Raw genomic sequence first — 1,150,000 nt, forward strand, 5'->3', positions numbered from 1 at the left:
CCTTAGGGTCTCTTAAGATTCGTTCATTGTAAGATCAACTCTTATTGCAGCTCTGTTTTCCAGAGCTGGTTGCTTTCTTACTCAGACTTATAAACAAAGAAGATCCCTTTGGGGGTAAAGTTTGAAATCAGACACTTTTTATAATCCTATACATGGCAGCCAATACCATGAATAGATATTTCCAGGCAATATATGAAAGGGGTAAGATTGCAATCTAGCATTTTAATGTTCAAAGTATATAGATGGTGCTTTGAAACTATAGCTTTTCAGAAATCCATAACAAATAGTTTGTGACTTAATAACTCTAGTTTTCAAACAGAACATGAGTAATCTCTGTGATTACACAAAACTGCCTTGCTATTAACTTTGATTTATTGGTAGCAAAAGCAATTAAACCTCTTGGTATTACAAATGTTACTAGACACATTGTTGATATTTATGAAGCAAAATCTTTACTATAGACCAAAAGGAAAAGTTCATTTTGACAAGAAGTCAACTTAAGTGACATTGAGTCACAACATTGAGGTGTTGACCCTTGGCTCTGGTGTGAATACTTGAGCTAATCTAAGGTTTATGGGATCTGGGATGGCAATTGTTGCTGAGTCCATACTCCTTTGTATCTGGATAGATTAAATTTGTAACTTACTTTGGACTATTACTTCTTGCCATTTGGGTTTCAAGATACGGTTATTTAAGGATTTTGTTTCCTGGATTAAGGTGACAAATTCAATCTAGCAGTGTGACAGCCATGTGAACATCATGAATCAAATAGCCCCAGTGTCTACAGTTCTCTGTGATGTCCAAATGGCCAGGGCAGCTTTTGTCTCAGGCTATGTAGGTTTCTAATCCTTTCCCCATCCTTTTAAACCTTTTATTTTCAAGTGAGAGTCTATTGTGCTGCACTGAAATGAGTAGTCACAGAAATGATCAGACTTTGCTACAGTGAATGAAGGTGATCTGGTCCCTTTCCTCCTCTGAATTCTATATTTAACAGAAATACGTTGTATATCTTTTCTGCAGAGATTTTCTATATCTCCATGGCCTCCTTGATTTGCTTTAATTCAGCAAAGAATCAAAAATCCCCACCCAAATGTTCTCTACCGAAACCTACTCCTCATCTCTTGGTTTGTGCTTATCACCCATTTTCTGACTTGAGGGCACGATCTGGTGTCAACCATCAATCTAATGAAACATCACTATCCTAGATAGCGTGCATGAAGATCCAGCTTTATTTCTTTATATTTTAGGGGGCCCCTCTTGGGAAGCCTTATCTTGCAGTCTTAGCTTCAAGATCTGTGCTCAGGAACTTAAGCTGCAGTTAGTTAGGTTAGGGGTAAGGATCTTGCTTCTAGGTAAATATGACTTTACCTCTCTACTTTGTTGTCTATACAACAGAATTTTTCTGCTTTAAAACTGGTTGAGGTAAAAATAAAATGAAACAAAAAATAGTTGAGGAGTAAAAAGTGAGGTCAGCTCAATTCATGGCTGGGATTTCAAGTGAATCATACATGGAACATAAGGAACTCTCACTTATGTATAATATTAGAGGGCTGGTATTTTAACACTATAAGAGTGAGGCTTCTCACAAAGCCCAAGGATGAGTTTTATATATGTGTGTGTTATATATATTGTGGAAAGGAAACTAGACTAACAGTTTGTGTGGGGGAGGGCCAACTGGGAGTGGCAGTTGGGTCTTGGACTAGCACTTGCTTCCTGCCCTGTGGGTCTTGCTTCCGGGTATTGGAGGGGAGAGGATCAGAAGATTGTAGGTTCGACTCCTACTTGGCTCTCCAAAAACTGCAATATTTATTGGGAAAGGAAATAGGAAGATTGGAAAACTGGGGATAATGGGGAATAATGGGAGGTTTGTATGGTAAGGAGGAGTTAAAGGAAGAGAGAGAATATTGCTTGGTGAGGCAAGGGAGGGAGATGCCCCCTGCTGAGAGGAAACAGCAGGGGTCCAATAAGGACGGTTTTTCTTTGAATGACTGAAACTGAAGTTCAGCTCCCTCTATGACCAGAAAAGATAGTCCACTTATCTGACTGTGAATTCAAATAATATAAAGTTTAATAATCCAGTTGGAATTGGAGTTTTTCCTTAGCTTCAGAGTATAGGGCCAGGCCCTAGAGGCTGGCAGAGAGTTTGTCCCACTCCCATCTACTCTCATTGTTCTAATTCAGAATCTTAGCAATAGACAGAAAGCAAACAAGAACAATTCTAACCTTCAGAAGCCTGTGTCTTCGGGCTGAACCAAGAAGAGCATGCCACTCCAGACTGGGCTGAATAAGCTCCTCTCATCTCTGACACCCGGAAGCCACTCCCCCACGGCAGGAAGCAAGTGCTAGTCACAAGACCCCACTGCCACTCCCAGCAGGAAGGAAGTGCTAGTCACCAGACCCAACTGCCACTCCCAGTTGGCCCTTCCCCCACACAAACTGTTAGTCTAGTTTCCTTTCCACAATATATGTGTATATATGTATGTATATATATATATACATATATATATATATATATATTTATTTATTTATTTATAAAATTTTTTAAAAACCCTTACCTTCTGTCTTGGAATCAATACCATACATTGGTTCCAAGGCAGCAGAGTGGTAAGGGCTGGGCAACAGGGGTCAAGTGACTTGCCCAGGGTCACACAGCTGGGAAGTGTCTGAGGCCAGGTTTGAACCCAGGACCTTCCATCTCTGGGCCTGACTTTTAATCCACTGAGCTACCCAGCTCTCCCCTATATGTTTAGTCTTATTAATTTAGGTATAGTATAGATTCAAATGGTAGGCATTTTAGGATGATAAAAATGTTGCACACTGTGAGAAACTTCAGTATAATCTAAATTAATAATTGTAAGTTAATAAAAGTCTCAAATAATCAGGACTCATGATATTTTGCAGGAATTATACTAAATAGTAAAGCTAAATGTAACTGATAATTGAAGGTCAATTCTGTTACTTTGTGCTCAGATGCATCATCATCTTCCCAACATGAATAATAATGAAATATAGTAAAAGAAACCCAACCCCTACCTTCCTTATCTTGTGTGTATGTATATAGCCAACACATACAAATACAGTATATACATACATATATATATATATATACATATATATATATATAGTGCTCTTTCTATATATGTAATTAAATGTTTTTAGAAGGTACAAGTAAACATGTTGGACTGTCCACATTCTAATATTAATAGCAGATTGTGATACTATTCCTGCTGAAAGACTGCATGACTCCTTGAAGATGACATATAAACGCCTTATTTCCTGCATTTAAACATCTCTTCTGATACCAAACTATTGTCTGGCTTTAATCTCCTGTGATTGCTCCTTATTCTGCGTTTTAGCCAAATGAAGTTTTATCCATTTCATTTGACTTAAAGCTTTTAACAAGTAAGGACATCTTGGAAAAATAGCAATACAAGAATTCACTCATCAGAAAATTTACATACTCTATATACTTTTTAATATTATTTTTAAACATATACTCTATAGACTTTTTCAAACATAGTCATTGGGAATTTATGGGGTATGCTTTTTGTAGTCCTATAAGCTTATAAAATATACATATATATATAATATATATATATATATATATATATAAATGCAACTACTTAGATTCTTTTTTCCCCACCAGAGTAATGATTTCATCAGTATATGGAACCCCAGTGAGGGATTTCCTGTACCATTGTAGATTGGTGCCTTTCCTCAAATTTAGAATTTTCAGGGCTTGCCTGGAGCCACTGAAGGTTAGGTTGATAAACAGTCAATCAATAAGCATTTATTAAGCAACTTCTATATGGTAGGACCCGTGCTAAGTGCTGAGAATACAAAGAGAGTTCAAAGTCAGTCCTTGCTCTACAAGGTCTGGCCTAATCACAGTCTCACAGGGGGAAAAAGGAAGAAATAACTACCTACAAAAAGATATAGACAACATAATTAGTAGATAATTAATGGAAGGCTGGCACTAGCCATAAGGGGATCAGAAAATACTTGTGATTTGCCCAGGGTCTTTAGGCTGGTATGTGTCAGAGGCAGGATTTGAATTGGGTTTTTGGGACTCTGAGTCTAACTCTCTAGCAAGGCTTTGCTGTTTTGTATGCATGTATGCACAAACACTAACCCATATATCATCGTCGTTTAGTCATTTTCCAATTGTGGCCCCATTTGGGATTTTCTTGGCAAACATCGAGTGGTTTGCCATTTCTTCTCCAGCTCATATTCTAGATAAGGGAACTGTGACAGATATGGTTAAATGACTTGCATAGGGTCTCACACCTAGTGGATATATGAGGTCTGATTTGAGTTCTGGTCTTCCTGACTCCAGATCTGGAACTCTAACCACTGCACCACCTCACTGCATATATAGTATATACATGAGTATCTATACCAGTATATACATGTATAAAATAAATACATATATTCTCACACATATAAACATTTGTGTGTTATACACATACATGAATATATGCACACACATATTATATATGTACATATATATATAAATACATATATATATATATAAAATCTTAACTCGCTACTTACTTGAAAGTCCCTGATGTGCAATTGTTTTCTTTGATGGTCATATACATTCCTAATTATTCTCACTTTTCTACTTGATTCCTCTTTTATGGAATTACAGAAGCTCAGATCTAATGTACATCTGTGCAAATCCCTGATCTCAGAATCCCCTGGAGGATACCCTGACAAGCGGTCAATTCACCTTCACTCTAAGACTTCTGGGAAGGGGGGAATTCACTATCGCCTAAGATCTAAAATACCTCTTGTAGATGGGCTTTAATTGTCAGGCTGTTTTTTTTTTTAATATTCTGCCTCTGCAATTTTTATCAGATGCTTCTAGTTGTGCCCTCTGACACTGAACAGAACAAGTCTAATTTCTCTTCTCTAGCACACCTTCCAGACACATATGCAGGAGAGTTATCGTGTCTTTCTGATTGCTCCATGAAGCCATCTCTGTACAGTCTGCTTTCACAACTCGCATCATCCTGGTCAGCCTTTTCTGTGTGCTTTCCAGCATGACAATCTTTGTCCTAAAATGTGGTGTCTTAGAGCAGATTATAATCGTCATATGTAGTCTGGCTAGGACAGACCTCAATAGATTATAACCTCCTTGAGCCCAGAGACTGTTGTCACAGGATGATAGATTACACTTTTCAAGGGAATTTAGTGGTCATTTAGTCCAAATCCTCCATTTTACAGACAGGGAAACTGAGGCTTATGGAGGGCAAGTATAAAATACTAAGCTGGAATGGGAATTTTTGTTGTTCAGTCATTTCAATCATCTCCGGCTATAACTCCATTTGGGTTTTCTTTGTAAAGTTACTGGAGTGGCTTGCCATTTCCTTCTCCAGCTCATTTTACAGACGAGGAAACTGAGACAAATAGGGTCAAATGACTTGCCCAGGGTCATACAGCCAGTAAGTGTGTGAGGCCAGATTTGAACTCAAGTTTTCCTGACTTCAGGCCCAATATTATATCTATTTCAACATCTAATTGCCTAGATGAGAACTTAGAGGTGGCCAAGTCCAACCCTTTCATTTCAGAGAGCCTGGGACTAGATCTGTGATTTCAGCGGTATAGGGAAGCCTCAATCAGTAAATCCCTCTGCCAGTGCAGTGGTTACTTTGTTTTATAACATTTAATCATAGAAAGTTGTCCAGAGCATTGAGGTTAAACAATTGCCCAAGGTCACACAGTCAGTAGGTGAGTGAATAAATTAAATGCGGACTGCCATATTCCTTAGTCATCATACAGCAACTGAATATTATCACACATCAGGGACTATTAACTATTTTTATCAGCTCAAATTTTTCTTTAAATTTCACTTTATTCCTGTTTCCTTCTGTGACATAAGGAACCAAGCCAGATGTAGAGAAGCAAAGCCTTATAACTAATAAATCAAAGTTTCCCATAAAACTGATTTTATATAATTACTTGCCAAAGGCATTTTTTTAAAAAGAAAAAATATTAAATCATTATTCATTTAATATGAATTTCTAAGATGTTTTTAATATTTTACTGTGTATACTATTTCTAGTGTCATCATCTGATATAATTTAGGTTGTATTGAAAGTCTTGTCAGTCTTAATAACTTTTAATATTTCATAGGTAGGCAAATTCTTCTAGTCATGATATAAAAATGACCTGTTAATTTTATAGGATTCTATTACATTTTAACCATAACATGCAAAGTCCTATAGAATCATTTAGGCGAATATGGCTTAGTAATCTTCAGCTAGCCTACAGTATGCTCTTGGACAAATTACAACTTCATCAATTTTCTCATCTGTAAAATGGAGATGATAATGCTGGCCTTTCCAACATCATAGGACTTTTTCCCCAACCCTTACCTTCCATCTTAGAAGCAATACTGTGCATTGGTACTAAGACAGAAGAGCAGTAATGGCTAGGCAATGGGGGTTAAATGACTTGCCCAGGGTCATCCTGGAAATATCAGAGTTCAGATTTGAATCCAGGACCTTCCATCTTTATTTATTTATTTTTTTTACAAATGACATGTAATAACTAATTTTCACATAAATCTTCTGAAGTTATATGGTCCAAATTGCTTTCCTTCCTTCCTCCCCTCCCCTCTTCTGGAGGTAGCAAGCAATTCGATCTGGTTTATATGTGTTGTCATGTAAAACATATTTCCATATTGTCTATTTTTGTAAGTGAAAAATCATATAAAACCAAAACTCCAAAACAAAAAAAACAAATAAAAAAGTGAAAAATTGTATGCTTTCATTTCTACGTCTGCATTTTCATTTCATTTCTGCATTTCTACTCCAACAATTCTTTCTCTGGAGGTGGATAGCATTCTTTGTCATAAGTCCCTGAGCACCGTCCTGGGACACTGTATTGCTGAGAATAGCTAAATCTTTCATTGTTGACTTCCACAATATTGCTTCAGATTAGAAAAGGGGGAGAGAAATTGCTACAGGTAGATACAAACATCAGTGAGAAGAGATAATTGACAATGAGGGAGAAGGAAGGAAAAAAACGAAATAAAGAAGTAACAAGCACAGCACATTGAAATATACCTCAGGAGATCTCATGGAAATTGTTATTATATCATCATATAATAATTGAAGTCCTTCAAGTATTGAGAAAGCATTATGTTTCTTTATTTCAAATACTCTGTTTAATAAGGCAGGAAAGTATTGGGGTATATGTGATGCCTTTTAGAAAAATTTCCATATGTAACAGTTAAAAAAAAAAGCAACAACAATAGCACAAAGGTTTGTGGTGAACCCGCAATCATCTGGAAAACTTGGCTAGCCAGAGTAAGATGTATAATAGCAACCCTTCCTCTGGGATACTTTTTATTTTGCTTCTCTCTACTATACTTACTATGTACTATGTAATTTTACTTGTCTGTGATTGTGACTTATCTTCCTTTTAGAGTGTGTGACTTATCTAAACTTTGTTTCTTCCCTAAAACTGAGTACAGTGGATTCTTTATTTTTTGCACAATTGGTCGTTAAAAATTTTTGTTAAATAAATACAAGAATCAATTAATGCTCACCTCTTTCATAAACAGGAGTAAAATGTTACTGAAAGGCTTCACAGCAATGCCTAATTTATTTTAATTTGAGTAGAGAGGCAACATGCCCACTGCTAAAATTGCAAATTCTCCATGTATTAAAATAGAAATGTCCACCATTGTTTCATTTATAAGTACACATTCACATATGTGGTGTTGGCTTTTTGTTTAGGTGTAATAGGCCATTGCCTAATAGGATTCGCAAATGTGTAAAAAAATCCCCCCATTGAAAACTGTTCTTTATGTGGGTAACTGAAATAGTCTAGTGGGTGCCATTTTGGGGGGCTTTCCTCTCTAAAATTGCAAAATTTCCAAGTCAGGGGCACTATATTAAGTTGTTGCCATCTTAGGGGAATAAGTTGGTCAGAATCCAAACAACAGGAGAATCCTGGTGCCATGGTGGGGAGTGTTGCTGGAAAAGAGGAAAGAATTCAATCCCAGAAATGGGACATTGAGGTATTAGAGACCAGTTTTGTCCTTGTGAGTAAACAAGGTTCTCTTGCTTGGATTGGATGGTCTCTAGGGGCTTTTCCAGCCCTGTAATTCTCTGATTCTCTGACTCCAGTTATGATTATCAATGCTATCTTGTGTGCATGGAGGAATTACGCTAGGTATAACTGAGTCTTCCCCATAGATGGAGCTCTTGTTCAACAAAGCCCTCCATTAGACTGGAAAAGTGGAGCCACACCATAGCAAAGCCCACAGCTCACCATCCGTTTAATCGGCTGACAATGGTCCCCTCAGATTTGCCTCCTTCTTTATCCACAGGACATGGACACCGCAAGAGATTTGGGGGGGTTTCTGGGAGAGGGGTTGGATAGGGGATTTTCAGGCCGACCGCCTGGAGCCATTCTTGTCCAATGAGAAGGACCAGTTTGGGGAGAGGGGCACTTCTGGCTCATGGGCCAAGCTTTACACAGTGCTGGAGAAAGCAGCAGTCACTCATATGCTTTTGATATTGTGAAATCGTTCTTTGCGTTCCCTGTACATTTTGTCTTTAAATTGTTTTCATTGTTTTATGTGGTTTGTGGTGCATACCTCATTTCTTCCTGCTAGCAGCCAGGCCTTTTAGAGGGCTGAGCTCATTTTGTGGAGTTTTATTGTATTTTCAGGTCGGTGCCCCAGAATTCAAAGCGAGGAGACTTGGACCACATCAGCCCGAGGTGATGCTCACGATCCATCTATCCGCAAGCTGGGCTACCTTCTCTCCTGTGTTACTATCTGCGACTAGCCTGGCAGAAAGGGCTGAAATGAATGTTTTATGAATCCCCGCGTGTTTCTGAACAGGTCTCCCAGCGCTGAGAGGGGGACAGAAGGCAGACTTAAGAGATCTCTTGGGATTAGCCAAGGTTTATGCAAATCCGTTTTCCCTGAGCAGCTCAAGTGCATGGAGGAGGTTTAAAATCTGAAGGTGGCATGTGCAATGCACTTTTGACATTGGCCCTTACATATTCATCATTTGCCTCCTCCTTTATTCACACATACACATACACTCACTACACACTGTCTGCCTTCATTGACAGGTGTACAACGGAGTGGCCCGCAGGGACCCTGATCTCCTCATTTATTGTTAGCAGTGATTGCTCTGTGTCAGGATGGAGATTCATGGTACCTGAGAGCTGCCAAGGGAGATCTTTTATGAGCAGTAAATTCGGCTTAAAGTAAGCCTACTAGCATTCCCAATTGCTCAGGTAGAACACTACTGAGGTGCTAGATTTGGGACGTTGGGGACCTATATGGATGGTAATTTGCTTAGGCTTATAATACTGGAAGGAGTGAGTGCTGGGCGGGTTCTCACTTGGGACCGCATTATCCTACCCTGAAAAGGACATTGGACTAGCCATATCGGCTTCATAATTTCCTTGATCACCTTTCTTGGGATCCCCAGGTATCTGTTCCATTTATTCGAAGCTGCCACAATAATGTACTGCCCTGCTGGGAAATACCTTGCATCTATGTGTACCGAAGACTCATTTCAGAGAGCCTGTACGGGCTAGTGATTTTACATTTATGATATCTTGGTTTCTTCTACTGCAAAGTCAGTATAGTCACATTTTTTAAAGAAGAGAATAGCCCCTTACATGGACAAACTCTGTCATGAATATATCATTTAATGCTGACTCAAGTAGTGCCCAAGTGGGATGGTACGAGTGGGGGACAAAGACAAGATCCATCAAATACACACATTGCAAACTATTTCTTTATTGTATTAATAAGAATATACTGATTCAGAATGAAATTTTAAATGGGATGGGTAAGCAGGTGGTAATAAAACAGAGGCCATGAAAGTGAATTTCTCTTTTAAAATTTTCAGTGAAAGAGAAGGAAAAAGAAAAGGATAGAATTCAAGGAAAAGAGAGGCTATCAAGGAAGTGTGTGCATTAAAAATAGGGAACACCTTGGATGGTCTCTGTGCTCAGATGCTGCAGAATAGAATGAGGCCACTGGGCTGAGAAAAAGTTCACCTAGAGAGAAAGGACTTCAAGTAACAGCTTATTTTAAATAAACCAGGTACCAAGCTCAGTTGTTGTGTGCTGTAGAAATACACATATTTTTAATGACTTTTAAATTTTAGTTCCCTGGAAAAAAGCCCAGATTGTAATGTCCTTGTTAAAGCTCTGATGGGTCGATACTCAGGACAATTTTGCCTTCATGGTTTCATGTAAGGCTGATTCTTACCACATAGTTACAGTTTTATGCCCCATCAGCCAAGCATGCCCTCCCAGCCTCCGTTTCTCATGAACTCCAAAGAAGACTATACTAGAAAATGATGAAAAAGATGACTCCTAGGTTGTAAGCCTTGGCAAGAGATTGGATATCAGGGATGAGAAATAGGAGTCCAGAATAACTCCTAGGTTGTGATTCTGAGGGACTGAAGCAATAGTAGGGAAAATGGGGAAATGGGGAACAGTTTAGGGGAAAAATAATGCATTTTGTTTTGGTAGGAAATTGGATCATAGCATCATAGATATAGGTAATATTGTTAGATTATTGCAATAGCCTGCTAGTATGTATGTTGCCTCACATCTTTCCTCACATGTATTGAATCCTGAAAGTGATTTTCCTGAGGAACATTTCTTCCTGGGTCACCCTCCCTGCCCAAGAAACCTCAGTGACTTCCTGTAACCTCCTAGATCAAATAAAAAACCTGTTTGGCATCCAAAAACTTCCATGGCTTACTTCCCTCCTACTGTTTCAGTCTTCTTACTCCTTATTTTCCAATACATACTCTTCAATCTAGTGGCACTGGATTCCTGGCTGTTCCATGAAAAAGACACTACATTTCTTGGGTCTGGGAATTATCTCGTTTTCTCCATTGCTTGTGAAGCTTTTTGACTATTTATCTTCCTAGTTTTCTTTAAATCCCCAATTAATCCTTTCATAAGAAATCTTCTTTAACAACTCTTAATTTCAGTGCTTTCCCATTGTAATTCCCATTTACCTTGCATATAGCTTGCTTTGTATACATTTCTGTGCATATTATCTCCTCCATTAGATTGTAAGCTCCTTGATAGTAAGGACTGTCTTTTGACTCTTGTATCCTCAGCACTTAACAAAGTGTTTGGCACTTAGTAAGTGTTGAACAAATGTTCTTTGATTGATTAATTAATTGCTTCCATGGGACCTGAAAGCTCTTTTTTGGGAGATATGTAAGTCAAATTCTGTTATTATCAGGGAAAACTCTGTGTAGAAACAAAATAATCCATTGACAATAATGAGAAGTTCCCCACTGGTGAAGCTATCCCTCTGTGCTAGGACTCCAGACTTGATTGACATTCTCTTTATCTAAATAGCTGTGTTACCAATGGAGTACATTATATAATGGGAAATGTACTAGACTTGGAGTCAGTGTTCTGCCATTAATTTGCTTGTGATATCTTGGGGAAAGCATTTAATCTTTCTGCTCTTTAATTTTACCATATGTAAAATGAGATGATGGGAAGAGAACCTTCCTTCCCTCATTAAAAGTTGTACATATGTGTGTGTGTATGTATATATAGTTTTTTCATAAAACCAAATCCTAATCTTATTTATTAGTTCAATAGTTCTCTTACTTTCAATTTTATTAGTTTCTTCTTTGATTTTTAGGATTTCCATTTTAGTCTTTAATTGGGGATTTAAAAATTTGTTCTTTTTCTGTGTTTTTTTAGTAGCATGTCAAATCAATAATCTGCTTTTTCTTTATATTCAGGGATATCAGTTTTCCCTTAAGACCTGCTTTGGCTGTATCCCAAATATACAAATAGCTTCTTCCTTTACTATGTGAAGCTATGCAGGTGGCATGGTCTTTAGGTCAAGCAATTGTAGTCTATATGAGAGTGAGCATTTCTGCCTCCTCATCTACTTTTTCCCAGTGAGATTCAATGATTCAAATGCTTCTCCTCTCCTCCCATTATGCCAGGCCACTAAAGGTGTTGTTTAACTGAAATGATAGATCAGTTTGGTAGTCAATCAAGTTCAATGATTTACTTTACCATACTGGCCTGCGTTTGCCTGAATGGGTGCTCAACTGGCAAGCATTTTGAGTCATATTTAGAAACATTAATCCTGAGCTGGGTTTGGGTTCTACATTTTTTTGCCCATTAAAGGATAATAGGGCTGGGCCTATCTCATCAACATTGTTTAAGTTGAAAGAAAAGCTGCTATAATTCTATACTGCCTGGTGAAACATTAAATGAAAGGGACATTTCCATATGTACAATAGAACAGAAAAAGAAGTTTGTATATGAAGATTCCTAGTTTGTACCACATACAGGTTACATTGTCTGTCTTGTTAAGTATATCTTAAGTTCAACACAGAGCCTTCAAAGTTGCCCTACTTAAAATCCTTCTTTCTGGTCTCTCTTTTGTTCTCTGCATTTTCTTTTAAAAAGAAAAGACTTAAGGACTCTTTTCTTTCTTTTTTTGGGTACCCAATTTTTATCACTCCTCACTTCTTTCCTTTCCCAATTGGGAAAAATAAAGCAAAACAAATTAAGAACATCAAAAGGAACTTGTGATTTCCACTAACACTTCTACTGCCATGAATGATATGACTGTTGCCTAAGTAAAATCTAAGCCTCAGGTTCTTACATTTTCCAAGTGTAACATTTTTGTTGCTCTTGTTTCTGCTAAAAATGCAAGTGCATAAGCATTTTAGGGACGGCACAGCCCTATGGCCACCTGCTCAGTGCATACAAAACTAATTCTAATTTTCAAAATGAAGGAGCAAAAATAGCAAAATATTTTTTGTAGCTAGTCAAAGGGATCCACAGAAAGAAGAGTCCTGATTTTAAAAGAAAGGCCCCAGAAATTCTCTTTGAAGGGATCTGTGGAGGATAATTCTCTACTCTTTCCATGATGAAGGAATCTGTTTAGCCTATAGAGAGTTTTAATGGAATGAACCTGTATAAACATTTAGGGAAAAGTCTTCTATGGCTTTACAAACAGGAAAAAGGTGATCTGTTGGCATAGAGACAAAGCAACACTTTCCAGTTTCTATTCCAATGGAAGATTTGGTAATTTAGAGGGATTTGATGTCTTGTATGAGAGGCAGCATGCCTTGGCATAGGGGAGAGAGGCCAACTTTGGAACTGTGAAGACTCTGTCCCTGATTGTCTCTGTGACCTTAGGTGAGGCATTTAACCTCTCAGTGGCCCCAGGAACTCCTCTAAGAATATGTTTTGAGCTCAGTAGCAAATCTGTATGGAGGGAGTTTCCTTGCTGAGAATCCCATGTGCTGATGTAATCACAAGTCCAAACAAATCCAAAATGACTTGGGTAATGAATGAGCCACTACTTTCTGTTTCTGAATACTCCCTGGGCCCTGTATTTTGCTGACTGGGTGGCTGAAGGGATTCCAGAAGTAGCATTCAGTTGTTTAGTAGAACAGAATACAGAATTCTTGATAGTCAAAAGCCTCCAGACAGAGAAATCACACAAAAGCAACCAAGCCCATAGGATAGGCTTTCTGAAGATTTGATTTGCCCCCCCCCCCCCAAAGACCATTAACCACAAAGATCCTCCTCTCCTAGCAGGCTGGGAAGCTGCCTGAGATGCCAACTATGGTAGTGTTTGGGATGCTAATACACCTTTTCAGAAGCCATGCTCAACTAGCTTTGGGAGGAGTAACTCATTAACTTAGGTTCAATGTAGGAAGATAGAAAGAGCTGGATCCTGGAGAGGATATTTATGGATTTGGGGCGAGATGCTAAAATTATGTTTTCTGGAATTAAACAAAAAAGACAGAAAACAAACCAAAACAACAACCCCTGTATTTCTGGTGTCTGTGAAACAGTGATTTTGAGCCTTTATTGTAATACACAAGATCGAAGTCAGAGGACCTAGATTCAAACCTGTATTCTCTTGCTTAATTCCTTGTGTGACCTCATTCAAGCAAATTTTAAAAGTTCTCAGAGCTTTGGGTTACTCCTCTCTAAAATGATTAAGCTTTATTAAACGATTTCTAAAGTTCCTACTAGTTTTAACTACAACTCTTTTTTAGATCCACCATATTCATTGCTGTTATTGAGTTATTTCATTCATGTCCAATATGGGGTTTTCTTGGCAAAGATATCAGAATCGTTTGCCATTTCCTTCTCCAGCTCATTTTACGGATGATAAAATGGAGGCAAGCAGGATGAAATGACTTGCCTAGGTTCACACAGCTAGGAAATTTCTGAGGTCAGATTAAAACTAAGATCTTTTTGACTCCAGTACTCTGTATCACCTACTTGCTTGCACTATATAGAATGTACTGCAAAAATAAATAAGTTGCTCTGTGCCATGGCATTTTCTAGGACTAAAAAATGTGAACATTAATAAAAAAGTAGTTTTAGAAAATTTGACTGTAGTTATACTGATAACGCTTCATGATGTAGTCGAGGATCTGTGTTGAATGATTAACAGGACTTAATAGATTTTAAATTCTAACTTATCGACACCATATTGAGTGGCAAGAAAACAAGATATTGGCTTGGTTTGTTTTGTTTTATTTTTTCCTTGATAATCTGCTTTGCTCACTCAAGAAAGGATCATTATCAGAAAGCTGGTCACCATTTAATATATTGTTTTTATTGCAACAGTTCAGGAACTCCATCCACAAAGGTGACCTGGGTTGATAGGGAGGGCATCCACACCAGTAAAGCCACAAATCTTTTAAAGTGGATTTGGATATTGGAAGCATTTTTATTCAGGTATCTCTTAGTGAGTCCTCATATACATTGCACCCTAGGTCATTTGTTATTCTACTTAACTCTATTCCTGATTTCTCTGTCAGGAGATCTGGGTTCTAGTGTTTCTTCTGTCACTAACTCTATGAATTTGGATGCATCACTGAGCCTCTCTCCCTTGTTCCATATTATTGTCTGTTAAACAAGACAGATAGACTCAATGATGTACAAGGTCCCTTGCAGCTCTGAAACGTGCCTTTTAGTTATGAAGCCTGGAGCTATGGAGAAGTTTATTGCATCATTAGCTATGCCCTGAGAAAGCAGAGAATGTTTGCCAGAGGGAGTCTTTTGAGCAGAGCTTGAATAGTAAATCAGAAATCTGAAATCTCTACCTTCCAAACCAGTAGGCAGCAAAAATTTTTCTGTTTACTTCCATCACTCTCATCCAAAAAAAAAAATAATCCCAACCCAACAACAACCCCAAACCCCCAGCACACAGACTAAAATAACCCCCTGAATTGGACCCCTGGCATTCTTCCTTGATTTAAGCTTTCTCTGTAACTTATCAGTCAATATGGTCTCTCCAAAAGCACTTGTAATAGAGAAAAACCTGAACTGCAGAAGTTGTCTTGAATTGCCAAGGGCTTTACATTGTTCATTAAAAGTTCATTTTAATGCCTTTCCCTTTGATAGAAACCGGATCAGGCTGCAGATTGCTACTGAATAAGAAAGCAGAATGTCTTACTAAAAGAAGATATTCTCCCTCTTGCCTGAAGGTGAGAACAAATGATGATTTTTTTAGGATGACTAGTGCCTGTTTGGATAGTACTAATAAAGATAAAGGCCCTAGTTCATTCCCTTCTGGGAGTGTTACTTCTTCTATCCTTTATCTTTAAAAGAAATTCTATTGAAATTATGGCAGAACATCTCTGGAAATTCCTTGAATTCAATTGAACAAATATTTTAGTGTCCATTATGTGTAAGCAACGGTACTACTATAGTTATTGCAGGAAAAACAAAGATGACTAGTTCCTGGGGGAATGGGGTTAACTTAAATACTGGATCAAAAACATTTTTCTCCATCTTCATCCTCCATATACACCAAAGATCTCTGATGAGGAGTAGGCTCAAACTTTTAAAAAATGTATTTAGAATATATTTCCATGGTTACATGATTCATGATCTTTCCTACCCCTCTCCCCCCCCCCCAGCTGACAAGCAATTCCACTGGGTTATAAATATATCATTTTTCATATCCTACATTCATGTTATTACTATTTGCAAAAGAATGTTCTTTTAAAGCCAAAACCCTAATCATATCCCCATCAAACCACATGATCAATTGTATGTTTTTCTTCTGTGTTTCTACTCCCACAGTTCTTTTTCTAAATGTCGATAGTGTTCTTTCTCATAAATTCCTCAGAATTGTCCTGGATCATTGCATTGTTGCTAGTAGAAAAGTCTGTTATATTCAATTGTACCACAATGTGTCAGTCTCTGGGTACAATGTTCTCCTGCTTCTGCTCCTTTCACTCTACATCAATTTCTAGAGGTTGTTCCAGTTTCACATGGAATTCCTTCAATTCATTAATCTTTTCAGCACAATAGTATTCCATCACCAACAGACACCACAGTTTGCTCAGCCATTCCCCAATTGAAGGGCATCCCCCCATTTTCCAATTTTTTGCCACCACAAAGAGCGCAGCTATGAATATTTTTGTACAATTATTTTGCCTTATTATCTCTTTGGAGTACAAACCCAGTTGGATCAAAGGGCAGGCAGTCTTTTAGTGTCCTTTAGGCATAATTCCAAATTGCCCTCCTGAAGAGTTGGATTAATTCACAACCCTGCCAGCAGTGTATTGGTGTCCCAATTTTGTCACTTCCCCTCCAACATTTGTCACTTTCCTTTGCTGGCAAATTGGTCAATCTGCTAGGTGTGAGGTGATACCTCAGTGTTGTTTTGATTTGCATTTCTCTAATCAGGAGGGATTTAGAACACTTTTCATGTGATTATCAATAATTTTTATTTCTTCATCTGAAAACTGTCTATTCATATCCCTTGACCATTTGTTGATTTGGGAAATGGCGTGATTTTTTTGTAAATCTGACTTAGTTCCTTATATATTTGGGAAACTAAAACTTAGTCATAGAGTTCTGTTATAAAATTTCACCCCACCCCAAGTTTGTTGCTTTCCTTCTAATTTTGGTTGCATTGGTTTTGTTTGTACAAAACCTTTTTAATTTGATATAATCAAAGCCATTCATTTTATATTTTGTAATATTCTTTATCTCTTGCTTGGTCTTAAATTCCTTGCTTTACCATAGATCTGACAGGTATACTATTCTATGTTCACCTAATTCATTTATGATTTCACTCTTTATATATAAGTCCTTTACCCATTTTGAATTTATCATGGTATAGGGTATAAGATGTTGATCTAAACTTAATCTCTCTCATACTATTTTCCAATTTCCCAGCAGTTTTTTTGTCAAATAGTGAATTCTTGTCTCAAAAACTAGAATCTTTGGGTTTATTGAACTCTAGCTTGCTGAGGTCATTTACCTGTAGTCTATTCCATTGATCCACCCTTCTGACTCTTAGCCAGTACCATATTATTTTGATGGCCATTGCTTTATAGTACATTTTAAGATCTGGTACTGCTAGGCCTCCATCCTTCACCTCTTTTTCATTATTTCCCTTGATACTCTTGATTTTTTCTTATTCCAGATGAACTTTGCTATAATTTTTTCTAATTCTATAAAACAGTTTTTTGGTAGTTTGATAGTTATGTCACTGAATAAATAGATTAATTTGGGTAGGATTATAATTTTTATTATATTAGCTCATCCTATCCATGAGCAATAAATGTTTTTCCAATTATTTAGATCCAGTTTTAATGGTGTGAAGTGTTTTATAGTTGTGGTGATATAATTCCTGTGTTTGTCTTGGCATGTAGATTCCTAAATATTTTATATTGTCTATAGTGATTTTAAATGGAGTTTCTCTAACTCCTGCTACTGAGTTTTGTTGGAAATATACAGAAATGCTGATGATTTATGTAGATTCATTTTATATCCTGCAACTTTGCTAAAGTTTTTAAATTATTTCTACTAGTCTTTTAGTTGATGTTCTAGAATTCTTTAAGTACACCATCATATCAATCTGACAGCCTAGTTTCCTCATTGCCTACTTTAATCCCTTCAATTTCTTTTTCTTCTCTCATTGCTACAGCTAGTGTTTCTAGTAAAATATTAAATAATAGAGGGGATAATGGGCATCCTTGCTTCCTTCCTTATCTCTTTTAATCAGATCATTTTCTACTTTAGCTTTCTCTGGTATCATGATTGCTACTCCTGCTTTATTTATTTATTTTTTACTTTAAATGATGTGTAATAAATTCTGCTCCATGTTTTTACCTTTAATCTATGTGTGTCACCTTACCTCAAATGCATTTCTTGTAAACAACATATGGTAGGATTCTGGTATTTAATGAACTGTTATCCTCTTCTATTTAATGAGTGAGTTCATCCCATTCATATTCAGTGTAATTATTACTAACTGTGTACTAACCCTCCATCATATTATGCACTTTAGATACTGCTCTCTTCCCTTTCACTCTGTTCTTCCTCACCAGTGTTTTACTTTTTGTCATCCCCCCATTTCCTCCTCCATTTAATTACCTTCCCATCACCACCCTTATCCTCTCCTCTATATAATGATTTTCATGCCTCTCATGTTATATAATTTACCCGATTTGATCTCTCCCTTCCCTTTTTTTCTCAATGCAATTATCTCTTTCACCCCTTGATTTTTATATATCATTCATATGCATACACATCATACATATAATTTTTATCATTTCATATCATCACATTTACATACACATCATATCATCTTGTATTATCATATACATCATATCATCATAATCAGCTTACTTCCCCACCCTCTTTCTGGGTAAATTCCTTCTATCTTCTCTACTACTAAGAGTAATTTTTGAGAATTACAGGTATCCTCTTTCATGTAGACATATAAACATTTTGATCTTAATGTTTTTATTTACTTTCTTATTTACCTTTTTGGGCTTCTCTTATATCTCATGTTTGGACTTCACATTTTTTTAAGGTCTGGCTTATTCTTCAGGAATGCTTGGAATCTTCTAGCTGTGAACTTTAGATTACTCCACCCTGCTTAATCTAACAAAATCAGGAATGTCTACACCCATACTTAAGGATTAAGTATTTTAGAGGATGGCCTATGACAGACATGTGCTAGAAAATGACAAATCAGAAACAACTGACAGACTCTGGGCTATCCCAAGTCAAACCTAAGATATCATTGGTACATGTGAGACACAGGAAAGTGATGTAAAACCATCTATATATTTCGTGTCACTTCCTCTCTCCGGACTCTGGGACTGCAGAAAGGTGGCTGGCAGCATTTGGCTGAGCATGTCAGCATCTTGGCATGGCGGCTGCTATTGTCCAGTTTTTAGCCTAGTAACCTAGTTTGGTGAGGCATCTTCTCTGAGATCTCTTAGAGTTTTAGGCTGATACTTTCTCTTTTACCTTCCAAACACTATCCACTTAGAAGCCTCTAATCTTCTTCAGAAACTTTGTGGCGGAGGATTTTGAATTCTCCCTGGCACAGGCCAGGCGGGAGAAGTCCTATACTTTCTCCCTCTCTCTTCTCCTTGATTTTTTCCCTATATATTGGTTAAACCACCATATATTTCCAAACTGACTTGGGTATTTTTATTTGGGATATCCCCATGTGACCAAAAATTAAATTTAGATAAGGTCACGACCGTAAATTATCCTTACATAGCTTATGGAATATCCATTTTTTCCTCTGAAAGAATATACTCAGTTTTGCTGAATAGGTGAATCTGGGTTGTAAACCCAATTCTTTTGCCTTACTGAATATCATATTCCATGTCTTTTGATCCTTAATGTAGAAGATGCTAGGTCCTGTGTGATCCTGAGTATAGCTCCATGGTATTTGAATGGTTTCTTTCTGGCTGTTTCAAGAATTTTATCCTTAGCTTGTCAGCTCTTGAATTTAGTTATTACATTCCTGGAAGTTGTCATTTGAGGATTTTTTCTGGGGGTGATTTGTAAATTCTTTTAATTTCAATTTTATTTTCCTGTTTGAGGATCTCTGGGCAGTTTTTTCTGATAGTTTCTTGTAGTGTTTTGCCCAAGGTTTTTTCTTGATTGTGGCTTTCAAGTAGTCCAATAATTCTCAAATTGTCTCTCCTAGATCTATTTTCTAAGTCAGTTGTTTTTTTTAAATAAAATATTTCAGGTTTTCCTGTTTTTTCCTTCCTTGATTCTCCTTTATTGTTTCTTTATTCTTCACGAAACATTAGTTTCTAGATGGCCAATCCTGATTTTTAAGGCCTGATTTTGGTCTGTCAGTTTTTGGTTCTCCTTTTTCAATTGGCCCATTTCTTCTTACATCACTTTCATTTCTCTTTTCCACTTTTCCTCTGCCTCTCTTAATTGTTTTTTGAAATCTTTTTTGAGTTTTTCCAGAATCTGTGTACAATCCATATTTTTCTTTTGGACTTTGCATGTGTTTCCTTTGGTTTCACTGTCCCATTATGTGTCTTTACCTTGCTCTTTGTCTCCATAAAAATTCTTTTGACTTAGGCGCTTTTTTGGTTGTTTGCTCATTTTTCCTATCTATTTATAGGTAGTCTTGGGGGGTGGGGTGATGTGATGGTCTGAGGGCTGAGAGCTCTGAGAGTCCCTTCCCATGCTGATTCAATTGACCCTTGAGATGCTGATAGCTTAAAAACTTGCCTCAGGATTAGGTGTAAGTTTTTTATCTCCCTCTGAACTTGATCAGTTCAGATACTGATCAAGTTCTAACCCCAGGCTTAGGCTCAAGTTTTTGGTCTCACTGTGTACTTGATCTAATCAAGCACACCCTTGATTACCCTATCTTGGAACTCCACCTTGATCTTTAGGCAAAAAGATCAATATTTAGTGCTTAGTACTATCAGCTACTCCAAACTGTGTACTATGTTCTTATCCCAAGCTCAGACTGGGATCCCTGGCTTCACTTAGGGCCCTCATAGATCAGCCCACTTCAGCCCAGATTGCCCTGGGATGGGAATCCAGACTTCTCCACAGGTTTGAAATTTCAAGTGACTTTTACTACTATTTTCCCAGGGAGGATCTCAGGCTCTGGATGTTGGCTTAGACTTAAGTTCTGAACCTGGGACAGTAGATGTGGAGTGGGGTGTGTGGCTTGCTCTTTCCTCCTTGCTACAGTCTCTTGCTGTCTCTACTCTTCTCTCAACCCAGTTTCCCTGATTTTCTCTATCTACCCTTTGGGTTTTTCTTTTCTTAAAAGTTGTTTCATTCTGTCTCCTCATTGGTTCTTTCACTCCTGTATTCACTTTGTGGCAATATTTTAATCTTGGTCTGAGAGAATTTTTGTGGTGGCACAGAACTGCTTTGGATTACTCTGCCATCTTGGCTCCACCTTTGGAAGTCCTGAGTGAGCTCAGATTTGAAGTACAAAAGTATTGGAACAAACATATATGAAATTTGTATGACAGGGATGTACCTCCTAGACCTATAAGTTCTTTTCTCCCTTCAAGGAACTCTCATTGAGTTAACTTTTAGTTGTGATATAACCAATGAGCAAATCACTTCCTTCCTTATTAGAAACAGTGTGTCTCAGCTATTGGGTTGATTCATTATTGAGCTAAGGCATGAAGGTTAATCCTCAAGTCTACTTCAAGGTCTCATTCTTAGACTTGGCTTTGACTCCCAGGAATCTGGTTGCTGGTGAGGCTTTGAATGGCTTTGATTGATTTCTCATTCTTACTAATTGCTTTAATGGATCTTGTCTTAAGTAGCTTGGGCACTCCCATCCCAAGATGCTCATTTGCCTAAGATCAGGAAAGAAGAAACCCACCAAAATCAGGGGTGCCATGTTTGTGCTGGCTGGAGAGAGATAAGACAGCCAAAGCTGTTGCCCCTCCCCACTCCAAGTGTTGTAGCTATCCTTCCTCTTCAAAAGCCAGAGAGAAGAAAGTAAGAAATTGTCTTTTTGAGCTTTTTTAAAATGTACTAAATGAGGGCTCAACAGTCAATTAAAAGGCTTTTTCCTACCACTCAGTGAGATGACCAGAAAAAGTCAGGTAGACCTTAGCTTTCTTTGAAGCAGAGACAAGGGTCCTCCATTATTCATGCCCACAAGTAGGTTTACCAAGCAAGCCTTCAGGTGGATTGCAACCAGGCAGGCTACCTTGCCCATACTCTTAATGATTGGGCTCTGAACTTACCCAGTGCAGTGGTAACATACCTCTATCACAGATGAAGAACCTGAGGCCCAAATAGGTTAAGTGATATGTTTATGTTTCTATTAAAACTAAGATCTTCTGAGAGTTATTGAAAAGAAGTACCCTGGAAGGGGCTGAGGTGTAGGAGAAAAAAAATGAGACAGATTTTTGGAAATAATTAATGTGAGATTATAATTTGTTACATATTTATGATAAATGTGTATTATATTATTGTGTTATATATGTTTATATATATATATATATATGAAAATATATGATAACACCCCTAAAAATCAAAGAAAGAAAAAAAGAAAAGTAGCAACCTGTACTGTGGAGTATTACAAGAGGGAAATGTTTGAAGGACCTGGAGATATTTAACCTGGAAGAAAGAAAAAAAAAGACTGGGTTGAACACATCTTCCTACAAATATCTGAAATGTTTTTATGTGGGAGAGGGATCTGATACCTTCACTAATTCATAAAGTGTAACTAAAACTAATGGCCAAAAGGCATAAGATAGAAGATTTTAGTTCAGTGTTAGGGAGAACTTCCTAATAATTAGAACTTTCCAAAAATAGAATGAGCTCCCTTTTGATTTAGTGAGCTCCTCGTGCGGGAACATGTTCAAGTGGAGCTATAAGGAGATTCATACTTTTCATAAGAATGGTATTTGAATAAACTTCATGAGAACAGGGACCAAGTCTCATGTAATCTGTATATTTTCCCTGGCATTCAGTCCTGGGCTTTGCCCTTACTTTATTGCTATTGTTATAGTTATTCCAGTTATGTCTGACTCTTTTTGACTCCATTTGTGGTTTTCTTGGCTAAGATATCAGAGGGATTTGCCATCTCATTTTAAAGATGAAGAAATTGAGGTAAATGGAGTTAAATGACTTGTCCAGAGTCACATCACTAGTAAGTGTGTGAGGTCAGATTTGAAATCAGGGAGATTAGTATCCCTGACTCCCAGGTCATTACTCTGTTCACTGTGCCACCCAGCTGCCCACTGCACTTACTTAGTAGGCATTTAATTCTTATTACATATATATATATATATATATATATATATATATATAACATATAATGGTAATAAATTCTCAGTGAATGTTGAATTAATAAACAATGGTTTATGAACTTCCTTCCCACTCTAGAGTCCTCTCATTCCAAGAGAAATTGACCTAATTGAAATGGTTATTATTATTTTGTTGTTCCACTTCTCACTTAGTTAATATTACACTATTTACAATGCTCTGCTAATTAAATGCTCTTTCAATGACTGTTTGCCAAATAACCAAAGAAAATAGAGAGTTTGGTCATAAGAAAGGAATAAAATATTGGCTGTAGAACCAAAGTGAAATAAAAACGTAATTCACAAATGGATATGGATATCTATCATCTTTATTTCATTGATAACATTTTATTACTGGTTTTTTGTAATCATTGAATTTATCATGGTTCTTACAAGCTTTCAAAATCATTGCTTTTAATTTGCTGTCATTGTATAAATAATTCTTATAATTTTATCTTTCATTATTTTATAAAAGTCCTTAAACTTGTTCATTTTTATAATATTACTGATGCAAATTGCTCACTTGGTTGTATCAGTTCATACCTCTGTCCATGTCTTTTCTGACAACATCCATTTCTTTATTTCTTAATATACAATATTACTTGATCATATTCATATCTATGATTTGTGCAACATTTCCTCAATTGTTGGACACCCCCATATTTTCTAATTTTTGTCACTACAAAAATATTTTTTATACATAAAGAAAAAAACTCTACCAGAAATTGACCTAAGCTAGCTACCCTCCCTTTACTTTTTCCTCCATGAGCAGGCCTGACAACACAATGCTTTAATAGAGATATTCTCAGCTCTAGACCTAGAAAAATATTTATATAACATAGAAAGTTATGTTTATTTAGGACACATGTAATTTCTTTACTCTATGCTGAGCCATTACCTTGGATAGGAAAGCTATTATGGAGCCTCTAAAATTCTCTGGAGCACATCCCTTCCCCAGGTAGTATAAATGATTAATGGTGGTTATCCACCTTAAGCTGGTGCCTAATGTCTCTCCAGATTTTACATGGTTATTACATTTCCACTGAGATCTTCCATGCTCTCCCTGATGCCCTAAAACTCCTTTGTCCCATATCTAACTTCCCTAAACCTTCATGAGAAGGTATTGTCTTCATGCAGAATTCCAGGGAAATAGTCAAAAAGAGAGGTGGGCAAAGACCAGCTCTTCCTTGACCTTTTCTCCCTCACATCACCCAGCAAAATGGCAGATGTGAACCGTTGAGTTAAGATGAATTAATTTCAATCCCTGTCACTGTCTCAAATCTAAGCCACTTCTGATGGCCAGGGTCAAGGGAAAGGTTAAGTGACAACACACTTAACTTTACAGTATTTTATCCTATTCTGAAGGGTTTTGTTCTTAGCCATCATTCTGGTTCAGAGATTCTGAGTAGATGAGCAGAAACACATTCAATGATTGAGTGGGTTCGATTATAGCCTTAATACTGCCATGGATGTGGTTAAGCAATGGGGAATGGAAGTTTATCATCTACTTCTGTTACTGTGTCCCGATGACAAATGACTATTAGATTTAAGAGTTGCCTATTCAGAAGAGAACTGCAACAACATTGTCCTCATTGGATAGACTAACAGTTGTATAAATTGAAATTCATTGAGGATTCTGAACGATCTTACATGGGCCTCACGCCTCATCTTTACTCTCTAAAGGACGTTGTAGTTTGCCCACTGGAATTACTTGAGTTGCATGTGTAGTTTCCATTCCTATCTAAGTACAAATTGGTAGAAGTCCCATATGATCTAGGGAACGAAATATTATATTTTCAAGTCTTCCATTTTCGTGTCTGCCTTTCCCTATTAAACGCCTAGAGGGAAGGAACAATTTCCTTTTAGTCTTGTTATCACCAGTTCTTAGCACAGTGTTTGGCAAATAGTAGGAACTCAATAAATGATTGTTGAAGAAGCTTTACTTAAATTGAACTGTCTCTTCATTTTTCTATGTCACTTAGCCCAGAACACAGTGCTTTACCCATAGAAGATGTACAATAAATGTTTGCTGAAAGGCAACATTAGTAAATGGCAGAACAGGATGGAGCTTTGGAGGACGGCTACCCTAGCTTCATGTTGTAATCCTGGAAATAGAAGTGCAGAGAAGTGATTCACTCAAGGTCACATGGCTTGTAAGTGAATTGAATTAGATTTGAATCATCTTAAAAATTTTAAATAGCTTTTTTGAAACAATGTGAACTGATAGGCAATGATTTCATTCCTGATGTTTCTAGCCAAGAAAAACAGACCTTTCCCCCCATTCTTATGGAATGGTTAAACAATGTGAAAAGGCCCAACTCAATAAAAGAACTACTACTAGGTTCATGGGATTTAGTGCTGGAAGGGATCTTACAGATGGATCACTAAACTCAAATCTCTCACATCATAAATGAAAAAAAAAACTGAGGTCCAGGAAGGTTATTAAGTGACTTGTTTTTAAGCCATTTTTGTAATATTCAACTTTTTGTGACCCCATTTTGGGTTTTCTTGGCAAAGATGCTAGAGTGGTTTGCCATTTCCTTCTCCAGCTCATCTTACAGATGTGGGAACTGAGGCAACAGGGTTATGTTACTTGGCTAGGGTCACACAGCTAGTAAGTGTCTAAGGTTGGATTTGAATTCATGAAGAGAAGTCTTCCTGACTCTAAGCCTAGCATTCTATCCACTGAGTCACCTGAGTCAATGTCTCTAGAGTTTCTAAACCAGTGGTTCTCAACCTTTCTAATGCCGTGACCCTGCAATACAGTTCCTCATGTTGCAGTGACCCCAAACCAAAAAATTATTTTGGTGGCTACTTCAAAACTGTAATTTTGCTACAGTTATGATTCAGAATGTAAATACCTGATATGCATTATGTATTCTCATTGCTACAAATCAAACATAATTTAAACATAGTGATTAATCACATAAACAATATTTAATTATATCTTGAGAAATATTAATCCAACAGGAGGCAGACTGAGCACTGGGGCGGGAGGTAAGTCCTGCCTGGGGAGGGGTCTGCAGACGCTGTCTTCTTCCTGTCGTCTCCCTCCAACTCGAGCTGAGGCTTCACTTTGCTGGGGTTACTCGGCTCCATTATCAACTCCAGGACTCGTTCTTAACCCCTTCGGAGCCAGCGCCCAGGTGCTCTCTCTGGGTCTCTGTTTGAGTCTGCTCTCCAGGCAACAGGGTAAATCAATCCATCACCCCTCATAGGGGGAGGGCTGCTGATAGTTAACTAATATTAGTACAATGTGAGGGCAGCAGGGTCCCCGTTCTTTCCGAGATCTTGCTATAAAGTAGCACAATTTCTCAGCGGCTAAAGCCATCGGAAATATATATTTCCGATGGCTTTAGGCAACCCCTGTTAATTGGTTGTTTGACCCCTGCAGGGGTCATGACCCACAGGTTGAGAACTGCTGTTCTAGACTAATAAATTCCAGAATTTTAGAGTGAGACGAGCACCCATTTACCATCTCATCTATCAAGCCAAAAAAGATTCTCATGATAACATTTTTGACATATCATCACCTAACCTCTACTTGAAGACTACCAAGAAGGGGGAACCCACTTGAACCTTGGCCACCTCCAATTCAAAAGCTCTGAGATTCTGGGATGATCACCAATTCCAACTCTCTGGCTAGAATGGTATCAAAAGCTTCACCTCTGAGTGGAGAGGCATACTGATATAGAGGGCAAAGAAGACCTAGACTTAAACTCTTGTCTCTGCCACTTACTACAGATTTGACATTGGAGTAATCACTTAATCTCTAAGAGTATCATTGTTTTCTGTCCTATGAAAGAGGGTAAATACGTCTACAGCCTGGTGAAGAAAATGCTTTGTAAACTTTGTTTCCCTATCTATGAGAGGTGTCATTTATTCCTTTGAATTGTATGCTACCTGTGTACATCTTGAGTGATTTATCAAAGATTGATTTATACAAAATTGTTATGATTTGTTACATGAAGTGAAACACATTCATATATTTTAAATAATGAAAAACACAGAAATTTATCTTCTAACCTGAAGTTAGCCATCTTGGTCAAGAGTAAGAGACAGTGTTCATAAGACCCTTTCTCCTTTGGGCAAAATTTAAATACTTCATTTATAATACTGGATAGCACTGACAGCTGTTTATATTGAGCATCCATTTATTTATTTGCAAGTAAACTTGTTCCATAGACTCACGCCATGCAGCCATCACAACTTTCCCCCTCTCCCTGTCTTTTCCTTTAAGGACCACACATATTGCTCTTTGGAGAAATAAGGAGGTCCAGAGTTACACACTGATTTCACTTGGTTTCACCTCTCTGCATTCACTTTATCTATCTGTAAAATGGGAATGAAACTACATGATCTCATAATGTTAAGGATATTCCAAATACTTTCTTAAACAAGTTTATACATTTGTATGGCAAATAGATAGTGTTTATATTTATGTAGCTGAACTATTTGCAAACCAAAACAAAGTTTTCCCCCTGGGCTTGGTGTAACTATTTTGTATCAGTTATAGTAATTGCATATTAAAGGTAATTGTCTAAGAGGGTTTCCCAGATATTCCCTTTGTTCTCCTTTTGTCCTACAGGCATATTTGCAAAGAAGGAAGCACATTATGATAAAAAGAATATTGGTTCCAGAGTCAGAAGACTTGGGTTTTAATCCCATCTCCAATGTTTATTACCATTGTGACCTTGGGCAAGGCTCTTAATCCTCAAGGACCTCAGTTTCCTCAAGTGTAAAATGGGGAAGTTGGACTAGTTGACCTGTAAAATTCCTTCTAAGTCTAAAAAGTAGTCACAAAAAATGACAGTCACCAAAGAACACAGGAGGACTTACATGAAGTAGAGCAAATGAAGTGCGCAGAACCAGGAGAATGTTGTACACAGTTAAAAGCAATAATGTACAATGATCAGCTGTGAATGACCTAACCATTAATATCAAAGCAAGGATCCAAGACAACTAACTCTGAGGGACTCATTGCAAAAGAGAATATCCACCACCACAGAATGAACTGATGGAGTCTGAATGAAGATTGAAGCATCCTGTTATTCACTTTATTTCCTCCCGATAGTATAAGCAACATGCATGTCTTTCATAACATTATGAACATGGAAATATGTAGTATGCATGAGAACACATGTACAATCTACAGCATATTGTCAGCCATCTCAGGAAGGAAGGAGGGATGGGGTAGAGGGAGAGAACACAGATTGTATCATATGTAAGTTGACAAAATAAAATGTATTATAACTCCAAATTCAGACCGCTGTTTTGCAACTACACACAAAAGTCCATGCCCTAGAATTTGCATTTTTCCTTTACTTCCACATCAGTGTGAGCCTGGAACCACATAATAAGCAATGGTGGTGTCATGAAAGGAGAACGGTTTCTATATAGTCATGTATTGGGCTAATATCGCACCTTATTCCAGCTTCTGAACTCACTTCCCCATCTCCTCTTCTGCTTGAACTCCTTTTTTGTTGAATTGTTTTGGAGCAGAATTTGAAGTCAACTTAACATAGTAAATTAGCAACAAGATGAAGGAGAAATCAAATGACATCATGCCTCCCCTAGTGAAGGCATTTATGATGACAACTGAATTCTGAAAATGGTTAGGCCCTCCATTAAGGTTAATTTTTATATTCATTATGAGGTAGAAAATTCATTGAATGTCATTAACTCAATTAATTCACACAACTTCAGTACTTGTAATATTTCCTTTGAAGGAAATTACAGGAAGGGGGCACAATATGGAAGAATTCACAAGTGTGTTTTGCAAAGTAGAGAAGTTTTGTCCTATGGAGAAACATCACATTTTTAAAAGATTGCTTGTGATCCCTTAGTTGGATTACTAACTAATAAGTCCCAAGGCATATTTATAATCTAGAAGTGGAGAATTAAATTAAATTCCAGAATTGTAAGGCAAAATTGCATTTTATTATCTACTTAATCTCTTTTTAAAAACTTTATTTCATTCTTTTTCAATATTGTTTCCCACTATTTGCCAACATTTATTTGTTTTCTTCCATCTACCTCCCTTCTTACCTCCCCTATGGGGTGAAACTCTTAGCAAATAATTTTAGAGTCAAATCAAACAAATCCCTATATTTTTTCATGTTCATAAACGTGTATTTCACTCTTCCATGGCTGAGTCCATCATGTCTCTGTCAGGAGGTGAGCAGGGAGCATCATTGGTCCTCTGGAATAGTGGTTGATTACTGGGTTCATAAGTCATTAAGTCTTTCAAAAAGTTCCTTATAGATTTGTATGAACTGATGAAGAGTGAACAGAACCAGAAAAACCATTTAAAATGTTCCCCCCTCTTCTAGAGTACCTTGTAAAAATCCACACTAACACCTTCCTGAAAATGAGCTTCCACGATACACCCTGGAGGGCCTGGAAGCTTCCTTAGCCAATGTATTTCTTTTTTCCAAAGGAGAATTTTTGGTCAAGGACTAGGGTTATGAGATTTTGTCAAACAATGGACACACTGTGAGGCAACTACCAAGAAAGGACCTGATCTCACTGTGGTCTCTAATCTCATGTTGATGTCACTAAGTCAAGAATGGAGAAATGGAAGCAGAGATATGGGTTTCCTTTCAGGTCATTCTTGAAGAGAGCAGATAGTGGACTATAAGGCTTTTGTTTCTTATGTCCCTAGATAGCAAGCACTTGGACTGGCCACATCAAATCTGGAACAATCAACCCAGAGTAGGTCTTTCTTCCACACCAGTTTTATCTTTTTACTTCTCAACTCTTTGCCTCACATCTTGAGTGCATTTGGAAGAAAGATCTAGGATAAGAAGGGAATGACAACTTGGAAAAATGGGACTGACGCTGCTTTTAAACCATGAATTCCACATCTGTTGCACCAACCTATGTTTTAATTATCTCGGAGATATTACTGCCTTGTCTTAAACTGGAAAGAAATGAATGATGATTATTCTCGCTGTATTTATCTCAGTGGTTTAGAAGCAGATGCAGTTTCGCATCTGGTCTTTTATGGCCAACTTGCATGCTGGGATTTCTAAAACTCACTGTGTTCATTGTCATCTTGTTATAGCCTCATTTCTTTTGTGATGCTCAAATCCAAGGGGCAGTGTGGGCCAGCAATGAGAAGAAACATTTACGAGGCACCTACTGCCCATCAGGCACTGGGCTAGATCAGAAATAAAGTTCTTCAGTAGTTTCTCTTACTGATCAAGATTGATTTTTGCCTTATTAAAATGGCAACATTAAAATTAAGAGTGGCACATCCTCATTGACCATAAAAATGACTGTACTAAAGCTACATTTCTAGGATTATCTCTGTTTCTAAAAGGGTCTCCGAGGAACTAGTCCTATGAAAGAGAAATCCATTTTGTATAAGTGATGATAAAAGAATTTTCTTCACAGGGAACCTTTGTGATTTTAGACACTGTTTATGTCCTAGGATAATGAGATTTAGAGAAGCAAGGGACCTTATATAGCATCTTATTTTGCAGATAAGGAAAGTGAAGCCCAGAAAGTTTGGTGACTTTCTCCAGACAATATAACTAGATAAAAGGGATAAAATGATGTTTTAAGGAAATGGCTATTTTAAATTAATAATAATGATCTACATACATATACATGGTACTTTTAATTTGGAAAGTACTTTACCTAGCTTATCTCATTTAAGCCTCACTATATCCTGGTAAGGTTCTTTATTATATGTATTCTATCCTTGTTTTACAGATGAGGAAACTGTCAGGGAAAAAGTCAGAGTGATGACTTGTCCACGGCCATCATTTAATCAAATAATAAGCATTAGTGAGTATTCATTACAGACTGAGCCCTGGGGACACAAAAAGACAAAAACAGAGCTAAGTCTCAGAGCCTACATTCTAGTGGAGAAGATATAGGTGCATATGGGTGCATATAAGATACTTACAGAATAGATCAAAGACAGTATTATAGGGGAAGGCTCTAACAGTTGTTGGGGGAATCCAGAAGGGCTGCCTACAGAATATGGTGTTTGGGTTGGGTCTTGAAAGAAACTGATTATACAACCCATAAGTCATAGACAGCATTAAAACCCAAATCATCCCTACTCCAAGACCAGTGCTCCATCCAGACATTCAGCATTACTTCTGTGAGGCAATGATAGCTTTTTCTCTTTGAGCAGCTTATCTTTTACGATTCAGTCTCTCTTAATCACCATGTTGTTGACAACTTAGGTTGCCTGTTCTATGTCTTCTATACCTAGGGCTCATGTGTCTCAGGTTTTCTAAGATAGTCTCGATTTCAAGTGTGTCCCTACAACGAAAATGTCCTGGAAGTTGTAATAATTTGGAGATAGGCAACAATCATTTTAGTTAATAACCATTACAGTAAGAGTGTGTGTAATTTATTAAATAATTACAGCATTTATATGACACCTTAAGATTTGCAAAATGCTTTAAAAATTATCTCATTTCATGGAGATTGTTAGGTTGAAGGAGCATCTCATTGAAATGTGCACAATTACTGTATTGTGCATTCTCTAGTCTCATATTCCATGGTAGTGGTACCAGTTACATTGAGGGAGAGTACTTAGGGTCAGGGTAATAATGTTGATGATCAGTAATTGAATATGAGCTGTCTAGTCAAGGTCCTCAAACACCATTTTCTATCTTCTAAAAGAAGGTGAACAATATAATTCATAACATAGAAAAAATATTAAGAGCTCCCAAAGACCAGAGGGATCCGTTCCATCCTGTCATTTTATAGATGAGGTTCCATGACTTGCCCAAGGTCACACAGGAAGAAATCAGGATTCCACTTCAGATCTGACTCCATCTCCAGGCTCTTTCCTCTTCCCAAGTTGTGATTCAGGTATCTTTTGTTTCAGAATTCATGGTCTTTTCTATTTTCTTTATCAAAATCATAAAGGCATTAGAGAGTAGCAACATGGATAGAGAACTGGTCTCAGATTTTGAAAACCTAGGTTTGAATGCTACTGCTCCTGAAACCTATGTGGCTCTGTGCGTCTGGCCAAATCACTTCACTTCTGTGCCCTCAGGAAGGTTGCTAAGGTAAAGAGTGGGGCCATTTTGCACTGGTAAAGGAAATTTATCATCAGGAGCTATCTAAATTAATAAAATTACAAATCTGATTTTTTAAAAATGTACCCCAATAGGTTGGAGGGAAATTAGGTGGTACAATGTATAGAACACCAGACTTGGAGTCAGAAGATGTGACTGGCCTTAAATCTGGCCTCAGAAACTTACTAACTGGGTGATTCTGGGCAAGTCATTTAATATTGTTTATCTCAGTTTCCTCATCTGCAAAAATAAACTGGTGAAGAAAATGGCAAATCAGTCCAATAATTTCCAAATGGAGTTATGAAGAGTTGGATGAGACTGAAATGCCCCAATAATGACATCATATTAAGTTAATTATTATTTAATAGTAATAACAGCCCACATGTATACAATATAAGTACGTATTAAAGATTACATTGCATCCCCAACAATAGTTATCTGAAAGAAGTAGTTATTAAGACATTGGAAATTCATATTCTTGTTGTTTTACAATCACAAGCTTGCTCATTGTATAAGCTTAGGAATGCAACTTAGTACTGTTGTAAAAAGTGATAAAGAAGACAATTTTTTAATAACACTGAGAAGACTTGTATGAACTGATGCAGAGTGAAGTTACCAAAGTCAGGAGAACATTTTATATGATGATAACCCCATGATAAAGACAAACAACTTTGTAAGACTTGGGAATTCTGATCTAGTTAATGACCCACCAGACTTCCAGAAGGCTAATAATGAAATATGTTACTTACCTCCTGATAGAGGGGAAAAATTCAGAGTATAGAATGAGACATATACTTAAACATCTACATATATATTACATTTGTTTATATTGAACATGGCTAATGTAGACTTTTTTGCTTGACTATTCAAATTTTAACAGGGATTTTATTTCCCTTTCTCAGTGGAGGAGGAGATAGGAAGGAGAGAAGGCAGATTTGTGTTGATTAAAAAAAAATTAAAGATAAATTCCTATGAACTGATAAAACCATTCTGGAGAGTAATCTGGAATCATGCCTAAAGGACCTTAAAAGGATGCATACCCTTTGACCCAGCATAGGATCTACTTGTACAAAAGTATTTATAGCAGTTTTTTTTTCTGGTAGCAAAGAACTGGAAAGGGATATCCATCCATTGGGAAATGGCTGAACAAGTTGTGTGGTATATGATCGTGACAGAATATTATTGTATCATAAGACAAACAAGACAATTAAAAAAAAACCCTGGATAGACTTATATGAATCAATTCAAAGTGAAGTGAGCAAGAGAATGTTATATACAGAAACAGCAATAAAGTATGATGATCAACTGCAAATGACTTTACTATGATCAACAATACAAGAATCCTGGACAAGTCCAAGGGACTCATGACAAAAAAGGCTACTGCTATAGAAGGAACTGATGGAGTCTGATTGCAGATTGAAGCATGTCATTCTTTATTCCATTAATTTTTGTCTAGTGTAAATAATGTGTGGCTTTTTTCACAACATAATGGACATGAAATTATATATTGTAATAATAACATCTACAACCTGTATCATTTTACCTGTAGTCTTGGGGAAAGGGAAGGAGGTTGGATGGAGGGAGAGAACATGGATAGCAAAATGTTAGAAAACAATTATTGGAAATTGTACTGACATGTAATCTGGAAGAAAAAAATAAAGAAACTTAAAAATCCACTCCAAATTAAACCAACCAACCAAACAACAACATGTACTCTAAAGATTATTATTTTTTTAAAAGCAAACTAGAAAATGCAGGGCATGCTGTTGAGTTTGGTTTAGACTGAGAGGTTTACTGTGGAATCTGAGTCATAAGAGACCTCAAAGGTCATCTAAGTCAACCCAGGTAGACTTAAATACTTGATAATTCTTCATCTGTCCTCTACTTGAGGTCCTTTCAAGGCATTCCATTCCATTTTTTGGATAGCTTTTGAAGGAGAGTTTTTCCTACATCTAGCTTAATGACAATCACCTAATTTTGCAGGTCAGAGAATGCTTGAGTAAATCCCATTAGAATAACTTTGTCATAGTTTACTGAAAGAAAAGAGTCAATCTGAAGGTGCTCCCAAAGTTACTAGTTAATATGGGATAGTAGTAGGTGGCAAGCAGCATGACACAACAGAAAATATACCGAACTTGAAATCAAGAACCTGACTTCAAATCCCAGCTCTCTCACTTATTATGTGTGACCATGGGAATTTCTCAGGACCTCAATTTTCTAATCTGAAAAATAAGGGATGTTATACTGGAGGAATTCTAAAGTTTCTAAAGATTCTAGATCTATGATCTTATGATTCTAGTCAGGGTGATATCTGGTACCATTCATTTAAGGCTCTCAGTGTTTGCAAAAGCCAAGTAGATATTTGAGGCAAGGATAAAGATAATGAGGTTAAAAGATGTTTTCTCTAAGACATTTAATTAAGTGCATTTAATTAATGCATTTTTCTGAACCTATTTGAATATTTGCCTTGTTGCTCTAATTCACTTATTGCATGTAGATAAAGAACCATACATGATGCTTGACCCTGTGACATTTTTCAACCCTAAAAAATGGCATCTGAAAGTGGAAAGACAGACAAAGAGGAACCTAATTGGCAAACCTACCTATTAAATAAATGTGCTTCTTTTATCTTGCTTTCCTTTGGAAATAGTAAGGTGTGTAAAATCACTCTCAATATGCATCTTTTCATGTGTCCTACCTCCATTTTATTTGCTCATGATTTCAAAAACAGCTGGTATTGCTTGGCAGTATCACAGGACAAACTTGCTACTTTCATGACATCTGTATCCAATATAGGCTATCTCTGGTATGTCTATGTCCCTTCCTTGGGTGCAATATGATGGAAACCAGGCTGAAAATTTTGGGTGCTTGCCTCATGTAATGTAGCTCTTTGTATCCTGAAGCTAACGTCCATTTCCTCTCCAAGTCCAATGCTACAGTTGAGATTTCGCCCCCCCCCTCCATTTACAATATAAATGTTTTCTTCCTTCCTTACTGTGTTAACTCAAGCTTTTGCAGCTGGCACAGAGCAGAAAGTTAAATAAAGAAGCAATTAGGATCATGATCATATCACCTGTACCACAGCGTCTTCTTTCCAAAAGCATCTAGACACTGCTTTCTTTTAATGGGGTGTAAGGGTGTGGGGAGGGAGTTGTCATTAGTAGTTAATATAATACACACACACACACTCACACACACTCAGTCACATACGACAGGCTGTAGTTACTTAGCAAAGAGTGATAACCCAAGGCTAGACATGAATGGAACACTATCATCTGCCAAGTTGAGCTCACATTGAATGCTACTAGCCCCAGGTTTCAAATGAAACCTTTTGAAGATTCAGTCTCTTGTTTTCTCTTTGGCACAGTGTTCCTACTTTCTCAAAGGCTATGCCAGCCAAATGCCTGTTCTTCCAGGTTCTACCAATCTAAAGAGTCTTTGAATATAAGTCTAGCGAGAGTCTGGGAATTTATTGTCTGAGGAAGGAATAGCCTTACTCCATGAAGGTAGGCTCATTGACAGCATTGGCAACAGGAAATGATTGTTTTTGGCCAGAGTGTCCCATGACATGAACAAAATTGCAAAATAGTCATCAGATCTCAGTGATCCTTGTCCATTTTCAAGGTAATGATGAAGGAAAAGAAGGCAAAGAGTGATAAAATTTAAGATAAAATGTAGACCTTTTGCCCACGTTATTAAAACCTTGGTACTCTCCAAAAGCAATCTTTGCACAACTAGTAATTTGATACGGTACTACAAGAGCTCATAATTTGCCTCTTAATATTATTACTATGAATGAAGCCAGGAGACATAAAGAAATTAGATGCAAATTGAAGGCCAGCTCAAAAATTCTCTTTGGAGGGAAGAATAAAGGAGTTCATGAAGTTGGTTTCACTATATACCCCAAGGGGAATATATATGTATCGCCTTTATATGTGTGTGTTTCAAAACAGCAAAAAGGATGGTGGAAGATTAAGAAGCAAGTCACTTTATAGAACAATGCTTTAACATACATTAAAGGCAGGCATTCAGTTAGACTTGAAGAATAAAATTGCCTTGTCTTTTCATTTTGTTCAGGGGCTTTTTCCTGTCTTCCTATTAATTTGCATGAGAGGCTGAATAGTTTTGGGATTGAGAAAACCGAAGAACTAGAAACAAGAGAGCCATTTTGGCTTGTTGAAAAGATGGCCTCTAAACAGATGCTGCTGAGGGGGTTCAGTTTAATAACTGGATGCTATTCGTTGAGTCATGAAGATTTCCTAAACCTGTCAGAGCAATGCTTTTGACAGAGATCTAGCCTTCAATGAACAGGAAGATAGGGCTAAACAAACAGATCTAAATCCACAGAATAAGCAAATAGAAAGAAACCTATGGGCAACAGTTAGCTGGTCCTTTTCTGTTTTCTTAAAGAGCTTGGCTTCTGGGATGAGAATTCCCCATTTTTGTAGAAGAATCACCTGATAAACCCAAGGCTTTGATGACAGGTCCCCCTTCTACAAAGACAAACAATTAATGTTTTTTTCTCCTATTCAGTTAAATTCAGCAAATATTTGAGTATGTGCCATATGCTAGGTACTGGGATACAGGAAATAGGAGTTCCTGTCCTCAAGGAGCTTACATTCCATTGGGGGAAACACCACCTCTACTTGCAAATTGCAAAATACATAAAGAGCAAATACAAAGTTGTTTCAGAGATTTCAGGGCAGAAAAACACTAGGAATGGTGAGAAGTAGGAAAATGCTCCCTCCTAGAAGAGGTAGCACCTGAACTGTGTTTGACAGAAACTAAAGTTTCTAGGAGATTGGGGAGAGAAAGATTTCTGGTGTGGAGGACAACCTGGGCAAAGGCAGAAAAAAGGGAAGGAGAGAATGTGTGATCAATTTGCCAATTATGTGTTTAATATATTCAGGGAGCTTTTATTAAAGAGTATTTTGGCTCTCCAGAGGACTTAATTATTGATTGACCAGGTGGGAGATTAGATGGAAGTTTAAGAATTTCTTTTTATTTATTACATTTCAATAGAAATGTATTGAGCATTATTATGTACCTAGCACTGTCCTACATGCTAGGGATACAAAGACAAAATAAAGCAATCGGTCTTCAAGGGCACAAATTTTAATGGGAGAATGAAATAAAGATTTATTAAGCAGCTACTTTATGCCAAGCGCTGTGCTAAGTTCTTTACAAATATGATCTCATTCAATCTTCCAAATAGTCCTGAGATGTAAGTTGCTATAATTATCATCCTCATTTTGTAGTTGAGGAAACTGAGGCAAACAGAGCTTACGTGACTTGCCCAGGATATCTATTAAGTATTTAAGACTGTATTTCAACTCAGATTTTCCTGATTTCAGACCTGGCACTCTATCTAGTGTACCACTTAGCTGCCTCTAATCAAAACCCGAAAACAAAACAAAACAAAACAATCCTCCAACATTTATACAGACAAGTAATATAGAGCACATACAAATTAAATACATTAATATGGAGTGGAAGGAAGTGCTATTCTGATTCTGGTATGCTTTAGATGGACAATTTACAGAGTTCACTCATCAGAACATATTATCTTAGATTGTGGTATATGGATGTCAAGGGAAGACTAGCAGCTATGGTGTGAGGGCTTCTCAAGCACATTTTAGGGCTTGCTCATTGCTCATTCACCTTTGGGGTCCATTTTTTTACCCAATTCTCACCAAGAAGCTCCAAGAAACAGTAACATATGCAGCAACCATATCTCAGTAGACTGTCTCAGTGGGCTAAACCAGATTGACGGTAATCTATAGATCTCAAATCTGTTAGTGAGTTGGGTGGAGGAAGATTTCCCTTGAGAGCATGGGCAGATAAGCAGATTTGTTCCAACAGCTATGAAGGCAGCAGAAGCAGGTGCTATGGAGTGCCTAGAGCTTGTTTAGACATCAGATAAACCAAAATAATCTCCTTGAGTTTGGACTCTGCCATTGGACTCTGGAAGAGAGAGTGAGGTGGACTTTTATACAATCCTGCCTCACTTAAATCCAATTTATTTGTGAGTCAAAAGAAAACATCAGGGGGCAGCAAGATAGATCACTGCATAGAGAGCCAGGCTTAGAGATAGGAGGTCCTGAGTTCAAATTTGACTTCAGATACTTCCTTGATGTGTGACCTTGGCAAATCACTTAATCCCCATTACTTAACCTGTACCACTCTTCTGCCTTGGAACCAATATACAGTATTGATTCAAAGATGGAAGGTAAGGGTTAAAAAAAAAAAAGATCACACCAGTGTTGGCATTTTGGTCCTCCTCCGGTATGATGGATAACAGTCATTTATTTAGATTTACCCTGAAAATGGACAATAAAAGGAGTAGAGGAAGTTGGCTTGTCTTTGGTAAATTGTAAAGGCATCTTTTAATGCCCCTAAATTTTTCTCTGAGATAAATGGCCCATTTAAATACCATTTTTTTGGGAGAATAGTATATTATTGCAAGCCATGGAAAAATACAGTCTCTGAAGAGCTATATCTAAGGGTCACCCAAAAGGCAATCGAGAGGTGCATGGTGGATATGAGCTGGACAACCTCCTTTTCCCCAGCATCCATGGTATTTCCTTATGCTCTGATTAGAAGATCACATGTGCTTTGGAAACTAGAAGTCTAACTCCTAAAATATTTAGTGATGAGGACACAGGAATTTTAGAATTCATTCACATGCTTTCAAAAATTGTTTTATCCTTCTCCCTCTGAGAAATTCTGAATCTGTCCCCATTGCAGACCATTCTCCACTCAGCTATCCAAATGATCTTTCTAAAATACAGATCTGATCACATCACTCTTCTTCAATCTTCAAAACTTCCTTATCTTTAGGAGCAAAAATATAAACTCTTCTGTTTTTATTTTTAATGCCTGTTAGAATCTGGCCCCTTCTTATGTTTCCAGTCTTTTTAGAACTTGCTGTTTCTACCTACTCTATGATCCAGTGACATTGGATTTTTTGCTCTTAAAAACACAAAACATTCTGATTATACATTTTCATTGGCTCTTCCTCATGTCCGGAACTGTTGCACTCTTCGCTACCTCTTGTCTTCCTTGTTATCCTTTAAACTTCAGCTAAAACTCTCTTTTTTTGTTTTTTAAACCCTTACCTTCCATCTTAGAATCAATACCATGTATTAGGTCTAAGGCAGAAGAGCAGTAAGAGTTGGGCAATGGGGGTTAAGTGACTTGTCCAGGGTCACACAGCTTGGAAGTGTTTGAGGTCACATTTGAATCCAGGACCTCCCCATTTCCAGGCCTGAGTCTATCCACTGAGCCACTTAGTTGACTCCAACCTTTCCTTTTTGAGAAGCTTTTAAAATTAGTATTTTCCCTCTGAGATCATTTCTGAATTTTTTGTTTGTTTGTATATTGTCCTTTTCCCTCACCTCCATTAGATTGTGAGGTCCTTTAAAGAAGAGACTATTTTTGTTTTTCTTCATATCTCCAGAGCATAGCATAGTACTTGACTAGAGAGGAAGAACTGAAATGCTTTTTGATTAATTGATTAAATAGCAAAGGGAAGTTATTATTCTAATTTATCTTAAAATATCTGTCCAGTTGAGATGGGAACATTATCTCTTAATCTCTTCTTTTTCTACCCCTGCAAATTAGTCTGTTGTTTCCTTCAAAAGAACAAAACTGTCCTGGAGATTTAATTGGTTTAGAGGTCAAAGTCTTGTGCTATTGTGGCAGTTTATTGCTTACCTGAATACCTACGAAACAGCTAGGACAGTAGAGCCTGGACCTCCTCTCTCAAATCTCCGAGCCCAGAGAGGTAATGTGACTAACACCAGAATGTTAGATGGACAAGTATTTAATTTCATTCCAGTTTTGGACCCAAACTATCATAGACCCAAGCCTTGAAATCAGAAAACAATATTCATGAATCATTAAACATTTACTAAGTACCTACTTTGGGGCATTAAATTCATTTTTAAGATTTGAGCATTCGACTCTCATCAACGTCTAAGCTATCATCACGCTATATGGATATTAAAGTCCACTTTTTAGAAGGGCTTTTCATTTATAATCTGAAGTACTTTTTGCTGTTGTTCAGTGGTTTTGGTCATGTCTGACTTCTTGGGGTTTTCTTGGCAAAAAGACAGGAGTGGTTTTCCTTTTCCAGCTCAGTTTTACAGATGAAGAAACTGAGGCAAATTGTATTAAGTGACTTGCTCTGGGCAACATAGCTAGTGAGTGTCTGAGGTCACATCTGAAGTCAGATTTTCCTGACACCAGGCCCTGTGGTCTATTCTCTGTGCCACCAAACTACCTGAAATCTGAAGCACATACAAAGGGAAATGGCCAGGAAAGAGACAGCAATGGAGTCCATAGGATGCTGGAAGAAGTGCAAGTGATAAAGCTAAAGTCTAAACTAGTCTGAAGAAGAGAAGAATTTGGGAGTGGAAGAATTGTCCCTTTCTTTAAAAGGCTTTCATGGGGGCAGCTAGGTGGCTCAATAGATAGAGAGCCAAACATGGAGATGGGAGGACTTGGGCTCAAATTTGGTGTCAGATACTTCCTAGCTGTGTGACCCTGGGGAAGTCACTTAATCCCAATTGCCTACCTCTTACCACTCTTCTGTCTTGGAATCGATACTTATAAGGGATTAAAAAAAAAAAAGACTTTCATGTAGGAGAGAGATTGAACATATCATATGGTCCCAGAGCATGGAGTTCTATGGACATAGTGGGCAAAAGTTATAGGAATGTTGATTTTCACCTTGTATATAAATGAGAACTTCTTCATAGACAGCTTTGCACACTCGGAAAAAGAATAGTTTTCCGTGGTGTCAGTTTCACATCAACAGAGGCAGATGGCCACTTGTGGAGGTGATATTAGAGGAATTTATGTTTTAAGAATAGTCATTCTCGATCACTGAGAGACTACCACTACTATGTTTTAAGGAGGATTTGGATTTAATGACTATTGAGGCTTCTGTTGACTTTGAGTAACAATCAATCCCTTTTTTTTATTGCCTAAAGATAAAATACAGCACAAGACATCGCCTCAGTGCAGACTGACCTTACTTTTGAATTGTCTTTGACTTAATAAAGCTCTCTGAACAAATAGAGCTGCCCTCTAGTGGGATCCAGTTTCCTTAGGGAGTGAGCTCTCTTTCTGGAGGCTTATAAACGAAGTCCAGAACAACACTTTTTGGGTGTCATAGGATCACAGACTTAAAACTGAAAAGCCTTGAATATTATCTAATCCAGTCTCATGGGGAAACTGAGACTCAGAGTGGTAAAATGACTTGCCCAAAGTCACACAGGTAGCAGAGGTAGGATTTGAAAACCTGATACTTTATAAAACAAGAGTCATTTCTACTATGCTAGGTTTGCCCCTTGCTGCTTCTCCAGCATTACAGAATGGATTCCTATTTATTTATTGGTTGGGCTGTATGGCCTCTGAGGTTTCTTCCAACTCTGATTTTCCTTGATGACAAAGTATACTTATTTTAATTACTTATAAATGGAATATTGAAAAGTGGTACAATTAAACTTGTACGGTAACCATATTTAAGTAAGTTAATTTTAATGTAGAAGTATCATAACTTTTAAATTATTCTTTTTATGGATATACTTTTATTTTCATATTGATTCTGTTCCTGAAACATTATATGTAAATATCGTCATTTGAAATGCTCACTAGGGAAGTTTCCTATTTGAGAGTGAAACTTTTTTTGTATAGAGAATATTCATGTCTAATATAATTTCCTAGTAAATCTGGCTTTTCATACTGGAGGTATAAAACAGAGATGTCATGGGAAAGTTTATAAGATGCGTTAAAGATAGCTAACAGGGTGACCCTGTCTTTGATTTTCCGAGGAAAGTTCAACAGAGATAAGACTAAAGGGACATGATTTCATTAAGAGATCAATTTAATATATGAGTGGGATTTGCACGTTCTAGCTATGATTAAAGCTTCTACTGTCTCCACTATAAGGATAGGGTGCATGCATGGTAAATTTCTGCCTTGGGGGAAACTTTACCAAATGCATGACAGTGTAATTCAACCCAACTATCTGTTTCTACTTAGCAGTGAATTAGAACAGAATGAATCCAGACACTGTATTATCTATTATTCCTGGAGAATGCTGGTCATTGGCAGAACACTATGGAAATATTTGGATTGAGGCTGTCTGCACCATATTCTGAGCCTGATAATAGAGGCTGAGTGTTACCAGCAACATCATCTTTGGATGCATAAATATTTATGTCCCCTTTATGATATGGAAACACTACTGTACTAAAAATAAGAAAAGTTTTTTTTTTTCCCATAGACAGCTGGGTGGTATGGTGTATAGAGACCTGAATTCAAGTGCTGCTTCAGAAATTTATTCACTATGTGTCCCTGGGAAATATTCTTTACCTCTTCCTGCCTCAGTTTATAAAATTGGGACAATATCACTTCACAAGATTGTTGTGAATATCAAGTGAGTTAATATTTACAAAGCACAATGCAAACTTTCAAGGGTTTTAGAAATCTATCTATTGAAAACAATACTAATAACAATAACAAAATATATGAATGCTTATGAGTTTGTCTTGGGGGGAGGGGATCAAACCATTTCCAGGTTCTAAAGACTCAAATTTCCTCCGGCGTCTGAAGTGAGACCAAAGAAATTTGCAGGAGAAAGTATTCTGCTGCGCTATAAGCTGGTAGATACTTGTGTTGTCCCAGTCATCTTTGCCCTTAAGCACTCATCTGTTTCTCCTCGAGACCTATTTCCAGAGGATGAAGTGATGGTGCAGTTTTCAGGCCTCCAGAGATGTCTGTAATTCACAAATCCCTCACTGAAAGGCCAGATACCACCCAGCCAGGCTACCATCTTAGCAGAGCAATTCAGCACCTGCATCAATTTCCTTCTACAGCAAATCCAAAACCAAACTCGCGCTGCCTGTCGGCTGGCTGGCTGGCTGGCTGGCAGATAAAAGATGTAAAGGACATTACTGGCAGGAGCTGTTCAGAATCCAAGAGCATCGAAGGAAGAGGGGCCCACCGACCGACCATCTGAACAGGAAAGCATCTGTTGTTTCAATCCCAGGTTCTCTAAATTGACTTTACCGCAGCAGAGCCTCCACGCTAAGCTATGGATGAGCCTGACTGTGGCTTCAGGAATATGAGAAGTGAACTTTTTCTTTGTGATGTTCGCTTGTCCCGGGGGCAGTATCCCTGTGAAGGGCGTGGCCATATCTAGTTCCTCAATGTCTTCAGATCAAATCACAACCACAGCTGCCCTGATGAGCCTTGTACGCTTTAGGAGCTCAAGTCTCAGCGTCTGCTTCTCTCTCTATTTTCCTTCTGCTTATCGCTATTGTGGATACTTTCCTCTAGCTGACTCTAGAAAACTGGAGGGGAAAATCTGAGTCATCTAGCCCTGGCTCAACTTATTTGCAAGAAAAAATGCAGATAAAAATGAGTTTTTCTGAAGATACTGAGCCAACTAGGGATACTTCATTTTTAGCTATGGAGGTAGGGGAAGCAAGGCTTACAAGACTGATTTGAACTGCAGTCTCTCTCCTAGGATATAAGAGTACAGATATATAAAGACCCTTGGAGCAAGGAACAAAGGCTGTTTAATTTTTTTTTTAAACCCTTACCTTCCATCTAAGAATCAATACTGTGTATCGATTCCAAGGCAGAAGAGTAGTAAGGGCTAGGCTAGGCAGTGGGGTTAAGTGACTTACTTAGAGTCACAGAGCCAAGAAATGTCTGAGGTCACATTTGAACCCAGGACCTCCCATTTTTGGACCTGGCTCTCTATCCACTGAACTACCTAGCTGCCTCTAAAGCTAGTTAATCTTGAAAGAATTTGTTATAACTTAGAATCATAGAATTTGCTTCTATCTGTGGACTTCCAGAAAGATTTGAGACATCTCACAAAATTAACTTTTCTTTTACACACACACACACACACACACACACACACACACACACACACATAATGATATATGACCAGAAAAATGAGGTAGACTAGTTCATGATTTTCCCAGCTGTGTAATTTTGTTCATGTTGTCTCTTTCTATAGATTTATCTTCAATAAACGAGAGGCTTTTCTATCATTCTTTTAGTATCTTAGTGGTATCATTTGATTTGTACAATAATTGTCTTTCATTTTTGCTACTTGGCCAGTCTGCCTTCTTTTCTGGGTACATATATCTCAGTAATATCTATTTTGTAAATATAAGACAATTTTGCTTATATGCTATAGCCCATTCTACCTCCCACACATATTTCCAGAATTCTTCAGATTATCTATATTTAGAATCTTTAGAAGATTGCAATATGCCATGTTTCACAGTCATATACTATCACTTACAAAGTCCTATTCTTAAAGAAACGAACCTCTGCTATAGTGAACATTTTGTGAGTCAATGAAAATAATACTCAATTTTCTAAATATAAACATAGTAAAATAGAGAAATTAAAGATGTCCCCAGAAAAGAGATCATTCAAAAGAATTAGTATATGTTATCAAGCAATTGAAATGATCTCATTATTATACTTCTCCATTCATTTTGATTTTGAATTTCCTGCCATACATGGCTAAAATTTTGAGTTAGACATTCTACATATAGATTGGATTTAATTTATTTGTTCTTAAGTTATGCTGTTATTCATTCTGTTAATCACTATCAAAGAGCAATTGCTAAGTTCCTATTTTTAGCCAGGCACCACACTCAATACTGAGGATACAAAGACAAGATTAAAATCGTCACTGTCCTTAAGGGTTTATATTCCGCTGAGGGAAGTATATATAGGTATAGATCTATGGCTATGTATGTATAGGTATATATAAGCATAGTTACATGCATACACATATATGTATATACAAGACAGACACAAAAGATATGCAAGGTAATTAGGTGAGAATGGTACCAGGTACTGGGGAGAAGAAATGGGGAATTGTCTCTTAAAGAAAATAAATGAAGATAACAAAAGCTCCTTATAAAACTGTTGTGAGGATCAGATGAAATAATATTTATAATGCACAATTCAATCTTTAAAAGATTTTTATGCCATTAACATTATATGACAATAAAACATTAATGATAATAATAATAATAATATCTGTGATATTATTATACCCATATAATAATACCCATGAACTTATCTGTAGGGGAAAGCCCAAGGGAATTCTAAGAAGTGGAGATGATGGGAGATTGTGCACCAGTCATAAGAACCAGCAAGTATAAAGGCATGGAGATTTCCCAACTGGAATATTGTGTGTGAGGAACAGTAAGAAGGAAAGATCCACTTCTCCATACAGTGGTGAAGCAATGTGTGATAAGGGTAGAATGGTAAACTGGGTAAAAGCCATTAAATAGCAGACTGATGATTTTTCTACCCTTTATGTAATATTCCAAACTATGTCTCTCTATATAACAGATGGCCTGACTATCTCTTATGACATCTCTTAGTCAGAGATATTAAAAGTATGTCATCAGTGTAGAGCACAATAATCTTCCCCTATAGTCTAAAGAATTACATCCAATTTACCTAAGAGATATATATGAAGGGAATCTATGATGCATAAGATAAATAAGAAGGAAGTGTTGAAACAACCCATGTAGAATTGGGATTACATTTGATATCCCTCATTCTGGTTTTATGAATAATATTAAGATATGTTGTCTTCCCTCTTTGGACCTAAACTTTCATCTGTAAAAAGAAGGATTTGGAATAATTGACTTCTGATGCCCTTTCTAATTTTAAATCTGTGTTCTAATAATTTTGGCCTTTTTAGTAGCTTTCATTGACAGCTCTTGCTTAAATAATTTGGTCTGTCCTGGATTTTTCCTGAGGAGCTTGGAATAAGATTTTAGTCACCTGTAACTCTGATTCTATACTGCCTATGAGTTTCAAACTTGGCTTTGAGATAAGAATAATTTTCATTCATGGAAAGATGCAAAAATCTACTTAACCTCCATGTATATTGGTGGTATAGAAAATAGAACATATTTGTTAAATATATTTCAGATTAACAAGCTATAAATTAAAACCTAACAAAATCAATATTTTCAGGTTTATATTTCCATTTGTTGATAGTCCCTGTCTAAAGAAGCAAAAGTTGAAGAAAGATCAATAATTATGATAAATATCCTTAAATTATTAAAAATGTCTCTTGGTGAGTTAAGATCCCAAAGTCCATATTTTAAAATGAATTGTCATATAACAGTGATCAGTCATCTAAACAGCTTTCAGAAAATTGCTTATTCTCATGTTAGATATCAATTAGAAAACCTGGCCCTGAAATTTGGTTAGAAGAAATCTAGAATTGAGCACACAAGCCATTTTTCTCAGCAGACATCATAAAGGATTCCCTCCTTGGCATGAGAAGGAAGACATCTGCATAGGGGTGAGGGGAGTGATAGATGACTTAGGACACCAGTGTGAAGTCACTGCTGGGACATGGGCAAGTTAAAAGGGACGTGAGAAAGGAGATCTGTACATTCTTGGGACCCAGTTGGTGAAAATCATGAATCCCATGAAGTGGTTGCTTCTATTACAATTTATAATATTCAAAGTTATAATTATGTAAAATATGACAATTGGTTTCAACCCATTGGAAATATGCACTAGGAATTCTAATAATGTAACAGCTTCATTGAATTCATTATTGGCACTAATTGGGACCTAGCTATAGTCCCCATTGAATCCCAAGTTAACCGCCTCTAGTGTTGCCAGCAGCTGATGAGATTGTGTTTACAGAGATGTCAATGATGTAGTAGGTCCCCTCACTCTCCCTCTCTTATGCTGGATTGTTGCATAGACTAAAATTGCCTGGTGGATGTGATAGTCTGTTTACAACCTTCAGAGTACTTTATTCTGGATCCCCAAAACATTTTTCTGGTGTCAGAAGGTAAGGGTTAAAAAAAAAGAAATTGGTCCAAATAGCTCAAAGATTTCTGTATAAATTAGTAGATGTCAGAAGTTGAGGTTGTTCAGTTGTTTCTGACTTTTCAAGACTTCATTAGGAGTTTTCTTGGCAAGGACAGTGGAGTGGTTTGCTATTTCCTTCTTTAGCTCATTTTACAGATGAGGAAACTGAGGCAAATGGAGTTGAGTGTCTTGTCTAAATCATGCAACTAGTGAGTGTCAGAGGCCAGATTTCAACTGTAGAAGTTGAACCTTCCTGACCTGGCATTCTATCTACTACATCACCTAGCTATTGTGATGGAGTTATACTCAAGTATAGGAGAATGATTATCAGAAAGCTGATTCTTAATGAAGGTAAATTTTGCTTACCCTCTGACACTGAAATCAGGATTGTTAGCTTAGCCTTGCCTCTATTTTTTTGGTTGGCTGAGCAAAAAAAAAAAAGGTCTTGAAATCTTAGACATGAATAAAATCATTTGCAAAACAAAACAGTTTTTGTGGATGTTTGTATTTAAAATTGACAAGAAAGCCAGAGCTTCAGGCTCTTTATATTTTTTCCCAATTCTGTGACATTCAGGATATGGATATTTCACTCCAACTAAGAATCTCAGACTCAGAGAAAATGCACCTATTTGCCTTTGGGGATCCAGTATGACTTTATTTGACTATTATAATGTCACTAACACAGTAGGATTGATAGAGCTTAATCCAACTGGGATATGATTAAGGATAAAAGTCTAATTCTTTGTTGTGAGAGACTTTATGGATTTCCTAATCTCCTCCATCTGAGGAGGAGTGCTAAGAAAGGAATTAATAATAATCCTTGGTTAGAGAGAAGGAGTTTAAGTAAGGGACAAACTAAGGAGGGGCACCATTGTTTGGGAAGAAATAAAGAGGGAAATTATACTTGGGATGAAGAGTGTTACTGGATTACAGAATTATCACTGGGAAAGATTCCCCGAATAGAGTAAGACTCCCAGTGGGGCATAAAGGTCTAATTAGGAAAAAAGCATCAATAAAATGAAGCAAGGGCATGTGCAGGAATCTTGTACTAATGAGGATACACAGATATAGAAACATCTCCTTTATGGGAAACAGAATATTCCATATTTTTAGTGCCTAGCACAATGCTTTTCAAATAGGGAGTACCTAATAAATGTTTGCTGAATTAAATTGAATTTCCATCCATACTATATTAGTTAGCTGAGTTGTTAATCAGCCTTGGCTCAGTCAATAATGTTTTTAATTGGTTGCTATACCAGTGCTGGTTGGCCTTCTGCCTGCCCATCCTGGGTAATACTTGTTCATGATTTCTTATAAGTTATTAGAGGAGTTTACTGAATGAACTGGGGGCATCTCTTGATCTCTCCTGGCATTCCCAGCAATGCTACTCAGACACACAAGAAATCCATTAATTTGTATTTACTCAATGTACAACCAGGCATCTTGTTTCTTGATTGTATGATTTTTTAATGACATACTTTGCATCATTTCTCTTTGATAATTCTATGTTTGTAAAACGTCGAAGCCTACTTGTATCCACCAAAAGACCCTTTGTGGATCCTCTTTAACACTCAGTTTGTTTTCAAGTATCTCAAGTCTCTCTTTAATAACCTTTTGATTATTTTTAGCAATCGAAACAATGAAGTTAACCTACTGGCTGACTCTTGGGATTTGAGAAAGTTCTTTATAGGTACTTGAAAATTAGCTTGGCCAAGGTGGAATAGAGAATTCTGATCCCTCTAGGGATCAAAAAGCGGTTTTGGAATTCTAATTGAGCTTTAGTCTCCACAGTAGATTTTTGGTCCTGTCAATGAGATAATGGGATAAGTTGATAAGTTATTAAAATCTGTGTTTCAAAGCTCTTGTTGGTAATAGTCCTTATTTTAGCCTATTTTACCTTTGTTTTCATGGTAAGAGAAGTCATAAGGAGTAATAAACAGAATAAGAAAATCCAGCCTTGAAAGAAGATGGATTAGTTTGTTCAGAGCAAGGACACACAAATAATATTCTAGTAACTTAAATAAAGATCATCTGTTAATTGCCTCACTACAAGGAATTTTATAGAGATTCAGAACTGCCAATTATTATTGTTATACTTTTTTTTCAACCTAAAATAAGACCTATAGAAAAGGACTGATTTTATTTTGGGGTTGATCTGTTTTCTTTTCAGACCTTTGATTGGCTTGGGATTTCCTGAATAGGCCATATCTGAAATATGATGCTTAGTTTTGAGCATCACATTTACAAAGGCCATGGACAGACTGGAGGGTGTCTAGAGGATATTGATGAAGATAATAAGGGGCCTTTAAGCCATGTCATACAAAGAATAGCTTAAGGAACTGAGAACCTAGAAAAGAGAAGACATAGTTACCAAGGACTGGCATATCCAAATTTATTAAATATCCTAGGTATTTCGATATAGTCCTTTCCTTCCCCTCTTGACTTCCTGCAGGGGTCAAAAAAGAGTTCTGGAATTCTAATTCTAATTGGGCCTTAGTTGCCACAGTAGATTTTTGGTTCTGTCAGTAAGATGATAGGGATATTGCAGTCTTGTCCCAAAGATTCTGTTGGCAATAGGCTTATTTCAGCCCATTTTGCCTTTCTTTTCATGATAAGAGAAGCCACGAGGAAGTAGTCAACAGAATATGAAAACCCAGCTTTAGTAGAAGATAGATTTATTTGTTTAGAGCAAGGACCCATAAAATGAATTCTAGTAACTTAAATAAAGCAAAATGAGAAAGGCAAATGAATAACAAGCTTGTACCTCATCCTCCTTGAGAATAAGAGATAAGAATCAAGAAGGTTCGTCTCCTCTATCTACTAGGAAAGAGACTGAGAAAGACCAGACAGCTTTTAAAATTATCCTAAAATTCTACCCACTATTTTTGTTTCATTTGTATGACATACTAGCTCCTGATTATTTCCTTTCCCCAAGGGTTGCTGGTGATGCCACATCTGCATTCTAAGCCTCAATCTCTATCTGGACACCAATAGTTATGTCCTCTGCCAGGCTCCAGTGGAATCAGCTTTTTAAAAATGAAGTACTTTCCTGTTAACAACAAAAAGCCATCTTTTAAATCCAGGTAGATGACTAACTGGGGTCTGTCTGCCCTGACAAGAGTGATCAATGAAGGTGATATTATCATTTTCTGAGAGACAGATCAGTTTTGAATCAAAAAGTTCCAACTGTTAGTAACAGAAAACTATCCTTTCAATCTAGTCACATGAATGTCAAATGTATTTTTCTAGATCTCTTATTCTGACCATAAGTGAGGGAAGGGTTATTATAGAGTCATTATTAGTTATTTCACTTTCATAAAGGTAACATGGTGCCAATGATACCATCTTGCCAAGTACGGTCAAGTAGGTATATTTCTAAAATTTGAGAACTGTGATTCCTGCCTTTAAATGTTTTAAGGGTTGTCTTGGAAGAATAAATGAATTAAAAGGCATTTATTAAGTACTCATTGTGTACCAACTACTGCTCTAAGCACTGGGGAAAAATAGAAAAAGTGAGAAAAGTGAGAAAAAGTCCTGTTTTCAAGGAGCTTAATCCTCTAATTAGGGGAGACAACACATTAAAGTTCCACTTCAAGAGCCAGAAGTCCTAGAGACATAGCAAAAGAACAGATAGCAAGATCCTTAGTTGAGCCAGTAGGTATTGGATCCAGGATGCTTACCTAGAAGCAACTAGAGAAAACCGATTTTGAGTTAGTATTTAAAAAGAATTTCCTAAAATTAGAATTGGTCAGAAGTGTTATACTTGGGGAAGTATTGAATTACCCACAAGAGGAGGTGTTTGCTGGAAGATATTTGGCCTCTTATTTGGAATATTATAGAGGATATTTTGATATTTGTGCTTTAGCTTGGTATTAAATTAAACTTCCAATTATATGATTGGGTGGACATTCATGGTTTCAAATTTTTACCACTCTCCCTTCAGTCCACTGCAATCTGGTTTCCCTTTCTTACTTCTGGAAAAAAACCCCAACAACTTCCATCTTCATTATTGAATTCAATATCTAATTGAAATCAATATCTTACTACTCAGTCTCAACCTAATTGACCTCTTGATGACACTGTGGAATATCTTTTACTTCATACTATCTTCTTCCATAGCTTAAATTCCATTGTATTTTTACTGTTTCCCCTTTACTTCTTTGACAGATTCTTTTTTTTTTTGCCTTTTAATATTGCCTTTTCATCCTCCTCCTGCTTCTTAAACATATAATGACCTTGGTCAGATTTTTTTTCAGTAGTAGAAATCTTGATTATTTTGTTTCTAGAGTATGAGTACAGTTTGAGCTACATAAATATACACAAAGTAAAGTCACAAAAATATACTCAAGGCCTTTTAGCCCCAGAATAGACGTTCTCAAATGTATATTCTATTCCTTGAAAGATTAGTTGGAGACTAGAGTAGCTGAGAAGTATCAGGTAAGAGAAGAGAAGGAAGAGCAATAAAAGATGAAACAAAGAACTGAGCTAGATGAGAACCTAAATGTACAGAGAATGTAGTGATTGAGAAAATATCCTAAATGAGGGATGGACTAAAAATCAAGTGTGTCATTAAAAAAAAAAATCCTTACCTTCTGACTTAGATCCAATCCTGTGTATTGGTTCTAAGTCAGAAGAGTGGCAAGGCCTAAGCAATGGGGGTTAAGTGTTATCCAGGGTCACACAGGTAGGAAGTTGTCCGAATCCAGATTTGAACCCAGGACCTCCCCTCTCTGGGCCTGGCTCTTAATCCACTGAGCTACCCAGCTGCTCCATAAGTATGTCATTAAAAATATTTATTTATTTAGAAGATTTTTCCATGGTTACATAATTCATTATTTTTCCCACCCTCTTCCTCCCCCTGCCCACCCCTTGAACTGAAAACAATTGTTCAAAACCTATTTCCATATTATTCATATTTGCAATAGAGTGATCTTTTAGATACAAAACTTAAATCATATACCCATAAAACAACATGATCAATCATATGTGTTTTTCTTCTGCATTTCTACTCCCACAGTTCTTTCTCTAGCTGTGAATAACATTCTTTCTCATAAGTCCCTCAGAATTGTCCTGGATCACTGCATTGCTGCTAGTAGAGAAGTCTATTACATTCTATTGTGCCACAGTGTATCAGCCTCTGTGTACAATGTTCTCCTGATTCTACTCCTTTCGCTCTGCATCAATTCCTGGAGGTCTTTCTAGTTCACCTAGAAAGCTTCCAGTTCATCATTCCTTTCAGCATAATATTATTCCATCACCAACATATACCACAATTTGTTCAGCCATTCCCCAATTGAAGGGCATCCTCTCATTTTCCAATTTTTTGCCACCACAAAGAGCGCAGCTATGAATATTTTTGTACAATTATTTTTCCTTATTATCTCTTTGGAGTACAAACCCAGCAGTGCTATGGCTGGACCAAACGGCAAGAAATCTTTTAAAGCCCTTTGTGTATAATTCCAAATTGCCCTCCTGAATAGTTGGATTAATTCACAACTTCATTAGTGTATTAGTATCCCAATTTTACCACACCCCCTCCAACATTTATTACTTTCCTTTGCTGCCATATTAACCAACCTGCTAGATATGAGGTGGTATCTGAGAGTTGTTTTGATTTGCATTTCTCTAATCAGGAGAGATTTGAATACTCTTTCATGTGCTTATTGATACTTTTGATTTCTTAATCTGAAAACTGCCTATTCATGTCCCCTTTCCATTTGTCAACTAGGGAATGGCTTGATCTTTTGTAAATTTGAGTTAATTCCTTATATATTTGGGAAATTAAACCATTGTCAGAGTTTTGTTATAAAAATTTTCCCCCAGTTTGGTGCTTTCCTTCTAATTTTGGTTGCATTGGTTTTGTTTGTACAAAACATTTTTAATTTGATATGATCAAAATCATTCATTTTGTATTTTGTAATGTTCTCTTTTTCTTGCTTGGTCTTAAGTTCTTTCCTTTCCTACAGATCTGACAGTTATACTATTCTATGTTCACCTACTTTATTTGTGATTTCACTCTTTTTATCTAAGTCATTTACCTATGTTGAATTTATCTTGGTATAGGGTATAAGATGTTGACCTAAATCTGATTTTTCCCCATACTGTTTTTCTATTTTCCCAGCAGTTTTTTTTTCTTCAAACAGTGGGTTCTTGTCCCCAAGGCTGGGATTTTTGGGTTTATCATATGCTGTCTTGCTGAGGTAATTTACCCCACGTCTATTCCATTGATTCACCCTTCTGTCTCTTAGCCAGTACCATATTGTTTTGATGACCACTGCTTTATAGTACAGTTTAAGATCTGGTACTACTAAGCCCATATCATTCAGATTTCTTTTATTATTTCCCTTGATATCCTTGATCTTTTGTTCTTCCAGATGAACTTTGTTATAAATTTTTCAAATTCTATTAAAAAAGGTTTTTTTTTTTTTGGTATTTTGATAGGTATGGCACTGAATAAGTAAATTAATTTGGATAGGATTGTCATTTTTTTATTATATTAGCATGTCCTGCCCATGAGCAATTAATGCTTTTCTAATTATTTATATCCAGTTTTAATGGTGTGAATTGTTTTATAGTTGTGATCATATAATTCCTGTGTTTGTCTTGGCACATAAATGCCTAAATATTGTATATAAAATCATCTAGGGTGATTTTAAATAGAATTTCTCTTTCTAAGACCTGCTGCTGAATTTTGTTGGAAATACATAGAAATGCGGATGATTTATGTAGGTTTATTTTATACCCTTCGACTTTGCTAAAGTCATTATTTCCACTAGTCTTTTAGTTGATTTTCTAGGATTCTTTAAATATACCATCATATCATCTACAAAGAGTGATAGTTCAGTCTCTTCACTGGCTACTTTTAGTACCTTCAATTTCTTTTTCTTGTCTAATTGCTACTACTAGTGTTTCTAGTACAATATTAAATAATGAGGCAACAATGGTCATCCTTGCTTCACTCCCGATCTTATTGAGAAGACTTCTAACTTGTCCCCATTGCAGATAATAATTGCTGATGGTTTAAAATATATGAATGTTGTATTTTGTCAAAGGATTTTTCTGCATCTATTGAGATAATCATGTGGTTTCTGTTGGCTTGAATATTGATATGATCAATTATGTGGGTGGTTTTCCTAATATTAAATCATCCTTTCATTCCTGGTATAAATCCCACCTGATCATAGTGAAAAATCCTCATGATCACTTGCTAGAGTCTTTTGCCAGTATTTTATTTATGATTTTTGCATCTATGTTCATTAAGGAGATTGGTCTGTAGTTTTCTCTCTGTTTTTGGTAATCAGTACCATAGTGGTGTCATAAAAAGAATTTGGTAAGACTCCTTCTTTGCCTATTTTGTCAAATAATTTATATAGTATTGGGATTAGTTGTTCTTTAAATGTTTGATAGAATTTACTTGTGAATCCATCTGACCCTGGGGATTTTTTTTTTTAGGAAGTTCCTTGATGACTTGTTCAATTGTTCAATTTTCTGAGAGAGGATTATTTAAGTATTCTATTTTCTCTTTTGTTAATCTAGGAAATTGATATTTTGTAAGCAATTTCACCTAGATTGTCATATTGCTTGCCATATAATTGAGTAAAATAGTTCTTAATTATTACCTTAATTTATTTTCTCAATTACATAGAATAATACTTTTCAACATCATTTCTCAAAGTTATGAGATCAAACTGTCTTCCTATCCTTCTCCCCTGCCCCCCACTCAGAGATGGCAAGTAATTTATCTGGGCCATTATAACAGTTAAATTTGTAAAAATAGACTCGAATTCAGGACTCCAATCCCCAGAATCCTTTGCTCCAATTCCCCGGAGTGCTTTGTAATCACACTGAATTCTCGCCTGGGCGAGAACACAAATGATTATTTAAAGGAGTTCTCCGCTTACTGAGGCTTTTTTTAGACTTCTGTTTTGGAGCAGAGGTGGCTCTATTCATAATGTAGTTGAGGTTGTGTCTAGGCCTCTCTGTGGCCTAGACACGTGTTTTCTTATCCTGTATTTTCTTTAATCCTTAATCTTTAATAAACCTCATAAAAATATAATACTCCTTGCAGAGAAAAACTAATTTCTACCTGCCTCAGTCTCCCTAAATTTTAACTTTTACAGTTGGCGACCTAATAGGAGAAAACGACTCTCAATCTTCTGATTCTTTTCTGATCTTTAGTTCAGCTTTAATAGCTAGTGCCTAGAAATTTTTTTGATCCACTTTTCTCTGGCCGAGGTGTTTTTACCCCTGCAAAGCTGCTGTTCGTTCCAGCCATTAGCTCCCGGCACTCCCTCCCTCCCTGCCTGCCTGCCTGCCTGCCTGCCTGCCGCCGCCGCCATCTGCTTTGGACAGCCGCTTCTCTCTGCCTGCAAATCTGTTTGCAGATTGCAGCTCACCTGCCCACCCCAGCTGCTCACTCTGGCTCCCGGCCCTGCCCACCCCGGCAGTCTTTCTCTCACTCACCTGGCCTACCTGATTCAACCAAGATTGCAATCACCTGGTGACCTGCCTGCCCAACAAACCCAGATCCTCGGAGCAGATCGCCCAGCTGGTAACAAACAAACTGGGGGTAGTTTCTCTACTAAAAGTATTATATTTTTAGAGGTTTATTAAAGATTATTAGAAATCAAGGACAAAGAAAATACAAAATAAGAAAGCACGTGCCTAGGGCACATAGCCCATTCATAGCCACTTACATCTTGCCTGAATGTGCTTAGAAGTGGAAGAAGAGAGACCAAGTAGACAGTACAGTCAGTTTAAATACAAATTTTGTTCTCAGCCCAAGTGGGGATCTCATGTGAGATTATAGAGCATTCTGGGAAGTACCAAGGTCTTCTGGGGATTGAAGTCTGGGGTTCAAATCTCCATTTCTACACCATATGTGTATTATCATGCAAGCCACACTTCCATATTGGTTGTTGTAAAAGCACACTCCTACAAGACCAAACCCCTCAGTGTTGTCATTCTAATACATTCCAAGGAGACCAAAAGGCCAGGCTAGTTTTTCAGGTAGAATAGGATGATCTGGGCTCCATTTGCTACTTTATACTTTGTCCTTGATTATTTCCTCCAGTCCTACAACTTCAATTATGATCTCTTTGTAGAAGACTCCCAAATGCAGTTCTCTATCTCCAACTTCTCACAGAACTCCAAGTCCATTTTTCCAACTGCTTGATGGGCTTCTCCACTTGGATCAATCCACAAGGACTTACTGAGTTCCTGCTATATTCAGGCATTGTGTTAGTCACTGAAGAATGAAATGTGATGAATAAAACAATCCCTACTCATAAGCACCTTAGATTCTAACCTAAATAGGAGACAAGAAGAACATATAGAAGGATATTGAATAAATATAAATAAATGTAAATAAATACAAAGTAGTTTGACAGAGAGTTCTATGTCTTAAAGGTAGAAAGAGATAGTATGAGGGAGAGGTAAAGAGAGAGTCTTTTTCAGGCATGGAATGGTTGGGAATAGGAATTGAGTGTCATGTGTGAAGAACAGAGAGAGAAGGCCAGTTGAGTTGGATTATAAAGCCTGGGAAGATTATAATGTACAATGAAGATAGGTTGGGTCAAGGTAGTAAAGAGATTAAAATGCTAAATAGGAGTGTTTATATTTTTTTCTAGAGGCAAAAAGAAATTCCTGAAATTTGTTGGGTAGGACAATGACATGGTTCTCTCTGTGCTGAAGGGAATTTATTTTGGCTGCTATGTAGATGATAGACCAGAGAGAAGACAGACCATTTAGGAAGCTTTTATAGCCTAGACAAAAAGGTCTAGGAACTGAATTAAAGTAGTAACTGTGTGATTAGAAAGAAAGGATCAGAGTTAGAAAAGACCATAGCTACTATCCTCTATTCAGTTACTAAAGTGATTTTCCTAAAAGTCAGGTCTGATCATGACAGCTTCAATAAACTCAGGTGACTTCCTTGTTTCCTCTAGGAGCAAATATAAAATGCAGTCTTTGTGATTCAAAGTCCTTTATAACCTAGCCATCTTCTACCTTTCCAATTTCCTTGAACCTTGTTCCCTGACACATACTCAGATCCAGGAGGCCCTGGGTGCTCTCTGGATAAGATGCTCTATCACTTTTATCTATTACTACTTTTAAGTTTGATTTTTCTGCTTTCTTTTCAATCAAATTGAATAAAAGTCTAACAATTTTATTAGTCCTTTAAAAGAGAAAAAGCTTTTTGAGATGTCATTACTCTCATTTTTTACTCAGTTTATTTCTCTGCTAGTCTTTTCCATTTGACTTAATTTATTTAGTCAATTTAGAACATTATTCCCTGGTTACAATAATCACATTATTTCCATCCTTCCCCTCCACCCACCCTTCCAATAGCCAAGGTACAATTTCATTGGGTATTACTTGTGTCCTTGATCAGAACCTATTTCCATGTTGTTGGTGTTTGCATTAGGATGTTCATTTAGAGTCTAGATCCCCAGCCATATCCCCTCAATCCATGTATTTAAGCAATTGTTTTTCTTCTGTGTTTCTATTCCCACAGTGTTTCCTCTGAATGTGGATAGTGTTCCTTCTCATATATTCCTCCAAGTTGTTCAGGATCACTGCATTGCCACCAATGGAGAAGACCATTACATTAAATTGTGCCACAGTGTATCAGTCTCTGTGTATAATGTTCTCCTAGTTCTACTCCTCTCACTCTCTCTTCTATTTTTAATTTTTTTTATGTTTTTAATATTTATTAGTTTTCTCATTGAAAAATATATACTCAATTTATTAATTCTCTTTTTTCCATTTTGTTAATGTATATTTATAGGGGTATGATTTTTCCCTGTTTTCTTTATGAATTTAGATTCTAAGGCATTTGGAGCATGTAAATTTAATATTGATATTGGTTTGTAGTTTATATTTCCTTTCAGTATCATTTGGTTTTTGTGTTTATGTTTTTTCATGTTTGATTGTTTGCTTTGTTGGAGGGCATGGTCTCAACTTTTTATTGTATTCACTTGATGAATGGTGAATTATTTTTAGCTCTCTTGTTTTTCTTTCTGTGTATATTTGGTTTTTAAGTGTATTCTTTGTAAGCAACAGATTATGGAATATAATTTTCTTATCAAACCTATAACATTTTTGTTTCATTGGACTATTTAATACATTCAAATTTAAGGTTATGAGAATTAGGTTAATTTTTTTCCCATTTGACTTTAATGCTTTCCCCCCCTAAATTAGGATTTTCATTCCTTTTACTTATAAACAGTCTTCTCTTTATATCTCTTCATACGGCCTTAGCTTAGTCTATTTTAAAGTGGTTTTATTCTCATCTCTTCTCTTCCCTTACTCTTGAATCTATTCTAACCCCATTCCTGTTTGCTACTCTTTTTTTCTTTGTTATATAGTATAGATAATTTTTCTTACTTGCTTATATCTAGTAATTTAATCATTCTCCTGTTATCTTCTCATTTAAGATATTAAGTAGAGTCTCCTTTTCTCTCTTCCTTTTCAACTTGTTCTGTTCATTATTCTTTAAAATGTAACTTTCTGTACTTTTGCTTTAAAAAAAAAGATTTATTACTCCTTTTATCAATGCAGTTTACTTCCCCTTTTTGTTTATTCTAGGCTTTTATAGACTTTTTAATAGCCCTTCTATGCATTTAGTCCTATTTTATTATTTGTACTCATTATGAAATTTAAACTTTTGAGGTAACTTATTTTAAATTCCAACTTCTAAGTATTTTCTTTTATTGTCTTGTTGATCTTATTCCCTGGTCCCCTTTCTTTTCTCATGTCTTTCATTCTTAGAAATACCAATTTTAACAGGTGATAGACGGCATGTTGCCTCATTTTAGGAGGCTTCCTGTGTCCTCTACTGTGAAAATTATTATTGACATTATTACTTTTGCTCTTCACTTGACTATCTTTTCCCCATTTGCCTCAAAAATCTTGCCTGAGCCCATATCCTATCCCCCTTCTGGGTTTCAAGTACATCCAGGAGCTCTGATTCCCCAGTGTGAGTGGTCTCTTTAAGAACCAAATTCCATTTTATTGATTATGTGATCCCAAAGAGGTATTTGCTGCTCAGTGGTTAAGAGCACTAGGTCTGGAATCAGGAAGACCAGAGATGAAATCTAGTCTCAGAGACATCCTAGCTGTGTGACCCTGGGCAAGTCACTTAACTCCTGATTGCCCGACAAAAGAAGCTGCTTCATCCTCTGGAGAAAGAAATGGTAAGTCACTTTTGTAGCCTTGGCAAGAAAATTCCATGGGGGTCATTAAGAGTCAGAAACCTATGAATGATTGAACAACAATGACCCCCAAATCACTTTTGAGTTCAATTAAATAAGTATTTATTAGATGCCTGTTATGTGGCAGATACTCGGTTTAGCACAGGGCACTTAAAGGGAAAAAAAAGAAACAGCCCCTGACTCAGGGAGCGTATATTCTATATTAATAAGTTTTTTTTTTTAAACCCTTACCTTCCGTCTTGGAGTCAATACTGTGTATTGATTGGCTCCAAGGCAGAAGAGTGGTAAGGGCTAGGCAATGGGGGTCAAGTGACTTGCCCAGGGTCACACAGCTAGGAAGTGACTGAGGCCGGATTTGAACCTAGGACCTCCCGTCTCTAGGCCTGGTTCTCAATCCACTGAGCTACCCAGCTGCCCCCAATAAGTTTTAAAATACAGTATTTAGCATAGACTTTTTCTAAGCTTTTTCTTCCCTAGCTCTTAAATTCCTCATTGAAGTCAGTTGGAATACAATGTTTGGATTTGGGTCTTGTATTATTAGGGAGCATTTAAGGGCCCCTGGCATGAATCTACCTGTCACCTTATTAATGCTTTTCATAATCCCCACAAACATGTATTAAGTTTAAATGAAACATTTAGGTATTTAATTTAAAAACTAAAATTTAAAATAAAATTAAAAAGTAATGGAACCATAGGCCATAGGATCTAGAGCCTGCAGAGATCAGAGGCCATCTAGTCCAACCTCTCATTTTATATGTGGCAGAACCGAGAGTCAGAGAGGTTAAATGGCTTTACCATAAGAGAATTCCAGTAGGAGAAAAGGCTAAACAAGGTCTAATGTCTACAATAGAAGGTTAAAAACTACAAGAGTTGATACAGGTGACTAATACCAAAATAACTTGAGAAATGACATTGGATTGCTTAGAAGATACAGAAAATTTTTCATGAAATGGAACTACACAAAGGACTACATCACAGATTAAGGAAAAAAGTCCATAGATGGAAAGTTGGGCACTTATCCTTCTGATAGAGATTCCACTTAAAAAAAATCTGAACAAAGTAGCTTCAAACTTTAGATTCCTAGAGAAAATAAATCCAAGGGTTACATAGAGTGAAAGTGGATTAAAAATTATAGCTCTCCTAATTAGTACCTGTGTGAACTTAAGCAAATCACTAACTTAATGGATCCTAAGCTTTTCCTGTCTACAATATTCGACAGTTGAACTAGATCATGTGTTCTTAATATGTTTTTGTGTCTTGGACTTCAACAATCTAGTGTAACCATAAAACCCCTTCTCAGAAGAATATATTGGAAAATGCATGAAATAAAATGTTTGGTTTATGAAGGAAACCAAGTATATTGAAACATAGTTTCTCTATCTATCCATCTCCATCTATCTATCTATCTATCTATCTATCTATCTATCTATCTATCTATCTATCTATCTAATCTGTCTATCAATCAACCAATTTCACCAGATCTGAAACACAAGACAAAGAAATCTTTGACTAGATGAATGTTGATATTCCGTCCACTTCTAAACCCTATACTCCTTTGATGTAACCTTGACTTTAGTTTCAATAGCTTTGTCATCTCACTTTTTTTGGGATGAACCTGTTCCATTCTGTATACATTTTGTCCAATTCTTCTGCAAATCTTCCACAGTTGGGTCATTCACTCTTCTGTGAGCCCTTCTCTAGCTCTCCTGACATTACCAAAGCATCATCTATCTGCTGTCCCTCACTCTCTACAAGAGTGACTACCTGCATTACTGGTTGTGCACTTTGTTGATGGTATCTTGCACACATACAACTCATCATTAACATTATGCTGTAGGCTAGTGTTGATGAAGCTTTTGGAGATTCTGTGCCTGAAGTGCGCCTTTGAGCTGACTGTGAGCTCCCCAAATGACCCCAGACAGTGGATGGAGGAAGTGCTGGCTTTGGGTTGCTAGACAGAGGGGTGTGGTGTGCAAAATTGTTTTCAGGCACTGGGAAGAGGGGGAATTGTAATAAGGGATTTTAGCAGAAAGCTGACAGCAAGAGATCCTGCAAACCAACATTATACACAGAACTCTGAGGAGCTGGGGAACTGAACACAGAGGCAGATTCTGGGAGCAGTTGGTGGACTCCTCTGCAAGAGAGAGAGGCTGCTGCTTTTCTCTAGCAGTCAGGAGAGCCAAAAGGGTTTCTGTCTGGAGTGGACCCAGAGAGTCAGTGATTCCCTCTTCTTTGGCTTTCTTGATATTCTGCTTGTCCTTGCTGCTGTTGGTGTTGCTGTTGCTGTTGCTGCTGTCAAGTGGATTTCAACAGAGCTGTTACTGGGACTACTGCTTGACTCAAAGAGGACTCCTGGCTGTGAGATTCTTTGGCCCTTGTCCTTGTTCCTACCAACTCCCCACCCCCAACCATAAGTACTACTTTAAGAATTTAGTTTAGAATAATTATAGAAGGCATGAGGGTTTTAATCTCTGTTTGGGGTTAGAAGTTAGGTAATCCCTAATTCCCTTTTCCCCTCCTCCCTTTAGCTAAATAAACCTGTTATTTTATATACAGTTAGTTTTCAACCCTTCTTTTAACCCACCTATTACAGAATGGAGCAACCCCCTCCAGTACACTGGGGCACTTGTACCACATCTTTGCCAACACAGCTGTAGGCTATTCATTCCCTCTAAATTTATGCAATTTGACAACCCTGGCAAAATAAAGTAAAATTTTTAAAAATCAAATGGCCTTTATCCTTTTGAACTTGTTGAGTTTGTCATCATTGTTTTATTGACTACACTATAGGGAAAAGGAAACCGAATCTGAAGTCCAAGGACTTCTGTTTGATTCCTGGCTCTGAACCTAACTGTGTGACAATGGAAAATTAGAACCTCTCCTGCCAATTTCAAATCTATAAAATAAGGATTGGTAGAATACAGAAAAACAAAATTAGCAAGAAAACAAAACAAAAAAATGAACTGTGAATTTTTAGGTCTAATGCTTCTGTATTCCACAAGTTATCTGTGACCTAGCTATGGCTTCTCCTTCTGGCTACAACTCCTTCCCTCTTGTTCAATTCATTTTCTGTAGTTTCCCATATCTCACATTTTCCATGCTGGAAACCACTGGAATGACAAGCCAACCAGACTTGCCTGAGCAGGAGTCTTTTCTTCCCTGTAAAATGCTTGAGGACTTTTGACCCTGAAACTGCTCTGATGACTCCAGGAGGCCCAATGAGAGCTCTGTGTAATGATGCATCAAGGAGAAACATACCACCACAAGGTCACCATGCCTGAGGCTCCCTGGTGACATCCCTGTTTGTACTGACTCTTTACCCTTTCTTAGACACACTAGATGCATCAGTCCTAGCCTCAGTGTGTGGAGCCAAATGCTAATAGAGATAGCAGGGACATTGGGTGCTGTTTTAGTATCCTTTCCTTGTTGACCCTGGCTCTTCTTCTTTGGTTCATTGATTGTTTCCAGTTAAGCCACAGAGCCTTCCTTTAGATATACCAAGCAAAAGAGCTTCTTGCTTTCAGCCTTAACTGTTACCTCAATTCTTCTATGAAAACTTCTCAGTCCCAGATGGGATAAAAATACTTTATTGTCTATCTCAAAGTTTCATGAGGAAATGTACTTAGTAAACGTGGAAGTGCTATGTAAATGTAAATTATTCCTATTGACACCTTTGATATTGACAAGAATTTGCTATTAATCTCCCCCTTGGCCCCAAATTAGAGAGCACATAAAATGCACTGCCTCAAGAGTAACTTGTAGAGGAATGGGGGGCTTCCATCTGGGCCTAGATGTCCCCAAATGCACACACCAGTGGGACTGCAGCCTTTTATCTCATGCCCTGCTGCTCAGCTAGAAAGGAATCATTGAAGGGCAACGGGTATTTTCCTTCTATTCTCTCAGGTGTCGCTTTCCTAGAATACTGGCTGATCCTGGTTATCTGGGACTCAGGATTTATGGTGTTCTGTTTTCCAGAACAAAGCTGCCTTGGGATTTTTTAAACTGGTACAAAACACAGATTTCACTGTGACTGCAATAGAAACAATATTTTGTTTGGCACGTGGATGGCTTTTTGGATGTCATCAATAAATGCCTTCATCTTCGGTCATAACAATTAGAGATGGAATGAAGCCCTATCCTCTTTTGAATAGTTTATTTATCCCCTTTGGCATGATCTTAAGGCATCTCCATCATATTGGTCCAGTCAAATGGATTTTTCTTTCTTATCTCTATTCCAATATCACTAAAATATTTCTATTCTTTTGCTTTCTTTAGTTGGACAGGCAGGCATGGAGGATTTAGGGAGGATTTCAACAAGAGCAGAAACATATTTGATATTTTCTTCAGCAGTATGGCAATATGCTTTTCTTTTCACATTTTGGCCTGTGTATGAAGGCAGTACTGAAATGGTGTAGGAGATTCAGAAGATCTGATATTTCCTTTCAATGAGTTACTGCTCTTTGCTTTGCAAAAGCCTCAGTTTCTTTCTCTATAAATGGGTACAAGAATATTTTCATTACTTACACCACAGGGTTGTGAGGAGAAAAAAGTGATCTATAAATAATAAGGTTTCTGGGGGCAGCCAGGGGACTTAATGGATTGAGGGCCAGACCTAGAGGCAGAAGATCTCAGGTTCAAATCTTCCAGATACTTCCCAGCTCTGTGACCTTAGGCAAGTCACTTAACCCCCATTTCCTAGCCCTTATTTCTCTTTTGCTTGGAGCCAATTATTCTAAGACAGAAAGTAAAAGTTTTTAAAAAAAAAAATAAGGCTTCCATACAAAGACATTTGTAAGTTGCCATTGTCTTCTGGAGACAAATAAAATATCAAATTGAGTCATTTCATCCATGCCTCTAGAAGGTCTGGTAGAATGGTGTTAATGACTTAATAAATAATCATATATAATCTATATACACAAAGTCAGCAATGTCAGCTATGATGCCAGGATCGGCCACCTCACCTTGCTCTTCTTCCTCCCAGTAAATCACAGAGCTTGGTTTACTGTTTTTATTTTCTGGGTTTGCAGGAGGTGGGGACAGGCAGGAGATATGGGGAAGCAGATAAGAGAGAGCTAGAATGACTGGGGGATTAGCAAGTGCAGCCCTTGGCACGAAAGGCATGATCAGTCCTAGTGGTTATCCTTATCTGATTTGCTCAAGGTTGGTTATTCAAAATGGCCCATTTGTAAAAGGCTTCATCTTCCCTTTGTCTTCCTCAGTGTAAACCTAGAGTGGCCATGCTTGAATAGTGCCAATAGTCTGGGTCTCAGGTACTTGCATAATTTCATTTGTTTTATGTTCATGTGGAGAAGACCAAGAGAGAGACCAACTCTGAGACCGGCTAGCACATCTCTCTTTGCATTCTTGGGGGGAGACTCTGGGAAACCTACCACTAGTGATTTACACTCTGGCAATGGAACATCCTCTGCAGTTAGCTTAGACCTGCCCTGGGTCCCTTGCTGTCCAGCTTTCAGTTGAAGAAGACTTGGATTTCAGCCTACCTTGCTCTCTGAAATCAAATCATATTCTTTGGCAAAAAATAAATAAATAAATAAAAATTCAAATTCTTACCTTCTGTCTTAGGAGAATTCTTGGAGTGATTCCAGCTTTTGCTGCTACTAAACTGCCATCTTCTTGCCTTGTGTCTTAGAATCGATATTAAATATTGATTAAGATGAGAGGTAAGGGCCAGGCAACTGCTTGTCCAGGCTTGGCCCTATCCACTGGACTATCTAGCTGCCTCTCTGAGTATTTTTAAAGAGCTGTACTATTAACTCATACTGAAGTGTAAATGCATAACCGAGGAAATTATAATGTCATAGAGTTACTAAAGTTTTAATTCTTGACTCTTGCCTTCTCTGTTATACTAGGAAGAATTTGAGCTATGATTTTCTTAGCTTTCCTCCATTCTTCTCATCCCCATTCCTAAAGTGAACTCCTTCCAGATCTTGTCTCTCCAAGTGGGAAGCTCCAACCTGATTTGACTGCATATCTAAATTCCTAAGTAGACTAATATTCAGTTTGGCATTTCTTGCAGGTTTCTTAGTCCTTCTAGAATTCTCAACCTGAGGTCCTGGTATGAGTGCCTGAATGCAGAGGTTGATCCTCATGCTTTCACCAAAGATTATTCCTCAGGGTTTCAGGTCATCTTTCAATGATCCTGTTTACCTCTTCTGAAGTTCTTGATGTCTCTGAGCCTTCCTGAAACCCAACCATTGTCTCTAGTTCCCGAGCAAAAATCATCCCTATGTGGTCTCCATCTCCCAGACTTCAGGCCAATCTCTATTAACCTTTCAGAAGCCACTAGAGTTCTTTGGAAGGTTTTGATGCTCTACCCCAGGAACTCCTCCTCACTTTCCCTTAGACTAGTTCCTCTCTATCCTTATTGACTTTCTTTCCTAAAGCAAATTCACCGGCTGGTTCTCATTTGGTTAAATCTAGATTCTTCCCCTCTTCTGTTCTAGGCAAATTTTATTAAATATTTAAAAATTAAATAATAAAATATTTATTTAAAAATTAAAAATTAAATATTTAGGTCTAGAGCCCAGAGAGGGAGGGCTGTGGGTGGCCCTATTAGCTTTTCAAACAGCTGTTCCCTATCACTGATTACCCGTTGGGCTACCAAGGAAGTGGGCTGTGGTGAGTTATAGAGCGTGAGGGAAGGAAGTAGTGAGTACTGTTGCCTGAGAATGGAGAGTGTGAATGACTGACGTCTGAGTGAGAAGGACTTCAGGATATGTCTCTAAGCTTCTTTAAGGGTGGGGGTTTGAAGAGAGATTTGGAAAATGGGGAGTGTAGATTCTAGGGCTGGTTGAGTTCAAGAAATTCCACTGAGACCTGAAGGCCGAGGAGTGTTTGGCTGTTGGGTCCCACTGCTGAAGGATCTCAGCTGTGATGATAAGCCCAGATTGGATAAATGAGATAGCTCCGAGTCCAGAAGGAAATGAGAACACTTAGAAGGAAACAGGATTGAAATCTGCTTAAGATTCGAGTGTGATGGATCACGGTTAATACCTTGTTTCTCCCAGAGGCTGTTTGTTCATCTTGGCATATGCCTCTCTGGAAATCACTACTAGGCAGTTCTTCTAAGCAATAAGACCTGGTTTGCTTTCTATGGAGCTTCCCTTGGGTAGAATTTCCCTTCCTCTTCCAAAGGTCACGTTCCCATGTTAGGTTTTCTCCCAAGTTTCTATTTCTAGGATTCCTCTAGTTTCCAGCTCATTGGTAGACCTGATTTGGTAGATAGGTCTGTGACTAATGAATGATCACTGTACATTATTTAGCAGCCTCCAATTCCTTTTCTCTATTTCTACCAAACTCCATTGAGCAACTTCTCATTTGCTCATCTGACAATTGGGAAAGAGTTTTCTAGAACTTTGTTCACTAGAAATATGTTTAGAAAAATCCTTTATATGTAAAGCAATAATTAAGAAAAGTGAGAAGACGGTCATTTCCTCATACTGCCAAACCTCTTTCCCCTTAAAGAATATTGACAACATCCTTTAATTCCTGAAAGCCCATAATGAGCTCACTTTTCTGTGGCATTCTAAGATTCACAAAGCACTTTTCTTACAGCAACACAATTTCCTTCCAACTAAAAGAGATGTACAGACCTATGCACAATAGTTGCACAGGGTTATTGTAGGAAGGTCTTTAAGTAAAATTATTTTAGTGACAAGCTGAAGAATCGCTGTTAAAAAAAAAAGCATTAATGCCCCTATATTCTGTCAGAAGCAAAAATCCAACCCCTAAAAATCAAAACCCTAAAAGATAAATTAAGTGATCTTTAAATGATTGGAAGGGACAGAAAATTGGGGTGAAAAAAACCTGTTTGATGATGAAATATTCACAACTCAAGACTGAGAATAGAGCCACAGGGGTGTTTCAAGTTGAAGTGTATTTGTGGTTCATGAGAAATCTAAGATGAGAGACAATACTTGGGATCTCACCTGTCAAGAAAGGAGGGCAGCATTAAAACAGAGAGTGTCACAAAGTAGTTTCAGTCATTTTACCACCATCATCTCAGAAGATAGTCTTGAAGACTATACAAATTAACTGTCATTTTGAAGCCTGAGTCTATTTTCTGAGATCTTTGACAAACGGGACTTTGCTCAACCCAGATAAGAAGTTTATGCAATGGCTCAGTGTCCAGATAGATCTCAGTAAACAAATTCTGCACCTATAGGATTATGCTCATTTTCCCAAATTCTCAAGGTCTAAGTGGGAATAAAAACAGAGACACCAATATATACATTTTTCTAACCCTAACCCTAACCCTAACCCTAGTCAAGTGTTCCTGGTTAGTTAATTCCTAATAATTAACCTCCCACCCCAACAATTTAAATGAGAATTTTACCAGTCTTGGTGGAAAAGTAATTAAGAAAGGGGACTTATTTTGACTCTTTAAACTTGGTTCCATCTCCCATCTCTGTGTCTTTGTACCAGCTGTCTGTCACCCATTCTTGGAATAAACTTCTTTTTCATCTTTGCCTCTTAAAATCCTTAGCTCCCTTGAGAGCTCAGCTTAAGCACTGTCTCCTTCATGAGGCCTTTCCTCATCTTTCTACTTACTAGGGATGCCCACTCCTTTCAATTTTCTTATATTTGCTTTTTATTCAGATATGCATAGACTGCTTGTTTATCCTTTGTTTTCAAAGAAGACACATGATATCTTGCTTTGTGTGTGAATTGGATTTAAATGAGGCAGAGTTACCCGAAGTTGTCAGCCTCTCTTTTTCTACCACAGTCATTGAAGTTGAGTAGCAAGACAAGAGTGAAGGGTCAAGGCTGGGGCCCAGATGCAGTAGATGACCTTGGACTTTTTGATATTTGACTAAACTCTAAGCACTCTTCAGTGCCTGCTTCAACCACCTTCATGCCTGTAGGAATAAATTGTTCTCACTAGCTCAGCTCATTGTGCAGGGGTGGGGGGAGTAAGTATCACATGCCTGGGTTTGACATCCCTGTGTTGGTTCTCCTCAACCTGGTTTAGCAGCTCTGTAGAGACAGTTTTACTGGAGTGTGGCCGAGTTGGTTAAGAGGTGGACCAGCAGCCTTGACAGGAGCTCACACCAGAGGAGCTCATCTTCCCTGAACATCTCATCCACTTCCTATCGATTTCAATATGGGTAAAAATCATTTCTCCCAATAGAATGTATGCTTCTTGAGAGCAGATACTTTTATTTTTGATTTTGTATCTACAATGTCCGGGCAAGTCACCATTTACAAATGTTTACTAATTGGTTCATTTTAAAAATAGTCATGAACATATGAAGATTACTTTTGTTTTGACAATATCTAAGTTGTTTGTACATTCTATCAATACACTTTCTTTTCTTTTTTAAAACTCTTCTGTCTTAGAATGGATAGTAAGTGCACGTCCCAAGGCAGAAGAGCAGTAGGGCTAGGCAATTGGTGTTACGTGACTTGCCCAGGGTCACATAGCTAAGATGTGTCTGAAGATAGAGTTGAACCTATTTCTGAGTCTAGTTCTTTAGTCAATGAATCACCCAGCTGCCTCCTCTAATACATTTTTACTCCATGTCTCTGAATGCCCCTTCTCTGATTCTAGCTGCCCCAAAGCTTAAGCATTTAGTAGTAAAGTCCTGGAGAGGAATGCTAATATTGAGCTGCTACTGCTCAGATGAGATGTCCATTTTAGAAAATCAGATGAGAAAGGTTGCTTTACAATTTGGCCAGGATAAGCTATTGGCTGTGAAGCGAGAGGTCTCCAACCCCGGGACATCTGTGCCAATGAAAAGCAGGGCTGGAGCACTGTTGGAGGACAAGGAATATGAGAGAACACAGAGAAACAGACCAGCTCAGTGGTCAAGAATGCAGGGCTTGTCTCAGGATAGCTGAAAGTTGAAAGGAAAAAAAAAGAGAGCAAGAGAGCACCGGCTTTCCCAGAGCACCTTTCAGATTCTTTGGCTACTGCCCATGTTTGGTCACGTGGCCTTGAAATTCAGCATAAATTTAAAAAAAGGAAGCCTATGCCCCCCTTCTGTGCCAGTGTTTACTTTGCCCATCCCCTGCAAGTGGGTGCTGTTTTTAAAAGAAATACACAGTGAGCCCTGAAGCAACTGTGTCAAGGAAGGAACAATGCCAGCTTGGAAATCCTCGACCTGAATTTCTGTTTTCCATTAGGAGAGTGAGAGGACATTATTGAAGAGGGATTTTTTTTTTTTAAACAGGACCCCTCTAGGTCAGCAACCCTCAGCTGCTTTGGTGTTTGAGATGGCTGAATTTGGAGAAAATGGAGCCAACTGGAACTTTACCCACAGACTAGCTAATGGAAAATCTTTATTGAATGAGCTCCACTAATAGAGATAAAATAGATTATAAATCAAAGATATGGCTGTTTGATTATGTGGAGAACAGGAGAAACAGCCTGAAATGTCTTGAGCTGCATAAGGAAGACAGGGGGCCTGTTTAGCTTAAACAGCTCTCTGGAGACTGCATAGTAGGGTGGCCGGGGAGCCAAAAAGCCAGCAGTTCTTGGGCTTGGGGGTGGGGGTGGTGTGGGCAAAAAGTCAAAATGAGGCTTGCTCCAATTGAAGAGCCAATGCCTTTTTTGAGTCCTTCTGAAACTATGAAAAATGCAAAATTGTATAAAGGTAATTATTTCTACTGTGGTTCCCATCTCCAAAGGAAAAGCCTTTGTGATAAAGTTGGGAGGGCCATTTATCAGCTTTGGCAACTTTGTCCCTTTATCTGCTTCCTCCAAAACTAAAAAGGCCATGATGTTTGTTTAAAATTGAAAATTAATACCCTCAAAGGAGAACTTAGAATTTAAAACTTAGAATTTGCTTAAATTGTTTAGTAGATAACAACATTTGGAAGGAAGGCGGAGTGGGGGTAGAGTAAGGTAGTGGAAGGCACTATACCAATTTAGAACTAATCTAAGCTATTAGAAATTGTTTGGGTTTTAAGTGGGATTAATATTAGTGGCCTAACTTGAGAAATTTAGCCAAGTGGGAATTAGCCTTGTAGACTTTCTTAGCCAGGTTATCAAATACCACTAATGGGTTTTCTCGTTTGTTTCCAAAATTTATCAGGAATGCCAAATAATTTCATATTTGTATATCTAATAGGCTTCCCACTGAATCTACTTTCTCTTCCTCCCTCCCTCCTTTCCTTCCTTCCTTCCTTCCTTCCTTCCTTCCTTCCTTCCTTCCTTCCTTCCTTCCTTCCTTCCTTCCTTCCTTCCTTCCTTCCTTCCTTCCTTCCTTCCTTCTCTCTCTCTCTCTCTCTTTTTCTTTCTTTCTTTTTTTCTCTCTTTTCTCTCTTTCTTCATTCCTTCCTTTCCTTTTTTTTTCCCTTCCTCAAGGAGTATGACATAAATCAATTTATGTAGGACTTTAGAGTTCATCCATTCTAACCCTGTCATTTTAGCAACAAAGACACTGGGGAAGTAAAATAACTTACACCAGGGTTACACAGGCTAAACATAGATTCACACCCAGGTCACTGATTTCAAGCCTGGCAGTCTTCATTGTTTTATCACGATATTTCAAAACAAATTCTTCACATCCATCAGCCCTTTCAGTCCATCCTATTCAGCAATTCAGTCAGTGTCTTTCATTAAAAATGTATATAAGCTGGTGAAATTAATGTTAAGAGTCTATATATTCAAAACCCATAATTCCATGTAACACAAACAGTCAGCTCTTACTAGGTCCATGGATAACTTATTCTAGAAATCAACTAAGGTGTGTTTATTAAGCATCAAAATACTGAGCTTCAGTCTTAATTTATGATTTTGATTTTGCTTGTTATGGGCTTAGCACACCAAGCCCGAAGTAAGCAGTCACTTTGACTTAGTGTTGTAGTCCACCTTGGGAATTTGTTTAAGGTCATTATTTTATTTTAATTTTTTTCAAATTTTCAATGTTCTAATCCTTCCCTTCAGTTTTAATATCAGTTCTAGGACAGAAGAGCAAAAGGGCTGGGCAATTGGGGTTAAGTGACTTGTTTAGGATAACACAGCTAGAAAGTATGAGGCCAAATTTGAACCCAGGTCCTTCAAACTCTTGCCTGGCACTCTTTCCACTGGGTTATATAGCTGGCTTGTTGAGGGTCATTATTACAAACACCGTGTGGAAATAAATTGCTGCTTAGAGGTCATTTGGCTGGGGGAGGATTTGGGGTGCACTTCTGTAATCACAGCTAATGGAGGCTAAGGCAGGGGATCTCTTGAGCTCCTCCAGAGTTCTGAATTGTAATAGGCTATGTTGACAGCATTCAGCATTAATGGGAGGGAGCCCCTAGGCCCCTAGGAGTGAGTAGCCACTAGGTTGTTTTAGACTCAAGCCAATTGTGCTGGTGAATTGCCAGTGCATTCCCTTTATTCATTTTTTAATGAGTAATTTAGAAAGTTTTAGGGTAGCTAAAGTGGGATCTGGAGTCAGGAAGCCTGATCTTTATGAGATAAAACCTGGCTTTGGGCATTTACTAATTGTATAACCTTGGGCCAATCTCTTAACTGTTTGCCTCAGTTTCCTCATCTGTAAAATTAGCCAGAGAAGGAAACGACAAACTACTGCAGTGTCTGCCAAAAAAAAAAAAATAGTCATGAAGAGTGGATACAATGAAAGGAATGAATAACAACAGTTTGGAAAGTTTTCCAAAGAAACCCTGTTTTTCAGAATTCCAATGTCTTTATCATCTGAGAATATTTCCTTGTTCTGGATATTCAATCCCATTTGAAGGAAAAACTATTTTAAAACACATGGAGTGTTAGAATTAAATGGAATCAAAGGAGTGGAGGTTCTAGATTTCTGCTCTATTATGTTTCTATGGAAAAAAAAAAGAAGGATAACTTTTCTGAACAAGTTCACAAGATATCCGGTGTAGTTCTACCACATTTATTTAATTTGTTGCCCATTTGACCAGTTTTATTTAATATTGAGCTAGTTGAATAAGTGCAGGCTGATCTGGTATATTGGTAAGGAATTTATCTAGTCCAGGGATATTTACATTTTCCCCCCAGAGCCAATCAAATGATCAGAAAACCAAATGAATGAGGTCACTATGCAATTTGTGCAATTACTGACTGTGAACACAACATAGTAGGTCCAAGTGGCCTACTAATTAGTTAGCCCTTGTGTGCTAGCTAAATCGGGAGAAGAAGTCTTTATTAAAACAAAACAAACAAAACCAAACCCCAAAACTCTTACTTGGGCCAAAGGTTGGATATTGAGATCTCCCAGATATTTATCTCGCTAGCACTTGGAGAAATGTAGATGGGGAAGGAGTGATGGTCAAGATGACAACCAACATTAGGCTGCTAGGACTTTTTAGCCTCATTTATTTTCTGTATGACCATTTTAACTGCAATTTTCTCCTGATACTAGAAACTCTTCTTTTAGTCTCCTTTCTTCCCATTTTGTCTGTTCAGCATTTTTCCAAATCAGTAGTTTCATTTTTTCCCCCTTGCTAATCATGATTGCCAGTTATTGAGTGAATGCCTCAGTATGGCTTTAACATGGGGATTTGGATGCTAATCAAAGGAAGGTGAGTGGTTTTGCTCTACTGCTTTTTTTCCCCTGTCAAAATGTACAATCGTTTCAAGTAATACACAAGAAAGGAAGGCTGTAGCTTTGTACTTCATACCATGCAGGGTGCTTTTGGGATAAAAAACTCTTTGAAGGTTCCTTTAAAGTTTTGAACATAGGTCTGAGTATGAATGTGTGGACCTTTGATATGATCATCTTCCCATTTACCTCTTTATATTTCTCTGGAACCCAGGCAGAAACAGAGGGAAATAAGTGTTGCATTGAATTAACAATCTGAGACGAGTAATATTTCTGGTCTTTCTGAGATTTTTCAGAATAGTTTATTGACTGGAAAGGAGGCAAGGGACATCTAAAATATCTAAAAACAATCACTCTTGTATCCTTTGTGCATGTTTCGGATCAAGTTTGCTACTCCTATAGCACTTCTTCCTCCTCCATAATGGATTTCTTGGGTCTCATGGAGCTTTAGGACTTAAAAAATTGCCACCTTAGGTTTTTCCCATCTTCTCCTAACTCTTAGTAACTGTTCTATTTGATTGTGTGTCTGTAGTCTCGTACAGGTCCTCATGGGCGGACGCCTTCTGTCTTTATTTATAGCAACAGACATTAAGCAAAACAATTTTGAAGTTCCTTTCAAAGGTTGGAACAAATATGAAGGCATGAATTCACTACCTGCGAAGCGAATGCTTTTCCATTGACCTGCTAATGTGAAGCCAATATCACTGAGCCAAGGGAAATGACAAAACCGTACACTGCAGGCATCAGAGGGAGCATCCGTGTTCCTGCCTCCAGTCATGGCACCTTTGATGGATTACATTTTCCCTCTTCCCACTGCAGTACCCTTCTATAGTTAGGATGGCAAAAAGTGAGGCCGAGATAATTACTGACATATTGCTTTATTTCTTGATGGTAGTAAATTAATGGCTTTCTAGAGAATCATACAGCATGTAATGATTTCAACATTAGACTTTTTTTTTTAAAAGAAGAGCATTCAATTTAGCATAGCCAGGAAGGAAGCAACATTTTATAACAGTCAAATTTGCTAATGAGGCCTTTGGTTTGGTCTCTTAAAAACTTGCTGAACCCAATTTCCAGTTACCTCCTCCAAACATTCAAACTCCTTGAATTCCCTCTGGAATATCATGAAGAGAAGTCTGGGGGGGGGGGGGAATTAGAAGCGAGATGAAGCAGAGATATGCTGTACACTCATTGTGAAGAGTTGGCTTTGTCAGATAGGCAGAAAGCAGTAAATTTGACACTATTACATGGCAAGAATATAGGTTTTTTTTTTTTTAATAATTTGAGCCACAGAGTAGCCAATGGTCTCTGGCACATGAGGGTCTGCTCTCTTCATTCATTCTTTCACTCATTCAAGTAAGGGATCTTAACAAGCTCACCTGGGAGACCATATTGCCTAGGATGAGGGAACATTCTCCATGACTCACAAATAAACCTTAGTCAAGGGGCGCAAATTGCACGTGGAATGTTGCCTCAGGTCTTGCACGCATTTAAAAACTGTGTGAGAATTTCTAAGTGGTATTTCCAATAGGATCATACATTTTTTCCCCTCTTACTACATGGCTTTGAATGCTTCATCAGTGATGCTAATGATGTTGTCTGGAAAGCAAGCTACTGTTTCGTTATGAGAACCAGACTGGGCAGATGATTCCCTATTTCAGCTCCTTCTTCCCAACACATGAATATGAGTGGAGCCTCTGCCTCGAAGCAGTTGTCAATCATTGTGTAGGCCTGCTCTGAAAACAGCTTCAACATGCTTGGCTTGGAGGTCTAGGGGCCCCTGGTTTGGATGCCAAACCTTTTGGGTGGAAGGAGAAGAACAGTTTTTCAGAAGTGAATGATTAAGGGTGGGGAGCTACGAGGGAGCATTTGGAAGCTCATATGCTAGCTGGAGTCAGGGAATGGACTTCAAATGGAAAGCAATGGAAACTTTCCCCCCCCTTGGCTTATTGATTTTATGCAAATTGAATTGGCAAACACCCACTCCACTCCAAAGTTGTAACTTCCCATTCAGCAATCCTGTGTGCATAGCAGAGGTATGAATTTACTTCCCCAGAATGGTCGACATGGTTGGTGGCCAGAGTCTAAATCTTATTGATGTGTTGTTCCCTTATTTATTTGCACGCCACCGTCACCGAGCGCACAAACCGGGAAGTCAGTGACCCATCCTTTGAAGTGGAACAGGCACAGAGTGATGGAAACATGCACACAAGGTGACATTGTGCACAGTTAAACTCTTAGGAGCCCAACGCCAAAAGACTTCATACAGGCAATGAAGTCTGGGTGCATAAAGGAACGCAGAAATGAAGAAAGAAAACAGAAGTCTGAATGACAAAAGGGTAGTCTGGTTAGTCTTCTCCCAGCTGGAGTACAGATGTGCCTGCCACATGTGGACTGAGGAAAGGGGGAAAATACTTTGTAGAGGGAAAGGGTGTGCCCATGTGGGCATCACTTCTACATTTAAAATCGCAGGATTATTCCCCTCTCCCCTCCAGCTAGTAAAAGTTTAGGAAGGATGACATTCTTTTATACCAAGGGGAGACCAGAGGATCTCAGCTGAGCGTCTCTCCACAACAATTTCTCTAATCTCATCTTCAGATAGATGGACCCTCTCTGTTGGTGCTGCCTGTAATCCCACTTACGGAGCATGGAATGGATTCCAGCAGCATATGCTGGGATCACTCAGATGAGGGAAAGAGACAGTTAGGAAACTTTGACACTGAATGATATCCTTCCTGGGACAGCCTGGCAGTATGGCTCAGGGCATAAGAAGGAACTGAGATGCTCAGAGGAGGGAGATTTCCTGGGCGACTGGGGAAAAATCGCTTTAGTTTAAAAAATCAAATCCAAACCCAAAACAACAGCATACTTTTCTTGTTTCCATTATTCCAAAATGGGCATGAGCACAGAGACCCGGAATCCTAGGGTGTTTGTGAGGAGTAACTAATCTGCAAAGACAAGTTTGGGAAGTGCTTTGTAAAGTGCTACTGATCCATTTCCCAAGGTTTTTTGGTGTTCGCATTTCCTTCAATGAGTGTGGCGCTTGGGTCTTTGGGCCAAATGAGGCACTCTTGGGAACCTTAGGTCAGTGCTTTCTTGGGGATGCCCCGTGGCATTCTGATTGGCCTGCTGAGGCCCTCTGAGGGAAGCTACCTACAACGACCCAACCAGAAACAAGAAGGAAACAACTGCACTAGAAACGGGCTTATTTTTGTTTTCTTTGACCCCATGTAGATCATGACAAATAATCAAAAGCTGATTCCCAAGAGCTTCAAAGCATACCCCCCCCCAAAGAACAAACAGCCGTTGCAAATGAGAATGACATGTGCTTACATATACTGTCTTTACCATTTTTTTTTGTTAAAAAAACAGAGTTTTTTGTCGTTTTGTTTTTTGATTTTTAGAAAAAGAGCTCCTAGGTAGAGGGCGTCCCTTCAAAAGAAGGCGGGGTTGGTGTGCTCTATGATACAGCGCTTGCAATGGCGTTTCACAAACCGTAGAGCCTCCACAGACACCTCGCAGTCCTGCACGTTGAGCATCTGCAGGTCGAAGCAGTTGGCGGCTACGATCTGGAGGCCCTGCCCCGTGATGCTCTCGCAGGACTTGAGGCTCAGGCGCTTCAGATTGAAGCAGTTAAGGGCCAGGCATTCCAGGCCCGTGTCCGACACCAAAGGGCACTTCCCAATGTCCAGAGACTTGAGTTTTGTGCAGTTTTTGGCTAGGTATTCCACCCCGTGGTCCGTGATGCCCTCGCAGCCCCGCGCGTTCAGGTAGCGCAGTTTGCTGCAGTACTTGGCCACATAACGGATGCCCACGTCCGTGACCCGGCCACAGTGGGCGATGCTGAGATAGCGCAGACGGGATTCCAGCTTGGCGATCTCCCGCAGGCCAAAGTCACTGACAAAACGGCAGTCACTCACACTCAGCTCCTTGATGGAACTGCAGTAGATCATGAGGAAGCGGAGGCCCTCGTCGGTGATGCGAACGCAGCGGCGCAGGTACAGGTGAGTCAGCTGGGTGCAGTGGGCGGCGATTGTGTGCAGACCCTCATCCTCCAGGACAAAGCAGTCTGTCATATCCAAGTAGCGGATGGAAATCTGTTTGCCGTGGAGAGGGGACAGCTTGATGGAGGCTTCTCGGGTCAGACTGATGCAGGTGACTTTAGAGCATCCTATGTAGAGAGAAAAAAGATTCTGTGACATCAAACTGACAGGATACTTCTCCCCATGGCACCAGCTCTGTTATTTCTAGTCTGGTGGCGGCAGTGGGAGGGATACATCCCCCTCTTCCCTTCAGCCACCAATGACAACTAATTTTTCTTTAGGGTCCCAATTTTTAATTCAGGAGATGGAGGCAGAAGCATTTACTCTACCCATAGTAAGCCCATTTTTGTTATTTTAAGAACCCTTACTCTCTGTCTTAGAAGGGATGATAGTTACCCATTCCAAAGCAGAACACAGTAAGAGCTAGGGTTGGGCAATGGGGGTTAAGTGTCACACAGGGTCACACAGCTAGGAAGTGTCTGAGGCTATATTTGAACCAGGATGGAGACCTTTCATCCCTATGCCTGGTTCTCTATCCCGAAGCCACATAGCTATCCAAACAGGATGCTTCAATCACTGCATCAGTTCTTTCTCTGGAAGTCAAAGATATTTTTCAAAGAAATAAATGTCCTTCCTCCCTCCCTGCCTCTCTCCATTTCCCTTCTCTTCCGTTCCCTTCTCTCCTTCCCTTCCTTTCTCTTTCCCCCTTTCTTCCCTTTTGACTAAGTATCAGTTCTAAGACAAAAGAGAAGAGAGCTAGATAGTCAGGGGTTAAGTGTCTTGTCCAGAGTCACCCTGCTAGAAAGTGTCTGAGATCAGATTTGAACCCAGATTCTCCTGACTCCAGACCTCTATTTACTGTGCAAGCTTATTTAATAAACAGTAATCTTGACTCACCTAGGTTTAAGGGCTCCATGTCCTATGTAGCTATGGTTAGTGCATTTCATATACCAATCAGTGCCCTAGAGCTGACCTCTCTCTGTGTCTCTGTCTCTGTCTCCCTGCAGATTCATGGGTTTAAAACAAGAATGGATTTAAAAGGGCATCAAGTCCAAAATCTTTCTTTAATAGATGAGGGAACTGAGTCACAGAGAGATTAGGTGATATACTCAGGGTTATACTTAGACATCTAGTACATGTCTGAGGCAGGATTTGAACCCAGGTTTTTGAACCCCAAATCCAATTTCCTTCAAAGAATGAAATCAATATACTAATCTAGTGCCTAGATTATGAGAACTAGATTAGTTCTCAACCCAATTCCCTCTGTTCAAAGGAAAACCAGAGGTCTGAGCAGTGCAGGGGGAGTGTGATATTGTATCAAACAATCAGATCCTGGGGTAAAGGGTGCCAGGCTAGACTCTGAGTGAAGAAGACCTGGGCTCAAATAAGGCTTCCAGCACTGAAGTATTTTGTGTGACCTTGGACAAGTCCCTTAGCATTTCTGAACTTCAGCTCCTTCATATGAAAACAATGGAGCTAATAGCCCTTCCTTACAGTGTAGTTGTGAGAATTAAATGAGAGAATCCATATTAGGAGTTTTGTAAACATCAAGGCACTATAAATGGAAAGTGTTGTCACTGGAAGTGGTTGGGGTCTGCACTGATGGGGAGAATTCCCATCATAGGAGTTTTCCATGCTGATGAAATCACAGTTCCTTCCCATTAGTATGGCAGAGGGGATAAAGAAAGATAGGATCTTGTTTACAGCAAGGAAAAAGAAATCTTGCTTTTATCTTCATCTCTACTTTCTGCCGTCATATTTTGAGTACTTAAAGGGTGAACAGCTTGTAATTGAAATGTATGCACAACATGAATCATAATTTCTTAGCAACCAGTGTATTTCCTGTTCAGCTTTTTTCTCCTCCCCATAAAAATCTCAGAATTGTTCATTTCCGTCCCACCTCTTCAGTTTAAATTCTTTCTAGTTACAACCCTTTATTGTTACGGTTACTCCTCTCTGTTGCCATGTAGTTCTCTGGGATGCACTTATCTTTTCTGTCTGTGCAGATGCCCAAGGTCAGGGCAGCACAATACAGATAGCTCCCAGAGTTTCTGAGTGCTGGGAACAGTCGGAATAGCTTTGCTCCTGCCTTCTGGGGGACTGACTACTCAGAAAGTTATGACAGGACTCTCCCATCTAGGATTAAAAAGAAGTCACCCAAGTCAGGTGGTGGCAGGGAAGGAATAACTGCGCCCCCCTCCCCCCAGTCACCCAGACTGGGAGAATAGAGATATTTCACACACTAAAGACTCTCAGCTCTGCTCTATTGATCCAATATCATTTCTATATTTAGAATGGGAGGAGCACACACAAAACCTCATGTTTCTTTTCCTCTTTAGGTTTTGTATACTTTGTATACAGGCACCAGAATTCTGAGGATGGGGTTGGTGGGGCACCGAAAGGTAGGAATGGGGATGGAGACCACACAGTGCCTCCAGTCTGGGTTAGAAATAAGGCAGGGACAGCCAGTCTCTCTCTATTCCCCAAAGGCTTTGGCCCTTCAGCTCTCAATATGAGCTTTGATTTTCTTTCTTTGGAATTCTACTAGCCCTATCTGCAGCAAAACATCAATCTCTTACATTTCAGGAAGGCCACAGTGTTTGGTGGGGAGAAATGTATGCCTTCATCCTAAAAAGAGGTGCTCAAAATGAATGAGCTGTTATTCATTGAGAGTCGTGAATGCAATGATATTCTGGATTTATTCCTGTTTAATAGTTTGAGAAAAAAAGATAGGCTCAGTTCTGAGGCAAACTGACTCACTAGATATCTGTTTAGAAAGAAAACAAAAAAATAGCTTTGCTTAGATTCATGGCTTGGAGGGGAAAAGCAATATTTATATTTAGGTTGAACAAATTAGTGAGGTTTGTGCCCATTATTGATTTATGGTTTATTTCTGTTAAAGTTACTGCTAAAATACTATTAAATTCAGCTTCCTCTCATTAGTGGGAACCCATTTCCTCCTTCTTGCAAATGCAAAAAGGATCTCTCTACAAAGCCTGACTAATGGCTTTAAGGGCATAATAATAATAACATTTATATGGTACTTACCATACGCCAGGCACTGTGCTAAGTGCTTTACAATTATTATTTCATTTGATCCTCACAACAACCTTTCAAGGTTGGTACTATTATTTATTCCTATTTTACAGATGAAGAAATGGAGGCAAACAGGCTTAAGTGACTTGGGTCACACAGCCTGTAAGTGTCAAAATTGGATTTGAATTTGTTATCATCTGTATTTCTAGGTCTGGCACACTATCCACTCACTGTACCATTCTACCACAAAAGCTGTTTGTTATAAGCAATGTCAACTTGAATCTTTCACTACTGGGGCTGTACTCTAGCTTCTGTTTTAGAAATTCAGTTTCCTGAATAGGATTATAATATGTGAATATCAAGTCTAAGTAAAATGACTGCTTATTTTCAATTTGCTTGTATCAACAAAAAAAAAAACCCTAATAATAAGAAATCATGATCTCAGACAAAGCTAGTACAAAAATAGACTTAATTAAAAGAGAGAAGGTGGGAAATTACATCTTGATAAAAAGTAGCATAGACAATGAAGTAATAGTAATACTAAACATATATGAACCAAATTGTATAGCCTCCAGATTTTTAAAGGAGAAAATAAGTAAGTTTCAAGAGGAAATTGTAAAATTATACTAGTGGGGGCCTCAACTTTATTTTCTCAGAACTAGACAAATCTAACAAAAAATAAACTGGAAAAAAGTGAAGGAAGTGAATAGAATTTTAGAAAACATAGATTTGAAAATTTTCTCTGGAGAAAATTAAACGGGAATAGCAAGTAATAGATCTTTTTTTTAGCAGTACATGGCACCTACATAAAAAAATGACCATGTGCCAGGGCATAAAAACTTCACAACCAAATACAAAAAAATAAAATAAATGCATCATTTTCAGGTCAAAATGCAATAAAAATTATACTCAAGGGTTTATGGAAAGAAAGAAAATTAATTAGAAACTAAGTCATCTAATTCTAAAAAACCCTACAATTTCATTAAAGAGAATAGCATGACAACAAAATAATAATAATAGAAGAGACAGCTCCTGAAATAGAGGGAAGTTTATATAATATCAGCAGCTAGGTGGTAGAGTCAATTTAAGAGTTCTGGACCTGAAGGTAGGAAACTTAGCTCAAATTCAGCCTCAGGTACATACTAGCTATAGATTCTGGGAAAAGTAACTAAATCTTGGTTGCCCTCAATTTCTTCATCTATAAAATAACCAGAACTCAACCTTAAAGTGTTATATAAACGTGAGATTATTACTAGAGTAAGGATGTTCATTTCTAGAGTCAGAGTTCAAGTCCTGCCTGCCTGACAAGTTTTAACTTCTCAGTATCCAAAGATACTCTTTCTGAGTCACAGATAGTTTCCCATTTAGATCAGTGCAGAGTTTTTCCAAACTAGAGAGTTCCCCACTCAGATCACAGGTCAAGACAAAGTAATAACATTAGCTATAATTTTTATATGGCCTTAAGATTTACAAAGCATTTTGCATACATTATTTCACTTAATTGTTACAACAATCAAGTGGGGTTAGTTAGTGCCACCATCATTTTACCGAGATGGAAGTTGAAGCTTGGAGGAATTGAGTGATTTACCCATCATTTTCCCAGACACTATAGGAGGCAGGATTCAAACCTGATCCTATACTGATTCTAAGATAGCACTTGACATTTTTTTTTTGCATACAGAGATCATCTTATTGGAGGAATTACTTATTTCATGAACATTGAATAATAATTATTACTAAATTACTAAAACTATTTTTTAACCACACATGATTTCATTGGAATAGGCAACTCCCAGTTAAGGAATTCCTTTTACCAATGCATGGTAGTTATATTAGGATCCAAGAGCCCCTATGTATCAGATGTGGGTCTTGAATGCAGGTCCTCCTGATTTTGAGACGAGACAGCCTCTCAGAACTATGATATGTATATTAAACAGTAAAATCCTCCATTAATATTCTTCTTTGGGGTTGTTATCTCATTTAGATATGTCTAGTGGTGCAGTAGATAGTAGAGCACTATGCCTGGATTAATAATAGCATTTATTTAGCAGTTACTATGTGCTAGGACTATGTTTCCAGCTGTACAAGTATTCTCTCATTTGATCCCTACCAATCAATAACCTGGCAGGTAGGCACTATGCCCTTTTATAATTTAGGAAACTGAGCCAAACAGAAGTTAAATGACTTGCCCAGGGTTATAAAGCTAAGAAGTAGCAGAGGCCAGATTTAAATTCAGGTATTCTCAAATCCCCTCCCCTCCTTCCCTGCCAGTATTCTTTCCACCATGACACCTGGATGCCCCAATCTTTAGCTAAAGCAGTTTTACCTGGTATTTCCATGACTTATCTTTAAAATAGGTCAAAGTATAATCTAGCCAGTATCTAGTGACTTTTTTCCTGTTAAATATTTCCCTTGAATTTTTATATAGCTTGCATTGTATTTTTTGGTTTGTTCATTGACTGTAAGATCCATGAGGGCAGAGATGATATTTTTGTATATACAGCACTTGGCATAGTGCCTGCCATGTAATATGTGTTTATTGATCAATCAATTGATCTTATTAATAAATATTTTTGCACCTCAATAAGAATGATGCTTATGATGGGGAGAAAGTTTGAGTGATCCCAAAACAGATGACCCATGAGCTGAGTTTGGAAGGGCCACCTCTGCAGAGCACTAGTTCCAAACCCCAAGGGTACTGGAAGGCTAGAGAAGCCTCTCTGATATTTCTCTTTCTCTCTGTTATACTTTTAGGGAATTTTCAGATTCCTCTATAACTGACAATATATGAGGTAGAGCCACCAGCAGCATCCTTTGGAGGCCTTGAAGATGTTTCCAGGTAATGGCTTAAGTGTCTGGTGGCAGAGTTGCCAAGAAATACTCAGCCAGCCAACCAAGAAGGGCCAGGAATGTGCTTTTCTCAACACAACCAGAGTTGCTACTCCAAGCCAGAATTTTAAAGTCGCCTCCTCCTGCATGTACCTAGTTTGCTGCATTTATGAAGGCCAGATGAAGAGCATCTCTAAGCAGAACTAGGACTTCCAGGATGAATTATCTATTATGCAAAATAAACAAAACAGAACAAAACTTTAGAGAGCACAGCTTGGAGAACTGGGGAATTATCCAACTGAAAAAGATAAAGAGGCTGTCAGTTTGGCCCTCCAACAAATGAAGAAAAAGGCCTAGAGAAGCTAACTGATTTGTCCAGGATTAGTTTGTAGCAGTAGAAATTGGACTTCAGCCCAGGTCCTCTGTAGTATAATCATCTCACTGTATCATCGTGCCTCAATTTCCAGAGCATTTCTTTTTCCAGAGCTTCTTAGAGAAACCTTCACAGGCATTTATTTTGCTACTCTGTCAATGCCAATGGCTTCTCCCCAATCAGGACTAACTGAACATTCAAAAACTCAGACAAAAATGCAGTTGCTGTTGCCCTGCTGTGAAGTCCGATGATCCAGGAGAGTGACTAGATGCTCTGTAGCCAGGAAAAGAATCTGAGTAAAGGAATGGTCTGTCATTATTCTAGGTAAATATAAAAAAATGTAGATGCATTACCTCTAAGGAAAGAGCAAACTGAGGAAGTTAGATATTGTCTTAGATAGGGTATTAGTAATGGAAGACACTAGCCAACTCCAAGCTATTTTTATTTCTCTCTCAAAATGGTTTTTGTCTTTTCTCTCTCTCTCTCTCTCTCTCTCTCTCTCTCTCTCTCTCTCTCTCTCTCTCTCTCTCTGTCTGTCTGTCTCTCTCTCTCTCTCTGTCTCTGTCTCTCTCTCTGTCTCTGTCTCTGTCTCTCTCTCTCTGTCTCTCTCTCTCTCTCTCTCTCTCTCTCTCTCTCTCTCTCTCTCTCTCTCTCTCTCTCTCTCGGCCATACTTTTCAATTACAGAAAATCCTTAACACATTTTACTGATATCAGCCTCTCAACCATTCATCCTATGATTAGGTTGTGAATGAGATGAAAAAAAGGCTGAGTTAGTCCCTGAGAGATAAGTCTCTGGTGCCCAAGCAGGTAGTCTGGGCTTTAATCTTCATCTCTAGAGAGATTTTGAAATGAATCAGTAGTGATGAGCTTTCCTCTCTGTAATAAACTCTTCTGATTCAATAGATATGTCCTTCATGCCATGATTGAAGACCTTAATTATCAAAAAGATGTAAAATTAACATGGCTGGTGATGTTTAAAGAAATAGTTCTTCCTCATGGATTTGTTAGTATTTCCAAGATGAGTAAACTGTAGTTGAACTTTTAGATGTATCCATTCATAATCCCATTAGATGGGAAGGAATCTTAGAGAAAGGGTTAGGATTAACCACTAATAGTGGAACAAGGATGAAGTGGAGTGGAGAAGTAAATATATAAGAATGCAAAGAATATGGGTGACATCCTATGGCTCAGATTATCATTGACCCTTCCCCTTTCCCTCACTTGGAAAGTTTATCACCTCTTTTCTCTCCAAGGAAGAGCCAAGGGCAAAGGAGGCTCAGGCTTGTCAGTACCCTCAGCACATGCCCTGTGCAAGTCTATGTGTGCATGTGAGCAGTGTGGAATTGTATAGTAGTAGCAGCAGCAACAGGTGTAATTTTGTAGTGGTAGTAGTATAGTAATAACTAACATTTAGAGTACTCATTATATGGTAGCACTGTGCTAAAAGCTTTATAATGATTTTCTCACTGGATCCTCACAGCAATCTCGAGACTATTGCTACTGCTACCCCCAGGACCATCACTACCACTACCACTACTACTTTTTCTTTTTACTAAATTACTATTTATAATAACATTACCTACCTTCTTCTTCTTCCTCCTCCTCCTCCCACCTACTAATATTTATAACAACATTATTGCCTACCTTTACTTACTGTTATAACGACTAGCAACACTGCTACTACAGATACTAAATTAGAATTTATAATACCATTACCTACCTTACCACCACCACCACCACCACCACCACTACTACTAGATTACTATTTATAATACCATTACCTACTTTATTCCTCCTCCTCCCACCTACTACTATTTATAACAATATTATTACCATCACCACTATTACTACCACTACCACTGATACTAAATTAGTATTTCCTATTAATAATATTATCATACCTACCATACTACTACTATGACTATGATTACTACTACTACTACTTGCAGCAGCATAGTAATAGTAGTACTAATAATAACAGTAATAACAGCTAGTATTCATATAGCACTTTAAGGTTTGCCCAGATCTTTTAAAATGTTATGTTATTTGATCCTCACAGCAAACCTGGGAGGTAAGCGCAATTATTAACCCCATTTTACAGATGAGGAAAGGTGAAGAGAGAACAAGGAACTTATTTGCCCAGAACTGCACAGCTAGTGAGAATCTAAGGTTGAATCTGAACTCAGAGCAGATATTAAAATTTAAGGGGTCTTAGTCTATCCTGTGAGTTTCAAAATGTTGTGGCCCAGGAGAACTGCATCCCCTAGTGGGTCTCTTCTACTTCATTGGGTAGGATTGATCTTGAATGGACCAATCCCATGCTGGGTAAGGGACCATGTAGGATTGGTTTGGTCTTGAACTGGACCAATCCCATGCTAGGGGAGGGGCCACACCATTTCCAGGGCCAATCCCATGCCTAGGGGAGGGTTCTCACTCTTTTATGAATGAGGGTGGTGAATGGGATTAGTGGAAGTGAAAGTAGTGAGTTATTTTCAGCCAGGGAAACTTCCCTTGCTTTTGTTTCAATAAAGCTTTAGAAAGATCAGAGTGAGAGAGGAGTTTTCTTTTTAGCTTTTCCTTAATCCCTACTCTAATAAATATGGCATACTGGATAGAGTGGGCCTTGTTGGTATAAAGACCTGGGTTCTTGTCCTGCCTCTGATATATACTGTCTGTATGACGGGTGGAAAGTCATCTGACTCCTCCACACAATTCCTCATTTTCAAATTGGTGGCTTTTGACTATAGTCCTTTCTAACTCCCAATCTATGATCCTGTGATCTCTAAACTACATCCCTAAGAAATGATCTTCTAGTTTGTACTTCAAAATCTCTGTGAGGGAGCTCCCTATCTCCTTTTCAGAAGGCAGCCCATTTTAGGGGAGCTCTAATTGTTGGACACAAAGGGATTCTCCCTTCCATAACTTACACCTGTTTCATGCTCTGCCCCTACTATTAGCAACAACAAGGTTGTTCTCAGGGACACATTCTTCATGATTTAACTAAATGTTCATCTCGTGCTGGATGTCTCTGTTAAAAGCCATGTCCATTTGATCTGTCTTTCGTCTGAGTGTTCATCTCCTTCTTGCCAAACCTACTTCCTTCCAATTCTCCCACATATCTTAATACACAGCATCTGCACAGTCTGGCAAGCCCTATTAGAGCTCCAAAGACTTATAGAAATTGTTGTCTGTTTGATAGTGTCTTTGATTTTAATATAATTTAATTCTCTAGAATCTAGCCATGGGTTCACTGATTTAAAAATGCCCCTTTGAATATATTTGACTTAAATAAAGAAATATTCAGACCTGTTTTTAAATCATCCAAATTTTCAATCATCCTTAATGCTCTTCTCTCAAAGAGGTTGAAAATGAACATTTTAACCACATTGCTTTTCACACTTTAGAGGAAAATAATGTATTATAGGAAACATGTCCTCTGAGGATCTGTGGTCAGGCAGTATGATTTAGTAATCAAGGAATAGAAGGTATAGTTTTCATATTGAAAATAATGGTTAAAGAAAACAACAACAAATGATGGTCCTTGGTAGTTATCAGTAGTTTTTTGTCTGCCCTACCTAGTAACTATTTTGCAAGAATTAGGGAAGAGAGAATCTATTGAGGGGAGGTATGTAATAAAAGTGAATTATAATTCTTCCTTAAGAAATTGACAGCTGATTGGTGAAGGGGGGAGTGCTTGTGTAGATGGCATTATCAATCAACAAAAGGCATTTTTAAAGTACCTACTATAGTGCCAGGTAGGTACTGGAAGGGGTGAGAAGTTGGGATACAAAGACCAAAAAGAGTAAGACTGTCCTCAGAATTGTTCCATTTTATATTGCATTGCTGTCTCCCAGAAAACTGGCTCCTTTCTCCATCTACCTTTCCCTTCTCAGTAGCCCTAAATTCCCTAGAGGATTGTTAAGCCAGGGAGTTTGTGGGGCCTAGAGTATATACTTACCCAAAAAACTCCTTACCTTCTGTCTTAGAATCAATATTGTGTGTTAGTTCCAAGACAGAAGAGTGGAATGGGCTAGGCACTGGGAGTTAAGTGACTTGCCCAGGGTCACATAGCTGGGAAGTGTCTGAGGTCAAATTTGAACCCAGGACTGGCTCTCCATTCACTGAGCCCACCTGGAGTATGTACTTTTTAGGGTATATTTAGGAAGGTCTTTCTGAGAACCTCTCACAGCCTCAATGAAGTGTTAGTGTTGGTTTCAGTTACCTGACACATCCAGGTGCTCCAGGTTGGGACAGAGGGACACCACGTCGAAAACAGCTTCATTGGAGATGTTGTAACAGCCTGAAACCTCTAGTCGCCTCAGCTCTGGGCAGCACTGGGCAATGGTATAAAGTCCTCTGTCTGTTAGCCGCCTGCAGCCACTGACAGTCACCGTCTCCAACATGAGACATACATTGGGGGTGTCCTGACAAAGCCTGCGGGTTAGTACTTTGAGGGCCCGGTCCACATTGATGGTCTCTCCCGTCAATCGAATAGTCCTCCAGAGGCGGGGGTCCCACGCCAGGTTGTACCAGCGACGGCACACGCGAGCGCAGCGGCACAGCTGGTTGGTGGGTAGGAAGGAAAATATCTGCACCATGGAGTGGTCTGGGAGGCGGTCGATGTGCGCCTGTTCTTTTTGCTGTTTCGAGGCGAGCCGGATGAGAGGATGCGTGAGGCGGGTTGGAGGGGGAGAGTGGACCATGGCCACAGTCTCCCCTGTGATGGAGGAAGACGAGGTGGAAGACCCTCTTCCATTCTGAAAGCCTTGCAAGTTCTGCGGGCAGATCAGGGCTGGGCTAGGGGTGCTGAGTGTGCGCATACTCAGGTCGGAATCTGAAAAAGAAGGGGGAACAGCCATCAGAGGGGAGGGAGAGCTAGGAGCTGGGAAGCAGGGACACGGGCCACCAAGTATTCACCCATAGGCCATTCATTAACCCATTAATCCTCTAGTCCAGCTAAAGAGTAAATATGGGGAGACAAACAATGAATCAGCATGTCCATTTTTCAAACAAAGTATAAGGTTGATGCATGCTTAGTGTATCATGAAGAGAACAAAAATATAAACACATTCATTTCTGCCTTTCTTTGTACCACCTCCTGCTTATCATGGTACCCAGCCTGTGTTTAATGTATGGTCCTTGACTCATCATTTCACAAAAAAACTATATATTTTTTAATGATAGCAATGGATAATGGAGGGAGGGCTATAGATGAATGAATGTTTTGTTGATTTTTGGAAGAGAAAGTAAGGCCAACAATTTTGTGCAAATCTGCCTTCCTTAAATCCAATTTAGGCACAAGTCAAGACATCACCCCCTGATGCCACCGGTCCTCTTTGAAACGAAGAACCAACAACAATTGCAATGGACTTAAAAATACAGTTGTGATGTAGGAGACAGATTTGAAGTCAGAATCTCTGGATCTGAAAATCTGCTCTTTCACCTAAGGCTGCTGGGTAAGATGCTGGCCTTCTCTGAGCTTGACTATGAAATAGAAATTAAAGCATCTGCCTTGCTTCTCTCCCAGATTCTTGTGAAGATTACATGTACTAATTTACCAAAACAGTTTGTAGTGTACAAAGTGCCATGTAAGGATCAGTTATTCTTACTGTTTTTGTAAAAACATCATGCTTTTATTCCCACAGTAGGTTTATTTATATTTTAGGTAGACTGATATTAAAATTTCATGTACAATGGAACAAGCACACAGATCAAAAGTTACCTGCAACAAGGTGGAGTTGGGCTAAAATTTCACCTTTGCCATAACTTATATACAGATTAGGTAGCTTTCATGTTGAAAGAAAGGAATTCGCTGTGTTGAAGACAGATGTATTCCTAGTAGAATGAGTATGTGTAAAACAGGAAAATTATTTGATATTTGCTATAAAGTCAAGGTCTTGAGGGTAGCAGAGGATAAAACTTTAATCTAAAATGAATCATTTCTAATAAGGGAACTGGTGTGCAGGGAAGGTTTTTGTGACCTCATACAAATTTAATCTTCCATGGAGTTAGAAGGGAAGGACATGACTGAGACACCGCCATAAGGTGAAATTTGCCTTTTTTCAGTATGCATTCAGATTGGCTGAGGACTACACAGTTGCTATGAAGTATGGCTATTCCTAAAAAAGTTAATATAATTAGGGAAAAGTGCTAGTGGGTAATGGAGAGTGATAATAGATAAGGCTTTCATTTATTTGTCTGTAAAACAATCTACTATTTGATCTTTAGGACTCCATCTCCAACTTGAATTTGTTAACTTTAAGGATTACCATCTAATCAAAACAAATAGACTTTGTTTTTATAGCTAGAAAGGAATGTATTGATAGTAGTCTACTCCAGTGATATCAAACTCAAATAAAAACAGATCCCTACAGTCTCATATTGACTTAGAAAACCACAGATTAACATTATCTATGTTGCATTGTATTTTTATTTATTTTGTTAAACATTTCTCAATTACATTTTAATCTGGTTTAGGTCTTACTTGCTCTTGTGGCCTGCTAGAGTTTGACATCTGCATCTTGTCCAACCTTCTCATTTCATAGACAAAGAAACTGAAACCCCAAAAGTTTAAGCAACTTAGTAAACACATCACTAAGCATTGTGCTTGGAACATGGGTGCTTAATACATGTTGATTGTTTGCTTGCCCAGGATCACACAGGTAGTAAGAAATAGAGCTGGTATACAAACTCAAGGTGTGACTCCAGATTCAGTACTTGGCATGCTTTGAAGTGGCAAAGAGGCTAAATACAGGGGGAAAAAAAATCAATGTTGAAAGCATTGTTGGGGAAACTGGCACATTATTAACCTGTTGAGATAGTTGTGAATGGATTCAATAATATGGGAAGACAATTTGGAATTATGTGAGAAAAAACACTAAACTGTTCATTCCTTTTGACTTAACTACTTGACATCTACTCAGAGGAAGGTAAAGACATGGGGGGGGGGAGCCCCATGTATTCATAAGTATGCATAATTGCAGAAACTAGGGTATCACCAAAAATGGAAAGAGTGACTACAAATGCACTGAGTAGTACATTGGAAGTGTACAGGTTCACAGATTCAGATGACCTGTGTTCAAGTCCTGCCCTTTGCCACTTGCTATCTGTGTAAACTTGAGCAAATACTTCAACCCTATGAACTTCAGATTCTCATTTGGGAAGAGAAATGGTCAGACTAAACAGCCATTTAGACCCCTTTCAGTTTGGAATCTATGATGTTATGATTTTCAAACTGCAGAATAACTGAACTAACTTTGACATAAGCATAGAATAAAACAATGCTTTAAGGAATGATGAACAAAGAAGAATTCAGAGAAATACTAGAAAGGTAAAACAAACTGATGTATTCCCTCAATGATTCATTTATTGAATGAATACTTAATTAGCACTAGTATATGTCAGGCTCTTTGTTAGACAATAGGAGAAAGGAAGGGGTGGGAATACACATTCATATCACACCTACTGTGTGCCAGCTACTGCTTTTACAACAATCCTATGAGGTGGGTGCTGTTATGATCTCCCTTTTTTCAGTTGAGGAAACTGCAACAAACAGAGATTTGAGCCCCCCAGGGTTTGAGCTGAGGTCTTTCTAACTATAGCCACAGAGGTGCCACCAGTCGCCTTAGTAAGAGTACAAATCCAAAGGCCAAATGGTTCCTCCTGCCCATGAGGGGATTATATTCTATTGGGGAGAAAAATAAAAATACAATATATGCAGAGTAACTATAAAGTCATTTCTGGGGGGAGGCCACTAGCAAATGGGAAGATCTGGGTGGACATTTTTCACGCAGGAGGTGAAGATAGCCCCAAAGAAGGACAAAGATTCCAGAGGCTGTAGATGATGAACAGGCACATTCCAGGGATGGGGTCCAGCTTGTTTAAAGTCAGAGAGGAGATGGAACATTGCACAGGGGGAATAACAATAAGAGCAGCTGGAATGGAACACAGAATGCACAATAGAGAATAATGTACATTAGGCCAGGAAATACAGACTAGAGTCATATCTTGAAAGGCTTGAACATATACAACAGAGGAATTTATATTGATTCCAATAAAAGAAAGTCTTACTGTAGCTTTCTGATCAGGGAAGTGACAGAGTCAGACCTATGTTTTTGGAATATCAATTTGAAAGTATATGGATTGGAGAGGGACCAGAGCCTGGAGGTAGGCAAAGAAATTAGTGGTCTATTGCAATAATCCGGATGAAAAGTGACAGGGACTGGAATGAGGATGGTGGCTGTGCAAGTGGAGAAGGGATGTTTTGGTGCTAGAACTGATAAAACTTTAGAAATAAGGGTTGGGACAAAGGGAAGCATCAAGAATGACATCAACAGAATCATCAACAGAATAGTCAATAGTTTATAGACAAGCAGCATTTATTAAGTGCCTACTACGTACCAGGATCTGTCCTGTGCATTGGGACACAAAGAAAGGTGCAAAGAAACCCAGGGCTCTCAAGTTCCCAGTCTAATGGGGAAGATGGCATTCAAAGTTATAAACAGATAAGATACCTATAGACACATAGACATGTATGTGCTATATGTATGACTATATATAGTTATTGAAATAAAATGTTGGTCTATTGAGGTTTATTTGAACCCTCAGTACCCCTCAGTGAAGTAAGGCTTGATGCCCTCACTCACTGGGACTCGTGCCCCTCAAGGCCTCCAAGACGGTGTTGATGAACAGGAAGCAGGGATTTATTTTATAATAAACAGAGGAGTAGGAAGGGAGGATTAAGGAACAGGACTTCCCTAGCTCTAAGAAAATCTCACTAGCCTCTGTGGTAGAGACATGAAGAGACAGAGGTTTTGCAGGACAATCCAAGATGCAAGAACCAAGGTTGGGGACCTGTCTGTCAATCAAGAAGAAGGTTCCAAATGGAATGTTCCCAGGAGTTGGCAGTTGAGGATGGCTGAAGGACCCTTGGGGGGGCTGGCTTGGCTTTGGACTATCTGACCAAAGGAGGATCTGTTTTCTGTCTCTCTCTGGGGGTTAAGCCAGGCTTGCCTCCTTTCTTAGGAGTCAGTCAAATCCCCAGAGAGAGCAGAGGTCTCTCCCTTGGTCAGAGAGCCCAAAGCCAAGCCAGCCCCCCAAGGGTCCTTCAGCCAGCCTCAACTGCCAACTCCTGGGAACACTCCATTTGGAACCTTCTTCTTGACTGACAGGCAGGTCAGGTCCCCAGCCTTGGTTCTTGCATCTTGGCTTGTCCTCTAAAACCTCTCTCTCTTCATGTCTCTACCACACCTCACCCTTCTAAATTTCCCTCACGGGAAATGCTTCCTATTCTTGATGCTCCCTAAGCCCTGGCCTGTCTCTGGCTAAGATTCCCCAAACCTCACTATCTACACCTGAATCTAATTAATCTCCCCAGGTTGGTTTATAAGATGAAACAATCTGTAAATGGCCAAAGATGGAACTCCTGATAACTGAATCCAACCCAGCTGGACCAGGCACTGAGATTTGCCTCAGGCCTTCAGGCCAACACTGTCTCTTGCTCAGGCTAGTTGTTACATGAATTTTCTTCCATTTAATCTTCTCCGTCAGGAAGGTACTTCTCAGCAGGTAGGAACACCTCATTTCCACTTCACTGTAGCTTTTATCCAGGCAGGAATGCCAGAGGTCAGATATCTTTTTCTCCACTCCGCTCCAGGACCAGGAAGCCAAGAGCCTTCTTGGTTGCAGTTGGTTTCCTCTCAAATCCTCCCTCTGAGTTCCAGAATCCATTGTCATTTGGTTCCTGGCATGTGACAAGCTCTTCTGCAAAACCCTTTCCTTACTTATATTTCAACTCATTTCTCTCTCCTCCTATATTATACAGGATAAATGGGGGGGGGTAGTGCCAATGGGGAGTCACTAAGATTAAAGACTTCTTGCAAAAGATAAGACATAGGTAAGACCTGAAGGGAGCTTGGGAAGCCAGGAGGTAGATATGAGTAGGGGGAATCACCCCAAACCTGGGGAATAATTAGTGAAAATGCACATACTAAGGAAATGGAATATCATGTTTGAAGAATAGCAAAGTCAGAGCTGCTGAGCCACAGAGTACATGGAAGGCAATAAGATTTTAAGATTAGAAAGGGAGGAAGAAACCAGGTTTTAAACAGCAATAAGATTTTCTATTTGATTCTATAGGTAATAGGGAGTCACTGGAGTTTATTAATACAGAATGATGTGCTCATATCTTTGGTTTAGAAGATCAATTTGACAACCAGAATGCAGGCAGTCTTGAGCCAAGGACATCAATCAGCAAAATGTGAGGTGGTGAGGGCTTGCACTATGGTAGTGTCAGTCAGGGGAGAGAAGAAGGTATATGTAAGAAAATATTACCAATATTGACAGGGCAGGACTTGAAAATGACTGGATGTTGGGTTTGAGAGAGTCAGTGAGGAGTCAAGAATGACACCTATCTAGGTTGCAAACCTGGATGACTGGAAAGATGGTGGTGTCCATGACATTAAAGGAAAAGATAAGAAAAGAGCAAAGTTTTGGTGGCTGGGAAATATGAAGTTTGGTTTTGGCCATGTTGAATTTACATTGATGTTTATGAAACATCCAGTTCAAGATGTCCAATAGGCATTTGCAGATGGAAAACTGGAGATCAGGAGAGAAATTAGGGATGAATAAGTAGATCTGAGTTTTTGGTTTGTTTGTTTTTGCATAGAGCTTATATTTTAAACTATGTGAGCTAATAAGATCACCAAGTGAAACAGAGAACATAAGAGAGCTAAAGTTCAGAACAGTGGGAAATCTCCACTATTAACAGGAATCACATAGATCAGTGATGGCAAACCTTTAAGAAACCAAGTTCTATACCCTACTGAGTGCTGGGCAAGACCTGCTGCACACTTAACCCCACACAAGGTAGGAAGCACTGCCATTGGGCTGCTGGGCAGAAGGGTGGGTGATATGAAAAAATGTTGTCAGGCATGGTAGAGAGGAGGAAGGGAGCAGCTCTGCCTGAGTCCTTCTGCCTTTCAGAGAATACTCTATGTGGCATCTTCAGTACCTATACCATCGGTTGCCTATCACTGATGTAGATGAAGATCCAGCAAGGGACACAAAGTGTAGTTAGACAAGTAGGAGGAGATCAAGGAGAGAGCAAACATGAAAAACCAGAGAAAAGATTGTTAAGAAAGTAATGATTGAGAGTGTCAAAGGCTATAGAGAAGTCAAGAAGGATGAAAAATGATAAGTAATCATTTTATTTAGCAATTAAGAGACTATTAGTAACTTTGGAGAGAGCACTTTCAGTTGAATAATGAAATTGGATCACAGATTGCAAAATGTTAAGAAAGAAAATGAGAAGAAAGGAAATGAAGGTACTAATTGGAGATGACCTTCTGAAAGGGATTTAGGTACAAAATGGAGGAGAGGATCTTGGACAGGAGACATGGCCATAATTATAGGTAGTAGGAAAATAGTCAAAAGACAGGGATGATGATCTGGCAAAGGACTAAGCAAAAGTGGCCAAACAGTTGGGGGGAGAATCAGAAGGGATCAATGTCAAGAAAGCTCAGGGAGGAGAGAGGACCCAAAAGTGATAGTAGTCAGGAGTATCAAATGCTACGGGGAAGTTAACAAGGATGAAAATCAAGAAAAAGGAGAAGTAGGACGATAATGTGTGAAATTAATGTAATGCTAAAAATTAGTTGAATTCTAATCATTGTAATGATCAATCTTGGTCAAAGAAAACTGCTCATAGAACACCTCTCTTTCCTCTATAAAGAAGTGAAGTATTGTGGATATGGAATATAGTACATCCTTTCAGATGTTATTAACTATTTTGCTTAAATGTTTTTTCTTTGTTATAAGGGGTGAAGAGTAAATGCTTCTGGAAGAAAAAAAGGCAGCAAAAAAACTTAAAAGGAAACAAAAAAAGACAGCCAATGATGGCGAATCATGTGTCCATTCCTTCCCCCAGTATATTAACCATGTAGTAAGCAAAGGAAGACTTCAAAATGATTCTGCAAAGTGAATTGCATTTGATCGACAGGGACATGTGACAGAGACTCACATGGGAGCCTGGGTCAAGATTCTAAGGTCCCAACTGAAAAAAACAGACTTCTGGGAGAAATTTTGGAGAGTTAGCTGAGATTTCCATCTTTATACAAGATTTCTGGCCCTTTGTGAGATACCAGCTTGAGAGGAGAAAACCTGTTTGAACTGGCTGCTGACAGCTAGAAGGAAGACCAAAGAAGAACTTCCCTGCTGAACCAACTTTGGACATTACCTCTGGGATCTTGGCTCATTTACTGGACTCTGTTTTGTGAGGTTCTGTTTGGGGGAACGTAACTTATTTAGCCTAGATAAGTTAGCCATTGGAATTTTATTAAGGGAATTTAGGTTTGGGGATAAGATTAAGAACTTTTCCTTCTCCCTTGTTACCCTCCTTCCTCCCCCATTCCCATCAATAAACTTAAAATATTTCAATGTTTCCCTCTTGTCTCTTTCCCTTAAACAGTCCCATAATAACAACCTTTACCACTGAGTTCACCTTTAAAAGAAGGAGGTAGCTGAGATAACATGGTGAACTAAGCCATTCTCTCCCCACCACCATGCCAGCATCTCAGGTGAATATTTGCTTGTTATTTTATGACAGATGTACGTTTTCAGTTGTAATTTTTCTTTCTAGTCAATGCATTTTGCACTTAAAGTACTGCTCTCTCATCCTGAGGCTGAAGTAGAGAAAGATAACTCAACAATTTCAGTCATCTAAAGAACCAGCAGCCTGCCAGCCAAGGCATGATATTTCAGGACCTCTGAAAAAAGCCCAACATTAATGCCTCATTGTATTGTGGAAGAGAGGAGGGTTTCTCAAAAGCTAGGCTATAGCTAGTGCTACTAAATTGGAAAGACTTTGAGCATGGGCTGCGTTGAATTGTGACTCCTAAATTTAGAGCTGGAATAAACCTCAGAGGACACCCAATCCCACTCCCTCATTTTACAGATGACGAATCTGAGGCTGGGAGAGGTTCAGTGACTTGTTCAAAGTGACAGAAGCAAAAACTGAACCCAGGATATCTGACTCTTTCAAATAGCCAGAGCTCTTTTCATTGTGCCAAGCTCTAGCCTTGTAATGGACTATGGCGTCATCCAAGTCAGAAAGGTCCATCACTAGAAGGATGGCTAGTAGGTCATTTTTTAAAATGACATGAACACATAACTAATATCAGTAATGCAAGGGTCCAAGACAACTCCAAAGGATTCATGATGAAAAAAGCTATCAACTGCCAAAGGGAGAACTGATGGAGCCTGAATGCCCACTGAAGCACCCCATTCTTCACTTTATTTTCATATGAATTTTTTTCTACTATAAGCAATGTGTGTCTTCTTTCACAACATGATGAACATTGAAATATGTATTTCATGATACCCCACGTATGACCTATATCATATTACCTGCTGCCTCGGGGAGGAGGGAGAGAATATGGATCATAACATTTCAGCATAAAAATTTTAAAAGTATATCTACATGTGATCTCGAAAAATATTTTAAAAAAGACACTGACATTTATGAAGATAGTTACTAAGTCAGGAAGGGACTGAAATATGCATTAGTGAAGAGATAACTCAAAATAATGAAATTCTATATTCAAAACTATTGAATTAATTGTATTTTGAAAGCATATATTCATTTCCAAGTACATTCCACCTAATATTATCATTAAAGGATAGGGATTTAACCTGTGATTTCATTGATGTAGGGAATTTCTGGATAAGGAAACTTAGTTCTTTAAAAACATAATGTGAGGTAAAACAATGTTATGAAGGGGGCATTAGTCACAGAATATTATGATGGTAAATTGGCTGAATGACATAGAGCAGGATTTTGTGATATTATAATGGGTTTAGCTATAAGGTACTAATGACAATATTGTGAAATGATATTAGTCAGGATAATGTCAGAGAGTATTTTCATATATACACATATATTTTTTACAGTTATGAATTAGCAGGAACCGAATGTGAGCAATGTGCCGTAATAGAGGGATACATATAATAGGATTGTAGTTTAAATAATAGGCAATGGGAGATAAGGATTAGAGAAGAAGAAATTTCTTATCCACTTCTTACCTCAGTCCTTTCAAGAAAATGGGAAAAATAACTCAGAGGGAAATTTATCCAGGGATTGTTTGCTAGACAAATGAATTCTGTGAGGCATATGAAGGAAGGTAAACGAGGATATTGTTAACAGATTTACTAAAGTATTTCTTACTTTAAAAAATATAAAGATCCAGACAGTGAATGTATGAATTGAGTGCTTTACATTTTTATTAACAACCAAATAGCCCTGGGTTCTTTTAAATAGGAATCTTCCCTAGTTTCATTAAAATAAAATCTCATGCATCATTTGAGAATATTTCTATCAAATTAAGATATTGTTTCAAATTACAAGATAGATGGAGAGGTAATTATTGAGCATTATTACAATCTGCTTTTCTAAATACCCGAAGAAAGAAAAAATATATTTTTGATTCTGTCAAGAAGGTCAACCTGAGTTTTAAAAAAATAATACATTTGAGGAAATACTAAGAATGCAGAAATGATGGATTTTCATAAGGTTGATTAGACTTCTGGGCAGGAATATGGATTGTCTGAAATCTTGGAAGTGTGCTCTGTAATTATTAATTCTCCTGTTTCTAAAAGAGGATCTTAGGAAGCCAACAACTGTGTCAACAAAGCCAGCCTGTAGCTTTGCAATTTCCTCATGAGTGAAGGCAAATAACAGGACTGTTACCTTAAAGAAAATAAAAATCCTAAGAAGCCTCTTCAAAGTTGAAATTGTATTAAACTCCACTGTGATTTTGTTCCACCTAATCTTTGGTTTAAAAATAAACAAACACTTCAGTTATGAAGATACAAATGCAGCTACAAAACCAGTGTCAGATCAGGCATTTATATCTTTCTTTATTTCATTCATTAATATCTGAACCCAGATTCAAGCATATTACAGCCAAATTTTTGGTAGATTGGTCAATGATTTCTATACTGGTAGGGTAAGGAGAACTTAGAACTCTCTTCACTTTAAATCCCTACCAAGGATTCACGGTAGCTATTCAGTAATAGTTAACATTTTTCATAGAATCATGTAGTTTTCAAGGAACTTTCACATGCATACCTATTTGAGATATGTAAAAGAATAATCTTAAAATGATTTTTTAAAAACGACATCTCTGATTCATATAATACTGGTTAATTAGGTGACTGCGTGTTCTTCATTTTAAGCCAGTATAATAAGAGTAGGTGTGGATCCAGAGCTACTCTATTTTGAGAATCACTTCATTTTGTTCACACATATATGTCTATGCTCTCCCATTAGTGCTTGCAATGCAAGTAATCCAAATGAGGACACGCCATGGTATTCTGGTATTCTGTTGTGCAGCCTGTTCTAACAGTCTAGTCCCAGCATACTATTATGAAGAAAATTTTAACCCTTTGACTGGGTAAAAGAGATTGTACTAGATCAGGGTCAAGTCCCAGGAACAGGAACCTTGACCAATCAGCTTTTGTTCTATTCTCTACCCTGTTCCTCCTTCCCTAAAACTTGTATACTGTTCTTTCAAGAAGTCTTTGCCTCTTCTAAAGAGACTGTGCTGCTGGCCAACTCAATAAACCCTAGTTGGTCCAAGTTATGTTGTCTGGACAATCTGTTCTTGTTCTTGTTCTTAGCATTGACATAGGCTGGGACCCAAAGCTTGATATCTCAGCATATATGGCTAATTTCCCAAAAGAAAAAGGAACACTGTAGTTTCTCCAACCAATTAGGAAAAAATCAGTAAGTTTTAGAATAGTTATTTCCTATTTGGCCTGTCAATCTAATAATCTCAAAAGAAGGAAATATTCCCCAAATCTAAAGTGATTAAAACTGGATCTATAATGTTAGAAGATAAAAGTACTGCATCAATTCTAAGATGAAAGGTAAAGGCTTCATTAAATTAATTAATGAAGTTAATAACTCTTACTTCCATTTTAGAATCAATACTGTGGATTAGTTCCAAGGCAGAAGAGCTATAAGGGGTAGGCAATGGGGATTAAGTGACTTTCCTAGAGTTACATAGGTAGAAAGTATCTGAAGCCAGATTTGAACCAAGGACCTCCTGTTTCTAGTCTTGACTCTAAATCCACTGAACCTCCTAGCTGCCTCCAAGGTAATAAAAATCCCATTGTAAAAGGTAAAATCATCATGAAATAACATATAATTTGCTACTTGTTCTGGTGATGAATTTTTGAACTTAATCTATAGTTTTGGACTCCAGATACTCAGTTCACAGCCAAATAGCATTAATATTGCCATCCCTATTTCTGAAACCTTTCTGGCTTGATAAGACTTGCTAAAAAGCAAACTCTTTTGGGAAGGGTTGCCTTCACTTCATGATGAAGCATTCAAGCAGAAATTTAATGGATATAGGGGAAATGAATAGTGGAAAGAGCATTGGGTTTGTATCAGGTTCAAATCTTATTTGTTCTACCTCTTGTTTAGTCATTTTTGGGCCTGTCCAGCTTTTCGTGATTCCAATTGGGGTTTTTCTTCGAAGAGCTACTGGAATGGTTTATTATTTTCTTTTCCTGTTTTTGGATCTTAACTTCCTCATCAAATGTGGAGAATGGACTAAAGTAACCACTGAGTCTTCTTGTTTTTGGTCTTCTTCCCCTATCTCCCAGCTTAGAATAAATACTATGTATTGGTTCTAAGGCAGAAGAGCATAAGGGCTAGGCAACTGGGATTTAGTGATATGACCAGAGTCACCGAATTAGGTGAACCCAGGATCTCCCATTTCCAGGCCTTATTCTCAATTCCTTTCTTCTTAACATTGATATGGCTATGATAGGAAAAATGTTTTTTTCCCAATTCTGATCTTGCAAAAATGCCTAACATTTCTCTAGTCATGCAGACAATATAAATCTTTTAAAAACATCCTTCCAGAATAATCATGAATTGGTATTTATTGGGGCTTAGCCATTAACTCAATCTAAATCACCAGTATGAGTGGACAGACCACAAATCTACCCTTTACCCTGACCTTCTTGAGCTTCAATTTCATCATCAACAAAATGAGATCTCAGAGTCCTTTCCAGATCTAGATTTATCCTTCTATGAACCTATGATTTCCAACTTACCCTTCCCTCCCTCCCTTCACCTCTCATACTAGTTGTAAGAAACCTTACAGGCATATGTCTCAGGGTTGAAATGAAGTGGCTCTTGCCTGGTTCTCCCACAGTTAAGCTTTAGATTGAACCCATATCCAGTGAGGAAAAAGGGAAGTGGGGAAGATAACAATGACTCTTCCTAGTCACATGAAGGAATGGGATTGCAACTGTGTAGTTTGCAGTGGTCAAAAATATAGTAATATATAACTTTCTAGAGAGGCAGTAGTTTCTGTGCCCAGGGGGAAGGGGATCAGGAATCTACTAGTGTCAGTACTCCCTCTATGGGGTTTATCCTTAAATATTAATGAGCCAGCATCCCTTTTGTGAAGGACCCTGAGGGCACTCAGTTTCAAGTCTCTGTTTAGAAGGCAAGGTGGATGCCACAACAGAGAAAAAGAGAGGAGAGAAGGATTTTGGAGGAGAGCCAGACATAAGCTTATATGAATCTAAGAAAAAAGGGGAAAGGGCAAAAATAAATCCAAGAGAGAATAACTGGGTATAAGCCTAGTGCCCAAGCAGATAAAATAACAGTGAAATTTACAAAGTAGAAAGAAAAATGAGTTTAAAAAGAGCATACATAATACCTTGAATGCTAATTATGTGGTGAGGAAAAATAGACTTCAACCTGCAATGAAAAAGAGAACTCTATATTCCTTAGAAAAATAAAAGATGGCTAGAAGCATCAGAGTGATTCAAGAGAAATAACACTTTAAAAAGAAGATATTAGGTTAGAAATTAAGACAAAGATCAGAATTCACAAAGTAGAAATAATGGAGACCAGTAATAGTGTAGATAACTCAGAATGCAAAATGGAACATTTTTTTTCCAAAGCTACAGAGGCACTAAAGAAGAGACTGACAGTTTGTATTCCAAACAATAGAAGTGAAAGGAAGTTAGAAGAACAAAAACAAAAGTTTTCAAATAATCTGTGTTCTAGATCAGCCCAAATGATTGTTCTTAAAGGCAAAACACAGAAAAAACTTAAATATCAGGAAAAAACAGCAGACTAAACAACAACATTAGGCTAACTAACATACAGCAGAGAATGGCACAAGGAAACTGCCCAGAACTTTTACAGAGATTACAAAGTACTGATCCATCATCAGAAAAAAAAGACCCATTCTTAAAACTTTTAGTTACATTGGGGTTAAATTTCAGAATTTCAATGACAAACAACAAATTTTACAAGTAAAAAAGGGCTTTACTCAGGAAGGAATAGCATGTTGACTAGTCCATGATTATTTTCTAGCCACAAGAAATTGAGAGAAATAATGGAATATATTTTTAAAAGTGTAAAATAGCTCCTGTTGCAATTCAAAACAACTTTAAAAAAAGAACTGAGCCTAATAATCAATGAGATAGAAACACTTTAGGCAGTCTTGCAAAAAAAAAAGAAAAAGAAAAAAGAGACATGGAATTGCTTAGGAAATATCTTAGTATGTTTAAGGAACTGTGATCCTATTATAGTCCCACAATTTGAAACAATTTTTTAAGCACTGCTTACTATTTCCAAGGCATTGGGGACAAAGAAGAACAAGTAAAATAAGAGTAGTCTAGTTTATACTTATATATCTTTTCCTTCCTTCCTTCCTTCCTTCCTTCCTTCCTTCCTTCCTTCCTTCCTTCCTTCCTTCCTTCCTTCCTTCCTTCCTTCCTTCCTTCCTTCCTCTCCCCACCCCCCCCCTCTCTTTCCTAAAGCAGAAGAATGGTAAAGGCTAGGCAACTGAGGTTAGGTGACTTGCTCAGAGTCACATAGCTAGGAAATGTGTGAGGCCAAATTTGGACCCAGAACCCTGTGTCTCCAGACCTGGCTCGCTATCTACTGAGCAATCTAGTCGCCATCATGTATCTTTCTTGGAATATAAATTGAGTCTTAATGACCTTTCTTTCTGATATATTTTCTCTTAATGGTCCATGAAGTCAATGACTTCTTCATGTTTCAACAAGGTTGCCAAAATATGTTGAAGCCTTACTATATAGTATTCTTGACCAACTCCTAAAAATGTGACTCTTCCCTTATATTATACTATTTACCATAAAATTTTCCTATATTTCCAACATAATCCTCAGACTGAATAAACAGATTAAACAAATTCTTTTGGGCAGAATATTTAGCCATTCACAATCCATGGTGTGGCATATACTTACTTCTTTTATCTCTTTGGGAATACACAATACACTTGTAATTACTCATATGAGCAGAAAGTTGTTTACACTTTCATTGTACTTGGGCAAAATGAAAACTAAATCTTTATCCAACTCCAGATTCAGAAACTACTGTTGTAAGACCTTGAGTACCCTAATTCCAGCTTCTGTTTGTTGAAGAGAATTGCACTTGATGTTATGTTTTTCTTAGGCAGGTGAGACAACTCATGGCAATCTCAGGAGAACCCAGCAAGCCTAGACTCTTAGGTTTGACATTTTAACAGCTGTTAAGTTTCTGAAACCTCTCACTTGCCTGCCTGTACTCAATTCATCTTGAAAAAAGAACACTTAACAGTGCCCTTTAGGGACCTGCACATGTTGAACGGGGCCATTGAGGAAAGAAATATATTTACTGTGTGTGGGATTTAGATTTCTAAACCTTGTGTCAAGGGAATGATTCTCCTTCCTACGGTCTTTCCACACACTTAGAGTACTGATGGGGATAACATAAGCACATCCAGAGAACACAGTGCAGCTCCATCTTCAGATGAGTTTCTTTTTCCCCCAGTATTTATAACATACGTAGCAAAAGGCTTCATATTTTGAATGAGATCATGCTATTGTATGATTGTAGGGAACATTATGTTACACATTCAGTAGCTCAGTAATAGCTCTCTTGGCTCTCATGCCAGGAGATTGGAATTCTTCTGTCAGAGACTCTGGCAGAATTCACAGCAGTCTTTTGATATCACTACTCAATACACACAGGAGAGAACGCAGGTGAGGCTGGGAGACTCTAGCCAGTAAATCTGATGTGCTCTGCTGGCCACAGCAAAAATCACAGGTCTCTGGTTTCTCATTCTGAAGAGCCTGCTATTTGTTTGAAAGGACTAAATGTTATCGTATAATTAATAATGACAGCAGTGATGAATAGAAATGACTATAATAGCTTACCAACCACTAAATAGCTATTGTAATTCCACATCATGATGTGAACAGAGCCCAGACAGTACAACTTTGAATAGAGCTTATGAAATGGAAAGGATTTGAATATAGATCGGATGGCTCAACTGTTGAAGAATCCACCTAGGTATTCAGAGAGGCTCATTGCTTAATGATTAGCCACAAGGCAATCAATTTCTGTTAGTCACAGGACCTCATGGAGAACATGAGTTGATGGAGAGCATCCTTCCATTAAGGAAATCATAGATAATTTGAAATGATGCAGAAGTAACAGTTGAACTCATGATGATAGCAAAGTACTGGAAATGAAGAGTATTCCCTTATTATAATGCAAACTCCAGCCCTCCAATGGGAAGGAAGAGCTGAGGAGGTGGTGAGTATCAAAAGCCCAGTCCATCTGCATGGGGAGGATATTTCAGGTGATCAGATTATTCTGGAAAAGGCACAATATTCAGTTGAACTCTCCTTTATACCATGTTGTCCCACTTTCACATGATCACACTGTTTCTGCCTCTAGTGTGTACTGCCTTCAAGTGTGTAGATTAGCAAAGAAAAGTTCCTACTTCATCACTCCTGATCAAGAAGTACCGGAGTATATACCTGAACTGAAAATCTGAAAGAGTTCAATGTAAAGTAGACACTAGCAGGCACTATCCATTTCTTCTTCTTCTTTTTTAAACCCTTACCTTCTGTCTTAGAATCAATACTGTGTATTGGTTTCAAGGCAGAAGAGTGGTAAGGGCTAGGCAATGGGGGTCAAGTGACTTGATCAGAGTCACACAGCTAGGAAGTGTCTGAGGTCATGTTTGAACCCAAGACTTCCCATCTCCAGGCCTGGCTCTCAATCTACTAAGATACCTAGCTGCTTTATATCCATTTCTTCTTAATCTGGAGCCCACTGATCCATGGAAAAAAAATTTGGGGGGGGAGTTGTGACTTTGGATGTGGGAAAATTAACATTTTTATTTTCTTTAATTTCTAGTTGACTTTAACAATTTCTATTAATTTAAGAAGAGGTTGCTAGGTTTCATTAGACTGCTAAAAGGGTTTATGACCCAAGTAAGGTAGAAAAACTGCTCTAGAGCTTAAAAACCAGCAGCTATTCAGTGGGCTACTTCGGGAAAGGGCTCAGAGTAAAGAAGACCAAAAGGAAGTGTAAAAGCTTTTTAAATTAGAAAGATGATCTTGAGATCCACAAAAGAGTTGAATGTAGAATATTTCATTATTAAAGGGTAAAATTTTCTGCATTTAGAATACTTTTAAAAAGTCATAATTTACTCTTCTGAGATCATGATTTTGAATGCAAAATGTATTTGGTGATATTTACTTATTTCTATAATATACAAATCATAATTTAATTCTTTCTAACTTGATGTTTTGTGGCAAAATCTGCTACCTAACCTTAATCTATAAGGAGATGAAAAAATTGTTGACAATCGACTTTGAAGGAACATTATTACTAAATTTATACAAACTATAGCTGCATTTTTTAAACTAAATTATTTTTTTTCTTAGAGACACACTAAGAACAATTTTTCATATAAAAAAGAATTTTCACCCTGAAAGTTGTTTTTGAAAAAAAATAAGATTGCATCTAACTTCAAATGGAGTATGTATCAACACATACTTTTAGGATGAACAAAAAATATTCTGGCATCATAAAGTACTATGAGGAAATGAAAAAGTCCTTTATGATTAAAAGTGAGGTGGCCCATGATGAGGAAGGTGCAAAGCCATTTTTTTCAACATTTTATGTCCAGAATGCGTTATCTTTCTATTGCTTCTTTTGCCTTATTGGCTTTCATCCTAGCCAGGAAGGGAAGGAGGAAGGGGAGAAGCATTTATTAAGTTCCTACTATGTGCTAGACAAAGTGGTATCTTATTTCATCCTCACATCAACTCTGTTAGGTCAGTACTATTATTATTTCTATCTTACAGTTGAGGAAACTGAGGCAAACAACTGTTAATTTACTTGCCCTAGATCCCGGGCCAGTAAATATCTGAGGCTAAATTTGAACTCAGTTCTTTCTGATTTGAGGCTCAGTTCTTTACCCACTCTGCTACCTAGCTGCCTCTAATGGCTCACATCAATGCCATATTACACTTATCTATATGCCAATGAAGAATTACACAGGAGAGAGATTGGAAATAATGTCCAGAAGGAATCTTTGACCAGAAAAAAATTATAGACCTGCCATATAGAAAAAAAATGACTTCAAACAATGGACTACATGTGCTCTTCTGGCACCTACATAATGCCAAGAGATCTAGAGCAGAAGCTGCAATACATTGGATGAACTCCCAGGAGAGGGTGACATTTCTGAAAGTAGCCTGGAATGGACAGACATATAGGAATTTCAGCTACCATTGCTGGGAGTGAGTGTATCAATGATACCAAAAAAAAAAAAAAGCAGACATCAAATTATCACTTTCTATATATATCTCCACAGTAGACTTTCCAGTAAGATGGTAATTTTTGTTTTTGTCCCCCTAGCACTAAGCACAGTGCCTTGCATTTATACATTTTTGTTGAATTGAATCCATCACCCTCAAGTAACCAAATTGTGGGGAAAAAAAAACACATACAAAAGAATTCCCAAGGGTTTAGCTAAATAAATGAATGAAATGAAATGAATGAATGAAATCTGTAGAACAGGGAAAATAATTTAAATGAGAAGGCTTTTGTGACAATAAATATTCTCTTGAAAAAGCCAATATAAAACTGGCAGGAAGTGTGTAATGACCCCAACCAATGTCCTCTTCGTATCTTGTACTCTGGTGTCTTGCTGTGTGGAGATGACTCTGGCTTCTCAATGATTATGTCAACAGAGTGCAAGTGATGAGTCTCCCTTAGACTCTGTGTGGGTTTACAGTCCAAAAGCTAGTCTTTTTACACTTTGCTTTGCTCTCTAATTTAGCAATGTTGTCCTTATTGCTGTTCCTTGGAAGACGCTTTATCTTTCTGACTTGGCGTTTTCACTGGCTCTACTTCATGCCTGGAATGCTCTACCTTCTCCCTTTTATCCCTTGGCTCATCTGAATTCTGGCAAGATATAGCTTAAGGGCCCCCTTCTGCAAGAGCACTTTGAAAATCACATTCCACCTTTTCAGTGCTTTACCTCTGAGATTAGCTCCCACTTACACTTCCTATATCTAGTTTATGAGTCACTGTTTCCATATTGTCTTTTCCACTAGGCTGTGAGCTCTTTGAGAACATGGAATGTATTTTTTTTTGCCTTTCATTTCCTACCTGGAGTTTAGTACAGTGACTGGCACATAACATGGGGTGCTTATTAAATGTTTGTCGTCGATGATTGCGATGGTGGTGGTGGCGATGATGGTGATATTATCATTGAAATTATTTTGACCACAATAACTGATGAAGTGTATCTACTGAAGTAATGCTAGATGGTGATCTGTGTTGGTGGAGGCAGTGTGCACCATGAGGATTTCACAAATCTTCTGATAGAATACCATTTTTGTCATTTTTTCATTTGAATAAACCTCATCTAATGTCAGGCAATCTATGCAAGGAAGAATAAGGGAAACACTGTGCCTTATAATACTTTTGGATGGATGAACAAATGTATGGCAGGAAGAAGAAGTATGGCCCCATGAAAAGAGAGTTAGATTTGGACATGGACACAAGGTCCGCCAGTTACTGTGTGTGGGGTCATGGGCAAGTCTTTGAACCTGTGTGGTTCTCAGTTTCTTTATTGATTAAATTATTGAGTTGAATTAGGTCAGGAATTTCTAACTTGAGGTACATTAATTTATCTTTTTTTTAAACTTAAATAACTTTTTTTGGTATAATTGGTGACCTTTGAAATTCTATATAATTTGTTTTATCCATTTTAAAACACTATTCAAGGGGACAACTTAGGTGACTCAGTAGATTGAGAGACAGCCCTAGGGATAGAGGGTCCTGGGTTTAAATTTGACCTCAGATATTTCCTAGCTGTATGACTCTGGGCAAGTCACTTAACCCCATTGCCCAGCCCTTAATACTCTTCTGCCTGGGAACAGTTCTAAAAAGGAAGTAAAGGTTTAAAAACAACCCAACAATATCCTGAGAAGTCCATAGGCTACACTAGAATGCCAAAGAAGTCCGTAACGCACAAAACAAGGTTAAAAACTCCCAGACCAAATGATATCTAAGGTCCTTCCCAGTTCTAAATGTATTTTTTTTTATTTTATAAATTTAATGATAACAACATTTAAGCCAGTCTTCACAGAATTTAAACAGGAGAGAACCACCACATTGCAGGGTATTCCAGCTGCAAAATATGTGAAAGAGAGGGAATGATAAATTATTTGCTTTGCTGGCTGACAGTGCTAGTAATATGAAAGCAGCATGGGACTTCGGAATGGATAAATATCCATATGTCACTGTTGGAGGCCTAAAGTTGCTTCTTAGTGATATCATGATGTTGGACCCTCTCCAAAACATGTAGAGGAGAGTGAAAGTTATAAAACATGTAAAAGTTTCTCATATTACAGTTGCTGTCTTTATGAAGCAGCAAGAAGAAAAGAATGAAAATAAAATAGTAACACAAAATGTAGTAAAATTCAAGGGACATATAGGAGGAATGGTCTTTGTGTGAGTACCAAAAATCAAAACGAAGCCCTTCAAGACATAATGAAAGCCAAGAATTTTACAGTAAACAGAAGTTTAAAAATCTTTTATTTGATGGCTATTATTCTGGGTTTAGCTGAAGAATTCTCTGAAAAATTCTGTAGTCACTTCTTCAGCAATTTTACCTAATTATTAAAATCAAAATGTACAGATAAAAATGCATAGCTTTTAAAGATCTAGATACACGTTTGCTTACAAATAAGGAGGGAAGAAAAGGGAAAGTTCATTAAATTAATTGGAAGAATTTCTTGCTAGTCAGTTCATGCTATAGAAATTCTTTTGAATCTAAGATTCGAAGGCTGAAATTGAAGTGGTGATTGGATTATAAAGCAAGCAGTATGCTTAGAACTTAACACTGGAATGGTTCTTTGATATGTTGTTGAAGATTGAACATTTTCATATATTTGGCCCAGAAACATAGTTTGGAATTCTGCTAATTTGCATTTGCAAATACGAACAGAGACTGTTTTAGTGACTGCTCAGAAAGTTATAATTTATGAACTTTAGAAGCTTTTCTCTCAACTCCTTAAAGAAATGATCATTGTGTTTGCTTGACACTCCGGAGGGGGCTAATTCTAGAAAACACAATAACTTTCCTTTTTTTAAACTATAATTGGGTCTTTGAACAACTTCTGTTCCCAAGTTTTTGGCCACTTTTCCTAATTAGTTGAACCCCAGGGATACTAATCTTAAGTCTTAGTTCAAGAATTTTGAACTCAATTTTAAACAAAAATTAGAAGAGATTTTTAAGTAAATTATTTATCATGTATATAATTATACTTTTAAATGATATATACTATGACACAAAATCAGAATTAGTCCCTTTCAAGTTTGAGACTGAGATTCAGGTTTGGAATCCTATGACCTAGGAGTCGGATCTAGCCTAGATTTACTCACAAAAGTGCCAGCACTTATGTGCCAATCATGTGATCTTTGATAAATCATAACTGTACCTTTAAGCAGAAATAATAACTCCTGCCACACCATCCTTACTGCTAGAATTCTTGGAGTGAAACATAATAGCATATGTGAAAGCACTCAGGAAGATATAAACTATCTTTAAATATGAAGTTGATGCAGAGATCTTATTAACACAATGTAAGATACACGAAATATTTTTAATGTCCCTAAAACAAACAAAATGATTTTACCTATATGAATGAGGGGTCAAAAGATTATTACTTATACTTTAATTTTTCAAAAAAATTTCCCTGCTTCCTTTGGGTGATGGGTTGAGTTGAAGCAAGGAACATATCTTTTCTCAGGCTTTAGTTTTTCTGGAAATTCTAAATCTCTAGTAATTACAGTATGGACTCAATATTTTCTATTCCAAACTGGAAGTTTCATGCACACATGCTCATTTAAACACATTTTTTCCTCAACAAGATAACTGGCTATTTTATACAAGCTCTTGTTTTCAAACCACTGCTGTTTACAGTCTGGGAAGGCATATTTACATTAGAGTGACCTTCCCAAGTCAGAATTTACAAAGCAACTCTACATTTTTGCTCTCTGATTACTCAAGCTTTTGTACAAGATGCTTTCCATTATAGCTCCTCTAGGCAGAGAACTGTTGCCATAAAAAGTAAAGTTTCTTTTCTTAGCTAAAAATCTGAGCTTTTATTATTATTTTTAAAGCAGAACTATAAAGACTTACTTGTAGAGGAAAATATTTTCAGGAATCATTTTGGTTCCTGTTTTATTTCAAGTTCTTTTTTAAAAAATCAGTTTCAGATAATGTAAGTACACTAAAACCTTCTTCTAACATTGTCTGCTTTGAAGATAAAATTGATATAAGGCAGATCCAGCTTGGATTCTATCAGGAAGAGTTTAGAGATTGAAGGCCTGAAAGAAACATAATATGATAAGGCAGTCTTACCTATTAGGCAGTACTATGTCGTGCCCTCTAAAATAATATCACAGTAGGTCCTAATGCACTTTGTTGACAGTACTCAGAGGGTTTGCCTTGTCTTTGACCTAGATTCCGGTCCTGAATTCCTTTATCAAGATGAAGCATTGAAATTGTCTGCTCAGCAAGACTCTGACTTAACTCTGATTATAATTCTAGCTATAGTGAGCTCCTACCTGGCTCATACTACCAGGATCTGGCCATTAAACTTGAGAAGGATGCAAAGAACCCAGAAATGTCAACATTAGTCCCACTTGATTTAGGTTTATAACCTAATTCCTAAATAGGTCATTGGTATCTGAATAGGCTTGTCCTTTTACCTCTCCAGGAAGTCATTCTGAACCCTGTCAGGGTAGCTGCCCAAACCAAGGGACAGAACTGTAAAAGTCTGCATCTCATAAAATATGCTGCCCCTTCTCTGATCATTAAATGTTCAAGAATCTTGAGTGTTCTAGAATCTGTGCTTCAGAAGAAATATCCAAAAATTAATTGCCAAAGCATGATATGAGGAAAAGTAAAATCTTCCCTTATTAATTTGTCTTATGGTAAAGGGTCCTGGGCAGCATCGAGTACCGGGACTGTGGTCAGGAGACTGATCTTCCTGAGTTCAAATCTGGCCTCAGACACTAGCTGTGAGACCCTGGGAAAGTAATGTACCCCTATTCTTCCATTCCTCATCTGTAAAATGAGCTGGAGAAGTATTTTTGTTAAGAAAATCCCCAATGGGGTCTTGAGGAGTCTGACACAACTGAAACAGGTGAATGACCACAGCAAAAAAGAAACATGGAGATATTTTTGGTTTCTCTGCTTCGAAATGTTCAGGGAAAGATGGGTGGGCAAATGATCATTTTGGCTTTATTAAGACAGTACCTGAGGTCAGGCAAAATACACAGTACTCAATGAAAGCCTAGTCCATCCTGTGGACCCTGTTCCAGCTGAAGTATTAGAATGAGGTCCTTTATCTGCTGCCAATGGTAAACTCCTTTATAAGGGGAAGTTTGATTCTTTAAAACATTATCATATGATATTGATCATCCTTGAATCTGCAGAAAAAAACTTTTATTGGTATTCCTTACATTTCTTCTTCTACCATTGTTCCAAGGTGGACATGCTCTAGGAAATCCTTGGAGGAAACATTAATCGGGTGGGTGAAAGAAGAACTTTTATAGTCAACTTTATCACTGGACTGTGACGTAGATTTAATGTTAAGCCTTAAAACAATATATAAAGGAATATCTTCTGTAAGGTAGCTTACATGATGCATTTCAAATTATATCTATCTATATCTATTCCTGTATATATCAGATCTATGTATATACATCCTTATGTGGATATATGTAAACATGTAGGCATGTTGGTGTTTGTGTGTATATAATATGCTCTTTGCAGTTATCCATCCTACTGCTTATCTGCCCTAGCACAGATAAGTGAAGAGTGGCTATAAATATATTTAAACATACTTTACAGAGCCATTAAGATGAGTTCACTTCAAGTCCAGTTACCTAAAAAGAAGTCGACACTTTTATTTGTTCTGTACTGATTCATCCATCAGTTGTGATCACCAGAACTTGCCTTTTCTTGACAGTTGTGCAAAGAAGACAGATAACTCTTTATACACCGTGTTCTTGAGAATTAGCTGCTAGCCTTTCAAAACTAAGGAAATGAAGCAGCAGTAAAGGATTTCTACAAAAGAAGCAGCAAATAGATTTTCACATACAGGACTACAATCCATAATTTTCAGTCTCTTTTCAGCATACTTAAATGGGTCCCTAATGTTTTCCATCTGAAATTGTCACGTAATGCTTATGTGCTCATTTCCTCCATAATAGTTTTAAAAAACCCAGTGTTTGAATCTTTTAAAATGAAGAACATAGTAGAATATTGAATTTACACTGCAACAATGAGATGCTTTATCTGTTTTCAGCCTACAATAAAAACGCTTAATCTCATTAATTTAATATTCAAGTAACAAAAATAAAACTTTATTAACTTCGAGTGTTTAAAAGATCAACAATTAATTAGAAAGACTTTCTTCAGAGTAAATAAATAACATAGGCCACTGTCATTCTTTTAGTTATTTGTCCATTGACTTTTAAACTCTTTCCTATTAATTTCTCCTTTTGTACTCTTCTATTTTCAAATAAAATTACTTGGGAAAACAAATGAACACATTGTATAGAGAAGACCGGTTTCATCAAAGAGAACCAAGAAAAGCTAAGGGAAATGAGGCCATTATAAATATTTTCTATTTGTTTCCTTAGATTACTTCAGTTTCCTGAGATTGGCTCAGGTCCCGATTGGGTGCTTCATGGTGGCTCTGCTTTATAGGGTGTACACTGAGTACACTCTAGTCCAGCTACTCTTGAGACAGCACAGGGCAATCTCAGGATTCTAACTGAGAATAGTCATTGACTGCCAACATTAATGAACATGAACATGTATTCTAATGGTCTCCTTGGGTGGTGGGAGGAATTTGGGGGTGATTAATAAAATGGTAGAGGACTCAAAGCAGTATCTCCAATTATAGATTGTATTTCTTGTAAAGTATTCTTGCTTTATGATTTCAAAACTTTGTTCATGCTTCTTCCAGAGAACAAACAAATTCAAGACCAAATCATGAAGATTTTGTGGAACATACCTTTTCAGGGGGCCTTAAAACAAATTATTACTGTTAATAGACATTTGTGTAGTTATTTAAATTTTATGAAGCTATTTATATATACCATTTTGTTTGAACCACACAACAAACTTGTGGGTAGTGAGAGTATAGGTATTATCCTCATTTTTCAGATGGGGAAATTGAGGCTTAGGTAAGTGATGAGACTTTCTATGGTTATAGAATTGATATCAGAGCTGGGATTTGAACCTGTTTCTCAGGCTTCAGGTTCAATATATGAACATTTAAAACTAAATAATTTATGTAGCATGTTGCCAAATGATACCTGCCCCTTTCTACCAGCACCAAACAGAAATCATAGTCTTCACAGGTTGCAAATTCCAGCATTATTTCACTCAGAGAAGATTTATTTGTGAATCTCTCTGTCTCTCTGTCTCTCCCTCTCTCTCTGTCTCTGTCTCTCTGTCTCTGTCTCTCTCTCCCCCCCACCCCCCATGTGTGTATGTGTGTGTGTGTGTGTGTCTGTCTGTCTGTCTGTCTTCATCTTAATTGCTTTTGGAACAAACTTAAATAAATAAATAAATATGAAAATTGATTGCTATTTTTATGGTCAATAGCCTAAAAGATAAAAATAATTGAGGCAATCACTCATATGGAAAACTATTCAGTGATCTATTCAGCGTTCTAGAAAACCAGAGGCCCTATTTTATGATAGCTGGCTGTGATGCCAGCAAGAATGAATACCTAGGTTCATCTCTTAAATGATCATATCTTGACTTCCTGCAAAGTTATTTTACCTTCCAGTCTAGTTTAGACTTTGATTCTCCTATGAGATCTTCTTTCTTTCTTTCTCTCTCTCTCTCTCTCTGTCTCTCTCTCTCTCTCTCTCTCTCTCTCTTTCTTTCTTTCTTTCTTTCTTTCTTTCTTTCTTTCTTTCTTTCTTTCTTTCTTTTTTCTTCCTTTCTTCCTTTCTCTCTCTCTCTCTCTCTCTCTCTCTCTCTCTCTCTCTCTCTCTCTCTCTCTCTCTCTCTCTCTCTCTCTCTCTTCCTTCCTTCCTTCCTTCCTTCCTTCTTTCCTTCTATATTTTTGGTTTTCAACTCATTTCAATTAGTATGGTTAAAGGAGGTCATCAAAAAAGCAGAAAGTATTTCAAAATTCAGGATGGAAGGATGATGACAAAATAGATCTCTTTTGATTAAATGCCATCTAGGTACTTTCAATATTAGATATTTTAAAAACATCCATAATTTTCATTATAAAAATCAGTTGATTTTTGACTTCCAAGCAGATTTATGAATGAGCTGGCTGACTGCCAATTACTAGCCATCAACCTGGGCCAAATCTATTGACCTTTGTTGGACTCCATCTAGATTGATATGTCAGGCACCAGAACAGCTCTGAGTCCACAAACACAGGCTTGGGATATTATCATGAAATCCTAGATTTGAAGCCAGAAGGGAACATAGAGGCCCTTCAGTCCAGCCCTCTTCTTTTGGAGATGAGGAAACGAAGGTTTATAGAGGAGGTGTTAATGAGGTCCAACAACAGCTAGTAAGTGACAGAGTTGGGATTTGATACTTGTTTCTCTGGCATCATTATAATCATACCATTCACTATATAATGTTATATTGTAGGAATAAACATGTAGGAGAGAAAATGGTCAGTTTTACCTTCAGGATTATGTATTTATGATGATCTGCAATGATCTAATTGTTTACCCATTAACTGACTACTAAATAGCCAGGGGGAGAAATTATTATCTGCTTAATCACAGAGAAAGGGACAAATGTTGCTTCTTGAATATTTTACTCTGGTCATTCCAAGTTATCAAAAGGGAACATATTATTTTCATTACAAAAACCCCAAATGACCTTAAAATGGTTACAAAATACAAAGTCTGACATTTTTAAAAACCAAAAATGTAGGAACATCTTGAAATAGAATGATTTGTGAAGAAAATCCGACATGAAGTCTTTTATATGACTATTTATTTTACACTTCAAAATGCCTACTTAGGAACCTGCAACCAATTTTATTTCTTGACCAACTTTATCCTGTTTCACTTAGAAAACTGTTTTTTTCTTCTTATGAACTGACATGTAAAAACTAAAACAAAACTAAGAACTCATCATTATTTTTGTTTAATAGCAACAAGAGTCCATCTAACAATGAATCATGCTGGAGCAGCTAGCTGGCATAGTATATAGAGTGCTAGACCTGGAAAAGTTGAGTTCAAATCTGACCTCAGATACTTCCTAGCCGTGTGACCCTAGGCGACTCACTTAATCCCTTGTCTTTCTGTCTTGGAGTTGTTACTAGGGCAGAAAGTAAGGGTTTAACACACACACACACACACACACACACACACACACACACACACACACACACAAAACCAATGAATTATGCTAGTTGTGGGTTTTGCTCTCAAACCAAGACACCCTTCAGAAAGATGGCTGAGCAGAATTTGCTTTTGCTATATTATCAATAGAGCGACAGAGAGTAAAAAAATATTACATCATCTTGGAAAGTTTTTAGGTGAAAGGTAAAAGGATGAAAATAAAAATGAAAAGTTGAAAAAAAAGGAAGTGTCATACAACTGCTATTGTTTCACAAATAAATTAATCTGATTTCATGGTGAAACTGAATGTGTATCATTTGGCTCTCCTGGAGGAGAGTACTTCATTCACCAGTGCAGGTGGCAGTCCCTCCATATCTTCTCATCCTGCTTAGTTATTGTCGAAGTCTTTCATTAAACCTTCAGAAGGGATCCACTTCATTGGAATCCTTTCCCTACCATATTCCATGTTTCATGCATATTAAAGCAACACTTGGGCAGGCTGTCTGTGTCCCCATTCTTTCTAAAGGATGCTCAATCTCTGCTTAAAATCCAGGAAACAAATGAAATTTCCTAGGGTAAGGCCTTCAACTTCTTCAAAAGAAATACAAGCAGTAAAATGTTTCCTCTGCTAATTCTGTTTCCCAATGGATATAAATTATAAATAGAAAGCTGTGTTTAATATGTTGATATAGTGAATTGCATATCCCAGAGATCAGTTCTCATACCCTGAAAAATAATACCCAAAAGTAAAATAATAATAATAACTACATATAATAATACCATAAAATCTGTATATAACATTACTAGCCTACAACATAGACATTATTCCTCTTCTCCAACACTAGGATTATCCTGTGTATCTCCCTGAAAAAAATTAATTGAAGAGTAATTATTTTTTTAAGCATCTACTTCCAGCTCTACAGGATGCTAACAGTGCTTTATCAACAAATCACAAACAGAAAGAAAAAGACCTCAGGAAATAAGAGAAATCAACTTCCTTTCTACATTGAAGAGAGAAAATTATGGGTGTGAAATATGGCATATAATTTCAGACATGACTGATGTATTGGTTAGTTCTGCTGAACTGTTTTTTCTTCTTTTTAAATTTCTTTGTTAGGAGATATCTTGATGTGACAGGAGAGAAAATATATACGCATATATATGTATATACAAGCATCCATCCATCCATATACATGCATGCATATACTCATTGTTGTTCAGTTTTTTCAGTCATATCTGACTCTTTGGGACCCCATTTAGGGTCATTTTCTTGGCAAAGATACTGGACTGGTTTGCCATTTCTTTCTCTAGCTCATTTGACAGATGAAGAAACTGAGGCAAACAGGATTAAGTGACTTACTTGCCCAGGGTCAGACAGTTAGTAACTGAGGCTGTATTTGAACTCATGAAGACAAATCTTCCTGATTCCAAGCCCAGCGCTTTATCCACTGTGCCATCTAGCTGCCCATATACCTATAGATATGTGCCTATATATGTGTATATAAATATATTCACATGAATATATTCATAAATAAATGTAGTATGAAAATGAAAGATGTATATCTAGCCTCATTCATATACATGAGAAATTCTTATATCTTCTACTGCTGAGGAATAATATAGAAAGTATTTTTCCTCAATATATTTTCCTCAAATATAAACCTGTGTGGGCTTTCTCCTTATAGGTTTATTCTGTTTTAAATATAGCTTGTTAGATGCTTAAGAAATCTGTTTATTTGATAGTTTGGTTTGGTAGTAACTTGAAGAATGAATTTTTAGATGGGAGAGTTGGGAAGAGTTGTTAGAATACTAGAAAAGTAAACTGTCTAGGCTATAATAAAGACCAAAATTAGGGGTAGTGGCAGTATTGGTGCTAAACAGAGGACGCAAGTCTATCCCTCTGATTGAGAAATTTTCAAAATCATCTTGTCCCTGGTTCTCAAAGTCTTTATGATCTAAACAGGTGTATACACTTTAGTAAACTAACCAGCTCCAGTTTTTCTAGTAGACTCTATGTTTAGGTGTGCCTGTTACTTGCATTGTACTAAATTGATTTATTTTAATAAATATCTATTTATGAAATCTACCCAAGTATTTACTGATTTTCCAAATTCCCATGTAATGGACAAGATTCTAACTTTATTATGTTATGTGTTTATGAGATACCATCTTAGTCATATCTATGGAAGTTTTAGGGAAGGAAGGTTCTTGAAGGGTATCTACAAATCCAGATGTGGTAAAAAAAACAATTAGGAAATACCATTTTTCTGCATTTCTATAGTATTTCCAAGGCTAACTGTTTATAATCAGTAATGGTTATTAATGAATGTAACTGTCTTTGTATTCCACAAACATATTTTAATTTTGCAAGTTTTGAAAAAAATGTAATTTCCGGTAATTTCATGCTGAGCATTCCTGTTCAAGTATCTTGGATAAAAAATAATGCCATCCTTAAATAATTACCTTTGAGCATAAAAGTAATTGTAAAAAATGTCATAGGAATACAGCTGATATCATATGCCTTTTGGGGGTGAGGGGGAAGGGAGAGAAAGACAATGATTTGCAAAATGTCAGAAAACAAATATTACACATTTTGTTGACATGTAATATGGATTTTTTTTTTAATTTATGAAAAATGTCTATAAAGTAGAAAAATTTTCTTCTCTAAAAAATCACTGCCTGGCTGCAAGATTGCTCTTGGGATTCCTGGACAACAGCTTGAGACTTAGAATATGTAAATTCTTCTTGTTTCTGCTGCTTTTAGTCAATAGTTCTGGCAACAAGCAGTAATATGATGTGACCATATAACACTAGGTCTTTTCATTCTATGGAAGATACTTGTAATTGCTGTAGACATATATCTTGTGCTGGGCATTCTGTATTGTGAGGAAATTAAAAGCTCTGTGACTACATCTGCTGATGCATCTGTGCCTTCTCAGGAAAACAAATATACAACGCCATAACTTTAAACATCCTGTTTCATCCCAAATATTAAGCATATGGAAAAAGGAAAGAAAACCACGGCCATGTTTAAGAGGGACAATAAGCACAAAGCTGTCACTGTCAATAGTTTAAAGGCACAGAGAAGCCTGGCAGTGGTGACAAGATGAGCTGGAGCCATATGGGACTCATCCTGCTTGGAAAGTCTTGTGAGAATTCTAGAGAGTCAGAACCAGAACCAGAGCGTTTACAGGTAGCAAAGAAAGACAATTTCCCTGTCACCTAATACTATCGACGTCCTTAAATGAGATTTGTTCTTAAGCCTTCACCTTTGATAGCTCTATTCAGAAGGTCATTTGTTTCTTGTCCATTTTCTTGAGAAATTTATATTCGAAAATAGGAGATACTGACTTAAAGAAATCAACTTATACAACATATAATGGACACAAGGCAATTATATCTAGAGAGAAGAAACTGATTAAGAATGAAAAGCTAAATAATTAGAGTATGTGTGTGTATGTTTGTGTGTGCTAAGTGCAGGGTGTTAAAGCTGTTAAATTCAAAAGACTAGCCCCAAAAGAGTTTGTTAGCTGAGTCTTGGATCCACTTGATTTCTCAAGTGCTTATTTTGGAATTTGGGGCAGTTTTTGGAAGGGAGAATTTAATCTGTGAATGGACATAATTTTGGCTTCATTAAATTTCTTGGTTCTTCTTATGAATCATTTTGGAGAGATTCTATTAGGGAAATTAAAAAAAAAATCAAAGATGCCTGAACCAAAGAGAAGATGACAGAGGTCAAAGGGAGAGAATATTGTCTTTTTGGCCTCTAGCAACAGTGTAAAAGGTGGAGGAGCAGGCCAACAAGTTGTGGTGGTAGAGCTTTTAGAAATGGGATCCTATGGTCACTGAGCACTCTATTTTTGATTGTGCAACATTTCTACCTTGTGTTTCAGTGGTTAAGTAGGTTGCTACTTGATATTCTTCTGAAGAATTCAGGGTTTAGTTAGGGTCCAGAGAACTCTACCCTCAAACATTCATGCCAATTAAACTCTTTTCAGTAGTTATTTGTCTGATTTATCTCCAGACCATGAACTAAGGTTGTTCCAAACACAACAATAAGAATCCAAGTTGGGCCAAAGGGTACACATTCTGTTAAAGATCACCAAAAGTTTAAAGAAATAACATGTTTTTCCCTTATCTGAATCAAATTTCCAAGTTTCGGCCATCATTTTTTCAAATCCTGCCATTATACTCTGTTGTTGTTTCTTTGACAGTTTTACTATTTGATTAAGATATGTGCAGGATCCAATATCTGTGGGCCCTAGAATTTGCCTTTATAATTATGGTGTTCATTAGAGTTCTATTTGTTTTCCACATGTTGCTTTGACTCCCATTAGGAATTTAAAGTAATAAATCTAAAACTGAAGGTTAAAAAGCTTTAATTAAAAATTTAAAATGTTATCTCATTCTAAATAAACTATTTTTATCCAACCCATATCATTTTTAGTCTTCTTGTCCTACACCCTCATTTTGACCTCTTAGACTTTAAAAGGCTGATGGTAATGCCATCTCAACAACCTACATGTTGTGAACTTTCTAAAGAGTTCTTCAGTGCATATCTGGTCATCTTATATTGTTTTTAATACCATTTTGATGCTACAAATAATCAGTTGAGAAATCAGCAGATCATTTTTCCTATTGAGTAACAGTTTTTAATAAACTTCAAATAATGGGACCATTTGGTCATAAGATATGATCATTTTTGTGATTTGGATTGTATATTATTGGTTGTTACTGTTCAGATGTTTCAGTTGTGTCTGATTCTTCATAATCCCATTAAGAGTTTGGTTTTTGTTTTTGTTTTGTTTTTTTTTTTTTTTTTTTTTTTTGCAAAGAAGCTGGAGTGGTTTGCCATTTCTTTCTTTAGCTCATTTTACAAATGAGGAACTGAGACAAATAGGGTCAAGTGACTTGCCCCGAGTCTCACAGCTAATAAGTGCCTGAGGCTGGATTTGAACACAGGAAGATGAGTCTTCTGACTTCAAGTCCAGCAGTCTATCCACTATGCCACCTAGCTACCCCTGTATCTTGTCAGATGATTCTCCAAAAACTTTCACTTCTCTATAGTTCCACCAAAAACATAAGAGAGTATCAATTGCCTGGCCAAAACTGGATATTACCCTCTGTAATATTTGCACTTTAAATATCTTGGTAAGATCACTGGCTTTACTATCCAGGGTTCATCTCTTCATCTCTGAAGCTTGCTACCTGGGTGACTTTGGGTAAGTCATTTACTTTTGCCGAGTCTCAATTTTCACATTTATAAAACAATGTCATTGGATTAGATGGACTCTGGAATGCCTTATACCTTTCTTGCCTTCATTCTATGCTACCCATATAATAAAATTTAAAGAGCACTTCAGAAGATGGAATTATTACTGATGGAACCACAAAGCAGATTGAAGCATGTTATTTTCCACCTAATCAAGAGTTGTTGTTTTAATGATGTATATCTTCTTCCACAACATAAGAAAGGAGAGAATTTGGTACTCAAAATGTGAGAAAATAAATGTTAAAAATAATTTCTACATGACATATTACTGGAAAGAAAGAATATTAAATAAGAAAAAAGAAGATAAAGTCATCAAGGGAGATAAAGCAAAGGAGATAAGACCAAGTTCTTGTAAGAGAAATTCATGCTGTAGCTAGAAAAATTTAAAGGCACTGAGATATGTTTTCAAACCATCTCAAAGAGGGAGAAAGATTCCCAAAGACCTGGAAAATGTCATGGATACTAGTTTCCCACACAAAAAGAGGCCATCAAATAGATAAGAGAAATAGTAATCCAAATGTCCACTCTCCTTTCTCTAAACATTTGATGAGAATGATCAGTATATATATGAGGATATTCTTTATGAAAATGATGAGACAACAAGTAGGATTTCACACATAAATTTCCATGCAGACCATAAGTATTGTATTTCTTGCTTTCTCAACGAGCAGGGTGTGGAGAGAATGTGGAACTAAAACCAAAAATATATATTTTTTGAAAGAGACGCTGGGATAGTTTAATCAGAAAAGAAATGTTCTACAAATTTCCAAAGAATTATTATAAGATTACACACTGATCAACCTAGTAAAAAAGGAAATAAGAGGAAATAGACTGAAATCACAATAGTTCACTTAACCCTTACCACAGACTAACTATTGTCCCCAGCCCTCCATGCTATATTTAAGAAAGATATTGATGGACTGGAAAATTTCTAAAAAAGGGCTTCTAGGATGGCAAATAGCTCCCAGACAATGGCACATGAAGATTGGTAAAGATTGGGGATAGTTAGCCTAAAACTTAGGAGAAATGTGACTTTAACTATTTGAGGGAGTGTCATGTGGATGAAGAGATTTTTTCTCTTCATTCCAGGAGAAATTACATATGGGAAAATTTGAATCTGAAGTGATAAGACAAAACAAAACATCTCAATAATTAATGCAATCCAAAAGTGGAATAGAGATATTAAGGTTCCGTTCCTTGTTGGTCTTTGAGCTCAGTCTGGGTGACAACTTATTTGTTACGTTCCTATTCAGTAGCAGGTTGGCCCATGTGCCCCCCCCCCCCATAGTTTTTCCCAGTTTGGATATTCTATGATACAATAATTCTGTGAATATTATATTTGATACTTTAGGAAATTGGGGACTGTAATTCAGTTATATGAAGTCTTTGAGATATTGTCATTTTACCTCTTGGCTTATTTCCTTCTCTCATTATTCTTATTTTTATTTATCCTTTTTAATATCTAAAAATGTTCAAGACATTGTCATACTTTGAGAATATGAGTTTCTTCAGGGAAGAAGACTATATCTTTATTTAATTCCCTATTGCCTAGTGTCATTTCTGAAATAGGGAGATTTAATAGATACTTGAAAACATTTCCCAAGATGAATCACTTTTTTTTTTCTTTATGAAGCTTATGCTTTAGAGCTCCTGTGTTCACTTTCACTCACAATGGCTTATCTAAAAAGATGGCAGATCTAAGCTGATCGAGACTCCCAGAGTTGAAAGCCTTCAATTGATTGATTGATTCAATAGAAATTTCTTTACCTGGTTAAGGACTCAGGATATAGCATCTTGGGAATTACTTTAAATAGAGTGGGGTGAGTGGATGAGTGATTGAATCAATTGATCCTGGGCCATATTCATATACAAAGAACATTGTTTTCCCTATTAGTCTAGATCATAATAATTTCTTGCAACATGGTGTTGTAGAGGAAAGAGCACTATGCTGGGAACCATGATGCTATTAGTCCACAATTAAGGGCCGATGACAATTATACTAGTTCCCAAAATAGCTATTTTATAATCTGAGAATAATTGTGCACTGAGTATGCATAGTGAAATAAATGAAGAGCTAGAATATATTCTATTTCTGCAACTTCATAGCCATGTGACTGTGTACCAATCACATTTCCTCCCTGAACTTTGACTTTATGATCTGTACAATGAGAATGTTGAAGGATGTCATAGTTGAAGTCCATTTCAGTTCTGCCAAGTGATTATTCTGTGAAATCACGTCCACTAAAAACCATAACTCTTTTTAAATTTGATTTCTGATTTTTATCTCTACACATTTTTTCTTTTTCTTTTTCTTCCACTTTTGTGATTTGTCCAGGTTTTCAACTTTAGGGATTTTATCATTTTTGTTCCCTTTTAAGCTTCTGGTTAGTTCTAGCTTAGCAAAATGTCCTCTGATTGCCCTTTCATCCTTTTCTAATACATTGGTATAGTTAATTCCTTGTGCCTTCTATAGTGTTTCCCTGAGGTGCACTGCAGCATTCTTATACTCATCTGTTTCTGGAGCTTTCTTCCTTTTGAATACTAATACTTCATAATAGTGTCTGAGGCATGTTAAAGTTTATTTTCCTAATGTCCATTTTCTTTATCTTGTTAAGTAATACCTTCTTTTTCCTTAGAATCTAGAACTCGACCTCCTAAATCAACAAAACCTCCTGAAGGAACAGGTTTCTTTGAAGACTCCTGAGGCAGAAAAACAATTTGAATTTATGAAAAGAAGGTTTAAAGACTGTGCTTGTGTATATTGATTTTGTTTACGTAGGAAACAGCCAGTGTGCAAATTCCCTCCATTGAGAGCAATCAGGGACTCCTTGACCACTTATTTTAGTGTTTGCACAACTGAAAGATTGCCCACAGTTACATACCTAGTGACAGAGCTCAGGTCAATCTGCTTTAAGAAGGATTACCTTCCAACCACTATGCCAACTGCTTCTCAAGGATTAAAATAGGTACAGTAAATATAGATAGTACATAGGACCTCTAAGATACTGCCTCTGACAATAAATGAAAAAAATCTTCTTAGAAGTCTGAGTTTAGAAAAGTTCTTCAATTACTCAGCAGTCCTACAAATGAAAATCCCCACGAGATTCAATCCTTGCCAGCTAAATGAAAAATTCTTGGCAGGAAACGAGCAGGTGGAACAGAGACCTTTCTAAACTGAAAGAGAAAACAAGTTCAGAAAGATTCTCTGGAAATACTTGTGGTATTAAGCAAGTTCTCTATCCAGGTTTGAACTGTGGATCTTTTTTGGGGAACGACAGGTGTTGTCTGCTAAGAAAAATGATAGGTTTGGGACTGTAATTTCTTAATATGGCAAATTCCCAGGGGAGCAAACTCCCTTACCAATAGAAAGTGTCCCTTTCTGCGCCACTCCATTTTACCGAATTTCCTCAAGTCCTGAAATGTTAGGTGATTTGCTTAGGGGCACACTCACCATAGTGTCAGGGGTGGGGTGTGAACCCAGTTTTTTTCTACATTGATGGCCAGCTCTGTACCCACTATACTACAGCTTCCTGAAAATATGCAATGTCCCTCCAGAATGCAGGTAGAAAGGATGCCACAGGGTAGCACTGTCCATTGGCCAATTGGGCTAGATTACAACCCCAAACTGAACTTTACTTTAGAAATCATTTTTATATTTCCAAGGTCCTGGTTCTCCAGAATTAGTATGTTTTTGAAAATAATTCTATTGTCTAAGAGAATGATGTAATTAAAAAGTCTAATTTATAACTAGAAATTTTCATCTCTCTTTTGCTCTGTATATGCTTATTATATATACATATAATATATACATATACACATATTTTATATAGACCCATATATACATATGTGTATGTATATATGTACATGTTTTTGAATTGTTCAGTCATGTCTGAGTCTTCATGACCCAAGGAACCATACCATGTTAATACCGTCCATGGGGTTTTCTTGGGAAAGATACTGGAATGGTTTGCCTTTCCTTCTCCAGTTGATGAAAGCAAACAGAGGTTAAGTGTTTTATCCAGAGTTACACAGCCAATAAGTGTCTAAGGCTTTATTTGAAATCAGGTCTTCTTAATTCCAGCCTCAGTGTTCTATTCAGAGAGCCAGATAACTGCCTTGTGTATGTATATACATATATATGCCCATTCTGCTATATATGGTTCCACTATATGTGAATTATTGCTGTTTGTTCCTTCCTCTTGATTCAAGAAATCTGGCAAAATCTCTGCTGTGAAAGAAAGAAGAAAAATAAGTCTGAGTAATAGATGCTGTCTGCCAGCTAATGGCAACACACCATTTGAACAGATTTCAACAATTAGTAGAATCCCCCCACTGGAGCTGGCCTTGTCTCTGTGTGCTCATGTCTCCAACATTGCCTCAACAACATATGCAATCTGGGGGCCTCTCCTGTTGAGGGAGTCGCCATGTAGGACACAACAAATGAGGAATCTGATGCCTCCAGTTAGAGAAATGAGTGTGTCTGGGTCACGCCTTCCTCTTGGCACACTCACACATCACCTTTGAAAATAAAGAGTTTTCTTTTATTTTTCTGAACATAAAGTTAGGCAATGGTCACAAGAAACCGCATTGTAAATTGGGTCATCAAAGTCATCCGTGAATGTCATTTCACAGAAGAAGATGAAGAAAGAAACCAGAAATCAAACTAATGGTCCAGGAGTATGTCCAGGGCAGCTGATTCCTTGGCTGTTTCACTATCTTCTCTACTCTCTGGGCTTGCCAACTTTTCTGTAGGACACAAGCTCTGGTGATCAGAGAGTCCTATTTTTTTTCTTTCTTTCTGGAAATTTATAATCCTTAGATTCTCTCTCTACATACTTTCTTAAAAGTTCAGCTTTCTTTTGTTTTAAGTTTTGATCTTTTTCTTATGTGTTTTTCAATCTTGAATTAAAAACTATTTTTTAATAATTTTCCTTCTGTTTCTGCATCTTTGAGTTTCAATTCTATCACTTTCTTTTTCAGAGAATCTATTGATATGGAAATTGACTGTCTTTTTTTAGTCTGCTTAGATTTGCTGATTAGTTTCTTAAAAGTTGTTTTATCTTTTATTTTTTACACTTAATTCTTTGATTTTTCTTCTGAACCACTTTGAAGGTTCTTGGAATTGTTCTTTGGCTTTTCCAGATGTCTAGCTCAATTGATTGTACTCTCTTCTCCTTTCTTAGGAGATGTTAAATTAGTTTCCTTTCTTATCTTTTGAGATGGGTGAAGTATATTTTCCTCAGGGTGTGAGGGTAACCTTTTGGGCTATTATCACAGAGTGACCACTGTAGTCCGATCAAATCTCCACCTTTGTCAGTCTTTTCTTTTGGTTTGAAGAAGTAAGAAGTAAGCATTGGAGTCAGGACATATCTTTATGGCTTTAAATTAATTATTTGTTTCACTACATCATCTCCAATGTAAAACGATTAGAATATAAGATAGGTACTTTGGAAACTAGTAAAATAATCCCCTTAGTTGTGAGTTTATGTTTTTTACTTAAAGGGCAAATATCACAAGATAGGACATAGTTCTCATAGGTCAGAGATGCTAAGACTTCATGACCTAGATGTTTAACTCTAATACAACAAAGGAGAAATTCATTTAAATTTTGTTGTTGTTTTGATTTTACTCTGAGCTACATACATACGCTTAACCTCAAATTAAATTCTGTTGGAGAGGGGGACTTAGAATGCTTTTAATACATAGTTTGCCTTCATGGCTGGAAAAATTGGTCTGTCGCGTATTAAAGGAATGGTGTATTGGGTGAGGGTTGTGTTCTGCTATTATTTTCTTCTTTCTTTGCTCAGAGTTTAATCTGATAAAAAAGATTGAGGACCTAATCAAGCAGGGGTCTGTAAGGAAATCAGTGACACTAAGAAAAAGTGAAATTATCTTCTCTGATCTTTCCTTTTGTTTTATAAATGAGACAGTGAAAGAACCTCAATATAAAAAGAGAGAGAGAGGGAGAGAGAGATTGAGAGAGACAGAGAGCATCGAAAGACAGACCTCCTTCTTAAAAAGTGCCATAATTTATTTTACCTTAAATTAGAACAAGAATAGACTTGACCTCAGCAATTATAACAACCTGGTGATCATAAAAATTAAACGTTTAAAAAAAATTGGGATACATGAACTCTTTATGTTCTCACTTTTTAGACATATGGTAAAACCAGCTAAAAGAGTTCAGGATGATTCTGTTACCAGTTATGATTTATGATGTTTTACATGACACTCTGTTGGGTTTTGCCCAGTTTATTTATATGACATTCGATTCAGTACATTCTGTACTTGGAGTTTACTAATGGCATGCCTCTCCTTATATTATTCCCTATAGCAGACACCAAACTTGGAACTGTTTTCCTATTAGGGATGACAGCCTTGTGAAGCTCCAGTTCCATTCCATAGAGCTGGTCTCTCTTGTGAAAGATGACTGCTTGTGGTTTGGGACTGTGGCCTTCTGACCATGGAACCCAGTGAAGACTGTTGGCCCCTACTTAGCCTTCTGTAGATGCAGCTTGTGTTCCTTGTTCATGGTGTTCAATCTATTTATTCTATTTTGAATATGGATGATAAGGATGCTTCCTCCTAATTTTCCATTCGCCATAATATATAAAGCTCTTGAACAGTTTGACAACCTATTTTGAATGGCATCCCCTATTATATTTGAGTCATTTTTTTCCTGTTTCTTAGTTACAAGCATAGTTTATATTTTTCTAAAAGAGTTAAAATTTACAAATGTTCTTTCCATTCAAGATTTGATAAATAGACAGTTATAATAGAAAAATAGAATAGAGAGTTCAGTGCTCTCAATTTATAGACAAAGAAACTAAGGTCCAGAAAAGACAAGCAAATTGCCGGAGAAACATAAATAGCTCATTAGAGCTAGAATTAGGCTTGAAGCACAGGTCTTCTGACCCTCAGTCTAGTGTTCCCTCAAACTACAATATATAAGTTCCTGTTGTCTTTCTAATTAAGCAGATATAGACCCATATAAAATCACGTAGGAAGTGAATGCTGTTTGCTTTCAGAATTCCTTCAAACTACTTTCAGGATTGTTGTTGAGCAAAATGTTTAGCTTCTGATGCTATCATGCTTTCTAGGGGACCTCACTTTTGGTGGCCCACCAGGAAACATATTATGGTCCAGATTTTGTGTCACCCATAGTAAATTTACCTGTCCATGTGCCATTTCCTCAGATATGATGAAATAAGTTAATTATGGACCCAGAAATAAACCTAAAAGGACAACTATTGCATTACTGAATTTTTGAAATATTGATTTTAGAATCAATTGAATCAAAGTACTGTTCTTTCAATAATTACACAAATCATATGGGTTGTTCAGAGCCTATACAACTCGGGGTAGACAAAAAGCAGGATATGTGTCTGATATCAAGAACAGCATCATGGTAGAGTGGACAGTCAGCCTCCAAGCCAGGGAGATTTAGGTTGAGTTATGCCTCTGCTACAAAACTCTGGGCAGGTAGCTGAACTTCCCACTATTTTAGGCCTCTCTCTCTAGTTGTAAGTGGCAGAGAAAAGGCCAATCTGCATAGGTGGAGGGAGTTCCTCCTCTGGGTTTTCCTAATGCCAGTGAAATCATAGGTCCAGTCCCTATCTCCCATCTACTATATTAAGGTCTCTTTGGTATAAAACAAGATAAAAATTCTTAGAAATTCAAATAACTATTGATGATAACTTAATGTATTTTGCTTCTAAGAGAGCATTCTTTCCCTCTTTCTCTTTTTAGTCAATACTTATTTTTCCTGCATGTGCATGTGCTTTACCTGAAAGGAACATATGTCCATTTCAACTACAGCTTTCAACTCCTTAACTCAAAAGAATGTATAAAGTAAGATTTCATGCTAAGTGTGCAGGATTGATGATTTTGTAAGATGGAAACTCTTGGCTTGTCGTGAATTGCACCAAGCTCAAAGCATTGACTTTGCCATCACCTAGACACGCTTCAGACTTCTTTTTAGGGATTAGTATATTTAGTTTGATTTGTACCAACCTCTAATTCCAGCCATCCCCCAAACACATGCATACAGAGGAGAAAATTAAGTTGATTACTTAATCGAACACTTTAGTATAGAGGTTTATTGCAAGTTCTTTCACCAGTGGGTTCAGAGATAGATATAAATGGAGCAAATCTGCAGCTTAGTGCAAGGGAGGAAATCAAAATAAGAATAACAGATCCAGAAATAGCTTTGCTGTTTTGGATAGAGGGAAGATCCTGGAGTCAGGAAGACCTAAGCTCAAATCTAGCCTCATAGAGCTGTGTGATCCTGAGCAAGTCACTTAAACCCATTTGCCTCAGTTTCCTCATCTATAAAATGAGCTGGAGATGGAAATGGCAAACCATTCTAGTGTCTTGGCCAAGAAAAACACAAAGGGGGTCATGAAGAGTCAGGCAGGACTGAAAACAATATAAAATTCTAAGGATGCCTCTTTTGACCCTTTGAATTGTTGTTGTAAGTCAAATTGGGAATATTTATATGATCCAGTGGTAGCTTAACTGATGTTATGGAATGCCTTCACAGGATTATTTTGAGAATTAAATGAGATAACATATAAATACCATAATTCACAAAGGACTACATAAATGCTAACTAATATAATAATGATAGTCATGATCATAATAACGATTTTTTCAAATAGCCCATTTTACTAACAATTCTTTTCTACAGTGTAGAGAAATAAATAAAAGTAATAGTGAACACCAAATTAAGGGAAGCTGTCTGGTTAATGTATAGAGAACTGCTTTTCCATTTAGGTCAACCTGACTTCAAATCCTGTCTATAATGCAAAGAAGCTGTGTGACTAGCAAATCACTTAAGCTCTCAGGGAGAAGTTTAAGTTGCAGAACAGTTGCCAATCAGCATTGATAGAGGGAGTTTTCGAGTTTTCTTACCCAGAGTTCCCTATACAAGTGAAATACCACATCTAGTCCAAACAACAGAGAGATGCCAAATGGTGCTGACCTTGGGATCTAGAGCTAGGTGGCTATTTTTTCAGCATGACAGGTAATGCTGGGCTGCATTCAGCTAGAAATCTGCTGAACATGTTTCATTTAAGGAATTTGGCACAAATAAATGAGAAGTCTTTTAAGCCAGACCAGAGAAGTGAAGCTAGTAATGGAGAACAGCAGGAAGTATAATGATCTTACATTTTCCTTCCACCAGGCCTAATCCTTGAGGATCAAGTCCAGAGTGGTCATTTCCATGTCAAGTTTTCCTTTTTTCACGTTATGTGGGTTTCCCTTTTTGGCATTCCCCATCCGTACTAGGGCATAATTGACCACGGAATTAGAGTAGTGTGGAGTGAAGAAATCAGACAAAAAATGCTTTAAGGGTTGGAATGAAGCCCAGACAGGGGATGAGAGTCTCAGATGCACTTTGCTGGGTGAAGCAAGAAGAAAAGATGCCATTGCATGTGCCCGCCACAGCATACACGTGAACTCACAGCAATACTTCCTTTTTCGGAGGCATCTGGGAAGGTTGATCAAGTTCCTTTGACTTAGCATCCATCCCTACGTCCAGAAAAAAATCATTATCTCTTCTTCTGTACCAGCAGACCATAATGATTCAGAGCTCTTCCTGTTATTCTGTACTTATCCTAGATTAAGCCCTAGGACCATAGAGAGGGCATGTACTATATGTCTACACTCCGTTGGTGCTACGGGTGGCAAAAGAATGAAAAGATATAGTCTGTATTCACAGGTAGCTGAAAGCGATGGTGTCACATTCAAATAGACATCTGTACGTTAGAATCCTTGTGAACTGCGTGTTGACTTGGGAAACCATATATTAACATTATCTATATTCTATTTTATTTATTTTGTTAAAAGATTTTCCTACTACATTTTAATCTGGTGTGTAACTCAGGACTATTGTCACTCACATTTCTGATAATGCTGACTTATAGTTCCATTATTTAGACCAGATACATATCCAGAAAATATTTTACAAGTAGAAAGACTTTATAAATGACAATTCACATATGCATATAGGTGGCTCTGGCACAGGGAGCTCAATGTGGGGCAGGTTCCAGGACAATTTAATATTTATACATACCAGGGCTATCCTGAGATTATGGTCAGATAACACCAATTAACATATATGTTACGGCTTCCTTCCAAGACTTGAATGGGAAGGGGAGATGACAAATTTTAGATGACTGGTTTTCAGAGACCAAATTCCTAGTTATGGCCAACATATCTGTCTGTCTGTCTGTCTGTCTATCTATCTATCTATCTATCTATCTATCTATCTATCTATCTATCTATCTCTATCCATCCACCTATGTATCTATGTATCCATCCATCCATCTATCTATCTATCTATCTATCTATCCATCCATTTATATGATATATTTTTTATTTTATTTTAATTTTTTGGAAAGTTTTATTTAATTAATTTCTATATATATTTTTTGCAAGGTATCCTTTTAAGAAGTGTTTATGGATGATATTACATTTCTTCAAGGGACCAAATGACATCAAAGTATCATGATTGTTTGTGGAACTCAATACTATAGTTCTGATGCACTGCTGTGATATATTTTATTAATAATTTGGTTAGCCTATGTCCAAAGTTCTGGGAATGAGCCCCACTGTCATTCCCATCCTTCTGTCCTTCCAAAGGAAAAAAGTATATTTTCTACAATTTGTCATTTCTGACCTAATTTCTCTTTGGGAAGACATTCTACAGAACTTGACAGGTATTTTTGCCAAACATAATTAAATTGATTCCTTGAAAACACAATCTTGGATGAAACAATTTTATCAGGGGTAATTTAGTTTCATAGAAAGATCATTAGAGTTAGAGAAGAAAAGGGTGGAAGGAAAGTGGAGGGAGGATTCTTTGGGGTCAAAACGTTTTCCAACTGTTCTCTTTCCTTTTTCCTTCTGTATATAAGGAAATGTGAAACTATGAGAAAATGATAATTAGATTAGGAGCCAGCTGAAGGTGTTAGTTGTGCAGGATGGACATTATTATAGTTTCTAAAATTACCACTCTTCTTTCTCCTACAATCTGACCCAGTGTTCCACACTCCTTTGCCCTCATTCCCAAGCATTATAAAGGTTAGACAATCTGTCTTTTTAGAGATATTTAAATAAAATCATAGACCAAAGGGCAATAGTTCCTGACACCAAGGGTGTTCTCATTCCATGACAGCAATTGAATCAAAGTACTGTTCTTAGAGTAAGGTTGTGTTTGGTGCCTCTGTTGACAGAATAAACTATTCCTGCTATAGTTAATGGTTAGAGTTCTGCAGTTTTCACAATTTCGGTAAATAAGGGTTGTTTAGAAGAATAATATGGTGCTTATAGTGAAGTATGATGGCTTGGAACTGACTCCAATATTTGAAATGCTTGATAGTGTAGGGTGATATAAAGAACACTAACTAGCTTTAGTGTTTAGACCTGGAAACCAACTGTAACATTTGCTAACTATGTGACCTAAGCCAAACTGCTAGTCTTCTCTTTGCCTCACTTTTCTCAATTATAAGAAATGAAAAAGAATAGTTGTACTGACTACCTCACAGGGATGAGAAAGGTGTTTTATAAACCTTAAAGAATCACATAAATAAGTTACTGCTATTATATTAATAGTTAATGGACACTAATACATCTAGCACATGCTAGGCACTGTTAGGGGTCTAGCAGTAGTTTTAATGTGATTTATTAGAATAGAAATTGTAACATGTTGGTGAAATCAAAATCTCTAAAATGAATGAATGGATGAAAAAAAAAAAACATTTTTGGATGTATTGACTCTGTGCCAAACACTGTGCTAAGTGCTAGGCATACAAATGCAAAAACAAAAACTAAGATAGTAGCTAGCCTCAAAGAGTTAACACTCTAATTGGAGAAAACAAGACTCAGGAGTAGATCCACACATTTCTTTCAGGAATAGTGGCAGAGTTGACTGGATTATGGCTCACAGTACCAGAATCTGAGATAGGGGCTGGCTAGGGTGAGGGTTTAGAGAGTAAGGGCACAAAAATGTCAGTTGCCTAGGAGTCTTTGGAGGAGATGGCTGGAAAGAAGGGAGGAAAGGGAAGCATGCCTGAAATTTACTGAATTATTATTCTGGGAGAGGAAGTCACCAATAAAGAGATCTGACCCCAGGGCAGAAGTTCTTCCCAGGAAAGATAATGAATTGTGGGGAGGAGGGAAGAAGTACCAGCAATTGAGGGGTTCAGGAAATGTTGCTGTGAAAGTGACACTTGAAGGAAAATTAAGTTGAGAAGCCTTGATTCATCCTCCTTAGCAAAGCAGTTTGTGATTGCTTAAAAAATAAAAGCACACATCTCTACCACCACCACCACCAAATTATGCACCAATAAACAAAAGAAGCCCTCAACTATCCACCACTTTCCACAGATGGTGGTTTTTTACACAAGAACTAATTAATGTGTAGCAAACAATAGCATGGCAGAATCAGACACGTTATTCACCATTTCCCACTTTAAGGATCAGGATCTCTGGTTGAAGCCAGATGGCTGTAGGCATCTCTCTGGGAAGTCCATTGAACGAAGCATGGTGTATTATATTCATGATGGATTACATTGATTGGGTCTCTTATGACACAGTTCATTTTTTTATTCCCCATTCATTAATCAAATCTTTGGTAAGTGCCTGGAGTGTATGTAAGCCCCCCTGCAGACACACCATAACACAAAAAGAATATGGCCCCATTGAAGTGCTCATGGCACACATGCCTAGCTTGAACTTTCTCCATCTCCATGCTCTTCTGCTGCATTATGCTTGAAATGAGCCCATTTTGGCAGTCATCTGTCCTTTAAAACCCAGCTCAAACACTGTCTGTCTCCTTGGGGAGGACTGACTTGTTCTCCCTCAAGGTCAGTTATGGCCTCCCTCCCCAGGCTTCACAAGGAGTAGATTTTAGCATTTCAATCTGATGATCTAATTCAATTAGTTTTATAAATGATGAAGTGATCTAGATGATTTGCCTAAGATCACACAGCCAGAAGCAGCACCAGAATTTGAACCCAGATCTTTTGACTTGTGTTTAAGTGATTTTCCAACTATATTACAATATCTCACACATTCCCTAGTGCTTTTCTTACACAACTCAGATGTGCCTATAATAATAAAGATGATGACAATAACATTTAATATATTTGTTATTATGTTATGATGTTATTATTATACTAATATTTATTTAATGCTATGTGCCATACATAGTACTACTATTATCTCATTTGATCCTCAGAACAACCCTTTGAGATAGGTGCTATTATTATCCTAATTTTGTAAAAGAAGAAACAGAAACAGGCAGCGGTTAAGTAACTTGCCAAGTAAATACTGGAGGTCAAATTTGAACTCAAGTTTTTCTGACTATCGGTCCACTGCTCTATCCACTATACTACCAGTTGTTTAACTTGTATTATTTTATACTGTAGATTTTCTGTTTATGTGTCATCCCTTTTAAATTATTAGTCTCAGGAGGGCAGATGTTTATTATTGTTTGTCTTTCCTTTCAAAGAAGACCAATGAAATCATGGGTAGGATGTCTTGACTTGCACATGAATTGGATTTAAGTAAGTCAGAGTGGCACAAAGTTGTTAGCCTCACTCTCTTCTCCAGAGTCACTGAAGTCCAGGGGCAAGACAAAAATCAGGATGACCGATGATGGCCTGAGATGCAGGAGATAACCTGGGCATCTTCCATATATGACCAAGCTCTAAGAACTCCACAGTATCTTCTTTGGCTGCTTTCATGGCCATTGGGACTGTGCACTTTAAATGGCTCTGAACCCTGGGAGACATATATATTGTTGTGAAGAAGGGGACTGCCTCCTCATTTTCTTTGTAAAAAAGTGCCAAGTATTTGGTTTTCTTTTTTTTTTGAAACATTGTAGCCATTTCCCCCTTGTATTGATGTATATACCTTTTATTTTGATTGTGATTGTAAATTTATTTGTTTGTTTTGATCCATTGGGGAGACTGGTCTCCCAAAGGATCATGGGCATCCCACTTCCTTAGTGGGGGCTGTCTGAGAAATACTAAGAAGTAAAAATATATAGAATAGTATAAAATATAAAATAAAGTATAAAAGAAGAGAGAAGCACAGGTTTTGGTGCTCTTTCCAGAGAATGAGAGGAGAGCCTTTTCCCCTTTCATAGCTGCTGAAGATTGAATTTTCTCTAGCCTTTCCAAACCTTTATTTTCCTAGCCCAATGAACCTATCTAACTATCCCTAGAGTCTGGCTTGATTTAATTCAATTCCCTAGCCATAATTATACTAAAAAAAAGAAAGCTTGGACAATTTCCCTACTGGGGCTACCGAGGCTGGGGGAGACCTTACTTTCCCTCCTTTTTTCCCATCCACAGGACAAACTGTTCTCAACTGCCCATTCTGGCAGGGTATGTCTTCACATGCTTGGGGCAGGCACCCCCTTACTTTCTGATGGGTTTAAGCTCTGTGTGTTACCTTCAACCAGGGCATGGCTGGTGCACATGCTACAGTTTCTTGGAGCCACAGGTGAAAGCTAGTTGAAAGGTTGATGTGAAAAATGATGAACAGTCTTGAGCAAGCTTTCCCCTGCCTCGGTACTAGTTCCCCTTGTACCCCACATACACCCATGGAATATATTCTGTTGAAACTCTGTATCTCCCAGCCTCCAGGGTATTATTACATTGTATTTCCACACCAGAAGTACTTCTTGAATATTTGTGGAAAAAAGATAGAATTTGAATTGGGCCTTGAATAAAGGATATCTTATATATCATAAAAATTATATAGTTGACTCAAATTTCTAATGGAAATATTTTAGAATCTTATTCTTGGAAGGGATATTGAAATTTATTCCTTTCCTTGTTTCCAGGCCACATCCCATGTAAACTATCCCAAACAGATGAAACTATTTAGATCATATAATCATAGATTTAACATTGGAAGGGACTTCAGAACTCACCTACTTCAATCTCTTTATTTTTTACAGATGGAGAAACTAAGGTCCCAAGAGTTGAAGTCAATCACCTAGAGTCACCCAAATCATAAGTAGCAGAATCAGGATTTGAACCCATGTCTTGTTACTCTTTTTCTAATGTTCTTTTCACAGCATCCAGAAATGTGTCTGAGATGATGATAGGTATCATTTCATTATAACCTTTTCAAGATCTACTATATTATCTGACTATCCTCAAAACTTGCTAATTTTAATTCTGCAAACAGCTAGTTAGAAAAGTTTCTGGTTTCAAGATTATCTAGTCTACTCTTTAATTTAAAAATTGAGAAATTAGACTTACAGAGCAATGCAGTGACTTCTTCCAGTAATGGTAGCAACAGAACTGGGACTAGAAATCAAGTGCTAGTTCAGGATGAGCTTCGTCACAGTATCATTTGGTTGTTTATTTTGTGCAAAGAGGATTTTGAACCCAAGCTTCACAACATCCCAATGTGGTCCCTTTTCATCTCTGCTTCCTGACTCCCTTGGCTTTCTTCAGATCACAGCTAACTGAGACAACTAAGATTAAGTGACTTGTCCAGGGGTCACACAGTTAGGAAGTGTCTGAGGACAGATTTGAATTCAGGATGGCCAGAAAATATCTGAGGCCAAATTCAAGCCTATGGCTTCCTGACTTTCAGTCCAACAATCTATCCATTGCCCCACTTAGCTGGCAATATCTAAGGATGAGAACCCTCCTGGAGGAAATTTTCAAACCTTACCTAGAGTTCACCAATGCTTGGTCCCAGTTCTGCCCAAAGGGATCCTTCAGACCCTGATAGGAATTTCTTGGCTGAAATGAACCTGAGGATCAAATGCTGTCAATTCAATACAACAAAGCAAGTGGCTTTTATGTCCCCCAAACTATGCTAAACCATGTAGGAGTTGCAAAAGAATAAGGGAGAAAAGAAAAGGAAAAGGAACAAGCATTTATCTTATGTCTACTTTGTGCCATGACCCTGTGCTACTATGCTCTTTATCTTAAAGATACTTTGAGCTCTATAGGTACAGCATATTACAACCAAGGAAATTCTTCAATTTAGGGCATGTTTAGGAGCCAAGGGAGGTGATATCTTCAGTATTGTTTTTGCAACTGATGCGGACTGCTGTATAGCAATCCATATTGGTTATTTAGGCGAGGAGACATTTATTTTATATATATATATATATAAACCCAATCTTGGTATCAGTTATCTGTCTACTCATTTTGATTCAATTCAGTTCAATAAACATTTATTAAGTACATACCCATTTTCTGGGAACTGGGAGTATAAAGACCAAAAGATTCTTGACCTCAAGGGACTTACATTCTCCAGTGGGTTTGGGTAAGGAGGAGCTATGGGTACCTAAACAAATAAATATTATGCATATGTGAAATAATTTTAGATGGACAAAGCCTTTTCAGGTGAAGGGATCAATAAAAGGTCAATTGGTCTATCTAACCAAAGTGAATTTAAATTAATCTTGTTCTGAGATTTTCCATATAGCCCCTTGAGTTAACTTAGTTATGTAAAGAAATCTGGGGTTTTGCAAATCAGATAGATAGATAGGTTGCCAGCCTCAAAGGTGATTGAGAATTACAGGAATAGATAATTAGAAGTTCATTCACTAGGAAATAAAAATCATTCCAAATTCAAAAACAGATCCCTGGATTTTAGAGTTGGAAGTGTTTTCAGTCACCTCATCTAGTCCCTCTGTATTACAAACTGAGCTCCATAGAGGTAAAAAGAATTGACTTATCCAAGGTTATAAAGGTAAAAAAAGTAAAAGCATGTGATTACAGTGGAAAAAGCACCAGGCTTGAAGCCAGGAGACCTGGGTATGAAATCTGGCTCTGATACTTAGCTATATAATCAAGGCAAAGTCACTAAGCCTCAGTTTCCTTACCTGTCAAAGTTGCATTATGGTACTTGTACTACTTATTGGATAGTTGTGAGGAATGTATTTTGGAAAGAAAATCACTATGAGTTATTATCCATAAAGGCAAGGTAAGGAAATTAGTTCATGGGAAACTTTTGGGAGGAGGGAGGAATAAGGTAAGGTAGGTCTGACAAAATTTCTAAAAGAATAAATATTGTTTTTACAACTTCGGTGAATTAAAGTGACTTTGGCTTGTGAAGGGCAGACTGCAAGGTAAAAATAGAAAATAGTATACAGCCTTAAAAATCAGACTTTCTATAGGATTTATTGTTTAAACATTCTTCACTGCAGATAATATAACTCAAATATCAAAACTTTGTAAGGATACCATAATCATATTATGCTTATTTTCTTTTCTTCTTTTTCATTTCATATATTTTCCTTATTTTCTTCAGATTTCCAATATTTCTCATTTCAATAACATAAGCCAATTCATTACATTCAAATATGATCTATTCAGCCATTTCCCTTTCACTGCATTTGTGGTATTTAAGGTATTTTAAAATAATAAACAAAGCTTCCATAAATATTTTCATACAAACATAGCTTTTTACCCTTTTGATAATTCTCTTAGAGTCTAAACTTAGTAATGAGATCTCTGGGTCAATGAACATGAAGAGCTTTACAACTCTTAATGTGCATTTATTTCCATCTTGTTTTTTACCCCCCTCCCAACACTGTTGCTATATTAATGCAATATTAATCTCATTTCTCCATTTTCCCACCAGCATTCAATTTGATCATTTTACCTGGTCTAGTTCTCAGTTAACATACCTTACCAGGCCCACCACCAATTTTGCTAGATTGGTCCATAGGCAGCAGAGACAATCTGCTGCCAGGAACATACTCTTTCCAAAACTATTCTTTCCAGTTTGGTCATTCCCAGTGGAACGTTTGTTCCAGTGCTACCACCCCTCAGGGATTCAGGATTATCTCCATAGTATGATGAGTGTTAAAGTAAGACATTTGTAGAATATTTATATCCTCTAAGCCATTGTTGTCCCACCAGATTCTAGGTTTGCATTATGTATATATACAGGTGTAGATTTACTACTAATCTCTTACAGGTGTTGGGGAGCTCTGCAGATATCCATCACATTTATCTTATCATCTATTCACCTCCTTAACTTCTTTCTTATTTTTTTTGTTAGATTTATCTAGCTTTGAGAGGGGAAAATTACCCCCCCCCCCGTTGTTATTTTGTTATCTTTATCCATCTATATCTCATTTAGTTTTTCCTTTAAAAATCTGGGTGCTATAACACTTGGTGCATATAGGTCTAATACCAATAATGGTTAATTAACCATTGTAACCCCACACCCCCAATATAACATAGTTACCCTGTTCATCTCTTTCAGTTCTATCCATTTTAGTTCCAACTATGTCAGAGATTATGACTGCTACCCTGCCCTTTCTGGATCAACCGAGACAGAGTATATTCTGCTCCAGCCCTCACCTTCACTCTATGTTTGTCTCTCATTTTCAGTGTGCTTCTTGCAAACAATATATTTCCAGGTCCTGGTTTTTGATCCTTTCTGCTATCCATTTTTGTCCCATGTATGAATTTATCCCATTACATTCAATGCCATAGTTACTAGTTGTGCATTTCCACCTACTTTGTTCCTCCTCACTGTCACCCTCTTCCTTTCTGCTGTATCCCTCCTCAGATGTCCAATTTCCTTTGATAAATACCTCTCCTATTCACATCCCTCTCTCAAAATCCTCTCTGATCTTCTCTCCTTTTCTTTTCAGTTCTAAATTGGCTTACATTTCCCAATGTCCTTCTCCTATCCTTTTCCCCTTACCTTTTATTTCTTATGCTATTTGCCTCTCCCCAAATCTCATCCTTACTGTGCCCTTCTACTTCCTCATTCCCTTATCTCCTCATCTTACCTCCCCTATCTCTTGATATATGTATATATATATATATACATATATATATATATATATATATTCCCACACTCCCCTTTAGGTATCCCTCCATACCTCCCATTTTCCTCTCCCCTTGTCTTCCTTTCTCTTAATCCACCCTTCAATTCTCCTTTGGGCTTCCAGTCTCTCTCTCTCTCTCTCTCTCTCTCTCTCTCTCTCTCTCTCTCTCTCTCTCTCTCTCTCTCTCTCTCTCTCTCTCTCTCTCTCTCTCTCTCTCTCATCCTATTACCCTTTACCTCCTATTTCTTTATACATTAAGAAACTTTTACCCTTCTATTATGTGTGTTGTTTTCTCTTTATTCCAAGTCTGATGAGAGTTAGGCTATAGTACTCCCATCCCTCTACCCCCTTGTCCCCTTCTCCATGGCAACACCTTCACCTATTTCTTCCCTATATGAGACAGTCATTCATATCCTGTATCCTCCTGGTCTATTCTATTACCATTTTGTCTCATTCCATTACATTCCCTTGACCTTAAGTCTTACATCCATATCTACTCCTTTAAAATACCCAGGAAATGATGCCATTTGCAAGGGCCATAGATGACATTTTCCCAAACCAGAATCAAACAATTTTGACCTTTTGGAGGAGCTTATATTGCTATGTTCCATTTAATGTTGTGGTTGCTAAATCTTCTATTATTTTGACTGTGGCTCCACAGTATTAATTTTTTTCTTGTTGCTTGTATTGCTTGTTTCTTCTTAAGGTGGGGGCTACAGAAATTAGCAATGATGTTCTAGGGCATTTTCATCTTTTGGTCTCTTTGAGGTTATGATCAGTGGATTATTGCAATTTCTATTTCACCCTCAATTTCTAGGATTTCTGGGCAGTTTTCCTTGATGATTTCTTGGAATATGGTGTCTAAATTCTTTTTTATTCAGGAGTCCAACTATTCTTTTATTTTTTCTCCTTATCTATTTTCTGGGTCAGTTGTTTCATATGCTCTTCTTTTGTTTCATTCTATTGTTTTTGCTTTATTATTCCTTGTTTTAGGAAATAGTCACCTTCCTCTTGTCCAATTCTAGTTCTTAATAAATTATTGTCTTTCATATTATTGTCCTCGATTTCTTTTTCCATTTGAGTGATCTTTCTTTCATAATTTTAAAAAAATTGTCTTGCATTTCTCTTATATTTGTTTCCAACTTTTCCTCCACTTTCCCATTTGTTTTTGAAGTTTTTTTTTTTTTTTTAGATCTTCCAAAAGCTATTTTTGAGTTTGTGGTCACTTTTTGTATTTCTTTTCTATTTTTGAAGTAGATGTTTTTACTGTACTGTCTTCTGAGTTTTAACCAAAATTCTTTCTGTATCCATAACACCTGTCAATAATTGTGTTCTTTCTCTTTTGCTTGATCATTTCTATTTATTTTTTGTATTAAAAAGTTTTATTCCCTGTGAGAGCACAGGCAAATCAAAGTCTGAATTTCCTCATTGGCAAATTGAGGGATTTGGACTTTAAAGGTTTCTCGCAACTCTGGATGGAGGATTCTAAGATCTTCCTGAAGAACAAACAGTCAGCAGCAGCATCAGCAGCTTCTTTTAGATCTCAGCAATCCAAGAGAACACAAATTGCCCCCAAATGAGAACATATGCTTAAAGAAAAAATAGTGATATGTCATCCCTTTGTAGAGAAGGAATTGTATTTAGCAAACACTATAGACACCAGAAACAACAGCTTATAGCAGAGAGCGAGACACTTCGAGGTGGCCAATAAATTCATTTAGGGAGTCCCCCACAGGCGAGGGCATCTGTAGGTGTTCACTTCAGCTACAGCTGTTTCTGTCACTGGGAAAAGACCCCTGGTTGCCTGGGAGGCGTCTTGAGTTCGCTAACAATGGAAGTTCTTGTCACCACTCTGTTACTTTCCTAACATACATTTTTATCCCCAAGTGACATTTTTTGGTGAAGCCATCATCTGCACACCATGTGAGTGCACAAAGGGAGGTGTTTTATCTATAAACCAGGTGGCACTTTTGGAGAGAACACCAAGGAAGGCCCGTAGACAATGACTGGAAGAAGAATAAGCTGACTGTATGTCAATCCTACTACAAAAAAACAAAAACAAAAACAAAAAAAAATTAGTTGGGTGTTTTCTTTGGTCAGTGACCAGCTGTTGGCACATATCAGCAATTCACTTGTTTCCTTTCACCGATGTTTACAGTAGTTGTTGCCTCAGGAGGGTCTTCCATGATATCTCATTTGGCTGCTTGTTTACACAGCTGGATGGGCCATGATTGGCCGAGTGAGGTAGGTGTAGAATAACCTTTGCTCTGGTACTTCGAGAGAAGGGGATTTAGGTGCAATTAAGAGACTGGCCCAGTGTTGAAGAGAATGATCTATTTTGTGCATCTAAAAGACCAGGGTCAACATCAAACAATGCATAGAGAACTGGTCTTGATTTTGTTAAGGGGAATAAGATAATAAGCATTTATAAAGTAACTGTTAGGTGTCAGGCACTGCACTAAGAATATATACATATATATGATATAAATTTAATATAACACCAGAAATATTAGCTTATTTGATAAAAATGAAGAATGATTTAATAGGGATATAACTTTATGGAGTAGGTTGAAGTAGTGAGGGACATGGAAAGAAGATAGTCTTTGTTTGAACCTGATCTCAAAAGATTGCTTCTACTTCAGGCATCTTGCCCTGGAGAGTACATATTTATTCATTCATTCAGCCATCAAACATTTTACGAAGTACCTAGTATGTGATACGAAGGATGCCAGAAACCAGTAGAGCAAGGAAGATAAGCGAGACCCTGTTTTTTTGGTTTTTAACTACTTTAACCTGTTAGCATTATGAAGATTCAGATGGGGAGTGGAACTGTAATCTTGATTCTGGAGGTTATTTATATTTCCATGAATATAAATCTATCAGTGAATAGGTTATGAGTTATTCACCCACTGCCTGGGCTGGGTCTTCAGGTTTTCAAGTGCAGAGATGAATGGTTATTGATAAATTTATGAAGTATAATGCTTTGTAGTCTAGCTGCCTGACACCAGGTTCACAAAATGAGTTAATGCCAGTTTCTTTGTCACTTTTCAAAGGCTCACAGTGCAGCATGGGCTGTTGTCGGTTAAATCAATAAAGTATTTATTTAGTGCCAACACTGAAGGCTAGTCTGAATTGTGAACTATTTAAAAAGAAATACTGTTTTATTATTTTTGAGCACATACAATAACTTAGTCTGACAGCTAACAAAATGTATCTCGTTGGAGACTTTGTAAATTGTTACCCAGTGCCAAAAGTTGATTGAAAATGTTGTTCTCTTAAGTATTTAAACATTCCTGCTGTCGTATTTTTTAACCCCTTACATTTTTCCCTACAGGAAAGGTTTACTTCCCAAAGGTGAACTTCAGACTCTGTCCTAATTACTCTGCAATCAATGGGTCAAATGGCAAATGTATACACATTTTATAGTACACAGAAGCTTAAATCATTTTCAATCTAAGACTCCCTCTGAGTGTAGATGGAGTAAGCAGCAGCTGACATGGTTTGATTTGAGGGGCAAGAGATGGCTCTTCCTCCCAGAAATTTCTCTGCCACTGGCTTGTCACGGTGTTGGTAGGTGTTCAAATTACTCATTCTTTCTGGTCAAGGCAGTGAAGACTGAGGCAAAAAGCCATGACAAATTATTAACAAATTGGCACATAGTTTCTCAAATTAGATGCTCAGTCACACACAAGACTCTGAATAAGTTAGAAACAGGGAATGCCAATTTTGAGTTTGAGGAAGGTTCCAGAGCAAGTAGAACTGACCGGTGGAAAAGGCCTGAAAGGGCCTATTCATCGTAGAGCTTTGGCCAACCAGGAAACAAAGAAATTGGAAGGGGAGGTTGAGAGGAAGGAAAGGGTTGCTGTGGGATGGATTAAAGTCAACAAAGTAAAAAACTACCTTAAAATTTTGCCTTTTCTTCCCCTCCCTATCTCCACTGAAAACCATATTTGGAAAACAAAGTTTTCCAGATACCAGTCTCATTTGTGGCATGCATATGGGTGTCCACCTCACTAAAATAAGTAGGTCAAATATCTTCTAGTTTTCTAACAACTACAAAAGAGTCATTATTTGGTGTCTATCTTCCAATTAGGTTTTACAAAAAGTGTTTTCTACTCAAGGCACTGTTATTAGGAATACTTAGTTCCCATTAGTTATTATTATTAATTAGTTAGAGTAGGATAGTCTCTAGGATACTGTGGGTCTTGACTGAATGCTCAATTATAGAAATGTACCCAACGCAGAAATCATAGACCCCCCCTCCCCAATTTGAACAATTGGAGAGCAATAGGATAGTTGGGTCAATGGGAGATGAAATGGAGCCCCTTCCACCTACAGCCCTGATTGGTAACCTCTATATATCACTATGTGCTTTGAAAATATTTCCCCTTTTGAGATCTACAGGAATCCAGTTTCAGTCTAATGCCAAGACAATAAGAATCAGATGTTAAGCTTCATAGCAACGCTCATGTTTTCTTTTCCATATGTTATTTTTTTCTTTTCTCTCTTCTCCATGTTCATTGTCAGTGACAATGCTTGCTACTAGGACTTCCTTTTGAGAAATTCCCAGAGCTTGCTCCTTTGTGCTGCCATAAACATGAGGAGAGAAACATTGGCTAGAAATGTAAACTTGGCCAAAGCTTCCAAAATACACAACAGAACAATTGCCGGCCTTGTCTGTTGAGTCAGGCCCCTTTATTGGACCCAACCATAGCCTTGACCAGCCTGCCCTGTTTATAAGATTTACCCAGAATATAAACCATCGCTCTTAAATTATGAGCACCCTACATTTATGAGCACAATTAGTCTTTGTTTGTTTAGAAAAAGCTATTTGTCTGCCTCTTGAATGTTAAAGTTTTTTCTTCTCCCTCTTTCTTGCCCAAAGCAAAACAAAACAATATTTGGACTTTTAATTGAGGGTGAGCCGCAGTCAACGTTTACTTAATGTAAAGAAATCTCTATCACACTTAAAGTCATTTTTGGAGTAGTAAATATTCGTCAGACCTGGAATATTCCTTTATGAGGGTGACCCTTAGAGAATTCATGTTTTTGAGGCTTACACACACATATGCAGATATACACATATGGCATTCAAGGTCTTTGTCAGACCTCATTAGAAGAGAGGATTTTCTCTTTGGCTTTGTGTACTTCAGTTGTGCCATGCTAATTAAGGGGAGTGGAAGACTTTTGGTTTATGGGGTGAAAAGCTCTATTGGCATGATTGTTATCCATAAACCAGGATAATTATGGGGCAGAAAGGGGGAAACTGAAATTAGTCTCCTCCAGGAGATAAAATGCAATTTTGGAGACATAAGCAAGACCCACTGAAATCACTGTTTGGGGAATAAAAAGAAAATGCCATATTTCTGAGAAAGGAAATGCCTTTTGGAGACAGGGATAATTTAGCTCTTTCCAATTTTAAACCTCTTACTGCCCAGTTATACTGGCTAATGGTCAAAAAAGGAGCAAACTTCATCTAGATGGCCACCCACTGGGATATGGATTCCTGTCCTCATACACATACTTGACTGGTATGTGAAGTACATGTGTTTACACATACAGAAGCACACATGGAGTTTCTGGCTTTGTGATACTTCCAATCAATTTCCCAAAATACAAACATTGACTATAAGATATATTAGGCTTTACCTAACAATGAGGATATTCATCCCAAATATTTTATTCTCCCTTTCCTCTAGTTCCTTCCTAGGCAATCTCCCTTCTTATCTATATGGAGTGTAATTAAAGACAAAGAACGTGGCTATAAATCACAGGAGTTATCCTTTGATTTCAAGTGGATGGTTTGGATGGGACCAAGTATTGGAAAGTCATATGTGGAAACGCCACATCCTTAATTCTTTTCTTCAAAATGCGTATATTTTGATTTATCACTTGTTTATTTGGGTATATGATTTGGGGTTTTGGTTTTATAAGATCATTCTCTTACAAAGATGAATAATACAGAAATATTTTTTGAGTGAAAACACATGTATAACCCAGTGAAGCTGCCTGTCAACTCTGGGAGGAGGGAGGGAAACAACATGAATCATGTAACTTTGGAAAACCTATGTGTAAATTTGTTATTGTTATAAAATAAAGATTTTTAAAATGTGTATATTTAACATCCAGAAAGAAAACAGTTTAGGGATCTGGAGAAGTTAATTGATTCTTGTTTGTCATTTTATACACATATGTATTATACATTTATATATATATATATATATATTTATTATATGTATCTCTATATATTTACCTATGCAGGCGTATAAACACACACATATTTCAATGTGATAAGCAGAATCTCATAAGTAGCAGAACACTGAGACTTGATTTGCAAAGAGAAAAAGTGGGCTAATTAATGTGATTTAATACTTTAAATAATTAATGGGCACTTCACTCATTCCTGGCTTTCCCTTTTAAATTTCTCTTATCCATGTTTTATTATGAATCCTCCCTAGAGAATTTGTACATCTCTCCAAAACAGCAATAACAAATTGCTATCTTTCCTTGGGCACTCTTGTAGCTTTTCTCAAATATTTATTTACTGTTTTTTAGGAAAGTTTTCAATTGGATCCTACTCCATTTATAAGTTTCCAAGAGGAGGCTTCATTTCAAATTTCAAGAATTTGCTTAAATGGTAAGTGATTTCACCTGAGGAAATTTTGCTTAGAGGCAAGAATTTGCCGGGTGGATTGCAATTTAGTTTCCACATTAGTTTCTTTCCTTTGATTTTTTGGGGGAAAGACAGTGGCATTTCCAAGTGAGTCCTATTTTTCTATCCAAAAATCTGTTTTGTGTGCTTTGCATCAACATAGCAACAAGCAATGGATCTCCTACTAGAATCATGCCTGGTTGGAAGAGTGTTCCTTATTTTTATTCATTCATCATTACTGATGTACCTACATCCTGGCTGACACTCTATGACACACTATATAGAACAAACCCATAGATGGGGAAGTGTATTTTTTACTCGAGTTAACCTATGCATCTCTGTCAGCTAACAGTAGCTCAGAGTTTTATTAGTAGTAGCGGTTCAGCTTCTACTCATTGGTCCCCGCCACTCACTGCAACATCAGATGTTCTCAACCTGTGAACTGAGTAGAAGGACGTGAATAAAAGGCTTGAGTGACTAGGGGTGGAGGTACAAACAGAAGGTCACATCACTTTAAATGAAACCAAAGACCACCCCTGGTTCCTTGGAAGCAGTAATAGTTTCCCACTACCTTTAAAAACCTTTAAGAAGTTGATGGTGCCTAATTTATGAGTGCAAAATCTTTTTCTCATGATACTGAAACCTTATTCTACATGAAGCTTATTACAGAGAGCCTAGTATGTGGAAAACCTTATTTGGTTTACAATAGCCTTAAGCCTGAAAGTTTATGAAACATTGATTCTCTGCTTTCAGTGACATGATCTAATGTAGCAAGATTTTCCGCAAAAAGAGGAAACAATTAGGTAGCCTTTATTCTTATGGAGAAAGTAAATGAAATGTCAAACCAGAACTGCCTGGCTTGTTTTGTACCTTGAAAGACTCCTCTCTACCAACTGAGAAACTCATCTGAAAAGATGGTTTTAATTATAATTAATCATTTTTCAAGCTGTCAGAAGCTGGCAGCCATCTTGAAAGATAGAATAATCTATGATGATGTTTCAGAATCTAGCCGGGTGGGCTGGTTCCCAGTTTATTTGAAAAGATGATTATATTTACATATCAGGAGATGAACTGAATTTGTAATATGTTGAAAAGATATGTATAATGTCTAATACTGATAAATTAATTCTGAGTTTGAAAACTTTGACTTTCTTCCACCCATCTGTTGCCAAATCCTTTTGAACGTATTTCTCTAATAATTAAATTAATTTCTTGCTTCCGTCTCCTTCTTTCTTTTCCCACCGTTATTACACTAAGGGAAACTTTCATTACCGCCAGTGTTGGCTTTTGGAACAGTTTCCTGGTCAGATTTCCTATTTACATCTGGAATCCCTGCAATCCATCTTTCACACTGTTATCTCCCTGATGTCTAGAAATGATCGTGCTGTTCCTTTGCTCAAGACCCTTCAAGGGCCCCATATCCCCAAGTGATTACAGTTGAGACTCTTTCTACTGTACTTTTTTTTAATTGAAAAATTTTATTTATTTAATTTAGAATATTTTTTCATTGTTACAGGATTCATGTTCCTTCCTTCCCCTCCTCCCAGCCCCTCCCATAGCCGACATGCAATTCCACTGGATTTCCAGTGGATTCCACTGTCATTGATTAAGACCTATTTCCATATTATTAATATTTGCACTAGGGTGATCATTTAGAGTTTACATCCCCAATCATATTCCCATCAACCCATGTGATCAAGCAGTTGTTTTTCTTCTGTGTTTCTACTCCCACAATTCTTCCTCTGGATGTGGATAGTGTTCTTTCTCATAGATCCCTCAGAATTGTCCTGGATCATTGCATGGCTGCTAGTAGAGAAATCCATTACATTTGATTGTACCACAGTGTATCCATCTCTGTGTATATCTACTGTACTTAATATTTCTTTTACCCCTTCTTTCCATATTGATTTCAAACTACCCTCTTCCATGAATTCTCGTCTTCAACCAAAATGGACAACTCACTTTCTGATATGCCATTTCCCAAATTTTTTCATGTTCTTGCCTTTGCTCATGCCATTTCTTGTATTTGATGATATCTTGATCACTCCATCTCCATACTGGAAAATATTTTCATTTAAAAGATTTTGCTTAGCTCTTTGAACTGTGGAAAGGAAATTAGACTGACAGTTTGTGGGGGAAGGGGCCAACTGGGAGTGGCAGTGGGGTCTTGTGACTAGCAACTAGCATGAACCTAGTTCATGTAGGAACCTAAAATAGTTGGTTGTTATTTCTCTTAATCATAGTATACGTTCTATGAGGGAAGGAGTCAGTCTTACTTATTTTTGTGTTTCTTCCTCCTCCCCAGCCCTTTGAAAAGCAGCCTATGTTTAGTAGGAGTTTACCCACAGGTGTGCTGTATTGAACTGAAATGAATTGGAGCTGCATTAAATTTCTGTGGAAATGTTTTGCCCAGTTGTCTTATTCTGGGGCAGTCAAATCTGACACCTCTGAAAGTCATCATTTTTTTTTACCCCCTCTGCTCAGTATTAAAATTAATCCAGGAAGAGCAGATTAGCTCTAGGCACTATTCTACCAAAATGCTGATTTGAACAAAATAGGTCACCATTTTCTTCTAAAGGAAAATAATCTACTCCGACATAAACCAAGAGGAAGTTCTGTTATGGTGCTCTATTAAAGATCATTTCACTTCACAGAGCAGACTGTTATTTCTTGCTCCTCAAGGCATGATGCATTACTGTTCTTGTAGAGTGACTTCATGCCAGGTCCTAAATGTAGGCTTTATAGAAACCTTGAGCTTGTTTAAAGAAAATAGGTCGTCTGGTTTGATTAATAGTCATCTTGAACTGGAAATTCATGCATAATGTGAATACATCTTGGACAGATCTGACTTACAGTAGGTTCTTTGTACTAGAAACTGGTCTGGAATTGTTCCCACTGATAGCATGTTAATGAGTCCTGCCCATCTGAGGAGAGACAGTGTTAGGGCACTACTCCCCAGGACCTGGGCTGAGATGTTTATGGCGTGGAATTGGAACAGACAGGTGGCAGTGGCCAAGCTGGGCGTGAACCCGCTCCCAACAAATGCTGTCAGCACATAAAGCCCAGCAGGCATTGAATATTTACACTTCCACAGCCTCCTTGGAGTCAGGACACAGAAGACATCTCCTGGAAAGTTGAATGTGGTTCAACAGTGCTTTATGATTTGATAAACAGATTTCACAGAGCCTCTGCAGGCAGAAGATGAAAATAAATTCTCCAAAACATTTTTAAAGGGGAAAAAATACTCCTAAATTTGGGAACCAGCAATACAGATATAGATATATATGAACATATGTGCACATACATAGGAAAGAATGTCATCTATCTATCTATTTATATATATATATATATATATATATATATATCTTTACTCTTATCAATGGTTAGTACACCTTGAATAAGATGTAGTAAGTCTAGGAGAGGGAACTATTCTCACTTTAAAAGCAAGTCATTCACCTGAAAAACATATTAAATTTTATTTATAGATCCATATCTTGGTTTTGCAATAAAAATATGAAAGTCTCTGAGCTATGTGAACTAGAACCCATTGTGATAAATAAAAACATTAACTTTTCTCAACCTTTTTCACATTAATGTGACAAAATATGTACTTCTCAATATTTTGCTTGTCATCAAAAAGTCTTTTGTTTAAAAAGTGTTTACTTTTAAGAATGCAGATATATTTGAATTAATTTTAAAAATTACTGTGTTTACTATGTGCCAAGCACTGTGCTCTAGAGCTGCAAGAACAAAAGGGATGACAGTCTTTGCTGTCATGGAGCTGACATTCTAAAGAAAGGAGACCTCACAATTAGAGGAACCAGAGAAGGGTAATAGTGATTTTAAAAAATTACAGAGAAGGACAGTGAGTGAAACTATAAAGTAGATTGGCATCCTTTTTCCCTTTCCAATAGCAATGGAAACACTGATATGATTATAGTTTTATACCTGGAAGAGAATGAATAAATGGTATGATGTTCCCATAAAACAGCCTGGGAATAAAATGAAGTATGACTTGAATCTGATTTGAACTTGAATTAAAGGTAGTGGATCCTGTGAGGCATTAACCAATCAGGACAGGTATTTAGACCTCTCATTTATGAATACCATTAAAAAAAAACAACCTCCTATTTGCCCTATTCCCACAATGGTACTACCTCTGGAAAATTCAGTTTCAGTATCTAGTAGACAATTACACATTTGTGATCAGACATATTTAAATCATATAAAGCATTAGGAAGGATGCAGTATGTTTTCATGAGTTAGACTGATCTTTCCCCGTCCCTGCCTGGAAGACATTCCTGGATAGTTAGCAATGTGAGCTATATCTGGGAAATGTACATTCATTTTTTCATAACATTAGGGTATTATTTAGGCACAAAAATGATTTTCTCTGTAGGAGAGAACTAGATTTAAAAATTGAGCAATAGCCAGTGGATGGAACAACAACAGAATCTCCTGTTACCATAGCCCTCTAAGATTTAAAGAGAGCTGTTCTCCTAACAACCTTCTGACGTAGGTGGCACAAGCATTATTAGCCCTGTTTTACCAATGAGAAATGAGGCCCCACTCAAGGTCACACAGCTAGTAGGTGTCAGAATTAGATATTAAATGACAGTTTCCAGACTTTTCACCACCGTTCTTCCCACCATACCACATTATTTTCTTTTTATAAATGGGATTCATTCTTTTGAGTTTAATGCTTTGCAGGTTTTTAATAGTTTCACTATCAAAATGTAAATATTCCTAGAATAGACTGGGAGAAACCTTACAGTTCATCTAATACAACTTTTTAATATTACAGATGAGAAAATGGAATGCTGAAAAAAATGAAATGATCTACCCAAGGTCATACAGTTAAGTTAATGTCAAAATCTGGCCTTCTGACCCCTGATAGTACTACTTTTGTTACATGATGTTTAATTTAAACCCACTATTAATTATGAGTGATGGCTTTATTTGACTGCTTCTCAACTTAATAGCTAATTGAGAGCATGGCCTCTTGAAAATGGATTTGCTAGATGTTTTTAGGCTGGCAAAGTGAGAAGAATGAGATTTGAGCCCAGACTCTGTTCAGCCTGTCCCTTGGGAGGCACATGGGAGTCAAGGACCCTGGCATCCAGAGTCTACTATGAAAGGATTTGAGTGTCTTGCAAGGTAGGAAATGGACACTTAAAAGGAAGAAAGAAGGTTGGTATAGTTGGGTGAACTTTTGGCAAACTGAATAAATTTTATTATGTTTCCTAGGGCAGGTTTTTACCTTCCCACCCATTCTCTAATTTGGTTTGTTGGTCTGTCTCTGGGCTACATATCTCCTGTAGTAACAACAATTTAGAAGGTTCTTCATATTCTCCACAAGAATTATGGGCTGTGTAGTCTGAACCTGGGTTTAAACTCTGAAGCAAACAACATATTGACAAATGTAAACCTTTCAACATTTAATTTATTTCAGTTTGAGACTGACTAGATTCAGATGCTGATGGACTTTTTTCAGAGGGCTCATTGATTAGTCATAGGACTTTTAAAAGTTGGAAGACCTGATGTCCTCTAGTGTACCCTTCCCTTCCTCCTTTGTCTTCCCTCTTCGATGCCTCTCACTCAGCAAGTCAGCCAGAATCTACAAGAATGCTTGACTGATTATCAATTAGAAATAAGATAGGAATCACCAACTCTATTCCTTCCTATGAGATGGGAACCATGAGGTGGTATTATCTCCCCTTCCACTGAGTCTTCCTAAGATTCTTTGGGCCTTACCATCTTCCCTAACTCCATTCCCTACAAACTCTGGGCATTGTCATGTAACCATCTAACACTGACTAAAAACCTTTGTGTCTTGCCATCTACCCCAGAATTTATCCTTAGTATTTCTAGATCTTTCCATCTTGTTGTTGAACTTAAAAACAAATATTGTCTTCTGTGAGAGTAGGTACTACTTCAATTTATTTGTATTCCTCACATTTAGCACAATATTTAGCACATAAGAAGCACTTAAATGCTTTTTCATTCATTTATTCTTACCCACACTGATAAACCCACACATTTAGATTTAAGAATCTAAATATTATATATTTATGTTGAAAATCATGTTTATATAGGTCACTTACATTTATACAGATTCAAAGCTTTTGCAGTTATAATTGATTTGCCTGAACTTCTTATGCCATTCAACATAAATTAGTCATACCTATATTGCATTATATGCTCATTTTATTTGTGCATATACTCCTTTACCCCTGAAGAAAAAACTTACTCTAGTTCTTACATCTATTCTGTTCTTCAGTTACAAAGAGACCACTACTGACTACAATTATGAGATCAAATGCCGATTTGCCAGTCTTGATCACTGGTTTGTGCTGCTGCATATTCTCTTTTGTCAAATTCTCCTTAAAATATTGTGGATTTTTGAGATCAAAAGTCTGGATAAGGGATTCAGAATAAAACTAAACTCACAATGGTATTAGCACCTCAAACATTGATCTTACTGGCATAACTGTCTAACACTAAACATTAATCCAGTATCTTGAGTGAAAACTTCTTAAAAGCTTACACACATTGTCGGGTTCTGTATTTTCTTTTCTTTTTTGGGGGCAAAATATAAGTGTTATGTGAAAAAAATGAACAGGAGGAAGGATGACCTTTGTAGAGATGAATAATCAATGTAATAAGATTAACTGTTTTCTCCCTAGAATTCTGAGATAAAGAAGTCTTAAAGTATTTTTGTAAGAGGGTAATTTTTTTCCCCGATACAACATGAATGTGTTATCCATTTAAATGAGTAACTTATTGACTTCAATGGCAATAGGATAAAAGAATAGCAGTTTATACAAAATTATTTTAAAAGGATAAAAATGGAAAAAAGGTATAATTAGAATTGCAATTAAATTCCTAATCATATTGAGCACTAAATTATGTACATGGCACTGGGTATCCAAAATAAACAAGATGCAGACTATCCTCAGGGTACTTATACTTTATCCAGGGAAACAAGCATTTGTATAAATGTTTATAATATTAGGCAGAATGCTATAACAGAAATGTAAACCCAATAAATACTATTGGCATATGGAGAAGGAACAGTATTTCTCACTGGGTATTCTGAGAAAGTATAATGAGAGGAGTGATGTGAACAGAAATTAGATTACAAATTGTTGAGGAAGTCAAGGCAGTGAATATAATCTCTTCTTTCTAGAATGCTGGCAGAGGGAAGAAGGAAATAGTAGGTAGATGTAGATAATTAGATTAGGATAATATATTGAAGGGAAGACTTATTTTAGAAAAAAAAGTCAAGTAGATAATGAGGAGGAGACCAATATGGAAGGAAAGAAAAAGAAGGAAAAGAAGGAAAGGAAGGAGGAGAAAGGAAGAATAAAACAAACAATAAAAAATGAAAAAAAAAGTTGAGTTAGTTTTTGGAAGGGATGAAAGGGGATAGAATTAAGGTTATTGGCAGAGGGTTTAGCCTTGAAAGGATAAGGAGAACATTTTATGTTTTGTCTCAAGAAAAGGAGGACAAGATGAATAAACATAATTTTGAGGGTGGCTGAAGGATAGATGGAAATATCAATCAATGGTCTTGATCTTAATAAAGTATGCATTTAGGTCATCTATTGAAAATGAGGGATGAAAAAAGGTCGAGGTCTTGGAGATGGTGGAAATGATTTGGAAAAGCTACTTTGGAGAATTTGGTAGGGAGTCTACTGGAGAACAATAAAAGGATTTCATAAAAATGGCCAGGGTACAACTGAAGAAATCTATAGTGGACCCAACCAAAATATAGTTTTAAGACATTCAGAGAAGTGATTATTAAAGTATAAGATCATAGAGAAAGAGTTTTTCCAAGTGATGATCAGGTCCAAAGTGTGGCTGTACTTATCAACAGCTAAAGGGAAATCTAGGTAAAGGCCACTGAGGTATATAGGACATCAAGAAATTGTAAAACTAGAGCGTTGGAATTGTTATAAATATGGATATTGCAATCACATGATGTTGACTGGGAATTAAATAGCAAGTACTACAGTATAAGCCAGAATCTGAAGTCATGAATAAAAGTGAGATAGGTCTGTCATCAAAGTTGGTAGGTGATGGCAATAAAAATGAGGAAAGTTTAGTATAAACAGAGAGCATGTATGCAAATGCTTTAACAGTAAATCAGAACTTAATTTTAATTCTAATTTCCTCTTTGTTGCTTCTTAATTTCCTCTCTGCTTCAAAATTTGAATTTTTCACCCTCTGAGAACTATTTATGCATCATATCTAAATAATATTTTGAAATAATTTAATTATTCAGTGTTACTTACCTTACATAGTACATAACCAAAATAACAAGAAACCAAAGATGACAAAGACAGTATTTGTTCACATTTCACTAACAACTTTCTTTTAATGTCAGGAATTGTAATCTAATGGAGTGAACCTTCAAATAAATTAACAAGTTACACAGAGGAAATTAATGTCTTTGTGCTTATTTGTATGACTATTCAGTCTTTGAAAATTACATTATATGCAAAATGTATATTCTATAAAGCAGTTTGAGAAATTTAGGGTGTAAATTATATATATGTATAATTTTATTTTCATCAGTAGCATTATGACTAGATTATATATAATGTAAATTTTCCATTTAATAAAATGAAGAAGAAGAATTAGGATGAGATACCCTTTATGTTTATATAATATCTGATCTTGTCAGGACCCAGGTTTCCATCACTTTTCTCCCTCAATATTTTTCACAAGAATCAGCTGATTCAAATCATGGCCTTGGGAACTTAGACTTTTATCCACTCTGCATATGTGTCTCTATCCCCAACTGAGAAAAGCTTGAGGAAAGGATATAAAAGAATAGCTCTAATGAATCCCAGGGCCCTGGAGAAAGTGGCTTCCTATAGTAAGGAAGCTAGAAAGAGTTGAATAGCCAAATAATTGGACACACTACTTAATGGTGTGGCCAGATACCACCCTTCCAAGAAAGCTTCCATTGTGACAAACTGTTGCTCCTCTCTGAGCTGCGTGCTGGTGTCAATAATTTCAGAACCCCAAAGCAATGATACACTCACTTATCTGATAGTCACATAGCCTGTCAAGTGCCCTTCTTTCAGATCCCACACATTTATATCCCTCTTCTTAGTGGAATTCATCTCATCTAGTTCAGGACTGAATTTGTCCCCACTTCCCTAAAAAGACCACCTCACCTTTACCACACTTACTCAACCCCTTAAAGGAATAGCTGTCATCACACTGCAACTCTGACCTTAATCCCTCTGAGATCCTCTTGAGATAGAATCAATAACAACTGGCCAATTTTAGTCTGCTCTAAAAAGACAGGAATTTCTTAGTGATCCTTATTCAGTTGAGATTCACCAAGTTTATTCTAAACAGGTACCATCACATATAAAATAGAAAGCCTTTGAAAATGTTTTCAAAAATTATTACCTGAGAATAATCTCTCAATCATCTGCTTGTCTTATTGGGTTTCCAAAAAGAACTATTTTATCCACCTGAATACAGACTAAATCCCAGAAGTGAGGGAATAATATATAGGTACATACTGAAAAATAACCCCTTAAAATCTGCACATTCTGGTTTTATTTAAGTTCAAGTTGGGGAAAAAATGTGGCTGATATTCAGATCTGTACCGTAAGTTTAGAAACTCCAAATCACAGAAAAATAAGTTGTGCAGCATACAAATCAACACTTCAGTAACAGTAACACAATGCTATTGATTCCACAAGCTAAGTATGAAAAATTGGTCTCATTATTTGACAATAAATTTTTCTGCACTGAAACTAGGCCATTCTTAAAGAACCTGAAAGGAACTGACTAGGTCAAAAGAAAATGTTTGTACAAATCTTAACATTAAAAGGTTAAAAAATAATAATGAGAATAAAAAGCTATTTTGAGTTTAAAAATCAGTAAGCAGAAAAATAATTGGATGAAAATTGTAGCTGAATTAAAATTAGATTGTGAAAATCTTTTCTTAAATTAATCTATAAACATTTATTAAGTGTCTACATACAAGGTACTGTGCTAAGTGATGGAGATACAAAAAGATACAAAAGACAGTCCTTGCCCACAAGTAGCTAAAGGGGTAGATAACATGCAAAATATACACATATATGTGTATATATATATATAAATATATATATACACACTATGATAAATAGAAAAAATAGAGGAAAATCACTGATATTAAGTAGGTTAGGAAAGGCTTCCTGCAGAAGGAATTCTAATTGGGATACAAAGGAAGCCAAAGAGAACAGTAGTCAGAGTGGAGGAGAGGAAGCATGCTCCAGCCGCAGGGGGACAGACAGAGAATTCCTAGAGCCAAGAGATGGCTTGACTTGTTCAGGAAACAGTCAGGAGACTTGTCCCTGGATCTAATTGTATGCATTGGGGACTAAGGTGAAAGAAGATTGAAAAGATAGGAAGGGACCATGATACAAAGGGCTTTGAATGGCAGATTATCCCATATTTGGTTCTGAAGGCAAAAGGAAGCCCCTTGAGTTTATTGAGTGAGTGTGTGTGTGTGTGTGTGTGTGTGTGTGAGAGAGAGAGAGACAGAGAGAGAGAGAGACAGAGAGACAGACAGAGAGACAGAGACAGAGAGACAGAGAGACAGAGAGAGAGAGACAGAGAGAGGGAGAGAGGGAGGGTGGGAGAGAGAGAGACAGAGAGAGACAGAGAGAAAGAGAGGGGGAGAGAGAGGGAGAGAGAGAGAGAGAGAGAGAGAGAGAAAGAGAGAGAGAGAGAGAGAGAGAGAGAGAGAGAGAGAGAGAGAGAGAGAGAGAGAGAGAGAGAGAGAGAGAGAGAGAGAGAGAGAGAGAGAGAGAGAGAGAGAGATGGAGATACAGAGACAGAAAGAATATAATAAACTACATTATAAATAATAGGGACCCAATTTTCTTCCGGACAAAAGGGTATATAAATTCGGTATCTTGGGATGCAAGGAGTAGAAATGTTGTAAATTTTGCCATCTATCCATTTATGACTACTCTCCCAATAAGATCCTACAAATTGGAATTTACATGCCCTTCAAAGAAGAGAATGAAACATCATGGTTTAAATGTAAAGTGAAAAATCCATTCTTATTTTATTTGACTACACTGTGAATTGATTCTCTTAAGATAACATAGGTTCCTAAATTGTTTAACTTACTGCCAGGGGTGTAGCTTAGGCATGGGGAGATTTTGGCCCCTTCTGTGTTATTTAATATAAGTGGTGGAAGTTAGCCATAAATAACATTAAAATAAGAAAAATGGGAATGATTTCTTATTTAAATTAATTTCTTAGGAACATAAAGCTCTTGGAGACATGCATATGTGCATAGAAAAAGATTTATAATCTGGAAAATGTTTTGGTGGCTCTAAGAGACACATACTATGTTATAAATGTTAGTCAGTAGTTTGAGGCTTGCTAGTAATAGATGAGGAGGCTTCTGGCCTCAACACACTTACTTTATTAACTTGCCTCACCTAATAAGTATTTGATTTAATACACTCTATGTCTATATGTGCAAAATGTCTACATGGAAATCATCCAATTATCTGAATTATTTGAGGTAAAAACAAATAAATACAGTAGTCACAAGGATTTGAGGCAGAAGGTGAATTTTTTTACCACTTTCTATGTACAATCACAATCATAACAGAAGCATGACTATTAAACTGGGAGAGCTATTTTACCAGAAAATGCTGGTTTGGATCCCATCCCTATCACTACTGGAGTCTTTGGAGACAATCAGAATGGGTAAGAGTTTTTGTACTTTAGGGAATACTAGGAAATTATATGTTTTAATGTCAGGAAGGGAGCAGTCATTTTAAATGGGCATTTTCCCTGCAGCTGGCATTTGGTGGATTGTTTTCTCTGACCTTCAAGGTAGTTTTAATTTTCTCAGCACAAAAAGGTCAGCATTTAATCTCAACAACAATTGTTTTGAAAACAGTTCTAGGAATATAAAGTAAAAGTGGACTGAAAATAATTGGCAAAACACTGTGCCACTCTATGTTTTTTTTTTATCCAAGAACTATTTATAGAAAAGTAGACAATGGAATGGGTAGGTAGAAAGTCAAGTGATGATAGAACAAGGATTTAGAGGAGTAGATATCAGAGATGAGTAGCCCTACCGTCCATTTTCATCTTCATGAATATATGAAGTATTGGAAAGAAGTCAAGCTATGTATAATTTATGAATTAAGTGAGAGTTTGCTTAGTTTGGGAGCCCATTTGCTAGTCACAAAAAATGGCAGATAACGGGAAGATTGAAGATATAGCCCATATGGATTGGACAAAGGCTCTTATCATAATTTTGTGGATAATATGAACAAACATGATATATAGTTAGGTGAGCTTGGAACAGACAACATGACCTGGTTATTGAGAAGCAGATTATTATTGTGGAGAGAATCCTTTTTGTGCTACACAGCTAGATCCTTGACCCTATCCCATTGATTACTGACTTTTATGAAGAATGATGAGACAAATCTAATATGGCAGCAAATAGGAACAAATGTAAAGTTCTACACGTGGGCTCAAAAAATCAACTCTACAAATCACAGAATACCAGGGTTTGGCCTTTAATGGTGATCTACTTCAATTCTTTGCCCGATACCTGAATCCCATCTATAATACACCTAACAAATGAGTATTCTGCCTCTATTTGAATACCACTAGAACTTATCAATGAGGGTAACCCAATCCATTTTTGGATAGCTCTGGTTGTTAGGAAGGTCTTTAAAATAAGCTGAAAAGTACATCCATATAATTTCCAATTCATTAATTTTAGTTATCCCTTCTGGGTTGACAGAATAAGTCTAACTAGTCTTCCATATGACAGTCTTACAAATTCTTGAGAAAGAAGTCATATCACCTCTAAATCTTCTCTTCTCTAGACTAGTATCAGTTCCTTCAAATGATCCTTATATTAATTGCTTCATGTTCAGAAACTATTCTGTTTCTTTTCTTCATGAAGTGTTCTGACTTCTCAGTGTCTTTCCTAAAATATGACTTCCAAAGCTGAAAACTGCACTTTACATGCAAAAAACTGAGGGGACTCTACTCTGGCCAAACAGCATCAGTAATATTGAGTCCAGTCTACAGAGTTGCATTTTAGGAAGATTTTTGAAAGAGGACATTCTAGATGATTGGAAGATTTGAAACAGTGCTGATTAATGAGGGAGTAAAGTGAGGGAGAGAATTTGGAACTCAAAATTAGAAAATATTTAAAAATTGTTTTATATGTAATTGAGTAAAATATAATTTAAAAATAGTTTTATTAGAGACATTTACTAAGTCCCTACTAATTGCTAAACATACTAATTGCTAGAAAATATTGACAAGATCAATAAAAGCAACTCTTACTGGAGCTCTTCCTAGTATGTTTCTCATTCTAGGAAATACTATTTTTATCTTTTCATTCTTTTGTTTGGCTTTCTATTTAAAAATATATTCTTGTTTAAATCTCCTCTGCCATGGACCAACAGTCATAGAATCCTTATGTTACTTTAGCCAAAGTGCTCCAAGGCCTCTGTTTCTTCATTTGTAAAATCAGGATTAGATTGGTGGTGCCAAACTCAAATAGCAATGGAGGCCATTAAAATATTGTTGTGGTCTGCACATTGACTTAGAAAACCACATACTCATATGTATGCATATATGTATATGTAAATATAATATTCAACTCATCTATTTCTTTTGATAAATATTTCCAAATTACTTCTTAATCTGGTTCAAGCCCCACGTAGGAGTTGAAATTTCTCCCTTTATATCTATGATCCTATAGAGAGGTGAAACTGAGGAAGAGGTAGTCACATAGTATACATGGAAGAAATTGTAAGAATGTATATTTTGACATGGTACTTTTTACAAATTTGCATATTTGAATTGGGGCAACTAGATGGCAAAAGGAATAGAGTGACAGGGCTGGAGTTAAGACGACTCATTTTCATGAGTTCAAATCTGGTCCCAGATACTTACTAGCTATGTGGCTCCAGGTAAGGCACTTATTTGCCTCAGTTTCCTCATCTGTAAAATGAGCTAGAGAAGAAAATGGCCAACCATTCCTGTATCTCTGCCAAGAAAAATCTCAAAATAGGGTGACAAAATAATTGAATACAACTACAAAATGACTGAACAAAAATATTTTAATGTTGGAAAATGCTATAGCTTTTTGAATATATTTGTTGCTAAGACAAAGTATATGCTTTTCCAATAAAGGTTCAAAGGCTTTGGAGCTTTGTATAGAGGATGTAATTTTCAAATGCAGAGGGCACATTTTTCAAACCTATCCTAATGTCCCAGATATCTGGTTTTATGAAATGTAATTCACAACAACCAACAACCAATCTGCTATTTGTCAGTACTTTTGTCAGATTCTTGTAAGGTACTTGATACAATCAAGTTTGAGAATGACAGAGAACTCCTGGCTATCTGATTAAAGATTTTCTATGACCCTTAGGAGCTGTCTCAATTGCCACATGGACTGGCTGACTGACAATCATGATGATTCTTCTTTAAGAAGAAGACAGTGAAGACCAAAATTTTGAATCACTTCCATGCTGTGTGGTGCCTGGGAAATTTTGGCACAAAGAATATTTCCATATCCTGGAAGAGATCTTTCCCCTCTAGGAGCCATGCCATGGAAAACTCAATCATGTCCTGATTCTAGATTGTTCAGTGGTCTAGGTTCACTTTATACAGGCTTCAGCTCCTGATTGCTTCACTGATACCCCAAATCACAGTTTCAGAACTGTGACCTATGTCTATGTGCCAAGGTAGATTATGCATGAATCCTTACTATATGTCAAAACATTTTTCTGTAAATATAACTATATAGTTACAAGAGATAACTATATCATTATCTCTGATTTTAATTTTTCACATATCCAAAGCAACCATCATTCCAAACCATCAGTGATTTGATTCTAAAAGGTAATTAAATTCCATGTTCCCTACATTTTGTTGTTGTTGTTTGAGAACTGGAATGAAGTAGACACAGATGGGGGTGAGTACATCCTTCTTTCTGACAATTCCCTAGGAATTATTTTTACTTATCCATCTCAAGAACTGGATTAGAACCAGTAAATTAAAAAAAAAAGGTTTTGAAAAGGTACCTACTATATTATAAATCTCTCAGAGAAGGATACCCTCTCTTTGAAGGACTCTAAAAAGCAATAGAATGCATGTAAACCAATTTTCCACTTATGAATGCCAGTAGACCTGACAATTGCAATGCATTCATCATGCCTGCTTCCCCATCTAGACCCCCTTCCATTCTGTAGACTATGCTAACTGCTGTTTAGCTCCAGACCAATTTTGGAACCACTGGACCAACCTGTTACACTTCAGAAACTCCAATTGTTTTGAGTCACCAAACAGGTCTCTTTTTTTCTGGTGAGTCAGGATGAATGTATTTAGTTGGGTGATGCAATAATTATGATTGCTTGGGAAAACACAAAGTACTTAGGGGTCTAGAGTTATGCACATATAGTCCTCTCTTGTGTTAAAATTGATAGCCAGTGAGAAATAAAATATTTCATTTTGTTATATACCTTCAAAACTGTGAATTTTTAATCTTAAATTTGAGAAAAGTTCTTTCTCTTTCTGATAAGAATATACATTTATAAATGTATATGTATATTATATATAAATATATATCTGCTAAGTATACAAAGGAGAAATTTGGCCATTCTGGTAAAGAGATATTAAATAATTATGTATGGAAATCAGCCTTCTTGTACTGTGTTATGCATCAGATTGAATTATATCGTATCTCCACTCCTTCTGGCAGTAGTGCCTAAGGAGTGCTTTGGTCTGAATGCTAGTGATGTCATCTCTTAACCTCTAAAGACAAGAAAGGCACCATTGCTAGAATGAAGACCTCATGCAGACCAGGAGATGTAGAAATAAGCTATGGTGTGCCTTGAGAAGTTTCCCTGGAAATACATGATACTGTACTTGCTGTGAGTGCAATTATATACAAAAGAGATTTACCTGGGATCTTAAGGTGGTGGATTTGTTGCAAAAACAACAAAAACTACTGCTCCCCCCACCACAACCACCTGACATCTCAAAGATTCTCTCAGGAGGCTAGTAAAGCACATTTCAATACATTGTTGTTGTTTAGCCATTTTTTCACTCTTGTCCGACTCTTTGTGACTCAGTATTCTTGGTAAGGATACTGTAGTGGTTTGTCATTTTCTTCTCTGGCTCATTTTACAGATGAGGAAACAGACAAACAGGGTTAAGTGACTTGCCCTGGATCAAATAGCTAGTAACTGATTGGGGTCAGATTGGAACTTGAGAAGATGAATCTTCCCAGTTTTGGTCCTGGTGCTCTGTCCACTGTGCCACCAAGCTCATTAGAAATAAAGAAAGAACCTTTCTAAAGTTTCTACAGAGAGAGTGCTGAAGGGGAGTCACATTATTCAGGAGAAAGGATATTTGCTCTGGATTCAGAGGATCTGGGTTCAGATTCTATCTCTGATGCTTACTATGTGGGCAAGACTTATTTTTAAATGCCCTAAACCTCATTTTCCTCACTTGTCAAATGAGATCATTGTATTAGAGGACTTCTGAGATCTCTTCCAACTATTGTTTGAAGTTGTTGCATCAGTGATGACTACTGTCCTCTTTGTCTCACTAGCTTGACAAATGACATGATCTTGTATAAATTTCTTAACCACCAGGTTTCTAAGTCCCTTCCATTTCTAGAATTCTTGGATTCAATTCAGCAAATATTATTAAGTACTTAATTTGTACAAAACATTATGTTGGTGTGGTAGGTAAAAAGATGAACATACATAGTCCTTTCCCCCAGGGAAATGTTAATCACTTGGCACAATAATAGTTTATATTTCTGTAATGATTTATATGCACTATTTCATGTGGACTTTATAACGTGTTAGACATTACAAATGTTATTATCCCTATTTTATAAATGCCAAACCTGAGGTTCACAATTAGATCTAGGAAGTTGTCTATGGTCACCATTTTTAAGTGTCAGAAATGGCATTAAAACCTAGATCTTCCTGAATGAAATGACAATAGTCTATTCTCTATATCACATGGCCCATCACTAAGACTCTAGATAAGTAACTATGAATTAGAATAAGATAAATGCTCAAGAGATCAGAGAAACATCCAATTTAATTGAATTCAATTCAACAAACATTTCAGTGAATACTAAGAATACAAGGATCATATATGAAAAAAGGATCTTATAAACAGTTGGTCAACAGACAAATAAACATGATAGAAAGTAGAATTTTTGATAAGAACAAAGATAAGACACTGAAAAAGTACTTTAGGAAGATTGAAGGAGAGAATTCTCTTATGAGAGAATTTTTTTCATGACTAAAGATAGTTTTAATTTCTTCATCTTAGAATTGATTATTCATGTCCTTTGACCATTTGTCCCTTGGGAAATGCTTTGTATTCTTATAAATTTGACTCAGTTCTCTATTTATTTGAGAAATAAAGCCTTAGTCATATGAAAAAAAATCCTCCAAATCCTTACTGATAAGAGAAATCCAAATCAAATCAACTCTGAGGTAACTCCTCATACCCACCAGATTCACTAACATGACAAAAATGGAAAATGATAAGTGCTGATTTATTATATTATTATATAATATATTATTTCATCATATGTTATTATATTAAGGGAATGTGGAAAAATTGGAACATTAAATCACTGCTGGTGGAACTATGATCTGATACAACCATTCTAGAGAACAATTTGGAACTATGCCCAAAGGGCCATCAAACTATACATAATCTTTGACACAGCAACTCCACTACACGGTCTGTATCCCAGAGAGATTTAAAGATAGGGGAAAAGAACCTGCCTGTACAAAAGTATTTATAGCCGTTCTTCTTATGGTGGCAAAGAACTAGAAAGTGAAGAGATGTCCCTCAACTGTCCCTCAATGGCCAAACAAATTTTGGCATATGTTTTTAAAGGTATACTATTGTGGGATAAGAAATGTCAGACAAGATGACCAGGAATCCCCCTCCCAACACCCCAAACCTGGAAATATGTATATGAAGTGACACAAAGTAAAGTGAGCAGAACCAAGAGAATGTTGTGCACAGTATCAATGATAATATGTGGTGATCATCTGTGAATGACTTAACTATTATTAACAAGGCAAGAATCTAGGACAAGAGATGCATGATATAAAAAATATTTCTACTGCCATAGAAGGAACAGAGAGAATCTGAATGCAAATTGAAATATACTATTCTTTATTTCCTCCATGAATTTTTCTCTAATGTAGGTAATGCATATCTTCTCTGACAATATTATGCATGAGGAAATATGTATTATATGATAATATATGTACAACCTATATCATATTACTGGCATTCTTGGGGAGGGAGGAGAGATGGGAGAGAGGGAGAGAACATAAAATGTTAAAATATCAGAAAAGAAATATTGAAAAATTGTATTGACATTTAACCTGGCAAAGTTATTATAATTTTTAAAAGAGTTAATAACAAATTGGATATGTGGATTGAGTAATAAGAGTTAAGAATAACCCTAGGGCTTCAAGCCTTGGTGACAGGGAGAATGTTGGTGCCCTAGACAACAATATAAGTGTGGAATAGGGGAGAAAGTTTGAGTAAAGACAATGAAATTGTTTTGGACATTTTAAGGTTGAGATGCCACCATGTCTTACTAGCTGATGATGCAGGTCTGTAGCTCAGGAGGGAGATTAGGGCTAGAAATTGAGATCTGGCAGTTATGTGCATGCAGATCATAACCGAACTTTGGGGAATTGATGAGATCACCAACTGAGTTTGCAAAGAGGAAGAAAGAAAGAGGATCCAGGACAAAGCCTTAATGCCCTGAAGCTTGGGGGAACTGACCTTTAGTAGATGTGACATTCATAAAGATATAGCAAAAGATTGAAAAGGAATGGCCAGTCAGATAGTAAGAGATTTAGGAGATAAGAGTTTTATTAAAACCTAGAAAAGAGAGTATTCTTCTCAAGTTGATAGTGATTGATGATGTCAGAGCCTGCAGAGAGGCAAAGAAGGATAAGGACTGAAAAAAGGCCATTAGACTTGGCAATCAAGAGATCATTGGCAAGTTCAGAGAGAAGAGTTTTAGTTGAATAAGATCAGAAGCCAATTGCCAAAGTTTAGAACAAGATAAAGGAAAAGAAGTGGAGGCATTTAGTGTTGATAGTTTTCACAAGGTGCTGAGCTAAGAAGGGACAGAGGAAAAACTGAAAAGTTTCTAAGGTAGCATTTTACAATTGTCTTGGATTAGTTCTCAAAATTACTCCTGTCATCCCTCATTTTCATGTCCTTTACAGGATCATAGGATACTGTGATAAAGGTGGAAACAAGACATCATCTTTATGAGAAAAATTAATATGTTGAATGTAGGTATGGGCTGACCTTGCCCTGACTCCAGAGCTACAAACTGAGGACAAAAAGCTGATTCAAAAGAAAACAAACCAAAAAATAATAATAATAATTAGGGTTCCCCAGAGCCAGATATTCTGACGAGATGTTACCATTTTCCAGTCTCCAAGACCTCCAGATATTTTGTAAAACCAATTAATGCTCCAGAACACTCCTCCCTATTGCTGCTTATCTGAACCTCTTTAGACTTTTCTTTGGACTTTAGGTTGTTTTACAAAACAACTGACCTAATAGCTTCATGAAACTGTGCCTTCTGAGACCCCCCTCCCTGTTGAAATGTATTAAAATCCTGTCCCTCCCCTCCCTAGTGGGCAGTCATGCACCTCAGTGCTGTGTGGTAACCCTGGATGGCAACCCCCTCCCCTCTATTAAAGACTCTTTTTTGCTGCTACTGTGGTAGTCCTCTTTAGTTCAAGTTGACAGTGGCTTGAGCTGATTGGTGCTGAGAAAAAGATGAGAGAGATTTGAAGAGAAGGCAGGTTCAAAATTCCAGATAGGAAATAATGAGACCTTGTTATAGTGCTAAGGAATAGTGTTGAACAGGAAAAATCACCAATTCTTTCATGGGAAAAATGTCAAGAGCCAACAGCTGCTCTACCTATGTAAGAGAACTGATGAGTACTGATGAGGTTTTCCTTTGGAGATGGTCAATAACTTGGACCTGCTCAGATGCAAACCTTATGTGTGTGTATGTGAATAATTTAAATTATTTTCCAGCTCCCAAGTTTCCCAGGGGAAGCTGAGAAAGAAAAAGGGGCAAAGTGACTAGGTGATTTAGTTTTGGTTTATATGCTTTGCAGTGTAGATACTATAAACAAACAGTATCAGGGAGGAATTGATTACAAAGGAGTTCAGAATACCAATGAACACAAAGCTTATGTTTGAGGCAATCCCATACATGTGATAGAAGACTTTGAAATGAGAGTCCTTAGTCCCTTCTGATTACTGCAATAATAGCAATGTCTATTTGCCAGCAAGAAATGATTCAAGAGGTAAACCTTGAACATAAGAATTAGCTCCTTCTTTCCTCTGTCTGGATATCTAAGTATCCAACTTGTCTGTCTTTGTCTCTGTCTCTGCCTTTCTCTCTTATCTCTGACTTTGGCTCCTTGGGTACTATAAATGACATTGGTTAGAAAATTTATAGTTCTTAAAGAAAGAAAACGGGCATGAGGAGAAACATTTATTGTTGTTTGGAAAGAATTTAGTTCCCAAACCATGAACTTTGTTGAGCCACTAATACTAAGACAAGAACATTTTGAAAATGTATATTTTGAGGAGGAAACATTAAGGCTTGTAAATAATTTTAAAACAATTCTCTCAGCAAAATTAATATAAATAACCAAAAAGCAGTCAAAAGTTTTTTTTCTAAAATTCTTAACCTTTCATTGATCTGGGTTTCATATTTTAGAGATGGGAGAGTAAAAATTAAATTAGAAATGAAAAAAAGATTTTTGTCATATAGGTCTCTCTCTCCTTGGGATAAATCTTGATTTATTTCCTACAGCATATTCCTGCTAGGCTTTCTTAAAATGTATCAAATCAAGATGTTTTAATTACATTCAGACAGTTACATGCAGCCTTTTCTGATAACTATATTTTATTTCACCTGGTATATTTTATTGGTAATATCAATGAATCATTTTCTTTTACTCTGCTAGATCAAGGATTTTGGCAAAGAGCTCTGGGGTCAAAGCTCACTTTATACTAAAACTAGAAGTTTTTTGACCTTAACACATTTTGAAAAGTAGTTTCAAGATGATAAATAATAATTATTATAATTTTCAAAAGAAATTGCTTGTCTTGACTAACTCTTTTGAACATGGAGATATGACATTTGTCTCTAGGATTTTATGATAAGCTTTCAGAAATCCTAAAGAAAGATTTGACACTGAAAATACTATATTTACACCTTATACAAATACTCAAATGGATTAGGTGAATTCATTATTAATGAGGTAAGCATCATGAAAATAAAATGCAAGTTGCATTTTATGCTAATAAAAGGGGGGGATTTTGATAGAGACATGAAGAGAGAGAGGTATTGCAGGACTTGTGGACCAAGATGCAGGGCTGGAGATCTAGCTCTAGATGTCTGTCAAGAGAAGATTCCAATGGAATGTCCCCAGGGGAGGCTGTTGGGGGGCTTTGGCTGGCCACACTGAGAAGAGAAACTTAGCTTTTGGTCTCTGTGTCTCTGACTGGAAGCCACTCTTTTCCTTGGAGGTTTGAAGCTGGCTAAAAGGACCCTGCGGGGGGGGGGGGGGAGGGGGGGATTTTGGACTTGGACTGTTTCTCTGGCTCTGAGCAGTGGAAGCTGACCAGGGGAGAAGCTTTTGAGTTGGTGGTCTATAAGAGAGTTGAGCTGGCCAGGAGAAAAGGAGAGATCTTGAACTTTTTTTCTTTCTGGGGTTAAGCTAAGAGACCTTACTGATTTGTGATGAAGAAGAAAGAAGATTTTGAACTTTGTTGTCCTCCATCTCCCTATCTAAGAGTCACACTTGTGACTCCCCAAACCCTCAATTTTACCTCATTTAGATTAGAGATTTCCTCATCCCTTTTACCTCAGTTTCCCATTTTGTTATCCCAATAAACCCCCTGATGGAGAAAGCAACTGGAATATCTTTATAAAAGTTCATTCAGGAGGGAGGGAAGAAGCAAAGGCTTCAAGAAGATTTGGGAGGTGAGGGAGGCAAAAGGGAGAGGTTGGTTAAGGGAGGGAGTGAGGGAGGAAGGGTGTTAGGAAATAGATTGATCCATCAGCAATCAGTAGGGATCAGTAGGCAGACCCCAGAGTAAACCCCAGAGCAGTCCTCTGTGTACCAGTATACCTTGTGTGGCATCCCTCAGCATTTCTGTTCTACCTCCATTATCAATAAGCAGGTTCAGGTTCCTATAGGCAGCCCTCTCTAGTCACAGCTAGCCAGAGAACAACAGTCATTGATGAAGAAACAGGTTCCCCTCAGTTTACCTTCTCCATTTGTAGAAGTAACAGTTTCCCATCAGTTTACCGTCACCATTTCAAGAAGTAATAGTTTTCAGTCAGTTTACATCTTTTATTACACCTCCAATGATATGGATCAAAACCCTTCTAATGCTATTCAGTTTGGCATATAAAGGTGTTGCTTTCCTTCATATCTTCTTCAAAATGTTCAATAATAATAATGCTGCTGCTGCTGAAAACAACTAATATTTACATAGCATTTACAACAGGCAAGACATTGCTAAGCTCATTAAAATTATTAGTTCATTTGATCCTCACAACAGTGCTGGCAGATAGCTGCTATTATTATCTACATTTAACAGATAAGGAAACTGAGGCAGACAGTGGTGAAGTGACTTGCCCAGGGTCACACAGATAGGAAGTGTTGGAGGTTGTATTTACACTTGAATCTTCCTGGCTTTAGGATCAGAAGGCTATCTACTATGCCACCTACCTGCCTTGTATCATAATGGGCTGAAATGCTAGATTGAATTTAATAGAGGACATTGATAAGAAGGAAGTGGGGAAGTCCATGGCATGTGAGGTGGAGGGGCCAGGGGATGTTTAGCCTGGTGAAGAGAAGACTTAATGAGTATCTTGTATTTGAAGAGCTATCCAGTGGAGAAGAGATTGGACTTGATCTGTTCAACCTAGAGGGAAAATTCAGGAGCAATGGTTTTAACTTACAAAGAGGTCAATTTAGGCTTATTGCAGGAACATTTTCCTAATAATTAAAGCTATCCCAGAGCAGAATGGCACCTCTTGAGAGGCAGTGGGTTTTCCCTTCTTGGAAGTCTACTAGTAGAGGTGGTACAGCTACTTGTACAATGGAGATTCTTTTCATCTAGAGCTGCACAGAAATGTTTGGGGCTGCCTTTGGGGTGATGGGACTTCCTCCTTGGAAGTCTTCAAGCAGGATCTATTTAATATTGATTGGCTAGGTCACAGCAGGACTTTCTCTCAGTTATAAACTAGACAAAGTTGCCTCTGATGTCCTCGTTCAACTCTAAAATGATATATTTCTTTTTCTTTTTTTTTAACCCTTACCTTCCATCTTGGAGTCAATACTGTGTATTGGCTCCAAGGCAGAAGAGTGGTAAGGGCTAGGCAATGGGGGTCAAGTGACTTGCCCAGGGTCACACAGCTGGGAAGTGTCTGAGGCCAGATTTGAACCTAGGACCTCCCGTCTCTAGGGCTAGCTCTCAATCCACTGAGCTACCCAGCTGCTCCTAAAATGATATATTTCTGTTCATCATTATTCTTCATTCCCATACATTCAGGAAACATTCTTTTCCATTTTTGTGTATGTATTTTACCTAGCATAGTATATAAAGTGTGTTGAATTTAGTCAGGAAGTTCTGAGTTCAAATTTTGCCTTTGATGTATAATAATGAGAGATTATTTAACCTTACCAAACCCAAGATTCCGCATCTATAAAATGGCAGATTGTGAGCTCTCTTTGAACTCCATCTATGATCCTATATAATTCTTATCTATAATAAGTTGCAGTTTTCTCATGCCAGCAAGCACCTCTCTTTTACTCTTGGGATGATTCTTAAATTGAATTCTTCAAAGGTTGCAGTATTCATGACACAAAACAACACTTGAGTATATATATATATATATATATATATATGCAAATATATATATGTATATATATGCATACATATACACATATGTATGTGTATTTAAATGGGCCTTTGTTACAGTCATTTATAATTATATATAGGGTCATTATATATGTTATATATATAGGGTCATTTATAATTAATTTAATTAAAACAATTAATTCTTCTTTAGTATGTTTTATGTAATATGAACCATTATTATAAATTGAATATGAGATGTCTAAAAGCCATCTAGTGCAGTGGGGCACTTCATAAAATGAGTCTGGACTCCCAGAAGTTCAAATTAATGGAACCAATATTTACTTATTACTGGCCAGGGAAACCTTCCTAGTGAAAGCTGCACTGGACTGAAGTTTGTAACTGTGAGAAATGTGGGTTTCAAGACTGTGAATTGCCAAAACTGTAAAGATAATTTTTAGTGTCTTGATTTAAATAAAAAATAAGTGGTCGCCATGGGAAAATTCCCAAATATGAAAATATCCAAGTCAGCTGGGTTTTATGGAGATTTTAATTAATACAAACAAAAGAATTAAGGGAAGGGAGAGAGAGAGAGAGAGAGAGAGAGAGAAAGAGAAAATGGTAGGAAGGGCCTAGGTCAAATGACTTTGGCCTGAGCCTTAAGAGAGACTAGTCAGTCTTTAATCACTCATCCTAAAGCAAAATCCAGTCCTTCATTGAAATCCTCAACTCCTGAACTCAGTTCAGAGACTCTCCTCTGAACTCCTGACCTCCTCCAATTCAGCTTCCAAACTGAACTCCAACTACCCTGAACTCCAACTAACTCAAATTCAATAAGTCCCTTCCTTTTAAAGAAATTTTCTCTTATGTCACCTCCCCTAAAATTTCACATCTACCAATCATAGTAGACGCTTTTTCCCAGGACTGCCCATTCTTAGTTCTCATCACTTTTTAGTTCTCACATTCTCTGGGTAGATTATATCTTCTGAGTACTTAACACCTCTTTTGTTAAGCTTGCCTTTTGTAAGTTTCTTGACCTTTTAGTGATTAATTTAACCTTTATAGGTACTTAGCACCCTTTTGTATTAGATCTAAAAATAGACCACCTAGCTTAGGGTTTTAGCTTCACTATAAGTATGAGTTGGGGACTTTTCATTGTCCCATCAAGAGTTTACAACTTTATCTTCCCCTAAGGCACTGTCTGAGCAAGGTGGAGTAATTTTAAAGTTCTCAATACATTCCTGACCAAGTACCTATATTGTTACAATAGGGGAATAGCTTAACCAAATCTTCTAAAGTATAGTCTGAGCAATTTTAAGATTCACAAGTTTTTATAGGGTGCAAGATACAAAGCAAACAATGTTCATTATGAGATATAACCTTGATGGAGCAAACAGCCTTATTGTCTAGAAGCTATATTGGTCAGTGGTGTGGGGGTAGAGGACCTTCCATTGAATATCTTATCCTAGACTGGCTGCTTCTTAGTTAGGAAGTTACTTTCTCATGGATCCTGACTGTATGTTGTTTTGGTTCTGAGCTGACTTCACAGGAAAGCTCAGTTCTGATTTATGCTTTCCCCAGGGAAAAACAGATTTTCTGGTCAATGACTTGGTTTACCTCACTTGACTAGAATCAATTTTCTAAATTATATATATATATATATACACACACATACACACACACACACACACACATATATATATATATACATATATATATATATATATATTTCTCTATAGAACTGCCAGTCTTTGAGTGGGCAAGTACTAAAAAGCAACTTAACAAGGTTTATCTGGATGAACTTCCCTAAGGAGCTCTGGAAGATTTCATCAAGCTGGAAAGATACTTTGGTCTAGCCAGAGTGTGTGTGTTTGTCACCTAAGGACCCGTCTAATTATATTAATTTAATACAATGCAATTACATTTATTGCATTTAAGTTACATGCTTTCAGCTTCATGTACTGGGTAAGACAGTTGGTGAAGAGCAAAGAGGGGGAAGGAGAAAGAAGGGGAGGGGAAGGGAGAGAGGGAGAAAGAGGGGGGAGGGAGAAGGAGAAAGAGAGAGAGGGAAAGGGAGAGGGAGAAGGAGAGGGAGAGGGAGAGAGAGAGGACACAGGCAGAAGAAGGAAAAGAGAGAATGGTTTAAATAGTGCCAATGACTTTTTGCCCAACATTTGATGTAGTGAGCATCTATCTCTCTCTATTCTTCTATGATGGAAAGGATAAGCCTTTGATTTCCTAGAATTTCTTCTAAAAATGGCCTTCCTTGCATCATCCTTTTAATTGTTTGTACTCTCTCTTGTATCATGTCGAAATGGGAAGAAGAAACAACTATTTTGTGGTTTGATCACTCTATAACATAATCATATATATGTGGGAAACCCATTTAAGAATATTTCTTCTTTTAATCATGTTTTCCCACAGCCTTCCCTTTAAATATTTTTCATTTTTTCTGTTTATATAGGAGTCTTGGTGTCTGCCTCTCTCTGATCAATAATTTATCTGGGTGTTGTGAAAAATATAATTTACATTCAATTGTTTCATAGCAACTACTCAGTTCTATATTCTTTTAGATAGAGACTGATTTTTTTAAGGAGCCTCTACTTCTTTTCTAGATGTAACTGCTTAAAAATATTGTGCTTTATAGATTGTTGAAGGAATGTTCCAGTATAATTTTAATTATATGGTATCTTTAACTTATAAATTGACATTAGAACCTAACCCTGTTGTCTCCATAAGAGGCAATTTCTGTATACTCAAGAAGATGGTCAAGAGACGATGAATTTTCTGTTATAACAATTCATGAGTTTAGCATATGCACTGTTGGAAGTGATATCTACAAAGCAGAAATTTCAATTCTTTCAAAGCATCAAAGTAAATAAAATAGTTGGGTGACATATTGCCAAGTGAAACCAGTTAAAGCTACCCTTTAAAAGAAAGGTGAATCTCTCTCTCTCTCTCTCTCTCTCTCTCTCTCTCTCTCTCTCTCTCTCTCTCTCTCAAGTACTACAAAACTTCACATCAGTAGGTCCTAAACATAAAAGTTGATTTTGTAGAAAACCTACCAAAGCTGTAACCAATAGGAAAAGACAATTCTGTGGAAATAATGGGCACTAGAACATATGGCTGGGTTTACACATCACAAAGTAAATAGAAGTCTGATCAGTGTACATAAGTAACTTGATGGCTTATTGTTGTTATTTGTCCTTAACAACAACAACAAAATATATTTATGATTTAATTTGGCAAATGTAGGAATAATCAATCAGCCAGTAAACTTACAAACATTTATTAAGAGTGTCTATGATGTACTGGTACTATGAAAGGTGTCAGGTGTCCCCAGTGCCAGGGACAGAATAGGGACTTAATAAATGTGTATTGATCTGTATTTCTATGTATGTACCTTTTTATTTTTAACCATTGTTGAGATCTAAATTAAAATAACTTAAAGAAAAAACCTTCCCAGTTCTTTTCTTGGAATGGTGACACATGCCATATTTGAGAGGGAGTGTAACAAGGCTTTGTTTAAGGTAAGACAAGCACTCAGTTGGGATTGGAATATCATGTGACTTGGTTTGGAAAGGAATCCAAATGTCATATTGATGAATACTATATTTTATTAAGCTAGTGTGCCAGCTAGGAACAATTGTTTAACTTGTCTGTTTCTATTTCCTCAAAATATGGCTATTGGTCCTTGAAATGTTACTAACATGTGCTTTAAATAAAAAAAAAAATAAAAACCATACAAGCACACTGAAATTGGCCTATTTCAAACTATCTTAGATAAGTGGAATATCTCTGTTACTGGCCAACTACTCATAATTTAATTGGAAGAGATAGAAAACCATCTCTATTTAATCTGAAATAGTTAGGTTCAAGTGTAGTTTCTGATCTCTAACCCAGAAGTGTTAATACCTCAGTTTGCTATAACCATAGATTTCCAAATCACCATATCATCAACATCATCATTAGCCATTGCTAATCACCCAATATTAAATTAAGCTACTGGTATCTTCATATAACTTCCCTGTTCAAAACCCTTTAATGACATTCTGTAAAAGAGAGAGAACAACATATTTGTCATAGTATTTAATGACATCATCTGGAAAATATCCTCATGAAAATGTCAGAAATGGTATTATGGTGGTATCAATACATCAAAAGTGTTGTAGGTCAGAGTCTAGGGGTGGAACCAATCTGGTGGAATATTAGCAGAGAAAATTAAACCACTATGAGAATCTTCTCCAATCAACCTTAAAAGAATGCCTCAGAATGAATACTGGATTGAAAGAACCAACAAGGAGATGAAGTGAAGCAACTTTCATGCAAAGAGCATCTTGAAAGTTAGGCAGACAGGGTCTAGTTCATTGGAGGTGAGAGGAGAGGATAGGTCACAAGAGGCAACTCCAAGGAGTACTGGTGCAAACCAATGGCATGCTCTGTCACCCTACATCTAGTGTTCCAGGCTCTAAACCTGGGTCCAAGCCAATATCCAGAACCTGAGACACTGCCTAAGCCAACAGCAGTGCAACACCATGCATAGGCTATAAAGTTCCAAGCCCCAGACCAGACTTCAGTAAGGTTTGGAATCTCAGTGTAAGGCAGTCCTTTCTCAACTCTGGGCTTACACAGATCAGTGAGTGGCACACCTGATCTGTGGGAGCCCAGAGTTAGGCTAGCAGCCCAGCCCAAAGTTGTAGGGAGGATTTGAACCCCAGCATGCGGCAGTTTACACAGTAGGTCTGGTCGTGTAAGCCCTTGGCAAGGCCCAGAGCCCCAGTGCAAGACAGTCCATAGCCTACTGGCCTGTGTATGTCTAGGCTGAGCCACTACCAAAGTTCAAGGTGAAGTTACAAGCTCCATGACAAGGCAGTCCACAGTGTGCTTGACTTGATCAGGCCCAGAATGAGACCAAAAGTCCCTACACAAGCCTGAGGCTAGACTTTGAACCCTAGCACAGGGTAGCTCACAGTGCTCTGAACTCTGCAAGCCATCAGCAGTCTCAGGGACTGAATGAATCAGCAGTAGATGTCTTTCAGAGATCTCAGCCCAAAAGCTATTATACCACCTTTAAAGAGCTGAAAGAGAGCTAAGATAGCATCAAGGAAAAACTCAAGCTTAAGATAGTGCCCTCTTATCCTGAGAATAGAGCCTACCTTTAAGATAAAAGTGAAAAGTCAAGAAAAAGACTGGGAAAATAAAAAAAACACCTTACCACAGACAAATTTTATGTAGTGAAAAAAAGGGAAGGAAAGGGGGAGACCTTTTCTTCCTTTTAAATGGAGAGGGCCAAATGGTTTTGTCTCACTGGAAAGATGTAGGCTACAGTGAAACAATTGAGGGAAAATGGGGAGGCTGAGATGTGATCTGCCAGTGGAGAAAAGATGGTGAGATCTCTCGCTAGGATTAACTGTAACCAGAGCTTGAGGGACTTCTAGAGAAATAGAAAGAAGACCTTCTGTCTCTTCCCATAAGGGATGTTTTAAAAACTGTATCCCTTTTATCAACAATGTGGGGACTATCTGAAGAAAAAATGTCTGTCTGTATTCCAGTCAGCTGCTATAGAGCAAAGGTTTGTTGTCAGACCCTTCTCTATGGAGGATTGTGGCAGACCAGGTCTATTTTTGCCACAGATGAGACAATATTCACCCTTGAATACTGCTCTCAATCACCCAACTTCTCTATAGTTATGGAACAGGCCAACCCAAAATCTGACTTGAACTAAAGAATTTATTTATTTATTTTTGGTTATTCACTTTATTCAATATTTCTTTTCTTTTTTCTTTTTTATTTCTTTTTTAAATTTTTATTTGGTCATTTCCAAACATTATTCGTTGGAAACAAAGATCATTTTCTTTTCTTCCTTTCCCCCGCCTCCCACCACCTCTCCCATAGCCCACGTGCGATTCCACTGGGTATCACATGTGTTCTTGATTCAAACCCATTTCCATGTTGTTGGTATTTGCATTAGAGTGTTCATTCAGAGTCTCTCCTCAGTCATATCCCCTCCACCCCTGTAGTCAAGCAGTTGCTTTTCATGGGTGTTTTTACTCCCATAGTTTATCTTCTGCTTGTGGATAGTGTTTTTTAGATCCCTGCAGATTGTTCAGGGACACTGCATTGACACTAATGGAGAAGTCCATCACCTTCGATTGTACCACAATGTATCAGTCTCTATGTACAATGTTTTCCTGTTTCTGCTCCTCTCGCTCTGCATCACTTCCTGGAGGTTGTTCCAGTCTCCATGGAATTCCTCCACTTTATTGTTCCTTTTAGCACAATAGTATTCCATCACCAACATAGACCACAATTTGTTCAGCCATTCTCCAATTGAAGGGCATCCCCTCATTTTCCAATTTTTGGCCACCACAAAGAGTGCAGCCATGAATATTCTTGTACAAGTCGTTTTCCTTATTATCTCTTTGGGGTACAAGCCCAGCAGTGCTATGGCTGGATCAAAGGGCAGACAGTCTTTTATCGCCCTTTGGGCATAGTTCCAAATTGCCCTCCAGAATGGTTGGATTAATTCACAACTCCACCAGCAATGAATTAGTGTCCCCACTTTGCCACATCCCCTCCAGCATTCATTACTTTCCTTTGCTGTCCTGTTAGCCAATCTGCTAGGTGTGAGGTGATACCTCAGAGTTGTTTTGATTTGCATCTCTCTGATTATAAGAGATGTGGAGCACTTCTTCATGTGCTTATTAATAGTTTTTTATTTCTTTGGCTGAGAACTGCCTGTTCATGCCCCTTGCCCATTTATCAATTGGAGAATGGCTTGATTTTTTGTACAATTGATTTAGCTCTTTGTAAATTTGAGTAATTAAACCTTTGTCAGAGGTTTTTATGAAGATTTTTTCCCAATTTGTTGCTACCCTTCTGATTTTAGTTACATTGGTTTTGTTTGTACAGAACCTTTTTAATTTGATGTAGTCAAAATTATTTATTTTACATTTTGTGACTCTTTCTAAGTCTTGCTTGGTTTTAAAATCTTTCCCTTCCCACAGGTCTGACATATATACTATTCTGTGTTCACCTAATTTACTTATAGTTTCCTTCTTTATGTTCAAGTCATTCACCCATTCTGAATTTATCTTGGTGTAGGGTGTGAGGTGTTGATCCAAATCTAATCTCTCCCTCACTGTCTTCCAATTTTCCCAGCAGTTTTATCAAATAATGGATTTTTGTCCCAAAAGCTGGGGTCTTTGGGTTTGTCATAAACTGTCTTGCTGAGATCATTTACACCAAGTCTGTTCCACTGATCCTCCTTTCTGTCTCTTAGCCAGTACCAAATTGTTTTGATAACCACTGCTTTATAGTATAGTTTGAGATCTGGAACTGCAAGTCCTCCTTCCTTTGCAATTTTTTTTTCATGATTTCCCTGGATATCCTTGATCTTTTGTTCTTCCAAATGAACTTAGTTATGGTTTTTTCTAATTCAGTAAAGAAGTTTTTTGGTAGTTCAATGGGTATGGCACTAAACAAGTAAATTAATTTGGGTACTATTGTCATTTTTATTATGTTAGCTCGTCCCACCCATGAGCAATCAATGTTTTTCCAATTGTTTAGATCTAGTTTTAGCTGTATGGAAAGTGTTTTGTATTTGTGTTCATATAGTTCTTGTGTTTGTCTCGGCAGATAGATTCCTAAGTATTTTATATTGTCTAGGGTGATTTTAAATGGTATTTCGCTTTCTAATTCTTGCTGCTGAAATGGGTTAGAGATATATAGAAATGCTGATGACTTATGTGGGTTTATTTTGTATCCTGCAACTTTGCTAAAGTTGTTGATTATTTTGAGTAACTTTTTGGTTGATTCTCTAGGATTCCTTAAGTAAACCATCATATCGTCTGCAAAGAGTGATAGCTTGGTTTCCTCATTGCCAATTTTAATACCTTCAATTTCTTTTTCTTCTCTAATTGCTATTGCTAGTGTTTCTAGTATAATGTTAAATAATAGAGGTGATAATGGGCATCCTTGTTTCACTCCTGATCTTATTGGGAAGGCTTCTAGTTTATCCCCATTGCAGATGATGTTTGCTGATGGGTTTAAATATATACTGTTTATTATTTTTAGGAAAGACCCTTCTATTCCTATACTTTCTGGTGTTTTCAATAAGAATGGGTGTTGTATTTTATCAAAGGCTTTTTCTGCATCTATTGAGATAATCATGTGATTTTTGTCAGTTTGCTTGTTAATATGGTCAATTATGTGGATGGTTTTCCTAATATTGAACCATCCTTGCATTCCTGGTATATAAAGAATTTATTTGAAAAGGGAAAGGAAGGTAGGGAAGGAGAAAAGGAGCAGGATGCCCAGACAAGCTAAAACCCTCAAATTGCCAGATCAAGGGGTGTGAGCCCCCCAAAGACTCAGTCCCTTTTCCAGATGTCAGTGTTCTTTGTTCTATGCTACTATTTATCTAATCTCTAAATCTAAATCAGTTCAAGAAAAGGCAAGGAGAGACCCAGAAATGAAGTCAGAAAGCTGGATCAGTTGTGAGAATCCAAGCTAAACTTCTTCTGAGTCAGTGGTTCTTTTTGCAAGATGAAGGAAGGTAGTAGAAAGCTCTCTAAATGACAACAGAATAGGCAGGAAAATCTATGTCTTCTCTCTCTCATGGCTTCTGATGTTCCTCAGCCACTCAGAAAAGAACCTGTCCTCTTCCACTACAGGCTGGAAGTCCTGGGCCTGGCCAGAATTCTCCACAGATCACAGCTCATGGGGCTTTGCTGTCTTTAAACTGCTACTTCTGTGCCTGTCCATCAAAACACAGGTTCTGCCAAGATCCCCCTTGCCATTCTTACAAATCTCACTTCTTACTTTTGTGCATTCTTAAACAAAGATGCACTATAGGCAAAGAATATCAAAGGCACAGACACAGAAGGAGACAGTGAAAGCAAAGCAAACACATCCAAAGCTTCAAAGAAAAATACAAATTGGTCTCAGGCTCTGGAAGAGCTCAAAAAGGATTTTTTAAAAATCATTTAATAGAGGCAGGGGAAAATGGGGAAGAGAAATGAAAACAATGTAAGAAGAAAATAATAGCAAAATTGGTTACAATGAGTTTCAAAAGCTCACAGAAGAAAATCATTCTTTAAAAATTAGAATTGGACAATAGAAGCTAATGGCTTCATGAGACATCAAGAAACAACAAAACAAAATAGAAAGAATGAAAAAAAAAACAGAAGAAAATGTGAAATATCTCACTAAAAAAACAACTGACCTGGAAAATAGATCCATGAGGGGCAATTTAAGAATTATTGAACTACCTAAAAGCCATGAATAAAAAAAAAAGCCTGGACATCATAATACAACACATTATCAAAGAAAACTGCCCAGAAGTTCTTGACCAAGAGAATGAACTAGAAATTGAAAGAATCCATACATCACCTCTGGAAATATATCCCCAAATGACAAGTCCCAGGAATATTATAGCTAAATTCAATAGTCCCCTAACCAAGGAGAAAATACTGCAAGCAGTCAGAAATAAACAGTTCAAATACCAAGGACCTACAGTCAGGATTACACACGATTTAGAAGCTCTCACATTAAAGAATCAAAAGACTTGGAATATGGTATTCCAAAAGGCAAATGATCTAGATTTAAAATTCAGAATCACCTATTCAGCAAAACTAAATTCCTTCTTTTAGGGGGAAAATGGTCATTTAATAAAAAAGATTTCCAAGCTTCTTGATTAAAAGACACCAAATCTGATATCCAAACACAAGGCCTAAGAGAAGTCTAAAAAAGTAAATAAGAGAAAATTTAAGAGATCTCACACCCTCTACCAACATAAGGTCAAAATAAGAATATGATTTAGATATAAAGAGAGATGCCATTACTAAATTAGGGGAAGATAGGATGGTTTACCTGGCAGATCTTTGGAGAAGGGAAGAATTTATGACCAAGCAAGAGATAGAGAACATTATAAGATGTAAAATGAATAATTTTGATGATATTAAATCGAAGAGCTTTTGTACAAACAAAACTAGTGTAGCTAAGATTAGAAGGGAAACAACAAACTGGGGAAACTTTTTCATAACACATTTCTCTAATAAAGGTCTAATTTCTCAAATCTGCAGTGAACTAAGTCAAATTTATAAGAATATAAGATATCCCCAAATTGACAAATGGTCAAAGATATTAATAAGCAATTTTCATATGAAGAAATCAGTCATCAATAATAATATAAAAATGTTCTAAATCCTTCCTGATTAGCAAAATGCAAATTAAAACAATGCTGAGGTACCACCTCACACCTATCAAATGGTCAATAGGACAGTAAATAAAAGTGATGTGTTGTAGGGGATGTGGCAAAGTTGGGAAAATAACCCATTATTGGTGGAGTTGTGATCTGACCCAACAACCAATCTGGAGGGAAATTTGGAACTATACACAAAAGGTTATAAATTTATGCATATTCTTTGATCCTATAATACTACTACTAGGTCAATATCCCAAAGTGATCATAAGAAAAGGGAAAGGACCTCCTTGTACAAAAAATATTTATAGCTGCTCTTTTTGTGGTATCAAAGAATTGGAAATTGAGGGGATGTCCATCAATTGAGTAATGGCTGAACAAACTGTGGTACATGTTGGTGACAGAATCCTATTTTGCTATAAGTAATGATAAGCAAGATGATGTCAAAAAAACTGGAAAGAATGGCATGAATTGATGCAGAGCAAAAAAACCAAAAAACAAAAAACAAAAAAAACCCCAGAATCAGAGATCATTGCATGCAATGACAACAATATTGTATGATGATCAACTGTGAAAGATTTAGCTACTCTCAGCAATACAATGATCTTGGACAATTTTCTTTAAAGACTTATGATGGACAATGCTATTGGAGTTTCCTGGTTGAGAAATGATATAGGCAGAATTGATGGTGGTTAGAGAAAAGAAGTGGGCATCTGTGAGTGAGGTCCAGAAGGTAAAATAGACAGTCAGATTGATAACAGATTGGATATGGGCAATGAGGACTGGAGGATGACACCTAGGTTTTGAGCCTGGGAAACTGGGAAAGTGATGGCATTCTCAGTAATAGTTGGGAAGTTAAGAAAAGTTTTGTAAGGCTTGGGGAATAGAGATAATGAGTTCAGTTTTGGACCTGCTGAGCTTAAGATGCCTATGAGATACCCAGTTTCAGTTATCCATTAGGCATTTGGAGATGTGAGACTGGTGGTCTCATGATTGTCATTTATTTTCTTTTATTTAATATGTATTCATATAATATGTATTTATAATAATTAATGATATAATATAAACATAATATTTATAACATTTATTAATATAAATACTTATTTTATATAACATTTATTTTCCTTTATGTAAATAAATGCAACACCTGCCATTTATTTCCTTTTACTTCTGAAACAGTGAATGGGGGGTTCAGCAATGATATGCATAGCTATCAAGTCAAGTTAATTAAAAATTAGAATTTTATTGTCATCATTCAGTGTCCTTTGGGGAAAAAAATAACAGTCATAACAAAGTGAAAAAATACAGTATAATCAAAGATCAATATTGGAAAATATTGTGATGGATAGAAATACTTATTTTTATTATTATCTAGATCTAGATAAGTAGATTTGAAAAACATTAACATAAAAGACATGATAAATGAATCCAGAGTGCTTATGAGATCAAGTATTTGTTGATATGAAATAAGAAAATTCCTTAGACCTATCGCAGAGATATGCCATCAGTTTAATGCATAGGATTTTTCTTTATGGGAAGAATTATTTTGTCATGGAAGATGTATCCACTCTACAATGTAGAGTCTTTGAGAGCTGCCTGAAGGTACTGAGAAGTTAAAGTGATGTGTCCAGTCACAAAGCCAATAGAGTCAGAGGCGGGGTATGAAAACTGGTCTTTCTGACTCTTAGGCTAGCTTTCTATCTACTACATCATGCTTTCCCGTTTGATAGAATATTGGGATTACTGAATAAGGGAACTTTATCCTTCCACAGTCCCTTCATGTCCCCCCAAAAGTTCTGATCATTTCTGGGAATTTTGAGGGAATTTAAAGCACAGTACTTGGCACATAGTGGGTACTTAATAAATACTGACTGATTGATCAAAAGCTTTTAGTCATTTTCAAGAGTTCCTAAGAAACATAGACAAAACCAGAACTTACATAGATTCCCTACTCAGATTTCAGAACTATCTCAGTTGTTTAGGGCTTCCTGGAATTGAGAAATTAAAGATCTGTTGCTTAGCCCTAACTAAATTCTAATCAATATTCCCAGGAACCTAAAGACTTTATAGCAGGGGAGATGGAACCAGGAAGGTGCCAATAGTGTAATGCATTTTTCTTATGACTAATTGTACATTCATATTTACAATTTTTTTTTACAGTATTTAGACTTCTTTTTTCAGCAGTTTGTTTTAGAATTACAATGCACCATGTATTAGATGCCTCCTTCAGGTCAAGGTTATGTTAGTCACATCAATCAGTGTAAACTCTAAAAGTGTGACTGAGCTGTCAAATAAAAACATGATAAGAATTATTTAAGATCCCTTTAGGAGAGATAGCTTATCTTAAACATCCTTCACACTCTTAAACTTAGAGTAAATATTTTGAGAAATGTTGTATAGTATGTCTGCTTGGCGTTATTCTACCTCTTTAAAAAGCTTTGGGTCGGGAGGAGATTTCAGGCAGATTTCTTAAAAATTCTAACTATGAAAAATAAAGCTATTTTTATGAAGGCCTTTTCTCCCTTTTTCATGCCTTGCTCTTCTTTCATATTCTTGCCTCAACCATAAATCTATCATCTATTTCCTTTCTTTTTAAGATAGTTTTTTATTGATAACTTTTGATGTCTTTTGGTTTTATTTTCCCCTGTATCTTTCCCTTTTTCTCCATTTTAGGAGCTGTCCCATAAAATATTATTTTTACACAAAAACAAGGAAAGAGAAAAAAAATAAAACCAAACAATACACTGAAAAATGTTGATGGTACTGTATCCCCACCTCTGATAAGGAGCACAGAAAAGCCTATTCTCCTAATTCTTTTTTGGGACCATGTTGGTTATTACCTTTTATTTCTCAAACAGTGAACTGGAGGTTCAGCAATGATACACATAGATATCAAGTCAAATTAATTAAAAATTAGAATTGTGTTATCAATAGGCATCTTTAACCCCAAAATAAAGTTATGATAATCTGGAAAAACACAATATAATTAATGGTCAATACTGGAAGAGCTGTAAAAAATTTGATAGGAATACTTATATACTGTTGTCCAAAAATCTTAGAAAGCAATTTGGAATCATAAAAAGACTATGACTAAGATGTCCATAGCCTTTGGTTAATAGATTCTAGTCCAATGAGGTTAGTTACTAAAAAAAAAAGTCTTTATATTTACCAAAATATTTATTGCAGTAATTTTGGTAGGAGTAAAGAACTAGAAACTAAGTAGTGACTGGGGGATAGCTGAACAAGTTATGGTAGATGAAGAGAATGGAATACATAACTGTGCTGTGAGGAATTCTAAAAATGATGAATACAGAGGAAAATGGAAAGACATAATCTGATATAAATCGAAGTAATCAGAATCAGGAAAACATTACACTTGTTGACATCAATAATGTAAGTCAAAATCATATTAACAATAAATCAAAACTCTCTGCTCTGAAATTATACTGAGCAAGATATCAAAAAATAAATAAGAGAAGTAATCTTTGCTTGTATTTTTGCAGAGGCAGTGACTATCATGAGACAAAACACTAATAGATGTGGACCAGTTTGAATTAATCCTTCTATCCCTCCATCACCAACTAGGTTTGTAGTGAGCCAGAATGCTTTGGAACAAACAGAAGCTATTTGAATTAACTTTACTTCCAGGTGTATAATAATAAATAAAAAATAACAATAGCAATCATAATAATGAACATTTACATGGTGTCTACTATGTTCCAGTTATTGCCTGTGCTAAGCAATTTATAAATATTATTTAATTTGATTTAGGTGCATTGATTTGGAATCCAGCTGTATGCTCTTTAAGCAAAAACATATAAAGACCAGTCTATAGTTCCAGGGGAAAGCTTCAAGGACACTCATAAAATTTCTTTTTAGGCTTTTTAGCTTTTTGTGAATTGCTTTTATGTAAGATTGAGAATATTTTATGAAAATAATTGCTTTGCATGTAGAAAATGGCCCTTTCCCCTGGAAATGGGCAGCACTTCTAGGATAGGGACTGTGGTTATGGAACACTAAATATCTCTGAAATTTTTTGTTTTGGTTGGTTTTCCTTCTTTCCTTCCTTCCTTCCTTCCTTCCTTCCTTCCTTCCTTCCTTCCTTCCTTCCTTCCTTCCTTCCTTCCTTCCTTCCTTCCTTCCTTCCTTCCTTCCTTCCTTCCTTCCTTCCTTCCTTCCTTCCTTCCTTCCTTCCTTCCTTCCTTCCTTCCCACAATGTTTCATTTACTGTGTATAATGTTCCCCTGGTTCTGCTCATTTCACTCTGAATCAGTTCATGTAGGTCTTTCCAGTTCTTATAGAAATCAAGCAGTTCATCATTACTTATAGCACAATAGTATTCTATCACCATCAAATATCATAATTTCTCCTCCTTCTCCTCCTCCTCCTCCTCCTTCTTCTTTCTTTCTTTCTTTCTTTCGTCTTTCTTCTTCTTCCTCTTCTTTCTTTTTCTTCTTCTTCTTGTTCTCTCTCTCTCTCTCTCTCTCTCTCTCTCTCTCTCTCTCTCTCTCTCTCTCTCTCTCTCTCTCTCTCTCCCTCTCTCTCTCTCCATTGAAAATTGAATATAACATTCCAAGTGAGCTCTGATTAGGGTAGAATGAAGCTTTATTATCACCCCTCTAGTCCTGAAAACCACAGGTCTCTTAATGTAGTCTAGGATTTGGCATGCTATATCATACTCTTGACTAAGGTCAAACCTACCATTAATTAAAATTCCCAGATCTTTTTTAGACAAATTGCTGTCTAGCCATGTTACCTCCATTTTCTACTTACAACAGTGACTGAACCCTAAATGAAACAAATGGGCCAATATATTTTGGTTTCTTAACTTTGACCTCCAAAGTATTTACTCTTTTTCCAGCTTTGTGTCATTTGCAAATCTGAAGAGCCTATAGTCTATTTCATTACTCAATATTTCTTGGTACTAATGAGCAAATAAATTGGTATTTTCATGAGAAAAGCACCTAACTTTAGAGACAGATCTTTTAGTATTTCTATGATGTGAGAAGAGAATGGAATCTTTATTAATTTCTGTTTGTAGAATTTTGGTTATTTGTGTCATTGACTCACTTCTAAATTTAAATATTTATTGAAGTGAATATAAGGTAATATAAGAAATATTTATTAGTAACAAAAAATGTCTACCACAAACCTACCAGGTGTTGGAGGAAATTCATATGATAAACATGCAGAAAAATGATTAGTCCTTAAGGCCTATTAAAAAAATGAGCATGAATCAGTAGGTAAGGAGCACTAGAGTAGTCCTAGCTCTTTTTCCAACTAGCTGCATGACCTCAGGCCAATCATTTAGCCCCTCTGAGTCTTAAGTCTCCACTGCAATAAAACAAGGGGTTTAGTATTCATGATCTCTAAGACTACTGAAATCCCCCCAGTTCTGGGATTCTACTCTTCATTTAACTGGCTAAAAGGAAAAATTGAGAAAGTATAAAAGTTAATAACTAAAATGAATTAAGTAGTGCCAATATATAATTTTTGTTTGCTAGATGTAAATTTAGCTATATATGAGGACTAGGTGACACTGAGAGGCTCATGTTATCGTACATAGCTGCTTTCTTTCAGTTAAAAAAATCTCTAATGGGCATATTTTAAAAATTACTCTATTAATCATGAATCCGAAGAGCTGACAAGATGAATTCTGATCTCTGTGAGGACAAGAAATAGAAGAGTATGCTAGAATATACTTCTAAGGAAAGAATGGCAGCAATCTGAAACAAAACATTTTGTGGGTTGACTGACTTACACTGTGCCTGCTTCCAACTTGGGTTTTGTTTTTACATACAGCCAACTGCAAGCAAAGAGTCCATTTATGAACCATTTGCAGATGGAAAGTAGTTCATTGACTAACAATTCCATGAACTGTCGCAGTACCCTTTATAAAAGGAATACACTAAATAAGACAAAATGACTGTGAAATGACCTGGCAACTTTTTCTTCAGGAAATAGCTAGGGTCTGTGTATCCCTGCTGATTACACATATAATAGCTCCAAAAGCAATGTTCTATATCAAGAAAGGCTGCATTACAGAACAGTATTTGTGAAAGGAAAAAGAAAAACAGGCTCTAATTGAGCACTTTTGGAATGATGTAAAACAGCTTTGTGATGGTGGGAAGTCAGCATTTGATATGTGTTAGCATTAGGGAAAATTACATGCATTCCATTGGGAAAAAATGATCAGTAAAACAGTATATATGGGTGAACACTCAAGCATACACATATTCATACATATACACAAATAAATAAATGTGTATATGTGTGTGTGGTGTGTATTCTCGCTTGGATGCAACAATCCAATGGCTCCTACTCATTGTGTATTGTGTGTCAGGAGTCACTGGGTTTTGTATTCTTGCCTTATAAAGTAAAGGAATTGGAATAAATTTCCTCTATGGATACTTCCAGATTGAAATTCTATGAACTTTTGATATCTAATTTAATAAACATTAAATATTTCCTATATGGCAAGCACTATTCTAGACACTACAGCATTCAAAGATAAAATAAGAAACATTCTCTTGCCTTAAGGAGCTAATAATCTAGTAAGGCAGATAATATATATGCACAGATCATTATAACAACAATTAGAATATGGTAAACATAATGAAGAGACCAAAGCAAAAGTGCTATGAAAAACCATTTCTTGAAAGGAATTTATTTTTAAAAGGATCAAAGAAGTATTTAGCAATTAGACATTTTAGATTTTAAATTAGCACTGACTGATGTATGTTTGAAATGAAATCAATACAAAATTCTAATAGCAAGGAATAAAGGAATGCATAGAATTTCACAGTGCATTAATTGTAAGATTATTATAACCATAATGTAAAGTGGCTCTCAAGGTAATTTTAAATTTGCAAACATCTGAAATATGAGCTAAAGTATTGAATTTAGAAGTACTTGGAAACTTTTATGGATTTAAAAAAAAATAGAAAAATGGAGCTAAATCATCTAAAATCCACACCTCAATGAAGTTCATTAAAACTAACAGCCCTACAACAATGATTTTACTTTAAAATTTGAAGAGACATTAGAAACTGATTACCTACTCAATTTCTGTACCTGCCATCTTGAATTTGCTCTTCCAGAAGAAAGATTGATTCCAAGCAATGGCATTTGAAACATTAAGAGTTCTGGCTTTGTTTCATTTCAAACATCTTTCTAAGAATTCACTGTTTCCAAAAATGACTTAAAGAACAATTAAGTGCTTAAAATTCTTAAAGAAGCTGTAGAGAATCCCTTCTTTCATGAAATAGTTTTGGGCTGTCAGCCATCATCAAGTCCCATAGCTAATTTATCTGCTTTGGAAAGTTCTCTGTTTTTAAAAAACATTTCCTTTGATTAAATAACCACAAAATTAACACAGAAAACAATACCAAAGAATCAACATGTTTCATGACTGTGATTTTGCTTTTCTAGGGAAAAATCAAGAATTTTAAGTGATACCTCTGAGCATCTATATTTTGAATATTATTATATCAGTAACGTATAATTTAAAGTATAATAATTTAAATTAGTTTTTAAGATACTCAAATGGATTGATGACTTAGTTTCTTTAAACAATTCTTTTGTTACCATTGATGTAACAACTGATTTTGTAGGTGAAATATTGACCTAAATTCTTAATTTTGCTTTAAGCAAAAGGAATAAAGAAAAATAATTATTGGTACAAACTATAAAACTGGGCTGAAGAGAGAGATTTTGGGGCCTAGAAATGAATAAGAAACTTTCTACTTGGTCCTCCCTGCCAGTTGGGTTTTATTTAACTTATTGTTGTTTAGAATAGTGTTTCAATTATTTTCCCCAATGGTCTGCCATTATATGAGTATTTAGTAGGACTGTGTATTTAATGATGTATTATCATTTTTTGTCCTATAGAACATCTACTTTAGTGTGAAGAAAGAAAAGTAAGGGGTCTTTTTTCTACAGAACTCAATTAATAAGAAGGGGACATCTCAAAACCACCTTTTCCATTCTATTTCCAACAGTTTTGTGCCATACCATGTCTTATCCTGCTCTGCCCAGTCCTTTGATTTTTTTCTTCTATTTTTTTTTTCCTTACACTATAGCTGCCTGGAAATGTGGATCATATTCTTGGGTCTAACACTAATTAGCCATGTGTCCAAATCACTTTATTTTTCTCACCTTGAGTTTCTGCATCTGTAAAACAGGATTAGATGATCTCTAGTCCTTTCTAGGTCTAACACTTTAGGATCCAATTTCCCAAAGAAAACTTAAACCACATATTTATCTAGAATGTTAGAAGAGTATTACAATAACACTTTTTCCTTTTGAAATTCCTATTTGTCCCATTTTCACCTGTCTTCTGAGTACCCTTATCATATTACAATTTTATATCCTATTACATCATTTTACAATCATATTACAATCAATCATATTACAATTTATTAATTGGGAAAAAACTATATTGAGCATCATAACATCCTCTCTTTTTCAAAGGGGTGATGGGTAATAAACCTAGGGATTTACACAAGTTAGTGCCAAATGCTACTTATTCAGGCTTTTCGAAAAGGTCAGAGAGAAAAAAAAAGTTACTGCTGCTTGTTTGGAGCCATTTTAAATATAGTTCTCCTTAAAGTAGATTTCTAGTGGGAAGCAGCTCTAGAAGAGAGGTAAGCCTCTCTTAAGTAGCTAAGTGGAAGCAGACCTGCTGCTTAAACAGCAGAGGTAATACTTCCCTTCTTTGGCACTTCAACTGAATTATAAGATTGAATCAAAATAAAAGGCCAGTCTGTATGTAATTAAAATCTTCTCCTGGCTATTGTTTTTTTTTCTTTTTTTTTTTTGGCTGCTTAAACAACAGAGACTCAATTGATTTTTCTCCCTTCTCTGTCTGTCCCCCTCAAGCACTGAATTGTCACAGTTCAGAAGAGTGTCTCCTGGCTGCTGTTGACAATGTTAGGTCCATGAAAGGAATGAAACAGGTATTTTTGAACAAATGTCATTTTCCCCAACCAATGGTTACTAAATTTTGCAGATCTCCTTTTTTTAAAGAATAAATTACTGTTTGCCCCTGGTATGCAGAGAGTTCTTTATTAAGCACTACTCATCTGGCACCTTTAAAATAACTTTGGCATTTTCAAATCCAAATTAAGTAATGGAGTGGAATAAAATGGCATCTTGCTCTCAGGGCATTTGTAAATAGCTGAGAATCTTCAGAAACATTTCTAGTTATTTTATACTTTTCTTTACCTCTTAGCAAGCATATATGAATATAAATATAGATTTTTCTAAATATAAATTTATTTTACCTACAAAAGTATTGAATTTTCTTAAATATGTGAATGTGTTAATTAAAAAAATAAATTTATTTAATTAATTAATTAATTTAGAATATTTTTCCAGGTTACATGATTCATGTTCTTTTCCTCCCCTTCTCCCTCCTCCCTCTCAGAGCCCATGTGCAATTCCACTGTGCTTTACATGTATCATTGTTCAAAATTTATTTCTATATTATTCATATTTGCAATAGAGTGATCATTTAAAGTCATTGATGTGTTAATTTCTGAATATGAAAATAGTCTACTTCCAATTATGTGTCTTGTATGATACTTATCAGTACACATGTTTCTTTCCCTCCCCCATTCTCTCAGAGGTCAAAAGTTGTCTAATTTTTATCTTTAATTCACTAGCACACTTCATGTAGTAGGTAATTTGAACTCCATCTAATCATAAAGACCAAATTCATATTTAGGAATGGATTGTAACTCAAATTGGGGAAGAATTGTGGACAAAATTAGAAGCCTTTAAGACCTGGAAGGCATTTGAAATATTTGTATTTCATGATCCTCCAGATAGTCACAGAGCTTAATAAAGGGTAATGGGGAGTAATTTACTGAAAAGATTATATGGTGCCACCTTTTATTCATGTATAATTAATATGATTATTCCATTATTTAAGGTTGATAAAATGAACAACCTAAAGAGAAGAATAATATTTTTTTCTTCTTCTAAAGGACATCATTCTTATTTGTTTATTCTCACATATATCTTTTCAATGATCATGACCAAATGGTTAAGCACAATGAAGTCTATCTTCAACATGGGAAGGGGGTCAGCTTAATGCCAGTACATTCTATAATATGTCCTATATTGGTCTGTCACTGTCACTAGGACCTTTTTCCTATAGGGTTGACCTTAGTATTTTGGTTTCACTAAAATCTGTAGTCAGTATTGTGCTATCCTCTTGTGATTCTTATGTGTAAACTGCTGACTTAGACTCTAACTGGTTGACTTTGCTTGTTTGGATATTGGAATATCATTTAAAAGATAAAAAAAAAACAGAAAAATTGGTTGGTCTGCCTTTTAATGATAGATAAAGATCACTGATGATCCATATACTCTACTGGGATTTGCTCCATGCTAAGAAATCCCCATAAAAGGCTCCACCATATTGAGTGGGCACTTTGTAGGGAATTTATGGGAGAATATGGAAAGGAGTCAAGCAGGATGTGAAAGCATTAATGGGTTAGTGGAGGAAGTACCCCCCCCCCCCCCAATGATATCACTCATTGAGTGAAGTGCCAATGTCTTGATTTCCAGGTGTTCTTAAGTTATGTCATATATGTATATATTATTTGGTTTGTTCTTAATTGTTTTTATATCTTCCACAGCACATATCAGACACCTAATAAATGTCCAATTTGCCAATTTTAGGACTTCTAAAGCTACACAGATTTCATCACAATGAAAGATAAGGAGAAAAATTCAAAAACACCTAAAATAACTGAACCAAAACAAAAATACTGGAAAGAACTTAGAGTAGACTCTTGGCATCTATGGGGGATTCATTCTAGAAGTCTCTTGAATAAAATCCTTGAATATTAGAGTGACACCTTTGCATCCTTCTTGTTTTTTTTTTCCTTTTTCTTCCCAAAGAGACTGCATGGTACAATGGAAGGAGTACAAAATTTGGAGACCAAGTACCTGGATTTAAATTCTGGGTCTGTTAGTTACTTACCTAGGTGACCTTGGGCAAAGTCACTTAAAATTTTTGAGATGTATTTTCTTCAGTTCAGAAATGAGGACTATGGACTAGATGAACTCTGAGTCTCTGACAGCTCTAAATCTTTGATCTGATAATCCTACTTTCAGAAGGAGAGGAGCTGAGATTGGTTGGGGAGGAACTGGCTGAACTAGAGATGCTTATCCTTGTTCAAATCAATTTTGTTCAATTAAAATATATTTATGAAATATGTGCAAAACACTGTGATCAGTATTGGATTGGAGGAGGCTGAAATGTGCATTCTTCCATACTAGTTGTGATGCCTTACACATGAGCAACATAAAGACAGCATCCAGAGACAAAATAAGATGTTTTTCAGAAGCATGCTCACTGAGGCTAAAGCTCTGGGTAAAATTATAAGCTAGGTGACATTTTCCTCTACCCAGCTCCTATCTTCCTTCTGTGACCCCTCTTTTTGCCCCCCTTTTTCATCATTTGCCCTTCAATACAATGCCCTGATTCTGCCTTCTTGAGTCCAGACTTGCTTTGCCATTTCAAAAGATGTTTCTTTCTCTTGCCTCCTTCCTCTCCACTCTAATAAAACCCCCAAATGCTAAGAACAGCTTTACCAGTTATGTTTAGTTCTGATAATCTCATCAAATACATTTTAATTTCTGAAAACTTAACTTTCATTTTGCAGGTTTTGGGAATTCATTTTTGGTTTCTTTTTTTTTGTGTGTGTGGTGGGAAGTTCTCCTTTTCTTCCCTTACTTTGAGATGCTTTCCTGTACTCTCAAGTAACTGTTTGCTAGGGAGTAAAGTAATTGTACTCAATTTTGTAGTTTACCACCAGTTTTCTGCACTCAATTCTTAAATATTGGAGTTATTGTTTGGGAATAGAGCACGAATGCATACACACACTTGCAAATATTTTGTCATTCAGTCATTACAGTTGGATCTTATTCCTCATGACCCCATTTGGGGTTTTCTTGGCAAATATATTGGAATGATTTGCCATTTCCTTCTCCTGCTTGTTTTCCAAACGAGGAATCTGAGGAAAATAGGGTTACGTGACTTGTCCAGGATCACTAGTAATTGTCTGAGGCTGGATTTGAACTTGGGTCTTCCTGACTCCAGGTCTGCCATTTTGCAAACTGTACTACCTAGCTGCCTCATTGCAAATGTACAAAATCTTTAAATAACAATGAGGAGAGTTTTCTGTAGCATTTCACTGAATTCCCTATGTGTTTACACTTTAAGGATGCTTTATCTGGAGGAGAAGGAGGGACAGTGGAAAGACTATCAAATCTGGGTTTAAATCTAACCTGGGAGAGTAGGGGAGTGGTACAGGCAAGCTAGCAGGGGCGAAGTGTACATACTGGCAATATACCTGGGAAGCACAGGGTCACACTTGGTCATAAAATTGGTGATCTTAGCCTTATCCTTAAGGTATATTTCCTATCAGGGTCAGAACAGCCACAGGTGCCTGAAATATCATATTAAAATATACTGGGAAGATCTAAACATTGTAAAGGGAAAGAAGGAATAAAATTTTTATTTTGGTCTGGTTTTTGGCCTTCAGCAAATTGCACTATTTATTCTCTTCTGATTTCACTATTAAGTTTTGGAAACCAACTCTGAGGGCATCCAGTAATAGTTTTGGCCGGTATCTATAATTCCAAAATTCCAATTCTGAGGCTCAATGCTATCAGAAAGGCATCTGATACCCTTTTTCCAAATTTACTTTTGAGATTGTTTTAGTTCTCCTGGTATCTTCATAGAAAAAGAAATTCATAGAAAGTGATTCAGTACTAAATTTTGGCAGTGGAAGGCTCCCCAAAGCTCTCTTTACAATTTGGGACTTTAATATTTGCTTGAATCTATTGTTTCTGTGTTTCCTTTTCAATATACTTGCCAAAAATGCCAATCTCAACTAAAAATAAATGGTCTTGTTAAAACAATTTTAATCTTCCCTAAACTGAACTATATCCTGTGGCTACCTGTTTTTGATTGTGATTTGGAACTCAAATGAGACAGATTTATGGAGACTGTATTTGTTTTAGTTTTATCTTCACATTATATCTTCACTGAGCACAAAAATAGGTTGTCAGTTCTTTGTTTTTTTTTAAACCCTTACTCTCCATCTCAGAATCAATACTGCATATTGGTTCCAAGGCAGAATAGTGGTAAGGGCTAGGCAATGGGGGTTAAGTGACTTGCCCAGGGTCACATAGCTAGTTAGTGTCTGAGGCCACATTTGAACCTAGGAACTCTCATCTCTAGGCCTGGCTTTCAATCCCCTAAGCTACCTAGCTGTTCCCTTCCTATTCCTCAAGACAGCAGGTAATAAGATATATGTACATGTGTATTAGAAAATATATATTTTCATGTTGATCATGTGAAAGAAGACACATATCTCTTACACAAGAGAAAAATTCAGAGGAAATAAAGTAAAGAATGGCATACTTGAATCTACTTTCAGAATTGTTAGTTCCTTCTTTAGCAGTGGGTAGCCTTTTTCATCATATATCCCTTGGAGTTGCTCTGGATCCTTGCATTTCTAATAGTACTTAAGTCATTCACAGTTGATCATCATACTTCATTGCTATTATCATGCACCACAATGTTCTGCTCATTTCATTTTGCATCAGTTCATGTTAGTCTTTCCCCAAGTTTTTCTGAGATTATCTTGCTAATCATTCTTATATCACAATAATGCTCCATTACCATCAAATACCACAACTTGTTCATCCTTTTCCCAGTTGATGGACATCCCTTCAGTTTCCAGTTCTTTGTCACGGCAAAAAAGGCTACTATAAATATTTTTGCACAAACAGATCCTTTTCCAGTATCTTTGATCTCTGGTAGTATTACTTGGTCAAAGGGTATGCACAGTTTTATGGGCCTTTGGGCAAGATTCCAAACTGCTCTCCAGAATGGTTGTAGTAGTTCATAGCTCCATCAACAAACAATGCAATAATGTCCCAGATTTTCAATATCCTCTCCAACATTTATCATTTCTCTTTTTTTTATCATAATAGCCAGTCTGATGGGTATGAAGTGGTAGTTTAGGGTTGTTTTAATTAATAGTTTTATGAAGGATTTTTTTGATATGTTTAAAAATTTGAGAATTTCTTGTTCATGTTCGACAATTTGTTAATTTGGGAATGCTTTGTATTCTTATAAATTTGAGTCCATTCTCTATATAGTTAAGACATGATGCCTTTGTCAGAGACACTTGCTATAAAATTTTTTCCCAGCTTGTTGTTTCCCTCCTAATCTTCTTTGCATTGGTTTTGTTTGTGCGAAACCCTTTTAATTTATTGTTGCCAAAATTATCTGTTTTATATCTCACAATGTTCTCCATGTATTTTTTGGACATACATTCTTCCCTTAACCATATATCTGCCAGGTAAACTGCCTCATTCTCCTCTCATTGTTTATAGTTTCACTCTTTATTTCTTAAATCATGAACACATTTTGACTTTACCATAATATATGGTATAAGGTGTTGGGATATTTCCAAAGAGTTTGGTGATTTGTGCCAATTGGGAAAGAATTCATGTAAGTTCTTCATTTTCTTTTCATGGACAACTGGTTCTTTTATGCACTGGATAGGTGAACTAGTTGGTTCTTTGCAAAGAGATAAGGATAATGCATAAATGGTATTGTTTTGGATCTGAGATTTCCTTGTTTCCTAATTTCTAGGGATATGGCTTGGAATTACTTCTCAGGATTGTTGGTTGGTGTCCTTCATACTCAAAGAGGACTAAAATGGTATCACCATGTTGGAGTCAATGTATAGCATACCCAGCTGTGGCTGATGAGAGCAATATGAGCTCTAAAGGTTCTACCTCAGTTTGGGCAAAAATAACCCAAAGGAACATTTGGGACGTAGATGTCTCTAAATGTGTGGATGTCTGTTTCTTTTGTACTACTGCAATTCTGCTTAACTCATACAACACAAAGTGTTCTTTGATCCAGCCGTATCACGCTGGTAGAACTTGTGCCAATGTTTCCCGTGTCTTGTAATCAATACCAGAGTTCTTCAGAGATATCTTTAGAGTGCCTTTATATGTATCATTTCTTCTGGCCTCCATGTGAGAGTTGGCCTAGTGTGAGTTGTCAGTAGAATCATCTTTTAAGCAAAGAAACACTTGGCATTTCAACAATGGAATGTATGGAGTGTTCAGAGAAGATGAGTACCTCTGGGGTGATGGCTTGCCCAGCCCCCTTTTTAGGGTGCTTTCCTCCTTTGGTGCCCACGTGCCATCCAGTTTTCATCTAAGGTTCCTAGCAGCTCTAGCATACCCAGTGGTCATACTCTATTAAACCACTGGTAGGTTTAAATCAGATTGAGGGTGACTGACAGACCTCAAATTCATCAACTGAATTGGGGTAGATATGTGTACCTCCATGATGTGAAGACTCCCCCAACCACCACCTCACCACCAAAGGGACAGATAGAATAGTTTATTTCAGTGGTCATGAAGGCAATAGAAGCAAGTGCTGTTGGGCATTTAGAGTCTGGTTAGACATGAGAACTTGCAACTATTAAGTGAATGATCATGTAGGAATGTGGGGGACTCCCTTATTGGCTGACAGTATTCTAAAATGGGGAATGAATACATTCTGCTCATAAGACTCTACTAAATCAATTTTAAAAGAGGATTGAGTGTAAGTAATAACAAGGAGATATTCTAAAGGACAGAAAATTCTCTTTTGTTATTGTTTTGGTAGCACGGGTAAAAAGGAAATTATAAAAATCCAGGGGAACATGGTTCATAACCCTAATCCAGGAATTTTAGTTAGATAAAGTTAATAAACTTGGGAACTCTTCAGAATGAGCTGGGTGGAATCCATTTAGAAGCACTTCTGAATGCCTTCACCCTCATATTTTACTATTTAGAGTACATAAATACTTTAATGCAAATAAATCTGAGAATGATAAATTGGAAGACTATAATATATAGACAGAGGGGTAAAAGGATGTGGGTACTAATGCCAGAGCACCTAAGTAAAGAGGAGAGGGGGCACTGAAGGGGACATAGGCAATCAGCAATTTAGAGTGATAGGACTCTGAAGTCGGAGAGTCTAGTAACTCAGTGACTAGGAAGATTAGAAGTTAATAACTCAATGGGATGGGTCAGTGACATTTACATTACAGGGAAGAATTTGTGGATCAGCTCCTTAAAGAAGGCAATCTCTGAGAAATGAAGTCCTTAATAGGATCCCAACATTGGGCAATCTTTAAAGTTTTCATCTGGTAGCTTTCCATTACATAGGATCGTATTTTGAGAGCTGAAAGAAACCTCAAAAATCATCTCATTTCACAGATGAAGAAACTGAGGTCCAGAATTAAGTGACATAGCAAAGGTCAGAGAACTATTAAAGCCAGTACTGCAAGAAATGGGATTTAAACTTGTTTCCTTTCTTCCATTTTGGTATTCTAACCACTTAAAGTGGGGTGACAAATGAATACACATTTGTTATTTTTTCACCACTGCCCTCCTTGGAACATCAATAGCATGACCCTAGAAAATGTTATCACAGTGAAACATATCATCTTGCTAGATTGCATCAGCTTTGGTAGTCACAACTCATTAGTCCCCTCAGTAGCCTCTGCCCCTCTGTCCCATTGGAAGGTGGACCAAAAAGTGCCACCCAAAGCTACCTTTCAAGAGGGCTCCAACGCCGGCTAATTCTTTATTTCCCAGTATATAATTCTTTATATTTCCAGTCATAGCCTTGAACTGAACTCCTTCATGCCCTCAGAAAACCTCAGCTTTCCTCAAGACTCTCTCCATTCCTTTCTGCTTTCTTAGTTTTTTTTTTTTCTTTCTCCATTAAATAGTTAGCTCCTCCAGGGCAGGGGCTGTCAGCCAATCAATCAATGTTTATTAAACTTGGGCCAGGCATTGTGCTAATCACTGAGGATAAAAAAGAGAAGCTTACCGTTGATTAACTATTGACTGATGGAGAAAATAATAACTTATTATCAAAATACAAAGAAACATTATTATCTCATTTGAAAAAATGATAACATGGGGAATTACTTTATTTTTTGGCATGGAGCATCATCATGTATAGATAACATTTATTGATAAAATATATGTATGCCTACATATATTTTAAACATTACCTTCCATCTTAGAATCAGTAGTATTGTAATGATGGGGAGTAGAACAACAACAAAAAACCATTGTGGGAAATTGGAATGTAGGAACCACAGTTGGAAACTGAACAAAGACTTCTGGAAAATTCTCCTGAGGAGCAAGGTCTTGGGTGCTGAGACTCAGAAGGAAGTAGAAGGAGGAGCTTTTTCTCTGGGCCATTTCAAGACACCTGTGGAGATTTCTGACATTGACAGAAATCCTAACATCAAGGGTTCCTGTTTAAAACATCGCTGTTTCCTGTCAAAAAACTTAATTTCTCTGAAAACTATCATTCCATGAACTATTGAGATTCTGGACTCAAATTGGTGAGCAGTGTTCTCTCCCCTATTCCACTTCTCCCCTGGCTACGGAAAACCCTTGTACTTCAGTAATTAGATTTATTTTAGAAAGGAGATTTAGGGTGACCTACAACCCCTCTAACTTCTACCCTTTGCCCCATCAACAATTAAATCAAATAAGCAGTCAGATAGTGAATTCAATCTTGTTTATTTACATCTAGAGAGTAAACCCATTGGCTTATTCCACCTTGTTGCCAGTTTTCAAGAAGACAGGAGGGGAGGCTTGTGAGAGCCCAAAGCAGTACATATCCGAATTGAGGTCCCTCATACCTGTCCTTGTAGAGAAGACTTCTCCGCTGCCCTTGAGGGCTGGTATGGCCACCAAGGGGTAAGCCTTCATGGAGGGGAGATCTTCATTTTGTCTCCCTCAAGTAATTCAGGGACTCCAGGAGGGAGTAGTGAGGGAAGCCATTTTCATCAACTCTTTCCTCACTGACTTTGACCTTTATTTCTCCAATTTCTCTATCTAAGGAGTGTGAGTCCCTCAAAAATTACACTATGTATTGATTGTAAGGGCTAGACAATGGGGGGTTAAGTGACTTGCCCAGGATCAACAGCTAGAAAATGTTTGAGGCCACATTTGAACCTAGGATTTTCCATCTCTAGTCCTGGCTCTCTACCTATTAAGGCACCTAGATGATCCAGGTAAAATATCTTAATAATAATAATTAGCATTTATGTAGCCCCTACTATATGTCAAGCCCTTGGCTAAGCCCTTTACCAATAACATCTCATTTGATCTTCACAACAACCCAGAGAGGTAGAAGCTATTATTATCCTTATTACAGGTGAGGAAACCGAGGCAAACAGAGGTTAAAGGACATGTCCAGAGACATATAGTAAGTGTCTAAGGTCAAAATTGAAATCATATTTTCCTAAATTCTAGGGCACTCTATCCATCAAACTACCTAAATCCTTTCTTGTCTTATCACCTCACCTATTACAAAGATTCACAGGTAAAGGAAAAAGGAAAGAAAAAGCTGACTAAAGATCTATGAATATTAATTTTTAATTAATTAATTTTTGGGGAATGAGATGATAAATACCTTGAAAGAAGTGGGGAGGTATAATCACTGATATAGGAGAAGGGGTGCAATAGGAAGCACTTGTGGCCCCAAAACTGCAGCCCATGGTAGGTTTCCATTAAAATCCCCACATCATCTAGGACACATCTAGCAATATAACCTCCATACAGAGAACACTCACTGAATTTTATGTAATATTTGAAGGTTTGTCATAACTTTACATACAACATTTCATTTCAAGTTATGGTAAATATCATAGGTTTTATTATCCTCACTTTATAGCTTGGAAAACCAAAGCTGGGAAAGGTTTATCTCCAAGTTATAGAGTTAATCATATTTTAAGCAGGATTAGAATCTTGGTGTTTCTGGATCTAAGCGCAGCATGCTAACCATTATCCACGCTTCCTCTATAATTGTGGCTTTCAGAACTATGAATTGTGTGAATCCATTTACTCATTTTATGAAGATATAAAGATAAGAAGAGGTTAAGCCTTGCTAAGAAGATTTTCAAACCATCCTTGGGATGATTAGGAAAGAAAATGGTAAGAGAGCCTAGGATAGAAGGAAGGCTCTTTTCTGAAAAGAGGTAGAATATCAAGGTGAGAATAGCTCAGGATGTAAGTAGTAAAATGGGGAATATAGAATATGGTGATTTTATCATAGGATAAGAAAGCTATAAAAAAAAAGACTCAGCTAGGTGGGGCAGTGCAGGACCTGGAGACTCATCTTCTTGTGCTACACTTACTATTTGTACGACCCTGGGTGAGTCACTTAAATCTGCTTTCCTCAGTTTCTTCTTCTATAAAATGAGCTAAGGAAGAAAATAGGAAACTACTCCAGTATCTTTTGCCAAGAAAATCCCAAAAGGGGTCATAAAGAGTTGGGCACGAATGAACAACACCATTTCATTTTTTTCCATACCTTAGAGATAGATATATTACCACACTAAAAGTTTAGAGCCTAATTTATTGTTGCATTATGTAGAAATATTTGTGTATCTATATGTTATATGTTGCCATATACATACATATAATACATGCATATATTTATAAATTCATATCATATTATATTACAGCTCACATGCTGATGAAAAATGTTCCTTTATAAAATAGAGTCTTAAAGCAAATCTTTTCTCAAATTCATCATTTTCATTCAGTAAGGGGAAACTACAAGCTAAAAAAAAACTTAGAGCCACCCTGAAGATATAACTATGCAGGAGAGTACTTGAGTCTTTAAAAATCCTTCACTTCCATGAAAATTCATGTGCAATTTAAAATAAAATGAATAGGGAATCTCAACTTATAGATGTCAAACCATTAGCTTTTAAATATATAAAATCCTAACCAAATGATCCTAGAGCTGCATGAAATCTAGGGACGGTTTTATGGAATAGGCACCACTCTCATGCTCCTAATCCTGTCTTTCCTATCCTAGGTATTTCCCATACTGTCTGAAATTGTTTATAGTCTCATAGTCTAAAATTCCATCAATCATGGATTCATTTCAAGAGTAAACACTTCAATTTTTTAATGCTAAATACCTTTCTTTGGACCTCACTTACCTCATCTTTAAAGTGGGGCTACTACTTATTTAATTACTGCCTCAAGATGTGTGTGTTGGGGGGCAGTAGAGTGGTTTGACTTCACCAAATAATTTTTTTATACTCTTGGCTGGGCTTTGCTTACATCATGAAAATATTTTTTGATGAAACTTGATACATGGCAACATGAATGTTAGTTTCTAAAAACATACAGATCTTCCCTACTTAGAATGACCTCAATATGTTTACTTCCAGTGAATTCTTGAGCCTTTTCCGAGTCCAAAATAGTTAATTAGCATCAGGATCCCTCGTTTGTGTTGCCTGAGGACATAGGACAAATATGAATCATTACAGGATGAAAACAAAATCTCTGACCAGGGTGCTAAAGCTAAATTAATCTCCACACCAGGATTAAATTCTTGTCTGTTCAACAGTCATAGTAAATTTTAAACTGTCTTTGCTAAAGTATTATTGAAATGAATGACAAAGAAATAAAATATTTTGGTGTCAAATAAGAGTATGATTCAAAACACATTATGTGTGTGTAGACTGTCTATAATTACACCAATTCACATCTATATAGAAGTCTAAGGTTACAAAGCATTTCCCCTGCCTGCAATCCTGTAACTTTTTTTAGGTGAGGAAAATTAGGGATTTTGGGAAAGATATAATTTGTCTATGGTCATTCACACTCACATGAACTTATGCTCTTATCAGTTTGGAAGTTCCCTGCAAAGATGCAGATAACAATCCATTTAAGTCTGTCTACTCTGTCGACTCTTGCCTGTGCCCTTCTGTTACTTTACCATCAACAGTCAGCTATAGTTGCTCAACCTATAAAAATCAGACTTGGGATTTGTACCTAGAGCTCCTGACACAAAGTATAATTAAAAGAATAGTTTTGCTCTTCACAAAATGTCAGTTCATGGAGAAAGAGGTTTAAGGAAGGATCCACTGGTTGATCAAAGTGAATAATCTAACCAAGCTTCTACTCCTAGAGCTTTTCTTCCCTCATTGCATTTCTACAGAGTACATGCACTTTGGTGTCTATTTCTATCTCAGTTCTTTATTCTATTTTCCTATTTCAAAATTGGCCATAGAGATTTTCTCTAAAGAGAGCAGTTAGCCATCAGCCAATTGTTAGTATCTCCTTCCTTAATCCTCTTATATTCCATTAAAACAATTTCCTTAATTGTCCTTCCTTAAGCATTCATTTCCACAATTACTAGCAAATAACCTTGTTTGTCTTGGCTGTCCTGATCTGATATAACAGAGTATGTTAGAGATTTCTTTGGGGTAAACAGCAGATTTGTTTCTGGCTACTTCTGCCTACTGCTGCTGCTTTGGCTTTTTCTGACAAAGTTGTCCTCAAATTCCATACATGCATGTGCTTAACTCAACCCAAGAGACAAATCAAAAAGTGCAGGATTCCATTCTCTGCTGACCTTGTTTCCTTTTGGGGGAAGAAAAAGCCTTTTTGAAAACACAGATTATTTAGTCGATAGATCATGATCCATTAGCTAGTGCTTTCTGTTTCCATGGTCAGGAACCACTGTCAAAAATCAATCAAATGTTTTAAGACATAAATTTAAAATCCAATTCTTCTTGGATTCCCATCTTGTCTCCTTTTTAATAGACTTTCTTGGCAATCTGAATGGAAATTTTGTTAAAGCAAAAGACATTATAGATGCACAAATTGATTCTGGAAATGGGAATAATGACCGCTTTTAGTTTTCACCAAATCTTAGCAAAGGAAACTTCAGAAGTCATCTTGTTTTTGACTCTGAGGCCAGATCTCTATCTCTGTCTCTACCACACTGTCTCCCTGTTAATTGTAAGTGCTTCAAATGTTTTTTGAATTGCATGAACCTTTTTGAATCAGAGTTTCTCCATCTGCATGATGGGAATGATAATATAAACCTCTGTATTATTACCATGCATAGCCAATATTATAGATGGTGCTTTATTTGGAATAAGATTTAGAATCAAAATGAATAACTGACTAGTACCATGCTTTGTATCCTGTTAGTATTCAATACATATAAGATGTCTAACTTGGAACCAGAGAACTCAGTACCTCTTTTGATTGTTAGCTTTCCATGTATAACTCTTTCAATTTTACTTACTGTCAAACAAATGTGATAATTGTCCTTTTCCCCTATGGCACAATAATAAAAGAAAGGATAGAAACACTTTGAGATCCTTACAAGAAAGGCATTCAAGCACAACAGTACTATTAGCTGAGAAAGTGGCAACATTCTCAAAAATACATCTCATTGTTCAAGTTGCCAAATAACAGTCCCTCTGCAGAATAGTTATTGGTAATTTTTGCTCAGGGGCATTTCCAGGAGAATGGATGCTTAGTGAGTGGAAAATAACATACTTATAGGCTGACTGGTGAATTTTAGGGCAAAGAGAATCAATATTATTTAAGATGAAAAATAATTGTAGATGGTTTTGATTTTTAAATTTCTACCATATGTTACTTGGGTGACTCTCAGCATTAGGAAAAATGGAAATGAAAAGAATAAATACTATCAATATTTCATTTTACAGATTTGGTCCTGGAAACAGTGTTGGGAAATAAAAGACTTCAAATACTCCATCTTTCCTAAATATAGTTTTTTTTAGGTGTAAGAAATTTGTTTAAACACATCTATAACATAGAGTAGTTTTGCCATTATAGTACATGTTACTTGACATTGATATTGTGATCACTCAATAATTTTTAGGAAAAAAGAAGTAGATGGAAAAGATGCTATGGAACAAGAAAGAAAATATGTAACAGGTACAGGAGCAAAGAAAACTGCATATGACTAGGTTAAAAAAAAAGAAAGTCTCAGGGTAGTTCTGGAGATGAACTGATTAATCTATCAACTTAGAGCTTTGACAATTCACCATTAAATAAGGGGTTTGGTAGAATAATAGAATTCTATTTAATATATTTTTTATTAAATGGTTATTTTATAAATGGTGCCATAGAGATATTGGGCTTTTGTTAGGGTATTTTAGTCTTTCATCATTGAAAAGAAAGTTTGTAAGCAGCATACTCTAATTTTATTTATATTCACCCTAATATTTTGGTATCTAATGAAAAATCATAATAAACTAAAAATCACATTATTGAAAGTGAATTATGCTGTGTTGGGTAGGGAAAAAAAATCAACTTTTTATCACAAGGAAATTGTCAATATGGGGACATCTGAATTGGAAAGTAATCCCATAAGACCATTTAAGGAAAAGGTGCTTATATTTTTATAGGTTAGCAAAAGTGTCCAAAATTTTTCGTGACATGAATTCTACCCTATGTGCTCTGTAATATTTCTGGTTTACTAGGGAAAACTGTTAACAAAAATGAGCCCTAAAATTTTTGGCCACTGGCTGAACCATTTTTTGATCATTAAAACAAATTTACCTAGTCAGAGCTTTTGGCTTTTCTACTGGCCTTATTTCCTTTCTGCAAATGCCTCCTTAATGCTACACTGGCCTAATAACCTAAAGACCTCAACCCTCCCACCCCCATTTTTAAGCATCCATTAATAGCTTATATTGGAACTACTATATACTTCACCAGTTCATAACCAAGTCAATGAACTATAAGTTTGAGAAGGAAGGACTTGCATCTTTTGTCTGATTGACAATGTCTCTATTCCCAGATAAGTGATAGAGAAATAGTACATTTATGTGCTCATTTTATGCCAAGAATTATGAAAATAGCCAAGGGTACAAATACAAGGAAACAAGTCTTCTGCTTTCAAAGAGTTTCTATCCTAATGGAGAAAGACAACAAATAGAGCGGATTGGAGGGAAGATTGGGATTGAAGTGGTGACATGATGTAAACATGGCCAGGATGTGATGTGGAGACCAGGGAGACATGAAGATGATGGCCAGAGTGAAGGCACATGGTGAGGAGATGAGTTGTTGATGAACTCTGTATCCACCTAAAGCAAGCATAACCCTTCTCCTTCCCATCTCAGTGACATATGAAAGGCCACGTCCCTGAACTATCAACCATACAACAATTCAATAATCAAACATTTTTAAATGTTAACAAATATTTATTAAGTGCATACTATGTGCCAAATAGTTTGCTAAAGTGAGGATGCAAGTGTGAAAAAGAACAACAGTCCTTACCCTCAGTCAAACAGGAAAGACATACAAAAGGGACGTGAAAACCAGGGGGACAGAGAGGTGCCTAGCAATGAGTCATGGTGGAGAAACTATAGAAGTCCAAAATAGGTGCAGTCAGGTAGGGAATGAGGCGATGTCTGAGGAGATAAGGTTCAGCCTCATTACTCTGTTCTCTACTCTTTCTACATTTCCTTCCTATTGGACTCCTTGTTGTTTCAGCGGCAACCCATTGCACCTAATTTCTCTGTGCTAAGTGTACCCTGATTGTAGCCTATGCCTGGAAGGCATCCCCTCTGTACCTTCAGCTCTTAGCATCCTTGGCTCCCTTCTAAGCGTTTCTCAAGTACTCTCTTGTAAATTAGCCCTTTCTCGATCACTTGAGCTTTTAATGACTCTTTTACGTTTTATTTCTGATAAGTACTTTGCATATGATTTGCATTTATTTATATGTGTATAAATGATCATCTTTATGACAATAATCCTTTCTTCCTCAGACTATAAGCTCTGAGAAGTCGGGGGGGGGGGGCCATTTCACTTTTGTCTTGTATCCTCAGTGCTGAGCAGTGTCTGGCACAAAATAGGAAAGAGCTAAGGGATTAGATCTCTGATTTGATGGCTATAGAGAGCTCCCATATGAGGAAACTATTACTACTCTTAGGATTAATGAAGCCATAGGGCTACTGGGGACCATTTGGAGTATTTAGGATCTTAGCAGCTAAGGATAGAGTAAAGAAGAGTGGATAAGGTTTCTTTAAGACCAGACAGAATCTTGGGAAGGGTGCCTGTTGGAATTCTGGGTAACCAGAGTCAGTTGGGGTCTTCCAATGGCCAAGGGACTCCTGGAGGTTTTTTCCCTAGGAGGAGGTTGGTGTTTCTGTTCCCTGGAACACTGAAAAAATCCAGTGGCAGGTGAAGGAGGAGAACAGGTTAGAGTTTCTAGAATAAGTCTGTGGGGGAAATCAACAGAAAAGAGAAAGAGAGAGAGTGTGTTTTTCCTTTGTGTGGCTGCTGAGAGGGCCAAGCCATTTTGTGGCCTGCTTAGGCCAAAAAGCCTAGCTAGGCCCGGAAGGGCTGGCAGTGGGAAGAGAGAGTGAATAATCAACCTGATTTAAAGCTGAAAGAGATCTAAGGGGACAGTAAACTTATTTATATAACTGAGAGGAGTAGTAATTAGTAGCTTATTTAGTATAGACCCCGCATTTTTAGTGATAGTTTTAAGGAGGGTTTTAAGGAGGCTCGAGTTCCTCTGGCAGGAAGCAAGCCTTTGCAGGCCAGTGGTGAGGGAAAAAGCTTAGACCCCTTTAAGATTAGGAAATCAGTCCTAATCCTCAACCTTTATTACCTTTCCTTACCTTTCCTCAAAACTTTTCCAACGTTTATTAAATAAAGGTGTTTTTTTTTTAATATCTGTCTCCAGCAGTTATCCTTGTGTAGGCCCAAAACAGTTACAGGGAGCTTCAGTAGCCATAAGCTATTAGACACCTGCTCTGTCTACTACAAGCAGTACAAAGATACTGTATCCAAATCCTCCCCCCCTTAACTTTACATTCCTTACTGTTCCTTTTTGCAACACTATAAACATGTCACCACTTTCTCTGTAGTTTATAGCTTTAAGCAGGTGCCTGGAGCACTGAGGGCTTCAGTGACTTAGCCAGAACCACATAGTCAACATGTATCAGAGGCAGGACTTGAACTCAGGTTTATCTGGCTCTGAGGTTAGCTCTGTTGGATATAAAATGAATGTATAACAGTTGTGACCATATGTAGTGATTCTCCTTGTTTGATTCAGTCACTGCCATTTGCATAAGGTGGCTTCACAGAGAAACAATGTCACATCCTGAATAGTACAAATATTTCTAACTTACTTTATATGATTAGGGATGTAGACTCTAAATGACCACCCTGGTGCAATAGGTCCTGATCAGTGATACATGTAAAACTCAGTGGAATTGCCCATTGACTACGGGGATGAGGGGGAGGAGGAAAGGAAGGAAAGAACATGAATCATGTAACCATGGGAAAATATTCTAAATTAATTAATTAAATAAAATTTTTCAATTAAAAATTAATATTAAAAAATGAGGACTAACAACAACTTAAGTACTGCTGAATAAAGCTGGAGAAAATAAAAACAAAATCAAACAAAAACAAACAAAAAAACCCCAAATATTTCTAACTTATTTTAAAGATCATGCTACCATGGTCTTTATTTTCTCTCAGAGAAGAATGCTTGTCTACTGAACAATGCATCCCCACCCTGAGATGCAATTGTTCCTTCTTCTCCCTTCTCCTGACTGTGTCAAAGATCAGACAGAAGTGACGAATGAAGGCAGCATTCACTTGTTCTTCAGTAGCTGGTGTCTGCCAGTAATGGCAATGGACAGAATTCTACAATGAGAACTGATGCACCAGGTCAGAACAGGAGGCATACACAAATTCACCACCATTAGCATGGCAACCTACTACTGGACCATAGGATGTTCCCTCTAGACCTGGTGCTGGATGTCACCTAATCTAGTCCAATACTCTGATTTTACAGATGAAGAAAATGAGTTTTGTAGGGATAAAGTGACTTAACCCTGAGTGACACTGAATGTGACACTGAGAGTAAACTTGAGACAGGATTTGAATCCATGCCCTTTAACTTAAGAACCAGCTGTCTTTCCATTGTTCCATAACGTTCCAAGAAAGGTATAATAGCACTGACAGATTTTTAAAATTTAAAATTTCAATTTTTTTCCAAATTACATGTTGATATAATTTTAATATTCATTTTAAGATATTTTGTAATCCATATTCTCTCCCTCTGTCCCAACCATTCCTCCTCTTCTCCAAGAATTTTAATTCAGATCCTAGCAGAGGGATGCTTGTTATTAGGGACCTTAAGATGCTGAAGATGCCCATTTGATTGTGGCATACTACATGCTAATGCCATAAGGGTGGCTGGCTCATTTGTGTTTGTGCATGTTTGCTACATGTCACCTATTTAAGTTTATATTCCACACAAGTTAGGATAAATCTCTTATATTGATAGCTAGTGTGCCATAGGGGTTAGAGAGCTGGCTGGCCTCCAAATTGGTAACATCTGGATTCAAGTCCCACCTTGTACTTATACTGGCTATGTGACCCTGGGCTAATCACCTAATCTCTCAGTTCCTCAGGAAATACTTTCAGATTTCCTTACCAAAAGTTCCCTATTGGAATAAAAATAGAGGTCCAGTACAAACACACACACTCACACAAACACACACATACACACGCCCCTTGTTCCCTTGTTTCAGGGTTGACTCCTAATAGTTGCCTTGTCTTAGACCTTGGTTTGTGTGCAGTACACTAGACATTTCAAAGATTGGAACCTGAAATGTGACTTTAATTGCTACAAGTAATTTGGTTCTATTCTTTTTCTCTTTCTCTCTGCCATTATTTTACTCAATGCTGAAATGCCCCAGGCATGGACATTGATTATTTTAGATTGTCAGTCCATGCTAATTGGAATGAAGAAAAGTCTACAGGAAAAGCTGTTACTACCATGCCCTTACCACAAATTCCCAAGAATCTGTAACTCATACCCTTTGTTCATGCCAACATTTTTCAAGGTATTGAAGTCTGAAAAGCAAGCATGGTTTGTCAAAGGCTATTATTCAATTCTGCACATTCAGTGTTATGGAAGAAGCCTTGACAAATATTTTTAAACTTGGATTCTAAGTATTCCTTAAAAGGCAAAATCTACACAAGAAAAAGCAAACACTTTGTGAAGAAATACTGCAATATTTCCCTTACTTTTCACATGAATAAACCCATACACTGAGATTAAGTGCCTCTGCCCATGATCAGGAAGGAAGTAAAAGTCAGTCTTCCTGAGTCCAAGCCCAGCACATTCTCCACTGTGTCACCTAGCTGTCCATTTCTGTTTGTGTTTGCATCTCTAGTACTTAGCACAGTGCCTGGCCTGTAGTAAAGACTTAATAAACATTTGTGGATTGATTCACCCTGAGGACTAACAGTTGGACTGCTGTAGATTAAACTAAATTTTTCAAGTGGTACCACAAAAAGTCCCTGAAGCTATTTTGAGTATATAATACCTGAAATTTTAGGAAATCCAAAATTGAAGTGTCCTGTGGATTTCAGTTATAAACTAACACTTTAATCTTAGATCATTTTGCCAAGTACTATTAGCAATGCATTCAAATTCTTTTTCAAAGAAATATTCTTCTCCTTATAATTAATAATTAAGTGGTATACTTTGAATCATTCAGTCAAAACAAGGACTGGCAGCAATAGCCTCATGCAGATAGCCCAGACACTCTCTACTGATTCAAGTAGAATTTTTTATTTTATAGTTGATTCAAGTGACAAATCACAGTAAACTTTTTTAGTTAAGTATTTCAAATGAATTTCTCAGAAATTGTATCTGTTCGAAAACTGCAACTTTGAAAATCTCTCAACAACAGCAGAGGGCGCCTCTATACAGCCATTAAAATAAAAACTAAGGAAATTCATGACACTAAAGACAATGCCCTAAGAAAGTACAATCTATTTCATAAAACAGCACTCTTCAAGTTGGAAGGAAATAAAGATTGACTGCATTTGGGAAACTTCAAATGAAAATGATTCATATTTATTCACAGCATCCATTTACTTCTATCTCCCTTTTCATGAATTTTTGAGATATGTATAATCTGTATATTTTTTTCCGAAAAAAAACAACAAAAAAACAAAACTACAGAAGAAATAATAGCAACTTGCATTTCTCTGTGGCTCTAATGTTTACCATGTACTTTGCTCACAACAATTCTTTGATCTCTTTCCTTCCTTAATGAGCTCCTGTTGAGCTCACAGTATTTCTCACCTCCACAACTACCATAGTCCAAGGGAACTTTAACATGAACATTCATTCTCAATTCCTCATTCTACTTGCTCTCCATTTTTTATTGTTCTTCAGCTACACATATATCTTTCCATTATCCACAGATGTTCTGTTTCCATATTCATGACTTTGGAAATTCCTTTATCTAACCATAATCATATATCATTTCATTCCCCCCCTTTAATATATACCTTGCAACTCTTAACTCTGTTAATTGCCCTCACCATGACCTCTAATATCTCTACCACTTAGTTTTTCCCCAGGCTATCACTGGCTATATTCTCAGTAGGATCTACCTTGATATCTTGGTGAATCAGTTCAAATTTACATTCAACTTCTTTACAGGCTTGTCCCATTGCCTGTCAAGTCTTTTCAAAACCCATCTTCCAGTAATTTACTGAACTTCCAGTAACTCCCTTTATTTGTCACCTTTGCCCCTATTTACATGCTGTTGAACAGAAATGGGGAAAATTATTAAACTGTACTGTCTATACCCTCATTGAAGAAAGGAAATCTGTTAGCATGTTCCTGATCAATTTTGCCATTCTACTCCACACTTTGTGATCCCTCCTCAAGTCTCTTAGCAACCACATCCTCTAGTTTAGGACCCTGATTTTTATTTTCTCAAAAAATGTTAAGGGCATTCTCTGAGCTCCTTTTCCTTCTTCCATTTCTCCAATCACTCAGACATTTTCTATCATTATCTCTTTCACTCCTGGCTCACATGAAGATGTGATTCTTTTTGCTAAGGCAAACCTATCTATATGCGACCTCTGTACATCTCCTCTGGGTTCCTCCAGCAGATTGTCCTCGCTATCATTACATCTTGTTTTGTTCTGTCTCTGTCTCTCTCGCACACACACAACTCCAATCCTCCAATCTTCTCTCATTATTGGTTTCTTCAAGTGAGACATGGTAGCTTGTGTGTCACCCCCCCCCCCACATTCAAAAAAATTTCTACTTGATCCAATTATCCCCACCAGATATCATTCTATATCTCTACTTCCCTTTTCAGCTACACTCCATGAGAAAGATGTCTTCACTAGCTGAGTCCACTTTTTTCCTAATTTATTTCTAAACCCTTTATAATCTGGTGTTAGTCCTTAGCATTCAGTTGAAACTGCTCTCTCCTGATCACTCACTCCAATAATCACTTAACTGCCAAAACTAATGCGTTTATTTCAAACATTCTTTTCTTCATGACTTCTTTATAGCCTTTTACACTGTTGATCATCCTTTCTTCTTGGATACTCACTCATGATACTGCTCTCTCTTGAATTTCTTTCTAACTATAAAATCAGTGCTGTTTAGTCTCCCTTGCTTCTTCTAGGTCATGGCCACTATGTCCTTCACATTCCTGTCATGGATCTTCTTCAGTTTTCCCTATACATTATTTTGCATTGTGACTTCATTAGCTCTCCTCAATCATGCCCTTTATAGGCGATTTCCAGATTTCTAGATACATTTCTATCTTATCTCCTGAGTTAAAGTCTCACATCACCAAAAGCACCATATAGATCTTAAATTAAGTGACATGAAGTAGGCATCTCAAACTCAACATATTCAAAGCTAAACTCATCATCTTTTCTCTCAAAACCCTCCCATCTTCTTAAGATTTCCATTACTGGTGAGATCACTACCATCTTGATTCCCCAGGCACTCAGATTCATAATCATCCTTGCCTCCTCACTCTCACTCAGCCTACATAGCCAATTTGGCACAAAAAGGCACCATTTGTACTTTCACCTCATTCATATGATATTCTTCTGTCCACTCACCAATCCACCAAGATCTTATTACAATACCTTACTGCAAGACCTCATCATCTTTCATCTCAACTAGATTTCTTTTTTTCTATGTGGAAATGTATTAAATGCCTCCTTCTTATTGAAGGTTTATAATTTTCATTGATGATTAGGTTCAGGTTCACAGGGTGTTTCATTCTGGTTTGCCACTTCTTTTGGAATAAATTGTTCCATTCTTTTCAGCAGTTTCTGTATTATTCCAATTTCCTTTGGTAATATTTTAGAAGTATTTCTCTAGTGTACTGAAGAATTTTTTTTATCCATTGGAATTGTTAAATTTATCTATTATGTCTTAGAGTTTGTGTCAAAGTGGTTTTTTTCTTTTCTTTTTTTTCCCCAGGTGACAATATGAGTATTTTTTTTTGATTGCTGGCACATAGTAAGCACTTAATGATTGTTTATTGATTGATTACTTTGTGCTTTGTTCTCTGTATTTAGAAGTTCTGCACAATTTTCTTATAATATTTCTTACAATATTATATTTAAGATTTTTGTCTTGTCATGTTCTTCTGCAAAGTAGTTCAAGTTTTCTGACATGTCAAGATCTGATTCTGAAATTCTTTCTATACACCCTAGTATTTTGCTTGGACAGAGATTGTTTTCTTTTAACATTGTTGTTTTTTGTTCCTTTTTCTAGACTGTCCCTCACTTCAGTATATTTGTACCCCTAAGCTATTGTTCTTACTTCTTTGTAGAGACTGTGATGAGGGTTTGCACAAGGGAAAAGTGCTAGGCTGAAGAGTTCTTGTGGATCTGCTCACCTACACAGAGGAGAGGTCCCAGGAGGTCTGGAATGTTGGGAAGACAGAAGATTCTAGCTGGGATTTCAGTTGGATAGCTCTCTCAACCTTGAGAAGTTTATGAAGAAAGGTCTAGTCAAGCCTTTCCCTGGGATATATCCATCTCTTTCCTCTCCTGGTGACTGGACATTTTACCCCCCAAATCCCAAACTAAAGGAACATCTGAAGAAGACATTTTGAGCCTTTGTCAAAACTTTACCTCACAGCTCATGGTGCCCTGGGTCAGAACTGTGACCAGGGGGCTAAACCCAGGGTCAGTCACCCTGACTACATCTTAGGGAGCTCAGGCTGCAAAGCCTGAGTTCCCTCAAACTTGAGGAGGGAGGGAAAGGGGTAGTTAGAGAAAGGGACACTCTTCCCCATTTTCCTTTCCCTTTCTTTCTTGCCAGTCATTTTTCTTTGTGTTACCCTAGTTGACTTAATTTATATTAAAGTGGTTAACCTTTCCCTAATTTGAATCAACTGTGAATGGGACAGCTTGAAGGGGGTGGGCATCTTCCTGAGAAGAAACCTTATAGGCTCTAGTAGTGGAGGGGGACAAGAGCCAACCTGTGAAAGCAGCCATACTGAGGAAGACTGAAGGGGGGAAATTCTTCAAAACCCCTTCTTCTCTCTCTGAGCCAACCTTAAAACATCAGCTGTCTCTCCTGGATCCTGCTTTCTCTTTATCACCCACAAACCTCTCCATTACATCACTCATCATTATGAATTGAAGTTTTTCTATTTTACTAATTATTTTTGTTATACAGGCCATAAATGCTGCCATTTATTACCTTTTAACTTCTTTCATGATTCTAACTTCTTTCTGAAATTATGTGGGAATATACTCACAAGGTTCCATGAATGTTCCCACAAAAATCTAGAGCATCTTTCTGTTTCATCAGAAAGGAAAGTATTGAGGTCAAATTTAAGTATATGATCATGCATAAAAATACACAAATACATAAGAATAAATGTGCCTTTATCTATCTGCAAGAGGACTTTTTCAGTCCTCATCCTCTTCAGATTGCTTTCTTTCTCCCCTATTATGTTTTTGTGTATGTATGTGTATGTGTATATATATATTATATATCACATATATGTATATAGTCATCCCTTGTTATATTGTGGTTCACTTATTTTGGTTTCACTGTGTCACAAGATTTTAAAAATATTTATCTAATTCTGTATCTCTGAGTTACACTTATTGCGGCTGATGGAATGAAAGGCACCACAGCACAGTGTTCTGTATTCCTGGGCACTGCTTGCTCCAGTGACTGTAGGTTAATAAGAGTTAATAAGGTTTATAGGAGTGGGAAGGGTTTATAAAGCCTTCATATATATATATATGTATATATACACATATATAAATGATAAAATAAATATAATGCTACTACTTCATGGCTTTTCACTTATCTCAGGGGCCTTGTGATAGGTGAGGGATCGCTGTATACATATATATGTGTACATACACATAATACAATACATACATGCACACACATATATGATTTTACATCTTGTCACTCCCCCATTAGAAAGTGAACTTCTTGAAACAGAATTGTTGGTTTTGCCTTATTTATGTCTCCTGTGCTCTGGACAGTGCTTGGCATATAGTAGGTGATTAATAAATGTTTGTTGACTGACTAGTATAAAGACAATTTGCCCCATTTCATAAATAAGGAAACTGAGTCTCAGGAATCAATCAAAAGATCATAAATTTCGAACCAGAAGAGATCGTAGAGGTCTGAGAATTTATTTTTCACATACTGTATTAATTCCTATTTATTAGGAAGAATTATTGTAAATTTCTGCTTTTGGGATATGGGTCAGAGATACCATGAGTTTTCCCTTTTTTGCATTTTCTTTGCCTTTGGGAATCCCAAAGAATCTCTTCCTTTTGAACAGAATTTGGTTAACAAATGAAAGACACAAGTGTTCTTTTCCTGTGGACTTGATCTATCTGCCTATGGGGATGAGGAGGAGTGGACAGGTTGATGGACATCATCAATTAAAGATGTCTTGGGATGGTTAAGGAAGGGGCTCAATAATGAGCTCCTTAAAAATCTATTTATTAGACTGCCTGAGCTAGTCTGGTCTGGGAGAGAGCGATGGAGATATATGTATCCCTTTATCAATTATGAAACTGGCTTAACCAATAAACCTGATATAATCAATAAGATTATATTCTTACCCCCAAATCAGTCTCTTGAGGTCATTTAAATCATGGCAGTGGCCCTTAATTAAGGTAAAAAGGAAGTAGTCTCTGTTCCCCAGGGGTTGATAATCCATAGACAAAGAAGTGTATGTTGATTACTTACAAATTAAACAAGAAGTAAATTAGGGGTAGATTATGGGTTGTAGTGTAAGATGAAGTGATCTCTCAGGGTTGAACAACTAGTTTAGAAGCAAAGTTGGAACTTCAATTGAAGTCTCAGTTCTTTGCTTAATTTTAACAGCTGAAAACTGCATACTCATATAAGTTTTTCTAGATCTTCTCCATCTCATAACATCACACAATCCTATAAAACTTAATAGGATTCTATGGCATTCATTATTGAGTCATTTTAAACTCTCCTGAGCCTTTTTGGAATTTTCTTGGCAAAGATACTGTACTGGAGTGATTTGTCATTTCCTTTTCTAGCTCATGTTTGCAGAGGAGGAAACGGAGATAGACAGGGTTAAGTGACTTGTCTGGGGTCACATAGCCAGAAGTGTCTAAAGCCAGATTTGAACTCAGAAATCTGAATCTTCCCAACTCTAGGCCCACCACTCTATCCACTGTACTATCTAGGTGCCCTATGGTGTAAAATACTTTAAATTTTGTGTATGTTTACAGACACATATATGCAACATTCATGTTCTGTTAGTTTTACCACTAAAGACTGAATGGGGATTTAAGCCAAGGATTTCAAGATTTAATAATCAAAAACAATGTACAAATTCATTTATCAATGGTTTCTTTGTACGTCTTATTGTGAAGGACAATCAGTTGTTAACTTAAATAATGTGTAATTGGGTTTGCTAAGAACAAGTCATGACAAATTAACCTCATATCCTTTTTTGATAGTATTGTAGACCTCTAAACTGTAGAAATAGTTTATCTTGATTTCATCAAGGAATTTCATCAGCTTATGAATTTGGTGTTGGAAGGAATTGTGGAGGCCCTAGAGTTTAACCTTATTTTACAGTGGAAGAACCTGAAGCCCAGAATGATTTTAATGACTTGGCCAAAGTTACACCAGTAATGAATGATAAATATAATTTGAACCCAGATCTTCTGATTCTAAATCCTGTGCTTTTTCTGAAAGGTACCTCAATGCCTTTCAAAAAACTCTTTCCTGAGATTCTTACAGAAAACATGCACGTACACATATACCCACAGACATGCACATTTCACCACATGTATGGATCATCCATCATGCAGTCAAGAGAATTCATAGCTCTTTGAAGAACTCTACCCAAAACATGTTGATTAATGTCAGCCTGTAGGTATCTCTCATGAGTTCTTTATATCAATTATTTGAATGAAGATATAAAAGACATATTTATCAAGATCAAAGTTAACACAAAACTGGGAGGAAAATCTAATATCGTGCATAGCAACATCAATATTTAAAAAAATCTCCTTAGGCTGAAATCCTGAGCCAATAATAAACCAGGTACAATTTTAAAGTTTTACATTTTTGTTTGGACACACATTTGTAAAAAATGAGGGTTGTCAAAGGGCACTCTGTATTCAAATTAATAAAGATTCAGCAAATATCAAATGTCTACTCTGAACTGAACACTGTGCTAGGCACTGGGAGATACAACGTTTCCATGAAGCACATTTCTTGTGTCATAGAGTTATAGTCTAATAGTGAAGGCATGCCACTTATACAAATAAGAATATAATTTAAATAATTTTAAAATACTTGATAAGTACATAAAAGAGGTGAAAAGTAGCATATGAAATCTGAGGTAAGATACATAGTTAATGACTAGGAAAAAATGGCAAATTTATAACTAGAACTTCTGACTCCTGGTCTCGTGTTGAGCAGGTAAGGGGATCAGAGAAAGAGTGCCTAGTCCACAATGTCCTGTGGAGGTAGTTACCTTGGAACCCCATTATATTGGGGATGCAGAGGAGACAGAGACCTAGGTATATTCTCCTTATGGGCAAGACACAAAGATTGCTGTTCAGGAAAGAGAAGGGGCATGTTGAGCTTAAGAGAAGCTCATTTCCAGTCTTATTTAATAGCTTCTTAAGTATTCTTGCTTAGCATAAGCTAATAGCTGTTGCTTTTCCTTTTTCTCTGTTTGGTTTTTCAAACCCAAAGCTTTTATTTTCTTTCAATTAAATGTAAAAACAAGTTTTAACATTCATTTCAAATAATCTGATATAGGTTACACATGAGCAAAACATATTTACATATTAGTCATATTGTGAAAGAAAAAAAAACTAAGAAAAATAAAGTTAAAAAACATAGTATATACTTCAATCTCTTAGAATTCCATTGGTTCTTTTTCTGTAGATAGGTAGCATTTTCATGATAAGTCTTTCAGAATTGCTTTAGATCACCATATTACTGAGAATTGCTATATTATTCGCAATTGCTCCTCTTACACTATTGCTGTTATTATGTAAATATTCTCCTGGTTCTGCTTACTTCATTTAGCATCAGTTCCTGTAAGTCTTTCCAAGTTTTTCCAAAATTATTTTGCTAATCATTTCTTATATCACAATAGAATTCCATTACAATTATATATCACAATTTGTTCAGCCATTCCCCAACTGATTGGCATCCTCTCAATTTCCAATTCTTTGCCACCACAAAAAGAGCTGCTATAAATATTTTTGTCCATATAGGTCCTTTTCCTTTTAACTCTTTGTGACGCAGTCCTACAAGTGGTTTTGTTGGGTCAGAGTTTGCACAGTTTTACAGCCTTTTGGACATATTTCCAAAATGCTTTCTGGGATGGTTGGATCACAAATCTCCTAATAGTGCATTAGTGTCATAATTTGCCTCACTTCCTCCAAAATGTATTATTTGTCTTTCTTTTTTTTATGTCACACTATTTGACAGGTGTGAGGTGGTACCTTGGTTATTTTAAATTGCATTTCTTTGATGAATAGTGATTTAGAGCATTTTATATGATTATAAATATCTTTGATTTCTTCACTTGAAAATTGCCTGTTCCTATCCTTTGACCATTTATCAACTGGAGAATGATACATATTCTTAAAATTAAACTTAACTCTCTCTCTCTCTCTCTCTCTCTCTCTCTCTCTCTCTCTCTCTCTCTCTCTCTCTCTCTCTCTCTCTCTCTCCATGTGAAATGAATCATTTAATTGAGGAGAAGGACTCAGTGTAAAAAAGGCTGGTTTCCCCCCAGTTTTCTTATTTCCTTATAATCTTGGCTGCATTGGTTTTCTTTGTACAAACTTTTAAATTTAATGCCATTTGGATGCTATACCATTAGGTGCATGTATGTCTAGTTCTGATACTACTTTATAGACTATGGTAACTTTTTAGCAAAATATAGTTTTGCTGCTTATCTCTTTTAATAAGATTTATATTTGATTTTGCTTTGTCTGCAATCACAATTACTATCCTGCTTTAAAAAAAAAAAACTTCAGCTGACACATAATATATATTGCTCCAGTCCCTTACCTTAATTCTGTGTGTCTCTTTGTTTCAGGTATGTTTCTTGAAAATATAGGATGCTGGTTTTTAATTCACTTGCAGTTTGTGGGTAAATTTATCCCATTCATATTCACAGTTATGATTATTAAGTGTATTTCTCTCCATCCTATCCCCCCCATTTATTCTTCTCTCTCTTCTTTCAAACAATCTCTCCTTAAAAGTATTGCTTCTGACAACTGCCTCCCCCAATCTGCTCTCCTTTCTATCAGCTCCAACTTCTATCCTTCTTTCACATAGGATACAAAGAGCTTAACTTGCATTTATTTTCGTTTCTTTTTATATCATTTAGCCATCTTATATAATCCTTTAAGTATTATATGTAACTAGAAAGTTAGAAAGGCTAATCCCAGTTGTTAATTAACTGTGATAGAGGAGAGTTAGCTTAAGAGCTTCTTATGTTAAGTACACACCTTTACTATCTCCTGAAGCAATCATAGAGTCAGTTATAAAAATAGGAATAGTATTTGCTTTTGTAGGAATATATGTCAATAGTAGGATCCTCAGATTTTATAAATCAAAAGCAACTTTGTATAAATTTAAGTTTTTTTCTTGAGTTATTGTCTGTTATAATGTCAATAAAGTATTTTCCTAAAATATTGTCTGAAGACAGTGATAGCACCAATAAAGTGCTTGAACCTTGTACCATTGAGTATGTAGGTTTTGTTAATCAATTATTTCTATCATTTATCAAAAGCCTACAAAAACAACTGTGAACATCCACAAGAGGTTAATAATCAGAGACTGGAGTAATGTGGCCACTGACTTTATTTCACTGCAAATAAAGTAAATTTTCAGCTCAGAATTATGACCCAGAGATTTCTTTATTTCTTACAGATAAGAAGATTTCTATATCCAACTGAAGGTATATTTTGTTCCTTCTTTGAGTCAGTTCTTATGAGAGTAAGATTGTGTTGCCTGCCCATGACATCTTCCTCTCTACTGAAAAAAAAAACAACAAAACTCTTTCATACCTCTTTTATGTGATATCATTTATCCCAACATAGTATTATGTGCCATATATGACTTGACCTCTGAGTGTAGAGGAAGAAAGGGAGGTATATTCTGTTGTGATTCACACAGTACACGATGCTTGCTGCAACATATATATTTTACATGGCAGTTCATCAGGAACACAACAAATGAAAAATTCTAATTGAACAAATATTTATTAAACTTTTCTTCTTTGTAAGAGACTACACTTTACCCTAGTTTCTGTGATGTAGATTCAGGGGGAAATGGTATAGCTTCTTCCCCCAAGGAGCTTAAAGTCGACTCTAGGAGATAATGTACATTGATTCAAACAAGTACATTAAAAAGTAGGATGTGATAGATCAAAGGAGAGATCCAGGCAAAATTTTAGCATGGCTTTCCGTGTTTCCAAACTTTATTTATTTAATTATTTTGCTTATAAACCAGCACTTATTATTCTTAGCTATGCAAATGGCTATGAGTGATTGCTCATGTGATTAAGTATAAATTCCACCTAATTCATGAGAGACTCATACAGGAACATATGATTATAAGTATAAGTTCTATATAACTCATGACATATCTTGGGAATTCTTGTACACTAATATTCTACAACGCACTCTTTGAGAACTGTTGCTTTAAGTAAAGACTATTACAGTGAAATAGATTTGTTGTAATTGCCTCTTTTCACTGGGAAAATTTTATGTCTTTCAAAGGAATAATTTTCTAGGGTTGTTTACTTTGTTGTAGTGAAATACAGTAAAGATTCAGAAAAGACCATAGTGATTGCATAGCAGAATTTTGCTTAGATATTTTCAGAGCTTTTCATATTTAACATGGCTATATCACTGACTACATAATGGATATAGGTATGAAATATTTAAAAGTAAAGAGAAAAGTTATCTTCTATCAGTCACAATAAAATCATGCTGTTCTCTTTAAATTCCCTGTCATAGCTGAATGGCATACTACATTAAAAAATAAAAAATATCTTGAAATTATTTATTTGGAACAAAAGATACATTTTAGAGTTTTTTGATTCATGATTCATAACAAAGTTGAGTCAAAGGGGATTTACTAAAGAGCTTAGAAATGTATTCCCCTAAGATTTATTACTTAAGAAAGAATAAAATGATGTTGTTCCTTCTCTTTTAATGACAACTTATGGAAAATAAGGCTATGGGGATCTTACTTTTCCATTAATTTGAAAAATAAGCAGAGAGCACACCTTCACAGGTAAGCTCTGCTAAATGTATTCACTGACACAGTTGCTCATTGTCATCAAACAGTCCATCACTGAGCTGAAAAAGTCCCAGAAATCTTTCCTCAGAGTTAGAATGTGATGGTGAATGTTCCTTGTCCTATGTAAAAGGGAATGTAGCTCTTCACAGCTGCCATACTTACCAGCCCCCACAAATATGTCATGTTTGATCTTGTTGAGAAAAAGGTGTAATAACAGTTAAACCTCCTAGAGTTACTATAAAAGTTTATTGGGAACATACTACTAACAAATTTGAACTTTATTGAAAAATAAGATGCAAAATTATGTGAAAAGAATGAGGGCTGACTTTGAATTCTTTGATCCTCCAATTTCCTTAGCAGAGATACTACTTCCCCCTATGTACAGGCCCTTCTATACCTAATAGATAATTTTCAAGTTACAGTAGAACAAACAGTACATTCTTTTTGACTACACTTCTGGAGATGAACATTTCTGTAGTCATCTATGCCCTTCTTCAGAAAGCAAGCTACAAAGTTCATTGCCAGGATCTTAAAAGGATTGTCTGAAAATGTACTAAGCAAAGGGAATGTGTTCACTTACCTAGATTTGAAGAACTCTGAGTCATTTCCATATTATAAGGAAACATTAAAAATATGCCTTTAGGTAGGTTAAGGGATTAATCTGAAAAATTATGCTCTGTTTGATTAAAATAATGATTATAACATTAAACTAGGAGGAAAAAATTTACTTTACATTAAAAAGAAATCTATAAAATAAAATAATTGTAATGGCTTTGAAGTAAGAAAAATAACATAAAGGAGGTGATGAAAATAATGATGATTACTTAAAAGAAATGACAAAGTCTTGTTGAATCTGGAACTAAATATATTTGTAGAGCCAAATTCTCTCCAATGGAGACATCGCAGTGTAAGAAAAAACATTCTGTATTTAGATTGAGAGGATTTAAGCTTACATCCTTATGAAGACTTGAGCAAATAATAGGCCTGTGTTTCTTGAAGGCACTGGATGAGATAATCTCTAGGTTCTTTATAAATCTATTTTCCCAAAACATTCTCCTATAGTTATGCATGGAATACTAACTTTGATTATCACTTGTTGAGAGTAAATTTCCCAGATAGTGAAAAGCTCTTGTCATGAGAGACCCTACATATAAAATGACACTCTCATATTCACTGTAAAGAAATGAAATTCATTTTCTCTGCTCACTATCTACTTCAACATTGAAGAGCAAGAGGTTATGATGAGGACAGCAACCTTTAGTGTCCTACATGGCACTCTGTAGTCAAATTGCAACTCTGGTGAGTTCTGGAATGAGTACTCAATCTTTTACTCTGTCTCTGTTGGACATAGCCTTTTCTAATGCTTATTGTGATTTATTTAATTGAAAAATAGCAGTAGAATTTGCCACAAGTTGGCTTCCAGAATATTCTATTTTAATAACATAACACTATTTTTCACAATTCCCAGAGGAGAACGACTACACCTAGCATTGCCAGGGTGTTCTAAGTGGCCCATTCATGGGGGAAGAGAAAAGCACTGGAATTAGAAGACCTGGATTTAAGTTCCTAAGAGAATTCTATGATTTATGGGCAAAATCACCTCTCACCTAGCACTAGACTTCTTCTCTGTTAAAAAAAAAAAAAGATGGGATGGAGAGGGATGGCATTTCAGTTATCTTCCTTCTAGAGTGATTGTGATTTACTTGTAAGGTACTACAAAACTATGAAGGACAGCTAGGTGGTACAGGGGATAGAGTTCTGAACCTAATGTCAGGAATATGTATTTTCCTAAATTAAAATCTGGCCTCATACACTTACTAGGTGTGTAACTCTGGAAGAATCACTTAACCCTGTTTCCCTTTGTTTCCCCATCTGGAAAACGAGCCTGGAGAAGGCAATGGCAAACCACTCCAGTATCTTAGACAAAAAAACTCCAAATGGGGTCATGAAGAGTGGGACATGACTAAAAGGACTAAACAACAACAACACTCAATGCACAAATATGGATTATTCTATACTTAAATCAATATACCTATTTGCAAATAATGGATCCCTTGATGAAGAAAATAAGTTGAGGAGATGTGAGGGAAAGACTAACATATCGAATTAATGTGGCAGGGCCAAGACTAGAACCAAGGCTGGCTTCACTTGCAGTCCAGGATTCATTTTGCTATGCCATGTTTTAATGATTTATTACCAGGATTCAGCTCAGGTAACAAGCTGATGACTTTGTAGATACACAGAGCCAGAGCTCAACAGTTTGAAACAAAGATCTTTCTCTCTTTGTATTTTCTTGTTTTACTTGAATCTCTTCTGGCAAGTTCAGAGAATTAAAAAAAAAAGAGAGAGAAATAATGAGGGAGGGGGCAGCTAGGTAGCTAAATGAATTGAGAATCATTCCTAGAGATGAGAGGTCCTGGGTTCAAATTTGACCTCAAACACTTTCTAGTTGTAAACTCTGGGCAAATCACTTAACTCCCATTGCCTTGATCTTATCAATCTAGAAGAAAGGGAATGATTAAAAAAATAAAGATAATGAAGGAGAGATTTAAAATGAATATTTCCACAACTTTTATGCTTGTTTTAAGAAGTAAGTAATTAAAATAGTGAATATGTTACAAAGAAAAAAATTAGTTACATTAATCTGGTTGAAAATTCCTTCCTTATAAAATGGATAATTTCAAGTAAATACTACCAATACAAAGGCATGGAAACATATCTTGGTATTTAACAAGTATCTTTTCATTATAAATCACATTGAATTTGTGAAGTAGGCATAGACCTTATGTCTTCCTGGTAAATGTCCAAATGCTTGGTTTTAAAGAATACAAATAAACATATTTTTATAGCTGTACCTAGGCTGTTTGAAATGAAACAGTTATTACAAATTCACCTAAAATAAACAAGAATCTCTCACATATAATTATTGGCAGTTACCTTAGTAAAAATTCCCTTCGGCCAAAACTAATTTGTTAGCCATTTGATTTAATGCAGATGACTGAGGTTTAATGAAAGTAAAAAGAATGTAAAAAGAAAAATGTATAAAGCAAATAAAGCAAGTTTCACAGGTGATGAAAATGAGTCCATACGGATTCTGTATCTTGCATCAATCTCACACAACCATCATCTGTCTTAAGGACTCAAGATCCCTTGAATGAGTAGCCTTCATTGTTTTAAAAATAACTCAAGATGAAAGTGACTCCTTTCAGGGGAAGGTTTTTTTTTTTTATCACTTTCATGGATTTCCAATTAAAGAAGGATTAATTCAGAGGATCCCCCTTTACTAAGAATCTACTGTTAATGTGAAACAGTTAAATGGAAGTTGTTAACAACTTTAATAAAAGCACTAATGTTTTAAAGGGCTTAACAAGTTTGAATGTATAATGCATTACTGAGCAATTCTGTTTCCAAGGAGAGCATACAACTATTTTGCATTGGAGGCCCTGCCCTGTTCAAAGTTGTTAATTCATGATTTCTCCCCTCCAAGGGATATCTCCTCTCATTCCTTCCTTTCAACTGGTGAGATAAGTAGCAGTAAAAATGTTGTCAATTACCCAATAGGAACAAAGTAATTGCAACAATAGGACCAAGGTAGGAGTTGGATGTTGGTTGGGAGAACAGTCTTATAATGAAAAAAGAATTAGAGGTCTAATTTAGTAGAACATTATTAAATCGTCAAAGAGAAATTGTATCTAAAAGAAGGAACTTATTTATCAAAGAAAGACTAGGTGATAATTCCCATCTAGGAATGATTGATAGCTACTGTTTTATGAAGTCATTCTTCAGTTTGTGGTTTGGATCTATGGCTGACTGGCAGTGGCAATCAGTGACTGGCAGAAAAACAAAACAAAACAAAACAAAACTGCTTCATATTCAGATACTATATGTTCTATGTTATGAAACTAAGCTATGGACAAATCATTCATTTATTAAAACCCAGAAATTTACAGGATCCTTTTCCATACTATGATTTTTGAACTGTCATTCCTACTACACTTCCCAGTTCTGTTTAAATAATTCCACATTCCTTTTGTTTTTCAACAGCAGTTTCCCCTCTCTATAAAAAGTTTAAATGTGAATTATTACTTTAAAGTGCCTTGAGTTCTTTGTAAAAGGAATAAGATTTATGTAAATTAAAAACAATGTCATACACTAGTCTCCATACTTCATAGCCTGTCCTCTTCTGACCAAAGATTATGGATATTGTTTCTGTGGGAATTTACTCCAATTATCAGGAGTCATCTTGAGAAGACTAATTCTACAGCTCTAAATGAACGGTTCTTAGTATTTATTTATTTATTTTTTTGCATCATGGACACAACTCAGTTACAGGGTGCACAAATTATATATATGAAAGTATCGTAGAGATTATTTCTCAGGGAAAGACATAATTAGAAATTCTGCCTGGGATATATAGCAAGAATTAACCTCAGTTCAAAAGGCTGGTAGGGTGTTCTGGAATAGGAAAGGCTGTAGTTTACAATTTGAGGTGCGGGATCATACTTGACTAAGGTTTCACTTAAGCAGATCCTCAGTGGTCCACAGACACCAATTTCTTACAAATATAACAGGAGGTAATCAAGTAAATATATGAAATCACAATGGTATAAAAGGCATAAAGATCCCCATTAATGCAAGAGCTAATTACAGAGAGTGGCCAAAGAACATCAGAATGGGAATGAGGGAGAGCAAGATTTGAATCTTGATGTTGTCTCTAACTTGCTCTGTGACCTTTGAAAAGTAATTTACATCCCTAGGACTTAGTTTTCTCATGTGTAAAATAAAATAAAATAAAATAAAAACTAGATGGCACATTGGATAGAATGCTGCGTCTGGAGTCAGGAAGACTTGATTTGAAAGCCAGCCTTAGTGAAGTACTAGTTATGTGACCTTGGATGAGTCATTTAACCACTGTCTGCCTCAGTTTCCTCATTTATGGAATTACTATCATCACAGCACCTTCCTCCTAGGGTTATTAAGAGGAGAAAATAAGTAATACTTTTAGGATGCTCAGACAATGCTCTGCACACTGCACACACCGCACACTGCACATAAAGCTCAATAAAACTCTTATTTCTTTCCTTCCCCTTGTAAGATCCCACTTTCAGAATATATTTATTGATACATCTAAAAGAAATGGAAGGAGGGAAACCAAGCCCAGTCAGTGCTTTTAAGTTGCTAAGGCAAAGGGATAAGAATGGGTTAAAACACTTTTCATACACATATTTTAACTTGTTTTTGAAAGGAAGAAAAAATAATGAATTACCTAGGCATCAGGTACGTCACCAGTCAGTCATGTCTAAGGCAGCTATGCCCCCTGCAGCTAACAGCCCTTGTACTGCTGTCTTTTCTGAATTGTCAGCTACCAAGCTATTTAAGGACTGTAGTCACACAGGGTGATCTAGTTGGCAGCCACATGCCTAGTATGCCAAAGACTCAATTTTTCCTTGCTTCAAATTTATGGTTGTCATTAACTTTTTTAACCCTGGAGAAACTCTGGATGGATGGATGGGGCTAAAGCAGACAGCTCAAAAATGACTCTGTAATCTCTTTGAAGGCACACAAAAATAAAATAAAATAAAATAAAATAAAATAAAATGACTATTTGTTCCAGAAAATAATCTTGTAGGGTTTATCTATTTCCCCTGAGCACTCAACACATTCAAATCCCAAAGGTATTTGCTCAGAAACTCCATTTTGAAAAACACAGAGGGAGATATTTATATCTTTAAGATTCCCTTCTATCCAAAGGGTTCAAAGGAGTGATAAATAACTTTTCAAAAGTAGCCTCAATTTTTATTTTATTTGTCTCTGATGAAACTGAGTACTTTAAAGTCAACTAACTTTCTTTAAAATCTTAAAGGCAGCTGAGCATGGCTGTGGTTCTTACTGTTGGGGATACTGTGACTGAGAGACCTGTTGATCTCTGGAGTTTTGAGTTATAGGGATTCAGATTGGTGCCCAATATAACGAACTCCTGGGGCTGCCAGACTGTCTAGGGAAAGGTGAGCCTGCCCAGGTCAGAAACAGAGCAGTTCAAGGCTTCATGCAGATAATAGTGGGGTTTGGCCTGTGAGTTCTGCCTGTATTTCCAATTTAGATAAAATAGAAAGATTTGGACCCCAAAAATAAATATTTTAAATTATTTAATCAGTAAATACTTTCCTTGAATGATTTATCCAGAAAATGTATTATATCTGTGATTTTAAGAGATGTTTCTTATCACAATATGTTTTAACAAGTAATAGATTAACAGAGAAAGTCAATCACTTCTTTTTAAACCAATTTTGATCCATTTATTCAATTTTAATGGCAAGAATATACTAATAAAATGTGTCAAATATGTGAAGCTGAAATAGCAATTTTTTGATGAGCTCTTTGAAATTTAATATATTCCAACAACTCTCCTTTACACAGTCCTACTCTGATGTTTCATTGGTTCTTAGAAGAATCACTTAGTTTTTTGAAAGACTGAAGGTAGAATATGAACTCTGAAAAGTCCCTCATTAATCTGTAAAGACTTAAGATCCAGGTCTAAGAAAAGTACAAATCAATGATAATATCAGCTGGCATTTACATAGCACTGAAAATTTTTGCAAAGAACTTGACAAGATATTACAATTAAACTTCACAACAGAAACATCAATAACAACCAAAAAAAAACCTTTGTGAATGTGCTTATAAAGTAGCTTTTGGTGATGTCTGAAAGCACAGAGAGAAATGGAGGGGAAGTATTATTGCACTGAAAAAAAAGGCTAAATATCTGGATTTTACAAAGATGACAGACCTTTGATTTTACAAATTATAGCTTGGTATGCTTGACTGCAATTCCTGGAAAAATTCTAGCATAAATTATTAAAGAGAAGGTAGTATGCTTCTAAGAAAGAAAGCAATAAAAAGGAAAAAGCAAAGCAAAAGAAAATCTTGGGGTCAGTATTTTGTATCCATGCATTCTTGTTTTATTTATTATAAACAATATTAAATGCCAACAAAACAATTAGATATGAGATGTACCTATTTATATTTTTAAAAAATGAGTTACAAAAAATATAATAAAAAGCAGTCATCAAAATGAGTTAGAGGGATTCATGAAGTCATTCTAACCTCATTTCCTTTTTGGCAGGAAAAGTGGGTGGGCAGATTGAGACAATATTGTAAAACAAGATATACCATGATTTCTGTAAGGCATCTGACCAGAATTGCTTATGAGATCTTTGTGATATAGAGATGAACTTTTTGAAAGTGTTGTTTAGTGAATTTGCAACCACTTAATAACTGGACCTAGAAGTAGGCTATTATTAATTCACTTGAAGGAAGATGTCTGGTGAAGTACATGGAAGCTTCTCCTTGGTCCAATATTATTAATATTTTTATCAATTACTTGAATGAAGGTGTAGTTGTCAGCATGGCAGATAACACAAGGCTTAGAAGAATAAGTCATGTACTGAATAGTAAGAGTTAGGATCTAAGAAAATCTTGTCAATGTTAACCAGAAGACTGGTTAATGGAAATAGAGTTGTTGTCATGAGAAGACTTAGTTAAACTTAAGACTGCAGGACTATCATGTGCAAGGGGAATTAAGCTGTTCTTCTTGTCTTTAAAGTATACAACTAAAAACAGTAGGTATCAATTTGTGGAGAAGGAGATTTTGGCTTGACATATATAAGAAATAACTTCCTAACATTTGGTGATCCAAAATGAAAGACAGAGTGGAAATGCCTTTCAAATATAGGATGAAATTGCCACTGTAGCACTAGGAATTTTAACTAATAAAGAACATGAGGCCATTTCCCAGAAGCATGTGGTCTGCTAACAAAGAACGGATATTTCACCTGACCTCTTCTTTAAGTAAAAGACTCTCTGTGAGCCCTGACTCTTGCTTTGAGAGGAAGCTGTGTCCTCTTTCTGATAATCCTAACAGTTCATCCCTGAGACTTCCCCTGGCAATCCCCATTGGTGGATATTTTAAAAGAGGAATCAGATTTGGAGATCTCAACTCTTCTCTCATTACTTCATCACATGGGAGGTAGGTCTTTACCCCAATAAAGAAACTGCCAAGGCACTCCACTTTCAAATGGATCAAAGTTCATCAACTAGAAAATTGTGGACAAAATGCCCTTCTCTTGTATGTTAAGAAATTTAACATCAGGGAACTTATGAAGTCCAGCTTTCTCTAACAATCATTGGCTAGAAAAATGTAAGTTGGTTCAATGTTTTCAGTGGCTCTTTCCCTTATTCTGGATCTCTTTACCTCCAAATCTAGATGGTATTTTTAGCAAGGACAAAGAGGGCTTATGCTTTTAAATGCCTCAGAGTGAGTTATTGTTTATGGATAAAGAAGGAGCAAGTCTTGTTCCTATTTATAATGGGAGATTTTCCAAGGTGGGGCATTCTCTAAATTTCATAGGAACAAAAGAATGAGAGATGAGTCTGAACCTCAATTCAGGACTCAAAAATAGAAATAATTCAATATGATAAAAATAAATCCTCTCACCACTTAGTTCCTTTTTAATTTTCAAATTCTGTGATTTTTTGAAAGTGGAAAGGATTGCTTTGGTATGGAAAAGTTTTCTATTCATTGGAGATCTTGAAGCCAAGAATGTATGTAGTTTGGAATTTATTTAAGAGAAATACATAATTTGTTTATTCATGAAACTTGGATTTGCTCAAATCAACTAATTATTATTAATTACAGTCAACAAATCTTTTTTATTAATTTAGTATTTAATTGCCACAGTAGTAAGAACTTCAAGAATCCTAGGATTATAGATATAAAACTATCAGGAAAACTGTAAAATCATCTCATCTAATCCCCTCATTTTATTTTATTTTATTGATCTATTAAAAAACCCAGACCTTCTCTCTTGGAATCAATATTATGTATTGGTTCCAAGGCAGAAAAGGAGTAAAGACTAGGCAATGGGGATTAAGTGACTTGCCTAGGTCACACAGCTAGGAAGTGTCTGAGGTCATATTTGAACTCAGGACTTTTCATCTCTAGGCCTGGCTCTTTATAAGTAAGACTAAATGAGGCAATGTGACTTTGTAATACAGTCACAATGTTCCATATAGATTACATATTGCACAGTCAGGATTCAAAAATCCAGTTTTAATGATTCTATGACCTCTTGGGGGGGAGGTATTGTAAAAATTAGGGCCCAGAACACTTTTTCCTGTGATATCCAAGAGACCTCAGAATTAATTTCTGAAACATTATAGGAAAAAAAGGTTCATAATTAGCACATGTCTATAACATTGGATAAAACAGTCAGGACATCCTAAAATTAGAACAATGCAAAGGTTCCATTAGATTCATGAATTGAAAGGATTAAACTTCATGAAAGATAAAGGGAAAGAAGATTGAAGGAGAAAGGGATGGTGGGGTTAGGGGTGGCCTAAATAGACTTTAGACTGTTTTTGCTTCTTAATTGTCCCTAAGCAGAAGAGAGAACATGGAGAACAATAACGGTCTTATAATGGCATTGCTCTCACTATCATTGTCTGCCAAAAATTGTTATATGAAATGGTAGGAAGGATTCTAATGTAGTTCCCATCTCCACTGTCTCATTTGTTATTTACTTACTTATTTTAGTTCTCCAAAATTGTGTCTGCATGTGAAGAAACAAGTAAAAAACTGAAACAATTAGCTAAAATTACTCAAACATTTTTCTCTGAAGCATTGAGATAATTGAGATGGATTTGTCTAGTTTTTTAAAAGAAAACAATATATATAAATGGATGCTGTCAAATATTTAGAACTGAAAATCAACATTTTTTCCTGAATATGTAATATGTCAGCTTCCTGGCTATCTTACATATTATTATAGCTATATTTGGATTCACTGAATTTTAAAAGCTAATGTTTACCCAATTATCAATTGCTAACACTTACAAAACTTTAGTCAATATCATTGCCAGGACAAAATTGGGTTTATCCCAGGGTATAGATCATAGTTGAATAGGAAAGGACATTACACAATATCTAGTCCAAGATCCTCATTTTTAGAGATGTGGAAACAAACTCAGAGAACTTAAGTGAATTTCTCAGGGTCATACAGTTAAGTGTAGGAAGCAGGATTTGAACCCACCTGTTCAGGAATCCTGATTCCAACTCTATGCTAAATACTTAAAAATGCTTTCAGTCTTTCTTACTGCCCAGCTTCTCGTGCCACTGCCATCATATCTATGCTTCTATCAGCAGCAGAAATTGGAGGTGCCAAAGATGATAATAACACCTCTGTATCTCTGTAGCCCCAGTCTGTGTGGCAGGAAAACCTTCATCATTTCTAGGACTCTACCCAAGGTGGTGACTAAGGTTGATTTGCTATCTTTATATACCTATTTGAATATATATGTCTGTGCATGTATTTGTTCAGTCATTTTCAGTCATATCTGATTTTCTGTAATCCCGTTTGGGGTTTTCTTGGCAGAGATACTGGAGTAGTTTGTTGTTTCTTTCTCCAGCTCATTTTACAGATGAGAAACTGAGGCAAACAGGGTTAATTAAGTGACTTGCCCAGAATCATACAACTAGTAAATGTCTGAGGCACAATTCTGAACTCCTGAAAATGAATCTTCTTTTTTCCCAGCCCAGTGCTCTTAGCTGCCTGTATATGTAATATACAATCATATATTACATATCTGTATTGCATACTTAAATATTGTATTTATTCTTTTTTCTAACTCTACTTGTTTTGAAAAAAAAGCATTTAAAAGCAGTTGGAATTGCTGGAGATTAATTTAGGTTATACGGTTTCTCTGTTTCTAAAAATTTTGATAGGATTTGAGAAACATGCTGATTTTATTTTTGTATTCAACTACTATGTGTACACATTAAAATAAAAAGTCAATTAAAGTAAAAACAACAATTCTTCAGTGTCTTAAGTCCTCCATCAGGGAGCTCTGGATCTCATTATTACACACCATCTCCACCATATCATTCCATGCCAATTCAGTTCTGCCTATTTTTGGCATTCCTTTGGCCAAGCTGATAAACACTTCATGCAGCTGAGGAAGTTCTATAATCCTGACCAGGCTGCAAAATGGATCGCATTGAATCTTGGATTGTGCCTTTGGGAGGAAAAATATTTACTGTAGAGGTGCTTTAAAGCCTGGATGCTTTCCTCATTTGTAAACCATAAAAGTAGTATATGTCAAGGCAGGATATAAAACCTGATTGCTTTTGATGTTTTCCTTTAGCACAATTACTTTTGGCTATACCTTGAACTCTTTCTTTTTGTTTGACAGTTTTAGTCAGGAACTGGGGCTGATTCTTTCTAATTAGACATGACAGTGGAGCACTAACCTGCCTTCCAGTCTTTCCTGTTGAACATTTATGGGAAATGTGGCATTATCATCATTAGAGTGCACATCCAAACCCTGTATCTATCTTTCTTCTGCCAACTAAAATTTATAGGTTCCTAAAGCAGACAAATACTAAAAAAGCTTTGAAAGATTGTTCCAGAATCTGCGTTTACCTCAAGATAGAGCCATTGGTTTAGCAATTTGTTCCAACAGGTACATTTGGAGTGGGAAAGAAGCTGAGGGAGGGAGGACATGGAGCTGTGCACAGCTCACTTCAAGATGAAGACTATAACTTGATTTTAATAGCATACTAATTTCATTTTAAAATGTGCCTCTTTGTTACTACACTGTTGATGGACCTGTGATTGGATCTAATCATTTTAGAGAGCAATCTGGAATTATATCCAAAGAGTTCTAAAAATGTACATGTCCTTTGACCCAGCAATAACACTATTAGATCTATTTCTCAAGTTGATCAGGGAAAAAGGAAACGAACTTCTATGTTCTAAAATATTTATAGCAGCTCTCTTCATGGTGGCAAAGAACTGGAAACAGGAAGAGATGCCCATCAGTTGGAGAATGTCTAAACAAGTGTGGTCTATGGTTATGATGAGTACTACTATGCTGTAAGAAGTGACAAGCAGATTGATTTAGGGGAAAAAAACATGGAAAGACTTGCAGGAAATAATGGTATAGTTTTATACATATACACATACATATGAATCTATCTATCTATCTATCTATCTATCTATCTATCTATCTATCTATCTATCTATCTATCTATTTATCTATCTATCTGTCTGTCTTTTTGTCAAATTGTAATTTCTAATGCAGGGTGGGGAGGAAGAAGGGGAAGAAAACAGCTTGGAACTTAAAATATAACCAAAAAATTTAAATTATCAAAAGAAAATGTGCCCCTATAACAAAATTATCCATGTAGAACATTCCCTATAAGATAAACTATGGGGTGGGAGATAGAGCAGAAGCATGAGTGATGTAAAAGAAGAGAAGAGTGGAAAGTTGATAATTAAAGTAGGGTGACTTGAACTGATTGGAAGTATTTGGGGTTATCTAGTATTTAGCATTTAGCAGCATATGCTGCATAGACTTCTCAAAGTTTGATTTGTTATTTTTATTTTTTTAATTTTTAAACCCCTACCTTCCATCTTGGAGTCAATACTGTGATTTGGCTCCAAGGCAGAGGAGTGGTAAGGACTAGGCAATGGGGGTCAAGTGACTTGCCCAGGGTCACACATCTGGGAAGTGTCTGAGGCCAGATTTGAACCTAGGACCTCCCATCTCTAGGCCTGGCTCTCAATCCACTGAGCTACCCAGTTGCCCCCTGATTTGTTATTTTTGATGTGATTTTGGATAATTCCTTTCCTTTTGATTCTTCCCATGACTGGGAATAATCTGATTAATTTTATTTTGACATCATTAGAATGTTTGTATATACTGTACTTGGAAATATAAACAAAGGATTAAAAATTCCTATCACTAGCCTGCTACAGGAAAAAAGGAATTATTCTATTTTCCTCCACTAATTTACTCCTCCCATAAACCATTAGAGCAAAAAGAAGCAAAAAGATGGTGGTCTTTTCCATTGCCACCCAGAGGGCACATTTGGAACATGAAATTTAGTTAAATTTTAATAAATTTTTAATGTCTGCATTTGCTGTTTTTCTACTATGAAAATGTGTTTGCCCAAATGATAACATCTGGCTATTGAACATATTCACTGTCCCTAATGTCCACTGATATCTGAAAAATGTATTGGGTTTCAGTAATTATGGCCAGCTTCCAAGATCCACACACCGAGAAAAGATGAGGTGAGAAAGGTACTAAAGTGTATTTTAATTGGATCTCTCCCCCCTCTAAGCAATTAGACATTTAGAAAAACGCTCAACATTTTGCTCTTCGCAGATAATGATTTAAACAATTCCTTCTGTTCCTCCTGACAGCCCTGTTTGGCTTGCTAGCTCTTAGTACCTCTTATGTAGGCATATCTTTTCTTCACGACTTGATGTCTCAACTCTTTTTGCCAACTTTCAGCAAGACTTTGGATTATATAAAGTTGTCAGGTAGACTAAGATGGACTTTAGGTAAAAACAGTGAGGGAAAAGAACCCCAGAAAGTCATACAAATGGTTTTAAATGCCAAGGCTGACATAACTTTGGCTCTCAGGCTCTCACTCACCTTGCCTAATTTTTCAAAGGTCCTTTAAAGCATCTTCACAAGCAATTCCTGGTAATGTGTTAAGAAATGAAGGGGCTAGGAGGGCTGGGAGGAGGGGGACGCTAAGGAGCATTTCCTGAAGGAAATGTACTGTTAGCTCTCTCTGGCCTGAATGGAAGCCAAATTTCTATCTGAAGAGGAAAGACCTGTAGTCCCCTCCACCCCCAACCTCTTTTATTATTATTATATTGAAAACAATAGCCTTTTTGTTTCAGGGTAGGAACACAGGAGCCGAAAGTCAGCACACAATTGTGTGATCATCAGACAGCCTTGTGTCTCAACCTTTTGAAAATACTCTGACCATAAAAGCCAATCATCCAGCTCCTCTTAAAAGATATCTGGGAAGTCCAGGGGGAACAATGAACAAAAATCGTCACCACAAGATCTATAAAAGCCACTTCAAAATTTCCCACAGAGACTTGCCAGCTGAAAACAAAACAAAACAAAATTATATATATACACACACACACATACATACATACATACATCTTTTCGGGGCAATATTTGCCCCCTTTTTATTCAATAGGTGATAATAGTTTTGACCCCTCTGTATTTCAATCATTTATTATTCTGAACATAAATACACTGGGGAGGAATGAAAATATGAACTTATAAAGCTCTGGCAGCCCTAAAGTGAAACATGTGTGAACTTTTCCCCCTCCTTTTTTGAAAGCAATACAAAAGAAAGGGGGAAAAAAGGAGAGAATACAAGAGAAAAAAAGGAAAGGAAAGGAAAAAACCTCTGTGGAAACTTTGTGCCATTCTGGGTTTGGAAGAATTAGGTTTTATATTGAACAGTAGATGTCACTATAGTTGGATGAAAATTAAAACAAAAACAAACCACAAAACCTAGACAGTATCACAATGTCTGGAAACACCATTAAGTGACAACTGTTCTAAAAAGTAGTAATGGTTATAGTAATAGGAATTGTGGATTACATATCCACTATGTGTAATATAATGTTGCTTTTAGCTACTCCCCTCATTTTAATTTCCACCTGCATTTAAAATTGAGTAGTTCCTCAAGAGGGAATTTTTGTTTGTTTAATATAAATTATTTTTTAAGTATATAAAAATGTTTTTTTCTTTTCACTGTAAAACTCAAAACAAAAACCTTGTTACAAAACTGCATAGTCAAACAAAAACTAATTCCCACATTGTTTACATAGTAAATAAACATTTATTAAGCACCTAATATGTGGCACTTTGCCTGTGGGGATATAAAAAAGAAGCACAAGACTGTACCTGCCCTCAAGGAGCTTACAATCTGGGGGGAAAAAAACCTAGCCATTATGTACAAAGAAGCTATATACAGGATAAATAGGAAATTATTAAAAATGGGAAGGGATAGTATAATATAAGGAGGGTTTGGGGAAGGCTTCCTGTAGAAGGTCAGAACTTAGTTGGAATTTACAAGTAACTAGGGAAGTCAGCAGCAGAGATGAGGAGGGAGACTCTTCAAGGCATAGGAGAAGACAGAAAAAATGTCCTGAGATGACATATGTTTCTTGTTCATGGGACAGCCAGGAAGCCAGTGTCACTGGATCAGAGAATATGTTGAACTGAGTAAAGTGTAAGAAGGTTGGAAATGTAGGAGAGGGGCAGGTTATAAAACACTTTGAATGCCAAACAGAAGTTTTTATATTTGATCCTGGAGGTGATAGGATATATTAGCTGTGTCCAAAAAATATAAAGTCCAATTCTGGGCTCTATGCCTTTCTCTTCTCTATCATGAGGTGAGTAGAATGCTTCATCATCAGTCCTCTGGAATTTTATTTGGTCTTTGTGTTAGAGTTCTTAAATTTTTCAAAGACTTTTGCCTCTATGATGTAATTGTATTAACTGTTCTTCTGGTCCTGCTCACTCTACTCTCCATCTGTTCATGAAATCTTCCCATTTTTCTCTAAAATTGTCTTTCATCATTTCTTACAGCACAATATTTTAATATATTATTCATTTAGAATAATTTGTAATGCTACTTTCAAACTGAAGAAATTCCTCATTGTTTCCAGATATTTGATACCACAAAAAGAATAAATGTATACATTTCACATACATATGGGTCTTTTTCTTCTTTGATCTCTCTGGGGTTTGGATCCACTAGTGATAGTACTTAATTAAAGGGAACATACAGGAGTAGCTAGGTAGACACTTTATAGCTGTATGACCCTGGACAAGTCACTTATGCCCAATTGCCTAGCCCTTACTGCTCTTCTGCCTTTGAACTGATACTTAGTGTTGATTCTAAGGCAGAAGATAAGAGTTTAAAAACTAAAAATAATGGGTATATACAGTTTAATAACTTTGGGGGCATAGTACCAAATGCTTTCCAGTATATATAGATAAAATCTCGGATTTACCAACAGTGTATTTATTAATTTATCTGTTTTCCTGCAACCCTTTCATCTTTGTGATTTTCCTTCTTTATCAATGAGATCTGTATGATCAGTACAAAAGAGTGCTTCTTTATGAGGTGAGTGCATTCATAATCTCATGATGATATTATCTGTGTAACCCTGGACAAGTCAATTCATCTCCCTCAACCTCATTTTCCTTATAAGTATGATGAGGGCGGACAGCCTTTGAGTTATCTGTCAGCTCTAGATCTATGATCCTATGACCCTAGAAGTTACCTAATCCAATTGTCTCATTCTACAGATTAGGAAAATGGAAACCCAGAGTAGACTTATTCAGCGTCAAAGAACCAGGTAGTACAGAGCTAGCCCAGGTCCTAGGACTCTTTCCACTACATCATAAATACAGCATTCCAACACAGGGTGAAGTATGCAGCTGATCCTTTCCTGAAAAGAGTGAAGGTACTGAGTGTATATGGGGCATTAAAAAAAAAAAGGCACCTTAATTATCTTGAGCTGCACCTGCTCTGAATTGAAAAATTAGCTAATTAAATAATAATTTGATGATTTAAGTATTTTTGCTCCCCCACCTAACTGGTGAGGTATATCAGGTGTTCAGAGAAGACTAGTACCTTTAACTCATGTCCATTTGAATTACCTTAGGAAGATTTTGAAGATCAGCTGGCAAGGTAATGTACCAGACATTAATGTCCATTCTTAATTCTTAAGGGGAATTGCCAATAATTCAGACTCTACTACAGAGGGTGCAACTCCAGTGGGCTGGCCATGTTGTTCAAATAACAAACATATATTTGCTTGCCTAAAAGACAATCTTAAGGAGAATTCACAAAAGGCAAGCACCCCGTGGAGGTCAGAAGAATCGAGAAAAGGACACTCTAAAGGTCTTTCTCAAGAACTTTGGTATTGATTGTGAGACATGGGAGATACTGGCACAGAACTGGGCTGCCTGGTGTGCTTGCTTCAAAGAAGGTGCTGTGCTTTTATAAGCAAAGAAGAATGGAAGTAGTTTAAAAGAAATGTGAGATGCACAAATTTAGACATCTCTGTTCCCAGTGTTCCTACAAGCTATTTGTGTTTGACCTGGAATAGAGCCTTCAGAGCTTGTGGTCCTCTGATCAGCCACAGTCTGATGATACATTAACTTCAACATAGTGATATTATTTTGGTCCTTGTTAAGTACAAAGGACAATAACCAACCAACCAACCAACCACATAATCCATGGCTTAAAGTCCATTTACATAAGACTCTCTTCCTTGGCAGAGACTGTGTACTAAGTATTCCACTTGTGGGAGGAACAGAGTTGGTGAGAGCTTGGGAAAAGAGTGTTCTAACTTGTAGATTTGGAGGAGAATGTTTTGAGACTCTATGCAGGTCCCTAAATGAAGAGGAAGGCTCTCATAAGAAGCTAACTTAGAGAGAAGATCAATCACATACCTGTCTCCAGCTTATTACACCAGAAACTTTTGACAATTTCCCCTTGGGTAAGATTTGGAATCCTTTCTCTTGGATAGATCTTTTAGAAATTTCATTTCTAATGGGAGACCACATTTTACTCTGTGTATTGTCTAGTATATATTCTCATCTCCGTACTTGCTCTGATTTCTGCTTACTATTGGCTAGGATATATGGATTTATTTGTTTTTTACCATGGGCACATTTATTTCACAATGGGCATTTGGTGAGGTGGCAAGTCTCAGATATATAGTTTGGGGCTCTGCTTTCTTATTAAGGAATAGTGATCAGGAACTCAACTTGAACTTAAAAATGATTTCCCTCATACAGAAATAATTCTTTCTCTGAGAATAGAGACCGACCTCAGGCCTCAACTTTTTGATTCACTTCCTGAAAAAATTAAAATTCTCCCTTGGAGAAGACTGAGGGGATGTCTATTCATGCCTTCCTTTGAGCCAGATCTAGATAGATACACTTAATTTACATGAGTACAACACACTGGAAACTGGTTTCACAAATGATGCTCCCTGGACAAGTTCTTTGCTTTTTCTACAGAGGGAGGATAATGCCTGACTAGAGATAATCAAATCAACATCACTAATTGGATATTCAATAAATTCTTGTTAAATTGAATTGCATTGAAAGAAAAGCTGGGCCAAGGTCTCCTAAAGTTGCATTTATATTCCTTCCATTAGAAAACACTCAATAGTGTTGTTATAGCAAACTACTCTTGGTTTTGTGTCTAAATAACACAAACTTAACACCTAAGTAACCATTTTATTAAGTAATATTGATCTTCATAATTAAAAAAAAGTAAGTGTGATGTAATGGTCCTTCATTATTAGTGAAGCTCCATTTAGCAAATTGATTTTCTCATAAATGTAAGTCACAATTTATCCAGTTTTCTTTGCAAAGAGAATCTCATTGGAAAGCTTGTTTTTCTCTTCCATCCACCTTTACTTTTGTTCTTAAAGCAAACATTTTAATTGTAGGTGCTAAATGATTTCGTTCAACTATAGCATCACATACACCAATGTTTGTGGGCTCTAGATGGCACTTGAAGCCTTGAAACAAACATTAGCTTTTAAACCCACTTGTATTTACCCTTCAGGCACATTACTGAACCTACTACTCTTCTGGTTCTTGTTAATGGGAAAGATTAAAAGACACAAACACTCAAGGACACTGCACTCCAAAATTTTTAAGCTGCCTGGTGGTAATAGTTTTATTGTAGCACAAAATTTCTATCAATCATTTAAAAGAAAGTAAGACTAACATTACATATACTCTACTTTTCTTTGCTACTCTAACTTTTATTCACTTTTTATATTTATTGAGATCTGTTTTGACACAAAAGTTATTTCCTCCCCAAACAGATGAACTCTAAAAACCACACCTCCCACTCAATAGACTATCTTTTGTTAACAGAAAGAAGACTTGTGTCTTTTAATTTTGACTGATGAACTTCTGTCAACAGCTGTATTTGACTGAATTCTCTTGGCCTCTCATTATTAATTTTATTTCCACAATTATAGCCATAACATATATGCTTCTTGTTGGCTCTAATGATTTCATTCTGCCAACTTAACAAAATTCCTCCAATGTTTTTCTAAACTTCATTTTAGAATGTTCTTACACTGTAGTAATATCCTATTCATTTCAATATCATATTCTGTTCAGACATTTGGCAGTTGTGAGTAGATGTGTTATTTGGAGTTTTATATTTTTATAAATGATGTTGCTATGAACATTTTGGGTCTTTTCCTGTTGGCACTAATTTCTCTGGGAATAGTGAGATCTTTGAAACAAAGAGGAAAAACAGTTTAGTTTTAGTAACTGTTTTGAAAGACCAATAATTTTTTCCTAGGATAGTTGAACCAGTTTATAATTCAAACACTATATTCTATTTAATACCTCATGTACTAAAAATTATCCACCATAATAATAATAACAATAATGACAATTTCTACCAGACCAAAAATATATCTTACCAGAGCTTTTATTGGAAAGGTACAAAGAGGAAAGATTAATTCTACAGGAACAAAATGGAAAAATAAGACATTTTATGAATATTTGAAGGAGAAAGGTACTTCATTTTGTTTTATATAGTTATTTCAGGGTATAAGTTTTCCCTCCAAATGAATAAAAAATTGATTAATTTTTTCAATTCACATAGATGCATTAAAATGCGCAAAAAAGAGAGAAAAAAGACTACAAGACTGATATAAAATTCCATAGTCATACTTTTTAGCATCAGAGTAGTTTTAGTTTAAGTATACATACAAGAATGTTTTTTCTTTATATATATATATATGTATATATATATATATATATATATATATATATATATTTACCTTCCTCTCTCTTATTGCCAGAATGTTCTTGTCTTCATCTTTTGTCCCTGAAAGTCTAACCGAAATGATGGAGCCTTACCTTGAAAAATTGAATTTTTAGATACTATTTTGGAAAAGCTACCCTTAAAAATAATAAATATTGGCTATAAAGATCAAGATTCTATTTAAATATATATTTTAAAACAGTTTCCTTAATGAATGTATATCATATTTCCAAAATCCATTTTATATTTGGTTGGGGACAGATGCAGGGAAAAAAGTCAGGAACTTAGATCTTACCAGAAAATGTATTTTTTTTTCACTTTTAACAATTTGTCCAGGAACTAAAGTTGATTTTTCATATTATGGGGTGGGGGAGGACTACAAAAAGAAACATTATAAATGAGAACTCAGAGGAAATGTTTATATTCTTAAGAGGAAAAACTAAACATAACATGCTGATAAAATGTACTAACTTGAATTTATCTTCAAAACAACTTACAGTCAATACATTTTAAACACATTGGGAAGCTGGTGGGAGGATAATTTTAGTCACTTGTTTCCTGATCTCTCCTTGTCATATCAGGCTACTAATAAACAAGGCCATGTGTAAATTACCAAAGAAACCTATGGGCCTTTTGTCTCAGGAATGGATCAATGGCTTTTACTCTGGTAGGGTCAATGATTCTGTGTGAGATTTTCAGGTTCTTTGTTTCCTCTGCTATTATGTGTTCATTATTCATCTCTGCACTGGCCTAGGAAAAGTTACTTGCTTGTCACAGTTTATTAATATTTTCATGATATCTCCTTGTCTTTAAGATGCAGGACACTTGCATTTACAAATTGTCTTGGTGGTTCACTACCACTGGCATTTAGGAATGGCTAAAATGCTCTCAGGCAATTAGGCTTGAGAAGCAAAGGAAAATATAACGAGAATGACAATCAAGAATGGTCTAATTTGCTTATTTGTGGCATACCTTGATTCTTTGAAGAGAAACCTTTTTTAAAAAGAATTTTGAGGAGGTGAAAAGGATTGAATACCAGTTAGACAAATCAAGACTTTTTGGACCTGTTTCTCTTTAATTCATTAATTAATTTAATATTAAGATAGTTGGAGCAAGACAGATAGAGCACTAATGAAAGAATTAATTTTGAAAATAGTTGTGACTATGGTTTTTATTATAGAGATATATTTAAGGGATGGTTAGAAACCCAAAAGTTGTCAGAAACAATACTTCCAGATATTCAGTTAAGGAGGGATATAGGAAATTTTTGGTTCAGTAAAAAGAAGAATTTGAAGAAATGAATACCTCTCCTGTAACTGATATATATTTTGTACATTGCACACTTTTTCTAGGAGGGGATCTTTTTTTTTTTTTAGGAAAAACCTTAGCCATTAGCAGTAACTAAGCTATCAGAGACTTCTCCCAGAAGTCTGAGTTAGGTGCAATGATACAAAGACTGGTAAAAAAGCTTGACCCACTCTCTTTGGGGTCAGACCCCCAAACTGTAACCAGTCAGCATGAGTCCAAATCAGAAGACCCTTGTGGAAATTTGACCTCCTTCCCTCAACTTGGGCTTTCAATAATATGTTAGCATTCTGCTAAAAATAACTTCATCATGGCAGCCTAGACCAGTTTGTCAAATTAATGAGTTAGCTAAATTCTTACTAACCTGCTCTTTAAAACAAAGGCAAGGGATAATGACCATGAAATATTTTCCACACAGGAGGAAAAGTGTCCCTGCTCAACAAATACCATCCAGTAACACATGCAGATTTAGCCATATCCAGTATTTTACACCACTTCAAAGCTATAGCAGAAACAGACCACAATGTATACTATATGTAACTCAACTGAGATGTAGCTTAATAGGATTTTTCTCTTGCCTATCCTGATTCTACATATTCCAAGAAATATTGCCAGGGCATTCCAATTCTTTGATATAGCAATCTAGTCAGCTCCTATTGGAGTTTTTTCCCAACAAGGTAACCAACATCCTTTCTTTTCCCCTTTCCCCTGAAGATTTGAATTATTATATCAAATATGTTCAACATTCCATGAATCAAGCTCAGTTCTCTTCGTCTAGTCCTGTAAGTAATTATTTAATGTTATACTAGGTAGACGTGGAGGAAATTTTCCCTCCACATCACTCTCCTTCCTTCCTGTACACTTAACTAGAACAAAGAATGATCTTCCTGAAACCAGGATTATTTTCTGAAGCTACCAACTGAGATATCGTGAAAGTAGATCTTTTCCCTTTATGCATCCCTTAATCAATCCATCAACATGAATTTATTAAGTACCTACTATGTGTTAGGCATTATGCTTAAACTCTGGAGAGACAAAGGCAAAAGTCTGGCAGCCCTCAAGGAGAGTAAATTTTATTTTATATTTTTTTTAATTTTTAAACTCTTACCTTCCATCTCGGAATTAATACAGTGTATTGGTTCCAAGGCAGAAGAGTGGTAAGGGCTAGGCAATGGGGGTTAAATGACTTGCCCAAGGTCACACAGCTGGGAAGTGTCTGAGGCCAGATTTGAACCTAGGACCTCCCATCTCTAGGCCTGGCTCTCAATCCATTGAGCTACCCAGCATATATCTCCCCTACCATTTGCCATCTCTTACACTTACAACACAGGATACTCTTGAAGGAAGAGGCAATTGTAACTGTAGGGATGAAGGAAGAATTTAATTGTAGAAAGTGGTACCTAATTTGAGTTTTAAAAGAAATCAGGGGTTCTAGGAGGTGAAGATGAGGAGGGGGACTTGTATAAAGGGAGATTTTGAACCCTAGACTTAATTCCCCAGAAGTCCTTGGTATTTCCCAGAATTCCCTATAATCTCTCCTGAGTCTCCACGTTGGCGAGATGAGAATTGGCAGTAACGCCTCCTAAGCTCTTTTCTCTTCCTTTGCAATGATTTAGCAATAGTGCGGGGATTTTAAATGGGCTAATCAGCCATGGGCACATGGTTTTTATTTTGTATCTTCTTTATGTCTTTATTTTCTAATGATCCTTAATAAACCTCATAAAATAGAATATTATATTGTTATAGATATAATTTAATTTTTACAGACTGCAATCTGTGGTTGAGGGGGGTAGTCAATGCAAAGACACAGAGATAGGAGGTAGAACATCATAATGAGCTACAAGAATTCCAGTTTGGTTGGCGTGTAGAGGGTAAGGAGAAGAGCAGGTAATAATGCTGGGGAAAGCAGGTGAGAAACAGAGCATGAAAAACTTGTTGCCAAATGGAGGAGTTTGTATTTCATCTTAGAGGTAGAAATCCATCATAGGGATGAGTTAGAGTAGGATGTGCATTTTCAGAGAATCACCTGAGCAGTGCTTTAGAGGATGGAGTAGAATGGTTAAAGATGGGAGGTAGAAAGATCAGTTAGGAGAATGTTATACTAGTCCAGATCAGAAATGACGGCGGATTGGATTCTGGTGTTAGCTTTGTCAGTGAGGAGATGGTGAGGAGGTAGAGATGACAAGATTTGAAAAATAATTGAATAGGCAGATACAAAGTAGTGCTGCAATATCTTATCAGGAAAGATACTTCTCCCTAACTGCTATATCTGAGCTGGTCATGCCATATATAGGTTCAAAATTCTAATTTCTATTGCCCTTCCCCCCAAAACCTTATTTCTTCCTCAGCTAATCCTGTGAATTTGAATCTTCATTCTTCTTTGATGTTAACTATTACCAAGATTTTAAAGGTAGGGCTCCTAATGAGAACTTGCTAAAATCCATCCTTTCCCTCAGGTACTAACATTCCAGGCCTCTTTTTTTAGTATGAAAGAAAGAATTATAAACCCTCTCTTCAACATTTGTGCAACCCTAGTGAAAGGTAAAAAAACAGGGAGAAAATTTGATTGTAAATGGATTTCAGGGATTCTTTAGCCAAATCCCCCAATTTCTAATCTCCACCCACTCCCAAATCTATGAGATGAAAGAGTAAGTCAATAGTAAATTATCTGGTACGGACATGACTTTAAAATTAAAACTCGTGTCTCAAATATCTGTTCTACAGTTTACAATTCACACAAAATAATGAATAGCAGTCCTGTTTATAAACCAAGAAGCATCATTTAACTGTTCCTCTTAGTTGTTTCTGACTATAAAGCAAAACAAAATAATGAAAACAAAATGTGAGGCATTTGAGATCTTTAACCTAACTTCTTTAAATTTTCTTTTATCATCCTAGGGATAGGAGAAGGAAGGGAAAGGTTGAAGAGAAGAGGAGTCAAGACTGAGCTAGAAGACTAGCTAGTAGAGCTAGTGACTGAGAAAAGGAGGGGTTTGGAATCTCCCCAAACACAAGTAAAGGAGATAAACACAAGTAAAGTAATACCAGGCTTCAATTCCTCCAACATGCTAAAGTAAAATGGCCTAGGATGGAACCAGTTCCCCAAATGAAATCAAGAGAAGATGGGAGAAGAGAGGAGTGGCATCAAAAGAGTTGAAGATTTGTTTGATTCAATGCTTCTTAAGACTATCAGTTTATGCCAACTGCTTGGGGAGTTTTCCTCATTTCCTGTCATATCTGCCATGTTCCACTCCTGACTTCAGGGCATGCTAGTAAGACTGAGTGTTTAGAGTGATTTCCTAGATGTGAAAAAAATGATTCGGGTGGGTGGGAATTTGTTATATCCCAAATCATCTAAAAGTTCTCATCTGTGGAAAGCATCATGCTAAAATAGAAAGGTCATTGGATTTGGAATCAGAAGACCCAGAAGACTACTGCTGCTGCTGCTGCTACTACTGCTGCTACTACTACCACCACCACTGCTACTACTACTACAATGACTTAAAGACTAAGCAATTTGCAATTATTATTCCATTTCATCCTTATTGGAACGTAGCTACTATTATTCTCATTTTATAGATGAAGACACTGAAGCAAAAAGAAGTTAAGTGACTTGCCAAGGGTCATTCAGCTAAGGTCAAATTTGAACTCAAGTCTTCCTTACTCTAGACCTACTATATAGTTTTTTCTTCTGTTGGAAAAAAAGAGAGCTGAATTAGATGATTCCTATGATCCTTCACAGCTCCAAAATTCTATAGTTCTATCTTTATCGAGGGCTTAACTTAGGGTGTAGGGAATTTCTGGGAAATAAAGAGTTAACTTCACTTTTCATCCTCATTCCAGGATATAGCTGAATTATTTGCTTCTTGTCCCTTAGCCAACTGCTCCTCCTCCCTTGGCCAGCTGAAATCTTCAGGGATTCTTCTGATGACTTAGTATGTCAGATTTCTACATGTGAAATCTCAAAGCAGCTCTGTCCCCCCAACCATGCCCTATTTTAGTCTCAGGCCTCTATGGAAAATGATTTTAAGCTTTTACAATTCATATTTGGGCTGTCCAGGAACCTATTTTCCACTTAAACATTGTTATTGTAGACTCCCTTCAATGATGTTTCACCTAAAGTTGTGATATTGCAGAATCAATTATTGACATTAGGTTGATTGTTCTTGTAATATGCTTTAAAAGGAAAAAAGAAAGAAAGCAAACAACTGGTATTGTAAGATGATTCCAGGGAATGGGGATATATGGAATTCTATACACTATATATATGTGTGTGTGTGTTTACATGCATATTTATGTATATGTACATGTGTCTGTATACATCCACTGGCAAACTAGAAACAATAATGGCTGTGATTGAGCACACTAATTACTGGTAAGCACATTCTCTAAAATACTTCATCTTGGCATTTGGAACTTAAAAATCTCATCTCTTATGAGGATTTAGGTATGTTTTGCTATTTAGACATTTCTTAAATGATTTTTTTAAAAAGCCAGCATAGTTTTTATAAGACCCTTTATTAAGACCATGAAGATTATGATTATTTTGACTTTTGAGGGTTTTTTCTAGTACATTTTAAAAAATATTAAAAAAATACACTAACAGCTAAAGTGTATGCAAAGAGACACAAATTTTATGATGTACAGAACACAGGATGGTCTCTTTTCATTTATCCTATCTCCCCTTTTTCTTCCTTTTTTTTAAACCTTTAAATTCTGCCTTACAATACTGTGTATTGGTTCCAAGGCAGAAGAGTGGTAACAACTAAGCTATGGGGGTCAAGTGACTTACCCAGAGTCACACAGCTAGGAAGTGACTGAGGCCAGATTTGAATCTAGGACCTTCCATCTCTAGGCCTGGCTCTCAATCCACTGAGCCACACAATTGCCCTCTCCCTTTTTTCTGTTCTTTTTTATTCAAATTTTATTAGTTCCAGGAAATAGCTTTCATTCTCATAATATTAGATTGGAAATCCTGGTTATTTAAAAATTTTCATTTACCATATAAATGAAATTTCAGATTCAGTTTGTCATATTAATTGCAAAAATTTAATAGATTATTTTATACTATAATAATCCAAAAGAACTCTGTAGTCATGAGTTATTAAATACCATCATTTTTTTGATAGTCAATCTGAGGTACTAAGTATTTAGCTGGGTTGTATAGTGTATAAAGTGCTGGGCCTGGGGTTAGGAAGACCTGAGTTTTCAAATCTGACCTCAGCTACTGTTATATGTCCCTGGGCAGGTCATTTAATATATCTGGCTGAATATACTCACCTACAAAACGAGGATAGTAATAATACCAACCTCCTAGCATTGTGAAGAGAGCAAAATAAAATAGAATTCATAAAGAACTTTATAAAGCTTAATAAAAAACAATCTTTATTATTATTACTATTAATAATATTAATTTACTATATCCAGGACATTAGAGTCAATGGCAGACATTGATTGTCAAACAAGTTTCAAATTCCAAAGATTTATGTCTTTGATTCATCATTGAAGCAAGTCAGAGAAAATCTGTTGAATTCCAGTATTGCTCCTATTTCCCTTTTCAACTGATTATTGCCCCTCTCTTTTTCCTTCTTCACTCTCAGGTTCTCATGAAGTTCCAGAGAGACCTCTAAAAAGTGTCCTATAGTTTGACCAATCCTCTACCCAAACCTCAATACTTTACTTCTTCCACATCCCTTCTTTCCTCAAATTAAATTTTACTTTTTGACATTTTCTATTTTTCTGAGATTTTGCTCTCTGCTGTCCAAATTGTTGCTATGTTATAATAACTTAGAGGTCATTATAATTTATTAGCTTAATATCTTTATTTGTTACCAATCTAGGTAATACCTATATCTTGAGACACAACTGCTGAGCAAATAATAAGTAAACAAAAACAAAGATGGGATAATGGCAGGAGCTTCAAGGACATTGAAAAGTAATTGAGGGAGCTTATGGACCATTCAAGCATCCTTGAGTCATAGATATAAATGACCTTCTATTCCTCCGACATATAAGGATTTCCAAAGATATTACTAAGATGATTTGACATGTCTTTTCTGATGGTTACCTAAAGGAGAGAGGACAACTTTAAAAGCCAATTGACATCATGGAGAATTCAAATGAAGCAAGAGCAGCAAGAAAAATAGAACTTGATTTTCTTTGTGTCTTAGAATGTGCTTCTTGACAAAGCAAACTATTCTTTGACACTTGCCTCAGATAGTTCATTTTGCCAGGATAGGCAAGTCTCTGAGTATTTGCCAGGTACTAGCAAGCATAGTTCTATGGGGCAGCTAAAAATCTCAATCAGTTTTTATCTTCTGATTCATTCATTTAATTTCTTTTTTAAAAGTGTTATTGATGCCTATAGTTTTTACCCTACTCTTGTTCCTGAGCATATTTTTCTGCCAGTACCCCTCTTTCTCCCCATATAGTTCACTAATCTCTTGACAAAACTCCTTTTTGTATCCTAGCTAAGACCTGGTATTCCCAAAAAATGAAAATAAGAATATAGGTTATGCTCAAACAAATAGAAAATTAAACACTAAAAATGTAAAAATCCATTTAACTTCATTATGTCAGACAGAATAAGTGGTGGCCAGGTTGAGAGTAAAGCTACCAAATTAGGGACTATTTCTATAAGAGGATCTTTTAACCTCGAGCGTTTGTGGATAGGGTTAAAACTTAGTTTTTAAAAAGTAGTTGAGTAACTATATTCATGTAATAGATTTCCTCTGTGATGTCATATTTGCTTTTATTTTATGTATTTAAAAGCTTTTCTTTTCTTTTCTTTTTCTTTTCCTTTTTTTTTCTTTTTGAGAAAGCATTCTTGTGGTTCATCAGACTGCCAAATGGGCTCCATGGCATATACACTCACACATACACATGAAAACTAATGGCTAACATCTTTTCAAGAAGAGCTCCTGTTGAATCTGCTTTGCTAAGCAGATAAGACTGAGAAGCCTTAGCACAGTACTGAGCTGCCAACTATTTGCAAAAACACAATGAACCCATTAGAGGCCTTAGAATGAATACATTTCCTTAAAAAGGTTAAACTTTGGAATTTTCTTTTGGTAAGCTATTAAATGTGTGTAGCTGAATCTTTCATTACAGGTAGCAGGAAAGTAAACTTCAGTCCAGTCCTGTTGAATTACCCACAGTTCTGAGTGTGGAAAAATGTAAGTTGTTATTTTATTTATACATGAAAATTATCTGTTTTTTGTTTTACTTTAGATCATAGATGAGTTTCCCTTTCAACAGAACAAATATAGTTTCTACAATTTAACAAACTCTGATAGGTAAGTTATTGTATTTGGAAGCAATTTGGACTTGCCTTGGGAAATAGGAAGATAGGAGTGTAAGTTCTGTCTCAGACATATATTGATTATGGGGCCAATGCTTTAAGCACTTAGTGCCTCCCAAGTTCCATCTACTGTTTCAGGGCTATATTTATTTAGGATTTTAAAATTTGTAAAGTTTCATCTTCCTCCCTCCCTCCCTCCCTCCCTCCCTTCCTTCCTTCCTTCCTTCCTTCCTTCCTTCCTTCCTTCCTTCCTCCCTCCCTTCCTTCCTCCCTCCCTTCCTCCCTTCCTTCCTTCCTTCCTTCCTTCCTTCCTTCCTTCCTTCCTTCCTTCCTTCCTTCCTTCCTTCCTTCCTTCCTTCTTTCCTTCCTTCCTTCCTGTCTGTCTATCTCTCTATCTATCTGTCTGTCTATCTAGCCATCTATCTGTCTATCCATATGTGTGTATATGTACAGGTGTATATATGCAATTATATATTTATATACATATGTATACATATGCATATGTAGTGAGATTATATATATATACACACTACATATACTTACATATTCATATGTTCAATTTATTCTTACAAGGTAAATGATATTATTATCACTATTTACAGATAAGGAACTTGGGCTCTCAGAGGTAATGACTTGCCTAGGATCTCAAAAATTGCTAGGTATCCAAGAACCTTAGCTCTGTTCTTTATCACTTACTCAAATGGGACATGTTGCTTGTCTTCTCTCCAAGCTTAAATTTCTTTACCTTTAACAATGAAGGAGATCACTCTAGTTGGTCATTAGACTTTTTTCCAACTCTAAATCTTTTGATAAGTCCAGGAGTGTAACAGAACTGCTGAATATAATGAATAATTTGAAATCATTTCCTTCCAACATAATGGTAGATGCAAAAGGATTATGGAATGAGAAACTATGTAACAATATTTCTTGTACAAAGATTTTTTGCACAAAAATGGAAATAATATATTAATTAGTCAGTTATAATACAGCCAAAGGTAAGTACAAGACAGTAGTGATTCAAGAGTTGATTTTGGAATTAGGCAAACCTAGGTTTAAATTCTGCCTTTGATATAACTTGCTGTATGATCAAGGGCAATTCACTTTTTATCTGTTGGGAATTCTCTAAGACAATGAGTTCTAAATTCAGGTTATTCCCCACATAGGTAGATTCACAAGCCTAGGATGAATTGCCTTTCCAACTTCTTGTACCTCTAATCTATATTTTTATTTTTCTTCTTCTGTTTATATTACACATAACTAACTGATATAGAAAGAAGTGATCATACACTGAAAGAAAATTCTTGTCCATCTTCTAGGTTTCTAGAACTGATAGAAAATTTAAATAGAATTTAATCTAAGCACTTGGTTTTATTGTTAAGGAAACTGTGGTCTAGCTTTGAGGGCTAAGATATTCTATTTTTCTTCTTTCCATTCCTGGATTCTTTCAGGTTCTGATTATAGTCAATCCAGTTTAAATAGCTGACCCATTTTCATACAGGTAGCAAATGAGAGGGCCATGATTCAAGCTGAGGCTGGGGTTTGAATTAAAGTTCTCTGACACCTAAACTAGAATTCTTTCCAAATTTCCATAGTACATCCTCAAGGCCTGCATCTTGTTCAATCTGCACCTGAGCAACTTGGAAAGGAATACTTTGTTATTAATCCAAAAGAAAAGCCATTAGGATGTGCTTTAAGTATAGCAATAATAATATGTTCTTGGGGTAGATGAGGTGTTCCAGGGGACTTACAGCTTTTGAATAGTGTGAGGGCTTTGTAGTTCCCTTTGCAGGGCTGCTCATCCACCTTTGGTGTCTTCTCACTTTTGGCTTCAAGAAGCTGTAGCATGCACAGTGGCCATACCCTCATAAAAACCATCATGGCAGATGGGCTAAACCAGGTATCACCCATTTCAGATGTCTACCCCAAGCATGTGAAGACTTCCCCTGGAAGAACGGGCAGATGTTCCAGTGGCCATGAAAGTCACTGTGGAGTGCTTAATGCTTGGTCAGACATCAAAGATGCCTGCATCCTGGGCCATTATCAGTGTCCTGACTTTTGTCTTGCCCTGAACTTCTATGACTCTGGAAGAACGAGTGAGGCAATTGTGTGTCACTCTACCTCCCTTATTCATGTGCAAGTCAAGATATCACCTGTGATGTCACTGATTTTCTTTAAAAATAAATGACAAACAAAAACAACAATATGTTCTTAAGAAGATATATTTTGATCCAACTGGGAATTTATTGAATCATACCTCAATATTAATTATCACTGTACAATATAATAATTTTTTACATCTACATTTTTATGTTAGGTATTCTTGAAATATACCAAGACAGCTCAGTGGATAGGGTGCTGGCCTGAAGTAAAAAAAAGATTTGAGTTCCAATCCTGCCTCAGACACTCACTATCTGTGTGACTCTTACTAACTACATGACTAAGTCACTTAAGTTCTTAGTGTCTTTTGCATTTGCAAAATGGGGAAAATACTAACGTTTCCGAGTTGAGAGGACCAGTTAAAATCATTTATATAAAGTACTCTGCAAACCTTAAAGCATTACATAAATGCTAGCTACTATCAGTTTTAAAATAAGGGAATAAAAACAAAGGGGAAATGGGCATATATGTAATTCACTAATAAAAATCCATGGAATTACCTATCAAAACTCAAAATCAGCACCACTGAAGAGTCCACTTCATACTATATCATCTTCTCCTGCATAATGAGGATTATAAGCATAAATGACTCTATAGATTGCCCTAAAGACATAAAAAGCAACTGGTTCTTTGTAAGTAACATAAAACCGATAAGCCAAAAAGATGTTAAAATGGTAGGAAGGCACATGATATGAGAAGGGGCACATCTATTTAAATGCTTTCAATTTACCCTTTCCTATAATTCATGACTGGTCATTTTTCCATCCAGAAGAACAGAAATTCTTCCTCATTATCATGACATTCCATGAAGTTCAACATACATGTAAATGATCCATGTAGTATCTATGTTTATAAACATGAAACCCTGAAATATGTGTAATCTATATATTGATGCATACATACACATATTTAAACACACTTTTGAACCTAGGGAAAGAACAACCCCCTACTTATACATTATTTGCTCTTTTGTTGATGCTGGTGCCATAAAATTATCAGAAACATGTGAGGGAAATTATACTTAAAATGTGAGAATTTTTCTTCCCTTACCATCACATATGTTGTGCACCAGACACAATTATCCCTTTCGAATGTATTACAGATGCAGCTCTTAGCCAATGGGTCCAAGATGTTTGCTCAGATATAAACTTGCAGGCCAATACTAGGGAAAACTGGCAAAAGCCTTCAGCAGGCAATGTTTCTTGAATGTTGCCAACCCAGATCATTTTTTTTTCCCTGAGAGTTTTGGCAGCTGTCTTCCATCTCTTCAGATTGTGCTTATAATTGGCTGTTTCCATGGAAACTCGGGCCTTAAAACACAGTTCTCTTCATTAAATGGCTATAGAAGGGAGGTATGCCCTGAGCAAAACAAGATTTTTTTAAAGGGGGGGGGGTCAACAATTAGGATAAAACCCAGTGACTGTGAGTAGCTTCCAGTGTGACACCAATTCTGCTTGTGATAGTGCACTGAAAATTTGGTCACCCAAATGTTGGCAGCCTTTAACCCCAATTTCTTCCTGTAATGTTTTACTTATATAAAAGCTTTGAGTACAGGTTAGCATTTGTTGCCTAATACTTGTTGTTTGAGATCTGAGAAGGAAAATCTAGGATGTAATTGAATGAATAGATTCATAAGGATGAGGCACAACAACCTTTTTGTTTTTAAATCCCCTAGGTAATGAAAAATGAAAATAGAAATATGGACCAAAATGTCATATGTCAGAATTAGAATCAGAGGGAGAGGTAAAAAAGGAAGGCATTGGTATATAGCACCACCATCTTTTGCTTCTGATTAAAAAGAAAATTAACTCGTGGGGCACAGATAATAGCTGACATTTATATAGCACTTTATGGCATATGGAATGTTTTATGCATAATATCTCCTTTGATCTTTTCACAAACTTTGTGAAGTAGGTATTACTGATATTCCTAGTTTACAGATGAAAAAAAATAAGGCATAAGAAGGTTAAACACCCACAAAGATAATAAGTGGCAGAGATGCGATTTGAATTTAGCTTAGTGTTCCAACCCCTCCACTATGCCATAGCTTCCTTGTATCTGTCTCACTCTTTACCACTTTCATTAACATTTGAGATTTTCACCTTCACCTATTTTTTAAAATATTTTACTATTTATATTTATTTCATTTATTATGTATATATGTATATATACATATATTTTTTTTTCTATTTATATTTACTAGAGGTCCCCAGCTTTTATCCTTTCCTCAATTATTTCTTAGGTTTTGGAATAGGAGGTTATAAGTCTCAAAAGGTGAAATAGGTGAGTAATGTGGGCTTGCCAAAAATTGAAAGTACTGTTTATAAGCTAGCATTCAATTTACTTCTCCCCAATACTGTCCCAGAAGGCCCAGTCTCAACTGGAGTCAGTAGATGGGATCCGCTGGTGGCATCATCATGAGTCCAAAGCAGAAAAGTAGGTAAAAGTTGGGAGGAGAATTGTGAAGAAATTCCAGCCTGAGAAAGGCGAGGGAGTGTGCACAATCACAGCAATAATGCATGATGATCAATGGAGAATGAACTATTGTCAGCAATTCAAGGATTCAGGACAACCATAAGGGACTCGACGAAAAAGGCTTTTCTCCCACCACAGAAGGGACTACAGAGTCTGAATGTCATTCTTCCCTTTTTTCCCCTCCGTTAATTTTGCTCTAGTGTAAGCGATATATGCCTTCTCTTACCACACAACAAACATGAAAATATAGATGTGATAAAACATGTACAACTCATGTGATATTACCTGCTGTCTTGGGGAAGGGGGATAGGAAGAAAGGGAGGGAGAGAACATGGGTTGCAAAATGTCAGAAAATGATGATTAAAAATTGTATCAACATGGGATCCAGAAAAAAGTTAAAATTCTTAAAAAAGGAAAAGATTGGGGTAGTGACTATGATGGAGTGAGGGCAAAGGCTTCAACAATGAAGCAACACAGAAAGCAAAAAGAGTGGATACAAGTAGCCTTGTCAGTGAGCCATATTAATATGAAAGAAGGAAGATGAATGTCTCTTCCAGGATAATAGCTACAGCAGAGAATTCTCCCATAATCATAGAACTTACTCATATAACATGTCAAAGTTTGAAAAGTACAAAGCTTAGAACGGTAACTGACTAATAGTGGGTGCTTAATAAATACTTTTGGCTTGACATTCTTCACAAGGGTCTGGGGAGACATCCTCCAAGACGTATTCTTTTCAATTTTTTGGATGTCAAAGTGGAACTTCAGAAGTAGAAAACACTACATTTGTAATCAGAAGATCTGGGTTCAAGTGCTGGCTTTACCACTTACTATTTCAGTGATCATTTCTGCTCTTTAGTCTGTTGTCCTACCTATAAAATAAGGAATGGATGAAATTTAAGGCCTCTTGTGAATATGAAACCGTGACTACTCTTATTCTTTAAGAAATGGAATCCTTAGAATGTCAGAATTGGAGCATATAATTGAGAAAATACTGATTTTAATTACTTTACCATCTGGGTGACCTTGGGCAATTTATTTAACCTTTGTGGGCCTCGATCTTAGCATATAAAATGAAAAAAGGTTGGACCAGATCTCTAAGACCTCTTATTTAAGATTGGGAATTCTTAGCTTTCTTTTGCGCTCATAGACTGTTTTGACTGTCTACAGAAACCTATGGACTTTTTCTCAGAATAATGTTTTTCAATGCATAAAATAACATATATAGGATTACAAAGGAAACCAATTATATTGAAATAAAGATATAATATTTTTTCCCCTTCCAAGTTCATGGACTCCCTGAAATCTATCTAACTCCAAGGGGAATTAAGAAGCACAGATCTAGGCCAACAAATCTCCTCCTACAAATAAAGAAACAGAGCTAAGAGAGATAAAATGACTTGCCTTAGGTGAACTAGTAAGTGGTAGAACCATGGATTGATTTAGGTTTTGATCCAAACCGAGGACTTGTGACTGGAAAGGCAGAGCTGTTTTTCACAAAACCCAGGAGGCTGCTTGTGTACAATACTCAGCTGTTCTGAATAATACCTCTTATAAAATAACACTTTTCAGTGAATGCCCAGAGTCTCATGAGGAGCCCTAAGTTTTGTGGGGGAGTTGGACCAGTCCTAATAAGGTCAAATTACCAAAAGAATTTGAGCTTCTGCTACATTATTGTTGGGGATTTCTCACTCCAGGAATCCTCTGTACTAGAAGTCCTTTGGATGTATAAAGGATGCTAAAGGATCAAGGGATGTGATGATCTCCTCCTTCAATGTCCTCGGGACCCCCACTGTTTGATTCATGATCTATTGGCAAGGCCAGAAGCATTTTAGTACAACATTGGGCTGTGGCTTGAAAAAAACAAAACAAAACATTCAAGTTATTGTCTTTGAGCTTGAGCATTTGTATTCCTGGTAAAGAAGAAATAGGAAGCTGCTCTAGGCCCAATTTAGTGCTACCATTGCTCTAGGGCTAGTGCTATATTAGGAGATAATATAAGTATCCTATCCTATTCCTCATAGATTAATTTAAAGATAATAAAGTTCGGGGAAGGGAGTTTGAATGTGTATTAAAGAGCTTTCCCAAACCCTGGTCTCAGGCAGTGGCAAACATATCACTTTATTTTTATCATTGTTTCAGTTATATCTGATTCTTCATGACCCCATTTCAAGTTTTTTGGGACAAAGATTCTGAAGTGGAAACATATCACACAGAATCCATTAATTGGGACATTTTTCTAGCCTGGATTGACAAAGGGAATCCATTTAATGAAGCCACAATTTATAGTATAGTCATTATTTCCAAAGACATTAAAATTATGTAATGATAAGTAGAGGTTGGATGATGTAGAAAAAGTAATTCAGGCAAAAATATTAATTTTTCTATTCAAAATATGTGACCACCCCCACTTCTCCACTAGCAAGAGGGAAATGACACTATTTGTACTATATCATTAATACAAAAGACCTCTCTAAATTTGGCCTCACCCAGCTTACAGGGTAATTTTAAGGATCAAATATATACAAGGGCCTTCTTAAGTTAAAAAAGTACTATTCATTTGTAAGGTGGTACAGTTATTAAGGCATCACAAAGTTCCTATAAACTCTTTTCATAAAAGAAATCAATACAGATAGAATTCTCCTACAATATTTAGATTGACCAAATGACCCCAGAAATTTTATTTATTTGTTTGTTCGTTCATTTTTTTGTTTATTTATTTATTTATTTATTTATTTACTTACTTAGTCAACACATATTAAGGACCAACTCCATGCATGGTACTATAATCATCTTTAGGGGTATCTAGATAGATCTGACATATTTTTTACCTGCCAGCAGATCAAGGTAAAAGACCTCTATAGAAAAGATACAAAGAAGAGTGAATTACACACAAAGACTAAATTTAGGTAAAGCACTATGAGAAATGCGAGAAGGGAACTCTTGCTTTTCTAAAGGTGCCTTAGAAATTCCTATATTTTTTTACTTTCACTGGAGTAATTAATGGACAGGGTCCCCTAGTTGGGAAAATCCTCTCATGTGAGTCTAGAAGGAAGACACTTTCATAAGTAAAGATTGTTGAGGGGATTTGGAGTCAATTCCAGACATGGAAGGTATAAATAGATTTGCATAGTAGAGGACAGCAAGAACAAAGGAGATCAGGAGATGTCAGACTGCCCTACTTTTATGTTTCATCACTGTCACTCAGAACAAATAGGAAGGAGGTCTCTTGTTGAATACCTCTATATCTTTTTTGGAGATTTAGATGACAATATAGATGGCATTCTTGTCAAATTTTCAGATGCCTCAGAATTTGGAAGGACAGTTAATACTTTCAATGGCAGTCAAACACTCTTGACAAGTCAGAACATGGTAACAAACCTAAAGAGATGAAATTTACTTTATTTTTGGTCCAGGTCTGTTGATTTTATTGGTCTAGGGACTTCTTGGTGGGGAAACTTTCTCCAGGAATGTAGAGTAGCAAATGCTCTGCAATTTCAGAGCCTGAGAAAATTGCCAGAGAAAATGAAGAGTTAAGTGATTTGCTTTAGGTCACAGTCAGCATGTTTTCAGAAAAGGGGGGTCTCAGACCCAGGCCTTTCCTAACTCTGAGGCCAGATCTCTCTGTATCCATGTCACCCCAATGAATCTGGAAGTGACATTTAACAGTATAAACTCTTACACTTGTATTCTAAGAATTGACCTTAGCTGTATAAGATGCAAAGGCATCAGCTAATGAATCAAGGCACCTTGTTTTATGAGAATCCTTTGTAGCTACATCTTTGTGCTGATTTCAGCCCATAGAGATATTCTTTAGTCAATGATAAGTAGTTGTAACTAGATAATGGTTCATTCAAGGAAAAATAAAGAGATATAAAGTTTTAGTGAGTTCCAAAGCTTAGCATGAAGGAACCGTGAAATGACTGCCAAGAAAAATGTACGTGCTTTTAGACAGCATTTAAGAGAGTTATAGTGGCCAGGGAAGGAGGTGATAGTGTGCCACTTTCCTTTGTTCTGGTCAAACAAAGGCTAGAATATTTAATTCTGGTCAGTGAAAAACAAACATTTTGAGAAGGATATTAATAAGTTAAAGACCAACCTCATGAGGGAAACCAAGGTGATAAAAGATCATGGTATCTGAGGATTAGTGGAAGGAAATGAGTTTGTTTTAATCTAGAGAAGGGGGAGAAGGAGGGCAACACTCTAACAGTCCTGAGATATTTGAAGTGCTATTATGTGGGAAAGGGAAGAGACTTTGCTTTGCTTGGCTCCACAGGACAGAAACAGGAGCAGTATGTAGAAGTTTCAGAGATACAGATTTTGGTTGAGTATATAGAAAAATAACAAACTGAATTATCTAAAATAGGAATGCATTGTATCCATTGGAGAAAAAAATGGAAAACCACTCAAGTATCCTTACCAAGAAAACTCTATGGATAGCTATGGTCCGTGGGGTCACAAAGAGACATACATGATTAAATGACCAAAAAAAAGTGGAATAGGTTCTCCAGGCAATGGAGACTTCTTCTTTACTAACTTCTTCAAGTGGAGGCTACATTATTACTTGCCAGAGATGCTAGAACTGGTCGTCTTTCTCAGGTATAGGTTGAACTAGAAGACCCAGGTTTGTGTCTGACTCCTATATCCTATCTTTCTGTGACTTGGAAATCTCCAAGATTTTTTCTAACCAAATCTATCAGGCTACCAGAATCAACTGTTAAATTTTCAGTGTGAGGATTTACAACTCTGAAATCTGCCAGCAGTATAAATCAGAGCTTGATTGACTACCTTTATAGATTGCTTAGACTTAAGAAAGTTTTGGAGAAAATGTTAATTAAGCATGTGTCATGGTATTTTCACTCCCACAGATCCAGTTGTTAAACATTTACTAGCAGAGCCCTGCTTCTTCTATCTCTAGATACAATGAAAACCTCTGTTATTTAGTGTATAACTATTAGCAGGGCTCCTAAGCTCTGAGTTTCAGATTGATTAACTCTAAATATAGAGAATGATCCTTGTTCAATCTCATATGGGTATTGGGAGGATAAAAGATCATGCATATCTGAATCATTTGAAAATATGAAGCAGCATTAAATGAAAATTAGAACTGATTATTTAATTGAAGAGATTTAATTGAAGGGAAGGTATATTTGACAACTGATACTATGTAATAGAATGTTTGGAAACAAATGATACAAGAAACTTTCAACTCTATAATGCACTGTTAGCACTCTTTTCCTAATAAAATCTTACACATGATTTAACAAGTAGATTCATCCATTTAAAAAACAAACATGGAGCAGCTGGGTGACTCAGTGGATTGAGAGTTAGGCCTAGAGACAGGAGGTCCTAGGTTCAAAGCTGGCCTCAGATACTTTCCAGCTGTGTGACCCTGGGCAAGTCACTTAACCACCATTGCCTAACCATTATCACTCTTCTGCCTTGGAACCAATACAAAATTGATTCCAAGATGGAAGGTAAGGGTTTAAAAAAAACCCCATACTCAACATATTCTAAAAATAGGTAGGTAAGAATCATTTATTATTATGTATTCATTATTGGCACTTGAACCATTTGTTTACTTTCTCTTGAGCAATCATTTCTAATGTGAGTACTGACAATTTTGCTTTCATCCCTCCTTTGCACCTCCTCCAAGGAACAAACTTCAGTCTTGCATGTCTAAATAATCAGACTCCAATTTTTTCGTATCTGAATTAATGAGCTTTTACTGTCCTTTGTACTCAGTAGTATTTTTGCTTTTTTATAATTCATTACAACAATGATGGAAATATTTTAAAACTTCCAGATGGAAACATTCAAGATATAAAGAAATAGGATCAGAATTATCTAAATGGATTCAGTATCACTTATACAAAGATTGCAAAATGTTGCATTATCAGTGTTTATGTCCAAATTCACAGACACACACACACACACACACACACACACACACACACACACACACACACAGTAGGTAGTGGATAGAAGTGTGAACTTTTGGCCAGAGGTCATTAAGCATGTTAGTGATAAAGTTGATATTAGGGCTCATCTCTTTTTTCTTCTGGTTCACCTATGCTGCCTTTCCACAGAATTAAAATGATTTATATTTTTGGCAAACATATTTCAGTGCAATGCCAATATTAATCTCTTGGGTCAGTAACTATGAATGGTCTCCTAAACAGCACAACTTATTAAAAGATTCATTTATTATTATGCATTTTGGACTTTGTTTACTTTGAAAGGGTGTAATGCATAAACTATGTGAATACTTATTTGTAGCTACATTTTGCAGTAGTATCTGTTCACATTTTAATCAAGGATAAGTAGTTTTTATACTAATTTTAATGCATGTGAATTTATAGCTCTGTAACCCCCTTACCTGGGCAGCTAGATGGAACATTGGATAGAGTGCCAGGCCTAGAGTCAGGAAGATGAGTCTTCCTGAGTTCAAATCCATCTTCAGATACTTATAAGGTGTGTGACTCTGGACAAGTCACTTAACCTTGTTTACACCTCAGTTTCCTCAACTCTAAAATGAGCTGGAGAAGGAAATGGCAAACTAGTAGCTTTGTCAAGAAAACCCCAAATGGAGTCACAGAGTCTGTGACTGAAACTACTAAAACAATAGACCCTTTACTCAATACTTAAACAGTTCTTAAATTTAGTAAGACACAGTATCAAGGAACTGACTTATTCATTTAACTATCATTGATCCCAAACGTGCCATGTATGAAACACTCTACTAATGTGAAGATTCAATTTAACTCTCCCCTAATTGTGAAGATTAAATTGTAATCCCTGCCCATTTTTAGATTTAATCACCAAAAATGTAAACATGCCACTTAATCATTAAGTGGGGAAGTCTGTGAGCCATGTGTGCAATAGTGGGTGATGAATCAGAATCAAACTGACAGACCCATGGGCCACCCTAAGCAAAGCTTCAACTGTGATTATTCATAGATATAAAATTAGGGGAAGGTACAGGAAATGACACAAAAGAAATTGTCTTTAAAAGGGAGTTACAACTTCCTGAATTGAGTTGAACTTGGACTTCAGCTTCTTCTGGAGTTCTGAGTTGGAATTGGAGGATAGTGAAGAATCTGCTAACTAGACCAGATACCTTTCCTGGTGAGACTGTCCTTGAATCTCTCCCCTTTGGACTGACACATGGTAAGTGAAAAAAGCTGACTCCTTTCCTAGATTTTCTGAAGAAACGAGCCTCAGAAGAGGCCTATTCTCTTGAGAGAGGCTCCTTGTATCCCCAGGTCTTCAGTTCAAGACCAAAGCTTCTTAAGTCCTGCCTGGGTTGAGCCAAGGGTTGGAGCAAAATCCTTAGTGAGTAGACTAGATATCTTACCCTATCCTTTCTCTGATTTTCTTACTTCAATCTTTCTATATTTTGTAAATAAATTGGAAACAAATCTCTTTGTAATAAATTAAATTCCTGGTGACCCTATTCTTAAATAATCCAGTCCAACCTTTTAGAAGAACCCCCTTTTTCACCCATACACTAGGCTGCTGGAGGAATCTAACAATAATGAAAACTTGGCCTCTGCCCACATGGGACTTATATCCACACATACACACATTAAAAGACTGGAACAGAAATAAACTCTCTAAGAAATATATAACTATGACTATATTTGAGAGCCTAAGGCAAATTGACATACAGGGTTAGTAGATGGGAAAATAATTTCTAGAGATCAGGAAAATCTTCATGGAGGATAAAGCATTTCTTCTGGGGTCTTGAAGGAAAGGGCAGTTTTAAAAGGCAGAGAAGGAAGGAGAAGACAAGAATTTCTGGCATGGGCAACAGTGTGCAGAAAGGCACAGAACTGGGAGAGCATTTTGGAAATTTATTGGGGATGGCAAAAGTCCAGTTCAGTTGGAAAGAGTACATTTGGTGTGAATTAGTATGAGTGAAACTAGAAAGATGAGGTGCTAAGTCAGGGAGGGCCTTGAATGCCAAAATTAGGAATTTAGACTTAATTCATTATTAAATTTAATCCACTAGTCAGTGAAATGCATGGAATTCAACAAAGATAATAGATGAGAAAAACTAATTGAAATTATTCTCTACTTATTACAAAATCAGTGGGAAGGGGGAATAAAATTTCCTATAAGAGATATTCTTTTTCACATATTGGTTTGACTACATGGCCACTGAGGTTCATCCCAACCTTCAAATTCTGGTATTCTGGCTTTGAATTTTTAAATGACCTTTGGTGTCCTGGATCCAATGTACTCCTTTTTTTCCCCCTCTTACTGATAGCCAATGAGATGATATGTAAAATGCTTAGCACAGTGTCTGGAACAGAGTAGGCACTGAAATGCTTATTCCTTAAAACTACAGTAAACAGTGGGTCACACGATCTATTAGGCAATTACCAAACACACATTTAAGTCTGGGGAATCCAGATCCTAAAACAGAATTAGAAAATAAAGAAACAAAATAGAAATGTATCAGTTATTATTTATTACGCTAGTGAAGTGAAATGAGGTTAACCAAAAATATAGCAAAGACTCACGTATTATTGAATATTTGGCAAAATAGTAGAAAGGTTGACATTAAAAGGGACAAGGCTTTTTCAGTTTAATAACATGAATCACGTCTAAAGTGAACACTTGAACTATGGGTCTTAGGAACTAAAAGGGAGGATAGTTTTGCTTTAGTTGAAAGCAAGAAGAGGATAAGTGAAGATGAAGGTGGGGGAAAGTTTAGTAGTTTTATAGTCTTTTTCAGACACATAGTTCAGGGTAATTCTAAGGGAAAAAATACATAGTATTTCTTAACATCTGCTTTGCTCATCATACTTTTGATTATCAACACAAAGCCTTTAGTCCATGTTGATATAACCTCACAACTCTATGTAAAGGGTGACCAGGGGGAGGCTGGGCAAGTTTAATTGCTTGTTAACCAGATTAACAAGGTTTTGTTGAAGCATTGAAAATGTCTCTTGAAGAAGGAGTGAGTATCCCCACTGACACAACTTTATGACTTTGTTCTGGCATTGATGATGGCTCCTTGGTCTGGCTATTTGATCTGGCGGCACCACATTAAGGATGACTGAATCACAGTTTCAGGGAACCTACATTACGCTTTAGTGCTAGGCTTTAAAAAGGGGGGCTAAAGATCTCTGGAAGAGAGCCAAGGCTGAATCACAGTAAGTAAAAGAGGAGGCAGAGATCTAGACTTATTTCCCCGGAGAAGTCTGGAGATTAGTGATATCCCCTCCAAAGGATGATGTGATGTGATCACAGCAGAGGGAGGAATGGACAACCTTGAGTTCTTAATCAAGTAAAGACTGGAACTAATATGGAGATATAAAGCTAGAATTTGATTTCAACTCTGCCACTGAATTTTGAAGACTGCAAACACAGGGGGTTGGAGGAAAGACCCTGTAACAATCTTAGCTTTTTTGTTCTTTGGGGGTGGCCCAATTGGTCTGAATAAAACTGAAAGGGTCCTTGGGAAGGTAAGAGGGAGAGGCATGATGTCTGTTTGCAGACTTAGTTGTGACCTCTTCTTCTTCTTCTTTTTTTTTTGAGGGGAAATGGAACATAATCAATATATTGGTAGGTTTATGGTTTATATTGGCATCAGAAGATGTTTTTACACATTTTGTAAAATTTTGATGTATCTGCTCCTGTTGCATGCTAATTCTGTGATCTTGGGCAAATTACATAATGTCTCTGGGTCACTATTTTCTCTTCTGAGAAATGAGATTATGTACAGGACCTTTGAGATACCTTCTGGCCATGGACCTGATTCTATGTGCTCAGGGCTGACTGCATTGAAGTTGGGCTATGCAAGTTCCTATTTATGGTTCTGGGCCATGGTTAGACATATCTCTCATGGAACCAGAAGTTTTCCCTTTGAAATAGATCAGGTGAGTAAAAAAGGATAAAAAGGCAACATCCTGAGGGAAACAAACAGGGCTCTTAGATGAGTGAACTGCTTCCAAACCCTTCACTGATCCTGGTACTTTTGTTTGCTTCTGACATTGCTTTTGATCTTCTAGTGTTCATATTAACTACCGAACTTCTGTTCTTCTGGGTGTCCCAAAGGTTGGAGTGCCAGGCCTGGAGTCAGGAAGTTGTTATTTATTCTTCTGAGTTCAAATCTGGTCTCAGACATTTACTAGCTGTGTGACCCTGGGTAAATTGTTTACCTCTGGTTGCCCCAGTTTCCTTATCTATAAAATGAGAGAAGGAAATTGCAAACTATTTTAGTATCTAAATTGGATTATGAAAAGTCAGACAACAACTTCTGATCAGAAAACAAGGTAGCAGAAAAATGCATTGTGCTGCTTTGCACAAGAAAAAATATCCTCATCTGAAGCATTTTCTCATTATGAAAATTGAACTCATTACTAGCATAAACTCTAAATTAAAAAAAATCTGTTCTTGTTATGCTTGTACTATATTATGTGGAATGTGTGGTGTTCATGATGTGCAGTAGAGCAAAAATGAACATCATCATAACAATAAGTAAAATAATAATAACTAATATTTATATAACATTTACTATGTGCCAAGCATTGTGCTAAATACTTTACAATTATTATCTCATTTGATCCTCATAATAACCTCTTCTAGGAAGATAGGCGTTATTATCCCTATTTTATAGTTGAGAAAACTGAGGCAAACTAAGGCTGTTTTTTTTTTTTTAAGTGACTTGCCCAGGGAAACATAGATAATAAATGTTTGAGATTGCTTTGAAATGCAAGTCTTCCAAACTCCAAATCTGGCACTCTATACCTGGCTTTTACTCAAATAATATTCAAGTGCTTCCTAGGAATCTCAGTAAGCTTTTTGATCATAACTGAAGGTTTTTAAAGTTTTTGTTACTAATGCAGCAAAAAAGACAATGTGTTTTAGTGGTTCAATAAATAGAAGATCTACATTACATTCTAATTTTTCTTGACTTAGATCCAGAAATAAAGGAGTAAAATATGAGCAATTGAATCAATAACAAATTCATCATCATTCTGCTGTATGATGAAGAAGAAAATATCCCCCTCTCTGGCCTTCAGTTTCTTCATTTGCAAAGTGAGTGATTGAACTAGAACTTTTGGGACTGTGGGAAAACAAAACAAAACATTGACTTTGGCACCTTTGTGACTTTAAGCAAGTCAATAAACCTCCTTGGGCTACAGTTTTCTCATCTATAAAATGAAGAGGTTGAGGTCTCTTCTAGCTCTAAATCTATGATTCTATTTAGTTTAATAGGATAAAATATGCATTTGGGGGCAGGAAGACATGACTTGATATCCTGCCTCAGGTATTTTCTAGCTGTGTGACCCATGGCAAGTCACTTAACATATCAATGTTTCAATTTTCTTATTGTAAAACAGAGATAAACTAAAAAGGTTCAGCTTTGAGCTCCAGACCTATGATATTGTCCAGGCGAATGCTCTTAGTTTCTTGATGAGGAGTCTGATCAGCGAGGGTACACACCCTACTAGCCAGTGGTAGATTTGAGACCAGACTCCATTTCATTAATATCTAGGAAGGAAGTAACCTATTGGGAGCAAAATAAGAAAAGGCAATTCAAATAAAATAAGCACAACAAGATACATATCGTATTGTGATCATTTAGAAAACTTTTCTCTATAGAGTAAGTGTGTATGTAGCCACAAGACAAAAATACTTGTGTCCAAAGGTAAAACAGTGGATAGTATATGGGGCTTGGAATCAGAATATGTGGTTTTTAATTCTGCCCCAGACACTTAAGATCTGTGACCCAGAACAAGTCACTTAGCCTCTTTTTATCTCAGTTTCCTTATCTAAATTCTGGATAATAATATAGTACCTGCATCCATCACAGGGTTCATCACAGGGTTGATAAGAAAATCAAATGAGTTACCAGGAGTTAAGCACTTTCCAAACCTTGAATCTTCATATAAATGCCTATTATTATTATAATTAAAAATAATATTAACAGATTTATTTAATATTCTTATATAATTATCTAGAATCATGATTCTTCCCTTTCTTCAATGGATTCATAAATATATTAAATTGAATACCACTGAAGAGTTGAGAACCACAAGTCTTCAAAAAGAAGTTTGAGGCTTTAGATCTTACCTCCTATTGCTCAGAACATGTAACCCCTACAGAAAGCAGCCCACCTTGGGACATCCTTAGTTGTTAGGAAGTTTTTCCTTATAGCTACCCTCCAGCAACTTTCATGTAGATGTTTTCCCAGTTTTTCCACCTAGGGTTCAGTTAACAAGTCTAAACTTTTTTTCCACATGAAAACAATTCAGATATTTAAAGATGGTTATCATGTCACCACTAAGTAAACCTTTTTTGCAAAGCATGACAATTTTCCTTTCATTTATATTATTGTTAGAAATGTTGAAAAAAGAAGTCCAAGGAGATATCTCTATGGCCTTACATTCTTTCTTCATTGAAAATGATCACTAGGCTTTCAGGCCAATTATATAACTAATTGTGAATTCACTTAGCTGTCCTGTCATCAAAACCACAGCTCTTTATCATTTCTATAAGGATATTGTAAGAATTTATGTTGAACACGTTACTGAAATGCAGGCATAATATGTTTGTGGCATTCTCTTGATCTATCAGTCTAGTAACCCTGTCAAAAAAGTAATGGAGGTTAGACTGGCAGGAAATACGTGTCAACAGTTCCAATTTTTTCCTTAATGCATGTTCCACATTCCTAGTGACCTGGACATTTTAACTTGGCATGCATCACCTCAAAAATATGTCTATAACTGAAACAATCTCTTCATACTTTCCTCTTTACCCATCCCCCACTGTCAAATCTACTCTTTCATAGAAATTACCTAGCAGTAGGGACAAAAGTTTGCAGAAACTATCATGTTACCTTATACATTTTTAATGAGATGAGGCAAAAACTTTGTATAGGAAAAAAAAATATTTCCCTACATCTCAAGGGTAGATAACCAAAGAAACGGATGAAAGGTTGTTTTTCTCTGTTATTATTCTCTCCACTAAAGTTTAATCTTCTAATTCCATTTAATTTAGCAACCTTTTTTTGGGCAACTATTTTGTACAATGCACTGTGGAAATGCAAATAAAAATGAAAGCATCTTTTCTTTAGTATTCTAAAATAACTAAATAAACTGATCTGAAGGAGTAAAATAAATTTAAAGTCATATAGATTATGTGAACTACCTTAAATATTTAAAATATAAAATTCTCTCTACACACACACACACACACACACAAGACTGGCATGGTTAGCATCTTCCTAGATTTCTTAGTGGCTTGTCTCCCCTTCTACCTCATCACTTTGGTCCTTTTGTTGCAAGAATAAATGTGGACATCAGAATTCAGCTCCCCAAATAGCTCAGAACTTTTGAATTCAAGTGATTCAAAAGCCTCAGCTTCCCCCAGGAATAGGGATTAGAGGGATGCTCTACCACACCCAGTCCTATAATATATTTCTTAAAATATTACTAGAGCTTCAATGTGATGGTCCAGAAAGAAGAAAAAGTTTAGAGAAGTTATTTTAAATTTTGACTGCTTTGTTTGACTTTTCAGTGCAATGTGTCTCAAATCATTTGTCTGACCTGAGGCAAATCATTTTACCTTGCTAGACCTCAGTGTCCTTATATGTAAAATGAAGAAGTTGAATTATATCTTCTCCCAAGTCTTTTCTGGTTCCAAATCCTATTATATTAAAGGCAAAGATTCCTTTCTGTCTTAGAAATCAATTTGAAAATAAAAAAGGAAAATGAATATAAAAATATATATTTTTTCATTCACAGAAAAAAAATAAAAAAGCCATCTGGAAAGTCAAACACTTTACTCATAGAAAAGTACCGCAGGCCCATTTAATCTAATTTCATACACAATTTTAGCAAACTCAGTTATTTGATTTCCAAATACATGGCATGAAAATTCAAATTAACATGAGGGTTTACCAAAAGGCAGAGACCTTGGTCTTAGTGAAAACTGACAGTTGAACAACTGATAGCAAAGGCAGGCAGAAAGTACTCAAAAAACACCACAATCTGGGATCATTTAGTATAGGAGCAAAAAACCCTATGAATTTTAATGTCTTCTGATGGCATCAATAGTCAGACAGTAGGGATTTGTCATGAAGACTCATTCAGGGTCCTAATGAGGTTGAGGTTAGTGAGTTAGCTAAGTATTAGAATGCTGTTGTTGCTGTTCAGATCTATGACTTTATCCCTAAAGGGAATTCATTAAGTAATGGGCTCCTTGAGGTCAAGGACCATCTTTGGCTTCTTTTTGCATCACCAATGGTTAGCACAATGCCTGGCATGTAATACTTTGCTTATTAAATGTGCACTGATTGATTCACAGAATAGGAATCCCGTAATCCCTCTCCCCATTATAACCTTCCCAAAGCAGATGGTTAAATTAGTCTTACCAAGGTACAAGAGACCAATGTACAAGAAGTGAAATGACCTGTTTATGGTCCTCCAGCTGGCATATGTGAAAGGCAGGACTGGAAAACAAATCTTTCTGACTGACTCCAATCTGGCTCTCTGTATCTACCATGTCCTATCCATGCTACCTCTCACTATTTGGATAGGAGCTATAATTTTATATTCTTGTATCGGACACAAAATGATCATCAGGTATAGCATGAATCAGAATCCTCAAAAAAATGCTAAATTATTTCAAGCACATTTTTTTTTTCAGACAAGGGCATGTACAAAACCGAAAGCATCTGGGAGTTCATAATTTGCCTTTACTTTCTTATTTTCTGTGGTTCTTACCTATGGTTTTCCATTAAAGGATGTTGGTAGTCCTCTTCCTCTTAGCATTTATTCAGAGTGGGGAGGGGAGGTGGGGACTGACCTAAGATTTCACTGGTACAGGGAGCTTCTCTTGAGAAAATTCCCTTTATGAAAGTAGACTGGTATGCAATTTGTGGTTTCAGAGGGTACTTGATACCCTGAAGGGTTAAGGAGCTTGCCCAGAGCCACATAGCCAGTACCCATCAGAGACCAGACTAGTTATTTTTCTGTTTTGAGGGCACTGGAGTACTTGGGCTGCATTTGTTATTCCCTATTCTTATCTTGTGACCTGCCCACCTCTTTCTCTAACCACTGTTAAGTCTTTTCTCTTGAATCTAATCCCTTTTCACCCTGTTTGGGGTTTTCATGGCAAAGAAACTAGAATAGTTTCCTTCTCAAGTTCATTTTATAGAGGAGGAAACTGAGACAAATAGGATTAAGTGACTTGCCCAGGGTCACACAACTAGTAAGGGTCTAAGGGCAGATTTGCATTCAGGACATGGCTGGTCCTCTATCCACTGTACCACCTCTCACAGTCATAGGATTATACAGTTAGTATTAGAATGCTCATCTAGCCTACTATCCTTGGTTTTAAAGGTGAGAAAAGTGAGCCCTAGAGAGGTTGTGTCTTATCCAAATTTACCCATGTACTGAAGGACAGAGTGAAGATTTGAACTCAGGTCCTCTTCTGACACTAAACATAGCATTCATTGTACTTATCGAGCATTTCTTGAGTATAAATCTTCAATTGAAATAATGCTTCCACTCACCAATACTCTTTTGAAAATCTTAATTCTACTTAGAGATTGTGGTGTTTCAAGATTTGCAATCTTAGTGCATCACTAGGAGAACAACTGATTTGAAAAGAAGTCTAATAGGTACCGTTTTAGGATTAAAGGCAATATATAACTTTCCAAATAGGTCCTATCTAGCTTTTGTTAATTCTAGGTCCCACTCATTTTTCATTGGTACTGATTTAATAACTCAACAGGCTAGTCATTCAACTGCACATGCAAAGGCATTTAGAAAGATTTCCATCTAAGATATTTGAAATAAAAACAACTTTTGGTGCTCAAAGGGATAAAGCCCTCAGCTATCTGGAAAACCTGACTTTCCACAATGACTCATTCCCTGAGGGTTCTGGATAGCCAAGATTTTATGGTATTTAGGAAATCATAACAAAATTATACAAGTTCATGAGAAATGTTAGCCCTGTGCACTATCACAGATCTCAGTTTCTACCTCTAGGCATGACTTTGGTCAAATGAAATTCTCGTGGCCCTATTTGACCCATCTCTGAAATGACATGTTCATATTAGAAATCTACATTTGTCATAGCAAGTTAAGAAATTGTTCTTTAATTCCTATTAAACTTTCCATCAAAATATGCTGGGATTCACTTTATAATAATTTCAGAAATTGAGGGAGACAAATGGAAAAGGAGGAGAGTCTTGCAGCCTGAATTTAATAAATCTCAAAATTTTAAATATCATACCGTTTAAGGCTGCAGACCAAAGCTGTTCTTACAATAACCTACGAAGGAGGGAACATAGCTATTACTGCCTGTCTGCTTCCATCAAAACCAACCTACAATGCCAGGAAAATGTGGTGTCCCTGCTCATTTTATTTCCCAACCTGAATATGAAGTACTGATATTTCTGGCACTAGAACTGCTACAAACAATTATTTTTAAAAGGAGTGAAACGGAAATTACCTACTCAAAAAATTAATGCTGTGGATTACTCAGAAGCAATATTGAAGCTGATGAAAGGAAATTGAAGAAAAGTTCTTTCCAATATCAACGTAATGTTACCTTTCATAACATTCATTCTGTCTGTGTTCATTCATGATGCACCTAAGCAAGACAATGGACAAAGCAGACTAGCTTTGGGTGGTAATTGTCTAGAGGAAATATATGTGATTACCACGTCTCCCTTCTCCATTTTTTCCTTCCTTATAATAGGTTTTCAGTCATGTACTTTTTAGGTTCAAGGAAAGAAAGGCAATTCATTTTGTATCTCTTTTTCTCTGGCTTTTCCAGATAGAAGCATAGAAATGTATGTAAAAGTTTGTTTCCCCAAAGGGTTGAGATTTATAAATAAGTCAAGAAATCTTCACTTTCTTTTTTGGTGTGTTAAAAAGTAAGCTATATGACAGTTACATTAAATATGCTAACATGGCTTTATAGAACTGAATATAACCTGGATTTTAAGTTTTTCTTTTCTTTCCCATAGAGACTAATTTTTAGAAATGACAAGAATGTGAATCAAAGTGAATTCTAAAATTTCAGATGAGACCCCACCTCATCATCATTGGATTACAGAAATAAAGCTATAAAGGACCTCTAAGACAATCTAAAGCAACCTCTTACTTTTATAGAAAAAGAAATCTAGGCTGGTTAAGTGATTAGCCCAAGGTTACAGAGGTAATAAATGTTAAAGGTAAGATTTGAATCCAGTTCTTCTCATCCCCGACCTATTACTCTTCTCTCTATATTACATTCTATCCTACTTGGACTGCTATCTGTTGAAGTTCTTGAAACTCCTTTCTTGTGGAATGTGCCCTAGTTATTCTAATTCAGCACTGACTACAAGAAACAAATTGCTTCATGTGTACACCTTCATGTGTACATTGTATACAAAGTGTACATAACACATGGTGGTTTACAAATAATTTTCCATATATTATGTCATTTGATCATCATGACTGTCCTGTGAGGTAGACACTGCTAACATTAAAATCCCTAATTTATAGATGTGGAAATCAAGATTTAATTTTGTATTTATGGTGGATCAGGGACCTGAATCCAGGTATTCTGACCTGAAGCTAAGTACTTTCCCCACAGCTCCAAGTTGCCTCTACCATAAGTAGAAAGTAGAAAGACAATGTTGTCTAGACAAAGAGAGTATCCATAAAAGAATTTTTCTAATCTGTAGTTCTATGAAAAAGTCTCTCTCTCTCTCTCTCTCTCTCTCTCTCTCTCTCTCTCTCTCTCTCTCTCTCTCTCAGAAAAGAGAAAACAATGAGTTATAACTTTCTTAAGTCATGACAATGAACAAAACATTCAATCCCTGATTTTTTAACATTTGCTCATTTCTGAGGTATAAATGCTCATACTAAAAATTTAACAATTGGCTCTCATGAGTCAATACAAGCTGACATCTGTAGAGTTCTGAATTCATGGGTCCACAATAAATGTTCTTGTCTAATTTTGATACCCAAGAGAATAAAAGGAGAAGCTCAGACTGGAGTACAGCTTTGTAACAATGTACCTGGATAAGAAAAACTCTACTGGTTACTTTACCCTATTCAAGTTCTGCGTCACACTAGATGAAATTACATTTAACCATACAAATTCAAGTAAATAGAGTTTGTAGTATCTTCGAATGAGCATGTCTGTATCTTGTTTCTTCCAGCAAATGGTATTATGGTCCACTTGTATAATTATATTTTGTTAATATGCACAAGCAGATATCCAATTTCAGAAATAAATCAATATCACCTACAAAAGCATATCCAGAGCAGGAACAGACAAGATGACTGCTTTTTTCTTTATTAAAAAAAGAAAAAAATCCCCAGGGAAAAATAAAAAGTAATTTTATTAGACGAGTCCCTTTTTGTATCCATAATATGCCTGGATGAAAAACAAAAGTTTAAAGATTTTTCTTTGGATTTGATTTGTGAAATTCGATTCAATTTTCTAATTTAACTTTCTATGTTACACATGTTACACCTTTTATATCTATAACATGATGATCTTTAGAAATGAATTGGCTGTAATAGAGAGGCTATTCTAGAAGCAATATTCATGATATTAACCTAACAGCATCAGTGTTCTCTTTGGGTGTAATTTTAGCTCCACCAGAACAAAAGATGTTAGAACTAAATTATTTTTATCCATCATTGACTTTGGTACCTCATAGAGATGACATCAGGCAGAAAAATACAGAAAAAAACAGAAAAGGAGAAGAAAGGTGGCAATGAAAGAAAGGAAGAACAAAAACATGGCCTTTGAACAGCTCACAAATTAAGGCATTAGCCCCCATTGAAACGAAGTTAAAACTCTTAATGGAAAAAGATCACAGAATATGTGCAGATAAATGTCAAGCTGTGGCATGACACAGTTTGGTGTTGACCTGATTGTGCCTGCTTATTACTCTTGCTGGACATTAATAGAAATTATAGATCATTTTACATATTAAATCCATTTCAATCAAGCAAGAATTTAAAGAATCTGTTTATAAAGCATTATTTGAGAAGCTGGAGGCCTTGAGTATGGATTTAATATTCAGTCTTTTGCTTTTCTCTGGGGAAATCGGGGTCTTATGGTCTCCATAACTGTTTTCCAGATTAGTTTCCAGAGTTTGGTGGTTTCCTAGGAGCATGACAAGAATGTTGGGCATTCTTAGAAAAAACAATTGAAAGAGCAAAAAGCCTAGGTGACTATACCAGAGTGATTAAGTTATGGTTGGTTCTAATTAGGTAGTCATAATGAGACAAAGCATTTATCTGATTTCATACTATTATGCAATTATGATATCCTTCTTGTCAAAAACCATTTGATAATTTTTCTTTCCCACCAAAAAGCACATAGCTCCAAGTAGACAGGAAGGGATTCCAAAGCTGGAGAAAGACTGAGTTGCTAGAATAACTACAGTTCATTTTGCTTCTTATTCCAGGGTTAAGATTCTAATTTATGTGTTCTCAAGCTCATAGAGACACCATCTAATGTAATCTCACAACAGCACTATCAAGTAGCTGTGGTTTCACAAATATTCTTGTAAGCAGAGGAAGTGAGTATAGTTTAAGTGAGGAAACTAAGGGGGAAAAAAGCATTTAGGAATGTTTCATATTCAAAATAAATCTTGGACAAAACTGAGTTAGGCTGGCACTACTGTTCTTTGAGTTCAGCAAATCTTTATTTGCCATCAAGGCTATTTTTAGTACTAGACAATCCTCCAGGAATAAACTGGGCTTTTAAAACACTTGGGGTTGAAGAGAAAGCAGACTGGAAACTAATCTCCTAACAACTGCCTATTACACATTTTATGGGTGGCTGTTGGCCAAGATTAAAAATGACCCCCTACTAATGGAAGACAACATTGCAAGGCTGGAAGCATTCACTGTTAGGAGCATTTCGTTTTACTTTATAGTGTAGTGTAGCTACTAAAACTAAAGTTATTAGTTTTGTTTTAAAATCTCTGCATCCAATTTTGTTATCCCAAAAGATGGTCCATACGTCTAGCAGATGATTTCACATGAACTTTCCTTTTTAAATGTTGGTTTTGCTCTGTCTACAAGGTACAAATGATAAGCAATTAGGATTGGCTGCACTATGGCAAAAGCAAAGGAAAACAATACAAAATCCTTTTTGGCAGGAAGTTAAATTGGTACAAATGGGTGTGGGGGACAGTATCCTTTTCCCATTTTCACCTCTTTTATTTTATAAAGTGCATGTCACCATGCTTTAGAAATTTGTGTAAACTCATATCTTTCCACTAGTATTCAAATTCACAACCTGTCTTATTTGAGTTGCATCATTGCAGTTCATTGAAGACAAACAGAAAGGCATCTGAGTCAAATATTTTGAAGTATTTGTTTCACATAGATGCAACTGAACAATGCCTCTGTCCTTGAGGAAAGACCAACTTCATTTAAGCTTATGGTAACAATAAAAATAGGTGACAAATTTGATTTGTCTTATAGTTGATTCAAAAATATTAAGTGAACTGTGGTCTCTAAAAACTGACTAGTAGGACTGGTTTACTGATTATTATAACAACTTGGATTCTCCTCATCAAGCTTAAATAGCAGGAAGAAAGACCAGGTAACATAGGGTTTGAGTGGCCTGGGAGTGGTTGTTTCCTTCAGTTCTATTCCTCTAGAGGCTATTACTGAGGCCTTTTGCTTAGATTTAGGATGGAGGAACCTTGCTTGAGCTGAGATGGGAAGAATAGGTTAATTTTTATTTGTAGAGATAACATGGCATAATGGACAGAGAGCTGGCATCAAAGACAGTAGAACTGTTTGAATAGTGCCTTTGACAAATTTATAAAACCAGGGATAAATCACTTAAACTCTCACAAATTTTCTAAGACTAGGGGTTCTTTAAATTTTTTTCTGTGTTCTTTAAAAATTTTTGGAAAACCTATGGACCCCATCTCCGAAGAATTTTTTAAATGTATAAAATAAAATACATAGTATTACTAAGGAAGTCAATTATGTCAAAATACAGTTATCCAACCCAGCAAATCATAGACCCTGGGTTAAGAACCTTTGCTTTAGGAGTATAAATTCAGAGAACGTATCAATTTGCACTGATTGAAGGAGTTTTCTCATCGAGGAGTTCCATACACTAATGGAATAACAGGGCTGGTTGGTGGTAATTGTCTATATAGGAGTATTATTGAGTATTCAATGAGAAGTGTCATCTCTATCTTCTCTTTCAGAGCCTCCATCATCTGGTACCTCATTTTCCATTTCCCAGCACTTCATTCTCCTTTACCAAATGTTCTTCTGCTATTTCCAAACAACCAGAGTGTCCTACAAGATTCTTAGATAACTTCTGGGGCTACAAACCTTTTCTCCACTGTATTCAATCTCCATTCTCTTAAGGCTTTCCTTTCTAGGGTTAAATTAATCCATGCAAAGTAGAGAGACTCAAGTAAAACATTTTCTTCTGAATAAGTGGCTTGATGGTAAATTCAAAAACCATAAATGGGCAAGGTAATTTTAGGCACTGTACTGTCTAAAGACAATTAGATTTCCAGACACTTTTGTAAAAGATTGGGGAGATATTCTTGACCAGAGACAACTTTTGAAGCCCCTAAAATCTCCACACATAGGAAACTAAGCATTTTGAGTACATACAGGAACATTATTGACAGTAGACAAATATTAATAAATCAGAGTACTTCAGTGATCATGATGAGCTTCCTAAAAGGAGTGGCTACTTTCTTAAGAGATGCAGAATATGTGTCAGTAAGTTCACATGAAACACTTGGTACATTTTTTAAAAAATGAGAGAATACATACAATTCAGAAAATATTAAAATTGTTGAAAATTCGGGCAAGATGTCAATAATTCAGGGATCAGAAGCAAGAGGGACAAATAGGATTTTCTGAATATAAAGAAATAGCCTATGGCATTTCCCCTTTAACTGCCAGTCCCTGAACAACCAAGGGGAGTGGGGAGATCACACCTATAAATTCCATTAATCAGTCTAATTTTCTTTTCCAAATCTACATCCTATTCCTAGAAGTCCTGTAATTTGATCCTTCAAGTGAGTAAGACTTGCCTTAATAGCAGGAACTAAAGTATATTTGAAAACAACATGATAATGTAGTGGGCAAAGTTGAAAAAAGGTAGAGTTCAGGTTTTTCTAAACCCAAGAATGGTATAATTTTTTTAAGAGAGACAATCTTGAGGGAACCCATTTAAAAATAACAAAGACACTCTTAAAAATAAACTTTTTTACACAGTCTAATATTTGGGAGAAACCAGAGACATTATATTAAGAATTAAAGACATTTGGGAGAAAGATTGAAAATTTGCTTAAGAAACACTAGACATGAGTACTAGATATAAGATTTACTTTTAAGGAAAAATACTCTTCCTTACAAGAAGCATCCTTTATAAGCATAATAATAATACTAGTTATCAGGTCTCTAAGTCCTCAAACCAACTGGTCAATCAGTGATCTATGGGTGACTATTGTGTGATAATCAGTCAACCAATCACCAAAAATTCATTAAGTTCCTATTATGTACCATGTACTGTGCATTTTGCACTATAATTCAGCATTTAACTTGGACAGGCTTCATTTACTCAATTTGAGTCAGCTGCCTCCATCAGCCTGGTGACTCCCATCCATTTTCCTCGATTATTATTATCCTATAGTTTTTGACCCAGTACTGGACCCAGTGCTGATTCCATCCCCTCATTCTAGGCTTGTCATTGCTATCTAGGGTTGACTCTGGCTTTCCCATTCCCAAGAGGAAACATGGCATAATAAGATCTTTATTTGGCCTTATGATCTTTATAATTTTTGCCAATGATTTGGATAAGGGCATGGATAGTACACTTCTCTGATTTGCAAATGACACAAATATTGGAAGGATAGCCAACACTTGATAATGGAGTTAGAACTCAAAAAGATCTTGGATGGCTAGAGCATTGAGTCAAATCTGAAAAAAGAAATAAATACATGCTTGCATATATTCCATCCTCTTATCTAGGTACATCTTGTGGAAATCGAAGTCTGATGCAGTGTGAATTTCCTTTTTATACTGAATAATACATATTTTTCAAAGATGGGAATCTAAAGTAGATAAATCAATGGACTCACCTTACTGATTACAAAGCAACTTATATTTCCAAACATCGTGGTCTGATGATGGAAACTAGCTTAGTTTATTTTGTATGAGAGATGTTCAGTAACAATATGGTCGTAATTTCATTACATTTACCACTTGGCCTTTCTGTCTCACCTGATGGAGGGAGACAGTGGTGTTGCTGAAGAAAAGGAATGAAGCTACTCAAATCAACAAAGTTCCTTACTTGTTTTATGATATAAAAGTAGGAAGTGTTAATGCCAGTTCATATGGTGATGTCATGGGAAGACAACAATTAGTATTTATACCTCTGAAACATCAATTCTCTATAGGTCTATGATCAAATTATCATGTATACCTACTAGCAACAGTTTTATTTAGCAGAAAGACTTTCAGAGAAATAGGATTCAAGTTTCTGTTCTTTTATAAATTTAAACCTTATTGATATTTAACTTTTTGTATCACCATCATCTTTCATTATAGTTGTCTCACTTTTTTCCACTCAGAGAACCATCTCTTATGAATAATAAACAAAAAACAGGGAAAATAAAAATAATTTTGCAATGCCAATCAAAATATCAACAAACTCTGACATTACAGTGTTCCATATATAGACCTGTCACTCTGCAAAGAGGGGAAGTAGGTACATTCTGATATCTTATTTTTGGGGATCAATTTTGGACCTTATGACTTCATAGCAAATTATCTTTTTATTATTTTGTCTAGACCTATAAGGTATTCTCTTGGTAGTTTGACTCATATAGCACTAAATAAGCATATCGATATAGACATTATTACTATTTTCCTTATATTGAGGCTATGTAGTCATAAGCTCCAAATTTCTCTCCAATTATTTACTAAGGCATACTAGATTGACTACCATTTTGTTTTAAACATTTTATAATTACTTTGAATGATTTCCTTTTATGTTATTTCCTCTTAAATTTTGTTATTGCTTTACTGAAATGCTGTTAATTTGGGAGTTTACTTTGTATCTTGATAAGCATCTATTAATAATCTTAATAAATTTCTTTACTGATTATTTAGAATTTAATAAAATAAATACTCATGTAAATAGGTAGGGATCTCCCATTTTTATCTATGGTTATGTATTTAATTATTTTACCCTCATTTTGTTGAATGTTAACATTTGAAATTGCTCTTGTATTGAAAGGGAAATTTTCCTGAGTTTCTTTATGACTTATAATACTAGCTTTTATTTTTAGATTTCTTTCATTCATATTGAGAAAAATCCTATGTTTATGCTTCATGAATGCTTTATTTATAGCAAAATGGATATTGTATTTTGTCATATCAAGTCCCTGTTTGAATGTTTAGTAGCTATGTGATCAATATCAATTCACTTACTTTCCCATCTATAAAATGGAACACAATCTACCCCATATGTAGACCAAATTGGAAAAGGGAAGACTTAAAGGTGACAGGAAAGCTGTCTTCAGGTATTTAAAGAGCCATCAGGTGAACAAAGAATGCACAATGCACTTTCTCTTGGCCCCAGAGGAAGAAACTAAGTACAGTGGCTTGCCATTACAGAAAGACAATTTATTTATTATTAATTGGAATTTACAGTTAATTGGAAGAGATATCTTGGTGTGATTATAATTAGTTTGAACTCATTTTCTGGGCATTTACCTGGTTGAAATGAAGGAATAAGAGTCATCAGAGATTTGCTCAGTAAAGATGAAGTAAAGTTTGCCTTTTCCTTTGTTGGGCATATGATCTATAGAGGTCAAGCTATATAACAGAGAGAAAGAGAGAGCCAGCTTTGGAGTTCGGGAAAATGAGAGGTTTAAATATTGCCTCTGACATACTTGCTGCCCAATAGGTGAGCATTTCACAAGCCACTTTTAGTACCTCAGTGATTCAGATATTCTATAGGTGTAATCTGAAGAACAGTCATTTATTAGGACTGGTAGAGGAGTTTACTCACTAGGAATTCCCTACTCTTTTTGTGCCATTTTATTGTTGATCATCTGCTTTGTAAATGGATGAATATCTCAATCATGAAGCTAAACCCTGTTGCTATTTCACCTTCGTCCTAATAATTACTGATGATATCATTTGTTCTTTTTTTCATTTTTGAGTTAATATCAGGAAAATGAGGTGAAAATGCTGACATTTTACAAGCATGTTGAGATAAACGCCTAGCAGCTGTGATGAGAAATCTCTTGGAAAACAGAAGGTACTAAACAGAAAATAAAGAGGCCCAAGAGAGAACTAGTTTCTCTCCTGAGCTAGTTATATAATTCATATTTATTGAGTGTCGGTAATGCATGAGTCAATATAGAGAATATAAAAGTAATTTAAATTTCACTTTAATTCTCATTAATCTATCATTTCTAATGAATTCAATTGTTAATTATTGCTCACCTCCAATCTCTCAGGTTCCTTTGAGAGTGGCAATTTCTATAATTTTATTAATGGAATGGTGAAATAAATGCAAAAGAATGTTGTAGTTTGGATCCATTTCTTTAAGAATGCTGGCATTCATTTCCAGTAAGTTATCTGAGAACAGCAGTCTATTTCACAATGATGTGTCACAAAGCAGAATACCAATTTTTAATATGGCAACCCATCAGCTAATATCATCAATTAAAAAGTCTCTTTGAACACTTCCTAAAGTAAAAAATCTATTCCCCTGGGGATTGCTTCAGTATACACATTCAGAGCTTTCATCTTTAAAACATTTGTACCTATGCAAAAAAACCCAACATAAACATACCAATACCACACACAAAAGGAATTCATCAAGTGCTCTATAATAGAGGAACTCTAGTTAATGGGTAACATTTGGTTAGCTACAAATACCTGGACACAAAGTTTCCAAAGAGAAGGTGAAAAATGCCAAGTGGTCATCAGTTATCACTATAGACATATACAAAACTATATATATATATATATATATATATGTATATATATATATGTAGTTGTCTTACTACTTCCTTTAACCACTAGAAACCAGATAAAGTGACCAAAGGCAAAAGGAAAAATGGTACTAATGCCCCTTGGTTATTCATAGCTACTTATAAAACCCCTTATTATAAACTGTTCCAAATACCTTTCTTCTCTTAACATTCCTGTTCCCTAATTTCTCTTCCTTAACAAATAAAAATTTGAAAAATGCTCAAAAGAGCAAGTCTAAAAGTACCAATAATAGAACAATAATAATTAACTCTGAGAGGGGCTCAAAAGAGTCTTCATGAAAAAGAGAAGAAAAAGCAGTGTCTAAAAAAAGATATTCCAAAGATGCACAAATCATAAAATGACAATTGGACATTATTAAACATAAAAACCTATTCAGATGGCAGGATGGTGAGATTTTAAGGTTAATTGTGTAATATAGAATTTATAATTGTGTTTAAAGTCATAAAGGAAATATTGGGAGGAAAATCCTTCGATACATATACTATATTAAGTAGAAAAAAGGCCTTAGTGACATCCTGTTTCTATATGTGTACCACTAATGTAAGTTACAAAACAGTACAGATAAAATGAACCTTACAGATAAAATTTTTATTTGTAACAAGTTACTCCGTAAACTCATTGCATTGATTTGTTTGGAGCTTCTAATGAATAATCTATAGTGAAAAATTTTGACAAAGAACAAGGGAAAGGAACAAATCCAGCATCACTACCTCAAATCGAATATCGGAATATCAACAATACAAATATGGATCATGACAACATACAGACCAAATATTTTCCTTGGCCACATTTAAGCCATTTTAAACTACTGCTGGCCACTCACTAAAACAAGTTCTCAACCATATCAATAGTTCATTGAATGAACCAAGTCAAACACATTTGAGGGCTTATTCAATTACTCAATTTTAACATTAGAGATAGAAAAGGAAGTTTCCTACAAGCCATATTTTAAATGGCTTCTATATTGATTGTTTCCATGATTTCTGGGTTATCTAAGTAGACAGATCCATGGCTTCCAGAGATCTGCCACTGATTAAGTATTTGCTATCTTTGTAGAAAAGAACTACTTGAATTGATCAATGCTGTAAAAAGGCTTATCATAACAAGAAAGGGGGAAAAGCTTTTTCTTAAAGGACTTCATTCACTTACTCTGAGTTGACAGATTGACCCAAACTAAAGAAAAAAGAAAGTCTTTGAAATTATTCTAAAGAGAAAAGAAGAAGTATATGTATATTCAAACTTTATATAGTCCAGACTTTATTAGGAAAGAAAGGTCCCACCTGTTTCCATGAAACATTCTGGGAAATACATTCTTGATGCTAATAAAAGATACTAATTTTTGATTGCCTACACATAACATTGATGGAATAGTTTTAATTCTGAAGCAGCTTCTTGTGTTATCTTGGATTTGGTGTCCTATTTCTAGTCAGTAAATAGTGGTCTAAGGAAACAAAATTTATAAGGTAAACCTGACAAAGTGATTGAAGAAGACAGTCTATGAGCTAAATGTAAAAGACTATTCAATTACCCACTTCATTGGAAGATCCTGCCACTACTGCATCCTATAAACTGAAACAAAGAAGTATTTACTCTATACCTAAAGCATTAGCTCTGTTGATTTTTTAGGTACCATTTTCTAAATTGATAGAAAAAATTAAATGGCTCTTTAATTTAGACAGGGGCATATTTTTTTTTTTGAGGGCAATTTCCCCACCAAGGGCCAGATTTTTAAGAAAGATTCCCAAGTTATATCCTTAACTTTCTAGATATGAATGATTTTGGAAGTGAAGACTTAAGTCATCCTAAAGCCCATATTTTGGAAGCCCTGGTTCTAGAAGGTTCTACCCTGGCCTCTGGGAGTTCATCAGTTGGGGAAAAGGACATCTTGGCCCTAGGCCCCTGTTGCAGAAACTAGTCATTTTTCACCTTTGTCAGTGCTAGTCTAGAACCTCATCATGTTCTAAACCTCAAAGCAAATCCAGGAATTTCTAAAGTTACCTTAATAATTAATGCACAGAAGCTGGATTCTATGGTTTGCCAAAGGTCAGCTGGGTACCAGAAAAAAACAAACAAACAACAAAGCAAAACAAACAAAAAACCAGCAAATGTTCAATGAACCTCCATATGCCAAGGTAACAATGTTCTGCTTTTGTTCTTAATAAGATGAAGTCTACATAGTACTCTTTTTAGCTCCTCAAAGAGTTTAGTTTTCTGGTGCCCTCCTCCCATGCGTAAACTCTGAGAAAATCCCATGGAAATTCCAAACATAAACAAAATCCTCAATGAAATAAAAAAAAAGAAAATAAAAAATCATATTAAAATCAGTCCCATTTTAGAAAAAAATGTTACATTTTAAAATGAACTAAACATACACACACATATGTATTTAAGTAGGGATAGGTGCTAGACTTGCATTTAGAATAAACTTAGCTTAAATGACCGTTAACTGAATTTATTCTGGTCTGGAATACAGTGTAAATACTCACAGGAATGCTACAATTATCAGTCTATAAATCCCCTGAGGTAAAATGAAGAAAGCCATTAAATTTTGATTAACAATAACTGAGTTTCTCAAACATGCATTTTTCATTTTCCTTTTCTAAATCAGCAAGAAAAGAAGCATTTTTCTTGCCACACAATGGACAAATTCTGAAACAAGAATGAATGGGCTTAAGGATTTGCAACATTTATGGAACTGAGATGTATCTTTTCAGCTAAATTCAGAAGGAAGGAAAGTCACATAATTTAAAATTTCTAGTTTCTGCAAATGAGCTATACTAGACCCAAGAGCTGCTCACTGACACCAGCTTTCCAGCCCATGAGTCTTTATCTTTGGTTTTCTGTGACTTGAATACATACATCACTGGGTTACATCAGGCTTCATGACTACAACTAAACTTTGATCAGAGTAAAAAAGGCAGCTGTGTATGCAATGAGCCAATGGCAATTGAAGAAACTCCAAAGCGGGGGGGGGGGGGGGGGGGGGGGGGTTGGGGGAAGGAGGGGGAACAAAAAAAATTAAATCTATAGCCAAATATAGCACAAGACATAGACTGTAGGTGCCCATGGGCACAAAGCAGGAAATGTCTCATAAATTAAAACTGGCTCTTTTGGTTTAACATTTCAATAAGAGACTTGCTAGGAAAATGCAGGTGTAGTTACAGGAAGCATAGAGTCAAGCAGTGAGAAAATCTCTTCTTTCTTAGTTTTAATATGCTAGCCTAGCCTTGAGGTTAAGAGTAGTTGGGCTACAAGAAGTACAGACAAATATTTGATAGAAATTAATATTCAAGCTAGTTGGAATAGTCTGTAAGTGCCTGAGAGCCTGGTGTCTAGAAGTAGTGATTTTTAAAATTTGCCAATTAAATTTGGCCCAGGGGGAAAAATCCTTAGGAATTCCAGGTCAAAATATTATTCTTCTATATTGCTCCCAAATCACAGACTTCACTGTATTGAATTTAATGATAAAGCAAGAAACCCTATTTCCTATATATTGGCCAACATATATTATAAGTCATCTAAATAAAACCAAACTGGATTGTTGTCCATGTTCATCAATATGGCATTTGATTCGCATCACCTATTTTCCATTATCCAAAAGGGACACTAATCTAAATTATAAATAATAGCAAAAATAAAATGAATAATTTTCAAAAATATTTTAAAATTTAGCATGATTTTCTACTGTTCCCTTTTCCAAGTAATTTTAATTAATAAACTTTGACTATAAGGACAATATTAGTTACATGCTACTTAAAGATGTTTAGTCAATGTACAAACATTAACAGATTAACTACCAGTATTATATTCCCACTTTCTGATTGTTTTTCACTTGTCTTTACAATGCTCTTAATATTGTATGATCAAATTAAGCCCATGAGCTATATTCTGATGATCCTTTGTTCATTAGTATGTGATAAAGTACAGTTAATCCCTGATTCCAATTAGAATAATGAAAAGCATTACCACCAGCAATACAAAATATTACCTAATCTGCCATGTGTCAGTACAGAAGAAACTGGCCTAATTGACTGTGTAGTTAGTTAGAAATGTCTGAGTCATAGATGGTCAGTGTGAGAGCTGGAGGGCATCCAAAGGACCACCAGGATGGTGAATCGCCTCAAGATCAGGCCAAAAAGGGATTTTTAGACTGGACAAGATAATTTTAATGAGGATATAATAACAGTTGATAGGTATAAGATTTTAAAGTTTAAAGTTTATAAAGTACATTATACATCTATTTAATTCTCAAATTTAGTTGTCTAAATATAGTTTTATTATAATAATAATTTCTTATCGGTGAAGAAATTAAGGTTTATACATTCTCAAGGTTATTATTCAGTAATCAACTGTCAGGATTTGAATTCTGGTCCTCTGCATGGGCAGCATGACCATCTTCTAAGAGAACCATATTACTATCAAGTCTGTTTATTTTGCATATATTTTTTTAATTGTACCAAAAATTCATGGAAATAACTAAAGAGCAAAGAAGTATATGTATATTCAAACTTTATATAGTCTATACTTTATTAGGAAAGAAAGGTCCCACCTGTTTCCATGAAACATTCTGGGAAACATACATTCTTGATGCTAATAAAAGATACTAATTTTTGATTCCCTACACATAACTTATTGATGGAATAGTTTTAATTCTGAAGCATTTTCTTGTGTTATCTTGGATTTGATGTCCTAATTCTAGTCAGTAAATAGATGGTCTAAGGAAACAATTCATAAGGTAAACCTGACAAAGTGATTGAAGAAGACAGTCTATGAGCTAAATGTAAAAAGACTATTCCACTAACCACTTCATTGGAAGATTCTGCCACTACTGCATCCTATAAACTGAAACAAAGAAATATTCGTTTTATACCTAAAGCAAAAATGGGGAAAACAACAAAAGGACCATTTATTCAGCACTTTTATGTGCAAAGTATCAGCTAGGCACAAGGGATAAAAAATAAATAAACCAAAATCAAATCTCCTGCCCTCAATGACCTTACCTTTTATAATGGGATGTAGAGATCTAAAACTCAGTCAAGATCCAGAGTCCTTCTTTAATAAGAGGCAAAGCCTCACACTTAAAGTCCTTGTCACATTTTGATTCAATAGGAAGCATTTCTAGAAATTATATCAGGGGCTCTTATGCCTCTCATGCCACTCACACACAGACAAAGGTGACAAACTAGAAATGCAGGGTCCCTCGGATACAAATAAATAGTACCAACTTTCCAGGGATCCTAATGCAACAGATGAAATCCCTGAAATCCCAATGAATATAATTAATATAAAAGAAGTGCTGGAATGAAAATCCTACGGCATAATAGGAAAGGTCAGTCTTAAGTCCGCTGCTTCATGAAAGAAATGTTTCGATCCCAGATAATAGAATTGATTGGCACAAGCTTCTGATAGTCTTGGTTTGTGTTGAGCTGTGGTGTGCCAACTCAAAATATCCTGAAAATGAGATGTCCATTTTAGCTGGCATTATGCCCCTTAGAACTATTTTTTGACAATATATATAAATATATATATATAAATATTTGACAAATATTTATAGAGCTCTCATTGCACCAAACGTTCTAGGTGTAGCTTCCAATTAAATTGGTATTTATGCAATGCCAGTTACTTATAATGAGCAAGAATCTCAAATCTGGAGCCAATAGACCATTGGCTACAAAGAGGGAGATAGCTTGAATCAGATAGAGAGAGCTGATTATTAAATTTTCAGTGTCAGCATCTACACTTTGGAATCAGTAAACACTATAAATTAGGGCTTGACACTACTTTGTTGATAGTCTAGACTTAAAGTAGTGGAGAAAATGTTAATAACTCAGATTAAATTCAAGAGCATGTTTTGTAATATATTCATTCTCCCTGCCCAGAGAGTCGATAGTTAAACTTTATTGTCAGATCATGGGCTATAACATATCCTTTTTCTTTTTTTTAGACAAATAATATTAACCAGTTTTTGAGAAGTAAAATAATAATAATAATAAAACAGATTCTGATAATTTAAATAGAATAAGGGTGTACCCATGAAACAGCTTGGTAATTTGAGTCCAGAGTCACTGATCTAGGAGACATAATCAACAAGAAAAAGATTATGCATGTGCCAGTTACCCTTGAACAAACACAGACTATCCGTAACTCCAACCAGGTGTCTTCCAAAAAAGTGCCATAGTTTACAAGAGACAAAAGGTTATCACTAATAGATACAAATAGTCAAACACTTACATGCCATGCTATTGATAAATCACGAACATCACCTTTAAGTAGAAACAAGTATCACTCTTGGAAGGGATCAAAAATAGGATTTTATCATTTGTTTCTATGATAGTTTATGTAAATCTAGTCTAACTTAAAAGCTATTTACTGTTTTTTCCCACACTTTTTCCTAAATCTGATAAAGTTCAAGGTTATGCTATAACAGCTGAGAGATGAATTTGTCTAGCGTCTAGTTTTTGGTTCTGCATGATAACACCTGATGACTTTCCAAGCCCTTTTCTAGCAATACATCTTATGACTTCTGGCTTCAAGCTATTTGAAAATCCCAAAGTAGTACATATACTCCAGAAAGACTTTTAGTGTCAAAATAATTTCGGGTTAGTTTTTTTTAAATTTTGACCTGAGAAAAATAAAAAATTTCTATTAAAAATCTGCTGAATATTGATTAAAGTTTACTATGAAATTGTAAGAGTGATAGGTTTTTTTTTGTTTTGTTTTGTTTTCTGATCTCAAACTTTATGATAGCAATTTAATCAAATAGCACATGTTCAAGAATTTGGCTTATGGGATGAGGATAGCTTATCTCTTAAAACTGAAGCTGAGAGATATTGAATAATTTATACAAAGTCACCCAGGTAGTAGTGGGAAAAGAACCATGACATTTTGAACATAGATTTAATAGGCAGTTTTTATTTAGTTAGATGGCTTAGTGGATTGAGTGGTGGGTCTGGAGTCAGAAAGATCTGAGTTCAAATGTGGCCTCAGACATTCACTAGTTAGGGGACCCTGAGCAAGTCATCTAACCTCTATTTGACTAATTTATTAGAGAAGAAAATGGCAAACCACTACTGCTAAGTAAACTTTGCCAAGAAATCTCCACACAAAGTCACGAAGAGTTGGACATGACTGAACAAGTTTTCAATCAGTCCATTGCTACTTGTTTATGAATCATCAGAGATAAGACATTCATCTGAATTCTTAGCACTCTAAGTTAGCTCTTATATTGCTTCCATATGGAAAAACAATTGGCTTTTTGATACTCTTGATTAAAAAATCATCTTCATTTTTTAGTTTTTATTTTCAGAGCAAATTCTAAGGAAATCAAGGAAAGGGAGATGATGTCTATGATGTGTTCAGATTCATTAATATGGCTGCCTTTTTTCCAATTAAAACAAGCTTCTCTTGTCAGATGGTATTACTTATATCTCTCAAAAGGCAGATTAACTAATTGTACTGATGATTAAGTGTACTTGCTATTCTTTCTTTAATAATCTCTATAGTCTTGTAGTGGTTATAGAATATTATTAAAGGACCAAAACTTCATTTGAAAACTTGAATTTTGCAAGCCAGCTGAACTGAACAAAGCAGCTTCTAAGTGAAGATATAGCATTGATTTTTAATATTAAACATAGGGGAAAAAGCAATTAGCAAATCATCACCAGTGTCTTCTTATACTTTCATTAACAAGAATAATTGTTTGCTAGTTAAAATTGGAGGTTATTATTTGATTATGAGCAAAACTACATTTTACATATGGAAGCTAGTCTTATTAAATATTTTCTCATGACAACCAATCTGCCTTCATGCAAAAAGCTTCAATTTGAACAAATGTGGGTTTCAAATCTGGTCTCCAACAAGTCCTAGTTGTGTGACTTTGAGCAAGTTAGTTAATCCCTAATTTAGTATATTTCTATCTTGGAAATGATATGAAATTGATTCTATAACAGAAGGTTAAGGGTTAAATATAAAAAAACAAATATGTACAGCAAAGAATATTAAATTCAGCAATTACTCTTTCTTATTGTCTATAAATTTCACTTCTATTTCTAAATCAGAAAATAGCTTTTGTTTTTTCTCATTCTAATCATAATGTAACATGTTTCATCTTGCATTCATACAGGAACAAAAAAAGGAAGGAAATAAACATGTATTAAACCCCTACTATGTGCCAATTACTGTATTAAACACTTTACAAATATAGATATACCATCCCATTGTGACTTTACCCTTCATGGTTTCAATATATAAGAGATAAGCATAAGAAATTGAATGGGAACTTTTGGGAAATTTTTTGGAATCTTCAGATGACCTGTGTGGGCTAGTAGAAAAAAGTTTAGAGATTCAGAAATACACACATATTTTTATATAGATAGATGTATAGATAGATAGATAGATAGATAGATAGATAGATAGATAGATAGATAAATAGATACATAGATAGAGAGCACACATTATGTAATGTCAACTTTTTAATCTTTTAATACCATCCATATACAGAATTACTCTTTTAAAGTTAAAATAAGCAAACTTAAAGTTTGCTAAAATAATATGAAAGCCAGCAGATGACACACAAAAGTGAGAAATCATATAAAAGTGAGAAAAGTTTTTTAAGTTTATTAATTCATAAATACATAAAAATTTTTATATTATTTTATATAATATTACCTATATGGTATGTATTTTACTGTTTTACTACTACTACTACTACCACCACCACCACCACCACCACCACCACCACCACTACTACTACGACTACTACTACTAGTAAATAGGTACACTTTTTTTCTTATGATTAAATTTGTTGTCTAAGAACTGTGGTTCTATATACAGGTTTTGGGATGTTAAGTCTGTTTAGGCTAATCTTATGTGGATTTTCCAGATCATGGGGGGCCATGCCCCTAACCTATGCAATGTGGCAGGGATATGTGCATATAGTTTTGAAGCTTAAAAAGTGCCTTTTCCACAAAAACCCTGTAAAGTAGGCAGTGAAAGCAGTATTACCTTCATTTTGCAGATGAAAGACCTGAGGCCTTGAGATATTAAACTCAGGCACTTGCAGAAAAGTCATCACTGGTTCTCTGAGTTCAATGACGGCATCCTTTCCACAATTCAATTGTACCATAAATGCAGTTATTATGAGATTGTAAGCTCCTTGAGGTCAGGAACCAGACTTTATTTTAGTACTTTGGCCCTCTGTTGCTCTTCATAAATTGTCATGGACATCATAGATATTTTAACTAAGTTTCAATGTAAGAAGTAATGTCCTATTAGATTTTTGGGTCAAGGGGGTATCAGTCTTCTTCAGAATAAGTCCTTACTATTTATCAAAATAACATAAAAATACTAAATGCTATTGTCTTTTCTTTATTTCTGTCTCTTACTCTTTTCCTGCCAGCAGGCTGACTCTGGGGATGGCCTGATTAATATTCATTGTGCACAACCAGATGTGTTTTTAAAGAAATGTGGCGCTTAATTTCTCCTTTATACCCATGAGAAACATTATATAAGAAAGAAAGAAAAACATATAGCAAGAAAGAAGATGTGGTATTTCACTAAATCACATGACAAAATACTGATATTAGGTTGTCGCTATATAAACAGGGTGACCCTGACTGTAAGTCAATGCTCCACTATTGGGGAAGGGGGCTACTATCCCCTGGTGAAATTTTCAAATAAATGTCTAGGATTATAAGCTCTAGAGCTTGAAAAAATTTTAGTGGACATATTGTCCAAAGTTCCTAGTTTTATTGGTCAGGAAAGCAAAGGCTAGAGAAGGCGAAGAGACTTGCTCAAGGTCACAAAGGACCTTGTGGAGGTCCAAGTGTCAAACAGATTCTCTTATTTCAAGTCCAATGCTCTGTCCAATGTACCATGCTAGACAGCTCACCTGAGAGCACTGATCAAATTAAAAGAAAAAAAAAAACCAACATGGGGGATAGCTAAGAGTCTAGAGAGTCAGGTCTGGAGACAGGAAGTCCTAGGTTCAAATCTGACTTCAGATATTTCCTATCTGTATGACTCTGGGTAAGTCACTTAACCCCTTGCCTAGCCCTTGCCACTCTTCTGCCTTAGAAACAAAAAGATATTATTGGTTCTAAGACAGAAGGTAGGGGGTTTAAACAAAGAGAAAAAAACAGATATATCCATACAATTGTTAGATCATCATAATAAGAGATAAGTTTATTAGTCAAGGTAGGTACCAGTGATATGTAATATAAGAGATGGAAAAATTCTTTAAAACATGAAACCAAAAAATCGACTGGGATCAACCAAAAGTAAAGGAAAAAAATTTTAACAGCTTGTTCTTGAATTCATTTAGCATTGAACAAACATTTATTGTATATTTTATGAGTAAGACCTTGAGCTAGGTGCTGGGAATAATAAAAATAAAAATGAACCCCTCTACTGTATTTCTATTCTATTGTGGGAAACAAAATGTAGGCATTTAAGTATGAACAAAATATGTACAGAGTTCAGAGTTTGGGGGAGCATAAAATTGGGAAATTCCTCTGTAGGAGGTAACATCTGAACTGAGCTTTGAAGAACTCCAGATTCCCAGAAGTTTGGATTAGAATTTCTAGGCACAGGGAATAAGGTGAACTTCAGCTTGGAATCAGTGGCTGAAGTGTCATAGACAGGGGAATAGCAAGTATGCCAATTTGGCTGGAAAATAAGAGGGAAGAAAGGGGAATAATGTGAGGCAGTCTGAAAAGGGTTCGGGAGGAGACTGAGGAGCTTTAAGGACCCTAAAGAGAATTTGTGCTTTATCTTAGAGGTGATATGAAGCTTTTGGAGCAGCAAATGGATAAGATCAGACCCAATGCCAATTTTTTATTATGATTACTTCTGCTTTGATGATGAGTATCACACCGCTATCATTACACCTTTTCCTACTACGCAATATCTACATCAGGGTAATTGACTTAAGTTCTGTGGTCTCATTTATAATTTATTCTCAAAACTATTTGTATTTGGAGGAGGGTTAACAGTGTTCCTTTTTCTTTGTATTTGTATTCCCCAGTGCTTAGCACTGTGTCTGGCACATAATAAGCATTTAATAAATGCATGTTGCCTTTCTGCTTGCCTTTTCTTTCATTAGAATGTCTAACAAATGAAAGTCTAGTAAGTTTAGCTCCCTGATGCAGAATAAAATACATTTAGAATTCAAGAAGACTTGTAAAATGAAAGCACAATTTCAAGGCTAGTGGTAACTAAAGCCCATAATTATGAACAACAGAGATCATGTTCAATGTTAGCTTTGGGAATGGAGGTGTAAATGATAACACTATTCAAGAATTTGTTCACTGTTCTTTTCTGCTCTAAGGAATAATTGAACTTTAGCTGTGAAAGATAAATGGCAATAAAATATACAGATATGTATGCCTGTGTTTATAGATATACATAAATATGCATTCACACACATATACATATTTCTGTGTGTGTACACATGTGTATATGCATGTGTGTGTATGTACATAAAGTCTCCATTTCCCTTAAGTGCAGGGGCTGCTCCTGGGTCTAATCCCTCCAGTGCCTTGCTTGGTTTTTCATCTTGGCTGGTTTTTCTTTCTCCAAACAACCTGGCAGACCACATTCCCTGGGTCTCACTCCTTTAATTCTCAATTTAATGTAGATACTCAGATTGTTCTATCCCATCACAGCTCCAAACTCTCAAGTTCAAGAAATGTGACAACCTCAACTTCCCCAACTGGTCACACTGAGTTTAAAATGAATTTTCATTTTAGAGGTAGAGGCAAAAGAATCATGATCAGTTGGAATCTTGGGAATAGTCATGGGAATTAAAATTCAGAGCAGGATTCGGAGAATGGATTAGGATTAAGGATTAGCATTTTAAAATCATTTTCCATTTACTCAAGCATATAGTCTCTAATACAAGTAAAATAAATAGCTATTAAAGCTATATCATTAACATGGGAACTCTTCTCCTCAAAGGGAAATGGCATTCATTTCCACTAAACCATATCCTGAGAGTTACAATCTATTAGGCAACCCTCAGTGAATGTAGTGTTGCTTTTCCATGACTACAGGAAGCCATCAGCTTTGCATCAGCACCCCAATACAGAATCACAAATGATTTTTCCTGGCAAAACCCACAGACATGAACATAACATTATTTGGTATTTGGGGTTTTATGATTTCCTGAAATAATAAGAATAAGAATGAAAAAATGTTGGATTCAAGCTTTTGCCAAAAGAAATTAGGATGTGGCAAATAATAGCACTTGTCTCAGTGGGGATGCATCCAAAGGATACATTGTGGGGCCACATAATCATGGGCTGTTAGAGCTGGGAGGGACCCTGGGGATCATCTAGTCCAACTCCTTATTTTATTTCTTCTTTTTTTACCAACCCAATGCAGCAGTTAGCAGCTGATTGACCAGGGGCACTCTGACAGAAGAGATCACGTCATGTTTACTTGAAAATTGCTTCCCTCTCTTATTGCTGAAATAGAGATGTGCATGTCTTCGTGGAAACTTAAATGGACCCCTCAGTAGAGTCTTTAAGAATCTGTCTAAAGAATTGATTAAAGAATTGGTAAAAGCATGAACAGTATTTTTGAAATGAATTTCTTTTTTACAATCAACTCAAACACCTCTTCAGCAGTCCTACTGAGTCTTTGAAAAGCTCCTATACCTACTGCCAAGGCAGAAGGAAGAGTGCAGGCATACCCCCTTTTTTGTGCTTCACAGATACCACATTTTTTACAAACTGAGGGTTTGTGGTAACCCTGCCTCAAACAAATCTTTGGGCACCATTTTTCCAATAGCATTTTATACACCATGTCTCTGGTCACATTTGGGTAATTCTTGTAATATTAAAAAAAATGAGTCCTTTGGAGCTGTCCTGGTTCCTTGCATTGCTGATAATAATTGAGTCATTCACAGTTGATCATCATGCTTTATTGCTGTTACCGTGTACAACATTCTTCTGGTTCTGTTCACTTCACTTTGTATTTATTCATAAAATCTTTCCAGGCTTTTTTTTTTGTGACCATCTTGTTTGGGATTTCTTATATTCTCTGATTGATGGACATTCTTTCAGTTACCATTTCTGGCCACCACAAAAGGAGAAGCTATTAATATTTTTGTATAAATATGTCCTTTCCTTCTATTTTTTATCTCTTTTGGCTAGAGATCTGGTAGTGGTATTTCTGGGTCAAAGAGTATGCACAATTTTATGTTCCCCTGGTCATGGCTGCAGATTGCTCCCCAAAATGGTTTTATCAGTTCACAGATCTACCAGAATATTAGTGTTCCAAATTTTCCACATTCTCCCCCACCAGTACTCATCTCTCTCTTTCTTTCTTTCTTTCTTTCTTTCTTTCTTTCTTTCTTTCTTTCTTTCTTTCTTTCTTTCTTTCTTTCTTTCTTTCTTTCTTTCTTTCTTTCTTTCTTTCTTTCTTTCTTTCTTTCTTTCTTTCTTTCTTTCTTTCTTTCTTTCTTTCTTTCTTTCTCTCTTTCTTTCTTTCTTTCTTTCTTTCTTTCTTTCTTTCTTTCTTTCTTCCCTCTCTCTCTCCCTCCCCTCCTTCCTCCCCTCCTTCCTTCCTTCCTTCCTTCCTTCCTTCTGCCAGTCTGATAGTTATGAGGTGGTATCTCTCTTGTTTTAATTTGCATTTCTCAAATGTGATTTGGAACAATTTGTCATATGATTAAGGATAACTTTAATTTCATCTGAGAATTTCCTGTTCAGATCCTTTGACTCTGTCAACTGGGGAATCCTTGTATTCTTACAAATCTGATGCAGTCCTGGGTATATTTGAAAAAGGAGGCCTTTGTCAGAGACACATGCTATAAAATCTCACCCTCCCTATTCATCACTTCCCTTCTAATTTGGTTGCATTTGTTGCATTGTGCAAAAAAAGTTTTGATTTAATGTAGTCAAAATTATCTTTTTATATCTTATAAAGTTCTCTAAGTCTTATTTGGACATAAATTCTTCCTTTATCCACATATATGATAGGTAGGCTATTTTATGGTACCCTAATTTGTTTATCGTGTTACCCTGTATATATAAATCATGTATCTCTTTTAACTTTAACTTGGTATATGATATGGTGTTAATCTATTCTGAGTTTCTCCCATAGTTTTCCCAGCAATTTTTGTGGAAGAGTGAGTTCTTCTTCCAAAACTTTGGAGTTTGGATTTATCAAACACTAGGTTATTATAGTCATAAACTACTTCCACTGATCAACAATTCTATTTCTTAGCCAGTACCAGAGTATTTTGATGGTTGCCACTTTATAATATAGTTTTAAATCTAGAAGCTAAGTTACCTTCCTTCATATTTTTTTCTTTAATTCCCTTGATATTCTTGGTCTTTTGTTCTTCTAGATGAATTTTTATTATTTTTTCTAGCTCTCAGAAATAATTTTTGGGTACTTTGATTGGTATGACACTAAATAGGTAAATGAAATTGGGTTGAATTGTCATTTTTATTATATTGTCTTGATGTATCCATGAGCAATTAATGATTTTCAGATTGTTTAGATATGACTTTATTTGAGTGAAAAGTGTTTTGTGATTATGATTATATAGCTCTTATGTTTGTCTTGGCAGGTAGACTCCCAGGTATTTTATATTGTTTACAGTTATTTTAAGTGGGATTTATCTTTTTATCTTTTGTTGTTGGACTTTATTGGCAGTAAAGAAATGCTGATGCTTTGTGTCCATTTATTTTATAGCCTGCAATTTCAATAAACTTAATTGTTTCAGGTAGTTATTTTTGGTTGATTCTCTAAGTATGCCATCCTATAATCTACAAAGAGTGCTATCTTTGTTTCCTTATTATGTATTCTAGTTCTTTCAATTTCTTCTTCTTCTCTTATTGCCATAGTTAGCCTTTCTGGTACACTACTGACAAGTGGTGGTGATAATAGGCATCCTTTACTTCACTCCTGATGTCATCAGAAAGGCTTCTAGCTTATTCTCATTTCAGATAATCTTTGCTGAGAGCTTTAGATAGATGCTATTTATAATTTTTGAGGACTATTTCATTTATTACAAAGTTCTGAGGTATTTTAAATGGCTTTTTGTATTTTATCAAAAGTCTTTTCTGCATTATTTGAGAAAATCATCTGGTTTCTATTGGTTTTGTTATTGATATGATTAAAATAAAGTATTTTTAATTAAGGTATGTGCATTTTTAGATATCATACTATTGTACACTTAATAGACTCTAGTATACTATAAACATAACTTTTATATGCACTAAGAAACCAAAAGAGTCATGTGAACAGTTTTATTGAGATATTAGCTTTATTGCAGTCATCTGGAACCCAACCTTCAATATCTCTGAGGTATGCCTATATGTAGGAAAAAATCAAATATTTCTCTTCCATTTCTCCCTTTTGAATTATAATAATTTGGTGCATTCAAAGAACATGTGCTACTTAACATTCATTCATATTTGTACTGTTGTTATTTTAATTCAGTAATTTCAAACAAAGCTATCTTAGTAGGGATTGTTAAGCAATCCTTTTTTGTTAGGCTGGCTCCCCTTCCTAGATTCTCTCCTTCACATATCCATTCTTTCAGATGATCATATATCTAGAAAAGGAATTTGGAAGTCATCTAGCCTTATTCTTATACAAATAAGAAAACTAAAGCCCAGGAAAGTTAGGTGGTTTGCACAAGATCACCTGAGTAGTATCAGAGATGGGTTTTGGATTGTAATTCTTTGGCTTCTGAGCTGATTCACTTAATGTTCTATTACTCTGTCTTTTATACGTTATTTATCTCCTTATCTCTCACTAAGTCTTGTTAAAAATAGCTTTCAAGAAATTCAGATCCAGGCATTTTAACAGTTCTAAAGACATTTACTGAGTGGTACTTGCCAACCTAGCTACTGAGGATACAAAGATAAAAATGGGAAAAAAAATTGTGTATTCAATGAGATTACAATATTTTAAGGAGAGATGTGGCTACACAAATAAATGGAACGTAAATGAGAAAATTATTCAATATAGATGAGGATTAAGCACAGTGTCTGAGAATAGTTTCCTAGGAATAAGGGCTCTTAATCTTTTTTTTTTGGGGGGGGGATCCTGGTCTCCACTTGCATTCTGAACCTTCATATTCTTAGATTAATGTCTTTACATAGATAAAATAAAATATATTGCATCTATATTTTGGAAAAAAAAAACAAGTTCATGGGTCTTAGGTTATAAAGCCCTGCTTCAGAAGGAAGAAAAATAAACACATATTGTATTCTGATGATAAAGAAAAGTGTGTGTTTTGGGGGGAGGGGAGAGGAGGGATGATTTTTTTTTATCCACTGAGATTTCTTTGAGCTGCACATTTCTAGGCAGATATTCTATTTCAGATAAACAGACCATGGTGGATAAATGGAGTTAAGGCATTATTTTACTCTATTGTATTTTTGACTACCATGTGTCTTATTACTTGCATCCTAAGGAATTTTAGCTAAGATACTACAGCTGGTAGGAAACCATCTATGAAAGTGGATAATGATGATATTATATATTAAAGTTTATGACTCTATACTTTTTTTCAGATCTTATTTATTTCCTGAATAAATCTTTTTAGACCTGGTTTAGAGCCTCTCATTACTAACCCAGGAGAAGCACTTTCCATCTCTGCCCTTATCTATAAAATGAGATGCTATATGTAAAATATATTCCATGGGATTTTTAATGTGTTCAATTTTAATATACAGTGTACCCTTTATTCTCATTTGAAAACCCATCTTTGATCAATATCAGCTCTACCCTTTGACTATCTGTTGTGCTGGCATCCTGGTGCACAGCTGTGGGCATGGCAAAAAGTCAGTACTTGTACCCAGACTGAGGTTAATCCTATCCCACCAGAAAACCCCAAGGGGAATAGTTAAAACTGACTTTATAAGAGCGACACAGAGCTCTCTCGCTCTCTCTCTCTCTCTCTCTCTCTCTCTCTCTCTCTCACTTTCTCTCTCTCTCTCTTTCTAACCCCCCCCTTGGAGCCTTTAACACTTTTGACACACCACCCAGGCTTATCTCCTAGCCCTTTAGGAGGGAGGAGCAGATGCAGCACAGCCACAAGTAAAAACCTAAGAATTAGGATGGCCAGGTGATCATGTGATCTCTCTATCTGTCTGTCTCCTTCTCCCCCCCCCTCTTCCTCTCTGTCTCTGTCTTTGCCTCTCCATCTTCTCTTTTCCTCTCTTTCTTCCTCCCCCCTCACCTTTACTAATAAATAATTATAAATTAATATTCCACCTCCAGAGTATCTTAATCATAACATAAGGAGTGTATGTATTAAGTCAAGTAGTGTAAGTTAACAGGCAACAAACATTTATTAAGCATCTACAACACATCAGGCACTCTGATAAATGTGGCAAAAGACAGTTCCTGCCCTCAAGGACTTCACAATCTAATGGGGAAAACACCAAGAAAACAAATATGTACGAGCAAGCTATATATGAGATAACTAAATAAATAATTAAAAGAGAGAAGGCATTAGAATTAAGAGGCCTTGGCAAAGGTTGCCTGGAGAAGATTGAATTTTAGGTGGGACTTAAAGGAAGCCAGGGAAATCAATAAGTATAGATGAGGAGGAAGAGCATTCCAAGCATGGGTGACAGGAAGAAAAAAATGCCTAGATCAGAGAAACTGAGTGTCTTGATCATGGCACAGCCAAAAGGCGAGTGCCAGTTTAAGAAGACTGGAAAGGTGGACTTAGGCTATAATGAATTTTGAAGGCTAAACAGAGCATTAATCATTATCATTATCATAACCATAAACAAAAAATCATTAGTAATTTCGGAGAGAGTTATTTCAGTGGAATGATAAGGTCAGAAGCTGTATTATAAGGGGTTAAAAAGAGAGTGAGAGGAGAAGTAGGGACACCTATTGGAGATGATCTCTTCATAAGCTAACACATAACAAATTCCTCAAATATTTAACAATGAAAAGCGAATGGAATCAGAGCATCAACTCAGGGAGAAAAAACCCCATCACCTGTAGTCATCCAAACATAATAATGTCAACTCACCAAAACCTGAGAATGTTTTTACTAGATGATACCATTCTGAACACTCATAAAATGTTCTCAAAATATAGAGGTCTACTGGAAGAAATCAAAACCATGTGTGAACAAGAACCATAGACCAGTCTCATCATTCTGTCTACTGCTGGAGGGGGTCTCAAAGACACTTTCATTTATGCTTTGGTGTAAAGCCTACAGCTCAATACTGTCACTCAAAAAAGAAAAAATCAAGTATTGTATTTACTGACACAATGAGTTCAGAGAACAATGAATGCAAAAGAACAATAATGAAAGATAGATTGCTTTTCATCTAAGTTTACTCGAAAATAATGTTGACAACAATGATAATAATAACAACTCATATTTATGTAGGTCTTTTTATACCTCACAAGAATCCTGTTGGATACTTATTACTATCACTTTAAAAAATTCAAATGAGGAAATTGAGTTTCAGTGATTTGCTCAGGGTCACAGCTGGTAAGTGCCTGCTCAAGGATTTGAAACCAGATTTGTAATTCCTAATTCCAGGGCAACTATTATTTTATGCTATGGTGCCTGAATTGGTCAGATGGGTTAATCAGTAGTTCCAATAAGAAAGAGCAGAAAGAAGAGATTCAAGTTTCAAGCTACAAGGGTCTGGTACCAGATATGAGAATAAGCGACCAAGCTAGATGAAGAGAGTGGATTTAGTTTTCTCATTACTAAGCAAGTGTATCTTTTAAACCTAGCCACTGATAACTGGGGAAGGTCAAAGGTTGAATGGTCATAGTTCTGTATGGGTAAGAAAAAAGCCTTTAGTTTTATATTTTGTAATCTGCCTGATGAATTGTGCTAGAAATGCTACAAGTTGCTCCATTCTGTTCCAGAAGACCTGTATAGGGTTCATGTCTAGAAGCCAGTAGCTATAAATGTGGTATGATTTGAAGAGTGAAGAACATCTCCAATGGCTTTTTCCTCTTCCTACACCATATTTAAAGGATTCTTTTAATTCATATATAAATATTTTCTATCAAGAAAAACATATCATGTCTTTATCTGACACAACCCTTTTTTTAAAAACCCTTACCTTCCATCTTAGAATCAATACTGTGTATTGGTACTAAGGCAGAAGAGTGGTAAGGACTAGCAATAGGAGTCAAGTGACTTGTCCAGGGTCACCCAGCTGGGAAGTATCTGAGTCCAGATTTGAACCCAGGGCCTCCCATCTTTAGGCATGGCTCTCAATTCACTGAACCACCCAGATGCCCCCTGTCACTTAACCTTTGCAAAAATTAGTTTATCCATTTTTAGGGTGCTGAATCAATCAGTCACTTTACCAAGAAGCATTTATTTATTAAAGATTTATAATGTATCAAGTGTTATGCTAGATGCTGAGTTTAAAAAGAAAAAAAGTATAAATTCCTTCTCTCAAATAGATTACATTATATTTTATCTTCTAAAGTGAAATATTAAAAAAAAAACAAGTATCAGTTCTTTGCCCAATATGTTTTTTGGAAAACACCAAAAAGTTTCATTCTCTCTCTCTCTCTCTCTCTCTCTCTCTCTCTCTCTCTCTCTCTCTCTCTCTCTCTCTCTCTCTCTCTCTCTCTTTCTCTCTCTTTCCTTGCCCCATATAATCATATAACTATGCCTTCAGCTAAAAGTAAAATAAATATAGATTCAAATAAGATGTGTTCTAAAACCAGGAGTGGTGATACCTAGAAAACCTAGGCTTCCTTGCTTATCAGAATATTAAAGGAAAAGAGTAATCTTATTTGTCCCTCCATTTCCCTCCCCAATAGGTATTTTAAGAGTGAAAAATACTTTGTGGAAATGGGAATTTTTCTGCCTTTCTTTCTCTGTGTCAATCTCTGTCTTTGTCTCTGTTTCTAACATATTTATTCTCTACATAATTACATATATACTTGTTACCTCTTTTCTCATTTAGATGTCAGAATTTAAGGGTTATATTTTGTATTTCCAGTACCCAACAAATTTTACTTAATAAACACTAAGTATTTGCATATATGTATATATAATGTATTCAATTATTTATAACTATACACAAATAAACATATATCTACTTAATATTATTTTAATATTTTAGTATATACATATATCAAAGGGTTTAGTGATTTTATCTTTAAGATATACAAATGATTCTCTGTAATTCTGTAGAATCATAGACTTTGGATTATAGTACATATCTCAATAAATGGACCTTACAAACGCCCTGTATTTAAAAAATAAAAAAAAAATAATGAATGCTGGATATTGCATACTAAAGACTATTATTATTATTTCCCCTAAAAAACCTATATAAGATGAAAGCATAAATAAAATATAGGTGACCAAAATACATACTGAATGCCTCATTTGAGACTAAGAAATATGCTAGATTATTTATATAAAACACAATATAGCACATTATTTAATAAAATCATTATTCAAATGCAAAATTGTCCATTTACTCATTTGATTAATCATATACCTCGCCTCACACTCTAAATTGCAGATCTTTGAACCAGAGAACAGTGGCTAGTTATTGACATGTCCTGGATATATGCAATACTGATTTTTTATATGAGTGTTTTAGATATGAATAAACAAACATATCTGCAGGATTAATGTAAGAAATATTTGGTTAACTTTTCCAGAACCAACTTTTAAATATTGAATTATATATCTGGATGGAAAAAAATAAAGAAAACAAACATACTGTGGGCAAAATATTTCATAAGATTCACCAAAAGGGCTTAAAGAAAGTAAATTCATCCATTTGTTCATACGATTTTTTTCATTAAGAATAGAAACGTGCTGGACAGAGATAACTTTTTTCAACCATGAAGTGCAATTTGACATGATTGTTATTTCTGGCACCCGGCATCTTTGTACAGAGCACCATAAAGTACACAGAGCCAAGCCAAGAAATGACTTCTGCCAGTTATTTCCAGGGAATCAGAAACTGAAACATGACCCTCCCTTCTTCTCTCCTCTTCTCTAAACATACTCAGGGATTCAATATATCAAGGAAAGTCTTCATCTCCATTTACCAGCACTGCAATGCTTAAAATGATAGAATAAATCTATTAATTCCATGAAAAAAACTATGTATCATGTAGTTGTTAGAGAGGCAGTGTCATGTAGCCGGCCTAAATTGATTTTTTCCCTAATCCACTGTGTCCTATATGCATTGAATTTGAGTATCAAAGCTATGATTTGATGATTCTTTCTCTAGCCTTGATTTCCTATAACACCTTAATCAAAATTTCAAGGTCTTTTATTCTCCTTGGCTATTAGGTACTAGAATTTAAAAAAAGAAAAGAAAAACTAGACTTGGAATCAAGAAGAATCTGAATTCAAATCTAGCCAAATAAATTTACTACCTGGAGGATTCTGGGCAAGTACTTTCACCTATCTTGGATTTAGTTTCCTAAACCATAAAATGGTAGAATTAAATGACCCCTAATGTCCCTCTCAACTCCAAAACTATGATTTTACAATCATTCTATGTCTTTGGATGATATCTTACTTTTTAAACAGTGAAACAGTGCATGGGATTCTGAACTAAAAATAATAAAAAAAAAAGATCTGAGTTAGGATTCTCACTAGCACTCTGGTCAAGTTATAAACTTTTTAAACACAAGGTTCCTAATTGGTAAAATGAGGGAATTAGACTCTTTTTATTATAATATCCTTTCTAATACCTGATCTTGACTTCTTTCTTAAATCAAAACTCCTGTTCATCCCATCCCCTTTGCATTTGCTATTTTAACAAAGTATTGATAATATCTAACTTTATCATGACCTGATAATTTCCCTATTCTTGTGAAGCGCCGAAGTTTTCACTCCAACAAGGCAAATGAAATAATCTTATTGATTAAATTAAGTTAAGCTCCCAATAACTGTAGGCACCAGGCTTGTCTCTTCTCACTGCTGACATCAAAAAGGTATCTGGAATTGTTGTAATGTGATGTTCTGATATCACATAAAAATCTGTCACTCACTCTTGGGAATTCTCATTCATTCCTTCCTCATCAAACTTAACTGCATTTTATATGCCACATAGTGTGTCTGGAGAAATACACTTCTTTTACTTTACCATAAATCAAAAGAAAAGTAGAAAACCATTTACATCTCTCTCACAATCCAAACACGAATGGAAAAGTTCACTGTAGAAAGAGCTTCTCAGATGCAAAATGAAAACTCATTTATAGATTTGGCTGTTGTAGACGGAACAAGCTTTCCATAGAATTTTAGATGAGACTTTAAGTTCTGCTCCTAACTCTAAACTAAGATTTTCTTGCCTCTAACTTTAAACAGACTTCCCCGTACATCTATATTTAAGAGAACAATGCACGCATAGTGAACAACAGGCTGGGCTAGGAGTCAGGAAGACCTGGGACTGACACATGCTATCTGTGGGACCATAGACAAGGCCCTGAAATTCTTTTTGTTTTGGGCAAAGTTACAGAGAAGTTGCTGATTTACATTATCTTGAAATTAGTAGAATTATAGGTCCATGTAACCCTATATATTTTCCCATGTCTGTTTCATACATATATCATATAGTTTGTATTTCTGTATTTAATACAATTCATCCATCATGTGCTTATTCTTCATCAGGATGTGCACTACTACTTTAGCACAAATATTTGTTCTAATTGTTTACCATTGTTAAATTAGTAAAAAATAAAAGGTAGTTTCTGTCTTCCATATTCTGCCCAGCATATCACTGGTATTCATTTAAACAGATTACAGACACACATTATAAACATAAATACGTGCATGTGTATCATATACAGGTGACATAAAAAAGTATATAGTCATTAACTTCCTTTTAAATCAGTAAATCAGCCAATTGGAGTGCCTTCTCTGATCATGTTTCTGGGAAAGTCTCTATGGAAACAAATATAAGAAATGAAATGATTTCTTCTCTCAAGGAGCTTATACTCTACTGAGTGGCCCAACTTGTATGTATGAAATAAGGACATACAGAAAAATTAAAAATAAATTCAAGGGAATTTAACGTAAACTAGTCAGGCACTAGCAATTGAACAATAATATTAGGACAAGCTTTGTGGAGAAGGTGATTCTTGAGCTGCCCTGAGCTTCCATCAGGCTGGATGAGGAGAGAGCGTATTTTCAGACATGAAGTAAAATCATTGAAAAGGCTGAGAGGTAGAAGATATTTTGGAAAACAGAAAAAAGCCAGTTTGGCTGCACCCTATGGTTTGGACTGGGGAAAATAGCTAATGAATTGAACTAGAAAGTTGGGCTGCAGCCAAGTTGTGAAGACTTTTAAAACCAGAGGGGGGTTTAGATTTTATCTCTGAGGGAATGGGGAGTCATTACAGTTTATTGAGTAAGGATGGATATGTGCTTAACCATTTGGTCACTCATGTGGAAGATGGACTGGAGTGAGGAGGTACTTGAAGCCATTTCAATAGTCTAATTGAAAAGTGATGAGGGTATGAATTAAAGAAGAAAAAAGAAATGAGTATCAGCAGGCATTATTGAGAGCTATGAGAAGTGCAGAGTAATATCGGTATACTCTGTGAGCCAGCACTTATAACACTAATAAGAAAGTAAATAATACCTTTCAATGAAAAATAACAAAAAATAATAACCTTCATGTTTCCTGTTTTGAAATTTTTTTGAAGCTTCCAATTTTCATTTTCTTCCCAAAATTAGCAGGATAGTTTTGACTGAGGAATTAAATCTTACTCAAATAGACAAAATAAGTTTTGAAATTTCATTTTATGTTGTTTTTCATATTTTGTTAATAATACTGTTTTCTAATAGCCATCTTCCAAAACTCACCTATCTCTTCTTATCTTCTATTGTCTACAAAGGGCCAGTGAGGGCCTCCTGTTAATATTATATAAGTATCAATGCAACATGATATACATCTGTTATCCCTTATTCTCTCAGTCTCCCTCCATGACTTTCCTACTGCCTTTTCTAGGAACAGATCTCGATGATGTCTTTTATGCCACTTTGTGTAATCTTCTACTAGTAATATTCTATAGCATATTTTTATTCACTATGTTTCTTTTCATTGCTTTTTGAGTGACTCATAATTCTGACCCCTTAGAGAATGTGGTATTTCATGACTCATAGCCTTATAACATCATCAGAAGAATATTAATGTTAAAAAGATGTTTTTTTTTCCTGGGAGTATCTTAGGGTTATTAAACGAATTTTATAATTTTGGAGATTTGAACTAATCCACTATCTTTTTTTCCTATTCAATTTGGGCCATGTACACTGTCAATTCACTGAGTCTGTCTAAGATATATGCACTGGTTTATCAAGTTTATGGGCTATCATCCACCCAATGAACTGAATATTAGTTTGGTTTAATAGATAATCTTTCACTACATGCCTTTTGATTTAGGTTTTATCTGTGTCCATCATGAGGAAAAGGAGAATTTTTCAGGAATTACAGTTTTAATTTAAGAGTTTATACAAAATTCTGGAGCATAAATAAACATTATAATATAATCTGAAGATTGTAGTATCTATAGGACCTCATCATCTATAGGAAATCGCTCTTTGTTTTGTACTCTTTACTGGATTCTTCCATTATGGTATGTTTTAGGCTTCATTTGACAGAAATAATTTTAGGACTATCAGAGGAGAATCCTTAAGTCTTCATTTTGCCCTAAAGAAACATTTTTTTTTCATTGAACAACAAACATGGTGAAATCTTGTATTCTCTATACCTTTCTATAAATTGTGTGACTGTGAAGAGGGTGTCTACTATAGAGTATAGAGAGATTTTTTGGAAGCCCTTATCTTCTGTCTTTAATATCAATTCTTAGGCAACTGAGGTTAAACGAGTTGCTTAGGGACACAGCCAGAAAGTGTCTGAAGCCAGATTTAAACCCAGGTTCACTTAACTCCAAGTCTGATGCTCATCTACTGTATTGCCTAAATAACCCTAGCGTATCAATTTTTCAGAAGCCCATCTCCTCCCTTATAATTTCATCAGGGGTTCCACTGATTTATATTTAAATTATTCTCATAAAGATTTTGCACAAATGAAAAAGTTAGTTCTTCATATTTTCTACAAGTAGCCTTTTTTTCTTCATGAGAAACAAGAAATTAAAGCTTTGCAAAGTTGGTATTTCTAAGGATTTTTTTCTAGAGTTATGGTATTCTGGATGAATTACCCTTTTACTCTGGCCATATTGGCCTACTCACTCTTCCATGCAACTGACATTCTAGCTTTGCAGTGGCCTTTTCTCATGATTAGAACTCTCTCTTTACCTTCATTTCCCATCCAGCTGTTGTCCTCTGAACTTCTCTAGAATCTCTTCAAGATCAATTGAGGCCTGAAACACATACCTCTTCACTCCCACCCTGGCCAGGTACTCCCCTTACCCCCACCTCTTTTTAAGTTTCTTTCTGTGTGTTACTTTCTCCCATTGGATTGGGCATGGATTGACTTGTGCCTTTCTTGATATCTCTAGCATTTAGCACAGTGCCAGGAATATAGTAGGTACTTGATAAATGTTTATTGATTGACTACTAGTGACCATTTAGGATCACAGTACCCTCTCCTCTAAACAGTACTGAAGAAACAGTGACAAACTGTTATTCTCAAATTCACTCTTTTCAACATTTCACCATTGGGATATTTCATACTTGGAAAATTTCTTACTGATAGTTTATTGGAATGGGAACCCCATTGGCATGGGAGGTTCCTTCTCTTCCCTTCTTAAGATTACTTTAGGACAGAAACCTTTTGCTGAACAATGGAAAGGACTCTGACCTATGCTTAAGCATAAAACAGGAATTTCTTTGAGTCATGATTGATTTTAGAATTGATACAATGGAGATACTTGGAATCAATCTCCACCCTATTCAGTCCTAACAGGATTGAGTAAGGGCTGCAGCCTAGATCAAAATTTAATTATTCCAATCTCTACCCTACTCAGGTTAACAGGATTTAGAAAGGGCTGTAGCAAAGGAGCAAAGATTTAATCATTTGAAAATATGACCTTCAACAGACATGTGCACAGCCTCTGGGCGGTCCTGGGTTAAGCTAGAGCCTCCATTGGCACAGGGAAATTGATGGACACGTGATTGGTAGATGTGAGGACTGAGGGGAGGCAACTTGGATGGTTTCCTTAAAGATCAGGGGGGTCTGAAGACTCGTGGTGGTTGAGGAGTTGATCAGAGTGGTGGCAGTGTACTCTGAGAAGCTTGCTCTGAAGGAAGCTGAAGGTGGGGGCCTCTGAGACTGTTTCTCCATTTTGGCCACGTGAGTAATAGGGACTGATCTCCTTTCTTTGCCCCAGCTATCTAAGGGCTTGGGCCTTTTGGCCCAGCCTAAACAGAAGGGGTATTTAAGCCCTATTTCCTTCTCTCCCTTTTCTCTCTCTCTATCTCTAATTACTTCCTCCTATTGTAATTAAACTCCATAAAAGATTGACGGCTGACTTAAGTTTTCATTTAGGAATTACATAGCTGATTCCTTGGCGACCTTAAATTAATATATATCAGTCTTTTAAAGTGATTCCCTTGTAACAGGATGGGTTATAATTATTGGGATTACATCTTATTTTAAATTCTTATTTTGATAGGATATACTTTCTGATATCTCTTAGTTTTTATATAAGATTTAAGTGCCTTCTTTGTTGTCAAATCACAATGTAGAATGTATTAAAAATGAGCATCATTCATAAAATGATGATTCTTGTAGAGAGTAGATTGAAAAGCAAACTTGAAAGTCTAGTATCTAGACCTGAAACCTTTATTTCTCTCTGCCTCCAAAATCAGGATCTCACTCTGGAGTGCTCTCTCTAATAGGGTACACGGCAATGTTATCTAAGCCTTCTCATCCTGTGCAACTCTTCTCATAAATCTTCATGGAAGACCTTTCAAATGTATTCCAGATCTTCCTTGTTTTATACATGTATGTATTTTGTGGGTTCCAGTGGAGCACTCAGCCTATCCATCTGTTACCCTACACTCTTGAAATCTGATAGGCACACAACCTTTTCCAATTATGGATATCTTCAATAGTACTTTTCCCACTACTTCATATATATGTCAACTCATGTGTCTCTCTATGGTCCTTTGAAAAGTCACTCACAATTTTGATTATTCAGAGATTGCTGAGCAAACGTATAACATCTCTGGGATAATGTGAATGTGAAAAAAACATAGATTTTTCTGGTCAAGGAGCAGCTTGGGATCATCAAAAACATTTAACTATTTCCCAAATCTAAACCAGTCTTTTTTCCCTTCCAGTTTGTTCTTATGCACTAAATGAACTGTGTGCCTTCACTGAGTCTATACCAAAAAAATGAAATAAAATAAAATGATATTATCAATGTAGATATGAATGAATACCAAGTATCTTCTTCCAAGTTGTAGTTTAAAAAATCAATTTTCTATCATAAACTCAACTCACTTATTTTAAATTTGAGCCAGTACCTCTTCAGAGAACAAAGCACACCAGGAGCAAAAGCAAACATCCTTATTCTGTAGGAAAAAATGTCTTTCAATAAATATGACTTAATAGAGGGAGAGGAGAAAAACCTATAAAATTTAAGTATAAAAATAATCCCTTTCAAACATATTTCTTACTTGACTCATTTTTTACCTTTATTTAGGAAACAGTTTGCAGCTGAATAACAGCCAACTGTTTCCAGAAGTTTGTTCTTCGAGTCTACTATGTAATGTCCGAGTTCTTAGGCATTTTTTCTTTTCCATTTTTCTGGCCAAGCTGTTTCCTAGATTCATTACACTTGAGGATGTGGGGTAACTCTCAATTTGGGTTAAAAATTCAAACCTACTCATTATAGTAATAGTGTAATTACTGTAACATTTACTGTCTTTCCAAAATAAACCAGCAGAAAAGGAAATAGCTGAAAACAGGTAGTTGATTGTATTATTACTGCCAAATAAAGTGATCACTTACTATACCAAAAAAATGGACTCTGCTTATAGAAATGATAGAAAGTGTCTAAGCTGGGAATCAAAATCTTCAGTTTCAAATTCTGAAAATGCACTTAGTAGTTACATGACCTTGATTAAATCACTCCATGCTTTTGTGTTCTATCCTGTAAAATGAGAGAGCTTGACCTCAAAGGACTCTTTGCTCTCTAAATCTGTGACCTTGGACTTCTAAGGTCTCTAAGGGTTCTAAATCCATGATTCTAGAATCAATTATTTCCAGAAAAGATATAAGGATAATTTTGAAATTTATGAGAAAAAGAGAAAATAAAGAGACCAGAAACCTCATAAAAAAGACAAACTATTATTTTAAATTACTAAATTATATCCAATACTCAATTTGACAAACATTTGTCAGGCATATGCTAGGTATGAACCATTGGGCTAGGTTCTGGGGATACAGAATAATTTTGTTTGCCTCAGGGCAATTATAATCTAATCAAATTTGAGAGGAGATAAGACAGGCAAGAAAATAATTAGGACACAAGATCCAATGTCATAAGGGCAAAGGAGATATTCAAAATAATATAAGAAAAAGTAACAAGTAAGAGAGGTCATTGGGAGGTGAGGAAGCTAAACTAAAAAAAAAAATGCTTCATTTAAAAGGAACCACCTTGGATGAACTCTGAAAACAGAGAAGAAAAAGCACACTGCAAGTCTGATGAGCATGGAAGAGGGAGAGATAAGTATTAGAAAGTATTAGATCATGGTTCCTGTTCCTAGAAAACAGAATTTAGGAAGGAAGGGAATAATTGTGAACCAAAACTAGAAAGGGAAGCTGGCACAAAACTGTGGAGGGCTGTAACATAAAGGTCAGATATGAAGTTTGTATTTTATCACATTGTCAATAAGAATTTATGAAAGATGTTTGAACATTGAAAAGATCTGATGACATGGGTATATTTTTTTACGATACATCTTCATGCTTCTAAAAAACGTCAGGATAGAAAGTATTGTCTATATAGTGGGTTTTTTTCAGTTTGGGTGACTTAGAAAATTCATGTAATTTAATCATATAAATAAAAATTAAATAAGATCAACATTTTAAATTCATAATAGAAATTCTATGATGTTATATGGTCTACTAAAAATGAATAATACTCCTTTGTCATTTTGAAAATGAAACTAGATTTTAAAATAACATCCTCAGGATTTCTCCCATTTTCTAAAATATTAGATAGTAAGGATGAAACTATAGATAATTCAACATTTTCAATATGAAATTTAATCAAAAAACATTTTTAATAAACAAAACTGGGCAGAGAACCAAGATACTCATTATAGAGATAGCATGGTTCTTTCTCTCATGGAGTTTCTATTCTAATGGTTAGAGAACACTTCTACCTGCAAATTCCATAGACATCACATATTCCAAAATATTCCAAAATGAAAAATTATTTTCATTTTTCTCCATCTGCCTCCAAACTAGTCCCTTTTCCATGGTGTGCTGGATTTGACTGATAAATTTTCATTGTGACATTCAATGTCAGCAAACACTAAAAATCAGGGCTTGATTTATTCTTTCCTTGATTGTCTAGGTGATAAAGTGATAGAGATAACTTTGACAGTGTAGAGTCAAAATAAAAGTCCATCACACATACATTTTGTTTTCTAGAGAACTAGTTGTTTAACCTTTACCAGCATATCCTCCAAGAGTAGAACACTGTGCTTACACAAATTTGAATCAGAGATAGTCCCTATGCTAAATTTTACAATGCACATGTAAAATAATGGCAGAATATGCTAAGTACCACAAGAGAGTTTTAATAAAGAACTATGGAAGTTTAATAAAAGGAGATGTAACATCTGGCTGGTGAGCGGATGGTGGATTACATCAAATCTCACTATTTTTTAAAATGATATAACTGCTAACCAACAGGGCCTCCCAAGGCTTTGTCCTAAACCATCTTCTCTACTCCCTCTCTATTTTAGTTGGTGATCTCATCAGCTCCCATGGTTTCAATTAATATCTCTAGGCAAATGACTTTAAGATTTCCTTGTCTTGCCCTAATGTCTCTTCCAGCATCTAGTCTGACATCTCCAACTGCCTATTAGACACATGAACTGGATATTTCATAGGTATCTTAAACTTACCATGTGCCAAACAGGTCTCATTAATTTTCCCTCCAAAGTCTTCCTTTTTCATAACTTTCCTATTATTATGGAAACTGTCACCATCCTCCCAGTCGCCCAGCCTCACAATTTTCCATTAATCCTTACCATATCTTATTCCCCTATATCTAATTATGTGTCTAATCCTATTATTTCTACCTGTATCACATATCTCCCATACCCCCCACCCCCACCCCCCAGCCTTCTTCTCTGGCTCTAAAACTATCCTAATTCAGGCGCTCATCACTTCATACCTAGACTAATACAATGGTGGACTGGATGGTCTCTCTGCCTCAAGTTTCTCCCTACTCCACTCTACTCTCCATTAACTGCCAAACTGATTTTTTACAAAGTGAATATCTGACCCCATCACTTCTCCAACTCCATTGATAAACTCCAAGGACTCCTTATTACCTCCAGGATCAAATAAACACCCTTTGGCTTTTAAATAGCCTGACCCCTTCCTACCTTTCCAGTCTTCTTATCCCTTTCTCCTCCTCCTTCAATTTCATCTGAAATCCACACTTTATTTATAAGGAAAATTGGAGATAGTGTCAAAGGGAAAGCTCTAAAATTAGCAAGGATGGAAAAAGACTTCTTGCAGCATGGTGAGGCTTTAATTGAGACTTAAAGGAAGGGAAGTAAGGAATGTCTTTTTCCTTTATAAAAAGTTAAACTAATCATAAAATACAATAATAGGGTTGTTTTGTTTTTTTTGGTCATTTGTTTCTTTCAGAAGTAATAAAAGGATATTGAATGGAGGATGAGCTGTACTTGTGGAGTAATAACAGAATGGTTCTTGCCATAAAGCAGGAAGACACACCAAGTAAGACTGAGGGTGGTCCTAGGGAACAAAGCCTAATACTGTTACTATTTTTTTTTTGAAAGACAGGATGCTGGTGTGAAATCCCATCAAAAAACCTCTTTAGCTTTGTTTTCAAAGCAACTGTCATTCACCAGAAAAAAATATGTGCTTTCCCTTCAGAACAGTCTCTTGAGATCTGAATCAACAGTGACTGACCTGCTTTCCTTGGTATGAAAACACTGGCCTATGTCAACCTCAGGGCAATGAGGAAGGATGGATTGTCTCTGAACTAAGAGGGGGAAAAGAACTTTATTTTGAATTGAGTTTAAGATGTAAATCTTGAATCTCCAATGGGAAGGGGAACCCAGATGCTTAATTCCAAATATGCCTTAATTCCCTGAGCGAGAGCCACCTTTAAAAAGCTTGAGTGATCCTCCAACGTACCCACGAAATCTATTTTCTACCACTTCTTCTCCTTTACCATAGTCCAGTGAAATCTCCCATCCCCTAGTGCAAGTAACCAACGTTTATGAAACCTTTGGGTGATCTTAAAACAACAACAAAAAAGGTCATTCATGTTTTCTCAGTGTTGCAAAATGGAGCTGCTGATATTTGTTTTAAACACTACATATTTTTCCTCTAAGGAAAAGCCCATTATTATCACAGCTGAAAGCAGTAACTCCCAAACTGGGAAACATTTCTAAGCTGAAACCTTGTGGTTATCACTGGGCCTGGCTGACTTGTTTTCTTTGTTTGTTTGGATAATAGGCACAGGCGGCCTGTTAAAGGGTCAAACGTGTGCAGGGCTTAAAATGGACCCTGTGCCCTTGCGTCTGGGACCGTGAAAATTATAAATATAAGAGCAGATGAAGAAGGAGAAGAATATCCGTAACGGGGGGCTTTCCAGACTATGGCTGGAGTCCTAACGAGTACTTGAAGGATAAATGATTTCATCCATGTGGATGCCCTCTCTGCCTGCGCAGCTTGTGGGTCCTTTACAATGCAGCAGACAATCTCTCTGAGGCAGAAAAATTAATTACTCTGGCAGCCAAGCTGATGGTGGAAGCTGTTCAAACCTTGTTAGGCTGGCCCACGGACAATTACAGTATGTAGGGACGTAATGAACATTCTGGGAAACTTCTGGAAAAATCTGCACTCTATGTCTGGGCAAAGAATATTCTACTTTACTGTGTCATTTAGTCTGAAATAGCCCTCATCCTGTCCTCATTCCCATTCTATTCCTGTACTTCCAACTTCATTGCTCTCCTAGATCTGTAGCAAAATATAAAGCAGGACAAGACAGGCCTGGTGTTGTGGGGCTAGAAGTGGATTTAGAGTAGGAGTTCAAATATTAGTTCTGCTGGAGCAAATCCTATCTCTGTCATTGCTTAACTTCTCAAGTCTCAGCTTTCTCATTTGTGAGAGGAAAGATGGGCTTATATGGCAGATGGAGAGAAAGATTAGATAAATAACATATAGAGAGAATTTATCAAGTACTTTTCTCAGGAAAAAGATTGAAAAAAGAAAAGAAAAAAAGACTGGAAAAATAAGAGAATAGAATACATTGTTGTTTAGTCATTTCTGACTCTGATTCCTTTTGAGTTTTTCTTCAGATACTAGAATAATTTGCCATTTTCTTCTACAGCTCATTTTACAGATGTGGAAACTGAGGCAAATAGGGTTAAGTGACTTGCCAAAGGTCATATATAGTAAGGGTCTGGGGCCATATTTGAACTCAAATCTTCCTGGCTCTAGACACTCTATCCTTGATGCCAACTAGCTACCACTTTAAAAATATTATTATGCCGATTGAATGGAGAATGTAGTGGAGCATGGAGACCAACTAAACAAAAAGGAAAGCCAAGGATTATGGGCGCAAGATGATTTCCCAAACTTTGGCATGTGCAGATTATTGTGAAGTTCAAATGAGATAACCTTTATAAAACACTTTGCAAAACTTAAAGTGCCATTTGGCGATTAATGTTATCACATTCTGTTAGACTTTCTAGTCCTAGGCCATAATTAATTTATCCAGCAGTATGTAAGACTAAAATGAATATCCGATAACTCCAAGCACTATTTTTTTTATAAGATTTACTAATAATCACTTGAAGTAGGAAAATACAAGAACAAAAGTAAAAGCCTGACTAAAAACATGTGAGAAAAATTTTTGTGCCTGGGACTCACCCTGCCTCCACCAATCGCAATCATGGGAAAAGAGCGAGAGAGCAGAGCTACCCAAAACTTTTATCTTCCCTACATTAGCATTAACGTGGATACGTAACTGGAACGCTGGGAAAGCGAGTCCCTGGGGAGAGAATTCTCATTATACGAGTAACTCTTCTATTTTGCTCCCTAACCATAATGATGTGTAATCTTAAAGTAGCAATCAATATTTACATGAATGGTGAGTGATTATATATGCATCTATGTGTAGACATGTTCATAATATTTTATGGTTGAAATGGTATGTTACATCCTTGCACAGTACCTTATGAGATACTACCATCGGGCAGTCCTGTGAAGCAGGTATCTTGGACATCATTATTCCCACTTTAAAGAGGAGGAAATCAGAGTTCAGAGAAGTTAGTTGGCTTGTCCATGGCCACACAGCTAATTTATCAGAGGTAGCATTTCAATCTCTCTCCTCTGATCCCAGGTTTGACATTCTTTCCGCAATCCAGCACTGATTCACTGGGGACATAACAGGACCTCCTGAATAAAGCTATTACTGTGGTCAGTCTAAAGCAGTTAGTCAGATTTATGTTGGCAAATTAGAGGCAGGGGAAAAACTTGAGTGTTAAATACTCTGCTGATCCACCAGTTTGGTATTTTTGGTAAGTGCACATACATCTTGGTGATCAAAGGAATGATTGTGGGATTCTAGTAACTACTAGATAGGTTTTGTGTGAACCACATTCCCATCATGTCTCTGCGCACCAGAAATGAACTGCATATTTGCACTGAAATTGGACAAAAGGAAAAGATGTACATTCTTGAACACACAAAAAGATCTAAATTAGATTCAAAGAAGAACTAAATGGAAGTTGGGGAAATGGAATGGGTCACTGTGGAACCTCTTTCTCTGAATATCTTTGAAAATGGAAAAGACAGTGTCTGCTGAATATTGCCAAAAAGACAGGACAATAGGACCGATGACCACTTAAAGAGATTTTCTTTCCCAGACTTAATAAAAATTATAATATGCTAGAAGCTTAAAATGGAGTTCAGGAAGAAAAGACATAAATTCATGGAAAAATAGTAACTTATCCTAGTACTCAATTCAACAAGCCTCTGTTAAATGCCTACTATATGCAAGATACCATGCCAAATATTGGAAAGACACTGTCTAATAAACATAGACTCCTTTTTCAAGGAGAGGAAAAAAAATCATGGTCAGACTAATCATGAGGGGTTAGAGGAGCCTGGAATTCCTTGGAGATAACATTGTACTTGGTGATGACTTACTACTAGTGATGAGCTTGTTGAAGATGGCATTAAAGGCCATATTTCCAACCTTCATCCCTGAAATGACAAATCAGTTCTGTAATATGTCAGCTTGGAGTCCAGCTATACTCATTCCATCTCTCAGTTCAGTCTACATGAGGAGGAAGCAACATTGGTATTTTATTTCTTAATTTTTATGGCCACTTGGTAGAGACTCACCTTATTGTCGAAATCATCATTCGTTACCATCTATTCTGCTCCCCTGACAGTGGCTGCTGCTATCCTTGGGATGTATTAAATATCTCTAATAAGAGTAATAATTCAAAATAGAGTGACATCATTATGGCTTATAATGGTCAGGGGAGGATTCATAGAGCAGGTGGGATTTAAATTGAGCCTTGAAGGTTCAAGAGGATTAGGAGAGATAAAGAGGAACAGAGAGAGAATTCCAGGAAGGGGGGAACATTAGGGGAAATTATATAACATCATTCTGAAATCAAGCAATTCAGAAATAGAATTAGGTTTGGCAAATCAGGTATAAAATGTGCTGCTTTAATTTGCTTCATTTATACAGATGTTTGGGGTCAGACTCATGAAGAAAACTGAATTAGAGTAGTGTAGCTAATCAAATCTTTGCATGCAGCAATTTCTTTGGCTAAAACCATTGTATTTGTTCAGGACCTCTTCTGCTAAGAGAACATTTGTCTCAAGGGGGATGAAGCAGGGAACAATTAGAAATGAAATACCATTAGACATTTCTGAGGGATGAACACAAACATGGCTTTAATATTAGAAGCCTAGAATCTTTATTGGATATGTCTTAATAATAGAATTCCTTAAATACAAAATTCTGGTTAACTCTTTGGTAATAGAGAAGAAGCTTGAGGTTACATTATTCTTTGTGCCCCCATGACACATATTTAGGAAAGAATGCAGGCCCTTGCCTACTAATTACAGAGACACTGAGGTGATGAACATAGAAAACTAAAAAGTTATAATGAACCTTCCATCAAGGAGCCCAATATCATGGGAGGTGAGGTACTTGGGGGTGTTGGAGCCAGCTTTCAATATGAGCATTTATACCTTGGAAATTGTCAAATGTTCCAAATCAGCGTCAGACTTATTGGTTTTCTGATTGTTTAGACTGAAGAAAGTGATGGAGAAAATAATAATAATGTATATTAAATGAAAACAAAATGTTGTGCATGCATAATTTTATCAAAGAGCCAATTCCTAAACATTTACCAGCATATCACTAGTTAGACCATGCTGCTCAATATTCATCATTTAACCTATTGTGGAACAATGACATAAAGAGCCTATTAACAAAGGAAATGAATCTCTAAATGCTAACAAAAAACTAATTCAAATGGTGAATATTTATGTCAAATTAGGTTAAATTATAAAATTCTCAGTCTTCATTTCTTCTGTAAATTTGAGATAATTCTCAGAGATGTTCTACATTTATCGAACTTCATACTTCTCTTACTGAAATTTGTATTCTTCCTTTAAATTAGTTTTTTATGACTCTTTTAGATCTCCTTGTACACTATGAGCTCTATAGTGAAAAAGTAGGACCCTAAGGACAGGGCTCAAATCTTCTCTCTTCTTATATTCCCAATACCTGCATTATTCTGTTCCTCTCAAAGATAATTACCTCCCACTTTACTGAGAAAATCAAAGCTATCCATTGTGTCCTTTTTCATCTGCCTTATTCTACACCACAAGATCTTTTTATATATTCAATTGTCCTTTTCTTCTTTATTCATATTTCACAGAATAAGATGGTTTCTCCACATCCCCAAATCATCTCTTCTGTTTGTGTCTTTGATAACATTCCTTCAAATGGGTTTGGGAACTCTGCCTCTTTTTCATTATCTCCCTATTGACTTCATCTCCAAATCCAAACATGCCCAATTTTCCCCTACCTACCATTCTTTTAAATAAAATTTTCCCTTCACCCTCCCATATGTCAAGTTATTCATTCATAATTCAACTTCCTTGAAAAAAACCAGCATGTTGTATTATAGAATATTGCATTTGAAGTCAGGGGCCTTGGGTTCAAATCCCATCTCTAGCAATTAGTAGCTACATGATGTTGGGTAAGCTGGTTAACACATCTGAGTCCCAGTTTCCCCATCTTTAAAATGAAGGTGGTTGGACTCAACAGCCTTCAAACTTCCTTTCTAGCTCTAAATATATGATTCTATCACACTACAGATTACCTAATTCTTCTAGTTACTCCTAAAAGTCTTGCAATGGGAGTTCTAATTTTATTCCTAAAGAAACTACTCTTTCAAAGATTGCCAATGATCACTTAATGACCCAAATAAATTCTCTTTCATCACTTCTCATCGTGTTTGACTTCTTCAGCTTACTGTTTTCATCTACCTTCACCTTTACATTCCCTCTTACTTCTCTGAAACAGCTTTGTCTTGTTTCCCTTTCTATTTCCTTTGCTAGTCTATCATCCAATTCCCATATGCTAAGCATGGGTGTCCTGAGCCCTACTGTCTTTTCTCTCTAGTCTCATATTTGGTGATCTTATCTATTCTATTTTGTCAACTCTATGTGCATAACTTTAAATCTATTTTTTGCACCTGAAGTATCACTTCTGAACCCTGGTGCAACATCAGCAAATTCCTCTGGGACCTCATTACTTGGATATCTTACTGTCATCTCAATTTCAATACACTGAGAATAGTCAACTTCTCCATACCTCACCTCCAATCCTCCTGTCTTATAAACCTAATTCCTATTGATGGTACCATAAATCAATCAGGTTCAAAATCTTGACATCATCTTTGATTCTTTCTTCTCTCTCCCCTTCCATATGCCTTCTTCACTTTTTTTTTTGGTATCTATTCTGCACTCTTTACTTTATTGTAAGCATTTCATTTCCAAATATCAACACTGCTCAACTGAATTATTTTTATAGCCTCCTAAACAGTCTACTTTTAGACTTTAATCATATTTCCAAGGCACACTACTACTGTATTCAAAAGTATACAGTGGTTTCTCATTGCCTCAAAGATAAAATACTCAATAATTAGCTTGCCATTTAAATGTATTGATAACTTATTTTTGTCATCATATTAATTTCCAAATATATCCATCTATCCAAGGAACTCATACCTTGAAACAACAAATAAAAGTGAGACCATAAAAAAGAACCTTCTTGGAAAAATTGATGAATATATTAGTCTGACAGAATATGTCATATTCTGAAAATAAGAAAACTAGAGGAGATAAATTTAATTATCAGAAAAGCTCAACTTGGACTTGACTCTAAAAAAGAGACAAATTTTACTTTGCTTTTAATTTACCTCTGATTCATTCAAAATGTTTCAAAATCTGGCTTCAGCCTATATTTGTAGACTCATCTCACTGTACTCCTTTGCCAAAGAGGATAGCTCACCTTTCCTAAATGCATCACACCTGTTCTGCCTCCATGATATCCCTATAATGTCCTCCCTCACATTCTCCAACTGTTAATATTCTACCCATCCATTCAGGCTGAGCTCAGATACCACTTCATCAACTACAAAGACCTTCCCTGTTCTCCCAATCTAGAAGTAATCTCTTCCTTTTTGTATCTTTCCTGGAAATTAGGATATCTCTCTTATACTAAGTGTATTCTGATTTGTAAGTTTAGTAAACTGAAGAAACTACTAACTAGGGACTTTATTGTATTTATCTTTCTATCTGCTCCATCAGCAAGGATTGTCTTACATTAAGAAAGATGGTCTACTTGGTCCGTTCCTGTAATTTCATTCATATAGGAAACTTCCAAAGTAGAAATTCTCTTCACCAATGCAGAATAGCAACTCATCTTTAACCCATAGTCTTAAAATGTTTCCTGTGGAGGTGAGAGTTTCAGTAACTTGCCCAATACTATATCCCAGCATTCAGTTGAGGCAGGATTGAAATTTAGATCTCACAACTCCAAGACCAGCTCTCTAACCACTATTCATTAGTGACTATGAAAAAGTAGGTAGCTAATGAAGTATGCTAGATAAATGAATGGATTAGAACATTAGAATGAATATTTGAGGAAATTTGTAATTAAACTGATGAGATTTTAGATTATTTAATTCTATTTTACTGAATAAAATGGAACAAAAGTATATATTGATAGAATTTCTTGGTGCAAGGAACTTTGGTAAACTTCTTTTAGCATTTTGAATACTTGTAGAGAAGGTCTTACAATTAAGAATCAGCTTTTAAGAACAGGGCATCATTTCATCTGAGGGAGGGTTTCAGTAAATTAAAAAGTCACTATGAGCCAATAGTGAGATAATGTGCCCCTAAAGTTAATGTAGCATTAGATTGCATAAAACAGGGCAGAGGATCCAGAACTCCAAAAGTAATAGTCCCACATGTACTTTCCCCTTGCCAGACTGCATCTGGAATTCCGTGTGCAGAGAGGAAGAATATTTTTTAACTTGTGCAAAGTGACTAGTCAAAGACTTTGAGAAAATGTCATATTAAATAGTCTTCTGAAAGCACTGTGAATATCTAACCTAAAGGAAAGAAGATTTTCAGAGGCAGGGGAGGAAGTTTAGGGAAAACTCTCTTCATTTGTTAGAAAACTTATTATGTAGAAGAAAGAATGAGATTTGTTTTATTTAGCCTTAGAGGCAGAACTTAGCAGAATCTATAAAAGCTGAATAGGTTTGATTAGAAATTTAATGTAAGAAAAAGTCTAATAATCAGAGATATCCAAAGACTGCACAAATGAATGTTGTTGGTCATGTTGTGGACCAGTGATATCAAACTCAAATAGAAACAGGGGACACTAAACTATATATAACGATCCTTAAAAGTTACATATTTACGTTAAGAACACATATTAGCATTATTTATGTTCTATTGTATTTTCATCCAGGTAAAATTTTCAATTATGTTTTGATCTGGTTACTGTGAGCATTTCAGCGATGGATTGGACTAGATGACCTCTAAAGTGGGTTCCAAATCTAACATATTTTGATACTATATTAATTGCTTCCTTAAGGAATTTACCTGATTTAAAAAAATAGAGATTCTTGCCTATAAAAATTCTTTATTCTAAAATGGGACACAACTATACAGATATATACATCAGAATCCTTTGCTAAGAATGGACTGAGCCCCTCCATTTGATGTGCTTTGGTCCAATTCCTAGGATTTATATCAAAGACAAAGGTCTTTAGAGTAGCTTAGTTTAGGGTATCCAAATTTAAATTCTGGCTATTACTAACTCTTTTTGTAAACTTGAGGAAGTTACCCAGCTCTTGGCCTCAGTTTACTCTCTATCAAACAGAGATAACAATACTCACCCTCCCTTTATTGTTAATATAATATATATATTATATTATTAATATAATATATATAATTAATATACAATATATATTATATATAATATATATATATAATAAGCATTGCTTATTATTATGGAAACATGTATAAAATATTTATAGTGAATAGGTAAGAGAATTTCCCTTTCGGGTTTGTATAATTTAAAAAATTGATGCATCCCCAGAGGTTTTTTTCTAAAATAAGGTAAATATAGAACTCAGATCCTCTAGTCTCTATTCTGGGCCACAGCACTGAATTCTATCATCATGTGAATTTACTGTACTCTACCAATTTGTTTCTAATGTTGGCATCTGATATTTTCAGCTTTTCCAATAAAGCTAAAGTTCATGAGCAAGTGTACTATTTGGTTGCATGTAGTCAGCTGCTCCCGTGGCAGTTAAATTAATCTTTGTAAGTTGGTTGAATTGTGTTTTTTCTTTGCCTTGAAAGATTTCCCAAACCTCAAAGAGAACAAAGAATAATGAAAAGCAGAGCAAGGTGACAGGTGGAGGAGTATATTTTAAAAATGAGCAGGAAATTAAATGACTTGCTATGTGTACAAGACAGTATGCAGAGTCACTACTTGAATGATTTGAGACCAGTGTTTCCAGGGGTCAATTAATGCAGTAGGTAATTCAGAGTTTAAGAGAAGAAGAAAAAATAATGAGTGTCTGAAGAGTTTGAACTCAACTTTTGTAGCATTACTCACAGTTCATTCTCCTTAGCACTCACATACACAAGAGTCATTCTAGGTGGCATTCCAGGGTGAGGAACGGATGGAAATCCAAAGTATGCAACGGGTTTGCAACTTTGGCATGGTTAATAATAACACAACCCTATCTTCTTACTTACAAACTGAAAACCCTTTTAATGGGAACCAAAAGCATGAGTCATCTCCTGTTACTTATCAGTGCACCTGCTGGTATAACCCTGGTAACCATCAGGATCACCACACCTTATCACATAAGGCTTGTCTATTCTTCTTTGTGAATGTCTCCAATAAATGCCATTTTCATTCCTGCTATGACTTCATAAGTGGGTCTAGTGTAGGAGAGGGAGATTGGGTAGGCAGTCTTAACACTATACTAGAGAGCATCTTAAATATCAAAGGGAAGCATTTTAATTTGGTAGGAAATGCAAAGACATTGATGGTTTTTGAGCAAGGGAGTGGTATGGCAAGAGTTGCTGTTTAAAGAAATTTATCTCATAGTGGTACATGCTATAGATTGGAAGTCAGAGAGGTCAAAAATAGGGAAAGCAGAAAGCTACAGAAAAAGTTCAGTTAATGATAGTCTCAATTAAGTTAATGATAGTCTAGATGCAGTTAGTCCTGTTGGACTAAAGATATAAATTTGCTATTTTCTATATTATATTATAGCAATATTTTATTGAAACTGTGAGAGGAGATGATAGTTAAAGCAAGAGAAAAAAATTGAAGAGAGAGAAAAGACTATGGGAAGAATTTTAAGGACTGTTTACATTTTGGATGGGCAATTAAGTGGCCTAGTAGATGGAGCACTGGTTTTAGAATCAGGAAGACTCATCTTCATGAGTTTAAATCTGGCATCAGACACATACTAGCTGTGTGACCCTGGAAAAGTCACTTAACCTAGTTTGTCTCAGTTCCTCATCTGTAAAATGAGCTGGTGAAGGGAATGGCAAACTAGTATCTGTACCAAGAAATTCCCCAAAGTTAGGTCATGTTGGACATAACTGAAATCACTCAAACAGAAACAACTACATTTAGGGTAAGGGGGAAATTAAATCAGAAAGAGACAGAGAAGTCAGAGTGCTAAGAGAACAACCAAGAGAAAGCAATGTCATGAAAACCATGGCGGAGATGACTATAAATTCAAATGATATTATCAGACTGATGACTTTTGAGAAGATAAATTTAAAGGAGGGTTTTGGGGCAGTAAGTGCAGGATAAGGTAGGGTGTGCAGTGAAAACAATGTTTCAAAAGGCCAAAAGGAATGAAGAAAAAGTGATAGTAGGCGGTAGGTAAAGAACTGCAAGGAATTGTTAATTATTTTAAGACTTCAATATATTGTTTACCCCCACAAGAAGATTATCTTTCAAATTGTGGTTGCTTAAGAGATAGGTTTAGAAAAATTGATTGGTTAAAATTAAATCCTTTGAGAAGTAGAATATGGGTGGACTGTATACTTCTTAGAGACATGCCAATTATTATGCAAAGACCAGTCCTTTAGTAGTGTGACTAAATAAGCAACAAAAGATTTCTCTATTGGACAACTCCCAATATTCATCCCTTGCCAACAGTCCTGCAGAATATAATTGCACTGGCGTTCATTTAACTTTATTTGAGGATTTCACTAATGTGTTATTAAATGCTGGGTACTTTCCCACATCCAAAGACTTTCTTTTAAAATGCTTTCCTGGTTTGAGAAATCATATAACTTTAAAAAATATGCAAATAAAATGAGGGGGAAAACCTACATGTGTTTTTGGATTTGGTTTGCTTAAAGTAGGAAAAAAAAATGATCCTTTCCTGTTGAGATATTTTGTGTGACTACTCTTCATACTGGAGGCTAAAATAAATATGCAAAAAGAACATCATTGCCTGAGAAGTTAGACAATATGGAAACTGACAGCAGTAACTAACTGCTTAGCATCTGAAATCTAGGTAACTTGTGTAACACAAGTCTTACTTGAATGTTAGCAATATGCTAACAAATTTTGGGTAGACCAGGCATTTTTCAGGTAGAGAAATGCTTGTGTAAACCAAGTGTAATTCATTCACACCTGCTGAGACTTTGGGAGACAAACTGGACAGTGCTGGCCTTGGACTTCGGACATCTGGTTTTTATTCCAAATGCAACTTGTCTTGTTTTATAGGCTTGTGCCTCTCTGCCTCATTATCTAGAAAATGGGAACCAGGTGATAGGCCAGACTCTACCCAGTCTGTATCAAGGTTAATTCTTGAACAGCTGCATCAGTGAAGAGGAGATGAAAGGATGGGTTGGGTAGCTCCTCTGTCTGTCTACAAAAACTAGGATCATGCTGAATGAAAAAGGTGAGAATCACAAGCAATAGCCACTAAGACACTTTATGTTTGGGAAAGAAGAGATAAATGTGCAAGTAGTGCCAGTATTCAAACCTAGCATCAGGGAAGGGAATACAGAGATAAAAAATGAGACAGAAAATAAACAGAAGAGGAAGAAAGGGCTGCGAGGCAGGACAAATATAGAGAGGAGACAATCTTAAAGATTAAAGGAAATGAGGATGTCCCCAGAGTATAAAATTGCAAAATGACTTTGGAGCCATCTTATACAGATAGAAAATGTGGAAGAGAAGGAATAGAGGAAACGTCTTTCTCTTTGGTGACCAAAGAAGAAAAAGGAAAATAAAAACTTTCACAAAAACTTGCCCCTGACACTATAGAAATTTGTTCATCAGTCAGAAGTAACCGGATTTGTTAAAATCAACCAAAGACAACTTTTCAATGAAATAATATTGGTAACTGGCCTACATTATCTTCAAATGCTTCTAGTATGGAGAGAAATATGGATGCAGAGAATTAGGCTTATTAAGTGCATTATCTTGCATGGGGTGCTCAGGGAGGGGTAATATCTCTGGTATGGAGGGCTTGTTGTGCCCTCCTAGGGCAGCTCTCCAACCTCTGACCCTCACCTGACACCCAGCTCTCACTTGTGGCTCTCAGTAGCTGCTAGCATGCGGCAGCAGCTACACCCCGGGCAACGGCTTCGACAGGCCGGCTAAACCTTGTGAGGGTAGCCATCGGGTTGACGTCGATCCCTGGTGAACCAGGGCTTTGCTCACCCAGCATGTGAAGACTGCTTCGGTGGAACAGGCGGAAGAAACCAATAAGAAGGTTCAAGGGCTGAGATGGCGATGCAGCAAGGCACTGTGGAGTGCTTAGGGCGTGATGGAGCACAAAAGACAACATGGCCATCCAATGCAGCTGAGGAAGTCTCCAGGTGTAACAACTTTTCGTGCCAATGGACCCAGGCTTCCAACGCCGAGAGAGTGGGACTGTCTCTGTGCATCGACTTTTCCACTTAAATCTTCATGCACAGGTGTCTTTGTGCACAAAAACGCACAAAGACAATCGTCATCCTCGGTTCGAGAGACAACCAACAATCTTGCATGGATTCTCATCATACATTGAAGAGTTGAATTGAGAGGGAAAACATAAGATTTTTAGTAAAACAGTATATTATAGTAAGAGCAAAATGAATCTAGTTTTTAAAATGTTCTATTATTATTATTGTAATTATTAGCATTGATACTTCTCTATGAAGAGAGTTCAGGTACTGATAAATGTTTGAGCCCCATAAGAGAACAGCCTCTAAAAAGAGATTTCAGGTTGATGGTAGGGAAGGAAGAAGCTGATAAAACCCAGAAAGCAGAAAAGGATTTTTAGACTTCAAGCTATCCTGACGTATTTGTTTTGTCAGTCTAAGCTTTTTCTCTGTTTTTGGTGCCCCGGTTTGATGACAGTCCATTTAGGAATAGCTATTGATTCTTATGGTCCTATAACAGAGAAATCAGCTGGGGAAAATAGACACTAACTGAAATGACATTCCCTTCCCCACCTCCCCCCATCAATCAAAGCATTAATTAAGTGTCTACTATTTTCCAGGTAGGGCAGGTAAATGGTGCAATGAATAGAGTGCTTTGCGTGGATTCTGGAAGACTCATTTTTCCTGAGTTCAAATTTTGCCTTAGACACTTACTAGTTATGTGACTCCAGATCACAATGAGTCATACACCATTGGAAACAACTAAAGGACAACAATTTTGAAGGTAAATCTTCTAGGTATTAGAATTACAAAGTCAAAAAATAAATAATTTTGGCCCTCAAGAGACTTACATTCTATTGAGGGAGGCATTTTTATATAAATAAGTGTATATAAAAAAGAATAGAATAATACACAGTATTTTGGAGAGGGAGGGATCAGGAAGGCAATCTAGAAAATGGCACTAGAGCTCAGTTTTGAAGAAAACAAGATATTTCAATGGGATAGGAGGTTGGAAATAGACCTAGTATTCAATTTAACGTGCAAATTTTGTTACATTCAATTGCCACTTAAAGTTTTACTCTGTTTACCCAAACCAATTCAACTGCTTACTAAGAATATGATTCTTTAGCAGACCTTTTTTTCTTAATTGAGAGCAGTTATGAAAAGGAGGAAGGGCTGAGCACCACAATATGATGGGTATGTAGGTGCAAGCACCACACACACACACACACACACACACACACACACACACCTCTCCAGATGATTTGAGCCTCGAAAACATAATATTGGTGATAGCCCCTGACAGCCAGTATAAACCTAGATCCTATTGATATTTTCAAAAGACTAGGCATATCCCATAGTATCACCTAATGGCTAAATTATAGTATCATACTTCACTCTTAAGTGTCAACATCTCATCTATCATATATTGCAGCCTAAAAATCTCTTCATTTTGGAGCTTTTAGGTTCAGTAAAATGAATTCCTTTTCCACTTCATTTGCTCTATAGAATTATGGGATGTTGTACATGAAACAGATTTCAGACTTCATTCAGTCTATCTCATTTACTGTACAGAAGGGAAAATACACCCAAAGAGATCAAATAACTTGGCTAAGTCAAAGAGTCAATTGATAGATGAGAAGTTACAAGGTGGAACAGTACCTCTGACCAATGGTCTTTGCATTATGCCCTTCAGCCCTTGTTAAGTCAGAAGTTGCTCCTGAGCCACGGAGGAGTAAAAGAAGCATCTTTGGGAGCACAGCTATACAATATAGAAGAATAAACAGGATAGGAAGTTTCTTTTTGTCTTCCACCCCTTTTTGCCTTAATTTGTTTCCCCAAACTGTCTCCTACGTTATATTGTTTGCCTAGTAAAGTGGATCTGAACTGTCCTAGATAGCGGTGCAAACAAATGTGACGATGTATATTTCACTTTCGGTCGATCCATGCTTTTTGTACAACATTAAACAAAGCGACCTAAAAATAAAAACCTGACAAGAAAGTCAGGAATACTTATTTGTTATTTGTTATGTACATTAGAAGCTTAGTTAAGTTTTCCTTTATAATGGATGCTATCATTTTTGTTGCTCACAGAGTGAGGTTTAGGAGACTGAAAAATTTAAGCAATTATTAAACAATAATAAATATCAATGAATATAATAATGTAGCAATTAATGTGTTTTGTCAGATTAATTGATTCAATGTTTTAAATAAAATTAATTACTAAATAAGTAAATTATTATTAAATAATTATTACATTATTAAACTTTTTAACTCTTTAGTATGTCTTGAACAGGTTGTTTTTTCTCTGATACTGCCCCATCTTAGGGAAGACCCTTGTTACCTTATGCCTATTGATTGGTCAGCCTACTTAATACAAGTCTCTTCCCTTTCCAGTCCTTTCTTCACTCAGCAATCAAAGTGATTTTCCTTAAGTATAGGCTAGATCACATTATCTCCCTACTCAAAAAACTCCAGTGGCATTCTTTAACTTAAAAGGTCGAATATAAAATGCTTTGAATAGCATTCAAAGTCTTCATAACTTGCCCCATTTTTGCCTTTTCAATCTTCTTACACCTTATACTCTCCAGCATGTACTCTTTGGCCCAGTGACATCTGCACTCCTTGGTGTTCTTCTAACAAGATGGAATATTCCACTTGACTTCTTGGTTTCTCTCTGACTTCCTTCAAGTCCCAGCTAAAATCCAATCAACTATAGGAAACATTTCCTGATCCCTCTTAATTTTGTGTCTGTCCTCTATTGATTATTTCCTATTTATTCTGAATATAGCTTGTTTGTAATAGTTATTTGCATGTTGTCTTCCCCATTAGAATGCAAACTCTTTGAGAACAGGGACTGTCTTTTGCCTTTTCTCCCTCCTGTATGGCACACACACTGGAGCTTATAAAATAAATGTTTACTGACTGACTACTAAAAGTACCCAAATGCATACTTTTATACAATCAAATCAATTTAGAAAAGAGTATTACATTGTAAATTATTGAACTCAAATTTGATTGACACAAAGATGAAATATGGTCCTGTGGCCATGATCAAGAATCTTATATTCTACTAAGAGGGGAAAAACATAGATATACAAATACGATATAAGGGAAAGTATGGTTAATGAAAAATGGACATCTAGCTGAAATGCTATGAAAATTTCTTGAATATAGATTTCTTCCACTTCAGAGGATTAGGTAAGGCTTAATGGAAAAGGTGACACAAGAGTTGGGTCATGAAATAAGGGAAGGCTGTCAAAAGGCAGAGATATACGGCAGTAGATCATTCAAGGAATGAAAGACAACTTGTGTAAATGCATAGAAAAATGGATTGGTTTGCAAATCAGAGAGAGAGGTGAATGATGACCTAATATACTTTCTTGTTGTGGTCAAACACAGGTTGGAATTAGCAGTTAGGTCTGTTTTAGAGAATAGGGAATTTAAGAGAATCATTAATTCATGAATACCTGAAAGACTGAGTAAATTGACATAGCAGGTTTTAACAAATCAACAGGAAAGGAGACTTTTGTTTGATATATATTATTTATAGAACATAATAGATAATAATAAGAGGAAAAGGGACAGTAGGGGAGAAAGGAAGTTATTAACTTTTCCTTTCAGCAGTTAAAGTCTAGTAAAAGTAAGGAGATATTAATCCAATGAATCATTTGCAAAGCTTGGTTACAAGGAAAGAGAGACCCAAATGAGGGCGACTGAGGAATCCAGGTCAGGGACAGATTGGAGAGAGGGGAGAGAAGGAAAGAAGACTGAAAATGGAATAGGAAAAAGGAGAAAGGGTGAAATAGGTTGAATATGGAAAATTATGGTCTTTTAGTTTTAGTGGAGATGAAATGAATGGAGGAGCATATAAAATTTTCCATTCCTTCCAACCATTCCATGGAGGCCTTTTAGAAACAGAAAAGCTTCACTATTAATTTCCCTGCCTACTTTTCCACTATTGTGCTAAGTGGGTGATCCCACAGCTTGTCTTTTAGGATATGTTCTTGGCAAAAAGTCATCATTTTTAAAGTGGTTTCTCCATCCTCTGAAATCCAGTGGTAATTGCCATTTATGTAGCATATTTGGTAATTAATCATGCCGTGCCTTATGACAACTAGAATCCTAGAATTTCAGAGCTGCAAGAGATCATCTTGTCCAACTCTCTCATTTTATAGATGAGAAAATTGAGACAGGGAGGTGGAATGACTTATCCAAAGTCATTTAGGTGGTAAGGAAGAGAGTCATAATTCAAATCCAGATCCTGAAATTGCAACGGTCTAAGGCTGTCATTCTTTCTCTTGATTTGAAATTTTATTGAAATCTTTTAATTTTTCTTTCATTCAACAAAAACTAAACTCCAACTATATTCTATGTTGTATGCTCAGAGCTGATTTTGTAAAATATTCAAACACATTGACTAGGAAAGATATATACAAATAAATTTGATTCAAGGGAAATTGTGGTCAATGAAAAGATATATATATGAATATGCTTTCATATGTGTATTTATTGTGACTATTAGTTCATACAATTCTTGAGAGTTGGGATCAATGCTGATTCCTTATAGATCTTTGCTCATAGTAGCTTCTTCATATATATATTCATATATATATGTTGATTATGTTTGATTAAATAAAACTTGAATTTGGAAAGAAAGCTTTTTTAAATGAAGTTATGAAAACTCTCCTTTAGAGAAAACTAGACAGAAGTAGTCACCTTTTATTTTTAATGATAATAGCTCACAATTCTATAGTGCAAATTCAAAGCCTGTGTCATTCCTATCCCTCATTCCACAAGCTTCCAGTAGAATATAAATGCCTTGGCTATTTCATTTTTGTCTTTGCAACCCCAGCAGTTAGCACAGTGCTTAGACTGCAGCAGGCACTTATTAAATATTTGCTGATAGTCCTATGCTACCATTATCTCGTGGTCCTTGTCCAGTATGCTATGCTACAACCAATTTGGACTATTTCTTCTCTCATGTATTTTGTTGATTCAAATCCTTCTAATCAGAATTTGCTCTGTTCACCATTTCTATCTATTGAAATCCTGTCCTTTCTTCATGGCTAAATTCAGACATTGTCTTTTCCATTTACTACCTCTGTCTGTGACAAATTTTTGTTTTTTTTTTTCAGCCTCAACACTCGTGTCTCTATGATGCCCTACATTCATTTCATAATACACAATAATCATTGTATATTCACTGCATCACATATTTTTGAATGTGGGAATCATCTCGGCCACTAGTATCTTGCCAAGAAAATCCATATGGCCTTACAAAGAGTCAGATATGACTGAAAAATGATTAAGCAAAACCAAAAATCTCTGGTTAAAAGTTCATCATTCACAGTGGATGGAATCCTTGGTCTGGAGTCTGGAAGGCTCATCTTCTTGAGTTCAAATCTGGTTTCAGACAATTATTGGCTGTGTGAGGAAGGGCAAGTTACTTAATTGTTTGCCTCAGTTTCCTTACCTGTAAAATGAGCTGAAGAAAAAAAAGGCAACCCACTCTAGTATCTTTGTTAAGAGAATGGTCACAGAATCAAGTCAGACATGACTGAAAATGACTGAACAATAACAACAGTGAAGACAATGTCCATATTGAGAATTATCTCCAGGGATAATATCAGAGGTCATAGATAAGATCATACACCAAATAGTGAATTCCATAGTCTAAAATTCCATTTTAGACTATGGGTGCTGAGAAGGCAGGGACCCTGTTTTTAATTAATTGTATGTTTCTACCTGGTCATAGAAAATGGCTATTTGAGTCAATAAACTATGTAGTACAAAGCCAAGGAATAAGATAACTCTGGGATATTTAGTGTCGACACTATTTAGTGACTTAAAACAACTTGGGAATTTTCTGCCTAATACATCCCAGAAAAATCACCAGACACGAATGGCAGCAGCTAGATATATTACTGGTTATGATGATTAGTGAGTTTTCTGAGGAGAATAAGTGGCTGTGGGTAAGAAAGTAGGTGAGACAAAGGAGGATGACTTAGCACTAGCCTTGCCCTTTAAGTGCTGTAGTAACTTAGACCATATTTCAGACATGTGATATCACTTCAGAAATATTTTAAGTAGTTTAATATGTTACACTGTCAAAGGACAAGAAGCATTCTGGATATTAAAAAAAAAGTTCTTAGGTTTTTGTTTTTTTTTTTCACTGTAGGATTTAACCTCCACGAAAAAGCAGTATCAATAGAATTAAGGCTAAAAGACTTAATTTCATGCTTGTTTTAGGGGGTGGAAAAATTGTAAGAGATTTAACTCTGAACTTAACTTTGATTGGAAATTGCCAAGTAACATTTTAACTTGGAGATTTTTGTATTGTTATGTAATCAAGTGTCCTAAATTCATCTGAAAGATATTCACAAAATAAGGAGGGTGGTTGTTTTACTACTTATTCTCAGGATCTGAATTGGACAAGTCTGTGGTTAGGTTCAATAAGATAGAACATCACCATCATTCCTAATTGAAGACATCATCTTGCCCTACAAAGCCAGATCTTCCACCTAAATAAACTATTAGTGTTAGTGACACCATCATTCTCCTAAGATCAAACTATGAAGAAAATGTTGGCAAAAGTAGCACAGTTGCTTGCCTGAAGGTGGGAGTGGCTAGCCTAGATTGATCCATGTTGCTCCTGTACAATGTCCAGGTCTTATTAACCCCTTAATGTAGCCTCATTTAGATGGTTTCATGTTACAAATCCAAAGTTCCAAAGATGAGTCACCCAATAAGATGAGGTAAAGTATGGTTAGACCCTAGTCTATCTGAAAAAAGATTTGAGGAGAGTTAATGTCTGATATATGCAACTAAAAAAGACTATTATGATCACAGGTTGCATAAAAAGAGGCACAGTGCTCCAGAAAAAGAAAGTGAGTCCCATTGTATTGTGCACTGGTTCTGCCATGTCTGGAGTTTCCTTATCTGAGAGTTCCTCATAGAGATGAAACCACAGTTCCAGGCCAGTTCTCATCTGCATTGTTCTTAAACATTTACCTTCACAGTGTTTCTAGGATCTCTTTAATCCCATTCCTACTGCCATTGTTCTGATTGAGATCCTCAAAAAATTTCCTACATATTCACTAATCTCCTAACTGGGTTTGCCTGGCTCTATTCTCTCAAGACTCCATCTGTTAACAGACTGCTCTTTCTAAATCACAGTTCTGATAATGGCACTTGCCTACTCAAATATAGATTCTTCCTTACCCACCAAATTAGTTTAAAATTACAAAGAATATCATTGATGATTAGACTACAAACTGGAGACTATTTAAAAGTCTCCTTTTACATATACTGTGTATTATAGGGGGAAAAATTGTATTACTGCAGAACTTCATTATGATTTCATTTCCTTGATTTTGTTTAAGTGGTCTTTCCAACCAGAAATGTCATGCACTCCCATATCCTCTGCACCTCTAAATATTACCCATTTCCTATGACCCATATCAAGTGCCACCAAATTAGTGAAGATTTTCATAATTCTTGCCTGCCTCCAAATATGTGACCTTCCACCTCAAGCCTTATTAATCCCCTTAATATTGATCACTTTCTAATTTTAGTTATTTGTGAACATGTAATATTCTCTTTCATGCATTATAAGCTATTTAACAGTGAAGACCAGGCTTCATTTCCCTCTGTATTCTAAGCACAGTTTCAGTATAATAGATGACTCATATATATAAATTGACTTGAATTTGTTGAATCACTATTACTTTCTTCTTTCTTTTTCTCCTTCTCCTTTGTCAATCTACTCCCTGATAATCCTCTCCACTGCCTTTTTTTTTTCCATGAAGAAAAATAACAGGATCAGGTACTTAGTTCCTTTGTGGGAAGGATAGAGGAGCAAGAATATTTTTATGCTAGCTTCCTTGCTTTGAAATGCAGAGAGGGCCTTGGGAATCTTACTACTCTTTGCTCCTTGATACCAGAGATAAAGTAAGGCTGAGTGAGAATGTGGGTCTCCAAAGACTCAAGGCTTTCTTGGGATTGGTCCTAGCTCCTCATCCATGTAGTTGAGTCCCTATTCCATCCTAACCCTAAGAGTATGTTGATTAGATATAAGCTAGGGAAGAAGGGCACCATGTACAGAGCTTACTAGTGCCTTGCTGTAGCCTCATTTAGATGATTTGATATTATAAATCAAAAACTCCCCAAATCAACCTAAGAAACAACATAGCAACATAAGAAAATGGGGCAAAGTGCAGTTATAGTTTAGTCTCTGTGAAAAAAAGATCCATGTGCTCTGAAGAGGATTAACATATAATACTGGCAACTAAAAAGGCCAATGTGATCACAGGTTGCATAAAGAAAGGCACAATGATTTAGATGAGGAAATCATGGTCCTGCTGTATTGTGCACTGATCCTGTCACATCTGGAGCATTTAGTTCAGTTATGGGCTTGGACGTATAGGAAAGGCATGTACAAAATGGCATATCCAAAGGCGGGCACCCAGAAGAGTGAGAGCACCTAATACTGGAAGGACCAGTTTAAAAAATTGAACATATTTAGCTAGGAGAAAAGAAAGTGTGTGTGTGTGTGTGTGTGTGTGTGTGTGTGTGTGTGTGTGAGAGAGAGAGAGAGAGAGAGAGAGAGAGAGGGAGAGAGAGACAGAGAGAGGGAGAGAGAGACAGACAGAGAGAGAGAGAGAGAGAGAAAGAGAAAAGGGTATGGAAATGATCTTTGACTATTTCAAGGCTGGAACAAGGAGCAATGAGTGGACATTTTTGGAGAGATAGATATCATTCTATTAGCAGGAAACCATTTTCTAAAAATTAGAGCTATCAAAGAGTGAAATAATTTGCTTGAGGAGGCCATTATTTTCCTGGAAGTCTGTAAGGAGATACTGGTGATGTCTTTTCAGGGATGATTTTGAGGGGATTCCTGCTCAGGTAGAAATTAGAGAATAAATTCTGAAGTGCTTTTCATCTCTTGTGATTCTTTTTTTTTGTGAAATGAAATATAACATTATAAAGTATCTTTTACATTATAATTTATATCATTTTCCATAGGATCTATAGCAGTAGTGGTACATTAAACTAGAAATGGAGTGCTAATCAGTCTATAACTTTGCATATTGACTTAATTTTAAAATATAATGTAGTTTTTGTTTTATTCAATTGTTTATTTTGCTAAATATTTATCAATTACTGGAAAATTAAGGGGTGTCCTTCCATTGGGGAATGGCTGAACAAGTTGTGGTATATGATCGTGATGGAATACTATTGTGCTATTTCCATATGAGCTGGAAAGACCTTCATGAACTGATGCAAAGTGAAATGAGTAGAACCAGGAGAATATTGTACTCAGAGACGGAAACATTGTGGGACGATCAGCTTTGCAACCGATGCAATGTAATGATCCAGGACAATCCTGAGGGACTTATGAAAAGGAATGCTATCCAATTGAGAGAAAGAACTGTGCAGAAGGAAAATATTTTATTTTTCACTTGTTTATATGGGTATTGGATGAGGGGTTTTGGTTTTTAAAAGATTATTACAAAAAATCATTAATATGAAGTAGGTAATAATACATGTATAACCTACTTGAATTTCTTGTCAGCTCTGGCACAGGAAAATCAAATAATTAAATAAATAAATGAAAATAAAGACTGACACTCCTCCAGGTAGGAAAAAGTTAAAAAAAGAAAATAAACATATACCAATTACATTTTTACCTAGAACTAGGGAGTATTGTAGACTATGGCCAACCAATGTTTAACTCCTCTGATCTATAAGGACAGGCTAATTTGTTATTGAATAACACTCAATAGAGTAAATTCAGTACAAAAATAGTATTTTATCTTCCTTATTTTCATTTTCAGTTCCAAATTCTCTCCTTCCACCTCTTTCCCCACTTGATAAGGCAAGAAATATTACCCTTCATACACATACAGTTATGCAAAACATATTTCTACATTAGTCATGTTCCAAAAAAGAAGTAAGAAAAATAAAGGGGAAAATGATTCATTCAGTACCCTAAATCCATTTGGTTTTCTGTCTGGAGATGCAGAGCATTTTATATTGTCTTTTGGAGTTTTGATAGACCATAGTACTGATCAGAGTTACCGAGTCATTCACAATTGATTTCCTTTTTTTAATAATATAGATTATTTTTTTGTTTCTGCTCACCACCTTTTGCATCAGTTCACATAAGTCCCCCCAGATTTTTCTGAAACCATCCCCTTTATCATTTTTTATAGAACAAGAGTATTGCATTATATTTATAAATTATAACTTGTTCAAACTACAATTTCCAATTCTTTGTCACTACAAAAAAAGAGTTGTTATCAATATTTTTGCAAACATGGAAATTTTTCCACTCATCCTCTTATGGAAAAGATCTAGAAACAGTTTTGCTGGATCAAAGAATCTATGGTATATACATACATATATATGTATGCCATTCCAAATTCTTATACAGATTGACCATTTATACATTGGAGAATGGCTATTATTTTTATAAATTTTGCTCAGTTCTCTACATATTTTATAAAGTAGATCTTTATCTAAGATACTTGTTGCAATTCCTTCTACTCCTCTCCCTCCTCCCTAGAATTCCTGTTTGACGTACTCATAATCTGCCTTGGTCTTGCCTGGGGTGCTACTCTCCTATTCTATCATTCCCTTTTGAAACTTCCCTTTATATACTGTCTTCCTTCCATAGACTATAAGCTCCTTGAGAGTTAGGACTATTTTATTTACTTGTATTTACATGCTTAGCTTCACAATAATAATTCTCATTTAAATAGCACCTAATTCATTCTCCATGTCTCTCCCTCTAAATAACTGTATTATATTAATGATATTATATCACCTCTCTATGCCTCTGTTTCTCATTTTCAGTACTAGAGTTGGTTTAGATACCATCAATAATGTTTTCTAGCCCTAAGGTTTTGTGACTGCTTGTTTTTTTGTTTTTTTTTGGGGGGGGGAGGGGACAAATGATTCTCCCAGACTTAATTTTACTTTCCTGTACTTACTCCAAATATCGGTTGATAAGTTTAAACAATTATTTCCTTACACTGAGGTCATGTATTACTGTTGAATCATGGAGAAGTCCATGGTATGTTGTGAGTATAGATTTCCTTCCATTTTTTCAATAGTATGACCACATCTATGAAAGTGGTAACCTTCTTTATGCAAAGAATAAGGGAAATTACAATAAGCATCTGTTTGAAAGACTTACAGGTTAAGAGTTTAAAAAGTCTAATTTCAGCTAAAAATTGTAAGCTAATCAGCAAATGATTTAAAGGGAAATTTGGAAAAGAAACTAATTTCTTGCTTTCTCTAGCTATTTTTTCCATTTCTCAGGAGAACCCATAGGTTTGAGAAGAATTGAAAACTTTTTGGGAAACACTACTTTTAGCTATATTGCATCCATATTTGGATACATACACACAAAAAATGGAAGTAGAGAATTGATGTAGTTGTTTGGGTAATTCTAGCCTTAGATTTCAAAGTTATTGAAGTAAAATAATTTACTTGCTTGAAATATCTGAATAATTATCACAGTTCTAGAATTAATTTTATATATGAGGCTACAGTATGAAACTGATAAAGGCAAATTTTTTTCAAGAGGATTTTATAAATTGAATGCAAAGTTTATTAGTTAAAATGGAAGGAAAAATAATGCCTTTGGTAACTAAATGGAACTAAAAATATCCCAAAGCAAGTCATTCATGAAATACAAATTTCCCTCATGTCAAACCCGTTTAATTTCTCAATTTTTCCTTTGAAGTGACAAACTAACTAATAAAAATTATAAATTTTAATCTACATAGAAATTTATGAGTCTATGAAATATTCACAAGTTCTTGCAATTGCCACTTTTTGTGTCCCTAGAGGAAAATACAAAACTTTAGATCACAGGGGAACATTAAAACCAAATTCTTTATGTCAACATAACTGACTACAATTGGACTTCTATAAAGCAACCAAGGGCAGGCTTTGGCTTATTATTGTATTTAAGGACATACAATTTGAATTATCTTAGTCTCAGAATCAGAAAATTGTTTCCATGCAGAAGCCTACAATTACTTTGAAATGTCCAGGGATTAAGAATGTATTATTGAGTAAGTCTGCAACAAACAGTACTTTTGGCTTCCTTTGGCATATATTTTATCTCTATTATATCTTTAAAAGAGGATTTTGAAACATGCCATTTTGAACAAATGGAATGGCCAACATAGTCTCTTGAAGTCATTATAGTCTTGTGTTGAACCCATGTTTAAATTCAGGCCCCACTTCAGTAAGAATCTATATTACTTTTAAAGAGAGTATTAAGTTATAATGTAGGTAAATTACTATACTTTCCCTTCTTTGATAATAAAAATAAGAAAAATACAAAAATATGTTTAATTAAAAGGGATCATTCGGAACTATCTTATACTAAATTTTATACTTCTTCATGAAAGCAACTGAAAATTATCTACACAGGCATTTGTTTTCTGTGAACATTCTCTCAAATCTGGCCAGTATAACACATTCATTAACTAAACAAGTATTTATCAAGTTTTTGCTATATGAAAGGTACTGTGTTTGATGCTAGGTGCTAGAAGAAGAGGAAGTACAATTTTAAAAAATGACTATGTTGTGGCTATGCTCTCAAAGAAATTTTATCCTCAATGGAAAAATAAGAAGCAGGTGACACGATGAAAAGAAATTTGAATTTATACTTCATTGGACTTGTGTTCATATTCCAGCTCTCACTCTTACTAGTTGTATAATCAAGAACAATTTTATTATTGATCTAATGTCTCAATCACCCATCATAAAATGAAAGCAATGTATAAAAATGATTGGCTAACTATTAAATTGTATATAACTTATTAACGATTACACTACTATAAACTATGAACTACCACTAAATGGTATATAAATGTCCATCCTTCCATGCCATTCAAGTTCCTCCCATTTTATTATTCTCTCTCCCCCTCCTTAATATCCATTCTCTATTGACATATTCTATCAATTCTATCTTCATAACATCTCTTATGTGTGTCCTCTTCTTTCCTCAGTTAGTGCTACCAGTCTGGTTCAGGCTTCAAAACCTTGTGTTAGACTATTACAATAACCTTCTGATTGGCCTCCTGTTTTAATTCTTTTACCACTCCAATCAACTTGCATTTAGTTCTTGAAGTGATCTTTCACAAAAGCATAGATCTAACCATGCCACTCCTCTATTCAATAAACTCAAGGGGCTTCTTATTGCATCCAAGATCAAATATAAAATTTGATTCTCTTTTACCTTTCTGGGCTTCTTACACTTTATTCCTCTTCACACACTCTGTGATCTAGTGACAACTATGGTTGGAATTCTTTCACTCATTTTAGTCTCCTAGTTACCCTGGATTTCTTCAAGTCTCACTAAAATCTTGCCTTCTGAAAGAAGCCTTTCCTGGTTTCTCCTTATATAAATGCCTTCCTTTTAAGATAATATCCAATTTATCCTGAGTGGATCTCATACATCTATATCTCCTTATTTATAGTTGTTTGCATGTCATCTCCCCTGAATAGAATGTAAACTACATGAAGACAGTGATTGCTTTTCTTTTCTTTGTATGCCTTAGTACGTACCATAGTTCTTGACACATCACAAATAATTAATAAATGCTTGTTAAGTTAACTAAATGTTAGTCGTTAGCATTATGACACTTGCAAATCATTAACGGGATAGAATGTGAAGATTTGAGAGAGGGACAAAGTGTTATCGAGATTTAGGGAGAAATACTTTCTGACTCATAGATGAGAGTGGGTGAGCATGGACCAGAGGCTTCCTGGAGAAAGCATCTGAATTGACCATTAAATAATAAAAAATTATACAGTCAAAACAGTGGGAAAGTAGACTCTCTAAATAGAGGAAAAGATGATACTGATTTTTCAAGTCTGAATGACAGCTAAGATTATAATGCCATTAACAAAGTAGAAAAGTCAAGAAGAGAACCCTACCTGTTTCATAAGGTTTTATTCTTCTTCTGAGGATTAAGAGAAATACTATGTGAAAGCCTTTTGTGAGATATAAAGCACTGCAGAAATGCATGATACTATAATTAATTGAAGTACAGTTAAATAAAGATTTTCTGGCAAAAGGAATTTTCTCTCCATTTCTCTTTTTTAGATTTGCCTTGTGTCTTATGGAATTATTAAAGCCATAGTAAGAAGTCTATGAATGTCACTCTTTAGAATGAACTTCCATATCAAAGTCATGTAGTAAAGGGTTAACATGTAGAGTCTTTCCTTCCTTTCTCCCTCCATATTCTCTTTCTCTTCCTTCCTTCTTTAGTACTTAGTTTCTTCCTTCCTTCCTTTCTTCCTTCTTTCTTTCCCTCCCTCTTCCTTTCTTTGGCAGGCTCTTTATCAGAAGATAAAATAATGGTTGATATTTTACATTACAGATCAGGTAACTGAAACTGGAAAAGTGACCTGTTATTAATGAAAACACTGCAAATGAGGTATCTTGATATTTGACAAAGAATCATCAACTTCAGCCTCCTCTTCTTTGCCCAAATCCTCCCTAATCCTTACTGTAACTTTCCAGGTTGGGTATTAATTACTAAAAGGAACTTTAGTCAGACTCCCTGGCTAGAGAAACAATGTACCATCATGGAGTTCAAAACCCAAACTGTCACACACACACACACACACACACACACACACACACCACCCAAACCAATCAACCAACCAACCCATAAAGGAATGGCCCCAGGAAGTAATTCTGTCCACAGGTTAAGGAGACATAAGACTTTAAATACCCTCCCAAACCTCCCCCCCAACTTCCACCTTGGCTTTCTCCTCCTCCTAAACTTGTATTCTCAGCCATGTTTTCCTAGGAGGGTATTAGTTACAAGGAATTGAATAAAGCAGTTCTGTAGGGCTCTGGAAGCCTCAAATTTAAGTCCAGTAGATTAAAAAGGTAAAATAAAATCAATCACAAAGTTCAAGGCTAGTTCCCCTTTCTTCCCCCCCCCCCTTAAATCAAAAAGATTGCTAATTGTGAAATGAATGCTCCTAGCCCTGCTCTTAACAGAGCTGGGTTCCCAGAATTAGAAAAGCAGGCAGCACCCCCCCACACACACCCCTTTTGAACCAAGGCTGTTGCCTATGCTTAAATTCTCTTGTTAAATCTCTCTGTTTTATAGCTAATCACATTTTTATAGCAGGCATGAAGCTCTCTACAAGGCCCTTGCTGAGCTGTTCCTGTAAATCAAAACCTTACTTTGCTGTTCTGTTAGTTGGCAGTGGAACAGGGTTAGTTTTACCATTTATGGTTGTAAAGTCCATCTAGTCCTTTTTTTTTTTAACTACAGTTTTTTCCTCTCCATTCATACCCTATTCCCTTCCCCCACCACTATTCTGACTTAGAAATGTATATTCCAGGCTCAGGGAAAACATGCAAGAAAAAAGTATTTTATTCCCCAGCAAAGGAGGCTAATAAAATTGCCCAATTGGCAGAGAATTTGTGGTTTATGTTCCTGTGCCCCAAATCTCTTGTCAGGGCAAACTTTAGCTACATGACAATTGAGGAACTGAAATGTAACTAGAAATTTACCTCCAAGAGAAGCCTGGTGCAAATCTCATTTAGGGGGATATGGAAGACCACACCAGAGTGTGACAGCTTTGGACTCCATATAGAAAGGGTATATAAAAGGAATCTGTCCTCTTTATAACATATCCTTGAAATACAAATGTGCAAACCAAGATATCCCTAGTGCTTTTTCAGTGCCTTTTTATTGATGTGTCAGGAAAAAAAAGGAAAGAAACTAGTTTTAGTTATATGATTCTTGTTTAGTCACCTAATCTCTCTGGGTCTTGGTTTATCTGTAAAGTGGCATATTTATAATTATCTAATCTTTAAAATACACTTATCTTAAGGATAAAATAAAGGAAAGGTTTATATACAGGCACATATATATATATATATTATATATCTATATACACATATATACCCAAAGTATTTTTAAGTGAAGTATAAAACTAATGAACTTTATATAGTCATGTTCCACAATTAACATTTTCCTTATTATCAAGCACCATAAGTCATTCTTCATTGAAAACCTAAATTTTTCCTGTTGTTTTAATTATCTTATTTTGACCTTAGTTTAGATGGAGATCCATGAATAAACAAACACCTTTGTCTAAATCCTGTACATAATTGAATATTCTATCAACTTCTAAGTTTTCTTTTTTCTAACTGTATAATAAAACAAAATGGCAGATTTTTTGTTAAATCCACTGGGAGATTAGTATAAAAGAATAAAGGCAGGAGAGAAATAGTTTCTGTCAATACATGTTAAATATTCATGGTAAAAGATAATGTAGCTGAAATTAATATCTGTCTCATTTTTTAAGGGCTGTTTTTGGAAACTGAATACCATATGTATATGGATGAAAATACACAAACACTCATAGGAATAAAGATGAATGAAAATAACTATCACAGGAATCCTTGACAATACATCACACAGCAAAAGTTTGACAATTAGCACCTGGTCCTTCTTCATTGTAGTAGTTCTATCCAAAGCAAAAGGAAAATCCTGACCAAAGTCTACTTATTATGTCTGTTTGCAACAGGAAAGACATGACGGAAGTCAGGGAAGGCCAAAGCAATAGTTGATGTTTTGCAGGAAACTCTTTAGAGAAGCACCTGGGATTTGTGGGGGTGGAGAGGCTTGTGGGGAATAACTTCTGATCTTGTCTCAGGACATGGCTCAGTAGCTTATGGGCTTACTGTCCTTCTGCCTGACTTAAAACTAAAGTTTGACTTGAAGGTTTTTACCAATAGACCAAATAATCTCACCTATTTAATAGCCTCAGCAAGTGTGTCATTCCCTTCTGATGATCTAACCAATAGAGATCCTGAAATATTATGTCACAAAAAAAGGCAGGTGAGGAAGGATGCCAAGGAAGTAGAGTGACTGACAGGTTTCCACAATTCTGTACTGGTAACACTGGAGTCCTTACTTGTCATCCTAAACCAACACACTGAGGCTACACTGCCATGAAAAAGGCTTAAATCGAAAGCCATATAAATGTCAGAATAAGTACATTTTACTTATGAGATAGATCTCGTTTTCCAGCAAATTAATCCTTCAGATGAAAAGGGACTAGGTGCCCTGTTGCTTGATTTAATTAGCTGCTAAAGAGCACCAAAGTCTTCAAAAGGTCCTTGTGAATACACCCTCTCCCTCAGTTGTCGTTATACCACTCCATCTGTTTTTATAGTTCTGGCTCTATGACTGAAGCCTTTTAAAGATAGGGGGCAGAGAGAACACATTGCCTCAAATGTGTGCCCTGAAGTACTTCAGGGAATTTTTCTTTTCTCAGTCACTACATCTGAAGAAATTGAAGAAGATAGGGGACCCCTCTCTTGAAGTAATTCACACAGGAGGATCTTGAGACTGTGTGTAAATCAATCAATTAATCAATTAAGACTTATTAAGTATCATGTAGCAGGCAATGTGCCAAGGACTGGAAAAATGAAAAGTAAATGAAACATTTGCAAAGTAAACATTGTATTAATTATACCAGGAAAATTTGTGATATAATCAAATCATGATTAGTAATTTCTTTGAATAAGAAATTATTTTGTAAAGTGAATCATCTTTTAATTGATGAAGATAATCTTTTAATGGTATTTCTATATAAAGTAAGACAGCTGAGACCCACAGGAATTCATCCTTAAGGAAAGAATTAACAATGGGCCAAAATATTTACTAAAATGTTGATGGAGACACATGGTAGGGCAAAGAGGGGAGAGGTGGGAAGTGAGATTGAAGATGAAGGCTAAGAAGAAAAAAAAAATGTTTAGTTATTTCAGATGGGTTTAACTCTTCATGACCTCAGTTAGGTTTTCTTGGCAGAGATACTGGAGTGGCTTGTCATTTCCCTTTCCAGTTCATTTTATAAATGAGGAAACTGAGGTAAACAGGGTTAAATGAGTTGCCCAGATTCACACAGCTATTAAATGTCTGAGGCTAGACTGAATTCAGGAAGATGAGTCACCCTGACTTCAGGTCCAATTTTCTATCTATTTCATACCATAGCTGCCCAAGGGGAAAAAAAACAAAAACAAAAACAAAAATATAAACATTAAAAAAACCCTAGGTTGGATATCTTTTCCACCTTTGCAGGCTGTGTCTCTTCCCAAGCTCTGAACCCATTTCTTCTTTTAAAACAGTATTTCATCTAAATTATAATGCAGAGTAGTACTAAAACATTCACATTATAATTTATCTTGCCTTAATCATGTTGATTTTAAAGAAATATGAATGGTGGGTAGGAAAAGTAAAAATTTGGCAGTGACCAGTGCTTATTTTTGACTTGGGATTGGGAAACCCTATTCTAAGGGGTAAGAGATTCTCAGGCTAAGAGAAGGAAGTAGTGGGAATGAAGATGAGTTCTATAAAGATACCATAGGAAGAAATAGATCAAAAATCATCTTAATGATGGTAAATAATGGGAACTTATCTCAGATTTGTTTAGGGGTGCATTCATATTTAGAAATGTTTTTCATCCATAAGGGAGGTTTTAACAATCCAACTTCAGGGCCAATAGTATGATAATCTTTTACTGTGACAAAAACTCAATCAGAGGAATTTTCATTTTTCTTGAGAAGTCCTGCTTAATAGGGTCCTTCAAAAGCAACTCCCAAACCAGAATACACACACACACACACACACACACACCACAGAGGTTTCATTAGCTAACTAAATGGCTTTCTTTTTGTTGTCTACCCAAGTTCCAGGTACTAATTGTTTCTGCACATGAAATTCAATTCTATTTTGATTTAGTAAGAAAAGATTGAAAGGAATGGGACCATCATGAAGAAAGAAAGACAGAATATAGACCATTCAAAACACTTGGGCTTATGATTATGTTTGAAACTCCTAAAGATACTTATAAATGGTAGCTCACTTTATATTTTGGCTTCAGTAGCCTACGGTTTTGTAGGAAACCATGACTTGGCTTTTTACTTATTATTTAACTATCTTTAAAAAAATCCCTTACCTTCCATCTTAGAATCAATACTGTGTATTGGTTCCAAGGCAGAAGAGCAGTAAAGGCTAGGCAATTGGGGTTAAGTGACTTGGCCAGGGTCATACAGTGAAGAAATGTCTGAGGCCAGATTTGAATGCTGGACCTTCCATCTCTAGGTCTGACTCTCAATCCACTAAGCTACCAAGCTGACCCTTACCTACCATTTTAATTCTCTTCCTTCCTACCCCAAGAAAAGTTGAGAAACCTCACTAGTGCCTCCAGTTTATCCACCTATGAATGTTATTGATACATTTGAGGGATCAGTGAAGCACCTGTAATGAATGAAAGGCTTATTTGTGTTTTGTAAAGGACTGGTAAGTGGCACAGTGGATAAGGAGCTAGGCTTAGAATCAGCAACACTCATATTTCAAATCTGTTCTCAGATATTTACTAGCCATGTGTGTCTGGACAGGTCATTTCACCCTGTTTGCTTCAGGTTTTTTATCTATAAAATGAGCTGGAAAAAAGAAATGGCAAACCACTGTGGTATCTGTGCCAAGAAAACCCCAAATAGGGTCCCAAAGAGTCAGACATGACTGAAAATGCCTGAATAACAACAACAACAGATTTGCATAACACTTTGGGGACCAATTTTTTTAAATTTAGAAGATTGAGCAGTGCATGTCATAATTATGATGAAAACCTATTGAATACAAATATGCAATTTAAAGGTCTAGACTGAGACAGGCATCATCCATTTGACTCCAATAAGAATCAACTTTATATCCCATAGCAGACATATTATTGAACATTTTAATCACTATACAAGCCATGAAGGTCACTTAAAACACCTCTTTATTAATATATCAAAACCTAGCAAATTTTAGGGGCTCAGAAGTCCTCATAAAAGGATTATATTATATATACTACTTAATAGAACTTTAAAATAGATAGCCAACCTTTTCTTCTCCATAGTAGTATCAAATATAAATATAATAATTTATTTTGTTGTCTCTGCAGACAATTCCCAGATAACTTTATATAATTAGCTCTAACATCCCTCCTTTGCTCCAAACCCACTTCACTGGCTAACCTTTCCCTCATCACCTCTTTCTCTGAGTTCATTCAAAACTCAGTTCAAGTACCACTTCCTACATTAAGCCTTTCCCAACCAACATCTTGACTGCAACCCTAGCTGGGTATTATCTTCCCAAACTAATTTGTACATATTTAGCATATACTATGTACATAAAATTTTATAGGAACTTGTCTTCTTCATTAGAATGTAAGCTTCTTATAGTCACATGTCATTTTACTTTTTATTTTTATATCTTCAAAGCTCAGTACAAAGACTGGCACATAGTAGTTACTCTTTTAATAAATGGTTACTAATTAGTTATATATTGCACTATGAATAATAAATTCTCTGGAAAAGGATGTACATTTGGGCATAAAATGTAGTTCAGATCACTAGCAAATGTTTAAAAATCAGTCTATTCACTGGTTTTCAAAAAAGTGTCTCATATTTCATGATTTATTCCAATATATCTCCTTCTGTTGTTTTATCTTCTTTAATAGTAGAATTATAGACACAAATTTCAAGTGTACATTTTAAAATTCCTTGAGTAGAATGTTGGAAATTATCAAAGTGTAAGAGGAATAGCATATCTCTTTTATGATTTCCTGACAGAGCTTCATTTATCTTTCTTCCTCTTCACGGACAAGCAGGACTCAGAGAAGGCTAACAGACAGAGGGCATATGGAGTGAGTGGACATTAGACTTAGGCATAAAATGTAGAATTTGAAGGTGAAAGATAGAAGCTTAAGAGGAGTTAGTGACCTAAGGCAGTAACCCAGCTACCTGAGCTCATTAACTGTTTGACTCAAATTGGTACTATCCTTAGGAATTTCTAAGCAGTCCTTTCCATCAAAGGAAGTCTTCAAGGATATGAAGGTACTTAAAGCAAATGGATTCTCACCCATGAAGCTGTGACCCTGAGAAACAAAGAGTGGTTTTGTTGTTGTTCAGTCTTTTCAGTCATGTCCAACTCTACATGATCCTATTTTGAGGTTTTCCTGGCAAAAATATCTTAGAGGTTTGCCATTTCCTTCTCTAACTTTTGTTTTGTCTTGTTTTTTTGTTTTTGTACAGATGAGGAAATTGAAGGAAACAGGGTTAAGTGATTTGCCCTGGGCCACCCAGCTAATAAGCTTTCTGAGGCTAGATTTTAATTCAGGTTTTCCTGATACTAAGCCCAGTATGCTACCCACTTCATCCCCTAATAACAGCCCCAATGGGCTGAATGGGGAGAACCTATTGTGAGTTCACTGTCTGTGTCCTGCTTATGCTTTATTGGGATAAAGATAGCATGTAAGAGAACACTGACTTGGGTTGGCTTTCAAATCAGGAATGAATATTTGGGTGGCAAATTGAACGGATGTATTTTATTTGTTGAATTGGAATTGGAAGAAGCAAGGTGATACTTTGTGATAGGGATGGGTATAAAGGATAGGAACTTGAACCTAGATCTTGAGTTAAGGGGCTGAGCCAAGATGGTGGAGTGAGCCAGAGCTGCTTCATGTCACTATGAGAATCCTCTCTGATCAAGATTAAAATATCATCACAAAATGAATATAGGAATGAAAGGATCAATAAGGAAACAGAGTTAAACAAATTTGAAGAAAAGAAAAACCCCAAAGGTAGGCAGAGAACATCTGGGACACTGGGGTGAGAGGCGAACAGAGACAGCAAGAGGCTATAGCAAAGAGGGAAGAACAAGCCAAGAGCAAGTCACCCCACCTCACATCTGCTGTCACAGGTTCAGAACCTATTCCCAAGCCAACATTCAGATCCTGAGATCCTCCCTAGTCAAATAGTGGTACAAGCCAACCTACACCTATTGAAATTTCAAACCTGTAGAGAAGTCTGGAGTCTTAGCCCTCTGGGCTAAAATGGGCTGATCCTTTTGGGACCAGGGCAAAGTCAAGAATCCCAGGAACTTGGGATGGGGACATAGTTCACACTTTGGGGTAAGGACACAGTTCACAGGGTGGTGGTGGGGCCCAGGGCCCAGGTCTTATTGCCCAAAACTAAGAGTAACAGGGCAATCAAAGGTATCCTGATTGGATCAAGTACACAGTGAGACCAAAAAAATCGAGTCTAAGCCTAGTGCTAGAATTTGATCAGCCCCTGATATGATCAAGTTCAGAATGAGATCAAAAGCTTATGCTCAAGCCTGAGGCAAGTTCTTAAGCCACTGGCATCTCAGGAGTCAATCAAATCAGTAAGGGGAGTACACTCTCAGAGCTCTTGCCCCTCAGACCAGGGGTCCCCAAACTATGCCCTGTGGGCTACATGTGGCCCCCTGAGGCATTTATCCAGCCCCCACCACACTTCTGGAAGGGGTACCTCTTTCATTGTTGGTCAGTGAGAGGAGCACAGTATGTGGCGGCGCCATAAAGCGTGGTGTTGCTCACATGCAGTACTACTTCTGGTGACATAATGCTTTGCATGGGGTCTTGTTCTGAGAGTAACTGAAAGAGAACGAGGCGCCTCACAAGGATTATGTGGCTGCACAATGGAAGATGTCAGCATGGTGAGTGGAGATCTGGGGGAGGGGATTCCGCACTGTGTATACTGCTGCCCGGTATAGTGGTGGCAGTGATGGGCCTGTGCAAGGTGTGACAGGCCCATCACAGCCAGAGCTGCAGCCTCTGCTGTCCCAGACAGCTGTATACAGTGTCACAGGCCCAGCACCACCTCCAGTACTGTATATAGGCATTGGATAATGGTGATCTGGCCTGTGACATCAGCAGTGGGCCTCTACTATGAGAAGCCCACCACTGCCACTGGATGTTTTATAAGACACCCCCTGTTTTTTGGGTCAAATTAATATAAGACAGTGTCTTATTTTTGGGGAAACATGGTAGTATGATGGCCCTCATACTTCCCTAGATGCACAACATAATGACTCCTATAATAGAGGCCATTATATTGTCAGTTTGTTGATTTAAATTTATTTGTTCTTTATTTTAAATATTGTATTTGTTCCCGTTTTTTTTTTTACTTTAAAATAAGATATGTGCAGTGTGCATAGGGATTTGTTAATAGTCTTTTTTTTTTAATAGTTCGGCCCTCCAATTGTCTGAGGGACAGTGAACTGGCCCCCTGTGTAAAAAGTTTGGGGATCCCTGCCTCAGACTATAACATTAGCCTCCAAAAACTGAAAGTGGTAAAAATCCATAAAATAAGCTGAGAATAACATCAAGGAAAGTCTGAAGTTTAAGAGGGTATCCCCAACCTCCCAGAAAACAGAGCCTACCTGTAATTAGATAGGAAAATTCAACCTAGATCTTTTTACTCTGAAGCCAATCTCTAGCCACTATAACATACTGACTTTCACTAGTTCTTATTTTTTCTGTGCTGTTATCTAACACAAGGAAAACCTTCCCAACTTGATCTAGAACAGAGGCAAAGTAACAGAAGTAACAAACTGGGACTGGGATGTAAGATACAAGTCCAAAAGGAAGAGGTTGAACAATAAGACTGATACATCGTGACGGATGAGTACTCCTAGATGAAGAGACCAAATATTATGGCAAGGTATAGAATGCAGGATGATTTGCAGTTAGGTGTTTGACAGTTTAATTGCCTTAAATGTGTTCAGAAGGAGCTGAAAACACTAGCTAACACTCATAATAAAGATTTTTAAATGGTAGGATTTTGATTTTCATGAAAGGAAAAGCTAGAGTAAAAAAATGAAAAGAAAAATAGAAAATTGCCTAATTATTAGTATTTGGCATAAAGAATTCAATTTGGTACAAACTGTCCTACCGTCCAGCAAATTCTACTAATAGGACTCTAAAAAAAAAGCAAAAGCCTGATTTCCCTTATGTGAGAGGGATGAAGATATCAAGTAATCCGATTGCCTGGCCAAAGACACACAATGAACACGAGGCAGTCCTTTGCTTTTGGTAGACAGTGTACATAAGAACTCTCATTAAGTAGCTAACTAAAGAATGGGGATTCATTCTAAGAGAATGTTTATCTTCCAGCTGTTCTGTGTGGCATCAGTCTTTCTGATCCCTACCTCACCTCTGTTATTACTATGCCAAACAAAACTCCCAGGTGGCCTTTTCACATATAAACACAACCCATCTACAGGATCACTCTTACATTCCTACTGACATTGGATGTTATGAGAAGCAGAATGAATCTATCATTTCTGCTTTTTTGGTAGGAATATGCCAGCTTGCTCCTTTCACCTTTAAGACATATAGCTGTTCTTTAGGCTCCTCAGTGTGGTGTTTCAACAACATCTTTTTAAAGGGAATTAGCAGAATGAGTAGGGAAGACCTGCTGTGATATTTGTACAAATAATAAACCTCATTTAGTTTAACTGCATTTTACTCACAGGATAATAGAAAGAGCTCATCAAGTTCCTGGAAGTGATAATTACCCATTAATCTCATTATTCAGGGAAACATGGGTTTTCAGAGACCTTAAGTAAACCAAACTCCTCTCTACTTCACAGCCACCAAGGCTTTGCTTGTAGACTTCCAGTAGGAAGTGACCTATTAAGTCTCAAAAGAGCTTCTGACTTCTGGGCAACTCCAATGAAGTTTTCTTGACAATGAATGATCTCCTTGTAACTTCTACCTCTTTGCTTCTTGTTCTATCTTTTGTGATTAACCAAAACAAGTCTAAGATATCATCTTCTACATGGAAGACAGCTATTTTTCCCTCTCCCCACAGTTTTCTCTTTTCCATTCTGAATGCCAACAGTTCCTCCAACTGGTTCTCTTTTAGCATGATTTGCAGCTCCTTCACCATCCTGGGCATTCTTCTCTGGATACTCTATATTTTCAATGTCCTTTCTAAAATATTCTGGATATAATATACCAAATGAAGCATGACCAAAGCAGATGATAGTGGGACCTTTAACTTTCCCATTCACAAACTGTTCTTTGAAGTTAATTAATTGTGGGAAATGAGAATGGTGAAGAATATTAGAGATAATGAAGAATAAAAGTCAGGTGCCTCCAAGCAAAGGAAAAATAAATAAAAACATAACTTGGTTGTATACAATTTTGCTCTACTTAGTGGGCCTTTGTTTCTTTTTTTTTGCCACATATTCATTAATGTTTGTAAGAGATTATATATACAACCTATTATATAGTCTATTACAGATAAAATATAAATACAAAAATGAATATATTCACATATATATGTCTATATATATAAAACCTCTAACTGCCAATCTCAAAAAATTGAGAAGGGAAAAAAACAACTTGGAACTTAAGAATTATTAGAATTAGGAAGGAGCAAAACATGACACATTGTGTTTGGGATAGGGTATGCAGCATAAAGACTTGAACTTAGATCTTCACTCTGAAGCTATAACTGTAGCCATTATAACACATCAACACTTTCCAGTTTTTCATTTTTCTGTGCTTTTATCTATAATAAGGAAAGCCCTCTCAATGTGACCTGGAATGGGAGAAGTGACTGAAATAACATACTGGCTCTGAGAAGCAAGATGTATGTTCAATGTGAGGGGAATGAATACTATGAATGATAACCATTCTAGATTTTTCAAATATTTCACGTATTAAAGTTTTCCCATAAAGGGAGATTTTGATTTATTTATATAATACTTATTCTAAATCTTTGGCTGTTTAAATCACCATTACATACTCCTTTCCTGACTTCTCTCCCATAATCTTTCAAAATGGAATGATAGAAAACGCCAAGTTATCCAATTTTAATGTCTAATATAAAATTTCATTTCATAGAAGAAAAGCATGGCATTCTATTAAAACCCCCCACAACTATTGCTCTCTTTTGTGGAGCCAGGCATGTCAGTCGTTTTTGTAGATGATAAAATTGGTCAATTAATTAATTTCTTCTCAGATTCACAGTACTCTCTAACAATTTTGCACAAAATTACATAAAATTTCCCGACCTAAGAGAAAATTCTCCAGACTTTTCTGTCTACTCACTAGCAGCTTTCTCACACTAAAGATACCTCTTATCCCAGTATTTCTCTTCTCTGATTGGTGGGTCCATGGATAGGACCACCATTTAAGGAAGTGCCCATCAGTCCTGCTCATTTATCCAGAATTTTCCACCTCTCCACCAGTAGCTGGCTCCTAGGAACCTCCTTTTCCTAGCTTTCCTGCATTTCCAAATGAAATCTTCTATTTACAATGAAAACTCCTTGAAAGTAGGGACTACTTCTCTGTCTCTGTCTCTGTCTTTCTTTTCTTGTATTTGCAAGTCTAACACTTAACCCAATGCCTGGCATTAAGTTTTTAATAAATTTCATCTTTGTCCATAATTTCAGAATAGAAATTTCCTCCATGGACATAAATCGGTAAATCATCTGTAACTAATGTACTTTAAGAACTGTCTCAGGGCTCTGAGCTCTAAAATGATTTTTACCCATGATCACTCAGCTAATATATGTCAGAGGTAGAATGCAAATCTAGGTATTCCTGACTCCAAGGTCAGTTCTTTATATGCTATTCAATGCTGCTTTTCTGTTAAAATGACTAGGAATTCCTATTCAAATAAATGGTTCATTCATTCATCATCATGACTCAATTTGTCTTTTGTTACTATTCTCCTACTAAGCATTATTATTGGCCCCACTCAAGTCCTATAAATTTAGATTTGGAGATGACAAGAATAATCTCTACCCAAAGCAACAATTTGTGTAAATGTGGAGTTCTGTTTCACAAGTCTTCTAAGATCCTTTTCTGGTCCCTCTTCACTTTTTATTATCCAGCCTCTTACTTAGGGACCATACAATTGTTTGTTTGTTTGTTTTTCAGTGTGGCATTTTAGTTCACTTTAGAAAATCTTACATATGAATGGGAATAAAAAAATGGGAGATTTGATGGGGTTGGGGACAGGAGGGTTGTATCCATCTTCTTCTCTCACATTCTCCTTACATATTGCCTGTTGTCACTTCTCACAGCACTATTTCAATAGCCTTCTAATTAGTTTCTCTGCCTTAAGTCTCTTCTCTTTCCAATCTAGACTCTGCATAGCTTCTTTTGCTCAATTGTAGGTCTCATCATATCACAATCCCTCTTCTAAAACTCCTTACTCATTAAACTTTATTGGCTCCCAATTACCTCCTTGGTCAAATATAAACCACCCCCTTTTAATATGGTCCACAACTTGGTCCCAGCGAACCTTTATAATTTTGTCACCTATTACTTCTCTCCACATGCACTACCATCTAGACAATCTAGTCTTAATTCTGTCCCCTCTATGCAGTGCCCTCTCCAATTTTCAGAATTTTGCATAGGCAGTCAGTTGGGTGAGGAATACACATCCTTTCCACACCCACATCTCAAATCTCCAGATTCCCTCTCAAGGCCCTTCTGTATGAGGCTTTTCTGATTTCCCCCACTCCTACTACCTTCCTTCCTCACGATTATCTTGCACTGGTTTGGCATGTGTTTTCTATATAACTTAGATATATGTATGTTGCCTCTCTTTTTAGCAAAGAAGTTCCAAAAGGGCAAGACCTGCTTCATTTTTGCCTTTGTGTCTCCACATTTAGGGTCTGGCATATAGTAGATAGTTCATAAATGCTTGCTTCTTTGGCAGAATTGTAGCACAGTAACATCCACGATAATTCAGTAAGCTGGTAAGCTGGAGGATCTCACCAAAACAAGAAACACAGAAATAAAGCAATTACTCCACCCTACAATACCCAATCACTAACTGTGTACTAACCCCTAGTACACAGCTCAGGCCACAATGACAAATTCATGTCTAATTTAATTTATCCTGGCATCAAGGATGTACATACAGCAAGGTGAGCTTCAGATCCAAAATAAGTCAGATTCATCCAGTTGCCTGAATTTAACTCCAGGAATGGGAACAAAGCACTAATTTTAGTATTTGGAGCCAGAAAGCCTTCACAACACAAGGACATTTTCTGAAAACCACAATGTCTGGTCATTCTACCCTGGCAGGAAGACAACACTGCAATTTTTAGAAATTTGATTTCTTTTGGTGTGGTTTTTGTACTGTTTTCATTTGCTATGCATTTGGCCAAATAAATAATGCTTCTTTCAGGTTGAAAAAAGCGGCGTGGGTGATTTAAGAGCTAAGTCTTGACTCTGAAGTAAAGTATCAGCGACAATGCTTATATTAAGAGGGAAGAATGATTGATGAACAATTATGCCACTGAAATTCACAGAAGTTCAAGGCATCTATAGACAGTCTAATTAGTCAATGGGAATTTATTAAGCATCTGCTATGAACCAGTCATTGTGCTAAGCACTGGGGATACAAAGAAAGACAAAAGGGAGTCCCTGTCCTTCAGGAACTCACATAGAGGAGATAACAAATAAATATGTAGAAATATGTTACATATAGGATATACATGTTATGTTACTATGTTATATATTATATGATTATATCATATTATGTTTTTTGTTTTTGTAGAACATTTCTTTCATGAGAGACACTCAAAAATATTTTTTTTTGTCACTGAGAAATCATCTCAATACATATTATATTTTCCTTCTCCAGGGATCCTGCTTCACAGTAGGGAAATGAAGCCATGATCCATTTCATTACAAGTAAAATGTTACAAAATATTTACAAGGAAAGTTAAAAAGCAAACAAAACAAGAAGTAAAAACACAAAAAACACCAGATGAAATGCACTAGTTTCTAACAAATATATAACATGAATATACCTACCTCAATCTTATATCATGTATAATAATATGTTTATTATTGTATATTATGTTTGCATTGCATTTATTTATATGGTTATTATATATGATATATGATTATATTATAATGTAATAATATTATTATATATCTTTATATAACAATTAAGGGAAGGAAGGTACTAAAATTAAAAGGGGTTGGGAAAGGTTCATAGTAAGGGACAGGATTTTAGCTGGGTCTTAAAGGATGTAAACCTTAAAATTTCTTAGACTTATGAATGTTGGAAATTTCCCCATTGGGAAATTTCATACTTGAAAAAATTTCCTACTGATAGTAAGAACTCTATTGGAATGTGAAAATCTTTGGCATGGGAGGATCCTTCTCCTCCCTACTTAAGACTACTTTAGGACAGAAACCTTTTGCTAAACAATGGAAAGGGCTTTGACCTATGCTTAAGCATAGAACAGGAAGTTCTTTGAGTCATGATTGATTTTAGAATTGATACAATAGAGATACTTGGAATGACAGAACCAGGTCTTGGAAGTTACAATCTACACCCTACTCAGTCTAACAGGATTTAGGAAGGGCTGCAGCAAAGATCAAGATTTAATTATTTGAGAATATGACCTTCAACAGACATGTGCAAAGGAAACAGACCTCTGGGCGGTCCTGGGTTAAGCTAGAGCCACCATTGGCACAGGGGAGACATCGACAGTGATTGGTAGATGTGAGAACTGAGGGGAGGGGACTTAGATGGTGACCTTAAAGATAGCGGGGGCTGAGAGTTTTTTGCTCTGAGAGGTTTTGCTCTGAAGGAGTCTGGAGGTGGAGGCCCCTGAGACTGTTTCTCCATTTTGGTCATGTGAGTGATAGGGACTGATCTCTTTTCTTTGCCTCAGCTATCTAAGGGCTTGGGCCTTTGGCCCAGCCTAAGGAGAGGGGGTATTTAAGTCCTATTCCCTTTTCTCCCCTTTCTCTCTCTCTCTCTCTCTCTCTCTCTCTCTCTCTCTCTCTCTCTCTCTCTCTCTCTCTAATACCTTTCTTCCTCCTGTTTGTAATTAAAAACTCCAAAAGGTTGACTGCTGACTTGAGTTTTCATTTAGGAATTACATAGCTGAATTCCTTGGCGACCTTAAATTAATATATATCAGTCTTTTAAAGTGATTTCGATATCACAAGGAAGTCAGGAAATTCAGGAAGAAGAAATGAGAAGGGATAATATTCCAGTTATTGGATACAGGAAGTAAAAATGCCTGGCATCAGGAGATAAGAGTTTCTTGTGCATAGAACATAAAGAAGGCCTAAGCACATTGGATGGACCCTGTGTTCAAGATTCCAGGAGGACAGGGACAAAAAGCTTACAGAGGTAAAGGCAATTCTAGGTTGTAGTATGTACCCTCAGATGAAGCAACCATCTTGATGAGAGACTACAGCTTGAGGTTTGGAAGCATTAAATGCATTAAATATTTGCCACATGATTTTGAAGTTTTGTCTACCATAAGTCAGGGACAAGACCTCTCGGTGTCCCTGTATATATTTCATCCTCTCCTCATCTCTGAAATATCATGTATGCCATCTTTCTTCCATGGAATATCCTCCCTATTCCTCTCCATTAAATCACTTCTTTCCTTAGTGTCAAGCCAGTAATAATAAAAACATTAACAACCTCGACTCATATTTATTTATTGCCTTAAGGTTTACAAAGTACAAATTATCTAATTGATTCTCATAATAACTTTGGGGTTAGGTAGTTATTATCCCCATTTTATTAATAAGTAAACTGAGACTAAGAATATATAAATGACTTCCCCAAGTCCTCTTAGCTAATAAAAATGTCTGGCAGAATACTAACTCATGTCTTCCTGACTCCAAAGCCAGCAGCCTTCATATCAGTGTGCCTTTCTGTGATTTCACACCTTTGCAAATGTTTTTTGAGATTAGCCACAACTTGGCTTCAGTAATTAAAATGCATGAAGAGTCACTCTCTTCCTCTTCGAATATCTTGTTCTTCTATCAATGAATGCATTTACTCATACAAATTTATAAAATTTGGCACTTTATTAACAGTATATCAAAAGGTTAAATCCTAGTTAGTGCTTAAATTCAAACAATCTGCAAATTAGCAAAATGTGTAATTAACAGATGCTTGAACTAATTCTGTTTACATAAATAATTATTTGTTTTCAAAAAAGCTTCTGTCTAGATCATTCCACAAGTGCAAATGAATGAATATGCTTTGGATATCTGGACCTTTGGCTTATCAAATTCAAACTGCTTTCATTGACTTAAGGACCTAACCAATGAAAAGCTTCTTTCCTTAGATCAGTAATAAGCCCTAAGATTAAAGACCATTTCTTGAATTTTCTGGCTTTATTCAAGCTGCAAAATTGGTCATTGTAGTCTCTGGATGTGATACACACAATAATATCAATTCAATCGATTTCTCTCATTCCTTTGCAATTTCTTTGGTGATAGATATTTGTCTTCTATTTCCTCTTTTATGTCACAGAAAAGTATTTTTTTCAGTAGTGAGTATGAAATCAACTTATTAACTATCATAAATAGCATCACCACCATCATCCCAGTAGCTAAAGAGTTAATATTTCAAATCAAATTCATGTACTATTGAAGATCAAATTCATTACTGTCCTTATGTTAATTAAATGACAAAAGAGTATTTTAAAGGCAAGATTCAGCACATACTATGGATTAATAAGGAATTTTCTCAAAAATTGTAGAGAACATTACAATTTGTGCATTATTTTTAGTACTTCAAATTTGAAATATTTTTAAATTTCTAGTATTTTTACAACTTTGTACAATATTATAATTTTCATTTCACATAAAAGGAAACTTAATATACGAGGAGGAAAAATGATACACACAGAAAAAATAATAGAAGAACTCATATTCTCTGATTTCCAGTGGTTCAAATAAACCAGAAATTATAAAAAAGTTATTTTCAGAAAAGTAATATCTAAAACAATTATTTTCATAACTTTGAATTATACAAGACAAGGATCAGTTTCCTACCATTGAAATTCAGCTTATCTGAAAAACCATGCCTCCCATTCCATTTGGTTAATGGGGGTTATGCTGCATGTCCTTTCAGATAGCTGCCATTTTTACAGCTATTCTTTGAAGAAGACCTCTGCTGTGTTCTTCCACCATGTGTGACCAACAAAATTTTCCTTTTGAGATGCTGGTTAAAATTCCCACCCTCCCCATGGTGTCCTAGAACACACAGTTTACATCAATTCAAAGGGGAACTCCTGGAACCTGGTGGGCATATGCTATGTGTCATGAGGACACACTGCTGAAGGCGGAAATGCCTGGACAGCCAAGACCCCAGGGGTGTCAGAGGCCGCAGCACTCGAGGAGTTAAGTGGTTCCATTGAAGTTTGCTTTGGCTGGTGTTCAGCTCTCTGGTCTAGCCTAGCTTTGCTTTCACACACAAATCTTGGAACCAAGCCACTGAAGTCAAATCTGCCTAAGTATAGTGAGAAATTGTTACTACATTTAAATAAATGAATTATTTAAAAACAACATAAACAAGTAAAAAGAACAGTGTAAAAAAAAGTTCTTGTTTTATGAGTTCCAGGTTTAAAAGGAGAATTTGGGGGAAAAAGTTAGAAATTGCCAATCTAAAAATTTTAATTTCCAGCAATGTTGCTTCTGAAGAAGAAAGATAGGAAAAAAGAAAAAGAGGAAGAAAGATGAACAGACAGAAAAGAAAGAATAACAGACAGAAAGAAAGGAAGAAAGAAAAAGAAATTTTCTCATGTTTCAAATGCATAAACAATGCACAGTCATGCTTCTCTAGTCTGATCTTTTCTGTCTACATTCTGACTTCCAGTGTTTTCAATGGACATGGCCTAAAAGTCTAAGGGTCCAGGAAGATCACAAGGCAGAAATGAGGTTTCCTTAGTACTGTCCAAAGGTCTTGTATTTGCCATTATAATTTGGAATGACCAGAAGATCAGACAGTAACCTTGTTTTGCCAGAGTGTCTGATAAAAACTGAAGACTTTCCAATCAGACATAAACATTTTTTAAGCCAGTGAGTCACAGCCTGTATCCAAGAGCTAGTTCAAAACATGTGCAGATATGTGTACAAACAAGTGCACATGGAACAAGATTTCTTGTTATAAGAAGTCAAGTGGGAATTCTGCAGAACAGTCAAACTGTGAAGCTGTTATTTGGATATCAATTACTCGAATATAATACTTAGTTGATAGTCTTATTTGTATGACAGAGAAATAGAAAAAAGAATAACGATGCTAAAGTGTGGCTTTAATGTAAATTATGCACACAGTAAGAATTAGAAAAAATGAAAACATTTGTTTATGTAAAGTGTTTATACATTAAGTAATGAAGCAATTCTTTTGCATGTGATTCAAGCCAAAAAAATCTTTTCCTTAAATATATTTGATGAATGTAAGAGTTTGGATTTGCATCATCCATCACTCTGTGTTCATTAATATCTTCATGATGTCGGGAGGACTAGAGGAGGGTCTCCAGGATTCAGGGTGGCCCCTCTCCCATGAAAATGGACACTGACAAAGTTATATAGGTCAGGTAGGAATGGATAGCAAGGAATCTGAACTGTGGTAAAGGTTCTTACATCAGGGTGGTCAAAGACAAGATAATTGGAGAATATTTATTACAGGGCTTTGGTGAAGACTAAAAGAAATAATTCACTAATATGCTTTGTAAACCCTCACTCTGTAGTCATGTCAACTCAAGATTAATATAAATGGTATTTCTACTTGTTGACCTCCAATCTTTGCCTATCTCTTCCAGAAAACCTCTGATTCTCTAGTCAGAATTAAGTTTCTCTCCTCCCAAAGAATTCACAACTTCTTGGCATCTCTGTGTTTCTCCATCGGTCTTTGTCCTTCTCTCTATATTAGGCACTATTATGGCATTTGCTATTTATTTGCATATTTGTGTAAAAACTACATTCACTCCCATGCTATTATAAGTTCCTTGAAGCTAAGGATCCAGTCTTTTGGAAACTGATTCACTAAAGTTTTCTCTACTGTTCAGCACACAAGAAATGCTAAGCTTAATGAGTCTAGGTGCCAAAATATCAGTTGTATCATCATATCAATATGACAGATAACATCTCCATTTTATCCCAATTTGGCAATCCTACCTCCTATTTTCCTTCTTGCTCAAGGTCAGAGCTACCTAGCAATCCACCCTGGTATGGAATCCTACTTTGATTAGGCAATGGGTTCCTACTTGCTCATCTTAGGCTTTGGTTGAATAAAATTGTTAAAACACCCCACGAAATAGATGAATAATATATGTTGTTTATAAGAAATCAGGTAAAGTGAGAAGCTAAGTTGGTAGGGAATGAATCCTAAAGACAAGAAACCTCCAAGAAATAAAGGAATGGAGTAGAAAAAAAGATGATTCCCAATTATGGAGATAGAATTTCATGTCTCTAAGGTACTTTAGACATCACCTAATCATGCCTTTATTTTATTTTATTAAAAACACTTACCTTCTCTCTCAGTATCAATTCTAAGACAGAAGCCAGTAAGGGCTAGGCAATTGGGATTAAGTGACTAGCCCAAAGTCACATAGCTAGGAATTATCTGAGGTCACATTTGAACCCAAGTCCTCCTGACTCCAGAACTAGAACTCTATTGATTCTGTTACCTAGCTTTCCCCTGTGCCTTTATTTTAAAGATGAGTAGACTCAGATCCAAACAGGTGAGGCATCTTCCTTCTAAGGTCACATGGCAGGTTAGTGCCACAGCAAAGACTCGGACCCAGGTTTCTTGATTCCTAGTCCAGTGTTTTTTCTACCAGGCAGAATTCCTTCTGAATCCTAGCAGTCATACACTTGTGTGTCCATTAAATAGCATGTTGAGAGAGATTATAGATAGAGTTAAAAGGAGATTTAAAGGGTGTCTAGGACAACCTCTTCATTTAATTGATGAGGGGAAAATGGTCTAGAGAGGTTAAATGTCTTGTTAAAAATCTCAGAGGTAGTAATTGACAGAAGTTGGGTTTAAAGTCCTGTCCTCTAACTTTATATCTATTATTCTCTAGATTGTAACATGTTGCTTATCATATAAGAAAATTCAAAAGGGATTCTATGGTTTCAAAAGCCAGTAATTGAATTATAATGCAAAAATACACTTATAAACAGCTTTTCCAAAATAGGGCAAATAGACTTTGGTCTTTAAGAGATATTGGCAAAGTCCAGTTTCGTATAATGTAACTAGCACTGAAGGTTAATAATGAAACCCAAGTTCTAATTCTGGCTCTACCATTCATCAGTCAGGTAACCTTGGACAAATCACAACACAGAAAGATAATAGTATATGGACATGATGATAGTATAAATAGGTTCCAAATTCATTCAGTGAATATAACAAAAAATGATAATAATGGTATGATAGAAATCTGGAAAGAAGAATCCAATCAATACCAATAAGATCTGTCCTTAGTCCAATTACATTGTATATTTTGATCAATTGACTTTTCTCAAGACATAGTGTGCTCATAAAATCCATAACTGATACAAAGGTGAGAGCCAAAGTCATCAAAAATGATGTGAAAACAGAGTTCCAAAAAATTGGGACAGATAAGAACATTAGGTCAATTGTAAGATTAAATTTTTTTTTTAAATATATTTTATTTGATCATTTCCAAGCATTATTCGTTAAAGACATAGATCATTTTCTTTTCCTCCCCCCCACCCCCCATAGCCGACGCGTAAGTCCACTGGGCATTAGATGTTTTCTTGATTTGAACCCATTGCTTTGTTGATAGTATTTGCATTAGAGTGTTCATTTAAAGTCTATCCTCTGTCATGTCCCCTCAACCTCTGTATTCAGGCAGTTGCTTTTTCTCGGTGTTTCCACTCCCATAGTTTATCCTTTGCTTATGAATGGTGTTTTTTTTCTCCTGGATCCCTGAAAGTTGTTCAGGGACATTACACCGCCCCTAATGGAGAAGTCCATTACGTTCGATTATACCACAGTGTATTAGTCTCTGTGTACAATGTTCTCCTGGTTCTGCTCCTCTCGCTCTGCATCACTTCCTGGAGGTTGTTCCAGTCTCCATGGAACTTCTCCACTTTATTATTCCTTTGAGCACAATAGTATTCCATCACCAACATATACCACAGTTTGTTCAGCCATTCCCCAATTGATGGGCATCCCCTCGTTTTCCAGTTTTGGGCCACCACAAAGAGCGCAGCTATGAATATTTTTGTACAAGTCTTTGTGTCCATTATCTCTTTGGGGTACAGACCCAGCAGTGCTATGGCTGGGTCAAAGGGTAGATATTCTTTTGTCGCCCTTTGGGCATAGTTCCAAATTGCCCTCCAGAATGGTTGGATCAGTTCACAACTCCACCAGCAATGAATTAATGTCCCTACTTTGCCACATCCCCTCCAGCATTCATTACTTTCCTTTGCTGTTATGTTAGCCAATCTGCTAGGTGTGAGGTGATACCTCAGAGTTGTTTTGATTTGCATCTCTCTGATTATAAGAGATGTAGAACACTTCTTCATGTGCTTGTTAATAGTTTTGATTTCTTTATCTGAGAACTGCCTATCCATTTCCCTTGCCCATTTATCAATTGGAGAATGGCTTGATTTTTTGTACAATTGATTTAGCTCATTATAAATATGAGTAATTAAACCTTTGTCAGAGGTTTCTAGGAAGATTTTTTCCCAATTTGTTGTTTCCCTTCTGATTTTAGTTATATTGGTTTTGTTTGTACAAAAGCTTTTTAGTTTGATGTAGTCAAAATTATTTATTTTACATTTTGTGATTCTTTCTATATCTTGCTTGGTTTTAAAGCCTTTCCCCTCCCAAAGGTCTGACATGTATACTATTCTGTGTTTACCCAATTTACTTATGGTTTCCTTCTTTATGTTTAAGTCACTCACCCATTTTGAATTTATCTTGGTGTAGGGTGTGAGGTGTTGATCTATTCCTAGTCTCTCCCACACTGTCTTCCAATTTTCCCAGCAGTTTTTATCGAATAGTGGATTTTTGTCCCAAAAGCTGGGATCTTTGGGTTTATCGTATACTGTCTTGCTGAGGTCGTTTTCCCCCAGTCTATTCCACTGATCTTCCTTTCTGTTTCTTAGCCAGTACCAAATTGTTTTGATGACTGCTGCTTTGTAATATAGTTTGAGGTCTGGGACTGCAAGGCCCCCATCATATGTGTTTTTTTTCATGATTTCCCTGGATATCCTTGATCTTTTGTTCTTCCAAATGAACTTTGTTATGGTTTTTTCTAAATCAGTGAAGAAGTATTTTGGTAGTTCAATGGGTATGGCACTAAATAGATAAATAAGTTTGGGTAGGATGGTCATTTTTATTATATTGGCTCGTCCTATCCATGAGCAGTTAATGTTTTTCCAATTGTTCAAGTCTAGTTTTAGTTGTGTGGCGAGTGTTTTGTAGTTGTGTTCATATAGTTCCTGTGTTTGTCTTGGGAGATAGATTCCTAGGTATTTTATTTTGTCTAAGGTGATTTTGAATGGGATTTCTCTTTCTAGTTCTTGCTGCTGAGCTGTGTTGGAGATATATAGAAAAGCTGATGATTTATGTGGGTTTATTTTGTATCCTGCAACTTTGCTAAAGTTGTTGATTATTTCAATTAGCTTTTTGGTTGAATCTCTAGGATTCTTTAAGTAGACCATCATGTCATCCGCAAAGAGTGATAACTTGGTCTCCTCCTTGCCTATTCTGATGCCTTCAATTTCTTTATCTTCTCTAATTGCTACTGCTAGTGTTTCTAGTACAATGTCAAATAGTAGAGGTGATAATGGGCATCCTTGTTTCACTCCTGATCTTATTGGGAATGCATCTAGTTTATCCCCATTGCAGATGATATTAGCTGTTGGTTTTAGATATATACTGTTTATTATTTTTAGGAATGACCCTTCTATTCCTATGCTTTCTAGTGTTTTTAATAGGAATGGGTGTTGTATTTTATCAAAGGCTTTTTCTGCATCTATTGAGATAATCATGTGGTTCTTGCTAGTTTGCTTGTTGATGTGGTCAATTATGTGGATGGTTTTCCTAATGTTGAACCAGCCCTGCATCCCTGGTATGAATCCTACTTGATCATGGTGAATGATCCTTCTGATCACTTGCTGGAGTCTTTTTGCTAGTATCCTATTTAAGATTTTTGCATCTATATTCATTAGGGAGATTGGCCTATAGTTTTCTTTCTCTGTTTTTGACCTGCCTGGTTTTGGAATCAGTACCATGTTTGTGTCGTAAAAGGAGTTTGGTAGAACTCCCTCTTTGCTTATTATGTCAAATAGTTTGTATAGTATTGGGGTTAACTGTTCTCTGAATGTTTGATAGAATTCACAGGTGAATCCATCAGGCCCTGGGGATTTTTTCTTAGGAAGTTCTTTGATGGCTTGATGGATTTCAATTTCTGATATGGGATTATTTAAGAATTCTATTTCCTCTTCTGTTAGTCTAGGCAGTTTGTATTTTTGTATATATTCATCCATTTCTCCTAAATTGGTGTATTTATTGCCATATAATTGGGCAAAGTAATTTCTAATGATTGCCTTAATTTCCTCCTCATTGGAGGTGCTGTCCCCCTTTTCATCTTTAATGCTGTGAATTTGCTTTTTTTCCTTCCTTTTTTTAATTAGATTGACCAGTACTTTGTCTATTTTGTTTGTTTTTTCAAAGTACCAGCTTCTTGTCTTATTTATTAAATCAATAGTTCTATCACTTTCGATTTTATTAATTTCTCCCTTAATTTTTAGGATTTCTAATTTGGTTTTCTGCTGGGGGTTTTTAATTTGATCGCTTTCGAGTTTTTTCAATTGCATTTCCAATTGATTGATCTCTGCTCTCCCTTGTTTGTTAATATGAGCTTTCAGGGATATGAATTTGCCTCTGATTACCGCTTTGGCTGCATCCCAAAAGGTTTGAAAGGATGTTTCGCCATTGTAAGATTAAATTTAAGAAGGATGGATGTAAACTACTATACCTGAGTTCAAAAGTCAATTTCACAATTATAAGATAGATATGAATATCTTGACAACATTTCATTTGTAAAAGGCCTTTCAATTGTAATGGAGTAAATGTTCAGTATGAGTCAACAGTATTGTGGCAACCCAAAAAGTAAATGGGATTATCATCTTTATCAACAGAACCAAAATGTTCACTGTTAAGTAAAGTGATGATAATTCCTGTTGTCTTTAGTACTATTAAGACCAGTTCTAGGGAACTCTGTTCAATTCTAAATATCATGTCTTAGGAAAGATGTTGACAAATCAGGGTGTTGTGTACAGGAAGGCAAATGAGGATAGGGGAGGTCCACAAAGTTATGTCATACAAATATCAGCTAAAGGACTTGAAAGTGTTTAGCCAAGAAAAAGGAGGCTAGAGGGAGTAGCAAAAAATTATCTTAAAGTATATGAAGGATTGTCATATGGAAGAGAGATTAACTTTGTTTTGCTTGGTCCTACAAGAGGGAACTAGGAGCAATGACTAGAAATTGTTGAAAGATGGATTTTTTCTCAATATAAGGAATGGTTTTCCATTAGAACTGTTCAGAACTTGTCTGAGCTGCCATGGGGGGTAGGGAATTTCATTTCTCTGGAAGTCTTCAAGTGGAAGTTGGATGATATCTTAATGGAGAAGAAGAGAATTTTCTGTTTAGGTATATATATTGGCCTTGATTACCTCTGAAGTTTCTTCCAAAAATGAGATTTCTAAAAATCTATGACAAACATCTCTGAGACTCACCTTCTTAATCTATAAAAAAATAGATTGGACTATATTGTTGGTTGCCAAGGTTTTTGTTCGGTGAACCTCTCAACAACAAAAGGAGTACATTTACAAAATAATTCATTACACTTCTCTTAATATTCTTTTAGATATGTAGGTTAAATATAAAGTTGTCAGAGTTTGGTGTAATTGCCATATAAATACCGAAATCATGATAATTGTAAATTTGAAAAAAAACTTTATCCATAGAGCCTACTGAGTTCTAAAATTCTGTGACTGTGCCCATATGCAAAATGCTTTCCAAATCAAAATATTTTTCTATTATTCTATATGGATTATATATTTTACAAATGAATGTGATAAAAGATCTATCAATAAATTTTTAGAATTAGCATTTAAATCAAAATACTTTAAGAACCAAGTAGGAAATTAGACATTGAAATTAAATAAATAAATAAAGCTGAATCCCAATTGGCTGTTGAATAATAATGGAGCACAAATAAAACCTCATTTTATACAACAGAGATTTTCCTGGAAAGTTATTTTTAAAAGATTTAAATAAAAAGAATGTAAGTATATTAGGAGAGGTTTTTAAATTGCAGTATATATTTTTATAGAGTAAAGACTTATCTGTCTAAATAAATGCTCGCAACATCATTTCTACATTAAAAAATCTATATTTTCATATTATGGAAAGAAACTGTATAATATAGAACCATACTCAGACTTTCTAGAAAAAAAGCATCAGTTAATAAAGTATAACTGGATTACAAATCCTATTCTCAGTTTGCAGTTAGCTTTCAGTTAGGTATATTGGGCAAATGTTTTTATCCATAGTTCCTTATGAAGCAGGGCACTTTATTCTGTGTATAGAATGCATATGGAAGATACTGTGTTGGGTACTCCAGAGAATTCAAAAGATATATCTATTTGTCTCTAAAAAGCATATAATTTTCTCAGTTTCATTTTACATGTCCCACTCAAAGCACTCCCAATGTGATGTGTGATTTAACAATTGAACTTGAGTCTTAATTACGAACTTATAATCAAATCCAGAAAAAAAGAAGTTTAAAGCAACTCGGTAAGACTGCTAAGGCTCAAGGAATAATAAATGGTCCATTCAAAGTTAATGCAGGTCTCAGAACAGAGGATATTTCGTCAACACTCAGAAAAATGAAATGAAGTTTTTCTTTCGTCTTGACTTTCAGGGAGGTTTGGTGGAAAAATCATCAAAATTTCCATTTCAACTGATCAAAAATAGCTTTTAGCTTCTTAAAGCAGATTAGCAGGGAGTTGTCTTTTGGATAGAGCTGCCTGTCAGACGTTGATCCTAAGAACTGGAATCACTAAGGTGGTCCAAATCCTTTGCAGGTGAGCAAAGACTTCCAAAGAATTAAAAGACCTTCCAGATAATTGGGTTGAATGAATTTATATACATACACACACACACACACACACACACACACACACATATATATATATATATAGTAAAAAAGTGAAAAACTAATGAAAGGTGAATCCTTTCTTTGCTCTAGCAAAATGAAAAAGAAAATTCCAGAGACTTCCATTCTTACTTGAGATGACTGTAATCTTAATTGTATTATTTCCTATTCCTTTCCCTTTGTACTCTTACACAATTATATATTGAAATGATAAATTAGGTCCTCCTTTCTTCAAGACACCTGTTTACAAAGTCTGGATATAACTTGGCTTACGCCAGTGCCTGATTCAAATGATCTATTTTTGTTGTGAGCTACAGATCATGATAATCCCTTAAATCCAAAGTAAAGCATTCCTGTTAGGGGTTTTCCCCCCTTACTTAAGCATTTATACTGTGTAGTTCTACAGGGTCTCCAGAATGGTACACTAGAGTCAGAGCCCAGAATAAGGGAAGGCAAAGCAGACCTAAGACACAATATGCTCAGGGTGGGGTGGGTGAAAAGAAAGCAACAAGATATATATTTAAAATATTTATTATGAATATACATTTGATTCCAGAACCTGGAGTTCCTGTGATACATAAGTATTTATTTTCTTTTGTGATATTGCTACATGTATTATAAGAAAAGCTTGAAATCTCTGATGGATAGCAAATTACACACAGAGGGAATCACAATTTTAAGAAATGGTAGAGGGCACACAAATGCTTTGTCCTGGTTCTGACTTCTACCCCAGTTAGGTGGGAACACCAATGGCTTCTGAGTACAAGTAAATGTCCTCCTGATCCCCAACTTATAAACTCAAGAGCACTTCAGCCATATTTTATGTATCCTTGGAGAGGATTAATTTAATTTTGATTTCCTCTCTCTGTGTTTGCTTTGGAGGTTTTCACATATATTGCTGAAGTTGACTAGAACTTGGCAGTGAGAAGGCTGTAATACGATGTATATCACTTTAGCCTTACTCAGCCAAGTTGGCCAGCACTTCAATAAAAACAAAGAAGAGGCCATGAGGACAGTTCCATCTCACATTTAGGGAGAAGACTGTGGCCTGAGAGGTGGCAAGATACACTATTTTTGATCAATGCATTTCCAAGCAGCCAGTTTTGGCTTCAGGAACCTGTCCTGGAATTTCTTATCGTGCAGAAGTGAGAATAGAAGGATGGATGTTTCTTAAATCAATCAGAATTCCAAAGGAATTGATATCAAGTTGGATCTACTCTTTTTTCCAATCTTCATTATGGTAGAAAATTCTATTCAAATCAGTTTAACAGAAAAATAAAACAAAGTTCCTACTGCCTAAGAGCCCTGAGGTAGATGCAGAGGAAGAGTAAGAGTTTTAATAAGATACAGTCCCTGCCCTCAGGAAGTTTACAGTCTAGCATAAGGGAAAGAAAGATTCACTGATAGCTGTACTACATAGTAATTGTAGAAGGGCAGAGAAAAGTGCTATGTGAAGTCCAGGAGGAAAGGGTGTTCCTGATGGGTGTGTGCTCAAGGAAAGCTTTATGAAAAAGGGTTAATTAAATTGAGCTTTATAAGATGGGTATTAAATTGAAAGGCACAAAAGGGAGAGGAGGACAACCTGGGTCTATGAACTGCACTTCAGTATGATTAGAACCCTGTCTATATAGGGCCATAATAACAGAAACAACATCTAATATATAATCTTTTAAATTTTTCAAACCTTTACACACATTCCACTGGATCTTCATAATAGTTCTATGAAATAGATATTACTGGCATTGTTATCATCGCCATTTTACAGGTAAGAAAAATGAGTTTGGAGATAGTGAGTGACTTGCCCATATTTGCATAGTTAGTATTAGAGACAGGCTTTAAACCCTGGTCTTCCTAACTTGAATTGACTAAAAAGAGTAAGACTGGAAAAGTAAGTGACACCAAATCATAGAGGACTTAAATGCTGGGTGAAAGAAAGACTACAGCTTTTATACATTAACATAAAAAGAGAACCTGAAAACTTTGGAGAAGAAAACTATCCAACAGAATGACATTTAGGAAAGCAAAAGCAAATGAATATCTTCAGAGATCTAACCTAATCAAAGAATGAATCTAGGCCACTGGAGAATCTTCATTTCTGACTCTTCCACATTTTTAGATGGTCAGAGATAAAAGAGGTTCAGCATATTATGTCCAAACCCTTTATTTTATAGATGAGTAAATTGAGGATCAGAAGATTTAAAAGTCACAAAGAGAATTAGAAGAAGTCCCATGTTTATTTTTTTTTCTACTGTACTGCATTTCCTTCCTTGGGTTTTCACAAAATTCCTTCAAAGTAAATAGATTGTCCTAAGGGAATAGTCAGTCAGAACATTAACAACTCTCAAGACTCTTTTCTATCTTTTAAATTTGTAGCCTGTTTCATAAGTTACTTGAAGGCAACAATAGCATGATGCAAGTTCTTGCTCTGTTCCATTATTGATAACATAGCAGTCATAAACAATGATTGCTCAGTTTTTCTTGATAATGTGACGGTTTTTATAGTAGATGAAACATTGATTTTTTAACCCCTGTTTTCACTTTTAGCCATGCAAGAGAACTTATGTTTGTATGAGAGAACATTGCTTTTTCAAGTTGAGAGCCTTTATTGCATTTGTGGTCTTGCACCAAAAGAAAAGGAAATTAGTTATCTCAGAGATGAGATACTGAGGCAGAGACTGTGTTATGTACTGGTATACAGAGGTTGTAGATTTAGCACTTGGATCTTCTTCTTTGTGGCTAATGCCTGTTGTTTTTCATAGCTGAGATGCATTTATTTCATCTCCTGATTCCAATGTTCAAGTAAGTCTGCTTTCTTTGGCAGGATCTGTAGACACAGTCCTGCACTTAGTATGACTGCCTGGAGCACCACACATGTAACTTAAACCTGGAGCAAGAAACTCACTCAATGGACAGATGAGGCTCTTGTAGGGCAAGATGCACAGATCACTCATCTCGGTGAGTCTTCTCCCTCTGAGAAGGTAACCAGGAAAGGCACTCTAAAAATCAAAGGAATTGAGGTATTTCAGTGACCATAGTCTGGGAACAGATTATTTAGAGCCAGAAAGGTTATTGCTTCAGAGTCTGAGTAACAGGTTTTTTTTTTTTAAACTATGCAGTTGTTTGTTAAAAACATAACTATATTTTCTGCTTCTCAACTTTCCATGGACAAACTAATCCTTTGGCACTATTACTATGTTGCTTTTAAAGATCCTTATAGGGAGTCCAAGAAAGGATGAAGACTAATCAGAAGACAACATAAGAAAGAATGACAGGATATTCTCTTTTTTGCCTTTTCCTTCTTTATTTTGCTCTCAAATCAATATTTCATTCAGTAGACACTGGCAAAGAAATTACCACCAATTTTGGGAGCTAGAAGGAACTTTACAGGTCAAACTACATAATTCTTTCATTTTTAAAATTAGAAAAACTGAGATCTGGAGAGCGACAGAGCTAGTGGAATGTCATACTTAGTAAAGTGAGGTCAAGAAGATTATCTAGGTATTTTTAGCTTAACGATATAAATTCTCAAATAGTATAAGGCTTCGCTAGTTGTTAATGAAGCTTGGCAGAGTCAAGACTAGACTCTAGGTCTCCTGACCTAAACTTCAGTGCTATTTTCTTAGTATTTATTTATATTATGTTATTATATTATTTCCCACCACACTGTCTCATATTAATAGCAGGTTTTAAAACAGCAATACTTTCAAATATCTAGAAAAAAAGAAAGTATAACATTCAAATGTATAACATTCAAATGTATAATCAAAAGTATAGCAAGTCAAAGGAAAAAATATCAATATTTTTATAAATAATCCAAATGCCTTTTTGTAGGTAACAGACACCCTTTGTGCAAAGAAGTTGCCTACAAAATGTCCCCTAAATGTTAGTGTTCCTTCATTGGATCATTGATCTAGTATTGAAAAGCCATTTAATTCCATCCTTCTGTTTTATAGGCAAGAAAACTGAGGACCATGAAGTTTAGATGACTCACTGAAAATCACACGGTAAGTATCAGAGTAAATATGCAAAACCAGATGCAAATATGGCTTCCTATTCACTGTGCCATGCTGATTATAGTCTTAGTCTGTCTCTACTACATTCTGTTATTGATGTCATGTAGTATCATACAAACAGCATGACATTAAAACAACAGAAATGAAAAATCATCTTCTACTCACTCTTTTTGATGCTAGGAAAGTACTTCATAAAACCAAGGGGTTAATTATATTAAACACCCATTCAAAATAGGGAGTAAACATCACTGGAGGAAAAATGAACCCAGAAAATACATAATTGATGGAAGTTATGTTCCTGAATTGAGCAACCAAAGGTATATTCCTAATACCTCAAATCATGCCAGAGTAAGATGAAATATCTTGAGGAACTACAGAAAAGGAATTTAGGAGATGATTCATTTCAGAAGATTTTAGAATGAGAGAAACTGAACATTTCTCCACATTTGTGTACGTGAAGTTCAGGGCATACAGAGTTTTATTTCATTGTTTCATCTGTGAAATATTTGCAAGGCATCAAAACTTTCTCTATGCCACAGATGGATAAAGATGAAGCATTTTGAACATAGAAGAATCTTTCTAATACACTTCAAAGGCACAAAATACAAGTGTTTCACTAATGCAATCTTAAATTAAAAGCTTAAATTAAAATCTTATAAAGAATGTCTTTTTCCCTTGAGTCCTGCAATTTTAAATATTTGGTTTTTATCAGTGGCATATTATGTATAGCAGAGAGTAAATAAAGCTTATTAAGCATAAACTTTCTTTGTAAGTGAATACAACATAATTCTGGTTATCCAGAATAATGAGGAACATGAAAATAATAAAGTGTTTTATATAAAGTCACTAAGAGGAAAATGTGATTAAATTCATTTTGCAAATAGATACACCAAGACAGAAAGAAAAATAATGCAAGTAAATTGGGAACATAGAAGCATTACTAGAATTATAGAGTTAAAAGGGATCATCTGACACTACCCTATCACTTTACAAATGCAAAACTAAAGCCCAAGAGACACTGACTCTCCCATATTCTTAGGGGACAGAGTTCTCCTGACTCCCAGACTCAGATATCTTGTACTATACACTCTTCTGCCTCTGAGATTTCTGAAGAACTGTTATCCATTACAGTAGGTATTTTAATCTGCTCAACCATAGGCTATATTGTCTTACATTCTAAAACCACAGGAACATAAAATGGAGGGCTGATTCTGTTACATTTAATTTTAATAATGTGAAGTCAGGGAAACTTGTTCCTGGCTGGGTGGTACCATCATACTGACAAATAAACCACAAAGGACCAGTGGCACTACAGTACTACTGTTGGGTCTCTGTATAGGATAACTCTATCTGAAGGGATCAAGGATACTGTCTGTGGGCACAGCACTTAAGTCCAAGATGAGGCAAATTCAAGGAATTTTACAAAGTACTCAGGACTCCTCAACTCATTATTTCAGTAATAAGGATCCATATTGCAGATCACCTAAAGAGCAATGAAAAGATGTGTATAGGATAAGTAAGCTGCTACAAGTTGCCTGTGATGACATTGACTGGAAAAGTGGCATAAAAGACATCATCAAGACTATTTAGTGCTGGATAAGGTGGAGGGAAATATATATGCATATTTAGAGTGAGAGACAGCAGATGGATGGCAATGGTGTTTCTATAGAGGATTAATGGAAATCATGGAAATTTCATAGAATTAGAAGCTATTGATGAATGGTGACCTCTGTTGGTGGAAAGAATTCTCATATCAATAAAAAAACAAATCCATCAAAGTAGTTCTCCAAGTACAGGCTTTAAAATTAGATCTCTGCACAGAAATGACAAATTGGTATATCCTAAATTACTCCCTACCATTAAAATGTTTTGAAGATAACAGTAATTATACCTTATAATTTCAGTAGGCATTTGTGCTAAGCATAAGGTTAACAAAGATGAGTTATTTTCATTTGTAATCATTTTTTTCAAACATGAGCAATCCAGCTCCACACCACACACACATACACACAATTCCTTACTAATATAAAATTGAGTGATGCTCTCACATATCACTTTAACTAATCAAGGTTAGGTAACTGTGCACAAATTACTCTGATGATGAATAAAAATGATTTTTATAAAAATTAAAATAGAATTAGTATTTAAATAAAAAAATGAGAGAATTAAGCAAATTCAATCTCAAGATACTTAAGGATGAAAGTGGAAGGACAACAAACAGAAGAAAAATAGGAAAATTCTTCAATAGTTTTTTAACCCTTATTTTCTCACTTAGTAACAACTCTAAAACAAGAAGGAAGGGCTAGGTAAACAAGGTTAAGTGACTTGGCCAGGGTCACACAGGAAGTATCTGAAGTCAAATTTGAACCAAATTTGAATCCTGACACCAGTACTTGAATTCTATCCACTGTCCCATCCCATCTAGTTTCCCCTTGCAACAGCTTTTTAAATAATAAATTTTCTTTCTTTTATTTTCAAATAGAGAAGGACCACTTTATTTAGACTCTAATGTGAAAAATCCAAATATGCTTTCGCTGGAGGAAGAAATGAAACCAAAGAAAACAAAAATGGGAAAATAAGTTAGATTCAAATAAGGATATTTAGCGTATGTCTCAATTTTAGCTGATGAAGTTATGAGGACTTTGAAAGATTCATTCATAAGGTGTTGGAAAAAATGGGGAAGAAAACAGGTGGGGAAAATCTCAGACCTCATTACTAAAAAAAATGGGGGGGGGACTCAGGGGACAGTAAATGATGCTTTGGAATCAAAGGACTTGGTTTTAAATCCTCTCTGTATTATATATTAACTGTGTGATAACTTGGACGACCTCAAGGGGTTATGTCAAATGCAGTCCTTCAATATCTAACCAGTGGTTTGCTGCAACCAACACAAAGGAGCCGGGAGCCAAAAGTTAAATTTTCAAGGAAGAGCATTAAAACCTCAGAAATTGACAAACACAACAAATTGATATTGTTTTGCTGATTGTCTACATTTAGGAAGATGATAGAAAGAAGTTAATAATATAGCTTAAGTTTAAAATTTAAATTGTGTTTATGTTCACAAATGTACATATTTTCATGCATGCAGTACACAATGTGCATAACACATACCTGTACATATATAAATATATGTTTGGATATACACATATGCATGTATATTTGTACAGGCATGAAAGATATAAATATAACTATATTGACAGATAGGGGATAGACAGAGAGGAGAGATTTGATTTATTGAATATTTACCATTTAAAATCTTTGATCTTATCTAAAATAGACAAAAATCAGAGAAAACATTTCATCAGTTATTTTATTTTTCCAGTATAGATATTTTAACTTCCTTTAATGTGTTCAGAAGCAACTTAAAATCTAGTAATAAAGGACTGTGCATAAATAATACATTCCATAAATATTAAAGAATTCTAGGAAACAATTCAATAATGATTTAGGTGATAGCAATGAATTACAGATGAGGAGACTGAGGTTGAAAAAAAAGTAATTCTGCTTATTTGGATTAATATGAGTAACAGTAATTGTTAGTATGAACTGAATGACCTATTACTTTAAGGTTTGTAAAGTACTTTAAACAAATAATCTTATTTGAGCCCTGAAATAATCCTATGAATTATGCATTTCATTGTTAATATCACCACTTTACAGATAATGAAATTGAGCTTAATTGATTTCTCCATAGTCAAATAATTTTTAAGTTTCTAAGGTAGGATTTGAACCCAGGGCTTTCTGATTCTAAATTTAGCACATGACCCTCTATACCAAATAGCTACACAAATAGTTACTGAAAAGCAAACAAACTGTTTTTAAATAGCTACAAAAACCTACAACTTATTGATTTTGTTATGAGGACAGAAATAATACCATATGGTCATCATTCTATGTTATAACATTAATATTATATGGGGTAATACATGCTCTTGGTTGACCAAAATAAATACATTTTTACCTGTTCTATTTTACCCTGTAATGTTCGAGAATGCATAGCTAATCTACTTGAAACATTTTGATACTCCTTCCAATGAGGTCCTGGAAAAAAGTGACATTGAATTTATTCTAAGAAAACAGACTATCCACTGACACTTTCATAATGCTATGAGTCTTCCTAGTGGTACTCAAGTTGTCAGTACTGGAATTTTAATGATCCATCTGAAGGGAAACACTTTGGGTGTCTGTGGAAAGAGAAAAAAATCTTTGAGCTAACTAGAAAAACTTAACTATTTCAGATGACATGGGGCAATTGTAAGACTCCCAATAAACTGCAGAACTTCAGGATTAGCCAAAATGAATATCACTTGCAGACTTGTGGCTAGGAGGGATTAGGGTAGACTTTAGCCTAGTGAGGAAAAAAGGAATGCCTTTTTGGGGTTGAAATGTGAAACGTTTTTCCTCTTTTTGAATTACAACCAAACAATCTCAAGGTAAACAGTGAAATTCCATATACTGTGTGAGCTGGGATAATGAGCTCAGTGTAGCTGTGCTGCTTCCTGGAGTAATGTGATATTTGACCATGACTGCTTTCCCTCCCAACAGAAACACTAGGCTTACTCACGGTGGATTTATTATTTATAATTCATCCATCTCCAAAGACTCAAACTCTTACTCTTGGGTGGCACCTATTGTATTTTTCTCAATCTGTTAGTGATACACAATTTTTTGTATAAGAGCCTAAGGAAATCAGAAGTTGAATACTTATTTATCTTACAGGTCAGATATTGATTTCTTACACTTACAAAAATCCCAAATACAATTTTATAGTCAGAGACTACATATGTCTCTTTTCCACCTATAGGATAGGAATTATATCTACGATTTCACTGGGATAGGGAACACTATGGAGTGAAAAATTCAACAGAAGTCATTTGGCACTTTCTCTTTAACTTATAATTTTAGAGAGATGTCTAGATAACTGAGAGTTTTATGTGACATCCCCAGGTTCACAAAGCCAGGTGATAGCTGGAAGGAAAGTGGAACCCAGGTCTTTCATATTTCAGGGTTAGCCATTCACTTTGCCACACTTTCTCTACTCCAAAAGCAATCTCTCAAAAATTTATTTTCACCATCTCTCTCAAATATACTCTTTATTCTCTTCATCCCTGCTAAATATCTGGAGGACAACGTGGCATTCTCTCAAAAATTATGTCTTTACAATGTTGACTCCATCACCTCCAATATCTCAATAAGGTAAGTATTAAAAGTAATCTTCTTACTCTCCGGTAGAATGTTAGGAATGTTAGAGGTGTTCAAGTCCAGCCTCTTAAGGACTTGGATGAGTGATTGTTGACCCTTTCTTGCAATCGTTCCACTTATTGGCATGTTTTACTCTATAGGAAAACCAATTTGTCTTTTTTTGTGGTTCACTCTAAATATTAGAAAACTATCCTTATGCTGATCTGAACTTGCTATCTTATCTCTTCTGCCCATTGCTCTAAGTTGATAAATCTCTCTGTTTTACTGAACTTTTGTATCTACCTTAACACTTAGCCAGTGACTAACACATTCTGGGAACTAAATGTTTGTTGAATGAATGGTTATGTTCAGTAGTAACAAATATTTGACCTTGGAGGGTAAATTAGATTTTTTTTAACAGTCAGAAGTAATTCAAAGCCAAGTCTATTTTATAAGGTGGGCAATCAAACTGAATAACAGTATTTTTTTAATGACACAGGGGAGGCTGAGGCTCTGAAGAATAGTAGGACTAAAGCCAACCAGGTGTCCACACTATCTGGAACCAATATAGTGAACCACTATGCTGCCTACTAAGGGAAAGAGAGCGTTAGGTCAGAAAAATCAAGCAAGTCAAATCTTCTATTCTAATCAGCATTAGGATCAGACCCATGGGAGGTCACTGTCCTTCCAGCCTAGGCAAGATTGGGAGACCTAATCTCAAAAAAAAAAAAAGCAAAACAAACAAAAATTATAAGATAGTCAGATTGATTAATAATTTTCAGGTGTTCTTCTGAATCTCTTCATGATCATAGACTAGACCAAATAATAATTTAATAATACCCTTAATTTTAAACAAGAATAAAACCAGGTAATGAACTTGTTAAAAGTAAAGACTTCTGGTAATAAAAACAAAACTTTGGGTGTAATAAAAGTTTCAAGACAGTTTTAAATGATTTGAAGGGACTTTCAAATGCTCTAAAACTATGCAATTCAATGTTCCTGAGAAGTGTCACTTAGTGATTCTAAAATGTCTTCAATTTTCTATTATGCATATATTCTTATATGATCAATCACTTGGCTATAGTCACAGAGAGCTATATTTTCCCTGCTTTTAAATCAAGGGAAGAGGCAAGGGCTCATGTTGGTTGATGAATACATTTACAAAAAGAACAAATAGGTGAAAAAAGTTACAAACTACTCCTTTAAAAGAGTCTAAAAGCAATTAGATACAGTTTAAGCTAGTGTGTTGCAATTGTCTGGTGATACTTCAAATCTTTTTTAAATGCATGTTCCCTAATAAGATCATTTTGTGCATAAAAAAGACCATCAAGGTAACTAAAATGCCTAACCTATTTAAATCTTTCCATATCTCTATACCTAAGCCAGAGAATTATTTATTTTTTCCAGATGAGTTACAGTGTATTTAGTCTTGGCCTACACATCAATAACACTATTACCAATAAATAAGTCAATTAAAAAAAATACATTGATTTCAATCAAAAGAAACCTAGAAATATAAGTTACTAACACTTGTAGATCTATCTTAACTTTCCACTGCAGAAACGGACCACACATATTTTGGTCACTAAATCTTTGCCACTGGCCATGTAACATAAGCAAAATGATACATCTAGATGAAAAGAGAGATCATAAGCAAAAAGTAGAAATGTATGCTCATTCTCAATTCCACAATAATTATCAATTATTGGAAAATATCACCCCTTTCTTTCTCCTCCCCTTCAGCTTCATATAAAGCTGGAGCATTTGCATTAGCCTATATCACATGGGGTACCTTTTCAGAGTTTGAGTGCCCAGAGGGTGAATTCAAGCTGTCTGTGAGCCCCCATATTATGGGAGAGAGCTGAGGGAGGACATGTTTGCTTTGGGTGGCTGGACATAGGGATGGGGCATGGAAAATTTTCCTCAGGTGCTGGGAAGAGGGTGAAAGGGGAAACTAAGTTTCTGTTCGGCACATGGGCCATGTCTTCACCAACACTGGCTTATGATAATGTATTTGTTCATGAGAATGACTACAACAAATGCATATTTGTGTCTGAATTCCAGCTTTGGAGAGGAGAGATATTTTTTCTTTGAAGGTGGACAACACACAGAATTTTAGGGGTGTGTGTATGTGTGTATGTATGTGTGTAGAGAGAGAAGATGTGTGTGTATGTTTGTGTGCTTCTGATTTCCAATTAACCTCCCTACAGATTTTGCAGAATTTCTCCTTAGTTGATATCTGGGTCTTCCTTTACTTCTCTGAACTGATATAACTCATTCCCAGGGAAAGAGATCACTTTTGGTACTTTTGGTATATTATAATATACATATATACATATATATATATATATGTATATATATATATATAAAATTTATCTTATTTCTGTTGTGGATCTTTTTAAAGATGAATTCATTGTTTCTAGATGGTCTTTTGCATAATTTGAATATGATGGAAAGGCTCAAGGCTTCAGAAATATGAGTATGTAGTAACCTTTTCTTTTTAAGGTATGGCAAAGGAAGGCAGTTTGAACTTAAGAAAAAATATTCCCATAGACTAGCAATATTTAGGGACATAGTTAAAAATTCTAGTCCGGTACCCCAAACTCTGATCAGAACAAAGACTCATGGTCCCTAATCCTCCTCCTTTCAAGGAAGGATTGAAATATGATGGAGAAGTGGACAAGATTACTGAGATATTTATTCATGTTTCTCAAGAGCTACATTTAGGCGGCTTGTGTAGATATAACCCATTAGCTATGTGGGCCATAAAACACCTACCTCCCAAACCTCACAAATTTTATAAAAGTCTCATTTGTATTTAGAACTTATGTGTTATGTTGTTAAAAAAAATAAGATAGTTTACTTTCAACCATAAATAGATGACACAAACTGAACTATTCAAACAGGGGCCCAATTTATATTATCTAGTGGTTAAGATAAAATTATATCAGTTTCTCAAGCTTTTGAACAACTTTAAATTTATAACATACTGGACTTGACACACATGAAAAGATGCAATTTGGAGTTCTAACTTTAGACTTTGGTTATTCTAGTAAATTCATGCATTAAAACAAATTTATGTTCTTAGAGATTTCCTTAATTAAATTAATATTAATTGTGATTATTGCTAGAAGAACTTACCCTAAGATAAATAAAACATTGTAGCAAAAATAATTAGAAAATGAGTCTAGTTCCTGCTTTCCATTGGGTTCTAGTTCCTGCTTTCCATTAACTGGCTTGCCCAAATTAGAGAGCCATGTAACCTTTCTGGGCCTCAGTTTCTTTATCTATAAAATACGAGAGTTGGAGAAAAATGATCTCTAAAGTTTCTTCTAGCAAAACACTTTTGTCAATATATAAAACAAAGCCTATAAAGTTGAAGTATGATGGCAATTGACAGTTATGTTGTTAACTCTGGAATGAATAGTAAGGGACATGAGAGATATCCCTCCAGCAATTGAATAAGGAGACAGATGGGTCTCCTTTATTGTTTGATCTTCAAGGCTGTTCTCTGGGAATATCTCCTTAGTTTAGTTTTTTTTTTTTTAAACACTTAACTTCTCTCTTAGTATCAGTTTTAAGACAGGAGAGCAGCAAAGGCTAGGCAATTGGGATTAAGTGACTTGTCCAGGACCACACAGCTAGGAAATGCCTAAGACCAGATTTGAACCTAGGTCCTCCTGACTCCAGACCTGGTGTTCTATCATTTGTGCTACTTGTCTGCTCTTATCCACTTAGTCTTATCTCCCCATGCCTAATGTAATGGGAACTCAACCATAGACTACTTTCTTTCATGGATGGAGATTATCCTGAGAAGACATTGAAATCAGTCTGACCAAACCTCTGGTCTCAGATAACCCAAATGTAATGATGATCTCTCCTCAGCTGAGTTTTTGCAGAGGTGCTTTTATGAGACTCACATCCCAGTTATCTAGGGTCAGGGCCCAGGAAGGGCTGGATACTACAAAAATATTGTGCTCAGCAAGTTGAATCAGCTACAGATTTCCTGTATCTAGTTCAAATAAAATAGAAGAGTGCTTACTCTAATTTAAAATGACATTCATATCGCATTTCAGTGATAATGTATGAGATTACTGCAAAAAGATCTCATTTTCTTTGTTTTATTTTAGATAAAGTCAGCATACAAAAACATTTTGGCCTGAAATCTTGCTAATACTCTCCTCAGAGCTACAATAAAAACAGCAACAAATACACCAAAACTAGTTATTTTTTCGCTACTGCAAAAAAAAAAGTATAACAAAGGTAAAGGATGAAATGAATCAACTAGAATTTACTAAGTTACTACTCTTTGCCAGGTGAAATGCCAGGTACACAAATATAATAAATGAAATCATTCCCACTCACAAAGATTTTACTAAATTCAAATACTGGGAGATAATAAGAGCATGTGTCTTTGTATTCCTATGTGTCTATGTGTGTATTTTTAATCCAAATAAATAGAAAGTAGTTAAATAAAAGAGTGTGAATGGGAGGTCATTAGTAGTTGATAGGATCAGAAAGGGTATCACATTGAATGTGATTATTGAGTTGTGTCTTGAAGGAAGAGAGAGAATCCATGAGGTCTAGATGAAGAGGAGAGCATTCTAGGTACTGCATACAATCCCTGGAAAGGCAAAGATAAAATAGGTGGAGTGTTTTGGGTGAAGAACCAAGAGAAAAAAAGTCAGTTGGAATAATTACCAAATGCGGCATGGAGAATGAGGTCCAATGAAAATGGAAAGATAGCTTGTATGGGGATTGAAAAGGTAAACAAAAGTAAGCGGTTTAACCTGCCCCTTTTCATAATAGTTCCTAAGATGATTTTCATGATAACTAAGAACAGAAGAGCATTTAAAGGAATCCTTTCACAATTTCATCTGAAATGGTTGTAATTTTACTAAAGATCCCAGATAATTTTATTGGGACCCAAGCTAGAGACCTGAGCAAAAGATATAAGTAAAAGGAATTTCAGGCCATAATTTAGCCATGGATTAGGTTATAGTAGCCTTATAACAGCAGGAGATAAAGAGATCAAAATACAGATTCCAAATTATTAGATAGGTATTTCCTAAGTACAGATGGCTTAGGGAAAGAGGAATCACAAAAGATCTAAAGGGGGAAGTTAGGTGGTTCAATGAATTGAGAGCCAGGCCTGGAAGTGGGAGGTCCTGGGTTCAAATTTAATCTCAGATTTCCTAGCTGTATGACCTTGTACAAGTCACAAACCCAATTGCCTACCCCTTATAGCTCTTCTGTTTTGGAACTGATACTCAGTATTAATTCTAAGACAGAAGGTAAGGGTATAGCAGGAATAATGACTAGTAGAAAACAGCACCAGCAGTCACAGCAGTTGACAACAGTGGAAAAATTCAACAGTAACAGAGACATCCAAAAGCAAAGGTTTTGGATCATAGATTTATAGTAGAAAAGGACATTATAGATAATGAAACTGAGGTTCATAAGTGTAAAACAATTTGTTCAAGGTCACACCTATAATAAATCTTAGGGCCAGGTCCTCTGAATGCCTCAAGACAACTAGATGCTGGACCTGGAATCAATTTTGTCCTCAAACACTGACTATCTGTGTAACCCCAAATAAGTCATTTAACTGTTATCTATCTCAGCTCCTCCCTCCCTCCCTTCCTTCCTTCCTTCCTTCCTTCCTTCCTTCCTTCCTTCCTTCCTTCCTTCCTTCCTTCCTTCCTCCTTCCCTCCCTTCCTTCCTCCTTCCCTCCCTCCCCCTCCCTCCCTCCCTCCCTCCCTTCCTTCCTTCCTTCCTTCCTTCCTTCCTTCCTTCCTTCCTTCCTTCCTTCCTTCCTTCCTTCCTTCCTTCCTTCCTTCCTTCCTTCCTTCCTTCCTTCTTTTAGCTAAATACTCTATATTCACTCACAGAGAAAGACTGGAATGGGAGGTAGAAGGGCTAACTACTCATCTATATACAAATCACCTCCTTCCTTATCCAATAAAACATATGCTATTTTAGGCAAGACATGTATCATACTTGATTCAGTATTCTGAGGATATAGGACACAGGATCTTTCACATAGTAGGTTCCCCTTTTCCCTTTTCTACACTTTGCTCTTTAGTGTGTGTGTGTGTGTGTGTGTGTGTGTGTGTGTGTGTGTGTGTGTGTGTATCCTTATAAGATCTAATCATTCCTCCCAAACATACTCGTCATTTCACTATTTCTGTCATTGGTACCATCATTTATTCATTCTCTCAGATTTCCATTCTTTCACTTTCTATTCTCTCCTGTCTTTAAATAGTGGCTACATCCTCTTGGATTGAATGTCTTTTGACTTTTGAAATGTCTCTTGCATCTATGGACATTACTATGGCAACAGTGTTGTGGACAGGTGAGGTGCTTAATAAATGCTTATTGAATTGACATATTCTATAAAAGTAGATGATTTGGATGGTTTATGCATTTTAAAAATTGTCTAAGGAAGCTTGAATTAATACCTTTATTATCTCATACCCAGTGTTGCAGAGCTTGATCCTATGGTAATGATTCTAGAAATGCTTCAAGGGCTATGCAGGCACTTAACCTATGTTCATTGTCTTATTAGGATGATCATATTTCTCCCACTGAAAAGCATCACTGCTAGTTAAGAGTAAATGAATAGAAGACATACTCCCTTCTTTATCCTCAGATAATTCCATACTCTACTCAGCCTCAAATCAAATTAAAGATAACGGGAAACAAAAGTAGTGATAAAAATAAACAAGCAAAAATAAAATTCACTGATTAATCTGCTATTAAATTAATTGTCACTTCATTAGGTACTTTTAAAATGATTCTGAATAATCTTTCACATAATTGCTAAAATAAGACAATATACACTACACACTTATGTTTTGTATGTGGATATTTATAGAAATCATAGAAAGAATTTGATAAATTTAAATCTAATTAAAGCATAAATGTTAATAAAGTAGTTATAAAAATAAATTTTCTATTCTTTTTTCTAGACCTGAAACCCCCAACCATCATAAAAAAGAAAATTGTAATAAACAAAAAACACTTTACTATTCTTTACTATATTTAAATGTTCAAAGTAATTGAAAAGCATCAAAGACATACTAGTATGTTTCAATCTTAAAATATTAATTATTTTCAATAAAAATATGAAGACAATAAGCTTTTTAAATATAAATATATTTCCAAAATTTTCAAGTTGATAGAAAAGTTTATGATTTTTTTTATTTTAAATAATACAAATCACAAAGAAAAAATCACAAATCTTTGGGTCTAGGGGACATTAAATCTGCCACTGTGTGCATGAGTAAAGAGAAAGGATGCTGGACATTGAGTTTGGTGAACAGATGTCCAGTCTGGGCTTGACAAGCACTTGGACCAAGGATGGATTGAAAGCAGATCAGAAGCTGTTATGAGTTGATGGCATAAAGAAGGCAAAAACTCCCTGGAGGACTCAGCAGGCTAGACAATGTAAAAGACATTCATAGAGCACAATATTGCAATGATGCTGAAACAGATAAGTGTAAGTTCAATGAATCAGGTAAGTATGGGTGGAATCAAGAGGATCACAAGGAAAGTGCTACTGAGATCACAGCCAAGAGACTCTAACAAGACTGAGATATACTGACAGCAGGTTGCCATGAAATTTCACCAAATAATTGGATGGAGTCTGTTTCTATGTCCATGTATGGGCCTAGACCATCTGGGAAACCAGATCCACTATGGCAATAGCTTCCCCATCCATGATGGTAGTGGATTATATGGATGAGCAGGGGACCATCAGGAGTCAGATGAGTTGAACTTCACTTGAATGTGTAGGGTTTGTTAAGATGTGGGGATGGAGTAGAAAGAACTATAATAGAGCATTTGTCTGAGGACCAAATATTTTATTTTATTTGAGTAGATCTATAATGCTACAATATATGAAAATGTATGTATCCATTTCCCTTTCAGACAATCCTTGAAATTCAGAGCAGTCTAACAATTTTATCATAATGTATAACATTTTTTCTATTGACTGGATGCCCTAATGAATAAATCTCAGAGCACATTCTTTTCTTCATTGGATTTATTTTTTCTGTCCAACATCTACAGAATCTATGTACGAGATTCTGACTCATCTTAGCCATGTTTCTAGAAAACATGCTTATATGTCTATTATCATCCAAGTTCACTGAGCCTTGAGCTCAACAATATGCATATAAAAAGGTTAATTGGGGAAGGGGGGGGGGCTAGGTAGTTTATTGAGAGCCAGGCCTAGAGGTGGGAGTTTCTGGGTTCAGATCTGATTTCAGACACCTCTTAGCTGTGTGATCCTGGGTAAGTCACTTATCCCTTACTCTTTAACCCTTATCACTCTTCTGCCTTGAATGCAATACACTGAATTGGTTCTGAGATGGAAGTTAGGGTTTTTGTTTGTTTGTTTGTTTTGTTTTGTTTTAAAAAGGTCAAAAGGAGTTTTTGTAATATACTTAGAAAATGTCAGGATGTCAAAAAAATCAGAAAATACTTAGATCCCATTAGTAAAAAGGTTAATGATAACATCCAAAATAAATTTTATTTCTACTTCATGTTAATTGAAATTAGAAAACTGAAGATATTTTTTCCAGAGGGAGAAATGATAGAAAGTAATAAAGAATAGTTTTCATGAGATACTGAAATTATATTCTATACACATGACATCAGAAACAAGTTCAGAGCCATTTAAAGCATAATATTCAGGGAAACTAACCATTTACACTCAGTTTACTATGCTAGTCTAGAATCATATTGTCATACAATTGGAAGAGACTATTAGATTAACCAGAAGTTACAATTGGAGCAACCTGAACTGTTCTGAAACCATGAATACTGTGACAGACTTTTCACTAGGTTGCCGCAGACATGGCCAAACTGGGATTTGGTAAAAGCTTAGATGGGTTCTCCAGTGGCTATTTTAATGATGCTCAATTAGGAATGTTCCTTTGGCTTTGCCACTGTGAGTTTTAAAATGTATCTGAACTCTGGGATACTATATCTCCCAGGGCTCTCTACTTCAACTTCCTCAGACACATCTCACTTCCATTGTGGAAAGTGCCTGAGAAAGTATAAAAGAAGAGAGAAGGGGGGTGGTGGCACCCTTTCCTGAGAAGCACACTTTTCCCAAGAGGAGTACCTTTTGCCCCTGAGAGCTCTGGTCCCTGCATAGCTGCTGGAGATCAAACTTTCTCTAGCTTTCTCAAACCTTTCTTTTTCTAGTTCAAATAAACTTGTATAACTATCCCTAGAGTCTGGCTTGATTTAATTTAATTCCCTAGGCTAGTTATAGTTAAGAAGAAAGCCTGGTTAATTTTCCTACCAGGGCTGAAGGGGACCCAGCTACCTTCCTTCCTTTTTTTCCCTTCCTTTCCTTTCCTTTCCCTCCAATTTTTCCCAATCCACACCACCCAAATTGATTCTATGAGCAAGACATGGTAAGGAGGTCAAATCATTGTGATAGCTCAGTCCACATAAGTCACATTAGAGAAATAATAAGTATGGCCATTTTGAGTATTTACAAAAGGGACTTTTGGTTCTAGAGACATAATCACTGATACCACATCTTTACCTTTAACTAAAGCAAAGCTTTCTATAGATTCTTACAATATGATTTGCAAAACATTAGCCTTATTCTCCCTGGATTCTGACCATACATGTATAGAGAGAAACCACTAAAAATGTTGGCTAGTATATATTTCGTAGCTCAGTGTTTCAAGGAGCCAGGCTGAGCGCCTGTTTTTCTAATCATGCAGTTTCTCCATTTCAGACATTGAAGCTTTGCAATTTGGAGGGTTTGGATCCTTTTACTATCTTTCAGTCCTTCAGTTATTAGGCTGAGAATGAAAATAAGCCATAAGTAATAAGCATCAAAAAATACTGAAATAAGGATAGCCTCTGAACATGCACTAGACATTTAAACCTTGACAATAGACAGTAATTACAGTTTCAAGCTGTGAGAGCTGAGCTAATGACTTGTCCAGTCTGCCATTCACCAGATCATTCTTATATTTCTCACTTATTTTTATGAATATGACTTTTCTCTATAGTCTTTACTATATACACATTCCATGAGAAAATCATTACACTTTTGCTAAATGATAAATGATTTAAGACACATGGGAAAACTGACCAATTGTTTATAGATGTACTTATCTGGAAATGGCCCTTTCCAAGTTTAGAGAACAACATAAGGGCATTCAAAATAATTAGTGCCATTAGGTCTAACTTTAGAATAAATGCATCCTATCTAAGGAGAAATAATTTAGCTGCTATTAGGAAAAAAAGTAAATTCATTACAGTTTGAATGCTTCATAGCTACTAATGGGTTCATTGTTTTATTGATTCCAGCAGGACTGCAGTTATTAGAAATTTGCATCGGTACATGCCTTATTTAAAGCATTGACCTGCTAATTAAATTGGAAAGTACTCAATGATTCTCTAGATCTGGGCAGAGGCCATCTAACTATTGAAAAATTTTCTCCCTAAATGAGCAAATTCATGAATATGACTTACTTAAGTTTTTAGAGCAACTAGAAAGCAGCTTGATATGCAAGGACTCACTGGTTATGAAAAGGATTTACTTTATGTTTGCTTTCTAGAGTAAAAAATGAATCATTAAGACTGAGATAGACCAGTTGAAAATATAAGGATACATTTTGGATATAGTGTTTCATTTCTTTGAATATTCATGGAATCATTACAATATATGGGGTTGTAGACATTGCATAGTCCAATTCTTCATTTTTATACCTGATGAAGGTGAATACACAGCATTTAAGGGTCACAGATATAGTCATGAACATAATTCCTACCTGATCCTACAATAGTCTTTCTGTTGTTGTTTTTTCTACTATAGACCATGTTTCTGCTGGATTTTATCATGAATTAAAATGGATTCATATTTCATAAACCCATAAGTCAATGACTTGCCTGAGTTTTTTACATTAATTTTAAGTTTATCATCTCAAGAGCTGAAAAACTTAATGAACAATTATTTAATTTTACTTCAAAGTTTTGGCACTTTGCTTAAAAGTCAATGGCACTTTCTAGAGAACTCAAAACTGGATATAATACCAGTCAGAAGAATGAAGATGGAAAATTACAACTTCTTTGACCCTTAGATCAAGGGTCTTAGATCAAAAAGACTTCAACTAAATCCAAAGACAGTTATATAAGAATTAAACTGTAGGCAAATCTTTTTCTTGGTGTTGAATGTGACATTTCCACACTTGTAGTAATAACAACAACAGTAAACAGCATGTTTAGAGTTCATGAGTTAGGAAAGAACAGAAGTTTGTGAAGAATCCTGTGGGGGGAAAAGAGCTGTTCTTAGTGACATTGAAAACATATTTTCTATTTGTACCTCTTACTATTCATGATTTTCAAAATGTACTTTAATATTATAACTTCAGCCTAAATGGAACAGAAAGAGTAGTCAACCTTTCAAATTAAAAAAAAAATCTCTTGCCTAAGGATATGATTTTGTTTACAAGTAGTGCTATCATCTCAAATATCTGTTTTGGCTTCCAAGCAAAATTTTCTGCTTTGAGAAACAATCATAAATGAGATTTATTCATTAGGACTAGAGTTTTAAACTTTGGATTTTCAAATTTTATAGCTTTTATTCAGTCTTCTGCCCAAATTTGGGTATGACAACATCAGGTTACAATATTTCATTACAAATTAGTCAGATATTACATGGTATCAATTTACTTCTCAAAGGCTGCCAAAACCCACATTGCGCCTGCCTTCCACTTGAACTACAATGTTCAGTGCTGATTGGAATACTATTTGGATTATTTACCAGTATCCTTTTTTTAAAAAAATAGTATTGTATTGGTAAAGTCTGAGAGTAGTCAGCTGAATTGATGCACATGCATAGTAAATATCTATAAAGCAAAGTCATGTGAACACCTTTGAAATATCTAAACACTTCTTAAAATGATTATGTTGATTTAGTCAAATTTAAAGAGTTAGCTCTTGTTTTATGTGGCCATAAAAATTTAATTTGTCAGTTTTTTCTCTTCCTCTCCCTTATCCTTTTCTGGGGCCTCACTTATACCCCTGTGTCCCTAACCAACAACTGTTTCTTTTTTTCATCCAAGTATAACCATATTTTTAAATAGATACTGGAAGTATTTTATATTTTTGATGGAAATCTTATCAGTTGCCTACTATTTCACATTCATCCAACAACAGATAAAAACATATTAGTTTCTTTTATTTGGGGTAAGGAATGTGCAAACTTTACAATAATGCTACTTTTATAAAGGCACTATCATAATTTTTTCATAGAAACTGGTTGTTATAACTTCGATAAGCATGACCTAAAACCATGATGCACAGCCCAATCATCTGAGTTTTGGCTGATCATTTCACTTGGAGTTTTCCTTCCAAATAGGATAGCAGTCAGTCTGTAGAAGGACATAGACAGGGCTGAAAGAATGGAGACATGGAAAATTACTGTGGCTAAGAGAGCCCAAATGGAAAAACAAACCTTACACCAATACATGTGTAAGTCTATTAGGGGTCCTTATCTCACAGCAATGTGGCCATCCACACTGGCCAGGTTCAAGCCATCCTGGGGCTTGATCCACTTGGCTCAAGTCTTAGTACAGAATGAAGTTGGGCTTTGGTTCATGAGGCAGGATAAAGAAGAGCACCACAGGAATTTTCCTAAGTTTTTAGGATGTGGAAATGGCAGCATCATCTCGTAGAGAAAACCCCCAAGTGAAAACTATAAAATCTGGAGCCTGGTTCCTTCTCTTTCTGTGAATTCTCACAGAACTCTTCAATTTTCTAGGTACTTTATTGGCATTATTCTGCCATACCTCACAGCTCTGTGAGACTGATCATCCTGAAGTGATATCTAGACAAACTCATAGATGGCTATTAGTCAAAATGTACTGTCCTGAAAGAGTACAAATTTCTACACTAAGCCCAGTAGTCTTGGGAATCTGGAAGAATAAGACATTCTTTCTTAAAGATGAATATTTTTTTCAAAGATAAGTATTAGTCAATGTGTCTGAAGTATAAAAGAATAGAGGATAAGCCCAACTGAATGCAGAAGGAAGAATCTCAGGAATTAAACCTACAAGGTTTTTAACACATTTTGTGGTAGCATGGAAATGTGGATTAAGCACTGGATTTGACACCAGAAATCTTTGGTTGGAGTTCTGGCTCTTATAATTATTATCTTTGTGGTCTTATGCATGTCCTTTCCCCTCCAAGCATCAATATTCTCATTTGTTAAATAAGTGAATAAGGGTATCAAAAAAGCTGATAATTCATGATATTGACCAGTCGTGTAGGTTATGTTATTATTTATGTTTATATTATATTTTAAATATTATGTTATAATATATACAAATATATTATATATAACATTATATTTATGTTACATTTTATACAATTTTGTGCTTAGGGCAAATGCTTATTTAGTTAATAGTCCCTATTTTGTTTCTTTATCATTCATTTAGTCAATCACTACTGCATGGCCAGTAGTAAAAGTCCAAGTCAGAATGAGCTACTATGTTTGTTGTCACAGTTAATCAATTAACAGAGATAAAGGATTTTTCCTATATTCACTTAGTCTAGTGATATGAAGAGATATCAGTGAATGGCTAAAAATAAGTGGCAATTATCTCACTTGGGCATAGACAAATGATCTTTAAAGCTTCTTAGGACCATAAAAAATTATGTCTTTAAGAAAGCTCTATTTCTGAAGTTTAGGTTGATCTCATTTTATTTTTGATGTTGGCCAATGGAAAACTTCTTATGCTAGCATTTTACTAGGCTTACATTCTTTAGGGGCTCTTTCAGATTCAATCCTTAAAGTCACTCTAGAGGTGACTTTTTTTTTAACTCTATGCCCTTCTTACTATTTTGGTGTCTGTTAAATTTGGGATTACTTCAGGACAGGTATTCTTAAACTGAATTCCTTAAACTTTTTTTTTAATTTTAAAATATTTTGTTAACAATATCTCTTTTCTTTTGTTTAAAACTCTTACTTTCTATCTTCCAGTTGACACTAACTATTGGTCCTGAGGCAGAAGAGAGCTAAGGGTTAGATAATAGGGGTTTAGTGACTAGCCCAGGGTCACATAGGTAGGAAATGTCTGAGGCCAGATTTGAGTCTAGGACCTCCCAATTCCAGGCCTGATTACCCACTGAGCCACTTAGCTGCTGTCATCAACTATATTTCAAAATAATTAATTTCATTTATAATAAGGAATGTGTTTGTTCCTATGTTTTTTACTTTGTATATTTAAAAATATTATTTTTAGAAAGGGTATATAGATTTTACCATAATGCCAAGGGCTTTATGACCCAGAGAAAAAAAGATTAAGGGCTTGGATCTTTATTTAGTACTATGATTTATTTATTTATTTGTCTATCTATCTATCTATTTATTACCTTTGATCTTGGAATCAATGCTGTGTTTTGGTTCCAAGACAGAAGAGTGGTAAAGCCTAGAAAATAAAGGTTAAGTGACTAGCCCAGGGCCACATAACTAGAAGTGTCTGAGGCTAGAATTGAACACAGTACTGCCCATCTCTAGGCCTGGCTCTCAATCCACTGTAGTACCATAATTTAAAGAAAAGACACTGATCAAATGAGCTGAGCTTTCTAGCTTTCCTATGTTGATTAAGCCTTATAATAGGTTCCAAAATATCAAAGTATCACAATATCAGTTATAATTCCCCTGACTCTTCCAGCTGAACTGCTGAAATACACAGTGCTCTTATCTCCCTGCATTTTACTTCTTTCTCTCACTCCCATGAAAATATCAGTCCATCATTACAAAGGATCGTATGTTAATCAGTTGTAAATATGAAAAAGAAACCTGAAGGGCATTTCTAAAAACTCAGAAGGCTAAGTTGACAATGCACTACTTAAATATTTCCAGGAATACTGAAGCTTCCCAAGAAGCTGAAAACAAATTGTGACATTAAAAATGAAGAGTGTAAGCTCCATTCATGCCACTTACATTATTCCTGTACTGTAAAACAATAGCCTCCCCATTTCCCAACAAATAAGTAGCTCTTCCACAATCTTGCTTCAGCCAGCCTCTCTAGCTTTATCTTGCACCCATCCCCTCCCCACTCTATTTCAGTCAAAGTGCACTATGATCTGGCTTTGTTCTGGAACCAGCTCATGTCCACTCATGAGAGTCAAATCAAGCAATATTTCATTGATTTAAGATAGTCTAGACTTATGAAAGTGATGGGGAAAACACTAATAATGGAATTTAAATTTTTAAAAATTAAAATAAAAAGTGTGTGTATTCTTTTTTTTCTTCTTCTTCTTCTCCTCCTTCTTCTTCCTCTTCCTCTTCTTTCTACTTTTAGCAATTGGCATAACTCTACTACTTGACTGAAAGTTTAAGTACAACTTAAGGGACATAAGCTTTCCTTACCCAGATTTCTCAGCTAATCAGCCATTTTCTCCCTCTTTGCTAGAAGAGGAAGCATATTTATTCCTTGCTATCATTAATCTTAATACCTAGGGCTCTTAATTTTATCTCTTTTGGCCATTGTCTTCACGCATTCTCTCAATAATCACCTATCGTTCTCTCTATTTTTCCTTGTCCACTTGTCTACAAACATTTACAGTCTTCCAAACTATAAATAAACATTTTTTTATTCTTCTATTCCATCCAGCTACTGTCATAATTCTCTCTTAACCCCCGTGGCCAAATGTTCTAAAAAAACCAAAATGCTGACTGTGGCCAATGCTTATTTACTTTATTTTCAATCTCTTGGAACTTGGCTTCTATTTCCCCTGCTACTAAAACTGAACATCAACTCCTAATAACTTCCTAAATTATTAAATGAAAGGATCTTTTCCTTTCTTCATTCTCACTGACCTATCTGGAGTATTCATCACTAACGTACCCATTTCTTCCAGATACTTGCTAATCTTTTGAATTTCAAGGCAATAAACTCATCATTATCCTCCTCTCTCCATAAGCGGATCTTCTCATTCTTTTTTTCTGGAAGTTTGGTATAGTGGAAAGAATACTGAACTTGGGAACCAGGACCTACATATGAATCCTAGCTCTGAACTTTAATACCTATGTGAGCTTGGGATATGACTTAACCTCTTTTTGCCCCACTTTATTCATCTCTAAAATAAGGATTTAAGAAAATTTTCTAAGATCCCTTCAAACAGTAAATCTATGATTCTATGATCTTCTCAATGTCATTAGATGAATGCCTTCCTTGGGTCCTGATTTTCTCATTCCACATACCCTTTACAATCACAATTACTCCCACAGTTTCAATGACCATCTTTAGGCAGGTGACTCCAAAATCTGTCACTTCTCCTTGGTGTTCTCTTCCTATTCTACAGTCTCTCATCTCCAAATATTTAAAGCATAACTATGTTTCATCAGCCTCTTGATCTCTTTAAGTCCCCAAAAGAGTTATTATTTGTTTTAGAAAACTTATTCCTTCTGACGTCACTATATTTTTCAGTGGTAATATCATCCATATACCAATTTTCCCATTTTCAAGGACACAGGCTTCTAACTACATTTGCCTTTCTCCCTCTTAAGACGCAGCTGATGGTACAGTAGATACTTTGTTGAGCCAAGGAAATCTGAGTTCAAATCTAGCCTCAGACAATTACTAGCTGTCTGACTCTGGACATGTCACACACCCCACTTACCTCAGTGTCCTCAGGTGTAAAATGGGAGAAAGAATAGCACCTATCTCACAGGAATGTTGTAAGGATCAAATGAAATAATTGTAGAAAGTGCATAGCACTGTGTCTGCCACATTGTAAGTGCTATATAAGGGCTTCATACCTTTCCTTCCCTGAAAAAAATACCCACTCAGTCATAATTCTGGCTCTGTAAGATGGTCGATATCTACAGCTTCCTATCTTTTACCATTATTACTCTGATATAGGCTAGGATTATTAAAGCTTCCTGATAGATCTTCCTACTTCTATTTTCTCCTCTCCTCAAAACTGCCAGGAGCCTTCTTCATGAACTGAACTGTTTATGGCACTCTGCTCAAAAAGCATCACTGCAGGCAGATAGGTGGCTCAGTGGATTGAGAGTCAAGCCCAGAGATGGGAGATTCTGGGTTCAAATGTGGTCTCAGACACTTCCTAGCTGTATGATCCTGGGAAAGTCATGACCCCCATTACCAAGCCCTTTACCATTCTTTTGCCTTAGAACCAATACATGGTTCGATTCAAAGACTTTTTTGGTTGTTTTTTGTTTGTTTGTTTGTTTTTTAAACATCGACAAAGCAAAGTGAACTCTTTTGTCTGGCATTCATAAATTTAGAGATGAAAGAGATATTTGAGTTTTTCTATTCCAAACCCTTTAATTTCAGTTGAGAAAACAGACTCTGAGAGGCTGAATCATTTGCCCCAAATCACAAAGGTAATAAGTTTTAGGATGGGATTTTAACCAAGGATTCCAATATCCAAATCCAAACCTCTGCCCACTACATTAAAAGACCTTCATAATCCAACAACATCCTTTCTTTGCATCCTTTTATTCTGCCATGTCCTTTATACTCTATAGAAGAATTGGATTATTCATTTCCTCTCAACCCCCAACCCCTGGGGACCTTTGCATTTTCCTGCCTATTTCTTTGCTTGTATTAGTTTCTATGCTGCAATGCCCTCAGATTCTTTCCTAGTCATCTTTTGAAGCCCAATCCAAATGTCTTCTACTCCATGATATATTCTCTGCCTCCCTCTGGCAGATGACAATATTGTCTTTTTTATATCCTCTAAGAGAGCACTGTTTACACCTTTGCTCTGAAATGACTTTGTATTATTTTGCAGCAAAGTTGGGGGTGTTATATCTCCCACTAGACATTAAATTGCATGAACGCAAGTATAGATCTTGAAACTTCCCTAGCACCTAGCACAATATTTACCAAACAATTGGTGTTTAATAAATATTTGTTGAATCAAATCTTGCCATTTTCCAGAAAACAAAATAGCCAGTCTTATTTATTTGTCTTTTAATCCAACTTTCATTCTGTCAAATATCATGTGGGAATGAGTCAAAGGAAATGCATGAAAGGATAAAATAATTTCAAAGATACTTTTATGATTCTGCTAAATAATGATTTTCTTTAGAATAAGGTATCTATGAAAACATACACCACTATTGTTGAGAACTACCCCCATAATACAGAGAGGACAAAACTAAATATATACATCTAATGAGGTAATAAAAAGGGAGTCACAAAAACAGGAAATTGAGATTCAAAAGCTAAACTTGCCCATGTGGAAGCATCTGTCTGAGTAGTAGTAAACACCATGAGACTCTGACTGACCTCATTTATCACTTAAGATCACAGAAAGAGATCACAGGAAAAATAAAATAAAGATCTTTGTCTAGAAGAATTGCTGGCCATAAAGGTTTGTTTTTGTGAATGACAAAGAGGAAGTAGGAGACTTTATTTAAAATGCTAAAAGCATTTATTGAGACAAAATTAATATAGCTATACTGGGTCTAAGGATCTTCAGTCAATCAGTCAGTCAATAAACATGTATTAAACATTTAATATGGAGGGGGCAGCTAGGTAGTTCAGTGGATTGAGAGCCAGGCCTAGAGATGGGAGGTCCTAGGTTCAAATTTGGCCTCAGACACTTCCCAGGTGTGTGACCCTGGGAAAGTCACTTAACTCCCATTGCCTAGCCCTTACCACTCTTCTGCCTTGGAACCAATATACAGTATTCATTCCAAGATGAAAGGAAAGGGTTTAAAAAATATGAGTCAGATACTGGTGATAAAAAGAAAGATTAAAAAGATAATCTCTGATCTCAAGAAGCTAAAAATCTAATGTTAGTCTATCTTCCTTATCCAATGGGGAATCACTGATGAGAAGGTGGGTGGTAGTTGTGGGTACCATCACCCTGTCCTAGTATAGTGAGAAAGCAAAATGATTCTTCTATCATTATATTCTTTTAAAAAATAAAGTTAACTTTACTCCTTTATGAATCTACAGAATTCTTTGTACCTGAAAACAAAAGTACCTCATTTTGGGGCCATATAGTTGTATTTTTTCCTAAAACAAAAATCATTACAGTATTGAGTCTCTTTTTAGTCTTCAAGTATGATATTTTCTCTAGGACATTGGGCCTCAGTCTTCCATACCAAATGTCAGCCTCCAGATACTTTGAGAGAGACATATTATCCCTTAAAAATGAAATATTGTTCCATTAAATAAGAGCCAGTGAGTTTTTCTTATGATGAAATCAATCAGAGAAAATGGATCAGAGAAAAAGTAAGGCTAATATTTTATTAATTTCTAAATAAATCTAAATATTTATTTTATCCTTGTGTATGTATATACATATGTATAGATATCGAATGAATTCATTATCATTTACTATATGTAACATATAGATTATATTCATTTACCACAAATATACATCTTATGAGAATATATAATTCACTTCTTAGAATCTAATAAATTATTTTACATATATACATATACAATCATATTAAAAACATTTCTTAAAGGGTTTTTTTTTTTTGCTAAAAATGGCCAAACTGGAAAAAAGTAAATGATGAGACATCTGAAATGAATTTCTTAGGTTAACATCAAAAGACAATACTAAGTCACAGAGGGGAAAAATTAAGTCCAAAAAAAACTTTATTTGGTTTTTTAATCATGATATATTTTATATGGTGCACACCCAAATATTACTTCACACACATGCCCTTATCTGCCTTTTACATAGTAGCGAAATTTTACTGTTTTACATATTTTTGAACCCTTTTATCTTTCTTCTTTTTATTTGCTGCATAGTTTAGGAAAATCAAGCAAAGTAAACAAGTATCAGTGAATGCATTTTTTGCATTATTCCAATGCTTGCCACAGAATGGAATGCAAAGAGAATGTCAACAAGTGTTATTTCCCTCTTTTGCAAATTTTGCATCTCAGACTTTCCCACAATTTAGTTTATAAACATCAAAGTAATAGAAGTCTACTTTCTACTTGCACAACCACCAATGTTCTTTTCCCTCAGTAGGACAAGAGTAAGAAAAGTTGGCTGTCTCACAAACTTTCTGAGAAGGAAAAAAATGAATCCATGCAAATCTCTAGTTGGGATTTAGATAGTCCCTTTAGTCTAAAATATTATAGCAAAGGGGAAAGGCGAAGCAGGCTAGACTAATATTTCAAATATATTAAAGAGAAACAGTTTCACAAGGAAGCCTAGGAATGGTGGACCCATGCTGCTAGAGAGTTCATTTACATTTATAAAACTTGAGTTGTCTTCATATGGTTCATAAAAAGTTATTATGTGAAAAAGTTGGCTGCTCACTCCATTATTCATTGCAAATACTCTAAAACAAATAACTGTTAAACACATAAAAGTTCAATATATTAAGTGGGAAAGGTAAATGAAACCTGCTAAACAAATTATAATCTCTAGATGAGTGAAATGGGTGCCCTTATTGCAAGTTAGTACATCCATGAGAACAAAGTCACAAAGTTACAAAGGCTTCCCCTACGTTCTTCATTAAAGCAGCCATCCAGAGATTTGGGGATCTGCATAAGAAAGCTACAGAGAAATAGCCCTTTTCAGAAATTAATAATGTATCTAGGTCAATGTGGAGCCTCAGGTATGCTGCCATTCTGTTAAATTCCAATGTGCTGTATCGACACTGATGTAATTCCTCATTCTCAGACACTAGGTCTTATTTTCTCTACCACCTTTGGGGTTTGAATGAAATCTACCTATTCTCTACCATGCAGTTTATCTTACCTAAATAAATTTATGGTAGATAAAAATCAGAATCACTATTACTTTAGAAAACTTTGGATTTATTTTAGCAATTCTTCTGAAGAGTTAGAAATGTCCAAGGGCTACAATTCTAACTCTTCAGAAGAATATAATAATCTGGAATCACTTCTAAGTCCTTTAGGATCCATCAGATAATGAAGCAGTCCTGGGTTGAGCCTCCCCAGTCCTCTTTAGCTTTGGCTTTGAAAAGTGTAGTTGGTACAGCTCAGGGCAAGCCATTGGATCATGGGCTTAGATCTGAAAGGGTCATTAAAAGTCATTTATTCCAACCCTCTTATTTTACATATGGGAAAAGTGAGGAAGGCCCAGAGAGATTGTAACTTTCACAACAACAAGGATAACAGTCATCAGAGCTTTCAAAATGAGTTAAATTTTCATTAAGAAGCTGTAAAATTCATTTAAAATAATTCTAGCTCATTCAGTGGATGGAGTCTGACCTGAGTTCAAATTTGACTTCAGACATTTCTTGGCTATGTAACCCTGGGCAAGTTACTTAACCTCTGTCTACCTCACTTTTCTCAACTATAAAATGAAGTTAATAATAGCACCTACCTCCTTGGGTTATTTTAAGCTACACTAAGATAATATTTGAAAAGTTCTTTGCAAACTTTAAAGTGTTTTATAAATTCTAGCTATTATTACTGTAAAGTAATGCTAGCATCTGATTTTGCTTCAGTCTGAAGAGAGTAGAAGTCTACAGATCATATGCTTTTGGACAACACCTCTGGTCACAGCATCACCAAAATCTATGAAGAAGTATTAAAAATAAAAAGGCTAACCACAAATAGGCTAAGAATTTATAAGTTCTGCTCACTAGTATGCTTCTCCTTCCCGTTTACACTTCATTTTTTGCCTTAATACACTGAATATTGCTTGCCTGACTATCACCTCCTCCTTGTCCATGATTTAGATTTCCCTATAACTTAATGCTTTGATTATTAATACCTAAAAGACCTGTCAAATCTCTTATCTCTAGCTGTACTCCTGATAAGGGTCCTTCCTCACCACATCTGCTGTCCTACTACTATTCATGCAACATATCATTTACAGTCACCCAACATCCAGTCTATGGGGTAAACCTGGAATTTGGGTGAAATAGCTACCTTTCATAAATGAGTAGCAGGACTACAGATACTTGCCTTCAAAATACATTCATCAAGACAATCCCACAGAATGCTAGAATCACCAATAACTAGAATACATGACCAAACTGCTTATTTTCGTATTGAGATCTATTTCCTCAAAATCTATTTTATAATTCAGTCTGGTTTGGCCTTGTTTTTGTTGAAAAAGAAAATTACAAGAAGCACATAGCATCGTTTATGGATATGACTTTATTACACAGCTGACGGTTGTAAACAACATAGTACTGAAAGGACATTTTCATACTAACCCTATTATGTTCTTAATTTTTTTTGTGAGTTTTACCTTTTCAAATATTAGAATCACTGAAGAGGTTAGGCTTGGAAGTCATCTAGACCAATATCACACAATGAACAAACCCAAAACCATGTTATTCCTCATGGAAGATTATTTAATCTCTGCTGATATATTTTAGGTAACAGGCACCTCACCACCTTCACAAAGAATATGGTTCCATATAAATAGAGTTTCTAAAGCTATTAAAACAGCTTTCTTGCATTAAGCAAAATTGTTCTCTTGTCACTCTTAAGCCTTGTCTTAACTTTATCTTTTGGCACAAAAGAAAACATGTCTATTCTATCTTCTACATTAAAACTTTTTAGGTATTGGGAAATAGCTATTGTTTCTTTAATTTTAATTTTTCTGTTTTCTTTAAATTTAAATCCAAAGGTCTATTAATTCTTTATATATAAATTCTTGATGAATATGTTACCATTTAAATCTAGAAGAATTTTTTTTCAATGTCCCTTTAGAAATCTGGGAATCAAAATCAAATGCAGTCTTACAGCTGTGGGTTAGTCAATATAAATGGTATTATTACATTACCCTGTTTTAGTGGCTCCAGCCCAACAGTAATATAATGCCACTGATCAATATCAGTGTGTTTCTTCTTCACAATGAACATTTTTTAGAGACGACCTGCCTCTTCAAAAGCATATATATTGCTGAGAAGGTAGCTAGAAAGCCCAGTGGATTAAGAACTAGAGATGAAAAGTCCTGGGTTCAAATATGGCCTCAGACACTATCCAGCTGGGTGACCTTGGGTAAGTCATTTAACTCACATACTGCTCTTCTGACCTTGTACCAATACAGAATATTGACACTAAGATGTAAGGTAAGGGTTTAAAAGATACCTATATTATTTAGTTCAACAGGGAGCTGACCATTAACAATGCATATTTGCCTGTATGAAGTGGGATCTATCTATCTATCTATCTATCTATCTATCTATCTATCTATCTATCTATCTATCTATCTATCTAATTAAGTTGATGTGTGACCAGAAATGGAGGATCATAGAAACAGAGGAAGGAACAACATACAGAGAACCAGATCGCAGGAGGCTCCACTGGTAGTTATTCTGGCAATGTTAACATATCCATAGAAAAATCACTGTCATGTTAGATATACACATGATAGAAATTTTACAGAAAAACAGCAATATAAATGATATAGGATGCAGTATGGATAGGTTGCAATCTGCTCTATAAAATGGAATACACTGATGAGCAATATGATTATAATCCATATAAGCATCTAAGTTTAAAAGAAGCCTAATCCAAGACTGAGTACTTCCCCAACGTTTCTAGTTTAATCTATCTAGTTACAGTCATCAGTGTCTAAAATGTTCAGTGATTTTGGGGGGGAATTGTCTGACTGTATTATACCCAGAACTCCAAAAGTCTTAGTGCAGTTTTAAACTCATGGCTTTTGGAATACATTCTCTTCACTCACAGTCTCACATAAGGATCATATCTTTGTTTTCAGAGTGCTTCTGTTGCTGCTTTTGGGGATTCACTGCAAAGTTTCTAAGACCAATTCATTCACCTTTGCTACTACCATAGACTCACTTTGGGCCAATCTGCAAGCATCCTGATGTTATGAAAAACTTATGGCACTACACTCATACTGGTATGTAATTATTTGCCTACTAATTTGATTTCCTCTTTCAAACAAGTAAAATATGGGATGTAAATAGGTAATTTGGATACTGTTCTCATCACTGCACCATCAAATTACTATTTACATAATAAACTACAGTATTATTACTTGTCTGGAAGTTTTGAAGTCTATTAAAAAAGGAAAAGCCATTGACCTCCTTCTGACTAAAGAGTCTGTAGAAAGGATTCTTAATCTGAAGTTAGTGATTTTGTTTTCAAATTGATAACTGTATTTCAACGTAATTGACTTCCTTTGTAAGCACATATTTTTATTTCATGCATTTAAAAACATTATTTTCAGAAGGCATCCAGAGGCTTCACTTAATTAACAAAGTAGTTCACAACTCTCACCCCTTGCCACAAAAAGAAAAACAAAAACAAAAACAAAAATAAAAACAACCCAATCCAACAACTAAGAATGTCCGGTATATACAATTTGTTCATGATAATTTCATTTTTTTCTCTTTCCTTTCATCATAATCCAAGCTCTTTCTGATATTCAATTATTCTCAGGTCCATTCCTTTATATTCACCACTTAATTTACTCTTCTTCCATTAGATCTATTTCTTTTTAATCTTTTGAATCAAGTACATCATATAAATCATGAATGTCATCCTACCAAGTCCTAATGTAAGTTAGGAATAAAGGGATAGGAATTGGATCCATAATTTCATTGGAATAGAGAATTTCCAGTGAGGAATCTCCAATACTAATAAAGGGCATCATCTTCTCTGAAACTGAAGTTTAGAGAGCTGCCAAGATACTGAGAGTTTGAGTAGCTTGTTCAAGGTCACATATGAAGAATGCCTCAGAGACTAGACAGGAACCCAGGTGTTCCAGGTTCCAAGACCTGCTAACTATTACCTGATGCCCCATAATTTATTTGGCAAAAATATAAAATTCATTTTGATACTCTAACTAAAGCTAATTTAATTCAAATACTTTTCTGGCAAGGCAATGTGAACCCAAACTTGCCTTTTTGGATAAAAATCAAGCTAATAAATCAAATGCATTCAAATTTCATTTCCTGTATTCAAGATTCTTTCCATGTGATTATAAAAATGCTATTTAATTATAACAAAAATAAACTTTGAATCAATTTTTGACAATGGCTTGGACCAAACAGGTGTGGGCTACATAAATATGTAAGTAATAAGTACTGTGAAATCTCAGTTTTGCATCTCATAGGGATATTGTAACAAATTAAAGAAAATTTGAATAACTGAAACTTTAAGTTCTATCTGAAACAAATGAATATTAAATAAATGTCACAGAGATATATTTTTCATACAGACTTCTCAGAAGTAACTTGTCACCACATTTTTGGGGTACTTTTTATTTTGCTACTCACAAAATCATAAATTAGAAGAAATCTTAGAAGAAGCCATTCTAATCACCATGGTAAGCATGAATCACTTTGTGACATCCCTGATAATTGAGCATTCAGTCAACACTTGAATAATTCCAGTCATAAAAATTCATTATCCATTCTATTTTTTTGAAAGTTCTAATTGTTAAGCTATTCCTTTTAATACAGTTGAAAACTATTTCCACATATTGAGCTGAGATCTCACTTTTAGAGTAGACTATGTTTAACCTTTGTTTCTTGGGAATTTTATTTCACATATTTGAAGATTATGATCATATTTGCAGGAAATCTTCCTCTCCCCTCACTTCTCTGACCTTCCATAAATTCCTTGAATTGCTGCTCAAATTGTTTATCAAAAAGCATCATTAAAGGAATATGATATTCTAGAGAAGAGATTTGTTGATTCTAGTATCATCGATCACTCTGCCAGTTGCGTGAAACCTATGTACTGCTTAAATACAATGAAATAAAGTAAATTAGAAAGAATTATAAAGGAAACTGATTATATTAAAATAAAGTTTTCAAAAAAAATCTCAGGTTAAAAACTCCTAGCTGATTCAAGTTAGTGTGCTTTTTTAAATGCAACTCCTTCAGCTTCCTGTCTATCAAATCATCATGTTGTTCATTTAGATTAATCTTCCATTTCACTAAAATACTCTAGTTTGTTTGTTTTTTCAGTCTACCATCTAGTCACATTTACCCAGCCTCAATTTATATCACTTGTCTCTTTGAAACTAGGCACAAGACTTTACAATTAATATCATTACATTTCATAATATCAAAGACACAAAAATATTATGCCATCTTATTTTATCTTTTGGATTCCTATTGTGTTTTCAACATATTAGTTGTCCCTCTCAACTTTGTGTCATATACAAATTTGATAAGTAAGTTATCTTTCCCTTCATTCAAGTTACTGGCAAAAATGATGTGAAGGACTGAGACAAGAAAAAAAAAAGTGTTTCAGAATGAAATTCTGAGATGAGGACCACATAAACATCTCTAAATCTTCCTTTCTCCACATTAAGGATTTCATTCCTTCAACTTGAAGGACATGGCTTTGAGAACCTTCGCTATCCACATTGACCTACTTTGGATATGGTAATATTTGTCCATACATCAACATTTTTCAGGCATAATCAGTTAAGCAGTTGCAAATATACCCAATTGTACTATAATCTAGATCACACTTCTCTATTTTACACATTAGGATATTCTGAAAAGCTCTGTCAAATACTTTACAGAAAGTGAAATACACAGTGTCTGTAGCCTTTCCCTGATCTACACAGTCTAGTAACCCTATCCATAAAAAAGGAAATTACATTAGCCTAGCATGACTTGTCTTTAATGAACCCATGTTGGCTTATAATTATCACTGATATGCATCAAAGCAGTGTTTCCATGCAATGCATATTTTTATATTGTTTATGTTAGAAGACATTCATCACACATACAATAAAACACTTATGAAGGAATAAAGTAGAAGATGGCATGCCATGATATGCAATCAGCCTCCAATGTCTCCTTCTTTGGTTTTGGATATCGTGGGAACTTGTTTGTTGATAACATTTAGAGCCTTCAGAATTGATCACTGTATAGTATCTTTTTTTCTGTATGAATTGTTCTCCTGGTTCAGTTCACTTTGTATCAGTTCATATAAATCTTTTTAGGTTTTTCTGAACTCAATCTCTTAACCATTTCTAATGGTGCAATAGTTTACATTATTACAACTTGTTCATTCATTCTTCAAGTGACAGACAATCCTTCAGTTTCCAATTCTTTGCCACTACAAAAATAGTTGCTAAAATATTTCTGTACAAGTAGGTCTTTTCTCCTTATCTCTGATCTCTTTGAGATATAGACCCAGTAGTGGTATTACTGGGCCAAACAATATGCATAATTTTACGATCCTTTGAGTGTGGTTCCATACTGTTCTCCAGAATGGTTATATCAGTTCACACTGTTCCAAAAATACTGTATTAGTGTACCAATTTTCCCACTTCACTTCCAATATTTATCATTTTCCTTTTTGATCAGGTTAGTCAATCTGATTAGGAGGTGGTATCTCAGAGTTATTTTTGTTTGCATTTCTCTAATCAACATGGAACATTTTTTTTTCATATGACTACAGAGAGTTCTAAATTCTTTCTCAAAGAACTACCTGTTCCTATCCTTTGACCATTTTTCAATTTGATAATGCTTTGTATTCTTATAAATTTAACTTAATTCTCTATATACTTAAAAATGAGGCTTTTGTCAGAGATGTTTCCTATAAATATTTCCCCAAAATTTTGTTGTTTCCCTTATAATCCTAGTTGCATTGGCTTTGTTTGTTCAAAAACATTTTAAATTTAATGTCATCCAAATTTTCCGGTTCATTTATCATAATGTTTTCTAAGTATAGTTTGGTTATAGTCTTCCTTTATCCATAAGTCTGACAGGCAAACTTTTCCATGTTCCCTTAATTTGTTTATGATATCACCCTTTATTTCCAGATCAAGTATTCATTTTGACTTTATTCTGATGTGTGGTGTGAGATTTTGGTCTATGCCTAGTTTCTTCTATAGTATTTTCTCATTTCCCCAGCAGTTTTTTTCAAATAGTGGGTTCTTTCCCCCAAAGGCTTGGATCTTTAGTTTTTGAAAACACTAAGCTATTATAGATATTTACTACCATGTATCTTACCTAGTCTATTCCACTTATCCACTATTATATTTCTTTTTTAAAAATTAATTATTATTATTTTAAAAAACTTATTCCATTTTAGAATCAATACAGTTTATTGGTTCCAAGACAGAAGAACAGTAAAGATTATGAAATGGGGGTTAAGTGACTTGCCCAGAATAATACAGCTAGCAAGTGTTTGAGGTCAGATTTAAACCAATCATTCCCTCCATATGTGATACCTTGTCTAAACATGACATAGCATAACATAGAGTACCTTTATCTCTCCCCCCCACATCATATTTGATCTGATTCATCTTATAAAAATCAGTTTTGTGGTAAATGCCAGTTTTGGAATTACTTTATATATGAAGAAAAAATAATCCTTTCTTTTTTTCCCTTTTAGGAAATAATTTCCATGTTTTCTTAATAAATCCACTGACCCCAAGAATACGCCAGCACCAGTATTGCTTTTTTGACCAGCCAATTTAGACCCTTTTAATGGAAATAAACTGAAACCATAATTTCTCTTTCACTAGAGATAGCCCCAGGCTCCTAATTGTGATGCTTTGTGCAATGAAACATTGCATCTATTAAAAGAGACCTTATACATTTCCCAACAGATTAGAAAATTGTAAGGAAAAAAAATGAGAACACTTATCTTTTCCCTTAACCTTCAAAAAATACAAAGTGGCTCCAGAATTTTAGATTTATAAACTAATCTCATTCACTGATCTAGAATAATAAACACTAGAGAATCTGGCTATTTATAAAGCTGGTTTTCATGACCAACTTAACAAACTTTCCTTTGGCTTTAATTTTTCAAACTGAAATGCAAAAATAGAAGCACTATCTTCAGGCTTCTTTTCTTGTAAAGATATTCATCTTCACTTAAAATAGCTGGTTTTGCTTTTGTAAAAGCGAGAAGGTCACTTACAGAGAATCAACCTGGGGCACGTTTCCATTACTTTTATGAAGGCTAAGTCAAAACACAAATTAATTTCTGTAGCTCATCTTATTCTTAGGGCAACTAGGTAGCACTGGGGATGGAGTATAGGGGCTTGAAATACAGAAGACTTGAGTTAAAAAAACAGCCTCAGTGTGTCAGTCTGGGCAAGTCACTTAATATCTGGTTGTCTCAGTTTCCCGATCTGTAAACTAAGGATAATAATAGCACCTCCCTCTCAGGATTTTTGTGAGGACCGATTAATTGTATTTTAGCATAGTGTCTGCACATAGTACTATAAATATTAGCTTTTTAATTACTATATTTATTCTATATTATTACTATTATTTTATTATCTTGTTGTGGGGGCAGCTAGGTGGCACAATGAATAGAATACTAGGCATGAAGTCGGGAAGAATCATTTTCCTGGGTTCAAAAATGGGTCTCAGACACTTATTAGTTGTATTCCCTGGGAAAGTCACTTAATCCTGTTTTCCTCACTTTTTTCATCTGCAAAATGAGCTCTAGAAGGAAATTGCTAACCACTCCAATATCTTTGCCAAGAAAACCCTGAAAGGGTTCATGAAGAGTCAGGTATAACTGAAATGATTGAATAGCAACAACAAAAGACATTGCTTTTAAGATGTAAGTCCTTCATGTGGAATATACAGTTTATAAGAAGTCTTGAATAAAAAGGTAAAAGAACCATCACTTAACAGTTCTACTCTATTTTATGAATGTCTGCTCTTTTCAGTAATATGATTAGCAGTACCATGATCTTCTGTTCAGTATGATGTTCGCATATGATGTGAAAGAAAAAATAAGAAACCCTTTCTATCTCCCCTCAGGGTCATGAGAAGAAGAAATTTCATATCTGGCAAGTCTGTTCAGACTACTAAATTCTTCTTGTGAAACATTTCTTGGTAAAGAAATTTAGAATTACAGACTCTCTTACCTAAAAGAGGTGTCAGAGAGCAGGAAGCTCAATCTCCTTCACCCCCTCATTTTACCACTTTATTGCTTCAAATCTATAAATGGGAATTAATTTGGCCAAGGTTGCACATCCATTTTGTAGAAAAACTAGGACTTCTTGACCTCCAATTTAGTGCTTGTCTATATTATGCACTCATTTCCTCTTGGCTAATGCTAATTGATTGTACCAAAATTAAAACAATTACCCCCATATCTGGTTGATCAGAAAGCAATGAAAAGTTCTATTCACTAAACCAACTCCGTGCCTTGCACAAAGTAAGCATTAAATGTTGAATTGAACTGAATCTCAACTTTATCTCAGTTGGAAAGATTCTACTCTACATCCTGTTATTACAACAAAAGATGAACTCTTTTTGATTGCAAGTTTCCTTCACAGAATGAATAGCATTGTTGAAGAAACCCAGATTTTTTTTCCACCTAAAAACTGTTTGGCTATGTTCATATATAAAATTTATAGTGAAATTTTTGAGAATTCCACTTCATTCTGTCTAAGTAGACATGGATGATAAATAAAATGTGTAAGTTCATAAAAAACAACTTTTCCAGAGACTATGCTTAAATCAATTCTGTTTTATATTTGCCAAACAAGAATGCTAATGTAAATAATTTAGTATGCTTATATTCATATAATTGATCAGCAAATATTTATTGGGTATGCTTTATGAATTAGACACTGTGCTGTTTACTATTATTATTCTACTACTGGGGAGAAATGGCTAGAATCTCATCTTTCCAAGCAAAATGAAGAATTCAATTAATGTTCTAGGTAATTCAGGCTCTTACTTGAATTGATCTGTATATTTCATATAGAAGGTTTTTTTCCTGGTGAGGGAGGGGTTATGTGATAATTGAATTGCCTATATAATTGCTTTAAATGTCTACTTAATTTTGTTTCTGTGAACATAATTTAAATTTCTCAGTCTAGTAGTTCAGCCTTGTTAGTGTGTCTTACCAGATTCTATGTTTGTTTATCAGAGAATATGATGTATCTACCTCCTCCCTCCTCCTTTCCCATCAGTAGAATGAAACCTCGTGGGCAGAATATCACCTAGCATAGAGCCCTGTTTAAAGTAGCTACACAATATATATTTGTTGACATTTTCATTCAAATATTCAGCATACCTGAATGGATTTTTGGAAACTAAGTTAGTCAGGCTTTGAAACTACATCCAATCAGTTGTCAAATCCTCTGTTTTCTAACCTAGAAATCTTTCTCAAATCTTTTCCCCTCCTGTCTACTCTCTGATCACTTCTCTCTAAATATTGAAATTACCTAATCATTGCCTTTACTGTAGTTCCCTTGCCTTTATCTAACTGCTCTTCAAAGGGCTGCCGAAATGACCTTCTTAATGCACAGTTTTGATGGCATTGACATTCACAAAAAACCTTTCAGCAATTTCTCTTTCTGACCAAACTACCAATTCCTTATCCTAACAGTTCTTATCCTCAATAATCTGATTTTAAACTACCTTTCTGGCTTGATTTCATATTAGTCACTTTTATGTACTCTCTACTCCAGCCAAGAAGCACTACTCACTATTACTGAATCATGTCGTGCCCTCTCTGACATCTATGAATATATGAATATATTCCCCGGGTCTGGGCCAGACTTCTTCTATATTTCTGGCTTAGGGAAACCCTTATCTTTCTTCCAGGCCCAGCTTTAGTACTATATCTCCTTAAAGACTAGAGAATCCATCCAGTCCCCAGCTAGAAACACTCCCTTCTGCCTCAAATGCCATGTTAATTGGAGACCTCTCTTGTGCATTTATCATATTGTATTTGAGTTATAGTTATAATTAGGGGAGGAGTTACCCTTCTCCAAGTATACAGTAAATTCTTTGAGAATATCAATGATGTTATTTTTGTCTTAGGCTCCCCAGGGCTTATTGAAGTGCTTTGCATATGGTAGACATTGAATAAATATTTTTGAATTGAATTGAATTAAATCCAGCATGTTATTTAGTGAAATATATGGCTCATATATAGGAGGAATAAATCGCAGACTAGATAGAATGCCAGGTCTGGGGACAGGATGTATTGAGCTTAAATCTAGCCCTAAACACTTGCTAGCTATGTGATCTGGGGCAGTCCACTTCACTCTGTTTGCCTCAGTTTCTTCATCTGTAAAATGAGTTGGAGAAAGAAATGGTAAATCCACTGTAGCATCTTAGTGAAGAAAACGCTGAATGGGGCCATATGACTCAACAGCAACAGTATCAAATGATATATGTGTATTTACTGCAATATATTTATTTTTTTATAATTACTGAATGTGTCGGTAAACACCTTCTGGAGCTTTATAGCTATTTTAAAAATATTTTGTAGGCAAGTTCTAAATGTAAAACATTACACTATATTTATTTTGAAGTTACCTAGCATCAATAAACATCCCAGGTGGACTTCCTCTGTTTTCAGAGTCTGTGCAATACAAAGGTTGTAACATCAAAATCAAAGAGTTTTGCCTGTATCACTTAGTTAATTGTCATAACATTCTAGGGAAGCTGGAATTTCCTGGGGAAGTTAGTCCATCCTCAGGAAAAAGTAAACAGATGAATTAACCTGATTTCTAAGGTCAGCCGTTGCCTATAACTACACAAGGCAACCAGTTGTAATGATAAGATTACTTGTTCCATGATCTTGTATCCCCTTCTTTATATGCTTTACATGGCATACAATAAAACTAATTGAATTATCATATAAAATTTGATTAATGCCTCACCTTATTTGAAAAAACATGGGGAATAGTAACTTATGACAATGATTTTATTTTCTTTTTGATGTAAATTCATGTAAAATCTAAATCATCCAAATTCATCCTTTGCCTTGGGTTCATCAAAGTACAAGAACAAAGAACATAGTGTTAAGTAGTTCAGATGGAAACATTTTTGAACTAAATTTCCAACCAACTGATGACTTTTTCAAATTCTAAACAGACACTGGATGAGAGCTGAGATCAAAAACATCTCGACAGGCCAAAATAGGAGATTACATCTAATATGGTGAGATTTAATAAGGAAGAATCTTTGTAAAATTCCTTGCTTTGGGTTTGTTAGATTAAAATTAATATATCCAAGTTCTTATTTTCTATAAAGTTTACTAATAATCACTTGAAATAGAAAAAGCAGGTAAGCATAGATTTAAAGTCTCTTTCTTACTCTTAAGTCTAACCATGTGTAGCTCATCCTGCAGGATTCTCCCCTCCAGCCCACCTGTCTATTCAGAGAAGTAGAGAGCCAGGTGGGGTCCATCCACACCTTTTTATTTATGTTCATGTACACAGTGCTGGCATGTAAAAAATGGGATAAACTCGGTTGGTAATCCAGGAGGGGGAGGGGATGAAACTCCCTCTTTACAGGTTAAAAAACCAAACTAACAATGTCCCAAATTCAGGCTGGGGGAGGGTAGACAAGAGCTTATATAAAATGCTCAAAGGAATTTCAGATGGCTTTAAACTCATTATGGATTAAATCAATTAAAAATACCTGAAATTGTTTAAATGCCTATTATATACAAGATATAAAGAATTATACTTGATGCTACTCAGGCGTGTAAAATGGCAACCAAAAATGGTAGCAAGAGCCTACCTTCCATAAAGTTGAGTGTCCAAATAGAACTACAGGAGGGAAAAAAAAATGAGAGTCTTGTCTCTGTCCTCATCAGACCACTTCTTGGGGATTCTGTTGAGATCTGTGAACTTTTACATTTCCTCCAAGGGTTACTCACATGGACCTCATCATCCTTCTTGTGCCCTGTACAAGAACCTTTTTATGTGTGTTATATTCCCATATTAGAATGGAAGCTTAGTGAGAGCAGATGTCTCACCTTTTGGACTGTTTGTTCCTCTGCAACAAAAATTTATTAGTTGAACCACCAAAAGCAAAAAGCAAATCTCCAAGCCAAAAATAGGTTGAGAGAGAGAGAGAGAGCAAGGCTCACAATAAAGCTGGGCTCGCTCCAATGAGCAAGCAGAGACCCCTAGCCTTGTGAGGGCCCCTTATACAACACTGTTTTACAGAGGGGATGTCAGCAGAATAGTATATGCTGAATAAAGTAAATTGACACTGTGTCTTGGTCCTGTATCTTGGTCCCTGCATGCCACTGACATAACCTCTACCCTTAGCGTGAATATACTATGTGCCATGATGATTCAGCAGAGGTCAGTGTAAAGAAAGGCTGTTCTGAACAGTTATAAAGCAAAAACCTGTGGATTAAACCAAAGTCTTTGGCCCACTTTTATAGCAGAGCAGATGGGAAGGATGTATAGTTTAGCCAACTAGCATGGGGGAGGGCAGGCAGGGGGCAAAATATCAATACAAAATAGCTATAAAATATTACAGATTTGGGTATTCTTCAATTATCTTCATCTTTTTGAAGGAATATTTCCAGTTTTCTAGAACTCTGAGATCATGATTTTCTACAAACCAGATCCTTAAAAAAAAAGTCCATGTCCCTTTTTAAAAGGGATTTTAAAGTACATACAACTACTTGTGGTTTTTCAGGTCTCTTTGTGCCAGTTTTTTTGGCAAAGATATTGGAGTAGTTGGCCATTTCCTTCTCCAGCTAATTTTACACATACAAAACTGAGGCAAACGGGGTTAAGCGATTTACCCCAGGTCACAGAGCTAGTAAGTGTCTGAGGTCAGATTTGAACTCAGGAATAAGAGCCTTCCTAATCTCTAGGCTAGTGCTCTATATATTATGCCACTAGCCATGATTGCTGTATCAAATAAGATCATATCTGTAGATACTTGGAAAACAAAGTGTTGTTTAAAATCTGTTATTGCTACTAAATCAATCAATAAGTTGTTTCATATGAATGAAAAGCCTCAATTTGCATTATCTTTTCACTAAGTTCACTTTATAAAATTTCCAACAATTAGGAATAATTGGCAGTTTTATGAGTGCATTTAAAAAAAGGAATTTTGATGATATCCAAAGTGCAATATCAAATTAATAGCTGGGCACTGGATCTGAAAAAAAAAAAAAAGATCCTCTATTCATGAAATCTCTATTTCAGGACATCACGGGATGGAACTGTGAAGCAGTCTTAAGAACTTATCAAAATAATGTGTATTCATATTTAGTATAAAGAATGCCCTGGGTTCTGAGAGAGCAGGGCAAAGACATAGTGTTACCCACTAGCTTTGCAATCTAATAAGAAAAAACTAAAAAAGAATGATTAAAACCAAGTGCACAAACATTTGCAAAATCATTGAAATGAGAATAAGTCATATTTAGGCCTGCAAAACAAAAAAATACAACTACTATATAAGTCACTTGGGAGTTTTTCTTCCAAGGAAAGCATTCTAGCTTTGTGTATCTTGGCCTTTCATAAATCATACTAATTCACACCATGTTTGTAAAGCACCTGAAATTGTTTCTTTTCTTTCTCTTTTTTTTTTGAGAAGCTAATTCAAATGGCCTTTTTATAGTGATAAAATGAATGATTGAATGAAACTAGATTCATTGGAGCACTTTCAGAGAAGAATTAGTAAATGACCATTTCAAAATCCACTATCAGCTTCAGACTATATATTCATTTCCATGTACTTCAGAATTACCTAAATATGTAAAGATGAGATAGTTTCATCTCTGTTACAAAAGAGTCTAGTTGCCATTGATGATCTAGGCTTTCTCTAATCTATCCTAGAAGCACACCACTTCTAAGGAACCAGCATTGTAAAAGCAGAGATATAAACAAACTCAGGATCAGAAGAAAATGTTAAGATGCAAAAATTAAAATTCTTTAAAATTTCACTCAGCTCTTAAAAGCAAAGCAGTTCAGTTAGTGAATTGTGCTAATAACCCTAATTTTCAATTAGATGTTTATCAATGTCTAAAGTTAAATCTTTAAAATGCCACTAGGGGGAAATAGTCAAGATGTTATCTTGTGTAGGTTGACAGGAAGCTGCATGGAATTTGTTCATTATCCTGTCAAAGTTATTCTTTGAACTAAATGTTTCCCTTTTCCTCAGGCAGGTTAAGGGAGACCTAATGGGGAAAAATCCTACCTTCCATCACACAGCATCCTTATGTTCCACAGATTTGTGACTGACCTGCTTGAGGTGTTCCTAGAATTCCCTTTCCTTACCTAATTTTGCTATGTTTGAAAGCATACTCATGTCCATGCATACTTCCTGTACACCTGGGGCAAGGTTATGGCTTTCAGTGTTATAGGTCAAAGACTATGCTTACAGTTGGGGGGTTGGGGGGTGTAGAAAAGAGCAAGGAGGGAGGAGGGGAGGGAGAGCATGAGAGCTGAAGGAAATGGGCAGGAAAAAAGGTGGAAGGAAAACAACTGGAAAGAATTAGGCTATGCCTTGCATTGATGGAATAGAGATTGTATAAGAGTAATGGAAAACCTCCATTCTTATGCACTTAAGTCCCCTGCATCCCTGCAGAGTGGGGAAATCAAGAACTCACTATTGCAAGGCATGAGATGGAGTTTAGAGAAATAGATGTCTGCTAATCATGGTTGGATTCTAACAGATGACCCAAATCCAATTCCTTGAATATGGATTTAGCTTCTCAATGTTAAACTCAAGAAGCTCTTCTTAAATAAATACCAGGAGGAAGCATGACCATAATAATGCCTGAAAAATGAGAGAACACATCCAAAGTGAAGTGCAATGGCTATCCTTCAATCAACAAGAGAAAACTTCATCTTGTTTTGAATAGTTGTCAATCTTGTCCAAAGACTGAATCCAGCACCAGGAACACAAGCCACCAAGAAGGAAGCAGAGCTAGTGAAATGAATAATTGCACATTAGATCCAAGTGCTAGAAATAGCTTAAATCTCATTGAGGTTGGAAACAATCTACACAAACAAAAGGATAATTTGGAAACACTTATAGTTCTGTGTTTCCACAGTTTCTTCAAAAACATCATTGGGAATGGGAAAACTCATAACCTAAAGAATCTGTATGCAAGAAAGCTTCTTATTCCAGAAGTCTCGATTTCTTTCATGTAAACATGATCATGATGAGGATGATATTTTTTGCCTCTGAGCCTCATCTATAAAACTAGGAAGCTAACAAAAGATCCCTTGTAGGTCTAAATCATAGGATTCCATGACCCTAAAGATGTTAAGGGGGTGACATGTAAAGTCTTCCATCTTGCCCTGCCTGCTGCTTGCCTTGACAAAGCTTCCCTAAAGCTCCTAACCGTGGTTGTCCTCTTAGAGTTTGTGGTGTACTTTTAAAAAGGGCTGTCATCACTCCTGGTTAGATCATTTTTGACAAATTCTAGCAAGGACTGAATTTATCAATACTATTCTAAACCTACCACCTCTCCCTCTAAAGTTGGAAATCTAAGAATTATCTTTGACTTTTCTCTCTCCCTAAAGCCCCCAAAACAATCAGTACTAAGCCCTGTCAATCTGAATTCTTCCTTATCTCTTCTATTTATCTCCTTTTCTCTGCTATCATCATCCTTACTCTATTTCAAATTCTTTTCACCTCTCATTTGAACTATTCTAATAATCTTACATAAGCCATCTCCTTTTCTTCAGTTTCTACCTTTTCCAATATATCCTTCCCACATCTGCCAAAAATAAAGCTCATACTCTGATTATGTCATTTCTCTATTCAAAAACCTTTGGTAGCTCCCATATTGCCTCTGGGATTAAAGACAAGGAGGGTAATTATGTCATTCAAAAATGGCTCCAACGTAATTTTCAAGTCTTATTTCTTTATGTACTTTCCACTTTATGTACTCTGGGTTAGACCAGGTGAACAACTAGTTGTCCTCTGAATTAAATATAGTGGCCCCCACCATCTCTAATCTCTGCCTTTCCAAATCCTTATCTTCCTCAAGGTTCAACTTGGCTGCCATTTCCCCTGATCCTCCCAGATAAAAATATTTTCTTTCTCCTCAAAATTTCCATTAGTAGTCTTTCTGGATCTTTCTTTGTTCCCTTTACTCTTTACTTTGTATTATACTTATATCCTCTACTTCTACCTCATTAATTCTTACTATAATATAAGTTCCTTGGGAGCAGGGAATTCTATTTTTGAACATTTCTATCCACTCTGCCTTGTATATAGTAGCTACTAACTACATATTGAATTTGAATTCTAAAATGATTAAAAGTCAGTTATGAGTTTATAAAAATGCAGCAGATTCCTCAAAATCCCCTGATCTGAACATTACCTCCCCCCAACCCTGTTCCATATTTATCCCCACTCCTGGAGTTAGTAATGAATTACTATCACAATCCCCGTAGGAGGGCATAATTCAGGAGTCAGCTAAAAAATATTCCTATCCCAACTATCAGAAAAAATGCTGCCAGCTTCAACAATAGTTTTCAAAAGTTCATATAAAAGAAAAAGTATGTTTTCATTTAAAATGGATAGTATTTTATGTTTCATTTTTATTTTATTTTAATAACAATTTTCTGCATAAATTATCCAAAGTTATATGTTGTCTCCCTCCTTTCTCCTCCACCCCACCCCCCAGCCCAAAGTTGAGAAGCAATTAAATCTGGGTTATATATGTATTATCATGCAAAACCTATTTCCATATTATTCATTTTTGTAAGTGAAAATGGATAGTATTAACATCCAGATTCTTAAACAAAGAATCTTGAATTTACAAACTATGTACAAACTCAAAGTGGAAAGGGAGCAAATAGTTAAGAAGCTGAAGGTAAGTAACCATAATCAAAGCATCACAAATGATAGTGTCATAGAATCATAGAATTTGGAGCTTGGAAAAGTTAAAATTAAATCTCAATAATTATATTATATGTTAAGAGATTTATTAATGATCATTAGAAATCAAGGAATAAAGAAGATACAAAATAAAGACCACATGCCCATGGCTGGTTAACCATTTTTTAGTTAACCCCACTCACCATCATCAATGCTGACTCTACATCAGAGAGTGGGAGCCTCCAAAGCGCACACCCTTTATCCTCTGTCTACAGGAAGTATGTAATGACAGGAAGTCAGTGGGCTCTTGGGATATGTAGTTCTTTTTTAAGGTAACAGATTTTTCAATCTTACAAGCAGGAAGGTACATGGAGTCCCCAAACCACAATATTTTATAGATCAGTATACTGAGGCAGAAAATAGTCCAAAAACTTGTCAAAGATAGAATAAATACTAAAGCCAGAATGAGAATCAAAGGTCTCTCATTACAATCTGACAAGGAGGCACTGGCTGAGTGGAAAGTGTTGAACTTTGAGTCAGAAAGTCCTCATGAGAATCCTGCTTCAGACGCTTACATAGTTAATTTATCCTTATCATTTAAAGAATACTAACAATATGCCAGGAACTGGGTTTGTGCTTTAAAATTCTTATCTCATTTGATCCTGGTAACAATCCTGGGAGATAGTTGCTATTATCATCTTCATTTTGCGGATGAGAAAACTGAGACAATCAGAGATTACGGGACTTGCCCAGGGTCATTGAGTTAGTAAATTGTTGAAGCTGGATTTAAATTCAACATCTTTCTAATTTTAAACCCAGTGCTCCATCCACTGTACCACCCAATTGCCCAGCTAATATTATGTTGTGTTAATTATATTACATTATATATCAGATCATATTACACATATAGTATATGTCATATACTACATAGTTATGTAATGCCAGGAAAGTCACTTCCATACGCTCAGCTTCAGTTTCCTTATTAGTTAGATAAAAATAATAATAACATCTGCCTTCCAAAGTAATTGTGAGGAGATATTGTGCATAAAATACTACACCAAACTTAGAGTGATAAGAAGTGTTAGCTGTTGCCATTTTGCTGCAATGGAAAATGAAAGCCACTGCTAGATAGAAAGAAAAAAAAAAACAGAACAAGCCTGATGATAGTTAAGCAATGACTTAACTTGCCATTATGTAGACCTTTTGAAAGACTTTCTATTAACTGAATCCATTATGCAGCAACAAGTAGCTACCACCATGTTTCCTAGCAAGAGGATATCCGTAGAGTTAGCTAAAATTCTTGTGTGAGAAAGGTTGGCAATTTGAAACTTCAATAGCTAATCCTGACACATGGGGTTGGTGCTCTGTTGTACATGCAGTGTGCATTAGCACCAGCCACTGGTGTTCTATTCCATGTGACAGCCCCATTTCTGGGACCAATTATCTGACAAATAATCCCAGAATAAATGTTAATATGGCAAAGGCTCAAATTAAAATTAGCAACACCTTCTTTGGAATTCTCAATGATTTTTTTAAATGCAAACACATAAAATACATTTACAAATGGTATTCTTATTAAATGAATTTCATTGAAGCATAAAACACTTTCCTTTTGAATTTTCAGACAAGGAAGGAAATGGATACTGTCTTCAACAATGATGGGGTACTACTACTTAAAAGCTGGAAACAAATTCCACACTAATTTGCCACAGTTGTGAAAAACTCTGTTTCAAATGAACTTCAGATTTTGCTAATTTTTCTACTGGTTCTATCCCCAGAATGACAGCAAATACATAGTGACAAAATTTATAAAACACTGGTTGAGCTGAAGCCATAAGGAGCTTCTTAGGAGAATTACAAAATAAATGAAACTTTCAAGTCCTTGTAGAATTTTCCAAGGCACAAATGCAAATATTTGGAAACTTAGAGAGTCCTAGAGGCCCCCAAAGATTCAGCCTTGAGATTTAAATATCTTTTATTTTGGATAAGAGAAGAAATAATGGAAACGATGAAAATTATGACTTAAAAACACAAAAACATTAATTCACAACTTCTTAGTTTCACATTTTTACTTTCATTCCAAACTAGACAAATCGTAGTGACAAAAAAAAAAGAGAAAGAGATGACGGTCTATAGGGTTGCTGATCAAGTAAATAATAGAGTTCGCGTTTGGGGACCATTGCAAACAATTTCTAAGAATCAATGAATGAAATCTATATACTAACTAATATACAGGAATAATTGCATATACACAATATAGCTGTATCTCTGTTGAGAGAGACAGATAGAGAGAGTTAAGTCCACTCAATCCTTACTCCAGTGCTCCCTCATGGAAGGGAGGTTCTCCAAGTTTTTATTAGTAGTACACAAGGTCTGGCAAGCTCCATCAAGGTAGAAAGACTTTTAGTGTAGACCCAGAAATGAGTTGCATATTTTTTATTCAGAGAACAGAATTGAAGGTGTTCATTACCTTGTGACAATTATTTTCAAACCCAGACACTCATGAAAACTATTAACTCAGGCACACCATGTTTCTGATCTGTATTAGTGAAGGGTAAAGGGGGATCCCTGAGCAGCGGGGCAGAAGAGTGCTGGACTTGGATTTAGGAAGACCTGAGCTCAAACACTCTCTCTAACACTTAATAGTGGTATAACTCACCACCAGGAACTTTACCTCTCAATCTCGTTTTATTCATTTGTAAAATGTAGCATAATAAGATAACATCTTGCACATTGAAAACCTTAAAACATAATTCAAGCGGCAGCTAGGTGGCTCCATGGATAGAGAATCAAGCCTGGAGATGAGGAAGTCCTTGGTTCAAATATGGTCTCAGGCTCTTCCTAGCTGTGTGACTGTACAAGTCATTTAACCCCAGTTGCCTGGCCCTTACCACTCTTTTGCCTTGGGACAGATACTTAGCATTGATTCTATGAAAGAAAGTAAGGGTTATTGAACAACAATGTTTACTTAAATGCTTGTTATTATTATATAGTCCTCAAAAAGTTTTATAAAACGTGTTTAGATAGTAATTCTTTTTGATCCTAACAAAGTTGGTATGATAAAAATGACTGTCCTCATCTACAAATGGAGAAACTGAGTCACAAAGAATGTAAAAGACTTGCTTATGACCACAAAGCATCTAAATGTCAGAGGAGAGATTTAATCCCAGGTCTTTCCTTAATCCAAGTTCAACACTCTTTTCATTACACCACATTCCATCCCAGATCAGAAATGTTGCAGATCAAACATCCTTACTAATATGACAGTTCTAAAATAAAGTTTCACCAAATAAGGTCTGATATAAGTACCAACAGAAGACCAACAGGTTTCCCAAGGTTTGGCCAACAAATAGCAAGAGTTTGAAACTAAAGAGAAATGAGTAATAGACTTTAATAAGTCACTGCACTTCAAAAAAAAAAAGGCATCCTGGAGCAATAACCTAAAATCTGTGGTCCATTTCACAAATGAATCATATGCAAATGCATGAATTTATGTTTCATCATAAAGGTTTCCAGTGGCTTGGACAGACAATTTTGCTATTTTAAACTGATCAAGTGTTGTACAAATACTGATCTGGAAAGGAAGACTTCTTTGGAAAGGAAGTTTTTGAACTTAGTTTCAAATTGAGAATGAACAAGACAGATTCCACAGATGGATCTACTTTGCCCTAAATAACTACTGTCATAACAATTAGACCCCCACTCACCAACCAAATGAACAACCAGCCAAGAGTGTTTCAAATGCAATGAAGAGGCTGAATTCCAGGACCCAAGGTTGCACAAAGCCAATTTCTTCAACAAGAATATGTATGAGAAAAGTCCCAGTCCCAACAACATGGAACATTTCTTCACCCCTCATATAACATGCAGACTCCCCTCCCTCCCCACCACCTTTGATCAGGTGAATTGCAGAGCTCTGACCTTGGCACACTCTCACCAGCCCACGATCCAGGTGCACAATTCCTGGCATGACGGAAGAAGAGCAATGCAGGGATTTTACAGTTTTAGTTCTCTTCATAGAAAAATGAGATACATAATGCAATATGATCTTCTTATAAATCAGCCCATTATATTTTCATGAAACTCCAACATTAGCCTTGGAAATGAGAGATTTAAATCCCATCAAATCAACTTTTACACACAGCAACAGCAGTCCAAAAAAGAAAGAAGGAAAGAAATAAGGCACTTGGAAGACCTTTAGCTTTTTCCTTTTTCAAGAATCTCATGAGCTCCCACTCAGTAGAACAGGCCTAAACCCCACGCATTTTATCTCTCTTCCAAAAATAGCCAACATTGTGAAAAGAAGGCCAAAGATAATGAAGACCAGATGCCTACCTTCACTGGTAGCTGCATTCTTTTGAGCTTTGGTCGGCGTGTGATCTGTACTTGAACTCACGTCGGATGAGATGCTTGAGCTGCCTTTGCCTATGAGAAATAAAAAAAGGAGAAGTCATTGACGTTCTTAACTGTAGAAATCCAGGCACATCCTGCCCAGTGGACCACATCACCTCTTTAGACTTATAGAAAGGGATATTATAAAGGAATGGCTTACTTGTATTAGAAATAATTGATGGCTTAATAAATAATCTTGATGCTATAGAATCTAAATTGTTTGAGGGTAGGTTGGATTTGTATTCATAGCATAAATGTTGGTACTTTACCCACATAGCAGGTACTTAATATATCACTTTTCCTTTTGGCCTGTGAGTTGTTTTTTTTTCCCTGAAAGGGACATAATTTGACCTATTCCTGTATCTAGGGTAAAAATGTTTTATTTCTTGATTTTTCAATTACATATAAAGCGAATAAAAGAAAACAAATATAATGATATAGCTTTACCAACTTAATAAAATAGAAGATGTAGGGGAGAGGATCTTTCATGTTGAGTAATAATTAATGTAGAGTAATAAGCAGGCTAAATGAACCACCATTTATAGACCTTTGTGGCTATTTACTTGCCTCGAGAAAAAAAAAAAGAATCTCATTCATCACCATGAAAAAAATCAAACAAAATGTATCCTTGATCCTCTGCCTCATACAGTTACCAGATCATCTCTCTTCTCTATAACAACACTGTCAGACCTTTTCAGAAAGTTTTCTATACAAAATTACTCTACTCCTTCACCATCCACCATCTTCCTTATGCCTTGCCATCCGACTTCTAACCTAATCTAACTTGTCTACTGAAACCATTTTCAGAAGTGATCAGTGAACTCTTCTCATATATGTTGATTAGAGATCTAGATTAAGAGACAGGCTCTGAAGCAGAGACAACTCTAGTGACTGATGAATAGTTTAGTTCAGCCTTGACTTAAAAAAAAATCTCTCAACCTCTTCGTTAATGTTTATCATATCATGTCACCTTTGGTTTATTAAGAGGCTCCTGAAGTTTACATATACCAGAGTGATACATTTAAAAAAAACAAACCAAAATTCCTCTTTTCTTCCTCTGCATAATACCACACAGATCCTAAAATTTCTAACTCATCCTGAGCAATGACCTTGGCTCTTTTAGTTAAAGTTATATGTTGGCCTTTGTATCTTGAAACTAGGCTAAAATGTTTGCCTCATTAGAGGTAATTAATATAATGTAATCAAATAATGAATTAACTGATAATACTCATAATGATATATCATATTTATATAGTGTCTACTATATGCCAGACAATATCAAGTGAGTGATTTTCTATCTGCCCCTTATAATAATAACCTAAATAATGCAGTCAGTTATGATGGATATTTTTCTGTTTTCTTCTAATTTATATCCATGAAGTAGTCTAATTACATTGGATTTGCTCATACAAAATATATTTTTATCTTTTAAATTAAAATCAGCTTTGTTTGATTAAGAATTATACCCTAGTCATCAATTGTCAGAGATATTTCCATCTATTCTCTATTTTAAAAAATTGATATGACCTTTTATATTTGAAAAACAAGCATTTTAAAATGTCTCTAGATTACATGTCAATTAATTACATTACAATATTTAATATTTGTTTTCTGACATTTTCAAATTCATATTCTCTCCCTCACTACTCTTTCCCCTCCCCAAGAAGTCAGGTAATATGATATATGTGGTATATATGTGTATATATATATATAATTACATAATATATATTTGCCTATTCATCTTAATGTGAAATGAGAGATATATTATTTATAATGGAAAAAATTCATTGGGGTAATAAAGTGAAAAATGGTATGTTTCAATCAGCATTGGGACTCTCTGCTCTTTCTATGGTGGTGAATAGCCTTTTCTGTCATGAGTGTTGCCCTGGATCTTTGTCTTGTTGATAATAGTTAAGCCATTCACAATTGATTATTTTATATTATTGTTGTTAATGTGTTTAATATTCTCCTGGTTCTGCTCACTTCATTTTTTAGCACTTCATAAAGTTTTTTCCAGTTTTTTTTACCATCTTGTTTGTCACTTCTTATGGCATAATCTTATTCCATTACAACCATATACTATAACTAGTTTAGTCATTCCCCAATTGATGGACATCCCTTTACTTTCTAGTTCTTTGCCACCACAAAAAAGAGCTGCTATTAATATTTTGGAACACATAGTTTCTTTTCCTTTTTCCTTGATAAACTTAGGAAATAAATCTAATAATGGTCTTGCTGAGTCAAAAGGCATACAGTTTTATATCTCTTTGTGTATAATTCTAGATTGCTCTCCAAAATGGTCAGATCAGTTTATGGTTCCACCAACATTATATTTGTGTTCCCATTTTTCTACATCCCCTCAAACACTTGTCATTTTGCCCTTTTATAATTTTATTCAATCTGATAGTTATATCACAGAATTGTTTTTATTTGTATTTCTCTAATCAATAAGGCTTTACAGCAGTTTTTCAGATAGTTATATAAAGCTTTGTTTTCTTCATCCAAAAATAATCTATTCATATCTTTTGACCATTTATCAATTGATGAATGAGTGGCACATATTCTCATATAGTTGACAAAGTTCTCAATATATTTTAGATATGAGACCTCTATTCCAAAAACCATAAGAACTTTTACCCAACTTTTGCTTTCCTTCTACTCTTGGCTACATTAATTTTAGTTGTACAAAACTTTTCATATCTTTTTGGATTATATTGTGATATATGCTGCAAAATGGTATTTAAAATCTAGTATTTATCAAAATCTCCAACTCTCCTAGCAGTTCTTATTCAATATGGAGTTCTTGTCCCAGTAGTTGGTTTTCATTAGTTAACAGAATATTATTCTACTCTATTTGATTGTTTCTAGGTCTCATTTTACTTGGTTATTTATTTTTTCTATATTACAATCATTACCAAATATTTTTTATCATTAAATCTCTGTAATATAGTTTGAGATATCATGCCTCCTACATTACAAATTATTTCTATTATGTTTCTTGAGTTTGTAGAATTCTGTTATCCCTCCTTTGTTGGATTGTGTTGAACCTACTTCAACCCCTCACCTAACAATATAGAAATATTTATGTTTTAATTCTTTGTTGAAAAAGAAAAAATATTTTATTTCTGATCCATTTTGACTCCTTCCATTTTATTTTTAGCTCCTTCCATTTGATTCTTTATTATGATTCTTCAGTTTATTTTATGTCTATCACTTCCTTTTATAACATTTCCTCTTTTTTATTTTTCCTTCCCTACCTCATCTCCTTTTTTGTAAAAAAAAAAAAAGGAGAGCAAAAGAAAAAGGGGAATGAAATCAGCAGTTAGAATGGTCTGATTACAAACTTATCCCTCTCCATCTTCTCTCAGTTCAGAAAGAAATTACCAGAACTTTGTATCTGAAGTTGTTGGGTTTTTGCTTAATATTATTCTATCTCCAATTCTGCTTTCTTTTGTCAGTATTTTTCCATGTTTTCCCTACTTCACTCCAGTTTCATATTTATTTTTTGCGTATTCCTACATTATATTTTTTCTCGGAAATTTTTTTTGCTGGTCATTAATAAGAATAATATACAAATGATCCCCCAATTTCTCTCCTTCTCCCCCAACTTTTCCTCATTCCTTTGTTAAGGAACTGTGCCTGCCTAATGCCCCTGCTAATTAAACACTGGAAATTTCCTAAAAGATTAAATTTAGCTTTTGAGATTATATTGTTCTTAAATGCAGGCTTTTTCATATATCACATCAATTTACTTTTTTCCTGATGTTTGTTTCAAAATATACGATGAAACTGATTCTGAAATTTTAATACCATTTATTTTTATTTTTTCACAAATAATATCTCTTAAATTTTCTCATTCTAACACAAATACTCAGATGGCTATCAGAAGTCATTTTCAAAATGGTGAACCTGGCCAGATCATATTCTGCTCACTGAAACAAGTGCTCAGCAGGAAATTGCAGTCATAGAATGTGTAAAGAAGAAACCCAAGTGGGTTAGGTTTAAAGACACAGTTTCCCAAGAAGTTATAGCTCTATCTTTTCATATAGTTAGAGTAATTAAAATTTCAAGGCGATATTTTTATCACCTAAAATGGAAAGTAAAACAGCTAGGGATTTAACTGATAAAGGGAACCCCTCGGTAAGGAACTTCCATCTTTCAAAACTAATCAGGACATTCTCTGAGACTTGTAGTTTTACAAAATATTGTGAACAGTCCAAAAATGTAGTGAGAGGATTCTCCCTAGGTCACATGGTCTTTGTGTGTCTTCATGCAAGACTTGAGAACAGGGTCTTCCTAGCTTCCAGGTTTGTTCTCTATCAAGGATTATGCACTGTCTACAATCAAACAAAAGATACTAATATTTTTCAAAAATCTTCCCAATGTATAAATCCCTATATTCTAACATATGTTTTATCTGCTGATACTGGGCAACAACTCAATAAGGAAAGATATAGTGTCACCAAATTATTTTTAAAAAGAAAGAAATGGAATTCATATGCATTCATTCAAATCCTGTCTACCACCAAAGTGCCATATTCTACAAAGTCTATTCTTCCCCACTTTGAGGCTGATTCATGATTTCTTTGCCTGTAAAGGCTGCTTTTAATATTTATTTTGACTATATTTTATGCTCATAGCAATATATGAGAATCAATCCCTTTTCCCACTAAAGTTAAATCTTTTTCAGAGAAAATAGAGAAAAATATGAAATTCCATATAAATATGATATATAACATGCATATATTAAATATAATTTATTTAGAAAAGTGATTATTTTAGTGGAAGAATCTCATACCTAGACATACTTATATGAATATGCACATGTGTGTATACACAGGGTTGTATATGTATTTAAGAAAGTCACCAGGTTACTTGGGAATGAATATTTTTCAGCTCATCAATCTAAACTATCAATTTCTCCATGGAACGGTTTGTGATTTGCATAAGTAAATAGAATGTGAATGAAATCATGGATCTTTTAGATTCTGAAAGGTAGAGCTGTCTTCAATGTCTTATCCTGGCAAAAAGTGACTGTAAGTCCCTTATGCCAGTAGAGCACAAGCCTAGGAAGCTCCATTCAAACTAGGAAAAAAAATGACAGATTGCTGTGTCAGTTAGATGGCACAGAGTTTAGAGTGAGAGCCCTGGATTCAGGAGAAACTGAGTTCAAATTTGGCCTCAGACACTTACTAGTGTTGTGATCCTAGACAAATTCTCTTTGCTTCTGTTTCCTCATCTGTAAAATGAGATAGAGAAGGAAATACCAAATCTCTCTTTGCCAAATCAATGCCAAGAAAACCCCAAATAGGGTCACAAAAAGTCAGAGATGGCTAACTAACTAAACAATAATTAAATCAAACTGGTATTCAATGACAAACCAAATTAGTTTAGAGATGCTCATTAACATAAATCTAGACAGAAGATTTTTAGGGGGGGACTAAGGCACAATAATTCATGGCACCATCTATTAAATCATAATCTGTATCCCTGGAGGAATCACCCAAGTATTGGTAATTGGAGGAATCACCAATTCTGATGAACCATATATGTATTAACATATTTATATGCAAAGACATATGCAAATACACATGCACCCATTACAGGTTCAGTAAATAGCCAAGATAGATTGTATTTATTATTATCATTTTTATTATTACTATTATTGTTGATAATAATAATAAGAGCAGTAGTTGACATTTGCATTGCATTTTACAGTTCACAAAGCAATTTCCTCAAATGAAGTAAATATTAAAATTAGTTTTATCTTAATTTTACAAAGAGAGTCAGAGAGCTAGAGTAAGTAGAAAATGATCTATTCCTGGTGATCAGCTCATGGCTACCACTAATAAAGGGCAGAGCCATCCTCAAAATGTGATTCTCTGCAACTAATCTCATTCCTCCTTCTACTTTCTGCTCATCAGGTCTGTGTTTGTGGAGGCTGGTAAAGCAACAAGTTGTATTCTATGCTATATTTCTCATATTTATTTATCATCTTGTCACTCTGCTAAGAAATTCCAAAAAGCACAGATATGTGAACAAGTCATTAGTTTGAAAATAAAAAGGACTCAGAAAGCAGTGCTTCTTAGACTCTTTCCTCAACCCATTCCCCCATTAAATCTACTGTATGCATAAGAACATGGATGTCCTTGGATTCCAAGTAAGTGAGCTGACATCCTTTTTCTATCACTTGTGTAAACCTATTATCCTAGAAATGTTACTAAAAGACTTTTCTAGTCTGCTATTCCAATCATGCATTCCTTGGGCTTCTGCATTACCGTGTGCCTGGTTTTCATAATGTTTGGCTGTAAGAAGACAGTTCTTTAAAAGGTGCCACCTTGGAAGAGGATTTTAAGTTTTTTTAATAATCAAAATCCCACAAGAACATGAAGATTAAGTGACTCCTCCAGTTCAGTCTGAAAAGCTTAACTTTGTAGGTAAAGCTACTAAAAAAAAAATGGGCAACATTCCACTTCTCTTTTATGATTACATAAGGATAGGCAAGGGTGTGGTACAGGAGATCAAACAAGAAATATGTTTTATTTGAATTCACGGGGACCTATGGCTTATGATTCATTTTGGCTTCTACCATTTTTCCAGCTCCAAGAACTCGCATGCCAAAATGATTTACTCTATCAACTATACTTTCAGGGCCAAACTAGTTACATGGATGATAGTCGTGGCCATGAATGTGAAGCTTTCCCGAACATTTGTAGAATCACAGACCACCAGGACCTGTGTGTTGGCAGTAGCCTTTTATTAATCTGTGCTTTTCTCATTCTCCACCTGCCAGTGTTCTCTATACAGCATCCAGAGGGTGGAGGCTGGGAATACTATTGAACAACCACAACAAAGGAAGGGGAAAGTTTCAATATTGAGGGCTTAGATGGGTGGAGAGATGGTAGAAGTCCCATGTACATCATTCCCTGCTCTTTCCCTACTCATTTTGAATTTAGTTATTTAACCTCACCCCATTTAGCAGTCTTTAAAGAAAGAATATTGCTAAAGTCACAAAAGAATTTGGCTTCATCTCTGGCCCAGATCCATTCTATTCTTTGCATAGAAATAGAATTTTTTAAAAGGTAGCTTAGCTTCTGGAATGGAAAGAGGAGGAATTTAATGCATTGTTTCTCCAGAGTATCAGATCCTGAAATACAATGGAAAGAGAGGGGGAGCTTTCTCTAGTCTTCCTTAGAGGATTTTAATTTATTGCCATGAAGTAGGGGAGGGATAATTACACACATCCCTTTAAAAAAAAAGAAAAACTTTCTTTCTCTGTTTTGGCTCTTCCCTTTCCATCTCTCTCTCCCTCCCAAACTATTCCCAAGAATAGGGTAGAATTGGGAGGGGAAAAGAAGGGATATATACTCTAAATGATCACGCTAGTGCAAATATCAATAATATGGAAATAGTCCTTGATCAATAACACATATAAAGCCCAGTGGAATTGTGTGTTGGCTATGGGAGGGAGGTGGGTGTAGGGGAGGAAAAGAACAAGAATTTTTTAACCATGGAAAAATATTCTAAATTAATTAAATAAAATTTTCCAAAACTTAAATATATATATATATATATATATATATATATATAATGATTACTTGCTGTTTCCCTTGCCTCAAACCTTGCAATGCCCACATCAGTATAAATTCTGTAATAGTTGGAATCAGAGTTTATGGGTTGAAATCTCAGTCTACCACTGTGACTCTAAACAGTTACTTTACCACTCTGCGCTTCAATAACCGCATTGTGAAAAAAATACAGTGGGACTAGATGATAAGGAGATTCCTGCCAGCTATGTATGAATTTCCTCTATGATTTTATGAGCCCCAAAGACTTAATGTAATGCCAAACAGCTCCCCATGAAGCTTTGATGTGCTATACTTGTGATTCTACCTTCATCTGAACTCAGCACACTAAAATTTTCAGATGGATTTTTTATATTTAAATTTATATTATGATTAGTTATTTGGATTATGGAACATAACTGATTGTGAGCCCTTGAAGGTAGGGACTGTAGTTTATGTTGGGACTAGTGGAAGTATATAGTATAAAACAGAGTTGGTGGTTCATAAATGTGAGAAGGAAGGAGAAAAGAAAGCAAGGATAGAAGTATTTTTGTCAAGTGGGTGTTAAATGCAGGAATATATGGAAATTTGAAGTCTAAGGATTCCTATAACTGAAAGGATAATAAGATACTCAGGTTAGATTTGAAATGGAACTTAGTTCTCTTCTAACTTATATGAGGAATTTTCACAAAGAAGCAGTAATCAAAGAATTGGGAGGAACATTGGTCAAGACAACTAGGTAGCACAGGAGATAAGAGTACCAGCAATGAAACATTAATCCTCTTCTGTACAACTGAATTATTGATTTCTCAGTGACATCAAAGGTCCTTTCTATCTTTAAATTGATATTCCAAGGTGTTTATTGATTTTTACAATGACTAAACAAAATGTTATAAATTGATAAGAAATTATGGATGTGATAGAATATTATGATGCCAAAGAACTGACAAATATGAAGAATTTGAAAGAGAAGGAGAAGATATATGAAATTATATAGTGAATTCAGCAGAAATAGAAAAACAAGTAGATAATGCTACAAACCATATAAATAGAAAAAAAAAAACTAAACCAAACGTTGCAAGTATGACTAAGATTTTACCTATCAGAGTGTTTAGAAAATACAGCTGCTTCTTTTTTCCTCAGGGGTGGGGGGACTATGAGTTTATGAGAATTAAATATCACATGTACTATATCAGTTACAGTTAATATAAAGGTTGGGTTTTCTTGACTGATCAATATTTTATTTTCTTTTATTTTGGCCTATTAAAAACATCTTTGGGGAGTCAAGAGGGTGGCATAGAGGCAGCGAAAGTTCATACCTCTGAATACCCTTCCTTACCAATTACAAACTAAATGCTCCTCGGGGACTGAAAATTGAACCTAACAACAAGACAGAGCCAAGAACCCTCCTGCTGGACTCAACTTGAAAGGTATACCCCTAAAAGCTAGAATTCTAGAACACTCAGGTTTAAAGGGAAAGAAGAAAGAAGGTCCTAGGACCCCTCCCTCACCTAGAGTGCTAAGCTTGCAGCAGAAGCTAGTACCTCTGGGTGGGTAAGGGTACTGGTCTGGAGGGAGTACCTTGTGGGCAAAGCTTGCCAGGCTCAGAGCGTTGAACACAGGTGGTGGGGAAGCAGTTAGAGAAGAACTGCAGAGCACAGAGAGGGTAGTCTAGTTGCAGCAGTGGAGACACCCCGTATTTCCCCCCTTCCCAAGGTTTTGGCATCAGGCCACATCCAGCTCAAGCCAGATAGACTTAATCCCATCAAAGCTTTCAGAGGGCAGGGAAGCTCAAGCTCAAACATCACTCCCCCACAGACTGCACTGAGAGATTTGCTGACAAAGCTCCAAGGGTGAAGGCTGACAGAAAAGCCCAAAACCACAAAAAGTGAGAGGAGCAAGAATGTAGGTAACTGCAGGGAGTAAAGAAGGGGTAAATATGAACAAATAATATAAAAAGAAAAAAAAAGATATTACAATCTACAGATTCTATACAGGCAATGAACAAAGACCAAAAGGAACAGAGAACGATGAGGGAACACCAAGCCAAAAAAAAAAAAAAGAGAGAGAGAGAGAGAGAAACCCCAGTGAATTGGATATGGGCTTTGGATGAACTCAAAATATAATTCAAAACATAATTAAGAGAGATTAAAGACAACTGCGAAAAGAACTTAAAAAGTAAGATAAGTCATCTGGAAATAGAGGCACTTTAACTAAAATAAGAAAAAAGGTGTCTTGAAAGCCAAAATTAGCCAGCTTGAAAATGAGGTAAAGGAGATGAAAGATGGCCTCCAATGAAAATCAGACCAGAAGAAGGATGAGCAAAAAGCCAGGGATGAAATCCAGTTTTTAAAACCAGAATACAACTAGAAGCAAGAGACTTCACAAGGCAGCAGGACACTATAAAACAAAATCAAAAGAATTAAAAAAATGAGGAAAATATGAAGCACCCTATTCACAAAACAGAAGATTTAGAAAATTGTTCCAGGAGAAACAACTTAAGAATCATTGGTCTACTGGAAGATCATGGCAAAAGAAAAATCCTGGACATCATACTACAGGAAATTACCCAAGAAAAATTCTCTGATATTCTAGAACAAGAGGGAAAAGTGAAGATTGAAAAAATCCACAGATCACCTCCTGTACTTAATCCCTAACTGACAATACTCAGGAATATTATAGCCAAATTCAAGAACTATCAGACCAAGGAAAAAATATTACAAGCTGCTAAGAAGAAGTCATTTAGATACCATGGAACCACAGTGAGGATAACACACGATCTGGCTGCATCTACACTGAAGGACCAAAAGACATGGAATATGTTATTCTGGAAAGCAAGGGAACTAGGTCTACAACCAAGAATCAATTACCCAGCAAAACTGACTATATTCTTACAGGGGAAAGTATGGTCATTTAACAAAATAGAAGAATTCCAAATATTTATAAAGAAAAGACCAGATCTGAACAGAAAATTTGATGCCCAAGTACAGAACTTAAGTGAATCATCAAAAGGTAATTGATAAAGAGGGAAAAAAGAAAAACAAAAAAACAAAAAGCAAAATCACACACACAAAAAAAACCCAAAACTTTTTTTAAGAGACCCAATAAGTTAAAATAATATGTATCCCTCTAAGAAAAGAGGTCACTGGTAACACTTAAAAATTATTATCACCTGGGCAGCTAGAAGAATTACACTTAGAGGGAACAGTGACAAACTGTATAGGATGAAATGCCAAGCCATAAATATGTATATAGATATATGTATGCATAAATACATATATAAAAATATAAGCTAAAAAAGAGGCCAATACTAAAAGAAATGGGAAAAGAAACAAAAGTGGGTAAATTTATATGTCACAAAGAAGCTCATGGTGGGAGGGGGTAGAACACCAATACACTCTAAGGGTAAATAGGTTGGAGATAGGAAATACTCAACACTTATATGCATTGAAATTGACTCAAAGAGGGAAGAAAAATAAAATATATTAGAGCAAAGAATTGATTTGCGCCCTATAGGAAAGTAGAAGGGTAATAAATGGACTGGTGAGGAGGGAAGCAATACAAGGGAGGGACAGGGTTGGGGGGAGTTTAAAAATATTATAAAGGAAATAAGAGGAGAATAAGAAGGGAGGAGAGAGAAAGGGAAATAAAATAAGGGTGGGAATTAGGGGGAGTGATTAAAAACAAAACATTGGTGTAGAAGGAAATAATGAAAGAAGAGTAGGCAGGACTAGGAGTGGAAATCAAAATGCTGGGAAATACACAGCTGGTAATTATAACTCTGAATGTGAATGGAATGAGTTCACCCATAAAATGTAAGAGAATAGCAGAGTGGATTAGAAACCAAAACCCTACCATATGCTGTCTATAAGAAACACACATGAGGAAGGTAGACATGCATAGAGTAAAAGTAAGAGGATGGAACCAAATCTATTGGGCATCAACTGATGAAAAGAAGGCAGGAGTGACAATCATGATATCTGACAAAGACAAAGTAAAAATAGATCTAGTTAAAAGAGATAGGGAAGATAATTACATCCTGATAAAAGGCAGTAGAGACAATGAGGAAATATCAGTACTCAACATGTATGCACCAAATGGCATAGCATCCAAATTTCTAAAGGAGAAACTAGTAGAGCTCAAGGATGAAATAGATAGAAAAACTATACTAGTGGGAGACCTGAACCTTCCTCTATTAGAACTAGATAAATTAAAGCAAAAAAACAAATAAGAAAGAAGTAAGAGAAGTGAATGAAATTTTAGAAAAATTAGAGTTAGTAGATATGTGGGGAAAAATAGGGACAAAAAGGAATACACCTTCTTTTCAGCAGCACATGGTACATTTACAAAAATTGACCATATATTAGGGCATAAAAACATTGCAAACAAGTGCCAAAGAGCAGAAATAATAAATGCAACCTTCTCAGATCACAATGCAATGAAAATAATAATTAGTAAGGGTACATGGAGAGGTAAATAAAAATTAATTGGAAATTAAACAATACAATTCTCCAAAATTGGTTAAAGAACAAATCATAGAAATAATTGAAGAAAATGACAACGATGAGACATACTTTCAAAATCTATGGGATGCAACCAATGCAGTACTCAGGGGGAAATTTATATCCTTGAGTTCATATATTAACAAATTAGAGAGGGCGGAGGTCAATGAATTGGGCATGCAAATTCAAAAAATAATAAGTGAACAAATTAAAAATCCTCAGATGAAGACTAAATGAGAGATCCTAAAAATCAAAGGAGAAATTAATAAAAGTGAAAGTCAAAGAACTATTGATTTAATAAATAAGACTAGAAGCTGGTACGTTGAAAAAACAAATAAAATAGACAAAGTACTGGTCAATCTAATTAAAAAAGGGAAAGAAGAAAACCAAATTGACAGCATCCAAGATGAAAAGGGAGACCTCACCTATAATGAAGAGGAAATTAAGGCAATCATTAAAAATGATTATGCCCAATTATATAGCAATAACCACGACAATCTAGGTGCTATGAATGAATATTTACAAAAATATAAGTTGCCTAGACTGAGGAAGAAATAGATTACCTAAACAACCCCATATCAGAAAAAGAAATTGAACAAGCCATCAAAGAACTCCCTAAGAAAAAAATCCCCAGGTCCAGATGGATTGACAAATGAATTCTAACATACACAGAACAACTAATCCCAGTAATATACAAACCATTTGACAGAATGAGCAAAGAAGGAGTTCTACCAAATTCCTTTTAAGAGAGAAATATGGTACTGATTCCAAAGCCAGGCAGGTCAAAATCAGAGAAAGAACACTATAGACCAATCTCCTTAATGAATATAGAGGCAAAAATCTGAAATAAGATACTAGCAAAAAGACTCCAGCAAGTGATCACAAGGGTCATTCACTTTGACCAGGTAGGATTCATACCAGGAATGCAATTATGGCATAATTGACCATATTAACAAGCAGACCGACAAAAATCACATGATTATCGCAATAGATGCAGAAAAAGCCTATAACAAAAAACAACACTCATTCCTATTGAAAACACTATAAAGCATAGGAATAGAAGGGCCTTTCCTAAAAATATTAAATAGAATGTATCTAAAACCATTAGCCAACATCATCTGCAATGGGGACAAACTAGAAGCCTTCCCAATAAGATCAGGAGGGAAACAAGATTGCCCATTATGACCTCTATTATTTAACATTTTACTAGAAACACTAGCTGTAGCAATTAGAGAAGAAAAAGAAATTGAAGGTATTAAAATAGGCAATGCGGAGACTAAGCTATCACTCTTTGCAGATGATATAATGGTCTACTTAAAGAATCCTAGAGAATCAACCAAAAAGCTGGTTGAAATAATCAACAACTTTATCAAAGTTCAGGATGCAAAATAAACCCACATAAGTCATTAGCATTTCTGTATATTTCCAACACATTTCAACAGCAAGAATTAGAAAGAGAAATTCCATTTAAAATCACTCTAGACAATATAAAATGCTTAGGAATCTATCTGCTAAGACAAACACCAGAACTATATGAACATAACTACAAAACACTCTCCACACAACTAAAACTCGATCTAAACAATTGTAAAAACATTGATTGCTCATGGGTGGGATGAGATAACATAATGAAAATGACAATCCTATCCAAATTAATTCACTTATTTAGTGCCATACCCATTGAACTACCAAAAAAACTTTTTTTTTACTGAATTAGAAAAAAATACAACAAAGTTCATTTGGAAAAACAAAAACATCAAAGATATACAGGGAAATCATGAACAAAATGTGAAGGAAGGAGGCTTTGCATTCCCAGATCTCAAACTATACTATAAAGCAGTGGTCATCAAAACAATATGGTACAGACTAAGAGACAGAAAGGAGGATCAGTGGAATAGACTTGGGGTAAGTGACCTCAGAAAGACAGTCTATGATAAGCCCAGATTCCTGCTTTTGGGACCAAAATCCACTATTTGATAAAAACTGTTGGGAAAATTGAAAGACAGTATGGGAGAGATTAGGTCTGCATCAACATCTTACACCTTATACCAAGATAAACTCAGAATGGGTGAATGACTTGAATACAAAGAATGAAACTATAAGCAAATTAGGTGAACACAGAATAGTATACATGTCAGATCTTTGGGAAAGGACAGATGTTAAAACCAAGTAAGAGCTAGAAAAAAAATCACAAAATGTAAAATCAATAATTTTGATTACATCAAATTAAAAAGGTTTTGTACAAACAAAACCAATGCAACCACAATTAGAAGGGAAGCAACAAATTGGGAAACAATCTTCAATCTCTGACAAAGGTCTAATTACTCAAATTTACCATTACAATACCATTCTGTTGGACAATTTGGAACTATGCTCAAAGGGCACTAAAAGACTGTCTGCCCTTTGATCCAGCCATAGCCCTGCTGGGTTTGTACCGCAAAGAGATAATAAGGGAAAAGACTTGTACAAGAATATTCATAGCTGGGCTCTTTGTGGTGGCAAAAAATTGGAAAATGAGGGGATGCCCTTCAATTGGGGAATGGCTGAACAAATTGTGGTATATGTTGGTGATGGAATACAATTGCGCTCAAAGGAATAATGAACTGGAGGCATTCCATAAGAACTGGAACAACCTCCAGGAATTGATGCAGAGTGAAAGGAGCAGAAACAGGAGAACATTGTACACAGAGAGTGATACACTGTGGTACAATTGAATGTAATGGACTCCTCCATTAGTGGCAATGCAGTGATCATGAACAACCTGGAGGAATCTATGAGAAAGAACACTATCCACATTCAGAGGAAAAACTGTGGGAGTAAAAACACCGAAGAAAAACAACTGCTTGATTACATGGGTCGAAGGGATGTGATTGGGGATATAAACTTTAAATGAACATCCTAATGCATACACCAATAGCATGGAAATAGGTTTTGATCAAGAACATATGTAATACCCAGTGAAATTGTGCATCAGCTACGGGAAGGGCTGGGGAAGGGAAGGGAAGGAAATAATATGATTCTTGTAACCAAGGAATAATGCTCTAATTTAACTAATTAAATTAATTTAAATTAAAAAAAATAAATAGCCGAGGAATTAAAAAATAAAATAAAAAACATCTTTGTTACAAATGATAGTTAGCACTCATTGATCACAAGATTCAATGGGGATATGACTGGGGATGTAGACTCTAAATGATCACCCTAGTGCAAATATCAATTATATGGAAATAGTTCTTGATCAATGACACATGTAAAACTCAGTGGAATTGTGCTTTGGCTATGGGAGGTAGGTGGGGATGGGGAGGGAAAGAACAAGAATTTGTAACCATAGGAAAATATTCTAAATTAATTCACTAAAAATTTCCAAAACTTAAAAAAGGATAGTTAGCTAAAAGGAGTAGTGGAGAATGAACATTGAGAAATAAATTTGATGTAACAACAGAAATCATTCATTTTTTAGAGAAAAAAGCTGCTACTATTCACAGTACATTAAAGACCACATATTTTAGGCTCTTCAAGTGTTTATCATCTATTGCCATTTTTTTTTCTAATGGAGAACATGTAATAAGCTCCTTACTCATGGAAGTGGAGATGGGGTTCACTGAGCTATAGAGCTGCCTCTACTTGGAAGTCAATCTAGAGAGCATGCTCATGGAGAGAATCTTAAAAATGCTGCTGCATCCATCCACACAGGCTCTCTTCTGAAGAAACCAGAAGGAAAGGGATTAAATAAATTTGGATGCAAGCAGATGATTAAATACTGCATTGTATTGCTTCCAGGCAGAGCTGTATGGCAGGTCGTGCTGGCTGCAATGAATCTGCAACAGCAAACAACAGATGTCACAGTTGCTAATTGAACTGCACATAAAGATCATGGGGAACACAACACACACCTGCTGCAAAACCAGGATCTTCAGATGCCTAAGCAGTTTTGGCTAGAGCAGAGCATATAGTAGCTGCCAATGGGGTTTTCTTCCCCTTGTTGACCATTATGCCATATGGAAACCTATTACATTCTATTTAGGAAAGACAAGTGCTTTCTAGCATCACTTGAAATGGCTTTGAATCAGATTTCCAAATAAAAAGCATCTAAATCTAGGGCATGGAGAGGCCGAGTTGGGTGGCAGGGAGAACCCTGTACAATCTCCGAATTAATCTCAATGAAATGACGAAAGTTCAAGTCCTACGCCTGGTCCTTCACTGTTGGGTGCCTCAGGACAAGTCACACTTAACCTTTCTAAGTCTCACTTGTCTCCTTAATAATATTGTGAGAAAAACACAATGTAAACTTTAAAGCATTATATAAAAAGGATTTTATTGTTGTTCATTTGCTCACTTAATCTTGAAAGGTAGTTTTGTTTCTAAACATTGTTCAGAGTTTGAGTGGTTTAATAGAAGTAGTTACTTTTGTATATATCGATCTCAGTTCAGTCTCCTTCTCAGTGTACTATGTGCATATAATTGTCCCAGGAATTTCTACTACAAATTTTCAGCGTACTTCTAAGTTTAAATTGCTGACAAGTGATACTACTCTCTAAACTTCCTCAGTAACACAAGCTTTCAAAGAAAGAGAAGAAAAAATGAAATAAAAATAATAGGTCCTTTATCATTTCAGCTGTAGAAATACATCAGTAGGATGCTTTACTAGCAAGTATAGTCTATTTCTTAAAATCTAAAAATCGACAGAATAGCTTAAGCCTCTCTCCCAACCCTCAAGCCAAAGGTAACAACCAATCTTTTTTCCACCATCAATATTCATAATCTGTAGTTCAATTGGTTTTACTTCAATGCCTAAATGCCTAGATATAATTTAGTGTAGAGGAAAGAACATGAAAAAGAAGTCAAAAGAAACCTGGGTTCGCCTCCTGCCCAAATGATGGGCAGACAAGAACTAACTCTTTGTGCCTATCATCTCATCATAAGATGATGACAATAAAGGTTGGTATTTGCCTTCATGCCTGTCGTGCACTTCTCTGCCTCTTTTTCAGATCCTCTTTCTGTGTGGTCTTCCTCCGTTTGAATGTAAGTTCCCTGAGAGCAGTGACTCTCTGGTTTGTATACCTCCCTCAAAGGACTGTTGTGCCAAACAAAATATGTACAAAGTCTTACATATTACACAATCTTAATGTTGCTATAAATTCCTTTCCTCTTTTTCTTGTTTAGCATGCCCTCAAATAACTGTTGAGGTATTGTTTTAAATCTTTCAAAGAATGTGGCAAAACTTCTAATTAAAGCATTACTATACTCCATGGTAACATATTTTTATGCTATTATGAAAATATGCCACTTCTAAACACTGACAAACCACAAGTGACTCCTTGGGATGCCATCCTGAGTCTTAATTTATATCAAATTATAATTTATATCAAATATTCACTTAGTGAATGCTATGTTGAAGCACATAAGGGGTGCAAGCTGATCTCAGAAAAATGACAAAATTTTCATTCCTTCAAGGATCTTGGTCTAAATAGGAATGTAAGATATTATGTTGAAGTTATCAAAATGAGTATAAGAAATCACCAAATCTAGACCTGGAAGACCATCATAAGCTATCTAAAACAGCCTCATTGAAACTGAGAAGCAAAGAGGATAGATGACTTGTCAAATGCCACAATTACTAAGCAGCAGAACTAGGTGGAACTCAGGTTTTTGACTATAAAGCCACCTTTATTTAGACTAATAACATCCTGAAAGTGGGATTGATTATAGCTAAGTATTTACTATATCAAATTCCACTATTTTCTTCTGAAATTTTGTCTTTATAGCAATGACAAAACTGTTTATTTTGGATGAAAGCAAACATAGTAGAGATTTATCTACAATGAAATAGCCCTGTCTCTTATTAAAATTCAATGAAAGCTGGAAAGCATATATAGTGCAAGGACAAACCTCGTTCTGACTTTAACAAGGATGGTTAAGAATTTCGAGTTGGAAGGGACAGAGTGATCATCATTTGTCCTAAGACAGTATAAATCCGATTCTCTACTTTCAAATTTAAAAGCCTTTCCACCCTTCTGGCTGTATCTGCCAGAGCCTGTACTCTGCTGGCATGGTGAATAAGAGTAGATGGTCACTTTTAAACCACAAGGAGGGATCACGCTGGGATTTTCATGGAGCAAGTCTTTAAGCCTGTCAGAAGAAAAGAGAACCTAAGGAACACAGTCCAAGACATGCCTTTGCAGAAAAACAGTGTTCACACTGTTGAAAAGAGAATCTTTGCAATCAGCTCCTCACTGCCTCATCAGTCAAGAAATGCAGATTGTTTTATGGTGCCTTTCCCTCCTTTAGGGATCAAAAGTAAGTGGTGTAGCCAAAGAATTACAAAACACACTGTACCTTCTCTGGGAGAAAAATGCAACATACAACTCTGTTCTTTTCTGTGGATTTCACCTCTTATTAATAGACCATGAAAGGAATTCTGAGAAGGATCCACAGTAAACTGAGCCTTGTTATTTCTGGATTTGTTGGTATTTTCTTCTCATGGATAATTTAGAGCTGCTAGTTTTAAAGTGATGTTTGTTTTTTATTTTGTTTGTGTGGCCAGAAGGAGGTATCAGTAGATTTCACAACATAGCTTCTGCTGCATTTTGTGTAAGGTTTGATTTAGTACGTAGAAGCTGGCCATGGATGGAAGGATGAGGCAAGGTCTGTGTATTTCCTATCCATTTAATTTTTTATCTGTGTTGGCTTCCCAGTCTATGCTCAGACTTGCTAGGATTTAATCAGAGAGCTATTGTGGGCCAGGATGTAAAGTGAAGGATAAAAAAAAAGAGCCAAAAAAGAGTCAGACTCAGATGGTTCTGAGCCTTGTGACCCCTGAGCAAATCATCTAATATCTCCATACTTCAGTTTCTTGTCTGAAAAAATGTGTCTAATCACAGCATCTCCCTAAGTGGGTTGTTTACATCAAATGAATTAAACTGTATATAGTGCTTTGCAAGTCTAAAAGTACTATATAAATGCTACTATAAGTCATACACATTTATGGTTCTGATATAACCTACTGAACAGCCTAGGACAGCCTAGGTCTTTGGTATTTACTAAAATACCAAATATACTTTACTTTATTTACTAGGAAATAAGATGATAGACACATAAATTCATATTCAATCACAGGGTCAGATATTGATTTCCACCACTGTCCCCAATCACTATGTTTTCCATTCCTCTCAGATTTGACAGAATTATATGCAATTCACAACAACATGGGTGGCTTCAGGGTCTTAAAAATGGACAGACGTTTTATTAGCTAGAGCAGCACCTGCTCCTATGAGCAGCACAGCCCACTCCACTCTCAACAGAACTTCCCGCAATTTTGATAAAAAAGAATCGACACAGATGTCAACTAGCAGAAAGACAGATGTGGATAATCCTGACAGATGGGCTTTCACAGCTGGGTTTCTGACTCAAGATTGATGACATGTTCAGAACAAAGACATTTCAAAGCTACATTCATATAGAATAAGATTTTGGATGGAATTGTATTTGTAAGAATTTGTAGAGAATAAGAATTTTCCAATCTAAAACAACACATTCTAGGTGATGGATTTCTGGGGTTTCTTAACTCCACCACTAGAATGAAAGAAAAAAAGTCTCTGAAACAAGATGACCTTGAGAGTCAAACAGAGCCTAAAGTCAAACTTAACCCATCAAAACACTGATCATTCAACACTGTCCTTGACAATGAGAAACACCCCCCCACCCCTGCCCTTTGCCATCAATTTTTAACATTGCTCTACATTTCTTTCCTCTTTTGCTTGTTGGTTAGCATGCCGTCAATTAAGTATGGAGCTATCATTTCAAATCTTTCAAAGGCTATGGTAAAACTTCTAACCAAACTGTCAGGACAACCCCCCCCATATTATGGAAATCAAGATATTAAATTCTAAAGACCCTCATGTAGCCCCCTCTAGGAGTCCAATCTGAGAAACGTTTTGTGATATATCTTATTCCTTCTTGCAACTGTCTAGTAAATTCATCATCATCCTTCATACTTATTTTAGGGAAAATTCACATATAAAAGAACAAAAATAGACTTCAATGGACTTTAATTTGATCAAAGCATATGTTACAGTACTCCATTTTAGATTTCCTTCATTTCATTTTTCTCACCTTTCCTCATTCTTTTATATTTTTGTTTTATGCTGTCTTCTACTTCTGTCTCTACATTTTTTAGTTTCTTTCCATTCTGTTTCTCTTCATTTGATTTCTCCTCCTTATTTCTATCTTTCATTTCTGCTTTCTTTCCCAAGCTCTGCCATTTATATGTCATGTACTTTCTTGAATACTGTATATACCATGGAATTCTCTCAAATATTAAAATTTTGAGATAAAGAAAAAATAGTGAATTTACCTTGACAAAAAATTAAATTTATGAAAAGCTGAAATAAGATATCATTTTAAAAGAAATAAACCATTAAAATGAATTTTTATTTTGTTCAAATATATGCAGAATCATTGATGCCAGAGGAATAAGCCAGAAAGTTATAGTTATCAATTAATGAAAAACATTTTAACAAATATATTAAGGCATTTATGATTACCATATCAATTTTAGTGCATGTATGCAAAATGATAGCTAATTATTATATTGTTAGTATAATTATTATTATATATTATCATATTGACCTATTTTTTGGCTTACAGAATGTTTTCCTCACAAAATCATTATGAGACAAGTAGTACTAATAGTATCTTAAGCATTTTTCAGAGGAGAAAAGTAAGGCTAGGGGATGTCAAATTATTAATGTGTCATTGAAGGGACTTTGAAACCAGAGTTCTTGCTTCTGAATCTGATAACTTTTAAAACCTTTTTAACTTGAGTAAAATGTATTTTACTTTGTATACAATTAAATTGCTAATGAAATACCTTTTTACCTTTAGATACAAGCAAAATTCCATTGCCAAAATTCTGTAAAACAAAACCCTCTATCCATCCAGAAGGCCTAAAGGAAGAATATTTTCTTTAATAATATTTATTACAATAAATATTATTAAACAATGAAACAAACTTGTGTGATAAGTACATTTTTTTGGTTAATTATCTACAGTATAATCATTCTTTCATGGGAAATGTCTATCTTAAGTTTCCCTAGTAAAGTAGGGAAAAGATTGCTAAGCTGAGCTGGAGTGTCTCAGGATGATGAAATCATTAGTCTGGTAGAAAAAAGCACTGGGATAAGTCAGGGAATGAGTTTAACTCCCATTTTTGTGGATATTTAATGTATGAATTTGAGTAAGTCACTATACCTATGAACCTTGGTTTTCTCATCTATAAAGTGAGACTTGATAAAGTCATGTCTAAAGTATCAATTCTAAAATTTTAGGACTGGAATCTTTGTTCCTGTTAACTTCTCTAAGGAGATAATTCATTAAGAGGTGTGAAGTTTTGTCTTAATATATTTAATATATTTCAGTTACAGAGAATTTTTTTACAGGGTGTTTCCCAACTAACTTTAAAAAACAATATCCTACTTAAAACATTTTTGAAAAAAATGTCCAAGACATCTAAAGGTCTAAATATTCTGAGGCCAAGTCTAGGGAGATGAGTGGGTAAGGAAAGGAATTTAAAGAATAAATACACATGTATATTCAATATATATTAATAACTCATGTCAAGAAACATTGATTAAGCACCTACTATGGCTTAAGGACTGTGCTAAGCTCTAGAGATCCAAGAAATGCAAACCACCATACCCCCAAATCCTCCAGGATCCCTCAAACCCAAATGCTTAGTCTCAAGGAACTCACAATCTAATGGATGTGAAGACATGCAAATAACTATCTATGTACAATCAAGATAAGTCTAGGGTAAATAAAAGATAATTTATAGGGTAAAGCATGAGACTACAATTAAGGGACATCAGGAAAGGCTATCATTTACTGGGGAAATATGCTGAGATTTAAAGGAAGACAGAGAAGCCAGGAGATAGGAGTTGATTTCCAGGCATGGGGGACTGCTAGTAAAAAAAAATGCCCCAAGATGAGATATGGAGTATTTTGTGTGAGAAAAAAAATCAAGGAGGTCAGTGTTGCTGGATAACTGACTGAAGGAGAGTAATGTGTAAGAAGACTAGAAAATAAAAAGAGGCCAATTTATGAATAATTCTAAATGTCAAACTGAGGATACTTGATCCTGGAAGCAATAGGGATCCAGTGGAATATAACAATGATTAAATAAACTTGACAAAAATAATTTGAAAGACTAAAACATAGGTTTAAATGTGGAACAAGGAGTTTACTCAGTGAATAAAAGTTCTTGTCATTTCTCAAATGTTAAGTAAGTTAATATAAAATAAGCAATTTAATTATTGTTCTAGAGGGAGAGGTGGAGTTACTATACTTAACTCCCTTAGTGGAGAAATGAGAGAACTAGAATGGATGAACAGTTCAATGAAAGAGTCAAACATATATATCACAGTTCAAAGAATGAACCCTTTTTGGATGCTCAGTGCTATTTTGTATTACCCTTCCATGTTTTTCTGATTGTGAACCATAATTTTTTCAACACTCATTCTAACCTCCCCTTCATCTGCCTTTTCTATCCATATGGCAGCACTCTTTTCTACAAATTTTGTCTTCTCTAACCCCTTCAGGTGTCTGAATAATGGAGCCCTTCTTCTCTATTTGTTTTGTATTTTGCCAGTTTTCTACCATCTGTGGTCCTTTCTCCTTTCACTTTCTCCTTTTCATCCTGAATCCTTCAGAACTTCAATGGGTCGATGATCTCATCAGTGTAGATCCACTTCTAATGGTGTATACCACATTCTTATCCTTGGCAATTCCACATCTTTCCAGTAAAATTTCCACAAGAGGTTTATACAGCATGTTAGGGGCATTTCCCTTGATCCATCAACATTCCCTGGATAGCTTTGTAAGCTTTTCATCAATTATCTTTCATTGTTACCACATGACCCATCTACCTTTTTATCTGATCACAGAACTTCGTCATTATATTCATTAAGCCATTTTTCTTGCCCAATTCTTCATTAAAAATCTGTTATAGTATGCTTATACCCTCTATGCACCTCCCCTTTGCCTTTTGGCAAATTAAATTTGATTCTTCAGAGACTGGTATTCTATGTCTCATATCCATTTAGCATCTTTAGAAGCATACTGACAATAAAAAAGCCAAGCCTTTATTTCTAGAAGAAGCTTGGTGTCATTAGCAATACTGCACAATTTCCCAAAGGCAATACAGCCTCCTTTCTTTCTAATTCCAGTTCTGAGTAAAGGTCATTATTTATCTTCTCTGTCTGTTCACAATATGTACATTGATAGACAAACACTGCTCTCATCTATATGACTGAATAACATGGTCTAAACAAAAATATTTTGTCATCTTGAAAATTCTATTGTTTAAAAATTGTAGTGCACATTACCTATAATCAATTATTAAGCAAACCATTTTTACTTAAAATAGTAAAATTTCTTAGGATTTGAGGTCTATTAAGAAACCAATCAACTCCTACTACTTTGGTTGGGTATTTGTAGGAAAATCTATACCAAGATTTTCCTTTTTAAAATATTTTAATAAACACTTTAGATGTATTTTAAAAACAACTTTTCTTTTCTGAAGAAGAAAAGCGATGGGTAACAGAGCTCAGAATATTTTTAAACAGACATAGTTTAAATGGTCATCCCCAAAGGAGATTAAGGAAATTTGTTTGTGCCACTCCACTGGGCAATGTTTCATGAAGGAGAACATAAAGAGGATGCAGCTGTTTGATAGCTATAATATGTACAGATCTAACTCCAAGCAGAATGAAGAAGTGACCATTATTATTCTAAAAACTTTAATGTACACTACTAGAGTGACCTTTTATCTGATGTCCAGCTTGCCAAATAACTTGTACTTAGATTTCAACATCTACTGTTACATTATCATTTCCCACTAATTTTCTCTCTCCTTTCCAGTTTATTCATACTGCACTAATAGTCAAGTACTTGTTAAAACTCAGATGAAATGATCTAAGAGTTTGAATTTAAAATTCTTAGAGCAGGAATGGACTTGGATGGCAACCATTTGCCTAATGCATGAATTCTTCGTCATACCTACACTTGAGTAACCTCTTTTTCTCCCCTTAAAAAAATTCAAGATACATAACTTTAACTTTTCTTATTGACTCCCATGAATTAAATTTCCTATGTATACTGCTCCCTCTGATTCAATAGCCAAACATTTTCCTAATATTTGATATTACTCTGACTACAGGCATTCAATTAATCAATTGTGTATGACAGTTTTAGTGCCTTTGATCAAGTCTCAGTTTTACCAAGATCTTGCTTAGTTACCATCTGAAAGAAAAATGTGCCATTCTTTTCCTCATTTGTCCTTCAGTAACTAATCTGTTTCACCAGTAACTAATTACATCTGTGGCCCTTCTGATTTTTTTTTTCTCCTTCACTCATTCTATTCTCATGGACTCTGAGCCATGAAACAGGAGTCTAGCGTCTCTTCCAAGAGGCTTTATAACATGGTATTCAGACTGTAAATAATTATTGAGACGGTGTACACATGGTGCCAGGACATCTTGGCATTCACGTTCCTTACTAACAGCTCTCTTTCAGAACGGTTAGCTCAGTTGGTTAGCACATAGTACTAATGAAGATGAGGTCAAAGGTGCAGCCTCTGTGTGGGCCAGCTTGCTTTGCTCTGTTTTACCATTAGGGATTATACAAATAACTCTGCCAGTCAGCCACCTAGCCAATGCATGCCCTTGCTCATCAGAAGGACCAGGAGAAAGAATATAAAGGATTAGGGCGAATCTATCATTGTTTCTAGAAGAATAACTGAGCATGAACAGCCTACTGATGGAGAATCAGGAATCATATTTTCAAATATTAAGTATTTTTAAGAATTCAGTGACTATAGGGTACATATTAGTGTATTTGACAATTCAAAGAATGATAATGTGGATAGCATTAAATAGTTTTCAAAGGGCTTTTACATCCATTATTTTAGCTTTCACATTTATTGTCAAAAACTTTATGAGATGGCTGTTATTATCATTGTCATTTTACTGAGGAAGAAGCTGGGGCATAGAAGGATTGCATTATTTTCTAAGGATCCCATAACTAGGAATCATCTGAGGCAGGAGATAAATCCAGGCTCTCCTAATTACACATCTAGTGACCTGTCTACTATAGTAGATTGCATCTCAAGTGTCACTTAGATGAATAGAGAGTAATGACTGATTTAACAAGGTTTATTATGAAATATTTGAATTTGAATTTTGAAATTTGAAATCAATATAAATTCAATCAAAAAGGTAACTTTTTGTGAATAAACTGTCTTGGTTGATATAAATAATGGACACTTCTAATTTAGGATGATTCCCTGTAGTAGAATATAAAGTCCCTGGGCACAAAGGTTATTTATCTTTCTCCTGTCCCCAAGAACAGACCCTGGATATATAAAAGGCTCTAAATTAAAATTTATTGCATTGCAGGTGCTTAATTAATGCTTGTTGACTTGACTTAATAAAGCTGAACAAGAAAACTTACTGGAAGAAAAGAATCTTAAACTACATGTGGAAAAGAAACAAAATATATTATGATAGAAAATAAGAAATGTTTAATATAAGTAAAAAGTTGCAAACCCAGTATGAGAAGACCAGAAGAAGGCTAGTTTAGATGAAGTAAGTATAGATTGGGATGTACTATGACAATATAGCATTTTGTTGTTTACTCATATTAGTTATGTCTTACTGTTTGTCATTCCCATTTAGAGTTTTTTGGCAAAGATAATGGAATGGTTTGCCATTTCCTTCTCCAGTTAAGTTAGAGATGAAGGAACTGAGGCAAACAGGGTTAAGTTACTGACCTAGGTCCATATACCTAATAAATAGTTGAGCCCTGGGGTTAAAACAAAACAAAACAAAACTAACACTGAAATGAGTCAAGAATAAGATCTCTAGATTGGACACTTATTTGTGAACTTTTTTTCCTTTTTTTTCTTGACCTGATAATGCTTATTGTATGGTCTTAGGCAAGCTTTCTCTGAACTTCAATTTCCTAATCTTTAAAATGGGGGAATATTGGCATCTTAAAGCACTGTTGTGGGGGGCAATTGAGGATTTGAATCCCAGAGATGTGAGATCGCTGATTTTGGTTATGTCACCTCAACTGTGAAGGTTCACCTTCTTCAATTATACAATGAATAAGGTCACTAGCTTATATGATCTCTCAGAGTCTTTCCAGTTTTAAAACTTTATGATTCTATGACTAAGTCAAGAATACCAAATAATTGCAAGATATTAGAAATGTTAAGGAAAAATAACACTCTGAAATTTATACTTATCCCAAAATATAATGAAGAAATTACTTTCAGCAGTGGGCATACTGTTTTAGAATGTGAATGGGTTAGAAAACCAGCAAAAAGGATGCTGTTGTATCCTTTGGGAAGAGAACTATCAAGTTGACCCATGGTAAGAAACTTCAGAGGGCTTGGCCATGAAGAACTAGAAGTACATGGGCTGAAAAAGTTCAAAGATAATTTCTGCATTTCAGAGTTCAATAGCAGCCGTAGTGTAATCATGGTGATATTCTTCTTGGGAAGGATGAGGAAAAATTCCCCTCTTCATGTTCTATTTGTAACGTTTGCCTTCAGTCAACTAGGTCTGCATTCAATTTATTGGCATCTGTGTCAATCCTATAGACTTAAGCATACCATACAAAATAGGACCTCGTTCTCTAGAGACCAAGCTGAGCACACTGTGTTCTGTCTTTACAATGAAATGCAGATTTCCTATTAAGAGGCAAATGTTTCATTTTAAACAGTTGAATAGAATAGTATTTTTTTTTAAAAAGAAATTACAGCTGGTTAAATTTAGGATTTTGAAAAAGAAATTCAATTGGTCTATACTATTTTTATACAGTTGTGAATAAATGCCTATTTTTGTCTCTCAGCATATTACTTTTGTATTGATAGGCATATAAGTCTCAGAAATATTCACTTATTTCTGTTGCAAGAAAGAGAGAAGGAAGGAAGGAAGAAAGAAAAAAAGGAAAGGAGGGGGATAAGGATTCATTAAGTACCTACTATGCATTGGAAGGGAGGGACAAAAGGAAGAAAAAAAGGAGGAAATAAAAGATTAATTATTTTCTTCCACTATTTCTTTAGCTGTATCCTAAGGACAAACTACCTTCATATGTATGATAAAGACATAAGAATCCCAAATCTAGAGCTGGACAGGACTTCAGAAGTCTCCTTTATCTATCTTACTCATTTACAGATTGAGATCTGAAGTTGCTAAATGATTCACTCAAACTTACACAGATAGTATTTGTCAGGGATTTTTTGTAGGATACCCTCCATGAAGATTTTTATATTGTTTTAAGGAGAGACTTCTAGAAAAACAACTGCTTGAATACATGGGTCGAAGGGATATGGTTGAGGATGTAGGCTCTAAATGAACATTCTAGTGTAAACAACAACATGGAAATAGGTTCTGATCAAGGACACAAGTAATAGCCAATGAAATTGCACTTCGGCTGGGGGAAGAGCTGGTGGAAGGGAGGGACGGAAATAAAGTGATTCTTGTAACCAAAAAAACAGACAAATAAAAAAAAAATTTTTTAAAAGGAGAGACTTCTAAACTGCAAAGGGCTATAGAAAAATAAGTGGTTATTTTTTAATTATTATTATCTAGATAGGATATTAAACATCCTGGCATTAAAAAAAATCTAAGCATAATCAGAGATATCCAGGTTACTTTTAAATATACACATACATACACAGCTTGCTTAGTATATATTTGTTTCCATAGTTCCTCCACCAACCATTTGAATATAAGCTCCTGGAGGGCACGGGCTGTCTTTTGTCTCTTTTTGTATCTCTAGGGTTCAGTACAGTGCCCAGAACTAGCTTTCATTTAATAAATGTTTATTGATTTATTGAGTAAGTGAGATCTGTTCGAGTAATTGAGAAACTTAGTTTTAACTGGTGAAATTTTCTAATTGCCTCAGTTCTAGAATTAAAGAAACATTGTTATTATATACAGTGATATTCATCTCCCTGATGTTGCAGAAATCTTAAGTTTCAGAGTATGAACCAGCTTGCTTTGGTAGAGAGAATTCCCTTATCTGGGAATTCCCTACACCAAGGAAATCACAACTCTAGTCATTATCCTCATTCTTCTGGAAACAGAAATTCATTTTAATTTGCATAAAAATATGTAACAAACTTCACAGTTTACATATTTTGAGTTTTAGTCCATCAGTGTACTTTCTCTATAGCAAGAGGAAGAGACAGCTTACTGATGTTTGCACAGATTCTTCACTAAATGTTTGTTAGGCACATTTCCTGATGAGAGTACAGAAAGGTCCTAATTTTAATTGGCCCAGGTATAACTACATGGATGAAATGATGAGCGCTTAGAGAGCTGAGGTAACTTTTAGGTTATTGCTATCCTTCAGGAATTCAGCTGCATGCCAGGGGGTTTGGTTCAGCTATCTTTCAAAGGTGTTTGGTTTGTTATAAAAAGAAGTCTGACCCACTATCTCTGATCTTGCAGGGGGACTGAAACAAAGACAGAAAGGTTGTTGCTAGTCCTTAAATTCTAATTTCCAACCAAGCATATTGTTCCCCAAATCTCAGTTCTGTAACCAATCATACTGATTTCACCATTTATGTTGTTGAGCTCTTTTAGCCAATCATAACTTTTTCTAAATCTACAAAATCCTGTTCTTTGCTTTTTATTCCCAAAACCTTACAAAAGAGTACATATATGAGGTTTTAGCTTTGCTGAAGAGGCTGAGGTCCCATGCTTTACTAATAAATTGATTACACGTGGACTTCTATGCCTCATTTCACCTTAATTTCAACACAATCCCAGGAGTATTAGAATCCTTCTTTCCTTCAAAAACCTTGTACACAAGTTCCTCAATGTCTTTACAAATTTATGTCATTCAACATGGATCACCTCTATATACTTGATACAATTTGTCTCCTTTTTTCTGACATCATTCTATTTAGTATCGTTTCTACTTTTTTTATAAATCCTTCATGGATTGTGGCATTAAAGTCCAGTTGCTTTTCCACTATTTTTTATTTAAATATAGTTTGTTGTAAAATCTATTTTGCTAATCTTTCCCTCCCACTTCCAGTTAATTTGTAGGTTTTTTTTTTCTTCATACTTAAATGCTCTTCAGATGTCTTTACTTGGTTGGTCATCTTTTTAAGTATTCTTTATATTATTTTTATCCTCCATAATTTCTCTTTCTTTTATGTGCTCATGATTGCCCATTATTTTTCCTTTGTATACCTTTGCAGATGAGCTTATAGTTGAATATTTTCTTGTCTTTGACAACCATATTTCTTCATTTGGCATGTACAAATGTGTTTGCTGACTAGAACTGTTTTTTTTTTGTTTGTTTCCTTGTAGTAATTAATTTACAATGGTTTAATTTCTGGATGAATCTATATTTGTTATTAATGTCACTTATAATGTCTTTTACCCATGAACATTTAATTTTAATAGTTTTTTAAAAGAACTCTTTGTTAAATCTCCTTAATTGTCCAGTGTAGACCTCCTTTTCCCTGACTTTGGGGAACAGGTGCAGTAATGGTCTCCTTATCATATCTTCCTAAAAAAAAAAAAACATTCAAAATCCTTAAATATCTTTCAAAGAAGCAACAGGAAAATAATTGACTGCTCAGTCAGCTCTCCTGAAGACATGCAATAGGATATCATACAACTCAGAAAGGAAACACTGGAGAAAGATCAAGCTCAGTTTGTAAGACACTGCCAGTGCAACGATGTACTTATTTATTTTGAACGAAGTCCAAAACCTTATCATGCCACCACTTTTGATAAGAAGCAAATTCTGCTATACTCCAATTTTAGAAAATGTCTGCAAAGATGCAGATATGTTTAAAAAATATAACCAACCAAAGAAAAAAAAACCTTTTTGCTAAAGAAATTGCTCCTACCCTTTTGTTTTCATAGATTTAACTGACTAATTAAATAGTTAATATGTATGTGATATTTTAAATTATTGCCTTCTGTACTCCTATCTGTGTAGGATTCAAATTTTGAGATGGTGTTCATAACAAATAAAGTGATAACCTTGGAGTCAAAACAGCCTGGGTTCAAATACTACCTCACACAGTACTTGAGTGATGCTTAGAAATCTGTAATCACTGAATCTATTTCCTCCCATATGAAATAGAGATAATGATAGTACCCTCGCTATAGTTGTAGGGATCAAGTGAGATGATTTACAATGCAATTTTCAAGTCACCAGGGCTGTTATTTCAGACAAATTATGTGTGATTGGAGCAATGCTAAGTCATAGTCAAAAATTATCTGTTGGTTATTTCACTGAAAATTTAAGTCATCTCATTCTATTTTGTAGGAAGGTTTGATTTTTTATATAGATGACTTCATAAATAGTATGTGCATGTTTGGAGATCCCAAATATTCTGGAAATTAGACTGGGTATAGACAAATAACTCATCCAATTCTATGGGGAGGAATTGTGCACATTCTTTCTCATTACTATTCTTTCTTTTGCATTATAATTCTTCTTAATAGAATTGAATCTGAAGACAGAATAAATGTTAATCACAAAAAATGAATTTGAGGGAAAATGAAATCTATAATTAAAATTAGACTTGGACAAATACATTTATACAATGCCTACTAGGTGCTAGGCACTGTGCTGTTTTTTACAAACTTTTTAATTCTTTTTCCAATATTTAGTAAGCACTCGAATGTCTGTGATTGTTTTTTGATGATGATGGTATTGGACAATAATGGTGATGGCAAGAAATGAATAAAAAATAATGGTGAATTGCATTTCACACAGGTATATTAAAGAATTATAGATGCAAGAAAAGGTACTTTTCTACACAGACATTTAAAGAAAAGACTCAAGTCAGTCAATTAACATTTATTAAGTGTGGGGGCAGCTGGGTGACTCAGTGGATTGAGAGTCAGTCCTAGAGACAGGAGGTCCTATGTTCAAATGTGACCTCAAACACTTCCTAGATATGTGATCCTGGGCAAGTCACTTAACTTGCATTGCCTAGCCCTTTCTGCTCATCTGCTTTGGAACTAATACACAGTATTGATTCTAAGAAGGGTGGTTTAAAAAAAAAAGTTTAAAAAACATTTTTTTAAATGCCTATCACGTGTCAGGTACTATGCTAAGTATTGGGGATACAAAGGAAATCAGTCTATGGAGAGAAAACATGCAAACAACTTCAGGACAAATTAGAAAAAAATCAATAGAGGAAAGACACTAGAATGGGGGAGGGGTTTGGGGGACAGAATAAGGCTTCCTGGAAAAGATGGTATTTTAGCTGGTAGTTGGAGGAAGCCAAAAGGAAGCGAGAAGAAGGTAAATGGGGGGATCAGTAAAAAATCCCAGAGACTGAGTATTGAGTTGAGAGAATTCATTTGAGATATAATCAAGGAAAAAGGTATGTCATATAGTTCATTTGCCCTGTACATGTTCCCTTTGAAGACTTGTGCCTTCTTGGATTCCTAGAACTCATTCAAAATTCCTAAATCTTACAGGGAGAGGACAAAAGCCACATTAGCACACTCCATTTGTTCATTTCTGTGGTGAATTTCCCAAATATCCCTGTCTTTTTCTTCACTACTAGAGATAGAAGTTCAGTACCTGTCACTGCATTATATATAGGAGTTAGTAAGTTTAAATTGAAATTTTAATCATGATTGAAATTGATATTTCAATTAATTGATATTTCAATAACATGTACAAAATGTACTGAAATAAGAGATATATAAGCATATTCTCCAAAAAACAAAAATGTTGTTGCTTTCGGCTCCCTAGTGCCCTGACTGGAAAAATGGACTTTTAGCCTTTTTAACTGTTTATTTTGGAAATGCCCTACCAAATTCTTCACCTTTGTGACCTCTCAGCATGTCTTTGTTTCAATGAACAACAAAAGAGGTATATGACATAAATAGATCAGCTCTCCTTAAAGCAAAAGAAACTGAAAGGACCATCATTTTAATGGCCTGAGAAATAAACTCTTCCAAAATAAAAATGAAAATGGTAGTTCTCTTTTTTATAAAACTTTTAAGATTTACAAAATATTGTCCTCACAACTACCTCGATATAACGTTAATCCAAACATTAGTTTTTCCTTTGGTAAGGATGAATAAACTGAAATACAAGGAAAATGAGAAACTTTTTGAATGTCACACAACAAGTATTAGGAGCAAAATTTGCTTTCAGGTAGAGGTGTGCTGGAGCCAGCCTGAAATGGACCTAAGGAGGATTTAAAATGATTCAGTCTTAGCACTGACACTTGGAAAATTGGCAAATGTTACATATCAGGAACTGATATATTGTTTTGTGGAGGCTTAAGAAAGTGATGGAAAAATATTAATTTTTATTGAATTTTGTAATGAGTCCTTTTTTTTTCCTAGAGAGTCAGTTGTTAAAATTTTACCAGCACACCTCTGAGAACTCATGTCTTCTGATTCCAAATCCTGTATTTTATTCAGTATACTATTACCTAACATTATTAAGTGCCTAAAACTGTTAGTGTGAGTCCCAAGTGTTATATAAAATACACAAAACTTTGGTTCAAAGTAAAAACAAAATTCCCTGAACAGGGTACATTTCCATGTAAAAACTCTTGGGAACATCCAAGGATGGTTATACAATGTATGCATATTCCTCTGGGTATTTAAATAAATGAGTTCCCTTTTAAGGGGTCTAAGATGGACTTGCCTTATTTTTCATCTCACTCCACAGCAAGAATATTAAGTACAGATGGAATTATAAAATCAGAGAAATTTCCTGTAAATTGTGCAGATGGAAAATTTGCAACACCTGAGTTACCTTCCCAGCATCCTTTTAAGTTACATTCTCATTTTACGTAAGGATGCTTAAGAGATAAATTTGGCTGAGACCCATGCTGCGGGCTCTTTTTTTGGAGTTTGTGCTTTTGGTAAAGTGCTGTAGGTGTGAGTCTCTGGCTCTTTTGCTCTGTTCATTTGACTGAAAGAACCTTTTTTTCTTTTCTTTTCTTTCTCTTTTAATTTTATTGTTAAAATTCCTAATATTTTTTAATACTAGGAGTTTTTATTCATTTTTACTCCTACAAAATAGATGACACAGACCTAAAAGGAGCAAGACATTCACAACTCAGAGAAAAAAAAATGGAGGGAAGAAAATTTGATTTAATAGTTAACCAAACATAGAAAACCAGTATCAACTTTCCTCCCAAATATATATTAGGCCATTTCTCATCCCACAAATTTTCTCTTTCAAAAAGCAGATCAACTCAAATTCTAACCTAACTCTTTACATAGACAATGAGGGTCTGGCAGAGAAGTCTCAGAGATGATCATTTATTTCTGAGAAAGGAAAAAAAAAAAGGCAAAGTGCCTGCCTGGTAAGAGGGGGTGGGGAAGAGATGAAAGGGCACATGAGGGAGCAAGATGGTTCGCAAACTTTCACCATCTGGATTTCAATATCGCTAATTAACCTTCAATCAGTCAGAGCTCATTGAAAAGTATCTACAGTCTCAAATGTTTGCTAGGGACTAGTCATATAAAGTGAATTAGTTCTACCACCTACGCTTGAATAGGATCCAGGGACAACACAAGATGTAATCATATAGTCCACTTTATGGGTCACTCTTTATTTTTAATTGCTTATCCGTATTTTACATTTGAACCAGGCGGTCAGCTTTGCATCTGCTCTTATTTTTGCCTTTTCAAATAAATAGAAAGACATATAAGCAGTCCTGGCTGGAAGGTGGATTTTGAAGCAGGAATCGTTTTCCTTTGGCTCCTTTCCATTTCCATTTCTTTAGGCTGCTCTGATCTTCTGGTGTCCCTGCTCCACTGCCCTCTATCCTGATGTTCTAGCAAGCTACTGAGAATCCAGTCTCCTTCTCTCTCTCCTCCGTGCCACCAAGCATTCTCCGTGAAAATGCTCTCCCTCACAGTCATTTTTGAATGACTTCTCAATGGGACCTTCATTCCCTCAAGGTAGCTCTCTCTTTTGCATGTTAGACTAATTAAAATAAATGCCATTAAAGTGTGTATCACTGATAGCCTCTGACTCCCCTAGAACTTTCTAGGACTATCACATTTTTATAGGGTCCTTAGACTTCAGAGATGTCTACTCCTTACAAGTATGATAGGGATGTATTTTAGGCAGTGTAACAAGGAGATTTGGTTGGCAGGGTGTGTGTTGGGGGGAATCTCTCCAAAGCCACTTAAATAGTACTATTTAGGCTGCCATGAAGAAAGCAGACACTGCATTGAACCATACTTGAAGGATTTAATTCCACAATTCAGGGATAATAAGGGACAAACATCATCTGATTAACTAAAAGAAAACTGGAAAAATCCAAGTTCTTTAGAAATCTGAACAGTCTCATCTGTTCTATTCAAGTCCCAAATATACTTATACTTTGGGTCTCTTATTTTCTCTTTTCTACAGAAAAGCACACTGACTTAGTATGATGCAATTATTTCTTTAATGCCTAAAGCTACAATTTAAAAAATTCCCCGGACCTAAGAGGGAAAATTTTCAACCCCTGGTCCTGATTCCAGGCCCCACTGAGCAACTATGGGAACTCAGGGTATGCTAACTCCTGGCTTTGAGAGATTTGATAAAAGAAACATTTTATGGTTATGGCAGCCCCAGCCTTCTGATGTTCACATTATTACTATTTGAACCCCTTTGTTTAGACTTATTTCTCTTGGTACCTTATAAATAAAACAATCAATCAATCAAGAACATAAACTGATTTCCTGAAGAACAAGATCATTGACTACTGTCTTTATGTCTATATCACATGAAGCTTGTCTTGAAAATCTTTGGAGGGATCAAATTTTAAGAGATTTAGTGTTGGTGTGTACCACCACCATAGTCACACAGGCAATCCAGTAATTGAACTAATTTTATTCTCCATAATGTGTTTAACTCTCTTTTCTTTTCCCTTTCCTTCTCTTCATTTCACCCATTTGCATTTTTTTTACTTTTCCTCTTTTTTTTCTTTTTCTTCTTTCTACACCTTAGTCTTGCCAATGTTACTCCTCAGATTCTTTCCAGGCACTGCATGACTCCCCATACTGGTTGCATGCTGTACTAAAAAATCATTCTCTTTTTTAAAAATTCCTTATGAAGCTGAGCATTTTAACGAAATTCAAAAGAAGAAAGAAACACTTATTCATTCCTTTATGAAACAGAAAGAGCATGTGTTCTTAACACAGGATAATGGAACTGGGTGCCAGTCTCTAGCTGTCTTTTCAAGGACAAAGAAGATCAATGCTCAACCAATTCATCTAGGCAACATCCATTAGGGCCAAACCAGATGGATGGCAACTGTGACATGTGGATTCATGGCATCCACAACCCCATGCCTGCATCTCATTCACATATCATCACTTTTGATGATGACAGGGAAGCTCTAGCTGCGTGACCATGTGGCCACTTGGTAAAACTAACACTCATGTTAGGAAATTACAGCTACCCTTTCATTTATTGACTTGATACCATTACCAGCAGGCATACCTACTAGGGGGAAGGTGGTGGGTTTTCAGACTTCTTACTTGAACATTTTTGTAACTATGCTTCTGTCCTGAAATCATTAGGAGTGAAAGCATCAAATAGATTTAAGCAAGTATTTTTCAATTACCCATGAACTGCATAGTAGGATACCATCTTCATACTACCAATCTGCAAAGGCTAATGTATTTATACCTTTTTTATAGTTTAGAAATAAAAAAGAAACACATGAAATTATTCCACTCTGGAACTAGGATTGGACCTCCAGGGTTTCTGGTAAATAAAGAAACTAACCTGTATATGATGCTTACTCTGTGTCAGGTACTTTACAATATTTATAATCTTCACAAAAAACCCTGGGGGATAGCTGGTATTATTATCCCTATTTTATAGATGAAAAAAATAAGGAAGTAGCATTAAGTGACTTGCCCAGATATGTAGCTATAAAACTGTAGTCAGGGGTGGTGGTGGTTTGCATAGAAAAAATGTCCTATACAATGTGAGATTTCATTTGAGTCTTGATGGAGGCAAGGACAATATTCTGGGCATGGAGGCAGTTGATACAAAGGAAAAGAGTCAGGGGGTGGAGTATAATGTATAAGCAATAGCAAGCACTCTAGTATTGTTGGATCAATGAGAGGTTGCGGAAGGAAGGGAGATTGAGGTTAATGCGAGAAAAGAGTGAAGGATGACATTAATATTGAGAGACTTATTGACTGGGAAGATGGTGGCACTCTGAAAGTAAAAGGAGAGTTGGGAAGAGCAAAAGGGGAAAGGTAAGAAGCCATGTTTTAGACATGTTGAGTTTGAGATGCCTACAGGACGTTCAATTTAAGGTAGCTAGAAGAAGTTTCTGGGGCTCAAAGGAAACACTAAGACGATATACAAGTCTGAGAAGTGACTTCATAGAGATAATTATTGAATTAATTGGAGAGATGAGATCACTAGGTGAAATATTACAGAGATAAAACAGAAGAAGAGCTAGGGTAGATCCTTGGGAAGCCTCTAATTAATGGGTATAAACTGGATAAATATTCAGGAAAGTGGACTGAGGAACAGTGAAACAGTAAAGAGCAATTCTCCTTTTAAGGAGGAGGGAAGACCAATTAAATGTCCAACAATTCAGAGCAGTCAAGAAAGAGGAATAGGAAAAATTGAAAATCCTCTCTTGATCTAAAAGCAAAATATTTTTCTATATATTATAACATATAATGTAATAATATATAAGATATATTATACATTTCTAATAAATTATAATAAATATGCTTATCCAAGAGAAACAAACACTCAAATTATCTATATCCCCAAATCTGTCTCATTCTTTTTTCCCACCTCTCATTAGAATATTTCCTAAATAAAGGAGATGTGACCAAGAAACTACCCAGATACAAGAGGAGGAAAGATCTGGGAATATTTGGGGAAAGTATGCATGAGAATCCCAGATCTAACCATAATATGAGTTCCCTCAACCAAAAACAAACAAGTATTTTGTCTTTAAACATATGGTTTTAGTCCACGGTTTCCATTTAAAGAATGCATGTAGTGTGGGCAGCTAGGTGGCTCAGTGGATTGAGAATCAGGCAGGAGGTCCTGGGTTCAAATATAGTCTCAGATACTTCCTAATTCTTTGACCCTCAACAAGTCACTTAACCCCCATTGCCTAGCCCTTACCACTCTTCTGCCTTAGAAACAATACTCAGTACTAATTCTAAGATCAAAGGTAAGAGTTTATCAAAAAAAAAGAAAGTAGCATTGATCTGAGAAATATATATTGAAGAAGTCCCATTGTGATATAATAGAAAGAGCATGACTTTAATGTCAAAGGACCCAGGGTTAGATCCCATCTCTGACACTACAACATGACTCTGGGAAAATTATTCAGCCTCTTCAGAGCAAGGAATGGCCTCAGTTTCCTTATCTAAAAAGTGAGGGGGTAAGATATTTGTCTTCTTATCTGTATCTATGAATATACACACACATATACATATACAGATATATATCCACTATTTTTAGAGGGCAAAGTGTACAAATAGTCACCTATAATACATTATGTTTTACCTTGCCTTATATCATTCCTTCCATCTCAGCTACTGAAAATGCCTTACCCCAAATAATGAAAAATGTATGGTAAAAACAATTTTTCCAACATAGATAGTGGATTGGGAGGATTTTAATATTAACTAATGTTCACCTTTATGCTAGTTAGCTCAGACAGTAAATAAGTCATACAATAGTCTCTTAGCAATCCAAAAACTATAAGTAACAACACTTAAAATTTAAGTGACACTCTACATAATGATTCAAAGTAAAAGTCAGGTTTCAGCCAAGTGACCTCACTGTGGCCCCTACTGGACAGTAAATCTGACTTAAAGTCAGCAAATACGGGTGGCCGAGTTTCAACCTGGCATAACAGTCAGGCTTTGTCAAGGATCCCAGAACTCAGAAAGTTTTTTGCATCCAAAAAAAAAAATCTTTCGAAAAACAAAAACACATGCTAAACAGCTGTAGGAGAGGGAAGGAATTAGGGGATGGGAAGGAAATTCTCTTTAGTTATGAAGACAGTTTCAATTATTGGCTTTTTCTATCAACTCTAAGAATTCTTCTTTGCATTTCTAAAGAAATTAGCTTTACATGTTAAATACCATTTCTAGATAATGTAGATAAATTTCTAGATAACAGAGCAAGTAGTGGCAAGAAAGACTTTCCTTTACGAAATGGAGCAATTGATAAGAAGCTATAGAACCTGGGGATTCAGCCCTGGGTACAGGACCAACAAGAAGTCATAGTTAGGAGATGTAGAAGAGCAAAGAAAGTCATAGCCCATACAAGTATTTGTTGTACTTTATACTATGGGATCCAGACTAGAGAACCAGTAAGCAATCATTACATTTGCTTGACTTATATGCCATTTTGGCATGAAGGAAGAAAAAAAATTCAATATCAATCAAATAAAAATCAAACAAGTAAAAAAATCAAGTAAAAAAGTAAAAAAAAATTCAAAAAAGCTGGGAAACCCCTCTCTGTAGCTCTATCCATGATACCTGGATGACAAAGTTGATAGTGGTTCAGTAAATGGTGCCATCTGAAGAGACAACTAAATTCCTAAAGTTGATAAAATATATTATATTCAATTTTAATATAATAGAAAATAGTATGTGAATCTAAACGTGATCAATTCAAAATCTATATGGAGGCTGAGGTTATGGCTCATTTTCTTTCATTTTACATGGGCACACCAGGATTTATCCCTTTCTTCTTCTCCAGGATACTATTAAAAATGTTTAGTTACCAGCAAAGTTAGGCTTGTAAACCCATTAACCCCACATATGACAATTGGTATTTACTAAAGAAAAAATGCTAGAGAATGTTTATTCAAAACATATTACAATCTCATAAGGAAAAGACTAAAGTGAGGGACATGGGTGGAATGAACTGATACATTTTTTTTTTGTCTGCTTACACATACACAGACACAAAATAAAATATTACTTGAAAGATGCATGTAAAAAATATAAACTTTTTATTAGCTATCATGATCATCTAGTCCTACCCTCTCATTTTAGAAATGTGGATATTAAAGTTAGAGAAGGCAGGAATGATCTCTAAAATCCCTTCTAGCTATAAATCCATGATATTATGATAATATACCACTTCCTTATATTTTCTTTTTCTTTTTCTTTTTTTTGTACATTAACAGACACTCAGTATCTTTACTAAAGTCAGAGTCCAATAGGGTTGTCTCTAAGTTCATGGCAAACAGACCAGTGGAGTGCACAAACTAGAAAGGCTTTGATGGACACAGAGGCTGTTATCTGAGGACAAAATTCTAATCTCTAAACTCCCTTTTCTTTCTCTACCTCCCAGGATCTCAGAACTAAACAAGAAATAACTTAGTTCAATTCTGAGTCTCTACCCTAGAAAGTTGCTTGAGACAGTGCCACAAAAATTGATACTATGATAGTGATACCTGCAGTCTTTATCAGAGGAGAAACTCCTTTCTCCCCACTTTAATCTGAATTAAAACACAAATTCTTGCAGTATTTAAATCTTGCTAAAATTCTCTCTGAATGCATTATTACTAGAAATAAAGTTTTATATATTTTTAGGATGCATTATATTCTGAAATAACACTGGACTCAAAATTGAGTATCTATGTTTGACTATCAGCACTGTCAATTAATAAAGACACGACCTTAAGCAAAACACTCAGTTCTCAGTTTCATATCCTCCTGTGCAAAACAAGAAGGCTAGGCTAGACCATTTCTAATTTCCGTTCTAGCTCAACATCTACGTTTCTGAGACTAGCTGAATAGAAAGAATAAATAAAACTGGTCTTGCAGATTTACAGTCTCTATAATTTCTTTCCTAATATGAACTAATAGCCACTGAATTTTTAATAGGTATTTTCAATAAGTCTGTGCTTGCTCACTTGATTATCTGGCTTAATTTGCACATTTAGACATAGATTAAGAACACTAAGACTTGATTTTTTTTAAGGAGGTAAAATGAGCCAGGAAAATCCTTTCAGACTGTTCAGACTGTAGAAATCCCTTTATTTTCCTGAGTAATTATTGATGGCCAACTCCATGCTGAGAATTGTCTTAAGTGATTGCTCTAGATTTGAAAACCACTGGTCACTGATGCCATTCAGATAAGATTCCAACTATCTTTTCAGTGTAGAGCTACAGATATTGTTGTAATTTGCATTTAAGAGGGAGCATTTCCTATCCAAATCTCCCTGGGATGCAGTAGGAACAGTGATAAAGACTGGATTTGGAGTCAAAGGGCATAGGTTCAAAACATCACTTTGACATTTACTACCTCTATACCTGGGGCAAATCACTTTAACTTAATTGACCTCAATTCCCTTAGCTATAAAATGAAGGGATTGGACTAATTAAATGAACAAGCATTTATAGTGTCCACTACATAACAGGTAAGATGCTAACACACCTTAAGAAGACAAAGAAAGACAATAGACTAAATGTCTTCTAAGATCCCTTCCAGCTATAAATCTAAGATCTGAAGATCAGCTAGACCACCTTCTTTCACATTCTCATCTAGAACCTAAGTAGGGAAGCCAACCCCACTCACCCAAATATGACTCTTAATTTTTTTAAATTTTCAACCCTGAATCTCTGCCCTTTACCTGTATTCTGGAATTCCAACTCATCTATTATTGGGAGATTTGAGCAAATAGATAGTTGTAGCCTCCTCAGGGGGAAAAAAAAACCCAAACAAGTTGAATAAGTATTTACTAAATGCCTACCATGTGCCAGTCAAAGAAAGACAAAAGCAATTTCTATCCTCAAGGAAATAACAATTGAATATAAAAAGTATCAGGTCTAGAATAGAAGACAAGGGTCTTGGCTCTCCATCTAAGCGGGTAACTTTGGGCAAATCATTTAATCTTTCTTAGACTTGTTTCTCCTCATTTATAAAAGAAAGAGTTTGGACTGGATGATTTCTAAGGTTCTGGCAGCTTCAAAAGTTTAAGGGGACCAAAAAGCAAGAGAAAAATAACAAACAATATTTATGCTTAATCAAAAATGGGTCCTAAGTATTAAAGCAGTCCAAAGAACTCAGGAATTATTTTTTCTCTTTCTCTCTAATCTCAAGAATGGCACACTTCCTTAACATCAATAAAAGCACAAGTTCTCTGTAGGTCAAAAATAGGAGTAGAACAAATATTTGTGTGTGTGTGTGAAGCAATATAGGAATATTTGGAAATGCTTGTATTATATAGTTCCAGTTGTTAAAACAACAAAATTTCAAGTGTTTATTGAGATCTAACATAAACTCAACTGGCTCCACGCTCTATAATTCAAACATTTCCTTGATTCTTAAGTTAACAATTTTTACCTCACCTGCTTAAAAATAAGTCAGAGGGAAATTTCCTTCAGGAATAGCCTGTTCGTGAGCATCCTGAAACTGAAAATGTGATTATATTTTATAAGAATAGCCTCAAACAAGGATTTGATTTAGATTTCATAAGATGTGTTTTCTTTAGTACAAGTTAGCCTTAAAAGAAATGATATGACTTTCATACTAAAAAACAAATAGGCTTTAACAACCCATCAGAGATGATTTATGAAGCAGTGATCTTGCAAGCAGCTGAATCTATATTTAATAGTATCCACAGACTTGAGGGCAAACTAGGTGTAGCAAATCCCTCCTCCCCTTGAATCCTATCAGGAATGCAACACCCTGGCTCTTTCCTTTCAGAGATAAGACACATGTATTGATTTAGAAAGTGAAGCCCCTGCTTCTTTTAAAGTCTGGTGACTTGCATGTGGTTAATAACATAAAGATGGTTGATATATCTTTTGTAATATCCATGCTTATCACTTTATGAAAGACACATTTTGCTTATACTAGAAAATTCATGAAGGAAATAAAGTGAAAAATGCTAAATTTCAATCTTCTTTCAGATTCCATCAATTCCTTCTATAGCCTTTTCTGTGGATAGCCTTTTCCATTATGAGTCTCTAGGGGATGTCTTGTATCTTTGCATTGTTTATAATAGTTAAATCATTCACAGTTGATCAATGAATTTTATTGCGGTTACTGTGTACAATGGTCTCCTGGTTCTGCTCACTTCACTTTGCATCACTTCGTGTAAGTCTTTCCAGGTTTTTCTGTGATCATCATGTTCATCATTTAAGGCACAAAATATTCCATTACAATCATATACCACAGCTTGTTCAGCCATTCCCTTCATTTTCTTTTCCCCTATCTTGTGATATATATCTAGTAATGGTATTTCTGGATCAAACAATATTGTATAATTATACAGAATGGTTCCTATATTTTAGGCTTCCCAAGTCATTATGATGACCCAAGAAAATTAGGTAACTGGGGACATTCTTTTCATAGAAAGTTTCAACACGTTAAGTAAAGCTAAATGCTTGGCAAATTTTGGTGTCACAGAGTCTAATTTCAATACTTGCTTGCTCCCAATACAATTTACACTTCAGAATCAAAGTGTTTTAAGAAATTATAACATCATAAATTTCAATTTAGAAGGAGCAATAGAAATCACTGAGCCTGATCCCCTTATTCGGTCATTGAGTTCAATCCGTTATTTTACAGAGGAGTAAACTGAGGTACATTGAGGTTAAGTGACTTATCTAGGAATACACATCTGAGGCAATATGTGAACCCAGGACTTCCCTACTCCTGTTCTTTCACTCTATGAACTAATGCCTACTTCCTCTGCTGAAGGGGGCTTCTTCAGACAATATTATGACCATGCCAGCCCAACATCATAGGTGTTCCTCCAAATCATGTATTTTATTTTGTCTTTGATATTCAGCATCTGTGACTTCTGCAATATGTCCTTCACTGGTCTCAACTGCACAAGCAAAAACAATGTTTTACCACATGGTATAAATGTGTTCATGCTTCACTCTGGACATATTTTCAATGATTCCTTTGATCTAATGTAAATTAGAACTATGCCATCCACTCAATTCAATATATGTTTTACAGTGCATAAGATTCTAAATAAAGTAAAAATTCACTAATTTGAACTAAATGGGAAAATTTAAATGCAAATTAGTATACACTATAATCAAGTAATCTAGAATATTTATGCTATAGTTATTTTCAAGTTTCTCTTTCATTACTTTAAAGTACATGAAACAGAGTAGCTAGGATTACCTGAAGAGTTTCCATAAGTGGATATCTTCTTAAATCTGCTTTAATGTGTATAATTTGTAATGTAAATTGGTAAACAAACAATGTCCTATAATCTTAAAGAAGAGGTGGTTGTATCAGGTGGATACCTGGCTCTGATCTTGCTCAGGCCAGGCTTCCCATCCTTTCACAGCTGTCTCCATATGATGTCTTCTGCTCCTCAACCATCATTCTCATCTCACTCCCACCAGACCTCTTGACTCTGCCTCTGTACCCTTTCTTAAGTGAGGGAGCTTGATCTTGCTAGAGATCAAGTCTCTTTGGTAGTCCTATTCCCATCTAGGCCAGTCTCCATGTACTAGTTGCTTCTTATCTGTTGCCTTCAATTAGAATGTAAAATCATTGAGGTCAAGGACTATCTTGCTTGCTTGTGTTCCGATCCATTCCCAGGACTTAGAAAATGTAGTTTGTCTTTCTTTCCTTCCTTCCTTCCTTCCTTCCTTCCTTCCTTCCTTCCTTCCTTCCTTCCTTCCTTCCTTCCTTCCTTCCTTCCTTCCTTTCCTTCTTCCTTTCTTTCCTTCTTTCCTTCCTTCCTTCCTTTCCTTCTTCCTTTCTTTCCTTCTTTCCTTCTTTCCTTCTTTCTTTCTTTCTCTTCTATCTTTCCTTTATTCTTCCTTCCCTCTTTCCTTTCTATCTCAATCTGTCTCATCTTATAGCATTTTATTAAAGCATTTCCTGTCTGCTTCATGTGTAGTCATCTAATTATAATCACTGGACTCATGACATTAATTTCTACTTAATATCTGATTTGTAAGATCATTTAATGCATTGTTTGTGCTGGGAAAAGTAAATATCAGACCCAGAATGCTCTGACCAAGAAATTTTCATTTTTGGAGAACAATACAGAAATTCCATAATTTTTAAAGTTTACTTTCTTCCTTTTCCTTTAAAATTTTAAATTGTTGTGGTGGTAATATTTTAAAATATTGCCTTCAAAACATTTAAGTAGAAGAGGAAATTATGAAGTAAAACTAAAAAGGAAGGACAATAGAATGACAAATCTCCAAAGAAGGAAGGTAAGAAAAGGAAAGGAAGAAGAGGGAGGGGGAAAAATAGGAAGTAAGCAAGAAAGGAAAAGTATAACCTACATTTACTATTCCATTTATTTAGCAATTTCATTCAATTTGGCCTGAAAATTTCAGTTGTAGGCTTTTGATGCAATAGCTTTTGAAGTCAGTAGCCTTGATTACAACATTATTTCCACAATAATTTATGGATCTAGTAAAGGCTCTATGTTTGTCACACCTTGAGATGATCTTTATGAATGACTGTGGCTAAAAAATAAATTCACTTAAGTAATGGCTCTACTTTCTGAGCTTCACAGTATTTAAAGCATCCTACCTTTTCAGCATGGTGGACCTTGCTAGAAATTGAAAGCTCCAATGGCACAATCTTCAAAATTCAAAAGTTTATTTCCACTGGAGGGTGAAATCTTAGCATAGTATTCTAAAGGAGGTATATGCTCTTAAAGATTGGCTCCAAATCTATGATAATAGTATTTTGCTTTTTTGATGCCCTTAGGCTTCTTTCCCTTCCATAAACTCACCTTTGTCATAATATGAAGGACTTCTACCTATGTATTCATAGACTCTTCAGGACTATATAGAAATCTTTAGTTTGAGGGATTTCTATTATAGACTTTGGCCCTTTACTCTTGGCAACCCATCCACCATTTGTCACATATATGTCTGCATTTGGGCTACATGCTTGATGTAAGCTCTGATATGCATCCTCTTATTCTTAGTGAGAAGCTTCAGCATATGTGGGCACTTTTCAAACACCAAAATGCCTTTTCTTACATTGCTCATTTATGAATAAAACTAAAAGCCGCTTGTTTAAGGTCATTATAAAACACACTGTACCACAAATAAGACATAATAAAACTGAACATGTCTAAATATCACAAAGCTCTCATTACCATATTTTGAAATATGATTCTTTACACCTTCACACAGAAATTTCTTTTTTAGCTTATAGTAACATCTGTGTTTTATAACCTTCATTATTTCCCCTTCAGATATGTTTTTTTCTGGAAGTAAGGAATTATGGGGCTATGTGCTGAAATCATATAGTTACTAATGTACAAATTATGGCCTGTGGGAGAAAGAACAGAGTTCTGGGGGTTTCACAGTCCTACCAGAATGCCAATTACTTGCAAAGATTCCACAGTAATACATTCTGAGTTCTGAAAGTAAATTTCATTTCCATCACTGCTTATGGACAAATTTTTCCCAAGCGAGCAGTTCTTTTTAACTTAATTTGCATTATGAATAAATAATAAGGTATACAATTTAGTCCTCCATTTTGGGAATCAAATAGTTAGCTGCAAAATTAACAGTTTTATCTCTCAAACCGTTTCTTCAAAAGCCTAAAACTATAGTCTAAAGAATTTAAATGTAAAGCAAGAACAAAAAGTCTGATGTTATGATCTCACTGAATCCCACAGAGATGATGACAGGATGCCTGCTATAAAGCAATTCACTTTGTGACTTTATCAATACATGTCAGTATGTCAATTGGATGGCAACTATCAGTATGTCTGGAAATATCTGATTGTTGATCTATTTTTTTAGCTTTTCAACAAAATATACATTTATCATATATGGGATACATCCTATAAAACTATTCACTGATCCAAGTAACCTTTACTCACAACTCAATTCAAGTACAAATTTTAAAAAAGATATAAAGCGTGTGTTTTATAGTATCCAAGAACATCTGCATGTCTTCTGGCTTCATCCAGGACTAGAATTATATAGCCATTATGCTTTAGGAGAAACTCTCTCTCCTGTTTAGTTGAAATCAAAAGGCTGTTTTGGATATATTCAGCCAGACTTTTATTACCAGCAACTTCATATGAAAGCACAGAAAGGAAGCAAAACAAAACAAAACAAACACCTTCTGAAAGTTTCAGGATCAAGAAAGACACTAATGTAGAATGAAAGCTCTTAACCTTGCCTTTGTTGCTGTTGTTACTGTTGTGGTGTATTTATGTGTGGTCTGTCATGGACTGGCAGTCTGATAAAGCCTTTGAAACCAATCTCATAATATTAAAAAACCCACATATATATTATATAATGGAAATGCTAAATTTCAGTTAAGGGTTTATGAAAATAAAGATGTATTATTTCATTTTCCCCCACCCAAGCTCCTTATCCTTAAATATCTTTAAATTAGACATCCTTAAATCTCACTGGGGGTCTGTGGTCCTCAAGTAAAGAACTCCTGATGTAGACACTTGAAGTAATTCAAATTTTACCACTATACCCATAACTTTTCCCCTTTATTCTACTTCCTCCCCAGCCCCCAGCAGGAGCTACTCAGAATCTGTCTGGGCTTCTAGACTACTCACATGGATTGAATGGAATTTGAGCCTTCAATTGTATTCTAATTAGTGAAATGGATGGCCACCAGTCCTTACCATTTGTCCTGTCACTGCCTCCTAAGGTCCATCAGAAATTACCATATGCTCTGCTCCTATATCCTTTAGACTCCTGGAACTGGTATCTGACCTAATTAATTAATATCCCTAGCCTTTGCCTCTTAGGTTTTCAAGGTTTTTTTCAACTGCCTTGAAGTTGAAATTTGTTTTATAGGTTGTCTCTTCCAGTGAAAGTATCTGGAAAAAAAATTGTTTGTTTTCTCTATTTGAAACCTTCAAGTGTCCTTATCCTATTGCTTATTGCACAGGAATCATTGAATAAGTGATTTTTAAATTCATTGATTAATTACTTAATTTCTCTTACTTGATCTAGGCTTTGCTTCAATTGGTAAATATACCATATTTATAGGAAACAGCTACTTACTTAATCTAAATAGAATAATCCATCTCTGTACTGTCCCCAGTTTCACTCACCAACCCTAACCCTGTCGGTGGGCTAGAGGAAGAGCTGGAAATAAAAGCTGGAAGGAGGGAGAAAATGTGGAACTTAAAAGGTTGGAAAACAAATGCCAAAAATGTTTTTCATCATCTTAAGTGGGAAAAAAATAAAATATTACATAAGGAAGGAAAAAAAACACAATTTCAAATATAGTTTGTTTTTTTTTAATTGTTGGATTGTGGTTGAATATAAGCTCCATAAAGACAGGCTTTTCCCCTCATATCTCCATCTCCAAGCACAATGCTTGACACAAAGTAGGAATGTACTGAGTGCTTAATTAAATGAACTAAATTGACTAGATAATTTCTAAGGTCCTTTATGGTTATGAAATCTATATTCCCATTCTCTTATGACACCTCTAGTTGTGAATTACCTTGCAGGCTACAAGACAGCATTACAACATCCTCCTTAAATTGGTAGTTGGTAGAATAGGCAGGTAAGGTGTGGTAGTTAGTCTCTAGATGTGTGGGATGAAGTACAGGATGGGGTTGGGCCATAGAGAAGATAGTATTAGGTTTAGCTTGAGCAAAGAATATGATGGATAACTGATGCAACCAGATGAAAGCAAAGAGAATTTGAAGATCATGAGTCTGAGACTGAATGGTTATTGGTAAAAGCTAAAAAGATTAGTAATTAGTGCCTATGCCCATATACATTTTTTGTTGTTGTTTCAGTCACTTTCGTTCATGATTTTCTTGGCAAAGACACTGAATGGTTTGCCATTTCTTTCTCTAGTTCATTTTACAGATGAGAAAAATAAGACAAACGGGGTAAAGTGACTTGCCCAGGGTCAGACAGATATTAAGCGTCTGAGGCCAGATTTGAACTCAGGAAAGTGAGTCTTCCTGACTGGAAGGTCAGTGCTCTAAATTTCTTAGCAACATTCCATGGCATCAAGTGCAGGCTCCTGGAGTAGATTCTACTCCCAAAAAGACTCTTGACTTGTGCTTGTTTAGAAAAAAAGAAAGGTCAAGTAGAACCAAGAGAACATGATATAAAACAACAGAATCATTGAAGAATAACTTGTGTAGTCTGCCTCTACAGAAAGAACTGATAAATAGAAACGAGCAAAACATAGTTTTCTATATACTTGCTTCTTTTTGTCAGATGATATCTTCTCTAGTGTTGGGAGAGGAAGAAGGGAGGGATTTACCTGGAAATTTTAATGTAACAAACTAATAAATAAAAATAAAAATAAAAAAAGGAAAGTGAGATCTAGCTGGCATTTTCAGATTTGTAGCTATCCAGAGAGGTTGTTTGACCTTGTGGCTTACTGTCAGTTTTCACAGAGCAATATCCTAGGGGCTGTGTTGATGAACACCAGCAGATGTGTGAGATCTGATTGGCACAATTTTGAACCCTTGTAGTATCCACTTAGAGGAGGAAAGGAATCTAAGCAAACCAAGAGCCATAACTATGCAAGTGTACATATGATCAAGTCCATCATGTTCAAAAATGAGTCAATAACGGGATCAAAAAGTATGTTTATGAAGAAAGAAGGAAGGATATCAGAAAAGAATTGTTTATGGAATTCACAAAATTTGTAGTCATTTTATTCAAAAAATACTTATTAAGCACCTGTTAGGTATGAAGTCAGGGAAGCTTCATGTAGTGGCAGGAAAGCTGATTTTGAATTCAGGAAGACCCAGTTTTGAATCCTTTTTGGTTCACATGCTGGTTGTGTGACCCTGGGCAAGTCACTTAAACTCTCTATGTTCTAAGGCAACTCTAAGTTTAAAAAAAGTTCAGAGAAGATGCTATTCTCCACTGGGAGGAGTTTTCTTCATCTACAGTTCCCCAATAAAATCACTGGCCCAGTCCTTATAGCATTGTACAAAGCACAATGTTAAGTGAGAGGTGGTGAGCTATAAAGTTTCAATGGAACACAGTTCCTGTGCTTCTAGAATTTATAGTCCAATAAGTCCAATCTCCTTTTTTTAATGCCTAGCTAAATGAGGTCTGCCTTGTTTCAGTTTATTTCTTAAATTAGTTGCAGTTCCATGGGCTCCCCTATTGAGGACAACATACTTTCCCCAGGAAATGTCCATCTCTAAGTGGCAGGAGTCAAACAGTGAATGTCCATGGAACTTTGAACTATAACTACATTTGATTTTCTTTAAGACATCCTACAAGGCTTCAGCTGTCTAAAATACTGAATATTTACAAAGCTTTAAAATAATTTACATTTTGTCCTTCCATTTGTTAGGGAGCTTTGGGTTTTTTTGGGAGGGGGGCAAAAAATTCTTTTTTTTTGGTCACAAGGATGTTTTTAGGAAATTCATATGATAAGAAAGTTGAAGCTTTTTAAAAAAAATTGTATATGATGGACAGTTAGCATTTGCATTTTTTCTAACAAGTACCTGGAATTCGTATTAATCAGGAGAAGCACCTGCATCACTCTTTCGTCCATTATATCCATGACTACACATCCAACACATATGGAATCTGAGTCCATGAAATAAAAACCACAGGTGCTAGAAAGAAGCTGGTCGATGATAATCTATATCATATCCAATGACCTTTTCAAAATAAATTGAATTATGCCATTAAAATTATACTTAGGAATGTGGAAAGAAACTCCTATAGCCTACAATTATGGCTGTATTTTTATAACACATATAGTTGAGGCTAAGCATAAAACTGCAAACACCAAGAAGAAAACTCTTGGAATCAAAGTTGATTGATAAATATGAGAATACCTATATAACTTCAAAACTGCCTCATAATGTTAATAACTGTGAGCCTCAAATTGATGTGACTATGCTTTAGCCTTTAAACAGCAAATCCTTCTGACCATATATAACTGAAAATAATTACATTTAAAATTTTTTTTATCATATTAATGCATAATAATGGTTCTTAACAATAGATCTTTGGGGAATTGTAGCATTATTACTAATAACCCATGTTGGAAAGACATGTATATGCATACATACATACACACACAGGCAGAAAATAACAAAAAAGAACCCTATATTAGTTTGTATCCTATGAAACAATCAATAAACATTTATTAAATGGCTACTATGGACTAGGCATATTCTATTGGAATATTATTACATTAAATGTGTATATATTGTAATATGTTAATCACATTATTGAACTTCAGCAACAATACTACAATTTCTCAGTGACCTCTGGTTCACAAATCCATATGTATGTATGTATGATATATAACACTATAGGTAATTAATAAATAGTTATTGACTGTTTTATGGAATATAAGCCATATTTTGTTCTTATCTTTATAACCTTAGTACCTATAACAAGTATTTGTATGTAATAAGCTTTTTTTTTTTTAAACCCATACCTTCCGTCTTGGAGTCAATACTGTGTATTGGCTCCAAGGCAGAAGAGTGGTAAGGGCTAGGCAATGGGGGTCAAGTGACTTGCCCAGGGTCACACAGCTAGGAAGTGGCTGAGGCTAGATTTGAACCTAGGACCTCCCATCTCTAGGCCTGATTCTCAATCCACTGAGCTACCCAGCTGCCCCCTGTAATAAGCTTTTAATCAATGATTGTTGAATCAGAATCAATATGTGAAACAAAATTTTCATTTTTACCTTTACTCTGTAAACTAAGTAATACACCCATATAGGAAACTTTTTATACACACAAAACACCCATTTGTTCTTATATGAACATTATGATTAAATACAAATGGATTAAAAGTTTTTCTAAATTTACATTTTTGTCACATTGGATTTTCTCAGTTACTGTATAAATGTAGTTGAGTTACAATCATGTGGAGTCCAGTTTTTTATGTGTAAAAACAGACCCTCAGAATTAAAACAAGCTGGAAAGCATTGAGAGCAAAGAGTAGTTTCTATGAGAGGCAACAAAAAGCAAAAGGACTAGCCCAGAGATTAATATATAATGGAGACTCATAAATTTGGATTCAGGAGATATAAAATTCACTTCCTTATTCTTCTCATTTTCTCTGTCATCAAAGGGAAGGCTGTTGACCTCTCTGAGCCTCAGTTTTCTCATTTGTTAAACAGAGGTAGGAATATCTGTATTATCTACCTCACATGGCCTAAATGAGATGATAGTGGCATAATAGCACTTTGAGAATTATAAAGGGATATATAAACATCACTAATGATGATTCGTTCTAGTTAAATGTGAAATTAGCATGCTTATCAGTGAATAAAATGGTTTGAAACCTTTAAAATGATGAGAATTCCACAATTCAGTATGGCAGTTAATTCAAATAAATTAGAATATACTGTCTGTCTCACACAATCTACCAAATGTTGTCAAATTAGGAATAGTTTTCATCCTCAAGGTTCTTATAGTCTACAGAAAGAAAAATATAGGCACATGAAACAAAGACTATACTAGGCAGTGTATGCTTACTCTCAAAATGTGCATTGCACATAAAATATATTACAGAAGTCAGAATAGAGAAAGATGAATGAGAACTAAAATTGTATGAGTCAACAAGAGCCATAAGAATAGGGTCAGGAATTTTAGGTTCAACTTCTAACTTTGTGGCTTACTAACCTTGTGCTCTCAGACAAGTCATTTCATTGCTCTTTACCTTAACTTACTTATCTATAAAATAAGGGTGTTGGACCAAATTTCTAAAACTACTTCCAGTTCTCAAACCTAAACCCATTCACCTCTTCCTATCCTATCTTACTCTTTCCTATCCTAACTTATTCTAGCCTTACTGAGTCCATTCTATCCTATCCAGCCCATCCTATCACACTCTATCCTATGTTTTCCTTTCCTTTCCTTTCCTTTCCTTTCCTTTCCTTTCCTTTCCTTTCCTTTCCTTTCCTTTCCTTTCCTTTCCTTTCCTTTCCTTTCCTTTCCTTTCCTTTCCTTTCCTTTCCTTTCCTTTCCTTTCCTTTCCTTTCCTTTCCTTTCCTTTCCTTTCCTTTCCTTTCCTATCCTTTCTTACCTGAGATTTGTTTCAATATAGTAACAGAATAAGGCAAGTGTAATTCAGTTTAAGTGAAATCTTTTGTCCCTCTCTCTGAGGAGACTGAAATTGAGAAATCATTCTTCAGAGGCACTTTCTTCCAAGTTTCACATATAGAAGGAAACTTTTCATAAACCTTTTTTCAAAAAGGATCACGGAGAAATAAATGGTATTGGGAGAGATTAATTATGAGTAATCATAACTAAATGTGATCAATCACCCAAATCTCAGATAGTCAACTCAGATAGTCATCTAAAAAATTATCCAGGTAACAAATCACCCATTTTTCCAGATATATTTTTCCTTCCTTTTCTTTTTAAAGACATACTAAATGGCAAAGATCCAAAGGGCTGTTAAAGCAGGCAAAACCACTGCATCCACTGTTTCTTCACTGGGTGTCTTTCGACATTGCCTGATTGTTAACAACATAAACACTGGTTTTACTTCTTAAATATATAGCTTCAAGAGCTTTTATGGAGCCTGGCTATATAAATTTGATGTTTCCACCTTGAAGGTTTTAACTGTTAAAAGTCAGAAATAATCATTGTTTCTATCACAGTGAAAGTAATCTGCCACACATGATGATTGATATTTAAAGAAACAAAATACAGAAATTCTCTGGCAAGCGAACAGTAGGCTCTGACACGACTTTAATGAATCACAAAGCACCTCTCACATTAAGAAGTATAACCTGAACAATTAAATTTATAGTGTTGTTGCCAATAATTTAACTACCTATTTATGGGATTCTTTTGTTTTATAGTGGGGCTGAATGTCTTTTGCTCTCTGATTTAGTGTGCCAAGAGATCAGTCAAATTGAGCTGAAAATAACCTGGAACAAATGACTGCAGCACATTTAAGATCATGATCTGTGAGATTTATACCTTTTTCCTCACAAGATTTTAAAAAGATATAAACAATTCATTTATTTTATTCAACTTTAAACTCCTCACTTCCATGGACTACAGATTTGAAAAGTATTAAAAGACTTGAGAAAGGGAAGCTGGAAAGACCCAATTTCCAGCTAAACTTGGAAGGAAATGAAATATTCCATCAAGTACTTAGCATATTGAAAAACGTTCTCATGTTTATAGTGCGGTAATAATGTTCACTTCTCCAGAAACATTGGCTCCAGATATGCAGCCACCATAACAGAAATGTGTCTAACTATAGCAATCTTCAGTAATAAAACCAACCATCCCCATATCCAGTACAGACAAATTCTCAAGAATAAGCAATTACCCATCACTAATGATAGAAAACTGCTGTTGCTGAAAGGAACCAAGAGAATACCAGCAAAGAACTTCGATCACATATGATTTTTGAATCTCTCGTGGGGATCAAATTTTAGATTTATTTCATGCTCCATAGAAAAGTTAAGACATGTAAACACCATTTTTAAGGTAATAAAGTTTTATGTCTATAGGCTATTATCTGAAAAAGAAATCGGGAATAAAAAATGGTTAGGTAAAAGAGAAAAAAATATGCAAAGGAATGCGCGTCTAGAATTGAGACAGCTCCTCATTTCATGGAAGGTAAGGCATGGATATCAGTAGTCATTTTATGGGAAATTTGTTGTTTATATTTAAGGAATACCTTGTATTTTTGTATAGTACCCTGTCTTTGGGCTAATCCATACCCCTAATAAGTCATATGTTGGGTCCCCACAAAATAACCTGGAGTCCAAAGTACTCAAATTTCATATTCCTAAAGCTCCAGCTCATGGACCTTAGTGGTAAATATTAACCATTCAACCCTAGAAAAGCTAAAATCAAAGGCATTGACTGAAATGTGGTCTTAAGAACAACAGTAACAAAGTATTCCCCTCATAAACTCCTTCAGCTCGTAACTACATATAGTGTCAGAGGAAGAGTGGGTATACATGTAGTGAATAATAATAGAGATACATATACTCAGGGAAAACATGTGGCTAAAACAATTCTTGAATTCATCATTGCCTTTCTTTTCTCGTGTGGCCCCTGGGAACAGCTGGGCAAGTCACTTAGCTGGGCTTTCAGAGGCTATTCCTCTCCTCAGCACAACCCCCACAAAGGATTGCTCTCACTCTCCTGCCAAAGATGGCATTCTTCAGGGCCATCTCTGGCCTCAACTGCATCCCACTAGAATGTGTGTCCTACTTTTTAAAGGGTCACCAGAGATGTGGCTGGACCTTTTGTAAACCTGTGTTCTAATTGTATTGATTTTGATCAGGAACCTCTTTGTGTCCCATACAGGAGTAACAGAGGGTCGATACATTTCCATTTTGTTTAAGATCTCAATACACTGTTTTCCGTGATTTAATCGATGGAGCTGAAGAAAAATCAGCTGATCATGGGAATCCTGATCAGCTCCCATCCATGTACCTTCCCTTCACATCATCAGGAATGTTTTCTAACATATCTCTCTATGTCAAGAGAAACTGTATTGTTTATGATAGAATCACTAGTTTGGGAATTAAAAATAACTTGCCTTTGATTTCCCACTATAATGTATACATGTCTCTGGCCGAGTCACCCAAACTCTTGGAGATTCAATTTCCTGAACCATGAAATGGAAATAATAATACCTTCATTATTTACCTTATAAACATGTTGAAAAGACAATGCATTCTGGCTTTTATTCCTATCTAATGTCTGACTCGGTTTCTTCTCACTATTCCTTCTCCCATTCCAGAAAGTTCTGGAATTTGGTTTTATTGAAATTGACCTAAACTCGATTCCTGTCAAAGAACCTCTGCTGAAGGATGTGGTATTGTGTTTACTCTTTGTATGGCTACGCAAACAGGTTATTTCTCTGGACTGGCAGCATTAAAACCCCTGTGAAACACCGGAGTAGGGTAAGAAGAATGATACCCTGGGACAGATGAAACAATATCTTTAGATGGACTTGAATCATATCAACCTGGCCCATAAGTCACAAGAGTGACATATTTGCCCACCAAGCAGCCTAATACTTTATTTTTACTGTTCATCTGGATTCAATAATACTAAATAAGACATATACATATATTTTATTACCTAGCAATACACTTAGACATCTAAATTCTTTCAGGATTTGAATCTGTGTCACCATTAAAAAATTCATCTCTTAGATGATGGTCTACAATAAATAGAGTGGACCTAATATTTTATGAGGTTTGAAATTGGATTCTTGCTCAGTAAGGACATTTGTTGGTAAACTGTAATTCCCATAACCATACTTATTATCACCATAGAGGCATGATTTACACAACCAATAAAAACTTTTTTGAGCCAAATCTATTCTATTCAAAACTATTCTAAAGGTTATGTGTTTTATGTAGTCACAAAAGGTTTCTAAATTTAGAGAGATATATATTATTATAGACTTTTTGTGCTTGTATAACTTGTGAAATCCAGCCAGCGATTTTGAAATAATGAGTAAAGACAGGTATAGACAATAAAAGCTACTAAAGGATTTGGGGGAAAATAAATTGCATTTAGGAATCCTAAAGAGTTTCCTGCAAGTAAAGAAATTATGAGCTTCATCCTGTCCCAGAAAGGTGAGTATAATATTCAGTTCCATATATCAATTTTATGACATGTCTATCCTCCTCAAGTATTTCCAGCTATACTGCATTGTGGGAGGAGGGGAGAAATGCTTTTTTACTCTTACCTATATTCATAATATTGTGAATTAAAATAAGTGTAATATGCTTGATCAAGCAAGAAAACCTTCAATTTGCACCAGTTGTCTTGTGTTCATGGTCTAAGAGATCATGAAACTCATGCTATCCCCTGCTTAAATATAGCCTGGCAGCCAGAAAAATTATGTACTCCTGCAGAAAAACAAAACGTGTCTGATTTGTGTTGGCAGAGGTTGGTGCTTGCCAAAGAATATCTTATGATGAGGATAGGAGAAGAGAATTTTAAAGTACTAGTCTAATGCCAGCTTTTGTGCAATTGAGGATATTTCTAAAAAAAAATTACAAAATTAACTCACTTTATCTTCATTAAAGCTCCTCCAATAGTATCTTTTCCTCACCATGAACCTTTCAGCGTGCTTCCTGAACAATGTAAAATCATCATGAATTTTTTAAGTGCTTTGAAAATGGGAAAGTATCATCTCTAAGAATATTTTGCCAATAAGTATTTCATTATTTCATCTTACTCTATTGTTTGAACATCAGTGTGGCAAGAACATACAAGACCAATATTTGCTAATTTTCCCTTTTACCCACTTCTCTACCTACATTTTAAATCACAGGAAGATTATAGAATATTTAAATGAATGGTCTTCTTTCAATTGATTCTTATGAATTGAATTGTCCAAGAAACTGGACCAACCTAAACAATCAACAATCAAGAAGCAGTTAAGTACCAACTTTGTGTCTCTTACCAGTGTAGGATTTAGGAATGCAAAAGCAAACATGAAACTATCCTTACTCTTAAGGAATTTTTAGGTGGGGAAACTATTTGCATGTATGTATACATACATACCTTTATACATATATAGATAGACATGTGTATTTTGATCAGTAATCAAAAAACATTTATCAAGTCCCTAGTGTGTGCCAGACACTGTGATGAGATTTGCGGACGGAAAAAGAGGCAAAAGATAGCCATTATTCTCAAAGAAGCTGATAATCTCATGAGGTAGATAATATGCAAACAAACACATGCAAAGCAAGCTATATACAGGATAGATAGAAAATAATTAATAGATGCAAGATACAAGAATTGAGAAGGAATGCGAAAGTTTTCCTGTAAAAAATGGACTTTTTCTGAAACTTGTAGGAAACTGAGGAAGTAATGGTGAGTTAAGGAAGGATACCACTTTCAGGTTTAGAGAAAATGCTTGGAGACTAAAGATTGAGTTTCTTGTTTTGGAACATCTTGGAGGCCAGCGTCATTGGAATGAAAATTATGTTTCAGAAGTTGTCAGAAGATTGGAAAGGTAGGAGGGAACTATGTCATATAAGGCTTCAAATGCCATATAGGACACTTTATATTTGATCTGGAGAGAATATGGAGCTGCTGAACTTTATTGAGAAGGGGAGTGGCATGGTCAGACATGTACTTTAGAAAAATCATGGAGAATGGAATGCAGTGAAGAAAGATTTAAAATGAGAAGATTTAATTTAAAATTTTGCCTCTGTCACAAAGTGGCTATGGGACCTTGAGCAAATAATTTAACCTCATAAATTTCTCTGCAACTACAAACTGCAAAACAGGAATGTGCATCTAGAAGGGTGTTCTTCTTGGAGAGTTCTCTATTCCATTATGAAAGGTTCTCTAACATCAAGGCTAGCTTTTTATCCACCATGTCACTATCTTCCCTCCTTCCCTCCTCTCTGTCTTGGTCTACCCACAGATGTATGGGTATATATACATATTGTTGTTCATTCATTTCCGGTCATATCTAACTCTTTGTGACTCAATTTAGAGATTTTTTGGCAAAACTATTGGAGTGGCCTGCCACTTCCTTCTGCAGGTCATTTTACAAATGAGGAAACTGAGGCAAAATGGCTAGCCCAGGATCATATAGTGAGTAAGAATTAGAGGTCAGATTTGAACTCAGGAAGATGAGTTTTCTGACTATAAGCTTGACACTCTATCCACTGTACCACTTAGCTTAGATTTTTATCCCCAATCAGGATTACACATGATCTGGCAGCTTATACACTGAAAGATCAGAAACAAAATATGTTATTCTGAAAGGCAAGAGAACTGGATTTATGAGCAAGAATCACCTACCCATCAAAACTGACTATAGACTTCTGGGTAAGCATGGCGGCCAGCTAAACGTGGCTTACTCACTCTCCCCGACATACACTGACATACACCAATAAGGATCACCCCAAAAGACCTTAAGAATGTTTATCAGAGGAGCGGAGGAACTGTAGAGTGGGGCGCAGCAGTGAAGGTGCATAGGATCAGGGTTTTACTGGCCTATAAGAGGGGGAAAGGGCTTCCACCCAAACTCGAGCAGATCCACCCTCCCCCACCCCACCTTTATGGCCAGAGCCGGGGCCAATGCATGCCAAGACGAATGAGCAAGGAGTGCCTTTGAAGTGAGGAGAGGGCATTTCTGCACCCTTGGGAGCTGATTAGGATAGAAGGGGGACCCTCCTGAAGGCAGCTAGGCAGAAAAACTCAAGACGTGAGAGAGAGCAGACTTCAGGTGCCCAGAGCCAGTGTGCCCGCCAGAGCCAGGGACTGAGACAGGAGTGACTCTGGAACAAACGGGGAGTGTTTTTTGGGACCTTGGGAATTGACTAGTTCTGCACCCCCAAAAGTCATTAAACCGGAAAACCAGGCGGGCAAGAGAGCACAGACACTGAGTGCCCCCTGGAAGAGGGTACCAAGAAAAGCCACAAAGGACTGAGGAAAATCTAGAGCCGGCTCATTAACTCCATACACAAAAAAACCTGCTCAGAAGACTCTGATTTCTGACTAAAGAGGGAACTGAAAACATCCAGAAAAAATGGCTAACTGTGCACAGGAGCCTCAAAATCCCAGCAGGAAATCACAAAAAGAAAGCTGTTACATTCGAAAATTTTTATGGAGGAAAAACCCAGGCTACAGAGGAAATACTGGACAAAAATCAAACAAAGGCAAAACAAAAAAAAAATGAAAATTGTCCACAAGCCCGGGAAGAGTCTCAAATGGAGCTTATCATCAGAAAGATGGAAGCCCTCTGGAAAGAGAAGTGGGAAATGGTTCAAAAAGAAAACCAACAAATTATATTAGAGAACCAAAAAATTGGACCTGAATGCCAAAAGATTAAAGCAGAAAATCAGGCCTTAAGGACTAGAATTAAGCAACTGGAAACCAATGATCTTGCAAAACAGCAATAATTAATGAAACAAAGTAAAACAATTAATGAATTAGAAGAAAACATAAAATATCTCTGACAAGGTGACAGACCAGGAAATCTTTGTCACACAAAGATACACACAGGAAGGGGAGGGGAAGAACTCTCTTAAAAGAAGGAGAGGAAAAGAGTGCTAATTGGTATTACTTAAACCTCACTCAGTGAAATCAACTCTGAGAGGGAAGAGCTTCTAGATCCAGTGGGATCCTGAATTCTATCTTATCCAACAGGGTAGGGGAGAGGGGTAACTAAGGAGGGCTGGGGGAGAGGGAGTACAAAAAGTGAGGGAAGAAGAGAGGGGAGGGGAAGTGAATAAAAAGGGAAGGGCCATAAAGGGAAGCATAACAACAGAGGGCCTGGGGGAATGATTTAAAGTAAAACACTGGTTTAAAAGTTTATAGCAAAAGAAGAAAGGTCAGAATTACAGGAGGATATCAAAATGCTGGGGAATTCACAAATGACAATCATAACATTGAACGTGAATGGGATGAACTCACCCATAAAACATAGACAAATAGCAGAATGGATTAGAATCCAAAACCCTAACATATGTTGTCTTCAAGAAACACACATGAGGGGGGTAGATATTCACAAGGTCAGAATTAAAGGTTGGTGTAAGACCTATCGGGCCTCAACTGACAGAAAGAAGGCAGGAGTAGCAATCATGATATCTGACAAAGCCAAAGCAAAAATAGACCTGATTAAAAGGGATAGGGAAGGTAAATACATCCTGATAAAATGGACTATAGACAATAAGGAAATTTCACTAATCAACATGTATGCACCAAATGGTATAGCACCCAAATTTCTAATGGAGAAACTACTAGAATTGAAGGGGGACATAGATAATAAAACTATACTAGTGGGAGATCTGAACCAACCACTATCAAATTTAGATAAATCAAATTAAAAAATTAAAAAAGAGGTAAAAGATGTGAATGAAATCTTAGAAAAATTAGAGTTAATAGTTATATGGAGAAAAATAAATAGGGATAAAAAGGAATACACTTTCTTTTCAGCAGCACATGGCACATTCATGAAGATTGACCATACACTAGGTCATAAAAACATGGCATACAAATGCAGAAAAGCACAATTAATTAATGCAACCTTTCCAGATCATAAGGCAATAAAAACAATGATCAGTAAAGAAACATGGAGAGCAAAATCAAAAATCAATTGGAAATCAAATAATATAATGCTCCAAAATCAGTTAGAGAACAAATCATAGAAATAATTAATAATTTCATTGAAGAAAATGACAATGGTAAGACATCCTTTCAAACCTTATGGGATATAGCCAAAGCAGTATTCAGAGGAAAATTCATATCCATGAATGCATATATTAACAAATTAGGGAGGGCAGAGATCAATAAATTGGACATGCAAATAAAAAAAAAACTTGAAAGCAAATAAATTAAAAACCCCAAGAAGAAAACCAAATTAGAAATCCTAAAAATTAAGGGAGAAATTAATAAAATTGAAAGTGATAGAACTATTGAACTAATAAATAAGACAAGAAGCTGGTACTTTGAAAAAACAAACAAAATAGACAAAGTACTGGTCAATCTAATTAAAAAAAGGAGAGAAGAAAAGCAAAGTAAAAGTATTGTAGATGAAAAGGAAGACCTCATCTCCAATGAAGAGGAAATTAAGGCAATCATTAAAAACTTCTTTGCCCAATTATATGGCAATAAATATGCCAATCTAGGTGATATGAACAAATATTTACAAAAATATAAATTGCCTAGATTAACAGAAGAAGTAGAATTCCTAAATAATTCCATATCAGAAAAAGAAATCCAACAGGCCATCAAAGAACTCCCTAAGAAAAAATCCTCAGGGCCTGATGGATTCACAAGTGAATTCTATCAAACATTCAAAGAACAATTAATCCCAATACTATACAAACTATTTGACATAATAAGCAAAGAGGGAGTTCTACCAAATTCCTTTTATGACACAAACATGGTACTGATTCCAAATCCAGGCAGGTTAAAAATGAAGAAAGAAAACTGTAGACCAATCTCCCTAATGAACATAGATGCAAAAATCTTAAACAGGATACTAGCAAAAAGACTTCAGCAAGTGATCAGAAGTGTCATTCACTATAATCAAGTAGGATTTATACCAGGAATGCAGGGCTGGTTCAATATTAGGAAAACCATCCACATAATTGACCATATCAACAAGCAAACCAACAAAAATCACATGATCATCTCAATAGATGCAGAAAAAGCCTTTGATAAAATGTAACATTCATTCCTATTAAAAAAGCTAGAAATTGTAGGAATAGAAGGGTCTTTCCTAAAAATAATAAACAGTATATATCTAAAACCATCAGCTAACATCATCTGCAATGGGGATAAACTATATGCAATCCCAATAAGATCAGGAGTGAAACAAGGATGACCATTATCATCTCTATTATTTGGCATTGTACTAGGAACACTAGCAGTAGCAATTAAAGAAGAAAAAGAAATTGAAGGCATTAAAATAGGCAAGGAGAAGACCAAGTTTTCACTCTTTGCGGATGATATGATGGTCTACTTAAAGAATCCTAGAGATTCAACCAAAAAGCTAATTGAAATAATCAACAACTTTAGCAAAGTTGCAGGATACAAAATAAACCTACATAAGTCATCAGCATTTCTATATATTTCCAACACATCTCAGCAGCAAGAATTAGAAAGAGAAATCCCATTCAAAATCACCTTAGACAAAATAAAATACTTAGCAATCTATTTTCCAAGACAAACACAAGAACTATATGAACACAACTATAAAACATTCTCCACACAACTAAAACTAGCCCTGAGCAATTGGAAAAACATTAACTGCTCATGGGTATGATGAGCCAATATAATAAAAATTACCATCCTATCCAAACTTATCTATCTATTTAGTGCCATACCCATTGAACTTCCAATTTTTTTTTTACTGAATTAGAAAAAACCATAACAAAGTTTATTTGGAAGAACAAAGGATCAAGGATATACAGGGAAATAATGAAAAGAAAATACAAAGGAAGGTGGCCTTGCAGTTCCAGATCTCAAACTATACTATAAAGCAGTGGTCATCAAAACAATTTGGTACTGGCTATGGGACAGAAATGAGGATCAGTGGAACTCAGCAAGACAGTCTATGACAAACCCAAAGATCCCAGCTCTTGGGACAAAAATCCACTATTTGAAAAAATCTGCTGGGAAAACTGGAAAGCAGTGTGGGAGAGATTAGGTTTGGATCAACACCTCACACCCTACACCAAGATAAATTCAGAATGGATGAATGACTTGAGCAGAAAGAAGGAAACTATAAATAAATTAGGGGAACACAGAATAGTATACATGTCAGATTTTTGGGAAGGGAAAGACTTTAAACCCAAGCAAGACATAGAAAGAGTCACAAAATGTAAAATAAATAATTTTGGTTACATCAAATTAAAAAGGTTTTGTACAAACAAAACCAATGTAACAAAATTTAGAAGGGAAACAACAAATTGGGAAACAATTTTAATAACAAAAACCTCTGACAAAGGTCTAATTACTCAAATTTATAAAGAAATAAATCAATTGTACAAAAAAAGCAAGCCATTCTCCAATTTATAAATGGGCAAGGGCTATTAATAGGCAGTTTTCAGCCAAAGTAATCAAAACTATTAATAAGCACATGAAAAAGTGCTCTAAATCTCTTATAATCAGAGAGATGCAAATCAAAACAAGTCTAAAGTATCACCTCACACCTAGCAGATTGCCTAACATGACAGCAAAGGAAAGTAATGAATGTTGGAGGGGATGTGGCAAAGTGGGGACATTAATTCATTGCTGGTGGAGTTGTGAATTGATCCAACCATTCTGGATGGCAATTTGGAACTATGCTCAAAGGGCACTAAAAGACTGTCTGCCCTTTGATCCAGCCATAGCCTTGCTGGGTTTGTATCCCAAAGAGATAATAAGGAAAAAGACTTGTTAAAGAGTATTCATAGCTGTGCTCTTTGTGGTGGCAAAAAATGGAAAATGAGGGGATGCCCTTCAATTGGGGAATGGCTGAACAAATTATGGTATATGTTGGTGATGGAATACTATTGTGCTAAAAGGAATAATAAAGTGGAGGAATTCCATGGAGACTGGAACAACCTCCAGGAAGTGATTCAGAGGGAAGAGCAGAGACAGGAGAACATTGTACATAAAGACTGATACACTGTATTACAATCGAACTGTAAACCTTAAAATTTCTTAGACTTATAAATGTTGGAAATTTCACCATTGGGAAATTTCATACTTGAAAAATTTCCTACTGATAGTCTATTGGAATGTGAACCCCCTTGGCATGGGAGGGTCTTTCTCCTCCCTACTTAAGATTACTTTAGGACAGAAACCTTTTGCTGAACAATGGAAAGGGCTTTGACCTATGCTTAAGCATAGAACAGGAAGTTCTTTGAGTCATGATTGATTTTAGAATTGATACAATAGAGATACTTGGAATGACAGAACCAGGTCTTGGAATTTCCAATCTCCACCCTGCTCAGGGTAACAGGATTTAGGAAGGGCTGCAGCATAGATCAAAATTTAATTATTTGAGAATATGACCTTCAACAGACATGTGCAAAGGGGCAGACCTCTGGGCGGTCCTGGGTTAAGCTAGAGCCACCATTGGCACAGGGAAGACATGGACAGTGATTGGTAGATGTGAGAACTGAGGGGAGGGAACTGAGATGGTTTCCTTAAAGATAGAGGGGTCTGAGGACTGGGAGGTTGGTTCGAGAGGTTTTGCTCTGAGAGGTTGTGCTCTGAGAAGCTTGCTCTGAAGGAAGCTGGAGGGGAGGCCCCTGAGACTGTTTCTCCATTTTGGTCAAGTGAGTGATAGGGACTGATCTCTTTTCTTTGCCTCAGCTATCTAAGGGCTTGGGCCTTTTGGCCCAGCCTAAACAGAGGGGGTATTTAAGCCCTATTCCCTTCTCTCTCTCTCTCCCTCTCTCTCTCTCTCTCTCTCTCTCTCTCTCTCTCTCTCTCTCTCTCTCTCTCATACCTTTCTTCCTCCTGTTTGTAATTAAACTCCATAAAAGGTTGACTGCTGACTTGAGTTTTCATTAAGGAATTACATAGCTGAATTCCTTGGCGACCTTAAATTAATATATATCAGTCTTTTAAAGTGATTTCCTTGTCACAGAACCTAATGGACTTTTCCATTAATGTCAATGCAATGTCCCTGAACAACCTGCAGGGATCAAGGAGGAAAAAAAAACTACCCTCAAACAGAGGACAAATGGGGGGAGTAAAAACACCAAGGAAAGGCAACAGCTTGACTACAGGGGTGGAGGGGATATGATGGAGGAAAGACTCTAAATGAACAACCTAATGCAAAAACCAATAACATGGAAATGAGTTCGGATCGAGGACACATGTGATACCCAGAGGAATCAAGCATCGCCAATGGGAGGGGTGGTGGGAGGAGGGGGGAGGAAAAGAAAATGATCTTTGTTTCTAGTGAATAATGTTTGAAAATGACCAAATAAAATAATGTTTAAAAAACTGACTATACTCTTTCAGAGGGGAAAGTATGACTATTTAATAAAACAGAAGATTTTGAAGAATTCTTTTAGAAAAAAATAGACATAAACAGAAAATCTGTTGTCCAAATATTAAATTCAAGAGAAGCATAAAAAGGTAAACAAGGTGAAAAAAATTAAAATACAATAGTAAAATTTTTCATATTCCTATATGGAAAAATGATATGTGTAATGCTAAAAATTAACATTATCATAGTAGTTAGAAGTATATAAAGACAGAGTATGGAATAGTAAGCGATTTAGGATGATTTGGAAAAAAAATGAAAGGGTGAAAAAGAGGATTACACTAAGTTATGGGAAGAAGGAAGTAAAATGTGGTAAATTATACCACAAAAAGAAGTGTGAGGGATGAGGATTATTGGAGTGAAGGGCAGGATGAGGGTGGTGATGTGTAATACTTACACCTTACTCTCATTTGTATTGGCTCAGAGAGGGAAGAAGAGCCAGATTCATTGGGCTTTAAAATCCTATCTTACCCTGTAGAGGAGAAGGATAATAAGAAGAGTGATGTATGGGATCATTATTATTTAATTTATTATTATTATTATTATTATTATTATTTAATATTCTACTAGAAATATTGGCTTTATCAATTAGAGAACAAAAAGAAATTGAAGGAACTAAAGTAGGCATGAGAAAACAAAACTATAATTCTTTGAGGATATGATGGTATATTTAGAGAATCCTAGAAAATCAACTAAAAACTAGTTGAAATAATTAGTAGCTTTAGCAAAGTTGGAGGATACAAAATAAACCCACACAAATAATCAACATTTATATATATTTGGAGCAAAGACCAGCAGCAAGAGTTAAAAAGAGAAACTCCATTTAAAATCACTCTAGACAATATAAAATACATGGGAATCTACTTCCAAAGGCAAATGGAGGAATTATGTGAACACAATTACAAAACACTTTTCATAGAAATGAAATTAGATCTAAAAAATTGGAAAAACATTAATTGCTCATGGGTAAGCCAAGCTAATATAATAAAAATGACAATCTTATTTAAATTAATTTACTTATTCAGTGTCCATACCTATCAAACTACCAAAAACAATTTTATAGAACTAGAAAAAATAATTTTAAAAAATTCATCTGGAAGAACAAAAGATTAAGAATATCAAGGGAATGAATGAAAAAAATGTAAAGAAAGGTGGCTTACTAGTATCAGATCTTAAACTGTACTCTAAATGAGTAATCATCAAAACAATGTGGTACTGGCTAAGAAATAGAAGGCTGGATCAATGGAGTAGATTAGGGATAAATGACCTTAGCAATCTAGTGTTTGATAAACCCAAAGATCCCAGCTTTTGGGATCAGAACTTAGTATTTGACAAAAACATCTTGGAAAACTGGAAAATTGTATGGCAAAAGTTAGGTTTAGATTAATATCTCATGTCCTATACCAAAAAAAAAAGGTCAAAATGGGTATATGATTTAAATGTAGTATTATGTGAGTAATATTATGAGTAAATTAGGGGAACATAGAATAGTGTATCTGTCAGATCTATGGAGAGAGGGAACAACTATGATAAAAAAAAAGAGACAGAGAATATTATAAAATGAAAAATGAATAATTTTAATTATATTAAATTAAAAATTTTTTGTACAAGCAAAACCAATGCAATCAATTTTAGAGGGGAAGTAACAAACTGGGAAAAATTTGTATAACAAATTCCTCTGATAAAAGTCTCAGTTTTCAGATGAAGAAATCAAAGCTATCAATAATTATAGGATAAAATATTCTAAATCACTCTTGATTAGAGAAATACAAATTAAAAACAACTCTGAGGTACCACCTTTAACCTATCAGATTGGCCAATATGACAGTAAAGGAAAATGATAAATGTTTGAGGGGATGTGGCAAAATTGGTACACTAATGCATTGCTGGTGGAGTTGTGAACTAATCTAACCATTCTGGAATACAATTTGGAATTATTCCCAAAGGGTCATACAACAATGCATACCCCTTGATGCAGTAATACGCCTACCAGGTCTATATTGCAAAGAGTTTTTAAAAATGGGAAAGGAACTACATATAGAAAGATATTTATAGCTGCACTTTTAGTAGTGGCAAAGAATTAGAAACTAAAGGGATGTCCCTCAATTGAGGAATGGCTGAATAAATTGTGGTATATGATGGTGATGGAATACTATTGTGCTATAAGCTATGATAAACAGGATGATTTCAGAAAAAGCTGTAAAGACCTACATGAATTGATGTAGACTGAAATAAGCAGAACCTGGAAAATATTGTACACAGTAACAACAATATTGTGGAATGATCAAATATGATAGACAGCGTCTAACAGTAAATCAATAATCCAGAACTCTTGTGAGGGACTTAGACAAAGAATACTGTCCACCTCCAGAGAAAGAACTGCAGGTGAAAGCATAAGATTTATCACTTATTTATTTGGGTATATGTTTTAGGATTCTTATTTTATAAGATTTTGCCCTTATAAAATTAATAATATGGAAATATGTTTTAGATGATTATATATATACATATATATGTATACACACACACACACACACACACACACACAGACACACACACACAGGGTTGAATTGTTTGCCAGCTCTGGGAAGGAGGAGAGAAAAGGGGAGGGGGAAAATATGGATCATATAACTTTGGAAAACTTATAATGACATTTTTTATTAAATTAAATAAATAAAATATCTATTTTTCTATCACCTATCTTCACACATATACAGATAGATAGATAGATAGATAGATAGATAGATAGATAGATAGATAGATAGATAGATAGATAGATAGATATGCATTTATATATCAACACACAGATATAGGTATACATGTGTATATATAAAACCCACATACACACACAAAATAAATAAAATTTAACTTGTAGGGGGCACAAATAGTTGAGGGGACAAAGAAGGGCCTTATGCTTGAGATAATATTTGAGTTGAGTGTTTGGGACTTGGTTCTTAGAGAGCAGGGATGCCAAGGAAGAGGTAAACCCTGTATACTCATTTCCTTGAAGAAAATTTCAAGCAGATGAAATCTGGTTGTAATGAATATCAAAGGAAGTTTTGAGGAGGGGAAGAAATTAATGGCCTACATGTAATCTAAGGTACCTGCATAAAAGAACCAATTCTTCCATTTTCCTCCTGGATAACTGAAATGACTATATGTATTCAAGCCTCAGACATTTAGTTTTTATGGACTGGCTTTCTGAGATTCTACCAAGCCCTAAAATGGACCCAGAGATGATTTCTACAATTTGTGATACCCTAGGGATTCAGTAATCTACAAATGTATCCATCAAGCAGTCAATAAACATTTTTTAAAGAATCTATAGTGTATTATGTGGTAGGCACTGCACCAAGTACTGAAGATACAAAAGGGGGAAAAATAGTCTCTTCTCTCAAAAAGCTTAAAATCTAATGGGGGAAACAACATGCAAACAAATATGTACAAAGCAAACCAGATATAGGCTAAATAGGAAGAAATGTACATAGGTAAGATACTGGAATGGAGTGGGAATGAGTGAGGCTTCCTCTAGAAGGTAGCATTTTCATTGGAACTTCAAGGAAATCAGGGAAATTTGTAATTGGAAGTAATCTCTTTTAAACTGTATTATCCAAAAGTCAAATGTGCTGTCTATGTATAAAGATAATGTGAATTCCCTATGTAGAAAGTGCTATTGTAAATTTAATAACCTAGTTATGGCACTGGATTTACAATGAACCATCTTTCCAAAAAAAATTATCTGAGTTTGTTAAATACCTGACTAGGTTTAAATTCACTATCTGTAATGATGCTATAAGTATTCATAGGATCTTAAGATTTCCAGCTATAAGGGTCTTTAATGATCATTTCATTTAATCCCTTCATTTTACAAAGAATTTTATTTTTCTCATCAAGAACTGACAGGTGTTGTACTAGATGACTTGTAAGATCCTTTATAGTTTTACATATAAAGTCTTATGATATTATGAACTTGGGAACAAGAGAAGAAGATTTAATATGAGGGAAGTTATGTCAGTAATGACTAGAAGGGCTTTAATTTGAGTTCCTGACTTCTGAACACAATCTTGGCCTCTTCCCACTCTAAATGATTTATAAATGAATATAGAGTCCTCAAAGAGAAAGTAACATTGTCATTCCCCAGATAATTCTAGGTCTATTTGAGCCACCATGTGTATACCCTCCCCTACCAGAAAATTAAATTACACTCCTAGAACTTCTTTAAAATTAGATTAGCCCATTTGGATTTGTCTTCCTCTGGTTCCAAGTCTTTAGGCCATCTCTGACCAATGTTACCCTTTCTATCCTCTTTACTTCTCTTCTCTCTCTTACATATTAGAATATAAGCTCCTTGAGGAGTAGCTGGGTGGTAAAGGAGACTTGGAGTGTTGGATTTAGAGACAGTAAGGATAACTAGTTGGATAATTCTCCAGTTTTCCTGCATAATCCAAATCCTTATTGTAGCAAACTAGAGCACCATTCTTTACTGGCTATTTGTACAATGGCTAAGTAATAGAGATGTATAACTCTGGATTATGACCCCAAGAAGTAGGAAGATTAGAAACAATGACAAAAGTCACTGACACAGCTACGATGATTAATAAGCAATGGTAGCCAATTTGTCGTATTTATCAGGGATTCCTCTATACTAATTAAAGAGTATTATTTAGAATGAAAGACTTTTGGAGAGAATAATTTAAGGGAAAAGGTCAAATTTTGGTTAAGGTTTTATTCTCTCAGTTCCATTTCAGAATTTGAAGACTCACACAAAACAGATGTTTAGCTGCTAAAACAATGACATTATAAATTTTATTTCATAAAAATTAAAGCAAAGCCATAAATCAAGTCCTCAAGAGGATTTAGCCCACACAGTTGAATTCTGACAAGTGACAATTACTCTCCCAGGTTCGTGCACAAAGTTTTTGAGAGCTGTATAAGTGCTATGTGCTGAAACTTGAAACCAGAAGATATTCAAAATAAAACCAGCAGGATTCCTGGAATCTGCAAGAAAGGGAGCAATGACATTGGCTCCTGGTAGGACCACTAGCAGAGTTGAACACCAGCATTACTTGTCCATAAAATTGACTGTCATCTGTGCAGTCGGTAGTAGAACTAAGTGGAAAGTTTAATATCCAAAAACAAAGATTAAGAGAAACATGAAAGGTAAATAAGAAAGAGAGAGGAAAGGGGGAAAATGTTTTTTTTATTTAAATTTTCTTCTTTAAGGGCTTCAATAAGATCAAATTATTTATATTAATATATGAAAAAATGTTATTTGTAACTCTCAAAAATCATATTCACTATTAGAGTAATTAGAAGAATCATTCATAGGTAAAGATTGGGGTAATAACTGGTCTAAGATGATATGCAAAAAAAAAAGAAAAAAGAAAAAGGGAGGGGGAATAGAAGATGGCACCAAGAGAAACTTGAAGGAATATGATAAATAGGATAATCAATATCATACATAGAGGTTCATGGGAAGGGGAGGGGAAGAATACTATTATAAGAAGAAGGAGAGGAAGAGAGTGCTACTAGGAAATACTTAAACCTTACTCTCAGTAAAAATCAATTCTGAGAGGGAAGAGCATCTAGATCCATTGTGGCATAGAAGTCTACCTTACCCTACATGGAAAGTGAGAAGGGAAAATCTGAGGGGGGGATTGGGGAGGAGTACAAAAAAAGGAGAGAATGGGGGAGGGAACTTAATAGACATTAAAAAAGAAGAAGGAAACAAAAAGTGAGGGGGAAGAAAGGGAACTATAATAAAGGTGTGGATTGGGGGAACTGACTAAAAGCAAACCATTGGTCTAAAAAGATATGGCCAAAGAAGAAAAAGCAGAACTAGGAGAGGATATCAAAATGTTGGGGAATACAGACGTGGTTATCATACCTCTGAATGTGAAAGGAATGAACTCTTTCATAAAACAAAAGCAAATAGCAGAGTGGATTAGAAACCAAAATCCTACAATATGTTGTTTACAAGAAACAAACATGAGGTATGTAGACACTCACAAAATAAGGATCAAAGGCTGGAGCAAAATCTATTGGGCCTCAACTCAGAAAAAAGAAGGCAGGAGTTGCAATCATGATCTGAGAAAGCCAAATTAAAAATAGATCTGGTTAAAAGAGATAGGAAAGGTAATTATATTCGAATAAAAGGCAGTGTAGACAAAGAGGAAATATCAGTAACAAACATGTATGCACCAAATGGTATAGCATACAAATTTCTAAAGGAGAAACTAGTGGAGTTAAAGGAGGAAACAGACAATAAAACTACACTAGTGGGAGATCTGGACCTTCCTCTATTAGATCTAAATAAATTAAATAAAAAAATAAATAAGGAAGAGGTAATAGATGTGAATGAAATCTTAGAAAAATTAGAGTTAATCGATATATGGTGAAAAATAAATAGGAACAAAAAGGAATAAACATTCCTTTCAGCAGAACATGGTATATTCACAAAGATTGACCATATACTCAGGCATAAAAACACGGCAAACAAATGCAAAAAATCAGAAATAATAAATGCACAATTTTCAGATCATAATGCAATAAAATAATCATTAGTATGGGTGTGTGGAGAGCCAAATCAAAAATTATTTGGAAATTAAATAATATGATTCTCCAAAATCGGTTAGTGAAAGAACACATCATAAAAATAATTAATAATTTCATTGAAGAAAATGACAATGATGAGACATCCTTTCAAATCTATGGGATACAGCCAAAGCAGTACTCAGGGAGGAAATTTATATCCTTGCGTTCATATATTAACAATTTCGGGTGGGCAGAGATCAAAGGATTGGGTATGCAAATAAAAAATTTTGAAAGGGAACAAATTAAAAATCTCATATGGAAAATTAAATTAGAGATCCTAAAAATTAAAGGAGAAATTAATAAACCTGAAATCGAAAGAACTATTGAATTAATAAATAAGACCAGAAACTGGTATTTTGAAAAAACAAATAAAAATTAGTAGTCAAATTTAATAACAAAAAGGAAAGAAGAAAACCAAATTAACAGTATCCAAGATGAAAAAGGAGACCTTGCATCTAATGAAGAGGAAATTAAGGGAATCTTTAAAAACTATTTTGCCCAAGTATATGGCAACAAATATGGCAATGTTGGTGATATGGATGAATATTTACAAAAATATAGATTGACTAAATTAACAGAAGAAGAAACAAAATACTTAATCCCATATCAGAAAAATAAATTGAACAAGCCATCAAAGAACACCCTAAGAAAATATCCCCAGGTCCACATGTATTCACAAGTGAATTCTATCAAACATTCAAAGAACAATTAATCCCAATATTATACAAACTATTTTACATAATTTGCAAAGAAGTTCTACCAAATTCCTTTATGACACAAATATGGTACTGATTTCAAAGCCAGATAGGCCAAAACAGAAAAAGAAATCTATAGACCAATCTCCTTAATGAACATAGATGCAAAAATTTTAAATAGAACACTAGTAAAAGGACTCCAACAAGTTATCACTTGAGTCATTCATTATGATCAGGTGGGATTTATACCTGGAATGCAATGATGGTTTAATATTAGGAAAACCATCCACATAATTGATCATATTAACAAACAAACCAACAAAAATCATATGATTATTTCAATAGATGCAGAAAAAGCCTTTGACAAAATACAACACTCATTCCTATTGAAAATACTAGAAAGTATAGGAATAGAAGGACCTTTCCTAAGAATTATAAATAGTATATATATATATATATATCTAAAACCATCAGCAAGTATCATCTGCAAAGGGGATGAATTAGAAGCATTTCCAATAAGATCAGTTATGAAATAAGAATGCCCATTGTCAGCTCTATTATTTAACATTGTACTAGACACATTAACAGTAACAATTAGAAAAGAAAAATAAATTGAAGATATAAAAATATGCAACGAAGAGACAAAGCTATCACTCTTTGCAGATGATATGATGATCTACTTAAAGAATCCTAGAAAATCTATCAAAAAGCTAGTGGAAATAATCAACAGCTTTAGCAAAGTTGCAGGTTACAGAATCAACCCACATAAATCATTAAGATTTCTATATATTGCCAACAAATCTCAGCGGCAAAAAGTTAGAAAGAGAAATTCCCTTTAAAATCACTATAGACAATATAAAATACTTTGGAATCTATCTGCCAAGACAAACACAGAAACTATTTGAACACAAATACAAAACACCATCCACACAATTAAAAATAAATCTAAATAATTGGAAAAATATTAATTGTTCATGGGTAGGACAAACTAACATAATAAAAATGACAATCCTACCCAAACTTATTTACTTATTTAGTGTCATACCCATTAAACTGCCAAGAAACTTTTTTTTATACTGAATTAGAAAAAATCATAACAAAATTCATTTGGAAGAGCAAAAGATCAAAAATATCAAGGGAAACATTTAAAAACACTGTAAAGGAAGGTGGCCAACATTACCACACCTCAAACTATACTATAAAACAGTGGTCATCAAAACAATATTGTACAGCTAAGAGACAGAAGTGAGGATCAGTGGAATAGATTTGGGGTAAGTGACATCAGTAAGACAGTCTATGATAAACCAAAAGATTACAGCTTTTGGGACAAAAATCCACTTTTTGACAAAACCTACTGGGAAAATTGGAAAACGGTATGGGAGAGATTAGGTTTATATCAACATCTAACAACCTATACCAGGATAAACTCAGAATGGGTGAATGATTTGAATATAAAGAAGGAAACTATAAGTAAATTTGGCGAACACAAAATAGTATATTTGTTAAATCTTTAGGAAAGGAAAGGAAAGATTTTAAGACCAAGCAAGAGTTAGAAAAATGACAAAATGTAAAATAAATAATTTTGATTATATTAAATTAAAAAGGTTTTGTATAAGCAAAACCAATGCAACTAAAATTTGAAGGGAAGCAACAAATTGGGAAAAAATCTTCATAACAAAAACCTGTGATGAAACAAATTATTTAAATTTATAAAGACCTAAATCGATTGTACCAAAAAAAAAAAATCATGCAATTTCCCAGTTGATAAATGGGCAAGGAACACGAATAGGCAATTTTCAGATAAAGAAATCAAAACTATCACTAAACACATGAAAAAAAATATTCTAAATCTCTTATAATCAAAGAAATGCAAATCAAAACAACTCTGTTTATAGGTTTGAATATGGAAAGACTCACAGGTAATGACATTGTTTATAAAAGTAATTTATTAAAAACATCTTAGACACTAAATAGTTATACAGACCTTAAACTTTATGAAGTAGAAACAGACCTTAAACTTTATGAAGTAGAACCAGTTTCCTTACTCAGCAATGGGTTGCCAGAGCAGAAACTTGTGATGATTTTTCAGTGATATTTTACACATTGTTCTGTGTTTCCCAGTAATTCCTTCAAAAATAATGCCGTTCAACTGAGTCTCATGCTAACCTGTTTTAATGTAGTAAACAGAAAGTGCTAATTAATGGCCTTTGCCCATTCAAGTTACAATAGAATAGGGTAAAATGCTAGCTCTTAAAGAAAGAAGGTGCTAGACTATAGGTCCTCTGGGGAGAGACTGTTTATTTGAAATCGTATTTCTGTTCAACTTTTCCAGGGTAAAATCAACATCTCCTGAGTCTCTAGAGTCAAAACGATCTTTGGCTCCTCACACTTCTTTCACTGCATCCGCTTTCCAAGGCATGGAACATTTTTTCCATACAATCTCCAAGATCAGTTGCCTTTTCAAGTTCACTACAAAATCTTGGTATGGAGATTCTTATTCCTGTAATACTGTTTTCTTGTATTCCTTTTTATTATTATTATTTCTCTCCCTCTCATCCTGGGCAGGTCACACAACTCTGTTTACCTCAATATCCTTATTTGTAAAAATATTTGAGTTACAGAAGATGGTAAACCAATCTAGTATCTTTGCCAAAAAAAAATCTCAAAAAGTATCAAGGGTCAGACATGACTGAAAAATGATTAAACAATAATAAAATATGATTTTTAAAATTCCTTCTACATACCACTTTTATATGGCAAACAGGTCTTTAACAAAGACTACATTTTCTTTCTCCTCACTTCTACCCCCAATCACCCTTTTATAAATACGTATAACCCATCCATTAGGTAGCTTGGCTGAGTGAAGATGCAGATTTCCTTTCATTTCAGAGGAACCTTTCTAAAGTTTCATATTTTTACTATAAAAGCATGCTGTCATGTTAGAAACAGTTTAGTTTTCAATGGATATTTTGTTCACAGAGACTGACAAATTTTTTTAAAAGCACACATTAATCACATTTTATAGTATGGAAAATTTATATCAAAAAGACAGGAAAATATAGCCAGATTCCTTAAATTTTAATAATCTATTTTTATAAATATAGAAAACTACTGTTTTTCAACTAGAGTTATTTCAACAGAGACTAAATGGAATTTACAAAATGGTTAATCCTTATACTTTTCAAGTGCTATGAGTTTATTTGACAGAGGATGTCTATATAATATATACATGTAAAATATATTACTTGATTTCCAAATATAAATGAGAAAAGCAATGAAAACTTCAATAGCTCCTTATTGCCCAGAAGTCAAAATGAAAACTCCTTGGTCTGGTATTTATGGCCTATTGCCATCTCACTTGGACCCATATCACAGTCTTATTATATACACTGCTCTTGATTCATTCTACATTTGCATCAAACTGGGATAATATATGTGTTTTATGATCTTTTGTTTTCTTAGGCTACCCTGAATCTGCACAGGCCATCTCTGAAGCCTGGAGTGCATGCTGACCACCCTTTTCCTGCAAGTTACAGCTCATAGATTGCTTCTTTTACAAAACCCATCATTTTTCTTGTCCCTTCCTCTGAAAGTGCTCTAGTTTTTCAATAATATGTGGAAGCCAAAACTGATCAAGGTATTCCAGAAGTGGATTGAAAAGGTAAAGAAACGTAAACCATAACCATAAGTTTTGATCTCTCCTATTACACTATAAACTCTTGGAGGGCAGGGACATTGATTCTTCTTCCCCACCCTTAAATGCTCTATCTACCTAGCAAAGTGCAGTATACATAGTAGGTGCTGTATAAAAAATTTTTGAGTTGAATTTACTCTTGTCATTTCCATTTGTATTAGGAAAAACAAACACAACATAGAAAAGAAGGAAAAGATTCCATGTTAAAGATGATGTGGCTCTTGGCCTTAGCCAAAAAATAGGGTGATATTTGCTAGTGAAAAAAAAATTCTTATAAATGTATATACAGTAATATACAGTAATGACTATGTTGGGCATTTGTAAACATTATTCCATTTGGGAATTTCTATACACCAGCTGTGAATCCCTACCGCAGGGTGTTTATATATGGTCCTCAAACACTTCTAGGACACTTGTTATAAAATTATTGCCTACAAAACAATGAGAATGTCCTTTTAGAAACATTGCCATGGAACAAGGCTATTTAGGTGAAACTACAAATTCTTATTTAGATTGGTATGTTTCCAAAGAATTTGTCATTGGTAGCCTTTAAAATGCCATCATTCACATTAAATGTGAGATTGAATTAGGGCATGAAAGTGACAAGATTACACATATAGAAGGTTTTTAGAAATGGCTATGAAACACGATAAGTTATAAAATGTAATTAACCCCTTAATTCTTTCTCTTTTTTAAGCCACTCGAGATTTTATTCATTTATACTGAAAATTTGCCTGTCTTTTGTGCCTTTTACTCAAATTTTATGATAACAAATATTCTCATTACAATATGGAAATAATAATTTTCTTATATTTAGGGAAATTTTTCTCATTACTTTAGGGGATTTTTTAAACAATAAAAAGAACAGTAAAGTCATGATTTATCTATGAAAAATAAAACTAAATGGCATGCAAAAAAAATCTATTCACTCCCAAGACTTTAATTAGTATGATACAATAAAGCTCATTTGAATTTTGTTTTGGTTTTAGCATAACAAAAATGGTGGCAGAAGAGATGAGAAACTATATAGAATCTTTTATATAAATCAGGGAACCTTCAGATTTCCAAAGTATGAAGACCTTTTCTTAAGAATAAAATGAGAAAATATATGTAATACAATTTAAAAAATTTAAAATACTATATAAGTGTCAGCAATTTATATTACTAATCTTATTTTCCCATCTTTTTTTTTACTATGTTTCAAATACAATCAATTCTACGACAAATCATCATCCTGCTCTTATTCCTTTATATTTAGTGTTTTATAGTCTCTTTTGCAATTGAATAAAAATAATTGCATTTTGCAGTTAAACAGAAGAATACCAATGAAAGCTTATCTGATATGAGCTTATTCAAAGTATCTATGGAAAAACTCCCATACCAAGCAAAAGTGTAGCTAGGTACCTCACTCTGTTCCCACGTGATTTGAAATCTGCTTGGTCTCTAAATCTTGGAAGTTTTTTGTTCTGTATGGATCAGAGTATTTGGCATAAAGAAGTATAATTAAATTGTTGTTATTAAATTTTTATGTATCAATGCTATTCTCAGGCAATCATAGACATCTGTTCTATGTATGATAACGCACTGGTTCCAGTACAATTTAGTTGTGAATTCTGAAGGCTATTTTGCAGTCTTTAGCTATAGAATGTAGATTTATTCCCAGTTAGTTTGTAAAGGAGAGAGACATTTTAATATGCAATTCTTGCCCCCAGAGTATGTCTTATCTGAACTTTAGATTTACTCTACCCTGCTTAGTCTAACAAAATGGGAATGTCTACACCCCTACTTAAGGATTAAGTATTGAGAAGGATGGCCTTTGACAGACATGTGCTAGCAAATGACAAGTCAGAAACAACTAACAGACCCCTGGGCTGTCCTAAGTCAAGCTTAAGCTACCATTGGTACATGTGAGATGCAGGAAAGTGATGTAAAAACGGTCCACATATTTCGTGTCATTTCCTCTCTCAGCCTCTTTTCATGAAGAAGTGGCTCTGGCAGCAGCATGCTGAGTGTCTTGGCATCTTGGCATGGTGGCAGCTATTGTCCGGGTTTGGCGGTGAGAGTCCTTGATACACTACTGGGGGAAGCTTGGTAACCTAGTTCAAGTGAGGCGTCTTTTATGGGCTCTCAGAGTTTAGGCTAGTTCTTTTCTCCTTTACCTTCCAAAACACTATTCTCTTAGGAAAGCCTCTAATCTTCTGAAAAGACCTCGTGGCAGAGGTCTTTGAACTACCCCTGGCACAGGCCAGGCAGGAAAAATCCTATACCCCTTCTCTTTTTCTTCTCTTTAATTCCTTCCTTCTATAGTAATTAAACCACCATAAAATTTCCAAACTAACTTGGGTATTTTATTTGGGATATTCCCTGGCAACCAACAAAAATTAGATTAAGTCACAACCCTAATATTTCCCCTTACCCTTACTAGGTATTCAGCTAATGCTAAATTTTTGTCCTCTTTTGTGCTGTCTTATGTGATTCCTAATATTTCCTTGCATAATCTACATTAAGTGGCTATGGGCTAATCTTAATCACTGCCAATAATATAATCCTAATTGGTTGCTATTAACAAATCAGCATGATCCTATCATTTGTATGAAATTACTTTGCCAACATGTTAATTAAGTTTATATATATACACACACACATATATATGTCAATGGATGGCCTTTTGGCTTTTGATTTCCCTCAAATTTGAGATGTTTCATACATTCCAGGAAGAGATATTTATCTCTAGCAATTTGGACAAAATCTAATAAATTCAAAGGTATGTTGGACACAGTTGTTTATATGATGACTTTCCCATTAAGCTGTGAACTCTTCAAGAGAAAGAATTGAATTTTACCTTCTTTGAATTCCCAGTACTTAGCACAGCATTTGGAATATGAGGTGCTTAATATATATTTATTGATTGACCATTATTATCTGATTAATTAAAAATATCTATAATTGTTCTTTTTGACCAAAAAAATTAGTTATTGGTAACCTAGAAAATTTTAGATTCCCTACATTAAGTAATCATTGGAAAAAAAAGTCATGTTAACAAAATGCTACTATAAGTTTTGATTAAATAATTTTACTAATAATTGTCTTCACATTTTGAAAAAATGGGAACCTAATGGTTAAAAACACAATCTCTACATGCCCTATACTTACCTTTTTATTTGTGCTACCACATACATTTCTTGTTAAAGTTAAAGATCAAGAAGATAATAGTTGCTGCAATGATGGACTTGTGTCCCAATAACTACCATGGTACTCCATTGGTCCATGATTTATAGGTATGATTTATAAAATATAAAAGTCATTGTCTCAATAACTCAAAAAATTAAAATTGAATTAGTATCTAATTGGTTGAAAAGCATCCAATAAGAAGAATAGGGCTAGTATAATACATGTATTTTTTTTTTCCCGTAATGCCTTTACCATGATGGTGGTACTCCAATGATGTTATTACCGAAAGGAAGAATTCTCAATCTGGGTTCCATGTACTTGCTTTTTTTGTTTGTTTAGGATGTCAATGAATGAATTTATTTTTAAAAGTAGTATGCCAGACGCAGCTAGGGGGCTCACTGGATAGAAAGCCAGACCTGGAGATAGGAAGTACTAGGTTCAAATATGGCCTCAGATACTTCTTAGCAGTATGACCCTGAGCTCAAGTCACTTAACCTCAATTGCCTAACTCTTTTAACATTCTTCTGCCTTGAAACTGATACTTAGTATTCATTCTAAGATAAAGGTAAGGGTTTCAAAGAAAAAGGTATGATGTCACCTAGACTGGCTCCTTTTAAAATTTAAATTAATTTGTTTGTTACATTAAAATACCCAGTTAACTTCCTTTATCCCTCCCCTCCCCCAATTAGTGAAGGCATCATTTGACAAAAAGATATATATGTATATAAAACTATGTCTTATTTATTTCTATCAGCTCTTTTTCTGGAAGTAGACACACATGAGTCATTCTTGAAATGATATTCCTATTGCTGTATATAGTGTTCTCTTAGTTCTACTCGCTTCATTCTTCATAATTTCATGATTGTGATGGAATACTACTGCACTATAAGAAATGAACTTGTTTTTTAAATATTTTTATAACTGTATTTCAATATAATTGGTTTCTTTTGAATTTCTTATGTATTTTGATTTATGCATTTAAAGTATGATGTTGAGATGTCTCTAGGCACCACTGGACTTCCAAAAAGGTTCATCACACACTTAGACACACACAGACTCTTATACACACATGTTAAGAACCATTGATATGAGGGACTTTGATAAGGAAGGTGATTCAGGAAAAAACCATCAACATTGAGTTATTTTTATTGTACTTTGCTAGGTAAGTTCAGAACAAACGTATTTATGCTTTGTGTCGTTCTGGTAATATTTCATTTCTCCACTTAGTCTGGTAAGGAGACCTTTTAAAGGTCCATGGAAGACTAAATCCTATTTTGTAACAGTTCATCAGGTACTTTGGATTTATTCTCACTACCCACGAAGTGGTCAGTTCTTGAGAGTGACACTTGATTCAATAAAGGTGTTTTAGGGATAAGTAAGCTGGAGCCTGTTGAACCCATAAAGTTTTTGTGTGAAAGACTGAACTGAGTACTTTTTACAGCCACAACCTCATAGGAGAAGTGAGATTAAGCTGGAGAAAGCGAACTTTGCTTTTCTGAGAACTGTTTCAAAAGGAGAATGGGAAATACTTTCAATAAACAGCTTGAACCCATTCACAATGTTCCATAACACTATGTAGAACAGGTATTAGCAGCTCCAATTGTCAAAGACAAATTGAACTCGTCAAAAGTTGAAGAAATTCCCTTTAGTGTAGGTTAGCACAAAAGAAGAAATCTTAAAGCTTGTTTCAGCTTCACATGCAAATGCTAAATTCCCAAGAAGGGATAAAATAGAGTATTTTGCTAGTTCCAAAAGTAGGTCTATGATTTTTTCTTGTTGATCTTCATTTGGAAATGGTCTTCTAAATTAAACTCTGAGGTTCTCACTCCCCTCAAAGAATGACAAGCAAACAGAAGAAGCTATGGTATTCCTTTCTCAAATCCTAATGTGGAACTGTTTTACTAATCTGTTTGCCACATCAGCCCATCCCCACACACCACAAGTCCAGGACCAATATCCTTAATATCAACATGCCTTTGTGCTCTATTCCCAGGCCAGTATTCCACAAGCCTTTCCCTTGTCAGTTATCCAGGATCACTGACTCATCATCTGCCTGCCATAAGGATCATCTTCCCTAACCACACCATCCACCCCATTCCATGTGTGGCTTGGAGACTGATTATCAAATCAACATTATCATTGCTACTGTAAAGCACATGGCTAGGATGCTGAGATGCAGGCTGCCTAGTGTGATACAGTTATTCCCTTCTCTGGCTACTATTTCCCACACTGTGAGAGTCATCCTTATTAGCCCTACTGTACCTGGGTTCCTATCCTATTTTACCCTACTCTTCTTCCTTTGTCCTTTCTGAAATTGCTCTTCTTTTGTTGACAAACTGTCCTTCCTGTCAGATCTGCTCTTCCTTGAAACGTTTTCTGTATCTATTTCGCATGTGTACATGTGTGAATGTATTTACGCTATCATGCACATCTATGTTACATGTGTATTTCACATGTGTGAATTTAGCTACTTGCTAAAATTTATTTGTAAACCCCAAATCCATGCTTGTGATGTTTTGTCGTCAATTGCTGACGTGCTGAGTGCTAAAAAACTTGAGTCACTCAATGTGCAGGTTCCCAGCTGAGGTCCAACACTGTGATGGATGGCCTTCAATTTCAAGTCTAAAAAATATGTCTATTGTTTTACAGTCTGTTTACTGTCATTTTTGTACTTTTGTGCTTTTGTGGTGATTTTGCTGTTTAAAATGATCTCTAGACAATGTGCTGAAGAGATAATGAGCGTTCCTAAGCTCAAGACAACTGTGATGTGACTTAGAGGGAAAATATATGAATTAGGTAAGCTTCATTCAGTCTAGAGGTACAGTGTTGTTGGACATGAGTTCAATATTAATGAATTAATAATGCAATACACCCGGAAAAAAGGCAGAATAAATTTACCAATTTGTATGAGACCTGAAAGGAAAGGGCTAAAGTAAACAAGACCAGTAAATTTCAGGAACCTAACCACCTAACCTTGTATTTTCTTTAGAAACAATGAATTAGTTTTTACTACTTTATGTTTGGGGTGACTTTATAGAATTTAGATATAGAATATAACTACAATGAATGATAAGAATCAGCTGTATACACACACTCAATATAATTTTGTATATTTAGACTGCTCCTGTCATTTCCATTGGAATCCTTAGTTCAGAAATATTTCACTTTTTTCTTGTCTTTCAAGCACCCTGATATGCAGATGATACCCCTCTGGTGACAGAAATGAAGGATTAAGAAGCATCTTGATGTCAGTGAATAAAGAGAGTGTAAAAGCAGGCTTGAAGCTTAACATTAAAAAACAAAACTAGCATCTGCTCTCATTACCTCCTGACAAATAGAGAAGAAATGGAAGCAGTGTCAGATTTTATGTTTATGGGCTCAAAGATCACTGCAGATGGTGGCTGTAGCCATGAAATTAAAGGACCCTTGTTTCTTGGAAGGAAAGCTATGGCAGATCTGGAGAGCAAGCTAAAAAGCAAAGGCATCACCTCACCAACAAACATCTGTATAGTCAAAGTTATGGTTTTTTCAGTAGTAATGTATGGCTGTAAGTTGGACTAAAAAGGAAAGCTGAGTGCCACAGAACTGATGTTTTCAAACTGTGGTGCTGAATAAGAATTTTGAGAGTGCCTTGGACAACAAGGAGATCCAAATAATATATTCTTAAAGGAAATTAACTGACTACTCATTAGAGGAATAAATACAGAAGCTGAAGCTTAAATACTTGGACCACATAATGAGAAGACAGAACTCACTGGAAAAGACTTTAGTGTTGAGAAAGATTAAAGACAAAACGTGAAGAGAACAGCAGAGAATGAGATGGATAGACAGTGTCATGAAAGCAACATACATGAACTTGGACAGATTTGGGGAGATAGGAGAGGAAAGAAGAGGCCTGGTGTACTATGGTCCACCAGTTCACAGAGTCAAACATGCTGTACATACTCCATTCTTCCTCCAAACCCACCACTCTTCCAAATTTCCCTATTTCTATCAAGGTTACTGAATTTTTCTAGTCACCAAGGTCCTGGAAATTACAGTCAACTACTTAATTTCCTTCACATTACAAATGCAATCAGTTATTAAAGCTTGTTGTTTCTACCTTCACAATATCTTCCATCCATCGCAGGACCAAAGGAAAGGAAACTGATGCTGATATACAACACTGTCATAATGGAATAATAGACGTAGGATGGGGATATGCTCATGCAGCATAGGGTATGCCTCCTCCCTACTATCCCCACTTTATACACAGTCTAGTGAGTCAAACATGCAATGAGCTGCACACTCCAATCCAAACACCAAATTACTCAAGATTCAAATTAGAAAAAGAGCTGATGTGGCACTGAGGAGACTACCCCATCTCCTATGGGTCAAGGTAATTTAGACTACTGAAGTCAGAGCATTTTCTGATTGTCCTAACAGAAAATGATAAAATGAGGGGCTATAAGAGGCAGGAAATAACTCCCTGGAAGCAAGTGGCTGGGAATAAGGTCAGAACCTTAGCATAAATGTATTTTTGGACCAAGGAGCATTGAAGTCAAAGTAGTTTTCACTGATTTTTTTCATAAGGTCATCACCCTGTTTCTGACCTCAAATACATCGTACTTGGACTACTACTACAGCCTCATCATTGGGTCTTATTTCTTGAATTTCTCCTATCTCCAATCTCTTCTGCATACAGCAGCAGAGACAATATTCCTAAAGTACAAGCCTAACCACGTCATTCCCCTGCTGAGTAACCTCTCCTTTAACTTTTGGTACAAATGCAAACTTCTTATTTGATATTTAAAAACTTTTACAACCTAGACTCTTCCTACTTTTCCAGCTCATAATATTTAATTTAAGTGATTATATAATGCCTCCCCTCCCTCATGCCTTCCATCGGCCAGTTAAACTTAACTTCTCACTGTTTCTTACAAACATTTCATCTTGTCTCTTTCTTGGAGTAGACTGTCTCCTTTTTTGGAATTTACTCCCTCTTCACCTCTGCCTTAGAATCTCCACCTTCATGCAAAGCTTAACTCAAGAACTATTTACATGAGACTTTTCTTGATCTTTCCAATTGCCAGTGTTACTGTTCAAAAACTATTTTGTATTTACTTTATATGTACTTTGTATATATCTTTCTATACACATGTTGTCTTTTCTGATAGAATGTGATCTGCTTGAGGATGAGGATGGCTTCATTTCTTTGTATTTCTAAGACCTAACAGAATGCCTAGCATGAAATAATGCTCGACTAAACCTTATTTATTGATAATTTCTTCAATTTTGACATTAAGATTCTAACACACACTCAAAGATAAATCGAAGAATGGAGAATGGATCCCATTTCAGAATTGGAAGAATATAAAACAAGTTTAAATTACATGTTAGGAATAGTTAAGAAACAGCAGCTGAAGATCTGTGATTTTCTAGAGAACAATGGAAATGGGCAAATATTCAAAAGTAGTTCAAATAATGCAAGCATTTGCTCCTGAAACATTTGAATAATAATAATTCATGTTTTATACTAATGGGAAGTTTATAAAGCATTTATTTCCATTAAAAGTCATTTGAGATTATTAGTATAATTATTCCCATTCCACAGGTATAGATAATTGAAAAGATAGATATAGATAATTGAAAGGTATGCTGATTTACCTAAAATCATACAACTAATTAGAACAGAGCTTGAGCTAGAATCTTCTAATTAGAATATCAGAGGATCATAAACTTTTAGGGACTTTAGGAACCATTCAACCTGACCCATCAATTTATATCCCAGAAAAATCAGTGCTCTTTTTCAGTCAGCAACGCTAATGAGGAAATTAAATGGGAAAGATTTAAAAAGAGATGTAATTAGACAAATGAATCATGTCATTCACTAAAGAGCAGGCAATTTGTGAGATTCTTATGTAAACATTTAAATATTTATTGAACTAGGAGAAAGCCTCCAGTTCATCTGTTTCATTCTACCTTTTTCAGTATTAGGAATCACTTGTTTGCATTTCTAGTCCAATATTCTTCCCATTAGATTACAAAATAGAATTTCTCAAGATCAAGTGAAATAAAGGTAAATAGGGTCATCAATTCATAAGGAGATCAAGAAGCAACCAGAAAGTAGGAGAGAGAAAAATATAGTCAAGACAGGGAAGAAGTATCTGGTTTATTGCTTTTTATTTAGATTTTCTTTGTGGTAGTTTTTCATAGGAATGGTATATTCTTATTTCATAAATAGTCTGAAATAACTGTATCCTTTTACATACATCATTGAAAGACTTCCATCTGTTACTGGTAGGTTTAGGAATTTTGGTAATAATTCTACTACACACAATCTGCCCATCCATAAATTGGAATCTTCACTATTAAATCATTATTTACTTTATACTTCACACTTCAATATTTAAATGTAATCACTTCCTCTTAAACAATGAAACAGAAAGTATGTACTTCAAAGGAATAATCTAGTTCACATAGATATGCTCACTGATTTCTTAATAGCTAATAAAATTTTTCATCAAATATTAATTTTAAACCTGAGATGAGGGGCAATTTCTAGACAAGTAGTTAATTAAAAATAAAAAATAAAATCAGACTGATAACATATATGTCCTGATTGGCCATTTATTGACATAATAGAAGAAAAATAGTCCTTTGCTATTTCATAGAGGTTCTTAACCTAGGGTCCACAAACTTTTTTTAAGATACTATTTTGATAACTGAATCATAATGTAATTTGTTTCCTTTGTATTTTATTTTCTTACATATTTTATTGTATACATTAAAAACATTCTGAAAAAGTGTTCCTAGTTTTCAGCAGACTTCCAGAAGCATCCAGGACAGAAAAAAGGGCTTAACGACTCTTGATTTAAGGCATACTTAGAATATATCCATTCACCAAATCTATTTCTTCTTCTGTATGCTATCAACCAAATGATTGGATCTAGGACTTATATATATATTATATATATAATATATATATATATATATATATATCTCAGTAGATTAGTTTTTAGAGGAAAAATCATTAATCAGATCTACCAGAGGTTTAAGAGATCAACTTGGTTCAAACTCATCCTTTTTATAGATGAGGGAAGTAAATGTTGGAGTTATTAAATGAGTTGCCAAATGTCACTAATATCATATAACAATGCTGGTTTTCAAACCCAAAATGAATGATTCAGTCAACAAAAATTTATTAAGCTTTTACTATGTTCCAGGCAATCTTATCATGGCACACTGATCACCAAAATCCTTCCTCTAACTAAAACCTTGCAATAACACTATATAGTGGAAATTTGTCTGCAACTGGGTCTGTTTTGCATTCCATCCAAGTCAGTTTAGTTGTTCAATTACCAGAAGCACCTGGCTTATATGGTAGTTTCATTTATGCTATGGCCCACATGGTAAGGGTCTCGAAGAGAACATTAGAAAGATCCTGTAAATGATCCGAGAATCTTGAGTTCATTTCTGAAATTTACAGGCAAAAAAAGTCTCCATTTTCATAGTAAGCTGTTTGGATAGAACCAGGGGGACTCAGTAATAATTTATGACTAAAAATCAAACAGGATCTATGGTTTAAACCCAATTATCTTAGCAAAAAGTCATTAGTCTGGTGTTATAAGGATAATGTATTATTATATAGCATATTATATATTGTTTTATACTATAATATGTACCATATTATATATAATAATAATAATAAAATGCAAGAGCCAGAAACTATATTTTACCTTATTGAATAGGTGGAGAAAAAAGGGTGACAGTAATGCTTTTTTTTTGTTTGTTTCAGTGAGGATGCCAAAATCTACTCCCCTTGATTTTCATGGCAAAAGGAACTAACAGAAATGCCCTACATAACCTCTCTAGTCCAAAAGAATATAGGCAAGAACATGTTTCTCTTCACTGAGTCTGTTGCTAGGATATTCATTTCCAATATTTCTAGCCGCTCACAATTTAAAAAAAATTTTTTTTTTAAAATATATTTTATTTGATCATTTCCAAGCATTATTCGTTAAAGACATAGATCATTTTCTTTTCCTCCCCCCCACCCCCCATAGCCGACGCGTAAGTCCACTGGGCATTAGATGTTTTCTTGATTTGAACCCATTGCTTTGTTGATAGTATTTGCATTAGAGTGTTCATTTAAAGTCTATCCTCTGTCATGTCCCCTCAACCTCTGTATTCAGGCAGTTGCTTTTTCTCGGTGTTTCCACTCCCATAGTTTATCCTTTGCTTATGAATGGTGTTTTTTTTTCTCCTGGATCCCTGAAAGTTGTTCAGGGACATTACACCGCCACTAATGGAGAAGTCCATTATGTTCGATGATACCACAGTGTATTAGTCTCTGTGTACAATGTTCTCCTGGTTCTGCTCCTCTCGCTCTGCATCACTTCCTGGAGGTTGTTCCAGTCTCCATGGAACTTCTCCACTTTATTATTCCTTTGAGCACAATAGTATTCCATCACCAACATATACCACAGTTTGTTCAGCCATTCCCCAATTGATGGGCATCCCCTCGTTTTCCAGTTTTGGGCCACCACAAAGAGCGCAGCTATGAATATTTTTGTACAAGTCTTTGTGTCCATTATCTCTTTGGGGTACAGACCCAGCAGTGCTATGGCTGGGTCAAAGGGTAGATATTCTTTTGTCGCCCTTTGGGCATAGTTCCAAATTGCCCTCCAGAATGGTTGGATCAGTTCACAACTCCACCAGCAATGAATTAATGTCCCTACTTTGCCACACCCCCTCCAGCATTCATTACTTTCCTTTGCTGTTATGTTAGCCAATCTGCTAGGTGTGAGGTGATACCTCAGAGTTGTTTTGATTTGCATCTCTCTGATTATAAGAGATGTAGAACACTTCTTCATGTGCTTGTTAATAGTTTTGATTTCTTTATCTGAGAACTGCCTATCCATTTCCCTTGCCCATTTATCAATTGGAGAATGGCTTGATTTTTTGTACAATTGATTTAGCTCATTATAAATATGAGTAATTAAACCTTTGTCAGAGGTTTCTATGAAGATTTTTTCCCAATTTGTTGTTTCCCTTCTGATTTTAGTTATATTGGTTTTGTTTGTACAAAAGCTTTTTAGTTTGATGTAGTCAAAATTATTTATTTTACATTTTGTGATTCTTTCTATATCTTGCTTGGTTTTAAAGCCTTTCCCCTCCCAAAGGTCTGACATGTATACTATTCTGTGTTTACCCAATTTACTTATGGTTTCCTTCTTTATGTTTAAGTCACTCACCCATTTTGAATTTATCTTGGTGTAGGGTGTGAGGTGTTGATCTATTCCTAGTCTCTCCCACACTGTCTTCCAATTTTCCCAGCAGTTTTTATCGAATAGTGGATTTTTGTCCCAAAAGCTGGGATCTTTGGGTTTATCGTATACTGTCTTGCTGAGGTCGTTTTCCCCCAGTCTATTCCACTGATCTTCCTTTCTGTTTCTTAGCCAGTACCAAATTGTTTTGATGACTGCTGCTTTGTAATATAGTTTGAGGTCTGGGACTGCAAGGCCCCCATCATATGTGTTTTTTTTCATTATTTCCCTGGATATCCTTGATCTTTTGTTCTTCCAAATGAACTTTGTTATGGTTTTTTCTAAATCAGTGAAGAAGTATTTTGGTAGTTCAATGGGTATGGCACTAAATAGATAAATAAGTTTGGGTAGGATGGTCATTTTTATTATATTGGCTCGTCCTATCCATGAGCAGTTAATGTTTTTCCAATTGTTCAAGTCTAGTTTTAGTTGTGTGGCGAGTGTTTTGTAGTTGTGTTCATATAGTTCCTGTGTTTGTCTTGGGAGATAGATTCCTAGGTATTTTATTTTGTCTAAGGTGATTTTGAATGGGATTTCTCTTTCTAGTTCTTGCTGCTGAGCTGTGTTGGAGATATATAGAAAAGCTGATGATTTATGTGGGTTTATTTTGTATCCTGCAACTTTGCTAAAGTTGTTGATTATTTCAATTAGCTTTTTGGTTGAATCTCTAGGATTCTTTAAGTAGACCATCATGTCATCCGCGAAGAGTGATAACTTGGTCTCCTCCTTGCCTATTCTGATGCCTTCAATTTCTTTATCTTCTCTAATTGCTACTGCTAGTGTTTCTAGTACAATGTCAAATAGTAGAGGTGATAATGGGCATCCTTGTTTCACTCCTGATCTTATTGGGAATGCATCTAATTTATCCCCATTGCAGATGATATTAGCTGTTGGTTTTAGATATATACTGTTTATTATTTTTAGGAATGACCCTTCTATTCCTATGCTTTCTAGTGTTTTTAATAGGAATGGGTGTTGTATTTTATCAAAGGCTTTTTCTGCATCTATTGAGATAATCATGTGGTTCTTGCTAGTTTGCTTGTTGATGTGGTCAATTATGTGGATGGTTTTCCTAATGTTGAACCAGCCCTGCATCCCTGGTATGAATCCTACTTGGTCATGGTGAATGATCCTTCTGATCACTTGCTGGAGTCTTTTTGCTAGTATCCTATTTAAAATTTTTGCATCTATATTCATTAGGGAGATTGGTCTATAGTTTTCTTTCTCTGTTTTTGACCTGCCTGGTTTTGGAATCAGTACCATGTTTGTGTCGTAAAAGGAGTTTGGTAGAACTCCCTCTTTGCTTATTATGTCAAATAGTTTGTATAGTATTGGGGTTAACTGTTCTCTGAATGTTTGATAGAATTCACAGGTGAATCCATCAGGCCCTGGGGATTTTTTCTTAGGAAGTTCTTTGATGGCTTGATGGATTTCAATTTCTGATATGGGATTATTTAAGAATTCTATTTCCTCTTCTGTTAGTCTAGGCAGTTTGTATTTTTGTATATATTCATCCATTTCTCCTAAATTGGTGTATTTATTGCCATATAATTGGGCAAAGTAATTTCTAATGATTGCCTTAATTTCCTCCTCATTGGAGGTGCTGTCCCCCTTTTCATCTTTAATGCTGTGAATTTGCTTTTCTTCCTTCCTTTTTTTAATTAGATTGACCAGTACTTTGTCTATTTTGTTTGTTTTTTCAAAGTACCAGCTTCTTGTCTTATTTATTAAATCAATAGTTCTATCACTTTCGATTTTATTAATTTCTCCCTTAATTTTTAGGATTTCTAATTTGGTTTTCTGCTGGGGGTTTTTAATTTGATCGCTTTTGAGTTTTTTCAATTGCATTTCCAATTGATTGATCTCTGCTCTCCCTTGTTTGTTAATATGAGCTTTCAGGGATATGAATTTGCCTCTGATTACCGCTTTGGCTGCATCCCAAAAGGTTTGAAAGGATGTTTCGCCATTGTCATTTTCCTTGATGAAATTATTAATTGTTTCTATGATTTCTTCTTTAGCTAAACGGTTTTGGAGTATCATATTGTTTAATTTCCAATTGGTTTTAGATTTGGTTTTCCATGTACCATTACTAATCATTATTTTTATTGCCTTGTGATCTGAGAAGGCTGCATTCATTATTTCTGCTTTTTTGCATTTGTGTGCTATGTTTCTGTGACCTAATGTATGGTCAATTTTTGTGAATGTGCCATGTGGTGCTGAGAAGAAGGTGTATTCCTTTTTATCCCTATTTATTTTTCTCCATATGTCTATTAATTCTAATTTTTCTAAGATTTCATTCACTTCTTTTACCTCTTTCTTATTTATTTTTTGATTTGATTTATCTAAATTTGATAATGGTTGGTTTAAGTCTCCCACTAGTATGGTTTTATTGTCTATTTCTTCCTTCAATTCTCCTAGTTTCTCCATTAGAAATTTGGGTGCTATATTATTTGGTGCATACATGTTGATTAATGATATTTCCTCATTGTCTAGAGTCCCTTTTAACAAAATATAATTACCTTCCCTATCCCTTTTGATCAGGTCTATTTTTGCATTGGCTTTATCAGATATCATGATTACCACTCCTGCCTTCTTTCTATCAGTTGAGGCCCAGAAGGTCTTACTCCATCCTTTAATTCTGACCTTGTGGGTGTCAACCCGCCTCATGTGTGTTTCTTGAAGACAACATATGGTAGGGTTTTGGATTCTAATCCATTCTGCTATTCGTCTACGTTTTATGGGTGAGTTCATTCCATTCACGTTCAAAGTTATGATTGTCATTTGTGGACTCCCTGGCATTTTGATTGCCTTCCCTAATTCTAACCTTTTCTTCTTCGGCTCTACCTTTTAGTCCAGTGATTTACTTTGAATCAGTCCCCCTTGTCCCCTCCCTTGATGTTTCCCTTTTTAGTCCCTCCCTTTTTGTTCCCTCCCCCTCCCCCCTCTCTTTCCCTCCCTTTTTGTTCTCCCTCTCCCCCTCCCCCCCTTGGTTTTCCCTTCTCCTTACCCTTGTTGGGTAAGATAGAATTCAAGATCCCAATGGATCTGGATGTTTTTCCCTCTCAGAGTTGATTTCCCTGAGATTGAGGTTTAAGTAACCCCCCCCCCTCTCTTCCTCTCCTTCTTATAGGAGTTTTCTTCCCCTCCCCTTCCCCTGTGAATCTTTGTGTGAGAACCATTATTCTATTTGGTCTTTCTTTACCCCCTATTTATACATTACATTTCCCCCACATATTAGTATACATAGGTTGATATAAATGTAGTCCTTATAGAAGAGAGTTTGAGTAAAAGAAGATAACATTTTTCCCCTTTCCTTAATATTTACCTTTTCAGGTATTACTTGCTCTTTGATTTTCGGTATCAAACTTTCCACAGAGCTCTGGTCTTTTCTTTGCAAAAAGTTGGAAGTCTTCTATTTTGTTGAATGCCCATACTTTCCCTTGGAAGTATATAGTCAGTTTTGCTGGGTAGCTGATTCTTGGTTGGAGACCCAGCTCTCTTGCCTTTCTGAAGATCATGTTCCATGCCTTACGATCATTCAGCGTAGAACTTGCAAGGTCTTGTGTGACCCTGATTGGCATTCCTTTATATCTAAATTGTCTTTTTCTGGCTTCCTGTAGGATTTTTTCTTTTGTTTGATAGCTTTGGAATTTGGCAATTACATTCCTGGGAGTTGTCTTTTGGGGGTTTAGTGTAGAAGGTGTTCTGTGAGCTCTGTCAGTGGCTGTATTGCCCCCTTGTTCTAGAATCTCTGGGCAATTTTCTTTGATTATATCTTGTATCACCATGTCCAGTTTGGTGTTTATTTCTGGCTTTTCTGGGAGTCCAATTATTCTTAAATTTTCTCTTCTCCCCGTTTTCCAGATCTATCACCTTGTCGGTGAGATATTTTATGTTCTCTTCTAATTTCTTGGTGTTTTGGCTTTGCTTTATTAGTTCTTGCTTTAAAGCCTGGTTTTCTTTTACAGTTTGGTCAAACTGGTTTTGTAGATGCGTGAATTTCTTTTGCATCATTTCCCACTTTTCCTCCCAGAGGGCTTCCATCTTTTTGGTCCTTTCTGATTCAAATTCTTCATGGGTTTGTGGAGAGTTTCTATTTCCTTTGGAAGATTTTGGAGAATTTTCTTGTATATCTTCTTCTATCTGCTCTGTATTTTGTATTTTGGCTCCATAGAATGTGTCCAGAGTCGCCCCTTTCTTCTTATTTTTCTTGGTATTTTGGGGCTTCTGTGCTTCTGTGGAGTTTGTCATCTCTGAACGTGGAGGATTGGCTTTTCTTGTCTTTGTCTGGTGATCAGAGGCTTTAGTCCTGGGCAGATGTTGGTTCTATGAGCGTTCCCTGGGTTAAACTGAATATGCCTCACTGGAACTGGAATGGAAGGGTCGGACCACGAGGCCACACTCTCCCCCTGGCTCGATTTCCGGAAGTTGCCTTCAGAATCGCTGGCCGTGAGGCTGTTTCGTCGGCCTGCGGGGGGATGGGCTGCCGCTTCCCCAAGCTCCGAGAGCACAGACTTTCACTGAGACTTGGATAGCAGGATCCAGCCCGTGAGGCTGTCTTGCCCGCCCTGAGGGTTGCTGTTGTTTTGACCAGCTCTCTGCAGCGGAGGCCCCAGGCAGTAACTTTCACCCGGACCTACAGGCTCTCTGCAGGGGAAGCCCCAGGCAGTAACTTTCACCCGGACTGGGACTTGGGTAGAAGACCCTGAGGGTTGTTGTTCCTCAGACCCTGCTCTCTGAGCCCAGCGCGGCTGCCGCTTCCGGGAGCCTTGGACTCTGCGCTCCTACCCCTGAGGTCCGAGGGATCTCGGGTTCTGGCTTTTAAGGGGAGCCGTACCTTTTGAACCGGGTCCAGGTCCAGGAGGAGGGTTCCCAGGGTCTGTGCTGTTGATCGTTTTGAATTTCGGCGCCTTAGGAGCTTATCGTTTGAGATCGGTCGGGAAGGGTTTTCCGGAGATCTGAACTTCAGCTTTCTCTAAGCTGCCATCTTAACCGGAAGTCCTCACAATTTAAAAATTTTATGAAAATCTCTTATCTGCACCCTCAGGTATGTTCAGTTTGGAAATGGTCTAAATATAGTCTATACTTTCCCCTAAAATTTGTTTATATGAAACCTAAATAGAGCTCACAATCAGTAACTTAGATGCACACACATATGTGAGTATGTGTGTTGTATTTTATATATAACACACATAAACATGTATATGCCCTTTAAAGAGATCTTATTTTAGAGGTGTAATCTTTATTAGAGGGAGGTATTTTATAGCATATATACAGAAGAGAAACAACAGAAAAGCTCTGAGGGTCCTCTAACATATATCTTAGGTCTTTAGCACCCTATCTGTAAAAGAAGAACAGCACTGGGAATTATTTTTCCTTTTTGCCAAACTTCAACAAAACAAAATTTCTTTGCCACTTTCCTTCAACTTTGACCTCTGTATATTATGTATTTTATCTGATTTCAACCAATAATGAAATGCTCTTTCTACTGATTTAATGACAGAAGTAATAAGGCATACTCTCTATCTTGGACTACTTATTCAATAATAAGTTGTGTTTTTAATATTGGTCTTGACTTAAAAATTCTTACATATACTCTATACGTGTTATTTGGTAGTTTCAGTTGTATCCAACTCTGCATGATCCCATTTGGATTTTTTCTTTTTCTTTCTTTCTTTCTTTTTTTTGGGCAATGTTGCCAGAGCTGTTGGCTATTTCTTTCTCCAACTCATTTTATAGATGAGAAACTGAACAAATAGAGTTAAGTGATTTATGCAGGATCACATAGCTAGTAAGTATCAGAGGCCAGATTTGAACTTAGGAAGATAGTTGAGTCTTCCTGACTTCAGGTCCAGAGCTTTATCTAGTGTACTACCTAGCCACACTATACTTTATATACTCTGGATAACTGTTTTTATCTATAATCCAAGATTGAACAAATTTCCCAGAAATGCTAACATCTCTCTGTCTCGGTCTCCTTCTCCCTCTCTCTCTCTCTCTGTCTCTCTCTCTGTCTCTCTCGCTTTCTCTGTCTCTGTCTGTCTGTCTCTCTCTCTCTGCTTTGATACAGGGGGGGAAATGTGTCAGTATTCCTAGCATGCCTTAATGTCATTGTCTATTTAAAATGTGTTATGAATGAGTCACATGTAAGTGTTAAGGGCAGGAAAAGACTGGAAACTTGACTAAATTAAATTTAAAATGGTTTGTAATAAATAATCAGACAACTTGTAAATTTTATGTAAAATATTAAACAAAACATCCACTGCCCCTATCTTCAATTCAACCCAAATGGAATAATTAAACCTTCCTTTCAAAAAGCAGAATGAAAAAGGCATCACACCGTGAGTTCTGATTCATGATACTTTGCTGCTCTTTTCTCCCCAGCATGGTATACTGTGCAAAAATTCTTGCTTTGTTCTGTTGATTTGCCTTAAACAGTGTTCTTTTTCTCTTAGAAACAAATGTGTGAATCAGAAGCATAAACGCAGATCTTTTCCCTCAAAAAATCTGTATTTTCCACCCATTTCTTTTTTTTAAAGTTGTATACTTGAAGAAAGGTTGCCAATCATGAGTTAAACTTTGGATGAGCAGAAATCTGTCTTTTAGTTTTTTCCTTGCCAGTGTTTACATGAAAATTGCCATCTTGGCCAATATAAAGAACATGAAAACAGAATATTTCAGACTTATCTACATAATAGACTCATTTTCAATCATACTCTATTGAGAAACAGAGAAAAAGAATCATTCCTATGTTCTCCTAGCATGGCATAAGGCATACAGAGTATTTATTTTCTACTGCCAAGGTTGTCATTTAGCTCTGTCTGACTGTTCTTGACCCCTTGGCCCATACTGTCCAAGCAGTTTTCTCAGCAAAGAAACTGGAGTGGTTCTCCATTTCCTTCTTCAGTGAATTGAGGCAAATAGAAGTGAAATGATTTATCCAGGGTCTCAGAGTTAGTAAGAGTCTGAGGGAGGATTTTAACTCATGTCTTCTGACTCTAGGCTCAGAGCTCTACCCACTGAGCAATCCAGCTGTCAAGATTTTTGTGTAGGTATAAATTTTAGGCAAGTCTTTAGTTTTTATGAATGAGAAAAATGCTAATCATATGGCATGTAGGCAAGAATTACCTTTTTGATTATAAATTTCTTTAGGTTAAGGGAGTCTAGAAGAGAGGAAGAGATTTAAAGGGATTAAAAAGGACTAAGTCTCCCTGGATGGAAAGAAATGGTGGAAATGTAAACAAGGGAAGCAAGCCCAACATGAGTTTGAGTTTTATGTTCAAACACTGAGCCAAAGATGTGACAGAGCTAGAAAATGAATTCAGAGGTATTTATAATCAACCAAATGAATTTCCAAATCAAGAAGATGGATGAGTAGGCATTAAATTAAGTAAAAAGTAAAATACACAAGAAAGTTCTTTCTCAATGAAACTATTCAAAATCGCCAGCATGTAAAGAACACGAAGAAAAAAATGTTTGTCTTTGGAGCCTTTTGTCAGTTCCATGATAGGTAAGAGACTGTGACCACATGACAAGTCGCAAGAATTGGGTTCTAGTTTCTTATGTGCTACTAACTTAGGTAATCACTTCATTTCTTTGGGCATCCATTTCTCATCTGTCAAAAGACAGTTTTTGTATGGAAGCATCCCGATTCCAAAAAGTGGCAGTCTCCTTTTCACCTCTCTCCATGAGTGCATGTATAAACACATGCAAAAAGACAGATTCTTTGTCTTACGACCAGATGGATAACAAAGCAGAAATAATTTATTATTACTATTTATTATTTATTATTACTATTCTGTTTCCACCTATTCTCTTTCCATAGTAGATTTTTGCCTTGGAGGGCAAAGTATTAAAATGTTACCTAACAAAGTAAAAGAAACAAAAAATCCATAGCAACACAAGTCCGCATGGGTCAAGTACATGTTCTGGCCCAGAAAAGAGAATGTTAATCACTGCAAAGTAATTGAGCACAACTTAAATCCATTGTGTTTCCTCTAATCAAAGTGTTTGATGTCTGAAAATAAAAATAGCATATGGTGCTAACTAGAGTGCAAACACTGAGGCATGGAGGTGATTGTATTTTTGATTGGACATTTTATGCTCCATTCCCACACATACAAAAAAGTAGATGTTCACTTTACTTAATGTTGACAAAAAAAAAATTACTCCCACCCTGTTTTATATGGACAAAAGCCCAGTTTTAAATTTTTAAATGTACTAGTATGCTACTGTTTAAGTTGAGCCTGAACTGTTTCAGCTGCTACAAAGTAGAGGTCAAAAAATTATGGGTGGTATTCCTTTATTATGAGTAGCTTCTATACATAGACAAGAATCAGAGAATCTGTCATATTTCTCTCCTTGATTATAAGACCTGAAATTATAGATTATCTTAACCTCTTATAGTCCTCTAACATAGGTCTGAATTCAAATCTTGCCTTAGACACTTACTTCCTCTGTGACCCTAGGCAAGTCACTTAATCTCTATTTACCTCAGTTTCCTTAAATGTAAAATAGGGGATAACAGCAACTGCCTTGTAGGGCTTTTGTGAAGATCAAAAGAGACAGTATTTGGAAAGTGCTTAGCAGAGTTCCTGGCACATAGTAGGTGCTATATAAACTATTATTAATTTCCTTTTCTTCCTTTTCCTCTCTAGCAGACATGCTAGCTACCTACTCCCAGCTTCAAATCCTTTATGGACTTGATAAGCACACAATGTATGCTTCAATATTCACAGAGATTACTAAACTCCATGATTAGAAGGGCACTGTGCTGGAAATTTTCATCCGTGTTTACAATGATGAGTTCATTACTAATTTTTTTGAGTTGAATCTTTCCATCACTTTTGGACCCAAGTAACTGAACTATAACCTAGACCAAGTCTTTTTTATCTTATTGAAAAGGATTTACCTTACCCCAATTAAATATAAATTGCCTGAAGACAGCCTATCACTGGTTTTGTCTTCATTTTCCCAGGGTCTAATACATAATGAAGTTTAACAAATTCTTCTTAAATTGAATTTATTTCCTGGGAAATTAATGTAGGTTAATTTCAGCATAAGGTATAAGAGCTCAGATCACCAAAAGGAATGATACTTCTTTTGAAGAATATTTAAATAAAACTTTAAAATGAGGACTTGAGTAGACACATTTGATGACAATGTGAAGTTTTGGACAGATTTTTAAACCTTTAAGGAGACAGGAGTTCAATTCTCTTATCTTTGTATGTGCTTGCATTCGATGTAACTTCTCTATACTTCAGCTTACTATCAACTGAGAAGCATAAATTAGATAGCCTCTTGAATCCTAAAGTATTTGATCCAGCATTTTTTACTGAGATTATGACTTTTCAGGTTGTGTTATATCCTCTTCTTTTGAAAGAAAATTAAAACTACACAGTTGTGAGTTTCTTGTGAGTTAATTACCATCATTTCTTATACAGGTGTCTTATACAAAAGCTATCCATTTGTGTTGTTATTCAAATGTTTTTCAGTCATATCCAACTCTTCGTGATCTTATTTGGGTTTTCTTGCCAAAGATTGTGGAGTGATCTGACATTTCCTTTTCCAGTTCATTTTACAGATGAGGCAAGCAAGATTTAAGTAACCTGCCCAAGGTCATTGTCATTGTTCCTCTTTCATTTTTGAAGAGAACCAAAGATATAACAGGATGATTAGATTTAAGTGAGGCAAAGTTATCCGCCTCACTCTCTTCCAGAGTTCTTCAAATCTAGTGGCAAGAGAAAAGTCAAGATGATTAGTGATGGCTCATGATACAATGGATGATCTTGGCTTCTTTGATGTCTAACCAAGCTCCAAGCACTCCATAATGCCTACTTCCACTGGTCTCATGGCCATTGGAACAGACTCTTCTCTTCTGCCCCTTTCACTGCAGAAAGTCTCCATATACCTGGAGTAGAAATCCTGGTAATTCACTGACAGGTTAGAGGCCTGTCAGTTACTCTCAACTTGATTTAACTCACCTACTGAGATAGTTTACTGGTGGTGTAGCCACTGTGCATGCTACACAGGTAAGAGCTGGGTGGCAGGTGGACACCAGTGGACCATCACACCAGAGGTGCTAGACTTTCCAGAATGCTTGCTACATCCTTGCCTGGGGTCACACAGTAAGTGTCTGAAGCCAGATTTAAACTCAGGAAAGTAAGTCTTCCTGACTCTAAACCCAGTGCTCTATCCACTGCACAACCCAGTTATATTTGACTTTAAATTCAAGGCAAAAGACATTTCAAAAACATTTTGTGATCTAAATGAATCTTCTAAGCAAAACATCAAGAGATTTAAAAAAATATTTATAATTGTATGTCTTTTGAGGAAAAATACTGTGTGGATATGTTTGCATACATTCATCTGAAGAGGAATAGGGATAAGGATAAGAAAATGAAAGAGACAGAGAGAGAGGGGTTTTTTGTTTTTTTTTTTAATGTGATTAAACAATATGTTTTATGAGATATGTCCCTAAAGTAATGAAACCGCATGGGCTCCAAAGCTAACTACTTTTAGAAAGACAACATCCACTTCGGAATGTTTAAATCTTGATTTTTCTGTTTGCTTATTTTAGTCAATGAGGCAATGAGAGTTACACAACCTATGTGCTTCATTGTTGTCACATATTAGAAATATCAGAGAAAGCCCTTCAGTGCATTTAGCAGTTCCTCTTGAGAACATTTACACAAAGACATTGACAAGAGTCAGGAATTATGGTTTATGTCACTAAGAAAAGTGCCCACAGATGTTAGCTGTCACTAATTTCAATGCTGTTGGACAAAACATTTTTTGGTAAATTGTCTTCAGTTTCATTGTATCAATTGCACATATATGAAAGTGGGGGTTAAATAATATTTTATTGAATGAGAACAATAGAATTTGAACAAGGTCTATACCCTTCCCTGAATCAACTCTGAGAAAAACTTGTTCATCTTAACAAATTTCTTTAAAAGGAGAAATTTATCCCAAAACCAGAAGCAAAGAGTATGAGGATCTGGATTCAAGTGGTTGATATAAATATAATATTTCAGCACACTCTTTAAAAAAAATCCTTACCTTCAGTCTTAGAATGAATACTGAGTTTTGCTTCCAAGATAGAAGTATGGGCTAGGCAATAGAGGTTAAGTAACTTGCCCAGAGTCACAAAGTTAGGAAATGTCTGAAGCCGAATTTGAATCTGGAACTTCCTGTCTCTAGGCTTGGCTCTCAATCCACAGGACCATCTAGCTTGCTCCCCCTCCCCAGGACACTACTGAGGAGTAGTAAAGGGAAGACTGAGATGCAGCAGTAAAGGGAAATCTAGAAAGAGCCATCGGGAACACAAAGGTGGTAGGAGCATTATCATCACCTCTACACCCCACCTCATGGCCAGGATAGATTAATTTTTCCTTTAAAATTTCCTGAAAATTTTTTTCCTTAAAATTTTCCTGTTTCCTTAAACTGAGATGAGTAGAAATGCAGAAGAAAAACAACTGCTTGATCACATAGTTCAATGGGGATATGATTGGGGATGTAGATTCTAAATGATCACTCTATTGCGAATAATAATATGGAAATAGGTTTTGAACAATGATACATGTAAAACCCAGTGGGATTGCTCATCAGCTCTGTGAAGGGAGGAGGAAGGAGAGGAGGGAAAGAACATGAATCATGGAACCATGGAAAAATATTCTAAATCAATTAATTAAATAAATAAAGTTAAAAAAAAAAAGGAACGGAACTATGCCTTGGATTGGCTCAGGAGACCAAGAGCTCTGGCTTTTGACATGACCTCTTCCATCCTGAGCAGAAAGCATCCAGAAGAAGGGCAGGGTGACCTTGAAGGTTTGGCAGGCAGATCATTAGGAGTAATTAGGCAACAAGCTTGCTCAGCTGAACCAACTCAAGGTACACTCCATGCCCATTCTTGCTGAATATTCTTTATGTTCTATAGCTGAAAAATAACTTCCTGTTTTCCATTCTTTTCTCCATCTCATTTTACAGATGAGGAAACTAAGGCAATCAGGGCTCAGTGACTCCCAAGGGCACACAGTTAGTGTTTGTGGTCAGATTTGAACTCGGGCATCTGAGTCTACCTGATTCCAGCTCTGGCATGCTATATTCACTGTGCCACCTGGCTGCCCCTATTTACATGAAATCAAACCAAAAGATAAGCCTCCCCCACCATAGATGAAAACGTACAAAGACAATCGTCATCCTCGGTTACCTAGAGACTACTACTACTACTAACTTCCTGTTAATTGCTGAATGACTTACAAATATAACATTTTGTTCCCATATTGAACTAAAAATACAAGGCACAGACCTGAGTCAGTTTCAGCCCAGACAGCAAGCAGAAGAACCCAAGCTAAGGGAAGTCCCCAAGGCCATCTCTCCACTGCCCCATGACAATCTATCCACAGACACTATAATATATTTTGCTGTTTCCAGTAAACTGAATTTTCCTCAACCACTAAGAGGCACAGGTTAACTAGACATAGATATAAATGTAAAGTTAGGCAGAATGCCTGAATGTTGGAAATTTTCCTAATGGGGACTTGGAACAGTCGTGATTGAATACATACCTGCTTATCTATAATAAACTCTTTAAAAGTGAAGGCTCTCTAGGATTTAAATGATTTTTTTATTGTAGCAGGTGTTTAAAATCAATTAATATGAAGCTCTAAAGTTGCCATTTTAAACAACAGGCTAATATTTCACGTCATATCAAGTTTGACTTATTTTTTTTTTAAAAAGCCTGCTCTGTCCCATAGCATATATGTAGACAATTTGACAAATTCCCAAAATGTGTATTTCCCCCCATTTTTATAGTTCACCTTTATTTTCATCTTATATCAGGGGAGGCTGTGGTAGTATTTGGTATACAAGAAATTAGATGGAAAAAAGAGTCCTTACCTTAATCATTTGTGATCTTAAATTTATCAAATATGAAGCTACGCTCCTTGAATATTTCCTTTTCTTCATTATATATTCTGTTCCATATAACAGATTTTCTATTTAGTAACTAGGAACCAATAATATTGATGACTCTGACTTTATACTACAATTTCATCTTGCGGGGGGAAGTCTAGTGCAGCTACTGTTGGTTTTATATTTATCCATGATAATCTGATAGGCCTTTGTGGTTTATGCTTTTATTGGAGTGGGAGGGGGAAAACCAAGTCTGCAGTAATAGAAACTATGTAAGAATAGAAAATTGTAGACATAAGCCATACTGAGGTAATATTTGTAAAGTACTTTACAAACCTTAAAATGCTTGATATTTATTATCACCATAATAATATATAAAATTATTATTGTTGTTATAGATTTCCTCAAGAGATTTTATCATAGTAAAATCTCAAGATGGGAACAAAGAGCAATGGAAAACTTGCCTTTTGGGTCAGGGTCCCAGGATCAAACCTTTTCCAGAGAAGCTCACATTCCTGGGGATGGGGGGAATGGTTGAGTCCTGGAACACCAGCAACACAACTATTTAATACTAAATGGAAGAGAAAAATTAGGATGAATCAAAGCTATCTAGTGTTTTCTTTTGGCAGTATTTCATTGCTTCTCTCCAAACTCCTTCCCAATGAATTCTAATCTCTTAGATCCCAAGGTCAGTATAGTGACTGAAAGAAGACAACAGTAGTGAAGAGAAGGGACCTGAGAAGACTAAGAAAGAGAAAGGTAGAGAAATGGAGCCACTTGGAGTCTCTCTGTGAATTTATTAAATGCTTACTACTTCCTAGCTACTATGCTAGGTGCTGAGAATACAAACAGAAAATGAAATATTCCCTGCCCCAATAGAATATTACATCCTAGAGAGAATGGTGGAATAGAAAGAGCAATAGATAAATAAATGCATAATACATATGAGAGATATAATAAAATCTGTAATGACTTGTGACTAAAAAGCAGAGGTTACAATCATAATTCAGAGAAGGCAAACATAAAGATCTACAATTTCAAGAAAGAAGCAGGAAAGCTAAATTTGCTAAATGACAGTATAGACAGTCTTCAGAAAGGTCCCAAAATCTGGATATATAATAGTAACTTTTCTATATTTTTTGTATTAATTCATGATTGAAACTTTTTGATTCTGGGCATTTTAGTCAGATCACAAAAACAGTTTCTTCTAATGCCACCCTCTCCCCTGTATCCTGGATAAAAGGACATCAATTAATCCTACACTTAGCCTCCTATTATTCACTGACCTTGATTTTCCTTTGAACTGAAGGGAATAGGCTTCTGGTAAATTACTATATCCTATCCTACACTCCTCCGAACTCAGAAAAAAGAGCTCTTTCTGTACTCTGAAAGGGAGACATGGCATTACTGCCAGAATAATAAAACATAAAAAGGCATAAAGATGAAAAAAAACCCCACAATTTCCTTGTTGATATTCTAAGATATTTGGAATTTAAATGTAGAAAAGGAATTTGAAGTTTAAAATGTTTTAGATTAGATGGATTTGGTACAACTAAAACTTGTGAAATATTTAAAGAGTTTTAAAAGGTCTCCATAAGAAATAAGAAATTTGAAAACTTCAGAGAAACTGGAGAAATCTTATATGAACTGAAGGAAAAGGAAGAAAGCAAAATCAGAGTAATTTCCATGTTGACCATGATATGCAGAAGAAAAAAAAAACAACACAAAGAACCTTCAGAAATCTGAACAATACAATAACCCATCATGTCCTCATAGGATTTAATGATAATAATAGTTTAGGACTCGGACTTCCGGTTAAGATGGCGGCTTAGAGAAAGCTAAAGCTCAGATCTCCTGAAAACCCTTCCCTACCGATCTCAAACGATAAACTCCTAAGGCGCCGAAATTCAAAACGATCAACAGCACAGACCCTGGGAACCCTCCTCCTGGACCTGGACCCAGATCAAAAGGTACGGCTCCCCTTAAAAGCCAGAACCCGAGATCACTCGGACCTCAGGGGTAGGAGCGCAGAGTCCAAGGCTCCCGGAAGCCGCAGCCCGGCCAGGCTCAGAGAGCAGAACCCTCAGGGCCTTCTACAGTCCCCAAGGTTACTGCCTGGGGCTTCCGCTGCAGAGAGCTGGTCGAAACAACAGCAACCCTCAGGGCGGGCAAGACAGCCTCATGGGCTGGATCCTGCTATCCAAGTCTCAGTGAAAGTCCTTGCCCTAGAGCTTTGGCTAGCTGCAGCCCATCCCCCCGCAGGCTGACGAAACAGCCTCATGGCCAGCGATTCTGAAGGCAACTTCCGGAAAGCGAGCCGGGGGGAGAGTGTGGCCTCGTGGTCCCACCCTTCCATTCCAGTTCCAGTGAGGCATATTCAGTTTAACCCAGGGAAAGCTCATAGAACCATCTGCCCAGCACTAAAGCCTCTGAACACCAGACAGAGACAAGAAAAACTAATCCTCCACATTCAGAAATGGCAAACTCCACAGAACCACAGAAGCCCCAAAATACCAAGAAAAATAAGAAGACAGGGGCGACTTTGGACACATTCTATGGAGCCAAAATACAAAATACAGAGCAGACAGAAGATAATATAAAAGAAAATGCTCCAAAACCTTCCAAAGGAAATGGAAACTCTCCACAAACCTATGAAGAATTTGAATCAGAAATGACCAAAAAGATGGAAGCCTTCTGGGAGGAAAAGTTGGAAATAATGCAAAAGAAATTCACGCATCTACAAAACCAGTTTGACCAAACTGTAAAAGAAAACCAGGCTTTAAAGGCCAGAATCAGGCAGCTGGAAGACAACGATCGTGTAAAAGAGCAAGAATCAATAAAGCAAAGCCAAAATACCAAGAAATTAGAAGAGAACATAAAATATCTCACCGACAAGGTGATAGATCTGGAAAATAGGGGGAGAAGGGATAATTTAAGAATAATTGGACTCCCAGAAAAGCCAGAAATAAACACCAAACTGGACATGGTGATACAAGATATAATCAAAGAAAATTGCCCAGAGATTCTAGAACAAGGGGGCAATACAGCCACTGACAGAGCTCACAGAACACCTTCTACACTAAACCCCCAAAAGACAACTCCCAGGAATGTAATTGCCAAATTCCAAAGCTATCAAACAAAAGAAAAAATCCTACAGGAAGCCAGAAAAAGACAATTTAGATATAAAGGAATGCCAATCAGGGTCACCCAAGACCTTGCAAGTTCTACTCTGAATGATCGTAAGGCATGGAACATGATCTTCAGAAAGGCAAGAGAGCTGGGTCTCCAACCAAGAATCAGCTACCCAGCAAAACTGACTATATACTTCCAAGGGAAAGTATGGGCATTCAACAAAATAGAAGACTTCCAACTTTTTGCAAAGAAAAGACCAGAGCTCTGTGGAAAGTTTGATACCGAAAATCAAAGAGCAAGGAATACCTGAAAAGGTAAATATTAAGGAAAGGGGAAAATGTTATCTTCTTCTTTTACTCAAACTCTCTTCTATAAGGACTACATTTATATCAACCTATGTATACTAACATGTGGGGAAAATGTAATGTATAAATAGGGGGTAAAGAAAGACCAAATAGAATAATCATTCTCACACAAAGATTCACATGGGAAGGGGAGGGGAAGAAAACTCCTATAAGAAGGAGAGGAAGAGAGGGGGGGGGTTACTTAAACCTCAATCTCAGGGAAATCAGCTCTGAGAGGGAAAAACATCCAGATCCATTGGGATCTTGAATTCTATCTTACCCAACAAGGGTAAGGAGAAGGGAAAACCAAGGGGGGGAGGGGGAGAGGGAGAACAAAAAGGGAGGGAAAGAGAGGGGGGAGGGGGAGGGAACAAAAAGGGAGGGACTAAAAAGGGAAACATCAAGGGAGGGGACAAGGGGGACTGTTTCAAAGTAAATCACTGGACTAAAAGGTAGAGCCGAAGAAGAAAAGGTTAGAATTAGGGAAGGCAATCAAAATGCCAGGGAGTCCACAAATGACAATCATAACTTTGAACGTGAATGGGATGAACTCACCCATAAAACGTAGACGAATAGCAGAATGGATTAGAATCCAAAACCCTACCATATGTTGTCTTCAAGAAACACACATGAGGCGGGTTGACACCCACAAGGTCAGAATTAAAGGATGGAGTAAGACCTTCTGGGCTTCAACTGATAGAAAGAAGGCAGGAGTGGTAATCATGATATCTGATAAAGCCAATGCAAAAATAGACCTGATCAAAAGGGATAGGGAAGGTAATTATATTTTGTTAAAAGGGACTATAGACAATGAGGAAATATCATTAATCAATATGTATGCACCAAATAACATAGCACCCAAATTTCTAATGGAGAAACTAGGAGAATTGAAGGAAGAAATAGACAATAAAACCATACTAGTGGGAGACTTAAACCAACCATTATCAAATTTAGATAAATCAAATCAAAAAATAAATAAGAAAGAGGTAAAAGAAGTGAATGAAATCTTAGAAAAATTAGAATTAATAGACATATGGAGAAAAATAAATAGGGATAAAAAGGAATACACCTTCTTCTCAGCACCACATGGCACATTCACAAAAATTGACCATACATTAGGTCACAGAAACATAGCACACAAATGCAGAAAAGCAGAAATAATGAATGCAGCCTTCTCAGATCACAAGGCAATAAAAATAATGATTAGTAATGGTACATGGAAAACCAAATCTAAAACCAATTGGAAATTAAACAATATGATACTCCAAAACCGTTTAGTTAAAGAAGAAATCATAGAAACAATTAATAATTTCATCGAGGAAAATGACAATGGCGAAACATCCTTTCAAACCTTTTGGGATGCAGCCAAAGCGGTAATCAGAGGCAAATTCATATCCCTGAATGCTTATATTAACAAACAAGGGAGAGCAGAGATCAATCAATTGGAAATGCAAATGAAAAAACTGGAAAGCGATCAAATTAAAAACCCCCAGCAGAAAACCAAATTAGAAATCCTAAAAATTAAGGGAGAAATTAATAAAATCGAAAGTGATAGAACTATTGATTTAATAAATGAGACAAGAAGCTGGTACTTTGAAAAAACAAACAAAATAGACAAGGTACTGGTCAATCTAGTTAAAAAAAGGAAGGAAGAAAAGCAAATTCACAGCATTAAAGATGAAAAGGGGGACAGCACCTCCAATGAGGAGGAAATTAAGGCAATCATTAGAAATTACTTTGCCCAATTATATGGCAATAAATACACCAATTTAGGAGAAATGGATGAATATATACAAAAATACAAACTGCCTAGACTAACAGAAGAGGAAATAGAATTCCTAAATAATCCCATATCAGAAATTGAAATCCAACAAGCCATCAAAGAACTTCCTAAGAAAAAGTCCCCAGGGCCTGATGGATTCACCTGTGAATTCTATCAAACATTCAGAGAACAGTTAATCCCAATACTATACAAACTATTTGACATAATAAGCAAAGAGGGAGTTCTACCAAACTCCTTTTACGACACAAACATGGTACTGATTCCAAAACCAGGCAGGTCAAAAACAGAGAAAGAAAACTATAGGCCAATCTCCCTAATGAATATAGTTGCAAAAATCTTAAATAGGATACTAGCAAAAAGACTCCAGCAAGTGATCAGAAGGATCATTCACCATGATCAAGTAGGATTCATACCAGGGATGCAGGGCTGGTTCAACATTAGGAAAACCATCCACATAATTGACCACATCAACAAGCAAACTAGCAAGAATCACATGATTATTTCAATAGATGCAGAAAAAGCCTTTGATAAAATACAACACCCATTCCTATTAAAAACACTAGAAAGCATAGGAATAGAAGGGTCATTCCTAAAAATAATAAACAGTATATATCTAAAACCAACAGCTAATATCATCTGCAATGGGGATAAACTAGATGCATTCCCAATAAGATCAGGAGTGAAACAAGGATGCCCATTATCACCTCTACTATTTGACATTGTACTAGAAACACTAGCAGTAGCAATTAGAGAAGATAAAGGAATTGAAGGCATCAAAATAGGCAAGGAGGAGACCAAGTTATCACTCTTTGCGGATGACATGATGGTCTACTTAAAGAATCCTAGAGATTCAACCAAAAAGCTAATAGAAATAATCAACAACTTTAGCAAAGTTGCAGGATACAAAATAAACCCACATAAATCATCAGCTTTTCTATATATCTCCAACACAGCTCAGCAGCAAGAACTAGAAAGAGAAATCCCATTCAAAATCACCTTAGACAAAATAAAATACCTAGGAATCTACCTCCCAAGACAAACACAGGAACTATATGAACACAACTACAAAACACTCGCCACACAACTAAAACTAGACTTGAACAAATGGAAAAACATTAACTGCTCATGGATAGGACGAGCCAATACAATAAAAATGACCATCCTACCCAAACTTATTTATCTATTTAGTGCCATACCCATTGAACTACCAAAATACTTCTTCACTGATTTAGAAAAAACCATAACAAAGTTCATTTGGAAGAACAAAAGATCAAGGATATCCAGGGAAATAATGAAAAAAAAACACATATGATGGGGGCCTTGCAGTCCCTGACCTAAAACTATATTACAAAGCAGCAGTCATCAAAACAATTTGGTACTGGCTAAGAAACAGAAAGGAAGATCAGTGGAATAGACTGGGGGAAAGCGACCTCAGCAAGACAGTATACGATAAACCCAAAGATCCCAGCTTTTGGGACAAAAATCCACTATTCGATAAAAACTGCTGGGAAAATTGGAAGACAGTGTGGGAGAGACTAGGAATAGATCAACACCTCACACCCTACACCAAGATAAATTCAAAATGGGTGAGTGACTTAAACATAAAGAAGGAAACCATAAGTAAATTGGGTAAACACAGAATAGTATACATGTCAGACCTTTGGGTGGGGAAAGGCTTTAAAACCAAGCAAGATATAGAAAGAATCACAAAATGTCAAATAAATAATTTTGACTACATCAAACTAAAAAGCTTTTGTACAAACAAAACCAATATAACTAAAATCAGAAGGGAAACAACAAATTGGGAAAAAATCTTCATAGAAACCTCTGACAAAGGTTTAATTACTCATATTTATAAAGAGCTAAATCAATTGTACACAAAATCAAGCCATTCTCCAATTGATAAATGGGCAAGGGAAATGGATAGGCAGTTCTCAGATAAAGAAATCAAAACTATTAACAAGCACATGAAGAAGTGTTCTACATCTCTTATAATCAGAGAGATGCAAATCAAAACAACTCTGAGGTATCACCTCACACCTAGCAGATTGGCTAACATAACAGCAAAGGAAAGTAATGAATGCTGGAGGGGATGTGGCAAAATAGGGACATTAATTCATTGCTGGTGGAGCTGTGAACTGATCCAACCATTCTGGAGGGCAATTTGGAACTATGCCCAAAGGGTGCTAAAAGAATATCTACCCTTTGACCCAGCCATAGCACTGCTGGGTCTGTACCCCAAAGAGATAATGGACACAAAGACTTGTACAAAAATATTCATAGCTGCGCTCTTTGTGGTGGCCCAAAACTGGAAAATGAGGGGATGCCCATCAATTGGGGAATGGCTGAACAAACTGTGGTATATGTTGGTGATGGAGTACTATTGTGCTAAAAGGAATAATAAAGTGGAGAAGTTCCATGGAGACTGGAACAACCTCCAGGAAGTGATGCAGAGCGAGAGGAGCAGAACCAGGAGAACATTGTACACAGAGACAAACACACTGTGGTATCATCGAACGTAATGGACTTCTCCATTAGTGGTGGTGTAATGTCCCTGAACAACTTGCAGGGACCCAGGAGAAAAAAACACCATTCATAAGCAAAGGATAAACTATGGGAGTGGAAACACCGAGAAAAAGCAACTGCCTGAATACAGAGGTTGAGGGGACATGACAGAGGATAGACTCTAAATGAACACTCTAATGCAAATACTATCAACAAAGCAATGGGTTCAAATCAAGAAAACATCTAATGCCCAGTGGACTTACGCGTCGGCTATGGGGGGTGGGGGGGAGGAAAAGAAAATGATCTACGTCTTTAACGAATAATGCTTGGAAATGAACAAATAAAATATATTAAAAAAAAATAGTTTAGGACTCGCCACAGGTCAGACACTTTGTTAAAGCACTTTACAATTATTATTTTATTTTATCCTCCCCAGTGCTATAATTATTCCCATTTTACAGATGAAGAAACTGAGGGAAATAGGTTCAGAAGAGGCTAAGTGATTTACCAAGCCAGTAAGTGACTGAGGTTAGATTTGACCTTGATTCTTCCTGACTGAAGGTCTGGACCACTACCTGCCACTATCATCATCATCACTACCATGCAACATCATGCTGATAAAGTAAGCCTTTTTGCCTATTTGCAATGAAATTATGGATCCAGCTGGCACTAGCATCCTCTGCAACATCTGGGAGACTGTGACCTTTACTATTCATCATGACTTCCTCTCTAAGTGCTCTGCAATCAATGACTTTAGCTTCCTCTTTCTATTACACAGCACACCATCTCCTGACTCTGGGCATTTTCACTGGTCCTCCTGCATGTGTCTGTCTTTCCTTCCTCATTTCCTGGTTACTCCAGCTTCCTTCAAGTCAACTATAGTAGATCTTCTGCAAGAAGCCTTTCCTAGTCTTCCTTAATGCTAACAATGTTCTCCCATTTAGATGATCACTAATGCATTAAATGTATATTTTTTCATTTGGACATAATTTTCATACTGTTTCTGTCCACCTCCATTAGCTTTTTAATAACAGGGACACTTTTTAAAAACTTTCTTTGTAGTCCCAGTCCTTGCTCAGCACTGACCCATCATACCAGGTGCTTAAAAGCTTGTTGACTTGACAAACTGTTGCCAATAACCACCACCTAGTCTCTCATTCCCATTGTCTTCAGCCCTACACTTACCATTTCTCTTTCTACCCCCATCACTGTGCCATTTGGAATTCCCATTCTTTAGTAAAAATATTCTTTGTATCCTGGGTCTCTTTCACCTACACATTCATCTACAGACCTACTGAGACCTAACTTCCCTCTGAGGAAACTCCATCTTGTACAATCTTTTCCAGCTCTGGTTATATCTTTTTCCAAATCTCTGACACCATGGTGTGGGTGCAGAAGACAGAATATTCCTCGCTCCCCACTGCCACTTCCCAATTCTCCCTTTACCCTTCACCCTCAGTAATCTCTCCTTCTTTGAACATATTTCAACTTTTTCATATCATGATGGCTATTGTGCACCAGTCCTTCAAGTCATTCCATTCTACCTATTTTATAGAGGAATTCAGCACCTGGATGTCTTTCTTCCCCAACGCTTGGCTTTGTACTAGAAGACTAACATTCACACTGATACTCCCTCAAATTTTCTAACCACTAAATTCCTCAGCCTCCTTAAGATCAATGACCTCTTTCTTCACTCTGTCTCATCTCTACAATTAGAAGGTCACATACTGGATTTTAACATTACCCACAATGTTCAACTGACTTAATTGGAAACACTGACATTTCTCTATCTGACCACAATCCTTACAGTTCATCTCTCCCTAGGTTTCCTAAATTTCCTCACATGGAGACTTCCAATTCTCTTACTCTTCATTATTTTCTCAAACCACTAACCCTTCTCTGACTTTACTTTCCACTTTTTCCAATCACATACTTGTAAGTTTAACATTTCAATATACAGTGTCATGTTCCCTGAATTCCTTGTCCCCTGGTCCTATCACTATTCTTTCCTTGCCAAAACAAAGTCCTGAACTACTTCTACCATCCATGCCCTCCACTCATATTAAACAGACCTGGAACAAGTCACACAGCCAAGCTGAATGGCTATATTATAAATTCAAAACATTTAACTTCAGCTGGTCCTTCATGAGACTATACAATGCTGATGTTCCTTTAATTGAGTCCTTGTGACATGACCCATAGAAATAGTCATAATCGCAACCTTATTACACTTATTCTGTTTCAGATAAGGGTGTCCCCTTTTACTTTATAGGTAAAATTGAAATAATTCTATGAAAGTTTCCTTTTCTCCCATTTCTTTATCTCAGAACTCTGTAACACTAGACTTCATTTTCTCCTCTTCTAATCTTTGGCAATGGAATACATCTTTTTTTTTCCCAAGGCCAATGCCTTCACATGTGTGTTTGCTCTCATTCCCTCCAATCTTCTCTAGCACATTCTTTTGCTAATTTATCATTCATAGAGTTTCCCTTAGCTGTGGACATTCCTCAAAGTTCTATCATTCTTTTCTCTTCTCTTTTCCACCTCCATTCTCCAGTCTCTTCCCCCATCCCACCTCATTAGCTTTTATGAGTTTAATTAGTATGTTATCATCTCTAAATAGATTACTCCCAATTCAAAAGATCCATGCCTGGTATCTTCCCTGAGCTTTAACCGACATCACAGAGGATATTTCCAAGTCATTACAATGTAGCATGTTCAAAAAAGAATTCATTGTATTAATCTCCCCAAATCTCTACTCTTCCAAATTTGCTTATTTCTGCTGAAAGAGCTACCCTTCTTCCAGTTGCTCATGTTTATAACCTTAGCATTATTCTTGAATCCTCATTCTCCTTCACTCAACATATTCAAAATCAGTTGTAAAATTTTATTCCTTCTGCCTCCACATTGCTGACATCTAACACTTTCTTCTCACGCATCACCAACATTAATTCAGACCCTCATCTCCTCTCACCTTGAATATTAAAACAGCTTTCTATTCACTCTGCCTCTTTCAAATCTTTTTTTCCAAATTTAGTCTGTTCACAGTAATATTGCCAAATTAATTGTCTCAAGCACAGACTTAACCATGTTATTATCCTACTTAACCAGTCACATGTATCCTATGTTTATATGTACACACATGTATATATGTATATATGTATATATGTATATATCCACATATATATATATATATATAAATATCAAAACAGATCCCAGCAAGAAAAACTAAGTAGAAAATTCCATTCAAAATAACTAGCAAAACTTTAAAAAATTTGAATATATATTATCTTATATCCTTTCATCTTAGAATCCATACTGTGTATTGGTTCCAAGGCAGGAGAACAGTAAAGGCTAGGCATTTTGGGAATTAAATGACTTGCCCAGAATTATACAGCTAGGAAATATCTAAGGTCTGATTTGAACTTTGGTTCTTCCCATTTCAAGACCTGGCTCTCAATCCACTGAGCCACATAGATGCCCCCTCTGGGAGGATAGCTTACAGATTCACTAAAGGGATATATGAATATAATTATAAAATATAAAACATTATTTTCAGAAGTAAAAATGAATCTGTCATTAGAGGGATATTAGAGAATCAATAGCTCAATTGGTAGGTTGAACCAGCCTAAGATGACAATACTACCTAAATTAATTTGATTATTCAGTGCTACACAATTAACTTTACCAAATAATATTTATATTCTTAGAAAACTATAACAAAATTCACAACGAAGAACAAAAGAACAATAATATAAATGCTCATAATAAAAAGGTGCTAATGAAGGAAATTTTTCAGTACCAGATCTCAAATTGCACTAAAAAGTAACAGTCAATATTAATAATTTTATATTGACTGAAGAAAAGAAAGAGGTTGATAAGTGAAATAGATTAAATATGCAACATACAGATACCAATAAGCAATAATAATAAAAACAAAGATCCCAGTCCCTACTAGTGTAAGGAACTCAGTATTTGAAACAGAAAAGAAGGAAAAAAACCTTCTGAGAAAACTGGACAGCAGTCTGATATATAAACCCTATAAGTATTGAGATAAGCTTCAAATGATTACATGACATATATACAAATGTCAAATCATAACTTAGAGAGCCATGAAAGAAACAAACTTTCAGATCTGTGGATGTAGAAAGAGTTTATAACTAAAGAAGGGATATAGAACATGATTATATAAAATTTTTAAATGTATGTATGTACAAATGCAAGTTAGTAAAAATTAAGAGATGGGTTTATATAGAAAAGATGTTTGCAATAAACTTCTCTGATAAAGGTCTCATTTCCAAGACATATAAGTTACTAATTTGGACCAAGAGCTATGTATGCCCCAATAGAAAAAATGATCACGGAATTTGAACAGAAAGTTTCAAAGAAAGAAATCTAAGCTATCAACAATTATGATAAAAAATCCTCTAAATCTCTTAATAATTAAAGAAATGGAAATTAAAGCAATTGCCAGGTTCTCTTTCATAGCTATAAAGATGGTATAGAGGAGAAAAAAGAAAAAAAATACTTTTTTGGGAAAAGGGATTATGGGAAAACAGGGACACTTGTGGTGCGCTGTTTGTGGAATTGTGAAACAGTCTGACCATTTGGGAAAATAATTTAGGAATCTGGTCAGAAAGTAACCAACTTGTATATATTTGTTGAACCAGATATCCTACCACAAGACCCAAAGAAATAAAAAAAAAGCATATTTATGGTAGCTCTTTTTGTAGTAGCTAAAAATTGGAAACTAAGGGGGTGTCTTATAGAGAAATGACTAAACAAGTTTTTATAGAAACATAGTGGTATACTATTCAGCTGTAAGTGATCCAATGCGCAATTTCAAGATTTCAAGATGGAGATCTTTATGTACTGATGGAGATTAAAATAAGGAGAACAATTTGTGTGATAAAAATAACATTATGGAGATAAAAAGTCTTTGGAAGACTTTAGAGCTCTGATCAATTCAATGATAAACCATGAATCAAAAATAATTAACGTGGAAAATGTCACTCATCTCTTTCCATAGAGGTTAGAAACTTAAAATGGAGAAAGTGATATAAAATTGGATATACTACCCACAGATTTTTTCAATCAATCTATATCTATATTTATATCTATATCTATATCTTAGAACAGGCACTGAGGATGGTGAGTTAGCTGGATCCTTAATTGAGCAGTATAGGACAATAAATTGAATTTCCTTTAGGAAACTAATATATACATACATATATATGTATAAATGCATCTGTATTCTTCAGATGATATGGCATGGCAATGAGTCATAAAATATCATTCTTCAGGAAATTAAAGGCGAGTGTCATTCAAAGAACAACAGAGATCTGCATGTTGAATATGAGTAGGTTGAAAAATAAGACTAGTGAAGAACCCAGGAGATGAGACATAAAGAATATCATGAGACTGACTTATGAAGAGTAAGATATGTAGGTTATTCATCATGTTATTGAGAGGGAAAACCAATGAATAGCTCAATTTTTTTTGATGTTCCAAAATATTAACAAAAACAAAGGAAGTCTTCCCAAACCAAAGTGAGACATCTAGAGAAGATGCAAGCTTCTTCCCTGAAAGAAATGCCCATATTGATGAGATTACAGATCCATGGAAGTATTAAAAATTATATGGCAATGTTCCAGGAGACCTACATTTCAAAGCTAGTTCTATTAATAAGTAACTATGGGATCTTGAGTAAATCAATCCAGATTTTGTGCCTCAATATTTCACCTGTAAATCTGGAATAATACCCAGCCTGCTTAACTCATAGGCTTAAAAAAATAAATGAGATGAATACCTATGAAAATTAATTATAAAAGTATAAAATGCTATTATGAGTATAAGATTTTATTAACTTAAGCGCTTATGCCTTGATGTGAAAGAATTATTAATACCTCTAAAAACTGAGTGAAACAGGGATACTTGTAGGAATTATAAAAACGATAAAATTTAGGTATATTTGGGAAATTCAAGCCCATCACTCCTTGGACTACCATATTTTTAACTAAGGAGACGAGAGGTTGTCTATATAAGATTATATTTTATAGCCATGGTATAAACCTAATCCTAATTAATGAATCTGTTAATGGTCATGCCCAGTTAAGGTCAGTAACTGATGTACTTCCTTTTTCACAATATCCTCTTCTTGGTAGAACCAAACCTCCCCATAAATCCCCAGTATTACAATCAAATATAAGATCTTTAATTAATGGACTATTCACATAGTAAGCTGCCACCTGAGAATTTATGGTGGGTCACTTTGAAAGATTATCATAAAAATAGTAAGGAAGTCATCTAAAACAGATCATACAAAATCAGGCTGACTGTCAAGAATCTAGAAACTCAGTGAAATTCAGACTATCCTATAAATTTATAGATTTAAATGAAAAAGAAGTTTTGAACTGTATAATTCTTGGATAATGCTCTATCACTATAAATACCGTTATGTATAAGATAACAGTATTTATAGTGATAGAGCATTATCCACTTTTTACACTTTTATGAAGAAAAGAAAAATGAGGAAGTTTCAAGTGGAAAAGGCAATTTTTTTTAAATGAATGCACTCTTGAAGTGCTACTTCTGAAAAACCTTATATACTGCCAACATTGCACTCTAAATAAAGAACATCTGCCCAAATGCATATAAATTAACTTTATAGAATAGCCAGTAAAACCTTCCCCGAAGCCTATGTTCTACAGTCAGACTTTCTCATTGTTATAACCTTCTGGTGAAGATGACTCCAGACTACAAGGGTCAAAGCACATTGACAACAACTAAAGAAGACAGTGAGTCCTTCCAATTAAGGTACAAGTCTGAAACATGCAAAATGCCAACCAGATTAACAAAAGGCTAAATCTAGCAAAGATGATTCAGTTAAGAAACCCTCTTCCTTGGTATCCGGTATGAGCTGCTGATTTCTTAGACTTTTGATTTATATTTGTGTAGGGTGAGGAGGCTTTTAAAGCAGTCTGGATTTTTAAAAGGTTTAACTTTCCTGGTTTAACTTTGGTACATCAATTTACAACTGTTGCTAAAATGGGTAATTTTCATCAAGTACCACCCAGAAACACTTCAACCTTATTAGGGAAAAGTCATAGAAATAATAGGAAGTCATATGCCAATCACTGTTAGGCTTAATGTTGCAGCATGATTTGTTTCTTTCTCTCATCAGAATAAATTTATTGTGAGAGAGACACTTTAGTCACTGAGATATGTTAAGAGAAAACTCCAGGTATACAAGTCAGTATAGTATCAAGCACTCAGCCAACCATCTGTAAATCATTTAAACTCTGTAAGCTAATAAGAAAAATGCATATGATTTCTCTCACATTTATCCACTGGAAAAATATTTTTTCCTATAGTCTCCCTTGACCATTTCCCCCCTTAAACTACTGGCCTCTGCCTTAACATCTGCCATACTTTAGATTGAAAAAAGTCATACCAATTCCTGGGTTGTGGAGACCAAACAATGAGTACTCAGACTGAATTTTTCTCTTCTCAAACAGCTGTTGGAGCCATTTGAACACAACATTAGTTCTCTGCAACATAGCCTTGGTGCTCTCATTTTACTGTGATGGAACATGTAAATTCAGAGTTGATATATCTGAATATGAAGAAGCTCCCAATACCAGTGGTATAGCTAGTGTCAAGTTCCCTAAATATATTTGCCATCAGGAATCTGAATATCCGGATGCGCTTAGCATTTTCTCCAAACAGTGAATTTCTCAGTGTCTTTTTGAGTTTGTTTATTTCTGCCCAGACAGTTTTACACGAAAACTAATTCTCATTTTCCTCTTCCAATACCCCCAATAAAATTATACTTTATCTCAGGAAAAATAAGGTAATAAATGAGATAATGCTGTTTATCCCCTGAAGACATTAGTCGTCACTTGGCTTCTCTTAAAATTGTGGCGTGATTGAAAAGCACAACCAGAAACTGCAGCAGAACGTTAACTAGTCTCAGGAGAAAAACTCCATACTTAATAGTAAAAAGGATTAAAAGCCTCCCTCTGGATATGCATATGTATATATTTTTTAACTTGTCTTGCCTTCTTTACAATGTTTCTCTGTGATGAATAGCTGATGATGTTTTTTTAATATTTCCAAGAGTCCTTTCCTGACTATGGTGCCTCACTGCTAAAAACTAGCAATGATTCTCCGTTTCTTTTTTTTTTACCATCAATGATTCACACTCACAATTAATTATCCTTTGACCTTTCTTCCAAATTATGAAAAAATATTGCTTTCTCAATTTCTGCAATGCTGGCCCAAGTAGTAAAAATATAAAAAACTATGGCACTGATAATCCAATTGCTACAATACAGAAATTTCTTTACCTTTTTGAGAATTTTTGAAATGGACCCAAAGAACACTGTGATGATTATTACTTAAGCAGTATTATGCTCTTCTTAAATATCTGATCCCTCATCACCTACCACTAGGACTTTTCATTAAATTACTCAAGGAAAACAAGAATGGAAAGATCTTATGAGATCACATTACATTAAATTTTCAACATGGTCATTATTCAAGTCAACAAATATTTACCAAGCAGCTACTATATGCAAGGAACTTTCCCAGACACTGGATAAGTCAAGAAGGACATGAAGGAGCTTTCATTCTCCCAAGGACTATATGACACAAAGATAAATAAATATAAGGTAAGGTCTAAGGGAGACAGAGATTGGTTCTAGAAAAAGTACTCTGGAAATATATGAGGAGTAATAGAATACATTTAGCTTGAGAGGTCAGAGCCATTGTCATGGAGGAGGTGGAACCTATGTTGAATCTTGAATAAAAATAATTTTGAAGAAGAGGAAATGTTATGTTATAGGCATGGGGGACAATCTAGAGCAAAATCACAGAGGTAGGAAACAGCTTGGCTAGTTTGGGATAACAACTAGCAATCTTGTTTGGCATATCCAAAAGAAATATACAAGGAAGTATTGTAAAAAGAGTACTAGATTGAGTCAGTATCATAGGATCCCAGAAAAAGAAATCGTCTAATCTGCTACCCTTATTTTAAAAATAATGAAACTAGAGTCAAGAAGATTTGAATGAATTGGATAAAGCCACAAAGGTAAGTTTTAGAGCTGCAAGGACAGGCTCTATAAATAATTTGCTTTGTGACTTTGGGCAAGTCAGTTACCTTCTCTGGATCTTAATCACATTATCTATAAAATGAGTAGGTTGGCATGGATATTTTCCAAGTCTAGCATCTTATAATGCTGACTTCTGACTCTGTATTCTTTCCATTATATGAACCTGTGACCTTCCTTTCAAGTACTATTATACTCTATTAATTAAGGCCCCTTTCTGCACTAATATTCTGAGTTTCTATGCGTAATGGAAGAAAAATCTGGGAAAGTAAATTAGTTTTGGATTTTTTTGTCCTTTCATTGTTCAGCTACAAGAAAAGAATACCACTGAAGGTGTTTGAGCAGGGGAAAGCGATGGCAAGACCTTTACATTAGAAAGATTATTTTAACAATCAAGTGATGGATAGCTTGAGGATGGAAAAAATTAGATATGGGGGAAAAAGAAAGAGAAGGTGATTGATACAAAACATAATGTGGAGTTTACTAACTGATAAATGATTAATATGCATTAGAAAGAGGGAATCAAAGATAACACCACCAGGGTGTATCAGAGGACAGAGTCACCCTCCACTAAAACAGGGAGGCTGGGAGGAGAGACAGATTTAAGTCAGCAAGTAATGACTTCAGTTTTGGACAAAGCTTAGCTTGAGGAGCCAGTCCAAGTATAGGAGTCTAATAACCTGCTGGAGATTCAGGACAAAATGTTCTGAAGAGAAATAGCTTTTAGTATATAGATTCTAAGTGCACATACACAAAGGCAACAAATTAATCTTTGGAAGAACTTAAAAACTGAGAGGAAGGGTAAGGAGAGAAATAAAAAGGCCAAGAATAAGGCTTTAAGAAATGTAGGACCCTGGGAGGGTGGAAGGAAAGATGAGGATGACCAAAGGCATTATCAGGTAGGCATTTTAAGCAATGTTCCATATTAAGTTCCTTCCATAGTTCTTGCTTTCAAGTAGAAATATCATTGTTTTTATACTGTAGATTCAGAAAAAATCTAGATTTGATTCCCAGCTTTTACACCTACATGACTTAAGATGCCACTTAATTTCTCCAATCCAGTTTCCACCCCCTTATGTCATATGGGGCTAATAAAAATTTTATATTAAATGCTTCATGGGGATGTTGTAAGGAAGGCATTTTACAAATCTCAAAATGCTTTATAAATGTCAGTTATGACTATTGTTATCATTATCTAAACCATAGAGCTATCGTTTTAAAGAATGCATGCTTATCCAAAACTTTGGCAGACTATTACAGAATATTCAAAGAAATATGGATCATAAAATTCAATAACCATTACTCTCTCCCCAAAGTAGAAAACTAATTCATCTGTAGACAAAGCCTTAAGATGACTACACTGCAACTGTTTCTCTATGTCCTCTCTCAGGTCTGGGTCATCTTAGGAAATGTTCCATCTCTTCTTTCGCAATGGAGGAAGATGACAGTATGGTCATCCATCCAATTTATTAGAAAGGACCCCTCACCTGCACTGAATGTAGCAGCCTCTTGAAGATAATCACACAAGCCATAAAGATCCTTCTCCTCCAATGTTACATGCCTGGCTTGAAGTTAACAAAACATTTTCATTGCAAGAAGATGCTCTCATCCAAATGTTAAGGGGAGCTAGACTTTTTCTGCTTCCTGACTCAAAATCCAGAGGAAGCAAGCCAAGGGGTCCACCTTATAACAGATGCTGCTAAGTGGGTCTTGCTAACATTCCATGAAAGAAGGCCCTTGGCCATTTACTCTTTCCCTCTGGCTATAAGGCAGTAATTGTCCCAGGAGGTCAGTAATTTAAGGTAGAACAAGGGTGGATTCCTCCTCAGTGTTAATTAAATTCCTTAACTTTCAATTTAGCCAAGGAAATATCTGGCTCATACACCTAACAATTTGGATGCTTGGCTATTGGAATACATTCTCTTTGAATTATCTTAGAAATATAGTCCATGAAAATAAATGCTGAATCCAGAAAATCAGCATGAGTTATATAAGTCAACTCAATTGACTAGATTTCCTGCCTTGATGTGGCTAAAATAATTTTTGAGTCAGATCATTCTCAAATTGAGAACTCTCATTTCAAAAAAATTCATAAATAGTTCAGTTATTTACAATCAACCTGAGAAATTGGTATTAATATGTTGGGTATTTTAAGGGAAGCCAAGTCCTCCAAACTTCTTTACTTAAAAAAAAAACAAAACTAAAAAAATCCCAAAGGGATTGTATAATTGAAAATCTGTTACCCTAAAAAAGAACTACATTTCCCGGGATCCCACCAACTTCCTGTCATTACATACTTCCTGTAGCCAGGGGATATTAGGCGGGGACATGGAGGGTCCTGCCATTTTTTGGCCCTGTCAGTAAGCATGGTGGTAGTGAGTGGAGATTTTGAAATGGCTGATTAGTCATGGGCACGTGGTCTTTATTTTGTATCCTTTTTTCCCCTTTATTTTTAATGATCATTAATAAATTCCTTAAAATATAACATTTTAATATTTGAGATTTAATTTTAATTTTTACATTTATAGCAACCAGAAGCTGGAGGAAAAACTCTCAATTTTTAAAGATAACCTAGATAAATTTTTTAAGCCATATTTCTCCTGTAAATGCTTTTTGCTCACCCCACCCTCACAAACTGAGAGAACTCTGAACTCTCTTTAGAGCTGCTGCACTTTTCTTTCCCTACTTTTTGCCTGGTTGTTCTCCCTACTGGCCATGCTATTTTTAGCCTGGGGACTCTTGGCAAAGAAGAGATGAGCCACTTGTCTCACTCATTTGCTTGAGCCCATGTTCCTCAGTTCCTCACTGATGCCTCTGGAATTACTGATACTGCTTCTTCCTGAACTCTGGCCCCACTCCCAGGTCCCAGGTCCCAGACTGCTGGTAGCTGCCACTATGTCTTTGGGACTCACAAACTTGGAGCCTTTCTCTGGGCAACTGGTAAAAACTGGCATGTGTTTTCCTTAGGCAATTCTTAGCCTCCTAACTCCCCACCCTCATGTGGCTGGAGAAACAAACTCCTCCCTAGTGTTTTACATCGGGTGAAAGAAGGAAGTTGCTCTACCAAACAGGAAGTAAATTACAAGCATGGCATACTCTTTGAAAAAGCAGTGCATTACCTATTTCAAACAGCTTCCAGATTTAGGATATTTTTTTCATGAGTTTATTGATCCTTTTACTTTTCTTGCCTGAGATTCAGGGGAGAAATTCATCTCCCTAGAAACCTTTGCCATTTGGACCTGCCCAATCTCTAAGATTCATCCAGTTTGGGATACCTCAAAACCATGTTCTCCCTCACTATGGGAGATTCCATAAATGTGAAAAAAGGAATCTGAATGGATAGAGAAAGGAACTTTAAAGAGGCTGGAGGTGAATATTTTAAGTCTTTTCAGACTCCATTGTTTTATGAAAGTCTCTGTATTTTATTGTATTTTGCTGATCATTTTAAGATTTAATTTTGTTGTTTTAAGTTCATATGTTAATGTATTCAATACTATTCTGTTACACTGAATTGGTTTGATCTACTGGGTTTTAAGTATTAGATATATTCTATTACCTTTCCCCTATGACTACTGAACAAAATATTGTAAAATATTGAAAAAGCCCATAAACAGCTTTATTTTCCTATTTAACTCAACCTGGCTAACAATCTTTGAAAAATTTAATGAGCTAATAATTTAAATGGTAATTTTAAGTACTCTTCAGAAATAATTTTAATTAGCTAGTGGTTTCTGAATGGATGATTTTTTTTAACATTTATATTATAAAGAATGTTATATCAAAGGTAGAGAAACAAAGAAGTGTTCCCATCAAAGTGTTTCTATGAAGCAGGAAGCCAAAAAGAGCTCTTGCAAAACTCTTCAGTTTAATTTACTTCTACCACAACAATCTAGATTTCTTGGTGATGTTTTAGACTCAAATAAGTTTTACTTTGTTTAAAATTATATTTGCCAAGTTTGAAAGATTTGCTATGTATATAAAAATTGTGACAAGTATCCATCAGTTCATAGGGTTTTTTTTTGTCATACAGCAATTTATATGAAATATGATAGTGGGTTTGTTTACTATTATAATTAGTTGGGCTTTTGTGAATTTTGGGGACTTGGTACTTCTTTGAATGTGCATTATCTATTGTATTACTGTTTTATTCTGAAAATCATTTGTACTCACACAGTGGTTAAGTTAAAAAGGAAATAGATCTCGTTTTTTGGTGAGAAACCTTTTTATTCTACCTCTCCTTGGCTGACACTGTGTGTCACTGATTGTAAGCTATATATTTTTGATTTTTAAAACTCTTTTTTTTATTATTGTTTTTCCTTGCATGTGCAATATAGTATCTGAGTTTTATTTTTTCTCTCCTTTTTGTATTTTAAGCCATTTTTTGAGAGCCATTTCCCAGTTCCAAAGAAGCTCAAAGCTAAACTGCATAGTGCTAATCAAGCACAAGGTCAAAGAGACCAACTAACGTCAAAGGAAATGATGAAATTTTGAGCCAAGACAAGAGGACTTTAACTGGTTTGGGGTTTGAGGTTTTAGCTGTTTTGACATGTCAGAGGCAGGTCTTTCTTGTCCCACATTCTATCAAGTATCTCAAATTTGGCTCCTACATGGTTCCTATAATCTAGTCCCTATTCTGTCTTTCATTATGTGGCAAAACTTTCTGTAGTCCTGGCTGCTGATTGGGTAAATGCATCCTTTACTTAGAATTTTTGCACATTAGACTTTGATAGTCTATATTTCATTCACAAATTATTTTCTCTTTTATTTGGATTTTTTTTGATGTTTTTTATTTCTCTTGCCAATTGATTCATATACCTTATAACTCAACCATGCATTCCTAAGTGATCCCCTCTTCAGGGGGGAATGTATTATTATTATTCTAAATTGCAAAGTTTAAATTCTTTTTGAGAGTAATTTTAGGATAAGAAACATACTACCTCTCCAAATCCAGAAAGTGAACTGTTTGGAGAAGGCACCATTAAGATGACTGCACAGATCACATGCTGCACCAGAAGATCCAGAGTGAACTTTAGGATGTGGTGATTTGAACTGCGAGGGGTTGAATGTATTTGTTTTGTACATATACTCTTATGCTGAAGGGGACTGCCCACTAACTGGTATTTTGTCAATGTGCCTAGGCATCATTGGTTTTGTCCTCTTTTCCTTTTATTCCCAAATTATTGTAATTTCAAAGTTGGTCATGTTTACAAGATCTATTAGAGAGACTAGTCTTCCACAGATCTCAGGGGAAATGTATAATTAAAAATCTGTTACCTAAAAAGGAACTATATTTCCCAGGAGCCCACGAACTTCATGTCATTTTGTACTTCCTGTAGACAGGGGATATTAGACAGGGATGTGGAGGGTCCTGCCTCTTTATTTCCTGTCCAAAGCTTGGTGGTGGTAAGGCAGGCATTTGAACTGATTGATCAGCCATGGGCATGTGGTCTTTATTTTGTATCCTCTTTATTTCTTGATTTCTAATGATTATTAATAAACCTAAATATAATATTTTATTATTTGATATTTAATTTTTAATTTTTATAGGATATACATTTAAGTTGAACATAAGGTTCTTAAATAAGTAGATTTTATTCACAAAAGATTATGATCACTTTATTTTACTGAATCCCCATTATTTTTTTCTTCTATGAAAAATATTGCACAGAAATACAGAAATGATACTATATATATAGCCTTCCTCCCAATATACCATTTAGTTCTGATCCAGGTGCTGGCCCTCTTCACTGCATTCCTGGACTACAGCAATACTTTCTGATTGGTCCCCCTTCTCCCAATATCTCCCCCACCCCCACTCATTCCAGTCCATTCTTTAATTCTCAAAGCAACTTTCCTAAAGTCTGAGACCATGTCACCCCTATGCAATAAATTCTACTGGTCTCTATGGCCACTAGTATCAACTATATAATCCATTGTAAAGCTTTCAAAACTCTTTATAGCCCCTTCCTACATTACCAGTCTTCTTAAATTTTACTCTACTCCACATACTCTGATGTAGTGACTGGCCTGCTCTATCTCCTGACTGTATTTTCATTAGCTCTGCTTCCTGGACTCCTTGGCTTCCTTCAAGTTCCAGCTAAAATCTCACCTTCTGCAAGACACCTATCCAAGGCCCCCTCAATCTCTCAACCTATTACTTAAATTTATTAACTTTCAATTTAGCAAGGAAATATCTGGTTCATGCACCTAATGATTTGTATATTTGGCTATCAGAATAAATTCCCTTTTAATTACACTAGAAATTTATTTGATCAATGAAACTAAAGACTAAATCTAGAAAGTCAGAGATAGTCACTCAACTGACTAGCTTTCCTTGGATATGATTTCCAATTTATCCCACACATAACTGTACCTGTATATACTTGTTAGTATGTTTTCTCTCCCATTAGGATGAGAGCTCCTCAAGGACAGAGGCTGTTTTTGCCTTTCTTCATATTTCTGTTACTTGGTATGATATCAGCCACATAGTAAGCACTTCTAATACATGCTTGCTGATATGACTTGTATATGCAGAGTTATTTGCATGTTGTTTCTTCCATTACAAGATGAGATCTGTAAGGGCAGAAACTGCCTGAGTTTCCATGGTTCAATAGTCCTTCATCTTATTTGCATGTAACTGTTTTTAGTCTTAAAAATTAAAAATTCTAACCATTCTATAAAGCAATGTGGAACCATGCATAAAGGGCCATAAAATTGTGCATGTCCTTTGACTCAGCTATACCATTATCTATCCCAAAGCCATCAAAGAAAGAGGAAAGGGACCTATTTGTACAAAAGTATTTATAGCATGTCTTTTATAGTGGCAAAGACCTGGAAACTAAAGGTATGTGCATTAGTTGGAGAACTGCTGAACAAGATGTGGTATGATTGTAGTGGAATACGACTATGCCATAAAACATGAAGAACAAAATGAAGACAAGAAAACCTGGAAAGACTTATATTAAGGGATGCAAAGTGAAATAAGTAGAACCCAGAGAACACTGTATACAGTATCAACAATAATATTTACTGATCAACTGTGAATGACTTAACTGTTATCTACAAGACAAGGATCTAGGACAACTCCAAGGGACTTAGGATGTAAAAGGCTATCTATCACCATAGAAGGAACTGATGGAGTCTGAATGTAAGATTGAAGCATATCATTCTTCACTTTATATCCTTCATGAATTTTTCTTTCATGTTAAGTTATATGTATCTTCATTCACATGATGAACATGGAAATATATATTGTATAATAACACATGTACAACCTATATCATATTACCTGCCATTTTGGGGAGAGGGGAGGTAGAAGAGGGAGGGAGAGCACATGAATAGCAAAATGTCACAAAATTATGATTGAAAATTTAATCTAGAAAAAAATTTAAAAATTAAAAAACTCCCCAAATGATAGATAAATATGAGTCTGAAGACTTTTACATGATTAAATGAGGTGTAGTGGTTTTATACTAACAGAAAATGGAAATTTTTGAATTTTAACCTCACATGGGAAAAATGAATTTAAAAGTAGCAGAAGGTACTGATTTTAGCCGTTGAAAGTAATGAACAAGTCATATACTTCTGGGGGGAGAAACAAGATGGCAGAGTTGAAGCAGGAAAAACACAAACCACTTGAATCCTCCCCAACAGTCTTAAAATAATGCTTCAAAACCAATACTGTAGTGACAAAACCAAAAAGGTTTTGAAGCAACTTTCCTACAGAAAACAACTTGAAAGTTAAAAAGGGAGGGTCTGGTTCACCGAGGTGAGATAGGAGAGCAGCTTGCATCAAGGTCACACCAAGGAATACCAGCACAGGCCAACAGCAAGTCCTTCCCCCCTCACCTGACACCAATTGTTCCAGGTTCTGAAGCTGGGCATAAGCCAACCCTGAGACCCTGAGAGCATGCTGGAGCCAACAGCAATACAACCCCAAGCATACCTCTTAAAGTTCCAAGACTCAATGAGGCTCCAATCGCTCACACAGAGTAGTCTACACAGTATGCCTGGCATGTGAAAGCCCAGAACAAGCCTAGAGCCTCAGTCCAAGCCTGCAATGAGGACTTGAACCCCAGTGCAAGGCATCTGTTCAGTATGCCTGGTCTGGGTAAGCCCAGAGCCAGGCCCAGAACCCCTACCCAATTGAATGTAAAGTTACAGGAGCAAGGTAATTCACATTTGATCAAGCCCATAGTGAGGCCTAACACTCCTAATCTGGACCCTGAGTCTCAGGACCACGTAGCTGAAAGTGCTCTGAGCTATGTAAACCATCAGCAGTCAGAGGGCATAATTGAATCAGCAGCAGGAGATAGCTTGCAGCCCACAGGTTATCATACAACGTTGGAAGAACTGAAACTTGAAGAAACCCAGAAACAGAGCTAAGGTTAGCAGCAAGGAAAAAACTGAAGTTTAAGACAGTGCCTCCTCTATCCCACAGCCAACCTTCAAAATAAAATTGAAATTCAAGAAAAAGGCTTGAGAAAATGAGCAAAACTCAAAAAAAATTTTTTTCATGGAGAAAAAGAAGAGCAAGGCATAGACTCAGAAGGGGACACTGAAAGCAGAACATCTAGAGACAAAACTTTAAAGAAAAAGATAAAGTAGTGTCAGGTTTTGGAAGAACTCAAAAAAGATTTCAAAAATTGATTAAGAGAGACTGAGGAAAAGAAATTAAAGCAACAGAAGAAAAAAACCCAATAATTTAAGAAGCTGAAATAACCAAATTTAAAAAAAAGGTTAAAATTTGATGAAAGAAAATCATGCCTTAAAAATTAGACTTGGGAAACTAGAAGCTAATGACTTTCTGTGCCATCAAAAGACAATAGAACAAAGCAAAAGATTGAAAAAAAAACAGGCAAAAACATGAAATATCTCATTAAAAAATAATAGACCTAGGAAATAGATCCAAGAGAGACAATATAAGAATATTGTATTACCTGAAATCCATAATAAAAAATCTTGGACATTATATTACAAGAAATTGTCAAAGAAAATTGCCCTGATATAGTCAGGATTACACCGAATTTAGTAGCCTCCACATTAAAGGATCAGAAGGCTTAGAATATGATATATGGAGGGCATGAGAATTAGGTTTACAACCCAGAATTACATAGCCAGCAAAACTAAGCATATTCTTTCAAGGGGAAATGGTCATTTAATAAAATATATTTCCAAGCATTCCTGATGAAAAGACCAAACCTGAACAGAAAATTTAATGTCCAAACTTAAGGTTCAAGAGAAACATTAAAAAAGTAAATAAGAAAGAGAAAATATAAGGGATTCAATAAGGTTGGACTCTCTATATTCCTATGTAGAAAGATGATATATCTAATTTTTAAAATTTGTATTAGTATTAGAACAGTTAGAAGGAGTATATATAAACAGAGGACGTGGGAGTAAACTGGATAAGGTGACATGCAAAAAAAAATCAAGCGATAAAAAGATAACACTAATTGAAAACAAAAGGGAAAGCTAGAATGGGTAAATTATCTCACCTAAAGAGGCATGAAAAACTATTACAGTGGAAGGGAGGATGAGAGTGATGACAGGTAGTGCTTAAATCTTATTTTCATTTTAATTGTCTCAGAGAGGGAAGAAAAATCACACTTATTTGGGCATAAAATCCTACTTACCCTATAGAGAAGTAGGAGGAAAATAAGACAAGGATGGGTAATAGAAGAGAAAGGGAAGTAAAGGTGGTGATTAAAAGCAAAATATTTGTGAGGAAGAACAGAATAATAGGGGAGAGAAAGAGCAGGTTCACAAAGGGAAAATAAGATGGAGGGATATAAACAGTTGGTAATCATAGCTGTGAGTATGAACAGGATGAATTCACCCATAAAACAGAAGTAGATAGCAGAGTGGATTAAACTAGAGTCCTATGATATGTCATTTACAAGAAACACTTTTGAGGGAGAAACATACAGAGAAAAAAAGGTATGAGGCTGGAGCAGAATTTATTTTGTTTCAATTGAAGTGAGAAAGGCAGGCATAGCAATCAGGATCTCAGATACAGCTAGAGCAAAAGTAGATATAATTAAAACAAAAAAGGAAGGAAATTACATCTTGTTAAAATGTACCATAGACAAAGAAGTATTATCAACACTAAACATATTGCACCAAATGGCAGAGGCTCCAGATTTTTAAAGGACAGAATAAATGAGGTTCAGGATAAAATAGACACAACTATATTAGTACTGGGTCTCAACTTCCCGCTTTCAGATCTAGAAAAATCAAACCCAAAATAACAAGAAATAAGTGAATGAAAGTGAATGGAAATGAATAAAATTTTAGAAAGGTTAGAATTAATAGATCTCTGGAGAAAACTGAATTGGAATAAAAAAGAATATACCTACTCAGCAGTACATGCCACATACACAAAAACTGACCATATCTTAGAGCATTAAATCATACATTACAAGAATCATTCACTCTGACCAGGTAGTATTTACACCAGGAATACTGGGCTGGTTTAATAAAAGGAAAACTATCAAGCATAATTGACCTTGTCAATAAACAAACTAACAGAAATCACATAATTATCTCAATTAGATATAGAAAAAAAAGCCTTTGGCATAACACAACACCCATTTCTTTTAAAAAATTCTAGAAAGGATATGAAAAAGTAGGCTATTCCTTAAAATGCTAACTTTGTTACTTCCCCAGAGTTTGAGAGAGATGAAACTTCTTAAATATGACTGCTGCTCTCTGCTGCATGCATATTCTGGTTAATTCTGACTTTATTGTCTTTGCAAATGATGTGCTGTTAGATTGGCATCCTGAAATCTAACTAAGCATCACATAATCCTAATGAGTGAAGAGCTGGCTGTGTTATTCTGCACTGCTGGTGTTGAGTGCAGAGAGGAGAAAAGAGTAAGTATTTATATAGTGCATATTATGTACCAGGAACTGTGCTAAGTGTTTTACAATACTATCTCTTTTGACAAGACTAATAAGCTTTGCAGTTCTTTGACTTGAAAAAAAATCTGCTAATCGCTACAATAACATAACATTTACTAAACTTCCTTTTAAGGGCTACTATGAGTTTAAAGAATTTATCTCTATTTTATCAGTTACTGAGTATTTGCCTAGCAGGAGAATGGCAAGAAACAATACCTGCAGAAAAGATATTTCATGTGGCACAGTTTCTTCCCCTGAATGGAGAGAGAGAGGGGGAGGGACAGAGAGAGAGAGAGAGAGAGAGAGAGAGAGAGAGAGAGAGAGAGAGAGAGAGAGAGAGAGAGAGAGAGAGAGAGAGTGAGAGTGTTACCTGGAAAAAATTGTTTTCCTTAGTGATATGTCTCTATGCCAGGGTTCTGTAAGTAAGTGTCTCATCTCTTTCAAAGATATTGAATGAATAAACCCAGGTTTATATGTAGACTATGATGTATTGATTATTTCTGCATTTGTTTATATTGAATATTTAGGATGTCTTGCTTATTATACATTTTATTTTAACAGCATCTTGAGTGTGAATGACTGACTTTATAAAAATTGAAGCACACCATCATATGCTCAGGAGCTATCCTGATGAGTATTCCCTCATAACAGGTTTCCCCTAAGATTCTGAGATGGATTAACTGTAATTGTGTGGTGGTAGTTCCTAGAAATTCATACCTGCCACTTTGAAATTAGGTTGAGCTAAGGAAGCCAGCCTAGGGAAAAAATATTAAGTGCCCTAGAGTCTGTGCAGGGGTTACAATTTGGAAAGTCAGGAGGGAGGAATCACTATAGGATGAACCCTCTATATGTTAATAGATTATCTCAGGAGTTGCTGTGATCAAAACCATCAACCATTTTATAGCCAACCTGATGTTTGTTAAGATTTTTCTAGGAGGGAACCTTGAGAGACTTAGTCTGGTTTCAAGTTTGAATCACGTTTCCATCCTGATTGGACTGACCAGAGTTTGTGTTCTCATGCTAAATAGCTTGTCATAGTGGGAAAAGTACTGAGCCTTAAATCAGAGAATGTGGACTTTCCAGGGGCCTTTGGCCAGGCAATGAATTGCATAGCTTTAGTTTTCTCATTGTGACTCCATTAAGCAATAGTGGGTACAGCCACTGTACATGCTATGTAGACAGAGATAGGCTAAACCAGGTTGAAAGTGACTGACAGTCACTTTCCTCCAACCCCTCCGTAAATTAGGGAAATGTTTAATGGCCACGAAAGTGACTGAAGCAGGTATTGTGGAGCACTTAGAGCTTGGTCTAACATCAGAGCTATCAGCCATCCATTGCCTCCTGGGTCAACACCAGTATTCTTGACTTTTGTCTTGCCTGTGGACTTTGATGACTGAAAGAGAGTGAAGCTGATGACTTTATGCAACTCTGCCTTTCTTAAATCTAATTCACTTGCAAGTCAAGACATCATCCTCTGACTCTCTTCAGAAACAAAGGGTGAAGGGCAAGTTTTCTCAGTGAAATAAGGGGACTTTCAATGGGACTAGACTGGCTAACCCTAACATCCTCTCCTATTATGCTTAGTTACTTTATTGCTGATCCAGATCTTCGATCCTATGAACTAATGGTCTAACTGAATGTTTGTGTCAATAACATATTAATAAGAGAAACACATTTTGGAAAAGGTGGACCTTGAACACTGACTTAAAACAAACAAGATTTTATCAGACCTTACTTGGTGAGTAAAAGTATTCATCACTACATTTCCAGCATTAACCTACAGCAGTACTGGAAAATAGTATTCTACTTAGTAACTACATGAGAAAAGCATGTGAGTCAATCATGTAACATGAATAAAGGGGTAGAAAATGAACAATCTAAATATTTCACAGATATTAATAAAGTACAAAAAGCTATTGAAAATCTTCTAGAATAATCATCTCTTCAAGAATTTACTTGAGAACATGGAATAAATTTGTAATGGATGAGAAGGAAGTATGAATTATAATCTCTATGAATGGAGAGAAAGCCCATGCCCATACCCATACCATGAGATCCTGGATCCAGAGAAGGACTGAAATATCGAGATTCCACATTCCACTCTTTAAGTTATAGAATGTGAAGGTTTGATCAGCTACTCCCTGCCAATATTCTAGAATATATGATTCTCTGTTTTACATACTAGGCAGTTTAAAATACTTACATACATTTATGAGGATGAAGATCAGTCCTAAGTTTTTTCTGCCAATTTCTGCCAAATAGTAGTAACTAATTTATGGAAAAGACATTTAAATTTATTGGCTATAAGCCTGATATTTTATCTTACCTAAATAAAACTAATTTCAGTATAAAGTGCACATACACACACACACACACACACACACACACAAATATGAATGAATATGTTTAATGTAAACAAATCAAGGTCTTTTCACTCCAGATCTTAGGCTGAATATCAGCTATACTCCTAGCTGTATTATCTTGGAGAATCCAATTCCTCTCTGAGATCATCAAATGAGAGAAACTGAGTCAGAAAAAATTTAGTAAGTGTTTTATTTGGTTGTTCCCAATGTTAGTTTCTTCTATCATGGCTTACAATACTACAACAAAAATTCCCCACTCATTTACAGTTCTTCCACCTTTTTTTTTTCTTTCAATATTAATAGAATGTGAATTCTTGGATGGCAAAAACTGCCCTACATTTTTATTTATATCCTAACATCTAGCACAAGGTCTGATATTAGGTACATAAAAAAATCGTGCTGATTGATTGACTAACATAGTATCAAGGTTTAGCCAAAGCTCCTATCAGTTCCTCTGGCCCTGTACCCAGGACATCACTCAGATATTGAAGGCTTTGGAAATCTATCAGATATTTAGGTAATTTTAGAGATGGAAGAGTCCTTAGAAGCCAGTTCTGTTCAAACTTACACAGTATTCACTTCAACACACTCTAAAAGTTCATCCTCTCCTTGAAGACCTTTGATGAGAGAGAATCCACTATATTTTGGGCCAATCTATTCCCTTTTATATATGTTATCATCTTTCCATTAAGTCTAAATTTGTTTCCTGAGACTTCTACCCTTTCCTCCTGATTCTTCCCCTGGGATCAAACATAATAAAGTATAAATTTGATATATGAGTCTTTCCAATATTTAAGTAAAGCTACCATGCCCTCAACAATACCCTTAAATATTTGGGTTAAATACTCCCAGTTCCTTCACCCAATCCCTCTAAGGCAGAAATTTAAGGCCCTTTGTTATTCTGGCATTTTCCTCTGGCTATTCTCCAGTTTAATAATTTCTTTTCAAATAGAGAGACTCAGAACTGAATATGATACTTAAAATGTGGTCTGGCTGGGGTTCAGGACAATAGGTCTGTCACTTCTTTATTCCTCCTTGCCTTTCCCTGTACTCTCTCTTTGCACCTAGTAGTGTCTCTTTCCAACAAAACATTCTATTATTCCACTCTTTGTACATTCTCCATATCTGTACCATCTGCAACTGAAAGGTTATCATCCTGCATGCCTTACCCAAAGCTTAGTGGGTTTTCTCCTTTATAAACACTGTCTCTCAAGTGTAACTTGTCTCCTTGTACCAAATACATGTGTGGTCTTGGCTCTTGAGTTCTCTGATCTATCCAAATAAAACACTTACTAAATTTTTTTCTGACTCAGTTTCTCTCATTTGATGAGCTCAGAGAGGAATTGGATTCTCCAAGATAATACAGCTAGGAGCATAGCTGATATTCAGCCTAAGATCTGGAGTGAAAAGACCTTGATTTGTTTACATTAAACATATTCATTCCTGGCTCTCACCTCCTAGACTTTTCTTTGATTTTAGATTCATGGTTTTTGTCCTCTGCTTTTTTAACTTGCCTATTTAATTAAAGAGCTTTTAAATTGAGTATATGACTACACTCCTAACTAATATTCCCCTGGCACTGCCTTCTAAATTACTGCTATAAATAGAGGGTTGAATTTGAAATCAAGAAGACATGAATTCAAATCCTCAAGCCACTTAGTCTCTCTGGGTCTCAATTTCCTCATCTGTAAAATTGCAACATTATGAGTACTAATTTCACAGGGTTACTGTAAGGATGAAATCCAATAATATATGAGAATTCTTTGCAAATTTAGGTTATTTAAATACTGGTTTTTAAATTATTACCAACCCAAATCCTGAACCAACAAATCTGACCCTATTTCTATATCCAGACTTCTCAGTTCCTCTGAGCTTCTGTAGGTCCATTACCACCAATTCCCTCTCTGCTTATTATTATTTTCCACTATGCTAAACAAGTCTGAGAGCTTGCCTTTGTCAAGTCCTGATAAACCTGGTCCATTCTGGGCCATAGAAGATAAAAAATATAGAGAAAACACTATTGGTGGCCATCAATGCTGCCAGTCTGGCAGTGATTTGAGCTTCCCTAAAAGCATTAGAATTTCCACCTTGTCTGGAACTTTAGCCAAGTTAAAGAAGAATGCTACATATTACAATTTGAGAAGATATGTCCAATTTGTTCCCCAGACTACAATTAGGGTAGGAAAAGCAAGATGGCTAGATCTTAAGATAGTCTACCTTTAAAATGAGGAGAATGTTCACAGCAATAAGGAGGATTCAGAGGCATGAATGAATAAAGAAAATAACAAGTTCCCATCTGAGAGGAAAACATAGTCTGTCCTAGTTTGTTCCTCCTGGATCTGAGTAAGGACCGTAGGGCTGATAGACCTAATTGAGGAGTGAGCTGTATTCCAAGATTTCACTTGGCTTCAATATCCCATTGTCTTTTTACAAGTTGTCACTTATACCAATACTTAATACAGTCCCTGGCACAGAGCAGACACTAATAAATGCTCATTGACTGAATTAACCAGAAAGTACTTCTTTCTCCTAATTCTTAGAATTCATTTCCTTCAAGGCTCAATTCAGGTGCCATGATCTACTCAACATATTTCCTAATCCTGCAGTCCTACATCTTTTCTTTCTCATTATATGAGATTCATTCTAATAGAATATACGTTCTTTGAGGAGACAACATTCATTTTTTGTATATCTAATGGCTAATAAAGAGCTTTGTGGATATGTGTACAGTAGGTACATATATATATATATAAATAAATAAATATGTGTATGTGTGGATGTATACATGTGCACATATAAATGCAAACATACATGTGTCTTCATTTATATATGAATATACATGCATAAAAGTATATTTTCAATATCTATTTTGTGTATTAGATAGAACTATGCATGCCATATATAAATAAAACAAAAATATATTATAAAATAGAAATCAGATTTGCACATATATAACATTTTGATGTATGTGCAAGCATATATACACACAAACATATATACATGCATGCATACATATATGTTTGAATTTGGGCAGCTAGGTAGCAGAGTGGATAGAGAGCTGAGTCTGAGTTCAAATTCAGCTTTAGACACTTACTAGCTATGTGACCCTGAGTAAGTCTTCTTCTATCTTACTTGCTTCTTTGTACCTGGCCATTGAATGACGCTGGCCATCTTGGTATTTCCCATACACAACACTCTGTCCTCTGACACGAGGCATTTTCACTAGCCTTCTTCATGCCTGGAAAGCTCTCCCTCCTCATCTGTTTCCTGGCTTCTTTGGCTTCTTTGAAGTATCTGTTAAAGTCTTATTTTCTGTAAGAAACATTTTGCAATTCACCTTAATCTTAATGCCTTCCTCTGGAGACTCCATTGGGTTACACACATACATGTTTATGTCTATGTGTGTGTATATGCCTTTCATGGCTTCTCCAGACTGGAAGCTCCTTGAGAGGAAGCACTTACTTTTCACTTTCTTTTATCTCCATTCCATAGCCTGACACAGAGGAGGCATTTAATAAATGCTACTTGATTTGACGACTATAATGCTAACTGGCAGGAAAGATAACATCCGGAAAACTGATGGTAGAAAAGTTGGCTTGGTCAGTAGAATGAATAAGATCCAATAGATAGGTAGCCCAACTATTAGATAGATGAGTTCCCTTGAGGCATCAAAAGACAAGGAAAGCCTTCAGTAGATTCCTGATGTTGGGAACAGAACAAAACAAGTAAATCAAGCAGGACTAGGCTTGGAAGGCATGCGATTTCTATCAGTGAAGGGCATGTTTAGGAAGATGAAATAGCAGATATAGCTCAGTAATTAAGCTCTTAAGAATGAAAAGAAAAATCATGAATAACTCATTGTGCTTTATGCTAATTTTCCTTTATCTTGGGAATATATTCTTGAAGAGCTTCTGAATAATTAATAAACAAAAAATGCACTGCCATAAATGTTAACTAGAAAAGAACTTTAATACAAACATTCAACCACATCTCCCCCTGTTCTATTCCCCCCATTTAATGCATTTTGTGATACTGATCAATGGAAAAATGATAAAAGGCACTAAAAGTAACATCTAATACTCAGGAATAAGTGAGGAGTTTTAAATCAATACTCTTCATATTCTATTTACATAATTAGTAGCAAGGCTGCCAGAAGACCAGGATTCTGTGTTTCCCCTCACAAAAGACAACAAAGCTATTGCTGTCACTTAATTGGCCTCTGCCTCCTTTCATTAAGCTTCCTGGTCATCTATGGATATGGGTATGCTTGTAAATATTTAACAACTTTTTTTCTTTATGTTGTTCAGTCATTTCAGATCTGTCTGATTCGTCATGGTCCCATTTGGGGACTTCTTGGCAGATACTGAAGTGATTTGTCATTTCCTTCTACAGATTATTTTATCAATAAGGAAATTGAGGCAAATAGAATCCAATGACTTGCTGAGGGTCACATAGCTAATAAGTATCCTATCCAATGCCAGATTTGATTAACAACTAGTAATCTCATAGGGAGGGGAATGCATAGAGTCACTTATTACACTTTAAATTTAATCTGTGTTACTAACGTTTTCTCCACCACTCTCTTAAATCTAGAGTCTAAACAAACAATAACAACAAAAGTAAAACAAGCCCTCGTTTGTGGTGTTTTCTGGTTCCAAGATGCAATTGGTCACACTGGATATTAAATAACTAGCTCTCACTGATTTGAGCTGGCTGCAGCATACCCTTGCCCAATGGCACCATAGTTCTACTTTAGATTTGGGAGATATGTGAAGACTAGGAGAGTCACCACATCTTCCCCAGCTGACCAAATGTTTTTTTTTTTCCATATGGAGATGGGAAGGGACAGTTCTAGAGAAGTTAAATGTCATTGCATCCTTAATCCAAATCCTTGCTGTGTTTAGGCAAAGTAAAGCTCCTTTTGTTAATTATTCAATGACTGGGTGAGGGCCACATTTTGTTTCAACATTCTAAGCTTTTTCTAACAAAGATCTGGTGTTAGGACTTCCTCTAAGAAAAGCCAAAAAATAAATAGCTACAACATGGTAAGGGAAAAGATACTTAAAATTTCAAATATTACTATTTAGCTCATTTTCACCAAATAATTTTAATTTACTTTTAGTTACTTGGTTTGTTTTCAACTAAGTTTTAAAAATAATTTCTATAGAAAGGGAAAATGAAGCATATTTAACACTTCAACTTTTTCTTTACTCTGGGAAATACAGAAAAAAGGCCCATTTTAATGTATTCCACCGACAACTGGTCTGAAATAACAAATGGATGTTTTAAAAGGTGAAGAACCAAAATGCCTGATGTTGGGGTAGACATTTGCTGTTTTATCAGGATTGCTTATTGTATGGGATAATTAGCCCAATCACCAAAACTTGCAAGAAAACAAAAGAGGTCATTTTAGTCAGAAATTGGAGATGACCCTTGAAATATGAGCACTGGAAATGCTCTGGCCACTTTAGATCAACTGTTCTATAGGAGTTTCTAGGCTGGTCAATATTTTTCTTCTGCCATAGTGAAAACTAGTTTGGCTTAGGAGCTTAAAGTATCGGTTATGGCTGGAATGTGTTTGGAGATATGAGCTCAAATCCCAACTGCTGCCAATTCTTCATAGTCTTTGGGGATAATATAAAAGACCCTTTCTAGAATCAAAGGAAGACACCTTGGGTTCAAATTCTATTTCTTGAACTTTCTGTATGAGTCACAACCTGTCTGAACCTCAGTTTTCTTACAGAGAACAATAAAGAGTTTGGTCCCTTCCAGCTCTTGATTTATTAAAATTTTTACTTTTTACTTAGATGCTCCAAGATGGGAGCAGCATAGGTGGCTCCATGGATTGAAAACCAGGCTCCGAAATGGGAGGTCCTGGGTTCAAATGTCATACCTTCTAGCTGTCCCTGGGCAAGTCACTTAACCCCCATTGACTAGCCTTCATTGCTCTTCTACTATAGAACCAATATACAATATTAATATATTGATTCTAAGATGGAAGGTAAGGGTTTAATATTTTTTAAAAAGAAGATCCAAAACAATGACAAGCATCATCCTAGTTGTACTTAGCTATTTAGGCTCAAAAATTATTATAATTATTATATATGTATAATTTAAAATTATTATAAATCTAATAGTCTCAAAATATTTAGGCTGAAATGAGATAATATATATGAAATGCTTCATAAGCTTTAAAGCACCTTGAAAATATATTATTGTGTATTTTATATATGCATATATAATATGATATATAAATTATCATTTTTATGCTTCTAACTATAAAATTTTCTGCCCTTTAAATTCTCCCATCCAAATTTCAAAATGATATTTACATTTATAAGAGGTTTCAGTTTACTTTGTTTTTTAATAGGTTGATGTGCTTAAGGAATATAAATGGCATTCCCTTTTATTTTGTTGTTCAGTCGTTTCAGTACTATTTGATTCTTAGTGACCTCATTTGAGGTTTCTTTTGCTTTTTGGCAAAGATATTGGAATAGTTTGCCATTTCCTATTCCATATACAGATGAGGAAATTGGGGCAAATAGGGTTAAGCGACTTGCCCAGGGACATACAGCTAGTTAGTGTCTGAGGCCAGATTTGAACACAGAAAGATGAATCTTCCTGACTCCAGGTCCTTCTATAATTTAGGGCAATGATGACTTCCAGATATGTTCTCCTCTAGTGGCATAGCAAGGTTTTACATTTTTTTATATTCTTACACCTGTTTTGAATAAAAACTCTAATTGCTTTGTGATTCTGACATGAGATCTTCCTTGTTTTATGCTGATTAGATGGATTCTTGATCATTTCTCCAAGGGCTGGATGTTAACCAACACTTATAGGGCTAACTCCTCTTCTAGCCAGGATTTCTTTTTCATACAAACACATACTGTACATAATGCCTCTCCTGGACCAGGTGTGTGTGGATGAGCAACACTAACAAATAACATGGGAGAAAGTTTCTATCAGTAAGTAGATTGGCATCATCATCTGCTTCCACTTTTCTTAATACTCCAAAACATATGCTCTCTGCCCCTGCCAAAGATACCTTTTTGCCATTACCTACATGACTAACTCACTTCTGTGTTCATCTCTATACATTCCATTTCTCCTTCCTAAAATGCCTAACTCATATCCTCCCTTTCTTCAAGCTAAGGATTATAACTCTGATCTTCCATGAAATTTCCTCTGATAAACTCTACCAAGCTCAGATTGAGGGTTTGAAAATTAGTATACAATCACTAAAGTATTATATTTTTATAAAGTTTTAATAATAATAACTAAAGTAAAAGAACTAGCTACACCCAGCCCAGGTTACAGGAGAAGAGAGCGAGAGGGAGGAGCTGCAGAACTTATAAAAACAATAATGTGACCATGCAAATGTGCACAAAGAGAAAAATATTCTGGGTAATGTAGTTTTAGGGGTTCAAGATTTTCTAACTAGACAAGATCAATTTATGCACTGGAGAGCTCACTTGAGTCCTTAGACCTTTCTTGCACTAGACAGTCAACTGATAATTCATACAAATAATCTTGTTTTCCTAAAGGTAATCTATGTATAGGGCATTAGTATTTATTATTCTCTGTGCTTCATCTTATTGCTCTCTTTGTTTTGGTTTCTGGGGTTGGTTTGACCCAGAACATAAATCAAGAATCAGTCACAAGAGTAAATGTATTTATGTTGCCTCTTCCATTAGACTGAATACCTTAAATACAAGAATAATGACTCATTGCTTTTAAGTATCTTTAAATTATTCTTTAGACTATAATCAATGAAATAATGGCTTACTTTAGTTAAAGATGGAAATATATGCTGGCAGAAAAGATATTTTGGAACTGAAAGGGACCTTTGAGGGCATGCAATCATACTTTCATAGATTTAGAGGTAGAAGGCATCTTAGAAACCATCAAGTCTAACCCACTCATTTTATAAATGAGGAAACCAAGGCCTGATTTAAGTGACTTGCCCAAGGTCACACAGGTAGCAAGTGACAGGTACAGGATTCCAATCAACCAATCTTATCTAATATTTACTTTTTTTTTAAATTTGTTTTCCTTTCCAGATACAAATCTATTGTCCTCAGCGTTCTCTTTTGGGGAGATAAAAGGTAGCATGTGCTAGTTAAATAAAGTCACTCTCATCACCACTTTAACCACTATTTCCCCTCAGATTTTGATGGAAATAGTGCAAAACCTAAGAGTCTTGGGAATAACAGTGATTTCTAAAACATTGAAACTTCTTCTAGCCCAGTTTCTGCAGCTATCATTGAGGAGAGAAATCATTTTAGAGAAAGGGTCCACTTTTACCACTATCAACAATGGTTGGTTCACTACCTGTGACCAATAGACATAGAGGCACCAGAGTTCCAAGAACTACTTCCAGCCCAGGTCCCACAGTCATCAACAGAAGAAAGTAACTGTGGTGAAGCAGGAGATTCCATCCCCACCAGCTGCTAACTAATGGCCACTCACAGAGAAGCAAAGTATCTTAGCTCAAGTTCTCCTCAAACTTAAGGGAGACAATTGAGGACCATGAAACGAAGAGGCTTGGGAATGTCAATGCTTTCAGCTCCATCTGCCACCATCACCCTGGGATACAACCTCTATGGAAACTCAGCCTTCCAATCATTCCTGCAGGTGTTGCATCCACATAGACCAAAAGCACAGAAAAGAAAGCTCTTGTCTCTCATCTTTGATGCTGTCAATTGGTCAGATGTCAGTGGAAATGATATTAAAGGATAAATATTACCATCTGATTTGTTACTATACACAAAAGCAAGGGACCTTTTTTATCTGACTTTGAAACTATCAATACAGGCTGTTTCTTTGTGCTATTTTCTCTTTGTATTTCCAGTGCTTTGAACATAGTAAGCACTTAATAAATGCTTTATTTGTGCATTCATTCACTATACTGTACTGAATCCACATTCCTTATTTTACAAATGAAGAAACTGAGCCAGAGAAAGATGAACTGCCTAGCCCACGATCACATAGTAAGTTAGGGACAGAATTAGGTCTCATAAACTCAGGTATCCTAGCTCTCAGGTCAATGTTCTTTCTACTACATCATGTTGACTTGAAGCCTCCATGTGATTTTTTTTTTTTATACTCAGGGCACTCTCAACAAAATTTCTGCTAAGTATCACATTCTATCTGAAGGCAATTAGCAGAATCATTCCTTCGTGATTCCACAAGTGTCTAAGTTTTGCCTTCTGTTATTTCTCTAAACCCAGTGGGTTAAAGCTATAGATCTTCAAAAGAAATAAAGATAACAATATTACTGTTGTAGAAAAAACACTAGATTGGGAATCAAAAGATCTGAGTTTGGATTTGAGCTCTGATCCTGGCTTGTTTCATGAATGACAATGAGTTAAGTGTTCCTGACTTCAGTTTCCTTATCTAAAAAATGGGAGACTAGATGATTCCTCAGCTTCTCTTCCAATTCTAAAACCCATGATCTAATATAGGTATGCTAACACCTTTCCAGCTATATGGTTCTGTTTTTCAAATACATATTATCTGTATGAAATATAGTTACAGATGTTTTGTCCTGGCATAATAAACCCAATCAAAAAGTTAAAATACAAGATCTTTGTGTTAACTGATGTGCTATGCTAACTGATATTTACAATGAAAAGAAATAAACACATAGAAGTATTCAAGATGACTAAATTTTGTAGTATGTAAGTTGTGATGTCTCTATTTCTTACTTCAGAAATAGATGGGAGTTTCCTTCTTTACTTTCTCTGTTTTCTCCTCTTCCTCCTCCCTTTTTTCATTTTTATTTCTTCTTTGACTCTTTTCCCAATCTCTATTCTCCACTTATTGTGCTTCCTTTTCCTCCCCTTCTTTTCCTCTTCTAACTTTATTTTTCATTTTCCTCTTACTTTTTCCACTTCCTCCCCCCTATAAGATTGTAGTTTCTCATTTCTTGAATACAGGAATCAAAGGAATACTTTCTAACTTTTCCTTTTCTTTCTCCTCTTCCACCTTTCCCCTCCACCCCCACCCATTCATTTTCTTCCTATCCCTCATCCAGGGACAAAACTCAAGTAGTTTATCTGGGGCAAAACATTTAAGAAATGACTCTGGTATTAATATTGAAAAGGGAATTTATGGATTCTATTCATATTTGTTCATTTTGTGACATGCTTATGAGTTCATTGGAAAAACACTGGGATATCAAACACCATAACAGGGCCTCTGTGAAACCAAGCAAAATATTGAGCTGTGATTTCTACAGAGATATTTTTTTTTGCTTTGAAGTAGCAATGCTTTATCAGTGGTACAGATTATAAGAAATGTAATTCACTCATCCTTTTGACCTTTTATTTATATTCTTCTTGTTTAATCATTTCAGTCTGGTTCAACTCTTCATGACCCATTTGGGTTTTCCTAACAAAAATCCTAGAGTGGTTTTCCATTCTTTTCTCTATCTCATTTTACAGATGAGGCAACTAAGGCAATCAGAGCTCAGTGACTCCCAAGGACACACAGTTAGTAAGTGTTTGTGGTCAGATTTGAACTCGGGCATTTGATTCCAGCTCTGGCATGCTATTCACTGTGCCACCTGGCTGCCCCTATTTACATTAAGTCAAACCAAAAGAGAAGCCTCCCTCAAAAAAGGGACAAAGGGAGACTGAGATTCAAAATATCTAATATAGATATTGAAATTTTTAAAAAGTGTACATAGAATCTTAGTTATAGTTGTTATATAAACCTCAGAGCAGTGAAGAGTTCAGCATTTCCTCAAGATTTATACATCATTTTAGAAATATGGGAATAACATTATTGCCATCACAGCCAGAAGTCAAGATGAGGGTAATTATGAAACCATTTGAGAACTACATACATGGAAGATCATGGTGAATAAGCTTTACCTTTTGAGACAAAACTACTTCTCTATTTCACTTATGAGTAAGATCTTTGTCAGGAAAACATGAAAAGTCCTTTTCCCATAAACTGGAGGGAAGAAGAGAAAAAGAAGAAATGAAAATGGAAAAAAAAGAAGGAGGAAGAAGAGGGGAAAAAAAGAGAAAGTAAAGAAGGAAACTCCCATTTATTCCTGAAGTGAGGAATAGAGACATCACAACTTACTACAAAATTTAGTCATCCTGAACACTTCTTTGTGGTTTTGATTTCTTTTCACTATAAATATCAGCATAGCATATCAGTTAATAGAAAGATCTTGTATTCTTACTGGTCTTAAAACCTTTGGAAATTATTATAACAAATGACACATACCTAATTGAAAGAATAGAGACTTTTTTCTGTATATTCAAAAATAGCAGATTAGATTAAGCATCAGTTTACTATCGAGAGATACAGACTTTAAGTGCAGAATAAAACATGGCTTGTCCAACTGAAGATTGTGACTTTAAAAGGTTGTGACTTTAAAAGGCAACCATTTACTTATGTTTAATCATAAAGAAAGAATTTAAATCCTTCCATGTCCAAGATATATCTTCCATAATGCTAAGCCCAATGGGTCATTTATATTGAAAGGTAAATGGAAAGCAATTAGAGTGAAGTTCACCTTTAGGCTTGTAGTTTGCTGCCAATGCTTAATCATAGGCATGGGGGAATAAAGCCTCTAGAGACCTTTGGAATGCTCTCCCTGACACACATACATGTATTTTACTGTGACAATTCACCTTATAAACCTACTTTGGGGAGGCAAATTGCACATTTATGTTTTAAGACATTACAAAATATACTTGCATTGCAAATGAGAAAAATGCTATATTAAACATTCATCTGAAACATGTAGCCAAGTCTCTGGACATCATAATGCTAAACAAATGAATCAAAATGGGCTCACTGCCCAGAAACCCAAGAATGAACCAACAAACACAACTATGAAAAACAAAGAGAAGAAAAAGAAGAAATGAGTGAAGGAAGAAAGGAAGCTCCCAAAAAGGACTAGAAACAAGATTATGAAAGAGGAAGTAAGGTGAAAAAAACTTGTATAGAGACTTATGTATTCATCTGAGTAATAAAACTGCTTTGAGAAACTTTATGGATACTTTCTATAGGGATAGGTCTTTGGCATTATTTATCTTGTAACTGCATTGATAAATAGTAAAACAGTTCTTCAGGGAAAGTCCAATAAGTGGGATGTCAATTTTCAATTCAAATTAGAACCTTGTTATGCAGAGTTAAAACAAAACAAAACTATTACTAAAGATTTGTAACAAAAAAATAGTACCAGACCCCAAAAGAAGAACCTGTCTTTCCTTTCCTTTAAAGAATTTTTTTTTCATTTGAGAGAATGAGAAAGGAAGATTGTTTGTGTTAATCTCATATAAGTTCTGGGGAAGAGGTTTTAAACATCCTACAGTATGCAGTGCCTGCAGAGATTGATTACCCCTTCCTCTATTAATTCAGTATCAGAGTCACTTCTAGGGAAAGTTACTTTCTATTGGTTTTTAGACTTAAAAGAACAAACATTGAAGTTTTAAGATATTAAATCAAGGAAAACAATTTGATAAATAGAAACCAAAGAGCTTTTTAAAATAACCAGAAAATCAGAAATATTTAAATAGTTATTCATTAAAAGTGTTTTAAATGAATATTAATTTTAAAAGTTATATGGAGAGTTGACATGATATATAGCAAATAATGAGATCTTCAAGACAGGATAAGTTCAAGCTCCCATTAACCTTTACTTCTTATAGGACTCTTATCAAGTCCCATAACCTCTCAGGGTCCCATTCAACCATCTAAGAATATAAGTTGCAAAAAACTTGCCAATATACATTGGTAGAAGGAGATTTGTTTGGTTTGTTTGTTTTTCACAAGAAGCTCCATATACTTATAAAATTATAGGTCTGGACCAAAATTTTTAAAAAGCACACACATTTATGCATATTGAAGAAGAGTAGAGTGTGGGCTTAAAAAAGGGAAAGGATAATGATTTATGCTCAACATTTAGAGAGCTTTTCCCATCTTTCATGTTATCCTTGGTGCAACATATGGGCATGGCCAGATACTAAAAGCTCTCCACTAAAGTGGTCCATCTACAGTGGTCTGATCATTCACTCTGTTTTAAATCCAACTAACTATAGTGCCTAGCCCATCTCTCTACAGCTTGTCTTCAAACATCTCTATACTTTGGCACTGTGCCCATCCTATGCCTAACAAATCATAGTTCTCATTCTGAAGCCCAGTCGATGAAGGCCAAATGTTCCTTTCTATTACTGTGGCTAACTACATTTTCATTTTTATCCAGCTCAGCTTTGTCCTCTTTCTATTCCCCTCTGACCATGGTGCCCTTTGAAACTTTATAGTGAAAAAAAAAATCCTACTTCCATCCTAGCTAAATTCTTTTTATTTTCTTTCCATTTCCTAGAGCTTATGGAAATCTGGATTTCTCTTGAAAACAACTCATGTGTTGCCATTATCTCTGGAGTTAATTGTTCCTTCTCTCTTGTTCCCTGACATTGTAGTACTGCAGAAGGAATCAATATACTTAATCTTTCCTACTGCTACTTCTAGACTCACACTATTCAACTATTGATACTATTCAGATATTTTTTTATCACTGAATATTGACCTAGAATTTTCTCTGTCCTGCTGTCTCTCTGCCTCACTGTTTCTCTGTCTCTGTCTTTCTTTCTCAATATTCAGAGACAATAACTTTTGTTCATTCCATATATCTGGTTCCCAATCTCCCTCTCCACCCTTCCCCAAATGTTCCCTTGTAGTGATTTTAATAACCACATTGATATCTCTTTTAATATCCCATGGGCTACATCTTCACTCCACTTCAATACTCACCAGGGTAATCAAACCTAAAACCTAATCACTATCTAAAACTAGCTCAATTTCCATAATCTTGAACTTTATAGTTTTTCTCTGGAGTCAAAATATCTGTTCCTCTTATTTCCCCAAATGCATCGTCATATTAAATCTACTATTGTTCCTGACCACTTCCTCATCCCTCTATTGTTTCCAGTTGTTCCAGTATGCCACTACTTTCCTGTTTATTTAGAATCACAGAATTTCAGAATTGGAAGGGAAAAGAATCTGCACTACATTTTACACATGAAGTTGACATACAACCGCTTCTTAATAACTTCTAATAAAAGAGAAGAGAGTTCATTTAACTTTGGAATAGCTTTAACTTAAAAAAAGGTTGTTTTTTTTTCCTTGCAACAAGCCGTCTAGTTGCATGCTGTCCATTCTCTTCTAACCATTCATAAACCTTTTGTAATGCCCTTCTTAAACAGTGGTACCTAAATCTGAATACCAAATTTTAGATCTTGTTTTACCAAAGAATAAGTCTAATATCTCCTTATTCTTGGAAGATATGCTGTCTTCAATTCTCCTTCCCAGTATTAAAATTTTTTTTGGTTGTAATATATCAATGTCAAGTCATATTGAGTCCATGGTCCACTAAAACCAACAGATTTTTTTCCAGAAAAACATAATTTTAATAAAATATGAGACTTTGCATTGATCTCTAAAAAATTTACCTTCATTAGATTCAGTCCAACCTTTTAATATATTTTTGGACTTTATGTCATCTCTAAATATGATAAGGATAGTATTGATGGCTTTCTTCAAATTATTGACAAAAATGTTAGGCAACACAGCTCCAACCACAGATCATGGGGCCCTTCCACTAGAGACAGCCTTCCACTTGACATTGAGTCATAAGTACATTCCTTCTTTCACACTTTTGACCCTGTAGTCAACCAGTTCAACAATAAACTGTCAAATGCATTTAAATCTCTTTCTCTCTTATCCTTCAGTCACTCGTATACTATCATTCTCCCAAACTGCATCATCCCAATCATCCATCCCCCCTCCTACTCTTGAGCAGTGGAATATTTCTCGAGGAAACAATAAAACTGTTGTGAGTTCATAACAAGCTTACTGTTGTTCATCTATACTCTTGGGGCTAGATATCAATCTTTTTATTCATATCTGATTGATTCTCCAGTATACTCTTCATCAAAGTTGTTTTAAACTGTCTCCTCTCATCTATAGGCCCCAATATGACTTTGCTTTCACTTCTCAGAAGACTATTTTACTTGTAATTTTTCTGAGAAAACAGTGATTCTTTTGAGCTCCTTTGTCTTAACATTTCAAAATATCACAACATATTAATTCACATTTTAATCCTTAGCTTCTTTCTCAAATGATGAGGTGGTCTAATTTCTTGCCAAGGCTCAAACTTCCATTTTTGCCATTGATCCTGTCCCCTACCCAATCATTAGGTTACAGCTTGTTTAGTTACCTCTCTCTGATCATCTTCAGTTTCGCCCTATCTATTCCTTCCTACAAAATGCTCATTATTTTCACCTTGAAATTTCTTTAGTCTATTATTCTACATTACTTCTTCCTTACACCAAATTCCTAAAAATGAGCATCTATACTCACTGTTTCCAATACCCTTGAAACCTGTCTCAATTCTACTTCTTCTTCAACTATTACTACTACTACTACTATTACTGCTTCTGCCATTGCTACTGCCACTGCTACTGCCACTACTATGCCTCCTCCTCCTCCTCCTCTTCCTTGTACTCCTCCTCTTATTCCTCCTACTACTAGTACTAATGAAATTGTTCTCTGAAAATTTGCCAGTTATTTCTTAATTGCTAAATCCAATGTTTTTCCCCTTCAGGCTTCTAGCCCTTGACCTTTTTCAACTTTTGACATTATTACTCCCTTCCTGGACAATATTGTCCTATTCCTTCCATGACACGATGCTCTCCTAATTTTCTTCCTACATATCAATCTGACTATTCATTATTATGTTTATATTGGTTTAAATCTATTTCATATTCTCTTAGAAATGTTTGCCTTCCAAGACTCTATGTTGTGACCCAGTCCAATCTTTCTATATACCATCTCCCTTGAAATTTTCACCTCATGTCAGTGTTCATCTCCACACAGATGACTTCTACTGCCAAAGACTCTACTGATCCATCTTAAATCCATCTCCAAATTCCATTCTTAAATCTCTAACTGCAAAACAACTAACACTTATGTATCACTATGTGCCATGCACTGTGTGCTTAGCACTTTACAAATATTACCATTTAATCCTCACAAAAACCCTAGGAGGTAGGTGCTATTATTATGATCCCTACTTTACAAATAAGGAAAACGATGCAAACAAGAATTAAGTTACTTGTCTAGGATCACGCTGCTGGTAAATATCTGAGACCATAATTGAACCAAGGTCTTCCTAGAGACAGGCAGAGTGCTCTATCCACTGATCTACTCTTGCCCATATCACTTCCACAGAATCTGGCACCAACTTTCCTTTACAACTTTATTTCACTTCAGTAGCCTTTAATTTATTGTATATTCCAGCCAAGTAAGACAACAATCTGTTCCCAGAACTCAACTTCTCATCTTCTACCTCTCTGCATGTGCACATTTCTGAAATGCATTCTTACTATTTTCCCATGACATTATACAAAAATGAAATGCTAAGGAATGCTGCATTATTTGATCCTGCCATTAATGAAATAAAAATATTAAAGCTGAGTGTGTAATTAATCCTTATTCTTCTAAATCAGACAATATTACAGTAAAGGGATTTTTCTTAGCTAGGGGTTATAGTTCACAGGATTAGAACTATATATACACATTGGCAAATTCATCACCATATAAAAAGATAGAAAGTTCCAAATCAGAGAATTTGCTCAGGTCCCATACAAACATCCTATTTTTATGTGGCAGGGATTTTTACAAATAATTTGGTGTTGTGAATGGTAACATTCTTCTTGAATTCTAAATATAGTTAGCACTTCTTAAACACTGAAAATGCTAAACGTTATGAATATGAGGCAATTCATTCACTGTCATATATTAACTCCTAATAAAAATCAATTAAAATAAAATCAATATGTAACCTGTATGATTTTGCTCATGTGGCATATTTCTACTGCTGTAGACAATTCTTTCTTTTTTTTCTTATTTTCTTTTTATTTCAAAAAGACCCTTGGATGGATTTAATGGAAACCTAATTCATTAATTACCTAGCATATAAAGTTTAGATTAAGTTTAATTTACTATACAGTTAATTGATAAAATAATGGACAGGGTAAGTCAGATGATATGATTAGATGCCATGATTTCCCAGTTCCATGATTTAACTATATTGTGCACATTGATAAGGGATGTAGCACAAAGGCTATAATGATATCTTCTGATAGAAAAAACAGTTAAAAGTCTAATTTCTTTCTTCATTTTGCCACCACAATATAAATTATTAGGGCTCTGAGTTTTTCCTTCCCTTCAAAAGCTTTCATTATGTATTTCATTGATGAATTATCTTAAGTAACTTCATAGATTTTCACAATGGTTCAGTTTATTATAGATGTAAGAATTATTGTTTGCATAATATCAGTTTAAGATATGAAAAAGTAGAATAAATATCCAGAATGTCTTTACTCCTATAATGATTAGATGTCACGATTGAGCTAGTAAACATTTATTAAAATCATGGATTGCTGATCTTAGCCATTTAGGGCAGTTATGATAAACCTTTTAGAGATGGAGTGCCAGGCCATGCCCCATACTCCACCCCATAGGCCAAGTGCCCTGCTGCCCCACCCAAGTGACCACGTGTTACAACCCACCCCACCTTACCCCACACAGGGGAGAGAGAAAGTGCTCCCATTGAGCTACTGGGTGGACGGATGGGTGAAGTGAAAAATGTCCTCAACAAGTGTAGAGAGGGGGAAGGGACTGACCTGAGCCCTCTATTCCCCTCTAGTTCTGCTGTCTGTGAGCTGTCCACCTTACCCACTGTCAGCTCCCATTGGGCTGCTGGGCAGAGGGGCTGGTGATGTAAAAAAAATGTCAAAAGAGTTTCTCTGCTTTGTAATAATGAACTCTGTGCGGGGTGGGTCGAGGGAGGCCTAGAGTCCCTAGAGAGCTCTCTGACTGCCATCTTTGGTCCCTGTGCCATAGATTCACCATCAATGATCTAGGAAAAGGACCAGATTTTTATACTTTTTTAAAAAATGTCTTTCAAAAGTTTTTGCTGGTTACAAATAAAACTATCAAGTCACATGACTTTTAAACTAGTTTTTATATTTTCAAAGAAGTATCATATTTAGTATTTTTCTTTTAAAAATCAATATTAAAAGGTAAAAATAGCTTTAATTTTCTAAGAGTAACTTTCAATTACATCTTCACCTACAGAAAGGAAAATGAGAAAGAGTCTATGGAAAGCTCTCACTTCCACTCTAGTGCTGATGAAAATATTCCACTCTCTGTCTGAATTAGCTCTTTAGTCTTCACCACACTGCCAAGCTCAACATCTGAGAATATTAAACATGTGGGTTAAGTTGGTTGTGAAGATTATAGGACAAGCTGAGGTGTTACAAACCCATAAAGAAAGAGAATTCCAAATATAGTTTGTAATTTGGAATGAGATCTTCTACTACTGTAGACTATGGTCTCCACTCTGCCAGAGAGTTTATGGTATTTAAGCTGAATCAGGAAATAAAAATCTAACGTGTCTCACTATTTTTTTTCAATTATATTCAACATTTTTTACCAGCTAATTTGTATGAATAAAAAAATACTTAACTATTCTAATATCAGTATTTTAATACAGAAAAAAATGGGATGGATCATTTCTATGAGTTTAAGATTCTTCTTTTGTAGAAGGCACTATGATAAATCCTGATGGGTATATAAAAGAAGTAAAGAACACTAATCTCAAGGAGTTACGAATATAATCAAGGAGACAGAACATATAAAAATAATTGACCTTAGAAGGAGGTAAGTTGAAGTATCAAAACTTATGGCTGGTATAGATTAGTAGCATAATAAGGCAATTATTGATAAAATTGCTTAATTAATGATATTTTATTATTCTTTGAGATATTACTCTTTTACAATATAAGAAGCAACTGGATTTGCTGGGATAGCAAGAATGGTAGTCACTTTGATCCAGCCATAGCACTGCTGGGCTCGTACCCCAAAACAATAAAAAGGAAAAATGCTTGTACAAAAATATTCATAGCTGCACTCTTTGTGGTGACAAGAAAATTGGAAAATGAGGGGATGCCCTTCAATTGAGGAATGGCTGAACAAATTGTGGTATATGTTGGTGATGGAATACTATTGTGCTCAAAGGAATAATAAAGTAGAGGAATTCCATGGAGACTGGAACAACCTCCAGGAAGTGATGCAGAGAGAAAGGAGCAGAACCAGGAAAACATTGTACACAGAGACTGATACACTGTGACACAATCGATTGTAATGGACTTCTCTACTAGCAGCAATGCAATGATCCAGGACAATTCTGAGAAACTAAGGAGAAAGAACACTATCCACATCCAGAGAAAGAACTGTGGGAGTAGAAACACAGAAGAAAATCCTATGGTTGATCACATGGTTGGATGGGGATATGATTGGGGATGTTGACTTTAATTGATCACTATTTCAAATAGTAATAATATGGAAATAGGTTTTGAACAAGGATACATGTAAAAACCCAGTGGAATTGCTCATTGGCTCTGGGAGGGGGTAGAGAGAAGGAGAGGGAAAGAACATGAATCCATAACCATGGAAAAATATTCTAAAGTAATTAATTAAATTTAAAAAATAAAATAAAGATGAGCAAACTGAAAAATTAAAAAAAAAAAGAATGCCAGTCAGCTCACCCACTTTTTTGCCTCTTCTCTACCAGTATTTCTGGTTCCTTCTAGGAGTTTAGCAGGGCTTAAAGGCCACTTGCAGGGCTCAGCATTACTTGGGACATGATAGGAATTATTAAACTGAAGCTAAACCAACAAGTGTTTATAAAACATCTATATGCTTATCACTGTGCTAAATGCTGGGATGAAATAGGATGAAAATATTTATTTCCAAGAAAACTTAGCTAGAGGTGCTGGCTGTGTGGGAGGCAAGAAAGGATGATTAAATTCTGTTCAATGACTCAACCAGGAATAAGGACGGGGGACCTTCGTTTTGGAGGCGTGAGTCTGCAAGTCTAACAGCTGCCTTAGAGGCCCTTTTGTGGGCCAGCTGGGTTGTAAGGCTAATTAAAAATAGAACTAAAAATGTGTTGGCCAGCACCGAAGCACTGGCCTGCTGGTCAAACTTGAAAAGAGCATGCTGTTTCTCCAGTACAGCAGCATTGGCGCCAGCAGCACCAAGAAGCAGGAGCAGGGTGGCCTCTCATCAGATGGTAGCTACTGAGAGCAATGGCAGCACGGCAGAGAAATGACACTTAGAAAGTCAGAGAGTCATCGCACTAGCAGCCAAGAAGGGAGGGAGCTTCAGCAGATGGCAGCAGAATATGAGGTTTCCAAGCCTTGAAAGAAGCAGATAGGGGACACAGTAGCCTGAGTAAAGATGCTACAGGAGGTAAGAAGACTCTTTTCTTCTTTCCTCCTTCTGGGGTAGTGAGATGGCTCAGTGGATGGAATACCAGACCTGAGTTCGACTTCAGAAACTTACTAGCTGTGGAACCCTGGGCAAGAAACATAAGCTATCTGTCTCAGTTTCTTTACCTGTAAAATGGGGCTAATAATACCACTTAGCTCCCAGGGCTGTTTTGAGTATAAAGTGAGATAATAATTGCATTAAGAGCTTAGCACACACAGTACTTGTACATGGTGTGTTTATTTTTTTAAATACCTTCCAATTCGGAGTCAATACTGTGTATTGGTTCTAGGGCAGAAGAGCAGTAAGGGCTAGGCAATGGGGGTTAAGTGACTTGCCCAGAGTCACCCAGCTAGGAAGTGGCTGAGGCCAGATTTGAACCTAGGACCTCCCATCTCTTGGCCTGACTCTTTCCACTGAACCACTCAAGTGCCTCATTGTATGGTTTTTTTTTCTTATACTTTTTGAAGCCTGATAATTTCCATTTGACTTTTTCAATAATTGATCTTTTCTCTCTCTAGTCACTATTATCAAACTATCAATTCCCTTAGAAACCAATAACAAGGAAATACATATTTCAGGTATTAGAAGTAGTGAGCACAGAAACTCGTCCAGCCTCTGTAAGCTTTGCAAATCCTCTTTCAAGAAGTCTGCAGTTAGGTAGCAAACATCAATCAATAGTAAGCTCAAAATTGACAGGTGCAACGTGTATCCTGTAGAACCTAACAACAGATCAGATTTGCAGGTTATATTTGCATTGCTAATGCATAGGCACTGGAAGGGTACAATTACTCAGTTATATCTTTATTACACCTATGCTTTCGTGTGAAGCAATTTTTTGTTTTACACATAGCAATACTAGCAAAAGTTCACTCTCTGCTTCTATTAGCAGTTATCAATGAAACAACTACTTGAAGCTCATCCATTTTCAGTTAATTGAGTTTTGTTATGATTTGGCTGGTTGTTGTAATGACTACAAGTGAAAAAAGGCATCCCCAGGGTAGCCTAGTCATATTGTCTACTGGTTGTGTGTCCCTGTGCAGTGTGGGTCACTGGTGCAGTTTGAACCTGGCGATGCAGGCAATCAGCCTGCAGGAGCAGTCCCTTTAGCACTAATCCCATCTCTTTGGCTAGTGCTGAGGAGACCCTAATCCCATCTCTTCATTGAAACATGTACCCATCAAGATGGTTTTACCTTTCTTTATATGGAAATGGAAATAGCTCATCTAATAAAGGTGGGCAGCTAGGGGGTGCAGTCCATAGAGCACTGGACCTGGAGTGAGGAAGACTCATCTTTCTGAGTTCAAATCTGGCTTCAAAAAATTACTAGCTGTATGACCCTAAGCCAGTCACTGCATCCTGTTTACAGTACTTTCCTCATCTATAATATGGCTGGAGAAGGGAATGGCAAGTCATTCCAGGATCTTTGCCTAGAAAACCCTAGAGGGTGTCAAAATGGTGGAATATTACTGAAGGACAAAATATGAGCTGCTCACAGTTTGAGGCTTTGTGTGCTAATAACCTCTTTCTGTCTTATTTTCCTGAGAGTGCCTTAATGTACAAAAATGACTGAAAATATGAATAAGAAGGGTGGAATATGACTGAACAACAAAATATGAGCTGCCCACAGTTTGAGGCTTTGTGTGCTAATAACCTCTTTTTGTCTTATTTTCCTGAACGTACCTTAATTGACGAAAATGACTGAAAATATGAATAAGAAGGGTGGAATATGACTGAACAACAAAATATGAGCTGCTCACAGTTTGAGGTTTTGTGTGCTAATAACCTCTTTTTGTCTTATTTTCCTGAACGTACCTTAATTGACGAAAATGACTGAAAATATGAATAAGAAGGGTGGAATATGACTGAACAACAAAATATGAGCTGCTCACAGTTTGAGGTTTTGTGTGCTAATAACCTCTTTTTGTCTTATTTTCCTGAACGTACCTTAATTGACGAAAATGACTGAAAATATGAATAAGAAGGGTGGAATACGACTGAATAACAAAATATGTGCTGCTCACAGTTTGAGTTCTTGTGTGTTAATAACCTCTATTTGTCTTATTTTCCTGAGAGTGCCTTAATTGACAACCAAAATTTCTTTTAACAACTCACTTGATAAGATATTTCAAAGTGGGAAATAGTGAAAATTACGAAAGAAAAAAGAATATAAGTTAATATAAGTAAAACTTAAATGAGATTTTAAAGAAATGTGTTGTTTCAGAAAGCATTGACTACTTGAAACTTTTCTAGGTGGTTCAGTGCAATTTTGAGATTGCAGGAAGGGATATACTTAAGTTCAAAACAGTCTCAGAAATATACTAGCTATGTGACCTTGGGCAAGTCACTTGTTGTCTATCTTAGTTTTCTCGTCTATAAAATGAGGGAATAGCATCTGCAACCCAGGGTTAATATTAGGATAAAATGAAATAATATTTCTAAAACTCTTTGCATATCTTAAAGGGCTATACAAATGCCAGCTATTAGATATCACATATATTAGATAGGTATTAGATATTACATATTATTCTTTTGCAGGATCAATACCTAAGTACACAGTGGCCAATATGCATCATTTAAGTGAAAGTTGGTATGTGAAAATATTCCAAACCCTGGAACAGCTGTTATGCTTCTCTTACCAAATTTCATCCTTTAAATATGAGCATATGAATGCCTGCTATAAATCTCAATTTACATTCCAACACTTCAAAACAAATTGCCAACTAAGCTCAATGACAAACTCAGTAAGTAGAAGCCACATTTGGACCATCCTTTGGTATGAGGCACTGTTGCCATGCATCTGATTCAGAACATACTTTTATTTCAAATCATCACCACAGAGAAACAATCAAAGGATCATGCTACTTCTTAAGAACATCTCAGGCAACAAAACCATTACATTCACTTTCTCAATCCAATAACTAATAACCCTTGTAAACAAACCAATTAGTGTTATGGTTTATGCTACACCCTTCAGAGACTCACAAGAACCTCGAAAAGGGACCAAAGTGGCCTATTTGTTTCTTGCTTGGTTCAACCATTTCCATGACTAACCTTTACAAAAGCTAGCCTCCTAACAGATGCCACATTTCTAAAAAGAAACAAATGGTTGACTCTTATAAAGCTGGTATATTTACAAATTCCATCCACTGAGATTCTGAATTTCTTTCAAAGAGCAGAGTTGTGAGAATGGATTTAATTTTGCTTAATTGATGGGAAAGAACCACTCAAAGTACCTTTATACAGACATACCTTCATCCCCATATATTTATACACACATACAAATAAGCACATATGATTATAATTCCAAAAATCTTTTATTTGTGGATTTAGGATGACTTTGGGAATGTTGACATCCAGCCAGTACGAAAACCATTCTATCCAGACCAGAAAGAATTGTATAATGTAATGAGTTTTTATCTCTTTATGAAGTCAATTTAGAGGACAAGGGAGGTTTATTTCTTCTCAATTCTTTCAAATAGGATCAATAAATATATTTAAACATAATTGTTACAGATGGAGCCCTTTAACCCAGACAGAAAGGAGGAAAAAGTGTTTCATAAGCTTGAAGTGTGAATATGGAAAGATGTTTCCCAGATGAATGTTTATTTATCTCGATGGATATATAAAACTGCCCAAATCCAATTTCCAAGCAAGTGGATATAAATGAAACAAAACAACATAATTTTCAATAAACAATTGACAGCAGGATTTTAAATTATGTCAACGCTGGCCTTGTGTTTCACATTGAAGTCTGACAATGTTTTGCTGTCAGTCAACAAGGTTCAGAACTCACAGTCATGATCCTTATTTCCTTTTTCCTGAAATATAGATGCTAAACAATATTTTCTTTCCTTCATACATTCCCCTAATAACATTATAGAAACAGGACCACAGAATCTTAAAGCTAGAGAACAAAATATGGCTGATAGAGAGTGAAAACAACATTTGATTTTTGGTCAGAGGGCACCAGTTGAATCCCCAAGTCTTCCTCTTTGTAACTCTGTTGCCTTGGAGATGTCAAATAAATGATGAGCCTCAGTGTTCCCATCTGCAAGATGAGAACAAAAATAATTGTACACCCAACCACACAGGTTTCCTTTGAAGATTACATAAGTTTATATGTGTAGAAAAGTATTTTTCAGTTTTAGTGGCTGCTAGGTGTCTAGACTGCCTGGCCTGGAATCAGGAGTTCCTGAGTTCAAATTTGGCCTCAGATATTTCCTAGATATGTAACCCTGGGTAAGTCATGTGACTTCTGATTTCCTGGCAAAAAGGATCCATTGGATTCACTGTAGAAGGAAATGGCAAACCACTCCAGTATCCTTGCCAAGAAAATCCCATGGATAGCTATGGTCCATGGGATCACAAAGAGAAGGAATGCTTGAACAATGACATTTCAGCTATAGTTTTTATCATCATCCTTTTACTTAAGCATTTATTGAACTCTGTGGGCAAGATTGCTCTTCATTTCATGAACAAGAAATTGTAATTTGAGAAATGAATAAATATACAAGAATAGAAAATAGAAAACATAAAGCTAAAGCTGAAAATATGAGGAATAGAATAAGGGAAAGCACCGTTTTTTTGTCTTTGTAACCTCAGTGCTCATCATGGTCCCTGGAATAAAACAGGACCTTAACAAATGTTTAATGATGGACTGATTTACATTAGAACATAACCAAAAATAGTCAAATACAGGAAGAAATTAAATCAGTACTAAAAAGAGAAAGTAAACAAAATTCCAGATTAAATTAAAAGGAAGAACTAAATGAAATTTTAAAAATTATCAGAAGAGGATTCTGACAATATAACACATTAGGAAATATGGAGAATATGAAAAAAATCTCTGCATAAAACTAAAAACAAGATTAATAAAATGGTAGCAAGAATGATAGATATGCCTTTGAAATGGAAAAATGAGGCCAGAAATTAACTCAAGGAGAACAGGATTGGGAAGTAAGACAGATGGATATGATAGGTTTGGAGGATGGATCATGAATATCAAGCCTCAGAATTACTTGCAATGCAGAAAAAAAAAGTTTTACAAAAGAATCTGATCACGATAGATACAGAATTTGTACAATAAATATACCAAGAGCTTTCAGAAATAGATAGAAAGAAATCACAGAAGCCAAACGAGCAGAATTATAAAAATAAACTCATCTAAAAACATTATTATGAAAAAAGCAAAACTATGAAAATTTCAATTCAATTAAATAAGCATGTATTAAGCACTTAACTATGTGGAAACACTGAGTCAGTTGTTAGGGACACAGATATAATAGGAAAATAATTCTACTCTCATGGAGCTTACCATCTATTAGGGAAAGAAAAAAGAAAGTCATCAGAGAGATGAAAATATTATTTACCACCATCTCTAATCCAAAAGCATTTTTTACAAAATGCAAAACTAAGGCCTGTAATCTCAGAAGCAATCTATTCCCCTCAAATTAAGCAGTATTTTCTGTAAGATCTCTCTCTCTCCCTCTCCTCCCGTCCTTTTTCTCCCACTTCTCTCCCCCTTTATTTCTCTCTCTCTCCCAAGCAGGATTCAAAAGGAAATTCCTAAAGTGGGATAGAACATCAATTTCAAAAGAACCTGTAAAACTGTAATTTAGCATAATAATTTTAATAATAAATAGGAAGACAGTAAAAAAGCACCTAGATGCTCTTGATGAGTCTGTCAGCTGACAAAACAAATTCATCCTAATGTACTGAAGGAGTTTCCATATTTGATTATTGAAATCAATATTCTGGAATATATTATTAAGAGGGCAGATTCCTGAACTAACTATACCACAGCAAGTAAGTGGATAGGGCCAAGAAAGGTGGGGAATGACCAGCCCCAAGGTCAATTATTCTGTAGCTTAAATGAATCTTAGAGGTCCACACTAACTGAACTGGTTTTCACTAGTTCACAATGAATTTATATAAAATAAATCAACTTCATAAGAAAAAAAAGGATTAAGTAGACCTAACTAAATAGTAGTTATTATTGTTTTTAGTTGTTTCAGTCAGCTCTTAACCTTTCTCACCCCATTTGGAGTTTTCCTGGCAATGATGCAGGAATGGCCCTGCCATTTCTTTTTCCATCTCATTTTCCAGATGAAGAAACTAAGGCAAATGGGATTGACTTGCTTAGGGTCGGTCACACAGCTAGTAAGCATCTGAGGCTGGATTTAAACTCAGTAGTTGGTTTTAAAAGATATCTCAAAGTTTTAGCTGAATACATGGTATATCAACAGTGTAATATTACAGACTAGCCAAAAAAAAAAGTCTCTGTAATCTTGAGTGGCATTGAGAAAGAGTTTCTGGGAAGAAGGAACTGATGACGCCACAGCAATCTATTCATATCAGACCATACTTCAATATTGTGTTGTTTGGGATATTATATTTTAGGTGGAACATTGCCAATTTGGAGATCATATAGAGCAGAACAACTAGGAGGTGAAAACGAGGACTGATTATCAGAAAAGAGGATAGTTTGGCTGAGTGAAAAACTGAAAACGTGACAAGCAGAATGTGAGGCTGGTTGCTGGCTATCTTCAAGTATATGCAGTACTATTATAGGGGAAATGGGTTAGTTTTGTTCTGCTTGGCAAGGATGGGGAATACAAGAAGGAATGGAAAGAAGTAACAAAGAAGAAAGGATAGGCTTGATTAAAAAATGCCAATTAGAACTCTCTTAATGTGAGATTATTCTATGAGGAAGTATATTCCTTTTATTGATGGCTTCATGTTAAGTTTGAATGGGCAGAGAACTTATCAGGCAAGTCATAGTGAGAATTATTTTCAGGTCTAGATGGTCAGTGAAGGTCTTTCCAGTTCTTATCTTTTATTTTTCTTCAATTCTATAATATGGTTGGGAGAATGATGAAAATCAACCTTGGTCAGGCCCAACATGATTTCTTCATCTAAAAGGGTAAGGATATTGGAATCCTATGATGAGATGTGAATTTCCCCACCATCATGAGGACATCAGGGAGGGACTGGAAAACATTAGCTCACCTCCTCATTGGGCAGTCACCAATTAGAGATGTCTTAGGCTGTCTACAGGAGGACTAAATATTGAGCTTCCAACATTGTATTTAAATAATTTGAGATGCTGAATTAATGTGTCTTTGATCACTAAGGGAGATCAAAGACTGATTAATTTATTGGTTATTGATAATCTAATTAATAAATTCATTTTTCTAACCTGGAACACAATGTTAAAGAATTTTACTTGTCATAGAAAAAAAAAAGATGAATAAGAAATTATTGAGTTTAAGAAAATGTTTACTTAGTTGGATTCAACATCTATATGTATACATATATATGTGCATATGTTAAAGTGTAACTGCAAAAGGAGAAAATATGTTTTAATTTATACATGAAACAGCAAATGTGAATTATTTTGGTCAAAAATTAGCAAAAAATTAACTTTTAAATGACAGTTATCAACTGCACTATGAAAAAACAGAAATTAACAATAATAATACAGTCCAAATTATTGATATATATGGAAAATTCAAAATTATTTATTTAAATATATTTGATTGAAATAAGCAACTATATCACAATAACAGACTATTTCAAAATAATAGCAATACTAATATTAAATATTAGAACATATGACATATTGGTCAAGCATTTTCTAGAGGCAAATTTATAGCAATGAAAGTTCCCTTTTAATCTGACTACATCAGTAAGGTGACTTCTCAGTGAACATATTCCCTCTATCAATCCAAATAAACAACTATTCTATAATTTATAGGCTTACAGAATTACCTAGGGAATTGAGAAGTATAGAGATTTTCCAGGGGTCACATAGCCTTTAAGTGCTAGACATGGCACGATACACAGCTTTTTAGCTTGCTACCTACTATGCCATACTTATTCCTCTTAAATACACATATTTTTAATAAGAAAGACAACTAACCAATTTTGAACTATAAGTAAACTATAAAATGAACAAAACAGTCTACCTCCAAATCAGAAAAGAGCAGTTTATCAAAATCAGGGCGGAATTATTTTTAAAAAAAGATTAATAGAATGAAGAATAGTTCCTTTTAAAGGAAGAAATCTGATAAAATAAGATTTTTTTTAAAAAAATTGATAAAATGATCATTTTAAGACAGAGAAAATAATATTAAAATGAGAAATGAGAAATAAGATAGTAAATCAAAATAAATTAGAGGAATCATTAGAAATTTCTAAATATATAGAAAAGAAGTTTTATACTCAAATTCTTTCTAGGGAAGAAAAGAAGAATCTGAACCCCAAACATGGTCAAGATTAGGATCTAAAAGAAAACCAAAAGGATCCATAAAAGAATACCCTCCAAATCTGTATTCTCCAAAAACTGAGTATGGCTGTGGCATCAGTTAGATGGGTATTCTTTCAGTAATATAGATCATTATGCATTCAGGCCTGCCCACGCTGATGTTTGTCCATATCCTGCCAAAAGTTCCAGGAACGGACTATACCAAATGTGCTTGGGGTCTTCTTCAAAATCTTGATGCAGGAAAGATAACAATAAGCATGTAAACTTTCCATAGGATATCCTCCATTGTAACCACATGACCAGTTGAGAATTAAGCAAACACATACGAAAACTACATAAAGATAATTTAAAAGTAATTTTTGGCAAGTATAAATAACCAATTGGCTAATTCAAACTGATATTAGAGGGAAAAATTAATCCTCAAAGCAATTTACAGATTGAAATCCTGGTTTAAATACCAGTGGACTTTATTATATGACTGGTAATTATTAATTTAAAGTAGAAAAACAAAAGGTAAAATATGAAGAGAAATTGTAAAGAAAAATGATGAAAAGGGAACATACTTTTTAGATTGTAAAATATATATCACAAAGTGGTAATTATCAAAATGTGTCACAAGAAAAATTGAAAAACACATATACATAAATATGAAAATGTGTGTGAATACACCTGTATATCATTAAAAGAGGATAGAGAATCTCAAAATTTAACCAAATATTCCAATCAAATATTAACCACAATTCAGAATTCACAATTTTGGAAATATTAAAGAAGAAAATAAATAGGGAGAAATATGAAAGTGTATGTTTTAAGATTTGAAAACATCTGCTTCATAAGTAAAAGACTGGTGGGAAATGGCTGGAGATTCGATTACATGACAAATATCTTACAAGGTTAGTGGACAAAAAGCTAAATAACTAAACAGTTGCATTGAAGAAGGTGAGTTCAGTCTTGAGCTTCATGAAGAAAGCCATGCTGTGGCATCCCCAAATTGGGAGTTGATCGAGAACTCCACTATACTCTTCCTTGATCATACTACATCTGGAGTTTTGTATCTATTTCTGGGTGCCACATTTTAGCAAGGAAATTGATAAGTTGGAGACTCTCCAGAGGGGAGGTGACCAGGATGATAAAGGGCCTCAAGTGCATGCCATATGATGACTGGATAAAGAAACAGCATTTTAGCCTTGAAAAGAAAAAGACTCGGGAGAAGGTAATAGCTATCTTCAGTTATTTAAATGGAAAAGGAATTTGTTTTACTTGAACCTAAGGAGCAGAGAACTAGGAGAAAGGGACAGAAATGGCAGTGGAAAATGGAGTCATGATGGAAAGAGAAACAGCTTCAGAATTGGGGTGATCTTGCAGAGGCAATGATGGGAAGTAGGAGGGTCCCCCTTACTACAACTCTTCAAGCAAAGGCTGGATGGCTGCTTTTCATTTTAGGGTTGTATAAGCCAACATTCAAAGTCCCTTCTGGTTCCATGTTTTTCCATAATAAACTTTTGTGTATTTTAATCTAAGATTAATTTCATATGTGGAAAAATACAGTAAAAGCAACATGATAGCATGGTTATTAATCAAATATCTGACAGATTTTAATAAATTAAGACTAAGAAGACAGTTCCATAACTTTTTTTTAAACCTTATGTCTTGGAATCAATTCTGTGTATTGGTTCCAAGGCAAAAGAGCAGTAAAGAGTAGGTAAAGAGGATTAAGTGACTTCCCCACGGTAGCACAACTAGTTCACATTTGAACCCAAGAACCTTTTGTCTAAAGGCAGGCTCTCCATCTACTGACTTTTTCCATTTCCATGACTTTTATACTTTTTTCTTTTGTGGACCTCATCTCACAGCTATCTTCAGGGATCAAATTAGGAAAAGGAATAATATTCTAATTTAAATGGACAAGTATGATGGACACCTAAAATCTATGTTTTTTACTCAGACATGAAAAATATTAATATAATTTTCAGAACATCCATGAAGTGAACTAGGCACCACAGTGGATAGAATATTAAACCGGAAGTAAAGAAGGCCCGAGTTCAAATTTGGCTTCAGACACTCACCAGCTGTGTGACCCTTGGCTAGTCATTTAACTTCTATTTGCCTCTGTGTCGTCATCTGTAAAATAGGGATATTAATAGTACCTTCCTTGCAGGGTTGTTGTAATGAGCAAATGAGATATTTGTATCTCATTTGTATCAGAAGAGTATCTAGCAACCTAGTAAGTAAGTAATCCTGTAAATGTTGACATTATCATATTTCCTTTATTTGCTGGTGAATCTTCTAATTCTTACATTGATTACTTCCAGTTGCAAAAGTAAAAAAAAAATTGATGAAATTCTTATAAAACTGCAATCATTTTTTGATGAAGGCTTATATATTAGCTTTTGTATTTACTTGTCACCGATCGGTTGGGTTAATTGTTTTGGTTCTTTTTTACATTCATTAAAGTACTGTGTTTTCAAGTTCTTTACCTTAGTGGTCTGTGATTTAATGTCTCATCAGTATGTGTTCCTTTAAGTAAAGGAAAGAGCACTGATCTAGGATTGTAGAGACCTGAAATAAAATCCCAGTTCTCTTACTAGATGACCTTGGGAAAGTCAATTCATCTCTCTTGACCTCAGTTTCCTTAATTATAAACTAAGTGGTTTCTTCTGCTTCTTAACAGTCAAAGGTTCCTTTCTTTTATAACCTTGATTATTTTTTCCTTCACTCTCCATCTATCTCATTCATTTTCTGCAGTTAGCCCTAAGAAACTTCCCAGGTGTGCTCCATAATCTTCTAATAGCTATTTCCATCCTTGGAAATTTAAGTCGGACTAATGGATTACAGATTCTGGACCAATTACTTTGTTCATATCACCATATTGGGAACTAGTACTTGGTACTTTCCTCAGGGCATGCAGTTAAAGAATTACTCCTAAACAATAATAGATATGGAAGTAGAAGAAATAGTTAGGCTCTTCAAGATGTGGATGAAGGGAGGAAACAATTATCTGTTCACCTCAAACAGTTGAGCCAAATTAAATATTTATTTCAGTAGTGTGATTAATTCACTTAAAAGGGTCAAACTGGTTGTATGGAATTTTGTTCCAACCTACCCAAACCAGCCTGACCATCTATAAATCAATTATTAAGGATAAGGGAAATTTCTGAAGTTTTTATTGGAGATCTTAATTCTTTTATTTTCCACTGCTACATCTGCTCAAAAAATACAGTCAAGGAATTTACCACAGAAAGGGTAGCAAACAAAAAAAATGTTATAATAACATTTCTACACAATGCTCAAGCCTTCTAAAGTTACAATTATGAGTTCATGCAGTGTTAACAACTGGTTTTCATTTTGTTCCATTTTATGAATTTAAATAGGAATTGATAGAATGAGCACATCTAATACTTAGTCTAAATCATGGACATCTTTCCAGAAACTCTGGAAACAGAACTCTCTGTTTCTATCTGAAGGTTATATATAATTGCTCTTATTTATATAGTGGTTCAAGAGGTTCAAAGGACTATACAAGTGTTATCCTTTGTGATTATGTGTAAAATGCAGACTATATTTAATTACAGAAGAAAAATTTGGAGTCAGTTAATTATTCAACAAATCAGATTTAGTCAGAACAATAGATTTGGAGGTGGAACAAACTTTTGAAATCAATCAATGAAATCAAATTAATACAATCACATCATTTCACAGTTATGTAAACTGAGGCAAAGAGAAGCACCTCACTGTTACTTATTGCAATAACTCTCTAATTTAATAATTGATCTTTGAGAGCTGTTGTGGTTGAAATAACATCCTCCAGGCCAAAAAAAAAAAAATATATATATATATATAACACACACACACACACACACACACATATAACTTGTAGAGTAACTGAGGATACTAATATCATAAAATTCTACACACAGATACAAAGTCAGATTCTGATTCTTAATATGCCATATTAGATACTTCAGACAGAATGCAGAGCAGGGAATGCTGAGTAGTTGCCTTCACACTCAGGTAGCTGATGACAGTTAGGTGACCCAGCAAACAGAGAGTTTGGCCAGAAGTCAAGAAGATTCTAATCCAAATCCATCTTCACACTTGATAATAGCTGTGTGATTCTGGGCAAGTCACACAACCTTTTGTGACTCAGTTTCCTTATCTGTAAAATAAACTGGAGAAGGAAATGGCAAGCACACCAGAATCTTTGTCAAGAAAACCCAGATGGGGTCATGATATTTCTGACAATGACTGAACAACAACAGCTGATGCCACATGTCCTTCCAAATGGAAAAAAGAATATAGACTTCTTGTATTTTTATACATAAAATGAGTATTTTATATCCATTTATAAGTTTAATATATTGGATGATTTGATAGATCCAGATTGTAAGAAAGTTTTATTTTAATAGCTTTCAATAAATTTATTGCTGAAGTCTAGGAATTTATTTCCATAGTAACAACCAATATTTGCACTAAAAATCATGGTATTTATTCAAACACATTTGGAGCTGTTTGGAGAGTAGATTAAATTTTACCAAAATAAGTTGGCAAAATAAGTATATGAATATCAATCAAATATGACAATGTGCATTTTATAAATAATCAAGCTCTAATGCTTCCAAAATTCCCAAGGACATGATAGTAGAGAGCTTATACATTAAGCACTTGAATCCCTTTTTCCTACTTAGTAGATATTTCCCTTCATTTAAGAACCTCTGTCACTCAGCCTTCAATTATTGCTCACTATTTTATTTGATTGGTACAGCACTATGCTCTGAAAATATCTGAATCTTTTTTCCAAAGGCTCTAACAAAATTAGCCAAACAAGCTGCTTAGAATTCACTTTTTTTAAACTATGAACTATCCATTTAACTCTAAAAATTTTTTTTCTTTAGTGAAAGACAACTAAGCTTTTGTAAAGATTCCTTTGCAAACCAGGGACAAAATCAGTGCCCAGAAAAGTACTAAAGGATAATCAAAATGGACAGTATCTATTCACATGGATGAAACTTTATGTAGTTCATCCTTATTCTTGGTAAATATGACATCCTTTATGATCACCAAAGTCAATATTTCAAAATAAGACTTAATCCAACTAACTGATTTGATTTTTTAAATAAAAAATCTATATTATCTAATTCAGCCTGTTTCAGAGGAAAGAACTACGGATTTGGAGTCAGGAACCCTGGGTTCAAATCTCAGCTTTTTTATTTGCTTAATGCACATTCTCAAGCCAATTATCATTTCTGAGCTTTAGCCCCTTCATGTGGGAAATGAAAAGACTGCACTAGATGACTTCTAAGGCCCCTTTCACCTCAAAACCTATGAGCCTATGATTCCAATGGCATAATTATAAATGGCACTTCTCTTTGGCTTCTATTTTCATCTGGAAGAAAATGGATGTGGAAAACTTTGGGGAAATTTCTTTGAGGAAAGTTACCTCCATTCTAACTTTTACTTAATTGCCTTGTTTTGCTACTTTTCATTCACAGCATCCTTTTTCTTTTAAAATGTGATGACAGTGTTGAAATTCTCACCTGTGTAAATCAGTCAGAAAGTATTTTACAAATGTGGTTAATGTTATTAACACTTGTTAATTAAAGAGAAAAAATCCTATACCTAAAAAGAGAGAGGTCTTAAGCAATTCAGGGCTTCTTAGAAGGAAGGGAGATTCCCATGATGTTGATTATTTGAGCATATGAAATGATTACTATTGTTATTCAATGTCAGTACAAAGTATACTTTTAATGTAAACAAGACTTTCAGATGTGGGTTTGGAGAGGGAGACAGAGAGACAAGAGAAAGAAAATAGCTATTTTATCCATTGTTTAACATTCTTATCAATAATCTAACTTCCTTAATTTACATGCACAGGCAAATACACAGTTATGCTAGTCAACAATTTTAAAAAATGATTCATAACAATCAGTGAAGAAGGATTCATAACAATCAGTGAAGAAGAATAAGAAAAAGTAGAAAAGAAGAAAATTTAAACATATAGTAGAAAAATAAAACCTTCCTAATAATTGTGGTTAGCCCAAAGTATAGTTAGTTGCCACAGGAAGTAATGGATTAACTCTTACTTGAGATGTTTAAGCAAAGTCTGGATAATAATATTAGAAAGGTTTTAGAGGGTGCCCTTATTCAATTATAGATTTGACAAGATGCATGATGAGATTCCTTCCAACCCTGAAATTATTCACTTTAAGATAAAAATTAAAGCTAGATGTACATGAAATAGAAAGTAGATTAATTTTAATTTTCTTTCTTATTTCTATCAGAATAAAACCATTTATGAGAGGCAAATAATAAAGAATAGCATGAGAAATAAATGATGAAGAAAAGTAATTAAGCCAGAGTTGTAATGACCTTGTGAGATGACTATCAAGTATATTTGTTTAATATATGTATTCAATTTGATATCCAGAAATATTCCCATTTTGTAATTCAAAATATGCAAATACATTCACATATTCAGGAGGCTATGATCAAATAAAGCTTATTTCCTAGAGCACTTAAATTTTTAATACCTGACTTTCTCCCCAAATTTCTTCAATCTGTTAATGGTACCATCATTCTTGCAATCACTCAGACTTAAAAACATGAACATCTTTGATTATTTCTCCACATACTATCAGCTACCAAAGCTGGATAGTTCTTTCTTTGTAATGTCTCAATTCTCTCCTTTTTCACTCATATTGATTAACACCATCCTAGTTGAAGCCCATGACCTTTTTTCAGTTTCTCCCCTCAACAAACTATCCTTCACAGAGTCACCAAAGCAACCATTCTAAAGCATAGTCTTCACTATGAGGGTCCCACCATTTCCTAGTTAATGAAGTATAAATTCCTCATCCTGGCACTCAATGTCATCAAAAATCTGAGTCCAACCCTACAGATTTATTTTAAATAATTGTCTTTAATCCTCCCTGTAATCCAGCTAAAATTGAATATCTACTATTGTCCTACTCACCCTACTCTCTTGTCTCCATTAATTTTGCATGCTATCTCCAAGGGGGGGCGGGGAATAGGGGAGACCCAAATCTACACATACATATATAGATAAACACAAATATACATACTTTTTGAATTTCTTTTCATCTTTAAGTTCCTTTCACTTTTTCAACATTTCGTCATTTCACCATATAAGGTACCATATTCTTTTTCATAGGTCATTCTTTTGCCCCAATCTAAAAGGGATCCCCTTCTTTCTAAAATTTCTCGTCTCTTTGCTTGATTTTTCCAATGTAGTTATATTCCAACTAATAATAAAGTTTTCTGTGTTCGCATCTCTTCAGCAGAAACTATACAGTTATACTCTTTCTTGCCCAGTACATAGCACAGTTCCTTGTGTACTCTAAGAATTTAAAAACGTTTGTTGAATTAAATTGAATCATTGATTGATTGGCATAAGATGGTTTATTTTATTGGTATAAAATTATGCCACAGTGTGATCTTAGGAAAATTACTTCTACTCTATAGATAACAATTTCTTCATCTGCTGAAGTGACCTCTAAGATCCCTGTGTTTCAGGGGTTCTACTACACACTTAGGATGAGTAGGATGTTCCCTTTGAGCTGATCTCCTAATTATCACAAGGGCATTATGTTCATCCATAAACACTCTGTCTTCTATTTATTCCTTTTTCCACGGACACCCATTTATGATGACTTCATAGGTTAATGTCTGTGTCCTTGGAATGGAAATCCAATCCATGATCCTGTCCTCCAGAATAGACCTCTGTCTTCTAGAAGTATCCATTCCATTTGCAACAAGCTATGTATATTCTGCATTCTTACTTCAGACCTACATTAGCAAAATAAACAAAATGATGAATCCCTTACCAAGTACTTGTGAAACAGCCACTCTGTAAGAAATCAGGCATGAAAGATAACAAAATTGATTTCCACTTGTGCTAATGTTGGTTTATGATGCTTTACTGATTAGGGCTTATTGGTTTTGAAAGACCCTAAGTGGTGTTCTACTTCTCTACCTAAAGGCACATAAAGTTCTTCTGATGACCCTTAAGCTATCTGAAGACAACTGATATTTTCTGATGATATTCACATCCCCTCTAAATAAAGATAAAGGTTGGAGAAAAGCTTCCTTAAATGAATTAGACATAATAATGATAAATGGGGATGTGGGAAATACACTCATACTTTACTGGCAGAGTTGTGAACTGATCCAACTATTCTAGAGAGAATTTGAAATCATGCCCAAAGGGCCATGAAATTGTGCATGCCCTTTGACCCAGCAATACAGCTACTAGGGCTGTATCCCAAAGAGGTCAAAGGAAGGAGTAAAGAACCTGTTTGTACAACATATTTATAGCAGCTCTTTTTTGTGGTGGCAAGGAATAGAAAACTGAGGGGATGTCCATTAAGTGGGGAATAGCTGAAGAAGCTGTAGTAGATGAGTGTAATGGAATGCTATTGTGCCATGAGAAAGACGAATAGAATGATTGAAGAAAAACCTGTAAAGATTTATGTGAACTGATACAAAATAAAGTGAACAGAACCAGGTCAATGTTGTACATAGCAACAGCAATATTGTATTAGGATCAACTGTGAATAATGCAAAGAACCAAGACAACTCCAAGGAACTCGTGATGAAAAATGCTGTCCATTACCACTGAAGAAACTGATGGAGTCTGAATTCAGATCAAAGCATGATATTTTTCATTTCATTTCTTTCATGAATTTTTTCTCTTATGAGTGTTTTCTTTCAAAACATGATGAAAATGGAAACATGTATTGCATGATAGTGCATGCATAATTACTTATTGCATTTGAAAGTGAGGAGGAGAGGTGAGGTGGAAGGACACAATTTAGATTGCAGATTGTCAGAAAACGGATGTTAAAAATGGTCTTTACATGTAATTGGAAAAATAGAAAAAAATATTACTGAAGAAAAAAGGGACTATAGTCAAATGACATGTCCTTTTAAATGGCTAAAAGGACAAAGGAAGTGAAGAAAAATGAGATAATTATGAATATACTCCTCCATTCATTTGGTACCCACTATTTGTTCTTAAGGAAAAAATCAGAACTATTGATTATATATATATATATACATATAGAATATTCCTAATCTAGATGTAATATTTTAAGATTTACAAAGCATTATGCATACATATACATATATATATGCATATAGTTTTAAAAATAAAAAAGTAAAAAACCTCAGGTAGAGAGAGTAAAAGTGATTTGCCCAGGACTATTTCCTTAAAGAAGAATAGTTATCTTGTAAGGCAAAATTTGAACTCATGTCTCCTGGCTCCTAGTCCAGCTCCTGGTATACAATATCAACCATCTACCCAGAAAAATCTGGTGTGTATCTATATGGAAGATGTGAGGAAAAACCCTAGTTAGAGAGGAGTAAAACGGAATAGCCAAAGGCTGAGATAAATGGCACCAAACATATTTTCATGTCTGATTTCATCTGAAATTAATATTTCTTTCTCCAGTTTATTCTCTGATGTTTCATGAAGAACAGGCAATAATACTATCCTGTAAACTAGCTGAAAGTTAGGAGCAATTTCTTATACCAGCTATTTTATATCGCTTATCAAGAAAAGAGACTCCTCTACTGTGAAAATGGTAAAGTTTATAAAGATGAGCTTTTGTTTTTTCTTAAAGAAAAGTAATCTGACTACTCAGCTATCCTTACTATGGACACCTTAATGGACTTATCCCTTCCCCTAATTCAACCAGACCCCTTCTATCTGGAGGAGAGAAGATATTTCTTCCTTTATTCTTCTAGATCAAAAGAGGAAGAAGAGAGAGGAAGAAAATGAGAAGGAGGAAAAGGAACAACTGCACCAGATCCTCTTTTGCCAACAAAATATCAACTCATTTAATTTTATTTATAATAAAAAAATATCTTATCTAAAAATTGAAATAAACACTGACTGTAATATTATTCAGAACTCACTTTCTTACATGAGCTTATGTTGTAGTATGAAGAATTGATGAAATCAGGATTACATAATGGATTATTTTAGTCTTCACTCTTGCTCTTAGAGTTTCTGAATAAACTCATTATTAACCTTTCACTGCTATCTGCTCCAAGGTTTGAACAGCCTTCACCAACGACCTGACCTGAAGAATTCAAATGTTCTCTTCTTGGTAGGATTGTCAGATTCCTCCCATTTAATATGGATCTGGGACAAAAAGAGTTTGCTTTTTTTTTTTTTTTAAACCTGTGATTTCATTGGCATAAAAGTTCCCAGTAAGGAATTTCTTCTACCAATGCATATCAGTAGTGGCTCTGCAATTTTAAGAGGTTAAGTGACTTGCCCAGAGTCATACAGCCATAATGTAGCAGAGGATGACTTGAACCCAGAATTGATTTGTCTTAATACAACTTAAATAGTATTGTGCTCTAGGAGAATGAAAATGATAAGTGGGCTTTATTTCACATTGCACCAGAAGTGTAGAAAGGGCAGGAAGCCACAATTTGCTTTTTTTTTTTTTAAGACAAATGGGTAGAATAAACATTGTAAAACTTCTTATTCTTCATATTTTTGGACTCATAACAGATAATAATCATAGATTTTTGAAAAACGGTAGGTTATCTTGTGATTCTAGTCTAATCCATTTGGAGATGAGGAAACTGAGACTCAAGTAAAGTGACTTGCCTACTGTTATGTCAATTATTTAGGTAAGAAGTCTTTTTTTTTTTCATTGTCAAGTCAGTACTAAAATAGATATCTTCACAGTCTCCCAATGTATAAGTTACATTTTAAACTTAAAAAATTTTTTGAAAAAGAGATGTAAAAGAGAATTACTTATTGCTGCTGGTAGGTTGGATACTTAAAGGATTTTTTTTTTTTTGGTGGGGGAGTTTTGTTTGTGTATGTGTGTGTAGGTGAAAGCACAGTCAAATGCTAAGCAGGTTGTATCATTATACTTAAATAAATAAATAAAAATAAACTGCATCTTACATAACTCTATAACATTACTTCTATTACTCTACTTCTTTAGTCATAGCCTGTCAATATGATATTTCTGTACAAAAAGAGCTGATAAAACTAAACATAATGTATATGAAAAACCAAAAACCTGAGTTGCCTCTTGAAGATCCCATTGGTTTCCTTTAACCAGCGGAGCACAAAAAGGGGTTTTGCCTATAAAATCTACACAATGTATCTAAATCTGATCCCAGTAAAATTTCACTTTAGCTGAAGTGAAAATGCAGAGGTAGCATTTACGGATAACAGCTGGAGAACATTAGTTCCCTGTCTCTCTCTTTTTTTTTTCTCCCCAGGGTTGAAAATTCTGCTGTTCAGACAGGAAGCAGTCATATACCACACACTGTATGATAGGAGAATTCTGGGATACAAGAACAAGTTGCGGAGGATGGGGAGGAGTGCATAGGAGTTTCATTAAAGAACTTACAACTCACTCATTTTATCTACCTCTTTTCTTACTCATTACACTTCAGTGAGATATTCAAATATAGTATTGTTTTGTCTTCTCTCAAATTTAAGTTATGGAAAACTTTAAAATTTATTATTGGCAAGAAAATGTATGTTCATTTAGTTTTCCACAGGTTTTATAAAAAAGATTATCCCGTATAGCCCAAACACTCCACGGTTTATTTACTAACTTCTCCCAACCATTTAGTGTCTAGCAATGCAATTTTGAACCTCCTTTTAAAAAAATAGCCTCAAAGTGACTCTCCAAGGGGGAAAGAAGGCCATCTCTTTTCAAGTCACTCAGGTGAAAATCAAAAGAAAAGATTTTTTTAAAAAAGTAATATGAGAAAAACTATTTCTTGGATATTTGAAAGATAAAGACTTGCAATTAGAGGTAGTCTGTAGTATAGGTTAAACTGCCAGTCTCCAAGCTTGTTGGGAAGCAAAGTAGCATACATACACACACACCCCAAACATACATTCTCTGCAGCTCCAGTGCTAGGGGACTACCATCTTCCTAGTTACAAGATTCAATAGCCTGCAAGTTGGTGTGCACTCAGTCTCAGTTTGTAACCCGCTCTCCTATGGGAAGGGGATGATGTGAAACTGACCTGCTTTGGCGGGCCAAATTTAGCAGAGGCAGACTTAAGAGGCCTTTGAAAGTTTGTAAACATACTCTGCACACAAAATGAGGAGGGGATGCTTGCTGTTAATCTCTTCTATGACTAACATTCGTTTGTTAAGGTGAAATGGAAAAAACAAAAACAAAAGCCTACATCCTTCCTCTGTTAAGCAGAGGAGGAGTTTTAAGTTTAAACCGATTTGCAAGTTTTCACTTGACAGGCAATATTTCTATGCAATCTCCATCCCTCCATAACAGATGGTCCGTTGCCAGTCGAATCCTGAGAGAGCAGACAAAACATTCACACATTCTTCCTTTCACAGCACCGATAGTTGTTCTTTTTTTTTTTAAGCTATCAGAATAAGGGGCAGTCAAAAGAGAATGGAAACTTAACTTTCCTTTCAAAACTTCACCACTACAAAAGAGTTCTGTGGGCTGGTCCACAGAGACTTGGGAAATTTTCACCAAACAACGGCATAACGTCAAGGAATGGGGCATCATTTGCTGCCTGGGCCAAGCTGGAGGTAACCAGAGTGTTCAGAAATAGAGCAGAGATAAAACTTCATAAATTCTAATGACAATCCAGGAAGTGCCTTAAGGAGAACCCGCTGTGACAGCTGTAAAGGTATGAATCATAAAAGAAGGAAGGAATTCCTCTGGGAACTTAACTAATTGCGCCCCCTTCCCCACCCCACCCCCACAATTTCCCCCCTTTTTCCCTGGTAAAGGGGAAAAGGTAAGTAACCTTCCCAAGTTCTTTATGGAGCGAGGCAAATCAAAGTGAAAAAGGGCTGAACTTTCCATCCTGAGAAGGGAAGGGGAGGAAAAGAAGACGCAGGGAGGGGATGAGGAGGGAGAGACCGAGGAGGCGGAGTGAGCTCAATTCCTGTACAGTTAGATGGATTAATCTCACTCACCCTCACTGCCGTACTGTTTGCCATTGTTCGCTCCCATCCTGCAGGCTTCATACTCTCCTTCTCCCAGTACACACCATGTCTAACCAGCCAAGACGCGGTTCTTAGGCAACCAGGGGGCGACGAAAGCGGGCAAGTGAACCCTCCTATCCCGAACGATTACTTTGACATACTTCAGAACCCCTAAACAAGGACCATCTCTGGGAGGGCAATGCCCCCCCTCCGTAGGTTCTCCAGATGGACTTGCTCTTTTCCACTCCTTGCTTTTTTTCTTTTCTTTTCTTTCTTTTTCTCCTTTCTATTTTTTGCAAGAAAGATAACCCGAGGGGTCGCAGCTCCACTTAATAATCCACACTCAGGGTCAGGCAGCGGTACTAGAGGAATCTGTAGATGCAGCTTCCAGCATCCCAGGGCTAGGCAGGCAAGGACATCCCCTTCAGGCTTCTGAGGGCGAAGAGGAAGAACTGCCTCGCTCCTTCGGTCCCAGCGCTCTCGATGCACTTCTTCCTAAGGGAAAGTGCCGCTACAAGCCACTTGTTGCTGGTTCCCTGAGAAGGAGACCCACGGCCCTACGCTGCTCTCCAGTGGCTCAGACTTTTGTTAGCACCAGGCGCCTCCTCTCTTTCTGTGTCAATCACAGAGGGAGCCCCGACAAGGAGGGTGGCTGGAGGAGGGAGCTGAGCCTGCAGAGGCAGCCTTTTAAAGGAGCCGCGCGCTTTTAGCTCCCTGCTTTGGCCCCTTCAACTTTTTCCAGACTTATAGCCCCCTTGAAGACCCTGCAATCTTTTGGAGGAAGGGGTATTCTGACGGATTTTTATTGTATTATTATTTTGTGATCTCGACTACTTGGTTGTACAAGAAGTTTTTACGAGAGTGTTTGAAGTATCACACACAGATGTGTATAATGAGTATATTATGTCACCTGTGTGATTATATCACCTATCAGTTATATTCTGCATTTAGTTATTCTCGTCCCCAGGCAGATGGTATTCACCTTCACAAAAAGTTATAACTTTTTAAAATTTAGAACTGACAATAAAAAAGGTTTATTTTTTTTTATTTAGAACCAAATTATTTAGAGTAATTTAGAATTCTTTATTTAGAACGATAGAGATTATTACATCTAGTTCCTTGGCTTTCTGGGTGCTGCAACAGAGGCTCATAGAAATATAAAGCTGTAAGGATACAAAGTAAAGATCTGGCTCTAGTGTTTCAGGACCTGGGTTCAAATGTGCCTCTGATGTTTTTATCTCTGTGGCTTTTGGCAATTTGTTTCCCGACCTTATTTTCCTAATTTGTAAAATAAGAGAGTTGATCTCCAGCACTTCTGAAGTTTGACTAAATCTTGAGGTAACTACATAAAAATGGCAAGTAGGTGGCACAGTGGATAGAGTGAGGGCCTAGAGTGGAGAGGACTCATTTCTCTGAGTTTAATTATGGCTTCAGGTGCTTACTAGCAGTGTGACTCTGGGCAAGTCACTTAACCCAGGTTGCCTCAGTTTTCTCAGATATAAAATGAGCTGGAGAAGGAAATGGTAAAATATTCCAGTATCTTTACTAAGAAAACCCCAAATGAGGCCCTGAAAAGTCAGACACTAAGTAACAAAAACATCAGTAATCATCAGTGCCCTCAACCCAGGTCATCTGACTCTGGACCCAGGACTCTTCCCTGCACATAGAGGGGGAAACCATGTAGCAAAAGGGATAGTTTGTCCTCAGGCCTGCAGTCAGATAATCTGGGCTAAGGGTTTTACTCATTAGTGAAGTTACCTCAAATAATGGCGGATTTTCTCTCCATCCAGAAATGGGGAGGGAGAAGTTTTCCTCTATGTCACTTAACATATTTAATATAAATATTTGTAACTCCATCTTTTTCAAATGGTCATAATTTAACATCCTGCCCTGAAAGTTTTGATGTGACCCTCCCATTTTTTTGAGGGATAGAGATTTAAAGAGGAAAAGAGGGTTAGAAGGTAGAAAGAATATAGGGAAAGTTGGGAGAGAGTCACATGAGAGCCAAGGAAGTTCTCCCCCACCCTTCAGAAATATGTTTCCTGGCTCTGAACTTTCAATAGCTTTCTAGCCAGGAAATGAATTTTTTCCCCTCCTTACTCAGATATTTTTCCCCTTGAAGTTTGTATTATCCTTTGTTTAATATTTGACAACTGATATTTAAAATTAATATGCAGTTTCTAACACTATAAAACTGCCAGATATTTCCAAGATAAAAGAAAAAGAGAATCTTTAGAATCATTGGATTCAAATGTTCTTCACATGAATCTAAAAAGTTTGGAATGATCAAATACTGATTTGTTAATGAAAGATTATATATTATAAATACATGAACTAAACCCTGCGATGTAAAATGTTAAGGTTCTCCTTATAGGGGCAGGACCATAGCAAATATATTCACCTAAAGTTTCAAATATTTCCAGTGAAGATAGTTATATGGATTCCTGCAAACAGTAAAGATTCTAAAAGAACAATGTTTTGGAGGCAGGTGGGTAGCTCAGTGGATTGAGAGCCAGGCCTACAGACAGGAGATCCTAGGTTCAAATCTAACCTCAGACACTTCCCAGCTGTGTGACCCTGAGCAAGTCACTTGACCCCCATTGCCTAGCCCTTACCACTCTTCTGCCTTGGAGCCAATATACAGTATTGACTCCAAGATGGAAGGTAAGAGTTTTAAAAGAAAAGAAATATGTTTTAACAGGGTTTTATAATATGTGTTTTTGAACATTGGACAAAAACAGGTGATATTTACTTTATTATTTAGGGAACATTTTAATTTATACTATAGGATTGCATGGCTCTCTCAGCTCTAAAACTATGATACTTTGATTCAGTTTTTCTGTCCAATTTCTTTTAATTGAAATAACTTTTTTCATTACTTTTTTATTGATCCTATACTACTTTTCCAGTATTTATATTCATCGATGCTTATCCAGTCAAAAAGCATTTATTGGCAATTACTATAGATATTGCACTCTGATGAACACTGGATATGCCAAGATAGGGAAAGGAGCTGTCTTTTAATGTAGAAGATAACATGTAAATAGGTACAGTAGAAACTAATGTCAAAGGGAAAGGTATCAGAAGCTGAGGAGGAAGGAGCAGACTGGGAAAGACTTCTTTCAGAATGAACTTAAGCTGAATTTTGAAGGAAACTAAGAGGAAAGGATGAAGAGAGATTGCTTTCTAGGCATGGGAACCACAGTGCAAGGCATGAAGATGGGAGGTAGAACATAGAGCAAGAAGAACAAGTAGGCCAGTGTGGCTTAATTGTTGAGTGCACATAAAGTGTAAGACCAGAAAGGGTAGAAGGGGCAAAGTTATAAAGAGCTGTAAATGCCCAAAACAAAACAAAACAAAAACAAACAAGCAAACAAAAACTTTAGAAAGCTATTGGAATTTGTTGAAGAGGGGGAGGAGAGATTGAAGAGGTTGGACTTTTTCTTTAGGAGAATCTCTTTGGCAGTAGAGCAGAAGATAGATTAGGATGGAGAGAGAATGGTTAGAAATCTATAAAGGAGTTCAGATAAGAGATAATGAAAGTCTCAAGTAGGGAAGTTCTATGATTATTACAGTTTATATGCACGTGCATTCTAAGAATAGATGCCAAATTCTAAGCCTCTGAGTCCTGTCCATGTTCTTTCCATAATTTTATCACTTTCAGTTCCTAATATTCATTTATAATAAAACATTAGGTGAAGTTCTTGCAGGGGGGGAAAGTGACTAACTAGAGTAGAGAAGTTGTTATAGAAAAAAGTGATATTTTGGTTGTCCTTTAAAGGATAGATACAAATTCAGTAGACCAAGAGAAGAAAGAATTTCGAAGTAAAGAGAAGAATGTTAGCAAAGGCATAGAGTCAGATAGAAAAGGAAGGTTCATTTTGGGGTAAAAGGAAATAATCCAGTTAAATTGGAATAATAATAATAATAATAAATAGCTAACATTTATATAGTGCTTACTATGTGCTAAGCTGGGTGCCAAATGATTTACAATTATGATCTTATTTGTAATTACCCTGGGAAGTAGTTGCTATTATTAACCCTAGTTTACATATGAGAAAACTGAGGCAAACAGCAGTTAAGTGACTTGCCATGGTCACATAGCTAGTAAATAGCTGAGGCTGGATTTGAAATCAGATTTTCCTTACTCTGGGCTCTGCACTCTATCCATTGCGGTTTAAGACTAAACTGGTGATTGTGGATAGCCTTGAATGTAAACAAAGAAAGGAATTAGAGCATTACCCAGTAGGCAGTAGAGAATATTTGTGTTTTTTGAGTCCAGTAGTGAGAAAAACAGATCTATAAGGCAGAGATCTGATGTTTGTTACTAGGAGACAAGGGTAATTAAAGTGCAAAAAATTGGACTATCTTCACTGTTTAGTCTAATGAACTGGTTCTGATTATAGTAGATGATTAAATATTCAATGATTACTACAGCCACTATAAGAAAATATGCTACCTTTTATATTTTGATTTACTTATGACTGACCTTTTAGGTCAAAGCCAAATCAACAGTTGGAATACAAAATGAAAGTCAGTGGAGAGGAAGAAGTGGGAGAATTCAGTAAATTTTAGATATCAATGATAAGTAATCTAATCTGAATTTAACTCTAAAGAATTATTTATCTGATATTGCCAACTTTCCAAAGTATGTGAAAAGACACTGCTGGAATTATATCTGAAATCCTCAAGCAAAAAACAAAACATTTATTTTAGCCAAAAAAAAAAGAAAACAAAACACAAAACAATCCTCTTTTCTAAGTTCCAAATGTTCCCCACAAACAGCTATCAACAAGTAATTGGATTTTTGCATTTTACCTTTTGCACTTTCCTTGGACATTTTCTTGTGAAATATAAGCAGCCAAAATGACTAGAAAAGATAGTATCTTAAATAATACACAGAATGCAGATAAGCAGTTCCAGCTAATAGAGGACAGCCTATAATTATTCAGATAGTCTAAAATATATTTTGAAGTTATGTCACATACTTTGAAATAAATTATTTTTGCATCCCTTGAAATATTTCCATTTATCTTTCCTTAACCAGAACTTACAAAAAGATCAAGACACATTTAGCCTTTTTGTTTGCATTTCTCTTACACATATTTAGAAGCCTTCCAATCCCACCCCCAATAAAACTATTGCAGCCTTAAAACATTCTTGTTTGCAAGTAGGTCAGTCACTGAAATATTGAATGCCAGAATAAAAAGTAATGTGTTTTTTTTTCCCACTTGAAAATGATTCCCCTCTGCAATGCTTTTAAATAGTTGTCATCCAGTCTATAAGGAAACTCTTCATATTGTCCAAGGAAGTCCAACACACTTTTGTATAATTCCAGTTATTAAGACTATTATTCCATACATCAAATTGAAATTAGGATACTTGTATTCTTTCCTCCTCCCTCTCACCCCAACCTTAATCATAGTTCTGGTCTTTGGGTCAATCAATAACACCTAAAATGAAAGAAAAAAAGTTAAATATGTACTCAAATCACCTGAAACACTGGAACTTTTTGAAATGTCTCTAGGTAGAAATTCAAAGTTAAGTTACTTTAAATTGTAATAATTAAGGTTCTGTTTAGTTCAGAAGGGAATAAATCTTAAGATTCTTGTGAGGCATTAAGGTTTTGCCAAGTGGACTTTGACTTGTTAGAAAGGCTGAACACTAGAGAACCAGCTCTCATTTGGGAAAGGGGTTTATGATCGTGCTTTTCAGCAAATTGGCCAGTTTTGACATGTAAATGTGAAATGCCTTTAAAATTATGATTTTTAAAAGTCATCAATCAATCACAGCTCCCAGTGAAAGGGAGTAAAGACTTGATATCAGGGATATACTTCCTCTGGGAGCCAAGGTGGAGGAGTAACTAGGGCAGCAACTCACAGTTTCACCACGAAAATCCTCTGACCAAAAGTAAAATATCACCACAAAATGAATAGAGGAGTGAAAGAGCCAACAGAGACAAAGGGAAACAACCTTCAAAAAAAGAAAACCCCAAAAGGTATGCAGAGATTATCTGGGGAACTGAGGTGAGAAGGGAGTGGAACTAGCAGTGAGCATAGTACCAAGTGAAGAGCAAACCACACCCCCACTGCCCATACATCTACTCTCACAGGTTCCAAACTTAGGTCTAAGCTAAGTCAGACCCTGAGTTCCTGCCATGCAAAAAGAGGTTCAAGCCAACTAACACCCTGTGAAATTGCAAACTTGTGAAGAAATCCAGAGTCCCAGCCCAGGGCAATTTGGCCCAAAGGAGGCTGATCCATGTGGGCCCAGAGCAAAGTCAGGAATCCCAGACTGGGGTTGGGGTGGGGATGCAGTTTTCAGGGGAAGCATCCCCTGGACCTTTTGGCACAAAAAGTAAGGGTAGAGCTCCAGGAAAGGGTAATCCAGGGTGTACTTGATTGAATCAAAAACTTGAGACCAAAACCACAAGCCTAAGACTAGGGCTACAATCTGATCAGTACCTGACCTAATCAAGTTCAGACAGAGATAATAAAGTTCATTCCCAAGCCTGAAGAAAGTCTTTAAACTATCTTCATCTCAAGGGTCAATTGAATCAGTAGGAGGAAGGGATTCTCAGAGCTCTCAGCCCTCAGACCAACTGGTAAACTAGTAGCAACCCAGAAAATAAGCAGAAAATAACATAAAGGAAGGACTAAAGTTAAAAAGGGTACCCCAAATCCCCAGAAAACAGAGCCTACCTATAATTAGATAGGAAAAATGAACAACCAATCAAAAAACAACAACACCTAACTCTAAAGACTTTTTTGGAGACAAAGAACAAGGTGCAGACACAGAAAGGGACAGCAAAAGCAAAGTAAACACATCCAAAGACCAAAAGAAAAATATGGATTGGACACAGATTCTGGAAGAGCTCAAAAAAGACTTCAAAATCCAATTATTAGAGGTAGAGGAAAAGTGGGGAAGAGAAATGAAAGTAATGCAAGAAGAAATAGGCCAATTAAAAAAGGAGAACCAAAAACTGACAGAGGAAAACCAGGCCCTAAAAATCAGAATTGACCATCTAGAAATCAATGATTTCAAAAGAAATCAAGAAACGATAAAGCAGAATCAAAAGAATGAAAAAAAAAGAGATGAAAATGTGAAATATTTTATTGAAAAAAACACAACTGACCTAGAAAATAGATCGAGGAGAGACAATTTGAGAATTATTGGATTATGAAAGCTATGATCAAGAAAAAAAACTTTGGTCAAAATACTATAAGAAATTATAAGAAAAAAACTGCCCAGAGATCCTCGAACAATAAAATTAAATTGAAATTGAAAGAATTCACAGATCTCCTTAAGAAAGAAACCCTTAGATGACAACTTCCAGGAATTTAATAGCTAAATTCAAGAGCCACCAAGCTAAGGAGAAAATTCTTGAAGCAGCCAGAAAGAAACAATTCAAATACCATGGAGCTATAATCAGGATCACGCAGCTTCTTCATTAAAGGATCAGGAAACATGGAATATGATATTCAGAAAGGTGAAAAAGATTTGGATTTACAACCCAGAGCCTCCTATATAGCAAAACTGAGTATACTCTTTTGGGGGGATTGGGGGGAATGGTCATTCAATAAGATAGAAGATTTCCAAGCATTCCTGAAGAATAAGCCAGAGCTAAGCAAAAATGCAAAGTCCAAACATGAGACATAAGAGAAGCCTAGAAAGATGGGTCAAAGAAGAAATCATAGAAACAATGCTTCATTAAAGAGAATGACAATGAGGAGACATCATACCAAAACCTATGGGATGCAGCCAAACAGTACTTGGGGGAAAATTTATATTACTGAGTGCCTATACCAAGAAAATAGAGAAGGAGGAGATCAATGAATTGAGCTTGACACTTAAAAAATTAGAAAAAGAACAAATTAAAAATCCCCAGATAAAAATTAAATTGGAAATCCTTACAATTAAAGAAGAAATCAATCAAATTGAAAGTAAAAGTACTACTGAACTAATAAATAAGACTAAGAGCTGGTACTTTGAAAAAAAACAAATAAAATAAAATACTAGTCAATCTAATAAAAAAAGAAAAGAAAATCAAATTAACAGTATCAAAGGTGAAAGGGGCAATCTTACCTCTAATGAAGAGGAAATTAAAGTAATTATTCAGAACTACTTTGCTCAATTATATGGCCACATATATGACAATATAGGTGGAATGGATGAATATTTACAAAGATATAAATTGCCCAGATTAACAAAAGAGGAAATAGAATTCCTAAACAATCCCATCTCAGAGAAAGAAATTAAACAAGCCATCAAGGAACTTCCTAAGAAGAAATTTCCAGGACCAGATGGATTCACAAGTGAATGCTATTGAACATATCAAAAGAACAACTAATCCCAATACTATCAAATTATTGAAAAAATTAGCTAAGAAGTTTTACCAAATTCCTTTTATGACACAAATATGGTACTTATTACAAAGCCAGGCAGGCCAAAAACCAAGAAAGAAAACTACAGACCAATCTCCTTAATGAATATAGATACAAAAGTCTTAAATTGGTTACTAGCAAAAAGACTCTAGAAAGTGATCACAAGGATTATCCACTATGATCAGGTGAGATTTATATCAGGAAAACAAGGATGATATAATATTAGGAAAACCATCCACATAATTGACTATATCAATAATCAAACCAACAAAAATCACACGATTATCTCAATAAATGTAGAAAAAGCCTTTGACAAAATGCAACACCCATTCCTATTGAAAACACTAAAAAGTATAGGAATAGAAGGACCATATATAATTAAAACCATCAGTAAACATCTTTTGCAATGGGGACAAGTTAGAATCCTTTCTAATAAGACCAGGAGTGAAGCAAGGATGCCCATTATCACCTCTTTTATTCAACATCGTACTAGAAACCTAGCAGTAGCAATTAGAGAAGAAAAAGAAATTGAAGTCATTAGAGTAGGCAATGAGGAGACTGAACTATTACTCTTCACTGATGATATGATGGTATAAATAAAGAACCCCAAAAAATAAACTAAAAGGCTAGTGGAAATAATTAACAACTTTAGTAAATTTGAAGGGTGCAAAATAAACCCAAATAAATCATCAGCATTTTAATATATTTCTTCACAAAATTCAGGAGCTGTAGTTAGAAAGAGAAACTCTATTTAAAATTACCCTACATAATGTAAAATATTTAGAAATCTATCTGCCAAGACAAACATTGTAATTATATGAACCCAAATACAAAACACCTTTCACACAATTAAAATAGCTCTAAACAATTGGAATAACATTAATTGCTCATAGGTAGGAAAAGCTAATATAATAAAAATGACAATCCTACCCAAATTAATCTACTTATTTAATGCCATATCTATAAAACTACCAAAAACTTTTTTATAGAATTATAAAAAATTATAACAATTCATCTGGAAGAGCAAAAGATCAAGAATATCAAGAGAAATAATGGGAAAAAAGTGAAGAATGGAGGCCTAACAGTACCAGATCTTAAACTGTACTATAAAGCCATGGTCATCAAAACAATATGCTATTGGCTAAGAGACAGGAGGGAGATCAGTGGAATAGACTTGTGGTAAGTGACCTCAGCAAGACAGTCTATGATAAAACCAAAGATTCAAACTTTTAGGACAAAAATTCACTATTTGGCAAAAGCTGCTAGGAAAATTGGAAAATAGTATGGGAGAGATTAGATCATTTTACACCCTATACCAAGATAAATTCAAAATGGGTAAATGACTTAAATATAGAGGGAAATCATAAATAAATTAAGTGAACATAGTCAAATATGTGTGAAAGGAAGGAATTTAAGACCAAGCAAGAGCTAAAGAACATTGCAAAATTTAAAATGAATGACTTTGATTATATCAAATTAAAAAGGTTTTGTACAAACAAAACCAATGCAACCAAAATAAGGAGGAAAGTAATAAACTGGGAGAACATTTTTATAACAAGACTCTCTGACAAAGGTTAAATTTCCCAAATATGTAAGGAACTAAATCAAAATTACAAAAAATCAAGCCATTTCTCAATTGACAAATGGTCAAGAGACATGAATAGGTAGTTTTCAAATGATGTAATCAAAACTATCAATAAGCATATGAAAAAGTGTTCTAAATCCCTCCTGATTAGAGAAATACAAATTAAAACAACTCTGAGGTACCACCTCACACAGAGCAGATTGGTCAATATGCCAGCAAAGGAAAGTGACAAATGTTGGAGGGGATGTAGTGAAATTGGGACACTAATACGCTGTTGGTGGAGTTGTTAATTGGTCCAAGCATTCTGGAGGGCAATTTGGAACTTGGGCTTTAAATGAATGCCTGCCCTTTGACCTAGCCATAGTCCTGCTGATATGTACCCGAAAGAGATAATAAGAAAAAAAGACTTATACAAATATATTAATAACTGTGCTCTTTGTGGTGGCAAAGAATTGGAAAATGAGGAGGTGTCCATCGATTGGGGAATGGCTGAATAAATTGTGTATATGTTGGTGATGGAATATTTTTGTGCCGAAAGGAATAAAGAAATGGAAGAATTCCATATGAACTGGAATGACCTCCAGGAAGTGTACACAGAGATTGATCTATTGTGGCACAATCAAATGTAATAGACTTTTCTCCTAGCAGCAATACAATGACCCAGGATAATCTAGAGGAACTTAGGAGAAAGTACACTATCAATATCCAGAGTAAGAATTGTGGAAGCAGAAATCCATTAGATAAATATATGCTTGATCACATATCTCAATAGGAATGTAATTTTTATGTTAAATGATCACTCTTCTGCAAATATGAATAACAAAGAAATATGTTTTGAACAATGATACAACAATATACAATACATGTATGACCCAGTGAAACTGCTTGTCGGCTTTGGTAGAGGGGAGGAGAGAATAGGGAAGGGGAGGACTATGAATCATGTAACCATGGAAAATGATTCTAAATAAAAATTTAAAGTTTAAAAAAAATTAAAAAGAGTTGATATCAGGAACTACTAGTTACAAGTTCTGCAGCCAACAGATCATTAGCTATGAGATGCTACGAAAGTTATTTTATTTTTTAGTGCCCAAGGTATCTGTTTATGACTGTTAATTTCATGTTTTAGGTTATGACACATGTATAACCTAGATCAAATCACTTCCCATAATATGAAGCAGGGAGGGAAAGGGAGATGGAAGAAATTTTTTTATTTTAAAATTGTGGAAAGTATTTGTTAAAAATTGTCAGTAAATGCAATAGGAAAAATCAAATATTATTTTAAAATTAAGATTGTTAATTTGGGGGATGGTACTAATTTTCATTACAGAGAAAGTTTCTCACTGGTACTTTTCTATGCTTTTGAAATCAGAGGTCAGGTTGAAGACATGATTAATAAGTCAACAAGCATATATGTGACAGGATTTATACTAGGTGCTAGAGACAAAAAGGAATCAGTCCCTGCCTCCAGGAGCTTAATCTGTATGCTTTTATTTTTATATCATTAATTTCCTAGCATATATGCTGCATTAAACTCTCCCTAGGGAAAAAAAAATAAAAAAAAATTAAAGGAAATCTACAGAAATGGCAGCTAGGTGGCACAGTGGATAAAGTGAGAGCTTGGTGTCAGGAAGTTTCTTCTTCCTGAGTTCAAATCTAGTCTTAGACACTCATAGCTAATCTGACCCTGGGCAAGCCTCTTTGCCTTAGTTTTCTTATCTGTAAAATGGGCTGGAGAAGGAAATGGCAAACTACTCCATTATCTTTGCCAAGAAAACCCCAAATGGGATCATAAAGAGTAGGATGCAACTGAACAACAACAGACACAGAAGAACTAATGTGTTTCCCTATTTCTCTATTAGAGGAAGGATGAATGATTCATTACTTATTCTGTGGAATAGAGATTGGTCAATATAATCAATCAAAGTTTCAGCTCCTTTTAGTGTTATTAGGTACATAATTTTTGACACTGTATTCAAAGAAGACTATAGATATACACATATTGAAAATGCATATATGTAGTTTTATTTACTTTGCTCTGCATCAGATTATAATAAAAGTATTTCTTTGGTTCTCTGAATTCCTCATGTTCATTTCTAAAGGACAGTCATATTTCAATACATCAAAGATCAATGCCGTTGTGATCTCATTTGTATCAGTTCCTCTTCTAACTATAGCGATATCAACATTTTTGTAAGTATGGCTCCCCAAATTAATTACTTTTAAGTCAATTTAGCAGTGAACATCTCTGAAATAATCTATTGCCAATAATAGTCTGTCTTCCTGACTTTCCAACTGCTAGGGCTTATTTTCTGGATCAAAACCTCTGAGAATCCAGGGACACCTCCATGCCATAATATGCAGAAATTTGTGAAAGCTCCAAAATCTTACAAATATAAGATGTCAGGACATATTCTCTCATGAACTTACTTCTAACTAGGACCTCAAAATGCCTTTCTTCAGAATCAAGTGAAAGCAAGACTATACAGTAAACAGGTAGTTTAGACCTTTTGATTAGTCTAAGAATAATTCAGGAACAAATAAAAAAAAAAGTGAGGAAACAAAATAAAAGGAAACGGAAGTTCCAAATTACTGAAGCTGTATAATTAAAAGAACCAGTTATTAGTGAAATACCTTTGTCATGTCATACTGCATAAACTATGGTTTAAATGAGAGGCAAGGAAAAACTATTTTTTTACTGTTCTTAAATTTTCCCTTTAAAAGACTAATTCAGAGGTATTTCAGCTGTTATGATGGATATGTCAACACTATCAGCAATGGAAATAAGTTCTTTTCCAGAACTTGACAAAAAAAAAATACTCAATTCAAAAGTCAACTTGATTTCCAAACAAAACAGGATCACATTTTTTTGAGGGAGGGGCTACACAAATAAAGTGTAACTTGACCTTGCCCCATTTGGCATTGATGACTGACAGGCTGACAGAAGTGGCCTTAATGAAGCAGTAATCCCAATGAAGTTAGTCATTAGGCCTTCTTCTATCCGTCTGGTTTGTTAGCTGCTTAGTGTGCTAAGGAGCAGATCATTAACCATTAGTCTCTCTGGGAATAATGTAGACAAAACAAATCCTAGAATGAAACCCAGGTTTTTGAGCAATATAAGGTTGGAATCTCTGATAATGACAATCAAAAAGTAGCTTAAAAAGAGAAAACTGAGCCAAGTTAGTACATGATTGTAATCTCTGCTTTTAATTTATCATAAATTACCTTGATCATTTTTCTAGATATCATGACTTTGGTCTCAAAATTTGGACATTATGTTTAGATGTAAGTTATTTTCACATTTTTGGTACCATAAATTTTGCATATTGAGGTGAATTATTATTGATTCTGTAATTAAAGTACATCCTTGTTAGCCCATTTTTTCAGTGGTTAAGTTTAAAATGTAATCTTACAAAGGGACACAGCTTGATATTCCAAATTATAAGAAATATAAAGTCATATTCTTGAAAATGTGTTTTATGAATACCAAACTGGATCTGGGTTGTAAATGTAAATGATTCTTCTGGAATGCCTGAAGGTAATTCTAATTATGACTGACATGGATATAGTTCTTAACAGTTTCAAAAGCACTTTTCATATTATCTCATTTGAGACCAATATTATAAGGCAGTACTAGAGGTATTCCAATTTTATAAAGTAAAAATACCCTTGAGCCTCAGAGATTTAAATCATATTGCCTATAGTGTCACAGCTAATTATCATAAGCAAGATTTTAATCCAGCTCTTTATAATTATCAGTCCAGGGTGAAGCATAACCCTTGTTTTTATCCCTGGAGAATCAAAGAGATTACAGAATATTGTTTTCAAATGCTACTCCCAGTCTAGGGGAGCTTTTAGAGCAACATTGGCAAAAGCTTTAGATATTGTGCCCAAACTGCACTTTCTAGTCACCTGTGAGCCCCTTGCATTACCCCAGAGAGAGTGGAAGGAGAAAGTGCTTGCATTGGGCAGCTGGATGGTGGGGCAGAGCATGAAAAAATGGCCTCGGGTGTGGTGAAGGGGAACAAAGCAGTCCTCTCCTGTACCCTGGAGCACTTGTGCCACACCTTTGCTAATACAGTTCTAGAGGGTACTATATTCTTTTTTGCACTTGGAAAGAACTATTTTCACTAAGCATCATTAAAATAATTTTATTCTAAAAATATTTATCTTTAGGTCTTATTAGATTGACTATAGGGAATGGACTCCAGATATAAAGAGGAACTCTCAACACAGGAATAGTAAGGTAATCTAGAAATTTGTCAAAAAGAGTTTATCTACTACCCTCTGTACTATGTAGCACTGAACTCGTGTCCAAATGCTATTTGGCAACTCCATTGCCTATACCTACTTCTAGATAATACTTCAAGGGCAGAGAGGGGTACTTTCTCTTAAAGGGGAGTGGAAACCATGAGAGAAAGTATCATCACTAGCCTCAAAGGGTCAGGGACCCCAAGAAACAGTATCAATTGCAATCAAAAGGAATTAGTGACTTCCTGGATAAGGACCAGAGTGCAGACCAGGAAATCAGTAACCACATCTCTGCCCAAGTCATACAAGATTAGAAGCACAGAAAACTTCCAAAAACCAACCAGCTCTGAAAACAACAGTGTACAAAATCCTGACGTGTATAACATAAAATTCAAAATCAATAAGTAGGTATGAAGTAAAAATACCTATAAGCAAAGCCTTGTAGTAAGATGTGAATTGGATAAGCCCAACAAGAATTTCTGGGTAAGATAAAAAATAATTTTCATAATCAAATGAGCTGTAGAGGAAAAAATAAGGTAAAGACATAAATACAAAATAAGAAAATTATGAAAAGAAAATAGCTTGGTTAATGAAATAAAAAACTGAAGAAAATAGCACCTTAAGAAGTAAAATTTGACAAAGGAAAAAGAGATCCAAAAGCTCAATGAAGAAAATTTCTTAAAAATTAGAATTGAGTAAATGGAAGTTAATGATTTATAGTTATAAAGGAAAAAATAAAATTAAGCAATATATTGAAAAATAGTAGAAAATGTGGAATATCTTATTGGAAATACAAGTGATCAAAAAATAAATTGAGGAGAGATAAAAAAAAATTGTATTACCTGAAAACCATTATCCAAGAATTTATACTTTGTATTTCAAGAAATTATCAAAGAAAACTATCCTGATATCCTAGAACCAGGAGGTAAAATAGAAATTGAAATAATTCACAGATCACCATATGAAAGAGATCCCAAAACGAAAACTCTCAGAAATATTAGTCAATTTTATATTGTATTTTTTATATTATGTTTTATATTTAGCTTATAGTCAATATTATAGTCTATTAACTTCCAGAATTGTCATCTCAAAGAGAAAATACTTTAAGCAGCAAGAAAGAAGCCATACAAATGCTATGGAATCAGAATCAGAATCACAACTACCACATTAAAGGAACAGAAGACTTGGAATATGATATTCTAAAAGGCAGAATATCTATAAAATGGTATAATTCTTCAAGGGAAAAATTGATATTTAATGGAATAGGTGTCTTTGAAACATTCCTAATGGAAAAGTCAGAATGGAATAGAAAATTTGATTTTCAAATTCAAGAGTAAATAGAAGCCTAAAAAGGTAATCATGAAAGATAAATCATAAGGGATTCCCTAAGGTCAAACTATTTATCTTAATATATGGGAAGATAATCCATGTCTCTTCCAAGAATTTTATTATTACTTGGACACAGACATTTTCTACATTAAAAAGTGTACACATGAATTCATTATTTTTGGATAATATAAAAAATAGGTATTTGACAAAGAGGAATGCCCTGGTTGAATGGGGGAGGAGAGGAAGAATAGGGGAAATTATTTCAGTTAAAATAGGCATGCAAAAAAAGCTTTTTCAGTGGAAGGAGAAAATGTGTGTCTCTATGTGTATGGGGAGGGCAATACTTTAACCTTATTCACATCCAAATTGGTTCAAAAAGGAAAATTATATACACATACTGAATTGATAATAGAAATCTATCTTACCCAAGAGGGAAGTAGGAGGGAAAAGAAATAAGAGAGGGGGTGTGAGGGAGGGACAAAAGGGAAGGCAGATGAAAGAAAGCAGTAATCAGGAGCAAAACAGACCTTAGGGGAAGGATAGATTAAAAATAAAGAGAGAAGGATAAACAGGAGAAAATAATATGGAGGGAAATAAGATGAACTCAACCATAACAATGGAAGCAGATTAAAATGCATCAAAACCCAGATTCCATTAATATCTTCTTCATAAGAAACATAGTTGAAGCAGAGAGATGTACACCGAGTTAAAATAAGGGGCTGGAGCAGAATCTCTTATGCTTCAGCTGAAGTGAAAAAGACAGAGATAGCAATCATTCTTTGAAAAAAAAAAAAGCAAAAATAGCTGTAGTTAAAAGGGATAAACTAGGAAATTACTTCTTGAGAAAAGACACTGTAGACAATGAAGTAATATCAATAATAAACATATATGCATCAAATAGCATAGCACCCAAATTCTTAAAGGAAAATTTAAATAAATTATAGGAGTAAATAGAGAGTAAAACTGTAGTACAGAGCTAGATAAGTCAAAATATTAAATAAAGAAGAAGAAAGTCAAGGGGTTTAATAGAATCTTAGAAATGATGAATTTATGTAGAAAAGTGAATGGGAATAGAAAGGAGTAGGTCTTTTTCTTAAATGTTCAGGTAACTTAAAAAAAACTAAGAATGTATTAACACATAAAAATCTTCACAAGCAAATAAATGAAATAAGAAACATTAAATGCACCCTTTTCAGACCGTAATGCAGTAACAATTAGATTTAATAAAGGACAGTGGAACCATATATTTAAAATGAATTGTAAATTAAATAATATAATCCTAAGGAATGAATGGGTCAAAGAACAAATTATAGAAACAACCATTTTCATTATAAAAATGACAACAATGAGACAACATTCCAAAATTTCTGGGGTACAGACAAATCAATCTTAGGGGGACATCTATATTTCTAAATGTCTACATCAATAAAGGAGAAAGAACAAATCAATGAACTGGGATTACAACTTTAAAAAAACACACTAGAAAATGAATAAATTAAAAATCCTTACCTAAAGCCTAAAATGGAAATCCAAAAAATCAAAAGAGAGATTAATAACATTGAAAGTGAAAAAAAAACAATTGATCTAATAAATAAAGCTAGCAGTCAGTTTTATTTAAAAACCCTATAAAATGGAGCTCCCTAAGAAGGAATTCCCAGGGCCAGATGAATTTATAAGTTAATTCTAACAAAAATTTAAGGAATAATTAATCACAATTCTATTTAAAGTATTAGAAAAAATCTACAAAGAAAGAATCTTACAAATTTCTTTTATGACACCAATATATTTTTGATACCTAAACTAGGGAGAACAAAAACAGATAAGGAAAAGTATAAACCAATATATTAATGAAAATCAATGCAAATTTTTAAATAAAACACTAACAAGGAGATTGCAACAATATAGCAGAAAAATAATATACTATGACCAGGTGGAATATTTGCTAAGAATGCAGAGATGATTTGATATTAGAAAAACTATCAACATAACTGACCATATCAATAAAAAAAGCAAAAATCATTTGATTATTTCAATGGGTGTAGAAAAAGCCTATGACAAAATGCAGCACCTCTTATTGCTAAAAGCAATAGAAAGCATAGTAATCAATGGAACATTTCTTAAAATAAAAGTATATGTCTAAAATCAAGAGCAATCACAATTTGTGACAGGGATAAATCTGTAGCATTCTCAATAAAATCAGAAATGAAGCAAAAATATCCATCATCACCACTATTATTAAATATTGTACTAGAAATGTTAGCTATTAAAAAAAAACAAACAAAAAAGAAATTAAAGGGATACAAATAGTCAATAAAGAAACAGAATTATCTATTTTCCCAGTTGATATGGTAGTGTACTTGGAGTCTTCTAGAGAATCAATTTAAAAACTAGTCAAAACAATTAACAATTTCAGCTAAGTAGCAGAATGTAAAATAGATCATTGGCATTTCTATGTTTAACCTCTCCACCTCAAACTAAAGCATATACAAAAAACTCAGGAGAAAAAGATAGATAAGCATTTAAAATCATTTCAGGCAACATAAAATATTTTGGAATATACCTGCTGAGGGATTATATGAAAACAATTACAAAACACTTTTCACCCAAATAAAGATAGATCTAAACAACTGGAAAAATCATAATTACTCATGAATAGTTTGAGTTAATATAATAAAAATGATAATTTTACTTAAGTTAATTTACTTATTTATTTCCATACCAAACAAATTACCAAGGATTTATTTTACAGAGCTTGAAAAAATAGTAATAAAATTCATCAGGAAGAACAAAATGCCAAGATAGCATTTTAAAGACTAATTCTTTTTTTGTTTGTTTGTTAACTTTTCTACTTTATTTCTTGACTTCCAACTTTATGTAGGTATGAGGAAGCACTGTCCCTTGCTTAAGGCTTTTTTATGTTGTCATTTTTAGAGCTATTCTGGGAATCTGCAAGTTTGGGGTATTTCTAAGTTGGTGTGATCTTTAGGGAGGTGTAGTCATTTCTCTCTTGCTTTGTGTTCTGGTCTTGACCAAGGAAATGAGCCCCATCTCCTACGACTGCAAGTACTCTTCTCTGCTTTGGTACTGTGACTAGAGCCATTGCTCCCAGGTAACTGACCCCAAAGTGTTCCTCTCTACCCTGGAACTGTGACCCAGAATTGCAAATGAAGAATGGAGTTGCCAATTAGCACCAGCTAGCTGCACCCAGTGCCAGCACAGGTTCCTCTGCAATCTCTTTTTGACTAGTTGTACAACCTCTCACCAACTCTGGACTGAGAACTGCAGAAGCTGCTGCTATTGTAGCTGCTGAGGCAGCTGCTCTAGACTCTGGACAAACCTTCACCAGATCTTTCACCCCTCTGTTACGACTTCTCTTGTCTACTTCTTAAATTCTCTTGGGCTGAAAAAAATACTTCACCACAACTTTTTATAGGCACTGCCCGGCCAAAGTTTGGTTTGAGGAGTTATGTTAAAGTTGTATGGAGAGGAGGGTCAGGAGAGTTCAGCAGGGTGGCTGCCCCTAATCCACCATCTTGACTGAGAAATACATAGTTAATCAAATTAATTAACAGGAAAAAATAGATGTCAGGTAACATGTGAAAATCTTAGGAAAAGGAAAAGGTGTTTTTGTTGTTTGTTTGTTTGTTTGTTTTGTAAATATGAGCCACGAGGCAAGACCAATTCTTCTCTGTTTGGATTTATTTGTATTTCAACTTCAACTAACATCTGAAAATGTTATTGGATTTCTTTTCTTCCCCTCCTCCCTGCCAAATAACGAAGGAAAATAAAGTTCACAGGGAACATGGATTTTGAGGAATGGATTGTTTCACACCTTAGGAAGTGGGTAAAGCTGGGTAGAAACAAAGGGATGTGAGTAAGGAGAATACAACTGACCTTTCCCTGGTTTGGAGGGCAAAGCTTAGTCTGGGAGAAATCTGAGAAAGAGTCCAAGTCAAGGGGTTCTTCACACGTAGGTGATAGTCACTCCTGGAACATAGACCTATATAGCAATCTCACCTTTTTTTAAAATCCTTCCCAGAAGTAACTACAGTAATAAAACAGTCATATAGAAAATCCTCTACAAAGAAAGACCCTAAAGGCTTTCCTCTGTTCAGTTCTTCACTAATTTGTTTAAAGGCACACAGAATACAGAAACTTCCTTCCTCAACTGCAGAGACCAAACAGCCCTGGCGCTGAGCCCAGTCACTACTTAGTGACACATGGAAGACATGGAGGAGGAAAGCAATGTCTCCACACAGAAAGGCAGTAAGAGGGCAAGGCTTCACAGACCAAGGATCACTTCCTATCATTTGTTGGTATACAGTTTTTATAGTTATGATCCACCTACTTGCTAGTGTGATGTGCTGTTGTTTTTAGTCATGTCTAACACTTTGTGACCCCATTTGGAATTGTCTTGGCTAATATACTAGAGTGATTTGCCATTTCCTTCTCCAGCTCATTTTGTAGATGAGGAACCAGGGCAAACAAAAGTTATTAAACTGGGGATACCCATAGAATAAGGGTCTGAGTCCATATTTAAACTCGCGACACTGTCAGTCTTCCTGATTTCAAGCTCAGTGCTCTATCTACTGTACCACCCAATGTCCTGATTTGCTAGTATTCTACTTATCAAATTACTTTGTATTAATGTTGTGTGTATAGAAATATCTAGACTATATACTCAGGTATATGAAATATAAATATATAGATATAAGAATTCATATATTACATATGTGCACATAGACCTGAGTATACACATAAATGTATAAATTTACTTCTATGGGTGTGTGCTATCTTCTCTTCCTCCCAATGTCAGTTACCAGAGGGCAAACATTATTTCATTTATATCTTTACATTTCCAATGCCTGGCACACAGCAGGAAATTACTATGTGATTGTTAGAGGAATGAACGAATGGATGCCACAAGATTTTCTCCCAGATTTATGCCTTTTCTCTTTATACCAGAGTTCAATTCTCCCCAACTTTTAATAAAGCAAATGTTTTCTATGAGCCAGTTGTTGTTGGCATCCTTGCACACTTTGAGTCACTTAAGAATAAAAATTCAGGAGAACTGTTTGGTTTTCTTGGCGAGTCAAGATGAGCCATGTTTCCCTTGACTTGTTCTTTTTCTTTCTTTTTTTTCCCAGCTGCTCTTCAAAATGCCCAATCACTCGCAGTCTTTCAGAAAACTCACTGCCAACTCACATAGCTTTTTTATTATCTGCCTCATGGGATATTCCTTTTTCTCTAAATTTCTCTTCTAAAATTATCAGTACTTAAAGTAGAAAATTCTTCTATCTGATTTGGGAAAAACATTAACAGACAGTCAGGTCTCCCTGTGCCCAGCCAATAACCTTGCTATAACTTTGTTAATAAATGGTCATTGAGTCCCCTTTGGAGCCCTCCAGCCAGGATGGAAGCCACCATTTTCTGAGGTACCATGTCATAATGGGATTGTTCTAGTTATTAGGAAGTATACTTTATGTTAAGCTGAAATCTGCCTCTCCACAGCTTTTCCACATTGTTCAAAGTTTCCACTTCTATGTAAATAGAAGTAAGTTATAATTGGTTTTGGTCAAATTAAGGGTTAAAAAGATTGTAGTCTCCATTTATAATAATTAAAAATTAAACTATGAGCATGTTAGTAACTTTAGTAGCTTTATTACAGCTAAGTAGAGATACTAGAGAGGGAAATGAAATGCAAGAAGGAGGTAGAAAATATTGCCTAAGTCCATATCCGAGTGTTTCCAGACCATAAGTGCGAATCCAAATGCAAATCTCACCAGCCCATGAGGGTGTCTCCAGCCTAGCATTTCACCAACCAAAAGAGAATCTGATGCTGCAAAGACTGATCCTCACCAAAGAGAGCATCTCACTGAAAACGGGAGAGAAGCCAAAAAAGTCAGTGTCTCCAGCCAGGGTCTCCTTAACCCAAGCAAACCAATGCAGAATCCTTCTTTCATCAAGATTCTTCAATGCAGAATCTCTTTCAGCAAGAGCCACCAATCCAAAACCCCCAGTGCAGAATGAAATCTCAGCTCTTCCCTGTCGACTTTTTATAAGCCCTTTTTCCATGCCACTTCTTGTCTCTCTGGTTTCTACTTCCCTTCACTGTGGGCTGATCTATCACATCTCAGGAACCAATCATAGTTTCTTAATTTGCCTGGCACTACCCCATGGGCAGTACCTGTAGGATTTACTTCCTGTGAGAACTCCTTTCTCTGAGGGTATGAGCTTTCATGTAAAAGGATCTTCAAGTGTCTGACTGATTAAGTGTAAAAGGAGGGGCACTCCAAGTTCTTGACTGATTTAAATTAAAATAAACAAAGGGAGTCTTAAATTCCCTTTCAATAGACAGATAGATAGACATAAAGATATAAAGATAGATAGACAGATGTTCAAATCCATTGAACATTTGTCCATTGGGAAATGTTTTGTATTCTTATGGATTTGACTCAGTTCTTTCTCTAAGTGTTTGAGAAATGAAGCCTATGTCAAAGAGACTTGTTATATGTTTTCCATTTTGTTTGCCTTTTAATTTTGGTTGCATTGCTTGTATTTGTACAATAACATTTTAATTTAATGTAGTCAGTTATCTATCTTACATTTCATAATGTTCTCTGTCTTGTTATGACCCAAATTCTCCACCTGTCCATAGGTCTGACAGGTAAACTACTTTGTGTTCCCCTAATTTGTTTTTATTATCACTTTTTATTTCTAAATAAGATATGCATTTTGACTTTACATTGGTATGGAATGGTGTTCTGCTCTATGCCCAATTACAGCCATACTGTTTTCTAGTTTTCCCAGTAGTTTTTATCTTTAGTATGTTCTTCTTCCAGAAACTTGGATCTTTAGGTTTGTCAAATATTAGCTTACTATGATCATTTATCATTGCATGTTGATTGCCTAGTCAATTCCATTGATCCTCCATTCTATTTCTCAGCCAGTACTAGATTGTTTTGATGTCTGCCACTTTATAATATAGTTTGAGATCTGTTACAGTTAAGCCTTTTCCTTCATATTTTTTTCCATTAATTTCCTTGATATCCTGGGTCTTTTGTTCTTTCATATGAATTTTGTTACTGGGTTTTTTTCCTAGCTCAATGAGAATTTGGGGTAGTTTGATTGGTATAGCATTGTATATAGAGATTAATTTAGGAAGAAGTGTCATTTTACTATATTGGCTCAGCCTATTAATGAGCAATTAATCTATTTCCAATTGTTTAGATCTGATCTTATTTGTGTGACTTCCCCTAACTTTGATCTCTTTGGGATATAGACATAGTAGAGGTATTGCTGGGTCAAAGTTATGCCTCCTTTGGGCATGGCTGTAGTTTGCTCTCTAGAAAGGTTGTTGTCTGATCCACCAGCACTTCATTAGTATCCCAATTTTTCCACATCCCTCCAAATATGTATGATTATCCTTTTGTGTCATAATAGGTGATCTGATAGGTGTGAAGGGGTTCCATGGAGTTGTTTTAATTTCTCTAATTAATTATGATTTGGAGCATTTTTATATAACTAAAGATAGTTTTAATTTCTTCATCTGAGAATTTTCCCTTCATATTCTTTGATCATTTGTAAATTGTGGAATTGTTTTTTACTCTTATAAATTTAACTCATTTTCTCTATATTTGAGAAAAGAGTTATTTTTGTCAGAGACACTTACTATACATTTTCCTCCAGTTTATATTTACCTTCTAATCTTGTTTTCATTAGATTTTTATTTGCAGAAACTTTTTAGTTTAATGTCTTATTTGGACACAAAATCTTCCCTTACTTATAGATCTGACAGGTAAATGATTCCATGCTGTTCTAATTCATTTATGGTTTTACCCTATTTCTATATCATGTGCCCATTTTCACTTTACCTTGACATATGACATCAGATATTGGTCTGTGACTTATTTCTGTCAAACTGTTTTCCAGTTTTCCCAGCAGAAATTCTGTACTCTTAACATACCTTTGAATAATTTTGAGTTTCCAGTACAATCCACTAAAATTTCCACATTTTGTATGTGTGCACATGTGTGTAGTTCTTCTATATCTGTTCTGTGCTTTTAAAAGTTGGTTTGAACTCCAATGTAGAATTTCAAATTTATCTTACTTAAAACTTTTTAAAGAATGAATGAATGAATGTATGTATCTGAAGAACTGTTACCTGAAAGAGTGGGATTAGATTTATTCTGTTCATCCTTAAAGAAAAGAATTAGAAATATTGGGCAGTACTTGCAAAGAGACAAATTTAGGCTTGAAAACTTTCCTATGAATTAGAACTATGAAAAGAAATGATGGTCTGTCCTAGTAGTGACCTGACATATTTCTAGGAATCTTCAAAATAATTAGAACTGTCATTTGTTTAATATATTATAGAGTAGAAATTGTTTAAATTTACCTAGATAACCTCTAAGATCTCATCCAACTCTAGATCTATGGTTTCTATGATCACGGAGACATGATATCTAAGGTCCCTTTCCACTTTAAGCAATTGGCAAATTGGAAAAACATGATATCCAAATTTTAACTTAAATTATTTATAAACATGTTAAGCAGAACATAACCAGGAAAGATATCTGAAGCAAAGACTTTCTACTAAGTTTATACTGATTCATTGAATGCTATTCTTTGGATTTGGTATTTCATCATTTTAAAAAAATCTACCTAATTTAACTTTCATCTAATCCACATCTCTCTAGTTTTCCTCTAAAGATAATGAGGCAGTTTATCAAATATATTCCTGCATTTTTAGTATGTTAAATTTATAGCATTCACTCAATCTACTCCCTTCATTTCTTTTTAAAAATTTGTTTGATTCAGCCCTTCTGACACTATTCCTATGCTGTCTGTGCTACTTTAGTATGTTCATCTTCTATTATATGCTCTGTTTTTATCTTCTCTACATATCATTTTAAAATATGCATCTGTCAATAAGCACCCTGGGAAACTGCTATGATTGCTTTTAACAGTCCCCTTTATTTTTCAAAATCAGTTTTTGCCTAGACTATAATGATAAACTCTTATTTTATTTCCCTGCTTCTAGGTGAAAGGTACTAGGCGGGGAAAGTTATACTACAACATATTAGTAGAAATACTCTGTAGAAGGCAGAAAAGTGACTGTGCCAAGATGTTGACTTACAGGTACAAGATATCATTAATAAGTCAAGAGCAGAGTCAATGATAAAACTGAGAAACAATGGACTAAAACTGGAATGTCCATAGAGAATAAAACCAGAGACAGCAAGCAGCAAGTATCATTCCAACATCCTGATCAGAAGTATGAGATATCAATAAAAATGAAGAGCATGATGGTAAGAAAATGAGGCATGTAAGAGAAATAACAAATGAGTAAGAGTTTTAAAAACAAGTCCTATAGAAAACATCTAGTAGGGAACAGCAGCACCGGGGTTACATATGATCAATAGATCAAGAATTTTCCAAATATTTCTAAAGCTTACATCAATCTACATCACTTCCCTGCTCAAGAACTTTCAGAGGACATTAACCATTCAAGATATAGAGGAAATTACAAAATACATAATACCAAGAGCCTTTCCCTAATGAATATGTAGTCAATAACTTTGTTTTCAAAATAACAATTAAAATTATTAGGAACCCAAGGAAAAATTGTTCCAAATCATACTAAGAGAAACACATCAAAATAAACCCCAAAATTATATCCCGCACCCAGCAACATAGATTGCCTGTGGGAAGACAGATACAACAATGGATTCCTAGAATTGTGAATGAATTCATTTTAGAAAACAATTAGCATTAGCTGAGAAAAATAAGTAAACTAGCCACTTCTTTTGAGCCGGAAATCTCATTGCTCTTCATTGACTTTAATATATATGTGTACACATATTATATATATATATATATACATACATATATGTATATATATATAAACATACAGATATTTATATATACAAACTATAATTTTCATGGCAATACTTTTCTTGAAACAAAAGAACTATTAGCAAAGTGGATGCCCTTCAGATGAGTAGAATTTAAATAATTTGCCAAGTATAATTGTAAGAGAATATTATTATAGTATAAGAAATAATGACTGAAAATTTCAGAGAAACTTGGGAAGACACACAAATTGATGCAGAGTGAAGTAAACTGAACTAGGAGAGCAATCTGTATGCTGAATACTAAATTTCAAATAAAAAGATTGATAAAATAAAATTGTATATTGTGCATTTAAAATGATTGATAGAGGAGAAATGAGGAAATTGAACATCTCTCATTTCCTCAAAGAGAAGCCATAGGATATTGGGATTCGAGATTTATTACTAGAAGGGATCTTAGAGGATATAATGTTGCATACATATGTTGTCAGACAAGGTATATATTATTTTTGTTTAACATTTTTTTCTTTGTTACCAAGGAAAGACTCAGTGTCAGAGGCTATGTGGACTTGGGGAGGAAGATAACATATAGAGAAATTACTATAATAGTAATAGTTTCAGGCTACAAAAAGACTTAAATCAACTATGAATCAGAACCTAAGAACAAGGAAGAAGCATTGGAGTCTGATCTCAAGAGAAAACTTCTTTTATTTTTTTCTTTTCCTGAAGCAATTTGTTGCATGAAATGCTTGTGCCACAGTAGAAAGAAACATTTTTGGTTAGTTAACAGAAGGAGCAGATATAAGCTTACAGAAACAAGACTAGTTAAAACAAATGCTGTTTATTTTGATGAAGATTAAACAGTAAAAACAATTCCTCAAAAATGCAGAGTAACTAAAAAGAAATTTAGATTTGAATGGGCACTAAATCTTGATTTCTCTAAAGGTGCAGAATGCTGAAAATGATGGGGCCTCTCTGACAATGCTTACAACGTTCAGCACTTTTTTCAGAAGTGGTCACAATAATATGTAAGGGTAACCTTAACCCTTAGAGATTTCCATATTTACCTCCAAATTCCTGTGTACAAAAGGCTGAAGAACTGATTGATTATAAGCCTTGTTTCTAGAGTACAATTTTTCTTTTATACTATCACTAGTAACCATCATTATTATCTTGGGAACAGATTATTATAGATTATTATGGTTTTTAAGATCATCAGAGACCATAATGATCCTAAAAACCATAATAATCTATAATAATCTGTTCCCAGGACAATAATTTTTATAATCTTTACGAGATTATAAATATTAGATCATGCTCTTACTTACTTCTGTCCTCTATTTATATTATATCTAACAACCTCTAATAATATCTAAAATTAGTCTCAGGTCCATGGCAAGTCTCAACTTTAACAGATCACTGACCTTGGTGCTGAATAAGATACAAAGTTTAATAAAAATATGCAATCTTGGAACATAAAACTTAATAGGAGATAATAAGCTATTCACAAATAACTATAATACATCATGATATATAGATAGGCACTTGAGATGATTAGCACAGTGCCTGAGATTTAATAGATATATTAGTATATACTTGGTGATTGAATAAGAGAGATAGGAACTAAGTGCCACAAATGCTTTTGGGAGTCAAGGTAAGCTTCACAGAAGTAAACTTTTTGTTGGCTAGGATTTCAAAAAATAGACATAACCTCAGGAAGACATTTCAGAGCTAGTGGCCTAAGAGAACGAAGGGAGAAATATGGGATAGAATGGAAAGGGTAGAGGAGTGATCACAAGTGATCGTCTGAGAAAATTACTTTGGCAAAGACATAGTGATCATTCCATCCAGTCCTATTTTTTATGAAAGTCATTTAAAAATGAGTACTTTGACTTAATGGATTGTATAACTTTATTCCAAGAAGTTCTTTCTCTAATTATATTTTCCTCAATTATATGTATATACAATTTTTAGTAATCATTTACTGATATTTTGAAATCTATGTTCTCTCCATATCCCCTTCTTCTTTCCTCCCTTCCCTCTGCCTCCTTCCACCCTCCCTGTGACAGCAGTTAATATGATATAGGTTGTACATGTGCTGTCTTGCAATAAATATTTCCATGCTGGGTCATGTTCTGAAAGAAGACATATATCACTTATGTAAGAAAAAAAACTCATGAAGGAAAGTGAAAAATGGTTTGCTTCAATATGCACTCAGACTCCATCAGTTCCTTTTATATCAGTACACAGCCGTTTTCACATGAGTCCCTTGGATTTGTCTTGGATCCTTGCATTGTTGATAATAATTAAGTCATTCACAGTTGACCATCATACAATATTGCTCTGAATGTATACAATATTCTTCTGATTCTGCTCACTTCACCTTGTAAATTACTTCATGTAAATCACTTAATGTAAATCCTTGCAGGTGTTTTGTTATGTGTGTGTGTACACACACACACACACACACACACACACACACACACATATATATATGTGTGTGTGTGTGTGTAGTAGTAGTAGTAGTGGTCTCTCGGTAACCGAGGATGACGATTGTCTTTGTGTGTTTTTGTGCACAAAGACACCTGTGCATGAAGATTTAAGTGGAAAAGTCGATGCACAGAGACAGTCCCACTCTCAGCGTTGGAAGCCTGGGTCCATTGGCACAAAAAGTCGTTACACCTGGAGACTTCCTCAGCTGCATTGGATGGCCATGTTGTCTTTTGTGCTCCAACACGCCCTAAGCACTCCACGGTGCTTTGCTGCATCGCCCTCTCAGCCGTTGAACCTTCTTGTTGGTTTCTTCCACCTGTTCCGCCAAAGCAGTCTTCACATGCTGGGTGAGCAAAGCCCTGGTTCACCAGGGGTCGACGGTGACCCGATGGCTACCCTCACAAGGTTTGGCCGGCCCGTCGAAGCCTTTGCCCGGGGTGTGGCCGCTGTCGCATGCTAGCAGCTACTGGGAGCCACAAGTGAGAGCTGGGTGTCAGGTGAGGGTCAGAGGTTGGAGAGCTGCCCTAGGAGGGCATGACAAGCCCTCCATACCAAAGATATTACTCCTCCTTGAGCACCCCATACACCCATATATATATATATATATATATATATATATATATATATATATATATATATGATTGTCTTGTTCATCATTTCTTATGCCTCTATATCTATTCCAAGTTACTTATTCCTAATAGCTTAAGCACTGAAGTTGTGGCACTTCATTTTCCAGGATAGAAATGCAGCCTACTGTCCAATTCATACAGCCTTCCTTAAAATATATTATTTAACTACACTTTCATAATAATATGCACTGATGTATTATAATCCTTATTTGGCATATCTCTCCTAAATGAAATATGACTCTACCTGGGCAAATGATGAAGAAATTCAATGCAAAGTTAAAGTAACTTCTTCCATTAATGACTATAACACAAAATGAGCCAAAGGCTCAAAGGCAAGAGGAAAGGTAACCTCTACAACAAATCCACTGGATTTGGAACATGGTAGCCTCCTAGGACATCTGTTACGTGCAGACATCTTTGACTAGACGTAAAACCTTCAAAGGGCTCCCCTGCGAAAACTCCTGGGAATTTGGCAGTATTGAGTAATGGCAGCAGTCAGTGATCAACAACTATAATGGTTGTGCATTTCTATGACAAAGAAAACTGAAATTTAGAGAGGAACCAGAAGATTCACCACTCTGAACCTCAAAGACACAATAGTAATCCTGGCAGAAAGAAGTTAAGGCAAAAGGACCTAGGAAATGCAGGGCAAGAACAAGAGAGATACCCAACTACTTCCCAGAGAAGTACAACAGGGGATGAAGTCAATTCCATCACAAAGTCCTGTTTCAGGAACTAAAACCAGAGAGATATGTAAATCAAAGAAAACACTTAGTATATAAAAGTTTATTACAAAACTAAATATCTCTCCCACCAAAAAACAGAAATCCATTTCTCAATAAGATAGTAAGAAATAGTGCCATACCCATTGAACTACCAAAATACTTCTTCACTGATTTAGAAAAAACCATAACAAAATTCATTTGGAACAACAAAAGATCAAAGATATCCAGGGAAATAATGAAAAAAAAACACATATGATGGGGGCCTTGCAGTCCCTGACCTAAAACTATATTACAAAGCAGCAGTCATCAAAACAATTTGGTAGTGGCTAAGAAACAGAAAGGAAGATTAGTGGAATAGACTGGGGGAAAGTGACCTCAGCAAGACAGTATACGATAAACCCAAAGATCCCAGCTTTTGGGACAAAAATCCACTATTCAATAAAAACTGCAGGGAAAACTGGAAGACAGTGTGGGAGAGACTAGGAATTGATCAACACCTCACACCCTACACCAAGATAAATTCAAAATGGGTGAATGACTTAAACATAAAGAAGGAAACCATAAGTAAATTGGATAAACACAGAATAGTATACATGTCAGACCTTTGGGAAGGGAAAGATTTTAAAACCTAGCAAGACTTAGAAAGAATTACAAAATGTAAAATAAATAATTTTGACTACATCAAATTAAAAAGCTTTTGCACAAACAAAACCAATGTAACTAAAATCAGAAGGGAAACAACAAATTGGGAAAAAATCTTCAGAGAAACCTCTGACAAAGGTTTAATTACTCAAATTTATAAAGAGCTAAATCAACTGTACAAAAAATCAAGCCATTCTCCAATTGATAAATGGGCAAGGGACATGGATAGGCCGTTTTCAGATAAAGAAATCAAAACTATTAATAAGCACATGAAGAAGTGTTCTAAATCTCTTATAATCAGAGAGATGCAAATAAAAACAACTCTGAGGTATCACCTCACACCTAGCAGATTGGCTAACATAACAGCAAAGGAAAGTAATGAATGCTGGAGGGGATGTGGCAAAGTAGGGACATTAATTCATTGCTGGTGGAGTTGGGAACTGATCCAACCATTCTGGAGGGCAATTTGGAACTATGCCCAAAGGGCGACAAAAGAATATCTACCCTTTGATCCAGCCATAGCACTGCTGGGTCTGTACCCCAAAGAGATAATGGACACAAAGACTTGTACAAAAATATTCATAGCTGCGCTCTTTGTGGTGGCCCAAAACTGGAAAACGAGGGGATGCCCATCAATTGGGGAATGGCTTTGGTATATGTTGGTGATGGAATACTATTGTGCTAAAAGAAATAATAAAGTGGAGGAGTTCCATGGAGACTGGAACAACCTCCAGGAAGTGATGCAGAGTGAGAGGAGCAGAACCAGGAGAACATTGTACACAGAGACTAATACACTGTGGTATAATCGAACGTAATGGACTTCTCCATTAGTAGTGGTGTAATGTCCCTGAACAATCTGCAGGGATCTAGGAGAAAAAAAAAACACCATTCATAAGCAGAGGATAAACTGTGGGAGTGGAAACACCGAGAAAAAGCAACTGCCTGAATACAGAGGTTGAGGGGACATGACAGAGGAGAGACTCTAAATGAACACTCTAATGCAAATATTATCAACATAGCAATGGGTTCAAATCAAGAAAACATCTAATGCCCAGTGGATTTACGCGTTGGCTATGGCGGGGGGGGGGGGAGGAAAAGAAAATGATCTATGTCTTTAACGAATAATGCTTGGAAATGATCAAATAAAATATTAAAAAAAAAGATAGTAAGAAATAGAGCAAAATCAAAATGTTAATGAAAAGAAAAACATGTGATACAAAGCCAACTAACCTGAAAAATAGGTCAAGGAGAAATAATTGAATAATCATTAAACTACCTGAAAATAAAGTGGGGGGGAGTTTGGGCACTATATTTCAAGAAATCATAATTAAAATGTCCTCCATCAGAGGGCAAAGAAAATATAGAAATAATTTACTGATATTTTCTTAGAAGAATCAAAAAATAAAAGTACAAATAATGTAGCTAAAATCCAGAACCCTCACTTGAAAGAAAAACTGCTGCAAAGGAAGAATCAATGAAGTTATTAAGAAATTACATTCAGTATCATAGGAAATTGGGCAGCGTGTAATATAAATAAGAGGTGATCTTCATATACAATATTCTAAAAGGCAGAAGAGATAAGCTTACCACTAAGAATAACTTACCCTGCCAAGCTAGGTACCCTCCCACAGTGGGAGAAATAGAACTAATGTGGAATATAATATTTATTGAAAGGGGTTTTTTTGTTGTTGTTGAAAAGATGCTAACTGAAAAAGAACTCTGAAATATGAATAACAGATTTCAGATAAACCTAGAAAGATTGATTTATTAAATCATTTTAAATTAACTAGATGATGATACAGTGCTAACATTCTAATGGGGATGGGGGGGGAACAAATACAACATTAATTTCTTCAAAAGAGGGTTAAGAAAAAATAGAAGTCCTGAGGCAATTTGGTTCTGTGGTGAGGATTTTAAGATGATAAAGAAGAGAATGAAAGAATATATTTAGGGTAGTTAATAGGAGAAAGGGTGTAAAACTTACTATTTCTCCTAAATCGGGTGTGTGAGAAGGCAATCTTAATATTCAGAAGATTTAGGAGGAGTACATGTCAAATGAACCTGACTTGTTTGAAATGGACAAATGAGGATTGCACACACATGAAACAGGGAAACAAGAAGGGTGAAGGTAAGAGTATTATGCTCAGGTGAGAATAGTCACAAGCAAAACAAATTTCATTCTACTGAAGGGAGATTATAAAGGAAAAAAATAAAAGATTTAAAATCTAAAGTGGCTCTTAGATAATTGAGGAATGGATGAACACAGAGACATATTTATGTGATGGAATATTATTGCAGCATGAGAAATGATAAGTAAGACTATTTCATAAATTTTGTGCCGTATAAACTAATGTACTATGAAGTGAGTGGAAACAGACAAACAATTATATAAGGACAGCAACATTTCAAAGAAAAACAGCTTTGAAAGACTTAAAAACTATGATCAATGAAAAACTGACAATGTCTCTAAAAGACTTATGATGAAGCATCTTCTCCATATCCTGATAAAGAGAAAAAAAGCACAAAGCACATAGATGTTCGCTTTTGTAGGTGGCCATTGCATAGAACCATTATGCTTAAAAATACTTTTTTTTTACAAGATTCCCCCCCTCTTTCTGTTTTTAATTAGAGTAGGGGAATAGAATAGGGCTAGCCACAGTGCTAGCAATTGTTTTGTTTTGTTTTATAAAGCAAATGTAAGGGCTGCTGGGTGGATCAGTGGGTTGAGAGTCAGGCCCAGAGATGGGAGGTCCTAGGTTCAAATCTGGCCTCATACACTTACTTCCCAGCTGTGTGACCCTGAGCAAGTCACTTAACCCCCATTGCCTAGCCCTTACCACTCTTCTGATTCTAAGTCAGAAGGTAAGAAGTTAAAAAAACAACAACTAATGTAACATTTTTAAAAATGCACAGAAGGGAACAACATGACTTTTAAAATGAAAACAGGTAAGCAAATTAATTTTGAAAGTAAGATATAGGATTTTATATACACATATATTTAAAGAAAAAGTAAAGATTTATTTTTGTGATGTAATATATGTAAATTTTCTTTTTTGGTGATTACATTCAGAATATTTTTTAAAGGAAACTATGGGAGGTCCTGGAAATATAAAGAGAAAATTGAGAGAGCCTCTATACTCCCAGAGTTGACATTTTCTTCTTTTAATATTATGTCAACATCATAAATATTTTACAACTTAGATAAAATCCAAACATCTAACTGCAACATAATATTCCAGATCAACTCATATAATAAAATTATTCAGGTACTTTACTTCTTTTTTCTCTTCCTTTTATTCTCATTTACTTACATAGATAAATCATCAAATTTATCACCAAATAATTGAACCTTGTTTGAGAGAGACCTCAGAGGCTATCTAGTCCCATTCCAAACTAAAATAGAGGTATCATCGGTCATATTTCTAATGCTGAATCCTACCTTGACTCTTAGACAATATAGAATGCATTTGTTCAATAGTGTATTGGGCAGCCCCTTTCAGTGGCACTTTATATAGATGGTTATAGTTCTGGGAAGTAGGGGAAAGTCTGACTTATTGATGAGTTTCTAGTCCCTAACATCTCTGTCGTGGTTCCTTCATCACAGAGTAATTATGAGGAACAAGGGAGATAATTTCTGGAAAAAAAATATAGTTCTTAAAGTGTTAGACAAATTTAAGGTATCTTTGATATTTATTTCTCCAGGAGTCCTACAGAGCAACAGCCTAAAGGATCCGAAAGGAAAAAAAAAGATATGGCAGACGCTGAGAAATATGCACTGCTGAACATTGGGCACTTGTCTTGAGATGTGCTTTGTGGTGGGTCTGATAGAGTTTTTCAGGAATTGGTGAGCTTTGTGAGGAATCTTGTGGCCTATATTCTTTCGAGGTTAGCCCATGCAGCACTCGATTAAGAAAGGAACACTATTTAGAAAATCTCTTTTTCTTGTGGAATAGCCATTAAGAGCCTCAAGCAAAAAGAGCCCTTTTGTCCTCTGTGAGTGACTTCAAAATGAACTGCCTTACCCAGCCCAGGCCCTGAAAACCTACAATCCCCTGCCTGCCCCTTTCCAGTTTGCCTTTCAGATAGGGGATCATCGAGTTGTACTAACACCTGTTTTTCTGAAGGGGAAAAAAAAAAAGCCTTTTACACCAGTTCTATTAATTGAAAGGATCTCCACTTACAGAAGTGGTAAAAGTATTCAAGGTCAAAAATAGACAAGCTACACACCTTGCCAACACAAGTCCCCCAACTCTGCCCAGTTGCATTTGAAATTGAGCCAAAACTGTGAAGGAAAAAAGATCCACTTTTGAGAACTTAATGAGGGCAATTTGTCAACAATTTCACACACCATTTGCCTAGAATCTTTGAACAGAGTGCTTCCCCAATGTATCTTTTCCCCAAGTGAACACTAGGTTGTCTGCATTTTAGTGATTCATTAATCATCTTTTTTCACTGAAATGGAGAGCCTGGGGATTATAGAATCTAGGAAGAAATGAAGTCTGGGGAAAATGAAAACACAGTGTCAAATGATCTTGAATGTCCATTGATATAGAATCCTGATTTTACTGCCACTATTGGAAACTCCCCTCCCCCAAAAGAACTGTGAAATTAAGTTTCTTAGAAATACTAGGGCAATTTGTGACTTAACCTGATTGGGGGAAAGGCAGGACTCTTCGTATGGCTATAAACTCTTAAGATATCATGGATTCAATTTATGCTACAATTTTAAAAGTGCTACAATGAATATTAGAATACATACTTTACATTTTTTTGGTCCTTTACTTCTTTTAGGGATCTGTCTAGTGGTGGTAGAGTTAGGTCACGACGGGCAGTCACTTTTCTTGAATATTTTCAAAGTGGTAGGAAGAAAGAGGAAGAAGATTATATGGCAACATTCAAGAGGGAAAAATGGAGAAAGCCAGAGTTGGCATTCCTTGTGAGGATGGTTCTTTCAAAAACATGAAACTCTTTGCAAATGACTCTACTTATCAAATAACCAACTTATAAACCCATTACTGTTGATTGTCAGCATATTTTTTTGGAATCCATATGCCTGAGGGACAAGTGGATGGAAAGTAATTAATAAGACCAAGAATGAGGTTTACTGAGTGTAACTGATACCGTTTGTAAATCTGGGACTAATAAAGGATTGTACCAATTGAGTGGAGGGCCCGCAGATGTTTTTGCTATTTTAGTAGAGGGAAGACCTAGTGAGTGAAATATTGTGTACCAACTGTTAAAAAAATTCAGAACATTTGGTGGTGCAATGTGTAACTACAAAAAAAGTGGTATGGCTACATTTTCTGTTATTTTGCAATGTCAGGAACAACTTTAAAAACTGACATTTAGGCCACATCTTAGACTTATAATGGCCGTGTCTACAATGCCAAATAAAGGTTATGTCCATAAGGCAAAGTGAAATGGAGATTTGAGCAAAGTTGAGGATAATTATGACTGCTAGAAAACATTACTCTGGAAAAATCTTGATGATGAGTGAGTAAATATGTGGAGGATGTGGGGAAAGATAGGGCCAAATCAGCAACATAATTTTCTCACTCTCCACTTAATGCTTTCAGTGCAGTCACTGTCAAACTATGACAGTAGTCATATGTGCTAAGTAATTTACATGGGACACTTTTGATCAGTGTCGCCATATTGTTTTCTCAAGGTAAATCCAAACCCAAGCTTTAAATGAATTCTACCAATGACTTCTAAATTAAATTGAGGTTGTTTTTATTAGAAACATGGTTTTCCTTGATATTACTAAGAGGCCATTGAAATAGTTCTTGATTGACAGGTGAGGCATCTAGATGATTCAGTGGCGACAGCTAGTTAGGAAGTTTTGGTTAGGAAGATTTGGTTTCAAATCAAGTCTTAGAAGCTTACTAGCTGTGTGACCCTGAGCTTAACTTGCCAGCCTCAGTTTCCAATAATAATAATAAAATGATAATAATAATAATAATAATAATATCCTTCTCCAATAATACTACCACTTACATCCTTGGGTTGTTGTGAGAATTAAATGAGACAATATTTGTAAAGCATTTTTTAAATATTAGCACACTATATAAATGGCATCATTATTGTTAATAATAGTAGTAGTAGTAAATTAGAAGTAGTAGTATTGATATTTTAGAGGATAGATGTGGCAATTTGGCAATTTGCTTTTGGAAGTGCCCTACCCACTATGGGTAGGGTGTGGAAGTATAATTATAATGTAGATGGGTACATATAATTTTGGCTATTTCAGTATGGAAATTTGTTTTTGCAAGATTTCATTGTATTTGTAATGAAGGTTTTATTTATTTTTTATTGTTCTATTGGGGACATTGGGAAGGAAAAATAATGAGCGCTTGTGAAATTACATATATGTGTATATATGCAAATATGCATATCAATCTATATATTAATATCTACTTATATTTATAAATGTGGAAATAACTGGTAAAGCATTTTTCTTTAGGAAACTCTTCAAATGTTGTTTACTAATGATTGAAATATTTCTCTTTTAAAAATTATGTGCTTGGGAAGCAGCTAGTTAGCTCAGTGAATTGAGAGCCAGTCCTAGAGACAGGAGGTCCTAGGTTCAAATCTGGCCTCAGTCACTTCCTAGCTGTGTGACCCTGGGCAAGTCACTTAATCCCCATTGCTTAGCCCTTACTACTCTTCTGCCTTGGAACCAATGCACAGTACTGATTCCAAGACGGAAGGTCAGGGTTTAAAAAAAAATTAGATGCTTGCTGCATGGCTTTCAAAAGATCTTTGTTTCCTCTTGTAAGTATTTTTAACGTGACATGTTTATCTCCACAAAGTCTTGCTTCTGTGTTGTTTTGTTGTATGAAGAGAACTCTGGGTCAGGAAGTTTTAAAGACACAGAGAATTTCAGTTGCCTAGGTTAACCCCTACCACATCATAGGCCAATGCAGGACGTCTGCAGATATTCCTGTTCTAACTCCTATAAATAGTTCCTCTTCATCTTCCATGGGAGTGACACCATTTTTGGTCATTTATATATGTGCCAAACATCTTTTGCAATAGGATTGGATTACATTGGTGGTGTCAATTCAGAAATTTATCTCTCCCAAGGCAGAATGTTTTGAAAACCTCAAATTAACATTATCTATATTGTATTTTTATTCATTTTGTTAAATTCACATACATTCTAACCTTGTCTGGGGTGTACTAGGTAGTTTTATGGGCTGAATGTGGCTCATAGCATCACGTTTGACCCTTCTGAACTAGATGAAAACTAAGTATCCTTCCAGATCAAAATCAATAGTCCTGTAGGTCTCTGAATCCATGAAACATTGAAAAATATAAAACCATCTTCAATCATTTTCAGTAGCTTTTTGATTCCTTGGTGTGAAGTTCCAAGACTCACACAGTTTTTAGACTATAAACATCAACTTAGCTATTGGTTATGAACAATTTGAAATCCTTATCCAATATCCAATGTGGTGAAATAATACTGGAGGAATTGAATCATATCAATTGTGGCTTTCTCAATTGAAAGAATATTTATATAATATTCTTAGAGAGACAAATAAAGGGCCATATGTCTGAAGCTAGAAAAGACCTTTGAGATCATGGAATGGAATGGAATATAAATTCAGTTCCTAAGACATCAAGTTCAATACTGTTTCCATCACAACATTTTCCCTCCCCTATTGGTAAAATTGACTTTAGTATGCATCCTAAATGAACAAGAAATAAAATTTCATGAGATATATGGCTATCTTCTATTGCAATGTTCATGACCGGCATTTGTAAAAAGCCTGCCTTAAACATACTTGCAGATTATAGGTTGTCATTTCTTGGAAAGGATGAAGAGGTAGAAGAGCTCTATGAATAGATCAATAAGGCTTCCCTAATAGCAATCAACATCTAATTTAATACTCAACAATTACAATGCAAAGGTGTAATATGTAAGGTGTAATACAATGTAAAGGTGAAATAAGTGAGTTTGGTGTAAAAATGTGATTTAACTGTAAGAGATGAGTGAAGTCAAAGGACTATAGATTGTATACTCCAAAGTTTCATGCCGGTCAGTCAATCAATAAACATTTATTAAGTACCTACTATGTACAAATAATTGTGCTAAGTACTACGGAAACAAAAAGAGGTAAAAGATCTTGCCTGCAAGGAGCTCATAATGGAATGTCTATAAATCATAAAGACTTTCTTAGAAAAAAAGAATTACAAAGACAGTGGGCAGAGAAAGTACCAAATAACATCACAAAAATAAAACTAGTTATATTTCATTGGAAACGTCACTCTTCAGTCTTTGTATACTCTTTATATGCCACTGACATGTTAAAGAAAAGATTAGAATGAAAAAAGGAGAAAAAAATGAGAAAATATAATGCATGAATTAATAACATCTCCAACTTGATTTAAGTTATTCAGGTGTCCTCAAATGGGAAATGAATAGAGAAAAAGACATTGATATCAATTATGATATTTTCAAAAGAAAGTTAAATCCAATCAATTGCTATAATATGGAAAAGGGCAGGGGAGCTTTAACACTACATTTGTCAACAAATATTTGATTTAACTGCCAAGAAGAAGGATCAAGAGACTAGACAATATGGTTTTGGACAGGAACATGTTTGTAAAATAATACAGAAGATGGCAAAAAGATTATGAATATGAGTGTATTTCATAAATAAGCTGAATTTACCCTTAGAGTAGAATGGGTAATTTCTTATGCCATTGCCCAAACTTGTTCACTTGTGTTTCATAAAATATATATTTCCATGTGTAGTCAGGGATATATATATATATGTATATGTGTATATATGTGTGTGTGTGTGTGTGTGTGTGTGTGTGTGTGTGTGTGTGTATTACCATTGCCAGGTTCAAAATAGAAATATTTTATAACACAAGTCAGAATTGCAGAAGACTGAACATTAAACCTTGCCCACAAATTTGGAGAAAATGCTGACATAAAATTAAATTAGAAATTTGATCATTTTATACTACATTAATAAAAATATCTGAGGTTTTGATTTCTGTTCCTGCTGTTGCTTGTAGCTCTCCTTTTTCCTGAATCTGATGTTTCAAAGGAAATGTTATTAAAGACACACAACCATAGAATCCTAGGATGAGAGTTGGAAGGGACCTTGGAAGTCATCAAGTCCAATCATCTCATTTAACAAATGAAGAAAACAAAGTACAGAGAAGTTGTAACATTCCTAGGGACAATAAATGCAGATATGTTTTAGGCTGGATTCAAAACTCTTATTTTCCTGACTAGAAAATTTTAGTACTTTTCCCACTTTTTCATGTATGTATGCATGTATGTATGTATGTGTGTATGTATGTATGTATGTATGTATCTATCTATCTATCTATCTATCTATCTATCTATCTATCTATCTATCTATCTATCTATCTATCTACAGGTTGATACTGAAGCCCAGGGAGGTTCAATGCAACAGATAAGGCACGAATTATTAAAAGAAAATTTGTTTTGAAGAATTATATTCACTGATGCTCTGATGATGAGACAATCAGGGTATTTCATTGAATTACTTTTAAAAATATAAATTTTTTTAGTGATATCCATAGCTTTAAGAAAAGAGATCAGTTTAACAATCCCACCAGAAAAAAATGGATGACATCTGCAGTTCCAGATGTGTCTGTGTGTGAACATGCATGTGCATCCATATGTGTATCATTCAAATCATGTTTTTGGCATCTCATAGCTCAACTCTATCACTCCCTTCTCCCAAACCATGACCCCACACATGACCTATTGTTTAGGAAAAGTCTGAATTTTTAAATCAGTTTATGATTGTTAAGGCAAAGTTTTGTCCACAGCTTAAGACTACTTAAAAATTCCTTATGTAGGTAAATAAGAAAAAGAGAAGAATGTGAAGGATGGTGACCTAGGAGTACCCAATCTTAGACTGTACTCTAAAGCAGTAATCCTCAAAGCAATCTGGTACTGACTAAGACAGAGAAGGGTGGACTATGGAACAGAACAGGGGTAAATGACCTCAGCAATCTAGTATTTGATAGACCCAAAGGTCCCACCTTTGGGGATAAGAAATCAACATTTGACAAGAACTGCTAGGAAAATTGGAAAATAGTATGGCAAAAATTAGGTTTAGATCTATATCTCATACCCTATACCAACTTCAAAATGGGTATATGATTTAAACATAAAGTGTGATATTATAAGTAAATTAAGGGAACATAGAATAGTTTGCCTGTCAGATTTATGGAAAAGGGAAGAATTTATGACCAAACAAGAGATGCAGAATATTACAAGAGGTAAAAGGAATAATTTTGATTATATTAAATTAAAAAAAAATTTTGGTACTAACAAAATCAATGCGTCCAAGATTAAAAGGGAGACAACAAAATAGAAAAAAACATTTTTATGATCAATTTTTGTGATAAAGGTCTCATTTCTCAACTATATAAAGAACTAAGTCAAATTTAGAAGAATCCAAGTCATTGCCTAGTTGAAAAATGGTCAAAGGATATGAATAGGCAGTTTTCAAATGAAGAAATTAAAGCTATCAGTAATCATATAAAAATGTTCTAAATCCCTCTTGATTAGAGAAAAAGAAATTAAAACAACTCTGAGATAACACCCCATACCTATCAGGATGACCAATGTAACAGTAAAGGAAAATGATAAATGTTGGAGGGGATATGGCAAAATTGGGACACTAATACATTGTTGGTAGAATTGGGAACTGATCCAACCATTCTGGAAGGCAATTTGGAATTGTGCCCAATGGGCTATAAAAAGATGCATACCTTAATCCAGAAATACAATTACCAGAAATTCCCAGGATTACAATTCCTTTATCCCTTCCCTATACCACAGAAGGCAACACTTGGCAAATATATATATATATTATATATATATATATATAATATATATATATATAAATTATGTCTTTTTTTCTATTTATCAGTTCTTTCTCTGGAGATGGACATTCACAAGCCATTTTTCAAATATTGAGCTGTATATAATGTTCTCTTGGTTTTACTCATTTCATTTTTTATCATTTTATGTAGGTCTTTCCAATTTTTAAAAAATTAATTTGTTCATTGTTTCTTATGGTATGTTAATATTCCATCACAATCACTTACCACAACTTGTCAGCCATTTTCTAATTAATATCAACACCCATCAATTTCTAGTTCTGTGTCACCACAAAGAGAGCTGCTATAAATATTTTGGAACATATTTCCTTGATCTGCTTGGGAAATAGACCAAGTGCTAGGCCTCTCAATTTTTTTGTTTAATTTCGTTATTTTGGAGATTTATTTCATTCTAATTAATTTCTATTATTCTTTTTAATTTCATCCCAAACCTGAAAAGATCATTGTTTTGGAGATGGAAGAAATCTAAGAAATTACCTATATGTTATTTATAAATAAGGAGATTGAAACTGAACTATTTATGGTCAAATAATAAAATCCAAACTCCGTAGCTTGACATTTGAGTTCCTTTGTAACATGCTGATAACTTCATTTTCTGGTTTTGTCTCCCAAGGAGAGATCTTTTGGGGGGTAATAGAGAGATTAGGTCATTATATCTTGCCTACACTGGAAGTGCAACTCACAGCAGACAACAGATCCCTTCAAAACATGGAAATGTTGCCTTGCTGTGTTTCTGACTTGGGCCAGTTTCTTCCTCCTTAGGGAATCCTCTTCCCCATAACCCTTCCCCCCTCTCCCCTCCCCCGCAGGCCCCACCCCACCCCGCCATTCACACTCAGGATTGGTGAGGACTTTCCTCCTGCCACAGCTTAGAACTTCCCAGTTCTGCCTCCACTTAGCACCTCTAGTGAGATATTACTTTCATTAGAGGAGATCAAGGAAAGCTTCAGGGAAAACATGGTACCTGGAAAGTTTTTGAAGGAATAAGAGGATTTTATGAAGCAGAATGAAAAGAAATTTCCACTGTTGTCATGGGAGATGGGGAAAGCAAAGGCATAAAGATGGATGAAGAGACATTAAGCAGTGAAGTCAATGTGGTCCACTTTGGCTAGAACATAGGATAGATCAAGGGAAGTGTGAATTAAAGCAGGAAGAGCTGGATGTAGATTAAGGACTTCTTTTTTTTTTTTTAACATTATTTTATTTAGTTTTTCCAAACATTATTCACTGGAAACAAAGATCATTTTCTTTTCCTCCCCCCACCCCCTCCCACCACCTCTCCCATAGCTGACGCATGGTTCCACTGGGTATCACATGTGTTCTTGATTCGAACCGATTTCCATGTTGTTGGTATTTGCATTAGAGTGTTCATTTAGAGTCTCTCCTCAGTCATATCCCCTCCACCCCTGTAGTCAAGCAGTTGCTTTTCCTCGGTGTTTTTACTCCCACAGTTGATCCTCTGCTTGTGGATAGTGTTTTTTAGATCCCTGCAGATTGTTCAGGGACATTGCATTGCCACTAATGGAGAAGTCCATTACCTTCGATTGTACCACAGTGTATCAGTCTCTGTGTATAATGTTTTCCTGGTTCTGCTCCTTTCGCTCTGCATCACTTCCTGGAGGTTGTTCCAGTCTCCATGGAATTCCTCCACTTTATTATTCCTTTTAGCACAATGGTATTCCATCACCAACATAGACCACAATTTGTTCAGCCATTCCCCCATTGAAGAGCATCCCCTCATTTTCCAATTTTTGGCCACCACAAAGAGCACAGCTACAAATATTTTTGTACAAGTCTTTTTCCTTACTATCTCTTTGGGTTACAAACCCAGCAGTGCTATGGCTGGATCAAAGGGCAGACAGTCTTTTATCGCCCTTTGGGCATACTTCCAAATTGCCCTCCAGAATGGTTGGATCAATTCACAACTCCACCAGCAATGAATTAGTGTCCCTACTGTGCCACATCCCCTCCAGCATTCATTTCTTTCCATAGCTATCATGTTAGCCAATCTGCTAGGTGTGAGGTGATAGCTAAGAGTTATTTTGATTTGCATCTCTCTGATTATAAGAGATGTAGAGCACTTTTTCATGTGCTTATTAATAGTTTTGATTTCTTTGGCTGAAAACTGCCTGTTCATGTCCCTTGTCCATATATCAATTGGAGAATGGCTTGAATTTTTGTACAATTGATTTAGCTCTTTGTAAATTTGAGTAATTAAACCTTTGACAGAGGTTTTTATGAAGATTGCTTCCCAATTTGTTGCTTTCCTTATGATTTTAGTTATATTGGTTTTGTTTCTACAAAAACTTTTTAATTTGATGTATTCCAAATTATTTATTTTGCATTTTGTGACTCTTTCTAAGTCTTGCTAGGTTTTAAAATCTTTCCCTTCCCAAAGGTCTGACATGTATACTATTCTGTGTTCGCCTAATTTTCTTATAGTTTCCTTCTTTATGTTCAAGTCATTCACCCATTTTAAATTTATCTTGGTGTAGGGGGTGAAGTGTTAATCTAAACCTAATCTTTCCCACACTGTCCTCCAATTTTCCCAGCAGTTTTTATGAAATAGTGGATTTTTGTCCCAAAAGCTGGGTTCTCTGGGCTTGTTGTATACTGTCCTGCTGAGGTCACTTACCCCAAGTATATTCCACTGATCCTCCTTTCTATCTCTTAGCCAGTAGCAAATTGTTTTGATGACCGCTGCTTTATAATATAGTCTGAGATCTGGGTCTGCAAGGCCCCCTTCCTTTGTATTTTTTTTCATTATTTCCCTGGATATCCTTGATCCTTTGTTCTTCCAAATGAACTTTGTTATGGTTTTTTCTAAATCAGTAAAAAGGTTTTTTGGAAGTTCAATGGGTATGGCACTAAATAGATAAATGAGTTTGGGTAGGATGTTCATTTTTATTATATTGGTTTGTCCTACCCATGAGCAGTTAATGTTTTTCCAATTGTTCAAGTCTATTTTTAGTTGTGTGGAGAGTGTTTTGTAGTTGTGTTCATATAGTTCCTGTGTTTGTCTTGGGAGATAAATTCCTAGGTATTTTATTTTGTCTAAAGTGATTTTGAATGGGATTTCCTTTTTTTTTGTTCTTCCTGCTGAGCTGTGTTGGAAATATATAGAAATGCTGATGACTTATGTAGGTTTATTTTGTATCCTGCAACTTTGCTAAAGTTGTTGATTATTTCAATTAGCTTTTTGGTTGAATCTCTAGGATTCTTTAAGTAGACCATCATGTCATCCACAAAGAGTGATAACTTGGTCTCCTCCTTGCCTATTTTAATGCCTCCAATTTCTTTTTCTTCTTTAATTGCTACTGCTAGTGTTTCTAGTACAATGTCAAATAATAGAGGTGATAATGGGCATCCTTGTTTCACTCCTGATCTTATTGGGAATACATCTAGTTTATCCCCATTGCAGATGATATTAGTTGATGGTTTTAGATATATACTGTTTATTATTTTTAGGAATGACCCTTCTATTCCTATGCTTTCCAATGTTTTTAATAGGAATGCGTGTTGTATTTTATCAAAGGCTTTTCCTGCATCTATTGAAATAATGATGTGATTTTTATTGGTTTGCTTGTTGATGTGGTCAATTATGTGGATGGTTTTCCTATTATTGAACCAGTCCTGCATCCCTGGTATAAATCCTACTTGATCATGGTGGATGACCCTTCTGATCACTTGCTGGAGTCTTTTTGCTAGTATCCTATTTAAGATTTGTGCATCTATATTCATTAGGGAGATTGGTCTATAATTTTCTTTCTCCATTTTTGGTCTACCTGGCTTTGGAATCAGTATCATGTTTGTGTCATGAAAAGAGTTTGGTAGAACTCCCTCTTGGCTTATTATGTCAAATAGTTTGTATAGTATTGGGGTTAGCTGTTCTTTGAATGTTTGATAGAATTCACTGGTGAATCCATCAGGCCCTGGGGATTTTTTCTTAGGAAGTTCTTTGATGGCCTGTTGGATTTCTGTTTCTGATATGGGATTATTTAAGAAATCTATTTCCTCTTCTGTTAGTCTAGGCAATTTATATTTTTGTAAATATTCATCCATATCACCTTGGTTGGTATATTTATTGCCATATAGTTGGGCAAAGTAGTTTATAATGATTGCCTTAATTTCCTCTTCGTTGGAGGTGAGGCCCCCCTTTTCATCCTTGATGCTGTTAATTTGCCTTTCTTCTTTCCTTTTTTAAAATTAGAATGACCAGTGCTTTGTCTATTTTGTCTGTTTTTTTCAAAGTACCAGCTTCTACGCGTGTTTATTTGTTTAATAGTTCTATCACTTTTGATTTTATTAATTTCTCCCTTAATTTTTAGGATCTCTAGTTTGGTTTTCTTCTTGGGGTTCTTAATTTGTTCATTCTCAAGTTTTTTGATTTGCATTTCCAATTCATTGATCTCTGCCCTCCCTAACTTGTTAATATATGCACTCATGGATATGAATTTTCCTCTACGTACTGCTTTGGTTGCATCCCATAAGGTTTAAAAGGATGTCTCACCATTGTAATTTTCCTCAATGAAATTATTGTTTCTATGATTTCTTCTCTAACTAACAGATTTTGGAGTATCATATTATTTAATTTCCAATTAGTTTTTGATTTGGCTCTCCATGTACCCTTACTGATCAATATTTTTATTGCTTTATGATCTGAAAAGGTTGCATTTATTATTTCTGCTTTTCTGAATTTGAGTGACATGTTTCTGTGACCTAGTGTATGATCTATTTTTGTGAATGTACCGTGTGGTGCTGAGAAGAAGGTGTATTCCTTTTTGTCCCTATTTATTTTTCTCCATATGTCTATTAACTCTAATTTTTCTAAGATTTCATTCACCTCTTTTACCTCTTTCTCATTTATTTTTTGGTTTGATTTATCTAAATTTGATAGTGGTTGATTCAAGTTTCCCACTAATATGGTTTTGCTGTCTATTTCTTCCTTCAATTCTCCTAGTTTCTCCATTAGAAATTTTGACGCTATACCATTTGGTGCATACATGTTGATTAGTGATATTTCCTCATTGTCTATACTCCCTTTTAATAGAATATATTTACCTTTCCTGTCCCTTTTGATCAGGTCTATTTTTGTTTTGGCTTTGTCAGATATCATGATTGCAATTCCTGCCTTCTTTCTATCAGTTGAGGCTCAGAAGGTCTTACTCCATCCTTTAATTCTAACCTTGTGAGTATCAACCTGCTTCATATGTGCTTCTTGAAGACAACATATGGTAGGGTTTTGGGTTCTAATCCAATCTGCTATCTGTCTACGTTTTATGGGTGAGTTCATCCCATTCACGTTCAAAGTTATGATTGTCACTTGTGGATTCCCTGGCATTTTGATATCTTCCCCTAGTTCTGACCTTTCTTCTTTAGCTATATCCTTTTGAACCAGTGATTTACTTTAGGTCAGTCCCCCTTGTCCCCTCCCTTGATATGCTTCCCTTTCTAGCCCCTCCCTTTTTATACTCCCTTCCCAGTTCCCCTCCTTAATTTCCCTTTCTTTCTTACCCTGTTGGATAAGATAGAATTCAGGATCCCACTGGATCTAGATGTTCTTCCCTCTCACAGTTGATTTCACTGAGAGTAAGGTTTAAGTAATACCACTTCAAGCTCTCTTCCTCTCCTTCTCATATGAGAGTTCTTCCCCTCCCCTTCCCATGTGTATCTTTGTATGGGAAAGATTATTCTATTTAGTCCCCCCCCCCCTATTTCTTGAAGTAAATCTTAGTATTATCGATGATTCCCTCCTCCCTTTTTCTTTCTTTGCCCCCCCTTTCACCAAATCTTTTTGATGTCCCAATCTTTCCCTATGCATGATTCTTCTAACTACTCTTATGATGCATACAATTTTTGAGTTAAACAATACATTTTCCCCACATATTAATATATATAATTTGATGTAAATGTAGTCCTTATAGAAGAGAGTTTGACTTAAATAAAAAGATAAGATTTTCCCCCTTTTCCCTTTCTTTCATATTTACCTTTTCATGTTTCTCTTGCTTTCTGTGATTGGATATCAAATTTTCCACTAAGTTCTGGTCTTTTCTTAGCAAATGCTTGGAAATCTTCTATTTTGTTGAATGCCCATACCTTCCCCTGGAAGTATATAGTCAGTTTTTCTGGGTAGTTGATTCTTGGTTGGATACCCAGCTCTCTTGCCTTTCTAAATATCGTGTTCCATGCTTTGCGGTCTCTTAGTGTGTTAGCTGCTAAGTCCCATGTGATCCTTATGGGAGCCCCCCTATATCTGAAGCTCCTCTTCTTGGCTTCTTGTAGGATTTTCTCCTTTTCTTGGAAGCTCTTGAATTTGGCGATTACATTTCTGGGGGTTGTCTTTTGGGGATTTAGTATAGAGGGTGTTCTATGAATCCTTTCTATTTCTATTTTACCCCCTTGCTCCAGAACATGTGGACAATTTTCTTCTATAATCTCCTGTAGTATAGCATTGAGGTTTTTGTTTATCTCTGTTTTTTTGGGCAGATCAATAATTCTCACGTTGTCTCTTCTTCCTCTGTTTTCCTGGTCTGAGACCTTTTCAGTGAGATATTTTATGTTTCCTTCTAATTTGTTAATTTTTTGGCTTTGCTTTATTAATTCTTGCTGTTTTGCAAGCTCACTGTCTTCCAGTTGCTTAATTCTGGTTGTTAGGGACTGGTTTTGATTTTCAGCTTTGTCTGCCCTTCTATTAGATGCTTCCAGCTCTTTCTCCAATTGTGAAGTCTTGTCTATCAGACCACTGATCTCTTTCTCCCATTTTTCTTTCCAGAAGGTTTCTATCTTTTGGATAAGCTCCAATTTGAGTTCATCCAGAGTTTGTGGATAATTTCCATTTTGGAAGGCATGTTTTGATTTTATTTGGATTTCATCCTCTTTCTCTTCATTTCCTTGGGTACTCCCGCCATAAAAGTTTTCAATAGTCACCTTTTTCCCTTTCTTCTTGGAGGCTTGATTTTGGGCTTATGAGCCATTCCTTTGGTGGTTTTATTCCCCTTTCCTTTTTGGTCTGGGGTCTGGGTGATATGGTCGTGTTTTCTGTAAATTTAGGCTGCCTCAGACTAGTTCTTCCCAGCCTCCAAGGTTTCTTAGAGCGCAGGCCCCTGTGCTCAGCTCAACCATCCCTGTGTTCAGCTTGGACTCTGCTGTGCTCAGCGCAACCTCTCCTGTGCTCATCATGGCCACCCCTGTGCTTAGCGCAACCACCCCTGTGTTCAGTGCAGCCACTCCTGTGCTCAGCGCAGGATTCTCCCATGAAACCACCCTGAGAGGTTGTTTCCTTGCAGTCTTTAGATCCCAGGGACCCTGGTGTGCCACCCCATACAGAGACGTTCCTCACTCACTTGCTGTCCCACTGAGCATTCTGATACCTTGCTCTTGTTTGGTGGGGGAGGTGGGGGGGAAGGGCGGCTCAGTTCACGTTTTTGTGCAAGCTTTTCCTCCTTCTTATAGTGTGGAAATGTTCAAACCCCACGTACCTTTGTTTCTGTGGGGTACTGGAGAGTCCCTCCATTCTTCCAAAGGTGATTTTTATGCTCTTTTGAGGTAGTCTATTTCATTCGGTACCGGGGAGAGGAAACAATTCACGTCTAGATTGCAGCCATGTTTACCCGGAAGTCCTATTAAGAACTTCTAACGAAAGGATAAAGAGAATATGTTTTGAAAGTGTAAAAATGGATATTTCTTGAGGTTGTAATAAAGGGTTCACCTCACTAATCATGGTGATATATCAGTAAAGTATTTAAGAGGGTCATTGGAACAGGAGCAGTGAGAGGGAAGGAGCCTCGCTAATATAGGTACAGCTGGTGTCTCTCTCCCTCTCTGTGACAACGGGCTGTAGGTCGGTTATCATGCTGAGCCCCTTGAGGAAATGGCTGAGGGGATTGGATGACTATCTCACCTGTTAGCTCCACTTGTGGATGTCTTCAATGCCTTTCCCGCAGAAAGGATCTGGAAGTAAGCCCCAATATGGGGTCCTGCCCCAGAGGGATTGGCCTCAGATACCCTTACAGAGATCTGACCCTACCCCTTTTATCTTGTATTGAGAGGTTTGGCAAGAATCTGACTGCTTATAATATTTAATAAAGAAACTCAGGAAAGTTGGGTGAAGGAAGATGGTCAGAAGAAGGAAGAGCAGTCACCCTAATATTTTACTACCCGATCCGTCACTTGGGGAGAAAGGGTTTCCCTACCTCAAGCTTCTTCGGCCCTTCCCAAACTAGTTAAACCCCACTATTATTTATGTAACTAAATGGCCTAAACAACTACAAGGGGACAGGGGCTAGGAGGCTGGAAGCGGCAGGGAGCAGAGCTCTCTCCCCAAAAGTCCATAGCTCCCCCTTTTTGGGGATTGAGATATCTTCTTCTCTGCTGTGAGGTGGTGGGAAGAATCATATTGAAGAAAGGTGAATTGTAGGGTTGAAATTAGGAACTGGATCTTCTCAGGTGGCTTAGGTGAATCCTCAGCCCCCCAAAACCAGTCTTGTCAGGTCCAACACCAGATCAGAACTCCAGAGGCTCCTCAGAACTCTTCCCTGTCCGATTTTTCCTCCCAGAAGTCTTTGTTCCTCCACTAACACTGGTTCTCTTTCAGTCCTCATTTTGGGGTTTCAAATCTTCCTTGATCCCATCATTATAGTAGGTAGTTGGGAATCAGTAGTACTTTTGAATTGAGGGGTGTGATGTGACCAGAATTGGATGCAAGATCTGAAGGCATGGATAGCAGACTGATTTATAGAACTGAGAAAAATCAATGAACTTGCAAAAAAACCCAAACAAACTTATTAGTCAAGTAATCAGTTTAATTGTGTAATAACATATCAAAGACAGAAGTATGGGGCTAGAAGACAGAGGTTATTGGTGTTTGTTGGGTTTTCTCTCATGCTGGAGCTGCTTGTACCAAGAATAGACATGTACTTTTCCTGTTGTTTAGAATCCAGCCTCTATGATTGCAATAATAGCTAGCAAATAAAAAACACTTTAAGGTGCTTTAAAAATGTAATTTCATTTGATCCTTATAATAAGCTTGGGAAGGTATTCCTATGGTTACCTTTCATAATTCAGCCCCCTCCTATCTTTCCAATTTTCTTACACTTTATTTTCTGACATGTACTTTTCAATCAATGACATTGGCCTCTTAGGTATTTCACAGACACTATTTTCCCCCTGTGCCTAGAATGCCTACAATGCTCTCCCTCCTCTGCTCCAACTATTGACCGCTTGGGATTCCTTTAAATTCCTTTAAAATTAGTTTCCCATTCCCTGGATGCACAACTAAAATCTCATCTTCTACTTAGGGGATAATTGGAGAAATTTTAATGGAAAATACTGGAATTGAGGTAGACCTGCCTTAAAGGATAAGTATAATTTCAATAGATAAAAGAGAACATAAAGAAAATATAGAGAATAATTTTTTGGGTGACAGTAAAAACAGAATCCGACAAGTCTGCAATTGATGCACAACTTTCAAATCCATTGGTGAGTTGGGGGATGTTGGTGGATGCCTATGCCAAGTTGGGGGTGATGTTGGTGAGTTGGGGTATGTCTATGCCAAGCACATGAAGACTTTCCCAGCAGAATAAATAAATGTGAAAAATGTTTTCCAATGGATAATGAAGATGGCTGAAGCAGGGTCCCTGGATAGTTTAGAACTTGGTCAGACATCAAAGATGCCAAAGTCATCCATTGCACCCTGAGCCATCACTGGTCATATTTTTTGTCTTGCTACTGGTCTTCAAAGGCTTTGGAAGAGACATCAAGTCTGAAGACTGGGAAACTATTCCTCATTTAATCCAATTCATGTGGAAATCAAAGCATCATGCCATGATGCCACTGGTCATTTCTGAAAATGAAGCACGAACAACATGACTTGAACATCTTCTACCAGAGCCATTCCTGAACTCCTCTGAATTCCAGTGCTTTTCCTCTTCAATTATTTCCTATTTATCCTGAATAAAGCTTGCTTTGTATATATCTGTTCCCATATTTTCTCTCCCATTAGAGTGTAAGCTCCTTGAGGGAAAGGACTTTCTTTTGCCTTATTTTTATATTCTCGGTGGCTAGCATAGTGCCTGGTTCAAAGTAAACAATAAATGTTTATTGAGTTGAATAATCAATGATTATAATCACCTCAGTGTCCAGAGTAGTCTAGCTTTTCCTGATCTTAGAAATAGTTGATGTCTTTTCAATTAATAAAAACTCTGTTTTGAGGGTGTGGTACTCTTTAGATTTGCACAATCCCCAAGTGCAATCTCAGAAATTGTATGGTCTTGGTATTTGCTTCACATACTACACTATTCTGCCTTTTACCAAGCTGTTTTCTGTAATTCCCTATCCTGCTCCCTCCTAAGGAGACTATAAGACTTTCTCTCCCTCTCTGACCTTTCCTAGCTCTAGTGTAAGAGTATCAGCAAATAGGAAACAGTGGAAAGAACAGAAATTTGGAGGCAATTTCATGATTTCTACTTACATAATTTCTGCTGTTTTCTACCTGTGTGAAATTCATTTATAACCTCTGGCTAGTTTCTGCATCTATAAGTGGAGTAGACTTTTGATCTGAAGAATTCTTTTTGATTATATGAGTGAACCTGAATCCTTGAGTTAACCAAAGAAATAACCTAGTTTCTTCAAGTGTCTGCACATGACTTCCAAGCACTTTGCTATCAATACCTTTGAAATGATATAGTCCAATCACAGCAATTTACGCATATCCAATGTGTTTTGGGGTTTGGGTTCTATAAGATTATTTGCTAACAGAAATGAATAATATGGAAATATGCTTTATGTGATAATAAATGAATAACCCAGATTGAATTGCTTATTCACTCCAGGAGCAGGGAGAAAAGAATGGAGGGAGATAATATGTATCATATGATTTTGGAAAACTTATGTGGAAATTTGTTATCAAAATAACTTTTTTAATTGGCAAAATAAAAAAAAGAATCATGCATACCCATCTCTAAGCCATTTTGTATGGCAAATATTGCTCAAGTCTATGGAAACTCAATAGCACTGATTTCAAAAATAGCAACACTTCTGTATGTTAATGCTTTAAAGTTTGAAAACCATTTTTAATGAGTCATCTCATTTGACTCTCACAACAACCCTGTGAGGTAGGGACCACTTGTCATATTATTATTATATTACAGTTTTACAGATGAGAACAATGAATTTCAGAATGGTTAATTGACTTATTCAAAGCTACCCACATGCACATTTATTTCATTAACTTCCTGGGGAAAATCTGACCCATATATAATATTAATAGGTGGGAGAGACAATGTCAATGAGAAGGGATGAAATTTTAAAAGGATTAAATTTAGTCTTCTGATTCACAATCAAATTTATACCCTTTTACCAGCTAAAGGCAGATCCATCTATCTAACCTTTGCTCTTTCAAAATGAGAACAAGTGGTAAATGGGGCCTGTGATTATCCATGGACCATAAAATCAGTAGAGCATAAAAAATTTGAAACCCATTTACAATCTGAGTCCTAAGTATACAGCAGAATGTTTGAGAGTCTAAGGAATTTTTCTTATTAAAGACATTCAGTACTTTCTCTACTTCAAAATTGTTTATTCTTCAGTACAATTAGGCTCTTTTGGTCCAACTCTTACCTTCTGTCTTAGAATTGATCCTAAGTATTGAATCCAAGGCAGAAAAGCAGTAAGGGCTAGGCATTTGGGGTTGAGTGACTTGCCCAGCCTATCTCATTCTAAAATGATTCTGAGGAGAACAAGATCTAAGGAACTGTCCCTGGGAAAATTTTCAGTGTTGGGGTTCAACAGCCATTCTGGGAAGGTGGCCTTTAACTTGGCAATAGTATCATTCTATCACACTGGCCCAAATTTACTTAACCTCTTAAGTATAACAAAATATACAAAGAATTTAATGATGAGTGTATAGACTTTATTTGCCATTCTTTTAAGTAACATCTGATGTCTCTCAATAAGCTTGGTGTTTATGAGATTTTATTCCCCTATTTATGGAACAATGGATGTCATAAACAGTAAATGAAGAAAATTAGATGAAGTAAATATATTTATTCTGAGAAAGCAGTCCTGAGGCAGATGTGTAACTAAGTTATACTATTTGAGAAAGAAAAGCTAGCCAATTACCACCCCTTAACTCAATGAATTCAGTTCAACAAATCTATAGCTCTCACAGCCACACACATATAAACAATTTCTATGGGAATGATTTTCTTAGAGAACTATCATATGTGTACAGGAGAACCCATCAAAAGGGATTAGAAGTGGAGTATTTGACAAGTTTCTAGAAAAAAGAAATATTTAAAAAGTGGAAAAAAGAGTTTGCAAAAGGGTTGTAATAAAACTATACTATATTTTAAGTCATCCTTAGGGTAATAAGATTCCCTTTCCTATAGTGTTTGGTATGTTTGATATCTTATCCTTTAAGAAATATGTGTCAATAGTACTGATTAGGAGGTTATTCTGTTATAAAATTATTAATGCTTTTCCAGAGAAGCTAAGCTAAATTTTTTTGAATGGTTCAGATAAAATTCATGGATGAGGCGTCCATGGTTTCTTATTAAGGGAAGCTTGAGATATCACATATCTCTCTCTCATCTTCCTAACGTATTGGTCCTCTCTTTTAACAGGTCATACAACCACAGTTTGGCAGAGATTTCCAAAGACTTCGAAGACTTCCAAAATAGATACATGACTGAGTTCAGGTGTAGTATTTCTCCCCTCCACCATGTTATGAATACATAGTAAAGTACTTTTTTATTGAAAAATTGTAGTGATATCTTTACCCACATTTCCTAATGTATCTCTTCCCACTTCTACTCAAAGAAAGCCTTCTTCAATAATAGAGTGGGGAAATGGAATGAAAATACTTCAACAAATATAACAAATAACTCAAAAACGTCTGACATTATTTGTAGTATTACACATTATTTCCAAAGGCTTTATTTTGTTTTTGTTTCAGAGAATTGTTTTTCTCTTCTTAGTTTTTAGTTTTTTTGTTATGAAAAAGGGGAAAAGCTGGGGAGGGAAAGGCTTTCTTAGATGTCCAATTTGAGGACAAGCTTGGTCATTTTAATATCATAATATTCATTTGAGATTGCTTTTTTATTCTTTCTATCCATACTGCTGTAGTTATGTATTTTTCTTTCATGGTTCTGCTTCTTTCACTTGCCATTGGGTCATGATTTTTCCTATATGTCTTTCTTTATTATTTTCTTTATTTCTGATAGTACAGGAAATTTCCATTGCATTCACGTACCATTGTTTATCTATTCACCAAAAGATGATTATTGTAATGGGAAAAGGGGGTTAATTATATAAAAAATTTGGACTGAGGGGGCAGCTGGGTGGCTCAGTGGATTGAGAGCCAGGCCTAGACATGGGAAGTCCTGGGTTCAAATCTGAACTCAGACACTTCCCAGCTGTGTGACCCTGGGCAAGTCACTTAACACCCATTGCCTAACCCTTACCACTCTTCTGCCTTGGAACCAATCCATAGTATTGATTCTAAGATGGAATGTAAGGGTTTTAAAAAAAAGTATTGACTGGATTATATTTTAGATAGGATCACCAGGAATTTAATTATTCCAAAGAGATTTATTTACAATTTATTTACAAAATATAGAAAGAATGAAGTAGGAAATCAGGGAGAGGATAGGGTAAGATATCTAGCCTAAGCACTAAGTAATTTGCTCCTGGCCCCTGGCTCAACCTGAGCAGGGATAGTTAACCCTTAGCTGGCCTCAGCCCTTGTAGCCGATGACCTGGGGATACAGGGAGCCCCTCTCAAAAGGATGCCTTTCCTAAGGCTAGTCTCTTCAGAAAAATCCAGCAGTTAAGAGTCAGCTTTTCACTCACTGTGTGTCAGTCCAAAGGAAGAGGCTTAAGGACAGTCTCACCAGGAACAGGTCTCAGGTCCAGTCAGCAAATTCTTCTTCCACCGCTACTCTAAGTAGAACTCCAAGAAAAACTCAGACACTCTTTTTTGTAATTTCCTGTGCCTTCTGCTAATTTTACATCTACCAATCACAGTTGAAGCTTTGCTTTAAGACTGCCCAGGAAAAGTTAGTTTAATTCTGATTCATCACCCACTATTACACACGTGGGTCATAGACCTCCCCCACTCAAGTGTGAATGAGGTGTTTGCATCTTTGGTGATTAAATCTAAAAATGGGCTGATCTCCCCACTCAACTTTTAAGCAGGGTTTATTAAATCTAAAAATGGGCAGGGGAGTTAATTTAATTTTCACAATCAGGGGAGAGTTAAATTTAATCTTCACATTATCTACTTCATGTTTCCAGTTTTTTGCTCCTAAGCAAAATGCTATCATAAGCCTTTGTTGGCTATGAGGCCTTTTAGAATATGATTTTAAGAACATAGCTTACAGAGGTCATGATATTAATATTAGCTAGCATATACATAATGTTTTGCAAAGCACTTTAAAAATGTTAAATCGTTTTAACATCACAACCCTATGAGATAGGAACTATGATTTTTTTTATCATTTTACATATGAAGAATCTGAGAGACAGAAAGGTTAAATGATTTGACCAACAGGGTCACAAGACTAATAAGCGTCTTAGGTAAGATTTGAACAATGGTTTTCATCCCTCCAAGTCCCATGCTCTATTCACTTGTGCAGTCAATGCTAGATTACAATTTAGAGTTCAAAATGAGACTTTTTTTTTTTTTGCACAGAGTCAATGATGGCATTTGTTTTGCTTAACTATGCATATTTATTTCAGGGAATTACTTTTTCCTTTTTATATTTTTTTGGGAAGTGAGAAAAATAAATTTCTATTAAAATAATAAAAAATAGAGAAAAGAGGGTACTACAGATGTAGAAGTTTGAATGAACTTTTAGTTGAGGTTATTATGTTGTTACTTTTGCCTCATTGTTTTACTTTATTATAAGTAAAGGCCTGGAGCTAAACTGTAATTGTATGCAATGTAAAAACAAAACCTATCAACACAGCTTTTTGAAAAGTTCATAGCTACTGTTTAACCTTGTGACACTGTGACCAATGAACCACCGTTTGGGGCCCTCTGCTCATAAATCCTAAGAAGTCTAGTCTAGTGCCTCAGGAACACAAATAATACACAAGGACACAATATAACACACAAGTGAACAGAAAGGCAAAGAAAATTCATTTCTGTCTTTGTATTAGGATCCTTTGTGTTTAACATGGTGTCTGGCATATAATAGGCTGATTGATGAAAGGAATTCACTTGGCTCTTTGGTTTTTATTCCTTTCTCAATCAATAACTCTACAACGACATCATGGGGGCCATTTTTGGGAACAACAGCCCAGGAGCCTTGGCTGTCTCTTTTTCCTTTACTATCTGTAAACATCCTTAAAGCAGAAAAAAAATGATGCCCTTATAAGGACTATTGTTAACACTTGTTGAGTTTTTGTTCTCAAAGTTCAAATGCTGATTATAGTGAAAGTTAAAAAACATACTAATGAGAAATCAAAGTTGTTCCCAAATAATTTTCTATAGATAAATAAGATAAAGATTTTCAAAATAGGGCAGAATCTTAAGGAAAGATGAGAAACTCTCTTTCTGCCAGGTTTAATATGATGTTGAAAAACACAGGGATCACTTAGGAATGCATAGCTGAGTTATGAGGTATATGAATCAATTATCAAAAGAAATCAAAAACATCAAAAAATCCAAATAAAAAAAAGATAATTTTCTGGATGGTATATAGACTATCAAAGTCTTATGTGTAAAAATTCTAACTAAAGGAAAAATAAATCTATAAAAGGTTCTTGAATCAGGGCCCAATTAAAATGATTTAAGTAATTATTCATTTACCCAATCAGTAACCAGGACTATAGAAACTTTGCCACACCATGAAAGACAGAAAAAGGACTAGATTATAGGAGCCAGGTAGGAGCCAAATTTGAGATACTTGGTAGAATGTGGGACAAGGAAGACCTGCCTTTAACACATGTTAAAAAACCTCAACTTCAAACCCCAAACAAGTTCAAGTCCTCTTGACTTGGCTCAAAATTTTCATCAATCCCGTCGGGACTGGTTGTTCTCTTTGACCTTGTGCTTAATTAGCACCATGTAGTTTAGCTTTGTGCTTCTTTGGCACTGCGCAATGGCTTTTTTTTTTTGTATTCTCTTGTCCTGGAATCAAACAGAATCATTAAGCAAAGTCACATAATTTTTTTAAAGAATCAATGGCATCATTTTTATAGTTGAAAGCTTTTTGGGTATGCATTGACATTATAGCAAATGTATTTTAAACTTATATTACTGCAAAATTAAAAAAAAAAGGTTAAAGAAAAATAGTCTCACCAAAAAAAAAATGAGATCCATTTCCTCTTTAACTTAACCAATGTGTGAGTACAAACGATTTTCAGAATAAAACAGTAATACAGTAGATAATGCACATTCAAAGGAGTACCAAAGTCCCCCAAATTCACAATAGTCCAATTAATTACAATAGCAAACAAATCCACTATCATATTTGATGTAAGTTGCTATATGCGAAAAAAACCCAACCCTATGAACTGATGGATATTTGTTCCAATTTTTACAGACATAGCAAATCTTTTAACCTTGGCAAACATTTAAACTTTAAACAAGGTAAAATTTATTTGGGTCTAGAGCATCACCAAGAAATCTAGATTATTCTGGTGGAAGTAAATTAAACTGAATAATTTTGAAGTAGCTCTTTTTGGCTTCCTGCTTCATATAAACACCTTGGTAGGAACATTTCTCTGTTTTTCTACCTTTAATACAACATTCTTTATAATATAATTATTTTTAAAAACCATCCATTCAGAAACCACTAGTTAATTAAAATTATTTCTGAAGACCCCTTAGAGTGACCATTTAAATTCTTAGCTCATTAAATTCTCCAAAGGTTGTTAGCTAGGATGAGTTCATCCATCATCTATGTGACACAACAAATGAAAAATGGAAGAAAAAGCTGTTTATGGGCTTTACAATATTTTGTTCAGTATAGTTATGGGGTAAAGGTAACAGAATATATCTAACAGTTAAAACACAGTAGATTAAACTGATTCAGTGTAACAGAATAGTATTGAATAAATTAATATATGAACTTAAAACAACAAAATTAAATCTTAAAACAAAATAATCAGCAAAATACAATAAGATACCAAGACTTTCATTAAAAAAGTGGAATCTGAAAAGGCTTAAAATTTCGCCTCCAGACCCTTTAAAGTTCCTTTTTCTAACATTCAAGTCACTATTGTCAGCACTGTGGGATCCCCTATAGCAAGGGAGAACATGGGTTTTAGGAATCTCAAACTGAGCAGGCCCAAATGACAAAGAGTTGCAGGGAGATGAATTTCTCCTCTGAATCTCAGGTAAGATAAGTAAAAGGACCAGTGCACTCATGAAAAAAAAATCCTAAAGTTGGAAGCTGTTTGAAATAGGTAATGCACTGCTGTTTCATAGAATATGCCATGCTTGTAATCAACTTCCTGTTTGGAATACTTTCTTCCTTCTCCCTGTTCTCCCTGAGGTAAAACTCTAGTTTCCCTTGAGGGAGTTAGGAGGCTAAGGAAAAAGACACCCCAGTTTTTTGTTTTTTGTTTTTACTATCTGCCCTGAGGACTGGCTCCAAGGACTCCTAGCTTCTTGGAAAGAGCAATCAACCCAGCAGTCAGGTAGGGGCAAAGGCCAATTTAGGATCAAAGCTGGAGTTCAGGAGGAGGATTTCTGGAGGCCAGGGGCTGGGACTGGGTGAGCAATCTAGGTTGAGAAGGTCAGAAGGAAGCAGTATCAGCAAAATCAGAGTTAGTAACAAGGAGGAACAAAGGAGGAATGAGGAACAAAGGACTCAAGCAGTTGGGGAGATAAGTGGTTTATTCCACTATTCTAAGAGTCCCCTGTCTAAAAATAGCCCAGCCAGTAGGGAGAGCAAGCAATCAGGAAAATTTAGGAAAAGAAAATCTCAGCAGCTCCAAAGATAGTTGGAGTTTGCGAGGGTGAGTAGGGTGGACAAAAAGCTTTGGCAGGAGAAATGTGGCTTAAAAATATTATTTAGGCTATCTTCAAGAAAATTGAGAGAGTTTCTCATCCCTTTTGGTCACCAACTGTAAAAGTTGAATCTCTAATAAAAATATATATTTTAAGAGATTTATTAATGGTCATTAGAAATCAAGGAATAAAGAAGATACAAAATAAAGATCATGTGCCTGGATCAGCCAGTTCAAACACCTGCCTTACCACCACCAAGCTCAGGACAAGAAGTAAAGAGGTGGGACTTTCCATGTCCCTGCCTAATATCCCCACTTAGAGGAAGTATTTAATGACAGGAAATCAGTGGACTCCTGGGACATGTAGTTCTTTGTTTATGGGAACAGATTTTCATTTATACAATAGGTGATAAGAGATCCAATTCAAGATATCTTGGAAATTGTGAATTGTATATAAGAAGGAAATGGATTCAGAATTTATTACAGACTAAAAATAAACCACCATATTATGAACAGAAAGCTTTTCTCAGTAGGAACATTTGAGATAAAACTTAAAAAAAGAACCAGTGCTTTGTTCATAGAATCAAAAACCTCACAGTTAGCAGGACTGTAAGAGATCATCTAGTCAACTTATACCTTGACAGTTAAAGTTTCCAAAACATTTTCAAAACAATATTTTCTTAATCAAATAAGAAATGGTCAAAGAATATGAACAGGCAATCTCAGATGAATAAATGATAACTATATTTAGTCATATGAAAAAATGTTCCAAATCACTATTAATTAGAGAAATGAAAATTAAAACAACTCTGAGGATTCAAATTGGTTAATATAACAAAAACGAAAATAATAAATGTTGGAGAGGACATGGGAAAATTGGGACACATACAATGTTGGTGAAGCTGGGAGGTGATACAACCATTACAGAGAGCAATCTGGAATGATGCACAAAGAACCATAAAACTATGCATAACTTGGACCCAGAAAATCTACTATGAGGTCCATATCTGAAAGGAATTAAAGATAGGAGGAAAGGATTTGCAAAAGCTATTTATAGTAGCTCTTTTATAGAGGCAAATAGCTGAAAACTGAAGAAATGTCCAACAGCTTGGGAATGGCTGAACAATTTGTGATGTATGATCGTATTGGAATACTGTAAAGGAATAAGGAATGATAAACAAGAAGATTACAAAAACTCTTGAAAGATATATATGAAATAGTGAAAATGGGATGTGCTGAATAAGGAGAACATGGTGCCCAGTAACAGCAATAAATAAAGATGATCAGTTAAACTATTATCAGAAATGCAAAGATATAGGACAACTCCCAAAGACTCATGACAAAGAATATTATCCACTGCTATATAAGGAGCTAATGAAATCTGAAGGATTCCATTCTTCATTTTATTTCCTACATGAGTTTTTCTCTAGTGTAAGTGATATGTTTTTTTTTTTTACAACCTAATGGACAAAGAAATAGGTATTATACAACAACACATAAAACCTGTATCACATTAACTGCCATATAGGGGAATGGTGATGATTTATAGGAAGGTAGTGAACATGGATTGCAAAATGTTAGCAACATTTTTGAAAATTGAATTGACATGTAACCTGGAAAATATTATTTTTAACTTAAAAATTAGTCTCTTAGACTCCACTTAAAGAACTCCAGTGAAGAGGAACCCATTATCTACCAAGGAAGCATATTCCACTTTATTTTCTCAAAGAAAAGTTTAATTGTGATTTATTCTTTGGAAGCTTGGAACTCTTAAAAATATTTATTTATGGGGCAGAGCCATGATGGCAGAGTAGCAACACAGAAATCACTAACAATCCTCTCAAACCAACCTCATGCTTAAAAAGCAGGATTGGCCAAATAAAAAAAAAAGAGACACAAAAATCCAATAAAGAAAAGAGTTAATTAAAAAGTAGAACTGACCAAATGGAAAAAAAGGCTTAAAAGGTTATGGAAGAAAATAATTTCTTAAAAAATGGAATTGGGCAAAAGAAAACCTAATGACTTCATGAGACATCAAGAAACAAAACAAAATCCAAAAAAATGAAAAAAAAAAAGAAAAAAATTAAATGTCTCTTTGATAAAACAACTGACCTGGAAAATAGATCTAGGAGAGAAAAATCTAAGAATTTTTGGACCACCTGAAGTCATGATAAAAAAAAAAGCCTATACATCATATTACAGGAAATTGTCAAAGAAAACTGCCCTGATATTCTTGAACAAAAGGATAAAATAGATATTGAAAGAATCCACTGTTCATTTCTTGCAATGTATCTCCCAATGACAACTTCCAAGAATATTATACCCAAATTCAAGAGCTACTGGATCAAGGAGAAAATACTACAAGGAGTGAGGAAGAAAAAATTGGAATATCCTTGGATTCATAGCATTACACAGGATTTAGCAGCTTCTACATTAAAGAATCAAATGGCTTGGAATATGATATTCAGGAAGGCAAAGGAATCAGCTTTATAGCCAAGAATCACCTACTCATCAAAACTGATCATTAGCAGAGTAGTTAGGAGAAATACACATAGAGAGAGTGTGTAGAGTAAGCTATTTAGGATGACATTATATGCAAAATAATGGTGAAAAAAGGGGATTTCACTGAGAGAAAAGTGAAGAGAAAGGTAAAATTGGGTAAATTATATCACACAAAGAGGCTCAAAAAATTAATCCTGGAGATATCTGGAGAAAATTGAATGGGGTTAAAAAAAAAGGTATATACTTTCTTTTCAGCAGCACCTTGTTTGTACATGAAAAATTACCATGTAGTAAGTTATAAAAACTTCACAAGGGGGCAGCTGGGTGGCTCATTGGATTGAGAGCCAGACCTAGAGATGGGAGGTCCTAGGTTCAAATCTGGCCTCAGACACTTCCCAGCTGTGTGGCCCTGGGCAAGTCTCTTGACCCTCATTGCCTAGCCCTTACCACTCTTCTGCCTTGGAGCCAATACACAGTATTGACTCCAAGACAGATGGTAAGGGTTTAAAAAAAAAACAAAAACTTCACAACCAAATGCAGAAAAACAGAAATAATAAATGCATCCTTTTCAGGTCACAATGCAATAAAAATTATAATCAGTAATAATTCATGGAAAAAATAGAAAATATATTGGAAGCTAAGTAATCTAATTGCAGAAAGGGGTGGGACAAAGAATTAATTATAGAAATAATAAATGATTTAATTAAAGAGAATGATAATAAGGAGACAGCATATAAAAATTCATGGGGTACAGCTAAAGCAGTGCTTAGGGGAAATTTGTAACTGAATTCTTATATCAACAAAATAGAGAAAAAGACCAATGAATTGGGCATGCAACTGAAAAAAAAACTAGAAGAACAAATTTGAAATATCCAATTAAAATAATAAAAAATCAAAGGAGAAATTAATAAAATTAAAAATTAGAAATATTGAGCCAGTAAATAAGACAACAGGTTGCTTTTATCAAGAAAGAAAAACAAATAAATCATAGAGCATTTGTTTAATTTGATTAAAGAAAGGAAAGAAGATTAAATTACCAATATCAAAAATAAAATGATAATTTTTCCTTTAATGAAGAGTAAATTAAAGCAATCATTAGGAGCTATTTTGTCTATTTATGTGACAATGAATCTGACAATCTCAAATAAATGGATGACTATCAACATATAAATTGTCCAGATTAACAAAAGAAGAAATAAAAAACTTAAATAGTTCCATCTTAGTAAAAGAAATTGAACAAGCCATCATTTAACTCCAAGAAAAAAATCAGGGCCAGATGGATTCACAAGTGACTTCTATAAATCCCAAAACTGTTTAAAATATTAGGCAAAATAGGCAAAGGAGCCCTACCAAATTCTTTTTATGACTCAGATATTTTGCAGATACCAATCCAGGAAGACCAAAAGGAGAGAAAGTTATTGATCAATTTCCTTAATGAATGTTGATATAAAAATCTTAAATAAAATACTAGCAAAGAGATCACAGCAGTATATCACAAGGATTATTATTTTATTATATTATATTTTTAAATTTTTATTTATTTAATTAAACAACTTAGAATATTTTTCCATGGTTATATGATTCATGTTCTTTCCCTTACCCCTCCCAAAGCCAATGAGCAATTCCACTGGGTTTTACATTCATCATTGTTCAAAACCTATTTCCCTATTATTAATATTTGCAATAGAGTGATCATTTAAAGTCAACATCCCCAATCATATTCCCTTTCCATTTCTCTTTCCACAGTTCTTTCTCTGGATGTGGATACCATTCTTTCTCATAAGTTCCTCAGAATCATCCTGGATCATTGCATTGCTACTAGTAGAGAAGTCCATTACATTCAATTGTGCCACAGTGTATCAGTCTCTATCAAAAAAAATTATTGACCATGACCAGGTGGGATGTATAATAGGAATGCAGGGCTAGTTTAATATTAGAAAAACTATTCGTTTAATTCACCTTATCAATAACTAAATTAATAGAAATCACATGATTATCTCAATAGCTGCAGGAAAAAAAAAGCCTTTGAAAAAATACAGCTCATATTCCTTAAAAAAAAAAAACACCAGAAAGTATAGCAATAAATGGGCTTTTCTTTAATAAAATAAGTAGTATCTATCTAAAACCATCAGCAAGTATCTTCTTTAATGGGGATAAATTATGAGCCCTCCCAAAAACATCAGAGGTGAAGCAAAGATGCCCGTTATCACCAATATTATTTAATATTGTTCTAGAAATGTTAGCCTTAGCAATAAGAGAAGAAAAAGAAATTGAAGGAGTTGAAGTAGGTAATGAGGAAACTAAATACACCCTTTGTGGATGAAATGATGATATATTTAGAGAATCAACAAAATATTAGTTGAAATAATTAATAATATTAGCAAAGTTGCAGGCTACAAAATAAACCCACATAAACCATCAGCATTTCTATATCTTATCAACAAAATCCAGCAGCAAGAGATAGAAATAGAATTCTATTTAAAATAACTCTAGAGAATATAAAATACTTGGATATCTATTTCCCAAGACTAAAATAGGAATTATATAATTTATTTGATATGATTTATATTACATGAATTACAAAATATTTTTACACAAATAAAGTTAGATTTAAGCAATTGGAAAAACATTAATTGCTCTTGGGTATGCCAAGCTAATATAATAAAAATGACTATTTTTCCTGAATAAAATTTTTTTATTCAGTGCCACACCAATAAAACTACCAACCCCCTCTATTTTCTAGAACTAGAAAAAAATAATGACAAATTCATTTGTAAGAACAAAAGATAAAAAATATCAAGAGAATTAATGAAAAAAAATGTGAAGGATCATGACCTAGAAATATTGTATCTCCAAATGTACTATAAAATAGTAATCATCAAACCAATCTGGCACTGGCTAAGAAAGAGAATGGTGGATCAGTGGAATAGATTAAATATAAATGAGTTTAACTACCTAGTGTTTGATAAACACAAATATTCTAGTTTGGGGGACAAGAACTCACTATTTGACAAAAATTGCTGGGGCAAAACTAGGAAGAGGCCTATATCTCAAACCCGATACCAAGATAAAATAAAAAATGGGTATATGATTTAGAAATAAATGTGATACTACAAGTAAATTAGGGGAACATTGAACAGTTTACCTGTCAGATCTATGGAGAAGAGAAGAATTAATGATAAGAGATAGAGAATATTGGGGGCAGCTAGGCGGCTCAGGGGATTGAGAGTCAGGTACAGAGACAGGAGGTCCTGGGTTCAAATTTGATCTCAGACACTTCATAGCTGTGTGACCCTGGGCAAAACACTTAACCCCCATTGCCTAGCCCTTACTACTCTTCTGCCTTGGAGCCAATGCACAGTATTGATTCCAAGATGGAAGGTATGGGTTTAAAAAACAGAGAATATTACAAGATGCAAAATGAATTATTTTAACCATATTAAATTTAAAAGGTTTTGTACAAATAAACCCAATATAATCAAGATTAGAAGGGAAAAATCAAACTGAGAAAAAATTTTCATAACAAATTTCTCTGATAAAATTTTTATTTAGGGAACTGTCAAATTTGTAAGAATACAAATCATTCTCTAATGGACAAATGTTCAAAGGATATATATATATAAGCAGTTTTCAAATGAAGAAACAAAAACTACCAATTATCATATAAAAAAATTTCTAAATCACTCTTTAAAAAAATGTAAGTTAAAATAACTCTGAGGTACCACTTGACACTTATCAGATTGGCCAAAATGACAGTAAAATGGCAAAAGTTGAAGGGGATATGGCAAAAATGGGACACTAATGAATTGTTATTGGAGTTATGAACTGATCCAACCATTCTGGATGGCAATTTGGAACTATACCCAAAGGCTATAAACCAAAACCTACCCTTTGTTCCAGTAATACTCTTATTAGGTCTATATCCCAAAGAGACAAAATTAAAATGGGGGTGGAGTGAGTGGTGGGAAAGAATTGGAAACTAAAGGAATGTCCCTCAAATGGGAAATGGCTGAACGAAGTGTGCTATATGATGGTGATCAAATACTATTGTGTTGTAAGAAATGATCAACAGAATAATTTCTGAAAGAGCCAGAATGACCTACGTGAATTGTTGCAGAGTGAAATAAGCAGAACCAGGAGAACACTGTACATAGTAACAGCAAGACAGAGGAAGTGTGCTAGATTTAGCTACTTAGTTACTCAGCAATACAACAATCCAGGACAATTATAAGGGACCCTTGACAAAGAATGATATTCCCCTCTAGAGAAAGAACTATTGGAGTAAGAATGCAGGTCAAAATATCCCATTTTTCACTTTTTAAAATTTTGGGATTTTTGTTATATATAATTATTCTCTTACAAAAATGAACAATATGGAAATATGTTTTGCAAGATATAATACATGTATAACCAAGATCAAATTGCTTGCCAGCTCTAGGAGGAGGGAAGGGAGGAAGGGAGACACTTTGGATCATATAACTTTGGAAAAACTTATGTGGAAATTGATTACATTTAATTGGTGAAATAAAATATCTTTACAAAGAAAAAATAAATAAAATTTTTATTCATTAATTTGTTTGCCACATTAAAGTTCCCATGTATCTCCCCTTCTCCCTCTGTTCTGTACTCTAGAGAAGGTATCATTTAATCAAAAGAAAAAAGTACACATATGACTAAGTCATGTTTATTTCTAATTATCAATTCTTTCTCTGGATATGGACAAATGCAAATTATTCTCAAACAATATTTCTGTTGCTATATATAACATTCTCTGAATTAAGGTTATTTTCATCTTCATAATTTCTGATAGATTTTTCCATTAAAAAATTAAACTGCTCATTATTTCTTATAGTATAGCAGTTTTCCATCACAATCATATGCCACAACTTGTTTCTCCATTCCCCAAATGATGGGCATCTCTCAATTTCCAGATCTTTGCCATCATAAAAATTATTGTTATAAAATTGTAAAATATGTAGTTTCTTTTCTTTTTTCTTGATCACTTTAGGAAACAAGTCTAATTATGGTATTGCTGGGTCAAGGACGATACATAATTTTATAATTCTTTGAGCATAATTCTAGATTTCTCTCCAAAATATTTGAATTAGTTCACAGTTCCACCAACCACATAATAGTGTCCTTATTTTCCACTTTTTACAGTTCTAATTGTTATTGCTATCCAGATAGAGTTCAAACTTATCTTTCTTCAACTTCTACTGAAAGCTTTCCAGTTCTGTCTCTTGAGGTTAAACACACCAACTTTATCCTTTTTCTTTTTCCCCACACAGCAACCTTTAAATTATTTGAAAACATCTAGTATGCTTCCTGCCTTTCAGGTCTTCCATTTTCAGGCATAACATCCCCAAATATTCAGATGTGATATAAACTTCAGTACCCCACCACAAGGGGCACCTTCTTTTGAATGTATGTGAATTTGTCAATATGCTATCTTATATATACTACCTGGAAATTAACAAAATATTCTATTTGGAGCTTGACTGAGCAGAATTCCGTAGGATATTCTCTATAATTCTAGATATTACACCTGTCATTATGTGGCCTAAGATTGAGTTAACTTTTTAAACTGCTATATAATACTCTTAAAACAGTGCTCTCCCAGCCTGCTAAAACTTCTAGATAGCTTTCTACATGAACTATTGTCTAGCCATATTTCCCTACATCCTGCCCACATGCCTACATGCAGTTATTTTTAAAAATGTAACTATGGAATTTTATATTGTTTCTTCTTAAATTTCACCTTTTTATTAAATTTAGGGCAGCCATTCTGGCATGAAAAGATATTTTTGGATCCTAATTCTTTCACATAATGTATTATATGTGCCTTCTAGATTTGTGCCATCTGTAATTCAAAATTAAAAAAAATGAGTGATGGATTTGGAATTGGAAAACGTGGTTTCTTACCTTACCCTTGCTATATACTATCAACATCATTTGGGTAAGTAGCTTATCTTTTCTTTATGAAATTTAGGGGACTAAGTCAAGTCATCAAATCAATGAATATTTATTAAGTACCTACTCTATGCTAGGCATTGTGCCAACTGCTGAGGATTAAAAAGAAATAAAAAAAGAAACAGTCCCTTCTTTTAAGGAACTCCTGGTTCAGTGTGGGGAGACGACTTGCAAACAACCATGTACAAACAAAATATATACAGGATAAATTGGAGATGATCTCAGAAGGAAGGCACTTACTTATGTTATAAAGGACTTGGAAAGGCTTCTTCCCTAGGTGGAACTTTAGCTGGGACTTGAAGGAAGCCAAAGAAGAAATAGATTGAGAAGAGAGAGTTCCAGGCAGGGGGAACCGCCGGGGAAAATAATCAGTTAGAAGATGGAGAGTTGTGTACTTGGAACAGTAATGTGGGTTTTAAAATTAAAATACAGTAACTAAAGTATTATATTTTATAAAGTTTATCAATAACAACTAGAGTAAAGGCTACCTAAACCACCCAGCCCAATTGGGAAAGAAGAGAGCGATAGGGAGGAGCTACAGAATTTATAAACAATTACCTGAAGATGCAAACATGCACAAGGGGAAAAGCATTCTGGGTAATGTAGTTTTTGGGGTTTAAGATTTTCTAACGATACACTAAGGGGGACAAGTCACTAGGTTAATGAAGATATGAAGGATACTCCATATCAAGAATATATGGAGGAATGAGGAAGAAGACTGGAAACTCATCTGAGAAGACTGGAAAGATTATGAAAGATTTTAAAAGCTAAATAGAGGGCTCTATAATGATCTTGGTGGTCATGGGGAGCCACTAGACTTCATTGAAGAGGGGTATGGAATGGCATGGTCAGAATTTGTGCTTTTGACTAAGTAATTCAACTTAGTTCAGTCACTAAGGATTAGATTAAGTGATCCCTAAGGTTCCATTGAATTATAAATCCTAATATCTCTTCAGATAACGGGAAATATCTTTATCATAAAGCACACACAATTAATTGGAGCTATAGACTCAATCTATAGCTTTTAGATTTAATCTATATATTTAAGCTATAGATTTAACCTATAACAAGGGATTAAAGACAGAAGTGCCTCTGAATATATAAGGATTTTAGGTGGACCTATACAGAACTGCACCTAGTGTCAGGTTTGCCTCAGTTTCTTCACCTGTAAAATGAGGTTTATAAAAGTACCCATGTCCCAGGGCAATTAGGGGGATCAAATAAGATAATGATTGTAAAAGTAATTAGCACAGTACTTAGCACGTAGTAAAGGCTATATAAATGTAAGTTGTTATTATTATGTTATTATTATTATTACATGCAATACTGGTACACATAAATGTTCACATGTAGAATCACACAATATGTTAATAATATCTAGGTTGATCCTATTAAATGCAGCCTCAATAAATTATATTCATTTTCTTCTCAGAAGGGAGCAAGGATGACTGGTTTGGCTAGACCCTGTGATACTGATTTTGAATATCATTTCAAGAATAGGGCACAGGGGGTGGCGTGAGCAAGGACGGGCTCCAAAAGCAACAGAAGGGTTAAGTTCCAGCTATTGTTATTCTCACTCCTCCAGATGAGGCCTTCCTGTTCACACCCTTTAAGGCAGAATTAATAATAAAAAAATACTGTACAGAGAATACGTTCAAATATAAGCATGTAAAGAATGTATGTAAAAAAGTGACATTTTTTTGTTTGCTTTTAATTAGAGATGGATTCCTGTTCTTCACTATCCCGAGAAGAAAATCAAGGCCAGCTCCCTGGAAATGAACAGTCTTCCCTTTGTGGGCCTCCACAAGGTTTATATGAAATTTTACACAATACAGAAATAATAGAGCAGTGTTTAGTGTTCCCTTCCTACAGCCGGATTCTTCACATTAGGAATCAGACAGCAGGTTCCACCTTTCAGCAGAGATGCCAAGGTTTTATCTTGCATACAAGAATTCAGAACAGAAAGAGCTCCTATTGAAATACTTTTTTTTTCTTTTTGAAAATACACCATAAGCTAAATTTACTGAAATAAACAATCTCTGCAATTCAAAGCTTTTGTTGCGTGCTCTTGAGTCTGTGAATGTGTGTCTGTGTGTGAGCAATTGAAAATGGAAGCTGGCTCTTTATTATTAGTTTAATTTCCTCTTTGAGTTATAAACCACCAAGGTACTCTGGCACTCGACTTGTTAACACCTGAGTAGAGTTAAATAACTGACCATGATGAACATTTATACAGAATTGTAAGCTTATCACTCAAGGGAAAATAGTGGTCTTCCATTATGAGTGAACCTGTAATATAATTGTACCTTTTTTTACAATCATGATGTATGATCATGAGAATTATGCTGTGGGCTGCCACATGCTATAATGTTTATGTTTTTCAGCTTTATGAAAAGCCATTTAGATTACATGTCCTATATACACTTTGCCATTAGAAAAAAACATTAATTGCTCATGGGTAGGATGAGCTAATATAATAAAAATGACAATCCCATGCAAATTAATTTACTTATTTAGTGTCATACCTTTCAAACTACCAAGAAACTTTTTTATTGAATTAGAAAAAAATATACAACAGCAAGTTAATTTGGAAGAACAAAGATAAAGAATAAGAAAAAAATGTAAAGGAAGGGGGCCTATTGTAAGATTAAAATTTAGGAATATGGGGAGACTGAGGCAGGTAGAAATTAGTTTCTCTCTGCAAGGAGTATTATATTTTTTAGAGGTTTATTAAAGGTTAAAGATTAAAGAATATGCAAGTAAGAAACATGTGCCTAGGCCAGAGGCCTAGACAAAATAACCTCACATCACGCAAGAGATGCGTCTGCTCCAAAATGGAAGTCCAAAAGAGAGGCCCCAAAAACCTTTGCCACCAGCTTAAATCCTTCCTCGATCTCAGCCCACCTCAGAATTCCCATGAGATTACAAAGCATTTTGGGGAAGTGGAGCAAAGGCTTGTGGGGATTCTAGTCCTATATTCAAGTCTATTTTTTACATTCCCCTGTTTGATTGTTTGCAAAAAAATTAATTTTTCTTCCAAAGGATCATGAAAATATAATCAATTTAAAGATTACAATAATTTGATGATAAGAGAAAAAAATTAAACCAATAATTGCTGAAACACATTGACAAAAAGCCAGTTAGGGGGCAGTCCCCTTTGGCATGAAAGTACAGATACAAATAAATGTTCAATCAACCACACCCAAAGTTCAATTTTGTACAACTTGTGGTCTGGAGGCTTCTTCATGGTGGCTTCTCCAACAGTTCAGTTCTAGATTCAGAGAGGTAGCATCTTCTTTACCTAAAATTCTTCTCAAAAGGAATTTAAACTTTGCAACTTAAATAATGATATTTTTTTACATTCCCTCCGTTAAGAGGGTGATTGACAAATACAGGATCACTTAGGGATGCATGGCTGAGGTATGAGGTATATGAATCAATTGGCAAGAGATATTAAAAAGACATCAGAAAAATCAAAAAGAAAAGAAAAATTTCTGGATGAAAATATAGACTATCAAAGTCTTATGTGTAAAAATTCCAAGTAAAAGAAAAATAAATCTATAACAGGTCCTTCAATCAGGGCCCAATCAAAATGATCTAAGCAATGATGCATTTACCCAGTCAATAGCCAGGACTACAGAAAGGTACCACACTATGAGAGGCAGAAAAGAAAGGGACCAGATCATAGAAGACAAGTAGGAGCCAAGTTTGGGGATACTCGTCTGTGAGTATCATCAGAGTGAGTGTGGACACAAGGAAAGCCTATGTCTTAACACATGTTAAACACAGTAACCTCGAGTCTTCACACTAGGTTCAAGACCTTTGTATTGGCCTAGAAGTGCATCAATCCATCCTGGATTGGCTTTTCTTTGGCCCTGTGCAATGGCTTGTCCTGGAATCAGACAGAATCATTAAGCAAAGTCCCATAATTTTTTAAATAATTAGTGGCATCGTTTTTATAGTCACAAGCTTTTTAGGGCAGGCATTAGCAAATGTATTTCAAACTTGTAGCACTGAAAAGTCAAAAAGTTAAAGAAAATCTTAATGCTGGTGACATGTGCTTGAAATATAAAAAGGAGAGAAAAAATAATAAAAAAAACTGAAAAAGTATATTGCACATGCAAGAAAAATATAATAATAAAAGAGCTTTAAAAAATTCAAAAATATAGCTTATAATCATTGACACTCTGTGTCAGCTAAGAAAATATAAAATGCAAGGCTTTCTCACAAAAAATGAGATCCATTTCCTCTTCATATCTGGCCATGATCACTATGAGTAGAAGGCAAATGAATTGAACAAGGTTAACAATTTTTCATTTTTAAAAATACAGTAGTACAAATATGTAGTTATCAATATACCCAAAATTCTCAATAGCCCAATCAATTATAATAGCAAACAAACACACTTTCACATTTCACATAAATTGCTGTATGGCATTTTAAAAACCTATGAATTGATGGACATTTGTCACAATTTTTACAAACATAGTAATCTTTCAACCTTGGTGAATAAAACATATTTTTTAAACAAAGTAAAACTCATCTTAGGTTTAGAACATAATCAAGAAATCTATATATCATTCTGGTGCAAGTAAAGTAGTGAGCTGAAGAATATAAATAAAGGGGTGCTCCTTTTGGAGGCTTTTAGGGATACAAATGCCCTGAGATTAACTGCCCAACTTCCATTCACATATTTAGAAATGCGGGAAGGTTGGGGGTTATAAAATGTATTTCACTTCAGCTACTGTAATGGGCCTTACCTCATGGTAGGGGCAGGCAAAAATAACCAGAGATTGTTAAAAATGTTACAAAAATCATATTTAAAAAACCCTTAAAATCATTTGAGATATTTAGCACATTAAATTTTCCAAAGTTGTTAATACAATTATAACCAGTTCTGAAGTCCATCTATCCTCGGCAAAATAGAAAAAAGCTGTTTTTTTAATATATGGGCTTATTCACAATAATATTTGTTCAACACAATTATAGGGGAAAAACAAAAGAATTTCAAAACTCAGTACATTCAAAATAAATTCAATCAACCTTCAGTTCAAGCAGAATAATATTGAATCCAGTAATATATGAACTTAAAATCACAAGGTTAAACCATAACAAAAAATGCAATAGAATACAGAGATTTTTATAAACCACTGGAGTCTGAAATGCCTTAGAATATAGCCTTTAGTCTTTAAAGTTCCTTAGGTGTGTTTATCCATTTAAATGTCTATTGTCAGAAGGCAGAGTGGTAAGGGCTAGGCAATGGGGTTCAAAGGACCCGTCCAGGGACCCACAGCTGGGAAGTATCTGAGACCAGATTTTAACCCAGGACCATGCTCTCAGTGCCCTGAGCCACCCATTTGCAAATTCAAAGTTGAATCTTTGGGCTGAATCTTTCTTCTGGCATGCAGGTGAAATCAATGAAATTACCAGAACAGTCAAAAGGTATCCTTTTAAACAGCCCATTGCTTCTTAAGTTTCTGTTTGAAAAAATCTGTTTCTTCTCCTCTCCCTTTTCCCTCTTCCCTGATCTGATACCTCCTCCTACCCCAGTCCACTTGAAGCCCAGCCCATTGCTTCTTAAGTTTCTGTTTGAAAAAATCTGTTTCTTCTCCTCTCCCTTTTCCCTCTCCCCTGCTCTGATACCTCCTCCTGCCCCAGTCCACGTGAAGCCCAGGCCACCCACATGGAGCCAATAAACCCCCCCACCCCCACTCCCTTTTTGTTACCACCAAGGATCTGGGTTTGTTGGGCAGGCAGGTCATCAGGTGATTACAATCTTGGTTGAATCAGGTGGGCCAGGTGAGGGAGAGAAAGTCCGCTGGGTAGGGGCCAGAGCCAGAGCACAGACAAGCAGGGCCAAGTGGAGCAGGCAGCCGGGGTGGGGCCGGGAGAAGCGGCTGTCCAAAGCAGATGGTGGCGGCAGGCAGGCAGGCAGGCAGGAGCTGATCAACAGCTTTGGGAGGGTAAAAAAAAAACAAGCAGGGCCAGGAGCTTGGGCACCAGGTGAGAGGCCAGGAGCAAAAGCAGGAGAAGCAGGCAGGCAGAACTTAGCAGCCAGGGGCCAGGTGGGCAGCAACGCAGCAACAGGTCTGGATCGGGGACTGCAGCTTTGCGAGGATAAAAAAAAAACAAAACAAAACTTGGCCAGAGAGCTGTGGCTCAAATTAAAAGCTGAACTAAAGCTCAGAAAGAAATCAAAAGATTGAGAATTTTTTTCCCCATTAGGTCGCCAAACTGTAAAGATTAAAATTTAGGAATATGGGGAGACTGAGGCAGGTAGAAATTAGTTTCTCTCTGCAAGGAGTATTATATTTTTAGAAGTTTATTAAAGGTTAAAGATTAAAGAATATGCAAGTAAGAAACATGTGCCTAGGCCAGAGGCCTAGACAAAATAACCTCACATCACACAAGAGACGCATCTGCTCCAAAACGGAAGTCCAAAAGAGAGGCCCCAAAAACCTTTGCCACCAGCTTAAATCCTTCCTCGATCTCGGCCCACCTCAGAATTCCCATGAGATTACAAAACATTTTGGGGAAGTGGAGCAAAGGCTTGTGGGGATTCTAGTCCTGTATTCGAGTCTATTTTTTACACTACCAGTACCAGAACTTAAACTATTTTGTAAAGCAATGGTCATCAAAACAATTTGGTACTATCTAAGAGACAGAAAGGAGGATCAGTGGAATAGACTTGGGGTAAGTGACCTTAGCAAGACAGTCTATGACAGTGGTTCTCAACCTCTCAATTTGTAGCAATGAGAATACATAATGCATATCAGGTATTTACATTCCAAATCATAACTGTGGCAAAATTACAGTTTTGAAGTAGCCACCAAAATAATTTTTTTGGTTTGGGGTCACGGCAACATGAGGAACTGTATTGTGGGGTCACGGCATTAGAAGTTGAGAACCACTGGTCTATGATAAGCCCAAAGATCCCAGCTTTGGGGACAAAAATTCACTATTTGATAAAAAATGCTGGGAAAATTGGAAGACAGTGTGTGAGAGATTAGGCTTGGACCAACACCTCACACCTTACACCAAGATAAACTCAGAATGGGTGAATGAAACTATAAGCAAATTATGTGAACACCAAATAGTATACATGTCAGACCTTTGGGAAGGAAAGATTTTAAAGCCAAGCAAGACTTAGAAAGAGTCACAAAATGTAAAATAAATAATTTTGATTACGTCAAATTAAAAAGGTTTTATACAAACAAAACCAATGTAACCAAAATTAGAATGGAAGTAACAAACTGGGAAACAATCTTCATAACAAAACCTTCAACAAAGGTCTAATTATTCAAATTTATAAAGAGATAAATCAATTGTACAAAGAATCAAGCCATTCTCTAATTGATAAATGGGCAAGGGGCAGGAATAGGCAATTTTCAGTCAAAGAAATCAAAACCATTAATAAACACATGAAAAAGTGCTCTAAATCTCTTATAATAAGAGAGATGCAAATCAAAACAACTCTGAGGTATCACCTCACACCTAGCAGATTGGCTAACATGACAGCTATGGAAAGTAATGAATGCTGGAGGGGATGTGGCAAAGTAGGGACATTAATTCATTGCTGGTGGAGTTGTGAATTGATCCAACCATTCTGGAGGGCAATTTGGAACTATGCCCAAAGGGCGATAAAAGACTGTCTGCCCTTTGATCCAGCCATAGCACTGCTGGGTTTGTAGCCCAAAGAGATAATAAGGAAAAAGACTTGTACAAGAATATTCATAGCTGAACTCTTTGTGGTGACAATAAAATTGGAAAATGAGGGGATGCCCTTCAATTGTGGAATGGCTGAACAAATTGTGGTATATGTTTGTGATGGAATACTATTGTGCTAAAAGGAATAATGAACCGGAGGAATTCTATGTGAACTGGAACAACCTCCAGGAAGTGATGCAGAGCAAAAGGAGGAGAACCAGAACATTGTACACAAAGACTGATACACTCTGGTACAATCAAATGTACTTCTCCATTAGTGGCAATGTAGTGATCTGGAACAACTCAAAGGGATCTATGAGAAAGAACACTATCCTCATTCAGAGGAAACACAATGGGAGTAAAAACACTGAAGAAAAACAACTGCTTGAATACATGGGCCGAGGGGGATATGATTGGGGATGTAGACTCTAAATGAACATCCTAGTGTAAACATCAACGACATGGAAATAGGTTCTGATCAAGGACATATGTAATACCCAGTGGAATTGCAGGTTGGCTATGGTAGTGGTGGGTGGAGGGGAGGGAGGAATAGAAAATGATTTTTGTAATCAAGGAATAATATTTGAAATTGACCAAATAAAAAATAATGTCAAAAAAACCAAACAAGCAATATGGTGATGGCTAAGAGACAGAAGGGAGGATCAGTGGAATAGACCTGGGATAAATGACCTTGGCAAGTTGTGTACGATAAACACAATGACCCTAGCTTTTTGAAGAAGAATTCACTATTTGACAAAAGCTGCTGGGAAAATTGAAAAAAAAATAGTATGGATGAGATTAGGTTTAGATCAACATCTCACACCTTATACCAAAAAAAATTCAGAATGGGTAAATGACTTAAATATAAAGAAGGAAATTATAAGTAAATTAGATGAACATGGAATAGTATACCTGCCAGATCTATGGGAAAGAAAGGAATTTAAGACCAAAGCAAAGAAAGAGAATATTAAAAAATATAAAATGAATAATTTGGATTGCATTAAATTAAAAATGTTTTGTACAAACAAAACCAATGTAAACAAAATTAGAAGGAAAGCAACAAATTGGGAAAGAAACATTTATAATGATGTACTCTTTGCTTATATCATTTTGAGGAGGTTGTAATAGATCCAAGAGATGTAGTTCAGTTGTCTAATGTATTAGGGAACCCCAAGAAAAGATTTTGTTGAGTTTCCCTTGATGTTCATGTTAGCATCACAAAGTACTTAGAGGTCCTAGTTTGTCAGCTTAGTACCCTTCATTGTGGCCCTGTAATAATTAGATCTTTAGGGAATTCAAACTATGCCATGCTAGAAGTATAAGCCATGATATTGACTGCCAGGTCTTCAATTCAACATTTAAAGTTCCATTGTTTTCTCTCATTTATATTCTGTTTCTCCATTTTAGTATTATAATTTTTAAAAATTTCATCCATGGGGGTATTCCTTGCTCCAAATAGGATCATAACTTAGTATTTGTAATATATATCAGGGACTCTTTGTGTCTGATGAGAACCCAGGTATGCTGGCCCATTGAGGTCTAGTGATATAACTATTTGGCTTAGCACCCCAGAATGTGAATCTTCTATAAACATAAAAAATATGGGGGGTCATAGGGTGATCAGTTTTGCCTGTAAGAAAGTTATGTAAATGATCTTCCTTTGTATTCTGGGTACCACAAAAAAGGAAAGTCAGAAAAGTCAAATATCCCACCTGCTGGAGATAATTCAATGCAGGTGGTACAAATTAGACAGACTCTGAGTTTACATGAAATGAACTGAAGCTTCTATTATGTACCGGTTCATTATCATATATCAGAAATATATCTCACCAGGTATATGACAGGTCTTCATACTGCTTTCTGTCCATGGCACTTTCAACTCTGGTGACACAATAATAGATTACCAATCAGTACAAGAAAATCAGAAAATAATTCATTCCTAAACCTAAGAAAATAAGAAATGAAACCAAGAAGCTATTACAATTTCTAGAGAGAAAAACTGAAGAGCCCTTGGCTCCTGGAAATCTTCTTAAATTTAACTACAAAAATTACAGCCAATAATGATGTATATGTCAAAAACAGCAGCATTATTCCAAATGGCCTTGAAAAGGAGATGTATATATTTAAAATGGAATTTTTAAAAGTCGTTTTTTAGTTTAACAGCATCATGCCAACCAGTAGCCTATATCAAAAATAGTAATTAAAAAAAACTTATTATTTGCCATAGCCATTTCAAATGAATGCATTGCACCATAGTCCTTGACAGATAATCTGTGTATACACACACACACACATACACACACACACACACACACACACACACACACACACAGTTCAAGACCTACAAACTCTAAAATATGTGGAGCTCATTGTCATGATAAGGCAGCTAGAAGGCACAGTGGATTGTGTTGGAATTATATAGCCTCTTATTGGTTGAGTGACCCTGAGCAAGTCACTTAAACACTGTCTGCCTCAGTTTCCTCAACTATAAAATGAGAGTAATAATACATACCTGCACCACAAGGTTGTTGTGAGAATCAAATGGAATTATATTTGTAAGGTGCTTAACACAAACAAAGTCTAGTACAATTAGGTACTGAATAAATATTTATTTCCATCTCTTCCCCTAAATAGGATAGGAGGAAAGATAAGAGTTATATTAGAAAGGATAGACATCAAACATTATGAGGAGAAAAGTGATTTGAGGGTGCCTTTGAATATCTATAAAAAACACTGCAAGGTTGTATAAATATTTATTTGATTCATGGATTAGATAATTTGTATATCATATTACTTGATTAAAGACAAAAAAACCCAAAAATACCTCAAAGAAATATGAAGAAAGGAATCTAAGAAAAATGAGAAATTCTATATTCCCTTTATTAATCATTGAAAGGAAAATTAAAGAATATGGAAATATAAGCCCTCCAAGAAGTAAATATAATACAAATTTTAAAACACATTAAACACCAAACAGAGGCTTAAGAAATAAAAATAATGGAACTGGGGGAAAAACAAAGAAAGAAGAAATAGAATATTTTTAGTTGTCTAAATGGTCTCCAGTATTCCACCATAAGGAAAATGCAAGTGGAGCAAAGTAAAAGAAAGATTATGCATGGTTCATATAATACACAACAGAATAGTTACAAAGAAGGAGGTTAATGGAGTGCTAACTTATTGGCAAAACTGGAAAATAGCAAGACTGGGTAAGATTATTGGTTCAAATATTTCACATGAATTACTAGCAAAAAACTTTACCAATTCCTCTCAGACAAATCTGGTCATTCCCTTTTTTAACAGAATGTGTCAGGAATCCATTACCACCAGATGAGAACCCCAGCCACCCAGCAAATACAGGATAGTTAAAAGTTTATGTACTTCATGTAATTTGTACAGGGGATTCATTGCTTGTATGACTAAAAAAAATCTATAAGAAATTATACTCCAACCCCCACATCATATTGGCTGAAGAACACAAAGGATGTTCCAAAATTTCAAGTGTTTAAAGAATAACTATCAATTTGGTAATTATTGAACAAGAGTTCCCAAAACACCTTAACATTCATGTGGTCTTTGTTGATTATTGCAAGGTCTTTGAATTAGGTTTGTTACTCATGACTCATTCATGTGTATAAACATATGAAATAGACCCAAGTTTAGTGAGAACAGAATTGTATTTTATTTAGGCATGGGGAACTGGTTTCTATTTAAAACACACCACAAAGACAATGAAAAATACAATCAAAATAAATTGTGGCATTTTTCAGAGAAACAAGTTAAACCTTTTATGATTTCTCTAAAAGAGAACTCAATATACCTTCCAAATTAAGGAAAGAGTGAAACCAAAACAATTTATTTATTACTTTATGTATATAGATGATATCAAACTATACGGTTCCAATGGGGGGAAAATATTAATCTCATGGAATCTTTTTCCAAAGAGAAAAAAATTTCATTTGACTAATAGATAAAAATTCTTAACATATAGCAAGGAAATATAGAGACTGAAGGCTTTCAGATTGAATCCAGAGTTCAGAATAAACCAATGGATGAAGGTGATGCATAAGATATAATGGTCTTTTTTTTTTGGCAAGACACATTGAACATAAAGCTATCAAATAGAAAGCTGTAGTTATGTATGTTGAGACTTGTATCCTAATTTCAAATAGGAAGAAAATGTTTAAGATAATTAAAAACCATACTATACACAATAGCATTCTCACTCTGTACTTTCAACCTTGTGAAATGGGCTATAACAGATTTAGAAATGATCTCAAAATTCATATTCATAAAATGCATTTATTAAAAATGAAATACACATGGCCAATCAACCTAAAAAAGCTATGGCAAGGTAAGGTAACCATTTTTTAGCTTTCTTTTTCCTTCAAATGAGCATGTCATTCTTTAAATGACTTATTTTTACATAAGTTTTTATTTATGTCTTTTTTTTTATACTTTACCATTATTATTTCCCCAGAATCTCACCACCTCCCACAGTTACACCATATAATAAATTAATAATTTACCAATAAGAGAGAAAAACCAGCAAAATTGATTTATACATCAAAAAATCTAAAAATTCGTGAAATGTTTCACACTTTCAGTCTTTCCAACTCTAAATCAACAAGACACAAATCTTCTGATAAATATTCTTCTGATTCATGCTTGTTTTCTTAAAAAAATTTCAGAATTAATGTTTTTGTGGTTGTTCTTTCCATTTGCATTGTTATAGTGATTTCATATCTTCTTTTCTTGGCATTGATTAGTTCACTCTAAATATTTCATGTAATTTTCCTACTCTGTCATCAACATATTCATTACAGCACAATAATATTCCATTAAATTCATGCAACACAAATTGTTTATCCATTCACTAGTCAATGGACATCTATTCTGTTTCTAATTTTTTATTTTCACAAAATGTGCTGGTATAGTTTTGTGTATAATTGTACTTTTAAGTGATCTCTTTGGTGATATAAGTAGTGAAATCTCAGGATCAAAGGGTATGGACATTTTATTCACTTTATTTGCACAAATGCAAGTTGCTTTTCAAAATAGTTTGTACTGTTTCAAAATCCCTCCAACAATGTACTATTATACCTATCTTCTCTCAATCACTCCAACACTAACCCTTTTTTATCCTCCTTCATCTTTGCCAATTTTCATGGTATGATATGAAACTCAGGAATATCTTCAATTTCATTCCCTTATTAGTGATCTGGGTCATTCCTTTCATATATTTGTTAATAGTTTCCAGTTCTTCTTTTGTGAACCATTTTTTCTCATTCTTTTACCTCTTATCCATTAGAGAATGGCTTTTGTTCTCACATACACACACAATATGTATATTTTTGAATACCAAACCCTTTTTAGAGAAATATGACACAAATATTTCCTAATAACACTTCCCTTTTTCTTTTGCATTCTGTATATTTATTTTGTTTGTGCAAAATCTATTCAGTTTCATATAATCAAATTAATCTATTTTAGCTTTTATAGTCCCTTCTACATTATTTGGTTACAAATAAATTTCCTGCCATATACGTGAAAGATATATATATATATATATTTTTTTTTCTAATTTAAATAGTATAATCTTTACTAATTAGGATCATTTATCCATTTAGAATATATTGTGGGATGTTATAAGGTATTTGCCAGACTTTTTTTCCCTTTGTTCTCTACAGTTTTTTTTTAACAAATAGGAAGTTTTGTTCCTAAAAAAATTTATTTTTAGTTTATCAGATACTGGATTATTTAGTTCTATTATTTCAGATTTTCCTTTGGTTAGCCTGTTCCATTTATCAACTTCTATTTTTAATCAATAATATATGATTTTGGTAATTGCTATGTTATCACATTGTTTGTGGTTTGAAAGTGCTATTCTCCCTATTCCCTTCCTCTATTTATTATTTTGCTTGATATCCTACATATTTTTATTTTTACAGATGAACTTTATTATCTTATTCTGTTCTATAAAGTATCCCTTTGATAATTTCATTAGTAAGGCATTTAAACTGGAAATTAATTAATTTCAGTAATACTGTCATTTATGTTATATTGACATTACCCAGCAATGAGAACTGAACATTTTTCCATTTATTTAAGTTTGCTAAGTTCATCCCTATATATTTTATGCATATTAGTTATTTAAAATAGAATTTCTTTTTATAGTATTCCCTTTTGGAATTTATTGTCATATATAAATGCTATTGCTTTATGAGGGTTTATTTATTTTAATAACATTTTATTTTTCCCCAATTACATATAAAATCAATTGTTAACTTTCTTTAAAAAATTCTTAGTCCCAAATTCTCTCCCTCTATCTCCTTGAGACAGTTAGTAATAGGATATAGATTTTAAAAAAAACCCTTACCTTCTGTCTTAGAATCTGGCAGAAGAGCAGTAACAGTTAGGAAATGGGTTTTAAGTGACTTGACCAGGGTTTCACAGCTAAGAAGTGTCCAAAACCAGATTTGAATCCAGGACCTTCCACTTCTAGGCCTGTCTTTCAATCTACTAAGTCACCTAGCTGTCCTAATATAGATTTTACATGTGTAGTCTTCTAAAATATTCTCCCATATTTTCATTTTGTGGAAGAAAACTCAAACAAAGAGCAAAAAACAAAAAAAAACCTTCCAAAAATGAAGAAAAAAAGTGAAATATGTCTAGATTTTTGTCTTGATTCATTCTATATCAGTTCTTTCCCTAAAGGCATATATCATTTTTCATCATGAGTTCTTTGGTATTATCTGCAGTAATTGTGATCTTGTTTTTATTCCTTTGCTATTTTGTTTTATTGATTTTCAGAGAGAGAGAGACAGAGAGAGAGAGAGAGAGAGAGAGATGACATAAAGCTATATGATTCCAAAGACTTCAACTAAAACCACACTAAACAGTAAACAGATCTTTTTTACTGTGGAATCTTTCTCCAGAGATATCAAAACTACTTAAATTTGATAAGAGCAAAATGCTTAGTGTGTGTCAAGGAGACAGAGGCAAAAGGCTTCATGCTTGAGTCCAGAAATCATATTGGTCAAATTGAACCAATGAGTGAGAGTGATAACCCCAAATCCCTTGTTGTATTCTAGATAAGAAAAGTAAAACATAAATATTAAATATAAGGTTATGACTAAATATGAGACATATTGTAGTCTGAGATGAAAGTCAAATGGGAATGTGTTTAAGGCAATCAACACCTATGAAATGATGTCTTGATGTACACCATCAAAATAAAAATGGACTGACCATAACATATTTTAGAACTATCTCACATAAACATTTACAATGAGACATAATAGGTACCATATACATGCATATTCCTTTCCTCATGAATCAAATCCAGGACAGGTATAGAAACATTAATGTTTATTCACTAAAAAAGCAGGTTAACTATATGCATAGATATTTGCATATATATGTATATAAAGAACATGATAAATTTAGAAAACCCAAACAACAAAGAATACTCTTCGAATAAACTAGATATGCTTTTATTAAATAATAGTACAGGCTGAAAATAGGCAAATGCCATTGAATTTGTCAAGTGTTACTAAAAGTGACTTATCTCCAGATGGAACATATGAAATATTAAAATCTCAAACAAGAGTTAAAAGTTTATCTACCATAGACAGCTTCATGAGCTTGACCATCATCAACAACAACAACAACAAACATTGAGCCCATTGACTTAGTCATGAAAATTTGTGGGTAGAAACAGAGGAGGATCAGGTTACTGCTACCAGAAATTATAAAAGATATATCCTTGGAGAAGCATTATGCAGATATGGTAGAACAGGACATAAAAACTTTTCACCTGTAGAATATTTAGCAAGAAACACTGGTGACTAAAATTATGGATCAGAAACTTGCTATCTTTAATAAAATAGCATACCTCAATCTCTAATCCTCAAAGGTAAACTGAAACATCTTTGAGAATTCAACAGTTTTAAACTTTAACTGTACCAATATTCCATTAGAGCTGTTGTTCCACACCTACGTAGACATGTTGACTTATGAACATTTAAGAGCAAATATTATATGTCATATTTTAAACTATTATGATTGACCTCTAAACTATACTGGAAAAGTAACTTTTAAAGTACAGAGATTTAACCAAAGAAATCAAAGCAATGTAGGAAAAGGATAAATTTGATAAACCATCTTTGTTTCCCACCTGCTACTGAAGTTGTTTTAAATATGTTTTCACTATGTATACAGGAAATCAGTTTACATTCCAATCATTTCATTCAATTACCAAAAATAATGATTTTCTCCAGTTTTACAAATAGTGTGTAGGACATGCAATACAATAGCAGGATAGTGACTTGGTTCAAGATTGTTTCTATACTTGCCCTAATGAAAAAAAAATGAATAGAACATGGTAGTAATGATAATAATTAATAAATATTCCTGTATCTGTCAGATGTAACTGAAATTAGATTACCTATGGATGTTGCATATGAAGTGAATAATATTTAAGAGTAAAATCAAAGGTCTGTACCCACTTTACATCTGCATGAACACAATCAAAAATACATTTACAAAGAAGGATCAAACAATTGATTGAAACATGCATATTTGTTTATTGACACGGATTTTATGATGGTAATTCATGATTTGATCATCCCCAACAGAAATTATAGAGAGAATGTCCTTAAAAAGCCCAAACTTTTATTAACTTGGATTATTTGGATAAATGGTAGAAACTCAGCAACATATCATTGTAGGTTGCACAAGTTGATTCCTTCTAAATACCTAGAAACATTTCATCAGGTGACTAGAATTTTACATCATCATAATAAGAACTAACATTTCTATCTTCATTTTTGCTTAGCAAAGAACACTGCTTCATATTGATTAATTCATTTAATCCTCACCATAGCACTGGAAGGTTGGTGCTATTATCCCCATTTTACAGAGGAGGAAAATGACCTGCCTTGTAAGTAACAGAGACAAGACTTGAATTCAAGTCTTCCTGATTCCAAGTCCAACATTCTATCCACTGCATGATCTAGTTGCCATTACCCTTTACAAATCAACAGTCAGAAAGTCCCCAGACTATAGTCTCCAAACTCTCTATATAAAGTCAAGAAATAAATTGCACTAGTACTTTGAATCTCTTCACAGATAAAATTCTTGTTCACAGTTACTTAGAAATAACATTGATCTATACAAATAAAATAAATAAAAAATAGGTATAATAGATTACTATTTCTAGTCTCCATAAACTACAAGCTACATGGCTGATAAACTCTCAAAATAAAGAGAGCTGACAAAAGAAATCAAATCATTGTAGAACAAAATGAGGAATATCCCTGTTTTCTGTCTGCGACTGGAATTGTTCTAATGTTTCCAAGAATGATACAGAAGATAACTGTGCATCCCAATACTTTTATTTAGTTGCAAAAAGCATTTAAATTTTTTTTATCAATCTGTACACTAATAACAGCAGAACAGACACTTATCCCAGGACCATTTCTATATAACCTCTATGGAAAGAAAAAAGATGCAAAGAATGAGATAGTAATAATGACAAAAGAACATTAACAACAACATATTTTTCTATGCACTAAGATTTACTTAAGGTTCACTGTCCTGGAAATGACTGAGATAAGTAGCATCCCTTGTAGATAAAGTGGCTTTCCCTGGGTCACAAAGCTAATGTCAGAGGTACTGTGAAATAAAAGTGTGATTCTTGTCCTGGTTCTTCAACTGTCCTGCTCTATGACCTAGCATAAATCAATTAGCCCTTTTGTATGTTTCCTTATGAATGAAACAGAGGCAATAAAACCTTCTGTTCCCTTCTTCTAGGGCTTTCTCCAAACATTCTTCTCCAAGAATTCTCTCCTCTGACGTTTCTGTTGCTTTTGTTTTTACCATTTCAACTCCATAGCTTCACAATTCCAAAACTTTTAAAAGTTGGTTCTCAAAGATGTCTTCGATCCTCCTGATGTTTTGTGCCAGAGGTGATGAATAAGCAAGCTTGACTGCTGCTGTTTTCTAGGCACATTTCCCTGGGAGAGATGCCTGACAATGTTCTATGCCCCTCTTTCTGTGTCATGATAGATATGCATCTATCAGCATAGATGGACCTAGCAGATCTCCCTCCAAAAAGGGAGAAAGAGTTTAGAGACATGAGCATAATAACCCAGATATGAATGCTAGCAATAATAATGGAAGAGAGAAAGGAAAGAGAGTAAAGTCACCAAATGTGGGCAAAAGTATGGTCCTTTTCTTTGTTCATCACATTGACTAGATCATTCTCCTGTCAAATTTAACTAGTTTGGATGCTATATAGATGTAAGCATATTTGCCCCAGGATACAAGTTTTCAAGAAGCTAAATATTTTTATAAAGAATGATTCTTATCTGAATTCTAACTTGAACATCCCCATGACATCTTTTGAAGTGCTTTTGAGTTATTCGTTTTTCCCTTTCTGTCAGACAATATAGGAAATTAAACAAAATGCTAGAGCCTCTGGATAGAAAAAAAATCCTTTGTTTAATCAATCATCTAGATGTTTTGTCTACATAACATTAAAACATCTAACAATGAGTGATAGAGCGCACAGATGACTACAATTCTCAGTTTTCATCAGGGTACTTCTATATCATTGTGGATAATTATAAGTAAGGAAAAGAGAAGGAAAAACAATTAGGCATCTGACTAAAAGACCTCTAAGTTTCTTTGCAGTTATAAACTTATACTTTTGAGGCTCTCATCATTGGGACAGTGAATTTCTTATCCATTAGCAATAAGACAGGAAGAGAGAAGAACATTACAAAACCAAATTCCAAAATAGTTGAAAACCAGTGCCTTAGACATTTTATTACTGCCTCATTCTATATTATATCACCAAAATTGTATGCCTGATTAATAAATACGTTCTGACAAAGGAATTAATGAGTACTTAATTTCATTTCAAAGAAATGAATAAGAAAATATCCTCAAATAATTCCTGATTACCTTAAATTGGCCTCAGTGAGTTAATTTATTAAGTTGTATGATTTTCCACTCTCATTCCTTCCTACACAGAAAATTCCAAATTCAACACACACCAAAAAAAAAAAAAAACCTGCCATCAAGGGAACAGCCTGTATTCAAAGCCTGCCCTATGTATTCTCTTGTTTTTCTGGCAGAGACTTAGCTGGATGGAGTGGTAACTTAGAGAAAAGAGAAATTCACTCTGTGCCAAAGACTGTATGAGACAGTTCCCACAGGTCCAGCATTTTTCCAGTTCAAAAATCTGTCAAAAGATTATCACCGGTAAGATGAGGAAGCAGCCTCAGAGAGAGAAACAGAGAGGATGGATGTTTGGACTGTTCTTGAAAAATGCACTCTTCACAGTGGAGAAGCTTTCCTGTTCAACCAACACCCATGCCAAGCAGCAGCTTTTCTGACCACAATACAGAGAAGGTCTGATTTATGAGTGTATGGTGTATTGGGTCTAGAAAACACACATTATTACACACAAACACTCACACACACAACTATTTTGGTTTGATTTTAAACCAACATCTAGTCACAGACTCAGGGATTCAAATCAAACTCCACTCTGTAGTGTATGCCTTTATTTCCTACTGTTAAACAAAATCCTCATTTTAACACGATGTGCCCAAAAAGCATGCTGAATTAATTCAAAGGGTTTCAGAGACATCAAATAGCTCTTTAAAAAGCAATATTTTGATGATTTAAGTGTAAATGAACCAGAAACATATGGAGTAAATTTCTTGAAAATTGCACATCATTTCAAAAATTAAGGGGGAAAAGTTCTTGGCAAAGCCCAGTCGGGTTTTTATCTAATCCAAAATATTTGAAAAATAATTTGAGACATTTCATAAACTCAAACAGCTGCTTTCTCTATCCATAATGCATTTATTATATACACTCCTTTTCACTGGGGAAAGCTTTATGTGTGCTGAAGAAGGCAGGTATTTCAGGTACCAACGTACAGAATGGAGAAAGCTAATGATTCTGCACTGTTGTTCAGGGAATAAGATCCTATGCCAACACTTATAAACAGGAGTATTATCTTCTTGACATAAAATACGATTTTCAGGAGTAAATAGTTTTCCTATTTGTTAAGTAACTCAGGAAAGGGCAATGGACAGAGAGATGGCCACAGAGTCAGAAACACTGGGTTAAAGCCCTGTTTCTGACTCATACTGACCATATCACTTTGAGCAAATTGCTTAGTCCTTTCATACTCAGAGGAAATTAGAATTCTACATTTCAGAAGAGATATGATCTACATTAGTAGGGGGAGTTTTTCTCACAGGAATCTCCTTACATTATTGAAATCAGAAACTCCATTTTTAATGACTGCACCCCAAAATTCTCTGAAACTAAGAAAACAGCGTTGTTAGTTGCCACTTGGCCTTTTCTTAGAACAAGCAGCCTGATTCACTAAAGATCTGTGAGTCACCTCTATTATTTGTAGTCTATAAAATCTCCCTCCATTCTTCTGTTCAACAATCTAGGTAGGTAAGTGTGAATATATGTGAAAATTAGTATGATCGTTACAAATTCTGTTATATGACAGGGAAGGAAGTCAGAACCATTATTAGAGATTTACAATTATTTAATATTCATGTTTATTTAAAATTTAATAATTATAATCACTATTGAATGTTCAACATCACCCTTGATTATTTTCTCCCTACCTTCTGGTTTTATTACTCTATTCAATCTCTGTTTGTGTTTGCCTCGCTATTGGTCTGTCTGTCTTTCTGGCTCTGTCTCTCTTTCAAGTTTTCCCAACAATTTTTATCAAATGGTGAATTCTTATACCCAAAACTTGGATTTTTATTTTGTCTAAGAGAAGGTTACTGTAATCTCTTACAACTACGTGTTGAATATTTCACTGATTTACTTTTCTGTTTCTTAGACAGTACAAGATAGCTCTGATATTTACTGCTTTATGAAACAGTTTAAAATTGGATACGGCTTAACCTGATTTCTTTGCTTTTTTTTTCATTAATTCCTTTGTATTCTTGACCTCTTGTTTTCCCAAGTGAATGTTGTTACTATTTTTTTATTATTTGTAGAAAGAGCAAAAACAGAGGAATAAAAGTATAAACCAAATGCACTAATGCATATAGATTCACAAATTTTAAACAAAATATTAACCAGAAATCTACAGCAACATATCATAAAAATTATACATGGCTAAAAAGGATTTATATAAAGTATACAGGGAAGGTGTAATGTAAGGGGAACTATTAACATAATTGATTACATTAACAACAAATGTAACAAAAGTCATATGATTTAGTCAATAGATGCAGAAAAGACTTTCGACAATTTCAAAACCCATTTCTATTAAAAATACTTGAAAGCATAAGTGGATTTATTCTTACAATAGTAAAAACTATATACCTAAAACCATCAGCAAACATCCATAATGGAAATAAGTTAGAAGCCTTCCCTATAAAATCATGGATGAAGCAAGGATGCCTATTATCACCAATTTCTTTAAAATGTATTATATATCCTAGCAATAGAAGAAGTTTCAGGGACTCATTTGATTTCTTTCAAATTGTCCTCCAAAAAGCTATGATATAATACCTCAGAATTAATTCTGGAGAGGCACAACCCACAAAAAGAAAAGGGGAAGTAATTTTTCAACCAAAACCAACTTAGAAGGATAGCAAGATGGCTATATTGTAATGGAGTATAAGTGGGCCAAGCCCCACCTATTGCAACAGGCCTTGAGTGCAAATGAAGCAATAGCCAAGGCTCCCAGAACTCTCAGCTATAGATAGTAATGGGAGTCAGACAACTGCTCAGAAAATGATTGCATGGGTCCCTTTTTTGGCTCTGAGTGCAAGACTCTTGTCATATTGCTCATAAGCAGAAGTAAGTCACAGTCCTGGGGCACTGTTATAGAGAGAGAGATGAGGAATGCCAGCATATACCAGCACTGGCAGCCATAGGGGAGCAGGGGACCCTGGTTATGGTTCCAAGGGATAAAATGGTGATTGGTGTTACTCATAGACCAGAGCTAAGAACAAGAGAGTATTAAACACACCTCTCCTTACATCTCATCACCTTGTAAGAACAATGAAAGCAGATCCCTAGCATCAGCTTTGAAAGAAGCTGCACAAGAACCTGAAGCTTGGGATAGGGCTCCCTTCACTACAGTTACAGAGTCCAACAGCTTTTTAAACTAAAAGAGAAAAAAAGGCAGGAAAATGAGCAAACAACAACAAAAACTCAACATAGGAAGATATTTTGGTAGACTCAAAAACAAATCAATAAACCTCTAAGGAAAATAATTATTGCTCTCAATCCCCAAAAGATTTAATGAAGGAGTTTAAAAAAATATTTTAAAAAATAAGAGGAAGAAAAGAAAATTTGGGAAAAAATGAGAGTGATAAAGGAAAATCATTAAAAGAGAATCAATAGCTTGTTAAGGGATAATAATTAAAAATACTGAAGAAATGAATACCTAGGCCAACTGGTAAAAAATACACAAAATTCCAAAGAAAAGAAGAATTCCATTAAAAATTCCATAAATTCAAAATGAAAAAAGATATACAAACATGACCTGAAGAGAAAAACTTCTTGGAAGACAGAATTGACCCTTTGGAAAAGAAGATACAAAAATTTACTAAGGAAAAGAACTCTTTACAAAGAAGAATTCATGAAATGGAAAAGGGAGTACAAAAGATCATTCAAGAAAATCATGCTTTAAATCAAAACAACTCTTAGGTACAACCTTATACCTAGCAGAGTGGCCAATATGACAGTAAATGAAAATGATAAATGTTAGAGGGGATATGGCAAAATTGGGACACTAATACATTGCTAGTGGAGATGTGAATTTATCCAACTATTCTAGAAGAAAATTTGGAATTATACCCAAAAGGCTTTAAAAGAAAGCATGTCCTTCTACCCAGCAATACCACCACTGGGTTTGTATCCCAAAGAGATTTTTAAAAAATGGAAAAGGTTCTGTTTGTTCAAAATATTTATTGCTGTGCTTTTTGTGGTATCAAAAAATTGGACAATGAGAGGTTGTTCCTTGATTGGGGAACAAATTGTGGTATAAGATGGTGATGGAATACTATTGTGGTATAAGGAATGATGAACTTCTTGATTTCCATAAGAACTGAAAATATCTCCATGTACTGATATGGAGTGAAAAAAGCAAAACCAGGAGAACATCATATACAATAACTGAAACATTGTGGGACAATCAAATATAATTGACTTTGCTACTAAAAGCAAGTTAATGATCTGGGACAACTCTGAGGGTCTTATGAAAAAGAATGCTATCCACATCTAGAGAAAGAACTGTGAGAGTAGAAATCAAGGATAAAACATATGATTTATTATTTGTTTGTATGGGTATATGATTTGGGGTTTTGGTTTTAAAGGATATTATTAATTATATTATTATTATATTATAATATACATCATATCATATTATATTATAAAAATTAATAATATGAAAATGGGATTTGAGTGATAATATATGTATAATCCAGAGAAATTGCTTGTCATCTCTGGGAGGGGAGAGGCAACTAGGGAGTGAGACAACAAGAACCATGTAACCATGGATTTTTTTTTAATTTCAAAAAAAGAAAAAGAATGCCATGCTTTAAAAAGTAGAATTGGGCAAGTGGAAGCTAATGCCTCCATGAGACATTAAGGAACAAACAAGTCAAAAGAATGAAAAAGTAGAAGAAAATGTGAAACATCTCATAGGAAAAAAAAAAACTAATCTGGAAAATAAATCCAGGAGAGATAATCTAAGAATTATTGGACTACATGAAGGCTATGATTTAAAAAAAAAAAAAGAACTTAGATATCACCCTTCAAGAAAATGTCAAGGAAAACTGCCCTGATATTCTAGAACCCTAGGATAAAATAGAAATTGAAAAAAATCTACTGATCACCTCCTGAAAGAGATCCCCAAAATTTAATTCACAGGAGTACTATAGCCAAATTCCAGAACTCCCAGGTCAAGGAGAAAATATTGCAAGCAGCCAAAAAGTAAAAAAAAAAATATCATGGAGTTGCAGTCAGAACACAGAAGACTTGGAAGCATCTACATTAAAGGGTCTGAGTGCATAGAATATGATATTCCAGAGTGCAAAGGAGCTAGTACTTCAACCAAGAATCATCTACCCATCAAAACTGACCATAATCCTTCAGGGGAGGGAAATGGGTATTGAATGAAATAGAGGACTTTCAAACATTCCTGATGAACAAAAGGCCAAAACTGAATCAAAAATTTGATTCTCAAATATAAGACTCAAGAGAATCATTAAAAAAAAAAAACATGAGAGAGAAATCAAAAGATATTCAATAAGGTTAAACTGTGTACATTCCTACATGGGGGAAATAATTCTTGTTATGCCAAAGAACTTTGTCTTTGTCATTATTAGGGCAGCTGGAAGAAGTATACATAGACAGAGGCCAAGTGTATGAATTGAAGACAATGGGATGATATAAAAATTAAATTAAATTAAAACACGAGAAAGAGGAATGCATTGGAAGGAGAGTGAAGAGAAAAATAGAGCAGGGTAAATTATTGTACATAAAAGAGGCATGAAAGAGCATTTATAGTGGAGGAGGTCTTTAGGAGAGTATGTGAACCTTATTCTCCTTAGAATTGGCTCAGTGATGGAAGAATGTACATAATTAATTGGGTATAGAAAGTTATCTTAACCTACAGGAAAAATAGGAGAGGAAGATAATAAAGGAAAGGGGATTGGACTGGCATAAAAGAAGCAAATTAGAGAAGGTGGGAGGTCAAAAATTAAATAGGGTTAAATGGGATGGAAAGTAATACACAGTAATCATAATGGTGCAAAAAATTACAGATCTATTAAAGACCTCATTTCTCAAAAACATAGAGAAATGAGTTGAATATATAAGAAAACAAATCCTTCTCTAATTGATAAATGGTCAAATGATATAAACAGTCATTTCTCAAAGTAATTAAAATTCTATATAGTCATGGAAAATGATGTTCTAAATCATTATTTTTAAAAGAAATGCAATTTAAAACAATTCCGAAGTACCAGCCCACATTTATCAGATTGACTATTATGACAGAAAAGGAAAAAATGACAGAACTTGAAAGAGATATAGGAAAGCTGGAAATAAATGCACTATTGGGGGACTTGTGAATTGATTCAGTTATTCAGGATAACAATTTGGACCTTTGTCCAAAAGGTTATAAAATAGTATATGCCCTTTGACCCAACAATAGCATTTCTATGTTTGTATCACAAAGAGATTAAAAAAAACAAAGAAGGGAAGGGCCTATATGTTCAAAAATATTTAAAGTAGTTCTTTTGGAATTGCAAATAGAATGTGGGGATACCCATTAAATGGGGAATGACTGAGTAAGTTCTATTATATGATTTTAATGTAATACTCTTGTGCTATAAGAAAAGATAAGCAGGAAGAGCTCAGAAAAACCTATAAAGACTTAGAAAGAAGAGTGAAAAAGCAGAACCAGCAGAACAACATTGCATACTATGACAGGAACACTTTACAATGGAACACTGTGACTAAGTTACTCTTATCAATACAATGTCCAAAACTATCCAAAGGATTAATGCTTTTTTTAAAAAGCCATCTACTGCCAGAGTAAAAAGACTGAGTCTGAATCCAGACCAAAACAAACTTTTTTAACTTATTTAATTTTTTTTTTCTATTTGAGTTTCCTCCCACAAAAGGACTAATATGGGAAAATGTTTTACATGGTTGTACATATAGAATCTATATGAGATCCCTTACCATATCAACGAGAGTAGGGAGTTTGAGAGGAGGGATGGAGGGAGAGAGAGAGAGAGAATTCAAGACTCCATATTCTTTGAAAAATGTTGAAAACTCTTTTTACCTGTAATTGGGGAAAATAAAATAAAACTGAATGTCTTAAGAAATGTTAGCAATAGAATTGAGAAGAAAAAGAAATCAAAGGCATCAGAATAGACAAAGATAATAAAATGATTTCTTTTCACAAATGATATGAAGTTATATGTAGAAAATCAGTGTAAAAATGGACTTGAATCCAGGACTTCAATCCCCAGAAGTCCTTGCTCCACTTCCCTAAAATGCTTTGTAATCTCACTGAATTCTCACCTGGGCTGAGAGCAAATCATTTCTTTAAAGGTCTCCGCCCACGGCAGGGTGTTCTCTTCCTGTCTCCAATGGCAAACAGGAGCGTCTCATGATGTGAGTGAAATTTGGGTGCTCATGGCCGACCTAGCACATACTTCTCTTGCTTGTATTTTCTTTAATCCTTAACCTTTAATAAACCTCTAAAAATATAATACTCCTTGCAGAGAGAAACTAATTTCTACCTGCCTCTGTTTCCCCAAATTTTAACCTTTACAGAAGCTATCAATAATTTTAGTAAAGTAGCAGAATATAAATCACCAGTATATCTATATATCACTAACAAAGTCCTGTAATAAGGCAGAGTGAGAGATAACCTATTAAAATAATCTAGATAGAATAAAATATGCAGGAATTTACCTGCCAAAATACAACCAGAAACTACATTAATGTGATAAAATACTTTTTATAGAAATCAAGTCAGTTTTACATAATTGGAGAAATATTAACTGTTCATGTCGGTAGAGCCAATATAATTAAAAGGATAATCGTACCTAAAGTAATCTATTTATAAAAGCCATTCCAATTAAATTACCAAAAAATTATTTTATTAAACTTGAAAAATAACTTTAAAATGTTATTTAACTAAAACCTACTTTTATATTATAGTAATCCTCATCATAATTTAGACCTTTCTTCCACAATCTCCCATACTCAATTTGACACTACTACTCTCCATCTCCTTCATTGCTTATGTAGCTCTGATGAATTTTTTAAGGCCACCTTCAAGTTCACCTCTTTCATGAAACATTTTTTCATCTCCTTAACACACAGCAATCTCTCCTCCAAACTATCATTGAGGATATAAAGCTTACTGAAATGATAGTGTACTAGAGAGGGAATTTGGTGAAATGTAATTGGGAAATCAACAGAGGTTACACCAGGAAGTAAGCAAAAAAAAAAAGAGGCTGAATCTTGGGCCCCTCCCCTCTCCACTTCCTGTTCTTTCCCACTGAGCAAGTCTAATGGAGATTTCCTTCACATATGGTAAGTTGATTCTTCTCTCTAGTAACAATAATACTTAAACTACTTTTCTTAGTTAAAGGATCTTTTGTTCTTTGGGGGAGAAGGAGATAAGGGTGGGATTAAGAATGAGCAAAAAGGATGTCCCTAAATCAGAATTGTAACACTGATTGAAGGCTTTGAAAAATAAGTCTCTTCAAAAGGAATAAATAAAATATTTTCTCAGAGAAAAGATGGCAATAACTCTGCTAGGGTCTCTTTTGGGCAAGACTGAATATTCCTTCAGTTTACAGTGGAAATAGTAAGGTAATGGCCAGAGAGGAGAAGAGAGGATCTGTCCTCAACCACCTTCAGGCAGAAGAAGAATGAACTTCAGGCAGCTGGGGTCCAACTGTCCCTCTTTATCAAACTTCCATGGAACTCTCTCCCCTCCTCCAATGATTTGTATGTTCCAAAGGTTCTGACCTCTCCTTGCTTTGCAGATCCAATTTTTCTTTGCCCATATTTCTTCAATCACAATAGGGACATTGGAATAGGATGAAAACAATCACCTTTTTCACATTTTCCTATAAGCTCTGATTCATAGACCTACTGAATGAATTTAGGAATCAGTGGTCTGGGAATCAAGTGACCTTTGATCTTGCTCTGGTTCTGCTGTTAACTACCTGAATGAACTTGGAGTCACCTAATTTCTTTAGTCATCATGTATACAAATAAAAGGAACTTGTTGGACTGCATTACCTAAAAATATTTTACAGGTACAGTATATTCAATTTTAAATCATTTAATCTATTCTTATCCTTTTTTTTTCTTTCCTTTGTTCTATCCAAGCTTTCCTTCTGCCTAGAAAATTATAAGAAATAATCGTTCATATATTTATGAAATTCTTTACTCTCAGGGAAAGGTTGTTCCTCTACTTTTGAAAACAGAAAGCCAAGCTGAGAGATGGGAAATTCCTGGGTTCATATCTGGTCTAATACATTTCATAGCTGGGTGAACCTGGGCAACACACAATATTAATTCTAAGATAGAAGGCAAGGGTTAAAAAATAGTTGTCTGAACTGGAAATAACTTTCAGAGACCACAATGCTCTCTGTCTCTCTCAGTCTCTGTCTCTGTCTCTGTCTCTGTCTCTGTGTCTCTGTCTCTGTCTCTGTCTCTCTCTCTCTCTTTCTCTCTCTCTTTCTTTTGAAGATGTTGGAGATTTTTAAAAAGAATCTTGGGTAACATGAATTCACACAAAGTCACATGATAAGAACCAGGAGAACAATTTATACAAGGATAGAAATGTTGTAAGGAAAAACAATCCAAAACTTTAAGAATTCTGATGAATTCAGTAACCAACCTTGTTTCAAGAGAATCTTCAATGAACATGTTACCCACTTTCTAACAACAAGGACATAGACTCAAGGTCAATAAAGAGACATACATTTTTGGACATGGTCATTGTGCATATTTCATTTTGATTGATTATTTGTTGTAAGATATGTTTTTCCTTTTTTTCTCTGTTGAAGGATAAGGTAGAAGGAAAGGGAGTTAGCAATTGGGAAGCCAAGAAAAAGGGCACTATGATTATATTAACATGCCCAGAGGAAAACTGAAGGAAATTCAGAAAGAATTATAATAAGATAATTCTAAAAGCAAGTGTATAAATATATTATATATTTTTGCTTCCAAAAGCAGTTCTAAAATGAAGATTAATGGTTTCATAAAAATTTTTCTTTTTATGTTCTGTGTATGAAAATATAATTTTTTTGGTATTTAAGATGAGAATTGTTTTTAACAATGAGGTTTTTACATATCCAATATGAAGAAATAGTTGATGGTTAGACTTGGAAGTTCTTTAAATGATCTCCTAATCCAGTCTCTTGATTTCAGAGTTGAAATGGAAGATCAGAGAAGGAAAATGAGTTGTCTAAGGTAATGTAACTAATCAGTGACAGAATCATGACTCAAAACCAAATTGAGATGAGTCCAAAGCAGAGTGATTTTCCATTGGATGCATCAAGACCTTGTGTAAGAATGACTTTATTAATAAGCTAATTAAATATCTAGCTAATGTTGAGAGTGAAGGATAAAGAAATTGACTCCAACCCAGGAATATGCTAGGACTTCTTTGAAATGGTTAAAGACAACTGATTGTTAAATTTCCAGTGTAAACATTTACATATCCAAAAAAGGCACTTATGTTTACCTATAAATGTTTTTATTTTAAACAAACAGGCTTTATTTTCTACACATTGGAATTCCAATTTTTTTTTCCAACTCTTTCATGCTTGGTTCACCATGCCCAGATTCCTCTTCACCTCTGCTTTGTAGAATCTCGAGCTTATTTTTTTAAAATTTATTTAGTCAATTTAGAACATTATTCTTTGGTTACAAGAATTATATTATTTCCCTCCCTCCCCTACCTTCACCCTTCCTGCAGCCGACGTGCAATTTCATTAGGTATTGCATGTGTCCTTGATCAAAACCTATTTCCATGTTGTTGGTGTTTGCACTAGAGTTTTCATTTAGAATCTACCTCCCCAAACATATTCCTTCGAGCCATGCATTCAAGCAGTTGTTTTTTATTCTTTGTTTCTACTCCCACAGTTTTTCCTCTGCTGGTGGATAGTGTTTTTTCTCCTAGATTGCTTTAAGTTGTTCAGATCACTGCATTGTCACTAATGGAGAAGTCCATTACATTCAATTGTACCACAGTGTATTAGACTCTTGTGTATAATGTTCTCCCGGTTCTGCTCCTTTCACTCTGCATCACTTCCTGGAGGTTGTTCCAGTCTCCATGGAATTCCTCCACTTTATTATTCCTTTTAGCACAATAGTATTCCATCACCAACATAGACCACAATTTGTTCAGCCATTCCCCAGTTGGAGGGCAGCCCCTCATTTTCCAATTTTTTGCCACCACAAAGAGCGCAGCTATGAATATTCTTGTACAAGTCTTTTTCCTTATTATCTCCTTGGGATACAAACCCAGCAGTAGTATGACTGGATCAAAGGGCAAATAGTCTTTTAGCTCCATTTGGGAATAGTTCCAAATTGCCCTCCAGAATGGTTGGATCAATTCACAACCCCACCAGCAATGAATTAATGTCTCTATTTTGCCACATCCCCTCCAGCATTCATTACTTTCCTTTGCTGTCATGTTAGCCAATCTGCTAGGTGTGAGGTGATACCTCAGAGTGTTTTGATTTGCATTTCTCTGATTATAAGAGACTTAGAACAATTTTTCATGTGCTTATTAATAGTTTTGATTTCTTTAACTGAAAATTGCCTATTCATGTCCCTTGCCCATTTATTGATTGGAGAATGGTTTGATTTTTTGTACAATTAGTTCAGCTGTTTAAGAATTTGAATAATTAGACCTTTGTCAGAGGTTTATGTTACGAAGATTGTTTCCCAGTTTGTTGCTTCCCTTCTAATTCTGTTTGCATTGGTTTTGTTTGTACAAAAACTTTTTAATTTGATGTAATCAAAATTATTTATTTTACATTTTGTGATTTTTTTCTAGCTCTTGCTTGGTTTTTTTTATTTTTTTCCTTTTAAAAATTATTTTATCTGGTCATTTTCAAACATTATTCATTAGAAACAAAGATCTTTTTCTTTTCCTCCCCCTGCCCCTTCCCATTGGCGATGCGTGATTCTTCTGGGTATTACATGTGTCCTCTATCTGAACTCATTTCCATGTTATTGGTTTTTGCATTAGGGTGTTCATTTAGAGTCTTTCCTCAATCATATCCCCATCTACTCCTGTACTCAAGTTGTTGCCTTTCCTTGGTGTTTTTACTTCCACCATTTGTCCTCTGCTTGTGGATAGTGTTTTTTCTCCTAGATCCCTGCAGGTTGTTTAGGGACATTGCAGTGACATTAATGGAAATGTCCATTACGTTCGATTGTACCACAGTGTATCAGTCTCTGGGTACAATGTTCTCCTGGCTCTGCTCTTGCTTGGTTTTAAAGTCTTTCCTTTCCCTAAGATCAGACATGTATACTATTCTGTGTTCATCCAATTTGCTTATGATTTCCTTCTTTATATTCAGGTCATTCACCCATTCTGAGTTTATCTTGGTGTAGGGTGTGAGATGTTTGAGCCAGACCTAATCTCTCCCATACTGTCTTCCAATTTTTCTAGCAGTTTTTATCAAATAGTGAATTTTGGTCCCTGAAACTGGGATATTTGGGCTTATCATAGACTGTCTTGCTGAGGTCATTTACCCCAAGTCTATTCCACTGAGGCTCTTTTCTGTCTCTTAGCCAGTACCAAATCGTTTTGATGACCAATGCTTTTTACTATAGTTTGAGATCTGGGACTGCAAGTCCTCCTTCCTTCGCATTTTTTTTTCATGATTTCCCTGGATATGCTTGATCTTTTGTTCTTCCAAATGAACTTAGTTATGGTTTTTTTTTTTCTAATTCAGTAAAAAAGTTGTTGGTAGATCAATGGGCATTGTACTGAATAACTAAATTAATTTGGGTAGGATTGTCATTTTTATTATGTTAGCTTGCCCTACCCATGAGCAATCAATGTTTTCCCAATTGTTTAGATCTAGTTTTAATTGTGTGGAGAGAGTTTTGTAGTTGTGTTCATACAGTTCTTATGTTTGTCTCAGCAGATAGATTCCTAAGTATTTTATATTGTCTAGGGTGATTTTAAATGGAATTTCTCTTTCTAATTCTTGCTGCTGAGATGTGTTGGAGATATAGAGAAATGCTGATGACTAATGGACGTTTAATTTGTATCCTGCAACTTTGCTAAAGTTGTTGATTATTTCAACAAGCTTTTTGGTTGATTCTCTAGGATTCTTTAAGTAGACCATAATATCATCCACAAAGAGTGATAGCTTGGGCTCCTCATTGCCTATTTTAATACCTTCAATTTCTTTTTCTTCTCTAATTGCTACTGCTAGTGTTTCTAGTACAATGTTAAACAATAGAGGTGATAATGGGCATCCTTATTTCACACCTGATCTTATTGGGAAGGCTTCTAGTTTATTCCCATTGCTGATGATGTTTGCTGATGGTTTTAGATATATATTGTTTATTATTTTTAGGAAAGACCCTTCTATTCCTATACTTTCTAGTGTTTTTAATACAAATGGGTGTTGTATTTTATCAAAGTCTTTTTCTGCATCTATTGAGATAATCATGTGATTTTTGTCAGTTTTCTTATTAATATGGTCAATTATGTGTATGGTTTTCCTAATATTGAACCAGCCCTGCATTCCTGGTATAAATCCTTCTTGATTATGGTGAAAAACTCTTCTGATCACTTGCTGGAGTCTTTTTGCTAGTATCCTATTTAAGATTTTTGCATCTATATTCATTAAGGGGATTGGTCTATAGTTTTCTTTCTCTGTTTTTGACCTGCCTGACTTTGGGACCAGTACCATGTTTGTGTAGTTAAATGAATTTGATAGAACTCCTTCTTGGCTTATTCTATCAAATAGTTTGTTTAATATTGGGATTAGTTGTTCTTTGAATGTTTGATAGAATTCATTTGTGAATCCATGTGGACCTGGGGATTTTTTCTTCGGGTATTCTTTGATGGTTTGTTCAATTTCTTTTTCTGATATGGGGTTCTTTAGGTAATCTCTTTCTTTCTCTGTTAGTCTAGGCAATTTATATTTTTGTAAATATTCATCCATATCACCTACATTGCTATATTTGTTGCCATATAATTGGGCATAGTAGTTTTTAATGATTGCCTTAATTTCCTCTTCATTAGAAATGAGGTCTCCCTTTTCATCTTGGATACTGTCAATTTGGTTTTTTTCTTTCCTTTTTTAAATTAGATTGACCAATACTTTGCCTATTTTATTTATTTTTTCAAAGTACCAGCTTCTATTCTTATTTATTAAATCAATAATTCTTTGACTTTCAATTTAATTAATTTTATTTTAATTTCTCCTTTGTTTTTTAGGATCTCTAATTTAGTCTTTATCTGAGGATTTTTAATTTGTTCACATTCTAGTTTTTTAATTTACATTCCCAATTCATTGACCTCTGCCCTCTCTAGTTTGTTAATATATGAACTCAAGGATATAAATTTCCCCCTGAGTACTGCTTTGGTTGTACTAGGTTTTGAAAGTATGTCTCATCATTGTCATTTTTTTCAATGAAATTATTGTTTCTATGATTTGTTCTTTAACTAATTGAGTTTGGTGAATCATATTGTTTAATTTCCAATTAATTTTTTATTTGCCTCTCCATGTACCCTGACTGTAAAGATAATTTTAGGGTTATGACTTAAAATCTAAATTAATTGGTCACCAGGGAAAATTGCCAAATAAAACACCCAAGTCAATCTGGAAATTTATGGTAATTTTAATTAATATAGAGGAAAGGATTTAAGGAGACGAGGGAATAGGATATAGGATTTCTCCTGCCTGCTCTGTGCCAGGAAGAGTACAAGATCTCCACCACTGGGTCTCTGAAGAAGATTAGAGGCTTCTAAGAGGATGAAATTTGGAAAGTAAAGGAGGGAAAACTCAGGCAGAAACTTACCACCGAACAGGATAATAGCTTGTAGACATGCCAAGATGCAGAAATGCCCAGCAAGCTGCCACCAGCCAACTCTTCACTGCCAAGAGGTACTGGTGAAAGGAAGTGAGCCAAATATATAGACCTTTTATTCTTGTGTCCCCTCCTCTAAATGCCAATTCTTTAGTTCTCATCTTCTTTGATTAGATTATAACTTTTGAGTTACTTAACACTTCTTTGTTAAGTTCACTTTTTGTTAGTTACTTGACCTTTTTATGATTAAATTACCCTTCACAGTTATTTAACACCTTTTTGTTTTAAGATCTAAAAATAGACTTAACTTAAAGTTCTAGTTTCACTTTAAAGTAAGAACTAAGTACCTTCATTGTTCAATCAGGAGATTACAACTTTATCTTCACCATAAAGTAAGATCTAAGTAGGGTGGAGTAATTTAAATTCTCATTACTAATTATTATTTTCATTTCATTGTGATCTGAGAAGGTTGCATTTATTATTTCTGCTCTTTTTTACTTGTTTGCAATGTTTTTATATCCTAATACATGGTCAATTTTTGTGAGTGTACCATGTGCTGCTGAAAAGAAGGTGTATTCCTTTTTGTCCCTATTTATTTTTCTCCACAAATCTACTAACTCTATTTTTTCAGATTTCATTCACTTCTCTTACCTCTTTCTCATTTAATTTTTGGTTGGACTTATCTAGTTCTGATAGAGGAAGGTTCAGTTCTCCCACTAGTATAATTATTTTTTCATCTATTTCATCCTTGAGCTCTACTAGTTTCTCCTTTAGAAATTTGGATGCCATTTGGTGCATGCATGTTGAGTACTGATATTTCCTCATTGTCTATAGACAATACTGCCTTTTATTAGGATGTAATTACCTTCCCTATCCTTTTTAATCAGATCTATTTTTTACTTTGCCTTTGTCAGATATCATGATTGCGACTCCTGCCTTCTTTTTATCTGTTGATGCCCAGTAGATTTGGCTCCATCCTCTTACTTTCACCCTATGCATATCTACCTTCCTCATGTGTGTTTCTTGTAGACAGCATATGGTAGGGTTTTGGATTCTAATCCACTCTGCTATTTGCTTGTGTTTTATGGGTGAGTTCATTACATTCACAGAGTTATGATTACCAGCCATGTATTTCCCAGCATTTTGAATTCTACTCTCAGTCCTGCCTTTTCTTCTTTCACTATTTCCTTCTACAACAATGTTTTGTTTTTTAATCAGTTCCCCTAATTCCCACTCTTATTTTATTTCCCTTACTACTCCTCCCTTCTAATTCCCCCCTTATTTTCTTTACAGTCCTTTTAAACTACCCCCCCATGCTCTCCCTCCCTTATACTACTTCCCTCCCCACAAGTCCCTTTGTTACCCTTCTACTTCCCTATAGGGTGCAAATCAATGCCCTAATGGATTGGACTGTTCTTCCCTCTTTGGGTCAATTTCAATGCATGTACAAGTTGAGCATTTCCTATCTCCAACCTCTGAGCCCTTCCAGTGTATTGATGTTCTCCCCCTTCCTGCCATGTGCTTCTTTTTGACATATAAATTTACCCCCTTTTGTTTCTTTTCCCATTTCTTTTAGTATTAACCTCTTTTTTAGCTCTAGTTGTGTGTATATATATATATGCATATATATACATGTATTATATGTATTTATGCTTACATATATCTACATACATATTTATGTCTTGTCATTTTATCCTATATAGTTTGTCACTGTTTTCTCTAAGTGGACTTCTTCTAGCTGCTCAGGTGATAATAACAACTTTTAAGAATTACCAATGACCTCTTTTCCTATAGTGATACATATAATTTTAATTTATTGGGTCTCTTAAAAAAAGTTTCTTTTGTTTTGTTTTGTTTTTTTTCCCTCTTTTAATTACCTTTTGATGATTCTCTTGAGTTCTGTGCTTGGGCATCAACTTTTCTCTTCAGGTCTGGTCTTTTCTTTACAAATGCTTGGGATTCTTCTATTTTGTTAAATTACCATACTTTTCCCTCTAAGAATCTAGTCAGTTTTGCTGGGTAGTTGATTCTTGGTTGTAGACTTAGTTCCTTTGGTTTCTGGAATATCATATTCCATGCCTTTCAGTCTTTCAGTGTAGATGCAGCCATATCCTGTATTATACTCACTGTGGTTCCATGGTATCTGAATGACTTCTTCTTAGCAACTTGTAATATTTTTTCCTTGGTCTGATAGTTCTTGAATTTGGCTATAATATTCCTGGATGTTGTCAGTTGGGGATTAAGTACAGGAGATGATCTGTGGATTCTTTCAATCTTCACTTTTCCCTCTTGTTCTAGAATATCAGGGCAGTTTTCTTGCATAATTTCCTGTAGGATGACGTCTAGACTTTTCCTTCTGTCATGATCTTCTAGTAGACCAATGATTCTTAAGTTGTCTCTCTTGGAACAATTTTCTAAATCTTCTGTTTTGTGAATGAGGTGCTTCTTGTTTACCTCAATGTTTTCATTCTTTAGATTTTGTTTTATAGTGTCTTGCTGCCTTATGAAGTCACTTGATTCTAGTTGTGGTATTCTGGTTCTTAAAGACTGGATTTCATCCCTTGCTTTTTGGTCATCCTTCTCATTCTTGTCTGATTTTCTTTGAAGGTCATTTTTCATCTTCTTTGCCTCATCTTTCATCTCCTTTGCCTCATTTTCAAGCTGGTGATTTTGGCTTTTAAGACACTATTTTCTCGTTTTCGTTCAAGTGCCTCTGTTTCCAGATGACTTATCTTAGTTTTTATTTTCTTTTCTCAATTGTTTTCAGCCTCTCTTAATTGTGTTTTGAGTTGTATTTTGAGTTCTCCCAAAGCCTGTGTCCAATTCGCTGGCTTTTCTGTTTTATTGCTTGGTGTTCTCTCCTCTTTTCCATTTGATCTTTGTTCATTGACTGTATAGGAGCTGTCAATTGTAATTTCTTTTTTTCTTTTTCTGTTGTTTGCTCATATTTACTCCTTCTTTACTCCTTGCAGTTGTCTGTGCTCTTGCTCCTCTCATTTTTTTTTTATTTTGGGCTTTTCTGTCAGTCTCCCCTCTTGGAGTTTTGTCAGCACGTCTTTCAGTACAGTCTGTGGGGGAGGGGGTATTGCAGATTGTGCTTCCCTGCCCACTGAAGACTGTTGATGGGATTAAGTCAAGCTGCATTGGACTGGATGTACCCTGAGACCAAAACCTCCTGGATGGGGAGTATAATATGGAAGGTCTCTGCTGCTACAAGTAGGCTGCCTGTTCTGTACTCCTTCTCTAACTCCTTCCCCACTGCCTGTGTTTGATATTCTGAGCCTGGCACAGCTTTGCCCACAAGGTACTCCCTCTAGACCAGTGCCTTTGCCCTCCCAGAGGTTCCAGTTGCCACTGGAGGCTTAGAGCTCTAGGTAGGGGTTGGGTCCTGGGACCTTCCTTCTTGCTCCTGTTAACCCTGAGTGTTCTCGAATTCTGGCTTTTAGGGGGTGTACCTTTTAAATTGAGTCCAGCAGGAGGGTTCCTTGTCTCTGTCTTGTTGTTAGGTTTGATTTTCAGTCCCCTAGGAGCATTTAGTTTGTAATTTGTAAGGAAGGGTTTTCAGAGGTATGAACTTTTTCTGCTTCTATGCTGCCATGTTCTCTCGAGCTTCTTTTAAAGCTCAACCCAAAGGACATCTTCAACATTAGCCCTTTCCTCAGGTCCTAAAGAGGCCAGTGCCTTCTCTGGCAGGGTAATACTGAGTTTATTTTGTAAAGAGATAGCATAGCATAGTAGATAGAGAACCAGCTCAGAATTTAGTAGACCTAGATCAAATCCTGCTTCTGATATTATACCAATTGTGTCAGCCTGGACAACTTACCAAGTCTACAAACATTTTAAATTTAACTTTTTGTATGCATTGTATCAGGCTTTCTGGAAGAAGTGATTCTAAAGAAGAGGAAGAAAAAAAGTACTACAGCTTTAAGCCTTTTTTCTCCTCATGCAGAAGTCTGAGACCACACCCTTTTGGAGGATTCAAAATATCTGCTCCATAAATATAAATGACCATCACTATATCTATTGTGAAGTCACTGCCAAGATTTGTACAAGCCTCTGGTTTATCTGAAGTTGTTCCTGCATAGCCTGAAATAACAATAGAAATGTAACTGAGATCATTCCTTTACTCATATTATTGGCCTTCCTGTAAAGTGATGAGTGACCTTCAGAAAGGTCAGTTGAGATGAGTCTCTAGTGGCTTGGATCCATATAACAGAGTTTTATTCCAAGGCTCTGACCCTCTGTTAGGCTCTGACCTAATTTTACTAAGGAAACAAGGGGAAGTATTGATAGTGAACTTCCCACCTTTTCTGTTGCAATTTGTAGATTATAAACTTTATTTTTCCATTCTTATATTTTAATATTATCGTTAGCAATGACGTAGTTGGCAGCCATTGTTGGCAGTAGTCAGAGTGTTTAACTGCCCTGTTAGCCAATTTAAAATCACAAAATGTAAGGCTGTATGTTTTTACATTTTTTAAACAGACTATGGTTAATATATTTAAGTTCTTCCTCTAAAAAGTTTACCATAATGTTGAGGAAAAATAGCATACATATAAACACAAATCTCGGTAAAACCCATCAAACTCTAGGGATCCCTGTCCAAATAAATTTATAATAATGGCAGTTAGTTGTTGTGAGAGAAATACTTTTTAAATAATGCTTTCACATCTATTCTTTTTTGAATATTTTTAAAGTCATCAATTATAAACATTTGATGATTATTTACTAGAGGATATTTTAATTTCTTTTGTATTGTTAATTGGTAAATCTTTGAAATAATGTTATCCATACTTTATCAATGTATCCCTCTAGGTACTCTAATATCAAACAATTATTTGGAATGTTGGCAAAGCTAGATGTGTCAACCAATCCCTTCTTACTGAAAATCTTTCCTCTCTTGACGTATGTATTTAAAATATAGATATAGAAATAGCTGTCCTTGTGGGCATTTCCCAAGACTCAGGCTTTGTTATTCTTTTCTTTTTTTCATTTAAAAATAATGATTTCATTCTTTATATTTGCATCCCAAGTATCTAGTGGAGTGCCTACAACTAAGTACATAAGCACTTAGTAAATACTTGTTGATTGACTGATTTGGTGAACTGATTCTTCTCATTGTCTTAGTCATCACCTCCTCTATTTGGAGCCTTGCTTGGAAACTCTCGACCACTTAGGACTTTCCAAGAGAATTATTGCTATTGATGTACGTGTCTTATCATTTCTGTTAGCTGGTAAGCTTGTTGAGGTCATAGGCTATTTCTTATTATTTCGTGTAATATAAGAAGTGGTTGAAAGAACTGAGCATATTTAGCCTGTAGAAGAGAAGACATGTGGGGAGCAAATTTTCTAATGTCTAAGGGCTATCATGTAAAAGAGGGGTAAGATTTATTCTTTTAAACCTCAAAAGGCAGGACCAGAAATACTGAATGAAAGTCTGAAGTTGTAAAATATAGATTTAATGTCAGGAAAAACCTAATTGTACAAAAGTTGAATCAACTTCTTTATGAACTCACCCTCCTTGAAGTCTTTGAGCTGACACTGGACAGTCACTATTTGGAAATGCTATAATTTGGATTTATTTCTTATATGGGTTAGAAAATTTGTGAACTGGATTAGAGGAAGACCAGATTTTATTAAAATATAGTTGAAAGTTGAGTTCTAGAAGATTTATGTGTGCTGCTGCCAATGAAGGAAGTGAAAACAGTATTTGTGACCAGTACAAAAGGAAGTATACTATTGCAAGACACTTCATCAACAGGCTTTTAGCTGTGGGGAATATAAAGGCTTAATCTTTCCCAGAATTTAAACTAGAAAATGAAAATTAATTAATAATCCATTTTGTAAATGGGAAAACTGAAATCTTCAATTGATTTAAATGTTTTACCCAAAGCTCAACAAAATAAGAATCTACATTTTGACCTCATCATAATTTTAAGGCTATAAAACAACATTTCCTAGCTAGCTAAGAAACTCCAGAGTTTTATGTATAATTACTGTTGAATACTGGCCTAAGTTGGTAAGCAGCCCAAAATACTGAGCTAACATTTATCTTAAAAATCAATAAAAGCCTATGTTCAGACAGCAATCACGGAAGATTATTTAACCAATGATTTCTGTATTCTTTGGAAATATGTGTAATTTATACCAGAATAGCATCATTACAGTCTCTTCTTTAAAATTATAGTATGTGACAGAACCATGGAAATGTACTGAGAAAAGGAGCCAGGTATATTGAAGACAACCTAAGGATCATAAGTCTCTCAAAAGAACATGACAGGACAAAAACTTCTAAAATTAAAATGCATGGAATAATAGAAGAGAACTACCCAGAATTTTTGAACTTAGAAAATGAAATTCTAGTTGAATGAATTCACAGACTGCCTCCAGGGGGAAAAAAAAAGTAAACTCCATGATTTAACAATTCAGTTCAGAAATAAGTTCTATAAGCAATTAGGAGAAAGACCTTCAGATACAAAGAAAGGGGAATCTGAATAATACAAGACTAATCTGTACCTCCCAGAATATGTAAGAAGGAATGGAATTATGTGTTCAGAAAAGCAATGGAGCTCAGGATGCAGTCAAAGATGACCTACCCTACTTATCTCAGGCTACCCAAACATGAAAAAGATGGGCTTTCAGTAATAAAGAAGTATTTGGAATATATTTTTGGAAAGAAAACCAGAACTGACAAGATAATTTGCATCTCAAATACCTCAAACAACATAAATACAGGGGAATGAATAAATGAGTGAGTCAAGGACGATAACAGCAACAAATTGATGATAACAACAACAAATTGACAATGAAGATGTAAGAAAGAGACACTTTTCTGAATGTACTCAAAGGGTAAAGGAAGTAAGTCTGGTGGAAAGACAAGCCTGGAAGATTATGTCCAGCCCCTGATAATCCTGTTCTTAGAATTGAATTAGGATTTTTTTGGTGAGAAATCTACATAGTAATATGGAGGATATATGAAAGGAAAGAAGAAGAAGAGAGAGAGAGAGGAATCTGAGATGTGCCAGGGATAACAATGAAGGGAACGTGACCTCTGTGGAATCAGAAAGAGAAAAGTCTATTGGGGATTAGATGAAGAGGAAGATAGAAATGAATGGGGGGAAAGGAAGGAAGTTTCTTTTTGGTAGTAGGAGAGGGTTTAATTCACTGTTCCTGTGGGCAAAAAGATAACCAGTGCAGGGAGATGGGGACCTTGTGCTGAGTATGCATAGGAGATTTGGTGCTTTGAAATTCATTGAAATTCATCATACTTGGGGGAGAGAAAGGAGCTGGAGCTTTTGGGGGGCAACTGGAACTTGGGGAGTTGGAAAGTATAGACCTGGGGAGAACATTTTCAGGCAAATGGGAGAAAATAAGGATAACCAAGGGAGGGTATATATAAGACATTCTTTTAGTCAGAGATAACTGAGGAGGTCAGAAAATGAGAGTGGAAGCTGACCAGAATCCCACATGGATGAAAATCCACTTGTGGGACCAACCAGAAAGTGGTGACAGAAGTAGCAGTGACTTTGGGTCTTCTCAAACCAGAGGCAGTAATTCTATTTGCCAACTAATCAGAAGGAACTAGATGCCATTTGGCAACTCCTTTGCCAATATTCACTTCTAATGATAGATGCATCAGGACCTTGTGTGAGAATGATTTTATTAACAAACTAATTAAATATCTAGCTAATGTTGTGATAGAAGGATGAAGAAATTGCCTCCAACCCAGGAATATGCCGGGGCTTCTTTGAAATGCTTCAAGATAGCTGATTATTAAATTTCCAGTATAAACATTCACGTCTCCAAAAAAGGCACTTATGCTTACCTATCAGTGTTTTTATTTTAAACAAATAGGCCTTATTTTCTACACAATGGAATTCCATATTTCAATTCCATAGTTCAAGGACAAAGAAGAGCATTTTTGACAAGAGAAATGAGAGCTTAGAAAGTCAGTGTTGCTTTTGGTCCCAAGAGATGAGGCCCTGAGGAACCATGATACTTTTTGTCTCAAGGAATTAGGAACCATTAGAAACAATACCATGACTGAAGAGATCAGGGACTTTGAAAAACAGTATTAATTTACAATCCCAAGGGCTTGTATTGCATAAGACCAGTGTGAAGAATGAGAGAACAGGGGTCACACCTCTCTGAATCATATCCCATTGGAAGAACTAAAAACTTCCCAAACCTCAGAATAACATTAAAAAAAATTTGGAAAACGAGATAGTGCCTCTACACAAGAGGAACAGAGCTTAACTTTAACATGAAGCTCAAAAGCAATTAATAAGGTAGAAAAATGAAAAACAAAAACAAAAACAAAAACAAGATCCTTGGCCATAAAAGTTGCTACATGGACAGAGAAGATCAAGACCAAACTCAAGAAGACAATGAAGTAAAAATATCTATAATCAAAGTCCCTGAAAAATTTAAATTGGACACAGGCCCAACAAGAATTCCAAGAAGCAGTAAACTTTATTTTCAAAATAAAATGACTTGTAAAGAAAAAATAGGTAAAGAAATGAAAACAAAGAAAGAAAATTATGAAAACACAATTAAAAGCTTGGTAAAGAAAATAACACCTTAAAAATAAAATTAGCTTAATGGGAAAAGAAACATTAAGCATTTCTATATAAAAAGAAAAGGAATATATTACACTAATGAAACCACAAATCTCCTATAATTTTAACTTACTTTTCTTCATATCTACATAAGAGAGTCCCTCTATGATTCACACAGGACATTGTCAGAGAGGCCAACATGTTCATAATTGTCTTTAATGTTTTAACTTTCTGGTCACTTTCTAGAGGTAACATTCCCAGTTTATTCTTCTAGTATTAGTTCTGTGGCTGTGAATAATGTTCTCTTGGTTCTATTCATTTCACTGTCCATTATATTGCATAGTTCTTTCCATATTTAAAAAAATAATTTGTTCATTATTTCTTCTGGCATAGTAGTATTCCATCACAATCATATACGATGAATTTTTTTAGCCATTCCCTAATTGATGAGCATCCCCTCATTCCCAATTCTTTGTTATCACAAAGATTGCTGCTTTAAATATTATGGAACATATGGGTTCTTTTCCTCTTTTCCTAACATCCTTGGGAAAGACTCTGAGCAAATGATATTGCTGGATCTAAGGGTAATACACTATTTTAAAACTCTCTGGGTATAATTCTGAAATACTCTCCAAAATGGTTAGATCATTTCACAGCTCCACCAACAGTTCATGAATGTTCCCATTTTTCAACATCCCCTCCAGCAACTTGTCTCTTTGCCCTCTTGTCATTTTATCCTGTCTAGTGTGTGTGAGGTGATATCTCAGAATTGTTTTGGTTTGCCTTTCTCTAATTATTAGTGATATGGAGCATTTTTTTTTCATTTACCTATATTTGGCTTTGATTTCTTGATCTAAAAATTGTGTGTTTATCTATTTCTTATTTATCAACTGGGGGATGGCTCTTATAAATTTGACAAAGATCTCTATATAGTTTAAATATGAGACCTCTATCTGAGAGGCTGTATATAAAACTTTTAATGTAAATTTTCTACTTTCCTTCTCCTTACACCAGCATTCATTTTATTTGTACAAAAACTTTCAATTTAATGTGTTTAAATTATCCGTTTTACATTTCACAGTGCTCTTCATCTCTTGTTGATTCATAAATTCTTCTCCTCTCCATAAATCTGATAGGTAAAATATTTCCTGATTGTCTAATTTATTTATAGTATCTCCTTTTATGTCTAGTTCATGTATCCATTTTGATCTTATCTTAATGAAGGGTGTAAGTTAATGGTCTAAACCTAGTTTCTGCCAAACTAGTTTCTAGTCACCCAAGAATTTTTTTTTCCTGAATAGTGATTTATTATACTCAAATCCCACATTTATGGTTTTCTCAAATACCAGATTACTATAACATTTTACTGATTTTTGTTGTATGTCTGTTCTGTTCCATTGGTATGAAATAATTTTCTGCATATTCTTTGATGCAGCAATACCACTAGGTATTGGTATATATAATATATATACAATAATAATATAATATATAATAGGTATATATGCTAGGTCTGTATCCCAAAGAGATCAAAGAAAAAAGAAAAGGACCTATATAGACAAACCAAGTTATAACAGCTCTTTTTATGGTAGTAAAGAATTTGACCTGGAAGGGATGTCCATCAATGGGGAATGTCTGAACAAATCATGATACATAGATTGTGATGGAATATTATTGTGTTATAAGAAATGATGAAGTGTGTGTGTTCCCCCAAAAAGGGAAGAGTTATATGAATTTATGCAAAGCAAAGTGAGTAGAAGCCAACCACTATATACAGTAATAGCAATGTTTTAAAGAAGATCCTACACTGAATAACAAAATGCTCTAAGACAATTGCAAAGGAATCCTAATGAAAAATGCTAAGTCCAAAGAGGGGACTTATGAACTCTGAGTGCAAATTAAAGTATAATTTTTTCACTTTATTTTTCTTGCTTTTTTGCCAAATGATTAATATGGAGCTATATTTTGCCCAATTTCATGAGTATAATTGATGTCATATTGCTAGCCTCTCAATGTGTGGAATATCATCTAGAGCAAGAGAGAATTTTGAACTCAACATTTAAATATTTTTAAATAATAATTTTTTTAAATAGACTAAAACCTGAGGAGAAATGGAGGGAGGGGTTGCAATCTGCATTAGAGAAGTAGGTACCTAGATAAATGAAATCATGCATTCACCAAAATTCCAAACAACTCAGCAAACAACTCAACCTCCCCAAGTGTCTTTAGTCTTTATCTATGAAGTAGTTTCTTCCTCATAGTTCTTCTGCCTCATAAGGCAGTCCAAAGCGTTTTTTAGGAAATGACCACTAATATATATATATCAAGAGAGAGGGAGAGAGGGAGGAAGAGAGACAGAGACAGAGAGACAGAGAGAGACAGAGAGAGACAGAGACAGAGACAGAGAGAACAGATTCTGCCCACCAGATCAGGTGTTTTGTTACTTGAAAAATAAACAAACACTGTGTGTGTGTCTATCTGTATGATGAATCACCCATCCACACATATATTCACACATATATCTCATAAACCACTGATACAGTTCTGTTTAGTTGAAGGAAATAATCATGAGAATCAATGCCAAAAGGATGAATAAGTGTACAGTTCTGGCTGAAGATCAAAAACCTATATGGAAATTGAGGCTCATCAAAGTAATGCCATTATTTCAAAGACTAGAGTGGTTTTATACTCACTCACTGAATATCTTAAGAAGGGTGAATCTTCTCTGGTTGCTTTTCAGAAGATGATACTTTCAACCTCATTGTTGTTTCACTAGATATCTCTCCAAAACAATAGTCTTTTGTAAGTGGTTTTATATAATTGGAATCTTACTGCCAGAATGAGTTGGATTTAGATGAAGTTTAAATTTAACAATAATATGAATTATACAAAAAAATAACAATCATAATCTGCATCTGTGAAGCAAAATTCACCTCTTAGTTGAATTGTTACAGCAAGAGAGAGGAACTGAGCTGGCAACTACCACATGGAGACTCAGAGTCCTGTGCTTATGAATGCCAAGTACAGCACTTGTAACATTTCATTGTTATAAAAATCGTGTTTCAGACCAAAGATAGAGAATTGTTCTCCAGAGGGAAATGTCATATTATTTTAATTAAGCACCAGTGAACCAAAGTACTTAAGAACTCTTGGCTTCAAAGTTTATTGGAATAAATGCATTACATACCCAGCAATAAATAAACTCGAAGACAATGCTATGTTGAGAGCTTCAGCCTTTCTTTTAGAAAAGACATTTTCTGGATTTTGCTGATGGCTACCTCCTCATTATAAGTAGGTAGCATTTAAAAACCTGGAAAAGTGATAATTCTTGCTTGTCTCCACTTTTTTTCTTCTTTGGGTCAATTAGTTTTATTTTAGCATCAGAATTCTGCCTCTAAGTGACACAGTGGAGAGATTGTTGGATTTGGAATCAGGAAAACTTGAATTTGAATTCTGCACCAGACATATATATTAGCTTCATGACTGTGGGCAAGTAATTTAATTTCTCTCAGGCTCGGTTTCCTTATCTATAAAATGGGAATAATAATATCAGAGTACTATTACACAGATCAAATAATAAATGTAAAATGTTTTGTGAACTTTATAATGTTACTTAAGTGCTAGATTTTCTTATCATTTTTCTTTTGATATTTAGAATGAAGACCCCCCCCCAAGAAAGAGAGCAGCCATAAGAATCAAAATAGAAATGTCCACCCAAACATAATCTACTAGATTTTTTGGATGAGTCATGGACACAAACAGATTCCTAAGCATTGAGCAGCCTGATGACACTCACTGCCCAGTGATTTATGGTTTAATTTGCAAGAAGGAATATAGATATAATTATCAGAAGATATGGGTGCAAATATTCACTCTAGACAATAAAATGGATAAAACCTACAGAAGCTATCAATAGTTTTTGTTATAATCTTGATCACTCAGAAGATACAAGAAGATCTGAAAAATCATTAACTCAATAATATAATCATGAACTAAACTTCTATCATCTGTGAATTTCGTCCTGTTAGAAGCATTTGGACCATTGAAAGGATTTGGGACAGACAGGATAGTAAGGCAACTTGCCTACTGAATGGTGTATCTGCCAGTAGAGACAGTGTGAGCCAGAGACAGCCATGCCAAAAGAGAGGACTACCATTAGCTGACTGAAAACAAATGGGGCAAAGAAAAGTACCGGAGAGCTGAGCCAATGTTGACAGAGGAGGCAAACAGCACTCCATTAGTGTTAAAAATTAAAGGGCAGAAAATGAAAATTCATCTCATGTTCAACCTCTTACTCATAGCACAAGCCTTATCCTGATGAAACTGTCCAGTAGAAAGAACAAAGACAATGTGAGACTATTGTAATAGGTTATTTGGAAAAAAGAAAAAAACAAACCAAATAAAATAATTACTTGTTACTGATCTCAATAGAGATCTGAGTCTCTGAGCATTTAATGCTTGTACAACTTCCAACCACATCAACAGAAAGGTCAACAAATAAATGGAGCTAAACAGAAAAAACAGACAAGAGGGACATCACAATTTAATACCTATCAGTGTCAGATAACCTCAGTCTAGAATCATAGACTTTAATAATTAATTTGATTAAATTTAATAAACAAGTTAAAAGTAAGAAGTGGAGACAGGACAAAAATAGCTTTTCCTTCTACTGAGCTTCCACTCTACTAGTGCTATTTCTTTTTTTTTTCACTTTAGACAAAATTACTAATTATATTTTAAGATATTTAATTATTTATTTTTAACATTTTTTTCTTTTTAAATTTTGAGTTCCAAATCCTTCCTCCCTTCTCTACCCATGAGAAGACCAGAAATATGATATAAAAACATGTCAAATAAGGCAAAACACATTTCCATATTAGCCATATTTTTAAATCCTTATCTTCAATATTAGAATCAATGCTATGTATGGGGTCTGAGGCAGAAGAACAGTAAGGGCTAGGCAATGGGGGTTAAGTGACTTGCCCAGGTCACGTCACTAGAAAGTGTCTATGGTCAAATTTGAACCCAATACCTCCCACTCCAGGTCTGGCTTTCAATCCACTGAGCTGCCTAGCTAAACTATATCTGAAGAAAAAAAGTAAAGTGAGAAAATTATACTTCAGAGTTCATCAGATCTCTCTGAAAGTGGATAGCATTTTTTTTTCATCACAAGTCCTCTGGAATTGATCATTGTTATGATCAAAGTAGCAAAGTCTTTCACTATTGATCATCATGACAACATTGCTATTCCAATGATGTTCTGGTTCTTCTCACTTCACTTTGCATCAGTTCATATAGGTCTTTCTGAGTTTTTTTTTTCTTCCTGAAATCACTCCTCTCAATTATTTCTTATAACACTATAGCACTCCATCAAAATCATATGCCACAATTCTTTTCTGTCATTCCCTAAATGATAAGCATCCTCATGATTTCCATTTCCTTTCCACTACAACAGGAGCTACTCTAAGTGTTTTTATACCCATTGGTCCTTTTTCTTTTTTCTGTGATCTTTTAAAAAATACAGAACAGTGGTGATATTACTGGCTCAAAGTTTATAAGTAGGTTTATAGCCCTTTGGACATGTTTTCAAATTGTTCTTCAGAGTTATTATTATACCTACTTTTCACTCATCCTCTCTAGCATTTTTCATTTCTGATAGGTACAAGGAAGCACCTCATAGCATTCATTCAAATTTCACTAATCAATTGAAATTTAGAATATTTTTTCATATGACTATAGAAAACTTTGCTTTTTTCTGAATATTGACTGCTTATATCTTCTGACTATTAATTAATTGAGGAATGGCTCTTAGTTTTATAAATTTGACTCAGTTACATACTCAGTATTTATTTAAGAAATGAGCCCTTTATCAGATAAAACTTCCTATAGAAGTTTTTTATATTACTTTATTGTCTATGAGGTTTTTTTTTTAGTATAATGTAGTGTTCCTGATTATCACTTTTAATTAAGTCTAATTTTGCTTTTGCTTTGGATGAGATCATGATTTCTACCCCTGACTTTTTTATTTCAGCTGAAACATACTAAATTCTCCAATCTTTTATTTTAATTCTGTGTGTCATTCTGTCTCAAGCATGTCTCTTGTAAACAATATATTGTTGGAATCTGGTTTCTAATGAATCCATTCTGCTAGCTGCTTGTTTTAGGGGTGAGTTCATCCCATTCTCATTTATAGTTATCATTAGCATGCATTTCCTTCTATTCCATTCTCTCTCTCTGTCTCTGTCTCAGATCCTCTTTTCTGTCCTTCATCAAAAATCTATTTTGCTTCTAATCACTTCCTCCCTTAATTCACTTTCCCTTTTAATATCAAGCCCCCCCCCCTTTATTACTCCCTTCTTTTATTTCCCTATTGGGTAAGTAACATTTCTATGCACACTGAGGGTAGATAGATGGGTACATAGATCAATAAAAACTCTTTCCACTTTGAATCAATTTTGATGCAAGTGAGGCTCAATCACTGCCCTCTGCCCTTCCTGCATTTCCTCCTCCATTGTAAAAGCTCTTCTCAGAGGACCTCTTTTTACACAGGAAACATTTCCCCATTCTCCATCTCCCTTCTCCTAGGGCATCTCTTTTTCTTAGCCCTTCATTTTTTTAGATCATTCATGCTCTCTGTCTATATAGACTCCTTTTAATTAAATAAATACAGTTCTTCAGAGTTACATGGATTTTGCAACTGTGGCCAGGTCTCCTGCTCCCCCTTGTGACTTGCCACCAGTGTTCCTCTTGGAACTGCAACTCAGAACTGTGTGTGGGCAATAGAGTTGTATCGTGGGCTAGCAAAGGGTCCCTGTAATCCCTTTCTGACCAGCTGTTTGATTACAGCCTCTGGAGTGAGAGCTCCCAAAGCTGCTACTGCTACTGCTGCACCCACAGTTGTCATCACAGGCTGCATGGGCTATGAATGACTTTCCACTCTCGTGCCACACACTTCTCTTGCTGATACCTAAGTTTTCTTAGGCTGGGAAAATGCCTCACCTCCACCTTTTGTGGGCTCTGTCACTCCAAAATTTGATTTGAAGTATTACTTTAAAGTTGTTTTGAAGGGGAATGTTGGAATTGTTCAACTAGGTGGCTACCCTTAATCCATCATCTTGGCTGCTAGTGGTGCTCTTTTTAAACTTATTCTGTAATATTTTTTGCTTTACTCTGAAAACTATTGCAGAATCATTCTAATTACTCAACTTGAATCTCTAAGGTGGCTACCCAGGATGTCTGTTGCTTTATAATATCTTAGAAGCACTGCACCCTGGATTTCAGAGGCAGAATTCCCCCAGTATCATCACTGCACTTGGTCCATTCCCCGAACAAGACCTCCTTTGTTTTTCTTCAATATTATGGGGCAAATAAGTGAGCCAAAAAACATAGATTGACACCTAAGGAGGAAAGAGTAGTTAAGCACTAGAAAGGAAGCAAAGCATGAACTTTTGCTCCATCATTTCTTTAGTATTTCTACCTAAGGGGTTATTACTTTGCCACCCTCCCTTATCACCCTTCTCTCTTCCTTCCAAGGAGTCTGAGTTTAATTCTAAGAAGGGGTCACTTTCTTTGTTCAAGTCCCTAACTGAAAAACTCTAAACCTAATGTGGAACTTGTGTCTAAGCTCACTTCCTTCTAAAGGAAATAACAGGTTCCTCAAGTTCTGCCTAAACGAGTAATTTACAATATGAATATCAGTTTATACCCATCTATTTCATCCACTACAGAAAACACATATTACAGAAGTGAGTGGATTGAAGGAGAGTATTTCAAACTGAGAAAAAATAAAATTGAAGAAGTAGTGTTTAAAATATTTTAAAGAATATGGGTATCATAGGAGTTCATGAAAAATATGTAATTATAAAGCACTTAATCTACCAGACTTTTCATACATGAAAGAAAAATAAACATATGCATATCTATTTGTCAGTCTATCTATCTGTCTGTTTGTCTGTCTGTCTATCTATCTACCTGTCTGCCTATATATCATCTATCTATCCATCTGTCTGTCTGTCTGTCTATCGAAGAGCCTGAGTATCCTTATCTCACCTGGGCTGTAATTGCAGTGAGCCCTCACTACACCACCCTACCTCTGGTCAGGGTGGAAGCTTTGGTCCACTCAGCCTCTGACCTGAGTACATTCACAAATCACAAAGTAAGTGAGATGTTTCCAACCTACCTCCCATGTCCAGAGGCTCACTTGGTTGGTGTCAGACTTAATGAGTTCACCCGATCAGCTCTGCCCTGCTGTTGCTTTGAACTAATGTGCTCTAGCAATCCTAGCTTGATCTAGCTTGAACAGTAACCTCAGATTCCCCAATTATGAGGGATTAGACGTGGACACCAACCTAGAAGAAAATACATTTATTAATCACTTACTCTATGCAAAGAATGATATTAAACTCTGAGGACACAAAAAGAAAAGGAAAGTAGTCGGTTCATAAGGAGCTCACATTTTAATGGAGCAGGCAATCTATATAGGAGGTTTCAGCTTCATGTACGATGGAAAGGTCGAATTGTTTTTATGGTACAGTACAAAAGCAAATAGTAAGGAATTTTCTTTAATTTTATTTCCCTTAGGGAGCAGCTAAGTGCCTCAGTGTATTGAGAGCCAGGCTCAAATACGGAAGGTCCTGGGCTTAAATTTTACTTCAGATACTTCTTAAATATGTGACCCCGGACAAGTCATTCAACCCTCATTCCCCTTACCATTATTCTGCCTTGGAATCAGTATACAGTATTGATTTTAAGATAGAAGGTAAGAATTTAAATTTCTTTATTTCCATTAATAAAATCATACTAGTTTCTACTTTTGATCTGATTTTGACATTGCCAGGGACCTTACTGATGATTTCTTTCTTTTCTGGGTATCTATTTTTTCATAGCTTTGTATAAGTCAGAACAGAAGGCATCAAAGTTGTTTATTTGGACTATGGATTTAGGATCTAGACTGAAAGCAGGACCAGCAGTCTGAGAGGGAGCTCCTATTCTCAGGGCTCTTGAAGTTACTTGACCTATTGGTGGCAGTTATCATTGAGAGCAGATTCAGCCATTGCTCAATGTTTTTGACAGTCTGTAGAGAACAGGAGAGATGCTATGTGGCAGGAAAGGCAAATGTTGCCTTGCTTTTCAAAAAAAAGGGGAAAGAGGAAAGTCAGGAAGGCATAGGCTAGTGAACTTAATTAATTTCTCTCTCAAAGTAAAGACACTTCAGGTCTTCTTACCTAATGCATCTCATTCATTTTAGTCCTTAACCATCTCAGTAACACTCATAAATATCATAGAGGGTTGTCAAGATATAGAAATCCTAATACCACATAACAAAAACATCAGTTCTTCAGTTTCAGCCCAATTGAATAGAGGAACGTCTTCTTTCCAGGGAATCATGCCCTTATTCTCTTCTCATTAAGTAGTCACTATTCGGCTCTCAAAATCAGGAATTATGCTGCTAATTATAAATCATAAAAAAATTTCCATCGATAAAAACATCAATTTTCCTCTATTTTCTATATCTGACATATGCTCAGAAAAGGAAATAGAATAGAAGGAAGTAGTCATCAACTGTAGGTGCAGGAATACTTTTCTCCTACAAGTCACCCACCATTTTCTTCTCCTTGTTAGGAGGCAAAGCCAAAGGAAAAATACTTTTCCTGCAATTCTATTCCTTTGGTTGCTCTCAAGTCTGGAAGTCCAAGAAAAATAGAGGTCTTGAAAGAAAGAAAGTTGGAAAAGAGTGAGTTGTGTCTCAGTTCAATCTCAGACAAAATAGATGGATCAATTAAAATCAGAGTCCATCTCTACTGACTCTCAGTGGCAAATTATCTTGGAGGCTGCATCAGTCAATGAGGAGTAAAATTTCTTTGTGTTTTTTCATGAAGGAACTAGAGATTAAGTCCATATCCATGGAAAATGTCCCTTCTGTAAGAGGTCCATTTCTGATTACCGTCAAATTTATTGAGCAGACTAATCCAAAGAGATTAGAGGTTCTCCAGATGATCTCTCATACAACACAACATTACAATCACTCTTTCCGAAGCAACTCTATCCATTTGAGCCCTTGTCCAATGGGTGATGACAGAAAATATTAGAGATGAAAGGAACTTTAGAGACCATAGTTTAAGGCTCTCATTTTACACCTGTGAAAACAAAAACCTAGTGAGCTTACATGACCAGTCAATGGTCTACCAGCTAGTTCATTGAAGATCCAAGTCCAGAACCCAGGTTCCCTGATTCCCAGGTATGTCCCTGATTCATATAAGAAGAAAGCAATTCAACAATAAAAATGTATGATATTACATGTATGCCTATTATACACTGCTAAGCAAAATCCTTTTGCAAAGGTCCTTTGTCTACTAATATACTACCTTTGAAAATGAAAAGTAATCATCTTTTTCCTTTGTCTCTTCATATTCACTTGTTAATTAGAAACATACATTCAAAACCAAGGTTAGTTCACTTTTGAAGCATTTTTGCTAAAACTTTTGATTTGTCATAGGAAAACAGAAAATTTTTACCTGTGCTGTATCAGTTAAGTGTTCAATTGTTCCATAAATATTTTTTTATTATATTGTCATTTAAATCATAGTTTGGGTTCATTGTTCATCTTAGAATCTTAGTGTTGGAAGGGATCTTAGAAGACAGTTAAACAATTATTCTAATCAGTACAATCATCTTATAAAATTTTTGACAGTGCTAGCTTGGGTTTACATTTTTTATGGCAGGCTGACTGTCTTTATTTGATGTCAGACAGAGAACTAGGATGTAGCAGCTAAGGTAAACGGATCTCAAAAGCTGGAAGTTCATTTGTTTGTACTGGACCATACTGGGATACAGACTGATAGCTGAATAAGCCACCTTAACCAAAAAATAACCTAGAGATTTGTACATTTGCATGCACTACGCTACATCCTTGTTGTGAAACTTAAAAAAAAATAAAGTAACAAATTAAAAAACAATCCCTGCATCTGGAGTCCCAGCGCCTGGTTTCAAAACATGGCTCTGCTACCTTATCACTCATGTGACCTTGGAGCAATCACTGAACCTCTATGATCTTTAGTTTTCACAATTGTAAAACTGGTTGAATGTGATGATTTCTAAGCTTGATCCTTCTAGTGCTATGTCCTATAAATCCAATGTAAATATATGGATGAAAATAATTTTTAAAATAAGAATTGATATAGGGTTTTTCAGGTTTACAAAATGCTTTCCATATCTTCTATGATCTTTGACATCCCTGAGGACTAGGAACTTTTCTTTTTTCTTTTCCTTTTGCATATGTATATATATACATATATATATATATATATGTATATATATACACATATATAAACATGAGACTATATGTGGTCAAATCTAACCATGATTTCTTTACTCTAAACTTCTATGTAGTTTGTGGTCCATGAGAAATTAATTAATCTGTATTTATGGAACATTTCTTTGTTTATTCACTTTTTCTTAGAGTTTATAATTTAAGAAAGCACTTTTCTTTTGATGCTCCTATGACATAGGTACTATTCATATTTGTTATACGTCTTTTAACAGTGATAAAACTAATAAGAAGGGATTTTATGACCTATCTAGAGTAACCATCTGTTGGAGCTAGGATTTCAAAACCATAACTTCTAGCTGCAAGTTCAAAACTGTTTCTACAACTCCATGCTGTCTCTTAACTAAATGCTTAGCATTTTGTCATGTGCTTTAGAGGTTCCAGTAGAAGTAGAAGACTTAATCCCTGCCCTCAAATAGATTTTAATCCAGTTGGAGAGACAAGACTAATACACACAATATAATAGCTAAGTATAAAAGTATGAATGAGGTAGGTGTGATTCTAAAACCATGTGATTGATGTTTAAAAAAAACATAACAAAGTTTATACTTCTAAATAAGTACTGACTGTCCCCTTCCAGGAAGTCCCCTTGGGAGGCCACACATGTTTTCTATTGCTTAAAACATGTTTTGGAACACATCTCTTAGAGCTGCCTCAGAGATTGGCACGTTCTTTTGAATACCCTCATTGGTGGCAAATGTTGGTCCTTTGAGGATGGATTTGACTTTTGGAATAATCCAAAACTCATTCAGAATCCAATCTGGTTAACATTTTTTTCTCTAGTGGTTCACTAAAGATTTGGAATTGTGACCATATGGAATTCTTTGTTTTAAGAGGGTCATAGTAGATACCATGATAGCAGGAAACTAGTTTAGATGGAAGAGAACAATTAAGGTTTCACTTGAAATGTTATAGTCAGAGATGACTCAAGAATTTATACAAATAAACTAATTTTGTTATTTGGTAGAGAACACACAATGAATATTTAATGCTTTATCAAGTCACCACTAGAAGAGGCAGTCTAATTTTTGTGGATAGAGAGAACAGAGACCTGGAAGTCAGGAAACTTGGATTCTAGTATCAGCAGCAACTCATTCTATGATTTAGCAAATTGCTTTCCCCTTTCTTCATCTGTAAAATGGCAATATTGAGCTAGATAATCTTTTACTTCTCCACTTCTGACTTTCTGTGATTTAGTTTCTAAGATCTTTTATCATTTTTAGGATAGTAGAGTTGGCAGTCAAAAGAGGATTCCTGTTTATTTAAGATTGGATTGAATGTGTTTTCATATACCATTCAACCATGAGTTTTTGGGATTCCATGGACATTAAGTTTAATAATATTGTTCTTCATGGAGAAGAATGTGTGCCTGCCAAGTGATGGCTCTGATAAGCTTACAATGGGATCTTGGGCAAATCACTAAACTGAATCCTGTAGAGATAATATCAATTTTTTATTTATAGATAGAAACCAGAGAATTTGATTAGATGATCCTAAAGATCCTTCCTAAATCTCACGTTTTATATACAATTCTATGATTTTTCTTTTGCAATGAAAAAACTGACTGAAAGCAGTTTCAAAAGATTTTCACATGTACTTTGAGCAAGGCAAGATCATTGGAATAATTATACTTTCTCCTGAGGTGACTTTTTTTTTTAACCCTTACCTTCTGTCTTAGAATCAATACTGTGTATTGTTTGCAGGGCAGAAGAACAGTTAGCCAGGCAATGAGGTTAAGTGATATGCCTAAAATAGCACAGTTAAGAAGTATCAATCCAGAAGGTCATCCAGGGGGGTGGAGTCAAGATGGCCACTTAGAAGCTGCGAAGGGCTGAACCTCTATGAAAACCCTTCCACACCAATTAAAACCAAAGTGCTTAGAGGGGACAGAAAGCCAAATCTAATAACAGAACAGAGCCAGGGGGACCCTCCAGCTCGATTTAACTTAAAAAGTACACAGAGAAGGCTGAGTTCTCTGTTTTAAGTAAAAGGAAGAAGGAAGGTCTCAGGATGCCTCCCTACCTGCTGTGTTGAGTTTCCAGCAGTCACTGGAATATTAGGTGAGGGCTCTTCCTTGCTGCCACAGATGTGCCAGGCTCAAAGCTCTAACCACAGATGGCAGGGAGACAGCTAGAGAAGAGGCCTGAAGGGGATGACAGCCTAGTCATAGCTACTACTCTCCATCTTGGGCCTCTGCTTCTTGAAGTTTTTGCCTCAGGGCATAGCCAGCTCTGCAGATCAGCTCCACCCCCAGCTTAATCTAGTCTATCAGTAGGAAAGATAAGAAGTCTTCAGAGGGCAGGGAAGCTAAATCTCCAAAACCCTTTCCCCACAGACTGCTCTGAGAGCCATGGTAAGAATCTAGCTGACTGGGATTCTAGGGCAAAAGATTGCAACTGCCATGGAATAACTTGATAATAGGACAGGAAACCCAGCTCCCTTCACCCTCCACACCTTCACCTACACCTTCAGCTTCTGCTGCCAGCTGGAGAAGATCTAACCTCAGGGTTCATGAATATTCCATCAGCCTAATCTAGTCAACAGCAGAGCAGAGAAGAAGCCCCTTCAGGTCAGAATAGCCCAAACCCAAAGATCCAGCAAATAATCAGAAGAGCAAGATTACAGACAATGATAAAGAGGAAAGAAGGGAAAAAATATGAGTAAACAACAGAAAAAAGAAATTACAATGAACAGTTTCTATCCAGGTAATGAACAAAGAGCAAATAGAGCAGAGGAGGACCAAGGAACACCAGGAACACAGAAACTCCAGTGAATTGGACTCAGACTTTGGAAGAACTCAAAACACAATTCAAAAAACAATTAAGAGAGGCTGAAGACAATTGGCAAACTAACTTAAAAAAGCAAAATAATTCATCTGGAAAAATGAATTAAAACATGAAAATAGTGTCTTGAAAGCTAGAATTGACGAGCTTATAAAAGAGGCAAAGAGGGGACAGCTGGGTGGCTCAACACTGGTAGTTTATTTGTAAGAGATATTTATAAAGGTTGTGCCTTAGTTGGATTAAATGACCTTGGAGGTATATACCTTCCAGTGCTGATATTTGATAATAAGATGGGATAAAATTAGGAAAACCTGTACATTGAAAGCTATGTAGGGTATTGTTTTAAATCAAATCATGGAATATAATTAAGGCATAAAATTCTTTTCAGTTTGAATTATCAAGCTAATTACTCCAGTTATCCTCTTTACATTGTGTATAAAGAAAAAAAAAACCAAGTATGTAAGCAACCTATATAAATGAAAACAAAGAGAAGACAATGAAGAAAAATATTGCTTGTGCAGAGAATCAGAGAAATGGGGTCACTAAAATGCTATAATAATTTTAGAGAATTAATCTATAGTTCAATAGTCTCCAAAGGGTTGATTTTGACAAAATTAAAATTTTTTTAGCTTTATAAATATGAAGTCTTCATCTGGATATAATTAAGTCTATCCAATTCTAATCCAGATAGTAAATGGTTGATGATTTTTAAGAGATGGCCAAGACTAAAAAGGTCTTGGAGTAAATATTTTATATTTATGAAAAATGCCCCCCAAAACAAAATCAACTAAATACCAACCATTCTTTTGTATTGACTCAGAGAATATGACACTTTGATTGAATATTAACCTTGAAACATATTATTTTCCTAAATACTTGGTTTAAAAAAAGCCTAAAGAGAAAAACCTGGCCACATTCCTTAAGATTAACAGTGAGGATTTTTATGCCCAGGAAGTATGGCATAAGTTGAAGAAACTTGAGAAGCTTCCCTTACTCATATCCCCTTTTGAATACATATTGCTATTTTGCAAAAGACTGATCTTATGTATCAGAAAATCCTATGTTTCAATCAGAGGTATTAGTGGCTAGCAGACAGTTAGAAAGAGTGATTTAATTCCTACCTTAGACTTATTAAGGCTGAATGCCTCTGGGCAAGTCACTTAAGCTTTTAGTTTCCCAAACTACTTCTTAAGACCATAAGTTTCAAGAATAGTTGCTCCTTCTTTACTGGGAGTTCCCTATACCAGTAAAATCACTCTACAATTTTCAATCTAGCCTTTTTCTGAGCTCTTCTTAACAAATTCTCCTTTCCCCAGCGTAACTGGGGAAAAATTTAAAATAACTTTATTTGAGTTATATAATTTTTATCTCATATATTTTATTTAATGCATTTACAACACATCCCGAGAAAGGCCTATAGACTGGTAAAGGAGAGTATGGCATAAAAATGGGTAAGAATCTATGTAATGAAATTTCTATTTTACCATTATGATCTTATCTAATCTTTAACAGTTGAGAAAATTGAAGCCCATGGTAAATAAATGACTTGTTCAAAATTACATATGGAGTAAGTGACAAAATTGGTATTTGAACCCAAGTCCTCTAACCTCAGATGCCTCAGTGCTTACTCTTTCTTGAAGGAGTGGCTTAACCAAAATGATTCAAAAGACACCTCTGTGATAGAGGCTGGCACTAGAGAAAAAGTGCCAGACTGAAGAGTATATGAAATTGATCACCTCAACGGGGGAGGGGCCCCAGGAGTGAATTTCCAAAGGAGAGAAGACTCTGGCTAGAGATTGTAAAGATTAAAATTTTGGGGGAAACCGAGGCAGTAGAAATTAGTTTCTCTCAGTAAGGAGTATTATTTTTTTGAGTTTTATTAAAGGTTGAGAATTTAAGAAAATACAAGTAAGAAAGCACATGTCTAGGCCCAGAGAGGCCTAGACAACCTCACATTATGAAAAGAGACACGTCTGCTTGGAAGCAGCAAGGAGAGAGAAGAGACCCCGCCTATGGCGGAGACCCTTTACATAATAATTTGCTCTAGGCCCAGGTGGGAATTCAGTGAGATTACAAGCATTCTGGGGAGTGGAGCAAGGACTTCTGGGGATTGAAGTCCTGGATTCAAGTTTCCATTTTTACAAGATCAGTGAAGGTCTGTCTGTCTTGAGATGTCAAAGAGAGAAGGTAGATAAAGACTTTCTCCTGAGGGTTACCCACTTTTCCTGCTGGTGACTGGAAATCTTTCTCCCCAACACTTCCCAATTAAAGGGACTTTCTGAAGAGAAACCTGAGCAGACTTTACCTCAACTCCTGTTGCCCAGGGGTGAGTCAAGTGAATGTCTTTATCTACCTTCTCTCTTCAAGGTCTCAAGACGGAGAGACCCTCACTGCTCTCCTCACCAGAGTCTTCTTTCCTCAGCAAATTCACTCCTGGGGCCCTCCACCATTGAGGTGATCAATTTCATATACTCTTCAGTCTGGCACTTTTTCTCTAGTGCTAACCTCTATCACACCCCCAAGACCATGCACAAATAGAAAAATAGAAAAAAAAATGCCTTGAACAGAATAGGCTCACCATGTAATGAAAGTAAATAATAACAGATGGAATTCTACTAGATTTCACTAAATAGGGAAGGAACTAAAGGAAACTTTCCAGGGAACTGTGGAAATATTCTATGTAAATGCTGATAAAAATTGCATAGATCAGGAAATCATGATTGGTCATGATCTCCATTGGTGAAATATACATTGAGATCTTGGGAGGATGGGGAGAAAGGACTGGTGAGAGGGGATGGGAACAGTTTTTGAAGTGCCCATTATGTGCCAGCCATTGGGCTAGGCTCTTTACAAATAATTTCTCTTTTGATTCTCACAACAACCCTGAGAGGTAAGTATTATTATTATTTCTATTTTATAGTTGAGGAAATAGATGAAAACGGAAGTTGAGTAAACTGCCCAGGAAGACAGAACTAGTAAGTGTCTGAGACTGCATTTTGAATTCATATCTTCCTACCTCCAGTCCTAACATTCTGTTTACTTCACCAACATGCTGATGTTCATGGATCAGTCTACTGAGGTATTCAAATTAAAAGCAGGCTCTAGGATCACTTAACCTCACAGTGCCCCAGGCAATTCTTTAAGAATATAAATAGAAAAATTGTAGTGCATTAATATCAAAGCTCTAAAGTATGCAGGATAATTTACTGAGAACCTAGGACCAGACCTATAAAATGAATTACAGTCAAAAATCACAATCTTGTCCATAAACATTTCTTAAAAATTTCATCAGAGATAAATCAAGAAGCTGATGTAAAAGTGTGTCATGGATATGACCATAGAGTTTTACTTTTTTATTCAATGCCTTCATTGAGAATAAAATGTAATGAAAAGCTACATTTGCTTTAAGTGTCATTGATTTTCATAATATAAACATCTGCTCTGTTTCACTGCATTTGCAATGAGGACTCTACAATGGTAGCAATCCCTTAGTGTTTGACAGACTACTCAGAAGCAGACAAAAGCTATTTAGAAATCCTGGCAACAGTTGCCTAAATTAAACAGGATTTGTTTATAGTTCTCTTTTTCATTTTTCCCTCATATTTACATATCTTATCAGTGGTTGGTTACTGTAGTATTTCTTTTCATTTCACCAAAATGAATAGAAGGTTTTGAAGGAATAATGGAGTATGGTATGCAAACAATATTTTAGCACACTTCCTATAGGGCTCTCAATAGACAGTGATTTGGGACAATGTTAGCCTGATATTATTCATTTCAAGAATCAATTATAGCCTTGCTGCACTGAGAAAGAAGTTAGAAAGCATTTGGTTACAGAAAGCTTTGTAGACCCTTCATATTGTGAATTTATTGTCTTACCTAGCAGCTCTTTTTTAAAAGCTAATAAACAAAGAAAAAAAGGTATCAGTGAGAGAAAGATATTCTCAAAGAGGCAAGAGAGGTTTAAATGATACTTTCAAGAATGACTTGAGAGTAGAGAGGGTAACATGAGAACCTGGATGATAAAAGAGATATGAATTAGCAGGTAGAGAGAAGAAAGCAGAAAGTTATCACTCCAGTTTCTGACAAATCAAACTGTATCCTTAAAGATAGTATAGAGACAATCAGAGTTGTAAAAGCCAGAAATGCCCAACTGTCCAAAAAGAAAACAAAAAAAGATCTCTGGTTTTCACTAAACTTTTTCTTGGATCTTCCATATCTCTAAAGAGTACATTCATAAACTTATGAGCTTATTCTATTGTGTTTCAAACTGAAAGGATAAGTGGACCTTGGAGAGAACAATTAAAATTGTATTCTGTGACAGAGGCTGGCACTAAAGAAATAGTTCTAGGCTGAAGAGTGTGTGAAATTGATCACCTCCATGGGGGAGGGGCCCCAAGAGTTTGGAATCTTGAGGAGGAGAAGACTCTGGCTGGTAGAGGAGTTGCTCTTGGTCTTGAGAAGCCAGAAGACAGAAGGTGGGAAAAAGACTTTCTCCTGAAGGTTACCCACTTTTCCTGCTGGTGACTGGAAATCCTTCCCCCCAGTACTTCCCAATTGAAGGGGCTTTCTGAAGAGAAACCTGAGCAGACTTTACTTCAGCTCTTGTTGCCCAGGGGCAAGTCAACCTGACTTCCTCTCAGGGGCTCAGGCTGCCAAGGCCTGAGTTCCCCCCAAACTTGAGGAGGGAAGGAAAGGGTTTTAGATAGAGACAGGGACCCCTTTTCCCACTTTCTTTTTCCCATTCTTCCCTGCCCATTATTCCTTTTGTATTACCTGATTGAGTTGACATTAAAAGTTATTTGTTTCCCAAGCTGAGTATGAGTGAACAGATCAAGGGGAGACCCTTTGGTCTAGAGTAGTGGAGGGAGGACAAGAGGGACAAGAGTGAATCTAGGAGAACAGCTTTAGCTAAAGAGGGAAGGCAGAAGGGGGAAAATCTTCAAACCCCCTCTCCTCTCTCAGAGCCAACCCCAAACATGAGCTATCTCCCCTGAACCTCACTTTGTGAAGGGAGGTTCTCCTCTCTTTCCCCCTCTCTATACTGAAAGTCTTAAACACCTCTTTTATCATTAACCCTCCCTTATAATACAATTTATATATTTATATTTTATGGATGTATTTTGTTTTTATATTCATTTTTACTTATACACTGAGTCATCACTTGTAATAAAGATTTAAAAAGAAAAAAAGCAGTTCAACATAACTAAACAATTCATCTACTCTGATATTATCTACATCTATCATTCTCCATTTTTGCAATGAATAGAGGAAAGAGCATTGAGAAAAAGCAACATAAATACCAAATGCAGTGTCTTTGCTTTCTATTTGCTCTTGTCTTACCTATATGAGTACTCCTCAGCCTCCTTGGCTAAATCTTAGTGTTGGTCATTCCCATTAATCATGGATGTCTCTGAAGGGTCTGTCTTCAGCCCTATTCTCTTTTGCCTCTAGAATAATCTATGTGGTGATCTCATCAGCTTCCACTAGTTCAATTATCAGCTGTACAGAAGTGATTTCCAAAGCTACCTTCCTGCACTAATCCTGTTATACATCTCAAATTGTATATCCTCCAGGTATCTCAGTCAATATGTCCAAAACAGAACTCATCTCCTTTTCCTCAAAATCCTACTCTTTTATTCACTTTCTTGTTACTTTCAGGAGCACTATTATCCTTCTGGTGTCCAAAGCTCTTAACCTTAGGGTCATCCTAGAATCTTCACTCATGCTCATATCACATATTCAATTTCTTTTCAAGTCTTGTCATTCCTATCCTCAAAACATTGGACAAACCACCTTCTTTCTGCTGTCCTAACTGCAGGATCTCATCATATCACAACCAGAATATATTGCAATAACCTTCTCTCTTTTCACTCTAATCTATTCTTTATTCAGAGACTAAAGTGACATGCTAAAGAGCATGTCTGATTATGTGGCTGCAATTCCTACCTCCATTAATAACTATACTGATTGCTTTTTCCTTTATATATGTTTGTGACTGACAAATGTACCATATGATGATTAAAAGTCAAAAGTCAAGGACAAAACTCTGGTCAAAAAATGTTACTTCATTGACATTAGCATTAAAACCATTGGGCAAGAATTCTTTGATTTAGAGATGTGAAGGATGGTCATGTAAGTATTTTGTGACAATTGAGGTTGATTTTTGAAAATTTCCTAAATTAAAATGACAGCTGGATTCATAGGTTTCTTTGATAAACTCTGAAAGTATGGATAGCTTTGCTTTTTCCCCTCCGTTTGAGACAAAGTGCTTTCAAAGTTTACAATCCCATTGCTAAATACGTAATATCAAAATATACAAACACAGGATCAATTTATTTTAATGGACCTATAAAGCAAAGCAGAGGCAGGTGTTCATGTTTGTAAAATATATTTCACTTTGACTGATATTTTCTCATTTCACAAAAGCCTATATTTGTAATGTACCTCAAGGAATTATCTGGACCTATTGCATAATATTACAGGAAAAAGATTGCAGTGCATCTTTATAGATATAAGAAAATAAAAATTTGTTAAGCATCTATCTATTATATGTGACTGTGTTAAATATTGGGGATACAAATCAGAAAAAGGAAAGTCCCTGACCTCAAGTGGTTTATAATTCTAAGACTACAAAAAAAAAGGAAGCTAAAAGATGGCAGGGAAGTGTAGCAAGGGAAATTACAGGGTGCAAAGAGTTTGAGTGACAAGCCCTGTATTTTCATAAAATCCAATATTTAAATTTTGTTTGAGATAGATCTTCAGAGAAGAAGCTTGCTAACTAACTGAATCCAGAGAATGAACTGTTTGCAGAAAGATATCTAGACCTTTATACTAAAGGAAGATCCAGAATGAGCCTTGGGGTGCAATTGATTGAACATTTATTTTGAATGTACACTCTTATGTCAAAGGGGACTGCCCCCTAATTGGCTTTTGTCAATGTGCCCAGCAAAACATTGGTTTTGCTGTCTCTCTCTCTCCTCTATTTCCCCTTATCTACAACGATTGTAGTTTTTCTCTTAGAGGATAAAATTTTGTATACACCTGCGGTTAGAATTTTTTTGGGTGCAGGATACTTATGTTTAGTGATCAATTGGGGAGACTAGTCCCCCAATCATCATCAGGGGAGATTGTGATTTTTAAATTTCCTCCATCTTGCTTGGTCTAGCACCCAAGAATGTGCACACCCACACTACACGGGCATATGCTAGTCAATGACAAATCAGAAATAACTAAGTGGCCCCCTGGGCTGTCCTAAGCCAAGCTTGAGCAACCATTGGCATGTGTGAGGTGCAGGAAGTGAGGTAGAGAACAGCCTCTGGAGTTCACTCACTTCCTGTGGACAGGGGCTAGACTCAGTTTGATCCTGGAGCTCAAGTGGGGAGGAGGCCCACAGACAGTTTTCCTTCAAATGGGTCAGGTGAGTGAAAGGACTGACTCCCTTCCCTGCCTTGGCCCTCCAAGGTCTAAAACTCCCTCTGGCTCTGCCAGGAGGTTGAGTTAACCTCTTCCTTCTCTCCCTCTAATAATTTCTTACTCCTGTTGTAATTAAATTACCATAAATCTCCATTCTGACTTGAATGTTTCATTTAGGAATTTCACAAGTGAATTCCTTGGCGACCTTAAATTAATATATATCAGTCTTTTAAAGTGATTTCCTTATCACAGTCCTCAAGACTCAGAATTCTCCCAGGGCTGTCAGGGTTCCAAAACTGTGGAAGAGACAGTTTCTCCAATAGCTCTCTGGACCTGAGAGAGGAAGGAGACAGGTGTATTTGTGAATCATCTTGAGTCCATCCATCAAACAACTGACCGTGAGGATCTTCTAGCTGTGGTGAAAGAAAAACTGTAGACTTCCTGATGGACAGACAGACTGGGGAAAAGATCAGTACCTTGCTGGGACTTCTGAGGACATCAGCTGGACTCCTGTTTCTGGCTCATTAAGGACTCTTTATGAGATATTGACCCTGTTGGACTTGTTTATAGATAACTTAGGGTTTAGTTTAGTGTAAGAGATATTGTTTAGTTAGTGGGTAAAAGAATTGAGAAATCATCTTTTCCCCTCTCTCCTCCCCTTCATCCCTTCTATGTTAAAATAAATTCAATATTTATATGTTTATCCCTCTATATTACTTTCCTTCCCCCTATCCAAATTATAGATACTTTGAACAGAAGGTACATGGTATGAAGACTTAATGTTGTGGAGTTAAAACCAAGGGGGTGCATTTGGTATGAAACAATGAGTTGGCCGAGCTTCGAGCCTACTTTAAATGGAGATTTTGTTGTGGCAGGGTTACTCCTCCCTCCAGTCCTCTAATCAAAGGGCTAGAGGCAACTGAGGATACTGATGGGGTGTGATGATGAAAGCTGATGTAATCTCCTTGATGGTGAGTTTCTTGGTGATGAGGTTTTCCTAGGAAATGGGAAGGTAGGGATGATAGTCATGTAGTAGAATCCAAGGGGTGCAAGTGAGAGAAATGAAAAGTTGGCTGTGATCCTGAGACCTCTTAAATGGAGAAATAAGAATGACTCTTTACCTTTTATATTGAGGTTACATTATCATAGATGTAAAGGTGAACACTGTCAGAGGACTTCTAAATCTATTTTTAAACTTTTTTCATTGTATTTTTCCCTTAACACACATATATTCCCTTAAAATACACACACACACACACACACACACACACACACACACACACATATATATATACATATTCATATGTGTGTATAACTTCTCTCCCTCCTATCTCATTACCAAAAAATGTAAAAGAAAAACCTCTTAATAAATAAGTACAATCAAGCAAAACATCCCCACATTGTTCATGTTTAAAAATATATATCTCATTCTGAAACTCAGGTCCAAATCCTGTCACCTTTCTGTGGAGGGAAAAAGTAGCATGAATCATTAGTCCATGTGGCTGGTCTTTGCCTTGATTGAAATTCTTAAGCCTTTCAAAGTTGTTTGTCTTTATAATGTTGGTATAATATAAATTGTTCTGTTGTTTCTGCTCACTTCAGTCTGTATCAGTTTATACTAGTCTTCCAAGATCTTCCTGAAACTGTCTTTTTCAACCGAGGTGTACAAGGCCTTAAATGGAAAGGCACTCCAGGCATTCCACATAGTGCTGGCCAGCATATGGGAAGAGGAAGACATGCCCCTAGAACTCAGAGATGCCTCCATCGTAGCCCTATACAAGAACAAAGGCTCACGAGCAGCCTGCGATGACTACAGAGGCATCTCACTACTCTCCACTGCTAGAAAGATCCTTGCCCGTGTTATACTCAACAGACTCCTGTCATCTGTTTCAGAGCAGAACCTGCCTGAATCACAATGTGGCTTCTGACCAGATCGCAGCACCATTGACATGATCTTCACAGTGAGGCAAATGCAGGAAAAATGCCTTGAGCAGAACCTGAGTCTCTACATTGTCTTCACAGACCTGAAAAAGGCATTCAAAACAGTGAACAGGGACTCATTGTGGGTAATCTTTAGCAAGCTCAGTTGCCCAGAAAAATTCGTCAAATTGATCCAGCTCTTTCATGTCGACATGACAGGGGAAGTCCTATCTGGTGGAGAGACTTCTGATTGCTTCAATATCTCCAATGGTGTTGTAATATTTATTGTGAAAGGAAATGGGATTGTAAAAATGGGGGATAATGGGAGGTTTGTAGCAGGGTATGGAGGAGAGAGGGGAGAGAGGGTATATTGCTTGACGAAGCGAAGGAGGGAGATGCCCCCTGCTGAGAGGAAGCAGCAGGGGTCCAATAAGGCCTGTTAGTCCTGGAATGACTGAACTGAAGTTCAGCTCCCTCTATGACCAGAAAAGATAGTCCACTTATCTGACTGCGATTTCAAATAATATAAAGTTTAATAATCCAGTTGGAATTGGAGTTTTTCCTTAGCTTCAGAGTATAGGGCCAGGCCCTAGAGGCTGGCAGAGGGTTTTCCCACTTCTGTCTCCTCTATGTCAGTCCAGTTTTGTATAATTCAGAATCTTAGCAGTAGATAGAAAGCAAACAAGAACAGGTCTAACCTTCAGAAGCAACTGAGCCTGAATCTTCCAGCTGAACCAAGAAGAGCATGCCACTCCCGACTGGGCTGAACAAACTCCTACCTCCTCCAACACCAGGAAGCAAGTCCCCCATGGCAGGAAGGAAGTACTAGTCACAAGACTCAACTGCCACTCCTGGAAGGAAGGAAGTGCTAGTCACAAGACCCCTTCCCCCACAAACAGTCAATCTTATTTCCTTTCCACAGTGTGAAACAAGGCTGTGTCCTCGCTCCGGTACTATTCAACCTATTTTTCACCCAAGTATTACGACATGCTGTGATGGATCTAGACCTGGGCTTCTACATCAAATACCGACTGGATGGCTCACTATTCGACCTTTGCTGCCTGACTGCAAAAACAAAGACAAGAGAGACTCATCCTGGAAGCTCTCTTTGCAGATGACTGTGCTCTCATTGCCCACCAAGAAAATTATCTCCAAACCATTGTGGACAGGTTATCCACAGCAACAAAACTGTTTGGCCTGACTATCAGCCTCAGCAAAACAGAGGTGCTGTTCCAACCTGCACCAGGGAGGCCAACGAAGCAGCCGTGCATTGCAATCAACGGCACGCAGTTTTCTAAGTTTTCTAAGTTCAACACTTTCAAGTACCTGGGCAGCACCATCGCCAACGACGGGTCCCTAGACCACAAGATTAATGCCAGGATCCAAAAGGCCAGCCAGGAACTCGGGCGGCTGCGCTCCAAAGTCCTCCAACACAGAGGTGTAAGCACTGCGACGAAGCTCAAAGTGTACAACGCAGCGGTCCTCAGCTCGCTCCTGTACGGTTGCAAGACATGGACACTGTACCGGAAGCACATGAAACAACTGGAGCAATTCACCAACGCTCTCTCTGGTCAATCATGAGGATCCGATGGCAGGACCGAATCACCAACCAGGAAGTCCTCGACAGAGCCAACTCCACCAGCATCAAAGTCCTCAAAACCCAGCTACGATGGTCTGGACACGTCATCTGCATAGACCCACAGCAAATACCAAGACAGGTATTCTATGGTGAGCTGTCAGCTAGACTCAGGAACAAGGATGACCAAAGAAAAGATTCAAGGATCAGCTAAAGTCAAACTTGAAGTGGCTAGCATTACACCAAAGCAACTAGAACTCGCTGCCTCTGACAGAAGCAGCTGGCGAACCCACATTCACCATGCCGCCGCCACCTTTGAAGATGAGCGACGTCGACGTCTTGCCGCTGTGTGTGAATGCCGACACCAGGCCACAACCACACTTCCCGTAACAACTGGCGTCCCATGCCCCATGTGCCACAAACTGTGCGCCTCAGCCTTTGGACTTCAAAGCCACATGAGGGTACACCGTAGATGAAAACGCACAAAGACAATTGTTATTCTCGGTCACCAAGAGACTACCACTACTAATTGCATTCATATACTACAAGGTGTTCAGCCATTTCTCAACTGATGAATACTTCATTTCAGTTCTTTGCTACTACAAAAAAAAATACCCTACTATAAATTTGTTCATATATATGGATCCTTTTTCTCTTTCTTTGATATCTTTAGAGTATAGGGTTAGTAAAGCCCAGGGAAATTAAATTACTTTCCCAGCATCCCACAGAGAGGCAAGATTTGAATGTGTATCTTGGGTCAGTGATCTAACAGAATTCTAGTTTTATATTCAAAGCCTCCTTTCAAAGAAGACTTTGGATCACAGCCAATTCCTCTTTTCTCATCAATCACTCCACTTGGTTTAGACTCTACCACCATCTTGCTCCCACACTAGGTTTTCTTTGCTCAGTTTCCTTTTGGATATTGCCCTTTCCCATTAGATTAAAAGCACGTTGAGGAGAGGAATTTTTAAATTTTTAATTACTTGTATCTCGTTCTTTTTTATTATTTGTATCTGTCTCTTAGTCTTTGTATCCCTTGCCACAGTCCCTGGCATATAGTAGGTGTTCATTAAATGGTTCTTGTATTGTATTGTATTGTATTGTATTGTATTGTATTGTATTGTATTGTATTGTATAATAATCACACTGTGTGACAGACTGGAGAAAATCTTGTACTCCTACTGCCAACCATTATTTTTGGCATTAGATTTTTATGAAGTCACATGATTATAAGAACATATATGTAGAGCTTGAAGGAATTTTAAAGATATTCAAGTCTAACCTTCCTCATATTATGATTAAAACATTGTAAGAGGGGACAGCTGGGTAGCTCAGTAGATTGAGAATCAGGCCTAGAGATGGGAGGTCCTAGGTTCAAATCTGGCCTCAGATACTTCCCAGCTGTGTGACCCTGGGCAAGGGTCACTTAATCCCCATTGCCTAGCTCTTACTACTCTTCTGCCTTGAAACCAATACACAGTATTGATTCCAAGACGGATGGTAAGGGTTTCAAAAAACAACAACAACATTGTAAGAGCCTGTTCGGAACTAAAAATCAGTTTATTGTATAGGCCAGCTTTATAATCAATAAAGTAACATAGGACATTGGTCCTCTTGATGTCCAAAGACCTCAAAGATCATGGATCGGGTGCCAATATATATTTTGAGAGCTAGGCAGTTCCTCCCTTGTCATCTCTTTTGGTAAGCAGATCCCAAGCCATCTCTAAGAGGTGGTCCATCAAAATCTCAGCCCTTCTCCATCTCCATTTGAGGAGGAACATATACACAGGAAAAGAATCATTGTAAAATATTCCTGTTAGCCAGATGCTATAGAAGGAACACATTCCCGAGGACAAAGAAAATGCAACAATCTATAGACTGAAAGGTGCCTGAGGTCCAAGACTTTGACTCGGTAAGTCTTTCTAATATACAGGGATTGGAGCCTTTCTACTCCAGAGCCTTCTTATAAAAATTCATATAGTATATGAAGAATAAATTCTGACACTCACATAAGGAAACTGAAAACCAGAGGCCACATAGCTAGTTAAGTGTTTGCAGAGGGACTATTTGAACCTTAGTCTTCCCAACCGATTCAGAGATTGGTAAGCATTTAACAACTGCTTTTTACATAGGTCTTGGAACCTATTGAAAATATTGGCAGCACTAGAGCTGTTGAATGCTTTGCTGCTCAGAAAAGCAGTAATTTAAGTCTTCTTTCTGACACTTGATAACTGTGATTTTGGGAAAGTTGTATAGGGTCATGGGTTAATCCTTCAAATGGTTTCTCTAATCTGTTGCTATTGCAGTTGTTTTTCAGTCATGCCTGACTCATAACCCCACTTGGGGTTTTGTTGGTAAAGACAATGGAGTGGGTTCACTATTGTCTTCTTCATTTCTTTGGACAGATTGAGGAAACTGAGGCAGAGTTAAGTGATAAGCCCAGGGTCACACAGTTAGTAAGTGTCTGAGGCCAGATTTGAACTCAGGAAGAGGAATCTCCTGACTCCAGGCTTGGCACTCTATCCACTGTATCACTTAGCTGTCCTTTATCTAGTCTACTTCCTCCCATTTTATAGACATGAGAGTAGACTCTCTGAGGTCACATAGATTGAAGACAGAGCTAGAATTTGAACCCAGTCTTCTAACTCCATATTTAGTACTCTTGTTTTGCCTCAACTTCCTCATTACTAAAATAAAAACTCAAGAGTAAAAGACTCCTGAGGTCCTTTCATTGTCTAAATACTATGAATTTATGTCTTGTCATTATGGGGAAATCACTTAAGATCTCTGAGCTCATTTTCCTTATATGTAAAATAAAAACAATAACATTCATAGTATCTATCTCAGGGTCACTGTGAGGATAGCATGTACAGTTAAAAGCTTTGTGTAAATGTGAGTTCTTAGTAATTGTAGGTAAATAACTTATGAACATAATTAAAACACACACACACACACACACACACACACACACACACACACACACTATTGGCATCTAGGTGGGTCAGTGGATTGAGAGCCAGGCCTAGAGAGATAAGAGGCTCTGGGTTCAAATGTGACCTCAGATACTTTCTGGCTATGTCATCTTGGGCAAGTCACTTAACCCCCACTGCCTAGACTTTACCGTTCTTCTGCTTTGGAACCAATATGACAGTATTGATTCTAAGACTAGAAGGTGAGGGTTTAAAAAAAGAAAGAAAGAAAGAAAGGTATGGGTAAAGAATAAAAAGAAGTAAAGAAAAATACCCTAGCTAAGAAGAAAAGAGAGAAAAGGTAGTTTTTTCAGGGAAAAGTTTCTCTAGGTTGAACTCGTACATTTTTAAGCATCTGGAAGCAGGATACAGAGGGATACAGAGGACACTAAACAGTGAAAAGAAAGCAATGAGATGGGGCAGAAGGGAAATTTAAATGGTACAACTAAAGATAGTGAGAAATAGACACCGAAGGATAAAGAAAACATCACCAAGGAGGAAAGGAGATTAAAGAGAGAAGGAAGCTAAGAATTGAGGAATACAGAATGACTCCAGAAAAGAGCCTCAATACCTAGAAGTCATCATCTGATGAGAAACCAGGTCTGTAAGGGATAGCAGCTTAAGAAAAGAGAACCAAGGCTTTTAGTTATTTCTGAAGAATGTGACTTCCATGTCTTCCATTAAAATTACATTTTGGGGTTGAATGGAAAGATATTACTCACTGAATGAACTCTGAGGAACTTTACCAGGTTTCATAATATTTTTAGATTAAAATTTAATCTGTGATTGATTCAGGGTAAAATCTAATATGGCTTATGGAATCAAAATCATTATTCTATAACCATATCTCATAAAGCTTTCTATCTAGTTCAGTAAAATGTCAAAGTCCAAAATAAAAATGGCTTCACAATAGTCAAAGCTTCTTGGAAGGAAATCATTCTATAGAAACAAAGTATTTGGTAAGAGAATAATCTTAAATACAGCAACTGAGAAAAAGATTTGGCTCCCAAAATTTAAAGATTTATTTCATTCAATGAACATTTGATAAGTACTTATTTTATTCTAGGCACCAGGACACAAATAAGGGGAAAGCAAGTATTCCTTGCCTTCAAGGAACTTCTATTCAATTGGAATTATGTGATTAAGTCAATTACTAATAGAGTAAAAAAGATGTTGAGATATTAAAAATGGAAGGATTTTTCATGTATTTTAAAGAGAGTAAGATTAAAATCTCATTAAGAAATTTGAGTACTTCCTAAAATTAAAATTAATATCATAATCATTTCTTTTTCCTCTATGACAAATTGTTGTTTAAAACAACATCTTGAGATTATGGAATCAAGAAAAAGATTCTCGGGTCTCTGCCAGATGAACAGTTCAAAAGTCAGAATCAAAATATCATTGTTTAAAGAATTCCCAACACCAGGGGATCTCTCAAGGAATGCTAAAGCATATGGTATTGCTCAGCACCCACGGTGCTCATAGCAAGCCTTGTTTGGACCACTGGCTGCCAATAGAAACATAATTGTGAGAAGTCATTTGTGAGTTAACAAGGCCACCTTTAAGAGAGGGGAGAAGTCTTATTAAAATTTAAAAAAAAAGTAGGTTCTCTACCTCAGCCCACTGTCTCTGCTGTTGGAATCCCATATTTATATGATAATGGGCATTAGCAATAAGTAGGTCTACTGTAGATGAAAAGTAGAGGCTAATGGATCAGGAATTTTTTAAAAAGTCCTTGACAAGAAAGAAAACAAAAGGTTTTGGAGTTACACAATGTGGAAATGCTTATTTAAAGCCTGCTGCCCTTGTTACAAAATAGTTCAGCCTTTGCTTTAACATTGTTTTCATAGACTGCAACTTTCATTTTATAAGAAAACTGCATTGAGCTGAGGGCAAGGCATGTATTTAGAGAGAGGTCTAAAATAGATTATTCTCTGTTATCCTTTCCTTGTCCTAGCACCATAATCCCTCCTTGATTTATAAACTGATTTATTATAAATAAAATATAATGACCTCCCTTTGCCTTCTCCTTTCTCCCAAGCCTGGAGAATCCCACCCAAGAGAAAGATTTGATATTTTTCATTTGGCATCAGTATACTAAATTTATAGTTGACAATAGATTATTCCTTCTTTAAACTAGTAGTGACATTGATCTAATCAAGTTCTGATGGACTGTCTTTCAAATGTTAGAAGAGCAGTTGTTTTTCTATAAACTACAGGGTAGTATTTTCTCCTCCACTGAAAAGAAATGACATCTTTAGGAAAGCTTCATGATATCTTGCCGGACCACATGGAACTTCCTTTAAGTCAAAGTTGATTCTTCTGCCAAAATTAGTAGAAAGGCTCTGAAAATCAAAAGGAGTGCTCCCTCAGCAAAATGGCAGCCAAATCATGGGAAGTTTACAATGGAAGCTTGTTTTCATTCATGATATAGAACACAAGATTAGTGGTGACACCCATTGGCTTGGTGTTCCAGGTCTATGGAAAATCATTCATTTTTTCCCCTAAAGTCTAAAGGTCCCAGTTAAAAAAGAGTTTCAAAAGAATATTCACACTCTGCTCTCCCTCCTCATTCAGTATATACAATAGGTTTCCTCATAGCAGCAGCTCCCTCTCCATGTAGCAGGAAGTCAGATAATCTTTAATTGTAAAATCATCTGAAAAGGGGGTTTACCATATGCCTAGAATTTGAATTAGATGATAGGAGGCCAAAGGATGTCTGGACTGTCATTTCTTGTGAAGTTCAAATGAGGAAAATAGTAAGATTACAAAATCCATTTGTTAAAAAGTCCAATTACTTGAATGTTTCTGACATCAAGTCCTGTAATATCAATGTTATTGAATGATTTTTTAATAACTAGAACTCACATGTTGCTTATTTGTCATTACTATTATTAATTCACTTTTTTTTGGAAGAAACCCCAAACCCATAATTGTCTTCCTTTACCTAGTTTGGGCTCAGTGGCAAATTCTTTACATAGGAACATGCCTTTGGCCTGAAAAAAGGGTTTTATTGGCCAAACAAATTTCCCTTTGCCAAAAGCAGGAGTATAAAAATATTCTAATTTCTAGAAGATGTGAAACAAAGATATCTGTCAATGCCAAGTCAAGTAATATTAAAGGGAAGATAGAATGACTGTTAGTCTAGCTATAGTATTTCCCCAATTTTTCTGAGAACTCTTGAGCAATTCTTTTAATACCTTTGGGGTTTTGCTTCCCTATCTGAATATCTATTGTCTTTCTCTACAGTTTAAAAATATAGTTTGAAATGGAACTTGATTAGGGAAAATTACCCTGTTATAAAACATACACATATGCATGCATGCACACACACACATAAACACCAGAGAAAGTGTGTGGTTTTTAAACAAATATCATTCAGACCTTTGGGTTAGTGGTCATCATGGGAAGGAGAGAAATATAAAGCGCACCTGTCTATTTGGTAGAAGAGAGAATAGGTTTGTGGATTTAGCATTAAAAAAGACTTTAGAAATCACCTGTTCTAACCCCCTTACAGGTGAGGAATCTGAAGCCCAAAAAGGATAAGGGATTTTTCCAATATCACACAGGTTGTAAGGGATGGAGTAAAAATTCCAAATTAGGTTGTGCCATTGCAAAATAAACATATAGCACATCTAGGGAGAAGAGGAGAGATTTAATTACTTTCCTTCCCCTTCTGCAGGTTTTCTCTCTTTTCCAAATAGGGTCACCTAAGATACATATATCATTTATGATTAGCTTTAGTTTGGTCTCCTAACTTTCCTTGAAGGGAAGGAGTCTAATCCTAGTTTTCTACTGAGTCAATGCAGAGATGCTTTGACTCCCAGAGGGAGTGTGAGAAAGTTTGAAGCTTTTATTTAGTCATCCCCACCCTCTGAAATACAGGCAGAAAGCAACTGGTTATAAAAACAACAAGACAGACAATTCTTCTGTAGGAAAAGTCATAAGACTAAAAGAGTGGCAAGCTAATCAGAAGTCCTTTTTCTTTACATCTTGAACATATCTGGTGATTGAGAAGATAGCAAAGCCTCCAGGCATCTCAAACCTCCACTGGGGGCACCTGAAATTTCTTTGATTCAATCTAATCCAATAAGTATTCATTAAACACACAGTATATGCCAAGTACTAAGCTGGGTACTGGGTGTAAGAAGATAAAAACAAAACACAATGGTTTCTGCCTTCAGGAAAATGATATTGTACTGGAAGGCTATACCATTTATTTGTATAACTCAGGGGGAGAAATTTTAAGAAAAGGCTTCTTTAGGATATAGATAGCACCTGAGCTGAGCTTGGATGGAAGCTAAGGATCCAAACTGGACAAAGTGAGGAGGGAGTACATTCCTGGCAGGAAAGGCAGACAGCCTGGACAAAAGCCCAGACGCCCAAGATAGAATGTTACATTCAATCAACAGCAAGAAGGCCAGTTTGACTGGAATGTGCATAGTGCATGAAAATTGATTTAGAATGATAGCCGAGAACTGAGGTGTCTGGTAGGCAGCATGAAACCACTCTGGAATGCCACCCCAATCAAATTAAAATGTAACTGGGGCACATTTAACTCAATGAAAATACAATAAAATATAGATAATATTAATATGTGGTTTTCTAAGTCATTGTGTGCCTAAAGGGATTCTCATGTACAGTTTAGTGGTTTCCCTTTCTACTTGAATTTGACACCACTGGATTCAGACAATACTTTGAAAGACTTTAAATGTTCAGCCTGGAAGTTTGTGTATTAATCTAGAGCCATAAGGAGCCACTACAGTTCTTGAGGAGGAGTGAGATGGTCATTTGTGAAGATGATTTCAGAAAATCCCAAACCTCATTTTAAAGTTCCATGGAATTGATTTCTTTCTGAAGCCAAAGTGGTTTAACAAAATCTTATCCCCATCCTCCTCAGAATTCCATTACCACCTATGAAAAAATGGGAGATTCTCTGGAATGTTAGAAAACCAGACCTGGGGATCACTGTTGTACCCTTTCACTAGACTTCAATTTTCTAAGAAGTCTAACCAATTTTTCTTCCCCAACTGCAGAATGGCACTGGGGTTATGGCCTCTGATAGGGGAAGATGCCATTTCTGAATCTTGCTTTTAAGAGCTGATTTTCACCATACCCCAAATCTGAAGATTTGACTGAACCTGAAATGAACATGAACTTCTCTGGTTACACCCAGGTCTTCTATAAAGAACAAATATGATAAATTTTATCCTGTTTGCACACCAGCTGCTTGCCATATGTGTGTGCATTGCAGTCCACTGGCCTTGCTCAGTGATGTTTGAATTTTTGTATTTTATACTTGTCAGCTTCCATATCATTAAAAACCTAAAAAGGAAATTATCAAATGAGATAATTGCTGTTTGATAAGGCTTAGGATATTCCACTATCAGTATCTCTTCCTTGTCTGCCAACCCCTTGTTGAATTCTCAATCCCATTCCTTAACTCAAAGAGTCAATAGTGTATAGAACACTAGCCTAGACATAGGAGGACCTAAGTTCAAAAAACGACCTCACATAATTCCTAGCTGTGTGATTCTGGATAAATCCCTTTTCTTCTGTTTGCTTCCGTTTCCTAGTGCCCAGAGTTATTGTGAGGAGAAAATGAATTAATATTTATGAAACATTTTTCAAATTACGCAAACTATTTAGATGTTAGCTATTATTATAATTCTTATCATTATTAACCCAATCCTGATTTATTTTACAGATCACTACAGGATTAATTTTCCTAAAACACTGCTTTCATCACAGAACTCTAGAACTAAAGATTTTCAATTACTCTCTACTTCTAAATTCTCCACAAACTGACTCAATAGACATTGTCAGACATTATTTCTACTAACTTCTCTAACTGAAACTCTGGCAAGATTATTTCTGACTCAATATCTCACAACATGCCACACTCATTAACATCAATATATTTTTTTCATTCAATTTCCTCAACTTACAACATCTGAATTCTTACTGCTTACCCAAATCACATCATCTCAGAGCCCCACTTACTTCTATAAAATAGAGATGATGATTTCCTTTTCTTTATCTTTTTATAAAACCCTTACCTTGCATCTTAGGATCAATACTGTGTATTGGTTTAAAGGCAGAAGAACAGTAAGCACTAGGCAATGGGGGTTAAGTGACTTGCCCAGGATCACACAGCTAGGAAGTGTCTGAGGTCAGATTTGAATGTAGGACCTCCCATCTCTGGACCTGACTCTCAATCCACTGAGCCACTCAGCTGGCCCCAATGATCTCCTTTTCAAAGATGACATAAAGTAAATAACTAACCACCTGAATCGTAGTCAGTGTCCAAAATAATCTTGACCCATTAGATATTAGGGCTGAATCTAAGGTTAAATCTGAGACTAAATCTAAGGTAAAATTTAATAGAAATAAATGTAACATTATTGGTAATCGACTTCATAAATAAAAGATGGAGCTCTCATGATTAGTTAACAGTTTATCCTGAGTCTTACTGGACTGCAAAGTTGATTTTACTCAATTATGATATAACAGCCAAAAGGATAAAGCATTAAGACAAGTATAATTACCTTTGATGAATAAGGAGTCAATTGTCTACTCTGCTCTGCTCTGGTCAGACTGCATGAGCCATTTTCTTTACTTCTGGCTGCCACAGTTTAAGAAACATACTGAACTAGAAAATGCTCACAGATAACCAGAACAGCAAAGAGTCACTGATTTACACCATAGAAGATAGACTGAAGGAGTTAGCAAATGTTATTTTGGGGGATAAAAAGAAGATTCAGGGGGACATGATAGCTTTCTTTTTTCCATATTATTAATATTTGTACTAGGGTGATCATTTAGGGTCTACATCCCCAATCATATCCCCATCAACCCATGTGATCAATCATATGTTTTTCTTCTGTGTTTCTGCTCCCACAGTTCTTTCTTTGGATATGGATAGAGTTCTTTCTTATAAGTTCTTCAGAATTGTCCTAGATCACTGCATTGCTGCTAGTAAAAAAGTCCATTATATTCGATTCTACCACAGTGGATCTGTCTCTGTGTACACTGTTTTCCTGGTTCTGCTCCCTTCACTCTGCATCAATTCCTGGAGGTCATTCCAGTCCCCATGGAATTCCTCCAGTTCACTGTTCCTTTGAACATAATAGTATTACATCACCAGCATATACCACAATTTGTTCAGCCATTGACCAATCGAAGGGCATCCCCTCATTTTCCAATTTTTTGCCACCACAAAGACATGATAACTTTCTAAGAGTATATTAAAAGCAATTAGATTGAACAGGAATTGGTTTGTTTCTGCATGGCTCCAGAGGGCAGAACTAGGAGCAATAGAAAGAAACTTCCTACCAATTAGAGCTTTGTAAACATGGAAATGGAAGAGTATGATCCTTACTAGAGGTCTTCCAGAAGAGGCTCGATAACCTTCTGCTCAGTGTCAAAAGCATTGTTTTTCAGGTATCAATTGGTCTAGACAGCCAGGGACATCCCTTCTCTCTCTAAAATGCTATATTTCCCTGATCGCTTATGTCATTTAAAACAGCATGTGAAGGAGAATGTTGTACATAGCAATGATAATGTAAGATCATCAACTGTGAATTACTTAACTATTATCAATAAGGCAATGATTTAGGACAACTCCAAGAGACTCATGACAAAAATAAGGAGATCTACCACCATAGAAGGAATAGACAGAATCCACATGTAAATTGAAACATAAAATTCTTTATTTTATTTCATCCATGAATTTCTCTCTAGGAAAATTAATATGTATCTTCTCTTACAACATGATGAACATGGAAATATGTATTATATGATAATATTTGTAAAACATATATCATATTACCTGCCTTCTTAGGGAGGGGGGAGTAGCAGGCAGGAGGGAAAGAGAGAATACAGATTGAAAAATATCAGAAAATAAATATTTAAAAATTGTATTGATATATAATCTGAAACAAATTGAAAATATATTATGATTTTAAAATACATACATGTAAATTGTTCACTTATTTATTCAATCAAAAAACTTTAATTAAGCATCAGTGCATTTCAGGACCCTATGCTAACTGAACAAGAGCCAAGGTTTAGGTAAGTCATAGTCACTGACTTCACAATGCAGGGGGAAGGACACATCACACACTTGGATTGACAACACTAGAAAAGAATGGAGGAAGTAGGGGGAAAAGGGGATCTGAAGTAGAAACTTGTCATTATCAACATATAGGAAGGATCAGGAAGGGCTTCCTGAAGGAGGAAGCATTTCAGTTAAACTTTAACAGATGAAGTGGGGGAGGGGAGGGTGTTTTTCCAGACAGACAACTTACATGTCAAGAAGGTGGGATAACATGATGCATTCAAGAGAATAGAAAAAATTTTAACTTCATTTATTAACTCTTTTTTGTTTCATGGACTCCCAAGAGATCTGGCCAGTCTTGTGGAGCATATGAATTCCTTCTCAGAATAGTGTTTTTAAATGCTTAAATTGACATCCAAAGAATTATAAAGGAAACACATTATATTAAAAAATGGTTGTTGAACTGTTTTAAAGCCAATTTCTCAGACACCTAGTTAACAGCTCCTTTTATAAAAGAATGGAACATAAAAATCTATGTAGGACAGTAACAAGATAAAGTTGTAAAATTAGGGTGGCATCAGATTATGAAGTGCCTTGGATGTCAGGCAAAAAAAATCAGATTTTTATTTGAGAGACTAAAGACAATCTCTGAGAACTTTTTGGCAAAGGAATTATATTACCAGATTTTTGCATATGAAAAAGAATCTTATCAATATCATAAAAGACAAAGAGAGAGAAAGATCTCTTAATAGGTTATCACATCAGTTCAGACAGGTGATACTACCTTCTGGCAGTACAGTGTTGGCAGTGAAAGTTGAAAGGAAGAGGTAAGTTCCAAACAATCTTGAAATGGACTTAGAAGAATAAGGTAACTGATTAGATACAAGAGATAAAGGATAGAGCAAAGTCCAAAAAATGTTCAAGGTTCCAGACATGTGAATTATGATAAATAGCTATGCCACAGGCAGAAATATTTTTGTGAAAAAGAAGAAAAGTTTATATCAGCAGGCTTATGAGAAATAATAAGCTCAGTCTGGGATATTTTGAACTTAAAGTACCAGTGTGACCTAGACCTCCAAAGAATAGGCATGAGGCTGAATAAAGGTGGTTGTTGAATTTGTGGCAGTGAGTGAGATTGCAGGTGGAAACCCTGTAGAAAAAGAAGAGAATAGGACTGAAGATAGGTATGTGAGGAATGCTCACATTAAAGGGTCAGTTAGTTGAGGAGACACTGAAGGAGATTAAAATAACATGAATAGGGAAAAAGGAAGAGACCCAAGATATTATGACTTTTGAAGTTGAGGAAAGAGAGAGTAGCAAATAGGAGAACATATTCAACTGTAGCTAAAGTTGAAGAGAGTTCAAGGAAGATGATAATTGAAAGAATTCCACTTCTTTTAGTGAGTTGGAATCCACTCAAGATTTTCAAGAGAGGATAGCTTCAAGAGAGGTGGAGGTAAAGGCAAATTGAAAGAAGTTGAAGAGACATTGAATAGTATACAAGTGAGCTATAGACAACTTTCCCAAGGTGTTTAGTAGTAAAAGGGAAGAGAGAGATGGGATAGGAGTTTACAGGGCTTTTTTAAAAACAGAAAAGACCTGGGTATATTTATAGGCAGTTGGGAAGGAATCAGTGTTATGAAAGAGAGAAAAGGAAGGAGGGAAGGAGAGATATGGGGAAAGGTAGAAAGATGGACAGGAAACAGAATCAGAGTCAGAGACAGGAGAAGAAAGGAAGAGAGAATGTGTGAACAAAGGAATGAAGACTTCTTGTATCAGAATTGATTCAGAATGACTTCTGATACAAGGTCCTAAAGGAGGGAAGAAGAAATTAGCCTTAGTGGCATGTAGAAATACCATCTCCTTTTGGAATCATCAGCAAAAAAAAAAAAAAGAGAGAGGGTGCATTGTTCTTGATTTTATAAATGGAAAAACGGAGAGGGAGTATGGTGGATGTTATTCATCTTCATAAAGCAGAAATCTAAATTCGCTCTTCTAAGAATGGGGAGTAGACTTGAATTGGTGAAATAGAAGAGCATTTAGAACAGAAACTGGGAAATGAGAGAGAATTGCATTAAGGGTAGAGAAGAAGAATTTGAAGTAGCAGCGAGTTTACACACAGTAACATACATACAGTAGACAAAATCAGCTTAGTTTTATCAGTTGACAAGTATTTAGCAGATAGTATATTGCTAGGCACTAATCTAGGTGCTAAGTAAAGTACTAACCAATTTTATTTCTTATCTAATTGTGATCTATAGCTACATATAATTTTTGTTTATCTTCATATTAACTAATATTACAAGGAAACATTGACTTAACACTTGAAGACTTGAAAAATACAGTATATGTAGTTCATTTGATTCCTAAAACAACCCTATAAGATAAAAGCTATAATTATTGCCATTTTATAGGTAAGGAAACTGGGGCTGAGAGAGATTTATTAGCTTGTCCAGGTTCTCAGAGCAAATAACTGTTAAAGTGAGGTTTTTCAAATGAGTTCTTGCTGACCTCAAGTCCAACATTCTATCCACCATGCCACCTGGTTGCCTTGCTTTTTTTTTTTTTAAATCATTTTGGATGAAGTAAGATATAGTAAAAAGATAATTGATTTTGCAATCAGAATATCTGTGTTCAAATTCTTCCCCTATACATATCAGCAGAACTCAGGGTAGCTCAACCTGCTGTTACTCTGTCAAAGGCAACAAATCTTCAGAATGGCAACAAGCACAGCATGAGACACTTAGCATAGATATAGAAATCAAAGAAGGCAGAGCAAGGAACTGACTGACCCAGCCTAAGCCACTAATCATAGGTAGGAAAATCAAAGAAGGAGGAAACCTACAAATTCTCATGTGGAAGCAAAGATCTAGCTATTGCAATAAGGGAAGAAAAGAAATTGAAGGAATTACAATAGGAAATGAGGAAGCAAAGTTATTACTCTTTGCAAATAATATGATGGTATACTTAGAGAATCCTAGAGAATTAACAAAACAACAACAACAACAACTAATAGAAATAAAGAACAACTTTAATAAAGTTGCAGGACTCAAAATAAACCTGCATAAATCATCAGCATTTCTATTTACCACTAAAAAAGTCCAACAGCAAAAGATAGAAAAGGAAATCCCATTCAAAACATGTCTAGACAATATAAAATAACTAGGAGTATACTTACCAAAACAAATATAGCTACAAATATAGGAACACAATTACAAAACGTTCTTCACACAAATAAAGTCATACCTAAAGTATTGGAAGAACATAATTGCTCATGGATAGGTTCAACTAACAAATTACAATCCTACCTAAATTAATTTAGCTGTTCAGTGCCATACCAATCAAACTACCCCAAAATGCTTTGCAGAATTAGAAAAAAAATAACAACTAAATTCATCTTAGCCAAGAATAGCAATGGAAGAAAAGGGGGGAAAATAAGAAGAAAGGAGGCCTAACTATACCAGATTTCAAACTATGCTATGAAGCAGTAATCATAAAAACAATCTAGTACTGGCTAAGAAATGGAGTAGTGGATCAATGAAATAGATTAGGTAATCAATATACAGTTAATGTTCATTGCAACTTAGTATTTAATAAACCCAAAGATTCAAACGTTGGGGAAAAAAACTTACCATTTGACAAACACTCCTGCATAAATTGAAAAAGATTATGGGAGAATTTAGATATAGACCAACATATCACTCCATATATCAGGATAAAGTAGGGATGAAAACCTAATCTAGAAATAAAGGATGATACTATAAACACATTAGGAGAAAATGGAAAAGTTTACCTGTCAGACTTATGGATAAGGAAAGAATGCATTGTGAATTGGGAAATTGAGGGAAAAGGTAGGGAAAGGAAGGGAAAGTAAGGTAGCCAGGTCTGCCCCAGCCCCCCACGCCCCTAGAGAAATTGACCAGGTTTTCTTAACTATACTATAACTAGGCTTGGGAATTAAAGTAAATCAAGCCAGATTCTAGGGATAGTTAGGTTTATTTGGGGTGGGAAAATAAAGGTTTGGGAAAGCTAGAGAAAATTTGATCTCCAGTGGCAATGCAAGGGCAAAAGGCAAAAGGCAATTCTAGGGAAAAGGTGCCAAAACCTGAGCTTTTCTCTTCTATTATATCTTCTCAGACACCTCCCACAAAGGAAGTGGGAGGTGTCTGAGGAAGCTGAGGTAGAGAGTCCTGGGAGATGTAGTCTTCCAGGGTTCAAAGCCATTTTAAAATACATGTTATGACCAAATAAGACAGAGAACATTATGAAAAATAAAATGGATAATTCTGATTACATTAAATTAAAAAGATTTTGCACAAATTAAACCAATGCAACCAAGATAAGAAGAGAACCTACATGTTTGACAAAAACATTATAGTCAGTGTCTCTGACAAAGGCCTCATTTTTAAAATATTTTGAGAACTGAGACAAATTTGTTTAAAAATAAAAAAAGAAAAGAAAAAAATTCCCAGTTGAAAAATAGCCAAAGGATATGAACAGTTCTCAGTGGAAGACACTGGAATTATCTATACCCATGTGAAAAATGCTCTAAATAAGTATTAAGAAATGCCAATTAAAACAATTCTGAGGTACTACCTCATACTTATTAGATTGGCTAACATTACAAAAAAGGAAAATGACAAATGTTAGAAGGGATGTGGGAAAACTGGGACACTAATAGACAGTTGGTGAATCTATGAACTGATGTAAGCCTCCTGGAGAACACTCAGGAACCATGCTTAAGGACCATAAAACTATGCATAAATTTGACACAACAATAGCACCACTGGGTGGGTATCCCAAAGAGATCTGAGAGAAGGAAAAGAAACTCCTATAATGAAATATTTTTAGCAGTTATTTTTGTAGTGACAAAGAATTGGAAATTGAAGGATTGTCCATCATTTGTGGAATGGATGAACAAGTTGTGCCATATGGTTATAATGGAATACTGTTGTTCCATAAGAAATGACAAACTGAATGAGTTCAGAGAAACTGGAAAGACTCATGTGAACTGATGCAAAGTGAAGTGAGCAGAACCAGGAGAGCAATATATACAGTAATAGACTGTAAAGGACTAAGCCATTATCAGCAAAGCAAGTTTTCAAGATAACCACAAGTGACTTATGATGAAACATGCTCTTCTCAGCCAAAGAAAGAACTGTTGGAGTCTGAATTACAGAGCAAAGCATGCCATCTTCCAGTTTATTTCCTTCATGAGTTTTTTTTTTATTATATGTGTGATATGTGTCATATCACAACATGAGCAATATGGATAAAAGTATTGCAAAAAAGTACTAGTATTGGCTGTATCACACTATTTAACATCTTGGGGGTATTGGGGGAAAGGATGGAAGGTCACAATCTAAATCCTAGAATTTCAGAAAACAACTGTCAAAAATTATTGATGTATGTAACTGAAAAAATAAATCATTTTTAAGAATATAAAAAGAGAATTGGACTAAAAGGCTTCAGAGATGCTTTCCAGTCTAGGATATATGATTTCATGATCCCTTCTTAAAATTTGATTCAAATCTGAGAGCTTTCCCCTAATCACTCTAATTAGGAGTGATCTCTTTCTTTCCTCTTAAGTCTTTGTGCAATCATCATGTATATTATCCCTTTGAAGTTGAACCCATTTCTTATTTGCCCTTGTAGAAGAATGGAAATAAAAAATTACTTAATTAGGAGTCCCAATAACATGATTCTTATACCAAACCTACTATTTTTGATGAATAGCTTTGGGCAAGTAACTTATACTTGTTGATACTAAATTATTTCATCTGTAAGGAGGCTTATACTATGAAAATAAGAGGACTCAACGTGATGATATTTACTATCTCTCTAATTCCAAGTTCATTACAAACTCCTAGTCATGATAAAGGTGGTCTACATAATGAATGTAATCAGTTTTAAAACAAGTTTTTATAGCATTTCCCAATTATTTTGTTCATATACAGCCAAATAACTAACATTTCAGGGGCATATGGTATATTGGGTTTGTGTTTTAATGGATGGAGACAGAGGAGTTGTGACACATGAACACAATCAAAATTTAGGTTAAGACACTATGCTAAGGGCTAATAATACCAAAAAAAAAAGGTAAAAACATTCTTTGTTCTCAAGGAGACCACAAACTAATAGAGAAGACAACATGCAAATACCTCTTTACAAACAAAATATATACAACTAAATAATGTCAGACAGATGATATTAACATAAAAGGTAGTCAGGAACTACATTCTAAAGAAGGTAGGATTTTAGCTGAGATTTTCAGGTGGCCAAGGAAGCCTGATGGTAGAGATAAGGAAGGAGGGAGTTCATGGCATGAGGAAAAGCCAGTAAAAATGGATGGAGACAGAAGATGATGTTGTTCAAGGACGAAGTCAATGTTATTTAATTGCAGAACACATAAAGAGGAGTGGGATATAAAAAGAAGGGAAAGACAAGAAGGACCAAGTTATGAAGACATTTAAAAGCCAAATAGAACATTTTAGATTTGATCCCCAAGGTTATAAAGGAGCAGTGGAGTTTATTAAATAGCAAGGTGACATGATCAGACTACTGCTTGCAATGGTCATTTTGATAGCTGGATAGAGGATGAACTGGAGTGGAAAGAGACCTGAGAGAGGGAAACCAGCAAGCATGATACTGTAGTGGTATAGGTATGGGATAATGAGGATCTACCTTGGACTGACTGTAGAAACAGAGGAAAGAATATGAAGATAGATATTGTAAACTAGGATTATAGGAATTAGAGATTAAATATTAGAGGTGTGAAAGATGAGTGTGATTACACTTAGGCTATGAGCATGGGTGATTGGAAGGAGAGGGGTAGATGATTGAGGATTAACAGGATTACTGAAGAATAATAAAAAAAAAAGTTTGGAAGAGGAGAGGATTGGGTGGGGGAAATCATGAATTCAGTTTGTGATATGATGGATTTAAGGTATCTATGAGACATTCAGTTCAAGATATCTAATAGAGAGTTGGAGATTTGAGTCTAGAAGTCTGGAGGGAAATTAGGGATGGATAAATAGATTTGAGAGTCATCTGCATAGAAATGAAAATTGAATGCAGTTGTGGTAATGAGATTGCCATGTAGGAATATAGTTAGGGATGGTCTGTTTTCTAGGATTAGTTGAAATAAGGGAATTTTGAGATAAGCACTGGGAGTGGGTTCTAGGTAGGAAAATAATTGTGGGAGTTGGAACTGAAAATAACTGAATTTACTTCCTTCTTGGATTTTCCTTTGCATTCCTTTCCTTTCCTTGGAAGTAGGTTTTGTCTCTTGGAAGTAGGTTTTGTCTCTCTGCCTGAATTTACATCAAGCTGAAAGAGGAGTTTTGCTCTAAGAGATTTTCCCTGGATAATTAAGATTTCATGGAGAAATCTTTGACTTCTAGGTAGAGAATTTATTAGGGGGAAACCAATTTTCCCAAGTCCAAAGATCATCTGCCTCTTCCAGTGGTCCATCTGCCAGAATTCCTCTTGGGCTAAGGTAATCCAAAGTTTTCCATCTGTAACTTTGGTTTACTTAGTCCAGGAGCCAAACCCAGGCTATTTCCCTTTCTTTATTAATTATTGGTGGGGATATTAGGATAAGTCAGATAGCATGGGAAAGGGTTTTACGTAGCAAAGGTAGCTGTAGGCAGGGCCCAGAGAAGACACAGAAGGCTCCCCTTAAGCAGGGTACTTAGAAGTTGGGTGGAGGTAGTTTGAAGAGTGCTAGAGTCTTACCTACCAGTTTTCCTTATTCCCTTTATAAAATAAAAATTGTTTCCATAAGCCAAGGGGTTTTGTGCTTAACTGGCCTTGGGGAGTTCCTAGGTGAGTTATAATATCTAATATCCCTCTAGGACAGTTCCCCATTGACAGCCAGGTTAAATAATATAGAATGAGAAGAGAAGTGAGTCCATGACAGAGCCTTGAGGGACAACCATGATTACTAGAGACATTCTGGCTGAAGATAGAGCAAAAAGGGTTTGAAGAGTTTCATGTGGCTCAAGAGTGAAGTAGATAGTGGGGAAAGACAACCGTATGATATAAGAGGAGGAAAATAAAGAGATAAGAAGGAGCTCTTGATAAACACTCTCCCTTTTGAAAATAAAATGAGGCACGATTCTCAATCTGAAAGGTGGGAGGATGGCAAGTCATGGCAGATTTGAAGAGAGATGAAAATGTTTGGAAAAACTGCTATATAGAATGGAATAGTAAATTGATTAGCTGTGAAAGGACTGCCTTGTCATAGTATGGACCTGTAAACCTCAAAATTTCTTAGACTTATAAATGTTGGAAATTTCACCATTGGGAAATTTCATACTTGAAAAATTTCCTATTGATAGTGGGTCTTGGCTATTGGAATGTGAACCCCATTGGCATGAGAGTTTCCCCCTCCTCCCTTCTTAAGATTACTTTAGGACAGAAACCTTTTGCTGAACAATGGAAAGGACTTTGACCTATGCTTAAGCATAGAACAGGAATTTCTTTGAGTCATGATTGATTTTAGAATTGATACAATGGAGATACTTGGAATCAATCTCCACCCTACTCAGTCCTAACAGGATTGAGTAAGGGCTGCAGCCTAGATCAAAATTTAATTATTCCAATCTCTACCCTACTCAGGTTAACAGGATTTAGGAAGGGCTGTAGCAAAGGATCAAAGATTTAATATTTATAAATATGACCTTCAACAGACATGTGCAAAGCCAGAGACCTCTGGGTGGTCCTGGGTTAAGCTAGAGCCTCCATTGGCAAAGGGAAATTGATGGACAGTGATTGGTAGATGTGAGAACTGAGGGGAGGCAACTTGGATGGTTTCCTTAAAGAGAGAGGGGTCTGAAGACTCAGGAGGGTGGTTGAGAAGGGTCTGAGTGGTTGGAGTGTGCTCTGAGAAGCTTGCTCTGAAGGAAGCTGAAGGTGGGGGCCTCTGAGACTGTTTCTCCATTTTGGTCACGTGAGTAATAGGGACTGATCTCTTTTCTTTGCCCCAGCTATCTAAGGGCTTGGGCCTTTTGGCCCAGCCTAAACAGAAGGGGTATTTAAGGCCTATTCCCTTCTCTCCCCTTCTCTCTCTCTATCTCTAATTCCTTTCTTCCTCCTGTTGTAATTAAACTCCATAAAAGATTGACTGCTGACTTGAGTTTTCATTTAGGAATTACATAGCTGAATTCCTTGGCGATCTTAAATTAATATATATCAGTCTTTTAAAGTGATTTCCTTGTCACAGACCCAAGCGAGATTATGTAATATAAATTTGTTGTGAAGACAGTCAACAAGGTTCCATAATTTTCTTGAGTATTATTTAGCTATCTATGAATAGGAACAAAGTAGAAAGTATAAGGTTAGGTTTTGGCAGGCAAGATTGGCAATAGCATGTTGGGGCATGAGACTTTAAATAAGAGGATAGTGTAGAATTGTTCTGGTTCAACAAAAGTAAAAATAAAAAATAAACCTATAAGATCTGAAAATGAGGTAAATAAAAATAAGCTATGAAGTAATAAAGTTTGAGAAATTATTCCATGAAAATATCTTGGTCCAAAATTTTTTTAAATTATTAATTATTAGGATTCAAGGTTTCCATGAATATCATAGGCACAAAGGAAGTGATTCTCTTTTTGTGCCCTAGAATATTTGAATTAAAGGATGCTGACTATGCTGATGTTATAAGAATGGAAAAAAGATAAACATTTTTCAATGAACACACTTTCCCTTAAGAGTCTGCTCATAATTTACAAATGACTGAATCTATGAGGCTTCTAAGGGCAAGACTACAATGATGGAGATAATTGGGTACCAAGTTGTGCAGTAGAGTATGAGAACTGGAATCAAAAAGAACTGAGTTTTGAACCTCCTCTGATAATTCTTATCTATGTGACCTTTGTCAAATCCCTTAATTTCCAGTCTCAGTTTCCTTTGACAAAGATAAAATGAAATAACATATGTAAAGGGTTTCATAATCATAAAGCATCATATCAATGCTAGTTTTATGATTATTGGTGAGAAAATTATAAGAATGGAAAAGTATTTAATTTCTTAAAGTTTAGTTTTAATTTTATGTATACATATATATGTACATACAATTAATTGTTCTTTTAATTATTGCTGGGAGAAAAGAAAGGAAAGGAAGGAAGGAGGGAGTGTTTATTATGTACTAAGGTGGGGTGGGTAGGAATGAATGGACCCAGCCAAAGGACATAATTTTGAATTCAGAAAGCCAAAGCCTCTGACAATTTCTTAGGAGTTATTTATTGTCATAAATGAGTTAAGAGAGTTCCCAAAGCAGGAATTTCTATGTCGTGGTTGACAAAAATCATAGAGCATTCCCATATATGTACATTTTCCCTTTTGTCCAGAAAGGCTGACTTGCCCCAGGAAAAATGGTTAAAGAAAATGAAATTCATCTCTTTTTTCCTTTTATGTTGCTTCTTCCCATGGTGTGAATTGCCTTGTGTTTTCTCTCCCTTTCACTATATCAAAACATGATTTCATCCAACTTTTACCTTGAAAAAGAGCTAATAAACTAACACAAAGTGTTTAAGTTATACATTGTGGGTATAAAATTATAGAATGGTATTTATTTTACCCATGTTAGAGGTAAAAACATGATAAAGGAAGGAAATATCGTTCAGAGAATTTGGGACAATTGTAATGACTAATGGAGAAATAGCAGCACTTCTTGATCTTTTTCTTTTTCCTCTGCCAAGGAGAGGAAACTTTGAATCAGAAAGGATAGAACACAGACTCAGGAGAGAATTCAAAAGCAAGATTAGTAAAGAACCAATAAGATAGCTGCCCTTCATGAGTGTGAGTTGTCAGGCCCAGAGGCACTATATCCCATGTCAAAGAAAATAAAAAACATGCCAGAGTATCTGAAGGACTGGTTTGGGTCACTGTCAGCATTTCATGTTGGCTAGAGTCAGTGTTCTTCGAAAGAGAAATGTGGCAAGAGTAAAGAAGGGCAAATGTTTAAAAAACTTAAAAGAATGAATTTTGCAAAATTTTAAGTCAATGAGTTTGACTTCTCTTCCTGGGAAAAATGTAGCATTAAAGGGTGATGAACATCCAAAAAAGGAAATGATGATCATAAGAAGCCAGTAAAGCTTCAACAAAAACAGGTGATGTCCAACTACTTTCATTAACTCTTCCATTCTCCCATTATTATAGTTACAACATGAATAAATCAGAAATTCTATAGATGTCCTAAATTTCAGCAAAGCATTTAATAAAGTCTCATTCTATTTTTGAGGACAAAATAGAAAGGCATGGATTCCTCTTTCAAGAAATCAGGAAGAGATGTACCTACATCCAGTCCTGTGACACCTTTTTCATTCACTAAGATTCCTTCAAAAATATAGAAAATGGGTTAATAATCACATTTGATAAGTTCTTTCATTAAAGACAGGAAGTTGATGAAAGACTTATGACAAAAAATACTATACACTTCCAAAGAAATAACTGTTTGAGTGGTCTTTTACATCAGTATATTTATGGTTTTATTTTGGGGTTTTGTTATTTTGGGGGTTACAACAATGACAGATATATTTTGCATGAGAATAAAAAGTCTCCTCTGTAATGGATAAGTTTGTGGGTGGTAAAAGAAACAGAATCTAGGAGAGATAGCTGATGTTTACGGTTGGCTCAGAGAGAGGAGAAGAGGTCTGAAGATTTTCCCCCTTCAGCCTTCTCTCCTCAGATATGGCTGCTCTCACAGATTGGCTTTTGTCCCCCTCCACTCCTAAAGCCTAAAATGCTCCTGAAGATGTCCCTCCCCCATTCAAGCTGTCCCACTCACACTTGATTCAACTTTGGGAAAGGATAACAGCTTTAATGTAAATTAATTCAATTAGGGTAAATACAAAGAAAACGGCTGGCAGGGAAAAGAATAGGAAAGAAATATGGGGAAAGGGAGTCCATTTCTCTAACTACCCCTATTCCTCCCCCCTTGAGTTTGGGGAAACTCAGGTTTTGGTAGCCTGAGCCCCCTGAGAGATAGTCAGGTTGACTGACCCTGGGCTTGGCCCTTGGCACCAGGAGCTGTGAGGTAAAGTTTTGACAAAGACTCAAAATGTCTTCTTCAAATATTCCTTTAGTTTGGGAATGGGGTGGGTCTGTGGGGAATGTTCAGTCATCAGGAGAGGAAAGAAATGAATATCTCCAGGAGAAAGGCTTGGCCAGACCTCTCCTCCTAGGCTTCTCAAGGTTGAGAGCTATTCAACTGAAATCCCAGCCAGAATCTTCTATCTCCTCAACATTCCAGACCTCCTGGGACCCCTCCCACATTGAGGTGAGCAGATCCACAAACTCTTCAGCCTGGCACTTTTTCTTATGTGCAAACCCTTTGTCACACACCCCCACCAAAAAAAAAAGACAACAAGTTAAACTATTGAGGCAAGGAAGGCAGTAGCTCCTGCTAATGGTTCTTTTGAGGATCCCCTCCTCTCTCCTACCTTCATTCGGACTGCCTTTAGCAGTTTAAAGCACAAAGACATAGAGTTACAATTCTTGGCTGGAATTATATGCTGGTCCCTTATTTTTTGTTTGTCAAACTGGCTGTTCTTGAAGGAGGAAGAAAGAGCCAGGTGAGATATTTTTGAAGTATAGTAGAAAATTTGGGAATCTGGTAATCCTAAAGAGTAGCAGCAGCAGCAGCAGTGGTAATAATATTTATGCAGCATGTTAAGTCTGGCAGATTATTTTATATATATCATTTTATATGATCCTCTCAAAACTGAGAGAGGAATTACTTTTTTTAGTAGTTTTCTTTGTCATGTCAATTTCTATTCACCATGTTGTATTGCCACAAAACCCCAATGTACTGGACTGTGCTGAGAAATCCCGTGGTCTTAGGTAGAGGATTTGGTAAAGGATTTGGCAGAGTTGAATTTGTGTTAACAGGTTGATTGCATCATTTTCTGATAAATCTCTTATTTTTTTGAACCTATCTTAGAGATAAAGTGATCCTAATTAAATTAGTATCCTGGGAGCGTGGTATGCAAAATGATATAGTCCATCCAGTCCATGATTCCTGAACTAATTGAGGACAATTTAGTATTCTTTATTATTCACTTATTATCTTCTACTTTGATTTCCAACTTACTTTTTTGGTCTATCCTTCCTTCTTTTAAAATAATAGTCTTCAGTAGTGGGAAAAAAGATAAAAAATCAGCTGAAGAGTTCTGATCATTCTCCATATTTCATAATCATTTTCTCTTTCATTACAAACAGGAGTACTATATCTTTTCAGATCTTATTGTCTCTCCTTAACACAGAACAGGAGGGGTATGTATTATCTTTAGTGTTTATCATATTTTAAATCATACTGAATCTTTGCTGACCTAGCTTACCTAACTTGGTTTTTAAGGAAGCTTTCCACACTTACATTTATTTTTAGTTACTTTACTCTATTCCAACTCTTTTGTTTTTCCTTTTAAAATAAAATCTATTGCTTAGTGAATTTACATATATGCATAAATAAAAACTTCCCTTGACTTCCAGGTAAACATGGCTGCAATCTAGACGCGACTCGCTTCCTCTCCCCGGCACCAAACGAAATACACTACCTCAAAAGAGCATAAAAAATCACCTTTGGAAGAACGGAGGGACTCTCCAGTACCCCACAGAAACGAAGGTACATGAGGTTTGAACATTTCCACACTATGAGGAGGAGGAAAAGCTTGCACAAAAATGTGAACTGAGCCGCCCTTCCCACCACACACACCAAACCAGAGTAAGCTATCAGAGTGCTCACTGGGATAGTGAGTGAGTGAGGAGCGTCTCTGTGTGTGTGTGTGTGTGGGGGGCACACCAGGGTCCTTGGGATCTATAGACTGCAAGGAAACGACCTCTCAGAGTGGTTTCACGGGAGAATCCTGAGCTGAGCACAGGGGGCTGTGGAGCTGAACTCTGGGGCGGTTGCGCTGAGCTCCTGGGTGGAGCTGAACACCAGGGTGGGCCGTGCTGAACACCTGGGTGGTTGGTCTGAACACAGGGGCCTGTGCTTTAAGAAACCCCGGAGGCTGGGAAGAATTAGTCTGAGGCAACCTAAATTCACAGAAAACCCACCCATATCACCCAGACCCCAGACCAAAAAGGAAACTGCAATAAAACCACCAAAGGGATGGCTCACACAGCCCAAAATCAAGCCTCCAAGACGAAAGGGGGGGAAAAGTGACTATTGAAAACTTTTATGGTGGGAGTACCCAAGGAAAAGAAGAGAATGAGGATGAAATCCAAACAAATTCAGAACATGCCTCCCAAAATGGAAACTATCCACAAGCTCTGGAAGATCTCAAACTGGAGCTTACCCAAAAGATGGAACCTTTTGGGAAAAAATGGGAGAAAGAGATTAGCAAACTGATAGACAAGACTTCACAATTGGAGAAAGAGCTGGAAGCATCTAATAGAAGGGCAGACAAAGCTGAAAAGTAAAACCAGTCCCTAATGACCAGAATTAAGCAACTGGAAGGCAGTGAGCATGCCCAAAAGATGGAAACCTTTTGGAAAGAAAAATGGGAGAAAGAGATCAGCAGTCCGATAGACAAGATTTCACAATTGGAGAAAGAGCTGGAAGCATCTAATAGAAGTACAGACAAAGCTGAAAAGCAAAACCAGTCCCTAATGACCAGAATTAAGCAACTGGAAGACAGTGAGATTACAAAACAGGAAGAATCAATAAAGCAAAGCCAAAAAATTAACGAATTAGAAGAAAACATAAAATATCTCACTGAAAAGGTCACAGACTTAGAAAACAGAGGAAGAAGAGACAACCTCAGAACTATTGGTCTCCCTGAAAAAACCAGAGATAAACAAAAAGCTTAATGATATTCTACAGGATATTATAGAAGAAAATTGCCCACATGTTCTAGAGCAAGGGGGCAAAATAGAAATAGAAAGGGTTTATAGAACACCTTCTATACTAAATCCCCAAAAGACAACCCTCAGGAATGTATTTGCCAAATTCAAGAGCTTCCAAGAAAAGGAGAAAATCCTACAAGAAGCCAAGAAGAGGAGCTTCAGATATAGGGGGGCTCCCATAAGGATCACATGCGACTTAGCGGCTAACACACTAAGAGACCGCAAAGCATGGAACATGATATTTAGAAAGGCAAGAGAGTTGGGTATCCAACCAAGAATCAACTTCCCAGAAAAACAGACTATATACTTCCAGGGAAAAGTATGGGCATTCAACAAAATAGAAGATTTCCAAGCATTTGCTAAGAAAAGACCAGAACTTAATGGAAAATTTGATATCCAATCACAGAAAGCAAGAGAAACATGAAAAGGTAAATATGAAAGAAAGGGAAAAGGAGATAAATCTTATCTTTTTCTTTAAGTCAAACTCTCTTCTATAAAGACTGCATTTACATCAAATTATATATATTAATATGTGGGGAAATGTATTGTGTAACTCTCAAAAATTGTATGCATCATAAGAGTAGTTAGAAGAATCATGCTTAGGGAAAGATTGGGGCATCAAGAAGATTTGGGGAACGGGGGGGAAAGAAAGAAAAAGGGAGGGGGGAATCGTCGATAATACTAAGATTTACTTCAAGAAATGGGGGGGGGACTAAATAGAATAATCTTTCCCATACAAAGATACATATGGGAAGGGGAGGGAAAGAACTCTCATATGAGAAGGAGAGGAAGAGAGTGTGAAGTGGAATTACTTAAACCTTACTCTCAGTGAAATCAAATCTGAAAGGGAAGAACATCTAGATCCAGTGGGATCCTGAATTCTATCTTATCCAACAGGTTAAGAAAGAAAGGAAAATCAAGGAGGAGGAGGGGGGAGGGAGTATATAATGGGAGGGAAGGAGAGGGGGGAGGGGAAGGGAGCACAAAAAGGGAGGGGCTAAAACGGGAAGCATATCAAGGGAGAGGACTAGGGGGACCGACCTAAAGTAAATCACTGGTTCAAAAGGAAATAGCTAAAGAAGAAAGGTCAGAAGTAGGGGAAGATATCAAAATGCCAGGGAATCCACAAGTGACAATCATAACTTTGAACATGAATGGGATGAACTCACCCATAAAATGTACACAGATAGCAGACTGGATTAGAACCCAAAACCCTACCATATGTTGTCTTCAAGAAACACATATGAGGCGGGTTGATACTCACAAGGTTAGAATTAAAGGTTGGAGTAAGACCTTTTGGGCCTCAATTGATAGAAAGAAGGCAGGAATTGCAATCATGATATTGACACTGACAAAGCCAAAGCAAAAATAGACCTGATCAAAAGGGATAGGGAAGGTAAATATATTCTGTTAAATGGGAGTATGGACAATGAGGAAATATCACTAATCAATATGTATGCACCAAATGGTATAGGATACAAATTTCTAATGGAGAAACTAGGAGAATTGAAGGAGGAAATAGACAGTAAAATCATATTAGTGGGAGACTTGAACCAACCACTATCAAATTTAGATATATCAAACCAAAAAATAAATAAGAAAGAGGTAAAAGAGGTGAATGGAATCTTAGAAAAATTAGAGTTAATAGACATATGGAGAAAAATAAATAGGGACAAAAAGAAATACACCTTCTTTACAGCACCACATGGCACATTCACAAAAAATAGATCATACACTAGGTCACAGAAACATGGCACTCAAATGCAGAAAAGCAGAAATAATAAATGCAACCTCTTCAGATCATAAAGCAAAAAAATATTCATCAGAAAGGGTACATGGAGAGCCAAATCAAAAATTAATTGGAAATTAAACAATATGATACTCCAAAATCGGTTAGAGAAGAAATCATAGAAACAATTAATAATTTCATTGAGGAAAATGACAATGGTGAGACATCCTTTCAAACCTTATGGGATGTAGCCAAAGCAGTACTTAGAGGAAAATTCATATCGGTCTCTCGACCGATGATGACAACTGTCTTTGTGCGTTTTCATCTATTGTGTATAGATGAGTGTGCACAAACACACTTGTGCATGAAGGAGATTTAAGTGGAAAAGTTGGTGCACAGAGACAGTCCCACTCTCTTGGTGTTGGAAGCCTGGGTCCAATGGCACGAAAAGTCGTTACACCTGTAGACTTCCTCAGCTGCATTGGATGGCTGTGTTGTCCTTTGTGCTCCAACAAGCACTAAGCACTCCACAGTGCTTTGCTGCGTCGCCCTCTCAGCCATTGAACCTTCTTGTTGGTTTCTTCTGCCTTTTCTGCCGAAGCAGTATTCACATGCTGGGTGAGCAAAGCCCTGGTTCACCAGGGGTCGATGACCCGATGGCTACCCTCACAAGGTTTAGCCAGCCTGTCGAAGCCGTTGCCCGGGGTGTGGCCGTTGCTGCATTCTAGCAGCTACTGGGAGCCACAAGTGAGAGCTGGGTGTCAGGTGAGGGTCAGAGGCTGGAGAGCTGCCCCAGAAGGGCACAACAAGCCCTCCATACCAGAGATACTACCCCTCCCTGAGTACCCCATACACCCCTCATATCCATGAGTGCATATATTAACACATTAGGGAGGGCAGAGATCAATGAATTGGAAATGCAAATCAAAAAACTTGAGAACGAACAAATTAAAACCCCCCAGAAGAAAACCAAACTAGAGATCCTAAAAATTAAGGGAGAAATTAATAAAAATGAAAGTGATAGAACTATTGAGGTAATAAACAAGACTAGAAGCTGGTACTTTGAAAAAACAGACAAAATATACAAAGTACTGGTCAATCTAATTAAAAAAAGGAAAGAAGAAAGGCAAATTAACAGCATCAAGGATGAAAAGGGGGACATCACCTCCAATGAGGAGGAAATTAACACAATCATTAAAAACTACTTTGCCCAACTATATGGCAATGAATATACTAACCTAGGTGATATGGATGAATATTTACAAAAATATAAGTTGCTTAGATTAACAGAAGAAATCAAACTCTTAAACAATCCTGTATCAGAAAGAGAAATCCAACAGGCCATCAAAAAAATTCCTAAGAAAAAATCCCCAGGGCCTGATGGATTCACCAGTGAATTCTATCAAACATTCAAACAACTAACCCCAATAGTACACAAACTATTTGACATAATAAGCAAAGAGGGAGTTCTACCAAATACTTTTATGACGCAAACATGGTACTAATTCCAAAGCCAGGCAGGCCAAAAACAGAGAAAGAAAATTATAGACCAATCTCCCTAATGAATATAGATGCAAAAATCTTAAATAGGATACTAGCAAAAAGACTCCAGCAAGTGATCAGAAGAATTTTTCACCATAATCAAGAAGGATTTATACCAAGAATGCAAGGATGGTTCAATATTAGGAAAACCATCCACATAATTGACCACATCAACAAGCAAACTAACAAAAATCACATGATTATTTCAATAAACGCAGAAAAAGCCTTTGATAAACTACAACATCCATTACTATTAAAAACACTAGAAAGCATAGGAATAGAAAGGTTGTTCCTAAAAATAATAAACAGTATATACCTAAAACCATCAACTAATATCATCTGCAATGGGGATAAACCAGATGCATTCCCATTAAGATCAGGAGTGAAACAAGGATGCCCATTATCACCTCTATTATTTGACATTGTACTAGAAACACTAGCAGTAGCAATTAGAGAAGAAAAAGAAATTGAAGGCATTAAAATAGTCAAAGAGGAGACCAAGTTATCACTCTTTCGGATGACATGATGGTCTACTTAAAGAATCCTAGAGATTCAACCAAAAAGCTAATCAAAATAATCAACAACTTTAGTAAAGTTGCAGGATACAAAATAAACCCATATAAGTCATCAGCATTTCTATATATTTCCAACACAGCTCAGTAGTAAGAACTAGAAAGGGAAATCCCATTCAAAATTACCTTAGACAAAATAAAATACTTAGGAATCTGTCTCCCGAGACAAACATAGGAACTTAATGAACACAACTACAAAACACTCTCCACACAACTAAAACTAGATTTGAACTATTGGAAAGACATTAACTGCTCATGGGTAGGAGGAGCCAATATAATAAAAATGACCATCCTACCCAAACTCATCTATCTATTTAGTGCCATACCCATGGAACTTCCAAAAAATTTTTTTACTGATTTAGAAAAAACCATGACAAAGTTCATTTGGAAGAACAAAGGATCAAGGATATCCAGGGAAATAATGAAAAAGAAAATACAAAGGAAGGGGGCCTTGCAGTCCCAGATCTCAGACTATATTATAAAGCAGCAGTCATCAAAACAATTTGGTACTGGCTAAGAGACAAAAAGGAGGATCAGTGGAATATACTTGGGGTAAGTGACCTCAGCAAGACAGTGTATGACAAACCCAAAGATCCCAGATTTTGGGACAAAAATTCACTATTTCATAAAAACTGCTGGGAAAATTGGAGGACAGTGTGGGAGAGATTAGGTTTGGATCAACCCCTCACACCCAAACCAAGATGAATTCAAAATGGGTGAATGACTTGAACATAAAGAAGGAAACTATAAGAAAATTAGGAGAACACAGAATAGTATACATGTCAGACCTTTGGGAAGGGAAAGGGTTTAAAACCAAGCAAGACTTAGAAAGAGTCACAAAATGCAAAATAAATAATCTGGAATACATCAAATTAAAAAGTTTTTGTACAAACAAAACCAATGTAACTAAAATCAGAAGGGAAGCAACAAATTGGGAAACAATCTTCATAAAAACCTCTAACAAAGGTTTAATTACTCAAATTTACAAAGAGCTAAATCAATTGTACAAAAAATCAAGCCATTCTCCAATTGATAAATGGGCAAGGGACATGAACAGGCAGTTCTCTGCCAAAGAAATCAAACTATTGATAAGCACATGAAAAAGTGCTCTACATCTCTTATAAGCAGAGAGATGCAAATCAAAACAACCCTGAGGTATCAAGCAGATTGGCTAACATGACAGCAAAGGAAAGTAATGAATGCTGGAGGGGATGAGGCAAAGTAGGGACATTAATTCATTGCTGGTGGAGTTTTGAACTGATCCAACCATTCTGGAGGGCAATTTGGAACTATGCCCAAAGGGTGATAAAAGACTGTCTGCCCTTTGATCCAGCCATAGCACTGCTGGGTTTGTACCCCAAAGAAATAATAAGGAAAAAGACATGTACAAGAATATTCATAGCTGTACTCTTTGTGGTGGCCAAAAGTTGGAAAATGAGGGGATGCCCTTCAATGGGGGAATGGCTGAACAAATTGTGGTATATGTTGTTGATGGAATACTATTTTGCTAAAAGGAATAATAAAGTAGAGGAATTCCATGGAGATTGGAACAACCTCCAAGAAGTGATGCAGAGCGAAAGGAGCAGAACCAGGAAAACATTATACACAGAGACTGATACACTGTGGTACAATCGAAGTTAATGGACTTCTCCATTAGTGTCAATGCAATGTCTCTGAACAATCTGCAAGGATCTAAAAAACACTACCCACAAGTAGAAGATAAACTATGTGAGTAAAAACACCAAGGAAAAGCAACTGTTTGACTACAGGTGGGGAGGGGATATGACTGAGGAGAGACTCTAAATGAACACTCTAATGTAAATACCAACAACATGGAAATGGGTTCAAACCAAGAACACATGTGATACCCAGTGGAATCGTGCGTCGGCTATGGGAAAGGTGGTGGGAAAGGGGTACGGGGGAGGAAAAGAAAATGATCTTTGTTTCCAATGAATAATGTTTGGAAATGACCAAATAAAATAATGTTTAAAGTGGAAAAAAAAAGAAAATTCATCCAACAACAAAAAAACAACTTCCCTCTTTTTGTCCTCATTGAAATTAATTTAAATAATATTTCCTGGATTTTATTGTTGAGGCCCTCCTGTCCTTTTTAAAACTAACTTTTCAAAAATAGCAAATAAACCTGTATCAAAATTATATCCTGTCTAACGCTCCTTTTTGACTTCTGTTGGAAACTTTTGATCCCAAAGGATGATCTGATGATGGTTAGCACACTCCTACCATGATATTGCTTTTTTTTTCCCTCCTCTGATCTTCACCCAAATGTTTTCCACTATTCTTTCCTTTTCACATCCATGCATTTCCATAGGGCTTAATATTTTTTTTATTTATACCACTGACCTCCCTTCTTTTCTGCTGAATAAAAAAGTATACATTCCCATTGAAATATTTCAGTCATGAGTTACATTCCAGCAAATCTCAGAGGCATCATTGAGGTTTGATTCAACACCTTAAGTTAAGCTTTCTAGTTCACTTTGTTTATTACCTAAACTCTATGCACTAGTGTATGCATATCTGAGGCTCTGAGTAATGTTTCTGTTCTACTTGAATTGTTGTCTCCTGTGAATTAATAAGCACTTCCACACTTTTTTCTGTGTCAGATCTGATGCTCTCAAAAATATTTGGTTAAGTAGCTATAGTTTTTCGGCTTTTGTTGACTCATTTCTAAAACAAAAGGATTGGCCTAGATCAATGGTTCCCAATTTTGTTGTTATTGTGCATCACTTAAAAAAATTATACTGTGGACTCCTAAGGTATTAAATATTATTATGAGCAATATGTATTATTATAATATGTAATATTATAGCAATATGTCTAAAATGCAATTATAGTAATGTGTAAAATATTAAAAATAACACATTATTCATAACATTTATTTATTCAAGTTCTTACAACTATAATTTTTGCTCCCCAAAGTTCCAAATTAAAAATTGTACTGTATTATAATGATCATAAAATATAAATGTTATTCTATTGGAGTTATAAAAATCTAGAATATAAAATTATGAAACTTTAATTTTAAAATAATTTTTAATATTTTATGTGGGATATTCTGTAAGCATAGCAAGTAGTAATCCAGCAAGACTTCAATTACTTGCTACTATCTATAAGAATTATTATTACTTTTATATTAATAATTTTTGAGTATAAATAGTATTTTAATTTAATAAATTTTAATTTGAAATACATTTAATAAAATAATAAGCTTAATTTTAATTTTGAACTACTTTATTTTGATAAAGGTTTGCAATATCTGGCTCAAAACCACATGTCTTAAATCTGGTTCTACATCAAATTTATTTCTGTACTTTGATTTAAAAGGAATATAAAAAGAAAGTTCTTACTTGGTCAGATGTATAGTGGAAAATGGTAGAAAAATTTTGCAAGTTCTCTTGCTGCAAGATGGAAATTCTATAAAAAAAATTTTAGCTACCCAATCAATTGATCAAGATGAATAGCTAGTTATGAAATAAGATGCTTGCTTTTCTACTGGCTAATGAGAAGCATTAAGTTGTTAGAGCATTCATATGTAATGTAACATAATATAATATATAATGTAATAAGTCATTACATTATAAAATGCAGACCCCCTTTCATATTTTGCACATATTTTTATAAATTATAAAACATAAATTCATATACTTGAGTTTTTATATCTCTACATGTCTTTATATGCATATACTAATATCTATTAAAAAATTCCCTTCAAATGTGACTTTCTTCTCTTCTTTTACTGCCACACCTTTGTCTTTGCCACTGATATTGCCACCAGTTCATTTTTTTACCAGAAAAAATAGTGACTTAAATGGAGGATAAATATGAATCAGAAAACAAACTTAATATTGTAAAGAAAAGGCATATAAAGTTTTCTGAAGAATATTTTGTGATTGTATATGATGGCTTGAAGATGACTTGTGCTGTGAATATTCTATGATCATGATTCTCTTTTTTGAATTTAAAAAAAAATTTGGTCATGTTCAAACATTATTCATTGGAAACAAAGATCATTTTCTATTCCTTCCCCCCCTTCCCATCACCCCTCCCATAGCCAACGCGCAATTCCACTGGGTATCACATGTGTCCTTGATTTGAACCCATTTCCATGTTGTTGGTATTCACACTAGAGTGTTCATTTAGAGTCTCTCCTCAGTCATATCCCCTCAACACCTGTAGTCAATCAGTTGTGTTTTCTCGGTGTTTTTACTCCCACAGTTTGTCCTCTGCTTGTGGATAGTGTTTTTTCTCCTAGATTCCTGCAGAATGTTCAGGGACATTGAATTGCCACTAATGGAGAAGTCCATTACCTTGGATTGTACCACTGTGTATCAGTCTCTGTGTACAATGTTTTCCTGGTTCTTCTGTTTTCGCTCTGCATCACTTCCTGGAGGTGGTTTCAGTCACCATGGAATCCCTCCACTTTATTATTCTTTTTAGCACAATAGTATTTGATCACCAACATATAACACAATTTGTTCAACCATTCCCGAATTGAAGGGCATCCCCTCATTTTCCAATTTTTGGCCACCACAAAGAGAGCAGCTATGAATATTCTTGTACATGTCTTTTTCCTTATTATCTCTTTGGGGTACAAACCCAGCAGTGCTATGGCTGGATCAAAGGGCAGACAGTCTTTTCTCCCTATGGGCATAGTTCCAAATTGCCCTCCAGAATGGTTGGATCAATTCACAACTCCACCAGCAATGAATTGATGTCCCTACTTTGCCATATCCCCTCCAGCATTCATTATTTTCCTTTGCTGTCATGTTAGCAAATCTGCTAGGTGTGAGATGATACCTCAGAGTTTTTTTGATTTGCATCTCTCTGATTATAAGAGATTTAGAACACTTTTTCATGTGCTTATTAATAGTTTTGATTTCTTTGGCTGAGAACTGCCTGTTCATGTCCCTTACCCATTTATCAATTGGAGAATGGCTTGATTTTTTGTACAATTGATTTAGCTCTTTGTAAATGTGAATAATTAAACCTTTATCAGAGGTTTTGGTTATGGAGATTGTTTCCCAATTTGTTGTTTTCCTTCTGATTTAAGTTACATTGGTTTTGTTTGTACTAAAGCTTTTTAATTTTATGTAGTCAAAATTATTTATTTTACATTTTGTGACTCTTTCTAAGTCTTGCTTGGTTTTAAACTCTTTCCCTTCCCAAAGGTTTGACATGTATACTATTCTGTGTTCACCTAATTTTCTTATAGTTTCCTTCTTTATGTTCAAGTCATTCACCCATTGAGTTTATCTTGGTGTAGGGTATGAAGTGTTGATCCAAACCTAATCTCTCCCACACTATCTTCCAATTTTCCCAGCAGTTTTTATCGAATAGTGGATTTTTGTCCCAAAAGCTGGGGTCTTGCTGGGGTCATTTACTCCAAATCTATTCCACTGATCCTCCTTTCTGTCTCTTAGCCAGTAGCAAATTGTTTTGATAACCACTGCTTTATAGTATAGTTTCAGATCTGGGACTGCAAGACCTCCTTCCTTTGCATTTTTTTTTCATGATTTTCCTGGCTATCCTTGATCTTTTGTTCTTCCAAATGAACTTAGTTGTTTTTTTTCCTAATTCGGTAGAGAAGTTTTTTGGTAGTTAAATGGGTATGGCACTAAATAAGTAAATTAATTTGGGTAGGATTGTTATTTTTATTATGTTAGCTCGTCCCACCCATGAGCAATCAATGTTTTTCCAATTGTTTAGATCTAGTTTTAACTGGGTGGAGAGTGTTTTGTAGTTGTGTTCATATAGTTCTTGTGTTTGTCTCAGCAGATAGATTCCTAGGTATTTTATATTGTCTAAGGTGATTTTAAATGGTATTTCTCTTTCTAATTCTTGCTACTGAAATGGGTTAGAGATGTATAGAAATGCTGATGACTTATGTGGGTTTATTTTGTATCCTGAAACTTTGCTAAAGTTGTTGATTATTTTAAGTAACTTTTTCATTGATTCTCTAGGATTCTTTAAGTAAACCATCATATCATCCACAAAGAGTGATACTTTGTTCTCCTCGTTGCCAATTTTAATACTTTCAATTTATTTTTCTTCTCTAATTGCTACTGCTAGTGTTTCTAGTACAATGTTAAATAATAGAGGTGATAATGGGCATCCTTGTTTTACTCCTGATCTTACTGGGAAGGCTTCGAGTTTATTCCCATTGCAGATGATGTTTGCTGATGGTTTTAGATATATACTGTTTATTATTTTTAGGAAAGCCCCTTCTATTCCTATACTTTCTAGTTTTTTCAATAGGAATGGGTGTTGTATTTTATCAAAGTCGTTTTCTGCATCTATTGAGATAATCATGTGATTTTTGTCAGTTTGCTTGTTAATATGGTCAATTATGTGGATGGTTTTCCTAATATTGAACCAGCCCTGCATTTCTGGTATAAATCCTTCTTGATTATGGTGAAAAACTCTTCTGATCACTTGCTGGAGTCTTTTTGCTAGTATCCTATTTAAGATTTTTGCATCTATATTCATTAAGGGGATTGGTCTATAGTTTTCTTTCTCTGTTTTTGACCTGCCTGACTTTGGGACCAGTACCATGTTTGTGTAGTTAAATGAATTTGATAGAACTCCTTCTTGGCTTATTCTGTCAAATAGTTTGTTTAATATTGGGATTAGTTGTTCTTTGAATGTTTGACAGAATTCATTTGTGAATCCCTCTGGACCTGGGGATTTTTTCTTAGGGACTTCTTTGATGGCTTGTTCAATTTCTTTTTCTGATATGTGGTTGTTTAGGTAGTTTATTTCTTCCTTTTTTAGTCTAGGCAATTTATATTTTTGTAAGTATTCATCCATATCGCCTAGATTGCCATATTTGTTGCCATATAATTGGGCATAGTAGTTTTTAATGATTGCCTTAATTTCCTCTTCATTAGAGGTGAGGTCTCCTTTTTCATCTTGGATATTGTCAATTTGGTTTTTTCTTTCCTTTTTTAAATTAGACTGACTAGTATTTTGTCTATTTTATTTGTTTTTTCAAAGTACCAGCTTCTAGTCTTCTTTATTAAATCAATAGTTCTTTGAGTTTCAATTTTATTAATTTCTCCTTTGATTTTTAGGATCTCTAATTTAGTCTTCATCTGAGGATTTTTAATTTGTTCACTTTCTAATTTTTTTTAATTTGCATGCCCAATTCATTGACCTCTGCCCTTCTTAATTTGTTAATATATGAACTCAAGTTTTTTTTCCCCCCCCCAAGGGGACCTGAGGTATCTTTTATTGGAAATGATCACAGAAATGAACCAGCTGAAAAGGCTTTTCCCCATTGCGTTGCTGTCCCCCTTCCCCATTTCCCCATGGTCTTCATTTCTTCCCTGAGCTCTAGTCTACCTCTGGGGCTCAGGGCTGTAGTATATAAATTTTCCCCTGAGTATTGCTTTGGCTGCATCCCATAGGTTTTGAAAGGATGTCTCATCATTGTCATTTTCTTCAATGAAGTTATTATTTGTTTCTATGATTTGTTCTTTAACTGGTTTTGTAGAATAGTATTGTTTAATTTCCAATTAATTTTTGATTTACCTCTCCATGTTCCCTTTAGTTATTTACTTTTTTACAATGCTTTTATGCCCTAATACATGGTCAATTTTTGTGAATGTACATGTGCTGCTGAAATGAAAGTATATTCCTTTTTGTCCCTATTTATTTTTCTCCACATGTATACTAACTCTAATTTTTCCAAGATTTCATTCACTTATCTTACCTCTTTCTTATTTATTTTTTGGTTTGATTTATCTAGTTTGGATAGAGGAAGGTTCATGTCTCCCACTAGTATAGTTTTTCTATCTATTTCATCCTTGAACTTCCCTAGTTTCTCCTTTAGAAATTTGGATGCTATGCCATTTGGTATATACATGTTGAGTACAGATATTTCCTCATTGTCTATACTGCCTTTTATCAGGATGTAATTACCTTCCCTATCTCTGTTAACTAGATCTATTTTTACTTTGGCATTGTCACATATCATGATTGGGACTCCTGCCTTCTTTTTGTCAGTTGATGCCCAATAGATTTGGCTCCACCCTCTTACTTTCACCCTATGCATATCTAACTTCCTCATGTGTGTTTCTTGTAGACATCATATGGTAGGGTTTTGGATTCTAATTCACTCTGCTACTCACTTACATTTTATGGGTGAGTTCATTCCATTCACATTCAGAGTTATGATTACTAGCTATGTATTATGCAGCATTTTGATTTCTACTACTGTTCCTGCCTTTTCTTCTTTCGCTATTTCCTTCTACACCAATGTTTGTTTTTAATCAGTCCCCCTAGTTCCCACCCTTATTTTACTTCCCTTTCTACCCACTCCCTTCTTATTCTACCCTTATTTTCCCTGTAGTCTTTCTAAAATGAACCCCCCACCCCATCCCTCCCTTGTACTCCTTCCCTCCCCACCAGTCCATTTGTTACCCTTCTACTCCCCTATAGGGTGCAAATCTATTCTCTGCCCCAATGGATTGGAATGTTCTTCCCTCTTTGGGTCAATTTCAAAGCACATAAGAGTTGAGTATTTCCTATCTCTGACCTCATTACCTTTCCAGTGTATTGATGTTCTCTCCCTTCCCACCATGAGTTTCTTTGTGACATATAAATTTACCCCCATTTGTTTATTTTCCCATTTCTTTTAATATTAACCTATTTTAGCTCTAGTTATATATATATATATATATATACACACACATATATGTACATACACATGTGTATGTATTTATGCATGCATATATCTATATACCTATTTATGTCTTGTTATTGCATCCTATATAGTTTGTCACTGTTCCCTCTAAGTGTACTTCTTTTTGCTGCCCAGGTAATAACAACAGTTTTTAAGAGTTACCAATGACCTCTTTTCTTATAGGGACACATATCATTTTAACTTATTGAGTCTCTTAAAAATTTTGTTTTGTTTTGTTTTTCTTTTTTCCATCTTTTTTAATTACCTTTTGATGATTCTCTTGAGTTCTGTGCTTGGACATCAAATTTTCTGTTCAGATCTGGTCTTTTCTTTACGAATTCTTGGAATTCTTCTATTTTGTTGAATGATCATACTTTTCCCTGTAAGAATATAGTCAGTTTTGCTGGGTACTTGATTCTTGGTTGAAGACCTAGTTACCTTGCTTTCTGGAATATCATATTCCATGCCTTTTGGTCCTTCAGTGTGGATACAGGCAGATCCTGTGTTATTCTCACTGTGGTTCCGTGGTATCTGAATGACTTCTTCTTGGCAGCTTGTAATATCTTTTATTTGGTCTGATAGTTTTTGAATTTGGCTATAACATTCCTGGGTGTTTTCAGTTGGGGATTAAGTACAGGAAGTGATCTGTGGATTCTTTCAATCTCCACTTTTCCCTCTTATTCTAGGATATCAGGGCAGTTTTCTTTAATAATTTCCTGTAGTATGACATGCAGGCTTTTTCTTTTGTCATGGTTTTTTGGTAGACCAATGATTGTTAAATTGTATCTCCTCAAACGATTTTCTTAATCTTCTGTTTTGTGAATGAGATGCTTCATATTTTCCTCAATATTTTCATTCTTTATGTTTTGTTTTATAGTGTCCTGCTGCCTTGTGAGGTCACTTAATTCTAGTTGTTGTATTCTGGTCCTTAAAGACTGAATTTCATCCCTGGCTTTTTGGTCATCCTTCTCCTTTTGGTCTGATTATCTTTAGAGGTCATCTTTCATTCTCTTTACCTCATCTTTCATGTCCTTTTCCTCATTTTTCATCTTCTTTGCCTCATCTTTCATCTCCTTTGCCTCATCTTTCATCTCCTTTGCCTCATTTTCAAGCTGGTTGATTTTGGCTTTTAAGACACTATTTTCTTTTTCCAGATGATTTATCTTAGTTTTTAAGTTCTTTTCCCAATTGTCTTCAGCCTCTCTTAATTGTGTTTTGAATTGTATTTTGAGTTCTTCCAAAGCCTGTACCTAATTCTCTGCGATTTCTGATTTTTCCTTTGCTGATCCCTCTCCCTCTGTTTCGTTTGCTCTTTGCTTGTTACCTGTACAGAAGCTGTCTATTGTAATTTCTTTCTTCTTTTTCTGTTGTTTGCTTGTATTTACCCCTTCTTTACTCCCTGTATTTGTCTGTGCTCTTGCTCCTCTCATTTTTTTTCTTTTGGTTTTGTGGCTGTCAGTCTCCCCTCTTGGAGCTTTGTCAGATCTCTTGGTACAGTCTCTGGGGGAGGAATGTTGGCTTCCCTGTCCTCTGGAGGCTTTTGATCAGATTAAGTTCAACTGGGTTGGGCTGTATGTGCTCTGAGGCCAAAGATTCCTGGAAGGCTGGAGCCAAATGGAAGGTCTCAGCCACCCAGGCTCTCTCCAGTTCTCTCCAACTGCTTACCCACCCCCTTGTTCCACTCTCTGAGCCTGGCACGGCCCTCTAGGCCAGTGCCTTTGCTTGCTCAGAGGTTCCTGTCCTTGTGGGAGGGCCTGCACTCTAGGGGGAGAGGGGTCCTGGCCTCCCTGAGCTCTGAGGACTCATGATGGGATTAGGTTCAACTGGGTTGGTCTGGATGTACCCTGAGGCAAAAACCTCCAGAGAGACTGGAGCCAGATAGAAGGACCCAGCCATGGGGCTACAGGCTCTTTGGTCTCTCTCTGGTTGCTTCCCTGCCACCTGTGTTGGATGTTCTGAGCCTGGCCCAGCCCTGTTCACAAGGTACATCCTCCAGACAAGCACTTTTGCCCACCCAGAGGTTCCTGCTGCCACTGGGGGCTCAGCGCTCTGGGCTGGGGGGAGAAGGGTCCTGAGACCTTCCTTCTGCCTTCCCCTTAGACAGAAATGTTCTCTGATTCTGGCTTTTTTGGGGGTGGGGGGCGTAACTTTTGAATTGTGTCCAGAAGGAGGGTTCCCTGGCTCTGTCCTGTTCTTAAGTTTAAATTTCAGTCCCCTAGGAGCATTCATTTTGTGATCGGTAAGGAAGGGTTTTCAGAGGTCTGAACCTTTGTTGCTTCTAAGCTGCCATATTGACCTATGATCATGATTTTTAAGCAGCTTTACATTTGTTCCGCAAGAATGTAAACGTTATAGCATCTTATTCCTATGATTACTCTGTTGATAAGGAAAAGATTATAGAGTAGCAGAAGAGAATGTGTAAGTGACTGGTGCAATACAGACAACACAAATGAGGATATATCCATTTGTTTAAAAATCCATTGAGAATTAATCTGCACTGACTCAAATGCTGAATTTTTGTGATAGTTTGAAAACAATTTGATGACAGAATGAGAAATTGCAAGAATATGTTCTGCTTAGCAATTAGTGGCCTCTGTTTGATGCAAATACTTTACAAATGTCCAAATGTAATCATTCTGAATATATTCATGATGTTTTAAAATCACTCCACAAAACATAATGCATAAAACATGCACATATTTACTGTCACAGAAGGAAAATATTTTACCATATTTTGTTGTTTTGTCATTTTTCAATCATATTTAACTCTTCATTAGCTCTTTTGAGGATTACTTGGCAAAGATACTAGAGTTGTTTACATTTCCTTATCTAGCTCATCTTACAGATGAAGAAACTGAGACAAATAGGATTAAATGACTAGCTTGTGGTGTATGTAGTACAGGTTTGATGTTGGATTTTAACTCTGAAAGAGGAGTTTTCTTGATGCCAGGGCTGGTACTTTATTCACTATGTTACCTAGTTGCTCTTTAACATAATTAGATGATTATTTACTGCTTAATTTAATATAATTTGGCAATTAATTGCTGCTTAATTTGTGTGTGTGATTCCTTTAGACCATCATTTCAAACTAAATAGGAACCACTAATCTAGATTATCTCCAAGTTCCTTTCTAGCACTGTCATCTGTGGACTTTTCTCCATTTCACTTTACTCTCTGGAATTTTGCTCTGAATAGTATTTACACATTTTGACTTTGTATTTGACCCTAAGTATTTTGAAAAAAAAGCTGATAAATAGATGCAAGCTAAAACCAATTTGCAGAACAATTTTTTTTTAGGATGACCAGATTTCTCAGAGCCCTAGAATCAATCAACTAATAAATAAACATTACTAAGCACCTAATAATTTTCAGATACTCTGCTAAATGCTAGAGATAAAAGAGGAAAAATATATTCCCTGATCTCAAAGTATTTACAATCTTATCATATAGGAGCTAATTATATATTCATAAATGCTCTCTGTATTAGAGCAGATAAAGGAAGTTTGAATGTAAGAAAATATATTTGAGCCAGGTATTAGAAAAATGGAAAAATTCTTACCAGGTTAAGACACATGGAAGAGCATTTCATGTTATCTATATACACATGAGAGTTTAGGAGCAGTTTGAGGCATGGGAAGTAGTAATATGAGCAGTTATATTGTGTAGTAGATTGAATGCTGGTTTTGGAGTCAGTAAGACTTGAGTTCATACCTACCCTTAGATGGGGTAACTTACTTAATCTCTGCCTGCCTCAACTAAAAATATTGAAACTGAGTTTCATTGACTGTAAAATGAAGTTAATAACTATTTATTTGAGTCATTGCGAGTATCAAATATTTGTAATATGCTTAGTACAATGCCTGAGCACCCAGAAGAGGTGTTCCAGATTACTTTCTCTTTCTTCACCTCCTCACTGTACTCCTCATCCCTACACATCAGTTTCACATGCATATAGAAGGGATGTAAGTGATAAGGCTGGAAATATAAAGTGGTACCAAATGGAAGGTTGAATCTTGTGCTCAAGAGATTAAACATCCTGTAGGGCATAGAAAGCCATTGATGATTTTTTAACAGGATAGTAACATTATTTGAGCTTTTATTTAGGAAGTCACCTCAGGCCATAGGTAGTAGGAATATTGATCTAGCATTATTAATTTTTATTTCTTCCTCCAGTTTTTGAAGTCTTTGAAAGAAGGAACTATGTTTTATTCACCGTTGTTTCTTCCACAGGGCCAGGAGTATAATCATCAGAGAGACATGTGACCAGATCAATTAGAAGATTATTGCCTTTGACTAGATAAGATATAATGAAAACCTGAACTAGGAAAGTAGAAGCATGAATAGAAAGGAAGGGAAATATTTAAGAGACATAAAATCAACAGCCTTTGGCAACTGATTACAACTAGATACAAGGAAAAGTGTTAGGCTAATGGCCTCCCCTTCTGAAGAGACAATGAATTAGATTGATTTTATTTCAGTGAGTATAGTTCTTTGCCAATGAAAAGGTAACCATCCAAATACAGGTACCAAGTTGATTCTTCTAAAATCCACTCTATATGATTGAAAACTAACTATAATTACATTTTTCACAATAGAACCACAAATTGCAAGACTGTCTGGTCCATATAGAAAAAAAATGACTGATTGTGTTTCAGCCTGCAGTATTTGATGTGAATATGGAAATAACTAACATTTAGAACCATTGTACATAAAGGGGGAACATCATGGATTTGTAGCTAAGTACCTGCAGAATCCACAGCTCTGTGTAATGATCCTATTCTGCTTGTAAGCACTGTCAGCACTGCTCTCTGGATTTTCTCAATCTAAGTTCTATCTCTTTTGAAATGTACCTCCCCAAAATGCACAGAGCATTCCAGCTAATACTGTTCTATTGTTCAGGAAAATGCAGTTTTCACTTGGTATGTTCTATATAGGGTATAGTTGATAATGCTAATAAATGTCCTATTTTTTTTTTCTTCAGAGAATTGCTGCATGCTCAGCATCTACTGACATTGATCTCTACATAATAATATTTACACCAAGCACTCTTCTTTGAAAGACCCCAGAATTCCTGGCTTTCCTGGATTATATTGGAAAATAAAAAGTTTGTTTGAGGAGGGCTGAAATGCTGTATCCTCCATTAAATCATGTCTATCATAGAATCCTAATCTCATCTGCCTGAAATTTCTTAAACTCCCCATTGGTGTTAATGACAACCAAAAATGTCCATTTATAATGATCCACACATTTAGCAACATAAAAAAAAATGGGTCTACTAAAGACTTAAGGCACATCACCATTTACAATATTTGGTTTCATGTTGTATGTTAGCTGTTCCACTTAACAGCATTAAGCTGCTGCTGAGCTTGTGGGGTTTTACTTTTATTTGGAATTCTTTCTGGAAGAGAAACAATAGCTACAACTCTGTAGCTGTGGTTACTTCTTGATACCTGTAGGTACTCCTTTTCATTGGTGCCATTGATTCCGTTTGATACTCAGTCCTATCTTCTTTCCCTGTTTCCAATGTGACATGGTTGTCTGCTGGACAGATATCTCCAATGATATGCTGCCAGCACCTCAAATTCAATAAGTCCAAAACAAAACACATCTTCCTCCCTAACTTTTCTCTCCTCCAAACTTCCCTATATCTTTTGATGACATTGCCAGCACCTCTCTAACTCACATTCAAAGCATTGAAATTAACTTTAACTTTTCTTTTACTGTCATCACCTTATAGACAATCAACTCCAAGACCTCTCAATCCTGTCTCTTTAGCATTTTTCATATTAATCTCCTTCACTTCACTCACAAAACCACTAGTTCAAATACATATCTCCTCATTATTTGTTAAGATTCCATACTATCACTTCATCCTTCATGAAATTTTCAAAAGAATTGTCTGATTTCATAGATCTTATTAGGTTACTAACCTGCTCAAAAGTACTTAATGATTTTCTGTTTCCTTTAGGAAAAAAATATAAATGCCTTAGATTGTTGTTTAAATACAATGAAAAATCTATCTCATCTACTTATTCAGCCTCATCACATATTACTAGTTTACATACTTTTTAATTTCAAGTGCATTCTGGGAGGATATTAGAATAGGTTGGAAGATTACTTCATTCTCCAAATTTTCCCCAAATCAAAAATAATGCCTCTGAGTGAAATTTAAAAGAAACAGAATTGGTTGTCAGGGAGCATCTATAATATTGGTTAAAATGATAAAAAGGCAAGATGACAAATATTAGAGGTGATGTGGGAAAATGGTTACACATATTCTGTTGGTGGAATTGTGAACTGATCTAACTATTTTGGAGAGCAATTTGGAATTATGCTCAAATAATTATAAGACTGTATACCTTTTGGCACAGTAACATCAGGATTATTTCCTAAGGCAATGAAAAAGGAAAAGAATATATATGTTCTAAAATATTTATAGTAGCTCTTTTTTATTGTGGCAAAGAACTGGAAACTGAAGTGATGTTGATCAATTGGCTAAACTAGTTATGGATATGTGATTTTAATGGAATACTATTATGACTTAAGAAAGGACAAATGATCACAAAAAATCTGTAAAGACAATATATATGAAGTGCTACAAAGTGAATTGAGCAGAACCAAGAGAACATTGAGTACAGTAACAACAATAATGCATGATGACTCAACTATTATCAATAAAACAAGATTCTAGGATACCCCCAAGGGACTTATGATGGGAAAAGGTATCTATTTTCATTGAAGGAACAGAGTCAAAATGCAGATAGAAACATACCATTCTTCACTTTATTTCCTCCATGAATTTTTATATAATGAAACCACTATGTCTTATTTAATAATATGGTGAACAGGGGAATATGGGTCATATGAAAATATGTGTACAATCTATCATATTATTTGCCTTGGGGATGGGTCAGATCTGGATAGGAGGGGTGAAAAAGAATGAGATATAGATTTTGAATATAATTAATGTGAGAATTTGCTTCTCTTGGATAAGCATATTTATTATGATTTTATATATTTATAGCAAATCGTGCACATTGTATTATTGTTATATTACATATTACATTGTCATATGTAAAAAATAAAAATAAATGGTAACAAACAAAAGAAAACTGAATTACTTAGTATTCCCTGAATGTGGCATATTATGTTGTACCTCTTTATATTGACATAAATTATTTCCAAAGATCTCCTGATTCTTTTATCTTATAGCTTGTACTAATCAATATGCATTTATGAAAGCACATTTTGTGTGTTGGATACCGGGTATACAAAGATAGAAATGAAATGCTCTCTGACCACAAAGAGTTTACATTCAATTAGAGGTACAGCCATATATCAATATAAGTTGTAAATATAAATACAAGCTAGGGTTTTTTTGGGGGGGAGGGTTGGAGATGGATCAGGAGGTGCAGAGGCATTAGTAATTCAGAGAATTCAAAAAAGATCTTATGTTGGAGACAGTATTTGAACTGAACCTTGATGAAAATTAGGGCTTCTGAGAATCAGAAATACAGAGAAAGTTCTTCCAAATATGGGAGGCAACCTGTGCAGAGAAGGGAGGAAAGAGAAGGAAGATGAAATGTATGTTAAAAAATCAAAAAGGGCATGTAGGTGGCTCAGTGGATAAAGGGACTGGCATAGAGATGCGTAAAAAGAAGGATTTTAGGTAAAGAAACATGATACCTCTCTGAATCCAGAAACTGAACTGTTGGAGAAGACACCATGAAGAAGCCTCCAGACCACAAGCTGCACAAAAATGAACTTTGGCTGTGGTTGATTGAACATTTACACTCATGCCAAAGGGGACTGCCCCCTAACTGGCTTTTTGTCAATGCGTCCAGCAGTTATTGGTTTTTTTTCTCTCATCCTCAAATTATTGTAATCTTTAAAATTGACTATGTTTTTATGATCCTTTGGGGAAGTCCTTCTCCCCAGAGGATCAAATGGGGCAATATAAAAATAGACTTGAATCCAGGACTTCAATTCCCAGAAATCCTTGCTCAACTTCCCCAGAATGCCCTCTAATCTCACTGAATTCTCACCTGGGCTGAGAGCGAGATGGGGTATTTAAACCTGGTTGTGAATAGGCCGGGGCTCTTTTTTTACTTCCACTTCAGAGCACATGTGGCTCTCCACCTAGCAGGCAAGATGTGAGTGGTTGTGTCTAGGCCTCTCTCTGGTCTAGACACGTGCTTTTCTTACTTGCATATTCTTAGGTTCTCAATCTTAAATAAACCTCTAAAAAAATAATACTCCTTGCAGAGAGAAACTAATTTTTACCTGCCTCAGTCTCCCCCAAATTTTAATCTTTATAGATGTGAGGTCCTAGAATCAAATCTTGTCTCAGACACTTTCTAGCTGTCAGCTGGGCAAGTCAGTTAACCCCCATGGCCTAGAGATTACTTCTCCTCTGTTGTAGAAATGATACTTAGTATTGATTCTAGGGCAGAAGGTAAGGATTAAAAATAAAAACCCATCAAAAAGGCCATCACATCTGCATTGAAGAGATGAAATTTTAAAATACATTAAAGAAAAACATTTTTTTTGGGTTGGAAACAGATGCAAAAGAGTTCTTAAACTTCAAAGACAGCAGCATTTATTTGATTTGTTGAACAGCAGATTGATATCATCAGGCCTATGCTTGAGAAATATCATTTCAGTATCTGGGTAAATGATAGATTGAAGTTGGGAAAGAATTGAATACTTACATGTGTACATATCAAATTCTCTTAATGTAATGCCCCCATAGGAAAAAAATCATTTCATCTTCGGGTTCCTAGTATCACCACAATGCCTTGTACATATTTGGCACTCATTAAACATTATATTGACTTGAATTGTTTTAGAGGAAACATTAGCTAGATTAGAGTTTTTGACTTAGAATCAATTAAAATCTAATCTTTAATTCTAACTGTGTGACCATGAAAAAAATAGTTTTTCTGGTAGCTTTAGGTTCTCATTTATGAAATAGTAATAATAATAATAATAATAATAATAATGATAATTGTAGTTCATGAATCATGGGATGGTTGTGAGGCTCAAATAAGCAAATGCATATAATTTTTTTGAAAATTATAAATACTATATGAATATCACCTATTAATAAGGTTTAAGAATTTTGTATATAGAGCAAATATAGCATATTGAGAAAATTACTAATCTCAAATTCAAGAGAATTTTATTCTCAGCTGTATTCTGCCCTATTATTTCAAGCAAGTCATTTAACTTCCCTAAGGATCTCTTAATTCCCTCATCTATAAATGAAGTGTTGGACCTAGGTGAACTCTAAATTCCATATAGCTTTATCATTCCTTGACTATGGGAGTTTATTTGTTTTTTTATTGTATAGATTTTGTTCTATTTGCTTTAAAAACACTGCTCTATTCCTGACAGACATATTGGAACCATGCAAGAAATCTGGGGGGTGGGAGGGAGATGTTGACTAAGCACAAAAATGCTGGATTGGGTTACTTTTACTCACTAAGTTAAGTAAGCAATGATTCACAATATTTATATACTAGTGAATAAATATGCTTTTAAAATTTTGTTCTAAATTGTATACCAAATATATATAATGTAGAATAATATTGGCTAAGATTTAAAGTTAGATTTTTAAATAATTATTTAAATAGGAAAGGAAAAAGGAAGCAAGCAAAGAAAGTCACAAACAAAACAGTCTAATGCTTCTTGTCTCTATTTTTTCCTCTTAAAATTTTACTTAGAGACTTCAATTTGAGGACAGGAATTGCTTATGTCTGCCACTAGCAGCTGAGATGCTTCTGCTACTAGCCCACTGGATGAGAGGAAAGGAAGATCCAGCATATACTTTTCTCTTTTCTTTCTCAAGAGATTCTCAGAAACTCAAGCTACAGGTGGTAGCTTTAGCCCTGATTTCTCCTTAAATTTCTTTTCTCAAGCTTGGAAGGAAAAGAAATCCCAGGGCCTTAAGTAATTTTGGTACTTTGGCAGAGAGCTTGCCTAAGCTTTACTCAAGGGCAGTTACATAAGTATAGACCTATATGTGCAGATAAGACTTGCTATGGCTCACATAGCTATAATAAATGTCTGAGGCCAGATTTGAATTCATGAAAATGAGTTGTTTTTTTTTTTTATTCCAAGCCCAGGGCTTTATCTACCATGCCATCTAGCTGTCCTGTATAAGCATGTAAAAAGGCAGGTAATGGAAATTAATTGAGAAAAATTAGATTGGGTTAGACAAAGGAATCCCACGAGCAAGAAGTATGACTTCAATCAGGATACAAAGGAAAATTATTGAGGGTTTTAGAGCAGGAGAGTGATGCCATTAAAGTTGTAATTCAGCAAGACTATCCTGGCAGTGAGGAGTCAGTTGGATTGGAGGTGTTCTTCCTTTCCTTTCAGTACATAATTTTATCACAAACTATTTTTTAGAGATCTCTGGATTCATATATCCACGTTAGTTCCTGTCCTCCTCTCTCCCTTCTCCACACCTTTTACCACAAATACATGTAACTTCATTAAGAGCATACTTTGATTTGAGCTAGTGAAAAAATATTGTATGGGAAGTAGGTAATCAGGATCTCTAAAGAAGCATGAGACACAAGGAGGAAAAAAAGTCCCAGCTTACACTGACTTCCAAATAAAGCCCTCATATTTATTTGTTACATAGACACATCCTGAGCAAGTAATCTGGGCGATAGACCAAGAAGAAAATGTTATAAAAATAAAGAAGCCTAAAATCAGTCAAACAAATAGCCATCAATGCAATAAGAGTTAATTCAGTGGAAACCTCTGACTTTTAATGCTTTTCCCATCCATACCACTGAGCCTCTGAATTTATAGTTTCCTATAAAACCCAGTTAAAGTACAATGTTAATGAAAAGGGTTTCCTCAGGCCTCTACACTCATCCTAATTCTGCAAGAGTGTACCCCTACTGTTCTAACACAAGGTCTAGACCGTCAGTCTATCTCTGGCTTGCAACAAGAGATCTGTTCTAGGGAGGGCAAGTATTCTTAATAACCTATCAGGCATCTTTCATTCACAAATCTAACCCTGTTAGGAAATCTGTTTTACCTTCATTCTGTGCCACTTATTGGGGCTAACAAGTCCCTTAAGTTTACTATCCAGTGGAAAAAAAAGGAATACAGGAAACTGTCCAGATTTTCAGGTGAAATATTTGGTTTCAAATATTTTCTGTGCACCATGACATGAATTTGGCTGCCTTCAGCTCCCTCTTTGAAACTGCTGCAACTCCATTTATATCTCTCAAAGGATGTTCCATTCACCACTGCCCACAGATATTTCTGAGTTTGGGGCATAGGCTTATTAAAATATATCCAGCCTCTAATTCAAGCCTTTTCCCTGAGGTAGCTTCATCACTCCCAGAAAAAGAACTCATTCTTTTTTGGAGCCACAGGGCCTAACTTCAAATCCTAGGCTCTTCTTTTTACTGGGTATGAGACTTTAGTTGAGCCTCTAAAATAGGTTGGGCCTCAGTTTCACTGTATGCAAAATGACATATCTGGACTCAATTATATCTAATGTCTTGTTGTAAATGCTATTTAACTCAAATAATGAAAATAAGATTTTTAAAGAGATATATGGATGGCTATTTGAAGCATTTTGCATTATTAATAAATATTCAATGGATCACCTATTTTGAAAGTGTTACTGCCTGGTGTAATTGCTGCCCCTAACTGGTCTGATTCATTATAAGAACTAAGGATTGGGAAGTTCCTCTTTAGCTATACTCAACATCAAGGAGAATTCTGGGGAAATGCCAAGCTCTCAATGGTTTCCAGAGACATGAATATCTTTTTCTTGCAGGTCTTCTTTTTCAGTAGAATGTCTATAGTCACATTGGTAATCTAAGTAGTATGGTCAATTCAAATTTATACAAGTGGGATAACCCTTAAGACCCACTCTACAGCTAAAACCTGGTTTCTTTCCTTGGAACTGAAACAGTTCCATGTATCCTCATCATGTGAACATGGTAAAATGAGATTCAACCACATTCAAATATGCATACTGTATACAGTGTATATGCATGGGCATGGAATCCTCAAAATGAAAATAAATCCAATTAAACAATTACTCTACAGGCTACATGCCTATTACTTTTCTCAAATTTTACCAGCTTATAGAGACAGTCAAAATCCAGGAATTCTCTGAGACATTCTAAAGTGCTATAGTCAGCCTTTATTACTCCTGCCAACAGCTTCTATTTTTCCCCATTGCAGAAGTCACACAATTCTCCCAATGTATTGAATCAGCAAAATTCTACTGATGGTCTCTGTGCTCAACTAATGGTTTTTACAGAGATCATCCATACTATATGAATCCTCTCTAGTTTGGGACAGATCCTGTCTAATTTTTTTCTCTATCTATTGATTTTCTTTTTATTTGCTATCTGCTTGCAGATAGGAACCTCTAACTCTTCTCCCCATAGTTGGCTCATGGTTCATTGAGTCAGAAGAGAAGACTCAAAAGCAAACTATGTCAACAGGAGGGTGCCAACATTTCTATTCTGTCCTTAAAACTCATTGGTGACACTCGTCCACGTGGCTACCATGTCATATTTCCCCCCGGAACAAATGTACAGTGTTTTAATTTCATTGGAAATCTACCTGAATAGATGCTATTTTGGAAGATGAAATGTGTGTGCAAGGAGATGCTATGGAATGTGGTGGAGTGGTGATTGACAGGAGAGATTCCTAGAATCTTGGAGGAGGGGTAGAATGAAGGGATTTTGTAACTGCCAGTTTCTGAAAGTTGAGAGGAAACTCTCAGGGTGAAACATCTCAAAGACACTTTTCTTACTGAACCCTTGGGAAGTGAACCCACCCCTGAGAAGGATTCTCCTATAAATGGGAGATCTACAAAGTCCCTAAAAGCTTTCCTGTTACAAGAAGAAGATACCAACAAGGGAGCAGATTTGAACTCCTGCGTCTATTCTCAGGGGTTTTCCCTGAGATAGACAGAATAACTCCTGGTTGCTGATTCCTCATCCAACTTCACCTGATACTCTAAAGACTTGTCCTTTTTTTTAAACATTATTTTATTTGGTTATTTACAAACATTTATTGGAAACAATGATCATTATCTTTTCCTCCGCCCGAACCCCTCCCACCACTTCTCCCATAGCCGGCACACAATTCCACTGGGTTTCACATGGGTTCTTGGTTCAAACCCATTTCCATGTTGTTGGTATTTGCACTAGAGTGTTCATTTAGAGTCTCTCCTCAGTCATTTCCTCTCAGCTCCTGTAGTCAAGCAGTTGCTTTTCATCCGTGTTTTTACTCCCACAGTTTTTCCTCTGCTGGTGGATAGTGTTTTTTAGATCCCTGCATATTGTTCAGAGACATTGCATTGTTTCTAGTGGAGGAGTCCATTACCTTCGATTGTACCACAGTGTATCAGTCTCTGTGTACAATGTTTTCCTGGTTCTGCTCCTTTCGCTCTGCATCACTTCCTGGAGGTTGTTCCAGTCTCCATGGAATTCCTCTACTTTATTATTCCTTTTAGCACAATAGTATTCCATCACCAACATATGCCACAATTTGTTCAGCCATTCCCCAATTGAAGGGCATCCCCTCATTTTCCAATTTTTGGCCACCACAAAGAGCGCAGCTATGAATATTCTTGTACAAGTCTTTTTCCTTATTATCTCTTTGGGGTACAAACCCAGCAGTGCTATGGCTGGATCAAAGGGCAGACAGTCTTTTATCACCCTTTGGGCATAGTTCCAAATTGCCCTCCAGAATGGTTGGATCAGTTCAAAACTCCACCAGCAATGAATTAATGTCCCTACTTTGCCTCATCCCCTCTAGCATTCATTACTTTCCATAGCTGTCATGTTAGCCAATCTGCTAGGTGTGAGGTGATACCTCAGAGTTGTTTTAATTTGCATCTCTCTGATTATAAGAGATGTAGAGCACTTTTTCATGTACTTATTAATAGTTTTGATTTCTTTGGCTGAGAACTGCCTGTTCATGTCCCTTGCCCATTTATCAATTGGAGAATGGCTTGATTTTTTGTACAGTTGATTTAGCTCTTTGTAAATTTGAGTAATTAAACTTTGTCAGAGGTTTTTGTTTCCCAATTTGTTGCTTTCCTTCTGATTTTAGTTATATTGGTTTTGTTTCTACAAAAGCTTTTTAATTTGATGTAGTTGAAATTATTTATTTTACGTTTTGTGACTCTTTCTATGTCTTGCTTGGTTTTAAAGTCTTTCCCTTCCCAAAGGTCTGACATGTATACTATTCTGTGTTTACCTAATTTACTTATAGTTTCCTTCTTTATGTTCATGCCAGTCACCCATTTTGAATTTATCTTGGTGTAGGGTGTGAGGTGTTGATCTAATCCTAATCTCTCCCACACTGTCTTCTAGTTTTCCCAGCAGTTTTTATCGAATAGTGGATTTTTGATCCAAAAGCTGGGATCTTTGGGTTTATCATATATTGTCTTGCTGAGGTCACTTGCCCCAAGTCTGTTCCACTGATCCTCCTTTCTGTCTCTTAGCCAGTAGCAAATTGTTTTGATGACTGTTGCTTTGTAATATAGTTTGAGATCTGGGACTGCAAGGCCCCATTCCTTTGTATTTTTTTTTTCATTATTTCCCTGGATATCCTTGATCCTTTGTTATTCCAAATGAACTTTGTTATGGTTTTTTATAAATCAGTAAAGAAATTTTTTGGAAGTTCTATGGGTATGGCACTAAATAGAGAGATAAGTTTGGGTAGGATGGTCATTTTTACTATATTGGCTCGTCCTACCCATGAGCAGTTAATGTTTTTCCAATTGCTTAAGTCTAGTTTTAGTTGTGTGGAGAGTGTTTTGTAGTGGTGTTCATATAGTTCCTGTGTTTGTCTCGGGAGATAGATTCCTAGGTATTTTATTTTGTCTAAGGTGATTTTGAATGGGATTTCTCTTTCTAGTTTTTGCTGCTGAACTATGTTGGAGATGTATAGAAATGCTGATGACTTATGTAGGTTTATTTTGTATCCTGCAACTTTGCTAAAGTTGTTGATTATTTCAATTAGCTTTTTGGTTGAATCTCTAGGATTCTTTAAGTAGACCATCATGTTATCTGCAAATAGCGATAGCTTAGTCTCCTCCTTGCCTATTTTGATGCCTTCAATTTGTTTTTCTTCTCTAATTGCTACTGCTAGTGTCTCCCACTAATATGGTTTTACTGTCTATTTCTTCCTTCAATTCTCCTAGTTTCTCCATTAGAAATTTGGGTGTTATAGTATTTGGTGCATACATGTTGATTAGTGATATTTCCTCATTATCTAATGTCCCTTTTAACAAAATATAATTACCTTCCCTATCCCTTTTCATCAGGTCTATTTTTGCTTTGGCTTTATCAGATATCATGATTACCACTCCTGCCTTCTTTCTGTCAGTTGAGGCCCAGAAGGTCTCACTCCATCCTTTAATTCTGACCTTGTGGGTGTCAACCTGCCTCATGTGTGTTTCTTGAAGACAACATATGGTAGGGTTTTGGATTCTAACCCATTCTGCGATTCATCTACATTTTATGGGTGAGTTCTGTAAACCTAAAAAACCCTAAAAAAAACAGCTATATATGTTTTAAAGGGAAACAAGGAAAAGGAGGAAGAAAATAATGATGACATAGAGGAAATAAAGAAAAAAATGAGATATTTAATAGATAGGATGACTAAATTAGAAAGTGGGCATGATAATGAACCAACAACAATTGCCCCTCTCCAGAAATCCAATTATCAATCCATTACTTGCCACTTCTGTGGGAAGAAGGGCCACAATATGATGGAATGTAGAACCTTTCTTAAGATGTTTGGAAGGAATACACAGTTTAATAATAGTTTTAGAAATAATAACTATAGAAACGATGATAATGGTTATAGAAACCAGAATTCTAGAAATTATAATAATGACTATGGAAATAACTATAATGAATATAGAAATAAGAACTTTAGAAACCAGAATTATAGAAATAGGAATTGGGAAATTAATGACAATGTTCCAATTAAAGAAAATTATAATGATAATGAACAACAACAATATATGAGAAATGGAGCTCGTCCAAAAAATACTCGAGGTGCTAATGATCCTCAGAGAGGTGCCCTTCAGGAGGGTGCCCAGGGAACTTCCCAGTATAATAAAGATGATTCTTCTTAGATTGTATTGATTTTGTTGATATTAATTAACCGTTTTCAGTTTTTTTTCTCCTCTCCAAATAGTAGGAAAGAATGAACAAAGAACTTAAGACTATGATTGGAAAATTATGCACTGAGACCCATTTAAAATGGCCTGAAATTCTCCCTCTGGCCCTATTTTATCTTGGAAGCAGGCCTAGAGGAGACTTACATATTTCACCATTTGAGATGCTTTTTGGACATCCACCTATACAGGCTAAGCCTTTCTCCCCGGCTTATACATCGCTATTAGGGGGAGATATTACTATTGCTTCCTATATACAGGAGTTACAGCCAAACTATGTGAACTTCATGAATCCGAAGCTGCAGTACAAGCCGGACCATTAGACTTTTCTCTGCATGACCTGAACCCAGGAGATAAAGTTTATATCAAGAATTTCAAGCGAACTGGAGCAACTCAACCTTCATGGGAAGGACCATTCCAAATATTATTAACTACTCCAACATCTATAAAGATTGGAGAAAGAGACTCTTGGATTCACTGCTCACATGTGAAGAAAGCATCTTCTGCTGAGACTGATTGACTCTATCCTATCATATGAATTGTGACTCTATCTTATCATATGAATTGGAGATAATAATCCATAGACAAATGGATGCTGTTTTTTTTTCAAGAATATATTGAATTACTGATTTTTTTCCTTATTTTTTCTTATTTCTTTTCTTTTATTTTTTGATCAGAATATTTGATTTTTTCCCTCATTTTTGTACTGAAGGTACACATAATTAATAATAATATTATTTTTCCCTGCAGTAATACAAGTTAATATATATACTCTTGCTATAATATCAATATATTCCTAAAAGCTTTAAACTATGGGAACCTGCCATTTATTGATAAAATATTATAGGACTGTGATTAATGTTTGTGTCTGATTCCAGGAAAAGGGATAAAAACAAGGAGCACAGACTAAACCTGGATAATGCCAATAGAGCACACAAGAAATATTAAAGTGAGACTCGAGGTTGCGACGCTTAACTTATGTTTAAGTCGTAGGACTTCCTTGTATCTACACTCTTTTCGAAGTACTCAAACAAGTACAAAGCTTGACTATCATGCTGGCTCCCTATATCCCTGAGGAAAAAATCAGACAAGGGAATGACATTTCCCCATCAAAATAGAATTCTAATTCTTTCCTTCTTATATTATGGCAACTTCCTGTAGTCTTGGCTACAAATGGCTAAGTGAAATATTACTGCATTCTGTCCTACATACTTGTGGGATAGAAATTACTTTAAACTGGACCTATACAAGGTCTATTTTGAATTTTTCTTATGTTTTTTATTATTTTTCTATTCTTTTGATAATTGACACATACACCCCCATAACTGAACATTGCATTCTGAGCTAAACTTGATATTTTTTTTAATACTTACTTCAGGGGGGATTGTATTTTAATTTAAAATCTAAGAATTTTTGCATTTTTTTTGTTTGAGATTTTATTTTTATAAAAATCCAAGACTTTTGTTTAAGATTTTACTGTTATAAAAAATTCAAAGATTTTGATTTTGTTCGAGAAAAGATCTTCAAGAAAGAAGCTTGAAACTTTTATATCCAGAGAATGAACTGTTGCAGAAAGATGCCGAAACCCTACACTTCATCAAGAAGATCAAGAATGAACTTTGGATGTGATTGATTGGACTGAACTTTTGATTGAACATTTATTGTAACTGTACACATTTATGCCAAAAGGGACTGTCCCTAATTTGGCTTTCTGTCAATGCGCCTAGCAAACATTGGTTTTGCTTTCTTTTCTTTTCTATTTCCTCTCTCACTATTCTAATTTCTCTTAGAAAATTGAATATTGTGTATATCTTTAGTTAGAAGTGAATTTAGAACTACAAAATGATTATGTTAAATGATCAATGGGGAGACTAGTCTCCCAATGATCATCAGGGGGGATTGTAAACCTAAAAATTTCTTAGACTTATAAATGTTGGAAATTTCACCATTGGAAAATTTCATACTTGAAAAATTTCCTATTGATAGTGGGTCTTGACTATTGGAATGTGAACCCCATTGGCATGGGAGGTTCCTTCTCCTCCCTTCTTAAGATTACTTTAGGACAGAAACCTTTTGCTGAACAATGGAAAGGACTTTGACCTATGCTGAAGCATAGAACAGGAATTTCTTTTAATCATGATTGATTTTAGAATTGATACAATGGAGATACTTGGAATCAATCTCCACCCTATTCAGTCCTAACAGGATTGAGTAAGAGCTGCAGCCTAGATCAAAATTTAATTATTCCAATCTCTACCCTACTCAGGTTAACAGGATTTATAAAGGGCTGTAGCAAAGGATCAAAGATTTAATTATTTGAAAATATGACCTTCAACAGACATGTGCAAAGCCAGAGACCTCTGGGCGGTCCTGGGTTAAGCTAGAGCCTCCATTGGCACAAGGAAATTGATGGACAGGTGATTGGTAGATGTGAGAACTGAGGGGAGGGAACTTGGATGGTTTCCTTAAGGATAGGGGGGTCTGAAGACTGGAGGTGGTGGAGGAGTTTGTCGGAGTGGTTGCGGTGTGCTCTGAGAAGCTTGCTCTGAAGGAAGCTGAAGGTGGGGGCCCCGGAGACTGTTTCTCCATTTTTGGTCACGTGAGTAATAGGGACTGATCTCCTTTCATTGCCCCAGCTATCTAAGGGCTTGGGCCTTTTGGCCTAGCCTAAACAGAAGGGGTATTTAAGTCCTATTCCCTTCTCTCCCCTTTCTCTCTCCCTCTATCTCTCTATCTCTAATTCCTTTCTTCCTCCTGTTTGTAATTAAAACTCCATAAAAGGTTGACGGCTGACTTGAGTTTTCATTAAGGAATTACATAGCTGAATTCCTTGGCGACTTTAAATTAATATATATCAGTCTTTTAAAAGTGATTTCCTTGTCACAGTTCATCCCATTCACGTTCAAAGTTATGATTGTGACTTGTGAATTCTCTGGCATTTTGATATCCTTCCCTAATTCTAACCTTTCTTCTTTAGCTCTAAGCTTTTAATCCAGTGATTTACTTTAAATCAATCCCCCTTTTCCCCTCCCTTGATATGTTTCCCTTTCTAGCCCCTCCCATTTTTGTTCCCTCCCCCTGGCCCCTTCTCCTTCCCCCTCCCCTTTTGTTTTCCCTCTCTCCTCCCCCTTTGGTTTTCCCTTCTCCCTACCCTTGTTGGGTAAGATAGAATTCAAGATCCCAATGGATCTGGATGTTTTTCCCTCTCAGAGTTGATTTCCCTGAGAGTAAGGTTTAAGTAAAAACTCTCTTCCTCTCCTTCTTATAGGAGTTTTCTTCCTCTCCCCTTCCCGTGTGAATCTTTGTGTGAGAAAGATTATTCTATTTGATTTTTCTTTTCCCCCTATTTACACATTACATTTTCCATATATTAATATATATAGATTGATATAAATGTAGTCCTTATAGAAGAGAGTTTGAATAAGTGAAAAGATAACAATTTTCTCCTTTTCCCTTTCCATCATATTTACCTTTTCAGGTATTCCATGCTCTTTGTTTTTCGATATCGAACTTTCCACAGAGCTCTGGTCTTTTCTTTGCAAAATGTTGGAAATCTTCTATTTTGTTGAATGCCCATACTTTCCCTTGGAAGTATATAGTCAGTTTTTCTGGATAGCTGATTCTTGGTTGAAGACCCAGCTCTCTTGCCTTTCTGAAAATCATGTCCATGCCTTACAATCATTCAGAGTGGAACTTGCAAGGTCTTGTGTGACCCCGATTGGCATTCCTTTATATCTAAATTGTCTTTTTCTGGCTTCTTGTAGGATTTTTTCTTTTGCTTGAAAGCTTTGGAATTTGGCAATTACATTCCTGGGAGTTGTCTTTTGGGGCTTTAGTGTAGAGGGTGTTCTGTGAGCTCTTTCAGTGGCTGTATTGCCCCTTGTTCTAGAATCTCTGGGCAATTTTCTTTGATTATATCTTGTATTATGATGTCGAGTTTGCTGTTTATTTCTGGATTTTCTGCTAGTCCAATTATTCTTAAATTATCTCTTATTCCTCTATATTCCAAGTCTGTCACCTTGTCAGTGAGATATTTTATGTTCTCTTCTAATTTCTTGATCTTTTGGCTTTGCTTTATTGATCTTTGCTCTTTTACCTGCTCGTTGTCTTCCAGTTGCCTAATTCTGATCTTTAAAGCCTGGTTTTCCTTTTCAGTTTGGTCAAACCGGTTTTGTAGTTGCGTGAAATTCTTTTGCATTAATTCCCACTTTTCCTGCAAGAAGGCTTACATCTTTTGATTATTTTCGATTCAAATTCTTCAAAAGTTTGTAGAGAGTTTCCATTTCCTTTGGAATGTTTCAGCACATTTGCTTGTGTTTCCTGTTCTATCTCCTCTGTATCTTGTATTTTTGCTCCATAAAATGTGTCCAAAGTTATCCCCCTTCTTGTTTTTCCTGTTGTTTTGAGGCCTTTTTGCTTCTGTGCTGTTTGCCATCTCTATCTGAGTGAGGGGGGCTGGCTCTTTTGTTATCTATCTGGTGTTCAGTGGCTTTAGCCCCAGGCAAATTGTCTGTCTTCCCCTGGAAGCCCGGAATTGCTGGTGTTTCTGTGTTACTACCCTCCTCAGTTCCCTCTCGATGCTTCTCTGTTGCCTTACTTCTATGCTCTGCGCCTGGCTTGACACTCTCAGATGTATTTCCATGCCTTTGCTGGCCAGAGGAGCCTGCACTCTGAGGGGGAGGGGCTGTGGCTTCCTGGAGCTCCAAGGGCTGGTGATAGGATTAACCTCAGACTGAGTATGCCCTGAGGCAGGAACCTTCTTTGAAACTCAGATGGAGGGATCTGGTGAGGGGGCTACAGGCTCCTCCTGTCTCTCTGTTTCTCTGCTGTCTGGGTGCCCCTGGGACTGGCTCAGGTTGTTTTCAGGGTGTGGCCTTCAGCTCCAAGGCCCTTTTGCCAGCCCTGAGGGTTACTGTTTTTCACACTACCCTGCACTCTTTTCACTCTGAGGGGAAGGGCCCGTGTCTTCCTGGAGCTCTGAGGTCTGGTGATAGGATTAACCTCAGACTGAGTATGCCCTGAGGCAGGGACCTTCAGTGAGACTCAGATGGAAGGATCTGGTCAGGGGACTACAGGCTCCCCCTGTCTCTCTCTGTTTCCCTGCTGTCTGGGTGCCCCTGCAACTGGCTCAGGTTGTTTTCAGCGTGTGGCCTTCAGAATAGCCGGCTCCCAAGGCCCTTTTGCCTGCCCTGAGGTTCCTGCTGCTGCCTCGGATTCAGCGCTCTGGGTTGGGGAGGATGGGTCCTGGGACCTTCCTTTTGCCTACCCCTTGGATCCAAGTGATCTTGGGTTCTGACTTTTGGGGGGCTGTACCTTTTGATCCAGGTCCAGGAGGAGTGTTCCCAGGGTCTATTCTGTTGTTTGTTTTTAATTTCGGTACCCTAGGAGCATTCAGTTTGAGATCGGTAAGGAAGGGTTTCTGGAGCTCTGAACTTTAGCTTTCTCTAAGCTGCCATCTTGACCAGAAATTGCAAGACTTGTCCTTTTGTGAATTAGCCTAGTGAAGACAGATTAGAAAGCCTTTAGGTAGAGAGGAGGATCAAGATTTAATCTTGGCTTTGGCAGAGGGCTGACAAGAGCAGACAAAGTTTCTTGCCGTTTTATGTGAGGGACTCCTTCAACCTCTTTCCTGTGCCTACCCTTGTTCTCTTTTTACAAATAAATGTTAATACCTGAAAGCAGTCAGATTCATCAGACAGGGTCATCAAGGGGATACCAGTTTGGGGGTTTATCCTAGAGAGAGGGGGCTGCCTCGATTGGGTCTAGTCAAGTCCCAATCAACTGCCATTCACTCTCTACCTCTAGCTAGCACTCTGTACCGGGAAGAGACATCTCAGAAAGCTAGGCTATGCAAAATTTCCTAGCCAACCATCATCTCCATTTTTGGAAAGAAATTTGGAATTATAGCCAGAGAGTCATAAAACTTGTATATACCCTTAGACTCAGCACTATCGTTGCTGGGTCTCTTTCCTAAGGAAAAGAGAAAAAGAACTCATATATCCTTAAATATTTATAGCACATATTTGTGGTGGCAAAGAATCAGAAACTGAGGGGTTGCCCATCAATTGGGAATGGCTAAACAAACTGTGATATATGATTGTGATCAAATACTACCACACCATAAGAAATAATGAACAAAATAATTTTTTTAAAAACCTGGAATGAACTATATGAGATAATGAACAGTGAGATGAGTAAAACCAGAACATTATACACAGCTACAGAATTAATACTAGAAGAATAAACTGAGAATATTATTCCAGAAAGCAAACAGAAAGTTTACATTTGAAAGACTTAATTTATTTGAACATATTGGCCACCATGACAATATCCTGTGTGATATAGGGAAGTTGGGGAGGGGTTGGGACACTAGTAGACTGGATCTATTTTATAGATATGAAGAAAAGTAAGTTCAATGTAGAGAGATATGATCTTGTTTGTGTTATTTCTTCTTTATATATGGAAATGCTTGTTTTGTTTGGATTTGTAAACATTTGTAATACTAATAATAAACAGTACCGTGAAAATACAATACTCCACTCCCCTTTTAAATGGAAGACCCCTTTTCCCTGTGCTGTCTTCATTTTCTGAGCTGTCAGGAGGAAGAATAGAATATTCTATTAATTCATAGAATATATAGAAATAAGGATAGACACTTCACTAAATTCAATATATTCATTTTTTTACAATATTGATCATTTACCAAACAATGAATTCCACCAATGAAAAGTTTATTTAAGTCATGATTAACATATTTAGGTTTACTATGCTATGGACTTTAAAGAATCCTCAAAGAAGAGTTCCTAAAGGAACTCTTTAACCGTCCATTGATGTATAATAGTATGATCCTATTAATTAAGTAATGAATACTGTTATTTCCCAGATGGCCTCTTTCCACATTTATTTAAGGTCTGAGTTTCGTGTGTTTTTTTGTTTGTTTTTTATTTTTTTAGTTTGTCAGTCAACTTGTATTTTTCCTTTTTAGAACTTGCAGCAATGCTCTCTAAGCAAAAGAGCATTGCTGTTTCTTGATACTAAACTCAACCTGGTCACCAGAAGGCTAAGAAACCACTCATGATAGCAAGTAGCTAAAGTAAGATGTCACTACCACTGACACTGAATGCTTCTCAGATCCAAAGAGTCAAGGCTGCCCTTGGATGGCCATCTGGAGGCAGCTAGAGATTTTTTCTGGGGACAAGCAAATCAGTAAATAACTATGGCTGTGTCACATTTCATTTATTCTTTTGCATAAGTTCAGGGTCTGTCAGCATTTTTTTTAAAATATTGTTAACAGCCTTTCTCCTCAGTGGTTTTTAAATCCAGATCAGACTATTCTTTCTTGGGCTGATGCTTGGCACCTCTGAGATCTCCTCCCAAGAACAAATTTGAATGCCCTGGATTTTCTCTGTTTTGGGCCACAACCATAATTTATTTAAATACAGACTTTTGTATTTTGTGTATTTCAATTGTCCCAATCTGTGGGATTCTAGTCCTTGTGAGTTCTTGTTCTGTTTTCAGTTTTTGCATGAATGCGTGTTTTGGAATTGAATTTATCATTCCTTAAAAATTGGACTCTGCCTCTGCTGGGAATCAGTACTGGTTATATTCTTCACTAAATACTTTAAATTCATAAACAACAGAGGGTGGGGTACAGTAAGGTCTTTGGGGATATACAATACTTGTTTATGGTAGACTTTTTTAACTTTCAAGGATAGGGATTGGGTCTCTTATTTCATTAGGAAAGGAAACTCGATTTTGAGGAAACTCCTAATACCTCCAATTTTTTGTCTTTGAGAGTGGCCTAGAGAATTGAGTGGATAAATGATTTGTCCAGGATTACACAGGAAAAAGTCAGAGGAAAAACTTGCATCCAGGTTTTCTTGGTTTCAAGACTAGTTTGTTTTCCATTATAGTATGCTGCTATTCTTTGGAGAGATGTCTAAAAAATGTTTTTTTTTTGCACAGGCTTCTATCACATTTAAAAAAAATCTTAAACGTAGTTTTATATTTTTCATTGTGAAGGAATCAATTTCATTGAAGACAACTGACTCAAAGGTATTTAGGTGCACTCTTAAAACATGGTGACATTTCCTAAACTTTCTGAATAGAAAGGGACTTTCAGATCCTCCAATCTAACCTATATCCTAAGCATGAATTCCTCTGACATCAATATACAATCCATTTTCTACTTGATGATTTTTAGTGATAGGAGACATAATACTAATAGAGTGTGGAAAGGAAAACTGAAGCAAGTTTTGGACTTTCTGCCACTCAGGTGGAACAAACAGCAGTTGGAATGTTAGAGAGAGAAGATATTGACAAGAATGCCAGTTGGTGGGGGGAAGGGAATCTGGAGAGTGACAGTTGGTCTCTGGACTTGCTTTCTCTCTCCTGGACCTCGGACTGTAAGGAGTGCTCTCTCCCTCTCTCGGGATAGAAGTATCTCTATTCATGGATTTTTCCCAACTGTGTGCTCTATGTGGATTCCTGTGATCATGTCATCAAACAGAAGGATTGAAGGGGAACGGTTTGAACTGTAAGGCTTTTCTATAGGGCTGACAGCCCAAAGTGACAAGTCCAACCATCTCTGAAGGTCAGAACCTTTTCTTCCTCTTGGTGTCTACTACTAAAGACTTTGAACTTAAGAAAGCTAGCATAGATCAGCATAGACAGGAATAAAAGAAACCCTCCACCAGCCTGCAAGGCCTGGCCTCAGCTCAAAAGCTGAGAGAGACTCAAACCCAATCTAGGGAAATCCTAATTCCTTCTTCCCTGATACCTCCCCAATCTGAACTTGTTAATAAAATTCATCTTTATTTAAATAACCTGCAGTCCAATAAGAGGACTATCATTTCAGGGGAACATAGAGGGAGCTGAACCTAAGGCTAGCCATTTAACCACAAACAGTCCTTATCAGACCCCCCTGCCAAGTGACCTTGGTCTGGGAGGAGGCTTGTGCCTCAGGGGAGTCTGTGCTTACCTGCTCTGGGTTATCTTCAACATCACTCAATAGAGAAGACATTCCCTCAGGCTATCACAGTTGGCCCATTTCTTAGGACCCCCATTTTTCAGAGATAGCCTCTCAGCAGGGGATATCTCTCTCCTTTTACCTCACCAGCATCCATATTCCCTCTCTCCCTTCAAATCCTCCATTCCCTATTATAAAACCTTCCTTATTCCCTGTACCTCCTCAATCCCTACAATTCCTTTAAATGTTACAAGAGGCAGCTATCTTTGGGTAGCTTCAAATGCTCAGAAGTTTTTTCTTATAATGAAGGGAAATCTACATCTGTGCAAATACCAGATAGTGGTGCTAATTCTTCCCTCTGGGTCAAACAGAGCAAGTCTAAAACCTTCTTTCACATGGTACCCTTTAAATATTTAAAGACAATGATCATATATCTCAACACTTTTACCCCTAGTCTTCTCTTCTCTAGGCTAAACATCTCCAGATATTTTGACTAATTCTTCTACAGAATAATTTTGAGTTGTCTTATTATTGTGATTACCTTGCTTTGGAGAAACTATGATTGATGGCCATTCTAAATAAGGTGACCACAAGGGCATGTAATTGGTCAGATGTGTTCTGATTAGGTCAGGGCCTTTTGAGGGCTAAAAGGGAAAAGGAAAACAATGGTACCAATTCTCCCTAATTTTATTTTTTATTGAAAAAGTTCCTGTGGTGTTGTAAATGTGAATGTGTTATAATGGAAGAGTTAGGAGAATAAAGAAATAGCTTTGGAGCTAGTATTAAAGCCCTGTGTCTTGGGAAATGGAACTGAAAGTTGAGAGCATAGTTTTATACAAGAAGAATCAGGAGAATGATGTTCTAAGTTTGTATTTTTTGTTGTTGTTCAGTCATTTTTCAATCATGTCTGACTGTTCATGACCACATTTGGGGTTTTCTTGGCAAAGATACTGGGATGGTTTGCCATTTCCTTCTCCAGCTCATTTTATAGATGAGGAAACTGAGACAAGCAGGATTAAGCGACTCCTCCAGGATCACACAGCTAGTGTCTGAGGCCATTGCAAACTCAGGAAGATGAGTCTTCCTGACTCCAGACCTGGTTCTGTGCCACCTAACTGCTCTAGGTTAGTGTTTTACTGAGTACAACGTGCTAGTACAGTGTGGAAGTAATGATGATGCATTTGAAACTTTTACTCAAAGGAGAGACAATGACCCAAAAAATGAACTTAGCTGTGACAGTGGGATAATGGTAATAACAATAACAATATTTATGTAGCACTCCTTGCCAGGCCTTGTGCTAAACACTTAATAATTATTATAAATTATTTAGAATTTATATCTATAACTATATATATATATATATATTTATAATTTATAGATATAACTATTCTCATTTGAAGGAAAATGGAAACTGTAAAGTGGGGTAGGTTAAAGTAGGATTGGGTCCCAAAGCCAAATACCTTTATGGAAGAGAAGTAAAAACTTCCAAATGAAGTCACAAATAGTTAGACACAAATGAAAAATAACTGAATAACAATACTACCTTCTTAGCAACTGTTTGTTATCCACATCCTACTATCTTTCAGTGCCTCCAACTCCTTTAGTTGTTTTTTTTTTTTGTCTAGGCTTTCATTGTACCCTTGAAATTTTGTTTTCTTTGCATTCCTCCTAAGAAGCCTAGTCATTACCAGAAGAAAATGATCAACTTCAAGTCTGACAAATTTTTGGAGACTGCAATACTCTACACTAAGATGGCATTCCCCCTGATTGGGCTTCTCAAATGGGCAGATAGCCAATTTCCTATACCTCAGTGAAAAACCTACAACTTAATAATGTCTCCTTTCTGGGCCAATAAGTGATTTTCTCCAAAATGACAGGTTATATGATATAGGTTATACATGTGTGATCATATGATACATATTTCCATGTTCACCATCACATATCATTTACAGAAGGAGGATAATGAAGATTACCTGTGCTAATTCCGTTGGCCTTTTTCAACACATTTTAAAATGAAAATATAGAGTTGCAAGTGAAAAATCCATGTGAGTACCCAGAAAAATTGCCAATATTAAGAATTTGTTGGGGGAGGGACAGGAAACAGTTACTTATTTTGATTTATATTCTAAGCTGAGCATAACTTATATTTACAAAAGAGGAAAAAATTCATGGAGGAAATAAAGTGAAGAATGGTATGCTTCAGTATGTATTCAGACTCCATCTGTTTTTTCTTTGGTGGTGGATAATCTTTTTCATCATGAGTCCCTTGGGGTTGTCCTAGATCCTTGCACTGCTGATAATAGTTAAGTTATTCACAGGTGATCATCAGACATTATTGTGGTTACTGGGTACAAAGTACTACTGGCTCTGCACAGTTCACTTTGCATCATTTCATAAAAGTTTTTCCAGATTTTTTTGTGATCATCTTGTTTGTCATTTCTGATAGTACAGTAGTATACCATTATGAACTTACAACAATTTGTTCAGCAATTCCCCAGTAGATGACATCACGTCAGTTTCTAGGTCTTTGCCACTACAAAAAGAGCTGCTTTGAGGTTTTGTTTTTTTTTTTTTGGTACAAGTGGGTCCCTTTCCTCTGTCTTTGATACCTTTGGTATATAGATCTAGGGAAAGATGCCAATAAGAAAAATGTTAGAGAAAGAAAAAATGCACTGATCATGTGGCAAATGTAAGGAATGACATGTGTGGATAGAGTGTTCTACTGATACTTTCAGCACATCAAGAGGAGACAAGTCTTTTGGGTGAATTTTTGGGTATTTTGGGGCATTTGGGTGAATCCCTAGTGTCAAATTTATTGATAGATGTGGACAAGAGTACTACAAGATAGGCTGCTCTGATTCAGTTAATAGTACTAGGTAGAGAGACTTCTGGTCAAGATGGCGGCTTAGAGAAAGCTAAAGTTCAGATCTCGGGAAAACCCTTCCCAACCAATCTCAAACTATAAGCTCCTAAGGCGCTGAAATTCAAAACAATCAACAGCACAGACCCTGGGAATCCTCCTCCTGGACCTGGACCTGGATCAAAAGGTACGGCCCCCCTCAAAAGCCAGAACCCAAGATCACTCAGACTGAAGGGGTAGGAGCCCAGAGTCCAAGGCTCCGGGAAGCCGCGGCCCTGCCCCCCTCAGAGAGCAGGGTCGTCTGAAACAACAGCAACCCTCAGGGCGGGGAAGACAGCCTCACGGGCTGGATCTTTCTATAGGAGTCTCAGTGAAAGTCCCTGCCCTTGGAGCACCGGGAAGCCGCGGCCCCCTCCCCTGCCGAGAGCAGGGTCCTCTGAAACAACAGCAACCCTCAGGGCTGACAAAACTGCCTCACGGCCAGCTATTCTGAAGGCAACTTCTGGAAAGCAACCCGACCCAGTCAAGGGGGCACCTTAGCAGCAGGGAAACAGAGAGAACTGGGGGAGAGTGTGGCCCCCTGGTCCGACCCTTCCATTCCAGTTCCAGTGAAAGTCATTGCCTGAAGGCATACTCAGTCTAACCCAGGGAAAGCTCATAGAACCAACAATCTGCCCAGGACTAAAGCCTCTGAACACCAGACAGAGATAAGAAAAGCTAATCCTCTCCACTCAGAGATGGCAAACTCCACAGAAGCACAGAAGCCCCAAAATCCCAAGAAAAATAAGACGAAAGGGGAGACTTTGGACACATTCTACGGGGCCAAAATACAAAATACAGAGGAGATAGAAGACGATACACAAGAAAATGCTCCGAAACCTTCCAAAGGAAATGGAAACTCTCCACAAACACATGAAGAATTTGAATCAGAAATGACCAAAAAGATGGAAGCCTTCTGGGAGGAAAAGTGGGAAATAATGCAAAAGAAATTCACGCATCTACAAAACAGTTGTGACCAAACTGAAAAGGAAAACCAGGCTTTAAAGGCCAGAATCAGGTAGCTGGAAGACAATGATCATGTAAAAGAGCAAGAATTAATAAAGCAAAGCCAAAACACCAAGAAATTAGAAGAGAACATAAAATATCTCACTGACAAGGTGACAGATCTGGAAAATAGAGGGAGAAGAGATAATTTAAGAATAATTGGACTTTATAAATAAACAGCAAACTCGACATCGTGATACAAGATATAATCAAAGAAAATTGCCCAGAGATTCTAGAACAAGGGGGCAATACAGCCACTGACAGAGCTCACAGAACACCTTCTACACTAAACCCCCAAAAGACAACTCCCAGGAATGTAATTGCCAAATTCCAAAGCTCTCAAACAAAAGAAAAAATCCTACAGGAAGCCAGAAAAAGACAATTTAGATATAAAGGAATGCCAATCAGGGTCACACAAGACCTTGCAAGTTCTACTCTGAATGATTGTAAGGCATGGACATGATTTTCAGAAAGGCAAGAGAGCTGGGTCTCCAACCAAGAATCAGCTACCCAGCAAAACTGACTATATACTTCCAAGGGAAAGTATGGGCATTCAACAAAATAGAAGACTTCCAACTTTTTGCAAAGAAAAGACCAGAGCTCTGTGGAAAGTTTGATACTGAAAATCAAAGAGCAAGTAATACCTGAAAAGGTAAATATTAAGGAAAGGGCAAAAATGTTATCTTCTTCTTTTACTCAAACTCTCTTCTATAAGGACTACATTTATATCAATCTATGTATACTAATATGTGGGGAAAACGTAATGTATAAATAGGGGGTAAAGAAAGACCAAATAGAATAATCGTTCTCACACAAAGATTCACATGGGAAGGGGAGGGGAAGAAAACTCCTATAAGAAGGAGAGGAAGAGAGGGGGAGGTTTTTTTTACTTAAACCTCAATCTCAGGGAAATCAACTCTGAGAGGGAAAAACATCCAGATCCATTGGGATCTTGAATTCTATCTTACCCAACAAGGGTAGGGAGAAGGGAAAAACAAGGGGGGAGGGGGAGAGGGAGAACAAAAAGGGAGGGAAGGAGAGGGGGGAGGGGGAGGGAACAAAAAGGGAGGGACTAAAAAGGGAAACATCAAGGGAGGGGACAAGGGGGACTGATTCAAAGTAAATCACTGGACTAAAAGGTAGAGCCGAAGAAGAAAAGGTTAGAATTAGGGAAGGCTATCAAAATGCCAGGGAGTCCACAAATGACAATCATAACTTTGAACATGAATGGGATGAACTCACCCATAAAACGTAGACGAATAGCAGAATGGATTAGAATCCAAAACCCTACCATATGTTGTCTTCAAGAAATACACATGAGGTGGGTTGACACCCACAGGTCAGAATTAAAGGATGGAGTAAGACCTTCTGGGCCTCAACTGACAGAAAGAAGGCAGGAGTGGTAATCATGATATCTGATAAAGCCAAAGCAAAAATAGACCTGATCAAAAGGGATAGAGAAGGTGATTACATTTTGTTAAAAGGGACTTTAGACAATGAGGAAATATCATTAATCAACATGTATGCACCAAATAATATAACACCCAAATTTCTAATGGAGAAACTAGGAGAATTGAAGGAAGAAATAGACAGTAAAACCATATTAGTGGGAGACTTAAACCAACCATTATCAAATTTAGATAAATCAAATCAAAAAATAAATAAGAAAGAGGTAAAAGAAGTGAATGAAATCTTAGAAAAATTAGAATTAATAGACATATGGAGAAAAATAAATAGGGATAAAAAGGAATACACCTTCTTCTCAGCACCACATGGCACATTCACAAAAATTGACCATACATTAGGTCACAGAAACATAGCACACAAATGCAGAAAAGCAGCCTTCTCAGATCACAAGGCAATAAAAATAATGATCAGTAATGGTACATGGAAAACCAAATCTAAAACCAATTGGAAATTAAACAATATGATACTCCAAAATATTTTAGTTAAAGAAGAAATCATAGAAACAATAATTTCATCGAGGAAAATGACAATGGCGAGACATCCTTTCAAACCTTTTTGGGATGCAGCCAAAGCGGTAATCAGAGGTAAATTCATATCCCTGAATGCTTAGATTAACAAACTAGGGAGAGCAGAGATCAATCAATTGGAAATGCAAATGAAAAAACTCGAAAGCAATCAAATTAAAACCCTCCAGCAAAAAACCAAACTAGAAATCCTAAAAATTAAGGGAGAAATTAATAAAATCGAAAGTGATAGAACTATTGATTTAATAAATAAGACAAGAAGCTGGTACTTTGAAAAAACAAACAAAATAGACAAAGTACTGGTCAATCTAATTAAAAAAAGGAAGGAAGAAAAGCAAATTAACAGCATTAAAGATGAAAAGGGGGACAACACCTCAAATGAAGAGGAAATTAAGGCAATCATTAAAAATTACTTTATCCAATTATATGGCAATAAATACACCAATTTAGGAGATATGGATGAATATATACAAAAATACAAACTGCCTAGACTAACAGAAGGGGAAATAGAATTCTTAAATAATCCCATATTAGAAAATGAAATCCAACAAGCCATCAAAGATCTTCCTAAGAAAAAATCTCCAGGGCCTGATGGATTCACCAGTGAATTCTATCAAACATTCAGAGAACAGTTAATCCCAATACTATACAAACTATTTGTCATAATAAGCAACGAGGGAGTTCTACCAAACTCATTTTACGACACAAACATGGTACTGATTCCAAAACCAGGCAGGTCAAAAACAGAGAAAGAAAACTACAGGCCAATCTCCCTAATGAATATAGATGCAAAAATCTTAAATAGGATACTAGCAAAAAGACTCCAGCAAGTGGTCAGAAGGATCATTCACCATGATCAAGTAGGATTTATACCAGAGATGCAGGGCTGGTTCAACATTAGGAAAACCATCCACATAATTGACCACATCAACAAGCAAACCAGCAAGAACCACATGATTATCTCAATAGATGCAGAAAAAGCATTTGATAAAATATAACACCCATTCCTATTAAAAACACTAGAAAGCATAGGAATAGAAGGGTCATTCCTAAAAATAATAAACAGTATATATCTAAAACCATCAGCTAATATCATCTGCAATGGGGATAAACTAGATGCATTCCCAATAAGATCAGGAGTGAAACAAGGATGCCCATTATCACCTCTACTATTTGACATTGTACTAGAAACACTAGCAGTAGCAATTAGAGAAGAAAAAGAAATTGAAGGCATCAAAATAGGCAAGGAGGAGACCAAGTTATCACTCTTTGCAGATGACATGATGGTGTCCTTAAAGAATCCTAGAGATTCAACCAAAAAGCTAATTGAAATAATCAACAACTTTAGCAAAGTTGCAGGATACAAAATAAACCCACATAAATCATCAGCTTTTCTATATATCTCCAACACAGTTCAGCAGCAAGAACTAGAAAGAGAAATCCCATTCAAAATCACCTTAGACAAAATAAAATACCTAGGAATCTACCTCCTGAGACAAACACAGGAACTATATGAACACAACTACAAAACACTCTCCACACAACTAAAACTAGACTTGAGCAAATGGAAAAACATTAACTGCTCATGGATAGGACGAGCCATTATAATAAAAATGACCATCCTACCCAAACTTATTTATCTATTTAGTATCATACCCATTGAACTCCCAAAACACTTCTTCACTGATTTAGAAAAAACCATAACAAAGTTCATTTTGAAGAACAAAAATCAAGGATATCCAGGGAAATAATGAAAAAAAAACCACATATGATGGGGGCCTTGCAGTCCCTGGCCTTAAACTATATTACAAAGCAGCAGTCATCAAAACAATTTGGTACTGGCTAAGAAACAGAAAGGAAGATCAGTGGAATAGACTGGGGGAAAGCGACCTCAGCAAGACAGTATACGATAAACCCAAAGATCCCAGCTTTTGGGACAAAAATCCACTATTCGATAAAAACTGCTGGGAAAATTGGAAGACAGTGTGGGAGAGAATAGGAATAGATCAACACCTCACACCCTTCACCAAGATAAATTCAAAATGGGTGAGTGACTTAAACATAAAGAAGGAAACCATAAGTAAATTGGGTAAACACAGAATAGTATACATGTCAGACCTTTGGGAGGGGAAAGGCTTTAAAACCAAGCAAGACATAGAAAGAATCACAAAATGTAAAATCAATAATTTTGACTACATCAAACTAAAAAGCTTTTGTACAAACAAAACCAATGTAACTAAAATCAGAAGGGAAACAACAAATTGGGAAAAAATCTTCATAGAAACCTCTGACAAAGTTTTAATTACTCATTTTTATAAAGAGCTAAATCAATTGTACAAAAAATCAAGCCATTCTCCAATTGATAAATGGGCAAGGGACATGGATAGGCAGTTCTCAGATAAAGAAATCAAAACTATTAATAAGCACATGAAGAAGTGTTCTAAATCTCTTATAATCAGAGAGATGCACACAAAAACAACTCTGAGGCATCACCTCACACCTAGCAGATTGGCTAACATAACAGCAAAGGAAAGTAATGAATGCTGGAGGGGATGTGGCAAAGTAGGGACATTAATTCATTGCTGGTGGAGTTGTGAACTGATCCAACCATTCTGGAGGGCAATTTGGAACTATGCCCAAAGGGCGACATAAGAATATCTACCCTGTGATCCAGCCATAGCACTGCTGGGTCTGTACCCCAAAGAGATAATGGACAAAAAGACTTGTACAAAAATATTCATAGCTGCGCTCTTTGTGGTGGCCAAAAACTGGAAAATGAGGGGATGCCCATCAATTGGGGAATGGCTGAGCAATTTGTGGTATATGTTGGTGATGGAATACTATTGTGCTAAAAGGAATAATAAAGTAGAGGAATTCCACGGAGACTGGAACAACCTCCAGGAATTGATGCAGAGCGAGAGGAGCAGAACCAGGAGAACATTGTACACAGAGACTAATACACTGTGTTATAATCGAACGTAATGGACTTCTCCATTAGTGGCAGTGTAATGTCCCTGAACAATTTGCAGGGATTGAGGAGAAAAAAACACTATTCATAAGCAAAGGATAAACTATGGGAGTGGAAACACCGAGGAAAAGCAACTGCCTGAATACAGAGGTTGAGGGGACATGACAGAGGAGAGGCTCTAAATGAACACTCTAATGCAAATATTATCAACATAGCAATGGGTTCAAATCAAGAAAACATGTAATGCCCAGTGGATTTACGCGTCGGCTATGGGGGGTGGGGGGGGAGGAAAAGGAATGATCTATGTCGTTAATGAATAATGCTTGGAAATGATCAAATAAAATATTAAAAAAAAAAGACTGTCTGCCCTTTGATCCAGCCATAGCACTACTGGGCTTGTACCCCAAAGAGATAATAAGGAAAAAGACTTGTGCAAGAATATTCATAGCTGCACTCTTTGTGGTGGCCAAAAATTGGAAAATGAGGGGATGCCCTTCAATTGGAGAATGGCTGAACAAATTGTGGTATATGCTGGTGATGGAATACTATTGTGCTAAAAGGCATAATAAAGTGGAGGAATTCCATGGAGACTGGAACAACCTCCAGGAAGTGATGCAGAGTGAGAGGAGCAGAACCAGGAGAACGTTGTACACAGAGACTGAAACACTGTGGTACAATTGAATGTAACTGATTTTTTTACTACTGATGCAATGATCCAGGACAATCCAGAGGAATTTATGAGAAAAAAACCACTATCCATATCCAGAGAAAGAACTCTGAGAGTAGAAATACAGAAGAAAAACATATGATCGATGATGGTTCAATGGTCATATGATTGGGGTTTTGGCATCTATTATTGGGAATATGAATAAAATGGAAACCAATTTTGAAAAAAAAAATAGTACTAGGTAGAACTTCCAAATCTATGATGTAGGCTGTAGCTATAGGCCTTCTGACTCAAATCGCATCTCCACTGACCCATGTACTAAATTTAGGAGTAATGTAATTAACAATACTAATAGGAAATGTATGCTTCCACAAAAATTCTTTATTGAATCATCATTGGGAGTCACTATGAAAGTGAAACAGAAACTTTGGTAGTTTTTATTGATTGCAAAAATTTTCCAGTATGAACCTCGCAACTGAATTCGTATTTATCTACCCTTGTAAGACAGTCCTAATGATAGGAAGGGTTGTAACTGGAAGGTTAGACAATATACTTTAAAACCTGGTACAACATTTATTTGGTCACATCAGCCTTGAAGCAAAAGAATATGGAATAATAGACAGAGAGTCTGACTTGTCTGAAATACTGGGTTTAGGGACCTCGTACAAAGCATAAAACAATTTGGGACAATTATTTTACCTCTTTACTTCTTGGCTCCCACTCAAAAAACATGAAAACTTTATTATATAATACCATCCACTATGCTCTTATCAGCTGCCCTTGTGAGCAAACAGTTCACAAAACTCAAGAAATAAACAATTTTTGTAAGTCAAAGAAAATAAATAGAACTCATTTTGGAAATCATGAAAATATTGATACTGGCTATGAAGAAAACTGTCCCCAGACACTTTTATAATCTGAATCACTTAAAATCATGTGCTAGGAACAGTTGACAACAACCACAATTTCTCTAAAGAATCATATTTCTTCAATTACGAAACTCATTGATTGGAAGACAGGAATCTATTCTGGTCATCACTTCTCAGCTCTTCCCACCTTCTAGGAAGAAGTGTCACTCTTACTTTCTCACTAGCCTTTTGGCTCTCTAGAGAGGACAAATTCTCGAATGTGGGTTCCTTATATTAGTAGTATAGAAAGGATGGTTTTCAAATAATTTTGTGGGGACAAAAAATAAAGTGTCTCTCTGTTGTTGTTCCAAGGCCACAGAAGGTTCATGGTTTATTCCTCATGATGTAGTTCCCATTGAACTCACACAGAAATTTCCAATGAATCAGTCTGTTTTCATGTTTAACCCTAGGTAGGAACTGAGAAACATTACACTTGAATTTTCTTTTCTCCTAAGCCCTAGGCTATATGTTTCCCATTTATGTATTTTTTTTTTATCAATTTGGAAGCTTCATAAACATTCCAATTCACCCTCTCCTATGTCCCCATTATCTTCAGTTTCTAACAAATTTCTTTAGGACCAACTGGTTAGGAAGGTTAAAATTACATGAGATTTTTACAGGGAGATCTAGATTAGGGAAATGGACAAGGAAAGTCAAACACTGGTATTACAATGTATAAGAAAGAAAACAATTTTTATTCCTTTCATCTATCCATTCATATATTCATTCATCCATTCATATATAGTTATTCATAAATATATACATGTTTACATAATTTATTATTAAACATGTATACACAATATTTATTATGTTGTGCACATCCTGTGTGACATTATATATAGAGTATAACTTATCATCTATTATGTATAAGACATACATATATTAAAAACAACAATGCCATTACAATGCACTAGAGTTGGTCGAATATCTCTATGCCTTGATTTCTTTGAAAAGGCCGGTTCATTTTATATTTCCTCCCTACTCTCTCAACTACCTAGATTCCTGACGTTATATCTTCTGTACAAATTCAAATCTCTCAATACCTCACTCCAAATCAAACATATTGGTTTTTATCATTTTCATTATTTATGTTCTTTCACCAGTTCCTGATTCTGATTCCTGATGCTAATTCCCATCATTGACACAGCCCCCTCCCCACCATTAATGTCCAGAATTACTTTCCAAAACTGGCTCTAAGAAGGCTTGTTAAAAAAGAGCAGGGTCTTTGTACAATGTTACAGAGGGACAGATTTCATTAAGACCATTGCTATATAGTGGTTTGTTTAAGAGTGGAAGTGCTTTCTGAGATGGGAATGTATTCCTTTCTTGAGGGTCCTTAGAATAATTAAAGTACAAATGAATTCTTACAAAAATTGCTCCCTGAGGATTTTTTCCCACAGCTTATTTTATTCTTATGGAAGGGATCAAGCAGGAAGAGGAACGGTTTCTACTCCATCATAGTCGATATAATCACAGAAACTAAGGGACAAATAAAGAGGTGATGAGATGCTAAAATGTTACATGAAGTATAAAAACATCCCCAGGCTCTGTGATCCCTTTTTGAAGAATGAAACAGTTTACCTGACTGAATGGAAGGGGAAGCTTGTGGTGGTTAGCTGAAGCTGGACCACATCCCTGGTGGCTTTAAAAAAGCAAAGCCTTTATGTCCTAGAGAGCAGTCAAGGTAGTTTAAGGCAGTGAGCAGCTTTGGGGATTGGGATCCCTGGACCTCTAACATCTTGTATGTGAGAGAGACACAGAGATGGACAGACAGTGAGAGAGAGAGAGAGAGAGAGAGAGAGAGAGAGAGAGAGAGAGAGAGAGACAGAGAGACAGAGAGAGACAGAGAGACAGAGAGAGACAGAGAGAGACAGAGAGAGACAGAGATAGAGAGGTATGACTTCTGGAAGCAGAGAAGAGATGAGGTGATGAAGTCAGCAGAGAAGCCAAGTATTGATTCAAGAAGATTGAACTAGGATCTGACTCAAGAAGCTCAGTTGAACAACCTGCTCAGTAGTGATATACTCACGTTGGTATGGAATAAGGGCACTAGGAGAAGAGGAAGGATTTTGGAGTCTTAAGGTACCAGAGGCATAAAGTGTCCAGTTGCAATTCCCCGATATATGTGTACTCATATTCCGTCTGTTCATCTTATGGATGCTCTGAATATTAATGGGAGAATATTCCCTAAGTCGGGGTTGGGGTAGTGTTGTAGCTACTGTTCTAACTATGTCAAAACTCAAAACTTCCTTTATGACACAAAGCACTTTGATAGCAAGACATACAAAGCATTCAGTGAACAAGAAATGATCTTTTGATAAAATGATCTTTTGAGAAAAATATCTTTTGAAAATGAATCCCTTATAAATAAATTACAAATGAGTGACTCCATGTTCTAATTCATTATCTTTGCCAGCTTTTGAAGGACCAGTCAGTCCAGAAATGTTCAATGCAAACTCACTGTGTACCAAGGTGCTGGTGTGGGAGATAAAAGAGGATACAAAAGATAAAAGGCGGATGAATCCTGCCTCTCAAGAAGATATGTAGCCTACAAGTATAGTGGCATGTATCAAGGATCTTCTGAATCCAGAGGACTCTTTTTTTCTAGTTTTCTAGAAAGTTGGTTGGGCTTAACTTCCTATATCTATTAATGGTTTCATGATTGTGCCATTCCCCCTTAATGAGTCTTCTAACATATTTTTTTCCAATAGAAGAAAGCATAAATCTTGTCTTTCTCTCTTTCCATACATCCTTAAGTCATCCTATAATTCAATTTTTCATATTCAAAATTTTTTAATTCACTATTAACAATTTGGAGGAAAATTACAGAGGATCACAATAACAATTTACAGAGCAAGAAAAATCATTTAACCTTGCTGGGCTTCAGTATCACTCATTTAGGAAAAAAAATAAGTTTGGGTTAGATGGTTTTCTGAGAGCCTTTGCATTTCCAGATTTATGAAAATATGAAAGCTTATTCATTCTTCTAAACAGCTCTAGTCCTAAATTAGCATTTAGAATAATATATAAATTCATAAACCAACCACTTGAAACCTTCTACAAACTGGTTCCTAACAATCCTTCCAAACTTATTTTATTTTTCTCCATTTCATGCCAGTCTATCTTCCAATGAATATGTCCTTTTACTAGGAAGGAGGAATGAGAAGGATATAGGGGTAAATTTAAGCTATGCAAAAACAAAAATGGTAAGCATCTTCATTTTAAGAAAGTGGTTTTAAAAAACCAAGATGTAATATCTACTAGCTATATTCTTAAAATATAGGTAGATTTTATGTTTCTGTATTATAAAAATTAATAGATAATTTCTACTCAATTAAAGATCTCATCTAGGACTCAAGTAAAATGAATAGCACAGTGATCTCCGAAAGTGCACGAGAGTGCACTCCACATATGAAGCACTCCCCCATCTCTCCATTTTTAATTATTTTTAAATTAACAAAAAACTATTGTCTGTTTCTCCCACTTCCAATCCAATAGCAAAAAAAAAAAGATAGGAAAAAATAAATTAATTTCTTATAACAAATGTGGTCATTAACTCTATGAAATACATACATGTGTATATATGTATACATGTATTGGTATGTGTGTATATGTATGAGATTATATTTGTAAAGTGTTTTGCAGAACAAAAACACCTTATAAATGGTATGATATGGTAATGTGTGTGAGTGTGTGTATGAATACATGTGTGTTTCATTCTGTTCTCTAAATTTATCATGTCTCTGGCAGGAGATGAATAGAATGAATCATTGATCTTATGGTATTAAGGGTAATCGTTATGTTGATCAGATTTCTTCTAGCTTTAAAATTCTTTGTCACTATTGTTATTGAATACATTGTTTTCTTATTTCTGCACATTTTATTGTATATTAGTTTATAAAAATTATCAAAGATGTTCAGTTTTATAATATAAGTTATGGCATAGATTGTTCTGTGTCTGCTTACTTTTACATTAATCTGTCTTTCATGTCATTTTGAAGTCACTTATTTCTTTTTTCTTACATGATAGCATTGTTTCATCAGATTCACTTCTTCAATTATTCTTATTTCCATTTTGTTGCCAGGAATGAGTTGCTTTTATAATTTATTGATAGTAATTATAAAAATGAAATAAAACTATAATCCATTTTTATTCCTTTCCATGAGGGGTCTTTCATAGATAGAATGTTCCCTATTTCATAAATCCTTATTTTCTCAAGTACCATTTCCTACATGAGGGCTTTCTTCATCCTTTGACACTCTATTCCTTTCGAAAATAATTTTTTTAACAATAGCTTCAAATTGTCTCCCATGGATACTATAGAAATCATTCTTTCATCTTTAAGAAGCTACAGAATCCTGAGCTTTTGCCAGCTTAGCTGCCATTCAAACAAGGCTTTTAGGAGTGAAAAACTGTGAAAGAACAACAAAAAATATTTATTACTTTAGAAATCTGAATTTAGTTCATTCTGAGAGAAAGTAAGGAGATTCCCCAGAGGTCTTAAAATTATTTTGAGACATAAGACTCTTCCATAATTGAGAAGTCAACAGTCACACTGATCATGGTCTTTCTCACAATTCACCTCCTTTGTTTTTGAAAGAGCCAGGAAGTCCATAAATGGTGGATGGCAAAGATGGTTAATTGGTGATTCCTCTCATAGCTAAATATTGGAAATAAATATCTTTATCTTATTTATTGGTTATATTTTTAATAAATTGTACCATTAGTAACTTTGATGTTCATTTAAGCCTAGGAAATTAGGATTAAATGATAATAAGGTGAATATATGCTTCTGAGAAAATAGGTTCACATTTATTTATTAACATTTATTAAGAACATACTGTTTGCTGAGCATCATTCTAAACTTTGGGGATACAAAAGCTTATCCAGTTAATTAAAGGATATTTAATAAACTGTGCACAGAGATTCATAACTTATTGATTAATCAATACTATATATATATATAGTTTTGAAATTAGTAAATATGAAAACCTATACCTAGGTAATTTTAGAATTTATGATGAGAATGAATATTGTGTAGTTCAAGATCACTATAGGGGACTATATATAACGATTGACCTCCAAATGAAGTTTCTCTTTGCAGATACTTTGTATTTACTTATTCTCAAATCTATCAGAACGTTCTCACTATAAAACAATCTCCTAGATGCCATGGGTCTGTATTATTTTGGCTCCATATCCCTGGATGACTGCATAATGGATTACACATAATAAACTCTTAATATTTGTTGAACTGAGATGTTTAATGCTTTTAAATTAATTGTTTTTAATCTTTAACAATTTAAAGCATTTAAAAACACTAAATAATAGACATTATTTAAGATAGTAGACAATTCCCTAATTTTCCTACAAAGGTAGGATAATGGTTAATCTATATGAAAAATATTGATCAAAACCTTGGTAGAATATTGCCCTCCATGCTATGGTACCACCACATAGAAGATTTCTTTATAAATAAATGAGTCTTATTTCTTAGATAAGTATATTTATTATAACTGCATGTTTATAACACATTATACATATAATGTTGTTGTATATTATATTATATTCTATACTACAAATAAATATTATATAAACTATAAATGACATTGTAAACATGGAAAAATACATTTTTCAATTATCTTACCACATATATATTACAGATGTAATTTATATAAAACATTTGTACATAGTTTTATATTTTTATTATTTTAACTTATTTTATATAATACGTATGTCCTATTTGTATCTCATAATAAGTGATATTAAAATTTTTATGACCAAAAAAGGATATAAATGAATAAGTAAAGGGAATTTAAAATATTTCTATAATTTAGTCACTGTAAAAGGATCTTTGATATATCTGGCTTACATGGATTTCTGCTATTTTGAAAGTGATGTTAAATTAAGGGTCATTGGAGCATGCTATAGTCCATCTGGATAGCAAGAAGGAGGAGCTATAGATGAATTCTGGAACCTGACCACAAATCTAGAATAGGGGTGCAATATGAAAGTGGTAGAGAATGACAATTTTACAGACATCTGCTAGAATCCTTTCTCTGCCTAAGACAAAGTGGTTATAAATTTCTTGACTAGCCATAATGATAATTTCATTCTTCAAAAGTCAGAGGAAGCAATGAAGGGAAATTCCATTCTGAATCTGGATCTAATTCTCAATAACAAGAAAGAACTAGTTGCTGGGATGCAAATCATGAGAACCATGTGGGGAGAAGTGACCGCTCCATCTTAAAATTTGTGAAAGATGAGAAGAAAGTGAAATATGCCACGCATTCTGTTTTGAGACAATATATTTCAATATATCCGAAGGCAGGATAGGTAGGGTATTATGGACTAAGATTCTAAAGAAAAATTCAACCCAGAATGGGGTGGGGGAATTTAAGAATGAAATCTCAAAACAAAAGAGAAACAATTCTAATAAAGAAGAGGGCAATATATTTGCTCTGGGAAATAATCAACTAATACAGCAGATGGAACTAGGGGCAAGTGATGAAGGTGAATACAAAAGCATGGAACATTCTGATAAGAATGTGTCAAGAATGTAAAAATTCAGAATAAGCCGAGAATGGCAAGAAAAACTAATGACAAAAGGAAAAATGAGCTCTATTGGAAGGACAGTGAGGTAACAGAGAACTGAGTTTAGCAAGGAAAACGTCAGTTCAGATTCCATCTCTGACATGTTCTAGCCTTGTGGCCATTAACAAATTAATTAACAACTCTGTGCTCTAAGCCAGTGGTCTCCAATATGCCAGTATGCAAACGTGGGATCTACACACTAGTAAATTGTAGACTCATCTCCAAAACAACTACACCATTCACCTCAACACTTTCCCATCCTACCCCCTCTGTTGGAAGAGAAGGATACGACCTAACCTGACTCAGGCAACCATAACAGTTTGATAGGTTAGTATACACACCAACTCCTCCCTCTTCTGGATCTCCCCATACTCTGGTTTTCATTTCACCATGGCATTAGACTTTAGGAAAAATAAATGCTCCTAGGAAATAAATGTCTGGTAAATTTCCTCCACCCCACCCCACCCACACCCATACACAAGATTTTCATTATTTCATGAAAAATAGTTGTTGATGAGCAGGCATGTTTGACTTGCATTTACGTTGTATTTTTCTCTAAACTTATCTCTTTTATGAATTTTCATATTTCCTTTAAGGAAGGTACCATCTCTTCTGGTTCTCATCGTATTTGCCAATGTATACCCTCATCCTCATCCTCCACTTTAATCATGAGTGTCCTTCAAACCTATGTCCTGAATCTTTTTTTTTTCCTGTATCTTTAACTTCCCTCTCTTCGAGATCTTTTAAGTGTCCTTGCTATGCAAATAACTTACAAATATATAATGCAGTATTTATTTTATTCCTATAGATTTCTATCATTCACTGCTTACATTATCCAACTCTATCTTGACATACTATGGAAATCTCAATGTTAAAATGTCCAAAATGGAACTGAAATGTTTTCCTCAAAACTCGTCTTTCTTTCAAAAGTTCCACACTTCTATTGAAGGCAACAACATCCTTCCAGTCACTCAGGCTTGCTTCTGGGTTGTCATCCTTATCTCTTTATAGAATTATAGATCTAGATATGGAAGGGACATTAGTGACCAACTAGCTTAATCATTTCCTTTTTTACAGATTAGAAAATTGAGGACTACTCCCCAAATCTATGTGACCTGACCAAAGTTAGAAAGGTAGTGATACTTCTTTATGTGGGTATATAATTGGGGGTTTTGCTTTTAGAAGATCACTCTATTACAAATAGAAATAATGTGGAAATAGGTATTGGACAATAAAACATATGTAATCCAGTGGAATTGCTTGTCAGCTCTGGGAGGGGGGAAAGATCAGGGGAAAGAGAGAAAATGAATCATGTAACCATGGGAAAATATTTTAAATTAATTAAAGAATAGTATTAACTGAACTAACTCCAATATCATACTGTGGATTATATAAATATGTTCTTGTCTTCTACTTTTAATATTAATAGCTTGTAATTTTCTTTTATGATCTGCAAAAATATGGTATTTGTAATAAATGCATCTTTTGTGTTTTTCTAAAAAAATAAAATAAAGAGCAGTTTTACACACACACACACACACACACACACACACACTAACACACACACACACACACAAGAAAGGTAGAGATAGAGGCATGATTTGAAGCCAGGATTATGAACTCCAAATGTAGTGTTTTTTTCCCCCCATGATATAACTTTTCCTCTCTTTCCAACCCCTACCAAATCAAGTGCCAAATTTTGTACATTCTATCTCCATAATATGACTTGCAAACATCTACTTTTCTTTTCACCTATGGCTACTACCCTAGTTCAAGACCTCATTCCCTATCACATGGATTAGTATAATGACTTCCTAATATAATTCACTGTTTCTATTTTTCTCCCTTCTCTAGTCTATCCTCATAGCTGCCAAATGAATATTACTAAAATATATATCTGAACACCCCATTCAAAAGTATTATATATCTATGTGTATGTATCTAAAATACACATACATATATTATATATGTATGTGCTATATATGTATGTGTATATATGTATTCCTTTATGGTAGGTAAATATACAAGCCAAGGTCAAAAGATACTTATTTTTAAGACTCCCTCAGTTAGAATATTCACGGGATCAGAGTCCCTAATAAACCAGAAATGAACTGTTTCAGAAAGTGAAAACTTGTCATTAATTAACTGAATACTTTCAGGGGTTAAAGGAAAACCTGAAATGTGAGAAAAATTCTAAAAAACAAAGATATGGGATAGATAAGGATGGTAGGAAAAGGAGTACTTTTAAAAATCAATTTTGTTATCTATATAGTGAGAGATTTGAACAAAGCTCTGCTTCAGCTTTAGAGCTCTAACTGAAACTAGTTAGAGAAGAACATGCATTTGGGAAAATAATTAGGTTGCCCTGCCTGAAGCATAGCAAAAGATGAGCTTAATTGGATGAAAAAAAGCAATCTGGTAAATAGTGTAAAATTGTGGAGGCACTTTAGGGGCCTCAGTCTGGGAAATATCTAATAATAATATTTATTTTTGCTTGAGGGAAATCCTTGTTTTATGAATGGAAGGAAAGGCTAGAAAGAAGAAAGAAAATAAGACTTGTAGTACTTTAAGTGTGGCGTAATTCATTCTCTGTCTACAGAAACAGAGTGAATAAGGTATATTAGAAATATTACAGTGTAAAAGTCAATAGATATGATGATGAATTCCATATGAGCGGCAAAGGATTATATATTGTTTTCAAATTGAACTACCAAGGGAGACTCCAAAAGAAGCAGGAAACATGTTAATTTCAATAGGATTTTGGAAAGAGAATAGTTATAAGGGGAAATAAAACATTTCTCCTTCACTGTGCTTCCTCATATTTGGTAAGAGGGCACCCAAATGACTATCCAATAAAAAGAAATTGAAAAAGGGATATATTGCATATTAAGTAAATGAGTTAGACAGGAGTTTGGGTGCTTAGAAGACTCTTTATCTCAGGGTGGTTAATGTATTAATTAGAATCTTGAACCCTTGGACTACGTTTCTCACAATCCCTTTCCCTTTCTGTTTATCTGCATCCTTTACCTTATGGGTTTTAAACTGTGAGTAATGTCTTCCCTCCCTCACTCTCTTTTCCACGCAGAACCCTGGTAAACTCTCTTGGTTTCTCTGGCCTTTTATTTTCCCTTTGCATCAAGTTAAATATTAATAAACATTATTAAATATAATACTTGGAGTATTGAATATTAATTTTAATATTTACATTATTGTCACATTTGAGGTAGAATATTACAAAATAAATATAGAGATTTTTTTTTTAATCTTGAAAGTAATTGAGAGGTGAGCTAGTCTAGTAATAGCAAACACAAATATGAACAGGACCACTAATCCATACATAAGGATCCCTGGGGTCCACATATTGACTTGATTTTAAAAATTAGATGTTATCTATATTTGTGTTATTTTATTAAATAATTCCCAATTACATTTCAATTTGGTTCAGGCTAGACCCAGCACTGTTGTAGGTTATGATTTAACAAATTTGATCTGGTCCAACTTCCTACTTTCATAGATGAAGAAACTGAGGCTCAGGAGAAATGACTTGCACAATGTCACCCAGCTGCAGTGGCAGAACCAAGACCATAATTGAGATCTGCTGTTCCTTTCCCTGTCCTGAATTCTTTTTTCAATAGAACAAAAAGTCATGTGGGAACTGATAGAGGTTTTACTGCTTAATATTAAATAATAAACAAATACATGGTTTATGTATCCGCAGAACATAATATAGACTATTAATAAGATTATGTTTGTTTCCTAACAATGAGCAATGATACAGAGGCACATACAGGCCTGTGTGTTTGTGTAACATTCTCTTATAAAGACTGGCAAATTCCAAACGTCCAGTTCCATTTCCATAGCACATGGGGCTTATTAGAGGCAATGCATTTCCCCTGGCAGAGGGACAAACCATATTTAAATACAAACATGGAATGTTTTCCATAATATATGCAGAGTGGGATTGGTCCATTGGTTTAGAATGACATCAGTCATTCCTAGACCAAGAAAAGGGAGGTTAGGAATCACTGCATGCCAGAATGGGAAAAAAGAGCAGGCTTTCTGAAATCTGAGCAATACATCCACTGTGGCTACAGCTGGAGTGGAATCTTTAAGCATTTCGGCATGAACGTGGTTTTAATAGGCACAGACAAAGGCCAAGGAAATGTGCTCTTCATTGGTAAAAGGGATTACAGGATGCTAAGATCACAGAATCTGGGCTGGGAGAGAACCATTCCTTTCAGAGGAGAGAAATTTGAGGTACCTAGAGGTGGTTTATAGCATCCTAACTATTAAATAGAGGAGATAGTCTTTGGTCTTCTGGACTTGATATTGAGTGCTTTTTCTACTATGCCACACTAATCTCTATCATCTAACCCAACATCAAGATTTTATACTATTATAGACACAATCACCAGAAAGTCTTCTTATACAGAAACAAATGATAAAAACCACAATGATACTGACAATTTTCAGATACACAGCTCTTACCATATCAGCATATTTTTAAAAGTTTTATGTTATTGTGATTTGGGGGAACAGATGATTTCATTAATTCCCTGATTCAGAGCATCCCCTTGCCTATAATTCATATATACTGTTCTCCATGAAATAACATGCCAGAACAAGACTTGAACCCAGGCCTTCTTAACGTTAAGACCATCACTCTATCCTTCTAGGCAATGCTGCCTCTCCGCATGAAGCTATTAAGGCACAGTGATTACCTAGGTTTCATATGCATGCTGGCAACTAGAATTGTCTAAGGCCAATAACTTTCCAGTGACTCTATTTTTCCTGTGTTTTGATGAGTTGTGCATTCATCTTCTCAGCTGAGAGCTATGTACTAGAAAGTAAACAATCCAATCATCACCTGCTTTTCACTGTACTAGGAAGGAAATCAATTGCCAAAGTATTTATTAGATAAATATTGCACATAATAATAAAGTAAGAAAAAACAATCAATGAAACAAATAGATGTTTCTGTTTTTCTTGATACTATTACAAGTAAGAGAAGGTATTTCATAGATTTAAGATTGCGGGGGGGGGGGGAGGTTGATGGAAGGGAGCAATGGGAATACAAACAAGGTGCAATCTTTTACCTAGAAAAATATTCTGATATTGTCCTTTCAGTGGAAAAGGAAAGGCTATGATTTTTTGGTGATGCACAAAATAGCATAAAAATAGGACAAAACAGTCAAGGCCTAAAGAATGACCTCACTATTAATGTCCTAAAAGTTCACATCATTTTCCTTAATGCTTTTAAACAACCCATGTCAAATGATGCTTTCTATAGTATGCAAACAGGAGACTTCCCTGTAAAAATGGCAGCTATCTAGATGCAAGACTCTTCCTCTCCTCACCACCTACTGATAAAGACTACCTCAAAAGGCCAAAAAAAGTCAAATTCATATGAATGAAGGGACTCTACAGTAAGGGGCAGCATTGAAAATACAGAGGATTTTGGTATTTCCACTCTATAAGGGTGTAAAAAAAGCTTCCACCAAAACATGAGCTTATCAACCTTCCCCCACCCCACCTATGGAGCCAGAGTCAGAGCCAGTGCATGATAGAATCAGTGAGTGAGCAAGGGGCACCTGTAGAGTGAGTGAGGGGCACCACCAGGTCCTTGGAAGCTCACTAAAGACCTACCCCTGAGAGCAGTTAGACCTGAAACCCCAGCAGGCTGAAGAGTGCAGACCTTGGGTCCCTGTGGGGAGATAGCACAGAGAAGGGCAGGAAACAGTAGAGGCGGCAGAGACTCCAGAGGTGGCTCAAGCAAAAACCTTGCTCCTTAGCTTCATACACAGAAAGCCTTCCCCCACCCTCCCCACTCAGATTTCTGAATAGAAGGGGAAGGAAAAACCACAATAGTAATTGCAAGCAGTACCCAGGATCAACAACTTCCCAACACCAAGAAAAACAAGAAGGCTGCATTGACCCTGGATAGGTTTTTATGGAGAATAATTCCAGGCTACAGTGGAAATAGTGGAAGAGGAAATACAAATAAATGCACCAAAACCTTCCAAAAAATGGAAATTGGCCACAAACTCTTAAAGAATTTAATTCGGAGTTTATCAAAAAATGGAAGCCATCTGGCAAGAAAGTGGGAAATAGTTCAAAAAGAAAATAACAGTTTTAAAGGACAAGAATGCCAAATTGGAGAAATAGCTAGAAGCCACAAAAAGCAGGATAGACCAAACCAAAAAAGGAAAACCAGTCTTTAAAGACCAGAATTAGGCAATTGGAAACCAATGATCTTGCAAAACAGCAAGAATTAATAAAGCAAATCAAAAGACTGACAAAATAGAAGAAAACACAAAACATATCACTGACAAGATGACACATTAGAAGAGACAATTTGAGAATCATTGGTCTACCTGAAAACCCAGAAATAAACAGAAATCTTGACATCATACCAGAAAATATTATTAAAAATTACTGCCCTGATGTTCTTGAATAAGGGGGAAAAATAGACATTGAAAGAGTTCACAGAACACCCTCTAAATGAAATCCTCAAAAGACAACTCCCAGTAATGTAATTGCCAAATTCAAGAGCTACTAAACTAAGGAGAAAATTTTATAAGAAGCCAAAGAGAGACAATTCAAATATCACGGAGCACCAATCAGGATTATACAAGATCTGACAGCTTCCACACTAAAGGACCACAAGGCTTGGAATATGATATTCATAAAGGCAAGAGAATTGGATCTTCAACCAAGGATCACCTACCCATAAAAACTGACTATATACTTTTAGGGGAAAGTATGGGCATTCAACAAAATAGAAGATTTCCAAGTATTTGTAAAGAAAAGACCAAAACTAAGTGGAAAGTTTGATATCCAAACACAAAAATCAAGAGAAACATGAAAAGGTAAATAAGAAAGAGAGTAGAAAGGGGAAACATGTTTTTTCATACAAATTTTCTTCTTTAAGGGCTTCAGTAAGCTCAAATTGTTTATATTAATATATGGGAAACTCTCAAAAATATATTTGTAACTCTCAAAAATTATATTCACTATTTTAATAATTAGATGAATCATTCACAGTTAGAGATTGGAATAATAAGCGGTATAATATGATATGCAAAAAAAGAAAAAGAGAGAGGGGCATTGAAGATGGCACCAAGAGAAACTTGAAGAAATAAGACAAATAGGATAATCTATATCATACAAAGAGACACATGGGAAGTGGAGGGGAAGAATTATACTATAAGAAGTAGAAGAAGAGAGTGCTAGTAGGTAATACTTAAACCTTACTCTCAGTGAAATCAATTCTGAGAGGGAAGAGCATCTAGATCTATTGGGGTATCAAATTCTAGCTTACCCTACAGGGAAAGTGAGAAGGGAAAACTAAGGGGGAAGGAGGTGAAGAGTACAAAAAGAGAGGGGGGAGGGAACTTAACAGACCCTATAAAAATGAGAAGGGAACAAAAAGGGAGGGGGAAGAAAGGGAACAATAATAAGGGTGGGGATTAGGGGGACTGATTAAAAGCAAACCATGGGTTTAAAAGGATATAGCAAAAGAAGAAAGGACAGAACTGGGAGAGGATATCAAAATGCTGGGGAATAAGCAAGTGGCAATCATAACTTTCAATGTGAATGGGATGAATTCACCCATAAAATGAAAATAAATAGCAGAGTGGATTAGAAACCAAAATTCTACCACATGTCTACAAGAGACACATATAAAGTAGATAGACACTCACAAGGTTAGAATTACAGATTGGAGCAAAATCTATTGGGCCTCAACTGAGACAAGGAAGGCAGGAGTTGCAATCATGGTATCTGACAAAGTCAAAGTAAAAATAGATCTAGTTAAAAGAGATAGGGAAGGTAATTATATCCTGATAAAAGGCAGTATAGACAATGAGGAAATATCAGTACTCAACATGTATGCACCAAATGGCATAGCATCCAAATTTCTAAAGGAGAAACTAGTGGAGTTCAAGGATGAAATAGATAGAAAACTATACTAGTGGGAGACCTGAACCCTCCTCTATCCTAACTAGATAAATTAAATAAATAAATAAGAAAGAGGTAAGAGATGTTAATGAAATCTTAGAAAAATTAAAGTTAATAGATATATGGAGAAAAATAATAGGAACCTTCTTTTCAGCAGCACATGATACCTTCACAAAGATTGACCATGTACTAGCTCATAAAAACATGTAAAACAAATTCAGAAAAGCAAAAATAATAAATGCAACCTTTTCAGATCATAATGCAATAAGATAATAATCAGTAAGGGTACATGGAGAGCCAATTCAAAAATTAATTTGAAATTGAATAATATGATTCTTCAAAATTGCTTAAAGAACAAATCATAGAAACAATGAATAATTTCATTGAAGAAAATGACAATAATGAGACATCCTTTCAAAATCTATGGGATGCAGCCAAAGCAGTACTCAGGGGGAAATTTATATCCTTGAGTTCATATATTACAAATTAGGAAGTACAGAGGTCAATGAATTAGACCCACAAATCAAAAAACTTGAAAGCGAAAAAATTAAACCCCGCAGATCAAAACTAAATTAGAGATCCTAAAAACTAAGGGAGAAATAAATAAAATAAAAAATGAAAGAACTATTGAATAAATAAGACTAGAAGCTGGTATTTTGAAAAAAAAAACAAACAAAATAGAGAAAAGGAAAGAAGGAAACCAAATTAACAGTATCATAGACAAAAAGGGAGACCTCACCTCTATGAAGAGGAAATTAAGGCAATCATTAAAAATTATTTTGCCCAATTATATGGCAACAAATATGGCAATCTAAGTGATATGAATGAATACTTACAAAAAATATAAATTGCTTACATTAACAGAAGAAATCAAACTCTTAAACAATCCTGTATCAGAAAAAGAAACTGAACAAGCCATCAAAGAACTCCCTAAGAAAAAATCTCAAGGGCCTGATGGATTCACAAGTGAATTCTATCAAACATTCAAAGAACAACTAATTCCAATATTATACAAACTATTTAACATTATAAGCAAAGAAGGAGTTCTACCAAATTCCTTTTATGACACAAATATGGTACTGACTCCAAAGTCAGGCAGGTCAAAAACAGAGAAAGAAAATTATAGACTAATCTCCTTAATGAACATAGGATGCAAAAATCTTAAATAGGATACTAGCGAAAAGACTCCAGAAAGTCATCACAAGGGTTATTCACTATGACCAGGTGGGATTTATACCAAGAATGCAAGGATGGTTCAATATTAGGAAAACCATCCACATAATTGACCATATCAACAAGCAAACCAACAAAAATCTCATGATTATCTCAATAGATGCAGAAAAAACCTTTGACAAAATACAACTCATTCCTATAGTATGCAAACAGCAAAGGCAGGAATGCAGTGCTTTCCCTCATAACCACTGTATTTTATTGAAAAGCAGAATCAAGAATTCATTTGTCTCTATGGTAAATTAAAGGGCACAGTAAGATAAATCATGCTGGTGTTTTCGTTTTGCTACAAAAAAATTTATGAACTCACGAAATTTGATTTAGTCTACTGATGCCATCCACAGTAGCTTTTCTTATGTTTTTGTGTAACAGAAGAATTCTTGAGAAGTCTCAAGGATTAAATACTATACATATAGATGAAATATGCATTCCAGATTACTCATATTGATAAATATGGTGCATATGTATGTGTAAGCATGTGTTTACGCAAATAAAATTCTATACTGAAGACAGTGCTCTTTTTTTGGATCTTGTATTTCATCTGTTTAGGGGCATTTGGGGTAATTCTGGGGAGGAATGTACCATACAAATACAGTCTGCTATCATGCATGCAACCCGCAGTTTCAGAGAATTGATTGGGTTACTGAGAGTCCAATTGACTTTTCTAGGACCCCACAGCCAATATTGCCTCAGAGATAGGACCCACACTAAGATCTTGTTGACTCTGAAGTCAACTCTTTTCCTCTAAATACCATTTTATAAATTATACTTCCCTTTTAGAACTTCAACTGGGATTTTTAATTCCATGTGTCATTCCTAGGCTGTTAAAATTTGGATCCATGGAAAAATATTCTAAGTTAATCAATTAAAAAAAGAAAAAATTGGGAAAATATTTTAAATTAATAAATTTTTAAAAATTTGGATCCAGCTCAGAAGAGTTCCAGTCACTGAGGGCACACTGAACCTGGGGTTCAAAGCTCAGCTGACCCCTTAAAGAGACAAATATTGGGTTATTTTTAGTCCTTTACCACTTTTATAATTTTTATATTTATATAAATATATATTTATATTTTATAAATTTTTAACCATTTACCATTTTTATAATTTTTCTGGGGCATTTTTATAACAGAATATTTCTTTGCTACTTCACAAGATTGATTTTCATTTCTTATATAGAAGTTTTTTCAATTCAAAGTTTTCTATCTAGCTAAAGACTTCATCACCACAAGGTGATCAATAACACAACAAGGAACTTCTCAACATTGAATTGATATGGACTTTGGCAAGTCATTTAAACACCCTGGGCCTCAGTTTAATATCTGTAAAATGAGAGGAATGGAATACAGACACAAGAATGTCCCATGCAGAGTTACATCTATGATCCTATGATCCTACATCTTTGGCCAGTCCTTCTAAAAGGTGGAAAGGAGTCTTCTCAGCTTAGAAGCTTAGCCATATTTGGATTCTTTGGGCACAGACTAGAAGATACCTTCAGTAACTGCAGATCAAAGGAAGATGCAAGAAGAGAATAAATCTATAATGATAAAAATCTATTATATTTTATAGTTTCAGATTCAAAACTATTGAGATCGAGGTTATTCTATTTGAGCAGCAAGTGGCAGAGCAAGTACTAAGTATGGCCATCTTTTGCTAAACTATAGACTAATCTTCAGAGATTTTTGGTTCTTTATTTTTTTAAATCTATAGTAATATAATAGGTGAGCACTCAGGACTTTGAGATATATTTCTACGTGTGGTACCTATCCCATATAATATATTTGTCTAAAGCTTCTATAAAGTCGGCCCTATCCTATTAGTTCATTAGAAAACTAGATTACTTAATGCTTTTAACCTCATTTAGCTAGCACCCTCAGCAAGTTTTGTGTGCTGAGTCTGGAGTATGGCAGAATTGTGCTTGGATGCGAGGGCAGGCTGGTAAATGTTTAGCAATTGGCTATGAGAAAAACTTGTACATACATATGCTTTTAAAGTTTAATCTCTATTATTATTATGTTTCCTCTCAATTTCTTGAGTTTGGACAATCAACAAAACAGTACATCAAACCCTAATTTGTTACATTTACTAACTTACAAAGTATAAACATTTACATTGAAAACTTAAGACTGGCTCTCCTGGTTAGAGATATCTCCAGTATAATCCTTGATGCATATATAACCTGTGCTTAGCAACAGTGAAAAGCAGAGGTGCTAAACTTAATTTTTGTAACTCATGAAGCAGGAGAAATTTATTAAGAGCATATGCAAAATTTTATAAAATAACAATATCCCATTAAAGACAGTTATTGCTTAAAATATACTTGTTGATTATGCATACAGGCATAAGAAATGCTAGAATTTGTTTCCTTTTATATCAAATAAAAATATGAAATTATTTATGGAAAGCCAAGAGTTACAGAGATGGAAAAAAATTGGGAACCCCTAAGAGAGTCTGTCACTTCTTATTATCTGCTACAAATCTGGGTTTGTTTCTCACTTGCAAAATCTAATATGCAAAAAATTCTTAGTTATAATTCAGTGTTCTCCCAGGCAGTTTTAGGACAAGTGAGTGAGTCAGTCAACAAGCATTCATTAGGCTCCTAATATGTGCCAGACACTGTGCTATAGGCTGGATACATAAAGAGAAATTAAATAGCCATCACACTCATGGAGTACATGAACATTGTAATGAGGGAGACATAATGTAAATAACTTGGTGTATGTAAGCTAAATCCAGAGTGGATGGACAGTAAGTGCAGAAAAGTTGCTACAGTGTCTGAAAAAGACTTCTTTCCAAAAGTAGAGTTAAATTCATCTGAAATTTGAAGGACACTAAGAGGAAAAAAAGGGAAATTTTTTAAAAAGTACTTGCTAAATGTTGCTATAAATAAGAAAATTCAAATAATGGAATGCTTAGGATTTGGGTTTTTTTAAAGTTAATCTTTGCTGATTAAATCATTTTTTAATTCCAGCTTATGCCAAAGGCATGAACAGAAATCCAGATGGGTCTATAAGATCTAGGCATCTTTTATCAGAATGTTACATCCACTAGAAATGTGTGTGTTTGTATGTGTGTGTGTGTGTGTGTGTCTGTAATCATCCAAACATATATATATATGTATGTATATATATATATAATTACATAAATGACTATATGTTAATTATATCTAACTATACATAATTATATGTAACTATACAACATATTATTGTATATAGTTATTAATGATTGTTTTGAACATGCTATAATACAATTATCCATAATTATTTATTTATATTAAAATAGTTATTTTGCTGATACTAATAGTAATTATAAATATAATTACATATAGTTACATATTGTCTACATACTATTTTAAATATGGTTAGATATTTGTATATTGAATGTATATATGTATATATTAAATTTGCAGTAGACCTGGAAGTTTTTTCCCCATTGAGAAAATATTGAACTCTGATAAATACATTGATATGAAGAGAAGCATTCTTTTAGAATTATAGAAATTCCAAAATGGAAATGGAATACTATACCATGACTTTGCACCATGCCACATAAAGGCTTATTAAACCTGTCCCAAATATGGAAATAAACAAGCTACTGTGTCCTGGGAAATGACCTGATTTAAACTCCAATGAAAATATATTTCCTATATTCAAGGCTAGAATTGGGAAAATAGACTTTTTCATCAATAATACACTTATTACATAATATGCTAGGATAAAGAATTAAGGAATATGTCACAAATTCAATGCCAAATTTTATAAAAATAATTTCAGTAGATATATTGCATGTTAAAACTTTTTAATGTGAAAAAATGAGTGTTTAATATATTTCAGTACATTCAATGATTTTACTTTACCTGAGCTAATTTTCAAATGTCAATACCATTATATAATCATAGATTTAGAGCTAAAAGTGACTTCAGAGGTCATGTAATCCAACTTCCTCATTTTACTGATGAGGAAATGATGGCCCAGACGGGTAGGCTATATTGCTAAGGCTCCTACCAGGTTAGGACTTGGGATTTCCTCCCCAGCCTTCTGATTCCTAACCTTCTCTTCCCAATATTCCAACTAGCAAAGGGAAGATTTAGAGGATATGAAGAAAACTCCTTAAGAATTAAAGCCATCCCAATACTGAATTACCAGCTTCAGGCAGTGGTGGCTTCCCCAGAAGTCTTTATACAATGGCAGAATCCATATTTCTTAGATTTGTGATATGTTGCTGAATGGTTTCTTCTTGATTTATGGATCGGAATAGAAAGTCTCTAACTAGGAATCTTGTCAAGTCCTGAAATTCTGTGGCTTTGCCTTACCACAAGAGTTTGCCCTTCTTAGAGAGCATCTTATTCTCTGGATCTTTCTCTGCTTGACTTCCTTTTCTTATTCCCCAACAAAATGTGTCTCTTTTATGTACTATATCCTAAGAGTCATACTCCAAGTCCTGCCATATTGCAGGAATATAATAAATACTTGATGACTGACTGTTGTCAAAGATGAAAGCTACCTAATCTAGTAAACTAATCTGAGCTATTATATTAGAGCACCTAATTTATGACAATGTCATTGCCTCCAGAATACTGTATTTATATTTTACTACATGTAAAAGACACATGAATTTATCCAAAAGAGTGATTCCAGGGGCTAGAATTTTAAATAGCATGGCAAGTCAGTAAAATAGATATTTTTGGAAAGGTGGCCTTTTTGGCGGCCCTTAAGTCGCACCACATAGGAGGCCAATATTGATTATTTGGATTCCAAAAGACGTGAAAAGAGGATTGAGAGCCCAGCTGTGGTTTAGGTCTATTGAAGGTCACAACTACTTTTCAAATGTTTTGGGTTCAATAAAACCCCAGATGTGCTTGGCCCTAAGCAATTTTATTTCATTTTTAAGCCCATGTGTATTTTAAAGGAAATTTGACCCATATGTTTTTGATTCATTTACACTTCAATCATTAAAAAATGCTTTTTTCATAGTTATCTGATGTCCAAAAAGGCTTTTATGAGCTTTTAAAGTCCTTTTTACTAAAAAAAAAAAGAAAGAAAAGAAAAAGCTACATAAAAGATAAAATCTAGCATTAGGCAGTCTTTGCCAGAGTAAACAAGCTAAACACACCCAATATTTCTATGCTCATTGGTTCAAGACTCCAAAGTACCTTCTCCGTGTTGTGTTCAAAAGAAAACTTTCCAAATTATCTATCCCAAATCAGCTAAATATAGGAAGGTAACAAGTATAACATAAACCTTCAATAGCCATAAAAAGGTCACCAATATTTATCTATACACTCTGTTTGCAAGTAATTCCACAAGGTATTATAGTCAAGCTATAACCCCATTTCTTTGTTGTTTAGCTGGTTTGGTTTGGCAAACTTGTCAATAACAAGCAACAGTTCTACCATTGTTCTACAGGCTTCATCTGTGAGCATGATGTAAGAAGTACTATCTTGTCGATGTAAACATATACTCTCCTTCCCTTGACGTTATCACAAAATGCACTCATATGCCCTTGTCCCACCATATATTTTGGGTGAAAAATAACTGCAAATCAATATTTCATAGGAGTTTATTAATGTTGTTGTCATTCAGTGATGTCTGACTCTTCATGACTCCATGGACCATATAATTCATTGGGTTTTGTTGGCAAAAAAATACTGGAGTAGTGTATAATTTCCTCCTACAGTAGATTAAAGAAAACAGGGTTCAGTGATTTCCCAGCATCACATAGCTAGTAAGTGTCTGAGGTCTGATTTGAACTCAGAAAGAGGAGTCTTCCTGACTCTAGAAACTATCCATTACACCACCTAACTGCTCTCTTTAATGATATGACTACTTATCTTACATTATATGTTTTAAGTCTATTTTAGTTTTTTAAAAATAGATGACCCAGATTTGTATGCTTAACCTTCATGATACATTTAATAACTTTTATTTTTCTTCATCAAGCCTTAAAGTAATTAAATTATTTAACCATTTTAGGATAAAATTTTCTCTAGTCATAGTACCAGAAAACTTACTCTTTATAATAGGAAGAATTGTACAATGGAAAAATCCCAAGTCTTTCCCAATCAGAAGCAGAGGATTTATATGAGAGTTTTAGTTGCAACATGGTTTAAGTGTGTGACTAAACACATCACTCACCTCCTATCATTCAGTCTTAATTTCTTAATTTGTAAATGGGACTAAGATGACTTTTTCAGCCAACCCTTATAGAATAAAAGATCAAATTATATAAAAGATAAGAAAAATGTTTTGGAAAAGCATTGAGCAATACAATATTATTAACTAAATTATAATAATATGTAAAGAGTACTCAAGAACAAAGGATTTTCCAAAGTATTCATGGTCAGCCTTGAAACATTTAATCCTAATGCAATTAGTTAGCATTCAACATAATAAAATTCAAGAAGTCTGTATTCTGGGTGATTTGTTTCTTTCATCAGTAATCTTCATGTTATAAAACTCAGATGACTTTTTTAGATATTTCTCCAAACTGTTCTTTTATTTTTCTCATGGTCCTCATTGATTCCAGAACTTTTATATATATGTATATATATATATATTTTTTTTAATTTTTATTATTTTTTTTGTCAAATGATGCCTTCTCTAGTGGGGAGAGGGAAGGGAGGGATGTAGTTAGATGGGTATTTAATGTAACAAACATACATCTCAATGAAAAAAAAATTTAGATTGGCTTTGAAAACTCCAGATAATGATACCTATAAAATACCTGTATTTAAAACACCCTAAAAATTGAAAAACCAATTTCTTGAAAATATTGATCAATCTGCCCTTTCTCTAAGAGACATAAGTAACATTTTTACATGATTTCCTGACTGAAATCCTTACTTGTGCTGAGTGACTGTTTGTGTTGTGTCTCCAAAGGATGAAGCTAACTGGGGTTTTCCAGAGAAGTTTCATTGTGTGCAAAATGCAGCAGGTTTCCTTGATATTTCATACCCTGGGTAGTCATATGCTACTTTTTCTTTTCTTTTTTTATTTTTTAACATGTCAATTTTCCTGTCCAGCTTCCATTGTTGAAATATAGCCAAACATCATCCAACACCCCCTCCTCCAGCATTCCCAGATGGGCCTTTAATAAATGCTTTTAATGATGCAGTAGATAATGGTATCTTGGCTTACAGCCTCCTGAACTGGCTGGCTACAATTTTCCTGTCTCTGATGCTGTGTATGGGTGCTTCACTTGCTTCTCTCACTCTCTAGGCTTATAGAAATGGTTCACACCTTCATTCTCTTGACCTTAGAGGGAGGTTTTGGAGCTGAATTTGAATGGGTAGAAGTAATACCTACCCTTTTACTGTTTTGCAAAAGCCCATGAAAGTATGGGTTTGCTTTCCATGAAATGGAAATGCTCTGACATTCTCTGTCTGCAGACATTCCCAATTACTGTATATTTCCTGTTTGGGTTCTCCTTCTTCTTCCATTGATTCTCCCTTCTCCCTCCTTTCCCAGCATTTACCTCCTTTACTCTTCCACCTTTCTGCTCTTTGGATCTCATCTATAGTTCAGGTTACCTAAAGACCAGTAACATCTTTGACTTTTCCAGCTACACCTATTTCTCCACCACATGAGTTCCTCTCCATTTTGATCCATGTTTGTTGCCATTAGATTGAAAATTCCTTGAGGGCAGGGATTGTCTTTCATTTTCCTCATTCTTATCCCCAACGTTAGCACAGTATTTAGCACATAGTAGGCATGTAATAAATGTATAGAATTGACTATTAAGATCTAGACTACTCAGCTAGAGAGAGAGGTTGGGAAGAAATAAACCTTTTGGCATATATTATTTTGTTTTCTGACCAATTAATAACTACATCTCTTTCAGTGTCCCAATAAGGTAACTTAGAGTACATTTGGAGATTGAGGAAGAACTAAGTTTCTGAGATTCACTGTAGTAGTACATGGCTAAAAGAACATTTGTGGTTCAGGTTTCTAGTTCATACTTCATTTCTTACTTCTTGAGGAGCAGATTTCAATAGTAAAAAACACAAACACAAATGCAAACAAAAAGACAACAATGAACCATTACATGAAAGGACAAGGGTTCAAATCCTACATTTTCCCTGTATGATCTATAAAGATGTTGTACAAATCACTTGTATTCTTTAAGTTTTAGTTACCTAATCTATAAAATGAAGGAATGAGAATATAGGTTGAAATCAACGATCTTATGTCTCTATGATTATTTAGCTGAATAAAATCCTCCACATTCTAATTAATGTTATGACTTTATAAAGTTATAAAAGGAATATATTGCTAAATATTTAAAAACTAGCTCTCTGGAAAAAATACACCCACAATGCACATTTCAATTTAATCTCCATCATTAACGTTTTCTCTATCACTTTTGTAAAGTTAGACAATTGGAAATATATATATATACACATCTATCTATCTATCTATCTATCTATCTATCTATCTATCTATCTATCTATCTATCTATCTATCTATGTCCTATATTAAACATTTGTCAATTCCCAAGGTGTAATTTAACAATCAGCTCATACATTTGTTCAAGTTGTCTCCAATGGCTATCAGACAGTAAAATGGCTTGCTATATTCTTGTGTGTGTGTTAAACATTTATAAAGAGGGGGAAAACAAAATATAATTTAAAACAACTATTTCTAAATTGATGTCTTTATGATGATTTTAGATGAATAGGACTCTAATGAAGGTGTAAATTTGGTGGTTTAAAAATAGAAAATCTGAAAACTGATGAGACACATCAGTCTAAGTATAGTAGAATAAGCTTTGGATTAGAAGATCTAGGACTTTATTTAGGGGCTAACTCTTCCACTTAGCTATGTGACCCTCACACTGTTACATCTATAAAACTGGAATATAATATTTAACCTACTTACCCCAATGGTTGTTGAGAACAAATATTAGAAAATGGCAGTGTTGTACAAATGCGATATGTTATTATTATTATCTACTTTATAGGGTTGTCGAGAGGATTAATTGAAATAATATATGTAGGAAGCTTTTTAAACTTTATCACTTTGTCAAATTCCATTATTATAACTTAAGAAAGTAAGCTCCATGAGGCCAGGAGCTACTGTAGTTATCTTTAGTATCTTTAGCACTCAGGCTTTTGATAGTATATAGTAGATATAAAAAAGCAAGTTAAATCAGTACAGTTCTACTACTTAATTCAAAACACTCATCTTAAAGGTGAGGAGACTGAGGCTTACATAAGTGAGATGACTTGCTAAAAGTTATCAGAAACCTAAATGGCAGAGATGAGCCTCCAAACTTCAGATCAAACTTGATCTGAATTCTTTCAATTCTTACAGCAGTGATGTCAAATTCAAATAAAATAGTAGTAACTAAACCCTAAAAAGGATTCTAACAAGGAAGATATTGACTTACAATACAAAGTGACGTAAGAAGAAGCAGAAGAACATATTACATGACAGTGATGTTTTTTAATGGATAGCTGCAAATGGCCAGGTAATTTTCAGCAATGTGGTGATTCAAGACAATCCCAGAGATTCATGATGAAAAATGCAATCTGCCTTCTGAGAAAGAACTGATGGAGTCTGAAAGCAGACTAAACATACTATATTTCTATTTTTCCCACTTTTTTGTTTGAGATCTTTTCCACAAAAATGACTAAGATGAAAAAAGACTTTTTGGATGATTACACAAGTAAAATCTATATCATATTGCTTACCATTTCTGGGAGGGGAAGTGGTAAAAGGTAAAAAAGAGAGGGACGGTGGAATGGAGGGAAAGAATCTGGAATTCAAAACATTTTTAAAGTATTAAAATTATTTTCACATGTAATTGGGGAAAACAAAATATTAATAAATAAATAAAAAGAAAACCATATTATTGATGTTCTGTTGTATTTTTATCTATTTAGTCAAATTTTTCACAATTACTGTTTAATCTGGTTCTGGCTATTCTCAGAGTGCCTATGGGCTGCATGTTTGACACCTCTGGTTTTCTAGTTAAGGCACATGCTTTATGGAGTTGGACTTTGACTAAATGTTCCAGCTTAATAGTTTTGGCTTTTAGGTGAAGTTGACAAAGACTCAAAACAGAAAAAATTGGTCTGGTCTTTTTGTACATGGAAATAATGGGTAGCATAAAAGTCAGGCCATTTAACATTTAAGCTATTGCCCATTTCCTTTATTTGCAGGTATGGTTTATTTGCATGAAAGCCTGGAAAAGTCAAATGCTACCAAGAATAGAGAAATCTCTAGAGATTGGAAATCCTTGTGACTTTTACTTAAGAGACAGATGCCCATCAATGGAATTACAGCTCTCCTTCATTAGGAATCCTGGAAGTACTACCCAAATCTTTGGCAATCTGTTTTGTATAAAATTCCGTGATCCCTGCTGCTGACTCAGGACTTCTTTCTCCATTTACACTGATTTCTCTCTGCCTGCTGATCCTTTCCTGACATGTGGCCTAAATTAAACCTTTCTTTGAATATATGATTAAAATCACCTTTTCTGTCCAGCAGCTTGTCAAGGTTCAGCCACCAAAGAGAACCACCTGCTGGGAGTATAAAGAGATTACATGTTGAAAGTACCCAGTCCTATTCCAACCTAAACTTCCATTCTCCTTCAGAACGAAGGATGAGCAGGCATCTGAGATGTTAATGAGGAACAGTCCACCTAGGGACCCCTTGAGATAAGAGTGCTGGAGAAGATGTGTTGTGGCTCTGGGGACAACTTTTATCTAGCCATTAAAAATTTCTCTAGGAGTATTTGAGAGACTAAAGCTGGATTCACCTTGTAAGCACTTCCTACTTCAGTATTCATCAGAGGGAAGGACTAGAGGAATATTTTACCAGCTCCCAAAAGGGAATGGAAACAGTATCTAAAGTTGCCTTGTAAGAATAGTTCAGGATGAAGGATGGCCCAAAATGGCAGAGCAAAGGGAACATTCTGTTGTTATCAAATTCTAAAATAGTATAACAACAAAATAAATTGAGGTTGAGACATTTTCCCTGACAAGGACAACTTAGAAAGATGGAAGAAATGGTCCCTGACATTGGAGTAGTAAGAACAGCAACTGTGCTTAGAGCATTCACTTCTCCAAGATGGTAAGGAATTTGAACACTTGGTCAGAAAAAGATTACAGAAGATCCCTGTGTTAGGTTTGAGTAGAAAACAGGATGGCTTTTGTTAATTCTATTGCCCATAACTGAGTTCCCAATCACAGTTCCAGAGCAAAGAAGAGCACTTATCAATGCAAGAGAGCAAAAGTCCAGTGTCCAGTCTGCAGTTCCAGGACAAATAGAAACAATTATGTTCTCGAGGGAGATCTGGAAAGTGGTGACCACACCTTTCCCTAAATCACAGCACCTTGAAAACACTAAAAACATAGCACTCAAAACTGGCTGTGAAATCAGCAGGGCAAAAAGGTCTGAAGCTTGGGATAGTAACTGACCCACCAGAGGTAAGCACAGCCAAACTCTAATAAAAATCCAAGTCAAGAAATTAAACCTTCCTTTGAATATAAGACTAAAATAAGCTTTTCTATTCAGCAGCTTGTCAAGGTTCAGCCACCAAAGAGAACACCTTGCTGGAAGTATAGAAAAATGAGAAAATAACAAAAAAAATATCCTGAGTGTAAAAATATACTATAGTGACAAGGAAGAAAGATTGAGCTGCAAACTTAAAATAATGCAATGATGTGAAAACATCTATGAGCAAAACCTATAAGGGAAAAATGCAGATTAGACAAAAGCCCCAAAGAATTTCTAGATGAAATAAAGAGGAGGGAAAAGGTTTTAAAAATCAAGTGGGGGTAGAGGAAGAATTAGGAAAAGAAATGAGAGTGATACAAGAAAATTATGAAGAGCTTGGTAAAAGAGACACAAAGTATTGAAGAAAAAAACTTCTTAAAATTTCCGTGAAGAACATAAATAATTAAACATTAGAATTGATCAAGTGGGAGTGAATTACTTCATGAGGTGTCAAGAAACAATAAAACATAATCAAAGAGATGAAAAATAGAACAAAAATGTGAAGAATTTCAATGGGGGAAAAACTGAACTGGAAAATAAATTGGAGTGACAATTTAAGAATTATTGGATTACTGAAGGCCATAACAAAAAATATCCTAACCATTATATTTCAAGAAATTATGAATGAGAACTGCCCGCAGGATAAATGGGTAAAATAGAAAAATATATCCATCACCTCCTGAAAGAGATTACAAAATGAAAACTATAATCAAATTCTAGAGCTCCCCAGTTAAGGAAAAAATGTCATAAACAACCAGAAAAAAATTCAAATATATTGGAGCTACAGTTATGATCACACAAGTTTTAGGAAACTACCACAAGAAGGAGGCTTATAATATGATCGTCCAGAAGGTAAAAAAGTGGGATTACAATCAAATAACATACACAGAAAAACTGAGTATAATCCAACAGAGGAAAAATAGATATTTCAGAAAATAGAGGAATTCTAGGCATTCCTGATGAAAATACATGTGTTGAGGAAATTCTGAGGGCTAAAATGTATACATTCCTAAGTGCTAAAATGGCACATATGATTCAAAATAACATCATTAGGGCAGTTCCAAAAAGGACATCTATTTAGGAAAAAACTTGGATGTAACTTCATAATGTTGGGATGATCTAAAAAAAAATAGTGGAAGGCCGTGAAACAGATGTGTGAGAGAAGAGAGAAGGGAGGAGGAGAAGGGAGTAAATGCTCAGTAAGGAGTGATTTGTAGTAGGAATAGTATCACTGAGTCACAGAATATGTTGGAATGAATATGGTGTTAAGAAGCTGGAGAACAAGGAGAAGTGCAGAATGGATTAAATAAGAAAGAAGAAATGAATAAATTTTTGGAGAAGTTCGATGACACAAAGATTTTGATACCTAAACTATAAAAAAAGGAAAAAAAGAGAAAATGAAAACTATAATCTCCCACAAATATTGGTGCAAAAAAATAACATACGAACAAAAAGAATATGGCAATAAAGATCCTTTACTCAAAAACATAGGAATAAATGGAGATTTTAATGATAAGAACAATGAATCTAAAATGAAGCAGCATTGATCTGTTGTAGTGATTAACTAGAATCTTTCCCAAAAAGACCAGGGACGAAGTAAGGATTTTAGTTATTGTGATTCCTATTCAATATTGTACTAGAAATGTTATCTATTATTGCAAAAAACAAGAAAAAGAAATTAAAGGAATAAGACTAACCAAGGAAGAAACAAAACTATCACTATTTGAAGATAGGATAGTATAATTTAGAGACCTCAACATAATCAACTGACAATTAACTCCAGCCCAGTTGTAGGACATAAAATCATTAATATTTTTGCATATTTTTTAACAAAACCAAACAAGAAGACTTGGAAAGATGGCACATCTTTATAAGTAGAAGTCCTGAGACTTGAACCTAGATTTTATGTTCTGAAGTACAGTGCTTTTTGGCAAGAGCTCTTTCAATATTATTGAAATTATTTTTTTCCCTTCCAGGACCAATTCAGTTGTTATCTCCTACTTTCTCCTTCTGCTAATTGTGATAGCACCTTCCTTAATATTTGATTCCTCTGTGTGCATCATTTTCTAATTAATAAGGAAATTATTTGTTTATATTTTATGATTGTAGGATATGGTAAACTTCTTAAGAGCAGGAATTCTGGTTCAATTTAATCTTTGTTTCCCTATAACCTGACAGAGTGGAATGAACATAACAGAAACAAATATTTTGATAAATTGAAAAGGCCATGAGGAATATTGAATTAGCAGAACTAAGGAGAAGTAGTTCAAGAATAATCAGTCATTATTAGGCAGGAATAATCATAATTATAAATCATTTTTCACATAAATACAGTTCTAACCAACTGGAGAAATATTATAGTTAGGTCAAGTAAATAAAATAAAAATAATTACTTAAATTTATTTACTTATTGATGCTCATAACAATAAAACTGCTAAATATTTATTTTACAAAGCAAGGAAAAATAATAAGGCTCAACTGCTTGGTTCTCTAGGATTCTATAAGTATACCATCATATCATCTGCAAAGAGTGATAGTTCATTATCCTCATTGCCTAATTTAATTTTCATTTTCTTTTTCTTCTTATTGCTAAATTGAGCAGATGATACTTGCTGATGATTTTAGATAAATATTACTTATTATTTTAAGGAAAGGCCCATTCATTCCTATGCTTTCTAGTGTTTTTAATTTTATTTATTTATTCATTCATTCATTTTTTTTATTTGTTTATTTGTTTGTTTATTTATTTATTTAGGCTCCTTACCTTCTATCTTACAATCAATACTGTCTATTGGTTCCAAGGTGGAAGAGGGGTAAGGGCTATGGAAAAGCAGTTAAGTGACTTGCCCAGGGTCACATAGCTAGGAAGTGTCTGAGGCCAGATTTTAGTGTTTTTAATAGAAACAAGTATTATATTTCATCAAAAGCTTTTTTTCTGCATCTATTGAGATAATCATGTTTTCCCTATTAGTTTGCATATTGATATAGTCAACTATATTGATAGTTTCCCTTTTATTAAACTAGCCCATCATTCCTGTTATAAATCTTGCCTGGTCATAGTGAGTGATCCTGGGGATATATTGCTATAGTCTCATAGCTAGTATTTTATTTAAAATTTTTGCATTGATATTCATTATGAAAATTGGTCTATAATTTTCTTTATCTGTTTTTGATCTTCCAGGCTTAAGTATCAGCTCCATATTTGTGTCTTAAAAATAATTTGGTAGGACTCTTTCTCTTGCCAAATAGTTTATATAATATTGGGAGTGATTATTCTTTCAGTGTTTGATAGAATTCACTTATGAATCTCTGAGGATTTTTGCTTAAGAAATTTATTGATAAGTTGTTCAATTTATTTTTCTGAAATGGAATTATTTAAGTATTCTATTTTCTCTTTTGTTAATCTTGCCAATTTATATATATATATATATATATATATATATATATATATATATATAAAATTCATCCATGTTGCTTAGATTGATTGTTGGATTGATTGGATTGTAATTGGGCAAAGAAGTTCTTAACAATTGCTTTAATTTCCTTTTCATTGGTGGTAAATTCACTCTTCATTTTTGATACTGATAATTTGATTTTCTTCTTACCTTTTTAAAATCAAATTAATCAGTGTTCTATTTTTCTCCATAAAATACCAACTCCTAATTTTATTAAATTGTTCTTTCTTCCAATTTTATTAATTTATTCTTTGAATTCTAATTTGTTCTTTTTCTTGATTTTGTTCAGTTGCATGCCTAATTAATTGATCTGCTTTTTCTTCATTTTATTGATGTGTTAAGAGATATAAAATTTTCTCTTAAGTACTGCTTTATTTGTATCTCCTAAATTTTGATATGTTGTCTCCTCATTGTCATTCCTCTTGAAGAAATTATTGATCATTTGTGTAATTTATTCATTGATCCACGTCTTTTCTAGAATTTTATTATTTAGCTTCCAATTAATTTTTATTTGTCTTTTACATGAACTGTATTTTGATCCTGTTGATCTTATTCATTATTTTATTGTGTTATGATCTGAAAAGAATGTATTTATTAGTTCTATTTTCTGCATTTGGTTGTAAAATTTTTTGCTCTATTATATGGTCAATTTTTTTGCAACACAGAATCATGTATCCTGTAAAACTGAGTTTATTCTATTGTAGGAGGATGGTAATTTAATAAAATGGAAAATTATCAAGTGTTTCTGATGAAAAGACCACACACACACACACACACACACACACACACACAAATGTTGATGTTCAAATAGAAGACTCAAGAGATGCATAAAAATGATAAACAAGAAACAGAAAATTTAAGGGATTGAATAAGATCAGACTGTTTGTGATCCTATATGGAAAGATATTTTTAACTCTTAAAATTTTTATGAGTATTTGAGCAGTTGGGAGTATACATAGACAGAGGGTATGGGAGTAAGTTGATTAGTATGACATGCTATGCAAAAAAAACAACTACTAAGAAAACAAAACTCAGCTGGAAGAACATTTGTCAAGGATATCAGTGTAATCAATGAGGAAATGAGAAGGAAGGCAGTATAATACTATTAGATCTCATACTATAGGAAAAAAGTCATAATCATCAAAACAATCTGACACTGGATAAGAAATAGAGTAGCTAATCAGTAAAACAGAGTAAGGATACAATATACAATGTATGAAAGTAAATAACCAGTCACCTAGTAAAACTTTCAGTTGCTGGGGGCAAGAATTCACTATTTTACAAAAACTTCTGGGAAAACTAGAAAGAAGAGTAGTAGATGAATGGCCAAAAAAGACTGGCAGAAACTAAACTAGTCATAGATAAATATCTCACATTGTACACCAAGGTTAAAATGGGTATGTGTTTTAGGTACACGATTTAAACAAAAAGTAGGTATCATAAGAAAAGTAAGGAAGAATGCAAAAAATTAACTGTTGGATTTGTTTAAGGGAAAAATTTATAACCAAATGAGACAAAGAGTATCATATGGTAGGATTAAGGGGTTGGTAATTTAGATTATATGAAATTTAAAAGGTTTTACACAAATAAAATAAATGTAGACTATTTTAGAAACAAAGCAGGAAACTTCAAACAAAATTTGCAATTTCTCTGTTAAATTCCATTTCTCAAATCTATGGGGAACTGAGTCAAGTTTATAAGAAATTAGTTAATTAATGGTTGGATACAAACAGCCAGTTTTCAGAAGAAATCAAAACTATCAATAATCACATGGAAAATTCTCTAAATCACTAATAATTAGAAAAATGTCAATGAAGACAACCCTGAGGTATTATTTCACATTTATCCAATTGGCTAATGGCAGAAAAGGAAAATGACAAATAATGGAGGGCATATGGAAAGATAGGAACATTTATATACTACTGATGAATCTACAAACTCATTCAATGATTTTGAAAAACAATTTGGAACTTTCCAAAGGGCTATAAAATTGTGCATACCCATAGAAACCCATTAAAACTAATACCAGGTCTGTGTCCCACATATATAGATAAAAATATATTTATAAAAGATCTTACTGTGTTGGCAAAAAATTGTAAACTGAGGGGATAAATGTCCATCAACTGGGGAATGACTAAACATGTGGTTTAGAATTGTGATGGAATACCATTGCGCTATAAGAAATAACAAAAAGGATTTCTCCAGAATAACCTGGGTGGACTTATATGAACTCATGCAAAGTGAAGTAAGAAGAACCAGGAAAATATTATATACAATAGTAATATTATAATGACAATAGTGAATTCATGATAAAATATGGAATCCATCTATAGAGAAAACTGATGAATTCAGAGTGTAGATTGAAGCATATTTCATTTTCTTTTTCTTGCTTTTTTGTAATATGGTTAAATTGAAATATGTTTTCTATGACTTCACATGTGTAATTGGTTTCATATTGTTTGCCTTTGCAATAGGTGGGGGAAGGGCCAGAGAGAAAAAGAATTTGGTACTGAAAACAAAAACAATGAATGTTAAATTTTCAAAAATTATTTCTGTAACCAAAATAGTTTGTGATCATTTTTCATCTATAGTTGTTACCCAGACTTCTCCTTGATGTGGAATTGATTATTTCACTCTATTATGGAATGAAAGCTAGAAATTTACTGCCTTATATTAGTGGTCACTACAAATGAGTTGTTCTTCTCATCACTATCATGTTGTAACAAGAGGTGTGGGCTGAGAAATAACCCTTTATATTATAGTCAAAGCTGAGAAGCAACAGAAAAGGTAGTGCCTACAACTCATGTATTTAGGCTTAAATAGTTTTGAAATTAAAATGTACAGAAATTCATGGCATGCTCCTATGCCCCAGACTTTCTTGTCCTATGGCCTTGAGCTTCTTATTGGTGAATTGTTTCTGCTCCAACCCAAACTCTCATCCTAATATTTCCTGGCCCTCTTTCACAACATGAAGTCATATGTAACCCTTAGCATCACTCTTTCTTTCCACCTCTAGCTCTAGGAAAAATAAATCAACACTACAAAAAGGTAATCAATCAAATGATCTGTCATCCTCTATTAGAATGTAACCTCCTTAAGGGTAAGGACTGTCTTTTACTATTTATATCCCTACCAAGGAGCACAGTATTTGAAGCATAATAAATATACATGAATTAAAATTATTATTCAAAATACATAGAATTAAATGCATCCAATGTAAATGCATTTTCAAATGATATTTTTATTAGTTGATAGAAGTGATACTTGTGAACTTAATGAAACTTATTTAATGCAGTAGGATTTGGAGGACATTGTGGAAACCAGAAATTTCATGGACAGACTGACAATTTTCTATACCAAAAAATAGACTTGAAAATATCCTTAAGAACTAAACTGAAACTATTGGAACCAGAACTTTATCTCAGATTAAGCTATTGCCCTTAATTAATTGTCAAATAATATTTATCTATAAAAATTTTGAGAATAAAACTTTTATTAATATGATCATACTACCAAATACTAATAATGTATAAGCAAAAATGGAAAGAAAAGTTTTCTAAATTTACAGAAGAAAAAATAAAAATCATTCAAAAAGAGGAGCAAGTCATACGATCTTTTCTCTCTTGCCCGGTACTTAAATTGAATCAAGGATGTTGTCAGTGAGACTAGAAAAAGATTATCTTGATGCTATTATTGCATTACAAAGAGTATTTAGTTTATCCTCCAATAGAATAGACCAAAGAACATTAAATATAAAATAATAGTAAAATAGTGTTTATCCTAGACCTATTTCTATTTGAACTACACTGAATATTATGCAAGCAATAAGATGATTTGATGATGATAGTGATGATGATGACAATGATGATATGGACAGAACAAATTACATTCATCCATAAAAATTTAAGAAGAGATGTTATCACATAAAATATTAATAATTTTCAACACTTATTGAATTTTTTAATGGCATCATCTAGAGGCTAAGCAGAAGAAATACAAAATCATATGGTAAATCAATGGAAGTACATATCAACTAGGTTATCCTGTCTACTACTAAAGTTGTCCAAAATAGTCTCTCTGTGACCTTAGAGAAAATTTGCTGAAATCCCAATGCTATTACTAAATTTTCAAAGATGTTATTTTATTCACTAGTACAATAACTCACAGATAATAAATTGTTTTAAAATGAGATGAACTATCCTAAGACCATTTCTATTTGAATTCCAAGAAAATATAAGAATAAGATTAATAATTAAAAGCCATTAAGCTATAATAGTCATACAACATGGCAAGCATTATCTGTATAGAAGAGAAGATAGAAAACTTTCCAATAATATCTGGAGTGAAATAAGGATGACAAATTATCACCAATGTTTTTTAACATAATACTGGAAATGCTGGCAATAACGATGAGAAGAAAAAATGGAATCAGAATGGGCAAAGAAGTAATAAAACTATCTATTTGCAGATGACATGATGCTATATATAGTAAACCCCAGAGAATCAACTAAAAGTTCATTGAAACTACAGATAACCTTAGCAAAGTAACATGATATAAAATAAATCCACACAAATCATTAGCATTTTTATATTTAACTGACATGCTGCAAGAAGAGAGATTCCATTTAAAATAAGCACAAATAGAAGAAAATACCCAGACATATACCTGCCAAAACAAACCCAGCAACCACATTAACATTATTATAAAACACTTTTTTCAAAAATAAAGTCAGCTCTAAATCAATGGAAAAATATTTATTATTCATGGATGGGTAAAGCCAATATAATTAAAATGACAATTCTACTGAAATTAATCTACTTATTCAATGCCATATTAATTAAATTACAAAAAGATTTAGATGAATTGGAAAAATAATAACAAAATTCATTTCGGACAATAAAAGATCAAGAATATAAAAAAAATTAATGAAAAATTGTAAAGGAAGGAGGTCTAGTAGGACCAGACTTTAAATTATATTATAAATCAGTTTTTTATCAAAACTATCTGGAACTAAGAAAAGGAAAGGTAGACCAATGGAATAGAACAGACATAACAAAAGCAATAAAAGATTATAGTAATCTTGAATTTGATGAAAAACTATAGATCTGTGATTTGGGGACAAGAAATTACCATTTGAAAAAATTACTGGGATAACTGGAAACTAGTTTGGCAAAGACTAGATATATATTAAACTGGAAATATGATCTAGACATAAAAAGCTCTACCATTAGCAAATTAGAAGAACAGGGAACATGCTATGATATTTGTAAAGAAATTTGTGAGTCAATGAGAGATAGCATTGGGAAATGAAAAATTGATTAATTATAGATACATTAAATGTAAATCTTTGTACAAATAAAATAAATGCTGTCAAGCTTAAAAGGAAAGCAGAAAATTGGAGAGGAGGATTTTCTAGATAGCCACTCAAATAGAGGTCTCATATCTAAGATATATAGTGAATTTTGTAAAATTCTTGATTGATAAATGGGCAAAATATATGAAAAGACAAATTTTCAAATTAAGAAACCAAAGCCATATATATGTGAAAAATGTTCCAAATCATTTTTGATTAGAGAAAGGCAGACCAAAATAAATCTGAGATATCACCTCAAGCCCTTCAGACTTGCTAAAATGACAAAAGGGCAAAATGACAGATGTTGGAGGAATGTAAAAAAACTGGGACACTAATATATTATTGGTGGAGCTGCAAACCAATTCAACCATTTTGGAGAGGAATTTGGAAATATACCCATAAAAGTTATGAAACTATATTCCAGAAAATTTATGGGAGTTCTCTTTATGGTGGCAAAGAATTTAAAATGGAGATGGCTAAACAAATTGTGGTATATGATTGGGATGGAGTACTACTGTGCCATGAGAAATGATGAACAAATTAATTTTAAAAAAACATGGAAAGAACTATATGACATAATGGACAGTGAAATGAGTAGAACCAGGAGAACATTATACATTACCACAGAACTAATATTAAAGTAAACTGAAAATATTACTTCCAAAAGGTGAACAGAAAGATAAACATGAAAGACTTAATTTATATAAATATGTTGTCTTCTATGATGATATTCTATGTGATACAGGGTGGTTGGGAAGTGGTTGGGATGCTAGTGCCTGGGCTCTTTTATGCACATATGAAGAAAAGTTAAATGTAAATATATACATTTATGATAATATATACATATATATATCTATCAGATGTGTAATTTCATTTGTGTAGTATCTTCTTTTTCTTTATACATGAAAATGCTTATTTTATTTGGATTGGTAAACATCTGAAATAATTTTTTTAAAGTACTTGAAAATCATTTTCTTACCTCTCAAAATCTTTGGAGTTTTAAGAAGAAGGGTTTTATGGAAAATTGAGAGGGCATGGTAATTTTATAGCTAGTCTCTCAGATAGAGTTCTCATATATAAGATTTATAGAGAACTTTGTCACATTTATAATAAAAAGAACCATCCTCCAGTTGATAAATCAGTAAACAATAAAAACAGACAATTTTCAAATCAAGAAATTAGAGCCATATACAGGTATATGGAAAAAAATTTTCTTAATCACTACTGATTAGAGAAATGCAAACCAAAACAACTCTGAGATGTCATCACCTCATATCCATCAGACTAGATAAAATGACGAAATGTCAAAGTGAGAAATGTTGGAGAGGATGTGGAAAAACAGGGACACTAATGCACTATTGGTGGAGCTGTGAACTGATCCAACCATTTTGGAAAGCAATTTGGAATTATGCCCACAGAGTTCTAATGTGTATACTTTACCCTTCCATTTCCCAAGGAAATCAAGGAAAAAGGAAAAGAACCTTTAAGTTTCAAGATATTTATATAGCAGCTCTCTTTGTTGTGGCAAAGAATTGTAAACCGAGATTGGGTAATGGCTAAACAAATTGTGGTATATGATTGTTATTTAATGTTGCTGTGACATAAGAAGCAATGAATAGGTTTATTTTTTTAAAAAAATACTTGAAAAGAACCACACGAGATAATGGACAGTGAAATGAGTAGAACCAAGAGAACATTATATACATTTGAAAAATCCTGGTATAATAAACCGTGAATGTTACCTCCAAAAAGTGAACAACATAAAAGACAATTTATATGAACATGTTGTTATCTGGAATACCTTCTGTGAAGCAGGGAGGGTAGGGAAGAGAGGAGACAGTTGTGGATGGAATTTATTATGTAAATATGAAAAAGTAAGCTAATATATGAGAGCTATGATTGTATTTATATACAATCTTTTTCTTCATATGTAGAAATGCTTGTTGTATCTGGTTTTATAAAATTTTGAATAAAAACTAAATTAATAAAAAGGAAGAAAAGTTTAAACTAAGGATAGTATTCATATTTGTTTTAAGACTATTGCCTTATAGTTCACATATACAATCCGGGGGACCTGCATATGGTTAAATATATACAGAAGACAGATACAAAAAAGTGCACAAAATTTTGTCTTCATAAACAAAGCCAACTGTATGCAGGAAAAATACTTATATAACTCAGTAGGTAAAATAAATATTAGTCCTGTCTCTGAATGCCCTGCAGACTCTTTGATATTTACAAGTCTTCTGGTTTGGGGTTCTAGGTACTTAAATCAAGATAAGAAAGTGAATTATGTACAGAAATTGAATAATAGTTAGACTAATTGGGCTGCAGGAATAGAACCTACCTCCTACTCCTAAATTACACTTTAAAGTATTAAAAAATGTCCTTTCCTTTTCCCTTCTTTGCCATTTTCCTCCTCTCCCTTCTCTTCGCTTCTCCTCTTCACCCCACTCCCCTTCTTCCTTTTCCTCTGTTCCCTTTTTGTATCCCTGTCTTACCATGCTGGTAGTGCAATGGCCCCTCACAGATCTAATCCCACTGCTCATTAACACAGTAGCTTTGATTCCTATATTTTTGTCCTTGATAATACACTTCACTGAAACACATACAACTAGAGGCTTGCCATGTTGGTAATGGACTTGATGCAGACACTGATCTACTTCAGCCCTATTGAAATTCAGAATTCCAGTACTCCAGCAACCCATCAGTCTCAGCTTCTCCCAGTAGCAGGGATTAGGATTTCTGCCATCATTCCCAGATTCCTTTGCTTTTCTAGATCTCTATTTTTAAGCCCCAAAAAGCTAAAATTAAAATTAAGCTATTACACAAAATTTACAAATACAATATTTTTCATATTTATTCAAATTCCTACATTAGGAAGCCATATATAATTATAATTCATGAAAAATTTTACTCATATCTCCATAAGAGTTTATTTTGAAAATATGTAAAGAGGAAAGTAATCATAGAAATCATTAATTATTAGAATGTTCATCAAGGTACTAGTAACCATTATAAAGAAATACAGATTCCGGTCCAAATTGACAGTGATTTCCTGATTGACCATGAAATCCTTCAGTTGCTCCAACTTGTGAATGACATTATGATTACATTAATATCGGTAATATTAGCTGATGATCTAAATGAAATACAAAAGACTCAAAAGTAATTAGACTCATGAAATATACCAGAAAGTCCAAGTCAATAAAGAATGAATATAGTCTAGATTATAACATACCATTTGATGAAAATGCTTTAGAATATTACATATTTATACTTATTATAATGTGCCATTCATTGAATATGCTATAGAGCTGATTAGCCAATGTATATATCTTGAACATAAAAAGCTCAAGGACAATGACCTTAAAACTGCTTGGAAGAAAGAGATAGACTAGACTGTCTTTGGAAAAGTGAATCATACTTTTAATTATCCTATGCTTTTTCCTGAAACAAAGGTCCATCTTTTTAATGCCCATATTCTTCTAGAGATGCTATGTGGCTGTGAATCATGGAACATCAAAGTTTCAAAAGAATAAAGCAGAATGTCTTTCAAAGGGTTATTAAAGATGAAGCATGTAGCAGGCATGATTAAAATGCACTGATGATATTCATGAGGAATTGGTCAGAGAAAGTGACATAAAGATATGCAGAACTTTGTGGCATATTTCTATAGTTGGATGAATTTCAGATCTCATCAGTGTAGGAATTTCTTTCAGTGATGCTACTTTATCTTGCCCATGTCCTCCTATAAATACTCTGAAAGGGATTTACCCACTAAAATCTTTTGACATATACCAAAGGTGTATGTGAGGTCTCTTTGGGTAATTCCCTACTTTCACTACATGGTCAGTCCACCTCCCTTTCTGGACAGGAACTGCAGTGTTGTCCTATGAAACACTTACAATTTAATGAATTACATTTTCCTTGAGAAAACTTAGAGTGAGGAAAGGAAGTGGTCAGTCATGTATTAAAAACGAGTAGAAGATGGACAGCATAACTGTTGACCCAGCACTCAACTCATGAAATGCAACAATATCTCCAAGAGAAAATGTCTGAAAGAATATATATATATATATATATATATATATATATATATATATATATATATATATATATATATCTCACAGGAAGAAAAACTGTGGATCAGTTGCAATAAACAGGTGGAGAAATGAAAACATCAATGAGATCACTGCTTGATGAATGAATGGATTGAATTATTTATTCTCACAAGTAAAGTCAGCACTGATTTACAAAATTATAACATTCAGATGAATATTCATTAATAATTAAATGAATATATACTCTGTTCATATCTTAAAAGATGTATGATTTCTTAGGTTCATGGGTCTTCTTTCTATAACTAAGTGAATAGACTCCATGAACTGCTGTGATCAAAAGAGCTCCTCACCTAGTGGACCTGCCACTGGTGATAAGCCTCTCCAGACTTAGCTAGTCTGATCCTTCAGCTATTATCAATGTCTGGCTCGTCATCAGACATTCTCTTAAATCTTTTCCACCTTAGTATAAACTGCCAGAACTTCTGCTGTATTGGAAACAGCACTCAAGAAGCCAAGATCCCTTATATGCCAACAAAGACATTAGAGTACTATTCTGATGGAGCAAACATGTCAATCCAACTGAAGTAATCATAGTATAAACATAGATACACATTCGCTTGCTTTAAATCTCTGGGGATTACAAGAGAGGAATGATGATCAAACATTCTAGAATATACTTAGCCCATATGTGCAGAATAATTTCTAGTGCAAAGTATTTTCACACCAACCTCTGTCTAGAAGGAATATGGAGAGTATGAACAAAGGAAAATGTGAATTTAACTCACTCAGCATAAAATAATAGAACTTTGACAATAAAAAAAAAAGATTTTAAAGTCCAGCTTCTCATTTTTCTGATAAGGAAAACAAATTCTTTGAGGATGCATGACTTGCCCAGAATGTCTAAAGCTAGTTAGGGATAGAGCCAGGACTAATACTCAAGCTTCCTGAGTCCTAGTTTAGGGCTTTTTTGTTTTCAAATATTATTATTTTTTAAGTCCTTTCAGGCATGTCCAGCTCTTCATGACCACATTCGAGGGCTTCTTAACAAAAATACTGAAGTGTTTGCCACTTCCTTCTCCAACTCATTTTAAAGATGAGGAAACTGAGGCAAACAAGGTCCCAAGGCTAGTATCAGGGACCAGATTTGAACTCAGACCTTCCTGACTCTAAGCCTGGTGCCTGTTTCAATCATAACTTGCCTTTGATAGATTATTTGAGAGGCTGACAGAAAGGTCAGAAATGTATCATATAGATTCACTTTGCAGAACGTTCCACTTTACCCTGCCATTCCCCATCCTACCCTGCCTGCTTCACTTTCTCTCCTCCTTTTTTTCCTCTTCTCCCCTACCTCTTTGGACCCATGATTTTATACATTTAGGAAAATCCCAGTTTGGAAATACCATCCTACTAATGCGGATTAGCATCTCTTCTGTAAGTAAAAAGTTGAAGAGTTGCCCAGAAGCATGGAAATACCAAGTGATTCACAGGTTAGTATTGAGAAGAGCCTTTGTACCTTATTTACCCTTAAATCTGGCCCTCCATTCCCCACATTTTTTGCCCATTTTGTAACTTTCTAACATTGATTATCTGATTTGATAACTTGCAAGTATGTGACTTTTCATTAGATACTTTTGTGAAAGTATGTCTGATGGGAAAAATTACTTAAAATTATTCTTAAGGTTTTTTTTCTTTTTCTTTTAAATATATTTTATTTGATCATTTCCAAGCATTATTCGTTAAAGACATAGATCATTTTCTTTTCCTCCCCCCACCCCCCATAGCCGACGCGTAAGTCCACTGGGCATTAGATGTTTTCTTGATTTGAACCCATTGCTTTGTTGATAGTATTTGCATTAGAGTGTTCATTTAGAGTCTATCCTCTGTCATGTCCCCTCAACCTCTGTATTCAGGCAGTTGCTTTTTCTCGATGTTTCTACTCCCATAGTTTATCCTTTGCTTATGAATGGTGTTTTTTTCTCCTGGATCCCTGCAAGTTGTTCAGGGACATTACACCGCCACTAATGGAGAAGTCCATTACGTTCGATTATACCACAGTGTATTAGTCTCTGTGTACAATGTTTTCCTGGTTCTGCTCCTCTCGCTCTGCATCACTTCCTGCAGGTTGTTCCAGTCTCCATGGAACTTCTCCACTTTATTATTCCTTTTAGCACAATAGTACTCCATCACCAACATATACCACAGTTTGTTCAGCCATTCCCCAATTGATGGGCATCCCCTCGTTTTCCAGTTTTGGGCCACCACAAAGAGCGCAGCTATGAATATTTTTGTACAAGTCTTTGTGTCCATTATCTCTTTGGGGTACAGACCCAGCAGTGCTATGGCTGGGTCAAAGGGTAGATATTCTTTTGTCGCCCTTTGGGCATAGTTCCAAATTGCCCTCCAGAATGGTTGGATCAGTTCACAACTCCACCAGCAATGAATGAATGTCCCTGCTTTGCCACATTCCCTCCAGCATTCATTACTTTCCTTTGCTGTAATGTTAGCCAATCTGCTAGGTGTGAGGTGATACCTCAGAGTTGTTTTGATTTGCATCTCTCTGATTATAAGAGATTTAGAACACTTCTTCATGTGCTTGTTAATAGTTTTGATTTCTTTATCTGAGAACTGCCTATCCATTTCCCTTGCCCATTTATCAATTGGAGAATGGCTTGATTTTTTGTACAATTGATTTAGCTCATTATAAATATGAGTAATTAAACCTTTGTCAGAGGTTTCTATGAAGATTTTTTCCCAATTTGTTGTTTCCCTTCTGATTTTAGTTATATTGGTTTTGTTTGTACAAAAGCTTTTTAGTTTGATGTAGTCAAAATTATTTATTTTACATTTTGTGATTCTTTCTATATCTTGCTTGGTTTTAAAGCCTTTCCCCTCCCAAAGGTCTGACATGTATACTATTCTGTGTTTACCCAATTTACTTATGGTTTCCTTCTTTATGTTTAAGTCACTCACCCATTTTGAATTTATCTTGGTGTAGGGTGTGAGGTGTTGATCTATTCCTATTCTCTCCCACACTGTCTTTCAATTTTCCCAGCAGTTTTTATCGAATAGTGGATTTTTGTCCCAAAAGCTGGGATCTTTGGGTTTATCGTATACTGTCTTGATGAGGTCGCTTTCCCCCAGTCTATTCCACTGATCTTCCTTTCTGTTTCTTAGCCAGTACCAAATTGTTTTGATGACTGCTGCTTTGTAATATAGTTTTAGGTCAGGGACTGCAAGGCCCCCATCATATGTGTTTTTTTTTTCATTATTTCCCTGGATATCCTTGATCTTTTGTTCTTCCAAATGAACTTTGTTATGGTTTTTTCTAAATCAGTGAAGAAGTATTTTGGTAGTTCAATGGGTATGGCACTAAATAGATAAATAAGTTTGGGTAGGATGGTCATTTTTATTATATTGGCTCGTCCTATCCATGAGCAGTTAATGTTTTTCCATTTGTTCAAGTCTAGTTTTAGTTGTGTGGTGAGTGTTTTATAGTTGTGTTCATATAGTTCCTGTGTTTGTCTTGGGAGGTAGATTCCTAGGTATTTTATTTTGTCTAAGGGTTTTTTTTTCTATAAAAAATCCCAGAAGGATTTCAGTGAATTACCAAAAGAAATGCTTTAAAGAGGATAACTAAGCCCATTGGAAGAGATGTATTTTATATTGAAACTAATCTCAAGAAGCCATAAACCATAAAAGGTCTAACACAAGAGACATCATCAACTCAATTCTTAAAAAGATGCAGAAAGTCTACTACAGAAAATACTGTTTCTTTAAAAGCATACTATTAAATTTTTAAGTCAATAAAGGCATTGGAGGAGGAGGAAATTTGACACAATATAGTCCTAATATTTTGCTTTCTGATATTCAAACAATAAAATACAAAGATCAAGTGTGCAGAATTTTGAGCAGTTTATATTTACATTTATTAGATTTTCTCCTAAATAATAAAAATTACTGAATTATAGTTTTATTTAAGAGATTTTGGAAAAAAAGAGATCTTATAGGACTACAGTTGGGTTAAAATCTCAATTTTCGGGTGCAGAATGCAAGAAAATTTGGTCTTCAAACTATAGATGAGTGAGCATAACTTTTCTGAGAAAAAATTTCTAGAATATATTCTTAAAGGACATCTAAATGGACATCTCAAAAGGAACTGATATAAGGTACAAGCACAATGTCACAAAGACTGAGCCAGGACATACTAATCTCATTTTTTAAAGTATTATTAGTTTGATAGATTAGAGGTATTCCATATTATACTTAAATTTCAGCAAAGCATTTGTCAGTTTCTATTTCTGTTGGGGAGAATAGTATAGAGAGTTAAGGGCACAGGGCAATAAATTCAGAATTGTTTGAATGACAATAGTAAAAGAATTGTCATTGTTCACACAGCTATGACTTTAGTACAGATTCATTATCACTTCTTGAGTGGACTGTTGCAATAAACTGCTGTGTGAGCATCCTAATTGAATATTCTTATTCAATCTATCTTTCCCAAACTACCAAAGTTATGTTCTTAAAATACAGATCTGACCATGCCACTACCATTCTAGCCACTCAAAATCCTATGACTCCCTTTTACTTCCAGGTATTTGCATTTGGAATTTAAATATCTTCACACCTTTTTCTTTATGATCTTTCCAATCTTCGTATACATAACTTATCTCTACTTTTTCTTCAAGCCAATCTTACTGGCCTAGTTGCTATCATGAACACATAATGGTATATCACTGGTTTCCATGTCCTTGTAATGAAGGTTTTCCATGCCTAACAACATTATTTCCACACTTCTACCTATCAGAATCCTTGGTTTCCTTCAAGTTTCAGCTCAAGTGCTATTAAATGATATGTTTAATCCTCTACATGTTAGGGTCCCCCTCCATTGTATCTCTGTATTTCTCTCTTTTTCTGTCTGTCTTCATCTATATCCTCTCCTCCCTTCTTTTCTATTCCCTCCTTTCCATCTTTGTATATAAATATAAATACATATGTACACATACATATAACATATATATATATACTTATATATGTATATCAGTAGCATATTTACACAAAGGTGCATTGTATCTCCCTTTTACGTCCATAAACTTCTTGGAGGCAGGAACTATTTTTTTTCTTACTTTTTAAGCCCTTGACTTCTGTCTTAGAATCAACATTAAGTGTCTGTTCCAAGGCGAAAGAGTCATAAGGGCTAGGCAAATGAGATTTGGTGACTTGTCCAGGGTCTTGCAGCTAGGAAGTGTTTGAGGTCAAATTTGAACACAGGGCATCTCATCTCTATCTGGTTTGGCTCTCTATTTACAAAACTACCTATCAGCCCCCAATATTTCATTTTTCAAGCTCTTTGTATATACCCTGTGATTGCCACAATAGGACATGATCCAGTACTTAATAAAAGTTTGTTGAAATGATACATGTAAAATCCAGTGGAATTTTCAGTTGCCCCTGGGAGTAGGGAGGAAGGAGGGTAGGGAAAGAACATGAATCATGTAACCACAGGAAAATATTCTAAATTAATTAAATAAATAAAAAATTTAAAAGATTTTTTAAATGCTTGTTGATTAATTTATTTCATGTAAGAGAGGTCTAGTGGCATGATTCCCAGGGATCTATACCTGACTCACCAGTATTTAATGTTCTTAATAATAATTTTGATGAAAGAATAAGAGAAAACTTGGAGGGAGAATTAATATTTTATTGTATAGAGGTGGAATCCAAAAGGTGAGAACAATGGACTAAATAGAATTAAATGTAGAAAAAAATATAAAGTCCTCTGCTTGAGTTGAAAAAAATCATTCTGGAATATGGGGTGTAGGTAGATGATAGTTCAATTTATATTTAGATATAAATATAGATAAGTATATATAGGATTCATGTATACTTTTCGATGGAAAACCTCTCCTATCTTTCAACTGCAATTGTTGCTCTCTTTAATGGAATACATATATATATATATATTAGATATGATCATATCTAGATATTTTCTAAAAATGCAATATGTTATTACTGTTAATTAATAAGATACATTAAGTTAGCCTTTGGCAAAACCTCCATGGAAAACTAATAACTGACTCTTCTCACATGTGCCTATTTCACAAATAATCTTCATTGTTATAGGAAATTCACATGCTTTTCCTACCTGATGTGAGGAAGGCAGGGCTTTTCAATTATTTACAGGCATTTAACAGCCTAATGTGTATTCTGACCAAGAGATCGAGTTAATTCCTTTCATTGCCATTATGAGATACAGGAGTCTTTGTCCATTGTGGGTTTTCAAATGTTGTGGCCAGGAGAACTGTATTCCCCAGCATGCCCCAGGGGTCCTGCCTTCCTACTTCCTGGTGTAGGAATTGGTGAATGGACCAATCCTATGCTGGGGGAGGGACCACCCCACATTCCAGGCCTGGGATTGGTCTATATAAGGGCCAATCCTACGCCTAGTTGGAGACTTTTAGGCTAGCCAGTTTCAGGCTGCTTAAGCTCCGGTTTTCTTTCACCATCAAGACATTTGCAACAAAAATGCTTTGGACTTTCTCCAGCACCAGCACAATAAGTGGTTGAGCCCCCAGAATTTGGCACCACATATCAAAAAAGAGGCAACTTTGGGTGGCAAAAAATGGTAGGGCAAGGATTTGTAACCAGCAGCCACCTCCACAAGTGACCCTAGGAATTATTGTTCCTGTGCAGTGGTGGGTTTTAAGTAGCAGTCTGCTCTGGTGGGCCTGCCAGGATGAGTTAGCACTAAAATGCTTCCCACCTCCCAAGAATCTATGTTAATAGGTGTGCTGGTTTGGGCTTATATAGATTTGCGTGCTTCAGAACTAAAGAAGACCTGCCATATACAGTCACATTAGGTTGGGAGTAATTGATTCTGAACTCCTCCCTCTTCTAAATAGCCAGCAAGTCTAATTGCTCCCAGTCAGTGAACAAAGCCACATCTTCAGTCCTGAGGAAGCCCCATGCTTATTTCTTTGCTAGAGAAGACTGCAGAGCCATTTCTGAAACCTGGAAAAGTTAAGAAATCGACTAATCAGGCCTCAGTCTTGTCTGGCTCAGGATGAATTCCTTATCATTCCTACCAGGTAAGGCCAGAGCCTCTTTGTGAGATAGTCTGTAACTGAATGCTCCTTTGTATTTTTGAAGAGATAAGCTTTTCATAAAAAGGATGTGAATCCCATTAGGTCAGGGATGAAATTAAATGATTTACACTTGTCTTGCTGTCTTTTAAATTTTACAAGACATTTGGGCTTTCTAAAAATCCTAATCAAATCAAACCAATTTTCTGTTTTTCTCACCATGGAGAAGAGGTTAGTGCTTTTTTTGCCTGCCTTCTAACAACCTTCTGGTATGTACTCATTTGTATCTAATAGGAATTCCTTCCAACCCAATATTGTGAGTAATGCTACCATTTCCTTAGACCTCCAAAGGTCTCAGCAAATGATTAGATACAATCTTAACTCTACCTTTAGCATCTTCCCAGAATTTTACAATTCTAAGTTGGGAAGACCAAGCTCAGCATCAGAGATTTTAAAGGGAAGAATAAGCTTAAGGGTAAGAATTAAGATTTTCAATATGTTAGTGTATTTATCTCTACAATGTAGACAAGAAACAAGTGAGTTAAACAAATACCCAATTATTCTAACATTTTATTAAAGGAATCATGAAAGTTCTATAAGTGAGACTGCCATTTAAAATCTAAAGTTAGTGGTAATAAAAAAGTTTTTTAGATGTTTTCTACAGTGGATATAAGATGTTTTATCTGTACTGATGGATCATGAGGAAGTCTACTAAAATTTTTTTTGTCAAGGTTTCACTTTCTTTCCTCCTCATCTGCTCTATCCCCAGTGAGAATGCAAGAAAAACAAAACTTCTGTTACTAACATATAGTCAAGCAAAAAAAAAATTCTCTCATTGTTCTTGTCCAAAATATATCTCAATCATAATTCCTCTGGAATTATTGTTGGTCATTGCTATTGGTCATTATTTCCAAGACTTTCAAACATGACTTCTTTTTAATGCTGTGTCTATTGTATAAATTGCTTCCTGGTTCTTCTCATTTCACTCTGCATCAGCTAGTTTATAGAGTCTTTGTAGTTTCTTTGAAAATATCTCATTCATCATTTCTTCTAACATAATAACATATTACTAAATTATTTAAGCATCTTCCCAACTGAAATGCATCACCTCAGTTTCCTTTCATTTATTACTTCATTGACAGCTGCTATAAATATTTTAGCTCATATAAGTCCTCTTTCTTTGACCTATTTAGGGAATATAGACACAGTAGTGATATGATTTGAAGAGGCAAGGGTAATGCTATTCAGTCATTTTCTTTTGTTTACAACTCTTAGTGATCCCATTTGTGGTTTTCTTGGCAAAGATACTGGAGCAGTTTGTCATTTCCTTCTCCAGTTCATTTTACAGATGAGAAGACTGATTCTAATTTTAACTACATTGTCTTTATTTGTTCAAAATGCTTTTTAATTTTATATAATAAAAGTTTCCATTTTAACTTCTGTGATCCTCTCTATTTTTTTTGATAATGACCTCTTCTTCCCCTAGCTATACATTTGATGAGTAATTACTTTCTTGCTTTTCTAATATAATTTTAATATCATTTCAGTCTATTTTTTTGGTATAATGTTGCATATTGTTCTATATCTAGTTTTTGCCAGACTGCCTTATAGTTTTCCCAAGAGCTTTTATTGAATATTGAGTTCTTACCTCAAAAACGGTGTTCTTTGGGTTTTTCAAACCATAGGTTTCTGTGCTAATTTGATTCTGTACACTGGGTACAGTCATGAATGAAATCTGAAAAAGAATGAGGAAAAAAAGGTTTGAACTTCTGAGCATATCAATTTATGTATGCCAATTACATAACAAGCTTAGAATAGTCCTCCTTGACTTGGCACTGACCATAAATACAGGGGGAGACAGATTTTTATGCATTAAAATAAAATATCTGAGGCTACAAACAAGGATACAAGATTAAGTAATCTGTTTTTTAATTGGAGAAAAGATTATGGACTTTTCATGTTGGAAGGGGAAGAGCAAACAGGTACAATTCCCTGAAATCAAAAGATTCCACTCCTTCACCCAACTCCTTCCTCCCCAAGTGTCTGTATTAATCTAATAAAGAAGAAAACTGTAATTACTAACCAGTATTGGGATCAATTTTCATATTAGGCTTAAGGATTGTTTGAGATGTATAAAATTCCTTGCATCATTCTTTGGATTTACCTGGTTTTCTCTTCTGTATAACCTAGGACTTTGGTTAAGGATCTCTAAGCAATAAGGAGAAGTAATCTAGATTTTTGGCCATGTAGGACTGGGTTCAAAAATGCAATAAAGATATTTCTTGCAGTTCCCATAATTGAATAAAGTATTCTCACAAGACAGAAATGGAAATGAACAGATTCAGAATTGGGACACAAGGTAGAATCAGTGTGGTTCACTTAATTTCCTCAATTCCCATAGTACTTAATCTACTCTCCTCATTAAACTCTATTTCTTAACCAGTACCAAGTTGTCTTGATGATTACTCTTTTGTAGGATAGATTGGAATCTGGTATTAATATGTTCTCTTTTTCCCACTTTTTATATTCATTTCCTTATTAGTTTGTTTTTTAAATTAATTGTCCTTTAAGTTATTTATCAGATTCAGTGGAAATTCAATGTTGTACTGTCTTTTTTGAATTGAGAGTTCATTTATGATTTCTTCAATTTCTTTTTCTTTGGTTGAGTTTTTTTTAAGACTGATTTCTTGTGCTGTTAGTATTTTTATAGTAAAGTAAATATTCATCCATTTCATCTAGATGATCAAATTGTTGATATATATAACTGGACAAATAAATCCTAAATATTATTTTTTCACCTTCAATAACTTTAATTAACCTTTTTTATTTTGTGTATTCATAATTTGATTTTCTTTTTTTTAATCATTATCATGCCCTATAATTACTTTGTAAATATGGTCTATTTACTTCCCTATATATAGGCCTGTTTTCCAAATATAATTTAAGCTGCTTGCGGGCAGGGAGAGTTAATTTCTTTCTGTGTGTTTCAAATATCTAGCATAGTCTCTTAAACTAAATAGATGTGTAATAGTTTTCAAATTGAGTTAATTATTTAATTAATTTGGGTCATTGAATGAAGAACTAGAAGAAATAGGTAAAAAATTAGAGAAAAGAAGATTTCACTGGGATAGAGTGAACATTACCTGAACAATTGGAACTATATGAACATAGTGAAATGAACTCTCCCAAAAGGAAGCATGTTTCCTTTAGCTTATCTTTATATTGCAGAAATCCTTTATTTATAAGGCCATCTTGGAAAGGGATTTCCTGAGCAAGAATGAGTTAAACTGGAAGATCTTTGAGATCTCTTTCAATTTTTAAATCTTGTGATTCTATGAGCATCCCAAATGAGGAATTTAACCAGAAGGTACTACCTAAAATCATTATGCATTGGGAAATATTGGGTTAAAATATGACCTATATAAGTGTCTGTAGTTTTTTCTCATGAGTTGCCATTTTAACTACTCGAGTTAAGGCAGTAGATAACACCTAAACGTTGATACAGGAAGAAATAGTTTCAAGTTCTTCATTTGGCAATGGATATTTATCTTTGGGTAAACCATTTAATGTCTTAATGCCCCAAATATATCTCAAAGAATATAAATTACAGATAAGATGCAAATGCATGGAGTTTCCACAGGAATCCCCAAGACAGATAAAATCACAAAAATAGACAACCCTTCCCCCTTAAAAAAAATTTTGCCATGACATATGTAATAGGAATTCCTCATTTAAAGTGGGTATTTGCTTTTACAATGACAATGTCTACTCCAGTTCCATTAAGCAGATGCTAGAAGCAACTTACTAGCATGTTGAAATATTTTTTAGTGCAAAGTGTGAGTATATTGATTTGACATTTTCACAACAGCAAAATGTTTAGAATATATACAAATGAAAAACATTTTAGTCAATTGTATAAGCCATATCACTAATACCATTTTTCTTAACATTTAAATTGTCTTGAGAGTACCAATTTCACTATATTTTGCAAACTGCAATAATAAATAAAGCTAGTCCTTCGTAGCAATGTTATACTAACGAAACACTGTAATCATTATTTGCTTATACTACCTATGGTTTACACTCTTATAGCTTTCTTTTTTCTCTCTCTTAAAGGGTTTAACTTGGATTTTATGACTCTCTTGGCTACTCACTTATTTCCCCTTTACTCTCCAACTTTCAAAACTTTTAAGACAAATTCTTCAAAAAAAAAAAAAGACATGTGAAAAAAAAAGACAGTGATATATTTCAGGACCTCATTCCTTGAATAAGAATGTTAAGCATAATGGAAAAGCATTTCAATGTATGAATTGACAGAAAAGCTCTCTCCAGTTTCCAGACAATTTTAAGTGCAAAGAAGCAACCAGTAATTTCTTTTTCCTAGAAAAAGCAGATGGATGTCATCAGGACTGCTTCAGGAGTCAATGCAGTAGGCAAAACAGGAAAGGGGAGGACAGGAATAAATCAGTCCCTGAATTGGTGCTATGGATACTCTTTGAATTTAATGTCATAGAGAAACTTTCTGATTACCCTATCCTGTTTACAGTATACCACCCAAGGTGTTATACTTTCTTGATATTTGTAATAAAATAATCCACATTAAATTAGATGTGATGCTATGGAGGTAAAGAGAAAAGGAAAAAAAATTCAAGTTAGCATATTTTTACATATGGTATAATAAAATAGCAAGCATTTAGTATTGGTTCTTTTTGAAATTATTTTATATTGTTCCCTTGAAATTTCCTCCTCTCCACAAGCTAAAGAATAATTTGTTGAAAATATATATGTATTTATAAAATTATATCTTTTTAAATGTCATTTCTTTCTCTGGAGGTGGAAACCCACAAATTATTCTTCAAACAACATATCTGTTGTGATATATAATATTCTCTTGGGTCTACTCATTTCACTTCATCATTTCATGTAGGTGTTTTCATGTTTTTAAAAGTTAACTTGAACATCATTTTTATAATGCAGTAATATTCTATCACAATTATATGTTACAACTAGTTTAGCCATTCCCCAATTGATGAATATCCCCTTTATTTGAAGTTCTTTGCCACCATAAAGAGCTGCTACAAATATTTTAGAACATTTAGGTTCTTTTGTTTTTTTTTTCTGATCACCATGGGGTCTAATAGTAGTATTGCTGGGTCAAAAGGTATACAGAGTTTCGTATCTCTTTGGGCATAATTCCAGATTACTCTCCAAAATGATTGGATCAGTTTGCAACTCCACTCACTGTGTATTAGTGGCCCCATTTCCCACATCTCCTCTAATATTTGTTATCTTGCTCTTTTATCATTTTAGCCAATCAGTGAGGTTTGAGATGCAGAGTTGGCCATAACCATTAAATTACCAAAAGGTTATTTTATTGAACTAGGAAACTAATGATAAAATTTGTTTGGAAGAACAAAATGATGGGTATATGAAAGGAAGGTAATGAAAAATATAAAGGAAAGAGGTCTAGGAATACCAGATTTTAAACTATAATATAAAATAGTAATTATCAAAACTTGCTGGTACTATCTAAATAAATAGAAAAGTAGATCAGTGGAACAGAAGAGACATGCAAAAAACAGTACTAAATTATTATTACAACATTGTATTTGACAAAAAGTAAAAATCTGGAAAGAAGGCTGGTAGAAACTTGAATTTGACAAAAATCTTACACTATTGACCAAGATAAGATCATCATTGAATATAGGACCTAGACAAAAAGGAATATAACATAAGCAAATTAGAAGAATAGTTACCTATCAGATTTAGGGATAGAATTTATGAATAAAAAGAGACATAAATCATTGTGATATGTCAAAAGTATTATTTTGATTACATTAACTTAAATAGGATTTATACTAATAAAATGAGCATAGCCACAATTTTAAGTAAAACAGAAATTTGGGGGAAATTTTTATAGACAGCTCCTTGTGAAATATACAGAGAACTTTGCCAAATTTATGAGCATTTGGTTTTTAATAGCTGTGTACTATGGGCAGGAAACTTTTATTCCATCTGAGCCTCATCTTTCTCAACTACTAAATGGGTATGATATTGGCAATGCCTATCTCAAAGAATTGTTGTATGTAGAACACTTGAAAAGACTTAAATCATTATATAATTATTATTCAAAAGCAATTTAGTTGAGCAGTCTCCCAGCAAACCTTAAATTTTAAGTTAAAATGAGTACTTCTCACTAATTTGTACAGTTGAAGAAAATTCCTTATGAAAGTGGATTCCAGTGAACATACGTTCATGTAAATTTTCTGTGTAGAAATTATGAGCATAACTCTACTCCCCAGATGTGAAAGTGCTAAAGGCTATTCAGGAATTCTTGTTTCTAAGGAAAATTAAGAGTAGACTGGGAATTTGGTTGGTATTCCTAGGACTGGTCCCAGAATAAATTGTTTGACTTCAACACACGTTCTTTAAATGGTTTTAATGTAGAAATGCTATTTAAGAGTTGTACAAAGATTGCAAAAAGGATGTTTGAAAAATAAATCATGCCTGTTAATTGGAAATTACTAGATAAGTAAGAAGTAGAGAAAGTACAGAACTGGGAGTCAAGAGACCAATGTATTTTCAATAGTTTTGCCAAATAGCACCTTTGTGACCATCAGAAGTTTACTGAATCTCTCTGGGCTACCATTTCTTCATCTATAAAATAATGGGATTGTATTAGTTGATTCCTCATGCTCTTTCTATCCATTCAAATAATCAATTATTTGGCACTTGCATTATCTTTCAAACCTTAAAGATAAATGTATCTTCTTAGTGAATCTAATGAACTCAACTCTTCTATTTTAATGAAGGAGTTTATGTAATGAATCTGAGGAGTTGGTATAATTATATTTAGCTTTTTATTTGGTCAGAAGCCCAACCTCCCTTTAATACATGATTAAATTTAGATATTAAGAAAGCCAGCTTACCTCTCTTTCATCAGTTCTTCATCTGTAAAATACATAAATTATGGAGTTATTTTGAGGAAAATGCAAATTGGGATACTAGATAAATCTGAGCTATTATTATCACATTAAGATAAGAAGATTTCAAGACTGAATTCCAAACTACACTGTTATTCATACTTTACTAGCATTTAGAAACACGGAATGCCTAGTTTTCTGGGTGCTTGACTGGTTTGTTTGTTTTAACTAAAGAATGCTTTAAAAATGATAATATTAATTAAGCCAAGGAGGTTTTCTACTGAAATATAGTCTGCTTTGATAAAATTAGACATCACTATACTTTAATTACTCATCAAAGAAAACAGGTTGAGGAATTGAAGTTTTAAAAAGATTAGTAAGTTAAGAAATAGTAAGTTAAAAAGATAAGGGTTCATAATTAACTCTATTGAGAGTTTAATGCAACCAGAATTATACTATTCTTTCTAGGGAAGAATTCAGCAAATTAAAGTAGGAGAGAATTGGGCAGAATTGTGTTAGAAGACCCATATGTCACCAAATGATGAGTATAGTTCAATACATTAACCATTCAACTGGCATTCAAACCTACCCTATGTTTATTATAACTTTTAATTAAAGCAAGGAAGACTGTTTTTAGTCATGGCTTCATCTCTTACTAGCTACGTGATGAATGACTTCACCTTTATAGGCTTTTGTTTCCTTATTTATAGGGAAAATGTTGGGCTAAAAGATATCTAGCTCTAGTATTCCATGTTGAGAATTCATACTAGATTGAACTATTGTGCAGTTATGTGTTCATGGTACATAGACTTTATTAAAATAACAATACTATGGCATAATCAAGATGGTAGAGTTGTAGCACAGAAACTTGGAACCACTTTGAGAATCTTCTCAAACCAAACTTAAAATAGAGTCTCAAAATGAATAATGGAGCCATAGAAGCAAAAAGGGCACATAGTGAAGAAACTCTCCTGAAAAAAAAAAAAAACTTGACAAGTATGCAGAGAGGGTTTGTTTCACTAGAATGAAAGGGGAACTGGAAATAACACTATACACAGAGGAGAGCAAACCACTGGGTCCTCACCAACTGCTTTAGGATCCAGACTTGGTTACAAGGCAAATGTGAGATCCTGGGACCCTGCCTAAACCAACAGAAAAGCACCTTATACCTATTCCTTGAAGTCTCAAGCCCTGGCAAAAGCCTTCCATGAAGCCCCAAGTCTGGGGCTCCTGATCCATTCAAGCCAACACTAAGACCACAAACCCTCGGGCAAAATGTCTCATAGTGCTCTGAGCCACACAAGTCATTAGCAGTCCTTAGAGGAAACTGAATCTTCAGCAGGAGGCGGATTCCAGAGCTCCTAGCTCATAAGTCATCAAAGTACTTTGGAAGAACTGAAATTTATGGAAACAGATCTAGAGTTTAGGATAGGATAAACTGAAGTTTAAGAAAGCGTCCTCTTTACCCTGAGAATAGAGCACACCTTTAAATGAAAGTAAAAAAAAAATTAAAAGGCTGGGAAAATGAGCAAACAGCAAAGAAACACCTAACCATAGAAAAAATTTATGAAGCCATAGAAGAGCAAGGCATTGATTCACTGGGGAATAGTGAGAGCAAATCAACAACATCCAAAACTTCAAAGAAAAATGGGAATTGGTCTCAGGGGCTGGAAGAGCTCAAAAAAGAATTCAAAAATCAAGTAAGAAACAAAAGAAAAATGACAAAGAGAAATTAAAGTAATGCAAAAAGAAAATAATAGCTTAAATAACCAAATTGTTCAAATGGGAAAAGAAGCACAAAAATCCAATGAAGAAAAGATTTTGTAAAAAAGTAGAATTGACCAACTGGGAAAAGAGGTTCAAAAGCTCATGGAACAAAGCTATTCTTTAAAAATTAGAAATGGGCAAATAAAATTTAATAACTTCATCAAACATCAAGAAAACAATACAACAAAAATCAAAAGTTGAAATAAAAGGAAATATGGAACATATCATTGAAAATCCCATTGAAATGGAAACTAGATCCAGGAGAGACAATCTAAGAATTTTTGGATTACCTGAAATTCATGATCCCCAAACCCCAAAACAAATCCTAGTGATTACAGGAAATTGTCAAATAAAACTGTCCTGATATTCTTAAGTAAGTGGGTAAAATAGAAATTGAAATAATCCACCAATCACCCCTTGCAATAAATGCCCAAATGACAACCCTCATGAATATAATAGCAAAATTCAAGAGTTCCCAAGTCATGGAGAAAATATTGCAAGCAGCCAGAAAGAAACAATTCAAATATCATAGAGCAATAAAAGAAGAAAAAGAAATTGAAGGAATTAAAGTAGACAATGAGGAAATAAAACTATCATTCTTTGCAGATAATATGACAGTATACTTATAATAGAATCAATTTAAAAACTAGTTGAAATAATAACTTTAGCAAGATTGCAGAATACAAAATAAAAACACATAAATCATCAACATTTATATATGTGTGTGTGTATATACATATATATACATATAACCAAAAAAGTCCAGTAGGAAGACATAGAAAGTGAAATTTTATTCATAAATAACTCTAGACAAAATACTTGGGAATCCATTTGCCAAGACAAATATAGGACTTATATCAACATAATTTCAAAACACTTTTCATTCAAATAAAGTTAAATTTAAGCAATTAGAAAAGCATTCATTATTCATGGCTAGGCTGAGCTAATATAATAAATATGACAATATGACAGAATTAATTTATTTATTCAGTGCTATACCAATCAATCCACAAAAATAAATGGTATTTCCTAGAACTAGAAAAAAATAACAAAATTCATCTGGAAGAACAAAAGATCAAGAATATCAAAGGAATTAATAAAAAAATATAAAAGAAGGTGGCATAGCAGTAATAGATCTCAAACTGTACTATAAAGCAGTAATCATCAAAACAGTCTCTTATTGGCTAAGAATAGAAGAGTGATTGAATAGAATATATTAAGAGTTAATTACTTTAGCAATCTAGCATTTGGTAAACCTGAACATCTCAGATTTCGGGATAAGAACTCACTATTTGACAAAAATGTGCTGGAGAATAATGGAAAATATGGCAAAAATTAGGTATAGTCCAATATCGTACATCCTATACCAAGATAAATTCAAAATGGGTATATGATTTTGACATATAGGGTGATACTATAAGTAAACTGGGGGAACACAGAAGAGTTTATTTGTCAGATCTATGGAGAAGGGAAGAATTTATGATGAAACAGTGGATAGAGAACATTACAAGATGTAATTTTGGCTATAATAATTTAAAACCTTTTGTATAAATAAAACCAATATAAATGAGATTAGAAGTGAAACAACAAACTTGGGGGGGGTTATAACAAGTTTCTGATAAAGGGCTCATTTCTCAAGTATATAGGGAATAAATTCAAATGCATAGGAATGTAAGTCATTCCCCAATTTACAAATGGCCAAAGGATATGAATTAGCAGTTTTCAGATAAAGAAATCAAAGCTATCAATAATTATATGAAAAAATATTCTAAATCACTCTTGGTTAGAGAAATGCAAATTAAAACAACTCTGAGGTACTACCTTAACCCTATCAGATAGGTCAATATAACAGAAAAGGAAGATGATAAATCTTAGAGTGGATATTGCAAAATTGGGACACTAATACATTTCTCGTGGAGTTGTGAACTGATCCAAACATTTGTAAAGATAATTTTAGCATTGTGACTTAAAATCTAAATTTAATTTGGTCACCAGGGAAAATCTCATATAATAAAATACCCAAGTCATCTGGAAATTTTATGGTGATTTAATGGATATAATGGAGGAGATTAAGAAGAAGGAAGAAGGAAAGGGCTAGTACCGGGCAGGAAGATTAGGTGATCTAGAAAGTAAGATTTTGAGTGTGAAGGAGGAAGGAATTAGCCTGACCTCCAAAAGGGCTCAGCCAAGATGCCTGAACCTGAATCAGCTCAAGGGCAAACTCACCACCAAGCCTAGACAAATAACTGCCTCCACTCCAAGATCTGGGAATGCCTAGCACGCTGCAGGACTAAAGAATGAAAAATATTTCTACCACTGTCCCCTCACCAATTTTTTAATGTAGTAGAAAGAGTTGAATCTGTAATCTAAAGAAAAGTGACCTTGGCTTTGATGAAAAATTCTAAAATACATTTTTGAAGGAATGTAAGTGAAAAAGTATTTGGGGATAAGCAAGAATCAGTATGTCCTCAAAAGGCACAAGTCATTCCATAGAAGTACCCTTAAATAATATGACAAAACTAGATTTCCCTGTATCTATCGACTGAGGCAAAATAATGATACTCCTATTCCTACTTTGATAAGACATTCTAGAAATTCTAGGTCAGGCAGTAAAAATATAGAACTATATACTCCTTACAAAAGAGACAAAATCATCCTATCCATCTATCTATCTATCTATCTATCTATCTATCTATCTATCTATCTATCTATCTATCTATATTTTTATGTTTACATACATACATATATGTATGTATATAAAACATTCTGGAGTTCATAGAAAATATTAGAGAATAATAAAAAATGGAAGTGACTAATAGTTTTCGTAGAATTATTTAAAGAGAGAAGACACGTTTTTGAATAATAAAATAACTCCACAAAAACACTCAGAATGTTTTTGTTTGTATATAGTATATGTATTAATTTTTAAAAGTCACATTATACCAAATTATCAGTTTATGAAATATCATATATTTAAAGGAATACTCTCTAGAACCAGAAAAACAATAACAGAATTCACTAAGATGAAGAAAAAAGTCTGGAATCTCAAACTAAAAAATGAAAAACATTAGGAATAAGAAGTTATTTGCTTTCCAGACCTCAAATGATATTAAAGATCTATGATTATTAAAGATACTTGAAGCTATTTTTAAAAGTTTAAAAATGATAAAAATTAGATTTTTTAAAGGTGGTAAAAATAGCAATGTAGGGTCTGATAAACCTAAGAACATAAATTACTGGGGTATGAACTCCCTGTCTGATAAGATCTGATGGGAAAAATGAAAACCAGTTTAGCAGAAAATTAATTTACCCACCATATGGCATCTAAAACCTCAAACTTAATATGCAACCTGAATATAAAAGATCATTTTTAAAAATTAAAGAAAATAGGAGAAGGTACCTTTGGAAATATGAATATTGGAAAAATTCTTAACCAAAATCTTGATGGATATAATGATAAAAATAGAAGATATCATTTCAATTAAATAAACTTCAAAGCTTTTGAATGCCTAAAAAGCAATGAAAAAGAAGAGAAACTATTCATTGGGAAAACATGCATTAAGATAAATATAGAGGACTTACAAATATAGAAGGCTGGTATTCATTTTCCAGGAAATAAATGATCAATGATCAAAGAATATGCATTATTTCAATAGAATTCAAAACTACAAGTGATTAAAATAAATCATTATGAATGCTGAATAGTATAAAAATTCAAATAAAACCCACTCTGATCTTTTGCCTTACATCATGAATAGTTGCATAAACGATGAAAATAGATGCATACAAACCCCTACCCCCATAGTTAATTATTTCTCAAAAAATTTAAACCTATAAAAAAGGTCTGATAAGTACATACTGTACTGGAAAGAACATGTGTTGGCATTAGATGCAATTTATTAATATTGTAACTATTTTGTGGGGGGTATGGTGAGATTCAGAAGTTATAACACATGTGTATATTTGCACATAGATGTTTGTGTGTATACATGTATGTTTATATACTTATATATAGTGCTCTGAAAACATTAAAACACTATGTGAATGATAGCTATTATTTAGCACCACCTACTTATTAATCACCTGAGAAACTCATTTTCCTGAGTTCAAATCTAGGCTCCAACATTTACTAGTTACTTGACACTAGGCAAGTCACTTAACCTTTTTTTGCCTCAGTTTTCTCATATGTAAAATGAGGAGAAGAAAATGGCAAATCACTCCAGTATCTTAGGCAAGAAAACCCCAGATGGGATGACAGTGAGTCCTACAGGACTGAAAAACAACCAAACAAAAATGAATTCATGGCTCAGTTTAAAAGATAAATTAGCAAGTAGGGAAAACCAATCCCTGGCTTCAAGGAATTTACTTTCTACCAAGAGGAGCTTAGTCTTTGGTAAGTAACTTTTCTGTTAGTTTCCTGTTATTTGCAGTTTTCCTCTAATTTGATTGATAAAAATTTCTTAACCTCGGTTCCCTAACTATATTAGGCTCCTCATGAGAAGTAATATTCTCCTATTTAAAAATATGTAATAAAAAAGAAACAAACAAAAATGTCTTCTACAAGCAGAGTAAGTCTAAGAAAAACATATTCAAGGTAATATCTTCTGCTGTACTCAGAATTATCCTTTTATGGCTCATTTGAAAGCAACATCCCTGAGGCAAGGTTTCACCAACAATGGGGAGAAATCCTCAAATTATAGTATCAAAGTTCCTTAGAGGCCCCCAGTGATCCTGCATACATACAGTCTAGGAAAATCCTCCACACATATTAGAATGTATTTTTGTCATTTACCTAATACCTTTGTTTCTTGTTTATTTCAAAAAGTATTTTGTCACTGAGGAAAATTTGACAGAAAAAAAGAGTTTTTAATTTGTTGGTTGTTAACGGGTCATTTTTTTCACTCCTGACCTTCAACTTTAACAATCTCCAGCTTTGTAGAGGTCAAAAGCATGGAAGTGAGAAAAGGGGACAGAGGGAAAAATGAGAGAAGGAAAATTTGAAAATTAAAGTGAGCATACCAGAAGAACATTGTACACAGCGATAGTAATAATATAACAGCAATCAACTGTGAAAGACTTGAGCTACTTTGATCAATAAAATGATCGATGGCAACTCCGAAGAACTCATGATGAAAAATGCTGTCTCCAAAGAAAAACTGATGAACTCTAAGTGCAGATTGAAGCATATTTTTTCATTTTAATATTTTTGCTTTTTTCCCTCTGAAAGAGGGCTAATATAGAAATGATTTGCACAACTTACATGTAAAAATTAAGTTCTCTTATATGTTTATTTACTTTATTAAAGATTTGCCAATTACATTTCAAAAAAAGAAGAAATTACCATTTAGATTGTAAACATTTGTTTTATAATTTACCCTGGAGCCTGCCTTTATTTTTATACATATATTTGTTTGTTACATTTAAATACCCAGTTAACTTCCTTCCTACTTCAATCTCCCCCAGTAAAAAAGGCATCACTTGACAAAAACATACATTTATATATAATACTATCTCTTATCTATTTCAGTTTATCAGTTCTTTTTCTGGAGGTGGACCCTCACAAATCATTTTTCAAACAATATTTCTATTGTGGTATATAATGCTCTCTTAGTTCTGCTCATTTCATGCTACATAAATTCAGATAAGTTTTTCCATGTTTCTTTTTTCCAAAATTAACCTGATTGTCATTTCTTGTGGCACAGTAGTATTCCATCACAATCATGTGCTGCAACTTGTTTAGCCATTACCCAGTTGATGGGCATCTCTTCCATTTCCAATTCTTTATTACCACAAAGAGAGCTACTATAAACATTTTAGAATATATAAGTTCTTAAAGAGAAGGCTTTTAACTTATCCCAATTATAGGTAATGTCTGCTGATGGTTTTAAGTATACACATTATTATTCTAAGGAAAAATCCACCTATATTTATACTTTCAGGGTTTTTAAAAATAGAATTAGTGTTGTATTTTGTCAAAAGCTTTATCTGAATCTATTAATATAAGCTTATAATTTTGTTACTTTTATGTAAAAATAATTATGTTAATAGTTTTTATTATAATAAACCATTGCCACATAACTAATGTATATCCTATTTGGTCATAATGTATAATCCTTATGATATATTGTTATAATTTCTTTGCTAATATTTTATTTTGGATTTTTGTAGCTATGTTTGTTAATAAAATTGGCCTACAATTTTCTTTCTGTGCTTTTGCTCTTCCTGGTTTAGGTATCAGGACCACATATAGTTTGGAAAGTATGGGGAAAACATGATCTCGCTTTGGCAGAGAAGAGAGTAGTAAAATATGTTTTTGCCTTGAGTAGAGTAGACATTCTATAAATATTTTCTGACAGTTTGATATCAGAAAAGGAGGAGGGGAAGGCAGAAATATCCCAGTAATTATATTTCTAGTTCTGATTATCAAGGAGACAAAGATCAACATCACTGCTAAATTCTATAGCCCCAAGGTTAATGGGAAAGTATGAGTAATAAAAAAAAAAGTACTATGGAGCGAGAATAGCACATGACTCAGCACCTACAACATTAAGAGAACACAGGACATGTAAAAAGGCAAAAAAACAAAACAAAACAAAACAACAAAAACAAACCCAACCCCAAAACAAAGGAAAAAAAAAAACAGGCTTACAACCAAGAATGATATATCCAGCAAAGATGAACATTTCATAAAAGAAAATAATGTACATTTAATAAATGAAAGGAGTTTCAACTATTCCTGTAGAAAAACCCAGAAATCACTTGAAAATCTGATTTATAAGAAACATACAAAGGTAATGTCAGACTAATAATGAGAAACCCAGAAGGTAAAATTATTTGATTCTGGCATGGGAAAATATAATAGATATTTTTAGAATCATAATGATTCCATTACCTGGTTATTCTAAAAGGGTGGATATAAATGGAAGACTTAAGGTTGAGAGTAACGGAATGAACTGAAATGGTAGAGGAATAGACTAGGAGGAAGTAAGGTGGAATGGCTCTCTCCTGTAAAGAAGGAATGAGCAGAATTGTCATAGAGAAGGAGATAAGGGGGTGGAGGCTGGGAGTACTAGAACCCAACTCTCATTATATCTGGGACAGAGAATAACATACACAATTGGAAGGCTAAAAGTATTTCTTAATGTGCAGAAAACAAAGTGGGGAATTGGGAAACCCCTTGGAGAACTGAGGGGATAAAAGAAGAAAGGGCGGGTTAAGAGACAGAAAGATAAGAAGATAAGAAAAGGGAGGGAAGGGGAAGTGACCTTTGGAAAGGTTGGGAAATTTGGAACAAAGAGGACAAGGGGTGAGTATAACAGAGTATTTGGGGGAAAGGATGTGAATAGGAGATGTATTGGTCAAAGGATATTGGGCATCTGAGGTGAGATATGGCAGAAAGAAAGGAAGAGGGGCACAAAGTGTCAGAAGGAATGGAATAGATGGAAACATACAGCTAGTAATGACACTGAGTTTAATGGTATGAATTTGCAGATAGGAAGAAAATAGATAGCAGAAAGGATAAAAAAAACCAGGACCTGACAGTGTACTACTTATAAGAAACACACTGAAATTGAGAAACAAACATAGAATGAAAGTGAAAGACTGGAGTAGAATATACTATGCCTCACCTCAAAATGATGGCCCTAATATAAATATATATATATATATATATATATATGTATATATATTATTTCTAGCAGAGGGAGGAGTTACTATGGATAATGAAGCATTATCAGTATTGCACCAAGTATTATAGCATCCAGATTTTTAAAGCAAAAACTAAAGGAGATACAGATGAAAATCAATTATAAAGTAATAAATTAGAGAAGGCAGAGGTAGTGGTCATGATTTCTGACAGAGTTGGGGCTAAAATGAATATAACTGGAAGGTATGAACAGGGTACCTATATAATGTTGGGGATGAAAGGAAATTGACTTTATTGCTTTTATATTATTAATCATAATCAAGTTATTTTTTTCTTATTATTTATACTTTCTCCTTAACCTTGTGAATTTTAGATTACTCCACCCTGCTTAGTCTAACAATGAGGAATGTATACACCCCTACTTAAGGATTAATTGTTGAGAAGGATGGTCTATGACAGATATGTGCCAGCAAAGTGACAAATAAGAAACAACTGACAGACCCCTGGACTGTCCTAAGTCAAACTTAAGCTACCATTGGTACATGTGAGACATAGGAAGTGATGTAAAAAACAGTCTATATATTTCACATCACTTCCTCTCTCCAACTTCTTTTCACAGAGAGGTGGCTCTGGCACTCTTTCCTGGAGGAGACGTGGCTGGTGGCAGCTTGCTAGGCATCTTGGCATCTTGGTGTGCCTGCAGCTCTTGTCCGGGTTTGGCTCGTGCCAGCTTTTTGGCGTCTTGGCATGGGTCAGGTGAGGTATCTTCCTTGAGTTGTCTCAGAGTTAGGCTGATTCTATTTTTTTTCCTTTACTTTTCCTAAAATGCTATCCTCCTAGGAGGCCCCTCATCTCGGGGGAGGCCTCGTAGCCAAGGTCTCTGAACTCCCCTTGGCTCAGGCTAGGCCAGAGAAATCTTTTCCCTTTTTCCCTCTCTCTTCTTCTTAATTCCTTCCCTCTATATTAATTAAGCCACCATAAAATTCCCAAACTGACTTGAGTATTTTTATTGAGATTTGAATCAATCTATGGTGACCATAAGTGTAATATATTAGTCGAAAAACCCTAAATTTACCCCATAAAACCTCTGGGCTATAGAATTTAGCAATGATGCTGACCTTTGTTTCCTTAATAAAAATATAAAATCAGAACTAGAAATAACCAGATCATAGTTGCAATCATTTACTGCCTTAAGTAAATGATTGCAACTATAATTTTTAGTTAGGCCAAGTTATTAAACTATAGAATATATAAATCATAATAATAGAATATTAACCATAGCATTATAAAGGATATAGTTTGGTGTGTTAGAAAATTATAGCAACTAATTTTATTAAGAGTTTCTGTTGGAGGAATAAAAATTTCATTCATATATATATATATATATATATATATATATATATATATATATATATATATATATATATATATATATATATATATGGAAGCTGAACCTCATGCAGCAGGAAATAAGTTGTGTTCATTTGGAATGAGGAGAGCACAGCTGGCCTAATGAGATAATAGGAAAACAACCTTGGCACATTCAGGTGTTATTTGATCCTGTGAAGATTTATACCCACTACAGGCTCCTCAGAGTCTTGTGACCAAAGAAAGGCTCCTCTGACTTATCTCCACCTATACTATGATGGTTCTGGACTGGTAGTTATAAGATTAACTAAATTTCTTTATAATATATCTTATCTTAGCCTTATACTAGAATTTATGACTTATCAAATGTTACCAAACTGTTAGCAAAATGTTAAAATGCTTTCTGAACATTTTGTCTTGTTAATCACTTATGCTAATGATTTGATGAAAGCCTTTAAACACACTGTTGAATATCTAAATGGGGTCTTTGTCTCCAACGGGGCTTGGGGAGAACAGGAAGAATTCTTAGTACATCTACATCTATTTTGGGCTTCCTACCCTCTCCCAAAATACTTTTTCTTATCCATGGAAAAAGGTCTTTCTGAAAAGCCAGTAGAGATGACATGACTTGAAAAGATCGGGTTGGAGAAACAACATTGATACCTCTGAAGCATGGATGGCGTGAGTTGCTCTTCCATACATATACCCTGCACATGTGTTCCTTATGTGGTTATGTTCTTCCTTATGTATCACTTATCCATATGTTTTCTCTATATGTGTCTATTCTTTCCATAAATGACATGTAAATTTGTAGGAAAATATGGCCCAGGGTTAGAGGGAAAATGTTTTATGGATATTTTTCTTACTATGCTATTTCATTTCAATGAGTTTGCTTTGAAGTAGATTTGTCTTCTGGGCAGCTATTAAGAATAAATATGTAAGATAATATTAGAAACTACTTTGCATAACCTGAGGACAACAAAACTGACAAATTAAATGAAAATGATTAATTTTTACAAAATATAAAATACTCAAATTAAGAAAACCAGAAATTAAACAACCCAATCTCAGAAAGTTAAAAAAAAATGAATGAGCCATAAATGAATCCCCACAGGGAAAAAACAAACACCAATTGCAAATGGATTTTAAAACTAATTTTATCAAACACTTAAAAATCTATCCTAATAATACCCAAAATAGAGAAGGATTCTCCAAAATTCGTTCTATTATTTAAACATGATATAGATCCCTAAATCAAGGAAAATTAAAACACAGAATGAATAAAATAGATCAAGTTCCCTAGAATATTGATATCTATAGATCTCAAGAAAAACTCATACTTAAACAATAGATAAAAGGGATCACAGAAAGTAAAATGGCTGATTTTGATGGTATAAAATTAAGATATATTTGCATAAACCAAACTAATGTTATGAAAATTAGTTAAGGAAAAAAACTTTATAACATGCTAAAGTTCTGATTTCCTATACTATATGAAGCTGGTTAAAATATATGAGAATTTTTTGACTGATGGGTCAAAGAATAGAACAGGCAATTCTGGATGGGAAAAATAAAGCTTTTCAAATTCATTTAAAAAGAAACAATCCATATAACTAATCATAAAATAAAGTTAAAAAAAAGCATTTCTGCGATTTGTCTCATACTCATCAGATTGGTAAAGTTAACAAAAGAGGAAAATGACAAATGTTTGACGAAATGCAGGAAAATAGGCGCATTAAAGTATTGTTAGTGGACCTATGGTGAAGCCATTCTGGAAAGCAATTTGGAAATATCTGGAAAGTCATTAAACTGTTTATATTCTTTTTTCTAGCAATACCATTATTAGTCTTATATCTCAAATTTTTTTCAAAGAAAGAAGGAAATAGTTTAGTATCTTTATTTTTAGTAGTAAAGAACTGAATGATAAGAGGTATAGTCCTTAATTTGTAATGACAGAAATAATACTTTATATCAAAGTCATGGAATATTAATATTTTATGAGTAATTATGAAAAGAATGATTTCAGAGAAATCTATAAAGATATGGGTGAATTTTTACTGAATAGAGTGAACAGAATTAGTATTGATCTAGCAAGATTACTTTCTAAAACTTTGAAAGACTTAAGAACTCTGATCAAAATTATGACTGATGATGCCAATGGACCAATGATTGAGGATGCAGAATGAGAGATGTATTTTGGATATAGCCAATGTGTTTAATTTGACTACACATTTTTGCAAGGGTATTATTTTGTTTTATATTGTTCAATGATGAGAACATAGAAAACTGATTTCTTTTCATTGAAAAAAGTAAGTCAATTTTTAAAAAGGTAGATACATCAGTGGAGGAAACTGAACTTGGTCTGCAGTTGCTAAAGATGAACAGATATCCTTGGACCTGGAACAATCCTGGTTTGGGACACATATTTTAAGACTTTTGTGGAGTAAATGTTACTGACTACTACATTAAACTTACTATTTATTTATTTTTGTCATTTAAAAATAGTTTACATTCTCTTTCACTGTTACTATTTAAGGCTTCTGATTATGATAAAATTCTCATTTCATGATTTTCCAAAAACCTAGGTGAGTGCGGGGACAGTATGGTATAATGGAAAGATCCATAGATTTGAGTAGAAGACCTGGGTTCAAATCAGACATATCCTGAGGTTCACTCCAACTGACTTGAGAGAGTCAATTATTAAATTTTCACTGAAAGCCTGTATACTTCAGAAATTGGCAAGCCTATAAATCAGGGACTTATTTATTTGGTTGGGTTTCTGTGTGTGTGTGTGTGTGTGTGTGTGTGTGTGTGTGTGTGAGAGAGAGAGAGAGAGAGAGAGAGAGAGAGAGAGAGAGAGAGAGAGAGAGAGAGAGGGAGGGAGGGAGGGAGGGAGGGAGGGAGGGAGAGACAGGGACAGAGATAGGGAGAGGGAGAGAGAAGAGAGGGAGAGAGAAGAGAGGGAGAGAGAGAGAGAGAGAGAGAGAGAGAGAGAGAGAGAGAGAGAGAGAGAGAGAGAGAGAGAGAGGGAGGGAGGGAGGGAGGGAGGGAGGGAGGGAGGGAGGGAGAGACAGGGACAGAGATAGGGAGAGGGAGAGAAGAAGAGAGGGAGAGAGTTGTCTAGAATTCATAAAGTGTTAATAATGCAAAAGCAGCTAGGTGTTGCAGTGGATGAAGAGCTGAGCCTAGAGTCAGGAAGATTTGGGTTCATACTCATCCTTAGACACTTACTAGCTGTGTAAGCTAAGACAAGTCACTTCTCCTTTGTGAGCCTCAGTTTCCCGAAGTATAGTAGTACTAGCCTCTCGGTAACCGAGGATGACGATTGTCTTCGTGTGTTTTTGTGCACAAAGACACCTGTGCATGAAGATTTAAATGGAAGAGTCGATGCACAGAGACAGTCCCACTCTCTCGGCGTTGGAAGCCTGGGTCCAGTGGCATGAAAAGTCGTTACATCTGGAGACTTCCTCAGCCACATTGGATGGCCATGTTGTCTTTTGTGCTCCATCACGCCCTAAGCACTCCACAGTGCCTTGCTGCATCGCCATCTCAGCCGTTGAACCTTCTTGTTGGTTTCTTCCACCTGTTCCACCGAAGCAGTCTTCACATGCTGGGTGAGCAAAGCCCTGGTTCACCAGGGGTCGATGACGATCAGATGGCTACCCTCACAAGGTTTGGCCGGCCTGTTGAAGCCTTTGCCCGGGGTGTGGCCGCTGCCGCATGCTAGCAGCTACTGGAAGCCACAAGTGAGAGCTGGGTGTCAGGTGGGGGTCAGAGGCTGGAGAGCTGCCCTAGGAGGGCACGGCAAGCCCTCCATACCAGAGATACTACCCCTCCCTGAGCACCCCATACACCCCCCTGAAGTATAAAATGAGGATATACACTATCAACTCCCATGGTTGTTATGAAGATCAAATGAAATATTGCCAAAGTGCTTCACACAATGCGTGTCACAGAGTAGACACCAAAACAAGTGCTTGTTCCCTCTCTCCTCCAAATGTAAATGAAATTTTGAAACATTTTTCATTTAACAAAAAGGTAGTGGGAAAATAGGTTAAGACTTCACTGCTCCCCTCATAATCCTGGATTAGTCATTCAGTCATTCTCTCTAAGACTATCTCCCCACCTGAAAAATTTGGGTAACACCTGCCTTGCCCATCTCACTGGATTATTACAGTGGACTGGATGAATTAATGTTTGTGAAAGTACATCGAACTGTATAAAATGTTATGTAAATGTAAGGAATTATTAAATTAAAGTTGTAATATACTTTATTTTGAATCCTATAAATATTCTTACTCCCATGTAATGCTGGGAAGCCATCTTGATTTCCCCCCACTCCCTGCCCCACCCCAGGGGGAAAAATGCCTGGCCTATGTTAAATAAGAAAAGTCTCTAAATGCCCCCCCCCCTAAAAAAAAAAACACTCTGATTTTACTCCCTTTGCAAAATGTTCACACCTTTGGGTCAAGTGTCATTAAGTAAGAAGTATCCTAATTGGGAGCCTAAGGCTACAGAAGGGATTAAAGCACTTCTCATTTATCTGAGTTTTTAATTTAACTCCCCCTGCAGGTGCAAAGCTTTCAGCTGCATTTGGTTAGCAGCCTGTGTTTTATTGGGGTTATTGGCAGTGGGTCCTCATCAGGAGGTAGAGCTGAACACTGAGGCAAGCAAAGATAAATTGCATGGCTGTCGGACCTTTTGCAAGTTTCTGAACAGTTTCAAAGAATTTTAGCTCAGCAAGACATTTGTTCCCTTTCTATGTCACTCTAGTTTCTTTTGGCTCTTTCTTCTAACACTCTCTCCAACTATAGAAAATGACTCTTCTATCAATCAAGCTAGCTTGGAGAAGATACCATTTTAAGAGAGCTTTGAATAAGATGTGGGAAATGCAAAGATGGATTTTCATTAAAAAGGAAAAGTTGAATCAGAGAACCTGAATTATTATATCTAGAAAAATGCTTAAAAATTCTCTAGTTCGGGGGATGTTAATCTGGCTTCTAATTACTTTTTAAAATAAATTATTTTGAAAACTATGTCTTAATTGTACTCCTAGTTCTGCATTTTTATTTATGCATTAAAAATTATTCTGACAGAATCCACATCCATAGTCTTTAACAGACTGCTAAAGGGATACACACACACATAGGCACACACACACACACAGAGTTACAAACACCTGATTTAGTCTAATTTAATTTTATAAATGGGGGAAACAACTTTAAGTGGATTTGCATAAAGTCATAGAATCAAAGATCTAGAAAGCTTGAAAACCCTTTAAATATGATGAGTCCCTCATCCTCCCTTTTAATGTGGAAGCAACTGAAGCCCACAGAAAGTAAAAGATATGCCCAGTCAGCCTGAAGAGTGATTGGGAGAGCTGAGATTCCATCTTGGGCTCTGGGTCTCCAAGTTCAATGTTTTTTCAATGGCTCCTTGTCCCCAATTTTGGGGTAAAAATCAAGTTCAAAATAGTTTCTTGAAGGCATGCAATTGGGTCATTCTATAAAAGCTCTGTTTACAGCATTGCTATTAATATTAGGATACAAAGTGAAAAAGTCAGCATTATTCAGATATTTTGAAAGATCTGACTGCTGGGCCTAATATAGGCAAAAATTTCAGAACACTAACTTATTTCACTTATAATATGATAATAAGCATATCAAAATTACTATTCAATGTGACTATATGAAAATTTCAATATATGTTTACTTAATTGTCCCCAAATAGTACATTTTCTATTTCATAAATCATGAATATGCCATTAGTCATTGCCCATTTTCCAGTAACTTCAAAACTCTAAAGTTACAACAAAAAGGGAACTTGAATAAAGTTCAGGATGAAGCACTCAGCAATTTGTGTTTGTGGCTTGGGCTATGCCTCTAAAACACCAAGAATCAGATGAAAAGTTTTAAGCATCAGTCAACTATCAGGTAATTTCTAGATACCAGATGTTTGGCACTATAAAGTCAATGGTCTAGATTATTGACTCAGTTTGTTTCTTAACACAGACACTTTCAAAAGTGTTCACTTATTAGGAACACTAGAAATAAAAGTACAATCCCCTGAATATAAATCTAATATAAAATTAGATGTACAAGTATCCCTTCTACTTTATGACTTTCCTCATCATGGTTTCTATATACTGTGGGTCAGCATAAAAAATTAAATGGGAATTTGGGGGAGTTTTTTGGAAGCTGCAGATAACATGTGAAGGCCAGCAGATGAAACAAAAAAGTTAATAAAGTCATATGTATAGTATTGTGCATTAACATATTTTATCTTTTAATAAATATATACAATTTCTTTTTTTTGAAGTTAACATAAGTAGAAAGTTAAAGTTTGTGAAAAGAAGGCAAAAACCAGCAGACCACACACAAAGACTAGAAATGTAAAGATAAATTTAAAAGCATAATAACTCATAAATGCATAAAATGTATGAACTGTTAGGTATGTTACTTTATTGTATGCTCTTTATTATTTGCCTCAAATTTGTTTCATTTTTATAAAACTTTTCATATTTACTTTTTATTTCTATTTCATACAGTATTTAAGCTTAACAATGACCTGAATGTAGCCTATGACCAACTACTTAACCCAAATTTTTCAATATGGTACTATAAACACCCCATAAAAGAAAAAGAAAAAAATCGGACTTTTCTGGTATGAAGGGAGGGCCAAAAATTTTTACACAGATTTTCCATATCTTGGGAGCACTGGGTCCCTACCTCTGCAATTTGAAAAGAATACCCATAATTCCTTGTAGAAAATATAAAGAATTATGGATCAAGTTACAGATAACATGACATATTAACTATGGAGAAAGACATCTATGCAGTTGACTCTTTTCCAATAGACAACCTTAGCTCGATCAGTATAACAGATAATTCATTTCTTTTTTTAAAAATTGTAGAAAAACAGATTGTAAAAATTTTATTAGGTCTCTAATCAAGGAAAATAAAAAATCTAGTATTGTAGTTGAACAGGAATTTGAAGAAAAATGCTTCATGTTGCCTCAAAACCCATTATGTATTATGTAATCTTGGTCCAGCCGTTTAAGAAGTGACTTTGTCTGGCCTTTGCCTTGTTCACCCTGTTGACATATCTAGAAATACCTCTAGTTTATCTAAAAATACATTTTAAAAGTTAAAAAGGGCCTCACTAGTGATATAGTACAACCTATACCCCAAAAGAATTTCCACTCTAACATATTTCACAAGTGGTCATCCAGCCTCTGCTTAAAAATTTATAAAGGGGAGGGCAGCTAGGTAGCTCAATGGACTGAGAGTCCAGCCTAGAGAAGAGAGGTCATAGGTTCAAATCTGACCCTGGACAAGTCACTTAACATCCCAATGCTCAATTCTTACCACTCTGCCTTGGAACCAATACATAGCATTGATTCTAAGAGAGAAAGTAAAGGTTAAAAAAAAAAGAACTATAAGGAGGGGGAGCCATGCACTTTGGGAGAAAGACCATTCCACCACTGGACAGTTCAAACGGTGGGGAAATTTGGTTTGTTGTTGCTGTTTGTTTCTTTCTCTAGACATCAAGCATTAATGTACCTCTGCAATTTGTACTAATTGCCCTCAAAGATAAAGGAAAACCTGTTTAATCTCTCTTATGTATAAGAGTTTTTCATTTATTTTAATACCACTACCTTGATCTCCTGAGTTTTCTCTTCTCCAGGCTAAATACCCCCAGCACATTTGAAAGATACTCTTGACAAAGATTCAAGCCCTTTCATTGTCTTGATTGTTCTCTTGGTTGTCCTCCAGTTTATCAATGACCTTCCTAAATGCTTGCTGGGGAATCATCCTCTTTAGTCCCCCTTTTCCCACTGATGAGTTCCTCCTGGAGACTTCCTTTAGTGGAAAGGATGATGCTAGTCTACCTTCATTTTCCTCCCAGATGTATTCCTCACTTTCTGAACTTCACATTAGCTCTTTCTACTGTTGAATCAGATATTCAACCTAGAATTTCCTCAACCACTGGGACCACTTTGCCTAGGACAATTTATGGGCCTTGCTGCACCCCTCCTGCAACTTTTTAATTTCTCCTTGTGCGTTGTTATTCCTATCAGAATGTAAGGTCCTAGAGAGAATGACTATCTCATTTTGCTTCTATTTGTATCCTCAGTCCTTAACAGAGCTCCGGACACATAAAAATTACTTAATAAAAACTTATTTCCTCCCTCCTCTCCTTTCCTTTCTTGCTTCCTTCCCAAATGTGCATATAATTATTTGTTCCAAAAGTATAGAAAGAAGAAGAGAACAAACATTTCCCCCAAAACTTTGGGGCATTCTATCTCTTATGCCCCCCTACATCTCAGGAAATAAATTTAAAACTTAGCTCAGTCCCTAGAGAGCACTGGTTCTACCAAGTCCACATCCAAAGACAATATCTCTGTTGGATGAGCTCTTGTCTCTGCTATTGCTGGACTGTGGTTGTATTTGTATCCTCATGACTTTGATGCAGGGTAGGCTGGAATATTGTCTGATCTCAGAATTATGGATTCCCACGTCTCTTTTTCCTAGACTTTCAAAACTTCCAAGATCAGATACTCTACTTCTTTCACCTAAATGTAAAATTAAAAAAAAAAGGCCAAGGAAAGAGGCCAGTTTTCTTGGGACGCTAAAGTTTGTTCCTTTACTGTATGATCTCTCATCAGATACTATGAGAGAAAAAGTCACCAAGATCCCCCAAGAGTGAATAAAACAATGAGCAATGGGTATTTTATTTTTAAAGGGAATTAGAAGCCTTAGACACAACAAGCAATGAATAATATAATAAAACTGACAAGAAACGATTATTTCCTGACACACAAGTCATTTCAGTATCAGCTCTCTGTGTAGTTAATTATTTAAGTTGACAGAAAAATTGAAAATAAAACCAAATAAGATAAATGTAAAACCAAGATAGCAGCATGAAGTCAGCAGTTGTTCTAAGCTCTCCTAAACTGACCCTCTAAAGAACTTTACATAGTACATCAAACTAAATTCTGAGCAAGATAAAGGACAAAAATTCATAGTGAGCCTTTTTTTTTTTTGCAGGATAAGATAACTCAGGAGGAAAGAAGTGTCTGTGGACACTGAGGTAGGAGATGGCCCAGAGCCACAGAGAGGACAGCAACAGCAACAACCACAGTTGGAGCTCTGGGAATGCCAAATGCTCAGGGTCAGTAAAGAGACTGAACACCTGGTTAGAAAGAGATTCCAGGCATATTCTGTTGTTAGTACTGAACTTAAATTCCAGCAGCAACTGGCAGCTTCATCACTCAATATCAAGAAAAAAAAAAGGAATTTAACCAAAAAATAATCTATCCTGCAAAAATGAGTATAATAGTATGGGGGAAAATAGATTTTTAATGAAATAGAGGGCTTTAGGCATTCTTGATGAAAAGACCAGAGCTGAGAAACTTAATAAGGTTAAACTATGTACAAATGGGATAAGGAGACATGTAACCCCCCCAAATTGTATCATTATTAGAGCAGTTAGAAGTCAACTTAGTCTGAGAATATGAGAGTCCATTATATTGTAATGATATCAAAAGGAAAAAAAGATGAGAAAATGTATACTGAGAAGAAGGAAGTGAAAAGAATAATGAATAAAATTATCTCTCATAAAAAAGCCATTAAGAAAGAATTTATAATGGAGGGGGGAAGTATGTGATGCTTGAACATCACTCTGATCTATCTTTGTGTGTGTGTGTGTGTGTGTGTGTGTGTATGCACAGAGTGATGTATAAATACATATAGTATGAATATATACACATTCAACTGGATAATCTCCAGTAGGAAAGTAGGAGGCAAGGAGCCCAAGATAAAGGGAAGGTGTCATTAACATTCAGGAAGAGAAGTTTGATGTATATCATGGTCAGAAGCAAAACAGATTTTTGAGGAGGGGACACAGTAAAAAAGACAATAAATAGAAGAGAATAGTATGAAGAGATAGATATAGAAATAGAAAATTAGCAATCATAACTGAGAACATAAATAAAGAGAACTAGCCCATAAAACGGAAGAGGATAGCAGAATACATTAGAAATAAGAATCCTGAAATTCTACAATTTTCAAGAGACACACAGAGTTAAAATAATGGGCTGGAACAGAATCAGCAGACAGAGATAGAAATTATGTTTAATGTAATTACAAATAGTACATTTTAAATAGTTAACAAATAGTATAGAATACTTGTGATTCTACCTGCCAAGATAAACAGGAACTACATGAACACAATAACAAAGCATTCTTTAAACAAAAACAGATTTAAACAATTAGAGAAAAATTAATTGTTTATGTGTAGGTTGAACCAATATAATAAAAATAGCAATAGCACCTAAATTAATTTACTTATTCAGTGCCATACCAATCAAACTACCAAATAATTACTTATAGATCTAGAAAAAACAACAACAAAATTAACATGGAAGAACAAAAGTCAATAAAATCAAGAGAATGAAGGGGGAAACATGAAGGAAGGAAAGAAGGAAAACATGAAGGCTGAGCAGTACAAGTTCTCAAACTATATTGCAAAATGGTAATTATTCAGAAGAATTTGGTATTAGATAAGAAATAGAGTGGTTGATCAATGGGATAGCTTAGGTACCCAATATAGAGAAGCAAATGAACATTTTAGTCTAATATTTGATAATGGAAACATGCTAAGAATAGGGGTAAAAATTTTCTGTTTGACAAAAGATTCTGGAAGAACTAGAAAGAAGTCTAGTAGAAAGTAGGTAAAGACCAGTATCTCACACTATTTGCCAAGATTAGGTCAAAATAGATACATGACATAGACAAAAAAGGGTGATGCCTTGAGCATATTTGAGAATGGAAGAAATTATCTGTCAAATTTATGCATAGGGATGAAATACAAGAAGTAGACATCAATAGCTAATAAAATGGATAATTTTGATTAATTTTTTATTTGCATAAACAAAACAAATGCAGCCAAAATTAGAAGAAAGGTAGGAAATTGGAAAAAAATGCATTTCTCTGATAAAAACTTCATTTCTCATACAACTAGTGAATTGAACAAAATGAGTAAAAATCTGAGCCATTCACCAATGTATTAACAAAGTATATGAGCATGTCATTTTAAGAGGAAGAAATCAAAGCTATTAATAATAATATGAAAACATGTCCTAAACTAATAATAATAAGAGAAGCAAAAATTAAAACAACCCTGAAGTACCATCTTCTGCTCATTAGATTGGTTAATATGATGAAAAGGAAAATGACAAATGTTGGAAGGGATATGGAAAAATAACATTATTGGTGGAGATATAAAGTGGCCCAATCATGCTATAGAACGTGGAGAACTGAGGATTATGCACAAAGGGTCATATAGCTGTATAAAATCTTTGATCCAAGGAATATTAATATTCGGTCTATTCCTCAAAGAAATCAAAGAAAAATTAAAAGGACCTACATGTACAAAAATACTTTTACCTGCTCTTTTGTGGTAGTAAATAATTAGAAACCAAGAGGATGTCAAACAATTGGAGAATGGCTGAATAAGCTATGATATATGGATGTAATGAAATACTATTGTGCAATAAGAAATGATGAAAGGATTGGTTTCAGAAAAAAACTGAAAATACCTATATTAATTGTTGCAAAGAGAAATAAGCAGAAGCAAGAGAATAATCTACTTAGCGACATCAATTTTGAAAGGAAAGTCAATTGTGAGAGACTTAGTAACTGAAAAATCCAATAACACTCCAGAAGTCCAGAGGACTTGTGATGTCAAATGTAATTCATCTCCAAATAGAGAACTGAAGGACTGTTATTATTGATTGAAGCATATTTTTCTCCTTTTTAAAAAAAATCACTGCTAATGTCTAAACATATTTTGTATAATGGCATTGTATAATGGCTATTTTGTTTCTTCCTTTCCCAATGTTTAGGGGAGGGGTCAAGAAGAGAGAAAATGGAACTGAAAATAATTATAAAATTAGAATTTAAAAATAAATAAAAATTAGATAAGAACACAAAGAAAATACAAATATATACTTGCACTTTTAACAGCTCCAGTCATTAGGATTTTTTTCATGCTAAAAGTGTGATATGAATAAACATAAGTCAATTAATTCTGAATAAAAAGGAGGCAGTTGTTATAGGGAATTGGTATTGTTGTTAGAAGATATGGTGTCACCTCCTGCCTCTAGCTCTAACTACTTGGGTGACAGGAAATTCACATTCCCCACCCACCTCTAAGCCCCAGTTTCCTCATGCATAAAATGAGGTAATTGGACCATATGGTCTCTGAGATCCCTTCCAGATCTAGATCTATGATTCTGGGAACATCATTGATTGAAGTTTAGCCATTTAAAAAATGTCAACATAATTTATATGTCCCTAAAACTTAGAAACCACCTTAAAGTATGAACACTGCATCATCTTGGCAAGCAGTCAGAACACTAGCATTAAGACAAATTTCCACTACAAGTTTATTTGCAAAAACTTTTTAGAACAGGTTGATAGAACATTAAGAGCAGTATCATTTCACAAAACACCAAAAAATACTGGAGAAGAAAATGAGCCTTCAAAAAGACTTTTAAAGACTCAAATAATAGAGATATATAATAATATTTTGTAGATGAAAATGGAAAGACAACTAATATGTGAAAACAGGAACAGAACATTTCTATATAAATCCAATTTCGTTACTGCTTAGTTATCATATTTAGATCTCATAGCCCACTACTTAATGAGTGATTGCTAAAAAGCAACCACAGAAAGAATAAATTTATGTTTGAAACAGCACCCTTTGGAAAAACACTAATATAAAATTTTAAACATTTCATAGAGGTGAGGATAGGGAAAAAATTGAAATTACAATTCATTCAATGATTACTAATAAATGGCAAATGAAAAGGCATTAGCAACTACTGACTCACATATAGAAATGCCTATATTTCTATAAAATATTTGAGACCATTTTATGTATGTAAGAAGGCACTGCAGCTGGAAATCTCAGAATGGAAAAAGAAAACTTTTGTAGAAAATTTTCTGCATCAGATACAATTTTGTTTAAATTTAATTTTTAAATCTTAATTTAGATATTGATTTTTAAATTTAAAATCATTTATATTGTCAGTTTTACTGGCATATTATTGGGGAAAATAATTCCTAATAATTGCTTTAATTTCCTCTTCATTGGATTTGCCCTTTTAATTTTTTGATGCTGGTAATTGGGTTTTCTTATTTCTTAAACAAGTAGTTAATGTTTATCTATTTTACTGGGGTGGGGGGGGGTTCTTCAGAAAACCAGCACCTAGTTTTATTTATTAATTGAATGATGTTTTTTTTATTTTGAGATTATGAATCTCTTCTTTGAATTTCAGAGTTTTTGTTTTGGTATTTTTTAATTGGAGATTTTTAATTTGTTCTTTTTCTATTTGATTTAATTGTATGCCAAATTTCATTGATTTGCTCTTTCTTTTTAATTGATGTAAGCATTTAGAGATATATAATTTCCCTTAAGTACTGCTTTGACTAAATTTCACAAATTTTGGTATATTGTTTCATTCTTGTCATTATCTTTAATGAAATTAATTATCCTTATCATTTGTTCTTAGGCCCTATTTATTCTTTTGGATTCAATATTTTAGTTTCCAATTAATGTTCATCTGATTCTAAGGTTCTATGCAAAATGTAACTTTTATTGCATCATGTTTCAAAAGGACTTTAAAAATATTTCTGAGTTTCTGAATATGTTTGTGACATTTTTATACTCTAACACAGTCACTTTTTGTGCAGGTGCCATTTATACCTGAAGGAAATATTTTTCTATTCACAATAAATATACTCCTTTCTATTCAGTTTTCTCCAGTGGTTTATCATATTTAACTTTCCAAAATTCTATTCATCTTTTAAAATTATTTATTTATTTTGTGTTTAGAGTTTTCTAATTCTGAGAGGGGAAAGTTGAGGTTCCCCATGTATATAGTTTTACTCTGTATTTCTTCTTGCCACTCACTAAACTTTTTCTTTCATAATATAGATTCTATGTCATTTGATGCATACATGTTCAGTTTTGATATTATTTCATTATCTGTAATGCCTTTTAGTAAAATGTAGTTTCACTGCTTATCTCTTTAATTAGGTTTATTTTCACTATTGTTGGGTCTGAAATTATGATTGCTACTCCTGGATGTTTTTACTTTGGCTGAAGCATGATAGATTCTGCTCCAACCACTTATTTTATCTATGTTTTGTCTTTTCCTTAAAGTGTTTCTTTTAAACAATATATTTCTAGGTTTTGATTTCTTACCCTTTCTGCCATTTGCTTCTTTTTCATGAGGGAGTTCATTCCATTCAAATTCACAATTATGACTACTAACTGTATTTTCCTTTGTTTATTGTTCTTTTTACTCTGTTCCTTCTTAAAAGGTGTTTTTTTTTTTTTTGGCCTGGCTACTACTCTCCCTTTTATCATCATTCCCTTTGTTTTAATCTCTTCCCATCCTACAGTCCTGTTGGACAAGATGGATTTCTATTTCAATCTGAGTGTGTAGATGTAATATTCCCTCTGTGAACCAATCTTAGGAGAGTGAAGTTCAAGCATTACATGCCAATTTCTCACACCCCTCCACCCAGTATTAGGCATCTTCCTTGTGCACCTCTTTTTTTTTTAAACCCTTACCCAGTCCTTAATACTGGGTATTGGTTCTAATGCAGAAGAGCAGTAAGGGCTAGGCAATGGGAGTTAAGTGACTTGCCCAGGGTCACACAGTTAAGAAGTGTCTGAGGCCATATTTGAACCTGGGTCTTTGGTCTCTGGGCCTGACTCTCAATCCACTGAGCCACCTAGCTGCCCCCTTGTGCCCCTCTTTTATGGAAGATGATTTCTCCCATTCTTTCTCTCCCTTTCCCTTCCTCCCAGGACATCCCTCTTTCTCTTGGTTTTATTTTTTGACATCCTTCCAACATAATCAACTTACATCCATGTCCTCTGTCTATGGAGACTCCTTCTACTGCTGTGATAATGATAGAATTCTTGGGAATTACATGTATCTTCTTCTCTTATACAAAAACAGTTAATTGAGTCCTTTATGATTTTTCTTTCACATTTACCTTTCAAAACTTCCCCTGAGTTGTGTTTTGTAAGGATGATATTAGAAAATAAGTATTGTTTTATTAATTTAGGGATAAGAAGTAGAGTGGCTGGCTTGAGAAAGAACTGGAGTTTGAAGCAGAGCTGAGAGAACATGTTAATTTCAATTGTTGACAGTTATAACCTTTTTTTCTGTGTCAATTACTCTCTCTGGCAATTGGAAGTTGGTCTCTGGCAGTTGGCAGAGACACACACTCAGAGACTCTCTCTCAGAGATGAAGGAGTTAACATCTCTACCTCTTTCTCTCTGTCTGAGGGGAAGACCTGAATGAGCTCAGTGTTTTCCTTTCCCAATTTGGCAAACACTGCTGACTATCTATTGTGGTTTTTATAGATTGATTTAACTCTGAGAAGACCAAAGAAAAATCTGGTCTTTGGTTTGGACTCTGAGTCTGTTAAGGCTCAGAGTTCTAACTTTATTCTTGTTGAGACTCAATCAGCTAGCCTTTGCTATTGTATAATTTGAAGGCGAAGTTGAGAATTATATGGATAATAGTGATAGTTTTTATTTAGTATAAATTTGGGTTAGTCAGATTAGGGAGGAGTAGTGTAGTCTGTGAAACAGAGGAGAAGCAGTTCCTTGTGAAACCAGGGAGTTTATTTGGGTGGATATAGAATCCCTTAGAATTAGAAATCCTTCTTTTATCCTTATATACTTCAATAAATATTTTATTTTTATAATAAGAGTCCATTTAGCATCCTTGTGCCTGGCCCTAAAGGGAGCTTCACTTTGTCACTGAAGATACTTTTGATTACCTCTATCAAAAGTATAAGTTTTGCACCTATATTGAATAGTTTTGATTCTAAATATTTTATTTTTTAACTCACCATTTATTTTTTACAGTTTGACCTTCAAATTTTCTGTTCAGCTCTGGTTTGTAGGTTTTTTTAAATAAAAAATGCCTGAATATCCTCTATTTATTTCACTAAAAAAATTTCCCTTTGACAGATTATACTCTTTTGCGGAATATGTTATTATTGGTTGTAATCCTAGCTCCCTTGTTTTCTAGACTATAATATTAAAAGCACTTCTCTCCTCTAAAGTGGAAACTGCTAAATTGTGTGTGGATTGATTTTGAAATCATGCTGTTTAAATTATTTCTCTCTGACTACTTATGATATTTTATTCTTGGACTTGGTGCTCTGGAATTTGACTACTGTGTTCCTGTGCATATTCATTTTGACACATCTTTCAGGAAGTGATTGGTGGATTTTTTTCTATTTTTACTTTACTTTGTGGCTCTAAGATTTTTTAGCATATTTCCTTCATAATTTCTTGAAGTATGGTGCATATGCTCTTTTTCAGGTAGTCTAATAATTTTAAATGATCTTTCCTTGATCTATATTCCAGGTGAGTAGTTTGCTTGTTTGTTTTGCCAATTACATATTTTATTAGTTTAAAATTACTTTTGACTTTGTTTTATTGTTCTTGATGTCTTATGGAGTAATTAGTTTGAATTTGCCAATTTAAAATTTTTAAGGAATAATTTTATTTAGTGAACTTTGTACCTTATTTTTTGTTTGGTCAATTTTTCTTTTAAGTAGTTCTTTTCTTCATTGAATATATATATGTGTATATATATATATATATATATTATAATTCAGCCAATTATTTCTTGAATTGTTATTTTCTTCAGTATTCTTTTGGTCTCTTTAAGTAAACTGTCAATTTTTTCATAAATTTCTTATGTCTCTTTCATTTATTTTCCAATTTTTCCTCTATCACTCATCTCTTTGATTATCTCTTCCAATAATTTTTTGTAGGAATTGCATCCTAATTGTATTTTCTTTGAGACTATGCTTGCACCTGTTTTCACATCATTGTCTTCTTCTATATGTACAAAAATACATTTGGCAGCCCTTTTTGTTGTGACCAAGAATTGGAAATTGAAAGGATGTTCATCTATTGGGGAATAGCTGAACAAATTTTAGCATATGATTCTGATAGAATACTGTTATGGTATAAGAAATGACAAGGGGGTGATTTCAGGAAAAAAACCACATAGTATCACCTATATGAACTGATGCAAAGTGAATTATGAACTGGGAGAACATTGTACACAATCAGGACAATATTATAATGATGATCAATTGTGAAAGACTTGGCTACTATGATCAATATAGTGATCTAAGACAATCCCAGTGAACTCATGAAGAAAACATGCTATCAGTCTCAGAGAGAGAATTGATGAATCCTGAGTGCAAATTAAGGTATCATTTTATGTGTCAAGATTTTTTTTTTATGATATTGCCAATTCAGATATAGGTTTTACATAATTTCAAATTTATAATTGATATCATTTTGTTTGCTTTCTCAGTAAGTAGAGGAGGAATTGGAGAAAGGGAAGAATATGGAACTCAAAATTTAGAAAGAAAAAGAATATTAAAAATAAAACAGGGTGGGGGGAATGTTGGAAGTATTTACTGAGTTGCTGTCTCTCTTCTGCCATCTTGGTTCCCCTCTTCTCCAAAAATAACATTTTATGGTATATGAATTCCTCCAAAGCAAATAGAGGTAGCACGTATCCCTCATTTCCTCCAAGGCATATGTTAATATTTAGAAGCTCTTTCTCCATCTATGGAAATAAACTTAAACAGCCAATTCCTGAAATTTGGAAATTTAGTTCCAACAATGGGAACTCGTCTGGAGCACCTGGCTGGCTAAATGGATTGTGAGTCAGGCCTAGAAATGGGAGGTCCTAGGTTCAAATCTGGCTGCTAGGCAAGTCACTTAACCCCCATTGCCTAGCCCTTACTGCTCTTCTGCCTTGGAGCCAATACATGGTATTGATTCTAAGACGGAAGGTAGGGGCTTTTAATAAAATAAGAGCTCATCCTCATATTTCTTCCTTATGTACATAGTCTCTATTATCATACCATTATTCTCTTTAAATATTTTCCCAATTAAGTGTAGATACAATTTTTAATAATTTTTGACATTTTGTGATCTGTGTTCTTTCCCTTCCTCTTCTTCCCCTTTCCTGAGATAGTAGGTAATATGATAAAGGTATGTCCATTAATTGGGGAATGGATGAACAAATTGTAACATATGATTATAATGGAACACCATTGTGGTATAAGAAATGAAAAACAAGATTATCAGCCTAATACTCTTATAAAAGTGTAAGTGCATACCACAATCAATTCTGTCAAGAAATGATTATATCTGATTCATCCACATTTCATATGTATGTGTGTGTATATATATGATTTTTCATAATCAATAAAAAGGACCAGAGAAACCTTTTTAAATCTGGACTTTTGAATAAACTTGTGTAAATGCATTACGATTGGGAAAATTACACACATTTAAAGAAACTTAAATTGGCATTCTGTCAGCAAGTTACTTATAGGCTTCAAGGCAGGGTGAATAATTTGATACCATATGGAGAAATTTATGAACGATGGTAATATCCTCAGTGATGATCATGTGTAAGACAAACTGTGTAACTGGAATGAATTATTATCTTTTCTAGTCTTGTATGTATATTACATTTCAATTCCAAATTTAGGATGAGGAAGCATTACATTATGCACAGACAATGCAGTGCTTTGGAAAGGCAGATGACATAGGCATGAGTCTTCCCCCTTAGAAGAGCAATATCATTGGGAGCTTTGGCTGCTCAGTCCTTTCGGTCATGTCTGACACTTTTTTATGACATTAGGTATTTTCTTGGCAAAGATACTGGAGTGCTTGTCCATTTTCTTCTCCAGCTCACTTTATCGATGAAGAAACCAAAGAAACAAGTTTAAGTGACTTGCTGTGGGTCACAGAGCTAGTAAGTGTATGAAGCTGGATTTGAAATCAGGTCTTCTTGACTCCAGGTCCAGGGTTTACTTGGGACTAGTTGACAAGGACAAGGGCTATCATTAATAAAGCTCCTACTTCTTGCAACCCACTGAATAAAACACTTTTTTTTCAAATATTTAGTCCTTCCAACAACCCTGGGAGTTGGGTGCTGTTATCACTCTTATCTTGCAGTTGAGGAAACTGAAGCAGACAGAAATTAGGTGACTTGCCCAGTCCATACACTTAGTGTCTGAAACAGGATTTGAACTCGGGTTTCTCTGACTCCAGACCCAGTGTTCTATCCATTGTGTCCTCTTGGACAATACATCTAGAGATGGAGTGGACATTAGTAGCCATTGAGCTTGACTCCTTTTTTATAGATGAACAGAGATATAGTTTAAGTAACTTATCCAGGGTCATAGGGCTAATTAGGGTATGAGGAAATATTTGAACCCAAGTCTTCCAGATTCCAAATCAAGTGCCCTATCCACTACACCATACTGCCTCTCTGGCCTCTCATCTGGGATCATTTACCTCTTTTTTTTTAACCCTTACCTTCCATCTTAGAATCAATACTATGTATTGGTTCCAAGCCAAAAGAGTGGTGTTAGGCAATGGAGGTTAAATGACTTGCCCACGGTCACACAGCTGGGAAGTGTCTGAGGTCAAATTTGAACCCAGAACCTTTCATCACTAGGTCTGGCTCTCAAACTGCTGAACCATCCATTTGTCCCTTTCTTTGTTTAAAAAAAAAGAGGTATTAAGATGGTCTCTAAGGTGCCTTTTAATTTTACATGGTATGACTATTATGGTATTCTCTTACTATGTACTTAGTCCTTTAAAAGTTTTATCGAACTCCTCTTGATGAAAATTGTTTTCCCAGTAGACTGTCACATCTTTAAGGGCAAGGACAATTTTGTTTCTTTATTCCCAAGCACTTACACCCAGAAGGTACTTAATAAATGTGTATACATATGCCCCACCTCTACCTGTTTGTTATATAATAAAACAGAGATGCAGGTAAGGTAAAAGCAAAATCTTCAAGTTCATGAAATACTAGAAACAGAAACTTTGTCTTCAGTTGGTCTGTATAATACCTGGGCCCACCCCTGTACTTCAGTTCTAGAGCCATAGGAATATAGGACTCCAGAGTTAGAAAGAACCACAGAAACCATTAAGAACTCTTAATTCCTATTTTTCTTCAGGGATCAGCTGAAGTGCTACTTTTGATATCCGTGCTTCTCAAAGTGTGCTCTACAACCACTGAGATTTCTTGAGACACTTTCAGGGACTCATCTGATGTAAAAAAAATGCTCATTACAGTTCTAATTTATTTATTTAATGATTTACCTCCTTTTCCTAACTACTTATCTGTGTGATATTGAGTTTTGTTTAATTTAACCAAACAGTATCTCAGTATTTGTGAATGTAAAATCATATATCTATAAGAATCCTTTCTTCCAGTATTCCAATACATTAAAGAAATGAGTAAAAATGTGTAAAGCAATGCCACTTTTCACTATTTGTTGTTGTCTTAGAAAATATGGTTTTTCATAACAATATATTAACATAGGATGGGTTTAATATTTTTAAATTATTATTTTAAGTGAATTAAATAAAATTAATCTATTTTAATTTCTAATACATTAAATATTAATGGATTTAATTCTTATTAGAATACTCTTGAGTTATCAATAATGTTGATAATGTAAAGAGGATATATATATGTGTGTATGTACAAATATATACACATATTTATATGTATATATAGTCATGAAGCCAATTATGAGCATATCACCACTGATGAGCCATCATGGTATTACTGATCTACTAAATACCAACAACTTCAAATGGATTTTCAATACATTTGCTTTTTTGGTATTGACTCAATGTATATTCTAGTAAAATTGGTCTATCTTACTTCCTTTACACAGAAAGAACTATGGGCCTTTTATTTTCTATCTCATTAATCATACAGCTGTTATCACTGCAACACCATGGCAAGTCATTCAGCAGAAAATCGTAACTCAAAAGAAACTGTCTACTTTGAGTGTCGAATCAGACTTCATTGGTCAACCTATGCAGGATACCATAGCAAGGAAGCAGACAGCCAGAACATTGAGATGGCCTTTGAGAATTAGACCAGTTTAAAGTATCCTAAAATAATTCTCATTTTATTATTTTTTTGGTTGTGTGACTTTCTTTAATTTTAATTTGGCTATAACATTCCTGGGTGTTGTCAATTGAAGATTAAGTACAGGGGGAGGAGGGAATAAGTCTCATTTAAAATAAGCCCATATACCAAGACCTAAATAAAAGACATGAAAATGAGAAATCAAAAAGGACTTGATTCATCATCCAGTCGGGAGACCTGGGCTCTAAACTTGGCTCAGTCAATCATTGACTCCATGATCTAAGGCAAGTCAGACAGCCACACAGGGCTACAATTTCTTTATCAGGAAAACAAAGAGAATTGGATTTAATGAGGTGTAACATCATCCTACACTTAATAATCCATGTTGACTTGGAAACCTTGTAGCAAATTCAATAGATTTAAAGTTCATAACATAATTAAACAGCTGTAAAATTAAGATTAATCTCAAATAATTTTAAATATTGTATTTTAAGAGATTTATCAATGATCACTAGAAATAAAGGAATAAAAAGGTAAAAAATAAAACCACATGCCCATGGCTAATCTACCTGTTCAAAAAGTGCTCTTCACCAAGTTGTGACAGGAAGTAAAGAGACTGAGACCAGGAACCCCACTCAATATATCACTTTCTCTATGTCATCACATAATGACAGGAAGTCAGTGGGCTCCTGGGAAATGTAGTGTTTAGGATAATAGATTTCCTATTACACATAGTCTGGGCCTTTGGCTCCAAAGATATGCCTCTTTCTAAACTGCAAGGATATGAAACACCACTGTTTCACTAAAGAGGGGAGAATCTATTTATTATCTTTCATAGGATATACTATGTTGTACCAAATTCCAGTAATAATATGAAGATTTAAATCATTACCTATAAATAAATAATATAACATTAAACAAATAAATAAATGAAAAATACAGAAAATTAGACAAAGCTAAAACTTAGCAGGATCAATCCTATAACTAATTTATTCACATTGAAATGCTACTTAAATTCTGCAGAATGTTCTTTTTTAAAGTTTAATTCATAAGAGGTCAAGTTTGATTGCATCTTGGTTTGGAATTTGAGATTTTTGACTTTAAAACCATGACAATGTCGGAACAATGATCGATAATATACAGAAGGAAAGAGGATTGGAGTCATTAGTAATGAATCATTAATTCTGTTTTAGACATTGCACATCAACCTTCATGAGCCAGAACACATAGGACCCTGCTTTATTCATATGGAGATAGGGAAGTATTTAGTTTGGGATTTAATGCACTATCATCAGGACCCAGGTAACTCAAAAGCAAAGAAACAAATGTAGACTAGGGACAAATTGTCCCTTAATGATCTCTTGAGTTCCCAAAGTAGCCATAGCTCTCCTGGAAAAAAAAAAATCATTATACCAGGACTTTCTTATATCCTTCAAATTCTAATTTAACCCCAGAATTAATCTAATTTCCTGTAGTCCTTGGGATAGGGAAACTGGAATGGTCAGAGGTGTTTAGAGGCTCACTTTATATGTATACACTAGAAAGCCTTAAATGTAATGTGATTTCAGGTTCAAGGTAAAGACTTCTTCCTATGTCCCACTCTCTTTGAGTGGGATCTGGAATTTCCTTTGGCAGTGTATGAATTTCTTTCAAGAAAGAAAGTGCTTTTCCATTCTAAGAAATAAGATAAAGCTTAAATTGGACCTGAGTGTTGCAGCAAGTGACATAAATTCATAAAATGACTGCTACTAGATCCTGTCTGGGAAGCGGATATTTAGAGCAGATAGAAATCATGAAGATATTACCTGCATTGGTATAATGGAGAACGTGATGGGAAAGTTAAATAGAGAAGAAAGAAAAGGCAAGAAAATCTCAAAACAGAGTACTGGCTTCTATAGAGGAGAGCCAATTAGGGAGAATATTTATTCAGACTTCACCAAGAAAGGAAGTTGTTCCAATAAAAGAAAGAAGATATTTCTATGAAGCAATATCAGAAGTGAAAGAGACTCTTGAGAATCAAGAACAAATCTGATGATATTTTCCACATAACAACACTATATGTAATTTATGGAGTTAAACATAAACTGGGGGAGTATATAGCTATATGACTATGTAAATTCATATTATATACACATATATCTATATATCCCATTGTTAGTACTATCTTTGTACACACACACACACACACCCCTACACCCAGCTCCTTCAAAGGGAAAAAATTGAGTAGAAGCCTAGAAAGCTAGAGCAAAAATTTAGAGATAACATTAAGACTCAGTAAAATAAAGAGGAAATACATCCTGTCATTTAGATCATAAGGATTTTCCTTCTCATCTTTTCTGATTCTTTTTTTCCCATTTTCTCTAGAGCAGCGAGGTGGGACAGTGCATAGAGTACAAGGCCTGGAATCAGGAAGATGCAAGGAGGAAGAAAGGGACTGGAGCATCTATATATAAATTCAATTAATAAAAAAATAAAATAAACTTAATGTTGAAATTAAAAAAGAAAACCATAAACATAACTGACAATATCAAATCTAAAAACAACCAAAATCCAGTGGTTTTGTCAATAGATTTAGAAAAAAGAGCTATTGACAAACTATGAGATCTACTCTATTAAACACTAGAAATCATAATAATAAATTGAGCTTTTAATTTTTTGTAAGTTTAAAAACATTTAATTAATTTATTTAATTAATAATATTTTCCATGGTTATATTTCCTTCCCCTCCACCCTCCCCTCTCCTGGAGCCAAAGAGTAATCTCATTGGGTTTTACATGTATCATTGTAAATTGAGATTTTCTTGAAATGATGAATAGTATTTTTCTAAATTCAATATCAAGCATTATCTATGATGGGAATGAACTAGTGTTACAAGGGAATCACTTTAAAAGACTGATATATATTAATTTAAGGTCGCCAAGGAATCAGCTATGTAATTCCTAAATGAAAAACTCAAGTCAGCCGTCAGCCTTTTTTGGAGTTTAATTACAATAGGAGCAAGAAAGGAATTAGAGATATATATAGAGAGAGAAAGGGGAGAGAAGGGAATAGGGCTTAAATACGCCTTCTGTTTAGGCTGGGCCAAAAGGCCCAAGCCCTTAGATAGCTGGGGCAAAGAAAAGAGATCAGTCCCTATTACTCACGTGTCCAAAATGGAGAAACAGTCTCAGAGGCCCCCACTTTCAGCTTCCTTCAGAGCAAGCTTCCTCAGAGCCCAGGAACCACCGACCAAAAACTCAAAACCCCCCCAGTCTCCAGACCCTCCTATCTTTAAGGACACCATCCAAGTTGCCTCCCCTCATTCCTCACATCTACCAATCACTCTTCATCAATTTCCCTGTCAATGGAGGCTCTCGCTTAACCCAGGACCGCCCAGAGGTTTCTGGCTTTTTGCACATGTCTGTTGAAGGTCATATTTTCCAATGATTAAATCTATACTCCTTTGCTACAGCCCTTTCTAAATCCTGTTAACTTGAGTATGGTAGAGATTGGAATAATTAAATTTTGATCTAGGCTGCAGCCCTTACTCAATCCTATTAGGACTGAATAGGGTGGAGATTTATTCCAAGTATCTCCATTGTATCAATTCTAAAATCAATCAAGACTCAAAGAAATTCCTGTTCTATGCTCAAGCATAGGTCAAAGTCCTTTCCATTGTTCAGCAAAGGGTTTCTGTCCTAAAGTAATCTTAAGAAGGGAAGAGAAGGAACCTCCCATGCCAATGGAGTTCCCATTCCAATAGACTATCAGTAAGAAATTTTCCAAGTATGAAATATCCCAATGGTGAAATTTCCAACATTTATAAGTCTAAGGAATTTTGAGGTTTACAATCCCCCCTGATGATCATTGGGAGACTAGTCTCCCCATTGATCATTTAATATAATCATTTTGTAGTTCTAAATTCACTTCTAACTAAAGAAATATTCAATTTTCTAGGAGAAATTAGAATAGTGAGAGAGGAAATAGAAAAGAAAAGAAAGCAAAACCAATGTTTGCTAGGCGCATTGACAGAAAGCCAAATTAGGGGCAGTCCCTTTTGGCATAAATGTTACAATAAATGTTCAATCAAAAGTTCAGTCCAATCAATCACATCCAAAGTTCATTCTTGATCTTCTTGATGAAGTGTAGGTTTTTGGCATCTTTCTGCAACAGTTCATTCTCTGGATATAAAAGTTTCAAGCTTCTTTCTTGAAGATCTTTTCTCGAACAAAATCAAAATCTTTGAAAATTTTTTTATAACAGTAAAATCTTAAACAAAAGTCTTGGATTTTTATAAAAATAAAATCTCAAACAAAAAAATTCAAAAATTCTTAGATTTTAAATTAAAATACAATCCCCTCTGAAGTAAGTATTAAAAAAAATATATCAAGTTTAGCTCAGAATGCAATGTTCAGTTATGGGGGTGTATGTGTCAATTATCAAAAGGATTGAAGAATAATCAAAAATATAAGAAAAATTCAAAATAGACCTTGTATAGGTCCAGTTTAAAGTAATTTCTATTCCACAAGTATGTAGGACAGAATGCAGTAATATTTCACTTAGCCATTTGTAGCCAAGACTACAGGAAGTTGCCATAATATAAGAAGAAAAGAATTAGAATTCTATTTTGATGGGGAAATGTCATTCCCTTGTCTGATTTTTTTTTCTTCAGAGATATAGGGAGCCAGCATGATAGTCAAGCTTTGTACTTGTTTGAGTACTTCGAAAGGAGTGTAGATACAAGGAAGTCCTACGACTTAAACATAAGTTAAGCGTCGCAACCTTGAGTCTCACTTTAATATTTCATGTGTGCTCTATTGGCACTATTCAGGTTTAGTCTGTGCTCCTTGTTTTTATCCCTTTTCCTGGAATCAGACACAAACATTAATCACAGTCCTATAATATTTTATCAATAAATGGCAGGTTCCCATAGTTTAAAGCTTTTAGGCATATATTGATATTATAGCAAGAGTATATATATTAACTTGTATTACTGCAGGGAAAAAATATTAATATTAATTATGTGTACCTTCAGTACAAAAAATGAGAAAAAAAATCAAATATTCTGATCAAAAAATAAAAGAAAAGAAATAAGAAAAAATAAGAAAAAAAAATCAGTAATTCAATATATTCTTGAAAAAAAATATCCATTTGTCTATGGATTATTATCTCCAATTCTTATGATAAGATAGAGTCACAATTCATATGATAAGATAGAGTTAATCAGTCTCAGCAGAAGATGCTTTCTTCACATGTGAACAGTGAATCCAAGAGTCTCTTTCTCCAATCTTTATAGATGTTGGAGTAGTTAATAATATTTGGAATGGTCCTTCCCATGAAGGTTCAGTTGCTCCAGTTCGCTTGAAATTCTTGATATAAACTTTATCTCCTGGGTTCAGGTCATGCAGAGAAAAGTCTAATGGTCCAGCTTGTACTGCAGCTCCGGATTCATGAAGTTCACGTAGTTTGTGCTGTAACTCCTGTATATAGGAAGCAATAGTAATATCTCCCCCTAATAGCGATGTATAAGCCGGGGAGAAAGGCTTAGCCTGTATAGGCGGATGTCCAAAAAGCATCTCAAATGGTGAAATATGTAAGTCTCCTCTAGGCCTGCTTCTAAGATAAAATAGGGCCAGAGGGAGAATTTCAGGCCATTTTAAATGGGTCTCAGTGCATAATTTGCCAATCATAGTCTTAAGTTCTTTATTCATCCTCTCCACTTGGCCTGAGCTCTGGGGGTGATATGGAACATGGAATTTTGGAGTTATCCCCAAGCAAGAATATATTTGATTTAAGACAGAATCGGTAAAATGACTCCCTCTATCGGAGTCAATACGTGCTGGTAGGCCAAAACGAGGAATAATTTCTTTTAAAAGTATCTTTGCAACAAAATCTGCTGTGGCTCGGGTTGTAGGAAATGCTTCCGGCCATCTGGTTAGTTGATCTACAATTACTAGACAAAATTTATAACGTCCAGCCTTTGGCATTGTTATGAAATCTATCTGTAGATGTTCAAAAGGTGTGTAAGCCAGAGGACGTCCCCCAAAGGCTTTTCCACGATATGCATGTTGGTTATATGCCTGGCAAATAGGGCAGGCTGAACATACTTTAGAGGCTACAGTAGTTATACCAGGGGCTATCCATACTCTCTTGACAGAGTCCACGATGCCCTGGGTGCCAAAATGACCATTTTTATGAATAGATTGGCAAATTTGGTTATAGAAACTTCTAGGGAGCAGGGGTTTTCCTTCAGGTGACACCCATACTCCATTAATTTGTTTTGCTTTAAATTTTTGTTTCCATTTTTCCACTTCCTTTTCATTATAGGAGAGTGATAAATTTAAATTATCAGTGGTTGTTAATGTTAAAATTAATCCAGGTCCTTCTATGGCTGCTAGTTTTGCAGCGGCATCTGCTCGGTCATTTCCTCTAGAGACAGGGTCAGAGCCACCTGTATGGGCAGAGCAATGAACTACAGCTAGGGCTTTAGGCAGTTTGAGAGCAGAAAGAACTTCATTAATAATTTCTGCATTAGCTATGGATTTTCCAGCTGAGGTTAAAAATCCTCTTTGGAGCCATAGCATCCCGACTGAGTGACAAATGCCGAAAGCATATCTAGAATCCGTATAAATTGTTGCCTTTTTATCCTTGGCAATTATACAAGCTTGTTTTAGAGCTATGAGTTCTGCTCCTTGAGCGCTAATGTTAGAAGGTAGTGAAGCTGACCATTCAGTGGCAAATTCTGAGACTACGGCAGCTCCAGTGTAACGTATGCCATCCCTCATAAAAGAGGAACCATCGGTAAATAAAATCAGATCTGCATTGTCTAAGGGAGTGTCCAAGAGATTATCTCGAGGCTTTTCTGCCATGGACACTAATGTTTCACAGTTATGTAGTGGTTCTCCTGAAGTGGGTAAATCTGGAAGCAAGGTGGCAGGATTAAGAGGTGAACAGCGTTTCAAGGTAATATTTTCACTATTTAATAAGGTTATTTCATACCTTGTAATTCTCTGATCCGAGAATGCCTGTGTTCTATGTTTTACCAATAATGCTTCAATCTCATGTGGGCACATTATTGTTAATGGACATCCCAATACTAAATCAACGGTTTTTGTTACTAGTAAGGCTGTAGCAGCTACTCCTCTAAGGCATGGTGGTGCTCCTGCTGCTACTGGGTCTAGTTGGGCAGAATAATAAGCAATTGGGCGCTGAGAAGGTCCCAAAGCCTGAGTTAACACACCAGAGGCTACTCCTCTTCGCTCATGCACATATAAAGTAAATGGCTTGTTGTAATCTGGGATGCCTAGAGCAGGGGCAGACATGATAGCCTTTTTCAGATCTGTTAGAGCTGACAAGTGTTCAGGCTCTAATTTGAGGGGTTCAGGAACCGAATCCTTTGTTAATGCTATAAGGGGTTTAGTGATTTCCCCATAGCAAGGAATCCATTGTCTACAAAACCCTGTTGCTCCTAAAATTGCTCTCAGCTGTTTCTTAGTGGTAGGAGCACTCAATTTTTGAATGTTCTCAATTCGTTTTGGAGAAATATAACGAGCACCCGCAGTCAAGATGAATCCCAAATATTCTACTTTTTGGAGACACCATTGAACTTTATCCTTAGAGATTTTATGTCCTCTTTTGTGCAATTCCAAAAGAAGGTGTTTGCTATCTTCTTGACATGTTTCTGCATCTGTTGAAGCCAAGAGTAGATCATCTACATATTTGATTAATTTGCTATTTTTAAATGTTATATTGTCTGTGTCTTGGCTCAAAATTTGCTCAAATAAGCTCGGACTTTCGACATAACCCTGTGGCAGCCGACACCAGGTATATTGTGAGCCCTTCCAGGTGAAAGCAAAAATATGCCTGGAGTTTTCATGTATTGGTATGGAAAAGAAAGCTGAACACAAGTCTACTACTGTAAAGTATGTAGCTGTGCTAGGAATAGATGAAATAATAGTATGTATGTTAGAAACTACGGAGTGTCTCTTTATAACGTGATTATTCACTGCCCTTAGATCCTGTACAAATCTATAGATGTGTTTGCCATCGGGTCCTTTTTTTGGTTTTTTAATTGGCAGGATGGGCGTGTTGTATTCAGATTTGCAAGGGATTATTATTCCCTGTTCTATTAATGAGTTAATAACTGGTGTAATACCCTCAATTGCCTCCTTTGAGAGGGGATACTGAGGGATAGAAGGAGGTGGGCTAGATTTAGTTTTTATCTGCACAGGAACAGCAGATTTAAGTAAGCCTACATCAGAAGAAGATGTGGCCCAAAGAGACTCCGGTATATCTTTAGGTATTTCAAAAATGGAAGGTTCTTTTGCCTCCTGGTTTTCAGAGAGAAGTACAGGGAGTAAATTTAAAGATTCCTCTGGTACTTCTAATGATAATGAGCCATCTGGGGAGCAGGTTATTGTGGCTCTGAGTTTGCATAGAAGGTCCCTCCCCAGCAAATTTAAAGGGGAGTCAGGCATCAAAAGGAAGGAGTGTTGTACCTCTAGGGGTCCTACAGACACCATTCTAGGAGGAAGTCTTTTAACTCTTTGGGTTATTCCTGATACTCCCATTACATTCTCTGAGCCAATAGAATAACATTGTAAATCAGGTGTTCTCTTTAATACAGACCAGGAAGCTCCGGTGTCTAATAGACAATCATAATAGGTGTTACCCACTTTTAAGGTAACATGGGGTTCATTAGTATGGGGAGGGCAGTGGATAGGGACAACGGGTAGTAGGACATCAGGGTCTGGGAAATCAAAGGTTGTATCCTCTGATTCCTGTGCCCCAGCCCCCCCCGGGCACCATCATTGTGTTTGGGATATTCCTTGGGCACCCCCCTGAAGGGCACCTCTCTGAGGGTCATTAGTACCTCGAGTAATTTTTGGACGAGCGCCATTTCTCATATATTGTTGAGTATAATCATTAAAATTTTCTTCAATTTGAGCATTGTCATTAAATTCCCAATTCCTATTTCTATAATTCTGGTTTCTAAAGCTCTTATTTCTATATTCATTATAGTTATTTCCATAGTCATTATTATAATTTCTAGAATTTTGGTTTCTATAACCATTATCATAATTTCTATAGTTATTATTTCTAAAACCATTATTAAACTGTGTATTCCTTCCAAACATCTTAAGAAAGGTTCTACATTCCATCATTTTGTGGCCCTTCTTCTCACAGAAGTGGCAAGTAATGGATTGATAATTGGATTTCTGGAGAGGGGCAATTGTCGTTGGTTCATTATCATGCCCACTTTCTAATTTAGTTATCCTATCTATTACACATCTCATTTTTTTCTTCATTTCCTCCATGTCATCATTATTCTCTTTCTCCTTTTCTTCGTTTCCCTTAAAAACATATATAGCTGTTTTTCGCAATTCTTCAAGGTCCATATCTGACCATCTTGGGCATTGTGTTTTAAAATAATTTTTAATTACTTTGCATGAATTATTTACAAAGATTCTTCTAACTTGTCTTAAACTATTCTCTTTATTTAAGTCCCAATCTAAGTATCTGTCCCCAAACTCGATAATTCTGTCCATAAATCTAGAGGGTGTTTCGTTTTCCTTTTGCTTAATTTTTTCCAGTTCCATCCACTTATCTGTACTGTCCGCACATTCCTTCATGGCTGTGAGGATGGCCTCTCTACAACGGTATAGTTGTAGATAGTCCTCAGGATTATTATAGTCCCATTCGGGATCCTGAGATGGCCAATGTGCTGCATTACGCCCCCGGGTTTTGTTGACATGAGCAATTATTTTATTTTTTTCACGTTCACTTAAAAAAGCCTGTAGTAAGCTCTCAACGTCCTTGTAAGATGGATTATATTGAAAAAATATGTCTCCCATCTTTTTTGTTACTAGAAAAGGATCTTGTTCATATGTGGGGATATTTCGTGTAAATTCATTTATTTCTTGGGGAGTAAACGGTATCCTATGTCTTAAAGTCACCACATCCCCATTTCGTCCTATTTCAGGTACTTCTCTTAGAGGAAACAGGCCTCTAGTTGAATTTTGCACCTGTGGGTCAGTTTGACAAGGACAGGTTTCTCTAGGAGGACAAGATCTCCCTTGCATTGGAATTTGGTTTTCTGTAGGAGAAGGAACATGAGAAGCTGGGATTGCAGGGGAAGGGTTTTGGGGATTAAATTCAGACAAGATTTGCACTGCACGAGAGAAGCAGTCTGTTAACTGGGCTATAGGGAAGGTGTTTTCCATCTCTATTTCAGGGAAGGAAATTTCCTCATTCAAAGGTTCAGAAACAGGTCTGTTTCTGGTAGAGTGGGTGTTTGCCCATTGATCCTGTAAGAAACATTTTAGATCTTCTAATTGGGCTTGCATTTTATCCTCAATTTTTCCTATTTTATCTTCCATATCTCCCATTTTATCCTCAATATTTCCTATTTTATTCTCAATATTTCCTATTCTATCCTCAAGTTTTTCTATTTTATTCTCAATATTTCCTATTTTATCCTCAAATTTTTCTATTGTATCCTCAATTTTTTCTATTGTATCCTCAATTTTTTCTATTTTATCCTCAATATTTTCTATTTTATCCTCAATATTTTCTATTTTATCCTCATTTTTTTCTATTTTATCCTCAACATTTTCTATTTTATCCTCAATATTTTCTATTTTATCCTCATTTTGTTTTATTTTATCCTCATTTTGTTTTATTTTATCCTCATTTTGTTTTATTTTATCCTCATTTTGTTTTATTTTATCCTCAATATTTTTTATTTTTTCATCTCTAAATATAGTATTGAGGAGTACAAAAATGACAGTACCTATTAATATAAAAATTTGGAGGTATCCTTCATTCCTCAATGCCCCTACTTCTTCAGCTGCCATATAATTGTCAAAGAATGTAGTACTCATTTTTATATGTATATTTTGTAATTTCACAAAACACATGGGGAGCAGGGCAAAGCAACAAACTTTCCACAGGGTTTTTTTTTTTTTTTTAATCCAGGAAGTTGTTCCTTAAGGGAAAGGATATTTAGAAACAGTTCTTCCAGCCAGGACTTTAGAGTCCTGTTGCTGAGATTTAAAAACAGCTGTTTTCTGTCTATCAGAGTCACACAGCTGGGAAGTATCTGAGGTCCGATTTGAACCCAGGACCTTCTGCCTCTAGGGCTGGCTCTCAATCCGCTGAGCTACCCAGCTGTCCCTTAAGATTAAAGGGAAGAAAAAGAAAAAACTGCTGATTCCAATTTAACTTAAGGAGAAAAGAGAAAAAGTTTTTTATACTCACGTGTTCTAGCAGCTGTGTCTTTAAGCCAAGTTTTTTGTTAAAAAAAAAGGACTAAGTGGTGAAACAGTATAGTAAAAAGGCAAGGAAAAAGTTTTATTGAGAGGATTCTTTAGACTCCCGTGTGGTCAGCCACAATGTTACAAGGGAATCACTTTAAAAGACTGATATATATTAATTTAAGGTCGCCAAGGAATCAGCTATGTAATTCCTAAATGAAAAACTCAAGTCAGCCGTCAGCCTTTTTTGGAGTTTAATTACAATAGGAGCAAGAAAGGAATTAGAGATATATATAGAGAGAGAAAGGGGAGAGAAGGGAATAGGGCTTAAATACGCCTTCTGTTTAGGCTGGGCCAAAAGGCCCAAGCCCTTAGATAGCTGGGGCAAAGAAAAGAGATCAGTCCCTATTACTCACGTGTCCAAAATGGAGAAACAGTCTCAGAGGCCCCCACCTTCAGCTTCCTTCAGAGCAAGCTTCCTCAGAGCCCAGGAACCACCGACCAAAAACTCAAAACCCCCCCAGTCTCCAGACCCTCCTATCTTTAAGGACACCATCCAAGTTGCCTCCCCTCATTCCTCACATCTACCAATCACTCTTCATCAATTTCCCTGTCAATGGAGGCTCTCGCTTAACCCAGGACCGCCCAGAGGTTTCTGGCTTTTTGCACATGTCTGTTGAAGGTCATATTTTCCAATGATTAAATCTATACTCCTTTGCTACAGCCCTTTCTAAATCCTGTTAACTTGAGTATGGTAGAGATTGGAATAATTAAATTTTGATCTAGGCTGCAGCCCTTACTCAATCCTATTAGGACTGAATAGGGTGGAGATTTATTCCAAGTATCTCCATTGTATCAATTCTAAAATCAATCAAGACTCAAAGAAATTCCTGTTCTATGCTCAAGCATAGGTCAAAGTCCTTTCCATTGTTCAGCAAAGGGTTTCTGTCCTAAAGTAATCTTAAGAAGGGAAGAGAAGGAACCTCCCATGCCAATGGAGTTCCCATTCCAATAGACTATCAGTAAGAAATTTTCCAAGTATGAAATATCCCAATGGTGAAATTTCCAACATTTATAAGTCTAAGGAATTTTGAGGTTTACACTAGAAACCCTTAAAATTGAATCATGAGTAAAACAAAGATGTCTATTATCAACCTTATTCAAGATCATACTAGAAATGCTATTGAAATAAAACAAGAGAAAGGAATAAATAAGAATAGACACTTTTTGGATTCTTTACAGATGATAGAGGATGTAATTAGAGAATCTTACAGAATGAACAAAAATACTAGTCAAAATAATTAACAACTTTAGCAAATCTGTAAGTTATAAAATAAACCCATATAAATCAACATTTTTTCATATTATTGAGAAATCCAGGCAGGAAGAGGTAGAAAGAGAAATTCTATTTAAAAAACTGCAGACTATTCAAAATACTTGTAAGTTTACCTTTGAAAACATCCCTTGTAACTATATGAACAAAAATACAAACAGGAGTTTTATTTTTCTATATGTACATCACTATGCCCAGAAAGCTTTCCATAAGGAAGACTTAGTGTTCATGTGGTGGAAGAGTCAAAAGAGCAATTTCTTAGGACTTGGACCAAATCTCAACCAGTGTTTAGGAATGTCAAACCATCATTTATTACTTTGTTTAGGCTGTCCCTTTTGATATGGCTCCTTGGTACTTATACTATTCTCTTGTTCCAAATGAGACATTCTCCATTTATGGTACTACGATAAAGCTGCTTTTTTTTTTTTCCCTGGGAACCATTTGGCAGATTTTCTAGAAAGAAGTCAACTCCTTATTTCACAAATGAACCAATTCTTTACCCAAATGGGTTTTTTATAGATGCTTCTGGAGTTTGGGGTCTCTAAGTCATATAATAATTATTATCATCCTGTCACATCTCTGGTAGTAAACATAGTTTGGCAATCTTTTTATTACTTCCTGTCTGATTATGTAACATTAGAAAAGAAGATAGGAATGTAGACAATATGCTGTCCTTTAAAAAGTAAAGTAGATTCATACCACTGATTTTTTTTTTACCATTTACCTTGGAAACTGACTATTCTTTTTTTTTAGTTTCTATATCATAATTAGTCCAATTTTATTTATTTTTGGACCAATTATTAATTGGACTAATTTAGGTCCAATATAATAACACACTTTGTGTATGTAAATGTGTGCCATGAAGAAAAGGAAACTAAAAAAAAATTAAGTTTCAGAGTTTGAGAAGCATAGTGTATTTTTAGATTTGTCATTATGACAAGGGAACATGATTTCATTGGGATGATAATCCTCCATCAATGAAATTCTTCTGTCTCTTAGAATGAAGGCTTTAAATTTTTAGGGAATTTTTGGGAGTTCGAGAATGTCCTGACCAAGTACGTGAAGCTATTAAGGATCACAGACAGGAGTTGAATCAAGGTTTTCCTGGTTCTAAGTCCAGCACATTCTATCCCTTATAGCCAATTGTCTTTCAGTATAATCAGTAGCCTTTATATTTCCTGCCACTTACCTGCTCATAAAGTCCCATGAAACTTATAAAAATACATAGACAGAAGGGCCATGAAGTGAAAGCCACACAACATTGGTGGTGGTGAACTGACTTTCTAGAGGCCATGTTACAAAGGTAGGCTGAAGTTTCTAACAAAAGATATGTAAAAAAAAAATCGAATAATAGAGAAACAGCAAGAAAAGATGACAGGGCAGCTAGGTGGAACAGTGGATAGAGTGGCATGCCTGGAGTCAGGAAGACATGAGTTCAAATCAAGCCTTAGACAAAAGTTTCTGACCCTGGGCAAGTCACTTAGCCCTGTTTGCCTCAATTTCCTCATCTGTAAAATGATATCGAGAAGGAAATGGCAAACCATTCCAATATCTTTCCCAAGAAAAGTATATATAGGCTCATGAAGAATTATATCTGTCTTAGACACAACTGAAATGACTGAACAACAAAAGAAAATGTGGCAGCACTTTAAATAGAACCTTTATCTGCTTGGTACAAGGTATTTGATAAATACTGATTGTTATCAATCTATCACTTGTTTTCAAAAAATCCAATATACTTTTAGTATCTCTAATGTTTCAAAAATACTGTGGAGATACTAAGTATAGTAAAAAGATAAATGGATTTGGAATCTGGAACACTAGAATTAAAACAAGCCAAACACAATTTGGAAGCAGTAGACTTGGAAGCTTATGAACTTGGGCAAGAAATCTTTCTCTGGTTCACATTTTCCAGATCTATAAAATGAAAGGATTGAATTAGATGCTTACTAAAAAGACTACTAACTCTTAATTATATGAGAAAAGATAGCATGTGGATCTCAGTTCAATTAAATAAACAAGTAACGTTTATTTAAGTCTCTACTATATCTTAGGCACTTTGCTAGGTGGAGAGAATACAAAGACAAAATTCAGAACTTTGTTCTGCCTGGTAAATGAGATTGCTCCCCCCTTTCCCTTTCCCTTATTATTTCTTCTAATATTCACACCCCAACTCTGTCGATCCACCCCCTTTCTTAATCCTGCTCTCTGTACCCCCTGGAATCCCAAATATATTAACAAACTCACCTTCATTCTAAATCATAGTTTGGAGTTTGGAGAACTGGTGTGAGAATCATGAAAACATAGATTCCAATCTAGACTCTGGAACATTATGGCAGAGTCTTGGTAAACTACTTAATCTTTTACTGCTTCCTCAACCTTCCAAAAACTATAAATTGCAAATAAGGTGTTAGTCTGCACATGTAGAGAACATGCCTCACTGGGCAGCATCTAAAACAATAAAATCACAAACAAAAACATTTTATAATAGACTTTTACCTCCTGATAATAATAGTGAAATCTTACTTTCCCCAAATGACTCAATACCTTTCAAATCTCTTCATAGTTGGGGACTCCTCTCTTCCCCCACTTCTCCCCAAGGGAGGAAGAGATAACATACTCCTTGCTCTTTTTTTCCCACTTTCCACTTTCAAATGATAATCTACTACCAACACAAGCAGAAACTTCTTTAAAGTTTCTTGCATTTGCTTATATCACTCTGTATGAATACTTGTTAGTATTATCTAACAACCTGAAAGATTGTTCCATGTTCTGCCATCCAGTAAAGGAGCCAGCATTTATTACATGCTCACTAAATGTAAGATTGTAGTCAGTGCTGGTATTATGAAGGTAAAAATGTAACATTGGTTCAGTCAATTTGTCCCCAACCTAATTTCTACCTTTACTCTTGATGGTTTTATTATTTAACTCAATGACTTTTCTATCATTATAGACCTTCTCAACCTCCTTAATCCCTATAGCCTCTATCACTACGAGGTCACAGTTGTCCTATTTTAACACCCCAGACTGCACAAATATATCTAAATACTCCCTTTTAAGAACCTGGAAGCTCCCTTACTAATCATAATCTCCAGTCTTTCCTGTTCTCACATTGTCTCTCTCCTTTTAGACCTATTCTGGTTTACCCTCATTAAAACTTTTAGTGAGTCTCTCAATTTCCCTTTAAATTGAAATCATATATACCTATACATAAATTTAAGATTTACAAAGATGGAGAAAAGTTAGATGATCAGTCTTTACCAAAGTGTAATCTTCATTTTATAGATGAGGAAATAAGACCAAATAGTTAAGTGACTAACTTTTTATAACCCCATTTGGGTTTTCTTGGCAAAGATACTGCAGTGGCTTGCCATTTCATTCTCCAATTCATTTTACAGATGGGGAAACAGAGGTAAACAAGATTAAGTCACTTGCTTAGTGAAGTGAAACTAGTAAGTGAAACTAGATTTGAACCCTAGAATATGTCTTTCTAACTCTTGACTTCTGGCACACTATCCACTTTGCCACAAAGCTGGCTTAGGTGTCAAACATCTAGAAATACTTCAGAACTAAGATTTGATCCCACGCTTCTCTTGACACTACATAATATTCATTCCATTATATACCTCACCCTTGATATGGCTTCTCATTTTTTTTACAAGCTTAAATTTATAGTTAACAATTTTAGCAGAGCACTGGTGCTTCCTCACTAAATGGCATTCTCATTTAATCTACAGATGCCACCTTACTAATATTTAATTTTTGGTGCCTCACATCATTTACTTTTTTTTAAAAAAATTGCTCCCAATCTGAGAAGTATTACTAAAGGAAGAAGTAACATTTTTCCTATTTCTACCATAAGTTCATGCTATCTCATCTTGAATGATCCTTCACCACTGCAAAGAAATGCTTGCATATATATATATATATATATATATATATATATATATGATGGTTATCTCTTTTTCTGGCTTTGCTTTCACCACCAGCTCCAGTAGATGACATTTCCTATTTTATTGAGAATACTGAGGTCATACATTATTAATTATTTTCATCCCCCATCAGTCAGAGATAAAAATGTAAAATGCATCTATGTCCTTTCCTCCTTTAATCTAGACATAATGAGGTTCCCTTCCTCCACACCGAAGGTAACCATTTCTATTATGTACTTATTTAATTTCCTGCTATGTTCTCCAGGACTTTGTGCCAAAAAAATCTTTCCAATCTTCCGTCTTCAATTTCTCAATCTACCACAATGTTTTCTTCTTGATGTATGAATGTCCATGTCATATTCCCTTTATCCTAAAAAAAAAAAAAGCCCAAATATTTCTCTTGATACTCCCATTCTCTTGAGGTAATAGCCTTTACTTCTTCATTTTAGCACAAATTTCTAGAAAGAATCATTCATACCTAATGCTTCCAAAAGTCTTGGCATTTGATAGAGGCTAAGGTAAAGAATCAAGTAGGTTACAAAACTGAGTGACTGGGAAAACGGCTCGGCAAATTAAAAAAAAGAGAGAGAATCTTTGTTCTCTTATCACTCATGATCACCCATTCCCCATTCCTAAGACATCTGTCTTTCATCAACACAACTCTATTGAAATAATTCTTCTAAAGTCACCTGTTATACATAATTGCCAGATGTAATACTCTTTTCTCAAGTCTCGTCCTCATTAATCTTGACCTACTGCCATTCTACTTGTTCTTCCCTGTTTTCTGCTTAACAATAATCTTTCTTCCAAAAATTTGCGGTTTGGAACTGAACACAGTCTGACCAGAATATAATATAATGGAGCTATCATTTCCCTTTTTTTTTTTAATACGGTGCATGTGTTAATACAACATAGGATTGTGGTTCTTTTTTTTTTCTTGGTCCTCCTGTTGCATCATATTGAGCTTAATGTATATTAAAATGATCAATTTTTAATGTGAATAATACTCTCCATGTCTCACACATACATTATGTTTTATACCAAGTATAGGACTTGACAATTAATGCTTTTAAAATCTAGGTTAAATTTCATCCCTTAATATTTAGTTCAACATCCTAGCCTGCTGAGATCTCTTTGGACATTGATTGCCAATTCAACAAGATACATTAGCTATCTCTCCTAGCTCTCTATCATCTACACTGTTAAGAATTATGTTGCCCAAGCCATGGTTCAACAATTTGATAATAATAATAATAATGACTAAATTGCATAGTCAAGGATATAGCCCTATAAATTTACACTAGAGACTTCCTCGCAATCTAATCTATCCTATTAATGGTTATTCTTTGGATGTTCTCATTCAGCACTTTCCAAATCCACCTAATTATATTAATATCTAGCTCAAAACCTTCTTTACTTGTATTTCCCCATGATACCCCCATCCCATCCTCTGCATCAACTGCATTATTTTCAGTAGAAAAAGGGTTAGAGATAGAATTTTCTTGATTTAATTATTTAACAAACTAAAAAAAAAAGGAAATAAATTGATTCTAGCATGGCTTGCCTTATGAAGCCATACTGACTTTTTGTGATCAGTATTTCCTTTCCTAGATATTTTCTAACTACCTCTTTAATAATGAATTCATTTAATAATAAACTCTACAATTTTTTTTCCATTTGAATAAGTTTATTTAGTCAATTTAGAACATTATTCCTTGGTTACAATAATCACATTATTTCCCTCGCTCCCCTACACCCATCCTTCCTGCAGCCAACACGCAATTTCATTGGGTATTACTAAACTCTACAGTTTTACCAGGAATTGAAGCCCAGATTTCTGGTCTATATTTTGTAAATTAAAGTTTTCATATATATTGAAAAACAGAATGCTATCCAATTCTAGAGAATGAATTGATGAACTCTGAGTGTAAGTTGAAACATATTTTTTTCACCTTTTTATTTTTCATGTTTTGTACATGTTTACTTTTGCATCATGGATGATATGGAAATATGTTTTGAATGTTTTCACATGTATAATCAATATGATATTGTTTGCCTTCTCAAGGAATTGTGAAGGGGCAAAAAAGAGAGAAAATGTGAAACTCAAAATTTTAAAAGATGAATATCAAACATTTTAAATATGTAACTAGGAAATATTTAATGAAATAAAAATATATGTAAGAAAGGAACCAAGATAATATTATTTTAACTTCTTCTCTCCAAAAATAGCTGATTTATTCTTTATCATTTTCCATTGACCACATTCACTAGTTTTTTCAGTAGATTAGGCCAGAGACTGGAGCTCATCAAGCACTGTTGATTCGCTCTTCCTTCTTTCCCCCATTACCTTCTTGTAGCTTACTTAAGTGTGCACATGATGTATTTTGCCAATTAGATTATGTGCCATCTTTTTCAAGAATGAGTAATTTTTCATATTTTTATTTAGATTATGGAAGAGATTTTGTGTAAAGAAGATGTTTAGTAAATATTAATTATACTTATATGTAAATTTTTTACAAGAAAAGAGAAAAATCTTTTAATTCTACTTTTCAAAGGAATCTCTGTCAAACAGCACATTTTCTTTTTTAAAAGGTTTATATAATATCAGATCAGTGGAGGCTCTTTTAGGAGTTGGTATGTAGAGAACATTGGTAAAACAAACATTCAAGTAATTGTGTCCTTGAATCATTTAGGCATATATGAAATTTACCTTTAGAAAGGGTTGCCAATACCGTACTGCTAATTTCTAAACCCAAAATACATGTAATCATTGTATGACTTGTAGACAAAGTATGTTTTTCTGTCAATAAATCATAACCAATGGAATTAGACCCACGCTGTTTCTGTGTAGATCTAGTGTTTCTCTTTCCATAGAAGGAATCTGTTACAATTTCTAAAAAACTAAGGAAAGTCAAGAATCCTGCTTTCTTCCACATTTTAGGAAAGCTTGTCCAGAAAGAGATATAGAAGTCTTCTAATCAACTCCTCATCTGTTTAAAAAAAAAACAAAAAACTAAGAATCCAAGATTCTTTCTTATTGGAAGCCTTTTATTATTCATGTTGCTCCCTTCCTCAAACTTTAAGGTTTGCATCTTACTTTCCTGGCAAAAACCTTGGGAGGAGGAACATTTCTATGATTGTCAAAATCAGAGGAGTTAAATGACCAGGCCTTGGTCATCCTTCTAATAATGGTTAAGGCTAGGATTCAAGTTCCTATCTATTAACCTGGCCCTCTTTATACTAATACCACATTTTGACACTACAGGATTTTTGTATCAGCAATGTTTCCTCTTAATGGAAAATATATTACTCCCTGATCTATAATTATTCTGCAGATAATATTCAGTTTGGTATCATTTCCTATTAACTAGTATCACTATAGTAACAGAATCTACAAACACGTGAATCTATCTATTAGCACAGGAATCTTTTCCCAAACATCACAAGCAGCTATCCTGAAATGGCACCTGGTAAAGAACTCAGCTGCCTACTCTACAGATGGATCTCCGATCTTCAGTCTTATTGAATATTTTAGGATGGGTTAATCCCCTCTTCACACTTACCTACCTGTAGATGGTAGTAGGTGGCACAAGGGATAGAATACTTGCCTGGAGTCAAGAAGACCTGAGCTCAAATCTAATGTTAGACCCTTATTAGTTGTGTGACTCAGGCCAAGTCAGATAATTTCTGTTAAACTCCCAAATGTGTATTAATAACAGGATCTACCTCCTAGGAAGGTGCTTGTGAGGATAAAATGAGAAATATTATAAAGAATTTAGCAGAACACCTGGAACATCATAGATATGGAATATTAATTACCTCCACTTGCAGTCTTTTTGTATGCTAAGATGATGCCTTTGATTATAAGTAGGGCATGGACATCTTTCCATTAAGATCGGGAGTGAGGCAAGAATGCCCATTGCCATAATTATCATTCAATATTGTACTAGAAATGCTAACCATAAAAATAAGAGAAGAAATTGAAGAAAAGAGAACAGATAATGAGGAAATAAAGCTACCTCTCTCTTTTGAAGATGATATAATGGTTTATTTAGAGAATCTTAGAGAATCAACCCCAAACTTCCCAAAACAATTATCAACTTTAGCAAAGTTGTAGGATATAAAACAAACCCACAAAAATCATTAGCATTTCTTTATACTACAAATAAAGTCCAAAAGCAAAGATAGAAAGAGAAACTCTATTTAAAATTACTTTAGACAATATAAATTACCTGTGAGTCTACCTACCAAGACAAACCCAAGAACTATATGAACACATCTACAGAACACTTTCCATTCAAAGTCAGATATAAACAATAGGAAAAACACTAATTGCTCATGGATGGCCTAAACCAATATAATAATAATAATAATAAATTTAACTAAATTAAGTTACCTATTTGGTGTCATATCAAATTACTCAAAAATATTCTGGGGAGCTAGAAAAAATAATAAAATTCATCTAAAAGAACAAAAGACCAAGAACATCAAGGGAATTAATGAAAAAAATGTGAAGGAAGGTTAATTAGCTGTAGCAGATCTCAAACTGTGTAATAAAGCAGTAACTATCAAAACAATCTGTTACTGGCTAAGAAATAGAGTAGTTGATCAATAGAATTGATTAGGCACTAAACATGCAGTGTAAATGATCATATTAACCTAGTGTTTGACAAACCTGAGGTTCCAAATTTTCAGAAGAAAAACTCACTATTTGATGGTAGAAATTAGGCTTAGACCAATATCTTATCCCAAATACCAAGATAAAATAAAAATGGATTTACAATTGAGAGAAAAACAGGAGGATACCAAAACAGATTAGAAAAGCACAAAATACTTAACTGTCAGACCCATGGAAAAGTGAAGAATTTGTAATCAAAGAAGACATAAAGAACATTTCAAGATAGATAACTTCCTCTATGTTAAATTATTTAGAAAGTTCTGCACAAACAAAATCAATGCAACCAAGATTAGAAAGGAAACAACATTATTATTATATTATGTATTATTAATATTTTATTAATTAATAATAAAATAATAATGAATAATGATAAATAGATAAAAATAATAAAAATAAAAATTAATAATTTATTATTAGTATAATATTATATATTATATTAAATTATTATAGCAAGTATCTCTGACAAAAAGGCCTCGTTTCTCAAATATACAGAGAGTTAAATCAAATTTATAAGAACACAAGACTTTCTTCAATTGAAGAGGTCAAGGATGAAGAGGCAGCTCTCAGATGAAGAAATTAAAATTATTTCTGTCATAAAATTATTCCAAATCACTATTAATTATGCAAATTAAAACCACTTAGAGGTACAGCCTCACATCTATCATACTATTTAATATTAGGAAAAAAAGGAAAATGATAAATATTGGAAGGGATAGGGGAAATTTGGGACACTAATGCATTGTTGGTGAAATTGTGAACTAATATAGCCATTCTAGGGAGCAATTTGGAATCTTCTCTAACTGTGCATACCTTTTGACCCAACAATACCATTACTAAGTCTATATCCCCAAAAGATAAAATATAAAAGTACCTATATATATAAAATATTTATAGAAGCTTTTTGTGGTGGCATAGAATTGGAAACTAAAGAGATGTCTTGTAATTGAGGATAGTCAAACAAAGTTGAGGTATTAAGATTGTAATGGAATACTATTATGCCATAAAAAATGATGAATATGATGTACACACACACACACACACACACATACACACCTAAAAAACCTGGAAGACTTACATGAAAGTGAAATGAGAGGGCAGCTGCGTGGTTGAGTGGATTGAAAGCCATGGCTCAAGTCTGGCCTTAGACACTTCTTAGCTGTGTGACCCTGGGCAAGTCACTTAACCCCCATTACCTATCCCTTACCACTATTTTACCTTGGATCTATTATACAGTAATGATTCTAAGATGGAAGGTAAGGTTTAAAAAAAGTGAAGTAAAGTGACCAGAAGAAAGAGAACACTGTACACAACAGCAATAATGTAGGATGATCAACTATGAATGACAACTATCATCAGCAATGAAAAGAAGGGTTCAAGTCAGCTCCTAGGGATTCACGAGGAAAAAGGTTATCCACTGCCCTAGAAGTAATTAATGAAGTCTGAAAGCAAATTGAAGCATAATAGTCTTCACTTTATTTACTTTATTAATTTTTCTCTAGTATAAATAATGTCTTCTTTCACTTCATGGCAAACATGAAATATGTACTGCATGACAACATATGTGCAACCTATATCATAAAACCTACAATCTCAGAGAATGTCAGGGATAAGAAGGAGGGAGAGAACATAGACTACAAAGTGGTAAAAAAAATTATTTTTAAAATTGCATCTAAATGTAATCTGAAAAAAAAAAACCCATAAAATTACCAGTAAGCAGCTACCTTGGATTATTGTTGTTGTTGCTCTGTGTGTGTGTGTGGGGGGGGGGTTGGGATATGTGGTTCTAGTTCTTCCCAACCATCTTCAAACTCGAATGGCCCGCCAAGCTTCCATCCTACTTTCCTAAGCTTCTTACTTGTGAGCATTCACTGCATCTTGCCTCCACCCAGACCTACTACATGAGCTCCTGCTCATCAGCATGCTCTGCCTTCCTTCTCTTCACTACTCTACCAACTTTTCCTACTCTATATCTGAGAGCAATTTTTAAATCCATACAACTTCCTTAGGATGTGCCAGTCAATTTCCCATTACTCCAATCACTATCCAGGGAACTAAAGCATTGCTCGTTGGCCACCACTCCGCTATTATCCAATGCAGTCTCCTCGAGGGCAATGGCCCTCTTACTTGACTGTTACTATATCCCCAGGCACTTAGCACACGATCTGGCCAGACTGAGCCCTTACTAAACTTTCAGTCATGGATTCATGCATTCATTCAACAGTGATGAGGAGCTTCTCTGAGACTGCCATAGCTTAGCCCAAGTGGGAATTAATAAAAGGCATTTTCAAGATGTCTTCCCAAGCATGTGGATGAACCTCTTCTGTATCTATGGAATCCCGTTTCTCATTGCAAAATTAACGCTTCACAGATAACTCTCCAAACTTTCCAAAATTATTACCATTTTTTTCACCCACTAAGCCAACCAGACAATAAAGATAGCATATCAGCTTATAAGTGTTAGAATAGGTGGTGGTATATAGCTTGTGAAATTTCATGGTTATTAAGTTTTAGGCTCTGTTCTTTCCACCAATGAATTTCAAGAGATCACACAGTAAACATTCCTCTGAGAAAGCTTTAAGAAAATGAGGATAAGATGCTATTTGGATACAAAATACTTGAATCTTTTTCATCCATCCTCTAAGCTGATCTGATTAGCTTGTGAAAGTGATTATAAGCACTTGCCAACAAATAGCAGGTTTTCCTCATAGGTCTAGTGGGGGTAGGGCAGGAAGAAAAAGAAAAAACTACATGCAGCTGTGTGGAAGGCTGGGAAAGGCTGTACAGCTCTGACAGCAGCTGTTTGTATGCCAAATAGTTCCAGCAATTTCTAATTAGATCCAGTGCAGGAGGATTTTTATGGTCTACATCACATGACTTCTGTCTGAAACTGCTATCTTCCCTCTATGGACTGGTACATTTTCCTGCCTCATCTTCAAAACCCACCAAATTCATTTCACCAGTTATTTCATCAAAAGTGTCTTTTGGTGCACATTCAGAGACATCAACTATGACACCAGAGTCAGGAGGTCTCCATTTATAACATAATAAAAGAGAATTCAAACTGGTTGATTTCAAGGTACTTTTAATCGCTTCCCCCTCCCTCTTCCCTGAGCTTTTGGAAACTGACTCCCTTTGCCTCCCTCCCATTTAAGGGGCCACCAAGTTGCATGTGCACACACACACATACACACACAACTATTCAGTAGGGACGCCATTGTCACTTCAGTTTTCCCTCTCTCCCAACTTCCCTCCAAATCCCAGTGATCCCGTCATCGTAAAATTTTGGCAACATTAAAAAAATGATTCACACACAAATTAGACAGAGATGGTCCTTTCTGCCAAAAAAAATAATAGTCACCTATTCTAGGAGTGCCTAGATATGCCAAATTCATTCAGGTTTTATCTTTATCTCTGTGACCTTGATTAACCAAAGAAGTAACTCTTTTTCTTTCTTCCTTTCTTTCTTTCTTTCTTTCTTTCTTTCTTTCTTTCTTTCTTTCTTTCTTTCTTTCTTTCTTTCTTTCTTTCTTTCTTTCTTTCTTTCTTTCTTTCTTTCTTTCTTTCTTTCTTTCTTTCTTTCTTTCTTTCTTTCTTTCTTTCTTTCTTTCTTTCTTTCTTTCTTTCTTTCTTTCTTTCTTTCTTTCTCTCTCTCTCTCTCTCTCTCTCTCTCTCTCTCTTTCTTTCTTTCTTTCTTTCTTTCTTTCTTTCTTTCTTTCTTTCTTTCTTTCTTTCTCTCTCTCTTTCTCTCTCTCTTTCTTTCTTTCTTCCTCTTTCCCTTCCTCCCTCCCTCCCTTCCTCCCTCCCTCCCTCCCTCCCTTTCTTCCTTCCTTCCTTCCTTCCTCCCTCCCTCCCTCCCTTTCTCCCTCCCTCCCTTCCTTCCTTCCTCCCTCCCTCCCTCCCTCCCTTCCTTCCTTCCTTCCTTCCTTCCTTCCTTCCTTCCTTCCTTCCTTCCTTCCTTCCTTCCTTCCTTCCTTCCTTCCTTCCTTCCTTCCTTCCTTTTTCAGTTCCAATTATCTCTCTCTTTACCTCCTACACTATTCATTGAAAAAGTAAGAAAAATGAGATCCATTATACATATGAAATCATATAAAACACCCCTCCCCACCTCTTGAGAAGACAAGCAAAATAATATTGCTGATACTACATGTGAAGTTATGCAAAACATATTTCCATATTAATTCCCAGTTTTTGACTGCAGTATATCACAATAATAAGCAAGATGAATGTCATTACCCTCATCCATGGTTGCTTCCCCCTTGGTCCCATATTTAAACCCACCAGGCTTATGTCTATGCCTTTTTTCAGCTTCTTTTAATTCAGTAATGTCCATTTTAGGAGTAACTTTCTTCACTACATTTTACTATCTTTTTGAAACCAAAGCTGTACAATTTACCACTTATGTAACTACCTTTTTGGGGGGAAATGGGCAAGTATGCTTGGTGTGTATTCTCAGGCCTTGAACACTCTTCCTCCTCATTCCTATTTCCTGGCTCCCCTGGCTTCTTTCAAATAATGGTTAAAAAACTATTTTCTATACAGCAAACCTTTCCTGATCCTTCATAATTCTATTATCTTCCCTCCATTGATCATTTCCAAATTATCCTGTATATAGCTCCCCACCAGATCATGAGCTATTTAGAGTATTTCCTTGAAGGACATCAGCCTTCTTATTATCACTTTTGCCTGTAACATAATGGTACTTAATGAATGTTAACTGACTGATTTACAGATTGCTTGGATGAATGTGTCCCTGTGATTTTTTACCTGATCCTCACTTAGCATTTTGGCTAACACTCCTTGTAGTTATTCTACAATGACTGTTTGCCCAATTGCATAGATCAAGTGCCTAAAAGAATTTAATTCAGCCTAGAGAGAAATCAGGATGGAGGTCAGACATATTTTAAATATGATGAAAAATACCATCATCTGTATTGTTCCATTTTTAAGTCCATGAATCTTCATTGTCATATGATGCTCCTTCTCTAAATTACTGGCATATGATGATCTAGTTAAAGCTTTAAGGAATTTGAAGGGTTTGGGGGACTTATTAACAAAGACAACCAATTTTAAAAATTCTTAACTAGAGATTCTATTACAGTATTTCAAAGAAAGTATTCAATCCTTGTTGATTTGAAACCATGACCTTAGACATCCTTAGATTCTGTTATTTGCATAATTAGTGATGGGAAAGTCCTTAAGTTATCTTGTTTGGAGTTTTGCTTATTCACTAGTCAAATCACCTCAATATTCTTTCTATAGGATATACAGGGTAGTGATTGAAGGGAAAAATCAAAATATAATTTGATTTTTAATTGACATTATTTCCACATTTAATTTTATAGTTGATATATAAAAATATTTTACTTCTCAACTTTTACACTAGACATTATCAAACATTGCCCATTATTGAGTACTGTAACTTTCCAAACTTTAAAAAAAAAATGATCCAGTAAACAAAGGTCTTATGTCATGCCCACTGTTAACATAGCAGTAAAACCTGTACCTTTTAATGTTTGATCCAAAACCCAATCTGTTTTTAAAAGATGGCTTGCTTGGGATAAATAAGCTAATATTTGTGAAATTATCTTTTAATTTTTATCCTGAGTCATATACATTCAGTAGTATACTATTATAAGTACCTGACTTTTTCAAAGAGACAGTTTTAATTCTGAGAACAATTGAAAATGAAACTATTCAGTTTTATCAAACAATGTTACTAGCCACCAGGTAACTTCCTCCCTAGGGCAGCTAGGTGACACAGTGCACCAAGCCTGGAGTAAGGAAGAAGAATATTCTGGAACTCAAATCTATTCTCAGATACTTATATTCTGTGTGACCCTGGGTAAGTCACTTAACCTTGTTTGCCTCAGTTTCTTCATTTCAAAAATGAGCTAGAGAAGGGAATGGTGAACCTTTCCAATATCTTTGCTTCAAGAAAACCCCAAATGGAGTCACAAAGAGTCAAATATGACTAAAAACAACTCAAAAACATCAAGCAATCCTTGTCACTCCCCTAGACTTTTGTGTTACAATTCCTGCCTTATCTTTCCTTATTAAAATTGAAGCAACTTGAGGGAAGACACTGCCTTTCTTTCTATTTGTAATTATATCCCAAACACCAAGGGCCTGAACTAACACACAAGTAAATCTGCAATAAATACTTCCATATGGTCAAATCTTGGGATTTGGGGGTAAAGAGTGGTGTTCAAAATTTAGATGAAACCTGATATATTTGCCCTCAGGAGTTTGCAGTCCAGTAGACAGGTATTTTCCAAATAGGTAACACCTTTGAACAAGAAAAGAGTTTATGATCAACACAAATGTTCTCTCTTTAGAAGAGACATTTGCAAAGCTTTAAAAGTTCCTAGTTGTCAAGGGATCTGGTGAGTGAAGGCAGAGAAGGAAAAAGGAATGATTCATATCTTCTCCTTTCCATTTCATCAGACAAAATAGATTTCAGTCAAATATGCCAATATTATATAAAGGAAAAGCAAAAAGAATTACAACCTGCAGAAGTAATTTGATTAGATAGAGCTGTTGCATAAAATTTAGATGATCTTCTGAAAGTTAATAAATGTCTACATGCAGAAATATTTGTATTTAAGCATAACTGAATTGGATGACTGATACTGAACAGCTTTCCAAGAGCAATAGGCTCAAAAATGTCACTTTCTCATAGATATGAGACTTAAATAAAAGGCAAGATATTGGATTTTTTGTCTTCTCCATGTTATTTGATTTCTGTTTCTCTGACATTCTCAGCATCTACCCAGAAAAGGTATCAGATCTTGACTGATTTTGGTTGCTCTTTGCTTCATTTATACATAGAAATGTAATTATTTTTCCTTTGTATTCAGCAAATAGTTTAGAAATTTCATTTGTTAAGAGATTGGAAAGCAAAGTTAGTCACATGAGCACATAAGAGTAGAAAAAGAGTAGAAAAAGCACATAAGATAAGAAAAAAAAATTAGAAATCAGAGAATGCACGTTGAAATCTTATCATTTGCTACTAGCTGTCTCTCACTAACTTTATGACTTTCTACAAGTCACTTAGCCTCCATGGACCTTAGTATCCTTTTATATGAAAATAAGACTTAAGACAAAATGTTCCCTTTCAAATCCAAGTCTATGATTCTACCGTTAATATTTTATTTCAGATGCCTGCATTTGTTCTTATTTTTCATTTCCTACTTGTAAAAGATAAAAGCAGGTTTGGTTTTCTATTATTTTTTAAAGCTATGCCCCTAAGTAACTCCTTATTTTGTTTATCCAGTTGATTCTTCTGTTTTGTATAAGGGGAAATTTAGTAATAAACTCAATTTCCAAAAATGACAAAGCAATTAAACTCAATTCAACAAGTCTTTCTTAAGAATCTCCTCTTTGCAAACATTGTTTTAGTTGCTGCCACTACAAAGACAAAAATTTTCTTTGTGTTTGAGGAGGTTACATTCTGCTACATAGTTACATCATATGTCCAGATAAGTAAATACAATAAATCTTGAGACAAAAGCATTTTAAACTAGAGGAATAGATAGGGTACATGAACCAGTAGAATCAGTCTTCTTTTTTTCTGAAAAAAGTAAATAAATATAAAAATTGTTGTACATAGCTGAAACTCAGTTAAGTTTGGGAGAAAAAAAATCAAATCTAAACATTCTAAGACACTGAGAAGCAACTGACTCCCAAGGCTAGACCTTATTCTATTGTTGTTCAATTATTTCAGTCATATCTAATTCTTCATGACTCCATTTCGGAATTTCTTGGCAAAGACATTGGATAGGTTTGCCATTTCCTTCTCTAATTTATTTTAGAATGAGGAACCTGAGGCAAAAAGGGTAAAGTGACTTTCCCTGTCAAAAAGCTATTAAATATCGAAGGCCAGATTTGAACTTGGGTTTTCTTGACTCTAGGTCTGGCCCTCTACCAACTGTACCACCTAGTTGCCCTTATTGTATACAAAGATACAAATAAGGGAAAATATAAGAAGGCCAGTTTTGATGGAATATCGAATCTAAGAAACAAATCTGGAATAAAAATCTGGAATTTTGAAAGATTTTAAATAGCAAACTAAGAAGTCTGCATTTTATCTTAGAGGTAAAGGAACTACTAAATCTAAAGTGTGGAAGTGACTGGCCCAGACCTGTGTTTTAGAAAATTTATTTTGAAAGCAAATGAGAGAGGAAAAATTGGAAGTAGTGGAATGAATTAAGAGGCTCTTGCAATAGTCCAGGGGAAACGTAAACTAGGGCGATGTCTATGAGAATGGAAAGAAGAGAAGTGTTACATATGGTGGAAGTAAAATGAACAAGACTTAGCAACTAACTTTGATATGGGCGTGAAAGAAAAGAAAAAAATTCCAGCATGATATGAAGATTGTCAATTTATATGCAAAGGCTTGTGACAGGGGAACACGATGGGTTTTAACTTAGATATGCTGAGTCTGAGATACTCTAGGAACAGACAAGTACAGCTATCTAAAAGGAAGCTGATGGTGACGTGAGACTGAAATTCACAAGAGGATAGGGATAAGATAGCTTTGGGAATCGTGTAGTGAGAGTGGACCCCAGTAGAATCAAAGCCCTTGTTTGGCCAGAATGACTCCTCACATGAAGCCCCCAAAACCCCTCCTTTCCAAGCCCCCCTCTGCTGTACTTGGTAATAACTGACTGTTCTTGACAAACCCACTGAAGCAAATATTTCCCTGAGAATCTGGGCTAGCTGGTTACATATTTACCTGTGATTTATTATCTTATAGAAAACTCTGTCTAAGCTTCAGTGAGGTAAACTAAGTCATTGTACTAAGTACTAAATCATTACTAACCATTGCCCATGTAAAAAGCTTACCTCATCCCTTAGCCTGCATCACTCTCTCTATAAAATACTAGCTGTGATCAATAAACCTCGCTTCTGCTTGCTAGCAGCTTCAGTGGCCCTCCTGATGCGTGTCATCCTTCTTACCACATCTCATTCTCCTCACCCCTTCGGGACCCCCGAATGTTTGTCAGAACCCCTTACCACCCTCTGACAGAAAGTGTAATAAAAACAAAATTCCCACTAATTGTCAATGTTGCAAGAAAGGGAAAGCTGTGGGAAGACAGGCACCCTAATATACTTTTGGTATAAATGCACATTGGTCCAACTCTTCTGGAAATCAATTTAGAAGATTCCCAAAAAGGTCATTAAGCCCTTCCTAACCACTGACCCTACAACACCACTACTAGGCATAACATAACCCAAGTGTGCCATGGTCATTGACAAATAATAATTCTGTGTGTATGTGTATGATTGTCTCTCTCTGTCACACACATACATACACATGTCTGTATATATATATATGTGTGTGTGTGTGTGAGTGTGTGTGTGAGTGTGTGTGTGTGTGTATGTCATGATTGTTAGCTGATTACTGGTGGCCAACTGTGACCCCATTTGAGGTTTTCTTGGCAATGATACTGGAGTAATTTGCCATTTCTTTCTGTAGCTCATTTTACAGGTGAGAAAATTGAGGTTAACAGGGTTACAGTTCAGAGTCACACAGCTAGTAAGTGTCTGAGGGCAGATTTTATTTGAACTCAGGTCTTCCTGATTCCAGGACCAGTCACTGCACCATCTAGCCTACCCATATACATATACACATTAGATACATAATACACATATAAATATATAACAAATTATATGATAGCAAAAACTGAATTCAAAATAAGCATGATACCTTTCAAATGAGGAATGCCTAGAAAGGTCTTCTCTATTAATATTGTAGAATAGTTTTGTATCATAAGAAACAATGAATGAGGAATTCAGACAAACACATAGAAAGATGTTAATGATCTGGAATTCTGAAGAAGGAAATAAAAGAAGAAAACAACACACAATGGCATAATAATGTAAACTATGACAGCACAATAAAGCAGTGAATCTCTGATGAATTTTGATGAACATATTCAGTTCTAGAGAACAGGTGATGAAACATACCTTCTTCCTCTTAGTAGAGAGATGGGGACCACAGATGGGGAATGTAATATATACTATCAGATACAGTGATGGTATCACTTGGCTTTGCTTAAATGTGTTTCTGTGTTATGAGGAATGGTTCAATCTTCAGCAAACGTTTAATGGAAAATAACTGTAAAGTAATAAAACAAAGAATAAAACCAAAAAAATTAAATTAACTATTCCTGCCTGTTTGTCAGCAGCAATGAAAGAGAGAATAAAAATGAGAGTGGGATGTAGGATTATTGGAGGGACTCTAGAAGAAACAGGAAAGTATGTATCAGTGCTCTCCCAGATATTGGAACTAAGGAGGAGAGAAATGAAACAAAAAGAAAGCGAAATATCCTTTAAATCCTAGTTCTTAATCTCATGTAATTCACTTATATTTTCTATTTTCAAAATTGTGATCCACCAGAAACTTTGGGTGCAGAGGTTCTATACTTATAATAAAAAAGGAACAAAAGAAATCAAGCTGGACAGCTCTCAACATCTCTATACATATATTGAACTGCACATATTTTTCTCCCAAGAGGATGAAGCATAATATTTGAACCTAATTGAGACAAGATTTCAAATTCTTCTGTAAGAGTCCAAGTCATGTCGACACAGACAATATCAAATTTTCCCCAACTCAAAAATGTTTTATATTCTGCCGCATATAGGAATGTCAAAAGACAATTTTCTGCCAATATGAAAACAGTGCACTTTTCATGTTAGAGTGGAATTTTTACTCCAAGAAAAATTGACAGACTATGTCATTGGAAATTTGGAAGCCTTCACAAACAAAACAAAGATGACCCATTAAGTTGGCAATTTCTAATTTTTTTTCCAATTTTCAAAGTGGACAAAAGATATGTTTGGGTTATAACACGAAAAGATAAGATAACACAACATAACATAACATAACATAATTTAATAATAGGTATAATATAAATTATTGATGAAAGAGTTCCATTAGCTCATCCTATTCTTCCTCATGTATTTATATAGTTAAAGGCGATGGCCATTCCTAAAGAAATAACAAAGAATCTTATGAGCAGCAAAAGAAAAATTATATCTAATTTTGCATTTGATTATTATCTTTTCATGCATGCAGATCTTCCTGTAAAATATGTGGAGTGTACTAGAATGCACATCAGGTGTAGTCAAGTCAGCAAAAAAGAGGTAAATAGAAATGACCATAATAGTCATTTGGATAGGAATTCTGCGTTATTGAAAATAATGGCTAATTTAGGCAATCCAGTCAATAACTAGAGAGTTAAGTGGAAAGAATAAAATTAGCTATTTTGTTTTAATAAATTTACTTTTTTATTCAGACAAAGTCTTCAATCCAGGAGTCAGGAGCAGAAAGAGCCAATCTCTAGAGTCTAGCAAAGACATGTCAAATAGCAGTGCTATGCATTACAAAGAAAATAACATCTAATCATTGGTCTAATCTTGATCCCAAATCTAAAATTTCAGAAAGGAGAGTCTTAGTGTTGGTTCATTGAAAAATAAAACGGATTTACATCAAACAAGCAATTGCCCTCCTTTAAGACTACACCACTCCTCTCTCTGCATTCTCCCCCCTCCTTCAAAATAGAAGATTTTTCAAGGACCTTTTATGCCTCTATTTCTGAAAAGTATGAAGTCAAACCAAAGAATAATAAGGAATGAATACACATTTTAAAATTATCTACATCTGGCAAATGCCTCTCATCCAGAAGCAAAACATAATCCTACTTCTTGTACCTACCAAAATGACAGATAAAGTTTTTATTACCACAAAACCAACTGGTCTTTTTTCTCCATGTTTGTGTCTCTGTTTCTCTTTGTCTCTGAATTTTTCTCTCTCTCTCTGTCTGTCTATCTCTATTTGTCCCTCTGTTTTTCTCCTTTTCTCTGTCTCTGTCTGTGCCTCTCTCTGTATGTCTGGCTGTCAGAGTCTCCCCCTCTCTTTTCACCAAAAGCCTATTGGAATGGAACTATGCCCATAGGGTGCTAAAAGACTGTCTGCCCTTTTATCCAGCCATAGCACTGCTGGGTTTATATCCCAAAGAGATAATAAAGAAAAAGACTTGTACAAGAATATTCATAGCTGCACTCTTTGTGGTGGCCAAAAATTGGGAAATGAGGGGATGCCCGTCAACTGGGGAATGACTGAACAAACTGTGGTATATGTTGGGGATGGAATACTATTGTGCTCAAAGGAATAATAAAGTGGAGGAATTCCATGGAGACTGGAACAACCTCCAGGAAGTGATGCAGAGCGAAAGGAGCAGAACCAGGAAAACATTGTACACAGAGACTGATACACTGTGGTACAATTGAACGTAATGGACTTCTCCATTAATGGCAATGCAGTGATTCTGAACAACTTGGGGGGGGATCTATGACAAAAAACACCATCCACATTCAGAGGAAAAACTGTGGGAATAGAAACACTGAAGAAAAACAAATGCTTGATTACATGAGTCGAGGGGATGTGATTGGGAATGTAGACTCTAAATGAACATCCTAATGCAAACACCAACAACATGGATATGGGTTCTGATCAAGGACACATGTAATACCCAGTAGAATTGTGTGTTGGCTACAGGGAAGGGCAGGGGGAGGGAAGAATAGAATATGATTTTTGTAACCAAAAAGTAATGTTTGAAAAAATTGACCAAATAAAAAAAATTTTAAAAGCCTATTGGAAGAAAAAAAATCCTACTGGACATTTCAAACAGAATGTTGTAATGATATCTTAAATTAAATACATCCAAAACAGAACTGATTATGTTTTCTCCCAAATGCTCCACTCTACCACATTCCTCACCTGTTTTAGAGCACTACCATTATATAGTCTCTCAATTTTATAACTTTGGCATCTTCCTCAACTCCTCACTTCAGATGAAGAAGCAAGTTGGCATAGTGCAGGAAGAAGTCCTGGGAACTTTTCTTTGACAAAAAAATAAAAAAATAAAAAAATAAAATAAAACTATTTCAAACAAATCTGGAAAATGAACCAAAGGGAGTCCTATTAGATAAATTCATAAAAAGTGAAGTGAGTCATTTGCCCAGTCTACATCAACAATGAGAGTTAGAAAGTTCTACAGACTCTAGGGATGGGGTCTGGCCTCAGCAGACTACTCCAAAGCCTACTTATAGACTATACAACAGAGTAAAAGGAAATCCAGATCCATATGAGGGCACTGCAGTGCAAGGTATATAATTGCCAATAAGAAGCTTTCCTCCTACTGAGTTCCAGACCACCCATCCAGAATGGATTGAGAAGAGGACCTGGGGAGAATGGGAAATGATACTTATAGATAAGGAGGTTCTGAGCAGTATAAAGAGAGAGAGAGGGAAAAAAAAAAACAAGTTCAGAAGCAGTAGCTGCTATGTGGCTTAGATCCTAGAACCTGAGTGTGACCTCAGTTCTTGCATTTAGCTTCAGGAAAGGCAGCCCAGATCAAAAGGAAGCCTATAATTCTATCATTGAACCAGCAGGAAACTGGAACTAGCTGATAGGGGTCAAATACAGAATATACAGTTGCTCAGACCCAAATCCAGATCAGGAAGGGAAGAAATATTTACAAAATTCCTATTTTATGCTAAGCACTATCACAAGTGCTTTACAAACAATATCTTATTTGAACCTCACAACAAACATGAGATATCTCCATTTTGAGGCAAATGGAAGTTATTTAACAAAGTGATAAAGCTATTAAATGCATGAGATCAGAATTAAAGTCAGATCTTCCTGACTCCAGCTCAATTATATATCTACTAGCAGATTTTAGACTAGAGAGGAAACAATCACTTTGACCTCAATTAGATAACTGGAGTCACTAAAAGCTTGCCAGTTCCCATCTTGTACTTGAGATTCTGAAATAATTCAATACTCAATCTCCCAAAAAAGTAGCAACAGAACCAGTCCAGACTTTTCCTTCAGAAATGTGGCACAATCTATTCAGAAAGGAGGCTGGAAGAATATGTAAACAGAAAAAGAACCACACCAGAGCAATGCTCAAATACAAATGTAAAAAAATAGAATGAATTCTAATGAATGAAATAGGAAAAAAACCATCTACAAGCAAAGCTTTATACATATTTGGGGGACAAATTCAATAAGAAATCTGGGAAGAGATGAAACAGAAACAAAATGCAAAAAAAAGTTTTCCTAATGAAATAAGAGTGTTTGAAAAAATTGGAAAAGAACTGAGTGCTATAAAAGAACAATCTGGAAAAGAAATGAATAGCTTGGCACAAGATGTCAAAAAAAAATCTCATACAACTAAAACTCCCTGAAATTTAGCATGGATCAAGTAAAATCCAGAGATTCTATGAGACAAGCAAAAACTTAAAATAAAATTAAAAAAATACATTTGTGAGATAATTCATAACAAATAAATATAGGAGAAAAAACTGAAGAATCATTTGACTGTCTGAGTTCCATAACCAAAAAGACATTTAAGCATAATATTTTAAGAAGTCATAAAAGAAAATTGGCCACATATCATAGAACCAAAGGGAAAAACAAATTCAACTGTTACGTCTTTAAAAGAAATTCCAAAATAAAAATTTCAAATACTCAAGAATCCAAAATCCAGGACTTCCAAGTTAAAGAAAAATATTGCAAGCAAACCAAAGGAAAGAATTAATTAGTTTGAGAGAGAGAGAGAGAGACAGAGAGAGAGAGAGACAGACAGACAGACAGACAGAGAGACAGAGAGACAGAGAGAGACACAGAGAGAGAGAGAGAGAGAGAGAGAGAGAGAGAGAGAGAGAGAGAGACAGAGAGAGAGACAGAGACAGAGACAGAGACAGAGAGAGATTTGTTAAATGATGTCTTCTCTAATTAGGATGAAGAGGAAGTTAACTCAGTATTTTAATGTAAAAAATTTTAAATATAATTGGTAAATATTTAATAAAATAAATAAAAACATAATAGGATATCTAAAAATGAGAATCTACTAAAGTAAGGAAATTCTGAGGAGTAACCAGTCTGAATCAGATGATTCAGATTCTAGTCACCACTAGAAAGGAGGGAAGAGTTTGAGAAACAATATTCCAGAAGTCAAAGGATATGGACTTATAACCAAGAACAATTTGCCCAGCAAATCTGAATATAATGCTATAGGGAGAGAAATGGATCTTTGATGAAAAAGAAGATTTTCAAGCATTCCTGACTTGGTATAAATTGGGCTACATAGAAACCCTGAAATTCAAACAGGAGTTGAGAGAAATATGAAAAAGTAAACAAATAAACAATGATAAATAGTAAACAAATCAGCAATGATAGGAGATAAGACATGGAGAAATTGTTTATATACAAATTTGGAGAGACTATACATGTGTCTTTTCTGAATCCTATCATGATTAGGGGTCCTGGGGGAGGTTTAGTCTACCAAGGACTATGTATAGTTTTTGATCTTAAGAGAAGGGAAGAAAAGTATACTTCAAAGGGGCAGGGAGGGGAAAAAAGTTTAGGGATAGTTATCTCACATAATCAAAGTGCATCTTTACAAATAAGGCAGGAGGAGTAGTTTACTTTTTAACTTCATTCTCATCAGAAGTGATTAAAGGAAGAAGCAGCACATACACCCATGGCACAGAGCGAAGCATCAAAATACATTTCATTCAGCAGGAAAATAGGAGGGAAAGAGGAAAAGAAGGAAAGGAAATTTAGAGAAAGTGTAGATTAAGGGAAGGATTAGTCCTAAGCAAAACAAACTCTAATTTAGGATGTACAAAAATATTTATAACTTTTTGAGGTGGCAAACAATAAGAACTGGCAGGAATGCCCATAAATGGGAGTGTGACTGAACAAGCCATGGGATATAAATGTTATGGAACATGATTTTATTGGAATAATGAAGGGAATTATGTCAAAGAAATTGGGAAGACTTATTATGAACATCATACACTCATCCCTCTTATCAAATTCTACTGTGTCTCTTTTCTTCACATACTGTTAACAGTCTACCCCCATCTCTGTGTTTCTGGATTGGCCAGCCTTGTGCCTGAAATGTGCTCCTTCCTCATTTTCACAGTTTCCTTTAAGTTGAACCTCAGGAACCATTTTCTAAATGTCTATCATTTTGTATTTGTGCCTCTAGTGCTTATCACTGTGCCTTTCAAAGAGTAGACAATAGAATGTTTATTGATTGATGCTTTTCCTTATCCCTCCAACTACTTATGTATTGCCTCACTCTCTTGTATTTAACTATTTATCTTGAATTTTTACCATGTATATTTCTTGTGTTGTCTGTGTATATATGCACAAATCTCTCTCCCATGAAATATCAAACTGTTAAGTTGTGTCACTATTTTTTGGTATTCTAGCAGTGGTACAGGTCTGGCAATCATCATCATCATCATGATAGGCAGCGTGTATATAGCACTTAAAGATTTACAAAGTATTTTATAGATGTTCTCTCTTTTGATGCTTGCCATAATCCTGTTAGTTGTTGTTATTATCAGCCTCATTTTACGTATGGGGAAAGTGAGGTAGGCAGAGGTTATGTTATTTAACTCAGGGTCACACAGCTAGCAAATGTATGAAGCAGAATATAAATTAAAATTTTCCTGTCTTCATGGCTAACAATATACTATCCATTGAGCTACCAAGTTCCCCAATAATGAAGGCCATGTGGCAGGGGAGTCTAATGAATACCCTTGTGTGGATCTTGATAATCTGGGCAGTGTCCTGAGAAGGAAAATCAAGATGATAAAGGTTCTAAAGATCAAAACATATGAAACTGTTTTTAACTGGATATTAGCTTGGAGATGAGGAAAAGGCAGGGATTGTAAAATAGCAACCTTCAATTCTTTACAAGATTGTTATGTGCAATGGGGCTAGAACTAGTTCTTTTTTGTCCTACAGAGCAAAATCAGAAGTGGTGGGCAGAAATATTAGAGACAGGTTATTTCCAAATATAAAAAGGCTCTCTGATAATTAAACCAACACACAGTGAAACCACCTCTGTTGGGAAGTAGTGGATTCCTCCTCTCTATAAATGTATAAATAAATAAAATAAAAATAAAGCAAAGACTGAAGAACCATTTATTTTAACACAGTATATTATAAAGGAGATTCTTGTTCATATAGAAGTGGTCTTAGATGACCTTTGTGGTCCCATTGATCTCATAAACTCAGTGACTTCCTTACATATTTTCATTATTGTCTAATCATCTTACCCAACTCAGGTAGAAACTTTGATTTCATTCAGCTTCATGGCTATTTGAAATAACTTTGAAAATGAAATGAAATGAATGATGAAATGAAAATGAAATGAAAAAATGAAAATAAAAAAAACTTTGGAAAAAACCCTTTGGGCTTAATATTGTCACAGTATGTTTGCATTCATACTTTCTCCTAATTATGTGAGACAGGAAGAATGAGGAAAATCATCTACATTTTGTGGCTGAAGAAACTGAGGCACAGTGGTCTAGGAGTTTGCCCAGGGACATAAAGATTGTAATAGGGTAAACCCAGACTCTAATTGTGTCCTCTGATAACCAACATGAGGGACTTTTTAGATTCAGCTGAATTAATCCAAGGTACCTCACATACACATCATGGAACTTTGAAGTTCTCAAAGCATTTTATATAATTTATTTCATCTGAGCCTCTCCTCAGCCCTTTGAGAAAAGTGCTCTCTTATTCCCAGCCTATGAAAAAAACTCAAAGAGGTTTCAGTGAATTGCTCAGTCTTATAAAAGTTATGCTTATAAAAGTAAGGGTCAATGTCCTGAGTGGGCCCTGACAAGCAGGCCATTCCCTGCATAGTTTATACATTGGAAAAAATGCACTCATAAGTCATTCAACAGTTAGTAAAAGCTCATTTACTTAGTCATAGTGTGAGAAGGCTATTCATCAAGGATAGTTTTGGAAGAAACCTGGAATTTATCCATCTGACCAAAACTCTCTTATCTGAGTTTCCCATCATTTTCCTTCTGACAAGCATCAGAAAGTGCCTAAAACACCTCCTGGATGCTTTGTATTTAGGCAAGCAGGAAATAATGTCAACAACTTGAGTTTTTAATCTCTTGAGTTAACCAAATAATGGGATATGAACTTAGAATCCAGCGATCTCCAAATCCAGTGACCTGTCCACTTTTGATGCCAAATCCAACATCCTCATCTTTATACTACAGCTACCTATAGTCTACAGGGTAAGAAAATGACCCATAACTCTGTGGAACCCACAAGCTGCCTTAGTAAAATAATTATAGCATTTAAATTATATCACTTATGATATTCTCAGGACAAAATTTATTCTCATTTCCAATTAGGATATTAGAAATACATCCAACCCTCCTTTGTCAGTGCAAGGACAAGAATTTCTTTAAGTCCTTCTATACACATCAAAATAATTCACTTCTATGTATGTCGCCCCAGTGAAAATGGAAAGCCCACCATAGCCCCTTACCAAGACAGTGCATAATAGATTTTTAGCATGGCTTTCTGCCTTATCTGGTCAAGTTAGTTCAGAGATTAAGCTGAATGATGTGAGTTAAAGAAACTTTATGCTATGATGATAATAAAAATAATACCAATGAGGAATTACTTTCTAGTCTTTTCCACTCACCCGTGCAAAAAACATTCCACAGAGTTAGTACAATAATCCAGAAGCTTTCTCCAGTACATAATTAAAAAGAAATGTGACCATGACCAAGTCAATGGCAATGGAGTTGGGGAATATACCAAGTAATCCTACTAACTCTCTCCACCCTACCGCCTCCTCTTCTTCTGTCATAAAGTCATAAATATGTATAGAGTAGTGGGAGTAAGGGAAAGGAAGGTTGTTTGTGCTCTGCCTGAAGTAAACATCTGGTTAGGAGAAAATGCAGAGTATGAAAAATGTACTCAAACTAAGAACATACCTTTCTACATAATCTTCTCTTCTCACTAATCTTTGGCTGGGTTGTTTTTGTTATTGTTGGCTGTTTTCTTCCAGGAAATATTTCCTTTGGTCCAGGTGTTCATTCATTTTCACAAATGTAATGTGATGAATGACTAGTTAGACCTATGTTTCAAAAATAGAATACCTAGAGCTCATGAATAGCACTGCAGCACATTTTAAAAGCTGAGGACAATCAATAAACATATTTTTAAGGTTTAGTAAATAAAAACTGTGAGGTAGTCCTCTAATTATACTTAACTTTTCAGAATACCATGTCTTTTTACTCTCAGAATTGGGAACTGGAAAATTTTAGTTTAAAATCAGTTTTGTTCCACAATTTCTTTATAAATTGGTTGTTTAGAACTGGGAATTCATTTTCCTATAGTTACAATGTAATAAATGATAGTTTCCAGATTATTCCACAAATCCCTTTTTAATCAGTAATGTGCATTAAGTATAGTATATACTCATAGTAGCTAAGTATATACTAGTATAATTTCAGCTACACCTAACACATGAAAACACATGAACATCATTTTGAAAACCTTAAAGCACTATATAAATGCTACCAAATTATTATTTGTAGCATTATTTCAATGGGAAAAGCTATTCTTAGTTCCAAAAAGGTACTAAGAATGCATCTAATCCTCCCTAAGTTGTGATGGGAAAAGCACTTCATTGAATGTACCAGTATCTAATCAACTCACATAGCTGTGCAAAAAACCAAAAACCAAAACAAGCAAACAAAAAACCTCCTTTCCATGTGTAAATTATAGTCAATTCACTTCATTTTTATATTTGTGTAGGAAACATGTTTACCTAAAAAGAGATATCTTTCTATATCAGAGATTCTGAAATTAGGGGAAAGGGCAAGTATTCATTAACAGTAATGGTAGAAAAAGGGAATTCAGAAACATAAACATGGAATTTTATAACTGGAAAGGATGACTTTAGAGAGAATTTTATCCAAGTCCTATTGATTTTAAAGATAAGAAAGCTCAAAAAAACTAACTTGTCTAAGATCATGGAGCAAAAGTTGAATGGAAGTTCCAGTCATCTGAATTTCAGTCCTTTCTTATTTCCATTTGGAGTTTCAAGAATTATCTATCTGAAGTGAGGGGTTTTTCCCTTTATGGTCATTCCTATACTTAACTAAATGGTTGTTGAGAACTTTCAAAGAAGTCCGAGGACTTAATCATGATTTTAAAATATAATAGTGCAGATGACCAGAAAAATAGAGGGCAGTGCTTTTCCTGATCTTCAGAATTTTTCAAAGCCCTCCAAAAAGAAAGTATGTGCTAATAATGAAACAATTTCACCTGTCTCCATGGACACCAGGAATTCCAAAAAAGATAAGTGAAACCTTCCATGAACTAACACTTGATTCAACCTCACTCAGCATCCCCTTCTTAACTGCCCACCATGCAACCTGCAACTCTAGATAATCCAGCACAAGAACTTTTAAGAAAATGAAACCCCACAACCTGATTCCTCCACCCTCTTTCCTGTGCCATGGAAATCTAAGTTCCAAAGTACAGAAATTTTCCAAGACCTCAACAACCAGCACTGCAATGACATACTATGCTATAAAACATCTTTGCAGGAGAGTAAAGAAACACAGAGAATGGGTGCACAGCTCATTTCTACACTTTAAATAGAGATCAATCCTCTCACCCCCAAATCCTAAAGCCTTAAGAGATCCAAACTTCAAATAGCATAAATCACACCAAGCTGCAACAACACCAGCATGAAAGTTCTCTTTACTGCTAGGTGAGAGAGCTGAGAAATCTAATAAATAGGTTCCCATTGAGTGGGACACTTTGTGGCACTCCACCAAATCTGAGGGAAAGAGCTCAGTATCTAATGGGAACTAGTACCACACCACCATATATATATATGAATCACCTAGTGAGTGAGGAGGCGGAGACTCTTTGAGATGCACCTTCAGTCATCATGATAGGGGAGGGAATGAGATATTAAGAAATATGGGAAAATAGGAGGAAAAAAGAAAGTGAAATTACCAAAGATATTGAGAAAAAAAAACACCTCAATGACCTTGAGCATAAGCAGATAAACCAACAGGGAAAATATTAGTGCCAGGGGCAAATATGAGTTTAGGAATCTATGAAAAAATATTGCAAAACATGGGGAAATAATTCAATAACTAATGAAATAAATGACTCTATAGAATTTGAGAACACGAAACAACATACTTTCCCCAAGTGGTTTAAAAGAGAAAGGAAAATCATAAAAACAGAATTTATGAACTCAACAACAAAAATAAAAGGCAGATTTTTTAAAAAACTGGAACATGATGCAATGTGCCATCAAAAAAAAAGAAACAAGATGAATGCAAATAAACAAAAATGAAGAACAATATAGAAGAGAAGCAACAAGTAGAAAAATTAAAAAATATGCTATGAATTAAAGTAAAACATTATTGATCTCCAAGACAGATTATATAGAAATAACTTTAGGATTGCTGGTGTACCAGAAGACCATGACAAATCCAAAATTTGAACATAATAGTGCAAGAATTAACATAAGAGAAACAGTTCAGAACTTTTGGATATAGAAGACAAAATACTTATTGAAAGAATACACTGGTCACCTCAAGGAAAACAAACAAAAAACCAAGATTCCAAGACACATGGTGGTAAATTTTAAAATTTAATTCTGAGATAACAAATGCTGACAGCAAACAGAAGACCTTCAACTAAAAAGGAAAGGAAATTCAAAGAACACAAACCTATTGTGCATCTAGAATGAAACAGTATCATCCAAAAAGCAATGGGACTCATTGACCTAATCCTGCTAATCTGGACTTAACTTTACCTGGGAAAAAATGGACAATAAAAAAATTTAAAAAGACCTTCTAACAAAGAGATTTAATTTTAATTCAAATTGTCTTATATATTTGAGAAAAAGTTAGAACATACATCTACAGAGAATGTGTTTTTATAAGTTATACTCCAGTTTTGAGCATAGAATCTTATTGCCAGATTTCTTTCCCTCAGCGACAGAGAACATTCATGGAATCCTATGGTAAGGAAGTCTTCTGGAGAACGATGATGAGGTCTAAAGGGAGGATTTAAGATTACATCAAAAACAGTAAAATTAAGGTCCAGAAAATAATTGTTTCTTGGACTTAGTCACTCAAAGTAACAATCATCCATACTGTGGAGTCAACAAAGAGTTAGGAAATGTCCATTAAAAAGAGAATGTAACTCCCAGGCAAATGATGATTTGTTGTTATCCAACACCTCGTCCTGATTTTATATTACAATGTTTCCTCCCTGTGCCAACCCTGGACATTTGGGGTCACTTCAAAATTATATTCTACCTTGTGAGATAAATGTTATTATTATCCTCATTTTCCAGATGAAGAAGCTGATATGGGTGTTGATTCGTTCATGAAAACTTGTAGTCTCTGCCTTTAAGAGCTTTACATTCTACTAGGGAGTTGGTAGGTACCAATATTTTAATTTTTTTTTTATTTTATTTTCCATCTATTACATATAACAACAGTTTCCAATATTTTTCAAAGAAGAGTGAGTTTAGAATTCTCTCCCTCACTCCCTTTGAACTACACCTCCATATGAGATGATAAGTAATTATATAGATTTTAAATGTACAATCACATAAAACATTTTCCCATATTAATCCTTTTGTGGAAGCAAACTCAAATTTAAAAATTTAAGAAAGAAAATGAAAAAAATTTTGCTTTGGTCTGGATTAAGACTATCAGTTTTTTTCCCCCTCTGGCAAAAGTTGGCATGATTTTTTTAAATCACAAGTCCTTTGGGATAGTTTTGAATCACTGTATCACTGAAAATAGCTGTTATTCAACTCATTTCTTTATATATTTAAAAATGAAACCTTATTAAAGATACTTGTAAAAAAAGTTGCAACATTATTGTGTATAACTCTCCATCCTATTTATCCCTGTTTAGGTTTCTGACCTCCACCTCAACCAATTTGCCTTCTTTTCTATCAGTTCCATCTTCCTTCTCTTATTCCCTAACTTCCCACTTTCTTGTAGAATAACTTTCTCTATACTCAGTTGATTGTAAATGTTCTTTTCTAATTGAACCAATTCCAATGAGAGTAAGATTCATCACTCTCCTCCTCACCTCACCTCCATTATAAAAGCTCTTTCATGCCTCTTTAATATGCCATAATTTGGTCCACTTTATTTTTCTCTTCCCCCTCTTTCCAATGCATTCCCCTTTCACATGCCATAATTTTATTTTATTTTATATCATCCCATCATATTCAATTCACAATCGCCCTCTGTCTATGTATACTCTTAATAATGACAAAGTTCTTTGGAGTTAGAAGAATCATCTCCCTATATGTAAGGATATACACAGTTTTATCTTTTAAATATCTTTTTTATTTCTCTTTCCTTTTTACCTTTTTATCCTTTTCTTGAGTCTTGTATTTAAGAGTCAAATTTTTCCATTTGGTTCTGGTCTTTTCATCAGGAATGTTTGAAAGTTCTTTATTTCATTGAATATCAATTTCCCCCCCCCTGAAGGATTATGCTTACTTTTGCTGATAAGTGATTCTTGGTTGAATTCATAACTTCTTTGTCCACTGAAATATCACATTCCATGCTCTCTGATCCTTTAATATAGAAGCTGCTAAATCTTGTGTTAAAATGATTATGGCTTCATGATATTTGAGTCATTTCTTTTTGACTGTTTCTACTTGACATTGGGATTCTAGAATTTGGCTATAATATCCCTGTGAGAAATCCTTTCAAAATCTTTTTTTGGAAGTGATTGGTGGATTCTTTCAATTTCTATTTAGCTCTCTGGTTCTAGAATATCAGAGCTATTTTCCTTGATAATTTATTGAAAAACAATGTCTAAGCTCTTTTTTTTTAATCATGATTTTCAGGTAGTCTGATAATTCATAGATTATCTCTCCTGAATTTCTTTTCCAGGTCAGTTGTTTTTCCAATGAGATATTTCACATTTTCTTCTATTTATTTTCATTCTTTTTACTTTGTTTCTTGATATCTCAGGAAGTCATTAGCTTCCATTTTTCCCAATTCTAATTTTAGAGCATTATATTCTCTAGTGAAGTTTTGTATCTCCCTTTCCATTTGACCCATTCTTTTTTAAAAGATTTCTTTTCCATAGTGAATTTTTCTACTTTTCCATATAGCCAATTTTGTTTTTTAAGGAGCTCTTCTCTTCTGTGCACTTTTGAAGATATTTTTCCATTTGACCAAGTCTGTGTTTTAAATTCTCTTCAATGGATTTTTGTGCCTCTTTTTCCAAATGGCCTATTATATATTTTAAGTATTATATTCTTCAGTATTTTTTGTACCTCATTTACCAAGCTGATGGCTATTTTAAAGTTATTCTCCAATATCATTCTCATTTCTTCTCCCATTTTTTCTACCACCTCTCATATTTTATTTTTAAAGTTCATTTTGAGTTCCCCCATTAATTCTTTTTAGAAATGAGAGCAATTCCTATTTTTATTGGAGGCTTTGGGTAGATCAGTATTGGTTTTGTTATCCTCTTCTGAGTTAGTGTTTTGGTCCTCCCTATCACCAAAATAACTTTTAATGTTGAGTTTCTTTTTCTATTGTTTGTTCATTTTCTTGCCTTTTAAATTTCTTTTATTTGAAAAAAAACCTGTTAAAATTAGGCTCTGAGCCTGTGGTGAACAGAGCACTATTCCAAGCTTTAATTTTCATGCAATTGCTTTCAGAGCTAGCTTTGGGGATCTATCTACTTTTAATTTTTCCAAGGTGGTTTGATATAAGGAGATGTGTGTTTAATACTTTCCTGGCTTGTGCTCTGGTCTGTAATCACAAACACTCGTTTCCCCCTTGGAACTGTGATGAGAGTCCCCCACTCCCCTATGGCCACAAGTGCTGATGTCTGCTAGTGCTCTTCCTCAGCCCCAGGTCATGCCTCCTGATTGAGACATGGTTCTGTATATGAACAATGAAACAGGAATCTTGCACCCAGAACCAGCAAAGGGACCCCTGTAATCTCCTTCTGAGCAATTGTCTGACTCCTCTCTTGCAATCTCTGGCTGAGAACTCCAAGAGCTTTTGCTGCTGCCTCAGCTATACCCAAGTCCTATTTATGTACTGGGGTCTGCCCTGGTGCGCTACATTCCACCTCTACCCCAGCACACTAGATTCTTTGTGCGAGGCTTCTAAATTGGTTTGTGCTGAACTTTGCCTCATCTTTTGTCGGTTATGCTACTCCAGAATTCATCCAAAGGCATCAGATTATCATAGTTTTGGGGAGGGTAATTTGGTAGAGATCACAGAGGATCTGGACTTTCTCTACCATCTTGGCTCCTCTGGTCACAATTTCAATTTAATTATTTAATTACAACTATCCATTCAAACAAAATGAGATAGAATGACCAACGGTAAACATGAAGCTTTGGGGGGGGGGTGGATTATGAGGCTCAAATATGACACTGATTGCTTTGTCAGGCTACTCATATGGAATTGTGGGTTACTGTTAATGAAGGGATTAATTGCAGGAATAATATAGCCCCACAAGTTGTACAGAAGAGTGAGAATAGATTTTAATTTTAATTTTAATTTTAACCCAATAGATTTTAATGCATCTCCTCATAGATGGAATAGGAAGAAAATAACTTTTCTCAGCACTCACTTCCTCTCCTTAGCTATGAAAGTTAACAATTATCTAAGACAAGGCATACCTCAGCTGGTCAAGGTGCTACAGAATCATAACATATTAAATTCTTCCACTTCATTTCTCAAAGGTTTCTCCTAATAGATTAACAAGAAAAGGTATTGTAAAGAGATGCATATTACCTGACTTCACCAGGAGAAATGAAAATTTGTTGGATCCAATTTATTCAATAACTTTTTAGTACATCACTTCTCAATACCGGAAGTTTCCCTCCTCCTCTTTCCTAAAGAGCTGATTTTTATTCTTCAGTCAAGGTTGGGAATCTACTCGGTTTCCTTCCTTTGTCCATGGATGGATAGGTCAATAATCCTCATTAAAAATTGCTTCTCAGTATCAAATTTCCACCACACTGCCGTCATTATGTTAGCTCTTTGGGGGTTGAGCATTGCAGGATGGACAGTTTTCTAGCCGGAAACATACAGCTGTAACTTTAGTCATAAGTGTTTATATGTTTGAAGCCACATTGCTGGTCACAAAACAAGCCCTTCTAAGTTGTTCATCCTCCGCTGTGCCCGATGGGGATCAGATGTGAAGATTCCAGCAGAGGCCCCAAAACAGAGACTGTGAGACCGAGGTGTGTAAGAACCCACTCCTTCGGTAAGCTGGGGAAAGATTCTCTGTAGTTTTAAGTCCTATTCTTACTCTTAAAGGATGACTGGGTGTTATAAATCCCCAGGATTCAATAAAACATTTATAGCTTTAGTACAGCAGAGCATCCACCAGCCAATTCTGGGGTTTTACTGTGTTTGTCTTTTGCAGAAACCCATGTGAAATCTCAAATGTTCCCTTTATGAGTTCTTTTGTTACGGACATATGTTTTTAGTTACATTAGTGGTGGTTCAATCTGGAAAAGAGATCTGTAATTAGACTCTTTGCTTTTTGATGTAAGAAAAAAGGTTAGCACAATTCCTACCATCTTTTCTCTGCAAACAGCTTGTACCTTTGAGGATTGTGACCCAATGATACAGCTTCCATGATCCTCTAGTGAAGTTTCACACCTACCACTACTTTATTAGGCCCTTAGCAGCCCAGGATACTTGATTCTCCTCCTCAGAACTCTGTAGGGCAGTCGCCTTTTCAATAGAACTTACACAGCTCTGAGGGGTAAAGTAGGGCAGCTATTGTCATTATTTTATAGATGAGGATATAGAGACATAGAGATATGAAGTAGCTTTGCCAAGGTAACAGAGATAACAAAGAAGGGCAGGACTAAAACAAATCTCCTGCCTCCTAGTCCAAGGCTTTTCCTATGAGACCAGTCCCTTTCCACCAGCAGTCTGGGTGGCAATAATCTAGCTATGTCTGGGAATCCCTGCCTTAGTTTATAATCTCTTCAATTATCCATCTTCCATGTGAAGATGTTAATTACCAAACTCTGATCAAATTATCTAATCCAGTTCAATAAATTTGCTAAGCACTATGCTAAGCAATGGGGGCACAATTAATAAAAGGAAAGGCAGTCTCTGCCCTCAAAGAACTCACAATCTAATGGGAAGTGCCAGAAAAAAGGAAATGAGATACCTAAAGGTGGTTGTTTATCCTTCTTTGGAAGAAGACCAATCAAGTCATGGAGTGAGGTCTTATCTTGCAGATGAAGTAGATTTAAGTGAGACAGAGATGCATAGTTACCAGCTTCACTGTCTTTTCCAGTCACCAAACCCCAGTGGCAAGACAAAAGTTAGGGTGACTGGCAATGACCCAGGATGCAATAGATGACCTTGGCATCTTTGATATCTGACCTCACTCTAAGCTCTCCATAGTGCCTGCTTTAGCTACCTTCATGGCCTTTGACATGGACAAAATTGCTTTTTATCTACTCATTCCTTTCCCTAAATCACTGATGAGTGGAGGCTTATAAATTGCCCTTAACCTGGTTCAGCCCATCTGCTGAGAAGATTTTCCTAGGATGTGGCCTCTGCATGTACTACAGCTTCTTGGAGCCACAGGTGACAGCTGGGTGAAAGGTGGACATCAAAGGCGGATGAGTAGCTGTGAAAGGGATACATCAAGTCTTCACATGGGTGGTTCTAGTCCCCCTGTACACTCTAGGTGTTGTTTTGGGAAAAGAGGTCTGGATTTTGTTCTGCAGAGTTGAAACCAGGCAGGGTAACAGATGCAGATTTTGTAAATATAATCTGTATATATTTGAAACTCCTTCTATTAGATATAAGCTGCTTGAGGCCAGGAATCATTTTATGTTTGTCTTTGTATTCTCATTGCTTGACATAATGCCGAGCAGAAGGAGGAGCTTAAAAACTTTTATTAATTGAAACAACAGAGTAGATAAGTACTAGAACTACTAAAACTTCACTATTATTCCCTAATATAACATGAATTGGCAAAGGTGTTTAGTCTTGAGTCTTCAGAATCCTTTGGTATATAAACAGATTTCAGAGAGTCTGTGAATTTGAATGGGGCAAATATATATCTTTTTTTACTAATCATTTTTTCTGTTGTGATTGTATGTATTCTTTGTATTTTATTTCATGTATTTAAAAACCTTTATTCTTAAGAGGGATATAGGTTTCATTAGATTGCCAAAGAGGTTCATGACCCAAAAAGGGGTTAAAAATCCCTATCCTACAAGGGATAAAATAGTTCAGGAAGGCAAAGAATTCACTGCTGATAAAAGATCAAACTGACTTCACCTGTAATAGGTAATAAGAGGAGAGGGAAGAAGAAAAATGGGAAAGACACTTCCAATTACTAAATTATTTTCATGAACCTTCTCCGGGGCAACTAGGTGGTGCAGGGGATTGAGTGCAGGACTTAGAATCAGGAAAACACATCTTTAAGGGTTCAAATCTGGGCACAAACCCGTAATAGTTATGTGACCCTAGCCTCAAGTCCCTTAACCCTGATTACTTAAGTTTTCTCATCTGTAAAATGAGCTGGAGAAGGAAATGGCAAACTACTCCAGTATTTTTGCCAAGAAAACCCCAAATGGAGTCACAGAGAGTCAGACACAACTGAAACAACTGAACAACAACATGTACCTTCCCTAGCATTTGAATTCCTCCATTTATCTATAGCATCATGAAATGCCCTCATTAACAGGATAAGGCAAATAATTCAGCACTTTCATTGTTGCACTATTGAAATTACCTTCTTTTTTTAACAAAAAAATTATAACAAAAAATTAAACTAGGAAATTTCTAAAAGAATTATCTAATTGTGGAATTCTCTAGAATAAGAGGAAACTGTGATGCTGAAAAATATTGCTTTATGATCACTATTTTAAATAGGGATTATTAATATTATGTGCCCTCATTTTTCTCAAATTTCTATTTATATAAAATATATGAGAAAAATATAATAGTACTGTTATTCAACTAAATAGCTGTATATTGTATATTGTATATTGTATATATTGTATAATTGTATATTTTATTTTATTTTATTGTATATTGTATATTGTATATATTGTATAATTCAGGGAGAGCCATTTTTAGGATCAAGAATACCTTGGTTTAAATATTGTTTCTCATAACTAACTGAAGGTTATTATAGTGACTTTCAAAAGCATGTACTTTGGAACTCTTAGAGCTTGGTCAGCCCTCAAAGATGCCAAGGTTATCCACTGTATCCTGGTCTATGGTCAATTATCCTGACTTTTGTCTTGCCATTGGTCTTGGAAAACTGGAAAAGAGAGGAAGGCTGATGCCTTTGTGCAACTTTGCCTCACTTAAATCCAATTCACATGCAAGTGAAGACATTACCCAGTGATGTCATTGGTTCTCTGAAAACAAAGACGAAACAATAATAACAACAAAAATAACTCACAACTTCCCATCTCCCCCAGCAACCAAGACCCTAAGAGAATGTTGTAGATAAATTGCTAATCTGCATCAGTGAAAGTAGTTTCCACAATTAGAATTTCCAACACTCAATGATATCTGAGGTCTAGATTCTTCATACTTTCCCAACAAAAATTATAGACTACAATCTTTTTATTTCACAAAGAAATAATGAAGTCTGGGGCAAGCTTAGGAAAAGAATAGCTCAAATAGTAAAATTGCTTAATTAACAATGATGAAAAGGTACTTAAAATATTAAAATAGTTTTTATAGTAAAGAGATTCCTAATGATCCCTAACATTTACAGACTCCAAATAGTTCAGTCTGCTGTGTTCATTTGTTCTATCTGTATTGAAACATCTCAAGAATGATAAAGCAATAAATACATTAAATGAGATTATGAAGAAATTTATTTCTCTTTCTTTATTATGGAGATAATTTCTTCTTGACATTCCATAGCCCATGAGAAACTCCTGAAATCTGCATTGATAAAGGATAACAGCTGTAAGGAAACCCTTGTTTTTGAATCATGTAGGCTTCATGAACCCCTCCAAGCACAAGCCTACTTTTAGCACTGCTCAGCCACAAAATATGAGACACATCTGGGTTTATCTGAAAAAGACCTTAATGTTCACAAGATGGGGCAGAAGCAGATTTGTACGAATCTTCATTCCATTAAAACAGAGTTCCTAGTCTGGGGTTCATGAACTTGGACGTGGGAGGGGAAAAAAACCTACACTTTTATTTTCACGAACTTTTGACTAAAATTTAGCATTTCCTTCAATTCTGACTTGAAAGCATTCTGAGAAGTAGTCCATAGGTTTTCAGAAATTGCCAGAAGACCATAAGGAATTGCTGCATTAAAACAATGTGATTATCTTTTGGGACAGAACTTGATATGGGATTTGAGTAGCCATTGAATTCATATGAATTATTCCCCTTCTCATAAATACCAAAGAGCCCATACTTTCCTACCCCAAATTGATCCACAATTCTTAATTTTATCCATGGTTTAGGCTTGATGTAGAAAAAGAGGAAAAAAGGGACATGGGGAATGAAAGTAAATTGTCCTCAAATAATGTTTATCAGAAATACAATGGAATTAAAGCAGTGGGGTATGGGGTCTAGCACCAGATTTTGAAGTTGGGAGTCCAGGTTTCAAATTGGCAAAGTGTTTAATCTCAGTTTAAGTATCAGATTCCTCATACGTAAAATGGAGAAAATATAATCTACAATAGCCATTTCACAATGTTCTTCTGAGACACAAACAATATAATAGAAAGAGACTTGAAAATCATGCCCTATAAAAATACTAGCCTTTGAAGCAACTGCCTGAATACAGCGGTTGAGGGGACATGACAGAGGAGAGACTCTAAATGAACACTCTAATGCAAATATTATCAACAAAGCAATGGGTTCAAATCAAGAAAACATCTAATGCCCAGTGAAAATGATCTATGTCTTTAATGAATAATGCTTGGAAATGATCAAATAAAATATATTTTAAAAAAATACTAGCCTTTGTTATCATTATAAGAGGGTAAAAAGTTACTTTATGCACCTCAAGTACCACTCTTAATTTTGAAATACAACATTAATAATAAAAATAATAATTCTCACTTTTTACATAATGTTTTCAGATTTGCAGAAAGCATTTTGTGTATGTTATCTCATTTAGTCCTCACAACAACATTGTGCTATAGGTGCCAATATTATTTCCATTTTATACATGAAGAAACCAAGACAGATGACAATTAAATGACTTGCACTGGGTCATACAACTAGTAAGTGTCTGAGATTGGATTAGAACTATTCTTTCTAACTAAAGATTCAGCAAATATATCATTATAACATATACTTATGAAAAGATGGGAACCATGATGGCATCTACAAAAAAGTAGGAAGGCATAGAAAATTGGAAACTTAGAACCAATAAACCCTTAAGACAAGATGCTGCCATGAGACAATTAATTTTATTATATCTCCCCTTATGTTAATAAAAGCCATCAGATGATACATTTGAGGAACTTATCTCCATTTTCCTTGAAGTTGGCATGAAACAGCCCATCATGGTTGAGGTTGGAAGTTAATTAATTAATTAAGAAAAGTCACACTAATGAACTTTTTTCAAAAAAGTATTGGCAATAGTGTACAATAATCAACTATGAATGACTAACTGTATGCCAGGATCCAGAACAACACCAAGGGACTTATGATGAAAAAAGTTGTCCACTGTCAGAGAAAGAACTGGCAGAATCTGAATGGAGATCAAAGCATACCATTCTCTATGCTATTTCTTCTGTGAAATTTTCACTAGTGAAAGTGATATGTATCTTCTTTCACACCATGAAGAGCATGGAAATAAGTATTGTATGATAATATATTACAACCTATATCATAATATAAGGAGATTCCTATCAATTGGGGAATGGCTAAAAATTTATATTTGGCATATAAATGTGATAGAATAGTAAGCTGTTAGAAATGATGAAGGAGATAGTTTCAGGGGCAGGTGTGTGTGGGAGAAACTATAGTACCTGTATGCACTGATTCAAAATAAAGTGAGCAGAACTAGGAGAACAATCTACATCATAATAGCTATATTGTTATCAACTTTAAAAGATTTGATAAATCTGATCATGGCCCATCATAGTTCAAAAAGACTCATGATAAAACAGGCAATCCACTTCATGAAAGAGAACTGATGAACTTGGCAAGCAATAGCACATATTTTTTTCCTCTTTTTTTTTCTTGCATTTTTAACTTGGCTAATGTGGACATTTGTTTTGCATATTTGTAGTGGGTTTTGTTTTTCTCATCTTTTCATTGGGTGGTGGATGAGGTGCAGAGTGGCTGGGAGGCATTTTGAACTAAAAAGAATTAAAGAATTAAAAAGTCTCTGTGCTTTGAAACAACTAAGCCTATATCAAGTAATTCACACATTCTTGTACTTCTATCTAGCACTATGTTAGGCTTTGGAGATACAAAATCATCATCCTTGCCATCAAGGATCTTAATGATAAGGCTTATATACCTTGAATGATCATGGAATTGTATGGTATCTTCTCCATGTAATCTTCCATGATTCCCCCTTCCCATCTTCTGATAGCTAAGTGATCTCTCTATTTCCTCAAATCTTCCCAATTATAACACACATATATATAGATATAGATATTCCATAATTCCACTGTTGAATAAGGTCATAGAAACAATTATGTCTTCTTTCATTTTTGTCCCCCATCACTGGCATAAATAATACCATTTACTGTATAAAATGTGTCTGTTGAGGTAACTGATAAATATAACTTTCATATACAGCAATACTCTAAATTTATTATTTTCTTCCAAATAGGCAGAGTAAGGGGCAGATAGGATGCTCAGTAGGTAGAGAGCCAGTCCTAGAAACAGGAGGTTTGGGGTTCAAATATGGCCTCAGATATTTCCTAGCTGTGGGACCCTGGTCTAGTTACTTAACTGCAAGTGCCTAGACCTTTTTGCCTTTCTGCCTTGGAACCAATATCTAGTATTTATTCTAAGAAACACAGTTTAAAAACAAACAAGCAAACAAAAATACGAACTGGCATAGTGACAATTGTGCAAATTCCCATTCAACTACATATGATTAGTGCCAACACTTTCAACTTTTCCCCCAATATCCCACTGGACCTAGAGAAAAAGACTGCCCACCTTGCATTTTCTTTATTAAGAACTAACTAATGGACAGAAATCTTCTATTTATTTTTTTCCTTTTAAACAAGAAACAACATATAAAACTTTCAGATTGAGATAAACTCCATGTAAATGCAATAAATCAAATCCCCAAAGCTATACAGTGTTCTAAAGAGACTTGTTGCTTTCTTCAGGATAAATTAAATGGCTTTTTCTTTCAAAATAGCATAGGACAGCCTTTTCTAAGGACTAGGCATATTCTCTTTGCCAGATCACAAATGAACAGCAATGAGGAGACGAATCATTTTACTCTATAAAATGAAAATACTACTTTAGGGGATAATAAAGGAAACTGTGTTTAAGAATTATCCATACATATTGGACAGACTCACTAGAAATGACTGGGATTTCCTGTGGTCTCTTCCCTAGCTTAATCCATGGTGATCCTTGACTACTTATTATTTGTTTTACAGTTTCAATTTTAAAGCTCAAAAAAAAATTCAGCACATTGCTTCAGTTTTAGTACTTCCTTATTATTCTAATTTATATTCAAAATGGCTCAGAAATTCAAAATACAAAACTACATTTTTTGACTTTGTTGTATTTCTCTGCTGACCTAGTTCATAAGATTATGGACATACATAACATGTATTAAAAATGAAATTAAACCTGCTTGAGATGTTTCTAAAGTTTATGACTACAAAATGAAATGCAAAAGAATTTAATTTCTGAAAAGTGCAGATGATGTAATGAAAAGAAAATAATTGAAAATGGAGGAAGAATAGAAGAATTGTGTGGAGTTTACTCTTTTAACAAAGCGTCATGAATTCTCTGAGGATTAAAGTAATGATTAGAAAATGCAAATGTCCTCATCTGGAAGTTTTAAATGCCCTAACGACAAGCCTAAGAGTCTTTAATTAATGGCTTGGAGCACCATGAAACTTGAACGTAGGACTTCATGACTCTAAAGTTAGAACTTTAATATGCCAAATTGTCTTGGTACATGATCATTAATGTAATACTTGATTATGATTATTATTATAGTACCATAACAGAATGTACACTTTGATATTTGATCTTTTGCCAGACCTATGATTTCATGATGTAGAGGAAAAATGGTGAGGAAACTCCTCTTATCAATGGTACTGCTCTTCAGTTATATTTTCAGAGATTTGACTAGGAGAAATGAGAGGTAAAGTGATATGCAAAGGGTCAAATAGCACCTATATATCATAGTACTTGAACCCAAGATCTCCTAATAAATGAGTTTGAATATAAATGGACTACATGTGACCTAGATATTCATTATATATTTTATACTCATATATTGAACTTTTATATGTTTTACTCATGTATATTATTCTGTAACAGAATTTTTATTCTTTTTAGCAAGAGCAATACTAGGTCATCTAAATATCTGCATAGGGAAAGTTTTTATTCATAGGAAGCATTATGAGTTTTTAAAATCACAAAGTGGACACCAGCAAAATGGCAGAATAGGAGAAAACAGTACCCCTGGGTTCCTCTCATTCTCCAACAAAAATCTAAGAATGCCAGACTGAATAGTGGACAAGTATTGAAAGAAGGCAAAATAGGTTGCATTTCCAGTCTAGGACCATAAGTTCAACCCATAGGCAAGAGACCCTGGCAGGAAGTGTGAAATGAAGTGGGGCCAATGTCATAGATTCAGCCCAGAGCTCTAAACAAGACTTCATTGTGGTGCTTCCAGTACCATAAAGGGATCTTAGACTAGACCTTCAGGTTCAAAACAGAGGTATGCCAGCAGTAAATTTAACATTGCTCCGACTCTGTGTAGAGGAAGAAAATATCATCAAAACATTTGCCACCAAAGCCTGAAAAAAAGAAATAGAACTTGGACCTATGATCAATAGAAACCCAAGGAAAAATTATGAAGAGGATTTTTTTTAAGAGTTGAAATGCTGTTACAATGAAATTAGAGTTCTAGAGAAAAGAAATGAAAAATAAATGAGAACTTTGACACTTGGGAATAGATACAAAGTACAAGATATACAAAACCTTGCCCAAGTAACTTGTTCTTTAAAATTTAGAATGAACCAAACAGGAGTTAATGACTCCAAGAGGCAACCTGATATATTAAAACAAAATGAATTGCATTTTCAAGACTGGTTGAAAAAATAGAAGAAAATATGAGGTATCATATCAATAATAACTGATCTGGGACACCAATTAAGGAGAGGTAAGGAGAGATTTAAGAATCATTCAATTACATGGAAGCAATATCAAAAGCTGGTAGTAAGGGGCTGGATATCACATTTCAAGAAATCATGAAAGAGAACAGCTTATACATATTGGAACAAGAGAACAATGTGAAAATATACAGAATTTATTAATCAACTCTTGGAAAGAACTTCAAAATGAAAACTTGGGAAAAATATAGCCAAAATCCAGAGTTTCTAAGTTAAGGAGAAAATACTATAAGCAGACAGAGAGAGTACAAGTACTGAAGAACTTTGATTTTTTTTTTAGTCATGATCTTTATTGATCTAACCAATTGTTGCTGAGAGTTTTCCTGTGTTTCCAAAAACCAGTTGGTTTTGAAGAACAGTTAAAATAAAAACAAAAGCAAGATTTAACAACAACTATTATACACAATATACAGTTATTATACACAAATACAGATTTCAGGAGAAACATAAAGTGTGATGAAGAATCAGAAAGGACATTCTTTATAATAGTGAAGTGAGAGTCAAGAATAGGAATATCCCTTCAGAATCCTAATTTCATCAAAAATCGTAAAGGGAGTTCAAGAAGGCAAAATGCCTGGGAGTGCATTTGTTATGTTTTCATGATAAGAAAAGAAGGTAAGGAAAGGAGATGAGGGGAATCATAGGGGAAGTTATTTCATTATAATCCCAGTACACAAATAAGATCTTTCCCAACATAGAATGGGTGCAGGGAGCAAGTTTCACTGGAACCTCATTTTCCTCCAGACTAGTCAAGGAAAATAGATCTCTCTCTCTCTCTCTCTCTCTCTCTCTCTCTCTCTCTCTCTCTCTCTCTCTCTCTCTCACTCACACACACACACACACACACACACACACACACACACACACACACACACACACACACTTAAATGGAGAAAAATCAGACCAAAAAAAAATCAGGTAAATAAATGTTCCCATTAAGTGGATCTGCACACATTTACTTTTACAAAACCAGTACAATGGTATTACTTTTTTTCAGTACATTGTTTTCTTATATTAAAACCTTTATCTTGCTTTAGGGTGGGGAGAAAAGAGGGCTCACTAAAGGCTTTGAAGATTGTGAATCCTAAATTGGGCATTGAACACAGAATCTAAGCCTTTACATAATTATTCTAAAGTAAAGTTGCTGTATGATCTCAGGACTCTTTCTTAATCAGAAATGGAAAGTGGATCTTCTTTTTGAAAAGGCAATTGCAAATGGAATATTATGATATGAACAGAAATTCTAGGACACAGGCTTATTCACCCTGGAAATGATAGTTTTGTAGGAGTCCTACCATGGGAATGGCATGTTGGGACTATGGTGATACTGATGTTACTATTGCTACTATAAATAACAAGAAAATCCAAAAATTATTTATATATCACTTCAAGATTAAAAAATATTTTTCATATATTATCTTCTTTGATTCCCAGAACAATCTTGATATGGAATATATATGGGACCCTGGAAAAGAACATTAATCTTCTGGGACTCAATTACTTCTCTCATAAAATGAGGCCATTGGATGAGATCTAAGAACTAGCCTCTAAGATCCTTTCCAACTCTAAATCTAGAGTCCTAATTAGGTTATGAAAATAGTCATATCATCATTTGCTAGATAACACAAGTGAGGTTCACACAAAATGGAGAACTGACTTGCTCAAGGTTATACTGTTTATAAATGGCAGTGGGAGGACAAATATCAATCTTCTGAAATCAAGTGCAGTGCTTTTTTCACTATACCAAATTTTCAAATGATAATAAAATTTCACAACATCAACATCCTTTCCAGATTTTCCTTTTAGGGTCTCCAAATCTGATTTGCTTCCCAGAACTTCAAAAGTGGTCTTTGACAATGACAAATTCCACTTCTAGACTAGTGAGCAGCCCACATTTCCATGCACAAATGGACCTTTGAGGCAATGTCCACATTCATTAAGCTGTACCAAATATACACTAGTCACGTAATTAGTGTTTGCTGCCTTGAATTAAATGTATGATCTTCTAATACCTCAGAGTCTAGAAGACAATTGAAAGACTGAAGCAGCTGGAGTTATAATCAGGAACAGAACATTCACTTACTAAAGGTCACTAATTTCCTTTCATAAAGAGGAAGAGTGTCTGACTGATTTTTGCAAGGAAAAAGATGTTTGTTTTTCCATTCTGACATGAACTGTGTGTTTAACTACAGCAGTGGTCTCTGGGCTGGCCAATGACCAGGACTTGTTCTTTGTGATATGAAAATAAAACAATTTTACAAGACGTGGGTGTGGTTAATATACTTTGTAACTCGATTGACACCCATGGTCCTGGCAACCCACCATCTGTGCTTTCTTTTCTTTTCAAAGGAAGAGATTGTTGGGCCTCTGACTATATTACTGTGCTGCTATTTCAATGGCTAAAATGAGAACATAAATGTTTTTCTCCTAGACAGAATTCATTTTTCTTTATATTCTTCCTCAAATTACTAGATTGGATAGAGTAAATGTTCCTCATCTTTTAACTAATGTGAAGTACTTGGGCAATGTTTTTTATTTCCAGAGTACTCTGAAATAAAGCAAGTAATTATTAAGCTCCCTTTTCCCCTCTTATGTAAGGAAATGAATGTTATCTAGACCAAAACATTAGGTTCTGGCCAGAAACTCCTTAAAACAAAATATGTAATCCTACATCCCCTTTTGGAAAAGTAGCCTGTGTAGAAAAAAAAAAATCTAAATGCCACTGTATTTGTTTCATAGCCTTCAAGAGTCAGGTGCCATTGTTCTCAATTTAGACAAAGGAAATGTAGGAGAATGTGTGAGTTCGCACTCAGATTTATAGAGATGAGAAAATTCAAAAAGTCTGTTCATTGTTTGTTCCTCCTGGAGGAAGATTTCTTCTCCCTCTGAAGTACAGTGGCCACTGCTGTTCCTCAATTTGATTTTTTAAAAGGGGAGGTAGAAGTCTTTCAATCAGACCTGAATTAATTATTTTTTCTTTTTTTAAACCCCTCTTTATTTTTCCATTGTGTCTTTTTAAAATTTTTATTCTTTTGAAAATTTAATTTAATTAATTAATTTAAAATATTTTTCCATGGTTACAAGATTCATGTTCTTTCGTTGCCCTCCTCTATTCCCCCTCCCATAGCCGATGTGCAATTCCTCCGGATAAAATCCCTCTTTAAAAACTAATACCAAGTATTGGTTCCAAGGCAGAAGAGCCATAAGGACTAGGCAATTAACTAGGTGTTAACTGATTTGCCCAGGGTCACACCGCTAGGAAGTGTCTGAGGCTAGATTTTAACTCTGAAGCCCATGTCTCTAGGCCTGGCTCTCAATCCACTGAGCCACATAGCTGTCCCCTGATTAATTTCTAATTATGTCATAGACCAACAACATTTCACAAATCAACTACTAGTCTTGAATATAAAAGAACCACATTAAAAGTTAACTTTTTTTCTGATTTTAAACAAGAACTCAAATGGACCCTCAGTTTCATCAGTGTTCAAAAAAGAAATGAGACCAGAAAGAAATGATTTGAAAACATATAGAGGGGGAAATAGGCCATGGGGTTAGAGGGATCCCTGGCTGCCATCAGCCACCATGATCATCTAACTTGAAGGAAATGCCATATTTCATTAGCCAAACTTTCTACACAGAAAGAGGCCTTCAGGACCAAAGAAGTTATAGCCAGCTAGCATAAGTTGGCTGAAGGAATTGGGTCAGCTCCATCTTTTATAAGCTGAGACTACGGTAAGAAGTTTTCCCAATCTTTAAGGATTGATAGTTGGAAGAAGGCTGAGACTTATTCTGTACTGACATGAGTGGCAGAATTAGGATGGAAGGTTTGAATGAATGAATGAAAGAATGAAACATATTTTTAAGCACACACTATACTCAAACACCATATACTAAATGCTGAGGAAAGAAATATTAAAGAAAAGAGTCCCTGACCTCAAGAGACTTATATTCTAATGAATGAAACACAAGGAATACCTGGGGGTGATGGCAAAGGAGGAGTAATTTAGGCCAAATATTTGCAGGATGGGTGAGTATGGCCTTAGGGTTAGATTAGCATGGGAAGGGGTGTCAATAGATTGAAACATCCCATTTAAGAACAGTGCTGAAATGATATGATCATGGTTTAAATTAAATTTAAATTAAATTCCTGGGTGAGTAGGTCCTGCAAAGACCCAATCCATGGAACAGTCTCAAGGTGGAAGTTCCTCCAAGACATGGTCTCTAGTGTGGTTTTGAAGTGGATTGGCTAAAAGGCTATGGATGTGGTGGCTGGAGAGGAGGAATTAAAGTGTCCTAGAAGCAGATATAATCACGATACAGTGGTACCTTGATATACAAGCACCTTAAGTCATGAGCAATTTGAGATACAAGCAGTCACCATTGGGATTTTTTGTTTTAAATTAGGAGCAAATATTTGAATTATAAGCTTCAGCGGGGGTGGGGGGGCTGAGGTGAATTAAGGAAATTAAAAATTAAAGTTTGTTAAAAAGACACGCCTTAAAAAAGTTGCAATAGGTCATGCATTGGAGCTGTGTGACAGTATTTGTTTCATGCATTATCAAAATGTTCTGAAAGGGAAGAAACAAACTTACATGGAAAGATTTTTGTTGAAAAGGCCTCCAAGCGAAATTGAGTAAAGTGTAGCAAAACTGCCAAAATGAAATGAAGATGATGATAATAATTATGTAAAAATAGCAATTAAGCTTAGCAATAAAGTTATCTATCATAAGTAATATATAAGGTCAATCTTGCATTCAAATGTAGCATTTCATGTGTAGAGAGTAAATTATGTTAAGCAATAGCGCTAGAAATGAAGACCTCCCCCAGCATCTTTGCCTGACCTCAAAGGTAAATAACATTTCATAAGCAAATTTATTTCTTTACATTCTTTCTTATTATCTATAAGTATATTTATTTCTTATTTATACAGTGCATTTTCATATTTAAAAGCATATAAAACAAAAACATTCCTGTGGCTTTTTTGGATAGGAACAGATTAATTGCGTTTCCATTCATTTAAATGGTGAAATGCAATTTGACACACAAGCAAATTGAGTTATGAGCTTGGCCATGGAACGACTTAAACTCGTGTGTCAAGGTACCACTATATAAGGGAAAAGTAACATAGAGGTACACGAAAGTGAAAAAGACTACTCTAGAGATAGTGGTTTCCCCATCTCTAGAGGACTTCAAGCAGAGGCAAATGATCACTTGTCACTTAAACCATATTGAGGATTCCTTAGGGGCTTCTGAATTAGCTAAAACACTAACTCAGGTCCTTTCTGAAAAAAATTTCTGCCATTCTCTGATCAAAAACGTAGGTCCTCATTTACTTTCTGCTAACTCATCTCACTGTTACTGAAGCACATCTAATTAAACTTTATTCTTTTATTTCTTCTGCATATGAGAGGGGAGAAAGGGAAAGGCTTATGTTTCCCAAACACCTGCAGTGAACTTCTTTTATTAAAAAAGGGTATTGGTGATTAAAAGCTAATGTCTCCTGGTAGGGGTACTCTGGTGAACTAGCTCCTATTTCTGGTTCACATCAATTAAAAAAAGTTAATTCCTTAGCAATATACCTAGAAGGCAGTAATCCTCTCTAGTTTCAAAGATGATATAAATAAGAACTGATGGTCCAGCTTCCTGTGTCACAAAGAAGGTCACAAAGATCATTACTGTGAGAGCCAACTTTGACTAATCATTTCATCTTTGGCAGTTAATAGTAAATATTAAAATGAAAATAAAAGAACTTGACACAATGAGGTCTTCCTAAATTTGACCTACCCCTATTTCCAACCCTCACTTTTGAAACTGTATCCTGGGAAAACCAGTAGCCAATTTAAGCAGTTGGAATTTGAGTTGTGAGCTTCTTTTGCAGCCCAGGAGAGATTTGTAGACTCTGCATGCTTGAGTTGGCCAGAAAAGCATTTCAGAAGTTGGACATTATTTCTCAAACATCAGATGAATTGGGCCTAAGAAATCTTTTAGAACAAAACTGAAAAAGTAATTTTGTTTTTTTTTTTAATCTTTTTACTTTATGGCTAAAAGTCCTTCCTGATTTCAACCCACCTATTTCTTGCTCCCTAATAATATTAACTTATTGAAAGAAAAGATCTTTATCAGTTAAACTTTAACTATCTGTCCAAGAATAGTCATCTACACTCATAAAAATATTGATTCAATACAAAAATAAATTATCATTTTACTACATTAGTTAATAAGTAAGCATTTTAAGATTTATACACACAGACCCTTCCATTTTTTCCTCTCATTTATGCTAACTGTAGTTTTTTTTCAAAGATTGAACTATCTTGGGGTAGGCTAGGAAGTAGAAAATTCATTCATTCATATTTTCCTTTGTCTCTCTCTACCCTCACCACACATTTCATATAGTTCTTGACTTTCCTCTTTAGATCAGCTAGGGCAATAGAGCGTTGGACTTGGAATCAGGAGGACCTGATTTTTAATTGTCTGTTATTAATTAACTGAATGATCCTGGGCAATTTTTATTCTCTCACTGTTTCTTCTGTAAATTGAAGCAAATACTATTTACCTCATAAGACTCTGAGAATCAAATGAAACAATAATTGTAAAACACTTTGGTGAAACTAAAAGCATTTTTTCCCCTTAAGGCACTAGATAAATGTTAGCAACATCAGGAGATACTAGATACTAGAATTCCCCCCAAATAAATTTGGCAATTGTGAAAACTCTGGTCACTCGTGTCACATTTCACATTCAGATAACTGAAATCCCCAGAAGTAAGCAACTTGCCCCAAGTGACCCAAGGTTGTAAGTAACAAAGCCAAGCTTCAAATCCAGTCCCATTCCATATCTAGCCCTCTTCCCATCACACTTTTCCACACAATACTTTTCAACACGCAAGGAAGAGAATGAAAAAATAAAGAGAAGGTATACCACAGGAATAATTAGGACACAATTACAGATGGCTAAGGATACTGAAGAAAATTTGACCCACTTTGGATATTCAGTTTAATATCTCAAAATACCCTGTAAAAATCAGAAGGTGCCAATTCTGTTTTCACAGAGCCGTTATAAATTCATGTAGATAGTTCAAATATTTGATGACTCATTTAATGAGGGAATAATGGAATAGTAGGTTGGAGGGCTACAGACTTATCTTAAAAATCACAAATTTCAACAATTGTGAAGCTCTGGGACCAGAATAGTTGGATAAAATGAAGAATTATTGCCTCATCATCCTGTTCAGACCACTGGACAGAACATTTATGGAAAAATAAATTATGCTATGACTATATCTATGCATTGGTCCAAGAAGGAAGGACAGCTCCTAAATTGCTTGGAAGATTAATTTTTCCATTCTCAGAGTATTAAAGGCAAGTAAGGGAATTGAGGAAATTCATGATACCATTTTAGTCTTATTTTCATTTTTCCTTTCTATTTATAAATCATATCTTCCTAGAAACTACTTAGTTTCCAAGTCAGCTAGAAAGGACTTTCCAGATAATTAACCATTCTCTGATAGAATATTTAAGCTAAATTGCAAATTGTCTAAATCATTGCCCTCATTTAATTTCAAAGCACTAAAATCTCTGTGTTTGGCCTATGGCCTACTGAACTATTAGTCATGTATCCTATTCTTTGGGATTCCAGCCTTATGAATAAGTCTTAGCGGCAAAGAAGTTTAGGAACAGGTGAGAGGCTAATTCAGTCAAAAGTAGAACTGAGGTCCTACCTCCAAAATTTCCTGCTTAGTTTACTTGTGGAACATGATAGATTAAGAAACAGAATTTGAATCTTGCCTCTGCCATTGACTGAGCCCTTGGCCAACAGCCTCTAGAAAGCCTCAGTTTCTTCATATCTAAAATGAAGTGGTTTACCAGATAATTTCTAGGAACTCTGCCAATTCAAGGTGGGTGATCCTATAATCCTATTTTGATATACTGCTTTTTTTTTTCAAATACAAAAACACTTTTTACACTATTAAACTTAATTTCCATATCTGCATTTCTTATATGTCTATATGTTAAAACAATTTAGTCATTGTTCAGTCTTTTCCATCGTGTCTGACTCTTTACAATCCATTTCAAGTTTTCTTGGCAAAGGGATTAGAGTGTTTTGCTATTTCTTTCTCCATCTCACTTTATAGATAAGGAAACTGAAACAAAGAGGGATATTTGACTTGCCTAGTGTCCTACAGGTAGTAAGTGTCTGAGAGTGGATTTGAACTCAGGACTTCCTGACTACTGTCCCAGAGCACTATCCACTGCACCATCCAGTTGCCCAAAATAGTTTATTGATCTTTGGTATGTATTCACAATCATTTGTCTAGTCCAACCTGCCTCTCCAAAGCTTCAACATTCTTATGATGACTATTGTTCTTTTTCTCTATCCTTCCCACCTGACACTTACCCTGTAGTGTAGTATCACCAGGGACAAGAAAAGAAATTCCTCTGTCCACTCCTGACATAGACCATCTGCCAGATCTTGAGTCTGGAATGAAAGAGAAGAATTCTATGAAAACTCAAACTGCTATAGAAGTTAAGAGTATGTGAGTCAGGCTGAATTGCTTGAAGCTTACCTGATTAATACCAACCTTGTCTGGCAGGTTAAGAGTTTCAGGTGTCCTCCTTGGTCTCTGTCATTCCACACTGTTGATATCTTTTTGTAAGGACACTTTCCCTTAATGGACAGACAACTATGTATGTAGATCAGGGCTTCAACCCAAGTCCTCTTTCTGAAGCTTTTTGTTGTCATTCTCCAAAAGTCTTTCATCAGAGATATTCTGATAAATTGGTCTGAAAAAGAAAAGTAATAAACTAAAGGTGCAGAATTAGACATATATTTCTAAAAATAGCCAATGTGTAGGTCTGTTTTCCTTGACTGTGCTTATTTGTTACAAGAATTGGAACAGTTTGTGGGAATCAGATACAGGGTTGCCAAAAAAAGAATGTTATTGAAGTATTTTAATGCAGAGGGGAGAAGGCAGAGAATTCTAAATGAAAGACAAACAGGACAACTTTTAAATTAAAATGCTCTTTGTTTTTTAAAGCAAATCGTATATGAGTTGGATTTGTATTCTTATATAATATTATTTTTTTTGTTTTACTTGCATAGAAATCTTTCTCTTTCTTTTATTCCTCTTTCTTTCCCTTCCTCTCCTTCCCCCAGATTATGCACCTTCACTTTTCTCAGACTCTAGACATTTGATATGTAATCATTTGTCTAGCTAAACTTCTCTCCAAAGCTTAGTAAAAGTATCCTTCCTGTTTTCTGATCTAGTGGTGCAAGCTGCCCAAATACCTCTACTTGACTGATAAATAGGTCCCATTAGCCAACATGAAAGGGTTTCTCTAATAGATATGTTTTACTTCATGATTTTATTCATAATAAAAAAACTAATCTATTAGGGTTCAGGAGAAGTAATTAGCAGGTAGTGATAAAAAAGGAAGGAAGGAAGGAAGGAAGAAAATTGTAATAAAATATTTTTAAAACATAGGCCCCCAAATCCTAGCAGTCAGAAGGGAGCACAAACAAAAAAGGCATTTTTTTTCAATACTATGCTTTTAATATATATGTTTTTAAATGTTTATATAAATGAAGTACATAAAATCCCCCTTTCACTTATTAGAATTTTTTTAAAATAAACCCTTACCTTCCGTCTTGGAGTCAATATTGACTCCAAGGCAGAAGAGTGGTAGTGGTAGTCTCTCAGTGACCGAGAATGATGATTGTCTTTGTGCAGTTTCATCTAAGGTGTACCCTCATGTGGCTTTGAAGTCCAAAGGCTGAGGCACAGTTTGTGGCACATGGGGCCTGGGACGCCAGTTGTTATGGGAGGTGCGGTTGTGGCCCGGTGTCGGCGTTCACGCGCAGCGGCAAGATGTCGACGTTGCTCATCTTCAAAGGTGGCGGCGGCCTGGTTAATGTGGGTTTGCCAGCTGCTTCTGTCAGAGGCAGTGAGTTCTAGTTGCTTTGGTGTCATGCCGGCCCACTTCAAGTTGGACTTTAGCTGATCCTTGAATCTTTTCTTTGGTCGGCCTTGTTTCCTGAGTCCAGCTGACAGTTCACCATAGAATACCTGTCTTGGTATTCGCTGTGGGTCCATGCGGATGACGTGTCCAGACCATCGTAGCTGGGTTCTGAGGACCAGGACTTCGATGCTGGTGGAGTTGGCTCTGTCGAGGACTTCCTGGTTGGTGATTCGGTCCTGCCATCGGATCCTCATGATTGACCGGAGGGAGCGTTGGTGGAAATGCTCCAGCTGTTTCATGTGCTTCCGGTACAGTGTCCATGTCTCACAACCGTACAGGAGCGAGCTGAGGACCACTGCGTTATACACTGTGAGCTTCGTAGCAGTGCTTATACCGCTGTGTTGGAGGACTTTGCAGCGCAGCCGCCCGAGTGCCTGGCTGGCCTTTTGGATCCTGGCATTAATCTCGTGGTCTAGGGACCCGTCGTTGGCGATGGTGCTGCCCAGGTACCTGAAAGTGTTGAGGTTAGAAAGCTGCGTGCCATCGATTGTAATGCACGGCTGGTTCGTTGGCCTCCCTGGTGCAGGTTGGAACAGCACCTCTATTTTGCTAAGGCTGATAATCAGGCCAAACAGTTTTGTTGCGGTAGAGAACTTGTCCACAATGGTTTGGAGATGATTTTCTTGGTCGGCCATGAGAGGACAGTCAGCCATCTGTGAAGAGAGCTTCCAGGATGAGTCTCTCTTGTGTTTGTTTTTGCGGTCAGGTGGCGAAGGTCAAATAGTGAGCCATCCAGTTGGTATTTGATGTAGACGCCCAGGTCTAGATCCATCACAGTATATTGTAATACTTGGGTGAAGTATAGGTTGAATAGTACCGAAGCGAAGACACAGCCTTGTTTCACGCCATTGGAGATGTTGAAGCCATCGGAAGTCTCTCCACCAGATAGGACTTCCCCTGTCATGTCGACATGAAAGAGCTGGATTAGTTTGATGAATTTTGCTGGGCAGCCGAGCTTGCTAAGAATCACCCACAATGCGTCCCTGTTCACTGTGTCGAATGCCTTTGTCAGGTCTATGAAGACAATGTAGAGACTCAAGTTCTGCTCAAGGCATTTTTCCTGCATTTGCCTCACCGTGAAGACCATGTCTATGGTGCTACAATCTGGTTGGAAGCCACATTGTGATTCAGGCAGGTTCTGCTCTGAAACAGATGACAGGAGTCTGTTGAGTATAACATGGGCGAGGATCTTTCCAGCAGTGGAGGGTAGTAAGATGCCTCTGTAGTTGTCACAGGCTGCTTGTGCGCCTTTGTTTGTGTACAGGGCTATGATGGAGGCATCTCTGAGTTCTGGGGGCATGTCTTCCTCTTCCCATATGCTGGTCAGCACTATGTGGAATGCCTGGAGCACCTTTCCATTTAAGGCCTTGTACACCTTGGTTGGGATCCCGTCTTTACCAGGTGCCTTGCCTGCACTCATTTGTTGAATGGCTTTTTGGACTTCCTCTATTGAAGGAGGGATGTCAAGTTGTTCAATGGTGCGGTTTTGGGGGATCTGGTCAAGGGTGCTTTGGTTGACTGAAGAGGGTCAGTTGAGAAGCTGACTGAAGTGTTCTTTCCACCTGTTGTTGATGCCTTTTTTATCTTTTATGAGAGTGTCACTGTCAGAGGATAGCAAGGGAGTGGTGGTGGGTTTTAATGGCCCATAGACAGTCTTGAGGGAAGTGAAAAATTGTTTGTAGTTTTTTGTATCAGCAAAGTGCTGGATTTCTTCTGCCTTTTTTCCCCACCATCAGTCTTGCATCTTCCTGATCTCACAATGTGCCGTGGCTTGGAGAGACTTGAATCTGTCCTTTTTTAGGAGCAGAGTTTGGGTTATTTTGCCACTCCATAAAGGCTTTGTTCTTTTTGCTCAATAGGTCTTCAAAGGCAGTGTTGTTCTCGTCGAACCAGTCCTGGTGGTTGCGCTGTTTGGGGCCTAGGACTGCCTTTGATGTTTCCTTCACTGCATCTCTGAACTGGTTCCATTTCTCAATTGAGCTTCCAGTGAGTGGTCCTTTGGCAGACATCTTGTCGTCCAGGCAGAACTGGAATGTTTGCAAATAAGATGGATGTCTCAGACGACTCACGTTGTAAAATGTGCGAACTGTCTGGGCGCGTTTTGGATGGGGAGGCGCAACGCACATTTGAAGAGTCGCTCTAACCAATGGGTGGTCTGTCCAGCATTCATCTCCTCTCATGGCTCTGGTGATCTGTATATCCTGGATGTCTCACCAGCTTACAATAATGTAGTCAATGAGATGCCACTGATTTGATTGTGGGTGCATCCACATTGTTTTATATTTGTTCGCCTTTCTGAACACAGTGTTCGTGATGGTGAGTTCAAACTCTGAGCATTTGCTGAGTAGCAGTAGGCCATTGTTGTTCATTTTGCCCACACTGTGTTTGCCGAGCACTCCTCTCCATCTTTCATGGTCTTGGCCAACGCAGGCATTGAAGTCTCCCAGTAGTATCAGCTTGTCATTTGTGGGCACTGAGTGCAGGACGGCACTCAGGTCAGAGTAGAACTGCTCGATGGTCTCCTCTGTGCTGGTCGGTGTTGGGGCATATGCGCTGATGATTGTGGCATACCAGTCTTTGCTGAGAGGCAAACGGATCTTCATGAGCCTCTCACTGATGCCCACAGGCAAGTCTGGCAGCTGTTTGAGCAAACTGGTCTCGATGGCCAGGCCAACACCGTGGATTCTGTCTTCATTTGAGGCTCTACCTTTCCAGAAGAAGGTGTATCCAGTGGTGGGTTCACTGAGTGATCCCTCTTCTGGTAAGCGTGTTTCGCTTAAGGCTGCGATGTCGATGTTATATCGCACCAGTTCTTTACCGATTAGAGCTGTTCTTCTCTCAGGTCTTGGGGTATACTCTCTGTCAAGTAATGTCCTGATGTTCCATGCTCCTAGTAGGAGTTTCTTTGTATTATGTTTTCTTTGATTTCGACTGCTTAAAGGGATGACCCACCAGCCACGGTGTGCTGACCAGGTGTTTGTAGGGCAGGCAATGTTTGGGACACCTTTTCTAGTCCCCTCCCTTGATTAGGGTGAGCAGTGCTGTCCTAGAGAGGGCTGCTCAGTCGCCCAGGATGCTGCCAAACGTCCCTCCTGCCCTACAGGGCAGAGCAACCACTGATCCATGGGCCGCCTATGTGCAGGATCGTGACTACAACTGCCAGTGGTCACCTCCATCTGTTGCGTCGTCACTCCCCCATTGCCTCAGGTCTTGAAGAGGGTGGACGGGGTTAGGATAGATGAGTGTGCACAAAGATACTTGTGTGTGAAAGAGATTTAAGTGGAAAAGCCAATGCACAGAGACAGTCCCACTCTCTCGGCATTGGAAGCCTGGGTCCAGTGGCACAAAAAATTGTTACACCTGGAGACTTCCTCAGCTGCATTGGATGGCCGTGTTGTCTTTTGTGCTCCGCTTTGCTGCATCGCCATCTCAGCCGTTGAACCTTCTTATTGGTTTCTTCCGTCTGTTCCACTGAAACAGTCTTCACATGCTGGGAGCAAAGCCCTGGTTCACCAGGGGTCCACGACGACCCGATGGCTACCCTCACAAGGTTTAGTCGGCCTGTGGAAGCCGCTGCCACATGCTAGCAGCTACTGGGAGCCACAAGTGAGATCTGGGTGTCAGGTAGGGATCAGAGCCTGGAGAGCTGCTCTGAGAGGGCACGGCAAGCCCTCCATACCAGAGATACTAACCCTCCCTGAACACCCCATACACCCCCAGAAGAGTGGTAAGGACTAGGCAATGGGGGTTAAGTGACTTGCCCAGGGTCACACAGCTGGGAAGTCTGTGACCAGATTTGAACCTAGGACCTCCCATCTCTAGGCCTGGTTCTCAATTCACTGAGCTACCCAGCTCCCCCCCCCCCTTTTTTAATAGAACAATTAAAAATAAACAGAAAAAGATTAAACACTTGGGTCTCTAAGTAATAATGATGAAAGGACTTGATTTCTTCAATAAAGGGGTTGAATAGATGATCTCTGAGGTTCTTTATAGTTCAAACTTTATGATTCTGTGACCAGAAAGAATACATTCTCCAGCAATTCTGAGCTGCTCTTTTAGTAAATGAAATCATCAATCCATCCACAAATTATTATTTATTTAATCACTGTGCCCAGCACCAAGAATACAAGGAAAGAGAAAATTAGAATTGGAAGTTGAATTTAGATAAAGTGGCTTTTAAAGAAAGAGAGTTTACTTAGTTATAGTACTAGAGGGAGAGTCTAGAAGTACCAATTAAAACTAGAAAGTATTTCAGTTTCCCTAGTGGGACCAATAGGCATAGGACCATGTAGGTGTAATAAACTCTGAAACATTGGGATGCAGTGTCATCTGAGGAAAGTCACATCTCAGTGAGTGTCAGAAGATCCAAAAAGGAAAAGAGGAAGAGATCTAAAATGAAAGAAAGTTTGTTTATTAAAGGGCAGGAGTTCACAAGACAGGTCAGGAAGCTTTGGAGTGGGAAACTGAGGAGATTCAATTGAGCTAAACGAGAGTTGGAGAGTAGGCAATGAAAGCCAGGCAGAAAGGTGTTTTTTTTTTTTTCAGGAGTGGGAAGTTCAGTATCATTGAAAGGGGACAGTAAGAAGGGATGGAAGTGTGCTAACCACTGTGGCATGAGTCTAGGCAGAGTAATAGTGGATGGTTGGTGAAAACTCTGCTGATGAAGATAGGTGAATAGCAGGATCAAGATTTCCTGTTGGCCCTCGCCCTTGAGTTAGTACTGTGCTATCCCAGTGATGTTCAAAAGCTAATTGGAACACAGCATTGCTGTGTCTTTGGAGTATAGGTATATATGGAAACTAGACCGAATAACAAGCACTGTTTCCATTTGATGGAGCCTCTGGAAACTCAATTTCCTGACAAGCATTAGCAGGGTTTGGCAATCTGTCAGGCAACTTAAGGATGCTGTAGAGAAGATGGACGACAGCAAGCCCAAACTGGGTCTACAAATGCTGTGCTTCAGGGCACACTTAACCCAGGACAATGATCCAAATACCAAATCTTTGTGGGTCTTAGAAGGAAAATTTTGAAAGTATATCAAAACATTAGCTGCATTTCTCTATTTCCAATAAAACTGGCCATCAGTTGACAAGTGTAGACTAATTCTGTCAATGTGTGGGATTCTTTGAAAGTCACCTTCCTTTCCTAGTAGTGCCTTGCAAATTAATTCAAACTTCCCTATGGTTCATGCAGACACACTTGCCAGCCAAATCACATTCCAAGGCTCTTTCTCCAGTACCAGGACACATTGTTTTATCCATTGTTGATAAACGAGATTCCCAAGGAGCTATTCAGGTATATCTGGTTCTGGGATTCCCAATCTTGGTGAGTCAAATACATTTTTAATCAGTTTAAATATAATCATTCTGTGGAATTTCTTGGAAAACAACAGAAAGGTTTTCATTTAGTTCCACCACCCCTATTAGAATATTAATGCTTTTGGTTAAGAAGAAAATTGGAAGCTGAAACCAGGATTTTAATCACCATTATGATGCAGAATCAATGTTTCCAATCTTTGATCCCTGATTTACCAGTTGGTAAGTTACCAATTCCTACTTCCAGATACAACATAGCTTAGAAACAAAATACATAACAAATGGACGATGGCTTTCTGTGTTCAATGAGGGTGAATGAATACCAGAATTGAATTGTACAGTGCACCTATAACTTTGTAGAAATCATTCCAAATATTGAGAGAGGAAGCAGTGACTTTTTATTCAATTGCTCTGGTGATCCTGCCTAACAGGCAGAATGGATCCAAACCATTCTCCTGTAGGAATGAAAGTATCCGTTGTTTGCCAAATTGAAGAATACTCCAAGTAAAAAGAGTGATATGAAGTCTCGGAGGTATGAAAAAAATGGGTGAAAATTCTATATGGAACCTTGCAAAGTGCAGATAATATTCTTGACTCTAAATAGACCTGCTACATGAGGTTACATGGCTACATGAAGTGCATAATTACTCCAATCCTATGTTTCCCATCTTGATGGTGTTTCTCATCATTCTTTTGATGTATACCTACTGTCCAGTAGCTATCAGAATTTCTCTCTGCCTCTTCATTCTCTAAAATAGATGATGCATGATGTGCAATTGTTTTAATGTTAGTCTTTTAAATGTTTATTTTGATAAATGTAATATGAGACAACTAAATGTTTCATGAAATGATGTTTCCTGTTGCTATCAAATACACAGAAAAATTCTGCCTGTTCCTTTATTTGCCTTTCCAAGAAAAAACTGTGACAAACTTTCCATTTAGTGGCAATTTCTTTCTTCTTTAATTTAAAGCAACTCTCTTGATATTTGATTGAGGGAAGCCTAACATTAGCACTCATAGTGTGGATTCAATTTTGGGATGAAATGAGGCACTTGCAAGTACTAAACAATCAACAAAAGGAGATTCACTTTGACTTAAAAATAAAGATTTGAAATAAGGATATAGTGGCACTTAAATTTTCTGTATATAGCCCTTCTTATCTCCATATGGAAATTCATTTGGTAAGCAGAGAAGGGAATGGTAACTTATGGATGATAATCAGAAATGTGCCAAATTGGAGAGCCCCTCCACTCTACTTTTTAATGCCATTAGTTTACCAGAAAACTATGTCAAAGAAGGCAAAGGACAATCAATTCTCAGAGACAACTTTGTTGCCATTTTAGAACAATTAATCCTTGCTTCCGAAGGAAAGAAGGGTAAATCTAAATCCATGTTTGTAATGAGAGAGATGGGAGAAGCCATGGTAATTACTCATAATGTAAGGGGAAAACGAGTTGACATTAGTCCTATCAAATTTTTTTCTTCCCTCCAATAGCATGAATGCTTCTCAGTGATTGGATAAGGATGTTCATTTAGAGCATTAATAGCTATGTTAGAATTTATAGATGGCCATTAATCTATAGAAATCATGGTGCCCTCAGCCCAACTTCCCACCTCTCTGCTATTCTCACTGTAAAAGCAAAGGGAAGCCACCCAGGTCTGAGGACTACTTTTCACTTTTCATTGATTTCATGAGTTGTTGTGGCCAAATAATTCATCACCAAGTAGTCAAATCTGTTAAGGACAAGCCTCTTTATGCTTAATTAGCCTAGTCCTTGGAAAAAGGCTCAATCCCTGGCTGGGGTGCTGTAAGAGATATACTGTCACAAAAAATCAAATATGGGTTCTTGATATATGCATCATCTTGATGGTACCTTCTATAGAATAAAGGTTTTAGAGTTTTACTAAATCTCAACCATACTTATTAAAGCTTGTACATCAGCAGTAAGTTCAGGATCCTTGTACTCTAACTCAATCATATGATCTCTAAAAGTGGGTGAATGGGTAGTTAGTGTTTCCTTACCTGAAGAGGCAGAATGAGGTAAAACTCCTAAATTGAAGGGTGTCAGTCTTAAGATGGCTTTAGCCTCTTCTTCTAGAGATATGATCTCTTGACAAGATTCAATGCAGATTTGGTAGAGGTACACAGAGGTTTAATCAAGACTATGACTTAAGTGGCTGCGGTAGCAACATGAACTCAGCCAATTGTGTAAAATAAATCATAACACTAAGAAATCCTAAACAATTCCCCTCAAATCCTGGGCAATGGTACCATTGGATTACAACATAGCCTTATGGTTGTCTTAGGGGCATGATGTCATTTCAATAGTGGCAGAAGCTTTGACCAAGATACTTGCTTCCTTCCTACTGTCTTCTCTCAAATATGACTACTCTATGGAAATTTCTTTCATGTGTGAATTGGACTACATACCACTAAGGTCCTTCCAAACTGCAACTTTTGAGGTTCTTCAAGTCTATGAAAGGACAAACCACTCTGATTGAAGCTCTAAGCTTGTTTTTGAAAGAACTTATTCTAATTTTACAACCTTCCCTCTCCCTTTAATCTGTGATAGGAATGTGTACTATCTTTCATATTTCTGAATTGTTCTGTTCAAAGCCCTTGAGGTAATGAGTGACTAATGTGAGATATATCATCTCTAGCCCGTTGGGCAGTCATAACACCTGGAATCTCTGAGGCAGTAAGTCCTACCATCAAGTTAGCTAGACTACTACTACCTAGTAGTATTTTTTTCTACCTGGAAGACTAATACTACCTTGTGGTGTTTATTATAGATAGAACAATATCTTATAACAACTTGGTTGATTTTCTTTGTAGAATATCTTTTAAATTAATATTTTTATCCTTTTTTATTCTTTCTCTGGATCCACACCATATACTACAGCCACTGCAGTCAATCACTGCTTGGAAAAACCAAAGGTTATTCAGCCCAAAAACCAACTCAGCCTAATAGCCAAAGTGAGATCCATAAAAGGAGTCAACTGTCAATATAATTTTCATGAAGCCTTGGGAAGTGGGAGGAAGGAAAAAAGAAAAGGACAAGTATTTATTGATGTAGGTGACACTGGACCTGTAATCCTAAATCCCGAGTTCTGTTTCAGATACTAACTTCATAACTAAAAGCAAATCACTTAACCTCTGTTTACCTCACTTTCCTCAATTGTAAAACGAAGATAACAATAGCACTTACTTTGCAGGAATGTTGTGAAGATAAGATGAAATAATATTTATAAAGAACTCACAATAAATAGAACATGGTAGATAACTATATAAATGTGCGTTTCCTTCCCTACAGTTAATTAGGCAGTGTGTTAAAAATGTTATAGATAATTTTCCCTCTGATTTGAGTGTAAAGAACCAGAACTGATTTGTTCCCTTATTATATCCACACTAGCCAACCTGGGAATCTTATGGGAAGGAGGATAGGCCCTTTTGTTAGCAGGTAGATTTTAGTCTATTGTAACCTGTGCTTGGGGCTAAATGTCTTCACTGTATTTCTACCCCATGTTCCCCAGACCTTTCCTTTGATAGACTTGCCTAAACTAAAAATCTGCCTTCTAAGTCTTTGGCAGCTAGCTTGTTCCATAAAGAAGTCCTGGATTTGGGAGTTAGGGAGAGTTGAGGTAAATCTTGCTTTAGATACTAACTAGCTGTATGACCCTAAGCAAGTCATTTGAATTGTCTCAGCCCCAGTTTCCTCATATATTAAGTAGAATTAATAATAGCTTATCTTCTTATCTAATAATAGCTTATCTTCCAAGGTTGTTATAAGGACAAAATAAGATTCTATATGTATAGCTCTTTGCTAATCTTAAAACGCTTTGTAAATTCTAGCTATTATTACTACTATGCACTGTGGATGAGAAGAAAGAATATATAGTTTAGAATATCCCTCACTGCTGAAGATAATGGCATCAATAGAACCTAGTAGATTAGACTTAATATACCACCCTACTGAGCCTCTACTTTGAGGTCTAGGGTGGTGGGGGAAGTGATAGGTATATATACTGATCAGTTAAATGATAAATCAATAATCTTTTATTAGGTGCCAACTATGTGCCAGGTACTTTGCTGGCCATTTGAGATGGAATTAAACAAGTTAGATAGTCCTTGGTCTTCAAAGACCTTAAACTCCACTGAGGGCATGAGTCAGGAGAAGGTTTAAAATATCCTCTCTGTGATCGTGATAGCACATCAGTTCTAGACAGGGAAAAATATAGAAAGATTGGAGTTTCAGAGGTTGAGGGTATTATGGGAATAGTCAATTCCTCAAGTCCCCTATTTTGGATCCTTGATCTGATCCTGCCTCTGAACTACATTTTTAGGTGGTTTCTTAAGAGACACTGGTTCTGATTGTCCTGGGTTTTATTACTTCACTCAGTCTGAATTAAAATCCACTTCCTCTTCCCCTAAGAGAGTACTGCCCCTCTTCATACCTAGGAATTTTCCTCATTTTTCACTACAAGTTGGCCTGTCTCAGGTTAGGGATGAAGGAATCTTTTAGAACCTGTTTCACTTTCCACCCAACTTGGAGGCTTGATTCTGGAATCTCTTCTCATGCTACCTTTTTCCTCCTTATTTCCACATTTTCTCAGTTTTCCTTTCAAGAGAATTCTCTACCAAAGTCTTCCAGTGATGCCTTGTCATAGGGTGGAGGTCATCCTGGGTCCTCAAAGATATCATCAATAGAATTTAAGTTCTAGCAGGTCTTTGCCAAAGTTTAAAAAGCTTGATCATGATTCAAGTGGTAAACCACATCTATTATCTGAAGACTAGCCTAGTAAAACTGGTAGCACGTTTTCCTCATGAATTTGGCTACAGAGTGGCATTCATTCCTCTTAGCTATGATTATTACTCTCTTGGACTTCTCCATTTTTATGCAGATGTATTCTCATTCTGAAAATTCCCTCATTGCTTGGGGTCTTCTCACCTTAGGACATCCCTCTATTATCCTGGCCTCTTCCCATTGGTGAATATTCCTATGAGAGGTCTCAATTTTAGGGATGGGCTTGGGTAAGTCATGGACTTCATTCTCCAAAAGGCAAGGCTGCTAATTTTCTGAATTTAACTTCCATGCCCTCACATGGATACTTTTATTCCCTCAGACTTTTTCAGCCACTTGTCTGTCATTCCCCACCACATGTGAGCTAGGATGGCAGGGGTAACCTTTCTTTTTGTTTTTAATTATATCCCTAGTGTATAACACAATGATTTGGTATATAGCAAGGACTTAAATTCTTGTTACCTTGTTGCTTTGATGAATTTTTCAGTGAGAGCAACTTTCTAAGACCATTACTATGTCCTAGAGAAATTTCAATTTGCATTCTTGAACTAATATTCACACTGATGAAATCAGAGGTTCTTGAAGTATAAAGTATTTATATATGAAAAAACATACCAACTCAAAAATATGAAAAACCTTATGTATACATGTATTAGTAGATGACTAAACCAACAATACATTGCTCAAGATATTCTGCCTAGATACAGTCCTAACATATTGTTTGATCCCATCATGATTCTCTCTATCCAGGAGGTCAGCTTCCTTGTGTTCATCAGAACAAAATTTTCTATCTCATCTCAAAATATTCCCCACTAACTTAGAATTGGTTCACTAGGGGATTTTAGTTCATATTTAATGATCTATTCTACAAATATAGGCTCACATGAAAAAAATCAGGAAGCCTCAGATTGTACAATGGTGTTTGGTTTTCTTCTAAGATTATTCTATAATCACCTGATGAATAATAATTTTCTCCCCACCCTACCTTCACCCAAAGGAAGACCAGGGAAATTCAAAACAGCCACATTATATACATCACCTGAAAAATTCAGAATAATTCAACTTTAAATACAATCCCATAGCTCACAAATGACAGCCCTTTTCCTTACACACATTTGCATTCACTGCAAAGAAGCAGTACCTTATCATTTAAGTATCTGTAATAATTACTTATCTTATTAACATTAGTTTCTCAAAAACACCTTGTAAACTTGCACTATATGAGTAAAACTATATCTTAAAAACACAGGGTATGTTTCCAACTCTTCAACAAAACTCCTTTCATTCTTCAATTGTGATATATGTCTCCAGGGTCGCCTACGGATATTGGGAAATAGCCCAGAAACCTTCTGATAACATGTCAAGAGAGTTTGTACCTTCATCACCCCACATTCTTGCCAGCTGCTTCCTCTTGGAGATGTATAATGGAAAGGGTGGGGCTGCTCCATTCTCTGAAGAAAAAAAGCCAAAGACTACATAATCAAGCCATCCAGATTTCCCTCTCACACTTTACTTAATCAACCAGATGTTGCTTCTTAGTTCCAGAAAGATTTTGCTTTGGATTGGCTTGAAACAAAGAGGAGATCCATTTTCACTAGAATTCTTCAACATGGCAATTAAATGTGCTTCCATGGTGTCTTTGTTGGTTGAATACACATATTTTTGGTATGATGTGAAGCCTGGTAAACCCCTTATAGGTACAGAAACTTTGTGATATTTTGCAGACAGATTATTAGAAAAAACTACTGCACCAGTCTTCAAAAGAAGAGCAAATGTATCCAAGGCGCATGTGTGCCTTAGAGGAGAGCCTTCTATGAGTTGGGAAAGTGTTCTTTTCCATTGAGGATAAGAATAACTGCAAGGCGACATCTCAGGACTGGGAAGATTTTATGAATACTGACTTTTATTGGTGGGTACCATCCCAACTGTCTTTTATAGAGAGCATGTGGGCTTGTTATAAAGTCAATACTAACTAGGGCAGGGTTATTTGATGGATCTCTTTGATGCCAATCTATGTCCACTTCCTAAATCAAAATAATGTGTGGCCAGAAGGAGAGAAAATCATAACCCACTGGCCAACCTCCTGCTCTTGACTCTCTGCAAACATTGATAGGCTAGATCTCAGGCCATAGACACAGTTGATCCCCAGACTGATAATAACAGATATGTATAGTGTGGTAGGTCCCTCCAGAGTCTGTACCCCAATAAAATAGGTTTCAAGAATCAGAGGGCACTGCTAGAAGACAGGAGAGCAAGCCCCTCAATGATCCAGGAGAAATAAGTGTAGGACAACTTGTACTTGACAGACAAAGCCAATTCATAATCTTATATTCACAGAATCTTCATTTCAGAACATCAAGGCACTTAAGAGATAGATATGTTTGCTTATTATTCATGTCACCCTAAACAGTTTCCCAGGAATACTTTCAATCTTGAGAGATCACTCCTTTACTCCACACTCACTCAGTCTTTCTACACACAATTTCCATTTTATTTTACATTGCAAATATATATGATACTCTATCACAGCATGTACTCTATAAAGTCCTTAGTAGGAATATATATATATATATATATATATATATATATATATATTAATTGACTTGAAACCTCTCCTAAGCACTGAGCAGTCAGAGCTCATTACTAAGAGTAAGCGGACATTAAGAGAGGAGACCAATGTGACCCATGATCATAAAGGGAATCCGTAACAGAGAGGGTGCTATGTTCAGATCTTTTGTCAAAGCCACCTGGCTGCAATCTCACTTTAGATTTGGCAGGAATAATGCCAAAATGTCAGACATTTTCTTCCTAAGGAACAAAGCATGTCCATGATTATGTTTATTTAGATTTTATTTCATTGAATGGGCAGAATAGGAAGTATTACATCAGTGTACACACATACACACATCTGTAGATGTCACATGCATATATCTAGAGTTATGATATATCTATTTATGTATGTATGCATGATTTTAAGCCCATATGCAAACATAGATATATATCTTATGTCTATATAAAATGTCTCTACATAGATATCTATATTGTATGAATATGTATGTGTATGTTCTACAGACAGTGGGATGAGAACAGAATTATTTAAGAAGACCGTAAAAAATGAATATCATATCATGTGAGAAAGAGTAATCAAGAAGTCAAATCAATAAATATTTCTTAAGTGCCTCCTATGGGCCAGATGCTGCACGAGGTACTGAGAATTAAAAGACAAAAATAAAATATCCCTTGCCCTTAAGGAACTTGTGTTCTATCCCAAAACACAACGTCTATACCCATAAGTAAATGACATGTATATATACATATATACACACAAATATGCATATATAAATATCAAATAATATTTATCAAACACATACTCTGTGCTGGGCACTGGGCATGCAAAAATGACAACAACTGCCTTCAAGGAATGAACAATCCAACAGAGAAGATGCAAATATAAGAAATAAGTACAATATATGGTAGATGAGACCAAGGCAAGGGAGAAGTATAAACAAAGTATTCTGAGAAGATCTGAGGCAGGACAGAACGCTCCCAGCTGAGACTACAGTGAAAGCTTCAAAGAGAAGACAGTATCTTGGCAGGGCCTTGAAGGAAGGGAAGGATTTCAAGTCAGTGATGAGGAGGGAGTGAATGCCAGACAGGGGAGATGACCTGAAAGAATTCAAAGAGACAAGAGAGAATAATATGAAGATGACAGAATGTAAGAGTTTAGAGCTGGAAAAGATTTTAGAGACACTCTAACCCAAATCTCGTCTTTTTGTGTATCAAGATACTGAGGTCCAGACTGACATGAAGATTTCTGAGTATCTTAATGATCACTACTCACCTTTCATGTATATTTATAGGGAGCAAGGCTCTAATCTCCATTTCTCCTTCCCTTGTCTGGCTAGCTGATTCCTGTTTTGACTAGTTCTCAACTTCAATCAACTAGCCTGCTGATTGGATTAGATTTGTGCTCCGTTCTTGGCATCCAGCAAGTGGAAGTTGGACAAGTAAGTTTGTGAAAGAGGTCATGTGTAAAATACATTGTCAGGAAAATGGGAGCTGGATTGTGAGGGCTTTTAATGTTAAATAAAGGGGGGTGTTTTATTCTGGAGGTAATACAGAACCAACTTAAGGAGCATCTCTTTGGAAGTTGTGTGGAAGGTAGGTTGGAGAGGAGAGAGGCTTGGCAGAGAGTCCAGTTAGCCAGCTATTGCAGTAGTCCAAGCAAGGGGTAATGAGGTGGCTGTGTGAATGGAGAGAAAGGGATGTAAGACATACAACTCATAGCAAACACAGCAATTTTTCAGTACTCGCAGTCAGCTGCTCTCTCTAATCTTCAACATCTCCCAATGTAGTTTCCTTCTCTGCTGCTTCCTGGTATTCCCAAGTGTCTGCCTCCCATCCAATAAAAAACCTTCACTAGAGGGTACTATCCCAAGCTATTGTCTCCACTCTTTCTCAACCCTAGAAAAATGTCTATACTAGATCTTTCCATTTCCTCCCTTCTCTCTGTGGTAGAGGCATGGAGAGAGAGAGCTTACAAGTGCTCTCTCTCTCCATGCCTCTACCACATCTCTCAGTCCTAAATTATTTTTCAGTCTGTCTTCTGATCACTCAACTGAAACTGCTCTTTTCAAAAATTTTCAATAGTCTCTTATTTACCAAATATGTTTTTTTAATGGTCAAATATGATTTTTTGATGGTGGAGTTTCAAATACCAGAGCGAGCAAACCCCTGGGAGATAATATTGGGCAAGGCTGCCTTTTAATAGTCCTCAAATAAAACCACATATGATGGTGGCCTACATTTAAAGACATCTTTTATTTTTAGACAGGTATTAGTAGTTGAGAGGGTCATTAAAAAACAGACTAGAAAACAACATCTAAAAGATTAAATTAATTGAATAAAATGATCACATGTATCAATGGTTTGGTGGTTTATACTATGAGGTGTTTGCAGCAACTGAGATAGATCTGGCAGCATGATCCCTAATCTCCAAATAGTTCCTCCTATACTCTATAGTTAATTCCAATAATTGTTCAAAGGTGAAAGGTGACTTCATGTTATGTATGAAGGTCAACTGATGAGAACCTTCTCTAGGCATGGATAAGGGAGATCAAATAGAATTTTTAATCTTCCTTGAATACTTTTTACATTAAAAATCATGAAAATATCTATATACATCTTGCTTTTATACTAATTGATCATATATATACATATTCCAATTAAGATAAAGTATTATATTAGACAAGACTAAATTAATATAATCTTTCGGCACAATTCTCTGCTAAGCTAATTCTATGGTATTAATGTCTATTTAACTCATTCTATCCTTTGGTTTTCTTGTAGGTACTACTAACCTTTTCTTAAGTTATGAATCATTCTAGGACATTTCCTCTGCATTCAGCATGTCTGTTGTGTAATTAGGATTTGCTCCCCAGAACTCTAAATCCCAGCATCCCACTTTCCTTCTCACATTATATCCTTACATTTTGGAGATAAAGTTTGTGTGTGATCCCGCTTCTCTCTCTTTTCCCACAAACATGGCTAGAAAAAATTTTCTTTAATCAGGTTTTTACTTTTGTTCTTTTCATTTTTTTTACTTCAAGTGATTATTAATAAATCTCATAAAATAAAATACTTGGAGTTATGGAATATTAATTTTAATCTTACACTGTCATGGTAGGCAGTATGTTCAGTTTTTCATTTCAAGTAGATAAGAATCCTGGCTTAGCCCTCATGGTATTGTAGAAAGGACCATAGACAACATTTGGCCTAGGCTGTACATGAGAAAGAATAACCTCAAAGTGATTATCCCGTATCTCTATGAAAACTTCCATTAAGGGAATGCACTAATGAGAGCCTGCCCTACTTATGAATAGTTAGAATTATTAAGCCTTTTTTCTTATCCTAAACCAAAATCTGCCCCTTTATACCATCCACCCATTTCCCCCAAGTCTGTCCTGGAAGGCTAAACAGAACAAATCTAATCCTTTTCCCTCATAACAGAGTTTCAGATCCTTGAAGATAGCCATCCCTCTCTTCTATGGCTTCTCAAGGTTAAACATCTCTAACAGTCCTAATAGGCTGTCAGACCCATCACCATCCTCGTTACTCTGATATGGAAGTGCACCAGCTTTTTAATATCTACACAAGACTTAGATTAAAAATACTTATATTTGAGATCCAGCTAAGATATTTAACAGCTATATAAGAATGAGAAAATTATTTAACTTCTTTGTATCTATTTTCTCCTATAAAAAAAGAGCATCATCATACTGGGACTATCTACCCCTACACAAAACTTAGATTAAAAATACTTATATTTGAGATCCAGCTAAGATATTTAACAGCTATATAAGAATGAGAAAATTATTTAACTTCTTTGTATCTATTTTCTCCTATAAAAAAAGAGCATCATCATACTGGGACTATCTACCCCTACACAAGACTTAGATTAAAAATACTTATATTTGAGATCCAGCTAAGATATTTAACAGCTATATAAGAATGAGAAAATTATTTAACTTCTTTGTTTTTTTTTTGTATTTTCTCCTATATAAAAAGAGCATCATCATACTGGGACTATCTACCCCACAAGCTTGTTGTGGGGTAAGAGCTTTGAAAGCACAAGAAAATCTGAGTTGTTACTACTGAGCCATACTGTCCATACTTCCAGAGTCAAGCCTCCACCTAGTTTTGATGTATCACGACTAATGACATATCATCCACATGTGTTCCATTCTTCTTTAGACATCAGGCTTTTTGTTGCTATCTTGTTCTGCTTAGATCTCCATTTATTCCCTTGTCTAGGGCTAATCTTGGAGAGTTACCTTTCTCCCCATAGCTAAATGTACCACTAAAATGAGGCCATCTGGTCCCTATACCTCATTTTACAGATGGGGAAACTGAGGTCTCCAACCCTTACCTGGCTTGTCCAAATTCATGCAGAGAGTAAGCAGAGGATTTGAAGGCTCCTATGAAAGTCAAATGCAATGCTTTTTCACATAGCCTCGTATATCTTGGGTAGTTTTAAACTTCCATACACTTCATGATCCTTGCATGCACTATGTGAATGTGAATACAGGCCTGTAGATGGACACCTGTACTGTAGTAACTGAATGAAGCAGAACTGATGACCAATTGGCTTGAAGAAAATGCATAAAGGGTTATTTAATAGCCACAGATCCCACAGCATAGAAGACCTTCTGTTTTCAATATAGAATTCAATTTGAGCTTGGATTGGTTCCCAGTTCTCTGGATTAGACCACAGGTGCCTGGAAACTTACAGATTCTGCTCAAAAATCATCCTTAAAGATGTCTGTCTGTTGGGGCAGTTAGGTTGCTCAGTGGGGATAGCCCTGGACCTAGAATAAGGAAGACACGAGTTCAAATGTGACCTCAGACACTATGTGACTCTAGACAAATAATTTAAACTTTCTCTGCTTCTGTCTCTTCATCTGTAAAATGGGGACAATAATAGCACCTACCTCTCAGGCTTGTGAAGATCAAATGAAATAATCATTGTTAAATTCTCAGCACCATACATGCACATAGTAAACATTCTATATTAGTTACTATCAATAAGAACTTTTTTGACCACTCAAACACAAGCCTAATTAGTCGTTTTTTTTTTTTTGCCACTAGCAAGGATAATCCTTAAAAACTCTTTTTAGCCAAAATGTATCCACTTAAGATTCACAGCTTCTAGATTCTAGCCAAGCTGGATAACTTGCTTTCCAAGCCTTTGTTCATGAGGTCACCTTCCTGCACTAATACCATATATACTTTGAAATCTTTATCTTTCTTCACATGCAGCTCAGGTGCCATATCTTTAGTAAACGTGACCTGGATTGCTCTTTCCAGCAAAGTGTCCCGTCTCAATTCCCCCTTAATAATTTGATTGCAGTTCTCATATGCACTTATCAATTCTAAAAGTAATAACAATAGCTAACTTTATTTTGATTTCTAAGGTTTGCAATCTGCTTTGCACCTACCACTTCATCTAGACTTCGCAACAACACTGTAGTAGATGCTAACTTTCCCCCCTTTTTAATGTTAGTAAACTGAGACTGACCAAGGTTCACTGACTTTCCCAGGCTCTTGCAGCTGATAAATATCTGAAGAAGAACTTTAATTCAGATCCTTATAATTCCTGGTTCAGCAGGTACAATAGGGTATTATTGTTTTTTATTATATTACTACTTATCATCATAATATTACAATATAATTATTATTATACCCTATCCACTACATGAGAGTGCCTGTGTCCCTCTCTAAGTTTCTCTACTATTTGATACCAGGAACTGGATCTTATTCATCTTTTTATCTCTGTCAGTGGCTCTCATACTTCCTTGTACATAATAGGCTGAGACAGATTCTTTTTTAATTGAACTGAATTTGTATTGAATTGGATCCAACTACTAGAGCATGAAAAAATATGAATCAATACTTAATACTTGTCAGGTGATGTCAAATCAGCCAAATGCATTTCCAAATTTACTCTCATAGAAAATCTATTAATTTATTGCCCTTATTATTTTAAACTAACCACATCTAAAATCTAATATAGAATTATTAAATAAATAATTACATAGTCATAGTGCTTACCATGTGCCAGTCACTTTTATTAAGCACTTCCCAGTTCAGGCATCATTTGATCCTCAAAACAACCGTGGGAGTGGGTACTATTATTATTTCCCTCTTTACAGATCAGAAAACTGAGGCAAACAGAAATGAGATAATTTGCTTAAGGTTACATAGCCAATAAGTTTCTGGGACCAGAGTGTAACTCGGCTTTCTGTGTACTTTTCCAGATTTTTTTTCCAGCAACTTTATTTGAGACTTAATCTGAGATGAAAAAGGTTAACAGGGTGAGAAGGGAAAGGCCTCTGAGCTGGGGTTCTCTGATCTGGGATAACTGTCAGCTGAGTTGGGATGGGGATAAGAAAGGGAATCTCTGAGCTCTGTTGGGAATGGTCAAAGGGGATCTCTTCCTTTTTGGTTTAAATCACTCTTTCCATTCATTCTTTAATTAAATTTTCTTTCTAGGGTGACAGAAAACTTCAGCAATGAGGTAAATTCTGAGGTGTTGAAGGGTGAAAGTCACTTGAGGTTACAGATAAAAGCCTGAACTCCTCTCTGCTTGGGACTCTGGGAGCTTAGACTCCTGTCCCAGAGAATTGGAGGGGCTGGCCATTCATTCCATGATGCTTCCTGTAGGGACTAGTAGCATCTACTTCGGGGGACAATATAATCCAAAGCTATTTCTCCTCACTTTCTTCAACTGTAGAATGAAGGAAGAAGGGGTGTGTGTGGTTAGACTAGTTAGCCCCTGTGGTCCTTTCTTCTTGGAAACTGTGGTTCTTTTTTCTTATCTGGACATACTTTTGTATCCTGGCATGCTGTCCCCACCTTAAGTACCTAAGCTCCCTGACTACAGGAGCTATTTCACTTGTACCTTTCTCTCCTGAGGACTTTGCACAGTGTTTATCACATAGTAGGTGCTTAATAGATGGGTATAGATTCCTTCCATTTTCCAGAATTATATGGACCAGAAAAAAAGATATTAGAGAATGGAAAGAATAGAACTCAGGAATGTGACTTGAGAGAAAGGCATTGTTGTTGAGGAGGAAAACATTTGTGTTGAAGGATGTGTAAAAAGATATGAGACAGAGTCAACCTACTAGAATCAATCACCACTGCTTCTGTGAGAATAAGCTTGTACATTACACTCTTTCCAGTCCATCCAATCGCCACAGGAAATAAATTCAGCAACATATCCCCAAATCCTTTTTCCTCCATATTCCCAGGAGAATATGTCTCTTCTGCATCTATGTAAGCTCCCTTAAATGCATACACTGTATGTACTGTTGAACTATCATGTGTTAGTAATCAGAGTAGATAGGAAAAACCCTGAAAAAGAGACTGGAAGCCAACTCACCCTTTGAGTTTCTAACAGTGCCCCTGGGGCATCAGTAGGATGTCAGGATTCAAAGGCCATTCGGCATTTTCATTGGGAAATGTGGGCTTGTCAGAGTCAGTGTAGCAGCAAATCTAAGTCACTCAACAAACAACCAGGTAAGCAGTGACCTCCTGGAAGCAGTCAGGCTTCCAACATTAAAATGTTGACTACAATGATGACTGCACATTCACTCTATGGGATCCCAGTTTTATCTCCCATGTTTTATATGTAAATTCCGATCCAGCTAAACTAATCTATTCTCATGCAACTCAGCTCAAGAGCCATCTCCTAGAGACCTCCTTGATCATCTTCCCTCCATCCCCAGCTCTGTACCTCATGTCCTCTAAGGATCCCTTCCTTCTACTCTGTATTTATCTTATTGGTTTTGATCTACATGTTTTGTGTCCTCCATTGGAATGTAAGTTCTTTGGAAGCAAGGATTGTTGTTGATTCTTTCTTTCCCATTCTTAGCACCGTGTCTCTGCTGTAAATAAGCCCTTAATAAATGTTTCCTCACTGATTGATTGCCCCAGACCTGTCTCTTATTTTCACACCTCCACACCTTTGCTCATTCCATTATCTAGTCTCTAGTTCCTGCCCCATTTTCACTTGTCGAATGCCTGCTTTCTCTTTTTTTTCTCATGCCTTGTACATAGCACACCCCCAAAGGACATGCTCTTTATTGCCTAGATGAAAAGTCATCACTTCCATGGAGCCTTCCTTGACTAGACCACGGATGTTATGCCATTTGATCCCTGTGAGGAATGTGCTATTATTATCCTCATTTTGCAGATGAAGAAACTGAAGTGAGATAGAGTAATCCAATTGCCCAGAGTCATATAGTTAAGTATATGAAATAGGATTTGAATTTTTACTTACTCCAAATCTAGTATTATATCTATTACATACTTAAAGCATTATATAAGTATGGGTTCTTATTAAGTCTTCCTAGAAATAATCTCTCTTTCCGATTTCCTGTTATCACATATCACAAACAAACCATTTGTTCTTTCAAGTCGTAGTTATTTATGCACATGTCTTGCCTTTTCTAACGTACTGCAAGTAAGGGGCAGAGAGGTGGCTCAGTAGATGGAGAGCCAGTCCTGGAGACAGAAGACCCTGGGTTTATATCTGATCTCAAACACTTTCTCGCTGTGTGACCCTGGGCAAGTCACTTAACCCCAATTCCCTAGTCCCTACCACTCTTCTATCTCGGAACTGAAATTTGGTATCAATTCTAAGACCAAAGGTAAGGATTTTAAAATAAATAAATAAAATACTACATGTTTCTGAATAGCAAGGATCATGTCCAAGGCTGCTTTCTGTCTTCCATCATGCCTTGCACATAGTACACACCCAAAGAAAAACAGGAGAAATGACTGTGTACTTTAAGCAATTGCTCCCTCTAAAGTTCACTGATTCAATCAATAAAGCTCATCCCTTGTCTTCTGGGTGGAACAAAATTAATGCGGTCATGTAGGGACTGGCAATAGAATGGTCATTCTCTTATCTCACTGGCCTGTATCTCTGCTATGAGTCACTGCTGTCAGAAATTTCTCAGTCCTTTACATGCAGTCACTGAGGTAATACAAAGACTGAGAAATAAGAAGGCAAAACCACAGACCCTTGTAAGCCATTCCAATCCCAACCAACCACTTGTGGCCAAGCTATTAGTCACTAGTGATGGTTTTAAGGTGCAGGGCCCAAATGGTCAAGGCTCAGGATTTCAGGAACTCTTGACAACCTAATCCAGAAATGTAATGCAAGAACAGAGTCAAAATGGGAAGAGACTCTCTATTGATTGTGAAGTGTTCCAGATGCTGATTACATTATGCTTATTGTTTCAGGAGTGAAAACTTCAGAAACCCTCCTAAATGTGATTCATAATTACTTGAATAGGTTCAGCATGATTTTATACCTTTTTAAAAAATGGTCCAAGAATTTTTATTATCAGTCTGTAATATTCAGTGGTATGAATAATCCTTACAGTAGATCTTATATGTGTGTATGTGTATAGAGGCATATATTTACATTGATATATTACATGTATATGCATTGGGGCAGCCAGGTGGTGCAGTGGATAGGGTTGAGTCATCTTTCTGAGTTCAAATCTGATCGTAGACAGTAGTGTAATAAATAAAAATGAATCTTGGAGACTTTATACTAAATTTATAAGTATTTATTAATAAAGAGAAAGAAGAAAGTTACCAAAATAACTAACCAAAATCTCTGGCCCCATTACTAGTATAACAAATAAAAATTAATGTTGGAGACTTCATGCTGAATTTATAAGTATTATTAGTGAAGAGAAGAAAGAAAGAAGACAGTTACCAGCCTGATTACCCAAAGTCTCTGGCCCCATTGCTGCTTCATCAGGTCCTAGACTCCCAACTGGCCTGGCCCACTTACAAGGAGCAGCAAAGGGGCCAAGGAGCAGGCTTGCCCAAAGAGAATGAGTTCCAACTTTCCCTGGTTCTCATATCTCCCAAGACTTTATAACTAGTTGACTTTCAATTGGACATTCTGGGTCATGTTCTGATGACCAGGCAGGTACTTATGCCACACTGCTGAGTCAGAAGCCAATTGGGGGACTTCCCCATCAGCCCTTTTCTGAAATCAGAAACTGCACTGTGACTCTGTGCCTACCTTAAAGTGCATATACCAGCTGTGAGTTATATTTTATGCTCATTTCCCACCCGAGTTTGCCTCAGTTTTCTCATCTACAAAATGAGTTGGAGAAGGAAATGGCAGACTACTCCAATATCTTTGCCAAGAAAACCCCAAAACAGAGATCATAAAGAATCATAAGTGACTAAATCTGATCAACAATTATATATGCATATATATAGCATACATATATAATAAATATATTTATATTTTAATATATAATCTTGAACAGACAGTATTGTTGAGCCAAGAATCTGACTTGTGATTTCAGCCATTTATAGAACTCAATACCTATTGGCAACTCATATGCAACTTAGAATCTTTGTTGTTTTTTCTCCAGTTGTCATGAGATTTTTTACAAAAAAAAAAAAGAAAGAAAAGAAAAATCAAACATTTTGCAACATGTGTGCCTTTTTATGGAAAACAAAACATTTGCATTGAGCATGAAGTGCAATAAGGTTTCAAGTAATGTTGGAACTCTTTGTTGGTGGCAAGGAACTTGGCAACAAGTAGTGTCTGCTATGACATTAATTACATATTTGCTTCCAACCCTGGTGTTTATTGGCATGTGGAAAGTGTTTATAATCTTGTTGGATCACCACTAATTATTACTAAAATATGCTTTTGATATCATGAAAATAATAATGGTTTCTTTCATTCTATAGGACCTGCCATATTTGTTTCAATAACATATTTCTTTTACTCTGAGATTTTCCATGCAACAAAGGAATGTATCTTCTTCCTTGTCCCTCTTCATTCTATTATATTAAAAATGCCTTTTTCATTTGTCTAAGCTAAAAGTCTAAATACAATTTAGCCAGCATATTTCTTATATGTACCTGGTTGCTTGGTGGTGCCATTTTCAGTAATGCTTACATTTCTTGGCTCAATTTGAGTTTTTTTAGCAAAGATGCCATTGTCTTCTGAAGTTCATTTTACAGATGAGAAACTGAGGCAAACAGAGTTAAATGACTTGACCAGGGTCTCAGTTAAGCAAGTGTCTGGAACAAGAGTTGAACTCATAAAGATGAGTCCTTCTGACTTCAGGCCTGGCACTCAATTCACTAAGATGCCTACCTGTCCATGTGCCTATATGACTTTAAATCACTTCAAGCAATTTTAGAAGACTAGACAAGGATTAAATTTATTGCTTAGGGAAGATGGAATGTTCCAAATGATGGAGAAAAAGTGAATTAGTGCTTGAAGACTATCCTTTTCTTGGATAAAAACATTTGGAATTTTCAGAATGTGTCTTTAGACTGTTTGATATGCAAAATCGGACAGACACACAGGATGCCCCCAAAGTTTTAGTGCAGTTTTAATATTGGCCCCAAAGTCTTAGCATAGGTTTAAATTTTAGTAGGTTAAAACTGCACTAAGACACCGAGGACACTCAGCTCCCTTTTATTCAGAATGTCAATTAACAGAAATTCAATTAACCAGATTATTTTAGTATTATATAATTGAAATGTATTATGATGGTTTTGAAGTATCATGAAATTCTGAAGTCTCTACAATCATCCGAAACTAGAGTAAGGAATGTTTCATTATTCTATGCATATTAATTGTCATAAAAATCTTTGAAGTCTGATCATTTGTAAATCATTGAATTAATAGCTTTCAGCTAACCAGAAAGCTCAATTAATCATAACATTCCTTTTTATGCAGACATTCTGGTAATGGGGGTTTTGCTGTACTATTCCTCAGTAAAATGGATATGTTTGTTGGATGTATAATCAGCCTCACACTGGCCATACTGAAGCCAAATCTACTAGGTTCACAGAACTGAGAAGTGGTGGCGAACTTGAGTTATTCTAGGATCATTGACTTAGAGATGAAAGGTCCTCACAGGCCCTCATTTCAAAAATGAAGAAGTGAGGTCTGGAAATCTTAAATAACTAGCTGAGAGTTCTATAGATCAAAAGTAGCAAGACCCAGGTTTGTCCCATGGTCTTGAAATCTAGTCTCAGAGCTCATTTCACTATTCAGCATGTCCACATTATCAGAGAAATAGTATCTTTAGTGGGAGCAGCTGGGTGGCTCAGTGGATTGAGAGTCAGACCTAGAAATGGGAGGTCCTACGTTCAAATCTGACCTCAGACACTTCCCAGCTGTGAGACCTTGGGCAAGTCACTTAACCCCCATTGCCTAGCCCTTACCTCTCTTCTGCTTCAAGATGGAATGTAAGGGTTTAAAAAAAAAGAAATAGTATCTTTCGTTTCTAGGCAAAAGTTGCCTGATTTACTGACAATGACTCAGTCTCGTGCTTAACCTAGTCAGAGGGAACTAGCCCATAGTTGAAAAAAATATGAAAACATCTACTTATATATAAAGTTTTCTACATTTAGTTGGTGTTCAATGAATGACATAGAGATATTCTCCTACAGTAGTTCATCAAACTTTTGAATCTACACTTTCCCACGAAAAAATTTTCCAGTGTCATTTTCTTTAGCTAGTTATACTTCTATTGTTATTCCCAATTATTCTGCTTTCTTTGGCTAGGTGTCCACATACTAAGGAAATGGAGAATTGAGATAATTATCCAAAATTCTGAGGCTAAGAACTCCTGGGTGTTCTTGGAACATGGTGTAAAATTGTGACCTTGTGTCCTCTCTATTCATTGTTCCTGAAATGCACCCTTGGCATTGAAAGAAAAAAAAGGCATCAGTCAAAATAATGTCTTTTCTCCATTTTACATCGATTGTATATAATTGGTCTTCATAGGTACCTCACCTTCTCCTTTTTGTCTCAGAACTCAGTCAACGATCAAGTCCAATAGTTACATTTCTATTTCTTAACGTTTAGACACCTGTTTCATTTCCTGTTTTTGCCAGTAATCCCATATTCAACCAACTTCTCCAGCATTCTCCCTCTGAGCTCATGACTTTCTACTTCAGGCTTTATTTCAAGATCCTTCTCTCTCTCTTCTTCCAATCTGTTCCTTTTTTTCCAGCCCTGTGTCTTATTAACTTGCCTGCCAATGTGCACACACATTCCATCATTGACTCCAAGTAAGTGACACAATCCTAATCCTTTTCAGATGACCTTTAAAGATGTTATTGGATTTGGCTATATGGCAAAGACTAAAATTGCACCACCAACAGCCATGTTTGAAATAAGCACCCGGTGAGCATAAACTTAAAATCCCTTTGACAACAAATTAGATGGCTTTTACTGCCCTTTATTCTATACATTTATTGCCTACATTGATGAAGCACAGTTTAAAAACTAGTCTCCAACCAGGGAAGTTTTCAAAATAAGGCTTGTTTCCATGGTGAATCTGGGTAAGCTAAGTATACTCTGAAAGAAAACTCCACCACATGTGTTATATTACATGTTTTGGAGCACTGGGTGAGTTTGACAAATTTCTTCTCCTAGGGCATTGCTATCCTGTTGAAGTCTGTGCATTTGCTATGAATGATGAGTTTTTCTCCAAAGAATAGATTTGTTATCCAGATTAATTTCAATTTGTTATCAGGAGGGAAATCCATTGGCTTTGTGGGATCAGCCACAAATCTGCATACATTTTCCCACCAAAATTCAAAATAAAACAAGATAATTTGGTTCCTAAACTGTAAATAAACATATGTTATATCTAATTTAAAGGCATTATTGGCCATTTAAGTACTCAACAAGGTTAAGAGTCACTGAATGTCAAAATCAGAAAAACTTCATTCTTGAACCTGTAACACAGTTTATATTATATATTAAGCATATTATATAACTTATTCAGCTAGGTAAGATGATGACTAAGAATAAGAAATTCAGTAAAGTTGTTGCATGTATTCAAATGTGCACTATTCAAAGTGATGACTATGTAAAATATGCTAACTGGTTCCAGTGCAATGAAAATATAACCTATGAATTCCAATAATGTGAGCATTTCACTAATTGGCACCTCTACTGTTAGGAGACTGAAGCCCAGAATGCACTAAAGCCAAAAAAAGAAAAAAATGCTAAACCAAAGAAGTTTTATTAGCTATATTAGGAGCAAGAGGAAAAATAAGGAACTGTTGGAAAAGAGAGCATAACACTGATGAGTGACGGACATAATTCAGTGACTATTTTGCTTTTGGTTCCTCTGTCTGCAAGGGAAAATGATCTTCAAACTAAAAAGGATAGAAAAAACCTAAAGAGAAAATGAAATTTCAAAAAGGCATTTTTGTAGAAAATGGAATTTTAGCTGGGATTTGAAGGAAGCCAGAGGAGCCAGGAGGCATAGATGAGAAGGAAGAGCATTCTAAGCATAGGCTAGCCTGAGAAAATGTCCAGAGCAGAAAGATGGGTTCTATATCATTGTATAGCAAAGAAGGCACTGTCATCATATCAAACCATACATACCAGAAAGTATTGACAAGAAAGGTTGGAGGATGGAGGATGTAGATAGCTTATGGAGAGCTTTAAATGCCAAATAGGAGATCCTGAAGCAATAGGAAGCCCCTGGAACTTATTGTTTGGAGGGATGACAGGGTTGGATGTTCACTTGAGGAAAATCACTTTGGCAGCTGAATGGAGGATGCTTTGGCGTAGGAGAGACTGGAGGCAGATAAATTCATTAGGAGTTTATTATAATAGTCCAAGAGTAAAGTGATGAGGGCATATGCCAGGCTGCTGGCAATCTCAGAGAAAAGAAGCAATGTATTCAAGAGATGTTGCAGAGATGATATCAATAGGCCTTGACCACAGATCAGATCTGAAGATTGGGACAAAGTGATAGAGGAAGTAAGTAAGGGATAGAGTAAATTTCATGGATAAGCTTTAAGAGGAAAAGAGGAGACTCTGGATACAAGGCCTGAGGAGAAGATTCTGACAAGGAGAGAAGGATCATGGAGTTTTTACTGGCATTAATTGTCACTCTCTCTCTGAATCTGGCTTTGACTAAGCTGGAAAGAAGATCTTTGCTCTGGCAATTTTCCTTTGGCAATCCTAATCTTGTGGAAAGGTTAGTGATTCCTGGGTTTGAGAGTTTGCCTTGGAGTATAGTGCTTTTTCCCTGAACTATAGAGACCATCTGCCTGAGATCCATCTGTCAGAAATCCACTTGGTGATGGTAAACTCCAGGGTTTGATCATCTGGGACTCTAGGTATACCGAGGAACAACCCCAGGTTTCCTCCTCATTCCTTTTGATAATCTATGCTAATTATTATAGTAGGGTAGTCAGATAGCTGGGTTTTCTGGTTCTTAGAGATAAGGAATTTAGAGTAGCTTGAGTGAATTCTCAAGAAAAATAAACTATTCACCATGAGATGAAAGAAGTTGGTGGAGATTAGAGCTATAGTTTTAGGAATCTGTCTATCATTTCCCCCTTTATTCCTATTATAAAAAAAAAAAAAACTTTGTTTCTAGAGCCCAAAGGGTTTTGTGCTTTACTGGCCCTGCAGAGATCCCTAGGTGAGTGGTCATCATCTTCCATCCATCTAGTAAGGACTTTTATTTCAGTGAAGTAAAGAATAACATCTAGATTACAAGCCCAAAGGACTGGGAGAATGGTGGAGCCCTGAAGAGTGATAGAGAAGAGGGGATAAATGTTTAAGGGGATAGATAAGTTCCATTTTGGACATTTTGCATTCAAGATGTCTATTGGTCATCCAGTTTTAGATAACTGAAAGGTGGTTGGAGATCTGAGATAAGAGTTCAGCAGAGAAGTTAGAGGATAAGTGGATTTGAAAGTCATCAGCTGAGAAATGATATTGAAATATCCTGAAACTGATGAGATCACCAAGCAAAGTAATAGAGAGGGAGAAAAGAAGAAAACTCAGGATGGAGCCTTGATGGACACCCATAGTAAGTGATCTGAATGAGGATCTAGGCAAGGAGACTGGAAAGGATGAATCTGTATTGGATATAATGATGAGTCCTTTGGGATTTTTTGTAATCTTGATTATTATCTCAAGGCCATGAGGAGAATATCTAGTGTTGTACCTGCTATTGGGATCTTTCACATATATTGAGACCTTTTTGATATATTGGTCTGTTGTGCTGATGCTTCTTCTTTCTTTTTTGTGGCTTAAAATTACTAAAGTCCTTTTTAACAAAATACCTTCCCTATCCCTTTTAATCAGGTCTATTTTTGCTTTGGCTTTGTCAGATATCATGATTGCAACTCCTGACTTCTTTCTATCAGTTGAGGCCCAGAAGGTCTTACTCCATCCTTAATTCTGACCTTGTGAGTGTCTACCTGCCTCATGTGTGTTTCTTGAAGACAACATATGGTAGGGTTTTGGATTCTAATCCATTCTGCTATTCATCTACGTTTTATGGGTGAGTTCATCCCATTCACGTTCAAAGTTATGATTTACTTTAAATCAGTCCCCTTAGTCCCCTCCCTTGATATATTTCCCTTTCTAGCCCCTCCCTTTTTGTTCCCTCCCCATCCCCCTCTTCTTCCCTCCCTTTTTGTACTCCCTCTCCCCCAGCCCTCCTTAGTTACCCCTCTCCCTTACCCTGTTGGATAAGATAGAATTCAAGATCCCAATGATCCGGATGTTCTTCCCTCTCAGAGTTGATTTCACTGAGAGTAAGGTTTAAGTAAAAACTCTCTTCCTCTCCTTCTTATAGGAGTTTTCTTCCCCTCCCCTTCCCATGTGTATCTTTGTGTGAGAAAGATTATTCTATTTAGTTTTTGCCCCCTATTTACACATTACATTTCCCCCACATATTAATATATATGAATTGATATAAATATAGTCCTTATAGAAGAGAGTTTGAATAAAAGAAAAAAGATGACATTTTCCTTCTTTTCCCTTTCCTTCATATTTATCTTTTCAGGTATTCCATGCTCTTTGTTTTTCAATATTGAACTTTCCACAGAGCTCTGGTCTTTTATGCAATGTCCCTGAACAATCTGCAGGGATCTAGGAGAAAAAACACTATCCACAAGCAGAGGACAAACTGTGGGAGTAAAAATACTGAGAAAAAGCAACTGTTTGACTACAGGGGTTAAGGGGACATGTCTGAGGAGAGACTCTAAATGAACACTCTAATGCAAATGCCAACAACATGGAAATGGGTTCGAATCAAGAACACAAGTGAAACCCAGTGGAATCGCGCGTCGACTATTGGGGGGGGGGAGGAAAAGAAAATGATCTTTGTCTCCAATGAATAATGTTATGAAATGACTAAATAAAATATTGTTTAAAAAAATTACTATTTATTTTTACACTCTTGGAAGGAAAGGGGTAAAAATAATGGAACAAACTGTGGTGATATAAAAAAACAAAACATCAATACTCTACTTATCTTCTTTTCTTACATTAATATGTTCTTGAGAGTGAAACTAAATTATTAGAGAAGGTAAAGTACAAAAAAGGGAACTATAGATTAATTTGCATAATGAATATTAATACAAACATTTTAAAGAAGATTTAGTCAATATACAACATCTGTATATACATAAACCATTCTTCATCATCAAGTTGAATTTTTAGTAGGAATGCAAAGTTGGTTCAACATTAAGAAAATGATTAGCATATTTAATCATATTAATAATAAAAGCCATATGACATTGTCAACACATGCAGGAAAAAAACCAGATGTACTAATAAACTATTGGAAGAGTTGCAAATTTATCCACCATTCTGGAAACTGATTTGTAATTGTATGAAAATTCATCATCTGTCCCAAGAAGATCAAAGAGAGAAAGAAAGGGTCCATTTATGCCAAAATGTTTATAGCAAGAAGCTGGCCACAATGAAGATGGTTGTTCATTTAGGAATGGCAGAACATATTATACTCTGTTAATATAATTTGTTCTAATTAGGAAGAACAAATATGTGAAATTCAGAGAAACAGGTGCAGACTTGTAAGAACTGATGCAGAATGAAGAAATCAAACCAAGAGGCCAAAATAGACAACATATAATGTAAATTAAAACAATGCTAAAAGGCAGTCAGTGAATTCTGATTAAATGTAATGAACAGTTATTGCTCCAGACAGATAAAGGAGTTAACTGTATTGAGTTAATATTTGAAGGAATAAGAATAAATGACATCACCAAAAGAGAAAAGAGAGAGAGAGAGAGAGAGAGAGAAAGAGAGAGAGAGAGAGAGAGAGAGAGAGAGAGAGAGAGAGAGAGAGAGAGAGAGAGAGAGAGAGAGAGAGAAGAGGGCAGAGACTAGAACTTTATCTTAAAGGATACCTAAACTTAAGAATGGAGATATGAAAAATAAACCAGCAGAGAAGCCAGAAAAGGAGTAGTCAGACAGGAGAGGGTAGCAGATGGAAAATAAGAAAGAGGAATGTCAAGGGGAGAGCATGTATTCAGGAGGAAGGGCAGCCACATGAAGATCTATAAAATGATCAAGAGAATGAGGGCCAAAAAAAGGGACACTGAACTTCACAAGTAAGAAATAATTGATATCTTGAGAAAGCAGTTTCAGTAGAGTGCTAGAGTTGGAAGATGAATTGCTAGGGACTTAAGAAATAAGTGGATTATAAAGAAGTATATATAGAAAGTGTGGCTGATTTTAGGAGTTTTGCATTAAAAGAGAGGAAAGACATAGGATGATAATTAAGCAGATTGACAATATTGTGAAAAGGTTGTTTTTGTTTTGATTTTAAGGTTAGAATAGATATAAATGTGTTTCTAGAAACTGAGGAAAGAACCAAGAGATAATTCAATATTAAAGCTGTTAAATTGGGGAAGAATGGTTAAAAAAGACAAGTTTCTGGAGCTAGTGGGAGGGGTGGTTTGGAGAGAATGTGCAGCTATGAAATGTTTTTCCACTTGAGGTAAAAGAATTCTAGTAGATTTGGGAGAAGTTCCCTGGTGGTAGCATTACTGAGGATAGTTCTTTTGGGTGGGGAGGGAGGGCTTGAGAGAGATTAGTTAGGGGCAAGCAAGAGAAAGTTCAACAATGAATACAGTCACACTAGACATGGAAAGAAGTAGTCTGACCTTCAACCCTGCAGGACAGTAGGGATTCACTCAATTAGACCTCAGAAATACGGCATGATGGCAGAAGCCTGGTGATGGCAACTTAATTAGTGTCACATTGTATGGTGGCACAACTCAGTGGATGGCCATTTGGTTAAGTTGTGCGTATGGTGGTAGTTGGCGGAGGTAGGGGGAAGAAACAATACCTTCCATTAATTCACTTAACAACTGTTAATTCTGCTCTAGTTGGCACTCTGGGGCAAAACCCTATTTATTATAGTTTAGTCGCAGTGCTTTGAGAGAGGATGGAATCAAGGACACAAGTAAAGTAGTTATGTTTGGTGAGGACAAATGTCATTTCATCCTATTATACTGGCAAGAGAAATAAAAGGACAGGTGAAGATGTAACAATGTTATGATATATGAAGTAGGGGAAAGGAAGCAATGCCCAACAGTATTTTCAGTCATGGAAGAGGTAAATCAATCAGCTAGTCTGAGGGGTGTGAGGATAGCACCCAGAATATAAAGAAGGATGAAACCATTGACAAGAGCTTCTCTGTAGAGTATGCTAGTCAATCAAGGAAGAATTAAAGGATTGTCATGTGGCACTGGAAACACAGTCAACGTTATTTAATATTAACTCATAGTGAACTCATTTTATGTAGTTTTATGACTTCCATCATCACTATTCTATAGCTTGAGAGTAGAAGTTGGAAAGCCAGAAGGATGCATTAACTCAAGATCCAGAATTTATGAACCTTAAATGGCAAGACAAGAGAAGAGAGAGATCTTTGCTGAACTGGCTAACTATGGGATAAGAGACAAGACAGTGAAGGGAGGGAAATGAGGTCAGGATAGAGATGAATCTGTTTTTTTTTATATTCTAGGTAGATAATTAATAGTTCTCTGATCTCATCATACTTTCAGGCAAAGCCATCCACCATGCCTGGTAATAAATAGTCAGTTGGTGGGCTGAGCACTCCACACAGTACCTCACCTCCAATAGATACCAACTAACTTTAAGCCATCAAATATTTACATGCAAATGAGGCATTTAGTGCATCTTTCACAAGGTGATTAAGTTTTAGCATTTATTTCACAGCTCATTTTCCTTCTCAAACTGCTCAAATCCCATCTGGAAATCATATTTTGGGATATGTATATTTTAGCAATTTTTATTAAACAGCTTTTTTGTTATCTTTCTACTTTTGTGGAGCATCAAATTCTTCATCTTTGCTATTATAATTGATTTAATTATTTACCTTTACACAAAAGTACTTTTTTGAGAAGGTCTAAAGTAATCCAATAGGAAAAGGATAGTATCTTAAAGGAATAGTACCCTATACCTGGAATGTATTTCCTCTTTATCTTGACCCGCTGACATTCCTTCTCTCCCTTTATAGTAAACTCAAATGCTGATTGCCTATTAGATTGGGAACTCCTTGAAGGTAATATTTCAACTTTGTCTCTTTGGCATTTAACATTATGGACTATATCTAGAGATATATACTCTTACTCTCCTGACCTCCTTTATTTTTTTAAACCCTTACCTTCTATCTAAGAATCAAAACTATTGGTTCCAAGGCAGAAGAGGGGAAAGGGCTAGGCAATGGGGGTTAAGTGACTTGTCCAGAACATGTCTGAAGCCTGATTTAAACCCAGGACCTCCTGTCTCCTGGCCAGGCTCTCTATCTACTGAGCCAGCTAGCTGCCCTCCTGGCATATTTTCCAGAAGACTTTTGGAGCAGATTATAGATCAGTTTTGAATTTTTGAATTTTCTCATAGCCTAAAAATGACTAAACATGTGGACTTTCAAACTGAAATTAAAATAGAACAGAAAATCCACTGCAAAGGGCATAATTCCCAATCCAACTCCCCACTCCTTGCATCTAAGGAAGAACACTTATTGCCATAGGATCATAAATTTAGAGACTGACAGGCTCTTGAGAAGCTTCTCCTGTACCTAAGCAAGCACCATGGAAGTGAATTATTTTTTATCCTGTCCCAGCACCCAAGGAAGAATTTTTGCCTCTTCATTTAGTGAAGATTGCCTTAGGAAGGAGCCTACTGGCATTAAGAGGAGCATTAGGAAGGCTACATTCAATCAGATTGATGATGCCTGCATATATGTGTTTGAAGTCGCACAACCCTTAGTGACAAGTGAGAATTCTAGGGCTCAGCTAATGCAGACTGGGCCTACCACCCCCTTCTCAATACAGCAGAGAGTTGAGACTTACATTAAACACCAAGAATATTTGGTTTGTTTTTTTTTCACACTCCAGCAAGGATCAGGGAGTATGAGGATTTATGTGAGGAGATGAGAAAAAGGGGGAAAGGATGACTAAGATATTATATTTTCTGAATGAGGAGTCTATTAATAATTTTTATTACTCTTTTGCTTTTACCCATCTAGGGATGCAGCTTTGGGCATCTAGGTAACACAGTGGAAGGAGTGTGGGTCTGGGGTCAAGAAGACTCACTTTCATGAATTCAAATCTGGCCTCAGACATTTATTAAATGTGATTCTGGGCAAGTCACATGACTCTGTCTCAATTCCTCATCTGGAGAAGGAAATGACAAACCAATCCAGTATCTTTGCAAAGAAAACTCCAAATAGGGTCACAAGGAGTCAGACATAACCAAAATGGTGAAACAAAAATGCTTTTACAACTAAATTGTTTATTAAGTTAATGAGTCCTTATTAGACATTTGATAGCAGAAATATGAAGAAAAAGAAAGTGGTCAGTTGATGGGATAGATGGACATACATATTCCTTAAAATGACCTCAGAATGAGATATCCTGGTTCTCCAAAAAGGGCAGAGTATAAATGACTGCTCAGTGCTCTTAGGGTCTTGTCTGAAAGGCATAGGGATCTTGACTTTCAGTAGGGCACATCCATAGCACACAATGAGGGCTTCATAAATATTTGTTAATTTGAATTCAGTTTTTGGATAATAAGCCTCCCAACTCCACAGGCTTTGAATAATATAAGGTAAAAATTAAATTGAATATTGCAAGGTAAAAATCTGCTAATCCATTTTATACCTCATTTTTCTTTGGGGTTAGTTCTTATAAGGGATTTAATATGGAATATTAGTTGTTTATTGGGATATTTTGGGTCAGTTTTATGCCAGTTTTGTGGCAGAAGCTAAAGTGTGGTCTTGAAAAACACTAAACAGCTAAAAGAATCTGGAAACAGTATATATCTCCTTATGAAAACACGTCCTTTAGTTATTCTGTTAGGACCTCTCTTCCTAGTACTACTCAGATTTAGTCCCTGGGTAGATTTCATATCAGTGCCAATTCCCTGATCCTTTGTCCTTTTCCTTATTATTGTTGTTAGAAACTTAAGAGAAGGGAAAAATGCATATTAGAAACCCAGCCATAGTTCTAGCAGTGAAATTGAGCTTGCTGAGTTGGCAGGACAGAATTTGTTGACAATTGGAAATAAAGCCAACAAAGATTCATTTTTATTTATTTATTTTTACAACTATTAGGATGGTTCAGGCAGAGTGTACAGAATGTGACTTTTACATACCTAATTAAAACCCCAAAGGCAATATGATGACCTAAAAGGAGAACTAGGTGTAGTTCTAAAGCCTGAACTTTGCTATAGAACTCAGTTTCCTTATTTGTTCAATATGGTTACTGAATTAGAGAGGTCTCTTCCAGCTCTAATTTCTGGGGTCCTATAATCCATGACTTCTCAAGTATGAAAGGGTCAGTTGTATTTATGTACCAGATGTAAGGAGAGGTTGTGCTGAAAGGCAGTAGGAGTTATTCTAGATACCAGAGGATGAATGACAGCAGTCAGGGAATTAATTGCCTGGTTGCCTCCTGGGGTAACAAGAGTTGGACTTTTTTATTTAAAAAGAGAGATTTACAGGGGTTTTTTCTTTCCAGAAATTGTATAGTAAGACCAAGCATCATGCGAATTGGCCCTTGTCTACTTTTGGAAGTTGTCCCATGCTGGTTGACAAAAACAGGAATGTGTAGGCAGCACCATCCATGCCAAAGAAAAATAGATACCACCTAAGGGAATGCTAAGTCATCAACTTTATGTATAACTGTTTCAAGGAGAAAAAAACTGTATGCTAATTTTATGTATTCTCTTCCAGGCTTTGTAGGCTTTTAGTAACAATGACAAAAGGTATATCCCCAAATCATGAATTTGGAATTAAGTTTATACTGAGTGTATTTGGGAACTTACTAATGTTCTCCCTCTGGGTCTTTGCAATAGCTATCTCTGATTGCTTGAAATGCCATCCATAGCTTCTCTCCTCTGATTCTTAGAACTTCTGATTTCCTCCAGCACTTAGGTCAAGTTCCACCATCAGTATGAATAACCTTTTCTCAGCCACACAGCTTCTCACAAAACTACCTTGTATTCATTGTAGATCTGTTTGGTATCTGTCAATATTGTTGCCTTCTTTAGAATACAAACTCCTTTAGAGAAGAAACTGTTTTATTTTTGTCTCTGTATGTCTAATACTCAGCAAAGTGTCTGGCACTTAATATGGGCAAAAGTGATGGATGCATTAGAGTCAGATTCTGTTCTTAGAGCCAGTCTTGCCCAGGCTTGCCATTCTCTTTTCTCTTTCTCTCCTAATGTAATCCGAACGCATCCAAGGGTCACCTTTTTGTCTTACCTGTCTCTTCAGGCATCACAACACTCTATCCACCACTGGAGGAGAGTAGGGGGTGACTAAGCTCTCTAAACTATCAAACAAAGTTCATTCACATTTCCTGCACTTGTAGCCTGGCAGGCTCCGGGGTAAGCCTCCCTAGATCATTTCTGTCACTTCATTTCTCCACACAGCCTAGAAGTAGATTTTTAATGTACCTTCTATGGATTTTTTTTTTGCTTATGATAGATAACACTGCTAATAGACTTCTCTTTTAAAACCCTTACCTTTTGTCTTAGAATCAATTTTGTGTATTGGTTCTAAGGCAAAAGAATAGTGGGGGGTAGGCAATGGGACTTAAATGAATTGTCCAGGGTCACACAGCTAGGAAATGCCTGAGATCAGATTTGAAGTCAGGGTGTCCTGTCTCTAGACCTGGCCCTCCACAGAGCCATCTAGTTGCCCCCTAGACTTCTAAAATTATGGATATTTCTATGGATTTGGTGTCACCCTTGATGGTTGTGCATACTCTGCCTAGACAGAGCTGAGTCGTCTCTTCTAAGATATGCTAGAGCGTGTTTGGGCAGTACTAGCAGCTCTGGTGTGAGTGCTTGCCCAGCCCTTTCAGGACTGCTCATTCACTTTTGGGATCCCCCTGCCACCAAGCTCTCACCTATGACACCAAGGAGATGCAGCATGCTCAACTGCCATACCCCAGCAAAATCATCTCCGCAAACTTGCTAAACCAGGTTGAGGGTAACACTTGTGAGGGTAAAGACATATGAAGACTTTTTCTGGCAGAATGGGCAGATGGGAATATTTGTTCCGATGGCCATGGAAGTTGCTGAAGCAGACACTATGGAGGGCTTAGAACTGGGTCAGGTATTGAAGACACCAAAGTCATCCACTGCATCCTGTGCCATCGCCAGGCATCCTGACTTTTGTCTCGCCACTAGACTTTGATGACTCTAGAAAAGAGAGTGTGGCTGATGACTATGTAATTCTGCCTCACTTAGATCCAATTCACACCCAAATCAAGACATGATCCTGTAATATCATTGGTTCTCTTTGAAAATGAAGGACAGACAACAGCTATTCAAATAAACTGAATTCCTATGATGTCTATAATTCATCCTTTTAGCTCTAAAATTAGTACCATTCTATAAAAACGTCTGAAATATTTCTCAACCAGATCCTACTTTTCCCTGAACCTCTGTCCTACACCAGTAATGAAATGAGCTTTTCCTATTGGTTAGACATAAAAATTTTGCCTCATATTATCAGAATACATGAGGTGAAATAGTTACGGCTGGTTATAAGGGCTTTACTTCTCTTGAAGTCAACTCTAAGTTCTATTAAATCTGTAAGCACAGTGAAATGGACATAAAGGGCTAGAAGCAAGATGTTTTTCATTACCTTCCTGTTATTTCTGGCGACTAAGAGATTTTAACAGTTTCTCTTCCTCCTTTATCAGAGATTCTCAAATGGGCATACATGGTCTTTGTGTGGTAGGAAGTGTTTCTATTGATTGCCATTCTGCCTATTGGGTTCATCAGTATTTATATTCAGAGTACAAGCTCCTTGAGGGCAAGGACTATTTTTGCTTCTCTTTGTGGGCCTAGTCATTACCACAGTGCCTAGCAAAATAGAAACACTTAACCAATGTTTGATTATATAGTTGTGGAACCTTCCTTGAGGACAAAGATGACTAACACATCTGTGCAGCTGAAGTAGTTTTGCAAGGGAACATAACAATAATACCTTGAACCTCAAATGGGTACCCAAACCTCCGTCCAAAAGTATCATTTCAAAACAAAGCCAAGAATCTCATTTTTGGCCTACATTGACAGTAATATGAGTGGCTTTGAAAGGGAATGAAGTTTCCAAGAAATCGTGGCTGGTTTGTTTCTGCATTTGAACTTGAAACCAGCTGAATGTCCCTCATTCTGGGGCTTCAAAACCAAGTTTTTCTCAGAGTTTACAAAATACCAATAGGAAGACTGAGAGAAAGTTAAGACTTTGTGATGTTTGCAAAATATCTCTTTGTTCAATAAAATTACAGAGCTTTGTTCATTAAAACAGGATGCATGCTTGTGGCTACCAAGGCCACAAATACTAATATGGTATATACACCAAATATCATAAGTATTGCTATTTGGAGTTCTTCCAGCAATGAATAATCTGTAATGCATATAGGTATCAATGGTGAAAACTTTGAAATGTTTCCTCTCTAAAACCTGGCAGAAATTTCTTTGCAAAACAGTTTTCAATGTAATTTGCCATAAATGAGACAAAGAAAGGTTGATTGAAAAAATAGAATGAAAGGATGAGAATATGTTTTAGTGACTGAAAGGAAGAATGTGTGTACATGACGGTGGGAGTGCAAGTATGCCTACATAAATGTAGCTCTAAAATATTTTCTTATGCCCTCAAACACTTTAGGGTTTTTTTAAGAAGTGTGTTTTCACACTGATATCTCTTAAAAACATAGTTATTGTTGTAATCACCTGCTATCTTAAACAATCAGGGGCAATAAGTGGAAGAGGACAGCAAGGAATATTTGTTTGCTCAATGAAATATCTCACAATGATCAATATTTACTAAAGATATACCCCTTTAATGGGGCCATGAGGGGCACTGAGCTTTTTGTTGCAAATACCACTTTTAAGCCCATACAAATGTCAGAAAAGCACAATTTATCCTTTGTGGCTGTAGGAGGAGGATTTTGTCTAAAACTCCCTTAGGTTAACAATCTATGGAGATCTTGAGACTTTTATACTCAATCTTTACTGGTGAGTAGTGGATTATGATCCTGTTTACAAATGTATTGATAAAGATTCAAATTAAAATAAAATAAAATAATTTTAAAAAGTAGTCATAGCAGCAAAAGTTTTGGCTTTTGTTTCGACTTAAACTGTATTCTCTATGGTCTCTCTAGTTCAAACTCCTATAAAATGAATGATTTCAATTTCTTTAATTTGTAGACGAAGAAACTGGGGTACTGTGGAAGAGAGGAAGTGGGAAAGCATACAGCAAGAGTTTGGAGCAGCTGAGACTGATGACCGACTGTCATTCAAATGAGAATATTCTTTTGGAATGTTACTGGGAGAAGCAGTTAAAGAAAGGAACAGACCAACTGAAGTGTTAGGTCTTTAATCTTGAAGACCGAAAGAAGAGGTTGTCTTTTTAATTTTGAAGACAGAAGAATGAAGGACAAAATTCCAGATATCTCTCTGTTGTAATAGTGACTGAACTTCCAGACCTATCAGCCATTTCTCCCAATTGAACTATATTCCACCATCCTCCAATCTAAGACTCATCCTAGTGATAAGGAAACCCCCAAATCCTCTTTCCATCCATTTTTTATCCTTCCCTGTCTTCCCCAATAAACCCTTTATTTAAGATAGAGAAGAGAAAGAGTATTTCATTTGAGACATCATAAACTCCCCTGAGTTGATTGAGAAGAAGAAGGAGGAAGGGGGGAGGGAAGGAAAAGGGAGGGTGAAGAGAAAGAGGAAAAGGGAGGAAGGGAGGAAGAAAGTAGGTGCCAGTTTGATCTGTTGTCAATTACCAATCAATATAGTCCCTTATTACTACACTAAATGATTTGCATAGGTTCAGAAATCAGACCCAAGCACTCTGATTCTAATTTTAGGGATTTTATACCTACCTCACAGGGTTGTTGTGAGAATTAACTGAGACAATATATGTAAAATTGCTTAAGGATAGTGCCTAAAACATATACTTTGGTTTTCTGGTTTGTATTTGTGGTTATTTTGAACTATTTAAAGACGTTTAATAGAAGTTTGATATATTATCTTCATCAAGAATTTACAGGGAAGAATTGAGGTGAGTTGCTTGTTTTGCTAAACTGATTTTGTATCTGGCTTCCCCTGCTGTCTAAGAAGATACAGAAATGGGAAAAGTGACAATCAGTCAACTAGCATTTATTAAACACCTCCTCAGGCTAGATTCAAGATGGCAGAGTAAGAGAGCGTTTTTGCCTTCACTCCTCTATAACAACATAGAAAACATGCCAGAACAAATTCTGGTGGGGAAACTCCCCCCCCAAAAAAGTCACAAGGAGTCATTTATACAATCTAGGAAAGCTTAGAAAGACAGATGGGCCAAGAGGTCTTCAAACATTGGATAGAACTTGGTCAGGAGCACAACACAGAAATAGTGGAAAGCAGCAGGTATTGAGAACTTTCTAACACCCAGGAACAATAAAGGCACTGAACATGGGAACAAGAAACACCTAAGCAGAAAGAGATCTTAGGGGATCCTTAGAATAGTACTAGGAACAGGTGCAATCTGGCAGATCCATTCAGTTCTGGGACAGAGAGAAGTGGTTGTGAAGAAGAGGCCCTACCTATATAAGAAATAAGGAATAAGTTCCAGAAACAATTCTGTGGCTCTGAGCCCAAGAGCAGAATGGGGGCTCAACTCTAACCTCTAGCCCTGATCACAAACTTACAGTGGAATAAATTGACTGGAAGAATGAGAAGGGGGGTGTGGAAAGGAAACAAGACTGACAGTTTGTGGGGGAAGGGCCCAACTGGGAGTGGCAGTTGGGTCTTGTGACTAGCACTTCCTTCCTGCCTGGGGAAGACTTGGTTCCGGGTATTGGAGGAGAGAGGAGCTTGTTCAGCCCAGTCTGGGGTGGCATGCTCTTCTTGGTTCAGCCCAAAGACACAGGCTTCTAAAGGTTAGAATTGTTCTTGTTTGCTTTCTGTGTACTGCTAAGATTCTGAATTAGAACAACGAGAGTAGACGGGAGTGGGACAAATTCTCCGCCAGCCTCTAGGGCCTGGCCCTATACTCTGAAGCTAAGGAAAAACTCCAATTACAACTGGATTATTAAACTTTATATTATTTGAATTCGCAGTCAGATAAGTGGACTATCTTTTCTGGTCATAGAGGGAGCTGAAAATCAGTTCAGTCATCAAGTCAATAAAAGACCTTATTGGACCCCTGCGGTTTCCTCTCAGCAGGGGGCATCTCCCTCCCCTGCTTCACCAAACAGTGTTCTCTCTCTCCCCTTAACTCCTCCTTACCCCTATACAAACCTCCCATTATCACCCATTTTTCCAATCCCATTTCCTTTCCCAATAAATATTACAGGGGAGGTCCTGGGAGAAAGAAAGGGAGAAGAAGAATGGGGAAATTATTTTACATATACAGTATGTGCAAGGAAGAGGAGATTTTTAGAGAAGAGGGGAATAGGTAATATGAATCTCACTCTCATTTGAAGTGGTCCAATGAGTGAAAAGTACACACTTACATATAGTTGGGTACAGAAATTTCATCTTAATTAGAAAAGTAAGATGGAAAGGATTTAAGAGAAGGGGGAGAGAAATAAGAGGGAAAGATATTGAGGAGGAAAGTAGCTAGGTTGCTCTGTAGATAGAGACCTGGGCTTGGAGGCAGGAAGACCTGAGACACTCAGTAGCTGTGTGACCCTGGGCAAATCATTTAACCTCTGCTTACCTTAATCCCCTGACAAAGAAGTGACAAGTTACTCCAGTGTCTTTATCAAGAAAATCCCATAAAGAAGTCAGTAATTGTCAGACAGGACTGAACAACTGAACCACAACAAAGACTATGGAAAAGTGCTCAGAAATAAAAGAGACTCTTGAGAAGGAAATAGGTTCAAAAAGAGAAGGACAAGTGTAAGAGAATAGGATGGAGAAAAATATATAGTTAGGAATCATAATTATGAATGGAAATAATAGGATGAGCTCATTCATAAAATGGAAAAGAATGGGAAAATGTATTAGAAACGAAAATACAGCAATATGCTATTTATAAAAAAAATTTAAAATAGAAAGAAACAAATAGAGTAAAACAGGCTAGAACTGAATCTATTATGTTTTAATGAAAGTAAAAAAGGCAGGAGTAGCAATCATGATCTTGGGCAAAGCAAAAACAAAACTAAATCTAATTGAAATAGAGAAAGAAATTCTATTTTGCTAGAAAAAGGTACCATATCTAATGAATTACTATCAAGAGTAAACATAAATGCACTAAATAGCATATCAATTACTTTCTAATCAATAAGCATTTATAATTGCTTACTATGTGCAAGGCACTGGGAGAGGTATTAGGGATACAAAGGCATAAATGAAATAATTTCTCCCTTCAAGGAGCTTATATTTTAACAGCTGAGAGAATATATGTATGCACGTGTGTATTTGATTTAAAATATATGCAAAATAAACACAAGGTAATCTGGGGAGAGGGCATAAAAATTGGGAGAACAGGAAAAGCATCAGCAGAAAAAAGCATATGAGCTGAACTTGTAAGACATGGAGGTAAGGAAGGAATGTGTTCCAAATATGAGTAACACCTGTGAAAGGGCATGCAGACAGGAAGCAGAGGGTCATGGGTGAAGAATAGTGGGGAAAGTCAGTTTAACTGGTCTTTCACATGCATGAAAGGGAGTTTACAATCTAGTTAGAATGACAAGGTCAATGTCACTTTGCCATCGATAGGTTAAAACAAAAGTTTTGGTGTTTAAAGTGATAAACTGTTATTAACTGAGTAATTCTCTTGGGGAGAATTCATGATACCTAATAAATGAGATTCAAATAAATTTGTGGAAATACTTAGAATTCGAGAATTTGCTTTTTACTGAGTACAAGGCAAAAAAAGAAAGAGGAAACAGTTTCTACTTGAATAGAGATTTGTTTATGTTGCTTATCACAAGTCAGACTCAACAATCCTAATGGTTGTTAAGATTCTTAAAGGTTCTTTGAATTTAAGCAGGACTAGCTTTTGAATGTCATCTAGGGACTTATTTATCTTTGCAGAGGAAGGGTGGTTGCAGAGTTTGAGACTCTAAGTGAGCTGAGATATCATTAAGATTTCCTAGCTAAGACTGTAACAATTTCATTACAAAGTGGTGCTGGGAAGAATGTAAGCAGATGAAAGATTTTACATGCAGCCCTAATAGATTTGGGGTGGGGTGGAGTATTTCACTGTAGCACACCGTCTAATGATTAATAGAGGGAAGGAAATGAGAGGTCCTGAATTTCAGGCTGTTGATAATTCATGGCTCTCTGGCTCAACTGAAATCCCAATCGGATACAGGAAGTAGGAGAGGAAAACATTAAGGGAAAGGAAAAATGGCCCTAGCTATCAATAGCAAGGCATTTTACCTTATCATTGTTCATGGAGTTGTTAAGACTATATTTATGTAAAGTAACTAAACCAATTATATCTTTCTGTAAACTGTAGTTTTATTCCACAAATACTGTGTATAAATCTAGCTTCATAGTAATCCAACATAAAGGAGTTTGCCAGTTAAAATAAAATTCTAGTAACTCTGTTAAAACAGCAGCAAGCCATTCCTCAGTTGAGTTTCTTTGAAAAGATGATTTCCTAGGTTGAGTTTTCTTAAGGTAGAATGAGGGTTGAGACTTGATTTTCTTTGGGAAGAGGCCTTTATTGATCACTTTGTTAGACATGATTAGAGAGCAGTGAGTTAGCCTGGGGACCCTTTGGGTGGAGATTAGCAAAATATTTTATCTTGAAATCTGGCCAATTTCTTTTAAAGACTGTAATCTTTCAGTTTATTCATCATTTGTCTCAAGTACACCAAGAGCAGTGATTCATTTGGCATCTTTCACTAAACCTGAGGAAAATGAGGTCTGATTGCCTAAGGCAAATTGTATTTTTCCTGTTATAGAATATCATGGAATAATAATAGCAGGAGTATAGCACTTTACATCCATTATGTGATGTGAAGTACAGAACAACTCTATGAGATAGGTGGTACCGGTGTTATCATTTCCACTTTATAGGTGAGGAAACAAAAGCCCCCAAAGTTTAAGTGACTTGCTGGTCACATAGCTGGAAAGTGATAGTGCAAGTATGAATGCAGAGAGTCTATCTCCCAATGCAGGATGCTTTCCACTATGCCTCAGTAGAAAGGAAGGGACTCCTCAGTCTCTAGTGGGTCCTAGTCAGCATAATTTTTATTTTTTCTTAGAACCTTTAAGGCTGTGGTGTGAAACTGAAACAGAATGGAGTATTTAACCTACAACTAAAGATCCTCGATTACCATATACTAACTTGGAAAACCATTTAATACCATTATCTATGTTCTATTGCATTTTTATTATTTTGGTAAATAGTTCTCAAATATATTTTAATCTGATTCAGGATGCTCTTTGGAATATTCCTGGTCCCATGGGCCATGAGCTTGACAACTCTACTTTTCATTATTATGGCCAACATAAAAACAACCTGGAGTGTTTTAAGTCACATGTTGGCTTTTAAATTTAAATATCACTACCAATTTTATAATTCATTTAGTTGCCTTGCTTTGTAAATTTGGATTTTCCCGAAGTGTGTTTCTTGATTTAGGTAAGTTTAGATGTTATATTCTTCTGTGTGATCTCATACTTTGAGACTGTGACATTTTCCCAGAGAAACTTATGTCTAATTTTATAATGCAAGTTAATGTAAGAATAATAGCTAACATGTAAATATTCTCTTTATAAGCATCTTTTCAGAAATATAACTATTCCTTAGTAAAGGACACCCCAATGTATCATTTTCTTATTGTAAACCAAGCTGGCTCTGATTCACTGCACCATGTACACACAAGGGGGCAGAGTTAAACTAAAGAAAGGTGGGAACATATTTGGAGTTTCTGACTTAATTAGTCATTCAAGTCACTAATTTAATAATTTGCTACAGTTTATTCCCCCCACTTTACTTAGAACATAAATAACCACAGGTTTAGTCTAGGAAACAAATGACCTAGATTTTGTTATTTCTTTTTGCCTTTAATGTCTTTCATTTAAATATCATAAGGTTACAAATATTTTGGATATACAATGGTGATTACAAAAGGAAAACATGACTATTTAATTAAATAAACAATGAGAGGAAATTCAGGTGCTATCCTTCTATTTCTGCACAAGAGTGAAAGTCAAAGAAAGCAATGATAGGAGAAAGGTTGAAAACTATAGTCAGTGCCAAGATTGCTGATTCTCTCATTCAGCAAATTTTCTTTTTGTTTTTTTGTTTTTGTCTTTTTTGTCTTGCATGGCCTTATCATATCACACTGCTCTCAAATTTGTCATTGGCAGCCAGTCAGACTTCTTCCTCAACATAATAAGCAAGCTGACCCCTAAAACACACACACACACACACACACACACACACACACACACACACACACACACACACACACCACACACACACACAATCTGATTTCCTAGAGGCTTGAAGGCCACCTTTCCTCCCCTCCCCTCCAGTTGCAATTTCCTTCTCTGACCTAAAACACTGACTAGCAGAAGACACTTGCATGCTGTAATTTGAGAGTAGGTGGAAAGTGCAAATAACTCTGACAGAGAAAAATACAATTATTTCAAATTATATTTCAGAGTGGTAAATTGATACTTGATCCTTTAAAATGTATACATATATTAATATGGGAGGAAAAGGCAGAAAAACAGAAGACAGAAGAGGGAAAAGGTAGCAGGTCAAGAGGGGAAAAGGACAGCAAGTTGACTTGGTAAATATAGGGCTAGGCCTGGAGTCAGAAAGACCTAAGTTCAAAACCGGCCTCAGATATTGGCTGTGTAACCCTGGCCAAGTCATTTAACATTTTTTGCTTCCTTTCCTTCTTATGTAAAATGACCTGGAAAATTAATTATCTTTGTCAAGAAAACCCCCAAATGGGGAGTAACTGGGTGGCTCAGTGGATTGAGAGCCAGGCCTAGAGACAGGAGGTCCTAGGTTCAAATCTGGCCTCAGACAGAGGCTGTGTGACCCTGGGCCCCCATTGCCTTGACTTGACCCCCATTGCCTAGCCCTTACCACCCTTCTGCCTTGGAACTAATACACAGTATTGATTCCACAACCGAAGGTAAGGGGTTAAAAAAAAAAAAGAAAACCCCAAATGGGGTCACAAAGAGTTAGAATCTCCTGAAAATGAATAAACAACAAAAAAGTGGGGAAAGCATTAGAAAAGGAATCAGGATATCTAGGTTCTAGTCTCAACCTTGCCATTGTGCTATTTTGCTATAAAATTTGGTAATTGGGTAATCTCTAAGGTGTTTCCCAACTCTAATGTTCTATGAAATAAGATGGTGGCATGGGGTATAGGGAAAAGGCCCCAAACAAACTTTGTATCTATCACAATTTTGCTCAGGGTTATCATGAAGCTCAGGGCTAGCTTCCTATATCTTTTTTTTTTAAACCTTACCTTCTATTTTAGAATCAATACTGTGCGTTGGTTCCAAGACAGAAGAGATGTAAGGGCTAGGCAATGGGGGTTAAGTGACTTGTCTAGGGTCACACAGCTGGGAAGTATCTGTGGCTAGATTTGAACCTAGGACCTCCCATCTCTAGGCCTGACTCTCAATCCACTGAGCCAACTTTCTTCCCCCTCTGCTTTTTCTTTGATCCTTTTAAATATATTTAACTGAAAATTGATTCAGATGTAGGAAATAAATGATTTGTTTAGTGGCCTGAGCACTGCTAGAAATAGGAAATTTTTAATGATGTCTGATTAGGCACCAATAAACATTAAACTATTAAGAAGTCCAGAGAGGACAAAATACAAAGACCAATGAAGACACCATTAAAAGCTAAGTCCAAATGTTTCATGCTAGATTTTATCATCTTGAAATTTGGAATACATTTCCTTAGTTCAATTACCACAATGATCCGTGCCCATGTAACATCTTGCATTCATTGATCTCAAAGCACTTAGCTAACATTTTTAATAACTCTGTGAGGCAATTAAAATACTAAATATCATAATTTCCTGCTGTAAATGAAGGAACTGAATTCTGAGTAGCATTTTTATAAGGTAGGAGAAATGAGGCATAAATCAAGGGAGGGGAAAAAGAGAAAAATAGGCCAGAATTGAAAATTGAAATCATGTTTCTTGATTCCTAGTTATTTGCAATGTTCTAGCTAATATATATCATATTTCCTATTTCATTCTTACATTGCTATAGGCAATCAAAAACCAGAGTATAATAACTACCATATTGTTCCAGAACATTCCTACTGCTGTTAGGCATATGAATATGTAGACAAGTAGATGTTACAGCGGTTTACTTAGAGTCAGGAAAACAAGTTCAAATCTTACCTCAGACACTTAACAGCTGTGTGACCCTGGGGAAATCACTTAATCTCTCAGTATCTCAGTTTCTTTATCTGTAAAATAGAGTAGATAATAGCACCTACCTCTTATGGTTGTTTTGAGATTACAACAATGAAATAACATTTGCTGAGTTTTGCAAACCTCAAATTACTATATTAATAAAATACTATATTAATGATGCAAAAACAAAAACATACTTCTGTTATAGACATGAAATCGAACGTATTGAGAGGCAGTCTTGAACAGAAGACAGAGGACTGGCCTCAGAGTTAGGCAAACTTTACCAAAAATCTTTCCTCTGATTCAGAATAGCTGTTTGATCACAAGTAAGTAAATTAACCTCTTCCTGCCCCAAATAGCTCTTTTAGACAGTAAGTTATTGATAAGCCCATTAGTAGGGCAAATTTTTTCATGCACGATTCAACACATGAATGAAATAATAGGTCAATATCCCTTCTCCCCAAAGATATATGTGTTATAGATACTCAAATATATGTGCATAAGTATGCATGAATATATGGAGAAAGGTGGGGAGAAAGAGAGAGAGAGAGAGAGAGAGAGAGAGAGAGAGAGAGAGAGAGAGAGAGAGAGACAGAGAGACAGACAGAGAGAGAGAGACAGAGACAGAGAGAGACAGAGAGAGAGAGAGAGACAGAGACAGAGAGAGACAGAGAGACAGAGAAAGACAGAGAGAGAGACAGAGAGAGACAGAGAGAGACAGAGAGAGAGACAGAGAGAGAGAGACAGAGACAGAGACAGAGAGAGAGAGACAGAGGGAGAGAGAGACACAGAGAGAGAGAGACAGAGACAGAGACAGAGACAGAGAGAGAGACAGAGGGAGAGAGAGACACAGAGAGAGAGAGAGACAGAGAGAGAGACAGAGAGAGAGGCAGGAAGACACAGACAGACAAAGAGACACAGAGAGAGAGAGACAGAGAGAGAGAGACAGAGACAGAGACAGAGAGAGACAGAGACAGAGAGAGAGACAGAGAGAGAGACAGAGAGAGAGAGACAGAGAGAGACAGAGACAGAGAGAGAGACAGAGAGAGAGACAGAGAGACAGAGAGAGACAGAGAGAGAGAGAGACAGAGAGAGACAGACAGAGAGACAGAGAGAGAGACAGACAGAGAGAGAGAGAGACAGAGAGAGACAGAGAGAGAGAGACAGACAGACAGAGAGACAGAGAGAGAGAGAGAGGCAGGAAGACACAGACAGACAAAGAGACACAGAGAGAGAGAGAGAGAGAGACAGAGATAATGTTATTTTTCCCCATTTTACATCTGAGGAAACAGGCAGAGGTTAAATGACTTGCCCAGGGTCACACAGTTAATAAGTGAGGATATGAATTCAGAATTTACAGACTCCAGACCCAACATAGTATCCAATGCACTACCTAGCTACCAATTAGAACTTTCACTGAAATAGAAGTATTCTTAACCAAATAAGAGACAAGCAAAATCAAAAGATGAAATAGATAGTTTAGATTACATGAAATTAAAAAGCTGCTATGCAAACAAATTGGCTTCATCTAAGAAATAAAGCAGTGGAATGAATAAAACTGTATCATGTTTTTAGGGGAAAGATATTATATATCCGATACATAGACAAATAACTGCACTGGATATGGCCAAATGTCCTACCGCAATATATAAGAGGTCAAAGGATATAAGGAAGAATTACAAACTATTAAAAAAATAGAATAAGCAATTTTTGAAAGCACTAATAATAAAATACAGGACAAAACAATCCAGAGTTTCCATCTCATACCTCTCAAAATAAATGGAAATAGTTAATATTAGGCATGATGTAAATTGGTGTACCAAGTTTGGAAAGCCATTTGGAATGATGTAAATAAAGTGGCCAAAAGACTGATGCTCTTTGGCAACAAGAAAGGCCCTGGATTGTTGGTGGAGTTGTAAACTGATCCAATGATCCTGGAAGGCACTTATGCCCAAAGGGCTATAAAATTGTGCACATGCTTTGATCCTGTAACACCACTACTAGGTCTGCATACCAAAGAGATCATAAAACAGGGGAAAGGACCTACTTGTACAAAATATTTATAGCAGTTCTTTTTTTTTTTTTGTGGTGGCAAAGAATTGAGAGGATGTCCATGAATTGGGCAATGGTTGGACAAATTGTGGTATATGTTGGTGACAGAATACTATTGTGGTATAAGGAATGATAAGCAAGAGGATTTCAGAAAAAGCTGAAAAGATTTACATGAACTGATAAAGAGTAAAAAAAAAAAGGAGAACTAGGAGAATATTTTACCCCAAAATAGCAATATTGTACAATGATCAACTGTGAAAGACCTAGCTACTCTCAGCAATTCAATGATCTGGAACAATTCTGAAAGACTTATGACAAAAAATGCAATTCAGCTGTAGAGAAAGAACTGGTGGAATCAGATGCAGATCAAAGCATACTCTCCTTCACGTCAGTTTACTTACAATCATATTTGGGGAGTTTGGTTTTATGTGAGTCTTCTCTTAGCAGCAGTGATACACAATGTATAATCCAGATCAGATAGGGAGGAAATTTGGATCTTATAATTTCAGAAAATGCATTTTGAAAATTGTTATTACATGTAATTGGAAAATAAACTATCTTTAAATATGTTTTTAAATAAGTATAGCTGGCAATGAGATGGCACTGCAGCTAAAGCTCCAGGCCTGGTGTCAGAAAGACTTTAGTCCAAAACCAGCCTGAGGCATTTTCCAGTTGTGTGACGCTAGATAAGACACTTACCCTGAGTTTGCCTTATTTTCCTCATTTGTAAAATGAGGATAGTACAAGCATCTACCTCCCAGGGTTGCTGTGAGGATCAATATGATAAAAATTGAGAAGTGCTTTACATAGTGGTTGGCACCCAGTAAGCACTATATAAATTTTAGTCATTCCATTATTATTATTACTAATTTAGTGTTACTGGGTCATAGGAAATAATGAACATGCTGGATATAGAGAATATGGGGACACTTATCTGAACAGAGGCAAAAGGAAGTCAACAGACTTAAGAAGACAATATATACCTTGTCTTCAACAACTATGGGAAGCTAGGAGGTGAGATGAATGGAGTGCTGGGTCTACAGTCCAGAAGACTCATCTTCCTGAGTTCAAATCTGGTTTCAGACACTTACTAGCTTTGTGTCTCTGGGCAAGTCCTTAACCTTGTTTACCTCAGTTTTCTCATTTGTAAAATGAACTGAAGAAGGAAATGTCAAACCACTCTAATGTTTTGGCTAAAAATTCTCCAAATATGGTTGTGAAGAGTTAGTCTTGACTAAAACAACTCAACAACAATAACCATAAAGCAATTGAAATTGTGACCTTCGAAATTATCAAGACCAAGCTTGACTTGACGTGAGATGTGAAAAGACATCACCAACTCATCCCATACCACCTAACTCTTTTGAAGAGGTTGGATTCCATAAATTTAGAACATTATATTTGTCAAAATTTTTTTGACATATTGATTAGTTTTGCTGTTTTTTTACTCTTCTTTTTCTTTTTTCTTTAAAGAAATCTTTGTTATATGGGATGGCTGTATGAAGTAGAGAGGTAGGATACAAGGGAAAATTTTGGCTATGCAAAAACAAAAAGTCATATTTAAAAGAAAAAAATATTCATTGTCACCTTTTCTTCTCATTCATTTCTCTACTTCTTTTTAATCTGATTCTAAATTTCATCACCTTTGCAAGAACTACAGTGCCAAACCTTTTCACTACAAACTCTAAAATTCCCAAGTTTCAAGCTCCAGCCCAAATACCACTTTCTTTAAAGGCCATATGCTAATCCCCTTAATGCTAATAAGAAATTATTTTGTGTTCATCATAAGATTTATAGTTGGGAGGGATCTCAGATGGTGAGAACTGTCTCCTATTGCAAAGATGCAGAAACTGCATCCTGGGATCATACAACTACCATATGAGGCATAATTTGAATTAAAGCCTTTCTGACTCCAAGTCCAACCTCTTATCTACTTTACCACAATGTCTAGATGTTTGCTATATAATTTTCATTTACATATCTATCTAATGCTTGGCCATTTCCAGACCACACCACCTTCATTCTAGTCACCCTTCCCAAATCCTAACTACTTTGACTCTGCCTTCACCAACCTGGGCTTTTGCCATGGGCAAAGTCCAACTTTGCTTTCGACTCCAGGGTTTCCTGACAGGTGGTGAATAATCAGTCAAAAAAAAATAACAAATGGAAGGCAGCTTAATCATTATGGCCATGGGACTGCTTTGCATCTGATATCTGCTCCACTATTCCCAGGCCTGGGGTTTATTTTTATACCCATTTTCTTGGCATACAGATACATTACCTAACACACATGTTCAAAGAGAGATAATTGGAAAAGTGATACATTAACTCTTAACAAATCACTTGATTAACATTCTATATTCTTGTATTGTGATTACAGACAGAATAAAAGGTTGCACACAAGATAAATGATTTTGTCACAGGTGGCTTAAATTTCTCATTACCCTGGGAGAAGTTTTGAGCTTACAAACAATCAAGGAAAATTACTTATTGCTTTTAATAAAATGGAATGATTAATCAACAGCTATGAAAAGACTATTCAACAATCATATCATTGAGGTTGAAAGGTACTAGGAACACAATTCAAATTTAGACTGATCAGTTCTCAGGGTTCTTACTAGGGAGTTTCTGAGTTACTGATTTTTGTAATCGAATCACCAAGTCATATTGAAGCTTGATGTACTTGTACTTATTGTATGGGCTTCTATGATTGATTTGTGTGCTGGCTTCATGAGAATAGGTTTTTATAAGTGGGAAAGTTTTGGGCTTGGCTTGTAGCTGTGGTTTTACTAGGGATTATGTACCTAAGTGAAAGTTAACCCATGATAGTCTTTTGGGATAGGGTTTGAGGGTCTGATCTTTTGGTGATGTTTTAGAGAATTAGGGTACAGGTATTTTGCTCTTGCATTATTCTTTTTGAGACTAGGGGGGATACTAATCATGCCAATTTCATAGATAAGGGGTATTGATGAGAGAGGTCATGCAAGGGGGACTGAGTGGGCAATCACATCTTGCCAAGGGCCACTCTGTGGCCTCCTTAGCTACCACACATGACTTTGTCAAGGCATCATCTGCCTGATGGCTCCCAGCAGACTCTGACAAATGAGCTTTTTTCTTATCTAACATGGCTAGATTTCTACATCACTACCAAACTATTTCTCAACCAGGCCACCATATATTGTCTTCTTTCATTAGAATGTCAGCTTCTTGAAGGCAAATGTTGTCTTGCTTACTTATATTTGTTCAACTAATGGTTAGCATGGTGACTAGCACCAAGGGAACCCTTAATAAATGCCTTTTCATTTATTTATCTATTCATCTATGTATGATTCATTCACTTTTATTGTTTTTCTCAATAGAACTATTAGCTCTTTGAGAGCAGGAATTGTTTTAATTTTATCTTTACATATCCAGCACCCAGCAAAGGTTCTGACACATAGGCACTTAATAAGTGGTCATTGATTGATTGACTACCCTTATTTCTTTTGTTTTCTCATAAACACATATGTATGTTTTATGTAAAGATAAGCATATATGTAGATATATGTAGATATATCTCTATGCTCTTTAAAATGCCTTTTCATTTAACAAGTGTAAGTCATTGGTTGTAACATGTCTGTGTATAAAAAAAAAAACTATATATTCCTTCATTATCCTTTGAGTTCTGAGGAACATTCATTCCTCATGATGCTCCATAAATCATGCCTTATAGTATATATTGATGTTAAAAAGATAGGTTTTTCCATGTGGGAGCAAGACAAAATTCTCTGAATCTATTCTGCTATGATTCTTTACTATTATTCGAATATCAGTCAATTACATTACTATTTGCCCAAGGTATTTGCCAAGGTGATGGACTAATTTGACACATTGCTCATTCAAATGAAAATAATAATCTGGCCAAAATGCATTTTTCAGTCTCTTAATTTTTCTGCACTGGAAATGTCTAGACCAATTTCATTTCCTCTACTGTACTTTTTTCTGAGGAAAAATTATAAAAAGTGGTGGATAAGAAGTAGAAGAATCAAAATCTTATAATTTTATTATTATTTTAATGAACACATGTGAGTAGAAAATTTTTTGGCAGTTCTGTTCCATTGTGTGTCTCCTTGTTGTCTGGAGCAAAATGTGTTATTTAAATGAACAAAATTATTTTAAATAGTAAAAATTCAAAAATTCAATTTAATATGTATTTTGAGTGCCTAATCTAAAATAACTTAACCTAGCAATACCACTTATTTTTGAGTGATCTTAATCAAAAATTTTAACCTCTCTTGGCCTCTTTCCTCATCTGCAAAATATGGAGATCCCTTCCAGCTCTAAATCTCTGATCCTATGATTCCATAATCAAAAGTTGAAGTTTGTGTCATGTACCTCTTTGTTGAACCTTTTCTGAGTTTGAGTGCCCAGAGGCAAAATTCAAGCTGTCTGCGAGTCCCTGGATTACCAGAGAGAGCTGAGGGAAAACATGCTTGCTTTGGGCATCTGGATAGAGGGGAGGGGCATGCAGAAAATGTCCTCTAGTGCTGGGAAGAGTGGGAACAGAGCAGCTCCCAGAGTGCCAGCTCTGCTCGCGTGCCACGTCTTCGCCAATGCTGCTCTAGAAGGTATGAGTTGGATGTGATGATTTCTGAGGTCTCTTTTGCCCCTAAATCTATGATTCTGCAATTCTGTAACTATATAAGCTCTCCATTCCTATATAAGAATGTAATAAGGATACCAATTATATGTTATCAGATACAACTTTATGCAACTGCATTTTAATTAAATCCAGAATTGTATCTGTAACTAATGGAATTTGTTTAGAGGTTCCTAAGTGCTAAATCACTTTTCATGCTGAGCACATGGATTTTATGAGATTGTCAGCTATCTTGAGGGGCCTGAGGAGAAGTTTATGGTTTCTGTGAAACGATAAAGATAGTGCTTACATTTGTTCATTGCTATTACATTAACAGGGCTTGATAAGAAAAAAAAAAGCAGGCTAGGAACTATTATAGGATAGCCTCATTAGCTCACAAAAGTAAAGTTTACTTGAACATTGAGAAAAATACAAAAGTCATCCCAAATAATTATGAATAATGGAAGCAAATAAGCATCATTTCTTCACTCTAAATTATCCCAGAATTGTTTTATGCAAATGTCATAGACAGGCTAATAACTCACCATCATTTTCATTAACATTAGGAGCATAGCAAACCACATAAATACATCCAAAGTCAACATGCTAAGTCTATGCTCTGGTAGAAGCATCTGTACTAAAGGTCACTATCTCATTTTTTCAAAGAGATATTCACTGCTAAATGTTCACTTAAGTTAATAAAAGTAGTTCATATCACATATTGTGTGATATTCTCAGTATTAAATACTGAATTTGGAGTCAGGTTATCTGGGGATGTACCCCAGCTCATGTCTGTAAATGTGGACAAGTCATTTTACCTCTCCAAAACTCAGGCATTGATGTGCTGGTAAATGTTTAATAACTGGTTTAAAGGGGAAAAAATGAACCTATCACATTTTAAGTCTATTATGTATTATTAACATTCTATCCATTTCTTACTTAAGTCTAGACAATCTTGAAAATAACACCAGTCCCAATTTGTAGCATTTGAGGATTTCTGGGTATAAATGTTCACAACGAAAATTTAACAATAGGTACTCACAAGTTGGCTCCAGCATACCCCTATTATAATGAGTATATTCACGGGTGATAAAACACTACATGTGCACATTATTTTAATCATTATGTTGTTGATTCATTGAATATAATAGTTATGAAAGACAATAGAGATTATCTAGTCCAATTCCCTTATTTTTACCAATAGAAAAGACTGAAATTTAAAGAAGCTAAAATTACTTTCCATAATCATGCAGATAAACAAGTGCAACACTCAGGGTTTGAACTTGAATCTCCTATTCAGAGTCCAGTGTTTCTGTTTTCAGAGATTCCCAAGCTTTCTTGATTCATGGAACCTTTAGTGTCTCAATTATCTTCATAGTATCCCTAGGCCGAAGGCAATATCCAATTGTGCTCTTTATTAAGTAACTAAGTCCAAATAACTATGAATAATTATGTCCTAATTGTTTATTAGCTATGTGAAAAAATGACATGCCTAAATTGAAAGAACAAATAATATATCCTTTCATTTTATGCACCTGTTGGACAAAATCCAACTTCTCAAGCCTTGGAATCAAATTGAACATAATTCTCATTTCCCATTCCCTGTTAATTTTTGTGAGAGCTTCACTTTTATCATACTGGCTGACAAAGACCCATCTTCACAAAAATATAATATTACAAAAAAGAAAATTCAAGAAATTGCTGTCAAAGCTGAAATCACAAATAAACAAAACTATATCCCAAACACTGGAGAATGTCATTAAAAGTTATGTAGCACAACCTAATGTGGAAGTAGTGTAATAAAATAATAAACTGCCTGGAAACTTATTACTTCTTGAAATGAGAGGATAAACTGAGGAAACTATAACTTCTTGAGAGAGGATGAACAGATGGGGAAACTTACTGCAACAATGGCTGTGTCTAGAGAGACTGCTACAGGAATCTAAAACTGCTGAGGGAATCTGAGGCTGCTTATTGGTAATGGAGGACAGAGAAATGCTGCTGAGGGGATGCCACACACACACACAGATGCTGGTATACAGGGGTCACTACTCTGGGGGGTCTGCCTATTGATCCCTAACGATGGCTGATCTATTTCTTAACCTCCTTCCTCTCTCACTCCTCCTCCAACCCTCTTCCTCCTGCCACCCTATTCCTCCCAATTTTCCCTCCCCGCTGAGTGAATTATAAAATACTCTAAGTTTCTTTCTCAGGTAAGGGGTTTATTGGAATAACAGGATGGGAAACTGAGGTAAGGGGGATGAGGAAGTCCCTAGTCTAACTGAGATAAAATTGAGAAAATAGTCCAGTCACAAACCGTGACTATTAGACAGGGAGGTGGAGGACAATCAGATCTTCTTCTTCTTCAGTTACATTTCTCCTTCTTATCAATTTCAACTGTCCAAAGTCAGTAACCAAATCAGTCCCACCAGAGTCCAAAAGCCAAGTCAGCTTCACAAAAGTCTCTCAGCCACTTCAAACTCCAGAGATCAACTGTGTGTCCCCCAGTCAGAGACCCAGAGACCAAAAAGCCTCCTGGTAGCTTCAACTCCTCAGAGCCAGAGAGACAGAGTCCAAAAGCCAAGTTTCTCCTCTCAGAGTGTCCAGCCAAAACTTCCAGGGAAAAAGTAACTTCAGTCCCTCACACAGAGACACCAAAAGCCCCTCCCTCAGCTCCAACTGCTCAGAGCCCGAGAGAGACAGAGAGAGTAAGTTCAAAAGTCCAGTTTCTCCTCTCCCACAGTGTGGCCAGCCAACCCCCAACTCAGCTCCAACTGCCACTAATCCGGGGACATTCTGATGGAATCCTGGGTTTTGCATTTTAGAGCTAGATGCAGCCTGGTCCACAGGTCCTGCAAAAACTTCTCTCCCTCATATCTCTACCACAGCTGTAAACTACCTCAAGGTCCAATATCTCTATGCTTCTCTGGAAAATTTAAAATGTGCCATGCCCTGTTCCTGTGAGCTCTGGGTGGTGTCCAGAGGTATCACTTTTGGCCCAGGGTACTAAGCTTTTATTATCATGTATCATTGTAAAGGTGGAAACCAATTGAGTAAATCACTCATAACATGTCCCAAGTAAAGAAACTAATTAGATATTCTAGCTCTCCTACTTTTATTGGATGAAATCATCTGTATTGAATCAATTAATATCTTTTATCACTTCCTATGATTCTTCTGTAATAGAGCAAGTATATATGGATTCCAATATTCCAGTGACTAACCAGAGGAGAGCAATTCCAATCAAGCTAAGGAGCTGGAGAAGGTCAGAGAAAGGAGGAAGGAATATCAGTGCAAGAACAGAGGATTGACAGAAAGAGGATTTATTGGATCAATTGACCTTTTAACTGTGAACAGAGATTGTGCTATCTTTTCATTAGATCCACAAAAACTTGATTTTTAATGTCAATATATTGTATTCCCATTTTTTTCTTTTTAAAAGATATTACTTCCCTCAGAAGTTAACTTTTTCTAAGGAAGTATCTACGTTTTTCTTATTCTGAGATCTCCTGATTACCCCTAATGTTGAGAAAGGGAGGGCTGACAAATTAACTCAGAGAAGGATGGAAGTGGTAGAAGTTGATGGGACTGATGCATACTAGCACTGCAGCCACTGAAAGTTACAGATGGGATTGTTGGTTACCTAAAAAACAAGAAAGAAAATATGGTAATGACTGCCACTTTCACAATCAATTAAATTTAACACATACAATAATCCATTTCATCAAGATCTTTGAGTATTCGGAATCCTAGTTCAGATCAGTTAGTTGGGAACCAAATGTCATCTTAAAGAGAAATGAAACCCCCAATATTGTTAGAGTATTTTTGTTGTCACCCAAGGAAACATTAAAAGTATTAAACAAATATAGAAGAAGAAAATTATTCAAGAATTGGGAGGTGCTGTATTGGTGAGCATCAAAAAATGTCACAAAATACTAAATTAATATTACTTTAACAAGAAGGAAATGGATGATTACTGGTATGGGAATAATTGTTTAAGTTGGCTCTCTGTGTGCAATTATGCACTGACTGGTTAAAATAGTTTACATTAAGATAGGAAAAAGAAAATAATTTAAAAAATATAGTACACATTTGATCCACTCCAGACAATTTGATTTAAACAAATTGGTAATGTTAAAAAAAAAGGTTAATAGTTAAAATACATTGAAACAAATTAAAAACATCTCCCAAGCCAGTTTAGCCGATATCTGTGAATCACCACAATAAAGAGACAAAGGAAATTTGAGAACCAATTTAGTTAGGCAGTGCATACTTGATCTCCTTGCAAAATAGATAAATTTGGCAGCTCAAGGAAACACCAGTTTAGAACATGAACTTATAAATAATATCTTATAAATTAGGGTGCTGGAAGATAATAAGTAACACCACCCCATAAAAGAGAGAAAAGCAGAGGGACAAAAAAATAACATTTTAAAAATATGGGTAAATCATCCAACTAAGTCAAAGCATTAAGAGGACATTCAAGAACGAAATATGAAAGGGAACATGCAGGCCAAAAAAAAAAAGATCATAAAAACAGGTGTGATTTTTATATATCAAACTTTTCTTCATCAATAGAAGTGAAACCTGGACATATTGATTCTAATATCACAGTACATTTCAAGACGAAGTGGAAACTTACACTGAAGAAAACAAAGATGGAAAGGGTGGCTATAAAAGACCAATTGAATTTCAAGATATTGGGGAGATAAAGATACCAAATGCATAGAAAAATCTTATATACCATTATCTGTGCCTCCCCACAAAAACAAACCAAAAAAGTATTAATAATTCCAAACCTCTGATTTTTCTACAAAATTTTTGTGAGAATAACTTACACATGTATAGAGGGTATTCTTGATGAATATCATTCACCAAAACCTACCTGTCTAATAATTGTCTGAAAGATGTAGAGTATAGAAAATCCCATTGTGCTTTTTTTATTGGATTTTTAAAAAAAGCAATTCAATAGTACTAAACACTATCTAAAAAGCTCTTCTACAACAAAATGTCTTTGAACATGTCTTAATCAACCAAAGTTCCTTACATAATAAATACACATAATTTTATTTGACATTTCATTAATTAAACATATCAAGTAAGGTATAAAACAGGAAACATGAAAAACAAGGATTTCCCCCCATTTTCTTAGAAGCTACCTGAACAAAAGACAAACTGAAGAAAAAGTTTCCTTATGTGTTCATGTCCTCTACATGCTCCATTTGTATTCACGTTAATTTCATCAAACCTGAGGAAATTCAGGGATATCCCTAATCTTTTATCTAAGTAAAAGTCATAATCCACAAAAGTAATGCTCTATAACAAAATGTCTTTGATGAATGCGTCAAAAGCATTCAAGATTCTTGGAAATATATGAAATAATTGCATTTATCTCTCTTCAGTTAATCACATCAAATGAGGTATAAAATAGGAAGACATCTGATAACCAAGAGTGTTTTCCACTGTCACAGAAAATAATCAATCAATAGTTAGGTGCTTATTATTACCAGATACTATGCTATATATTGAGGATACAAAAGCTTTAAAAAGCAAAATATAGTCCCTGCCCTCAAGAAGCTTACAATCTAAAGGGACAGACAACATAAAAAAATATATTTTGTGTGTATACACATATACATATACTATATTTTATAAGAAAACTATACAATTTGCCCCTTGCTTTATTGTAGCTCCACTTTATCACAGGTTAAAAAAATCATATATATATATATATATATATATTATATATATACAATTCTGTATTATGGAGTTTTCACTATATCAGGGGATTTTGCAGATGAATACCATACTGTACACAATGAGAATACAATACACCACCACTACTTGTGCAAGTTTGACAATGTGAGATTGTACACGCACACTATTGGTTCATGGAATGAAAGGCAACCAGCCCCAGTCCTGTGTTCTGAATCCTGGGTGCTGATTAGCTAAGTGACTGTAGCATTGCTCTTTTTTCTCTTCCACACTGTGTGTACACATTCAGCATTTCTCCTTATCTACTTCACATCAATGTCTGATTGCTGTGCATAGTGTTTCTCTGCAGTATTATGTTTTTGTGAAGTTTTTATAAAAGTCTGAATTTATTTCAAGCCCTATGCCACTCACACATTTGGTGCCTTCTAAGGCTTCTGGCAGTGAACCCAAGCACCAGAGGAAGATATTTATCATTAAAGAATAATAAAATAAATATAATGCTGCCTCTTCACAGATTTTCACCTATCACATGGGTCTCTGGAACAAAACTCCTGTGACAGGTGAGAGCACTGTATACAGGATAAATAAAAAATAATTAACAGGAAGGTACTGGAATTAATAAGGGTTGGGGAGGGCTTCTTATAGAAGATAGGATTTTATTTGGATCTTGAAGGAAAACAGGGAGGTTAATAGACCAAGCACAGAAGGCAGAACACTCCATGAATGAGAAGACAGCCAAGAAAAATGTCCAAAATCAAGAAATAGAGAGGCTTGTTCATGGAATAATCAGGAGGTTAATAGCATGGGATTGAAGAGCCCTTGTTGGGGAATAAGATGTAAGGAAACTGGAAAGGTAGGAGGGAATTCGATGATAAAGGACTTTGAATATCAAAAAAGCATTTTGTATTTGATCCTGGAGGCAGCAGGGAGTCACTATAGTTTATTGAGTAAGGGAGTGCCACAATCATACCCACACTTTAGGAAAATCGTTTTGGTGGCATGCTGGAGGAAGGATTGGAGTGGTAAGAGACTTGAGACAGACAAAGAACAACCAGCAGTGTATGACAGAAATACAGGTGTGAGGAGATGAGTCTGCACTATAGTGGTAGCCATGTTAGAGGAAAGAAGAGAATGTATTTTCATTTATGTAAAGGTAAAATTTACATGTCTTGGCTACAACTTGGATATGGAGGATGAGAAATAGTGAGAAATCCAAGATAATTCCTAAGTAGTGAGCCTGAGGAACTGGGAAGTTGGTGTTGCCCTCAATAGGAAGAGGGAAGTTAGAAGAAGGGAAACAATCAGGAAGAAATTTAATGAGTTCTGTTTTTTGGACATATTCATTTTAAGATGTTTACTGGATATCCAGTTTAATGTCTGAAAGGCAGTTGAAGATGCAAGACTGGGGAGGTTGGCAGAGAAGGTAGAGTTGGATAGGTACCAGAAGAATTGATGAACTTCACTAAGTAAAGTAGAATAAAGGGAAAAGAGAAAAGGGACCAAGATGAGTGGGTCCCTATGAGACCCACTTAGGTTAGAGGGAATGATTTGGAAGAGGATCCAGTAAGCAATTAGAAGGAATCAGATGGACAGAAGAAGAACCAGGAAGGAGTGATATCTCAAAAACTTAGAGAGAAGAGTATGAAAGAGGAAAGAGTTGTCCATAGATAGCATCAAAGGTTGTAGAGATGTAAAGGAGAATGAGGATTGAGAAAAGAACATTGGATTTGGCATCTAAGGTATCATTAATAGTTTTGAAGGGAGTAGTTGCAGTAGAATGATAGGGTTGGAAGCCAGTTTGGAAGGAATTAAGAAGACAGAAGGCAACTATTTTAGACAGCATTTTCAAGAAGCTAAGTTATTATGGGCAGAAAAGAAATAAGATGATGGAGAGAGAAGGATCCAATGAGAGTTTTTTTCAGGATAGGAGAGACATGGGCATATCTGTAGACACTAGGAAATGAACCAATAGACAGGAAAAGATTGAAAATAAGTGAAAGGGTGGGAATGACAGAGGGAGCAATATGTTAGAGGAGCTAGGAATGAAATGTGATTATTTGAAGCATAGATAGCCTACAGGAAGGCCAAACTGGTGGAGGATCTGATTGATAGGCTTATACTGCCATTAGGATTTTATGGAAGAAAGACAAGAGCAGAAGCCATTCAAGAGTCAGAGGATACATAAGGCAGGGAAGAAACTGCCAAGAGATCAGCAAACCTGAACCTCTGAACAGAGGCTGTATGAGGAAGATACACATACAGAGTGTCACAGCAGATCTTTCACCACTAAAATATATTTGGATACTATTAATTTTTTATTTCTTTCCTCTTCTCTTAAGAAAAGTTGATTCTATATCTCTGAAAATGACATTTTCCCTAGATATAAAAGTCTTTTATTCCCTTTTCTTTAGTCGGTTAACCCATATTGTACTTAAAAGTTTATTTTGTCTCAAGATAAAAAATGTGATAAAAGCTTAAACCACTTATATTGATTGGACTTGTGTATTATATGAACACAGTGTGAGGAGGGGAAATTGGAGAACACTCCCAACAGGAGAGACATTTAGATTTAAAATTCAGGTTTTAAATCCCAGAGCAGGAACTCCAGAGTTCCGGTAAGAGTAGAGTGAGGAAAATACATTATTTATTCATTTTGGTATCTTCTCAGGTAAAAGATGATCCTTTCATTGGGGATGATCTCTGGGGATATTAATTTGAAGCAATGGTTTGGGTCAATGATTGGCTAGGCTAGAACTAAGTAAGGTATATTCCTTTCTTCCATGACCTAGGACTAAGGGAAAACAATTCTTCACACTAATGGGGTGCTGAGGGAGTGACTAGAGAGAAAGCAATTACTCAAATGGGAAGAGAGGTCTCCCTTACCACCAAGGTCATGGCAAGTAAAGGTAACTGATATTTTTCTGGCCATTCTCAACATCAGGACACTGGGAACACATCTGGGGACATATTTTCAAATCAAACAACAATAAAAACATTTTGTTTTTCACTTTTCTACTTCTGGAATTGTGAAAATATTATATTTTTTCCTTGCAATTTCTTTTTAAGGAGGATTCTCTAGCATTATTACCACAAGCATTAAAGATACTTCATCATAAAATTTTCATTTGTTTTATTTCATTTTTCCTTTGTTGTTTTTAAGTTTTAAGGCAAATATAGCTGATATTTCCTAATTTTTGCTATTTCTTTTTTTTAAGTTTAAAATTTTACTAAAATTGTGGGCTGTTTAAAAAAAATAACCCTTTGACACTCTTAAAAAACAAACCTTACTTTCCATCTTGGAGAAGAGTGGTAAGGGCTAGGAAATGGGGGTTAAGTGACTTACCCAGAGTCACACAGCTAGGAAGTATCTGAGGCCAGATTTGAACCTAGGACCTCCCATCTTTAGTCCTGTCTATGAATCCACTGAGCCACCCAGCTGCCTCCCCTTTGATACTCTTGTTGGTTTCAATTTATCAATAAAATCAATGGTATAAGACTTTGCAAAAAGATCTGTATTTACTTCCTTTTAAACAGTAAAATGCATGATTCTGGGACACAAATTTTGAAGGAGTAGATTTTTTAAAACATCATATTTTTGCTATTTCCTAAGGGCTTATTTCTGTGGGTTTTATCACTAATAAACAGATTCAAAAGTACTTTGTCCTTTCTCATTGAGCTTTTGTAAAATGCTTTTTAAATCCTGCTATATTTTTGTTTTCTAGCTACCCATGGGCATTTCTCTGCTGTCTTGCTCAATCTGCTACATTCCAACCATGAACATAAATATGAAAGTCTAATTTATTGCTGCTAATAAGACAATAAGTATATGTACTGAAACTCTTCCTAATTCAGATTCAAATGAACTGTTGGCATATCACTGTGCTAGTATGTTGCTCTTAATGGAATATATATTTTGTTGATTATGTGTCAAGTGCATTACATGATTAAATGTGTTTTCTGCATTAGAGTATGTGACTAATACTTAAATATAGAATTCATCTTTGTTACATCAAATTGCTTTATTGCTTCAAAATGTCATTATGGATTAATCATTTGGAAAGATAGTATGTGATATCTATTGATTCAAAGGTTTAAAACTTTAGATGACTCTTAGTTGGTGTTGGTGGTATACCACAGCAAGCATATGATTCTTTCATTGATCACCATTCAGTACAGATAGAAGGTCTTACTAACTAAGAAATTCATATGAACATTCATCTAAGAGACTATGGTGAAGAGAAGCAATAAAACTTGAGCTTGGGCAGGAAAGTGTATATGATGGCTTGACACACAGTCAAGAATAAAAATGGCATCAGATTAGCATTGATCTGTAACGACCTCCACCAATTTTTAAACAGTTAATGGAGTATAAAAGAGAGCAAAGCTGCCAAGGAGCATTTGCCTTTGAAAGATACAACTGCAACTAGCTCTGAAATATTCTCTCTTGTATGGAACATGGAGGCAAGATAAGGAAGTCAAATGGTGGAATGACATTTAAGAGGTTAGGACTCCAGAAAAACTGGTCAGAGGTGAGACAAAACCATTCTCTTTAAAAAGGCAACAGAGACCAGAAAGATACACTAATTAAACAAAGTCATCTGGAGACAACTAGAACTACTTTATTACAGTTGTAAGAGAACAAATCCATAGGCAAGTTAAACACACTTGTAAGAATCTCATTTTTTCAGAAATCAAATTCATAGATCCTCTGACAAAGGTCTAATTTCTCAAATTTATAAGGAACTAAATCAATTGTACAAAAAAATCAAGCCATTCGCCAATTGATAAATGGGCAAGGGCCATGAATAGGCAGTTTTCAGATAAAGAAATCAAAACTATCAATAAGCACCTGAAAAGTGTTCTAAATCTCATAATTAGAGAAATATAAATCAAAACAACTCTGAGGTATCACCTCACACCTAGCAGACTGGCCAATATGACAGCAAAGGAAAGTAATAAATGTTGGAGAGGATGTGGCAAAATTGGGACATTAATGCATTGTTGTTGGAATTGTGAATTGATTCAACCACTCAGGAAGTCAATTTGGAACTATGCCCAAAGGGCACTAAAAGTCTGTCTGCCCTTTGATCCAGAGGAAAATACTTGTGCAAAAATATTCATAGCTGTGCTCTTTGTGGTGGCAAAAAAATTGGAAAATGAGGGGATGCCCTTCAATTGGCGAATGGCTGAACAAGTTGTGGTATATGTTGGGGATGGAATACTATTGTGCTAAAAGGAATAATGAACTGGAGGAATTCCATGTGAACTGGAACAACCTCCAGGAATTGATGCAGAGTGAAGGGAGCAGAACTAGGAGAACATTGTACACAGAGACAGAAACACTGTGGTACAATTGAATGTAATGGACTTCTCTACTAGCAGCAATGTAATGATCCAGGACAAATTTGAGAGACTTATGAGAAAGAACACTTTCCACATCAAGAGAAAGAACTGTGGGAGTAGAAACACAGAAGAAAAACAACTGCTTGCTCACATGGGTTGATGGGAATATGATTGGGGATGTAAATTCCAAAGGATCACTGTGTCACAAATATTAATAATGTGGAAATAGATCTTGATAAATGATACATGTAAAACCCAGTTGAATTGCTCATTGGCTGGGGGCGGGGAGGGAGGAGGAGAGTGAAAGAACAGGAATCATGTAACCATGGAAAAATATTCTAAATTAATTAAATAAATAAACTTTATAATAAAAAAGAAATTAAGTCTACAAGACCAACATCAGGAACAGAGTCAGACAGAACCAAAGAGTGAGGTCCTATCAGATCCTCCAAACAGTAAAATTATTTTCATATTCAACATTCCATTCCTAATGAGCCTATTTCTCTAAGGCAGCTAAGTGGTACAATGGTTCAATTACTGACTTGGAGTAAGGAGCACCTGAGTTGAGATCCTGCCTCAGACTTTTACTAGTTCTGTAACCCTGGACAATTTATTTTAACATGATTGCCTCGGTTTCCTCATATGTAAAATGGATATGATAATAGCATCTACTTCTCAGGATTATTGTGAGAAACAAATGAGTTACCATTTCTAAAGAGCTTAGCAAACATTAAAGTATTATGTAAATGCTAATTGTTTTTTTTTTTGTTTATTGTTGTTACTGCTGCTACTGCAGTACTTAGACTCAAAGGGCCCTGCAAAGAGATGGTGATATTGATGGAGAATGTGGATTCACTGCTGTCCAGAACAGTAGAGTGTATGTGTTAGAGACATTTAATAACAGTTCCTTTAGAGTCTTTGAGAGAGTTTGGACTTAGAGAAATAAGTGACAAAAACTACTTATCTATGGAATACAAGAATGAGCCTACTATTTCCTAAGGAAGTTGATGTCAACAAGACAGTGTCTTTGGTACGTTCAGATTCACCACTAAACAATGACATATCGGAATTGATTGGAACCAATTTCAATCATTCACTATACTAGCGGGATAGTACAAATAACCTAGGACCCAGAATACACCTTTAGCATCCATGCAACTTATGCAGTGTACCCATAAAAGAAAAGAGGCAAGTAATGCCAGGGAACATGAAAAGAGAACTTCAGCCTCAGAAGTGGATCTCAAGAAATATGATTTCAAGCAGTTCTCTATCAATTACCAGAAGAATGGAAGAGTCAATTGAGACAGAAGTTCATCAACAGGATAATTTTGTCTTTTCATTGTCTGACTAAGGTGTCTGATGAACCTGAGCAGCAAAACACAAAATCCACCTCAATAATTTCCCACCATTCAAGGAATAATATAAGAAATTTTCCTGATCTCTAAGAAAAGACTTTAAAACATCTCAAAGAACTATTTATTAATGATGTGATCACAGTCTAGTAGCTCATATGCAAGACCTATAGTGGTGGTATGAAGGATGAATAAAAAGACAGAAATATGTATAGACTCCTGAACTTTGGATGACTTCTCCTCCAAAAAAAGTTCATTATTACATTGTTCCATGAGTTTAAGATAGTTTGAAAGTTAATTGTTCTCAATGTTGAATTTACACAATGGATACCAGAGACCTACTCTGTTAAATTCATGGAGAAAACCGTTTTCAGCTTGATTGATTGGATTTTGCCAGTTTGGATTTATGCCCCAGGTATCTTTGGGAAGCAAGTCATTTTGCCAACAATTGATGGACAAAATAATTAGAAATGCTATCTATGTAAATCCAGCCACCCGCATTGATAAAACATATGTGTCATGAATTAATGCAATTTGGAGAAGAGCATGAGGGCGGAGCCCAGAAAGAAAGAGAGAGAGATTTAAAACTGGGATATTTTGCCAGGGTATATGATCATTGGCTGGAAGTTCAGACCTAGGAAAGAATTATTGGTTTGTTTCTATAACCAGCTAGAGCAAAGGGAATATTTTTATTGGTATTTCTCCTCATAAACAAGTCAGAAACATTTTATTGGAGCAGGGTTAACTGGACTGATATTAAGCTAGGCATCTGCTATTATCCCTTTGGTGAGTTGAAAGGAAAGCTATTCCAGAGACAAAAAAAAAAAGACTACAACTAGGATGAGAAGGAAAGTGAAAATACCTATGTATCAAATTTCTCTGGTAAGGATTTGGTATCTAAGATATAAACAATAAATGTATATGGTGAGATAACTAACGGAAGAGGGGGGAGAATGTGTGAATTTTTCTTGACCTCCTAAAACTTACAAACAACCAAAAATAACTTCATAAAATTAATAGTAAAACTGGCAAAGACAGAAAGGAGTCAGGAGAGACTTTGTGGAATCCACATAATAGCCCTGGAGGGTGAGGATGAGCAACTTCAACTTATTTGCTAATCTTTGGAGCCTGCATCCCTGAGGATATCACTAGAAACCTCAGGCTGAGTGTCATGGGAACAGATGTGTCTTCTGATGATGACTGCCAGCAAGGTTGGGGTTTTGAAAGACCAGGAAACACCGCCTCGATCCCTGCTCTGTCTCGGGCTGCAGAGGTGGGAGAGGAGAAAGGAGGAGAGATCACACACATCTGTAAGTGTGGTTTGCTGAGGGTCTGGGACCCCTTCAATTGTGGTCACTCCCAGGAGAGAGGAGACCTTGGTTTCAGTCACTGGGGGAGGTGGACTGGCTGCTTGTCAAAACAGTTATAGAACTGCCTACTGGCTCTCCTAGGAACACCTGAGGCCAATCATGGACTGTGTTTTGAGTAGGCAGCACAAGATTACATTAGACCCTGTACTATAAAAATTGGAAAAACTAAATCAGACTCAGGTAAAAACAAACACACACAAAAAATATTCTGAAACCTGGGGTAACATACACCAGCACAATAGGAATGCCAAGAGTCCAGTAAAAAAGCCAATAATTAAATCTTTTGGCCTGACCATTAAAACTAAACGCAAATAAATAAATGAATGAATGAATGAATAAATAAATAAATGCAAATGAGCAAGCAAAGGAGAAAGAACCTATTGATAGCAATTATGGGAAAAGAAGTTCATAACTCAAACTTAGATGATAGTGGAGTAAAAACATCTACTTCAAAAAGTAGCAAAGAAATACAATAAATGGCCACAACCTCAAAAAGAGCTTTGGGAAGAGCTTTAAGAAGACCTCAAAAACAAATGAGAGAGGTGAAGGAAAAATGAGGGGAAAGGGCAATAAAAGAAAATTAAGAATTATGAAAGATCAACCAAGCAGAAAAAAAGAGATCCAGAAACTCACAGAAGAAAGTAATGTTTTAGGAACTAGAACTAGAGACAAAAGGGAGCTAACTATTTCCCAACACAACAAGAAATAATAAAGCAAAATAAAAAAATAAACTAAGAAAAGAGAATATAAACATTTTCTCACAAAAACAACTAACATGTAAAATAGATCAAGGAGAGACAATATAAGAATAATTGGATTGATGGAAAGTTGTGACAAAAAAAAAGAGTTTAGACATACTACTCCAAGAAATCATCATGGAAAACTGTCCAGAAATTCTAGAACTAGAGAATAACTTGAAATTGAAAGAATCTACCAATCACCACCTAAAATAAACCCAGAGATAAAAATGCACAGGACCATCATTGGTAAGTAATGTAGCTCTCAGGTTAGGGAAAAAAATATTAGAAGCAATAAGAAAAAATAATTTAAATACTGTGGAGCTAGAATCAGAATAACATAAGCATATAACAATAACACAAATAGCTGCAACATTAAAAGAATGCAGAACAGGCAACACAGCATTTTATAGAGCAAAAGAACTGGGCTTACAACCAGAAATAACATATCACATATTCAGCAAAGATCAGCATAATTAGAAAAAGGTAAAAAATGGATTTTTAATGAACTAAAGGAATTTTGACTATTCCTTGTGACTCAGTAGAAATTTTGATCTATAAAAAACATATAAAGGTAATAAAAGATTAATCATAAATATCCAAATGGGACAAATTGTTTGATTTCTGTATGGGATAATATCATCTATAGCCCCTGAGAATGGCATCATTGCCTGGGTATTTTGAAAGAATGAGTATGGGATGGAATGGAGAAGATAAGGTAGAGGTGAATGTAATGTAATGAGCTGAAATGGTAATATTCTAGATTATCGCATATGGAGGAGAAATGAATGGAGGAACTGCCACAGAGAAGGGGAGGAGCAGGGTGGAGGGATAATACTACTAAAAACCCATTTTTAGGGATCTGAGATTGAGATCTGAGATCAAGAAAGAACAACACACACAATTAGAAGGGTAAAAATTCTCTGAATGTACAAAGAAGCAGGAGGAAAGGGAATGGGATGAGAGGAATGGGGAGGAAAGTATATATCAAGAATTAAGGGTTGAGGTAAGGGGGTGAGGAAGGGACACATAGGACAAGAGAGAGGATGGATTTTTCAAATCAAACTCATATAAAGAAGTAGGTTGTAGGGAAAAGAAAGGAATTTTTGAAAAGGTAAATAGAATAAGAATTAAAAGGTAAGAGGGAAGGGACAAGGAAGGGACCTGTGGAAAAGTGAACCACTGTAGATCTAGGAAGGCTAAGGGAGAGAATAAAGCATGATTTTAGGAAAAGGGGGAGAATAGAAGAGGTATTGGACAAAGCAAATTGGACATCTGAAGAAGGATATGGCAGAAAGAAAGGAAGAGGGGGACAAACAGTAAAGAGCATTGGATATATAGAAATGCATAGCTAGTAACTATGACATTGAGTGTAATGGAATGAATTCACACATGCAAAGAAAATGGATGGCAGAAAGGATTAAAAAAAAAAACTAGGACCTGAAAATGTGTTGTTTTCAAAAAACAACAACAACAACAACAAAAAACATTAAAAATGAGAGATGAACATAGAGTGAAAGTGGTGGTGGGGGAAATATACTGTGCCTTAGCTGATCCAGAGAAGACAGGGATAGTGGTCATGACCTCTGACAGAGTTGGGACTAAAATGGATATAATTAGAAGGGATGAGGAGGGTAATTATATTATGTTGGGCACAGGGAGGTTACTGTGGATAAAATTTAAAAAAAAAGCATTATCAATATTGGAGCTGTATGTACCAAGTATTATAGCACTTAGATTTTTAAAGGAAAAACTAAATGAGATGCATATAGAAAGAGATAACAAAATAATAATAGCAGCAAACTTCAATTTTCCTTTCTCAGAACTAGATAAAACTAATGAAAAAATAGTTAGCAATGAAATTAAGGAGATAAATAGAACCTTAGATAAGTTCAATAGGAAAGATATCAGGAGGTTCCACAACATAATCCACACATAGATTCTGAGAGGACAACAATGGCTTAGAGAAAATAAATATTCTGCCAAAGTCTTAGTTTAATACTCTTCATACTAGGGAGATTATCCTGAATCCCTGAGGAATTGTGGCACTGACATAAAAAATTCCACTGGGTCTGAACAAGCTGGAAAGACATGCTTTGGAAAGAATATGATCCTGACTACAGACTATGTCTGCTGTCTAAGGATCAATCTATCAAAATATGACTCTGGTAATATATGCTAGCTGAGAACCAGACAAGCTAAAGTGATCAAATTAAATGCTGTTAAGAACATAAAGAACCAGCCTAATATTACATTGTTAGAGAAGTGGTGAATTTTTTTTTAGAAAACAAGATGGAAATATACATTAAGAGCTATAAAATTGTTTGTGCTCATTGACCTAGAGATCTCATTATTAGGGTCAGGCCCTGTAGGGCATAATTGAAAGGGCAAAAAACTGTTCATGTATTGCCACAGGCAAGGTTCAGCCTCACTTGCCACTCCAGGGCTTCCCGATAGGTGGTGAATGATCAGTCAAGAAAATAGCAAATGGAAGACAACTGTATATTTACAGCCATGGGCATGCTTTGCATCTGATAGCTGCTCCACCATCCTCAGGCTTGCTGTTTATTTTTATACCCATTTTCTTGGCACACAGATACATTACCTAACAAACATGTCTAAATGGAGATAATTGGAAAAGTGATACATTAACTTTTAGCAAATCACTTAATTAACATTCTATAGTCTTGTATTATGATTACAGATTCTTGACAGAATAAAGGTTTCACACAAGATAAATGATTTTGTCACAGGTGGCTTAATTTTCTCATTACCCTATGAAAATTTTTGAGCTTACAATCAAGGAAATTTACTTATTGCTTTTAATGAAAAGAAATAATCATTCAGAAGTTCTTAAAGACAATTCAACAATCATATCATTGAGGTTGAGAGGTACTGGGAACACAATTCAGATTTAATATTAAATTGATCATTTTTCAAGGTTTACTAGGGAGTTTCTCACTGGTGAGTTACTGATTTGTGAAGCTGAGTCTCTGAGACATGTTGAAGCTTAGTGTACCTGTACATTTTGTATGAGCCTTCATGATTGATTTGTATGCTGGCTTCATGAGAATAAGTTTCTGTGAGTGGGAAAGTTCTGGGCTTGGCCTGTAGCTGTGGTTTTACTGGGAATTATGTACCTAAGTAAAATTTAACCCATGGTAGTCTTTTAGGATTGGTTTGAGGGTTTGATAATTTGGTGATGTTTTGGGAAGACAGAGTACAGGTATTTTGCTCTTGCATTATTCCTTCTGAGGTTAGGAGGAATAGTAATCATGTCAAGTCCATAGGTAAGGGATATTAATGAGAGAGGTTGTGCAAGGGGGACTGAACGGGCAATCATATCTTGCCAAGGGCCTTTCTGTGGCCTCCTTAGCTACCACATGTGACTTTGTCAAGGTGTTGTGGCCTGATGGCTCCTACCAATATTCATAAATATTAATAATAATAAATTAAATTAAATTAATAATAATAAAAATATTCACAGGTGCTTTGTTTGTTATGACAAAATAACTGGAAGTAATGCCAATGCAATGAAAAGAAAAATGGAAGAATAGATAATGATATTTGAATATAATGGATTGTATTGTTATTAGAAATGACATTTTGGAAATATAAAGAAAATAAGGAAAATAGATGAATAGCTGTAAAGAAAATAAGAATAATACATACTATTATTACATAAAAAATAACAGCTACAAAATCAAGAGGAAAAAATATCCAAGCAAAACAAATCCAAAGGGAATTCAAAAGCAGATGTATATATTAGCATACAAATATAATTTACATATTTTAAACAAATTATAAACAATGAGGAATTTGTAGTTTTGCACATAACTGTCATGCATTTGTATATTTAAACATTTTTGAATATTTATGTGGTGAAGTATATAATAAAAAATAAATTTAAATTTAAAAATTATATAGACTGGGGGCAGCTGGGTGGCTCAGTGGATTGAGAGCCAGGCCCAGAGATGAGAGGTCCTGGGTTCAAATCGGATCTCAGACACTTGCTAGTTGTGTGACCCTGGGCAAGTCACTTAACCCCCATTGCCTAGCCCTTTACACTCTTCTGCCTTAGAACCAATACACAGTATTGATTTTAAGATGGAAGGTAAGGGTTTATTTAAAAAACAATATATATATGTATGTGTGTGTGTGTGTGTGTGTGTGTGTGTGTGTGTGTGTGTGTGTAGTCATTCCAAAATAGATAGGTTGACAAAAAATGAGAACAAATTTATAGTCAAAAAATAAATTCAGACTATTCACAACTACTTGAAAGAATGATCCATATCATTAATAATAAATGAGATGCAAATGAAAACAAACCTGAGGTTTTATTTCACACCCTAAACATTGGCAAAGATGACAACAAATGATAATATTTAATGTTGGAGGGGTTGTTGAATGATGGGTATATTAATACATTGTATGTGAAGCTGTAAATTGGTAGAACCATTTGGGGCCACATGTTAAATTACTTAAATAAAACATCAAAGATTCCCTTATCCTTTGAACCTATGACTGCATTGCTGGACTTATATCCCTGTTGACACCAAAATATTTATAACAGCACTTTTTGTGATATGTAAAAAATAGACTCGAATACAGGACTACAATCCCCACGAGCCTTTGCTCCACTTCCCCAGAATGCCTTGTAATCTCACCTGGGCCAAGATCGAGAAGGTATTTAAGCTGATTCTAAGGCTTTTGAGGTTTGGCTCTTTTTGGACTTCCGTTTTGGAGCAGGTGGTCTCTTGCGTGATAGAGAAACTAATTTCTACCTGCCTCAGATGCCTCAGTCTCCCCATCTCCCCTAAATTTTAACTGTTACAGATGGCAACCACTAGATTGGATGAGAACTTCTCAAAATTTTTTTAGCCTAGAGAATTTTTTTTTAAAGCCAAGGTTCTCCGAGATGCTCTTTAGAAAACCATCTTGATCAGCTCCTGCCTGTGGCCCTCTCCAGCTCCTGCTTCTGCTCCTGGCCTCTCACCTGGTGCCCGAGCTGTGCTCCAGCTCCCAGCCTGACCCACCCTGGTGGTCTGTCTCTTACCCATCTGGTCTCCTACCCAGCTGGCTCATCACCCAGATCCTTGGAGCAGATCTCTCAGGACTCATTGCGACCAGCTGGTAACAGTATTGGCCACGTGGGCGGAGGGGAGAGACGAGAGGGAAAGGAGACAGGGTAATTTTCCCTTAGGCTAAGCCTCCACGTGGATGGGGGTATTGGCCACAGGGGTATCAGAGCAGGGGAGAGAGAAAAGGGAGAGGAGAAGAAACAGATTTTTCAAACAGAAACTTAATAGCAATGGGCTGTTTAAAAGGATTTTTGACTCTTCTGGCAATTTCATTGATTTTACCTGCCTGTCAGGGAGCAGACTCAGCCCAAAGATTCAACTTTAACTTTGGGGAGGAAAATGGGTGGCCCAGTGAACTGGAAGCCAGGCCCAGAGACGGGAGGTCTCTAGTTAAAATCTGGCCTCCGATGCTTCCCAGCTATGGGGCCCTGGACAGATCCCTTGAACCCCATAGCCTAGCCTTTACTACTCTACCTTCGGACAATAGACATTTAAATGGATAATTAAAAACAAACAAACAAACAAACAAAACCCCAAGGAACTTTGAAGAGACTAAAGGCTATATTCTAAGGCATTTCAGACTCCAATGGTTTATAAAACAATCTCTGTATTCTATTGCATTTTTTGTTTAAGGTTTAACTGTGATTTTAAGTTCATATGTTACTGGATTCAATATTATTCTGCTTGAACTGAAGGTTGACATATTTGTACTACTGTATTTTTAAAGATGAAAAAATTGTTAACCTTGTTCAATTCATTTGCCTTCTACTCACAGTGATCATGGCCAGATACAAAGAGGAAATGGATCTCATTTTTTGGTGAGAAAGCCTTGTATTTTATATTTTCTTAACTGACACAGAGTGTCAATGGTTATAAGCTATATTTTTGAATTTTTTAAAGCTCTTTTATTATTATGTTTTTCTTTCATGTGCAATATACTTTTCCAGTTTTTTTATTATTTTTTCTCTCATTTTTATATTTGAAGCACATGTCACCAGTATTAAGATTTTCTTTAACCTTTTGATTTTTAAGTTTAAGATACATTTGCTAATACATGCCCTAAAAGGCTTGTGACTATAAAAATGATGCCACTAATTATTTAAATAAATTATGGGACTTTACTTAATGATTCTGTCTGATTCCAGGACAAGAGATACACACAAGAGCCATTTCATAGGGCCAAAGAAAGGCCAATCTAGGATGGATTGATGCACTTCTAGGCCAATACAAAGGTCTTGAACCTAGTGTGAAGACTCAAGGTTACTATGTTTAACATGTGTTAAGACATAGGCTTTCCTTGTATCCACACTCACAGACGAGTATCCCCAAAACCTTGGCTTCTATAATCTGGTCCCCTTTTCTGCCTCTCATAGTGTGGTACCTTTCTATAGTCCTGGCACTGACTGGGTAAATGCATCATTACTTAGATCATTTTGATTGGGCCCTGATTGAAGGACCTGTTATAGATTTATTTTTCTTCTACTTGGAATTTTTACACATAAGACTTTGATAGTCTATATTTTCATCCAGAAATTTTTCTTTTCTTTTGGATTTTCTGATGTCTTTTTAATATCTCTTGCCAATTGATTCATATACCTCATACCTCAGCCATGCATCCCTAACTGATTCTGAATCTTTCAATCACCCACAACACGGGGGAATGTAAAAAAAATCATTATTTAAATTGCAAGTTTAAATTCCTTTTGAGAAGAATTTTAGGTAAAGAAGATGCTACCTCTCTGAATCCAGAACTGAACTGTTGGAGAAGCCACCATGAAGAAGCCTCCAGACCACAAGTTGCACAAAATTGAACTTTGGGTGTGGTTGATTGAACATTTATTTGTATGTATACTTTTATGCCAAAGGGGACTGCCCCCTAATGGCTTTTTGTCAATGTGTTCAGCAATTATTGGTTTTATTCTTTTTTCTCTTATCCTCACACTATTGTAATCTTTTAAGTTTATTATGTTCTTATGATCCTTTTGGGGAAAAATTAATTTTTCCAAAAATGATCACACGAGGGGATGTAAAAAATAGACTCGAATACAGGACTACAATCCCCACGAGCCTTTGCTCCACTTCCCCAGAATGCCTTGTAATCTCACCTGGGCCAAGATCGAGAAGGTATTTAAGCTGATTCTAAGGCTTTTGAGGTTTGGCTCTTTTTGGACTTCCGTTTTGGAGCAGGTGGTCTCTTGCGTGATAGAGAAACTAATTTCTACCTGCCTCAGATGCCTCAGTCTCCCCATCTCCCCTAAATTTTAACTGTTACAGATAGTAAAGAACTAGAAACAAAGTAGATGCCTATCAACTGTGGAATGGCTAAATAAATTGTAGTAGAGCAATGGAAATGGTATATTTCTGTGCTATAAGAACCAATACCTGTGCTAAAAACTGAGAATCATGGAAAGATCCAAAATGAACTGATGCAGAATGAAGAAAGAAAGGTCAAGAAAACAATATAAATAATAACTACAATAATATAAATGGAAAGAACAACCACACACCAAAAAAAGGTGACAAAATTATAAAAATGAAACATGACTCAAATGAAGAGATATGAGAAAACACTCTTGCCCACTCCTGTAGGGATGTGGCACATGGCACATTTTTAGACTTTTTCAATGTATCAGTAAACTATGCAGAATTTTTTCCTTTCCTTAAAATAGATACTATTTGTTATATGAGATATATCTGGGAGGGGCATGGGGAGAGGGTAATTGGGGTTAATTATGATGATATAAAAGATAGAAAATATCAATAAAATATTTTTTAAAAGAAGGCTAAGAAAAAGAAATAGAAGCTCTTGTTCTGGAGGAAGCCCAACAAGTAATTGGAGAGAAAGCCATACTCAAACAGAAAGTAGTAAACTACCTGCACATAAAAAATATAGTCAAGTAAGAGCAAATGGTTAGTTATCACCTCAACATAGCAATCACCCTCAACATAAATAAATCATGAATATAACCACATAATTTATGCAGGGAATGTCCTTGTGACTGGGGAACTAGAAAAGGAAAATAGAAGTTGTTATTGAACTGAACCTTAAACAAAGCTGTTGTTCAGTCATTTCCAACTCTTTGTGATGCCATGATCCACAGCTATACATGGGGCTTTCTTGGCAGGGATACTGGAATGGTTTATCATTTCTTTCTCCAGTGGATCCTTTTGTCAGATAACCAGAGATAAAGTGTCTTGCCTAGGTTCACATAGCTAGGAAGTCTGAGGCTGGATTTGAACTCAAATCTCCCTGAATCTAGGGGACTCCCAGAACTCTAAACACTATACTACTTAGCTGCCTTCTTGAGCTAAGGGATTCCATAAAATTGAGGTAGTGGAGTATACCATGAGCTTAGTTCAGTTTGTTCAGTTTGTTGACCACCCTACAGATGGTCCCAGACAACATGAATAAGAATCACATCAGACAGAAGGACATAGATAGTTTCTGGCTAAATATTGTTGGAAGGACATCACTGAGGTTAAAGGACTATTGATGTATAGAAATATGTATTGCAGAAGGAAATTCTAATCTGATCATGGAATCAATGCCTCAGCATAAGCTTATAATACCCTCAGAAAATAATGAGGGCTTCAAGAGTGATGCTCAGAACATACACACCAATGGAAATAGACTGTGACTATCAGGAGTCCTTCCAGTTTAATGATTAGCCAGAATGTGCCTCTTCTGACTCAGAATTACTCAACACATTCTAATTGGTACATAAGCCAGGTTGTTTTAAGAGCTCTCTGTGTAGATATTTTGTACCATTAAACTTTCACAGCTCAACATTTTATATCAGATATGGTCAAGACTTTAACACGAGTCCTATTCTTATTCTTCATTGTATTATTTATTTAATCTTAGGTCCTCAAAAACTCTGCTAGCAAAGGTTCATCTCTCTGGCATGTTTCACTAAGTTGCAAATCTTCAAGTGTAGCTCCAGTGAAAGCTCCAGTGATTTTATTGTCTGAAGTTAAATATGGCTAAATTCAGAGTTCATCACTAGCAAATTGGCCTCCAATGATCATTTTATAAAACCTCAACAATTGATGAAGATTCTCTGTTAAGGTCTAGAAGGTTATGATCTATATTATTAATGAATAGAATATCTATACTGATAAAATTACAATTCCTTAATTATGACTGTGGCCAAAGGTATATCATTTTAGAGGTCTGTTATATTTTATAGCAATAATAACTCATATTTATATGGCACTTTGAGAGGAGCATAGGGTTTTCCATATAAACATTTCCATTTTATGGAAAATGGTGAAATGGAGATACTGGGACCTCAACTGACTTGTCTATGACCACATGGCTATGAACATTAGAGGTTTTCTTTAAACATAAGCCCCTAATTCTAGGTCAAGTGCACTACCCATTTGGCTCCCATTATAATAGTTCATATTACACTGGAAGATCACTTGATCTTCATGTTTTGGGGATACTATATAAATTTCACATGAATATCTAGGTTTCCATAATAATTCTTATGAAAAATAAAAGTTTCACTTCTTGTAATCGCAAAGAACTAGAGATTAAAGAGGATGGCATCAGCTGAAGAATGGCTGAATATATCATGATAAGTGAATGTAGTTGCAAATTATTGGGCTTTTAAAGATGATAAAAAGGATACTTTCAGAGAAACCTGGGAAGATATGTGTGAGCCAGTACAAAATGAAACCAACAGAACCAGAACAATAATTTATACAATAACAGCATTATTAAGAAGATAACCTTGAAAGACTTGAAAAATCTGATGAATGAATTGAACTACTACAATTCCTAGGTCTAATGTCAAAGCCTGCTGCTTGACAGTGGCTTGTTTTATTGTTGTAATTACAAGTTTTAGTTCCTTCACATGCAAACATACTCATGTATAAACCCATTATATTGCAATAAATTTAAGATCAATAGCACTTAGTACAGTGTAGCTATTTACTAAAATTTTGTCAAATGAGTGAAGAACCCTCTCTAGATACTTATTTGAAGCAGGTATAGAATAGATCAGTGTAGGGTTTTTTAAGGCATAAAATTTCATAACCCTTTAGGCACTACCAATATGTTGGTAATGAAGAATCGGTGGATTGTATTTTTAATTTGTTTTATATTCCAATTGCCTGTGATATCATGTTATTTGAGCTTGGCCTAATAATTTCAGTACTTGTTCCAGAGGATCCCCCATGAATTTTACATTTTTTGAGTTGATTTTTAGTTTTCATACTCTATGACTCCTTTGATTTTGTCAGCTAGCTTAGATTCTGAGAATAGTATATTCTTCTTAGCATAAAATACACTTAGAATCTGCTGCATATTTTCAAAAGTGGCAAAAATCCAATATGGCAGTCTTCGAAACCAAGAATATTGACTGTAAAGAAAGATAGACAAATTGTGACAGGAGGCAAAAAGAATAGAGAGAAATGATACACAATTAAATTAATAAATAGTGTTAAGCTCATATATGCTACTTGAATTTTTTATTTTTCTCTTACCTATTAAGAACTCTTCACTAGTTAAGATTTCCCTAAACTAGAATTACTCCAATAGACCATCTATACATATCTCAACAAAATTCTTCACAAAAGATTATTTAATTGAATTGATTTAGTGAAATTAAATGAAGATTTATTAAATGCCTAATGCATTCAAATTGCTGTGCTAGCAGTGGGGAAGGATACAAAAATTAGATAAAAATTATTTCTGTCCTGCTGAAGATGATTGAAATGTGTGATCAAAGGAGATCCTACAAGGCAGAGCCAAGATATACAACTCAGCTGAACTCTCCCAAGATTCCCCTCCAAACAATTTTAAAATAATTCCTCATATCAAATTTTTGAATGGCAGAGCCAACAAAAAGTTAGAGTGAGATATTTTTTCCAGCCTAAGATAACTTTGGAGGTTGGCAGGAGATGTCTCTGACACCAAGGTGGGAGTTGGCTCAGAGCACATGTGGGTGGGAGCATCTATTGTGGGCCGTGGTGGCTGCCAAGATAACACTGGTAGCACCGGTAGCTTCAGGAGTTCTCAACCTAGAGATAATAAAAGATTAGGAAAATTTGTCAGAAAGAGATTACAGAGGACCCTGTGCTGGCCTACTGGCACTTGTGGTTTCAGGGGAGCAAGGGCCCTTCCTGGCTAAAGACCATAGTACAGACCAGGAGAGCATCATAGACACTTCTTTCCAGATCACACTATCTTGGAAGCATTGAAAATTGTCAGACTCTTGGAACTAGCTCTGAAACTAGCAGCATTGGAAAATCTGAAGCTTGAGGCAGTACCTCCTTAATACAAGGTAAGCCAAGCTCAACTTTAACATAAAGTTCAAAGTCAAGAAAAAGTGAGCAAACAATAACAAAAAAAGAACTTACCTATAAAAAAACAGGGACAGGCAAGACTAAGAATAAAACTCAGAAGACCATATTGTGAAAACAGTTACCCAAAAAAGCCTTAAAGTAAAAAGAAAACTAGACACAAACTCAACAAAATTCATGGAAGAGTTAAGGAAAAAGATAAGAAAGATTGGGAAAAAACTGGGGAAAATTCCAGGTTGCTTGAAAATTAAGAAATGAAAATATTAATAGCTGGTAAAAGAGACACAAAATCATTCAAGAAAATAACATCTTTAAAAAGTTGAAATAGCCTAATGGTAAAAGAGGCAAAAAATTCACTAAAGAAAAAAATGTCATAAAAAGCAAAAAATAAAATTAAAAAAATTAAAAAAGTTACAAAAGCTCATTGAAAAACATAGTTTCTTAAAAATTAGATCAGTAGAAGATAATGACTTCCTGAGATATCAAGAAAAAATAAAACAAAGTCAAAATAATGAAAAATAGAAGAAACTCATTGGGAAAACAACTGATCCAGAAAATAGATGAAGGAGAGATAATTTAAGTATTATTGGACTATTTGATCAAAGGAAGAGCCTACACATTATCTTTCAAGAAACTGTCATGGAAAATTACCCCAAAATCTTAGATCTAGAGGTTAAAATAGAAAGTAAAAGAATATACTGATTACCTCCAAATGAAACCTCCCAGGAATAGTATGGCCAAATTCCAGAACTCCTGAGTAAATGGCATATATTGCACGTGACCAGAAAAAAAACCCCAAAACATTCAAATATCATGGAGCCATAGTCAGGATCATTATGATTTAGCAACATCCACAATAAAAGAGAGGAGTGCTTAAACTATATATTTTTGAAGGAAAAGGAGCTAAGATTAAACCAAGAATATACTCCCAGGATCCCAGGAAAACTGATTATAATCTGTCAAGAGAAAATGGATTTTAAATGAAATGGATAGTTTTCAAGCATTCTTGATGAAAAGACCAGTATTTGACATTCAAAACACAGAATTTGGTATTCAAACACAAGATTCAAGAAAAGCATAAAAGTAATGATCATTTGCCACTCTATAAAGTTATACTATTTTTATTCTTATATGGAAAAAGGATACAGGAAATTCTATCATTGTTAGGGCCATTAGAAAGAGTCTACATACACAGAAGGCATGAGTGTGAGCAATTATGCTGGAATGATCTTCAAAAAAATGAATGGATTATAAAGAGATATGCACTAAGCAAAGGGGAAAGGGAGAGATAAAATGGAGAATTTTTTCTCATATAAAAGAAGGGTACAAGAAAGAGCTTTTATAGTGGAGGGGCAAAATGAGAGGATAGGCAATGCTTGAACCTCACTCTAATCAGAATTGTTTCAAAAAGGGAAGTATACATAAACTCTGGGTTTATGGGTATAGAAATCTATTTTACCCAATAGGGAAATTGAAGGGACAGGGAATAAGTGATAGGGGAAATTATGAAAAGGAGGGTTGTTTAAGGGACACAGTGGTCAGAAGCAAAATAGATTTTTGAGGAGGGACAAGATAAAAAATATGGAAAGAAGGATAAATAGAATAAAATAGGATGAGAGAAATACACAGTTAATAATCATAACTATGGGTGGAGTGAACTTATTTTTAAAAAAAGACATGGAGAGCAGAATGGTTTAGAAATAAGAATCCAACAATTTGTTCATATAGGAGACACATTTGAAAAAGAAAGATACACAGAACTGAAATAAAAGGCAGAGGTGGTAAGTATGATCTCAGGCAAAACAAAAGCAAAAAAAACGACCTAACTAAAGAAATAATCAAGCATATTAAATTTTGCTAAAGGTTACCCTTAGACAATGAAGCAATATTTTTTAAAAATTATAGCAAGGTTCCTGATAAAGCTCTCATTTCTCAAATACATAGAGAACTGAGTAAAAATTGTAGAAATAAGAACCATTCCCCAATTGATAAATTGTCTAAATATATGAACAGGTGGTTTTCAAAAGAAGAAATTAAAGTTATTCATGACTATGCTCTAAATCACTATTTATTAAAGAATTGCAAATTAAAACAAATCTAAGGAACCACTTCGCACCTGTCAGATATGACAAATGCTAGAGGGAATGAGGAAAAATAGGTACACTAATAAACTGTGAATGGAGTTACAAACTGGTCTAACCATTATGGAGAATAATTTGGAACTATGGTCAAAAGGCCATAAAACTGCATATTCTTTGACCCAGAAATATTTCTACTAGGTCTGTACCCCAAAGAGATCAAAGAAAAATAAAAAAGAACTTACAAAAAGTATTTATAGCAGTCTTTTTTGTAGTGGCAAAGAATTGGAAATTGAAGGGATGCTCATCAATTGAGGAGTAACTGAACAAGTTATGGCATATGATTGTGATGGAGTACTATTGTGTTATAAAAAAATTATGAGGGGTGTTGTTTCAGGAAAACAGGGCAAGGCATATATGAACTGATACAAGATGAAGTGAAAGAACCAGAAAAGAACCACTGTGTAGAGCAATAATAATATAATAATGATGATCAACTGTGAAAGATTTGGCTACTCTGATCAGTATAGTGACCTGAGACTACTCCAAAAGACTAATGGTGAAAAAATGTTATGCATCTCCAGAGAGAGAACTGAGGAACTCTGGACACAAAGTAAAGTACAATTTTCTTTCTATTTTTTGCAATATGACTAATATGGAAATATGTTTGGCATGATTTTCACATGTATAATTAATTGATATCATTGTGCTTGCCCTTCAGTAGATGGGACAGGGTTCAGAGGGAGTAAAAGAATTTGAAATAACTTAAAACAGAAAATAATGTTTAAAATAAATAAATAATAAATTAAAGGAGATCCCTCATTAACTAAATGACTTTACAAGGTGGTAAGCCTTGGTTCAGAATTATGATTGCATCTTCCCATGGGGCATATAAACATATCCATTGTCAATATCACTGAAATAGATAGGAGGTATATACTAGGGCATGGTTTATAATACTTTGCCATGATTTAGGTTGGTATATGTCAAAGTCACCTTTTTTTTTTTACTGACCAGTTAAGAATCAATTGCAAAATTATACTCCTTTTCAGACAACAAGCCCAGGCTCTAGAGGGGGATCCCCCAACCAGTTTACTAATGATTGCTATGCTTTAGAGAAGAGGGTGCTTTATTTTAGAGAAAGGTGTGCTTTTATCAATGAGGCCTTAGAGAAGACTTTTCTAGATCCATAGTTCCTGGCTCTAATATAGGAGAAGCACATTCTTTCAATGGGATGGCAGCTATGGAGAGGAACCAAATATAGGAGTCCCTAGCTCCCTTGTATCGAAGAGGGGGAATTCTATAACAATGCCAGCCTCAGGATTTATGAATTCATAAACCTAGCTTCCTAAATAGAGAAAGGGGGTATTTCCTTGGCTCCTGAAGCTGGAAAAGCAAAAGGAAAATTCAAGTCATGGGCTTGGCCCTCTATTATTACTCAGAGTTATTTAGGCACTGCAAGTCTAAGGGAAAGGGAGTCATCCCTCTAGCATCCCTAAACACATTTTTCTTCTGTTGTTGTTGTTCAAGCATGTTAGTCATGTCTGACTCCTCATGACCCCAGACCATGTTGTTTATGTGGTTTCTTGGCAAAGATACTGGAGTGCTTTGCCATTTCTATCTCCAGTGGATGAAGTCAACCAGACATTAAGTAACTTTCCCTGGGCTACATAGCTAATGACTAAGGCTGGATTTGAACTCAAGTCTTCCTGAATCCAGGCCCAGAGCCTGGATTCACTGAGCCACCTAGCAGCTTATTTCTCTTCTATGGAAGTTCATTAATTCGAATGTGGGACTCAGCAAAATGACGTAGGAAGCTTCCCTACTTGGAATCTGTTTAATTGTAGCATGATCTAACTCATAAAGGAAAGAATGAGATACTTTATCAAATACTTTACTGAATTTCAGGTATACTATGTCTACAACCCTTCTGTGATTTTCAAGGTTGGGGTTGTTCAATACTACCATTTTCCCTAGATCTCATCACTCTGTATAGTTTCTCCAGCAGTAGAAACTGCAACTAAATCTCTGGCTTCACATCCTGAGAAGTGAAACATCCTGTTTTCCCATTGATTCCTCAAAGAAGATTGAGACAACATGTTATAAATCTTTCACACACTCACTCACATGTCTATTCGTATGTATAAAGCACTGAATAGTTGGATTAAAAGGTGATGTTTCCAATTTTCATTGATATTGAAACTAGGTTGTTATATATGTACAGGAAAATCTATCCTGTTTCCTTTCTACTTAAAGTGCCCCTGCCAGTTTCATCTAGGAATGCTTTTGAAATTAGCTGCATTAGTTTAATCACCTGCCAAATTTTTATCAGACCTGTTTGCACCTCCATTCCTTATGAAATGATACTCTTTATTATCTTTGTTTTCTTCTTCCAAATTTTCTTTACCAATTAGTTTGTAACTGAGGGTGGTATCTATACTTTTAAACTACTTTTACAGCATTTTTCAAACCTACTCATCATAAAGCCCCATCAAAAAAGGAAATGAGGTTAGTTTGGCATAGCCCCCGCCTTTATGAAGACAGCTATCATGTCCCCCATAAATCTTTCTTAGTAAATAGTCACACGTTATTCTATTGATCTTATTTAGTCACCAAGACGTAAACCATTCCAACTATCCTTTTGTAAGTAGGCTCCAACTTGTCAATGAACTTTGTAAAATATGGCACTCAGAAGGAAACTAACTGCCTCAAATTCAATATGAGATAACAGTATTCTTCTTTTATTCTAGATGTGAAACTATTGTTGTCCAGTATTGTGATTTTAGTCCATAAAAAGACTTGGAGTTTTTTCATATGAACAGTTTTGCTACACATTCTGAAATTTTATCCTTGAGAAGTTGAGTATTTAAACTCAAATTAGGGCTTTCAATTTAACCTCATTCAATTTAATGGTATTGGATTTGTCCCACTGATCAAGGCTATCCAGATCTTTTTGAATTCTCATTGTGTCTTCTAGCATGTTAGGTATTAGGTTCCCTGACCACTAAGATTGAGAACTAAATATTTTTTTCTGATCTTCATGATCTCTCACTTGTAGGTTTTTAAAGATAATTTAAGTATGTTGTCTATCCATGAGGCCAATTATATTAAATACATACCTTGGCACTCACTAGTAACCAGGAAAGAGCTCTAACACAACCAAAATGCATTAATTTGTTATTTTGATCAACATTAGATATTGATTCTGTGGATTTATCCCCTCTATGTTAAGCAGATGTTGTTGTTCAATCATTTTCAGCTATGTCTGATTCTTTGTGACATCATTTTGAGTTTTCTTGGCAAAGATAATGGAGTGGTTTGCCATTTCCTTCTCCAGTTCATTTTGCACATGAGGAAATTCATGCAACAGGGTTAAGTGGCTTGTCCAGGATCACACAGCTGTTAAATGTTTGATGCCAGTTTTGGACTCATGAAGATGAATCTTCCTGACTTCAGTCCTGGCACTCTGTCCATGGTGTCACCTAGCTATCCTATGTTAGGAAGATATGGTTCTCTCTTCCTAGATTATAGGTATAATTTATCTTAGTTTCCTTTACATAACTAGGTAAGGAGGGGGGAAAATTCCCTTAGGAATAAACTTCAATAATCAGTTTAGTTCTATATCCAATTCACCTCCCCAGTTTCATTGGTTTATGTATTTCACTCATTTCTTCCTTCCAACTAAAATTCAGAATAAGAAAAAATGTGGTTAGATAGAAATCACCAAAATATTTCACAAGGTTCATTAGTATGCTTCAAAAAGTAAAAGATGAGTTTTATCCTTGGAATTCCTGTGTAACGAAGATTACCTTATTTTTAGTTTGGTTTGACAAGAGAGATTAAAAACTAACATAAAAATCTTTCTGAGAATTTTGTTTATGTATATGTAGTCCTGGATAGCAAAGGTGACAGGAACAATAAGCTTTTTATTTAGATTTTCTTGCTCCTAAAAGAAAGGTATTCACTATCAGATTCTCTTTCTCTGAAGTTGACACATTTTAACCACCATTTTAAGCTTTAAGCAATGAGCTATAAGGTTTGGCCATGAATTCTGTAATCCAATATCAAATTCTTGCTCAGATATCTGTGGTGACCCCAAGGGGCTTCTAGTACAATACAGTTGTCTGAAGGGGATTTCTTCCCTAATAAAGCATACTGTGAACTTGAAATTCTAAGCACTGGATAGGGTTCTGTTTTGATAATGCATTCCTTAATTTCTCCTGAGCATGATCCTTCTCAGCAGGGAAATGATGGCTTCAATTAGACTTGGCTGTTCCATTCAAAAACTGAGATATGAACTCAATAAGTTACCTATTTTTAATTCTGCCACCTTCAACAGAAATCATTCTTTATGTGTAGTCCAGTTCCAATTCTGTTGCCAGGAAGCAATCTAGAAGGGTAAACCCTGGGCCTCATATAGTAGATTTAATACTTAGTTATACTATATGGAAGTATTTTAAAATTCCTCTTTAGTTTGTAAAAAATAGACTCGAATACAGGACTACAATCCCCACAAGCCTTTGCTCCACTTCCCCAGAATGCCTTGTAATCTCACCTGGGCCGAGATCAAGAAGGTATTTAAGCTGATTCAAAGGCTTTTGAGGCTCTCTCTCTCTCTTGGCTCTTTTTGGACTTCCGTTTTGGAGCAGGCCGTCTCTTGCATGATGTGAGGTTATTTTGTCTAGGCCTCTGGCCTAGGCACATGTTTCTTACTTGTATATTCTTTAATCTTTAACCTTTAATAAACCTCTAAAAAATATAATACTCCTTGCAGATAGAAACTAATTTCTACCTGCCTCAGTCTCCCTGTCTCCCCTAAATTTTAATCTTTACAGTTTGGCGACCTAATGGGAAAAAAAAAAACCAAAAACTAAATCTTCTGAATTCTTTTCTGATCTTTAGTTCAACTTTTAATAGCAAGTACCTAGAAAAAAAATTTTTTTGAGCCATATCTCTCTGGCCAAGGTTTTCTACCCTCACAAAGCTGCTACAGGCTCCAGACCTGCTGCCCACCCCACCTGGCTCGGTACCGCCGCTTCCTGCCTCAGCCGGCAGCCCTGATCGTCCTCACCTGGTACCTGGTCCCGGCCTTGCCCACCCCCACAGCCTCTCCTGCTCCTGGCCTCTCACTGGCCCGCTGCCTGCCTATTTCTGTGCCCCAGACCCACTAGCACAACCCCAGTTGGCTCATCACCCAGATCCTTGGAGCAGATCTCTCAGGACTCATTGCGACCAGCTGGTAACAGTATTGGCCATGTGGGTGGAGGGGAGAGAAGAGAGGGAAAGGAGACCAGGTAATTTTCCTTTAGGCTAAGCCTCCATGTGGATGGGGGTATTGGCCGCAGGGGTATCATATCAGGGGAGAGAGAAAAGGGAGAGGAGAAGAAACAGATCTTTTCAAACAGAAACCTAAAAAGCAATGGGTTTAAAAGGATTTTTGACTCTTCTGGCAATTTCATTGATTTTACCTGCCTGTCTGGGAGCAGACTCAGCCCAAAGATTCAACTTTAACTTTGGGGAGGCAAATGGGTGGCCCAGTGAACTGGAAGCCAGGCCCAGAGACGGGAGGTCTCTAGTTAAAATCTGGCCTCCAATGCTTCCCAGCTATGGGGCCCTGGACGGATCCCTTGAACCCCATAGCCTAGCCTTTACTACTCTACCTTCAGACAATAGACATTTAAATGGATAATTAAAAACAAACAAACAAAAAAAACCCCAAGGAACTTTGGAGACTAAAGGCTATATTCTAAGGCATTTCAGACTCCAATGGTTTATAAAAAAATCTCTGTATTCTATTGCATTGTTTTGTTTAAGATATAACTTTGTGATTTTAAGTTCATATATTACTGGATTGAATATTATTCTGTGAACTGAAAGTTGATTGAATTTATTTTGAATGTACTGAGTTTTAAAATTCTGTTGTTTTCCCCCTATAACTGTGTTGAACAAATATTATTGTGAATAAGCCCATATATGAAAAAACAGCTTTTTTCTATTTTGCTGAGGATAGATGGACTTCAGAACTGGTTATAATTGTATTAACAACCTTTGGAATTTTATTTAATTTATTTAACCTCAAATGATTTGATTTTAAGGGTTTTTTAAATAAGATTTTTGGAATTTTTTTTAACAATCTGGTTATTTTTGCCTGCCTCTACCACGAGGTAAGGCCCATTAGCTGAAGTGAAATACATTTTATAAACCCCCAACCTTCCCACATGTGAATGGAAGTTGGGCAGTTAATCTCAGGGCATTTGTATCCCTATAAGCCTCCAAGAAAAAGGAGCATCCCTTTATTTATGCTCTTCAGCTCACTATTTTACTTCTACCAGAATGATATATAGATTTCTTGATTATGTTCGAAACCCAAGATGAGTTTTACTTTGTTTTAAAAAATATGTTTCAATACCAAGGTTGAAGGATTGCTATGTTTGTAAAAATTGTGACAAATGTCCATCAATTCATAGGTTTTAAAAATGTCATACAGCAACTTATGTGAAATATGAAAGTGTGTTTGTTTGCTATTGTAATTAATTGGGCTATTGAGAATTTTGGGGATTTTGATATCTACAGATTTGTACTACTGTATTTTTAAAGATGAAAAAATTGTTAACCTTGTTCAATTCATTTGCCTTCTACTCACAGTGATCATGGCCAGATACAAAGAGGAAATGAATCTCATTTTTTGGTGAGAAAGCCTTGTATTTTATATTTTCTTAGCTGACACAGAGTGTCAATGATTATAAGCTATATTTTTGAATTTTTAAAAGCTCTTTTATTATTATATTTTTCTTGCATGTGCAATATGCTTTTTCAGTTTTTTTTATTATTTTTTCTCTCCTTTTTATATTTGAAGCACATGTCACCAGTATTAAGATTTTCTTTAACCTTTTGATTTTTAAGTTTAAGATACATTTGCTAATACATGCCCTAAAAGGCATGTGACTATAAAAATGATGCCACTAATTATTTAAATAAATTATGGGACTTTGCTTAATGATTCTGTCTGATTCCAGGACAAGAGATACACACAAGAGCCATTTCATAGGGCCAAAGAAAGGCCAATCTAGGATGGACTGATGCACTTCTAGGCCAATACAAAGGTCTTGAACCTAGTGTGAAGACTCGAGATTACTATGTTTAACATGTGTTAAGACATAGGCTTTCCTTGTATCCACACTCACCCTGAAGATACTCACAGACGAGTATCCCAGAAACCTTGGCTCCTATAATCTGGTCCCCTTTTCTGCCTCTCATAGTGTGGTACCTTTCTGTAGTCCTGGCACTGACTGGGTAAATGCATCATTACCTAGATCATTTTGATTGGGCCCTGATTGAAGGACCTGTTATAGATTTATTTTTCTTCTACTTGGAATTTTTACACATAAGACTTTGATAGTCTATATTTTCATCCATAAATTTTTCTTTTCTTTTGGATTTTCTGATGTATTTTTAATATCTCTTGCCAATTGATTCATATACCTCATACCTCAGCCATGCATCCCTAACTGATTCTGAATCTTTCAATCACCCACAACACGGGGGAATGTAAAAAAAATCATTATTTAAATTGCAAAGTTTAATTCCTTTTGAGAAGAATTTTAGGTGAAGAAGATGCCACCTCTCTGAATCCAGAACTGAACTGTTGGAGAAGCCACCATGAAGAAGCCTCCAGACCACAAGTTGCACAAAATTGAACTTTGGGTGTGGTTGATTGAACATTTATTTGCATGTATACTTTTATGCCAAAGGGGACTGCCCCCTAACGGCTTTTTGTCAATGTGTTCAGCAATTATTGGTTTTATTCTTTTTTCTCTTATTCTCACACTATTGTAATCTTTTAAGTTTATTATGTTTTTATGATCCTTTTGGGGAAAAATTAATTTTTCCAAAAATGATCATAAGGGGAATGTAAAAAATAGACTCGAATACAGGACTACAATCCCCACAAGCCTTTGCTCCACTTCCCCAGAATGCCTTGTAATCTCACCTGGGCCAAGATTGAGAAGGTATTTAAGCTGATTCAAAGGCTTTTGAGGCTCTCTCTCTCTCTCTTGGCTCTTTCTGGACTTCCGTTTTGGAGCAGGCAGTCTCTCTTGCGTGATGTGAGGTTATTTTGTCTAGGCCTCTGGCCTAGGCACATATTTCTTACTTGTATATTCTTTAATCTTTAACCTTTAATAAACCTCTAAAAAATATAATACTCTTTGCAGAGAGAAACTAATTTCTACCTGCCTCAGTCTCCCCATCTCCCCTAAATTTTAATCTTTACAAGTTCTATAGTAGAACTAATAGGTGTTGTTCCTCGTTTCAGATTAATATCCTAGAGCAGTGATGGTAAACTTTTTAGAGACTGAGTGCCCAAACTAAAGCCCTAATACTGAATGTGAACCCCCTGCCTTATCCCAGATAGGGGAGGGAGCAAGCTCTTCCATTGGGCTGTTAGGCAAAGATAGTGATAGGAGAAATGTCCTCAGGTATGTGTGAAGAGAAGGAAATGAGCAGCCCATTCCGGCATGCTCTGGCATGTGTGCTATAGATTGGGCAACATAATCCTAGAGTCTGGCAGAATGCATTATATATTGGAAATGCTTTATAAATATTTGATTAATAGATAAATTGATTCTAGCTATGTATTTGAGAAGACCATTAGTATAATTTGGTGCTGTATCAACTTTAAATTATTTTTTAAAACTAATGTTTTGCTGATTATTCTGCCCCAATAGGATCTTCCAGCATTGTTGCAAAAAGTTCATTGAAGCAAAGAAATCAATATAGTGGCAGCTAAATAAAAGAGAAAACATCATACTGGAGTCAGGAAAACCTGAGTTCACATTCAGTCACAGACATTTCTCAGCTATGTGACTTTGGGTAAGTTATTTAATCTCAGTTTCCTCATCTGTAAAATGAGGATAATAATGTCATCTACCTTCTAGAGTTATTAGGATCACCAGGGTTAATACTTGTAAATTTCTTAGCTCAGTGCCTGGCACATTGTAAGTACTATAAAAATATCAGTTATTATTGCTGTTGTTCATGTTGTGACAAGGGGATCTTATTCTCTCCCCCTTCTGGAGGGCTGATTGGTTGATCCACATTTTTCAAATACCACAGTTGCGCCAAAGTTTGCATCCTTGGACGTCCATGAATATCCTGTATGTGAATAAAAGAAAAGGGGAAGGAAATCATGGGGGCTTGTGGTGTGGACTCTGGGAGAGAGCTGTAACACTTAAAATTGCCAAACTGTGGCAGGTAAAAATTAGTTTCTCTCTGCAAGAAGTATTATATTTTTAGAGTTTTATTAAAGGTTGAGAATTTAAGAATATGCAAGTAAGAAAAGCACATGCTAGGTGGGCCGAGAGGCCCATTCACAACCTCACCTACATCATGAAAGAGATCCATCTGTTTACAAATGGAAACAGGAAGAGCCTCAGTAGGTGGAGAACTCCTTTAAATAATAATTTGTGATCTCACCCAGGTGAGAATTCAGTGCGATTACAAAGCATTCTGGGAAGTGAGCAAGGACTTCTGGGAACCCAGGAGTCCTGGGTTCAAGTCTCCATTTTTTACAGAGCAGAGGTGAGGGGTTGAGAACAATTAATGGAGAATAGGGGAAATGTGGGCTCAGAACATAGGAAAAAGAAAGAGATTTAACTCTTTGCTGATCTACCTTTTCTATTAATAAACTTTATGAAAAATAATAACTGGTAGATATATTAATTTTTAATTATAACAGCTTGGCAACCACAAAGGGATATTTTGAATTTTTAATTCTCTTCTGAGAGAAGTTTTTAGATTAGTGATTAGGAAAGTGTAAAAGAAATTTTAAAGGAGCATGTTGTCTGCCTTTATATGCTTTGGTTGCCTTGGCTGGAACAGAGAAACGGAAGTTTTCTTTTTCCTGCCTGTTTTCCCAGATCAGATTGGTGAGAATCTCCCTCCCATGTGGTCACCACCCCCCTTTTCTTTTAGCTTGCATGAGGGTGGGGAAGTAGACAAAGAAATCCAAGCCTTTTGTGCAAATGGGGCCAAGCCTTTTGTACACCAAGGGTTTTAGGACCCAGCAGGAACTCTTGGTCTTTCCCAACCCCTGTCTGCATGACTTCCACCAGGACATGAAATCAGCAGAATGCTGACGCCAGGTTCTGACTGTTGCTGTGCTCCACACAATGCAGCAGGGAGAGGAGCCCCTTAAACTAAATCCTGAGGGTATATCCAGGATAGGGTACAGTGGTGTGAGGAGGCCCTAAGACTCAGCCCCCCCCTTAACTTTGGACCCTGACTCTGAGGGGTTGGGGCAGAGTGTCTGCGGGAACTCATGTGCTCTTGGTATTTTGAGAGCCAGACCTAGGGACAGGAGATTGTGGGTTAAAAATTCCAGCACAGGTTCACTGAGTCACTGGCAGATAAGAGCTCCCTCCCCAGCTCCAGCAACTTTGAAAACATGTGGCTTCACCTCTGAGAGAGGGGAAAGGATTGAACTGATTTTCTTTCCTCCCTTCTCCCATCAAATATTCCTTAGGATGATGCTAATGGAAGTGCTTTTTGAGATACGTTTCTCTTCTCCCTTCCCCCTTGCACATTCAACCTGGGGTGTATCTCTCTAACTGCTTTTAGAAAACACCTAAACCCTCAATGGCCTTACACTCTACAAGCAGTTATAGCACCACCTACTGTCAAGAAGTAAAACTGCAGGAAATTTAAAAGAAAATACCTTTCCTGACGCTACTAGTGATCCAAAATAATAACATTAAATTGAATACATTTCAATAAAAGAATTATTAATAGTTAAATATTAATAGTGTTGAATTAAAATTAAAACCAAATTTCTAAAATTGAACAAAACCAATATTAAATCAAATTAATTAAATACAATATTAAGGTATAATAAACTCAATAATATTAATAATAAATACACATTCATTATAACTACTATTGCTGTGCAACAATTATTTATTTCCTCGTATTAGCTTATTTTTTTAAACCTACTCTCATTGCATTCTACAATAACATTGAAGAAATTTGAGTCTCCATTTTTTTATGTTTTAGGAACATTTTATTGTTTAAACTGACCATTTAGCAATACTCAGACTAGCTTAAATAGGTAGATTAAGCCAGAAAGACTAGACAATATGGGAACTACTGCAACAAATCAAGGGAAATTAGGAAATAGTCTCCGGATTCACCCCTGCATACACTTTTTAATTCTTGAGGTGATCCTAATCTTACTAAGGAGAACTGCATGAAAAAGAAGGAAGCTAGAAAATTTTGCAAATACATAGCCAAAATATTGCTCTTTTTACTTCAAGATCTAAAAGGATTTGAAGTTAGCCATTAAAAACAAAGATTCCACTGGCTCTTATGGGCATATCATGTTGACAAATCAACATTTCCCTCCAGTGAGGAAACCATTCTTTCTTTGGAATCAGATCATTCTGGCTTAACTCCTTCAGTTCCTCCCTCCTGAACCCTTGCTTAGATCTAACAAGAAACACATTCTATCATCCCACCTGGCCTGTGAGGAGGTTTCTCCTTATACTGACCCAAACCAGGAATTGAATCCTTCAGCTCCTCTCCTTGCCAGACCTTGCTCACCCACAACCCCTCCCATCCCCTTTCTACCCAATCTGTCTTTCAACCCTCCCTTACCACCACACTACTCATACCCTCAAGAGTTTTGTCCTTCTCACTACCTGGTGCCCACCCATTTTTCCTAGAGCTACCTGAACCATCCTTATCCTTATTCTCTTGACTATTCTTTTACCTACCCTCCTCCCCATGACCAATACCACCCACCTTACTATGACTCCTCCTCTATACCTCATCCATCCTACTCTTCTCCCCAGCCCCACCCCCATTTCTCTTCACCCTGCCCCCAGCTTCATCCCTGATATTTTTTCCTGCCTCCCCATTCCCTGACCAGCCCCTCCCTCTCCATTCACCCACCCCTTTTCCCCTACTAGACTCACTACAACCCACTCCATTGAATTCTAGAATACATGCCAAGCAGCAGTTACCATAGATGATTTAAATAAAGATCTATTTCCTTTAAGGGATAGCTCTACTTATAACATACTGGGAGTTTTAATAAGCATTAGACATCATACACCTTTCTCTCCACAGGACATTGAGTTTCAAAGAAAACTCAGCTTCCTTTGAATCTGAGCCTATACTTCTCATAAATAAAGTTGAAAGCATTTCCCACACATATACTCCCACATGGATTAATGTAGTAGATTTGCTCCAAGACTTGCTACTGGAAAGGGAAAGAAATAAGATTCTTTCTCTTTTTAATCAGGCCCAGAGAAAGGGAATACCTACTTGACAAACTGAAGATCCTAAATGGAACACAAATTCAGAGCAAGATTACTTACAACTATGCCAGACTGGAAATGCATTGCTAAACGCTATGAGAGATTGTTCTGATAGGCCTGGTACAGGGACCAAATTTTAGAATCTGAAACAGGAAAACAATGAAAACCCCTCTCAGTTTATAGATAGGTTTATTGAGCTTGGAGGAAGATACATAGAATTGGATCTTGCTAGGGAAAGGGATGTTAGACAAATCAGGATACAATTTGTAAAAATCAGTTGTAAGGTAGTTAAGAATTATTTTATGACTAGCTGTGCAACCTGACCTACTATGGACCTCGAAGACTTAAAAAGAGTGCCAGTTTATGCTTTTGAGGGACATAAGGAAAAGGGAAGGAGAACACTGGTTTAATAGAAACATTAAAGAAGGAAATTAAGTAATTATGTGCTAAACAGGGAGAGAAGGATAAAGAGAATGCTACTTTAGTGGAGACATTGAGGAATGAAATAAAAAAAAAATTAACCAAAACAGTTGGAAAGGTAAAGCAAGGAGAGGGCATAGTTCCCTTAAAAGAATACACAAAACAACTACTAACATATTATTTTTGTGGAAAATTTGGCCATGTAATTATGAATTGTAAGAAGAGAAATCAGGAAAATAGGAATAGAAGGTTCATGAATAATGATATTTATAGGAAGAATAGTAATTTGAATGAGGCAAATCAAAACTCACACTCAAACATTTGTACTCAGTGTGGGAACCTCCCTCATTATGGGGGACCACAGAGGTGTGGACAAAGTAATTTAGATGACTGTTGGTACTTGGGAGGGGAAGGAATCTCAAAGAGTCTGGAGGTGAATTTTAAGTCTTTTCAGACCTCATTGCCTTATTGTAGTTAATTGTTTCAGTTTGTTCCCTTCAACAGAATGAGGAAGTCTCTGTAACAATTCTAAATACAAGATGTATGTATTTTACTGTTAACCACGTCATAAGTTACCAAAATTGAAATATTCTGTTACATTGTCTTTATTTGTACCTCCAAATGCATTGTACTGAAGAACATATCATTGTAAAAAGCCCATAAACAGCTTTTTGTTCCTTTTTTGCCTTTGTTAATTGTCACACAGTAATAATTGATGGACTCCATCAAACTGGTTTCAACCTGTATACATGTTTTGGAGAATTTAAAGAGCTAAAAATTTCAATTGATTTGAATGGGTCTTTAGAAGTAATTTTCAGATATCTGGGAGTATCTGAATGATCATTTGCTTGCCTCTGAGTTGTTTGTAACAAGAGGAAAGGGTCCATTTGTAGTTAAAGTTAAGTGTACTGACATTGCTGTATTTTACCATCTCTTCATTTATTGAACATATAATGGATGAAACATCTGAAGTGATTTTCATTTATTCGTCTTTGACTCGATGTGAAAATGGTTGGGACATATTGGAGACAGTTATGTTTCATTGTTACAATCTCACACCAAGAGGGAGGGAGGTGCCCAAGTGTCTTAGTTACCCTGAAATGGGTTATGATCTCATCCAGAAGGTGGGAATTCTTTTTCCTGTGAAGCCTAGTAGTTTCAAAATGGGTTTATTATATTTGTAACTCTTCAGTTTATTCTACATTTCCACCAGATTGATCTAAATTTTTGGTGATATTTTAGACCCAAAAGGTTTTCATCAACTGTATAGAGGATTTCTGGTTTCTCCCATCAAATTTTGGAATTATGGTAAAAATAGACTTTGTTAAAAATATCTCTTCCAAGGTTGAAATATTGGCTAAATCTATTGAACTTGTGACAAATATTCATGTTTTCAATGGTTTTTTACATGTCACACAGAAAGTAGCTATAGAGACTCATGTGAATCCTAATGATAGCTGGTGAAACCTCTCATGGCTACAAGGAATGGAATTGATCTTTAGATATTTTGTGCATTTTATAGCATTTTGAAATGAGATTTCTTTTTTAATAACTTGTTGTGATTTGTTGTTATTATATATAAATACTAATTGATTTTTATCATTAATTCTTAGCCATGATTTTAAAATTTATTTTGTATCCATACAACTTCTCTTAAATTATTAATTGATTAGCATCTTTGCTGATTCCCCAGGATTTTCCTACCCTATCATAAGCAAATAGGGATAGTGTTTAAGTTCCCTTCACTTATATTTATGCCTTCAATTTTTTTCTCTTGCCATTGCTATTATTAGCATTTCCTTAACTATATTAAATAATAGAAAGATTGGACATATTTGTCTTACTCCTTTTATTTATTGAGGAAAATTCTAGTGTGTTTCCATTGCATATCAGTTCACCCAGTTCATATTATTACTTTTGGTTTTAAAGAGATAATTTTTATAACATTAAAAGGGGTTGCTTCTATGATTATATTGTAGAATTCTTAGCATTAATGAGTATTGTAGTTAATCAAAAGCTTTTCTGCATCTATTAAAATAATCATGTGATTTGAAGTATTTTTATTTTTCACGTAATTATGTTCATTTTTCTAATGTTGAACCATCTTTGTACTTTTGTAGTAAATATTAACAGTAATGATGAATATGTTCTTTGATCAATCATAGTAAACTGTTTGATAGAATTTTATTTAGAATTTTAAAATTAATACTTATTAAGGATAATGACCTATGGTCTTCATTCTATGCTTTATCCTTCTGAATCTCAGGTATGGAAATATATTTGTTTTATAAATGAATTTTGTGGAGCTTTCTTAATTTTTAAAAATAATTTGTGTAGCTTGGTCACTGATTATTATTTAAAAGTTTGATAGGACCAGTAGTTTTTGTTCTTATAAGTTACTTTATAGCTTAGTTCTATTTCCTTTTCTGATGCCTAGTTAATTTATTTTCTCTTTATATATTCTGTTAGTCTGGGTGTTTTATATTTTTGAAGGTTCTTATTTCTTTTATGTTCTCAGTTTTCTTAGTATATAGCTATATATGGTACATTTTGATTGATGGTTTTATTTATTCTTCTTTTTATGTGATTTCACATTTTCCTTTTTCTTTTTTAATGATTTGTTTTTCTACATACTTAACTTCATGAGATTAGCAAAGGATTTATCCATTTTATTAGCTTTTTCAGAGAAATGACCATTAATTTTATTTATCATTTCTATAGTCTTTCTTTTGGTTTCCAGGTGCTTTATTTCTCCTCTCACTTTTATTACATATCTTTTTACTGATTTTAGATTAATATATCTGTTGACTTTAATCTTAAGGTTCATTTTCAATGCATTAATCATCTATTTTTCTTTTTTCCTCTGCATATTTTCAGGGATATGATTTCTTCTGAAAGACTTCTCTAGCTGAATCCTAGAAATTTTGATTTTTTTTGTCATTATAACATTTTCTTTCACAAAATTGCTAATTATTCTCATGATTTATTCTGTTAGCATTTCAAATTTCATTGTTTATTTGCTTTTTACTGTTAAAAATTTTTTTACCTCCTTTTCCCCTTCCACAGGGGGCAAAAAAAAAAAGAGAGAGCACCTCTTTAGGCGCTTTTTAGTTTTTTGAGATCAACATGAAAAACATCACATTTTAAAACTGAAAGGCAGAGCTCAAAGGTATGCCTCATTTCAGGATTCTCAAGTCAAGCCTGAATGTTCAGTTTCCCAATGAATAAGCCCAAGGAGATAATTGAAGGGTTTAACACATAAGGCAGATGCCACTTTTGAGACACCTCTATGCAGTTGTCTACATATAATCAAATATTTCAGATGTCTTTGACTAACTGGAAAAATAAAGGAAGAAGTTTGGAAAATTTTAAGAGAACCAAACTACATCCTTATAGGGCTGTTCCAGTGAGATACAAGCAAGATCTGTCTGTGGCCAGCACAGTTTGCTAAGAAATCAATTTTCTATCTTTTCTTGGGGAGAGAACTCTGAAAGGAACACTTCTAAAATCTGCTTCAGTTCCTTGGCTAGGAATGTCACGATCCCACATTTCTCTAGGACCTTACAGCAGATGTTTTCTCTCTGGTGTCTGTGGTGAATTATCACAATTTCCCTATGTCCACGTTTTTTCACCTCAATGTGCCTTTTCTGGAATATCTTGCCAAGTTGAGCTGCTATGGAAGCCTGAAGGAAAAGTTTCTTCAAAAGCTTTCCCCACTGCTCTTTCTTTGCCATTCTCAGTGACCTTTTTACCTACAATATTCAAGCCTCTGTCAACTTTACATACTTCTCCAATATGTTCTATGAGCCTTTGGCCTGTCCCAGAGAATAATGCTCAAACTCATTGTCATTTTCTAGCCTATCATCCTTTATTCTCCAAGGTGCTGCACATGAACTTCTAAAAGTTGCTTCCAAAGCAAATTTCTTTACCACCTTCCCTACTTCTTGAGCCAAGTTCTTGCTTCTACTCTATCTAAAATTTTACTTTGGTCTGGGAGTTCTCAATTTCCTTGCTTATAGCACACTTCATGAAATAAAACTATAAGATTTAAATTCATATCCAATAACTCCAAGTATTATATTTTTTTAAACATTATTTTATTTGGTCGTTTTCATACATTATTCACTGGAAACAAAGATCATTTTCTTTTCCTCCCCCCCCCCCCCCCCCCGCCTTTCCCTCTCCCATAGCCGACGCATGATTCCACTGGTTATCACATGTGTTCTTGACTCGAACCCATTTCCCTGTTGTTGGAATTTGCATTATAGTGTTCATTTAGAGTCTCTCCTCAGTCTTATCTCCTCCAACCCTGTAGTCAAGCAGTTGCTTTTCATTGGTGTTTTTACCCCCAAGTATTATATTTTATAAGATTCATTAGTAACCTCTGGAAGTAGAAGAAATAATAGAACAAAAGTAGAAAATCTAAGTAAAACCATGTAAGTAAAATTTTCCTGCCTGGCATTTACCCAACCTGCACAGGAACATCCCAGGTAGAAGAGAGAGCAAGAGGCAAGGCTAGACCAAAATATATCCTCCCTACATTAACATGTATACTGAGAAGGAAAATGAGAAGCAGGGAAAGAGAATTCTGGGGAGAAAATTCTAATTACCCAAAACATTCCTGTTAGGTTTTTCAAACCCTTTCTTATTTGTTTGATTTTCAGTATTCATAGGATTTGATTAAATTGAGTCTCTGCTCTTTTTATCAACTCATTATCCATCATGTTCAGGAAATATCCAAACCCTCTCATTTCAGCAACTTCCAGGGTTTCTTCAGTCAAAACAATTTCTACCCCTCAAGCTGGCAATCTCTCTCTGAACTGAAAGTTTTCAGTCTCTTTTTGATGAGTGAAGGGAAAACATTTGGACTGGCTTAAAGAATTCATTGTTAAGTCTCCATTCACCTTAATGTCTTTTTTTTTTTGGTCTCCTCTAAATAGATTACTATTTTTATTGCATTATAGAACACAAAAAATATGCTTACTATTCCTATCTTCCGAGAGTTGTTTCCAATTTGTCTGTATTGTAACATGTGATCAATTTTTTTAAAAGTTCTACTTGTTGCTGAGAAATATATATATATATATATATATATATATATATATATATATATATATTTAGCAATTCCATTTAGAAGAAGCCATAGTTCTCTTAGGTCTAGATTTTCCAAAAAATTGTTTCATTTTCATATTTTCCCTTTTGTTTACCTTTCTATTATACTTAACTAAAAGCTAGAAAGGGACATCAAGATTTCACCATTTTATTAATGTATGTCTTCTTGTAGTTCAGTTAATTTTCCTTTTATAAATTTAAATACTAATATATTTGTATTATATGAGTTTATTGTTCATATTGATTTGTTGTCTTTAATTCCATTCAACCTAATATGGTTTGTTTTCTTTAGCTCTTTTTTTGTCTAGACTTGTTTTGCTTTAAAAACAAACAAACAAAAACCTTGCCTTCTATTTTAAAACCAATACTAAATATTGGTTCCAAGGCAGAATATTAGTAAGGTCCAGGTAACTGAGGTCAAGTGATTTGCCCAGGATCACATAGTTAGGGAGTGTCTAAGGCCAGATTTGGACCCAGGACCTCCAATCTCCAGACCTCTCTATCCACTAAGCCACATTGCTGCCTCTTTACTTTTTTTTCTGATAGCTTTTCTTGCTTTTTGTAGAATCATCAGGTATGTATTAATTTTTCAGCCCCTTATTTTTATCATATGTAAGTCTATTTTTAATGTGTGTTTCTTATAAGCAACAAACTATGAGATTTTTTTCTTATCCATTATTCTTTTTTGTTACTTGTTTTATTGGTTTTTTTAAAATAAATTTCCACTTAAAGCTATGACAGATTTATATGTTCTCCATTTGTTTCTAATATTGTTTTCTTTTTCTTCAAATTAGGATATTTCCCCCTTTTCTATATAAATCCAATACTGTGTCTCTTTAGTTCTTGTAGCTTAATCTACTTTAAAGCAACCCTTTTCCCACTAGTTCCTCCCACCCCCTCACCACTAAAGAATTCTTCTTCTGTTTCTTAGTATGTTTCCTAGCTTTGGAGGCAAATCCATTTTTATGGGATTAAATTACAGATATGGGAGCATAAAATGGAAGAGGAGAAGAAGAAAGAGGAAAATATATGATATATACTAATTGAGTCAAAGGCTAACAATGAATGGAATATCACTTTCTTTTTTTACCTGAGAGATTACCAGAGTTGTGTTGCTTCATCATTAGTCTACAGATGGGTCATGGAGAGATTTAGTTACTGGTATTTTAAGACTTTCTCCTTTATCATTTCTATTTCACTTTCATGTTCACCCTTGCCTTTCAGTGCACTTTTAGAAAGAGATCTCTTCATAGTATCTCTATTCTTTTATTGTTTTCCAGGGTCATCATATTGGTTTACCTTTCTTGTATTTTTTTTGTATTTGTATTATTTTTTGCACTGTCTGAAAAGCAAATAGCATGTTCATGTCTGGTTTTCCTTGTAGACATTTTTTAAATGCTCTTTTTTAAAATTGAATATTCATTTATTTTCACTAATGGTTAAGCTCAGATATGAAGGGTGTGGAATCTTTGGTTGTCTCTTATGTTCCTTTGTTCTTTAGAACATGTTAATTATTCCATTCGTTCCTAATATTCCTAGTGAGTGCAAAATAGTCATGTGTTCTTCAATTTACCTTTCTTTCTTTGTGAAGGTCTTATACCTAACCACTTGTCAAATATGTTTCTCTTTTTCCTTGGAACTGCTAAATTTAATTAATATGTAGATTAAAATTTTCAGTATAGCTTCTTTTTCTGTGTAGTCAAATTCTGAATTATTTTGTCACTATTTTCTCTATTCAGAAGCTCAGGGTAATTTTATTTTATTATTTCATGCTTTTTTTAGTGCTTAGATTTTTCTTCTTGAAGAAGTTTGAGAGGATAAAAGGGCTGAAGAAAAGGTTTATTTTGCCATCTTATTGGTCTTTTGACCTTATTGGCCATTTGACTATGTCCATCCCTATTAATTTTTTATGATTCCTTCTCTTTTCAAGTTTTTGCCTGTTTCCAAAAAACTAAAAGGACCTAATAGATTCTAGATTCTTCATGTGTTGGCAATTTCTAGCTTCAGTTTTATCAGAATAAAAAAATTAAAATTAAATCAGATCAGGGAATTTGTAATTATTTTAAGTAATATACCATAAACAAATTTCAGAGAGGATGTAAAGCCAGAGGGCACCTTGGAGATAATGTAGTATAATTCTTTAATTTTACATATGAAAAAACTGAAGTCCAAATTGAGAAAATAATTTGTCATAAGGCACACAAGGTATTTAGTAAGTTATAGAGCCAGAATCTGCAGCCTAATCCCAAAATGTCAACATATTTGAGTAGGAAGGAATCTTAAAGACCATCTAATCTAACTTATCCCAGTCCAAGAATTTCCTCTTTACCTGGAAAGTGGTCTTCTAATTTTTGCTTTAAAATATATCAAAGGACTCATGAAGAAAAAGGTTATCTACCTCCATAGAAGAAACTGATACCTGAATGCATATTGAAGTATACCGTTCTTTACATTATCCCCTCCATGGATTTTTCTCTAGTATAAGTAATATCTATCTTGTTTCACAGGATGATGAACATGAATTATATATTGTCTGACAGCACATATATAAGCTATAATATATCACCTGCCATTTTGAGGAGGAAGAGACCATGAATTGTAAAATGTCAGATGATTATTTAAAATTGTATCTACATGTAAAAAATAAGAAGATACATAAAAAATCTAGGACCTCCCGCAAAATAGTTCATCTGACTTCTGAGTAGCTCTCATTCACATAAAATTAAATTCTACCCATATAAAATTAAATTCTACCTTTTGATAATTTCCCCACATTGCTCCAGGTATGCCTCTCTGGGGCTAGGTCCTCTGACTCCTTATTCAATGCTTTTCTACTGTGGAAAGGAAAACTGAATCAAGCTTTGGCCTTTCTGCCACTAAGGTGGAGCAGACAACAGTTGAAATGTTGGAGTGAAGATATTGACAGCAAAGGCAGTTGGAAGGGGGAGGGAAGACCTGGAGAGTGATGATTGCTCTCAAGGGTTACTCTTTTCTGGCCCTCAGACTGGAAGGAGCATTCTCCCCTTGTCTTTGGACAGAAGTACCTCTATTCCTGGATTTTTACCAACTGTGTGCTCTACCTAGATTCCTGTGGATTGTGTCATCGAACAAAGGGATTGAAGGGGAATAGATTGAACTGAAAGCTGGTCTTTGGGGGCATTGGTCTGAAGAGACAGGTCCAACCATCTCTGTAATTCAGAATCTTTTCTTCCTCTTGCTGTCTACTGCTAAAGACTTTGAACTTAAGAAAGTTAGCTATAGATTAGCATAGACAGGAATAAAGGAAACCTTCCACCAGCCTACAAGACCTGAACTCAGTTCAAAAGCTGAGAGAGGCTCAAACCCAATCTGTGGCAAAGTACAGGGCAATCCCTATTCCCTCTACCCTGATACCTTCCCAGTTTGAATCTGTTATTAAATTCATCTATAATTAATTAAATGCAGTCAGATAATCTTTGTAAGGGTGAGGGGAACCTGAAGGGAGAAGGTTTTTTAGGGGAGAAGTTTCTCTGTAACCTCAAGTACCCCAAATCTTGAGGTGCCTCTCCATGTCTCTTCCCCCTTTCACCTCTAGTATATTATCTGTAAGAAGAGTATTTTCTTACACTACCCATTTCACACTGTGCATAAACTATGATATTTTTATGAAAAAAGTAAATGATTATCTTTTGATGGTCTAAGTGATTTCTATCCCTAAAGAACACTTAAATAGCAAGTAACTTTGCCATTTCTTATATCCCCAGTACAATACTTGGTACATAGTAAGTATTTAATAAATATTGAATGATTGGTTTATTTGCATATGGTGTCATTTCCTGCCAGATTTCAATGTTTTATAAAAAAAGATTTAATCTGAGGCAGACTCAGAATGAAAGAAAGCTACATTTATAGTCAGGACTAAGTGTGTTTATATTCTGCCTTTGGCACATCTATTTGCTGTGTGATCCCAGCCAGTACCCTCCAGGTGCTAATTTTTACTTCCATTCTGGTTCCACAGCCATCCTTGGAAGCAGCTCCTGGGGATGCTGTGCTCTGGCAAATGCTTGTGTAGTTATGGAAACTCTAACTTACTCATCAACACAATTACTAAAGACCTAGAAGAAAAAGTTGTCACCACCAAAATCCTTGGCACTGTCAAATGGTTCAAAATTAGAAACACAAATTTATCAGTAGAAATGATGTTAAAGAGAATGCATATCAACCTGATTTGCTACTTCACCCTCAAGACAAGGAATCTTTCCATCTGACTTGAAGCTAAAATCTCTTACATATGTTTTCTCCCCTTCTAGAAGATGAATTTCTGTGTTTTCCTCTTTGTTTCTCTAATACTTGCATATAGCAAGCATTTTATAAAAGCTTGCTTTTTTTATTCATTCATTCACACAATTTAACCACTCATGGTCCTAGACAATGTTCAAAGAATGTAAATTTGAGAACAACTGCCAATCTACATTAGTAGAGGGAATTTCATCTGCTGAAGTTCCCTAAAACAGGAAAACTACAAGCTGATATTAAAAAATAAAAACCAACAGCAATTTATGACTGGAGAAGAATTAACTCAGTAAGATTTGACATATCCCTTTGAATATTTAAATTTATATTTGAAAGATTGTCAAGTGAAAAGTAGATTAAAGTAAGGACTTTTTTTGTTTGTGTTGTCTTCAGAAGACAAAAATACTAACAAAGAATTGGAAAGATTTCAATAATTTAATGGAAAACTTTCTATTAATTAAAGTTGTTCAAAAGTAGAGTGTGGCTTACCTTAAGAAATAAATCTCTGTCTATATATATTAAATAAAAGTGTAAGTAACTAAGTACTTATTAGAGAAATTGAAGAAAGGAGAGATAGAGACAGGGATGATGATAGACATAAAGAGATAGCTATTTATATATCCATCTCTACGCAGAGAGGGGCAGATAGGAGGTAGAGTGGATAAAGAACCAGCCATGGAGTCAGAAAGACCTGAGTTCAAATCCAGCCTCAGAAACTTAATAGCTTTGTGATCCTGAGCAAATCATTTAACTCTGTTTGCCTCTATTACTTCATCTATAAAGTGAGTTGGAGATGAAAATAGCAAGCTACTATATCATCTTTGCATAGAAAATAACAAATGGATTCATAAAGAGCCTCATAAAGAGCTAAACATGTCTGAAAATAATTAAATAACAACTCACTTTAGACATGAGTTTAATTGTACCAGCTTACAATTCTGAAATTGTTAAGGTATTTTTTGTATATTTCATAGTTTCAATTTTTTTTAATTCACGTATGTTTCTAACAGGCAATCTACTAAAATCTGGATGTGTATATGTGAAGAGATGGAATAAAAACTTGAACAGAATAAGGTCCATAATTATTTTTAATAACTTTAATGGAATCCAAATTTAAGGGAAAAATTAGATCACATTCTTGAGAAACTTGAAAGAAAAAATGAAGAAAGCATATTCATATTACCTTCCAAAAACACATCCGTGAACCTGGAGAGGGAGATTCACTTTAAGGGAGAAATGGAAAATATGAAGTATGAAGGACCAATAAAGTGAGGTGTGAGGCCACACTGTGGTCTAGTAAAATGACAACCCAACGTTGGATTAAATGAATAGATAACTAAATACGTATGTAGAAATGCTCAGTAGAAATGACAATTCCAACTTCATATTTCAAAATTATTTTGCCAGAGATGTAAAAGACATATTCCCTCACTTTTCCATAGCCCTTCTGCCTTCCTTACTGTATACCAGTGAGGTAGCTACTTGATTAAGCATATGGTTATGCCCATTTCATTGATGAGGAAATAGAAAATAAGCTGTTGTCCCAAGTGCAAAATGTTTAATGACTTGCCTATGGTTATGTAGCTAGAGAGAAGTGGATTACAGAGGAAAAGGACTCCTTGTTAAGAGTCATCTTTTTCCATTCATAAGTTTCTAAAATTTCAGCTCTTTCACTAGTTCTTACTGCTAAGGAATTTAACCTTTGAGAAATATTGATAAAAGACTTGGAGCATATTTTATAGTATAGAACTATTAAATTCATATCCTATTATAAGTACTCCCCAACAGATTATTTTCCCAAGTCAATAAGGTTAATTCACATTCTAATAGGAGACATTTGATAGACTTTAATCCTATGTAGTATTCCTATTCTGCTTCTGTAATCTGCTTTCTACTCTGACAGTTGCTCAAATATCCCCCAAAACTCATGAATTCAGGAGACTTTTAGTGTTTTTGAAAAGTGACCACATCTCTGCCCATCTAACCAGATGTCAGTCATTTCCCTTTTTTCCTTAAAAAAAAAAAGGAAAAAAGAAATGAAAGAAACATTTTCTTCCTGTATTGTAGTTCAAATAAACCAAGTCATGGATCTAATTTAAATGGAGGCACATAGCTCATTCTCTGTCCCACAGCAGATGTTGTGGATAAATATTATGACAATCTGGACACATGATGTGTCTTGAGGCTGGTAAGGACAAGGCCAGCTCTTCATCCAAGCAGTCAACATAGATCCTTGGGTTGGCAGACTGCCCTCCTTTATTCCTCCAAACTTGAAATAAAACTTTCAGATTCTTAGAATTCTGAAGCTAGATGGGAACCCAGAGCCTTTGAATCTAGCTTGCTCACTTAAACGTGAGAAAATCAAAACGAATTGCCAAAGGTCAATCTACTTGATGACAGAAGCAGGACTGGAAGCCTGTTTTCTGACTCCTAGATCAATGCTTTTCTCACTTCTTACTTCAATATATCAAGGACATTTGGTTTCATTTATGTCCCTCCACCAATGCAGATATCAACCCTGCGATGCCTTATTAAAAAGTTTTGGGGAGCTACTCTAGTCAACAAAATTCTTCAGTTGGTGGTGGTGATGAATGATCTCATGATGTGTCTCTCCCAACTTAGACTGATGTTCAAATGGTAGATTCTGGACCCAGACGGAAAGTCGTCCCAGCTTAGTAGAATCAGCCAGTGTAGATTCTTCTGTCTGACCTTCGAGAACCTTTGAGAACCCAGTCATCTGTAAGCCATGTCAAAGCATGAAAGGAAGTTTTTAGTAGGGATTTCCCTCAATGCTATTCAAAAGGCCACTGCTTTATTTCAAGCATACATCATGATTTCAAACCACACATTTTACTGCCTAGCCTTTGCCACTCTTCTGCCTTAGAACTGATATTTAATTTTAATTCTAAGACAGAAGGTCAGGGTTTACAAAAAGAAGGAAAAAGAAAGAAAGTGGATGAAAGTAGAATAGCAATCTTTATACGTACATGTTCTAGTAAAAGGCCCAATACTTGCTAATATTTAGCATGAACAAAGAGCGCAATCCCCAAAACTGGGCTTTTGTTTACATTTCTATTCTAACACATAATTATCCATTTGTCTCAGGCAGAACTATGAACATATGAACATGTTTGCTGATCTGGCATTGGCTCTCCAGTATCAAATGTAGCACTTATGAAATTTAAACAAGCTCATGAAATGCAAATGTCGCTTCATTTACTGAGTGCACGAGTAAGGGAAAGCTTTTTTTGTTTTTTTTAAGTTGCTTTGTAACAAGAAAGTTAAACTGAAATTTAGAGCAAAGGTCTTGGAATCAAGGCCCAGGTATGTTGGAGGCAGTTTAAAATACCTGAGGCTGATTGTTAAATTTTCAGCAAGAACATTTACATCTCAAAAATCCGCAAATGCCAAAAGTCTTAATTTATTTTTTTGTTGTTGAATGTCTATATGTAAGAAAGTGATAGTGAAAATGTTAATAATGAAGATTAAACCTAAAAGTGCATGGTGTGTATATTCCATCCTCCGCTCAGAGAATTGATTGTTTTAACACCAGAATGCCATTAGGAAAACCCTAGTTAAATACCTGTATGAGCATGGGGGAAAGCATCTACCTTCTCTGTATTTCATTTAACTAATCCTCAAACTGGAGATAATAACATTGTCATGAAGCCTAAATGAGACAACGTCTATAAATAATTAGATGGATGTTGTTTATTATTGTGATGTTGGTTCTTTGATCAGCACATTATTAGGAATAAGTCATTATATCAGAAATAAAAAATTCATCTTGATTACAACAACGCATAAGTGGAGTATTACATCTCACCACTGGGTAGATTCCACAGTGAACTAGCTTTAAAACACATTTGCATCTATTTATTTCTGATTAATTTAATAAGCCTTAAGAATAGAAATGCAAACAAGAGCATGATTTATGAATAGCTTAACTTTTATGCCTTTCTGCAAAGACTAGCTGAAGTTCAGCCTTTTAGTCCTAAAAAGCACATTTCATAGTTGCAACCATTTATTTTTGCTTTGAACATGTTCCCTGTCTCTACTGATTCAAAGCTATAGTCTCATTCTGGTGTCTAGAATCTAAAACAAATTCTGCAAAGTTACAGCAAATCTTTGCCCTTAATGCCATGACTGCTTTCTTTCGCTCCTTTCTTACCCTAAGTGTAAATTTAATGGGTCCAAATCATCCTTAGTAGGGTATGTCCCAAGTTAAACAGCCAGGGGAACAGAAAGTGGTCAAAGGAAAACCATGTGGCTATCGATGTGGATTTTACAAAGACTCTAAATTTGCTGAACTTAAAATTATTTAATGTTTTAATTACCAAGCCATGTAAGATATATTACTGTTACATGAATTGAAAAGCAAATATTGTATTCTTGTGGAAACAATTGTGATAAAATGGAAATGGATTAAAGAAAAATCACAGTTAGCCATTGCATTCATTATTCTATTTGTCCTTTTTAAAAAGTTTACCCCCAAATTAATCATGAGGGTATGAAACTTGTGCCAAATGTTTTGTGTTTTTTCTTGGAGAAAAGTGATCTCAACCAGGTTTCTAAGTCTCTGATCCAAATGGGAGCTTCTTCCCTATTTAAGTGGTTCTCTCTAGTTTTTGTAAACTAGCTTTATTTTGTTCCTCAGGCAGCAATCTGGCAAAAGGCACGTTCCACAAACTTGAGGGCTCCAAAGCTAACCCTACTAAATCTGCCTTTGGGGAATTAAAACATACACACACATACTTCCAAAAACAACAGCAACAAAAATTCACTTCAGCGAGAGTTAAAGTGATCTTCAAAGATTTTAGGTAGCAAAAAAGTAGGTTTCTTATTTTTCATATTTACTTAATTGAGTGCTGGTGCTCTTTCTACTCATTCCTTACATACATTTTCTTCCTTTTGGGCTGTTTCATAACAGGATCCTTGAAACCTTTCTGAAGGAGGCCAAAAAAAAATGAATGGACAAGAATTGATATCTTCCTAGTTGGCTTTCTCAATTCAATCAACTTTTATTGATAGTCACATTCCCACAGAGGAAAAAGTTGTAGTCAATAGATAATTTTCATTAAGAAAGAGGCTAAAGTAATACCCAGTGAAATTGCCCATCAGCTCCGGGAAGGGGGAGGGGAGGGGAGGGAGGGAAATAATATGATTCTTATAACCAAGAAATAATGTTCTAAATTGGCTAAATAAAAATTTAAAAAGACAAAAAAAATAAGCAAACAAATATTTTTTTAAAAGAAAGAGGATAAATATCAGAGAACTTCTGGTGTCCTTGGTTTCTCCTTCCTTCTTTTATTTCCTACTTTGTCTTAGTAAGGAAAGACTTTAATATTACTCTACAACATAGTAGCTGCCTTTTAACCAATTAAAAATCTATGAATTAAGACAATAGTTAGACTAATAACTTTGTTCACTTGTGGGATCAAAGGCCTTTGGGTCACTTCTATTTGTCCCCAAAGAAGCTGCCAGTCAGAGTTCAGACATTCCATTTCTGGCCCAGAAGGCATTATGAATAGTAATGTTGGGTTGAGTGGTCTGCTACCAGATCAAACATTCCACATATCATATTGTGAATTTAACACTTACCCAAGGTTTCGTTTTCCCTTAAAAAAAAATCTTTAAATGGCTCCAGTCACAAACTAAATATCATCTTACAGGGAAAGTATACAGAGCTATACAGATTGCAAAGTCCTACCACATTAAATGTTTCACTTAAATAAATGATCTCATCTTTAGGGTTGGAATCCTGCTTCTTGCTTTCCCTTCCCTAGCAGTGAAGAAACATCCCTTCAACTCTAAGTAGAACTCTAGCTCCAACGTTTACAGAATGGAGAGGCTATAGGTTATCCACTCCTGTAAATTGCTCATGCCAGTCAAGAGTGTACAAGATATGACCATAAATGCAGCTGATTTCACAAGACATAATTAAAAAACAGTCTAATTTCTTGACAATTATACCTTATATTTTATAGTCAGTTTGAATCCATATCTCCTCAATGAGCATGATTTTTAATAGGGTAGAATTGTTGATAGCCACACTACTTTATATTCTGAGTAAATGTCTGTTTATTTCAAAGAGTCGATTGTTCCCTTGAATTAAACACAGATAATCAGATACTTGTGATTTCTATATAGTAGAAAAAATTAGTCAGGACATCCCTTATAGTGTGATTTCTCCCCATCTAGTTATATCATTAGAGTGGTAAAGAGAAAGCCAAATCTTAATATTTTAAACGAAGTTCAAAAATCTGTCTATGCCTCATCATTATGACAATATGAAACATTTCCTGGTGGGATTAGAGTACAATTTTCTACCACATGATTAAATACTGGCAACACCCCTGTTGGTCTTTAAACAGTTAGCCTGGCAGTTCTAGTGGGGGGCAGCTCCTGGAAACAGAGAAGATATATATTTAGGAAAAAATTAACTCTGGCAATTAGGAGTTGAGTTGTAAAAAGAAACAGCCCCATGGAGCCCAGCTAAGTGAACTGCAGGATTGCTGCTCTGCCTAAGTGGAACAATTTGAAGAGATAAGAAAATAAAAAAAGGGAGAAGGACTCTGGAGTACCATAGGCATGATTTTTCCTTAACCTCTTGAGTTCTTGCAGGAGTACTTCACAACCAATATATCCTTTCTAGATGTCCATTCTTCTCACTGGTGCTATGTTTATTTGGGCAAGAATGCATCCTTTTTATAGCTGCTGCTCTCACCATGTCATCATCTTAGTAAATGTCTTTACATGAAACTAACTTTACCTACTGGATGACTATTAAAGGTAAGCACACTAGTTGGGGCCCATGAGTTATAATTTTGTGGATCTACAAAGTACATTGAAGCTGGGGTATAATTTTATATTGGGCAATTAATCTGCACCCCAAGGATGCTGAGTTTAGGCTCAGGGGGGAACTAATACATTTGACAGTTTTAATGGAGAATCAATACAGTCTTGCAAGTCAAAAGATGATTGAAGTCAGAGATTCCTCTTTCTAATAAGGGATTATATATTCCAACTACTACAGCTACCAGTTATAGAATACTTGAAGGTTTGTAAAGTGCTTTGCATATGCTATTTCATTTGATATATTGATTGAATATCATAAAATAGTTGTTACATGTTCATACCATTCACATGATTTTGGCAAATTTGACTGGATTCTTTGCATCAAGAAATGTATTCCTGGGGATGTATGTCTGAAGTTTGTCATGCAAAGAAAATAAATGTTCTTGATGGTATATATATCACAATATGCATATCTAGGTCTTTACCAATGAATTGTGCTTCCTTTACAGTTAGTCATTATAACTAGAGAAAGTTCCAAACTACATAGAGTGCATCATCTGGAATTATGTAGAGCTAACTTACAATAGACAAACCTGGTTGATTTTAAGAATACAGAAAAGCATCTTGAGTCTTTCCAAAGGTCTTGGCTCCCACAAAACCCCAAATGCATTTGGCCAACCACTTTCACCCTTAACTTTCAAACTGATGTATATTTTAAGGGAAATTCAATCCGTATGTTTCTGATTCATGGACACTGAATCCATTAAGATTCTGTTTGGTAAGAGCTTTCTGAAGCCCAAGATGACTTATGAGCCTTTTTATAGCCTGTTTACTTTGAAGCAGAGCAGTCATGTTTGCCGAAAATAAACAGAATTTAGAATGAAGAATCTGTAAGGTTTAGATAAAACTAAGAATCATGAAAGTTCTAAGACGACCAAACTATGCAAAATTCATTAGCCACATTTTTCTTACTTTTTCTAACTGAGCACCAAATCATGGCACTTCAGTCCATTAAATGAATGTTTTGTAAACATAAAGAGTGCCATGTTAAAATGACATAGTCTAAATTACTTAAGAAAATGTTCAACAGCAGCATATACCCACTCTTTCTGCAATAAAAATATTTTGAAATATGAGCATAGCTAAATATTAATCATGCCTTGTGACTACCCTCTACTTGACGAGTGGTTTCTGAAGTGTGTTAGTTGTAAGTAACAACCTCGTTTATTCAGACCTTGTGAATTCAGAATTTGTGATTTGGGCTTAGGTTTACTTTTGTCATATGTATGGAAAAGAGTTTAGGAAGCAAATTAGTTGTATAAACAAGATATGGAGCTGATTTAGTCTACTTAAGTGCTTTTAAAGTATTTCCACATTAGCATTTACAGACTGTAGATATCCTAATTATAAATTATTGTTATTATCTATTCATCAAAGCAAATCTCCTACAGGTGTTCGGAAACTGGAATTAAACCACTTGCAGTTATTATATATACACCAGAAAGTTTGGGGATATTTTTTTGTCTTTAATTAAAATGGCTTTATAATTCAAACTGCCCTCAGGAAAATTCATATGAAAAACATGAGGGAAATAATTTTGCAACCAGAAAATTTTCTAAAGATCTGACAATGCGGAGCAAGAGAGAAAATTCAAAAGTGAATAAGAAGAGAATGGAAAGTGAGAGGTAGACATATTGTAGGAAAACCTTTTTCTCTGTGATATGAGAGATGGAATGAAATCTGGACTGACATCAAGCACAAGCTCATCATTTCACATGATATGCTAGCTGCTCTTGCCTTTAAAGACTGATATTTCTTTGGGAGGAGAGGGGAACAGGAGGAAAACACTCAAATAAATCCTTTGCTCTCTGAGGGAAGGGAATCAAGTACCTTTTACCCCAACTAAAACTGTAGCATTCTTTCTGAAATTAATTATCCAGAGAAGCCCAATTAGTGACTGAAAACAATTAAAACTGGTTCAACAAATCTAGAAATATAGAATACCACTGAGATCAAGAGGAGCTGGAGAAAAAAATGTGTCAAAAAAGGGGAAATCATGTCTATTTTTGTACTGGAAAAGTTGCCCCATATACTAAATGTTTTTGGACACATAAATTTTTATTTCCTATTTTAGAGGGGAAAATGTGACCAGCATTTATATTTTTTTCATGCAACTCATACTCATGCACAAAACAGCAGGATTATATACAATGTGGTTTAGAGGATCTCTGCCCTAGCAGAAACCAAACGTCAAAGGACCCAGTTTCTCCAGGAATGATAAAGGAAGCCCATTTCTCTTTTTAATAGTACAAAGTAATAAAAAAGAGATTGTCAAAAATATAATTGAGCAATATGAGTACAAGTAATTATTCTACATGCTATAAGCATTTAGTTTTTTGCTTTTTTGTTACCATTTATTTTATATAAACATAAATAAAACATAACATGTGACATAATATATGACTTATTTAAAAGATGTAATAAATTATAATATGCTTAACCAAGAGAAACAAATTCTCACATTAGTTATGCCCAAACATCTCTTTCTTCTTTCCTCTCCCTCCCAAACCCTGCCCCATTCCTCTCCCCCACCCCTCTCCCCCATAAGAAGGTAGGTCACATGTAGGTTGTACATATATTGTCATATAACACATATTTCCATGTCAGTCATATTACTTACTTTCTCTTTTGCTTACAATAGAGAAAAAGTCATGGAGGTAATAAAGTGAAGAATGGTATTCTTAATCTGCATTCCAACTCCATCAGTTCTTTCTAGGGTGGTAGATATCCTTTTTTGTCATGAATCACTTTTATTTGTACCTGGATCCTTGCCTGGGTGATAATAGTTGCCATTCACAGTTGGTTTTATATTTACATATATATACATGTGTGTATATGTATATATGTTTCTGTGTACAACTTCCTCCTGATTCTCTTCGCTTCACTTTGCATCACTTCTTTCCAGAGATTTTTTTGTGATCATCTTGGTTGTCATTTCTCATGGCACAAGCCTATTCCATCACAATCATATTTCACAAGTTGTTCAGCCATTCCCCAATTGGTGGGCTTCCCTTCAGTTTCTAATTCTTTACCACCATAACAAGAGCTGCTGTAAATATATTAGAGCATAGAGATTCTTTTCCGTTTTCCTTCACCACCCTAGGAAATAAGCTTAATGGTGGTATTACTGGGACAGAAGGTATACACAGCTTCATAATTCTGAGTAGGATAAGCATTTGGTTTTGATAACATTTCAATTTGTACAAATCAGCAAACAAACTTTGCCTTGATTATCTAGGATGAAGGAGGCCAGCAATACCGTGACTAATGGAAATCTGATCCTATAACCATTCTTCATCTCACAGAAAAGGTGTCAAAATCCTTCAAGTCCAGGTCAAGGATATTATACACTGTGCGAGCTGCTGGTCTGGATCGTGTTAAACATTGATTTTATACACTTAACCCATATTCTATGGAGAGATGTCAATAAACGATGACATTAAGGGGCAAGCAATATTGACTGAAATGAGTTCTCTAGTCATTCCACCATTCTTTACCCTTTGGCAAAGATTCTAAAAATAATAATATTAATGGCACCGGCAAAGAGTAAGACCTGAAGACAGAAATAAGAAACACAAAGGGGTCAATATATTTCACAAAATGAACGATTAATCTCTGAATATTTCAAGATTGTCGATGAAAAGCTAAAAGGATTATCACCCCAAATTATTTTTTCAAATAGACATTTGCATACCCTTCCCAGAAATCAATCTTTAGCACAAGAAACAAATTATGTATTAGAAGAATTTGAAAAGAACAATTTCTGTAATGAATCTAAAATCTCCAAGAAAGCAAAACATTTATTTTAACTAGCTATGGACATTGATAGCATTCTCAAGTGACAAGTGTTGTTCATATGTCTTTTTAATAAACCTAAGTGCTTCTTTCAGATTAACCTTATTTTAGTTGTTCCAGGATAAATACTGCCATGTTTTATGGTAGAATGTCTCTGCTTACCCAGATCCATTCAGCATCAGTATCATCATCATCCTAGGTAATATTTCCTTAGCATTGAAATATTAAAAGTGTTTTACCTTTGTCATAACATTTAATCTTCACAACAATCCTTTTAATTATTCACTTATATTTCTAGATCTATGAATTCATTGTTACGATATATATAACATATATGTGTTTATATACTATATCATTTTAGCAGTGATATAGCACTTTACAATTATTGTTTCATTTGATCTTCACAACTACCTCATGAAGTAGTTGCTGTTATTATTCCCATTTTAGAGATGAGTAATTGAAACTAAGAGTGTTAAATGACTTGACAGGGTAGAATTCTACAATGGAGACTATCTCAACCTCTTCTTTCTAGATCACGTTGGAACAAGGCATATTCATTTCTTAAATAATGTGGGTCAGGCATATATTATAGTCCAGAAATGCTAAGAGATGGATGGAACTGGTGGGCATCCTCTTTGGGGTAGTTCTTCATCTTCCTTGCAATATATTCTGCTTCACTTGTGGAGAATATCTAGTGGGACATGCTCTCATTATTGTCAAGACAAACTGGGAGCTGTGTCCTTTATCATTGTTTTCTTATGCTGTGCCCTAATGAGGACAGTATTTCTGCTTGTTGGTGTTCATTGTATTCCCTGAACCTATTACTCTACATATCTCTCAAATACCAGATCTGTCTGCCATTCTCCAGCTCTCTCTGTCTTGGTCTTGGTCTCTATCCCTCTTTCTCTCCCTGATAAATGTCTCTTACTGGGTACATAGCTCCAATGCAAGATGCCATTGCTATTGGGGATTGAGGATAAGAAATTCTTTATTGTGCATGAAGCCTAGTAATCACCCCCCCACAAAACTGTGTCCTATTTCTATTCAGTTCTCAGGATAAAGCCAAGTGAATTCAATTTTTATCATGGTTCTGCCACTAAATGAGTATGTGATCTTGGGTAAGTCATTTCCTTATCAAGCTTGCTTTCCAAGGGGCATTTGGAGTAGAGTCAATCTTTTACTAGTAAATTGTAAATGGTCCCTGTTAATTCCATCAAGGAAACTTCAAACTTCATGAAGTTTGAACACATCTATCTATTTATTTTCTACTTTAATATTTTGTCTTTCTGTTAATATACAATTAAAGAAAAGGAAAGACAAAATGCACTCCCCCATCTACAGAGATAGATAGATAGATACATACATACATACATACATACACACATACATAAATGGATGGATGGATAGATGGCTAGATAGATGAATGGATGGATGTTCCTGAATTTTTTTGGAAAATACCAAATTAGAGACTTGGGCTTAAGTTTTAATTAGTTGTTACAAAGTGGTGAAGCTATAATCTTAGCATTTGTTGGTACCAAAAGAGGAATTCAAAGGTAAAATTCCTTCTTTTGTTGGAAACTACATATTATAGCATTTTGTCTTTTTAATAAGCATTCCTACTAACATGGAAAAAACTATCATGGAAAAAATAATTTCTTAGAAAACCAGATAATTATAATTTTATTATTAAATAAATGGAGAACCAGTGTGTATATGCCAAAAGAGAATAAATTTCTCATTGCTTGCTGGAAGTTTTTAATCACTTGGTAAAAATCTCTTTTTTTTTTCATTCTCCATAATAATTTTATTATATTTTCATCAGTTTGTTATTTTCCCCCTGAGAGCTGGATCTGACATATGCCAAAATTCTGAATAATAAATGACTTAATTTTCACATGTTTGTATAGCAATAAACGAGAATAGAGAAGATCAAAGAAGATGTGTTTATTTTACCTTTTCTTTCCTCTTTTTCCTGGGCTTTGAATTCTTAATTAGCTAAATTTTCCCTTGTGACTAATCACACCCAGATAATAAGTTTGGGACTTAGGGAGAATAATTAATTCTTTAAGGACACAGGAGTACCATTCAACATGCAGCTTACCCCCAAGTAACTGCTATAGTAATGCATTCTTATGCCCATAGAGAATTAAGTTTCTTAAGTCTAATGGCTATACTTGCTTATTATCTTTATAATTATGCAGAAAAAATCACCACAGATGTGACAATTTCTAGATTTCATTCACAACTTTTATTTAGAAGGCAAAATTTATACAATATGTTTTTATAACATATGACTATTTGTGAAGAAATCTATTTTACCTATTTCTATACAGCCAATTACCATTTTTCCTAACTAAATTGCTTTCATTCTTTTTCCTATCCGTCTTCCCCCAAATATAATTTACATCTAAGTGAGCTTTGACGTGGATACATAGATGTAATTTCTTTAGTAAAAAAAATAAATTGTTGGATTCATAAGTCTGATGAAGATCTTAAAGATAATTCAGCCCTATTCCTTAATTTTAGCCTAAAGGAATAAGACTGAGAAGAAACTGACTTACCCATGGTCACCTGTATATTTAGAGTCAGTGACATAATAAGAATTGAATTAATTTAATTTTGTCTGTTTTTTAAAAAATTCTTGCCCCACTTTGGGCATCCTGGGTCCATATTACCTTTGCAGTCTTATTCTACATAACTTCCCTCTATGAACTCTACCACCTAGTACTAATCTCTTTACATTTCATTGGCCAGGATATTCTCTTTCCTTTCACCATGCCTTAAACTTTGTTTGCCCCCAATGACTATAAGGTATTTTCTCCCTACTTATGGCTCTTAGAATCCCTGTATTCCTTTTAGACAGCTTAAGCATCCTCTTCAGACTAGGCTTTATTCTTATCCCTTTAGCTGCTACTGCCTTACCTCCTAGATTGCAGCTAGCCATTTATTTCCTTTATGTCTCTTTTACATGTAACTATAAACATGCATCATCTCTCCCCTGGTGAAATGTATGGTCCTTTAGGACAAGAATTGTTTCTCTTTTGCCTTTGTATCCTAGCACCTAGCGTAGCTGCTAGCCCAATTGTTGATTGATTAAATGAGTAACCAAAATATCCATGGGGACCTTATTTATGTAGAAAATACTGAGACTTCCTAAAACAGCCTGGGGTGCTTTAAACAAGAAATAAATATAGATAGTAGATCAGCCACTTGAGGCAAAGTTCATTTCATAAATAAATGTGCCTAATGTCTATCCAACTACTGATTTTGCACTATGCCTAGAAGAGTGGAGAACATGCTGGATGACTAGGGAATATAGAAGAACCAGGAGAGATATACGGTGTTATCATAACAAGGATTTCTAAGGAGCAACCAGGTGATGATAGAGCCCTGGCACTGGAGTCAAAGACCCAAATTCAAATCCAGTCTCAGATATATTTACTAGATAAATTTACTAGCTAAAGTTACTAGTGGCAAGTAACTTAATTAACCCTGTTTGCCTCAGTTTCTTCATCTGTAAAATTAGCTGGAGAAGGACATGGCAAACCACTCCAATATTTTCACCAAGAAAACCCTGAAAACAAGAGTTGGACATGACTAAAACCAAAAAACAAATGATTTTTGATATTGGAAAACTCAAAAGTGGTAGAACTATTAGCACATGCCAAAGACAGAAGCTAGAAGCAGAAAAGCTCTGGGCTGTGACCATAAGCCTGGGATTAATTTCTAAATAAGAGAAAATAGAATCAGAGATACCTAAACACAAAGAACCGGAACATAGAAATGAAATCAGAACCAAGGAATGCAGGAGTCAGAAACAGAAAGGGCCAAACCTGAACTGGCACCAGAGACAAAAAGGTAAATGTAAAGGAACACACAGGTAGCAACACAGAAACAGATATGGAGATTGAGGAATATGATGATTAGCCTAAGTCATCTGAACCAGAGCCATTTCCATTTCTTATTTTACATGAAAGAAAGAACTTTGGATTTAATATGGAGATAGAGAAGCTTTGAAGAAGATTTTTAAAAATTCAATCAAGGTACTTCTTGGGTCCAGTCTTCCCCTCTGAAACCAAGTAAGGGGAATCTACGTGGTAGATGCCATCTGCAGAGGCGCCATCATACCAGCATTCAGATTAGGATCTTGGGGCCAATCTAGCCCACAAAGTCCTCCATACTTCACACTCCCTCTGCCCTCTGGCTACTGAATTCCTACCTCCTAAGTCCCAGGCACTGCAATTTAGAGCAGCCATCTGGCACCTTCCACCTGCTGTCTGCCATATGCCAAGGCAGAGTGAATGGGTTCCTTGCTGCCTCTTCATCCTTTCAGAAGCACCCTCTGTACCATGACTGATACTTCCAGAGAATCATGACTGATGAGGATAACAAAAATCATGATAATAATGACACAAAGAGAAAAGTGGAGATAGTTCTATGATATAGAAATTGCAGAGCCTTTAGGGGAAACTAGAGTAATAGGTGAGCAATAATGCCTTATTATATACAACTTCTTGAATCATCAGCATTTTGTAGTAGAATGTTTTATTTTATAAGAAAAGGCAAAGCAGATTAGTAACATAATATGAATATTGGTTCTAGCAGAGTTAACAACAAGATGGAGTTGTGTGACTATCACCGGAAAAGTCCAAAACTCAATAGCAACAGATGGTCTTAAGGAATGAAATCTACCCAGACTCTTTGCAGATAAGTTAGTTAAAATGAAAGGAAGTAACAATGTTAATGTCTGCCTTTTTTTAATATGTTAAGACACCCCAAGCTGGCTTGCTAATAAAAGAACAAATAACTATTTTATTTAATCCAACTGACAAAAAAATTGATTCAGGGCTTTTCTCTGGAATTATTTTTACTAAGTCTCATTAAACACTCAAACAGTCCACATTTTTTATAGCAATAACTGAATTGCTAACAATTCCAAGATTCAAAAAGTTTCTATAAATGGAAAAAATGCTCCAAAGCCACTAACAATAATATAACTGTAAATATGGAAAAGTTTACCAAGTTTACAAATGAAATCCCTGAATCATATGAACCAAACAAATAAAGACCCAAACTGCTGAGTTAGCAGAAAGGGTGTGGGAGAGAAAAAGGTCCAGGCAAGGCATTTAGGGAAAAAAATGGGGAAAACAACAGAGACTGAGAAATTATAGCAAAGATTCCAAGAAATGACCATGACCTGAGATAACATAGCACCTTGACCAAATTAGTTTAAATAATCCAAGTAAAACCCTTTGTTTCTTACATTGACTTTTGTTTTCTATCTCTTCTCATTTAATGGTTTTAAACTTTGTTTTTTAATTTGGTAATGTCCAGAGGATATTTCTCCTAGAAACTCCCTTCACTAATATTTAATGGCAACTTGTAGTCTTAAAGAAAAGTAAAACAGTTTGCCTAGGATTGCATATAAAGAATGACTCCGAGGCTTGCTTTGAACCCAGGTCTTCTTGACTTTCTGACTGGCTCTCCATCCCCTTCACTATACTGCCTCTCCTTCAACATTAGTGTAGATATAAAATAGTAGAAGTTTAAGTTTCTCTGTAGTAATGCTTCATTGCCTAAAATTTTCTGAGGTTTCATATTTGTATGATTCAGGGTTTTCCCCTATAAACTTGGTAAACTTTTCCAAATCCAAAGAGCAAATAGTTCTTTGGAGGAAAATGTATTGAATGAATTTAATGAACAATAATGAACACCTGAATGGTAAGAAAGTTTTAACAAGGGTTAAGCTGTGCTTACATTATACCAAAAAAAAAATGTAGCCATTGGCAAATAGCTGAATGATGTGGGTACTTTGTATACTAGTGATATTACTTTTGGAGAAACATCAAAGTATAGAATTGGAAAGGACCTTTGGAGTTATTTAATCCAACTACAACATATATAAATTTTTGGCTTCCCCCCACCCCCCCACTTTTAATGTTCCTAGTAATTCTCTGCTACAAGACATTACATCATCTCTGCCTTAAATCCACTTGGATCTTTTGCCTATAGGTCTACGTGAGCCTGGATCACTAATTTTTATGGCTACTTCCCCCTGGTGCCTCCCTTGTTCCTTCCTTCCCAAATCTTCCATTAGGTAACCCTGACCAGCTTCTACCTAAGGGCCAAGAGAGCAAATTCATGTTGGGGAAAGGGTAGGGAAGGAATGTCACTTCTGAGGTAACACAGGCACCCTAGGGACCCAGAACTTTCATGCATCAAGCTGTTACAGTCTGTGAAGAACTACACAACCTAGAAAGAGTCAGCATAGCTAAAAGTCTGCTGATAAAAAAATCTGTCTATTATAAAAATTAAAATTATCTGATCATTTTGTTGAGTACCCTGTCTAGGTTATTTTCTGAAACTAGGAACTAAGTTCAAGAATCATATATTTCCTAGGTTAGTACTGAGAACATAATTAGCACTTAATAACCCACTGTTACATGAATAAGTGAATGGTTAAGTGAATGAACAGGTCAAGAGCTATGCTGGTTGGTTGGAAAAGCAGGTTGAAATGGGAAATTGCTTGTCTTAGAATTCTTATGAAGTGGAATAAATATGATAAATAAACATTTTAAGGTAGATTGGAGTCAGATTATGGATGACTTTAAATGCCATCCTATGGAGCTTCCTTTTCATCTTAAAGCAATTGCAAAAATTTTGGATGATTTTCAGCAAGGAGGGCATATGGTCAGAGTTGGGCATTAGGGAGTTTATTTTGGTAGATTATGAAAGAATGAGCAGAGAATAGCTACAGGAAAAATTACATAGATATTGAGGGCATCAACTAGAGTTGTGAGGCATTGTGAAAGGAAAGAAGAGGAAGGATGATAAGGATACTGTAAAGAAAGTCTTGACAGAACTTATCAACTGCTTGGATACTGGGGTGAAGGACACTAAAGAATCAAAGGTATTCATGAGTTAATCAACCTGAGTAACTGCAATGCAGATGTGGGGATTATAGTACCATTGACCAAAACAGACAAATTTAGAAGGATAATTTTAGAAATGAACCGGATTCCCCTCGGGACCCGAGAGGTCATGCCATCAATCCCCCTCATACTATAGTTGTTCTTGTTTTGTCAGTTAGTCACAGCTCTTTGGAACTCCTTTTGTGGTTTTCTTGGCAAAGATACTAGAGTCATTTGCCATTTCTTTCTCCAGCTCATTTAAAGATGAGAAAACTGAGGCAAACAAGATTAAGTGACTGACTCAGGGTCACAAAGCTAATGTGTGTGAGGCCAGATTTTAACAGAGATCTTCCTGGCATTAAGCCCAGAGCTCTATCCACTGAGATACCTAGCTGTCCATATTATAATACTTTGCATTTTAAATTAAAATAAAATGCTATCGAGAGCTAAATGAAGTTATCCAATAGGCAATAAAAGATTTAGGCTGAAATTTGGAGGAGAGATTAGAGCTAGATATATTGGTTTGGAGACATCAACTTGATGGTGAAAATTGAACTTATAAGAACAGATGAAATCATCAAAGGAGAAAGGAGGGCAGAGAAGAGAGGGTCCAGGACATAAACTTGGGCAATACCCACACCAAGATGGGGGATGATAAGCAAACTAGACTGAGAAGGTGTTATCAAAGTAGGAGGAGAACAAAGACAGAACTGTGTTACAGGTACCAAGGAGAAAGAAGGTGGTTAAAAGTGTGTAAAGCTGCCAAAAGGCACAAGACTGAGGAAAGGCCATTGACTTTAGCAGTAGGAAATATAAGCAGAATCTTCAAAAACAATGATGGCATTATGTGCCATTTTAGAAAAGGCTGAGAAGTAATGAGGACGTAGGCTAGGCTATATTATTTGATAATAAAAGGGGAGAGAAAGAATGATAGCTTGAAGAAAAGTCATGGTCAAATGTACATTTGGGCATTTTTTTTTTTTGTCACTGGGGGCTTGAGAAGAGAAAATAACAGAATCTCTAAGTTGAAAGAGACCTGAAAGCCTATCTAGACTAACCTAGATAGGAGCAAGAATCTCCTCTACAACAAACCCCCTCCTAAATCAGTCCATTTCACATTCATAGGTTCTAATTGTTGAGATTTTACTTAAATTTCCTGCTTGCATTTTGCACCTGTTGCTTCTAATTCACCTTTCTGGATTTTAATAAATTCCCTTTTCACATAATGATTCTTCAGTTACTTATGGAAAATTGTAATACCATCCCTAAATCTTCTCTTCAGTTTCAACATTCCTCAACCCTTTTAACAGATCCTCATAGGACATGAAGGAAAGCTACTTCACCAATTCAGTTGCCCTCTTCTGGACACACTCTAACATATCATAGGATTATCCAATCAATCAATACACATTTAAGTGCCTTCTATAAATTCCAGGCACTGTGCTAATCCCTAAGACTACAAAGATAAAAATAAACTGGTTCATGCCTTCAAGGAGCTTACCAATTCTCATTAAATATAAATATATATACATATATGTATATACCAAATACATACAAAGTTAAAGCAAGATAATTTGAGAAGAGAAACACTAGTTGCTAAGGGAATAGGAAAGACCTCCTGGCAACTGGGCTAAATTTTAAGGGAAGTCAGTGATTCTGAGAGGTGGAAGTAAAAAAAAACAAGGGCATTCCAGCAAATGGTGATAGCCAGAGGGAAAATATGGAGATGGGAGAAGGACTATTTTGTGTAAGAGCCAGCAAGAAAGTCAGCTTGGCTGGATCACAGAGTGAATAAAGAGGAGGAATGTAAGATGAGAAAGGTAAGCTGAAATCAGATTATAAAGGGCCAAAAAGAGGTTTTTAAATCCTAGATGTCAGAAGAAGCCACTGGAGCCTAACAAATAGAGGAATGATGAGGTGACCTATGCTTTAAGAATTTCACTTTGCTACCTGTGTAGGTGGGGTTTGGGGGATGAACTTGAGACAAGGAGATCATTTATGAGGCTAGTCATAGGTCAGACAAAAAGTGATGAGGACTTGGGTTAGGGTACTAGATTTCTGAGTAGAGAAGAAAGGGATTCAAGAGATCCCACAGAATTTACAAAACAAGGCAAGTGAGTAGATATGGCCAAAGAAGAGACCGGAAAGGAGGAAGCTAGGCATCATTGTGGGTAGAGTACCAGCTCCGGAGTGCAGAGGACCTTGGTTCACATTTGGCCTCAGAGACTTCTAAGCTGTTGGGACCCTAGGCAAGTCGCTTAACCCTAATTGCCTAGCCCCTGCTGCTCTTCTGTCTTAGAACTGTTACTAACACAGAAAGAAAGGTTTTAAAACAAAAAGGGGGAAAAAAGATACGGATGGCTCCAAAGTTGTACACCTGGGTGACTAGAACCTGGGTGCTTATAGAAATAGGGAAGTTAGGAAGATGGTTACCAGTGTATTAATCCTGTCATCAAAGGAAAATAGGTTCATCTGGCATGATAAATCACAGCTATTGGTACCATATCTTTAAAAATTAGAGAATTTTACCAGTAATCAAAGGCAAGTTAATGGGCTAAAAAGTTTAAAAGCTCATTTGAATCAGATTTGAATTCATCAAGAGCAACTAGCTGATCTCTTACTATCACCTTACTTTTCTTGGGCAAGAAATCCCTTTTAATCTTTTTTGTTCTTTCCTGGTTCCTAGGTAGAGGAACCTTTGGTAGATTTTTTGGTAGAATTCTTTGGAAAAAAATGAAGAGTTGAATAGCTTTGCCTTTTCTCTGTCCTCATCTTTTCACCAAGCAGTGGTTCTAATCCTTTTTGATCCCTCTTTTTCTCCCATTATAGCTTAGAAATCCTTTTTTTTTGTTAACTTTGGCTTTCCTTACAAAGTTCAGCTCATTCAAAGCTATTAGTAAGCCTGAAACTTTTTGCAGGACTATTCTATGCTTTGCAGTTCACATCTTTTTTAAAAAAATCTAAGTTGATCCGTGAATTTCCTGTGCATTTATATTGTCTTTAGACCATTTCTTTTTCTTCTCAGATTTTTTTTCCTCTTCCTTTTTTGAATTTCATTGTTAAGAACTTCTCTCCTGAGATGACTTTCTCTGTAGAATATTAGTACATTAGAACCTGCTAATCTTTTCGTTGCACATTTTAAATTTCATTCATCTGAGACAGGGATTCTTAAACTTTTTGAATCACAAACCTCTTCAGCAGCTTGAAAAAGCCTACAGACACCTTCTCAGAATGTTCCTCAAAATAATGTTTTTAAATAATTGAAGGGAATACTAAATTTCTGTTAAAGGTGAGAAAAACAAAGATATATTGTTCCTATACAAGTTCACAGACCCCCTGAAATCTATCCAAACACTCCTGGGCCCCATAGACATATTAAGAACTCCTGTTTTGAGGTCTAAAAAATGATTCCAGGGTATCAATCTGGCAGTAACTCCATTTTATAGTGAAAGATATTATATCTCAGAAAAGTTCTATCATAGGTACTTGTGCAGTGATTCTTAACACTGGTTTTGTGACATGCTTATCCCTCTCCATTTTATTTCTAAATTGATGGCTCAAACTTCTCTGTAGCAGAAATTTAAATCATTTACGTTCGCTTGTTTGTTTTTTTAAAATGTGTCCCTTTTAAGAAGATGGGCCATTGGGGGTAGGGGATAGATATTTCCATGAAACCAAATAAGAATGGTCTTTCATCTCTGGAAAAATGTAATGGATCATTTCTGCCATTTCCATATAACCATATTGTATCAATGGGAATCATTTAATGAATATGAATTCTTATCCTATTAAAATGTAGAAATCTAAAAATAGAAGGGGGAATTATATATAATTATATCCAATAATAACAGCTATAATTTACATAGTGCTTTTAAGTTTGTAAAACACTATACATAAACTATTTCATTGACTCTTTAAATAATTTAATAGTTAATTTAAATAATAAAAATCAAATCTATCTCCTGTTACTTTTTACAGATATATTACTATAGAATATTCTACTTCAATGGCATATTTTTATCTGTGTTATGATATAGATGATCATTCTGGTCAAGCAAATGGTCTTTGATCATCCCTGGAGCTTCAATTTAGCTGCCACCTCCTTTGTGAAGCTTCTAGCCCTTTCTCTCTATGAACACTCTCCTCTTCCTGATTTTCTTTTTCCTATACTCACTTACTTAAAGTTTCACTTAAACTTAAACAAAGTTTTCAGTTTCACTTTATTAACGTTATCTCATTTTGTCCTTACAATTATACTGGGAAGTGGGTACTATTATAAGCCCCATTTTACAGATAAAGAAACTGGGACAAAGGTTCAATGAATCACTTGAAACAGGGCGACACAGCTAGTAAGGGTCTGAGGTTGAATTTGAACTCAGATTTTCCAGTCTCTATCTACTGTATCACCAAACCATGTCTCACCCCAGTAGCCTGTAATCTCCTTTTAAAAAAGGGACCGCCTGCTTTAGGCTTTTATCTCCCCATGTATTTGGTAGGGCACTGTCTAAAGTTGAATTGAATTGGATATTACAGCATTAAAGTTCTCTTCTAGATAGAAATAATGTGAAGTCCTAATTCTCTATAAATCTTGGAGCATGAATCTTTTTTTTTTTGCATTACAAACATCTGCTGTTACAAGGACTTTTTCTTCTGGAACACCAGCCAGGAAGCCTCCGGGCATGTTAGATGGTCGGTATCTAGGTGACCTTCAATCCAAAATATGCAAGCAATGTGGGCAGGTCTGAATCATAATAGATTTTATGTACCTTGTGGCTAATGCTACAGTAGCTTAAGTGATAAATCATCAGCTGCAGCAAAATAAACTGATTTCAAAAACAAATTCAATTTTAAGAGTCTCTTAATGAATCTATAATGAGCTACATGTGTATAACAAAAGAAAAACAGACTGCTATGGTATGTTTGCTTTGGAAAATACTGAAGATTTAAAAATTAAAAATGAATCAATTTTCCTCATCTTGTAAGTCATTTAATTACCAAAATGAAATTTAAACAACAGACTTTTGAATTCAGAAGTTATTTCAGAGGAAGGGAAATGCATCTGCCATTGATAAAAAAAAATACACAAACTAAGGAAATGTAATTTCCAAGATTAGACAAACAAGAAACAAAGACAGAATCATTCTTGATGGGTGATGATTTTATGGTGAACTGAGAACTTTGGAATTGGATCTTAAGTTGAACTTTCAGACAATTATCACTTCAAAGTTAATCAGAGATTGTTTCTCAGATACATATCACGCCATGTATTATTTAACTCATTTTTAAAAAGATGCAAAAAGCACATATACCAAAATTTGGACTTAATTTGGACTTCTGAAAAATTCTAAAAGGACTTCTTAAAGGATTCATTAATGGAAATCTAGAAAAGGAAGCTGTGATCCCAAAGAGCCAGTTTGGATTTGTCAAAAACAAATCATGTCAGACTAAACACAATTCCTTCCCCACACACACACCTTATTTTGTTAATTACAATGTTTCTAGATTGATCAATTGGGAAATGCTTTAGAAATAGTTTGCTTAGACTTTTTGGAAGGAGTTTATGAAGTTTTTTCCTGCTATTCTTTCAAGGGGAAAAAAATGTACAAAAGGCAACAATAGATTTAGGGAGATTTCAAATAGGCTGAATCCTGAACTCAAAGAGTTTATACTGCCAACTATTTAGTTTCCTTGGTTTATTGTCAACTTAAAAGCATGTCTTTAGTACTAAATTCAAGGGACTTATGTTTGACCTCTGCTATTTGACATTGTTGTCAATGATTTGATAAAGTTATAATTTGAACTAGAAATCTGAGATCCATTCCAACTCTGACATTCAGTGATTCTCTGATAAATGTATGCCAATTGGCATATAGAATGATATATGGCTTAAGAAGGAAACTAAAGAACTCTTGAGAAAATTTGAGGGGAAAAATGGATCTCTTGAAGCCAGGAAAATTAGGAGATATTTCATGGAAGAAGTAGCAATTGAAGAGAACTTGAAGGATCTAAAAATTTCAACCTACCAGAGAAAAGGTGAAAGCAAAAGAAGCTGGGTGGTGCAATAGTGATACATCTAGACCTGGAGTCAGAAAAATCTAAGTTCAAATGAAACCTCTAACACTTATTATCTGTCTGACCTTGGGAAATTTACTTAGATTTCTTCTGCCTCAGTTCTCTCATGTGTAAAATAGGGATGATAATAGCACCTACCTCCAAGTGTTATAGGGAGGATCAAGTGAGAAACTATTTGGAAAGCTCTTTACAAACCTTGAAGTAGTATATAAATGCTAGCTATTATTTTTATATCTGCACAGATGTTTAAATGTGGGCAATATAGAAAAACAGCTAGTAGTACAGTTTGGGTAGATCACAAAGGATATGTGATGAAGACTCATGAAGAAGATTTCAAAGGCAGGTTGAAACTGAAAGACAGGGGGCAGCTGGGTGACTCAGTGGATTGAGAGCCAGACCCAGAGATGGGAGGTCCTGAGTTCAAACTTGGCCTTAGACCCTGGGCAAGCCATTTACCCCTTTTCTTACAACTCTTCAGCCTTGGAACTAATATATAGTATTGATTCTAAGATGGAAGATTAAAAAAAAAATGACAGACAGCTTTAAATGTCAGGCATAGATATTTGTATTTCATCCCAGAAGCCTTCAAGGGTTCTTAATCAGACAAATTATATAGTCAGAACCAGACCTTGTGAAGACAGAAGATTTGAGGGGCAGCTTAATTAAGGGTCAATGGAAGAGGGTGGATACTGTAGACAGGGAGATCAATACAAGGCTATTTCAACATTCCAGGTGAATGCTGATGACTGCCAGAGTAGCATGAAGGAGGAGAGATGACTGATGTTAAAGGCATTCAGGAGATAGGATTGACAACATTTGGCAACTGATCAGACATAAGGGTTGAAGGAGAGGAAGGAATAAAAGATAAAATTTAAGGTTAAGTCTAAAGTTTCAAGTCTGGGTGCCTGGAAAAAAATGTCATCGATGTAAATAGGAAAGTTAGAAGAAAGATAGGTTTAGGGAGGGAAGGTGCTAAGTTCATTTTTGGATGTGCTGACTTGACATGCTGACAGGTTATATGAGGAGAGATGTCCACAATGACTGCTGAAAATGTGGAATTGGCTCCTTAAGGATTAATTGGGAATATATTGATTTTGTCTTTGTAACCCCAGTGCCTACCACAGTTCCTGCACATAAAAGAATCCTTAAAAAAACTGCTGGCAAAGTGAATGAATTAATCAAATGAGAGCATCTGCACAGACATGAAAGTTGAAGAAATATGGGTTTTTGAACAATATAAAAGAGCAAAGAATGCCATGAATTAAGACTTTGGGGACAGTGGGCAGAAGGAAAAATCTTAGAAGTCAAGGAAAGAGTGTTAAGAATACTCGAGTGTCAAAATGCCATACAGGTTCAGGAAGATAAAGACTGAGAAAGGATCATTGGGAAACTTGAAGAGTAGTTTCAATGAGTGCCAAAGATCGAAGCAAGACTAAAGTGCTGAGTATGTAAGTGAGGAATAAGTAGAGATAACTAATTTGACACTATTCCTTCTAGAAGTTCAACGTGGAAGAGGAGAGGAGATGTAGAATAGGGGAAAAGGAAGATTTTTTTAAAAAGGAAAAGCAAGATGTGAACAATGTAACATCAGTGGGAAAGGACCCCACAGAGGAAAAGAGGGTGAAGATGACTAAGAAAGAGAAAAGTAACTAGAGGAAATAGAAAAGTATAAAAGGGATTTCTTTTGAGACTGAAAGCAAGGAGAAAAGAAGGCCAGCAGACTAAAATGGGGATTAGAATAGAGCATCTCCTGGGCTTCCTTCTTCCGTCAGACAACTCCTGTTGTCCTGATGCAGGGAGTCTATATGTACCTCTACTCTTGACCATAATTCTCTGGAGAAATGGTTCAGAAGCCCATCTGTTTAGGACACCAAAGTTAGGAGACAGAGCCCTGAGTTTAGACCTATTGACCCTAGGTTCAAATCCTGGTTCTGTCACTTAGTATTTAGATGATTTTGATCAAGTCACTTAGCCTTTGTGGGCTCTAGATTCCTCACCAGTAAAATCAAGAGTGGACAAAATGATCTCTAAGGTCTCTGGGGGCTTTTCCTCCTATGATTTGTGCGGTACAGAGGAATGTCTTGTTGAAATGGCCATTATAGGGACAGAGAAGAGAGGAGACTGAAATCAACAAGGTTACTGGCTTAGGAAGTTAAGAAGAAATGTAAAAAGACAAAGGAAAAAAATAGGCTGCAGAAGAGACAGAAAGACAGCAACTTAAAATCAGAATGGGGTACTTCACTGTTATAATCCTAGAGCTCAATCAAGCATTCTCAAAGTGGGGTCATAGTAAATGTACAACCAATCCTCTGGTAATATATAATGAGAGAAGATAAATATCATGGGAGTTGAAGTCAATAATGTTGATGAATTTTCCTACCTAGGACGTTTTAAGTAGCCACAGGTACAGGACTTCTAATTTCAGAGAGATGCCAATAAAAAAACAGTTGTATTTGAGTCTGCCCAAATGGAAAACAAATAGCTCATCTATAAATTGAGTATTTGTCAAAATAGTGGTAAAGAAGAAGCATGTGAAAAAGCACTTTCTTAGGCTGAAATCAATCCATTGTGGGTTTTCTGTTTATTTTGTTCCTTTATTTCTAATGATCACTAATACATCTCAAATAATAAAATTATTATATTTAAGGAGATTTGTTAATGATCATTAGAAATAAAGGAATAAAGGGATACAAATATAAAAACCACATGCGCATGGCTGATCCACCTATTCAAAATCCCAATGCTTACCACCACATGCTTGGGACAGGAAGCCAAAGAGCCTGGGACCCTCCACTTCACTGCCTAATATCCCCTGTGTAATGTATGTAATGGAAGTATGCAATGACAGGAAGTCAGTGGGCTCCTGGGAAATGTAGTTCTTTTTGGGTAACAGATTTTCAATCATACATCATCCCTGATGATAATTTTGGGGGGCTAGTCTCCCCAATTTGATCATTTAACATAATCACTTTTAAATTGCAGTAATTTGGGGATAAAAGGGAAAAGAACAAACCCATGATTGCTAGGCACATTGACAAAAATCCAGATAGGGGGCAGTTCCCTTCAGCATAAAAGTATACATACAAAATAAATGCATTCAACCCCACATAGTACAAATCATCACATTCCAAAGTTCACTCTGGATCTTCTGGTGTAGTTTGTGGTCTGTGGTCTGTGGAGGCACCTCCATAGTGCCTTCTCCAAACAGTTCACTTTCTGTATCTGGAGAGGTAGCATGTTTCTTAACCTAAAATTACTCTAAAAAAGATTTTAAAATTTACATTTTAGAATAATATATTCCCCCTCAAAGAGGATGTTGAAAAACACAGGGATCACTTAGGGAAGCATGGCTGAGTTATGAGGTATATGAATCAATTGAAAGAGAATCAAAAACATACAAAAAAATCCAAATAAAAGAGGAAATAATTTATTGATGAAATATAGACTATCAAAAGCTTATGTGTAAAAAGTCAAAATAAAGGAAAAATAAACCTATAACAGGTCCTTGAATTAGGGAACATTTAAAACTATTTAAGTAATTATGCACTTACCCAATCAGTAGCCAGGACTATAGAAAGTTTGCCACACTATGAAAGACAGAAAAGGGATTAGATTTAAAGCAACAAATGAGAGCCAGAATAATCGATGTTATGTATTTGATACAGAGTGTGTGGTACAAGAAAGACTTTCAATAAACACATGTTAAACAGCCTCAGCCTCAAGTCTCACACATGATCAAGTCCTTGCACTCTTTGTGCAGAATGTCATCAATTAGCATAGGATTGGTTTGGTCTCTTTGACCTTGTGCTCTATTGGCACTATGCAAGTAGTTTTGTGCTTCTTTTGTAAGGATAATTTTAGGGTTGTGACTTAATCTAAATTAATTTTGGTTGCCAGGGGATATCCCAAATAAAATACCCAAGTCAGCTGGAAATTTATGGTGATTTTAATTAATATAGTGGAAAGAAATTAAGGAAAAGGGACAGTGAAAAGCTGTAGGATTTCTTCCACCTGGCTTGTGCCAGGGAGAAGATTAGAGGTTTTCTCTAAGAGGATAGTTTTGGAAGGTAAAGTATCAGCCTAAACTCCAAGAGGGCTCAGCTAAGATGCCTGAACCTGAACTAGCTACTCAGTTTCTCCCAGTATAGTATCAAGGAAAATTCACCACTAAATCGGACAATAGCTGCAACCACACAAAGATATTGAAATGCTCAGCATGCTGCCAGCCAGAGCCACTTTTCTGGGGAAAGACTCATGAGAGAGGAAGTGATGACAAATATATATAGATGGTTTTACATCACTTTCCTGTGTCTCACCTGTACCAATGGTAGCTTAAGCTTGACTTAGGACAGCCCAGGGGTCTGTCAAATGTTTCTCATTTGTCATTTGCTAGCACATGTCTATTGAAGGCCATCCTCCTAAATACTTAATCCTTAAGTATGGGTGTAGACATTCCTGATTTTTTTAGACTAAATAGGGAGGAGTAATCTAAAGTTCACACTTTGGCACTATGCAGTGGCTCTTTTTGTATTTCCTGCTCCTGGAATCATATAGAATCATTAAGCAAAGTCCCATAATTTTTTTAAACAATCAATGGCATCATTTTTATACTCTAAAGCTTTTGGGGTATGCATTGACATTAGGGCAAATGTATTTTAAACTTATATTACTGCAAGATCAAAAAAGTTAAAGAAAATCTTCTCAATATTGGTGACATGTGCTTCAAATTTAAAAAGGAGAGAAAAATAAAACAAATAGTATATTGCACATGTAAGCAAGATCAATAATAAAAAGTTTTTAAAATAAAAAATATATAGCTCACAATCACTGACACAGTGTCAACTAAGAAAAGGTAGAATACAAAGGTTTCTCACCCAAAAAATGAGATCCATTTCCTTTTCAAACTTGGCTATGATCCACTGTGAGTGCAAATGATTTTCACATAGTAATAGTTTTTATAAAGAACAGTATTACAACAAGTAATGCACATTCAAGAAGTATCAAAATCCCCAAAGTAATAATATCCCATTTAATGACAATAGGAAATAAACCCATTATCATTAGGATTCACATGAGTCTGCTGTATGACATAAAAAAAAAAAACCTTAGAAGCTAATGGATAGTTATCACAAGTTCTTTTTTAGGGTAAGAGATTTTTAATTTTTGAATACGATTTTTTGACATCTTTTAATTGAAAATTTCTCTCACTCATCCCTCCTCCCTCCCTGAGATGATGAATAGTCTCTTTTAGGTTATATCTGTACTTTTATGTTATACATATTTTCATATAGCTCACATCATGATAGAAGTCACATATCAAACATGCAATAGAAATATCATGAAGGATATAGAGTGGAAATTGCCATATTTTGATCTGCAATAAGAGTTCTTTCTTTAGTTATAGATAGCATTTTCATCCTGAGTCCTTTGAGGTTATCTTGGAGATTTACTTTGCTGATAATGGTTTAGTATATTACTGGGAGCCATCAGAACACCATACCTTGACAGAGTCATGTGTGGTAGCTGGGGAGACCACAGAGTGGTCCTTGGCGAAGTGTGATTGCCCACCCAAGCCCCCTTTACACTACCTCTTTTACCAATGACCCTTACCTATGAATCGACATGATTATTATTCCCCCTAGTCTCAAAAGAAATAATGCAAAAGCAAAACACCTATACCCCAATTCCCCAAAACAGCACCAAAAAGATCAGACCCTTAAACCCAATTTCAGAAAGACTATCATGAGTTAATTTTTATTTAGGTACATAATTCCCAGCAAAACCGCAGCTACAGGCCAAGCCCCCAAAACTTTCCCACTCACAGAAACCCATTCTCATGAAGCCAGCACACAAATCAATCACAGAGGCCCATTTGATAAGTACAAGTACATCAAGCTTCAGTATGCCTCAGTGACTCACTTACACAAATCAGTAACTCAGAAACTCCCTAGCAGCCACCAGTCTAAATTTGAATTATGTTCCCAGTACCGCTCAACCTCAATGATATGATTTTTGAATTGTCTTTTAAGAACTGCTGATTAATTATTCCATTTTACTAAAAGCAATAAGTAATTTTCCTTGATAGTAGCTCTCCAGCCACTGACCCTCACCTGACACCCAGCTCTCACTTGTGGCTCCTAGTAGCTGCTAGCATGCGGCAGCGGCCACACCCCGGGCAACGGCTTCAACAGGCCGGCTAAACCTTGTGAGGGTAGCCATCGGGTCGATGTCGACCCCTGGTGAACTAAGGCTTTGCTCACCCAGCATGTGAAGACTGCTTCGGTGGAACAGGCGGAAGAAACCAACAAGAAGGTTCAACGGCTGAGATGGCGATGCAGCAAGGCACTGTGGAGTGCTTAGGGCGTGATGGAGCACAAAAGACAACATGGCCATCCAATGCAGCTGAGGAAGTCTCCAGGTGGCATGACTTTTCGTGCCAATGGACCCAGGCTTCCAATGCCGAGAGAGTGGGACTGTCTCTGTGCATCAACTTTTCCACTTAAATCTTCATGCACAGGTGTCTTTGTGCACAAAAACGTACAAAGACAATCGTCATCCTCGGTTTGAGAGACAACCAACAATAACAACCTTTATTCTGTCATTAATCACAATACAAAAATATAGAATGTTAATCAAGTGATTTGTTAAAAGTTAATGCATCACTTTTCCAATTATCTCTTTGATTATGTGTATTTGAGTGCCAAGAAAATGAGTATAAAAATAAAGACCAAGCCTGGGCATGGTGGAGCAGCTATCAGATGTGAAGTAATCCTATGGCTATAATGATTAAGCTGTCTTCCATTTGCTATTTTTGTTGACTGGTCATTCCTCACCTGTCAGGAAACCCTGGAGTCGTGAGTGCCTGTGGCATTACATAGTATATCATCATATAATGTTTCTATTATTGTAAACATTGTTTTCTGTGAATTTTAAAATCTCCATCTTGGTCTAGCACCCAAAAATTATACACACACACACTACACGGGCATGTGCTAGTCAATGACAAATCAGAAATAACTAACTGCCCACCTGGGCTGTCCTAAGCCAAGCTTGAGCCACCATTGGCACGTGTGAGGCACAGGAAGTGATGGAGAGAGCAGCCTCTGGAATTCGCTCACTTCCTGTAGACAGGGCTAGACGCCAGTTCATGTTAGAAGTTTGAAGAGAGAGGAGGCCCGCAGACAGCTTGCCTTCAGATCGGTCACATGAGTCAAGGACTGATTCCTTCCACCTTGGCTCTTTGGGCCTAAAATCCCTCTGCCTTGGTCAGAGGTTGAGTAGCCCCTTTCCCTTTTCTCCTCTCTCCTTCTCTCCCTCTCCTTTTCCCTACTCCCATTGTGATTAAACCTCCATAAACTCCATTCTGCCTTGACTGTTTCATTTTGGGAATTTCATAAGTAAATTCCTTGGCGGCCATTGTTCAATATTATAATAATCTTAGGTGAAAATTTTCACCACAACATTTCCTGGTTCTGTTCATTTCACTTTGCATTAGTTCATATATGCCTTTCCAAGTTTTTCCGAATTCATCCTGTTCATTGTTCCTTATGGGTCAATAGTATTCCATTACAACCATATATCACAGCTTGTTTGTCCATTCTGAGCCTAATTCTATATTGTTCTCTGGAATGGTTGTATTAGTTCACAGTTCCACCAACAGTGTAATTCATGTCCCAATTTCCCCAAATCTCCTCCAACATTTATTATTTTCCTATTTTGTCATGTTAGTCAATCTGGCAGGTATGTTTTAATTTGCATTTCATGAATCAATTGTGATTTGAAGCATTTTTTCATATACTGGTGGAGGTTCATCTTGAGGGAACAACCAAGGACAGGGTAAGTGCTCAAACAGTATTTGTATATACTTTAACTGAGTAGAACGAACTCATCCCCTGGTTGAGTAGGTAGCAGAATAAGAAGAGATCATCTATTGTCTTGGCTTTGGAGCTAGTTATATCCTCTTCTGGTTTCCATTTCCTGCTTACAAGATGTATTCTACCACAAAACTCTACAAAACTTTTACAAAATTGAGAATGGGGTTTAGAGGCCAGGCAGTGCAGAGGAGACAGGCAGAGGAGTATTCTCCCTTGCAGTTCTCTCCATGGTCTTCCTGCGATATAGTCTTGACCTTGGCCGTCGTCCTGTTAACCCAGCCTACAATATCTCTGATGAAAATGTTGGTCTCTGGCAAGGGTAGGATTATGGGCAGAGAACCACTGGTTGGATATAGCTTATAAAAAACACAAGAAGAGATAAAAGTGAACCTAGGCACCCCCTCCTATAGGAAGTGCTCCAGGGCTGGTGCTGTCTTATCTCTATTGCTTCCTTCATTCCTCTGGTTCAAAGATCATCAGGTATAGGGTTTGAAAAGTCTTAGAGATCATTTTGCCCAATGCTTTGCTCAGGAAACCAAAGATCAAAGTGGTTGAATGACTCAAGGCCACATGTATGGAAGGTCCAGGTCACATTCTGTGATCCCAAATAAAATGATTTTTCAAGTACATCCCCAGGACTATAAGATCTCTCCAAAATTTCATCATCTTGTCTCCTCTCCAGCTGCAAAAGCCCTGACATCCCCATATCACAAGATAGCAAATCTTCTATTCTTTGTGTTTCTTCATTTATTCTCCACCTTTTTCTCTTCTTCATTCTCTTCTTCTTCATCTGTGTCAGAAAGTTGGAGATCCTCATATAGAATACTGCATTGATGATTTGGGGGCAGGTCCTTTCGAATTCTGTCCTGAGAAGGAATGTGGGGTGTGAATTTTAAAACTACTCCACCCTATTCAGACCATACATTAGAAGATCTGATTTAGCTATTTCTTGATTTAGTAACAATGGAGATAATTGGTCTAACAGAATCAAGTCTTGAGAACTCTATATTTATACACCCCACTTAGTTTAACAAGGCCAGGAATATCTGCACCATACTCAAGGATTAAGTATCTGAGAAAATGGCCTTCAACACACATGTGCAGAAATAGCAAGCAGACCCCTGGGCTGTCCTAAGTCAAGTTAAGCTATCATTGATACAGATGAGACGCCGGAAAGTGACGTAAACACATCTATATAAGGCACGTCGCTTCCTCTCTTCTGGGTTTCAGCTGTGAGTTTTCCCTTGAGCTAATTTAGGTTCAGGGATCTTGGCTGAGTCCTCATGAAGTTCAGACTGATTCCTTTCTATTTTACTCTCCAAACCTAGCCTTCTAGAGCCTCTTATCTTCCCACCCAGCACAAGGCAGGCAGGAAAAACCCTACACCTTTACTTTCTCCTTTCTTTCCACTATATTAATTAAATCACCATGAATTTTCAGACTGACTTGGGTATTTATTTTTGTTATTTGGGATATCCATGGTGACCAATAATTAATATAATATAGGTCACAATGTTAAAATTATCCTTTACAGGGGTATCTCTGAACTTGCCTTCTGTGGGAAGAGAGTTTGCATGTCATTATGGAATGGCTGGAATTAGAAGAGTCTTTTGAATATCCTTCTCATTGGACTTCACAGGAGCCTACTCAGTCCTTTCCAAGGGGACCATGGGAGGCTGTACTCGATGGGGAAATACCATCTGTGTTTTGGGTGCTTCAGGTTCTCTCTCAGCAAACTCAAGTGGAGGTAGAGTCTTTAGACTATCTTTGCTATCTTTGGTGATGGGATACTATGGTGCTAAAAGGAATAATGAAGTGGAAGAATTCCATGGAGACTGGAACAACCTCCAGGAAGTGATTCAGAGAGAAAGGAGCAGAACCAGGAAAACAATGTACACAGAGACTGATACACTGTGGTACAATCGAACGTAATGGAATTCAAGATTAGTGCCAATGCAATATCCGGAAACCATCTGCAGGGATCTAGGAGAAAAAACAGTATCCACAAGCAGAGGACAAGCAAGAATAAATTCTTAATAGACCCTTGTACAGTTCCAGTTGAATGGAATTTCTATCCCACAGGTCTGTAGGACAGAATGTAGTAATATGTAACTTACCCATTTGAAGCCAAGACTAAAGGAAGTTACCATACACTAAAAAGAAAAGTAACTAGAATTCTATTTTGATAGGGAAGCGTCATTCCTTGGTTTGATGTTTTTTTTTTCTTTGTTTCATTGTTTGTTTGTTTTTAACTTTGGTACTTGTCCAAGTACTTCACTAAGAGTGTAGATACAAGGAAGTGCTATGACTTAACGTATGTCAAGCAACAGAATTTAACAGTAGTTAAAAACTCAGTACATTAAAATGAACAGCATAACAGAATACTATTGAATGCAGAAAAATATGAACTTAACATCACATAGTTAAATCATAAACAAAGTAAAGAGTAAAATGCAATAGAATACAGACATTTGTATATACCTTTGGAGTCTCAGATGCCCTCAAAATACAATCTCCATTCTCTTTAAAGTTCCTTGGGTTTTTTATCCATTGAGATGTCTATTGTCGGAAGGCAAATTGATATGGGCTAGGCAATGGGGGTAAGGGATGTGCTCAGGGCCACACCACCATGAAGTGACTCAGGCCATATTCCAAACCAGGACCTCGCAACTCTAGGCCTCGGCCTCAGTCCCCTGAGACACCCAGCTGCCTCCCCAAAGTTAGCTAAAAGGTTGTACAGAGCTGAAATTTTCCCCTGACACGCAGGTGAAGTGAATAAAAGGATCAATGCAATTAAAAGATATCCTTGTAAAATAGCCATGTTTTTAAGTTCCTGCTTGGAAAAAACCTTACTTCTCTCCCTTTTTCTCTCTCTCCTCCTATGATCCCACCCCCACAAATGGAGGCTTAGCCTAAGGGAAAGTTACCCGGTTTTTACCACCTGGTAGAAATGAGTCCTGAGCCTGGGGGGATGAGCAATCTGCTCCAAGGCACTAGAGTCTGCTGAGCAGGTGGGTCAGCAGGTGATCTCGATCTGGGTTAAACAAGGACCAGGAGAGAGAGAGAGAGAGAGAGAGAGAGAGAGAGAGAGAGAGAGAGAGAGAGAGAGAGAGAGAGAGAGAGAGAGAGAGAGAGAGAGAGAGAAAGGAGAGAGGGAGGGGAAGAGAGGGAGGGGGAGAGAGAGAGAGACAGAGACAGAGACAGAGAGAGGCAGAGAGGGACAGAGAGACAGAGAAAGGAGAGAGAACCGGGGTGAGAAACTAATTTCTACCTGCCTCAGTCTCCCCATATTCTTAAATTTTAACTGTTACAGAGCCAAAGCAGCCGGAGGTAGCTGAGTCTTTTGAATTGCTTTGTCTTTGGACTTAGCAAGAGTCTTCTCGGTCCTTCCCAGGGGGACCTGGGGAGTCTGTACTGCATGGGGAGATATCTTCAGATTTTTGGGTGGAGGCCAAGAGGGAAGAGGTCAGCAAGGGTGCCGGCTGCAGATGAGATGGTCAATAGGGTCGACATAGGTGGCTTTCCACTTTTGAGGAGGGTTGGCCTGGTCGGCCTGGGGCAATGGGTGTTTTTTGGGTGCTTTGGGTTTTCTCTTGGCTAACTCCATTGGAGGTAACTGAGTCTTGTGGATTGCTTTGTCCTTGGGCTTCTTAGGAGTCTCCACAGTCCCTTCCTCGGGGACCTGGGAAGGCTGTACTGGATCTCTAGACATCTTCTGTTTTTTGTGTTCTTCAGGTTTTCCCTGAGGCAACTCTGATGGAGGAAGAGACTTTTGGCTGTTTTGGTCGTTGGACATGGCAGGAGTCTTCCCAGTCCTTTCTACAGGGACCTGGGAAGGCTGTCCTGGATCTCTAGACATCTGTCTTTTGGGTGCTTCAGATTCTTTCTAAGCTAACTCCTTTGGAGGTAGCTGAGGCTTTTCATTTGCTTTGTCTTTGGGCTTCTTAGGAGCTTCCACAGTCCTTTCTACAGGGACCTGGGAAGGCTGTACTGGATCTCTAGACATCTTCTCTTTTTTGGGTGCTTCAAGTTTTCCCTGAGCCAACTCAAATGGAGGAAGAGTCTTTTGGTTATTTTGGTCTTTGCAGATGACAGGAGTCTTCCCAGTCCTTTCCTCGGGGACCTGGGAAGGCTGTCCTGGATCTTTAGACATCTGTCTTTGCGGTGCTTCAGATTCTTTCTTAGCTAACTCCTTTGGAGGTAGCTGAGGCTTTTCATTTGCTTTGTCTTTGGGCTTCTTAGGAGTCTCCACAGCCCTTTCCACGGGAACCTGGGAAGGGTGTAGTGGATCTCTAGACATCTTCTGCTTTTGGGGTTCTTCCCGTTTTCCCTGAGCCAACTCAAGTGGAGGTAGCCGAGCCTTGTGGATTGCTTTGTCCTTGGGCTTCTTAGGAGCTTCCACAGTCCTTTCTTCAGAGACATGGGAAGGCTGTCCTGGATCTCTAGACATCTTCTCTTTTTGGGGTGCTTCAAGTTTTCCCAGGGCCAACTCAAGTGGAGGTAGCCGAGTCTGGTGCATTGCTTTGTCCTTGGGCTTCTTAGGAGCCTTCTCAGTCTTTTCCCCAAGCACCTGGGGAGTTTGTACTGCATGGGGTGATATCTTCTGTTTTTTAAGAGGAGGGCAAGGGCGAGGAGGTGGGCATGGAAACCAGCTGGAGATGAGATCGTCATTAGGGTCCACATGCATGGTTTTCCTCTTTTGAGGAGGGTTGGCCTGGCCGGTCTTGGGCAATGGGTGTTCTTTGGGTGTTTCCCGTTCTCTCTTAGCTAACTCCATTGGAGGTAGCTGAGTCTTTGGAATTGCTTTGTCCTCGGCCTTTTTAGGAGTCTCCACAGATGGTTCCTCGGGGACCTGGGAAGCCTGTACTGGATCACTGGACATCTTCTGTTTTTTGTGTTCTTCAGGTTTTCCCTGAGGCAACTCAAGTGGAGGTAGAAACTTTTGGCTGTTTTGGTCTTTGGACATGGCAGGAGTCTTCCCAGTCCTTTCTACGGGGACCTGCGAAGGGTGTAGTGGATCTCTAGACATCTTCTGGTTTTTGGGTGCTTCGGTTTCTCCCTTGGCTAACTCCTTTGGAGGTAGCTGAGTCTTTTGAATTGCTTTTTCCTTGGGCTTCTTAGGAGTCTCCACAGATTGTTCCTCAGGGACCTGGGAAGGCTGTCCTGGATCTCTAGACATCTTCTGGTTTTGGGGTGTTTCCCGTTTTCCCTGAGCCAACTCAAGTGGCTGTAGGCGAGTCTTATGGATTGCTTTGTCCTTGGGCTTCTTAGGAGCTTCCACAGTCCTTTCCACGGAGACCTGGGAAGGATGTCCTGGATCTCTAGACATCTTCTCTTTTTGGGATGCTTCAAATTTTCCCTGAGCCAACTCAAGTGGAGGTAGCCGAGTCTTGTGGATTGCTTTGTCCTTGGGCTTCTTAGGAGTCATCTCAGTCTTTTCCCCAAGCACCTGGGGAGTGTGTACTGCATGGGGTGATATCTTCTGTTTTTTAAGAGGAGGGCAAGGGCGAGGAGGTGGGCATGGAAACCAGCTGGAGATGAGATCGTCATTAGGGTCCACATGCATGATTTTCTTCTTTTGAGGAGGGTTGGCCTGGCCGGTCTTGGGCAATGGGTGTTCTTTGGGTGTTTCCCGTTCTCTCTTAGCTAACTCCATTGGAGGTAGCTGAGTCTTTGGAATTGCTTTGTCCTCGGCCTTTTTAGGAGTCTCCACAGATGGTTCCTCGGGGACCTGGGAAGCCTGTACTGGATCACTGGACATCTTCTGTTTTTTGTGTTCTTCAGGTTTTCCCTGAGGCAACTCAAGTGGAGGTAGAAACTTTTGGCTGTTTTGGCCTTTGGACATGGCAGGAGTCTTCCCAGTCCTTTCTACGGGGACCTGCGAAGGGTGTAGTGGATCTCTAGACATCTTCTGGTTTTTGGGTGCTTCGGTTTCTCCCTTGGCTAACTCCTTTGGAGGTAGCTGAGTCTTTTGAATTGCTTTTTCCTTGGGCTTCTTAGGAGTCTCCACAGATTGTTCCTCGGGGACCTGGGAAGGCTGTCCTGGATCTCTAGACATCTTCTGGTTTTGGGGTGTTTCCTGTTTTCCCTGAGCCAACTCAAGTGGCTGTAGGCGAGTCTTATGGATTGCTTTGTCCTTGGGCTTCTTAGGAGCTTCCACAGTCCTTTCCACGGAGACCTGGGAAGGATGTCCTGGATCTCTAGACATCTTCTCTTTTTGGGATGCTTCAAATTTTCCCTGAGCCAACTCAAATGGAGGTAGCCGAGTCTTGTGGATTGCTTTGTCCTTGGGCTTCTTAGGAGTCATCTCAGTCTTTTCCCCAAGCACCTGGGGAGTCTGTACTGCATGGGGTGATATCTTCTGTTTTTTAAGAGGAGGGCAAGGGCGAGGAGGTGGGCATGGAAACCAGCTAGAGATGAGATCGTCATTAGGGTCCACATGCATGATTTTCTTCTTTTGAGGAGGGTTGGCCTGGCCGGTCTTGGGCAATGGGTGTTCTTTCTGTGTTTCCCGTTCTCTCTTAGCTAACTCCATTGGAGGTAGCTGAGTCTTTGGAATTGCTTTGTCCTCGGCCTTTTTAGGAGTCTCCACAGATCGTTCCTCGGGGACCTGGGAAGCCTGTACTGGATCACTGGACATCTTCTGTTTTTTGTGTTCTTCAGGTTTTCCCTGAGGCAACTGAAGTGGAGGAAGAGACTTTTGGCTGTTTTGGACTTTGGACATGGCAGGAGTCTTCCCAGTCCTTTCTACGGGGACCTGCGAAGGGTGTAGTGGTTCTCTAGACATCTTCTGGTTTTTGGGTGCTTCCCGTTTTCCCTGAGCCAACTCAAGTGGAGGTAGCCGAGTCTTGTGGACTGCTTTGTCCTTGGGCTTCTTAGGTGCTTCCACAGTCCTTTCCTCTGGGACCTGGGAAGGCTGTCTTGGGTCTCTAGACATCTTCTGTCTTTGGGGTGTTTCAGATTCTTTCTTAGCTAACTCCTTTGGAGGTAGCTGAGGCTTTTCATTTGCTTTGTCTTTGGGCTTCTTAAGAGTCTCCACAGCCCTTTTCAAGGGGACCTGGGAAGGGTGTAGTGGATCTCTAGACATCTTCTGGATTTGGGGTGCTTCGGGTTCTCTCGTGGCTAACTCCTTTGGAGGTAGCTGAGTCTTTTGAATTGCTTTTTCCTTGGGCTTCTTAGGAGTCTCCACAGATCGTTCCTTGGGGACCTGGGAAGGCTGTCCTGGATCTCTAAACATCTTCTGGTTTTTGGGTGCTTCCCGTTTTCCCTGAGCCAACTCAAGTGGCGGTAGGCGAGTCTTGTGGATTGCTTTGTCCTTGGGCTTCTTAGGAGCTTCCACAGTCCTTTCCTCAGAGACCTGGTGAGGCTGTCCTGGATCTCTAGACATCTTCTCTTTTTGGGGTGCTTCAAATTTTCCCTGAGCCAACTCAAGTTGAGGGAGCCGAGTCTTGTGGATTGCTTTGTCCTTGGGCTTCTTAGGAGTCTTCTCAGTCATTTCCCCAAGCACCTGGGAAGGCTGTACTTGATCTCTAGACATCTTCTCTCTTTTGGGTGCTTCAAGTTTTCCCTGAGCCAACTCAAATGGAGGAAGAGTCTTTTGGTTATTTTGGTCTTTGGAGATGACAGGAGTCTTCCCAGTCCTTTCCTCGGGGACCTGGGAAGGCTGTCCTGGATCTCTAGACATCTTCTGTCTTTGGGGTGCTTCAGATTCTTTCTTAGCTAACTCCTTTGGAGGTAGCTGAGGCTTTTCATTTGCTTTGTCTTTGGGCTTCTTAAGAGTCTCCACAGCTCTTTCCACAGGGACCTGGGAAGGGTGTAGTGGATCTCTAGACATCTTCTGGTTTTGGGGTGCTTCGGGTTCTCTCTTGGCTAACTCCTTTGGAGGTAGCTGAGGCTTTTGAATTGCTTTTTCCTTGGGCTTCTTAGGAGTCTCCACAGATTGTTCCTCGGAGACCTGGGAAGGCTGTCCTGGATCTCTAGACATCTTCTGGTTTTTGGGTGCTTCTCGTTTTCCCTGAGCCAACTCAAGTGGAGGTAGCCGAGTCTTGTGGATTGCTTTGTCCTTGGGCTTCTTAGGAGCTTCCACAGTCCTTTCCTCTGGGACCTGGGAAGGCTGGCCTGGATCTCTAGACATCTTCTCTTTTTGGGGTGCTTCTCGTTTTCCCTGAGCAAACTCAAGTGGCGGTAGGCGAGTCTTGTGGATTGCTTTGTCCTTGGGCTTCTTAGGAGTCTTCTCAGTCTTTTCCCCAAGCACCTGGGAAGGCTGTACTGGATCTCTAGACATCTTCTCTCTTTTGGGTGCTTCAAGTTTTTCCTGAGCCACCTCAAATGGAGGAAGAGTCTTTTGGTTATTTTGGTCTTTGGAGATGACAGGAGTCTTCCCAGTCCTTTCCTCGGGGACCTGGGAAGGCTGTCCTGGATCTCTAGACACATTCTCTTTTTGGGGTGCTTCAAATTTTCCCTGAGCCAACTCAAGTGGAGGTAGCCGATTCTTGTGGATTGCTTTGTCCTTGGGCTTCTTAGGAGTCTTCTCAGTCTTTTCCCCAAGCACCTGGGGAGTGTGTACTGCATGGGGTGATATCTTCAGTTTCTTGAGAGGAGGGCAAGGGCGAACAGGAGGGCATGGAAACCAGCTGGAGATGAGATCGTCATTAGGGTCCACATGCATGGTTTTCCTCTTTTGAGGAGGGTTGGCCTGGCCGGTCTTGGGCAATGGGTGTTCTTTGGGTTTTTCCCATTCTCTCTTAGCTAACTCCATTGGAGGTAGCTGAGTCTTTGGAATTGCTTTGTCCTCCGCCTTTTTAGTACTCTCCTCTGTCCTTTCCACAGGGCCCTGGAGAGGTTGTCCTGGATGTGAGGAAATCTTTGGTTTTTTCAGTGCTTCCTGTTCTCTCTGAGCCAAGTGAAGTGGAGGTAGGGTATTTAGACTATCTTCGTCTTTGGCCTTCAGAGGAGCCTTCTCCATCCTTTCCACAGGGAGCTGGGGAGGTTGAGGTGGAAGTGGAGAAATCTTCTGGTTTTTGCCTGGAGCGGGAGGGGGAAGAGGTCGGCATGGACGCCGGCTGCAGATGAGATCGTCCATAGGGTCCCCCTGGTCCATGGCTCTCTTCTTCTGTGGGGGGTTTTCATCTCTTCGGACCTTCAAAGTGTTCCTTTGGGTCTCATTCATCGTTTCCAACACCTTTCTCTTCCTGCCGATTTGGGTTCTGATCAGGTCCTGCTCTTGAGGGAGTTGTTTGACCAGGGGCTTCTCCTCCTGAATCACACCTTCTCAGGGAGGATTCCCCAAAGGAGGGAACCAGCTGGTGCCTAAATACAAGCCTGTGGTCCTTCCTTCTCAGGCCTGAGAAATCACCCCAAATGTCAAACCGTGACCCAAACGAGCACAAACCCCACCAACCCTCTTACCTTCTGTCTCGGTAAGTAGGGAAGGAAGACACAGGCAGCCTGTCTGATCTGGAGGACTCCACAGGTAAAATGGCTGGAATCAGCTGTGCTGTACTCCAAAACAATATTTTCTAAGGCCTTGCCTTCTTCTTGGAATTGGGAAAGTTCCAAAGCAGTGGAATGGCAAGGTCTAGTCAATTGGGAGTTAAGCGACTTGTTCAGGATCACTTAGCTAGGAAGTATCTGAAGCTGGACTGGAACCTAGGACCTCCTGTCTGCAGGTCTGGCTCTCCAAATACTGAGGCATCTAGTTGTCTCCAGGATTTATACTGCCCTGTCACCAAGGGTTCACACCTACTCAGGGAGGATTCCACAAAGGTGTGAACCTGCTCCTGCCTAACTCCCAGGCTGTGGTCCTTCCTGCTCAGGGGTGAGAACTCACCCCAAAGGTCAAACAACAACAACAAACACAGAACTTTCCAAGTCAGCAGAGTGGCAAGGTCTAGTCAATTGAGATGAACTGCATTGACTAAGATCACACAGCTAAGAAGTGCCTGAGGCCAGATTTGAATGCAGACTCTCACCTTTGACCCTCTCTCTCTCTCTCTCTCTCAATCCACTGAGCCACCTAGCTTTGCTTTCTTCTCCTGAAAACTGCTTGTTCATGTCTTTTGATCATTGATCCACTGGAGAATTGCTCTCATTTCTCTACATTTGACTAGGTTTCCTACACATTTGAGGAATAAGTCTTTTACCAGAGAAATCTGTTGCAAAATTTTCCACCAGTTCCCTGTCTTCCTTCTGATTTTGGCTGCATTAGTTTTGCTTGTGGAAAAGGACACTTCATTTCATGTAATCCAAATCCTTTATTTTCCTTTCTGTGACCTCTACCTCTAGTTTGGTCATAATCCCCTCCCTCATCCAATGTCTAATTTACAACTCTTTTTCCATATCCTCTATCAGTGGTGTTGATTCTTTCCCTGGCACCTAGTTATAACCAGCGTTTCACAGGTATTCACTCTGTACAAATCACTGTCACAGAGCTGATAGTTTTTGTGAAGGATACTTTTAAATCTCTGTCCTAAACTCTATGTCATTATTGGTCAGCAAGGGATATCCCAAATCAAATACCCAAGTCAGCTGGAAATTTCTGGTGATTTTAGTTAATATAGAGGAAGGATCCAGGGGAAAGTATGGGCATTCAACAAAAGGCAAGATTTCTTCCGAGTGTTTGTAAAGGAAAGGCCACAGCTCTGTGGAAAGTTTGACATCCAAACACAAAGAGCAAGAGAAACTTTGGGGAAAATTGATGTGTAACTCTCAAAAATTGTATGCATCGTTAGAGTAGTAAGAAGAATCACTCACAGGGAAAGTTTGGGGCATCAAGAGGATATGAAGAAAGGGGGAGATAGAAAGAAAAAGGGAGGGGGGGAATCGTTGATGGTACTAAGATATGCTCCAAGAAATAGAAAAAAAAACCCCAAATAGAATAATCTTTCTCACACAAAGATACACATGGGAAGGGGAGGGGAAGAATTCTCCTATAAGAAGGAGAGGAAGAGAGTTTTAATTAAGCCTTACTCTCAGTGAAATCAACTCTGAGAGGGAAGAATATCCAGATCCATTGGGATCTTGAATTTTATCTTAAAAAAAAGAGACAGAATTTAACAGTAGTTAAAAACTCAGTACATTAAAATGAACAGCATAACAGAATACTATTGAATGCAGTAAAATATGAACTTAACATCACACAGTTAAATCATAAACAAAGCAAAGAGTAAAATGCAATAGAATACAGAGATTTGTATAAAGCTTTGGAGTCTCAGATGCCCTCAAAATACAATCTCCATTCTCTTTAAAGTTCCTTGGGTTTTTTATCCATTGAGATGTCTATTGTCGGAAGGCAAATTGATATGGGCTAGGCAATGGGGGTAAGGGATGTGCTCAGGGCCACACCACCATGAAGTGACTCAGGCCATATTCCAAACCAGGACCTCGCACCTCTAGGCCTCACCCTCAGTCCCCTGAGACACCCAGCTGCCTCCCCAAAGTTAGCTGAAAGGTTGTACAGAGCTAAATTTTTTCCCTGACACGCAGGTGAAGTGAATAAAAGGATCAATGCAATGAAAAGATATCCTTGTAAAATAGCCATGTTTTTAAGTTCCTGCTTGGAAAAAAACCTTTCTTCTCTCCCTTTTTCTCTCTCCCCTCCTATGATCCCAACCCCACAAATGGAGGCTTAGCCTAAGGGAAAGTTAACCGGTTTTTACCACCCGGTAGAAATGAGTCCAGAGCCTGGGGGGATGAGCAATCTGCTCCAAGGCTAGAGTCTGCTGAGCAGGCGGGTCAGCAGGTGATCTCGATCTGGGTTAAACAGGGACCAGGTGATTGAGAGAGAGAGATGGGGGGGCAGAGGGAGGGAGAGAGAGAGAGAGAGAGAGAGAGAGAGAGAGAGAGAGAGAGACAGAGAGGGAGAGAGAGGGAGAGGCAGAGACAGAGACAGAGACAAAGAGAGAGAGAGAGGCAGAGAGAGACAGTGAGAGAGAGAGCACCGGGGTTGGCAGGGCCAGGACCAGGTGAGCAATATCAATTAAACCGGTCCAGATTACAGGCAACAGTAGCTGGGCCAGGAGGGCTGTGACCAGGTGATCGATATTGAATCAAGAATGTCTAAAGGAGATGACTGCAGGCAGGAACTGATCTAGATGGTTTTCTAAAGAAGCATCTTGTAGAAACGTGGCTTAAAAAATTTTCTAGGTAGTAGCTATTAAAAGCTGAACTTAGTAGAAAAAAGAATCAGCAGATTGAGATATTTCATTTTCCCGAAGTGGTGAAGCCAAACTGTAAGACTAAAATTTAGGGGGAAACTGAGGCAGGTAGAAATTAGTTTCTCTCTGCCAGGAGTATTATATGTTTAGAGTTTTATTTAAGATCAGGAATTGAAGAATATACAAGTAAGAGAAGAAGGTGCTAGGTGGGCCGAGAGGCCCATTCAAATTTCTCTCACATCATGAGATGAGTCTGCTCTGAAGGGGAAGTAGGAAAGAGACCTTCAGGTGGGAATTCAGTGCGATTACAAAGCATTCTGGGAAGTGAGCAAGGACTTCTGGGGACTGGGGTCCTGGATTCAATCTCCATTTTTACACTACACTAACAGAAGAAGAAAGAGAATTCTGAAATAATCCCATGTCAGAAAATGAAATCCAACAGGCCATCAAAGAACTCCCTAAGAAAAAATCCCCAGGGCCTGATGGATTCACAAGTGAATTCTATCAAACATTCAAAGAACAGCTCATCCCGATACTATACAAACTATTTGACATAATAAGCAAAGAGGGGGTTCTACCAACTTCCTTTCATGACACAAACATGGTACTGATTCCAAAGCCAGGCAGGTCAAAAAACAGAGAAAGACAACTATAGACCAATCTCCCTAATGAATATAGATGCACAAATCTTAAATAGGATACTAGCAAAAAGACTCCAGCAAGTGATCAGAAGGGTCAGTCACCATGAGCAAGTGGGATTGATACCAGGGATGCAGGGCTGGTTCAATATTAGGAAAACCACCCACATAATTGACCCTATCAACAAGCAAACCAACAAAATCCCATGATTCTTTCAATGGATGCAGCAAAAGCCTTTGATACAATACAACACCCATTCCTATTAAAAACACTAGAAAGCATAGGAATGGAAGGGTCGTTCCTAAAATAATAAACAGTGTATATATCTAAAACCATCAGCTAAATCATCTGCAATGGGGATAAACTAGATGTATTCCCAATAAGATCAGGAGTGAAACAAGGATGCCCATTATCACCTCTATTACTTGACATTGTACTAGAAACACTAGCAATAGCAATTAGAGAAGAAAAAGAAATTGAGGGCATCAAAATAGGCAAGGGGGAGACCAAGTTATCGCTCTTTGCCGATGACATGATGGTCTACTTAAAGAATCCTAGAGATTCAACCATAAAGGTAATCGGAATAATCAATATCTTTAGCAAAGTTGCAGGATACCAAAGAAACCCGCCTAAGTCATCAGCATTTCTGTATATTTCCAATACAGCTCAGCAGCAAGAAATTGAAAGCGAAATCCCCTTCAAAATCACCCCAGACCAAAAAAAAAAATACTTGGGAATTTATCTCCCGAGAGAAACACAGCAACTCTATGAACACCACTACAAAACACTCTCCACACAACTAAAAGTAGACTTGAGCAATTGGAAAAACATTAACTGCTCATGGGTAGGACGAGCCAATATAATAAAAATGACCATCCTACCCACTTATTTATCTATTTAGTGCCATACCCATGGACCTCCCCAAAAATTTCTTTACTGATTTAGAAAAAAACATAACAAAGTTCATTTGGAATAACAAAAGATCAAGGATATCCAGGGAAATAATGAAAAAAAAATAATAAAAGGAAAGGGGCCTTGCAGTTCCAGATCTCAAACGATATTATAAAGCAGCGGTCATCAACACCATCTGGTACTGGCTAAGAGAAAGACTGGAGGATCAGTGGCATAGATTTGGGGCAAGTGACCTCAGCAAGACAGAATAAGATATACCCAAAGATCCCAGGTTTGGGGACAAAAATCCACCATTTGATAAAAACTGCTGGGAAAATTGGAAGAGAGTGTGGGAGAGACTACGTTTGGATCAATACCTCACAGCCTACACCAAGATAAATTCAAAATGGGTGAACGACTCGAACATTAAGAAGGAAACGATAAGTAAATGAGGTAAACACAGAATAGTATACCCGTCAGACCGTTGGGAAGGGAAAGACGTTAAAACCGAGCAAGACTTAGAAAGAGTCACAAAATGTGAAATAAATAATTTTGACTACATCAAATTAAAAAGTTTTTCTACAAACAAAACCAATGTAACTAAAATCAGAAGGGAGGCCACAAATTGGGAAACCATCTTCATAAAAACCTCTGAGAAAGGTTTAATTACTCAAATGTACAAAGAGCTAAATCAATTGTATTAAAAATCAAGCCGTTCTCCAATTAATAAATGGGCAAGGGACATGGATAGGCAGTTTTCAGATGAAGAAATCAAAACTATTAGTAAGCACATGAAAAAGTGTTCTAAGTCTCTTATAATCAGAGAGATGCAAATGAAAACAACTCTGAGGTATCACCTCACACCTAGCAGATTGGCTAACAGGACAGCAAAGGAAAGTAATGAATGCTGGAGGGGATGTGGCAAAGTCGGGACATTAATTATTCATTGCTGGTGGGGTTGTGAATTGATCCAACCATTCCTGAGGGTAGTTTGGAACTATGCCCAAAGGGCGATAAAAGACTCTCTGTCCTTTGATCCAGCCATAGCACTAAGCACTGCTGGGTTTTTACCCCAAAGTTAAGATAATAAGGATAAAGACTTGGTCAAGAATATTCATAGCTGCGCTCTTTGTGGTGGCTAAAAATTGGAAAATGAGGGGATGCCCTTCAATTGGAGAATGGCTGAACAAATTGTGGTATATGTTGGTGATGGGATACCATGGTGCTCAAAGGAATAATAAAGTGGAGGAATTCCATGGAGACAAGAACAATCTCCAGGAAGTGATGCAGAGAGAAAGGAGCAGAACCAGGAAAACATTGTACACAGAGACTGATACACTGTGGTACAATTGAACGTAATGGAATCATCCATTAGTGCCAATGCAATGTCCCAAAACCATCTGCAGGGATCTAGGAGAAAAAACAGTATCCACAAGCAGAGGACAAGCAAGAATAAATTCTTAATAGTCCCTTGTACAGTTCCAGTTGAATGGAATTTCTATCCCTCAGGTCTGTAGGACAGAATGCAGTAACATTTCACTTACCCATTTGCAGCCAAAACTACAGGATATTACTATACCCTAAGAAAAAAAGGAACTAGAACTAGAATTCTATTTTGATAAGGAAGCCATTCCCTGGCCTGATGTTTTTTGTTTGTTTGTTTTTTGTTTTGTCATTGTCAGGGATATTGGGAGCCAGGGTGATAGTCAAATTTTGGTACTTGTCTGAGTACGTCACAAAGAGGGTAGATACAAGGAAGTGCTACGACTTAAAGTATGTGAAGCGTCGCAACCTCGAGGCTCACACTATTTATTTTTATTTTTTTTTGTCCATGTGCCCATTTTGGGACTATTCAAGTTAGGTCTATGCTCCCTGTTTTTATCCCATTTCTTAGAATCAGACACAAACTTTAATCACAGTCATATAACATCTGATCAATAAATGGCAGGTTCCCACAATTTAAAGCTTTGGATATGCATTAATATTATAGCAAGTATCTATCTATCTATCTATCTATCTATCTATCTATCTATCTATCTATCTATCTATGTTTCTATCTATCTATATTCCTAGATATCTATATGAAATTTCTATTACTGTAGAAAAAATAATATTAATTGGATGTACCTTTAGTAGAAGAAATGAGAAAAAGGGAACAAATCAGATATTCTAATCAAAATAAAGAAAAGCCCTGATTAAAAAAAAATAAAGGGAAAAAAATCAGGAACTCAATGTGTTGTCAAAAAACAGCATCCACTTGTCAAGGGATTATTATCTCCAATGCATGGGATAGGATCCAGGCAATCAATCTCAAGGGAAGATGCTCTCTTTAGGTGTGAGCAATGAGCCCGAGAGTCCCTTTCTCAAATCTTTATAGATGTTGCAGTAGTTAACATTATTTGGAATGGCCCTTCCCTGGAAGGCTGAGTTGCTCCAGTATGCTGGAAATTCTTAATATACACCTTGTCTCCTGGGTTCAGGTCATGAAGTGAGAAGTCTAGGGGGCTGGCTTGTACTGCAGCTCCGGATTCATGGAGTTCATGTCGTTTGTGCTGTAATTCCTGTATATAGGAAGCAAGAGTAGTATGTCCCCCAGTAGTGATGTATATGCAGGGGAGAAAGGCTTCGCCTGTAGAGGCCCATGTCCAAAGAGCATCTCAACGGGTCAGATGTACAGGGTTGCTCTAGGCCTGCTGCTTCTAACATAAAATAGGGCCAGTCAGAGAATTTCAGGACATTTGAAATGTGTCTCAGTGCATCATTTGACAATCATAGTGTTAAGTTCTCTGTTCATTCTTTGAATTTGGCCTAAGCTCGGGGGATGATATGGAAGCTAGAATCGGGGAGTTATCCCCAAGCGAGAATATATCTGATTTAGGACCTGATCAGTAAAATGACTTGCTGCTGGGCCAAAGCAAGGAAATAATTTCATGTAAAAGCCCTTTAGCAACAAAAGCCACCGTGGCTCGGGTCACAGGAGATGCTTCTGGCCACCCGGTCACTTGATCTCCTATGACTAGACAAAACTTATAATGTCCAGCCTTTGGCATCGTCATGGAATCTATCTGTAGGTGCTCAAAAGGCGTGTAAGCCAGAGGACGCCCTCCAAAGGCTTTGCCACGAAATGCTTGCTGGCTATGTGCTTGACAGCTAGAGCAGGCTGTACACACTTTCGAGGCTGTAGTCTTTATACCAGGGGCTGTCGGCACTCTCATAACAGAGGACACAATGGCCTGGGTGCCAAAGTGACCGTTTTTATGAAGAGATTGGCAAATTTGGTTAAAGAGACAGAAACTTCTAGGGAGCAGGGGCTTTCCTTCAGATGACACCCAGACTCTATTAATTTGTTTTGCTTTGATTTTTTGCTTCCATTTTCCCACTTCCTTTTCAGTATCGGAAAGTGACCAAATTAAGTCATCAGTGACTGTTAATGTGAAAACCAATTCAGGCCCTTCTATGGCTGCTAGCTTGGCAGAGGCATCTGCTCGATCATTTCCCCTAGAGACAAGGTCAGGGCCACCTGTATGGGCAGAGCAATGAAGTAGAGAAGTAGAGCTAGGGCTTCGGGCAGCTGGAGAGCAGAAAGAACTTCATGCATCATTTCTGCACCAGCTGAGGTTAGAAACCCTCTCTGGAGCCATAGCATCCCAGCGGAGTGACAAATGCCCAAAGCAGAGGTAGAATCCCTATAGATTGTTGCCTTTTTGCCCTTGGCAATTATACAGGCATGTTTCAGAGCTGTGAGTTCTGCCCCTTGAGCGCTATTATTCGAGGGAAGTGAAGCTCACTTGCCACTCAGTGGCAAATTCTGTGACGACAGCAGCTGCACTGTAGCATATGCCATGCCTCCTAAAAGAGGAGCCATCAGTAAATAAGACCAGATCTGGATTGTCTAAGGGAGTGTCCGAGAGGTTATCTCGAGGCCTCTCTGCCCTGGACACTAGGGTCTCCCAAGTGTGTAAAGCTTCTCCTTACTAACTGTTAAACGTGGAAGCAAGGTGGCAGGGTGAAGGGTTGTCCAGCGTTTCAAGGTAATGTTTTCGCGATTTAACAAGATTATTCCATACCTTGTAATTCGCTGACCTGACCCGAGAAGGCCTGTGTTCTATGCCTCAGCAACAGTGCTTCCAGCTCATGTGGGCACATGATTGTTAGTGGGCATCCCAATACTAGATCAACATTTTTGTCACTGGTAAGGCTGCGGCAGCTACTCCTCTAAGACATAGCGGTGCTCCTGATGCTACTGGGTCCGGTGGGGTAGAAGAATAAACAATTGGGCGCTGAGAAGGTCCCAAGGTTGGAGCCTCTCTGTCCTTAGGGAGTACATAGTCTAGTGGGGAGACATGTTAAACCTGCAGATAATGGATGAAGACCTGCTTGATCAATGCATTGAAGAACTAGGAGAGGGAGGGTAAGATGGAAGGTCCAGGTCACTAAGTGGGATCCCAAGTAAAATGATTTTTGAAGCACCTTGCCATGGAATATGAGATGGCTCCCAAATGTCATCATCTTGTCTCCTCTCCCCCTGCAAAAGCCCAGACATCCCCATATCCCAAGATGGCAAATCTTCTGCTCTTTGTGTTTCTTCATTTATTCTCCACCTCTTTCTCTTCTTCTTCATCTGTGTCAGAAAGTTGGAGATCCTCATACAGAATACTGAGTTGAAGATTTGGGGTCAGGGCCTTTGGATTTCTGTCCTGAGAAGGAATGTGGGGTATGTCGGCACCTGACTCCTGTGGGAGGACAGGTTGCATGTCCTTACCGAATGGCTGTTGTCTGGGGAGTGATCTGGCCAGAACATCCCGAGTAACTTGCAGGGAAGCAACTGTGGGCTCCTGGGCCAATTGCTGGTCATTTGGGGATAGAGAATTTCTAGGTATTTTGCACCGATGGCCAGATGAACCATGCAACCATGGGTTGGCAGAGCTTTGGGGATCGTGAGACCTCTTGGCAGGATGGGCCAGGAGATAGGCAGGAACTGAGGCTGCCCGGGGTGGAGAGATCACTGCTTTTTGAGGCTGGGCCATGAAGTCTGCTTCTTTCTGGCAAGGATGCGTTAAACTCCTGTATTTCTTCTCAATCCAATTTTGAAGACACCAGTCTTTCCGCAGGGGTTGTGGGGGAGCTTCAGGTTCTCTCTGAGCTAACTTAAGTGGAGAAAGTGTCCTCTTCACGTAAAATGGCTCGAATCAACTGTGGTGTACTCCAAAATGATTTTTCAAAGCTCTTGCCTTCTTCCTCGAATTGGTAAAGTTCCAAAGCAGTGGAGTAGCAAGACCTAGTCATTTGGGAGTTAAATGACTTGTTCAGGATCACTTAGTTGCGAAGTATCTATAGCTGAATTGGAACCTAGGAACTCCTGTCTCCAGGTTTGATTCTCCAAATACTGAGACATCTAGTTGCCTCCAGAATTTATACTGGCTTCAGGAAGGTTTCACACCTCCTATGGGAGGATTCCACAAATGTGTGAACCTGCTTTTGCCTAATTACAAGGTTGTGGCCCTTCCTTCTCAGGCCTGAGAACTCACCCCAAAGGTCAAACAACAACAAAAAGATTATGGTTCAAGGCAGCCGAATGGCAAGGTCTAGTCAATTGAGATGAAGTGAATTGCCTAAGATCACACAGTGTGAATTTTAAAATCTCCATCTTGCTTGGTCTGGCACCAAAAATTGTGCAGACCCACACTACACGGGCATGTGCTAGTCAATGACAAATCAGAAATAACTAACTGCCCCCTGGGCTGTCCTAAGGCAAGCTTGATCCACCATTGGCACTTTCGAGGCACATGATGTGAGGTAGGGAACAGCCTCTGGAATTCGCTCACTTCCTGTTGACAGGGCTAGATGCCAGTTCGTGTTAGAAGTGGGAGGGAGGTGTAGGCCTGCAGACAGCTTCCCTTCAGATCGGTTACGTGAGTCAAGGACTGTTTCCTTCTCTACCTTGGCCTTTTGGGCCTAAACTCCATCTGGCTCCCTGCCAGAGTTTGAGTAACCCCTTTCCCTTTTCTCCTCTCTCCTTCTCTCCCTCTCCCTTATCTTACTCCCATTGTGATTAAACCACCATAAATTCCATTCTGACTTGAGTGTTTCATTTTAGGAATTTCATAAGTAAATTCCTTGGTGGCCATAGTTTTAATATTATAACAATCTTCAAAGGTGAAATTTTCACTACAACAGCTAAGAAGTGTCTGAGGCCAGATTTGAATACAGACTTTCTCACCTTTGGTCCTCATTCTCAATCCACTGAGCCATCTAGCTTTGATTTCTTCTTTGGAAAACTGCTTGTTCATGTCTTTTGATCATTTATCAACTGGAGAATAGGTCTCATTTCTATACATTTGACTCAGTTTCCTACATGTTTGAAAAATTAGCCTTTTATCAGAGAAATTTGCTGCAAAATTTTCCACTAGTTTCCTGTCTTCCTTCTAATGTTGGGTGCATTATTTTTTTTTTTTGTGCAAATGCTCATTTAATTTCACATAATCGAACTCATTTATTTTCCTTTCTATGATCTCTATCTCTAGTTTGGTCATAATCCCCTCCTTTATCCAATGTCTAATATACATCTATTTTTACATATCCTCTATTAGTGGTGATGATTGTTCCCCTGGCACCTAGTTATAAATAGCATTTAACAAGCATTCACTGTAAAATACTCTCACAGAGCAGATTGTTTTTGGAGCACCTCTGTCCTTCAGGAGTTCATAGTCTAGAGGGGAGATAGGATTATACTGCAGATAATAGATTATGACCTGTTTGAACTAGAAGAGGGAGTGAAAGACTGTTTACAAAAGGATTATTAGGGGAAAACCTTATAGGCTCAAATACTAATCAGTACCTATAGCTCCAACATCTATTTCTCATTGAGTGTATTGCCATCCTCCAAAGTCAGTAGTGTATATAACCTCTGTCCTCTTAATTCAACCAACTTAAGGGGAAACTAGGGTGAATAATAATTCATTTCCCTCTGAAGAATGTGTTGGAAAACACAGGGATCACTTAGGGATGCATGACTGAGTTATGATGTGTATGAATCAATTGGCAAGAGAAATCAAACATTAAAAAATCCAAATAAAAGAGAAAAGATAACTTCTGGATGAAATATAGACTCTCAAAGGGTGTAAAAATTTTAATCAGTGGAAAATAAACCTATAACAAGTCCTTGAATCAGGGCCCAATTATAGTAATTTCTATCCCACAAGTCTGTTGGACCAATGCAGTAATATTTCACTTACCCATTTGCATCCAAGACTACAGGGAGTTGCCATACTATAAGAGAGAAAATAGGACTAGATTTTTGTGTGATAGGGAAGTGTCATTCCTTGGTTTGATTTTTCCTTCACTCTCAGAGATAGGGGGAGCCAGGATGATAGCCAAACTCTGGGACTTGTCTGTGAGTATTTCACACAGAATGTGGATACAAGTAGTCCTATGTCCTTAGGAGTCCATCAATCCTACCTGAATTAGTTTGGTCCTTTTTGACTTTGTGCTTCTTAGCACTGTATAATGGCTCTTTTGTTTCCTTCTCCTGGAATCAGACAGAATCATTAAGCAAAGTCCCATAATTTTTTTAACAATCACTGGCAAAATTTTTATAGCATTAGGCTTTTAGGGTATGCATTGACATTAGGGCAAATGTATTTTAAACTGGTATTACTGCAAAATCAAAATTTAAAGAAAAATCTTCTCAATAGTGGTGACATGTGCTTCAAATTCAAAAAAGAGAGAAAAATGAAACTCAAATATTATATTGCACATGCAAGCAAAAACAAGAATAAAAAAGTTTTAATAATAAAAAATATATAGCTTACAATCATTGACACACTGTGTCAGCTAGGGAAAGGTAGAATACAAATGTTTTTCACCAAAAAATGAGATGCATTTCCTTTTCAAACTTGGCCATGATCCACTAACAGTTTTTCATAAAGAACTTTGTATAAAGGACAGCATATAATGCACATTCATGAAGTATCAGAATCCCCAGTCATAATAGCCCACTTAATTACAATAGCAAACAACCCCACTATCATATTTTACATGAATATGCTCTATGACATTTAAAACTAATTATACTTGTCACAGATTTTTCAGTTATTGCAATGTTTCAACCTTGGCGGAGATATATTTTTAAAATCTGTTACTGATATCATTTCAAAAATGTGGCAGAGGAGTCTATAAAAACCCAAACCTTTCTACTGTTGATGTTGGGTCTAAAAATGTCACCAAGAATCTAGATTCTTCTGACAGAAGTGTAGAGTGATCTGAAGAGTTACACATGAGATATGTTCCCTCTTGGGGGCCATCCAGGGGGTACTATGCCCTGGGATCAACTTCCCAGGTTCTTTAATATGAGACTATTATGTCCCATCCATTCACATTTTTACAAATGTGGGAGGTGGAGATTATAATAGTGCTTCACTTCATTTCAGCACTAAAATGGACTCTTTACCTCTTGTTACAAATAACTCAGAGGCAGGCAAAATGATCAGTCAGAGTTATTGAAAACAAAATTTAATCATGTCTAAAGTCCTCATAAAATCAATTTGAGATATTTAGCTAATTAACTTCTCTAAAGGTTGTTAACCAGGTTGAAGGAGTCCATCATACACTATGTGACAATATAACAAAGGCAAATTGAAAGAAAAATCTGGTTATGGGCTTTTACAATATTTTGTTCAGTAGTGATAGGGGAAAAGTAAGAGAATACTTCTAATAGTTAAAACAACAGATCAAATTGATTCAGTGTAACAGAATTGTATTGATCAGATTAATATATGAACTTAAAATAACAAAATTAAATCTTAAAGCAGACATAAGCAAAATACAATAAAATACAGAGACCTTTGTAAAACAATGGAGTCTGAAAAGGCTTAAAAATTCATCTCCAGACTTTTTAAAGTTCTTTTCTCCATTCAGATTCATTTTGTCAGAGCTCTGGTGTCTCCCATAGTGAGGGAAAAAATGATTTTGAGGAATCCCAAACTGAATGAATCTTAGAAACTGGGCAGGCCCAAATGTCAAAGGGTTGTAGCGAGATGAATTTCTCCCCTGAATCTCAGGTAAGATAATTTGAAGGATCAGTGCATCCAGGAATAGTAGGAAAAAAAATCCTAAAAGTGGAAGCTGTTTGAAATAGGCAAGGTACTGTTCTTTCATAGAGTATGCCTTGCTTGTAATTTTACTTTCTGTTTGGAAAAGTAAACTTCTTCCCTTTCCCTTCCCCTCTGAGACAAAATGCTAGGGAGAAGATTTTTTCCCCTGACACATGGACAGGGAGTTAGAAGGCTAATTGTTGCTTAAGGAAAATATACCCTGGTTTTTACCAGCTGCTCAGAGAATGGCTCCAAGTTTGTGAGTTCCAAAGATACATTAGCAGCTACCAGCAGCCCAGCAGGACCAACAATAGTGGTCAGGGTTGGGGGCCAGAGATCAGGAGGAGGATTCAGGAGCAGGAGTAGGAGCAGACAGTATCAGTAGCAGTAAAGCCAGAAGCAGCATGGAAGAACTGAAGAACATGGGCTCAATCCAAGAGTCCCTGGCTAAGTCTTTCAAACTAAAAACAGCCAGACCAGTAGAGAGGGTGACCAGACAAAAAGTAGAGAATAGAAAAACAGCAGAAGTAGGGCAGCAGCTCCAAAGAGAGTTCAGAGTTCTCTTAGAATTCATGAGGGGGTGGGGATGGGGGTGAAAAACTGTGGTAGAAGAAACGTGGCTTAAAAAATGTATCTAGGCTATCTTAAAAAATTGAGAATTCTATCTCCAATTTCTGGTTGCCATAAATGTAAAAATTAAAATTAAATCCCAATAATAAAAATATTTTATTTTTGGAGATTTATTAACAATCATTAGAAATAAAGGAATAAAGGGATACAAAAATAAAAACCACGTGCCCATGGCTGATTTGCCTATTCACAATCCCCATGCTTACCAACACCAAGCTTGGGACAGGAAGCCAAAGAGCCCAGGACTCTACACATCACTGCCTAATATCCCCTGCCTACAGGAAGTACATAACGACAGGAAGTCAGTAGGCTCCTGGGAAATGCAATTCTTTTTTAGTGTAACAGATTTTCAATTATACAGATTTGTGATTTCATTTGTTTGGAAAATTCCAGGTAAGACAACTCCATTTACAAAAGCATATTAGTCTTTGTTCTGCTATATATAGCTATCCAAAGTTGCCTGGGACACAGAAGGGTTAAGTGATGTTCTGTGATCATATAGCTGGTGAATAGCAGAGCAGAAGGGGAAGACACCAAAGTTTTGCTGATGTTGAAGCCAGCACTCTATCCACTACCCATTCTTCCTCTCCCCATCATGTTTTAAGAGAATAACATAGCACTGCCAGCAGGTATTTGTTTTGATTTTACAAGCTTTGAGAATCACATTTTAGAACTCAAATAGAAATGGAAGCTACTAACATATACGTGCAGGTCACATATTTACTTTTAAAAAGCAACTATTGACATTATCTATATTTTATTGTATTTTTATCTATTTTGCTAAATGTTTCCCAATTATATTTTAATCTGGTTGGGGCTATACTTGGAGTTTATGGGCCACATTTGGTCAGTGGGTTGTGCAGTTAAGAACTCTATTTAAAATTTTTTGAATAATTAGTTGAGGAGAAAGCATCTGAACTTTGTAGAAGATGAGAACACTGATGATATTTGGCAGAAGCCTTCTTAATTTCACTTTTGTTTTACTCCTAATTCCAATGATAAAACTAAAAAAATAGGTGAATGGTAAATTTGTGGAAGGCATACTGAAGATTACACTACACAGAGAGAGTTGAAGAGTATGGTAAAATCCATGTGCTAAGAATGATACCCTCTCCCTACTTTGCTAGCTCAAGATTTCCTATATTGTCATTCTGTTGAACTAGTTGATGACAAAACACAAGACTATGGCTGAAATGTACATTTTCTAGCAGCAGATATCAGTTCTCTGGGAGACTCCTCTAACCTTCTTCAGCTACCAAAAACTTGAATTGGAAGTTATCATACCACAGTTTAAGAGTAAGAAGGAAAATTTGAAGCCATTGAATCTAAACTCCTCTTTTTACAGAAAAGGAAAATCAGGTCAAGAAAAACTTGGCTAATACATACTGATACTAGTTGTTGTGTTTTTTTTTTAACTCTTACTTTCTGTCTTGGAATCAATACTGTGTATTGGTTCCAAGGCAGAAGAGAGGTAAGGGCTAGGCAATGGGGGTCAAGTGACTTGCCCAGGGTCACACAGCTGGGAAGTGTCTGAGGCCAGATTTGAACCTAGGACCTCCCATCTCTAGGCCTGGCTCTCAATCCACTGAGTGACCCAGCTGCCCCCCCCCATACTAGTTTTGAAATTAGACCTTCCTGACTTTATGCTTAGCATTTTATCAATCTGACTGCCATTCTTCAATGGTACTGAAGAGTTAAGTGTTAAAAGATGAGAAAAGTTCTATGGAGAGCCTACTATAGTGTTATGCTTAAATCCCAACATAACAGTAGCTACTTGCTGAATGAATAACTCCAAATCTAACCAAATTAAATTAGCAGATGTGACCCGGGCTTGTTTGGGCCACGTTCCCTCTCTGCATCTCCTTACTCAGGTGGTTGTAATTTCCTTTGATTGGCTGCCTTCATCTTTAAATTTGTTAGGAGTGAGCTAGTTGTGGGCTTTTGTTGTTCTCTTCCTGGTCATGCTCAATGCTGGGTCCAGAGAATGAAGATCATATTTTAACAATATGGGTGGGTGCCATGAACTAAACTTGTGAGAGAGGACTTTCTTCCCTTACTCCCTCTATTACTCCAGATTCAACCTGGGCTGTTTTTATTTCTGTTCTGTGTCATTTGTCTTCCCTAAGTGGAGGAGTGAAATGGAATCCATTTGGCCTTCAGGAAGTGTCATGTTCTTCTGGGAAATCTACAATCCTTAAATTGTTTCTATTCATCCTATTTTCAAGATCAGTATGTTCTGCTTTCTGTGTTGGAGCACAAAGGACAACACGGCCATCCAATGCAGCTGAGGAAGTCTCCAGGTGAAACGATCTTTTGTGCCACTGGACTCAGGCTTCCAACGCTGAGAGAGTGTGACTGTCTCTATGCATCAACTTTTCCACTTAAATCTCTTTCACGCACAAGTATCTTTGTGCACACTCATCTATCATAGATGAAAGCACACAAAGACAATCGTCATCCTCGGTTACCAAGAGACTACTACTATGTGCTGCTTGCATAGTGAGCATATTTTCTTATATTATTATTATTATTTTTGTTTTTCCTATATTGCTCTTCACTTCTATGTCTTTTGCATTTCCAATCTCCTGGTTTCTCTTGTTTCTTTAACAAGGTTTGCCATCACAGATTACAATTGTTTTATTCAGCTAGTTCCCTCTCCCTCCACTATGCAGAACATAAATTCTGTTCTCATAATTCTCCTTTCTCTTTTTAACAATTGAGGACCAGTGTGTTGTGGCTCAATGTCATCCTTAATTCCATAGAAGCTTCTGTCTCATCAAGCATTGGATCATCTTTTATTTTCAGTATTTATTCATAGATTCCTAAACTAGTTGAGGTTATATTTCCTGCTGTTACTGTTTTTCCCATCATCTACTAATATTCATGAGTTTCCTTCTTCCTTAAATCTTTGGTGCTCTCAATCTTTCCCTCCCTCATTTTCCTTATCACTCACTTCCTGACTCTTTCCCCTCTCATTGTCATTTCCTTGGGGGCTGGTTCTTAAAACGCCTCAGTCTTCTCCAACACTGAGAAAACCATAGTTCACCAGTCTAGGTATTTGTCCCAACTGACTTTTGAGTGGTCAGAAATGGCCCCAAAATGGATGTTGTGTTTTTGTCTCAAGCTTGATGGAGTGCAACATAGCTCCTGTATGTATGGTGTCCTGTCATTATGACCTTTTCCATTCCTTCTGTTCCTCATTCCTCTGGCCAATGACCAGCATTTCAGAGTCTATTTTCTTCAGGACTGGCAGTTCAGAATTTTGCCATGCTCATGCTTCTGGATGGCAGAACCTAGCAGGCTTTTGCTTTTGAAGGGTGGTGGCCAAGCTGACTCTTGAGTCCTAAGAAAATTTCCATAGCCTGGAGCAAGAGTCTCCATAGCACTGGAGACAGAAAAGTATAGAAGTGGTTTTTAATGTAAGCCTATGACTTTATATCCTTGTGTTTGTTTGTAGTTTTGCTACCAGTAGCAATGAAGGTAAAGGATGGATGCTGAATGAGCTCAGTCAGTAAACCGCAGTTCATAGTAGTTGTTACTTTAAAAAAATTTTCTTTTGGATCCTGGTTGTCTTATTTCATGAGAAGGCTGAAGTTGCTTTATCATTAGTAAATAATTTCTGTTTTAGAGAGGTCTGGAAGGTTACAGGGACCTGAGAAAACATCTAGTCTACCATCTTGTTGCTCATGTAACCTGGAAGTAGAGTAATATTTGTTCTAATGAAAAGAAGACTTCAGGGGACACAACATGCTATATACTACCTAAAAGTGCTATGGCCCATAGTAGCTGACCCCAAACTATAATAAGATGCAGCCACTCTCATTAAAGTGTTCATTGCCCACCTACTAGATGCAGCACACAATACTTGACCTGGAAGCCCTTTATGTTTCTCAAAGAGAACTACATTCTTCTCTGCAAATATCCACATTCTTTTCTGGTGATATTTCCATATTGTTGCCAAAAATTTATATGTGTGAATTATCCAGTTATATCCAATTATCTCATTTACTTGTGACTGATTCCTCTCCTTTTTTGTTAAATGGGGGGGTCTGACACATGTGAAGACCCCATCTGATTACTCCAATGAAGGAACTTCTTCATGTAAAAGGCATGAAGAAAAGACTCCAGGTGAGTCATGCTGATGTATTAGAGAAGTGTCCTGGAGAAAGTGAAGCATACATAGATATTCTCTAATTGATTCTGACTGTCTTCTCTTTTGCTTCATTTGGTCATGGGGAATCCCAGTGATTGTTTCAATACATTGAGTGACCATGCTATAAGGAGAGAACTCTTATGACCTTCTTTCCTTTGAGGCCATGTAGTCCTGAAATGCAGGCTTTAATTCTTTCCTTTTTTGTTGCTTCTTTTCAGTACTAGGTGAAAGGAAAGAGATCTCTGATGTCATTAGAGGGTCAGGGTGCAAGGAGTGAGGTGTAGGTGTCTAGGAATTAGTGTGTAGACCATGTATTATATAGCCAGTCTAGTATGACGGAAGGGAGCTGTTTTGAGCCTGCTCATCACAGAAAGAGGTGGTAGAAGAGAGTGTATGCTCTGGAGGTATTGTGGAAAATGTTCATACGTTGTTCCTACAATGTCTTTGAAGTAAATATACCTCTTTGTAAAAGCTATTGATGCTCAGTGGTTAAATGGAACTGGGAATGAGTCATAGGTCTTTACCTATGATGAGAACACAGCCAAAGGGCGCTTCAGCTCATGGGAATAATTAAAGGTAATACCCACACCACCTGCCAGGCTTACCCTTAAAGGGAGACATGATATAGCCTCCCTAACTCATGGAAGGCAATCCAGAGCACATATATGACATTCTTACTGTTTTCATTTCATTTATAAAACATATAGTATAAAACTTTAATCAGAATATTAAAAATAAATATGATAAATAATATCATTTCATAATGCCACTTCAATGGCATGATGGTTAGTACTACTCAAACCAAGTTGAAAATCCCCTGTGGCAAGTCTGTTTCCCTTCCAAAATCCCAGATGTTCAGTTCCCTTCCACCAGCCACTCCTGTGAGGACCTGCTATGTTTATCCTGTGTCTTTTCCATACTCCAAATAATAGCCAGGGTCCAAGATCTTGTACCTGGAGTGCTTCTGCTGATCTTATGCAGGCTGGCATGGGATCCAAAGACATGAAGAGTCCCAGAGACTGTATTGATACTAATGCATCTCAGACTAAATTATTTTGCCTCTACCTTTTTGGCATCGTGCAAACTGTGGGGATAAATTAGTGGGCAAGGAAAGGGAGAATACAGTTTCTCCTGGTTGGTCTTTATTCCATCAATCTCATTTTTTCACTTTCAGCCCAACTTCTTGATTTCACTCACACCTTCAGCTTTTCCCCATCATGTCCTGGTCTATAAGCTTTAGGAGCAGAATAGAACATTAAATGCATTAACAGATTTGAAGTGCTAGCTTAGGAGAAAGGATATCTTGTCTAACCACAGAGAACAGAACTGGGTATACAATGGATGATGCTTCAGAGAAGCATTTGGGCTCAATGCAAAAGAAATTTCCTACCAGGTGAACTACTCAAAAGGAAAATGTGCTACTGAAGAAAGGTGTGGGTTGTCAGTCTCTTGAGGTCTTTAAGCAGAGATTTGATAATCCCTTTTTATTTGAGTTAGACATCTGAGGTCCCTTCTAAATATGAAATTCTCTGACTGGCAAGAGCAAGAAGTACTTGTGATAGGATGGCAATAGTAAGTTGTTCTGGTCCTGGGGAAAGGCAACAGGAGCATGTGTGTGTGTGTGTGTGTGTGTGGGGACACAGCACATGTCCACACACACACACACACACACACACACACACACACACACACACACAAAACACCAAAGAGAAGTTTCAATTATTTCCTAATTTTGCATGAGTTTGTTTCTGTCTTCTTTAGGTTGGTGAGGCAGGAATGCCTGTGTTTTTGAAGACTTGAAACTATTATGAAATAAGAACTTTTATAGAAAAATAATAAAGAAATTCTGTGAGCCTAACAAGATTTTACTTAGGATATTTTTCCCTACCAGAAACCTGCTAACATGCTTCACAGTGGTTTTCTGGATCCATTTAAAAGGCTTTTATTATAGGACTAGGGCTAAGAAGGATGTTTTAATGTCCTTAAGAGGCCATTATAAACAATGGAAATGACCCCATTCCCTAGCTAGCTCTGTCCTTTCCCTCTTGGCAATCATCCCCTTCTTGAATGGAAATAAAATAAGCATGACCACTGTTGATGAATAGCAAGAATAGCCTCATTAAATACTTTCCCAAACATCTTTAGGGTAACTGTGTCAAAAATGGTGACCACACAACAGGTGTTGGAATGTAGCTAGGAATTACTCAACAAACCATTGGGATTTGGTTTGCTCTCCCATCTTTTTCTCATTGTTCAAATAAACAGAATCCAAAAGCTCTACCTCTCATCTCTTTGCTAATCATTAGCAAATCATTTTGCTCTAAGACTGGGTTTTTAACCCACAGATTAGAATGTGTCCAGACCCACAATAACACTAACAAGGTAGCAAAAAAAAGGTGTACCTAATATCCATAATAAAAAAAAGAAAAATTCCTTAGGTTGAAAAGTAGTTGCTTTGATTCTTAAAATTCTCCGTTTTTTACTGTATTCTTCCTAAACCTCCTTGACCTTTTCCAGATGAACTTTCCATAATATACACCTTGAGTAGATGGTGTGCCAATACACCTAGCCCAGCTTTCTGCCCAGCTATACACCTTACTGTCACTTGCCTAAGTCCTTAGGGTTTTTTTAGATAGATAGATAGATAGATAGATAGATAGATAGATAGATAGATAGATAGGAAGACTGAGACTCTATACTAGACACATGGTAGCCCATGTTGTTGGTTTTTTTTTAAGGGACATTGTCCTGCTGGTCTACTTTTAGATGAAAGCTTGGTTTTCTTACTCTAGGAACTCCCTCAGGTTATTTTCTTGTTCTTAATATTCAGTTGAAGTCCCATCTTCCCTAAGCCATATGGATTTAAAAGGTTTATCTCAAGCCAAAACTGAAATAATCTCTGCCTTCCCCTTTGGAACAAAGGATAAGTTACTTGCCATCCTGTCAATTATAGATCCCAGAGACTATGTTGATGCAGCAACAGTTGGACATGACCTCCATAGCACTGGTCATGCTTTGAGGAGCCTTTGAAGACTCTGAGGAAGCAAACAGTTGACTCCAGAAGCAGGTGCAGTCAATTGGCTCACCTACCATTATTAGCAGAGTAAGACCTTTACAAATTTTTAATGAGGCAGGAAAAACTGGGCCAGGATTTCTGGTGAGGTCAAAGTGAACACTTCATACCACCAGTTAAATAATTGAAAACTTCTACATTTCTAACAAGGTTTGACTTAGTTTGGGATTTTTTTCCCCACCAGAAACTCCCTAGCATTTTTTACAATGGTTTTCTGGAGTTATATGAAAAGTTTATCTTGTAGAACTGAGGCTTAAGGGAGACGTTTTAACATCCTTAAGAGACCATTACAAACAATGGAAATGACCCCATTTCCTAACTAGTTTTGTTCTTTCTCACTTAACAATCATTATTTTCCCTTGAATTGAAATAGTATTAACATGATCACTGTTGACTAAAAGAAAAAACATCCTCCTTAAATGCTTTCGCAAACATCTTTGGAATAATGACTACACAAGAGTATTGACTTTTAAGATCCCTCCTTAAACTAAAATTGATAAGGAATTCATCAGCTAATGCTAGGGACAAGGTATCTTAATAGAATATGTCAGCTCTTTCTGGACCCTAATGCATAATTTATTATCTTGATACAAACAGAATTCTGCTGGGTAATTTTTTTTAAATTTGGCCACACCTATAACTAAGGCGTTAGCTTGAATGGAACGATAAAGTTATTCATGGTAATTCAGCAACATCACCCATACTAAACCGTACTTTAAATTTCAACCAGAGCAATAACAGTCTTCACATGAAATTCTCCTGGCCCACTCACCAGTAAGTGAATGTATGAAGCCTAGAGAATCATCTCTATAGTTTGGGGAGTACTGGATGAGAACTAGGAACTAGTTTATTCATGGACCAACCATCTAGAATAAAGGAGTCAGGATGGGAAATACTCCTTACTAATTTCTAGGTCAGTCAATATATGTAGTTGTCCTATATTCAAACCATTCTTGACCCTTTGTATCAATATTTCAAATCATCAGACATTGTTTTGTCCCAGCTTTGAGGAACTTACCTCTTCAAAGTTTATGAACTTGGACTTTACCTAGTGAAAACCAATAGTCTTGCAACCCAAATCTACTTCCCTAGTAATACTTGAAATTGGCAATTTCCCACTTGAGTCTGGACATGTGATCCAGGAAATTAAGCTACTATTGGACACGTAGAGAGGCACTGCAAAGGTTTCAACCTGAAGAGAATTTTCTCCTCAACTGCAGGGGTCTTGTGAGTTCAAATGAGATAAGAGGTATAAAACAGTTTTCTAACCTTAAAATACAATATAAATACCAGCTATCATCATTATTGTTATTATCCTATATCACCAGACCTCTAGACTGGTGATGACTTTGTTCTCTACTTTCTAGCTTTCTACTGCACTCCTGCTGATCTCAAGCAATGCTTATAGAGAAATAGAGGGTGTTTATAAATGTTTAATAATATGACAAATGTTTAACAATAGGAAAAAATATATGGAAAACATTTTTAAGGTTAATCTGTATTATGAACGCTTTCTTCAGAAAAAAAAACACCAAATTTTGATTTGCAGAGTTTGCCAGCTTCTGAAGTGTGATCTAACAAGACCTCAGCTGGGATCATACAAACTGGATAGAGTTGGCTTCAGCACGTCTGCTCATCAACCCTGTGGTCTGAAATCCCATTGTATAACATAATGATCATAGGCAACAGAGTGAGAATATGATTGACCCCTAGAACAATCAGAGAGATTGTGGAATAGTGCCATACTTCATTATGCCAGATGCTAAAAGCAACCACCTTCTCTTGTAACGTTTTTCATACATTTTTTATATGATCAAGGAAAAGAATTTAAACTGTATAATTATATGATTAACCCAGTTCTAGAATCATTAATTATGGCCGGCTGAGTCTTCTTCATTGACCAGTTCAGGGACCATGGCTCTGTAGGAATTAATAAAAACAAGACAAAATGAATAAAAAATATAACAGGTTCATATGCCCATCATCTCTACTACTAGGACCATGACAGAACAAATCATAGAAGAATAAGAAGTTACAGTTTGCAACATTTATTAAGCTCTGAACACTATCACCATCCAGAGACAATAGGCTCTACTCTTGATCCCTGACCTATTGGACCAGCTACCAGAGGTGATCACATTCATCAAATTTGAGTATGTGGCATGATTCACAGGATCAGAGCTAGAAAGGACCTTCAATACCATCAAGTCCAAACCCAAATCTTAATGTGAGGAACCTGAGACACAGAGCTTATGTGATTTGCCCAGTCACAGGGCTAACAAGTGTCTAAGTCAGAATTTAATTCAAGTTTGCTTGACTCCAAGCCTAGTGTTTGATTTATTATGCCACCTATATGTATATCCCTGCTAATTCAAATATTGGAAGGTGAATAGAAATTAATCTTCCAGATTTGGCATGGGTTGTATGAATACTAAACTCAGTATTTCAAGGGTTGATAGACTGAAAAGAGTTGTGTAGCTCAGTCTCTATGCTTTTCTATTCCTGGATTTTCTCCCATATACACAATTAAGATAGACCACTCTCTAGCACAAATGGCAGCAGTTTTGCTAATTTGGACACATGCCAATTAGGGAAGAAAGAGATGAAGTTTCTAAGGAACAAATAGGGTAATGGGAAGTTCATATGCTGCCATGAAGAAGACCTGCCACGGGTAAGGTCCAGCCTCATTCACGACTCCAGGGCTTCCCGACAGGTGGCAAATGACCAGTCAAGAAAATAACAAATGGAAGACAGCTCTATATTTATGGCCATGGGCATGCTTTGCATCTGATAGTTCCTCCATCATCCCCAGGCTTGGTGTTTATTTTTACATCCATTTTCTTGGTACACAGATACATTACCTAATACACATGTCTAAATGGAGATAATTGTAAAAGTGATGCATTAACTTTTAACAAATCACTTAATTAACATTCTATATTCTTGTATTGTGATTATAGATTCTTGATAGAATAAAGGTTTCAAGAAGATAAATGGTTTTGTCACAGGTGGCTTAATTTTCTCATTACTCTGTGAAAAGTTTTGAGTTTGCAAACAATCAAGGAAATGTACTTATTACTTTTAATAAAAAGAAATAATAAATCAATGCTGGTTTCATGAGAATAAGTTTCTGTAAGTGGGAAAGTTATGAGCTTGGCTTGTAGCTACAGTTTTTCTGGGAATTATGTACCTAAGTAAAAATTAACCCATGGTAGCCTTTTGGGATTGGGTCTGAGGGTCTGATCTTTTGGTGATGTTTTAGAGAAATAGAGTACAGGTATTTTGCTCTTTTATTATTCCTTCTGAGACTAGGGGGAATAATAGTAATCATGTCAATTCGATAGGTAAGGGATATTAATGAGAGAGGTCATGCAAGAGGGACTGAGTGGGCAATCACATCTTGCTAAGGGCCACTCTGTGGCCTCCTTAGCTACCACGTGTGACTTTGTCAAGGTGTTATGGCCTGATAACTCCCAGAAAAGATCCTTGGAAATTCTTTGATTTTGAAGCATAGTACCAAATATTCTATCAACATTTTCTCTTATGAGAGTACTTTTCTTAGACCTACCTAGATACCCCCAAGGCTTTTAAGAGGCAGGGGCAGAAAGGACATTCAATAATGTAAGGAATAAGTCTATCCCAGTCTCCATTTTGATGTTAAGAGAACATTAGAAATGGCTTATCATAAAGACCAAAGCATCTAGTGATGCCATGGGAGCTGCCATTTCACAAACTAAGCCATTTTTCTCAAGTTCCTAACCCTGCACATACTTATCCCACAATTTGATTGCTACAAAGAAGAATTTTGCAATATGGAGGATAGGATGCTTTCAAATTGTGGCAATTTATCATGGTCCAAACAAAATATAAATAAATATCTAGAAAATCTTCAGACCATCTGGCAGTTTGAACCTGACCAGATACAAAGGATAGTATACTTTTTGTCAATTCTACTTCACTATCATCTTCATTTTGGAATACTTCAATCTGTAAACTGACGTACTTTCAAACAATAATAGAATTTGGTCATTGTGTAGAGATACCATCCTGAAGGGCTTTATTACAAATTTTTTTTAGTATAGAACTTTTAGAACTGAAACACCAGCAACAGGATCAAAAAACCTTTATCAAGACCTAGATGTCCATCCTTAAGATGGCACAACACCCACTCTCAAAGCAGGATCTATACTTGATGGACTTCATCATCCTCACTTGCATTTAATCCCAATGAGGCTTGATGGGTATTGCTCCATGGCTGTCATGACAACCCAGGATGGTCCATGAGGGCCTATTCAAAACTTTATATATTATTGCCCGGGACATTTGGTGGGACATATGCAACATGACATTTCTCAGTATGTCCACTCCTGTTAAGTATATGCCTAGGCCAAGAACTCCATGGAGAATTTAGCAGACTTATCCAATTAGTCTCTTCCAATTCCCCTTAGTCCTTGGATGATAGAAATGTCAATATTCATAATGGGCCTGCCCAATTCCATCAGTATCATACCATTCTAGTTGCTGGAAAGAGCTAATGAAGATGATTTATTTCCCACACCAGCACTTCCCATCTGTTAGACCTCACACAGGCCCCAGTGCTGCCCCTCTCATTACTAAAAGATATTTTCAAGTTCCAGAATGTCTTATCATATGAAATAATATTGGGGAAGCTGGTGTATCTTACATTTTAGAATGAACTATCTAACTATGAATTAACTATGTCTGTCTAAGAAAACATTTATCATCCTATGATATTTCATACTAAATTTGATAGGTAGATAACCCTTAGAACTTAGAGGAACCTTAGAGATTATCAAGCAATTGGATCATAAATTTAGTGATTTTGAGGTCATCTAATTCTACCTTCTCATTTTAATTAGCAATAATTGCTCCTCAGATAAAACTAATTGGCTATGAAATTGCCACTGTGAAAAGCTAACCTCATTTTGAAGAAGAAACTTAGGTTTAGGGAGTGATCTGCTAAGGCCACACAAATCTTAATAGCAGAGTTAATATTTAATCCATATCCTCTGAGTCCAAATTCAGTATCATTTCTACCATGCCATATCGCCTCTAATGTCTAGTCCTCTTAACTGAAACTGAAATTAAGAAACTTGCTGATGGTCATTGAGATTCAAACCTATGTCTTCTGGCTTTTGGGCAAAAATAATATTTGCCCCTCACTATTTAGCAACCTAGGACACCTTATTTCTCATTGAGGACTTCTGTAATAATCAGAGCCAAAACTAAAATGGAATAATCACAGCTTTGTTCCAGAGGGTCAACATTTAGAAGGTACTGAAAATACTTGAACTTCTTCAGACAGTAGAATCTTAACTAGCAATCACAATGAGTCAAAATAAGAACTTGATTAACAATTATAATTAATTAAAGTAGGAAATTATGCTTCCTTCTTAGACTGAAAGAGTTTAAGTTAATCTTCTTTCTCCCAACCCTAATCTGACTCCCATTTCTGATGAAGTCTCTTCAGTAGTGGCTTCACCTTCTCCATGGTATCTCTGTTCATGTAAGCTTGGTCTGTGTCTTACCCTTAAAACTTTGTCCATAGTTTCTCCCTAAGCATTATCAATTGGATTTGTCTTCAAGTGTTGATTAAAGCATGCCATTCATCCCTCTTACCTCAGACATATTTTGGCCTTTGTTCCAGATGCTAAAATTGCCTGTTAAGGCTCTGATAAAATTGCATTCACTCGGATACCTGTGACATGATCTGAGACATTTTAAAATGAATTCTGGCTTCTATCTCCAGTTTTTGCCTACAAGCATCCCAGAAACCTGAATTTCTACAATTGATTATTTTAAAATTTTATTTATTTAGAATATTTTTCCATGGTTCCATGATTCATGTTCTTTCCCTCCCCTCTTCCATCCCCCTTTCTGGAGCTGACAAGCAATTCCACTGGGTTATAGACATATTGTTGTTCAAAACCTATTTCCTTGCTATTCCTAATTGCAGTAGAGTGATCATTTAATGCCAAAACCTAATCATCTCCCCATCGAACCACGTGATCAACCATGTTTTTCTTCTGCATTTCTGCTCCCACAATTCTTTCTTTGGATGTGGATAGTGTTCTTTCTCATTTGTTCCTCTGCATTGTCCTGGATCATTGCATTGCTGCTAGTAGAAAAGTCCATTACATTCAATTGTGCCATAACTCTATGTACAATGTTCTCCTGGTTCTGCTCCTTTAGCTCTGTGTCAATTCCAGGAGGTCTTTCCAGTTCACATGGAATTCCTCCAGTTCATTATTCCCTTCAATACAATAATATTCCATCACCATCAGATACCACAATTTGTTCAGCTATTCCCTAATCAATGGATACCCACTCATTTTCCAAAATTTTACCACCACAAAGAGAAAGGCTATAAATATTTTTGTACAATTATTTTTCCTTATTTTCTCTTTGGGTTACAAACCCAGCAGTGGTATGGCTGGATGAAAGATCAGGTATTCTTTTAAAAACCTTTGTTCATAATTCCAAATTGCCCTTGAGGATGGTTGGACCAATTCACAACTCCGTCAACAATGTATTAGTGTCCCTATTTTGCCACATCCCTTCCAACATTTCTCACTTTTCTTTGCTTCCATATTGGCCAGTCTGCTAGGTGAAAGGTGTTATCTCAGAGTTGAGTTGCATTTCTCTAATCAGAAGGGATTTAGAACACTTTTATGTGATTATTGATCATTTTGATTTCTTCAACTGAAAACTGCCTATTCATATACTTTATACAAATGATGATTTATCCAATGAGTCAGAGGTATCTCAAAGTGACTTTTAATGTACCCTATGAACAGCCAAAGTATATAATGGGAGGATGACTGTCATTACAAAATCATAAAGACCTAGGATAGTAGGGATAAGCTTTTGACCTTGCACCCAAATCATTGATACCTTCTCAAAGACAGGCAGACTAAATGATTAGACCTTTTACCATCACCACAAAATTATATATCTAGAGTTGAAAGTCACCTTGGAAATCATCTAATCCTCCCCCCACCTCAATTTATAGAGAAGGATGTTATGGATCAGGGAGACAATAGAGAATTTGCCCAAGATTGCATATATAAAAAGTGTGAGAGAAGGGATTATGCCTCTAAAATATTAAGGGAAATATTTGTATGTTCTTGTTATATCTCTGAAGTAAGTATTTCTTGGTAAAAACTACTGGTAAGTGGTTAAATGGAACTAGGAATGTTCATCACTAGAATCATAAAAAGTGGGGAGAGAAAGATACAATCAGTGGTGGCTTGATCCAATGCCAAGAGAATGATAGCCCCCAACCTCCTCAGAGTACCTGATAATGGGGAGAGGGGCAAAGAAAAGCATGTTGCATTGCAAAAACATTTTCTCCTTCATTCACTTTGTACTGATCTGTGCTACAGATTCTTTTCTATAGCCTTTCTAGTTCTTTGTATTTACTGAGAAGTTCATGCAAGATAATCTTGGTAGACTCTTTTACTTATAGTTCTATGGTCCTATAATACAGTGGCCTTTTACTTCCATATTCTAGTTTTAAAATGGTTCCCTCCATGTAAATAACACTGGAGAAAGAATCCCAGAGTACCTAGATTCAAATCTTAGCTCTTTCATTTACCATCCGGGTAACTATAAACAAACCACTTAAACTCTCTTTGACTCACTTTCCTTACCTGTTAAATAAAAGTGTTGGATCCGATTACTTCTAATATCTCTTCTAGTTCTATATCCATGATTCTTAATGAGCACAGTTAAAAGTAGTGCTATCAACCATGCTCTAATTAAAACCAGTCATTAGTATCCCATCGTCACCATCCCTATAATCCATTTGTGAAATCAACAGTCTCTTTACTCATTCACTCCTCCCTACCTCTCCTAGGCCCTCTTACTCATCCCCAAATTGGCTAGTGACTTTGAAACATTCTTCTTCAAATGCTTACGTATTAAAAAGGCATATTTGTATTTTAAGAGGAATATTTGAACAATCACTTTCCAGCACTGAAGTTGAAGAAAACCTAGCTGGTGGACAGTAGTGATGCTGAATTGGTAATATGGTTAAGGAAGAAATGTGGGAGAAGAAGAGCAAAACATTAATAAAGATGGTTGGATGCCACATCTGTAGTTTTAAGTATAATGAATGAGGAAGGACTGCCAGGAATCCTTGGCAACCAAAATGCTGAATCCATTAATTATTGCTTTTGTTTATATTGCAGGGATGGGAATAAGGAGAGTATCTTTTTTAAAAAAAATTAAAATATATTGTGTTCTTTGATATCTTGGAGACAGCAAGGCATAAAGCCAAGTGTAATCAAGCCCAGTTATAAACTGCACTTGTGAAGAACCAAAAGCCCAGTGGTGATGCCATGACAAAGATTAGTTCCTGAAAATGTTTGCTACTCATTGAATAATATGGAACTCAAGATAGTATCAGTTTAACCCTTTGTAAAAAAAAAGAAACCTTTTATTAAAAAAGGAAGGAAGGAAGAAGAAAATTTACTTTCCATAAATTGCCAAATAGTACTAGTATGGCCCCAAATTACCTTTTCCTTTCAATTGACAGGAGATAGAGAAGTTTTTGCATACCCTTGAAGTTTACTTCTTTCTTCTCCTTTCCCCATTTTAACACCAATTGTTGCCAAACAACACAGTTAATAGCTCCTTTAAAATGGGGGTGGGGGGGAATCAGATCTTTCTGTCTCATAAAACAACATCTGTGAATAATTTTCAAGGCTATTTTATTCAAATAAACAAAGATTTATTACAATTCTGTAATAATAAAAAACAATTCTTAAATATATAACAAATAATATATAAAGTAACAAATAACATTCTTCATTCAGGGTTGTAATAGTATAGGATCACAGATTTAGAATTGCAAAGGATCTGTTCTGGAGGCTATCTAGTCCAAGCTCTTCATTTTATAGTTGAGGAAAGTGAGGTTAGTGAAAATTAAATGGCTTTCTCAAGTCACAAAGGTTGTAAATGTCAGAACAAGGATGGGAACTTCTTTTCTCTGAACCATAATGTTCCTTCCTAAAAATAACTATAGTCAACATTCATATAATGCTTTAAGATTTGCAAAATGCTATACAAATGTCATCTTATTTAATTCCCACAAGAAATCTGGGAAGTAGGTGTTATTATTACCCCTTTTTTACAGATTAGGAAATTGAGGTAGACAGAGGTTCAGTGATTTACCCAGGGTCACAGGGGCTAGATTTGAATTGAGACTCATCTCAGAAAGCCAGAGAAATATTCTTGCTCATAGAAGCAATGGGAAGCCTATGACCAGGACATCAGAGGAACCTCTAGAGGAGCCGCATCCTGGAATCTGACACAGGGAAGTCTCTATGGGGTATTGAATTGACAGGGGATAGCATGAATTTCAAGGCCACATGAACACACGCAGCCAAGAGGAGCTGGTGAGAGGCATCTGATCAGCATCAGAATGTGTACTGTGTTGGGTAGAATATGAATTAACTGAGGAAACAAAGGTTTGAACTTCTGAACATAATGATTTGCATGCAAAACAAATCAGGACCAGCCTCTAAGCTTTGGCAGGGACCCCAAATACAGGGGGAGATAGATTTTTATGCATGAAAAACAATTAATTATATGAGACCAATTAATTAAAAGAAAATAATTAACTAGGACACAAAATTAAGTAATCTGATTTCTAATTGGAGGAAAGATTAGAGACTTTTCCAAATTGGGATGGGGAGAGCAAACAGGTGCAATTCTATGAAAGAAAAAGAGGTGGCCTATTCCCCCAAAATGTCTATAGTTAATCAAAGGAACATAGAAACAATAACCAACTGAGCAGTATGAGCCCAGTTTTAAAATATGGCAAATAATACACCTCATCTATTAAAAAATAAATCGCTGAATGTCCTTTTTGTCTCTTAAAAGCCTTGGGGATATCTAAGTATGGCTAAAGTAGCAAATAAAAACTGCCATCATAACAGAAAACTATGTGATGGAGTATTGGGTACTATGCTTTGGAATCAAAGAATTTCTGAGAGACTTCCCATGTTAGCATGGATTCTACTTTAGGTGACTCCATATGAACTTCCTGTTGCCCTATTTTAGACCTCAGAAACTTCAACTGTTTCCTCTTTAATTGGCAGGTGGGCAGCTTTAAAACAAAGCTGCCATTCTTGCTAGAAAGAACCTTTCCTAAGTAAGAATATTGGGAATGGTCCTAGGAAAAAAAGGAGATAAATAATTGAGCTTTATAACTATATCAAGTCTTGAAATGCTGAATATCTCGTGGGAGGGAACTGAGCAGATGTTGAAAGAACAGAAGTTCATGATCCAAGTTTTCATCCAGCCCACAATAATTCTGGGAGATTATTTCTATTCACCTTCCCATATCTGAATTAGTAGAAGGGACATATTGGTGGTGAAATAAAACAAGCAGTGGCCTGGGAGTCAGTAAAGCTTGAGTTCAAATTCTGACTTGCACACTTGTTAATCATATGACTCTTGACAAATTACTTAAGGTCTCTGAGTCTCAGGTTCCTCAAAGGTAAAATGAGCGGGCTGGACTTGATAGCATTGAAGGTCTCTTCTAGCTTTGATCCTCTGGATCAAGCCACATGCATTTGGTCCAGTAGGTCAGAGAGCAAGAGAAGAACCTATTGCCTCTGGATGGTGATAGTGTTCAGGGATCAATAACTGTTAGACAACTGTAACTCCTTGTTCTGCCCCAATAAATAGCACCATGGTCACAGAGGTAGAGCTGATAGGCACATGACCTCTTATACTTTTAATGATGGAGTATTGGGTACTATGCTTCAAATACAAAGTATTGATGGGAGTTCTCCCATGGCAACATGGCTTCTGCCTTAGGTGACTCCATATGAATTTTTGCTGTTTTTATAAATTCCTGCAGAGTTGTAGTCTTTGTCCTGGTCCATGAGGATAATCTGGCTATCTATAATTAATGCTTTTAAAATTAGATAAATCATATAATTATATGCTTTAAATTATTTTCCTTGATCATACCAAAACTGTCTGAAAAATTATAATACAGGGGAGGAAGTATCCCTTAGAATCTGGCATAATGAAGTATGTCACTATTCCATAATTCTTCTGAGAGTTCTAGGAGTCCAATATGCTCTCACTCAGACCACAAGATTAATGAGTAGCTATGCCACAGAGGTGGGACATCTCTTGTAACAGATTACAAGCACATAGTAACTAAGCACTTAGTAAATCCATTTTTTGTGCAACCATTCTTACAAACCATATTCCAAATGCTTTGCTCCCCTCCCTGCCCCACTATCTCCAAAATAGAAAAGAAGAGGAAGTACACAATTTTTTGAAAGAGTTTTAATTTGTTCAAGTTTCAAGTCAAATGCAAACCTCTCAGATCAAGTATTTACCTCTGAAATGGGGGATATATCAAGAGAGATAGTTTGCCTCTCTAATGAATATCTAAATGAAGGCTCTGATTCCAGAAGAAATCAGATGACTTCTATATTTAGTCTTCTTTGTTTAGCCTAAAACTAAGCCACTGGCAATAATATCTAGATCCCTTTGCCCATCTTTGCCTAAAATCCCATAGCCTTCTAACATATGAGTCATCTAAAACCAGTTAGAGACTTTGACAGAGATGATTCCCTGATATTCAGGTTCCTAAGCATGGAATCTCTCTGTGTCCCTAAAATAAGCCAAGGTTTCATTCTCTGGAGAATGATAGCAAGGTAGAACAGAGTTATAACTAACATATTTTGGAGCCAGTCCAACTGGTATAGAAAGCACCTTCAATTCAATTAGTGAAGGAGGCAATAAAGACCCTAAGACATCATGAGGTAAATGCTGCAGAAGGATCAGACAGGTCGAGGTGGAGAAAGGAGGTGTGAGGACTAGGAAGGATACAAGCTTCCTTGAAGTACATCCAATGGGCAGAAGTTATTATCTTGCTAGTTTTCTAACTAATCATTCTTACTATTGTGAACTTGGAAACTACTCCACCCATACTTAGACATACCTTAGGGGAAGATAAAAGTTGTAAACTCCTGATTGAACAATGAAGGTACTTAACTCATACCTTATAGTGAAATTAGAACTTTAAGATAGGTCTATTTTTAGATCTAATACAAAAAGGTGTTAAGTACCTGTAACAGCTAAATTAATCACAAAAAGGTCAAGTATCTCACAAAAGTCGAGCTTAACAAAGAAGTGTGAAGTACCTCAGAAGATATAATCTAACCAGAGAAGGAGAGAACTAAAGAGTGATGAGAACTAAGAATGGGCAGTCCTGGAAAAATAGTGCCTACTGTGATTGGTAGACAGAAAAATTTAGGGGAGGTGACATAAGAGAAAATTTCTTTAAAAGGAAGGGGTAAAAAGTCAGTTGAAGGGAATTCAGTTTGGAGTGGAGATTCTGAACTGAGTCTAGGAGATTGAATTCAGTGAAGGACTGGAACCCAGCTTGGAGATGGTCTTGTGGTGAGTGATAAGACTGATTTCCTTACCTTTAGGCTCAGGGAGGACACTTTGGCCAAGGCCTTTAACTACTGCCTGGCTCAAGCCTGAGCAAGAGCTGTTTAAATTAATTCTCTCTATCTCTCTGTCTCTCTGTCTCTCTCTCTCTCTCTGTGTGTCTCTCTCTCTGTCTCTCTGTCTCTCTCTCCTTTCCTTAATTCCTCCTCTCTATTTTAATTAAAATCTCCATAATTTCCAGACTGACTTGGGAATTTTATTTGGCAACCATTTAAATCTAGATTTCAAGTCACAACACTAAAATTATCCTTACACTACCTAGTTTCTAAGTGCAGTTGTTTGATACTGATGGACTGAAAGTTCAGTTAACATCCCTCTAAATTTTGCTATCCCTGTGATAGAGGTCTAATCCAAGAACTTGAATGACAGTCTGGAAAGCTGCAGAGGCTTCTCATCCACAATGGAGGAGGGGCTCAAGAGAATTAGAATCCAGAGGGAGGAGGAGATTCTAAGAGTGGAAACTTGGTCTCTCCTCTCTCTCTCTCTCTCTCTCTCTCTCTCTCTCTCTCTCTCTCTCTCTCTCTCTCTCTCTCTCTCTCTGTGTGTGTCTGTCTCCCTCTGTTGTCTCTCTCTCCCTCCCTCCCTCCCTTTTCCCTTCCTCTCTTCCTCTGTCTCTGTCTCTCTCTGTCCCTCTCTCTCTGTCTCTGCCTCTCTGTCTCCCTCTGTCCCTCTCCCTCCCTCCCTTCTCCCTTCCTCTCTGTCTCTGTCTGTCACAGTCTGTCTCTGTCTCTCCCTCTCTCCCTTTCTGTCTGTCTCTTTCCCTTGATGTTGTTCTGCTGTGACAAAGATCCGTGTTCACTAAATCTGATCCTCTCAGAGGCCAGGCTGTGAAGCCTCGCCCTCTCAACTTTGGAGGGAGGGAAGGAAGACTTAGACAGACAGGGACCTCCTTTCCCCTCCTTCCTCTAGACCCTAACCCTTCAGACATAGTCCTGTTTTACCCCTGACAATAATTGTTTAGAATAAAGATTGTCATCTATCCTCAAATGACTAAATTGTGAGTGAAGGAAATAGTCATAGCAGAAGAGAGAGAGCTGATTTCTTTCTTTCTCCAAGGGAAGAAGTTCATCTACAAGACAGTTAATAGAGGGGAGTAAAATGCAGGTTTATTGAGGAGACATATTTGGAGCGGACTGCTGAAGGGAATAACCCATCTCCCCCTCCTTCTACCTTCTGGGTATATAACATCAACTCCTATCTCTTGTCCTAAACTTGAGGTGGGGGAAGACTCCATTCTTTCTCCCTTCCTCCAAAACACCCAAACCAACCCTCTAATACACCCTGAAGGCAAATCTCTAGTCACTTTTACTTAATTATAGCTCTGAAATGGAGAAAATGAAGCTATGAATCCCTTTCATATGTGTTGGTCCACTAAATCAGTTTGTATACCATCAGTAAACCCTGAAATTAGACCAACTCAGTTTTAGGTTTTCTGTCTGTTTTTCTCAAAATGCTGGGATCAAACTAGTAAGAGGTCCTATTGGTTCCGCATATCATATTCTTTTTGTCCTGGTTTTCACTTGCTTTCAATCTTGTAGATCTCCACAGAAACAATCCTGAATATTGCAAGCCTGGTCTTTTAAAGTGCCAAAACAAAACTCTTTGTTTTCCAAAGGATCTTAGCTCCTGAAGAACAAAAGGGAAAACTAAATCCATGAAAGCAAAGACATTATTTTCATAAAAAGTTCTCTGACTTGAAAAGAAAAGAAAATTGGACAATCAAACCCAAAGAGGAGAGAGCATAAGCAAAATATGGCCAAAATAATTGATATATTTTTATAAGAAACTAGAGGGGGGGGCAGAAAGAGTAGAGTCTTAATATATTTGGGTTTCCTCTCTATGCTAAATACTGATGCATGGCTTGATGAAATTCTGTACCACTTATCTTTAATTTGTTAAAAAAAAATTGTTAGCCAAAATTTGCCTTCTTATTCTCTTGTTCAACCCTACCCCTTCCCAGTTAAGAATACAAAAAATAAGGGGCAGCTGGGTGGCTCAGTGGATTGAGTCAGTCCCGGAAATGCCAGAAATGGGAGGTCCTGGGTTCAAATCTGATCTCAGACACTTCCTAACTGTGTGACCCTGGCCAAATTACTTAATCCCCATTGCCTAACCTAACCCTTACTGCTCCACTGCCTTAGAACCAATACACAGTATAGATTCTAAGATAGGAGGTAAGGTTTGTTTTTTTTTTTTTAAAGAATATGAGAAAGACAAAACCCATTCAAATATATATGTAATCAAGAAAAACAAATTTCACACACACACAAAATTGTCTCATTTGATATTCTGAATCACTCTCTCAGTAGGCAGATAGCATGATTTGTTTTTAGTCCTCTAGAATCATGGTTGGTCATTATATTGATGAGTTCATTATCATAATATCTTTTTATTTACATACCAAAACTTGTTCATCAATTCTCCAATTTATAGTCACCTTCCCAGATTTTTTCTTTGCCATATAAAAATAGCTTCAAATATACAAATTGATATTGATATTTATGTACATCTATGTATATACATATATATATGTATATACATACATACTTGCATTTTGTTTTGCTTAGGACTAATCCTTCCCTTAATCTACGTATGAATCCACAACAATAAAACTTAAGTGGTGCTCATCCAAAAAATACTCGGGGTGCTAATGCCCCTCAGGGGGATGCCCAAGGAACTTCCCAAATACTATGAAGGTTTCCAGGGGGCTGGGGAATAGGAATCAGAGGATATAACCTTTGATTTTCCAGACCTTGATGTCCTACCACCCATTGTCCCTATCCACTGTCCCCCCATACTGATGAACCCCATGTTACCTTAAAGATGGGTAACATCTATTATGATTGTCTTTTGGACATTGGAGCTTCCAGGTCTGTATTAAAGAGTACACCTGGTTCACATTGCTAATCTATTGTCTCAGAGAGTGTAATGGGAGTTTCAGAGATACTCCAAAGAGTTAAAAAGCTTTCCCCTGGCACTTCCGGGTAAACATGGCTGCAATCTAGTCACAACTCACTTCCCCTCCCCAGCACCAAACGAAATAGACTACCTCAAAAGAGCATAAAAATCACCTTTGGAAGAATGGAGGGACTCCCCAATACCCCACAGAAACAAAGGTATGTGGGGTTTGAACATTCCCACACTATAAGGAGGAGGAAAAGCTCGTACAAAAACATGAACTGAGCCGCCCCTCCCCCCTACCACCACCAAACCAGAGTAAGCTATCAGAGCAGTCACTGGGACAGCGAGTGAGTGAGGAGCGTCTCTCTCTGGGGGGGCACGCCAGGGTTCTTGGGATCTAAAGATTGCAAGGAAACAACCTCTCAGGGTGGTTTCACGGGAGAATCTTGCTCTGAGCACAGGGGGTTGCAGAGCTGAACTCGGGGTAATTGTGCTGAACATCTGGGTGGAGCTAAACACCTGAGCAAGCTGCGCTGATTGCCTGGGCAGTTGGGCTGAACACTGGGACCCGCGCTCTAAGAAACCTCAGAGGCTGGGAAGAACTAGTCTGAGGCAACCTAAATTCACAGAAAACCCGCCATATCACCCAGACCCCAAACCAAAAAAAGAAAGTGTTATAAAGGCACTAAAGGGATGGCTCACATGTCCCAAAATCAAGCCTCCAAGAAGAAAAGGGGGGGGGGGGAGTGACTATTGAAAACTTTTATGGAGAGAGTACCCAAGGAAAAGAAGAGAATGAGGATGAAATCCAAACAAAATCAGAACATGCCTCCCATAATGGAAATTATCCACAAGCTCTGGAAGATCTCAAACTGGAGCTTACCCAAAAGATGGAAACCTTTTGGAAAAAAAATGGGAGAAAGAGATCAGCAGTCTGATAGACAAGACTTCACAATTGGAGAAGGAGCTGGAAGCATCTACTAAAAGGGCAGAAAAAGCTGAAAAGCAAAACCAGTCCCTAATGACCAGAATTAAGCAGCTGGAAGACAGCGAGCATGCCCAAAAGATGGAAACATTTTGGAAAGAAAAATGGAAGAAAGAGATCAGCAGTCTGATAGACAAGACTTCATAATTGGAGAAAGAGCTGGAAGCATCAAATAGAAGGGCAGACAAAGCTGAAAAGCAAAACCAGTCCCTAACGACCAGAATTAAGCAGCTGGAAGACAGCAAGATGACAAAACAGCAAGTATCAATAAAGCAAAGCCAAAAAAATTAATGAATGAGAAGAAAATATGAAGTATCTCACTGAAAAGGTCAGTGAAAACAGAGGAAGAAGAGACAACCTCAGAATTATTGGTCTCCCCAAAAAAACAGAGATAAACAAAAACCTCGATGCTATTCTACAGGAGATGATAGAAGATAATTGCCCACATGCTCTGGAGCAAGGGGGCAAAATAAAAACAGAAAGGGTTCATAGAACACCCTCTATACTAAATCCCCAAAAATCAACCCCAGGAACATAATTGCCAAATTCAAGAGCTTCCAAGAAAAGGAGAAAATCCTACAAGAAGCCAAGAAGAGGAGCTTCAGATATAGGGGGGGCTCCCATAAGGATCACACAGGAGTTAGCAGCTAACACACTAAGAGACTGAAAAGCATGGAACACGATATTTAGAAAGGCAAGAGAGCTAGGTCTCCAACCAAGAATCAACTACCCAGCAAAAATGACTATATACTTCTAGGGGAAAATATGGGCATTCAACAAAATAGAAGATTTCCAAGCATTTGCTAAGAAAAGACCAGAACTCAGTGGAAAATTTGACATCCAATCACAGAAAGCAAGAGAAACATGAAAAGGTAAATATGAAAGAAAGGGAAAAGGAGATTAATCTTATCTTTTTCTTTAAGTCAAACTCTCTTCTTTAAGGACTACATTTATATCAAATTATATATATATATATATATATATATATATATATATATATTAATATGTGGGGAAAATGTATTGTGTAACTCTCAAAAATTGTATGCATCATAAGAGTACTTAGAAGAATCATACATAGGGAAATATTGGGGCATCAAGAAGATTTGGTGAAAGGAGGGCAAAGAAAGAAAAAGGGAGGGGGGTAAATCATTGATAATACTAACATTTATTTCAAGAAATGGGGGGGGGGACTAAATAGAATAATCTTTCCCATACAAAGATACACATGGGAAGGGGAGGGGAAGAACTCTCATATGAGAAGGAGAGGAAGAGAGCTTGAAGTAGAATTACTTAAACCTTACTCTCAGTGAAATCAAATCTGAGAGGGAAGAACATCTAGATCCAGTGGGATCTTGAATTCTATCTTATCCAACAGGGTAAGAAAAAGAAAGAAAATCAAGGAGGGGCCAGGGGAGGGAGTATAAAAAGGGAGAGGAGAGGGGGAGGGGAAGGGAGCATAAAAATAGAGGGGCTAGAAAGGGAAGCATCTCAAAAGAGGGGACTAGGGGGACTGCCCTAAAGTAAATCACTGGTTCAAAAGGATATAGCTAAAGAAGAACGGTCAGAATTAGGGGATGATATCAAAATGCCAGGGAATCCACAAGTGACAATCATAACTTTGAACATGAATGGGATGAACTCACCCATAAAACGTAGACAAATAGCAGATTGGATTAGAACCCAAAACCCTACCATTTGTTGTCTTCAAGAAATACATATGAGGTGGGTTGGTACTCACAAGATTAGAATTAAAGGATGGAGTAAGACTTTTTGGGCCTCAACTGATAGAAAGAAGGCAGGAGTTGCAATCATGATATCTGATAAAGCCAAAGCAAAAATAGACATGATCAAAAGGGATAGGGAAGGTAAATATATTCTGTTAAAAGGGAGTATAGACAATGAGGAAATATCACTAATCAACATGTATGCACCAAATGGTATAGCATCCAAATTTTTAATGGAGAAACTAGGAGAATTGAAGGAGGAAATAGACAGTAAAACCATATTAGTGGGAGACTTGAACCAACCACTATCAAATTTAGATAAATCAAACCAAAAAATAAATAAGAAAGAGGTAAAAGAGGTGAATGAAATCTTAGAAAAATTAGAGTTAATAGACATATGGAGAAAAATAAATAGGGACAAAAGGAATACACCTTCTTCTCAGCACCACATGGCACATTCACAAAAATAGATCATACACTAGGTCACAGAAACATGGCACTCAAATTCAGAAAAGCAGAAATAATAAATGCAACCTTTTCAGATCATAAAGCAATAAAAATATTGATCGGAAAGGGTACATGGAGAGCCAAATCAAAAATTAATTAGAAATTAAATAATATGATACTTCAAAATCGGTTAGTTAGAGAAGAAATCATAGAAGCAATTAATAATTTTATTGAGGAAAATGACAATGGTGAGACAACCTTTCAAACTTTATGGGATGAAGGCAAAGCAGTACTTAGAGGAAAATTCATATCCATGAGTGCATATATTAACAAATTAAGGAGGACAGAGATTAATGAATTGTAAATGCAAATCAAAAAAAAACTTGAGAACAAACAAATTAAAACCCCCCAGAAGAGAACCAAACTAGAGATCCTAAAATTTAAGGGAGAAATTAATAAAATTGAAAGTGATAGAACTTTTGAGCTAATAAACAAGACTAGAAGCTGGTACTTTGAAAAAACAGACAAAATAGACAAAGTACTGGTCAATCTAATTAAAAAAGGAAAGAAGAAAGGCAAATTAACAGCATCAAGAATAAAAAGGGGGACCTCACCACCAACAAAGAGGAAATTAAGGCCATCATTAAAAACTACTTTGCCCAACTATAGGGCAATAAATATACCAACCTAGGTGATATGGATGAATATCTACAAAAATATAAACTGCCTAGTCTAACAGAAGAAGAAATAGAGTTCTCAAATAATCCCATATCAGAAAATGAAATCCAACAGGCCATCAAAGAACTCCCTAAGAAAAAATCCTCAGGGACTGATGGATTCACCAGTGAATTCTATCAAACATTCAGAGAACAGTTAATCCCAATACTATAAAAACTATTTGACATAATAAGCAAAGAGGGAGTCCTACCAAATTCCTTTTATGACACAAACATGGTACTAATTCCAAAGCCAGGCAGGTCAAAAACAGAGAAAGAAAATTATAGACCAATCTCCCTAATGAATATAGATGCAAAAATCTTAAATAGGATACTAGCAAAAAGACTCCAGCAAGTTATCAGAAGAGTCATTCACCATGATCAAGTAGGATTGATACCAGGGATGCAGGGCTGGTTCAATATTAGGAAAATCATCCACATAATTGACCACATCAACAAGCAAACCAACAAAAATCACATGATTATTTCAATAAACGCAGAAAAACCCTTTGATAAAATACAACACCCATTCCTATTAAAAACACTAGAAAGCATAGGAATAGAAGGGTCATTCCTAAAAATAATAAACAATATATATCTAAAACCATCAACTAATATCATCTGCAATGGGGATAAACTAGATGAATTACCATTAAGATCAGGAGTGAAACAAAGATGTCCATTATCACCTCTATTATTTGACATTGTACTAGAAACACTAGCAGTAGCAATTAGAGAAGAAAAAGAAATTGAAGGCATTAAAATTGGCAATGAGGAGACTAAGTTATCACTCTTTGTGGATGACATGACGGTCTACTTAAAGAATCCTAAATAATCAACCAAAAAGCTAATCAAAATAATCAACAACTTTAGTAAAGTTGCAGGATACAAAATAAACCCACATAAGTCATCAGCATTTCTATATATATTCTTGCTCAGCAGCAAGAACTAGAAAGAGAAATCTCATTCAAAATTACCTTAGACAAAATAAAATACTTATGAATCTATCTCCCGAGAAAAACACAGGAAATTTATGAACACAACTACAAAACACTCTCCACACAACTAAAACTAGACTTGAACAATTGGAAAAACATTAACTGCCCATGGGTAGGATGAGCCAATATAATAAAAATGACCCAACCCAAACTCATCTCTCTATCTATTGCCATACCCATGAAACTTCCAAAAAATTTTTTTCCTGATCTTGAAAAAACCATAACAAAGTTCATTTGGTAGAACAAAGGATCAAGGATATCCAGGGAAACAATGAAAAAAAATACAAAGGAAGGGGGCCTTGCAGTCCCAGATCTCAGACTATATTATAAAGCAGCGGTCATCAAAACAATTTGGTACTGGCTAAGAGACAGAAAGGAGGATTAGTGGAATAGACTCGGGGTAAGTGACCTCAGCAAGACAGTATATGACAAACCCAAAGATCCCAGCTTTTGGGACAAAAATCCACTATTTCATTAAAACTGCTGGGAAAATTGGAGGACAGTGTGGGAAAGATTAGGTTTAGATCAACACCTCACACCCTACAGCAAGATAAATTCAAAATGGCTGAATGACTTGAACATAAAGAAGGAAACTATAAGAAAATTAGGCGAACACAGAATAGTATACTTGTCAGACCTTTGGGAAGGGAGAGGCTTTAAAACCAAGCAAGACTTAGAAAGAGTCACAAAATTCAAAATAAATAATCTGGAATACATCAAATTAAAAAGTTTTTGTACAAGTAAAACCAATGTAACTAAAATCAGAAGGGAGGCCACAAATTGGGAAACAATCTTCATAAAAACCTCTGACAAAGGTTTAATTACTCAAATTTACAAAGAGCTACATCAATTGTACAAAAATCAAGCCATTCTCCAATTGATAAATGGGCAAGGGACATGAACAGGCAGTTCTCAGATAAAGAAATCAAAACTATTAATAAGCACATGAAAAAATGTTCTACATCTCTTATAATCAGAGAGATGCAAATCAAAACAACCCTGAGGTATCTCCTCAAAACTAGCAGGTTGGCTAACATGACAGCAAAGGAAAGTAATGCATGAGGCAAAGTAGGGACATTAATTCATTGCTGGTGGAGTTGTGAATTGATCCAACCATTCTGGAGGGCAATTTGGAACTATGCCCAAAGGGTGATAAGAGACTGTCTTCCCTTTGATCCAGCTATAGCACTGCTGGGTTTGTACCCCAAAGAGACAATAAGTAAAAAGACTTGTACAGGAATATTTATAGCTGCAATCTTTGTGGTGGCCAAAAATTGGAAAATGAGGGGATGCCCTTCAATTGGGGAATGGCTGAACACATTGTGGTATATGTTGGTGATGGAATACTATTGTGCCAAAAGGAATAATAAAGTAGAGGAATTTCATGGAGACTGGAATGACCTCCAAGAAGTGATGCAGAGCAAAAGGAGCAGAGCCAGGAAAACATTGTACACAGAGACTGATACATTGCGGTACAATCGAAGGTGATGGACTTCTTCATTAGTGGCAATGCAATGTCCCTGAACAATCTGCAGGGATCTAAAAAATACTATCCACAAGCAGAGGATAAACTGGGAGTAAAAACACCGATGAAAAGCAACTGCTTGACTACAGGGTGGAAGGGGATTATGACTGAGGAGAGACTTTAAATGAACACTCTAATGAAAATACCAACAACATGGAAATGGGTTCGAACCAAGAACACAAGTGATACCCAGTGGAATTGTGCGTTGGTTATAGGAGAGGTGGTGGGAAGGGGGTGCGGGTGGAGGAAAAGAAAATGATCTTTGTTTCTAGTGAATAATGTTTGGAAATGACCAAATAAAATAATGTTTAAAGTGAAAAAAAAAGTTCAGTTGCATCCCCAAGTAAAAAATGCTGCTTCCCTAGTGAAAGAAAAAAAAAAGCTTTCCTCTAGGATGGTGTCTGCAGGACCCCTAGAAGTACAACATTCTTTCCTCTTGATGCCTGACTCCCCTTTAAATTTGCTGGGGAGGGACCTTCTTTGCAAACTCAGAACCCCAATAATTTGCTCCCTAGATGGTTCCCTTTCATTGAAAGCATCTGAGGATTCTTTAAAATCACTCTCTGTACTTCTCTCAGAGAGCCAGGAAGGGAAAGAGCATCCCCCCTTTATAATACCTGCAGATATACCAGAGTCTCTTTGGGCCACATCTTCTTCCAATGTAGCCTTACTTAAGTTGGCTGTTCCTGTGCAGATAAAAACTCAATCTAGCCCACCTCTTTCCATTCCTCAGTATCCCCTCTCAAAAGAGGAAATTGAGGGTATTACCCCAGTAATAAAATCATTAATTGACCAGGGAATAATAATCCTTTGTAAATCTGAACACAATCCGCCCATCCTGCCTGTTAAAAAAACAAAAATAGGGCCCGATGGCAAACACCACTATAGATTTGTACAGGATTTGAGGGCTGTGAACAATCACATTATAAAGAGACACTCTGTAGTTTCCAACATACATATGATCATTTCTTCTATTCCTAGCATAGCTATATACTCTATAGTAGTAGACTTGTGTTCAGCCTTCTTTTCCATACCCACTCATGAGGATTCCAGGCATATCTTTGCTTGGAAGGGCTCATATACTGATACATGGAGTTATCTGACCCAGGGTTATATGGATAGCCCAAGTTTATCTGCACAAATTTTGATCCAAGACACAGAAAATATAACATTTAAAAGCAGTAAATTAATCAAATACGTAGATGACCTACTCTTGGCTTCAAGAGACACAGAAGCATGTCAGGAAGATAGTAAGCACCTTCTTTTGGGACTACACAAAAGAAGACATAACATCTCGAAGAATTAAGTTCAGTGGTGTCTCCTCAAAGTAGAATATTTGGGGTTCATCCTGACTGTGGGTGCCCATACTATTTCTCCCAAATGAATTGAAAATATTCAAAATTTAAGTGCTCCTGCCACTAAGGAACAATTGAGAAAAATTTTAGAAGAAACAGGGTTTTGTAGACAATGGGATCCTTGCTATGGGTAAATTACTAAACCCCTTATAGCACTAGCAAGGAATTTGATCCCTGAACCCCTCAAATTAGAGCCAGAACACCTGTCAGCTCTACCAGATCTAAAACAGGCTATCCTGTCTGCTCCCGCTTTAGGTATCCCAGATTACTACAAGCCATTTAATTTGTATGTACATGAGTGAAGAGGGGTAGCTTCAGGTGTTTTTAACTCAGACTTTGGGACCTTCTCAGTGCCCAATTGTTTATTATTTGGCCCAACTGGACCCAGTAGCATCAGGAGCACCACCATGTCTTAGAGGAGTAGCTGCTACAGCCTTACTAGTGACAAAAACTGCCCATAAACAATTATGTGGCCACATGAGGTAGAAGCATTGTTGCTAAGGCATAGAACACAGGCATTCTCTGATCAGCGAATTACAAGGTATGAAATAAACTTGTTAAACAGTGAAAGCATTACCTTGAAATGCTGTAGAATCCTTAACCCTGCCACCTTGATCCCAGATTTGCCAACTTTAGGAGAACCATTACACAGTTGTGAAACACTACTGTCCATGGAAGAAAAGCCTCGATTTAATATCTTGGACACTCCCTTATATAACACAGATCTGGTCTTATTTACTGATGGTTCCTCTTTTATGAGGGATGGCATACACTACACTGGAGCTGCTGTAGTCACAGATTTTGCCACTGAGTGGTCAGCTTTATTGCCCTCTAATATTAGCGCTCAAGGGGCAGAACTCATAGCCCTGAAACATGCCTGTATAATTTCCAAGGATAGAAATGTAATAATTTATACAGATTCTAGATATACTTTTGGCATTTACTACTCAGTCAGGATGCTCTGGCTCCAGAGAGGATTTTTAACCTCAGCTAGAAAATCTATAGCTAATGCAGAAATTATGAATGAAGTTCTTTCTGCTCTCCAGCTGCCTGAAACCCTAGCTCTAGTTCATTGCTCTGTCCATACAGGTGGACCTGACCCTGTCTCTAGAGGAAATGACCGAGCAGATGCCGCTGCAAAACTAGCAGCCATAGAAAGACCTGGATTAATTTTAATTAACAACCACTGATGTCTTAAATTTATCACTTTCCTGTAATGAAAAGGAAGTAGAAAAATGGAAGCAAAAATTCAAAGCAAAACAGATTAATGGAGTATGGGTATTATCTGAAGGAAAACCCCTACTCCCTAGAAGTTTCTATCACCAAATTTGCCAATCTGTTCATAAAAATGGTCACTTTGGTACCCAGGGCATCATGGACTCCGTTAAAAGAGTATGGTTAGCTAATGGTATAATGACTATAGCCTCTAAAGTGTGTACAGCCTGCTCTACCTGCCAAGTATATAACCAACATGCCTTTCGTGGCAACGCTTTTGGTGGGTGTCCTCTGTCTTATACACATTTTGGGCACCTACAGATAGATTTCATAGCAATGCCAAAGTCTGGACATTATAAATTTTGTCTAGTCATAGTAGATACACTGACTATATGGCTGGAAGCATTTACTACAGCCCGAGTCACAGTGGCTTTTGTTGCTAAGGTGCTTTTAAAAGAGTTTATTCCTCGCTTTGACCTGCCAGCATATATTGATTCAGATAAAGGAAGTCATTTTACTGATTCTGTTCTAAATCAGATATATTCTTGATTGGGGATAACTCCCAAATTCCCAATTTTTTTTAATTATTGCTTTTCTTTATTTTGATTATAATATTTGATTTTCCCCCTTTTCTCATTTCTTGTACTAAAGGTACATACAATTAATATTATTTTTTCTGCAGTAATAGAAATTTTATATATATTTATATATATATATATATACATATATATATATATAGAAATATAGATAGATAGATACTTGCTATAATATCAATGCATATCCAAAGCTTTAAACTGTGGGAACCTGCCATTTATTGATAAGATATTATGGGACTGTGATTAATGTTTGTGTCTGAGTCTAGAAAATGGGATTAAAAAAAGGAGCACAGACATAACCTGAATAGTGCCAAAAGAGCACACAGGTCAAAAAGAAAAGAAACCAATCTAGGTAGGATTGATGCACTTCTGAGCCATTACAGAAGAACTTGAATTTAGTGTGAGACTCGAGGTTGCGATGCTTGACATATGTTAAATCGTAGGACTTCCTTGTATCTATGCTCTTTGTGAAATACTCACAGACAAGTACCAAACTTTGGTTATCATCCTGGCTCCCATATCCCTGAGAATGACAAAAAATCAGATCAGGGAATGACACTTCCCTATCAAAATAAAAATCTAGTACTTTTTCTTTCTTATCGTATGGCAACTTCCTTTAGTCTTGACTGCAAATGGCTAAGTGAAATCTTACTGCAGTCTGTCCTACAGACCTGTGGGATAGAAATTACTTTAAATTGGACCCTAATACAAGGGCCTGTTAGAAATTTATTTGACGCTAATATAAGGGCATTTTATGAATTTATTCTTGGTTACTCAACATTTTATATACATGGATTTTGATATTTTGATTCTGGTTTTGAATTTTTTTTCTCCCAAAAGTTTAACTTTCTTACATTTTTTCTTTATTTTTTTCTCTTCTTTTGATAATTGACTCATACACCCCGATAACTCAACCATGCATCCTGAGATGAACTGGATGTTTCTTAACACCCACTTCAGGGGGGATTGTATTTTAATAAAAATTCAAGATTTAATAATTTTTTTTTGTTTGAGAAAGATCTTCAAGGAAAGAAGCTTGCTAACTCCTAAATCCAGAGAATGAATTGTTGCAGAAAGATGCCAGAAAACCTATACTACATCAAGAAGATCCAGAATGAACTTTAGATGTGGTTGATTGAACTGAAATTTGATCGAACATTTGTTTGAATGTATACTTTTATGCCAGAAGGCAACTGCCTCCTAATTGGTTTTTGTCAATGCGCCAATTGGTTTTGCTGTCCTTCTCTCTTCTATTTCCCTCTTATCTATAACTATTGTAGTTTCCTCTTAGAAGGAGAAATTTTGTATGAATCTGCAGTTAGAAAATTTGGAGGTACAGGATGATTGGTGATCAATTGGGGAGACTAGTCCCCCAATTGTCATCAGGGGGGATTGTGAATTTTAGATTTTCTCCACCCTGATTAAATATTTAAAATTCTAACAAACAGGTATGTCTACACCCCTACTTAAGTATTAAGTGTTGAGGCGGTATGGACTATGAAAGACATGTGCTACTAAGTGACAAATAAGAAAACAACTGACAGACCCCCTGGGTTGTCCTAAGTCAAGCTTAAGCTACCATTGGTACATGTGAGATGTAGGAAGTGATATAAAAAAGTCCATATATTTGTGTCACTTGCTTTTGCTGCTCTCTTTGGAGGTGGAGGAGTTGAGTTCAGGGTCTCTCTCTCAGAGAGGGGTTCGACTAGCGGTGTGGCTCATGCCAGTGTTTTGGTGTCTTGGAGTGGGTCAGGTGAGGTGTATTCCCTGAGCTCTCTTGGAGTTTAGGCCGATTCCTTTTTTTTTTCCTTTCCTAAAACCCTATCATTCTCTCATCTCAGAGGAGGCCTTGTGGCTGAGGTCTCTGAACTCCCCTTGGCTCAGGCTAGGCCAGAGAAATCTTATAGCCTTTTCTTTCTCTCTTCTTCTTAATTCCTTCCCTCTATATTAATTAAACCACCATAAAATTCCCAAACTGACAAGTATTTTACTGGAATTTTGATTTATCCCTGGTGACTATACGTATAATATATTAGCCAAAAACCCCTAAATTTACCCCTTACAAGACTCCTACTACTCTACTCTAACTCCCACTCTCATTTTCTCCTTAAGTAAAGTAACAGACATTTTAAAAATATCTTTTCACAAAAGGAAATCTCATATAGAATAAAATTATTCCTATACACATGTGTGAACAAACGAATGTTGAGTATTACTTGTCCAACTTCTACTGGAAATGATTCTCTTTTCCAGCTTGGTAATACACTTGAGCCTCTCTCTCTTTTTTTTTAAACCCCTACCTTCCGTCTTGGAGTCAATACTGTGTATTGGCTCCAAGGCAGAAGAGTGGTAAGGGTAGGCAATGGGGGTCAAGTGACTTGCCAAGGGTCACACAGCTGGGAAGTGTCTGAGGCCAGATTTGAACCTAGAACCTCCCGTCTCTAGGACTGGCTCTCAATCCACTGAGCTACTCAGCTGCCCCCAAGCCTCTCTTTTTTTAACAGAAGAAAGAAAGCCTTAATTGTACAGACATAGAGGTCAATGAAGTAGGGCACAATTATCCCAGAGAGTCTGTAAGACTATCCATTGGGAGACAGAAAGGAAATATCATAATTTTCATTTGTTTTTAATTTAAAAATTAAATTTCACTAATATTTAATGTGTTAGCACCTTCAGTCAATTTGCATGTTCATCAAATGGTCATATATCATCTACTGTATATGTGATACCATAAGGGAAGAATGAAGCTCCACAAGGGATTTGACCCATACTCATTCCTTTGCTTATGGTGAATTGCAGTTTGGGTATGCCAATTAACTGAATTTATAGATTATATTCTAGTTTTAACTAAACTAAAATAACCCTTACAACATGGGCAAATGGATTTAAGAGATTCCATTAAAGAAAGCACAGATTAAAGATAAGTGTTGATATAATATAAGCCCAAAAGAATAGCTATATCTATGAATTGGCCCTAGATACCAAACCATGATTTTAGTAAGCATCTTATCCAGCCATCTAGTTATAAATCCAAGCCATCTCATCATTTGCCTATCATTGCTTTCCTGCTCTTCTCCCATTCAGACCAGCATCTTCCACACAAGACCTGAAATCTACAATTCTTTGTCTTCCAGAATCTATACCCCCATGCCTGAAGCAAAGTCATCTTCAGAGCAACCTCCCAGGGGTGTCCTGGTAATGTTGAACAACTGTTCAACAACAACAACTGTGAAACAACACACTCAATTCTGTCTGCATTATTAATATTTTCTCGATCAGTTTCTTAAATCTAAATAATCAACAAATCATAAGTTAAGCCCTAATTTGTAGCATTTGCTGATTTCTTTGGTATTTTAACTTAAAATTTAATAATTAGATCTCTCTTTTTCTACTTGGTTCCAGCACAACATTGTGTCCGACCCAGTTGAACTGTAACTGAATATGTATAAATTAGTCCCCTTAGCTTACTCTTTCTGTGGGCTGGCTTTAGACATCAGTCCATTCTTTAACTTCATAGTTGATCTAGCCAAGAAGACCTTCTCATCTACCTATGGGCATATTTGTATTTTATGTTGCTCCTGACTTTCTGCCTCTTCAGAACAAAACTTGCTTCCCTAATCATTACTGACAGCCCTACATCTATTGACTTCCCCATTATATTGTAATATTTTTGAGGGAGACTATATCACTGAGTAAGCACTTAACCTTTATATTCATTCACAAGGAGAAAAAATGGCATGGCTGTCACTTCCACTGCTAATATGGGTTCTTCCTCATTCCTTCTACCAAGATAAAAACAATAATGAGCAAATCAAATCTGAGAAGTTCTTTCCCATAACATTAACAATTATGATGAAGATCTATTTGAAATATGGATTTACCACCATTGTCACTAATAATGAACCTCTCCTTGAAATATAGAGGGTCAAGTCAAATAAGACCAAGTGAAGGAAAGTCAAGAAGCACTAAATTTCTACCATGTGCCAGGAGCTATAAAAACTAAGTGCTAAGGATACAAAGAAAGACCAAAGAAAACAAAATAAAACTAAGCAGTGCCTATTCTCAGAGATCTCACAGACTAATGGGGAGTAGATTGCAAATAACTATGTTCAAGTGATATTTATACAGATTTAATGGGGAATGATCTACAGAGGGAAAAAAAAAAACTTAGTATTAAGGATGTCAGGAAAGGTTTCTTGCAAAAGATGGGATTTTTAGCTGGTTCTTGAAAGAAACCAAGAGACAGATATGAGGAGAGAAAGCATTCCAGGAAGGGAGCCAGCCAGTAAAAAAAGCATAGACTCAACAGGTAGAGTGTCACACACAAAGAAATCCAATGTCATTGACCAAGCAAGGACACCAACATCACTGGATCATGGAATACTCAGAAGTAATATAATATGTAAGAAAACTTGAAAAGTCAAAAGGATTGATGTTATTAAAGGCTTTAAAAAAACCAAAAGAGGGGGGCAGCTGGGTAGCTCAGTGGATTGAGAGTCAGGCCTAGAGATGGGAGGTCCTAGGTTCAAATCTGGCCTCAGCCACTTCCCAGTTGTGTGACCCTGGGCAAGTCACTTGACCCCCATTGCCTAGCCCTTACCACTCTTCTGCCTTGGAGCCAATACACAGTATTGACTCCAAGACAGAAGGTAAGGGTTAAAAAAAAAGAGGATTTTATATTTGATACAAAAGTAATAGAGAACTGATGAGATAATAGAGAACAACATGGCCACATATGTTCTATAATATCACTTTGACAGATTAGTAGTGAATTAACTGGATTGGGAGAGACAAAAAGCAGGAAAATCAGCTAGCAGGTTGTTGCAATTGTCCAAGGCTAAGGTGAGGAGGACCTATACACTAAGATGGTGGCAGATTAAGAAGAGGAAAGAGATCTTAAATAAGAAATATTGAGAAGTAGAATCAACAGAACCTGGCAAGAGATTGACCAAGGAATGAGAGAAACAGAGACAGAGGAGACAACAATGACATCTAGGTTGTGAGCCTGGGAACATGGCGATGCCCTCAAAAGTAAGAGGAAAGTCAATAAGAAAAGGTGGTGAAATGCTGAGAAGGTGACCTATTAAGTAATTAAAGAATGCAGCCATCATAATTAGTAATACATTAAAAAAAACAAATTTTTGTTGTGGAAAACAGTGTAAGAATGCCACCCATAAAAGTTTTCATATCTTCACCCTTTAAGGACTTGGAAATAAAATATTTTAATCTACTTAAAAATCTTCCAAGTGAAAAATTTTAATGGTTTTGTAACCTGTTTTTTAAAAACATAAAAATCCAGCATCTGATTATTATTTAGGATCAATTGACTAACATTGGAGGAAATAGAACTTCCTAACCAAAGTAAAACAAAAACCTTTGCATAAAATGTAGATGTAACAGAAAAATGAATGCAATAATTTAGTAAACACAACCAGTGATGGATTTCTTCCATCAGGATCATCAAAACTTGTGCAATACCGTTTTTCAATTATGACACCTATTCAAACCTAGAATGAAATAAGTTTTGAAATCAATTCAATCATCAAACTAAAGCTCCACAAAATGTTAAACAAAGATTTTAATTTTAAGCTTTAAAATATTTTTATTTATTTATTTTTAACATAAACAAAATTTCAAGTTCCACACTCTCTCCCTCCCTCTCAACACTCTCCCACCTTTTGGGAAAACAAGCAATAATATCAGTTATATGTGTGAAGCCATGATATTTCCTTATTCACCATACTGTGCCAAAAAAAAGCAAGATAAATAAAGAAAACTGTATTTCATTTTACACTTGGAGTTCATCAGTTCTTTTGGTTCATATAGGTCCTTTTCTTTTTCCTTTGTTTACATTGAGGCATAACCTAGTGGTATTCTTGGGTCAAAGGTAAAAGACAGTTTTATAACCCATCAGGGTATAGTTAGTTCCAAATTGTTCTCTAGAAAGGTTGGACCAATTCACAACTCAACCAAAAGCTCACCAATATACCTATTTTCCCTTATCCCTTTCAACCTTTGTCATTTTTGATAGATATCATATGTTACCTCAGAGTTGCTTTTTATATTTCTCTAAGCAATTGTGATTTACAGCATTTTTTACTGTTATTATAGATAGCTTTGATGTCTTTTTTTTTAAATAAATTAAGATTTCAAAACATGACACATTCAATCATATTGCTTTCATTTTTTAAAAAATGACTATTTTAGAGCAAAATACTTACTGAAAAAAATAATTAAAATATTGTTTATTTTACATTGTTCTCATTCTCTTAAACTGTATTTTACATATATTGGATAATATACACATAGTATTAATAAAATAATACATTCATATCAGATTGTACACTCAGAGTTGGAAGGGACATTAGTAGTTATCCAATCCAAACCCTTCATTTTATAGATGAGAAAACTGAAGCCCAGAAATTAAGTGATTTGCTAAGAGTCACACATGTAATTAACAAGCTACAGCATTTAAACCCAGACCCTCTGACTCAAGAATCTATTTTTCCCACAATGCACCATATTGCCTCCTGTATCTAATTTAAAAATTAGTAAATTTATTTACATGTGACATTTTGTGCCCAAAAATTATTTTCCCCAAAGGGGCAGTATGAATAAAAAAAAAAAAGCTTGGAGATCACTGGTCTCTGTGCTGAAACCCTTGAACAGGCTGCTATGGGACATGGTAGAGCCATGACAGATCCCTAGAGTGTGTCAGAAGAGAACAGTCTGCACTAGGTGTTTGAGACAATTGCCTGCTGGAGGCAGGGGACTTAAGCCAATTATCTCTTGAATTTTCTCCCTGCGCTCAAAGACTGTGATCTTTCTCCAGCACCTCTGACCTTTCCGTTCCCTCTGTAATCTCCAAGTTTGATTTATCTAAGCCCCACAGGGACCATCCAGACCTTGGAGAGAAACCATTAGTGAGGGCTTCAAGCCAAAGGCTGAAACTCACTGACCAGCTCCTCCCTTCCACCCCCACTACTATCCAGCGTCTGGTTTGACAGGCCTTTTGGTTGACTGTTAATATTCAGAGTTCATATCTTTCAGGATTTCAGGATCAATGGCCAAACAAGCACAGCAGTCCCCATTGTCTTTAATATATGTATACATATATACATACATGAGTGTGTGTATATATACGTGTTGCACACATATTAGCCTAATATGTCTCCTCTCTCTATAAATATGTTTCCTCTATAGAACGTAATTTCCTTGAGGATAGTCACTGTTTCAATTTCTTATTTCTATCTCTAGCAAAGTGCTTCACATCAGAAGATGCCTAATAAAGTTGTGCTGACTGATACTTAAAGACAACTGATATGGATCCTGTTAATACCAGTGATATTAAAAAAGAATCATTCCGTTTCTCCAAAGATCGTACATAATGAATAAAGATACTATGATTTTAAATTCTTTATTTATTTAAGAGATCAGAGATGGCAGTTTTCTTTCTAATTGATTCACCTATAGATTACTACGTTAGTTCAGGCAATGGCTTTTTTTTTTTTTACCATTACGTTCTGTCTTAGACTCAGTACTTTGTATTGGTTGCAAGGTAGGAGAGCAATAAGGGCTTGGCAAATGGGGTTGAGTGACTTGCCCAGATCACACAGCTAAGAGGGTCTGAGGTCACATTTGAACCCAGGACCTCTTGTCTCTGGACTTGGATCTCAATACACTGAGGCATCTAGCTGTCCCCAAATCAATGACTTTGAGTAATTTGAATTATGTCAGTGCCTTAGGGGGATGAATCATTATAACATAAAGGAAAAACACTGACAGGAGCAAGCTGGCCCCAACTCTACTGGTCCCTGGTTCTGTGGCTTTGAGAAATTCACTTCTGATTAGTTTCCTTATTAATAAAATTGGTAAAATAATTCCTCCTTCACTTGTTTCTTATGATCACATGAGATAATATTAATATCCTATTCAAATATAACTCCAGATATGAGATGTCCTTCCACTCATGAAGATGTCATCTCATCTATGACTTAATAAGCCGAAGGGAAATGACTAAACCAAAAAGAGTCTACATGACTAAATGTGAGGTTTGTTCTATTATTTTCTCCAATTTACAATTGAGGAAACTGAGGCAAACAGTGGATAATTGTTTTGTCTAGAACCACATACTAGTAAGTGTCTGAGGATGAATTTGAACTGAGTTCTTCCTGACTTTTGGTCTAACACTCAATTCACTCTTCCACCTCCTTGCCCATGACAGAGCTTTGGGGGATACTCAGGATTAGCTAACAAGATCTGCACCATGATCCAGTAAAGGATCCTGATAAAAGGAGGTCAGAAGGGGGCAGCTGGGTAGCTCAGTGGATTAAGAGCCAGTCCTAGAGATGGGAGGTCCTAGGTTCAAATCTGGCCTCAGCCACTTCCCAGCTGTGTGACCCTGGGCAAGTCACTTGACCCCCATTGCCTAGCCCTTACCACTCTTCTGCCTTGGAGCCAATACACAGTATTGACTCCAAGACGGAAGGTAAGGGTTAAAAAAAAAAAGGAGGTCAGAAGAGCAAAAGGAGAACCAGCAGAGAGGGTGGTGTCCCAAAAACCAAGGGAAAAGACAGTATCAAGGAGGAGGGTAATTAATAACACCAAAAGCTTCAGAAAAGTCAAGAAGTGTGAGGAATGGGAAAAGGCCACGTGGCAAATAGGAGATCATCAATAACTTTGGAAAGAACAATTATATATGCATCATAAGGTTGGAAGCCAGACTGCAAAGTGTTAAGACTAGAATTTAAGAAAAGGAAGAAATGGCACCTATTGAAGAAGTTTAGCCCCTAAAAGAGGAAAATATGTGGGACAGTAGTTAGTGGGAATGGATGGAACTACTGAAGGGTTTTTGAGGATGTGGGAGGCAGGGGCATGTTTGTAGGCATGTGGGAAGGAGCCAGGAGACAGTTGGAGATCAATGACACATGAGAGTAGAGATAATAGAAGGAGAAACTTGCTGGAGAAGATGTGTAAAATTTAAATTAATATCCAATAATGTCAAGTATTATATTTTATAAGATTTATTATTAATCATTTGAAGTAGAAGTAGAAGTAGAAGAAATAAAAGAACAAAGTACAAAACTTAAGTATGATCACATGAGTAAACTTCTTGTGCCTGGCATTCACCCAACTGCCATGACCTCCTTCCTGGGAGCAGGGAGTGAGGGAGGAGCCACACAAAACTAATATTTTCTCTACATCATTACATGAGCATAGATACACAAATGCAAATGGGATGCTGGGAAAGAGAGTTCTGGGGAGCAAATTTTAATTACACAGACAGGAGGAAGAAATGGAATCAGAGTGTTAAAGTAATGGATTTGGAGATAGTTTTAGGGAAAGGGTAACAGATGATAACAACAATATATAAAACAGGGTATATTTAATTTAAAAGAGTAAAGGGAATTAGGAGGGGATTAGGAAAGTCCTATTTCTAATAACAACCCACCCAGTTAATAAATATAAAACCCTTAACTTAACTAAACTAAAATAAACTAAACTAAACTACAAATTACTAAGTGGTTATCAATGTCCACAGGGCCAGATTCTCACAAACTCCAGATGGTAGGGTTAGGGAGCAGGATCAAGTTGTAGTGTCCTCACAAAGTCCAAAAAGGGGAGAAAGTTCTCACCATTCACAATATCCACCACTGTGAAGGGAAACACTCAACCTTTTGATGATCCAAAAGTCCTTGGCAGCTCCTCAAATGGTTCCTCAGAGAGACCACTAGGCACACCTTTAAGTCTGACTAGCTTCAGGGAGAGAGAGATTTCCAACTGCCTTAGAATCCTGTCCCAGCCAAGTTTGTGGAATCTATTGCTATACCCTGCTAGAAATCCTATTTTACAAAAGGCATATAGAAGTATTTGCCTTGGCAAGGGAAAGGACCAATTCAGGAAAGAAAAAAAGGTAGAGATAGTGGCAGAAGGTGTCTGGGAGGTATGAGTTGAGAAAGAGGAGAGAAAAGGGATCTCTCAGCAAATGGATTCATTTTTTTGCATTAAAATATCAGGTGAGGTTCACAGGTGAGAAGATTGGGAGAGAGACATTATAGAAAGTTTGAGAAAGAATGAAAAGGTTTGGAAAAGCTATTGAGGTGATTGGGATAGTGAGTGAATTAGGAAAGTGTAAAAGGATTTCTTTATTACAGTGATGGCCCAATTGAGATTATATAACATAAATTTGTTGTAGACAATGTAGGCATAGTTGTGTAAAAGTGAAAAGTGTGGGAAATTAAAGGAATTAAAATGAAAGTAAGTACTTAACCTAAGGAGCATATATTCCAGAGAACACAATTGGGTTGGGGTAGTTTAGGGTATGACACTGGGAGAATTGAGATGAGGGAGATAGGAATAGGGGAATAGGTATTGGGGGAACAGGAAAGGAAGCACATGGTTTTGTGTGATGCTATCCAGTTTAGCATCACTGGAGTGGGGAGGGGATGACTTAGTAGAAATTTGTTACTCATTGCTAAATGATTTCAAGAGGGTTATTAGCCAGATTCTATTTGTCCCTCTTCAGTTTTCCATGACACAGCTACATAAATATAAAGTTTCCCATCTCTTTCATTTATCTACTATGAAACACCAACAA

General features: G+C 35.9%; 1 protein-coding gene and 5 long non-coding RNA genes across 7 annotated transcripts; 4 read left to right on the plus strand and 2 right to left on the minus strand.

The window, feature by feature from the left end:
- Positions 1-73,058: 73,058 nt before the first annotated feature.
- Positions 73,059-588,189, minus strand: FBXL7 (F-box and leucine rich repeat protein 7). The gene is made up of 4 exons (XM_007486833.3): positions 587,542-588,189; positions 414,884-414,973; positions 87,293-87,904; positions 73,059-76,959 (listed from the first exon to the last, which is right to left on the minus strand). Exons 1-4 carry the CDS (start codon positions 587,576-587,578, stop codon positions 76,223-76,225), a joined length of 1,476 nt encoding a protein of 491 aa, XP_007486895.1. The 5' UTR covers positions 587,579-588,189; the 3' UTR covers positions 73,059-76,222.
- On the plus strand, positions 76,657-90,184 carry LOC103095520 (uncharacterized). The gene is made up of 3 exons (XR_001628616.2): positions 76,657-76,792; positions 82,622-82,706; positions 88,366-90,184. It is a non-coding gene; the product is annotated as an uncharacterized LOC103095520 (long non-coding RNA).
- On the minus strand, positions 330,932-350,782 carry LOC130458470 (uncharacterized). The gene is made up of 2 exons (XR_008917790.1): positions 332,128-350,782; positions 330,932-332,083 (listed from the first exon to the last, which is right to left on the minus strand). It is a non-coding gene; the product is annotated as an uncharacterized LOC130458470 (long non-coding RNA).
- On the plus strand, positions 365,684-396,449 carry LOC103095643 (uncharacterized). The gene is made up of 3 exons (XR_008917789.1): positions 365,684-365,811; positions 366,810-366,860; positions 395,749-396,449. It is a non-coding gene; the product is annotated as an uncharacterized LOC103095643 (long non-coding RNA).
- LOC130458469 (uncharacterized) lies at positions 586,863-656,825 on the plus strand. Its single transcript, XR_008917788.1, has 4 exons — positions 586,863-587,249; positions 640,965-641,039; positions 654,654-654,760; positions 656,493-656,825. It is a non-coding gene; the product is annotated as an uncharacterized LOC130458469 (long non-coding RNA).
- A 24,718-nt stretch (positions 656,826-681,543) lies between these two features.
- Positions 681,544-710,663, plus strand: LOC103095104 (uncharacterized). Of its 2 annotated transcripts, XR_464133.3 has the most exons (3): positions 681,544-681,609; positions 683,464-683,601; positions 700,312-710,663. It is a non-coding gene; the product is annotated as an uncharacterized LOC103095104 (long non-coding RNA). The 2 variants fall into 2 exon arrangements; XR_008917791.1 differs by having other exon boundaries at positions 681,581-683,601.
- The last annotated feature ends 439,337 nt before the right edge of the window (positions 710,664-1,150,000 follow it).

The sequence above is a fragment of the Monodelphis domestica genome, chromosome 3 (genome assembly GCF_027887165.1).
Source record: "Monodelphis domestica isolate mMonDom1 chromosome 3, mMonDom1.pri, whole genome shotgun sequence".
Lineage (NCBI taxonomy): Eukaryota > Metazoa > Chordata > Mammalia > Didelphimorphia > Didelphidae > Monodelphis > Monodelphis domestica.

Bases quoted from the DNA above. Each gene is read 5' to 3' on its own strand.
- FBXL7 (XM_007486833.3), bottom strand. From the start codon at position 587,578: ATGGGAGCGAACAATGGCAAACAGTACGGCAGTGAGG. The intron at 87,905-414,883 runs GTAGGCATCTGG...CTTCTTTTTCAG, and splicing joins GAATGCAGCTACCAGTGAAG to ATTCCGACCTGAGTATGCGC. The intron at 76,960-87,292 runs GTAACTGAAACC...CTCTCTACATAG, and splicing joins GGAGCACCTGGATGTGTCAG to GATGCTCTAAAGTCACCTGC.